The sequence below is a fragment of the Schistocerca serialis genome, chromosome 4 (assembly GCF_023864345.2).
Source record: "Schistocerca serialis cubense isolate TAMUIC-IGC-003099 chromosome 4, iqSchSeri2.2, whole genome shotgun sequence".
Taxonomy (NCBI): Eukaryota; Metazoa; Arthropoda; class Insecta; order Orthoptera; family Acrididae; genus Schistocerca; species Schistocerca serialis.
In genome coordinates, this window is record NC_064641.1 from 947,017,659 (window position 1) to 947,943,130 (window position 925,472).

Here is a 925,472-nt window from a genome sequence, read left to right on the forward strand (position 1 = left end):
CCATTCGTGCACCCAGGTTCGTCGTTGAGTACACCATCGTAGGCGCTCCTGTCTGTGATGCAGCGTCAAGGGTAACCGCAGCCATTGTCTCCGAGTTGATAGTCCATGCTGCTGCAAACGTCGTCGAACTGTTCGTGCAGATGGCTGTTGTCTTGCAAACGGCCCCAACTGTTGACTCAGGGAATGAGACGTGGCTGCACGATTCGTTACCTCCATGTGGATAAGATGCCTGTCATCTCGACTGCTAGTGATACGAGGCCGTTGGGATCCAGCACGGCATTCCGTATTACCCCCTGAACCCACCGATTCCATGTTCTGCTAACAGTCAATGGAGCTCGACCAACGCGAGCAGCAATGTCGCGATACGATAAACCGCAATCGCGATAGGCTGCAATCCGACCATTATCAAAGTCGGAAACGTGATGGTACGCATTTCTCCTCCTTACACGCGGCATCACAACAACGTTTCACCAGGCAACGCCGGTCAACTGCTGTTTGTGTATTAGAAATCGGTTGGAAGCTTTCCACATGTCAGCACATTGTAGGTGTCGCCACCGGCGCCAACCTTATGTGAATGCTCTGAAAAGCTAATCATTTGCATATCACAGTATCCTCTTCCTGTCGGTTAAATTTCGCGTCTGTAGCACGTCATCTTCGTGGCGTAGCAATTTTAATGGCCAGTAGTGTAGTCTGTTATTACTAACTTACACGAAACCCTGTCGGTGTACTATTCGTTATTTGGTAAACAAGATGATGACCACTCTCCCAACCAACCTTAAAAATATTCCTGAAAAATGTTTCTAGAAACGGCGATGATGCCTCAAACAGTTCTATTTATAGATAGCAGTCATGAGTCGAAAGACATTTCTGTATTATTTAGAGTTCTAATTCTCTGACTCATATTACTGTCGATTTTGTGCATGAAACCTATCACTGGACCCGCAACACAGTGCATACGTCCACCACCTGTCACCAATATAGTTGTATAGCCCAATTACTGAAATAATTAAAATCATTAGCCAGTTGTTGAAATTCATATTTTATTGCAATGAAATTATGGTTAACAATCCAGTGCATAGTCAACATTTTTCATATCGTAACTTAAATGCAGTCAAGACGTAAACACACTTTACCTGTATGTGTGCTGCCAGTAATCGGTATCATTTTTTGCAGATATTTGTTGTCTCTTCGTCGGTTCTTCATAGCAGCGACGTAGTGTAGAAGCATTCTCGTTTGAGACCGTTCTCAGAGGATGTAGCTTCAGGTTCTTTCCACTACACCATCGACTGTCATAACCTCTTCGACTTCATCGCGTTCGCTGTACTAATCTCCGTCTATTTCAGTACGTCCATATTCGCCTCCTCCATCACCAACACCTTCAGCTTCACACTAAAATACCCTGTTAATACTGTCATTTCATAGTTTTTCCACACCATTTTCAGAAATTATGGTTGATAAAAAGCATCTGCTACTCACCTTTTGGACTCTGATAATTTTTATTATTGGCCCTACTATTATCATTATTTCGCGATAAGACTTTTAGGACATCGATGTGGCATTCTTTTAATAACGTAAGTTTACAATTTTATACTTTCTAAAGATTTTTCTTAATTACTTAGGTGATTCTAATGTTTGTTTCATACATGAAGATAAAAAGTGCTTAGCGTTTCCCTCTATCACATAAGGGTTTTTTTTCACACAGTAATGATAAAGATCCAGAAAACTGATACGAAACACGCTCTTTCAAAAAATTGTATTAAAAATTTTTTATTAAAAACATTATTAACGAGTCACTCCTAATATTATAATGAAGTATTATGTTTTTTCCTCACTTCCGTTTGCTGTAGGGTCCTTGAACATATTTGCCGTTCGAATACAATAAACGTTCTTGAGAAGAATCAGAATGCTATCAGAAACCATCGCTCGTGCGAAACTCAGCTTGACGTTTTCTTACTTGATATACTCAGAAATATGGATGAAGGGCAACAGGCAGATTCCATATTTCTAGATTTCCGGAAATCATTTGACGCAGTGCACCATTCCAGGTTGTTGACGAAGATACGAGCATATGGAATAAGTTCACAGGTAAGTCAGCGGCTCGAAAAAGACTTCTTCAGTGTACAACCCAGTATGTCCTCCTCGACGGCGAATATTCGTCAGAGGCAAGGGTATCGTCAGGAGTACCACCGTGTGATACGACTGCTGTAGTTTTCTGTATGCATACGTGATTTGGCGGGCTCGGTGGGCAGTAATCTGCGGTTGTTTGGTGGTGGTGCTGTGGTGTACGGTAACGCGTCCAACTTGAGTGACTGTAGGAAGATACAAAACGACTAGACAGAATTTCTAGTTGTTGTGATGACTACGGAAAAATGTAACTTAATGCGAATGAGTAGGAAGATCATGCCTGTAATGTTCCGTTACAGTATTAGTAGTGTCCTAACGGTATACTAAACATCGCTGGCAAGGGTTCTGCCCAACGCTGGTGACTGCTTTGAAGGACAGTAACAGGTGCAAACATGTAACTCTTTTGTATCGGTTGTGAATAAATAGTTGCCAGTATTCAAGTTCCATCCCTTGTACTATTGCGAAGATTGAGAGAACTGGTCTTTGAAGCTGACTGCCCAACTATTCTACAGGCGCCAACATACATTTCGCGTAAGGACCACGAAGATAAGATTCAAGAAATTAGCGCTCTTACGGAGGCACAAAGACCGTTGTTTTTCCCTCGCTCTATCTGGAAGTGGAACAGGAAATGAAACGGCGAGTAGTGGTACGGGGTACCAGCCACCACGCACAGTCCTGTGGTTTGCGGAGTATCTGTGTGCATGGAGATGTATAAGTACTTATCCCCTGAAATCTCTATCGTATTCTCCTCTGTGCACCGACTGGGGACATTCGGATCGCAGAGTCCAGCAGTAGCCGATACCAAGTTGACATCCCACCACTCCTGGTGCCCTGTTCATTTGTTTGATGTCCTGATGGACACTTGAACAGCAGCTAGATTCTCTAGGTAGCAGGTGGCACGGGAGGCCAGGAAGTGCACATTCGAGCTCGCTGAAGCCTCCAGTACTTGGAAGTCACCCAGCGTGTTTCTTACTATGTTCTCGTACTCATCGTCTTTGTGCTCTCCAAGACACTTGTTGACAACGTGCCTAAAAGAAAACTAAGATAAAATTTGGGTTTCATTAATTTTGTCTTTAAATATTTCATCTTTCGATAGTATTTATGGAATATTCCGTCGGCTCTTGGGGAAATACAGACATATTAATAACTTGAATACAACGTATTAATGTTCCACAATAATATTTATTAGTTCGTTATGAACCGGTTTTTGACTTCTTAGGCCATCGTCAGATAACTCAATGTTGAACAGATAGTTCACACAATTTCAGCGAAAATTCATAGCAGTGAAAAGAATACTGTGCAAAGATATGTAACATTTTATGACTATATCGATACAGAACACAAGCATGATATAATATCTAAAGGGACTTTAAACTTATAAATCTCCCATTACAGTATATTCAAATATCAAAACTGTGTGAGTTATAAAACAGAAATTTTCTGCAATTGAGTAATGACACAGGTTACTACGTTATATGGACAAACTGGTGAATGCGACAAACAGACCGAATAAAGGGAGGGGAAGATATACGACCATGGAATGTGGGTGCGGAACAGTTTTAACAAGCTTATTAGCTAACGGTGAGAAGAATAGTAACTGGCTGCTACTTTAATAAGGGCGAGTAATGAAACTGTGTTTGGTTATTAAGTACCAGGTCAGGATTCTTTGATTGGTGTTTATTTACCACTAAACTGACAGCATGAAAGGAGTTGGAGACTGAGAAAGAAAGATCCAACCTTTGCTGAAATGCTCTGAATGAATGCCATCATATGATGTGAAATGTGATGTTGTCCATAAAGGAAATAAAGGGAGAAAACTAACATTGCTTGAAATTCTGGCCATAAATAAACACCAACCAAAGAATCATGACCTGGTCCTTAATAACCAAACACAGTTTCATTTCTCACCCTTATTAAAGTAGCAGCCAGTTGTTATTCCTCTCACCATTAACTAATAAGCTTGCTGTAACTTCTCCACATCCCTTTATTCGGTTATTCGTCACATTCACTAGTTTGCCCATATGACGTAGTAACATGTACCGTTACTCACTTGTAAAACATTTCTATTTTATACTCTCACATAGTTTTACTATTTGAACATACTGTAATGTAAGATTTATTGGTTCAGTGTCTCCTTAGGTATTACATTATGTTTGTGTTTTCTATCAATTTATGTCACATACCTCTGTGCAGAATTCTTTGAGCTGCTATGAATTCTCGCTGAAGTAGTGTGAGCTTACTGCTCAACACTAAGTTATCTGACGATGGCCTAAAAAGCCAAAAGTCTGTTCATAACGAAATAAAGAAATACTATTACGGAATAATTAATACGTTATATCAAGTTATCAGTTTCATCTCTTATTAGTTTGCGAATATCATGGCTGACGAAAACTCCTTTCTTTCACTTTAGCTTGTGGCAGCTGCGATAACTTAGTCGCCACATATTTGACAGCGTTACCATCTTTTGGTAAGACTTTATGAAATCGTTCCATAATGCCAAGTTTTTTTGTGAAGTGGAGACAGAAATTTTCTTTGAATCTCCCTTTGAAATGAATATTACATTTTTCACTCCAACCTGTGGCATTCATATTGGCCAGATTTTTGATGCCAGAGCTTGTCTTTTGCACGAGTGTCTCGTCTGAGTAAGAAGAAGGAGTCCTTCCTCAGAATTTAGACACACTAGATATGGGGTGAAATCTTTACGCCTAAGTCGCAAAATGCACTTTTTCGACAGAGTCTAACATTGTCCGCTGGTGCGTTTTCATTCTGAATTTGCCACAAGATTTATGAAGAGTAGTCATGAAATTAATATAACCTCTTAAAGCCGTGAATTTCACAAAAGGAAGCAACAGTTGATTTATCAGCCGTTGCTAAACTTTTCGTGGAAAACGTTACAATATCAACTAAATATTTAGACAGCTGCGTTATACATTGCAAAATTGGGTTAATAGGGTGCTTCTGGTCGTTCTGAGGAGTTGTTGCTTCACATCCTGTTTGGAGTCGCAGTAGGGTATACACAGACACGCGCGCACACACACACACAGCAGTAAAACTAGCAGCGTCTGAAGACGACGGCTGGCTCGCTCGTCGAACTATTGTGCAGAAAATGGAAATTACAACTCGGCAGGACACCCGTAAGCTCACTAACAGCCAACTGCACCGAGAAAACTTGATACAATATATACAATTCAACTTATTTCTGTAGCAGGGTACATTGCATACCTTCACAGAACCGTACTGGCGTTATGTCGTATAACGATTAAATAGCTATATTTCTGATACCTCACAGAAATTCTAAGTATGTGCCAAAACTGCATATGTTTGAACGTAATTACTTTACCCGAAATAAGCACGCAGAAATGCATTATTCTCAACAAGTGCAATTACCTTCCTAGCTCACTTCCGATTGTCGCAGTTTTCTCTTTCCTATTTCGTAACAGCAGGAAACGAACCGCCATTCATTAAACTTGTTTACTGTCTCTTTGGTGTGAATCCAATACTGACAAGCATAATATACTCTGTTTTCCTGGCGAATTTCCTGCAACTTGTAAACTTACGAGAAAAAACGCTGCATTTAGTTCGCCTTTACTGCACTATTATCTATACCATTGTATCAATCTAAGTTGTTGGTGACTGTAGTCCCAAGACACACTTTTAGGGCCCAAGTGGGGAACCTCTTACTTTTTTGTTCAGCGTCTACTGTGTCTTTTCCTTCCATTCAGATATATTGCGTAAATCATTTTGCAACTTGTGTAGTTCTTCCGAGTTGACTTCATTAGATGGTGAACGACAATATAATCTGAAAAAAAATCTAAGATGGCTGCTCAGCTTGTGCCCTAAATAATGCAGGCAAAGAACCGTAGAAAGCCTAACACACTTTCGTCAGGGACACAACATACAACAACGTCTTTAGTAGAAGTTGAGTTTGCATATGTTAACACGTATTGCGACGTTCCTGAAATGTTCCAAAGTAATACTAGAAATTAATTTTGATGAGATAAGTTGTGAGTTAATACGGTTATATACTGGGCGTACTTGCTGGGCTGACGAGAGCGGAGCACCACTGGCGGGTGCGAGGCCCACGAGAGAGACAGGCCGCGGCGCCCAGCTCAGCACACAAGATGCCTTTCTAAACCTGTTCACTCGCAGCTGGCCGTCTAAGTACTAACGACAATCTGCTATTATGAAGTCTTACTGATTAACAGTACTACAGCAAAATTTAATTTAATATCAATACTCGATGTTGTTGTTGTCGTGGTCTTCAGTTCTGAAACTGGTTTAATGCAGTGTAACAACTAAAACGGCTTTTGACACCAAATGTAACAGTTGCGTTACTAAATGTGACACTTCTGTCACTCAATGTAACTGTGTTTTCTCTTTTGATGCTGTCAATTGTCAGGATGAGCATTCTAAAGCATTCTGTCAGGGTGAAAATATTAAATAAATTAACTTTTCTCTCTTAACAACATGTGGGCAGGGTGGGTTCTTCCTTGGCTCGGGTATGAGTTCGAATGAAACATCATTTTTACATAAGATAACTTTTATTGAAGATTTATACAAATGTATCTTACGGGATGTTCTGGTTCGGAGAGCGGCGGCTGTGTCGTTTGTGAAGTCTTCTGCTGCGGCAGCGGCAGTGGCGACGGCGGCGGCGGCGGCGGCGTCTGATTACGCGTAGCGGTGTGTATCTCGTGTCGCCGTCTCGCCCAGCTGACCGGAGACGCGCAGCGCGAGGTGGCCTGTTTAACTATTGCGAGCGAAGTCGTGCATCGGATGATACCTTGGGTGTGGCGTCCCAGTGTTTCTCTTCTCTAAGCGGCCGCGTGTGTTGTGCGTCGACCAGCGGAGCGGCGCGGCGGGGCAAGGCCAGTGTCCCGAACTCGAACCACGGACTCCCGCTTGCCAGTCTTCGGCTGTCAGGTCTTTATCCCAGCTCACAGGTGACTGCTGAGGTGAGGCCGTCTCCTTCCCGTCCTCACGAGTCACCCGGGTACGTAAAAATCAGACTTCCAATACCTTTTAACTTCTGTCTTCTGGCGCCGCGGCTGCTGCTTGCTATTCCATTACAGCGGCAGACTTGGTGCGACTGTGCATGATGTAGTCTCTTCTTGCATGACGGTCTTCAGCACCGAAACTGACTGAAAACTACTGCTACTCTTCTTTTCTTCCTTCGTCTCTCGTCTTCGTCTCCGTCCCCGTCTCCGTCTTTGTCTTCGTCTTCGTCCCCGTCTTCATCTGTCTTCATCTGTCGGGCCCACCGCGTCTCGCGTATTTATTCACTTCAGTTCACTGGAGGTGAACGACTTCACGGCCATTGCCTCTTCTGTCACGTTGAAAAGCTTCTCGAAGAATCTTCTTGACCTGGGTCATTGGCTCTTGGAATGTAGGCGGGGGCCTCTGATCGCATGTGACGACTGAGAAACACGTGATCCGGTCATTGCCTCTTCCGTCACGTTGAAAAGCTTCTCGAAGAATCTTCTTAACGTCGGTCATTGGCTCTTGGAATGTAGGCGAGGGCCTTTGCTCACATGCGACAACTGAGAAACACGTGAGCCGGTCGGGCGATGCCCTGACGGCTGAATCGACAGCGCTCGCTTATGTGGAACTTGCTGACTTCACGGTCATTGTTTCTTCTGTTCTGCTGTTCTGCCCACTGAATGCGAGTATGTAACTCTCTAAACTAAACCAAGTTTTCCATTTATATTCTAATTTCTAGTTCACTTTGATTTCACTAATTTATTTACTTAAGTACCACTCAACAGCAGCTCTCCATGCTACTCTATCCTGTGCTAGCTTCTTCATCTCCCAGTACCTACTGTAACCTATATCCTTCTGTAACTGTTTAGTGTATTCATCTCTTGGTTTCCCTCTACGATTTTTACCCTCCACGCTGCCCTCCAATACTAAATTGGTGATCCCTTGATGCCTCAGAACATGTCCTACCAATCGATCCCTTCTTCTAGTCGTGCCACAAACTTCTCTTCTCCCCAATCCTATTCAATACCTCCTCATTAGTTATATGATCTACCCATCTAATCTTCAGCATTCTTCTGTAGCACCACGCTCGAAAGCTTCTATTCTCTTCTTGTCCAAACTAGTTATCGTCCATGTTTCACTTCCATACATGGCTACACTCCATACAAATACTTTCAGAAACGACTTCCTGACACTTAAATCTATATTCGATGTTAACAAATTTCTCTTCTTCAGAAACGCTTTCCTTGCCATTGCCAGTCTACATTTTATATCCTCTCTTCTTCGACCATCATCAGTTATTTTGATCCCTAAGTAGCAAAACTCCTTTACTACTTTAAGTGTCTCATTTCCTAATCTAACTCTCTCAGCATCACCCGACTTAATTCGATTACATTCCATTATCCTCGTTTTGCTTTTGTTGATGTTCATCTTATATCCTCCTTTCAAGACACTGTCCATTCCGTTCAAACTGCTCTTCCAAGTCCTTTGCTCTGTCTGAGAGAATTATAATGTCATCGGCGAACCACAAAGTTTTTATTTCTTCTCCATGGATTTTAATACCTATTCCGAATTTTTCTTTTGTTTCCTTCACTGCTTGCTCAATATGCAGATTGAATAACATCGGGGAGAGACTGCAAACCTGTCTCACTCCCTTCCCAAACACTGCTTCCCTTTCATGCCTCTCGACTCTTATAACTGCCATCTGGTTTCTGTACAAATTGTAAATAGCCTTTCGTTCCCTATATTTACCCCTGCCACCTTCGTAATTTGAAAGAGAGTATTCCAGTCAACTTGTCAAAAGGTTTCTCTAAGTCTACAAATGCTAGAAACGTAGGTTTGCCTTTCCTTAATCTAGCTTCTAAGATAAGTCGTCGGGACAGTATTGCCTCACGTGTTCCAATATTTCTACGGAATCCAAACTGATCTTCCCCGAGGTGGGCTTCTACTAGTTTTTCCATTCGTCTGTAGAGAATTCGCGTTAGTATTTTGCAGCTGTGACTAATTAAAATGTTTGTTCGGTAATTTTCACATCTGTCAGTACCTGCTTTCTTTGGGATGGGAATTATTATATTCTTTTTGAAGTCTCAAGGTATTTTGCTTGTCTCATACATATTGCTCACCAGATGATAGAGTTTTGTCAGGACTGGCTCTCCCAAGGCTATCAGTAGTTCTAATGGAATCTTGTCTACTCCCGGGGCCTTGTTTGGACTCAGGTCTTTCAGTGCTCTGCCAAACTCTTCACGCAGTATCGTATCTCCCATTTCATCTTCATGTACATCCTCTTCCATTTCCATAATATTGTCCTCAAGTACATCGCCCTTGTATAGACCTTGCTTAGAACTGGGTTTTCATCAGAGCTCTTGATGTTCATACAAGTGGTTCTCTTTCCTCCAAAGGTCTCTTTAATTTTCCTGTAGGCAGTGAGATGAGCCTGTACATCCTTACAGTTGTCCTCTAGCCATCCCTGCTTAGCAATTTTGCACTTCCTGTCGATCTCATTTTTGAGACGTTTGTATTCCTTTTTGCCTGCGTCATTTACTGCATTTTTATATTTCTCCTTTCATCAATTAAATTCAATATTTCTTCTGCTACCCATGGATTTCTACTAGCCCGTGTCTTGTTTATAGCATTCAGGCTCTTCTGCTTAAAAGTACTCATTACATGCTGGAAGTGGTGCCTTATGAAACTGATAATCATTTTAGCGTTACTTTATTTTATTGTATGGCAGTACCGCCGTAACAAATTATAAGTAGGCCCATGGACTTCCCATCATTATAGGACTAATAACAGTAAGATTTCATAATAGCTGACTCCAGTAGAAGATTCAGTTTTCGTTTGTACGGACACGCGTAGACACGAGTTAACAGGTGTAGAAACGTAGTTGCCTGCTGATTTGAGGGAGAGAGCGGAGCGCAGGACTGCCTTCGTGACGTACGCGCCGCGGCCTGTCTTTCTCGTGACAAGTGAGAGGAGAGCTGGCAGGAGCCTGGGATTGACCAGGTGGGTAACTGTCCAGTGACGAGTGGAGAGGGCGGGTTACTGCCTTGGTGGGTACTGGGTAGCTGTCAGTGACCAGGGAGGGTAGCGGCTGGTGACGCGCTGGAGAAGAGCTGACAGTAGGTAAGTAACTGGATTGGTAACCGGCAAGTGATAGACAAAAACAGCCGACGTGTAACTGCCCGGGTAGATAACAGACCATCGACAAGTAGAGGAGATCTGTCGACAGCAAGTAACTGACTTCGCTAATTGCCTGGTGTGGCACAGGTAGAGAAGAATGGTCATAGAAGAGCTGACCGGCTGTGCAAGTTTGTAGCTGGTGACAGGTGGGGAAGCCCTGTGGGAGAGCAAGTAGCTGCCCGCAGAAGAAGCCGTCGTGCAGCCGTGACGCAGCCGCAGCTGGCTGGCGGCGTGGCCGACCAGGGCTAGCACCGAGAGCAAGCCGAGTGTAAGCGTGAGGGATGCTCGTACAGTCGATAGGCCAGCAAGACAGCGTTGTAGAAATAAGGTAATACATAAATAGACAAGAGACCAAACAATGTTTTACCATAGCTTATTATGTTAGCTCTTAAATCACAGTCGATAATTTAATTAGCCAGCAAATGTGAAACACAGCTGATGAACTTAAGTAGTTATAGAAAGCAGTTAAATGGCTTAGATAAGTTTAAATTAATAGGTAGAGATGTGGACATTTCATTGAACATAAGAAACTGTCTTCGATTTTTAATTGTTGTTGTAATTGGTCGCTTAGTGTAATTAATTGATTATAGTCCAATATTAGTGTAGAAAGGAGATCAAAGGATAATCATAAATGGTGCAGAATTACTCCCCTTCGGTTTGTAGATATTTTCGTTAAAATTAGACTGTTCGCGAGCTGTGTCGCTGGACCGGGGGCGGTCCAGAGAGGCTCCGTGCCGTGTGGCCGAGTGCCGGTGCTCACACGCTGCGGAGCCAGTGGCGGTGCGGTGCGACAAGTCTCTCTCAGGGGCGCCCGTAGGGGGGGCAGTTGCCCCTAGTGAGAATTCATCCAGTTTACGAATATAAAAAATACCTGTAACTTCAGGGCTCACTTATGTATGACTTAAAATACCTGTAAAATTGCCACTAAAATAACCGGAAAATATCGATAAAATGACGTAAAAATGATATAAAACATATGTAAACAGAATTGCAGGATGAACTAGAGCAAAGAAAAACTTTAAAGCAGAATCGAACTAAAATTTAAAAAATGATGATAAATTTAAAAATTGTCTGTTTTTCTTTAAGAAATCTCGTTCGTTGAAGATGTGCAAAATTGTTATATATCCGTCTTACGCTATTAACTACAAAGTATCTTTATTTTTATTTCTACACCCACAAGTGGTAGAAATTAACAACAGCAAGTGAGGCAACAATGGGAATAATCAGATGAACCAGCAGTTTATTGTTAACTTTTACAAATGCATTCTTGAGCAACATTTAAGCGTTTTTCCTGAAGGCACGTCCATTGTTCGTTCTTTACATATTAAAAGAACTTGCCCCCCTTCTAACAGCCGTGTACCGCAAGTCTCTAGAGGAACGGAGGGTTCCAAATGATTGGAAAAGAGCACAGATAGTCCCAGTCTTCAAGAAGGGTCGTCGAGCAGATGCGCAAAACTATAGACCTATATCTGTTACGTCGATCTCTTGTAGAATTTTAGAACATGTTTTTTGCTCGCGTATCATGTCATTTCTCGAAACCCAGAATCTACTATGTAGGAATCAACATGGATTCCGGAAACAGCGATCTTGTGAGACCCAACTCGCCTTATTTGTTCATGAGACCCAGAAAATATTAGATACAGGCTCCCAGGTAGATGCTATTTTCCTTGACTTCCGGAAGGCGTTCGATACAGTTCCGCACTGTCGCCTGATAAACAAAGTAAGAGCCTACGGAATATCAGACCAGCTGTGTGGCTGGATTGAAGAGTTTTTAGCAAACAGAACACAGCATTTTGTTATCAATGGAGAGACGTCTACAGACGTTAAAGTAACCTCTGGCGTGCCACAGGGGAGTGTTATGGGACCATTGCTTTTCACAATATATATAAATGACTTAGTAGATAGTGTCGGAAGTTCCATGCGGCTTTTCGCGGATGATGCTGTAGTATACAGAGAAGTTGCTGCATTAGAAAATTGTAGCGAAATACAGGAAGATCTGCAGCGGATAGGCACTTGGTGCAGGGAGTGGCAACTGACCCTTAACATAGACAAATGTAATGTATTGCGAATACATAGAAAGAAGGACCCTTTATTGTATGATTATACACTCCTGGAAATTGAAATAAGAACACCGTGAATTCATTGTCCCAGGAAGGGGAAACTTTATTGACACATTCCTGGGGTCAGATACATCACATGATCACACTGACAGAACCACAGGCACATAGACACAGGCAACAGAGCATGCACAATGTCGGCACTAGTACAGTGTATATCCACCTTTCGCAGCAATGCAGGCTGCTATCCTCCCATGGAGACGATCGTAGAGATGCTGGATGTAGTCCTGTGGAACGGCTTGCCATGCCATTTCCAACTGGCGCCTCAGTTAGACCAGCGTTCGTGCTGGACGTGCAGACCGTGTGAGACGACGCTTCATCCAGTCCCAAACATGCTCAATGGGAGACAGATCCGGAGATCTTGCTGGCCAGGGTAGTTGACGTACACCTTCTAGAGCACGTTGGGTGGCACGGGATACATGCGGACGTGCATTGTCCTGTTGGAACAGCAAGTTCCCTTGCCGGTCTAGGAATGGTAGAACGATGGGTTCGATGACGGTTTGGATGTACCGTGCACTATTCAGTGTCCCCTCGACGATCACCAGTGGTGTACGGCCAGTGTAGGAGATCGCTCCCCACACCATGATGCCGGGTGTTGGCCCTGTGTGCCTCGGTCGTATGCAGTCCTGATTGTGGCGCTCACCTGCCAAACACGCATACGACCATCATTGGCACCAAGGCAGAAGCGACTCTCATCGCTGAAGACGACACGTCTCCATTCGTCCCTCCATTCACGCCTGTCGCGACACCACTGGAGGCGGGCTGCACGATGTTGGGGCGTGAGCGGAAGACGGCCTAACGGTGTGCGAGACCATAGCCCAGCTTCATGGAGACGGTTGCGAATGGTCCTCGCCGATACCCCAGGAGCAACAGTGTCCCTAATTTGCTGGGAAGTGGCGGTGCGGTCCCCTACGGCACTGCGTAGGATCCTACGGTCTTGGCGTGCATCCGTGCGTCGCTGCGGTCCGGTCCCAGGTCGACGGGCACGTGCACCTTCCGCCGACCACTGGCGACAACATCGATGTACTGTGGAGACCTCACGCCCCACGTGTTGAGCAATTCGGCGGTACGTCCACCCGGCCTCCCGCATGCCCACTATATGCCCTCGCTCAAAGTCTGTCAACTGCACATACGGTTCACGTCCACGCTGTCGCGGCATGCTACCAGTGTTAAAGACTGCGATGGAGCTCCGTATGCCACGGCAAACTGGCTGACACTGACGGCGGCGGTGAACAAATGCTGCGCAGCTAGCGCCATTCGACGGCCAACACCGCGGTTCCTGGTGTGTCTGCTGTGCCGTGCGTGTGATCATTGCTTGTACAGCCCTCTCGCAGTGTCCGGAGCAAGTATGGTGGGTCTGACACACCGGTGTCAATGTGTTCTTTTTTCCATTTCCAGGAGTGTATGATAGCGGAACAAACACTGGTAGCAGTTACTTCTGTAAAATATCTGGGAGTATGCGTACGGAACGATTTGAAGTGGAATGATCATATAAAATTAATTGTTGGTAAGGCGGGTAGCAGGTTGAGATTCATTGGGAGAGTGCTTAGAAAATGTAGTCCATCAACAAAGGAGGTGGCTTACAAAACACTCGTTCCACCTATACTTGAGTATTGCTCATCAGTGTGGGATCCGTACCAGGTCGGGTTGACGGAGGAGATAGAGAAGATCCAAAGAAGAGCGGCGCGTTTCGTCACCGGGTTATTTGGTAACCGTGATAGCGTTACGGAGATGTTTAATAAACTCAAGTGGCAGACTCTGCAAGAGAGGCGCTCTGCATCGCGGTGTAGCTTGCTCGCCAGGTTTCGAGAGGGTGCGTTTCTGGATGAGGTATCGAATATATTGCTTCCCCCTACTTATACCTCCCGAGGAGATCACGAATGTAAAATTAGAGAGATTAGAGCGCGCACGGAGGCTTTCAGACAGTCGTTCTTCCCGCGAACCATACGCGACTGGAACAGGAAAGGGAGGTAATGACAGTGGCACGTAAAGTGCCCTCCGCCACACACCGTTGGGTGGCTTGCGGAGTATCAATGTAGATGTAGATGTAGATGTAGATGTAGAAAGGGACGTTAAACACAAACGTAAAAAATGATATCATCCTTAAAAAATAATCTACGATACAGTATCTATATGACGATCTATAGCCGGAATATTCGAGATTTTAGTAACATAAACAATGCATATCTGATAAGGAAAGACCGTTTACATGTTAACAAACTCTGGTTCAAAAATGGTTCAAATGGCTCTGAGCACTATGGGACTCAACTGCTGTGGTCATAAGTCCCCTAGAACTTAGAACTACTTAAACCTAACTAACCTAAGGACATCACACACATCCATGCCCGAGGCAGGATTCGAACGTGCGACCGTAGCGGTCGTGCGGTTCCAGACTGTAGCGCCTTTAACAAACTCTGGGCATTACTAATAAGCTATAATAAATTAAAGCGAATCTGGCGATCGACAAACTACTACATGTGTACGCGGTCCCATTAAGAATGGTACCCATGGTGAGAGTTCCATCTCGAAAATGTTGACTTATAGGGTACTAAAATGTCACGCTCTCTGTTCCCACCAAATTATGTACAAACCTCTTCATAAACCTCAACTGGCAACACAATACAGTTGCACAACAAAACACACTCGGCAAAATTTTATTCTTTCAAATTTCAAATAATGGTTAACAATTGTCAGACGCTAATTTAAATTAGCGTATTGTATTATGTTCCTTTTCGTTTGCTGAAGAACTGTTCGAGGGTACTGTGTGACCATTAATATCGCTGCTTGTCTTTAGAAGTAGGCAACATTCGTCATTGGAACTACTGTGGACGAACGTGATCTAGCAGGGTGTGGCGTGAGCTACCTTCATTTCCGGAACGTTCTAGATGAGTCTTGCTATGTTCTAATAGCAACATATCGCATAAATATTTCCACATCCATCGCAACAAACCGCTCCAAACGATCGCGCGAAACTCAAAGTCGCTGGCTTGCGGTCTAATGGACACCGCGCTGTTTCATTGTTGAACCAAAACCCCTCTCTCCCTCCCACCACTGTGATACGATTTCAGCTTCTTTAGTCATCGCTCAGCTCGGTTCGGCATCGCATCGCGAGTTGTAAGTGGACAGTGGTGCATGATTGCTGTTTGCATAGACGTTTGTGCGTTGTGAATGTAAAAGCGCAGTGTATACAGTGGCAAAATGACCGATATACGTAAGTTTTTTGTACCTCATAAGCGAATGAAAACTACAAATGAAAGTGGAGGTGTCGAAGAAGATACTGTCTATGATGAGGTATCACAGGAAAACGCAACCATCACTATTACAAATTCCAGTAGTTGTGCTGATGGAGAAAATGAAGACGAAGCCAGTACCTCTGCTGGCTTCGGGGATGAGAAGGGTAGTCGTAACCTGGTCAGTATTCCCGGTGTCGGAAATTACATCGAAAAAAAGGATATTGACAATTGCCTAAAGTATACGATTTTATTGAATCCATGGCAACCTGAAAAAAGTTATAATTTTAAGAATGACATAGACAGCACAAAAAGAAAATTTCGACCAGACTGACTGTCATTATATCCGAGGCTGGTCTATTCTAAAGCAGTTAAAGGTGTCCTCTGCAAGTTTTGTACGCTTTCCCGCACACGCATAACGCATGGTAGTCATCATGGCGCATTCATAAGCCGCCCATTCACAAATTTGAAAAAGTTCCATGAATGTGCAAAAATGTATATGAATTCCGAGTGGCATAAAGATGCAATAGAAAAGTCAAATAACTTCATTAGTGTTGTGACAAACAAAACTAAAAGTGTGGAAGAACTCGCCAACGAGAATCTTGCGAAATTAGTACAAACTAATCGTGCAAAGTTAAAATCAATTGTTTCTTGTGTTTCGTTTAGTGCATTACATGACTTACCTTTAAGAGGAAAAACAAATTCAAATGCTGTATTTGATGTTTTGTTACAATTTAGAGTACAGTCAGGTGACGAAACATTGCGGAAACATTTTGAGGGTGCGCCTAAAAATGCTACCTACGTTTCTCATAGAACCCAAAATGATTTAATTGATGTATGCGCCGAAGTACTAAGAAATAATTTGATTAATAGCAGCGAATCATGTTCAGTTTTAGCAGACGAAACAATGTATATTGCAGGCACAGAACAACTTTCTCTTTCTGCACGTTATTTTGACCTTGCAACTAATGTTGTCAGATGACTTCCTTGGATTTACACCATTAGCAAGGATAGATGCAAAACATATCTCCAACACAATAATATCTACTTTATCTGCTTGGGGTTTAAATCTAGATAAAATGGTAGGACAAGGCTATGACGGGTGCAGTACGATGGCCGGAAAAATTGGCGGAGTACAGAAGATAATTGCTGAGAAATATCCCAAGGCTCGCTTCTATCATTGTGCTAGCAATAGACTTAATTTAGTTGTGAATGATTTGAACACCTTACCAGAGGTTAGAAATGCCATTGGTACTATCAAAGAGGGAATTTCTTTTTCCGGGGGAACACGCAAAAGAAAGTCCTAGTTGGGAATCTTCAAAAACTGTGTGAGACACGCTGATCTGAGAAGCATAAGTCTATAAGGAAATTTAATGGTAAGTTTTTAGAAATTGTTGAAGCATTAGTAATTTTACATAAAGAAGGAGATCATGAAACTAGGCAGAAAGCCTGGCAACTTTAGTGCACACTTACTTCTCCAACATTTATTGTTACATTAAAAGTAATAGCAAAATATTCAGCCAAACTAGAACCTGTCACCAATATCCTACAATCAGTAAACATTAACTTGTTAGAAGTTTCAGAACACATTCAAGGAATTGTAAAAATTTTATTGGATTGCAGAGGAAATGCGGAAGCCGAATTTGAAATGATAATGAAAAGTGCTGAAAGCAACCTTAGTGTACTTGGAATATATGTCACTGGAATTCGACAACCGCGAGTTGTTGCACGACAAATGCATCGTTCAAATCATCCATCAATTTCTGTCACTGAGTACTACAGAAAATCTCTCTTTATTCCATATTTGTCCGCAGATCGTGGTCGTGCGGTAGCGTTCTCGCTTTCCACGCCGGGTTCCCGGGTTCGATTCCCGGCTGGGTCAGGGATTTTCTCTGCCTCGTGATGACTGGGTGTTGTGTGCTGTCCTTAGGTTAGTTGGGTTTAAGTAGTTCTAAGTTCTAGGGGACTGTACCATTTGAACCATTTTTATTCCATATTTGGATTCCCTAGTCCAGTCCTTGCAAGAACGGTTTTCAGAAGAAAACAAGGCATCTTTTGAGATTTTCTGCTTGCACCCAAAGGTAATGAAATCCCAAAGCGACCTACATATGAAAAGGATAACTGAAAATATCAAAAGATTTTATGGTGATCCTTTAGATAACTTCACTGTAGAAGCACGGACATGGATCAGTATGTGGAAACGCAATAAAGCAACTGAAGGAGATTTTGCTGAATTAAGCCTGACTGATCTACTGGACAAAGCCAAATTCTTGCCTGCCGTAGCTTCAGCCTTGAAGATAGCCCTTAGCTTACCGGCAACCACCTGCTCTGCGGAAAGATCGTTCAGGTACTTAATTACCACAGTAACATTTTTCTGATTGTAATTACTTAATTAGAAAGACTTTGAAACAAATTATTAAGTCAGTTGAAATATTTCTTCTAATTATTTTTAAATGTTGTTTGAAATTTTATCACAATAGAGTAATTGAAGAAGGTTACACTGTATGAAATAGTATAGGCCTACGTCATGTTTGTTTGCAGCACTCCCAGGCGCGTGAAAACGTGGCTGAGAACCACCATCGACTCAGTTGTTTGTGTACGGTGTCAGTTCATCGTGATAAGATAAAATCAGAGGAGGAGTCCTTTATCGAAAAAGTGGTAGATAGTTATGGGAAGGACCCGAGACGAATTCAATTTCTGTTTAAGTAATGCAGGTATGTGAGTAGTCAAGTTTTGCACATTATTAGTAACAGAACCGATTTCCACAATCGTATGCCTTCTTTTTTTCTTAATATTAAATTTACAACAGTATTTCAAACTACATTAATATGTTTGTAACAATAAAACAATGACATTATCCTTACAACCAAATTTCACAAAATTTGTTAAAACAGGAATCTGTTATGGGTTGAGGAAATTATTGTGCACATTTAGTTTTTACTTTACAAAATAGAAAGTAAAGCCCTGTTTTTTTTTCACTTTTCAGGGGACTAACAGAGAAAAGTGTAAATAGCAAGAAAATGTATTGAGGAAGGCGAAAATGAACGATTTATTCTTACTTAAAAAGAGAAAATAATTTATTTTTATCTATTTAACAATCTGAAATTGTTATTATTTATTTTAAGCACCTATTAACATCTCTCAGCAGTGGTGCACTTACTGACATGGCATTTACGAGAGCAATTCAGAATATTCCCACAACATTAACTCTTAAAATGAGACACCTTAACAGCAAATGCGTGAGAAACAGATGTGGCTGACACTAGGGCGTCTGCCTCTAAGAATACAGCATAGCACACGAATCTAAACGTTGCAGAGCTGCCAAATTTTATTTGGAAATGCGTTTCCACTTTTATTTGTCTCTTCTCTATGACCATGTGGAGTCGCCACACTGGGACCAATTTTGAAATATTTGCCAGTTGCCATTTACTTCAGTATTGCCAGCGAGGGTACGCCATTAACCATCCAGGCATTTGATCGATATGGCATATTGTAGAGAGATGGTAACTAATAAGTGACTGATGATTAATGAGACAATGATAGCTGGTTTGTGATAGTTTGATAATGACTTAGGTCTCAATTCCTTATGAGTCACAAGGGCCACCTGTGTTTCTAGGCTTCGTTCCTATAACATATCCCGGATGTGTTAGTTTCCAAACATACAGGAAAGATAAAAGCTGATTTTTCAGCGTCTTGAAGGCCTGTGCGGCTCCGGCGCGGCGGATGACCGGGGCAAGGAACGCCGCACAGGCAAAAGCGGTTGCTGCGGCGTCAGCTGTCACTCAGTGGAAGCGGCCGGAACCTCATCAGTCATCACATAGCAGCCTGCACGTGTAGCGGGGTATCAAAGATCTGCCTCGCGCCGTTGCTGTCAAATGCGCCAGCAAATGCAAACAGCCGCTCCGGGCTGCTGCGAATCTGTCTGTGTTGAAACTCGACGTCAGCCGGTGCAGCGAGCCGGCCAGAGTCGCGCTCTGTGTGACCGACACCTACAGTACATACAACAACGATGCGGCCTGGCCTTTGCCGTTGCCGTTGCTGTTCGAGGCCGCAGGTCGGACCGCCAAGCCGCGCTCTTTCTGACCAGGTCTTTAAGACCGGTTGCACTCAAGGCGGATATTTTCCGCCAGGTCCATTGACCGTCGCCATTGTCAGAAGTCCAGTGTTAATACACACGGCGGTAAAGTCAGCAGATTAAAGGAAATATACTTTCATCATCAAACCCATTCATTTAATTTTAATGTGTTACGTAAATTATTCATTGTTTTTAAACGTACAGTTTTGTTTAAAATTAACAGACAGTAAAATCTAAGTACTGTTATTGTGGCGACTAATGAAAAGGAGAAGGAAAAACCGAATAATTTGGGATCATCATCCAATTAATTAAAGAAGAGGGGAGGATGGAACTTTCTAAACGTTGTTTGAGGGGAAGGATGACAACATATCCTTCAGTTACTTTTGAATGTCGATTTTTAATAGCAGGAAAACAGGTAGTTCAGAGAGAAAAAGCTTAGGACAGGATCAAACGAAAATGGTGGCAAAATGTACAGTCTGCTCATGTAGAAACAGGTTTTACTATAGCTATAATGTTAGTTTTTTATGTTCATAACTCTGGCATGGTACTAAAAGTGCATCAGTATTTCTAAATTGCATATAAAGGGAAAACATCTGGCTTACCATGAAATGACAAATGGTCTTCAGAGAACAATAGTAATTCAGTAAGCATATTAGAATGCGTCGGCGTATTCCAAAATAGAGCTGTATCACATGAAAGAATCGTTCTTAGTTAGTACACTACGCAGCTGCAGAGCACTATTGTTAAGTGCATAAAAGAAGCTTTCACAGTAATGTAAGTGAATTTGACCAGGTTTATACAGTTGAGTGTAGTGAACCGTTTTTTCCGGACTTTTATTTTAAAGCCAACTGCGTTGACTGCATGAGCAGTGTTTTTAAGCGCTTAAACAATTATTAGTGGTAAGAAAACAATTTATTGGCAGAATACGGTTCAGAAACATAAAATCTGGGAATATATATATATTCCCAGATTTTATGTGTTTGTGTGTGTGTGGTGAAAGTTTTTTGACCGTACTGAGACAAAAACCTGCGGGCGCCCCTGGTCTCTCTCCCTCTGCGATCCATCCCGACATCTGCTTCTGGTCGGCATTATTATGTTGGAGCCTCAAGCTAACTTTATAAACCATTCGAAACTGTGTGAAATTTAACAAAAGACTAATAAATTTCAATTAATTTGAGCAAATAATGTCGAAGTGCCGTAAGTTAGTAGCCGCTCCTTTTCTCGCTGTCTCCCATCCACATGCTCCTGAGAATCTTCGTTTCAAGCTAACAAATTCATCAAATGTCGGTGGCCGTAATTTAAACTGTGACCGTGCAGTCCCACAACAGCAGGTAGTTCGGCCAGCACGAGGACGACAGCGACTCTAGCGTCAGGAAGTCTGTCTGTCATTTTGCGGACCGCTTCCGCTTGTTTCCATTCTGTACTGGTGTGACGTCTGTACCTTTCCAGTCTTTATACACCGATATGCCACTGAGCGAGCCGTTGTATACTTTTGTTAAAATCGCAGATATTCCGTCAGTATAGTCCGAAAGGAACGTAACTTATGTACAGTCTGGACAAGAGGCTTTACGTTATTAAGTGGCGCACGTTTTTTAGTTGTGCCTAGGGTACCTACGCCGAAATGTTTCATGTTTGCACTTATCCCAGATCCATTCCGTGATATTTATTGCGTGTTCTTTGGTGCCATAGTTTCGGAAATAATTTGCTTTATTAGTGCTGTCGTTTGTAACTGTACCATTGCTATCACGTGGTGAAGGTGCTGATTTTCTGTTGCCACTCACATGTCGTCTGACGTTGTTTGCATTTCCGGCCAGTATTGTAATATAATTTTTGATTGTTTTTAATAACACAGCTGCTTCCGTTGTAAGAACCTGTCTGATTCAACATTTATGCAAAAGATGTCGTTATCGGCGTTTGTTTAAATGTTCCTGTAAACACTTATAAATAAATGATGACGATCTTGCGTTAGAGCGAGGAACAAATTGTTTTCAGAAAATAAAATCAGTGTAGCTGAAATACAAAGTCGCCCCGCCGTCTCCACATGGCAGTCATAGCTTCGGTTTTTTCATACTTTCCACAGTGCTGTTTACTCGTTCAGAAATTGTCGTATAAATCCCTTCAGGAACGATTTGGTAAGGAATGCCGTCAGAAGATGCCAGAACGTGTCCTGGGAGGCAGGCAGAAGGCGCGCTCGCAAAGACGCGAAGCGAACAGGCGGCTGGCGCTGGCGCTGGCGTTCCTCTTCCTGGAGAAGCGGTCTAACCGGACGACTATCCACGGTCGTCTGGTCAACATCTCCCACAGAGTTTTGGTTGTGGCAACGGTTTGCCCAATCTAAAGATTTAGTCTAAACTTCTACGAAAAATGCTGCTAACAGTTTCCACGACGAGACAAGGTTTCAACGAAGTAATAAAAGCGCGGTGCAAAGGAACATCATGCACAGCTGACAAGTGCAACGTGTGGATACGCATCATCGTTTGAAACGTATCTGCCCTGCTGTAGTCCAGTATCAGAAGCCACCCAGTGCTCAAATTATCCAGACGTTTGCCACGTTTTCAATTTCGTTGTTCATTGAAACTCAACAATAACAGTTTGATGACAACTGTGAGAAGAATGTATCATGGTGCATCGACATGTTTCTCGAGATGGGTAACTATGAGTGTACCGCATGTGCTAATGTAATTGTTTCGAGCCAACCTTGATATTTTGGCAAAAGTACCGCTTTTACGACCGCTGTGAGTCTGCGGCTGGTAAACGTCTGACGCACGCGATTGTTTCCTCAGCGATTGGTCTTACCACAGTGCTCACATTTAACATCGACTACACACGAATACAGAGTTCCACAGAAAAATTACTTTGATGAGTTCTAGAACAGACACAGACCCGCAATTTGTTAATACACACAGGCCAGACACTTAAAGGTGACCACCGACTTTGTTCGATGTCAGGTGCAGTAAACACTCACAGGCGGCAGGCGGGAGCAATAGCAGTGGAGGGTATACTAAGCGTATAGGCAGGTCGTGGAAAAGACTACAGTCGTCGTCGTTATGCGGAAACGAAGGGATTTATCTGGCTTCCAAAAGGGGCACAATCATTGGCTTTCGGGCCGAGGATGGAAGCATTTCCGAAAGCGTCTACAAACCTCGTGCTACCGTGGTGAACGTAGGCTCTGAAAGATAAAATGGTACTGTCCATAACCGGTGCCGAGGTAACTGTGGTATGTCGCGATGTGAACGACGGTTGAGGAGGTGTGTACTGGCGAACAGGCGTGCAAATGTCGAGGAACTGACCGACCAGGTGAACCGAGCGGCTACCAACAGTATCTCCCCAACGACTGTTCAGAGAACTTTGCTGCGTAGGGGCTGAGCAGCTGACGCCTGGTTCATACACCCACGCTAACGCTGTTCGTCGGCGACGACAGCTGCAGTTTTTACCCCAATACTACATCTGAGTGGCGGGAAGTGGCCTTTACAGATGACAGATGGCCCGTGGCGTGTACTAGATGCAACGTCTGAAAGCAAACGCCCTGCAACGATCGTCGTAAGGGTCCAGTCCGGAGGAGGGAGCGTGTAAGTAGGCTGTATAGGTGTTTAAGTTGGTAACGCCACGTAGTGCTCTGTATGGGAGTCGCTGACTGCGCTGTGTGCAGTCCGTGACAGGCTGAACTCATTGTTGGAATGTTCGCGTGTGTAGTGCAGTTGAACAGCGCGTAGCGTTGGGCAGTCGGAGGTGAGCCGCCAGCAGTGGTGGATGTGGGGAGAGAGATGCCAGAGTTTTTAGAGGTTACTATGAGCGGACGATCTGGACGTGTGTCCATCAGGAAAAAAAGAAATTTGTGATACTGGATGTCATGAACTGATGAGGTAAATATATTGTTTGTTCTCTATCAAAATATTTCATTTGCTAACTACGCCTATCAGTAGTTAGTGCCTTCAGTAGCTGGAATATTTTATTTAGCTGGCAGTATTGGCGCTCGCTGTATTGCAGTAGTTCGAGTAACGAAGATTTTTGAGAGGTAAGTGATTCATGAAAGGTATATGTTATTGTTAGTCAGGGCCATTCTTTTGTAGTAATTATTGAAAGTCAGATTGCGTTGCGCCAAAAATACTGTGTGTTACTTTAGTGATGATCAGAGAGAGAACTGTCTGAGTACGTTCAGTTTTGCTCAACTGTTTGAAAATCAAATAACGTAAGAGTTTTTCCGGCACTGTCATTCTTTACATATGCAGGGGAAGTTTCAAGCGTTATGGTCTGGGAAATGTTTTCGTGGCATTCACTGTATGATCTGGTCATTATGGAAGGCGCAGTGGGCCAACGCAAGCATGCATATACCCTTATGGACCAGGTCCACACTTATAAGCAGTTTGTTTTTCCTTGGCACGATGGCATTTACGACCAGGACAATGGAACGTGTGACAAAAATTCGTTCAAATGGCTCTGAGCACTGTGGGACTTAACATCGGAGGTCATCAGTCCCCTAGAACTTGGAACTAGTTAAACCTAACTAACCTAAGGACATCACACTCATCCATGCCCGAGGCAGGATTCGAGCCTGCGACCATAGCAGGCGAACGTGTGATACAGCTGGCGGTGTACGTGCACGGCTCGAAGAGCGCCGGACTAGGTTTGCCGGACTCACTCGGCCGCCAGACTCCCCGGATGTAATACCACTCGAGACTGTAGATCCGCTTCGCCCGTGCAGTTGACGCCACGGATCCTCGACCGAGGAACCTGGAGCAGCTGGCCACGACCCTGGAGTCGGTATGGCTCCAAATCCCTGTGGGGATCTTGCTGGACCTCATTTACTGTCCTCCTACACCTCTGGCAGCGGTCCGCGCTAGAAAAGGTGCATATTCAAACTTTAGACAGGTAGTCACGTTAGTGTGACGAGGCAGTGGATGAATAGAACTACATCCCATATATTATAGACTGAATGGCGCTGCAGCTGAAAAATTAAACAAAAAGTTGCCTGTTTGCGATAAGCGTTTCGCTTCGCTTTTTTCTGGAGTCCGCTCAATCGCTTGTAATACAATTCTAAACACATTTGTATATTGTAGGTTATAGTTAGTTTATAAACAATCTTCTGCCGTGCCAGTTACTCAACATGTTAACACTTTAGGTTCCAGTTGTCACTACGAGGGGTTCTTTCTTCAGATCTATGACGCCATCGAACTTTTACCTCGTCAATACTCTTGGACCTCTAGATTCACATTTTCACACCTCTCTCTCTCTCTCTCTCTCTCTCTCTCTGTCTATATATATATATATATATATATATATATATATATATATATATATATATATATATATATATATATATATATGTGTGTGTGTGTGTGTGTGTGTGTGTGTGTGTGTGTGTGTCACTTCCTTCTGTCGTCTTTTGTCTGTGCTCTGTTGTGCTTGCTCTGTGCAATTCATCTTTCCACTGTTTGTTGCGTGGATGCGTGTTGGGACTCACTAACAGGGGAAGGGAGGATACGGGAGGGGGAAACTGCTAATACTGTTTTTTTTTTTTTTTTTTTTTTTTTTTAAAGCTGTAAGCATCTTCTGTATCTATCATATATACATTGATGAGAAGCGAAATACGTAATACTGACTGTGAAGAAGGCTTCAAAAATAAAAGAAGCGAAACGCGTGTGCCAGTGAGCAAAAGTCCGTTAATTTAATCGCAGAGAATAGATAGATGAACAGTGTAGTAACAGTCAACTTAAAGACTAAGAAACGATAGATTATATCCAGATAACGATGAAATATATTCTTTTGAGATACAGTAACATATTTCCGCTACATCGTATTGTTGATGTCTTCTGCACGCTAGTCTGTGCTGCGCAAGCCTCTTCATCTCAGAAAAACTACTGCAACCTACAGCCTTCTGAATCTGCTCACTGTATCCATCTTTTTATGGTCCCTCTACAGTTTTTACCCCCCTGCCTCCCCCTCCCCCACTTCCCTTCAATACCAAATTCGTGATCCCTTGATGTCTCAGAATGTGTCCTTCCTGATGTTCATCTTACGGTCGATTTTGAAGACGCTATTCATTCCATTCAGCTACTCTTCCAAGATCTCTGTCGTCTCTTCGTCTCTGACGGTATTACAATGTCGTCAGCAAATGTTAACAGTTATGTGTTTTCTTTCGCTATGAAATTAAATTCCCTTTTCAAATCCCATATCGGTTTCCTTTATTGCTTGCTGAATGTACAAATTCAATAGCATAGGGGAGAGGCTACAATCTCTTCTCACCTGCTGCTTCCATTTGATACCCATCGACATTTTAGTACTGCAGTCTGGTTTCTGTGCAAGTTGAGGTTGACTTTCCTCCTTCTGTATTTTGCCGCTGCTACTTTCAGAATTTCAAACGGAGTATTACACTCAACAATGTCAAAAGCTTTTTCTGAATCGACAAATGTTGCAAACAAACGTTACCTTTCATTAGCCGATGTTCAAAGGTAAGCTCACCGGACAAAGAATTAGTCACCCCTAGAAAAATGATTACAAGCATCATTTAACATCGTGTAATTCCGCCCGTGGACTTCATAACCGCCTGGACTCGGTTAGGAAATGAGTCAACAGGTTATGCTGGTATGTCCCCAGGTTAAACCACTCGCTGAGGATTTGATGGCGGAATACTGTCAGATTCCAGGGATGCTGATATCGCCGTTTTACTCGTTGTTCCAGCAAGTCTATGGGTTTAAAGTCAGGCAGTTTGGAGGCTAATCGAAATTTAAAAGGGTCTTTCTGACAATTTCCTCCCTTTTTCTCTGCCCACTGAACCCTCCCATCTCTCTCCATCTACCTCCTTTTCCCGCCTCTCTGCTTTTTCGGTACATGCTAGCCTTTTCCCCTGGGTACATTTTTAATACATGTGTTGCACACATCTCCTCCTACCTCCTCCCTAAGCCCACCTCTTCCTCCCCCCATGTAGCGATGAAGGAGATGCAGAATGTTTATTTATTCCAGTCTGCAACTGTTAATGAAATCGTATAAACTGTCTCTGGACTGCCAATCGAAAATTCATCATTCCCACGAAGTCGAGACCTCAGTGTAGTAATTACCAACTATTTGTACAGAGAATTATGTAGCTACGACTACGTTACTGACGTCGAGGACAGCAGTACGCAAAATACAAAGTGTGCAGGGCGCCGGGTCCTCGTGTGCCTCAATTTGTGGACGTTTCTCTGGAACTGCAGTGTTGCCGATGTTCTGTTGATGCTATTTTTTTTATTTTGTCGTGGATTTCGCTTCGCATTTGAAAGCTGTCCAAAGCGTTTCTACCTGTGAGTACTTGCCAACAAGGTATATGTATTCTCGGTCCACTTAAAACGTGTACCGTACGTGTGTCCATCTCCCCAACCCCCATCTCTCTGTGTCCATCCACCGCCTCTCTTCCTGTGTCGTCCTACCCACCCCTATGGGCCCACCTCACGTGCCTCTGCCCGTCTCATCGTCTCCCATATGTGTTCATCCCCTCGTACCCCCTCTTTCTGGTCATCGCCTCCTCCCCCTCTCTCTGACCATCTAATCCTCTCCCCTCTCTCTGTCAATCTACTCCTCCCCACTCCACCTGCCAATCTGCTCCTCTCACCCCACTCTGTCCCAAACTACCTGTCCATTTCCTCTCCCCCCTTGCTCTCTGTCCATCTCCTCGTGCTTCATCTCTGCTTGTCTAGTTTACTCTCCCCCGTGCAGCCCCTGCAACACATTCTCATACTACCTTCACAACATGCCTAACCTGCAGAAAGTGTAGATGAAAATCCTTTTCACACCTACCTCCACATCTCTGTGAGCTACACCCTTGTTTGCTTTGGATGAAATCGATCCATTGGTTTTGGACCAGATTTTTTTTTTTTTTTGTCTTCATTCTACTGACTGGTTTGATGCGGCCCGCCACGAATTCCTTTCCTGTGCTAACCTCGTCATCTCAGAGTAGCACTTGCAACCTACGTCCTCAATTATTTGCTTGACGTATTCCAATCTCTGTCTTCCTCTACAGTTTTTGCCCTCTACAGCTCCCTCTAGTACCATGGAAGTCATTCCCTCATGTCTTAGCAGATGTCCTATCATCCTGTCCCTTCTCCGTATCAGTGTTTTCCACATATTCCTTTCCTCTCCGATTCTGCGTAGAATCGTAGAATCTCCACATTCCTTACCTTATCAGTCCACCTAATTTTCAACATTCGTCTATAGCACCACATCTCAAATGCTTCGATTCTCTTCTGTTCCGGTTTTCCCACAGTCCATGTTTCACTACCATACAATGCTGTACTCCAGACGTACATCCTCAGGAATTTCTTCCTCAAATTAAGGCCGGTATTTGATATTAGTAGACTTCTCTTGGCCAGAAATGCCTTTTTTGCCATAGCGAGTCTGCTTTTGATGTCCTCCTTGCTCCGTCCGTCATTGGTTATTTTACTGCCTAGGTAGCAGAATTCCTTAACTTCATTGACTTCGTGACCATCAATCCTGATGTTAAGTTTCTCACTGTTCTCATTTCTGCTACTTCTCATTACCTTTGTCTTTATCCGATTTAGTCTCAAACCATACTGTGTACTCATTAGACTGTTCATTCCGTTCAGCAGATCATTTAATTCTTCTTCACTTTCACTCAGGATAGCAATGTCTTCAGAGAATCGTATCATTGATATCCTTTCACCTTGTATTTTAATTCCACTCCTGAACCTTTCTTTTATTTCCATCATTGCTTCCTCGATGTACAGATTGAAGAGTAGGGGCGAAAGACTACAGCCTTGTCTTACACCCTTCTTAATACGAGCACTTCGTTCTTGATCGTCCACTCTTATTATTCCCTCCTGGTTGTTGTACATATTGTATATGACCCGTCTCTCCCAATAGCTTAGCCCTACTTTTTTCAGAATCTCGAACAGCTTGCACCATTTTATAGTGTCGAACGCTTTTTCCAGGTCGACAAATCCTACGAAAGTGTCTTGATTTTTCTTTAGCCTTGCTTCCATTATTAGCCGTAACGTCAGAATTGCCTCTCTCGTCCCTTTACTTTTCCTAAAGCCAAACTGATCGTCACCTAGCGCATTCTCAATTTTCTTTTCCATTCTTCTGTAGATTATTCTTGTAAGCAGCTTCGATGCATGAGCTGTTAAGCTGATTGTGCGATAATTCTCGCACTTGTCAGCTCTTGCCGTCTTCGGAATTGTGTGGATGATGCTTTTGCGAAAGTCAGATGGTATGTCGCCAGACTCATATATTCTACACACCAACGTGAATCGTCGTTTTGTTGCCACTTCCCCCAATGATTTTAGAAATTCTGATGGAATCTTATGTATCCCTTCTGCCTTATTTGACCGTAAGTCCTCCAAAGCTCTTTTAAATTCCGATTCTAATACGGGATCCCGAATCTCTTCTAAGCGACTCCTGTTTCTTCTTCTATCACATCAGACAGATCTTCACCCTCATAGAGGCTTTCAATGTATTCTTTCCACCTATCTGCACTCTCCTCTGCATTTAACAGTGGAATTCCCGTTGCACTCTTAATGTTACCACCGTTGCTTTTAATGTCACTAAAGGTTGTTTTGACTTTCCTGTATGCTGAGTCTGTCCTTCCGACAATCATATCTTTTTCGATGTCTTCACATTTTTCCTGCAGCCATTTCGTCTTAGCTTCCCTGCACTTCCTATTTATCTCATTACTCAGCGACTTGTATTTCTGTATTCCTGATTTTCCCGAAACATGTTTGTACTTTCTCCTTTCATCAATCAACTGAAGTATTTCTTCTGTTACCCATGGTTTCTTCGCAGCTACCTTCTTTGTACCTATGTTTTCGTTCCCAACTTCTGCGATGGCCCTTTTTAGAGATGTCCATCCCTCTTCAACTGTACTGCCTACTGCGCTATTCCTTATTGCTGTATCTATAGAGTTAGAGAACTTCAAACGTATCTCGTCATTCCTTAGTACTTCCGTATCCAACTTCTTTGCGTATTGATTCTTCCTGACTAATGTCTTGAACTTCAACCTACTCTTTATCACTACTATATTGTGATCTGAGTCTATATCTGCTCCTGGGTACGCCTTACAATCCAGTATCTGATTTCGAAATCTCTGTCTGGCCATGATGTAATCTAATTGAAATCTTCCCGTATCTCCCGGCCTTTTCCAAGTATACCTCTTCCTTTTGTGATTCTTGAACAGGGTATTCGCTATTACTAGCTGAAACTTGTTACAGAACTCAATTAGTCTTTCTCCTCTTTCATTCCTTGTCCCAAGCCCATATTCTCCTGTAACATTTTCTTCTACTCCTTTCCCTACAACTGCATTCCAGTCGCCCATGACTATTAGATTTTCGTCCCCTTTTACATACTGCATTACGCTTTCAATATCCTCATACACTTTCTCTATCTGTTCATCTTCAGCTTGCGACGTCGGCATGTACACCTGAACTATCGTTTTCGGTGTTGGTCTGCTGTCGATTCTGATTAGAACAACCCGGTCGTTGAACTGTTCACAGTAACACACCCTCTGCCCTACCTTCCTATTCATATCGAATCCTGAAGTGTTGGCACAAGAGCCAACACCGTGTTACTAGAGGAGGCCGAAATGCACGCTTTTAAAGCTGGCGTGACGTCTGGAACAGGTCAGAGAAATAAGACTAGCTAAACAGGAGGTAACTGGTAGAATACTTAACTTTAATCCACAATTGGAGAACATCGGTCTTGTTTAGACATTATTACAATTTCGATATAAACTGGTAATGGCGCCTTGCTAGGTCGTAGCAAATGACGTAGGTTAAGGCTATGCTAACTATCGTCTCGGCAAATGAGAGCGTATTTGTCAGTGTAACATCGCTAGCAAAGTCGTCTGTACAACTGGTGCGAGTGCTAGGAAGTCTCTCTAGACCTGCCGTGTGGTGGCGCTCGGTCTGCAATCACTGACAGTGGCGACACGCGAGTCCGACGTATACTAATGGACCGCGGCCGATTTAAAGGCTACCACCTAGCAAGTGTGGTGTCTGGCGGTGACGCCACAAATCCTACACCTGTTACACCATTTTTCTGCTGCTGCTGATATTACCCGATACTCATCTGACCAGAAATCCTTGTCTTCCTTCCACTTCACTTCACTGACCCTTACTATATCTAGATTGAGCCTTTGCATTTCCCTTTGCAGATTTTCTAGTTTCCCTACGACTTTCAAGTTTCTGACATTCCACGCCCCGACTCGTAGAATGTTATCCTTTCTTTGATTATTCAATCGTTTTCTCATGATAACCTCCCCCTTGGCAGTCCCCTCCCGGAGATCCGAATGGGAGACTATTCCGGAATCTTTTGCCAATGGAGGGATCATCATGACACTTCTTCAATTACAGGCCACATGTCCTGTGGATACACGTTACGTGTCTTTAATGCGGTGGTTTCCATTGCCTTCTGCATCCTCATGTCGTTGATCATTGCTGATTCTTCCGCCTTTAGGGCAATTTCCCATCCCTAGGACAAGAGAGTGCCGTGAACCTCTATCCGCTCCCCCGCCCTCTTTGACAGGGCAATTGGCAGAATGAGGCTGACTTCTTACGCCGGAAGTCTTCGGCCGCCAATGCTGATTATTTATCCAAATTTAGGCAGTGGCGGGGATTGAACCCGGGACCGAAGACACAATGAATATGACTGAAAGTCGCTACCCCTAGACCACGGGTACTATCGGGTTTAGGTTACTTACTAATAATAAGTTCTCAAAGCAGAAATCAAGACAAAGAAGTTGTAAGTTTTCACAAGTGTCGTTTTAATATTTTTCATTTTTATTTTAATTTCTGGTTTAACTCCTATTATGATGACCCACCAATATAACTTTCACGAAAAATGAATTATGGTGGCCAAATACGATGCAAAAACACAATGTAGTGGAACCTGTTCACCTGCGCCTCTTTTACCGTTTTGAAGACTTTCTGGTCTTTTTTATGCCAGCTTTGTGACTGATCTCTACAACGCTTGCCGTTCGACAAAACAAAGTTTTGCGAAGTTCTAAACTCCACTGGTACGTTCTGAGGAAACACGTGCGTGAAAAGTGGCGGAAAATGATCGGGGTATCTCCACGACACCTGCAGCCTCGTATATTCTGTCGCTTCTCTCACCTCCAGGTGCGCCTCACTGTAATGTTATTTATCTTTTTCTGAATGTTCCTGCTGAGCATTCTTCTACACTCGTGAGCGTGGCGATGGCGACCTGCTGTTAGTACTTACTTGTCGATATGGCTGGAAAAATTGAACATTCTTTTCAAATTCAACACCTCTTATATCACAATAGAAGACAACCATTCTCAAAAAACTTCTGCTGTTGTCGAAATACGATTCTAAACGATACGTATTGCCTAGAAATGGTACACGAGGGAACTGACGCCTTCTTGGCCAGCTACCAGTGCAGGAGCCAGTAAACTCTGGAATTTGTTATGCGCGTGGGAGGGATACTGTACGTGAAATGCAACGAAAAGTGTGCGAGAAACGTAGTGACACCACAAAAACTGTGTACAAAGTTGAAGTGAACACCAGACGGAAGCTGAGTAATTTGTCCGTCATTCGATAATAGTAAACTTTCTTTCGTAGAGAAGTTAATTTTTTAATAGAATAAAGTATTTTTTCAATGAAAATAAAGAGACAGTACTAACTGCAGAGCGGTGATGACGGACGGTGATCCAGCTGCCGTGGCAGGCTGCGACAGGCATCATCCACCTCACTTCCGCTCCTTTGCTTTGAGACATTCTAAGGTTCTCAGCACTGTGGAACATCGTACTTATTTTCCACTAAAACCGCGAATGTCAGTGAAGTGTTGGCAGAAGAGCCAACACCGTGTTGCTAGAGGAGGCCGAAATGCACGCTTTTAGTTCACGCAGACTGGCGTGAGGTCTGGAACATTACAAGGAAAAGAGAACTTAGAAAAACGGTCGCAGTTGCTGTAATACTTAACTTTAATCCATAATTGTAGAACATCGCTCTTGATTGTACATGTTTTATAATCTCAATATCAAATGCTATGGCGCCTTGCTAGGTCGTAGCAAATGACGTAGCTGAAAGCTATGCTAACTATCGTCTCGGCAAACGAGAGCGTATTTGTCAGTGTAGCGTCGCTAGCAAAGTCGGCTCTACAACTGGGGCGAGTGCTATGAAGTCTCTCTAGACCTGCCGTGTGGTGGCGCTCGGTCTGCAATCACTGACAGTGGCGACACGCGGGTCCGACGTATACTAATGGACCGCGGCCGATTTAAAGGCTACCACCTAGCAAGTGTGGTGTCTGGCGGTGACACCACATTCCTCCCCCGCAAATCGGCGTACGGTTGTGTTATAAGGCTTCCGCCCGCCGTGGGGAGGACCCCATGTTGACGTATGCGACGAGGTGGGGAGCCTAACAACAGGCGAGGCTGTGCCACCCGCACCCGGCCATTCGGTCCGAGGGGAGCTAGGAAACGCCTGAAAACCTAGTCCAGGGTGCACGCCAACATGCGGTGTATGCGCCCGTAAAGAGACAGGAGGGGCCGAAGATTCGACCTCCATCGTGGCGGGGCAGCCGACGGGCGAAGACGACATCTGGTCCGGAGCGGGCAAGAGTTCCATGTCGGAGGACAGCTCATCACGGGAAGCGATCGGCGGCGCGTGACACAGGGAGGCGCTTGGCTGCTGCAGCGAAGTGTCCACTGCGGGCGTCGCCGGCGGGAGAACAGGCGGCGGCGGCGGCGCGTCGCGATGGGGCAAAATGGAAGGTAGCGTCGGTAACACCTGGGGATGAGGCGAGCCAGTAGATGGGTCCCCATGGCGCTGACCGGACGGCACCGTCGCTGAAAGCAGACGGGGAACGGCAGAACCCGTGCGAAGACAGAGGCGCAGCTGATTGAGATGCCGATGCACCTCACCAGAGGCCCCCAAAGCCAGATACATAGCGCGGCCGAGGCAGCGAAGAATGCGCCCTGCGAACCAACGCCGTGAACCGCGATAGTTGCGATAGTATACAACGTCGCCTGGAGCAAAAGCAGGTGGCTGCCGCTGCACAGGAACCTGATGCGGCGGATGTAGCGAAGACATCAAGGTTCGATGAGGACGACCGTGGAGCAACTCAGCCGGCGAGCGACCATCTCGGGGCTGAGAGCGATACGAGGACAAAAAGAGTAATAACGCGTCCTCCCGAGAATGCGACTCTTTTAACTTCAACATCTGTGAATTGAAAGTCCGGACCCACCGTTCAGCGGCACCGTTTGACTGAGGCGAAAACGGCGCGGATGTCAGATGTTGAATACCATTGGCCTTGCAGAATGACTGAAATTCTGCGGACAAGAATTGTGGGCCATTGTCGGAAACAATAGTCTGTGGAAGACCTTCAATACAAAAGAGAGCAGATAACGCTTGGATGGTGGCAGAGGACGTCGTGGAAGACATCCTGACAACAAAAGGAAAATTACTGAAAGAATCGACCACAACCAACCATCGAGCATTCCAGAATGGACCAGCAAAATCGATGTGTAAGCTTTGCCAAGTGGTAGTGGCTTTCGGCCATGCAAAGAATTTCCGCGGTGGTGCGGATTGGCGTTTGGCACACGCCATGCAAGAAGAGCACATATTCGTAATCGCAGCATCGATTCCGAACCAAGTACAGTGCTGACGAGCAAGTTGTTTCGTGTGCACTATACCCCAATGTCCTTGGTGGAGAAGCCGTAAGACAGAGGACTGTAACGAACGTGGGACCACGACCCGGGACTGATCATTATCAGAACGCAACAGCAAAACACCACGTCGTACAAAACGTCTCTCCCTGTGAGCAAAAAATCGGCGAACCAACGGATCCTCGATCCGTGACTTTGACAAGGGCCACTGCGTAGCAACAAAACGCAGAACGGTAGCAAGGACAGGGTCAGCAGCTGTGGCTGTAGCTACACGACGAAAATCAATCGGAAACGATTCGACCACGTCATCTGTTTCCGCATCAATGAACATGCAAGCAAGTTCGGAAGAATCGAATGCTCTATCCTCAGCAACAGGCAAACGGGACAACGCATCGGCGTTTCCGTGCTTAGCAGTGGATCGATACAAGATATCGTAGCGGTACTGCGAGAGGAAAATAGACCAGCGAATGAATTTCTGCACTGTACGTGGAGGTACAGGCTTGTTCGGATGAAAAAGCGATGTCAAAGGTTTGTGGTCTGTGATGACGGTAAAGGTACGACCATACAAGAAATCATGAAACTTAGTAACACCAAATACGAGAGCCAAAGCTTCTTTCTCTATCTGTGCATAATTTCTTTGCGCAGACGAGAGCAATTTGGACGCAAAGGCAATAGGGCGATCGTGCGAACCATCTTTGTGCGCAAGCACAGCACCGATCCCGAAATCCGATGCATCTACCATCAACAAAAGGGGCTTCCGGGGATCGAATGGCGTAAGGCAAGTATTGGAAAGCAACGCCGATTTCAACTGGCGAAAGGCGCGTTCGCATTCCGCCGTCCAGACGAACGGAACACCTTTACGGCGTAAGCGATGAAGCGGAGCTGAAAGAGAAGAGGCCTGGCGCACAAATTTGTTATAGTAATTTATTTTTCCCAGCACACTCTGTAGCTGCTTCAAATTCTGCGGCGAAGGCAAGTCCTGTATGGCACGGAGGTGCTCTGGACTCGGATGTATGCCTTGGGCATTGATTACATGTCCCAGATAGGGTAAGTCCCGAGCAAAAAAACGCACATTTGTCCTTCCGCAAGCGAAGACTATTTTGGCGCAAGACCTGAAATAATGTTCTGAGATTGGCTAAATGTTCTTCTGCTGTCTTTCCGGAGATCACAATATCGTCCAGATAGTTTGCTGCAGTAGGGACCGACGCTCAAACAGTTTGCAGATACTGCTGAAACAAGGCAGGGACGGATGCACACCCAAATGGCTGTCTTTTGAATCTATACAAACCAAGATGCGTGTTAACCACCAAAACTCGCTGGGATTCTTCGTCCACCGGTATTTGCAAGTACACATGTGCTAGGTCCAAGTTCGAAAAATATTTACCCAGGCACAGTTTGTCGAAAAGATCTTCCGGGCAGGGTAAAGGAAAAGTTGCAATCACTAGTTGTGGATTCACCGTAGCCTTGAAGTCCACACAAAGTCTCAATTTTCCGGAAGGCTTTTGCAAAATTACTAAGGGTGATGACCAGAGAGAAGCCTGCACACGTTCAATCACACCTTGCGATTCCAAATCGTGTAATGTTCTTGCGACCTCATCACGAAATGCGTGGGCAACATTGCACGCTCTGAAAAATTTCGGTTGCGCCTTTACTTTCAGTTCCCAATGTGCTTTATAGTTCTTAGCGCAGCCTAGGCCCGGTGCAAAAATGTCTGCAAATTCCTCACATAGACGAGAAACACTGTCTGAAGGCACAGTCTGCTTCACTGATAGGACCTGATTGACTATAGACAAGTTAAACAACTGAAATAAATCTAAACCAAACAAGTTTACTGCAGAAGAAGAAAGAAGAACGTAAAAGGACATAAGACTTGTTTGTCCCTTGTATGTTGCAAGAAGGCTGCACTGTCCTAACACAGGGATATTCTGACTGGAATAACTATTTAACGTAACATTTGTGGCACGCAACGGAGGTGTGCCCAGTTGTTTGTACGTTTCTTTATTGATCGATGAAACTGCAGCTCCGGTATCGACTGGAATGGGACCACGTTGCCATTAATGTCCAAGTCTACAAAAAGTTTATTGTCCTGCTGACGACAAGAGCGACTGTCTCGTGCAACAAGAACAGACACTGGTACAGAAGCACTTGCGATTTGACGGGATTTCCTTCGACGGCGACGCACACTATTTGTGGGACGAACACAGTCACTGATAGAGAAAGTAGCACTGGGCGGAGTGGAATTAACTACATGAATTTCCATGGGCGACGGTTCACGAGCCTAAGTATTCTTGGTTCGATTCCGATTCCGGCGCGAAGCAAAGGGCCTGGATTGGTTGTGAGTGTCCGTTCTGAGCTTTTTCTGGCAAACACTTTGAACATGTCCTCTTTTATTACAGGAAAAGCAAATAGCTTGGCGTGACAGGCAATTCTCACGCGAATGTCTAGTAGTACACCGCGGGCATGATTTTATCACTGCATGTGCGTGCTTGCGCGGCACTCGTAGCGGAGGGCTTGGCGGCAGCTGCGCAGACGGGCGCGAGGGCTGTTTACTGTTCCGTGCAGCTCACCCGGAGGGCCGGTTAATGTGACACACGGCTGGCGGAGTTTCAAATGATTCCTGAGCAAATTCAAGTGTGTCTTGCCTATCCAATATGTCTATCATTGTTGAAGCGAGGGATTGACTAGTTTCAAAATTTGCTCCCGTATACGAACATCAGAAACGTTCTGTGCAATTGCATCACGCACCGTAGTATCTGAATAAGGGAGTCCACATTCACACTCAAAAGCACAATCCCTAGTAAGGCCTTGCAAAGTTGCAACCCACTCTCGATTAGTTTGACCGGCCGCACGTTTTTTACGAAAGAACGTATACCTCTTTGCAACGATATTGACTGATTCCTTGAAATATGCATCTAATGCCGACAAAATTTCGTTGTAGGACAGAGTTGCTACATCGCGTCGGGGAAATAATTTCACTATCACATGGTACGTTTGCACCCCGACGGATGCTAACAAAAAAGGCTGCCGCTCGTTACCTTTAATTCTGTAGACGGCGAGATGGAATCCAAATTGGAGTGACCACTCCGTCTAGCTTTCCAGTGCAGCATCAAAAGGATGAAAAGGTGGTGCAACTGAGTGTTGTGGCTGCGGTAGCGGTGGAGCGGCGGCTGCCGCATCGTTTTGCATTGCACATTGACCCTGGACAAGCTGGCCAAGGGCATCCAATAAGGTCTGCGTCTGCTGATTCTGCAAGCGATAAAATTCGGACAATACATCTGGAGATTGTGGCGAAGCCATGACACAATGAAATCCGCCTATCAATACCAACACAAAATCCTCGACGCCATATGAAGTGTCGGCAGAAGAGTCAACACCGTGTTGCTAGAGGAGGCCGAAATGCACGCTTTTAGTTCACACAGACTGGTGTGAGGTCTGGAACCATACAAGGAAATGAGAACTTAGAAAAACGGACGCAGTTGCTGTAATACTTAACTTTAATCCATAATTGTAGAACATCGCTCTTGATTGTACATGTTTTATAATCTCAATATCAAATGCTATGGCGCCTTGTTAGGTCGTAGCAAATGACGTAGCTGAAGGCTATGCTAACTATCGTCTCGGCAAATGAGAGCGTATTTGTAGCGTCGCTAGCAAAGTCGGCTCTACAACTGGGGCGAGTGCTATGAAGTCTCTTTAGACCTGCCGTGTGGTGGCGCTCGGTCTGCAATCACTGACAGTGGCGACACGCGGGTCCGACGTATACTAATGGACCGCGGCCGATTTAAAGGCTACCACCTAGCAAGTGTGGTGTCTGGCGGTGACACCACAGTCAGTGAATTAAAGCTTGATACTGGTGGTTTAGCACGTGACATAAACTTCGAAGCTACAGTGGAAATTGAGAATGTCCGGCAGGATACAAAGGTTCATTTCAGTGATTCGGAGTGTGTCATCTGTACAGTAAGCTGAAATACATAGAGGACCGCATGACAAGGGGGAACAAACCATTCGTTTAAGACGTAAGTATCTTTGGCAGAAACAGTTTATCAACTGTCGACATGTTTGGAGATGAAACGTTGAAGTTAACATATCAAGACCCAACGCAGTGTGCATATTTAATGCTACTCGCTTATAGACAAGATGAAGGGCACTTCAGAACAGGCCCACACTGTTTACTTTGTTTCTGAATGGTATGTGTTTTATGTCAAGTTTGTAAACCTGCATCAAGTTGACAGGCTTCTTTTGCGGCACGTACAACAAGTCCCTCAACGCGATAGCTCTAATAGTACTGTTATTCTCGTGATCATGGGAGTGGAATGTACGAACGTTAGTGTGTTTAACCACCCGCCCGAAGTTGCCGGCATTTTCATCGAGACCAGCCTGCTTCCGTTTGGGGATATACGGAATATTCAGCGTGGAACGCTGGTTCACTAACATCGTTTACAAGTTTATGGTATAGTTTAATCCATGGATATGATGGTTAAACGGAATATCCCCTCTCATTTACTGGTGTGTGGATACCGGGTGCGTATAATTTACAAAAATAGGACCTGTTTTAAGTGTAATGAGAGAGGACACCTCCGTACAAACTTCCCGCGTCTCGTCGCGGTCTTAATATCCACTTACGGGGGACCTAAAAGGCTAACTTCAGCGGATCTGGTTCCCCAAGTGACAGCCATTCTGCCTAACTAAGTTGCTTAGGGGAACGTGGCCCATTGCGTGACGGTCCAAGCACATTTCCGCCATTAACCTCGCGTACGTCACCGTAGTTTCCACTCCGCCACTACCTCCACTTAAAACAAGCGTAGACGAATACGAGATGCCGACGAGTCATACGATTCCACTTCGCCCTATGCCCTACTGAAAAGGTTCCCGTGGAGGAGGCCTCTCCCCCCCCCCCCCCCTGAACGTAGACCGGACGATAACGGTGATAACATGTCGGTTGCTACACGAGATTCTAAAGCGTCCAGCACTCCCTCTGACCTCTCTCCTGAGAATGACGCCGCCTTCTGGGAATCACATAAGGATAGACCTGTTCCGGACTTTCCAGGCATCCCCGAATCTGTGACGTAGTCCCACACTACTTCTGCGCCCCCGGATAGGCAAGACATCTCACAAGCCGCTGCTGATCAGAACCGGATCGGCACAAGTGTGCCAGCGGCGCATGTGGTGACTGTAAGAGACGTACGTTCAGTTTTCGTTTCCGTTTCCGTTGATTCCCAGGAGCCGCACCGCCCACCTGTGGAAGAGTGCGGTGTATCCTCTGTACCTGATACTGATTTTCCGCATAATACTCTCCTCCTTCCCCCCTCCCCCCCCCCCTCCACGTTTACCCATGCTGCATTCGCCTTCCCGCACAGCCACAGCCGCAACAAACAGCGTTTTCAACCTGGGCGCGCATCATCGCGAAAAAAGAAAGAGGATTGAAGAAGTTAGGGATCCACCTCTTTACATTCAGATTCCTCCGTTGATTCTATCGTGGACTGTTAACGGTCATTTGCAAGTAATCAACTGCGCAGTTTTGGTAATTAATAGATTCAATTCTTACCTCGAATGTGAACGGAATTAGTTCTGAGCTGAGACTTCCGGCGCAGTGAAAATTTATTTGCGCTTCAAGTGTAAGAAGTGTTATTTGACCATTTTTCTATTCCCGGCTTTAACGTATCACCTGAAATACCTACCGGTACTGCGTTATTTTACAGAGAGGGAATGATACTCTTAATCACGGCCGAGGTATAGGCTGCAATTCTTGTGAGCTTACTTTAGTTCTTGTTTATGCCCCGCCAGGATCTGCGCATTCAACAGATCGAGCACGTTTTTACAAAGAGGATGTAGTTTATTTATTTCGTACAACTCCGAAGAAAGTTCCGTTAGTCGCAGATATTAATTGTGTTTTGCATGCTGTGGATCACACCCATAATTTTAATTTCAGTAAGGAACTAAACGATTTCCTACGCTCTTCGCATATAAGACATGCGTTGACCTGCCAGTGTCCCACTCTCGTCGGTATGCGCATTTTTACAGCTACGTCCAGCAGCCGACTCGGTCGCTTTTATCTCTCTGACTCTTTATGTGGACAGTTGCCAGCGGCACACGTGATCACTGTGCCGTAGCAGTATCTCTAAATCATGTGCAGCAACCAGTAAAACTTTATCGCTTCTCCTGGATGCTCTTAAAGAATCCTTACCTCGAGACATTTGTTCGAGAGGTTTCGACCCTTAGTCTGCGTGCGCAGGGCTGTTGTCCTTCTGAAATGCAACGGTCATCAGGACATGCCAGACCTTTGCTCCGGAAAGCGTTAAGTGAGGATGTAACGGAACATTCCATATTTATTAATGTACAGCTATAAAATTTTGCGTGTGTAAAGCAGAAGAGCTGTGTTTTAACGGAAAAGTATAATAAAATGTGCGGGTTTAATATTATGCCAGAAATTGGAATTTTTAATTTTTTATTGTCTTTTTTTATAAAAAGCCATAACTCAAATTCTGGTTATACAATTAATCTGAAAATATTATTGTAGTGTCAAAAATGGCTCTGAGCACAATGGGACTTAACATCTGTGGTCATCGGTCCCCTAGAACTTAGAACTACTTAAACCTAACTAACCTAAGGACATCACACACATCCATGCCCGAGGCAGGATTCGAACCTGCGACCGTAGCGGTCGCGCGGCTCCGGACTGAGCGCCTAGAACCGCGAGACCACCGCGGCCGGCCATTATTGTAGTGTCCCGAGAAGGTTATAAGACCGCTCAACTACAGTGAACTACAGTTATTAATTTATGGTACAAATTGTATCATTAACCGAGTTTTTTATTTTGCACATCAAAAATTAACTTCTTTTTCTACATCTAAAAATCAGAATGTAACTGCAGAATCTGGTGTTCTTTAGTTCCAGGGACACAGCAACACGTTGCGAACAGACCCTGAAAATTTCGTAGCATTAGCACATATACTTTTTGAGGAAAGGCTTCTAATAATGTAAAACAGGGAAAATGAGATTCAAAGATTTTCTTCTTGTACTTCTACACATAATAACCTTACCTCAATTTTAAAATCCTCCATACTGATACTCCTTATACTCTAGGTTTCTCTTTTCTCCTCTTCGAATCTGCCTGGCCTGTATTTGCAGGTAAGGTATGTTAGCTTTCCTGACCCTGCTTTCGTCGAGGGTGTAAAATGCTTTTCTTGTACACACACCAGTATCTATACCAACTCTCTTCAGCACTTCAATTCTGCCATTATTGCCGGTATTGTAACATAAAACTGCATCCTAGACATCTATTTTGAGTACTTCAAGTCCACAGAATATCCTTTTTCAGCATCTAATCCAAATTAAAATATTGAGGCTTTCATTTGCATTTTGTGTCGTCGGTAAAGACACTTTCTCAATAAATCAGGGTTTGCAAGAAACCTGAATGTGGGCTTAATTCCATTCATAACAGGTTCTAATAATGAGTGTTTATGTAAATACGTCTCATTTCTGTTGTTGAACTTACACCAATCGTCTTTCGGACACAGATTGCGCATTGGTGTTTGGTCAGTGGATAGTTTGAGGAAAAATGTTGCCCACACAGCACGCCTCATTGCCTCTGAATTATGTGTGTTTTCCATGACAGCAATTCCATAAAATAACTGAAAGAGAATCAGTTTCTTTCAGTGTACGCCTGCCTTTTCCTGCTAGTAGTTTTCCATCCTCTAGTACTCCACCTTTCCTCTCTTTTCAGCAAGCGACGAAGCCTACGACCAAGCCTCTTTTGGATGTGGCCAACACATTCCAACTTTTCTACTGTCGATGTCTATACAGCCTGATAGAGAAGCTCTAAATCAATGTATGAATCCAGTAGAACCAACATCATTCACGCACCTGTGCGATTCTCCTGTCCCAAGTTTCGATGGTGAAGGTGAGATATTGTGTTCTTCATTTCGAGTTGCTTCCTCTTTTTTGTTGGTAAACCGATTTCCATGAAACCTCCGTTTCCTAAACATAGTTTTTCCACCACCCATTATGCTGCATAAATCTTGACTTCCACGTAAAGGTCTGCGAATTCAACCTTCCACCTACTAATATGTGTTAGTATTGTCAAAATGTAAATAAACCACATGCAAGAAAGTTTTGAGGCAAAGTTGTAGATGTCAGCCAGAGATATAGATGTCAGGCAAAGATATCGAAAGAAAGTAGCCTTCACACTGACAAAAATTCCGCTGAAGCAAGCGGTTTCCCAAATATCAGGAAAGGTGGGAGTGACCGCCAGTGCAGAGTTAATCAGTTTAACAATTTAAAGGCATTTCTAAAGCTGCTATCACAATAAAATTCACGTACAACATAGATTAAACGGTTTAGATCAAGAAAATAATATTTTGAAAAATCGATTTTTTGGACCTAAATCCATTACATCCTCCATTAATGCGTTACAGATCTGGAAGGGCGAGGGATCTCCATCGGACTCAGAATTTTGTTATTTCGTCTTGCGTCAAATTTATGACGATTCCAGCCAAGTTCCTTTACAGAGTATGGATGTCCGCAATGTTAAGGCTAAACTTCTTCATTTAAAGAAGCAACAAATGGAAGTACTCAGGGTGCGCTCAAAATCCCCCTCCATCCTCCATATCACCTCATCCAGTTGCGGGCGCGTCGCAAACGAGAATGTGTCACATCCTCTATTCATATCGATGGTCACATATTGACATCCCAATGTGACATTTCCAGAGTGATCTGTAATTACTTTACCGACGTTTATCATGTATGTGCTGCTGATACTTTTTTCCCTGATGCATTTGCCCCTCTCCTGCGTTGAGTGGTTAAATGATGACTCTCTATGTCGATTTATTGCTATGATATATATCTCCTAATTGTTGATTGGTCATCGCAAAAATCGCCTGGCCTCGATGGTGTTCCGAGTGATACATTTTTGGCCTCTTATACGTGATACCAATACGTCACTGGTAAACGAGGTGACCCGGGAGGTTTGATTCCTGACCCCTTCAAGGTTGTTCAAATCATTTTAATTCCGAAGACAACCGGACGTGTAAACATTGATAAATTCCAGCCGATCACACTACTCTTCGATTATAGAAGTGTTGCCCGGGCAGTTAATAGCCTTTTGTCGATACCGCTACAGAAAATCGTTGCTGTCCACCAAAGCTTCGGTGGGCACCCGATTCTGACCTTCGTAGCCGAATTCCGCAACGTTGTCTCCGTGGCTGCAGCGACTTGTGTCTCTGGAGCCTTGCTTTTATTGATTTCAATAAGGAATTTGACAGGGTCAGTCACAGATTCTTGATGGAAGTGCTCAAGGCGACCGGTCTCAATCATTCTGCACGTCAGGTATTATCCAATATTTTTATTGGTATTCACGCATCTGCCGTAGTGAATGAACAACTTACTCCCCAGATAACCATCCGATGGGGTTTTGTCTTGTCCTTAGAATCTCTGCTTCGCCGTATTGCTGATTAGTTAAATGGCTGGAAGATATTGTTGTTGTTGTTGTGGTCTTCAGTCCTGAGACTGGTTTGATGCAGCTCTCCATGCTACTCTATCCTGTGCAAGCTTTTTCATCTCCCAGTACCTACTGCAACCTACATCCTTCTGAATCTGCTTAGTGTATTCATCTCTTGGTCTCCCTCTACGATTTTTACCCTCCACGCTGCCCTCCAATACTAAATTGGTGATCCCTTGATGCCTCAGAACATGTCCTACCAACCGATCCCTTCTTCTGGTCAAGTTGTGCCACAAACTTCTCTTCTCCCCAATCCTATTCAATACTTCCTCATTAGTTATGTGATCTACCCATCTAATCTTCAGCATTCTTCTGTAGCACCACATTTCGAAAGCTTCTATTCTCTTCTTGTCCAAACTATTTATCGTCCATGTTTCACTTCCATACATGGCTACACTCCATACGAATACTTTCAGAAATGACTTCCTGACACTTAAATCTATACTCGATGTTAACAAATTTCTCTTCTTCAGAAACGCTTTCCTTGCCATTGCCAGCCTACATTTTATATCCTCTCTACTTCGACCATCATCAGTTATTTTGCTCCCCAAATAGCAAAACTCCTTTACTACTTTAAGTGCCTCATTTCCTAATCTAATTCCCTCAGCATCACCCGACTTAATTAGACTACATTCCATTATCCTCGTTTTGCTTTTGTTGATGTTCATCTTATATCCTCCTTTCAAGACACTGTCCATTCCATTCAACTGCTCTTCCAAGTCCTTTGCTGTCTCTGACAGAATTACAATGTCATCGGCGAACCTCAAAGTTTTTATTTCTTCTCAATGAATTTTAATACCTACCCCGAATTTTTCTTTTGTTTCCTTTACTGCTTGCTCAATATACAGATTGAACAACATCGGGGAGAGGCTACAACCCTGTCTTACTCCCTTCCCAACCACTGCTTCCCTTTCATGTCCCTCGACTCTTATAACTGCCATCTGGTTTCTGTACAAATTGTAAATAGCCTTTCGCTCCCTGTATTTTACCCCTGCCACCTTCAGAATTTGAAAGAGAGTATTCCAGTCAACATTGTCAAAAGCTTTCTCTAAGTCTACAAATGCTAGAAACGTACGTTTGCCTTTCCTTAATCTTTCTTTTTATATAGAAGAAATCTTTTCGGTACGAGCGTACGCGGATAATGCTATGGAATTGCTACGTCATATGGATGACATATGCTTGCTGAAGGACATACTGGAATCCTTTTGTTCTCTCTCTGGGGACCGCATTAATGAACGGAAATGTATCCTATTACCATTGAAGTGATTTCAACACAGTATCATTCCATGGCCAACGGTGGTTACTCATCAAAGATAGTTGGGGATTACCACGAATCGTGCCCAATGACAATGGCTGCACTCAGTTGGCGGGAGGTGACAAATCGAATTCAAGTGGCAATTTGTGAACGCGAACGCAGTTCCCTTAGTCTTCTTTCTACATTTTCAGCAAAGTGAACTATGCTACACAAAATATCATCTACTATTGCTGTTTGTTTTCCTTCTCAATCAGTCATCGCCTATAACTCAGTGGATATATCGCGGAACCTCTGATATGATGTCGAGACAGAGTGCGTTACAAATACTAAAGAATCATCTAGTTTGGGGGGGGGGGGGGTGAGGGAGTCGCAAGTACCGCATACATACCCTGTTCCTTAGCCGAATCAGTTTCAAAGTTCAGTGATTTTATCCCTAGGCTGCATCGTTGGCTGATAATACCTATTCCTACGATCACCGTCACGGTATTTGTCCAGAAAAAACCGCCTCATTCAGAGGTAACGTCGTACCTCGATTCGTAATGCGGGTATAGGTTTTAACATGGATACTTGTGTGCACCTGTAAAACCAAGACTTATTGTGACAGTAACATGCGCTAGTTGTTGGGATAGGTTTTTTCTTTAATATCTCGCCAATTTCGTGTCTCTTTCTAGGACACAGTGATGGGACTCGAAAGAGGAACTTAAGAGACATGAATGCCCATCGCTGTCTTTCGATCAGTATTATTTGGTATGGAAGGCAATTAGTTATTGACGAAGTAATATACTTAGTGGGTACATGATATGTTTACATTTGAGCATCTCGTTTATAAGGTATGTGTGTTTGTGGAAAGGAGATGAGTATGCCCTGTTGTAGGGAAGGTAAGGATTTGACTTGGAGTACTGTGATAGCAATGTGGAGAGTATGTCCAGCTGTAAGGAAGGTACAGCTGTTTCCGGAGCCACTGCCGACAAGAGGGTGTATTTACGATACTTTGCTCATTCTCGAATGCTGTTCAATTGAGAGCGCGATCGTAACATTTAATTGTAAGTATAATGATAAACATATATGCGACCGGTTTTCCGGAATGATTCCGTGTATGAAAAGTCTGAGGTGGTAATGACTCATGTTTCCTGTTAACAGCAGCATATGTGCGAACGTGGAGGCCTGCTGGAGTGTAGCAACGTATATGAGTTAACTTTGCCCTTGTCTAGATTACCAGATACCTAAATAATACTTAGCACGTGTTGGGTAGCTTTCGTGATGAATTGGAACTTTGAGAAGATGGTATGATTTCAATGGAGTGTTATTCCCTCCAATGTAAATTGTTCGGTTGACTGAGTACATTTCGGGTCTTTATTTAGTTGAAAGAAGATCGAATGTGGTGTGTGGAAGATACGTTTGCCTGTTTTCTAGACATGGGAAAGACCTTAGTTGGCTTGTAAATTATATGGATGATTTTATGTTAGATCAGCGAGATCGGTATTCGCGGAAGGAAATATGATTTTCTATGTGTTTGTTTCTAGTTACTCAGTGGTCCAGAGGACGCGCGACGTAGCTAAAGTTTCGTGTTTGTAGAGAAATGATTTCGAGTCTGTAGTCGGGAATTCTGTTGCGTTAGCGATCGGGAGGCTACTGCTGCGTACTTGACATCGAGAAGTACGGCGAAAATGGTATAATATTATGGCGAAAATACGTGTGGTCTTGTGATCCTCGAGTCTGGAGACGTGCATAGAAAAGCGAGCGGGCAAGGAAGCAGAGAAGCGGGGGAAACGATCACTAATTTGTAGAACAGTTGTGAGAGGGACTTTGGATTGCTGATGTAAAAGGGGTGATTCTATATGGTGGGGGATGTGAACTGAATGTTTACTAATCGACACGGTACTCCGTGATATATTGCTGGGGTGGTGATAGGTTTCACGTTCCAATATTCTTGCGAGTCTGGTATGTATTTGATGATCTGTAGACAATTTTGCGAGGTTTAGTTGCCGATGCGAAATGGTGATCAGTGTAAAGTAGTTTATTACTGTTGAATGTCGCGTCTGTAGAAAGAAAGAAAAGGCTGACAGTGCTTCCCTACGACTGGGGGAGGGAATCATGACATAGAGACGGTGTGAGTGTAGGCGTACGATACGTTTATCGGGTGCTGTACAGATATAAAAGATAACTGCAATGTTGGTCTAAAATGTGTATATACTGTATTTTAAAGGTACTGTAGCTTACACTGTGTAATCTGTGTATATATTGCATTGTAAATATGCTATGGTGTTTGTTATGGCATGACTAGAGAGGATGACTGTATGTCATATCGTAAGGGAAGTATGGATTGAGCAGATTGATAACGATGAGGGTATGAGATAGAGTTTGTAAGTGGAAAATTATATGCACTATAGATGCTGAAGCACAGTCGCCAAGAGAAGAGATTACCTGTACATTGATTGGTGTCAGAGAGTAGAAGCAACCAGTTACACTGGTGAATACGTTCCTAGCTTCCAATATTCTTGTGAGTCTGGTATGTATTTCATAATGTGGAGAGAATTTTACGGGTTTAACTGTCAATGCAAATTAACAATCTGTGTAAAGTAACCGCTGGAAGTCCGAGAAACAATAGGTGGATGGTGCCGCGCAGGATTAGCCGAGCAGTCTCAGGGTCTGCAGTCATGGACTGTGCGGCTGGTCCCGGCGGAGGTTCGAGTCCTCCCTCGGGCATGGCTGTGCGTGTTTGTCCTTAGGATAATTTAGGTTAAGTAGTGTGTAAGCTTAGGGACTGATGACCTTACCAGTTAAGTCCCATAAGATTTCACACTTTCGCACACAGTGGATGGTGCTTCGATAGTGGTGGCATCAGTAATTCGGCGAGTCAATTGGATTAGAGCAAATGATAATGTTGGACTCATTAACATGCTTTGTGCTGGGATAAGGGAGCCTCTATGTAGCTGTGCAAACATTTGTGTATGTTGAGAGCAAGATGGGTATCATGTGATGTGGTGGATATCACGTTAGGCCCGCGAGGAAGTCTGCATTGGACGTTATTGTGCGTTATTTTCGTAACGAGGTTCTGTTAGGGCATGAATTTCCATACATAAAAGATGAGAGAAGACGAAAACTAGTACAAAAGCACAAGTTAAGTATTTCTGGGGGGCTATGGAATTTACTAGAGTTATTTTAGATAGCAATGTGAATTGAGTATGAGATGGTATGTAGCTATGCACAATGAAGCGTCAGTCATACGTGACACATGGTCTGTTAGAATCACTAAGGGGAAAGCAGGTTCTGCTATTGTGGAATGGAATTCTGCAGCGTCTTCGCCGCACCGCAGTTAGTGTAGCGAGGAACACCCCATTCGCGCAGCCCTGCTTGGAGGGCGCGCTACGTAAATAAGTCCCCCGTCCGAGCCTACATATAACTTTCGCCTGCGTTCGGCTGCTGCTCGCAGCTGCTCTCCCGTCCGATCGCGTCATGATCTGCGTCTAGGCGACAGTAACTTCTCACACGTGAAGTATGAAAGGCATGTGGCCACTTGCGGGACCCAGGTGGGGGGCCGTGCGCGGTTTGAGATCTGACGGTTGCGTCACTTATCGCTACCTCCTGTGTAGTCTACTGGACAGGGGGTGGCGGACTGTACTTGCGTGTGTTGATTGAATTATTTTGCGAGCAGGCCTGTAGGCCGTGCTGTGCACTATTTGGACAGTTTACGACTACTGAACGTGTCTACACACGAGTGTGACGCATTATTTAGGAGGAGTCTGAATGTCTGTAATTAAAATATATACGCAAATTAGCAGTTGTTTGGGTGTCTGCTAGCTTTGTATTGTGACTCCAAGCATAGTGGGAAAAAGTGGAAGTTCTCATTTGCTCATTGAATATTGAGCTTGTAAACTAACTTACTGAATATGGTTAAAATTTAAATGGAATTAAGTACTTAGGTAATTGATAGCTTAGATGAGCGATGTTGGTGTCACTTGTGTTCAGTTAAATTGGTTAGCATATTTACAGAACACTACGTCTGGCGCCGGCCGGAGTGGCCGTGCGGTTCTGGGCGCTGCAGTCTGGAACCGAGCGACCGCTACGGTCGCAGGTTCGAATCCTGCCTCGGGCATGGATGTGTGTGATGTCCTTCGGTTAGTTAGGTTTAATTAGTTCTAAGTTCTAGGCGACTGATGACCTCACAAGTTAAGTCGCATAGTGCTCAGAGCCATTTGAACCATTTGAACTATGTCTGGCGCGAGTATAGAGGTGTGGTCTTGAGGCTGTGGTGTAAGCGGTCGCTCGTGGGCCACTGACGCGGTCCAGCTATAACGCACTCGCGCGCGAGAGAAAGACAGCAGATGATCTTGTGTCATCACCCGACTTCACAGTAGTGCCACGATATGGACTAAGTCAGTCGGGCTCTGGAGCTCGTGGTGAACACACTGAGTACGGCCATCTTGAAAGACGCCGTGGTGGCGTCCTTTGCTGGCGAAAATATGAACTAAGCCAGTTGGAGTCTAGACTCAGTGGAGAACACAACTGTTTGAAATTGGCTAAATAATAAAGACAAGTCCTTTTTTGCCCGCCATTTTCTTTCCTTTGTAGAGATCACAGGGGAGTGACCCATTATCATGCTGAAATTTGAACTTTGCGCCATTTTTCTGGAGGAGGGAGCCGTGGCACTTTCCCGCCGAACTTCAATCTTCCCTCCACAATCAGCCATCTCGATTGACGTCATCGCTGCCATCTTGGGTGACGTCATCTCCGCCATCTTGGATAATAGTACTTTGGACTGGTGCTGGATTTGTTCCAATACATGTATGAACCTACACGAATAACAAGCAGGTACTGTAAGTGTGGTAAGACCACACTCAAAGAAGGGTAAAAACATTGAAGGAAACAAAATCCGTATCAGAGCACGAAACTTCCACTGAGACTGCATATTTTTAGCTTCGGGAGTGTACCACTGGCTACAACCTGCTCTGCCGGCCGAAGTGGCCGTGCGGTTAAAAGCGCTGCAGTCTGGAGCCGCAAGACCGCTACGGTCGCAGGTTCGAATTCTGCCTCGGGCATGGATGTTTGTGATGTCCTTAGGTTAGTTAGGTTTAACTAGTTCTAAGTTCTAGGGGACTAATGACCTCAGCAGTTGAGTCCCATAGTGCTCAGAGCCATTTAAACCATTTGAACAACCTGCTCTACCACTCGAAAAGCAGTCCACATATGTGTACTGTTGCAAGCTGTTTAAGCGCTGTTTAAGCGCTCTACGAATGAAATTGATCTTACAGGCTTTCATTGGTAATCAGGCTGTGGCTTTCGCTTCAGTGCGTGACTCTAGCGAGTGGTAATCGCTGTGTAGGCGACTTCTCCAGTTGCTGGTGAATTATTCACATGGCGAGTGGCTCCAGCGGAGAGACTCTACTAAGATGGAAGGCGTGATCGCGTGCTCCTGTCTATGTCAGCTTCTCCACTGCGAACGCGTTTAAATGAGACGTCGTTGCGCATCGGCGCACCATTAGTATCGAGCACCTCTTATTCGATGGGGCTATTCTTCTCATCTAAATTATTTTGGGGCGTGATATACACTCGCTTTAAGTCAGATAGGTACGGCCACCGTTTGCACCTTCACGGGCCCTTAAGTGCCATGACGAGGCACGGTTCAACCGCGGCGTACAAGTCAACGCATAGAATTCACGCATTTGGGGTACCGAAAATCTGCTTCATCTGCACGAGCCTTCCCTCCGTCCACGTAAAGTCGGTTTCTTTGTGGTGAATGTCACGTAGAGGAATCTTCAAGTTTTCCATTCCACACTGAATAGTGAGCGTTACACAGAGACAACGGTACAGTTTACAAAGGATAAACGCGGAGATCTGCAGCTGTACATGTGGTTGTAGGAGCACAGTCCACTACGATTTACGTTGATCACTGTTTTCATAGACTCTTGACTTATCAAACCTTTTTGGGGGATTCCTTAAGAAAGCCCTTTACAAAAGTGACCGTAACGATAGTTTCAGTGAGCCGCTATTGGAATCAGTCAAATCGTACAAGTACTAGGGTCTAACGATCTGTAGGGATATGACATGCCGCGCAGGATTAGCCGTGCGGTCTGGGGGCTGCAGTCATGGACTGTGCGGCTGGTCCCGGCGGAGGTTCGAGTCCTCCCTCGGGCATGGGTGTGTGTGTTTGTCCTTAGGATAATTTGGGTTAAGTAATGTGTAAGCTTAGAGGCTGATGATCTTAGGAGTTAAGTCCCGTAAGATTTCACACGCATGTTAACGTTTTTGATATGACTTTGAATGGTGACGTGTGTTCTGTCCTAAACAGCTGGTAGACTTCCGTTAATTGATAAGATACTGAGGAAATACGGCAAATATACGAAGCATACTACGTACAGAACACTTGTACCATCAGTCTTAGAATATTTCTGCTCGTGTGGGACGCGTAGCACTGACAAATGCTCGGAGACAGACGTTAAATAGCCCACAAAAGCCCACTTACGAAGCTCGAAGAAGCAGTAATAAGTGAGAAATCCAGCAACATTCTGAAAATTCCTGCATATCGCTCTCGTAGGGAACCAAACACGAGATCGCATTAACTACAGTGCACGTTTAACAATTATTTGCAGAGTAGAGCCGTAGATACAGATCAAGCCGTAGCACAGAGTTCTGGAATTGTAGAAAGGAAACGGACAATATGAGCCTGGAGTTGTCCAATCAAAGTTACGACGTGTGCTTAAGAAAAGGCAACGTCTTCTTCAGTTACGTCAAAGGAGTGCTAAGGACCACTTTCGTATCTCGGTGTGTTTGGAAGAGCCTGCAGCAGTAGAAACCTACGGCGACCCATAAGGCCGCTCGGCTGCGCACACTTTGCGGCTGCCTGTCGGGGGCTGCGGGCGTCCGTGGGGCGCTTCGTGGACACAGCCAGCGGGGAGCCGGACAGCACTGGCCACGCAAACAACAAATCCGTTAATACTGGCCAAACGCTGCGCCCTGTACGTCGGACAGCCGTTTCTATCTCCAGTATGTTTTCTCGTCGAAACCTTCAAAATACGCAATGTTTTCTGTCCAGAATAATCCAAGACCAGCCCGGTTTTATTGATGAAATTACACCCCAAAATTAGATTAACGGGCAGTTCCTTAAACAAGTCTAAAGACATAGGTAAGGAAAAATCGCCTACCAATATATTCCCCCGGACTCAACCATACAGAGGCAACACCTGGCCATTGGCCACCCAACATCTATGCACCGGCGAAGGGACCGACCGAAGTTTCGTGAGATGCCAAAATTCCAAAAACCAATCGAACCTCAATAATGAAAAGGAACCACCAGAATCCAAAAGTGCACAAACCGGCTCGCCACCTGCCCGAGAGAAAACGTAAGGCAACGGGGGTGATGAGGGGGCGACTACCCGAGTACACCAATGTCTGAAAGCTCGAACCCGGCGTCATCTATTGGCTCTGGGTGCACGAGGCTGAACACAGGAGCGCACCAAATGAGCCCAACTGCCGCACCTGAAACAACGCTGGGGTTTGCTTTTAATAACTTTAGCGGATGTACATACTGCGGAATCAGCGCCGACGTCGCGCCCCTTAACCTCGTGACGTACATGGTTCTCAAGTGGTAATGCGGATGCTGTTACGACCACGTCACGGAGCTCTTCCCTGGTTGAAGGCTGCTTACCGAAGACAAAATGCGACCTATCCGCCACACCCATTCCCCTAAGAACGATAGAGACCAACTCTTGTTCAGGTAAATCAATTAGCAAGGCCAAAGAGGCTGTCTGAACTCCATCGACTTACTGATGTAACTGCTCCTTACCAAATGTAACGACACTGAAGCTGTTTACGAACCCCGGTGCTCAATGTTTGTCTAATTACGAGCTCCCTTAATTTCTGCAACGAAAACCCTTCCGCCATGGCTCGCCAGAGGAGGTTCTGCAACTCGCCACTAGCTAACGGGTATAACAACGACAAAATTGCTTGGTGCGGGACACGAAAGGCGGCCGCGTGTTGTTCTAGGCGAATCAATAACCGCAATAATTTTTCCATCTGATCTAGTCGGTCTACAACCAATTCAGTAATATCTTGGAAGAAATAGACCAGGGGGCCGACTTGTGTGGCCGAATGGTTCTAGGTACTTCAGTCTGGAACCACGCGACCGCTACCGTCGCAGGTTCGAATCCTGCCTCGGGCATGGGTGTGTTTGTGTTGGTCCTTAGTATAATTTAGGTCAAGTAGTGTCTAAGCTTAGGGACTGATGACCTTAGCACTTAAGTCCCATAAGATCTCACACACACAGTAGTAATGATCCCTTGGTGTGATGGATTTGTCCTTGAATGGGAAAAACATAAGCGATTTCATCTCGACTAGTGTTGATCGAAGCGACACCGCAAGAAGTCATTTGGAAGTAGGCGTTGTACGCTTTTATATTAAGAAGGAAGTGTTTTGATTCTGGAGTTCCCCCGGTCATGTAACGTTAAAATTCCTGGGGAGTTGCTTCAAGTGGTGGTAATCGAAATTTTCCATTCATGCAACAGAATCTCGGTGTTTTTCTACTTAATTTTTTGGCGTTGCAGAATTAGCAGATGTTATCCATTTTTCCGATTACGATGTGTTTGTGTTTGTTATATTCTTTTCGGGTCGTAATGGATCGCTTCATTTGTCAGGTTGTACTGTTTGCTTCTTACAGGCTGACATTTTCAGGGGTGGCTTGTGTTCGCAGTCTTTTATTATGAGATTGTGTCGTAATTCTTGATTCGTTGTTCTTCCGTTTCTTTGCTTCTCCCAGTGCTCATTCTTGTTCGTTGGGAACGTGCTTCGCGCTCTTTATTTAGTTTCTTCGCCGTTTTCCGCGGAACTGGCAAGATCTGCTCCTCTTTTACGTATGGGCATTGTTTAAAATATAAATCAAATGAACTTTTTATTAAAAATACGCGAATACACTTTACTCACTTTTCACGCTTTATTTTCCATTTATATTCAGTCGCTACACCATTTCGACTACTCACACGTCACTGTTTGTTTTTGTTCGCTCAGTGCACTATTTATTATGTTCCTCCATCGCCACTGATAAGAAACTAATGTTCGAACCAACGTCGGATCTTGCTTTATATATCCCTACCAAAGAGTAGCCCCACCAGTGCGAATCCCACAACTTACCAAAAAGGCTTCGAATGGTCCGCAGTGTTCCAGAACATTCCACAATATTCGACAGTGTTCTGGAGTCTTCCAAACTAATCTAGGATGTTCCGGGATCTTGCCGAACATTCTGTAACTTTCCCAAATGTTCCAGACTATACCCGAACATTCCAGAACATCCGGGATCGTTGTGTAACGTTACAGGACATTGTGGAATGTTGTGGAATGCTCTCTAATATCAGATAAAACTGTGACTTTCTCCATGGATGGGGGATGGATGGCTATCAAACCATATAATCCCCTTGATCGTGCCGGGGCTCGTTTCTGAGTTTTGGTGGCAGCCACATTGTACACTTGCTTTCATAAGATATATTGATTACGAAAATGTGCGGATATTTTATTTTGAAAGTGAACAGTCAAAACCCAAACTCTTAACGTTACCTGTGAAAAAATGTCACCTGTTTCCTGAATATCCCTTCTTCTTTATACTGAATCGTATGTGTTAGTATGGAGTAAGCAATCTAGGTAGGGTGAAAATAATTGGAAATTTGTGGTAAGGTCTAATGGGACCAAACTGCTGAGGTCATCGGTCCCTAAGCTTACACACTACTTAACCTATCTTAAACTAACTTGGGACAACACACACACCCATGCCCGAGGGAGGACTCGAACCTCCGACGAGGGGGAGCCGCGCGGACCGTGCGAGGCGCCTCAGTCCGCGCGGCTTGGCAGGGTGAGCTAAATGAAATAATCTGTTACTGCTGAATAAACATTTCGTGTGACCTATAAAGAAGAAGAGAATAGAAGCTTTCCAAATGTGGTGCTACAGACGAATGCTGAAGATTAGATGGGTGGATCACATAACTTGTTGTGTCGGTAGCTGGGCCGACACCGTGAAGTTGAGATGGCTGAAAAGGCAAGCTAGACTAACGCAGACGGGCGTGAAGTACTGGAACAGGATACGTAATTAATGTTAGGAAGAAAAGTACGGAGCAGGTTTAATACTTAACTTTACTCAATCATGGTGGTACATCGATCTTGACGATACACAGGAGACTTTAAGTACAATCACTGTATGGCTAATGGCGCCTTGCTAGTTCGTAGCCATTAACTTAGCTGATGGCTATTCTGTCTCTCGGCTAATGAGAGAGAAAGGCTTCGTACATCTGGTCGGTAGCTAGGTTCTCGTACAACTGGGGCGAGTGCTCTCTCGTATCACGAGACCTGCCTTGGTGGTGGCGCTAGGTCTGCGATTACTCAGTGGCGACACGCGGGTCCGACATGTACTAAATGGACCGCGGCCGATTTAAGCTACCACCTAGCAAGTGTGGTGTCTGGCGGTGACACCACATAACTAATGAGGATGTATTGAATAGAATTGGGCAGAAGAGAAGTTTGTGGCACAACTTGACCAGAAGAAGGGATCGGTTGGTGGGACATGTTCTGAGGCATCAAGGGATCACCAATTTAGTATTGGAGGGCAGCGTGGAGGGTAAAAATCGTAGAGGGAGACCAAGAGATGAATACACTAAGCAGATTCAGAAGGATGAGGTTGCAGTAGGTACTGGGAGATGAAGAAACTTGCGCAGGATGGAGTAGCATGGAGAGCTGCATCAAACCAGCCTCAGGACTGAAGACCACAACAACAACAACAACATAAAGTACATACATAAAGAGCTGTGAACAGGTGTTCATAGGCCGGCCGTTGTGGCCGAGTGGTTCTAGGCGCTTCAGTCCGGAACCGCGCTGCTGCTAGGTCGCAGGTTCGACTCCTGCCTCGGGCATGGATGTGTGTGATGTCCTTAGATTAGTTAGGTTTAAGTAGTTCTAAGTTCTAGGGGACTGATGACCTCAGATGTTAAGTCCCATAGTGCTCAGAGCCATTTGAGCTAGGTGTTCATACTTGCTACTGTGAAACACATCACTTCTGATGACCACGTGCTCTTGGCTATTAAGGTATACACTTTATAGGCCATGTTTACCACACAATATTTTCATTTCTTGGTCCGTGCAGCCTCCTCCCAAAATATGGAAAGCGAAGAGCTTGCAGCAGAGGAGTTCCACTGACAGAGCTACCAGAACGACGTTCGCTTATAACTTTCTACTCGGTCGTTTCGGGGCCACGGTCCCTCACCTCAAATTGGTGCATTTACCCTTCTCCGTTATCGCTGAAAGTTTGCAACATCACCACTGAATCATCCTGCGCGTGTACACAACCACGAGCTTGGCACTCGCTGCTTCGCTTACGTGGACTGTACGGTCTGCACAGACATCTTTTTTTTCTGTAATCGAATTTTTATGGTGTTCACAAATTGCAACATCATCAAAACTTTTCGCTCTAATTAAGGCATAGAATCATCGTATTTTAGGAACGTACCTCTGACAAAAAAGCGAATCTTTTAGCCGGAGTCGGTGGTCTTTGTTAACCCTGCTGTTTCAGTTCTTGTGTTGATAATTCCATAGAAACTTTAACACTCTAACACAAAAATTTTCATCCCTGTTTCACCCCCTTACGGGCTGAATTTACGAAAACACTAAAACATCTATATTTTAATTTCTAACAGAGATATGAAGTATTAGTGGTTATAGATGTAGCTTTAAAAATGCTTTAGTAGTATTTTAATAATTATTTACTTTCAAAACAACTTTCACCCACTATTTTTGCCCCCTTAGTCCTTGAATTTCCAAAAATGTTGAAACACATTTTTTTTAAATTTCTGACTTACAAACCAAATACGAGTTTTTCAGTTCCAGCTTCAAAAATTGCCTTAATAGCCACGAATTTTCATCCCCTATTGCAGCCCCTTAGGGTTCGAATTTCGAAAAGCCCTTCTTAAACGACTCCTGCCGTATAAGATCAAGACGCTCTCCAAATTTCAAGTTTCTATTGTTAGTGGTATGGCCTGGTCGATGACGAATACACCCCGGATTTTAGGTTAAAATCCTATTTTGTTCGTCATTAAATAAAGGCAATAAAACTTTGCACATACACGAATTACGAAAATTTATGATCGAAAACGCTAATTTTATAGCGCCTAAAAATGCCTAATTTCAGGTTAGTACCTGATTGTACCTAAATTTTAAGAATTCAATTAAATAAAATTATTTATGACTAACATTCTCCCAGCTAAGAACTACGCAAATGTTTTATCGAAAACTGTAAATTTATAGTACCTAAAATACCCAATTTCATGTTAGAACCTGATTCTACCTTATTTTTAAAAATCCTAGAAAAAGTTAATTTCGTAATCAAAATATCCACGGGTGTACTGCCGGTCTACAGTGTCCAACGGGCACAATATTTCGGCGATCATACATGTCGCCATCATCAGGTGAACTGACGGACTGAGCTCCTGAGAACGTGACGGTACGGATATCCGTACGTTATGGCTGCTCAGGGGGAACTGGCTTCGGTCGTGGCGGCGGCCGATCTAAATACCCTCCGCCCGCGGCGCACTCCCTCCGCCGGCGTGTACCAGATTCCGTGTCAATGTGGCATGTCGTATATTGGTCAGACGATGCGTACCGTCGAGGATCGATGCCGTGAACACCAGAGGCACACTCGACTGATGTATCCGAGCAAGTCGGCGGTCGCTGAACATTGTTTGTCGGAAAATCACGCTATGGAGTATGAACGCACGATGATTCTGGTACAGACGTCGAGATACTGGGACAGCGTTGTTAGAGAGGCCATCGAAATTCGCACCAATGACGACCTCATAAACCGTGACTGTGGTTATAATCTTAGCAAGGCTTGGGAACCAGCGACTGGGTTAATCGAGAGTAAATCGCGCAAACGTATAGTTGTGACGACCACGGCGGACAGAGTCATCACACCGACGTCATCTCAGACGCCGTCGCAATCTGTTCCACCGCGTGACCGTGGCGCGGGGCGCGGACAGCGGAGGGAGTGCGCCGCGGGCGGAGGGTATTTAAATCGGCCGCCGCCGCGACCGAAGTCAGTTCCCCCTGAGCAGCCATAGCGTACGGATCTCCGTACCGTCACGTTCACAAGAGCTCAGTCCGTCAGTTCACCTGATGATGGCGACATGTATGATCGCCGAAATATTGTGCCCGTTGGACACTGTAGACCGGCAGTACACCGGTGGATATTTTGATTATCAAATACGCCGAGAGAAACTCAAGAATCACAGTTAATTTCATGTTACTACCTGACTGTATCTAATTTTTAAAAATCCGGTCAAATAAAATTTGTGTGACTAAAACTACTCTTCTGGTCTTCCCGGCTACTTAGGAGACAGTAGCTGAATGGTAAGGCTAGGCGCGCACTGGCGATTTTCCGTCGCGCGATTTATTTGTCGCAAGAATGAAACACAGTGGCTCGAATAGGAGCGCGCGCACGTGCGACAAAAAAGTAGCGGCGATTTAAAAGACGCAACCGGCGCTATTTCACGCGCGACGCGATTGTCGCATGTATGGAATGATTCACAGGCACTGGCATGGGCCCGCGCGCACTAGCGACACGATTTCTCAGTCCGTCGCTCTCGCTCTGTGTTGCATACAGACAAGTTCAGTGCGCCAGCAGCATGTCTGATAACGGGAGTTGCGCTACGGATGACATAGTAAGTTGTGTTGTCGGTTAAGAAAGACTAATTGCAGAAGTAGAAAAGCGACCAGCTCTCTACAACAGGAAATTAAAAGAATACAGTGATCGAAATTTGAAAGAGAAACTATGGGGAGAAGTATGCTGAGCCTAATTCGGAACTGAACTGAACTGCCTGGACCAGAAAAGACTAACAAAGGTATTTCATAGTTCACTTATATTATTGATTCATGTAGACATCACAGTTACAACAATTTAAATTCTTTCATATTGCCAAGATACTGATCCTTGTGGAGTCACAAAGTAGTTTGCAAAATAATCCCTTATCTGCATACCACACGCATCAGCTCTTATTCCTACAGGCTCACAGCCTTGCAGAAGGCATTCTTACGACTCGTCCTCAGTTCGTACACCGTCATTTCTTCTTACGAAATTATGCAGAATACAACACGCTTTTATTATTATGTCTGAAAAACCAACATACACATCCATAGGTCGATGAAATATTCTCCATTTGTTAGCCAAAATCCCCAAAGTACATTCCACCATTCTACGAGCACGACAATGTCTATAATCAAAAACACGCTGTTTCGCCAGTTTCGACTTGCAGTAGTGATTTTCTTGATGTATCTAATCAATAATGTAAAAGGGCAATAAAAACTGTTGAATAAAATACTGTGTGCTCACCTCAAAGTCACTGATAAGCGCTCCTCAGGTGGTATACACTTCCTCCATGTCGTATCTTGTTTTGTTATATTCGGTCCTACTGTCTGAAGCAGTGTATCAAAATTATTCTTACTCATTCGATAGTATTGAAAGAATTTATTTGGGTGATTTTGTAACTCTTCGTGTAATTTGTAAAACTGCCCTTTCACTAGTCTTCGACTTACAATCGGATGCACCCAGTAACGACATTTGCGCTTTTTTCTCGCTCTTCTTCGTAGTAAAAGCGCCACCAAACAAGCTGTTTCGATGAAATCCATACTGGTACTGCGAATAGTTGCGATTTTCCTGCCGCTGTGTGCGCACCACAATGTACTTCCGCGACAGCGATTGATAAGTCGCGCCGACTGAAAAATCGCCTGTGCGCGCCTAGCCTAACTGGTTTGTCTGCGCGCGTGGACGCCAGTAGTGAGTCAGGCGACGTCAGCACACGCCAGGCTGTTCCAGCCCGCCCTGCTCCGCAGAGCGTTGTCGCTCGCTGTGGACCGTCAAATGGGCCGGCAGGGCACGGACTGCAGCAGCCTCGTGGTCTGTCCCCGGCGCCCCCCTGCCGTGTCGGAACGGCCTGTTTGAAACACCTGCGCTGTCCTCAATCAGTCGGCCAGCGAGCTGCTTGAATATAGTGAAACGTTTGACAGCGACAGTGTGTTTGTGGAAAGTCAAGCGTGCCGAAAGTAGTCAGCTCCAAATCATCTCAGATTCGTCAGTCGTTACAAGAATTTACTGATTTCTCTACAGACGGAAGGGTCATTTACTGCAATATATGCAACGAAGACGTAAGTAAAATGTTATCCTTTTGTCTGCTACGCCCACTCAGAGAACAGTGATGCCTCTGTTTTTCCCGAGTTAACTTGGGCCAGACACATAAGATTGCAAAAATATTGTTTCCAAACCTTTAATGTAGGTTAATTTTGCTAAGTAGATCTCGTACACAAATTCTCCCGCAAAGTATTCCTCATTTCTTTTTGTTTTGAGGTATGTCCTGAACAGAGGTCGCACTTAAGTCAGTATGTTGCAGGGATTAAACATCAGGCAAATTTAAAAAATAAATCAAACTTGATACAAACGTTTCTGACTAAACCAAATGCAACAAACAAAAACAAGTTTTATCTTTTTCTGTGTCGAGCTATTGTTGCAGTGAACATACCAACCAATGCAGATGGAAAATAGCCAGTTCAGAAGAATTCTAGAGAAATACTTTCACCGCAGCGTTCTATCAGCATCCACATTCAGAAAGAACTGTATAGATCCAGAATGAGATTTTCACTCTGCAGCGGAGTGTGCGCTGATATGAAACTTCCTGGCAGATTAAAACTGTGTGTCGGACCGAGACTCGAACTCGGGATCTTTGCCCGCGAAAGGCAAAGGTCCCGAAACTTCCTGGCAGATTAAAACTGTGTGTCCGATCGAGACTCGAACTCGGGACCTTTGTCTTTCACGGGCAAGTGCTGTACCCACGTTTTTTCCCAAATAACAATGTAAATTTAATAAAACTTCATCCGATTACACGTATTTTTTCCATTATATCAATTGTAAAATAAATAGTAAAGAGATGATTGTGTTGAAAAAAAAGAAAAGAAACTGACGAACGGGACTCGATCCATCGACCCAGCGATTACGGGGCTTGAACGCTAACCACTTTTTTTTTATTTTTCTTTTTTTAATTGGGAGATGGATCAGGTAGTGGGCTGGCGGAGGCAAGGTGGGCAGGGGTCCCTACCCGAGGCCTGGCCACGATGTCTCCCCCCTTCCATCCTGGGGATGTGAAGTGGTACAAAGCATGCAGTTGGTGTATTTGATGTGTTGGCAAATGTGCCAACACCGTGTAGATAGAGGACGCCGAAATGCACGCTATCTAACGCAGACGGGCGTGAATTCTGGAACAGGATAAGTAGTGAATGGTAGCAAGAAAAGTATGCAGCTCCTCGAATACTTAACTTTTATCTATCCTTGTTGGTTTACAACGTTCTTGATGAGACATTTCATACGATAACTATCAAACTATGTAAGGCTAATGGCGCCTTGCTAGGTCGTAGCCATGGACTTAGCTGAAGGCTATTCTAACTGTCTCTCGGCAAATGAGAGAAAGGCTTCGTCAGTGTAGTCGCTAGCAAAGTCGTACAACTGGGGCGAGTGCTAGTCCGTATCTTGAGACCTGCCTTGTGGTGGCGCTCGGTCTGCGATCACACAGTGGCGACACGCGGGTCCGACATGTACTAGTGGACCGCGGCCGATTTAAGCTACCACCTAGCAAGTGTGGTGTCTGGCGGTGACACCACAGTATTATTGTGATTTTTTTTATTTTATTTATTCATTTATTTGTTTTTAAATTTTTTCATTTTTTTATTTTTTTATTTTTTTTTACAGTAAGGAACTGAAAACTAGTAAGTGCACTCGTTGCGTCGAGTTGAGGACGCACATAATTAAAACCATGCTAATAGTTGTAGAAAAAGGCATAAAGAAAGAGACCAAACTGTGGGGCGAAGGAAACCATAAAACAAAACTGAAGGGTGGAATCCATACCACCATTAACCAGTGCTACATCTTGCACCGGATGGGAAAACTAAAACATCCTGACACTCGCTCTGTACCTCATCTGATCTGTAGCAAGGAGCTAAATAACACACCAGGAAACAATTGCTCACTTTGTTAATAAAGCCCCCAAATTACTGTTCCCTAACAGTCTAGATGAGGATAAAGTACTTGTAATCTACACTGATGCAGACGCATACAAGATTGCTGCTGTTGAACTGTTGAAAGTATTTTACCCAGCCTTGCTCCATATCACATGTCTTGCCCATGCCATGAATCGTGTAGCTGAGACGATACGTCTCGAATTTCCACATGTAAATAAGCTAGTTTCAACCATCAGAAAGGTTTTTATTAAAGCACCTAAGACAATCCAGTTATATCGAGAGGAACTTCCCAACGTGCCACCCCTACCAGTACCCATACTCACTCGCTGGGGAACACGGCTAGAGGCCGTGGAATATTACAGCGAGCATTAGGAAGGAATTAAGAACATTGTTCTTAAATTGCGGGAGGAGGCAGCGAGCATTACTTCAACTAAAGATCTTCTATAGGACCCAACAATTTCCAACTATATGGCATACATAAAATTTCATTATGCATTTTTGGTCCCTTTTTTTAAAAAGCTCTAGAGTGTTCAGGGAAACCAGTCAGCACGTAACTGCAATTGATAGAAGAAGTGACAGAAGAAATCAACTTGGTCCCAGCTTCTATTGGTATGAAAGTTAGTGAGAAACTAAAATACAGTGCTAAAAGAAAAAAATCCAGGACTGACCACCCTCTGCACAGTGGCTGACATCTAACCAGATAAATCAATAGAATATGAGCGTGCGGGCCCATTGCGCCTAATACCGTCATTTAAATATGGTCCGGTGACATTTGTTGACGTGGAATGCTCATTCTCGCCATATAAGACGCTATTAATAGACAAGAGATGCGGAAAATCTGGAGAAAGTGTTAGTTACTTACTGTGACTGTAACTGTAACTGACAAAAATTCCCATTATATTATTTGTAATTGGAATTTTTGTCAATCTATTTATCTTTCTAGACAATAAAATGTCAGATTTTGGTCGCATATTTTCTGATTTTTATAACATACGAGGGCAGTTCAATAAGTAATGCAACACATTTTTTTTCTCGGCCAATTTTGGTTGAAAAAACCGGAAATTCCTTGTGGAATATTTTCAAACATTCCCGCTTCGTCTCGTGTAGTTTCATTGACTTCCGACAGGTGGCAGCGCAGTACGGAGCTGTTAAAATGGCGTCTGTAACGGATGTGCGTTGCAAACAACGGGCAGTGATCGAGTTTCTTTTGGCGGAAAACCAGGGCATCTCAGATATTCATAGGCGCTTGCAGAATGTCTACGGTGGTCTGGCAGTGGACAAAAGCACGGTGAGTCGTTGGGCAAAGCGTGTGTCATCATTGCCGCAAGGTCAAGCAAGACTGTCTGATCTCCCGCGTGCGGGCCGGCCGTGCGCAGCTGTGACTCCTGCAATGGCGGAGCGTGCGAACACACTCGTTCGAGATGATCGACGGATCACCATCAAATAACTCAGTGCTCAACTTGACATCTCTGTTGGTAGTGCTGTCACAATTGTTCACCAGTTGGGATATTCAAAGGTTGTTCCCACTGGGTCCCTCGTTGTCTAACCGAACACCATAAAGAGCAAAGGAGAACCCATCTGTGCGGAATTGCTTGCTCTTCATGTGGCTGAGGGTGACAATTTCTTGTCAAAGATTGTTACAGGCGATGAAACATGGGTTCATCACTTCGAACCTGAAACAAAACGGCAATCAATGGAGTGGCGCCACACCCACTCCCCTACCAAGAAAAAGTTTAAAGCCATACCCTCAGCCGGTAAAGTCATGGTTACAGTCTTCTGGGACGCTGAAGGGGTTATTCTGTTCGATGTCGTTCCCCATGGTCAAACGATCAACTCTGAAGTGTATTGTGCAACTCTTCAGAAATTGAAGAAACGACTTCAGCGTGTTCGTAGGCACAAAAATTTGAACGAACTTCTCCTTCTTCATGACAACGCAAGACCTCACACAAGTCTTCGCACCCGAGAGCAGCTCACAAAACTTCAGTGGACTGTTCTTCCTCATGCACCCTACAGCCCCGATCTCGCACCGTCGGATTTCCATATGTTTTGCCCAATGAAGGACGCAATCTGTGGGAGGCACTACGTGGATGATGAAGTTATTGATGCAGTACGACGTTGGCTCCGACATCGACCAGTGGAATGGTACCGTGCAGGCATACAGGCCCTCATTTCAAGGTGGCGTAAGGCCGTAGCATTGAATGGAGATTACGTTGAAAAATAGTGTTGTGTAGCTAAAAGATTGGGGAATAACCTGGTGTATTTCAATGCTGGATAAAACAACCTCTGTTTCAGAAAAAAAATGTGTTGCATTACTTATTGAACTGCCCTCGTATTTTTGCAAGTGATAGAATTTGTTTTAGGTACCTCATTTAATATTTTTAGAACCTAAAAGTCCGAGGTCTAATGATGAGTCAGTAAGTGAGTCAGTCAGTCGGGAGTTGCCTTTCGTATATAGCGAAAACAGATCTATCATAGAAATTCGTGAGACAAAATTCGCCTCATGCAAGACTTCTGTATATTTGTTTCGTTTTTCTGAAACATGTTTCAGCATTGTATCAGAAAACACAAGGTTTCAGTCGCTATTATGTATTGTGCTATTGGGAGCGTTTTCTGTTCATTTGTTTGTTGTTCGTTTATTTGAACTGTAGTGCTTGAATTTCATACATTCAGGGTCTTTACTGTGTATGTGGCGGCAGTGAACACAGCGACAGAGAATGCATGAGAGTGCAATTATGTGATGGATATTTATGTGTGTGTGTGTGTGTGTGTGTGTGTGTGTGTGTGTGTGTGTGTGCGTGCGCGCGCGTGCGTGGGCGCGCGCGCGCGTGTGTGTGTGTGTGTGTGTGAGAGAGAGAGAGAGAGAGAGAGAGAGAGAGAGAGAGAGAGAGAGAGAGTGTGTGAGTGAGTGAGTGAGTGTGTTTGTTTGTGTGGTTTTCCTACATGTTTCGCCCAATACAGCAATTGCAGAACAATTGTTAGGCAACAAATGTACATAAAGAAGAGTGTCCGTTTGTTTGTAATTCATACAAATCTACAGTTCTATTCCGATCGTAATGAAATTTTGCACACTCAACCTTATAGTCAATTGGAAGCTCACTGTCGAAATAAGATTTCGTAATCCGACACGAAACCTATATGTATGTAATATATAAAGGGGGAAAGTTGGTACCAAAAATCTATAGAAGTTCTTTGGCGATTTACTTCAAATTTCTGCGCAAACCCCTAATGAACATTTGCGCGGACATAGTTTGTATGAAGAAATGTTACTACCAAACATCTCGAAAACTACTTGAAGTAAATAGCTCAACTTTCTACTTTTAGATGAAAGAATTAAGAAAATTAATAAAAAATGAAACGCGTAGCAAAGTAAACTGACTGCAATTCCTATCGCGAGAATAAATTCCAGCAGGTATACTGTTCTTTGAGATCGTGCCATCGGGCGTCATTAAGTCGCGGGACGAGTGAAAGCTCCAGAATTTTATAGAAACATAGTTGCAAACTCTTATTTACTTATTGGTTGCCGTTGTTAAGTATGACGTATACCCCCAGAAGATAGTTTTGTTAGTAAACGGCACGTACAACGCAGCTGGTTGGCTGTAGTATCAGTGTCGTACCGTCACCGGCTACCTGCAGGCCCACCATGGACGACTGTGTACAGTCCGTGCTCAGCCAAAAATGTGTTTCTCACTCTGACGAGATGCCTGCCTACTTGCGCCAGTACTTCTCCAAGATAATCGTCAGGTCAATGTTGCACTTCTTCTTGTTTCCGTACTCACTTCTTCTTGTTTCCGTACTTGCTAATAAAATTGGACAAGAATTCCGCCTTATGCAGGATTTCTGTTTTCACTCAGACATGTTCCAGCACTTTTTCTGCTCTCTTCAGTGAATTTGCTTATTTATTCTGCAAAATTGTTCTTACATGTTATGCTTTAAAGAACCATTTGTTAAAAATATTTACATTTGTAAAATGAGCGATTATTGTCAAATATTTTACACTGGTTTGCGTACAGCACGGACTTGACATCGCTTAAAATGGCGTCACAAGGTTAACAGGATAGGAACTTATTCAAAATCGTCCCAATCTAGGTAACATCAAACTGGCAATCAAAACCTGGTACTCAAAACTTCGTAATTGCTAACAACATTTTCTCTTACTTTCCACTAAATTAAAGCTTTACAGAAAATTCAACACTGACAAGCATAATAGGTACTTAAACATTTTAGTAACAGTTTCATTAAGTGAACTGTGATAACCTACTACGAAAACAAATATCCTTCAGTTATTTCATTTCTGAGCGTTTACTGTCACAAAATATCACTTTCCTGCCTCCTGATGTTTTAAAATATGGTCAGAATATAACTTTAGAATAAACATTTCAGTTTCAGATGTTATCTATTCAACATCTGTCTAAACAAAAAGGCAGTTTTAATAACTGCAGCCCTTATATGCCCTCGTATTCCCACCAAAGGTAAACTTTCATATATGCCCTCACAACAGACATGGCGCAATAGTAATTAAAGTCACGGTGAATATTGGAGCTCACGTAGCCACTCGCGAACACATCGCCTCAGCCATTGCTTCACGTCATCAATGTCCCTTCAGAAACATACTTTACTCGTGGATGGATAAGTATGCTATTGTTTTTTCCAAGCGGGGCGCAGTCGTGTTTGTGTTAAAATAATAATTAAAAAAAAACATGAAATTTGTGGCTTCTGTCTACCGCAAGATCATTAGCCATAACATCACGAAACAACGCGAAGCCAAGTTACATTCCAAGGGGCAATCGAAACAACTCTCTCTGAGGAATAAACAAGTCCAAAATCACACAAGACGAGCGAGCGCAGGTCGTTGAGTTTGGCGGCTGTGCACAGTGAGGACAGCAGCTCAGGAGTACAACAGGTTATATTTGTTACTTGTGGGTCGCCTAGCGAGGGAAAAGCTCTAGGATAGTGAAGGAGCTTGAAATCTATGTCGGAGCTGACAGTAATATATATTTATTTGTTCTTAATAACTGACGTAACTCACATAAAATTAACAGTGTGCCAAGTTGTCTAAATGGTCAAGTGACGTTAAAGAATTGGAAGGAACCAAGTTCTGTGGAAGACTGTATTGAGAAAACTCAAAAAGAATTCCTTATCTGGGCAGCTCGCCAAGTCAAAATAACTGATGCAAAAGGAGCCACAGATCATAACTAATTAAGCAACAGTCTCTTGGGGTTTGCTGCCGGATCCTAAAATCAACTCGTTTCAATATTTCGGCGACCCAACTGTTCGCCATCTTCAGGAGAACGCTGCTGCTGACTCCCGCCGACTTCTCAGCGAACAGTTGGATCGCCGAAATAAGGTTCAGGCAGCAAACCCCAACAGACTTCCAAGACGTATGACGCCGGGAAAGCCTACGAAGTCAGAACAACACATGTTGTGTCGCAAAGTAAGTTAGTAGCACGTGCAGTTTGCATGTTCTTAGTAGGCAAAGATCAGCTCACTATTTCACAGTGGTAACTAATTATGTAACGTATGGAGCACTCTCCGAATGTACTAAGGTGTCTTATAAACTTCATTTTCTGAATCCCTGTAGCTTGATTCTTCGCTCAGCGCAGAAACGGTTAACTGTACCTCCACGCGGCCACTTCGACCTCGACGCACATGCTCCCCAAAATTATATATTAATCCACAGTGCTCCATACGAATATAATAACTGGTTTTCAGGTTTCCAAAGCTTCAATGGTTTCTGCCCCTGCACCCTCATTAACCCTATTCAATAATATTTCCCTCTTTCAGTAGATGTACAAGCCACATCGTCAATGCCTCCCAAATGTCAAACATTTATGTTAATATAGACTGTTGCTTCGAAACTTATTATGTGTTTCCCTCTCGCGTCGAGTAATTGACTCGCAATTATGAATAACGTAACACATCAAAAATTATTGCTTCTCATCCATTCCCTTCATATCGAATGCAAGTTAGAAAATATGTGTGACAAAACCTCTTAATAGAGAATTTTTTTTTTTACAATTACTACAATGCTTGTTCACTTTAGCAGTAGTATGAATTTTTATTTTTATGTTTCTACAAGAATACAGTCTCTCAGTACTGCCAGAAATGTGAAAGCAAGTGCTATAAATTCCGATGACAACATCATCCTTGTATTCTGATGTAGAAGAGCCTTTGCTATCCTGCTTTTGATTAGGAATATTAACTGTGTAAATTATTTTCGATGACCGTGGTGCCAATTACTCTAAACTGAATCTGGCTATGTGTAAATGAAATTAAATACAAAGAATGGCTATCACCAGTTCACGGAACCTCTTCTTCATCAAAGAACCACAACACTGTGGCTACTCGTCGCATACTGAAACTCTGCCCCGTTGGAAAATGGAAATACTGAGTTATACGAAAATTTTGCAAATGAATACAGTCCCAAATATATCTCAGGTAGTTTGTCTAGATCGTACCATTAATTCTTACCTATAACAGATTGCTCTGTGGTAAACCGCGTGATAATGACTCGTTGAAGTGCATCTTCCTGAAATAAACCACAGCGCGGCTAACTGCCTCGTCGTTTACTTTAAGCTGCTCTACACATTGAGATTTTTTTCTATCTTTCCCGAAAATGCAACTAGCTGTCCTCACAGTACTACAAGACGTGACAGTGCAGTAATTTTACGATTTGTATTCTAATCGTGAGGGTAAACGTAACGAATGAATAGTTTGCTGTGAATTGAAATGGTATTACGATTCTTTAATAGCGCAGAAATACATCACATTAACTTGAGGGCTGTATTGTTTCTTTAGCATTATTATGAACAATGAAAACTGATTCAGACAAGTTACGAAATTTAGTTTTCTCGTGACGAATAGTAATTAAAACTCTGAACACATCACACCTAATTCGGCCTGGACACCAAAACGAAGATATTGTTTAACATAATGGAATCATTTCACTACAATAATTACACGGCTAGCACATGCAAATAGGAACTCTGTTGATGTTACTTTTCATAAAGGTGCGTTCTCTCTATGAAAACGCCCTCTATGACAAAATCTCAGAATCATTGTACAAAACATTCTCAGACTTCTTGAGCTTTCGGCGATTTCCACCATCGTTATCGTCAGTCGCTGCTGCTAAAGAGTAAACGTTCTTCGACATGTTGCTACGATGGATAGAAATAAATCGCGGCCGGCAGACTGCGCGTCGTTCGCTAAAGCAGCCGACAACTCAGACACCAAACATAAATGAGAACGTAAGTGGTTAAAAAAAAGAGCATTCCGTCAGGAAATGGTGAGCAGTCAAAGACTGAGGGTAGCGAGTGCGGAGTGGTGGGGGAGCATCAGTCAACAAATGGTAATGGCTGAAGTGTGGGAATTTTTCGACACATCGAAATTAAACACATAACCAGTTTGTAGTTTCCATACACTTCTTTATTACCAACATATTGCTCTTATCAAATTAACGGTAGCAACGATTATAGGAAGTTTCAAAATTTGCTTAACCAACTTTTATTAATTAAAACGATATTCCTAAAACCATTATTAATGACATATAACCGCCATAACTCAACCTCAAAAGCTTCATAACTTACATTGAAACTGTTTTTCATATAATTCACATCAAAACGCTAAAAACTACTTCCACAACTAAGGGGGGTGCATTAAGTCCAACAAATATAGACCTTTCAAAAATTGCCTAGCCAACTTTCATTAATTAAAACAATATTCATAAAACCACAATTAATCAAATCTCAAACACGCTTCAACTTACGTAGAAACTGGTTTTCATGTAACTCAGGACGCAGATAAGAACATTAATCCAATAAGCTCAGGTCTTTCCAAAATTGGTCATAACATTTCTGACAAATTAACAGATTATAATACATTCAATATAATAATAAAACATGAAATCGCCTTAACATGGGACCGCCTCAAGTTTACGATAAATTGGTGATGGACGCCAGCAAACCGAAAGGTTCCATCAGATACGGGAGATGCACGGACCAGAAGATGAAATAAAAATATACTCAACTTTGATCTACATGTCAGCTTGCGGAAAACCACAACGCTCCACCGGCAAGTTTGAATTGCCGCACGTTAACTTCGTAACCATAGACACCGATCCAAGTCCTTAATTTTCACTACATCTGCATCTACATACATACTCCGCAATCCACCGTACGGTGCGCAACGGAGGGTACCTCGTACCACAACTAGCATCTTCTCTCCCTGTACCACTCCCAAAGAGAACGAGGGAAAAATGACTGCCTATATGCCTCTGTACGAGCCCTAATTTCTCTTATCTTATCTTTCTGGTCTTCCCGTGAAATATAAGTTGGCCGCAGTAAAATTGTACTGCAGTCAGCCTCAAATGCTGGTTCTCTAAATTTCCTCCGTAGCGGTTCACGAAAAGAACGCCTCCTTTCCTCCAGAGACTCCCACCCGAGTTCCTGAAGCATTTCTGTAACACTCGCGTGAAGATCAAACCTACCAGTTACAAATCTAGCAGCCCGCCTCTGAATTGCTTCTATGTACTCCCACAATCCGACCTGATAGGGATCCCAAACGCTCGAGGTCGGTTTTTTTTTTTTTTTTTTTTTTTTTTTTTTTTGTCATCAGTCTACTGACTGGTTTGATGCGGCCCGCCACGAATTCCTTTCCTGTGCTAACCTCTTCATCTCAGAGTAGCACTTGCAACCTACGTCCTCAATTATTTGCTTCACGTATTCCAATCTCTGTCTTCCTCTACAGTTTTTGCCCTCTACAGCTCCCTCTAGTATCATGGAAGTCATTCCCTCATGTCTTAGCAGATGTCCTATCATCTTGTCCCTTCTCCTTATCAGTGTTTTCCACATATTCCTTTCTCTCCGATTCTGCGTAGAACCTCCTCATTCCCTACCTTATCAGTCCACCTAATTTTCAACATTCGTCTATAGCACCACATCTCAAATGCTTCGATTCTCTTCTGTTCCGGTTTTCCCACAGTCCATGTTTCACTACCATACAATGCTGTACTCCAGACGTACATCCTCAGAAATTTCTTCCTCAAAGTAAGGCCGGTATTTGATATTAGTAGACTTCTCTTCGCCAGAAATGCCTTTTTTGCCACAGCGAGTCTGCTTTTGATGTCCTCCTTGCTCCGTCCGTCATTGGTTATTTTACTGCCTAGGTAGCAGAATTCCTTAACTTCATTGACTTCGTGACCATCAATCCTGATGTTAAGTTTCTCACTGTTCTCATTTCTACTACTTCTCATTACCTTCGTCTTTCTCCGATTTACTCTCAAACCATACTGTGTACTCATTAGACTGTTCATTCCGTTCAGCAGATCATTTAATTCTTCTTCACTTTCACTCAGGATAGCAATGTCATCAGCGAATCGTATCATTGATATCCTTTCACCTTGTATTTTAATTCCACTCCTGAACCTTTCTTTTATTTCCATCATTGCTTCCTCGATGTACAGATTGAAGAGTAGGGCGAAAGGCTACAGCCTTGTCTTACACCCTTCTTAATACGAGCACTTCGTTCTTGATCTTCCACTCTTATTATTCCCTCTTGGTTGTTGTACATATTGTATATGACCCGTCTCTTCCTATAGCTTAGCCTTACTTTTTTCAGAATCTCGAACAGCTTGCACCATTTTATAGTGTCGAACGCTTTTTCCAGGTCGACAAATCCTATGAAAGTGTCCTGATTTTTCTTTAGCCTTGCTTCCATTAGTAGCCGTAACGTCTGAATTGCCTCTCTCGTCCCTTTACTTTTCCTAAAGCCAAACTGATCGTCACCTAGCGCATTCTCAATTTTCTTTTCCATTCTTCTGTATATTATTCTTCTAAGCACCTTCGATGCATGAGCTGTTAAGCTGATTGTGCGATAATTGTCGCACTTGTCAGCTCTTGTCGTCTTCGGATTTGTGTGGATGATGCTTTTCCGAAAGTCGGATGGTATGTCGCCAGACTCATATATTCTACTCACCAACGTGAATAGTCGTTTTGTTGCCACTTCCCCCAATGATTTTAGAAATTCTGATGGAATGTTATCTATTCCTTCTGCCTTATTTGACCGTAAGTCCTCTAAAGCTTTTTTAAATTCCGATTCTAATACGGGATCCCCTATCTCTTCTAAATCGACTCCTGTTTCTTCTTATATCACATCAGACAAATCTTCACCGTCATAGAGGCTTTCAATGTATTCTTTCCACCTATCTGCTCTCTCCTCTGCATTTAACAGTGGAATTCCCGTTGCACTCTTAATGTTACCACCGTTGCTTTTAATGTCACCAAAGGTTGTTTTGACTTTCCCGTATGCTGAGTCTGTCCTTCCGACAATCATATCTTTTTCGATGTCTTCACATTTTCCTGCAGCCATTTCGTCTTAGCTTCCCTGCACTTCCTATTTGTTTCATTCCTCAGCGACTTGTATTTCTGTATTCCTGATTTTCCCGGAGCATGTTTGTACATCCTCCTTTCATCAATCAACTGCAGTATTTCTTCTGTTACCCATGGTTTCCTCGCAGCTATCTTCTTTGTACCTATGTTTTCCTTCCCAACTTCTGTGATGGTCCTTTCTAGAGATGTCCATTCCTCTTGAACTGTACTGCCTACTGCGCTATTCCTTAATGCTGTATCTATAGCGTTAGAGAACTTCAAACGTATCTCGTCATTCCTTAGTACTTCTGTATCCCACTTCTTTGCGTATTGATTCTTCCTGACTAATGTCTTGAACTTCAGCCTACTCTTCATCACTACTATATTGTGATCTGAGTCTATATCTGCTCCTGGGTACGCCTTACAATCCAGTATCTGATTTCGGAATCTCTGTCTGACCATGATGTAATCTAATTGAAATCTTCCCGTATCTCCCGGCCTTTTCCAAGTATACCCCCTCCTCTTGTGATTCTTGAACAGGGTATTCGCTGTTACTAGCTGAAACTTGTTGCAGAACTCAATTAGTCTTTCTCCTCTTTCCCTCCTTGTCCCAAGCCCATATTCTCCTGTAACCTTTTCTTCTACTCCTTCCCCTACAACTGCATTCCAGTCGCCCATGACTATTAGATTTTCGTCGCCCTTTACATACTGCATTACCCTTTCAATATCCTCATACACTTTCTTTATCTGTTCATCTTCAGCTTGCGACGTCGGCATGTGTACCTGAACTATCGTTGTCGGTGTTGGTCTGCTGTCGATTCTGATTAGAACAACCCGGTCATTGAACTGTTCACAGTAACACACCCTCTGCCCTACCTTCCTATTTATAACGAATCCTACACCTGTTATACCATTTTCTGCTGCTGTTGATATTACCCGATACTCATCTGACGAGAAATCCTTGTCTTCCTTCCACTTCACTTCACTGACCCCTACTATATCCAGATTGAGCCTTTGCATTTCCCTTTTCAGATTTTCTAGTTTCCCTACCACGTTCAAGCTTCTGACATTCCACGCCCCGACTCGTAGAACGTTATCCTTTCGTTGATTATTCAATCTTTTTCTCATGGTAACCTCCCCCTTGGCAGTCCCCTCCCGGAGATCCGAATGGGGGACTATTCCGGAATCTTTTGCCAATGGAGAGATCATCATGACACTTCTTCAATTACAGGCCACATGTCCTGTGGATACACGTTACGTGTCTTTAATGCAGTGGTTTCCATTGCCTTCTGCATTCTCATGTCGTTGATTATTGCTGATTCTTCCGCCTTTAGGGGCAATTTCCCACCCCTAGGACAAGAGAGTGCCCTGAACCTCTATCTGCTCCTTCGCCCTCTTTGACAAGGCCGATGGCAGAATGAGGCTGACTTCTTATGCCGGAAGTCTTCGGCCGCCAATGCTGATTATTTATCAAAATTTAGGCAGTGGCGGGGATCGAACCCGGGACCGAAGACGTTTTTCATTATGAATCAGACACTACCCCTAGGTCGTATTAGTGTTTTATAAGCGGTCTCCTTTACAGATGAACCACATCTTCCCCAAAATTCTACTAATGAACCGAAGACAACTATCCGCCTTCCCCACAACTGGCATTACATGCTTGTCCCACTTCATATCGCTCTGCAATGTTACGCCCAAATATTTAATCGACGTGACTGTGTCAAGCGCTACACTACTAATGGAGTATTCAAACATTACGGGATTCCTTCTCCTATTCATCTGCATTAATTTACATTTATCTGTATTTAGAGTTAGCTGCCATTCTTTACACCAATCACAAATCCTGTACAAGTCATCTTGTATCCTCCTACAGTCACTCAACGACGACACCTTCCTGCACACCACAGCATCATCAGTAAACAGCCGCACATTGCTATCCAACCTATCCAAAAGATCATTTATGTAGATAGAAAACAACAGCGGACCTACCACCGGATTCCCCGATCGGAGCTTGCTCGCGTCGACCACCGCCGATTATCTGAAACATAAACACATCAACGGCAGACAACACTCGGAGGCAACAGATACACAAGGATATTAATCCAACCAGTTACCAACACACTTGTAATTCTACGCGGCACAAATGAACCTTAATCAGACTTAACATACGTGACAGGGCTTTAAGGTTTGATTAGACAACTTCTAAAACAACGAATAAAATAATAAAATAGAAAAGAAATTAGGTAAAATATTTCGGCCCGCTTCTGAAGGCCAGGCACAAACTTACGCACTACTTGGTATGTATTAAACACGGCTGCACGTCTATCGGTTGTGCCTCACTAGGACTCCCTTAAATGCCGTCAGCATATCGGGCAGCAAGGTCAAAGGTAACTGAAACAGCCAAGAAAAGGTTTCCAGTGCACAGGGGTATTCAGTTATCATAAACAGAACTTACCGATGAACATTTCGACGACTCCACTTCATTGACTTTGAATCACATGCAAAGAGACACAAAGGAAACCTGTCCTTCAAATATCCCAGAAACCCCCATCACCGTCGGCAGCGGGTCTGCATTAGCACGGCTAAACACGCCGCAGCAGCGGCCCACGCCCCTTCGTCGGCCACTCGCCACGCTGCATATAGGCACGACGCCACACGTGGCTGTCGCTGACACAGCTGATACCCGAACTCGAGAGCCAGAGAGCGCGCGCGCCGCAGTTATACAGCCGTCCGCCAAAGATACGAAGCCAAGCAGGCATCGAAAATCGACTCAGGCGATCGTGATGAGAATCGACGGTTGTGGAGACTGGCGCCAACAGCGCAGCAGCTCAACGGCTAAAAAGACGCTGCCCAATACGCAAGCTAGCTAAAACGATGTCCTGGCGGCGAGAGAGCCGGGAGGCCGTTGGCCAAGCCGCTGGGAGAGTTTAATTCCCCGGAGCTTGTTCCCTTGAAGGGCAGACGAGTGGTGGCGGCAGAGGGACACCGACTGCTGAAAGACAGCAACACAGAGACCATTTAAGGGAATGAAGGAACCGGCGGGCAGAGGTACGAGGACAGCAGCCGTGGCAGCAGCGCCAGCGGCCTCGTCCCGTCACACCGACGTGACCGGAAACCCACGTAAGCATCACAGTAGCACCGCAAAAGTGAGCAAGTGGAAGCTTCCCTGGACTAGTTGCACTAAGGGGTGGACGGTGTACAGTACACAGGGGCTCTGAAGGGCACTGAGAGCGTCACACCATGTGACACAACTGAAAGGCCTGTGTCGCTCGATGTACTGTGTGGCGTGATAAGAGGGCAGGAAATACTGAACAATGTTCCGCAAGCCGACATCGAAAATGGTCGGTGCCAATGACGAAGGCACACCCGACACCACGATCAGTCCGAGAGCTATCAGTGTACGAAGATACTACCGTCGAAAGCTCGAGATTCTACCATGAATTGACGCGGCAAGAAGTCCGAGAATGTTTCATGCAACAGTGCCGACGCGAAAGGCTTCCTTCCCATATCTGAAAATCGTCGTCTGTCCACAGTCACACCAGAGAGCGTCTGAAATTCATTCTCTGTTCATCACGTCCGCCATAAAAGTTCCTCACTCACCGGTCACTCGACACAGCCTCCTGCAGCAGATTCCCTCTCTCTGTCATCCTCCGCTACTAACGCAATCTCTGGTAGCCAAAGACCAACATATCACTCATATGTGCATGGTCCAAAGGCGCTCAGAATGGCAAATATTCCAAACAAAACTGCCACCTCTCATGATATACAAACCTTTCACACCCAACATTATTGGACCTTATTATCACACATTTTCCCCTCGTACTGTCTTTGCAAACAGTTAACAGTTCTTAAAGCCATGTTCAGCTTAGAATAGTTAATTCTCGTCATTAATCATCTTCCTTTGACTCTCTAAGTCGATTGCAATACCAATTACTTTTCTTTACTCACATCGCTCATTTAATTTTTACTTGAGTAGCTTATTGATCTACCAGTTAGCAAAGACTTTGCACTGTTACCAAGTAAAGACGTACATAAAACACTAATCTAGTAGACAGTACAGGGCTTGCAAAATTATAAAAATAGATTCCTACTTACCAGTGGGTGGTGTGGCCCGTGCCGGGTGATGTGCAGTGAAACACAGGCCAGATAAACAGTGTAGGAAAAGTATGTCAAGAAGACAAGTATCCTCCACGGAGTTTTAAGTAACGTCCCAACAAGGGAGGCAAATAGTAATCAAGTGGCTGAAGGCCAAAGTGAGTAACAGAAAGGTGCAAAACCACAGTTAACAAGTAGATGTGGTCTCGGCGTTGAGAGGTCACATGCATCACTTAGTTAGTATATGGCGAAAGTCTGAGGAAATAAAGTCTCTGCCCCAGCTCGACATGGATTAGAAGGTAATCACACCACAGTGTCCGATGACGGTTCCTTGGGGAGAGGCGTGGTTGACGGATCACTATTTCCATTGCGAATACGATTCTCACTTCAAAGTGTAAAGTGAGAAGATGGTGATACACCTTTTGGGTCAACTTATCAGGGCCTATATGTCGCCCCATAAGATACTTCCGAACGGTGGAATGGCGTCACACTGATATTGTACCTAAAAGGTGGCATCTTATACATGTGCCGCGGGAGAGGAAGAGTCTGGCCTAGAGTTCATATGGTATGTACGGAATCTTAGAGGACATAAATCTTGTGGTGTAATTTCGTCGACCGTTTACGTGCTGCTTCCATAATGGTTTCCACAAGGAGCTCTGCATGTCGGTCGTCGATGCGAATGTATTGACTGGCACCCAGTGTTCACCGGAGAACCTAGTTTTGGAGGACCTGAAGGTGGCCGATTTGAGTTGCGCTGCAGAGCCGGTGCTCGGTTCAGTACTCGTAATAAGTGAGACGTTCGGCCATGCCGTACACTTTATTCCTAAGCGCTTCAGTGTGTTTGTGGAGAAAAATGATTTTATCCAAGGTGACCCCCTGATACTTTACTGTCGGACTCCAAAGGATATTTTGCCCGTGTAATCTCAGATTAGCAGGAAGTAAAGGCCGTTTCCTAATCAAGCAGATAGCTGTCGTCTTATCAGGATTAAGATGCACCTGGTTAGTCGTACAACAAGCAGCCATGGCGTCCAGTTGCATGTGACGGCGTCTGATACTGGCTTGCACTCGCACATGCCGCACACTGTGCTATTTGGACCCTTTCTGATGTTAAATGTGATCGGGGACAACATGGAACCCTGAGGCAGCACCGCACTAGCCTTCCGTGAGTCACGCGATTGGTCCTCTGTAGTGTCAACCATTTTTCTGTCCGTGAGAGAAATAATCATGGTAACAGTCACGAACTGACATTCTCATTTAGGATTCGGATCAGTTGGTCCCTACAAACTTTGTCATAGACGTTAGCGGTATCTAAGTAGACTGCAACATGGCTTTACTCACTATTTCCGCCAAGCGTAGAAGCAAGGAGCTTACATTGGAACCCGTACTGCTCCGCTCGAATCTTTCCTTCTGTGACAAATGGGCTCCAAAAGGCGGGCGAGTACGATCCTCTCAGACGATTTGGCAAAGCCAATAAGAAGACTGATCAGATCGATAGTCGGTAGCAACCGTCAGATGCTTCCGCATTTTGTGGATTGGGATCACCGTAGCAATCTTCCAAGCCTACAGAAAATACTTTGTAAGAAGACAACGTCTACATCTACATCTTCGTTGATACTCTGCAACTCATATTTAAGTGCCTGGCAGAGATACATCGAACCAACTTTGCCATAATTCTCTGTTATTCCAACCTCGTACAGCACTCGAAAAAAACGATCACCTATCTTTCCCTGCAAGCTCTGATTTACCTGATTTTATTATGATGATCGTTTCTCACTGTGTAGGTCGGCGTCCACAAAATATTTTCGAATTCGGAGGAGAAAGTTGGCTACTGAAATTTCATGAGAAGATCCGCCGCAACGAAAAACGCCTTTGTTTTAATTATGTCCACTCCAGATCCTGTATCATGTCAGTGACACTCTCGCCTATTTCGTTATGCTGCCCTTCTTTGAACTTTTTCGACGTACTCCGTCAATCCTATGTGGTAAGAATCCCACACTGCGCAGCAGTGTTCTAAAAAAGGACGGACAAGCATAGTGTACGCAGTCTCTTTAGTAGATCTGTTACAGTTTATAAGTGTGCCAATAAAACACAATCTTTGGTTGGCCTGCCCCACAACAAATTGTATGTGTTCCTTCAAATTTAAGTTGTTCGTAATTGTAATTCCTACATCCTTGTTGAACTTACGGCCTTTAGTAATCATCTTGTGGTGTTGCAGTTCTTCGTATGTCAGTGCTTGCTAAGAAAACAGGACGAGGAATTCCGCCTCATGCAAGACACCTCGTCAGTTTCGTTTTACCCACGAAAACTGGAAAGGTGTCTTCGGTAAGGTGGTATTCCTCGTCCTACCTACGACCTTTAGATTTGACTGATTTATCGTGTAACCGAAGTTTAACGGATTTCTTCGACTACTCAAGTGGATGACCTCGTACTTTTCATTATTTAGGGTGAACTGTCAATTTCGCACCATACAGATATCTTTTCTAAATTGTTTTGAAATTTGCTTTGATCTTTTGATGACTTTACTAGATGATAAACGATAGCGTCATCTGCAAACAACCCAAGACGCAAGCTCCTGAATCATTTGTACAGATAAAAACAGCAAAGGGCCTATAACACTACGTTGGGAAACGCCAGAAATCGCTTCTATTTTACTCGATGACTTTCCGTCAGTTACTACGAACTGTGACTTCTCTGACCGGAAATCACGGATCCAGTCACATAACTGAGACGATATTCCATAAATACTCAGTTTCACTACAAGCCTCTTGTGTGGTACAGTATCAAAAGCCTTATGGAAATCCAGAAATACAGAATCAATTTGAAATCCCTTGTCAATAGCACTCAACACTTCGTGTGAGTAAAGAGCGAGTTCTACTTCTCAAGAACGGTGTTTCCTACATCCATGTTGACTGTGTGTCAATAGACTGCTTTCTTCCAGGTAATTCATAATATTTGAACAGGATATATGTTCCAGAATCCTGCTGCATATCGACGTTAATGATAATGGCCTATAATTTAGTGGATTACTCCTACTACCTTTCATGAATATTGGTGTGACATGTGCAACTTTCCAGTCTTTGGGTATGGATCTTTCGTAGAACGAACGGTTGCATATGATTGTTAAGTATGGAGCTATTGCATCAGCATACTCTGAAAGGAATCTAATTTGTATACAATATGGACCGGAAGACTTGCTTTTGTTAAGTGATTGAAGTTGCTTCACTACTCCGAGGATATTTACTTCTACGTTACTCATGTTGGCAGCTGTTCTCGATTCGAATTCTGGAATATTTACTTTGCCTTCTTTGGTGATTATTTATACCATTATGAATTCGAGTGTGAAGCAACCGAGGGCTTACAAGGTAAGTGCTTCAGGTGTATGTTGGAAACCTTGTCCACACCGCATGTCTTATTTCCAGTCAGTTTTCTGGTAACAGCCCTCACTTCGCTGTGCGTCCTTAGATGTGGTTGAAGAGGGTCGATCGCCGTGATGATCGTGTACAGGTTCGTACTGCCTCTATGTAACAGTCAGTGGTTCTCGCAAGAGCGTCGTCCGTTGTACAAAGGCTGTAACAAACGTTTCCACCATAGTGAGAGGATCGTCTGTAGGCCCTTAGAGGGGGGGGGGGAGGGGGGGGGGGCGCCTGGAGCGGTGATTCTTGACCGACTTCTTCCATTTATCCCTGGTCCGTACAAGGAATAAGCACATCTTCTCTTCTCACGTCTCCATACCCCATTCCAGAGGCCGCCTTTCCAGTCTGTGTAACTGTCGGCAATATGCCTGTTCACGGTCAAAATTTGCGCGACCGATTTTTCTGCAAGCGAAGTTCTTCGAGCAAAGGAGGCAGTGGATCGTACGACCGGCTATACTGGTGGAGGATAGCTCGCCAGCCTTGCGAATTTTGCATGTGCCACGCGCCTACACTTACATCTGGTTCGTAAAAACTTTGGCAGGACACGGCCACGATCCAATGGTAATTCACTAACCGTCACGAGGCAAGGCTCCACCCCTAGCCTAATATCCTGGAATAGGTGACTGTGATGCGGAATATGGGTCGCCCGTGTGGGACTCCAGACGTCCAGCTGACGTAGCTCGAGGACTTAGGGTTGATGGTACCGGGATGCCAGGTAGAATGTTTCACACTCCAGTCGCCACCAATATACGTCTTTCGACAGGGGCGAGGACAGCTTGTAAATAATCGTCGACGAGCAGAACGTTGGGACGAAGATACGCCGCAACAGATGTCGACTCGCCTAGTTCTGTCCAGTCAGCAACGGCGTTCGCCCCTGGGTCCTCCAGCGGTGGGAGGTTGACTTTGGGCGAGGAAGGATGCGACAGAGCTCCGTGGGCAAACATAGCGTCGCCGGGCACGGATACGGCGCGAGTTTCTAGGGGCCACGTGTGATCGTGTGGGGAAAACAGGGGCCACGATTACAGCACTGCTGTCGTGGAAGCGCAGCCGCCTCTCGTGGGACTTGGTGGACAGCAGATGAGCGCGTCGTTGTTATCCAGAAGATTTACCAACGTGCAGGAGGGGCGTGGATCGGTGTTTAGCTTGCAGGTGGTCGTGTCTCTTGCGGGAGACGATCTGTGAAGCGTGGCGACCAGCGGGTCGCGACTGGTTTGCAGGTTGCCGTGTGTTAGGAGGTACGCAGCGGTGTCAAGTTGGTCTGGCTCCCAGTTCTTCATTTTGAGGAAGGGTTTCGCTTGTTGCACGCTACATCCTGTTACCCAGGTGTCTGTCTTTTAACTTGACAACACTGGCCTATTTATCTTTATTCTACCTCGGCTATGAATTACCTTCCATATCATACGTCTGTTGTTTCTAAACGTGGCGTCTTCTCTCTTCTCGATCAAACATTTAACTGCTCTAGTAGCTTAGTAGAGCACTAGCCTTCGACCACTCCCATCCAATAATTTTTTTCTTCCGCATATACCGGCATGCCACGATAAGTTTACTTTTACAAATAGATTTGCGCACAAACTTCCTTTGACTGAGCTGACAAACTAAATATTTTCTAAACTCTCCCCATTTTATAGTGCATGGGGCAGCATCTAGTATTTCTAGAGTTAGCTTCTTTTGTTTGCCTTCCGACCAAGATGAATATTTAAACTGCTGCGAGAGGTCTGCCCAGTTTTGAACATTAACTATCGTTAAAAATTCTATTGGAAATAAAATTATATTTTGCACTTCGTATGTAAGTTTGCAGTGAAATTGACTTTCAACTCATAAGGCATTTATTTCTGTTCTAGTTCATTACCAAGTACACGTGACTTGACTAGTAGACGTCAACACTCAGACCGTCACTGCACGATTACATTTGCATCACACATGTATAGATTCTCATTTAACTACAATTGTATTGCTTTGTATTCAACGAAAACTAGAGGACAGCCACAGTCGCCGGCGGGATCTTCTCGCTACCATTGGCCGTTGGGCACTGCGCGATCTCCCTGTCGACATGCAACAAAATAAACAAACATTCGCGTAATAGCCGGCCGGAGTGGCCATGTGGTTGTAGGCGCTACAGTCAGGAACCACGCGACCACTACGGTCGCAGGTTCGAATCCTGCCTCGGGCATGGATGTGTGTGCTGTCCTTAGGTTAGTTATGTAGTTCTGAGTTCTAGGGGACTGATTACCACAGCAATTAAGCCCCATAGTGCTCAGAGCCATTTGACCCATTCGCGTAATAAACTATTCCAATAAGACAAAAAACAGGGTTTAAAATCTTAAATCCGTTTACTTCATATGCCTCAGTCACAATTACTTCAGCTCTTCACCTCTATGTGCTAGGGACGATAAGAACATCGGTGAGATAGATTCGAGTATTCTATTACACCAAAAGTGCAAGTCAGAATTTTAAGAGTTTTTTATGAGAGAGATTTAATGGGATGTATGCAGGTGCGGCTGGTACTATGTCAGGATTACGGGGTTGAGGAATTCCGGGTAACACCAGTTACGTCAGTCGTGTCCACGTGTTCGATTACCTCATGCTACAGCTCGCGCAGTGTTCTCAGAGCACATGTAGTAGTAAATGAATGCCACACAACCCGGATCGAATCATATCAGACATGCCGATTGTATTGTGTGACTCGTGTTTACGTAAGTTACGTTTACTCTCGTTACTAAACCGGTAATAGTCGGAGGACAGTGGGCTGTGACTTGTGGGAAGACTGGCCGGCTGCGACGGAAGTGAGATGTGCGCCTTTCCGCTGACAGTCAGCACGTGTTTTCATCTGGCTGAGGGAGGCGCGAAGGCCGTACAAACAGGCGACAGGCGCGCTGTTTTCGCAGCGGCGCCGCTCCGCAATAATGACAAGCAAACACTGGCTGGGTGGAACGTAGGTGGGGGTGGGGGTGGGCATTGGGGGGAGGTCCGCCGGCCGCCAGATTGGCGCCGCTCTGCCTGCCTGCGCGCCGGACGGAAAACATCGGCCCAGCTGCCGGGTGGCGGGGGCGCCTCGCAGTGGACGTCTAGGCCTACCTCTACCTGCGTACTCCGCAGGCCGTCGTAAAGCGCACGGCGGAGGGTACGTTGTACCGCTACTGATGATAGCTCTTTCCTGTTCTGCTCGCAAATAGAGCGAGAGAAAAACGACTGTCTGTACATGTCCGTGTGAGCACTAATTTCTCGTATCTTCTCCTCGTGGTCTGCATGTGGAATGTACGTTGGTGGCAGTCAGCTTCAAATTGTCGTTCTCTGAATTTTCACAATAGTTTTCTGCAGAAATAAAGTCCTCTTCTCTCCAGCGTTTCCCAATCGACTTTACAAGTGTGTGTGTGTGAAATCTTATGGGGCTGAACTGCTAAGGTCATCAGTCCCTAAGCATACACACTACTTAAACTAAATTATCCTAAGGACAAACACACACAAAGCCGTGCCCGAGGAAGGACTCGAACCTCCGCCGGACCAGCCGCACAGTCCACGACTGCAGCACCTCAGACCGCTCGGCTAATCCCGTGCGGCTCGACTTTACGAAGCATCTCAGTAATACTCGCACGCTTATCGAACCTGCCGGTAACAAATCTAGCACACGGCCTCTGCACCGTTTCGATATCCTCCTTTAATCCGACCGGATGTGGATCTCTAACACTCCAGAATGGCTCGAACCAGTGTTCTATAAGCTGTCTCCATTACTGATGATCCACACATTCCTAAGATCCTACCAACAAACCGAATCCTTCCCTCTTACCGTCCTTGCGTGAGCGTTCCATTTCCTATCGCTCTGCAACGTCCAGATACTTAATCGATGCGGCTGTGTCAGGCAGCACACTACTGACGCCGTATTGGAACGCGACAGGATTGTTTTTACTACTTATCTGCAGTAATTTACATTTTCTACATCTAGAGAAAACTGCCATTCATCACACCAACTATCAAATTTCTCACAATCATCTCGCATCCTCCAACAGTCACTCAACAACTACACATTCACTAACATCGTCAACTAACAGCCACAGACTGCTGTTCACCCTGTCGTCAGATCATTTACGTATATAGAGAAAAAAGAGCGGTCCTATCACACTTAGCTGGGAAAGCTCTCACGATACTGCATTGTCCCTTACGAACACTCATCGTCCAGGACAGCGCACTAGATCCTGTTACTTAAAAAGTCTTTGATCATCTCACATCTGCGAACCTATGGCGTACGCTCGTACCTTCGTTAACAGTCTGCAGTGAGGCACCCTGCCAAACTGCTTCCGGAAACAGAGAAATATGGTGTCTGCCTGTTGCCCTAGATCCGTAGTTCGCAGGATGTCGTGCGAGAAAAGCGCAAGCCGAGTTTCGCACGAGCGATGCTTTCCCATTCCGTTCTCATATCTGGACAGAAACTTTTCGAGTAAGTTCACTACATTTCCACTCAGAATACGTTCAGGACAGCTGCATGAGACTGATGTTAACGATACTGGTCTGTAATTTTACGAGTCCGTTATTTTATTCTTCACACGTACAGGAGTCACCTGCGCTTTTCTTCCATTCTCTTGGGTCTTTGCTCTGGGCGATGGATTCGTGACTAATGGCAGCCATGCCGCTGCCGCAGAGCACTGCTTCAAAAACCGAACTGGCACTCCGTCCGAACTGGGCGACTGGTTTGCTTTCAGCTCTTCCAGTCGCCTCTTCGCGCCAGGGGTTGTGTGTCCTCGGTACGGAAGCCCGTGCGACGGTCAAACGATGCTGTATTTGTACGATTCTCCTGCGCGAATGGTTTTTTAAACGAGAAATTTTAAGCTTCCGTTCCTCTTTTGCTTTCTTCCGTTTCACATAAGACGGCTCAACGAGTGACGTGGTAGAAGCTTTCGACACGCTTGGCGTTTTCACGTAGGATTCTCGGCTTGATCCTCTTCTAAGGTATGACGGTGGTAGTTATATGCTTCGCGCATCGATCTTTTTGCAGATACACGAATTTCTGCTAACTTTCGCCTATCGTCATCAGTGCGTTGCCTTTTGAACTGAGAGTGTAACAGCCTTTGAACTTCAGCAACCGTTGTTGCTATGATGACATCGTGATCACTAATCCATGTCTCCTTACTGACGCCATCGATACGGTGAAGCCTGTTCTTTTTTACAAGATCTACAATATTTCCATTGCCTGTGGGCTCTCGAACTAGCTGCTCAAGACGTTAATCATCTGGAGGCTGAAACGCTTCTGTCCACGTTTGCTTACAAGTAGGCTTGTTTCTGGAGGAGGTCCGCCCTGAGAAGAACACAGTTTTATCTTCTATTTCACGAACATGTTTCGCTGAAGTTTCAGCATCATCAGCGGACTTTTCTTTTCTTTCTATTACACAGGGAAAATGCTCTTTACAACTCGTAAACATAGAAATTTGAGTTTTTAAGACAGTATTTACAGATCTGAACAAGAGCGAAAGTTCTTTGCCACAAGATGTAGTTTTCCTTGTTTTTTTGTTTTTAGCCTACTTGTTTTCTTTCACCGTTTTTCATCTGCAACCATATAGAAATTAATGTAGAAATGTTATTTACGTCGAAATTTTAGGAATAAGAATGTTATGGTTAGGCCTAACATTACTTAATTCTATGTGGAAGATTGTGCGAGCGCGCGCGCACGCGAGAGCGTTTGTGTGTGTGTGTTTTCAGTATGCTTGAGTTATTTTTCTAGTTCTTGCCATTATCTTTCGAAGTTTGTGAACAGTGACAATGAAAGTTATGTAGTGCAGTTCTTCACAGGGAAGGTAATGGCGAAACCAGAAAAAGTAAGTGAAGCATATTGCAAACACATAAACACATACACACACACACACACACACACACACACACACACACACACACACACATGCCTTCCACATAGAATTAGGCAATGTTAGGCCTAACCTTAACATTCTTAGTCCTAAAATTTCGACGTAAATACATTTCTGCATTATGGTCTATATGGTTACAGATGAGAAACGGTTAAAAAGAAAACAATTGGACTAAAACACAGCCGGCCGTGGTGGCCGAGCGGTTCTAGGCGCTTCAGGCTGGAACCGCGCGACCGCTACGGTCGCAGGTTCGAAATCCTGCCTCGGGCCTGGATGTGCGTGATGTCCTTAGGTTAGTTAGGTTTAAGTAGTTCTAAGTTCTAGGGCACTGATGACCTCAGATGTTGAGCCCCATAGTGCTCAGAGCCATTTGAACCATTTTGAACTAAAACACAAAAAAATCAGTAAAACTACGCCAAGTGGTAGCTATAAAGGATGAAGCGAAATTCGAGCACTAGGGCTTCGGAGAGCGACTCCTCAGATGCCGGCAATAAAAAAGTACATTCGGCAGAAAAAGGACATTAAAGAGTGGCAATCTGGCAACGCTGCAATCACATGTATGGTATCTACCTCTTTCAGCTCATACTAGTAGTGCTGCGCAGTTGCTGCAGTGGATAGAGTTTGGGTTGTCATGCGGGAGTTCGATCCTTGATTACAGAGCAGTTTCCTTTTTTTTATTTGCTATTTTCATTCCGATATTTCATACTGTAATATACACCGTTTCTTAGGTCACATGTACCCTAAATTTGCAACATTTTGTTACGCTGAACATAACAAATTAGAAATAGACAGTTGAAACAAATGACCTGTCATAGGACACAGTAATAACAAAAACAATATCAGTTTCGAGATTCTAAAGATGATAGCACAGTATAATATCACAACATCTACCTGTTATTTATACCACATGTAATATGAGCGCTCAGATGTCGCACATTAGCAACCAGTGACAGTAATAATGTCCATATTAATGACCACATGACCTTCAGAACAGAGTACGTTGCCCTCAGAACAACAGATGCTCAAAGCTACCTCGCTGCACGTCCAAAAACTGCGCAACCCGCCGGATCTTACAGCTCTGGACCCTTCGCAGCAAAGCTGCGTCCACAGTAACAAGAGCAGCATGAACACTCGCTTCCGATACTTCCACATTCGTCGGCGGAGTAGAGTACACGTGCTCCTGCAGGTGCCCCCGCAGGGAGAAATCCAGGGGATTTAGGCCAGGTGAACGCGGTGGCCACGCATCTGAACCTCCACGTCCGAGCCATTTCCCTGGAAATGTTCTGTCCAAATACTGTCGCACATGAATTCCAGAGTGTGGAGGTGCACCATCGTGTTGGAACCGTACCCTCTGCCGAACATTTAGTGGAACATCTTCCAGCGCATCATGCAGATAGTTTGAGAGGAATGCGTGGTACCTTCGTGCAGTCAACCGGTCAGGCAACATGTATGGGCCCAAACACCTGTCGCCCAATATTTCGGCTCAGACGTCGACACCAAAGCGAACTTGATATCCACAGTAGCGGGTGACGCGCGAATTAACCACACACCAATGAGGAGCATTGTGCATGTTGAAGACACACTATGCTGCTTCATCCGGCCATATTACGGTGTTCACGAAGTCATCGTTGGCTTCCTGTTGTTGTTGGAACCATTCACAGAATTTCATCTGCTGATGGTGATCTTCAGCACGCAGGTGTTCCGTGAAAGCGTAATGATAGCGGTGCAACACGTTAGCGACTGTGCGTTGCGAGATACGCAGCTGCCTTGCTACGTTACGTGTGCTTCGCTGAGGTTCTTGGTGTATGACCTCCAGAACAATTCTGTACGTCTATACATGTACACGGGCGTGTTACTCCGCTAGCAACCAGTCGCTGTCTGGTGGACGGCGCATACAGTATAAACACGCCGTCAGTCCTGCGCGCTGTTCCACCTAACGCGCATTACCCCCCTGATAGATAGTGTTCTGCACGATTCATCCCGACACCGCTAATTGTGAAATGTTCGGTTTCGAGTTACACTGTTTCCCTAACGGTAATAGACGTGATGTTTCCACCATCCCATTGATAGAATAATATTAATAATAATACATTGAGATACGTACTAAGCAGCATGCAGTTACCAGACTCAACGTTGAAAGGCATAATTAGTCGGACCGTGGTGATAACACATTAAAACTGTAAACGAGTCTGGACATCATTCGCAAAGCACGCTGATAGTCCAACTGGTAACGTAAGGCCCTAACGAAATGTGATGGATCAGAAAGAGGCAAGAATAATATTTGGTACTAATCTATGGGACCATTGGAGGAGGGTACAAAGAAAACAGGTTTCGCATCTGGTGCGAATAAATTCACGCCCAAAACGAGGAAAGGGCTTCTTTCAAAATTCACCAATCTTCCATTTCTAAGACTGTAGTATGTAAGTACAAATGTTTAGTAGAGGACCCGCTGCAATCGCTGTTGACGATTAAGATACCAGATACCGTACCACCTGGACTACATTTACCAAACAAGAAACACATGCCTCAACCCAGGAACCAATCATCGACCTCCTGCACGGTAGCCCAAAACTCTATCCACTGCACCAATAGCACTGCAGAACTAACGTGTGCTGATAGAGGTGGTTACCATACTTGTAGTTACAATGTTGCCAGATTGCCACTCTTTGACGTCTTTTTTCTGCCGGTTGCAATCGCCGGGGGAAATTTTGTGACAGACTTTTTTAATCGCTGGCATGTGAGAAGTCGAGCTGCGAAGCCCGATTGCTCGTATTTCGCTTCACCCTATATATAAATTTTGTCTGTTCTTCAAATTTCTAAATACTGTCTTTAAAACTAAATTTTGTGTGTGCACAAGTGGAAAGAGCATTTTTTTATGTAACAGAAAGAAAATGGAAGCCCACTTATGACGCTTAAACTTCGGTGAAACATGTCTGGGAAATAGAAGTAAAGATGAAATTGTTTTTCTTAAAACAGACTCTGTCCAAAAACAAGTCTGCTCAATGCAGATTTCGTCAAACGTGTTGAAAATCACTTCACAAGTCATCCTGTCAGTGCCACCTGCAATTACTCCACTGACGTTCCGATCTATAATCGGTAGATTAAACTTGCCTCCAAGTAATGCTGAATGATCTGGGTATATCTGCGTTACTGAGCGGAGTCTTTCTTTAAATGATTCTAAAGCTGTCACAGCGGAATTGGGTGGCCAGCGAAGCCATCAGATAATTAACTCGAGTTCACATCCGTCTTTTACACTCGTCCAAATAACTACAGATCAGACTCAATTTTGATTTCCATAGACGCAACATTCTTGTCGACTCCAATGAACAATCCCTCCTACGGCGTCTAAACTGTCTTTCCGATATGTTCCGTACCACGCTAAATGTCTCAGAGCTTTCTACTTTGAATTTCAGCTAGCTCTCAGTTCCGAAAATAGTGTAATTGCAACAACGTACCTGGACGGCAATAAGTTCAGGAACATAGCTAAAACTGCACTAGGCGACAGAGCTCAGCTGTTACCGACATACCGCACTTGTTTCTCTCGCGTCGCCCTCCTTTGTTAGAGACCACTCGTGCCGGTCTCTCCCGCGTCCTGAGTCCGACATTCGCAGCTGTAACTCGTGGCTTACACACACTGCCTCCTCTCTGAGTCTGAAACGTGTTACTAGTATAGCCTGTCTGTTAGTTTTAATTGCTATTCTTCTTACTTTACACTTAATTTCTTTGAATCGAGGAAACTGTATTTGTGCTTGATGGGGTTAGTTCTTTCTTAGTGCACAGTTTTACTAGCCTGTGCTCGCAAAACTGGTTTCCACACTGTTTGCCTGTTCTTTAACACAACATATTAAATGTCTATCACTTTTAATTCCTTTGGGTACTTTGCGTTTATATTTTCTACCTGCGTTTTTCTTGATAAATATAGTCAGGATCAACATTCAGTTCTTCTCAGCCAATTCAACCCCATGATCATATCATATATCATTATGAACTTACCTGTCGAATTAGTTTTCATGGATTTCACTAATTTTGCAGTCGCCCATTACCATTCTACAAAGTGACTTACTTTCGTTTAACAATTATTGTAGCTACTGGAAAAGCTCTGGAACGTTCTCATCACGCTATGATTTTGTGACACAATCTTTTACTAGTTCCAATAAGCACATTTCATTAATATTTGAAAATATTTTATTTTTAACTTTAAGACTCAATTCCCTTGTTTGTATGTCTAATGTACCTATGATATACCAGCCTGCTTTGTTTAGTTTTGCTTCCAATACCGCTAGCCTATCATCAGTCTTAAAGGTTCTGTAGTTAATGGTCTTTGTATGAACCGTTCTAGAACGTGTGAGAGCTCTACGAGACATGATACTTGATTTTAACAAAACGCCCCTAGGCGTAATTAGGGAGGGGCAACTACAGGATGGCCGCTGGTGACCAAAATAAAGAACCGAAAAGAAAGACAGCAAGGATAGATTAAAATAGAAAAATTAGTTAAGTCTATCGGTCATATGAAATCTTTCCCTATATTAAAGTAATAAAAACTTACTTGGGAAATCATTATGACGTTAAGGTGGTCGAATCATATAGTCAACGTTAGCTGGAAGCAAAAAAGCTGGCTGTGCCGACACAGTTAGCTGTAGCACAGCTGTAGATTTAGATTAGGTTGGAATGTGACAGTCTGACTGTGAGTTGGGGAAGCCAACGAAAATGAAAGCAAAACACCTGGTTGTGGTTCAGACGGATCTGTAGCTCAGTCCGAGGTGTAGGTTAGAATGAAATGTGACAGTTAGGTTGTGAGCTAGAGAAGCAAAAAATTACCTGAAATGTCTTGGGCTCTGTAGAAAGAAATGTGAACACATTTTCTCTCCGCACCAACGTCACTCCGGACATCTATCACAAAGTCGTCAGATCAATTAATAAAGAATCGAAATCAAGGCTACACAGTAGCGTAAGATACTCACTGCTACGAATTACTGACCACCGAAATAACGTTAAAGATTGACGTCTATAAATTGAGATCTGTTCCGAACAATATCATATGATCGTCGAAGTTGGCAGTGAAAGGAATCAACATACAACCACTCTAAGTCTAGGGACCTATAACGATTTGGTACCAGGACGGTACTAGGGAGACAAGAAATCAAGTAAACGTGGGCGCAGTACGCTAGGGTTGAGGATACGAAATACACTGGCATAAAGACCATGGATGACCCCTTTTATTTACGTGTAAGCAAAAATAACAAATACTAATAATACGGTTTGTAATAATGTGTGTGTGTGTGTGTAGTAGTAGTAGTAGTAGTAGTAGTAGTGTATAAGCGTAGGGACCGATAGCTTCAGGAGTAGGGTCACACAGGAATTTACCACAAATTTCCAAATTTTGAAGGAAAATTAGTTTTCTGTTCAAAATAGAATATAATGTTTTCAATTTGTCTACAGTCAGAAATTCTTATGAAAACGTATTATTTCGTAACGCAAGTGTGTGGAAAACGAGTGTATTAAGACAGTGACACACTCGTCGAACTCTGTGTACACGAGCGAATGTAGAGACCACTTAGCACGGAAAGCAGCTTATACTATTTTACTGAATACCCAGTCCACATCTCACTGTAAGGGATTACTCCCGCGTTAAAAATAAACAGCTGCTTGAGAGGGGTTTGACACTAACATTACAGTAAATAACGACATGAATATTTCTGCACTGTAAACAACTTGCCACCGTACCACCGAGGAATGAAAATAGGAGAGTAATGCGCTTTATTTAAAAAACAGGCAAAATGAGGGAGTGCATCTGCAACGGTTCGTACGACTTCGTGCCTGCGACACTTGCAGCACGCCACCCGCGCCGTTTGCTGACGCCCAGAAGGCACATCGACACAGGACGGCGCACGGCGCGGAAAGGAGCATAGTATTCGTACAGGCTGACAGTTATTGAACTGTATGAAATAACCATGAACCATGGACCTTGCCGTTGGTGGGGAGGCTTGCCTGCCTCAGCGATACACATAGCCGTACCGTAGGCGCAACCACAACGGAGGGGTATCTGTTGAGAGGCCAGACAAACGTGTGGTTCCTGAAGAGGGGCAGTAGCCTTTTCAGTAGTTGCAGGGGCAACAGCCTGGATGATTGGCTGATCTGGCCTTGTAACACTAACCAAAAGGGCCTCGCTGTGCTGGTACTGCGAGCGGCTGAAAGCAAGGGGAAACTATAGCCGTAATTTATCCCGACGACATGCAGCTGTACTGTGTGGTTAAATGATGATGGTGTCCTCTTGAGTAAAATATTCCGCAGGTAAAATAGTCCCCCATTCGGATCTCCGGGCAGGGACTACTCAAGAGGACGTCGTTGTCAGGAGAAAGAAAACTGGCGTTCTACGGATCGGAGCGTGGGATGTCAGATCCTTTAATCCGGTAGGTAGGTTAGAAAATTTAAAAAGGGAAATGGATAGGTTAAAGTTAGATATGGTGAGAATTAGTGACGTTCGGTGGCAGGAGAAACTAGACTTCTGGTCAAGTGAATACAGGGTTATAAATACTAAATCAAATAGGAGAAATTCAGGAGTAGGTTTAATAATGAATAAAAAAACAGGAGTGCGGGTAAGCTACTACGAACAGCATAGTGAACGCATTATTATGGCCACGATAGACACGAAGCCCACGCCTACTACAGTAGTACAAGTTTATATGCCAACTAGCTCTGCAGATGACGAAGATATTGAAGAAATGTATTACGAGATAAAAGAAATTATTCAGATAGTGAAGGGAGACGAAAATTTAATAGTCGTGGGGGACTGTAATTCGATAGTAGGAAAAGGGAGAGAACGAAAAGTAGTAGGTGAATATGGAATGGGGGTAAGGAATGAAAGTGGAAGCCACCTGGTAGAATTTTGCCCAGGGCATAACTTAATCATAGCTAACACTTGGTTCAAGAATCATGAAAGTAGGTTGTATACATGTAAGAGGCCTGGAGATACTGGAAGGTTTCAGATAGATTATATAATGGTAAGACAGAGATTCAGGAACCAGGTTTTAAATTGTAAGACATTTCCAGTGGCAGATGTGGATTCTGACCACAATCTATTGGTTATAAACTGTACATTAAAACTGAAGAAAGTGCAAAAAGGTGGGAATTTAAGGAGATGAGACTTGGATAACCTTAAAGAACCAGAGGTTGTAGAGAGTTTCAGAGAAAGCGTTAGGGAAAGATTGACAGGAAAGGGACAAAAGAAACATAGTAGAAGAAGAATGGGTAGCTTTGAGGGATGGAATAGTGAAGGCAGCACAGGATCAAGTAGGTAAAAAGACGAGGGCTAGTAGAAATCCGTGGGTAACAGAAGATATACTGAATTTAATTGGTGAAAGGAGAAAATATAAAAATGCAGTAGATTAAGCAGGCAAAAAGGAATACGAACGTCTCAAAAATGAGATCGACAAGAACTGCAAATGGCTAAGCAGGGATGGCTAGAGGACAAATATAAGGATGTAGAGGCATATCTCACTAGCGATAAGATAGATACTGCCTACAGGAAAATTAAAGAGTCCTTTGGGGAAAAGAGAACCACTTGTATGAATATCAAGAGCTCTGATGCAAACCTACTTCTAAGCAAAGAAGGGAAAGTAGAAAGATGGAAGGAGTATATAGAGGGTCTATACAAGGGCGATGTACTTGAGGACAATATTATGGAAATGGAAGAGAATGTAGATGAAGGTGAAATGGGAGATATGACACTGCGTGAAGACTTTGACAAAGCCCTGAAAGACCTAAGTTGAAACAAGGCCCCGGGAGTAGACAACATCCCATGACAACTACTGACGGCCTTGGGAGAACCAGTCCTGTCAAAACTCTACCATCTAGTGAGCCAGATGTATGAGGCAGGCGAAATACCCACAGACTTCAAGAAGAATCTAATAATTTCAGTCCCAAAGAAAGCAGGTGTTGACAGATGTGAAAATTACCGAACTATCAGTTTAATAAGTCACGGATGCAATATACTAACGCGAATTCTCGACAGACGAATGGAAAAACTGGTAGAAGCCGACCTCGGGGAAGATCAGTTTGGTTTTCGTAGAAACGTTGGAGCACGTGATGCAATACTTGACCCTTCTACTTACAAGATAGATCAAGGAAAGGCAAATCTACGTTTCTAGCATTTGTAGACTTAAAGAAAGCTTTTGGCAATGTTGACTGGATTACTCTCTTTCAAATTCTAAAGGTGGCAGGGGTAAAATACAAGCAGCGGAACGCTATTTACAATTTGTACAGAAACAAGATGGCAGTTACAAGAGTCGAGGGGCATGAAAGGGATGCAGTGGCTGGGAAGGGAGTGAGACAGAATTGTAGCCTATCCCTGATGTTATTCAATCTGTATATTGAGCAAGCACTAAAGGAAACAAAAGAAAAATTCAGAGAAGGAATTAAAATCCATAGAGAAGAAATAATAACTTTGATGTTCGCCGATGACGTTGTAATTCTGTCAGAGACAGCAAAGGACCTGGAAAAGCAGTTGAACGGAATGGACAGTGTGTTGAAAGGAGGATTAAGCTGAACATCGACAAAAGCGAAACGAGGATAATGGAATGTAGTTGAATTAAGTCGTGTGATGCTGAGGGAATTAGGTTAGGTAATGAGACACTTTAAGTAGTAAATGAGTTTTGCTATCTGGGGAGCAAAATAACCGATGATGATCAAAGTTGTATATAAAATGTCGAATGGCAATGGCAAGGAAAGCGTTTCTGAAGAAGAGAATTTTGTTTACATGGAGTATAGATTTAAGTGTCAGGAAGTCTTTTCTGAAAGTATTTGTATGGAGTATAGCCATGTATGGAAGTGAAACATGGACGATAAATGGACAAGAAGAGAGTAGAAGCTTTCAAAATGTGGTGGTACAGAAGAATGCTGAAGATTAGATAGGTAGATCACATAAGTGATGAGGAGGTATTGAATAGAATTGGAGAGAAGAGAAATTTGTGGCACAACTTGACTAGAAGAGGGGATCGGTTGGTAGGACACGTTCTGAGGCATCAAGGGATGACCAATTTAGCATTGGAGGGCAGCTGGGAGGGTAAAAATTGTAGAGGGAGACCAAGAGATGAATACGCTAAGCAGATTCAGAAGGATGTAGGTTGCAGTAGCTACTGGGAGATGAAGACGCTTGCGCAGGATAGAGTAGCATGGAGAGCTGCATCAAATCAGTCGCTGGACTGACGACGACAACAACAAGAACATGAAATAATATAGTCATAACTTCTGAACGGTTTGGGGCAGGACGTTCAAACCGCACGGTTGGCCGCGGGGTATGATGTGAATTGTGTGGTTTGGTTTAGCAACGAAGCCCTCTTTCATTTGGGTGGGCTCGTCAATAAGCAAAATTGGCGTATTTGAGGGACTGAGATTCCGCATTTTGCGATCGAGAAGTGTCTTCACGCTATACGGGTGACTGTATTGTGTGCAGTGTCCAATCACGGAATAATCGGTGCGATATTCCTCGATGGCACAGTTAGCACCGAACGATTCGTGGAGGTTTTGGAAGATGATTTCATTTGAATTATCTAAAGTCACCCTGGTTTGGAAAAGATGTGGTTCGTGGAATACGGAGCTCGACCCTATCGAAGCAGCAAAATGTCTGATGTCCTGGAGGACCGCTCTGAGGACCGCATTCTCGCTCCGGGGTACCCAGAGGCCACGGCCACTGGCATGGGTCTCGGTTGGTCGCCATATTCTCTAGATCTGAACATATGCAACTCCTCTTTGTGGGTCTAGGAATAACCCAAAACCGTTGCTGAGCTGAAAGCGGCCATTCAGGAGGTGATCAATAGCATCGATGTTCCGGCACTTCAGCGGATGGTGTAGAATTTCGCTATTCGTCTGCACCACCTTATCGCCGATGATGGCACGCATATCGAACATGTCATAATCTAAATCCGAGTACCTATATTGATGCTTACATGTGCAATAAAGTGTATGCATGCCGCGGTTTGTAACTAATTTACGATTGTTTTCATATAGTTCAATAATTGTCAGCCTGCAGGTGCGTTGCAGTCCCCTAGTGTGGACGCACGCTTCTCAGTAAAAATGGAAATCGAGAACCGCCGCCCAAACAGTGCCGGCACGAGCGAACCTTTTTCTCTGGTATACCGACTCTGGATGGAACTTTTCCGTTGATGCACAAAGCGGCGTGGTTTGACGTGTAGACCCGACGCACCGCGCTCCGCCGAAGCTGTTTCCCTGGCTAAAGGACGGCAGCCGGCACCTCGGAGATGAGTGCAATAGCGAGCCGCCTGGGGGCAGCAGCTGCGAACACGCTGGCAAGAGGCGGCGGCGTAGACGGGAGGGGGGCGGCCCATTGTACGACCTGCCAATAGCTGCCGCCGCCGCAGGGACAGCGCTCGGCCGACACCCGGGGGGCAGGTAGCCGAGGTGCTGCGCCGCTGTCCGGTCTCCTAGCCGAGCCTTTGTGACATTCATCAATACATGTTATGACAATTGAATACGTAATGACGGATTCGACCACTTCCTTCCATAATTCTTTTAAAATATCATCTTTTCTCGACAAACCTAAAGCACAATACGTATTAAACAAATAGATATAACGTAGAAGCTACCACACACGATTCTGAGCAGCAGAGCCATTCCATCGCTTTATCATACCGAAGAACACTCGACGGCAACTCTCTAAAATTCGTATACATGGGTGAAAAGTATTTAAACCGACAAACTCTGGGAGGTTCTAGGGGACATAAAAACAAATATTTTTCCCTAATGTCGTTTTTCCTGTGAGGATTACTTAAACCGGTGGAGGCCGTATTACGCTCTTCAGTTGTTAGAGGCCGTATTACGATCTTCAATTGTTAGAGGGCGTATTACGATCTTCAGTTGTAGGCAACTGCTGTCCACCAGTGCAGTAGTGCATTATCTCTGTGTACTAATGTAACGATACACCTGCAGTGAGTACACTGATATGGTTGGTGCGTACTACATAGCGCACCACAGCGGACGAGCTGCACAGCGGGTTTATCAATATCCTAATCGCCGTATCCCGCATCATGCGACCTTTGCTGCTGTGTACCAACTACTGCGTGAGACCGGGTCATTTAGCAGATTACCTGGACAGGGACGCCGTCGTACGGTAAGAACGCTGGAATTTGAGCAAGCTGTCTTGCAGCATGTGGAGCGGGATCCTTCAATCAGCACTCGTGCAACTGCACGTAATATGGGGACGAATCAGAACAATGTAAGAACAGTCCTCCAAGAGCAATTGTTACGTGCATTTCACTTACAGCGAGGCCACATCCTGGAACCAGTTGATTATCCACCCAGAGCACAGTTTTCGCAATGGTACCTGGAACAATTTGAAAACCATCCTACATTTCCATCCTCTGTGTTGTTTACCGATGAAGCAACGTTCGGGCGTGATGGAGTCTTCAACATGCACAATTCGTATGTTTAGAGTGAGGATAACCCACATGCCACAGTTACTAGCGCCTATCAAGTGCGGTTCTTCGTTAATATGTGGATCGGTGTTGTTGGGGACTGTTTAATTTGGCCGTATCTCCTACCTAGGCGACTAAATAACAGGCACTATTACAGTTTTCTCCCCAGTGCATTGCTAGAATTGCTGGAAGACGTCCCGCTCCCTACAAGTCAAAGTATGTGGTTCCAACATGACGGGGCGCCGGCACATTTCAGTTGTCGTGTGCGTCGATTCCTGGACCGACGGTTCCCAGAAACGTGGATTAGCAGAGGTGGTCTTGTACCATGCCCTGCTCGATCCCCAGATATGTCCCCTCTGGACTTTTTTTGTGTGGGGAGAGATGCGCAACCTTGTTTACGCAACTCCTGTTGCATCAGAAGAAGATCTGGTTGCTCGGATAGAAGCAGCAGCAGGAATAATTCAGGATACTCCTGGGGTTTTTGCCTGTGTCAGACAGAACATGATCCGACGGTGTAAGCTTTGTTTACGTGTCAATGGAGGCATTTTTGAAAACGTACTCTAACTGAAATTGGGTTGTGTTAATGTGTTGTCTCTTGGTCGTAAAAAAATTGAATAGTGTCTGTTGGTTTAATTAATTTGCCGCCAGAGAAATCTTCCTCTACCGGTTTAAACACTCATAGGAAAAAATGACATTAGGGAAAAATATTTGTTTTGATGTCCCCTACATCCTCCCAGAGTTTGTCGGTTTAAATACTTTTCACCCTGTACTAGGTCCCAGAAGAGTAATACAGACGCAAACCATTCGAGTACCTCAACAGCACGTTGGTATACTATCCTATACCGAGTGGACCGTATGTTCTATGTGATACAATGCCTTTCAAGTATTAGAGAGGTATCTGACCTTGTTCGTTAACGAAAATCACGTCCGATTACAGTTTGACGGCTGTAGTATTCTTTCTTCATAGTGACAGACTGATCGTCGGCGAATGTATCAACCGTGAACTGACATTTCAACTACGGCAGAAATCCCTCACTTCATTTAAGTTTCACTATCATAACGACCGAAGATACCGTGTGTCGCTTCGAAGAGTCATCAGATGTGTTTCGCTCTCCTGCTATTTCTGTCTGTCTTTATTCCACTCGTGACTGACGCGCGGAAGAAATGTGTCAATGACCGCACGAAATTTCTCATGGTGGTAATTTGCAAGACACATGTGCAACGGTGTAATAGCTCGAAAAGGTGTTTTATATGCCGCTTCTTCGTGCATCACGAACACCATTTCTGTAACATTCTCCAACGAACCCCACGATTATATCTCATACACATATAACTTTCGTTATGCAATCAGTCGACACTAGCTCGATCCACGAGGTTACTCCACGATATTATATTCTTGTTACTGATTCCAATGGTTTACTACAAATATCGTATTCAGAATGAGATTTTCACTCTGCAGCGGAGTGTGCGCTGATATGAAACTTCCTGGAAGATTAAAACTGTGTGCCTGAGCGAGACTCGAACTCGGCACCTTTGCCTTTCGCGGGCAAGTTCTCTGCCAACTGAGGTACCCAAGCACGACTCACGCCCGCTCCTCACAGCTTTACTTCTGCCAGTATCTCGTGTCCTGCCTTCCAAAGTTTACAGAAGCTCTCCGCAATATCCTTTCTTTCAGGAGTGCTAGTTCTGCAAGTTTCGCAGGAGAGCTTCTGTAAAGTTTGGAAGGAAGGAGACGAGATAATGGCAGAAGTAAAGCTGTTAGGAGGAGGTGTGAGTCGTGCTTGGGTAGCTCAGTTGGTAGAGCACTTGCCCGCGAAAGGCAAAGGTCCCGAGTTCTAGTCTCGGTCCGGCACACAGTTTTAATCCGCCACGACGTTTCACAAATAGCGTAATCGGGTAGTACTGGCCCCTTTTGCCTCTTTATATGCAATTTATTGTATAGATTTTATGCCAACTGCTACACCAATCGTCGATACTGTGTGATTTGCAAAGCTTAGTAAATAATGGCTCAGTAATTAATTTCACTGTCCGTTTTTCTCGTTCCCCTTATAGCCGACGAAATTAAATTTCAATTGCGATTGTTCTGCCGGCACGATCACGTCTATCAATTATGAATTGATAAAGAAATAGACAACAGGGGCAATCCACAGATCAAGTAAAACAAACAGATAGAGCTGGTATATTGAGTCGAGGTCCCTCTTACACGTCAATAACGGTCAGTGCTCGCCAACAAAGTTAAGAAACCGGCAGGGCTCGTCTTTCTGCAGGTCAAGTAAAAAAATTACGAATATAATATTGAATGGTCCAGTCATTGCATTAAGAGAGAGTGCGCCAAGAGATCAACTAAACTGACACGAGACCAGCGCAGGCCAGGGGCGTCTGAAAACTCTTTCACGGAAACACGATGCGATTGCCGCACTATACTTTCTTCGTACACGTTATCGCGCCGCGTCGGAATTTTAACCGAGTAACACGGGGAAACTGGTTAGTGAGCACGCCGTACTGTGTCGGCGCAACCGACGTGCACGTCTGTGCGTAATGGCGGGGACTCACTCGCGGACGACAGTCACGGAGTTGCACCTGCTGAGCAGAGGCTTCGACTGGGCCGTCACTTTCGTCTCCCGAGACCCGGCCGCACTGCCTCGTTCCGCCGACAGAAAGAGGAGCTGTGTGACCGACGTGAAAGGCGCGCCTCTCGCGCATCCGCACGGGCCTTGGCGGCAGTGTCGGCGTCCTCTCAGTTGGGCCGCCCGGAATACCCGGTCTGCCGCGAAAAAGGCGGGAGGGCCGTGTGTACAGCTACCTCCGCCGCCGGCGAAGAAGAACTGAAATTCCAACTAACGGCTACTTTAGCCATCTAGTTATACGCCGTATTGTACCAGTTCTGCATCAATTATATCAGGCGTCAGAAAATTGTAATCTCTTCACGATCTGAGAGTCATGTTGATAGCAAGCCTACGGAAGTCCCTACTTGTCGGGGACAATTAATTTGATAGGATTTGATCGGCAACTAACTAATTCGACTTGTAAACTACTGCGCTGATCAGCCCCTGACGCATATCAGTCGAGTCGTAATCTACAAGCGAAGCTAAATCTGTTACCAAAAGTATTGATTAAAATTTATTAGGGCACTCTCCGTTTGTCAGAGGGCTGGACTAGCAGCAACTTTGCCCAGACGTTTTCGGTGGGTGGGTATCACAATATATCAGTGCTACAATACTATTCAGGACTCCCTGTAAATCGCTAAAGTCTATTCCACATTCACATACTTGTTACTCTTCGCGCCTCTGTACTTATTCTAGTCTCTTTTATTATCGCTATACCAGATATAGTTTTCTTAGTGGCGAGAACAAGACAGGATAGTTCTCCAGAGGATTGATCAAAGAAGCCTCGCTACTGAACCTTCAATTATACAACACTTAGTGTAATATGTCCATGGTATCCAATTACGACTATATGAGATACAGGGTGGTTGTAATTATTTGAGAGGGTACCCGTGAAAAAGAGTAATGGTAGGACAATGAAACTCTGCGAAAACATTTGTAAGGGTATGCGGAAGAGAAATAAAGAATAAACCACGAATAGAAACACATTTCAATTTCTGCAAGAGACGTTAATATTTGTTACCTGCGGACCGTTAGAAACGTTGCTCAGTGTGACTAGACGTCGCTCAGCTGCTGGTCGAAACATCTCAGTTGCCGGGTTGGCCACCAGCTTCAACCTCCACCGTGTGTCAGTGTCCCGCAGGTAACCCCACAGCCAGAAATCACAGGGCTTCAAATCTCCGAGTAGCAATCCCCAAATTGCCAGTTAATTCGAACTTCCGAATCGCGTTCTTCAACCCCGGTGCGGGAAGAGGACCTCACTACTAATGTGTCGCTGCTGGCTAAAAGCACCAGCACCACTGCTGTACGAGTAGATCTGCTCACCTTGTCCAAATCCATGATGACTGTCTGCAGCTGTAATGCACAGTGATGCACGAGTTTCAGCCCTACATCGCCCTACCAGTAACGGCGCCTGACGGCAAGTTATGCCACTAACGCCACTGGCAATGCAAATCTCGCAGTGCACAATCTCAACATCGCTCCTATAATGTTGCAGACCCATACGGTAAACATTTTTCCGTCTACATTAGCTCAAGTAACAAAAGTTTATTTATAACCACCCTGTACATCGCACCCTCTCAAGGACAATATGCAAACTCACCCCCCCCCCCCCACTTTAATTGCATGACGGTCAGCTGTGTAGTCCCCTTTTTGCGTCTAAAGGTGTCTGGACACCTACATATGTTTAGAGCAGCTTAAACAGCTTTCCATAGATCCCGGCGGAGGTTCGAGTCCTCCCTAGGGCATGGGTGTGTGTGTTTGTCCTTAGAATAATTTAAGTTAAGTAGTGTGTAAGCTTAGGGACTGATGACCTTAGCAGTTAAGTCCCATAAGATTTCACACACGTTTTTGAAACTTTCCCGACTGCAACGGTCGCAGGTTCGAATCCTGCCTCGGGCATCGATGTGTGTGATGTCCTTAGGTTAGTTAGGTTTAAGTAGTTCTAAGTTCTAGGGGACTGATGACCACAGATGTTGAGTCCCATAGTGCTCAGAGCCATTTGAACCATTTGATGCTTTCCATAGAAGAATTGCCTAAGACATTTCTAGTGGCTATACAGGGACAGTAGTAAGGAATCAGGTTCGTAACATTTGCATGTCACGTGCAGTCGAGAGTACATTAACACGCATTCTGTCGTGTCCCACTGACGTGTCCTGAGAGGGAGTGGAAGGACTGCGTTGGTGCGCGTCAGAGAACTTACTTGGCATGAGGTCTCGGTGGTGTGGGCCGCCAACTCCTCATTGCTCCGTTGTAGAGAAGGCTGCGAGGTGAGCTAGAGTACGGAACTCGGATAGGATCTTAGGGAAGCTTTCATGTATGAACACTCGATGTATATAACGATTATACTGGAAGTACCCCTGGCACTTGTGATTTAAATAAGATTCTATATACAGTCTCCAATGATTGTCTATCTGGATATGCAGTTGCCATCCCTAACTTCCCAAACCTAAGTCCTAATACAGCAGAGGCGAGCGCACCAGACTAAGTGTCAGCTGTGTCGATTCAGCCTAAGTCCCTACTTGTTGCTGTGCTCAATACTCTCCTGCAACTCTTGCAGCATCCCGAGGCCGACTAACGTGGACCGGCGTCCTAGGTACCTCACTCCATCACTGTCCTTCGATCTAGCGGCTATCTGCTTTTATAGGGGGTAGTGCACCCGGCACCACTTGTTCTAGAAGGTTCTAGCACGTCCGAACTTTGAGCCCTGAGTAGGCTAGTCACGCGGCAGCATGTGATGCCTACGTGATGAACTAGCCATTCTCCACTGTTTGCTGTGTCCCCGGGTTGCCACTAACTGTGTTTGAGCCTCGTGATACTGCATACTCCGCTCTTGTTAGTCGAGTACACATTACACATTACACATGACATAGTCTGGTCACGTCCGCCTCGCTTGATCTGTAGCAATAATTTTCCAGCCTACAGCCTACATGATTTTAATTCTATCTTCTACTATTCGCGACAATTCTGCTCCACTCGCGTGGAAAGAATGGCTGTCGGTAAAAATAAGTAGTTCCACATTATGGGCATTTTGCGAGACGTATGTGAAAGGAAGTAATATACCACCCGCAACAAAGTCTCCAGGATTCTTCCTCCACAATAAAAACCTCTGCATGATGCCCAACGCCTCACTGATAGACAGCATCTACTGCGGAAGCTCGCTTTCGTCGTTTCCGTAATATTCTGCCGCCGGCTCAAGGCGCAACCCTTTTCTTAATTCTCCCTGGTAAGAGTCCTTTGCTGACAAGCAAAGATACGTATAAAATATCGGTCTAACAGGTGTTTTATAACCTGCTTCTCTCACGAGTTATGAAGTACGTTCGCTTAAAATTTCTGCAAATAAATCCAAGCCCAGTGTATTCTTTTGCTTTAGACCGGTCGAGATGGTTATTCCTAGGTGTTTTGCGATACTTAATGTTTCGAGTGATAGTGTTATTGTACCGTAAATAAACTGTAGGCCCATTTAGTTCCAATAGTTACATTTATTTACGTTTGGCTACACTTGATTAGCAGTCACGGATCCCTCCAGGTATTCTTCCAGTTCACAACAGCATTCTTGTATACAATTGCATCATTTATGTATATCCTACATCGAAAAAAATACTCCACGATCCGCTGTACAGTGATTGGCAGATGTTACATAATACACTCCTGGAAATGGAAAAAAGAACACATTAACACCGGTGTGTCAGACCCACCATACTTGCTCCGGACACTGCGAGAGGGCTGTACAAGCAATGATCACACGCACGGCACAGCGGACACACCAGGAACCGCGGTGTTGGCCGTCGAATGGCGCTAGCTGCGCAGCATTTGTGCACCGCCGCCGTCAGTGTCAGCCAGTTTGCCGTGGCATACGGAGCTCCATCGCAGTCTTTAACACTGGTAGCATGCCGCGACAGCGTGGACGTGAACCGTATGTGCAGTTGACGGACTTTGAGCGAGGGCGTATAGTGGGCATGCGGAAGGCCGGGTGGACGAACCGCCGAATTGCTCAACACGTGGGGCGTGAGGTCTCCACAGTACATCGATGTTGTCGCCAGTGGTCGGCGGAAGGTGCACGTGCCCGTCGACCTGGGACCGGACCGCAGCGACGCACGGATGCACGCCAAGACCGTAGGATCCTACGCAGTGCCGTAGGGGACCGCACCGCCACTTCCCAGCAAATTAGGAACACTGTTGCTCCTGGGGTATCGGCGAGGACCATTCGCAACCGTCTCCATGAAGCTGGGCTACGGTCCCGCACACCGTTAGGCGGTCTTCCGCTCACGCCCCAACATCGTGCAGCCCGCCTCCAGTGGTGTCGCGACAGGCGTGAATGGAGGGACGAATGGAGACGTGTCGTCTTCAGCGATGAGAGTCGCTTCTGCCTTGGTGCCAATGATGGTCGTATGCGTGTTTGACGCCGTGCAGGTGAGCGCCACAATCAGGACTGCATACGACCGAGGCACACAGGGCCAACACCCGGCATCATGGTGTGGGGAGCGATCTCCTACACTGGCCGTACACCACTGGTGATCGTCGAGGGGACACTGAATAGTGCACGGTACATCCAAACCGTCATCGAACCCATCGTTCTACCATTCCTAGACTGGCAAGGGAACTTGCTGTTCCAACAGGACAATGCACGTCCGCATGTATCCCGCGCCACCCAACGTGCTCTAGAAGGTGTAAGTCAACTACCCTGGCCAGCAAGATCTCCGGATCTGTCCCCCATTGAGCATGTTTGGGACTGGATGAAGCGTCGTCTTACGCGGTCTGCACGTCCAGCACGAACGCTGGTCCAACTGAGGCGCCAGGTGGAAATGGCATGGCAAGCCGTTCCACAGGACTACATCCAGCATCTCTACGATCGTCTCCATGGGAGAATAGCAGCCTGCATTGCTGCGAAAGGTGGATATACACTGTACTAGTGCCGACATTGTGTATGCTCTGTTGCCTGTGTCTATGTGCCTGTGGTTCTGTCAGTGTGATCATGTGATGTATCTGACCCCAGGAATGTGTCAATAAAGTTTCCCCTTCCTGGGACAATTAATTCACGGTGTTCTTATTTCAATTTCCAGGAGTGTAGTAGTATTATGGATGCCCTAACCTCCCTTATGTTTCACGGAAAATATGCCGCCTTTTTGGTGAACATTTTTCTGTTACACATTCGTATAAAGCGGACAGGGTATACGACCGCAGCAGCCACGGGTTGCTGATGCTCAGGTCAGCCAAAACCAACCACGTTGTGCGATTTTATCAGTGTAGTCCGAAAATACATGTTTCGTGGATGATTTCTCTCAGCCCCACATGGGCTTCCACCTTACGTACCGACTCTGCTAAAGATCGGTTATGCATTACCTACTGTATCTAGCGATAGTGTAGCGGAACGGCACTGGATTTCTTCCCCTATGTATGCACAATATGTCACGCGCAGTCCTCCAAATCTGTCTGTACCAGTATCTGATCCTCTGTAATCCTCTGCAGTGTACTGCCACTACCATCTTCGTCTTCTTACAGACAACTGCGTCATATACGACCAGCCTTCTACGTAGTATGGTAAAGAATGTAATTATTGTACCTACATGGGCTTCGGAACCGTGCACTGTAGAATTACATTACAGCTAGAGCAGTAGTATTTGTATTTCATCAACCATGAATGAAATTCGTTGTGGAACACGTGTTAGACCAGTCCTTTAATGAGTATTTCTCATCGGTCCGAGACCCCTGCTATGTCGGATTAAAATGAAGCTGAGCGTTTGGTCAGCACCAGCATATTGTGGAAATTGTCCGCAACGAGCTACTTTAGTAGATGCTATGAGAGAGGCGTTGTGCATCACGAACAGGCTTCTTTTGTGGAGAAAAAATCCTGGACTGTGTGTTGCAGGTGATGTACACTGAAGCGCCAATGAAACTGATATAGGCATGCGTAAACAGATAGAATACGGCGCTGCGGTTGGCAACGCCTATGTAAGACAACAAGTGTCTGGCGCAGTTGTTACAGCTGCTACAATTGCAAGTTATCAAGATTTAAGAGAGTTTGAACGTGGTGTTGTAGGTGGGGCACGAGCGATGGGACACTGCGTCTCCTGGGTAGCGATGAAGTGGGGATTTTCCCGTACGACTATTTCACGAGTGTACCGTGAATATCACGAATCTGGTAAAACTTCAAATCTCCATCATCACTGCGGCCGGAAAAAAATCCTGCAAGGACGGGACCAACGACGACTGGGGAGAATGGTTCAGCGTGACTGAAGTGCAATCCCTCCTCTGAATGCTGCAGATTTCAATGCTAGGCCATCAACATGTGTTAGCGTGTGAACCATTCAACAAAAATCATCGATATGGGCTTTTGGAGCCGAAGGCCCACTCGTGTATCCTTGATGACTGCACGAAACAAAGCTTTACGACACGCCTGGGCCCGTCAACACTTCCATTGGCCTCTGGATGACTGGAAACATGTCGCCTGGTCGGACGAGCCTCGTTTCAAATTGTGTCGCGCTCCGACAATTCCAGCAGGACAGAATTGCTACAGAGTGGCTCCAGGAACACTCTTCTGAGTTTAAACGCTTTCGCTGGCCACCTATCTGTCCAGACATGAGCATTATTGAGCATACTGGGATACCTTGCAACGTACTGTTCAGAAGAGCTCTCCACCAACTCGTGCTCTTACGGATTTATGGACAGCCCTGCAGGGTTCATAGTGCCAATACCCTTCAACACTACTTCAGACATTAGTCTAGTCCGTGCCACGTCGTGCTGCGGCACTTCTGCGTGTTCGCGGGGGCCCTAGACGATATTAGGCAGTTGTACCAGTTTCTTTTGGCTCTTTAGTGTATTACTTCCTTGCATACAAGTCTCGCAAAATCACTCGAACGAGGAATTACAGATGTTTACTGACAGTCAGTCTTTCCACGTTAATGGAGGAGGGCGGGTACTGATATGAAAGTTTCATATCAGCACACACTCCGCTGCAGAGTGAAAATCTCATTCTGGAAACATCTCCCAGGCTGTGGCTAAGCCATGTCTCCGCAATATCCATTCTTTCAGGAGTGCTAGTTCTGCAAGGTTCGCAGGAGAGCTTCTGTAAAGTTTGGAAGGTAGGAGACGAGATACTGGCAGAAGTAAAGCTGTGAGACCGAGCGTGAGTCGTGATTCGGTAGCTCAGATGGTAGAGTACTTGTCCGCGAAAGGCAAAGGTCCCGAGTTCGAGTCTCGGTCGGGCACACAGTTTTAATCTGCCAGGAAGTTTCAAAGTCAGATACCTCTGGAAAACTTTAAAAGCTTTGTGTCACATAGAACTGATGTTGTATTTGTCGTAAAATGATATAGGAACTTGTTGTTAAGGGCTGGAGGTTAGGATACACACCGTGGACAACTGCTGTACAATGTCCAAGCCTTACGATAGAACGGTAGAATTGTCCTGCAGCTCAAAACTGCGTATCGTAGCCGGCCGCCGTGCGGTTCTAGGCGCTTCAGTTTGGAACCGCGAGACCGCTGCCGTCGCAGGTTCGAATCCTGCCTCGGGCATGGATGTGTGTGATGTCCTTAGGTTAGTTAGGTTTAAGTAGTTCTAAGTTCTAGGGGGCTGATGACCACAGATGTTGTCCCATAGTGCGTGCGTACTCAGCCAGCTGCGTAGGAGGCCGCCTGCAGCACTGCACGGCACGGTCTGCTGGCTGCCGGCGTCCACACGCACGCCGAGCAGCGCTCACTCTCTCTTTCTCACTGTGTTTTTCGGTTTGCACCGCTCACGTCACTTGTTCCCTGTACCGCTTCTGTACGATTCATATGTTTTTGGATAGGGTCCGCCTTGAGCCAAACACAATTTTGTTTTTTAACCCAAACATGTTTCACTGCAGTTGCAGCATCTTCAGTGGGCTTCTATTTTTCATCTGTTAAAAATAAAGCATGCAGCTTTACTGTATGATTACATGATGATGGCGTCCTCTTGGGTAAAATATTCCGGAGGCAAAATAGTCCCCCATTCGGATCTCCGGGCGGGGACTACTCAGGAGGACGTCGTTATCAGGAGAAAGAAAACTGGCGTTCTACGGATCGGAGCGTGGAATGTTAGATCCCTTAACCGGGCAGGTTGGTTAGAAAATTTAAAAAGGGAAATGGATACGTTAAAATTAGATGTAGTGGGAATTAGTGAAGTTTGGTGGCAGGAGGAACAACACTTTGGTCAGGTGAATACAGGGTTATAAATACAAAATCAAATAGGGGTAATACAGGAATAGGTATAATAATGAATAAAAAAAAATAGGAGTGCGGGTAAGCTACTACAAACAGCATAGTGAACGCATTATTGTGCCCAAGATAGACACGAAGCCCACGCCTACTACAGTAGTACAAATTTATATGCCAACTAGCTCTGCAGATGATGAAAAAACTGATGAAATGTATGTTGAGATAAAAGAAATTATTCAAGTAGTGCAGAGAGACGAAAATTTAATAGTCATGGGTGACTGGAATTCGAGACTAGGAAAAGGGAGAGAAGGAAACATAGTAGGTGAATATGGATTGGGGCTAAGAAATGAAAGAGGAAGCCGCCTGGCAGAATTTTGTGCATAGCATAACTTAATCATAACTAACACTTGGTTTAAGAATCATGAAAGAAGGTTGTATACATGGAAGAACCCTGGAGATACTAAAAGGTATCAGATAGATTATATAATGTTAAGAACCAGGTTTTAAATTTTAAGACATTTCCAGGTACAGATATGGACTCTGGCCACAATCTATTGGTTATGTACTGTACATTAAAACTGAAGAAACTGCAAAAAGGTGGGAATTGAAGGAGATGGGACCTCGATAAACTGAAAGAACCAGAGGTTGTACAGAGTTTCAAGGAGAGCATAAGGGAACAATTGACAGGAATGGGGGAAAGAAATACAGTAGAAGAAGAATGGGTAGCTTTGAGGGATGGAATAGTGAAGCCAGCAGAGGATCAAATAGGTAAAAAGACGAGGGTTAGTAGAAACCCTTGGGTAACAGAAGAAATATTGAATTTAATTGATGAAAGGAGAAAACATAAAAATGCAGTAAATGAAGCAGGCAAAAAGGAATACAAACGTCTCAAAAATGATATCGACAGGAAGTGCAAAACGGCTAAGCTGGGTTGGCTACTGGACAAATGTAAGTATGTAGCGGATTATCTCACTAGGGGTAAGAAAGATACTACTGCCTACAGGAAAATTAGAGAGACCTTTGGAGAGAAGAGAACCACTTGTATGAATATCAAGAGCTCAGATGGAAACCCAGTTCCAAGAAAAGAAGGAAAAGCAGAAAGTTGGAAGGAGTATATATAGGGTCTATACAAGGGCGATGTACTTGAGGACAATATTATGCAAATGGAACAGAGTGTAGATAGAGACGAAATGGGAGATACGATACTGTGTGAAGAGTTTGACAGAGCACTGAAAGATCTGAGTCGAAACAAGGCCCCGGGAGTAGACAACATTCCATTAGAACTACTGACAGCTTTGGGAGAGCCAGTCCTGACAAAACTCTACCGTCTGCTGAGCAAGATATATGAGACAGGCGAAATACCCACAGACTTCAAGAAGAGTATAATAATTCCAATCCCAAAGAAAGCAGGTGTTGACAGATGTGAAAATTACCGAACTATTAGTTTAATAAGTCACAGTTGCAAAATACTAACGCGAATTCTTTACAGACGAATGGAAAAACTGGTAGAAGCCGACCTTGGGGAAGAACAGTTTGGATTCCGTAGAAATGTTGGAACACGTGAGGCAATACTGATCCTACGACTTATCTTATAAGAAAGATTAAGGAAAGGGAAACCTACGTTTCTAGCATTTGTAGACTTAGAGAAAGCTTTTGACAATGTTGATTGGAATACTCTCTTTCAAATTCTGAAGGTGGCAGGAGTAAAATACAGGGACCGAAAGACTATTTACAATTTCTACAGAAACCAGATGGCAGTTATAAGAATCGAGGGGTATGAAAGGGAAGCAGTGGTTGGGAAGGGAGTGAGACACGGTCGTAGCCTCTCCCCGATGTTATTCAATCTGTATATTGAGCAAGCAATAAAGGAAACAAAAGAAAAGTTCGGAGTAGGTATTAAAATCCATGGAGAAGAAATAAAAACTTTCAGGTTTGCTGATGACTTTGTAATTCTGTCAGAGACAGCAAAGGACTTGGAAGAGCATTTGAACGGAATGGACAGTGTCTTGAAAGGAGGGTATAAGATGAACATCAACAAAAGCAAAACGAGGATAATGGAATGTAGTCGAATTAAGTCAGGTAGTGCTGAGAGAATTAGATTAGGAAATGAGACACTTAAAGTAGTAAATGAGTTTTGCTATTTGGGGACCAAAATAACTGATGATGGTCGAAGTAGAGAGGATATAAAATGTAGACTGGCAATGGCAAGGAAAGCGTTTCTGAAGAAGAGAAATTTGTTAACATCGAGTATAGATTTAAATGTCAGGAAGTCGTTTCTGAAAGTATTTGTATGGAGTTTAGCCATGTATGGAAGTGAAACGTGAACGATAAATAGTTTAGACAAGAAGAGAGTAGAAGCTTTTGAAATGTGGTGCTACAGAAGAATGCTGAAGATTAGATGGGTAGATCACATAACTAATGAGGAGGTATTGAATAGATTTGGGGAGAAGAGGAGTTTGTGGCACAACTTGACTAGAAGAAGGGATCGGTTGGTAGGACATGTTCTGAGACATCGAGGGATCACCAATTTAGTATTGGAGGGCAGCGTGGAGGGTAAAAATCGTAGAGGGAGACCAAGAGACGAATACACTAATCAGATTCAGAAGGATGTAGGCTGCAGTAGGTACTGGGAGATGAAGAAGTTTGCACAGGATAGAGTAGTATGGAGACCTGCATCAAACCAGTCTCAGGACTGAAGACCACAACAACAACAACAACAAAAATAAAAAATGTTCTTTACTGTGTGTATACATGTAACATTTTTTAATCGTAATTACGGATATATGGAAAACACATAAAATTATGAATTCATACCTTTTTACCACATGGTGTGGTTTTTCTGATGTATTGTGTTTCTACAGTGACTGTTTTGTTCCACAGTTTGTCATCTGCAACCACTTACACCTTAAAGTAGATAAGTTGTTTAAGCCAAAATTAGGATTTGAAAATTGTTTTCTATACCTGAAACTAATTAATTCTGTGTGTCTGTGAATTGGGGGGATGAGAACTCTATAGGTTGGTCTTGTCTAATAATTTCCCCCCTCCCCCCCCCCCCCCCACACACACACAGATACAAAAAAAGTCCTCAAACCTTCTGTCACACTCACTCTCTTTCTCTCTCTCTCTCTCTCTCTCTCTCTCTATCTCTCTCTCTCTCTCTCACACACACACACACCCACACACACACACACACACACACACATACACATGATTCAGAATAACTGCCAGGAACACCTTCAACTGTTCCTCTGTCATCCATCTTCTTTGTACACCTTCAACTGTTCCACTGCCCGCCATGTCTGTTTTTACAGTTGGTAAACAGTGACAGTGACTGACAGCTCAATATATACTGTTCGCCAGCGATGAAGATGTAAGAAATCGTAAGTCAAACATAATGTAAATAGACACACACACACACACACACACACACACACACACACACACACACACACACACACACACACACACACAACAAATTTCAGGCACAGAAATAACAATTTTCAAATCCTAATTTTGGCTTAAACAATTTATCTACTTTAAGGTGTAAGTGGATGCAGATGACAAACTGTGAAACAAAACAGTGACTGTAGAGAAACACAATACATCAGAAAAACCACACCATGCGGTAAAAAGGTATGAATTCATAATTCTATGTGTTTTTTCAAATATCTGTAATTAAGATTAAAATCTAGTAATTACATGTATTCAAACAGTAAAGAACATTCTTTATCTTTAACAGCCATAAAATAAAAGCCCACTGAAGATGCTGCAACTGCACTGAAATATGTTTGGGTTAAAAAACAAAAATATGTTTTGCTAAAGGTGGACCCTATCCAAAAACATATGTATTGTTAAATAAAACACGGAAAACATTTCAACCCCAAGATGATTATTTGTACGATACTTTTATCTTCTTACGTGTAGTGTCACGAGAGCCTTATTTCCGCCATTCTTCAGAGATGTACGAACAAGGCATATTTGTGTTACTTGGATCGGTTTCGTGTATTACTTGCTTACTACACTATTAGCGCCGAGTTTGGAACGGTTTCCGCAAGTGCAGTCTTTAAGTGGGGTTTCATCAGGTTTAGTCGTTATGGACGCCGTGCTACCGGCCGTCATTGGACAGCTTAGTTCGGCACTAACCACTTTGGTGGCTTCTTGTAACAGACAGGGTACCGTTCCAGCGGTCTGTCTACCCACTTTTCCTCCGTATGTTGGTTCTGCCGAGGATTGGGAAGCTTACGATAAAAGACTCGGACAGCACTTTCTGATCTTCGGTGTGACAGACTCGAATTTGAGCAAAGCCTTATTGACCTAGTGGATTGCACCTAAGGTGTATCAATTACTGCGTCAGCTAACCCGTTTACAAGAACTGGCAGCTCCTACTTTTCGTCACATGTACAGTTTATTGTTCAGCTACCATCGCCAACGAACGCATGTTATACCGGCGCGAGTTGAGTTCTGCAGATGCCACAAGAAACCAAACCATTCATACAGGACCTGGGCAGCCGAACTTCACGGCCTTAGCTGTAAGTGTCAGTCCGCTCCTGATGCCCATAATGACTCTTATGCACTCTACGGTGTGCTACGAAATTTCAGTCTAGCTCGAAGGAAGTGCGCCCGAATTCTTTACTATGGGGAAACTCAGCGTTGCGATAAGTTTTGCAAATAGAACAGTAGTAAGAGCTACAAAGAGTGGTGCAGGAAAGGAGACTGGATGTGCTCTATCTGCAGGAGCCATGCTCCCTTCAAATCGCCTTTATCATCTCTACACGACAAGTCATCAGCAATGGAGAGGAGCCTTAGATGTCGATGAAAGTGACCAATAAATCATTAAAAGTCACGGTCTTGTCACAACCGTCGATCAGCCACTGCAACGTCGTAAAACTTCAGTCACCTTTGGGAATGGTATAGCTAGTGAATATATACTTCCAGTACAGAGGGAATATAGTGGAGCCCTTAGACCATCTCACTAGTGTGACCACGGCGCTGCGGATGCATGTGGTCATAGTGATGTCGGACCAGTGCGAAATCCCCCTTATGGTTCAGTGGCACTCGGGATGCAAATGGAGGGGGGGAAGATATAATCGTGGCTTTTGGCTTTGTGGTTGCTAACAGGCCAAGAAGCCCTCCCACCTACACTGGCGGAGGGGGCGATGTGACGAATAAAAACGTTACTTTAACGATGTCTGGTGCAAGTAGTGTTAAGTACTAGAAGGTATTTGATAATGTCAACGCAAGTGATCACAATTGATCACATTCATGTTAAGTGACAGACATTGGAACATGGGGTGGGAGATGCATCTCAATTACAACCAGACTGATTGGAAACAGCACTGGCTGAGAGGCCAAGGAGCTCTTTCTGAAGTTTCTGAGGGCAGTCAGACTCTGCAGTTTGGTACGGTATGTGCTCAACTAACTGGCTACTGACCCTTGGGGAGTCACACACTAGCAGATTATGGAGAAAATAAGGTCACCCATGTTGCTATCCACCGTAGGGATGGGAACTGGATGATAGAGTCATGGTGGGTTACTGCTGCGGTCATTCTCCAGTTCCTATCACCAAAAACTAGTGGACACAGAGGTGCAGCGCCCAATAAGAGCGGAAGATTGGGCTGCTATGCTAATGATGCAATGGTGTATCCCTTTTGAGAAGAGTAAGTGTCTTTGCAAATGAAGTCCCTGAAGAGAGGTACAATTCCAGGGCCAGACGGCACTGTAGCAGAGCTGGAGTTCGCGGCCTTCCTGCTGGTTGGACCTCTCACAACGAGTGCCTTAGGCTGCCGAAATGTACCGCTGTTTTCAAAAAGGCCAACGTCTTAATTATGGTGAAAGGTCCAGATAAGGGCCTGGCAGGCCGGTCTGTTTATTAGACTTATGGGGGAAGCTGTTTGCAAAGTTGCTGCCTGACAGAGTGGCGGCACACCGACTGCTGTGCTGGATGAGAGAAAGGCAGTTTGGCTTTCTGCAGGGGCGATCGGCGTCTGACCTTGGTAGCTGAAGTCTGTGACTCAGCCCTCGTCCATAAAGGAGCTTCATGCCTTCCTAGAGAAGATAGCCTTCTACCATAAACTGCTGGCATGAGAGGCAACATTAGCCCACCGTTGCATGCCTTATTACACAAGAATGTACCTTTCTGCTGGAGCCCGGACTGCGAACGTGCTTTTAAAATGTTGTCTGGCAACGTTCTCTCCAGACCAGCACGTAGTTTTGGCGAGTAACAGTATGATCACGGCGCGTTCCTAGCACACCGACATGCCGACGCTCTGAACGACCTGTTCGCTTCTCGTCTAAATCTCTCACTCTGGCCCAGCTGTTTTAGTCTCAAATGGGAAAAGAGGCTCTTGCCACTGTCTGTGCTCTCCAGAAATAACTTGTCTTTCTGTATGGCTCCAGGTTTCACCTTAGCACTCACCACAAACCCTTGGTTTCCTTGATCAAACTTCACATTTCCTTGCCTGAGGAGGCAGCACACCCTCCACAACACTGGCCGCTGTTCTTGTTCCACTTTCTATATACATCTCAACGAGCCAATGCGGACGACATGTCTCTCCTTCCTGTGACTCCTGATCCCCACTTTGATCATGAAGAATTGCTTTGCTTCCATCTTGGTACTGAAATGCAGGCCGTGGTCGAGGGTTTTCCAATTACAAGCTCACACATAGTAGCTGCCATGCCGCCGACCCGGTTCTCAATCAGTTGGTTCTGTTTGTTCAATGGGGCTGGCCAGATACACCGCCGGATCGGTCTTCAGACGCCCTGTGCTATCATTTTCCCTTACGATATTACCTCTCCGTTTTTGACGGTGTTTCCCTGTTGTCCACGAAAGACGTCTCTCCCAGAGTAACCATTCCCGTCACGTTTCGGCGCGGGGTTCTACGCCTTCTCCGCCAGGGCCATTGGGAAGTTTCGCAAGCTAATCTGTTAGCTAGGAGACGTGGGTGGATCATGCAGGCATGGGCTTGAGGACTGTAAGGATTTTTGAGCTTCCCTTCGAGGTCCCAGGGGAAGTTGTCAAGGACGCCTTCCGATCATATGGCAATGTCATCAGCCACGTTGGAGAAAAGTGGCAAACTTTTTCGAAGTATAAGGTCTACTAAACTAGAGCTCAATAAACATGTGCCGTCTTATTTGAACATCGGTGGCTGTCAAGCAATCATAATGTACGACGGTCAACCGCGTACCTGTTCCGGATGTGGGCAGGAAGGCCAAGTTCGACCGGGCTGCTTACAACGTAGAACTACGCAGACACCAATGGGAGACTCCGTTTCCCCGACGGGGACGACAATCCTGCCCCTCACGTACGCTCAGACGACGATGCGCACCATAGATGAGGATGAAAAGGGCGATCGGGCACATCCATCGACTTCAGAAGGACCAAGGGAGGTAGAGGAAGGACCCTCGATGCCAACCCAGACGTCGCCCCCGCCCCCCCCCCCTACCCCCCCACAGCAACATAACATTCATGCGAACATTGTCCCGACCGCGGCTTTCCTAGCGGAAGGTGATAAGACGCTGGATTGCCTCCCACATTCGGATACAGATGTCCACGTACGAAAGCAACGTTCGCCTCGACGAAGCAAGCGACATCGCCGGACATCTTCTGACGATTGCCTCCTACACACGGTGACATCTCGTCAGACGGCATGAATGCTGCGTCTGCTGAGGATCTAAGTGGTGCAGACGGTTCGCTTGCCCATACTACGAGTTCTCAGTTACTTCTCGCACCACAGATGATGGCGCTCCGTCCACCTCTTCCAAAGACGACGTGGGTGAGAGATATTTAGGTTCCGATCAACTACACAGCATCATGTTGCACCCGCTGTGGTCGGACGATGTTGAGGAACTTCCTGGAGAGGGCACGGGTGACAGGGAAGGGGGTAGCATGGGTGATGCCACTTCTAGCCTGAAAGACTCGTAATCTGTAACGGGTTCGGTGGATCCGGCATCTCTTGCGGTTATCTTCGATTACCATGGTGTCTCCCCTAGGTGAACAGGCTAGGCAGCACACCATTCGCCTTGCCACAATCAGTATCAACGCGATAAGGGCACCACACAAACTGACAATGCTACAACGCATGCTCGATGCGGCGGACATCGACGTGGCCCTGTTACAGGAAGTATGTGTCGCTAGTTTCCCTGACTTCTACGGATATAGCGCCCACATCTCCCACGCCTCTTCTACCGATTTTGGTGTCGCTGTCCTGCTACGAGTAGGTACTGTACCTACCGAGTGCAAGAGCCATGGCCGAGACTGTCAACGATGTACGACTCATCAGTGTATATGCCCCTTCAGGATCAGGGAGACGGAGAGATATGGCCCGCTTTTTTTCGGAAGATATTACGCGTCTCTGTATGGGCCGCATAGACGATATGGTGATCGGAGGAGATTTTAACTGTACTTTATCTCCGTCTGATCAGCAGCCACATCACGTCCCGTGTGCGGAACTGGAAATGCTAGTGCGTGACCTCCACCTGCTCGACACGTGGCACCACATCCATGACCCAGCTCCTGGTTACACCCATTATACGTCATTCGTATAGTCGGTTAGACAGAATTTATGTCACAAGCACCCTTTCGAGGGCGACGAGAGGAGCAGAGCTCTGGCCCACTGCATTCACCGCCCACACATCCTATATTTGCACCATTGCCCTCCAACCTGCAGGTGTTTGGCGCAGTAGGCCTCCCTGGAAACTGAACGTCGCCCATCTGGACGAGCCGGCATGTAAAGGTGCTATCGAAGAGTCGTGGAACGCGTCGTTACAGCGTCGTGGTCGTTATCGATCGACCCCCAGTTGGTGGATTGAATGTGCGACGCCTGCTCTTAGGCTCACCTTCGTGGCTTACGGCCGGGAAACGGCGGCATGGAGGAGGAGCACGGAAAACTTTTATTACAACGTCCTACGGGAATGTCTTGCTATGGAGCCCTCACCTGACAGGCAGATCATAGTCAATCACGCGAAAGCGCAGCTCGTCTCCTTAGCACGCCATCATTTACAGGGAGCTGTTATATGGTCTCGTGCTCCAGACATGATACGATCAGAAAGGCCATCTATGCACCACGTGCTCTGGTAACCGACATGATAAATGACGACGTTCGACACGTGGTAGAACAAGCAGATATAGCAGAAGCCTTCTATGGACATAATGCTCACCTTTATTCAGGCGACAGTAGACACCGTTTCAGCACATGTCCACGGTACAGTTCCACCAGACATGGTACCGACTTTACTGGGAGAAGTGACAGAAGAGGAAGTGCTCGAAGCCATTGGTAAAGGTGCTCCCCATAAATCACCAGGAATCGACGGACTACCATTAGAGTTCTACCGAGCCTTTAAACAACTGTTGGTACCGTCTTGGGTTGAAATTTGTCAGGAATTGATGTCCCCGAGTATACCGTTGCCTGCACCGTTCTTGTACCCGTCAATAAGCCGAAGGGACGGAACCATGTCCGCGATTATCGCCCCTTAACGTTACTGAACAGCGACTTCAAGAACTTTTCGAGGCTGCGATCAGAACGTATTCGCGGCACACTATTGCACGCCCTGTCCAGCGATCAGAGGTCCTTGGGGAGACCAAACAACATCAGAACTGCGTTATATCGTTACAGAGATCTCACCTCCCATGCACGGGTGAGACGTTTGCCGGCAGCCCTGGCGTCTATCGACTTTAGCCAGGGTTTTGACCGTATGGGCCACACTTTCCTCACGGCCATTCTACGGCGCATGGAATACCCCGACCCCTTTATCACAGTGCTGACAGGCCTTCTGCATGGTGCTACTTCTCGAGTTCTTGTTAATGGAAGAATGATGGCACCCATGCCGATCCGCCGATCAGTACGACAGGGATGTCCATTATCTACATTGTTATTTGCATTGGCCTTAGAACCTTTGTTTTGTGGTCTCCGGGACAGGCTCGATGGGACACAGTTTGAAGGCTCCATCTATCGCTGCACCGCACATGCGAATGATTTGATGACCCTCATAAGTGGAGCTGACGATATGGCGGTGGCTTTGGACTGGATTGAACCTACGGTACAGCTTCTGCTAGCCAAATCAACGTTGACAAGTCCGTCGCCTTGAGCATCGGGATTGCCCTACCGCAGGAACACATTGCCCCCTTACGCTTCAGTTATACTGTCCACTGCCTGGGCTTAGATTTCATGAACGACATACGACGCGAGACTACGCTCAATTACCGACGCCTTCTTAACCAAATTCGGTCCGGAATTGCAAATCAGCGTTTGCGATCCCTCAACATCGTTCAGCCGGCGCCGGTGACGCTACAGAACATCCCAGCGCCATCTTTATATGGACGTTTCTATTTAGAACAAAGTTATTCCAGTGTAGCGCTCACGACACCACGAATGGCCACAACTCGACGCCTATATGACGACATGCTGCAACGCCGCCCCTAAATCTGGTCGAACTAAAATATCCTGATGTACGGTGGCGTGTTGTGTGGAAGACTGTACACGATGCCATGCTTGATTCCGATGTTGTTTCCCAATGGTACGTAGTCGTTAATGTGAAGCTGGTGACGCAAGAACGTCTCTACAATATCCACATGGCAGAATCTCCCAATTGTGTGGGTTGTAATACAGTAGATTCTGACGAGCACCGCCTCAGCTTTGGAGAGGCGGAGCCGGTTTGGCACCTAGTGCGGCACATGCTGGCTTATCTCTTGCGAGTTAGGCCGGAGCATATATCTGCACGCACGTTATTGTTTCCGGATGAGACATTTTACCCCAAGACTCGAACCAACTCCGTCACCTGGATACGTGGTCATGCGGTCCATTACCTCTATCATGACGGACACAAAATTTACTTGACTTCTGGCTCTATTTGCAAGAAAGACATCATGCTATATGGGGCATACCAGATATCGACAATGCTTCGCAAACTACCTGTCCTACGGAGCGCCTTTCACAGCCCGCCGTGTAGTTTGATTGTTCCAGGCAGTGATAGATGATGTCAGAACGAACTGCAAACGATCATACATTGAACTATCTATCTGTGAAGCCTAACTACGAAGTGGTAGCTTTACTTTCATGTTATTTATGTTTACTATTTTCGATGGTGTCTTCATTCTGTTTTAGTTTTCCAGGCTTGATTAACTGTGACTGTTCGCACATTGATATCTATATAAATAAAAAATATAAAAAATACCTTCCGCATCCTACTAGAAATACCCTTCCCCCCCTTCCTTTCATCGCGTTTTTGTGGGTTGGCGCGCACCCGGTAGTGCCGTATAGTATAGTTTCTTCACAGTTTAGGTGGGGAGTGGTTGCGTATAGTTAGGAAGGCAACGCCTGAAGAGGTAAGAGTTCATTTTTGTTTGGTAGGGACAAAAGTGGCGGCGCCCCGTAGGGATGGCTATGATTTTGTTTTATTTCTGTAAAAAAAATAAATAAATAAGACCCCGAGCTGTGGACGCATTAGCAAAATAACTTCCACAATATGGCACCATCTCTTTAGTAGTAGATATCTGAAGTAAAAATGAACTCAAGTGCATGTACCGTTTATTTACCAAAAACATTCAATTCTAGTTCTTAGTTTGGACTACACAGGGTCATGACTAGTCACAGAACGAACTTAGGTCGAGAAATCCACGTGCTGCATCTGCACAACGGTTATATAAATCATTCGCTGGAGTGTCACACATGTAACATGTTGAACAAAAAATATGTATGTGCATCCCACATTATAGCGGGGTATGCACAGGAAAGTTGAATTAAATGTATTTTAACCAATAAAACTGATGAAAAATATTGAAGCAAAATGTTTTCAATGTTTTATTATTTGCGTGAATAATTAGACTAATTGTAAAATACGAATACTTCGTAGAGAGGGAGAGACGGACAGAGAGAGAGAGAGAGACAGAGACAGAGAGAGAGAGAGAGAGGGAGAGAGAGAGAGAGAGAGAGAGAGAGAGAGAGAGAGTTTGTGATTGCCATTTAACACATAAATGATACGTTTTGTATAAGAAGTTCATTTTTGACTGCATCTTGTGAAGCTGCTTGTAGGCAACACTGGAAGGAAATGGGTTAGGCCAAAAACATTTAGCTATTAGCACCTGTGTGGACTACTTGGTGGCTGTCTAGAATCATAAATGATAGTAATTAAGATGACAGTTATCGATCATTAATTGGATCCTAATTAAACAAAATTAAGAGCGCAATTGAGCAGTTTGTTTACATTAGGGTCATAAGTTAATTGGTTTGTTAACGTAATGAGAGCTAAGCAAGTGGCCAGTTTGTTTATGTAGGGAGAATAATGGCGCGTATGAAGTACAGCTGGTGCAGCCCCACTATTGTCATGTACCAACTTGCAAAAGGCTTTTGTTTAATGCTACAAGACAGTAGTCATTTTTTTGTTTAAACTTTCTCTTTTTAATCAGTTTTCATGGGTTGAAAATCTCTTGGTGAAATAGTCCTTGTCCATGAAGAAATGCTCCTATGTGTACTTCAGGATCAAAGAGCTTAGTTTTTCGTGCTTTGATTTCATTCTAAATTCAGATATGTGTTTGTTCACGTCTTCTCCATCACAACTCATATGATTTAAATGTGTTCATTCTCGCCTTAGTCTTGATCCGTTGCTCCTGGCCATGCTGCACGGCACTTTTTATTCCTGATAAGAAATTTTTGTCAGTTCTTTACCATAGTAGTAACGAATTTCTCCTGGTTTTGTATTTGTAGAATTTAAGATGATTTTCACCAGTTTGGTATCTGATCAGTAACATACCTATGCTTGCCCTGCTTTCACTATAGTAGCTTCACCCCTGCATCGCAGTGCGATAACTTTCGTGACTTGGACTGAATTGTTTCCATTGCCATTGTTCCGTACCACCCTCCAGCCGTTCGGTGTGGCCGAGCGGTTCTAGGCGCTTCAGTCTGGAATCGCGCGACCGCTACGGTCGCAGGTTAGAATCCTGCCTCGTGCATGGATGTGTGTGGTGTCCTTAGGTTAGTTAGGTTTAAGTAGTTCTAAGTTCTACGGGAACTGATGACCTCAGATGTTAAGTCCGATAGTGCTCAGAACCATTTGAACCATACCACCCTCCCTATCTACCATGCTAGTGAAACACGATGTCTGTGGCAGGATCCCCTGTTGGTCAACATGTATTATTAATTATTTTAGGGCATCATTTAATGAAGCCACTGTAATTTTCCTTGTTCATTTGTCATCGGCTGAAGCCAATCCGTTTGCCTTTTCGTAAAGATTGATGGCGATCGCATGTGTTTAGAGACAACAAATGTCCGCTCTTTGTGATTATTGACACAGAAGCGCAAAGGTTCTTTCTTTATCCCTTTAGGTGAGGTAACCTCTTACCACCGCGTAACGGCTGCTAGAAAAGTAAATGAAGTGAACCACTGCCATGTATGTTAAACTGCTCCATGCACCATCTTGTACTTCTGAGCTTGTATGCCAAAGAAAGTCATCCATTGCGCGTAAAATCGATGTTAATGGTACCGGCGGGGCAGTCCAAGTGAAAGATGCAGATCCATTACTGATTAACGTGCGATAAGCAAGCTCATTGAGAAACAGATAACCTGGTGCGAATGTATGTTAATTAAATGTCCCCCATTTGCACCAAATTGCGTTCTACGCAAGTCCCTCATCGTGAAACCACTAGGTTCAAATCTGTTCTACACAATGCCTTTCCAGCTGACATCCCTGCTCGAATCATCTTACAAGTTAAATCTCTTTAAACACCTCCATTTCACTGCGGCATGAACCCTCGCGTCCTTGATGCTTAGCACAGTGAATGCACGAGAGCTGCTAGGCCCACTGTTTGTCGAGAGAGTTCCCAGCACTGTTCATGCATCACACTAATTCGATTTGACGCAGGAAATCGGCGCTGTCATATCTCACCTACCACAGTTCACTTATAAACTTCGGATCGTATGTTTCATCAGCCAAGGGTAAATGTTCAAGTTGATGCTCATAATCCGCAAAAAACTCTTGCACTTGCCAAAGAGTAAATCGAGACGTATCCACCTGGATTAACAGTTTTATCTTCAATTTACTGTTGGCCGTAATTCTCACTGGAAGTGTAACAGTCGGACGGAGCGAGTCCCATCACACAGCTGCTCGAGGCAGGAGGTAGGACGTTCTTCACCTGCAATAGGATTTCAGTTGGTTGGTTGGTTTGGGGAAAGAGACCAGACAGCGTGGTCATCGGTCTCATCGGATTAGGGAAGGATTGGGAAGGAAGTCGGCCGTGCCCTTTCAGAGGAACCATCCCGGCATTTGCCTGGAGCGATTTAGGGAAATCACGGAAAACCTAAATCAGGATGGCCGGACGCGGGATTGAACCGTCGTCCTCCCGAATGCGAGTCCAGTGTCTAACCACTAAGCCACCCCGCTCGGTAGGATTTCAGTCTCCGCGTATGCATTTGCTATTGCTATTTCCTACTATTAGGTTTTCGCAAAGTTTACTGAAATATCGACCGTATTCAGACCATTAGAACTCAGCTTTTAACGACCTAGGAGTACGACGTCCACGTACACCTAGTATTCACTCGCTATCGTGCAGTTCTTTACTCAGTGGAACTGTTGCAAGATGCCGCCGTGGACTTTGACTGTACTGGTCGATTCCGTGCCTGATCGCAATGGTAACGCCCCCAGGAATAATCTAACTGCGGAGTAAATACCAACAATTCCCGGTTTACCGAGTTTTAACATCTCTCATGAGCAGACAAGTGAAAAAAGATATCTACAGGATGAATTCTTCTCGGGTTATCAGCCGAGTGGTGGCGTCGTCTTGTCGCAACGTTTCAATGTGTTTCGTCATCTTCGCCAGAAGATGATGTGTACGAAACTCATTGAAACGTTGCGACAAGACGACGCCATCACTCGGCTGATAACCCGAGAAGAATTCATCAGCGGAATACGCCGAGAAAGACTGAAATCGAATATAGCTACAAGATATTTACATGTGAAAGAGAAACAGAAACCATTAATAAACATGTGAAAGAATTACTCGGATTATATATTTATCACTTATGGGTGGGTCGGAGGGACCGGTAAGACAAAATTAATGTGTCACGTCTAAGAATCCTGGCCAAATTTACGTTCGCCAGTGGTAGAAAAGCAGTTGCACCAGTCATTTATATGAGCGGGGACGTTAATTAGAAACGCACGAAGTTAGTTGTATGCAGTCGCACCCGCAAACGAAAGCAGCGTGCCTTAAAGAGGAAGCTGCGAGAGGAGACGCTAAGGCGACGCCTTCCCCTGGCTCGAGAGATGACTGCTCCTAGGTTTCTGTACTCAGACAACACAGGGTGTAACCTCTGTAGGGGCATCTACGTGAAACACAAGGACCACCTGCCAGCGATGGCGCATGAGTGGCGTCGCTGCACTGACGTGGAGGGCTGCGCCTGCGGAACGGCGCCCCTCGACGCAGAAGACGCCGCCCGACTGGCTTCGCCTCCAGTTGCAGGCAGCCTGGCTGAGCACACCCATCCGGTAGGGGATGGTCGGCTGGTCGGGGCTCGGGGCGGAACTTCTCCGGTCACAGCGGCAGAAACTTGTTCCTTCAGTCGTGCTCATTTACTGCCTCTAAAATGAAATTGCAAGATGGGATGTGAAAGGTGCCAGCTACCGATCTGCAAATTTTACTTTCTTTTTCTTTTATTTCGTGCTCATTCTCGTTTGATCGGAGTGGCGGAAAATTAGCATCGAACAAAACAAGTCAGCTAGACAACTGGCGGATACGTTTGGTTACCTCAGAGAGCAGAAAAAAAGTGGAAGGAGATTTTCTCGAAGAAAAAGGCAGTGGAAAACCCCCGAGCATTTTTTAATCATATACCGTCACTATTGAAGTATTTTCTTGAGAATAGAAATCGGGCCTGGAGAAAGAAATTCGAGGAGAAATAAAATCACGCCAGAAATCGCAGAGGAAAACCCTTTCAAACTTTAACATGACACATCGCAACATCAGTGATCATTCGTGCACATATTCTCGTCCCGAGCAGCCTACATAATTCGTTCAGACACACATATTGTATTAAATCTACATCGTACATCCACGCTAACAATAACACTCGCTTGAAATTAAAGAAATAGTAAATAGAAACCCTCGGTACCCTGGTTTTTTGTGTTAAGGAGAATAAGAAAACAAATGTTACCACACTGAAACAAAAAACAAAGCCTTAGAAGACAGATCTTAAATAAATGACAATGTCTGGTTTGTGGGGCGCTCGACTGCACGATCAGCAGCTCCCGTACAAAGTTCCAATTTTTACACAGACCAGTTATTTTACACAGTTCACTCCAGCCACTGTCACCAGTGATCATGATGAAATGATGACGACAACACGAACACCTAGTCTCCAGACAGAGAAAAAAGCCCAGCTGGCTGGGAATCGAACCCGGGACCCCGTGATCGAGAGGCAGGAACGCTAGCCACTTTTTTTTTTTTTAAATACAACAGAAATGCCATTCTTCCGGCGAGAGAAGACATTACACTTGTACAAGGCGAGCAAATTTTTTTTAGGAACAAGGTGTAGGAAAGAAAATAATAATATTGATGTAGCCACTAGACCACGAGCTGCGGACTAAATAAATGATAAAACTATTGGCACATTGATTATACGAATAAGTAATTTAATGGCAATTTTAAGGGTTGAAAAACATATACAAAGCGTGGGAAGTCCCAAAGAAAAAGTACGTTGTACACTTTGTTTCAAAAACATTAGGAACTTGCACAAGTATAGAAATTGTGGAATCGTCATTGCGTTTATAACGAGTATACACAACAAATATTCATTCTGTCACATGTCCTATAGAAAAAGACCTACCTGCAGTTGTATTATTGCCCACGTGAGAAAATGTACATTCCAAAGTTCTATTCGACCAAACCTACACGGTGACTCGTTCGAAGGCACAGTCACACAGGTCTGGAATGACGGAGTTCAGTACAAGAAGGACTAGGAATGGATTTGTATTGGAGTCATTGCACTAGCAACATTCTAATCGGTTATTCATCTAGGAGATAAGTATGGCTTCTACAGTATCAGTGTATTCACACGGCGCGATAGGGTGACTGTCAGAGAAAGGAAGTGGCGGTTAGCGGCCTCCGTTTGTTTCTCGCTCACTACCAGTACCTGGAACACGTGAGGCAATACTGACCTTACGAGATATCTTAGAATAAAGATTAAGGAAAGGCAAACCTACGTTTCTAGCATTCGTAGACTTACAGAAAGCTTTTGACAATGTTGACTGGAAAACTCTCTTTCAAATTCTAAAGCTGGCCGGGGTAAAACACAAGGAGCGAAAGGCTATTTACAATTTGTACAGAAACCAGATGGCAGTTATAAGAGTCGAGGGGTACGAAAGGGAAGCAGTGATTGGGAAGGGAGTGAGACAGGGTTGTAGCCTCTCCCCGATGTTATTCAATCTGTATATTGAGCAAGTAGTATGGGAAACAAAAGGAAAATTCGGAGTAGATATTAAAAACCATGGAGAAGAAATAAAATCTTTGAGGTTCGCCGATGACATTGTAATTCTGTCGGAGACAACAAACGACTTGGAAGAGCAGTTGAACGCAATGGACAGTGTCTTGAAAGGAGGATATAAGATGAACATCAACAAAAGCAAAACAAGGATAATGGAATGTAGTCGAATTAAGTCAGGTAGTGCTGAGAGAATTAGATTAGGAAATGAGACACTTAAAGTAGTAAAGCAGTTTTGCTATTGGGGAGCAAAATAACTGATGATGGTCGAAGTAGAGAGGATATAAAATGTAGACTGGCAATGGCAAGGAAAGCGTTTCTGAAGAAGAGATTTGTTAACATCGAGTATAGATTTAAGTGTCAGGAAGTCGTTTCTGAAAGTATTTATATGGAGTGTGGTCATGTATGGAAGTGAAACACGGACGATAAATAGTTTGGACAAGAAGAGAATAGAAGCTTTTGAAATGTGGTGCTACAGAAGAATGCTGAAGTTTAGATTGGTAGATCACATAACTAATGAGGAGGTACTGCATAGAATTGGGGAGAAGAGGAGTTTGTGGCACAACTTGACAAGAAGAAGGGGCCGGTTGGTAGGACATGTTCTGAGGCATCAAGGGATCACAAATTTAGCATTTGAGGGCAGCGTGGAGGTAAAAATCGTAGAGGGAGAGCAATAGATGAATACACTAAGCAGATTCTGAAGGATGTAGGTTGCAGTAGGTACTGGGAGATGAAGAAGCTTGCACAGGATAGAGTAGAATGGAGAGTTGTATGAAACCCGTCTCAGGATTGCAGACCACAGCAACAACACTAGTATGTGCTGTTCAGCTGTGACGAGGACGTCAGCCGCCGAGTCGACCGCCGCTGGAGGGCCGTGGCCGTGGGCGTGGCCGCCTCGCCGGAGGCTCTGATCCAGTGACGAGGAAATGGCCGCTCTGTTTGTCGAATCCGAGCTGCCGCGGCGTCATTCGAGGGGTGTGGTCGGGTTGTGTGTGGCAGGAAAACTGCGACTCTGCTGCACGCATTCATCAAGTGCAAGCACGGGCACGTAGCACGCAGCCTCCAGCGTCTGCCCCCGGGGAGGCCGAGGTCACGATCCTCAGCTGACGGAGCCCCGCAGGAGGTCGCCGCTCCGTGTTTGGCTGGCTTTGACAGCATGTTGCCTCTCGCACCGCTCAGAACTTATCGTCTCTACACATAATATACATAACTTACATAGTTTTACATCACACGTGTACATCTTTACAAAAATCTGGACACACAGAATAAACAAGAAGAAACTTGATTGTAAGCAACCAAATAGCGAGCAAAGGAAGATACAGAAATAATCCGCAGACTTCTTCTTCGTCGGTTCCTCGGTTTGTGGAGAAAAGGGGCCAAACTAATGCGTCATCAGTCCCGCCAATTCCTGAAGATCACTTCTAACACTATGAAACTGAAGAATATAACGTCTGGCTCTAGAGATTTAAAAACTTTTTAAATCGACTATGAAACTTAATAGCCGCAAACATATCCGAAATAGAGCGTTCCTTTCCTTGCAAACGCAAATTCAGATTATTGAAATGATTAGTAAAATCCGTGGGAAATGCTAACTCTACAATGAAATGAACACCCTTAGCTGCTTACAGGCGTTTACATACGTCAATGGGGACAGATGAAACTGTGTGCCCCGACCGGGACTCGAACCCGGGATCTCCTGCTTACATGGCGGACGCTCTATCCATCTGAGCCACCGAGGACACAGAGGATAACGCGACTGCAGGGATTTATCTCTGGCACGCCTCCCGCGAAACCCACATTCTCAACATATTGTCCCGCACTACATTCGTAGTGCCCCCGCCCATTATACTCATTACTCGCGGCGCGTTGCCGATTCCCGTAAGATTTCGGGCTCTGTTTGTGCATTCGAACAGAAGAAGAAGATGGTCAAGTGGCCGATGAGCCTTAACTGTATATATATTAAGATGGTATTCCCGTAAGATTTCGGGCTCTGTTTGTGCATTCGAACAGAAGAAGAAGATGGTCAAGTGGCCGATGAGCCTTAACTGTATATATATTAAGATGGTATCTGTTCTTTCTTTTATATATATATATATATATATATATATATATATATATATATATAATGCTAACTCCAGTTTTCAAAAACGTGAATCCCTGAGCTTCTTTTGAAATTCGGTAGAAAAATAGGCACAGTAATAACCACAGTCAAAACCAGAATAATAGCCACGGTAGTAACAAAAATGACAACCTGAACGACAGTGCAATATTAAGGTGAGCAAATCTGAACAAAACATAGAGAGCGAGCTGTGTGTCTTCGAAGTCTGACAGCCAGTGAATGTGCTACAGCTGACGGTTTGAGTTCACAGTCTGAGAGCCTGACCCATTCCACTGGACTGTTGGTAAGGAAGCGATCCGTAAGTTGCAGCGGGGCCGTGGTTGCATCGCGCGACTACAGCCGGAGGGGCGGGAGCAGTCGCCGGGTGGGATGCGGGGGGGGGGGGGGGGGGGGGGGGGGCTCCCGAGCCACGCTCTGTCTGCCGGCAGCAGCCCATGTCAAAAGCTACCCAGAAATTTTTCACACCTGAAGAATACACCGAAAGAAATGCACTGTCAAAATTTTGGCTGCTAAGGAGCATTGCAAGTATCTAAAAAAAATGTAATGTTACTCGTTTTTGTCGTACGAGGAACCACTTATAACGGGGCTTTGTACACAGCCCTTCCTGTCTTGCGCACGATCCGGCGAATAAACGGACATAGCCGTGACAAGATACGGTAGCGCCAAATCCGGAGTTCGCACACGCGAATTTTAAACTCCAGAAACGTCCCAAGTAACTCCCAGTTCGTACTGACAGCACAACAGTCGCGAATGTAACACGCAAGTGACTGGCAGTGGAAACGACGTCAAGGCAGTGTATTATGATACATACGTAGACAGACGACTTCCATTAATAGGTACTTTTATTTGTCGACATGAAATATTTCATAAAAATTCCTGTAGCACGGTTCTTATGAAAATGTTCTAAAATTGCATTTTTAACTGACAATGAAATGAGTGTTGGATGACGGAAACAAAATTTTTCCTTACACAAGGCACACCTTATAAAAGATAAGTTAATGCAATAAGGCGCTTTACAATAATTACCACTTTTAGTTAGACGGAATTGGGAAAGAGTAACAAATGCTCGTGGTCGTTGTTCTGCATGCTGTGCTGCGTAACAGGCATATTTGTTGAAAACTATAAAGTGTGATCCTGCAAATTGACAATGTAGAAATAACTCAAGTTTGACAGCAAATTCCTTAAATTACAAAGAACTGTCGAAAATTATAATGTCTGACAATTTTATAAATAATGATTTACATTTTATTGAGGGTCTGAATCACACCATTAGTTTTCGGCCCAATCTAAATTATGTTAACAGTCTTTCGTCCAATAAAAACAATTTATTATTTTCTGCAACTGGAAAGAAGACGTTTTGGAAGTAATACTGAAAATTATTCTCTCCAACATCCAGATTTTGCTACGTCGATTACAAGATTTTTACAACTCAAAAGTCTTATTTTTTTTAAATTTTTTTCCCTAATTTTCCTCGAGGTTCCTGAACACAGGTATAAAGCTGCGGAACAGTAATCCACTGATACTTATTACCACTGACATTTTTGTATATGAATATTGTATAGCGTTAATCGACTGCACAAGCGACTCTGTATCTCTTTTCGATCGAAATGATACGTGCGGTTTGCACACATTTCTTGCACCGAACCTAACTGATTGACTTAATACACAGCGCTTTGGAGGGTTACGAGAAACTAGGGATTTGTCTGTAGCGCCAACTATCGACGGAACCTCCCCTGCACGTTTACTTCAGGTCAACTTCGTAATTTTGCGACCTCTCCTACTCGTTTACTTCAGGTAAACTTAATAATTTTACCACTTCTTATTCGGTGTAATTTTCTGAATGTGTATACCCACGTCGAAGAAAGTTGGAAATCAGTAATGTTCATCTCATCTGTAATTCAGAAGGCCTGATCTTGTAGATTTCGACTGATAATGGTGCACTGGCTCTCACGAGCAGTTCCATATCTTTTCCTTTCACACATTTTCGAGTTTCATTTTGGCGCCTGCTTCGTACCGCGTGTAAATCTTTCTTCCGTTTATACATCTCATGTTCAGATTTTGCGAATCGAAATCGACTTTAGATACGGCTTAACTTTAAACATTTTCTTCCTCCTTCGTTTTACCAAAAAATTTAGAGCCTTTACATTATCACTGTAATCTATTACTCTCCATATTTTCTTTGGTATCGGAATGTACTTTATTTTTGTTCTGAACTTTATCACAACAATAATCGTTAGAACCACAGCTCAAGGAGTCGTCAGAATTACTTCCTCTTTCTTTTAATTCTTCCTCAACTTCTAAAGATCAACGTTATTCGAATGAATGTCGAAAAAAATCGACCAATAAACAACACGTGTGTTAGGTCTTCAGGAGAAGCAGGTGATATCGTTTGCATAAAAAAATTCTTGCTATTTTATCTTTGTGACGTTGATAAAATTAATTGAATGTCACATTACTGTCAAACAATGGAACCTGCACAAATACAGATGCTACGCTGAAACAACAAAGGATCTCGTATAGGCATGCGTATCCAAATACAGAGAGATGCTAAAATTTCTTAATTTGTTTTTAGTTAAATTGAAATAACCGAGAGAAGATTAAACTTTTTAATTTTATTTTCACTTAAACTGCTGAGTGAAACTGAATGCAAGTGTCACTTTGCTAGTCTTTATCATTACATTTCTGACCTACAGAATTTGCCCTGACTAACAGAACTTACACTTTTCTTATTAATTAATCTCACAACATTCAACGGTAACGCGAACTGACTTCTTTAAAATTAACTCAAAAAAATGGCCCTGAATTAGAAGAAATCCTAACAATAACCCATACATATCGTAAATCACATTGTAATTTTGTCAGAGACAGTAAACGACTAGGAAGAGCCGTTAAACGTTGAACGGTATGGACAGTGTCTTGAAAAGAGGATATAAGATGAACATCAACAAAAGAAAAACGAGGATAATAGAATGTGGTCGAATTAAGTCGGACGATGCTGAGGGAATTAGATTAGCAAATGAGACACTTAAAGTAGTAAAGGAGTTTTGCTATTTGGGGAGCAAAATAACTGATGATGGTCGAAGCAGAGACGATATAAAATGTAGACTGGCAATGGCAAGGAAAGCGTTTCTGAAGAAGAGAAATTTGTTAACATCGAGTATAGATTTAAGTATCAGGAAGTAGTTTCTGAAAGTATTTGTATGGAGTGTAGCCATGTATGGAAGTGAAACATGGACGATAAATAGTTTGGACAAGAAGAGAATAGAAGCTTTCGAAATGTGGTGTTACAGAAGAATGCTGAAGATTAGATGGGTAGATCACATAACTAATGAGGAGGTATTGAATAGAATTAGAGAGAAGAGAAGTTTGTGGCACAACTTGACTAGAAGGAGGGATCGGTTGGTAGGACATGTTCTGAGGCTTCATGGGGTCACCAATTTGGTATTGGAGGGCATCGTGGAGGGTAAAAATCGTAGAGCGAGACCAAGAGATGAATACACCAAGCAGATTCAGAAGGATGTAGGTTGCAGTAGGTACTGGGAGATGAAGAAGCTTGCACAGGATAGAGTAGCATGGAGAGCTGAATCAAACCAGTCTCAGGACTGAAGACCACAACAACAGCATCGTAAATCACTTACCTCACAGAAAATCATCATGACACGAACTATAGCGATACAAGCGCCTTTTTTTTTTTTTTTTTTTTTTTTCATCAGTCTACTGACTGGTTTGATGCGGCCCGCCACGAATTCCTTTCCTCTGCTAACCTCTTCATCTCAGAGTAGCACTTGCAACCTACGTCCTCAATAATTTGCTTGACGTATTCCAATCTCTCTTCCTCTACAGTTTTTGCCCTCTACAGCTCCCTCTAGTATCATGGAAGTCATTCCCTCATGTCTTAGCAGATGTCCTATCATCTTGTCCCTTCTCCTTATCAGTGTTTTCCACATATTCCTTTCCTCTCCGATTCTGCGTAGAACTACCTCATTCCTTACCTTATCAGTCCACCTAATTTTCAACATTCGTCTATAGCACCACATCTCAAATGCTTCGATTATTTTCTGTTCCGGTTTTCCCACAGTCCATGTTTCATGACAGAGTCCCAATAGTTTGAAGCGTGTGCAAGTAGTCTTGTTTCATCGAATAAAATCTTATGTTTATTTAACAAGCTGTGCTCAGCTACCGCTGATTTTTCTAGATACCTGTATTTCAGATGACGCTGATGTTCCACACTTCGATCGGCGACAGTTCTTATAGACTGGCCCACATAACTTTTGCCACACTCGCAAGGAATGCTGTAAATTCCCGGTACTCTCAGGCCAAGATTATCTTTCACGGGTCGCAGGATTTCCTTAATCTTCCTGGGTGGCCGGAAGACTGGTCTGATTCTTTGCCGGCTCAGGACTCTGCCGATCTTGCTGGACGTTGCACCGCAGAATGGTAGCCGCGCGATGTGTTGGTCCTCTTGATCTCTTCGAACAGCGTCCTTTCTTGGTTTCTTCGCCAGAGTAGATCTGATATCACGAACAGAATAACCATTTTTTATGAATACCGTCGTCAGATGGGTAATCTCGGAGCCGAGATGATCCTTGTATGAAATAGTCCTTGCTCTGTGTACCAAGGTGTTCAGCATAGCTCTCTTCTGAGCTGGGTGGTGAAAACTACGCGCGTTTAGATATAAATCTGTATGCGTCAGTTTTCTGTGCACGGAATGTCCGAGACGTCCATCCGATTTTCGCTCCACCAGTACATCTAAGAAGGGTAACTTTCCATCCTTCTCCACCTCCACCGTAAATCTTATGTTCTGATGTATACCATTCAAATGTTCAACAAACTGCTGCAGTGCCTCATTGCAACGCTGGATAAAGCGCGCAAACAAAATCTATGGATATAGAGGCCGCCACCTCAGTACGCATCGGTTCCACCGTGACATCATCCAACCAATGAGAAACCGTCCACTGCTTATAAAAGCGGAAGCCTCACTGGTCCACGACGGTCAGTTTTACCCCTGACGAAGATGACGGAGGTAGTCATCGAAAGCTTGGGATTTTATCCAAATTTGACGCGGCAAGTAAACCGAGAACTTTTTATGCAAGGACTCCGTCGCGAAAGACTTCGTAGTCATTTAATTCTTCTTCACTTTCACTCAGGACAGCAATGTCATCAGCGAATCGTATCATTGATATCCTTTCACCTTGTATTTTAATTCCACTTCTGAACCTTTCTTTTATTTCCATCATTGCTTCCTCGATGTACAGATTGAAGAGTAGGGGCGAAATGCTACGGCCTTGTCTTACACCCTTCTTAATACGAGCACTTCGTTCTTGATCGTCCACTCTTATTATTCCCTCTTGGTTGTTGTACATGTTGTATATGACCCGTCTCTCCCTATAGCTTACCCCTACTTTTTTCAGAATCTCGAACAGCTTCCACCATTTTATATCGTCGAACGCTTTTTCCGGGTCGACAAATCCTATGAAAGTGTCTTGATTTTTCTTTAGCCTTGCTTCCATTATTAGCCGTAACGTCAGAATTGCCGCTCTCGTCCCTTTACTTTTCCTAAAGCCAAACCGATCGTCACCTGGAGCATTCTCAATTTTCTTTTCCATTCTTCTGTATATTATTCTTGTAAGCAGCTTCGATGCATGAGCTGTTAAGCTGATTGTGCGATAATTCTCGCACTTGTCAGCTCTTGCCGTCTTCGGAATTGTGTGGATGATGCTTTTCCGAAAGTCAGATGGTATTATCGCCAGATTCATATATTCTGCACACCAACGTGAATAGTCGTTTTGTTGCCACTTCCCCCAATGATTTTAAAAATTCTGATGGAATGTTATCTATCCCTTCTGCCTTATTTGACCGTAAGTCCTCTAAACCTCTTGTAAATTCCGATTCTGATACGGGATCCCCTATCTCTTCTAAATCGACTCCTGTTTCTTCTTCTATCACATCTGACAAATCTTCACCCTCATAGAGGCTTTCAATGTATTCTTTCCAGCTATCTGCTCTCTCCTCTGCATTTAACAGTGGAATTCCCGTTGCACTCTTAATGTTACCACCGTTGCTTTTAATGTCACCAAAGGTTGTTTTGACTTTCCTGTATGCTGAGTCTGTCCTTCCGACATTAATATCTTTTTCGATGTCTTCACATTTTTCCTGCAGCCATTTCGTCTTAGCTTCCCTGCACTTCCTATTTATTTCATTCCTCAGCTACTTGTATTTCTGTATTCCTGATTTTCCCGGAACATGTTTGTACTTCTTCCTTTCATCAATCAACTGAAGTATTTCTTCTGTTACCCATGGTTTCTTCGCAGCTACCTTCTTTGTATCTATGTTTTCCTTCCCAACTTCTGTGATGGCCCTTTTTAGAGATGTCCATTCCTCTTCAACTGTACTGCCTACTGCGCTATTCCTTATTGCTGTATCTATAGCGTTAGAGAACTTCAAACGTATCTCGTCATTCCTTAGTACTTCCGTATCCCACTTCTTTGCGTATTGATTCTTCATGACTAATGTCTTGAACTTCAGCCTACTCTTCATCACTACTACATTGTGATCTGAGTCTATATCTGCTCCTGGGTACGCCCTACAATCCAGTATCTGATTTCGGAATCTCTGTCTGACCATGATGTAATCTAATTGAAATCTTTCCGCATCTCCCGGCCTTTTCCAAGTATACCTCCTCCTCTTGTGATTCTTGAACAGGGTATTCGCTGTTACTAGCTGAAACTTGTTGCAGAACTCAATTAGTCTTTCTCCTCTTTCATTTCTTGCCCCAAACCCATATTCTCATGTAACCTTTTCTTCTACTCCTTCCCCTACAACTGCATTCCAGTCGCCCCCTTTACATACTGCATTACCCTTTCAATATCCTCATACATTTTCTCTATCTATTCATCTTCAGCTTGCGTCGTCGGCATGTATACCTGAACTATCGTTGTCGGTGTTGGTCTGCTGTCGATTCTGTTCGTTAGAACAACCCGGTCACTGAACTGTTCACAGTAACACACCCTCTGCCCTACCTTCCTATTCATAACGTATCCTACAACTGTTATACCATTTTCTGCTGCTGTTGATATTACCCGATACTCATCTGACCATAAAACCTTGTCTTCCTTCCACTTCACTTCACTGACCCCTACTATATCTAGATTGAGCCTTTGCATTTCCCTTTTCAGATTTTCTAGTTTCCCTACCACGTTCAAGCTTCTGACATTCCACGCCTCGACTTGTAGAACGTTATCCTTTCGTTGATTATTCAATCTTTTTCTCATGGTAAACTCCCCCTTGGCAGTCCCCTCCCGGAGATCCGAATGGGGGACTATTCCGGAATCTTTTGCCATTGGAGAGATCATCATGACACTTCAGTTACAAGCCACATGTCCTGTGGATACACGTTACGTGTCTTTAATGCAGTGGTTTCCATTGCCTTCTGCATCCTCATGTCGTTGATCATTGCTGATTCTTCCGCCTTTAGGGGCAATTTCCCACCCCTAGGACAAGAGAGTGCCCTGAACCTCTATCCGCTCCTCCGCCCTCTTTGACAAGGCCGTTGGCAGAATGAGGCTTACTTCTTATGCGGGAAGTCTTCGGCCGCCAATGCTGATTATTTATCAAAATTTAGGCAGTGGCGGGGATCGAACCCGGGACCGAAGACGTTTAAAAAAAAAATTGGTGCAGAGCAAACAATGTACTTAGCAGATTTTACCTTTATCAAGCGACAACCAGTCCAAAAAAATATATATAACCATCAGTAATAAATCTCCATGACGGATACACATTCAGACCGTCCGCTCGCGCTAATACTGCAAACCTCCAACACTGATAATTATTAACCTCTAAACCTCGATCACTGCAGACTACTCACTCTCAACTTCCATCACTGCTGGCCGTTCACCTCCAACTGCGAGTCCGACCAGCCACAGAGTCTCTTACAGAGTTATTAATGCAGAGCGCAATATAGCGCTGCCAACATACAAACACATGGACAGCCCACTTACAGTGTAAAGAGGCACAGTACGGCGCTGCACTCGGAAACGCCTATATAAGACAACAAGTGTGTGGCGCAGTTTTTAGACAGATTACGCTGCTATAGCGGCAGGTTATCGAGATTGAAGGTAGTTCGAAAGTGCACGAACGATGGGACACAATATATACGACGTAGCAATGAAGTGGGGATTTTCCCGTAAGTGCATTTCACGAGTGTATCATGAATATCGGGAATGTGGTAAAACATTGAATCTCCGACATCTCTGTGACCTGAAAAAGATCCTACAAGAACGGGACCAACGAAGATTGAAGAGAATCATCGTCCAATGTGACAGAAGTGCAACCCTTTCGCAATTACCTGCAGATGTCAATGTTGGGGCATCAACATGTTTAAACACTTCCAATGGCCACCAGACTCCTCAGACGTGAACATTATTGAGCATATCTGGGATGCCTTGCAACGTACTGATCGGAAGAGATGTCCACCCGCTCGTGTCTCTTACGGATTTATGGACAGCTCTGCAGGATTCGTGGTGTCAGTTCCCTCCAAGACTACTTGAGACATTAGTCCAGTCCATGCCACGCCATGGTGTACTCGCGAGCGCCCTACACGATATTAGGAAGGTGTACCAGTTTATTTGGCTCTTCAGTGTGTTAGCAAGCATATATGAAGCACATGTATGCGTAACTCCTAATAGAAACTGAAATTCGCTTTACAAGCTATGATCGCATTGCGCTGTGTTACCTGGTGATCAATGGGCAATTAATCGAGGACATGTGCCTGCCATGTTGTGCATGCGCTGCTTGATACAGCTACGGTAGGGATGTAGGTGTCTCCAGCCACCTGGCGAGCTTCGAATTTGGCAATTCCCAAAACATATTTCAAAAATACTTGCAGTGTGCCTTAGCAGCAAAGCTTTGACATTGTGTTCCTTTGGTGTACTCTTCCTTTACAAAACATGTCGGACTGGAGCGTTCCCTTGTAAGGCAGTGGCGCCTAGAACGAGCCGGTGCTCGTGCCGGCCCCTTGTCTGCAGCGGCTTCATCCCCCGGGCTGGCGGTCCCATCTGCGTCGGTGGCTGCCTAGGTGTGTTTGCAACGAGGTCCACAGCCCAACTGACTTAGTTCATACTCGCGCCGCAGAGAGTCGTCTGCAGATACCCTAATGAATGTAACTGAACACATGTGACACCCACATCACGCTTCTAACGTATGAATTACCTAAGTACTTAATTCCAATTCAATTTTAATCGTATTCAATACTGAATGTACCATTTCGATATTCAGTGATTAAATGAGAAGTTCCACATTTTCCCAGTAGGAGCGCATTTCATGACGTTGCACCCCCGCACCCCTAGAATGCTGCACTCCTATTGGCTACTGCATTAGTCACGTGATTCGACGTCATAAAAACTATATAAACCAAACCACAACGCCACTGCTCCTGTGCTTGTTCCAGTGCCTTTAACATCACTAAACTTAAGCGAACAGGATCCGCCAGCAGCATCCACAGTCGCAGTGGCAGCAGCAAGCTCTGCCGAGTGGACGAAGTTCAGTTACTTGGTAAGTACATTTTCAGTGTTCAGATATCTGTTTTAGCCACAGTCCACTGACTCTTGCATCCTTTAACTCAGTGTATGCGTGTTATATCTGTTTTGGACCGCACTGTATACAGAATGCTGCGTCCTTTAACAGATTGTATGTGTGTATGTCTATGTGTTCAGTGTCTCTATGTTATATCTGTTTTGGACCGCATTCTACTCAGATTGCTGAGCCCTTTAACACATTCTATCTTTCTGTTATGTGTTATATTTGTCTTGGTACGCATTCTATACAGAATGCTGTGTCATTAAACACATTTTGTGTTACGTGTTATATCTGTTTAGAGTCGCAGATTGCAGACTCATTGCCGGCTAGTGTGGCCGTGCAGTTCTAGGCGCTTCAGTCTGGAACCGCGTGACCGCTACGGTCGCAGGTTCGAATCCTGCCTCGGGCATGGATGTGTGTCATGTCCTTAGGTTAGTTAGATTTAAGTAGTTCTAAGTTCTGGGGGACTGATGATCACAGATTTTAAGTCCCATAGTGCTCAGAGCCATTTGAACCATTTTTTTGCTGAGTCATTTAACAGATTCTATGTCTGTGAGTCCCTATTTTATATCTGTTTGGACCGCATTCTACTCAGATTTCTGAGCCCTTGAACAGATTCTGTGTCATGTGTTATATCCGTTTTGGACTGCAGATTGCTGAGTCATTTAACAAATTCTATGTCTGTGTGGCTCTGTGTTCAGTGTCTCTATGTTATATCCGCTTTTGAACTGCGGACTGCTGAGCCCTTTAAGTGACTGCCTGTAAGTAAGTGTTTGCTGCAGAGATTTCCTTCCATATCATATACACTACAGGCCATTAAAACTGCTACACCAAGAAGAAATTCAGACGATAAGCGGGTTGGACAAATATACTACAAGTTACATGTGATTACATTTTCACGCAATTTGGGTGCATAGATAATGAGAAATCAGTACCCAGAACAACCACCTCTAGCCGTAATAACGGCCTTAATACGCCTGGGCATTGAGTCCAACAGGACTTGGATGGTGTGTACAGATACAGCGGCCCATGCAGCTTCAACACGATACCACAGTTCATCAAGAGTAGTGACTGGCGTACTGTGACGAGCCAATTGCTCGGCCACCATTGACCAGACGTTTTCAATTGGCGAGAGATCTAGAGAATGTTCTGGCCAGGGCAGCAGTCGAACATTTTCTGTATCCAGAAAGGTCCGTACAGGACCTGCAACATACGGACGTGCATTATCCTGCTGAAATGTAGGGTTTCGCAGGGATCGAATGAAGGGTAGAGCCACGGTTCGTAACACATCGAAACGTAACGTCCACTGTTCAAAATGCCGTCAATGCGAACAAGAGGTGACCGAGACATGTAACCAGTGGCACCCCATACCACCACGCTGGGTGATACGCCAGTTTGGCGATGACGAGTACACGCTTCCAATGTGCGTTCACCGCGATGTCGCCAAACACGGATGCGACCATCATGATGCTGTAAACAGAACCTGGATTTATCCGAAAAAATGGCGTTTTGCCATTCGTGCACCCAGGTTCGTCGTTGAGTACACCATCGCAAGCGCTCCTGTCTGTGATGCAGCGTCAAGGGTAACCACAGCCATGGTCTCCGAGCTGATAGTCCGCGTTGCTATAAACGTCGTCGAACTGTTCGTGGAGATGGTTGTTGTCTTGGAAACGTCGCCATCTATTGACTGAGGGATCGGGACGTGGCTGCACGGTCCGTTACAGCCATACGGATAAGAATCCTGAAATCTCGACTGATAGTGATACGAGGCCGTTGGGATTCAGCACGCCGTTGCGTATTACCCTCCTGAACCCACCAATTCCATATTCTGCTAACAGTCATTGGATCTCTGCCAACGCGAGCAGCAATGTCGCGATACGATTAACCGCAATCGCGATAGGCTACACTCCGACCTTTATCAGAGTCGGAAACGTGATGGTACGCATTTCTCCTCCTTACACGAGGCATCACAACAACGTTTCACCAGGCAACGCCGGTCAACTGCTGTTTGTGTATGAGAAATCGGTTGGAAACTTTCCTCATGTCAGCGCGTTGTAGGTGTCGCCACCGGCACCAACCATGTGTGAATGCTCTGAAAAGCTAATCATTTGCATATCACAGCATTTTCTTCCTTTCGGTTAAATTTCGCGTCAGTAGCACGTCATCTTCACGGTGTAGCAGTTTTAATGGCCTGTAGTGTATTATACTCAGTCTTTTCGATGTTTCCAGATAACATCTCGCTGACTGAGCTAGACCGGCAAAAAAAATGGCTCTGAGCACTAGGTGACTCAAGTCCTGAGGTCATCAGTCCCCTAGAACTTAGAAGTACTTAAACCTAACTAACCTAAGGACATCACACACATCCATTCCCAAGGCAGGATTCGAACTTGCGACCGTAGCGGTCCCGCGGATCCAGACTGTAGCGCCTAGAACCGCTCGGCCAATCCGGCCGGCAGCTCTGCAAGCAGGTAGAGATGGAGAGGCCCCAAGCACAGCATGAATGTAAGTACATCTGTAAAAAAAAAGTAAAAAAGAGAGAGAGAGGGAGGGAGAAAGAACGTACTGCCTATATTAATTTCCTGTAATACATATATAGGTCCCCCCTGAACCATGGACCTTGCCGTTGGTGGGGAGGCTTGCGTGCCTCAACGATACAGATAGCCGTACCGTAGGTGCAACCACAACGGAGGGGTATCTGTTGAGAGGCCAGACAAACGTGTGGTTCCTGAAGAGGGGCAGCAGCCTTTTCAGTAGTTGCAGGGGCAACAGTCTGGATGATTGACTGATCTGGCCTCGTAACACTAACCAAAACGGCCTTTCAGTGCTGGTACTGTGAACGGCTGAAAGCAAGGGGAAACTACAGCCGTAATTTTTCCCGAGGGCATGCAGCTTTACTGTATGATTAAATGATGATGGCGTCCTCTTGGGTAAAATATTCCGGAGGTAAAATAGTCCCTCATTCCGATCTCCAGGCGGGGACTACTCAGGGGGACGTCGTTATCAGGAGAATGAAAACTGGCGTTCTACGGATCGGAGCGTGGAATGCCAGATCCCTTAATCGGGCAGGTAGGTTAGAAAATTTAAAAAGGGAAATGGATAGGTTAAAGTTAGATATAGTGGGAATTAGTGAAATTCGGTGGCAGGAGGAACAAGACTTTTGGTCGGGTGAATACAGGGCTATAAATACAAAATCAAATCGGGGTAATGCAGGAGTAGGTTGAATAAAAAAATAGGAGTGCGGATAAGCTAGTATAAACAGCATAGTGAACGCATCATTGTGGCCAAGATAGACACGAAGCCCACGCCTACTACAGAAGTACAAGTTTATATGCCAACTAGCTCTGCAGATGATGAAGAAACTGATGAAATGTATGATGAGATAAAAGAAATTATTCAGGTAGTAAAGGGAGACGAAAATTTAATAGTCATGGGTGACTGGAATTCGAGAGTAGGAAAAGGGAGAGAAGGAAACATAGTAGGTGAATATGGATTGGGGGTAATAAATGAAAGAGGAAGCCGTCTGGTAGAATTTAGCATAGAGCATAAATTAATCATAGCTAACACTTGGCTCAAGAATCATGAAAGAAGGTTGTATACATGGAAGAACCCTGGACATACTAAAAGGTATCAGATAGATTATATAATGGTAAGACAGAGATTTAGGAACCAGGTTTTAAATAGTAAGACATTTCCAGGGGCAAATGTGGACTCTGACCACAATCTATTGGTTATGAACTGTAGATTAAAACTGAAGAAACTGCAAAAAGGTTGGAATTAAAGGAGATGGGACCTGGATAAGCTGACAAAACCAGAGGTTGTAGAGAGTTTCAGGGAGCGCATAAGGGAACAATTGACAGGAATGGGGGAAAGAAATACAGTAGAAGAAGAAGAATGGGTAGCTTTGAGGGATGAAGTAGTGAAGGCAGGAGAGGATCAAACAGGTAACAAGACGAGGGCTAGTAGAAACCCTTGGGTAACAGAAGAAATATTGAATTTAATTGATGAAAGGAGAAAATATAAAAATGCAGTAAATCATGCAGACAAAAAAGGACTACAAACGTTTCAAAAATGAGATCGACAGCAAGTGCAAAATGGCTAAGCAGGGATGGCTAGAGGACAAATGTAAGGATGTAGAGGCTTATCTCACTAGGGGTAAGATAGATACTGCCTACAGGAAAATTAAAGAGGCCTTTGGAGAAAAGAGGACCAATTGCATGAATATCAAGAGCTCAGATGGAAAACCAGTTCTAAGCAAAGAAGGGAAAGCAGAAAGGTGGAAGGAGTATATAGAGGGTCTATACAAGGGCGATGTACTTGAGGACAATATTATCGAAATGGAAGAGGATGTAGATGAAGATGAAATGGCAGATATGATACTGCGCGAAGAGTTTGACAGAGCACTGAAAGACCTAAGCCAAAACAAGGCACCCGGAGTATACAACATTCCATTAGAACTACTGACAGCCTCGGGAGAGCCAGTCCTGAAAAACCTCTGCCATCTGGTCAGTAAGATGTATGAGACAGGCGAAATACCCTCAGACTTCAAGAAGAATATAATAATTCCAATCCCAAAGAAAGCAGATGTCGACAGATGTGAAAATTACCGAACTATCAGTTTAATAAGTCACAGCTGCAAAATACTAACGGGAATTCTTTACAAACGAATGGAAAAACTGATAGAAGCCGACATCGGGGAAGATCAGTTTTGATTGTTGGAACACGTGAGGCAATACTGATCCTACGACTTATCTTATAAGAAAGATTAAGGAAAGGGAAACCTACGTTTCTAGGATTTGTAGACTTAGAGAAAGCTTTTGACAATTTTGATTGGAATACTCTCTTTCAAATTCTAAAGGTGGCAGGGGTAAAATATAGGGAGCGAAAGGCCATTTACAAATTGTACAGAAACCAGATGACAGTTATGAGAGTCGAGGGGTATGAAAGGGAAGCAGTGGTTGGGAAGGGAGTGAGACAGGGTTATAGCCTATTCCCGATGCTATTCAATCTGTATATTGAGCAAACAATAAAGGAAACAAAAGAAAAGTTCGGAGTAGGTATTAAAATCCATGGAGAAGAAATAAAAACTTGTAGGTTGGCCGATGACATTGTAATTGTGTCAGAGACAGCAAAGGACTTGGAAGAGCAGTTGAACGGAATGGACAGTGTCTTGAAAGGAGGGTATAAGATGAACATCAACAAAAGCAAGACGAGGATAATGGAATGTAGTCGAATTAAGTCGGGTGATGCTGAGGGAATTAGATTAGGAAATGAGACACTTAAAGTAGTAAAGGAGTTTTGCTATTTGGGGAGCAAAATAACTGACGATGGTCGAAGTAGAGAGGGTATAAAATGTAGACTGGCAATGGCAAGGAAAGCGTTTCTGAAGAAGAGAAATTTGTTAACATCGAGTATAGATTTAAGTCTCAGGAAGTCGTTTCTGAAAGTATTTGTATGGAGTGTAGCCATGTATGGAAGTGAAACGTGGACGATAAATAGTTTAGACAAGAAGAGAATAGAAGCTTTCGAAATATGGTGCTGCAGAAGAATGCTGAGGATTAGGTGGGTAGATCACATAACTAATGAGGAGGTATTGAATAGAATTGGGGAGAAGAGGAGTTTGTGGCACAACTTGACCAGAAGAAGGGATCGGTTGGTAGGACATGTTCTGAGACATCGAGGGACCACCAATTTAGTATTGGAGGTTATCGTGGAGGGTAAAAATAGTAGAGGGAGACCATGAGATGACTATACTAAGCAGATTCAGAAGGATGTAGGCTGCAGAAGGTACTGGGAGATGAAGAAGCTTGCACAGGATAGAGTATCATGGAGAGCTGCATCAAACCAGTCTCAGGACTGAAGACCCCAACACACATATATAGGGTTAGTTTCTTTGTAGTTGATTCCATACATAGGGAGGGGGCACCGAGGATGTCGTGCAAGGCAGGGGTCAAATGCCTGACTCGGTCCACGAGATGGCGGCCGCTGCAGAACAACAACGGCAAGAAGCTGAAAGGCGTCATATTATGGGCCTTTTAGAGGAGCAGGTCATTATTCCCGAGTGGATGGGAGACGTAAGTGAATGTGCCGGTGAGTTGCTGAAACACATGGAGCCTGAGTGGACAAGGTGAATTTTTTGAACTTTATCATTACAGCAAATAATTACCGTTATTTGGTGTTGGTACTTATTGCTCTTTAAAATCTACATCATTAAAGTAATTTTTTTCTTATTTACGTCACAGGTATACCACACGGCGTGTGCTGGATATCGAGAGCAGTGGTTGCGGGGGCGGGAATCGGGAACGCACAACCACAGAGGCACGCTGCGCCCTGTGTAGCCCCCGACAGAGCTGCGTGTGAGGCGGCAGCCGCAGCGCCTCCCCCCTCTCAACATCCCAAGCCCTTCTGGCAACGCAGGCGGCGGGAGAAGAAGCACAGCAGCAGGTGCATCGGCCTCCCACCCCACCGGCCGGTAATGGAGGCACTACTCCGCAGAGGCCGCGCCGTCGCCGCAGCCTGCCAGCAGCGCCTCCTCAACCAGCTCATCCCCGCTGCATATACCCCTCCCTACAGATGACGCGCCATCGCCATCCCCATCTTTCACCGACTGGATACCTAGTTGTAGTACTAATAGTAATATTGATTATCCTGTGGCTAGCGGTAGTGCTCTCCCCCGTCCTACTGATAGTGAAGTGGATCAGAATAATGGCGTACTGACCAGTTGCTTGGGCTTTTGAGGGAGGGAGGGAGGGAGGGACCGCGACCCTGTCGGGTTTTTAGAGACATGCCTCCCTGTCTTGGAGGCCGAGGTCCTCAAAGTTCTAGACGATCCGAGATATAATGCCGTCAAGTGCAGTGCAATATTATGCTGCGAGATGAGTCACACCGCCCCCCCCCCCCCCCCCCGTAAACATCCAGGTGACGTAGAAAATATCTCACTAAATAAGCGTCAAACGAAAAAACTACAAACAACGGAACTTGTCTAGCTTGAAGGGGGAAACCAGATGGCGCTATGGTTGGCCCGCTAGATGGCGCTGCCATAGGTCAAACGGATATCAACTGCGTTTTCTTTAAATAGGAAGCCCCATTTTTTATTACATATTCGTGTAGTATGTAAAGAAATATGAATGGTTTAGTTGGACCACTTTTTTCGCTTTGTGATAGATGGCGCTGTAATAGTCACAAACATATGGCTAACAATTTTAGACGAACAGTTGGTAACAGGTAGGTTTTTTAAATTAAAATACAGAACGTAGGTACGTTTGAACATTTTGTTTCGGTTGTTCCAATGATATACATGTACCTTTGTGAACATATCATTCCCGAGAACTCATGGTGATACAGCGTGATTACCTGTAAATACACATTAATGCAATAAATGCTCAAAATGATGTCCGTCAACCACAATGCATTTGGCAATACGTGTAACGACATTCCTCTTAACAGCGAGTAGTTCGCCTTCCGTAATGTCGGCACATGCATTGACAATGCGCTGACGCATGTTGTCAGGCGTTGTCGGTGGATCACGATAGCAAATATCCTTCAACTTTCCCCACAGACAGAAATCCGGGGACGTCAGATCCGCTGAACGTGCGAGCCATGGTATGCTGCTTCGACGACCAATCCACCTGTCATGAAATATGCTATTCAGTACCGCTTCAACCGCACGTGAGCTATGTGCTGGACATCCATCATGTTGGAAGTACATCGCCATTCTGTCATGTAGTGAAACATCTTGTAGTAACATCGGTAGAACATTACGTAGGAAATCAGGATACATTGCACCTTTTAGATTTCCATCGATAAAATGGGGGCCAATTATCCTTCCTCCCATAAAATCGCACCATACATTAACCCGCCAAGGTCGCTGATGTTCACGTATCGCAGCCATCGTGGATTTTCCATTGCCCAATAGTGCACATTATGCCGGTTTACGTTACCGCTGTTGGTGAATGACGCTTCGTCGCTAAATAGAACGCGTGCAAAAAATCTGTCATCGTCCCGTGATTTTTCTTGTGCCCAGTGGCAGAACTGTACACGACGTTCAAAGTCGTCGCCACGCAATTTGTGGTGCATAGAAATGTGATACGGTAGCAATCGATGTTGATGTAGCATTCTCAACACCAACGTTTTTGAGATTCCCTATCCTCGCGCGATTTGTCTGCTACTGATGTGCGGATTATCAGCGACTGCAGCTAAAACACCTACTTGGGCATCATCATTTGTTGCAGGTCGTGGTTGACGTTTCACATGTGTCTGAACACTTCCTGTTTCCTTAAATAACGTAACTATCAGGCGAACGGTCCGGACACTTGGATGATGTCGTCCAGGATACCAAGCAGCATACACAGCACACGCCCGTTGAGCATTTTGATCGCAATAGCCATACATCAACACGATATCGACCTTTTCCGAAATTGGTAAACGGTCCATTTTAACACGGATAATGTATCACGAAGCAAATACCGCACTGGCGGAATGTCACGTGATACCACGTAATTATACGTTTGTGACTATTAAGCGCCATCTAACACAAAGCGAAAAAAGTGGTCCACCTAAAACATTCATATTTCTTTATGAACTACACGAATATGTAATAAAAAATGGGGCTTCCTATTTAAAAAAACGCAATTGATACCCGTTTGACCTATGGCAGCGCCATCTAGCGGGCCAACCTAGTTTCCCTCTTCAAGCTAGCTAGACAAGTTCCGTTGTTTGTAGTTTTTTCGTTTGACGCTTATTTCGCGAGATATTTGGCCCGGTCGCGATCAATGGACCACCCTGTTTATGGGATGATAATGGCGTTATTTCTCGGAGCACTTCCATTCCTGAGTGGTATCGATAATCCACCTTGAGCGCTATTATGGCCCGATTTTGCCGATATGGAAGTACGCAGGTCCGCTAAAGCGCTCAGCTGTATACCACACCTCGACATCAAAAGTGGTTCAAATGTCTCTGAGGACTATGGGCCAACATCTGAGGACATCAGTCCCCTAGAACTTAGAGCTACTTAAACCTAACTAACCTTAAGGACATCACACACATCCATGCCCGAGGCAGGATTCGAACCTGCGATTGTAGCGGTCGCGCTGTTCTAGACTGTAGGACCTAGAACCGCTCGGCCACAACGGCCGGCCACACCTTAGTCGGCCCCCTCCGTTTCTCAAAATTTCCAGGTGAGCGAGAGCTGCATTTAAATATGCTGCTCTTCTCTGAAGGTGATAATTATCACTATGTCTGGATCAAAAGATATGTCCCAGCTCCTTTCCTCCCAGTTAAGTAACAAGCAGCATAAACAACGTATTTGTTTAATGTGTCTGAATAATTTTTGATGTGAAGAGTCATTAGCGATACATCTATTAGATTGTGCTTCCAAGGACCCGGTACATGTGATTATGCTCACCGAGGAAAATAACTTTATTAAATTTCAAAATGCTCACAACCAGCAGCGATGTCCTTTTGTAGTGTACGCCGTCTTCGAATGCCTGCTGGCTCCTATAACTCGTTGTGAAGGGAACCCCTTAGCCTCACATACAAACTTCACACAAAAACGCATACCTTATGTGCCAGCATTCCAAGTTATAGGTGCATATGATTCTAAACTAAACCGCTACCAGTCTTATGTAGGGAACGATCTGGCAGTTTGTCTTCTCACTGAGCTCGTAAAACGTTCTTGGATAATTGATAAGCTCTACAGCAACAACATTCCCATGACCAAATCAAAGGAAGATGATGAATTGTATGAAAAGGCGGTTAATTGTCATATTTGTGGGCTAGTCTTAGATTTAAAAAAAGCGGAAACTCTTCGTAGAGACCACTGTCATCTTACGGGTAAGTTCTGCAGTGCAGCTCACAAAGCATGCAATTTGAAGTACCAGTTACCTAGACATATACCCGTCTTTTTTCGTAATAATTTGAGTGGGTATGACGCTTATTTTCTAGTTGAACTCTTGGCTAATTTCGGTAAGAAGAATGAGCGGGTCAGTGTCCTCCCTCAAAGTGTTGAGAAGTACATTTCTTTCTCAAAACGAATGACGCCAAAAATTGCGCTCCGCTTTCTTGCCTCTTTACGCTTTATGCAGACTTCACTCCAGAAACCTGTTGAAACTTTACCTCGGAATCATCTGCATATCACTCTATCTGCATATCCCGATGAGGAAAATTTCCAACATGCTACTAGGAAAGGAGTTTTCCCATACAAGTATGTTGATAGTACGGCAAAACTCAATGAAACCAGGCCTCCCGACTTATCCGCATTTACCAGTACTCTCACAGGCGATGCCCTAACTACAGCAGATTATGAGCATGCCGTGAATGTCTTGCGGGAATTCAACATCCCCAATTTGGGAGAATGTGCAAGGCTATACATGAACACGGCTGTGTGTTTACTTTCAGATGTTTTCGAAAAGTTCCCGAGTCTATGTGTGGCCATGTACTCTCTGGACCCCGCCTTTTATTACACGGCACCTGGGTTGTCCTGGGACGCTATGCTCAAAAAACGGGGTGGAGCATTGAACTTTTGACTGATGCTGGAATGCTTCTATTTTTTGAGTGAGTGATCCATGGGGGACTTTGTCAATGTGTTCACAGGTATGCCAAGGCAAATAACCTGCAGATGGGTGTCGAGTTTAATGCATCCCTTGATTCAAGTTACATTATATACTTAGATGTCAACAACTTACACGGGCACGCCGTGATGCAGCCACTGCCAGTTGGTGGGCTTCGATGGGTGCCCGAAAACGAACTGAAGGGATTAGGTGGACAAATAATGGGTCTTGCGGCCGATTCTGATGTAGGGTATGTGCTTGAGGCAGACATCACATATCCTGATAATTTGCATGGAGAGACAAGTGACTTGCCGTTATGTCCAGAGCAACAAATTCCGCGAGGAAGCACCATCCCTAAACTGTTGGCTACTGTTGGGGATAGGGAGAGATACATAATTCATTATCGTAACCTCCAGCAGTGCCTCAGATTAGGGATGAAGCTTGTTAGAGTCACCCGCGCAATCTCCTTAGAGCAATTCCCCTGGTTGAAGGAGTATATTGAACTAAATACTGAAAAGAGGGCGGTCGTGAATAATGGTTTTGAAAAAGATTTTTATAAATTAATGAATAATTCCATTTTCGAGAACACTATGCAGAATGTAAGAAATGAAAGAGATATTTTGATTAGAACCGCATGGGAAGGGTGTTATGGCGTGAGAAAGTGTATAGCCAGGCCAAATTTTAAGCATGCCACCATCTTCAATGAAAACTTTCTTGAAGAAGACTGCAGTAGAGTTTATGAAGCCTATATATTTGGGGATGTACATATTGGATATCTCCAAATTCTACATGTACGTCTTCCGCTACTAGTCCGCGAAACCTCATTTCGTAGAACCAAAGTTGCTTCATATGGATACAGACAGCTTTATCTACTGGATCAAGAACAGCGATCCATATGAAGTAATTAGGTGCAAGGGTAAAGAATTCGGCACATCTTCTTATGAGGCTGATGCTGTTTATGGTACTCATCCTCAGAACAAGAAGGTTCTCATGAAAGACGAGGCGAATGGTTTACCAGTTGTAGAGTTTGTGGGATTGGGGTCCAAATTGTACAATAGACAGGGGCACCCAGAGGAGGACAAAGGGTGTTAGATGCGGGACATCTCGAGTTCTTACTGTTGAAGACTATTTGTAGTGCCTGTATGGTCGCAGCATTCAAGGCGCTCACCCACACATGGTTCAGAAAACTAGCATTCGATCACGAGGTCACGAGGTGTACACTGTGCTGCAGTCTAAAGTCGGATCGTCTCCTCATGACGAGAAAAGAGTCATTTGTGAAGATGGGGTGGAAACCATCCCATACTCACACTGTTTACTTGAAGCGATAGTAGCGGTGGGGGACTCTGGTTGATAGAGAGAGAATGAGCGTGTGAATGGTGTGATGGGGGGTTTATGCATCGAATAGTATGGCTCTTTTATCATAGTGTAAATATTGGAAGAGCGTGTTGTGTGGTGGGTGTGGTGTGTATCACTCTGCGTGCTTCTGTATATGTCTGAGTGTGTGAATGAGTGTGGGAGCCTGTGTTAAGTGTATGTCTCTAAAAATATATATTCATTAGTACAAATTAATTTGCCAAAGAAAAAAAAGGAACATAAAAACGAAAATATATTAAAAACTGAAAAAATATTAAGAAAAAGTCTGTATGTAAATATTTTTCATCCTTATTACTAGTTAATATATCAACAAAAACCAATTTTTCGCACATTATATATATAATATCAATTTGTAAGTTTCACCTACCGCTTGCGATCCAGTCAGAACTAGTTTTAAGTATGTGAGTTCCACCCAATTAAATAGTTTATGTATATGTTCACTTGCTTGTGGTAGTGGAAAATGTTTAGAGCCACCCACTTCACTCACTTGTGGTAGCGGAAAATGTTTAGAGCCACCAACTTCAAAGAAATACGTTCGCCTTTACTTAAAAGTGTTTTCTGTTTCAGGTGGAACTTCACTAGTGGTGGTATTTAGCTTTTAAGATAGTCTAATTGTCTTGTATCTCAGTTATGTATATGTAAACAGCTGAATGTTGATATCTCTCTAAAAAAAAATGCAACTCTGTATAATGTTTCTGTAAACTGATGTAATGTAAATCTGAATCACGTATCTGCAAACAGCAGAATGATGATATTTTTAGTCAAAAAATCTGAATGTAATAATAAATTCACTTATTTTATTGTATAAATGTCCAATGTTATTATTTCAACCCTCAATCGTCATCCTTTTGATTAAAAAATGATAAATGTATTTCTGTACAATGGGCGGTTACATCCGCATTGCACAGCACGTGTTATAAGGCATGTTGCTTTAAAACACTGCTTCACTGAGATTTATGAATTTATCGTAAGGTATTTCAGTACAATGGGCGACTACATCCACACTGTACAGCACATGTCCATAAAGCATGTTGCTTTAAAACACTATTTCAACTAGAGTTCTCAATTTATCATTGCACTCACGGCTACATGAAATACCGCCTTGAGCACACACTTTCAGTGTCTTCCTTGGAGGCGAGATGCGCGGAATGTGAAAGGGCGTCTGTTAATATCGCAGGTAGCGCTATTCATCAGGTGAAAGCGTGCAAAGGCCACGGTAGGTGGCTCAGACAGTTCCAGTGGAATGCACTTATAGATGGATTCTGGTACAGTATCGCCAATAAACTTACTTGCTAAGGACGTGGGTGGCAAAGAAAAAAAGAATACAAACATTGTTATGGAAGAAAGACATTTCTCATCCAGGTTAAAAATAATTTTACATTCTCATTTGCAGATACAATAGCACTTTTTTGATACATGTTCTTTAGCCGATGGATAGATGGACAGCCGTAGAATTCCAGGTCTTGAATAGAAGCAAATTTAAATATTCATTGCATCCAAGAGATCTTCTCCTTTCCCTTCATGTAGACGATGGTGTCCATGTGATCGAATAATTTAAGCGTAGTCATAATATATTTATAGGGTATGCCAGGATCATCCCAGTGAATTCCATGGTAGAAATGCGTTAACCACTTTGCGCTCTTTCTTGTCTTAGAGCACCTCACTTGCTTGAAGGGTCTTCGTGATTCAATATTTGCAGCGAATATCTCTATTATTCCTTAATCCTCCATGTACAATACAAACGCGAAATCTTTAAATACGAACTGCCTACGCTCACCGTCATAGAAGCCTTGAGCGTCCGCAATGATGTTCTCTCTGTGACACGTTATGGTTGAATGCTCTAGGGCGTAGCAGGACCTATTCATTTGTACAGCTCACTACACAACACCTGTGAGCAGACAGTAGTTGCTTACAGGATCATGAAGAACTTAAGCATAGGCGGCAGTGTGTTCTGGGAAATTTGTCGATGATTCAAATTCAATTTGCACATCATAGGTCCAGACTTAATTGTCTCATTCTGTTTAGAGCAGTCTATTACAATGATCGGTGAAAGCTCTTTGAACTTACGTGAACGAGTATACACCTCCCTCCCTGTCCTTCAGCAATTTCATAGTTAGTATGGCGAAACCTTGCATACATGTCATACGCCAGGCTGTATACATTTTGATTCCACTGCAGATGTAAATTGTAATATGGGTAGAATTCTGAATTGAGGTAGACTTTAGCATTAGTTAACTTACAGTTATCGAACACGGTGGAATCATTTCCTCTATTACCTCTTCTATGTCTGAAAAGCAAGTATGATGAATCTGGGTGTCTCTAGATGGCTGTAGGTTTTAATAGCCCATGTTTGTCTGCTCGCTGTAAGTAACACTGGGTACTCGAAAATCTCCCATGAGCGAAATGTCAGTGACAGAAATGTACCCGAATTCAGGACTTTTAAAACCTTCAAATGTTCCTCGTCAGATACACTGATGTGAGGCATTTTCCATATTATCTTCGTGATTGTGATCATATTCTCCTCTTGAGCTGCTTGAATGTATGAGTTATTGTCCGTCGCACTCCGCACCAGAATGAGCCCCTGTTTAGTGTTCATAATAATCTGCCTTATGTCAAGTTCCCCATAAGCATTTTTAGAGGTATGCATGCAGTAAATCGCTTGTACTCTTCAACTGCTCGTCTATGAACCATTCTGCATTTTCTAAACTATGCAAATCTGCTGGAGATGCCGAGACGTATGTTTTAAGGGTTGATGTTGTGCCTACATTGCGTTTATGGTCGATCTCAGATCCATTGAGTTCACAGCGTATCTCTTGGAACAGGAATCCTAAAGCGTTACGTGTCAGCTTGGATCCCACTGCATCGCTGCATTCCATTTCCTTGAATGATCCCTTTAGATATATGAAACTCTTGCACGGAAGCTTGAGTGCGTCTTGGTGCTGGATGACAATCCTGATTTTATCATTCTTGTTAAACGTGGTTGAAGCGTAAGGTTTATGAGAGAAGTATTCCTGACGTATAATTCTATCATCATACTCTACTGGACTGGTTATATTGAGTGATAACGTCATTGCGAGGCTTGAGACCAACAGATTTAAGAAACTTGTAGTTCGCAGGTGTTATCACTTTGCTGTTCAGTAGTGAAGTGGCAGGCTGTGGATTGCGTGCACTTGTTTTATACCGTATGCCTATCCTGTCTTAGATGTTATTGTACAATGATTTACTCACCACGAAATTCAACAAGTTGATTATTCTGGTCAGCAATACGCAGCTCCAAATACTCCAATGTCTGAGCTGTCACTGAAAGGTATATTGCATTGGCAAGCCGGCCGGTGTGGCCACGTGGTTCTAGGCGCTACAGTCTGGAACCGCGCGGCCGCTACGGTCGCAGGTTCGAATCCTGCCGCGGGCATGGATGTGTGTGATGTCCTTAGGTTAGTTAGGTTTAAGTAGTTCTAAGTTCTAGGGGACTGATGACCTAAGATGTTGAGTCCCATGGTGCTCAGAGCCATGTTTTTTTTTTTTTTTTTTTTTGCATTGGCAAGGGTCTCAACAATCTCATACCCCGCTGCAACTGAGGGGAAGAATCCGTAAATAGTGTGAATGAGATAGGAGTTGTTTGCAATGTTACATTCGACCCGGATTGTGTTGACTGGGAGTATGTCCACTGTCTGATTCGACTTGTAAAATTTAATTGGATCCTTCTTCAAAACCTGTCCTTTTGTGAAACCCAACAGGTGCCCTATTGAATCTTTCTGGTTAAAGTCAATCGTTGCATTTACAGCCCTTATTACAGATTTAAGTGTATTGATGTTTGCACACAGTTCAATACCTTTTCCAGACTCTTTTAAGACTTCGTTTAAATCGACGATATCGTATGAACCCGGTTCTATTTCCACAATATCTTTTTCACCATTAGTATCGAGATGCAGTTTACTGTTAGTCTCAGTGATATTCGGGATGCTGTTGTACGTGTACAGTCCAATCAATGCAATACTCCAATGACCAGAGCTCGAATCAAGTGGTGGGAAGTAATTTGCTCGCAATGCAGATGATCGTCCTTTTTAACGTCAAAGTGTACGACATTGCACCTGAACCTCAACTGATGAATGAATTATTAAACCTCCTTCTTATAAAGCGTGCTTCTTCTTCTTCTTTGTGAACGTTAAGAGAAAAATGATGCATAAACGTCCACAGAGGTGAGTATTAAAGTCCTGATAGCGTCAATAATTGTAGAGCACATGTCTTCTATAAGTGAAGTATTGTTGTAATTCGTCTGGTGGCTGCAGGTCACCAAATGAGTCGAAATAGTAGACAGTATCCGCGTCTTTCATAACGTATGCCACCCGGTGGGTGCCGGGGCCTCCAGGAACATCTAAATTCACAATACCGCATTCACCAGTTTTCCACACAGTCTTCGGCAATGTATAACGCATAAAAAAACCACGGTATCTTGGTATCTCGAATTTGCCCCTAACAAACTTAAGTAGGTCTGCATTTGTGAGTGGTCGATCTGGTAGGACTGCTAATGGGCTTTTTTTTTTAAAATTTATGAATAGACCAAGCCCTTTTCTGTACGGTTTCAAGAATAGTCCTTTTCCGATCGCTGCGGCTTCCATCAAGCGGTTATGTTTTCCCGCCTCTTCTAACTGCGCTTGGGAGTTTTGCGCGTTCTTGACCGTTTGAGCGATAGCTGCGGCACCACCGGCGAGGGAACCTACCGCCGAGAGCGCAGAGAGGGCCGGGGTGAGAAAAGGGAGAAAACCGCCGGATGTCTTGTGTATTCGTTCTTTAACCGATCCTCCTCTTATTCTTCTTCTTCCCGCATCTTTCTGATTCATTGCGTTTTTAGCTGCATACATCGCTGTCAGGATACAGTTCTTCAAACAGCCCTTCATGTTTTTGTTCTTCTTGTTGTTTACTGCGCAACGAGGAGCGTTCATAACTCGATTGAAATTCGTGACTCCTACCTAAACCCAACTTGATTCTTCCACGAATGGTTTTATCCACTGCAAATGCTGCGATGCGTTGACCTGTACCAGTATCCTTTCTCCTCTGTATTGCCTTAGCAGCTAAAATCCCATCTGCAATGTGACTACTTGATAGATCTTTATTTGCAGCGTATGCAATGTCGTGTTCCATACAAGCTTCGTCGAGCAGATTGACTCTCTTATCACTTCGCGCCAAGCATTTCTGAAGTTTTGTCCCAGGTCAACAGTAGTTATACCCAGGGATGTGTAATCCCACGGGTAGTTTGTCTAGAATACCACCGCCTCCTCTAATGTGTCTTGTAGAGCGCGTGTTACGCTACTGTGGTGGTTGCGGTCAATGCACACCCATTATATATCAAATCGTCGGCATCAGTCCAACTGCTTTTTGTAGCAGGAAAACCAAGCCACTTGACTAGTGCCTCATTTCCCCGACGTCTTATGACTCTCTCCACGAGAAAAACATGCGCTTCTGAGCTTTTCTTAATCTCCTCAGTGCAGAAGGAGCCTGCAATATCTTCACCTTTACTATCCTTCAATATATAAATTCTAGGATTCGTACGTTGCACCTTTGAAACTGTAAATATCTCAGTGGACCAGTTCGGTAGGTATGATTCCTCAAATGCTGTCTTGTGTTTTGAGATACACACCAAATCACCTACATTAAATTTTTGTTTGCGAGGATCCAGCATCTTAATGCGATAGTACACGGTATCCATGAGTCCATTATCATGAACATCGATTGGTCTCATTTTTATTGTTCTATGTTTGGTTCTGTTACACTGAGCAATTATTTCTGGGAGAATATCTGTTCATTTGCATGAGCCGCAAAGGTTAAAACGCATCCACATTCGACCTTTTATTGTTCTGTTCAGGCGCCCCACGATGATCGCCTCCAGGTGAGTGAATGTCGAGTGGTGATGTATTCCATACCGCTGCGTCACTGTCTTGAAATACCTGTGGTAGAACTCCCCACCATGATCGGTTTGGAGGTTGTCTGGGCATCGATTCGTTCCTGTCTGTAGCAAACGCTCAAAAACATCAGCGATATTTCGACCGGTTTTTGTTTTGACAGGTAATTTCCAGGCAAATTTGGAGTATGTATCAATAACCATTAAAATGTATTTGAATCCATTATTCTCATGTGAATATTGCCCTATATCTACAAGATCAGCTTGCCACAGGTCATCCAACCTTTTAATCATGACATGCCTGCGAGGGTACGTTTTGCGTGCTGACTTGTGCAGTTCTCGAACTACCGTCTCCATACTTATCCGATGATACCTCTGGCTCGAAGCTCCGAGATTATCGAAACAACCTCATTCGAATGAGCTGTATTACCTGCTGCAGCTGATGCCATGAACAGCCGTAGTCGATCTATTAGTTTGTTGGGGTCGTCATAATATATATACTGAGGGATTCGATTGTTCACTGTTTTATGCTCAATGTCAATACCATTACCGCTGCTGCCGCCGTTGTTGTTTTCGCCTTCAAGTATTGGCGTTATAATGGTTTTATATTTCTTGTTGCTTAGACTTCTTGTAATCTTGTGTACACCAGTCATGTGCAGTATTTCACGGTACGTTTCCCTATCATTAACTGAATAATTTATGGGTTTTTTGGTAGGTCTTAGGAAAATAAGATTCGTTAAGCCGGGTGTTCTGTAAAATCGTCTATCAGAGATCTATTTTTTGTCTTCAGTTAGAGTTATAGGATGCGCACCCATCATGTACAGTCTTTCCCTGCTAACGCCGAATGTTCTGTTATCTGACCTGGGTTGTGACGAATAATGAATTCATCAATGGCAACTCCCTCGTTATCGTGTGTTTTTGTTTTTGCTGAGAGCTGTCGATGAGATTCACTAACCGGCTTAAAGTTGTCTCTTAGTGTTTGCTGTCAATCCATGTGCCCTAACCTCAGCAGCCTTAATTTCTCACGAACTGCTTTACGCGCCGAAACACTTTCTGCTTCGTCGACATCCCGGTGTATGCTAATCAGACATCTCCGCGGCGTGAGGCTTTATATATATCTGGTCATTTTCTTCCTCCTCTTACTATGATCCTGATCGCGCTTCTCAACAAGAAGGAAGTCTACATCTATTTTCCCCTGAATAGCATCGACCTTTTCAGTTAAGTCAGTTACTTTCTTACTGACTTGATTAACTAGCTGATTTAACGCATTCACCATTCTCAGAAGTCTGGTAATACGTCTCTAGTTCCCTGTGCATACCTGCAACTTTATGCGCCATAGCCTGAATTTTCGCATCCAAGTACAGGCGAATGTTGTGTCTGTGTACACCCATCCTCTCGGGTTGAGAGGTGGACATATGCGCGACTTTGTCCATGGTATAGTGTAGACTGATGTACTAACGTTTATTACCGTGCTATATATGCAAACTCTTGAAAATGTCGCTTGTGCCTACCATCGCTCAGTTTTCTTGTTTTATCAATAACGAGAAAGCCATACTGTGAATGATTCCAGTAATCTGCACACATACTTACAAAGTCATTGAATGACATGTCCGGTCCGGCATGTGCCTGGTAAATGTGTTCTAAATTCAGGTTGTCTTTACGTATGTTTTTGGATAGGATCTACACCTACATCTACATACATACTCCGCAGTCCACCATACGGTGCGTGGCGGAGGGTACCTCGCACCACAACTAGCGTCTTTTCTACCTGTTCCACTCCCAAACAGAACGAGGGAAAAATGCCTATATGCCTCTGTACGAACCCTAATCTCTCTTATCTTATCTTGGTGGTCTTTCAGCGTAATGTAAGTTGGTGGCAGTAAAATTGTACTGCAGTCAGCCTCAAATTCTGGTTCTCTAAATTTCCTCAGTAGCGATTCACGAAAAGAACTCTCACCCGAGTTCCTGAAGCATTTCCGTAACACTCGGGTGATTATCAAACCTACCAGTAACAAATCTAGCAGCCCGCCTCTGAATTTCTTCTATGTCCTCCCTCAATCCGACCTGATAGGGATCCCAAACGCTCGAGCAGTACTCAAGAATAGGTCGTATTAGTGTTTTATAAGCGGTCTCCTTTACAGATGTAAATTCTACCAATGAACCGAAGACGACTATCCGCCTTCCCCACAACTGCCATTACATGCTTGTCCCACTTCATATCGCTCTGCAATGTCACGCCCAAATATTTAATCGACGTGACTGTGTCAAGCGCTACACTACTAATGGAGTATTCAAACATTACGGGATTCCTTTTCCTATTCATCTGCATTAAATTATATTTATCTATATTTAGAGTTAGCTGCCATTCTTTACACCAATCACAAAGCCTGTCCAAGTCATCTTGTATCCTCCTACAGTCGATCCGCCTTTCGCAAAACGCAATTTTGTTTTTTAACCCAAACATGTTTCACTGCAGTTGCGGAATCTTCAGTGGGCTTTTATTTTTCATCTGTTAAAGATAAAGAATGTTCTTTACTGTTTTTATACATGTAACTGTTAGTTTTTAAATCGTATTTGTAGATATTTGGAAAAACACACAAATTATGAATTCATACCTTTTTTACCACATGGTGTGGTTTTTCTGATGTTTTGTGTTTCTACAGTGACATTTTTGTTTCTCAGTTAGTCATCTGCAACCAGTTACAACTTAAAGTAGATAAATTGTTTAAGCCAAAATTACGATTTGAAAATTGTTATTTCTATGCCTGAAATCAATTAATTCTGTGTGTGTTTGTGTGTGTGTCTATTTACATGATGTTTCACTTACATTTTCTTTTTCCTCATCTCCATCAGTACTGAACACTATATATTGAGTTGTCACTGCCACTGCCACTGTCACTGTTTCACTGCTTTACCAGCTGTAAAAGCAGACATGGCGGGCAGTGGAACAGTTGGAGGCGAAAAAGCAAGGTGGCTGACAGTGGAACAAATGAAGATGTTCCTGGCGGTTCTTCTGAATCTTGCAGGGGTATCTGTGCAATGTGTGTGTGTGTGTGTGTGTGTGTGTGTGTGTGTGTGTGTGTGTTTGTGTGTGGGGGGGCTGAGGTGATTGGGGGAGGGGGGCGGGGTGAGAGCTCTGTAGGTTGGCTTGTCTAATAATTCTTTGAGGGCAGAGAACAGAGTTCCATTGCAGAGAACTGTGTATTCATTTATCACTTGTTTGCCCTCCACTATGGCTTTTTGTATCTGATAATTTTCTTCAATTATTAGTTTTTGTGGGGTGGCTGTTGCTGCATTTGGGTATTTTCAAATCAGTACTCATGTTTGTTGGGTTATGTTTCTTGTCCATGAGGTGTTCAGCAAATGTGGAATTACAGCTGTTACATTTTAATGTTCTGTGTTCTGTGTATCTGGCATTAAAGTTTCTGCTTGTCTGCCATATATAAACTTCATTGCAGTCCTAACATGTTAGTTGGTAAATACCAGATGTGTTGTGTTTGTCTGTGCGTGTGTTGGTTGTCCTTAGTTTTCTCTGTGTTGTGTTGTCTGTCCTGTAGGCTATTTTTACCCCTTGTTTTTTGAGTATTCTGTGGATTACTTTGTTGTTGTAAGTGAGAGTAAACCACCTGTTTTGTCATTGTAGGTGTTTCTTGTTCATGTGTGCTCATGTGTGCATTCCGTGTGTTTGTAAGTTGATGAGGAGGCTTTTGTTTTTGTGTTGGGTGTCCTTTTTAATTTTGTTCTATTTTGTGGTTCAGTTTATCTATAGTGTTTGTGTCATATCCATTCTCTACTGCTATTTGTCTGATTGTCTGCAATTCATTCTTGTAGTTGTTTTCAGTGAGTCGGGTTTTGTTCAGTCTGTGTAGCATATATTGGAAGCCGGCTAGTTTGTGTGTAATCGAATGATTAGAATCTTTGTGAATTTCACTCATAATGCACGGACATCATAAACTGTTGTAGCAGAATGTGTCACACGAGTAAGTTGAAGTTCTGGGGGAGAATGAGTTCTATAATATTCCTTAGTCATCTGCTGGTTGATGTAGCGCTCTGCACCACATATTTCATCCCAGTCGAACTCTAAAATTGGCACTTTAACATATTTGGATACATTTTCAGTGTCCATTCTAGCATGCATCCCCCAGACATGATACATTTTTATAGCAATTTTCACACGTTTCGGGAGTTAAATTCTGTGTGGAGGTGAAAAGTGTAGGTGCACTCGACGCCTTCTTCTTATCCACAGTATCTGCACTCTGTGGGTGCGCATCACAAGGATGTTCTGCTGGGATGGGTCATATGCTGGCGACCAATACTGACCACCATCTTGTTGTTGTTTAACACCGCCAGCAACAGCATTCGATGTGTCATGTGCAGGTTGTGTGTCCTCGTCACATAAATCGATGAGTGGGACGGACAGCAGCAACTCCTTGTCCTGATCCAGCAAGTGGGCTGTGTGCGCTACCGGATCCCATGTGGCCGCTACTGGTTCAGAAGCGCTGGAGGCTGTTACTGCAGATCTCGACGAGATGGCCAGCAAGCTTGCTACAGCAGAGCTAGGCATGTAGGCGCTTGACCCTGTTGAACAAAGATGATGAAGCATTAGATATGAACCAATAAGTGATAATTTTGAATAATAATGGTAATAAGGCTAACCCGAGAGAATAATGTGATACGGGATACTTATTTTTCCGTTTAATCCTGTTCTACATGTGCAACTGTACTGGAGTACGATTGCTGTTGATGCTTCATGGTGGTTCATGTTCTTCTCCTTCTGCTGACTGACTGAACAACACTGAGGCCCCCTAGCTGCTGATCCTCACCTATATCTCCTACAATGACGTCAACAGATACTTCAATCCTACTGCCTGAAATCGAACATGTGACTGGATTAAGGGTTCCTATTGCTTCCCACCATTTCCCTCACCCCAGATGGTCATCAGCTGACGCCACGGTAGCGCCCTCTGGTGGTGGCGATATGAACTACGCCACGTGGCGAACAAAATGTATGCAGCCATCGTGAATAGCGGTACTTGCGTCATCACCTGACGTCGTGAGAGCGCCCTCTGGTGATGGCGATATGTACTAAGTCAGTTGGGCTCTGGACCTCGTGGCGAACACACATGCTTGAAATTGTTGAAATAGTAAAGACATATCTCCAACTCCTTTTTCCCACGAATCCTTAGGATGAGGTGGCGGTCGGGCGACTGACGTTAGTACAAGTGTCCTTTCTTTCGCGCCATTTTCTTACCCAAGCAGTGAAACGCCAAGTGAGCTACGTTTACCGCCAAAATTCAAACTTGGCGCCACTTCATAGGAGGAAGTGGCGGTGGAGTGACAGGTTAGCAGAGGTATCCGCGATTTTCTTTCCTTTGTAGAGATAACCGGGGTGTGGCGCATCGCCTGGCATTCTAACTACCAAGACCATTAGGTAAGCAGTGCAGCGAGCTATAACTTATTGTTGGCATTTTGATGAAGTCGTACGGAGTTTCATATGTAGCTGTATCATTCGATCCTAATAAGGTCTGGAGGCTACTTGGGAACTGATGACCAAGAGCTCGAAGAGTATTTGAAAGGACGTTAATGTAATATCTGTTCCGAGGACATTGCAGAAATATATGTTTCGGATCTTCTTCCTCTCCGCAAACACATAGAGGGATGGAGCTTAGGTTGAGCCGATAGAGGTATTTGTTGAACTTCCAGTGATGAAAGTTCAGACGTGGTATAACTTTCGTGAAATTCTTGTATGTTTTTTCCGCATTATACCATGGTACGCCTGAGGCCTTGGAACAAATTAGTGCATTTGATTTTAGATGTCCTCGACCGCTCTTCATTCCAATCCGATAACAATCGCTTTCTGAGAATGGATAACATATCTATGAGAAGGAGTTTATCATCTACATCTACATAGATACTCTGCAAATCACATTTAAGTGCTTGACAGAGGGTTCATCGAACAACCTTCACAATTCTCTATTATTCTAATCTCGGATAGCGCGCGGAAAGAATGAACACCTACTTCTTTCCTTGCGAGCTACGATTTCCCTTATTTTCTCATGGTGGTTGTTTCTCCTTATGTAGGTCGGTGTCAACAAAATATTTTCATATTCGGAGGAGAAAGTTGGTCATTGGAAATTCGTGAGAAGATTCCGTCGCATCGAAAAACGCCTTTCCTTTAATGATATCCAGCTCAAATGCTACATCATTTCTGTTACACTCTCTCCCATATTTCCCGATTATACAAAACATTATGTTCCATAATCCTGCTGCACATCGACGTTAACGATATGCGCCTACAATTAAGTGGATTACTCCTACTACCTTTCTTGAATATTGGTGTGACCTGTGCAACTTTCCAGTCTTTGGGTACGGATCTTTCGTCGAGCGAACGGTTGTATATGATTGTTAAGAATGGAGCTAATGCATCAGCATACTCCGAAAGGAACCTAATTGGTATACAGCCTGGGCCAGAAGACTTGCTTTTATTAATTAATTTGAGGCGCTTCACTACTCCCAGGATATTTACTTCTACGTTACTCATGTTGGCAGCTGTTCTCGATTCGAATTCTGGAATATTTACTTCGTCTTCTTTTGTGAAGGCATTTCGGAAGGCTATGTTTAGCAACTCCGCTTTGGCATCACTGTCTTCGATAGAATCTCTATTGCTATCGCGCACAGAAGGCATTGATTGTTTCCTACCGCTAACATACTTCACATACGACCAGAATCTCTTTGGATTTTCTGCCAGGTTTCGAAACACTTTCATTGTAGAAACTGTTATAAGCATCTCGCACTGAAGTCCGCGCTAAATTTCGAGCTTCTGTAAAGGATCGCCAATCTTGGGGATTTTGCGTCTGTTTAAATTTGGCATGTTTGTTTCGTTGTTTCTGCAACAGTGTTCTAACCCGTTTTGTGTACCAAGGAGGATCATCTCGGTCGTTTGTTAATTTATTTGGTATAAATCTCTCAATTGCTGCCGATACTATTTCTTTGAATTTAAGCCACATCTGGTCTACACTTATATTATTAATTTGGAATGAGTGGAGATTGTCTGTCAGGAAGGCGTCAAGTGAATTTTTATCAGCTTTTTTGAATAGGTATATTTTTCGCTTATTTTTCGAGGATTTGGGGATTACAGTATTCGATCTCGCTACGAGAACCCTGTGTTCACGAATCCCTGAATCGGATTTGATGCTCGTTACTAACTCAGAATTCTTTGTTGCTAAGAGGTCAAATGTGTTTTCACAACCGTTTACTATTCGCGTGGGCTGATGAACTAACTGCTTGAAATAATTTTCAGAGAATGCGTTTAGAAAAATTAAACATGTATTTTCGCCAACATATCGAGGGTACATTAAAGTCACCACCAACTATTATTGTATGAGTCGGGTAGGTGTTTGAAATCAAACTCAAGTTTTCTTTTAACCTTTCAGCAACTGTATCAACTGAATTGGGAGGTCGGTAGAAGGATCCAGTTATTATAATATTCCGGTTTCCAAGAGTGACCTCCGCCCATACTAACTCACAGGAAGTATCTACTTCAATTTCGCAACTACTTCTAACAGCAACAAACACGCCACCGCCAAGCGTGTTTAGCCTGCACCATTTGTGACCGAAGCCCTTATTGTGTCTTCCCGAGACCCTCTAACCTAAAAAACCGCCCAGTCCACGCCACAGAGCCCCTGCTACCCGTGTAGCCGCCTCCTGCGTATCGTGGACACCTCATCTATTCAGCAGAACCCGAAACCCAACCATCTTTGTTGCAAATCGAGGAATCTGCAGCATTGTACATGAGATCATTCCAATTTAAGTACGAGGATTTTTCTACTGCATTACTGTACATCTTCGAACTACATACAGGTACTGCAGTCCAAAGGTGATCTGCATCCCTCAGAGTGGGCTCATGTCTATCACCCAGACGTTCTCTCTACCCTCATTATTTTGTACCATTCAACACAGAAAAGCTACAAACTATAAAAACTCCAATAATATCATCCAGTAGAGAACGCTATAAGATTTTACCATGTCCCTCTCATCTGATACAATGAAAACAAATACCATCTGCATGCTGACATCCAGCATATTTGGCGATCCTATTAAATACACAAGTACTGATTGACAGCAGCAGGGGGCCAGTGATCAAAGTCAGTTGCACAGACCAGTATAAAATTTCACTGTCGGAGGACCATATCCCACAGACTATCAGTCACAAAACAGGGTCTCCGTTTTGTTCTTACATAAGCAGTTTGATACATTGTTTTTTCTGCTATAGCACAGACAAGCAGCATATGACTACAGTTGTGTAGACCGCCATATATTTTGTTTTTACATCACGACTTCGAGGTCTGTGTCAAGTGTTAAACTGACATTAACATGTTTCGACCCATTGGCCCTCACAGAGAGCTGGGCACTGCATGGCGTATACTGTGCTGCTCCCGTAACACACAGTATGGTTGAAATAAATGTCAGAGACGGTGTTCCGCATTGCCAAAAATGTGGACGCATCGTACGGAAGATTTTGTGGCATTGTGGAGTGTTGCCAAACAGCTACCTGAAGGTGACGACCTCAGCATTTAATCTCATCTTTCACAGTGAATAGCAATGTCTAGTTGTTCCATTTTGAAGAGACCAAGAGCATTGATTCCTTATACTACAGCCATGTACAGGATCAGTTTTCTGGTGCTGGCTATCCCTGGAAGGTATTGCTCCCACAAAGACTCTCTCCATCTCAAACAAGTGCTGTCAGCCAATCATTATGTGGCCATCAACAGCTCACCAGAGGAAAGATGTGTCACGCCATTTTTGTGTCACATGTCCTTGAATATAGGTAGCACAACTGCCTGCGTGATTCCCCTGGGTGAACTTGATCAATTCCCATTGTTTCCCTGGGCGCGAGGGTGTGGAGAAGCGAGGACACCAAGTGTGTAACCTGACACTGGATGTGTAATACAACACTGGATGTCATAAGATTGTTATCTGCGCTCGTACCAGCCCCGTATTCCTACTCCTATCAGTCTCATTTTTTAAACGTTTGTATTCCCTTTCGATGCTTCATTGACTGCATTGTTATATTTTCTCACTTCATCAATTAAATTCAGTATTTCCTGTCTTATCCAATGGTTTCCACTAGGCTTGTCTTTTTACCTATTTGGTCCTCTGCTGTCTCCACTATTTCACCTCCATCTCTTAAAACTCCCATTATCGTCTCCTATTGTATTCCTTTTCCCCCGTTACAGTCAACTGTTGCCTAATTGCTCCCTCCGGAATGCTCACCAACCTCTGCTTGTTTCACAGTATCCAGGTCTCGCAGTCCATAAACTATAAATTGTGGTCAGCATCCGCATATGTCCCAGGAAATGTCATAATGTAAAATATGTTTCCGAAGTCTCTCTCTTACCATAATGTAATCAGCCTGAAACCTTCAAGTGTCTCCAGGTCTTCTGTGTATACAACTTTCTTTCATTATTCCTAAACCGAGTGTTAGCTTATTAAATTCGGCTCCGCACAAAATTCTACCAAGCGGCTTCCTCTTTCATTCCTTTCCCCCAGCCCATATTCGCCTACAGTTTTTCCTTCTCTTCCTTCTCCTACTGTCGAATTCCAGTCTTCCATCGCAATTAAATTTCTGTCTATCTTAATTATCCGAATAATTTCTTTTACCTCGTCAAACATTTCATCAACCTCTTCATCATCTGCGGAGCTACTTGGCATATAAACCTGTACTATTGTGGTAAGTGCGGGCTTCGTGTTATCTTGGCTACAATAAGGCGTTTGCTGTGCTGTTCATGATGGCTTTCCTGCATTCCTATTTTCTCATTCATTATTAAAACCACTCATGCGTTAAGCTAAATGACTTTCTACATATAACCCCCTATTCACCTCTCCAAAACCCTTTGTTCCTGCTGCCATCGAATTTCACTAATTCCCACAATATATCTAACTTTTTTAAATTTTTAACCTACCTACCCAGTTAATGGATCCAACATTCCACACTCCGATCCGAGAAACACCAATTTTGTTTCTCCTAATGACGACATTCTTCTGAGTAGTCCCTGCCCAGAGATGCGAAGATGGAATATTGTACCCAAGAGGACGCTACTATCATTTAACCATACAGTAATGCTGCATGCCCTTGGGAAGAATTACAGCTGTAGTGTCCCCTATTCGCAGTACCGACCTAGCAGGGCCGTTTTAGTTGACGTTACAAAGCCAGACCAGTGAACAGTGCAGGCTGCTTACGCTCCAACTACTGAAATGGCTGGCGCCCCGCTTCAGAAGGCACACATTTGTCTACCAAGTTGAACTCTCAGACCAACCATTTATCAATGCCACAATTAAAATACCCTATGCACATCCAATTTATGGCGCTATGTACCGGGTGTTCAAAAAGTCTCTCCGCAGTGCCGTATGATTGTTAGCCGCGCGTGTCGTATGATTGTTCGCTTGCCTGGGTTACTTCCCTTCAAGTGGACTCTCCAAACATTCCACTGTTTCGTTTATCTCAGTCAGCGTCAGTAGTATCGTTGGTGTGTGCCGATACGTGTTGACGTGAATGTTTAGTTCCTTTGTTCGTTTGCTTCGTTTTTGTCACTGTTAAAGTGCCAACCATTGAAGAACGTGTGTTTTCAGTCGAACAAGTGTTCAAAGCTGGAGGTAAATACACAGTTTCAGTTCGTCAAACATTTAATTCAGGTTTCCCGGAGACAAAACTCCCACATCGCGACACTGTGCGAGATTTGTTTAACAAATTTCAAAGTACGGGTTCAGTGACAGATGCACCGAGAAGTGGTCGTCCTAGCGTTTTGTCTGAGGATAAACTACTCGATAATTCCAATAAAATGCCCACGAGTCCGACCAAGTCAGTAAGAAAACTCGCCCACGAAATCGATGTTAGTGTCGGAACGGCCCACACAGCTGTAAGAAAAAAATTAGAACTTTTCCAATACAAAGTGACAGTCGTGCAAGAACTGAAAAATACTGATCATGGCAAGAGACTGCATTATTGTCAATGGTTCCAAAATTTCGTTCAGCAAAATGGAAGGGATATTCTTAATGGCACGTTTTTCACTGATGAGATGTGGTTTCATTTATCCGGGTACATGAACTCGCAAAATTCTCCACGAACAGTTCGATAACGTTTGCAGCAGCATGGACTATCAGCTCAGAGACCATGGCTGCGGTTATCCTTGACGCTGCATCACAGACAGGAGCGCCTGCGATGGTGTACTCAACGACGAACCTGGGTGCACGAATGGCAAAACGTCATTTTTTCGGATGAATCCAGGTTCTGTTTACAGCATCATGATGGTCGCATCCGTGTTTGGCGACATTGCGGTGAGCGCACATTGGAAGCGTGTATTCGTCATCGCCATACTGGCGTATCACGCGGCGTGATGGTATGGGGTGCCATTGGTTACACGTCTCGGTCACGTTCGCATTGACGGCACTTTGAACATTGGACGTTACATTTCAGGTGTGTTACGACCCGTGGCTCTACCCTTCATTCGATCCCTGGGAAACCCTACATTTCAGCAGGATAATGCACGACCGCATGTTGGAGGTCCTGTACGGATCTTTCTGGATACAGAAAATTTTCGACTGCTGTCCTGGCCAGCACATTCTCCAGATCTCTCACCAATTGAAAACGTCTGGTCAATGGTGGCTGTGCAACTGGCTCGTCACAATACGCCAGTCACTACTGTTGATGAACTGTAGTATCGTGTTGAAGCTGCATGGCCAGCTGTACCTGTACACGCCACCCGAGCTCTGTTTGACTCAATGCCCAGGCGTATCAAGGCCGTTATTACGGTCGGAGGTGGTTGTTGTGGGTACTGATTTCTCGGGATCTGTGCACCCAAATTGAGTGAAAATGTAATCACATGTCTGTTCAAGTATAATATATTTGTCCAATGAATACCCGCTTATCATCTGCATTTCTTCTTGGTGTAGTAATTTTAATGGCCAGTGGTGTAATAACTAGTATTTCACTGAGTTTTATTTCGGTATATTCACTGCGGCATACGGCACGCGCGGCTAACAATCGTGCCGTACTGCGGAGAGACTTTTTGAACACCCGTATGGCTGCCTTTCTTTAAAAAATTAGATATTGTGCATTATTATTTCAAATTCACTTAGATTCTTAAAAAAAATCGTCCCCATCAGTTTATCACCAGATGTTAAGAAAAACAATATATTCAAAATAAGGCCAAGCAAAATACTCAGTACCAAAAACGTTAGATCCAAGAATCGCTAAAAATTATGACAAACGGCGCTGGAAAAGCCACAGCTACTGAGATTCGTATGGTAACGCACGTTGACGTGGAAGTGTCTAAATGACAGTAATGAATAGAAAAATTAATATTAAAGAAAACAATCGTCCTTAAACACGTCAATAGCAAAGTCTACAAGGTTTCCGTACCGAATAAGTCCATAGAGAGCCGAGAATACAATACGCTTCAACTCCACTTTATACACTCCTGGAAATTGAAATAAGAACACCGTGAATTCATTGTCCCAGGAAGGGGAAGCTTTATTGACACATTCCTGGGGTCAGATACATCACATGATCACACTGACAGAACCACAGGCACATAGACACAGGCAACAGAGCATGCACAATGTCGGCACTAGTACAGTGTATATCCACCTTTCGCAGCAATGCAGGCTGCTATTCTCCCATGGAGACGATCGTAGAGATGCTGGATGTAGTCCTGTGGAACGGCTTGCCACGCCATTTCCACCTAGCGCCTCAGTTGGACCAGCGTTCGTGCTGGACGTGCAGACCGCGTGAGACGACGCTTCATCCAGTCCCAAACATGCTCAATGGGGGACAGATCCGGAGATCTTGCTGGCCAGGGTAGTTGACTTACACCTTCTAGAGCACGTTGGGTGGCACGGGATACATGCGGACGTGCATTGTCCTGTTGGAACAGCAAGTTCCCTTGCCGGTCTAGGAATGGTAGAACGATGGGTTCGATGACGGTTTGGATGTACCGTGCACTATTCAGTGTCCCCTCGACGATCACCAGTGGTGTACGGCCAGTGTAGGAGATCGCTCCCCACACCATGATGCCGGGTGTTGGCCCTGTGTGCCTCGGTCGTATGCAGTCCTGATTGTGGCGCTCACCTGCACGGCGCCAAACACGCATACGACCATCATTGGCACAAAGGCAGAAGCGACTCTCATCGCTGAAGACGACACGTCTCCATTCGTCCCTCCATTCACGCCTGTCGCGACACCACTGGAGGCGGGCTGCACGATGTTGGGGCGTGAGCGGAAGACGGCCTAACGGTGTACGGGACCGTAGCCCAGCTTCATGGAGACGGTTGCGAATGGTCCTCGCCGATACCCCAGGAGCAACAGTGTCCCTAATTTGCTGGGAAGTGGCGGTGCGGTCCCCTACGGCACTGCGTAGGATCCTACGGTCTTGGCGTGCATCCGTGCGTCGCTGCGGTCCGGTCCCAGGTCGACGGGCACGTGCACCTTCCGCCGACCACTGGCGACAACATCGATGTACTGTGGAGACCTCACGCCCCACGTGTTGAGCAATTTGGCGGTACGTCCACCCGGCCTCCTGCATGCCCACTATACGCCCTCGCTCAAAGTCCGTCAACTGCAAATACGGTTCACGTCCACGCTGTCGCGGCATGCTACCAGTGTTAAAGACTGCGATGGAGCTCCGTATGCCACGGCAAAGTGGCTGACACTGACGGCGGCGGTGCACAAATGCTGCGCAGCTAGCGCCATTCGACGGCCAACACCGCGGTTCCTGGTGTGTCCGCTGTGCCGTGCGTGTGATCATTGCTTGTACAGCCCTCTCGCAGTGTCCGGAGCAAGTATGGTGGGTCTGACACACCGGTGTCAATGTGTTCTTTTTTCCATTTCCAGGAGTGTAGAAACCAAACTGAGTCGATGCTGGTCGCAGGCAGTAGGCCGCCGGCAGGTCTCGCTGGTTGACGCAAGTCATCGGCCGGTCGAGGCACGTGCCGCAGCCCACCCGCGGGTCGGCGGTGTGACAAAGGCGGCGCTTTCTCGCCGATCGGTCTCCAGGGGAGGGTCACGCCCGGCGAGCCCCTCCCCGCCGCCCCTCCTTCCAGCAGCACGTGCACGACGCGGCGCAGTGTACAGGTGGCTCGCCGACGTGCCGGAATTGATCCGTCGCAGATGCATAGCAATCGAGAAGAAAGCACTTCGGTGGAAAAATGCCAACACGTACTGCTGTTGTCGTAAATCGCGAGTTTTTAGTGTTCATAAAGCGCATGTTATGCAACAGTGCGTTTCATATCCTTTCTTTCTCAGCGTAGTTGTCTGGAGAACACGCTGGTCACTCTAGTCGAGCGATGGCGTTATCCTGAAGGAAGTCATTCACAAGATGTGCTCGACGGGTGTGCGAATTGTCGCCTGTGAAGACGATTGCCTCACCAGTATGCTGCACTATCGATCGGAGGGTGGCATTCACGTATCGTACAGCCGTTACCGTACGTTCCGTGACCACCAGCGGCGTACATTGGCCCTGCATAATGCCACCCCAAAACGCAGGGAACCTCCACCTTGCTGCACTCGCTGCAGAGTGTGTCTAAGGCGTTCAGCTTGACCGGGTTGCCTCCAAACACGTCTCCGACGATTGTCTGGTTGAAGGCATATGCGAGACTCATCGGTGAAGAGAACGCGATGCCAATCCTGAGCGGTCCATTCGGCATGTTGTTGGGCCCATCCGTACCACGCTGCATGGTGTCACGGGTGCAAAAATGGACCTCGCCACGGACGTCGGGAGTGAGGCTGCGCGTCATGCAGCCTATTGTGCACAGTCTGAGTCGTAACACGACGTCCTCTGGCCGCACGAAAAGCATTATTCAACACGGTGGTGTTGCTGTCAGGATTCCTCCGAGCCACAATCCGTAGGTAGCGGCCATCCACTTCAGTTGTAGCCCTTGAGCGGCCTGAGCGGGGCATGTCATCGACAGTTCCCGTCTCTCCGTATCTCCTCGATGACCGACCAACGTCGCTTTTGTTCACTCCGAGACGCCTGGACACTTCCCTCATTGAGAGACCTTCCTGGCACAAAGTAACAATGCGGACGCGATCGAACCGCGGTATTGGCCGTCTAGGCACGGCTGAACTTAAGACAACACGAGCCGTGTACCTCCTTCCTGGTGGAATGACTGGAACTGATCAGCTGTCGGTCCTCCTCCGTCTAATAGGCGCAGCTCATGCATGGTTGTTTACATCTTTGGGCGGGTTTAGTGACATCTCTGATCAGTCAAAGGGACTGTCTCTGTGACACAATACCCACAGTCAACGTCTGTCTTCAGGAGTTGCGGGAACCGGAGTGATGCAAAACTCTTTTTTTTTGTGTGTATAAGAAGCACTGTGCAAAATGTCGACGACATCCATAGCAAGTGCGCTGTCCACTCACAGTGACGTGACCGCCTGACAGGAGCCCCAGTAGCGGCGCTGATCACTGGCAGGTTCAGACTGAAGCGCCTAGAACCACTCGGCCAACCGTGGACAATAAGGAAAAACGGAACGATTAGAAGCCCCTGAAACATGGTGTAGCAGGAGACCATTGAAGAATACAGTGTTTGATCGAGCAGAGAATAAAGGCTTCCTGCAATAAATCAGTGAGAAAAAATTGTTATTAAACAATTTAAGGGGAGCCGGAACGATGAGACTGACAAAATTAACGGTTTTTTTTTCATTATAAAATTATTTGGAGTTTTCTGAATAAAACAAATCAAGTTTCACCCTTTTAAGTGATTTCTAACTGTGTTTTTTATGGCTGCAAAGTGGACGAGACGAGTAAACGCTTGTAGCGACTTGGTGCGTCACCTCTGACGGCGCCGCTAGATGGCTGCAAGCCGGGTATCTTTGCGGAATTAGACAGTGTTTTGTTTTCCAACCTTGTATGGCTTTATATCTGTGGCAAGTGACTGTTCATATCGGTAAACGTAAACGTAAACGTAATTTAACGAATTTTGTCACACCTGTTTTACGTATTTGGTATATGCCTCGTTTCAGCAATAATGTGTTTAAGAAAAGGGACAATGAATGGAAGAAGAAATCTTTTGTTGTTTCGAAGGGAGATGCTGCTCAGACTGCTTCACCGACTAGTCCAAATGAATGTGACAGAACGTCTTCCAGCAAGAAACTTTTTGACAGGAAAGAAAAATTTGAAAACTATGAAAGTGACAGTAACGATGTGAATAAAATAATTAACATTTTCTTGCTCTCTAATATTTTGAAACAACGTATTATGTCAAGTTTGCTAAAAAAGAGGACTGGAATTGAAAATAACTTCACACATTGGTTTGGCATCTAAAATGTTATTGAAGTGTAACAAATGTGCTCCAGAAGTTTCATTTTCTAATTCTAACAGTATTCCTCGTAGTGATAATAGTGGAAAGAAGGTGTGTGATGTAAATGTTAGGCTAGTATATGGCTTGCGTTGCACTGCCAAGGGCAGTGCTGCAGGGACAATGTTATGTGGAATTATAAACTTGCCAAAACCACTAACCAAATTTGGATTTTATAATGAATTGGTGGGATCATCTGCTGAAGATATTGCTCAAACAACAATGAAGAAAGCAGCTGAAGAAGCTGTGACAGATAATGGGAATTGTAGAGATTTAACTGTTGCTTTAAATGGATCATGGCAACGTAGAGGTCATAAATCTCTAAATGGAGTTGTGACAGCTACCAGTGGAGACAGTTGCAAAGTAATTGATACTGATATTCTCTCAAAACATTGTAGATGTAAAGGCAATAACAAGGATGAACATACTGAAGTTGTGAGGCAAATTTTCACGGCACGAGTGGAGCGATGGAAGTAGGTGGAGTGAAAGTAATATTTTCTAGATCCCAGAAGTGGTATAATGTACGATACGCTAACTATCTAGGAGATGGTGATTCTAAGGGATATAAAGCTGTAGAGGAACTCAAACCTTATGGCAATGAAATTCACATTTAAAAAAATTAGTGCATTTGACATATGCTGAACTGCATGGGGGCTCGCTTGTGCAAACTAAAGCAGACATAGGGTCCCAGAAGCTTAGTGATGGAAAGACCCTTGGAGGAAGAGGAAGATTGACAGACGAAGGAATTGATAGATTGCAGAGGTATTATGCGTGTGCAATTAGGCAAAATACAAGAAGCATTCAGCATCAACAAATGAGCACCCACAACATGCACTGTGCCCCACAGGTGGTGACTCATGATGTAAGTACCAATCAGGAAAGGAATATGCAAATAGAAACAGTTTGCCAAATGCTGTAATTGATAATATTCAGAGATTTATCACAGCCAAGTTTATTGGAAAAGTGTTTACATAGGAAACACAAAATCCAAATGAAAGTGTAAATAATTTAATTTGTATTAGGATTCCCAAAAAAGTGTTTGTACAGATAAAAACATTGCATTTTGGAGTGTATGATGCAGTGGCAACGTACAATGAAGTAAACATTATCAAATGTGATGTGCTGAAACGTTTAGGTTTCCAACCAGGACACAACACCATTTCCACAATGCGCCTAATTGATGAAGAAAGACTAAAAGATGCAGGAAGAAGAGACAAAAGCCTACAACATGCACCAAAAGGGAAGGAAAGACCAGTGAAAAGGAAACTAACACTGGAAAAAGAAGAGGGTGCTGATAATCCATCAAATGAGGCAGGAATGTATTAAAAAACTTTGGAAGCCATTTCCCTTAACTTTAAAATTTTCAACTTTGAGGAACATTTTCTCAAAAACTGCTAACAGTATATCAATGAAATTTATGCACATTATTGTTGACTTCTTTTCCTTCATTTTTATAACAAATTAAAAAAAATTCTATAATTCAAGGGTTATAGAAGAAAAAGTGCAAAATATTAGAGAAGAAAATAAGCATCTGTTTTAAAAAAATGTAGAACAAAAACCAATAAATATTTCTTAACATGGCATTATAACTTTGTAGAGAAATATTCACTGAACATGTAGTCCAAATTTCAGAGCAATATGTTTAATGGTTTTAGAAAAAATGTTCCTTCTATTTGCTAAAATTAACATGGAGGAGATGGATCGTTCCGGTTCCCCTTAGTGAAACTAAGTGGTAGAATGGCTGGGAATTTACTGTGATATGACTGCTCCCTCAAAACTACAGATGAACGGATGATGCCACAGAAAAGATGGCAAGATACGAGTACATCAGGAAGACACTTAAGTGTCCAAAAATGTTCAGATGTGTTTGAATTCCTAAGGGACCAAACTGCTGGGGTCATCGGTCCCTAGACTTACACACTGCTTAAACTAACTTACGTTAAGGACAACACACACGCATCCATACCCAAGGGAGGACTCGAACCTCCGGCGGGAGGGGCTGCGCAACACTAAGGTGAAAACTGGGCTATTTGAGGGACTGAGTGGTAGGCTAGAAGTTGTAAGTTGACCTCCACTGTCAATAACGCAGCCAAAATCCAATATGATCGAGGCTCTGGGCAAAGGTGCGATGCTACATTGTATTTGTCTCATTTCTTTCATCCCAGGTGGATGGCACAACAGTGGTATGTCGTTGCGACGTGCGTAACACATGCACAACAAATACCAGGAGTTTATTTGAAGACGTATAACAGATTAAACCCCCCATGAATCATCGACCTTCCCGTCGGTGGGAAGGATTGCGTGTCACAGCGATACAAATAGCCGTGTCGCAGGTGCAAACACAACAGAGGGGTGTCTGTTGAGAGGCCATACAAACGTGTGTTTCCTGAAGAGGGACAGAAGCCTTTTCAGTAGCTGCAGGGTCAACAATCTGGATGATTGACTGAACTGGCGTTGTAACATAAACCAAAATGGCCTTGCCGTGCTGGTACGGCGAATAGCAAGGGGAAAATACAGCTGTAATTTTTCCCAAGGACATGGAGCCCTACTATATGGTTAAATGATGATGGCATCCACTTGGGTAAAATAGCGACCCGTTCGGACCTCAGGACGGGGACTACTCAGGAGGACTTCGTTATCAGTAGAAACAAAACTAGCATTCGAAGGATCGGAGCGTGGAGTGTCAGATCCCTTAATCGGGCACGTAGGTTAGAAAATTTAAAAAGGGGAGATGGATAGGTTAATTAGTGAATTTCGGTGGTAGGAGAAACAGCACTTCTGGTCAAGTGAATACAGGGTTATAAATACAAAATCAAATAGGAATAATGCAGGGATATTTTTAATGATAAATAACAAAATAGGACCACGAACAGCATAGTGAATGCATTATTGTAGCAAAGATTGACACGAAGCCCACACCTTCACAGTAGTAAACGTTTATATGCCATCTAGCTCCGCAAATGACGAAGAGATTGAAGAAATGTATGACGAGATAAAAGAATTTATTCAGATAGTTATGGGAGACGAAAATTTAATAGTCTTGGGGGAGTTGAATTTGGTAGTAGGAAAAGGACGAGAAGGAAAAGTAGTAGATAATATCGACTGAGAGTCAGGGATGAAAGAAGAAGGCGCCGGGCAGACTTTTGCATAGAGCATAAGTTAATAATCGCCAATACTTGGTTTAAGAATCATGAAAGGAGGTCGTGTGAATGGAAGAGACCTGGAGACATCGGAAGGATTCATATTGATTATATAAAGGTAAACAGAGATTTAGGAAAAAGGTTTTAAATTATAAGACATTCCCAATGGCAGATGTGGACTCTGACCACAAATTATTGGTTATAAACTGTAGATTAAAACTGAAGTAACTGCAAAAAGGAGATGGAGATTTAAAGAGATAGGAACTTGATAAACTGAAGGAACCAGAGGTTATAGAGAGTTTCAGAGAGAGCATTAGGGAACAATTGACAAGAACAGGGAATAGGAACACAGTAGAAGAAGAACGGGTCGCTTTGAGAAATGAAATAGTGGAGACAGTAGTGGATCAAGTAGGTAAAAAGACGAGGGCTAATAGACATCCTTGAGTAACACAAGAGATACTGAATTAAACTGATGAAAGGATAAAATAAAAAAAATCAGTAAATAAAGCATGCGAAAAGGAATACAAACGTCTCAAAGATGAGATCGACAGGAAGTGCAAAATATCTAAGTGGGAATGACTAGAGGAAAAATGTAAGGCTGTAAAAGCACATATCACTAGGGGGAAGACAGATGCCGCCTACAGGAAAATTAAAGAGACTTTGGAGAAAAGAGAACAACTTGTATGAATATCAAGATCTCAGATGGAAAACCAGTTCTTAGTAAAGAGGGGAAAGCGGAAATGTGGAAGGAGTATATAGAGGGTCTATACAAGGGCGAATTACTGGAGGGCAATACTAAGGAAATGGAAGAGGACGACGATGAGACGGGAGATACGATATTGCATGAAGAGTTTGACAGAGCAGTGAAAGACCTAAGTAGAAAGAAGGCTCTGGGAGCAGACAACAGTCCGCTAGAACTACTGAGAGACTTGGGAGAGCCAGCCCTGACAAAACTCTTCCATCAAGTGAGGAAGATCTATGAGACAGGCGAAATACTCCCAGACATCAATAAGAATATAATAATTCCATTTCCTAAGAAAGCATTGCTGGCAGATGTGAAAATTACCGAAATATCATTTTAATAAGTCATGATTGCAACATACTAATACGAATTATTTACAGAAAAATAAAAAAACTGGTAGAAACCGACCTCAGGGAACGTCACTTTGGTTTCCAGGGAAATGTTGGCACAAGTGGAAGAATGCTGACCCTATGACTTATATTAGAAGATAGTTTAAGGAAAGGCAAAGATAAGTTTGTAGCATTTATAGACTCTGAGAAAGCTTTTGACAATGTTGACTGGAACAGTCTCTTTCAAATTTTGAAGGTAGCAGGGCTAAAATACAGGAAGCGAAATTCTATTTACTACTTGCGCTGCAGTGATGGACTGTGCGGCTGATCCCGGCGGAGGATCGAGTCCTCCATCGGGCATGGGTGTGTGTGTTTATCCTTAGGATAATTTAGGTTAAGTAGTGTGTAAGCTTAGGCAATGATGACCTTAGCAGTTAAGTGCCATAAGATTTCACACACATTTGAACATTTGAACTACTTGCGCAGAAACTAGATGGCAGTTATACGAATCGATGGGTATGAGAGGGAAGCAGTGGTTGGGAAGGGAAGGAGACAGGGTTGTAATCTATCCCTGATGTTGTGCAATCTGTATATTTAGCAAGCAGTGAAGGAAACCAAAGAAAAATTTGGAATAGGAATTAAACTCCAGTGACAAGAAATGGAAACTTTAAGGTTTGCCGATGACATTGTAATTCTATCAGAGGCAGCAAATGACTTGGAAGGGCAACTGAACGAAATGGACAACGTTTTGAAAGGAGGATGTAACATAACAATCAAGAAAAGATGATGATGAAGGAATTAGATTAGGAAGTGAGACACTTAAAGTAGTAGATGAGTTTTGCTATTTTGGCGACAAAATAACTGATGAGGGGATATAAAATGTAGACTGGCTATGGCAAAGAAAGCGTTTCTGAAGAAGACGAATTTGTTAACATGGAGTATAGATTTAAATGTCTTTTCTGAAAGTATTTGCGTGGAGGGTAGCCATGTGTTGAAGTGGAACATGGAGGATAAACAGTTTAGACAAGAAGAGAATAGAAGCTTTGAAATTCGGTGCTACAGAATAATGCTGAAGATTAGATGGGTAGATCACGTAAATAATGAGGAGGTACTAAACAGAATTTGGGGGAAGAGGAATTAGTGGCACAACTTGACTAGAAAAAGGGTTCGGTTGGTAGGACGTGTTCTGAGTCATCAAGGGAGCACCAGTTAAGTATTGGAGGGAAGCGTGGAGGATAAAAATCGTAGAGGGAGGCCAAGCGATGGATACACAAAGCACATTCAGAAGGACGTAGGTCGAAGTAGTTACTCGAAGGTAAAGAGGCTTGCACAGGATAGAGTGCCATTGAGAGCTGCATCAGACCAGTATTTGGGCTGATGACCACAACAACAACAACAGATTGAATCAACGAAGATGGAAGTAAATAGCTAATGTCAACAGCAGTTAACCTTTGATTGTAAAAATATTATTGCATTCCTTATACTTTAATTCACTCGGTATTTGGAGTGGAGACTCCGCAAAAGGTCTGGTTGCGCCGGATAGTATTTAATCAAAGTTCGTGAACAAGTATTGTGTAAGTATCGCTTAACGTTCCCTACTCGGTTCTCTGAAATATGCCAACTGCGACGCTCCCTCGATCGTCCGAGAAGCGGCGAAGTTCAATGGAAAGTTTGTGCGACACGCGCTGTTAATAAAAATTCAACAAAGTTAAAGTACGGCAGTTTCTTAAAGTAATGGAAAATTTTGTACGTGTCACAAACTCACAGCAAAATGTTACAATCGCACTGACTTTCCTAAATATCGCAATACTAGAGAAGTGGAAAAGTCGCGTCGGTCACTGCCCAAGAGTTGAGCTGTTCGAGTGGCCACCCGCAGCGACGTTGCGCCGGTCGCTGCTCCGCGTGCGCTGCTACTGCACGCGCCGTCACTTTTTGTTGGAGCTGTAGTTTACAGAAGAGTAGGTGCGGACTCTCTTGGCGGCCTTTCAGAGAGCTCAGCTGTGCGTCTTCCAGTCTGCTGGCCGAGCCCGTTGCACGACCCCGAGCTGTCGCACACGACCAACACCGACTCAAATAAAGGCCTCGGCGCTTGTTCGTGACGTCACGTCAGCTAGGCACGGCGAACGCCAGGTCTGTTGCAGGCATACTCGTAATGGTGGTGTCTCCCTCTCTGACACAGGGAAATGTGAAACTATTGGCGGTAGTTGACCAACACACATTGTTCTGAGAGTAGAATGAAGGCTTTCACGACCGGGTGACATGGCTGTTGATATACTTTCCGGGATGCGAGGTCGTGGTCCAAGAACTTTTCTGCTTCTTACGTTTCGTCCAGGACTGCACTGGACTTCCTCAGAGGCGCTGCTCCGCTGTGTCTTGCCGACTGACTGGTCGGGTGTCTGAGAGCGACTTATATATTGTGAGAAAGGGGGGCGTGGTTCAGGTGACACGTGACGAGCGGTGATAATCCATAGCAAAGATAAGGTTGACTATCGATTACCACCTTGTCAAAGATAAAAATTGTTAGCAATTTTGTAGAGCCACTGTCCATATATCGCTAAGTTTCATAGCCTCCTCTTTCCTATTAAAATTATCGTGATGTTTATAAATTTCAATAGCTTCTCTATATAGCCGTGGATAGTAATTTAACGTTGTAGATGAAACTTCGGTATCCGAAAACTTCACTTGGTGGTTGCCTGGTTGAAGAGCATGTTCCGCTACAGCTGATTTTTTCTATTTTTCCAAGTTGACATGTGGTGTGTATAAAATTCCATGTACCTGTGGCAAAGTTTATATTGGTACTACCAAAAGAAGCGAAAACACGCGACTGAAAGAGCCTAAAAGTCTTTGTCGACTTGGAAAAATAGAAAAAATCAGCTGTAGCGGATTATCAGTGCTCATCACGTGTCACCTGAACCACGCCCCCCTTTCTCACAATATATAAGTCGCTCTCAAACACCCGACCAGTCAGTCGGCAAGACACAGCGGAGCAGCGCCTCTGAGGAAGTCCAGTGCAGTCCTGGACGAAACGTAAGGAGCAGAAAAGTTCTTGGACCACGACCTCACATCCCGGAAAGTATATCAACAGCCATGTCACCCGGTCGTGAAAGCCTTCATTCTACTCTCAGAACAATGTGTGTTGGTCAACTACCGCCAATAGTTTCACATTTCCCTGTGTCAGAGAGGGAGACACCACCATTACGAGTATGCCTGCAACAGACCTAGCGTTCGCCGTGCCTAGCTGACGTGACGTCACGAACAAGCGCCGAGGCCTTCCTTTGAGTCGGTGTTGACACGACGCGGGCCGTTCCGCTGGTTGAGCTGGCCGGCTGCAGGTTTGTGCAGCCCCTGACCCTTCCGTAGTGCTCCCGTGTGGTCTGCGATCAGGCTCGCTGTGCTGGGTTAAGAGACAGAGACTCTCCCACGGTAGCGCCGGTACCGCGTGTCTTCCAGCACACGTCTGGAACAGAATTTGCTAAAGCGTTTGCAGGTAGCAGCATCCTTCAGATCGGTGTCGTCAGTGGGAGCCGCAAATGGCAGAAAGAAATGTCCGCATGTGATCATGAGCTCCACTGGCTGAAAGGCAGGCTGGGGAGCTTAAAAGAATCAACACGACCATCACGTTCGTGAGCAAAGAATTTCAATCAATCTCATGTCCATTGTTACTTAGGGCACGGCAGATAAGAGACTTCTTGTCGGATAAGGGAGCCAGTAGTTGCCTGGAAGTCGTGTTCAGTGAACGAGAGACAGTTGGCGAGATGTAGTTGAAAAACCGATGACATCTACATTTACATCTACATAGATACTCCACAAGTCACCGTACGGTGTATGGCGGAGGGTACGCTGTACCACTGCTACGCTCAGTGTATGTTGGCGGCAGTAAAATCGTTTGGAAGTCAGCTTCAGATGCCGGTTATCTAAATTTTCTCAGTAGTGTTTCTCGCAAAGAACGTCGCCTTCCCTCCACGGATCCCCATTTGGGTTCCCGAAGCATCTGCGTAACACTTTATGTGTCGTTCGGAGCCACCGGTAATAAATCTAGCAGCCCGCCTCTGACTTGCTTCGATATCTCCCATCAATCCCACCTGGTCAGGATCCCAAACACTCGTGCAGTTCCCAATAATAGGTCACACAAGCGTCCTACACGTGGTTTTCTTTACGTGGTTTCTTTCCTAAAACTCTGCCAATAAACCGAAGTCGACAGTTCGCCTTCCCTAGCACAGTTCTGACACGGTCGTTCCATTTCATATCGCTTTGCAACGTCAGCCTCAAATATTTAAACATCTTGCCTGTGTACAGGATAATACTGTAGCCGAACATTACAACTTTGTTCTTCCTACTCACCCGCATTAAGTTACATTCCTCCACATTTACAGGTAGCTGCCATTCATCATAACAACTTGTACAGGATGGGCGTATAGCAGGCGGTGGGCGTTATGGAATGATTAGGGTTATTTTTAGAGAAAGGCCATTTATTGGCTAAAGCATGTTGAAAGGGGCTACATAGGCCTAGGGAGGTGAGGGTGAGCCAGAGCATAGAGTTTGGCGAACATTGTTTGCGAAGCTACCGAAACTAAGTCCACAGTGCCGCAGCACCGAGAGAAGCGGCAGATGTTTAACGCTACAGGGCGCGCATCCGACTCGCGGGTCAGCAAGAATACAAGAGGGCGAGCCCGGCTACGGGCGGCCGGGTTGTTCGAAGCACCACGCGGCTTTCTCCGCCCTGATTGGTCAGGACCGAGCAAACCGTGCGGGCGGCCTGCTAAGCGACGCCTGGGCCGGCGGTACCTCGTCAGCACACGAGAGAGGCGCGTGAACAAGGTGCCCTTCATCGGTGCAGACTTCCTGTTGCTAAACCGTGGGACGAAAGAATTATACAGGCAGCTAACACTGCCGGTCGTGGCTTGGCCGCAATGGAAAAAGAAGTTACCGTTTGGGTGCTCATATAATAAAGTAAAATCCCTTATTGTCTGGCTCATCCTTTACACTCCTCCCCCTTCCGTGGGAGCGGAGAACGTATGTGAATTCGCTCAATCTAATTATCATTTGAATGTAAACGATTTTTGTTTGCAAAATAAAGTGAACGTTACTTCATTAAGAATCGCCCTCACGGAAGACGGCAGGGGTCTTAACCTATGGGAGGGTGTAGAGACTCTAAACACCTCCTAGGGGTCGCAATGGGACTTACGTCAACAATATTCTGTGTATACCTGAATGATCGTAAAACATCCAAACATAATAAAATATCAAAACAAAATTAGAACAAAACATAACAGTTGTTTAAATAAGTTGAAAATGTAAACATATCGCCACTGATGAGTCACTGCGGGGGCGAGTGGCGCGAGGCGGCGTGGTGTGTTGTCCTCAGCGGTCAGCGCGCAGACAGGCTGCCGGCGGGAAGGGGGCGTGGCCGTGGCCAGGTCCGTGCACTGCAACTCAGCGCCGGGGGGGGGGGGGGGGGGCGAGGGCGAGATTCACACGTTTACAAAGGGAGATATCACTAAGGGAACACTTCACTGCACTACTACACTAGTTTTTCCACATTAGGTGATATCACCATTGCACTCTTAAAACTAAGGGACGGCACGTGCCTGATAGCGTTCTTGTTTTGTCTCTTTTGCGATTCATTTAAGTGTGCCAACAGGCGAACGTAAGGAATTTGTCCTTTTATATCTTTTGAAGAGGTCATCAATTGACGCTAAGAGGTGATCATTTGATATATTAGACAAAGCTGGCAAGTTAGCTGACAAGGGAATCATGAATGGGCTTTCAGGTATAAAAAACTTAATTAAAGGGGCGCGATATCTAAGTGAGTAAGCCGTAGTGGCATGAAAGGTTGTTAATGGCGTTCCGACAGGAAGTGTTTCCTAAAGATCCGCGCGGAGGTTACGTCAGAGTGGCAACTGACTGCAAGGCCGAATCTCGCGCTAAGTCAGAAAGGCGCGCGGCAGATAACTTCCGAGGGCAGCGCCGCGTCAGAGCTGCACGCGGCAGCTGAGAGGCGAAGACGAGGCAGCCACGACTGTCAAATGCCGCACGCAGCGAGCACGTGCGCGGCGCAGGAAGCAAGCGTCAAGAGCGAGAGAGAGAGAGAGAGATGAAGCTTGCTGACGCTGTTCACTGGGCTGTTTGCACTTTTTATGTGGTCTTGCAGCTTTCTACAGCCACTCAACGTCGACTCCTTGCCGTGCACCGCGGTAGCATCAGCAAACAACCACAAAATGCTCCCCACCCGGTCCGCCAAATCATTTAAGTATACCGAGAAAAACAGCGGTCCTTCCGCTATTCCCTGGGGCACACTCCCTATTTATTTCTGTGGTGTTCCCGTGCGACTTCTTCCCTAGGGCTTTTAAACAGTATTCATGATTTGTTCTTCGTGCGGATATTTCGCTGAGTCCAAGTGGAGGGTACCTTTTCCAGTCCAACGGTGAGAAGTCGGAGCTTGCTGAACGTAGTCACTTTGCCAAAGGACTTGTACTAAAGACCGAGAAGTAGTGAAAATTTTATCTCTCTCTGGAGGGTTACAGCGAGGCAGACAAATTTTATGTGGACCGACTTGGTAGTGCAGCAGTCCAGAAGAGTGGTGGCGGTCCATCAGTGAAGGTTTCGCTGTCGGCGTTGGGAGCAGTGCGTCGCGCACTCTGTCCCGCGATCGCGCTGTCGGTGGATTGCGGTTGGCGCCGCGCCGCTACTGCGGCTCCGAGGATGCAGAAACGTCTCAACTGCTCTCTAAACTACTCATCAACATACATATATAAAAGTCAGGTTACACGAAACTCTTGAGACCGTAAAAGCATGTCGTAGGATTACGCGACGTACGAACATACTACACAGCACGAATATTTGATGTGGCGCTTTGTGCCAAACGGGATAGTGCCCTCGAAGCTTACGAGGCACGCACCACTTTTCAGTGGCATCCTTTTCTCTTGTCGTTTTATAACTTCCATTCCCTCTGCTAGTCAGTTTTACGTATTCATTGACTGTAGGCTCGGTATCGCCTCTCCTGGGAAAGTGGCACCATGTCCGCAGATTTATTTCTACGACGGGTTAGCGTGTTTTGTCCCCGCGACACGAGGCGTTGCCCCGCACGCCGCATCCCGCCACCCACATCCCGAGCCGGCCGAAGTGGCCGTGCGGTTAAAGGCGCTGCAGTCTGGAGCCGCAAGACCGCTACGGTCGTAGGTTCGAATCCTGCTTCGGGCATGGATGTGTGTGATGTCCTTAGGTTAGTTAGGTTTAACTAGTTCTAAGTTCTAGGGGACTGATGACCTCAGCACTTGAGTCCCATAGTGCTCAGAGCCATTTGAACCATTTGAACCCACATCCCGAGCTGCGGGCCACTGCGCAGTGCGTGACCGAGGCTACCTCATATCGTTTCTGTTCGTCGCCTCTCCGCTGAGCGAGCCAAAAGCTACTGTCTAGATACCTCTCTACGAGGACTGAGCTATTCTGTGCTTCTCCCACGATTCCTGTGCGAAACATACAACTGCAGCGGCACAGCAGCTGAAAGTCTTGACCCCGTACAGTTTCTCCGAGTTTACTGCGAGGCTTCCGCGCCAACTAAGTTTTCTTTGTTCGAAAGATTCCCTTTGAAGCTCCCAGACTATTTGTGTCACATTTTCGTACGAGCCGTACCAAATTGCTACGATCGTAGTACCGCGTCCCCGACTTTGCTCCGTGTCTGTCACCGTCGCTGGTTGACGAGGACTCCAGACACTGCCGCAGCGCAACTGGCTTCTCGTGTGCTATCTCCGTTACAAAAGACCCACCCGTAATGCTGTCTTCTACTTGCCTTCTCCAACACTTTCTGGAAGAAAAATGTTGTGTTCAAATGTGTGTGAAATCTTATGGGACTTGAAACTTCCTGGCAGATTAAAACTGTGTGCCGGACCGAGACTCGAACTCGGGACCTTTGCCTTTCGCAGGAAGGTGCTCTACCAACTGAGCTAACCAAGCACGACTCTAGCCCCGTCCTCACAGCTTTTAATTCCGCCAGTACCTCGTCTCCTACCTTCCAAACTTCACATAAGGTCTCCTGCGAACCTTTAGCACTCCTGGAAGAAAGGATATCGCGGAGACATGGCTTAGCCACAGCCTGGGGGTTCTTTCTAGAATGAAATTTGGAAGGTAGGAGACGAGGTACTGGTGGAATTAAAAGCTGTGAGGACGGGGCTAGAGTCGTCCTTGCGTAGCTCAGTTCCAATGGTTCCAATGGCTCTGAGCACTATGGGACTTAACATCTATGGTCATCAGTCCCCTAGAACTTAGAACTACTTAAACCTAACTAACCTAAGGACAGCACACAACACCCAGCCATCACGAGGCAGAGAAAATCCCTGACCCCGCCGGGAATCGAACCCGGGAAGCGAGAACGCTACCGCACGACCACGAGATGCGGGCGTAGCTCAGTTGGTAGAGCATCTGCCCGCGAAAGGTGAAGGTCCCGAGTTCTCGGTCTGGCGCACAGTTTTAATCTGCCAGGAAGTTTCATATTAGCGCACACTCCGCTGTAGAGTGAAAATTTCATTCTTATGGGACTTAACTGCTAAGGTCATCAGTCCCTAAGCTTACACACTACTTAACCTAAATTATCCTAAGGACAAACACACACACCCATGCCCGAGGGAGGACTCGAACCTCCGCCGGGACTAGCCGCACAGTCCATGACTGCAGCGCCTTAGACCGCACGGCTAATCCCACGCCGCACTTTCTGTAAGTAATTGTGCAATGCATACAGGTTCTTACAAGGAAACATGGCCAACCTCACTTTCTGTTTCAAGGTAAAAAAAGTACAACCCCCAGCAACAGATGCCGGCCCAAAAGTTGGGCAGTAATTCTAGTTTTACGACTTTCTGTACACACAGCAACTGCGCGCACGCACCGGCTGACACGCGCTCCGCGCCATTGCGGCCGCTTGCTGGCCCAGCGCCATGTACACGCCAGTTATAATTAAACTTTCGCTCCTTGAAAGGACACCGCGGAAAACGAGTGGCACAAGCCCGTGCGGAAGAGTATTAACGAATAAACAGTTGAAAGTAACACATTTTAATTTGCTCATCGGAGAGCAGTATTTCACGTGTACATTCGTCGTCCGCCTCCACCCACGACCCCCACGAGAGGCTGCTGCGCTCCACTGCGCCCGGCTGTCGCGGCACTGCTTGGAGGCCGCACGCCGCCTCCACCACTCTCACCCGTGCCAACAGGAGCTTCTTCAACAATTTGTGGCGCAATTTTCCCTCACCCTCTCCCAGCCAATTACTTTCAACTTTAGAATCGTGTTCTTCAACTCCAATGCGGAAAGAAGAGCTCTCCGTATTCCTTTAATTCGTCGATTCCTCGAAGAGAGCAAGCAAAAAATGGTTCAAATGGCTCTGAGCACTATGGGACTTAACTTCTGTGGTCATCAGTCCCCTAGAACTTAGAACTACGTAAACCTAACTAACCTAAGGACATCACACACATCCATGCCCGAGGCAGGATTCGAACCTGCGACCGTAGCAGTCCCGCGGTTCCGGACTGCGCGCCTAGAACCACTAGACCACCGCGGCCGGCAGGACCAGCACTATTCCTGTTCTTTCGGTAAAACAGTTTTGCGAGTAAAGCCCTGCACACCTTGACCAAACCCGTGTTGTGCGTCTGCAGCTGTAATGCACACAGGTGTCTGCGTTTCAGTCTTGCGTCGCCTTACCAGTGCAGGAGCCTAACGGCACTCACATTACTATTCATGCAGCTCACAGTCTGAACATCATTCCTGTAAAGATGGGTACCCGTACGGTAAATAGTTTGACGTCTACACTCTCCCTAGTAGCGAAAAGTTAACTGCTCGCTTAACCACACTGTAGAGTACAGTGGAGTGAGTAAGAGGTTTCTCACATTGTTAGCGTGCTTCGTTCAGCGTCGAACTTTTTTATGTTGCGCTTCACAAACGCAGTGCAAATAGATGAAAAGGATCAGTGTTTCATTAAAGGAACATCGTAGCGCTATTTCGTCACAAACTGCTGTTATGCATTATTTTGTTTTGTATTTTAAAGATGACACGGTTCAAATAAAATACATTTGCAGAAGATGCGCTATTCTTCAACGTTATTGGCAAGACCATGTTGTAAATCAAAAGTCGTTAACTATATTTAGTAATAATTTTTCGCTTTCTTTGGTTTGTTCATCTCGATATTGACGCGACGGTATAGATGTACACTCGTGCTCATAAATTAAGGATAATTGCAGAATGTGGTGCCACACAATGTGGCACTACACAAAACTGGCGCAAATAGCAGAGGCACGTAGGAAACACACACGACACAGATCTTTAAGTCCACAGTATTGCTGATAAGTAGAGAAAACCGTCCCGAAACACATGTGCTACTAAACGCCACTGTTTCCTGCGCTTGTACCCCGACATCGTTATGGGATATGATCACCATGCACATATACACAGCCGGACAACGCGTTGGCATACTGTGGATCAGGTGGTCGAGCAGCTGCTACGGTATAGCCTCCCATTCTTGCACCAGTGCCTGTCGGAGCTCCTGAAGTGTCGTAGGGGTTTGAAGACGTGCAGCGATACGTCGACCGAGGGCATCCCAGACGTGCTCGATGGGATTTAGGTCTGGAGAACAGGCAGGCCACTCCATTCGCCTGATATCTTCTGTTTCAAGGTACTCCTCCACCATGGCAGCCCAGTGGGGCCGTGCGGTATCATCCATCGGGAGGGTGGGACCCACTGCACCCCAGAAAAGACGGACATACTGGAGCAAAAAGACGTCCCGATACACCTGACCTGCTACAGTTCCTCTGTCAAAGACATGCAGGGGTGTACATACACCAATCATAATACTACCCCACACTATCAAACCACGACCTCCATATAGGTCCCTTTCAAGGACATTAAGGGATTGGTATATGGTTCCTGGTTCACACCAGATGAAAACCCGGCGAGAATCACCGTTCAGACTATATCGGACTCGTCCGTGAACATAACCTGGGACCACTGTTCCAATGACCGTGTACTGTGTTCTTGACACCAGGCTTTGCGGGCTCTCCTGTGACCAGGGGTCAGTGGAATGAACCTTGCATGTCTCCAGGCGAATAAACCATGCCTGTTCAGTCGTCTGTAGACTGTGTGTCTGGAGACAACTGTTCCAGTGGCTGTAGTAAGGTCCCGAGCGAGGCTACCTGCAGTACTCCGTGGCTGTCTGCGGGCACTTATGGTGAGATATCGGTCTTCTTGTGGTGTTGTAGACTGTGGACGTCCCGTACTGTAGCGGCTGGACACGTTTCCTGTCTGCTGGAATCGTTGCCATAATCTCGATATCACACTTTGTGGCTCACAGAGGTACCGTGCTGCGACCTGCTGTTTTCGACCAACCTCCAGTCTACCAGCCTCCAGTCTACCCCTCATAACGGCATCAATATGTGTTCTTTGAGCCATTTTCACCACATAGTGACCATTAGCACGTCTGAAACCGTCTGCACACTTACTCGCTGAACCGTACTCTGACAAGCACCAACACACCTCTGCGTATGTGGACTGCTGCCAGCGCCACCGAGCGACGACCGCAGGTCAAATGCACCGCATGGTCATATCCCGAGGTGGTTTAAACCCACAAACCGCCCACCAGAGCATTGTTTCACCATGTATCAACATTATCCTCAATTTATGAGCACGAGTGTAGAATATAAATACGATAATACTGTTGAAATAGTATCTATTTTATTACTTACTATTTTTTGTGTAGAATAAGATTTCAAAACACGTTGGACGGATGTGTCCACCTCCCTGTTGTAACCTCCCTTTCAGGTCCTGCGAATCGTTGGGCTCTCTTGTAACTCCGTTGTACCGTACTTGTGGCAGTGTGGCGGGGTGGTTGACGGACAGCCGGTGAGCATGGAAGGTAGAGAGCTGAACTTTCAAAGGTCGCAACCGAGTTCTGCAGAAATTGTGGCTCAAATTTCCACGCAGGATCGATTGCGGGGACCGACATCTCGCAAGTGTACTTTTCCTTCCCGAAATCTGATCTCAGTTTAGTGATACTTCCTTCTTAGTGTTACGTGTGGACGCTAACAGTATGTTACGTGCTCAAGCTTTCCGCCACTATTCTGGTAATCAGGCAGTGCCGGGTTGTTGCTCGTCAGCCTGCCTGCGCCGCACCTCGCGGCTCCACTCACACAGGGCCCGGTGGCCCACATCTGCGCAGCCCACAGGACCCTCCTTCACAGTTACGACCAGTGCCCCTCTGCCCGCTTCCGCCGCCGCTGCACTCGGCTAACTCTGCTCCAGCATTCGCCTTTCCAGCCCCGTAGCCTCGCAGGAAGTTGACGTCTCGGCCCGGAATCGCTTCACCCACCCCCCTACCCCCCGCCGATCGAATTTCCGCCATCCCCTGGCGGCGGAAACGGCTTCAGAACGGTCCCCTTCGGCGTAAGTTCTCGGGGCTGCTGAGTTTTACGCGGCGCTCTCTACCTCACAGCCCTCGCCGGCACCTGCGCTGGACCTGTCGTTGGTGGGGGTCTCAGTTCCGAGGGGTTCGCGCAGACGGCGACGCGCTCCCCCCCCCCCCCCGCCCACCTGAAGATCATTACTGCACAACAACCGTTACATTCTCACGTCCTGTGCCGTCAAATGGGGTTCCTTTAGCGCAGTATTCAAATTTTTTGAAACCTGCAGCACAGTTCAGTTTTAATTTCCTTGTGAAACCCTCAACCCCTATGACTAAGTTTATTGCTCCATGTGCACTACAGTGGTTACAAAGACGATAATGGATTCAATTTTGTATGTCCATCCTTTCGGCGGGAGGTCTTTGGGACGGTGGCCGTTTACTATTGTGAGAAAAAAAATAAACGTCTACAGCCGTCCTTATGATTTTGTTTGTTTTGTTGCAACCAGTTTCGCCGCTTCAGTGCGCCATCTTCAGGCTGTAGTTGATGCTGAATGGATTGACACGATGCCTACGTGAATCGCATCAGTAGCCAGCATAACTGGTTACGCAGATTATCTGAAAACTCAGATGTCAGCACTCTAACCGTCAACTGCCAACTGTCACTGTCTGATGCGTTATGTGCATCGTGTCAACCCCTTCCGCATCAACTACAGCCTGAAGATGGCGCATTGAAGCGGCGAAACTGGTTGCAACAAAATAAATAAAATTATAACGAGGACTGCAGGCGTTTTAATTTCTCACAATAATGGATTAACGTTGGGTCTGCCTTTTTGCAAGTACACAAATTGTTGTTTTGGTTTACCATCCAAACATGTTGCACCGCAGTTGTTATTTAAATTGTACGTCCAATTTATCTTTTATTTTACATTGTGTGTGCGACAGAACACCATGTCATCTGCAAACATTAAGCGTGTTAGAAAATCCTCTGTATTGAATTTTTTTGTTTTGTTTATTGTCCAAATTTTAAAATATGTGTGCTGGTAAAATTCGTGGCATATGCCCATTCGTGGCCCTACCGTTGTAGTATTTTCCTAGTCGTTAACTGAGACAAGTTTGTTTTTGTGTATCAAACGTGCTCTTGTGCAGCTGAGCTGAACCTGTGGACATCGATGTGTTTTCTGAAGCTTAGGTATAGCGAACGATTTCGTGTAGTTTGTATATTCATGCGTTGTGTTTTGCATTTTTCCAGTGTTCTGTTCGTTTGTAAATAATGCGTCCATTTGTGTTGCCGTGGCTTTGACATAAATTTCACTCCGCACCTGCGACTGTCGTTTGTACTCCCAAAAAGACGGACCCATGCCTAATTCATTACTATTTTTATGCAATCACGGGAGCTGAGCTCAAAAATCCAATATGTTGGTTACAAAAACAGTTACGGATGTTATACTGTCACCCTTTAAGTACTGTCAATTTGATGTATCGCAATGAAATAACACAGTTGACACTTTTGTACTATTCTGAGATTCTGAAGAAGAAGCTAGACCAATTCACATAAAAAATATATTTTCAACATAGTTTAAGATTTTCAGAAATATTTTGTCACTTTCCATCTTTACCATAGTTTCTATAGAAGGCCTCCAAAAGAAAATAATGGAAACAACACCAGAATGCATACCACAATATAGCAACTTTTATCAGACAATAAGGACAAAAATGCTGGGAAAACGATGAAGTGGCTATAAATTTACCCCGTCTGTTCATCTTTCCCTGAAAAACGTTAGCCTCTGACCACAGGTTACGTTAAGTACATTGCAACTAATAATAGAAAACCACACTTGGATAAAGGCTTCTAACTAAATAAGAAATAAACCTAAAAAGTTAGGTAGGTGACTGGGCATTACGTTACAATCAAAGATTATTTTCACTTCCTCATGTCAACCAAAACAATTTCCTTCCTAGAAATTTGTTTAGGTGAAGCAAGTTTGTGAATTATTTGCGACAGTTTTCGTCAACTAAAACAGTCCATTTCCAGAACTTGCCATGTTTCATCATGTGCCATAGTATTCATAAGAGGACATAAAAGAGTAACTGTAACTCGTCCTTAAATGCCATTCTCAATGTTTTTTCAAGGTCACACTACTTTTGGAAAATGAGATTGCGTATATTCTGCTACCGAAATGGAAAGGGCATTCAGATTTGAGTATGAAACTTGTAGTACATTAATGTGCTAGGGATGATAGGTGATGCGATATTGGACAAAGAAGAGAGCAAATAATTTTCACACAATTTGACTGGCATCCTTTTGTAAACAATGCGAACAGTACTTTACACTGTGTAATCATAATACATGTTCACATTACTAACAATTTCAATTTAGTAAATACTCAAAGTTATGACAATTAGATTCGAAGCATTTCCGAAAACACTCTTCACAAGATAGTTGAACTGTTGACACAAATTTTCAGTCGTGGTTGGCATTTCTTGATAAACTTTGTCCTTAATGTATTCCGTAAGAGAAAGTCGGGAGATGTGAGATCCAGAGAGCGAGCAGGCCAATGCACAGGCCCTCTACGTCCTGTCCATCGATCAGGCTAAACTCTGTTTAGTATTTCTCGAGCTATAGTTGCGTAATGAGATCGGAAACCATCCTGTTGATGTAACATAGCACCCCATTCCACAAGGGGCACATCTTCAAGCAACATTTGAAGTTCTTGGTCCAAAAACTTTCCGTATTTCCAGCTAGTCAGTTTACCTCAGTTTACCTTCAATGAGGTGCGAACAAATGATACGTAATCGCAGAGTTCCACATCAGTCATTCAGATCAGCAAACCAGGATACGCAAACAAATGAGTTTCCAACACTGAATAACAATAACAAAACAAAAATGCAGAGACAGAAGTCACAGTGGCTAGAAACCACTTGCTGTCTTAATTGTCCAATATCACATCACCTATAACCCTTAGCAGGTCACTTTTATACTCCAAATTGAATGGCATTTCCATAGAATAAAACACACCATTCCATTTTTAAAAAATAATTTGACCATGAAAAAACATAGAGAATGGCATTTTAAGGACGACTTACTGGTCACTCTCTTACGTCCCCTTATGAACACTACAAATTTTGTATAAAAACATCTTTGATTTCCCCCTTTGTTTCAGAGCAAAATGGCCACGACACTATAAGTGCCTAGGGGTTGTGTAGAGAAAGGAACGTAAATCGCGAACTTCTGAAGGAATTTTTTGATTTATGTCATTTTTTTCTTAGAATAAAATGAGCTGGAAGCTACAAAAATATCCTGCTCTCAGTGAGTCGCTGCCCTCTCTTTTCGCGCCTGTCTCTATTACTTGCGTTCTCTCACACTTTCCTTCTCTCCCTCTCCCACGTCTATTTCTGTCACATCTCATATTCTAAATGTGCCTGTATCTAATTAGTCTTTATTATTATTCTTTTCATAAACGAACTGACACTGTGTGTCGTTTCTGCTATAGCTGCTATTATTTTTACTATGTATGTCATAATTAAATTTATATGTTAGATCCCTCATTTGATTGAAGACCTCATATGACAGACGTGTCCTAAGGAATGCACTGTAAAATATGAAGAGATCCTAGTTAGATGGAAGAAAGAGCATTCTGGTTTATAGCATAATCGTCATGGCTCATTACAAAATCGTTAAGTAAATAAGTGAAACAAATAAAGAGAGACTGGAGGAGAAAATCAACGTTCTTTGTGCATAACCTAAACACAAACTCTGTCCATTATGGACCAAGTATCTTCCTTTTTTACTTTTCTCTGCACGAGAATATTAAAATACGAAGAGGAAGCATTCGGTGAATAAGTGAATTGTTGGTACTGTTCTGTGAAGGACGCACGAAGCACTACTCGTGAAAGAGTCTGATTTTTTTAAAAAATGTATACATCTGTGATAACAGTAAACTGTGAAAAACCGAATTTTAGTGTCGAATACTCAGAAGACATGGTTAGAAATTTCTACGCACCTATGTGTTAGTTAGTTCTCGTAAGAAGTAACCTGTACCTTTATTCTGCGACATTGTGACCCATGTCAGTTTTTGACAAAATAGCAATTTGCAAACCTGCCTCGATATTACTGATACATTCATTTCATTAACAGTATTTCTACTTCATAAATAGAGATCAAAAGAAGGGTAATATGCTCTGAGTGTGTGTATCAACCTCAGGCTTCTTCTTTGGAGAAAACTTTCTGGCTGCTTTCTGTTCCCACTCCTGGCTGCTTCACACACACTCTGGCAAGTCGTACAGTGTTATTCTGCAGAGCGGGCGGCGAGGTTGGTGTTTACTTTCACAGCCACCGGGGTGCGTAGCACAATCACAGGCATATATCATCTCGCTCCCTGGTACAAAAGGACCATTTTTCTCAGGTGCGTTCATCTTGCAGCTGAAACTTTGTTTTTTCGGAAGTTTAATAATTTGAAGCAGTTCTCCGTAGTCTGGCAGTATATCACCACGGAGAAATTAATGTGAGTGACACGCTGGTTCTAGAAGCAATTACGCAGTAAGTGTTTGATTTTATACGTCATTCACAGTATCGCTCTTTTCTAGATCTAAAATCTAATTTCACTTTTAGTTGTTGAGGGAAGTGACGTATAAAATATCTACTATCCATAACACAGCAGCTCGTACATCGACAGCCACAGTGATTTGCTTGCAGTGAAGAAAACAGGTTTCACGTTTAACATCAACGAAACTCTACACGGACAAACACGCTTTGTTATGCACGTAGATAGTGTCAATGTTTTTGAAGCAACCATAATCTGTTGTCTCAGGAAACGTTGTACCCCGCAGGGAAGTCTACGTAAGTCTGTGCTGCACTGTTTAAGCAAACATTTATCGTTGTCGCATTGCACCGCCGGAATAAGCTGCAATCCTCACAGCTGTCTATTTATTTACTGTATTCCATCTTCGTTCCATTACCATTCGCAAGAAATACGGCTAAAGAAACAGGGCCAAGATTTCATCAAGAGTTAAGAGATGGGGATAAACTAGTCGTTGTAACAGAAAGCAGACGCCGATAATGGAAGAGATAAGTCGAATTGAGTTACGCGCTGAGTGCCTTGGAGAGGGCATGGGACTGGGATGTTATTTTTAAAACTTGTATAGAGGCGCCTAGCGAGAGGAAAAGTGGGGGTAGAGGGGAGGGGAGCGGCTGGAAGTTAGAGAGAGAGAGAGAGAGAGAGAGAGAGAGAGAGGAATGAAGGTCCACAGGGAGAGGCGGCGGAGCACTCGCAGAGCCACTCTCCCTTTAAGGGCGGCAGTCTCTTCCGTCTAGTACTCGTAGCCCTTGCCTCCCCCCGTTTTGAGGGTAAAGTGAGGCGAGCATAAAAGCTGTGTGGTAGGGAAAGGGCCAAACAGCCGCAGGGGGATTTGCTTGTTAGTGAAGCCTGTGGGCAGTGACTCAAGGGAGCGGAGAACTATACACAGGACAGGAGCCGTGAGAAAAAGAGGTATATCTGACACCGGCTAACACGCTCGGGTGTCCCGCGTACATGGGACAGGTTTTTGCAACAACTTGATCTGATCGCCTGACTGATAATGGCGCCGATAATTTGGCAGTATGTACAGAATCTCGCAATTCTTTCCAGTGTCCCCTCGAAGAGGAGCAGGTGTATCCACTCAGTACTATCAAGTGACACTCTAAGTCCCGGTACACAAGATTAATTTCGAAATTTCAAGTGTTCTTAACATGTGAGTTGCATTGCATCTCAGTCTTTTACTGCAGTGATGAGACTCTGGAGGAAGGATGTGCGGGAAAATCCTTTTTTTTATTTTTCCTTATATAACGGAACCTATTTAACCCACTTTCGTATCCGTATATCCTTCTGTTTTAAAAGTTACGCTGTGAACAAGACAGGTAACTACCGTATGCCTAAGGATTTGCCAACTTAGCAGTATTCTGACTGAACGCAGAGGTGTACCGTGTCCTTACTTAACTGTTCTCTGCGACCCTGAGGCTGCGCACAGACGAAACTCTTGGACTCTCTGGTTCTGGGAAACATGAGCGTAAGAGGGGCTCTCCCTAGTCTCGTGCTGTGATTTGAGGTTAGACAGTGGTTCAATGCGTTTCAACATGTAGCGGATTTCATTCTGTTTCGATCGGAAACGTAATTCAGTAAATTACTCTGAATTATACAAAATGTAAGGGATATAAATGCAGATATTTCTGTTGGTTTTTTAGGGCAGTTTATTGAACAACATTACATCTTTGTCTACGTAATTTACAGACTAATACTGTATTCTTGGTTATTTGTTTTCAAATTTTATATAAAGAATTGTGATTTTTGTGGAAGACTTTGTCTGTGATGAGGTGCAATCACATCTGCCTATAGATCTACAGATTTAGTCTCACAGGAATTGCTTCATTCCTAATTTAACCTGTTTTCATTCTCGAAATAGCAGTACTTTGAGCTTGCCCTCTGTCCGTGGTCACGCCTCAGTTATTTTGCGCCACTCTTCCACTGACTGTGAGTACTTTGTCTGAGTTAAGGAATTTCCTTGCAATGCTGAACGTTGTTGTGGTGAGAAGACCGTATCATCTATTGGTCTGTTGTTTTTAACATTATGTTCCATATTGTAACATGTGAAATTACGGGCAGAACGAGTACCAACACGTGTAATGAATTCTCTCTCATTTTTTATTTATACACATGAATGCATTTTTTCCTTTTCTTTTTTGCCAGTACGGCATCCGGCCAGTAACATGCCTGTATTATCCCAGTTCATCCCCCACTGGCTTTGATTACGATTGTTTAGCATCCTGGTATGTTTAGTACTGAAAGTTTGTGCGGATTATTCCTACTACCCGTGTTCCATGCAATTCTGCTAGTCCACTTTGTACACCAAGCTAACCATTTCTGTAATAGCATCCCACGTCCGTAATCGTGTTTTATCAACTGCATTAGGGGACCATTTAATGTACATTATTGCCATTGTTTACAGTGTGTTTATGTACTGAGAACATTTACGACTTTCCGTTCGGAAGATTCATGGCAAACATGTGTTTTAAAGATAAATAAAACATCATTCTCTGCATTTACTGACCGCCATCTTTATTAATGCCACCATACTTGACTTCCCAGAAGTTTAATCTCCTCCAACATCATGACGTGTCTTTAGAGAAAGAAACAATTTATCATAAAGCCTATTGTCTCATTCCATGCGTAACCACGTGCACTAAACTTGTGTCCTGATCTTAAAGTTATCTGCTCTTCATGAGGTCAATATTAGTAGCTTTATCGGGCCGATTCGGTTTGTGGAGCTTCAGATATTTCACACAAGCGCAGTAGGACATGAGCGTAACATGAATAAAGTGATGAAACTGTGCTCATGTCAAGGTACCCTTGCTTATTCCATATTATGTTATTTCAATTTCTCTAAGTAATCCACCTGCCGGGCTTTCCAGCTTACGCACGCCGTTCGTAGTCACGATACACATCTCATGATATGAATTCATACACACCCTTTTCGCCGCGCGGTCTTAGCCGACCGGTCTATGGCGCTGCAATCATGGACTATGCGGCTGGTCCCGACGGAGGTTCGAGTCCTCCCTCGGGCGTGGGTGTGTTTGTTTGTCCTTAGGATAATTTAGGTTAAGTAGTGTGTAAGCTTAGGGACTGATGACCTTAGCAGTTAAGTTCTATAAGATTTCACACACTTTTGAGCACACACACCCTTTTCATCTTGCAACATTAGTAGAATGTTGTCCTCACGCCTTCTACAAGTACCAAAGAACAGTAATTCATACACGTACCTTTCAGTTATATTAATTTCACGTCACTGTAGTACTTTACTAATTTCTGTACGTACATGTTCACTGACTTATTACGTTTTCTTTGTTTAATGTGTTTTAGCTTTTTTAATTCGTATGGACAAAGTCAAAAGAACAAACACATTTTCTTCACAAAATTATTTCATCTATACTCGAGATAGAGCTTTTGCTCTCAAATATCTCAGAGTGTTAATTTGGTGATGCTGTAATGCACAACTGACTTACAGCAATTAGTGATGTGAGTCTTTTTAAGCCTTAAGATTGAATAGAGAGGAATTTAATACGCTGAGTAACTTAGTTTTCATGTATATGTATAAGGGGCGTTCAAAAAGAAACGAGCCAGCGGCATAATTACAGAAAACAGTACCTGTATGTCAGATATATTGACCCTGGTTGTTGAGAAACATGCCCCACTGTGACACAAGGCAGTGATTGGCTGTCTCATGAAATTCCCGCGGCTGCGATGTTAACCAGTTCCTCACGTACAGCTGGACGTCGTCGTCCGAGGTGAATCGTTTGCCCCTCAGAGACTTTTCAAGGGGACCAAAAATGGCCCCCTCCTGATTCCTGCAGCACGGGACAACAAAGAATGTATAGCGTTACTCGCACACCTTGACCACCCTTCGCCAAGCGATTAAATCAAAACGACCAGGCAATCTCACCCATGGGGTCATTCTGCTCCACGACAGTGCAAAGTCTCATACGGCCAACACAGTCGCGACACTCCTGCAGAAATTCAAATGGGAGGTTGTCGGCCACCCCGGACCTCTCTGTGATTACGCCAGTTTTGGTCCCCTTAAGAAAGCTCTGAGGGCAAACGATTCACCTCGGACGACGACGTCCAGCTGTACGTGCGGAACTGAATCACATCGCAGTCCCGGGAATTTTATGAGGCAGCTATTCACCGCCTTGTGTCACAGTGGGACAAGTGTCTCAAAGCCAAACATACGGGTACTGGTTTCTGTAGTTATGCCTCCGGCTTGTTATTTTTTGAACGCCTCTTATGCTACTTGTACTAATCCTGCAGTTTCAGATGCATGTGTACAAAGTATTCGCCGACGTTCAAGTAATAGTGGAGAGAGCTGGGAGAAGTGGCCAGGCTGAGGTATTCCTATTTTTCAAGCTGAGTAGCAATAGGCGGAAAGATATGGTCATCAGAGATTATAATCTACAACAATTAAATTATAATATAGAATAATTTAAGAACCTTAGATTCGACATAAGTTCTTTATTCGTTTTTCACAAAGTGACTGCATCACTTTAATCTCAAAAGTAAGGGACAAAAAACTCTTAACGAAGAACGAATTGTATTTCATTGTGAAATATGATTCGAATTACACATTTCACGAATCAAAGTCAAATTGTGTTCCTCAACTCCTGTGCAGACTTGGTGAGTCCAGAGGCAGCACGTTTGCAACTTCCTCCGCTGTTCTGCCGGTCTCGAAACCGGAAATCTTTCTTCACAGTATTGCACTTGTGTCTTCATCGTTGTCGCCAAAAAGACCAAATTACTTTTACCATATTTCTTCTCTTCGTCTGCTTTCTGTCCGTCCTTTTTCTTACTTTCGTTTTATTCTCTTTCTTTGTTTGACGCTTCACGTCATTCTTATAGGGACTTACTGTAAGTATCGCTGTACACAAACACCACTCTGCGTATTCGTGACATGAGTATCGAACCAATCCTCCTGCTGCCTACAGTACGCTGCGTCACACAGCCTACACATAAGGAGCACACGGCACGTCCTCAGTGGAACTGTCAGTCGACAGGGCAACTACTGCGCCAACGATGCTTTCCCCGACACACGTTCGTAGCACCTTTCTCCCTCCATTTCCTGTCAGCAACCTGTCCCTGCAGTTTGACAGTTTTATGTATGTTCACCCTGCATATGCTTCGCGACCGGGTCTGCTCGACTCGCTAGGAGGATGCTCTAGAAAACGTAATCTCCGAAGACGTCCCACTCTGTCACTTCGGTCTGGCTACTGCAGCGAGACAGTACACTATACCATATGCCGCTTTACCAGCCGCCGCCACCGCCGTCTGCCTGAAGCTGGCGAGCGGGTCCCACGTTCAAATCCTGTGCAACACTTGGTAATCTTTCCAGCAGATCGACGTGTTCTGAAATAACGTTATAAGTTGACAAATGGAAGAAAATATTATAATTTTTTTGTGGTATTACTCGATAGGGGCTAACAGACCGAAACGAGGTAAAGCACTTGTTTCTGTGAAAAATGTGCTCATAAGGAAGAAAACGTCATATAAGAAATTTAATACGTCTGTGGAACCAATGATGAAACAGGCTACGATGTGACACAATACGATGACGAGTATTTATTTAATCTGAACCACACGCAATTGACCTACTTTACTGGCAACGAAAACGTTCCTATGCTTTGCATTATCTTGAGTACTAGAAACAGAGATCGAGGCAACTTTCAATCCCAGATAATACATCATGAAAGCATGACAAGTAATTCCTCCTACTCTCAGTTGGACAGGGTGGTGAGCATAAAAGTGCACAATTTTCTACAGCCCTGTCATCTGGAGATACTAGACCACGTTTAGCAACCATAGAGGTCCAGGGAAAGTAGAAAATATGGAAAGGGAAGTGCGAATGCTCAGCATATATGTATGAGCATTCAGTGAAGTGAACAGATAGGAAGATAAGGGGTTGAATTGATTTGGGAAGGAGACGAAACTGCGAGGTCATCGATCTCATCGCATTAGGGAAGGATGGGGAAGGAAGTCGGCCGCACCCTTTCAAAAGAACCATCCCGGGATTTGCCTGAAGCGATTTTGGGAAACCACGGAAAACCTAAATAAGGCTGCCCGGACGCGGGAGTGAAACATCGTTCTCCGGAATGCGAGTCCAGTACGCTAACCACTGCGCCACCTCGCTCGGTGGGAATGATGTAACATGAACATGGTTTATTGCATTTAAGCGATACGATTGTTGTCATCAGAAGTTAAAACAAACAAACACCAACAACAATAGCTCGGGTGTACACGCCGACTTCAGGACCAGTTCATGAAGATGTAGAGGCAGTACTGTATATGAAGCCGTCGGAAGGGTAAATCAATACGTAAAGCCAGACAACATTCTATTAATCATAGGACTGGAACTCTGAAGCAGCGGGAGGAGTACGAGTAGAAGACGGAGTTACGGAGAATATGGGCTCGGAAGTAGGAATCAGAGAAGCGAAATCCCCCACGAGTTCAGTAGTTAATTCCACTTTGTAACAGAAAAGTACTGTTGAATAACCACAAAAGGAGGCGCTTGGAACAGGCCTGAAGACACGGAAAAGTACCAGATGGATTACGTCATTATGAGACGGAGATTACGGAATCCGATATCGGATTGTAGGATATACGCAGCAGCAAGTAAATATAGATTCACATCACAGTTCAGTAATGATGAAGAACAGACGAAAGATTAAAACAGTCGTCAGGAAGAATGAGCGAGGGATACCACATAAATTGGACAGACAAGTACCGGTACAAGGAACGCAGCCACGAAGAAGCGAACATTAGGTGACACGAGAAATACTCCAGCTGCGTTCGGCGCCAGGCTTTCCGCCCTGACCGCGAATCCCCACCAGTGGCTTCTCCCCAGATTTATTTCTCCGACGTCCCACGAAACTTTGTCCACAGAATTAAATACCTGCACAAACTAGAAGTAGATATTTTAATAACAAATATCCCCCCCTCACAATAAAATTTAAAAAATAAAAACACCCGTCCTCGAAATGTATAACTACAATGTTGATAGCTATAAGGCGAAAGTGATTAGTTGTTTACAAGACAGGAGCTTCCGGTGTTATCTTCGCTCAACCGAGTCAGACTGTAATCAAACGCAGGTTTAGCAGCTCGTATTAAAATCGAAAATTAAATTAAAATTATTAACTTAAGTATTTGTATTAGATTTATAAGTGATGACTGGAAGTACTGCACTGTGTGTCAGAGTTGTAAAAAACGTTGTCGATAATTGTGTCATCTCTTGTAGTGCCTTCGTGTATTAATAATGGTAACATGTCGTTGGAGGCGAAATATAGTAAAATTCCATTTTGGGGCTTGATTTTAAAATCTGTGTTCACATATCCTACAACACTCAGACGATGAATATAACCGTCGTTATTGTTATCATATATCGCGCTGTCTGCACTGTACGGCAACGTGGTTTAGATTGACAAAACCTGACCTCTGAACTGCCAGCAACCGTACCTCGAGCATTTCGAAACGTCCTCGCTCATAATGGCCCTTCACAGTGGTCGGGTTTTTGAAGCAAAGCCTTTTACATGATCCATTTGTTATAGAACCTCTTAGATTCTGACGTACATACCCGTTGAACCTTCAACCTGGAAATGCGTTAAGTACTGCCAGACCGTCCACGCTCTACATCTCATCAAAACAATCACGTTTAAAACTGTCGTTCCGACATCCCCAGATTTCAACAAACAGTGCGGCATGGAAGGAAAGACTGATAGCATCTGCGATGATGTACGGCAAAGCGACCGTAGACTTTAGAATGTGACATAAATTTCAGCTTGATAAGCCTACCGGTTTTGAGAAAATGGGCCTTAACAGACCTACAGACAGACAGACAGACAGACAGGTAAGGGTAACTACTGACAATTTTTTTGTCAGTTGTAGCAAAGTATTACAGTACAGTACAATTCCAAAAACTGTTAATTTGTGATCTATAAGGGTTTCGTATTTATCGACTGAGGTATGGAATCGTAATTACAAATTTACGATTTTTTTTTAATCTGTCTGTCTGTATGTTCGACGACTGCTAAGACACCTTTTTCTCAGGAACGGGTAGACGTATGAAGTTGACATACTGAATCCTGTCGCCCCTTTGCGGTGTAAAAAATTTAACCTTCGAAGATAATGAAATCAAAAGATATGACCGTTCTTGTCACAGAATTTTACACTCATCAGAACCTGCAGGTTACTTCCCGTTGACCTAGAATCACGAAATTTCGCAAGAAACAGGGTTTTACAGTGAAAGTAAAGGACAAAATCTCGAAACTGTTAATTTGTGATCCTGCAAGGGTTTCGTTTTTACAGACTAGTTGAAAATTAACAATTTTCGATTTTTTTTAAATCACGTCGGCACTTGAACAGCTTACAAACTTATCCATTTCGGAATGGTTCTTCCAGCCGTGGGCCGAAAGCCAACGATCATGTCCTCTGTACGTCCGATAAGTCGCCCCACTCCCGCATTACGACGACGACTGCACTGTTTCTCGCGTCCCCCGGGCACGCTCCATATACCTTCCACTGCTGGTGTTACCAGCTGCCGTCTGTTGACGTGGAACGTAGGCGGTGGTAGCACTGACGTAACCGTGGCTGTGGTTCCTCCATTCCTCGGTGTCGTTCTTTTCCCTCGTTGCACCGCTCCTAGTTTACTATCTAGCTGTCGCGGTTTTTTCGCTGCGGACGCCTGTTCGGGTTCTGTTTCAAACTGTTCTCGAAATCTCGACTTCAGCTTCATTGGTATGCTATTGAGACTCCACAACTGGTAATTTATAACCTTTTATAATAATATAACTTACATAAAAAGTAAGTTATATATCATATATATATTTCTTTCGGACAACAGACTCAAGTCTAATTACATTTTCATCGTTTTCATCACACACAAACGTATGACAAGATAATTTTTTCGTACATTTTTTTTAAATGTTTCATCTGCTTGACTTAACTGTTAATAATGTTTTAAATGTTTACATAAAATAATATTCGCATTTCTTCCAAAAATAAAACAGGTTACTTAAGGGGGCTTTTATTTTCCAAGTTTGACTGTCTCATTCAGTTACCCATACCTGGTTTTTTTGGAGGAAAAGAAAAAGACGTGTAAGTGGTTTCGGCTCAGCAGGATAAGGGGAAGTATCTCCATCTGAAAAATCGTACAATGGCATAAATTGTATTTACTTTTATCTCTAAAAATTTTTTCAGGGTTACCTTTATAAGTAGCTTTTTACTTTCAAATTCATAATTAATTCTGTGTTGATGCATTAACTTTAATAACACAGACTACAAGCCTACTGTTTACTAAGGATGTGAGGTAGATATGACGAGAAAATAAAATTTTCTTTTTAGAAACTCATGGATAAAGTCTATTCTCTTGGCCCCGAAAGTTTATAGGGATATTCAGACACAACCTGAAGTGTATGTATCTTGTGTTTCTCCGTTTTTTTAATTATTTATTAGTTCCGTGACCTTGACGTCTGTGTCACGCGCATAGTTTACAACATTTAATGTAGGAACAAGGTGCAGAGCGTTGACATCTTTATTTTCATGTCACTGTGAAGACTCTGTTTTATGAAACATGTCATTCATATCAAGTGTATTTAAAGATTCATTTTCAAAAACGAACTGTTCAGTCCCATTATTCATAATTTTTGCGATTTGATCATTCCGTTCTTCGGTCCTTACATACTTTTCTCAAGATTCAGTGTAGTTCTAATTTTTCATCAGAGGATGTAGGCGGAAGAACAGGTGACGGGAACCATAAACGATCCTTCAGTCAATTCCATCACGGAACAAACTTTTTAATACATACATGCCTTTAGCCATTAACTTTGCGTCATGGATCCCCTTAGAGCACGGAGATAAACTACATGTGATGGTTCTTCGGGGAGAGTTAGCAGTTAAATAAAAAACTGTAAATGTAATCCTCTCATTATGCTCGCAAGATAAATAGAGAGATCCTTTTCAAAATCTTTCCAATCACAACAGACGCATCTCTAAAAGTTGCCGTATTTTATGCTGTTGTGACAGACACTAATGGTTTAACTAAAAAGTCATTCAACATGAGATTCAGGGACAACTGTTTCCTGCCCTTTTCCGTAGTAAGTTAAAAGACGGAAATATGCGTAAAATTATTAGCATTGAATTAGTTCTTAACATTTTCTTTTATTTTGAGATATATTTGGGTTTACAATTTATATTTTAAGTACATTAATACGTAATGTACTGATTTGTTGAATTTCATATTCATGTCACTCTTGCATTTTTTAAATTTTTTTAAGCTCCCTGTGCTCGCTCACTATTTCTCTTTCTCAGATATTCATGACTGAATCTTGGCCTCCTTGTCAACTATTAACTGGTCAAAAACTGGTAGGCTTTTCGATTGTAAAGATCTTCGAAGTAATATCGTGTGCTGCTTCGTCAAGGTTTTGAAAATAAGTATTCTTTCTTTTCACATATTAAATTCCGATGATGATCTTGCATATTTATGTAGCTGGCGCCGTTCCTCAGACAAAGCTACAGTGTCTCAGCTCTTTTGTCGCGAACTTCAATTGTATGTCACTGTGATACGTGGCTATTTTACACATCCGCAGACTGTAAAAGGAAACTATTAATTTTGATTTGCAAGGTGACAGTTTACTTCCAGTTATCTCGTGCTAGTAATGCCCTCAAAACTTAATATTGTTATCGGTAAACGAACTCAAAAACAAAGCATTCTGCTTGCTAAGACTACAAGCATCCCTGAGTGTGAACGACGGCGGGAGTGGTCTGGGCTACGTCACAAACAGGCTCCGTTGTCCGCACTTCCTTTCAGGCGGCTGGCACCCTCGTACTTGGCCCTGCAACCACTGGCCATTCACGTCACTAGTGTGAGGTCTTGCTACCCTGTCCCCTAACCCCCCTCCGCCCCCCTCCCCCCTGTCACCCACATTTGGGGTCCATTCCACGTAGAAGCGAGCTGTGTAAAGTTCATAAAGTACGAACAGTTAGAAAAAAGGAACAGTGAGCGAGTAAAAATGAACGATGGCCAAATAGGAACGATCTCCAGTGAACCAACCCCGAAAGATAAAAGTGTCTGGCCATTTCTAGCACCGACCATACGAGCACCAAAAATCTGTCCACGTTTAAATTGAGGCCGCTGTGAGCGCGCCTAACACTTGCACCGCACCGACGACAGACAGCGAACGGGTGCGGTTCGCTGCCGAGCACCCGAACGCAACCTGCACGCTCGGCTAGCTGCTGCCTTTGTGTTGGAACGCGCATTTCTCGCTGTGATTCCATATTTTTGTCCTGCCCTTGTACCTGAGCCAGGTAACTTATGAACATGAAACACTGTTTAGTGTGCGTCTGCTAAAGGAGATCTATTGCAAACCTATTTTATTCCTGCTACATTTATCTTAAAAGTCTCCCAATAAACTATTTTATTCAGGTGTGTAATCTCGATAATGGTCTCTGTCTTCACAAACAAGGAAATAATTGTTCATTTGTCGGAATTTCAAAGGTATAATGAATGGCATTGTTTGAAATTCTCAGCGTATTATCGATAAAATACAGTGAGCGAAAACTTTCTACAACTAGTAGAGAAATCGTTCACGCAGCAGAATCGTATAAACATACCGTCATTTGACCATCGGAAAGAAGTCATCGTAATACGCATCCCTGGCGTGGAGAAACAACTGAAAGATTTGGAAGCAACTAAATCCCCAGTTCCGGATGGGATCCCAATCAGGTTTCTCAAACGGTACTGCCGCGCGGGGTAGCCGCGTGGTCAGGGGCGCCTCGTCACGGCCCGTGTCGCTTCCCCCGTCGGAGTTTCGAGTCCTCCCTCGGGCATGGGTGTGTGTGTGTTGTCCACAGCGTAACTTAGTTTAAGTTAGGTTAAGTAGTGTTTGAGCTTAGGGACCGATGACCTAAGCAGTTTGGTCCCATAAAACCTCACCACAAATTTCCAAACTTCAAACGGTTCCCCCCATCATTGGACCCTTACCTACCCGTCGTTTATCGCCAATCTCTGGCCCAACACCAAGTCCCAAGCGACTGGGAAAAAAGTGCAGATGACTCCTCTGCGTAAGGGCAAAAGAACGAACCCGCAAAATTACAGATCAGTATCCATAACTATGGTTTGCTGCTCGAACACATTCTGAGTTCGAATAAAATAAATTTTCTTGAGGCTGAGAAGCTTTTGTCCACAAATCAGCATAGTTCTAGAAAGCATCGCTCGTCCGAAACACATCTTGGCCTTTTCTCGAGTGACATACTGCGAAGGTAAACAGGTAGATTCGAAATTGATTTCCGGGAAGCATTTGACACGGTGCCCCCTTGCAGGTTGTTGGCGAAGATATGAGCATGCGGAATAAGTTTCTTCTTCAGTTACAGAACCCAGTATGTTGTCTTGGACGACTAGCGTTAATTAGACCACGGTATCGTCAGGAGTGCCCCAACAAAACGTGATACGACCGCTGTTTCTCTCAACATACATAAATGATTTGGCGGACAGGGTGGGCAGAAATCTCCGTTGTTTGCTGATGATGCTGTGGTGTACGGTAACGTGTCGAAGTTGAGTGGCTGTAGGAAGACAAAGGATGACTTAGATAAAATTTCTAATTAACGTCGTGAATAGCAGCTAGATCTACATGTGGAAAAATGTAAATTGTTGGAGATGTGTAGGAAAAACAAACCTATAATGTTCGGATACAGTATTAATAGTGTCCTGCTATACACAGTCAAGTCTTTTAAATATCTGGGGGTGACGTTGCAAAGCGATATGAGGTGGAACGATAATGTGAGAAGTGTGGTACGGAAGGCGAACTCTCGACTTTGGTTTACTGGGAGAATTTTAAGAAAGAGTGGTTCATCTGCAAAGGATACCTCAAACAGGACGCTCGTGCGACCTATTTTTGAGTATTGGTCAACTGTTTGGAATCCGTACCAGGTCGGATCGAAGGGAGACATAGAAGCAGTTCAAAGACGGGCTACCAGATTTGTTAACGGCACGTTCGGGCAACACACAAGTGTTACGGAGCTGCTTGGGGGTACTCGAATGGAGATCCCTGGAGGAAACACAACGTTCTTCTCGAGAAGCGCTGTGAGAAAATAACTGATAATAACAGAAGTCGACTGGGAGTTACAAGAAGTACAATTCTGGAAGAGACAAATTTGCTAACGAACGTAAGTGCGACCGTTAGGAATTGTTTTCTTGTCTGATGTGCGTTCTTTTACAGAAGTGGAATGTCGTCAGTAAACAGTTGAGATTGGAAGAGAACAGAATGTTTCGAAATATGGTGCTACAGAAGAATGATGAAAAAAAAACCAGGTCGTGTAACTGACGAGGAGGTAATGAATCGAAATGAGGAAAAAAGAAATTTGTGGCACTACTTGGCTAACCGGAGAACATATCCCGAGGCGGCGAGGAATCACAACTCTGACAGCGGAAAGAATGGGGAAGGTGGGGAGAGGGAGGGGATTTGCGCAGCGAGGGCTGGGCGAGGCTCGAGTGCAGTGCAGTGATCTGGCTCACTTAGTTACTCAGAGACAAAGAGGCTTGCCCGAGACACGTTGACACGGAGGATTGAGTCGCCCCATTCTTCGGAATGAAAATGACCATAACAATTAACGCCATTGTTTGCTCACCGGTGAAACGCATTTCTTCTTATTTTTGTCTCGAATGCGTTACCGCTGTCAGCTGTTCAGGTAGCTGAGATGTGGAGCCTGGTTAGGAAATGTTGTGGATCCAGAGACAATCCGGTCTTTCTTGCGCAAAAAGCGACTTCCGAACGATCCGGCCGATACCGGTGTAGCGTGTCGGAGCTGTGCGCCTGGCAGCTGCCGGCCGGTGTTAATTAACACTGCAGGGCAGAGGGTGGCAGAGGGGTTGCGGGCTGCGGGGCCCGTCACGTCACGCCACGTCACGCCGCCACTCGATGCCCGCGCCTCGCGGCCCTCCAGACGGGCCGGACAATGGCGGCCGGCACAATGCGGGCCGGCGGCGCCTCGCCGCGTAATTCACCTCCACTCGCCGCCCAGCGGCAGACAAAAGTCGGTGCCGAGCCGCCGCTCCAGTCACGGCGGTTCCTACCGAAAACTCTCTGTCGGTTTAACGAATAGCTTTGCGTACAAAAAGTTCGCTTAGGAAGTGGTCCGAGTAAAGTGAGACCACGAGTACGCGACGAAATGTCCATCCTCCGAGCCTCATCGCAGCACCACAGCGGCTAGCCTGCTCTCCAAAGCGGACTATTTGTGACAAACGTAACGACAGAATTGAGCGGTGGTGCGCGGGTAATTACACTCGTCAGCCAGAGCATCGTGGCCGCCCACCTACTAGCCGGCACCTCCACCTCTGGCACGGAGAACGGCGTGGGAGCAACGAGCCTCGGTAGCTCGCTGGAGGGAGCTGGCTGTCGATCAATGAAATCCTCCACAATCGGCTGCAAATACCTCGGTATTCTGTACGGTTTGCGGTAAACGGGTGTTTCATTCGCTGACGGTATCCTATGTTGAACCAGTGGAGTTGCTGGCAACGGCCCTTGTGGAAAAAACAAAATCTTAAATTCCCACAATAATTCTTCCATGTGCTCTCTTTCTCCTCCTTTCAAATGCTTAATTTTGTCACGCAATGCAGTTCTATCGGCATACCTCTCGAACACCACCTCTCGAACTGGCACATACAAATTTGCAACTCCCTCTCTCAAATTCGCGTCTACAGCATTAAAATTATCCACGTTCACGGGAACTACTCGTCGGTCGTTCCCCTCCTCTACGGGTACAACACTACGTTTCACAAAACAACCCAGTGAACCCAAAACTTCATTATCCTCCAATAGTTCAATAACGCATACTGTACCCACAGGTAGATTCGACTCCACACTGCCGCGCGGGATTAGCTGAGCGGTCTGAGGCGCTGCAGTCATGGACTGCGCGGCTGGTCCCGGTGGAGGTTCGAGTCCTCCCTCGGGCTTGGGTGTATGTGTTTGTCCTTAGGATAATTTAGGTTAAGTAGTGTGTAAGCTTAGGGACTGATAACCTTAGCAGTTAAGTCCCATAAGATTTCACACACATTTGAACAGTTGACTCCACATTTACCCAAAGCGACTTCCCGGTACCACTGCACACTCGTGCGAATTAAGCCTTAATGCTAATGTATGTGGTTCAATTGGTTTGTTCATTACGTTGAACGCCCCTCCCGACAGCTCTGCATTGACAACAGTTTCCCTAGCGGAAATAACAGTCCACCAAGTTCCACAGTTCGTGGTCCAATGTCAATTTTGGCATGATGTTGATCCAAGAAATATACTCCTAGGATCATGTCGTAGTAGCCCTCGTTTACCCATGGTATAATCTCCATGCATACATTAAATCGGACTTTCCGGATGAGAAAGTCAACTGTCACTGACCCCAAAGGCGTGACCTCCTTATCCCCCACTCCACGCAACCTGTAACGTGCTGGGTCTAACTTCCTTCGTCCCATTATATTCTTAGTAGCCACGGAAACTTGGGCCCCTGTGTCCAACGAAATCTTAAACTTTTTAGTTCCTACGGACCCTATCATTGAACATTCGGCCTCTGCATACGTATTCGTAGCATTCAAATTAAAGGGGAGCTCCCTTAGGTGGCTCTTGGGCCCCCTCTGCCGTTTAACGCTTGTCCACCTCTCCTAACTCCACTTCTCCATCCTCCCTGCTGATGATTTCCACCCTTTCCTCTATTCCTCGGTGACTGGGTACATTGCCTCTGCACATGTCCCGTACGACCACACTTATAACATTTTATACCCGCTGCAAATACTGTTTGCCTCTCGCGTACCCCTGTTGCCATGTCCATTTCTTCACATTGAACTGCCAGCTGAATGGCCGAATACAAATCATTCGGATTCCCTTCACGCACTTTCCTTAACATACGCGCCGGTAACCCTCTCAAAAATAAATCAAGTGCCCTTTGCTCGGCCTCCTGCAGTAGAACACAATTCGCTTCATCGCTCTGATCCAACTCGTAAGTATACTGATTAATTTCCCTTACCCTGTCCGCAGATTTATCCACTGTCTCCCCATTTGTCATTGTGCTTCACCTCTCCCTAAAGTGCCGAACGCTACTCTGTTTTTTGTACCTTTGTAAAAGCCCTTCCTTTAACTGCTTAAACTGTCCTGCCTTCCCTAAGGCCTCAGAACACCTTACATATGGTTTTGCTTCACCCGTTAATCTAATCTTGGCTATATGTAACAACTGCTCATCAGACCAACCACAAACGAACACACATCCTCAGATGCCTTGCCAGAAAACTGAATAATCAGACTCCCGCCGCGTGGATCAGTCTCCTGCGCCCTAGGCAACAACGACTGATCAGATGCAGTTTCCCGCTCACTTCTAGGTGTTAATTCATTTCTCAACTGCGTATTGTCCACTTCAGTTGTGCTATCTTTTCCATCAAAGTCCGTACAGCTTCTGGTTTCGACACATCTCGCGTCCTTGGCTCTGCCAGTGTGTTGCTTTCGTTCTCAGTTAGTCCTGAAACAAAACAATTAAGTACAAGAATAACCTGACTTCCTACAACTCCGTATCATCATACTCAGTAACATCATACTCAAAATTAAAAGTGATTAAACGCCACAAAACAATGTTACTCTCTAAACATACTAACACTTACTCTGAGAACAAAATATACAATGCCCACGCGAACATCTGAAAATGTGGCTTGCCAGGAGCCATACTCGAAAAAATAAAAAATAAAGAAAACGTTCAACACTCATAAAGAACAATTCTCTGCCCAAATGTTGTGGTATCAGACGCCAAATGTGGCGTATTAAAACTCGGCGAGAACTTTCCGAATGATTTATTGTTCTTCAGCTACAGTGCCCTCGTTCCTCTCGATCTGCGTCGCAGGGCCCCGCAATTCCGTGGAAGCACCCCTGGGGCCCAAGTAATACAGTGCTGTGTCGAGCCGGCCTCGTAAGCCAGCTGCGGAGTTCTGATTACGACTCGGCGCTGCTCCGCCGGGAGCCACAGGCCGGCCCCACTGCTGCTTCTTCCTCGCTGGCGTAGCTGAGAATGTAGTGGAAACGACCGCCCGCAATCCGGCGTCCGAATCTGCGGCCCTCACCTCGTAAGTCTCCGGCGTGTGTCGGGAGCTGAGACGTCTGCCCGCGGTAGTGAGCCGAAGAGTGGCCCGCCCTGGCAGGCTGCGGACCCCGCGTCCGCCTCAGAGGGTCGAACCGACGACCTGCCGTGGAATGGGACACTGGCGCCTCATCTGTTGCTGCGTGTAGCCCGGTGGTGGGACACGCCCCGCCGTCCAGGAGAGCTGCCACCCTTCAACGAATCTCGTTAGAAAACGGCACCAATTTATACTCGGCTGTGCGCCTTTGTTTTGTCAAACGTGCCGCTTCGTGTCACAGGCGCAACACTTGGCCAGTGGCCCTCTTCTGTGACTTGCGCCACGGAAACCGCTGTGTGCGCCCTCTCCGAGAGTTCTACGCCCCTGTGGCCTCCAATTGCCTTCGCAACTGCTGGAATGCGTAACTTACTGCGATCCGGCCCGCACCTGGCTGTAACTCGTGCTCCAAATATCGCACAAAACTAACTTTCCCCATCCTAAACGGTGGTGCAGCTACACTATCGATCGCCCGCTCCGTGCCCCCAAAGCAACGTGAAACTGCATTAGCTGTGTGGCGGACATCTGCTACGATATACGTCCGGAGAATTACCTAGGACTTGCCGATCCACGCCACTCAGAATCACTTCTATTTTGCATTCCAAAGGTGCACCAATACTCATTTAAATAGATCGCCATAGTGTTTTGGTTCATCATTGTACACAGGACAAAGACAGTACATAATGACAGTGCTTGTAGAATAATAATAATAATAATTATGATAATAAAGATAAAGGTAATGTATCTTGTAATCATTACAAGGCGAAAAGTACATGATCATTAGATAATACTAACTACTACTACCATCATTCCTGTCACTACTTCTACTGACAATACTAGTCGAGTTACGTTACCAACACAATATGAGGGGAATGCCAACTCACTTCAAGAAAGACAGTAAGAGAAGAGCTGCAGATCACTGGTCCTCTTTTTAGGAGAATACTAAATCAACCGTGTAGCAGTAAGACACGATAACCACAAAGGCACGATGTAGGTACAAGTCAGAAGAAGGGCAGCCACAGACTCCGATCATTATCTCTCAAAAATCAGACTGACACTAAATAGAATTAGTAAGACAACGCTGGCGCCGACGATCAATGTGAAAAATTAAATTCGAGGGTCAGAGAGAAATGGCGGGAAAAGATACAAACGACTCGGAAAGAATTCGAACGCAACGTAATCAGTAAAGCAAAAGAGAGAATTCCTCTAATGTAAAACAAGAGACACCATCCATGGTGGAATGATGCGTGCGGTAAAGCAAGTGAGAACAAGTAAATAGTATACCACGAGAGACATCAGGAGAGTCAAAAGAGAACATGAAAAGTATTAATCAAAAGTAATACAAAGGGATTTCTGAAACTATACCACGAGAGACTTCAACAAAAGATTTAAAACCAGAATCGTAGGATACAAAACACAACATATGTGTTTCAGAAAAAAGGATGAAGATTGCCGCGTAAAATCCTTGGAAGTTCTTCATTCGTAGGAATCTTTTACGGTGTGTGGAATTCCAGGTTTAGCTCTTCATTTTGTTTTCAGAAGTGGTTGCCAACATTGCTCACGTTTACTGAAAGTCAAACCCCTTTCCCCAGTGCGATAACTGGTTTCGAGCAGGATAGCTTCTGTGAGATAATCTCAACATCTCTGGCTCGAAATCACTCCCACTTTTTCTTATTTTTTTAAAATAGCTATCTCATTCGAAGCAGGAGGTAAGGGAATGTGATTGACTCAGTGTCGCTGTGGACCGACAGGCCGGCAAGTCGCCGTCTGCCAGGGGCTCCATTCGGGTGTCGCACAGAGGGGCGCGGGCCGCGGGCCGCGGGCCGCGGCCATAGCCGCAGCCACTGTCCGTCACTCGAGCAGCTGCTCAGCTGGCCTCGCCGTGCCGGCTGTGCTCTGTCCCAGTCCTCCCACCCAGGAGAAACGCGTAGCAGAGTAGCAAATTGAGCTCGGAATCTCCTTAAGACAGTAACACACCTAGACCTCCTAGCTACCCAAGCACGACTCACGTCCCGTCCTCACAGCTTTACTTCTGCCAGTACCTCGTCTCCCACCTTCCAAACTTTACAGAAGCTCTCGTGCAAATTCTGCAGAACTAGCACTCCTGAAAGAAAGGATGTTGCGGAGACATGGCTTAGCCACAGCCTGGAGGATGTTTACAGAATGAGATTTTTACTCTGCAGCGGAGTGTGCGCTGATATGAAACTTCCTGGAAGATTAAAACTGTGTGCCGGACGAGAGTCGAACTCGGAACCTTCGCCTTCCGCGGGCAAGTGCTCCACCAACTGAGCTACCCAAGCACGACTCACGCCCCGTCCTCACAGCTTTACTTCTGCCAGGGTTTGCAGGAGAGCTTCTCTAAAGTTTGGAAGGTGCACCGCTACCTCTACAGTTTTAATCTGCCAGGAAGTTTCATAACATCGCACACTCCGCTGCAGAGTGAAAATCTCATTCTGGAATCATTCATTAGAATTCAACATCGGGTTATCTGCGGTGAGATCTAGCGCAATGTTTCCGGGTGGATATGGTCTGGTCCTGGTGCTTTCTTGTTTTTCAGGCCAGCACTTGCTATATATATATATATATATATATATATATATATATATATATATATATGAGCTAGGTTTCTACGGCTGCCACCGCCTCTCGCATCTCAGCGTCCATCGTTCACGCTCATTCCAGTCTCCTTCATTAAGACCTCTCGCCGCCATTGCTTCGTTGTCGTTTTTCCAGCATCTCGCAGGTCTACCGCGCTTTCTTCTCTGATGTGGAGTCCATTGCCATACCCGTTTTGGCTATCTTGTGTCTGGCATACGCTGTAAGTGACCATACCAGAGTAGGCGCTTCCTTTCTATGTAGCCTAGGATTCTACTTTTGACGTTCATAACTTCTCTGATCCTATCATTTGTAATATGGTCAAGTCTGGAGTATCCACAACTCCGTCTCCAGAAATCCATATCGACAGCCAGTAGGTGGTCTTTCTGCCTCCGAGTTAGTTCCCACAACTCTGCATCATATGTTGTGATACTTTCAATAATTGTGTGGTAGATGGTATGTTTCGTTCTGCGCGTTATGTTTTTGTTCCAGAGAAAACCATTTAGTTGTTTTATGGCTCGCTTGCCCTGCTAGCGCAACGTTTTCTTGCCCTTGCGGCCAGGTGAAGGTTTCTATACTGTAATCCCAATGCATTTTCTCCCTGATGTGTGGTTGTGCTTGTGTCTGTTCATGGATCGTCATCAGGGAGGAGTTTGTCGAGCAGATATTGTGCTGTTTGTCTCCATCCCCGGTGTTACAGTTCCCTCATCCTGCCTTAACATAGCCAGAACAAGAGCAGACTTCGTTTTTTCACTTGTAAATTTTTATGGTATTCACGATGTGTTGCTTTATAGATGTGCTGTGATTTATTGTTCCCAGCGTTCTTGTGTAGTCGTGATTAGTATGGGTCTGGATGTGCTTTTTGCATCCCTGTGCTTATGCAGTCGAATCTGTCTGTCTCGAGTGGTAATCGCCTTCTGGTAGAGCCTTCTCTTGTGCCTCATATCCGGTCTTAGTCTAGACAACTCCACGAAGCATCTGTCTTACGCTGATTTATGAAAGTCGACATGTATTTTCGATGGGCAGTTTCTAATATTAGCTGAAGTCTGTATTCCCGTCGTTGTATACTAGTATCTACGTCAGTCATCAGTCCGGCCACAATGCCACGAGGTGGATCTGGCATTGACGTCGGACGCAATGATCATCTTCTTCCCTCTTGAGTAAAGTGCCACATTTTGTACCATCTCTGTGTATGGCTGAATTGTACAGGGGAACGGGGCATACGGTGACGCCAGTACACAACTGCCTGATCTCTACTGTTACAACACGTCCATTGCACGACTGTGAGATTTTTGTAGTCTGGCACCTGGTGTCCATTATCACTGTAGCAGCCATAGCCTCTCTGTCTCCTGTTATCTAAGTTCTTCGGGTGGAGGGGGACAACATCTTAATTACCCATTTCTATAGTAGGGTTCTTGAATGCACATGACATCAACGTTAAGCTGTTGGCCCAGCCTGGGGAGATCCGCACTTACAATATCACTCCTCACAGCATTGCGCTGCAGGGTCTTCACGACTGCCTTGTATGCACGTATCACTTCACACCCGTCTGCTCTGGATCAAAGTACACTTTCCCCACGACCCCTGACAAGGTCGTTGTACATTTTCTTACTGATGAGATTTGGGCGCCGTCCGCAGACCTGTCTCGTGAGACCAGCAATCTCATTCGCACCAGTGGGCAAGTTTTCTGTCTGAAAACTTATCCTACCCGTCTACTCGGTTGTAGGGAAGCAAATGGAGTAACCATTCTGACGCGTTAATCGTATAACTAATCTTTGTGCAGTTTGCAGGTATCCCTTTGCTCGAGCCTACTGAGCTTTAAGTTCAAGTCAAACGCACTGTGGCTTGGTGGTTCTTTATTATGATTATGTACTTGTTCACCCTGTGTGTTTTTCAGTTCAGACATTATATAATTAGTTACTTCCCGCTAATCATTACATACTCGATCGTCCTTCATGTTGTTCACCGCTTGTTTATGCACCTCTACCTGTGTATCTTTCTTGCATTCGTTATCACGAGAGCTACTGCCATTAAATTCATTATTATGAGAGTTATTGTTGTTACTGCTGTTAGAAGAATGCTGATGCTGCTTATTTATTCGAGCCGTTCCTCATTTGAGCTCTCGAAAGCTGAGTGGCCCCCTTGCTAGACCTCCTTACCTCAGAAAAAAACCTCTGGACGTAAAGGGTATCGAACCAGATTCTGTTGCACCGAAGGCAGCAACACTAACCATTTGGCTGTGGAGGCGGCACAAACTGATTACATTTCATTCTGTTGTGTTACTTCCGTGATATTCTGGAACTTTTTGAAAATAATGTCAGCGCCTGTATCCTCATGCTGACGAAAATTTTGTCCTTCAACTTAAATTAAGAGTATGTAAAATGTAAGGGTAGTGCCACAAGTGCGTTTCTCCCATTGAATTGGACGTGCAAGAGGCACGGCAGGAATGTTAGCCTCGCAGAGCGGTAACAACTGCCGGGTGTTGGGAGTCAGTCGATCAGGTGCACAACTGCCAGGCAGCAGCAGCGCGCGGTGTTTGGCTGTTGTGGAAGTGGCAGCAGTAAGCGCCAAAGACGTTAGCCTGTGTTATTTCTTCTAGACCAGCAGCGCTAGCAAACAAACCCGAGTGCGGAAGCTTAACCCCAACCTAAGGTAGACGGTCGCGCAAAGCGTATGGCAAGCCTGTAAACCCTCGGTTGCCATGGTAACCGTGACAGCACTATATGGGCAGAAGAGGGGATGCAGGCCACCGTGGCCGTGCAGGAGGCCCGTAGCCGTGGTGTGCCACCTCTCTAGGTTTCTCGTCTGCTGTAGTTGTCCCGTGTGCAGTCAAGTCCAATCTTGTACAAGTACTATTGAAACTCTTTCGAATGAGGACGTCATCACTGCCTTGCAGTTCAAGGGTATATTAAACTGAACGACACGAAATTTTGAAGAAAGTATGTCCAACGCTGGCGTTACACCTTCTTCAGAAAGATAAGATCAAAACATATGTATTCCGAAGTTCACGGTATGGTCATCACAAATGGTTATATGCTAGCCGTACAAAAGGCTGACCAAAGCACGAGAAAAACTGTACGGTCCGCTGAGTGTTTCAATGACTCGGACAATCGCTCTAGAGGCTTAGCGTGGAATGCTTCTTCTAATGATCTTCTAAGCAAAAGTAACTGAATTTTCCGTCGGTGCTCGACAGAATATGATAATTATATTAAAAAGAAAAACACTGCAAAATTATATTTATTTGGTCATGAACCGGCTTTCGGCTTCTCAGGCCACACGTTGTCACCTGGAGATCGCCTGAAAAACCGAAAGCCGGTTTTAGTATTTAGTATTTCAGATATACTTAATGAACATTGCAAACTGATGTAAATCAGGGACGACAATGAAGTGTAAGGTAACAGAGACAGCAAGAAAATTCTAATTGTCTTCGCAAGTCTTTTGTGTAAGCAAGAGCTAGGTTTCAGAGGTCATGATGAGACAGAAGATTCGCTGAATCCCAGAAACAAAAATCTGAAAGCTTACAGGAAGTAAATGAGCTATTTCCAGGGATTTTCAAAAACTACACAGAACGAAGTGATGGGATGTGTAAATGGGGAGATTGTAAACATGTACATTGAAGTTTGGATAGAACCTCATTTTGTGCCTCCATTGTAGATGAAGCAAGAAACGTTGCACACTAATTGTGACTACTGAACTTCAACGGCAACATTCAACAACATTTTCTTGATTTTCATGATGTTAGTGAAACTAGAACAGCGGCTGCTGCTGCTGCTGCTGCTGCTTTATTCACAGCGCTGAGTGGCGTGTTTCGGAATTATGATACGAAGAACAATGTGGTGGTCCCGACCTGTGATGGTGCTTCCGTTCTGGCCGGAGAATTAAAAGGCCTGCAAGCTGAGGTCCGTGAAACTGTGCTCCAGGTTCTGTTTACTCACTGTTTTGCACGTTGTTTAAGTTTTGCAGCAGAGCTGGTATTGTGTAAAAGCAGCAAGGATTTTTTCACGCTTCAGGGTATTTCCTGCTCACTTCCACCGGTCTGCCAAACGCACACCAGTTCTCAACAGTATTACCGATAAACGGAATCCTTTTGAAGTGAAACGAGATGGATCTCTCATTTCAGGATAATATCTGCCAATCACGAAAACTGCCCTGTGCTAATTGAGGGATTAAAAGAAATAACTGACCATCCGGACTCTAGTGCAACAACTACAAGAGAAACCTGTGCTTTTTCAAAAGTGGCGTCCTGAATTTTGACTTTCTCTGTATTCTTTCTGTTTTTCAAAGCAAATTTTCAAAGACTGAACTGTTTTTCACCTTTCTTCAGAAAAAACGCAATGGCGCACAGTTTCACAACAATGCTGTCTCAGGGTACATAGCTTACATGAAGATCGTAAGGAACCAAAGTAATTGATAGTCTTTTTAAATTCCACGAAACGCTCGTCCCACGAAACGCTCGACTAATTCGCAAGGTGAAGCTTCCATGAATAGAGTTGAAATGGCAGATGAATTCATTGGCAATCCACTGATGTCAAAATAGAAATACGTGTATTTCGTGGTATAGGATAATACTGGAAACGAGGTCTTCACGTTGTGATAAACTGCTCTTCCTCAAGCTAGGCGATACTGCTCAGGTGGTCAATTATGGTCAGACGGTGTGGAGTCATTATTACAAACATAAGGTGCATTCTTCTGTCGGCAGCAGTTGCGTATAGAATTGGAGGGTGTATTTTCTTTTCGTGCATAGCGAAACATTTCACTCTGTCAATTAGGAAATGATTGAGAATGAATTGGGCCAAATGCTTCCAGAAACTTACAGACCATTTCGTCTAATTGCTACCCTTTCTGCAAAAAGTATTTGAGTTGAGAGGAGTTTTTCCTTGTCTTAAGTTGTGAAAACTTACTTGTGACAGTATCGCCCAGGATCCCTTACGAGTTCTTGCTTCTCCCACATCTGAAAGAACGGTACAGTGAACACCTGAATGCGGCCATTTGGCGTACGTTCCCCCAGTTCATAAGAATTTTCCATTAATTTTCCTAATTTTACTGTATTTATGTCACTTCTGCTCATGTGATAAAGACATCACCTCTCGCCCCGTTTTCCAGAATTGCAGTTGTCAGCATATAGCGCTGTTTTTTCTATTACTGTGTGTGCCTGTATCGGTTTGATGTGGGGAGAGGGCACCCCTGGCACAGGGTTGGTTCAACATAGGATCAGGATAGAACTCATAGGTGCATCCACCATGTGTTACATCAGGGGGAGGGTTCAAGGGCAGCTCCGCCACGTCTTATGATCAGGATAGGATTCAAAGATGGCTCCAACAAATGTTACGGCTACAGCAGTGTAAAAAGTGGATCCTCACGTGTTACGGCTGAGAAATGGTTTGGAAGAGGATGCACCATGCTTTACGACTGGGAGAGAGTTCAGAGGTGAATCGACTCACTCCAGAACGGTGTCTGAACATGAGTTCACCGGTGGTAGGTTCAGAGTATCGTATGTGGGTCCCCATATGAAACCGGGTCTTGTACACGGGAACGAGTATGTGGCAGCAAGAGGAATACGAGGTAAAGCATTGAGGACCAGCGAAACAGTAATTTCTCGTCGACAGCGATAAGACGGCTGCAATATATTGTTTAATCTGAATGACCACAAAATGTAGAGTAATAAATATATGCATGTAGGATCGCAAAGCCTGGTTTGACCACCAAGGCCGGTCGCGGTGACCGAGCGGTTCTAGGCGCTTCAGTCCGGAACCGCGAGACTGCTACAGTCGCAGGTTCGAATCCTGCCTCGGGCATGGATGTGTGTGCTGTCCTTAGGTTAGCTAGGTTTAAGTAGTTCTAAGTTCTAGGGGACTGATGACGTCAGATATTAAGTCGCATACTGCTCAGAGCCATTTGAACCATTTTTGGCCACAAAGTTATCAGCAACCGCCTTGTTGTTGTTGTTGTGGTCTTCAGTCCAGAGACTGGTTTGATGCAACTCTCCATGCTACTCTATCCTGTGCAAGCTTCTTCATCTCCCAGTACCTACTGCAACCTACATCCTTCTGAATCTGCTTAGTGTATTCATCTCTTGGTCTCCCTCTACGATTTTTACCCTCCACGCTGCCCTCCAATACTAAATTGGTGATCCCTTGATGCCTCAGAACATGTCCTACCAACCGATCCCTTCTTCTAGTCAAGTTGTGCCACAAACTTCTCTTATCCCCAATTCTATTCAATATATCCTCATTAGTTATGTGATCTACCCATCTAATCTTCAGCATTCTTCTGTAGCACCACATTCCGAAAGTTTCTGTTGTCTTCTTGTCTACACTATTTATCGTCCACGTTTCACTTCCATACATGGCTACACTCCATACAAATACTTTCAGAAACGACGTCCTGACACTTAAATCTGTACTCGATGTTAACACTTTCCTTGCCATTGACAGTCTACATTTTATATCCTCTCTAATTCTACCGTCGGTTATTTTGTTCCCCAAATAGCAAAACTCATTTAGTTTTTATTTCTTCTCCATGGATTTTAATTCCTACTCCGAATTTTTCTTTTGTTTCCTTTACTGCTTGCTCAATATACAAATTGAATAGCATCGGGGATAGGCTACAACCCTGTCTCACTTCTTCCCAACCACTGCTTCCATTTCATGCCCCCTTGACTCTTATAACTGCGATCTGGTTTCTGTACAAATTGTAAGCAGCCTTTCGCTTCCTGTATTTTACCCTTGCCACCTTCAGAATTTGAAAGATAGTATTCTAGTCAAAATTGTCAAAAGCTAGAAACGTAGGTTTGCCTTTCCTTAATCTATCTTCTAAGATAAGTCGTAGGGTCAGTATTGCCTCACTTGTTCCAACATTTCTACGGAATCCAAACTTATCTTCCCTAAGGTCGGCTTCCACCAGTGTTTCCATTCGTCTGTAAAGAATTCGTGTTAGTATTTTGGAGCCGTGACTTATTAAACAGATAGTTCGGTTATTTTCACATCTGTCAACATCTGCTTTCTTTGGGATTGGAATTATTATACTCTTCTTGGATTCTGAGGGTATTTCGCCTGTCTCATACATCTTGCTCACCAGATGGAAGAGTTTTGTCAGGACTGGCTCTCCCAAGGCTGTCAGTAGTTCTAATGGAATGTTGTCTACTCCAGGGGCCTTGTTTCGACTCAGATCTTTCAGTGCTCTGTCAAACTCTTCACGCAGTATCATATCTCCCATTTCATCTTCATCTATATCCTCTTCCATTTCCATAATATTGTCCTCAAGTACATCGCCTTTGTATAGACCCTCTGCATACTCCTTCCACCTTGTAGATATAGATAAAACGTCGTTAGCTAAAGCGGATTTGGAACTGCAATATGCAACTGCTTGTTTCACCCAGTGAAAGACTGTTAACGTGTTTCAGACTAACAAACAGTGTTCACAGTGTGGTTCTCTGTTCTGGAATGAACGCCAGTGTGTGCAATCGGAGGGTTTATTTCGTCAGATGTGTCTAGTGGGAACGGCTGCCTGTGTTCTCAAACGTGGTGCATACAAGACCTTGGATACATTTAGTGTTACAAGCTTCTTGTGACGACAATTTAATTACTTCACTTGCATAATCTTTGCATGTGATTCTCAGACGATGAAAAGACGTTTTATTACGAAGAACTGGATATCAGTGAAGAAATAGTTGTGAAGTATCAGCATGGACTTGACACGTTTAACTCCAACGAGTGGGACAAAATGGCTCAGAAGATTCAGGAAGCAGCGAAACAAACATTTTCCTTGCTACGAAAAGGAAACATCCATGGTGGGATGATGAATGTGAAGGTACCTTACGGAAACGTTCTGAAGCTTGGAACAAGTGGAACCCTACCAAACAGAATTTCGAAGAATTTAAAACCCAAAGAAGGATGACAGCAAAAATATTTAGGAACGCAAACGAAGGTTTGAAAGAGCTCAATTAAAGGAACTAGAAGAGAATTTTCGGAAGTACAACACCAGAATCTTCTATCAGACATTTAAAACAAAACTTAGAGGTTACTCATCTCCCACCACCTGTTTCAAAAATGATTAGGGCAAACTGATTATGAACAACAAACAGAATTGTGAACACTTGACTAGGTACTTCAAAGAGTTGCTCAACTGTGACCTACCACCAGAATAATTAACCTTCCAGAAACCACGAAACAAACTTCCTGATTCCACCCCACCAGATAAAAAGGAAATACGAGAGATCATCAGGAGCTTGAAAAACAACAAAGTGTCTGGCAAAGATTCAATTGTTGCAGAACTTTTGAAGTACGCAGGAGACAGTTTCCTGGAATGACTTGAAAGGCTCTTTCAAAAATTCTGGCTCACGGGAGATATCCCAGAAGAATGGAGAGATGCTGTCATCCACCCATTACCCAAGAAAGGCGACAAATCCAATGTCAATAATTACAGAGAAATATCACTTCTACCAGTAGCATACAAGATCTTTGACATTGCTCTCAGACATAAAATAGAACAACACATAGATCAAGAACTAGGTGAATATCAAGCTGGCTTTAGGACAGGAAGATGGTGTGCAGCGCAGATCTTTACCATCAAAACTTTAATCAAAACAAAGACACTAACAGCTGATAAGAAAGTGATTGTGCCATTGGTGGACTTTAAAACGGCGTACGATTCCGTAGATAGAGACACATTAATAGTGGTGCTGAAAGACTTTGGAACAGATGATAAGAAAACGAAGCTTATTCAGCAAATACTAACAAACACCCGATCACAAATTAAATTTTTAGGCGAACTGTCAGAGGCCTTTGAAATCAAAACAGGTTTGAGACAAGGAGACAGTCTCTCTCCGATCTTGTGCAACTGTGTTTTAGAAAAAGTTATCAGGGAATGGCGAAAAGAAATGAGTCAGTTCAACTTTCCAAATGGAATCAGGCTGGGCCGCAAACAATCTGTGCTTACGTTTGAATGCCTCGCGTTTGCAGATGATATAGTTGGTACGTGGGTTCCCTTATTCGTACTACTTTTACCCACCATATCTTAGATACCATAAAAGAGGAAGCGGGATGGAATCATGGTTGGTACTCACCATTTATAATTAATACAGTTAATTGACATTACGCCTTTTAAGGAATTTGACAATTACAAACTGTGGACGAGCCAGTAGATACGGCTTTGCAAATACAGTTAGAAACCCAACGTACTCAGTACTCAAATAACCAGTCCCTTAAGAGAAAGTTATAAAAAACTTTATGTGCCAGGCATTTATATAAACCTTAAGTATAGCAATTATCAATTACTTCAGATAGACACTTCATCAAACTCCTTAAAACCAATTATTACATCAAGATAGCCACACTTAAAACATTCTTCACTAAAATACGCTTGTTGTTGGTGTTGTGGTTTTCAGTCCTGAGACTGGTTTGATCCAGCTCTCCATGCCACTCTATCCTGTGCAAGCTTCTTCATCTCACAGTACTTACTGCAACCTACATCCATCTGAATCTGCTTAGTGTATTTATCTCTTGGTCTCCCTCTACGATTTTTACACTCCACACTGCCCTCCAATATTATATTGGTGATCCCTCGATGTCTCAGAACATGTCCTACCAACCGATCCCTCTTTCTAGTCAAGTTGTGCCACAAACTCCTCTTCTCCCCAATTCTATTCAATACCTCCTCATTATTTATGTGATCCACCCATCTAATCTTCAGCATTCTTCTGTAGCACCACATTTCGAAAGCTTCTATTCTCTTCTTGTCCGAACTATATATCGTCCATGTTTCACTTCCATACATGACTACACTCCATACAAATACTCTCAGAATCGACTTCCTGACACTTAAATCTATACTCGATGTTAAAAAACTTCTCTTCTTCAGAAACGCTTTCCTTGCCATTGCCAGTCTACATTTTATATCCTCTCTACTTCGACCATCATCGGTTATTTTGCTCCCCAAACAGCAAAACTCCTTTACTACTTTAAGGGTCTCATTTCCTAATCTAATTCCCACCCGAGTTAACTCGACTACATCCCATTATCCTCGTTTTGCTTTTGTTGATGTTCATCTTATATCCTCCTTTCAAGACACAGTCCAGTCCGTTCAACTGCTCTTCCAAGTCCTTTGCTGTCTCTGACAGAATTACAATGTCATTGGCGAACATCAAAGATTTTATTCCTTCTCCATGGATTTTAATACCCACTCCGAATTTTTCTTTTGTTTCCTTTATTGCTTGCTCAATATACAGATTGAATAACATTGGGGAGAGGCTACAACCCCGTCTCACTCCCATCCCAACGACTGCTTCCCTTTCATCCCTCGACTCTTATAACTGCCATCTGGTTTCTGTAGAAATTGTAAATAGCCTTTCGCTCCCTGTATTTTACCCCTGCCACATTCAGAATTTGAAAGAGAGTATTCCAGTCAACATTATCAAAAGGTTTCTCCAAGTCCACAAATGCTAGAAACGTAGATTTGCCTTTTCTCAATCGAGCTTCTAAGATAAGTCGTAGGGTCAGTATTGCCTCACGTGTTCCAATATTTCTACGGAATCGAAACTGATCTTCCCCGAGGTCAGCTTCTACCAGTTTTTCCATTCGTCTGTAAAGAATTCGCGTTAGTATTTTGCAGCCGTGACTTATTAAACTGATAGCTCAGTAATTTTCATATCTGTCGACACCTGCTTTCTTTGGGATTGGAATTATTATATTCTTCTTGAAGTTGCGGGTATTTTACCTGTCTCATACATCTTGCTCACCACATGGCAGAGTTTTGTCAGGACTGGCTCTCCCAAGGTCATCAGTAGTTCTAATGGAATGTCGTCTACTCCCAGGGCCTTGTTTCGACTCAGATCTTTCAGTGCTCTGTCAAACTCTTCGCGCAGTATCATATCTCCCATTTCATCTTCATCTACATCCTCTTCCATTTCCTTAATATTGCCCTCAAGTACCTCGCCCTTGTATAGACCCTCTATATACTCCTTCCACCTTTCTGCTTTCCCTTCTTTGCTTAGAACTGGGTTTCCATCTGAGCTCTTGATATTCATACAAGTGGCTCTCTTTTCTCCAAAGGTCTCTTTAATTTTCCTGTAGGCAGTATCTATCTTACCCCTAGTGAGATAAGCCTCTACATCCTTACATTTGTCCTCTAGCCGTGCCTACTTAGCCATTTTGCACTTCCTGTCGATCTCATTTTTGTGACGTTTGTATTCCTTTTTGCCTGCTTCATTTACTGCACTTTTATATTTTCTCCTTTTATCAATTAAATTCAATATTTCTTCTGTCACCCAACGATTTCTACTAGCCATCGTCTTCTTACCTATTTGATCCTCTGCTGCACTTCACTACTTCATCCCTCAATACTACCCATTCTTCTTCTACAGTATTTCTTTCCCCCATTCTTGTCAATTGTTCCTTTATGCTCTCCCTGAAACTCTGTACAGCCTCTGGTTTAGTCAGTTTATCCAGGTCCCATCGAATTAAATTCCCACCTTTTTGCAGTTTCTTTAGTTTTAATCTACAGTTCATAACCAATAGATTGTGGTCTGAGTCCACATCTGCCCCTGGAAATGTCTTACAGTTTAAAACCTGGTTCCTAAATCTCTGTCTTACCATTATATAATCTATCTGAAATCTGTCAGTATCTCCAGGCTTCTTCCATGTATACAACCTTCTTCTATGATTCTTGAACCAAGTGTTAGCTATGATTAAGTCACGCTCTGTGCAAAATTCTACCAGGCAGGTTCCTCTTTCATTTCTTACCCCCAATTTATATTCACCTTCTAGGCTTCCTTCTCTTCCTTTTCCTACTATCGAATTCCAGTCACCCGTGACTTAAATTTTCGTCTCCCTTCACGATCTGAATAATTTCTTTTATCTCGTCATACATTTCTTCAGCTTCTTCGTCATCTGCAGAGCTCGTTATAAACGCTTATAATCTTACTATTTCAATCCGTTAAAGTAGCACTTGTTAAAAGGTCAATTACGAACTTAATGCTTCCGGGCGCTAATACCCCTCGCTTTATTTTTCCTTATTAAGAAAACAGAATTCCTGACAAACTCCAGAAATTGAAATTCCCACATAGGATTTCCCTCAAAATACATACAATGAAAACAGTTACCAGTAAAGGGTGACTTAATGACACTTCAACACTAGTGCCAAGCTGAGATCCAGTTACATAACATGACAGAACCACTTACATAAAAAACTACAGCAGAAACACTGATCTTTAAAAATGAATGTTCGAGTGCTCAGACGTGTTAATAAAAGAGTACTAGATAGAGCTGCGCGAGGAACTCAGCAGATGCTATGGAATTTAAAGTTTAGCCAGTTGTCAGTCGCTAATATTTAAGGGAGCAGGTTCGTATAAGAACAGTTTACATACAATATATATTTATATATCTACCAGCTTAAACCGCCTTGGCGAAAGGAAAATAAATAATAGGCTTTGGAAGGCGGTATGTGAACAACTCCCGGTAGTGGACATGTTCACATACACTGCCAGGCCTAGACCTCGGACGACATTTCACTCCCCGCCAAGGCGCTGGCACAATCAAAGGTTTTTGCGCGAATCACAGAGACATTCCAATAACTCTGAAACATAGAAACACTCGGCAGAATCTTTCACTCGATATATGGGTAAGCGTGTATAGGAACACGTTACACCACTGACAAATTCGCAACTTTAACCTGCAGAATTTTACACATGGACATCCGTATCAATAGAGTGCAGGCTTTGAAAACGCCGACATAAAATCATTTGATTACGAGAAACACAGAGCACTAATAAAAATTCTGAGAAAGCTTTCAGATAACGGCCACCATTTAACTAGGCCAACTGAACTCTTCCACACCATCGTAAAGTTCGACTATGAAAGTCTCATCATAATAATAAAATTTAAATGCCTCTTAGTCCGTCGGCCAACGAAACACAATTATGACCACTTACTCATATCACATACACAATACGAAGGAATGGGTTCCATAGCTTCACCGCTTCGCTTCAAATTTTGTTCCCAGCGAAGTCACAGAACTTGTATCCCCAAGCTGCCCATGTCGCCAAAACGCCCGACCAACTTCACACCACAACGTAAAACGGTCATCACGCTCGTTCGGCAGCCGTTGACACTCGTCTCCCAGCGAATGTCGCGAGTTCTCAAACGGGTTATCCGCCGAAGGCTAACATTCAACTCGCTTCTCCCGCCAACCCGGAAGATAAGATACGCGAAAAGCAAAGATACCTTAGCTCAACCACAATCGATCTCAACGATACATAAACAAAATAACACTGGCGCCATCTCACCACGGCTCAATAGTGTATTTTGCAGAGAATCTGTAAATTGCCACTAAACAGGTTGAAGTCCATAAGGAAACAGTAGCAAAGGGAGGACTATTGAGAAGACATAATACAGGGTGATTCAAAAAGAATACCACAACTTTAGGAATTTAAAACTCTGCAACGACAAAAGGCAGAGCTAAGCACTATCTGTCGGCGAATTAAGGGAGCTATAAAGTTTCATTTAGTTGTACATTTGTTCGCCATTTCAGCCAATAAAGTTTTTGGTCCCTTTTTCTTCGAAGGTGCTACTGTAACTGGACTACAGTATCTGGAGATGTTAGAGAATTGGCTGTTCCCTCAGCTCGAACAAGAAGCACAACAATTCATATTTCAGCAGGATGGAGCGCCACCACATTGGCACTTATCCGTCCGTAACTACCTGAACGTCAACTACCCGAGGCGATGGATCGGCCGCCAGGCAGCCCGTGACAGAGCACGTCATCACTGGCCTCCAAGAAGCCCTGATCTTACCCCCTGCGATTTTTTCTTATGGGGGTATGTTAAGGATATGGTGTTTCGGCCACCTCTCCCAGCCACCATTGATGATTTGAAACGAGAAATAACAGCAGCTATCCAAACTGTTACGCCTGATATGCTACAGAGAGTGTGGAACGAGTTGGAGTATCGGGTTGATATTGCTCGTGTGTCTGGAGGGGGCCATATTGAACATCTTTGAACTCGTTTTTGAGTGAAAAAAAACCTTTTTAAATACTCTTTGTAATGATGTGTAACAGAAGGTTATATTATGTTTCTTTCATTAAATACACATTTTTAAAGTTGTGGTATTCTTTTTTAATCACCCTGTATATGAACATAATTCCCACTGATCCAGTCTGGACAATGAGGACCGAGTATGGCGACATCAAAAGAGTTCAGAGGTTCAAGTACCTAGGAGAGATTTTGACTCCATACAACAATGAAAAGGCAGCAATTGAAGAATGGGCAAGAAAAATGGAAACAGCATTCAAATTGTGTCAGAACACATACAAATCTAAATCACTCTCATACCTGGCCATATTCCGACACTACAGCACAGTCGTCAAACCTGAATGCATCTGAGACAATAGCCAGGAAGGGACATTCAAACTTGGAAAAGAAAGAAAGGAAATTCCTAAGAAAGATTCTTGGGCCCAGAAAAATATGAAATGAATTTACTTTCCGCCTAAGATCAAATGAAGAACTTTATCAACGATTTGAAAATATCATTACCATAATGAAGAAAAGAAGACTGTCTTTCTATGGACATATTAAAAGAATAGAATCAGAGAGGCTGGCCAACAAGATTCTTCTCTTTCAGGAGAACTGGAAGACATAAGTTCCATGGGTGAAAGAAGTGCCCTGTGATCTAGGAAAATGCGGGATCATGGTAGAAGAAATTGTGAACGGGCAGATCTTTAGGAAAACGTTTGCGGAACTGAAGGAATTCTTAGAGGAGAAAACGAGCAAGAGCAGAGTACTCTCGGCAAAAGAACGTGCACGAGGGAGACAACGGATGAAGGAGTACTGGCGAAAGAGGAAGGAGGAGAACTTTAGAAAGTGGGGCAAGTTGTGTAAACGTAGCCAATAGATGGCTGTAACGAAAATAAATAAAAAATATGAAGAAGGATGTGTTTCAAGCGATCCATTTGACTCGTATAAGTCGTTAGCAAATAATTTGGTAGGATAACGCAAATGGGACCACAAGATCAATGGGGCAGACATCTAGGCCCTGGTCAGTAGTATTTAGTATCGTGATCTGTAAATTAGGGCACTGGGCGGATTTTGACCTCCATGGCGGCGCCAAGACGACAGACACACGTGCGGATGACTCAAAATGGCGGCTGCTATACCGCACTTCATTTCATTCCTCAGTACTTACAGTTATTACATCATGGCAAGTGGGGGTATGGGGTGCGGACATGAGGTATACCCGAGTGGGGAGCCCTGTCTCCCGCAAACTGAATAAATAGGGAATATGCAACGATATGTTATTGAAATTGATTTGAATTTCATGTGGTGAGATCCTTCCTCTCAAGCACAGACTGCGAGACTGAGTATTCTTCTCGCCAATATTTTCTTAGGAGGAGCGGGGAGGAATGGGGTGAGGGCTGGGGAGGTCGGGACGTGCTCTGTTGGAGGCGTTTTGCACTAGATCAGTTACACACACACACACACACACACACACACACACACACACACACACACACACAGACACACACACACACACACACACACCAAAATTTTCCAACAGGACAAAGCTGATATGCCTACTCGATTCATAAATGTCAGGAAACATATTTCAATTGAGGAGAGGCGCTGGACCAAGATTTTCAAAAATAAAATCCCTTCATGACATGTTTTTTTTTTTATTCATTGGTACTCACTCGCTACAAACACGAAGACACCTACTTTATACTGTAATTTTACAATAACTTAAATCATTTACTGGTATTCATCATACCGATAATTAAGAAACATTCACTTTGAATTAGCTTTAATCAAATACGCAAAAACAGGCATTCACTTTAACAATTAAAAAAGATTTCAATAAAATCTGGCACTGGGCCTAATTTCGAGAGAACAACTCTCCTCATAAAACGATGTTCAAAACAAGTTACTCCTGAACAAAGACAGCTCCACCAACACTGGTTGTAACATCGTTAACTAGAACTTAGCAGGAGGTTCTCAAAATTGCTAATTACAGTTCACAGGTCATGACAAAATAAAACTCATCAATTACTACAGAATTACAGCTCGACACTTTTAGGCCACAAACATAGCATTCAACCTTACCCAACACTCATATTAAAATTTTTTGGGAAAGATAAAGAAATCAACATATCCCGTTTACAAATTGAAATGGTTTTCATTTTTTTACAACCAGTACAGGCTTGTTTTGAGTGCGCCTTTTTCCCTTGGGGCAGACAAAGAATGGTCGGGCCACAATATCGAAATAACACCTCTCCTGCTGAGCTCAGATACTTCACAGTTAAGCAAAAGGTTCCTGACCCGTCAGCACACAACACAGTTACTATTTGAAATTACTGACAAAAAATTAAAACTGCTGCAATCAACACTCTGAATATGTTTAACAAAGTTAGCGTGTCACCCAAGTCCCAAGTGCAGCTGACCCAGTTATCGCTTGTCCGTACGTACAGTGACGTCCTGCTGGAAGACAAGGAAGCACACAAGGCAGAGCCCACTTCACGGCCATATCTCGCAACTTGTCCACGCCGCTGTCCAGAACAGCTGCCCTGCGAGTCCTCGCGGCATCCCTAGCGACAGCCGACTGCCCTCCCTGGGCCTGTGACGTGCCGTTTCATAGGTTTCGCGCTCCACAGAGCCTACGTCCCTCAGTATAAACTGATAGATCGGACTCAGTGCGGACACATCAATCTCCCACCCTTAAAGTAAAACTCCCCAGGAACTGCTCACCTTAAGCTGGTTTATACGGGTACTGATCTCCCTGTACGTTTGCAGATGTTTTACCAAGTAATTAACAGGAGTGAGGACGCTAATCACCACACATGGGCCGACATGTCTGGGTCCTTGTAATGGACTGGCCTGCACAGAGTCCTGACTTGATCCTGTACAACGCCTTTGGGATGATTTGGTACGCCGACTTCGTGCCAGGCCTCACCGACCGACATCGATACCTCTCCTCAGTGCAGCTCTCCGTGAAGAATGGGCTGCCATTCCCCAAGAAACCTTCCAGCATTAGAATTAGAAATTTTTGTATTAGAATTTTTAATAGGTTGGTGTATAAGTTGCGCAAATATTCTAGTAGAAAATCAAACAGCACGTAGGTATGTCATCAATATGACCATAAACATATGGAATACTGTGGAAAAAATATGGAAGATGACATAAAATCGGTAAAATTGGAGGAAAACCGTGTGTAATCACGAAAAATTGATGTGAAATACGTAAAAATAGAGGGAAATACGGTGAAATATGTAAAATCGCGAAAACCTAGTAAAATTACGAAAATTGACTAAGAAAACATAAATTTAGGGACAAGTACCATGAAAAGAGTACTGAGAAAAATAAAAAAATGGCGTGTTCCGAAGGAGGAGAGTAGACTGATGCTATATATACATACCTTAACTGTGGAGAGGAGGCATACTAGAGACGCGACGTCAAGGCGAAACGGCAGTATTATCCTACACATGAGCAACACAGCCTAGCATCGAACTTCGACTTCTGTGAGAAAGAGGAAGGTTAGCAGGAGCGGTGGTAAATTGCGGTAAGACTGTTACATATCCTCTGGCTACTGATCGTGGTGTTTATTCCGTCGTGAGAGGTCACTGTTTCTTCGTATGCATTTTTGACTGTCGACGCTCATTTTATAGGGCTGTTATCAGCGTATCATAATTTCCAAACCGTAATCGTCCTTCGTAATCACTAGGCGTCATACACCTCTGGAAACATATGTAGTGTTTGTATTGCTAAGTCTAAGGCGCTGCAGTCATGGACTGTGCGGCTGGTCCCGGCGGAGGTTCGAGTCCTCCCTCGGGCATGGGTGTGTTAGTTTGTCCTTAGGATAATTTAGGCTAAGTAGTGTGTAATGTTAGGGACTGATGACCTTAGCAGTTAAGTCCCATAAGATTTCACACACATTTTATTTTTTTGTTTGTATAGCAAAGAATCGATGTTTTCTTTGGTGTGCAAGGTAGTAGTTTTATCACTTCACAATTTGTCGCTAAAGTATGCCGTAGAAACACTTTCATGGAGAATGTATGTCATGCACTGGGAATATATTTATTACTTCGGAATATTAACAATGGTGCATTCCGCACGACTAATAGGTAGGAAGCCGCACTTCTCTGGCATTATACTCGTAGCATACAGGTCCATAAACGTGAAGCCTTAGGAATGCATGTGTTTCTCCACGATCATTTCTCTCCTACCAATACGTTCTTCGTTCTGACTTTAGACACTAGATCAATACTTCTGAATTGATAGCACGGTTGATTTACGTAAAATGCTTCAAACTACGTCCGTCTAGAGCTCCATCATAACCGTATGCTATATCATCACAAACCCCCATAAGTACTATACACCAATAAGGGGTGATAACTTCCTCGAAATCTGGATAGATGTTGTGCACTTGGGTGGCGCCGTGAGTAATATTGGTGCGAAGCAGCCTTTGTGGAGACCTGTTACGGACTCGGCTCGCTCTGTTCCTTCACGAGGCGTGGAATGTAGCGCCTCCTACTTCTAGTCTGTTGCAAATTGAATCAGTGATAGTGTTGCAGGAAGGACTGGTCAAAGACAATCTGGGCGAATTTTTCAATCTCCATCTTCATTCTAATAATGCGAGTATGCTCTGTGACTCCCATGTGTATAGGGGCAATTGGTAGTCGTAATCGTAAATTGCGTGCAATGACCGAAGTGCTAGAAATATATTGATCTGTACTGGACGCTGTCCAGTATACTCACAAAGTGGTGGTGGGGTTGCTTAGCAATTATACAGAAATTGGGAATCATGCTGCCACATCATTGGTCTGTGTTGAAATTACGGGAAAACTGGTAAAACTGCTAAAATTGATCACGCTATCAATTGTGGTGCTTATTACGTACATCGATGGTGTCTTTTCCATCCCATCCGTCCACTGGTACACTGATGATTACCACATAGTGATTGACTAACATCATTTGTTTGAGATAGAGAATCTTAGCGGGGATGGCCTGCACAGAAACAGTGATCACGTCCATGACTGCAATGTGAGGGATCCGTCGAAATGGAACACCTAGACGTCTGCTACCACGTCACTGTGAAAGATGACTCTAGATGTAGAGGTCATCAGTCACCCCCGGACAGCTGTGTGGGAATACCCTACAATGCCACAACACTCTTCCCGTTTCCATCTGTTGCAATGTCTTCCACATTTTTTTGTCAATAAGAAGCACCACCTCTGTCTTTTGTTTCAGTCACATTGTGTCTATTGTGGAAGTAGCACCAGTATAATTTACACCATTTTTTCTGTGCAAGCCAATGCACTTGCACCTAACACAGACCTCACGGTGGAGAAAACAAAATGATGCCAGTGTATGTAGCTGTAGTCATATACTGCTTGGAAGTGATACAGTAAAAAAAAAAAGAAAAAAAATGTATCTAACAACTGCACGGTGGATGATCCTCCTACAACATAGGTGACGAAACTTTACATTGGTCTGTGAAAGCGACTTCGATTATGAGCCACCTGCTACAGTGAATATTTAATATGGTCAATGCCGGCACGCAGACAGTATCTGTTTCCGATATATCAGAAGACAGGGACATGGTAATATGTTACCGAGTTCTCTACTGGATGATGTTAGTGGAGTGTTTATAGTCCATAGTTTTTTTCTGTTGGATGGTAAAAATAATGAGGAGGAAGAGAATGTTTGGATGACATATGAATGCACCCTGTGGGACGCACATCTCTTTGGACTGCAGTACCTGTAAGTAGTTTGGAGGTGTACCGCATTGCAGTAGCAAAACTCTCGTCCTTCTTCCAGTTCCTGTATAATGTGGAGTCTTCCTAATTTTCCTGATAAGGAACACCACTGTAACTACTTGCACTATCTTTTCCGCTACCTCGTGTTGCAGGAGAAAGCTTCGTTTGGCGCTGGCCTTACACATTATACATGTTTGGTGGAGCTAGAACAACATGTTCGCATTTCCACCGAGTGGTCAAAACGTGGTCCTATCACATCAGCTTAGCTCACCCTGTTTCTCCACGGAATGCAGAAAGTCTTAGTTATAGCGCTCTCTGACTTCCTTGCAGTTCCGACTTCCATTGGGACGATCACACGGACGAAGCTGCAGAGAGGGCTGGCAGAGACTCAGCAGCAATTACAAGACGCAGAGGGACTGTCTAGGAAACCACGCTGGTGTTTTTGCTGCAGCAGATAGTTTCGCAAAAGTTGACTCGAGGTATGAGAGTGGCATGAATATGATTCGCCAGTTGTAATCATTAAAAGACATCTCCACAGTATCCAACGCAAGTATGTGAGTGTGAGGTTGAAAAAAATGGTTCAAATGGCTCTGAGCACTATGGGACTTGAGAGCTGAGGTCATCAGTCCCTTAGAACTTAGAACTACTTAAACCTAACTAACCTAAGGACATCACACACATCCATGCCCGAGGCAGCATTCGAACCTGCGACCGTAGCGATCGCGCGGTTCCAAACTGAAGCGCCTAGAAACGCTCGGCCACTCTGTCCGACGTGTGTGGTTGAATGGACTTAATTCAAAATCGCAGACAGCATTTTTACAAGAAAGCGAAACCCTATCGGCGACTCTTGTGTGTGCCTGTAGGACCAAGACCGCTTTTTATGGAGTGTGGCAGTAACATACACCACTGGCCATTACAATTGCTACACCAAGAAGAAATGCAGATGATAAACTGGTATTCATTGGACAAATATATAATTCTAGAACTGACATGTGATTACATTTTAACGCAATTTGGGTGCATAGATACTGAGAAATCAGTACCCAGAACAACCACCTCTGGCCGTAATAACGGCCTTGATAGGCCTGGGCATTGAGTCAAACAGATCTTGGATGGCGTGTACAGGTACAGCTTCCCGTGCAGCTTCAACACGATACTACTGTTCACCAAGAGTAGTGACTGGCGTATTGTGACGAGCCAGTTGCTCGGCCACCATTGACCAGACGTTTCAGTTGGTGAGAGTACTGGAGAATGTGCTGACCAGGGCAGCAGTCGAACATTTTCTTTATCCAGAAAGGCCCGTACAGGACCTGCAACATACGGCCGTGCATTATCCTGCTGAAATGTAGGGTTTCGCAGGGATCGAATGAAGGGTAGATCCACAGGTCGTAACACTGTTCAAAGTGCCGTCAATGCGAACAAGAGGTAACCGAGACGTGTAACCAATGGCACCCCATACCATCACGCCGGGTGATACGCCAGTATGGCGATGACGAATACGCACTTCCATTGTGCGTTCAGCGCGATATCGCCAAACACGGATGCGACCATCATGATGCTGTAAACAGAACCTGAATTCATCCGAAAAATGACGTTTTGCCATTCGTGCACCCAGGTTCGTCGTTGAGTACACCATCGCTGTCTGTGATGCAGCGTCAAGGGTACCCGCAAGCATGGTCTCCGAGCTGATAGTCCAAGCTGCTGCAAACGTCGTCGAACTGTTCGTGCAGATGGTTGTTGATGTGTTGACAAATGTGCCAACACCTTGTAGATAGAGGAGGCCGAAATGCACGCTATCTAACACAGACGGCGTGAATTCTGGAACAGGATAAGTAGTGAATGCTAATAAGAAAAGCATGCAGCTCCTCGAATACTTAACTTTATTCGGTCCTTGTGGTACATCGCTCTTGATGAGACATTTCATACGACAACTATCAACTATGTAAGGCTAATGGCGCCTTGCTAGGTCGTAGCCATGGACTTAGCTGAAGGCTATTCTAACTGTCTCTCGGCAAATGAGAGAAAGGCTTTGTCAGTGTAGTCGCTAGCAAAGTCGTCGTACAACTGGGGCGAGTGCTATATCGTATCTCGAGAACTGCCTTGTGGTGGCGCTCGGTCTGCGATCACACAGTGGCGACACGCGGGTCCGACATGTACTAAATGGACCGCGGCCGATTTAAGCTACCACCTAGCAAGTGTGGTGTCTGGCGGTGACACCACATTCCTCCCCCGCAAATCGGCGAACGGTCGTGTTATAAGGTTTCTGCCCGCCGTGGGGAGGACCCCATGTTGACGTATGCGATGAGGTGGGGAGCCTAACAACAGGCGAGGCTGTGCCACCCGCACCCGGCCATTCGGTCCGAGGGGATCTAGGAAACGCCTGAAAACCTAGTCCAGGATGCACGTCAACATGCGGCGTATGCGCCGGTAAAGAGACAGGAGGGGCCGAAGGGTCGACCTCCATTGCGTCGGGGTACCCAACGTGCGAAGACGCCATGTAGTCCGGAGCGAGCAAGAGTTCCATGGCGGAGGACAATTGGTCACGGGAAGCGATCGGCGGCGCGTGACCCAGGGAGGCGCTTGGCGGCTGCAGCGAAACGTCGAATGCGGGCGGCGCCGGCGGGAGAACAGAACCCGTGCGACGACAGAGGCGCAGCTGATTGAGATGCCGACGCACCTTACCAGAGGCCCCCAAAACCAAATACATCGCGCGGCCGAGGCAGCGAAGAATGCGCCCTGCGAGCCAACGCCGTGAATCTCGATAGTTGCGACAGAATACAACGTCGCCTGGAGCAAAAGCAGAAGTCTGCCGTTGCACAGGAACCTAATGCGGCGGATGCAGCAAAGACATCAAGGTTCGATGAGGACAACCGTCGAGCAACTCAGCTCGGGGCTGAGAGCGATATGATGACAAAAAGAGCAACAATGCGTCCTCCTGAGAATGCGACTCTTTCAACTTCAACATCTGTGACTTGAAAGTCCGGACCAATCGTTCAGCGGCACCGTTCGACTGAGGCGAAAATGGCGCGGATGTCAGATGTTGAATACCATTGGCCTGGCAGAATGACTGAAATTCTGCGGATATGAATTGTGGGCCATTGTCGGAAACAATAGTCTGTGGAAGACCTTCAATGCAAAAGATAGCAGACAACGCTTGGATGGTGGCAGAGGATGTCGTCGAAGACATCCGGACAACAAAAGGAAAATTACTGAAGGCATCTACCAGAACCAACCATCGAGCATTCCAGAATGGACCAGCAAAATCGATGTGCAAGCGTTGCCAAGGAGAAGTGGCTTTTGGCCATGCAAAGGCTTTCCGCGGTGGTGCGGATTGTTGTTCGGCACACGCCATGCAAGAAGAACACATATTCGTAATCGCAGAATCGATTCCGAACCAAGTACAGTGCTGACGAGCAAGTTGTTTCGTGCGCACTATACCCCAATGTCCCTGGTGAAGAAGCCGTAAGACAGAGGACTTAACGAACGTGGGACCACGACTCTGGACTGATCATTATCAGAACGCAACAACAAAACACCACGTCGAACAAAAAGTCTCTCCTTATGAGCAAAAAATCGGCGAACCAACGGATCCTCGATCCGAGACTTTGACAAAGGCCATTGCGTAGCAACAAAACGCAAAATGGTAGCAAGGACAGAGTCAGCAGCTGTGGCTGTAGCTACACGACTAAAATCAATCGGATACGATTCGACCACTTCATCGGTTTCCGAATCAATGAACATGCAAGCAAGTTCGGAAGAATCGAATGCTCTGTCCTCAGCAACAGGCAAACAGGACAACGCATCGGCGTTTCCGTGCTTAGCAGTGGACCGATACAAGATATCGTAGCGGTAATGCGAGAGGAAAATAGACCAGCAAATGAATTTCTGCGCTGTACGTGGAGGTACAGGCTTGTTCGGATGAAAAAGCGATGTCAAAGGCTTGTGGTCTGTGATGATGGTAAAGTGACGATCCATACAAGACACCAAACACAAGAGCCAAAGCTTCTTTCTCTATCTGTGAATAATTTCGTTGCGCAGATGAGAGCAATTTTGACGCAAAGGCAATAGGGCGATCATGCGAGCCAACTTTGTGTGCAAGCACAGCACCGATCCCGAAATCCGATGCATCTACCATCAACAAAAGGGGTTTCTGGGGATCGAATGGCGTAAGGCAAGTATTAGAAAGCAACGCCGATTTCAACTGGCGAAAGGTGCGTTCGCATTCCGTCGTCCAGACGAACGGAACACCTGTACGGCATAAGCGATAAAGTGGAGCTGAAATGGAAGACGCATTGCGCACATTCACTCACACCTTGTGATTCTAAATCATTTAATGTTCTTGCAACCTCATCACGCAATGCGTGAGGAACATTGCGCGCTCTGAAAAATTTCGGTTGCGCGTTGACTTTCAGTTCCAAATGTGCTTCATAGTTCGTAGCGCAACCAAGGCCCGGTGCAAAAATGTCAGCAAATTCTTCACACAGATGAGAAACACTGTCTGAAGGCACAGTTTGATTCACTGATAGGACCTGATTTACAATAGACAAGTTAAACAACTGAAATAAATCTAAACCAAACAAATTCACTGCAGAAGAAGAACGAAGAACGTAAAATGACACAAGTTTTGTTTGTCCCTTGTATGTTGCAAGAAGGGTGCACTGCCGAACACAGGGATAAGCCGTCCTGAATAACTTTTTAACTGAACATTTGCGGCATGCAACGGAGGTTTGCCCAGTTGTTTGTACGTGTCGTGATTGAGCAATGAAACTGCAGCTCCGGTATCGAGCTGGAATGGTATGACCTTGCCATTAAAGTACAAATCTACAAAAAGTTTATTGTCCTGCTGTCGACAAGAGCGACTGTCTTGTGCAATTTGAACGGATACAGGTACAGCATCACTTGCTAATTAACGTGATTTCCGGCGACGTCGATGCACACTTTTTGTGGGACGAACACAGTCACTGTTAGAGGAAGTGCCACTGGACGAAGCGGAATTATCTACATGAATGTCCATGGGCGAAGGTCCACGAGCCTGAGTGTCCTTGGTTCGATTCCGGCGCGAAGCAAAAGGCCTGGAATGATTATGATTGTCTGATCTGAGCTTTTTCTGGCAAACACTTTGAACATGTCCTTTCTTATTACAGAAAAAGCAAATAGCTTGGCGTGACGGGCAATTTTCACGCGAATGTCTAGTAGCACACCGCGGGCATGATTTCACTGCATTTGTGTGCTGGCGCGGCACACCTGGTTTAGTGTGTGGCGGCAGCTGCGCGGAAGTGTGCGAGGGCAGTTTACCGGGCCGCGCAGCGCGCCAGGCGGGCCGGTTAATGTTACACACGGCTGGCGAAGTTGCTAATGAGTCCTGAGCAAAGTCAAGCGTGTCTTGTCTATCCAATATGTATATCACTTGTTGAAGGGAGGGATTAACTAGTTTCAAAATTTGCTCCCGTATACGAACATCAGAAACGTTCTGTGCAATTGCATCACGCACCATAGTATCTGAATAAGGAAGGCCACAGTCACATTCAAACGCACAATCCTTAGTAAGGCCTTGCAAAGTTGCAACCCCCTCCCAATTAGTTTGACCGGCCATACGTTTCGTACGAAAGAACGTATACCTTTTCGCAACGACATTAACTGTTTCTTTGAAATAGGCGTCCAATGCCGACAAAATTTCTTCGTAGGACGGAGTCGCTACGTCGCGTCGGGGAAATAATTTCACTATCACACGGTACGTTTGCACCCCTACACACGCCAATAAATGAGGCTGCCGCTCGTTACCTTGAATTCTGTAGGCGGCGAGATGAAATCCAAACTGGCGTGACCATTCCGTCCAGGACTCTTGCTCTGCATCAAAATTGCTTAACGGCGGTGCAACTGCATGTTGTGGCTGCGGTAGCGGCGAAGTGGCGGCTGCCGCATCGGTTTGAATGGCACGTTGACCCTGGACGAGCTGTCCAAGGGCATCCAATAACGCCTGCGACTGCTGAGTCTGCAAGCGATAAAATTCGGACAGTACATCTGGCGAAGCCATGACACAAGTAAATGTAAGCAATTAGAAAGAACACGTTTCCCTCGTCGCCAATGATGTGTTGACAAATGTGCCAACACCTTGTAGATAGAGGAGGCGGAAATGCACGCTATCTAACGCAGACGGGCGTGAATTCTGGAACAGGATAAGTAGTGAATGCTAATAAGAAAAGTATGCAGCTCCTCGAATACTTAACTTTATTCGGTCCTTGTGGTACATCGCTCTTGATGAGACATTTCATACGATAACTATCAACTATGTAAGGCTAATGGCGCCTTGCTAGGTCGTAGCCATGGACTTAGCTGAAGGCTATTCTAACTGTCTCTCGGCAAATGAGAGAAAGGCTATGTCAGTGTAGTCGCTAGCAAAGTCGTCGTACAACTGGGGCGAGTGCTATATCGTATCTCGAGACCTGCCTTGTGGTGGCGCTTGGTCTGCGATCACACAGTGGCGACACGCGGGTCCGACATGTACTAAATGGACCGCAGCTGATTTAAGCTACCACCTAGCAAGTGTGGTGTCTGACGGTGACACCACAGTTGTTGTCTTGCAAACGTCCCCATCTGTTGACTCAGGGATCGAGACGTGGCTGCACGATCCGTTACAGCCATGCGGATAAGATGCTTGTCATCTCGACTGCTAGTGATACGAGGCCGTTGGGATCCAGTACGGTGTTCCGTATTACCCTTCTGAACGAACCGATTCCATATTCTGCTAACAGTTATTGGATCTCGACCAACGCGAACAGCAATGTCGTGATATGATAAACCACAATCGCGATAGGCTACAATCCGACCTTTATCAAAGTCGGAAACGTGATGGTACGCAATTCTCCTCTTTACACGAGGCATCACAACAACGTCTCACCAGGCAACGCCGGTCAACTGCGGTTTGTGTATCAGAAATCGGTTGGAAATTTTCCTCGTGTCAGCACGTTGTAGGTGTCGCCACTGGCGCCAACCGTGTGTGAATGCTCTGAAAAGCTAATCATTTTGCATAACACAGCATCTTCTTCCTGTCGGTTAAATTTCGCGAGCCGGCCGCGGTGGCCGAGCGGTTCTAGGCTCTTCAGTCCGGAACCGCGCGACTGCTACGGTCGCAGGTTCGAATCCTGCCTCGGGCATGGATGTGTGTGATGTCCTTAGGTTAGTTAGGTTCAAGTAGATCTAAGTGTAGGGGACTGATGACCTCAGATGTTAAGTCGCATAGTGCTCAGAGCCATTTGAACCATTTTTTAAATTTCGCGTCTGCAGCATGTCATATTCGTGGTGCAGCAATTTTAATGGCCAGTAGTGTAGTCGTTGTGATCCTGTTTTTAATAGCGCAGTCTGTACGCAAAATGAATGTTGCCAATAGTGGAATCCTTGTGTGGTCAACTGCAGCTGTCGGTTCTGACTGTTGTTCCTCGAAAAGAACATCGTCTTCCCGTCAGGGATTCCCATTTGAACTACTTGGTGATTGTAGTACGACTCCTGAAAAAAAAAATTACTCGACATTCTTAATGACTCTCATGATCATTTTTTTAATTATCCTGTCAATCCGATATCAGAGACGTGCTTCCTGGTGAATGGAAGCGATAGCTAGGGCAATATGGATATGATTCTTGACTCGGGGTGATAAGCAGGATTTTTCTTTTTTTTTTTTCGTTGCGGCGCTGACTTGTAACGATATTTCCATCTCCTCCACCTTCACAGGGAGACAACCATCATAATAAAAGCAGACGTAATCCCGAATTTATAAAGTGACACGTAGTATAAACCTGATATTTACAGCTTCCCTGTGCTGTTATTTAAGAGACTCCATATGTAGCGAGGCATTTGATTACCTTAAGAGGGAGTTCGAAAGTGGTGATCTTAGCACTCCATCTTGAGCCAAATAAGTGTTAAATATTCTAGTCCTGTGATACGTGATGTAACGGACAAGAAAAAAATTTTTCCTAACTGATGAGAAAATACTTAGAGGAAATGTAGTCTATGCCATACTGCTACAGGATTTTCACAGCAAGTAACACTACTTCAGCGATGTGAAAAGCGCGTATGGCTCGATTTCTTCTGTCTTCGAAAATAACTCGCATAAAAGGGGGAAATGTACATTTCACGTCAGAAATTCTAAGTGTATGTAAACAACATTGCCGTATCGGATTGAGTAAAGTGGAATTTTTAAACTCGTGGGTGTATGTCAGGGTGGAATTGTTTAGCCCTTTCGCGCTTACAACAAGGGCGGAGCGTCCTTCCTGCCCGGCCGGCTGACGGGAGCAAACGCCTGCTTGGCTGGCGGGCCGCGGACCCGGCTGTCAGCCCTGCGGCCGGTGCAGGCTGCAGGCTGCGGCCACTGCGGGCTCCACGGCGCGCACACAGCCACTGCTCAGTGACGTTCTCCCTCTGAACAGCGTACCCTGTATGGTGACAGTGGTTACAGTTTCCCAAAACCACGAAAGATAGCTTCGAGACTAACCAACACCTTCAGCTCTATGTTTATTATGGGTTCAAAAATAGTTAGATCAGAAAAATTATGGGAACTTTTTAAATAGTGATTCCTGTAACGTGAAACTTACACCGTCGATTTACGTGTCTATAACATATTTAAATTTCATCAACATCGAATGAATGTGTTTCAAGATATATAGTTTTAATGTGAGTAGTGCATAGCGAAAACGCCCAAATCTCGGACAAGTCTTGATGCTATCTTAATTAAAACCAAATTGTGTCGTGTATCTGGACTCAGTGTTAAACAAAGAATATATCTGGATAACACATTTTGTGATAGGTCCGTGGCTTCGTTTGTAACTAAAGCCTAAAGTCGATTCCCCGCAGTAAGACATCGGACAGTAAACGTCTGCCTCCTTCGTGCTCGCTGTTTTCTTTTTTAGCTCGCCACGTTCAGTACGGCTTACTTCAGTGGTTTCCCATCCTCATTTTTGACGCAGGCTTTGCACTGCCGCTGGCAGAGTCAAAAACCTTTTATTTACTTTTTTATTTTTATTTTTTACTTTCATTTACTTGAAACGTACACAGTTACTAATATTTCTTTAGTGTCTGATATTTTTCGAAACATGGCACCATGCAGACAACCACATCACACTTTTTGCATCTTACGCGTATCATTTTTTGCTGTGGATTAGCAGTACATATTACACAGCGTCTCTGGCGAATCTCCTTTCTCTCTGTTGCTACGAGCAACCCTGGTTAATGTCCCTCTTTATTCTGCAGCCGGAAAGGGCTTTCTTCTTTGGTTGTCCTTGGGAATGCACTTCTACACATTTGACTATGAAATTTATCAAACAATTGATGGATTCAGAATGAGATTTTCACTCTGCAGCGGAGTGTGCGCTGATATGAAACTTCCTGGCAGATTAAAACTGTGTGCCGGACCGAGACTCGAACTCGGGACCTTTGCCTTTCGCGGGCAAGCGCTCTACCAACTGAGCTACCGAAGCACGACTCACGCCCGGTACTCACAGCTTCACTTCTGCCAGTACCTCGTCTCCTACCTTCCAAACTTTACAGAAGCTCTCCTGCGAACCTTGCAGAACTAGCACTCCTGAAAGAAAGGATATTGGAAGATAGGAGACGAGGTACTGGCAGAAGTAAAGCTGTGAGTACCGGCCGTGAGTCGTGCTTCGGTAGCTCAGTTGGCCAGTCTGCCTTCGGCAGTGACGCAGTGCGGACCGTGTTGCCTGCCGGCCGCGCGCCTGTTTGTTTACGCCGGAGCAGCTTCGCGTGTGCGGTGTTGTGAGTCTAGAACGAGATGGCACACTCGTACAGAAAAACGACTTTGAAGTTCAGTTTTGCGAACGACTATACACGACCAAAGGCACACGAGATTGAACGTTTCTTCAGAGAAGAGGTAAAAATCGATCCACAGGAAATCGTGGGAATCAATTTATCGCTCGTTTCAAGCGTCGTCTATGTCAAGCTTGTTGACAAGGCTGCTTGCGAAAGACTTCTACAACGATCACCGAACGGGTATCGTTTCTGTCATGCCGACGGGAATGTTGGTGCGGTTACAGTCGATCACGCGGGAATGGGGATCCGCACTATACGAGTCTTCGAACTTCCGTTTGAGGTCCTGTCTGAACTTGTTACCGACGCCTTTTGACCATACGGTACAGTTCTATCCCATGTGGCCGTAAAATGGACGAGTTTTACCACGTACCCCGTTTCAAATGGGGTGAGACAAATACGGATAGAACTGCGAAAGCATGTCCCCTCTTATTTGTACATAGGAGGTTGTCGAGCGATTGTAATCTTGATGGGCAACCTCGCACTTGCTCGGGGTGCGGGAAAGAAGGTCACGTCCGCTCGGAATGCCTCCAGCGACGTTTAGTGCAAACTCCACGGGATGACGTTCAGGTGCCACAACAGATGACTGTCGTACCGTTGACCTTTGTGGAAGCCCTGAGAGGCGAAGTGAGGGAGATTTCCGATGGGCACCAGCAGCTGCCCCCTATAGAGACCATGGACACCAACGGACTGGAACTCCGACCACCGGTTCCACCACAGCTGACACAGGGCACGACACAAGAGATGCAGCTGCCGGCCGCTCCAGGCTCATCCGTGGTGGCTGCCAGTGCTTCCACCGAGAGCGTGATAGGCCAGGACCAAGACGGAGGATACGCAACCCAAACAGCCGATGCGGAAGCAAGGCAACGGAAACAGCGTTCGCCGAAGAGAAGAAAGAATCGTCGACTGACTTCTGCTGACGATAGCCATCGTCCCGAGGGGACAGTGGACGACAACGACAGTATCGACCTGAGACCAGTGGATTCAACAGACACCGAGATGACGATGCAGGAACTACACAGCGACGACCGGACCGGAAGGCGGAAGTGCAGATGACAACTGTCCAACATCAGAGCGATGACAACGTTGCCTCCCATCCTTCGACCAGTTCCGGAAATATGCTGGGGGACTGGGCGCAAGAAATGGACCAACAGAAACAGGATGAAAATACGAACGCGACGATTGAGACTAGTCCTGGCCAGAGGCCGGGAGGGGTCGGGAAATGTTGAACAACTTAGTGTGTTGAGGAGCGCCGGGGGTGCAGATAGACGCTGAATGACACCGCCCTACAACTGATGAACACAAGCCAGGCGTACCGCATTGCTACGATAAACATTAATGGCATACGGACACCGCTTAAAATTCAAATGCTGAAAGATATGTTACGGGCTGCGGACGTGGATATTGTACTCCTACAAGAAGTGCGTTTCACATCGCCGCCAGAGTTCTACGGTTACGAGGCACATTATTCAGTGCACTATGAAAGTGGATGCGGTGTGGCGATTCTCACCAGGGAAGGAATAGGACTGGCGGACGTCATGTCTCTCCCTTCGGCACGTGGCATAGCGATCACTGTCGACGGCGTTCGTTTCATCAATTTATACGCACCATCTGGCTCCACAAAACGAAGAGAAAGGGCGACTTTTTACACCGAAGAGATAACACCTTTGTTCGCTGGACGCTATGATAACTATATAGTGGGCGGCGACTTTAATTGTGTCGTCGACAAAAAGGACTAAGTACCTCATTATGTGCCATGCATGGAACTGCGTGCGTTGATTACCGAAATGGCGCTTCTGGATACCTGGGAACTGCAGCATGGTGACAGACCGGGTTATACCTTTGTCACGGGACACTCGGCGAGTAGACTTGATAGAGTGTATGTGACACGAGCTCTACGGACGGCGATACTGGATGCCGAAATCTGGCCAGCGGCTTTTACGGATCATATGGCGTACGTCTGTACGATTTCACTAACGCGTCAGAAGATATGGCGGAGTAAGGGTCACTGGAAAATGAATTGTGCACTTTTACGTGACACTGAATGTCACCGGTCGATAGAGGCGGCCTGGGAGACCTGCGTTCGCAGCCAACGAGCATACACCTCGGTTCTCCAGTGGTGGATTAAATGCGCAAAACCAACGTTACGGAGAACGTTGATACGATACGGGCAGGACAAATCGCAGTGGAGCCGCACGACGGCTGATTTTTATTTTACAGCCCTGAGGGAGCTGATGACCCAACAACCATCGCCGGAAAGGCACACGGCCATGAGCAGGATAAAAGCCAAGTTATTACAGCTGACGAGACTAAGAATGGAAGGTATAATGGTCCGGGCGAGATTGGCGGACACAGTTGCTGCCGAAACCCCCTCCATGCACCACGTGGTACGTGAACGCCAACGACGACGCAGGACATTGATCAGGGAACTAATCTCTGAAACTGGCCAGCAAGTTGTGCACCAGCGTGATATTGCGCATGTGTTTACTGACTATTTCCGCCAGTTATATGGACCTGTACATGTGAACCACGAGACACTACATGATGTCATCTCGGAAATGCCAGATAGAGGACCACCACTGGATGCAGAGACTTTCATCACAGCGATAACAGAGGACGAGCTGACAGACGCAATTGCCAGGGGGGCTCCGAACAAGTCCCCAGGACAGGACGGCTTCCCAATTGAATTTTACCGCGCCTTTGCATACGTCATGGGACGGACCTGGATTCAGATGTACAACGAACTCCTGTTACCGCAGACTGAGATACCTGCCGAATTCACGGAGGGTATCATCATCCCAATACCCAAACCACGCGGTGGCAGAAATCCAGGAGATTATAGACCACTCACTCTCTTGAACTGCGACTATAAGATTTTCGCGCGCATCCTTGGGGCTCGCCTGCGGTCTTCACTTTCTGATTGACTCCTCATAGATCAAACTTGCCTCGGCGGTAAGAGTAACGTACATACGGCGCTCGGTGACTACCGGTGGGGCACTCGTCGCTATTGACTTCGATCATGCGTTCGACAGAGTGGATCATACCTTTTTGCATGCGGTGATGGGCAGATTGGGAATCCCACAGGCCTTCATCCTAGTGATCATGCGACTGTTACACGGCGTACGATCAAAGGTCTCGGTGAATGGGCGGGGCACTGACTACATTGTTATTTCAAGGTCAGTTCGTCAAGGTTGCCCCCTTTCGATATTTTTGTATGCAATGGCTTTAGAACCCTGTCTGTATGGTCTCCGGAGACGGTTGGAGGGAGTGCCGTTGCCACAACTGACCTTTCATTGCCGCGCTTATGCTGACGATGTGATGCTGGTGGCACGGACAGGCGAAGAAGTACGTACGGCGTTGGCATGGATACAGCGATACGGGATGGCGGCAGGAAGCGTGCTTAATCTACAAAAATCACGCTGCATGAATGTCGGTCGAGGATTACAACCGGGGAAGGAAGCCCCCTCATCTTAGTTCAGACCATAAAATGCCTAGGTATTACGTTCCACACGGATGTGCAGCGGACAGCAGCGGATAACTACCGACGCATATTGAAGCTGATGCGGACAATGGTGCTGTTACAGAAATTAAGAGCGTTGGATATGATTCAGAGGGTGACCTATGTTAACGTATACCTAGCACCGAGACTCACTCACGTAGCGCATGTCCTGCCTTTAACGCGCACAATGGTATCACGGATACAAGCAACTTTCGGAACCTACGTGAGTGTGGGACACCTGTTTAAGATCCAATACACAACGCTTACGCTACCACCTGGAGAGGGTGGACTTGGTCTAGTGAACGTATATGAAAAGGCACGGGCGTTATTCGTCAGTACGATTTTCCGACAGTGGCGCGGTCAATTTCGCAATATCTCGGGTGCGTTGGCCGATGTACTAGCGCCCACATCAATGCTGCCCCCAGTCAATGTGGGCCATATTTCACCGAAGCTGTCACATTTCAAGTCTTTTTTTTTTTTTTTTTTTTTTTGGAGCTTAGCTATGTCCGAGATTCCTTCCCAACAACACGACTACCGACGACGCGAGACGTATACCAACTCTTACTGCGCCGGTGCCCCAGGAATACCCTGGAAAGGAAGTACCCAGACAAGAACTGGCGACAGATATGGCGCGTTATACGGAACGTTTACCTCCCAACGTCGGTACGCTCAACATGGTATGCGGTGATAAATAGGAAGTTCGCAACGTATCAGCGGCGGCACGAGATTCATTTGGCAGACACTCCACTATGTTTAGGCTGCGCAACAGTGGACACTGATGAACATCGTTTAGCATGTAGTGGGACGGCTCCAGTGTGGCACTTGGCACAACAGATATTGGCGTTCCTGTTACGCTCCGCCCCTCACACAATTTCATCAGACACACTTTTTTTCCCCCAAGAATCTTATTTCCCGGTCCAAAAAACCAATGCAGTGACATGGGTGCGGGGAATGGTGGTGGGCTACGTGTATAACGAATCGGAAAAGGACAAAATTGATTTTTGGCATTTTCTCCTGGATGGACAGACGAAGCTGCAACAGCATAAGAAATATAGGCAAGACTTCACTAATTACTTGCGACTTACATTTACCGACCCGCCGGCCAGATGGGGTGTGACGGGTGAGAGATGAGATAGACGAAGAAGCCGAGATAGACATCGATCACACTTACGGACCCTTAGTTAATTTCGAGAAGACGACCCAGTCTTACACCAACGTCTGGGGAACGAGTCGATAGATGGCTCTCTTGCTCTATCGAACGTCGGGTCGTGAGTACGTGTCGCCCCCGACACGAATTTCATTTCATTGCTACAGGAGCATGTTTCTTTTGTATTTGTACTATCCGCAATGTCTTCATGTCTTTCATTTGGGCATTTTCAGTTTTATTCATTTCCTTAATTAATTAATTTTCTAATTAGCCACTATTTGTCAACATACGGACTTTGTAGACACTATTTATGCGATAGTACAACAAAATGTATGTCAGCAAAGGTGGTAAGCCTGACATTGGATACAAAAAAAAGGGTAGCGTAAAAAAACGAAAGAAAAAGAAGTAAAAAAAAGATGGATAGAGCGTCTATAAAAAAAATAAAAAAAAGATGGTAGAGCACTTGCCCGCGAAAGGGAAAGGTCCCGAGTTCGAGTCTCGGTCGGGTACACAGTTTTAACCTGCCAGGAAGTTTCATATCAGCGCACACTCCGCTCCAGGCTGTGGCTAAGCCATGTCTCCGCAACATCCTTTCTTTCAGGAATGCTAGTTCTGCAAGGTTCGCAGGAGAGCTTCTGTAAAGTTTGGAAGGTAGGAGACGAGGTACTGGCAGAAGTGAAGCTGTGAGTACCGGGCGTGAGTCGTGCTTCGGTAGCTCAGTTGGTAGAGCACTTGCCCGCGAAAGGCAAAGGTCCCGAGTTCGAGTCTCGGTCCGGCACACAGTTTTAATCTGCCAGGAAGTTTCATATCAGCGCACACTCCGCTGCAGAGTGAAAATCTCATTCTGGAAACATCCCCCAGGCTGTGGCTAAGCCATGTCTCCGCAATATCCTTTCTTTCAGGAGTGCTAGTTCTGCAAGGTTCGCAGGAGAGCTTCTGTAAAGTTTGGAAGGTAGGAGACGAGGTACTGGCAGAAGTGAAGCTGTGAGTACCTGGCGTGAGTCGTGCTTCGGTAGCTCAGTTGGTAGAGCACTTGCCCGCGAAAGGCAAAGGTCCCGAGTTCGAGTCTCGGTCCGGCACACAGTTTTAATCTGCCAGGAAGTTTCAATTGACGGATTATTTACAAGTGTTACTTCGCTAGTGGTACCTTGTGTTGCTTTTGTATTTCAAAAATAGTTTTTGCATTAAGCACACACAAGTCAGTCAAATCAAAGAATACTGTCTTGTGTCACTGCACTGTATTGCGGATGCACTGTACGAAGATAAGAGCACTTTTTTTTTATCAACTACACCCACTGACTTATTACAGCTGACAACACAGGTAGGTTTCAAATTGTTTTGGCCTGTTCAACGTTCTTTTCTCCCTATGTCCACAAATTCTAGTCTATTTACTGTGGAAAGCATCCAGATTTCTTTCTTGTGCATCCATTTTAGTGCCATTAATGTTCCACAGGACTTGAACTGTATGTCCCAATTTTTCAGCTTGTCTGGCAACGGTGGTTTCCTTTTTTTGCGTATTGTTCCTATGAGGTTGACGGACATCATTTTGAGCATTCATTGCATTAGTGTGGTATTTACAGGTAATCGAGTGTAACCTCCCCACAAGAATACTTCTGTGGCTTCCTCAATAGTAGCAACCTTTAATAAAAAACTAGTGTAACCTTCCCACAAAAATTTACATGAATGACAATATTATTTAAGAATACTAATGGACATTGCGCTAAGCGTAACCTGCCCACAATGAAATGTACTGACAATGGCAACAAAAATGTGAAATTCGCAATCTGACTCAAATATAAATTCTTCACCAAAAAATTTAAGTCCATTCAGTGATAAGAAAATTCAATTAAACCGAAATATCGGTCTTTGGCCCTGTGTAAAACAATCAGAATTAAAGCCTTACCTCAGAATAACTGGATGTCAAATTTCTGCTCTTATTTCTGCGCACGGCTTGGAGGAACTGCATTGCAAATAATAATATTCCTTTTTTCTGTGAATTTACTGAAATTTTTCTTCAAAAGAAGTGGAATGAAATGGGAAGTGCAACGAAATCTTTAGTTCAATAAAAAAATAAAATTTTTTGAAAAATGCTTTTGAAATCAAAATTATTATTGGGGGACTTGTTAGAGATTGATTACAATAAATAAGTTTTACATTGTCTAATGATTATATTAATTAACAGTATACCTCATTCAGCATCTTGACCAGTGTTGCCGACCGCCTACATCACACAACCGCACTGGGCTGCTACTACTGACCGACCGCTCTGCATGACGACTACTGACTGAGTACTGCTCTGCAACTAAACAGAGCTACAGACTCGCAACGACTACTGACAGACTCGCAACGACTGACAGACTCGCAACGACTACTGACTGACTGAGAACCGCTCGCAACACTCGCGCGGTCAAGCGCAAACTCTCTGGTCACAGATGCTACAATGCCTCGCCATCGCTGCTATGTTACATACGTGTTTCATAACCCTCCACTGGGGGGGGCAAAAATTTGGCAGCGATGGTGAGTCATTTGGACTTGCCAAGCGCGGCAAAATTTTTCTTTAATTAACAAAATTCTACAACTTACAGAATATTTAAACGTTGTGCACACGCACTAAGTACAAAATATATCAGACAAAGACAAAATGTGAGTACAAAACATAGTAGCAAATCAGAAAAATGTATATACAAATTATTTGACAGATAAAGTGCACAGGCACTGAAAAAAAAAATTCTTTAGCATTTTCAGAACAAATAAACAGACTGGCAAAAAATATTATGTTGACAAGTGACATGAGTGCACATGCACTGTAGTTCTGAAAATAAAAAAAAATGTATATACAATATAAAAGACAAGAGTGTACATATACTGTACTTCAGAACAAATCGAAAAATGTCTTTAGCATTTTCGCAATAAATAAACATAATGGCAAGAAAATCATGTCCAAAGTGCACATGCACTGAAGAATGTCTTTAGCATTTTCACAACAAATAAACATAATGGCAAACATCATGTCGACCAGTGACATAAGTGTACTCGCACTGGAGTTCAGCGAATCGAAAAATGTATAACCTATGAACATAAATGATGTTACCAAAAAAAATTTTTTTTTTTCCTTTATGTGACAAGAATCAGGATAGGAAAGGGAAGGATTGCATCATGGTTGTAGCACTTTAGATTGCACACAGCTGCTCTGAAAGTTCATATCTTTCCACAGAAGTACAACACCAAGTGACACAACTTGAAGTTCTTTTCCCATCAGAATTTATCAGTGTAGCCAAGACACTGAACTGTCGTAGTAATGTTCCATGTTTTCATTTTGGCAGTACATTAGGTACACCAAACAGTGGGACCATAATAATGTCTTCATCGCTCACGGTGGTGGACAGCATGTCGTGTCAACACCACGCTCTTACAAGGCACACCCACGTAGAATTAGTGCAAAACCAAAGATAGTGCTCCATGATCACTAGGATAGACAGGACAAATGGACATTGCAGTAATTCAGGGTAGTTAGCTCATGAGGTGAAGGACATCAAGTCACATAATATTGACAATTACACACTTAATTAGCAGTTTGTGGCATTCATAGCCCAGTTATTGAACATTTCTGTACCAAGTATGTAGTATTACAGAAAAATGTTCATTAATTGTTTTACATAGAATCAGTAGTCTTCTTTTCCTAGTTACAAAATGTAGCATGGTTAATTAATCATTTGTCATTCCAATATAGTAAGAATCATTAGCCTTCTCCTGATTACAAAGCATTATGAAACAATCACATTCTTTTCCAGTTACAGAGTATAATTAAGAATCATTAACCTTCTCCTAATTACAGTTAATTAATCATTTGTCATTCCAATAATAATCATTAACCTTTTCCTAATTACAGTTGATTAATCATTTGTCGTTAATTAATCATTTGTCTAATTACAGTTAATTAATCATTTGTGTAATTACAGTTAATTAATCATTTGTCGTTAATTAATCATTTGTCTAATTACAGTTAATTAATCATTTGTCGTTAATTAATCATTTGTCATTCCAATAGTAAGAATCATTAGTCTTTTCCTAATTATAAAGCATTATTAAACAGTCACATTCCTTTCCAATAACAAAGTATGAACATTGAAAACAAGAGCTAATTAATGGCATAATTAATAACAATTCGTGGAGTGACATTAATTATTGGCACTCAGTGGCCAGCAAGTATTGAATAGAATCATCATTCAGTATTATTCAGATTATTACGAAGTCATTATTAAAAATCAGTTAATTACAGTCATAGCATTAATAATCACAGGCATTATAAGTAGTCTCATTACCATAAACAGTGTTCCTCCTTCAGTAGTATTCAGATCATTACAAAGTCATTATTAAAATCAGTTAATTACAGTCAAATCATTAATAATCATGGGCATTATAAGTAGTCTCATTACAATAAACAGTGTTCCTCATTCAGTAATATTCCGATCATTACAAAGTCATTATTAAAAATCAGCTAGTTACAATCAAAGCATTAATAATCATGGGCATTATAAGTAGTCTCATTACAATAAACAGTGGCAGTTATTAGCTAGTGACAAAGCATTATCTTAAATATATACTTTTTTTTGTCTCATTAAGAAGTCATTACTGAAGCGACATACTATTCAGAGCTAATCAGTATTATTCAGAATTATCATAAATTAGTGACATTATGTGGGACTGGTAATACATTTTTTTTGGTAGCAATGCATTGCGTTGGGATCGATAATTAATTGCTGAAACATAACACTATTTGCTTTTGACCTATTGCAGCAAATGAGGATAGGTAACGTCATTCGTCATGAGTCAGCTGTAGCAAGATTATGTAACAAGGCAGTACATGTGATCACATTTATAAACGATAGACACAAATGGGTAAAAAATATAAAAATGCAAGTACTAGAACAGGTATAATAAGTAACAGGTTTAGTAAGTATCATGAAAAGCTTCTCCTGGAAAAAATACAAAAACGGATTATTGACCTGAAAGAAGAAACGCACACTATGCTGAAAAGTAGTGAACTTCGAATTAACAGGTAGTGAAATGTGTATAAAATATGTTCCATAGCTGTCCTTTCCAAAACTTTCCGTCATCCTACTATGCAATATAACACCTGCTGTCAAAGCAAACTGCAACAAATACTTAAATAACTACATAACATAAATACATAACTTCAACATTATCCTCATCTGTAAAGAAAACTTCATTATCCATATCATCATAACTTCACTATTATCATCATCTGTAAAGAAAAACTTCATTATTCATAACATCATATCCTTCATCATTATTCATCAGTATTCATTATCATCTGCAAAAAATCACTTCATTACTCATTACATAACTATTCCTTATCTCTAGCATATTTCATCACTAAAACTAAGATGTGTAGTTCAGTCTGACAGCCTGCATCAATCACCTCGTATTCTGAAAGAAAAAATTAGTTAAGACTGCTATTCTACGATGAGTATAGTATATTCTTGTTAATGCTTGTTAATCCTGATCCATTTACTCTTCCTCATAAAGTTATTGCATCTTCTTTCGTTTATTCCGTAGGTGAAATTCCCATTTCTGTTGAATTTATTTCTTACACGCATCATTTCTTACTGAAATTGATGAACAAAGATTAATGTCCTGCATTTAAATCATATACCCACTAAATAATGACTGGTTTATGGTAACATACTTAAGCATACAGCATAACATGACAGAAAACGTAATATGTCAAAGACATTGACAGTGTTCAGATGCAAAAATGTACACAGAATATCACAATGCAGCAGCAAAAGGAAAAATGTAAAACAGTCACGATGTTGAGATATCATAGGGCAAAAAAAAAAAAGTCAAAGTCGACTGGTGTGTGTTATATCTTAACTATTTCACAGTGCATATAAACAAAACTGGAATACAATCATACATAAAAAGACAAAATGTGACGTTCATTGTGTTCAGCTTGTATGTAGTGTAGTTAATCGAGGCGAGAATTAAAGACTTTAATGGAGAGAGAATTTGATAAAATTAATACGTCATTACATAGAATTGCATAATTATTCATAAAATACGTAAGTTCATTTGGAAAAATATGCACGGTCTGATGTTTAACGACAAGAAAAGCGACCTGCTAACCTTACCTTGCCGGGCACTTGCCAAGAAAAAATACGATAATCATCAGTAATTAGTCACGTGAAATAATTGCATTAGTAAATGGCATCATAGTGTGTTGAATCATACAGTGGTTTCACTCAATAAACGGTTTAATGTTTGAGATATGGTGATTGCCTTTCGACTTTCTAGTTCTCAAAGTTTCGACGTGTACGACATTGGGGTGAGGGATGCTGCGAATCCGATATGGACCGGCGTATAGAAGTTCAAATTTACTGCACTTACCTTTTAATTTGCTGGATAAATAGTGTGTACGTACTAATATCTTCTGTCCAACGTGAAAGTCACGGCGTGTACAAACCTGTTTTTGCTGTCTTCTCCGGCGCTCTGCGGCACGTTTGATGTTGTTCAGCGCAATGTCAATTATTTCATGGTGTCGTAGACGACGACATTTAGGGAAGTTTACTAATTCTTTAATTTTGTTCGGTGGTTCAACGTTTTTCAGTATAACAGACGGAGATAGCATAGTGGATTCATTTGGAATGGAATTAATTACATCTTGGAATGAGAGTATGTGTGTATCCCAATCAATATGTCTTTTGTGGCAGTATATTCGGCACAGCTTACCAATTTCTTTCATTAATCTTTCACAGGGGTTCGAAGAAGCATGGTACTTGGATATATAGATCGGAGAAATGTTTCTGGCTCGTAACATGCGTGTCCATACGCTACTACGAAATTGTGATCCATTGTCAGAAATTACTTTCATCACATGCCCTACATGAAATAGAAAATGTTTTACAAATGCTTTAGAAACAGTTTTAGCAGTAGCTTTGCGTAATGGAGTGAAAGTAACAAATTTTGAAGTGAGCTCAACAGCGACAAAAATGTAGCAAAAACCTCTGTTAGTTCTCGGAATCGGACCAAAAATATCTACTGCGGCCATGTGTCTTAATTTAACAGGTATAATGGGATATAAAGGAGGAATATGTAAAGTGGTGTCAGATTTAGCTTTCTGGCAAATTTTACAAGACGCTAAAACTCGTCGTATACGTTTCTCCATGTTAGTAAAATAAGAGTTCTGTCTCAGTATAAGAAAACATTTTCGTGCTCCGTAATGTGCGTAACTTAAATGAGTGTACCAGATTAATTTGTTAACTAGTTCGTCAGGAATGCATAATAACCAATTGTTGCTGTCAGGATGAGAGCGGCGAAACAGAATGTCATTGCGTACAGTGTAGTGGTTTCTAATCGTAACATTATTCCTATCTTGCCAAAGGTGTTTAATTTCTTTCCACACATTGTCTTTATTTTGCTCTTGTGCTATGTCCTGTAATGACGATGAAATAAAATTTTCAAAAGCAACTTGCTGAATGTACATGACACTGAAATTTGTTTTGCAGAAGTTGGTTGCTACGTCTTGCTGATTGTTGCCGAGAGAACGCGATAGTGCGTCTGCTATAACATTTTGTGTGCCGGGAATGTGAACAATTGTAAAATTAAATTCCTGTAAATAAAGTTTCCATCTACTTAACCTGTCGTGAGTAAATTTAGCTGAAAGCAAAAATTGTATCGCTCTGTGGTCTGTGTAAACGGTGGTATGTCTGCCATAAAGAAAGTGCCTAAATCTCATAAAAGCCCATACAACACATAATGTTTCAAGTTCTGTAACGGAGTAATTTCGCTCAGCAGGTGACAGAATGCGGCTTGCAAATGCGATGTTTTTGATTACTATTGAACCATCTTCTTCAATTTCCTGGAAAATATGTACGCCTAAGGCGGTGTTGGAACTGTCGGTGGCAATGGAAAAATTTCTAGTAAGATCTGGGTGCGATAAAAGTGGTGCATTCAACAGAGCATGTTTCAAATAACATTCTCGTGAGCAAAATTCTGCGTGTCAAAAGTAATGTTTGCGTTACTGTAATATGCAATCTGTGCTGCATCTGGTTAAAATCTATCGTACGTCCTGTTATTTACGGGAGGATGCTGTGGCATATCCACTATAAGAACTGTTCTGTTATTTCTTACTGACGTATTACGCTATCGATGACACCTATTGTCTGTTTCATTCATGATTATTTGTTGTTGCTGATGTTGTTGCTGCTCATAAGATCGACTGTTATTAAATGTACGCTGAAAATTGTGCTCATCATTCTTTTTACGTCTGTCATGATAGTAATTTCTATACGGCGCATTGCAATACGAGTTGAAATAGAGTGTTGTCTGTACGTAGTTATTTCTTTGCTGCCATGCGTTACTATTTGTTGGAGCTAGGACTATACGTGCACGCGGCGAAACATTAAAGTTTGGTTGACCTTGTAGACTGCATTGTTGGTTAGGTATGCTAAGCGGTTGACTTTCATGCTATTGTGGTGAAAAACATCTATTGTTACAAAAATGTGGTTCCGATTGCCCAAAATTTTACACATACTGATGATTACGATTTTATCTGTTATTAAAATTACGCTGATTCTGGAGTGCCTAATGAAAATTGTCACAGTCGGTAAAAGTTTGTCACATCGGGTTTTCATTAGAATGTTTCTTAATTCTACATAGAGCAATAGTTGAAGAGCAGTTTTGATAGATATAAAGGATAGTAGAAGAGAAGGCAGCAGTGCAGAAAACTAAAGATGAAACAGCACTACTACAGCTCGGGGCCCTATGCTCGCTACGGCACATATTCATTAAAGCGTAATGAATCCCCTGAGGTCTATTACGCACTGCAAATAAATTTTAGCTTTTGCGTTGCAAGCAATAGCGGAAAAATTCCAAAGGCAAATTGTTGTATCCGTGCTAATTCAAATTTCTGCATTATAGGCAATGCTGTTGTAAATACAAAAATAAATTGTCGCATCTGGTTCAAAGCTAGCTTCTGCATTACAGGCAATAGCGGCGAATGTACAAAGATAAATTGTCGTATACAGTGCAAAGCGTGTACCTGTACGCTGTCATTGTTAAATTCTTTACATTTTCTTGCGGATAAAAATTGCTCGTAATCTACGTACTCGTCATTGAATTTGAAAACACGTTCGGGTTTGTGTGTGAATCTGTTCGTCTGTGTCATTTCGTACTTCAAGTTGCGTAGCTTTTCAGATTTTAAGTCGCGTAGTCTTTGTAAATTGCTCACATTATACACGCTGCGTGACTCTGACAAATGCTCGCAACGTGGCGGTTTCTGTGACGTATTGGTGACTGAAATAGTTTTCAACTCTGTTACTGTAACACTTTCGTCAATTTGGTTGATCTGTCGAGCAAATTTCTCGTCAACTTCCGTATTCGGAGTGTGTGAAACTTCCACTGACTCTAAATTAACTTCGTCGCGAATCTGTACTGCGTTTTTAAGGCATTGTTCGGTGACTGCAATAATCTCGTTTTTATGTGATTCTGTTGTGCCTACACGTGTGCTATTTAATTCTTGTGCAACAGTGCCAACTTCTTTATCACTGCTTTTAGCACAAGCCTCAGTATCCTCACGTAATTGTTCTTTAATGTCCTGGCATTGCACGGTAATAGCTGCATTCTCTTCACTAACTTGTCTGCTCCGTTCGTTAAGGTTGTCTTGTTTTTCGTTCGTCAGTTTGAAACTTTCATTAATTGTTTCGCTAAGTTGTTTGTAATGGTTGTCGACACTTTCATTTAGTTGTTTGAAATAATTATTCATCATTTCATTCCGCTGTTTGTACTGTTCCCTAAGTTGTTTGAAATTGTTGTCCATTTTCTCACTCTGTTGTTTGTTTGATTCAAGAATTTGTAGCAACAATTCCTTAAGTGGATCCGACACAAAATTAGCATTTCTATTCTCCGTGCTATTTAATGGTGGATCTGAAATTGTCTTGTTTTGCGTGACCATTTGGTCATTCTGTAATTTACAGAAAGGTTTATCAGTCGGATGTACACTGTCAGACATTATTTCGGAATTAAATAGATCCATCGTACTTTGAGTATCCTGTTCATTTTCATTAGACAAATTTGTCTGTACATTACTTGAGTTTTCCGAATCGGGTGTATTAAGCTGGGCAGCGCTCATTACAATAGAGCGTTCTGCGTCATCAATTGTCGTCAAATTAACAGACGAGACAATTGAGTTTGTTTGTTCATTATCAGGGTAAAAGTCATCACTAGTGGTTGGAATGCATTGATTGTCAGTGAACGCAGGATTGTCATCATTACACTGCGTGTCACAATTACTATCGGTCACGTTGTTTAAGTCGGTAATTTCATTCACAATACTTCGCGATACACTATTCACAGTCTTTCGCGGCATTTTTGCAATAGTCACAATTATTCACAAAACAAATAAGCACAATGCAAAAGCAACACACAAATACAACAGAGCAACGAATTGCCGTTGACCTGTAGAAAGAAAGTCACAAGTTAATAAAAGCGTAGCGCCAAATCCTAATTATATCTAAGCAAATAAGAGCAGATATGTGACTGTTTTTCAAAAGACTCTCAACGAAATTCGATCCTGGACTGGGTGTCGCCAAGTGTAACCTCCCCACAAGAATACTTCTGTGGCTTCCTCAATAGTAGCAACCTTTAATAAAAAACTAGTGTAACCTTCCCACAAAAATTTACATGAATGACAATATTATTTAAGAATACTAATGGACATTGCGCTAAGCGTAACCTGCCCACAATGAAATGTACTGACAATGGCAACAAAAATGTGAAATTCGCAATCTGACTCAAATATAAATTCTTCACCAAAAAATTTAAGTCCATTCAGTGATAAGAAAATTCAATTAAACCGAAATATCGGTCTTTGGCCCTGTGTAAAACAATCAGAATTAAAGCCTTACCTCAGAATAACTGGATGTCAAATTTCTGCTCTTATTTCTGCGCACGGCTTGGAGGAACTGCATTGCAAATAATAATATTCCTTTTTTCTGTGAATTTACTGAAATTTTTCTTCAAAAGAAGTGGAATGAAATGGGAAGTGCAACGAAATCTTTAGTTCAATAAAAAAATAAAATTTTTTGAAAAATGCTTTTGAAATCAAAATTATTATTGGGGGACTTGTTAGAGATTGATTACAATAAATAAGTTTTACATTGTCTAATGATTATATTAATTAACAGTATACCTCATTCAGCATCTTGACCAGTGTTGCCGACCGCCTACATCACACAACCGCACTGGGCTGCTACTACTGACCGACCGCTCTGCATGACGACTACTGACTGAGTACTGCTCTGCAACTAAACAGAGCTACAGACTCGCAACGACTACTGACAGACTCGCAACGACTGACAGACTCGCAACGACTACTGACTGACTGAGAACCGCTCGCAACACTCGCGCGGTCAAGCGCAAACTCTCTGGTCACAGATGCTACAATGCCTCGCCATCGCTGCTATGTTACATACGTGTTTCACAAGCTGTAACAGCATGCGTTCTCAGAAATGATAAGTTCACAAAGATACATGTATCACATTGGAACAATCGAAATAAAATGTCCAAACGTACATACGTTCTGTATTTTAATTTAAAAAACCTACCAGTTACCAACTGTTCGTCTAAAATTGTAAGCCATATGTTTGTGACTATTACAACGCCATCTACCAGAAAGCGAAAAAAGTGGTCCAACTACAACATTCATATTTCTTTACGTACTACACGAATGTGTAACAAAAAAATGGGGCTCCTATTTAAGAAAACGCAGTTGATATCCGTTTGACATATGGCAGCGCCATCTAGAGGGCCAACCATAGTGCCATCTGGTTTCCCCCTTCAAGCTAGACAAGTTTCGTTGTGTGTAGTTTTTTCGTTTGACGCTTATTTCCTGAGATATTTGGCCCGGTAACGATCAATGGACCACCCTGTAGATATTGATCTGTATCAGTATTTCATATGTCAGAAATGAATGAAATGCCCTCATACATGACAACTGGTAATTTTAAAATGGGGAATTCTCTCAAACTACACCGATTTTGCGTGTAAAACTATAGTAATTGACTATATCTATTCTCATGGAATCATGTTTTTTTATTATTACTTTAACGATTGTGTGTTTGCAAATACGTTTTATCGCAACTCTTGTGTTATTTCATACTACACAGCTCCTAATTATAAAGTAGACACTGGTTGAATTATAGCTCGTTGTGGAACCTAGAAATGACAGACTTTTTGCTGACATGTGAGTAGATTGCATGAAACAGGCTGTTCTGTGATTACCAAATTGCTTATGAAACTACAACTCATGAATCTGCTGTAGCTGTGGATGGTGGTCTGTTGCGTGACAGGAATTTTACACACAGGCCGCTAAAGCCTATTCCCGGCGGCGTCAGGGATTTCCTCTGCCTCGTGATGGCTGGATGTTGTGTGATGTCCTTAGGTTAGTTAAGCTTAAGTAGTTCTAAGTTCTATAGGACTGATGACCATAGATGTTAAGTCCCATAGTGCTCAGAGCCATTTGAACCATTATTTTTTTTTTTTTTTTTTTTTTGCTAAAGCCTAGTTATGGCGCAAAAAATGTCAAATGTCAGCACACATACAGTATAATTTTCGTTGCATTGGTGGTATCTTAAGGTCGCTAGAGGCAAGTTATGAAGCAAAAAATGTCAGATGTCAGCATACAGACAGTATTTGTTTTCGATTAATTGGTGGCATCTGAAGGTCGCAAGAGCCAAGTTATGGAGCAAACGATGTCAGGCGTCAGCATGCATATGGTATTTGTCTTTTATGTATCGGTGGAATCTAACAGGGTTCTCCACTAGGTGATATTAGGAGATTCTGTAGCAAGGCGTGCTCTCACAGTTTTGTTTCTTTTCGTTTCGTAAACGATAAAGTAATATAGAAAGACATGGGTAAAACAACGAAGTCTTCTTGAATTCTAGCTTCTTGTCATTGCATGTAAAATGATTTTGTTTCTTCCAACATATGGGCAACTGGCATGAAAGACTGTATTCTGTGATGTTATTTCACATATCTGGAATGTTTTTAATACACATGTGCACGACAATTTATTTATAAACACTGATGTGTTTGCTTAACAAGAGTGATAGGGCACAAATCGCAGAATATCTGAGTGACCACCATCAAACGTTCATTTCTGAGGAAGAGGATGTGGAACAAAAATGGAAAAAATTCAGAAACATCGTCCAGTACGCCTTAGATAAGTTCGTACCGACTAAGGTCCAAAGCGAGGGGAAAGATCCACCGTGGTATAACAATCATGTACGAAAGGTACTACGGAAACAAAGAAAGCTTCATCATAGGTTTAAGAGTAGTCGAATCATAGCTGATAAGGAAAAGCTGAACGAAGCGAAAAAGAGCGTAAAGAGAGCAATGAGAGAAGCATTCAACGAATTCGAACATAAAACATTGGCAAACAATCTAAACAAGAACCCTAAAAAGTTTTGGTCATATGTAAAATCGGTAAGCGGATCTAAATCCCCTATTCAGTCACTCGTTGACCACGATGGCACCGAAACAGAGGACGACCGAAGAAAGGCAGAAATACTGAATTCAGTGTTCCGAAACTGTTTCACTGCGGAAAATCGTAACACGGTCCCTGACTTCAGCCGTCGCACGGACGCCAAAATGGAAAATATTGAAATAAACGATATCGGAATTGAAAAACAACTGCTATCACTTAGTAGCGGAAAAGCATCCGGACCAGACGAGATACCCTTAAGATTCTACAGTGATTATGCTAAAGAACTTGCCCCCTTTCTATCAGCAATTTATCGTAGATCGCTGGAAGAACGTAAAGTACCTAGCGACTGGAAGAAAGCGCAGGTCGTTCCCATTTTCAAGAAGGGTCATAAATCAGATGCGAATAATTATAGGCCTATTTCGCTTACGTCAATCTGTTGTAGAATAATGGAACATGTTTTGTGTTCTCGTATTATGACGTTCTTAGATAGTACAAATCTCCTACATCATAACCAACATGGATTCCGCAAACAGAGATCATGTGAAAATCAGCTCGCCCTATTTGCCCAAGAAATTCACAGTGTCGTAGACACTGGCGAGCAGATTGATGCCGTATTCCTGGACTTCAGGAAGGCATTTGATACGGTTCCGCACTTACGTTTAGTGAAAAAAATACGAGCTTACGGAATATCGGACCAGGTTTGCGATTGGATTCAGGATTTCCTAGAAGAAAGAACACAACATGTCATTCTTAACGGTTCAAAATCTGCAGATGTAGAGGTAATTTCGGGAGTACCGCAGGGAAGCGTGATAGGACCTTTATTGTTTACAATATACATAAATGACTTAGTTGACAACATCGGTAGCTCCGTGAGGCTATTTGCAGATGACACGGTTGTCTACAAGAAAGTAGCAACATCAGAAGACTCGTACGTACTCCAGGAGGACCTGCAGAGGATTAATGCATGGTGCGACAGCTGGCAGCTTTCCCTAAACGTAGATAAATGTAATATAATGCGCATACATAGGGGCAGAAATCCATTCCAGTACGATTATGCCATAGGTGGTAAATCATTGGAAGCGGTAACGACTGTAAAATACTTAGGAGTTACTATCCGGAGCGATCTGAAGTGGAATGATCACATAAAACAAATAGTGGGAAAAGCAGGCGCCAGGTTGAGATTCATAGGAAGAATTCTAAGAAAATGTGACTCATCGACGAAAGAAGTAGCTTACAAAACGCTTGTTCGTCCGATTCTTGAGTATTGCTCATCAGTATGGGACCCTTACCAGGTTGGATTAATAGAAGAGATAGACATGATCCAGCGAAAAGCAGCGCGATTCGTCATGGGGACATTTAGTCAGCGCGAGAGCGTTACGGAGATGCTGAACAAGCTTCAGTGGCGGACACTTCAAGAAAGGCGTTACGCAATACGGAGAGGTTTATTATCGAAATTACGAGAGAGCACATTCCGGGAAGAGATGGGCAACATATTACTACCGCCCACATATATCTCGCGTAATGATCACAACGAAAAGATCCGAGAAATTAGAGCAAATACGGAGACTTACAAGCAGTCGTTCTTCCCACGCACAATTCGTGAATGGAACAGGGAAGGGGGGATCAGACAGTGGTACAATAAGTACCCTCCGCCACACACCGTAAGGTGGCTCGCGGAGTATAGATGTAGATGTAGATGTGAATGCGAGGGACGTTCTCTAGTCATGTCACTTTGTCCACCAACCTGAAATAAATCGATTAACGCAGATGTTTTTTCTTTGGAATTTAAATTCTCGCGTTTTCTTTACTCTGATGACAGTTTCGAAACAACATTCTGTAGTGATCGGTATATTTCACGGCAAAATGGTGGAAGGCTTTAATTTCGGTTTTAGACAGGGTGGACATGTAAAGGAGATGTGAGAATAAGTCAATACATCGGTCTGATGTGTAGCACCGACCTCTGCTGTTTGGTCATCTGTAATCAATGTCATTGCTGCAGTATTTTCTCCACTTGGGTGGATGTCGCAAAATAATGGGAGGCAGGTTGGGCAGCAGAGAGATGTGAATTGTATCCTCTAGTCGCTGTATCAATTTTGCAGGGGCAGTATACTGAAGGCGTGGGGGTGTGTTCCATAGGCGGTCGCGTCTGGTGAACAGCTTGTGGTTGGGGCAGCCGTGATCCTATCTCGCTTTGTTCCGGGACTTGCCGGCATCGTGGCCTGTTCTGTATGTTGCCATAATTAGCACTGACCAACTCCCTGGGCCACCCAGCCACCTGCTCTGCTGGGCGAAGGTGCCGCCAGCTTGCTGGGTGGGTGCTAGCGGGGCGCAGAAGTGGTAGCAGCAGCTGTTCATCTGAAAAAGTGATCTGGTCAGTTCTCTGAAATTTCGTTGTTGTTCTGGGAAGTGGAGCGGAGGGGGGGGGGGAGGGGGGGGGGATGTAGTCTGTCTGAGAAATATGTTTAACAGCTTTCAGGAGGCGTACATCTGTGACTGAGTTCCGCAGACCGGAAACAGTAATCACTGCCACCAGACGGATCTCTTAGTGGTCCATCAGTGACGAGGTAGAACAGGCGTGTACCGGTGCCTACGATGGGGAGAGTGAGGGGTGAGGGGTGGTAGGGGTGAGGTAAGACTGTCTGCTTTGTGACCGCACATCGAGGAGAGCACACGCGCAATTGCCGCCCCTGCCCCCTGCTGCCGTATTTTGGGACGATGAATTTTCCCAAACCCTAGTACATGTCTTGCATTATGACCCATTTTTTACGAGTTCTGTTTTTTTTTTTTTTTCACGACAGTTTCGATGTGTAATTAGAAGAGTGAAGCACTTTCCATCATTTGTGGCAGCATGTATTGGCGATCCTGAATTTCCATTACCTGAGCTGCAGGGCGATTGTCTAGCAGTGCAGTGGAAGACGTCAGATGTCAAACAGCGATAGACACAGTCCTCAGCTGTACGCTTAGAGGTAATGCATTCATTAAAAGTCCTCTCTGTCCAGCACCCGCATGTCATCAGCTGAACACAGTTCCTAAAAAGAATAAAGGTAGTACCTTACAGTGCAGCGTTTTTCCATCCGGCTTGTAGGTGAAGGGTCATCCTATGTAGCGTTTGAGTATGTCTGACATAAGGTTCGAGTGGCATTGTGAAATTTTTCCCCAGCAGGATAACACCAGTAGTATGACATTGTCAATTTTTGAGCTGTATTGCGATTTCAGGTGTTCCATGTGTAGCGCTGCGAATATAGTTGCGTAATTAGGACCGATCTTTATGATTAATTACGTAATTATGACCTATCTATACTTAGTTTCCCACACAAAAAAATACACTAACCTAACCTTCCTCTCCCGCATCTGACAGTTTCCCTGTGTTGGAGGGCGCTCTTGGGCTTCCCATCCAGAAGGACTGGGCTTCGAGTCTCAGAAAGGGCACCGCTATTTTTAATTTCCAGCCAGTTTCCGGGTGAGGGATGGGGTGGAGCGTCAGCACAGCCTTGGGACAAAGAAATTCCCGCCATTTTTCAAATTCCGAACAATTTTCTTTAATTTCCCGCCAAAATACAAAATTCCCGCCAAAATTTTAAATTATTGCGAAACTCGAAATTTCCGCCTATACGGTACATGGCCCCCCCATGAACCATAGACCTTGCCGTTGGTGCCTCAGCGATACAGGTATCCGTACCGTAGGTGCAACCACAACGGAGGGGTATCTGTTCAGAGGCCAGACAAACGTGTGGTTCCTGAAGAAAGGCAGCAGCCTTTTCAGTAGTTGCAGGGGCAACAGTCTGGATAGTTGACTGATCTGGCCTTGTAACAATAACCAAAACGGCCTTGCTGTGCTAGTACTGCGAACGGCTGAAAGCATGGGGAAACTACGGCCGTAATTTTTCCCGAGGGCAGGCAGCTTTACTGTATGGATAAATGATGATGGCGTCCTCTTGGGTACAATATTCTAGAGGTAAAATAGTCCCCCATTCGGATCTCCGGGAGGGGACTAGTATGGAGGACGTCGTTATCAAGAGAAAGAAAACTGGCGTTCTACAGATCGGAGCGTGGAATGTCAGATCACTTAATCGGGCAGGTAGGTTTGAAAATCTAAAAAGGGAAATGGATAGGTTAAAGTTGGATATAGTGGGAATTAGTGAAATTCGGTGGCAGGAGGAACAAGACTTTTGGTCAGGTGAATACGGGGTTATAAATACAAAATCAAATAGGGGTAATGCAGGAGTAGGTGTAATAATGAATAGGAAAATAGGAATCCGGGTAAGCTATTGCAAACAGCACAGCGAACGCATTGTTGTGGCCAAGATAGACACGAAGCCCATGCCTACGACAGTAGTACAAGTCTATATGCCAACCAGCTCTGCAGATGATGAAGAAATTGAAGAAATGTAAAATGAGATAAAAGAAATCATTCAGGTAGTGAAGGGAGACGAAAATTTAAGTCACGGGTGACTGGAATTCGATAGTAGGAAAAGGAAGAGAGGGAAACGTAGTAGGTGAACAAGGATTGGGGGTAAGAAATGAAAGAGGAAGCCGCCTGGTCGAATTTTGCACAGAGCACACCTTAGTCATAGCTAACACTTGGTTCAAGAATCATAAAAGAAGGTTGTATACATGGAAGAAGCCTGGAGATACTGACAGATTTCAGATAGATTATATAATGGTAAGACAGAGATTATGAACCAGGTTTTAAACTGTAAGACATTTCCAGGGGCAGATGTGGACTCAGACCACAATCTATTGGTTATGAACTGTAGATTAAAACTAAAGAAACTGCAAAAAGTTGGGAATTTAATTCGATGGGACCTGGATAAACTGACTAAACCAGAGGCTGTACAGAGTTTCAGGGAGAGCATAAAGGAACAATTGACAAGAATGGGGGAAAGAAATACTGTAGAAGAAGAATGGGTAGCATTGAGGGATGAAGTAGTGAAGTGCAGCAGAGGATCAAATAGGTAAGAAGACGATGGCTAGTAGAAATCGTTGGGTGACAGAAGAAATATTGAATTTAATTGATAAAAGGAGAAAATATAAAAGTGCAGTAAATGAAGCAGGCAAAAAGGAATACAAACGTCACAAAAATGAGATCGACAGGAAGTGCAAAATGGCTAAGTAGGCACGGCTAGAGGACAAATGTAAGGATGTAGAGGCTTATCTCACTAGGGGTAAGATAGATACTGCCTACAGGAAAATTAAAGAGACCTTTGGAGAAAAGAGAAACACTTGTATGAGTATCAAGAGCTCAGATGGAAACCCAGTTCTAAGCAAAGAAGGGAATGAAGAATGGTGGATGTAATTGAGGGCAATGTTATAGAAATGGAATAGGATGTAGATGAAGATGAAATGGGAGATATGATACTGTGTGAATAATATGATAGAGCACTGAAAGACCTAAGTCGAAACAAGGCCCCAGGAGTAGACAACATTCCATTAGAACTACTGACAGCCTTGGGAGAGCCAGTCCTGACAAAACTCTACCATCTGGTGATCAAAATGTATGAGACAGGCGGAATACCTTCAAACTTCAAGAAGAACAAAATAATTCCAATCCCAAAGAAAGCAGGCGTTGACAGATGTGAGAATTACCGACTTATCAGTTTAATAAGTCACGGCTGCAAAATACTAACGCGAATTCTTTACAGACGAATGGAAAAACTAGTAGAAGCTGACCTCGGGGAAGATCAGTTTCGATTCCGTACAAATGTTGGAACACGTGAGGCAATACTGACCTTACGAGCCGGCCGCGGTGGTCTAGCGGTTCTAGGCGCTCAGTCCGGAACCGCGGGACAGCTACGGTCGCAGGTTCGAATCCTGCCTCGGGCATGGATGTGTGTGATGTCCTTAGGTTAGTTAGGTTTAATTAGTTCTAAGTTCTAGGCGACTGATGACCTCAGAAGTTAAGCCGCATAGTGCTCAGAGCCATTTGAACCACCATTTGACCTTACGACTTATCTTAGAAGAAAGATTAAAGATAGGCAAACCTACGTTTCTAGCATTGGTAGACTTAGAGAAAGCTCTTGACAGTGTTGACTGGAACACTCTCTTTCAAATTCTGAATGTGGCAGGGATAAAATGCAGGGAGAGAAAGGCTATTTACAATTTGTACAGAAACCAGATGGCAGTTATAAGGGTCGAGGGACATGAAAGGGAAGCAGTGGTTGGGAAGGGAGTGAGACAGGGTTGTAGCCTCTCGCCGATGTTGTTCAATCTGTATATTGAGCAAGCAGTAAAGGAAACAAAAGAAAAATTCGGAGTAGGTATTATAATCCATGGAGAAGAAATAAAAACTTTTAAGGTTCGCCGATGACATTGTAATTCTGCCAGAGGCAGCAAAGGACTTGGAAGAGCAGTTGAACGGAATGGACAGTGTCCTGAAAAGAGGGTATAAGAGGGACATCAACAAAAGCAAAACAAGGATAATGGAATGTAGTCGAATTAAATCAGGTGATGCTGAGGGAATTAGATTAGGAAATGAGACACTTAAAGTAGTAAAGGAGTATTGCTATTTGGGGAGCGAAATAATTGATGATGATCGAAGTAGAGAGGATATAAAATGTGGATTGGCAGTGGCAAGGAAAGCGTTTCTGAAGACGAGAAATTTGTTAACATCGAGTATAGATTTAAGTGTCAGGAAGTCTTTTCTGAAAGTATTTGTATGGAGTGTAGCCATGTGTGGAAGTGAAACATGGACGGTAAATACTTTGGACAAGGAGAGAATAGAACCTTTCGAAATGTGGTGCTACAGGAGAATGCTGAAGATTAGATGGGGAGATCACATAACTACTGAGGAGGTATTGAACAGGATTGGGGAGAAGAGGAGTTTGTGGCACAACTTGACTAGAAGAAGGGAACGGTTGGTAGGACATGTTCTGAGACATCAAGGGATCATCAATTTAGTATTGGAGGGCAGCGTGGAGAGTAAAAATCGTAGAGGGAGACCAAGAGATAAATACACTAAGTTGATTCAGAAGGATGTAGGCTGCAGTAGGTACTGGGAGATGAAGAAGCGTGCACAGGACAGACTAGCATGGAGAGCTGCATCAAACCAGTCTCAGGACTGAAGACCACAACAACAACGACAGGGTACACGGAGAGTCAGGGGTGGGGAGTGGTAGGGAGCGGGCTTGGGAAAACATATGCAATCACCTGCAGGCTGGAGTGTGGGGTGGGGGATAACTACTTGATCACTTTAATTAATTTGCTTATCAATTTGATATCAAAAATGCACCCTGAGCCCCGTCATCCCACTAATCGAGCGACCATCGTCTTTGCGTGGCCTGATGAATACTGATACGCTCTACTTTATGCTCGTGGAAGGACGCGCGTCCGCCGTCTTGCAGTCGAACAGCTCCTACGCAGCTGCTGCGGGCCTGAGACAAACTGGCGGCAGCTCCATTATGGTCTGGATAACATTCACATGGGCATCTATTGGCGCAGTGGACCTCTTGCAAGGCACCATGATGCCAAGGAATATCGTGCAGACCACAGACACCCCTTCGTGACGATCACTTTTCCCAACGTCAGGGGGTTTCTTAATAAGATAATTGCACCAAGGCCAGGCGTGTGGTTCGAGGAACACAATGGCGAGTCCCAATTGATTTGCTGGTCCCGTAACTCTCCAGGTATGAATGTGATGGAACACATCTGGGATATAAGTGAACTTGGACTCAGAGCTCAACACCCTGGGGAGTAGGTGTACCGACGTGGTGCCGGCTCCCTCCCGTGGCCTGCCGAGGCCTCACTTCTTCTCTGCCACGACCTCGCCGCTGTTACCCGTGCCACAGGGGACATTCCGGCTGTTAGGCAGGTGGTAATAATGTTCTGGCCGACCAGTGTACTGCCGACCGTGTGGCCGAGCGGTTCTAGGCACTTCAGTCCGGAACCGCGAGACCGCTACAGTCGCAGGTTCGAATCCTGCCTCGGGCATGGATGTGTGTGATGTCCTTAGGTTAGTTAGGTTTAAGTAGTTCTAAGTTCTAGGGGACTGGTGATCTCAGATGTTAAGTCCTATAGTGCTCAGAGCCATTTGACCAGTGTACTTGGGCGTGCACCACAGTTGTACTCTGTCACAGCTCGCCTGCTTTACAGAGCAGGCTAGCCCCTGACGTTCAGTGATGAGGCGTGGAGGACAATTTTTCATCGCCCTTCAGCCACTTTGGACAGTGGCACACGAATATAGTCTGTCGGTAAACTGAAGAGCGAGCGCGCGAGTCCCCACTCTGCCTACCCTGCTACGTCACAGGGCGCTTCTACAGGCTGTTCCAGAACGTAGTACAGTCCCTGCCGCGGCGCGCGCTTTAAAATCTGTAGCGACGCCGTGTGCAGATACGTCCCGTCTGCGTTTATTTGTAGAGAAAGGCGTTAAGAGTATAAGGAAAACAAAAGACGATAGCTTCTTCCAAACGAAGCATTATAGAGTAAATAATATTAACATAAGAACGGAAGTCAGGATTCTACTACAAACATAGAACCAAATGCCTATTCATATGAATGTATGTTCCTTTATTCGTAAGACGAACCAGATATAGTGCAATCAGTCTGTAGAATTTAAGGCTTGTTCTTACTTTGTGCTTCTACTAAAAGGTAGAAGTTTTCTTTGAAGGGCTGCATTGAAACTTAACAATTCTTGCAACATGAAGAGTGTTTAAAAAGTAATCAGAAATTTATAGTTTCGTGTGTTGTATTAGTTCGATTCGCACTGCTTTTTTTGTCACTGTCTTCGTAAACATGTCTGAAAAGTATTTCCAGGTAAATCCCATTTCACGCAATGTCTTGTGTAAAACATCTTTCTGCAACGAAAATGTATTTTTTGTTTCACGCCAGTAAGTAATTTCCGCAATGTGGGCACTATTTTTTGGTTTATGTAAAAAGTCCTCCATCGTTTGTCGAATGACCGATTTTGTGAAACTGTCTATAACGATGGGTTTCCTCCCTAAATTATTAGTTTTCCTTCGCGACGATTCCAGTAAACCATGAGCCTTGTTTTCGGGTTCCTTCCTTATGCGTCCTATTTTGGCGACTCTGCCGTTTGCACAAACGATTGGGACTGGTAATATTAGCCAACAGTTCTTTTTATGTTGCCTCCTTAACACACGCTGTAATAACGTCAGAGACGATCGAACGCTCGTTCTGCGCAAATATCTCCTCTTCTTCGTATTCTGCACATTTTCTTGCAATTCAGGGCGATTATGCATCACTTCCGGATACTGAAGTATATCAGTGAGTACACAAAGTTAACTGACTGAGATTGGCAACTAAGATGCCACGAACAGAAACGACGTATATCACTGCACGCCGAACTACACCGCTGGACAGGTAACGGGCAACTGATTTTGGGTGGCCCTGTAGGCCAGTGGCAGGTTTCTTCCGGGAAGGGCCACTTCCCCCACCAAAAGCGCTGCTCGCTCTTGAGTTTACAGACAGACTATAGCCTTCGCCGTCTGAGTCGAGCTACGAGGCCTGCCCTCTGCCAAAGTCGCTTGCGTCAGCGGACTTTGCCTTCTTCGGCCTGTATCGTCGCTAGAATGATTCCCCGCCCGTCCCTGCTCCACTTCCGTCCTTCTCTTAGCGCACCACACGTCAGTTCAGTCTCGCAGTGAGCACTGTTGGTAATGTTTTGGGTAATCTGCTCATACTGAAAACTTTTTGGTGTCGCCACGCTGGAGACGGAGAAATGATCATCGCACTAAAATAAATCGTAGTTCGTCCCAAAAGATTTAAGTGTTAATTTCTGCCGCTCGCTCTTGCAGAAGGGAACAGTGGAGAAATAGTCCGAAGGTGGTTCGAAGAAACCTTTTCCAGGCACTTAATTGTGGGTGCAGAGTAATGCTGTAGATGTAGATGTGGCTCTATAATGGCTAGTTAGAAACGTCGTCTCACGATGGTTTATTACTTACGTAGCAATTCCATCGCTTTTTTTTCGGTAGCTTTCGCGCACCTGCTCATTGAAAAACCAAATGCTGAATTTTTATCCAGGCATGTTATTTGTGACACTCTGACCTCACCTGTAATGAACTTCCTGATTTTTGCAAACTGACCAATCACGGCATATGAGGTTGCGGCTGTTGCAATCAATTTGCCGACTGACAGGGCAATTCTGCCCTCTAGCGGCACGGCGTGGAACTAATGAAATGACGTCAGCTCGAAAACCACGTGCTTTTCCGGTCTCTCTGGTCTCCTTGACCATACTGACGTCATTGCGGCTTAAACAGGAGCTCTGCGTTTGCCACTGTACGGTGTATGGTTTGCAAGTATGGGACATCAATGCGGCATTCGATATCCACTGCCGAGTTCTATGTCCGGTCATTCGTTACGGTCTTCAGGCATCCACGTTGCGCTCCTGCATTTTTCCTGGGCCATCTCTACACTTCCCACGTCAGTCTGTCGTTACCTCTCGGAATCCGAAAGACACCTCGCTTGACGGTTCTACCGTCCGCTCGCTTGTCTTCTGTTACGTTTTCATTGGTGTCATAATGACGTTATCCTCTACAGTCTGCTCGCTGTTGTTTGTTTTCGGGGCTCTCCTAGAGCGTCGGGACTTAAGACAATAAGCTACACACGTCGTCCCACGTTAAGACCATCGCACAAAGAGAGTGGTGGGCTGCGATGAGAGAGTACAAGTTCCGAATTTGCTTCAAGCACAGTTCTGCTGCGGCATGACTAACAGTTGCACCACAGTGTGCAATTGAAATGGTGGAGCAACTGGAAACGCACTCGACACTTCAAGTACGAAATACTAAGAATTTTGTGAGAAAGACGTGTAATTTGCGCACAGATTCACCGTGAAATTCTTGCAGTGTACGCATCAAACGTAATGTGACATTTAGTCGTAGTCAACTAATGGTAGAAACTGTGTGACGATGGCCGCACGGACGTCTGACTCTGACCGGGTGAAGGACGGCCATCAATATCGGCCACAGATGGCGCTCACCAGGCACTCGGGGAAGAACACCTCAGGAGGAGGCCGAGGTTTACTAACGAAACGTTAAATAGTATTCACATCTGTCTTTATTCAACGACCGCACCCACAGAACAGATCTGACTAACAATTATTCAAAACTGATATATACTCGTTGTTGAGAGTGCTCTCGACACTGTCAGTAATGTCGATATAAATGTACCACACTCCAACAGAGATGCACTCCAACGACGAGGAAGATCACGCAGCGATTCTCCAATGGCCCCGCGACCAGTGCGCAGATTTCTGCCGTCTGGGAATTTGACGGTTGGTACAATGTTCCGACCGGTTTTTACGCAGACTTGCTGTCTATGTCCAAAAATAGCGTCAAAAATCAGTGTCACTTTCAAGTGTTGTACACTACTCAATAAAAACTAATTGATATGCCATAATAATGTGGAACTTACTTCTTAAAGACTCTTTGTAATTTCCATTACGCACCTCTGCATTGCTCGTTGAGCTACATCCATTTTGTAAGTAGTTTTCGTATTAAAAGCCTGTGCAGCACTGCTGAAAGCTGAAAACTAGAAACATACTAAACAGTGAACATAACACAGGGATTTTAGTTTTCAAAACTCTGTGTGTGCAGTGTACTGAATGCACTCCAGTCTTTTTTTCTGTGCATTTCATTTGATATCCAGCTAGTGCTTGTCGTCAACTACTGTAAATATAAAATTTGATGAACTCGTTGTACTAATTTATTGGCCATTTTTTACACATTTTCTTATCCACATGTTGTAATCGAACGGAACGCATATTAAGGAGACAACGAAACCTAATGTCAGGTGCTGTGGATGCTCACCAAAAATGATGTTAACGCTGGTTCACAGCTCGAAATTATCGTCCAGGCGCGTAGAGATGCGAGCCAAAGATTCAAAGGCCAGAGTCGCTCATTGTGTGCGACAGAGCCGGGTGGAACGCGTGGAAGATGATCGCGGACTCGCTGGCGACGGGAAGGACCGCTGGAAGCCCGCGGGGAGGGGGGGGGGGGGGGAGGGGGGGAGGGGGACGGTCCAGTAAGTCCTGTTTTGCTGAAAAACACGTTTCGACCAAAAACCGGGTCTGCGAATCTCAGCTGTCCATTTAGTTTCTGTATGGGCTAGTCGTATAAAACAGAAAGTGTTATTTTGCTTCAAGGCAAGTACACAAGGAGAGTGTGTCTCCATCCAAATCATTTGGAATGTTACTTCATTTTTGTAGTATACAGTAGATTGTGCGTACATTGTATTGAAATCAAACAGTCACGTTGAGAGAGGTGCCGGCTGCGGATTGGCGAGCGAACTGGTCAGGAAACGGCACTACCAGCTCGAGACACTTGTTCACGACGATTCAGAGGGGCAACTTTGACCGTTCACATCATTTGGTTGGATGCTGTGTTTCGTGTGCTTTGCTCGTGTTGCGCTGGTCTTCCTAAAAAATAAACAACTGAGGGCCAAGACCTTCTACTGTGTGTGTACTCAAGGAATGGTTCTTAAGTGAAGCTAACTGAGGAGATATGCTTTAGGATGACTAAAATACATCTAATTGTGGGTTAGGGACAGGGTCTCGACCTTGGCGTTTTCCTAGTGAATACTGACGCCGTTTTACACGCTTTATGCGTGCATCGTGTGACAAGGAGTACGATTAGATGTAGATGTAAGCTCAGATGTGAAAGTGTAGCTGGGTGTTGTTTGAGTTCGTGCAGCACAAAGCAGATCGGCACACTGCGTTCCGCAGGAAGCCGAATTAACGCAGTTAATTAGGATACGACCCGCCACACATTACTATCGGAGTTTTCATTGTAGATTACTACACTCTATACTAAAGATGTTATCCAACTTCCGTGGTCTGTAGGTTCTGTGTGACGTTAATATACTTCCTATTTGCTGAATTCCTTTAAAAGCACCGGTGATGAAAAGTTTTGGAATATCCAGAATGTTTGCGATGGTTCAAGAGAACTTGCAGATTGAATTAGATCGACTAAACGGCAGAATTCCTCTACTCATAACGCACAACATAACATACAACCCGAGCACTCAGGGGAAGTCATTTCAGCATTGCGAGCTGCAGCTGTCCGCCCCCGGTAGCTGAGTCGTTAGCGCGACGGAATATCATACCTAACGGCCCGGGTTCGATTCCCGGTTGGGTCGGAGATTTTCTCCGCTCAGGGACTGGTTGTTGTGTTGTCTTAATCATCATCGTTTCATCCCCACCGACGAACAAGTCGCCGAAGTGGCGTCACATCGAAAGACCTGCGCCCGGCGAACGGTGTAGTCGACGGGAGGCCCTGTTGTTGTTGTTGTTGTGGTCTTCAGTCCTGAGACTGGTTTGATGCAGCTCTCCATGCCATACAGTAAAGCTGCATGCCCTCGGGAAAAATTACGGCCGTAGTTTCCTCTTGCTTTCAGCCGTTCGCAGTACCAGCACAGCAAGGCCGTTTTGGGTAGTGTTGCAAGGCCAGATCAGTCAATCATCCAGACTGTTGCCCTTGCAACTACTGAAAAGGCTGCTGCCCCTCTTCAGGAACCACACGTATGTCTGGCCTCTCAACAGATACCCCTCCGTTGTGGTTGCACCTACGGCACGGCTATCTGTATCGCTGAGGCACGCAAGCCTCCCCACCAACGGCAAGGTCCATAGTCACACGAAATTTACTTTACCTGCAGCTTACTTACATTTATTATTGTTGTCAAGTTATTGTAAGCATACTAGCTGTTGAAGTAATGTTTGAGTAGAGGGGTGGCTGACCGCAAGTGAGAACGCTTTAGATCAGGGCAGAGCCGGTGTCGCAGGCTGCGCCATCCTCGTCGCCGCCCGTGAAAATCGCTGTCTGGCGGTTCTTCGATGCTTCGTGCGTTTCGTGTTGGACAGCGGTAACTGCGAGCTGCCCGCCGCGGCACACTTGCCAACTCAACACATTGTAGGCAAAATAACACTACAATAAACGAAAAAAACTGGCGACGAAAGATCACTTACGCTGCTCTGTCTGTGGGCGGCGGCGCCCTCTGTTACGAGAGCCTGAAAACTATTTCTGTGGTCAGCCCGAAAGCGACGGAGGACATACTCACCGTTGTTTCCAGCCTGCAAGTCCACATTCTTGTCCACCCCACTGAAAGAAATATTTCTATTCTCTATTTAATCAGCGGTATCAGGAATTACGATTATAAATTAAATTTTAAGTTGTAATTGATTGATATATTTGATCAACTTTCGCACGCACAACATAGTAATATTCCTAATGATAATAGTGATAATAAATTTGATGTCTCTATCTTAAACAGCACTATGAGTAGTTCAGGGGCGACCTCTACGGCAAGTTCCCATTAAATGGTCTTCCTCCCTGACTTCTGATAATCAAAGTTAATTGCTTACTACAAATGTGGAAAGGCGCTGCAGTCTGGAACCGCAAGCCCGCTACGGTCGCAGGTTCGAATCCTGCCTCGGGCATGGATGTTTGTGATGTCCTTAGGTTAGTTAGGTTTAACTAGTTCTAAGTTCTAGGGGACTAATGACCTCAGCAGTTGAGTCCCATAGTGCTCAGAGCCATTCGAACCACAAATGTGGAAAATACTTATCACCACGTACCATGCGGCTTTGTTAACATTACGGGCGGCACACAAACAGTCACTTCAGCGCAATCTAAGCGATCCAGGACGGTGTACAGTCATCGCGTATTCACTTCCTGTTTGTACCGATAACACGAGTTTAGTTGCAGTCTGGCTGTAACGTCACCCGAGACAGCGCTTAAGTCGGTGTTTGACTGATGCAGACGGTACGGTAGCAGGGTGCGAAGTGAAGATTCTGCTTGCTTGCTTCGTGACACACAGCAGAGTCTGCTGTTCCTGCTTCGGTGAACCATAGTATATTCATTTTCTTTTCTTTTTGGCTCGTCTTCTGGGTTGCATTCTTCTTCTCTTGCTGCCCGGTTATCATTCCAGGAGCACGTCCGGCCATCTGGTGGCTGGGCGTCAGTGAAATTGGTTTCCCAATCCACTGACCAGCGGGTTTCTGGATGTCCTCGCCGACGCGTAGAATTTCGTCGCGAGCTCGCGGAAGCGTCGCTTCAGCGTCGGTGCATATGGTTCATATGGCTCTGAACACTATGGGACTTAACTGCTTCAGTGTCGGGATTGCCGCGATGTCGTTAAGCTGCCTCGTACCAAAGTCTCGAGGCAGATGAAGCGCCACAGCCGGAGGGCTTTATTCTGCGCTCGTTGCAGTGTCTGCAGATGAGTGTCTGCACACCACGGCCGCGTACTCCAACATCGACCTGATGAGTGCTCACAAGGGAACCTCCCCATCGCACCCCCTCACATTTAGTTATAAGTTGTCACAGTGGATAGGCCTTGAAAAACTAAACACATATCAATCGAGAAAACAGGAAGAAGTTGTGTGGAACAATGAAAAAAATAAGCAAAATATACAAACAGGGTAGTCCATGCGCAAGATAGACAACATCTAGCACAGCTCGACCTCAGGAGCGCCGTGGTCCCGTGGTTAGCGTGAGCAACTGCCGAACGAAAGGTCCTTGGTTCAAGTCTTCCCTCGATTGAAAAGTTTAATTTTTTATTTTCGCAAAGTTATGATCTGTCCGTTCGTTCATTGACGTCTCTGTTCACTGTAATATGTTTAGTGTCTGTGTTTTGCGACCGCACCGCAAAACCGTGCGATTAGTAGCCGAAAGGACGTGCCTCTCCAATGGAAACCGAAAACATTTGATTGCAAGGTCATAGGTCAACCGATTCCTCCACAGGAAAACACGTCTGATACGTCTATACGATACTGGTGACGGCATGTGCGTCACATGACAGGAATATGTTGTCGACCCACTTAACTTGGACACTTGGTGAATGGGTAAAAAGTTTCTTCTACCTTGCCCGCTTTAGGTTTTCTTGTGGATGTGATAATCACTCCCAAAAAAGTGATGAAAACATAACAGTTTGTCACATAAACTGCAACAAATGAATGCAACAGTTTCACAGTCGCACAGTTTTGCCTGTGCTCTGTCAAAACATATGTTTTTAACGTTTTCAAATTTTTCCGTGTGTAGACCGTCAAATCCTGCATATGTCCAAGCAAATCTGAACATGTTCTGGAATTTTGGAGAGCGAAGTTGATTATGTGTGAGTGCCTGAACTTTGATAATTGTCTGAAAATACAAAGTTAAACTTTTCACCCGAGGGGTGCTGTAGCTTAGCGACATCTGACTAAGCAGTTACGTTACAACAGCTCTCAATGCATGTGCAGCTGGTCTTACCCGTAGAAGCAGACCTGACAGGGGAGGATATGGGGAACTTTCAAACACATCTCTAAATTTCTATTTGTATACCTACATCTCTAACTAAAAGCGTTAGATATTCGTGTGATCTCTAAGCTTCGAGTAAATAAATCAGTATACTGACACGTGTCAAATGACTTTCTAATTGTTTCCACAGTTCGTTCTCTGGTAGCTTCCGAAGTTCCTCAGTTAACCCCTTCCATCGCTTACTGAACCCTACTTGCAAAACCACTAAGCACCCCACATACACATCACTCTGTGATGAAGTTTCATGTGCACGACTGGCTGTGTGGTCCATTACGCTGTTATTCACTTCTAAACCCGTAATTTTCTCTTTGACTAATTAAATTGTCATGACTTTTTACCATCGTTTAATAGTATGCTACAGACTTAACTCTCTCGTTCGTTGATAAAATTCTACTAAAAACAGTCTTTACCGCATAAATATTTTGTTTAAAATGGTAAATCGGTGACCGGTTTCGATCTATTGCACTTAGACCATCTTCAGTCTTTGTACTCCACGACGGTGACAGGAGGTGGGCCGGATGAGCAGGCTGAGCAGGCCGGCCCAGCTGCTGTCACCGTCGTGGAGTACAAAGTCTGAAGATGGTCTAAGTGCAATAGATCGAAACCGGTCACCGCTTTACCACTTTAAACATAATATTTGTGCGGTAAAGACTGTTCTCAGCAAAATGTTATTGACATTCCCGAGATCGCTGTTTCCCTAGGAGAATATTCCAGAAAACATTTTCTTCTTTGTTTATGTGTACGGTTGCTCTCAATGCATATTTTCTCCTTCTACATAAGTTGTCTGCTATGTCGTTGTTCTTTTGGCATCCATCAGACATTATGTACATTTTAAGTTTACTTGTCTTTCGGAAGCAACTTGCGAGAGGAGCAGGCACAAAATTATAGGGCTAAGTTTCTGTGTCTCACATCTGTAGTTGACATAAGCGCCTGGTCAACTCGTACGATAGTTACACTGACGGCCCAAAGCAATGATCACCTGCATCGGTACACCTTTGGAACGGAGAGCCGTAGCGATTCTCAATAGCGCCGATCCGACGAGCCCTCGGTAGGTTTCCCGACGGATGTGGTGCCGGATGTCTGGGCACAGGTCGCGAAGTCGCCGTGAATGGGGGGCCGGTGGCCGGCATCGTCCCAGGAGAGCGCCGTAGGGCTGAGGTCAGGCGGCTGTGGCGACCGAGGTAACAGCGTCAGGGCACTGTCACGGCCCTCAAACCACTGTAACAGGATTCTGGTCGGCTGACACCGGCAGGCAAGACATCCAGTCTGAAACGGTGCAGGTGATGTGCAGTGACGTACACGTAGTCCACAGCTCCCACGGCACCTCCAGTTACTACTACGGGCTCCAAAGATTAATGTTGCTCCGACACACACCATGTGTGGAATGGTGCAGTTTACGTAGGTAACTGCATCTCTGGACACGACCTTCGACCTGGTATAACATGAAACGTGATTCGTGTGACCTGCAGACAGTTGTACATCTATCCGAGGCAGAATGTAGGTGATCTCGTGCCCACTGCAACTGTAGTTGGCGAAGTCATTAGGTGGAAAAGCGAACGCAATAGGACGTTCCTGAGGCCATATTCAGCAATGTCGGCTCAGTGGTACGCCCTGCCACAGGTCGCCGCTCGTGCTGCTTCACAGACGAGGCCGACCTGCGACACCTGTCATGTACTCGAGGTTTCGCCATTCCTTCCTCAGATGCTCACGCCAGTGTCACGTGAAGAACCGACCAGCTTCGTTACTTCCAGCTTCCGGTTGCCACGTTCCGCGCCCTGTTCTTTGCCGAAGTGACTCGCGTCAGTGAATTTCCCCGTATGTGACCCGTATCGTCGCTAGATCATTTCACAGGACACAGTGTTGTGCACATATGGGCAAATCGCTGTGTACATCATTCAAATTATTAGAATACGTTTCAGAATCTCCCACCACAGATGATAAATTACCCATTCCGGCCATTTTTTCACTAGACAGCCGTAGAAACCAACAGGTAGTGTTTATTGTGTGGTTTGTCCTTATGTGTGGTTTACATCTAAATACATGGTGCGACTTAAATCCCTGGACTTTTTCTTATTCAACTGTTCACCCGTTTGCGGATTATTTGCACTGGTGTATCCACAGACACTTCGGGAAAGTCCCCCATAAATCCCACCTGTGAACAACAACAGCCGGTCAACATCGTTTAAGAGTGCACTGTTCACATATGTCGGTTCGAGCACGGTGTCCTATGGAAGTCCCGGTGCAGTGTAGTGGAATGCAGGATCCAGAGAGGATGTCTCCAGCCTTACACTCTGGAAACTCGTTCCAAAAGCTCACCTTGTGGCCACACTCCACACCTGGCCTTTAAGTTTGCTCGAGAACGCCGCTACGTCAGGCAATGTAGTTTACTGAATTTCTCCACCGAATCCAAATAATCATACTGGAATTCCCCTTTTTCATTACAAGCTGAAATATATGATCATCGGAATGCACAGCTCGAGTGAGATACAAATCCTGCTGACGCACGGTTTCAGAAAGTGGCGCCTCCGTGAGTCTTAGTGATTACACGCAGCGTAGCGTGATGCTCTCGGTGATTCCCTTCAAAAATGAAATATATTTCTCTGTGCTGTCAGTTAGGACACAAATCCTGTCTTACAATGAATGTAATCGGCCGAGTGCTCACTGAGGAAAGGAGGATCGTACCATCTTGAATTGTGTGTGGGTACGGATATGTGTCACGGTAGTGTGCGCAGAGCAGCAGAGATTGTCAATTAGACAGCACTGAACGCTGCACAGTGTTTCAGTGTCATTAGTAGATGGGTATCGGCGCCGTCAGTGAGCTAGTCCGTCCCGTGTGTGTGTCAGCTGACGCCAGCTGCCCTCGTCGGCGCGCGCCCCTCGCTACTTGCTGGTCGCCACGCCCACGCGGTGCAGCCACCACGTGTCCGCTGCTCGCAGCGTACTGTCTGTTCAAATAAAGGCTCACTTGTTCCTAACACATCGTTTTAAATTGAGGACAAGTCAGCTGTTCGGCTACAAACTGAGAATGGCAGGCTGCGATATCAGCAAAATGTGCAAATTATTTGTAGCTAAAACACCATTTTACACACAGTACAAGTGACACGTGACGCCAGGGGAAAGCTCAGTAGCCATCTTGGATTCTAAACCTAAAACACACACTCAGGTGACGAAAGTCTTGGGATAGCGAGGTGCACACGTACAGATGGCGGTATATCGGCAGAGCATTGGCGGATCTCTCGTTTGTACTCAGGTGATTCTTTTGAAAAGCTTTCCTACGTGGTTATGGCCGCACGACAACAATCGATAGAGTTAGAACGTGGAATGGTAGTTGTAGCTGTACGCATAGGACGTTCTATTTAGCATATCCTTAGGAAATTCAATATTCCGAGATCCACAGTGTCAAGAGTACGAAATTTCAGGCATTACGTCTCACCACGGACAACAAAGTGGTCGACGGCATTCACTCGATGACCGAGCGCAGCGGCGTTTGAGTAGAGATTTAAATGCTAACGGACAAGCAACACGTAACCGTAGAAGTCAACGTAGGACGTACGGCGGACGTATGCGTTAGGACAGCAGACGACCTTTGCTAGCAGCACGACCTCGCATGCAGCGCCTATCCTAGGCTCGTAACCACACTGGTCAGTACATAGACGGCTGGAAAACCGTCGTCTGGTCAGATGAGTCCCGATTGCAATTAGTGACAGGTGACGGTAGGTTGGATCCAGGTTGTCAACAAAGCACTGTGCAAGCTGGTAGCCGCTCCATAATTTTGTGGTCTGTGTTTTCGTGGAATGAAATGGTTGCTCTGGTCCAACTGATCCGATCACTGACTGGGTAGTGTTCGGCTACTAGGAGACCATTTGCAGCCATTCACGGACTCGATGTTCCGAAACAACGAGAGAATATTTAGGCGTGTAACCGTACCACAATTGTGTTGCGATTGATGTGAAGTACGTTCTGTCATTTCGAATGAATGGTTTGGCCACACACATCGCCGGCCGGAGTGGCCGTGCGGTTCTAGGCGCTACAGTCTGGAACCGCGTGACCGCTACGGTCGCAGGTTCGAATCCTGGCTCGGGCATGGATGTGTGTGATGTCCTTAGGTTAGTTTGGTTTAAGTAGTTCTAAGTTCCAGGGGCTATAGAGGCTGCACGGCTAAGAACTTCTGCAGGCGACTCCCAGCGACTCGATGAGTCCACGCCTCGTCGAGTTGCTGGACTACGCCAGGAAAAAGGAGGTCCTACGCGATATTAGGTGCCACGCCATTAGGTTTTGTCATCTAGTTGTAAGGATTATTGAAGTCGAGTTTGTGAACGGTATGAGGCACAAAGACGCATTGATTGTTGGCGATGAGGTATGCGGTTTTGATGGAGTGGTAAAGCTGTGGGACAACGTAAATACATGCTTAAAGCAAAGTGGACTTGCATAATTTGGAGGACGTTAGTGTAAGGGATACCTAGGCAACACGACAGGTTGAATCACGGTTTTGTGGGTGGGGAGGACAGTGGAAGATACTATCCCTATGTTCGACCGCTTGCCTGCTTCAGCAGTCTTACTCTATAGTGTGACTTAAGTGTAACATTGCGCAAAAAAAAGTCACTTTTTCGAAAGCCCGTAATTGTCTCCCACTGTGAGGCATAAGTTTGAAATTTGGCTCAAAGGTGCCTACAACCTTACTGTGTAATCGCGCAAAAGCGAGGCCCCCTGCGGCGCCACCGTGCTGTGGCCCGGCGGCGCTTGGAACAGCGAGGGGTCGCAGCTGTGGAGGAACTGTCAGCTTAGTGATGTCACGCTGGCACCAATGGTCACCAACCCCATCTTTGACATGTCACATGACTGAACGGTCGTCTCCCTAACCCACATTTCAGCCCTTTTTCGATGCCTGATGTCTGACGGAGGTCAGAACCGCCACGTCCAGAGTTGAAATCGTGCGGTTTTGTTGCGGGCAGCCGAGGAAAACAATTCAGAGACTCCGACACCCAGAATCGACACGAAAAGCCCTGAGGGGATGGAAGAGAGGCCGTCAATGAATGCACCTCTCGATTACCACACATCTGCACATTCGGCAGTGCGATGAGCAAGAGGACCACGTCTTGACCATTTTCTACAGGGCTGACATCGCCCCGGAGGATTCGACTCTACTCTAAGGATATTAGGGGGCTGCAACCCCGTCGGACGTGATCTCATCCTTTTGAAGTGTAGTGCGACCGCAGTTTTTGCTGTTACCGTACAGTGTGTTACCACTAGGAACCGCTGAATACCATTCGAGGAAATCTGAACGTCATCCGAAGCAGCAAATGCTTTTTCATCCGTCCTGTTTTGCACTCTCCTGTGGCGTGATCACGGATGGGTGCAACATTGGCACGTTCGCGAATAAAATGCCAAAGAGTCCCTCCGAGACCTCCGACTTCGGCAACACCCTCTGTGCCACCCACGCATCTTTGCTGAGCACGTTAAAAACGTACCTCTAGAGACTTCGATATCCATTCAGCTGAGTGGCTGCACTAGCACCCGAAGGCACGCAACCTCGACGGCTGTGGAAGGGCTCAAATTTGATCAAATGATTTTCAACGATCCCCGGTCTTTCCAACTTGTATACTAGAGCAAAAATAGCGATCGCTCTACACTCCAGAGAAGTCTAACCGCGTTCAGTGGGGTTGTGTCCTCGGAGTTGCTGAAATGTGGTGTCAATGTGACATCGCTGACCCACCTTATATCACACATCAACTTTTTGAGCTGGACCCTTTAATTACGCACGTGTCGACCCCGTGACTTTGGATGCGTCGCCGAGCCCGAGGTAGCAGGAAGCTTCGCTTTTGCACAATTGCAGAGGAGGTTTTAGGGCCCTACGAGCTAAATTTCAGACTTACGTGTCGCAAAGGGAGACAGTTAGGGGCTTTACCTTTTCTTTGCGAACCGTGTGCCAGTGTGGTGAGATTGCGGGCGGCCCGCAGGTGCGGCTGCGACGAGTGCGTGGTGTCACGCCAGGAGGACTCGCTGCGCCACTCGCGGTCCCGCATCAACGCGTACCGCGCGCTGGCCAGCCCCTCTCTGATCGCGCTCTCCTCCAAGGACCCCATCCTCACCGCCTTCGAGCTGTCCTGGGAGCTGCGCCGCCTCAGCTTCATGGAGCACGAGTTCAAGTGCGAGTACCAGGTAGGTCGGCGCAGCGCTGCGAGCCGCGAGCCGCCACACACCACCTGCAGGTTTCTGCTGCTGCTGCTCTGTGTGTCCGTGTTGAACTTTCTGTTTACCCGCATCAGCTGGTTCATCACTACCACAAAGTACTCTCCCTTACTAGTTTCCATTGGTTGCTCTAGTATACTGTGTACATCCACTTCCAAGTGTCCACTGCCTGTGTCTACCGTATGTTATACAACCTCCCTTTGCTCTAAATAATAATCTTATTCTTAAGTCGTCGATACGCACAAGTCGCACCTGTCCCTCTGCAGGTTTTTGCAACAAAAATCAATGAAGAAGGACTTGATCCTAGTGTGTATCGTTTCGGTATAATAACAGTCAGTCCGTACCACATTCATTCGCGTTCCTATCACCAAAGACATTTCCAGGGGCAGATGTGGAATCTGACCACGATCTATTGGTTATGAACTGTAGATTAAAACTTAAGAAACTTCAAAAAGGTGTGAATTTAACGAGATGGGACCTGCATAAGCTGACTAAACCTGAGGTTCTACAGAGTTTCAGGGAGAGCATAAGGGAACAATTGGCAAGAATGGGGGAAAGAAATACAGGAGAAGAAGAATGGGTATCTTTGAGGGATGAAGTAGTGAAGGCAGCAGAGGATAAAGCAGGTAAAAAGACGAGGGCTAGTAGAACTCCTTGGGTAACTGAAGAAATATTGAACTTAATTGACGAAAGGAGAAAATATAAAAATGCTGTAAATGAAGCAGGCAAACAGGAATACAGACCTCTCAAAAATGAGATCGACAGGAAGTGCAAAATGGCTAAGCAGGGATGGCTAGAGGACAAATGTAGGGATGTAGAGGCCTATCTCACCAGGGGTAAGATAGATACTGCCTACAGGAAAATTAAAGAGACCTTTGGAGAAAAGAGAACCTCTTGTATGAAATTCAACAGCTCAGATCGAACCCCAGTTCTAAGCAAAGAAGGGAAAGCAGAAAGGTGGGAGGAGTATATAGAGGGACAACACAAGGGCGAAGTACTTGAGAGCAATGTTATAGGAAGGGAAGAGGATGTAGATGAAGATGAAATGGGAGATGTGATACTGCGTGAAGAGTTTGACAGAGCACTGAAAGACCTGAGTCGAAACAAGGCCCCGGGAGTAGACAACATCCCACTAGAACTACTGACAGCCTTGGGAGAGCTACCCCTGACAAAACTCTGCCATGTGATGAGCAAGACGTATGAGACAGGCAAAATACCCTCAGACTTCAAGAAGAATATAATAATTCCAATCCCAAAGGCGGCAGGTGTTGACAGATGTGAAAATTACCGAACTAACAGTTTAATAAGTCACGGCTGCAAAATACTAAAACGAATTCTTTACAGACGAATGGAAAAACTGGTAGAAGCCGACCTCGGGGAAGATCAGTATGGATTCCGTAGAAATGTTGGAACACGTGAGGCAATACTGACGCCGGCAGCGGTGCCCGTGCTGTTCTGGCGCTGCAGTCCGGAACCGCGGGACTGCTACGGTCGCAGGTTCGAATCCTGCCACGGGCATGGGTGTGTGTGATGTCCTTAGGTTGGTCAGGTTTAAGTAGTTCTAAGTTCTAGGGGACTTATGACCTAAGATGTTGAGTCCCATAGTGCTCAGAGCCATTTGAACCATTTTTTTGAGCAATACTGACCCTACGACTTATCTTAGAAGCTAGATTAAGAAAAGGCAAAGCTACATTTCTGGCATTTGTAGACTTGGAGAGAGCTTTTGACAATGTTGACTGGAATACTCTCTTTCGCCGGCCGGAGTGGATGTGCGGTTCTAGGCGCTACAAAAAAAAATGGCTCTGAGCACTATGGGACTCAACTGCTGTGGTCATTAGTCCCCTAGAACTTAGAACTACTTAAACCTAACTAACCTATGGACATCACACACATCCATGCCCGAGGCAGGATTCGAACCTGCGACCGTAGCAGTCGCACGGTTCCGGAATGCGCGCCTAGAACCGCGAGACCACCGCGGCTAGGCGCTACAGTCTGCAGCCGAGCGACCGCTACGGTCGCAGGTTCGAATCCTGCCTCGGGCATGGATGTGTGTGATGTCCTTAGGTTAGTTAGGTTTAATTATTTCTAAGTTTTAGGCGACTGATGACCTCAGAAGTTAAGTCACATAGTGCTCAGAGCCATTTTTTTACTCTCTTTCAAATTATGAAGGTGGCAGGGGTAAAATACAGGGAACGAAAGGCTATTTACAATTTGTACAGAAACCAGATGGCCGTTATAAGAGTCGAGGGACATGAAACGGAAGCAGTGGTTGGGAAGGGAGTGAGACAGGGTTGTAGCCTCTCCCCGATGTTATTCAATCTGTATATTGAGCAAGCAGTGAATGAAACAAAAGAAAAATTCGGAGTAGGTATTAAAATCCATGGAGAAGAAATAAAAACTTTAAGGTTCGCCGATGATATTGCAATTCTGTCAGAGACAGCAAAGGACTTGGAAGAGCAGTTGAACGGAATGGACAGTGTCTTGAAGGGAGGATATAAGATGAACATCAACAAAAGCAAAACGAGGATAATGGAATGTAGTCGAATTAAGTCGGGTGACGCTGACGGAATTAGATTAGGAAATGAGACACTTTAAGTAGTAAAGGAGTTTTGCTATTTGGGGAGCAAAATAACTGATGATGTTCGCAGTAGAGACGATATAAAATGTAGACTGGCAGTGGCAAGGAAAGCGTTTCTGAAGAAGAGAAATTTGTTAACTTCGAGTATAGATTTAAGTGTCAGGAAGTCGTTTCTGAAAGTATTTGTATGGAGTGTAGTCATGTGAAACGTGGACTATAAATAGTTTAGACAAGAAGAGAATAAAAGCTTTCGAAATGTGGTGCTACAGAAGAATGCTGAAAATTAGATGGGTAGATCACATAACTAATGAGGAGGTATTGAACAGGGTTGGGAGAAGAGTAGTTTGTGACACAACTTGACTAGAAGAAGGGATCGTTTGGTAGGATATGTTCTGAGATATCAAGGGATCACCAATTTAGTATTGGAGGGCAGCGTGGAGGGTAAAAATCGTGGAGGGAGACCAAGAGATGAATACACTAAGCAGATTCAGAAATATGTAGGTTTGCAGTAGGTACTGGGAGATGAAGCAGCTTGTACAGGATAGAGTAGCATGGAGAGCTGCATCAAACCAGTCTCAGGACTGAAGGCCACAACAACAATAACACATCACCAAAGATATGATTTCCCATGAACTGTCCTTTAGCATTAATATCTGATACATGATAAATAAGTCTCTGGCTTTACAATGTGAAATCTTTTTAATTCTCACGGCACGATATGTTCGAGTTCTTTCAGTGTCTGTTCCGCCCAAATTTAGTCTTTTTCACGTGCACTGTATTTCACGTTTCGTTTATTAGCAGAATCGCCTTGACAACGTTCTAGCATAAGGTCCAACTATTTTCTGTCCCAATATCTCAAAATGCTCTATTATCCACCCCGCCGATGTCTAATCCAGTACTAGAATGATATTTAATTAGGCTTATAATCCCTAACTTCCGACTACCACAGAAGACTGCGAACGTGCACCATTGAAAACAAAGACTCAAGAGAGCTAACAATGCTGCGCGTGGTTTATATATTATATTCAAAACAAAACGCAGCTCTCTTATGTCTTGCTTGGCTTCCCTTTGTGCTACTTTGCGTTACTCTATTTCAAATGTCTACTCTTTGTAAAATTATGACTAACTATTACTTCGAAATACGACTACCGTTTTTTGGCTCTTGGGTCATTACGTATTACAGAATTTAATCTAATATTCGTTTCTGAATACCACTCTCTAAAGAGTTGTTACAGTGTCTACTTTTATGTACTAAGTTCTTGTGTATATAATCCCTTCCCCAAAATTTATTTCCAATCCCAGATTTTCCTTCCCTTTTTTTCATGTCTTTTATGAAAATATTAGTAACTAGAATATATTGATCATTACCTCGCTTTATTTGCGGTGTGAAGTAAAAATTGAATAAAAAAGGATTGTGAACTCGACCCACGACCCTCGGATTGCCAGTCTGTGCTCTTACCTTTATGCCCCACACTGCCTGGAAAGCACACTATGACAAATTGCTGATGCCTCCTGACGAGGGCCAAAAATACTATTCTCTAAACACTTGGCCATCCGGAATTCCCAGTTCTGTTATTTTCATTTCTGGCCAAACGTCGCATATACTACAAATTCGGACTAAATCGGAATTGATAAGTACGCACGGTCTCCTTCTGAGTGAAATCTAAGTTAGGTCACAGCAGAACTTGCAAAAGATAAATTCTGTCAATTTGTGCAAAGTGAAGTAAAGTAGTCATAAACGAAATATGTATTATTAAAATGCACTGTCGAGGACGACTGGTGTGGTAGCATGTTGCCCGGTTAAAATTACGTCACACAGGAACAGGCGTACTGGACCAAAGGGCTGGCTACAAAATGTGCAACACTGCAGTGTGGCTGTTTTTGGCGTCGCAGAATTTTTGTAAACAAACAGCCAATGGATGGTAGTTGACGTTTGCCAGTGCCCAAATTAACATCAGCGAAAGAGTGAACTAAAAGAGCACGGATCATTTAAGAAATTCGTGGCAAGTGCGGATCTGAGTTAGGAGAAGACAGTTAATGCAGCAGCATTTGATATGAACGGGCGGAAGTATAGCTGTAAGGACTGCCTCTGGGGCACACAACTGTTTGTGTTTGGAACCGTCTGTGTAGCAGAACATTCCGTGATGACTCAGCCAAGAAGGAAAGTTACCTTTCGATGGAAATAATGTTAGAACGACTTATTTTGAAGTCGAAAAGTTCCTAGAAGAAGATTTAAAACTGAGTTGGGACGATGTTATATGAATCCATATGTCAAGTGTCAAAAGTGTTTGTTTTCTCAAAATGGAGAAGGCAGAAATTTGTGACAAACGAGTAAATTCGTGTGGAAGCAGTTTACAAGTTACACGTTGTGAGGGCAGTATTGGTGATATTAGTGTTTCACATGCTAGATGTGATATCAGAACTATCAGAATTTCTGAGTAGCCGTTTGAAGTGCCTGCTGAATCGGTATGCATGCCACAGTATGCATAGCTATTATGTTCCAAAACGCCGCGCATAACAGTGGGATTTTCTGCTGCTTATATCGCGGGTTCTATTGGTGATAGAAAGGTAGGGTCAAGTGTTTTGGAGAGCCCTTGAGCTGGGAACCATTTTTATATTCAACAGAATAATCTTAATGTCGCTACCCTACAGCACAGGGTCAAAGTATGAATATTACACGCTTCCTTCTGCTTAGGAAAATGGAGCAAATCGGTGGTTGGTTCTTCTTGTATTTCATGTGGTCAGCGGTGGCCTTAATGAGACTTGCACGGGCTATATTAGTTCATGGATGGTTCCTCGGAAAAACCCACAAAATGGGTTTCTTTACTATATTTTCGCCGTCACCAGCGGACCAAAATCCAGCGCAGGATTCTGAGACGACTATGCACAGCAAATGTCTGAAATTTTTACAATGTATTCGTAAGATCTAGATCTCGAACAACCTTGAAAACTTTCTTTGTAACTTTATCTGCTCCCGAGATACAGATGTTCAAAGTTGCTCTAATTCTATACGTAAAATCCGGTATGAAGCTGAATCGAAATAATAAATAATTGCAGCAAATTGCTCAAATTTTAACGTTATGTTCTATAGGCATTTATTTAGAAGAGACGTATCCCCGTTTTCAAAAATCTTTATCCGTTATCGCGAAACACCCGTAAAACTCGTTTCTTGGGTACTAAGACGCAGCCGCGGATTCCGAGAGGGCTATGCACAGGAAATGTCTGTAATTTTTACGTCGTATTTCCAAGACCCAGTTCTAGAACAACCTTAAAAATTTTCTTTATATTATTGTCCATTTCCGAGATACACAGGTTCGAAGTTACCATATTTTTACACGTAAAATCCGGCTTAAGGCATGCCAAAATTTTTGGAAAAGTATTTAAACGTAGAATGAGGCAGCTGGTAGCCCACTTTTTGTGTCAGAGCCTTTTCTACAGACAGGAAGATATTCGCATTTTTTGGGCTGGGATGGGAGCATTTTTCCGCTAGTATATTAATTCAGTTTTCTCGAGTTACGGGAAGTCACGAGTAATATTGCATGGTCCAATGCCTACAGGTTCCCTGTATTCAATGGCGTCAGACAAGTAAAAGTTTATCAGCAACGACATTTTGCGTTCTACATTAATGTGTGCGGATACACATCCCTTGTATATGATGCGCACCCGTCCCCGTCAACTGGAGCCGGGTCACGTGCACACGGAGCTGCCTGCCCGCCGCGAGCTGACTGGGCAGAGACCGCCCACCCCGATGACGGCAACGATCCCAGGTGGCAGTGCCACTTCACAGCTCCATACCTCACGCCGTCCCCCTGACAGGGTCTCCGCTGTGTGCTTCTTGCAGCTCACTGCATACTGTGGAACAGAGATCAGTGTGTGCAAGGGTAAAAGGCGGCTGGCCGACGATTAGGCACAAGTTAGCTCGAATATCTAGAACAGACCAACTAGTATCACATCGGCAGACTTTTTACATACAGGTGGAATTGCATATCCGAACACGAAAGGATATGCCATCGAGTGCTTCAAGGGACATACGAGCCATTACATTCTGACGGCAGATAACAAATGAGAGGAAAACTTCCCCACATGCAAAGGGAATTTGAAGGCAGCAGTGCCAGCACGGGCAATCTTACGCATGATTTTAGCCGCTTTCTGAATAACAGATTTCATATGTTCTAGAAAGTTTCTTTTCTACTCTAAAACAATGCCTAAATATCTACTCGTACAAACAGTGCAACGTATTACAGGGATTCCGTCAAGCCTCAGGGAGGTATCTCTGGCAAGACAAAGTCGTCCCTTCAGAAGTATGTATGTAGTTTTATAAACTGCTACAGTCAATGTGTTGCCCTTGCACCAATGCTGCAACTGAGCAAGCACATCATTAGTCTTTTTTTTCTTTTTGTTGTGGACTGACAAGACAGCCAGTCCACAGTGACGGGTAACCGAAAGGCACGCGCTTAAACTCACGCAAGCTGGCGTGAGGTCTGAAACAGGATAAACAGGATACGTAATGAATGCTATAAAGAAAAGTACGTAGCTGCTGGAATACTTAACTTTAATCCACAATTGGTGAACATTGGTCTTGTTACTGTACATGCTTCATTAGATACATAGCAAAGGATAAATGGCGCCTTGCTAGGTCGTAGCAATTGACTTAGCTGAAGGCTATGCTAACTATCGTCTCGGCAATTGAGAGCGTAATTCTCAGTGAACCTTTCCTAGCAAAGTCCGCTGTACAACTGCGGCGAGTGCTAGTAAGTCTCTCTAGACCTGCCGTGTGGCGGCGTTCGGTCTGCAATCACTGATAGTGGCGACACGCGGGTCCGTCGTATACTAGCGGACCGCGGCCGATTTAAAAGTTACCACCTAGCAAGTGTGGTGTCTGGCGGTGACACCACACTTTTCTTCTTCTTCTTCTTCTTCTTCGTCTGCTTCTTCTTCAAGTCTCGCCCTGGAGTATGCAGACACAACTATTAGGATGTCATCTGTGTATCCACAAACAATTACAATAGCGTCTGCCCCGTCTAACAGATGTAGTAAGGGTTTAGTACTAAGATCTCAGAACAATGAACCACTTACGGAGCCTTAAGGGCAGCCCTTGGTAATCTTTTTGATTACCTCACTCTGCTCCACAAGCCCCTGGACGCTCCATCCACTACAATAACCTATAAAGCTCTTACGCAGACATTAGGGGCACCGACATCTCGGAGGCGTGCAAACATCGCAGGCCACCAAAGAATATCGAGTACCCTGCGATGTCAATCCTGAGCGCGCCTGCATACTTCACTGTCGAAAAGTTCTATTAACCGTATCATCTACATACTTCCCTTTTCTGAAACCACATTGACACTAGTTTCGATCCGGGGGCTCCCTATGCGCCTGCAACTGGTCACACAGCAAACTCTTCTGAAGTTTGACAAAGACGTTAGAAGTAAACAGGTGATTACGTCTTTATCCTGTCACTTTTTAATCACTGCTGCACTTGCTCTTTTCCATATCGCTGGGGTCCTACCTGTCCGCAACACCTCTTTTAGTAATGCTGTCAAATATGGCACCATCAGTGGACCCACCACCCGCACGATCTCAGGGTAAACGCTGTCCGAACCAGGTGCGTTTCCAGTTTTGGGCTTGCTACAGCAAGAAAAATTCGGAGTAGGTATTACAATTCATGGAGAAGAAGTAAAAACTTTGAGGTTCGCCGATGACATTGTAATTCTGTCAGAGACAGCAAAGGACTTGGAAGAGCAGTTGAACGGAATGAACAGTGTCTTGAAAGGAGGATATAAGATGAACATCAACAAAAGCAAAACGAGGATAATGGAATGTAGTCAAATTAAATTGGGTGATGCTGAGGGAATTAGATTAGGAAATGAGACACTTAAAGTAGTAAAGGAGTTTTGCTATTTAGGGAGTAAAATAACTGATGATGGTCGAAGTAGAGAGGATATAAAATGTAGACTGGCAATGGCAAGGAAATCGTTTCTGAAGAAGAGAAATTTGTTACATCGAGTATAGATTTAAGTGTGAGGAAGTTGTTTCTGAAAGTATTTGTATGGAGTGTAGCCATGTATGGAAGTGAAACATGGACGATAACTAGTTTGGACAAGGAGAGAATAGAAGCTTTCGAAATGTGGTGCTACAGAAGAATGCTGAAGAAAAGGTGGGTAGATCACGTAACTAATGAGGAGGTATTGAATAGGATTGGGGAGAAGAGAAGTTTGTGGCACAACTTGACTAGAAGAAGGGATCGGTTGGTAGGACATGTTCTGAGACATCGAGAGATCACCAGTTTAGTATTGGAGGGCAACGTGGAGAGTAAAAATCGTAGAGGGAGACCAAGAGATGAATACAGTAAGCAGATTCAGAAGGATGTAGGTTGCAGTAGGTACTGGGAGATGAAGAAGCTTGCACAGGATAGAGTAGCATGGAGAGCTGCATCAAACCAGTCTCAGGACTGAAGACGACTACAACAACAACAACAGTAACTTTGTGAGCATGAAGTACCACGAACATCTGATTGCCCTATTCGTTATCCTGTGCACTTCTAAGTTGTGCGTATATTTCAGCATTAGCGTTGTCATCAGGAAGTACGGCGGTCAGCAGGTATTCTGCTGACTCCCTCCATCCAATCGTCTTTGACCCATCCTCATTACAAATTCTAGGCATGAGAATAGATTCCTTAACCTTTTCAGTCAGTGGCTTGTAAGGTCTTCTACATAAGTCAAATTGCAGTTGCCTTCGCAGGAACCTCTTACAGCATGAGTTCCTCTGCTTGTGGCCCTCTGTTACTGGCAGTTATCCCTTTGATGACAACTGCATATTGGTCACTGGACCGCCATACAATTTGCTAAAGTGACATCTATGTTAGTGGCTACACATGCTTGTCTCTCTAATATAGTGTTACTTAAACATCGATAAACTATCAGCTATCGATAGCGTCTGAACTATCTACACGATCAATAGACTTCTTTAACAATCGATAGTCATATCGCTTACAATGCAAATTTGCTCTAATCGGATCGCGAAAAATTGGCGGATTCTGTTACCTCCATAGCGTGTGGAGTGCACAGGAAATATATTGTGTGGAGGTATTTAATCAACATCAAATATGGTGGCGTCTTTATTAACGTTTATTGTTAATAGATTGGCCTCTGTGGGGGGAGGGGGCGAGGGATAACGTGTGAGACGGAATTTTGTAATTTTGCTCCTAATGATGATAGATAACTCATCGTCGTGCGTATCTCGTAAATTGCAACGTAAATAACATGGATTCATGAATAAGCATTATAAAGATAGTCATCTTCAAATGTATGTGCATACTTACGTGTAACAAGAAATACAAATGAAAATAACGCTGTTGCACTACAAAACAGGTAGTAGAGGTAAAACGACATTTAAAATATTTGTTGAGCGTTTTTGACTGTACTGCATAACCAATTTTAAAATAAATACAATTACTATCGTTATTGATCAGACACTCCCGCTAATGTAATTTCTGGTTCTGAGTACTCTTTGTGCTTACAAGTGACTTCAACTGTACATGTTAACGAATAAGGTGATTCGAAAATACAAAACATCGATGAAATTCTAACGGCCCTATGCCACTTTTCCTTTCGCAGAATTACAAATATCGTTCATATTTTGGCTGACTGTGTTTTGTTCGATTAACTGAGCTTGTTCCTTCAAAGATGCACCAGTTACCACAAAACCGAATGTAGTAAAATCACAACCAGCCTAGTGTCAAGTTTATTTGTGTGGTTTTAAAACATACAGCTGTATTTACATGCTGTCAGTTTTAACAGTATTGCAATGCATATTTATAAGTAATTCGGACAAAATGTAAATGTTTTAATGGAGGTGAGACAAAACTAATCTCTGTGGGATGTGAGGTCCGCCAGTTATGCAAAACACCGTTTTTTTCAGTACCCAAACACGTTTCAGCACCACTGTGCCATCATCAGTGGTTTCCGTTTTATTTATTCTGTAATGTGAACATTTCTGTTAAATGATTACAAAATTATGAGGATGTTTAGTTCAAACAATAGTTCGTTTCTTTTTGTTAATACCTTTACACTTGGTGTGCATGAATTTTCCGTATCATTTGTCTATTATTTACTACAGGTAGCTTGTCAACTGCAACAAAACGATGTTGATGAGAAAATTTTGCTGGGCATTAACCTATCCTCTAGAATGTAATTTGGTTTGTCGCGATGTTTTCTCCCCTATATGCGTTTTTACTTACGTTTTCGTGTGGCAAGTCCTTTTATTCTCCACATCATGGTGAGGTGTCGTAATGCACACGTAAATATAACACCTATTTTCCACAAATAAGGTAGTAAAACACTTTTCACTTCACCAAAACACAGTCTCATTGTGGTTTGTTGTGTGTCCCAGCCCAGTAAGTGTTCATTTGTTCACCAGAGACTTCGGTGCCAAATTTGAATTTTGTTTACATTTTATCTTTGCGTGTGAGTGTGTGTGTGTGAGTGAGTGTGTGTGTGTGTGTGTGTGTGTGTGTTTTCTGTACGCTTCTTAGCTGTTTGTGTTGTCTTTTACATGGTAACTGGCGGACCTCACATCCTACAATTTTAACTGCAAACATGTCAAGACAAGGAGCTGCAAATCCAAATTATGAAAACTAATTTCTTCTTGAAAAGAGCTGATGGTGAATTCCCGGGAATGATTTTGCTAAAACTGCCAACCCTGTAGCTATTTCTTAAGCGCTAACCCAATAACGTTAAAACCCCTTGTTTGAAACATGTGAAGAGGATGAATTAGCTCACCATCATTTTTTTTTCTTTTTTTACTTTACAGGAATCTGCGAGTTGATTAATAATTTTTCGAGTGTCACGAGGAAGAATACTGCCCGTAAAGCCTGTAACTCCTCGGGGTGTCATGGGAGATGCCCCCAGTGTGTCAACCGTGGCTTCTTCGTCACTTATTTCATTATTTAAACGCCACACAACAATCGGATCTACATCTGCATGGATACTCTACGTATCACATTTCAGTGCCTGGCAGAGGGTTCGTCGAACCACCTTCACAATTCTGTATTATTCCAATAACGTATAGCGCGCGGAAAGAATGAACACCTATATCTTTCCGTACGAGCTCTGATTTTCCTTATTTTATCGTGGTGATCGTTCCGCCCTATGTAGGTCGGTGTCAACAAAATATTTTCGCATTCGGAGGAGAAAGTTGGTGATTGGAATTTCGTGAGAACATTTCGTCGCAACGAAAAACGCCTTTCTTTTAATGATTTCCACCCCAAATCCTGTATCATTTCTGTGACACTCTCTCCCATATTTCGCTATAATACAAAACGTGCTGCCTTTCTTTGAACTTTTTCGATGTACTCCGGCAGTCCTATCTAGTAAGGATCCCACACCGCGCAGCAGTACTCTAAAAGAGGACGGACAAGCTTAGTGTAGGCAGTCTCCTTAGTAGGTCTGTTACATTTTCTAAGTGTCCTGCCAATAAAACGCAGTCTTTGGTTAGCCTTCCCCACAACATTTTCTATGTGTTCTTTCCAATTTAAGTTGTTCATAATTGTAATACCTAGGTATTTAGTTGAATTTACGGGTTTTAGATTGGACTGATTTAGCGTGTAGGTGACGTTTGAGTTCCTTTTAGTACTCATGTGGATGACCTCACACTTCTCGTTATTTAGGGTCACCGGCCGAAGTGGCCGCGCGGTTCTGGCGCTGCAGTCTGGAACCGCGAGACCGCTACGGTCGCAGGTTCGAATCCTGCCTCGGGCATGGATGTTTGTGATGTCCTTAGGTTAGTTAGGTTTAACCAGTTCTAAGTTCTAGGGGACTAATGACCTCAGCAGTTGAGTCCCATAGTGCTCAGAGCCATTTGAACCATTTAGGGTCAACTGCCACTTTTCGCACCATTCAGATATTTTTTCTAAATCGTTTTGCAGTTTGTTTTGATCTTCCGATGACTTTATTAGTCGATAAACGATAAAGTCATCTGCAAACAACCGAAGACGGTTGCTCAGATTGTCTCCCAAATCGTTTATATAGATAAGGAACAGAAAAGGGCCTATAACACTACCTTGGGGAACTCCTGAAATCACTTCTGTTTTACTCGATGACTTTCCGTCAATTACTACGATCTGTGACCTATATGACAGGAAATCATGAATCCAGTCACAGAACTGAGACGATATTCCATAAGCACGCAATTTTACTACGAGCCGTTTGTGTGGTACAGTGTCAAAAGCCTTCTGGAAATCCAGGAATACGGAATCGATCTGAAATCACTTATCAATACCACTCAGCACTTCATGTGAATAAAGAGCTGGTTGTGTTTCACAGGAACGATGTTTTCTAAACCCATGTTGGCTGTGTGTCAATAGACCGTTTCCTTCGAGGTAATTCATAATGTTCCGACACAATATATGTTCTAAAATCCTGCTGCATATCGACGTTAACGATATGGGCCGGTAATTTAGTGGATTACTCCTACTACCTTTCTTGAATATTGGTGTGACCTGTGCAACTTTCCAGTCTTTTGGTACGGATCTTTCGTCAAGCGAACGGTTGTGTATGATTGTTAAGTATGGAGCTATTGCATCAGCATAATCCAAAAGGAACCTAATTGGTATACAGTCTGGACCAGAAGACTTGCTTTTATTAAGTGATTTGAGTTCCTTCACTACTCCGAGGATATTTACTTCTACGTTACTCATGTTGGCAGCTGTTCTCGATTCTAATTCTGGAATATTTACTTCGTCTTCTTTTGTGAAGGCATTTCGGAAGGCTATGTTTAGTAACTCTGCTTTGGCATCACTGTCTTCGATAGAATCTACATTGCTATCGCGCAGAGAAGGCATTGATCGTTTCTTGCCGCTAACATACTTCACATACGACCAGAATCTCTTTAGATTTTCTTCCAGGTTTCGAGACAAAGTTTCGTTGTGGAAACTGTTATAGGCGTCTCGCATTGAACTCCGTGCTAAGTTTCGAGTTTCTCCAAAGGATCGCCAACCTTGGGGATTTTGCGTCTGTTTATATTTGGCATGTTTGTTTCGTTGTTTCTGCAACAGTGTTCTAACCCGTTTTGTGCACCAAGGAGTATCAGCTCCATCGTTGGTTTATTCGGTATAAACCTCTCAATTACTACCGATACTATTTCTTTGAATTTAAGCCCCATATCGTCTACACTTGTATTATTAATTTGGAATAAGTGGAGATTGTCTCTTAGGAAGGCATGAAGTGAATTTTTATCGGTTTTTTTAATAGGTATATTATTCGCTTATTTTTTCGAGGTTTTGGGGATTACAATATTCAGTATCGCTACGACAACCCTGTATTCACTAATCCCTATATCGGTTTTGATGCTGGTTATTAACTCAGGATTAATTGTTGCTAAGAGGCCAAGTGTGTTTTCACAACCGTTTACTATTCGTGTGGGCTCATGAACTAACTGCTCGAAATAATTTTCAGAGAATGTGTTTAGCACAGTTTCGGATGATATTTTATGCGTACCTCGGGAATTAAACATGTATTTTCGCCAACATATCGAGGGTAAGTTAAAGTCACCACCAACTATTATGGTAAGAGTCGGGTACTTGTTTGAAATCAAACTCAAGTTTTCTTTGAACCTGAACTGCATCATCTGAACTGGGAGGTCGGTAAAAGGATCCAATTATTACCTTATTCCGGTTGCCAACAATGACCTCTGCCCATACTGACTCACAGAAAGTATCTACTTCAATTTCGCGACAAGTTAAACTACTTCTGACAGCATCAAACATGCCACCACCAACCGTGTTTAGCGTATCTTTCGGAACACCGGCCGCGGTGGTCTCGCGGTTCTAGGCGCGCAGTCCGGAACCGTGCGACTGCTACGGTCGCAGGTTCGAATCCTGCCTCGGGCATGGATGTGTGTGATGTCCTTAGGTTAGTTATGTTTAAGTAGTTCTAAGTTCTAGGGGACTGATAACCACAGCAGTTGAGTCCCATAGTGCTCAGAGCCATTTGAACCATTTGAATCGGAACACCGTTAGGTTCTTCGCAAAAATTTGAGTTGAGCTTATATGCGGCTTTGGCCAGCTTTCAGTGCCTGTAACGATTTGAGCATCAGTGCTTTCTATTAGCGCTTGGAGTTCTGGTACTTTCCCAACACAGCAACGACAATTTGCAGCTGTTTTACCAATGGTTCCTGTGTCTATGTTCTTCCTGTGTTCAGCCTGCACCGTTTGTGACTGAAGCCCATCTTGTGTTTTCCCGAGACCCTCTAAAAAAAAAAAAAAAAAAAGGCAGCCCAGTCCATGCCACACAGCCTCTGCTACCCCTGTAGCCGCTTCCTGCGTCTAGTGGACACCTATCCTAATCAGCGGAACGCGAAACCCAACCACCCTTTGGCGCAAGTCGAATCTGCAGCCTACACGATCGCAGAACCGTCTGAGCCTCTGATTCAGACCCTTCACGCGGTTCTGTACCAGAGGTCAGCAATCGGTCCTGTCGACTATGCTACAAATGGTCAGCTCTGCTTTCATCTTGCAAGCAAAACTGGCAGCCTTTACCACTTCTGTTAGCCGCTCGAAACCAGAGAGAATCTCTTCTGATCCAAAGTGACACACGTCATTGGTATCGACGTGAGCAACCACCTGCAGTTGGCTGCACCCTGTGCTCTTCATGGCATCCGGGAGGACCCTTTCCACATCCGGAATCACTCCACCCGGTATGCACACGGAGTGCACATTCGTTTTCTTACCCTCCTTGTCAGCCAAGTCCCTAAGGGGCCCCATAACGCGCCTAAAGTTGGAGCTCCCACCCTCTGCGATTGCCCGGATCTTGCAAGCTGAGTGGTTTCCTCTGAAACAGGACAGGCGACAGCATCCGGCTCACAGACAGTGTCAGCCACAGACACCACCTGGAAGCTGTTTGTCAGCCGAACTGGGGAGGCCTTACGTGCGGCCGCCTGGGAAGTCTTTCGCCGCCTGCTTCGCCCCAGGGCGACCTCCCACTCGACCACAGGTGAGGGGTCAGCCTCAGTGCGAGCAGTAACTGGGTTGGCCACCGGTGAGGACCGACCAGAGGACTCTGACGCGATGGAGGTCCGTTGGATCCCCACGGTCAGCCCACAACGGTGGTGTCCATCCACTGCAGCCTCAAGCTGTGTAACCGAAGCCATCACAGCCCGAAGCTGAGAGCGAAGTGTCACCAACTCGGCTCGCATCTGCACACAACAATCGCAGTCCCTGTCCATAACAAAGACCGTGGGAAACTAAACTATGCAGATAAACGGACTATCGGCACGTGATGCGCAGCTCTAATGTAGACCCTGACGAAAACGCACGACTGTTGTTATTGTGGTCTTCAGTCCCGAGACTGGTTTAATGCAGCTCTCCATGCATACAGTAAAGCTGCATGCCATCGGGAAAAATTACGGCTGTAGTTTCCCCTTGCTTTCAACCGTTCGCAGTACCAGCACAGCAAGGTCGTTTTGGTTAGTGTTACAAGGCCAGATCAGTCAATCATCCAGACTGTCGCCCCTGCAACTACTGAAAAGGCTGCTGCCCCACTTCAGGAACCACGCGTTTTTCTGGCCTCTCAACAGATACCCCTCCGCTGTGGTTGCACCTACGGTACGGCTATCTGTATCGCTGAGGCACGCAAGCCTCCCCACCAACGGCAAGGTCCATGGTTCATGGGGGGACGCACGAACTATGTCTAGTAATACGCAGATATCCAAGAACCGAACTACCGAAGCACTGAGGTGAAACTAAATAATTTGCCCCTGATAGGGAACTTGTAATATATCACAAAATCGGCTTACATTCTGACACAAACTAAAATGCGAGAACTGTGGCTATTAGATTTTAAATTTACACGCAGAAACTCAAGAAACTAAAGTATTAAAGCAGACAGATGATATAATAAAATTCGCTCCTGGTTAGGAACTCGTAAATGTCACAAAAGCGGTTGACTTATCTGTTGCTGCGACTGTCGCGCTCGGCTACTGCTGCCTGACTTTTTCACGCAAACAGTGCCACAACTGTTGAATCGCTGCCGAAGGCACCAGTGAGACAAAGAACGCTTTCGCCACGAAGAGTTCCGAATGATGCCGATATGAAACGATTAGTATTTTTCGCTTGTCACCGATTTATTTTTCTCATTAAGTAAAGAAATAATTATATTTTCATGTTCCATGCATTACTACATTACCAAAGGCCAGGAACTATCGAGAAATAAATCCAAAAACATCCGAAATTCACTCTTTCAGTGTCTTAAGCTGTTGTTTGTTCATGAAGAAACATGTTTAAATTTGAGAGTAACTGCAGCTTACTTCGCTGACAACAGGAAATACAAGCAGACATTTCATGCCCGAGAAGCATGTATTTCTTTTGCCGTCTGTTCTTACCGTCATAAGCACTTCCCTTGACACGTAAAAATGTTTGTATGGAGCCCAATGATTCGACCATTCTTAGACTATCCGACTTTCTGATGCACAAATATTTTTGTAAATGTAATTACTTTTGCTTCAAACGCGAATATGTTGTAGATTATTTCCGTTTGTAACTTACACTCCTGGAAATGGAAAAAAGAACACATTGACACCGGTGTGTCAGACCCACCATACTTGCTCCGGACACTGCGAAAGGACTGTACAAGCAATGATCACACGCACGGCACAGCGGACACACCAGGAACCGCGGTGTTGGCCATCGAATGGCGCTAGCTGCGCAGCATTTGTGCACCGCCAGCGTCAGTGTCAGCCAGTTTGCCGTGGCATACGGAGCTCCATCGCAGTCTTTAACACTGGTAGCATGCCGCGACAGCGTGGACGTGAACCGTATGTGCAGTTGACGGACTTTGAGCGAGGGCGTATAGTGGGCATGCGGGAGGCCGGGTGGACGTACCGCCGAATTGCTCAACACGTGGGGCATGAGGTCTCCACAGTACATCGATGTTGTCGCCAGTGGTCGGCGGAAGGTGCACGTGCCCGTCGACCTGGGACCGGACAGCAGCGACGTACGGATGCACGCCAAGACCGTAGGATCCTACGCAGTGCCGTAGGGGACCGCACCGCCACTTCCCAGCAAATTAGGGACACTGTTGCTCCTGGGGTATCGGCGAGGACCATTCGCAACCGTCTCCATGAAGCTGGGCTACGGTCCCGAACACCGTTAGGCCGTCTTCCGCTCACGCCCCAATATCGTGCAGCCCGCCTCCAGTGGTGTTGCGACAGGCGTGAATGGAGGGACGAATGGAGACGTGTCGTCTTCAGCGATGAGAGTCGCTTCTGCCTTGGTGCCAATGATGGTCGTATGCGTGTTTGGCGCCGTGCAGGTGAGCGCCACAATCAGGACTGCATACGACCGAGGCACACAGGGCCAACACCCGGCATCATGGTGTGGGGAGCGATCTCATACACTGGCCGTACACCACTGGTGATCGTCGAGGGGACACTGAATAGTGCACGGTACATCCAAACCGTCATCGAACCCATCGTTCTACCATTCCTAGACCGGCAAGGGAACTTGCTGTTCCAACAGGACAATGCACGTCCGCATGTATCCCGTGCCACCCAACGTGCTCTTGAAGGTGTAAGTCAACTACCCTGGCCAGCAAGATCTCCGGATCTGTCCCACATTGAGCATGTTTGGGACTGGATGAAGCGTCGTCTCACGCGGTCTGCACGTCCAGCACGAACGCTGGTCCAACTGAGGCGCCAGGTGGAAATGGCATGGCAAGCCGTTCCACAGGACTACATCCAGCATCTCTACGATCGTCTCCATGGGAGAATAGCAGCCTGCATTGCTGCGAAAGGTGGATATACACTGTACTAGTGCCGACATTGTGCATGCTCTGTTGCCTGTGTCTATATGCCTGTGCTTCTGTCAGTGTGATCATGTGATGTATCTGACCCCAGGAATGTGTCAATAAAGTTTCCGCTTCCTGGGACAATGAATTCACGTTGTTCTTATTTCAATTTCCAGGAGTGTAGATGCAGCAACAATTGTGGAATTGGTTTCTTCGCTGCTGCGAAATAGGTTTATTGGTTTTTAACGTTTCACTATAGCGTCTTTGCGGTTCTCCCTTCAGGTACATGTGCGCTGGTTTATTTGCTACGTTAAATAATGTAGGTATTGCCTTTCATACCGGTTTGCTACGCTCCACTGGTCGTGGCATTACAATTACTGTATTGCTGTCTTTCCAGTGGTAATGGATAACGCTCAGTTATAGTGTAAAGGACCTCCCCCATGAGGCTTGCGTGCCTCAGCGATACAGATGACCGTACCGTAGGTGCAACCACAACGGGGGGGGGGGGGGGGGGGGGGGGTATCTGTTGAGAGGCCAGACAAACGTGTGGTTCCTGAAGAGGGGCAACAGCCTTTTCAGTAGTTGCAGGGGCAGGAGTCGGGATGATTGACTGATCTGGCCTTGTAACACTAACCAAAACGGTCTTGCTGTGCTGGTACTGCGAACGGCTGAAAGCAAGGGGAAACTACATCCGTAATTTTTCCCGAGGGCATGCAGCTTTACTGTATGGTTAAATGATGGCGTCCTCTTGGTAAAAGCCGGCCGTGGTGGCCAAGCGGTTAAAGGCGCTACAGTCTGGAACCGCGCGGCCGCTACGGTTGCAGGTTCGAATCCTGCCTCGGGCATGGATGTGTGTGATGTCCTTAAGTTAGTTAGGTTTAAGTAGTTCTACGTTCTGGGGGACTGATGACCTTAGAAGTTAAGTCCCATAGTGCTCAGAGCCATTTGAACCTCTTGGTAAAATATTCAGGAGGGAAAATAGTCCCCCATTCGGATCTCCGGGCGGGAACTGTTCAAGAGGACGTCGTTATCAGGAGAAAAAAACTGGCGTTCTACGGATCTGAGCGTGGAATGTCAGATCCCTTGATCGGGCAGATAGCTTAGAAAGTTTAAAAAGGGAAATGGGTAGGTTAAAGTTAGATATAGTGGAAATAAATGAAGTTCGGTGGCAGGAGGAACAACACTTTCGGTCAGGCGAATACAGGGTTATAAATACAAAATCAAATAGGGGTAATGCAGGGATAGGCTTAATAATGAATAAAAAAATAGGAATGCGGGTAAGCTACTACAAACCGCATAGTGAACGCATTATTGTGGTCAAGATAGACACAAAGCCCATGCCTACTACAGTAGTACAAGTTTATATGCCAACTAGTTCTGCAAATGACGAAGAAATTGAAGAAATTTATGATGAAATAAAACAAATTATTCAGATAGTGAAGGGAGACGAAAATTTTATAGTCATGGGTGACTGGAATTGGGTAGTAGGAAAAGGTAGAGAAGGAAACGTAGTAGCTGAATATGGTCAGAAATGAAAGAGGAAGCCGTCTGGTAGAATTTTGCACAGAGCATAACTTAATCATAGTTAACACTTGGTTCACGAATCATAAAAGAAGGTTGTATACGTGGAAGAAGCCTGGAGATACTGACAGGTTCCAGACAGATTAGATAATGGTAAGACAGAGATTTAGGAATCAGGTTTTAAATTGTAAGACATTTCCAGGGGCAGATGTGGACTCAGACCACAATCTATTGGTTATGAACTGTAGATTAAAACTGAAGAAACTGCAAAAAGGTGGGAATTTAATTAGATGGGACCCGGATAAACTGACTAAACCACAGGTTGTACAGAGTTTCAGGTAGAGCATAAGGGAACAATTGACAGGAATGGGGGAAAGAAATACAGTAGAAGAAGTATGGGTAGCTTTGAGGGATGAAGTAGTGAAGGCAGCCGAGGGTCAAATAGGTAAAAAGACGAGGTCTAGTAGAAATTGTTGGGTAACAGAAGAAATATTGAATTTAATTGATGAAAGGAGAAAATATAAAAATTCAGTAAATGAAGCTGGCGAAAAGGAATACAAACGTCTCAAAAATCAGATCGACAGTAAGTGCAAAATGGCTAAGCAGGGATGGCCAGAGGACAAATGTAAGGATGTAGATGCTTATCTCACTAGGGGTAATATGGATACTGCCTACAGGAAAATTAAAGAGACCTTTGGAGAAAAGAGAACCACTTGTATGAATATCAAGAGCTCAGATGGAAGCCCAGTTCTAAGCAAAGAAGGGAAAGCAGAAAGGTGGAAGGAGTATATAGAGGGTCTATACAAGGGCGAGGTACTTGAGGGCAATATTATTGAAATGGAAGAGGATGTAGATGAAGATGAAATGGAAGATATGATACTGCGTGAAGAGTTTGACAGAGCACTGAAAGACCTGAGTCGAAACAAGGCCCCGGGAGTAGACAACATTTCCATTAGAACTACTGACAGCCTTGGGAGAGCGTCCTGACAAAACTCTACCATTTGGTGAGCAAGATGTATGAGACAGGCGAGATACCCTCACACTTCAAGAAGAATTCCAATCCCAAAGAAAGCAGGTGTTGACAGATTTGAAAATTACCGAACTATCAGTTTAATAAGTGACGGCTGCAAAATACTAACGCGAATTTTGTACAGACGAATGGAAAAACTGGTAGAAGCCGACCTCGGGGAAGATCAGTTTGGATTCCGTAGAAATGTTGGAACACGTGAGGCAATACTGATCCTACGACTTATCATATAAGAAAAGTTAAGGAAAGGGAAACCTACGTTTCTAGCATTTGTAGACTTAGAGAAAGCTTTTGACAATGTTGACTGGAATACTCTCTTTCAAATTCTGAAGGTCGCAGAGGTACAATACAGGGAGCGAAAAGCTATTTACAATTTGTACAGAAACCAGATGGTAGTTATAAGAGTCGAGGGGCATGAAAGGGAAGTAGCGGTTGGGAATGGAGTGAGACAGGATTGAAGCCTCTCCCCGATGTTATTCAACCTGTATATTGAGCAAGCAGTGAATGAAACAAAAGAAAACTTCGGAGTAGGTATTAAAATCCATGGAGAAGAAATAAAAACTTTGAGGTTTGCCGACGACATTGTAATTCTGTCAGAGACAGCAAAAGACTTGGAAGAGCAGTTGAACAGAATGGATAGTGTCTTGAAAGGAGGATATAAGATGAACATCAACAAAAGCAAAACGAGGATAATTGAATGTAGTCGAATTAAATGGGGTGATGCTGAGGGAATTAGATTAGGAAATGAGACATTTAAAGTAGTAACGAAGTTTTGCTATTTGGGAAGCAAAGTAACTGATGATGGTCGAAGTAGAGAGGATATAAAATGTAGACTGGCAATGGCAAGGAATGCGTTTCTGGAGACGAGAAATTTGTTAACATAGAGTATAGATTTAAATGTGAGGAAGTCATTTCTGAAAGCATTTGTATGGAGTGTAGCCATGTATGGAAGTGAAACATGGACGATAAATAGTTTGGACAAGAAGAGAATAGAAGTTTCCGAAATGTGGTGCTTGAGAAAAATGCTGAAGATTAGATGGGTAGATCACATAACTAATGAGGAGGTATTGAATAGAATTGGGGAGAAGTTTGTGGCACAACTTGACTAGAAGAAGGGATCGGTTGGTAGGACATGTTTTGAGGCATCAAGGGATCACCAATTTAGTATTGGAGAGCGGCGTGGAGAGTAAAAATCATAGTGGGAGACCAAGAGATGAATACACTAAGCAGATTCAGAAGGATGTAGGTTGCAGTGTGTACTGGGAGATGAAGAAGCTTGCACAGGATAGAGTAGCATGGAGAGCTGCATCAAACCAGTCTCAGGACTGAAGACAACATAGTGTAAAGGAAGCCGTTGTATCGTAACTATTGTGAAGCTGGCGAAACACTGTCTCTCAAGATCTCTCAAGCGCAAACTTTGAGCGGTCCGGGTATGTTACAGGAATACATGGTATGATGGGCGAAGGTGCCCCACACCTTCCCTTACCCTTCGTTACTGTTGTGCTCTTTATGCTGCTCCGAGCGCTTCCCTCAGTGAACAGCGAAACTCCCAAGAAATCCTGTACTTCATGCCCGCTGCGTTAAGATTACGGGTGCTGCCGACCTCAGCGATGTAGCAGCCGTAGAATGATCGCCTTATTGTTTCGTACTGAGTGTCATCTTCAATGAGAAACAACATAATGAGTGCCGAAGCCACCCGCGGTCTCTTGAATGCCCTTTCACCGAACCTTGATACTCCCGTGCGCAGTTTGTTTCATATCTGCTGCAGTTCATGAGCAAGCATGCAGACCAGTGAACACTTCCCTCCCGCACCCCTCTTCTTCGTCTTCTTCTTTTTCTACCTCTTCCTCCTCCTGCTTTCCCCGTACTTCTAAGACGCTGAAGCTCAAATTGACATCGACAAATACTATATTAGCCCCATTTTTAAAAGACTTATTTTTTATATATCAAAGTAATTTTTCAGAGAATAAGACATTGAAAGAAAGAATTTTTTTGGGAATAATATGCCAATTTTCCGACGTATTGGCATTTAACATTACATTTTTCGGGTAATCAATCAGATCTTACTAGAATATAATATTTGTGATAAGCCAGTAGTAGTGGTTACAGACAACGCTGCAGCTATGTAAACAACTGCTGGAATCTTAAAGATTCCACATTCAGCGTGTTTTGCCCACTGTACCACCTAAATAGTACGAGACCAAAATTTTATGGGAAATGAAAGCTACTGTGACTTTCTTTCATAACTCTATACTAACCAATAACAAACAGGGCAATGCTCAAAAAAGAGCAGACAAAAAGAACTGCAACTGATACAAGAGGTGCTGACTCGATGGAACTGCTCAAACTCCATGCTCAAAAGAATTCTGGAAGTACCAAGTGAGCTTGCGATTGCTACGAATGAAAGTTCAAAAGCAACACCTTCCTTCACAGTAGAAAATTACTGAGCTGTGCAACAGATAATAAATCTTTTGAACCTTTTCAAGTAGCAACAACAACAATTTCAGGGGAGTCAGACCTCACTGCTCCATAATTATATCTCTTATTCCGTTTCTTTTGCAAAGTTGTCAGACTTTGAAAGCAGTTTAACAATTAATGGGGCACTAAGTGTTCTGGTTTCCTTGATTAAATCAGTCAGTCGAAGACTGGAACCATTTAACACACGGTCTTTTAATATGCTTGGGACATAATTAGATTCTAGGTTTAAAATGCTTGGTTCCAGGGCATTTCAAGAGCAAGACAACGCTGCACAATTACTTCAGAAAGAGTATACTGTAATCATCGCATCAACACAAAGAAATAATATCTGAAACAGATGCACCCATGAGCAGTTCTAACACGTCTCCTGATACGTATACCAGTTTGAAATCGGATGATCTCTCTCTCACTCTCTCTCTCTCTCTCTCTCTCTCTTTCTTTCTTTCTTTTTTGCCGTATTAGGAACAGCGTAACGTCGATAACGTGACACTAGTCGAGGATTCCACAATTGTAGTATGTCAGTATTTAGAAAAACCTGTAATAGACTAGCAGGCCTGCGTATTAGAATAACGAGCAAAATCTAAAAGTACATTGTATGTAACGGCCACACTAAATATTTGTGCTGTCCAGAGACTTCACTTTCTGATGAGAGAGTTTTCCCCAAGACAGGAGAAATAATGAATGAGGGACGGGACTAAAGAAAGTATTTAGTACCTTACTTTTTATAAAACAAAGATTGTGTATCTTGTAATTTTGTATTTGATCAAAATACTGAAGGACAGTTGTAAAATATCTTACTTTTTATAAAACAAAATTTGTATGTCCTGTATTATTTAAAAGAAAAAATGGCTCTGAGCACTATGGGACTCAACTGCTGAGGTCATTAGTCCCCTAGAACTTAGAACTAGTTAAACCTAACTAACCTAAGGACATCACAAACATCCATGCCCGAGGCAGGATTCGAACCTGCGACCGTAGCGGTCTTGCGGTTCCAGACTGCAGCGCCTTTAACCGCACGGCCACTTCGGCCGGCTATTTAAAAGAATAAGAAATTCTTATAAAGTTACTTTTCATTTGAAATAGCTGTACGAAACTGTCGATAGTTATTCGACATACTTACAGATTTTAAAAATGCTATTGATAATGTAGTATGTGTCAACTATCGATATTTAAGAGACCATACTCTAATGTACTCGGCTGGCCATCTAGACTTAAAAAAAAAGAAAGAAAAAAGTAGGAGGTCTCTAGTTCCTGTACTGCGTCCTCTGGTATCTCACCTCGTTCGTCAGTCTGTCTACCGTGCCACAGAGAGGATTTCGCACTCGCATCTGTTGCCACAAGGAGATACACACCTAGTTCATACAGAGCTGTCTCCACGAGTTTATCGGCGTGAAGTACGATGGGATGAGAATGCTACGCGTATGTGCTTACTACATCCATTTGGTCGGCGCGTACTTCACGTCTGTTGTGTCCAGTTACATGGACAATAACGTGGCTAGTAATAATACAGTTAATTAGAACAGTCCGGATAAGTAGTGTCTTATTAAATACAATAAAACTTGTCTCTGCTCGCCTGGCTCGGCTGTAGCTATGAAATTGCAAACGTGGACTTCCGGCTCAGAACGCACTAAATGAGCCACAATTACTGAGTGGAGAACTGATAGTTCAGAACGGGTGTACCGTGGCTACCCTACAGTCACTAGAAAACACAAGTTCGTAGACACTCGTCGCAGTTCTGATACGGCTGAGGCTTGGGCGGAAGTGTCTTCACTGCCCTACGGTTGACACGGGCTGCGTCACGGCGAGTAGGCAGCACGACGTCGTTACTACTTGCTGCGAGTGGGCAGTGTCCGACCCTGGCCTCTGTAGCCGCTACCTCAGGGCAGAGGCGCGGCGGTGGCGACTCGGAACTGCGGGAGGCGCGGCTTCCTCCCAGCCTCGCGATACAGCTCTGCAGTGGTCGATACTTGCGGCGCCGCACCTGCTACTGTCATCATGTGCTTGTCACACAGCTGTGCCACCTTAGTCGCAGTGAATTTCCTATTTTAATCACAAACATCTGCAGATAATTGTGGGAGCCTATTATTTCTATAGTATAACAGATTATAAGAACACTGCGCTCGTCAATTAGTTTTCGTATCTCAGTCCCAGACAGTTTACTTCGCGGAATAGTTATCTGTTGTAACGTTCCTTTAATGTGTTTCACTTCGGAAAGGGGAGGGCTGGGTCGAAGAAAACGCGCCCGTACGCTTTTACAAAGTCCGAGTATAAATGCCCAATGTCGAATGGTTCATTTCTTCTCGTGAACACATTAAGTGTGTGCAACATCCTGAGGGAGCTTGCCACACGAAGTAAGGAACTTGTTGAAGGTGCGTACAGTGGAAACAAAAGCCAAGGAAATACCAGGGGCACTGTCCCACAAATTCAGCGTCAGAACAGGCATAAGACAACGCAAAGTGAGAGGTGGAAATGAGGATTATGATTAATGTGGATAAGATGGAAGAACCAATAATGCCCCATTTCGCTAGGCGTACGGAACGTAGTCAGAGTGGAAAATTTTAAATATTTTGCACCCTCTTGAACAGGCATAATAACTTAAAACAACAAATTAATCACTGTTTTGTCAGTCCCAAGCAGATAATGTCAGAAAAAAACTTTGAAGCGAGACCAGACATACCTGCATCTTGTTCACTATGAAACGATGTTTGCTATGTTATGAACCGTAGTGCCTATTTGTCAAAGTCAGACTAGATTATCGATGTCCGTAGCGTATCGACAAGTACCTGAAGTGAAACTGATGCCGGACTCCGTACGCGCCATTCGAGCAAGCTGCGCTAGCCATCTGTGTGGGACTGTCTCGCCTTCTCCGTGTTGTGTTCAGACGGGAGCCCCACTGAACCGTCCCTCCCACTGCCAGGCCGTACTCGTCGTGCTTCTGGTTACGCCCGTTTTCCGTCGCAGCAGCTGCCGTCGGCTTGTGTGTAGGATGACGACGCCACCTGTTGCAGTGGCCTAATCAGTTACCTAGCGGAAGATCACCGTCACAGACACTCTGACGCTGCGCATTTCGGCATTGCAGACTGAGCGATTTTGAGCCGACTGTTAAGAACAAGAGAACTGCGGCACTTGTTTATTTTTTAATTTTTAATACAATAACAACTACAATAACATGCAGCTATTTCAGTCAGATACAAATTCTTCAAGTCGAGCAGTAATTTGTGGAGAATGGAGGGCTCGTGCGTTGCTGCAGAGTCCGCAAAATGAAGCGGCCCTCGTCGCCCACTCACTCTCCTCCTCCCTCCCTCCCTCCCCCCCACTCCCTACCTCCCCCCCTCCCCCTTCCCCCCTCCCTCCCTCCCTCCCCCTCCCTCCCTCCCTCTCCCTGTCCCCGCCCCTTCCAGGCTCCACTCGTCGGCCGCCCTCGTACACCTCCCATCATTTTGTCACCCATGCCTGCAAATTTCCATTTCGCTTTCTTAACCTGCGGTATTACGTTACTAACTTCCGTCGTACTCGAGTTTCAGTAGTTCTACGTTCCATTAGAGTCAGGAGTAGCATCCTTTCTTTCTTGTCTCTCTGTACAGTTCTGATCGCCCCTTTTACGAATTCCATTAATATTCAAAATTCGTAAGCATAAGTTAAGACGCGTGAAAAAAGTTGAATATATCATTTATTACGTGAGCAATACTAAAGACTAATATCTTTATTCTTAGAAGAATTTTAAAAAATCGTTCACAGAATATGAGTGGCTTAGAAGAAGCTATTTTAAATGGGACTTAAAATTGCCTTTCTCTCTTTCAGACATTTTATGTTATTGGCCAAAAGCAGAAAGACTTTTGTGGCTTGCTACTGAAGTTATTTCTCAGCCATCGGCAGCCTTAGTGATCAGTACCAAAGGTCACTTCTTCGAGAGTGTTGTTACCCCCACACCAATAATTTCCTCAAATTGTGATGGTTTATTTATTACGAATTTCATTAGAAAGTGCGGTTTCCGGTTCCTTGTCTCCACATATGATGTTTTTTCAGTTTCCTGCCATCAGAAATGAAGCTCCCATTTTGCAACCACCACATGTGCTGTTTCCAGTTCCTCAGCACCACATAGGGAGTTTCCAGTTTCTTCCACAAAACATGAATTTCCAGTTTTCTGTCACCAGGCATGTAGCTTCCAGTTTCCAGCTACCAGCCACGGATTTTACAATGTCCTGACGCCAAAAATGCTGTTTCCTATTTATTGGCATCAGATATTGGTTTCCAGTGTCCTGCCAGCGATATGTAGTTACCAGTTCATTGCTACCAGACATGTAGATTCCAGTTTCCTGTCACCAGATACAGAGTTTCTAATTCAGTGTCTCCAGAGACGCAGTTTTCAATTTCATGTGAGCGGACGTGTAGTTTCCAGGTTCTTGCCGCCAGACATGCAGTTTCCACTTTATTGGCACGAAATATGCAGTCCTGTTTACTGCCACCAAAGACGTAGTTTCCAGTTTATTGCCACTAGACATGAAGTTCAGTGCTTCCTACCTCCATAATTTCCCGATACGGCCAGGTGGCGCTCTCCCGCCGCTAAGCCTCTATTTCGGCTGCTCCAGCCTTATGCAGCGCATTTTTGTGCTCTCGGTGTTCGGTTGGCATCGTTTTTCTACCCAAGTGCATAATACTGCTGAAGGAAATACACTACTGGCCATTAAAATTGCTACACCACGAAGATGAAGTGCTATAGACGAGAAATTTAACCGACACGAAAAAGATGCTGTGAAATGCAAATGATTAGCTTTTCAGAGCATTCACACGGTTGGCGCCGGTGACGACACCTACAACGTGCTGACATGAGGACAGTTTCCAACCGATTTCTCATACACAAACAGCAGTTGAGCGGCTTTTCTTGGTGAAACGTTGTTGTGATGCCTCGTGTAAGGAGGATAAATGCGTACCATCACGTTTCCGACTTTGATAAAGGTCGGATTGTATCCTATCGCCATTGTGGTTTATCGTATCGCGACATTGCTGCTCGCGTTGGTCGAGAACCAACGACTGTTAGCAGAATATGGAATAGGTGGGTTCAGGAGAGTAATACGGAACGCCGTGCTGGATTCCAACGGCCTCGTATCACTAGCATTCGAGATGACAGGCATCTTATCCGCATGGCTGTAACGGATCGAGCAGCCACGTCTCGATCCCTGGGTCAACAGATGGGGACGTTTTCAAGACAACAACCATCTGCACGAACAGTTCGACGACGTTTGCAGCAGGATGGACCATCAGCACGGAGACCATGGCTGCGGTTACCCTTCACGCTGCATCACAGACAGGGGCGTCTGCGATGGTGTACTCAACGACCAACCTGGGTGCACGAATGGCAAAACGTCATTTTTTCGGATGAATCCTGGTTCTGTTTAAAGCATCATGATGGTCGCATCCGTGGATGGCGACATAGCGGTGAACGCACATTGGAAGCGTGTATTCGTCATTGCCATACTGGCGTATCACCCGGCGTGATGGTATGGGGTGCCATTGGTTATACGTCTCGGTCACCTCTTGTTGGCACTGACGGCACATTGAACAGTGGACGTTACATTTCAGATGTGTTATAACCCGTGGCTCTACCGTTCATTCGATCCCTGCGAAACCCTATATTTCGGCAGGATAATGCAGGACCGCATTTTGCAGGTCCTGTACGGGCCTTTCTGGATACAGAAAATGTTCGACTGCTGGCCAGGCCAGCACATTCTCCAGATCTGTCACCAAATGAAAACGTCTGGTCAATGGTGGCCGAGCAACTGACTCGTCACAATACGCCAGACTACTCTCGATGAACTGTGGTATCGTGTTGAAGCTGCATGGTCAGCTGTAGCTGTACACGCCATCCAAGCTCTGTTTGACTGAATGCCCAGGCGTATCAAGGCTGTTATCACCGCCAGAGGTGGTTGCTCTGGGTACTGATTTCTCAGGATCTATGCACCCAAACTGCGTGAAAATGCAATGACGTGTCAGTTCTAGTATAATATATTTGTCCAATGAATACCCGTTTACCACCTGCATTTCTTGTTGGTGTAGCGATTTTAATGGCCGGTAGTGTATAAGATGAAGTGGCTAGAGGCCCCGCTGTGCCGGCAGGAGCTGCGCAAGCAGTGCCAGGACTTCGCGACGGCGCTGCTGGACCACACGCGCAGCAGCTACGAGCTGGAGGTGCTGCTCAACCACGACCCCACGGGCCCAGCCTTCGAGCACGGCGAGCGCATGCACCTCAACCGCCTCAAGCTGGCCATCAAGCTGCGACAGAAGAAGGTAAGCTGCTCGCCCGCTCTCATCTCGCATGGCTTAACATAAAAAGGACTCACTTCACTCAGTCTTTTCTCCGTTTGTTTTCTGTATTGGAAAAAAGTGAGCACTTAACCACCTCATTTTCGTAGCATCTAACTTATGCAATGTAGTAGTATACTCTTATAAACAACTCGAATTACGAACACGAATAAATTTGGCGTTTGTGCTACACAGGAACACGCAACATATATTGTCCGTGAGAGAAAAACGGCTCTTTTAAATTCACTTCACAACATTAACACTGCCCTTTCAGTTATTGGAAACTTTTGAAACTTGATGGTAAGTTAGTTGAAATGAGTGGAATTAGGGGCATGAACTGTCCTTTTCCTTTCTGGATAGTATTTCCCCTCTGTGGAATCGTCTAGAAGGTTTTTTGCGATAATGTAAGGGGAACGTGAAGCGAATTCAGTAATTCCGTTGGCAAGTGTGCGGTTTCGTCTCGGTTCATCGTCGTGTAAATGGATTTAAATATTTCTTCCTCATTGGATATGAGATCTTTCTGGTATCGTGTTCTGTATTCGCTGATTTGTTTTTTGAACTACATGATTTTTACGGTTGCGTACCTCAGTTGCCAAAAACGGAAAACCTAATAGGATCACTTAGTAGTCAGTCCGTCTGTGTGGCTGTCTGCTAGGACACCTTTTCCTCTCGAGTGGGTACGGGTGTCAAGTTGAAATTTATTTCACATACTGAGGTCTACGGTCCCCCGGCGTTGTGAAAAACTTAAACTTGTAAGTTAAAGCAGTCAAAAAATGCGGTTACCCCCGTTATATATTCCTGTAGTAGCAAACCCACTCACAGAAACCTACACGGTACTTCTCCTTTAACTTGAATCGTGAAATTCGACAGGAGGCAATGTTCCGTCGTATAAGTTAACGAAAAAAACCAAAAATTGTTTATTAATAATTCTAATTAACATTTTTTTTCGTATTCCTTGCTCGTCTGTCTGTCTCTCTGTTGAGACCTCTTTCTCCCAGGAACGGGTGGAAGTCCAAGTTCAAATTGATGTCAAATACAAACATCTGCGATCCCTTCGTGATGTAAATAATTTAAGCTTCCCTGCCAACGGCGTCAGAAGACACGACGATGTTGGTCACATATTCTGATACCAGCAAAGTCATTCGTAAGAATCTATAGATGTTCTTTCGGACATGTCTGAATAAACAGACAGAATCTTTTGATCCAGCAGCCGTCATGAATTAAGACCCGAAGGAATGGCAACCATTGGCTGTTAGCGGCCGTTTATAGTATCAGTGGGAAAAGTTGAAAATTCTTGCCGCACCCTGGTCTCCTGCTTACTGGGCAGAAGCTCTGACCATCGAACCATCCGGACATAGCGATGGTTGCAACTGCACAGTCTAACCGTGCACGCCTCCAGTCAGGCCCAAAGTCTCGACTACTGACGTAGTGCCACATGCCTATTATGCTCATTACTCGAGGCATTTCGCCAATTTCCGTAAGAATTTGAGCCTGTTATACATCCCCACTGAAGAGGTCATTGGCCATCTGGCCTTAATTTTTTTCTTCTTTCACACATGTCCGAAAGAGCAAACATCATTCTTTGATCCAGAAGGCGTTATGAATTAAGACACAAAGAAATTACAGACATATTCCCCCACTGACTGCAATCAATGCCCGCTCGCAACCAGTGTCTGTAATGCCTTTGTGTCCTTTGTCTTACAGATGAACTATCTACGTACATGACGTGCCTGGTGGTTTAGCGATGCCTGTATCTCCTAGAGGTCGCGGGATCGAATATCGATCGGACAACAGATTTTTCAGTCTTCATTGTAACCTGGACTTCACCTACCAACGATGTGAAGCTTCGGTGGAAACAACACGTGGTTCGGATTGCACGGAAAAGTGGAGGTCCCTTTCCCTCCGACATAACTGGGGCAGGTCAGGGACACGCAAGTCGCAGGAGTGCCGCCCTGTAGGACTTGCACCAGGCCACTGAACCACACGGGCTTATTATCAGTCTCTGTGTACCATCAGAGTGGGGGTCCTATTCGCACCTGTCCGGCTTTATGTTGCTATCATTGTTTGCTCAGCACACAATCAATCTTTGTTCATGTATCCCTGTAACCGGATACAGTTTTTCGAAGAGTTGCTCGCCTAACTTATCTTTACTACGTTGTACAACTCACCGTTAAGGACTATTTTGACAGAGTGCGGATCAGTGCGGTACGTACCGTTTCAAGGCTGTACTCTCGAACATTTGAGAATATTCTAGAACACTAGCAAACATATCAGTAAATATTTGCAAAAGCTCGAGAAGTTTATAGAACGATTTCGAATTTCTTTCCTTGAAAAATACACTGATGCGAAAGACACGGAAGGTGTCCTGGTAAGCACCACGACGTGATGGTGGCCGCTTCAATGACTCAATGACTCGCGTCTCCACAAGCCCGGTGTTCTTCCGTGAGTACGTGCGTGGCGAGCACGGGGCCCCGAGCTATGGCAGCCTTCCTTCTTTCCAGGGCTGCATTTCCTTGCCCTTCCCCTCCTTTCCTCTCCTTGCTCCTTCCCCTTCGCCCTCTCCTCTTCCTCTCTTGGTGTCCTTGTTTATGTTGGCCCCGCTATCCTCCTAGTTCTGTTGGTTTTCAATTTGGTTTTGTTGCGTAATCACCTCATCCTTTTGGCATTCCCTTTGACCTCCATCACTAAATTTCTGTTCCATAGTGTGAGCCATTTGGGGAAGAGCACCTTACCTAGTGTCTCCGACGTGTGCCCTCCTAGTTCATTCCACCTTTTCCTTCACGTTGTTGTCTGATGCTAGGGTGCATAGCCAGCATGGCAGCCATCCCATGTGGTGGGGTCGCTATGTACCCTTTTGGGTGAACCCCCTGAACAGACCTGAGCTGTGACCTCCTCATGTAAGACTAGGAGTGGTTGCCGGTCGTCCTGGAGCATCGGAACTCCCGGCAATGGCCACTATGCCAGAGGGCCGTTGCTGTGGCTAGGTGGCGCCCTTGGGGAGAGTCCCTGATCAGAGTGGGTGGTATCAGGGCAGACGCTATACAAATGAAACGCATACGCATTCAGAACTCTGGCCATTCTTCTGCGGCCGTCTCTCCGTGTGGAACTGATTCTTTTAGTGCTGCTTCTCTTGCCCCTTCGGCCTTCCCTTCCGTGGCTACCCCCTGGGAGGAGGGTCAGGCCCGTCGGCTAGGGGCGAAACCTTTCCCCCGCTATCTGGTTTGCACCAGGACTGATGAGGATACTTTCACCAATACCAAACCTTTATTTTTTGTGGAACACATTGAAGGCAAGTTTGGCCAAGTGGACTCTCTGAGCAAGATGCCATCAGGTTCATTGTTGATAAAAACTGCTTCAGCTGCCCAGTCTGCGGCCCTTTGTGCCTGTAACCATCTTGGCACAATTCCTGTGTCCATTAGCCCCCACCAGTCTCTAAATACGGTTCAAGGTGTGATTTTTCACAGGGACCTCATCCTTCAAACTGATGAGGAACTTTGGGACAATCTCGGACAGCGGGATGTTCACTTTGTTCGGCTTGTTCAGAACGCTCCGAACGACAATCGTATTGATACTGGTGCCTTTATCCTGGCCTTTGAAGGGGACAGCCTCCCTGAGAAGGTCAAGCTTATGGTTTATCGATGTGACGTGAAGCTGTACATCACACCACCTATGTGTTGTAAGTGCTTGCGTTTTGGACACACGTCTTCCCGCTGTCTGCAGGCCCCTCTCTGTGGTGACTGTGGACGTCCACTCCATGAGGGGAGTTGCTGTGTCACCCCTCCTGTGTGTGTTAATTGTCATGGCAATCGTTCTCCACGTTCACCAGATTTTCCAGTTTATAAGAAGGAAAAGAAGATAGAGTAGTATAAGTCCTTTGATCGTTTAACCTACAGTGAGGCTCGTAAGAAGTACGCAAGTCTTCACCCTGTGTCCATGACATCTAGTTATGCTTTAGTTACATCTCCACTCCCTCCTCCCCCTTCCTTACTCCAGTCCCGGACCCCTCTCCTCCCCCCCTTCCCCTATGGCTCCCACACCCTCTCCTCCGGGCGCCGCTCGCCCTCTCCACAGCCACAGAAGTGTCCCACTTCTTCGGCGTCTGCCGGTGAAGGGCACCCCTCCCGGGATACCCCTTCCCGGTACCTTCCAGGCCAAATCTCATTTCACTGATGATCACTCACCGACCCTCTGTGGGTTCCATGCAGGCCTCTGGTGCCGTTTGTACGTTGGTTCATATGGACATTGCTAGCACATGGATTCCTCTTCAAACTACATTGAAAGCGGTTGCTGTTAGGGTCCACCTGGACTCTGAGGTCGCGGTTTGTAATCTTTATCTCCCTCCTGACAGGACTCTTACACCTGCTGCCTTAACTGCCCTTCTTCAGCAACTTCCTCCTGCCTTCCTCCTTCTCAGAGATTTTAATGCTCATCATCCCTTGTGGGGCAGTGCATTTCCATCTAGACGAGGTCTTCTCATAGACCAGTTTTTTGCAGACGACTTGTGCCTTCTTAATGATGGCTTCCCTACTCATTTCAGTGCCAGTCATGGTACCTTTTCTGCCATTGGTCTTTCTCTTTCTTCTCCCTCCCTCCTCCCTTCATTACACTGGTCGCCACACGATGACCTTTCTGATAGTGACCATTTCCCGTTGATTCTCTCGCTCCCTTCCCGCTCTCCGATGGACAGGTTACCTCGTTGGTCTTTCCAATGCTCCGATTGGCCTCTATATACTGCACAGGTCTTGTTTTCTCCCTCTTTGTCGGGTTGTATTGATGACGTCCTACGTGACGTGTCTGACGCGATTGTTCGCGCTGCTAGCCTTGCTGTACCGCGCTCATCTGGACCATTTCGCCGCCGGCAAGTCCCGTGGTGGAGAACGGGCATTGCCAATGGCATCCGTGATCGCCGTCGAGCTTTGCAACACCTTAAGAGGCACCCATTGGTTGCCAACCTTATTACCTTTAAACGCCTTGGCGCTAAAGCCCGCTACTTAATCGAACAGAGCAAACAGATGTGTTGGGAAAGCTTTGTTCCTTCCCTCGCTTCTACTGTCACTATGTCACAGGTATGGGCTATGCTTCGCTCTCCAAGGTTGCCATCGGCAGTCTACCCCCCCGGGCCTTCACCTCCCGGATGGCCTTTGAATGGACTCGTTGATTCTCGCAGACACTCTTGCGACCCATTTTGCAACAGCATCAGCATCAGCCTCCTATCTGGTTGCTTTCCTTCACCAGAAACAGCGGGCCGAAGCTTCTGCCTCATGTTTTACCCCATGTCAGTCAGAATCTTACAATGTACCTTTTACTGAATGGGAGCTTCTTTCTGCACTTTCTTCTTCTCGTGATACGGCCCCTGGCCCAGACTCCATTCATAACCAACTGCTTCAACATCTCAGTGCTCCAGGTGTTTAACCGTATTTGGTTCAAGGGTGACTTCCCTACTCAGTGGAGGGATAAGATCGTGGTTTCTGTCCTTAAGCCTGGTAAGAACCCCATGTTTGTCGAAAGCTATCGGCCAATTAGTCTGACAAATGTTGTTTGCAAGGTACTTGAACAGATGGTAGTCCGTTGGCTCAATTGTGTCCTCGAATCTCGGGATCTATTGTCCCCTTACCAGTGTAGCTTCCAAGAGGGACGGTCTCCCATCGATCATTTGCTTCGCGTGGAATCCACAGTTCGGCAGGCTTTTTCCCAGCTCCACCATTTGGTTGCAGTATTTTTCGATCCTCGCAAGGCCTATGAGACGGCTTGGTGCCATCATATCTTACTTACACTTCATTAGTGGGGTCTTTAGGGCCCACTCCCGATTTTTATCCGCCAGTTCCTGTTCCATCGGTTGTTCAGGGTTCGGGTTGGTACTGTTTTTAGTTCTCCACGGACCCGGGAGAATGGCATCCCACAGGGTTCTGTATTGAGTGTACTTCTTTTCCTCATTGCTATAGATGGACTTGTGGCCTCTGTCGATCCTTTGGTCACCCCTGCTCTGTATGTGGATGATCTCTGCATTTTGGTTAGTTTTTCTTTGATGGCCTCTGCAGAGCGGCAGCTCCAGGGAGCTATACAGAGTGCCTCTGCATGGACCCTCTCACACGGGTTTCAATTCTCTCCATTAAAATCGCGGGTGGTCCACTTCTGTCTCCGTACTACGATCCACCTCGATCAGAAGCTCTATCTCGATGCACGACGATTACCTGTGGTTTAACGGTTTCGTTTCCTGGGTCTTCTTTTTGACAACAAGCTGACTTGGCTGCCTCATATCAGACTTTTGAAGGTAGATGTTTCCGTAAACTCGATGTCCTTCGCTTCCTTGCCCACACCTCTTTGGGTGCGGACCCCTCCTTCCTTCTTTGCCTTAATCGGGCTTTAGTGCTGTCTCGCTTGGACTATGGTTGTCAAGTTTATGGTTCGGCTGCTCCTTCCACACTGCATCTGCTGGATCCAGTCCACCATCATGGTATCCGTTTGGCCACTGGTGCCTTCCCTACTAGCCCTGTTGATAGTCTCCTGGTTGAAGCTGGGATCCCCCCCCCCCCCCTCCTTTCTGTTTGGCGGTCCCAGCTTCTGGTTTCTTATGCAATTGCTGTCCATTTCTCTCCCACTCATCCTCCTATTCTATCCTGTTCCCAGACCATGGACGTCACCCACCTGATTCCCACCCTCAGACGGGTTTACCGGTTGGGATCCACCTTGCATCTCTTCGCCGTGATTTTCAGCTTCCTTCTTTGTCCTGTCTCCCACACTCCTTCCCCAACATCCCCCCTTAGTTAGTTCCTCGGCCTCAAATTCGCATGGATCTCCACCAAGGTCCGAAAGATTCCATTCCCCTGATGGTGTTCCGTTGTTTCTTCCACCGAATTTTATGGGAGTTTCGGGATGCTGTTGCTTTTTACACCGATGGCTCTAAATCTGCTGATCATGTGGGATATGCCTTCACGTCCTCTGTTGCCACGGAAAATCATCTACTGCCACCTACATGTTGGGCGTTTACTGCGGAATTGATGGCAATTTTACAGGCCCTTGCCTTTATTAAACAGTTCCAACTCAACCACGTTTTCTTATGTATAAACTCAATGAGTGGCCTTCTGGCTATTGACTGGTGTTTTTCCCGCCATCCCTTGGTCTCGGCCATCTATGACCATCTCGCTGATCTTCACCGTGCTGCTTGTTCCGTTGACTTCCTTTGGGTCCCTGGCCATGTGGGTATCCCAGGTAATGAGCTTGCTGATCATTTGGACGGGGGAGCAGTCACTTACCCCTCCTTCTGTGTAACCCCTCCTGCGGCGGATTTACGGCTTCACATGAAATCCCACTTCGCACAATAAAGGACCAACTCTTGCGAGGCAACCTCCCTGTCTAATAAACTTCGTGCAATTAAGGTGACACTAGTCCCATGGCGTTCTTCCTTCCGCCTCTCCCGAAAGGCCTCAACCACCCTGTCTCCGCATCGGCCATACCAGGCTGACTCATGGTTTTCTTTTGCGCAATGAGTCACCCACACTTTGTTGTTGTGTAGCCTTCCAGTCAGTAGCCCCCATTTTGGTGGAATGCCCCCTTCTTTTGGCTCTGCGTACTAAGTACAGACTTCCCCACACTTTACCTTTAATGCTGGCTGACGATTCCCAGATGGTCGAATTGATTCTCAGTTTCCTCCGTGAAAGTGGGTTTTATTCTCAGTTTTAAGGTTTTTAATCCCATTCTGGTGTTGGGGCAGGGCGGTGAGCGTTGGGGTGTCTCCCACTGTAAGCTGTGTTTGGAGATTCCCGACTCCCCTCCCTGGCCAATATCCTCTTTTCTTTCCCTTTTATTCTGTTTTTATCACTTTTTGGAATTGGTTAGTCTCCTTTTCCCGTAAGCATTTCTACATTCTAGCGGTTGAACGCTTTTAAATAGCAGGTGGTCTTGCCTCTACTGCTTCAGAGGTGCCTGCCTCTAGCAAAGCTTTGGGGTTGCTCTCTTGCTGACTTCCCGCACTTTGTTTCTACCATTGATGACACGACTGCACTTTTACGTTTTTTAGCCTTTTCCCTTTTATCGTTCTGACTTTTCTGAGATGTCAAACTGTCTGAGTGGACCACATTTGAAACAAGGGACTGATGACCTTGCTGTTTGGTCCCTCCAACCCCAGTCAACCAACCAACCCTTCAGCGGCGCCACCCGCCTGAGGCACTCTCTCACAGGTATTCGTGCTCAACTACGACAGTATACATTGCAATCCATTAATCCTTCAAACTGTAATCATAAACTCATTTGCAAAAAAACTAAACTTTTAACATAGCATAATGAGATAGGAAAATGAAATGAAATGAAGCAAAATGAGATGAAAAGGATGAACACAACCAACGAAAAAAATGTTATTTTTTAATCTGTTATTTTCTTTTAATTTTTAATTCCGTACTATTCAGGTTTTCATCGTTTATTCGAAAATACTTATACTTTTTCCAACCTCTTTTCGTGCCTCCTGGCCTAAGTACATTGCATCTTACTACTCTGTGTTCAGCATCTCTTATATCTGTACCACTGTTCGAGTCTTCATTTCCCCTATTCTAATTCTACACAGTACTTGTACAACAGTGTACAAAACAACCGATTCCCTGCTGGTAACATTTTAGTAACTAAGATATATGATTTGCAAGAGGTCATGAAGAAGCACTACTTTCGATATCCTCTTTGCAGTTACGTCCACGATGAACGTGGGTCTAGGTGTCTTAGAAGAATGTACACATCTCTGGAGGGAATTTGTTCCCTAACGTCTGCTACAAGTCGACAAAGTGATATCATGTGCTCGGGACCCCTGACTCGTTGACAGTTATACTCGCTGCCCCACCTACGCTGCCATTCGTTTACTATCGAGAGCTCTAGGCTGCCTTTATCCGTCATCCTGGAGCCTGTAATTAATTTCGTAGGCCCTGTTTATTTCACGTGACCGGATCCAATACGACGTACCCGTACACTGAGGTGACAAAAGTCACGGGGTATGCACATACACATAGGACAGTAGTATCGCGTACACAAGGTATTTAAAAGGGTAGTGCAGTGGCTCAAGTCGCCCACATGAAAAGGTTTCCGACATGATTATGGCCGCACTACGGGAATTATCAAAATTTGAACTCGGAATGGTAGTTGGAGCTACACACACAGGACATTCCCTTTCGGAAATGGTTAGGGAATTCAATATTCCGGGATCCAGAGCATCAAGAGTGTGCCGAGAATACAAAATTTCAGGCACCTCGTCTCACCACGGACAATGTAGCGGCGACGGCCTTCACTTAACGACCTACAGCAGCGTCGTTTGCGTTGGGTTGTCAGTGCTAAGAGACAAGCAACAATACGTGAAATAACCATAGAAATCAATACGAGACGCACGACGAAAGTATTCGTTGGGTCAGTGCGACGAAATTTGGCGTTAATGGACTGTGGCAGCAAACTACCGACGGCAGTGCCGTTGCTAACAGCACGTTATCAACTGCAGCGCCTGTCGTGGAGTCGTGACCATACCGTTTAGAGTAGACCCTAGACCACTGGAAAATCGTGGCCTGGTCACATGAGTCCCAACTTCAGTTAGTAAGTGTCGATGGTATGATTCGATTGTAGCGTAGACCCCACGAAACAATGAACGTAAGTTGTCAATGGGGCACTGTGCGAGTTGGTGGTAGCTCCGTTATAGTATGGGCTGTGCTTACATGGAATGGACTAGGTCCACTTGTCCAACTGAACCGATCGCTGACTGGAAATGGTTGTTTGGCTACGTGGATACCATTTGCAGCCATTCATGGACTTTGTGTTCCCAAATAACGATGGAATTTTTTTGAATGACACTGCGCCGTGTCACTGGGCCACAACTGTTTGAAAAACACTCTGGACAATGCGAGGGAAGGATTTGGCCACACAGGTTGCCCAACGTGAGCCCCACCGAACATTTATGGGACATAATCTAGAGGTTAGTTCGTGCACAAAATCCTGGAGCGGAACACTTTCGCAGTTATGGATGGCAGCATGGCTCAATGTTGAGTCCATGACACATCGAGTTTGACGGGTAGAAGAGCAAGTCCGACAGGATGTTAGACGTATCCCATGACTATTTTCACCTCAATGTTTATCTCACAGTTATATCGACTCAGTTCCAGTACAGCACTCGTGGCAGGCGCATCGTGGTCGCGAAGTGGGGCCGAAGCAGTTCCAGGTAAGTTTTATAGTCTGGCGATAATTTATGGATTCGTAGTTTTAGCTTGACGGTATCCACTACGGACAAATGGTGGTTATTGTGATTCTGAAGAAGGTTGGGTTATCCCGACTAAAACCTACGTGCCGCGCGGGATTAGCCGAGCGCTGCAGTCATGGACTGTGCGGCTGGTCCCGGCGGAAGTTCGAGTCCTCTTACGGGCATGGGTGTGTGTGTTTGTCCGTAGCATAATTTAGGTTAAGTAGTGCGTAAGCTTAGGGACTGATGACCTTAGCAGTTAAGTCCCACAAGCTTTCACACACATTTGAACAGTTTGAAACCTACGTAAATTCTAGGTAAACGGTGCAATTGAGGCTGTTGATTATTAAAATTAAAATTGCCATTACAGAGGCTTACCGACAATCATTCTTCCCGCACGCTGTTCGCGAGTGGAACTGCGTTGGAGGGATCAGTTAGTGGCTCAAAATGTATCCTCTGCCACACACCATTAGGTGGCTTGCGGAGTACGATATAGATGTAGTAAGCACTCACCTATCAAACTTATAATATAGGAATTTTGAAATTTTTAATTGATTGGGTCATACAGAATACAGGGTGGTCCATTGATAGTGACCGGGCACAATATCTCACGAAATAAGCATCGAGCGAAAAAACTACAAAGAACGATACTCGTCTAGCTTGAAGGCGGAAACCAGATGGCGCTATGGTTAGCCCGCTAGATGGCGCTGCCATAGGTCAAACGGATATCAACTGCGTTTTTTTTTAAATAGGAACCCCCATTTTTTATTACATATTCATGTAGCACGTAAAGAAATATTAATGTTTTAGTTGGACCACTTTTTTCGCTTTGTGATGGTTGGCGCTGTAATAGTTACAAACGTATAAGTACGTGGTATCACGTAACATTCCGCCAGTGCGGACGGTATTTGCTTCGTGATACATTAAGCGTGTTTAAATGGACCGTTTACCAATTGCGGAAAAGGTCGATATCGTGTTGATGTGTGGCTATTGTGATCATAATGCTCAACGGGCGTGTGCTATGTATGCTGCTCGGTATCCTGGACGACATCATCCAAGTGTCCGGACCGTTCGCCAGTTAGTTACGTTATTTAAAGAAACAGGAAGTGTTCAGCCACATGTGAAACGTCAACCACCCTGCAACAAATGATGATGCCCAAGTAGGTGTTTTAGCTGATGTCGCGGCTAATCCGCACATCAGTAGCAGACAAATTGCGAGAGAATCGGGAATCTCAAAAACGTCGGTGTTGAGAATGCTACGTCAACATCGATTGCACCCGTACCATATTTTTATGCACCAGGAATTGCATGGCGACGACTTTGAACGTCATGTACAGTTCTGCCACTGGACACAAGAGAAATTACGGGACGATGACAGATTTTTTGCACGCGTTCTATTTAGCAACGAAGCGTCATTCACCAACAGCGGCAACGTAAACCGGCATAATATGCACTATTTGGCAACGGAAAATCCACGATGGCTGCGACAAGTGGAACATCAGCGACCTTGGCGGGTTAATGTATGGTGCGACATTATGGGAGGAAGTATAATTGGCTCCCATTTCATCGATGGCAATCTAAAAGGTGCAATGTATGCTGATTTCCTTCGTAATGTTCTACCTATAGTTACTACAAGATGTTTCACTGCATGGCAGAATGGCGATGTACTTCCAACATGATGGATGTCCGGCACATAGCTCGCGTGCGGTTGAAGCGGTATTGAATAGCATATTTCATGACAGTTGGATTGGTCGCACGTTCACCAGATCTGACGCCCCGGATTTCTTTCTGTGGAGAAAGCCGAAGGATTTTTGCTAGCGTGATCCACCGACAACGCATGACAACATGCGTCAGCACACTATCAATACATGTGCGAACATTACGGAAGGCGAACTACTCGCTGTTGAGAGGAATGTCGTTACACGTATTGGCAAATGCATTGAGGTTGACGGGCATCATTTTGAGCATTTATTGCATTAATGTGGTAGTTACAGGTAATCACGCTGTAACAGCATGCGTTCTCAGAAATGATAAGTTCACAAAGGTACATGTATCACATTGGAACAACCGAAATAAAATGTTTAAACGTACGTACGTTCTGTATTTTAATTTAAGAAACCTACCTGTTTCCGACTGTTCGTCTAAAATTGTGAGCCATATGTTTGTAAGTATTTCAGCGCCATCTATCACAAAGCGAAAAAAGTGGTCCAACTAAAACATTCATATGTCTTTACGTACTACACGAATATGTAACAGAAAATGGGGGCTCATATTTTAAAAAAACGCAGTTTATGTCCGTTTGACCTATGGAAGCGCCATCTAGCGGGCCAACCACAGCGCCATCTGGTTTCCCCCTTCAAGCTAGACAAGTGTTGTTCTTTGTACTTTTTTCGTTTGACGCTTATTTCGTGAGATATTGTGCCCGGTCACGATCAATGGACCCCCCCTGTATACTAACTCCGCGGTATTTTCCGCGCTTAAAGCCAAGTTCACCACTCAACAGAATCTTGCGTTTATAACATTTAGTTTTCTTGTTACTGTCAGTTCAAATCGAAATTCAGGATGCTCGTTGAAGTCACAAGTGATTTCAGAACTTGAGCTGCCTCGGTATGAATGTTTTGCCACGGCGGACGCTGGACAGTTATTTCGGGCGCCGATGACCGGCAGCTCACAGACGGACCGCGCCGCACTCACCTGTCCAGCTTGTAGTCAAGCCCCCCAACGCAACCCGTTTCGTATTATTCAGAACCTTTTGTATGTTGCCCGTTTGCTTATCTGCTCTTCCTCCCGTCACGGACCGAGCGGCCTAGACGGGTGCGAAGACACGGTCACCCAGGGCAAGGGTTCGAAAACAATACAGGATTTGTTTGTGGGCTTTTGGCAAGATCTACGGGTAGTTTATTGTCTATAATAATACATCACAATAACAGTTATTGTAATAGCGATCGTACGTTCAGGAGCCTTCAGTTTCTTCTTCTTGCGTGCTGAAAGCGTTATGCACTAATCGGCTGTCTGACTTGGCAATGTCTCGCTCTCATTGCTGGGATAGCAGAGCGCACTTTCCTCTCTGTTGAAAAGTGAAGCCACTAGATTCACTGTGAAATGCATGAAATGCAGCTCCGGGGCGTGTTCCTCAAACAGACGGTCCGTGCGGTCTTCGAGATTCTGAATCTAACGTCGGTTACCTTATACCTAATTTGTAACGAGGTAGAAACTGGCTTAATGTTGGAGTGATTTACGGCAACCGGGCGGAACGTGGAGGTTTCAAAGCCTGACCTGATGAGAATGTTTCACCATTTTGTTTAATGAAACTTCTGAATTGTTAGGAAAGATTCCCTTGCAAGTGCAGTGTACGTATTTAATTCTCTGAGTATTTAGAACACGAATGCAACTGAAAAGTAAAAGGGTGCCTCCTAGAGGACTGTACCCCGTGTAGACGTGCCCGCTGTATTGTGTCAGCCTCAGCAGAGACGACTCGTACAGCAGAAGTGGTTTGCTTGTTGCGGTCCCCTTTCATGTCGACACGCCCATTGTTCGGAATGCTCGGCGTTTAGCGGGCCGCGCGCCGCTCCTGAACACACAATACGTAGCGTTGCCACAAGGGACGCACGCCCTTTATAGCCAGCCGCGTGTGTGCGCCGCCAGACGAGATCGAAAACTCTTACTGGCTAAACGATCGGGGCCCGAGTGCCGTCGGGTATCCACATTAGTGCTCAGCGTGTTTTCTTGTCTGAAACACGTCTTCATGGTGTTTTATGTTTGTACAAAGAGAAGATCTATTTCTAACAGTATAGTACTGTCTTTTGTCACACTTCACTTCTGTCTCACGTCCAATACTACCAGTCGTAGGAGTTCTCGCTTTCAAAAATGTAATCTATCCCGTTTGTTCTCGACAACGGTGTTCTCAATTCCTTTAACATGAATCCAGTCGTTACTTCCTAAGGAGTTGTCCGCAGTCCGAGGGCTGGCTTTGAAAACACAACGCTTTACTTAGCACTTTCATATTAGAGGTGATGCGCTCCTTTACCTTCCTCCGATCTTCGTACTGACTTACACTCCTCTTACGCACTCCAACTTCGACTCACACGTACTCGTAAAATACGTCCAAGAAAGCTCTGGTATTTGGTGTCTGACAGTTCTTCGCAACAAAGATCTTCTAGCACTATTTTGAAAAATGCTAGATATTTTTCTCGGAAGGTCTTTACTTCTATTTTATTATCAGATCACTTTTAAGTCGTATACAGATGTCTGCAGATAGCTTTCAGCGGAGCTATCTTGTCCGAATTTTCAAATAATATTTTTTACTGAATCTTCCTACTTCGTCAGGAAGTTGCCCATGTTAAATATTTCAATCTATATAGTGTGTACAGGCGCGATGCTTACATCCTCATTAGTTTTCAGTTTTTCGAGTAGGTGACCATATATATATATATATATATATATATATATATATATATATATATATGTGTGTGTGTGTGTGTGTGTGTGTGTGTGTGAGAGAGAGAGAGAGAGAGAGAGAGAGAGAGAGAGAGAGAGAGAGAGAGTACATTCTTCCGGGCAACGAGTGAAATCTCGCGCGGAAGCTCACCAGCCAAAATGACTCGTCATTATTAGTTTACTGCAGATTTGTTATATGCAGAGCTTACCCAGAAATGAAAAGTTTCCCAAGTGAAAGCTCCAAAGGACCGAGTGTAAAAAGAATAAAAAATAAAAAATACAGCATTTCCGCGTGGATCGGGCGTGGCACGAGGCATTTATGTTAGCGTTGTTCCCAGGCCTCGGTTGGCGCACTCAAAATAGTACAGATCAGTAATCCGAGGGCCCTAAGTTCGGATCGACCTTTGGAAACTGGTTTTTTTTCTTTGTGTTACTTACACTGGAAATAAACCGAAATAATGCTCAATGTATTTATTAACATTTTCATAAAAGCCTTGAGAAGGAAAGGCATAAGACAACCGATCCCCTCATTTAGTCAGGTTGTGCCTTAAATTTCTTGTCTCCCTATTTCTGCTGAGTACCTCTTCATAAGTTTCGTCATCTACCTATCTAATCTTCAAAATTCTTCCATAGCTCCAAATTTCAAAAGCCTCTGTTCTCTTCTTGTCTAAACTGTTTATCATCCATGTTTCACGTACGTACAAGGCTACACTCCAAACAAGTACCTTCTGAAAAGACTTCCCGACACTTAAATCTACGTTCAATATTGACAAATTTCTCTCCCTCACGAACACCAACTATGCTGTGGTTCCCATGCCATCCTCTCTGCGTGCCACTCTTCCTCCGTGGTTGGAGACATGTCCCCCTTTCTCAGCGCCAGCCAGGTTTGGGCTCCCTGCTACAACCCCTACCCTTGACGTTTCTCAGACTGAATGCCTGCTACCACAGGCTTGTACATACACCACAATTCACACTGTGTGCCCTAAGATTGCCTGCTCTCTTTCAGTTCCAGATCTTACATAAGCCTCCTCTCCCTCCATGCCCTGCCCTTCTCGACCTATGAGAGACCAGAAGAAGAAAAACAAAAGTCTCAGGACAATCCCCCCCCCCCATTCCAGTGCCACCACAGGTGCCATCTCCATCTTCACAACCTGAGTCTGACTTCTTATTCATGGATGTAATCCCATCCTCTTTGGTGATGGATGTTGACCTGGCAGCATGATTGGCTTGAGACCGTTGGATACCCGCTCTGTGGTTGTTTAGTTGAATTGTAATGGATTCTACCGTCATTTCCCAGAGATACAATCCCTTATTGCCTTTTACTCGGCAGCTTGTGTCGTTCTCCAGGAAGCCCATTTTACTGATGCTCACTTACCAATGCTTTGTGGGTTCTGTGCTTTGTGTTGGAAACAGGTCGGCCCTTTGAGGGCTTCTAGTGGCAAGTTGGTACGTATAGATCTTATCAGCACATGGGTCACCCTTTCTACCTCATTCAAAACAGTTGCTGTCGAGGTCCAGTTAGACTCTGTGGTCATAGTTCGTAATCTCCCTCCTAACAGGCCACCTCCACGTGCTGTCCTAACTGTCGTTCTTCATAAATTCCCCCTCCCTTCTTCCTCCTTGGAGATTTTAATCCCTATCGCCGTCTGTGGGGCATGCTTTCTTGTGAAGACTGGGGATCCTCACTGACCAATTTCTTGATGACCACGATCTGCACATTCTTAATGATGGTTCCCCTACTCATTTTAGTGCTGCATATGACACTCTTTCTGTCATTGATCTTTCGCTCATTTCCCCTATCCTTCTTCCTTGCTTACACTGATCGGCATACAACGACCTCTGCGACAGTGACAACTTCCTGTTCATTCTCTCATTCCCTTCCCGCCTCCCAGTGGCCTGGTTAGCCTTCTGGTTTCCATCATGGTTGTTCGCCTCTGTGTACCTCCTTTGTCAGCCTGTATTAATGAGGTTGCACGTGAACTATCCGATCAGTATTCCAGGATGGAGGCATCGCTGTTCCCTTGCTCGATGGGCCCCATTTGCCATTCAGCCAGTTTCATGGTGGAGCGCAGCAGTTGCCGCCACCATCCGTGGTTGTCGCCTGACCTCTGCCAGTCTTATTACTTTTAAATATCTTCACACCAAAGCCCATTACTTAATCAAATAAGAGTAACAGGTGTGTGAGAATGCAGGTTCCTCAGTCCCTTTGTCACACGTGAGGGCTACACCTCATACCCTCCAAGGTTGTCAGTGGCAGTGACCCATTCTGGGCCTTGCCCTTCCAGGTGAGCACTGGCGTCAGCCTCCTATCCAGCCACTGTTCTCCTCTGGAAACCGCAGGCTGAAGTTTCTCGCTTATTTGTACACCTTGTCAGGTGGATTCCTACAATGAACATTTTACTAAATGGAAGCTTCTTGGTCCTTTCTTGTTCCCATAATTCAGACCCTCCTCATCCTGATTCCATCCATAGCTAATTATTCAACACCTAAACGAAACTATCTCCTCGAGATGTTTACTCATATTTGGCTCAAAGGCATTTTCTCCTCTCAATCGATAGACAGCGTTGTTGTTCCTGTCCTTAAGCCAAAAATAAAGAAAATAATCAACCCCAATTGTCCTTCTGTAGCCACAGCTCAGCTCAGACTGAGCTCTTTTCCAACTAATTTCCGCGTGGGGGAGGGGAGGGGAACACTCTGTAACGTAATTGACACTGATTTGAACTTTGTATCATGGGACCTTCCACACCAACATCTCAGCACAGATATAGTCTTTTTCCCACCAATTCAGAAATGGAGGCGGGGAGGTGATGTGGAGGAGAGGGAAAGTGGGGGAGGGGGGGGGGGCCTGGAGGGATTCCACAGGGGGAAGAAAAGTGGCTCAGAAGTAACTAGGGATTAGTGACAAGTAAAAGTGTCCCAGGATCAGCATCCCTTTCTCCAGAGGGCAGGGGAGGAGGAGGGGAGAGGTGGAAGGTTTCTCAGCATCAACCCCAAGGGGCCCATAAATCAATTAGCATACCAATAGCTTAAGAGGAAGAGAAAGGGATAGTTTAGCCCTGATGAATGTTTGCCCCTGAATAAATGCAACCTGCTCAAACAAAGTGGCATAGAAGTCTGTTTCCTCCACAAGTCTGATATATTGAATTAGCTCCGTAGTTAACTCCCTTGCTAAGCTCATATTGCTTAATACTCCCCGATCTAAACTGGACAATCGAGCTACATGCCATGTGGTGACACCCTTCATAGATTTCGCCATTTGCTGGATCTAGCGAAGTGTATAATCTAATTTCCAAACGTCTTCCTCACCCATTGTCTCAAACACTATTTTTAGTAATTTACCACCTGCATTGAACCAACCTCATTTCATGCAAACTATGGTCCATGGTACAATATTCACCAAATATGATAACTGCTCTCTCAATTTACCCTAGGTTAACTGTAACTCACGGTATTCCCATTGCCCTTGGCTATAAACGTCACCTCCTTGTGCCTCTTTACACCATTCTAGAAACACATCTTCAAATTTTCGAATTTCATTCCCGATTTCCCAGGTCTCTGCTGTTGATTTCGGTTGTGGTCTGGGCGCGTCCACTCTGATGAAAATCTCGCTGCCTCTGAAAAGACTAATAAAGGCGTCCTAGTAGGATGGTTCCGTGGGTTCTAGGACAGCACACACACAATGGAAGTAATACAGAACAGTGCATAATAAAATACATTACTCAGCTTTGGTGACGTTGGTTAGAGCAGCTGTAGAACGCAGCTTTAGCCTGTCTGTCCTGCGTTGACTACAGTTCCACGAACACAGATTAAATAATGTTCTCCGAACTAAAGTCAGAAGAAAAGTAATCTTGTGTCTTGGTGTACTATTCGACGAACAGCTCCAAAATAATAGTACTCAGTTTAAAACGCTAGACAGGCTGTCACTGTTCATACACGATGATTCTATTCAGTGTTCTGTTTCTATTGGCCACTGCCTCCGTCCAACTCGACGACTTGAAGATGCGACGAACGTTCTGCAGGAAATCCCTAGCAAGACTCTGACTGACTTACAACTTGCAACTCACAACTCCTGCTCGTGCACGGTTACTGAGGCGCCCGTCTCTCTGGCCGGTGGCGCTGTCGCTCCAGGGGGCGCGACTCTCGCGGGCGGCGTGGGCGGCTTGGGCGCAGCGACGTTCTTGCTGCGGACGGACGTGTGCTACCAGCTGCCGCAAACTCTTCTTGTGCGGCATCTCAGTTTCAGTGTCCACTGATGGCTCGTAAGTAAGGCACCCGATTTCCTAGAGAAAACCACAACTGATCCCAACAGCTGAACGACAGTTAAGCTTTCTGCTCCACTCCCAATGAAGTATGGCCAAAGCACGACCGTTCCCATAATCCAGGATATCCTCACGAAGTCCCTACCCCTCCCTCCTTCCAAAACGAGTGACTAACGACAATTAGCAACAAAAACTTGACAATAATTCTGCAATAATAAAAGAAAAATACACATGGCAATAACATGAAAACACTAAATCCAACAGAACACAACACACTACAAAACATAATCATAACACAAATATCAAAAATAATTCCAGCTCCAACATAACACTGCAAGGAATCTAACAATATAACTAATTTTGTGACCTCAAAGTCCTTACTGTGTTTTGTGGCTTGCATTGTCTAACCCCTAGAGGTTCCTTCTTTCTGTCTATTGTACCTCTGTGCCCACGGTTAGTCATAGCATTTGTAGTACCACATCTATCATACCTTTGAATAGTTTCACCTGACTGACATGCACGATAGACCGTTTGGTAGGTAACTGTACGTTTATGCTCTGTTGAGGTCATCTTAACGATCTGATATTTTCCGTGATACTCGGTCAGGGAGTTCTTCCTCTTTACCTTTGGTGTAGACATAAATGACCAATATTCACTGTCGTAAACGATGTTACAGTGCTTTGTCCGTGTGCCTCTTCTCCCATTCCTCGCATTCCAGAGCTTTTGTACTCGCCTTTTGTACATTTCTCCCTACACCCGTATTCGTGTCACAAACTTTTTCACTGATTCGCAGTTTGGCCCTAATTTAGGGCTTAAAACGTCAAAGGGGGCAGTAGATTTATTCCACACACTAACTCAGATCGTAAGCACTTACCTTTTCCCTGCAGGTACTCTGTTACATGGTCTACAAATGTCGAACACAAGCATTTGAAATAGCTTTGATGCCTCTGGGAAACAGTGCAAAGGGATTTTCTGATGCAGAATACTAGTGGAGCAAATTTGTGCCATCGCACTCTCCATTGTTGCCAGATGTATCCAAGATGGCGGTAATGACGTCATCCAAGATGGCGGCCTTTAGACTTCGAAACAGCGCATGACGTAATCCAAGATGGCGGCCGTGACATCAGCTGATGCTGCGAGTACCGTTATCCAAGATGGCGGATTTTGGCGGGAAAGTGGCACGCCCTCCTGCTGGGAAGTTTCAATTTTGGCGGGAAATTGAATTATGTGCTTCAATGAGTCACCTGGCAGTCTCCCACCCCCAAATCCGACTTTTTTGCATGTTGGTGCATCATCCTCTTGGAAAAATGGTTGGAATTCCAAATTTTGGAGGGAATTTTGCTCTATGAGCTTACTCCTGCAGCTAACAGGGGTTTTTGTTTAAATTTATTATCTAACTACAGCAGTAGCGGCTTAGTGTTACCACCACAAGAGTCTGAGATATCAGCGCCTGTTGAGTTGTCAGTGTGGAAGCAGCATGAGGAAATAGTGATGCCAGACAGGAAGAGTTTTAATAGCTGTATTATATGCACTTCTTCAGCTGAGGTGTGCAAGAACAATGGAAGAGAGCATTAATGCTTGACATATGAAGAGGAAGAATACAGTCGTGCAAATAAATGCTTTGTATTAAAGATGCATAACAGAATGCATGGAAACATCTGTCTCAACTGTAACAGTCTTTCATTTCCAAAACGTACATATAAACTCACGCCGCACAAGAGACAACTGCCTCCAATCCAGCAGACCAAATAACTGAGCTAGTTCGGGAGTTCACCACTAGAGGGCACCACAATAGGTCATGTGATCATGCAGGTCGGTCAATAGGAGCACAGCACCATGATGACATCACGTGTTTTTCTCAGCTGCACGTGTCTGGAAGGGACAACTGGTGAGAAAAGGAATCAGCCTGCTCTGGGTTGCTGCAGAGAGGAAGAAGTGTACTTTATTTATTTTTCGAACAATTTATTTAGTTACGGATTTTACTTAGTTTATTCGTTACACTGATACAAAACACTCTCACTGACGTGCTCGGAGTCAGTTTACAGACCAAGAAACTACTCGTAAATAATGCAGTACACTGATGTGCAGAGACGCACACAACTCGTAAACTGCCGAAATAATCCAGTACACAGCATACAGATGCACAAACTACTCGAAGATCACCGAAATAATGCATGTGTAATGCTATGCAAACACACTCACAATGCTTAAACAAACGAAAATAATCCAGTGCACAAACACTCAATGCACGTAACAAACCCTACGTATCAACCACTCGAACTCTGATTCTACTGGATGGAAAGCTCACGTACACCCCCTAACACATGGAAACTGTCCAGTTGCGAGAGAGGAAGTTTAGGTTAGTGTACTTTATTTATTTTGGTCAGGAAAATGACTCAAATAACGATCCTGATTACGTATTTAGTCACAAAGATCGGTCATAATTACACAACTATATCCATGGCGCTGCACAAGGACAGCATAAAATCGCAACACAGCTCAAAAAACTAACAATACCATACAAATGGCGCTATCCAGAGGGGAAAAATTGACCCAAATATCAACCCTGATTACGTAATTAATCACAAAGTTCGGTCCTAATTACACAAATACATACATAGCGCTCCACAAGGTTGCATAAAATCGCAGTATAGCATAAAAACTGACGATACAATACAACTGGTGTATCCTGCTCAGAAAAAAATTTCGCAATACCCCTCGAAACCAGCAACAGAAACACTCAAACTCTACCCTACACCTACAAGCCAGGAGGAAAAAGGCTGCGGTTTCAGGTACTACTTTTTCTTTTTTTTTTTGGTGGGAAATACGTTCAACTGACTAGATGCTGGTGTTGGACAGAGAGGAGTTTAAAAAGTATATTACCTACAAGCATACAGCATCTGTCGCTGTTTGGCGTCAGAGTTCACTACACACGCCTACTAAAAATCACCCTAAAGCCCAGCTAACCGAAGTCAATACACGCTATCACAACTGATGGAAAAAATGCGTCACAGTTCTAATTACACTTCGAAATTGACGTGGAAAAACAAGCACTCGTATTTAATGGGTCATAATGCAGTGAGAGAGCTACCCCTAATGGTTAGGGGGCGCAGCTGTGGCCACAGGCTGTCACAGATTAGACAGATCCCAATGCCTCCAATAGGCCTCTCGTTCTGGGATGGAAAACACTTTTGATTAACGTCACATAGGATGCTCCGGATGGGACCGGACGAGAGCCACAGTCTCGTAGAGAGCTCTCTCGCCATTCTGTGCTGGATTATTTAACATCAACTCGACCCCTGAAATAAAGCAACTATTTAAAAAAAGGGAAAAAACAATCGGCGACGATAATACATGTCCTCTTTCCACGAAAATAGACAAAGTCTATGTTCATTTAGTTTTATGAACAAAATCGGTATAGTTCTACACGTTCGACTGAGAAACGTATCCCGTCTCGGAAGACCTCTACGTGACAAAGCCAACTGAGGTGTTCCTCATGTCTAGAGAAGAAGCAAAAGCGTCCTCCACCCGTCTTTCACCTTCTAGATGCACTTAACATACACCATAATCGATCTTCTCTCAACCAAATAAAGATGAGAAATGTGAAGAAACGGTCAATCGGACAATTTACATGGGAGGAAATAATGATCCAGCTCAAACACATGTCCATATTGAATGTTCTCAAATTTTCATGCGATCACGAAAGCTGTCCAACACATACTAAGTGTTAGCCCGCTCTTCACTTAAAACGTCCGGGCTGATGGGCCGTGGTCGAAGTATAAAACTCTCTCCTGACGTTTCGTCTCCCGCAGTCGGTTGACTCTATAAATTATGTTATATCACTGACACCGATATTTTCGAGTGGAAATATCAGTTTCCTCTACCTTTTCAAGTTTTCACGTAGAGGTCTTCCGAGACTGGATGCGTTTCTCAGTCGAACGTGTAGAACTATACCGATTTTGTTCATAAAACTAGATGAACATAGACTTTGTCTATTTTCGTGAAAAGAGGACATGTATTGTCGTCGCCGATTGTTTTTTCCCTTTTTTTAAATAGTTGCTTTATTTCAGGGGTCTAGTTGATGTTAAATAATCCAGCACAGAATGGCGAGAGAGCTCTCTACGAGACTGTGGCTCTCGTCCGGTCCCATCCGGAGCATCCTATGTGACGTTAATCAAAAGTGTTTTCTATCCCAGAACGAGAGGCCTATTGGAGGCATTGGGACCTGTCTAATCTGTGACAGCCTGTGGCCACAGCTGCGCCCCCTAACCATTAGGGGTAGCTCTCTCACTGCATTATGACCCATTAAATACGAGTGCTTGTTTTTCCACGTCAATTTCGAAGTGTAATTAGAACTGTGACGCATTTTTTCCATCAGCTGTGATAGCGTGTATTGACTTCGGTTAGCTGGGCTTTAGGGTGATTTTTAGTAGACGTGTGTAGTGAACTCTGACGCCAAACAGCGACAGATGCTGTATGCTTGTAGGTAATATACTTTTTAAACTCCTCTCTCTCCAACACCAGCATCTAGTCAGTTGAACGTATTTCCCACCAAAAAAAATAAAGATACTACCTTAAACGCCAGTCTTTTTCTTCCTAGCTTGAAGGTGTAGGGTTGTGTTTGAGTGTCGTTTGCTGTTTTCGAGGGGTGTTGCGAAATTTTTTCCCGGCAGGATAACACCAGTTGTATGGTATCGTTAAGTTTTTGAGCTGCATTGCTATTTAATGCCGTCCTGGTGTAGCGCTGTGCATATAGTTGTGTAATTATGACCGATCTTTGTTACTTATTTGTAATTTGGATAGATATTTGCGTCAGTTTCCCGACCAAAATAAATAAAATACACTAACCTAGCCTTCCTCCAGTTTTCATGTGTTAGGGGTGCACTTGAGTTTTCCATCCAGTAGAATCAGAGTTGCAATTGTTGATACGTTGCGGCATTTACGTACACTGAGTGTTTGTGTACTGCATCAGGCTCTATGCTCCCATCTCGTAGTTGCTGTTCAATGAACTCCTCACTATATAACACAGTTTCCTATAAAGTGGTGTACTTTGTGCTGTTAGTATACAGTGTATTGGTACACAGTGATAAGTTACCGGAGTTTTCTTCCTCTAATACTTCCAGAGTGGCTATGACTATATATTTTGACAGACTAACTTCACCCTGGGGGAACTCAAGAATATGTGGAAGGAGTAGTTTGAAGAAATTGTGTGGAGACAGAAGATGATCCCAGAAGACTGGAAGAACGAAATAATTGTCCCGACTTTTAAGAAGGGAAATAGAAAAGAGTGCAAGAGCTATCGGGGGTAACATTGATGAGTCACTGTGCAAAGATTTTTGAGAAAATTTTGTAAGCACGCATTCGGGCAAACTTAGAAGGAAGAATGACAGAAGAGCAACATGGCTTCAGAACGGGAAATTGCACGGTGGATCTAATTTTTGCTGTAAGACAACTGCAGGAACAGCACTGTGAATATGGAGTAGATGTACTAATGACCTTCCTGGACATTGAAAAAGCGTACGATAGTGCACGTAGAAGCAAAGTGTGGAAAGCCCTGGAGAACAGAGGAGTAGCAAAACAGATTATTTGGAGGATAAGGGAAACGTACCATGGAAGTGTGAACTGTGTGAAAGTGGGAGGAGAGAGATAAGCTTGGATTGAACAGAAGAATGGCTTGAGGCAGGGAAGTGCACTTTCACCATTACTTATTATTGTAGCGATGGATGATATAATGAGTACAGTAGCACAAGTAATTGGTGAAAGGAAGAAGAAAGCTATGGTGCTTGCAGATGATCAGATGATTTGGGGGAATAAGGAGGAGGAAGCACAAGAGCAGTTCGACGTATGGGAACGAGCAGTAAAAGAATATGGGATGAAAATTAGTATAAGTAAGAGTGAGATGAAGAATGGAGGAGAGAGGAACTACGGGAATAACAATTGGTGGGGAACGATTGAGGAGAGTGGAGAGTTTCAAGTACCTAGGATGCCTGATTCAGGAAGATGGAAAAAAGTACAGAGGAATAAACTAGCGGGGGAGAAAAGCAGAAGCATATAGGAAGAGTGTCAGAAGCCTGATATGGAGCAAGGATGTACCCCAAATCAGTAGAAAGATTATATACCAGTCATACTATGTCCTGCATCAGAAACCTGGGTTACGAAAGGAAGAGAGAAAAGCAAAGTACAAGATAGTGAGATGAAATTGTTGAGAAACAGTTTTGGAATGACAAACATAGACAGGTTAAGAAATGAGAGGATCAGAGAGTTAATGAAGGTGTAACCATTACAGGAGGAGATAGAGAAATCAAGGATGAGATGGTATGGTCACGTTAAGAGAATAGAGGAGAAGGAGGATACACGAGATGAAATTGGAAGGAAAGAGACCAAGAGGAAGACCGAGAGACAGATGGCTGAAAGGGGTAGAGGAATGCGTCCAGACGAAAGGAGAAGACTGGACCAAGGCGAAGACGGAGAGATGGTGGCAAGACAGAAGCCGATGGAGAGGCCTATGTTCCATGCAGACCCGGCCAGAGGCTGGAAACTGTCCAAGATGATGATGATGATCCGTGGTTCAGGCTGTCACTGAACCTGACCAGCTTCCAAATCTATGAAAGAGGTCTTCGTGCTCCTAGTTTTGGCGAAGATTTTCCTCTGTTTACACCCCCACTTCCTCCGTTAGAGCAGCAACAGACTCCACAGTACGTGTTTCTTCCATTTTGCGTACTGTAGTTTAATTGATGCCAGAAATAAATAACCCACTAATACACTAAGAAAAAAACCTTCTAAATTACTTGTTCAACCATGTACGCTATGAAAAGTAGTGAGCCAAATGAGCAGCACATCTATTCGTAAAACATGTGGTTCGTACAGCTTTAGTGCACAGCAATTTGTATCCTGCAAGACTGCGAAACTGACACCTTATTCGTAGTAGGTCGTTGGATCTGCCGTTATCCATGAACAGTAATAAGTCAGAATGTCCTTATGACTTTGGAAACATAACGTTAAACATACTCTATGCAGTATTCCACAAATTGGGTCTAATAACTGAATACAAATACTGAACTGAACATAAACAAAGTCAGACCTACGTTACCCCCTTGTGCTGAGCCGATATTGCTGAACTGGAGAGATGCCAGGAACCACTTCTCTTGCATAACTCTCGGTCTTAGTGTTCAAAACTAAATCACAGTGTTTAGGTGTCAAGAGTTATCCAAAAATAACTTCTCTCATCAAACCGTACCGTTTGGTCGTTGGACGAACACTTCCTGACACAACCTGTGACGTAAAGCTGACACCAGCTGTAACGAACTGGCATATTCTGGGCCGCTGTGCATCAGGATTGGTAAGAGAAATGATGAGGGACAGGGCAGATTTAGGCTGGGGCGTACAGTCAGAAATTGGAAGTACTGACAGGCTTTTATACAACTAGCCTTATACAGCACCCCAGGCCTCCTCACGACCTTGCTGTATGCTTGCGACCGCAGCCGATCACAGAATGCGCCGAAGACCCAGTCCGCCTGTGACGTCCATTGTCCTGAATGCCGAGAAGCCCACCAGCAGACGACGTCGATCGTGCCGCCAGGGATGAGGAACTAGCGCAGCTCTTCCAGCTCCTCCAGCAACTACAGAGCTCTCCACTTACTCGTGCCCCATGCCGTGCGCTTGGGTGCAGTAGCCAACACCAGATGTCTGCTGCCATGTAGCAATGCCGTAGTCAAGCCCGCTCTACCCCGACTAGGCACTGACTGGGACGAAGGCTGACGACATCTAGATGGCTAAGAGACCGCAAAGACGCGCCTGTCCCAGCCAGATCGCAGACAGCTCGCAGACCGTCGGCCAAAGACCCCCAGCAGGCGGATGCCGACTGCATCCCGACTTCCCGTGTAGGTGAGTTTCCCAGTCCCGCGGCCGCCTCGCCAGAAACCGGTGAGTCAATCAGCGGGCGGATAGTCATCACAAAGAGTGAGTCGTGATTTCTCTTAGTCTCAAGAGACCGTCATTCGCTCTTGTCAAGATGCAGCTATGCTTCTAACGTAGTCTTCTGCAGGGAAACACGTAGGTTTGCTTCGTATTACTTGGCCACCCAACTTTTCTTAACTCACTCTGCACTGAGTACAGGTTGCTAGGCCATGTTGAATTTGCAACACTTAGGTTTCTCATTAGCATACAAGTATCCAAGTTACAAAATATTGCTTCACTCTTTGTCACACCATACCAGCTGTCGCACGTGCTTGACCGTTCACCAGTGTCATAAACTTTCGACTGCCCAGAGTGGTTTGTTGTAATGTCAACAATACCGTCGAGTGACTTACTTTAGCAGGTCAGGCTTAGCTGGTCTCTACTGCCTCGACATGGTAGGAAAAAAACTTTTAAAAAATGCCAATTCGCGTGTCGAACTTTTCTGTTGCGCAGCAGCACCTTTCAAAGACATTATCCATAAAAACCCTCCCCAAAGTATAAATATAACCCTTCTTAGTTATAGAACATATTGTGATCCCCAAGTCCATAGCACACTTAATAATAACGTACCATATGCAATCTTAACAGCATAATAATGTTTGTAAGGTTTTAGTTGAAAGAAAATTGGCTATCAGTTTAGGGGAGAGAGGGAGGAGGAAGTTGATGAGAAGGTGGGGAAGCGGGGTACAATGTACATTTGACGTTCCAGAGTATTTATTGAAGGACTACTTCCAAGCATAATGGATTGCATATGAAATGTTTGACAAACTAGTATTCAGATGTATAACCCATCACACAGAGAAACAAACAGCGGTATGTATAACAGTTTCTGCGACATGACAACTGTACATACGTGTGTAATAGCAGCCTTGGATTACGCAAATCTATAGCAATGATTTGTGTGTGTGTGTGTGTGTGTGTGTGTGTGTGTGTGTGTGTGTGTGTGTGTGTGTGTGTGGAAAGGGGGGGGGCAGTAATATGACAGGACATGAGAACCATCCTATCACGTAATACACAGATTGTCGTATACGTTATTGCTGTCAAGTCTTCCACGTGACAATTGTTAATCACGTCCGACATAACTGTCATATAGTGTAAATATGGGACTGGCAGATCAAAGAGTCTACATTACCTGTCTCTTGTCATTTGTCGAATCATATTTATATACATCTGTGAGATGCCTTCAGATATAATGACAGAAAAGCATCCCAACACGAAGAAATAATTAATGTAGAGTAATGAATTTTCGGGAATATATTTGTCTAGGAAACATATTTAAGTGATTAGCTTTTCAACATCACAAGAGCGATTGCAATTGTGAAATTGTGGTACATTAAAACCAGTGAAATCGGCAAAATGTTGAATTCCAGCATAGAAACGTGCATGCATTATGATGTACAGCTGCTGGATACCACTTTCTGTGAAGGAGTTCCGTGCCTGCTACATGTGGTCGCTCAGGAGTTCCATGCCCGTTGCATCTGGTCGCTCAGTACAGAGGCTGTTAATGCTGTTTGTGGATGACGCTCGAGTTGTCGTCTGCTAATCTCCTATATGCGCTCGATTCGAGACAGATCTGGTGATCGAACAGGCCGAGGCAACACGTCGACACTCTGTAGAGCATGTTCGTTTGCAACACATATTGTGGGCAAGCGTTATCGTGTTGGAAAACACCCCCTGGAATGTCCCTCATGAATGGCAGCACAGCACTTCGAATCACCAAACTGACATAGAAATTTGCTGTCCGGACGCGTATGATAACAGTGTGTCTAGCACGCAGACAGGTTGGTTGTAGGCCCTCAACTAGCCCCCTCCTTAAGAACACACAGCCATCGCTGGCACCGAGAAGAATCAGCTTTCATCAAAAAACACAACAGCACTCCACCCTGTCCTCCAGTGAGCACTTGTTTGACACTACTGAAGTCGCAAATGGCGGTGGTTTGGCGTCAGTGGACTGCACGCTACAAGGGCGTCTGGATCGGAGCTGTCCTTGAAATAACCCATTTGTGACAGTTCATTGTGTCACTGGGGTGCCAGCTGCTGCTGCAGGCGCAGCCATACGCCGCAGACGACGGTATTCCGTTTCTTCATTTTTTCTTTGTGTCGGTAGTTTCATGTGGTTTTCTTGGACCGTACCTTCCCGTGAGCACGGCTGCCAGTGGCCACAGTCCTGCCAAGTCATTCAGCAGTGTCGCCTGAGGAACATCCAGTTTCACATAGCCCTATTACACGCCCTCACTCAAACTCAGTGAGTTGTTGATAATGGTGTCTTCGTCTTCTTAAAGGCATTCCTGGACTGACTGCTACTCGCTAGGCTACTCTCAAAGGTAACTTACGGTCACGATCGCTACAGTGTGTGTTTAAAGCAAGGTTGAAACTCATCCTCCTAGTGGTGCTACTAGCCCCGCTGGTAAGTGACGGGCGTGAAATTTAAATACGTATCATCTTTCAGATGTAGAAAGACGCCTACCAACTTTCGTTCATCTTGTACTACGCCTTCTGGGTGTTGGAACTTTTTCCGTCAGTGTATGTAAAACGCGATCTTTGGAGAATTGCTATATAAAGGTAGAATAAACAAAACTGTATAAAATTGGCAACTAATCCAACATATCACGTCAGGTTAAACAATTTTACGTGCAAGGTATGCAGAGATTCCAAACCGAACCTGTTCGATTAGAACACTGTGTATTTTGTATGTCATACTTCACGTTCCGCAACTCTGTTTGCTTATTGACGATGTTGTGCAGTTGTTTTTGCGTCATATGGGTGTATATATCAATTGTTTCTACAGTATTTAATAATGTGCCTTCCTCTGCTCTATGAACAGTGGTGATGTTTTTATTAGGGTCATTAGCAGAATTCTCTTAAAAAGGCAAAGAATGCTGAGGGACAACTTCAATAACATAACATGCTCTCTCAGTCTCGTTTTGAAGTCGCTCCCTGTTTGTCAAACACAAAATATACCACATTCACTACGTGTTGTTTTATATACACTTGACATGTTATATTTTTGGTTCTTATCTGTAGTGTGCATACGACTTGATATTACATTGTGTAGTCTGTATTCGACGTGATTTTACATTATTCTCTGCCCTGAACCCGATATGAAGACTAGCTAACGAACAAACGACTTATGTTGTTGGACATCTGACCCTGTATGGCAAGATTATAGACTTATTTTTCTCTACTTGTTCGTTCTTTTTTAATGTGATCTGATTTCCATTCTCAGTACGTTCCGTTTTTTGTGTATGATTTCTTAACCACTTTTGGGTCATAGCCATTGTTAGATGCTACCTCGTCCAGTGAATATACACTCCAGGAAATGGAAAAAAGAACACATTGACACCGGTGTGTCAGACCCACCATACTTGCTCCGGACACTGCGAGAGGGCTGTACAAGCAATGATCACACGCACGGCACAGCGGACACACCAGGAACCGCGGTGTTGGCCGTCGAATGGCGCTAGCTGCGCAGCATTTGTGCACCGCCGCCGTCAGTGTCAGCCAGTTTGCCGTGGCATACGGAGCTCCATCGCAGTCTTTAACACTGGTAGCATGCCGCGACAGCGTGGACGTGAACCGTATGTGCAGTTGACGGACTTTGAGCGAGGGCGTATAGTGGGCATGCGGGAGGCCGGGTGGACGTACCGCCGAATTGCTCAACACGTGGGGCGTGAGGTCTCCACAGTACATCGATGTTGTCGCCAGTGGTCGGCGGAAGGTGCACGTGCCCGTCGACCTGGGACCGGACCGCAGCGACGCACGGATGCACGCCAAGACCGTAGGATCCTACGCAGTGCCGTAGGGGACCGCACCGCCACTTCCCAGCAAATTAGGGACACTGTTGCTCCTGGGGTATCGGCGAGGACCATTCGCAACCGTCTCCATGAAGCTGGGCTACGGTCCCGCACACCGTTAGGCCGTCTTCCGCTCACGCCCCAACATCGTGCAGCCCGCCTCCAGTGGTGTCGCGACAGGCGTGAATGGAGGGACGAATGGAGACGTGTCGTCTTCAGCGATGAGAGTCGCTTCTGCCTTGGTGCCAATGATGGTCGTATGCGTGTTTGGCGCCGTGCAGGTGAGCGCCACAATCAGGACTGCATACGACCGAGGCACACAGGGCCAACACCCGGCATCATGGTGTGGGGAGCGATCTCCTACACTGGCCGTACACCACTGGTGATCGTCGAGGGGACACTGAATAGTGCACGGTACATCCAAACCGTCATCGAACCCATCGTTCTACCATTCCTAGACCGGCAGGGGAACTTGCTGTTCCAACAGGACAATGCACGTCCGCATGTATCCCGTGCCACCCAACGTGCTCTAGAAGGTGTAAGTCAACTACCCTGGCCAGCAAGATCTCCGGATTTGTCCCCCATTGAGCATGTTTGGGACTGGATGAAGCGTCGTCTCACGCGGTCTGCACGTCCAGCACGAACGCTGGTCCAACTGAGGCGCCAGGTGGAAATGGCATGGCAAGCCGTTCCACAGGACTACATCCAGCATCTCTACGATCGTCTCCATGGGAGAATAGCAGCCTGCATTGCTGCGAAAGGTGGATATACACTGTACTAGTGCCGACATTGTGCATGCTCTGTTGCCTGTGTCTATGTCCTGTGGTTCTGTCAGTGTGATCATGTGATGTATCTGACCCCAGGAATGTGTCAATAAAGTTTTCCCTTCCTGGGACAATGAATTCACGGTGTTCTTATTTCAATTTCCTGGAGTGTAATTCAGCATTGATGTTCACCTCGTTTAAACGGTATTTGATTAACCTGTGAGTCGCTGAGCGGATATGTGCCAATTTATGGGATCTTGGATGACAAGAAGTACTACGAATTATGCAGTCTGACGCACTGGGTTTCCGGACCGTGTTGAAAAAGTGGATATCTCCTTCTCCTTTAACTGTAAGGTCGAAAAGTTAATGTCCCCATTGCGTTCATATAATGAAAGTGATGTTCTTATGTAACTCATTAAATCATTGGTAACAACTATTAGCTTCGTAAAGAGTGCCATCGTACAAGACTAACGCATTGTCTACATAAGAGAGAAAGTATATGACTCTTTTAGTCAGATCATCCCGATTTGAAAAAAAAAATTGTTCTCGGTATGATCTAAAAATATATTTTCGAGTGTTCCTGACAGGCAGTTCCCTATATCTAGACCTACTTTTTGTTCATGTTGGCTATTGAAGGTAAAACAGTTATGAAGCAGAAATAACTCAATAATTTCACCCACATCATGAATTTACATTTGGCTCATTTTATTGAATTTGGATAAGTTAGCTTTGATAATGGATATAGTTTCAGCTATTGGGATGTTCGTGTAAATATTAGTGAGATGTATGGGGAAGAATCTGCCGTTAGCTGGGATGGGAATGTCTTTGATCTGGTTTATTAGTTCTACTCAGCTTTTAACTGTGAACTTTTCTCAAATGCATAATTTGGTTAACGATAAAATTAAGCTTTCTGCTTAATAAACATGTTGGGCTATTTATAAACTCAAGTGCAGCTTATTGTGTATAGAACAGGTACTTTAACAAACATCTAAAAGTTTCGAAGCAGTGAACATTCAAGATTTTTATATGCTGGGGTATTTTGTAAAGAAATCACATATATATTCAATAGTTTAATGTTACTACACGCTTAATATAGCTCGATAATGTGGGAATCTGAAACATACAAAAAAGTTTTGTATACATTTTCGAAAATAACATACCAATATATTCATCCCCCCCCCCCCATGAACCATGGACCTTGCCGTTGGTGGGGAGGCCTGCGTGCCTCAGCGATACAGATAGCCGTACCGTAGGTGCAACCACAACGGAGGGGTATCTGTTGAGAGGCCAGACAAACGTGTGGTTCCTGAAGAGGGGCAGCAGCCTTTTCAGTAGTTGCAAGGGCAACAGTCTGGATGATTGACTGATCTGGCCTTGTAACAATAACCAAAACGGCCTTGCTGTGCTGGTACTGCGAACGGCTGAAAGCAAGGGGAAACTACAGCCGTAATTTTTCCCGAGGGCATGCAGCTTTACTGTATGATTACATGATGATGGCGTCCTCTTGGGTAAAATATTCCGGAGGTAAAATAGTCCCCCATTCGGATCTCCGGGCGGGGACTACTCAAGAGGATGTCGTTATCAGGAGAAAGAAAACTGGCGTTCTACGGATCGGAGCGTGGAATGTCAGATCCCTTAATCGGGCAGGTAGGTTAGAAAATTTAAAAAGGGAAATTGATAGGTTGAAGTTAGATATAGTGGGAATTAGTGAAGTTCGGTGGCAGGAGGAACAAGACTTCTTGTCAGGTGACTACAGGGTTATAAACACAAAATCAAATAGGGGTAATGCAGGAGTAGGTTTAATAATGAATAGGAAAATAGGAATGCGGGTAAGCTACTACAAACAGCATAGTGAACGCATTATTGTGGCCAAGATAGATACGAAGCCCACACCTACTACAGTAGTACAAGTTTATATGCCAACTAGCTCTGCAGATGACGAAGAAATTGAAGAAATGTATGATGAAATAAAAGAAATTATTCAGATTGTGAAGGGAGACGAAAATTTAATAGTCATGGGTGACTGGAATTCGAGTGTAGGAAAAGGGAGAGAAGGAAACATAGTAGGTGAATATGGATTGGGGGACAGAAATGAAAGAGGAAGCCGTCTGGTAGAATTTTGCACAGAGCACAACTTAATCATAACTAACACTTGGTTTAAGAATCATGAAAGAAGGTTGTATACATGGAAGAACCCTGGAGATACTAAAAGGTATCAGATAGATTATATAATGGTAAGACAGAGATTTAGGAACCAGGTTTTAAATTGTAAGACTTCTCCAGGGGCAGATGTGGACTCTGACCACAATCTATTGGTTATGACCTGTAGATTAAAACTGAAGAAACTGCAAAAAGGTGGGAATTTAAGGAGATGGGACCTGGATAAACTAAAAGAACCAGAGGTTGTACAGATATTGAGGGAGAGCATAAGGGAGCAATTGACAGGAATGGGGGAAATAAATACAGTAGAAGAAGAATGGGTAGCTTTGAGGGATGAAGTAGTGAAGGCAGCAGAGGATCAAGTAGGTAAAAAGACGAGGGCTAGTAGAAATCCTTGGGTAACAGAAAAAATATTGAATTTAATTGATGAAAGGAGAAAATATAAAAATGCAGTAAGTGAAACAGGCAAAAAGGAATACAAACGTCTCAAAAATGAGATCGACAGGAAGTGCAAAATGGCTAAGCAGGGATGGCTAGAGGACAAATGTAAGGATGTAGAGGCCTATCTCACTAGGGGTAAGATAGATACCGCCTACAGGAAAATTAAAGAGACCTTTGGAGATAAGAGAACGACTTGTATGAATATCAAGAGCTCAGATGGAAACCCAGTTCTAAGCAAAGAAGGGAAAGCAGAAAGGTGGAAGGAGTATATAGAGGGTCTATACAAGGGCGATGTACTTGAGGACAATATTATGGAAATGGAAGAGGATGTAGATGAAGACGAAATGGGAGATACGATACTGCGTGAAGAATTTGACAGAGCACTGAAAGACCTGAGTCGAAACAAGGCCCCCGGAGTAGACAATATTCCATTGGAACTACTGACGGCCGTGGGAGAGCCAGTCCTGACAAAACTCTACCATCTAGTGAGCAAGATGTATGAAACAGGCGAAATACCCTCAGACTTCAAGAAGGATATAATAATTCCAATCCCAAAGAAAGCAGGTGTTGACAGATGTGAAAATTACCGAACTATCAGCTTAATAAGTCACAGCTGCAAAATACTAACACGAATTCTTTACAGACGAATGGAAAAACTAGTAGAAGCCAACCTCGGGGAAGATCAGTTTGGATTCCGTAGAAAGACTGGAACACGTGAGGCAATACTGACCTTACGACTTATCTTAGAAGAAAGATTAAGGAAAGGCAAACCTACGTTTCTAGCATTTGTAGACTTAGAGAAAGCTTTTGACAATGTTGACTGGAATACTCTCTTTAAAATTCTAAAGGTGGCAGGGGTAAAATACAGGGAGCGAAAGGCTATTTACAATTTGTACAGAAACCAGATGGCAGTTATAAGAGTCGAGGGACATGAAAGGGAAGCAGTGGTTGGGAAGGGAGTAAGACAGGGTTGTAGCCTCTCCCCGATGTTGTTCAATCTGTATATTGAGCAAGCAGTAAAGGAAACAAAAGAAAAATTCGGAGTAGGTATTAAAATTCATGGAGAAGAAATAAAAACTTTGAGGTTCGCCGATGACATTGTAATTCTATCAGAGACAGCAAAGGACCTGGAAGAGCAGCTGAACGGAATGGACAGTGTTTTGAAAGGAGGATATAAGATGAACATCAACAAAAGCAAAACAAGGATAATGGAATGTAGTCGAATTAAGTCGGGTGATGCTGAGGGAATTAGATTAGGAAATGAGGCACTTAAAGTAGTAAAGGAGTTTTGCTATTTGGGGAGCAAAATAACTGATGATGGTCGAAGTAGAGAGGATATAAAATGTAGGCTGGCAATGGCAAGGAAAGCGTTTCTGAAGAAGAGAAATTTGTTAACATCCAGTATTGATTTAGGTGTCAGGAAGTCATTTCTGAAAGTATTCATATGGAGTGTAGCCATGTATGGAAGTGAAACATGGACGATAAATAGTTTGGACAAGAAGAGAATAGAAGCTTTCGAAATGTGGTGCTACAGAAGAATGCTGAAGATTAGATGGGTAGATCACATAACTAATGAGGAAGTATTGAATAGGATTGGGGAGAAGAGAAGTTTGTGGCACAACTTGACCAGAAGAAGGGATCGGTTGGTAGGACATGTTCTGAGGCATCAAGGGATCACCAATTTAGTATTGGAGGGCAGCGTGAAGGGTATAAATCGTAGAGGGAGACCAAGAGATGAATACACTAAGCAGATTCAGAAGGATGTACTTTGCAGTAGGTACTGGGAGATGAAAAAGCTTGCACAGGATAGAGTAGCATGGAGAGCTGCATCAAACCAGTCTCAGGACTGAAGACCACAACAACAACAACATATATTCATCTTAAATTAACAGAAGTAGTCCTATAAGACATAGGCTTATTTATAGTAAGGGGATGACACAGTGCTAATTTTAAAAAAATAGAGAAACTTGTTAAAAGTCCTGTATGCAAAGGATTGTAATAAAGAGATGGTAAAGCGCCAACCTGGTTCTACCGTTATATGGGTCGTTTGTCCACTTCGACGGGACAGTTTGGGTGGATTTCTCCATCAGTTCAACTCGCTCCACGCCAACACACAGTTTGTTATGGAGATGGAACAGGACGACGTCCTCCCGTTTCTTGGAGTCCTGGTGAAACGGAAGCCAGGTGGCGGGCTGGACACCGTGTGCACAGGAAGACTGCAGACACTTATCTGTCTCCACTCGCACGCCTGCAGCAGTCAGCGGAAAGGCGTCTTACTACACTTTTTCACAGGACGTGATGCATTTGAGATCAAGATAGCTTTCCAACTAAACTGAAGTACCTGAATACAACGTTCCGAAGCAATGAGTACGGCGTATAATTCCTCGTCTGGATTTACCGTCTAATTATCCTGCTTTATTAAAAGTGTGACTGTGAGCATCGGATTACAGTCTTGTAACAAACATCTAAGTACACGCCGTAATAAAATTTCACTTTTACGTGAATAACTTTAAATTAGAGAGAAAGCAAATATTAAAGATAATAGTAAGGGTGACCTAGGTCTGTTAAAGCAACCAGCGAAAAAATGCATCTGTATACTTCGGTATATTTATGTACTTTGACACATTAAACAACAAATAAGTACGCCAAATATAAGGTTAACACAAAATCGCTTGTCTTACTTTTTTTGTGGATACTTTGCTGATCGATCGCAATTCATCAAAAACGATCGCAGCTTATGATTTCTGTCTTAAAAGAACAAAAAGATATATTTTACTGAATTTGCAGTCTTTTCAGTTTTAATAATTTTTGTCAGTCATTTTACGTTTATTTTTGAGACATGTTAAGAACCTTTTTTATCATTGCAGTACCAACTTGGCAATATTTGCGCCCACTGTACGTACAGTGCGCGTCATAAAGTTTTATTCGTGAAAAAATGCCGACTTGATGGCCTCAGAACCTTTCTGATGTCTCCAGAGCCATTTCCATGCGTTCACTATGCCAGTTAAAACAACGTTTACACCTCAGACTGGATATTACGTGCATATTTTAAGTGCATTATCTACGGTAATTGTGAACCTCTAGATCTCAGTAACGGATAATTACATCGAAAAAAGTTTCGAGATCCCTCGAGATCATCGTCTTATCAACATATGGCAAAAAATTCGACGATTTTCCATGAACATAAATTATAGAAGTATCCCACTGGCACTTTTCGTACCCAAAAATCACGATTTTTCGGGGTTTTCTGAGAAAATGTCCTAGAACAAATTGTGCTTTGATAGGCTACCTAAGGTGCGCCCTAGCCTGATCTAATACAAAAGAACCAACCGATTTGCTCAGTTTGGCTGGGCTGGAGGAAGTCTTTAAGTTTTGACCCCGTCCTGTAGGGTAACTACAATATGGCAGTCCTTCCGACTGGTATACAAATAGTCTCTAGACCAAAGGTTTCCAAAACACTTGACCCTTGATCTCTGTGACCGGTGGAACCCTGATATGAGCCTCTGAAAAACTGCACAGTCGCGCGCGTTCTTGGAGCACATTGGTACCGTGCACTCGATGCTGTTTTAACGAATAAAATATCTAGCTGACCAGTGCAGTTTACCTACATGCGTGATAAAATGTTTAATTTCTTTTTATGGTACTGTTCTGGTGATGTTCACTGTTTAGAAAATTGATCACAAAAATAATAATATACACAATTACTAGTTTTCTCAAACAAAGAAAAATAGCATCGTTTATACAAACAAATTTTGCGCTACTAACAAATGGCATTACTACTTTACATTTTCAAGACACTCGGGCATACTCTGAAATACCTCAACTGGATTATCATTTGAAATCAACAAATATGCGAATAAAATGATTCTGTAGATTTATGTGTGGAAGGTGAGTGTCTTGAAATGTATGCTACCGTCTTAAGTGTGTCATTACAAGCAACAAGCACGCAGTTAGAGAGGCTGCGCCTATTCACGCATCATAAATCATTAGGATATATTCCGTTTGTCGGCAATAATTATGGAAATTTCAGCAGAATCTTGGAACAGCACAGTCTCACATTTGTATTTCCCCCCGCCCGCTAAGATCTTGAAGCTACTAGATTCACTAAAGGATGATCTAGGCCTCAACAAAGCAAGGGTCTGTCAAATCACTTGGGAAAACAGTACGCACGATAGAAGAAGAGTTGTTGTGAACATAGAAGCCACAATGAATTACGTGTGACCTTAAATTGGCTGTAGTTGTTCACAAAATTAGCTATACTATTGAAGCAACCAGAGGAGATGTTTGGAAGTCAGTGTAACTTTGTATACTCTGTCTCTGTCTCTGTCTCTGTCTCTCTCTCTCTCTCTCTCTCTCTCACACACACACACACACACACACACACATACACACACACACACACACATTGGTGTGTAAGTGGCTCAGATGGCTGTAAGCACTATGGGACTTAACATCTGAAGTCATCTGTCCCCTAGGCTTAGAACTACTTAAACCTAACTAACCTAAGGATGTCACACATATCCGTGTCCGAGGCAGGATTCGAACCTGCGACCGTAGCAGCAACGCGGTTCCAGACTGAAGCGCCTAGAACCGCTCGGTCACAACGGCCGGCGGTGTGTAAATAAGTAGAGCTCCAGTTCTCTCTGGGTACCAGAGTGTTGTTCATGTATAACCCCCATCGACGGGTATATAAATAATTGTAGTTCCAGTTCAATGACAGGCATCTAGGCTACGAGAGTGCGTTGATGTTGTCCATGTGTAATGGTGTTACCAGGCCTGCGGGGTGTAAACAGTATCAAATATTGATGCCCCACACTCGAGTGAGACCGCGTTTTGGACGCATAACAGAGTTTGAATGGATTCTCCTTGTCGAATCGTGCAGAATCCAGATTTGTAGAGCCTTCGGACGTGACAGTGGCCTACATGGGAACATGAGGACAGGCATATTTGTCTTCAAGATTCCGGTCGATCACATCTGGCCACCACAAGAGAGTATCGCTGTATTACGCGCCGAGCTCACTCTAGGTCCTCCACATCTGCAAGTAGTAAACTCCCTGCAACGTTCTATGTCATCTGGCACCACTAGTCGGAGACTAACAGTAATTGGACCAGAGAATTACTGTTCCATGTGTAGGCTACCGTTGACATCAGAGAACCAATGGCTTCGGTCGGAGTGGTGCCAACACTGGGAAGCACGGACAACTGATGAACAGAGTTGCAGTTTGTTCAGCAATATGCAATATATAGTGGTTCTGTATTACTTCGGATGACCAAAGTCGGGGACCTAGCGAGAGCTTTCACTGTACCAACGTTCAGGAGAGGCACAGCGATAGTACAGCTGTCGTCATAGTGTGGGGAGACATCAGACGTGTCTTCTGGTCACTTCTGGTCGCGGCTGGCAGTGATGAGGGAACTCTGGTGCGACAGCACCACGTGCCGCACATCCTGACCACTCGTGCATTACCCGTCATACTACAGTGTCGTGATGCCGTTTTACAGTAGGGCAGTATTCGTCAACATACGGCACGACTCTCTATGTACGATGTAGAGATGCCCCTGTGGCCAGGAAGATCTCCACATCTGTCCAAGATTGAACGTGCGCGGCACCAGTTCCGATGCCAATTCCGTCCCAGTGCCGGCGCCCAGGATATAAGGGAACATTTACAACAGCGGTGAAGCCAGTCGGAAACGAATCACAACATGCGTACTGGCCAGGGGGGCTGCTAAGTCGTACCGAAAGCTGGGCTCACACTGCCAAGTGCGTTGTAAACTTCACTCGATGCTGTAACCACTGCAACAACATCACACATCCTCTCAACCCGTAAACTCTCATTTCGTTCTCCCTCCCCTTCTGGGGACTTCATTTTTTTGTCACGCAGTTTGTGTACATGTGTGTATACATAAAGCATGTAATTATATTATTAGATGACCATTACCACACATCGTCTCTGGCGTGCGCTAAAAAGAAGTGGGCCTATTGGGAACGTGCCCGCATCAAATACACGTTGATTAATATAACAAAAATGGTTCAAATGGCTCTGAGCACTATGGGACTTAACTTCTGAGGTCATCAGCCCCCTAGAACTTAGAAGTACCTAAACCCAACTAACCTAAGGACGTCACACACATTCATGCCCGAGGCAGGATTCGAACCTGCGACCGTAGTGGTCCTGCGGTTCCAAACTGTAGCGTCTAGAACCGCTCAGCCACACCGGCCGGCTTAATATAACATATTTGTCATCTAGCCGAGATGCAGAGTACCAAATGAATAAGACTTCTGATTAGTTGCTTTGTCTACCCATTTTATTTTCAACATTTCTTGTAGCAGCACATTTGAAAAGCTTTTATTCTCTTCTTGTCGGAGCTGCTGATCATGCACGCTTCACTTCCGTACGAGACTACACTTTAGACGAATACCTTCAGAAAAGACTTCCTAGCACTTATATTTATGTTAGATGTTAATGAATTGCTCTTATTCGGAAACGCTATTTCTCTAGTTACCAATCTGGATTTGATATCCTCTCTGCCATCGTCAGTTATTTTATTGCCCAAATAGCAAAACACGTGTAGTGATTTTAGTGTTTCATTTCCTACTTTAATTCACTGAGTATCGCTTGATTTAATTCTACTACTTGCTTCCTTGCTTCTTTTGTATTGCTGTTTATGTTCTGTGTCACTTTTCGAGACACTGTCTATTCAGTTGAACTGCTGTTGCTAGTCATTTGCTGTCTGTCAGAAGTACAATGTCACCACAAAATCTCCAAGTATTTATTTATTTTCTTTGGAATTTAATTCCGGTTTCAGTAGTCTTTTGTAGGCTATATCTGTAAATTTACTGACCTCATCTTCCGCATTCACAAGTTTTCTTCATTCATTTCATCACAACAAGTACATAAACTCTTTCTGATCATTTTACAGCTCTGGTGAATGATTTCGAGAAAAACAGAGATATGTGCTGCTGTTCAACACAGTGAATATTGCTAATAATAACTATTATTAATGTCTGTAAGAGTTGCTAGAATGATCTACTTTTGTTTAGAACATTCAAGATTTGATCTTTTCTTTGACGCTTTGTTGTTGTCATAATTATATTCACCAAGTAAATCAGCTCCTAGACTGGTCCAGCGATCATTATACAGTTTTTCGAATGATACTATCTAATTATTTTTTTTAATTTCTTGCAGTATTTCAGGACTTGTGAGACGGCTTCCTCGAGTATCGTTACTGGCAATCCGACCCTCCTTCGGTATCTGACGCGAACAAAAGCCGAGTTTGTGGTTCCACTTGCGCCGAGGTCTCCGCGCTACTGAATAAAATATCCTCTAAGCATTTCGGAGCGCAGAGCACAAAGCCCGCGTTTCTCTTTCTGTTTTCCTCTGCTCCTCATTTATTCCTTTGATGTCGCTCCTCTGGAAAACTGGAGAGCCGTCATGCGTAATCAGATTCCGAATCGTTGCGAAGGCAGAGGCACACTCAATCCATTCCTCAGACACTAGCGCGTCCAAATTTTGTCGTGATGTTCCACAACGAGCCAGCTTTTGAACTGTACGCTCTAGATCTAGAAAACTAGTAGCGGAGCCACTGTTCAGAGACTGGGAGACGATACTTTTTTGCCGTTTGCCTTCTCTACAACTCTATGTGCTCGTTTCAGTACATGCTGTTCCACACCGTTACGCCTAGATATTGAACTGACGTGACTAAGTCAAGTAGCACGTCATTAGCACTGTATTGAAACACTGCACGAATGTTTGCCCTATTCATGCGCATTAACTAATATTTGTTCACATTTAAAGAAAACAGTCGTTCAGGAGACCAGGAAGAGACACTTCAGTGTTTACAAAGTGTATGAGGTGTTGCATGTAAACACGGCAGAAAAAAAGCAGCCCGTGAGACAGTTTACCTCAAAGTCGTAGACACAATTCACAAATTTCTTTTTTATTCATATAAATCTATCTAATGATGGAAGTTAAACCTCTGAAACGCGTAGCGAGAATAATGCACATTCTCAATAGAAACAGTAAACCTGTAGTTTCAGTCGCAGTGTCAATCGCATTGCATTTCTGTGAACGCGCAGTACCAGTTTCGGCAGGTTTGTGTCGTCTAGTTGCAGCCTACAACGAGAATTATTTTACATTACGACCGAGAGCGTTTGTACATGTATGATGGGTAGAATTATGAGAAAGTCTTACGAATTTGTCAGCAAGCAGTACACCGAGACGCGTTTCCAGTCCCTAGCGTTGTCCGTGGAGACTAGTGGATCGTACAGTCGCTGCTGCGGGTCACGTGACAGCAAAGAAGGCAGCCGCGGCCCGGCTGCGACGCACCCCTTACGGCCCGCAGCGGCTGTGGCCATCTGTCAGGCTGCTGCTAACGAGGTGGCGAGAGACACGCGACTCCCCCGGAGGAAGACGGCCGCAGTGGCTAGCGGGTCAGGCTACGTGGCGCGCCGTCCGTGGCTCCTACCGACCGGCGCACTATCCGCCACTTACCGCCGTAGCAAGCGGCGAGCAAACGGGTGACGTCAAAGTTATTGAATTTACGTGTTGTATAGAGAAACAGAAACGTTTAACTTTATAGGGATTAGAAAACTACTCTTCCAAAATTGTTTTGCATAATTATACTTCAAAATTAACTTTTAGTCGTGTTCATCTGGACCTGAACTGGGAGCCACGCCCTCACCTTCTAACGACATGGCGATAAGCCCCCTTCCACGTCCTTCCTGCTGCAGACCTTGTTGGACGCTATATCCCTACACAGGCGACGTATCCTCATCGTACCCCCCCCCCCCCCCCCCCCGCCCCTTCCCCTCCAAGCCACAGTCTTTCTCCGCGAACTGCGTAGTTTATGATGGGTCTTCCTAAGGATTCGGGACCAGGATGCTACTCGCGCGCCACTGTAAAATACAGACACGCGTCAGAAATCTACTCGACGCTAGAAAACATCGACACTGGCGCCAGACATGCAACAGACTCAACGCTACACTCCCCATTAAGTCTTTTATCTTTGGAATGCATTCCGTCGACTCACTGGCAACCATTCCATCCCTCACTACCCACTCATCCACAACAAACATGTCTTACCTGACAACTAGAGCAAAGCATCTTACCTCTCTGACATCGTCTCGACTCTCACTTTGATTACACCCTCTTTCCTAGCATCCACGAACGCACAAATACCACTGTCTCCCAGCTTCCAATTCTTGGACAACATACCTGAAACGACAATGGAAATTCCAGGTTGGAATATCAACAGTGTAAGGAAAAGATAGATTGCCACTTATCATAAAGATAACACATTAAGTTGTAGACAGGGACAGTTAAAATACACTTAGACATCAGCTTTAGGCCACAGCCTTCGTCAGAAAAAGAAAGAGAAGCTGAGAGTGAAACACATCATTCATTCACAGAAGCAAGTAGACGTGATGCACACGTGTCCGTTCACTCTGGCAGCTCGGACAAGAATCCGGCTGTAGCAGCAGTATGGTGGGGGGGGGGGGGGAGGGGTCGGGAAGGGAAGGTGGGAGGAGACAGCAGCACGTTTTGTCTGACCGTGTGTGCAGGGATCGCCAACAGGCGCAGCAGCAGCACCGGCAGGCTGTCTGTCGGGCAGGGAGCTTGCAAAAGTGGAGCGAAAAATGAGGGGAGTGGGGAAAGGTGCGCAGGTGCATCTGTAGAGGGAGGCACGCAAAGGGGGTAAGAGAAGAGAATGTGGAGGAGGTGGCAGGGCTGAGGGTGTGGGGGCAGTATGTTATCGTAGGCTGATGCTGGGATAATTTCGGAAACGGAGAATGTATTGTAAGGATAAAGGGAGCATTCCTTTGCGGGTGGTTCTTGGGGTGGTGCGAGATTTGGTGTGTGAGGGGAAATGGTATGGTAAATCTGTTTGCAGACTGTCTGGCGGTCATAGCCTCTCTATGATGGCATACTGCGCAACAGAGTTCTTGACACTGCAGATACGCCATCCCCGTGTGGCCAGGCTGTATAGGAGGGATTTTTTGTGTGAAAGGGGTGACACCTGTCGAAATGCTGGTACTGTTGATGGTTGGTGGGTGTAATGTGGACAGAGGTGTGGATGGTGTCATCGGAGAGGAGGAGGTCAATGTCAAGGAAGGTGCCACACTGGGTTGAGGAGGTACAGGTAAAGTGGACGGAAGAGAAAGTGTCGAGCTTGTGAAAGAAAGAAGATAGCGTGTCTCGGACCTGTGTCCAGATATCATCAATGAACATGCACCGGACTAGTTGCTTGGCGTTTTGTGAGGCTAGGAAGGCCTCCTTTAGAAGGCCCACAAACAGGTCGGCATAGGAGAGAGCCATGCAGGTGTCCGTGGCTGTACCGTGAGTTTGTTCGTATACTTTCCCTTCTAAGGAGAAGTAGTTCCAGTTTGTGGTGTCATCGCAAGACACATCATGTGTTGGCAGTCAAAAGCCTGGCAGCACAAATGTCAGCATCTGCAGACCCCGAGGGGTGGCACCAACATGATGGGCGCTACACTACCACACTAATGCCCTCTCTGGCATTGGCATAAATGACGCCGACGACAGCACTCTGGAGCCACTTTGTCAGTGTAGATGGTCTCCTCAGTATGACAGAATAACTCCATGGAACAGCGCTCGCCGACGTCATAATTACTTAGGTCTGTGAAAATAAGCACAGCTAGAATGATAGTTTACTGTTGAATTAACAAAGACTTTATAGAAGGACTGGAAATGCTTGTATGTTCTACATGACTGCTTCTCAAGAAATAAATGAATGTCTCTGATCATTCAATTATAGCATTATCTATTGATATCCTGTAGTGTGCCGAGCTACCCTGGTCTGTTCCAGCTTCCTAGTCTACGAATTACTGTTGTGACCACCTGAGATGCAACACCATTGTTTGATACCTCATCCAGAATTAAACAACCCAGTCGCAGTATGTGACATAAAACTAGTACTTCACAGAAAACGCGACACATCCCCTGGTCATGACTGTATCATCTATGGACACCTTACATATACCCCTTTCCTTTCTAGCCTCCTTTGCCTTTATACCATTATCCTTTGCGCAGGTTACTATCCTGAACTGTAGAAAATCTCCAAAATCCTACTTTTCCTCATACCTCTACCGATACCTCCTACTGCCACTCCATCTACCTCTCTTCAGCATGGTCTTCGAATCCATCCTTTCTCATGGTATCCATCAACACCTTAACCAAGACTACCTCCTTTCCAACACCCCAGCGGTTCCCATCATGGGGGTAGTTACCCCCTGAGGGGTAAAATGCAATTTTCTGAGGGGTAAAAACAAAAGTGTTCAATTATTCCTCGGTCACGAAACTAAATTACTTGTAGAAGATCATTACTATTGTCAACATTTTGTAAGACTCCGATACTGATGACTTAGTTACCAATGATCGCAGTTTTCTCAAATACAAGTCTTAGCGTTAGCCACTGTGTGGTGAAAACTACAGGCTGTAAAGAGAATGTGTGAACAACAGCTGCCTCCCGTAATGCAACCCATGTAAACACTTTTTACGATGCGTCTATGACAGTGGAATTTAAACATATAACCGAGCGAGGTGGCGCAGTGGTTAGCACACTGGACTCGCATTCGGGAGGACGACGGTTCAATCCCGTCTCCGGCCATCCTGATTTAGGTTTTCCGTGATTTCCCTAAATCGCTTCAGGCAAATGCCGGGATGGTTCCTTTGAAAGGGCACGGCCGATTTCCTTCCCCATCCTTCCCTCACCCGAGCTTGCGCTCCGTCTCTAATGACCTCGTTGTCGACGGGACGTTAAACACTAATCTCCTCCTCCTCCTTTAATCATATATGTCATGTAGGTTTAAATGTCTCATGAAATTGTAGGTAGTTCCCACAATGGCTCATAAACTGGTTCATTATTTACTCTGTCCTATATAAACGAACTAATTGACAGCATTCAATAAATAAAGCCACACATTTCTTTTTCTCGAAGCGGGTTGGTCTCATTCAGGATTCCAGTACACCACATTATTCTTTTGGCTACAGAATCTTATTTTTCAGCATAATCTGAGTTCAATGCGGCAGCCTTACTCCACCTGACCGGGAGGGCCTGTACGGCTGTGTTGGCACCTGGTATAGTCTGTCTGGGAGCAGCGCTTTTGGTGGGGGAAGTGGCCTTTCCCGGAAGAACGCTGCCACCGGTCTACAGGGGCACCCAAAAGCTGTTGCCCGTTATCTGTCTAGCGGTGTAGATCGGCGTGCAGTGATATACGTCGTTTCTGTTCGTGGGATCTTAGCTGCCTGTGTCAGTCAGTTGACTTTGTGTACTCACTGATATACTTCAGTATCCGGAAGTGATGGATAATCGCCCTGCATTGCAAGAAAATGTGCAGAACACGAAGGAGAGGAGGTATTTGCGGAGTAACGAGCGTTCGATCATCTCTAACGTTATTACAGCGTGTGTTAAAGAGGCAGCACAAAAAGGACTGTTGGCTAATTTTTCCAGTCCCAATCAAAGGGCTACAGCCTAATCAAACGTTAGCCTCGCCACAGTAGGACGCATGGTTTACTGGAATCGCCGTGAAGGAAAACTATCCTGACTCTGCTCATACGCTATAAAAGTTTCTGTTCGTAGAAATGTACTACACGGTAGTAAGAGTGTTAAACAATTTTCCAAGATAAATACGGTCAAATGTGGTCCAAAGCAATAAATACCTTTATCACTAGTTGTACAAAATCAGGAATAACTTGACAACTTCGTGGTAAAATCAATCAAATTTTCGCTAGTAGAACGTGATTCAATCACGTAAAACCTTTGATGCTTATAGAACACCAGCATTTGAATGTATTCTGTCACTAAAACTCTATTTCAGTTACTATTCACATGATTCTAAGACATATTGCTTATAAAATGCGTCTAATAGCTATTCTAAACACTGCTGAAATTCCTTTCCAAACATGTATACCGATTCTGGACTTCTATGTAAAAAGCTTGACATACGAGGTGTGCTGACAAATTAATTTTTATTTTTTGGTAAGAACTTTACTTGTTAATCTACAACAATGTTATCCTCTTCAAAATATTTCCCATTACGTGCTATACACTCATGCCAGTGCTTTTTCCAATTCCCGAAACATTTTAGAAACTGTTTCCTCGGGGTAGTTCATAGGTCTCTAACTGTGCATTTATAATCTCATCCATTATTGTAAAACCACTTTCCTTTATAAGGCCTGCTTTGAAATATTTATACCACTTGTATGCTCTTGGTTTACTCATAAGAGACGCACCAAAAGCAATATTTAAAGTTTCTAAAAATTTGATACACTTTATTCCATTCTTATAACAAAATTTAGTAAAGATTCGCTAATCTGTTTTTATACAAAACAAATAATAGTTGATGCTACCAAAACACATGTAACCTTTTTGACAGCTGACAGCAGAGCAAATACCCATTATGTGTAACATTGTACAGATACTTTTCAGACATGTTTACGAAGACAATGACAAAAAAGTAGTGCAAATCGAACTAATACAACACACGAAATTAGAAATTTCTGGTTACTTTTTAAACACTCTTCATGCTGCAAGTTTCAATGCAGCCCTTCAAACAAAACTTCTACCTTTTAGTAGAAACACAAACTAAGAACGAGCCTCAAATTCTACAGATTGATTGCACTATATCTAGTTCGTCTTATCAATAGAGGGAGATACATTAACATGAATAGGCATTTGGTTCTGCGTTTGTAGTAGAATCCTGACTTCCGTTCTTATGTTAATATTATCTATCGTCTGTTGTATTCATTATGGTCTTAATGTATTAGTCTAAGAATAAGCGCAGCAGCCGGGACGTATCTGTACACGGCATCGCCACAGATTTAAAGCGCGCGCCGTGGCAGGGCCGGTACTACGTTGTGAAACAGCCCGTAGAAGCGCCCTGTCACGTAGCAGGGTAGGCGGAGTGGGGACTCGCTAGCTCGCTCTTCAGTTTACCGACAGACTACACCACCCGACAGGTCGACGTCGGAGCCAGCGTCTTGCTGCAGCAACAACTTCCCCATCCTGCACGTCCAACTTCCCACGGAGGGCATCCTTCATTTGGGCCAAATTGAGGAAGAACAGTACAAGGAAATTTCGAGAGCTTGCGTGACACCTGGTGTGGTCACGGAGATAGAGACATTTGATTGGATTTTTGTGGCGACGAATGTGCCGAAGTCGCTTCTTCAATTTCCTGAAGGTAGCACAGTACACTTCGGAGTTGGTCGTTGCACCGTGGAAGAGCAACAGAATAACCCACTTAGAGAGGCAGGACAGCGTCGTCGTCAACTTTACCGGCTGGGGGCGCTACTTCGAACGTTTCCCCTGGTGGACGTACGGTGGGGCGCCACTCCACGGATTGACGTTTCGTTTCCAGTTCGAAGCGATGTACCCAAGTTACATCGTCTGAGCCGGTGTTCGACAAAAAATTGCTACGCTCAGCCTCGTAACGCTAAGCAGTTCCGCCCATGTGGACCTTCCTTCTTTTAGGCAGCAAGGAACCCGACGGTCACTCAACTGGTGGAAGACTGTTTCAGCGTTACCGACACGGACATGTAGCCGTGCACTGAAGTTTTTGATAGTTATCCGTCGATCAACTCGAATGAGAGTGTTCGCACGTTCCAACATCGCAGGAGTCATTGCTGTGTGGTGCTACCGGCTGGCACACAGGGGATCAGAAACGTTCTGGAAGCACCTACGAACATCTGCGGTGCTCTGGCTCCCTCCCAAAAGAAACCCAACTGCCGATCTCTGCTGGGAACGCACCTCCACTACAGACGCCATTTTTGAAGGCTACGTATAGCGCCACCACCTATCGGAACTTCGTGAAACTACAGGAGCTGAAGCAGGACTATTCCACGATGTCGCACAACTAATTCCGCGTTTTTCCAACGGAAATGAGCCGAAAAAATTGTTGCATTATATTATTGAAGGTCCTCATATTATACACACCTGGAAATTGAAATAAGAACACCGTGAATTCATTGTCCCAGGAAAGGGAAACTTTATTGACACATTCCTGGGGTCAGATACATCACATGATCACACTGACAGAACCACAGGCACATAGACACAGGCAACAGAGCATGCACAATGTCGGCACTAGTACAGTGTATATCCACCTTTCGCAGCAATGCAGGCTGCTATTCTCCCATGGAGACGATCGTAGAGATGCTGGATGTAGTCCTGTGGAACGGCTTGCCATGCCATTTCCACCTGGCGCCTCAGTTGGACCAGCGTTCGTGCTGGACGTGCAGACCGCGTGAGACGACGCTTCATCCAGTCCCAAACATGCTCAATGGGGGACAGATCCGGAGATCTTGCTGGCCAGGGTAGTTGACTTACACCTTCTAGAGCACGTTGGGTGGCACGGGATACATGCGGACGTGCATTGTCCTGTTGGAACAGCAAGTTCCCTTGCCGGTCTAGGAATGGTAGAACGATGGGTTCGATGACGGTTTGGATGTACCGTGCACTATTCAGTGTCCCCTCGACGATCACCAGTGGTGTACGGCCAGTGTAGGAGATCGCTCCCCACACCATGATGCCGGGTGTTGGTCCTGTGTGCCTCGGTCGTATGCAGTCCTGATTGTGGCGCTCACCTGCACGGCGCCAAACACGCATACGACCATCATTGGCACCAAGGCAGAAGCGACTCTCATCGCTGAAGACGACACGTCTCCATTCGTCCCTCCATTCACGCCTGTCGCGACACCACTGGAGGCGGGCTGCACGATGTTGGGGCGTGAGCGGAAGACGGCCTAACGGTGTGCGGGACCGTAGCCCAGCTTCATGGAGACGGTTGCGAATGGTCCTCGCCGATACCCCAGGACCAACAGTGTCCCTAATTTGCTGGGAAGTGGCGGTGCGGTCCCCTACGGCACTGCGTAGGATCCTACGGTCTTGGCGTGCATCCGTGCGTCGCTGCGGTCCGGTCCCAGGTCGACGGGCACGTGCACCTTCCGCCGACCACTGGCGACAACATCGATGTACTGTGGAGACCTCACGCCCCACGTGTTGAGCAATTCGGCGGTACGTCCACCCGGCCTCCCGCATGCCCACTATACGCTCTCGCTCAAAGTCCGTCAACTGCACATACGGTTCACGTCCACGCTGTCGCGGCATGCTACCAGTGTTAAAGACTACGATGGAGCTCCGTATGCCACGGCAAACTGGCTGACACTGACGGCGGCGGTGCACAAATGCTGCGCAGCTAGCGCCATTCGACGGCCAACACCGCGGTTCCTGGTGTGTCCGCTGTGCCGTGCGTGTGATCATTGCTTGTACAGCCCTCTCGCAGTGTCCGGAGCAAGTATGGTGGGTCTGACACACCGGTGTCAATGTGTTCTTTTTTCCATTTCCAGGAGTGTAATAATTATTATTGGCAGTGGTCTGGATTTATGTGATTCCAGAAGCAAGCAGTCAAGTGGATTGTGAACAATAAATACGGTGCACGTACTGCAAATGGGTGATTTTTAATATTGGTGCAGGCTATTGTTTAAGTAAGTCTGCTAGGTAGGGGAGTGGTGCAACTTCTTCCTCAATGTGGATAATTATCTTTCTTATTTAGAAGGAATGTAGATAGCCGTGGCTTATTAAACTCATAGTTCGGTAATTTTCACATCGGCCAACACCTGCTTTCTTTGGGATTGGAAATAATATATTCTTCTCGAAGTCTGCGGGTATTTCGCCTGTCACATACATCTTGCTCACTATATGGTAGAGTTTTGTTAAGGCTGGCTCTCCCAAGGCTGTCAGTAGTTCTAATGGAATGTTGTCTACTCCCAGGGCCGTGTTTCGACTCAGGTCTTTCAGTGCTCTGTCAAACTCTTCATGCAGTATCATATCTCTCATTTCATCTTCATCTACATCCTCTTCCATTTCCATAATATTGTCCTCAAATACATCGCCCTGGTATAGACCCTCTCTATACTCCTTCCACCTTTCTGCTTTCCCTTCTTTGCTTAGAACTGGGTTTCCATCTGAGATCTTGATATTCATGCAAGTGGTTCTATTTTCTCCAAAGGTCCCTTTAATTTTCCTGTAGGCAGTATCTATCTTACCCCTAGTGATAGATCCTTAAGTTTGACCTCTAGGCATCCCTGCTTAGCCATTTTGCACTTCCTGTCGATCTCTTTTTTGAGACGTTTGTATTCCTTTTTGCCTGCTTCATTTACTGCATTTTTATATTTTCTCCTTTCATCAATTAAATCCTATATCTCTTCTGTTACCCAAGGATTTCTATTAGCTCTCGTCTTTTTACCTACTTGATCCTCTGTCACCTTCACTATTTCATCTCTCAAAGCTACCTACTCTTCTTCTACGGTATTTCTTTCTCCCATTCTTGTCAGTCGTTCCCTAGTGCTCTCCCTGAAGCTCTCTACAACCTCTGGTTCTTTCAGTTTATCCAGGTCCTATCTCCTCTAATTCCCACCTTTTTGCAGTTTCTTCAGTTTTAATCTGCAGTTCATAACAAATATATTGTGGTCAGAGTCCACATCTGCCCCTGGAAATGTCTTACAATTTAAAACCTGGTTCCTGAATCTCTGTCTTACCATTATATAATCTATCTGAGACCTTCCAGTATCTCCAGGCTTCTTCCATGTATACAACCTTCTTTTATGATTCTTGAACCAAGTGTTAGCTGTGATTAAGTTATGCTCTGTAAATTCTACCAGGCGGCTTACTCTTTCATTCCTTAATCCCACTCCATATTCACTACTACGTTCCCTTCTCTTCCTTTTCCTACTATCGTGTTCCAGTTATCCATGACTATTAAATTTTCGTCTCCCTTCACTATCTGAATAATTTCTTTTAACTTATCATACATTTCATCTGTGGAGCTAGTTGGCATATAAACTTGTAGTACTGTGGTAGGTGCTTCGAATCTATCTTGGCCACAATAATGCATTCGCTATGCTGTTTGTAGTACCTTACCCGCATTCCTATTTTTTATTCATTATTAAACCTACTCCTGCATTACCCCTATTTGATTTTGTATTTATAACCCCGTATTCACTTGACCAAAAGTCTTGTTCCTCCTGCCACCGAACTTCACTAATTCCCACTATATCTAACTTTAACTTATCCATTTCCCTTTTTAAATTTTCTAATCTACCTGCCCGATTAAGTGATCTGGCATTCCACGCTCCGATCCGTAGAACGCCAGTTTTCTTTCTCCTGATAACGACGTCCTCTTGAGTAGTCCCCGCCCGGGGATCCGAATGGGGGACTATTTTACCTCCTGAATATTTTACCCAAGAGGACGCCATCATCATTTAACCATACAGTAAAGCTGCATGCCCTCGGGAAAAATTACGGCTGTAGTTTCCCCCTTGCTTTCAGCCGTTCGCAGTAGCATCACAGGAAGGCCGTTTTGGTTAGTGTTAAAAGGCCAGATCAGTCAATCATCCAGACTGTTGCCCCTGCAACTACTGAAAAGGCTGCTGCCCCTCTTCAGGAACCACACGTTTGTCTGGCCTCTCAACAGATACCCCTCCGTTGTGGTTGCACCTACGGTACGGCTATCTGCAGCGCTGAGGCACGCAAGCCTCTCCACCAACGGCAAGGTCCATGGTTCATCGGGGATATTTCATGACGTTTTTGTGTTTCTGCTACTGCTACGGAAGATTGCGCAACTGACTTGTTTATTTCTGGATTTCTGTTCATGACTATGTCGGATGATACCACCGATTCCGTTGCTTCGCTACTGTTTTCTGTACGATTCTCGATACACTGTTTCAATTCTGTGCGAAAGTCTTTATACTCTTTCCGATTTTTCGAGACTATCTTTTCAATGCGTGTGTCGAATCGCTTTAATGCGGCTCGTGTGACACGTTTTCCGACATTGAATTCTTGCACGATATGTTGCGCCTTACTAGACGTCTTACGTGCTAACTTATCCACTCTTTGATTAACGTTAGACACCGCATCCTGCACCTGGTCAACGTCAGAACGCATCTTTTTCTGGTCAGCCATTAACGATTGAATTAATTCGCGCGTGTCTCTCGCCTCTCTCCGGATTTCAGTAAATTGTTCATTGATTTCTGTTCGTAGTTTTTGCTGAATTACGCGGACTTTTTCGAACCCAGCGTAAGTTTCAAATTGGAGACTATTTAATGCAGTAGTTGTCTCTGTTTTTAAATTCGCCGTTTAAGCTTTTAACGTTGCATTTGTTTCTGCTTTTAAATTCGTTAACCCTGCATTTGTTTCTAATTTTAAATTTTCTGTTTCTGATTTCAAATCGGCCGTTTCTTTAATATTGCAGACACACTGGCTCTTCGCCATCGTCACCTGTCACCATTTGATTAAAATTCTGCCGTTCGCGTCTTTAACGTGGCGTTTCATCGACTTCTGTGCATAGTGCAGACGCGCTTGCACACGTTCTTTCTGTAGTAAACTGTGCCGTTTGGTTCAAAATTACTATATTCGGTTCAACACACCGAAGTTGTAGTCCTCTGACTCTATGTCTGACGCACTAGATTCGCCATTAGTTCGTTTTTGTGCATTCTCCGACTGTGATACCAGTCGTGAAACTGCTACCATTGTCTCTGCACTATCACTAAGTTCCGTTCCGTGGCTCGCACTTGATACATTCTGTTGTACATCAATCTCTATCCCGTCAAGATCTACAGTTTCAAGTCAAATTGTAGATCTTGACAGCACAGAGATTTTGACCTCAAACTGTAGATCTTCACATGATAGAGATTGACGTACAACGAAAAGTATCAAGTGTGAGTCACGGAACGGAACGTAGTAATAGTGCAGAGGGAATGGTAGCAGTTTCACGATTGGTATCACACTCTCCGGCTTTCCGCCATCTCTGATCGTCTCACAAACCTCTGTCTTTCTCGTACTCCGCGAGCTTGCGATCTCGTCAACTTCAAGTTATATGATCTTACCCGTTTCCAAAATACCATAGAAAGTCCAAATTATCATAGAAAGTTTCTTAGATTATACACACACCATTAGCAACGCCGTTCACTGTTTGTGGAATTTCAAGCCAACTCAACAACGCGGTGAACAGCTTGCGCGCGACAGCAAGGTCATGCACAAGCCACTTCTACACAGTGACAAATATTCTTCTGCTTGTTAATACAACTTTTCTACACTTTTGATCACACATTTACTGTATTCTGAACACTATACATTTACATTCATTGGATAACCTCGTCACAAAACAACAACACAAAAAAATGTTTTTTCAAAATTCAAGATTTTTTATTTTTTACTAATTTGACTAAATGCCATCCAGGCAGATCAATTTCCACCCTGGCAGGGTCACCATTTGTATGGTGATATATTCGGTTTTTCTTATTCTATGGCTGAGGACAACTGTGTACACGCTTTTACACAGGTTACAATGTGACAGTTCAAAATGGTTCAAATGGCTCTGAGCACTATGAGACTCAACTGCTGAGGTCATTAGTCCCCTAGAACTTAGAACTAGTTAAACCTAACTAACATAAGGACATCACAAACATCCATGCCCGAGGCAGGATTCGAACCTGCGACCGTAGCGGTCTTGCGGTTCCAGACTGCAGCGCCTTTAACCGCACGGCCACTTCGGCCGGCAATGTGACAGTGTTAAAACAGATTTCAGGATAACGCATCTCATCAACATCAAAAATCGAAATAATCCTAAACACAACAATATTAAATATTAACTCTCAGAGAGTTAAATTATCCTAAAGACGACAATATTAAAGTTTAACTAGAAGTTTAGTAGTATTTTTAGAATGAAATTCAAGTCTATGGTGGATGGTTAGTTATGTGACAAATTGAGCAAAAGATTACCCAAGTTCGCTCGAGTTTACAGTGGACGCAAGCTGGTGAACCAACAAGTTTACTTATCTGCACGCGATATTTACCTTAAGCTGTAATGAGCTGTCGTCTGCTAGGCTGGCCTCTCCCTCTCAAATTTCTATAAAAATATATTAAAATCTTTGCTGACTTTTTTCAGCATAAACTCTCCCTATGTTTCTCGTTATGCGAGAAAACATGTATTGATACTTAGTCATAGAATATGGCTACATAAATGTGCCTGGCTGGAGCAGCGTGCATATTATAATGCCCTCTCAGTTCTCGCAAGAACAATCAACTGATTGGCTGGTTCGTTTCCCCACAGTTGGAGCTAAACAGTGCTACAGCTGATTTCTAGCTGGATGTCAGCTGCTATGAACGCAGTGTTCACCCAAATTTCTTTTCTGCGTCGTACAGACTGTTATGCGCTCCGTTCTGCACCTACGCCAATTCAGAGAAGACTCCCCCTCAAAATTTCCGTCTTGTCTTTCTCATAGCTGAACTGTCTCCCCACCTGGGTTCTTCCATTCTTCATGTCACAGCTTTATTCGACCAATAGGAGCGTTCCTCTTATTTTGTGGAAACTCTCTCTACCAGTCGCAAGGGCCCTACCATTAAATTGAGTCTAAAGTTCGGCTCTTTGCTCCTTGCTAGTACGTTTTGTGGCCGCGCCAGACGTCAAAATGCATACATTGTCTCTCACGTGTGTACCACTCACTGGACACATGATCGAAAATGCGTCACTGGTCTTGTTAGTATCCATTTTGAATTCTGAAACGCAGTTTTTAACAGCTTTCTTTCCTGTCCTTCCTCAGGCGGCCCGTTAACTCTCTCCCCCCTTCTGAGTGACGTGGTCGGTCGTTGACCTGGCTTGGGACGCCCCTTCTAGTGATTTCCATTGTATCTCCCTTGGCGTGGCCTTGCCTCTGCTCTCGCCCCTCCGAATTCCAAACTAAAACGCCTCTCACTGCTTGTTGCACCTTCTGCTCATAGACATGCATTATATATAGGAACGGTGTGTTAATACCGTCGATTGAGGAGGAGGAGGAGATTACTGTTTAACGTCCCGTCGACAACGAGGTCATTAGAGACGAAGCGCAAGCTTGGGGTGGGGGAAGGATGGGGAAGGAAATCGGCCGTGCCCTTTCAAAGGAACCATCCCGGCATTGGCCTGAAGCGATTTAGGGAAATCACGGAAAACCTAAATCAGGATGGCCGGAGACGGGATTGAACCGTCGTCCTCCCGAATGCGAGCCCAGTGTGCTAACCACTGCGCCACCTCGCTCGGTACCGTCGATTGAGTGTCATCCCTTTTTGCATTACATATTGATAGGCAAATATGCTCATAACCACCGAATTAAGTTAGGTTTCATATACAGTTTCCCATTGCAATGTATAAAGCTCTCATGTAAGTTGCGAATGTGACCTTCACTTATTCTGCCACCTTACACTTTTCGATCTCATGCTTGAGAATCTGGAGCATATGAGTAAACTTTAAAATTATTTCCTAACATAAAACTTTTTGCTTGTAATTGGTCTAATTATGATTTGATATTGGCACTTCGTAAATTATATTCTGTCATGTTATTTCTGTAAACGAGGTAGATAAAAATAACTGCTGGTTCCAAAATAACGTCGCTTATTTAGCATGTGTTACAACTGCTGCAATATTAGAAAGGCCTATTTCGTTTTATCTAGCAGACGGTGACAAAATAGACGTCATCAAATGGAGAAACCACACGAGTCTTGGGTACTGTTCGTATCAACGGCGTTTTAGTATTAAACAACGTTTGACAAATTTTGAAGAGTAATAGATTATTTGGCAGAAAGGAAAGCATACCTTGTAAAACTGTAGCAAGATTATAGAGGAAAAAAAAGCTGGGATCTAAGGATTGAAGAAATGTGTACTGTCTTGCTTGTCTCCTCTCTTTACTGCTTTCATGATTCCTATATTTAATTTTATGTCACACGCAAGAGAAAGTTATTAGCTAATAGGCAACAAAGAGTGCAATAGTAGTGCAACAATTTGGGGGATACCTGTATTAACACGACAAAGCACGCTGTCATCAACCAGCATCTGTGAAACATTGGTCTGTGGAAAATAACATTCATGAAATGGAGTATTGCCGCGCGGGATTAGCCGAGCAGTCTGAGGCGCTGCAGTCATGGACTGCGCGGCTGGTCCTGGCGGACGTTCGAGTCCTCCCTCGGGCATGGGTGTGTGTGTTTGTCCTTAGGATAATGCAGGTTAAGTAGTGTGTCAGCTTAGGGACTGATGGGCTTAGCAGTTAAGTCCCACGAGATATGACACACATTTGAACAATTTTTTTTTTTTTTAAATGAGTAGCTTCTCTGAGCCCTGACCGCAACCCAGTGAAACATCTTCGGGATGAGACAAAATGTCAACTTCTCTGCAGACGCCAGCCTCCAGGTTTCTGCCAATTCTCCAGACACTGGGACAGCTCACTGAAAGTGTACCCAGCGGAGTTCACGCCAGCATAAGGCCAAAGGGCGAACATACCCCATATTAACGTCCGCTAATAGGTTGCTGACGGTTGCCGATCGGATGGTGAACGGCCAGTATCTGGCGGCGGAGGGAGGTGTATCCTTGCGGGAGGAGAGAGAAGTAACTAAACCGACTTGCTGGCCCGCCCAGCAGCAGCACAGCCCTGCCTCGCTACTATGCGTCGGTGGCACGCGGCGTGAGGGCCACGCCGGCTGCAGGGGAATCCCTGGCCTGCCCTGCTGCACCGCACTTGCCCGCCTTTCCACAGTGGGAGCAGGCTCACTGGAATCGCTTCTGCACACTCATCTCACTTCTGGGAGGCGGGCCACCCTGTGGAGAAGCCCTGGCAGTCCACTAGCAAGGTTATCCCAGCTGCCACCCGACTTCTATTGCAAGTGCCCAGCCCTTCAAACATTTCGAGCACATCGACTGGAGCTGCTGCCACTATTTGCTGCCGGTGTTTACGACTTTGTACACAACGGTAAGAAGATGTAGGCTACAAAAGTGGAGTGGCAACCGTCGTCATAGGAAAGTTGAATAGGAACAGAAATGATAAGCGAACGAGATAACACAGCAAACACAACACTTACTTAACTCGTATTTTTCCGAGTGAACAAAGATACAAATAATGCAGCAAGAAACATTGTCCAGCTATCACAATGTCAGTAAGGGTGAGGGTCGCTTTAATAGGCACGGACGACAGTATCGTAGCCGAGAGGCTGCGAGTGCGCCGGAGGTGTGGCGCAGCAGGTGCGCAGCATTGGGTCTGCCGGATCCCCCGTGACAGCTGTCACTGCCAGACGTTACCAGCTTCACGACACCCGCGGGTTGGTATCGATATTTGATACCACAGCTATTGCTTGCCATTTCGAAAAGTTAACGGTCGCCTCAAACTGAAATTTTTTAAAGGTATAGCTGTGTTGTCCTCTACCTTATTTAGCTTCCTTTTCTTTGTTAAAATCTCCTCAGGCTTCCAGCCATTTGAGGTGGTTAAAATCCCACGGGCTTTCGACTGAGCTCTCATTGGCCATTGTCAAGTGGTAAACGAGTGCTGTGCTATCGTGGGCTTACCGTCACATAGCCCCATTGCTGGCTGTGAAGTCAGTGACGTGCAGTTCCTCGCCAGATACGGTAACACCTGCCACATCCACTTCAACCTAGTGACGGCCACATCACAGGTTGTGGTGATCTGCAGATCGCCGTCCTTACTGATGTTTTCGGATTTGGTTTTTTTTACTGTTTTTTCTATAATTCCGTACGAAAGTTCTTTCATCCTCATCATGACATAATCCGGTGTCGATGTTGTAGAGAGTGCTCTGCGACGGCTGATTTTCCAGGATAGCGTAGCACTCTCGTCTTCTGTCTGGCGCTGCTCCACAGTGCCTCTGATTGCCTGAGTTAGTATAGCCACGCTGACGTGGTATCTTCTACGTAACAGGCGTTCTCACCCCTAGGTCACCCTTCACAGTACTCACGAACTGTCGTTTTTTTGCTGGGGGCCCGAACAGTGACAGAACTCCACGCTTTTGTGCCGAATGGTGATCGCTGGGAGCGTGTAGATGACGATCCGTGGGTCTGGGTTTTCTGTACACAATACGGAGGTGGTGCACATTGGTTTTTTCGGCGAACGTACCGTCTGTCTCCAGTTCGATCGTAAACCTGACGCGATCGTGAATGCCGTTCAAGTTTTGTTTTGCACAGAAGATCATTAGAATATATGATGTACGTTTTAATGGTGCTGCACACTTAATCGGGCGCTAGTAGGTGTGGCCCCCCCTGTTGCAGTTCGTGGCGCACCCGAACGTGCAGCAGCTGCTGGCGTCCATCTGGTACGAGGGGCTGCCCGGCTTCCGGCGCAAGAACATGGTGCTGCAGGCGCTCGAGATCGTCCGCATCGGCATCCTGTTCCCGCTCTTCTCCTTCATGTACGTCGTCGCGCCGCACTCGCGCTTCGGCCAGACGATGCGCAAGCCCTTCATCAAGTTCATCTGCCACTCCGCCTCCTACTTCACCTTCCTCTGTAAGTATCTCGCCACCAACATTCTCACAACAATCACAACGTGTAACTCATACAATCCACACCCTATAGCAATAGCCTAATCCGCCGTAATGAACATTCCTCGAAGGTTCGGAATTGCTGTCGGGGTGGAGGAGACGTTGCGACGATATTTCGACTCGCATTCGTTACGCTTGAGCGTGGCTGATCGGTTCTCAGCAGAAATATCGTGGTGACAGGTCTGCCTCATCAGACTCAATCCAGAAACTCTATTCAATAGTCTACTCAGACGATAAAAGACACGGAGTAGAAACTACCAAGTCTCTAAAACTACAGAACACAATCTACATGTGAAAACTCTTATCCTAGAATTTAATAGGTGCCACATTTCAGTCACAATTACAGTACTCGTTACTACTGCAGTCAATTTCAAAATGACGAGAGTAGATTATTAAGCATAATTCACTCGTTCACATACTGTTTTTTTTAATTTTGGGGCAAGATGGGGTAACTTACTGTTTTCATACCACAGAAGCAGTTATATCCTGTTCCAGGACATCCAGGACATATTTCAAAGAATTTGGTGTACTCTTATACGCTCACGGGACACAGCACTAGTCGGCCCCTTAATTGAGCACTGCCGGTGGTGGTGGCGGACTGCGACCTCACGGGCGTGTGGCCGCCAAAGCGTCCTGTAAGTGGCGGGCGGCATCGTGGGAAGGCGGGCCGGCGTCGATACCCGTCACACTGACGCAGAGGACCTGCCGTGTCTGGACGCACGGTCGGAGGCTGCGTCAAGTAGCACCACATTTGAAATCGAAATTCCTGAGTTACACGTAAAAGCATGGCAGCAGCTGCAAGTGAATCGTGCACCGTGGGAAAAACGGAAAAGAAGAGAAGCGAAACTTTCCACATGTGGTGCTGCAGAAAGTTGTTGAAAATTGCGTGAACTGATAAGGTAATGAAAGAGGAGGTTCTCCGAACAATCGTCCAGGAAGTAATAGGTGGAAAACAATGAAAGGTAGAACGGACATGATGACAGGATACGTGCTAGCACATCAGGGAATAACTCCCATCGTAGTTGAGGGAGCTGTAGAGGGTAAAAATTAACCAGACTATATATATGAAATGCTTGAGGAGTTTGAGTATGTTGCCACAGGAGAGGAAGTCGTGCAAGACCGCATCGGATCAGTCAGAAGACAGACGACAAGGACTAAGAGTTCCTTTGAAAATTAACATAACAAATTTAACTGAAACTAGAAATATGAAAATAAAACAGAATTGAACAATTATTCTGAAGTGTTCTATTATCGAATTTTTAATATTTACTTCTAAAATTAGGAAAGGAGAAAAATTTGTGACACACTCAGTGCTCTGCACTAGGATAATTCGCTGATTTGTCCGACCATTTCTTCAATTTTTTCTTAAATGATTTATATTTCAGTCAATAATTTGTGCTGCCCACTGACTGCGTCCGTGATTGAACTAGTACTCACATATAAATTTCAAACTCAGAGAGTGCGTCGCAAATTGTGTGAGAGTCTAATGTTTCATCTTCATTAAGTTGAAAATGAGGAGTGTATATAGTATTTGTATTGATAGAAATGATTGTTGGTACTGCCAAATAGGTGAAATTTATCACCCTCATCGCTACACGCAATAGCTCACTGAAGAAACAGTACAAGTCTTTCAATAAGGTTCGAGTAGTGTTCGTCACCACTTCATGTGTGTGACTGATTTACAACCATGAATCTGCACCAAGTCCTTTTATCAGGTTCCCGCCTTTCCAACTAGGATGTGTACAGCTGAATCCTGCCGTCGTTGTCTGCCACTTCCCTTTTCTGTCTTACTGCTCAGCTCGAGCCTTCGATTGTCACTGACTCAATTTAGTCTCATGAATAAGCTTCGATCTAATTATCCGCGTTCTGTTTCATTTATTAGCTACTGAATTTCCAATTAACTTCCTTCCTCATTTCATTCTAACGTTTGCCGCTTGTTTCAAATGTAGTAAAAATTGGTAAGTTTCTTACAAGGTATTTTATTGTGCGCGCTTCTTTCGAAATGTTCCTCTGCTACCCACTCGTATATCATTATAGCCTTAACTACCGAGAAGAAATATTTTCTTTTCTTCTGCCGTAATATTAAATTAAAAACAATAATTTCTTAACAATCACCTTAAATGTTTCTAATACCAGGTAATACCAATTTTTTGTGATACTTAAGCACGCTGCACTCTAGATTACAGTCGTAGCGATGGGAAATAAAGCTAGCAGGCAAAGGCAAAACTATTGACCTTCAAGTTATTTATGTTTGAGGACCATTAGAAACTCTATATCACAAAGTTTAAGCAGACATCATAAATACGCATATTGGTTTTAATTTGTTCCATCCACATTGCTGTAGCTATGTTTTAGCACACAACAGCGACGGAGCTATTGAAAAATGGATGGACGAATACTTAGCGCCCCAGCCAGTGTAAACGTTAGAGATCCAAGAACATTCTGATCTGGTAGCCTGCTGAAGGATTATTCTCGTGATTTGTGCATCATATCCAAATTTGGACGTCACGACACCACACAACGAAAAGTCATCAAGTGTTTCCCACACAACAAGAATAGGACAGTCATAATTCATCATGGGAGTGAAATTCTTCTAGAGTCACCTGCGTCCCTCAGTCTCGATAGAATTTTCAACTTGCTAACTGGGAACTGTTTCAAAGAGGACTTGATAGTACCGTTGAACGTATTCTCCCAATTTCATTCAGTTATGAAAGATCTATGGGACGATTAACCCAATGTGCTCCACGTGGTTTTCGGAAGGAGTACATCTCGGTTGGTCTCAAGAAATCAATGAGTTATATGCTAAATATTAAGAATCTGAAAATGACGGGACAGTTGATAACCTATTGACAGCTCTCAACAAGTACAGAAAATTGAAGTGGCAGACAACGACGGCAGGATACAGCTGTACACATCCTAGTTGGAAAGTCGGGAACCTTATAAAAGGACTTGGTACAGATTCACGGTTGTAAATCAGTCACACACATTAATGCCAGCGCTGTTGCATCCAGGCCAAAGACGATTTAGAAAACTAAAAAAGACGAGGCACAGATACTAAACTAGAAAAATGAATTGTACATAAAGAGTGATGTGTTGGCAAATGTGCCAACACCTTGTAGATAGAGGAGGCCGAAATGCACGCTATCTAACGCAGACGGGCGTGAATTCTGGAACAGGATAAGTAGTGAATGCTAATAAGAAAAGTATGCAGCTCCTCGAATACTTAACTTTTATTCCTTCATGTGAATACAGCATTCTTGATGAGACATTTCACACGATAACTATCAAACTATGTAAGGCTAATGGCGCCTTGCTAGGTCGTAGCCATGGACTTAGCTGAAGGCTATTCTGTCTCTCGGCAAATGAGAGAAAGGCTTCGTCAGTGTAGTCGCTAGCAAAGTCGTCGTACAACTGGGGCGAGTGCTGTTCCGTATCTCGAGACCTGCCTTGTGGTGGCGCTCGGTCTGCGATCACACAGTGGCGACACGCGGGTCCGACATGTACTAAATGGACCGCGGCCGATTTAAGCTACCACCTAGCAAGTGTGGTGTCTGGCGGTGACACCACAAAGAGGTCCCATGTAAAACCACATCCAGCCCACTCATGGCTTGTGCATTGAGGAACTTGATGTAGCCTTGGATATGCTAAAGTAAATAAAGCTGTTTGTTACGATGGCGTACATTCAGAGAGTCTTAAATCCATCGGAACTTAAAATTGTGGCTCATTGAATTTTTCAGTGAGATTCTGAGGACCGGAAAAAGCTTTTCAAGCAGGCTAAGACGGAACCGGTTCTTCTCTCTGTTGACCAGCATCGCTGCTAGAAAGGCTTTCTTTAAATCGCATTCTAGAGTCCACTGAGCAAATCGTCCCTGTCGAACAAGCTGGCTTTAGGAAACAGAGCAGCTGTTGTGATCACGTCGTGCCATTGATAAATCTAACAGAAGCTGGATTCAGCGGGTTCTGCATCCGGCTACAGTTTTTGTGGCTCTTATGGCAGCTTTGACACTTGTGGAGGGAGGAATTGATGTCGAAGTTTATTGAAATCGGTCCATATCAAAAGGTGGCATTACTAATGAACAACATGCTCTCTGAAAGGCACTTTAAGGAGTTGGTGAATGAACAAGCTAGCAGATGGAGGACTGTAAATAACGGCCTGCTTCAGGGGTCAGTTCATCTTCATCTACATAATAACTCTGGAATTCACAATTAAGTGCTCGGCAGAGGGTTCATCGAACCACAATGCAGCTACTTCTATGCCGTTCCAATCTCGAACAGTGCCCAGGGAAGCGAATACTTAAACCATTCCATGCGCGCTCTGATTTCTCTGATTTTATTATGACAGATCATTTCTCCCTATGTAACTGGGCGCCAACAAAATGGTTTCACACTCTTGAGGATAAAATTGGTGATTGAAAAACGCCTTTGTTTGACAGCCACCACGATTCGTCTATCATATCTATGGCTTTTCGCGATAATACACAGCTAGCTGCCCTTCTTCGAACTTTTTCCATGTTCTCTGTGAATCCTATATGATGCGGATCTCACACCATCACAGCAGTACTCTTGAAGAGGGCGGACAAGCGCAATGTAACACGTCTCCTTAACAGACGTGTTATATTTTCTAAGTGTACTGCCAAATCGTAGTCCCTGGTTTGCTATCCCTACAACACTAGCTATGTAATAGTTTCACTTTAAGTTATTTGTAGCTGTAATCCCTAGTATTTAGTTGAATTTTCAGTTTTTAGGTTTGTGTGATTTGTCTTGTAACCGAAATTTAGAGGATACCTTCTAGTACTCTTGTGGGTGACTTTACACTTTTCATTATTTAGAGTCAATTGTCACTTTTTGCACCATGCAGATGTTTTGTCTAAATCATTTTGCAATTCGTTTTGCTCATCTATTACTTTACAAGACGGCAAATGACAGCATCATCTGCAGACAGTCTAAGATGACTGCTCAAATTGTCCACTAAATAATAGTTCGTGTAGATCAGGAGCGGCAGAGAGTCTGTAACAATCCCAGATATTACTTCTCTTTTACTCGATAGGTTCCGTCATTTATTACGAACTGTGACCTTTCTGACAGGAAACCACGAATCCAGACATACCAGTGAGCGGCTAACGGAAGCGGTAAAGGCTGCCAGTCTTGCTTGCAAGATGAAGGCAGAGCTGACCATTTGCAGTACAGTCGACAGTACCGACTGCGGACCTCTGGTGCAGAGCGGAGTGGAGGGTCTGAATCAGAGGTCAAACGATTCTGCGACCGTGTAGGCTGCAGATTCCTCGACTTGCACCATAAAGTGGTTGAGTTTCGGGTTCCGCTGAATAGGTCAGGTGTCCACTACACGCAGGAGGCGGCTACACGGGTAGCAGGGACTGTGTGGCATGGACTGGGCGGCTTTTTGGGTTAGAGGGTCTCGGCAAACGCAAAAAGGGTTTCAGTCTCAAAGGGTGCAGGCCGATCACAGGAAGAACCATCGGTAAAACACTTGTAAATTGTCGTACCTGTGTTGGGACAGTACCAGAGCTGCAAGCGCTAATGGGAAGCACTGATTCTCAAATCGTTATAGCCACTGAAAGTTGGCTAAAGCCGGAGACAAGCCGAAATTTTTGCGAAAATCTAACAGTGTTCCGAAAGGATAGGCTAAACACAGTTGGTGGTGGCGTGTTTGTTGCTGTTAGAAGTAGTTTATCTGGTCGCGAAATTGAAGTAGATAGTTCCTGTGAGTTAGTATGGGTAGAGGTCATTCTTGCCAACCGGAATAAAATAACTGGATTCTTTTACCGACCTTCCAATTCAGATGACAGGTTCAAAGAAAACTTGAGTTTAATTTCGAGCAGGTACCCGACTCATACAATTATAGTCGGTGGTGACTTTAATTTACCATCGATATGTTGGCGAAACTACATGTTTAAATCCGGAGGTACGCATAAAACATCATCCGAAATTGTGCTAAATGCATTATCTGAAAATTACTTCGAGCGGTTAGTTCATGAGCCCAAGCGAATAGTAAATGGTTGTGAAAACACACTTGACCTTTTAACAACAAATAATCCTGAACTAATAGCAACCATCGAAACGCATACAGGGATTAGTGAACCTAGGGTTGTCGTAGCGAAACTGAATATCGTAATCCCCAAAAAAATCCCCCTAAAATAAACGAAAAATATACATATTCAAAAAAGCGGATACGATGTCACTGGAAGCCTTTGTGAGAGACAGTCTCCACTCCTTCCAGGTCCAACGTAAGCGTCAGAAGCGACCGACAGCGAGGGACGCCTCGATACGCGACGCTGCAGCGACAAGCAGCAGTACAGGGCGAAAAACTCGGATGCCCTGCGTGCGAGCGGCCGTGTCGCGCTACAAGATGGCTGCTTAGAGCCGACCAGCTGTTTCTTTAAAACGGCGCTCCTAAACGGTGGAATACTGTAGCTCGAGACCAAGGCTACATAGCTTTGCGTAGGAAAATATAGCGCAAAGGAATGCTGTGCATGAAATTTACAAAGGACGGAATCTTCATGGAGATGATCACCAGACAATTCTTCAATTATACATGAACGAGCAGAGGAGCATTCGACTATCTCATCAATAAAGTAGAGACGAATATTACATGATCGAGAACTCGTAACAGCTGATAAATGCGGAAGAATGACAGACTACCGTAAATAACAAGAACGAAGAGTGCTAATAGAAAGTGAGCTGTGGTGTAACGCTAGCGTTCCCAGTTTGTAACTACTCGTAGGAAAGGGTCGTGGGTACGATCCCAGTGATCTCATATATTTTAACTGACTGAGCTACAATTTTGTATGCTAAGTTTTGTGTATACTGTTTACACTGCGTCAGTAAGTAGATTTACTAGGTCGTGCCAAAGTACTTGCTCTTTAACTGTATACACACCTATCCCAGTATACCACACACATTAAATTCTCAATAAATTACAATGAACAGCGATAAAATTTTACAGACAATTGATGTTTCGAACGTAATTCATCAGCAGCCAGTATTAAGGCCAAGCGTTTCAGTTAATTATAAATAGTATGTAAAAGTGAACGATAAAAAATTTTTGAAAAGAAAGTTAACCGTTTTATGAAATGATTTGTCTAAAAGTATGAAATAAAAAATATTAGGGAAACATTTGATGCACCTCATTTTCCGTTCAAGATTTCGAGCATCATTCAGAGGCACGTAGAACGTTTTTCTGGTCTATTTATTTCTTTTACACAAATCATTTCACAAACTATTTGACCGATTTCTTTCGTTCTTTGTTTTCAAGCGTTATTCACAAAGCATGATCTTTCTGACTCCTCGTTTGTCTTCCTGGCGTCTTCTGTTCTCGGAAATCCTAACTGTGGTACTTGATTCGAAGAAAGCGTCTTTGACATTTGCGTACCGCACCACTGTATCTTTTTATGTGCGAAATAGCTAGGCCGTGAACAGAGAACTTTTTGACATTCCATTTACACAGCCTGGCAGCAGCTTTTCGTGAAATATTTCAATTATTCCTATAATCATTAATAAATTTTCCTTAATTACCCTGATTACTTTCAAGCAGTTAAATGTTTTCATGCAAAAATAGACCTCACGCTGCCTGTTTCTCCCACTTTGTTTGGCTATGAAAAACCAGACAAAACCGCACGGTGCAATTTATAGGGAGTCTTGTTTACGCTCTGCTCATGCGTTTGCAAAAACGTATCGAGTGTTAATCATATGATAAAATAGTCATTTCTGCGTGCTGTCTTTTCCAAAAACCGTCCTTTCGATATCTTCAACCGTTTATGAGATACGACGATTTGTATGACCACTTGATTCCAGAAGCACAGGAAGGATTCGGACGCGCCGCGAGCGACCCATCCGCGGATAGAACAAAAAGAGATATCAATCCGGTCTCAACTTTAAATACAATTTAGATATATTGGTTACATTTAACACGCAATAATGTATGGCCTTAAATGACCTATACGGATAGTCTACATAGTGTGATTTTACCTCTACAAATTCTTAGAATTTTCGTGCAGCCATATACTCAGTTTCGTGCATCACAGTAACTATTACGAATAACGAAAATAAATTCAGACCATTATCGAGCAAAGATATCAAGCTATAACATGCGGACGGACAAAACTTTTTCACCGAATAGTTTTCTTAAAACCGGATGATAGGACACACGTGGCTGTAGCTCTCCCTGTCGCGCCGGCTGCAGCGACGAGACGAGATTCAGACACGTTTGAATTCTAACGTCGCCAGTTGTAGCAGAGGACAGGCAGCGCCAGGGATGTCGCCCATGTGGGACACTCCCGTAACTATATCAGCGGTTGTGTTTTGTCGCCTGAAGCCGTCGCTCGCTGTCGGTCGCTTCTGTCGCTCCAGTAGACCAGATGCGGCTTGAATTAAAAGAAATAGTATCGGCAGCAGTTGAGAGATTTATACCAAATAAATTAACAAACGACAGATCTGATCCTCCTTGCTACACAAAACACGTCAGAACACTGTTGCACAAACAACGAAAAAAACACGCCAAATTTAAACGGGCGCAAAATCTACAAGATTAGCGATCTTTTACAGAAGCTCGAAATTTACGCGCACTTCGATTCGAGACGCTTATAGTAGTTTCCACACTTTGTCTCGAAACCTGCCACGAAATCCAGAGAATTCTGGTCATATGTGCAGTATGCCAGCGGGAAGACAACGCCTTCTCTGCGCGACAGGAATGGAAATACTGAAGACGAAAGTTCTGCCAAAGCAGAGTTACATAGCATTTCGAAATTCCTTCACCAAAGAAAACGAAGTAAATATTCCAGTAGGGGGACAAGGGGCGTGTCACCCCACTCTCCATTGTTGCCAAATTTAAACAAGATGGCGGCGATGACGTCATCCAAGATGGCGGCATGTAGACTTGGCAACAGCGCATGACGTCATCCAAGATGGCGACTTTTGGCTGGAGAATAGTCCAATTGTGCTACGTCCACTAACCTAAACTGAAGAAAAAATGGCGGGAAGTTTGAATTCCAACAGGATAAGGCATGCAAAGACCGTACTTGTCTTTATTATTGATTATCATTCATTAACATTCATTATCATTTATTAACATCCATTATCATTCATTGTCATTCATTGCCATTCATTATCATTCATTATTATAGGCCTACCTCCACTAGAAAATTGCGCCAAATTCAAATTCCAACACGATATTCTCTCGAAAACTGTACTTCTATGTATTATTATCATTTATTATTAATTCAGGATGTCCGATTTTCTCGGTGAGAAAGCCATTCTCCTTACATCCATAACAAAAATCTATCACAAGTTGAAATCCCCAACACCATAATTGATCATATGTACGAGCTTTCTCCGTCACTTATCTTTTTTTTTTCACTGGTAACCTATCATAATCGTGTCAAATAATATACTGCACTTATAGTAACGTAATTCACGTCCCTTGATTTTTCAGGGGAGGGGGGGGAAGGGACTGAAGACTTTATTTCAAGCAGTACGGTCATCACTTGTTCTCCAGCACAGTCAGCACACACATCTTTGATATCGCAGTGCAGTCACCACGACGTCCGCACTCCAACTGAATTAGTTCAAATCCTCGCCACCCCCTGGCCAGCTCGCGGAGACACTACCTACGCCTGTCACGTGAGGCGGCCAGCCACTAGCGCGGGGGGCGAGCCCTGTGATCGCTCCCACGTCGTAAACATATTTCGCTGGACACGTTGGAACTTGTCGAGTTTAACGTCACAGCGGCCCCCTGTCCGCTCACCACGTGCATTCGTCGCCTCCACATGTTTCCCGCCAAAATTAACTCCCTCGGAGCTGAATCACACAACGGTCGGCCGTTTCCTTGCAACACTTCCGGCACCACGTTCAAACCTGCAGATACCGACCTCACACAGCCGTTCGCCACGTGTCCCTGTGCGAGCGAGATCGCAGTGCTACACTTTTGGCGGCAAAGTTTGCTCGACAGTGGAATCCGCCATGACTATATAACAGCACCTTTGGACTGCACTAGAACGCCCGCTAATTGACTCGCTCTCGCACGCGCGTAATAACTGTACAACCGCTACGCCACCGCCCCGCTTACGTCACACACCTCCATACACGTGACGGACATCGCCTTCTGTAAATTCCTGGAAAATGACTCTTTATTTCAGACATTACGGTCGTGCAGGTGTATTCCAACTGACTTCTCCATGCCCACACAGCGAAACTCCAGAGCGCGGCCGGCTGAGCCCGCTCCCTGGCCGGCTGACGTCAAGCGGTTTACGGTGCCTGCCCAGCCCCCACGGCCCGCGCCACATGCAGGCCGCGGCGCCACAAACGGTCGCTCGCACCCGCGAGCACTTAATCCCGAGTACGCTGTTTCCTGTCGACCGCGTTCCGTGCGCGTTTATTCGTCGCGAGAACGCTCGCTAATTCACTCTCACCGCCCCGCTATATTAAATAATTCCATTTACAATGTCATATACATATTGAAACGTGTTCAACTCCCTAATATCAACTACTTTTCGAGGACCAGAACGCCACCTCCGCCTCCTCCTAGGAACCAGCGCCAAGTTTGAAATCTGCCAGTAAACAAAGCTCACTTGCGCTTCCGCCACCAACCTAAGAAAATTGCTTCAAACTAAGCCACCAGCACTCAACCTCTTCGTACACGTCTCTGGTAAACGGAATGTTTTTTCTACCGAGTTGGAAACTTCCTTGACGTTACAACGCGCGATCGACCACGTGGCTCTGTCAGACAAAGAACGCTCTCACTAAGTTAACTGATCACCTGATTCTCATTATTCAGCCCACATGCTTAGATTATCTAATCCAGGGTCTTGGCGAAAACACACGTCCGTACACATGAGCCATCGCGCGCACCTGGCTTAGTACCTACGTAAGTGAATGTAACATAGTCCACATGACTATTAATTAATCTGATCAATTAATTAACCTCTCTGACGCGGAAAACTTCCACGTCCACCTACACTTGGAATCAATTTTCGCCACCGCCACACCCACCTGGACTTGAAATGAAATAGTTAAAGTCCCTACCGACCACCACGTCCTTTTACCGACCCATGTTCGTTGGCTAACATGTACTAATGCTTGCCTTCGTTTACTAACGTGCACTAACGTGTACTAACCCACATTAACTTAAATACAAATAAGCCAAGCTTCAATTCTGATGGTCAGTTCGTGTTTCGCTACCAAACACAAGAAAACTGTGGCAAACGAAGCCACTAACCTAAGTCACCTGTGATGACTCAAAATCGTCTGCGTTGCCTCTCTCACACACCACGAGCGCGAGACCGCCCACATCACAGTCTGGACCTTTATACTAGCGTCGGACATACTCCTGTATAAATATTCTAGCTAAACTATGACCCTAATAGTGTTGTTCAATCCACACGGTCCAGTACCTAAGCTGAGAACATTGCTCGCCCCATCTTTAGTTAACCGCTGAGAGACGGAGATATGCTGCAATCACATCCCTCGCGCTCTCGTAGCTACTCACCTCAGCAATTCGATCTAACACACCCTCCAAGTAGAAAAAATAACAACCAACTCGAACTCTCTCATATTCTATATCGTCCCTGAAATACTTAACGTACATTTTATTTACGCATCGAGTATACCTATCACTCTCATACAAAAAACACTCGTCCTGATATACCTGGTGTCATGTTGCACAGCTCCTAATTTCAGAGCACAATATCAAACTGCTCCTAAATAATGCAGTACACATAACTGTAAACACCATCAGTACTCGCAATCTGTCCAAATAACGCACAGCAAAGTAACTCAACAGACGCACGCAATCAACCTATCCCACATTAAGTCACACGTCCCACAGCTCTCAATTCGCCTCTGTTCGCCCCCTCAAACATGACTTGATGACAGCCGCATTCACACCTAACACCTGAGAAATTCATATCACCGACACGCCGAACATGACTATCCAAGCCAGGCCACGCGAGTCGTCTGTCGCCGTCCTAACTCAGTGCGGTCCAGCACACATGTTAAGGCCGCATTCCATTGCTCGCCGGCCTATATGCGACACATCTCCACCTTCACGTCTGTTGTCAGAATAGCCGAGAGCGAGTTTACACACACACCGTCGGCACACATCCCAGCGCTTCTCTCCCCTCTCAATCTAAAACGATCATTTGAAAATAAAAATAAAAAATAAGAGCCCAGTGAACCTCTCCGAAATTGTATAGTGTCCCCCCCCCCCCCCCCCCAAAAAAAAATAGTTAACGCTCGCTTTCGTGTTTTCTAAGCTTATTTGTAAATTCAAATTCTTACCCTAACAGAACTTGTTTACCAAAATAATACTGAATGCGCTCCCCACCTCCTACCTTTCCAGCTCTCAGCATACGCAAATGTTCTCAACCCTCCTATATCCCAGCACAACCGATTAATCATTCGTATTCCTTCTTCTCGAATTTACTGGTCTAATTTCCTAAGGACCCGTTATCGAAGTACCATCCTGCTTTTCTTTGTGATGCTTCCTGTGCTTACTTTTACAGAGATCGCTAAATTACCTCCACAGCCCCCCACCCTCTCAATCTACACACACACACACACACACACACACACACACACACACACATACGGTCATCCTCTCTACTCATCCCATAACATAAGCATTAGTAACTTTACAATCCATTATATACACACCCTGCACAATGTAAACCACATTAACTTTACAATACCCACTACATGCCCCAATTCTCTTAATTCCTAAGGAAGCATTGTGAACCTGCTCTTTCTTTCTACACACGCCACACTCAGCGGTAATCAGCCCTTCTGCGTCAACGGATGGAAGTCCCTCTCAGAACTGTTCCACAAATTCTGCGATCGCTCCCCCTCAACACAAATGCGTTACTCTCTCTTCTTCTTCCTTGCCTGCTCGCTTTTTTCTACAAACTTAAGCAGACTCATAGACTACAAGAACACACCAATTTTTTTTCTAAGTATAGCATCCTTTAAACCACTCAATAACTAGAAACAAACAGACCAAAAAATTATATTCGCACTCTCGAATACCGAAGTCGTTGATCTCATTATACTTATACAGTTAAATCTTACGATCGGGGTCTCATTTGATTGGCATTCCACAATGAGCTAAGTATCGGAAATACACTCTCTTGACCGCTGCTACTCTGGAAATATCGCTACTCTCCTTACGACTTCCTCTCTACTCGTCACATAACATAATCAATATTAACTTTACAGTGCAGTATATACAAACGCTACACAATGTAAACCACATTAACTTCACAATACAGTATATACACATTTGACACAAAACAGTGCACTTATCCAGTATATCTCTACAGCATGCGAAAAATTATCCTATCCCTACAGCGTCTATATACAGCAATGCTCCCCCATCCTAAGAAAGCACCGTCAACCTGTTCTCTCTACAGACTCGACACTCAGAGCTAATCTTCCCTCTTACCTCAGCGGACCTAAGTCACCCTCGAACTCTTTTTTACAAATTCGGTATCGCCCCCTCCTCAGCACAAACGCCTTACTGTCTCTCCTTCCTTATCTGTTCGCTTTTCTTCAAACATCCTCAGACTCATAGACTGCAGGAACACATGTACTTTCTCCATAATATTACACCATTTTAGCTGTACTTCTCACTATCATGCACGAGGCTACACCCTACCGATCACTAGTTCATCATAATTCCCAAGATACAGACTTCAAATTAATTCTCTACAAACGCTGAACTTTATGTATGTGCAGCATGCTGTAAACCACTGACTAACTAGAAACAAACATACGCAAAATGATATTTCCACTCTCGAATACCGGTCTCAGTCATGTAACATTTTCGAGATCTTTGCTATAATTTACACGTCAACTAAGGTCTGTCCCAGGTCTAGAGAATAGACAAGCATGTTTCCAACACACCACAATCGATCTTCACTCAGATAAATAAAGGAAGAAAATGTGCAGAAGTAGTCAACGGAACAATCTACATCCCATCTAATAACACTCCACCCCAAATCAATCATCTTCTCAAATTCTGACTTGATCACCAAAGTCGCTCAACACATAATATTACTTCGCTATTCATTCGTCTAGAGGACATCAAAGTTCGCTGTTACAGATCCGTACACTCCAACAGACCTCTGCATTCGGACAGCTGCTTCAGTTATTTATTACCATTTATGATCATTTATTATTATTTATTATTATTTATTATTTATTATTATTTATATCATGTTACCTAACAAAAATGGCTCCAAGTTCAACTGTGTTTATCTCCTATGACAACCACCAGAGCGCTCTGTCATCACGTCAGTTGATTACGCAATTACCGTTATTCAAGACAGCTGCACCCAGTGCGAAACGTGCCACCTTTCCCGAACCTGCATGCTACATTAAAATTCCAACTTGGCCCTAGTCACACCCTACACGTCGTTCAACTGATCCCATTTCCAGATCTTTGCGCATCTGATATATGTAATTTAAGTCGTAGAAAGACATATCAGTTACCTTCTGCAGCCTGTCTACAAGCAGAATGCCCTCAGTTACTGCAACAGGACCTTGTCTTGACCATTCGCCTGAAATTCAAGCGCCGCCGGCGGCATGTCAAAGCCACCTATCTGTCCATCTAAACAGCCATCCACTAAGCCCCAGGACCAGCATGCCGTAGTGGGCTCTCTCTCTATACCTGCTCTCCAGCTATTGTCTAACGACCACTACACTGACGGATTCCTGAATAGCGCAGATCTCTATCCTCCCCTGCATCTCCAACTCGACATGTAAACAGTGTCCCCCCCCCAGCCAGCGAACCCGTCGTCATTCACGTTGCGCCGACAATTCTGTCAAAACTCACTTTCTACGCAAAGATGAGTATTCATTTAGGACAAATAGACAAACATAACTCCAAGCAGAAGTCATACATATGATTTTAAAAAAATGACCTCAATTTAGATTATCCGACATTTATTTACATGTCCTAATGATACAGTCGTAGATGAGTCGTGTCATCCACTCGCTCACTCCTTCTACACACGCTTTCACAGAACTTGTTCTATTTATATGCCACCCACCCTGTTATAATAATTTTGAACAAGCATTTACGCTCCCACATACAACCCAGCTCAGTAGAACATAATAATTCCTTTTTCCACAGACAGCCATATTCGGTGAACACTTAAATGTACTAAATTACGCATACATGTAATCAAATAAGCGAATACTTTTACCGACATACACACACCTCTCACTGAGGATAGGGCATTTAATATTATATACTTAAACACAAACCAATGATAACCATATTCCGATGCGCACCTTGTCCTCGTAATAAAGCACACTGGCCAATCATGTGACAGCATGTTTTCCTAATTTCAATGTCATAGCTAAACCATACCTCCTCTACTTTGCAAGTATCATTGCGAGCATTGATAGATGACTGCTCAGTACGTCCATTCACACTTAATTCTCGAACACATAAAAACGACCAAAGTATACCAGACAACGATATACATATTTCTAAGACCTCGCGCATAGTACTCAATCAATCTCTCTGCCAATGGCGGTCACAGAGCAATCTCGCCCTCTTACGTTAGAAGACCATCCTCACTTCAGCATTGACCACTCTACCCCGCAACGTCGCTACCCAATTAATCCTCAACCGAGCAGAGGAAAATAGCTACACTTCACCTCTCCAAGTGCACCTCGCCAAGTGCACCTCATTTCTCTTGATGTACCCAAGTGATGGAGCTTAGCACACCATATCCATCTATAGTGACAGATCTCGAAGTGCCTTAATTTAACAGCATACAGTTAAGAAGAACAAGAACGGAATGATATTTATACACAACGTAGTTCGACACATTTTTACGTAAATCATCCAGTCTATCATGTGTAAAGCACTGTAGCTGCATATGGCTAGAATGCAGGCTATATCACGTGACTAAAGCATCCAGATAGAACACTGGAAAAAAATCGACCTTCAGCAATTTGTCTTTCTCCAGAATAAATGAGTCAACGTTTAAAACCTACCTAGTGACAGCTCTGTCTCAATCGATCTGTAAGAGCGAACTTTGATGTCCTCTAGACGAACGAATAGCGAAGTAATATTATGTGTTGGGCGGCTTTGGTGATCAAGTCAGAATTTGAGAAGATGATTGATTTGGGTTGGAGTGTTATTAGATGGGATGTAGATTGTTCCGTTGACTACTTCTGCACATTTGCTACCTTCATTTAGCTGAGTGAAGATCGACTGTGGTGTGTTGGATACATGCTTGCCTGTTCTCTAGACCTGGGACAGACCTTAGTTGACGTGTAAATTATAGCAAAGATCTCGAAAATGTTACATGACTGAGACCGGTATTCGAGAGTGGAAATATCATTTTGCGTATGTTTGTTTCTAGTTAGTCAGTGGTTTACAGCATGCTGCACGTACATAAAGTTCAGCGTTTGTAGAGAATTAATTTGAAGTTTGTATCTTGGGAATTATGATGAACTAGTGATCGGTAGGGTGTAGCCTCGTGCATGATATTGCGAAGTACAGCTAAAATAGTGTAATATTATGGAGAAAGTAAATGTGTTCTTGCAGTCTATGAGTCTGAGGATGTTTGAAGAAAAGCGAACAGATAAGGAAGGAGAGACAGTAAGGCGTTTGTGCTGAGGAGGGGAAGATACCGAATTTGTAAAAATTGGGAATTATGATGAACTAGTGATCGGTAGGGTGTAGCCTCGTGCATGATATTGCGAAGTACAGCTAAAATAGTGTAATATTATGGAGAAAGTACATGTGTTCTTGCAGTCTATGAGTCTGAGGATGTTTGAAGAAAAGCGAACAGATAAGGAAGGAGAGACAGTAAGGCGTTTGTGCTGAGGAGGGGAAGATACCGAATTTGTAAAAATTGGGAATTATGATGAACTAGTGATCGGTAGGGTGTAGCCTCGTGCATGATATTGCGAAGTACAGCTAAAATAGTGTAATATTATGGAGAAAGTACATGTGTTCTTGCAGTCTATGAGTCTGAGGATGTTTGAAGAAAAGCGAACAGATAAGGAAGGAGAAACAGTAAGGCGTTTGTGCTGAGGAGGGGGCGATACCGAATTTGTAAAAAAGAGTTCGAGGGTGACTTAGGTCCGCTGAGGTAAGAGGGAAGATTAGCTCTGAGTGTCGGGTGTGTAGAGAGAACAGGTTGACGGTGCTTTCTTAGGATTGGGGAGCATTGCTGTATAAAGACGCTGTAGGGATAGGATAACTTTTCGCATGCTGTAGAGATATACTGGATAAGTGCACTGTTTTGTGTCAAATGTGTATATACTGTATTGTGAAGTTAATGTGGTTTACATTGTGTAGCGTTTCTATTTACTGCACTGTAAAATTAATATTGATTATGTTATGTGACGAGTAGAGAGGAAGTCGTAAGGAGAGTAGCGATATTTCCAGAGTAACAGCGGTGAAGAGAGTGTATTTCCGATACTTAGCTCGTTGTGGAATGCCAATCAAATGAGACCCCGATCGTAAGATTTAACTGTATAAGTATAATGAGATCAACGACTTCGGTATTCGAGAGTGCGAATATAATTTTTTGGTCTGTTTGTTTCTAGTTATTGAGTGGTTTAAAGGATGCTATACTTAGAAAAAAAAATTGGTGTGTTCTTGTAGTCTATGAGTCTGCTTAAGTTTGTAGAAAAAAGCGAGCAGGCAAGGAAGAAGAAGAGAGAGTAACGCATTTGTGTTGAGGGGGAGCGATCGCCGAATTTGTGGAACAGTTCTGAGAGGGACTTCCATCCGTTGACGCAGAAGGGCTGATTACCGCTGAGTGTGGCGTGTGTAGAAAGAAAGAGCAGGTTCAAAATGCTTCCTTAGGAATTAAGAGAATTGGGGCATGTAGTGGGTATTGTAAAGTTAATGTGGTTTACATTGTGCAGGGTGTGTATATAATGGATTGTAAAGTTACTAATGCTTATGTTATGGGATGAGTAGAGAGGATGACCGTATGTGTGTGTGTGTGTGTGTGTGTGTGTGTGTGTGTGTGTGTGTAGATTGAGAGGGTGGGGGGCTGTGGAGGTAATTTAGCGATCTCTGTAAAAGTAAGCACAGGAAGCATCACAAAGAAAAGCAGGATGGTACTTCGATAACGGGTCCTTAGGAAATTAGACCAGTAAATTCGAGAAGAAGGAATACGAATGATTAATCGGTTGTGCTGGGATATAGGAGGGTTGAGAACATTTGCGTATGCTGAGAGCTGGAAAGGTAGGAGGTGGGGAGCGCATTCAGTATTATTTTGGTAAACAAGTTCTGTTAGGGTAAGAATTTGAATTTACAAATAAGCTTAGAAAACACGAAAGCGAGCGTTAACTATTTTTTTTTGGGGGGGGGGGGGGGACACTATACAATTTCGGAGAGGTTCACTGGGCTCTTATTTTTTATTTTTATTTTCAAATGATCGTTTTAGATTGAGAGGGGAGAGAAGCGCTGGGATGTGTGCCGACGGTGTGTGTGTAAACTCGCTCTCGGCTATTCTGACAACAGACGTGAAGGTGGAGATGTGTCGCATATAGGCCGGCGAGCAATGGAATGCGGCCTTAACATGTGTGCTGGACCGCACTGAGTTAGGACGGCGACAGACGACTCGCGTGGCCTGGCTTGGATAGTCATGTTCGGCGTGTCGGTGATATGAATTTCTCAGGTGTTAGGTGTGAATGCGGCTGTCATCAAGTCATGTTTGAGGGGGCGAACAGAGGCGAATTGAGAGCTGTGGGACGTGTGACTTAATGTGGGATAGGTTGATTGCGTGCGTCTGTTGAGTTACTTTGCTGTGCGTTATTTGGACAGATTGCGAGTACTGATGGTGTTTACAGTTATGTGTACTGCATTATTTAGGAGCAGTTTGATATTGTGCTCTGAAATTAGGAGCTGTGCAACATGACACCAGGTATATCAGGACGAGTGTTTTTTGTATGAGAGTGATAGGTATACTCGATGCGTAAATAAAATGTACGTTAAGTATTTCAGGGACGATATAGAATATGAGAGAGTTCGAGTTGGTTGTTATTTTTTCTACTTGGAGGGTGTGTTAGATCGAATTGCTGAGGTGAGTAGCTACGAGAGCGCGAGGGATGTGATTGCAGCATATCTCCGTCTCTCAGCGGTTAACTAAAGATGGGGCGAGCAATGTTCTCAGCTTAGGTACTGGACCGTGTGGATTGAACAACACTATTAGGGTCATAGTTTAGCTAGAATATTTATACAGGAGTATGTCCGACGCTAGTATAAAGGTCCAGACTGTGATGTGGGCGGTCTCGCGCTCGTGGTGTGTGAGAGAGGCAACGCAGACGATTTTGAGTCATCACAGGTGACTTAGGTTAGTGGCTTCGTTTGCCACAGTTTTCTTGTGTTTGGTAGCGAAACACGAACTGACCATCAGAATTGAAGCTTGGCTTATTTGTATTTAAGTTAATGTGGGTTAGTACACGTTAGTGCACGTTAGTAAACGAAGGCAAGCATTAGTACATGTTAGCCAACGAACATGGGTCGGTAAAAGGACGTGGTGGTCGGTAGGGACTTTAACTATTTCATTTCAAGTCCAGGTGGGTGTGGCGGTGGCGAAAATTGATTCCAAGTGTAGGTGGACGTGGAAGTTTTCCGCGTCAGAGAGGTTAATTAATTGATCAGATTAATTAATAGTCATGTGGACTATGTTACATTCACTTACGTAGGTACTAAGCCAGGTGCGCGCGATGGCTCATGTGTACGGACGTGTGTTTTCGCCAAGACCCTGGATTAGATAATCTAAGCATGTGGGCTGAATAATGAGAATCAGGTGATCAGTTAACTTAGTGAGAGCGTTCTTTGTCTGACAGAGCCACGTGGTCGATCGCGCGTTGTAACGTCAAGGAAGTTTCCAACTCGGTAGAAAAAACATTCCGTTTACCAGAGACGTGTACGAAGAGGTTGAGTGCTGGTGGCTTAGTTTGAAGCAATTTTCTTAGGTTGGTGGCGGAAGCGCAAGTGAGCTTTGTTTACTGGCAGATTTCAAACTTGGCGCTGGTTCCTAGGAGGAGGCGGAGGTGGCGTTCTGGTCCTCGAAAAGTAGTTGATATTAGGGAGTTGAACACGTTTCAATATGTATATGACATTGTAAATGGAATTATTTAATATAGCGGGGCGGTGAGAGTGAATTAGCGAGCGTTCTCGCGACGAATAAACGCGCACGGAACGCGGTCGACAGGAAACAGCGTACTCGGGATTAAGTGCTCGCGGGTGCGAGCGACCGTTTGTGGCGCCGCGGCCTGCATGTGGCGCGGGCCGTGGGGGCTGGGCAGGCACCGTAAACCGCTTGACGTCAGCCGGCCAGGGAGCGGGCTCAGCCGGCCGCGCTCTGGAGTTTCGCTGTGTGGGCATGGAGAAGTCAGTTGGAATACACCTGCACGACCGTAATGTCTGAAATAAAGAGTCATTTTCCAGGAATTTACAGAAGGCGATGTCCGTCACGTGTATGGAGGTGTGTGACGTAAGCGGGGCGGTGGCGTAGCGGTTGTACAGTTATTACGCGCGTGCGAGAGCGAGTCAATTAGCGGGCGTTCTAGTGCAGTCCAAAGGTGCTGTTATATAGTCATGGCGGATTCCACTGTCGAGCAAACTTTGCCGCCAAAAGTGTAGCACTGCGATCTCGCTCGCACAGGGACACGTGGCGAACGGCTGTGTGAGGTCGGTATCTGCAGGTTTGAACGTGGTGCCGGAAGTGTTGCAAGGAAACGGCCGACCGTTGTGTGATTCAGCTCCGAGGGAGTTAATTTTGGCGGGAAACATGTGGAGGCGACGAATGCACGTGGTGAGCGGACAGGGGGCCGCTGTGACGTTAAACTCGACAAGTTCCAACGTGTCCAGCGAAATGTGTTTGCGACGTGGGAGCGATCACAGGGCTCGCCCCCCGCGCTAGTGGCTGGCCACCTCACGTGACAGGCGTAGGTAGTGTCTCCGCGAGCTGGCCAGGGGGTGGCGAGGATTTGAACTAATTCAGTTGGAGTGCGGACGTCGTGGTGACTGCACTGCGATATCAAAGATGTGTGTGCTGACTGTGCTGGAGAACAAGTGATGACCGTACTGCTTGAAATAAAGTCTTCAGTCCCTTCCCCCCCCTCCCCTGAAAAATCAAGGGACGTGAATTACGTTACTATAAGTGCAGTATATTATTTGACACTATTATGATAGGTTACCAGTGAAAAAAAAAAAAGATAAGTGACGGAGAAAGCTCGTACATGTGATCAATTATAGTGTTGGGGATTTCAACTTGTGATAGGTTTTTGTTATGGATGTAAGGAGAATGGCTTTCTCACCGAGAAAATCGGACATCCTGAATTAATAATAAATGATAATAATACATAGAAGTACAGTTTTCGAGAGAATATCGTGTTGGAATTTGAATTTGGCGCAATTTTCTAGTGGAGGTAGGCCTATAATAACGAATGATAATGAATGGCAATGAATGATAATGAATGATAATGAATGACAATGAATGATAATGGATGTTAATAAATGATAATGAATGTTAATGAATGATAATCAATAATAAAGACAAGTACGGTCTTTGCATGCATTATCCTGTTGGAATTCAAACTTCCCGTCATTTTTTCTTGAGTTTAGGTTTGTGGACGTAGCACAATTGGACTATTCTCCAGCCAAACGCCGCCATCTTGGATGATGTCATGCGCTGTTGCCGAGTCTACATGCCGCCATCTTGGATGACGTCATCGCCGCCATCTTGAATAAATTTGGCAACAATGGAGAGTGGGGTGACACGCCCCCTACTTATTCCAGAATTAGCATCAAGGCAGCTGCCAACATGATTAATGTAAAAGTAGATATCCTTGCAGTAGTGAAGCAACTTAAATCACTTAACAAAATCAAGTCTTCGTTCCAGACTGTATACTGGTTAGCTGATACAGTAGCTTCATACTTAACAGTCATATACAACCGTTCGCTCGACGAAAGATCCGTATCCAAAGACTGGAAAGTTTCATTGGTCATACCAATATTCAAGATAGATAGTAGGAGTAATCCACTAAATTACAGGCCTATATCATTCAGGTCAATATGCAGCAGGATTTTGGAACGTATATTGTATTCGTAAATCATGAGTTACCTCGAACAAAACGGTCTATTGACACATAGTCAACACGTATTTAGAAAACATCGTTGTTGTGAAACACAACTAGTTGTTTACTCGCATAAATATTGAGTGCTATTGACAAGGCATTTCAAATTGATTCCATATATCTAGGTTTCCGGAAGGCTTTTGACACTGTACCACACAAGCGACTTGTAGTGAAATTGCGTGTCTATGGAATATCGTCTGAATTATGTGACTGCATTCGTGATTTCCTGTCAGAGAGGTCACAGTTCGTAGTAATTAACGGAAAGTCATCGAGTAAAACAGAAGTGATTTCTGGAGTCCCCCAAGGTAGTGTTATAGACCATTGTTGTTCTTTATCTATATAAACGATTTAGGACACAATCTGAGCAGCCGTCTTAGGTTGTTTGCAGATGACGCTGTCGTTTATCGACTAGTAAAGTCATCAGAAGATCAAAACGAACTGCAAAACGATTTAGAAAAAATATCTGAATGGTGCGAAAATTGGCAATTGACGCTAAATAACGAAAAGTGTGAGGTCATCCACATGAGGTTAGACGATAAATCAGTCAAATCTGAAGGCCGTAAATTCAACTAAATACCTCGGGATTACAATTAGACAAACGTAAATTGGGAGGAACACGTAGAAAATGTTGTGGAGAAACCTAAGCAAAGACTGTGTGTTATTGGCAGGACACTTGGAAAATGTAACAGATCAACTAAAGAGACTGCGTACACTACGCTTGTCCGTCCTCTTTCAGAATACTGCTGCGCGGTGTGGGATCCTTACCAGATAGGTCTGGGATGCTAGATGTGGTACGAGGTACCCTCCGGCACGCACCGTGTGGTGGATTGCGGAGTATGTACGTAGATGTAGATGTAGAAATTCAAAGTAGGGCAGCACGTTTCGTAGTATCGGGAAATAGAGGTGAGTGTCACAGAAATGATACTGGATTTGGGGTGGACATAATTAAAATAAAGGCATTTCGGACAGAATCTTCTCACGAAATTTCATTCACCTCCGAATGTGAAAATATTTTGCTGACGCTGACTTACATAGGGAGAAACGATCATGATAATAAAATAATGAAAATCAGAGCTCGCACGGAAAGATAGGTGTTTGTTTCTTCCTTGCGCTGTACGCGATTGGAATAAGAGAGAATTATTGTGAAGGTGGTTCGATGAACCCTCTGCCAGACACTTGAATGTGATTTGCAGAGTATCCATGTAGATGCATGTAGATGTAAATACCCTTGTAGAAATATAAGAAAATGGAATGATTTGATGTCCCCTGTCTGTAGCAGACATTACCCCGTGTAATAAAGAGCTAGTGGCATTTTACAAGAACGACATTTTCTGAATCCGTTTTGGTTATTTGTCATAAAGTCGTTTTGTTGGATATAATTATATTGTTCGAGCATAGTATATTTTCCAAAATTCTGCTGCAAATCGATGTTTCTGATATGGGTCTGTAATTAATCGGATTACTCCTATTTCCTTTCTCGGGGATTGGTGTGACTTGTGCAACTTTCCACACTTTGCGTACGGATCTTTCCATGAGCGAGCGGTTGTATATGACTGCGTAGTACTAATCAGCATACTCTGAAAGAAACCCGACTTGTTTTCATTCTGGATCGGAGGCCTTGCATTTTTTTAAAGTGTTTTAAGCTGATTTACTGCACCGAAGATACCCACTTCTAAGTTACTCACGTTGGAAGTTGTTCTTGATTCGAATTCTGGAATATTTACTTCGTCTTATTTTATGAATGAATTTCGGAAAACTGTTTTGTAATTGTGCTGTATGAACACTGTCATCCATAACATCACCATTGCCATTGCGTCGTGAAGGTGATTGCTTCTTGCCAGTGGCTTAGTTTACGTACAAGCAGAATCCCGTTGGGTTTTATGCGAGACAGAGTTTCGTTATGGAAACTATTAAAAGCATCTTGCATTGAAGTTCGTGCCAAATTCGGAGCTTCTGTAAAACATGGCCGATAATCGGTATTGTGCGTTTTTCTTTTTCCTTTAATTTGGCCTGGTTTTTTGTTGCTTCTGGAACAGTGTTCTGACCTGTTTTGTATACCGTGGGCGATCAGCACCATCTCCTATTAATTTATTTGGTATATATCTCTCAATTGCCGTCCATACTATTTCTTTGAATTTAAACCACGTCTCGTGTACGCTTACATAGTTAGATTACAGGGAGTGGAGCCTGTTTCTTACGAAGGTGTCAAGCGAACTTTTATATGCTTTTTAAAACAGATGTATTTTGCGTTTACCTTTGGTGGGTTTGGCTGTTATGGTACTCAGTCTAGCTACAACAACCTTGTGGTCACTAGTCTCCGAATCCGTCACGATGCTCCATATCTGGTCAGTATTATTTGTTGGTAAGAGGTCAAGTATGTTTTAGCAACCATTTACACTCAGAGTGGAGTCCTGAGCCGAGTGTTCAAAATAATTTTCTGAAAAAGCATTCAGTACGATTTCGGATGACATTGTATGCCTACCACCGGATTTAGACGTGTATTTTCGCCAGCATGTCGAGGCTAGACTGACGTCACCACCAACTATAGTTGTACGAGTGAGGTGCCTATTCGAAATGAGACTCAGTTTTTCTTCGAACTGTTCAGAAACAATAAAAACCCAACAAGGGCCTCCTGCACGGGATTTTCGACGGAATCGAAGTACGGCACAGCTACAGGAATCACTGTGGCTCGGTTCCCGACATTCAAAGAGCAACGCACTGAGTTATGTAAGAGACTCGGGTCGACAGCGGTTGTGCTTAGCAGGGCGCGCTACGCTGTGCTGCTCTCGCTCGTGTGCCTTCTGCTGGTGGAATGTTGGGGGCGTGCGTGTGTAGACGGCGCCCACACGAGGGGACCGATGTGCAGCTTGATGAAGCCACCAGACTTTAGACCTGCTTCCACTCAGTCACAGCTAATATTGCAGTGTAAGCTCTAAGGAACAAGGCACTGCTACGAGTGAAAGTCTGACAAAGACAATGCCAGCCACTCGTGCTGGCAAAACGTCAGATAAATAATCGCACAAACTTCGGCCGAAGAACCTGAGACAGAAGCCGGCAGGCAGTTCGATGAAATACCCAAGAAGTTTGCACTTTATACGACGGTGGCAAGACGTCGCCCTCATTTTCCATCAGACTGATAAATGTGAAGCAGAGAGCAATTTTGTTGTTGTGACTAGTCCGTCGCTTCCCCCACAGAGGGAGAAGTTGCGTTATTGTTCGATTAACGTACACAATGTCGAACTCTGAAACATATAGACAAATCTTGGGCCCGTTCGATCACTTTGACCGTTTGAGCAGCAGTAGCACAGAAGTAGAGCACGTCTCCTGTTGCTAACAACTCTGTGTGTGTGTGTGGGGGGGGGGGGGGGGGGTCAGAGAAGTCTGAAGGACGTCTTATCTCCAGAATATTTCTTGCACTAATGTGAGAACATTTTGAGTTCCTTTCGAAGCAGCTTTTTTTTTCGTGGAATTGAATGATTTCTCAGTGTAGGATTTTTGTCTGCAAGCAGCCCCATTCTCCGCCCTATCACATTTATAGACAGAGATTAGTAATACGATAAGGTTTGTTAAAATTGTTTTAAGGGTGGTCCACATTGCTGGAATGAGCTTGCAAGACTTCCTATTGGGGTAGTGGCCGATATTAAACATGAATAAAATATATTAATGTGACAGTGACGGCTAACTACCACTGATTACTGAATCAAAAGCCATATTGTAAATAACTTGTATTTATTGTAAATTATCTCACGATAGAAATTAGATCATATTGAACAAATCATGAATGAAAACAAATTAAACAAATTGTACACTGTTCTTAGATATACTACACTGGTAACATTGGCTCCCAGCTCTTAATGTTAATGCCGCCAAACTCTAATCAGCCAATCCAGACGCTGCAAAGGCCTCCCACATCTCCCTCGCGGAGTGATACAATTTCTCCACCTATCCAAAAAATTTCTCTGTCCAAACAGCGGGCGTTGACCGCAGCGTTTCCTGCACTTTCTTATCAACTGCCCAATCAGAGCTCAGCCCATTTGCTGCTGAAACAGCGCGCGACCGGGCGGCGCCAGCGCGTACGTTGGACGCTGTCTGTCTGCTCGACATTTCCCCTCTCTCTCTCACCTGGCCCCCGGCGGCGTTCCTTTTGATGCTTGCAGGTCAGCGGCCGCATCCCCTAGGACCCCCGGCCCTTGCACAACGCTCTTCCGGCGCTCGCCGGCCTTCGCCTCCCCGCCTCCACTGGCAAACCCACTTTGCTTACACCTACAGCATGCAACTGAATATTATCATTACCAAAGCCCGTATTATTTCAGACATGTGTATAATCATCACGTATCTCTTTCTAATCCACCTAATAAGACTAATTAACCATTATATGGGTTTATTTACTCCAAATACGCAGAATAATCTGCGAAATGAATGTCACAAATGAAAGCCACCTTTGAAGCTTTGCACCTTACTAGCTGAGTACCTGACGTCGCCCGGATATGGATGTACAGATACTGTAGACGATATCAGAAAAAACTGTAGGGAATAGACGTGTGTGGGAGTGCTGTGGAGTGACGCAATGCCCGCAGTCCTGCTGATCCTGGCGTCACAGCGCATCGAGTCTGTGATCGGCGACTGGTTCGGCAACGACACGGACCGCCGGCCGCAGCCGCGCCAGGTGGACGTGACGGCGATGCGCGGCGGGCCGCCCTCCGTCGTCGAGTGCATGATCCTCGCCTGGGTCTGCGGTGAGTACACTCTCTCTCTCTCTCTCTCTCTCTCTCTCTCTCTCCCTGCAACCGAACGAGTCAAGCGGAGCGAAACTGCAGAGGCGACGCTGACAGAGTCCTCACTGACTGGCTCATCGTCACCGCTAAGGATAGAAACCTGTCATTTGACGACGGGGTTGCTCTTATAGTGCAGGCATCGTTTAAGAAGTGATAGTTCAAAATTCCACACCAAAAGAGATGAAACAGGCGATGAAATGTCTTAAGAAAATATTTCATTATTTAAAAAAATTTAAACTTAAATCTATGTAAATAGTTATTTCACTTCTCGGTTACATATGAAGAAATATGTGTCAGGAGGTGAAATTTTCTATGAAAATACTACCAGAAGCACGTTCAGAAAAACAGTGCTTCTTTGGCCTTGCGAAGCAGTGGGCACTAAGCTCGTGATTGATAAAAAAAGGACCTGTCACGGCTGCACTTACGTAGAACCTAACTAGACGAAGCGGCAGAAATGCATTCACACACACCGATCCCCACCAACTTATTGTTCTGGGTGCACAAAAGAAGCGTTTCTAATTTTTAAATCAGCGTAATACAGAAAATATCGTGAAGATATTACGATAGGGTCAAATTACCGTGGTGACTCTTACACGAAATGTTATCAGAACTACGTGATGAAGTGGAAAGCTATTTTAGTGACGTATAACATTTATCTCAGTACCCCATCGGAACGAGCCTCGGAACGCCTCAAAGTTTCGGCCGACCGCCGCGTCATCCTCAGCTGAAGACTTAAGTAGATGCAGATAGGGAGGAGCTAGTGGTCTGCACACTGCTGCCAGTGAGCCGCTACTTGCCGGTCAGCTAGTTCTCGAACCGGCCTCGCGAGAGCTCGGTGTACCCGGCGCACCCCGCCTGCCGACAGCACTCGGTCACTCCTGCGAGAGCTACCTGAGCCCGACAGCGCTGAACTGCGGTGGCCTGGCGGGAACCGGTGTTACCGCTGCGGCGAGGCCGTTGGCGACAAATAATGTTAGTACACTCAAATGACACTGCTCAAAATTATCATTTCGTTTCGACCTACCGCTTAAACTCTTTGAGTCACAGTACTAACATGAAGACCTCACCTGGAAACAGGGAGAAGGAACTAGCTAGTTGTTTTGAGAAATTATGCAGTAAAGTCTCAGTAACAACTCCTAAATAACATTTTTAATTCAGATACGTCTTCCTTTTCAAATACTTCTTGAGTAACTACATATTTTGGCCAAAGTTTCATTCTTACAAATGCATTACTGGGGACTTAACATTGTTTACATGCAAACTGAGTACATTTAACATCTGTTAGCATTTACATTCCACTGTTTATTTCTTAGGCGAGTTAATGAGACAGCATTGTGAAACCTCTCATAATACCTAGTTATCAGTTCCGAACTGTTTCAGTTCATGATACTACGACTTGATTAACCAATTTGTGCAATAATACATTGTAATGGTCTCAAAAATTAATCTGTGATTCAGCGGAGTATAAAATTAATTGTTTTGTCACCTCACTCCCCACGGCCCCATCCCCTCCCCACCTACCCTTTTGGTCGGAATTTCAAATGTTGTGGGGAATTTAAATTTTGACGGGAATTTCTGTGTCCCACCCCGCACCACACCTGAGAGTTAGCAGGAAATTAAAAATGGCGGTGCCATTTATAGGGCTCAAATACTGATCCTCCCAGACAGAAAGTCGAAGTGCACAGCCCACCACATGGAAAGTGCCCAAATTCCGAGGAGGAAGGTTAGGTTAGTGTACTTTGCTTACTTTTGTTGCGAACCAGGATTAAAGACCAGTCATAATTACGTAACAAATCATAAAGTTCAGCCCTAATTACACAACTATACGCATAGCGCTGCACAATGAGCACCTAAAATCGCAACACAGCTCAAAAATGGACAGTGCCACACTACTGGGAAAAAATTTTACAGTGACACTCGAAACTGGTGACAGACGTACTCACCTATAAAGTGGCGGGAATGGGGCTGGGGTGGAAGGTGGTGTCTTTATTTCTTTTCATGGGAATAGTGATGAACTGACGAGATGCTGGTGTTGGACAGACGGGAGTTTAATACGTATACAGCTGACGACTGGGTCTATCGCTGTTTGGCGTCAGAGTTCGCTACAGACGTCTTCCCCTACACTACTTGAAAATTACCCAGCAGCCCAGGTAAACACGCTGACACAACTGATGGAAAATGCTTCACTGCTCTAATTACACATCGAATTGTCATGAAAAGAAAAGAAATGGGTCGTAATGCAACACGTGTACGGGGAGAAATTGTCAGCCCAAAAGATTGCATAGGAGAGAGAGGTGACGTTTGCATTTGTGTCCTCCTCAGTGGGCACTCAACAAACTAACCATCTTAGCAGCAGTCTTAGTCTCCCCCCCCCCCCCCCCCACACAACCTCTCATCCCTCACTCTCCTTACCATAGGTCACTGATGGTCCAAAAAAAGATCCTTCTGGTGGCATTGATATATTGTCTCCAGTCTGCATAAATCAGCCACAGATAGACAAAAGACAACAACAGGATGCTTCATGCACCCTATTAAACGTATTTCTGGAAAAGACTGGACCTCCATGGAATAACAACGAAATTCTAACTGCCCAGCTTTGTCTGTGAGCACACTGAGTAGCCACGCCTCCAACAGCTGCAGTATGCCAGCCACTCTGTGAGAAGACATTTCATTATAACAGTTGTCTCTTATAACTGAGCACCCGTTAAAAAACAAAACACAATCGCGACAACAATAAATGTACTCTTTCCACGAAGATAGGAGCAGTTGATGTTCTTTTAGTTTTATGAGCAAAATCGTCATAGTTTTTATGTTCGGTGGCAGGATACGATTCATATTTCATTATTTGGCGACATTCAGGAGTAAAATACAGGGAGCGAAAGGCTATTTACAATTTGTACAGAAACCAGATGGCAGTTATAAGAGTCGAGGGACATCAAAGGGAAGCAGTGGTTGGGAAGGGAGTGAGACAGGGTTGTAGCCTCTCCCCGATGCTATTCAATCTGTATATTGAGCAAGCAGTAAAGGAAACAAAAGAAAAATTCGGAGTAGGTATTAAAATCCATGGAGAAGAAAGAAAAACTTTAAGGTTCGCCGATGACATTGTAATTCTGTCAGAGACAGCAAAGGACTTGGAAGAGCCGTTGAACGGAATGGACAGCGTCTTAAAAGGAGGATATAAGATGAACATCAACAAAAGCAAAACGAGGATAATGGAATGTAGTCGAATTAAGTCGGGTGATGCTGAGGGAATTAGATTAGGAAATGACACACTTAAAGTAGTAAAGGAGTTTTGCTATTTGGGGAGCAAACTAACTGATGATGGTCGAAGTAGAGAGGATATAAAATGTAGACTGGCAATGGCAAGGAAAGCGTTTCTGAAGAAGAGAAATTTGTTAAGATCGGGTATAGATTTAAGTGTCAGGAAGTCGTTTCTGAAAGTATATGTATGGAGTGTAGCCATGTATGGAAGTGAAACATGGACGATAAATAGTTTGGACAAGAAGAGGATAGAAGCTTTCGAAATGTAGTGCTACAGAAGAATATTGAATATTAGGTGGGTAGATAACGTAACTAATGAGGAGGTATTGAATAGGATTGGGGAGAAGAGAAGTTTGTGGCACAACTTGACTAGAAGAAGGGATCGGTTGGTAGGACATGTGTAGAGGCATCAAGGGATCACCAATTTAGTATTGGAGGGCAGCGTGGAGGGTAAAAATCTTAGAGGGACACCAAGAGATGAATACACTAAGCAGATACAGAAGGATGTAGGTGCAGTAGGTACTGGGAGATGAAGAAGCTTGCACAGGATAGAGTAGCATGGAGAGCTGCATCAAACCAGTCTCAGGACTGAAGACCACAACAACAAAAACAAGTCGTAGAGTCAGTTCGGTAATTTTCACATCTGTCAACGCCTCCTTTCTTTGGGATTGGAATTATTATATTCTTCTTGAAGTCTGAGGGTATTTCGCATGTCTCGTACATCTTGCTCACCAGATGGTAAAGTTTTGTCAGGATTGGCTCTCCCAAGGCCCTCAGTAGTTCTAATGGAATGTTGTCTACTCCTGGGGCCTTGTTTCGACTCAAGTCTTTCAGTGCTCTGTCAAACTCTTCACGCAGTATCATATCTCCCATTTCATCTTCATCTACATTCTCTTTCATTTCCGTAATATTGTCCTCAAGTCCATCGCCCTTGTATAGGTCCTCTATATACTCCTTCCACCTTTATGCTTTCCCTTCTTTGCTTAGAATTGGGTTTCGATCTGAGCTCTTGATATTCATACATGTTTTTCTCTTTTCTCGAAAGTTAACTTTATTTTCCAGTGGGCAGTATCTATCTTACCCCTAGTGAGATAAGCATCTACATCCCTACATTTGTCCTCTAGCCATCTCTGTTTAGCCATTTTGCACTTCCTGTCGATCTCATTTTTGAGACGTTTGTATTCTTTTTTGACTCCTTCATTTACTGCATTAAAGGAGACTAGCAATGGAAAAAAGGACATTCCTGGCCAAGAGAATTCTACTAGTATCAAATATCTGCCTTCATTTGAGGAAGAAACTTCTGAGAACGTACCTCAGAAGCACAGCACTGTATGGTAGTGAAACTTGGACTTTGGGAAAACCGGAACAGAAGAGAATCGAATTATTTGAGATGTGGTGGTACAGAGGAATGTTGATAATTAGGTGGACTGGTTAGGTAAGGAAGTAGTTCTTCGCAGTATTGGAGAGGAAAGGAACATATGGAAAACACTGATAAGGAGAAGGGACAGGATGATAGGACATCTGTTATGACATGGGGGAATGACTTCCATGGTACTAGAGGTAGCTGTCGAGGGCATAAACTGTGGAGGAAGACAGATATTAGTATACATCCAGCAAATAACTGAGGACGTAGGTTGCAAGTGTTACTCTAAGATGACGTTAGCACAAGAGAGGAATTCGTGGCGGGCCGCATCAAACCAGCCAGAAGACTGATGACGAAAAAAAAAATCTCTCATGCTAGTAACTTCCTGGTACTGACTCCAGGCATTGGAATAATGCTTCAGAATTGATAGCACAGTTGATTAATATGAAATATTTCAACCCACATCCACCTGGAGCTCCATCATGTATAAATCGTTCGTTACATCATAGCAACACTCTCATGTCTGATACGCACCCTCTTCGACATGCACACATCTGGAGAGATCTTGTGCATTTGTGTGGGTGTTGTGGGTAAGACTGATGTGGTACAGCTTTCGCTGAATAGCAGTTACGAACAAAGCTCGCTCTGTTCCTTCACGAGACGTGGAATGTGATGGGTGTGGACTCTCACACTTCTGGTCAGTTGCAGATAAAATTGGCGACCGTGTTGCAGGGAGGACTGGTCAAGAACAATGTGGGAGGGATGTGACAATCTCTGACCTTATCCTACGAATGCGAGAATACCCTGTGACGCCCATCCACTACTTCTTCTACACCATTCTGGTGTCCTAGGAAGGAATTGTCAGTCTATATCCAACGCTCGAGCTGCTTATAAACCAACTACAACAAAGTCAGGAAACTGCTGTTCTCCCTTTAGGAAAATTAATGGTTTTTATAAGTCTTTTTGTCCGCCGCTCTTGGTCTCACGGTAGCGTTCTCGCTTCCCGGGTTCGATTCCCGATGGGGTCAGGGATTTTCACCTGCCGCGAGACGACTGGGTGTTGTTATGTCGTCTTCATCATCATCATCATTCACCCCCATTACGGTCGGAGGAAAGCGACCTTGCCTAGCACGGCGGTACGGGTCTCTCGCATCGTTCTCCTACGCTCTGTCAAGAATCATGGAACTTCATTTCCATAAGTCTTTTGAAACCAGAAACGTATATACCTTCAGTCACATTAGCTGTGTCACTCGTATTTATTATTGGTGGTAGCAGGAGCTTTAACAAATGCCGTTATGTATCACTAGGAAGCAGAACGAGGAAAAAAACAACATGAATATTGTCGATAGTAGATACATTGAGCTATCACCCATGTTCCGCTGCACACGAAGAAGCAGCAACTGCATACGAGGGAGTAAGCACAACGGTCAGTAGGCAGAGGAGGTGCAACAGTCTTACTGCTGTTTGCAGTAGAATCACAATGGTTCTGGTAGTATTCCTCTTGCCTGGCGTGATGTTGTGTAGTTTTGCCCATGTATAGGATAATGCAGAAATTTCGTCCTAACACCACGTTTCTAGAGTATACCCTCCTCACATTATTAAGACAGATATATGTGGCATCTGTCAACTCTCCTAAAGAACACGCTAGGGAATGACTAAAGTCTGATAAACGCATTGACCCTTCTCGTCGTCCTTGACATTGTTTGTGAGAATCAACAGTAATTCGATAAATCTATATTCGACTGCACGTGTCAGAACACAGTTAAGGATTGGGATACACGTGTGACGCCTGCTTTAATGCACTGCCTCTGTGTACTACTTATATCACTTCTGTTAATGTATATGTTAGGAAAACCACGTAGTTTGCACGGGGAAGGGTTAAAACTAAATGCGGCCCGAGCATAATTCTTGAGCATTTCTCGATCTTGAGTGTCTGCTTACCACCAACCCAGTCTGCTTACCACCAACTCAGTTCCCACATTTTATGGGATTTTTTCCCAAATTTTATGTGTTCTCAGTCAATTTACGTAATTTTTCAACAGTTTTTCGCGATTTTACATATTTCGCTGCATTTCCCTCAATTTCACGTAGTTTCCATAAAGTTGTTGCAATTATACCACGTTTTCGTCGATTTTTGCCGATTTTATGTCATTTTTTCATATGTTTTCGATAGTTTTCCGTATGTAAGTCGTCATATTGCATACCCATGCGTTATTTGATTTTATACAAGGATATTTGCGTGTCCTATACATCAGCCTAACAAAAACTCCTAAGAATTTACCTCTTCTCGTAGACCCACATGCATGCATTTTCAACAGGAAATTCGAGAAATTTATAGTAAGACCTTCTTCGTACCTATATGAGGCTCAGCGAGTGGTGCAGATCGGAAACTCGTATTCTGGAAACAAATCCGTGTCCTGCTGCGACACATCAGAAGGCTTGTCTATAGACTCATGTAGCGATGCACTCGATGGTATAAACTCGAAGTCTGGCGCAGTTCTAGACGTTCATCTGTCTTTCACTCTATCGTGTAGGGATCTGCAACAGGGAGTTGACATATGTACAGAGTTGATTTCTGCAGCTGCGCTGATATTTTTTCCCCATAAGTATAAGCTCTTATTGATTACTAGATGAGCTTCCCTACTTCTGTTTATACCTTCCAACTTTGATACGTCTTCAAAAAACCTCTCAGGACATCTGAAAACTGAAGATTTTGGGTATTTTTTTATCCTAGTAGTAAGTTATTGGTTAGCTGACAGTGTTCAACTGCACTTAGCGTGCTGTAACGTGAGAGATTCCCTTCTCCGTACCAAAGTGCACGTCTCCGGCAGCGTAATTTATACACGAGCAGTTAGCAAATTTTGCTTTCGAACCGTAACCGTCTCCGCTGAGGGCTGTACACACGAACATGTAGACACTATGCGTGCATATTACCGATCATGAAGTCTCGATTTAAGCCACTTGTGCGTTATTTTCGACAGTGCTGCAGCGCCGCAGATAGCGAAGAACTCTTCGCAAAACGATTCTGTATGGGATGCAAGCACATTTAAATTCATCGTGTTAAAGAGAATAACATCTTCGACGCAAGTTATACTACTGATATTTCATGAAAATATTATCCATATTCTCCAGTAATAATAACAAACCAAGGCAAACTGTCGCTCCTAATAGAAATCGGCTGTATCCATTCTCATGGAAACATATTCATATTATTATCATCGTGAATGCATGTTTAAAAGTAGATGTGCTACCGCAAGTCCTGTGTTATTTCATACTTTATAACCTTTAATTAGAAAGCATGTACCACTTGAATTATAGCTTTGTGTGCACATAAAAATGATAATGTTTTTCCAAAATGTGAGTAGATTGCATGAAACAGGTTGTGATAAACTGCTTACAAAACTGGAACATAGGAATATGCTGCAATTGTGAATGATTGTATGCTGTATGATAGAGAGTTTACAGGCAAGTCGCTTGACAGGGGTTATGGAGCAAAAATGTCAAATGTAAGCATGCACATGGTATTTGTTTCAATGACGTGGTGAAATCTTATAGGAGGTTGTATTACAAGATAGGCTCTCATGATGCGTTTGTAAATACGATTGTGATATAGCATCGCACTGGTAAAACAGGACGTGCCGTAGTGTACAACACGGCAATGTCCTCTTCAATTACAGCTTCTTGTTGTCGAACGTAAATTGATTGTTTCCTTTCCGACATCTTAGCAAATGCCGTGAAAGGCTATATCCTGCAATATTATTTCAAGTGTCTGAAATGTTTGTAATACACACGTGCATGACAGTTGATTTACAAAAAATGGTTCAAATGGGTCTGAGCACTATGGGACTTAACTGCTGAGGTCATCAGTCCCCTAGAACTTAGAACGACTTAAACCTAACCAACCTAAGGACATCACACACATCCATGCCGCAGCGGTCGCGCGGTTCCAGACTGTAGCGCTTAAAATCGGTCGGCTACTCCGGCCGGCGTTGATTTACAAACACCAATTTGAACATGAGATAGACGTTCTTTCTTCGGACTTTAAACTCTCGCCTTTTCTTTACTATGATGACGGTTTCGAAGTAACGAAGCTATTCCGCAATGATTGATAGTGTTCACAGCGAAAGTGGAAGTTTTCTCCTCTTGTTTTATGCAGGGTGGTCACACACGACCTCTGCAGTTTGGTCTTCTCTGATTGGCTGCGTGGCTGTAGTTTTTCTCACTTCATTGAATGTCGCCAAATAATGAGATGTGAATTGTATCCTGCCGTCGAACATACGAACTGTAACGATTTTGCTCATAAAACTAAAAGAACATGGACTGCTCCTATCTTCGTGGAAAGAGTACATTTATTATCGTCGCGATTGTGTTTTGCTTTTTAACAGGTGCTCAATTATAAGGTATGTGTTGAGGTTAAATAGAACCGTTACAATGAAATGTCTTCTCGCAGAATGGCTGGCCTACAGGAGGCGTCGGAGGCGTGGCCACTCTGTGTGCTCAGACACAGCTGAGCACCGACCAGGGGACAGCGAGGGCTTTGTGTGGTGTGGCGTGGTGCACTTGTGGGGAGGGGGCCTCACTTACCTCACATTGTTTAGCTGACATTACATCCTTTTGTGGTGGTGAGGGGCCAATGCCTGCACCTCCACCTCAAGCCGGGCTGGGTGCCACACGCGGCACGCCCACTCGTCTGCCGGCGGAACGGCGGTATGCTGCGGAGAAACTGTGAGGGGTGCGCCGGCAGCTGGTTGTACTCCAAGCATCGATCTGGAGAGTTCTCTGGAATTTCGTTGATGTTCCAGCGAGGTCTAGTCTTTCCCAGAAATACGTTTAACAGATTACATGAAGCGTCCTGTTCTTGTCATTTGTCTATCTGTGACCGTTTTATGCAGACTGGAGACAGTACATCAATACCACCATAAGTATCAGTAACAGAACATGCCTCTATCCATGCCTGTTGTGAGGAGAGTAAGGGAAGGGGTGGTGGTAGGAGTGGTGGTGGTGGGGAGTAAGACTGCCGCTAAGATGGTTAGTTCGTGAGCACCCATTGAGGAGGACGAAAATGCAACTCCCACCCCTCTTTCGGGCTGACAATTTTCCCGAGTTCATGTGTTGCATTATGACCCACTGATTATAAGCGCTAGTTTTTTCTTTTCACGACAATTCGATGTGTAATGATAACAGTGAAATATTTTCCATCAGTTGTGGTGGTGTGTATTGGCTTCGATTACCTGGTCTGCAAGGTGGTTGTCGAGAAAAGTAGGGGAGAGTGTGTGTAGCGAACTCTTAACGACAAACAGCGATAGATACAGTCCTCAGCTGTATGCTTTCAGGTAATATACTTATTAAACTTCTCTCTGTCCAACACCAGCTTCTCGTCAATTGAACACTATTCCCACTTAAAATAAAGGCAGTACCTTCCACTCCACCCTTTCTCCAGCCACCTTGTAGGTGAAGGATAGAGAGTGAGTACACCTTCCACTACTTTCGGGTGGTAGTGTAAGTTTTTTTCCTAGCTGGATGGCACCAGTTATATTGCATTGTCAATTTTTGACCTGTCTTGCGATTTTAGGTGCTTCTTGTGTAGCGTTATGCATGTAGTTGTGTAATTAGGACGGATCTTATTGGTTAATTATGTTATCAGGGCAGATCTTTACATCAATTTCCCAACCAAAATAAACAAAGCACTCTAACCTGACCTTCCTCTCCTTCATCTGCACCGTTTCCATGTATTTGGGGAAAGGGTTGGGGGAGGGGGGGGGCGTGGGGAGTGCACATCTGCTTTGTGTACAGAAAGACCAGCCAAGATTCAAGTCCGAGAAAGGTCTCTGCCACTTTAATTTCCCGCCAATTCCTGGGTGGGAATGGGGTGGGACGTCAGCACTGCCCTGGGACACAGAAACTCCAACCAAAATTCGAAATTCTCGCCAAAGTTAGAAATTCGAGCCAATGGGATAGGTGGTGGAGTGGGATGGGGAATGGTGGGTCAGCGGAGGGGCGGGGACCCTCGTGCATGCTGAGGAAAACACGTGACGTCATTCAGGGGTAGGGGGCGAGGGTGGGGCGTGGGAATTGAGGGTAATTAATTGATCAATATCATTAATTTGCATATCACTTTGATATCAAAAGTGTGCTTGCACTGCCCTTACCCTACTACTCATATTACTGGCTTCTGGGTTGACGTCTAGTATTGCTAGCACTGTGCAATGTGGTGTTATCGGAAGACAGTTTCTGCATCAGTATGTGGTAGGTCGTGAGCAATGTGAAGTTCATCCGGTGAAGGCCATCATCTTGAGTACGCCTTTGACTGGGTCATAGACTGTGCTGAAGCATCTAGGACATAGATTCACCACAGTATCGTAACCATGGAATGGAATACTATTAGTGTGAATGCTACCGATCCCAGTGATCAACTCGTGACAAGAGCTGGAGAGCTGGTGTATTTAAAGGGAGTTAGCGTGACGCAGTATGGCAAAGCTCGGTTTGTATGGACCGAATGTGTCCTCCTTATCCTGCTGCATTCTCTTAAAAGGCTGCGTCGGTCCCTCGCTATGTGCTCTTGTGAAACGGGTACGGTTGTTTGCTACATATCTTACGAGCTAATGAGTATGCTTGTCTCGCTTCCTGTAGCTTTCCGTTGACAGATTGAGCTCCCTCCTGGCCTCGTTTCAGGTTATTGAAACCCGCGCTGTGTCTCGTTAGTCGACGCTGTACGCTGCTCAGGGCCCTCCAGCGAGGCTGACCTGCGCCGTGACGTCATGACGCGGTCGCTCCCTCGCGCTTATTCTCTCACTGTCCGTACGCCCTCCCAGTACCTGCTCAGAGATAATTATTTCCAGCGTTCTAGCTTTCTGTTTGCGTTTACTCGGACTCAGAATCAATTAACAATTTGTCATGAAACTTTCAGGCAGATTAAAACTGTGCGCCCGACCGAGACTCGAACTCGGGACCTTTGCCTTTCGCGAGGTTCGCAGGAGAGCTTCTGTAAAGTTTGGAAGGTAGGAGACGAGATACTGGCAGAAGTGAAGCTGTGAGGACCGGGCGTGAGTCGTGCTTCAGTAGCTCAGATGGTAGAGCACTTGCCCGCGAAAGGCAGAGGTCCCGAGTTCGAGTCTCGGTCGGGCACACAGTTTTAATCTGCCAGGAAGTTTCATATCAGCGCACGCTCCGCTGCAGAGTGAAAACCTCATTCTGGGAACAATTTGTCATGTTGCACTGCACTCTCGTTGTTCTCCCGAGACTCGTTATGTTATTATGCCTTATACGGAAATGACCTTGAGCAGCTAAACAGATAACCGACTCGTAAAGGCAACATGTTAGATCTTCTGGTCACCGACAAGCTCGATATTTTCGAGTCCGTAGATCAGCTGATCGGTGATGAGGCTCTTAAGGCAATACTGAATACGACTGTAAAAAGGAATAGCAAGGATATTAGTAAGATATACCTGTTTAGCAAGAGCCATAGGAAATAGATATCAGATAGTTAGCAACAGAGACAAGATAAAGTTTTCAGATTGCCGGATCTGCCAGCTCCGGCATTGACAATACTGTGCACCAATGGACAAAGTCAGAGCGTAAACTTTAGACAGATCTGTGGCAAGAAACGTTGTGAGGTATGGGAAAGTTCCGCCGTTGTTCGACAACCGTGTCAGAAAGCAGCTACGAAAGCAAAGACAGGTTCGCAGCAAATTCAAACCTGTTTTTTTACAGCCTAGTTCAAATGGTTCAAATGGCTCTAAGCACTATGGGACTTAACATCTGAGGTCATCAGTCCCCTAAAACTTAGAACTACTTAAACCTAACTTAAGGACACCACACAAATCCATGCCCGAGGCAGGACTCGAACCTGCAGCAGCAGCGCGGTTCCGGACTCAAACGCCTAGAACCGCTCGGCCATAGCGGCGGGCTACAGCGTAGTGTAGACATCGGATTTACAATTATTATTCAATTATCCGGTCTCTCTTGTATTCTATACAATGGACGTTTTTATGTTCTTTTTTGTAACTGACCCGTTATATTATTTCTCTTTGCATTCCATGGATTATTGTCCATGAAAAAGAATAAAGATTGATAATAATATGACTAGACAGTTTGTTTTTTACATTTCAAGTACATGAAATTTGTTTTGTTCTGTCGTGGTATAGCCAGTGTAAATCATCCGAATATGAATGGAAAATAATTTAGAATTTAGACTGAAATGCTGATGTTGCATTCTTCAGAAGCCTGATTGTTCGGAAGCCGGGACGTGTCACTGTGACCGCCGCAACAAAAGAACAAGGCGTGGACAGCACAATTAAAAGTAACAGCGCCGGTGCGTCGCGTACGCGGCGGGCCGCCACACTCAGAGTAGTTGACGCCAGGCATGGCAGCCTGGTCGCTGTGGACTGTGTTTGTGTGAAATATAATGGGACAAAATGATCTTCATCAAATTTAGTCGAAAATCTGTCGTCGTTGAACAAATGTAGATTGCAAGGTGCAACTTTTTCTGTGTCGTGCAAATCAGCATGTAATGGCGCGCCAGATGACGCGCGAATCCACACGTCACCGAACTGATCTCCTTCCTATACTGAAATATAACAAACTGTATATAGCATAATGAAAAGATAGTACCTTATATTGATGAATCAAACATCAAGTAAATCAGTGTCTCCAGTTATTATTTCTAAAGTTCTTATGAACAAATGCAAGAGATATCTACACTCTGAAATGCAGGAACAGACAGAAGATAGGAGACAATTCGTGCCTCTTTAATTCTACAGAGTGAAATAATTAATTCCAGGATTGGAGGCCTAGCTATGCGCTGCATAGCGTGGACGGAGCTCAGGTAACTGGTCAGCCGGTCCAGTACAGGAGACTCACAGAAGAAACACGTCTCATTTACTCCAGTCTCCTCAAGATGTGTGCAGGTCTGCTGTCCTCAAGAAGTATAGAATAACCGCGAGTTCCCCTGCTACCTTTCGTGTCCTCCCCCCTCCCCCAGGAGCCGGCCGGGGTGGCCGAGCGGTTCTAGGCGCTACAGTCTGGAACCGCGCGACCGCTACGGTCGCAGGTTCGAATCCTGCCTCGGGCAGGGATGTGTGTGATGTCCTTAGATTGGTTAGGTTTAAGTAGTTCTAAGTTCTAGGGGACCGATGACCTCAGAAGTTAAGTCTCATAGTGCTTAGAGCCATTTGAACCATTTTTCTCACCCCACGCCACGACTTGGGCCAGTCTGTGAAACCTACTACATAGAGGTACTCCTGATTTACAACTTCATCTAAATAACGTTAAATTAAAGCAGTATCTACTGCAACTCAGTAAACCTAAAATGCTTCCGGATGCCTTCAGTGATCAGCATTGACGTCAGCTCGAAATCTTAGTTATGGTTGTTAAATTGCCCAACAGTGGGTGCCTCCAGATAGTGCTGTGTGTGGACCACAGAATGCCGGATTCCTCTGCGAATCGTACTGACGTTCTTTTGGAATATCGGCCGCGCTGTACTTTCGGAACACGGAGGACGACAGCCGACCCTTGGCGCCCCTACGTCACGCCGGACCACCGACCGCCAGGACTGCCGGGACCCTATACAAGGCTGTCCACCGGCTTGCTTGCTTAGTTACAGACGCACTCATCTGTCTATCTTCTAAAGGCGGTATAATGTGCAATGTATTTTAACGCTGAATAAAGGATCTAATATTTCCTTTCTGACGACGTGTTCTAACATTCTGCGTGGTTTCTGTTTCTTCTAAGCCGTGTCTCCCTACCACTTTCGCGCAACGACGCTCTGAGCGCATTTTTTAGGGAATTGACTAGTTTGAACCTGGGACCTGTTGCTGGTAAGGAGACGCCAGACCACACATGACATGTAGAGTTCAGAAGAGTTCAGTGATACTAGCGATGATATAACCAAATACTTAATGATTTCAGCGTCAGCTCCACTGCAGTCCCTGTAAAAGAAAATACTAACTAAATTTAGTGGAAGGGGTTCAAGGCTTTCCTATTTTTAGTTAGCTGGTAAAATAACGTCGAAAAAGCAGTCAAGTTTACCATTGGAAATTTTATTCTACTCACAAAACATTGTTTATAAATTGCACTATTGATAAAAGGAAATATTTTAATACAGGATGATAAAAACCAACTGCGTTCAACAAAAATGTGAACGAATATTCCCTGAGTGGGTTTCCAAGTTCTACAATGGATCGAAGGATGACCTATGCCATATCACATCTATAATCTAGGTTTAAATTAAGTTTCGCAAAAGAGAAAACTATCAAAACGGTCTACAGTGACCCTCAATTATCTTTAATTACTTATCTAACTTGTCGTAAATTACAGTGGCTGATGTGGCTTCTCAATAATTATATAACAGAAAAATCATCGTGTTTCAGATTTTCACTTACGTAGCAAATGTGAATACCATGAGCTTTAATCGACGATCGACAGTAGTATTACGCAAAAGGGGGGTGTAACAGATGAGACTTCTGCAGTTCTGAGAGAAGCTTTATGCGCTGTTATGCGGCATCGCGTGCGTTCATTAACTTGTCGTTGGTTAGGCAGTGTCAAGGGGCGTCGGTCGGCACAGCTCCACGCACCTCGCCGACTCGGAAGCAACTCTCTCCTAACTTCTCCTTACTACAATTTACCGAAGTTGGTTTAAAAAAAACTATCTCGCTTTGTTTTCATCTGACCAATCAGAGTCTCAATGTTAACCTTAAGCTCCGCCTACAAAAATTCTGTCTATCCAATGAGAAACGTTATACTTTTCGTGGTGGGACAATGTTTTTTAAAGTTTGCAATGTAACAGAGACGCGAAAAAGTCTCACGCTAAAACTTGCAGCTGGTGTGGCCCTTTTAGTGTTATCGTAAGATCTATTCTGTTCTTCTGGAGGGCTCTATCTTTTAACATGGGCTGGGGGGTGGTCCTGGTGGTTAGCTGGAGACGTGGGTGTCCGTCCCTTATCGTAGGGCCTTCTAGCTTATCACGGTTCTGCTCTCGGCTTCTGTTCTCGTTTCTCCCCTCGGAACTGCGTCTGTCTCACGGTGGGAAGGTATGACATGCATTTAGGCATTCTTGTGTTAGTCTGTGGTATTCCATTTGCTCACTCGTTACTCGTGTTACTTTGGTTAATTTAATGTCACGTTTTATTCGGAGCTATGTGACACACTACTGGATTTGCTTATCATGTCAGGGTTTTCATGGAAGGTGTTGGATTTGCCTGACACCTTACAGTGTAACAATGAAGCATGTTGCTGTAGTTGTAACCGCAAAGAACGATTTTTTGAAATAAACCACGAAGTTGCAAGTTCGAAAATGCGCCAAAAGAAAACGAGCATTAGGAATTTAATTACCTTGCCGCGTCACATACATCTACAAATACGTCACATATCACAATATTGCTGCTATATATTCTTATCAATGAAAATAACTTTATTGATTTCATCTGATTTGATTTGAAATGAGAAGAGAATGCTTTTTGAAACTATTTACAACAATTGAAGCTAATTTATGATAAGATACGATGATTAGCCAGCTCATTACGACCACCTACCTTATAGCCGGTATGTGCACCTTTGGCACGGGTAACAGCGGCGACGCGTAGTGGCATGGGTGCCACGAGGCCTCTTTTTTATTTTATTTTATTTTATTTTTTGTAAAAAAAAATACAGTTGGACGCGAACAGGCGACTATAAGTTTAGAACGCACGTCGCTTGACACTTTCTTTTTTTTAAGGAGGTGGGGGAGGGCGGGGAAGGCAGAGCGATCAGGGGTCGTAACCCGAGGCCTGGTCACACTGTCCCCCTCGTCCGTCAAGAAATCAAGGAATCAGGGATGGGAAGGGGAAATCTTTTGTGGGAATTATTATTTATTTTTAAAATTTTTATTTACTGTATTTTGAATGTGGTTTTACTTTATACCACAACAAAAATAAATGTATCTAGCACCGCATCGTGCTCTGAGAAAAGGAAAACAATATCTCGGCACGTTCCTACACCGAGGTAAAGTATATGGGGAAAACGAAAAAAAAGTGCTTCATAAGGGTGCAGAAGGGTGTGTCGCTACTCTCCTTACGCTTCATCATCCAGGTACGTCTTCACGTATATCATGTTATTCCACGGAAAATCGAACTTAGTCTTGTCAGCTCACTCAATGGGTATCTTCTCCTACCTGTTGATGATCCAGCTGCGTGGAGGGTCGCGTAAGGCACTCCCTAAGTAATTAGAAAAATACTGTCTGTATTTTGGGTTCCGTACGATCTTGCAATGACGTTCTTGTAGGTAGTTCCAAAAGTCGAATACATCTTTAGGTCCATCGTGAAATAAGTAGTGTACCGCATGCGCACGGATCCACGTGACAGCGTTGGTCTCCGGAAATACTGTTGATCCGGAAATAGTAGAAACCGAGGTGTGATGTGTTCCGGAGTCACTCGTAGAAAATACGACAAAATTTGTCGCACCAAGCGCCAAACGTCTTCTGCCGCGTCACACGTGAGACGGTATTCGTCCGTGTCTGGTATCCCGCAGTCTACGCAGAGAGGCGATTCCGCCATGTTTATCTTGTGGAGGCGTGATCGGGTGATCTGTTTACCATTGACTGTGATGTACCATGTGGATCGGATGGCTGTGTCGAGTGTAACCGCGTGAATCGTCTTCCACACCACCTTCCAATTAACCTGAGGGCTTTTGGTCTCCACGATGTTCGATGGGCGCCTCTGCTGTAGGACATGATACATATCCCGCGCCGACGCCTGTTTCGTCGGTGGTACTGCGATACGGACATAGCTGTGTTCAATGTAAAAGTTCCCGAAGTAGTAGAAGGGTGGGGGTATGTCTTGCGTCGTCAGTGGGGGCATAAGGGAGGGCGGAGCTAAGGACTCCAACAGCAAACTTGTCAAACTTTCCGGGTGGTGGCGCCACAGCTTGAAGTGTGAGCTGACATACAGGTCCACAGCTCTGTCGTGGACATGGACTAGACCAAGACCTCCCCTTTCTGGGAGAAGGGTCAGTGACTCATAACTGACTTTGAAGAGCATGCCTGTACTGACGTAGGCTCCGAATGCCGCTAATAGTCGTCGAGCCATCAGTAACAGTATTGGAAGAACACGTGCTATGTGTGGAAGGCGCGATGCGAGGTAAACATTGACGAAGTGTGTCCTTTGAAGAATGTCGAGGGTCCGCAGACGAAGGTTGAAGATCTGGTCCCGAATTTGTTGTAATAAGCGGCGGTAGTTAAGAGCCGCAGTGCGCCGTATGTCGTCGTGAAACTCTATTCCGAGACATTTAATAATGCCACGAAGCTGTAGGGGTTCGACACACGCCGGGGTCAACCAGTCTCCTATGGCCATGGCGACCGATTTGGCGACGTTGAGACAGCTGCCGGAAGCCACACCGTATGTGGTAATCCATTCTAGTGCTCTGTTGACATCGTCGCGATTGCGGAACACGAGAACCAGGTCGTCTGCATATGCTGTACAGCGAAATGTGACGTCACGTAGGGTAAGACCGGTGAGGCGTTGACGGAGGCCACAGAGGAGCGGTTCCAGTGCCAGAGCATATAGTAACGTCGACAAGGGGCAGCCTTGACGCACGGAGCGGAAAATCGGGAGGTACTGCGAGAGACGCCCGTTAACGAGCACTTTGGAAGTCGCTCCTCGGAGTAGGCGCATCACGACGGCTGTGAATTGCTGTGGGTACTGCATGTGCTGGAGAACGGACGTTAGGTACGCGTGATCCACTCGATCAAAAGCTTGGCTAAAATCTAGTGATGCCAGCGCTCCCGGGATACGGCGTGCCCTGGCTAGGGCTATTAAGTCACGGTATCGACACAGTGCTGTGTGGATGTTGTTTATACCCCCTAGGGAAGTCTGATCTGGCAAGATGACGTAAGGTAGGGTCGGTCGTAGACGGTTTGCTAATAGTCTGGTGAATATCTTCATGTCGCAGTTGACGAGTGTTAGCGGGCGGTAATCTTGTATTCGAGCCCCACCTTTAGGTTTGTGAACCGGTATAATTATTCCTTCTACGAAGTTCGCAGGGAGCGGCACCGCGGGGGACATAAGCTTCCGACAGATGTCTGTTAACTTGGGAACCAGTTAATACTGGAAAGTTCTATAAAACTCCACAGGGAGCCCGTCGGGGCCAGGAGACTTATTCGCCGCTCCTTTACGGATGGCGTCGATAACTTCGTCTTCCGTAATGTCGTTCAATAATTCAGTTTGTAAATCCTGTGGGACAATGCCGTAAACCAGTTGTGAGATTGCTGTCACCGTCGTCGGGTCGGAACATTGAGCAGAATAAAGTCGTACGTAATGGTCGAAGAAGGCTGCAGCAATATCGCTTTGTGTGGTGTTCAAATGGCTCTGAGCACTACGGGACTCAACTTCTGAGGTCATCAGTCCCCTAGAACTTAGAACTACTTAAACCTAACCAACCTAAGGACATCACACACATCCACGCCCGAGGCAGGATTCGAACCCGCGACCGCAGCGGTCACGCGGTTCCAAACTGAAGCGCTTAGAACCGCACGGCCACACCGGCCGGCCGTTGTGTGGTGTGATGACGGCCGTCCTCAGTGGTGATGGCATGTATCAGCGCCCGTCTTCGCAGTGTACGTTCTTGGATGACGTGGTACATGGTGGCGAGTCTGTCTTGTGTTCGCGCTCGGACGATCGTCCCGTCGATGTGTCGGCGCATATGGGCTACGATCTGTGCTTTCGCACGCTGAACTGCCAACTGTCGTTCCGGTGTGGGTGGCAAGGAGGCGCATTCGCGAAGAACGGTGAAATAAAAATCAAGGGTGTGCCGCCTCCAAGCAGCAGTCTCACGACCATACGTAATAAAGGTTCGCCGTAGGGCCGGCTTGGCGCAGGTTAACCACCAACTTATCGACGTAGGATACGTTGGGAGGCGGCGGACGCACAAACTCCACGTGTCTTCGATGGCGCGTCGACAATCCGGAGAAGCGAGATGAGCAAGGTTTAATTTCCAGGGATGTCGGCTGCGCCACACCCGTTGGCGACGAAGGGTGACGGCACATATATAGGACTCGTGATCAGAAAAGGCTACTGGCCACACCTCCGCGTCACTCACCGTTGCCGCGAGAGAACGGGGACGTAAATCCTATCGATACGACTAGACGAGTGACTCGTGAAATGGGTATATCCCGGTCTATTTCCTCGGACATGTTCCCATGTATCTACCAGCTGGAGATCGCCGATGAGTGTCCCAAGTTCGGGGCACGGTGAATGGCGTGGCAGCTGATCTTTAGGTGCTTGGGTGCAATTGAAATCGCCCCCTAATATCAAGTCATCGTGCCTGCCCTGAAAAAGCGGTGCTATGCCTTCTGCGAAGAAGAGCGATCGGTCACGACGGCGATTCGTTCCGGAAGGGGCGTACACATTGATAAACCGGACGCCTTGCACCGTTACGGCCATTCCTCTAGTGTCGGGGAAATAACGGACCTCGTCCGCCTCGAGGCCCTCTCTGAGGAGAATTGCGACTCCACTGGTAGTTGGCGTGTCATGGGACACATGAGCCGTATAACCATACATACCCGGGAAATCGGCGACGAAGACTTCTTGGAGAAAGACAATGTCAACGTCTGCTGCATTGAGCATGTCTTGGAGCAGCGACAACTTCGTACGTGACCGAATGGTGTTAATGTTGATGGTCGTTAAGCGATAGGTCTGTAGATCGTCTCCTGCGGTGGGGGCCGCCGTCAGTGTCGCCGTAAAAGGTGGGGCCTGTGATCTGCTGGCCGCGTCCGCGCCGTCATCTGTTGCTACTCGGGAGGGGCCGAGGTGTGGGAGGAGAGACCTCTCTCCTCATACACCACAGCGGCAGTAGAATCGTCTTCAATGTCATCCTCCCAAGGTCCGTAAGTTAACGGTGGCTGCGGTAGAACACTTGTGGGCTGAGTGACAAAGGGTGAATCCGCAGTTGTCTCCGGTTGAGTACCAACGGCGGGCGCTGTGCTGGCCATCCGTTTGGCCGAGAGAGCAGAATCGGGTTTGTCAAAATCAGACAAAGTGACAGGTGAGGGCGATCTCGTGGCATCCATTTTCCTCGTTGTTTCGTCGGCCGTCCGGTCGTCAACTGGAGAAGACGTTCGCTGGAGGCAATCGTCTGAGGCTGGGCGACGTCGCTTTTTATGTTTTCTCGGTGACCTTTGTTTGCGGACGTGGGTTTCTGTGTCCGAAAAAGTTTGTGGTTCCCATATAGCATCCCCCTCAGGTAGAAAGGCAGAGGTCGGTACAACCCTAGCGTCGAGTTCCATTCTCTCGTCCGAATCTTCATGTGGAGTCGATGGGCGGCGTTCTTCAACCTCTGCAGACACCGTAATGGTGTTGGTCAATCCAGGACCGGCGACAGGTGCGGATTCTAACGCTTCCTGTCTTCCGGGGGGGTTGTCGTCTGTCATGACGGTCGATCGTGTCACCTCTGCGTAATTGAGGGGGAGGACCGTGAGCGTAGGAGGTGGTGTCGTGTCATGCAATGGAAGTTGTGTAACCCGACGTTGAATACACGCCGAGCGCACATGACCCTCCTGGCCACAACCAGAACAAGTACGAGGTTGTCCGTCGTACATTACTATTGCTCGACAGCCACCTATAACTAAGTAGGACGGCACATGTTTCTTTAATTCAATTTTCACTTGTCGGACGCCGTTGAGGACCTGGTACGTCTCGAAGGTGTTACATTTTTCGGCCACGTGGCTAATTACCGTCCCATAAGGGCGGAAAGCTGAGGTAACGACGTCCGGTGGTACTTCGAAAGGGAGTTCGAAGACTCTTAATGTGCGTAATCCTAGTCCAGCATGGTCAACAGTAACCTCTCCGATGTGACCATCGGAGTGTTTGAACTTGAGAGTGTTCGTGCATCTGTTCACAACTGCGTGACATAACTCGTCATCGACCATCTTGACGTAAACGACGCTACTTGTGATGGATAGGTGGATACCGATGATGTGCTGCGTTGGTATTTGAACTTCGTCACGGATGAATCGTTCGACTTCAAAGGCTCGTGGTCGTGCGTAGTCGGGCTGGAAGCTGATCTTGATGTTAGCTTTTCTGTACGAAGGAGCCATGGCGACTCAGTGTTAACGGACGCAAGTATTAGCTGCGGCGAGGAAGTAAACAAACTACGCGCACTCGCGACTCTGCGGACGGGACGTAAACAAGACGTCCTCGCCGCTCACCGGCCAAAAGCAGACGCGGCCTCGGTAGGCCACAGGAGGAAGTCGGTAACACGTCTGCACACACAGGTCACCTGATTCACGTCAATTCCCGAGAGTGGGGCGATGAGCTCTGACGCCACGTTCTAACACATTCCAGATGTGACGGTCGGATTCAGATCTGGCGAGCTGAGGGGGCAGCACAGCTCTGTGCTCCTCGAACAACTCCATCACACCCCTGGCCTTGTGACATGTCGCATTATATTGTTGAAAATCCAACTACCATCGGGAAACATAATCTTCACGAAGGGATGTACGTGATCTGTAACCAGCGTGAGATACTCCTAAGCCGTCACGGTGCCTTGCACGAGCTCCACTGTACCCACGGATGCACACTTGAGTTTTCCCCCGAGCGTAATGGAGCCGCCGCCAGCTGGCCTCCGTCCCGCAGCACACACGTCGAGGAGCTGCTCCGCTGGAAGACGGCGGATTCGCGCCCTCCCGACGACACCGTGGAGGAGGTATCGGGATTCATCAGACCGTGCAACGACCTGCCGCATCGCCAACGCCCAGTGCCGATGGCCACGCACGTGCCTAATTCAGTCGTAGTTGTCGATGTCGTGGTGTTAACATTGGCACTCTGTGTTCACACGCACTTCTACCCGGCCCAGCATGGAAGTCTGATGTTGCTTCTGCCACAGTTCGCCGCCTGCCCAGTTTTACCAGACTGCCTAGCCTACGAAGTCCGACATCTGTAACGAGGAGTGTCCGCTCAACCCCACGATGTCGAGTCGTGTTGAAGACACCCACCACAGCACTCTTCGAACACACCCGACAAGTCGTGCAGTTTCCTAAACGCTCGTGCCGCGCCTCTGGGCCGTCGCAGTCTGCCCTCGGTCAGACTCGGATAGATGGCGCGTATTCCCCATTCTGCACACGGACAGCACACTGACTGATAGTATATCGACCTTGCGTGTGTCTGACTAACAGTCATTCCTCGCCAGACGACGCTGCTCTCGCAGGGATGGTTTTATACTGACAGTAGGTCGGTGGTCACAATGTTCTAGCCGACCAGTGAATCTGCCTCAAGTTATAAGTCTCCCGACATACTGCAGCACAACGGGGATGATTAAAAGACCACGTAATATTATATATTGCTTCTCGTAATGCAGCGAGCAAAAGAGAAGGTCGACAAAGATTTTCTAAATTAAACGTAATAGCGTCTCTGGTTTCGTATACTAATAAGAACAGAGTCCCCAGGGACCCACTAGTGAGTACGTGGCTGCCGACCACGGCGCCCCGAGCTGAGTCCTGGCATTGCTTCCACTTACTTATGCCAGGCTCCTCACTTTTATCTTCCCTATCTGGCCACCCTCGGCCAGCTCTTGTTCTTTTCCGACCCTGATGCTATTAGGTTTCGAGGGCTAGGGGTCTCTCATTTTCCAGCCTATACTTCTCATCTCGAATAGTCAGCGGCGTGGAGGACGGAAGACGGTGATTAGTGACACCTCAACGGCTGAAAGGGCGGATCAACCACCATCACTAAACACATGATGTGTGGGGTTTACTAATCCCACATCAGGCGCCTCCCTGGGTAGTGGATACGGGAACGTCTCTCAGATACGGGTGATACTGGTGAAATGGAACAGCCAGGGCGGACCAAAACTAGTAAACTGTGGCGCCTGTCCCAGAATGAGCGGCTGCAAACAGCATCTGACCCAGAATGGGCGGCTGAGTTTCACACACTGTGGAGCTCACAGTCTACGACATCATGTCATAAGAATCATAAGACTGCCTTGGTAACCACAAATGTAAAACTCTCTTCTTCAAGTTCGAAAATAGAAACAAACGCTAGACATACTAAGAGAAAAAAATTTAATGATATCACCTCTACAGGAGACCAGATTCACAGATGAATGTTGTTTTGAATCAGAAGGCTTTAGAATATTCAAAGGAAAACCTGGCAAAAGAGTCACAAAAAATATACCACATCTAGCCACTTGCTTTATTGTCATCAATAAAATTATCGATTCAGTCTTGGATTTCTCTTCAAGTTGTGGAAGAATGTCAACACCGTTTTCAAATCTATGAATAAAACTTATACGATAGTAAATTTCCATGCTCCCACAAATGAATCAAACAAAAATGAATCAGAATCAGTCGACAAAATTTCGGAAAAACTTGAAGAAACAATTCACAAAGTTCCAAAACATCATTCCATAATTTTGATGGACAATTTTAATGCACAAATTGGTAGAGAAAAAAGTATAAACAAATTGTTGGTGATTACCCTGCACATAAAGGAACAAATAAAAATGGTGAGCGACTAATTCGTCATCTGGAAAGAATGAACCCGCAAAGACTAACTCATCAGTAGTATATGCTCGATCTGGAACACTTGGACGACGTATATACGCAACGAGGACGCTTACTACACCGCACCGTACCCATCTGAGTCATCGCGCTCTGGCCGTTGTCCAAGGTCGGGCAGCCGTCCAGATGAGTCACTTACGTACACACACACACACACACACACACACACACAATATGTTTACAATTACAGTTTTCTCTCTGTGTGTATACAAGAGGTTAAAAGTTGCATAATTTAATATGGGAATGTTGTTAACTTGCCTTTCTTACGAATTATCAGTTAAAGTATTAAAAGGGTCGGTTTAGGCCGGTTGAGGTGAAAAAAAAACACCTTGCGTGTGTCGTTTTTCTAGTGTGTTGTGCAAGTGTAGGTTAGTTCGATTTGTGTCCCACGGAAATAGGTCGATCGGACAACCACTAACAAAGTTCGGTTTAAGTACCACGGAGATAGTTCGTTCTGAGTACAATTTCCTGTGTACCACGATTGGTCAAGTCTGTGGCTATCCTTCGACTTTACCAGAAGAGTGGTGATGGCAAGGAGTACTGGAGCGAAATGTAGCAGCCAAGATTCCTCACCCCTTGCACTAATGGGAACCAAACCAGAAAGGTAGCAGGTAAGAGCTCACCTGCGAGCTCCAAATTGCGGAAATGGAAGACGTACCACCAATATCTGCATCTGAGAAACTGCACTTCACGTATTCTGAAAATTTCCGTTGACCAGTTTGCAGTGTATCCTTTGTCAAAGACTGTCTTCTGTTTGCTAATGCTGACATAATCGCCCATTTTAAGTTTCGGAGGGCATAGATCGATCATTTTGATTTTATTATACACCTCCACAGGCTGCATTTTAATTGTCCTGTGTTTCGTGTGATTATATTGCTTTACGAATCCTTGTACAGTATTAATCAATGTGTAGGAGCTCTGAGCAATAAATTTTCTGAACATAAGACTCTTTAGAGTTCTGCTGAAACGTTCAACTACGGAAGCTTCCATATTTGAAAAAGTGGACTAATGATTAATTCTGAGATGTTGCATTAACTTTTTGAAACTAGTATTGTAGAATTATTTCCAAAGATCAGTTTGTAAGTGTACGGGAACCCGCCTGCTTTCTGTGTAAATTTTTTTAAGCCTTTAGTGCACCTCTTCTTTTTTGTAACTACGCAGTTTGCACCCAGTTGAACATGCTTAATGTAGGCAAGTCTCAGTTTCCCTCTTCAATTTTTTTTCCTGAAACTTGCCATAATTACCAAATTGACATATCTGTGATGCCTCAGGATGGGCTGACCAGCTGATTTCTTCTTCCAGCGAAATTATGTCGTAATTTTCTTTTCTCAGCAATACAAGCTAAAACCTCTTCGTTGGTTATCGAATGTACCTGTATAATCTATAGCGTTCTTGTATAAAACTGTCATTGTGTTGTTGTGGTCTTCAGTCCAAAGACTGGTTTGATGCAGCTATCCATGGTACTCTATTTTGTGCAAGCCTCTTCATCTCCGAGTAACTACTGCTGTCTACATCCCTCTAAATCTGTTTACTGTATTCATCCCTTGGTCTACCTCTACGATTTTCACTCCCCACGCTTCTCTCCAGTACTAAATTGGTGATCTCTTGATGCGTTGGAATGCGTCCCACCAACCGATCCCTTCTTTTGGTCAGGTTGTAACACAAATATCTCTTCCCCACAAACAAAACCAAACAAATATCTCTTCTCCCCAGTTCTGTTCAGTACCCGAACGAATATAGACATACTACTCTCATCGCATACATTCATCAATTTCAACAATAAAATCGTATTCAAAATGGGCAAGCCAAGTTAAAAAGGATTTACAGGAAGCTGAAATTTCATTTGATGACATTCAGGAACGATAAGTTTTCAGAGAGAAAGTCAAAATTACTAAAAACCTTATTTCGCTTACTACGCCAGTTCCACGTCCTGCCTGCAAAGTGTCAAAACAGAGAAAAGAAGCTCAGTCAGCCAAAATGAAAATCTGCTGGCGCAAGAGGAAAACACAATCAGGGAAGACATAAAAATCTTCGTGGTCCATAGCAAGCCGAAACGATTTTTTAAAAAAATGAGGTTCCAAATCGCGAATTCTAGACACCATATACACTGAAGCGCCAAAGAAACTGGTATAGGCATGTGTATTCAAATACAGAGATATGTCAACAGGTATAATATGGCGCTGTGATCGGCAACGCCTATATAACAAAAGGTGTATGGCGTAGTTGTTAGATCGCTTACTGCTGCTACAATCGCAGGTTATCAAGATTTAAGTGAGTTTGAACGTGATGTTATAGTAGGCGCACGAGCGATGGGACACAGCACCTCCGACGTACCGATGAAGTCGGGATTTACCCTTACGACCATTTCCATGAATATTAGGAATCCGGTAAAACAGCAAATCTCCGACCGCAGAAAGATCCTGCAAGAACGGGACCAACGACTACTGAAGAGAATCGTTTTACGTGACAGAAGTGCAATCCTTCCGCACATTGCTAGAGGTCTCAATGCTGTGCCGTCAGCAAGTGTGAGCGTGCGAACCATTCAACGAAAGATCATCGGTATGGGCTTTCGGAGCCGAACCACCACTCGTGTACTCTTGATGACTGCACAAAACTTAACGTCTCGAGTGAACCCGTCAACACCGACATTGTACAGTAAACTGGAAAGACGTTGCCTGACCGGACGAGTCTCGTTTCAGATTGTGACGAGCGGATGGATGTGTAGGGGTATGCAGACCTCCTCATGAATCAATGGACCCCGCATGTGAGCAGGGGACTGTTCGAGCTGGTGGAGGCACTGTAATCGTGTGGGGTACGAGCAGTTGGAATGATACGTCTAGATACGACTCTGACGCGTGACACGTGCGTACCCATCCTGTCTGATCACCCGCATCCATTCATGTCCATTGTGCATTCAGACGGACTTGGACAATTACAGCAGGACAATGCGACACCCCACTCATCTAGCAATGCTACAGAGTGGCTCCAGGAACACTCTTCTGTGTTTAAACACTTCTGCTGGCCCCTAAACTCCCCATATATGAACATTCTTGAGCATATCAAGGATGCCTTGCAACGTGCTGTTGAGAAGAGATCTCCACCCCCTAGTAATCTTGCGGATTTATGGTGGGCCCTGCAGGATTCGTGGTGTCAGTTTCCTCCAGCACTACTTCAGACGTTAGTCGAGTCCATTCCACGTCGTGCTGTGGCACGTCACCGTGCTCGTTAGGCCCTACACTATATTAGGCAGATGGTCCAGATTCTTTGGCTCTTCGGTGTATCATAGCTGCAGCCATTCTCCCCTGCGTTCTGTTTTCCTATTTATTTCCTGATTAATTTGCTGCTTTTTACTTTCCATGAAATCTTGCTTGGTCTCCTCTTGGTCGTGTTTTCCAGCAATTTTCCTTCCATTCCGTCTTTCGGAAACTTAAAGGTAATCATTCTTCCGTGTACTAAACCGCTTCAACGTTTATGACGTCTTATCTCCTGTACTGTGTATCGTACAATGATGAAACTTTGCCGGTGCATAGAGTCTGCAGAATGTGTTGCGAATAGAGTTGGTAGTGAAGAAGTAATAAAACGTCATGTCTGAAGCTGAAGTTGTACTGCATGAAGTAGTATGTGATAAACGTTCTTCCTTTCACTGTTTTGTAGTGGGTGTCAGCGAGAAAAAGTTTCGAAAACCTGTGCTATTATGTGACAAGTTGTTGAAAACCGCTAAATGTTCTCATTCTGAAACACAGTCGTGTAATTAGAGCGCCCTTGGTCACAGTGCACCGAGACATATTCACAGTTCCTTACTTTAATACATGTCCTACTGTGGTCCACCTCTAACGTGCGATATATCTCTTAATGAGTAGATTATGACAATACTTTACTTTTTTAATTTGATCAATAATTGTAGGAAATACTGAAAATAAACATTTTGGTGCCCCTGGAAACCGTACGACAGGCAACCCGCAACGCACAGAAGGTGTGCATAGTCGTTTCGTGCTTTAGATAACGTCTCAGTAAAAGCCCAAAAAATTCTCCGTCGCTTCTTTCGATAGTTACTACTAAGTTTCTCTGCTCATCAGTATCCTTCAGAATATCGCCATTGGTTTCTCTTTCTGTCTAGCCGGTCCACGTTAGCCTTCTCTGGAGTAACATTTCCATCGCTTCTGTCTGCCTTCAACAGTGGAGGGGCTTTCACAGCCATACGTGAACACACTCCAGACGAACGTCTCGGAAAACAGTTGTTTGCTTTTCTATACTAAAAGATTTACTCACTATAACGCAATTCGAGCGCGTCTATCGCAAATTATGGCAATATAACAAACGTTGCAATAAACATGGAACCAACAATAATTGTTATAGATTATCTACAGGGTGTTCATAATTGTAGTTCCAGTTACAAAACACTACAGAAAGAGAACCACTGCTCAGAATATCGTCAAATTTGAGAGGCATGTTATTGACGTAGTGGAAAACGTCAAGGAAAAAATATTACCAGTATGTGCCGCTGTAAGCGTCTTAACATAAATGTGGTTGGCTACAACTAATGAATCGCTGTGCGACGGCTTTGGCTACATTTGCACATTCCACCATCCGCACGGGTAACGACAGACGTGGCATCACAGCAAGGTCGTCCCACATCTGATGAGAAAAATAGGTTTTTAACTGTCCTGAGGACATGCGAAATGACATCCGGCTTTAAGTATCCAAGGTACCAAAAACCGCATAAAAATCAAAATGACATCACTTTTCCAGTTGTCGGGGGACTGGCGCAGGACATGTACAGTATGCTGTCCATTTTCTGCCGCAAGTTGCAATCGAGAAACAGCATGTGTCGGAGGTCACGTTCAGAGTGCGTTGCGTATTGCTTGTCTTCGATTCAACTACGTTCGTAATAGGAATAGTGAACACAGCCAGAAGGCACACGGATTAACATCAGACTGTAGGGAAATGACGGCTGATAATTCCAGTATTTCCTAAATGCCTCTGCAGTTGCCGCTTCACTGGCTGTGGAATGTACAGATGATTACCCCCAGATCCACGCCACTGGAGGGTAGGAGTGCCATTGGTGTGCAAAAGACTCTCATAGCGTTTACGAGTGACGGCACGGGTAACAAGACCCGGAGGACTTACCTCCTCGAAAACATACGGCCCTACCGTGAGTGACGCCATCAGCCCACAGCACACAGACACCTTTGCCAAATGAAATGCTGCCACTTGATGTGCGTGTGGATTTTCCGTTGCCCATATTCTGCAATTCTGCATACTGACGTGTCCTTGGAGATGTGAATGGACTTCGTGTGTCCACAAATTGTTCCGTGGCTACTGATTGTCCACTTGTATGAGAGCAAGAAATTTCAGATCAAACGTTTCTGTTGCTGCCAGGTTAGCAGGAAGCAACCCCTGAGCATGAATAATTTTGCATAGACAGCAATGCAGGATATTTCCTAGGATTTAATGCTCGGTGCTCGCAGACATGTCCAGTTTCCCCATGCTCTCCACGTCTGCACACCACCGCTCGACCCCTCCTGCAATGCTCTGGCCACATCTTCCACAGACGTCGTCAATTGCTTCCCTGCCTCTGTCACATTGCAGTTCAAAAAAACCTGTCTACTCGTACACTGGTGCCCAAAACTAAAGCAACAAACCGCTATTTCTCCGTCCTGTGTGTAATTTGCGATATAATCTTACAAACTGCCAAAAGATGTCTGTACGGTCGTATTTTGCACGAAGATGGTATCCCGATCATAGGACAACCACGCCAACGATGACTTCAGCGCACCCATTAAAGGGGTTTTCACAGTCACAGACGGTGCAGGATGGCAGAGAAAAGACGTCTACTAGATTTTCTGCGGTGAGGGAGAATGGAGGCAGGATAGTCGCAAACTGATGTGGCCCGGTGGCTTAATGTGAATCGTTCTGTTGTTTCTCGGACGTGGCGACTGTTTATAGAGACCGAAACTGTATCGTGAAGACCAGGGCAGGGCCGACCACGCGTGACATCAGAAAGAGAGAACTGTTATTTGGCTGGAAGGGCACGACCGTATCTCCTTGGTGCTGCGCGGCAACTTGCATCTGACCTCGCAGCACCCACTGGACGTGTTGTATCGAGGCAAACCGTGTACGGAAGGCGTCAGCAGAGTGGCCTTCATTGTTGGAGTCCCGCTGTATGTCTACCTCTGAAGCGTTTCCACAGAACGGAACGTCTAGGGTGGAATCGTCAACATGCCACCTGGATGGTCGAACACTGGGCCAATGTTCTTTTCTCAGATGAGTCCCGATTTGACAGAGAGAGAGATTATCAACGAATTCGCATCTGGAGGGGGCGTGGAACACTGTTCTGGTACCCAAACATTCTGGAAAGAGACCAGTATCGAGGAGGAACCGTAACGACTGGGCAGGGATTATGTTGACCACTCGAAAACGTCTGCATCCAATTGTATGAACCGGCAAGGTTTAACTGCCGTCAGGTGCCGTGACGAGATCACGAGACCTCGTGTGCGGTTGTTTCGAGGTTCTGTGGGCCCAGAGTTGGTACTGATGGACGACAATGCTCGACTTCATAGAGCGCAGGTGGCTGATGTTTTCTTGGAAACAGAAGAAACTGCATACATGGCGTGGCCTGTTCTGTCTCCCGATTTGAACCCCCAGAGCATGTTTGGGATGCACTAGGGAGGTAGCTTGCATCACGTCAGCATCCACCAACCACTCTCCGTGACTTGTGGGCAGCTCTGCAGGAAGGATGGGCGTCATTGCCTAAACGTGAAACTGATGACATCATTGACAGCGTGCCCCATCGTTGACGGGTAACTATTGATGCCAGAGATGGTCACACACGATACTGAACACAGTGACAGTTGTCGGAATGTGTCTGCAAATCAGTTGAGTTAGAAAACACGAAGAACACTTTTGTCTACTGTTATGCGTGTTGCAGTTGTTTACGTTCTTCATTCTGTACATTATTTCTACTGTAATGTCATATGTTTGTACTGTTTTGCGGCAAAATAAACGCTCCCTTTCAAAATGTCCGTTTGTTGCTTTAATTGTGGACACCAGTGTATTTTGTAATCATTTTCTCCAGATCCTTAGCAGACATCGGACCAATATCTTCTTTCATATCCACGAGTGTCAGGAAGTTCTGCAGGGCTCCTGGCGCGCAGCCAAAGTTCTTGTAAAAGAGCTTTTACCAGTTGGGCGCGCTCCTTCATGGGGACAGTCATTTTGGGGAGTCTCGGGCGCATACTGAGGAACAGTCGTGTGCCAGGCGTGCGCTGGTGTGCCTATTCTGACGCCTACTGCGCCGTCTATTGATCTTTTCTTTTTCTTCATGACGTTTCCCCATGCGTCATTAATATGTCGTTCAAAGTCGATTTCATTCTAAATAGAGGTTCTCTTTCTACAGAATTGAGGAACTGGAACTTTAATCATGGACGCCTTGTAGATCCTCTAGAACAGATCAGTCTAGAATATCAAGTAGTGTTCATGCAATGCAGGAAAAAGTGTCAGTGGTCCGCATACCAAGACCTATTTACCGACCTGAAGCGGAAAACTGCTAACAGGATAGAAAACGGACGTCTCACTCTCGGCTTTGTAATAACCAAGATATATCATTATAACACTAGTACTGAAATGGAAGGCGAACTGAAAGCACAGGGATACAATATGGAAAACTCAGTGCGCATCATCTCGTACGTGTCTGAAAGATGTACTAAAATATCAGGAATCATCTCGGACCACAAAGGAACAATTGACAAATTACTTGCTCACCACTTTAAGAATGCGCTGTACACTACACAAAGGATAGCCGTCCAAACTCCTACCCCCTCAACTGATGTTCTAAAAAGTCTCTGCGACATTGGAATCACGCACGTCTGAAACAACATCCACAGGTATAGTAGAAAGCCGACACATAAGGAGACCTAACTGAATAGGGAACAACAGAAATCAGCGACTGATCTGTACATTCGTGTCTTAGCAAGGCAGTTCGACTATCTGTCTTGTAAACTCTTAAGGTTTCTGCGAGAGAATGTAATTCCTTGAAGTTCTAATAATAGAAAAAGAAATTGCCATTACTGGCAACAGAGAAACGAGATGCAATTGTAGGGGAGGCAGTGTTAGTAGCTAACTCTGTCACCGACTCTACCAACGCAAAACAGGCCATGGGAGATGGTGAAGTGTAGACGCTGCCAGTTTTCATATGAAACATGTAGCTGCAATGAGACGCAGCCTGCCGGAAAACGCAAATATCCATCAGGCATTTGTACTAAACATCACAGCACAACACGAGAGACCTCTCTCCTTTGCAACAATACACGGGTCCTCCTACCGAGGAGCTGCCATTGATCGTGATTAATTACACGTGCTCACTTGGGCGAGCTATAATCGCTGGAGACTTGGATGATATATCCCTAATATCTGGTGATAAATGAAACAAAAAAACTGGAAAACATCTTGTAGCCACTTTGAACGATAATCTCATCGAACTGTGAAATGTGTAGCAGACATTTATCAGTCATTGCGGCGCCTTCATCCCGGATCACATGATATGGACATCACAGGTAGTTACAACTCCAGCGACATCGAAATTGAGGACAGCACATTTAGTGACCACCTGCCACTTGGTACATGTAACAGCTAGGTAAGAACCGAAAAAAGGGAAATTAAAACTGTCACTGAGTCAAGAAACATGAACGTGGGAAACATCAGATTCGAATATTTAAGCACTAAAACCACGCAACAGCTATTGAATCCACAGATGAACTATAGTGCGCGTCATTTATGACGGCGGCCGAGTTTAGGTTCGTTCTGCGCATCTGACGTCATAAAACGCAGTCAGCCAATGAACAGAGAACGACGTTGCCAGAGATCGACTGCAGTGCAGAGCAGGGACGAGTGTCTTCAGTTTTACAAACGTTCGGTCATAAATAAAGTAATTGAACAAGAGAAATGTCTTGATAGCAGACTTTCTTTTATAGAATGTTTGGAAAAAGCATTCTGTATACCAATTCCTTCATAATTAATTAAACCAAACAAGCAATAAGCCACCTAATTCAGGCAATAGCAAGGAAAGGTGTTTGTATCATTCTCACAAACCGCTTTTGCACAATAAAGAACAGCGGTAATAGTTTATTTCCTGTTGTACTTCGATGAAACGTGAGTTAATCATATTCATACCAACAGTGTTTGTCGGTATTTATTAGAATCCTCCAGGAATCCACTTGAACATTGAGCTGTGTTAGCGTAATGGTTAAGGTATTGGACTGCTAAGCAAAAAGGTCTGAGTTCAAACCTTGTTCGGTGGTTAATATTTTCTTTATTTTAAAACAATATTGAAATGTCTTATTTCATTAATTTTATTCGTTTGAATGTAATTTTTTGAAATTTCTAGTGCTTCGTCTCTTCATTATAATCATAATAAGTTTTCGGTTTTTCTAATTTTGGGGCCAAATAGTTTTTGTGAAATCGAATGATAAGTGTGTCAAAGCAGTCGGAACACCAGGTGTCTGCACAGGCGAGCTGTGCAGTGATGACAAAATCGCGCACAGCGCGGAATGCGGGGAGCACGTCTCTCTAGCAGCGGAAGGGTTAATGCGGCCGTGGTGGCTTTACTTCAGCGCGCTCCCCCCTAAACGGAAGTTTTCGAGCTATACTATACTATGGCGCTGCTTCTCTTGGCGCGTGCGTCGTTTGCAATTGGCAACGCAGCAATCTCCCGCGTCTGGGCGGGCATGCGCGAAGCGCCAAGATAAAAGAATTGCACAATAGAAGATTATAACCAGCAGCTAGTGCAACCAATATAATCTGCTGTCGTAAAAAGCTCAAGCTCGGTCAGAGTAAAATGGCCGAACACTGCTGACACCTATACTAAACAAAAATAAACAAAGAATAAGTCTCAATAGTCGCCGCCTAGTGTCGACATCAGTGTGCAATAACCACTCACAGACGGCCGGTGGCAGCACTAGCAGTGGAGGGCATAGAAAGCGTGTCGGGATGACGCGAGATGCACTGCAGGTGTTATTGAATGTGGAAACGGAGAGGCCGGCCGCGGTGGTCTCGCGGTTCTAGGCGCGCAGTCCGGAACCGTGCGACTGCTACGGTCGCAGGTTCGAACCCTGCCTCGGGCATGGATGTGTGTGATGTCCTTAGGTTAGTTAGGTTTGAGTAGTTCTAAGTTCTAGGGGACCACAGCAGTTGAGTCCCATAGTGCTCAGAGCCATTTGAACCATTTTTTTTTGGAAACGGAGAGATTTATCTCACGTCGAAAAGTACGTGATAATTGGCTTTCGGGACGAGCGGTGAAGCATTTCTGAAATGGTTGTTGTTGTTGTTGTTGTTGTGGTCTTCAGTCCTGAGACTGGTTTGATGCAGCTCTCCATGCTACTCCATCCTGTCCAAGTTTCTTCATCTCCCAGTACCTACTGCAGCATACATCCTTCTGAATCTGCTTAGTGCATTCATCTCTCGGTCTCCCTCTACGATTTTTACCCTCCACGCTGCCATCCAGTACTAAATTGGTGATCCCTTGATGCCTCAGAACATGTCCTACCAACCGATCCCTTCTTCTAGTCAAGTTGTGCCACAAACTCCTCTTCTTCCCAATTCTATTCAATACCTCCTCATTAGATGTGATCTACCCATCTAATCTTCAGCATTCTTCTGTTGCACCACATTTCGAAAGCTTCTATTCTTTTCTTGTCTAAACTATTTATCGTCCGTATTTCGCCTCCATACATGGCTACACTCCATACAAATACTTTCAGAAACGACTTCCTGACACTTAAATCAACACCCGATGTTAACAAATTTCTCTTCTTCAGAAACGCTTTCCTTACCATTGCCAGTCTACATTTTATATCCTCTCTACTTCGACCATCATCAGTTATGTTGCTCTCGAAATAGCAAAACTCCTTTACTACTGTATGTGTCTCATTCCCCAATCTAATTCCCTCAGCATCACCCGAGTTAACTCGACTGCATTCCATTATCCTCGCTGTGCTTTTGTTGATGTTCATCTTATACACTCCTTTCAAGAGACTGTCCATTCCGTTCAACTGCTCTTCCAAGTCCTTTGCTGTCTCTGCTAAAATTACAATGTCATCGACGAACCTCAAAGTTTTTATTTCTTCTCCATGGATGTTAATACCTACTCCGGGTGACTGGAATTCGAGTGTAGGAAAAGGGAGAGAAGGAAACATAGTAGGTGAATATGGATTGGGGCTAAGAAATGAAAGAGGAAGCCGCCTGGTAGAATTTTGCACAGAGCACAACATAATCATAGCTAACACTTGGTTTAAGAATAATGAAAGAAGGGTTGTATACATGGAAGAACCCTGGAGATACTAAAAGGTATCAGATAGATTATATAATGGTAAGAGAGAGATTTAGGAACCAGGTTTTAAATTGTAAGACATTTCCAGGGGCAGATGTGGACTCTGACCACAATCTATTGGTTATGACCTGTAGATTAAAACTGAAGAAACTGCAAAAAGGTGGGAATTTAAGGAGATGGGACCTGGATAAACTGAAAGAACCAGACGTTGTACAGAGTTTCAGGGAGAGCATAAGGGAACAATTGACAGGAATGGGGGAAAGAAATACAGTAGAAGAAGAATGAGTACCTTTGAGGGATGAAGTAGTGAAGGCAGCAGAGGATCAAGTAGGTAAAAGGACGAGGGCTAGTAGAAATCCTTGGGTAACAGAAGAAATAATGAATTTAATTGATGAAAGAAGAAAATATAAAAATGCAGTACATGAAGCAGGCAAAAAGGAATACAAAAGTCTCAAAAATGATATCGAAGTGCAAAATGGCTAAGCAGGGATGGCTAGAGGACAAATGTATGGATGTAGAGGCTTGTCTCACTAGGGGTAAGATAGATACTGCCTACAGGAAAATTAAAGAGACCTTTGGAGATAAGAGAACGACTTGTATGAATATCAAGAGCTCAGATGGAAACCCAGTTCTAAGCAAAGAAGGGAAAGCAGAAAGGTGGAAGGAGTATATAGAGGGTCTATACAAGGGCGATGTACTTGAGGACAATATTATGGAAATGGAAGAGGATGTAGATGAAGATGAAATGGGAGATACGATACTGCGTGAAGAGTTTGACAGAGCACTGAAAGACCTGAGTCGAAACAAGGCCCCGGGAGTAAACAACACTCCATTGGAACTACTGACGGCCTCGCGAGAGCCAGTCCTGACAAAACTCTACCATCTGGTGAGCAAGATGTATGAAACAGGCGAAACACCCTCAGACTTCAAGAAGAATATAATAATTCCAATCCCAAAGAAAGCAGGTGTTGACAGATGTGAGAATTACCGAACAATCAGTTTAATAAGCCACAGCTGCAAAATACTAACACGAATTCTTTACAGACGAATGGAAAAACTAGTAGAAGCCGACCTCGGGGAAGATCAGTTTGGATTCCGTAGAAACACTGGAACACGTGAGGCAATACTGACCTTACGACTTATCTTAGAAGAAAGATTAAGGAAAGGCAAACCTACGTTTCTAGCATTTGTAGACTTAGAGAAAGCTTTTGACAATGTTGATTAGAATACTCTCTTTCAAATTCTAAAGGTGGCAGGGGTAAAATACAGGGAGCGAAAGGCTATTTACAATTTGTACAGAAACCAGATGGCAGTTATAAGAGTCGAGGGACATGAAAGGGAAGCAGTGGTTGGGAAGGGAGTAAGACAGGGCTGTAGCCTCTCCCCGATGTTATTCAATCTGTATATTGAGCAAGCAGTGAAGGAAACAAAAGAAAAATTTGGAGTAGGTATTAAAATCCATGGAGAAGAAATAAAAACTTTGAGGTTCGCCGATGACATTGTTATTCTGTCAGAGACAGCAAAGGACTTGGAAGAGCAGTTGAATGGAATGGACAGTGTCTTGAAAGGAGGATATAAGATGAACATCAACAAAAGCAAAACGAGGATAATGGAATGTAGTCGAATTAAGTCGGGTGATGCTGAGGGAATTAGATTAGGAAATGAGACACTTAAAGTAGTAAAGGAGTTTTGCTATTTGGGGAGCAAAATAACTGATGAAGGTCGAAGTAGAGAGGATATAAAATGTAGACTGGCAATTGCAAGGAAAGCGTTTCTGAAGAAGAGAAATTTGTTAACATCGAGTATAGATTTAAGTGTCAGGAAGTCATTTCTGAAAGTATTTGTATGGAGTGTAGCCATGTATGGAAGTGAAACATGGACGATAAATAGTTTGGACAAGAAGAGAATAGAAGCTTTCGAAATGTGGTGCTACAGAAGAATGCTGAAGATTAGATTGGTAGATCACATAACTAATGAGGAAGTATTGAATAGGATTGGGGAGAAGAGAAGTTTGTGGCACAACTTGACAAGAAGAAGGGATCGGTTGGTAGGACATGTTCTGAGGCATCAAAGGATCACCAATTTAGTATTGGAGGGCAGCGTGGAAGGTAAAAATCGTAGAGGGAGACCAAGAGATGAATACACTAAGCAGATTCAGAAGGATGTAGGTTGCAGTAGGTACTGGGAGATGAAGAGGCTTGCACAGGATAGAGTAGCATGGAGAGCTGCATCAAACCAGTCTCAGGACTGAAGACCACAACAGCAACAACTCCGAACTTTTCTTTTGTTTCCTTTACTGCTTGCTCAATATACAGATTGAATAACATCGGGGAGAGGCTACTACCCTGTCTCACTCCATTCCCAACCACTGCTAATCTCTGCACTGCTAATATTGTATAAATTTGAAATAAATAAAATGCGTGCGTAAATAATAGAAAAATAAAACGCACAAGTAAATATATGTAAAACCGTACGGCTAAATAGAGCACAAAAAAATTGTCAAGCTGCCCTCGCCCCCCCCCCCCCCCCCCAATCACCACCATCCATCAGGCCCGCTGGCCGCCGTGAAGCGGCAGTACGACACACGTGGACTGCTTCGTCAAATCTGTCACCAGTCACGCCACCCTCCCCCATGTCCGTCCAGTATCCGCTGTTAGTTTGTCACGGCTCACACTCACTGGAGCATTACTCTCCTGCCGCCAGTCTGGCATGCAACGTCACACAGTAACGCCTTTTGAAAATGCGGCTAACGGCAACTGCACGTCGTAGTCTACATTTACCTTGTACTGGTGTTTAATGTCCCGTCGACAACGAGGTCATTAGAGACGGAGCACAAGCACGCATTAGGGAGGAACAGGGAAGGAAATCGGCCGTTCCCTTCAAAGGAACCATCCCAACATTTGCCTGAAACGATTAAGAAAAATCACGCAAAACCTAAATCAGGATGGCCAGACTCGGGTTTGAACCTACTTCCTCCCGAAGGCGAGTTCAGTCTGCTAAACACCCCGCCAGCCCTCTCGGTTTTTCTTTTGCTCGTCACGTGTATGAGCTTTCGTAAGCATATTGTAAGTACTTATACTCTGTGTGTACTTTCGTTCCTGATGTTACACTGGTCTTATAGTATTCATATATAAGCTTTTCTAATTTTATCTTTAGTGTTAATTTTGGCCACAGTCATCTGATGATGATTGCTCGAAACACGTCATAAGTAAAGTATTTAGTGATCAAAACATTTCCAAGGAATGACCACATGCCGAGCATGAATGGTCGCGTACCAAAAAATGGATTACTTCATAGAAGTTAAACAAGAATATAAACGGTCGTGGGTATATGTTACTCAAGGAATTAAATTAGAGAATAAGACACTGTAACCAATAAATGAGTTTTTATACTTGGGCTGTAAAATACATGGTGGAAGCACAATTAAAAAGACTATAAATGTGCACTCGAAATGGCAAGGAAAGCTTTCCTGAAGAACAATCATAAGGTAACGCCGAAAACAGATTTAAGTACAAGGTCTTTCTGAATGTATTTGCTTGATGTGGCATCCGATAATTAACTGAAACTTATGTGATAGACACTACGGACACGAAAACGATAGAAGCGTTTGAAATGCTGAAAATTTTATGGGTGCATTGACGAACTAACGAAGAGGTATAGAATAAAATTGGGGAGAAAAGAAATTAATGGCACAATTTGACTAAAAGAAGAGAAACGTTGATAGGATAAGTCTCGAGGCATGAAGGCATCGACAATTTGATTAATGGAAGAAAGTGTGTGGCGTGTCGAGGGAGTAGGGAGCAGGCTGCAGTGGTCATGCGGAGGTGCAGAGGCTCGTACTGGACTGAACATTACGAAAACTATCACGACATCTCCAGGACCTCGTAAATATGATCCTCGGATAAATAAAACTACTACGTCTGCAGAGATGAAACACTTGCACGGAACAGAGTAGCACGGAGAGCATTATCGATACAGTGTTTCTACTGGAGAACACAGCAATGTGTCGTGAAGAAACTATAACGTCTGTAGTGTGACCGTCACTGTATTAAAAATAACGAGAGCTAAATACCTATTGAGTTACATTCACTGTATTAAAAATAACAAGAGCCAAATACCTCTTCAGTTAAAGCATTCATTCCGGGCTATTATTCTGTAGTAAAAGTCGAAGCTAGTGGTGAGAAATGACTATTGCTGCTGGTAGACCTTTCGGTATATGAGGTTTACCAGCAGCTTTGACATCCGGTCGCGAATGCCTTCGTTCTGTGATCGGAAAGGACTATTCTCCGGCGTATTATTTGGACTGTGCCCGCATTTAAGCACTGTGGCGCCGTTACACGCGTTGTGTGCGAAATCCGCAGCGGGCCGGCCAGAGGTTATCGGAAGCAGCGCTCGAGCTGACAACGAGCAGATTCTCCGAAATTGCATTACTGTGGGCGGTGGCGGCAGAGTGCGGGCCGCCGCATATGAATATGCATGCAGGCTGGCAGCGGCAGGGCACGCGGTGGCGCCGGAAGCTGCAGCCGGCGCGCCGGTGGCGGACGCAGCACGCAGGCAGCACTCCACCACACCCCCTCCTTTACATCTCGGCAACGCTTACCAGCTGCTGCACATTTTCCACAGGACTTCTGCCTCTGGTCAGCCATCCGGCATTCTCCAGCCGAGCACCGAACGTCACTGGAACCGCTTGGAGATCGAGAAGGAAGGCCAAAGGCCGCTCGGTGCTCGATACTTGAGCTCGCCTCCATCCTTCCCAAAGGATCGTAGGATAAGGAGAGTTGTGGGGAAAGCTGGGTTTGGAGGCCACCCTCAGTTCATGAAAACGGCTGACAATTGTTGAAGACACGTAGCCCGTCATACGAGATAGCAATGCTGCTCACGATTTTCAGGATTGTACCCAGAACCTATCGCAGTTCTCCAGTTCGCCGGCCGGAGTGGCCGAGCGGCTCTAGGCGCTACAGTCTTGTATCGCGCGACCGCTACGGTCGCAGGTTCGAATCCTGCCTCGGGCATGGATGTGTGTGATGTCCTTAGGTTAGTTTAGGTTTAAGTAGTTGTAAGTTCTAGGGGACTGGAGACCTCAGAAGTTAAGTCCCATAGTGCTCAGTTCCGAGTTGTATGGCTTAAATCGGTAACTCAGATGATGCTGCGATGTCTCGGATTCAGATTCCCTGATCTTCCCTGTCGAACAGAAAACTCCAGCTCCTCCTCAATAATTCAGGCAAACATTTCACAAAGAAGCCATCTACTTGATTACCTATGCATGCACATGGGAGTGTTTTTAGGTTCGAGGCTCCTCCGTACACTCCGTGATGATTTACGTACCGTGACTGGGGAAAACTGATCCACGTTGGCACCAATACTGTGTGGCTCCTGGTCCGCGGCTGGTAAGCTTAGTGACGCATGTAGGGGCACGTGGTGGTCCGTAAGCTGCGGCCAAACACGACTGCTGTTCATCTGTATACCCACTGGGTGCGTCACGAAGTTAAATACTCTGCATTATTTGTTAAAATACGTGACGATAGAGGCAACACTTACGCATTTTACGAATTCTGTCAGTATCACCTGATTTAATTCGACCATACTGCATTACCTTTGTTTTACTGTTCTTGATGTCCATCTTATAACATCTTTTTCAATGCACTATGCACTATGTTCAACTGTTCTTGCTTGTGCTTTGCAGTCTCTGAGTGAATTACAATGTCATTAGCAACCCTTAAGATTTTTATTTCGTCAACTTCAACATTATTTCCCTTTCCAAACTTTCCTCGGCTACGTTTACAGCTTGCTCAGTGTATGTGTTGAATAACGTAGAACATACGCTACAATTCTGTCTCGCTCTCCTCACAACTACAGCTTCCATTTCATGTCCGCCGACGCTTTAAGTGCACTCCCGTCTCCGCACAGGTAGTAAATAACCATTCAGTCCCTGTATTTTCTCCATATTGCCTTCAAAATTTCCAACCCTGTACTTTTGAAAAGCCTCTGAATCTACAAATATTATGAAAATAGGTTTGCCTGTCTTCAGCTTATCTTTTAGGATACGACGTAGGGTCAGTATTGCCTCTCATCATTTCACCGGAACGCAAACCATCCTCCCTGAGATGGCTTCACCAGTTTTTCCATTCTTCCGTACATCGTCCGCATCCATCACATGTCGTTGTAGCGCCTACTACTGGAGCTACATTAACGCGTTTACTAAATGAATGACGAAAGGTGTTCTTTGGATCTTTTGTGTTTTCTCTATCAAAACTATATGGTACGAATGCTAGGCTGACAAGCAGTATTCAGGCGTAGGTCAAAGGAGGATTCCGTGGATGGAGTACATTTCCCGGGACTTCCTTCAGTCAATGTCTGCCTGGCACTCCCTTACCTGATATTAATTTTGTAAGATAACTCCACGTTAAATCGCTGTGTGCGCACACTCCCAAGTGTTTAATGAATGTGACTGCTTACAGTGATGCTTGTGCAATGCTGTAATCATGCAATAATAAGTATTTCCACTTATTTATGGATAACATATTTCATTATGTACAGAGTCAACTGCGTACAACAGCATTATCCACGAAAAGCCTCATGAATCTTCGGACATTATCCACTAGTTAATTTATACAAATATTGTCAAATGTAATGGCTCTGTAACACTTCCTTTCGATGCTGCGCATGTGACCTTTAGGTCTACAGATTCCCCTCCGTTAGGACAGACAAGTTGTATACTCTTTGCTAGGAACTCTTCAATCGAATCTCATGTAAGTTTCATAATTAAATATCTCGAAAACTAAGATGGGCAGACGAGTGCAACAAACGGTATGTTTATTGTGGAAGCTGTAAGAATTTTGCACAGAGGTTATACAGAATTTTCGAAATACTTAGTTTGAAAAGCTTCTAACAGATGACTCTGTAGTCGCAATGCATAGAACATATAAATAGTGCACTGCAGCACAGAGCGATCAGTTCTACATTCGAAACGTGAAAGGAGGTTAGCGGACCGAAGGAAGATGTATTCCACTGAACAGCGTCTTTTTCTGTTCTACAGTAACGAGGCACCGTTTTCAAACGCAATTTAATATTCCAAAAGTATCCGATTCAGAAACCATTCAGAAGCTCTTCACCAAATTGCAAAGGGCTGGCAGCGTGGCTGACAATCTAGCGGGGGATGCTGGGCCCCGGAAAACTACACTTACTCCCGAAAATGTCGTCACGGTTTCTGGAATTATTCAGTAAAATCGAAAAAGTGCAGCAGGGACTGGTTTAAAGCGATCCAGCATGCAGAAAATATTGACATAGAGCACACACACGTTTCCGTCTACAATACAAAGCTGTCAGATAGAGGGCTGAATTTTGCGATCCAGATTCTCACAATGAATGGTAACTGTCGATTCAGGGGTTCCGAATACCCCCATTGTGTTAAGGGAAATCACTGAATTCTCCCAAAGTTACTGTTTGGGCTGCAATACGCAGCAGATGCATTGTTGGCCCATTTTTCGTGCGAGAAACTATCACCAGTGATCCTTACGTTGCAATTTTGTAACAATCTGTTGCCACAAAGCTGGCGTTGGAGTATCGAGCAGGCACAGAGTGGTCCGTGCGAGATGGGGCTAGACCACTTCGCATCAAACAGGTGTTTCGCTTTGTTGATGAATACTTCGGGAACAGAGTAGCTGCGTTGGACTGTCGTCCATATTCGCCCAGCCCGTCTCCCTGTGACTGCCTGTTGTGGAGGACACTGAAAGACGCTGTCTACCCGAACCACACCAGCACGCTGGACGAGCTTGAATTGACTATTGTGAGGCATACGAATCCATCTTCGTTGAGATACCGTGTTAGTTTGCGGCCCCTGTACTGCAAGCTGAGGACATTCGAAAAGATTGTGATGTTACTGCAAAGACTGATTGCAGAGGACGGCTTTAGTTACGCTCACTGATATGGTACTAGCTGCACAGCGTACTGTGCCAAGTGTTAGCAGCTTTTCCGAACTATTCGGAAACTTCTGTGTAATCACACTTTTTGTCGCACTCGTCTATCGATCTTAGTATTCAAGATAATTACTTTTCAAATCAGGAACTCGTAAGGTACCCCTTCTTTCTTCTTCTTTCGTTTCACCCTCTTTGGGGTACGCTGGATCAATCATTTCTTTGTGCGTTGTTCTTTTCTTAGGGCCCAGTATTTCATAATTCCTTCTTCTTCTCCTCTCTTCTTGGACTTTTCTGTAGATTTGTCTTGGAACCTTATGTTTTCATCTTTAGTAATTAATTTAGCTGTTCGATCAATAAGTGAATTTTATGAAATCTTTAATTCTACTAGGTATTTCTCAGTTTCTTTAAACCAGTTGGGTTTCGTTTTGCGGTTACGGAAGAAGTCAAAGATTTGTTTAGTTAATATGTTGGAATTGATTCTGAGAAGATGACCATAAAAACGTATTCTCCTTTTTCGCATAGAATCTGAAAATTGTTCAATTTTCTTGTAGGAAGTTTCATTTTTGATGTATATAATCGTATTGTTTTGAAATTTTGGCCCAATGATTTTTCTTAAAATTTTTCTTTTCTTTAGCTCTAGTTTCTCCATTTTGCCTTTGAAATTCATGTTAACTGTTTCTGCTGCATACAGTGCTTCTGGCTTAATCATTGTCCTGTAATGTGTAGTTTTGGACCACCAGAAAGGGATTTTTTGTTGTATGTATTTTTTGTTAGTTGGAGGGCCAATTCAGGTTTATTTTTTCTGGATTCCACTGCTTTGCTTTCCGCAGCATTCCAACTAATCCATTCTACGAGACATTTGAATTCTTTTACTATTTCAACCTTCTGTTCTTGAACTTTGAGGTATTTACATGAGTGCTTGATGTTTGTCAAAATCTTAGTTTTTTCAAAGGAGATGTGAAGACCTATTTTAACTGCTTGTGTCTTTAGTTCAAGGATTTGCTCCCGTGCTTCTTTCATTACTTCAGCAAACAGGGCCATATCATCTGCAAAAGCAATGCAATTTACTTTAAGGTTTTTCTTTTTGCAACCCAGTCTCATACCACTCTTAATATTTGTGTTCCATTCTCTGACTACTTTCTCAACCACACAATTGAACAGCAACGGTGAGAGCCCATCCCCCTGTCACACTCCCGTTTTTATTTCAAAGGGTTCCGATAATTCTCCTATAACTTTAACTTTCGAAAATGCATTTGTAACGGTCGCTTTATAATATTAGTTGTTTTCTTATCGAAACCCATTTCTTTCAGGACTGATAATAGAGATTCTCTATCAGTCGAATCATATGCTTTTTCTAAATCAATGAAGGAGATTACATATGTCTTTGCCCTTGATTTTTGGTATGCCATAATATTTTTGAGGTTTAGTATTTGTTCCGAACATGATCTACCCTTTCTAAAACCTCCCTGGTATTCCCCGATTTGCGGATCCAATTGCGGCTCTGCCCTGTTCAAAAGGACTTTAGAAAGAATCTTGTACGTTATATCCAGCAGTGATATTCCTCTGTAATTGTTGGGATCTGTCTTCAAACCTTTCTTGTGGATAGGGTGGATGAGAGCTGTTCTCCATTCAGCGGGGATCTCTTCTTCTTTCCAGATGTGATCGAAAACACACTTAAGGGATGTAAGTGCATTTTTGTCAGCCTTTTTCCATAGTTCGGCCACTATTTGGTTTTCTCCGGACGCCTTGTTGTTTTTAAGTTGTGAAATGATCTTCTGTAGTTCTTCAGTCGTCGGTGGTTCTGAATCCGGCTTCCCGCGGTTATTTGGGATGGATTCAAATTTTTCAAGGATGGGTTCACAATTCAAGAGTTTATCAAAGTAGCCTGCTAGTAGTTCGCAATTTTCCGTTTTATTGTAAGCGATGGTCCCATTTACAGCTCGAAATTGGAGGTTGGGTGCTTTGTATCTTGATAACCTTTGTCTGAAAGTTCTGTAAAAGCTTCTTGTGTTATTTTTAGCAAATTCTTCATCAATTTGGAGGAGAGTTTTGTTTTCATGTGACATCTTAATCCTTTTTATATTTTTATCTACCAGTTTTCTAACTGTAATGAAGGTACCCCTTCTGTTCAAGTCACATTTTATTTCCTTGTTTCCTGACTTTACAATGCTGTACTGCGTCTGCAGATGTCACGTAGCATTGAGAGTAAAGCGGTACTGCGGAGCGCCACGCAGTCGGGAGTAAGACTCCAGTTCGTACGCTGGCTGGCTGGAGGTGGAGCGACGCGCTGTGTCTGGACAAGAGAACGGCCATTACGTCAGCAGCGGGCTACGTAGGGAGAGCACGGGCTGCGCGCCTTAGTCGGCAGTCGCCGATAGGATGGATGCCTTCCGATCTGGGTCTGCTCTCGGGAAATTTTTACTTTTCAGTTAATCGTCAAGTATTGTGTCGATATTAGCAGTTTATGGTGTTCAGTAAATAAATATATCATAACGGAATTTCTTTTGAACATTATTCCGAATAATATAGCTTCCCGCTTCATCAGTTACAATCACGGGAAGTAGAATTGCACTTCACAGAGAATCCGACGGCGCTGATGCTGCCTCTGTATACAGTACATCGAGAGGTTCTCGGCAAGACAGAAGGAAAGAGTTCTATACGACGATTCACTCAGAGAGTCCGAGGACGGATTGTCTTAACCTCCGCAAAACTTGGATGGAAAAGCACGGCCGTCCGCAGCTCGTGGTCGTGCGGTAGCTCTCGCTTCCCACGCTCGGGTTCGATTCCCAGCGGGGTCAGGGATTTTCTCTGCCTCGTGATGACTGGGAGTTGTGTGATGTCCTTAGGTTAGTTAGGTTTAAGTAGTTCTAAGTTCTAGGGGACTGATGACCATAGATGTTAAGTCACGTAGTGCTCAGAGCCATTTGAACCATTTTTTGAAAAGCACGGCCACTGATACTGTACGCCTCTTACACCATACTGTACGGACTTACTGGCTCAACTGAGGTATTTCCAGAGGTTTAGAACAAGTGGGGGCAATTCTTGCAATCTTCAGCGCTGGTCTCCACGTAAAACATGCTCCACACTTGTACAACAGCCTGAAATCAGCGATCCACATCTTCAGTTCTGTGCTTCTGTTGGACGGTTAGTCTCGAAAGCGGCAGTGAGTGAGCGGCGCCGGTGCGTTGTTCCGACCACTCTGGCGGGCAGGGCCGTGCAGATCTGCCGGGTTATCCCGCTGCGCTCTGAACACCCACCCCGCTCCCACCGCCGAATCCGGCAGAGTGAGCCGCGAGTGTAACGAGGCAATTTGCATGCGGGCTGTCAGCGGGGGCGGAATCCGCGAGGCCGTTAAAACAAAACAGCCGCTGGCGGAGGGGCGCGCCGGCTCGCAGGGCGCGGAGCATCGTCCTGCCGCTGTCGTTCGTGAACAGTATTTTGCAAGGAGCGGTGAACGAAACAGCCGTCTTGTGAACACTTCGGAAACCGAAGCTCTACTCTAGCACAGTACTGAAATCAAACACTCGCATATAACATTTGTCAGCAAACTTTTCAGCGGTACACGCCTCCGAGCGTAGTAGGGAACGGTATATATAGCCCGAACAAAGAGTAAAGTGTTTTTAATTTCAACACGTTTGTATTAGGTCGCTTTCTTGTCTGTCTGTTCGGTGCAAATTTTGCAGTTGATTTTAAAGCAGCTTATCGGTGTGCTAGCCATCTGAAACTTTCAACATACCACAGTACGTGACGACAATGCAACATTAACTCCCTTTTTTATCAGGTGGTTGGCGGAGGGTACTTTGTTTACCACTATCATTTCCGAGTGGGCTTGACCCCTGAAAATTTCTACACAGATCAGTTTCGATGAGAGTGTAGTATCAACACAGTTTCGTGTCTGTTCCAGTTCCGAATGTTTCTTTATAAGAATGATCCCCTAATTTTTACCTTCCGTGTCTATCAACGTTGGCAGACCGTTGTAAATAGTCAAGGAATATACAGCGTGTTCAAAAAACAATCATTCGATTTAACACGTCTATACTTCCGGCACTGAAAACATATACCGGGTGATCAAAAAGTCAGTATAAATTTGAAAACTTAATAAACCACGGAATATTGTAGATAGAGAGGTAAAAAGTGACACACTTGGAATGACATGAGGTTTTATTAGAACCAAAAAAACCAAGTTCAAAAAATGTCTGACGGATGGCGCTGGACAGCAAAACGTCAGTGACTGCGCATGACAATCGCGGATAAGAGGAGCTGTAATGAGAGAGAGAATCAAATGCGCCAGCAGTCGCAGCATGTCGACGTTACCTGAAAATGCGCTTTTAGTGAAGCTGTATTATCAGAATGGGGAATGTGCTAGTACAGCGTTACGATCCTACCGCCATAGGAAGGGTATTCGAACCGGTAAAGGTCCGTTGACAAATGCAGCTGTGGCGAGAATGATTTCGAAGTTCAAAGCCACGGTTTGTTTAGACGATAGGCCTCGTAGTGGCCGACCGAGCACAAGGCGTAATGCTGCTGAGACAGTTCAGGAAGAAATGGAGACTGTAGCGGGTTCGTCTATGCACGGGGAAGTCAGCGCTCGTGCAGTCGCACGTCGCACCGGCATTCCATACACTACTGTTTGCTTGGCACTTAGGCGTACCCTTCGATGCTATCCGTACAAAATCCATCGCCATCATGAACTGTTACCTGGCGATTTAGTGAAGCGGAGGGCGTTTGCGGTGTGGGCGTTTCAAAAGATGGCGGAAGATCACGATTGGTTGAGTAACGTGTTGTGGACCGACGAAGCTCCTTTCACGCTCCGAGGGTCTGTCAACGCCCACAACTGCAGAATTTCGGCTACCGAAAACCCTAGAACTGTCGTGGAAACTCCATTGCACGACGAGAAAGTCACTGTATGGGTTGGCTTTACCACATCTACCGTTATCGGGCCTTTTTTCTTCGAGGAAATGCGTGATTGTGGTTTTGTAACTGCTACCGTGACGGGTGAGAGGTACGCCGATATGTTACAGAATCGCATCATCCCGAGCCTGGCTGATAAACACCTGCTGGAACGTACGATGTTTATGCAGGATGGCGCTCCACCCCATACTCCTAGACGCGTGAAAGATCTCTTGCGCGCGTCGTTTGGTGATGATCGTGTGCTCAGCCGCCACTTTCGTCATGCTTGGCCTCCTAGGTCCCCAGACCTCAGTCCGTGCGATTATTGACTTTTGGGTTATATGAAGTCGCAAGTGTATCGTGATCGACCGACATCTCTAGGGATGCTGAAAGACAACATCCGACACCAATGCCTCACCATAACTCCGGACATGCTTTACAGTGCTGTTCACAACATTGTTCCTCGACTACATCTATTGTTGAGGAATGATGGTGGACATATTGAGCATTTCCTGTAAAGAACATCATCTTTGCTTTGTCTTACTTTGTTATGCTAATTATTGCTATTCTGATCAGATGAAGCGCCATCTGTCGGGTAGTTTTTGAACTTCTGTAATTTTTTTTTGTTCTAATAAAACCCCATGTCATTCAAAGCATGTGTGTCAATTTGTACCTCTCTATCTACATTATTCCGTGATTTATTCAGTTTTCGAATTTATACTGACTTTTTGATCACCCGGTACAATGAATTTTGTTTTTTGATGAACGGGAAACTCAAAAAGTTATTTTTCATAGGTGTTCAATATGCCGCCCTTGAAATGCACGGCATATGTCAACGCGGTATTCAAATTGTTTCCACACTGCAGCGAGCGTGTCTTCAGTTACAGCTTCCACAGCTGCTGTTATGCGATGTCTTAGTTCATTCATTGTTGTTGGTAGCGGAGGCACATAAACAGAGTCTTTTATAAAAACCCACAAGAAATAATCACATATAGTCAGGTACGGTGACCTTGGAGGCCAGAAATGTAAGGCAGAATCATTTGGCCCAGTGCGACGGATCCATCGTTCAGTAGTCCTTTGATTTAAAAATTTCCGTACTTCCCGATACCAGTGCGGCGGTGTCCCGTCCTGTTGATTAATGAAGTCGTTCGAATCAGTCTCCACCTGTGGGAAAAGAAAGTTCTCAACCATATCGAGATGTCTGGTTCCTGTGACTGTGTTTCTAGCACAGAAAAATGGACCATGCACCTCTTCCCGTGAAACTGCACAAAGCAGATTAAATTTTGAAGAGTCCCTCTCATGTTGTGCAACTTCATGTAGTTGTTCCGTAGCCTGAATTCTCGCATTATCACGCTCATCTTTCCATTTAAAGGAAATGTTGCCTCGTCACTAAATACTTAAGCGTACAAGAAAACTGTCATCGGCCGGCCGCGGTGGCTGTGCGGTTCTAGGCGCTCCAGTCCGGAGCCGCGCTGCTGCTACGGTCGCAGGTTCGAATCCTGCCTCGGGCATGGGTGTGTGTGATGTTCTTAGGTTAGTTAGGTTTAATTAGTTCTAAGTTCTAGGGGACTAATGACCACAGCAGTTGAGTCCCATAGTACTCAGAACCATTTGAACCATTTGAAAACTGTCATCCTCCATCTTGCCAAGAACGAAATTACAGAATTCCACACGTTGTTTGTCACCTTAACGAAGATCTTGCAGTAGCTGAATTTTGTGTGGTTTCATGTGTGAACGTCGAAGCAGCACACGCCAGCCGGACATCGGGGGGGGGGGGGGGGGGGGGGGCATGTTTGAACTGTCGAGATGCATTCGACATCTGTGTCAGATACTCGGGGATGGTCCGGCGATTTGCCTTTACACAAATAACCTCTCTCTCGGAACTGTTCACGCCATCGTCTAATGCTCTGTGCTGTAGGAGGATCCACACACCATACCTAGTACGAATGTCACGCTGAACAGTTGTTACCGACGCACACTTCGCAAAAGAGAGAACACAAAATGTTTTCTGTTGTCCCGGGCGCGCACTGTTGCTACCTAGCGGGAACCATGTAAAACTCTAGAGTTTGCTCTTTCTTTTGTGTCGGTAGCTGGGCCGACACCGTGAAGTTGAGATGGCTGAAAATGCACGCTAGACTAATGCAGACGGGCGTGAAGTACTGGAACAGGATGCGTAATTAATGTTAGGAAGAAAAGTACGGAGCAGGTTTAAGTATTAACTTTACTCAGTCATGGTGGTACATCGATCTTGACGATACACAGGAGATTTTAAGTACAATCACTGTATCGCTAATGGCGTCTTGCTAGTTCGTAGCCATTAACTTAGCTGATGGCTATTCTGTCTCTCGGCTAATGAGAGAGAAAGGCTTCGTACATCTGGTCGGTAGCTAGGTTCTCGTACAACTGGGGCGAGTGCTCTCTCGTATCACGAGACCTGCCTTGGTGGTGGCGCTAGGTCTGCGATTACACAGTGGCGACACGCGGGTCCGACATGTACTAAATGGACCGCGGCCGATTTAAGCTACCACCTAGCAAGTGTGGTGTCTGACGGTGACACCACATTCCTCCCCCGCAAATCGGCGAACGGTCGTGTGATAAGGCTTCCGCCCGCCGTGGGGAGGACCACATGTTGACGTATGCGATGAGGTGGGGAGCCTAACAACAGGCGAGGCTGTGCCACCCGCACCCGGCCATTCGGTCCGAGGGGAGCTAGGAAACGCCTGAAAAACTAGTGCAGGGTGCACGTCAACATGCGGTGGATGCGCCCGTAAAGAGACAGGAGGGACCGAAGGATCAACCTCCATTGCGTCGGGGTAGCCGACGCGCGATGACGTCATGTGGTCCGGAGCGGGCGGGAGGTCCATGGCGGAGGACAGCTGGTCACGGGAAGCGATCGGCGGCGCGTGACCCTGGGAGGCGCTTGGCGGCTGCAACGAAGCGTCGAATGCGGGCGGCGCCGGCGGGAGAACAAGCGGCGGCGGCGGCGGCTGCTGCTGCTGCGGCGGCGGCGGCGGCGCATCGCCATGGGGCAAAATGGAAGGCATCGTCGGTAACACCTGGGGATGAGGCGAGCCAGTAGATGGGTCCCCAGGGCGCTGACCGGACGGCACCGTCGCTGAAAGCAGACGGGGAGCGGCAGAACCCGAGCGACGACAGAGGCGCAGCTGATTGAGATGCCGACGCACCTCACCAGAGGCCCCCAAAACCAAATACATCGCGCGGCCGAGGCAGCGAAGAATGCGCCCTGCGAGCCAACGCCGTGAACCTCGATAGTTGCGATAAAATACAACGTCGCCTGGAGCAAAAGCAGGAGTCTGCCGCTGCACAGGAACCTGATGCGGCGGATGCAGCAAAGACATCAAGGTGCGATGAGGACGACCGTGGAGCAACTCAGCCGGCGAGCGACCATCGCGGGGCTGAGAGCGATACGAAGACAAAAAGAGCAACAATGCGTCCTCCCGAGAATGCGACTCTTTCAATTTCAACATCTGTGACTTGAAAGTCCGGACCAATCGTTCAGCGGCACCGTTGGACTGAGGCGAAAACGGCGCGGATGTCAGATGTTGAATACCATTGGCCTGGCAGAATGACTGAAATTCTGCGGACATGAATTGTGGGCCATTGTCGGAAACAATAGTCTGCGGAAGACCTTCAATGCAAAAGATAGCAGACAACGCTTGGATGGTGGCGGAGGACGTCGTGGAAGACATCCAGACAACAAAAGGAAAATTACTGAAGGCGTCGACCAGAACCAACCATCGAGCATTCCAGAATGGACCAGCAAAATCAATGTGCAAGAGTTGCCAAGGGGAAGTGGCTTTTGGCCACGCAAAGACTTTCCGCGGCGGTGCGGATTGTTGTTCGGCACACGCCATGCAAGAAGAACACATTTTCGTAATCGCAGCATCGATTCCGAACCAAGTACAGTGCTGACGAGCAAGTTGTTTCGTTCGCACTATACCCCAATGTCCTTGGTGAAGAAGCCGTAAAACAGAGGACTGTAACGAACGTGGGACCACGACTCTGGACTGATCATTATCAGAACGCAACAACAAAACACCACGTCGAACAAAAAGTCTCTCCTTGTGAGCAAAAAATCGGCGAACCAACGGATCCTCGATCCGAGACTGTGACAAAGGCCATTGCGTAGCAACAAAACGTAAAACAGTAGCAAGGACAGGGTCAGCAGCTGTGGCTGTAGCGACACGACGAAAATCAATCGGAAACGATTCGACCACTTCATCGGTTTCCGAATCAATGAACATGCAAGCAAGTTCGGAAGAATCGAATGCTTCATCCTCAGCAACAGGCAAACGGGACAACGCATCGGCGTTTCCGTGCTTAGCAGTGGACCGATACAAGATATCGTAGCGGTACTGCGAGAGGAAAATAGACCAGCGAATGAATTTCTGCGCTGTACGTGGAGGGACAGGCTTGATCGGATGAAAAAGCGATGTCAAAGGTTTGTGGTCTGTGATGATGGTAAAGTGACGACCATACAAGAAATCATGGAACTTAGTAACACCAAACACGAGAGCCAAAGCTTCTTTCTCTATCTGTGAATAATTTCTTTGCGCAGACGAGAGCAATTTGGACGCAAAGGCAATAGGGCGATCATGGGAGCCAACTTTGTGCGCAAGCACAGCACCGATCCCGAAATCCGATGCATCTACCATCAACAAAAGGGGTTTCTGGGGATCGAATGGCGTAAGGCAAGTATTAGAAAGCAACGCCGATTTCAACTGGCGAAAGGCGCGTTCACATTCCGTCGTCCAGACGAACGGAACACCTTTACGGCGTAAGCGATGAAGCGGAGCTGAAAGGGAAGAGGCATTGCGCACAAATTTATTGTAATAATTAATTTTACCCAACACACTCTGTAGCTGTTTCACATTTTGAGGGGAAGGCAATTCTTGTATGGCACGGAGGTGCTCCGGACTCGGATGTATGCCTTGGGCATTAATGACATGTCCCAGGTATGGTAAGTCACGAGCAAAAAACACACATTTGTCCTTCCTCAAGCGAAGACCATTTTGCCGCAAGACCTGAAATAATGTTCGTAAGTTCGCAAGATGATCTTCTTCTGTCTGTCCGGAGATCACTATATCGTCCAGATAGTTTCCTGCAGTAGGGACCGACGCACAAATAGTTTGTAAATATTGCTGAAACAAGGCAGGGGCGGATGCACACCCGAATGGCAGTCTTTTGAAGCGGTACAATCCAAGATGCGTGTTAACCACCAATACGCGCTGGGATTCGTCGTCCACCGGTATTTGCAAGTACGTATCGGCTAGGTCCAACTTTGAAAAATATTTTCCCGGGCACAGTTTAGCAAAAAGATCTTCCGGGCGGGGCAAAGGAAAAGTAGCAGTCACTAGCTGTGGATTCACTGTGGCCTTGAAGTCCACGCAAAGTCTCAATTTTCCGGAAGGTTTTGGCAAAATTACTAAGGGTGAGGCCCAGAGAGAAGCTTGCACACGTTCAATTACACCCTGTGATTCGAGATCGTGTAACATTCTTGCGACCTCATCACGCAATGCGTGGGGAACATTGCGCGCCCTGAAAAATTTCGGTTGCGCGTTTACCTTCAGTTCTAAATGTGCTTCATAGTTTTTAGCGCAACCTAAGCCCGGTGCAAAAATGTCTGCAAATTCGTCACACAGCCGAGAAACACTGTCTGTAGGCACAGTCTGATTCACTGATAGGACCTGATTTACAATAGACATGTTAAACAACTTAAATAAATCTAGACCAAACAAGTTCACTGCAGAAGAAGAACGAAGAACGTAAAATGACACAAGTTTTGTTTGTCCCTTGTATGTTGCAAGAAGGCTGCACTGTCCTAACACAGGAATTTTCTGTCCGGAATATGTAGTTAGCTTAACATTTGTGGAACGCAACGGAGGTTTGCCCAGTTGTTTGTACGTGTCGTGATTGAGCAATGAAACTGCAGCTCCGGTATCGAGCTGGAATGGTATCACTTTGCCTTCAAAGTCTAAGTCCACAAAAAGTTTATTGTTCTGCTGACGACAAGAGCGACTGTTTTGTGCAATTGGAACAGACACTGGTACAGAATCACTTGCTAATTGACGTGATTTCCAGCGACGTCGACGCACAGTTTTTGTGGGACGATCACAGTCACTGTTAGAGAAAGTGTCACTGGACGAAGTGGAATTAACGACATGAATGTCCATAGGCGAAGGTCCACGAGCCTGAGTGTCCTTGGTTCGATTCCGGCGCGAAGCAAAGGGCCTGGAATGATTGTGATTGTCTGATCTGAGCTTTTTCTGGCAAACACTTTGAACATGTCCTTTCTTATTGCAGAAAAAGCAAATAGCTTGGCGTGACGGGCAATGTTTACGCGAATGTCTAGTAGCACACCGCGGGCACGATTGCACGACATTTGTGGGCTGGCGCGGCACACGTGGCTTAGCGCGCGGCGGCAGCTGTGCGGACGTGCGCGAGGCCCGGTTACCGGGCCGCGCAGCGCGTCCAGCGGGCCGGTTAACGTTACACACGGCTGGCGAAGTTTCAAAAGATTCCTGAGCACAGTCAAGTGTGTCCTGTCTATCCAATATGTCTATCACTTGTTGAAGGGAGGGATTAACGAGTTTCAAAATTTGCTCCCGTATGCGAACATCAGAAACGTTCTGTGCAATTGCATCACGCACCATTGTATCTGAATAAGAAAGACCACAGTCACATTCAAAGGCACAGTCCCTAGTAAGTCCTTGCAATGTTGCTACCCACTCCCTATTAGTTTGACCGGCCGTACGTTTTGTACGAAAAAACGTATACCGTTTTGCAACCACATTAACTGTTTCTTTGAAATAGGCATCTAATGCAGACAAAATTTCCTCGTAGGACAGAGTTGCTACGTCGCGTCGGGGAAACAATTTCACTATCACACGGTATGTGGACACACCGACACAAGAAAGCAAAAACGGCTGCCGCTCTTTACCTTGAATTCTGTAGGCTGCTAGATGAAAGTTGAACTGGCGAGACCACTCGTGCCAGGTCTCATCGGCTGCCACGTATGGTCGAAAGGGAGGTGCAACAGCGTTTAGTGGCAGCGGTAGCGAAGAAGCGGCGGCGGCCGCATCGGCTTGAATGGCACGTTGACCCTGGACGAGCTGTCCAAGGGCATCCAGTAACGCCTGCGTCTGCTGATTCTGCAAGCGATAAAATTCGGACAGTACATCTGGAGAATGTGGCGAAGCCATGACACAATTAAATGTAAGCAATCAGAAAGAACTCTTTTCGCTCGTCGCCAATGTTGTTTCGGTAATTGGGCCGACACCGTGAAGTTGAGATGGCTGAAAATGCACGCTACACTAACGCAGACGGGCGTGAAGTACTGGAACAGGATACGTAATTAATGTTAGGAAGAAAAGTACGGAGCAGGTTTAATACTTAACTTTACTCAGTCATGGTGGTACATCGATCTTGACGATACACAGGAGATTTTAAGTACAATCACTGTATGGCTAATGGCGTCTTGCTAGTTCGTAGCCATTAACTTAGCTGATGGCTATTCTGTCTCTCGGCTAATGAGAGAGAAAGGCTTCGTACATCTGGTCGGTAGCTAGGTTCTCGTACAACTGGGGCGAGTGCTCTCTCGTATCACGAGACCTGCCTTGGTGGTGGCGCTAGGTCTGCGATTACACAGTGGCGACACGCGGGTCCGACATGTACTAAATGGACCGCGGCCGATTTAAGCTACCACCTAGCAAGTGTGGTGTCTGGCGGTGACACCACACTTTCCAACAGTAAGTTGTTCACGTACGTAACTCAAACAACGTAATAGTTATGATTCTTTTTAATCGGACAATTCTTTTTGATACACCCTGTATGTTATTGATGACTGAATTTCTGTTAGGTGTATCTATTGTGTTTGTTAAACTTATGGACTATGCTACGAACTTACGCGCCAACCCAATGCATACTCCGCAAAGCAGCCGACGGTGCGTGGCAGAGGGTACCCTGTACCCCTACTAGTCATTTTCCTCCACTCGCAAATAGAGCGACGGAAAAAACGAAAGCCGGCCGAAGTGGCCGAGCGGTTCTAGGCGCTCCAGTCTGGAACCGCACAACCGCTACGGTCGCAGGTTCGAATCCTGCCTCGGGCACGGATGTGTGTGATGTCCTTAGATTAGTTAGGTTTAAGTAGTTCTAAGTTCTAGGGGACTGATGACCTCAGATGTTAAGTCCCATAGTGCTCAGAGCCATTTGAAAAACGACCGTCTACATGCCTCCGCACGGGCCATAATCTCTCTAACCTTATCTTCGTGGTGCTTACGCGAAATGTACGTTGGAGGCCAGTAGAATCGTTCTGCAGTCAGCTTCAAACTCCGGTTCTCTAAATTTTTTTCAGTTATTTTCCTCTCGCAGAACGCCGCCTATCTTCGAATGATTCCCATCTCCGAAATACTTGTGTGTTGTTCGAACCCACAGGTAAAAAATGTAGCAGAATGCCAATGAATTGCTTCGATGTCTTCCTTTAATCCGACCTGGTTGGGAGCAAAATTACACGAGCGGTACTCAATAGGGTCTCACTAGCGTCTTCTACGCTGTCTCCTTTACAGGTGAACCACACTTTCCCACAATTCTTCCAATAAACCGAAGCCGAACATTCGCCGTATCTACCACATTCTCGTTCCACTTCATACAGCTCTGCGACGTTTCGCCCAGACATTTAAACGACGTGACTGTGTCAAGCTCTATCCGAACACTACGGGTTTGTTTTTCCAACTCATATGCATTAACTTAGGTTTTTTTACATTCAGAACCAGCTGCCATTCATCACACCAACTAGAAATTTTATCTGAGTCACACCATGCTACAGTCACTCATCTTCGAGACCTTCGTGTACACTACAGCGTCATCAGAAAAGAACCGCAGAATACTGCCCACCCTGTGCGCCAGGTCATTTATGTGTAAAGAAAATAAGAGCGATCCTGCCACGCTTCCCTGTGGTACTCCTGACGATTGCCTCGTCTCTGACGAACACTCTCCTTCGAGTAATGGATTCCGTTACTTAAGAAGTCTTCGAACCACTCAAATGTCTGAGAAGCTATTCCGTACGTTCGTATCTATTTAACAGTCTGCAGTGGGACACAGTTTAAAATGATTTTCGGAATATGTCTGTTGCCCTTCAGGCGTAGTCCGCATTGTATCAAGTGAGAAAAGGGCATGCTGAGTTTCGCAGGAGTGATGCTGTCTAAATCCATGGTGATTCACGAAAAGAAGCTTTTCTGTCTCGAGGAAATTTATTGCATTCGGACTGACAATATGTTCAAGAATTCTGCAGCAAATTGGACTGTAATTTCGTAGGTCCCTTCCTTTATCCTTCTTGTTGTTGTTGTTGTGGTCTTCAGTCCTGAGACTGGTTTGATGCAGCTCTCCATGCTACTCTATCCTGTGCAACTTTCTTCATCTCCCAGTACCTACTGCAACCTACATCCTTCTGAATCTGCTTAGTGTATTCATCTCTTGGTCTCCCTCTACGATTTTTACCCTCCACGCTGCCCTCCAATGCTAAATTTGTGATCCCTTGATGCCTCAGAACATGTCCTACCAACCGGTCCCTTCTTCTCGTCAAGTTGTGCCACAAACTCCTCTTCTCCCCAATTCTATTCAATACCTCCTCATTAGTTATGTGATCTACCCATCTAATCCTCAGCATTCTTCTGTAGCACCACATTTCGAAAGCTTCTATTCTCTTCATGTCCAAACTATTTATCGTCCATGTTTCACTTCCATATATGCCTACACTCCATACAAATACTTTCAGAAACGACTTCCTGACAAACTCGATGTTAACAAATTTCTCTTCTTCAGAAACGCTTTCCTTGCCATTGCCAGTCTACATTTTATATCCTCTCTACTTCGACTATCATCAGTTATTTTGCTCCCCAAATAGCAAAACTCCTTTACTACTTTAAGTGTCTCATTTCCTAATCTAATTCCCTCAGCATCACCCGACTTAATTCGACTACATTCCATTATCCTCGTTTTGCTTTTGTTGATGTTCATCTTATATCCTCCTTTCAAGACACTGTCCACTCCGTTCAACTGCTCTTCCAAGTCCTTTGCTGTCTCTGACAGAATTACAATGTCTTCGGCGAACCTCAAAGTTTTTATTTCTTCTCCATGGATCCTAATACCTATTCCGAACTTTTCTTTTGTTTCCTCTACTGCTTGCTCAATATACAGATTGAATAACATCGGGGAGAGGCTACAACCCTGTCTCACTGCCTTCTCAACCACTGCTTCCCTTTCATGTCCCTCGACTCTTATAACTGCCATCTGATTTCTGTACAAATTGTAAATAGCCTTTCGCTCCCTATATTTTACCCTGCCACCTTCAGAATTTGAAAGAGAGTATTCCAGTCAACATTGTCAAAGGCTTTCTCTGAGTCTACAAATGCCAGAAACGTAGGTTTGCCTTTCCTTAATCTTTCTTCTAAGATAAGTCGTAGGGTCAGTATTGCCTCGCGTGTTCCAACATTTCTACGGAATCCAAACTGATCTTCCCCGAGGTCGGCTTCTACTAGTTTTTTCGTCTGTAAGGAATTCGCGTTAGTATTTTGCAGCTGTGACTTATTAAACTGATAGTTTTGTACAGGATTCAGCTGCGCTTTGTTTTGGTCGCTCTGCGCTGGGCGTGAGCTTCGGGACAAATGCAGGACAAGTATGGGCCAAAATCTGACTGCGCCTCCATCCGGAACTGGCAACTCATTTCTTTTCAACTCTTTCAGTTCTTTCTCCACCTGAGGGAAGCCTGTTACTGTGTGCTCCGTACGGAAGTCTGTGGGACGGTGAAATGACGGTATGTTTGTAAGATTCTCCTGCGTGAACGGTTTCTTAAAGGAGGAATTTAAAACTTCTGCTTTCCTTTTGCCGTCTTCAACTGCGACACCACACTGGTCAGCGAGTGATCGGACAGAAGTCTTAGTGTAGCTGCAGCAATGTCGCGCAACTTGCGAGAGCGCGCTGCCTGCTCATACAGCGGGAACCCGCCAGACCGCTCCCCGCCGCAGCGCCGCGGGCTCCGCCTGCGGGGCAGACTGTCCCGCACGTCGCAGCGGTGTGCGTCGTGGTCGACGGAGGGAGGGAAGTCGGACGGAGGAGGAAGCAAGTACGAGGCGACAGCTGCACCACTTGTTTCGCGTGCACGGGAGCGAGCTAATGCTTCCGATTTAACAGTTGATACATTCCCCCTTACGTCCAATGTAATACATTTGCAAATATATTTGTACTTATTTTTTAATCACAGTTATAATGAGTTATTATTGTTATTTCCAGAGCTCTTTTCATAATCATTTCCTTTTCAAATACCGATTGGTCGGGGTTCAAAACAAATTCCGCACTGAACGGTGAGATAAGTTCGTTTCTCATCAACAAACTTTCGGGCCGATTCCGCAGTGTGCTGTGCATTGTCAAGTTGACGCTTTATTTGAAATTTTGTTATCCTACCTCTTCCACTGTTTGAAATTAGGCAACCATCCACTGCTTCCCTTGAAATCGCTGTAATTTAGGTCGCGCGCAATTTGATGTGCACAACGTGGTAGATCATTATCGTGCACATCCTGTATATTTTATCGAGCATCCTCGAAATGCACTAACACCAGTTTTTGTAACAACTGTAGCTTGTCCTCCCTTCAATATCAGCAGTTTTTATTATGCACTACACGGTCATACTGCTGCGGATCGATTTGAAAGCCGTTCGTAATACTTTGTTTACCGTGCTGCTGGCGTTCCACGTATGTAATTGTGTGTAGTGCCAGCTCCTTGGACAACGACCATCTTTTAACACGTTTCACTGGAGACGGGATTTGTGCCTCCTGCGCGACAGGGGTGAGTTGGGAGTTACTCGTCGGCTAAGCAGTTCAGCTCCGCTCCATAAGCGTGGTTTGACACCTCCTAAGTATCACTTTCACTTGTTAAGCACGTATCTTCATCACTGTATTCCTCACGTACATTGTCCGCACAGTCGAGCGTTTGCGACACCAAACATTTCCCTCATTCGTATTGCAGAAACGCTAATATTTCATTTGCCACTTCTTTCTCGCTCAGCGTAATCCCTTGGGTTCTTTTGTGACGAAATGTCAACTCCTGCAACTGCTGTTGTAGATATAATTCAGTCCTTTCTTTGTTTATCGTTGCCATTGCTCTGCTTTGTATCAACACCACTGGTACTGTTGCACTGTTGTGAGGTGCTCGTCGACTGAACAGTTCAACTAGGCTCCGCAACCTCATGCTGCGCTCACCATCGAATACCTCCAGTTCCGCCCTCTGTTGCCATTAGCAGCCAATATAAAAATATAAGTGGCGTCGAATGCCGTAAACACTATTGGCCTTTTGCGACTCGTACTTGAGGGGTTCCTTGTCACACGTGACATTTTAATTCATTAATTCACAGTTTTTTGAGTCATCTGATTTAATGCAACTCGCCACGAATTTCTCTCCTGTTTCAGCTTCATCTCAGAGTAGCACTTGAAACCTATGTCCTCAGTTATTTGCCGGATGTATTCGAACCTCTGTTTTTCCTCTACAGATTTTATCCTCTACAGCTACCTCTAGTAACATGGAAGGTATTCCCTGAGATCTTAAAAATGTCCTACCGTTATATCTCATCTTCTTGTCAGTGTTTCCCATATAGTCCTTTCCTCTCTGATTCTGCACAGAACCTCGCCACTCCTTACCTTATCAGTCCACCTAATTTTCAACATTCGTCTGTAGCAACATCTATCAAATACTTCGATTCTCTTCTGTTCAGGTTTTCACACAGTCCATGTTTCACTAACACACAATGCCCTTCTCCAAAGGTACGTTCTAAGAATTTTCTTCCTCAAATTAAGGCCATTGATTGATACTGGTAGACTTGTCTTGGCCAATAACGCTCTTTTTGCGAGTGCTTTTGATGCCCTCCTTACGCTGTCCGACATGGATTATTTTGCTGCCTAGGTAGCAGAATTCCTTAACTTCATCTATTTAGTGACCATCAATCCTAGTAAGTTTCTCGCTGTTCTTATTTTTGTTACTTCTCGATACTTTCGTCCTTCTTCAATTTACTCTGAACCCACATTCTGTACTCAGTATTCATTCAATTCGGCAGATCTTCTAATACTTCATCGCTTTCACTGAGGATTGCAATATCACCTGCGAATCTTAGTTGATATCCTTTCACCTTTAATTTTAATTCTATTCTTGAACCATTATTATATTTCCATCATTGCCTCTTCGATATATAGATTGAACAGTTGGGGTGAAAGACTACATCCATATCTCATACCCTTTTTAATCCGACCACTTCGTTCTTGATCTTCCGCTCCTATTATTCCCTCTTGGCTCTCGTACATGTTGTGTATTACCTGTCTCTCCCTATAGCTTATCCTTATTTTCCTCAGAACTTCGAGCATCTTACATCATTTGACAATGTCGAACTCTTTTTTTCAGATCGTCAAATCCTATGAACGTGTCTTGATTTAGGATTGCTCCCATTATCAACCATGACGTCAAAGAACTACCTCTCTGGTGCCTTTACCTTTCCTAAAGCCAAACTGATCGTCGTCTAACAGGTCCTCAATTTTCTTTTCCATTCTTTTGTATATTATTCTGGTGAGCAACTTGGATGCATGAACTGTTAAGTTGATTGTGCGATAATTCTTGCATTTGTCAGTTCTTGCAATCTTCGGAATTGTGTGGATGATTTTTTTTTTTCTGAAAGTCGGATGGTATATGGCCAGACATACATTCTACACACCAACGTGAATAATCGTTTTGTTGCCACTTCCCTCAAAGATTTCAGATATTCCTATAGAATGTTATCAGTCCCTTCTGCCTTATTTGATTTTAAATATTCCGGAACGCTTCTAAATTATGATTCTAATACCGGGTCCTCTTACTCTTCCCTGTCGACTCCTGTTCTTCTTCTATCACTTCATCAGACAAATCTTCACCCCTTACCCCCCTCCCCCTCCCCCCTCCCCCTTCCCCCCTCCCAAAGGCCTCTTTCCAACTATCCGCTCTCTCCTCTGCATTTAGGAGATGGATTCCCATTGAAACCTTAATCTTACCGCCCTTGCTTTAATTTCACCGAAGGTTGTTTTGACTTTCCTATTTGTTGAATCAGTCCTTCCATCGTTTACTTTTCGATTTCTTCAGATTTTTCATGCAGCCGTTTTGCCTTAACTTCCCTGCACTTCCTATCTATTTCATTCCTAAGCGATATGTATTTCTGTAATCCTGAATTTCCCTAAAATTTTTGCATTTCCTTCTTTCGATGATCAGCTAAAGTGTTTCTTCTGTTACCTATGGTTGCTTCGCAGTCATCTTCTTTTTACCTAAGTTTTTCCTTTCCAACTTCTGTGATTGCCATTTTTAGAGATATCCGTTCCTCTTCAACTGTACTGCCTACTGAGCTATTCCTTATTGCTGTATCTAAAACCTTAGAGAACTTCAGACGTATCTCATCACTCCTTAGTGCTTCCGTATCCCACTTCTTTGCATACTGATTCTTCCTGACTAATCTCTGACACTTTAGCCTACTCTTCATCGCTACTGAATAGTGATCTGAGTCTGTATCTGTTCTTGGGTATGTCGTACAATCCAGTAACCGATTTCGGAATCTCTTTCTGACCATGATAAAATGTAACTGAAATCTTCTCGTATCACCCGGCCTCTACCAAGTATACCCCCTCGTTTTGTGATACTTCAACAGAATGTTTGCTGTTACTAGCTGAAATTTATGACAGAACTCAATTAGTCTTTCTCCTCTTTCATTCCTTGTCCCAAAGCCATATTCTCCTGTAACCTTTTCTTCTACTCCTTCCCCTATAGACGCATTTCAGTCTCCAATGACTATTAGATTTTCATCTCCCTTGACGTATTGAATTACACGTTGAATATGCTCAGTTTCCCACACCAAGGGCAAGCGAATGCCCTAAACCACTGTTGGCGAAAGTCTTCAGCCAACAAAACTGATGATTTTTATTCACAATGTAAGCGGTGGTGCGGTTCGAACCCGCAACGGAGGCCGCTTTGCTTACGAGTCAAAGACGCTACCCTTTTCTCGTGTACCTATCTTCTCATCTAAGTTTAATCTCCAAAAAAAAAAGAAACAAAAATCAAATGTATCCCTACTTGGCACAGCCACTTTCATTCTACCATAAAAAAGAAATGAACTGTCCTTCTCCAGCCATTGCTCCTAATTATTCCCAAACATTCTCCAAGGAATAGATTCCACGGGACTATAATTTGTTTGTTTATTTATTTTTGTAATTACATGATTATAACTAGTAGATGTGTACAAATGAAAATGCTGTAAAACAAAATATTACAGTAAAAATGTGATACAAAATATTGTATAAAACAAAATAGCTTTGTACATTGCTTCTTCTACTTCAGCGGAAAGAATCTTTCTTCAGGAATTGGAGGTACTGGAGTTTTCTTCTCCCCTGCCACTAGCGTTTTCTATGTCCATCAGCACTGTCTAAAACATGTACAGCAAACTCGTGCTGCGTTGCTAATGCCTCAATGAATACAGCGTTCCTGGCATCAGCTAATCCTTTTCCTTTGGCACGGTTTGCAATGCAGGGCATTCTGTCTTCGATGAGGTACTGCGCCGTACGTTACACTGGGTCTGGCACTCCCCACCTAGCTGTGTGTGAGGGGGGGGGGAAGGGGGGGGGGGAGAGTTACGAAAACGCCGCGTAAATAATTTGTAGAGAGCGTACGGTACCTTGGTGTGCGTGCAAGAGCGGCTTTGCAGGTACCACCAGTAATCGAGTCCCACTTTTTCCCCTTCGCCGAAGATGTAATCGATTGTCATTCCCTTAAATGATGTAAAGAGAATGATATTTTAGCGAGGGGAAGCCAGTTGGAAGACGTACGTGTCAGTCGCCAAACGGCGGACGACGACATGTGCGTGAAGCGATGTTCATCAGTGTCCAGGAGGCGGCACGTGCGGTAAAGTGGGGAGTCCGTTAATCCGATAGCGTGGAGCTGGCGTGTCGTCTCATATTTTTTGTCGCTGACTCGATGGCACGTGGAGCGCACGGTGGTTGGCAGAAAATGGCGTTGTATTGTTTTCCACACTCGTGGCCAACTGAGAGCTGGCTACTTGGTTTCTACCACGTTACGGGGAACTGCCCGCAGAAGGATAGTGTTAAAATCTTTCGCCTTCGGCGGGCGCTTTGTGGGGGGATCCGAGGCCACGTAGCTGTATTCCAGAATGAATGCGATACACGGAAGAGCTGTGACGCGACGTGCGCCACCAACATCGACGGGACGCGAGAGACCGGCATCAGGACGCCCGAGAAGGAGGCGTGCTGACCGGTCCCTGTTTCCCACGTACTGCTCATATACAGGGCAATTGCTCGTGCTCGGACATTAGCCAGTCTCAGCTCTCCCCTGCGTAATGGGAGAATAATAGTGTGATAATGTACTGTGGATAGGCCGCCTGAAATCTGCTACTAGGGGGAGGACCTGTGGCACGTGAGTGAGTTTTGATGACACGTAGAGTTGACGTATTCCAGACGGAGCAGCTGGTTCGTGTCCCAGAGCAGGTTCCGGCGCACCATCACGCATACAATCTGCAGTAGTTTGTGCGGCTGTTGTGCTTATATCCTTCGTAGACGTGACTCCCAAATATTTCACTTCAGTAACTGACGGGAGACCGCGCCCGATATCCAGCGCCGCCAACTTGTAGATGTTCAGAAGACTGCCTGCAGCCTGTCCGTATCGCTCGATCCAATTTAGTACGCTGCGGACTCATCGGCGGAACGAACCGGCAGTAACAGGTCGTCGACGTATGCCCTAAGCACAAGGTAATGTTTCGCAGTTGATGTCAGACAGCCTGTGGTCGAGACCGTCGAGGAGTGGCTCGAGCGCGATTGCATCGAGGTGTGTAGAAAGAGGGCAACCCTGTCGCAGAGACCTCTCGATGGTTTTCGGATCCACCGTCCGCCTATTAACCTCGAGCTGAGAGCTGCCCGCTGTCAGAAGGCGTTGCAGGGTGTCGGTGAGCTGGGACGAAATACCGTGCGGTCCATCGCCTGTAGTAGGAAGATGTGGTGCACTCTGTCGAACGCCCGATTAAAGTTGACGGAGACGATCACCGCTCGTAATTCGGAATCCCACGCGATCGTTATCAACTCCCTGCATTCGGCAGTGGCAATTTGTATGTTGGCGTCTCCCGCCAGCGACGTCTGTTTTGGGGCGGGAATTACTGGCAAAGTCTTCTTTATTGGGCCTGCTAAAGATCTTGTAGATATGAGAAGACCTTCGAAGGCTCGTGATATATTGTCGGCGGTGTCAGCGCACGTTCGCCACAACTTGCTGTTCGGCCGTGCCGTAGCGAACGGACTACGGAGCCTTCTAAGCGGTGCTTCCTCAACGACTGTATGTGAACGATTCGGTGTCGTTCTCGTTGTCTGTCTGGTGATAGAGACCGAGCGTAGGGGTCGCTGAGCGCCGCTTAGTGAAAGTCCAGGATCTGCCATTTCCTCACCGAACCGCACGAGTGTCTCGCGGACTGCCGGTGTGGAGCAGTGTTGTTGTTGTTGTGGTCTTCAGTCCTGAGACTGGTTTGATGCAGCTCCCCATGCTACTCTATCCTGTGAAAGCTTCTTCATCTCCCAATACTTACTGCACCTACATCCTTCTGAATCTGCTTAGTGTATTCATCTCTTGGTCTCCCTCTACGATTTTTACCCTCCACGCTGCCCTCCAATGCTAAATTTGTGATCCCTTGATGCCTCAGAACATGTCCTACCAACCGGTCCCTTCTTCTCGTCAACTTGTGCCACAAACTCCTGTTCTCCCCAATTCTATTCAATACCTCCTCATTAGTTATGTGATCTACCCATCTAATCCTCAGCATTCTTCTGTAGCACCACATTTCAAAAGCTTCTATTCTCTTCTTGTCCAAACTAGTTATCGTCCGTGTTTCACTTCCATACATGCCTACACTCCATACAAATACTTTCAGAAACGACTTCCTGACAAACTGGATGTTAACAAATTTCTCTTCTTCAGAAACGCTTTCCTTGCCATTGCCAGTCTACATTTTATATCCTCTCTACTTCGACCATCATCAGTTATTTTGCTCCCCAAATAGCAAAACTCCTTTACTACTTTAAGTGTCTCATTTCCTAATCTAATTCCCTCAGCATCACCCGACTTAATTCGACTACATTCCATTATCCTCGTTTTGCTTTTGTTGATGTTCATCTTTTGTCCTCCTTTCAAGACACTGTCAACTCCGTTCAACTGTTCTTGCAAGTGCCTTGCTGTCTCTGATAGAATTACAATGTCATCGGCGAACCTCAAAGTTTTTATTTCTTCTCCATGGATTTTAATACCTACTCCAAATTTTTCTTCTGTTTCCTTTAGTAGTTGCTCAATATACAGATTGAATAGAGCAGAGGAGCCACCACCAAAAGTCGAGTGGTATCTGGAGTGTCAGGATTCACAGTTGGCTCACGGATCGGCGACTTGCTGACGGAAGTATGGATCCTGGAGGCGTGTTACATTCATCTTCGAAAGTACGCCAGAATTGTCGAGTGTGGAGCTGCACCGTCGAGATGTACCCACTACGGTCATAAAAGACCAGAGGCCACCGTTCGGGGGCCACCACTCCCTATGTAAGAGCTCGTGACACATGTATGTCATCCAATCGGCTCGCCGAATGACAAGTAAGATGCGTGTGTCCAGAACTGTCACAGTGTATCTTTTCCCACACGTCGTACAAATGAAATCGCGAATCACCGAACCCAGTTCCGGACCAGGTGTGTAGTGCGGCATTTGGTGCTCGGGATGAAGGACGTGATTAAAGTCGCCAGCGAAGACACCGTGTCGGTATCATTAGAAAAACGGGGGACAATATCGGCGGAGTCACGACGTTTGGTGGAGGCTGACGGTGCGTATACATTAATGAATGAGGTGTCAAATGCCGTGCTCCGGCCACAATGTGGGCCTGGACGCTTGCTCGTGTATCATAAGATCGTGGTGGTTGACGGGGACGGACCGAGCGGCTTCGCAACCTGCAGTGGAACCTTCCCGTTGATGACCGTTCGCTGCAGAGGACTGGCAGACGCCCCATCGTCCGTTCTGCAGATTAACATGTCGATCACCGAGCTGAGCGCTACGCAGCGACCCAGTAAACATCTAACTGAGAGTGTAACTGCGAGTGCATGGGTGTGTGTGTGTTGTCCTTGGCGTAAGTTATTTTAGGTTAGGTTAATTGGTGTGTAAGCTTAGGGACCGATGACCTCAGCAGTTTGGTCCCATAAGACCTTACCACAAATTTCCCAAATTTTTACTTGCAACTGATATTGATTGAGCTAGTATTTACTGCTGACCGCAGACTTTCATCGAATGACTGTAAAACTGTCACAACGGAATCGGATGGCTGGTAAAAACATCCACCAATCAACATGATTTCACCTAGACCTGTTATGTATTAAATCAGGGACCTAGAAATGACGTTGCCCTCAGTGGTCCACCCACCCCACCGCCGCCCCACACCGAACCCAGGGTTATTGTGCGGTTCGGCCCCAGTAGACCCCCCCTTTCCCCCCTTCCCCCCCTCCCCCCCCACCACCCCGGGAACGTCTCATACCCTACGAGTGTAACCCCAGATGTTTGCGTGTTAGAGTAATCATGGTGTAACTGAGGCGGAATAAGGGGAAGCAGCCCACATTCTCCGAGATAGATGGAGAATCGCCTTAACCCTTTCGGTCACGAATCATTTTATTCCTGAAAAAAAATCATGGCTTTTGCTGTCCAGTTGTTCGAATTAAATGATGATTTTTCAGATGTATAAAATATTCCGAGGTGCCCCCCCCCCCTCCCTTGCAATGTGGGATAATACGCGTCCCCCGATGAGGACATTATGTTAAAGTGGGTGCAGTATAAATCAAAAAGTCAAAGTATTTTATTTTATTTTATTTCACCAAAATACATAAATTTTGCAAAGCTTACTTAATGATTATATACATAAACTAGGGTTTTACACTTGCGAAGAATGATAATCAAAGAAACAATTTTTCGTATCCAGACGTAAGTGAATGTTACATTGTACACAATAAAATTTGGTTTTGCCTTTGCAACACGGTTTCGTGCAGCCGTCAGATGGTTTATTGCCGCTGACCACTGGAAGATGCCCAACGTTGTCCAAACGAACATCGGCTTCTGGACGACCTTTGGCACTGGCTCGTTTTGAAGTACTTGGAGATGGCATTGGACTCTCAAAATAGTGCGACGGCTCCTTACCATGACGACCGGCTCATCTATTTTTGTTAGTACTTTCGCCATACTTACCCTAGAATGAAGCAAATCAAGGATCTTATTATTAGAATACATAATTCTGATGGTAAGGGGATCTCCAGAACCGATAATAAAAAAAATGATGTTACAAAAAGAAAAGTCATAAAAAACGTACATCTGAATAGCCCAGATGAAAATGCCGCTACATTAATTCTATGTCTATTTTGAGGTAGGCACACGGCCGTATAGATTTTTTCAGCGCCTACATGGTGTAATATGTTTCAGGTTGCAAAACCAGCTATAAGCCGTCGAAAATGGCTGTCTAAAATCGTGGCCGGTTTCAAAAGCAGCTTACTGCATGTTGTTTTCAGGTGCAAAGCCCGCTAAATGCCCAATAGGCGTGGCTGTTGCCCTGCCGTGTCCGGATGCAAAGCACGTCAGCAGACATCAGATTTACCAATCTGGACATTCAAAGCTACATTTCAGTCTGTTACAATTAGAATGGATGTTGTTCTTATTCAGGTTTAGGTTGGCTGCGCTGTAACAAATTCGTACGCGACAATAACATGCTTGCTGCCAATGCATTTTCGTTTGGATGGGACGAGTGTTTCGTGATTATCTCAGTGTCACTTATCAAGCAGTTAGCGGGCTTTGCGCCTAGGCTACTCAACTTACAATACACCGTATGATATGAAACGTCTAACATTACCTCCATCATTGTCCTCTTGTTCAAAATCATCGCAAGGATCATCGGATAGATAGTCAATTTCAGATGAAGTAAGGAGCTCTATTACTTCTTCTGTAAGTGTCCGTCTATCTTGGACTCGTGGCATTGTGAAATCCCCGTAAGATGACTAAAAAAACAGCGAAATAATGTCCTCAGTTTCTATGCTATTAAAACCTTTCAATTACAATGTCCTCATTTAGAGACATGTATAAAGTTATAAATATGTCACATTTCGTTCCGAAAGACACCTTTAGTTTTCACCCTTAAGAATGCACATTTCTAAGCACAAATAAATTTTTTTACCTAAACTCAGAAGATATTACCAGACTTATGGGAGGTACAAATATTACTGGGAAGCGTGCATGTGACTGTGCACATTCAATTTTGTTTTGTGGTACCACAGATTGACAGGAGATGTCGACACTCTTCTCAAATAAACTCTTTGGTTGTAACAATATGACGACAACAGTCACAAGTGGTAAAAAGTAGTGAATTTTAATATACAAAGCATTCATTTAATATGTCCTTATATGAGGACGCCATGACCGAAAGGGTTAAAAACGATCCACAGGCTGGCGGGAACACCGGACCTCGACACTACTCCGCCGGGCGGATTCGTGCCGGGGACCGGCACGCCTTCACACTCGGGAAGCAGCGCGTTAGAGCGCGCGGCTAGCCGGCCGGGCTTCTGAATCTGTTATGCGCGACCACATAACTTCATTATCACACTCAAATTTGACCTCAGTAGAGACAATATTTTTGTCAATTGCAATGAAAATTCCGCTTCCCATTGCGTCTAATCTGCCTTTCCGATACACATTCCATGACTCACTAAATATGTCGGAGCTTTCTACTTCGGGTTTCAGCCAGCTGTCGGTCCCGAGAGTAATTTGAGGGCAAACGTCGCTGGCGTTCACTGTTCGCAGAACATAACTGCGCGACTGGAGTAACTATTGTACGTTTCTTGGTCCAGCAAACGACAATCCTTCTCCTTCTCTATACGTTCGGTCCGCCGACAGTGCTACAGAAAACTTGCACGTTTTTCCGTAGCAAAAGGCGCATTTAGACCGGTCAAAATTTCAATATTTCGAACACGGCTGTACTACAGTAACTGTTACAGAACAGCATGTATAAAAGATAGCCAACCATTTGCAATAAATCGTCGTTTTCAAATAACCTTTGCCATGGTTTCGACGGATTTAATCAGTCTTCTTCAGAAGACCAGACAAACTTCACATTACCGAGCGAGGTGACACAGTAGTTAGCACACAGCACTCACATTCGGGAGGACGACGGTTCAGTCCCGCGTCCGGCCATCCTGATTTAGGTTTTTCGTTATTTCCCTAAATCGTTCCAGGCAAATGCCTGGATGGTTCCTTTGAAAGGGCATGGTCGACTTCTTTGCCCGACCTTCCCTTAGCCGATCAGATAATGTTAGTAGCTACACGGTTTTACTGACGTGAGAAGCCCTTGACTCTAGGGGTCTTAATTTTTTTCATATGGATGTACAGATCGTTGCCTATACATGTCATGTAGAGACAGCTTTTACTGAATGAATTTCTAATGTGAAACTTACCAAATGTCAGCTACGTTGAGTTTTCTTAAACAATGAATTTACGCGAGATTCTATTATGGCTAGCTCATTTCCGGATGGATTAATTAGTAACGACCCTGCAACACCCTCTTGGAGTAGTCATAAATAAATTACTTTTAGTATCGGTAAGAAACCCGTTATCTGCTAAGAGCCCTGGAAACAGTTGCAGATCTCTTTCGATACACTGTAAGCTCATGAGCTCATGGACAAAAAGAGAAGATTGTGAAGGCTGGTTTCATCTCCTCTTATGAACTACGATGCTTACGTTCTGAAAAACAGCCGTAAATCCTTTAGCAATGCAAGCGTAAATTCGCTGCGTTCCTTGCCTCGAACTGTCGCAGCAGCAGCTGCTGGACTGACTGACACCTCCTGATGAACAACGAAGGCCCAGTGTGCAATTTCGTCTACCAGGTAACGCGCGCAGTGTTTTATTGCTTAAGGTGATGCTTCTTACAGCCTGAGTTTTCTGAATAACAATCTATATGACATTCAGACACGATAAAAAATGGCCTAGGGATTCTGATGAAGTGTGGGAGTAAGAGAGTAGTGCTGATAAACTACGAGTCCGGCACCAGAAGGGGCTCACAGTGTATCGGGACCCTTGTCTCAACTCTGGAGCCAGTGAAAGAACGCTGCGCTCACAAGAAGAGGTGTTACTTGGCACTCGGTGCCCACCTGGTGAATCTTCCACTGCTCAGTCGTCTGAGACCTCCGCATGCGTCTCTAGTTGTTGAGACCTTAACTGCAATAAGCAGAGTGCCTTTTCTCTTAACGACGTAGGCAGACTGTTATACAATATGAATGAGACAAATATCTGGTAGATTTTTACTGTTCACGGCGACATTTATACTAGTATTTGACAACAGTGATGTGTCATCGATACTGTATTATTTGACGCATTTGGTTGTATATCGCCTTCTAAGCTGTTGCGAATATTTTGTTACTCGATTATGGTCTGTGGACCAAACCTGGTTGTGTAATAAAGAAACTTTTATCAGCAGCTCCTGGCAGTGAACCATGATATTTCCAAACATTTAGTATCTGTGGGTACAGCCTTCTTAAAGTATATTATTCTTATTTTCGATTATTCCCTTAGAGAGCGATTGAATTTGAGTAGTCATGATTTCTTCTTCTTTCTTCGTTCTTCCCAAATTCTCTTCATACGTTCACTGTGTTCTCTCTTGCGTCTTCCGACCATCTTTTACCCGTTCTGTTCTCCGTGTGTTCTTCTTTAAGTGTGTGTTTCTTTATGATGTTTCTGAACTGTTCTCTGTTGTTTATGTTGTCTTGTGTGGTCCCCAATTCTTTAATGTCTTGTTCTCTTTCAGTGATCCACTTTGTCTTGTTGTTTCTCTTATTTACTATCTCCAATATTTGCCTTGTGAGTCTGCTTTTATTCATCCTGCTGATATGTCCATAAAATTTCATCCTACTCCTTCTAATGGTGTCTGTTATTGTTTCTATGTCTTTGTAAATCTCTCTAGTTGACCTCTTCATCCAAATTCCTTCCCCAAACACTGGTTCATATATTTTACTCAGAATTTTTCTTTCCTGCTTTTCAATCTGTCTGATCTTCGTATGACTGTAGTTTTTTGCATCAGAAAGTGCTTCTGGTAGGAATACTGAGTTGTAGTGCCTTAGTTTCGCATTGACAGAAATAGATTTCTTATTATAGTGATTCCAAGTGAGCTTATACGCTTTTTGTAACCTGGAGATTCTATCTTTATTGGCTATTGATTTCAGTCCTTACGGTTGGATTATCTCTCCCAGATATATGAAGTGGGCAACTTGTGCCGCCTTCCCGTATTGGGTAGTAATGGGGAGATTATCTACAGGTTTGTTTCCTATACACTGTGTTTTCTCGTAGGAGATTTGTAGCCCAGTTTTCTGTGAGATTTCGTATAGTTTTTCCAATGCAAGTTTGGCTTCCTCTCTCTTGTTCGTTAAAATGGCAAGATCGTCCGCGAAAGCCAGACACTTCACCCTGATTCTCTGCTCCTTTGTAATCCTAAGCTGAATTCCTTTTATTTCCTTTTCCCATGTCCTCACAATTTTTTCCAGAATCATATTCAATAGGAGGGGGGACATTCCATCTCCTTGGCGAACAATGGAGATGGCGAACAGTGGATATGAAATGCTTCTGAAGTTTGTCCCATGAACTTAACTTTGGAGGTTGTATCTGTTAATGCCTGTTGAATAATTGACCTTGTTTTCCTGTCAATCCTGGACTGCTCTAAAGTGAGGAACAATGTTTGTCTTTCTATTCAATTGTAAGCCTTTTTAAAATCGGCAAAACTTACCACAGTATTTCTACATCCTCTCATTTGCAAAATTGTTTTTAAGTTCCGCATCTGTTCGATGCAAGATCGCCCTTTGCGAAACCCTGCCTGATACTCCCCTATTAACTGGTTCGCTTGTTCTTCTAGTCTGTATAACAGGGCCCTTGAAAGAATTTTGTGTATTACAGGGAGCAGTGAAATTCTCCTGTAATTATTTGGATCGGTTTTTGCACCTTTTTTGTGGAGAGGGTGAATTAATGCATATTTCCACTCTCCAGGTATTTGTTCAGTTTCCCAAATATTTGGTGGGTTGCTTGCGTGAGATTATTGTCATTTAATTTCCATACTTCTGCTACGATTCCATCTTTCCCTGGAGACTTGTTATTCCTAAAAGAATTGATTAAGTCCTTTACATCTTTAAGTGATGGTAGATTTGAATCGGGATTGGATGTTGGTTTTTCTAAATTTAGTTGTTCCGTCGGAGGCTCGCAGTTGAGAAGTGAGTGAAAATATTAAGCTAAAATTTGACAGTTCTTTTTAGGGTTGGTTTCCAGTGATCCATCGCGCCGGCGAGAACACCGATTAGGTGGTTGATACCATGTTACGTTTTCTTGATAAATTCTTGTTGAATTTCTTTAAGCCTGCTTATATCATATCTGCGTTTCTCTCTTCGTATTGCCTTGGATGAACTCTTCCGTATTCCAAAAAATTCCTGCGATTTTTCTGTAGTTTTGTTGCTACTGAAAGTTTTCCAAGCTTGTATTCTTTCTTCTACTGCTTGATCACATGTACTGTTCCACCATCTGTGTTTTCTCTTTCTACGGGGTTCTCCAAATTTCATAGCGTTTTTCAGTACTTCTACAAGTTCCTTCGGTTTGTTGCATTTGATTGCCCAATTTTGTGGAGAATTTCCCTCTTGTTAAGTTTAAGGTATTCTGGATCAATTCTAACCGTTTTGTTCATTGGTTGTTTCTTTCTGTTAAGTTGAAATCTTATCTTTATGTGCAGCAGATGGTGGACTGACTCAAAAAATCCTTTTCTTGTTCATATGTTGAGTATTTCTTATTATATATGGCAACATGGTCTATCGAAAATTCACCCAAAGTTGAATTTGGTGATTTCCATGTTGTAAGATTGTTTACAGGGTTAAGGAATTGTGTAGACATGATTTTAAGTTCAAAAACAGATTTTGAGAAGTTCCGACTCTTTTGCACATGACGTTCCTGGTCCGCCATGTGGGCTTACTAATAATGAAATGAAATGATGTGATGAGGTGTTGCCCTCAACTAGGTACCCTCACTCACAGTTGAAATATTAAAAGTTATGGCTGGTTTCCTTGTCTAGGAGCTGGGATACGTAGTTGCCGCGTTACAAGCCAAATACTGCTGAGTCTACAATTGAATACACACGTGAATCGAATGGTCGAAGGTTCCCATCACTCGGCAATTGCGAACGTAACGTAGAAACTTATGAATGAAAGAATGCAATTAAATAAAATCTTCAGGTACTATCTTAACAATTTTAAATGATGAGTACGATAGTAGACGTACTTTTGAGAATGCGGTATATTTCTGCAAACATTTATTGGTGTCGATGGTCCAGCAATTAAATAAAACAAAAGTTGAATAACAGGGAAACAATCGATTCCTACTTCACGTAATCAATTATGAGCAACAACATAGCTCGCGAGATATTCACTTCTAAACGCATACTACGTCTTCGCTGTAGAAACCACCGAAATCTGACAAGTTGACGACAAGTCGGTACTCCGAAGTGTTTCTGTCACCCGCGACCACGCGCAAACCGCTCCACATTCTCCAAGTCTCTCTTGCGACCGTGCGTCCGCCGCGCCGTACTGTTCCAGACTCTCCCGTGTCCTCTCGCGCACTCTCCCACACTCTCTCGTGTCCTCTCCCATCCTCCCGAACTCTCCTCTCACTTCCATCCAGTCTCCCCTTTCACGAGCGCTGTCATTGGCTAGAGCGCTACGCCATGTCTTCAAGCCAACGCACCCACACAAACATAATGAAACACATTCGAAATACTGGATTTACATTTAAATAACTTGAAATTAAATAAATATTCCTACGGCTGAACCATAAACACGCTCTAACACACGTTATTAAGTACATAAACAAATTAAATAAACATATTTCAAAGGAATAGAACAAAAGGTAGGCCAGTAGCCTAATGTCTCGGTGCTTTCTAAAACACAGTAAACATTTAACCAATTTGTTCATGAATAGTATATATCGGATATAAAACAAGACATACACGAATAAATATATTTATAAGCATGCTTCTGCCGTTTTTTCGTGTCACTGTGGAGTTCTTATGGCCTGACGCGATCGGCAGTAATCGGCCACTGTTTGTGGCTCCCCTTTAGCCGCTTTTCCTTCATCGAATCTGTTCCTACCTTCTTTAAGTAGAACGCTGATGGCTTACCTTCGGTAGTCTGGCGCAAGCAATCATTAAAAACGGTCGATAGGCCAGGAGGGTCACTACATAAATTTCCTTTGTCGTGAGGCTGCGTATCATGAATTAAGTAGCGACTGAAATGAGTACCACACATCCACAGACACGCATTTATCACTTCTCATTTGTGCCTTATCTTATAGACATCTTACCCAAGAGGTCATCCCCATTTTCAATATCCTTGCATCGTTTTGTATAGCTGAAAGGCTGTGAACGTGATCGGATCAACTGGAGCACGCACAGACGCGTGTAGCGGCCTCCCTTCCCGCTCTCCCCTGGAACGGCTGTGGAGCCCCCTCGACTGACTGGAATTGACAGTAGTTCTCAACTGTTGCGCAGATACGACCCACTGATCGCTAACAAAATAATGTGGCTGGTGCTGTACATGGTACACAAATGCTCGGCTATTCATCTTTATTTATTTATTGGATTATGGTTTGATGACCATACAAGCAACCATAACTTATACATATCACTAACAACTGTTAGTTTTGACTGTTTCCATGTACAAATTTAAATCCATTTACAGCAACAGAAATATAATTTTTATAAAGTTGGTGTTTATACACTACGGTTATCTACGTACGTAATTAAATGAAAGTCTGCTATAACAGAAAGTGTATTATTTTTCACTAAATAAGTGTTTACACCCCCCATGAACCATGGACCTTGCCGTTGGTGGGGAAGCTTGCGTGCCTGAACGATACAGATAGCCGAACCGTAGGTGCAACCACAACGGAGGGGTATCTGTTGAGAGGCCAGACAAACGTGTGGTTCCTGAAGAGGGGCAGCAGCCTTTTCAGTAGTTGCAAGGGCAACAGTCTGGATGATTGACTGATGTGGCCTTGTAACACTAACCAAAATGGCCTTGCTGTTCTGGTACTGCGAACGGCTGAAAGCAAGCGGAAACTACAGCCGTAATTTTTCCCGAGGGCATGCAGCTTTATGTATGGTTAAATGATGATGGCGTCCTCTTGGGTAAAATATTCCGGAGGTAAAATAGTCCCCCATTCGGATCTCCGGGCGGGGACTACTCAACAAACGTCGTTATCAGGAGAAAGAAAACTGGCATTCTACGGATCGGAGCATGGAATGTCAGATCCCTTAATCGGGCAGGTAGGTTAGAAAATTTAAAAAGGGAAATGGATAGGTTAAAGTTAGGTATAGTGGGTTATTAGCAAAGTTCGGTGGCAGGAGGAACAAGACTTTTGGTCAGGTGAATACAGGGTTATAAATACAAAATCAAATAGGGGTAATGCAGGAGTAGGTTTAATAATGAATAAAAAAAATAGGAGTGCGGGTAAGCTACTACAAACAGAATAGTGAACGTATTATAGTGGCCAAGATAGACACGAAGCCCATGCCTACTGCAGTAGATCAAGTTTATATGCCAACTAGCTCTGCAGATGACGAAGAAATTGATGAAATGTATGATGAGATAAAAGAAATTATTCAGATAGTGAAGGGAGACGAAAATTTAATAGTCATGGGTGACTGGAATTCGACAGTAGGAAAAGGGAGAGAAGGAAACATAGTAGGTGAATATGGATTGGGGCTAAGAAATGAAAGAGGAAGCCGTCTGTTAGAATTTTGCACAGAGCATAACTTAATCATATCTAACACTTGGTTCAAGAATCATAAAAGAAGGTTGTATACATGGAAGAATCCTGGAGATACTAAAAGGTATCAGATAGATTATATACTGGTAAGGCAGAGATTTAGGAACCAGGTTTTAAATTGTAGGACATGTGCAGGGGCAGATGTGGACTCTGACCACAATCTATTGGTCATGAACTGTAGATTAAAATTGAAGAAATTGCAAAAAAGTGGGAATTTAAGGGGTTGGGACCTGGATAAAGTGAAAGAACCAGAGGTTGTACAGAGTTTCAGGGAGAGCATAAGGGAACAATTGACAGGAGTGGAGGAAAGAAATACAGTAGAAGACGAATAGGTAGCTCTGAGGGATGAAGTGGTGAAGGCAGCAGAGGATCAAGTAGGTAAAAAGACGAGGGCTAGTAGATATCCTTGGGTAACAAAAGAAATATTAAATTTAATTGATGAAAGGAGAAAATATAAAAATTCAGTAAATGAAGCAGGCAAAAAGGAATACAAACGTCTCAAAAATGAGATCGACAGGAAGTGCAAAATGGCTAAGCAGGCATGGCTAGAGGACAAATGTAAGGATGTGGAGGCTTATCTCAATAGGGGTAAGATAGATACAGCCTACAGGAAAATTAAAGAGACCTTTGGAGAAAAGAGAGCCACCTGCATGAATATCAAGAGCTCAGATGGAAACCCAGTTCTAAGCAAAGAAGGGAAAGCAGAAAGGTGGAAGGAGTATATAGAGGGTCTATACAAGAGCGATGTACCTGAGGACAATATTATGGAAATAGAAAAGGATGTAGATGAAGATGAAATGGGAGATAGGATACTGCGTGAAGAGTTTGACAGAGCATTGAAAGACCTGAGTCGAAACAAGGCTCCGGGAGTAGACAACATTCCATTAGAACTACTGACGGCCTCGGGAGAGCCAGTCCTGACAAAACTCTACCATCTGGTGAGCAAGATGTATGAGACAGGCGAAATACCCTCAGACTTCAGGAAGAATATAGTAATTCCAATCCCAAAGAAAGCAGGTGTTGACAGATGTGAAAATTACCGAACTATCAGTTTAATAAGTCACAGCTGCAAAATAATAACACGAATTATTTACAGACGAATGGAAAAACTGGTAGAAGCCGACCTCGGGGAGGATCAGTTTGGATTCCGTAGAAATGTTGGAACACGTGAGGCAATACTGACCTTATGACTTATCTTAGAAGAAAGATTAAGGACAAGCAAACCTACGCTTATAGCATTTGTAGACTTAGAGAAAGCTTTTGACAATGTTGACTGGAATACTCTCTTTCAAATTCTAAGGGTGGCAGGGGTAAAATACAGGGAGCGAAAGGCTATTTACAATTTGTACAGAAACCAGATGGCAGTTATAAGAGTCGAGGGGTATGAAAGGGAAGCAGTGGTTGGGAAGGGAGTGAGACAGGGTTGTAGCCTCTCCCCGATGTTATTCAATCTGTATATTGAGCAAGCAGTAAAGGAAACAAAAGAAAAATTTGGAGTAGGTATTAAAATCCATGCAGAAGAAATAAAAACTTTAAGGTTCGCCGATGACATTGTAATTCTGTCAGAGACAGCAAAGGACTTGGAAGAGCAGTTGAATGGAATGGACAGTGTCTTGAAAGGAGGATATAAGATAAACATCAACAAAAGCAAAGCAAGGGTAATGGAATGTAATCGAATTAAGTCGGATGATGCTGAGGGAATTAGATTAGGAAATGAGACACTTAAAGTAGTAAAGGAGTTTTGCTATTTGGGTCGAAGTAGAGAGGATATAAAATGTAGACTGGCAATGGCAAAGAAAGCGTCTCTGAAGAAGAGAAATTTGTTAACATCGACTGTAGATTTAAGTGTCAGGAAGTCGTTTCTGAAAGTATTTGTATGGAGTGTAGCCATGTATGGAAGTGAAAAATGGACAATAAATAGTTTGGACAAGAAGAGAATAGAAGCTTTCGAAATGTGGTGCTACAGAAGAATGCTGAAGGTTAGATGGGTAGATCACATAACTAATGAGGAGGTATTGGGGAGAAGAGAAATTTGTGGCACAACTTGACTAGAAGAAGGGATCGGCTGGTAGGGCATATTCTGAGGTATCAAGGGATCACAAATTTAGCGTTGTACGGCAGCGTGGAGGGTAAAAATCGTAGAGAGAGACCAAGAGATGAATACACTAAGCAGATTCAGAAGGATGTAGGCTGGAGTAAGTACTGGGAGATGAAGAAGCTTTCACAGGATAGAGTAGCATGGAGAGCTGCATCAAACCAGTGTCAGGACTGAAGACCACAACAACAACAACAACAAGTGTTTACAAAAACATTTGATTTTTTGTGTTCCGATGTCTTCGGTCCGTGCGGTTCTCGGCGTCCGGTCCGGCCCCTCTGGCTGGCCCCGCCCTCCTCCTCCTCCTCCTCCTCCTCCTCCTCTCCTCCCTGCCGTAAATCCAGATTCTGGCGTAGCATTTCATACGGGCACTGCTTATTCCTGGAGACTTGTGTATAGGAGTTGATACAGCGTAACGTCTTTTGTTCTTAAGAGGAGGCTCCTGTGCCACATGGCACTCACTTATTGTCTCATCTATCCTCTCTGACGTAATATTACGTGCTTCATGTCTTCTTCATCTACACAACTGCAAAGACGATTCTCGATCAGTCTCAGGTGATGTAAATATTCTTTAAAACGACCGTTATCGAATTTCATTCGCGCAGTGGAAGGGTAAGACACTCCTAACAGGGTGTGCTTCGTATACCAATGCGTTAACAGGATCGCAGGATGTACTGCTCTGTATGTTTCCCTTTGTGGTCGATTCGTCGGCTCCGTTCCTCGCCCCACCTCATTCTCGTCGTCCTTTTAAGTCGTTGTACGGAGTCCGTGTGCGGCACCGTTGGACAACGTTCTGCTCCTGACGCTGAGTCTTGTTCAGCGTTGGTCTGACTCCTCTTTGCTGATTTTGCAGCATACTGTCTTGTTGTATAATTCCATAAACAACCAGATTGTTGTGTCACTAGGTAAACCCATTTTTCAAGATTAACGCTCGCGAATGGGTTAAGTTAGTAACTTTGTCCCGGATGCAATTTTCTGTGTACGTAATTGCCTGTAAAACGACTACTAGCTCCGCCGTCATAAGAGATATTTCTACAAGTAATTTATAGGGTCCCGAAGCATCTGTTGTCTAGTCTATGAATGCACACTCAGTGCCATTTGCAATTTTGGCAGCATCTGTATATATTACTCTGGGATCTGTTATGTGTCCTAAGACATATGCTGCGAATGGTTACCATAGGTATGTTTCACAATGTTCGCTTTGATTTGAGGAAGGATATGTGATAACAGTTGTAACATGGTAGATCCGTAGAGCGTATCACTTCGTGCTGAGCTCTTCAATTTCAAAATAATCTAGAACATATGTCGGCGCCTTTTTGTTGATCCAACAGCATCCGGTAAAACAGTCGATCGCCACCGCACGGATATTCGATATAACCAACGCTCTCGTAAGCTGGCTGTATGCTAGTATGAATTTCGACGAGAGATAATGCAGTAGGAGGTGTAATGGGGCTTTTAATGTTTCCCATAACAGTTTATTTGTTCGCGTCGATTTCATTGCACGGACACAGATGCGGAGCGCTTTATTCTGTATTTTGTCTGTACAGAAAACGGATGGCGGTAATAAGAGTCTAGGGGCACTAAAGGGAAACAGTGGTTGAGAAGGGTGTGTGACACGGTTCTAACCTATGCCCGATATTATTCAATCTGTACACTGAACAAGCAGTTAAGGAAATCAAACAAATACTTCCAGTAGTAGTTACAGTTCAGGGAAAAGCAATAAATACTTAAAGGTTTGCCGATGACATTGAAGTTCTGTCAGAGACAGCAGAGGATGGTTCAAATGGCTCTAAGCACTATGTGACATAACATCTGAGGTCATCAGTCCCGTAGAACATAGAAGTACTTAAACCTAGCTAACCTAAGGACATCACCCACATCCATGCCCCAGGCAGGATTCGAACCTGCGACCGTAGCAGCAGCGCTGTTCCGGACTGAAGTGTCTAGAACCGCTCGGCGACAACGGCTGGCGCAGAGGTAGAGAGGATATAAAATGCAGACTGGCAACGGCAAGGGAAACATTTCTGAAGGAGAGAAATTTGTTGACTTCGAATATACATTAAAGTGTTAGAAAATCTTTTCTGAATGTATTTGTATGGAGCGTAGCCATGTATGGAAGTAAAACATGGACAATAGACAGTTTAGACAAAAACGGAATAGAAAGTTTCGAAATGTGGTGCTGCGGAAGAATGCTGAAGATTAGATGGGTAGATCGCGTAACTAATGAGGAGTTACTTAAAAGAATTGGGGAGACAAAACAGTTGATACGGCGCCTTCTGATACACCAAGGGAGCACCAGTTTAGTATTGGAGGGAAGCATAGGGAGTAAAAATCATAGAGAGACACAAAGAGATGAATACAGTAAGCAGATTTAGAAGGATGCAGTAGCTAATCGGAGATGAAGAGGCTTGCACAGGATAGAGTAGCGTGGAGAGCTGCATCAAACCAGTCTCAGGACTGAAGACCACAACAACGACAACAACAATTAGGGTGGAAGTGCTTGCAGATGCATTGCAAACGCATGCACAGTCCAGGTAGGGACGATTAAGTGCTCTGTAAATACGTAGAGCCCATTGGAGGCACCCGCTCCCCCCCCCCCCCCCCCGCAACCTCCCCCCCTCCCCCCCTCCCCTCCCCCAGGGCAACTGCCGTTTCGCATTTCTGTTTTACTCTTCCTACATGTAGACTTCATATCAGCTTGTGACCTACTTCCGAGTCAAATATTTGATAGTTTTGTCGACTGGTAATGTATATGGGCCTAGTTTCATTTAATTGAGTCCAGTACATCTTTGTCTACTGAATACACAGAGTGAGGTCTTCCTGGGAGATATAGACAGTGAATTAATAGGAGCCAAGACTGGAAATTCTCCATTAGTTGTGCTAATGCCTCGGTGCATAAATGTAGAGTCTGTCAGCAAATTGCACGATCTTAGTGTGATCGCCCACTAAATAATTTGAAATATTGAATAGCATTGACGACGAAATAGAGTATTGCGGCAAGCCAGTAGTCGCCATCCGCGGTCCCTTTGTTTGTGGGCCATTTTTAATCATGATCTGTCGATGTGATAATAATAGTTGTAGATTTGAGCAAATCTTCTTAGCACATCGTTGGTAATCAGGAAATGTGTTGATATCGGTAGTGATACATTGTCGTAGCCATTTATTAAATCTGTGAAAATCTGCAGTAAGTATTTATTTTCGGGTAGGGATTTGCGAATGTCGGTTGTTAAAAGCATTAGAAGTTCGTTTGAGGCCTTTCCTCTTCCAGTCCGAAATTGGTACGCCGACAGAGGGCTTGCCTTTTTCCGCTCACCACCCCAGCCTCTAATGTTTTGTGGGTGCATGTTAGCAACATTATCGGTCCACGTGATTCAACCTTGTCTTCTTTCTCAGTTGTCACTGTTCTCGCTAGTTTCATGGACGGAATAACGATACATGGATCCTATACACTGTTCAGCAAGTTAATTAGGTGTTGTTTTCCTACTCGCGGGAGGTGGCAAAGCATTCCGTAGTCAATGTTGTCAGGGGACGGGACTGTACATTTGGAACGTAGTGGTTCTTTCTGCACCTCTGTCAGTGTGTGCGGCTGCACACGCTACTGCCTTGAACCCTCACACCTCTGTCAGTGTGTGCGGCTGCACACGCTACTGCCTTGAACCCCCATGCCTCTGTTGAGGTCTGGCGGCCGCCACTTTCTGCAGCGCTCCCTCTGGCACGCCGTCCCTCTATTGGCGGGGCGTTTAATTTTCCGCCAAATTTATGTAATTGGTATTTCTTTAAAAAAAAGTCCAACATAATTCTCCCCAGTTTCTTCTTAACTTTTGATTCAAAGTACGTTTGGCATTTGCTATAGCACAGTTAACTTCGAAATGATTTACTAATGTGGTGTATTGCTTGTATCGCCTTAGTGCTTCTTTTTACTTATTGGCTTTGCGTCCTGGCTTTCTGCCTTCCACCGTGGCCTCGGAGGTTCCCTAAGAACATAAGACGTTCGCTTTTGCGCCGTGGACTTTCTCGATGATGGCATCTGTAAAAGCAGTATACGTTCCTATAGCGCCACGTGTATCCGCAATTACATATATGTTGTCTTCCACGTATTTCTCGTACGCCTTCTAGTCGGCTTTCCGTATATCCCACATATACATGTTATAACGAATTTCGGTAGACCGTTCCGGCCGTGGAAGCTTATTTTGCAGCGTTAGGTGGTCCGATTCTAGTGGGACATACACTATGCACCCTGCCATTACAGGAGCCAGATAGACAGGCCAACAGCTGACTTTTCCCAACTAGACGTACTGATGCAGTTCGCCGACTAATCGATCAGCGTGAGCAATTTCTCTGCATCGATTTTTTCCAGAATCATGTTCCTCTCACTATCAGCCCGTCTACAGCGCCATGCTCGGTGGTGTGTGCTGAGATCTCTCGAAATCACTTTAGAACCGCCCACTTGCTGTAATACTGTTTATTGTCCTCCAGTAATCAGTCCTGTCGCCAGAGGAAGGCGCGCTGACGGACCATCCACCACCTGTGGCCTCTCCGCCTACCTGCTGTGTTCCCGCCGCGGTCCGCTCCCAGGGGCGGTGGTGCCTCCATCCATCCCAGCATTCAGATCTCTACGACAGAACAAAGTCTCGTCCTTTGTCCTTGCAGAACCAAGTGCTGACTCCCGTACTTCGCTGAAGTTATAGGCAGCATTGCGGTTGATCAGGTGGTCCCTGGTTCGACTCAGTGCTGCAGTCCCAGGACTCCAGTGTAACTGTATTCAATATAGCCGGCCACTGAGCCACACCTGACCTCGGTGAGATGATCGATCACAAGCTGAAAGCACATCAGTGAGTTATTTTGCCATTTAATGCGCTGGGTGAAGCAGAAGGACCAGGTAAAGGATCGTAAAAGGCAAATGCTAATGGCAAGTGGACAGGCCGTGGCACGTGCACGTGTCTGACCCTTGTTCTCTTGTGTTGTGTTGTGCAGGACTCATCTGGAGTGAGGTGAAGCAGCTGTGGGACGTCGGCCTGGAGGAGTACGCCAACGACATGTGGAACGTCATCGACTTCGTGACCAACTCGCTATACGTGGCCACGGTGGCGCTGCGCGTCGTCGCCTACTACCAGGTACGGTGCACACGTCCACTACCCTGTCAGCTGGCCCGCCACCCCGCACGTACGGCGCACCCGCCCCACATACTGTGCATCTGTCCCGCATACTACTATGTACGCTGGCCCACACACTATTATGTACGGTCTACCTGCGCGACGTCCGACTATGTACAGTACATAGATACAGTGCGCCTTCTCTGCATACGACCACGTACAACGTGGACTCGGACATTTCTCTCCGCCTTTCTTATAACGTGTACTGGATTGTAAGTACAGGGTGTCCGAAAAGTCTTTCCCTGATTACATAAATTAATAATTCAGGCTATAAGTAAGATACAAATATGAAAAGGGTGTGTAATTGTTTACAAACTATGAAAGTTTTTTTCACACATCAGTAAACTTCCACATGAGCACCCTTGGTAGCACGTTGCACATCTACGCGATATTCAATTTCCGTCCACACATTAGCCAACATCACTGGAGGGATCGATTCAACGACTGTGGTTATCCGTTGCTGCAGGGTTTCAAGATCTGGTACACGTATTCGGTAGACCTCGTCCTTGACATAACCCCATAAATAGAAGTCTGATGGGGTTATGTCAGGAGAGCGTGGAGGCCAAACCGTTGGCCCATCACGACCAATCCATCCCCCAGGAAAGGTCATATCGAGATAGGCACGGACGTTCAAATCCCAATGCGGCGGTGCACCGTCTTGCTGAAACAAGACATCGTGGTGATACTGAAGCAGCTGTGGAACAGCATAAAGTTGCATCATGTCCAGATACACTGCAGATGTGATGGTAGCTTCAGCGAAGAAGAATGGCCCGATAATTCGATCGTGCAATAGCGCGCACCAAACATTCACCTTTGGACTGGCTCTGGTGCACTCCATGACCTCGTCAGGGGGTTGTGAGCCACAAATGCGCACATTATCGCGATTCACTACTCCACTGACAAAAAAGGTCGCTTTGTAGGAAAAGACAATTCGTCTGAGATAACCATCATCGTCCTCAATACGTGATAGCATTTCGACCGCGAAGTCATATCGACGTGTAATGTCATTGGGCAACAATGGAAGTGGAAGTTTAGTGATGTGTGAAAAAAACTTTGATAGTTTGTAAACAATTAGACACCAGTTTCATATTTGTATCTTACTTCTAGCCTGAGTTATCAATTTATGTAATCAGGGAAGGACTTTTAGGACACCATGAACTTTGATTATACTGTTATCTGAATTTCCTTTTATTTCATTTTCCACCACCGAACATTTAGATGAAGGTATTGGATTCAGTTTTGCCCGAAATAAAGTATGACTTTGTTACTCAAAGTTATCGCATCAGACTTTTATGCTGCCTAGTTTTTTCGAGGAGATCATCCGATTGCATCGTGAAACTTCACTGGCTCCTTGATTCCACACCTCCACTAATTGCACTGGTTTATTAATTTTATTCTGATTTGCTGTCGTGTTTTCTTTTTATGCGTATCAACATGATCACAAAATGAAAAGTGCAAGTGATGTAAGTTATGTGTTGTAAAAAATTTGGGTAAATAACGCCGTAATTCGCCCAGCTGGAGCACGGGGACTGATGAACAGATCTCCAGGACCACACATGTGGGCTACCGACGCTGGAAATCGCCACTGAAGATACTTCACAAATAAAAGAAGCGAAACGCGTATGGCAATAAACAAACTGCCTTTCATTTAGGTACGTAAACGGAACATAAACGAATTTTGAAGCAACTAAGGAAAGACGGAAAAGAGAAAAAATGACGATACAATCCATCTCTTCAAAAACTGAGTAATAGTTACTATAAACTCAAGAAAGCAGGAGATACCTGTCTTCCTCTGCTAGTATCTTTTTCAATATCTATATGTTATTGGCAATGTTTATAAAGACGAAATTAAATCAATCGATTCGATTAAAGCATCGTCGTAAGACGCCCTTGGTCGTCCACTAGTCGTAACGTGAGGTGGGTGGGCGGCAGTGAGTGTGCAACGTGCGCGTGGGGCACACGATACTCATTACAGCCTGTACTACAGTAAGTGAGTGGGCTTCACCTTACGAGACAGGATTTTTGTATACATATTGACTGCATGTACCTGAATGGTGGTAAATCAGACTTACACCCACTCTGTAATAACAATGATACGTCAAATAAGTCCGAAATGCAACTACACGTCAGGACGGACAAAAAGCTACACAGAAGATACTACTAATTTGTTAATAATACGGTCGCCAGCGTAATTAGGCATTAACTGAGTTTCTTCCCTGTACAAGTTGGCAGATATTCATGCAAAGCAACAAGTAGTAACACTGCATAATATAGTAAAATTTTAGAACTAGAAAATCTATTGAACTGATAATTTCACGTTCTGTACTGATATGGATAAACTATAAATACATAACACTACACTATAATGTATACTACTAAATTTCGTACTGTCTATTGATCTGATTAAAATCGGGCATAGGTTACCCTAGAAATAGCACTTTGGGGCCACACACAAAATGTCAATTTTGATAAAGATAACACTGATAAATTTTGGCTTTTACATTGACTTTAACTTTTGCTGGTCAAATCAATTTAGAGCACTTCAGAATTCAAATGAATAAAAAAAGGGGGGGGGGAACCTGAAACTGTTGTGATCACTGTATTAAGAAATTTGATTACTGAAATTATTATGCGCTCAAGATTTCCAGCATATGAGTTACTACTCTTTTTATCGCATTTACTGCTCATTTAAATACCTTTATATCTGTCTCAAAAGAATTAAACTTCATTACTATATCAATATTAAAGTTATCTCCCAACTTTGTCAGACCTTCGTTATTCATTTACTGGTTCATTAACAAAACAGTTCTTTAAACACCATTCTTATATAGTTAGGTCTGTAGGTAATTATTATTAACACACATTTTAATATTTTATCTCGGGACACTCAGATTGCACCACATTTGGAAAGGACCCTATCTAGGTTAGTTGTGAGGATAATTAAATGATAGGAAAGTTCTGGTAAAATTTAAGTTGTTATTGAACAGTATGGAACAAAAGTAACACTGGTCCATACGAATACAGTACTAAAAGTTTCAACCTGTTTGTATCGATGCGGCGGCTGGCAGGCGGCGAGATGGCGAGGCACAAAGCACACATACAACCACAGCTATGGCTCTTGACGTATCGGCACTTTATTTCTTCATAGCGTCGCAATACTTTTCCATTTAGTGCCTATGGAATTTTGCCATGCTGTATGGGCGTTGGAACGGCATACCCGAGGCTCAATGAAACTACGTCTTCCAGGAGAGCCTCCTCGCTCCAGAAGGTGTTGCTCAGACCAGTGCCAAACTCCAACTACTACTGCTGAGCCCGTTGTGCCGTGCAGTGCCCGTACGCATTTTCCCGCGCTCGCCTGCCATCCACCTTTTACCGCTCCCTTACAGACAGGATATTCGCCCGAGGTTTTGCATTTTACATATCCTAACACATTGCCTACGTATGGACCAGACGCACAGTTACAATTTTAAACATCTTACAACAGTCTCAACATTTGTTACATTTCAATTCTATTACAATATTGCTTGACATTTGACATAAACATTAATATTCACATTGAAAATTGTTTACAGTTTTCTTAACACAATGGCATGAAACAAGAAAACAAATGAAATCAGAACATCAATTACTTAAGTTTAACGAAAAATCAGATGGAAAAAAATATTATTTATATGTACAATAGTACAACGTCGTTGTTGTTACAAGTGACGTCCACCTACTCTGCTCTGCATGTGGGGCGTGGCACCTCTCTTTACTCACAACCTTTCTGCTGACTCTTCGTTACATTATCTGAGCAGTTCCGTTTTCCTCTGTGTCAAAAACTGAGTCAGTGCCACTCTGACAGGAAACAGGCGTTGATCCAAGGAGAAGTGAAAATTGTTTAGCATTTACCATCACAGGTCTTGGGCATACAATTTTCCAGTAACATAATCTCTGGAAGTACATTGTTAATCACAGAGTGCTTTGATTTCTTTAAAATATTATTTACGGAATACGTTTTAATTCATATTTTAGTGATATGTTTGGTTGTATATATTGACTGTCTGGTAAAAAATACTTCTTGTTCTCTAATGTCTTCGATATGTGACGTACACGTAACAAGTAAGTTCCATTTGCATTTCTTTCTGTGCTGTTGCTGCAGGCACACTTTGGAGCATGTGCAGTAGTTGCTTTGAATGGAGAAGGAGATTAGACAATTTTATTTCTGTGTATAATGTTGATGCTGTAGAGTGCTTATTTAGAATGGCGAAGCTGATTTAAAATCCCGCAGGTTGTGAGATTAAATTTGGATGTAGCCAGTCTGACCACCTTTCGTACAGCCTCTAGCGACTTCCATCTCCTTTTCCACCCAAAAGTGCTCCTTGAACGTCAAAATTTCAGCAACGACAACAGAGAACATGTAACCACACAATCGACTACATAGGCGACAATGTTCTATACGAAGACCTGCGGAATGCTATGACCCTGTAAAACAATAGTTTAAGATTGATAGTTTACATCCAATAAATGGATGTAATGGAAAAACTGGTAGAAGGCGACCTCGGGTAAGATCAGTTTGGATTCGGTAGAAATATTGGAACACGTGAGGCAATACTGACCTTACGACTTATCTTAGAAGCTAGATTAAGGAAAGGCAAACCTACGTTTCTAGCATTTGTAGACCTAGAGAAAGCTTTTGACAATGTTGACTGGAATACTCTCTTCCAAATTCTGAAGGTGGCAGGGGTAAAATACAGGGAGCGAAAGGCTATTTACAATTTGTACAGAAACCAGATGGCAGTTATAAGAGTCGAGGGACACGAAAGGGAAGCAGTGGTTGGGAAGGGAGTGAGACAGGGTTGTAGCCTATCCCCGATGTTATTCAATCTGTATATTGAGCAAGCAGTGAAGAAAACAAAAGAAAAATTCGGAGTAGGTATTAAAATCCATGCAGAAGAAATAAAAACTTTGAGGTTCGCCGATGACATTGTAATTCTGTCAGAGACAGCAAAGGACTTGGAAGAGCAGTTGAACGGAATGGACAGTGTCATGAAAGGAGGGTATAAGATGAACATCAACAAAAGCAAAACGAGGATAATGGAATGTAGTCAAATTTAGCCAGGTGATGCTCAGGGAATTAGATTAGGAAATGAGACACTTAAAATAGTAAAGGGGTTTTGCTATTTGGGGAGCAAAATAACTGATGATGGTCGAAGTAGAGAGGATATAAAATGTAGACTGGCAACTGCAAGGAAAGCGTTTCTGAAGAAGAGAAATTTGTTAACATCGAGTTTGTCAGGAAGTCGTTTCTGAAAGTATTTGTATGGAGTGTAGCCATGTATGGAAGTAAAACATGCACGATAAATAGTTTGGACAAGAAGAGAATAGAAGCTTTCGAAATGTGGTGCTACAGAAGAATGCTGAAGATTAGATGGGTAGATCATGTAACTAATGAGAAGGTACTGAATAGGATTAGGGAGAAGAGAAGTTTGTGGCACAACTTGACTAGAAGAAGGGATCGGTTGGTAGGACATGTTCTGAGGCCTCAAGGGATCACCAATTTAGTATTGGAGGGCAGCGTTGAGGGTAAAAGTCGAAGCGGGAGACCAAGAGATGAATACACTAAACAGATTCAGAAGGATGTAGGTTGCAGTAGGTACTTTGAGATGAAGAAGCTTGCACAGTATAGAGTAGCATGGAGAGCTGCATCCAACCAGTCTCAGTACTGAAGACCACAACAACAACAATCCAATAAATATTTTTGTTATATCTATACTTCTTTTGTTTGTATTAATAACAGAAATGATTTCTGGGTACACCTCACAATATCATTTGACTCTGTTCCTAGTTCACTATCACAAATGCAGCTGTTGCTGTATTAAGTACTTTGTTTTTAATAATGTGTACAATTGGTTGCCAGGCGTCCTCAAAAGGTGCAGCAAAGATGCCCAATTCCTTACACAGATATTGACAATGTAATGGAATACATTTGTTGTTAGCATTCTTACGAGACTAATGTGGAGGTAATGCGTGTGCGTGTGTGTGGTGGCAGGTGCAGAAGGAGCTGGCGCTCCGCAGGGAGACAGAGGGTCCAGCGCCGCGGGACCTGCCGCGCGAGGAGTGGGACACGTGGGACCCCATGCTCATCGCCGAGGGCCTCTTCTCCGCCGCCAACATCTTCAGGTGAGCCGCAGCCGGCGCTGCCCCCGCCTCCCTGAGGTCAGCCCTGCGCTAGTCAGGTGGATGGTGCAGGGCTGCGCCTAGTCAGCGCCAAAGGCCTCCTACACAGCCCGCAACGTGTCTGCGAACAGTTAAAAATTAGTCCCAGTCCATCTCCATATATCCACCTTGCATTTCCAGAATTACTACTCAGTATCGGTAGATAACTGTCAGCGCCATTTCTTGGTATGTGGAAGTTCAATTACCATACCTAATCCCAGAAACAATGCGCAGTTCCCCAAAATGGTATTATTTAGGGATGTGGGTATTCCAGTGAATAAAAAGAAACTGCCGAGTGAGCGGCGTAGCCCTGCACACTCCACATTAATATTGTCGTAATGAAATTAACGTCAAAAAAAGTTTTCAATCACCCCGGTTCCCAGAACTCCTGAAGATAGACGTGGACTGTGTATATTGTATCAGTCTCTTTCACTGTTCAAAGATGTCACTAAACCCGCCCAAAGATGTAAACAACCGTGCATGAGCAGCGCCTGTTAGACGGATTGGGTCAGCCAATCAGTTCCAGTCATCTCACCAGGAAGGAGGACACGGCTCGTGTTGTCCGCAGTTTAACCGTGCCTAGACGGTCAATACGGCGGTTCGATCGCGTCCGCATTGTTACTTGTGCCAGGAAGGGCCTTCAACGAGGCAAGTGACTAGGCGTCTCGGAGTGAACCAAAGTGATTTTGTTCGGACATAGAGGAGATACAGAGAGACAGGAACTGTCGATGACATGCCTCGCTCAGGCCGCCCAAGGGCTATTACTGCAGTGGATGACCGCTACCTACTGATTACGGTTTGGAGGAACACTGACAGCAACGCTTTTCGTCCAGCCACAGGACGTCGTGTTACGACTCAAACTGTGCGCAGCTTCACTCCCCACGTCCATGGCGACGCCCATCTTCGCAACCACGACACTGTGCAGCGCGATACAGATGGACTCAACAACATGCCGAATGGACCGTTCTGGATTGGCATCAGGTTCTCTTCACCGATGATTGTCGCATATGTCTTCAACCAGACAATCGTCGGAGACCTGTTTGGAGGGAACTCAGTCAGGCTGAACGTCTTAGACACACTGTCCAGTGAGTGCAGGCCAAGGTGGAGGTTCCCTACTGTTTTAGGGTGGCATTATGTGGGGCTCACGTATGCCGCTGGTGGTCATGCAAGGCACCGTAACGGCTGTACGATATGTGAATGCAATCCTCCGACCGATAGTGCAACCCTATCCGCAACATATTGGCGGGGCATTCGTCTTCATGCGCGCCCCTATCGTGCACATCTTGTGAATGACTTCCTTCAAGATAACGACATCGTTCGACTAGAGAGGCCAGCATGTTCACCAGACATGAACCCTATCGACAACGCCTGGGATATATTGAAAAGGGCTATTTACGGACGTCGTGACCCACCAACGACTCTGAGGGATCTACGCCGAATCGCCGTTGAGGAGTGGGACAATCTGGATCAACAATGCCTTGATGAACTTGTGGATAGTATGCCACGACGAATACAGACATGCATCAATGCAAGAGGACGTGCTACTATGTAATAGAGGTACCGGCGTGTACAGCAATCTGGACCACCTCCTCTGAAGGTCTCGTTGTATGGTGGTACAACATGCCGTGTCTGGTTTTCATGAGCAACGAAATGGGCGGAAATGACGTTTCTGCTGATCTCTCTTCCAATTTTCTGTACAGGTTCCGGAACTCTTGGAATCGAGGTGATGCAAAACCCTTTTTGATGTGTATATTACCAATTGAATTTGTCTCAACCACAGCACTACGTCGAGTTCTAGCACAAATGAAACATTACAGCTCGTGTTTAGAAATGCCCTCAGTTCTCAAGATTCCACATTACATCTCTCGATGTATGTTTCCCACAGAACTCAGCCCCATCGCATTTTCGGATGCTCTGGGGAAATTTTATGCGTTCCTCCAGCAGACACTATGGAGCTGGCGTCGGAGTGCCCGTTGCTGTCAGTGTTTGTGGATTCAGGAAGCTGACACAGATTCTGCAATACAGTAGTGAATGTCACAGCAGGCAGCGCCCAACTGACGACGCAGACTGGTGCAGGCTACGTGTTACGTTGCTATGCCGCTATGGTGGTGTGGGCTGAGCTGCACTCTAGAGCACTGAACTTCTCTCGGTAGGGTCCCCCACTAGCCTTCACATAGGCAAGCATTCTCCAGTAGGAGAACAGTGGGAGCTCTTCTCTACTTTGTACCCCCTCAATGTCGTCGTCTTCAGGCCCTATTTTACGTGTCAACATCATCCCCCTACCTTCGAGCTATAAGTATCAAGGTAAGCTGCAACCCTCCCTGGGACGAAGGGATCCATTGTTCTCTTATGTGCCGCAAGGGGTTAGTCGAGCGGTCTAAGGCGCTGCAGTCGTGGACTGTGCAGCTGGTCCCGGCGGAGGTTCGAGTCCTCCCTCGGGCATGAGTGTGTGTGTTTGTCCTTAGGATAATTTAGGTTATGTAGTGTGTAAGCTTCGGGACTGATGACCTTAGCAGTTAAGTCCCATAAGATTTCACACACATTTGAACATTTTTTGTTCTCTTATGTAAACAGGTCATCCACTTAGCCTAGCCTCCTTAAGTAAACATACCATTCACTTGTGCTTTACGAGTTATTTGTTTAAGTCTTTGATATTTATTTAGCACTTCTTTGAAGCTGCCACCTCCCCTGTCGTCACTCACCCAGGAGTCCACTTCTGCTCTTATGTTAATGTAAACAAACCATCCACCTATACTCCTATCAGGTATTTATTTAACACCTACATGTTTATTTAAGACTTCTTTTAAATTACTGTCTTGTTCCTCTTCCTTCCCCAAGACGCCCAGTTGTGCTCTTAAGTTATATTTTCATACGTCTAATATATTACCCACCATAACGACATGACTGTCAGAGGCTTATAGCAGTACCTTAATAACCATAATTTTTGTTTCCTCCACTCCTCTAGGCCAATTGTATGACGTATAAATAGCGTAAAGTTACCCTCAACACTGCTCCCATATCCCTCTCAACAGGTGTGGCACCTGTCTTGAGATGGCCTTAGCATTTGTGCTCTGTATCAGACACCATCCCAAACACAATAAAAGATTATCACGTGCAGTTCATTGGTAAGCTACCGATAACATACCTTATGCTCTCTGAGAGACTAAATGTGGCGTCAAGAAACTGATCTTTATTTATCACCTCTTCCAAAAATTTTACTGGGTTATGGGAACTAGAGTGTCCCAGAGTCTCCCAGATTCCTGCACTCTATTATTTCTATCTGATTCTTTCCTACTTTTGCCTGCGTCAATAACTATCCAAAACCAAGCTCCTAAATTCTTCATATGCTTTTAGTCGAATTTTCGTCACTGCTTCGTAATCGAGGTAGTTGCACATAAAGCCCGTGCAATGTGTCAGTGTCATGAAGGCGACAGACTGTCGATAAAACTGTTAAATTGTTCATCCCAAACTTTCAGACACTAAAGACGGAATTTTCTCTCGGATATGTATTACTCATGACTAAAAGATTCGTCTGTTGATGGTAAGAGAGAACTTCCTGTTCACCATGCAACCGTGGATCAGTCTGCTCTTTTTCACGAATCTTCCTAAGTTTCGACGTTCCACTTCACTAACATGTTGCTGTAAGATGGGAATTTGTTCTAGTTGTGTTCTCATTTCAATTGAATGTGACTCCTGCCTAAGCAACAAGTCTTTAGTCGCAGAACTCCACACTTCCTCACCGTTACTCTGTTTGTAAATTTTCTCAATACTCTGGTTTGTATATGGGATCATTCTCAATAGCCTTGAGCAATATACATAATTTATACTCCATTCCTACTGGTCTCGCTGATGACACACTAGGCTGGCTCCAACGATTAGATGCAGACGAAACGGACCACGTATTTCCTTCCATTTCTGTCGCTTCAGAAGACACTGCCTCACTTATGTTGTGGATTTCCGTTGCATTTTCTTACATCTTCATTGTGCCTGCCATCCGTTGCTTCTTTCCTAATCAGTATCCTGCTTCAGTAAATGTTTTTGAGGATAAGACTTGATCAGTGTAGCTTCATCCTGATCAGAATCCAGTTTGCTCAGTTGGAAGGTTCTGGGAGATCAGTGGAATAATCTGATTGTACATAATTCCTTCAAGCAACTTATAAATAGTGCTCGACAGCACAACACGTCGATAGTTCTTAGGCTGGTCTGATGCCTTGCTGGGCTTTAGTATTGCTATGATTTTTGAGTGCGTCGTTTTCTGTGGGACTGAACCAGATATCATAGTTTCAGAGAAGAAATCCGCCAGTCTTCTTTTTGTAGAGTTCTCACTATGCAGAAAAAATTCTGGGTGAATTCCGTCATTTCCTGGTGCCTTTCCAGGTTTTAGAGTTTTAAGTACAGCAGGAATTTCAGATACAGAGAAAGTTCTTGAGAAGTTAGATTGTTCATTAGTGTTCTTTTTGAGCAATGTGAGTTTGCGTTTGATGTATCTTGCAAAAGTTTTACCCTTTGGTGCTCTTGATGTGGACAGTAAATGTGACACAGTTCTATGAGCTGATGAATGAGTGTTGTCCCTTACTTTAATTTTGCTTTCATCCAACTTCCTTAGTAATGACCATGCTTCACTACTTTATGTTTCAAAACTGAGTGACTCAATAGTTACTACCCACCTAGAACGTATGGCTGTATCGAGATTATGAAGCAGTTTATCTGCTGTTTCCAGAAAATTCATAATATTGTTTCTCATTAGATTCATTGCAATCTGGAATATATTGGGTACGGTTGTGGTGCGGCGGGTTAAATAATCTTCTTTGCCGTTTCGAGAGCCTGAAAACTATTTTTGCGGTCAGCCACAAAGCGATGAAGTACATAGTGATCATAATTTCCAGTCTGCAAGTCTGCATTATTCTTGTACCTCTTTAAGAGTTCTTGTATTGAGCGCTATTTACACTAAAGCCTTGAAACTTGGTAAGGATGTGTTATTTCCTTAATTATTTCCTTAATGGAATCCAGTGCTGTAATTAGAACTTTCTGTAACAATTACAAATGACACTTAATATAATGTAAAGAGGGACGTTTCTATTCCAAATTTTGTTTTTAGTAAATAATTTGAAAACTAATAGAGGTAGCTTAATGGAGACACGTAATTAATGTTTTTATATGAAACTGACGCTACGTACGAATTTTTATCTTTCTGAGTCTTAACTTTTAGTACCATCAAATTTTCGTAGATACACCGATTTTCACGAAAAAATTGTATGGAGTGTAGCCATGTATGGAAGTGAAACGTGGACGATGCAGCTCTCCATGCTACTCTATCCTGTGCAAGCTTCTTCATCTCCCAGTACTTACTGCAGCCTACATCCTTCTGCATCTGTTTAGTGTATCCATCTCTTGGTCTCCCTCTACTATTTTTGCCCTCCACGCTGCCCTCCAATGCTAAACTTGTGATCCCTTTGATGCCTCAGAACATGTCCTACCAACCGGTCCCTTCTTCTTGTCAAGTTGTGCCACAAACTCCTCTTCTCCCCAATTCTATTCAATACCTCCTCATTAGTTATATGATCTACCCATCTAATCTTCACCGTTCTTCTGTAGCACCACACTTCGAAAGCTTCTATTCTCTTCTTGTCTAAACTATTTATCGTCCATGTTTCACTTCCATAGATGGCTACACTCCATACAAATACTTTCAGAAAAGACTTCCTAACACTTAAATCTATACTCGATGTTAACAAATTTCTCTTCTTCAGAAACGCTTTCCTTGCTGTACTCGATGTTAACAAATTTCTCTTCTTCTGAAACGCTTTCGTTGCCATTGCCAGTCTACATTTTATATCCTCTCTACTTCGACCATCATCAGTTATTTTGCTCCCCAAATAGCAAAACTCATTTACTACTTTAAGTGTTTCATTTCCTAATCTAATTCCCTCAGCATCACCCGTCTTAATTCCACTACATTCCATTATCCTCGTTTTGCTTTTGTTTCCACAAAAATAATAGTGACTTATTGTGAGACTCAGGCACATGGTTGAAACTCCATTGTTTACATCCTATAATTAAGTTGCACACTTATAAAAAAATTATCATTGGAAATTTCGCACCAATGCCCCTCAGGTGATGTACCCCTCTTTTCTCTTGATGTATCTTACTTCATTCAGCAGATTTTCCTGTATACTGATGTGTATTTATGAGATAATTGGTGTCACAAACTACAGCACTATACATGTTTATCCTGTACTGTCCAAGTTTTGCAGGAATGTACACCCTGAAGAGTACGTAGGTGCTCATCAGCTGTAATTTGATGTCCAGGGACATAAAGCGAAATGAATGCGTCAGTGAACATTTCAGACACAGCCCACATATTGTGATCCACAAAATGTTTTTTTTTTTCTTTTATTCTTCTCTTCCTCAGTTTGTCGTCGAACCGGAGGCACAACAGAATATGACGAAATCCTGAAAAGCTCGTACTCATCAGATCGAAATACGCTCAAAGGTTTTCCACGTGCCTTGTGTAAACCAGCTATTATTAGTAGACCAAATAATACCCGTTCTTCTGTGGAGTCAAATTCAATCCAGCATTCAAGATGTGAGTGTAGAATTTTACTGTAATCTGCGTGGTTACTGGTTTGTATTACTGCTACACTGTGCATGTGATTGGTGATAAAGGCTGAGACACTTTGTTCTTGTCTGTATTTGTGATCTAAAACGATGTGAAATATGTGTATTATGGTCCTGGAACCCTGATTACAGACATCAGCTGATACCTGTCCACTTCCAGATACGTGAACAGGCGCACTAATTACCTAAATACCATTATCACCTTGTTCACATTCGTTAACGTTCACGTCATCTCCGACCTATATATACATATATCCCTGTGACACCTACCTCAGGATCACTCATCCCCGTTTTCAAAAGTTGATTCATTGTCACTATCACTCTTACGTATATCTGCTAAAACTTGCTCTAGTCTGTAGCCGCTTTCGAAGCGTAAAGCGTTCTTTTCACTTGTCGCTCCTTTTCATGCCTTTTATGAAAATATTAGTAAATACAATATACTGAGCGTTAGTTTGGTTTCTTTTCATTAAAAGTAACGAATAACTGAAAATAAAAAAGTTGCTGCACAAAGATTCGATTTCATGATCCTCTGAACACATTCCCGTCATCTTTACGCTGCCCCAACCACGTTTCATTTCTCAAGCGTCCCGCTCCAAACATGTCACTTTTTCTAAGAGCTTGTCCATCTAGATCTCCCACTTCAGTCACTTTCTTGCCCCACTTATGCCAAAAATTTGGCGATGACGAGCACGAGCGGTCATCTTATAAGTGATGCAGTTGAACTCTCTCTGCAAGAAGAAAGTGCGATAATGTCTATGAAAGAGAAAAATCCAATTCCTATGGGAACATACTGGCACGGTAATAATGAACCGAAGTGGGATATGGAATGTTACAATATTCTGGGAAACACTGCGATAAGAACTGAAAGAACGTCAAAATACAGCGAGATGATAAAAGTCGTGGAATATCGATATGCACATGTACAGATGGCGGCAGTGTCGCCCACACAAGGTATAAAAGCGGAGTGCATTGGCGGAGCTGTCATTTGTACTCAGGTGATTCGTGTGAAAAGGTTTCCGACGTGATTATGGCTGCAGAATGGAAGTAACAGACTTTGAACGCGGAACGGTACTTGGAGCTGGACACGAAACGTTAGGATATTCCGAGATCCACAGTGACGAGAGTGTGCCGAGGGCACCAGTTTCCAGGCTTTACCTGTCACCACAAACAATGCAGTGGTCGACGGTCTTCACTTAACGACCGAGAGCAGCGCCGTTTGTGTAGAATTGTCAGTGCTAACAGACAGGCTACAATGCGTGAAACACCCGCAGAAATCAATGTGGGACCTACGACAAACATATCCGTTACGACAGTGCCCCGAAATTTAATGTTAACGGGCTGCGGCAGCAGGCGACCGACGCGAGTGCCCCTGCTAACAGCACGGTGTCGCCTGCAGCGCCCCTACTGGGCTCGTGGCCGTGTCGGTTGGACGCTGGAGCGTCACCTGGGCACACTAATTCCGATTCCAGTTGGTAAGAGCTGATGCTAGGGTCTGCGTGTGGCGCAGACTGAACAAAGCCGGAGAGCCAACTGGTCAGCCAGCAAGGCCCTGTGCAAGCTGCAAGTGACTCCATAACGGTGTGCGCTGTGTTTACATGCAATTGACTGGGTCCTCTGGTCCAACTGAACCGATCAGTGACTGGAAATGGTTGTTTTGGGATACTTGGAGACCATTTGCAGCCATTCGTGGACGTCATGTTCCCAAACAGCGATGGGATTTTTATGGATGACAATTCGCCCTGCCACCAGACCACAACTGTTTACGAATGGTTTGAAGGATATTATGGACAATTCGAACAAATGGTTTCGCCACCCAGATCGCGCAATATCAATCCCATCGAATATTTATGGGACATAATCCAGAGATCCGTTGGTGCACAAATTCTTGCACCGGCAAAACTTTCGCAGTTATGGACAGCTATAGATGCGGCATGACTCAAAATTTGTGCAGGGGACTTCCAACAACTTGCTAAATTCATGACACGTCGAGTTGCTGCACTACGTTGGGCAAAACGAAGGTTTTTCGAGAGACGTCAACAGCCGCTCACAAGGCACACCTGGCTAGCTTTCCCATTCGTGTCACGTGCATTATTCTCGGCTACTGACAATGCACTGACCATTGTGTTGTGCAACGGATCACTTGTTTATTTTTCTCCATAACAACTGTTTTATTCGTGAATCACACATTGTCAGTTTGGCAAGCCGTAGGTGAGTAACCAGTACGTGGGATGTGCCTGGCATTCGGCCTGCACGGAATGCTCGTCGTTATTTTAATACTTCTCAGATGAAGATAAGCAATAAAATCCCTTGGTAAGTTTCCATTCCAGTCGTTCAGTGTGAAAAATACGATGGGTTACGGAGATTCAATCAAATTTCCAACAGAATCGGCGATTTAATTTTGTGTGAATTGTTAACCTTTCCTCAATCGAAGCAGCATCACCATTTATCAGTAAAGGCCACATTTCTCTTGTTGACAGGTGTAATTGTACTTCCTTCGCCAAAACACCGTATAATTTGCACAAACTCATCTTACAGCAGTTATTGCGACAAAATTCTGAAATAGAGTGTCTCATTGAACAAGTAATTGGCAACCAGAGAGCTCAATAGCTTACAATAAATCTCACTGTGTCGGTTTTCAGTAACATAAGAGAACTAATTTTATGTTTATTTTCATGGTAGGAAACTCTTGTTTCATTAGCTGTCGATAACATTCAATAAATTACAGTCATTCGATTGAAAAAAATCAAATAGGAAGTATGGCTTCTGATGTATCGACGTAGATAAGGAAGTTCCATGTGTTCACGAACTGGCAAAATATTTTCCTCGTTGTGTGCTATTATATTCCAAAATCTCTTTTCGATGTCTCGTGCGGTTTAGGGGATATGAGGAACAGTGTGAATATGTCATTCTCGCAGGAGTGAGATCCGGAGTCAATGCGGTACATAGGGTTCATTTCCTCCAGATCGGAGACAGATAGAGACCTGTTCGCAAGTCTAAAGAAAAAATTCAATATGTGAGCTACATTTCATACGCAGCAACATATGGTGTAATACGCACCAAACGCAAAATCATAGCGACCCGTCCTTTCATTGCAAACTTTTCGAATTTTGTGTAGTGTCTTATTAAAATGTGTATATCAAAATATGTATGACCATTAGCGACACGATGCTTACTTGGCTATCAAGCTGACGTATAACGCTACAACCAAGGCAAAATCAATCATTTTTACTGGATAGTCTCTTTAAAATCGTTTGAGAGAGATTACCGTGTTGGTGCGCTTCGATCCTGTGAGCGCAAAGCGTAGCCTACCGGCGCGTGCAAAGTCTGTGTGTGCGACTCAATATGCGCAGGACCAGCGCGGCACGTGCAGGACGCCACACGCCACGTGGGCTACACGCCTCTCAATTTACGCTTAGCCAAGGCAAAATGCCTTCGACACAGACGAATATGCAGCACCCTGCGGCATCAATGGCCCAACACCATACACGGCCGAGCTGCTCGCACAACCCCTCACTCTCATGGTTGTTGTTGTTGTGGTCTTCAGTCCTGAGACTGGTTTGATGCAGCTCTCCATGCTACTCCATCCTGTGCAAGCTTCTTCGTCTCCCAGTACGTACTGCAGCCTACATCCTTCTGAATCTGCTTAGTTTATTCATCTCTTGGGCTCCATCTACGATTTTTACCCTCCACGCTGCCCTCCAGAACTAAGTTGGTGATCCCTTGATGCCTCAGAACATGTCTTGCCAACCGCTCCCTTCGTCTAGTCAAGTTGTGCCACAAATCCTCTTCTCCCCAATCCTATTTACCTCCTCATTAGTTATGTGATCTACCCATCTAATCTTCACCATTCTTCTGTAGGACCACATTTCGAAAGCTTCTATTCTCTTTTTGTCCAAGCTATTTATCGTCCATGTTTCACTTCCATACATGGCTACGCACCATACAAATACTTTCAAAAACGACTTCCTGACACTTAAATCCATACTCGATGTTAACAAACTCACTCTCATAACGTGTCAAAATGTAAGTTACCGCATCCGGTTGCAAAAGCAGACGTTATTTCTAGACCGTAAGGTGTGTCAGTTTCAGATTCTGACTCTAGTTGTGCAAGATGTGAGGGGTTGGGACATTGTAGTGGGGAGGAATCTGTCGAATACGTTGGACGATTTGTTTGGTAGGTCAGAATACATTGGGCGCCACTGTCTCAAGGGCTAACATAGTCGAATTAAGTATTAGGTATGGACAGTTGAAGAGGGAGTATTTGCCAGGCTGGGGGACGATAGCAAATAGTGTGTCTGTTCTGGAATCCGCACTTTGCTCCCCCGTACCAGAACCTCACGTGTTTCCTCCCACGCTCCCATTGGTCAAGAAATGCAGGCTACGGCCGCCAAGCGTCCATCCATCGGCCATCTTTACTGTGGAAACTGTGCTCTGCCCAGCAACATTCTCTGGCTCCGGTCTGTGGGAATAGTCTCCCAGCCACGTAACAATTCTTAACCTCAAGCAAAAAAAGCCTACTACTTTGAAATTTTTGAATAATATATCTCAAATTCCTTTCAAACAGTGAGCGCCTGCTCAACATACTGTGTGCTGGTAAGCGCCAAACCAGGTCATTCTTCACACCAGAAAAAAATAGTTACATAACCTTAAAGTTACAGGACCATATATAACTTGGAAAGTTGATAGGTATTTTTCAAATATTCGTTTTTTAAATATTATGTTACGCAATAAATTGATATAAAAATGAGCCATGTGAGCCATATATGCAGAGTGAATAATAATGAAACGACAAATTGCAGTGACAGGGAAACATGTCCTATGTCTGGAAATGGATGGTGAGTGTGCAACGACAACAGATCGTCCCAGCACACAGTGCAGAACTGCATCGCATGCATACATGTCACAATACGTGACGATTATGCAGACTGATGGTGCCATTTCTGGTAAAGTTGGCTTCGTCGGACTGATGACATAAATCTGATAATTGTGATGATCGGGTGCAAAAACCATCGACATTCTTACCGTAGATGGAAATCCGCTGCTGCTAATCGTTGCACTCGTTGGTGATAGCAACAGCAGCATTTGTCACGCAGCATACACATAATGCTGCTTTTGCTTAGATCATTTTGAGGTGTTACTTTCCCGCAGCTTGTGCTACGGTTCGTCTCAGTATTCTGTAGAACCCGGTCCTCCAGATCTGGTGTACGCACAGTCCGCCGCCTCCCTGCACGCTTGTCTGTCTGGAAGGGCCCACGATCACACAAACGCCAAAAAGGGCTTATCTTGTCGTGTGGTGTAGTTTTTGTCCGTGAGGGGAGTTGTTTTGGTATAGCCGTGCTGCCTCTCGACTACTTTCATCTCCTTGGCCATACACAAACACCATCTGGGCTTGCTCTCGATGCGAACACCGGACCACTCTGCTGCTTACAGTACGCTGCGTCAACCACACAGTCTGCAACACACGAGCAACACACGGCACGTGGTCAGTGGAACTGCCATTCGTCAGCGCCGTCTACCGCGACAACGATGCGTTTCCGCACGCATGTTCGTAGGACCTTTCTTGCTCCGTTTCCAAGCAGGAAGCCGTCCCTGCAGTTTGTCGATTTTATTAAAGTTGACCCTGTATATATACCTCGCACTGTCATCAGTTAGGTACAATGCCAAAACATTATTCGTGGAGAAACAGATTCTTCTAAACTCACTTTCTTCCTCATTCAGCACAATTTTTTTTCTTTAAGCTATGACGTGCTAGGAGCCACAGGCATGTTTCAGTTGCTTGTCATTTTCTGTTTTCTTTTCTATCATCTTTTCTCTTCTTTTCCCTAGTTTCGCACCTGTCCCGGAATCACTTCTACCATAGAATCCTTCCAATTTTAAAGAATTCATGCTGAAGACATTTGTCTCTGTTCCGTCATTTCTTTTCTGTTCGTAGTTCTAAACCCTTTTTCACTTTTCGGGTCCATATTGTTCTTAATTTCTTGTCCTTAAGGCATCTGAAGATCTATCTTGATAACCTGTTCTCCTTCATTCGACATAAATGTTCTAGAAATCTGACTGTTTTGTAGCTAATTTTTTGTGTGATGCTTCTGTAGTTTACTATATTTCTTCATTACTTATTAATTTCACGACTTCTGTTCTTATTGGACCTACAATTTTCTTTATAAACTCAAATATAGCTGAAGTAACAGACAAAAGGTTTCATATAATTTTGCAAAACTATATTGTTAAAACAAACGAATGAACAATTATGAACTCCCTGAAGACATTTAGTTTTTGGTCAATGTTTACTTCATTATACACTACTGGCCATTAAAACTGCTACACCAAGAAGAAATACAGATGATAAACGGGTATACATTGGACAAATATATTATACTAGAACCTGTCATGCGATTACATTTTCACGCAATTTGGGTGCATAGTTCCCAGAACAACCACCTATGGCCGTGATAACAGCCTTGATACACCTGGGCATTGAGTCAAATACAACTTGGATGGCGTGTACAGATACAGATGCCCATGCAGCTTCAACACGATACCACAGTTCATCAAGAGTAGTGACTGGGGTATTGTGACGAGCCAGTTGCTCGGCCACTATTGACCAGACGTTTTCAATTGGTGAGAGATCTGGAGAATGTGCTGGCCAGGGCAGCAGTCGAACATTTTCTGTATCCAGAAAGGCCCGTACAGGGCCCGAAACATGCGGTCGTGCATTATCCTGCTGAAATGTTGGGTTTCGCAGGAATCGAATGAAGGATAGAGCTACGGGTCGTAACACACCTGAAATGTAACGCCTACTGTTCAAAGTGCCGTCAGTGCGAACAAGAGGTGACAGAGACGTGTAACCAATGGCACTCCATACCATCACGTCGGGTGATACGCCAGTATGGCGATGACGAATACACGCTTCCAATGTGCGTTCACCGCGATGTCGCCAAACACGGATGCGACTATCATGATCGCCGGCGCTCCTGTCTGTGATGCAGCGTCAAGGGTAACCGTCGCCACGGTCTCCGAACTGATAGTCCATGCTGCTGCAAACGTCGTCGAACTGTTCGTGCAGATGGGTGTTGTTTTGCAAACGTCCCCAGGGATCGAGACGTGGCTGTACGATCCGTTACAGCCATGCGGATAAGATGCCTGTCATCTCGACTGATAATGATACGAGGCCGTTGGGATCCAGCACGGCGTTCCGTATTACCCTCCTGAACCCACCGATTGCATATTCTTCTAACAGTCGTCGGGTCTCGACCAACGCGAGCAGCAATGTCGCGATACGATAAACCGAAATCACGATTGGCTACAATCCGACCTTTAGCAAAGTCGGAAACGTGATGGTACGCATTTATTCATCTTACTCGAGGCATTACAACAAGGTTTCACCAGGCAACGCCGGTAAACTGCAGTTTGTGTATGAGAAATCGGTTGGAAACTTTCCTCATGTCTGCACGTTGTAGGTGTCGCCACCGGCGTCAACCTTGTGTGAATGCTTCGAAAAGCTAATCATTTGCATATCACAGCATCCTCTTCATTCGCATCTGTAGCACGTCATCTTCGTGGTGTAGCAATTTTAATGGCCAGTAGTGCATGTCCCCTCAAACTACCTTGTGGTGATGCCTTAATTTTGCGTTTCTAAATGCAGAAATTTCATAGTAAAAATTTTCTTAACTGCTCCCTATGCTCGTCCCCATTTTGTGTATTTTTGGTCTATGATATGTTTTACCACGCATTTTTCTGAATTACCCGTCCTATATAATTTAACATTTTAGCCGTTTCATTTTACCCACGCCCGTATTTTGGTGCTTTTTGCTTTATTGACATAAAATATATCTTTGACAGTTCCCAATATAAAACTGTCGCCAGATTCTACAGAATTAATATTATTTCAACAGCAGTATTTCAAGAACGCGACATTTTTATGAAACAGTCAAGTATTACAAAGTAAACGGTCACTCTGACTATTACAGTGTAACTTATTTCACGATTTTTGAGGCTATAGTGTGCTTAGAAAATTTAATTTATGGCAGCATACAGGCATCGAAGCTGCTGCGATGTTATTGAACTTTAAAACAATAACACCCGAAAATCATTGAACGCACTGGATGCCTAAGATCGAAGACATTAATACACACAGCTCTCAGCTGAAAGGAGAGACGCGTCCGAAGAGCCAGTTTGGAGTAGCGTGAGGCGTGTACGTTGGAAGAATCCGGGAACGGCTCGTGACCAAAAAAGATGGCGGTGCACTTCGTTACCAAGAAATACATTGACAAACGAGAGAAAAATTAACGCACCGCTCACGTTTTTGTACGCACGCATGATATAAACAGATCGCTCGCTCATTTCATTGCATCATACTTCATATTAGCAAATTTTTCAGTCTCTCTTTGACAGATCAGGAGCTCCTAAAACGAGATGTCGTTCAATACAGAGCATTGCGACTGCTTATAGTCTTTCTTGGCAGTAGTATTTCGAAGAATATTTTGATGCGTTTTAGTGATGAAAAACAATGTTCTGTTTTTGATGTGATCATTTCAATTGTAATTATCGCTTTGAAGAGCTTCACAAAGTCGTTTGATGCAAAGCTCCACACGTACTTTTCAACCCCTCTCTTCCATAGATAAAACAAAGTTCTGTTCAAAGTGTCTTTGTTTCCAAAAAAGAATAGCTTTCAGTGGCAGCTCTGAAAGGAGTTCTTCGAAAAATGGACGAGTAAGTGGTGCATTTCGCTGACAAAAAAAGAGAGGCTGCAGCTAGGTGTTCAGAGAAGTTGGATCTTTCTTCGTAAATTATAACATCACGTACTTCTTTTTGCCTTCTACAGTATATTACACACCACTCCTCTATCTTCAGTTCTACCTGTTTTATTATACTCGTGCAAATCTGTTGAATTTTCACTCAGTCCTTCCCTAATTTTTGTAATTTCACGGTGAAAAGCTGTCAGCTGATTTTGTGCAAAAGTTGGGACAATATCTGTTTTCTGTAACTGATTGTACAAAATATCCACATGGTTCATAATTTTATGAAAAAACGAGACCTAAAAATTAACCTTTCATCCTTCAAAATCGTTACTAAGCCATAGTTTTGTAGGGTGGTGTTTTCATTACACTGTTTTTTCCTCATTGCTCATTCTATTCATGTTCTTGGTAATATCTTCCCTATATTCGAAAAAAGTATTGACTCTCCTCTGACACTGAACTTGGCAGTCCTTTTCATACCATTTTTTTGAGAATTGCTAATTTTTCTGGGAATACTAGAAAGAAGCTGCAATGTCCCCCAAGTTTAGTGAAAAATATTCGCATATTTTAAATAACTGCAGCGGCTGTCAGCTTGAGATTCAACTGGTGAACACAACAATGAGCGTATGAAGCACTGGAGAACGTTTTCTTAGCCGGAGCTTGCACTCCACGTGGCGACCCACTCATGAATGCTGCACCATCACATGTTTGTGTGGGTAATTCCCCAAGTGGTTGTTTATCTGCTCTATAAGGCACATTGCCAAACACTGTGCATCACAGTTTTTTGGTGCTACGAAGTTCCAAAATCTTTAAACTAGTCTTTCATTAATGCTCTACCTATGTACTGTAACAACCTGTAAAACGCAGGCTACATCACAGCCAGAAACTCTGCGTCCTTAATTTCCTTTCTAATTTCGTCCTGGCAGACTTGAAACATGCAGTGGAGGAGGTCATTCTCTATGGTTTTAGAACTGCCTTTGAATACTGTTGCTTTTTTCAAATGCGATTTTAATACAGGGTCTAATTGTGCGCAAAAAATTAATCAAGGAGCGAAAAACACTAGGACTGGAAGACGATTCTATCTCATCATGTCTGACGGCAAGTTCCAACGCTCCACAGAAAAGTATACAGATAATAATTATATTTACTACGTTTCTACACTCATGTTCAGAAAAAACAGAACACAGGTAGGAAGTTCATATTCACAGGACATGTACATTAGTATCTTCTGCAGAACTGATCAGCCTTTTAGTCACCTCGCTGAAGTATGTGCTCTGTTGCTCAGTAGGGACAGGGTGCGCCATGTACCTCGTCAACTTGTTGTTCCATATATGATGCTATCGACGCGAATAAAGCTCAAATTGTATCCTTTGGTATAGCCAGCCATCCACGATGCATTCACATGGCTCCAAGGTCATCTGTGGTGGTTGACACTGGGTCACAACGGTGCACCCATTGTTTCACCATATCCGACACATTTTCGATTGGCGACAAGTCTGGTGATGTGGCGGGCCATGGGAAAAGCCTGACGTCCTGTGGTACCAACAAGGCACGTGTTCGTGCAGCAAAATATGGTGGTGCATTGTCTTGCTGAAACGTGGCGTCCGTGCAGACAGGGTACGGCTACGGCTCGCAGGACGTCACTCGGGTAGGCCACACTGGTCACACACCAACTGCGGTTTCTGGTTGCACCCAGTAGCACCCCACACCATAAGGCTTTACGAATGTAATCACTGTGATGTCGCTCCCTGTCTGCCAACCAAAATGCGGTCATCGTTTCCAAACTAACAGAAGGGCGGACATGTTTCTTGCAGAACATACCGAGTACTTGTCGTGCGAATACGAACGTCCTGTCTCTAGTCGTTCGAGGTGTTCTGTTTTTTCTGAACATGAGTGTATTTCCGGTAACTTTTTGGTTGTGTAATGCTGCGGAACTGCTTACCCAATGCCTAATTGGGTAGCTACATTTACAATGTCTAGACTTGCCACATTCAAAACGTTATTGCATAGACCGAAGAAAGTTTGTGTTTTCTAGTTTTGTCATGGAGATGTTGAATGTCACAGACTTGGTGTTTAGTCGACAAAATATCTCCTACAAATAGTAACAAGAGAAACAGAATAAGCCGCTTTTCGTATCACCACTACACAGCCTTTCATCCTTTCTGTACAGTTCGGAGTTAAATTTTATATTGAATTGACGGGGTTTCGCTTAAACTGTCAGCGAAATTGTTAAAATCGGTCTACGTAGCCTCTGTTTCAAAACTTGCGTAAATTGAAAGGTTCTGGGGACAAGTAAATTACTTGATTTACTATTTTATCTATTCACTTCCTACTTGAGCCCCAAAATTCACTATAGAACAAGCTAAAATAACAGATACAACGCACAGTGAGTAGTTGTTTCACTCGCAGCTGCGAATGAACTGTTAAGGAAATACGAGAATTCCGTATTGTTCGGAGATTTAATACCCCCGGCTCTCTCCAGGAGGGTGTGGTCCAGTCTCTGCGTCCGGCAGGGTGGCTCGGGTCAGGTGTTTGTACGATCGGGCGCCGTATACGAGTACAACGGTGCCAGGCTTTGCCTCCGCACGCCCCGCTACACTCCGACACCTGCCCCCTGAGGCACCATAGTCCGCGTTTTGAAGCGGGTTGCCAACCGAGGTAGCCGTCGGAACAGTTCCGTCCCACTCGCCTGTGTTCGGCGACTAGAGCCAGAGCCCGGGTATTTCAAAATAGATAAATGGCGCTCTACTTCTCCACCTGTACAGAAAGCTCAAAAAGTAAACACAACTGAAAAAAATCATTTCCGAGGGTAGCGCAAACCAGGAAACCTATACAGAATCGTGTAAAGATGGTGAGGAAAATTGCTAAATAATGTTGTGGAGTTGCAGCATTTGGTAGACGTACACCTGCAACATTCTACTTCGTCCACTTGAGATCGAGGTTTCGAATCTCCTGTCCTGGTCGTATAGGAAAATATGGCTGACACAGATAAATGTTATATGTCGCTTAGCACCGAGTGTTAATCTAAAGCACTTTGATAACCAGGGCTTGGCTGCAGCACATTAAGACACCGTCCTGTTTTCTTGTTTGTAGCTCTCTGAAGCTGGTGTACATATTCTCCGTCAACCCGTACCTGGGACCTCTGCAGGTGTCCCTGAGCCGCATGGTGCTGGACATCATGAAGTTCTTCTTCCTCTACGTTTTAGTACTCTTCGCCTTCTCTTGCGGTAAGTGATTATCTCTTTTTATGAAGCTGAAATGTGCTTACATTACTAAGAGACATTTCTACGAAAACTACCCGTAATTGTTGCGCCTAGATTAGAGATATTTTAAATTGCAATATTAATTTTAGATAAGGCAAAAGAGAGACAGCAACGAAGGTAGACAGCGTTGGAACCCACGGACTAGTAGCACGCATGCGCAAAGCTGAAGACCAAGTACACCTCCAGTACCTGTTGCCGCCGATGATATAAAATATGCATGAAGACTAAGATGAATATTCTGTTCCTATCGGAATAACGAGCTGCAATTATTTTATTTTCTTACAAGACACTGACCACCAATCTGACTCTGTCATAAATATTAATAGAGGGACAACGGTGCCTCAAGTCAAGACGTTCATTGCAATTTGCACTAATTTTAATTTTACTGGTGGTTACCGGTTTCCGTTGTACAACAGCCACCACGAGCCGAGTCTCGAGTCCACGCGGAGCGCCGGCACGAGCAGCAGCTGTGTCCACACCACCGCCGACTGCCGCCACCCACACGGCGCCTCTGCACACCGACGCTCCCTCACGTGGAATACAAACTGGTCTCATGGAGGTAGCCACCAGCAAAATGTAAATTAATGCAGATTGGACTGATACTCTTCATCTGTAACAACTACAGCCGTTGATGTTCCAGCACCATGTCAAACATTCTCAGACACTCACTTTTGACAAAAAGAACTACAACACAAGATCATTGAACATGCATCTTCTTGCAGCATATGACGTTGATAAGAGGAGCGTCATTCCAGCTCCATTTCCAAAACGAACATAGTTGTGGTAAGCAGGGCACAGGAGAAGCGCTCGTCCACACCCGCAGCCAGGCTGGAACTGCAGTAGGGTGGCACTGCGGGTCCTGGAGCAGATGACGATCTGACCTGGTCGGTTCTAGTGATATGAGCAGGCTTCCCGGAGCTCTACCCGCGCACCTGAAGCAACTTTAACGTCACGCTGAAGATGATGATGATGATGATGATGATGTTTCGTTTGTGGGGCGCTCAACTGCGCGGTTATCAGCGCCCGTACAAAGTCCCAACCTCTGCTCAGTCCAATCTCGCCACTTCCGTGAATGATGATGAAATGATGAGAACAGCACAAACACCCAGTCATCTCGAGGCAGGTGAAAATCCCTGACCCCGCCGGGAATCGAACCTGGAACCCCGTGCTCGGGAAGGGAGAACGCGACCGCGAGGCCACGAGCTGCGGACCCAACGCTGAAAAGGCGCGCAACCTGCCCCCACGGAATCCCCACACATCGGGCAGCTGCATTACGTAGGTACAGGATGCATCCTGATACTGGCCAAACTCCTCCTGCGATCCTTCCCGCCTTTCTCTCTAGACCAACAGGACCTCTCCCCCTTTTCTCACATTCGAGGTCGGTGCACCATACCGAGAGGAGCAATCATCAGCAGCAAAGTTATCCTGCTGAAGAAACGGCGGAAAATACTGTCGTACTTCACAAAGAAAGGCACTTTCACATTACGCTGTGTGGCTGAATTACTATAATTAAATGATGTCATGACATTTTCTGTAAGCAGTCACACTTCCTATTCTAATTCACAATAATTTTACCGATTTCCTCCAACTACCCACATTTCCAGTATAAGATATTTCGAAATACGAGATTTTAAATGTTTAACAGTTACCAAAACACTTTATTTAAAACAAAATATGCCAGTATCCTGCATTAAACAATTTTCACAATGCGTTATTTAACAACGAATACATTCCTGCTTTTACCTTCTGCGAGCCGCAAGGATCTACATCTACATCTACATACATACTCCTGTTCCACTCCCAAACAGAACGAGGGAAAAATGACTGCCTATATGCCTCTGTACGAGCCCTGATCTCTCTTATCTTTGTGGTCTTTCCGCGAAATATAAGTTGGCGGCAGAAAAATTGTACTGCAGTCAGCCTCAAATGCTGATTCTCTAAATTTCCTCAGTAGCGATTCACGAAAAGAACGCCTCCTTTCTTCCAGAGACTCCCACCCGAGTTCCTGAAGCGTTTCCGTAACACTCGCGTGATGATCAAACCTACCAGTAACAAATCTAGCAGCCCGCCTCTGAATTGCTTCTATGTCCTCCCTCAATCCGACCTGATAGGGATCCCGAACGCTCGAGCAGTACTCAAGAATAGGTCGTATTAGTGTTTTACAGATGAACCACATCTTCCCAAAATTCTACCAATGAACCGAAGACGACTATACGCCTTCCCCACAACTGCTTGTCCCACTTCATATCGCTCTGCAATGTTACGCCCAAATATTTAATCGACGTGACTGTGTCAACCGCTACACTACTAATGGAGTATTCAAACATTACAGGATTCTTTTTCCTATTCATCTGCATTTATTTACATTCATCTATATTTTGATTTAGCTGCCATTCTTTACACCAATCACAAATCCTGACCAAGTCATCTTGTATCCTCCTACAGTCACTCAAGACGACACTTTCCCGTATACCACAGCATCATCATCAAACAGCCGCACATTGCTATCCACCCTATCCAAAAGATCATTTATGTAGATAGAAAACAACAGCGGATCCGCCATACTTCCCTGGGGCACTCCAGATGATACCCTCACCTCCGATGAACACTCACCATCGAGGACAACTTACTGGGTTCTATTACTTTAGAAGTCTTCGAGCCACTCACGTATTTGGAAACTAATCCCCTATACTCGTACCTTAGGAGTCTGTAGTGGAGCACCGAGTCAAACGCTTTCCGAAAGTCAAGGAATATGGCATCCGTCTGATACCCTTCATCCATGGTTCGAAAGATATCATGTGAAAAAAGGGCGAGTTGAGTTTCGCAGGAGCGATACTTTCTAAAGCCGTGCTGATGCATGGACAGCAACTTCTCTGTCTCAAGGAAATTCATTATATTCGAACTGAGAATATCCTGCAACAAACCTATGTTAAGGATATTAGTCTGTAATTTTGAGGATCCGTCCTTCTACTCTTCTTATATACAGGCGTCACCTGCGCTTTTTTCCAGTTGCTCAGGACCTTAGGTTGGGTAAGAGATTCGCGATAAATGCAAGCTAAGTAAGGAGCCAATGCAGTAGAGTGCTCTCTGTAAAACCGAATTGGAATCCCATCAGGACCTGGCGATTTATTTATTTTCAACCCATTCAGCTGCTTCACAACCCCAGGGATGTCTATCACTATGTCCTCCATACGGGAATCTGTACGAGACTCAAACGTCGGCATGTTTGTACGATCCTCCTGCGTGAAAGATTTCTGAAATGCTAAATTTAAAATTTCAGCTTTCGTTTTGCTGTCTTCCGTTGCCAGGCCAGACTGATCAGTGAGTGACTGGATGGAAACCTTCGACCCGCTTACCGATTTTACGTAAGACCAGAATTTCCTTGGGTTTTGAGCAAGATATTTTGCTAAGGTATGACGGTGGTAGTAGTTGTATGGTTCACGCATCGCTCTTTTTACAGCAGCACAAATCTCTACTAACTTTTGCCTGGCCTCATTCTCCCGGTCTTTCTTGTACCGCGAGTACAACTGTCTTTGCTTCCTGAGCATTCTTCGAATTGCGCTGTTAAACCACGGTGGGTCTTTTCCGTCCGTAACCCACTTTTTCGGCACATACTTCTCCAATGCGTGATTTACAATGTGTTTAAAGTTTGCCCATAATTCTTCCACGTCCATCGTACCGGAAGTAAATGAAGTCGATTCATTTACTAAGTGGGATGCTAACAACTGTTTATTTGCTCTTTCTAGTAAGAATGCTCTCCTAACCTTCTTGACCGACTTTTTAACTTTCGTAACCATAGTCGTAATGACAACATCATGATCACTAATCCCTGTCTCAACACTGACACCGTCGATGAGGTGTGGTCTGTTCGTGGCTACCAGATCTAAAATATTTCCATCACGCCTTGGCTGTCGATTTAGCTGCTCAAGACAGTTTTCGGATAATGTGTTCAAAAGTAATTCACACAACGGCTTGTCTGTACCACCTGTAATGAATCCATAGACATCCCAGTCTATACCAGTCAGGTTGAAGTGGCCTCCGACTAATATAGCATGATCCGGGTACTTCTGCTATACAGAGTGTAGACTCCCTTTGAATGATTCTAGAAGCGTCACGGTGGAACCTGGTGGCCGGTAACCCAACAATTAACTTTATTTTTCCCAGCCCTGTTAAACGTGTCCAGATAACTTCACAATCACACTTTACTTCGACCTCAGTAGACACAATATTTTTGTCAACTGCAATGAAGACACCACCTCCTACGGTGTCCAATCTGTCTTTCCGATACACGTTCCAACCCTCACTAAATATTTCTGAACTTCCTATCTTAGGGTTCAGCCATCCGCTTCCTGGAGGGCAGTAAATTCAGGAACTTTATTCCGAACACTCTGAAAATTTACTGCTAATATCTTGATAGTTGAAGTGTCTTTACACTGAGCGCGTCCTGATTTCCCTGCCTGCACGTCGACTGGTGAGTGTTCATCAGGACACCTCGCACTACGGTCTAGCCTAAAAAAAAAAACATGTGCACGCCACAAGTACTCTGCTACCCGAGTAGCCGCTTCCTTTGTGTAGTGCACCCCTGACCTATTTAGGGGCGTCCTACAATACCCCACCCAATAGCGCAAGTCTAGAAATCTGCAGCCAAGACCGTCACAGATTCGACGAAGCCTCTGGTTGAGACCTTCCACTCGGCTCCAAACCAAAGGACCCCGATCCACTCTGGGAACGATGCTGCAAATAGAGAGCTCTGCTTGCACCCCGCGTGCGAGGCCAGCGGTCTTCACCAAATCCGCCAGCTGCCTGTACGAACTGAGGATCGCCTCAGAACCCAAGCGACGGGCATCATTGGTGCCGACGTGAGCAACTACTTGCAGACGACTGCACCCCGTACGCTCGATAGCCGCAGGCAAGGCCGCCTCCACATCTCGGATGAGGCCCCCTGGCAAGCAAACCGAGTGCACGTTGAAATTATTTACAGTCCTGTACGCTATTTCCGTAAGGGGCTCCAACACCCGCCTAACGTTGGAGTTGGCAATAACCAGCAAGCCTTTGCCCCCGCGTGCCTGCTCGAGCCCTGCTGAAGGAGCGGCCACCTGCCCACTGACAGGACGAACGGGCGAGACCAGCCGGACACCCTGCACATCGACCCTCCCCCTCGAGCGACGCGAACGCGTTGCAATCCGCCACTCACCCGGAGGTGAGGGCGGCCCCAACGCGCCGGGTACACTAGAAGGTCCCTCGGCGGCTGAGTCAGCGGACGCAGCAAGCGACACCTGGGGTGTGTCAAGCGACGCGCCAGACCCTCCGCCGCCGCTGCACCTCGAGGCAGCAGCCTGAAGGCGGGCTGACCGTGGCCAACAGCACGCTCAGCTGCTCGCGATCCGCGGCCAGTTCCTCCTGCACCCGCACGCAGCACTCACAGATCCTATCCATCCTACTGCTAATATCTGGACGTATAGAGTTGCGACAAATAAAACAGCAATATGCGACTGCACAGTTGCGTCACCAGCGCCAGATTGAGCTGCGATACATGAAGAATTACTTACGAACTAAGCAATCAAATGGCCACGACTACGCCACTATACAGATATTATAATGCGATCCTACCCCTGTCTTAGTACAAATGACAACCGCCAACGCAATGTTACACTCTACCGTTATTAAAATTTGATACTACCCCTTTCTAATTCGAAAATACGCAAATATCCGAAAAATTACACCACGCAAGCACACAAACACACAAAGTAATTTGAATTAAACCTGCAGAACTAATACAAAAACTAAATATACGACTAGTTTCTGCTACTGCTGCTCGCACACTTCACTCTGCAAGCACAGATGAAACTGCACTGGCCTCTGTCTGCTGCTAACTGACTCTACGAAATAAACATAAAGCACTGGCTGTCCAAAACAAACAACTGACTAACGACTCCGCGAATTTATACTTTACACCTATCAATAAGCAATACGAGAATACGCAAGGATTTTATGTAATTAAATATGCAAGCGCACAAACACTCGGAAAGAAATTAAGAATCAAACTACAAAACAAGTATGACAGCTAAATATGCGACTCGCAGCTGCACTGCTGCTGCACTGATACTTCACCAGCGGCTGCTCAAGGCGCACTGCATACTGACATATAACCACATCCCTTTATTGCTATTTACAATTCGTTACTATTTTGTTGATTCTCCCTCGATATTACAAAGACACACACCTAAATACGTGACTGAACAGTTAAGAGTTATTGCGTCGATATCCCGTGTTAAACAACAAGCACAGCCTGATATTTTAAAAAATGCGCCTACATCTCGAGTTAAATAAATAACACACTGCAACAAATACGTGCAAAGTCCACATTATCACTACATTATTAGTGTGTGACGTCAGTATGAGGATCCCTTAGAAGAGTCTAACGCTATAGGATAGTATATTTGTAAACAGCAATGATGGAATAATCGTAGTATGTACACTCACAGCACACACTGTAAACAATAACCACCACAGGCATAGGTAGGAAATAGGACCGAAAAGAACTTTAATACAAAATTACAAAAAAATTGCAAAATGGAGTCCCTCATGTAACCGTCCACGCGAGATCTACCTGGCAGCTGGCTGGGGCACACTTCCGTGGTCTGAACCACTCCGCCGGGGGCCTCCCCCCTGCTCAGGAGAATCTCGTCTGTGCTGCAACGACCAGAGCACTGCTGTCTCTGTGACCAGTAAAACGAGGAACCCCTGCAACGCCACGTCTCAGTAACTAACCGTCATACGCACAGGACTCAGCCAGCAGCAGAGCAGAACTGAAGCTGTTTTGTTTGTTGTTAAGTGTCTGTTTCGCTTCACTGATCCCCACTATATCTATATGGAGCCATCCCTTTTCTCATTTTCCAGCTTTCCTACCACGTCCAAACTTCTGGAATTCCACCCCCCGACCCATAGAACGATATCCTTTCGTTGGCTATTCAGTCATTTTCTCCTCATGTTCACCTCCCACTTAGCACTCCCGGAGATCCGAAGGGGGAAATTTTCCGGAGTCTTTTGCCAATGGAGAGATCATCATGACACTTTTTCAGTTTCAGGCCACATGTCCTGTGGGTACACATTACGTGTCTATAATGCAGTGGTTTCCAGTGCCCTCTGCATCCTCATGCCGTTGCTCATTGCTGATTCTTCGCCTTTAGGGGCAGTTGCCCAACCCAAGGACAAGAAAGCGCCCTGAACCTCTGTCCGCTCCTCCGCCCTCTTTGACAAGGCCGTTGGCTGAATGAGGCTGACTTCTTTGGCTGCCATTGCTGATGACTTTTATTTAAAATCTAAGCGTTGACCGGGTTAGAAACGGGGAATGAGGGAGTTTTGGTAACTAATCAAAGGCACTATCCATAAACCAAGGCGTAATCTATACATAGTGAGGGTCAGTGAAGTGAAATAGAAGGAAGACAAGGATTTTTGGTGAAACGAGTACAGCGTTGTATCAACAGCAGCAGAAAATAGTATAACGGGAGAAGGATACATGGTGAACACGGAGGTAGGACACAGAGTGAGCTACTGTGTGCAGTCCAGTCGTAGGGTCGTCCTCATCAGGATCACAACCGACAAGGGACTAACACCGACAACAATAGTTCATGTATACACGCCGACATCGCAAGCAGGCGACGAACAGATAAAGAATACTGGACGAATAATTCAGTGTGTAAAGGGAAATGAAAATGTAATAGTCCTGGAGGATTGGAATGTGGTTATGGGGGAGGAAGTAGGAGAAAGGCTTACGGATAGTGCGGGCTTGGTAGTAGAAACGAGAGAGAGGAGAAAGACTAATGGAGTTCTGCAACAAATATCAGTTAGTAATAGCTAATACTCTGCTCAAGAATCACAAAAGAGGAAGGTATACTTGGAAATGGCCGGGAGACATGGGATCATGGGCAGGCAGAGATCCGAAATCAGATATTAGATTTAGGTTTGTTTATGAATAACTTTCTGCTATCAGTCACGATTTTCTTTTATTTATGTTCCGGAAAATGATTTCCATTTTCAAGTGTGTATTTCTTTGTATTACCGGTATGCCATTATTTCGTAATATTTTCGATGTGTGAGATTCTGCTGGGTTTGTTGACTTTACTGTAATATACAAAAAACGCGCAACTTTTTAGTTTGTTATCGATTTTTATATGTAATTAGTGGCGAAATTTGGTAGAACGTGTACTTACGGTTTTCTTATGATCCATTTGTGCAGAGCTTGACACATGTTAAACATCACTCACAACTTCCAGTGCACAGTATACATCGAGAATAACGTTCATAAACAAACAGTCACAAATATGATTTTCGATGTAGTTGACAGAGATAATGTTACAGGTCCTCCACAGAGATGCTTTTGTACAGAAGGTATTTATCTTAACAATATGGATTTGCTTACATCTTTTTTACAGTGGTGTTTCTTTCTGTGTGTTACTACTTTTTTAAGTTATTGTAAAAGTATCTAAAGAAATTCGCCGATTCACTTTCTAGTTATTCGTTTATCACTTTGTCTTCGTGTTTTCTCTAATTTGTGTATATCTCCAATTCTTCTAACAAGTCCATTTCATGCCTTTTATTTAGCCGATGGAGTAATTTGAAATTTTCCTCTGCTTTTCCAAACGGGCATCCAGTATTGTGGATGTGTGTCTGTTGTGTGCGTAGGCCTTAATGACCTTTGTGTGCGTTATGTTAAAATTTCGGTCTGTTTGCCCTAGACAGAACACAGGGCATCCAGAGTCTGGGTAGGGATCGTCATTACACTCTATATTATGTATTAGTTTTTGTTGTAGCTTATTTGATGTATTAAACCCAACTCTGTGATTTTTGAGAATATTTGCTACCTTCTGTGATATATTCCCAATGTATGGGATGCTAGATAACCCATTTACAATGGACAAGATCAGATGTTGGTCTGTAAGGCGTACCCACGAGCAGATATAGAATGAGATAACAATTTATTAATGATGAAGAGTAGGCTGAAGTTTCAGAGATTAGTCAGGAAGAATCAGTGCGCAAAGAACTGCGATACGGAAGTACTAAGGAATGAGGACATGCGCCTGAAGATTTCTTAGGTTATAGATACTGCAATAATGAGTAGTTCCGTAGGCAATATAGTTGACGATAAATGGACATCTCTAGAGAGGACAGTCGCAGAAATTGAAAAGAAAACCGCACGTACAAGGAAGGCAACTGCGAAGAAACCACGGATAACAGATGAAATACTTCAGCTGATCGTCGAATGAAGGATGATGTTCAGGGAAATTCAGAAATACAAGTCAACTAGGAATGTATTAAATAGGAAGTGCAGGGAAGCTAAGACAAAACGGCTGCATGAAAAATGTGAAGAAATCGGAAAAGAAATGATTGTCTGAAGGACGGATTCAGATAGGAAAGTCAAAACAACCTTCGGTGAAATTAACAGCAAGCGCGATAATATTGAGAGTTCAGAGGTAATTACACTTTTAAATGCAGAGGGGGTGTGAGACTGTATATGGTCTGTAGCCCCTACTGTTCAATCTATACTTCGAAGAAATAATGAGGAGAATAAAAGAAAGGTTCAAGAATGGGATTAAAATTCAGGCTGAAAGAAAATCAGTGATAAGATTCACTGATGACATTGCTATCCTCAGTGAAGGTAAGAAGAATTGCAGCATGTGTTGAATGGAATCAACGGTCTAACGAGTACAGAATATGGACTGATAGTAAATCGAAGAAAGACCAAGGTAATGAGAAGAAGCAGAAACGAGAACAGCGAGGAACTTAACATTACAATTGGTGATCACGAAGTAGACGAAGTTAAGGAATTCTACTACATAGACAGCAAAATACCTACTACCGAAGGAGCAAGGAGGACACGAAAGGTAGACTAGCACTGGCGAAAAAGGCATTCCTGGGAAAGAGAAGTCTGCTAGTGTCAAACATAGGTCTTAACTTCAGGGAGAAATATCTGGGAATGTGCGTTTGGAGCACATCATTGTATGGTAGTGAGGCATGGACTGTGGGAAAACCAGAACAGGATAAAATCGCGATCTTTGAGATGTGGTGCTGCAGAAGAATGTTGAAAATTGTGTGGATGGATAAGGTTCTCCGCAGATTCAGCGAGGAAAGAAACATAGGAAGCCACTGCAAAGAAGAAGGGTCAGAGCGATAGGCCATCTGTTAAGGCGTCAGCAGATAATTTCCATCGTACCAGAGGGTGCTGTAGAGGGTAAACAGGTTAGAGGAAGACACAGACTGGAACACATCCAGCAAATAATTGAGGACGTATGGTGCAGTTGCTTCTTTGAGACCAACTTTACTTTGTCCTCCACAAGCTACAATCGAAAATAAAACAATTTCTAATACATGAAACACTCAAATGTGTCGTTAAAGTAGAGAAAGTCGAGCCTAGGAAAAGGTACCTCTTGTCGCTTATGGAGAAAAAACACGGGCCGACAAGAGGTCCCTTGACTACTGCGCATCATTTTGAAAAATAGCCTATCCTGAATCCTAGCATCTATCTCTCAATAGAAGAAAGGTACCTGGTACGATAGTGTCTGCTCCAACTACACGTTCCTTTTCCTTCGTAAGTTTACAAGTCACTAATATTGCTGATATTCAAACTCTAGCTCTGCTCATTTCTTTTTAAGAGTTAGCTACTATGAGTGGTTATTTATTTTAAACGTTTACCATAGTGTATCTAGCTTTTGTAAAAGAACATTGGTAACAATTCAGAAAACTGCATATCCATCAGCGCAGCAATACAGTTAAAATTAAAAGTGACTGCAAAATTTTACATGTCTACCTGTGATTGACTGATGTGTGAGAGAAATGAGTAAAGATAAAGTTTTAGTTATATTAAATGAGATAGTAGCGATAATTACAGTATTAACAGTGATAAAGTTTACAATGTGTGTGCAGATTATTTTTCGGAAAGATGTCTAAGCAGTGACGAATCAAGCGAATATGGAGACCTACCTGAACAAGAAGAATCAGTTAACCTTTCAGAAACTTGTTTGCTAAAATACATTCCAAATGTGGATGAACTTTCGGTAAATAACTTCTACAATCTAGTTAACATTGGCACTGCTGTAGCTGAAATGGAAGTAAGTCATGATGTTCAGGAGGAAATTGCTGAGAATGATGGTGGGAGTAACGTGTCACAGTTAATAACTGTACTGATTTAATTGAATGATTTCATGCTGAAAACGATCACAGCCTTGTAGTGAGTTTTCTAGAAACTGGACGTGGATGTAAGGAAAATTGTTGTCAGTTATTTCCTACCAATGACTTTTTGCAAATACGTTATTAATGCGCTGAAATCAATCATTACCATGGCAATGTTAATACAGTAGCTCAATTCATTTTAGGTCAGCTTCGCTGCCTGACCTCAGATTTACATTAACATATAGTTCGAAGAAAAAAAAGGCAAAAACCGAAAGTACACGAACCCAATACATGTCAAAAGGTAGGATGGTCTCGAAAACCACCTATATGTTTGGTCATCAGATCAGAATTAAAAGGGGTGAAACGTCATACTAAAGTGTAACACTCAGGTTTCATGGCAGAAGTGTATGGAAATACGGAGAAACAGAAAAACACTGTATCACGTTTTTCAAACAATGAATTTATGGTAAAGTTTCTGAACAGTTACCCAGATCAGCACGCTATTATATTGCCTGACGAAAGCAGAACAGTATTCCAGACATGTCAAACCTCCTAGTGACCCAAACGAAAACCTCTGAAACTTAAAAACTGTCTTTTACAAATGAGGTGTTGCAAAAAACTGTACATTCGAAGATATTTTCTGACATTTGGAGTGAATTTTGCTCTAATATCGTAGTAGTCAACCCAGAAAAGTTTTATGTGCTTTGTGCCGAAAGCAATTAACATTTGGTGCAGAAATGACTTTCGTTCCTGAAGAGACAAAACTGTAAATGATTGATGAAAAGAGATATCACCTACAGATTGTTTCTAAGGAGTCGATGTATTACAACGATACCATAAATAAAACTAGAGAAAACTTTGCAAATGGCGAGAAAACTTCTTTGCATTACCGGTTCGACATGGCACAACAAGAGTACATACCAAGCTGTCCTATCTTTTTTCTTCTTTTTTTTAATTGCTGTTTGAAGTTGGTATTTTGGATGTTACGTGCAATACCACAAATAAACAAATAAAATATCTTATTCCTGAGAGTTCCAAAACAACAACAGGTTCTAATGTTATAGGTAGCCGTTTTCGTCATCATTTAGAAAATAACAGTTTAGGAGAAGAAACGATGCCGACAATTGGGTTGGACAAAACAAAATCATAATCTTGATGGTTTACTTGGCATGGAGAATTTGCCCAAAGAAAAACAAGAAAATCACTGTGTCATTCATGCCAGTAAGCTATAAAAAAATTGCTTTTGATTGAACTTTCGAGCATTTTAAAAAAAGTTTAAAATAACTTATGTCTCCTCTTCGTTAGACTTGCTTGACTGCATTGGAATGTTAATTCCGCTTTGATTGTTGGAACTGAAAAAGGTGAAGTTATTGTTTTCACAATAACTGGTTAAGTTTTTTGCACAACAGTGGTGTCAAGAAAGTGTCCCTTGTAACTCAGTACATCAAATTTGAGTTGAATGTAGAGAACCAAGGTAAAGTGTATTGCAGATTAGACGTTACAGGGAATGTGTTCATGCACCAGATGTTGTCATTAGAAGATGGACCTCACTAATTCTCCGATGAAGTGCCTCCAGAAGGAATGACAACGCAACCTCAATAATACCTTCAAAGATGTTTTATGTCGTCAAGTTGGACTTACTGCTGAAACCAAGAGAATTTAATGTTTAATTTGAAAATTTTAATAACTCAAAACCGAAAATTTCCCGTGTGCTTCACAATTAAACCTTATTAACATTCAACCACCGCTAGCCAAGAAATGTTTTGATATCCGCATACGATTTTAGCCTATGTCGATCTCCACGCAACTGTAATTTTTGTGGCAACTTGCTGTTCGCTGTCTGCCACATCTCTGTGTTGGCGATATGGATGACTTCTCTGAATTAAATGATTTATTATTGCTATGTGTGCCACTGAGCATTTCTGTGACCTTATAGATTCGACCGTACTGTCCAGTTTCATTCATTGTGTTTAATCTGAATGTTTCTGGCTATTGTCTTTATCATCTTTCATTAGCAGTCTTCTCGAAAACACACACTGTAATTTACAAGGCTCGAGATAAAGTTGCTGCCACCCGTCTACAGCCTGTGTTTGCCCTGATACCTCACGCAGTCCTTCGTAAATCCTACCGACTTGCACTCATTTCAGAGTATTTGTTAGAATTTTCACGACGATGGCTGAACATTTTGTCCCATAACCTGGTAAACGTAGACTGCCTTCTGTGGTCCCTGGCTACACGAAAAAACATACAGTTTCAAATGAACCTACCAATGTATTTTTTTTTAATTTTTGGTACCTATTTTCTGTGAATTATATGTGCAACGTACCGCATTTCGAACAGGACCAGTACGTTGACCACTCCTTCGGATGATATTCAGTTTCCTTGTATTATTCGCTGTCAGAGCCCCTCTTACCCTTCATGCGTTTTCTTTTGGATTTGTTGTCAATTGGGTCATGTACGTTTTCCCTCAGTTTCACATGAAACTCTTCCATTTCGACACATTTGGCAAAGGGATGTGTGCATCTATTGAACCGCAAGAGCTGTGTTATATCAGCTGAGCCAGAAGAACTGCGTTCATTGTTAATATTTGGTTCATATTTGGTTCCACCACTACCCGATGCTTCCCCTCAAACCTCTTTTATATTGGAGTTTTTCACTGTCTCTTGGGATTCTGGAAGTATTATGGTAACAGGCACGGACGATGAAATGTCTTGCACCAGCGTATAGTCCTGCCGACTATAAGGATTAATGGTTTTATACAAATAAAGAACACTGTGACATGGCAACACTGTTTAATGAAACTCCGGGTTGGGAATGGTTCTTGTAAGATGTCCAGTTATTTGCACTTTGGAAACCATTTGGTAGCAGTTGTGACGTCATGCTTTATAATGGAAGCAAGACTGAAAAAATTAAGATACGCTCATAGGATACGCCATAGAAAAAATAAGTGAAATACAATACAGACAATAATAAAGAGAGAACAACAAGACACAAAGCCCAAGAACAACGTGCTTGGATTAAAGAGGGTGTAAGACAGGGATGCAGTCTTTCCCCCTACTGTACGTACATTGAGGAAGCAATGTTGTTGTTGTGGTCTTCAGTCCTGAGACTGGTTTGATGCAGCTCTCCATGCTACTCTATCCTGTGCAAGCTTCTTCATCTCCCAGTACCTACTGCAACCTACATCCTTCTGAATCTGCTTAGTGTATTCATCTCTTGGTCTCCCTCTACGATTTTTACCCTCCACGCAGCCCTCCAATACGAAATTGGTGATCCCTTGATGCCTCAGAACATGTCCTACCAACCGATCCCTTCCTCTGGTCAAGTTGTGCCACAAACTTCTCTTCTCCCCAATCCTATTCAATACTTCCTCATTAGTTATGTGATCTACCCATCTAGTCTTCAGCATTCTTCTGTAGCACCACATTTCGAAAGCTTCTATTCTCTTCTTGTCCAAACTATTTATCGTCCATGTTTCACTTCCATACATGGCTACACTCCATACGAATACTTTCAGAAATGACTTCCTGACACTTAAATCTATACTGGATGTTAACAAATTTCTCTTCTTCAGAAACGCTTTCCTTGCCATTGCCAGCCTACATTTTATATCCTCTCTACTTCGACCATCATCAATTATTTTCCTCCCCAAATAGCAAAACTCCTTTACTACTTTAAGTGCCTCATTTCCTAATCTAATTCCCTCAGCATCACCCGACTTAATTAGACTACATTCCATTATCTTTGTTTTGCTTTTGTTGATGTTCATCTTATATCCTCCTTTCAAGACACTGTCCATTCCATTCAACTGCTCTTCCAAGTCCTTTGCTGTCTCTGACAGAATTACAATGTCATCGGCGAACCTCAAAGTTTTTATTTCTTCTCCATGAATTTTAATACCTACTCCGAATTTTTCTTTTGTTTCCTTTACTGCTTGCTCAATATACAGATTGAACAACATCGGGGAGAGGCTACAACCCTGTCTTACTCCCTTCCCAACCACTGCTTCCCTTTCATGTCCCTCGACTCTTATAACTGCCATCTGGTTTGTGTACAAATTGTAAATAGCCTTTCGCTCCCTGTATTTTACCCCTGCCACCTTTAGAATTTGAAAGAGAGTATTCCAGTCAACATTGTCAAAAGCTTTCTCTAAGTCTACAAATGCTAGAAACGTAGGTTTGCCTTTCCTTAATCTTTCTTCTAAGGTAAGTCGTAAGGTCAGTATTGCCTCACGTGTTCCAGTGTTTCTACGGAATCCAAACTGATCTTCCCCGAGGTTGGCTTCTACTAGTTTTTCCATTCGTCTGTAAAGAATTCGTGTTAGTATTTTGCAGCTGTGACTTATTAAGCTGATAGTTCGGTAATTTTCACATCTGTCAACACCTGCTTTCTTTGGGATTGGAATTATTATATTCTTCTTGAAGTCTGAGGGTATTGAGGAAGCAATAACAGAAGTAAAAGAAATACTGTTATTGCTTCCTCAGAAGTAAAAGAAATACTCAAGACAGGGAATGAAACTCAAGGTGAAAGGATACCAGTGATGACATTGCTTTCACTGGGAAAAACAATGTCATCACTGGTATCCTTTCACCTTGAGTTTCATTCCCTGTCTTGAGTATTTCTTTTACTTCTGAGGAAGCAATAACAGAAGTAAAAGAAATACTCAAGACAGGGAATGAAACTCAAGGTGAAAGGATACCAGTGATGACATTGTTTTTCCCAGTGAAAGCAAAGAAGGATAGCAGGATCTCTTGAACAGAATGAACAGCCTAATGAGTAAAGAATATGCATGGAGAGTAAATCGCAGAAAGACGAAAGTTATCAGAAGTAGCAAAAATAAGAACAACGAGAGACTTAACATCAGCATTGGTGATGGTGAAGTAGATGAAGGTAAGGAATTCTGCTACCATGGAGAAAAATAATCAATGACCGATGAAGCTAGGCGAACATAACAAACAGACAGGCATAGGCAAAGAGGGCATTCCTGGCAAGAGCAGTCCACTGGTATCAAACCTAGGCCTAAATTTGAGTAAGATATTACACAGAAAGTGTTTTTCGAGCACAGCATTGTATGGTAGTGAATCGTGTGTAGCGGGGAAATTGTAAGGGAGCAGCATTTGAGAAGTGGTACCACTGAAGAACGTTGAAAATTAGATTGACCGATGAGATAAGGAATGAGGAGGTTCTCCACGATTATGGAACACTGACAAAAAGGAGAGGCAGGGTTGGAGGACATGTTTTAAGACATCAGGAAATAACCTACGCGGTATTTGAAGGAGCTGCAGAGGATAAACGTCAGAGATTGGACTATATCCAATAAATATCTGAGAACGCAGGGAGATAGTGCTACTCTGAGAAGAAAACGTTAGTGGTCGGCATCAAACCAGTCAGAAGACTACTAGAGGCGTTCAGTACGTAATGCAACACAATTTTTTTCTGAAACCAGGACCGTTTTATCCGGGATTCCAACACACCACATTATTCCCCACTTTCATTCGTTACAGAACTCTATTTTTCAGCATAATTTCCGTTCAGTCTGAAGACCCTCCGCAAGCGTTCTGGGAGGGCCTGTACGCCTGCGTAATGTTTCTCCACTGGCCGACGTCGGGGCCAGCGTCCTGCTGCATCAGCAACCTCCCCACTGCCCACGTACTGCTTCCACGGAGTGCCTGCTTCCGCGGGCCAAACTCATCGCTCTTTATTTTACGGTCTTCTGTTTAGGCAGCCAGGTACCCGGCGGGCACGCGACTTTGAATACCCCAGCTGGTAGACGACTGTATCAGCATTACCGACAGATACGCCAAGTTGTGCAGCGAGGTTTTTGACTGTGATCCGGCGATCGCCTCGAATGAGAGTGTGCGCACGTTCTAGCACTGCAGGAGTGACAGCTGTGTGCGGCCAGCCGGCTCGGACTTTGTTGCAAAGATGACAGACACCTCCCCTACGACTTACTACGCTTCTGATCGCTGCCAGGTCTTCACAGACATTCTGCAGGCTCCTGTGAATATCTGCGATGCTCTGCTTTTCTGCCAAAAGAAACTCAGTGACAGCTTTCTGCTATGGAGGCTCAAACATGAATATTCCTCGGTGTCCCACAACGTTTCTTCAACAGAAACTGGCCGGGGAAAAAATAAGTTGCATTACTTACTGAACATCTTTCTTATACATATTGTTGTTTGTGAAAATAAGAAATTCTGAATGATGTGTTGGCAAATGTGCCAACACCTTGTAGATAGAGGAGGCCGAAATGCACGCTATCTAACGCACACGGGCGTGAATTCTGGAACAGGATAAGTAGTGAATGCTAATAAGAAAAGTATGCAGCTCCTCGAATACTTAACTTTTAATCCTTGTTGTATACATCGTTCTTGATGAGACATTTCATACGATAACTATCAAACTATGTAAGGCTAATGGCGCCTTGCTAGGTCGTAGCCATGGACTTAGCTGAAGGCTATTCTAACTGTCTCTCGGCAAATGAGAGAAAGGCTTCGTCAGTATAGTCGCTAGCAATGTCGTCGTACAACTGGGGCGAGTGCTAGTCTGTATCTCGAGACCTGCCTTGTGGTGGCGCTCGGTCTGCGATCACACAGTGGCGACACGCGGGTCCAACATGTACTAAATGGACCGCGGCCGATTTAAGCTACCACCTAGCATGTGTGGTGTCTGGCGGTGACACCACATTCCTCCCCCGCAAATCGGCGAACGGTCGTGTGATAAGGCTTCCGCCCGCCGTGGGGAGGACCACATGTTGACGTATGCGGTGAGGTGGGGAGCCTAACAACAGGCGAGGCTGTGCCACCCGCACCCGGCCATTCGGTCCGAGGGGAATTAGGAAACGCCTGAAAACCTAGTCCAGGGTGCACGTCAACATGCGGTGTATGCGCCCGTAAAGAGACAGGAGGGGCCGAAGGGTGGACCTCCATTGCGTCGGGGTATCCGACGCGCGAAGACGCCATGTGGTCCGGAGCGGGCAAGAGTTCCATGGCGGAGGACATCTGGTCACGGGAAGCGATCGGCGGCACGTGACCCAGGGAGGCGCTTGGCGGCTGCAGCGAAGCGTCGAATGCGGGCGGCGCCGGCGGGAGAACAGGCGGCGGCGGCTGTGGCGGCTGCGACGGCGCGTCGCCATGGGGCAAAATGGAAGGCATCATCGGTAACACCTGGGGATGAGGCGAGCCAGCAGATGGGTCCCCAGGGCGCTGACCGGACGGCACCGTCGCTGAAAGCAGACGGGGAGCGGCAGAACCCGTGCGACGACAGAGGCGCAGCTGATTGAGATGCCGATGCACCTCACCAGAGGCCCCCGAAACCAAATACATCGCGCGGCCGAGGCAGCGAAGAATGCGCCCTGCGAGCCAACGCCGTGAACCGCGAAAGTTGCGATAGAATACAACGTCGCCTGGAGCAAAAGCAGGTGTCTGCCGTTGAACAGGAACCTGATGCGGCGGATGCAGCAAAGACATCAAGGTTCGATGAGGACGACCGTGGAGCAACTCAGCCGGCGATCGACCATCTCGGGGCTGAGAGCGATACGATGACAAAAAGAGCAACAACGCGTCCTCCCGAGAATGCGACTCTTTCAACTTCAACATCTGTGACTTGAAAGTCCGGACCAATCGTTCAGCGGCACCGTTTGACTGAGGCGAAAACGGCGCGGATGTCAGATGTTGAATACCATTGGCCTGGCAGAATGACTGAAATTCTGCGGACATGAATTGTGGGCCATTGTCGGAAACAATAGTCTGCGGAAGACCTTCAATGCAAAAGATAGCAGACAACGCTTGGATGGTGGCAGAGGACGTCGTGGAAGACATCTGGACAACAAAAGGAAAATTACTGAAGGCATCTACCAGAACCAACCATCTAGCATTCCAGAATGGACCAGCAAAATCGATGTGCAAGCGTTGCCAAGGGGAAGTGGCTGGTGGCCATGCAAAGACTTTCCGCGGCGGTGCGGATTGTTGCTCGGCACACGCCATGCAAGAAGAACACATATTCGTAATCGCAGCATCGATTCCGAACCAAGTACAATGCTGACGAGCAAGTTGTTTCGTTCGCACTATACCCCAATGTCCTTGGTGAAGAAGCCGTAAAACAGAGGACTGTAACGAACGTGGGACCACGACTCTGGACTGATCATTATCAGAACGCAACAACAAAACACCACGTCGAACAAAAAGTCTCTCCTTGTGAGCAAAAAATCGGCGAACCAACAGATCCTCGCCCCGAGACTTTGACAAAGGCCATTGCGTAGCAACAAAACGCAAAACGGTAGCAAGGACAGGGTCAGCAGCTGTGGCTGTAGCTACACGACGAAAATCAATCGGAAACGATTCGACCACTTCATCGGTTTCCGAATCAATGAACATGCAAGCAAGTTCGGAAGAATCGAATGCTTTATCCTCAGCAACAGGCAAACGGGACAACGCATCAGCGTTGCCGTGCTTAGCAGTGGACCGATACAAGATATCGTAGCGGTACTGCGAGAGGAAAATAGACCAGCGAATGAATTTCTGCGCTGTACGCGGAGGTACAGGCTTGGTCGGATGAAAAAGCGATGTCAAAGGTTTGTGGTCTGTGATGATGGTAAAGTGACGACCATACAAGAAATCATGGAACTTAGTAACACCAAACACGAGAGCCAAAGCTTCTTTCTCTATCTGTGAATAATTTCTTTGCACAGACGAGAGCAATTTGGACGCAAAAGCAATAGGGCGATCATGCGAGCCAACTTTGTGCGCAAGCACAGCACCGATCCCGAAATCCGATGCATCTACCATCAACAAAAGGGGTTTCTGGGGATCGAATGGCGTAAGGCAAGTATTTGAAAGCAACGCCGATTTCAACTGGCGAAAAGCGTGTTCGCATTCCGTCTTCCAGACGAACGGAACACCTGTACGGCGTAAGGTATGAAGCGGAGCTGAAAGAGAATAGGCATTGCGCACATACACTCACATCTTGTGATTCTAAATCGTTTAATGTTCTTGCGACCTCAACACGCAATGCGTGAGGAACATTGCACGCTCTGAAAAATTTCGGTTGCGCGTTTACTTTCAGTTCCAAATGTGCTTTATAGTTCGTAGCGCAACCAAGGCCTGGTGCAAAAATGTCTGCAAATTCCTCACACAGACGAGAAACACTGTCTGAAGGCACAGTCTGGTTCACTGATAGGACCTGATTTACAATAGACAAGTTAAACAACTGAAATAAATCTAAACCAAACAAGTTCACTGCAGTAGAAGAACGAAGAACATAAAATGACACAAGTTTTGTTTGTCCGTTGTATGTTGCAAGAAGAGGGCACTGTCCTAACACAGGGATCTGCTGTCCTGAATAACTTTTTAACTGAACATTTGCGGCACGCAACGGAGGTTTGCCCAGTTGTTTGTACGTGTCGTGATTGAGCAGTGAAACTGCAGCTCCGGTATCGAGCTGGAATGGTATGACCTTGCCATTAAAGTCCAAATCTACAAAAAGTTTATTGTCCTGCCGACGACAAGAGCGATTGTCTTGTGCAATATGAACTGATACAGGTACAGCATCACTTGCTAATTGACGCGAATTCCGGCGACGTCGACGCACACTTTTTTGGGACGAACACAGTCACAGGTAGAGACAGTGGCACTGGACGATGCGGAATTAACTACATGAATGTCCATGGGCGAAGGTTCACGAGCCGGAGTATTCTTGGTTCGATTCCGGCGCGAAGCAAAGGGCCTGGAATGATTAAGAGTGTCTGATCTGAGCCTTTTCTGGCAAACACTTTGAACATGTCCTTTCTTACAACAGAAAAAGCAAATAGCTTGGCATGACGGGCAATGTTCACGCAAATGTCTAGTAGCACACCGCGGGCATGATTTCACTGCATTTGGATGCTGGCGCGGCACACCTGGTTTAGAGCGTGGCAGCAGCTGCATAGACGTGCGCGAGGGCAGTTTACCGGGCCGCGCAGCGTGCCCGGCGGGCCGGTTAATGTTACACACCGCTGGCGAAGTTTCAAATGAGTCCTGAGCACAGTCAAGCGTGTCTTGTCTATCTAATATGTCTATCACTTGCTGAAGGGAGGGATTAACTAGTTTCAAAATTTGCTCCCGTATACGAACATCAGAAACGTTCTGTGCAATTGCATCACGTACCATTGTATCTGAATAAGGAAGGCCACCATCACACTCAAAAGCACAATCCCTTGTAAGGCCTTGCAAAGTTGCTACCCACTCCCTATTAGTTTGACCGGCCGTACGTTTTGTACGAAAGAAAGTATACCTCTTTGCAACTACATTAACTGTTTCTTTGAAATAGGCGTCCAATGCCGACAAAATTTCTTCGTAGGACAGAGTTGCTATGTCGCGTCGGGGAAACAATTTCACTATCACACGGTACGTTTGCACGCCGACACAAGACAATAAGTGAGGCTGCCGCTCGTTACCTTGAATTCTGTAGGCGGCGAGATGAAATCCAAACTGTCGTGACCACTCAGTCCAGGTCTCTTGCTCCGCATCAAAATTGCGAAACGGCGGTGCAACTGCATGTTGTGGCTGTGGTAGCGGTGAAGCGGCGGCTGCCGCATCGGTTTGAATGGCACGTTGACCCTGGACGAGCTGTCCAAGGGCATCCAATAACGCCTGCGTCTGCTGAGTCTGCAAGTGATAAAAGTCGGACAGTACATCCGGAGATTGTGGCGAAGCCATGACACAAATAAATGTAAGCAATTAGAAAGAACACGTTAGCCTCGTCGCCAATGATGTGTTGGCAAATGTGCCAACACCTTGTAGATAGAGGAGGCCGAAATGCACGCTATCTAACGCAGAAGGGCGTGAATTCTGGAACAGGATAAGTAGTGAATGCTAATAAGAAAAGTATGCAGCTCCTCGAATACTTAACTTTTAATCCTTGTTGTATACATCGTTCTTGATGAGACATTTCATACGATAACTATCAAACTATGTAAGGCTAATGGCGCCTTGTTAGGTCGTAGCCATGGACTTAGCTGAAGGCTATTCTAACTGTCTCTCGGCAAATGAGAGAAAGGCTTCGTCTGTATAGTCGCTAGCAATGTCGTCGTACAGCTGGGGCGAGTGCTAGTCCGTATCTCGAGACCTGCCTTGTGGTGGCGCTCGGTCTGCGATCACACAGTGGCGACACGCGGGTCCGACATGTACTAAATGGACCGCGGCCGATTTAAACTACCACCTAGCAAGTGTGGTGTCTGGCGGTGACACCACACTGAAGAACTCTGCTTACAAGGAGACGGCACGAGCATGGGGTTGGGGTGTGGTGAAAGAGGACCCCTAATGCCTCACGTGGTTAAAATACAGGGTTATTACAAGTGATTGAAGCGATTTCACAGGTCTACACTAACTTTATTATTTGAGATATTTTCACAATGCTTTGCACACACATAAAAAACTCAAAAAGTTTTTTTAGGCATTCACAAATGTTCGATATGTGCCCCTTTAGTGATTCGGCAGACATCAAGCTGATAATCAAGTTCCTCCCACACTCGGCGTAGCATGTCCCCATCAATGAGTTTGAAAGCATCGTTGATGCGAGCTCGCAGTTCTGGCACGTTTCTTGGTAGAGGAGGTTTAAACATTGAATCTTTCACATAACCCCACAGAAAGAAATCGCATGGGGTTAAGTCGGGAGAGCGTGGAGGCCATGACATGAATTGCTGATCATGATCTCCACCACGACCAATCCATCGGTTTTCCAATCTCCTGTTTAAGAAATGCCGAACATCATGATTGAAGTGCGGTGGAGCACCATCCTGTTGAAAGATGAAGTCGGCGCTGTCGGTCTCCAGTTGTGGCATGAGCCAATTTCCGCGGGCTACGCGTGAAACTTGCCCGCACGCGTTCAACCGTTTCTTCACTCACTGCAGGCCGACCCGTTGATTTCCCCTAACAGAGGCATCCAGAAGCTTTAAACTGCGCATACCATCGCCGAATGGAGTTAGCAGTTGGTGGATCTTTGTTGAACTTCGTCCTGAAGTGTCGTTCCACTGTTATCACTGACTGATGTGAGTGCATTTCAAGCACAACATACGCTGTCTCGGCTCCTGTCGCCATTTTGTCTCACTGCGCTCTCGAGCGCTCTGGCGGCAGAAACCTGAAGTGCGGCTTCAGCCGAACAAAACTTTATGAGTTTTTCTACGTATCTGTAGTGTGTCGTGACCATATGTCAATGAATGGAGCTACAGTGAATTTATGAAATCACTTCAATCATTTGTAATAGCCCTATATTAGGACGTACTACCCGGAAAATCCTGGGAAAAAATCGATACAAAGTTTCTTAGGAGCCTTATGAGTATAAAATGTTAGTCCATTGCCGAGCCGCCGTCTGGCCTAGATGTTTAGGGCTCGGACTCTTACTCCAGAGGTCTCGGGTTCTATTCCTCCTCTGGCAATTTTTTTTCTTCTGTTTCATTTTCTTTTGTTATTCCACTAATTATCCAGAAAGTTTCCCAAACCTACATTATCTTTAACAAATTAGTTACATTATTGAACAAAAATTATTTTCTTTTTGTCCAACAACACAATTCGTGGCGGTGCTTTTTCCTTTTTTCATTGTAAAGTATATAAGGAGAATCATTGTGTTTATAATTAGAATAACAAATTCGATTGGGAAACATTCACTTTTTATACATATAATAATTATAAACAAGAACCGCAGTGGTAATTACCGTAAAAACAAACAAAGCAATAATTTTTGCGACAACTTGCGCAACATATAAAAGCGGATTTTTTACAATCACAGGGCGTTTGCAATAAATCTGTACAAAAATATGCCACATTAACATTTACGAAAATGTTTTGAGTTTCTGATAATTTTGAGGCAAACCAGGCATATTGAATCATGTCTCGGAATATTGGTGACCGTAACTGATGGTGAATTATAGAGTGAATTTTTATACAGTCTTCCCGGGAATTAATTTCACGATTCTCCTGTAACAATGCGCTGCAATTTTGCTGCAACAGAAGGAAAAAAAAAAAGTGACGGAGGAGGAATCGAACCCGAGACCTCTGGCGTAATGGTCCGAGCGCTAACCATGTAGGCCAGATGGCAGCACGGCAACGGACTAACATTTTATACTCATAAGCCACCTAAGAAACTTTGGATGGATTTTTCCCGGGATTTTCCGAGTAGTGCGTCCTAATATTTTAACCGCGTGAGGTGTTAGGGGTCCTCTTTCACCACACAAAATTTCGGACAAATCCCGGACCCCACGGTCGTGCCGTCTCCTTGTTAGATACTAATGACTGACTTAATCGAAGGCTTTCTCGAAATCGATATTCAGTACCACCAATGTCTGTGCGTGTTGCAGCCATCAGAAGAAGACCGTGTCTTTTTAGGAACAGATTCCATCTATGGTGATTTTGATGAGTATATTAGACATCTATTTTGAAATGAAGATGTGTGAGGGGTATGTCTGAATCTTGCTTCTATGACACGCTATACGATTTTTGAGTCTATGCATAACAACGTTATTAGCCTATAACCCGTTATTCTCTTTCTTGCCTTGGGAACGAGTATTACACATCTTTTTCAGAGTATAAGTGTCCCTAGCTCTGTTTCTCGCTCACTCTTTCCGTCTCGTTCTTGACGACTAATCAGAAAGTTTAATAAAATTCGTGGGGAATCTACGCTTCTATGTTCTGTCATGATCTTTATTGTATTCTATTTCTTTTTCGAACAGCCGGTGTGGCCGTGCGGTTAAAGGCGCTTCAGTCCGGAACCGCGTGACCGCTACGGTCGCAGGTTCGAATCCTGTCTCGTGCATGGATGTGTGTGATGTCCTTAGTTTTAATTAGTTCTAAGTTCTAGGCGACTGATGACCTCAGAAGTTAAGTCGTACAGTACTCAGAGCCATTTGAACCATTTTTTCGAACACACGTTCTGACAAAGTGGAAATACTTCCCAATGTCTGATATACGCGCAATCTTGTAGCAGCTGTGCCGTTTTTTTGTAACATCAGATGGTCGTTCTTCAACAGCCATTGCAAATGATCTATTTATTGTCCCTGTCCCCTCCTGGCTAACACATTTGTTCCCAGCTACAGACAGCTGTGTATCTGTGTCGTTATTAAAAATCGTCATAATTGGGTAATTTTCCGTCAGTGTACTATTTCTTCTTCATTTCCTTAAAAATAATTCCAAAAGTACGAATCTGGTAGGTTACTATGATCCGACATGACTTGAAGAATCCTAACAGCTACACTCCTGGAAATTGAAATAAGAACACCGTGAATTCATTGTCCCAGGAAGGGGAAACTTTATTGACACATTCCTGGGGTCAGATACATCACATGATCACACTGACAGAACCACAGGCACATAGACACAGGCAACAGAGCATGCACAATGTCGGCACTAGTACAGTGTATATCCACCTTTCGCAGCAATGCAGGCTGCTATTCTCCCATGGAGACGATCGTAGAGATGCTGGATGTAGTCCTGTGGAACGGCTTGCCATGCCATTTCCACCTGGCGCCTCAGTTGGACCAGCGTTCGTGCTGGACGTGCAGACCGCGTGAGACGACGCTTCATCCAGTCCCAAACATGCTCAATGGGGGACAGATCCGGAGATCTTGCTGGCCAGGGTAGTTGACTTACACCTTCTAGAGCACGTTGGGTGGCACGGGATACATGCGGACGTGCATTGTCCTGTTGGAACAGCAAGTTCCCTTGCCGGTCTAGGAATGGTAGAACGATGGGTTCGATGACGGTTTGGATGTACCGTGCACTATTCAGTATCCCCTCGACGATCACCAGTGGTGTACGGCCAGTGTAGGAGATCGCTCCCCACACCATTATGCCGGGTGTTGGCCCTGTGTGCCTCGGTCGTATGCAGTCCTGATTGTGGCGCTCACCTGCACGGCGCCAAACACGCATACGACCATCATTGGCACCAAGGCAGAAGCGACTCTCATCGCTGAAGACGACACGTCTCCATTCGTCCCTCCATTCACGCCTGTCGCGACACCACTGGAGGCGGGCTGCACGATGTTGGGGCGTGAGCGGAAGACGGCCTAACGGTGTGCGGGACCGTAGCCCAGCTTCATGGAGACGGTTGCGAATGGTCCTCGCCGATACCCCAGGAGCAACAGGGTCCCTAATTTGCTGGGAAGTGGCGGTGCGGTCCGCTACGGCACTGCGTAGGATCCTACGGTCTTGGCGTGCATCCGTGCGTCGCTGCGGTCCGGTCCCAGGTCGATGGGCACGTGCACCTTCCGCCGACCACTGGCGACAACATCGATGTACTGTGGAGACCTCACGCCCCACGTGTTGAGCAATTCGGCGGTACGTTCACCCGGCCTCCCGCATGCCCACTATACGCCCTCGCTCAAAGTCCGTCAACTGCACATACGGTTCACGTCCACGCTGTCGCGGCATGCTACCAGTGTTAAAGACTGCGATGGAGCTCCGTATGCCACGGCAAACTGGCTGACACTGACGGCGGCGGTGCACAAATGCTGCGCAGCTAGCGCCATTCGACGGCCAACACCGCGGTTCCTGGTGTGTCCGCTGTACCGTGCGTGTGATCATTGCTTGTACAGCCCTCTCGCAGTGTCCGGAGCAAGTATGGTGGGTCTGACACACCGGTGTCAATGTGTTCTTTTTTCCATTTCCAGGAGTGTATATAAAAATCTGAGGCATACGTATCTTTGTCGCTGGTGATAGGCTTACAATTCCAGTTGTCCGAACTATTAAAGCACCCTCCATGAGTGCAATTACCGCCTTGTAACCTGTTTTGCATGACACACCACGAAAGATACAAAGAAGAATTCTTAGAAATCGGAGTCATATCATGAAGTAGCTCATGCACGTGATAAATAATTTGAGTTTTAGATCCTCTCGGATGAGTAATTTTATGTATAATTTCGGTGGATTTTTGTCAGTAGCATAGCACAGTGGGATTGCACACATATTGTTTTGTCTTTCTAGTATTAGACTAACAGGATCTCCGACATATGGTTGGAGGTGACGTCACCAGCCAACCAGTCACGTCATTCGATTTTATCAGTGGTGTAGGTATGTGTTCTAATTTCAGGAGTCATAACATGAAGCGACGTCATGACCACGTGACCAACTTATAAGTATAAATACAGTTTTACAGTTGCCAGCGATTCCTCATATAAAACGTAATAAAACTCTAGCTACAGTAGCAACTGAAAAATTATTCTTACATTTGCAATGCAATGCATTGTAAAGTTATGAGCATGTGTGTTTTACCGGAAACGAACACTATCTCTGTTCTACACGTTCAGTTGCAGCCTCTAATCGTTACTAGAGCAGAAGATGCCTCCAACATGCTCCTCCCTCATGACAAACACATGCTAACGGATGATGTGGAAACGCACACAATATTTACACTGCAGTGTGGGGTACGTCTGCAGTTGTCTTGCTGTGTTGCTGTACAGAACAGACCGATACTTGACTATTAATTGATCCCAGCCACAGCAGCGCAGATAGCTGTCCTCGACTATTTATCGGAAGGTGCTTGTTTCGATGCCACGTCAGGGAGCCATAATTCTATCTATCTGTATGTGTCACGTCTATCAATTCTTAGCAATAGAGGGGTATGGTTATACGTTAGTGTCTTTGCGGAAGGTACAAACAGGATTGTATTTATCGTTAAATAATGCGTTTCATACGTTGTTTAAAGCTGGATATCAGAGTATTTTGTTAAAATCATATGCTGTGGTAATTTTTAAACATGTAAAGTCATATATTTACGTATATCTGACAATGGAAACGTGAGTTGTAGGAGGAAATCGGTTAAATTATAGCAAATTACAATGAGAGGTGGGATGGGTTACAGAAAATGTCATGACGACATTAATTTATAGCAATATAACCACATACCGTAAAGTCTTATATCGTAAATTATGTTAATATTTATCGCTATTTTTTGCAGAATATGCCATGGCCTACTGTAATTCATTTGTAGGAATTCAGTCACACCCTGTAATGAGAATGTGTCTCACATCGCAAATAACGTTTATATTTGCCACCGTTTTTTAAGTAGGAAACTAATGATCCTTCTGCTACAGTATACAGACTTTGAACGACGAAACTCACGCAACTGCTCTAGTGAGTGCGATGGAATTGGAGGGCGAGGGGGGAGGGGGGGGGGCGAAAACTCGCCAATTTAAATGTTTTACTATTGATGTAGAGACATAATAAAAAGGGAGAGAGGGGAGTTTTTCCGGCTACTTATTGGCCAAGATCAGAGCAGGGAGTGTGATCTGTGTCTGGTCCCAGAACTAACTGCAATTTACTGAGAGACGTGACAGAGTATTAGGTTGCATCCTGAATCTCACACAATTGCCCAAGACCTCACACAATTGCCCAAGAGGTGGGTTTCCGTGGGGGATGGGGGCAGAGGGTTCCTTGTGTTGACCTGAAGATACAAAGTTCAGTTGCATTAGGTGTGTGGGTAGAGTTCCCTGAAATCTTAACTTGACACTGAGGTATGATCTTCGTCTGTGCCCGAACCTGCAGTGGTACCCTACTAATTAGCAACTACCAAACACAAACGGATTCTATGTATCTACTCCTTTCCTTTGGATAAAATTTCAGTAGCTCAGGAATTCAATTTCCTCAAGTACGTTGGGCAAAAACCGCTTTTCGAGATTATTAACAACATCAGAGTTGTATGTGACAATTTCTGAGATTGACTGGCGACTGCAGAAGACATTCGAGACTGGGAATCACTAGAGAAGAAGTCTAGCTCGACGCTGTTGAGGCTAAACCTAAGATTTTACTTCCTGGTTTCCACGATGACTCTGAAGGTCTCTTGGAAAGATCTCCACGAGGCACTGATAATGTGGACGTTGGCACGGGCATACAGTGCTGCCTTGTGCCTTGATATGCTAATTGAGGTCGTAGGTCTGTCTGCTGCAGGGCTCAACCAGCTGGTCAACATCGAGAAGCCGTGCTGTCCCACGCCTTCATATTTTTGTGGATTGTAGGTAGTGGCAGATTTGTCTGCCACGAGACTGAAGCAGCTGCTGTGATACTCCACAGGCACGGATAAACAGCGCTTGATATGTTTGTGGATTGTAGCTGGTAATGGATGTGTCTGCTGCAGGACTGAACCAGTTGCTGTGGTACTACGCGGACATGGAGAAGCAGCGCTGCCCCAATGGAACAGCCACATCCCCTCCCCCAGGCTCCATGGACCCCAAGGACCCCGACGCCTGCGTGGTTTGGCGCCGGTTCGCCAAGTGAGTAACTCATATCTCCCCTGTGTGTGTGTGTGTGTGTGTGTGTGTGTGTGTGTGTGTGTGTGTTCTTCCGACCTGTTCTGTTCAACATAACGCCATAGATAACACCAGCGCTTCTGGCCTAAACAATGGCAAGTTTATCACCTGTAACTGGTGGTAAGTTCCTGACTATTGAGGTCATCGGTCCCCACCTGTAATCGGGTCCGTTGTAATTACAGGTGATGGCAATCAGGAGCCGTGCTGCATCGAGATTCTTTGCTCCCAAAGGCGCAACGCCATTAGTGAGCACTTCCTGCCTTACAGACGTGGCGCAGCTCTTGCGGGTGCTTCACCAGAGGCAATGCAGCTACCTCCGTCGTAGTGCCAACAGCTGCCTACGCGTAGGATGGCACCTGTTGCTAGATTTCGACAGATCGTGCAATGTGGCGCAGGTTGTTGCAGTGAGCATTACACACTTGTCCGTACGCCAAGAGCAGAAGCGAAGGCGTTCTTGGCATGCAATTTGCCAATCCTCCTTTCTTGTAGGTTCCCAGACAGTTCATCAGACCACTGACGACATATGTGGTTTTCTGCACACTCCTATGCACTCCAACGTGGTCGCCTGTTGCATCACCCGGACATTGAACTGTCCCACCAGCTAGCGACATGTAGACTGACAACAACGCCCGTTTCAGTGTGTTCGGGCCACTGTTACTATTGGCTCAGGCGCGCACACCGTGATATTTGTGGTGCTACACAGTGCTCACTGGCCACCAGGCGTTGGCCACACCCATTATCTATACCACTAAACGTCCAAAGCGGTCACCTGGTCCCTATTGCAGGTTGCCAACCTAACGGCTTCCAGGAGCAACAACTATTTTGATTTTCAGTATTTCACATAATTATTGACCAAATTTATAATTTAAAATGCTGTCTTAATCTACTTATTAAGAGGTATAATCTTATGTTAAAGATTTAACACAATAAGTCTAGAATTAAAGTTAGGAGCTGTGTATGTATCTTGGGCGGCATAGCACACAGCGCGCAATTTACGCAGATTGTATTCATCCAGTGTATGAGAATGAGAGTATTCAGAGCCTTCGAAAAAACTTAACACGTAATCCGAAACTTTTTCAAAACTTTTTCTCGCTGATCCCTCCTTCAAATAAATGAAAGGAAAAAAATCTATCGCTTACCATATTTTCGTTGTTTGTAAGTAAAACTCTAGCATCAGGCGTGATGTCTTAATTTGTTATTTCTATACTACTGGGACAATTCGTAACACATTTTGCAGGTGGTATCCACGCAAACCACTGAATGGGCTGCGAAATTATATAATCGCACAGCTTATAGTTCAGGAGATATGAAAACATCAAAACGACTAAAAAGTTTTATACGTGGGAGTTGGATTCTTTAAACAATGGGATTGTTACTGGTATACCCTGACAGGACTGGTAACACGGTCATGTGGTGACAACGCTACGTAGTGTGTCCCAGTCGCGTTAGGACGGCTTGTGTGAAATTCCAAACTGCAATGCTATCACGTGACGAGCTGTGGCGTTACGATCATTAGAGTTTCAAAAGGAAGGCGTTGACATTGCTGCAGCAGGCATCCTGGCCGCGAAGGCAACAGTATGTGTCACACTCGTTGGAAAATGGCAGTGGTGCAGTGAGGCCACATGAAGTTCTTTGAAGCCTCCAGCGTTTGTGGGCAAGACTTCGTCTAATTCGACTCTTCCATGACGGCACCCAGCACGCAAAGCGAAGATTGTGCACTAGTTTTGGCCAGCTAATGGATCACATCCCTGGATCACCCACAGTATTCGCCGAATTTGGCACCAGCTGACTGGTTGTTCCCCAAATTGAAGTTGGCAATGGAAGGACACTATTAAGACACAATTAATGACATCCAAGAAAACTGCACTGAAATACTAAATGCAATTCCAAAAAAGGACTATAGTTATTGTTTCAAAACTTCTAAAACGATTTCACGTGTGTATTAATTCAGGGGGAGACTGTTTTGAATACAGTGGTTTTGTGAATAGAACCTCTGACTTTTATTTTTCATGGCCACGGGAATGGGACACAATCCCTGTTGTACTTTGGTGTCAATTCTACACGTCACTCACCACTGTGACTTTAACCATTTACAGAAGATGAAGTACCTACGTGTACAAAATCGGCTGCACAACGTGCTCAATTGTAGTCGTAAGCTTGGCTGTGGTGTGCCCGCAGCCTGTTCGAGACGACGCAAACCCTTTTCTGGGCCGTGTTTGGCCTGGTTGACCTCGACAACTTCGAGCTGGCCGGCATCAAGAGCTTCACGCGCTTCTGGGGGATGCTCATGTTCGGCACCTACTCCGTCATCAACATCGTGGTGCTGCTCAACCTGCTCATCGCCATGATGAACCACTCCTACCAGCTCATTTCCGTAAGTTCTGTAAGTCCCGCACTATGTTTGAGCCTCACCTCTCTCTCTCTCTCTCTCTCTCTCTCTCTCTCTCCCTCTCTTCTCCAGTCTGCAGCTGCTTCTCACTGCTAGCCAGTGGAACGTGGCACGCACACGCCTGAACACAAAGCGCACGGCACAGCACAGCACTCGCCAGGTGTCTGCAGTGGACCTGGTCCGACACCGTAGACGCGTGGTGCGGTGCTCGGCACACAGGTCCCTCGAGGAAGCGGTGGAGTGTGGGCGTGATGGCAGCTCTCACAGCGCTAGCAGTTCACAGGGACAGTGGGTCGTCAGCGTTGTACTAAGTGCACTTTAGTGATTTTCAGTCTGGGGAATACATACTGAACGTCGCCTTTCCTTTATCAGTGTCTCTGATATTGACAATTGGTTACATGATGAAACTGTATTGAGGGAGAGCGATGTGTCAGATCTGCAATACAGTTTGCTGACAGTTCCGCTCGTATAACATGTTTGCCTACTGTGTCAGCAACGGAAGGTCCTCCTCATTTCATGCACTCGATCAGAGGAATCGGACAAGTTCATGTTAGTGTCACCAGGCTGTGATGAAGAACTGTACAGAAATACCGTGGACCTTCGAAATAAGGCAAAAACAACAAGTGCTCCGTCTCTCATTTGGTTATCTGCAAGAATGATTTTGTTTCTTAAGCAGATCATAGTGTCTCAATACCCACTAAATTGGGAAAATTTTTTGTTCAGGTGTGGTGCTGTTTACTTTTTTCCTTCTTTTGTCATTGTATACTACTATTTAGTTGTGTTTTATTCTTGCTTTCTGTACATTAAATGCATTGTGCATAATTTGCCAATTATGGTACTTTAATTAGTAGCTATCACAATTAAAAACTGTCATATGGAGCTATGTAATACTACTGAAGTAAATATAACCAGAGAAGTTGGCAGTAACAATTAGTAGTTAAGAGATAAACGAAAGACGTTATTAGCATTATATAATGATAATAATGAAAATAACATCAGTTTAGATACATGTGGCTGACATGAACTTGTAGCACAGGTTAGGAATATGACTATGCACTAATAATGATAACATGAGAGTGCATGTTTCCTCATGTGGTGCACTCAGGAGCTAAATATTGTTGCAAAAATACAATCAGAATCTGGATACCATCATTGGGAGTCTCCATCCATGCAGTTACTGTATGAGTCCTGATAGCTGTCTGTAATGAAGAAGTTACAGAACAGCCACATCCTGAACACGTTACATGTAGGCCAGGGGAGCACTTGTATCCGTTATTTTCCATAGCAAGTTTATACATTTTTAGGCTCGTATGGTTCGTGACAACAAATTAATAGGAGCACACATTCTTTCGTTAAAGAGTTAGTTAAATAACTTAAATAAGTAGCTAATGGGTTTAATTAATGACTTATTTCGCTTGATAAATCTGTTTTGAGGGTGGATATCCGTCCGCTTACATAATGTCTTGAGATAGGTGAGCTTGCCCCTGAGATGCTGTGCGTGCAAATCTGCATGCATCTTGTGAAATATGCTGTAAGTTGTCTTCTGTGAGAGATTTTGCTTTGTGAACCCCTTTAATAACAAGACAGGTATGTAGGTAAATTAGTAGCATGGGAAAAAGCACTGCAGTTGTTGCAGGCAAAAAGCCAACGAATGCAGTGGCACATAGTCTCTGGAATGCTTCACTGTAGCACATAGGCTACATGGTGGAGTAAGGTAATTCTATAGTAAGGCCGGAGCAGAGTAGTTAGTAGACGCCGAATGGAGAAACAATTGCCATATAACCTGAGGGAGGGAGCGCGTCATCGTGGATATGCGGACCTGGTGCTCCCCAATGCTGGACCGTTGGAGGATGACGCTGAGAGCACTCTTTGATTGGACGAAGTCGCTTCCGAGGTGCCAAGTCAAGTGTCAGCCAACAGTCAGAGGTAGCACAGAATAACTCGGTCCTCGTGCGTTCCCACTCTAACTGCTGAGTGAGCCACACCTTCACTATAGTGAGCGGCCACCTCAGTTTGTTGTCACATGCTGAGCTGCGTGCTTCATCCATTAGAAGCGCCCGTCTCAGTTGTTCGTGTGCCGATTTGCTTATTCAGTATCCTACCCGTCGACAATTGACTTGGCAGATTATTGGTCTTAGTGGCATAACAATTAATGCAATCGTTTGCTGACTCACTAGCTGCAGCTTAGAAGTACTGCATGTGCATAGGGTTCAGCTGTCGAACTGCAACTACCCCTCAGAACGGAATTGCACCCATTATGTTTGTCCCTCCCCTAATACATCACAAAGCAGGTAAGGGCCGAGTCATTTAGCACACACTCTAATTTTAATTAGACTTTAATTTCCATTTCACGTCTGTAGTTCCACAATGGCGCTTTTCTGCCCTGCTTGAAGTTCGATGTTAATGTACCTAATGTGAATAGTTAAGTGCAAGGACAGCAAACATTCCTTTATGAATAGCACCCAAGTCAGGCACATATCACCCTTACCCATGCCCCCTGCCCCTGCTCCCTCAGCCCTTCCCTATCCCACTGCCCTAGCCCCATTTCCCCAGCTGCACCCTGTCACCCACCCCCTGCCCTGTGCCCCACCACCCTTCCCCCTGCCTCCCTTCCCTCTGCCTCTCCCCCACTACATACTCCTGCCCCACTGCCCCTACCTCAGGCCCCTGCCTCTGCCCTGTGCCCTTACCTCCTGCCCCCTGCTTCTTTCCCCTGCCTCTGCCACCCTGCCTCTCCAACTGCCCCCTTTTCCCTACCACTGCCCCTCTGTTTCTCCCCCTGCACCCTGCCCACTTCCCCCTGCATTGGCCCCTGTGCCCCTGCACCCTGCTCCCTCCCCGCTACCTCTGTCCCACTGCCTGCACCCCAGCCCCTTGTCCTGTCCCCCTGTGTCTGCCCCCTGCCCCCTGACTTCTTTCCCCTCCCTCTGCCGCCCTGCTGATACACCTGCCTCCTTTCTACTACCCCTGCCCCTCTGCCAGCCCCTGCTCACTTCCCCCTGCATCGGCTACGGTGTCCCTGCACCCTGCTACCATCCTCCTGCGTCTATCCCCCTAACCCCCTCCCCACTACCCCTGCCCTCCTGCCTCTGTCCCTGCCCCCTACTCTTGCCCGAGGCCCTGTGCCCAGATACCCCTACCCCTTCCCCTTCCCCCTGCTTCTACTCCTTACCACCCTCTTCTGCTGCCCCACTGCCACTGCCACTGCCACTGGCCCTGCCTCTGCCCTGCATCACTGCCACTACCTGCTGTCCCTGCCCTGCCCTCTCACCCTGTCCCCTCCACCTTGCCCCTGCTCACTGTCCCCTAACCCTTGTCTCCCTGCCCTACCTGCTCATGTCAACCTGCCCACTGCTGTTTGATGTTGCCGCAACTTCATCCTGGTGCTAGCTTGGACATCTGCTGCACACTGCATGCCATTTTGTGTCGGGCAGTACCGTACTGCTAATGACATCGCGCCCTTCTGAGCTGCCCAGCGTTGCACTGTATTCAACTTTTGCCGATTCAGCTCCTTAACTGCTAATCTTACGAACTCGTCATAATATTGACATTTATCATGTTCCATCTAAATGACACCAGCCAGCCAGTTTTGTAGGTCAGTGCTTCACTAATGAGAATACATAATGTGTGGGGGTTTGACCTAGTCATTACAACCATACAATGAGGCTAGTAATGTGCCATGATGGCCACCTGCCAATCATTCTACATCAACATCTACATACATACTCCGCAATCCACCATACGATGCATGGCGGAGGGTACTTCATACCATAACTCCCAAACAGAACGAGGGAAAAATGGCTGTCTATATGCCTCTATACGAGCCCTAATCTCTCTTATCTAATCTTTGTGGTCTTTCCGCGAAATGTAAGTTGGCGGCAGTAAAACTGTACTGCAGTCAGCCTCAAATGCTGGTTCTCTAAATTTCCTCAGTAACGATTCACGAAAAGAACGCCTCCTTTCCTCTAGAGACTCCCACCCAAGTTCCTGAAGCATTTTCGTAACACTCTCGTGATGATCAAACCTACCAGTAACAAATCTAGCAGCCTGCCTCTGAACTGCTTCTACGTCCTCCCTCAATCCGACCTGATAGGGATCCCAAACGCTCGAGCAGCACTCAAGAATAGGTCGTATTAGTGTTTTATAAGGGTCTCCTTTACAGATGAATCACGTCTTCCCAAAATTCTATCAATGAACCGAAGGCGACTATCCGCCTTCCCCACAACTGCCATTACATGCTTGTCCCACTTCATATCGCTCTGCAATGTTACGCCCAAATATTTAATCGACGTCACCATGTCAAGCGCTACACTACTAATGGAGTATCCAAACATTACAGGATTCTTTTTCCTATTCATCTGCATTAATTTACATTTTTCTATATTTAGAGTTAGCTGCCATTCTTTACACCAATCACAAATCCTATCCAAGTCATCTTGTATCCTCCTACAGTCAATCAACGAGGACACCTTCCCGTACACCACAGCATCATCAGCATACAGCCGCACATTGCTATCCACCCTATCCAAAAGATCATTTATGTAGATAGAAAACAGCAGCGGACCTACCACACTTCCCTGTGGCACTCCAGATGATACCCTCACATCTGATGAACACTCACCATCGAGGACAACGTACTGGGTTCTATTACTTAAGAAGTCTTCGAGACACGTATTTGGGAACCAATCCCATTTTCTCGTACCTTAGTTAGGAGTCTGCAGTGGGGCACCGAGTCAAACGCTTTCCGGAAGTCAAGGAATATGGCATCCGTGTGATTGAAGCACAGCATGATGCAGTGACTCACCACCAGTGTTCTGCTGGCCTCCCAAGTAATGAGTTGTGCAATGGCATGGTGTAGTAGGGCTCCAGCGACACCAACTGTGACGGTGGTCTCCCGATAAGGAGGTGTGCCACAGCATTCCGTGGCGCCAGATAACTGGTAGCGGTGGCACAGTGTGGTGGCAGTATATCACAATTGCCGACGGCAGCCCCTTAACGACGAGCTGCGCACATTGGTGTGCCAGTAGCCCACCACTGGTGGCGGCCATCACCCTATTACTGAGGCAACATTACATGGCGGCAGTGACTCGCCACTAGTGTGACCGCGGAGTCGCTGGGAATGAGGCATAGTGCTGGTCCCCACTCCTCAGCTGGAGCACAGCTATGTTAAACAAGCGAAATTCGGCAGTGCCCTGTAATAGAACTCTAGTCAAGTGTTAAATTATAGTCGTACATCATTCCAGTTTCACTATGTGATTCATTATTATCAAGATATGAGATTGCAACACAGCACACTGCATAGTAGCAAATAAAATTATGCAGTACAATCATAAAATTTGTTTAGCACAATGTTAGAAAGACACTTTGAGCTAGATTTTATGTTCCCACAGTGGGAGTAAACATTTTCAGTTGTCAGTTACATACTCTTATCAGCATCTTTGTGTCTTTAAGCTTCTGTATGAGCTTATCAAATGGGTTCACTCCCATATTGAAATAATCGAAAATTTAGAGTTACAACATTCATACGTAAGCACGGCTGTGACATTGATTTGAAAACGATGGATACTACACAAGACATGCCTCTTGAGCTCCCAAATTGTTTTTGTTTTCTATATAGGCACGTGTGACATACATCCTTTAATTCAATATTACATATTACTGACCAAACAGTACTGAAATGTGGAATAGGAATATTTCCATCTCTCAGTTGCCTCGTGGCGTAAACAGAAGTGGAAGTACGTACCTGTGAAGAACGTTCGTGTAAACCTGACCTTTTGTATGATGAGTGGTTTATGAAGACACTGCGTCTGACAGGAATGTTGCAGTACAGGCATATGACAGGTGTCTGAACACATCAGTACACTGATGGGAGCCACTGTGACTGGCTCTGCACAGGGCTCAGCTATCAGCGCCATGCCCTTCCTGCCAGCTGTGTTCGCTGTCCCTCCTGCCATTAACTCGCACACCTCCCTGCCCCCCCACTGCGACCCGCATCCTCGTGCTAACCCCTGTAGTGTGCCCTGTTTTTCGTGCAGCATGTCCTGCTGGAGTTTCACGCTACATTTGGCTGCCCTCCCTGCCACATGAAATACCACTGACACTGTGTCCTCTAAGACAGTTGTCCCTTGCACGTCTCCCTGTCCTATCTCCTTGTCTCTCACCACCTGCCACCTGACTCCTCACTGTCAGCGTGTCCTCCTTGTACCACTTGTCCTCCTGACCTACACACTACCATTACTACCATGACTGCTCTGCCTTCTGAGTCTTCCTTCTACTGGTTGTCCCTCTGTACTCTGAGCAGCCCCCTGCCATTGTCTCTGTTAGCGCCTGTGCCGGGACCACCTCCTCGCCTCCCCCCTCCTCTCTCTGTACCCCGTCCTTTCCCCTACCTGTGGCTCTATTACTCCCCGTCTAAGCCTGGAGCCCCATTGACACTTGCGGTGCGCCCTGCGCGCCCTCGTTTGCCAGGAGCGGGCCGACGTGGAGTGGAAGTTCGCGCGGAGTAAGCTGTGGATCTCGTACTTCGAAGAGGGCGGCACCGTGCCGCCGCCCTTCAACATCGTGCCCACCCCCAAGAGCGTCTGGTACTTCATCCAGTGGGTGCAGCGCCGCCTCTGCGGGCACTCCCGCGCCGCCAAGAAGGAGCACATGCGCACCATCCGGGTGAGTAGTGCGCAGTGGCTGCATCAACTGCAGGTTCTTATGTAGTCGTCTCAGTGAATTCCCAAAATGATATCATTTTGTAATCATTTGTGAAAGACGTGATCTGGTGTAGTCCAGCTACTGATATCCACTACGCCTTGCTATCCAGTGAAGTGAATTTTCGTCGCAACCTACATCAGTGTAGACATAGTTTGCTCGTCAGTTGTTGCTGCCACTTTAGATCACCGTCCCCTCATTGCACTTGTACATATTGGGGACATGTCGGTGGCTGAGTGTTGATACCACTGATCGAGTAATTCTTACGAGATTGTTAGGAACCGTATCTGATTGTCATGGAACGAATATGTTAAATTTTTTACATGTTACCTTAATTAACAAAATATGAATCATCAAATTATAAAACTAGTTTAACAGTTAGTTACAATCTTTACCACATTCCCTCACAGTCGTCCAAAATAATGGACGATGGCTGTCAAACAGTTAAGGAGAGTATAGAACGTACAAGCATGTTTCTGGGCAAATCTGTGCCGTGACAACACATACATACGCACGCTTCTCCACAATTTCGTGATACAAAATGAACACCTTGACCGAACACTTCAGACCTGATACTCCAGTACTTCCCAGGCTGTGGGATATGTTTTTTAAGACATCTTCCTTATACAATAATATTGTGGATGCAGAAGAAAGCCACTCCCACAGACGATGTATGGTGTGAGAGCACGTTGGCTACTGGGTATATCCAAAATCACTGGAATTTTTCAGGTATGCACTGTAAACAGCCAACGGCCTTGCTGCAGTGGTTACGTCGATTCCCGTCAGATCACTGAAGTAAAGTGCTCTGAGCCTGGTTAGCGCTTGGATGGGCCACTGTCTGGGTCTGCTGAGTATTGTTGGCAGGTGGGGTGCTGTCAGCCCTGGTGAGGCCAATAGAGGAGCTGGCTGGGAGAGCAGTGTGCTGACCACGTGTCCCTCCGTATCTGCCTGTGGGCTGATGATGACACGGCCATTGGTCGGTATCCTTGGGCCTTCGAGGCCTGTTCAGAAGGTGTTTGTTTGTTCGGACATTGCAAAACAGCATGGCTAGACAACGTGAATTTACAGTTTGTTACCATTTGTCAAAGTCTGAAAAATATGAAATCATTGGCGTAAGGGACATGGGAACAGCACACCGACAGATCGCAGAGACAGTTCGCTGTTGTGCAGTGACGACAGAACCAGTTCTGATGAGATGGACTCAGAACAACAGTATGTTAAGAAAGGTAGGCTCAGATACTTCCAGAAATAGTACACCACGAGAAAACCAGAGATTGTTAGACTGCCTCTAACAACAAGAGAGATGTGAACAGCTGAAATGCGGACGGAGTCACCACGAACACTCGGGAATAAATTAATGGAAGCTGCGTTGAGATATCAAATTACCAAACGTCGTATACCGCTGACACCGTACCACAGAAACTTGTAGTCTCGACTTAACTGAGACATTGAGTGGCATTGTGTGATGTTCAGCATTGAGTCTCGCTTCTGGTTGTGGTGGTCAGGTCTTCGCCAACATGTCCACAGATGACTTGCTGAAAGGTCACAGGAAGCAGCGACTGTCGAGACCCGTACCTCTACAACTCATGGGATCACGGTGTGGGGAGTTATTCGATACGGCACCAGGAATTTGCTAACTGCTGAAGCGAGGCAGAATGCTCACCGATATGTGGCAAGAATGGCAAACCCAGTTAGCATACCTTTCATGACAACGGTACCAGATGGCATTTCCCAGTAGGATAATGGAACATCTGACGCCACGAACACCTCGAGGAATGCGCGGCTCTTCACTGGCCTGGCCAGTTGCCCGATTTGTCATCCGCAGAGCAGGTCTGGGATGCGATGAGGAGACGAACACTTTCCCGTCAGCCTCCAGCCAGCAGTCTACATTAGCCGTGTTTCAGGAATGGCAATAAATTCCTCAAAATGACACTTGCAGGCATTTTGCTTCCGTGTCACAGAGAATAAAAGAGTGTGCTCATGCTCGTGAGGATCGTGCACATAATTTGATAAATGTCAGACTGGAGCTTCACGGTGTAACACTCTTCGTTCCGTCGGTGTGACTCTGGCTACCTCAGCTCCGTCAACTAACGCAGTCGCCGTTCCTCACTCGGTGCCTCATGAGGCGTACACAATGATGCTGACTGATTACGGGAATTGTTTTTCTTACATGAATAAATAATCGACCTCGAAAATTTCAAGCGACATGATTTTCACACACGCTGTGACCTTCATCGGGTTCTTAGTCCATGGACTTCTCAGCACCTGTAACCATTCCGTAGATGCAATTCAAATTCTGATACTTACGGCATCTTGGCTGTGCCTGTGTGTAAGGCTCAGGCAAATGACAACGACCCACATCGAGAAACAGTAGGTGAACTGTTCATTATTTCAAAAGTAATCGCCAAAACTGTTAATTAATTCATCCGTGAGACAAGATGATTAATGCCTTATGCACAAATGTATGTGGTTGCCTACGGTTGCACGATTGTACCCAAGCGCACATCTCTTCGTCCGAAACAAATCAACGGCCACGAATGTCTTCTCAAGGGCTCCAAAAATATGGAAATCGCATGGAGAGGGATCGAAGGTGTGTAAGGGCTTCCCAGCGAAACTTGTGCAGCGTAGTCGAAACGACCTCGCGACAAAACGCCCGCACACATCTTGTCATAGTTGTTACGCTAACACTGCCCCTCAAAATCTCCGACGACAGCAAGCAGTAACACGTGACCGGATGACATTCAGACGATCCAGACGCGTAGCTGTTCGTAACATAATGAAAATCTTACCAAGCATTCGATTAAAATCTAGAGAACTAATCTAGTAAACATTAGCTAATTCGCCCCAGAAAGCTACAGTCTAAGAACGGAATGGAGAAATCATTGGACGTCCTTCCATAGTCGTAAGAAGTTGGGTGGAACGGGTCTGACCATCCAACAGGTCCAGGAAAACTACGGCGCTCCCTCAGCCGTATCAGAACTGGCTACGCCGTCACCACACAAATGGGGAGTCATTGACGATGAGCAACGCGAGTGCGGAACACAGGAACAAAGTCTGGAGGACATTTTGCACGACTGTCCAAGAAAGAAGTTCACGGGTACCTTGAAAGACTTCGTAGAACCTCTGCACAAATTAATTATCTGGTTGGAGTCTTTAGACATCCAGCCTCTTTTATCTACTGCCTGTTTTCAATGTTTCTTTGTTATATATACGCTTGTACTGATTCACATCATTTTAATTGTATTTGCACTTAAAATATAATTCTGTAAGCCGTACGATAAATAAATAAAATTCGAGTACGCTGCTGAAGTTTCACTGGCAAGCGCTTACACTCCATACAGTCCCGATTTCCCCCTATGCGAGTTCCATACACAGTTCGGTTCAGCTGCCCCTACTACTGTCGTTTTATGCAATCCTCAATGTTACAGCAGGCCTTCATAAACCACGATCGTGATTTTCATATTCCCTCGCTCGCTGCGCGCAGAAAAAAATTAATAGGACATTTTTGTAGGAAATGTAGTGTAGTTAAGATTTTTTACTGGTGTAAGTTTGGGCTGCAGGCCACGTACAAAAGTTACCTTCAAACGCAACTCCACCCCACACTTACCCCTCATCAGTCGGAATTTTCAGAATGTTGTTCGTGGCACTTCCTCCTATCACTGTATAAAAATTTCGAACTGCGAGAACTACCCCCCGATATTCGACTGTTTTTGGTCTCCATTGATTGGGCTATTACGCAACTAGCGTAATCGGGTACTTCGTTAAAATTATTAATTTTAACGTGTCCGCGATGGTAATGAACGAAAAACTACTTTTGTAAACCATACGTTAAAACTGACTACGTTGACAGTTCGATCCAAGCTTAACCTTTACCAGCACAGCAGTCTCGTAGTCAGAAGGCCTGAAGAATACAACGTTGTAACTGTACATTGTACGCCGTTTAAATTCGGAAAACTGTTAAGTAAAATTTACGCAAACGTCAATTTTACAATTGTAAGTGTTTGACTAAGTCAGTGACATAATAAGTGTGGTGTCACCGCCAGACACCACACTTGCTAGGTGGTAGCCTTTAAATCGGCCGCGGTCCGTTAGTATACGTTGGACCCGCGTGTCGCCACTGTCAGTGATTGCAGACCGAGCGCCGCCACACGGCAGGTCTAGAGAGACTTCCTAGCACTCGCCCAGTTGTACAGCAGAGTTTGCCAGAGATGGATCACTGACAATTACGCTCTCATTTGCCGAGACGATAGTTAGCATAGCCTTCAGCTACGTCATTTGCTACGACCTAGCAAGGCGCCATTACCAGTTAATATTGAAATTATAAAACATGTACCATCAAGAGCGATGTTCTCCAATTATGGATTAAAGTTAAGTATTACATCAACTACGTACTTTATTTGCTACTATTAATTCCTTTACCTTGTTCCAGACCTCACGCCAATCTGCGTGAGCTTAAAAGCGTGCATTTAGGCCTCCTTTAGCAACACGGTGTTGGCACTTCTGCCAACACTTCAATAAGACCACTCAATGAAAACCGAAAAAGATCGAATGTGGGATATAATTTCTGCAGTCGCAAATATTTGTACAGTGCTAGGAGGGTGTGCCACGAACGACATACTATATATCCTCACCAGTGGGGGCTTAGTATGGGAGCGGGAGTGCGTTTGAGGGTAACTTTTGTTCATTTTTATTGAATACTCGAAACTTACTCCCTCTACTGGAAACGTGTCTCATTACAGACTTTAGCTACGTTAAATTTCCTACAAACAGGTCTTACTCAGTTTTTCTGTAGGACTAGTAGTTTGCGCTTAGTGAGCGAGAGAATATAAAAATCTCGCGCGTGGTTTATGAAGGTCAGCTACAACACGGCGTGTTGAGTGAAGCGACAGCGGTACAGCGGTAGCAGGAGCAGCTGAGTCTCCCTGTGATCAAAGACATTCGTGGCCGTCGTTTTGCTTCGAACGAAGAGGTGCAATCAAGATTCCGTAGATAACATCGAACATTTTTCCATGAAGACATCGACCATCTTCTCTCACATAGCGACAAATATATTGACATTTCTGCCAATTACTTTTGAAATAATAAACAGCTTGCTTACATTTTTTCCCTTTACCCTTTATATTTTTCTCTATCTTTCTCCAATTCTGCCATATGCTTGTAGAGCAGACTACCCTGCAACTTTATACTGATATTTATATCACGCTGTATTCGAGAGCGTATTAAAACTTCTTCCTCCCGGTATATTCTCGCTTGTACAACAGCTGTCAACACTTTCTCAGCGTTCATCATTTTTATTTCCATCTATCCATCTTCTGTCCATTTTCCGTCGTCATCTCTTCTTATCCAGTTTTCTTCAGATCAGTTAACTTGTTTTCATTCTACTCCTAGTGGTGCATGGCCACTACTCTCCTATTCCTTACTCCTATGTTCCGAGAGTGGTGTATTGTTACATAGCCTTTTAGCACGCGCTTACGTCCCAAAGGCTTATAACCAAACTTCCAAATATTGAAACAAAGCAGTCACAACAACAGAATAGAGCAGCTGCATCCATAAAGTAATTACACACAGCGAAAAACTGAGCGATGACAAAACAGATTACGCTATTCGACACATCGCATCATTAAACAGTACGCAGTAGACGCTTAAACGCACGCTAGCACACTACAAACATGCAGCCCCTCTTTCTCTGTCTCTTTTCCACTGACAAACGTACACACAGAATTATTTGCACGAGCACTTTCAGCGGAATACAGTCGACAGCTCGGCGACTTTCGCAGTCAAACGACTAACAACGGCTGAGTAATATCAGAAAAAGCCGCTGCGAAGCGGCCTGGAAAGGGAGTCGACAGGCAAAAGTCAGCGAACGCCGCTACAACTGCACAACGCAATCATCATCTAACACAACCGTTGTAATAACCTAAATAATACAGAACTGCATGACACCGCAGCCTGCCAAGAAAAATAAATACGGCTAACAGAGAAGCCTAAAATATTCATCTCACATGGCTTAGAAAAGGGCTACTACAACAGCAGTGTGAGAGAAGACATACGCTATCATTTCTGACAATACATGTTTTCACGGTGTCACAAACGGAGGCCTTAATTTCCGACAGAGGTATCATCCGAGTCCACCAGCGTCAACAGTAGAGTTATACACAAAGTGCTTAGACAGAGGAAACGAAATGTAATTTGGAAGTAACACACAGTTAAACAAAAGCATTATGTCACACGTGGTTGTTAGCATCACACTTAGATAGTGAACTGACATTGTTTAGTTCCAGTGTGATGGACGTAGAGGAAATATAGGCAGAGTTTAAACATATGGGGTTTCGTTCTCTGAAAAATAATGTGCCTAATGAGGGGATTAAGGACGGAAAAGACCCACCTAGTTTAACAACGAAAATCGGATAATGCTAAAGAAGTAAAGACTCGTGCACTGTCGGTTCAAAAGAGAACGCACAAATGAAGCCAGGTAAAGGTTAGTAGAGATTCTTGCTTCTGTGAAAAGATGTATGTACGAAGCATGCAACAAATACCGCCGTCATATTTCAGCAAAAGTTCTTGCCGAGAACCCGAGAAAATTCTGGTCCTATGCATAATTGCTAAGCAGGCCTAAGTCTTCCATCCAATCACTCGGTGGCCAGTCTCGGGTGTAAGCTTGAAATTTCGCGTTCAATAAATCGATCGCGCTGGAGTATCGGACAAACACACCGTCGCTTGATCGTCGCGCAGTGTCTCTGGTATAGAGAAAAAACTGAAGCAACTGAAGACAAGAAAGTGGCTAGGGCGGTTTTACTGAGGGTGCTCTGTGGCACCGGCCCCTCACACGACACGCGTTTGTCGCGTATCTCTCGTCCAGAGCACAGTCCCAAGTGACTTGAAAAGGCGCACGTGACTCCTGTATACAAGGGTAAGAGAACTGACCCACAAAATTACAGACCACTATCCCCAATAACGGTGTGGTGCAGAATGATTGAAGATATTCAGAGTTCGAATATAATACGTATACTAGAGACCCAAAACCGTACGTCCAGCAATAAGCACTGTTTTAGAAAGCGTCTGTTGTGCGAAACTCAGCTTACCATTTTCTCACATACTGTAAGACGAGCTACTGACGAGCAACAGTCCATATTTCTAGACCTGCGAAAAATTTTTGACACGTTGTCCCACTGCAGGCCGTTAACGGAGGTACGAGCGTATGGAGTAAGTTCTCAGATATATGAGTGGCTCGAAGACTTCTTAAGTAATGTAACTAACTATGTTGTCTTCGACGACGAATGTTCATCAGAGACGAGGATATCGCCCAGCGTGCCCCAGGGAAGGGCGATAGGACCGCTGCTATTTTCTGTACACGTAAATGATCCGGCACACAGGATGGGCAGCAGTCTGCGGTTGTTTGCTGATGACCCTGTGGTGTACGGCAAGCTGTCCAAGTTGAGTGACTGTAGGAATACAAGATGAATTAGACAAAATTTCTAGTCGGTGTGACGAATGGAAACTATCTGTAACTTGAGAAAAATATACTTTAATGTGGATGAGTAGGGAGAACAAACCAGTCCTATTCAGATACAGCATTAGCAGTGTCCCGGTTGACACAGTCACGTCGTTTAAATATCGAGGCGTAACGCTGCAAAGTGAACGAGCATATGAGGATTGTGCTGGACAAGCTGAATGTTCGATTTCCATTTTTTGTTGAATTCTGGTAACGTGTCATTCATTTGTAATGTGGACGCTAGTGCGACGTGTTCTGGAGTACTCATCGAGTGTTTCAGATACGCACCAGATCGGATTAAAGGAAGATATCGAAGCAATTCAGAGGCGGCCTGCTATATTTCTTCCCGGTAGGTTCGAACAACACGCAGTGTTGTGGAGCTGATACGGTAACTCAAATGGGAATTCGTGGAGGGAACGCGACGCTCTTTTCGAGGAACACTATTGAGAAAAATTCGAGAACCGGCATTTGAAGCCGACTGCAGAGCGATTCTACTGCTGCCAACATATATTTCGCCTAAGGATCACTAAGGTAACATACGAGAAAGCAGTGGTCATACGGAGGCAAGTAGATAGTTGTTTATCCCTCCCGAGTTGAACATCAAAAGAAATGACTAGCAGAGGGTCAGCGCATCCTCCGCTACGTCCTGTACGGTGGCTTACGGAGTACGTTTGAACAGAGACCAACTGTTTCAGAAGTTCTCATAAGAGCCGACTAGATAACACTGGATCTAGCTAGATCTGGCCGATAGTATTCTGTATGACGGCATGGCCGATTGTCGCGTTCTGGTCGTGTTGCTATATCCTGTTCACTATGATGAGCGTTTTGTCGAAACTTGGCTATCGTCGGGTGTGTTTTCAGTTTCGTTGAATCTGCCATCGTCTGTCTGCGGCTCCAGAGTGTAGTGGGGATTCATATGGAGGACACGGACGACGACGCTGCATTTTTGTCTTCCTTATGAAGGGTCATAATCCTCGACGTCAAATTTGACGTCCGATAAGCAACAAAGGATACGATAGTAGCGCTTTAGTATCTTTTCCGATCCTCGCACTTCCAGCACAGGCGTTTCTGAGTATTGTCATGTTGAAACGAGAACGGTGTATCCATTGTCTCGTAATCGTGCAGCAGAAAGAATAGAATAAGAGTGTAATATCTTTTTTCTCTGTGTTTTAAGCGAATGTCACGATACGCAGTGTTGTGCGCAAACCTCTCTGTGCGACTTCAGAGTACATAGAGAGCATATCTGCAACGCCTTATTGAAACGTTCTGTGCCGCCATTCGTCTCTGAATGGTAGGCAGTTGCCATACTGCGGGTGATGCCGCAACATGAAATCTCTGATACTAGTCTCGACGAGAAAAGTTTTATACGATGAGCCATGTCTACTACAAAGAACTTAACAATTTTCGGAGCTTCAGCAGTCGGTATAGCTTTGGCGACAGCATAGCAGGTGAGATAGGTGTGCCTTTGTCGATTTTGGGAACATTCCCACGGGGTGTGATTCCAGTTGGATGGAATGGTGCTGCTGCAGGTGCGATTGCTAACGGCTGCTCTGCAGGTAACTGTGGCGCGTGCGTTCCTTACAGTGGCTCACGCTGTGTACTCGTGTAACGCGCCGGCGGGGACTCTACCTGCATCTGACTCTGTCTCAAGTCTTCACGAATCCCAGATGACCGGATGTTGAACCATCACGGAAACTCTCCACGATATCTGGCTGTAGATGAGCTGGGACGACGAGCAGCCATTTACCGCCACACTGGGTCATGGTCCCTCTTATACAATAACCCATTTATTAATCGGAAATCTCCTTTCATCGTTTCCTCCTTTCCCAATGCGTCAGTGACCTCCCCTCTGTTCGGCAGGAATTTCGTTTAATGCGGCAGCGATGACTGAAATTTCACCCACACTGCTTTTCTGCCAAAGGACTCCTTGAAAGGGCAGTTGGCACCCTTGTGTTTGTAACGGTTTTTGTATGTCACTGTGACGTCATACCCGTGAAGCCTCAGTGTCCACCCTCGCCAGTCGACCGACGGATCCTTCGGGTTAGTCAGGCAGCACAGATCTAACATTCTGCGTGGTGTCTGTTGTTCTATATCGTGTCTCCCTACCACTTTCGCGCAACGACGCTCTGAGCGTGTTTTTTAGGGAATTGACTAGTTTGAACCTGGGACTTGTAGCTGGTAAGGAGACGCCAGACCACACATGACATGTAGAGTTCAGAGGAGTTCAGTGATACTAGCGATGATATAACCAAATACTTAATGATTTCAGCGTCAGCTCCACTGCACTCCCTGTAAAAGAATCTTAATACTAACTAAATTTAGTGGAAGGGGTTCAAGGCTTTCCTATTTTTAGTTAGCTGGTAAAATAACGTCGAAAAAGCAGTTAAGTTTACCATTGGAAATTTTATTCTACTCACAAAACGTTGTTTATAAATTGCACTATTGATAAAAGGAAATGTTTTAATACAGGATGGTAAAACCCAACTGCATTCAACAAAAATGTGAACGAATATTCCTTGAGTGGGTTTCCAAGTTCTACAATGCATCGAAGGATGACCTATGCCATATCACATCTATAATCTAGGTGTAAATTAAGTTTCACAAGAGAGAAAACTATCAGAATGGTGTACAGTGACCCTCAATTATCTTTAATTACTTATCTAACTTGTCGTAAATTACAGTGGCTGATGTGGCTTCTCAATAACTATATAACAGAAAAATCATTGCGTTTCAGATTTTTACTTCAAGTGGCAAATGTGAACACCATGAGCTTTAATTGACGATCGACACTAGTATTACGCAAAAGGGGGGTGTAACAGATGAGACTTCTGCAGTTCTGAGTAAAAACATTATGCGCTGTTATGCGGCATCGCGTGCGTTCATTACCTTGTTGGTGTTCGTCAGGGGGAAGCGGGCAGCACAGCTCCGCTCACCTCGCCGTCTCGGAAGCAACTCTCTCCTATCTTCTCCTTACTACAATTTACCGAAGTTGGTTTAAAAAAACTATCTGGCTGTGTTTTCATCTGCCCAATCAGGGTCTCAATGTTAACGTTAAGCTCCACCTACAAAAATTCTGTCTATCCAATGAGAAACTTTTTTTTTTCTGGTGGGGCAATGTTTTTAAAGTTTGCAACGTAACAGAGACGCGGAAAAGTCTCACGCTAAAACTTGTGGCTGGGGTGGACCTTTTAGTGTTATCGTAAGATCTATACTGTTCTTCTGGAGGACTCTAGCTTTTAACATGGGCTGGGGGGTGGTCCTAGCGGTTAGCTGGCGACGTGGGTGTCCGCCCCTTATCGTAGGGCCTTCTAGCTTAACACGGTTCTGCTCTCGGCTTCTGTTCTCGTTTCTCCCCTCGGAACTGCGTCTGTCTCACGGTGGGAAGGTATGGCATTCTTGTGTTAGTTTGTGGTATTCCATTTGCTCACTCGTTACTCGTATTACTTTGGTTAATTTAACGTCACGATTTATTCGGAGCTATGTGACATACTACTGGATTTGCTTATCATGTCAGGGTTTTCATGGAAGGTGTTGGATTTGCCTGACACCTTACATATCACCACCCTCCGAACTTAATTTTTGTACTGAAGTTAGGCAATGATTGAATCGTTGTCTAAGCCAGTCAAAAATTATTCCGTTATCTAAATTTTGTTGCCTACTGTTCAGCCACGTTATTCTGTTCTATGCTAGTTTGTATTACTAATTTATATTTTTATATTCTTTCACATTATTATCCAAAATATCTTTGTACTGACAAATGAAGAATATTTTTATTCTATTATAATTATTATTTTTTAATTATTTTCTTTCTTTATTTAATTGTGAAGTTTGTTTTTTAAGAAGTTTGTTATCGAAAGTGAGGAGTCTTTCACATCGATTTTCTTTGAAATATTGTTTTTATAAATGTAGTAATTAAGTAAAATCTATTCCTAACACATTTTCTAAATATCATGTACAAGTAAAATGATTTTGTTTCTAGACACTCATTTCAACATTGTTACACTAACAAATAAGAATTATTTCCAAGAATTGCTTTGACAAAGAAATATCCTAACAAATGGTACAAATGTTAACAAGAACGGAAAACATCCAACAAGATAATTTTTTATTCTTTGTTTTTATAAGGAGAAAATAAGTGGCATATAGTTTTGGTGTTTATTATGCCTTACTTTTGTTCTTTATATACTGTCCATTTCAGAACTAATGACTTATTTTTATCGATAGTCTATTTTTTACTTAAGTCCCTAGTCAATGACTGTTATTTTGTAGTTTATTAGCTGTCTGGTGTGCTTAACTTATTTAGTTTTTCACACATTTCTTTTGCACAATTCCTACATCACATAATTTGATTTCACACATTCACACAATCCTATGAATGTTTAAGCATGGGGTTGGCGAATGTTTTTTGCAGGAAGGTGATGGACTTGAGCGAGATGGATGTGGGCAAGTATTTGATGTATAGCTTTGTTCGTCGTTCCTTGTTGGCTTTGCAAGTGTGTGTTGCTGTTGTGGAGGTCCCATAATGGAATGGAGCTGTGAGTGCAGAATCTCGTGGTTTACTGGCTTTGTATACGTGAAAGTCATCGTTATGTGTCGCTGAAAGCGGTTGTTTTTCGTTGTAATACTTAGCAGACGACTAGTTTACAATAGGATAGGTATTTGGGAAGGTATGTCGTCTATTCTTCACCCATCTTCTCTCTTGGTCTCAATCTTGCGAATCTTCAACTTCTGTTCTTCCTGCTTTTTCTCTGCTTCTTACTTGCTTCTTGGTTCTTCTCTGGGCAGCATATGGAAATATTTATTGATAACTAGTCGCTTTGAAGTTCTCCTCTTAGTAACAGTTTGTTAAATTGTTTGGGCGTGTCCTTTTAGCTTTGTGGAAGTTTTCTTCAGTTTCGTGCATCAGCGTGCTGTTTAATAGCAGTAGCGTGACTTTTACACATATTTTTTTGCCAGTGGTGGCTTGCCCCAGCGGTCTTCTCGTAAGGCCGTTTTTTGCTCGCTCCGCTGAGTCGGGGCGTTCGGAGACCCTTCTGGCGTTCGTTGTCCTGTCGTGTCTCTGCAGGGTTCCGCCACTGTGTGCTTCCGTGTTCTGTCCCAGCAGGGTTCCACCACCCTGTGGTTCAGCATGGCAGCAGATTTATTTGCTGCCCACTTTGGCTACAAGGGCCTTCTGTTGGTCTCGCTGTCCTTTCCCTTCTCTCGACGCTTCTACCTTGTAGGAATCGTGTCTTGCTAATTATGTCCTTTCCTTTCTTGATACTTCTCGCGTTGCAACTTGTGGGTCGTTGCATCTCGTCCTTGCTGGAGTTTTGATAATGGTTCTTACAAAAAGTTTTACTTATAATCATCTAACATATGTCTAGTACCTACATTGTTTTACGCCTTCTTAAAAGCTTTACAAATTTCGGCGCCCTTTCCATGTTACAATTCTAAGATATTTTGAGTCTTAACATCTACCAGAATCCTCAAATTCGTTTTTATTTTTGTGTAGTGTCGTGGTGTATAGCATTTTAGTATTTCATGCTGTTAGACTATCTACGCTTTATCCCTTCACCTTAATCTATGGTACTATTGATGTTATTATTGTTTTTGTTTTTATTGAAACTACTTTCTTTTCCCCTCCTTCCTCTCTCTTCATTCTTCTTTCTCCTGACGATCATATGTGAAATATTGTGCTGATTATTTACCAGTAATAAAATTAATCTTCAAACTTTTTGATGTGGCTCACATGGTGAAGTCCTAAGGTTTTGTCTGTTTTTGGGTTCATTAGTTCCACAGCATTACCATGAGCAATTCGGCTAATTATGACAGGTCCTTTGTATGCAGTGTAAAACTTATGTATTTTGTGTTTCTGTTTGCTGGAGAGATGGTGTGTTTTTACAAATACTTTCTGGCCTACTGAGAATGTTCTTTTAATTGCTGTTCTATCTCCTCTTTCTTTTTCTTTTAATGGCTGCCTTTCTGATGTCGGAGAGTGCTGTTGCTATGACTTGTTTGTGCTGTCTACGTGGTACAATAGGAAATCTAACATTTTCTCTGGTTGTGTTTGGGGGTTCAGTATTTTTAAGTACAGTAACTGGAGGTAGTAGTGTAGTGCTATGTGGCATTCCATTTATTACTTCTTGAAAATCTTTAAGGTATATATGCAAAGTGTTGTGTCTTTTTCCTGCATATAATCGGCATAAAGTGCCTATGTCCTTCGTAGATCGTTCTGCTGGATTTACACTAGGTTTGTACTTAGATATGTAGATGGGTTTTATTTTGTGTTGTTTTAACATGTTCTGCCATTGCACTGATTTGTATTGCGGGCCATTATCCGAAATTATTCGTTCCACTCGACCTACTTGTCTGAGAAAATCCTTTCTAAATGCTTTACTTATAGTAAGACCTGTTGCCCGTTTCAATGGTGTCAATGTAACATATTTAGAAGTAAGTTCCAAAAAGACAAATATGAAAATATATCCATTTTTTGTGCGTGGGAGGGTCCCATGAAATCTGTTGCAGCTATTTGTTTTAATCTTTTAGGGATTATTGGAAACATAGGTGGCTTGGTTTGGAAAGTGACGTGTTTAGCCCTCATACATTTTTTGCATTTGACTAATACTGTTCTAATTCGTCTTTCCATATTAGGAAAATGGCTTGGTTGTTTTATTTTTAAAAAGCATTTCTTTGGTCCAAAGTGGCCATTACTTAAATGTGTATACCATATGTACTTATTAATTAGTTCATCTGGGATATAAATTAACCATTCATTCGTTGCAACATTTCGTCTAAAAAATAAAACATTGTTTTTTACGAGATAGTGCTGTCGAATGTCTGGAAAATCCTTACTTCTCCACTTGTGTTTGATTCCTAGTATTTCGGGATCCTTGTCCTGTTGTTTGCTTATGTTTTTCAATGCTGTCGTAATGTAGTTTTCGAAAGGTACTTGTTTCATATAGTACATTGTAAACTGGTCTTCTGCTGCTTCCAAACCTATGTTATTGGATGCACCCTGTGGACATCGTGATAAAGCATCTGCTAATACATTCGCTGGTTCTGCTATGTGTGTAATAGTGTAGTCAAATTCTTGTAGTATTAACGTCCATCTGGCTAACCTCCCATGAGTTAGTTTGGCGGATAACAGAAATTCTAATGCTTTGTGGTCAGTGTATACTTTTGTTTTTCTTCTGAATAGGAAGTATCGAAAACGTTGGAAGCCCCCATACAATGGTCAATGCTTCCAGCTCCGTGACTGAATAGTTTTTCTCGCTTTTTGTGAGTACCCGACTGGCAAATGCAATTGTTCTATATGATCTTAGCCCTGCCTGTTCGTATTCTTGGAATAAAACAACTCCTAAACCTGTTTTCGCGCTAACAGTGGCCATACAAAAATTTTGTGTTAGATCAGGATGTGCTAAAATCGGTGCTGTTGTTAGTGCGTTTTTCACTTTTAAAAATTCTTCATTGGCTTGTTGATCCCATACCCATGGCGTGTTTTTTCCAGTCAATGTACATAGGCGTGGTGTTGCGAGAGAGTCGATCCAAATAAATTTTTTTATAGAATCCGGTGAGACCTAGAAATCCTCTGAGGATTTTCTATTATATGGAGTACAGAATTCTTTGATTGCCGTTAGTTTTTCTGGGTCGGGCATCACCCCTTTCTCTGAAATTATGTGTCCCAGAAATTTGACCTCTCGCCTTCCAAATTTGGATTTTGTTATATTTACTGTGACCCCATGCTCTTTCATGATCTGTAAAAACAGATTTAATGTGTCGTTGTGATGTTCCCAAGAGGGTTCTGCTATAATCACATCATCAACATAACAAGTAATTTTTTGTAAAATTTCAAGACTGAGTATAGTATTAAATCCCCTAATAAACGCTGCTGATGATATGTTTAAACCAAATGGCAATCGTTTAAACTGGTAACATCTACCGAATACGATAAATGCTGTAAATTTTCTACATTCTGGGGCCAATTCTATTTGCCAGAAACTACTCCGTAAATCAATTGATGAAAATATCTTAGCACCGTGGAAGTTTTGTATCAATTCCTCTAATTTTTCTGGGTGATCTGTCTCAGTGATTATGATTGTGTTGATCTGTCTGGAATCAAGCACTAACCTGATGCTCCCATCTCGTTCTTGTACAATATGGAGCGGGCTGTTATATGTGGAGGTAGCTGGTTCAATAATATCATCATCTAACATTTTAGATATCTCCTGGAATGCTTTATTCCTGTAGCTTAATGGGATTGTATAGGGTGGCACTCTAAATGGTTTGTGCTGTTTTACTTCAAACTTGTACTGAAAGTGTTTAATACTGCCAGTCTTAGGTAAAAATACCTCTGCTTTATCTCGTAAAATACCCTCTAATTCTCTTTTACTGTGTTCCGAAATACCTTGAACTTCTTGCAATTTTTCGTCGATTTCTTTATGGACTTCTAACATGAGTTGAGGCGATTCCCTCTTTTGTGCATACCATTCTAATTCTTCATCCTCTTTATCTCGCGTCATTCTTAATTGTTTGTTTATAACTGGTTTTCTTCTAATTTTAGCTTTTGCTCAAAGAGAAGTGTGACATTACCGAATGTTACGCTACCTTTCCCCATATCTATTATCGCTCGTCTCTCATTTAAAAAATCTGCACCTATAATCAAATCTACAGTTAGTTTAGGTATAATCACGAAGTTGGCGTCGATCTTTTGACCTTGACACGAAAGAGTTAACCTTGTTTGTCTCGTAACTTCCGCAGCATTGTTTCTAATAGGACCTCTTACTTTAATCTTACGTGTTTTCAGAACTGGCAATTCCTCATTGGCATTACACTGCATGAATAAATTTTCTGAGATCGCAGTCAGTTCACTTCCGCTATCAATTACAATATTGACTGGGATATGCTTTACCATGGCCTTCACAATTGGTTGAATTTGAATGGGTTGGTTCTGTTCGTCTTCTTCTTGCATCAACGAATCCTCCACTGAATCATACATGAGTCTTTTTAGGAATTTCCCTTGTGAATTCGAACTTTCTGTAGGATAAGCTTCGACTGCTACTTCTCTCTCTTTTATTTCCTCTTCTCTATTTCTTCCTTCATTTACGCTTTCTTCAACATCCTCTACTTTTTCCTCATCCTCGTCTATCTTCTCCTTCTTCGTCGCTACTTCCACATAATCGCATCTAAATGCTCAAATTATCGCTTCATAACTTCCTTCATTATATACGTTGGGTTGTGTGCCCACTCGTAACTTATTTTCAACTTCTGTCGACTGCGCATTATCCTCACTGAATTCGCTTTCCCTGGTTTCCAAGTCAAATAGCTCTGCAATACTCATTACTTCGTCCTTTCCTCCCACAAACGTTGTGCATGCCTCTGGTAATTCATCTTCCTCGTCAGTATTCTCCCAATTAATTTCGTCCCAACACGATATTGTTATTTTCTTGTCTTCGTTTTCATCTGGTCCCTGCGAATTTGTTTCTTCGTTCTTCTCTTCTCGTGATAAGATTTTTACTTCTCTGCTCAAGGTGCGGCAATTGTCCTGGGTCGGTGCGTCATTCTCTTTGGCATGGGCGCTTAGCTGTCAATTCGAACGTTTATCGGGATTTGGTGGTCTTACCTCCACCTCTTCTATCTGTATTCTCTTTTCTTGTACAGCTTGTTCTTAGTGGTTTCTTTGTCGATGATTTGTCGGTCTCCAGTACCCGTTCCGATTGTCGTTATTCCCTCTGTAATAGTTGTTGCCGTTCCTGGGTGAATTATAGTTATTGCCATATTCTCTTCTAAATCCATAACCGTTTCTTTGTTGAAATCTATTGTCGTTTCTTGGTGCGAAGTTATCACATGGTTCGTAATTATTGTTTCTTCGTACTGTGTCTTGTGGATTCCACTGCTTTTTGCTTTCGTTTTCACGTGCGCTTCGTCTTTTTCTTGCGTCATCTTCCGAAAATATGAACTCTAGTTCCCTTAGAATACCTTTAAATGCTTCGACGTCATTGCCTCCGCGACCTACTAATGATTGCTGGTATTTCAATGGTAGCTTCATCGCGCATAATTTAATCAACTCTCCGTCACTGTATGGTACATCTAAGGATTGATTTTTCTTTGCCATTAATTCGAAAAATTTCACGGTACTCTTCTCTCCTGAATTTTCAAAATATGGATTCTGTAATAATTCATACTTCACTCTGTTCTGTGCTTCGCTGGACCAATATGGTGAGAGAAACTTCTCTCTGAAATCTTCGTACGATCGGCATGTCGCTGCAACATTCTGCATGGTTTCTGCGACTGTTCCTGACATGTGTGCACATATAAAGTCTAATTTGTGTGCTTGCGTCCAGTGTTCTGGTAATCCTACTCGGAACTGATCAATAAAAGTTCGTGGATGTAATGAGTTTCCTTCTCGAAAGTGGTGAAATTTTCTGACTGTGAGGAAATGATCGTTGTCGTACTTCGTCATAGTTCCATATGAAATTCGCGATTCTTCGCCACTTTTGTTTCTGATCATTTCTCCCGTCGTTCCTTCCGGTTGTGGTAGATCCATTGGATATTGTCCACTATAACTTTCGCGTACCATTGCGTAGTATCGTTGGAGTGGTACGCAATAATTTTCTTCCATCGGTTGTGAACGTGTAGCTGAATGCATTGCACTGTACCCTTCGCGACCTGGCTTTCCATTGTCAGGTATTGGTTCGGTATCTTGTCTGGCTAACCTTGCTGCTTCATTGCACGATCCAAACTGTCTTGAAACATACATTTGTGGTTCCGCATGTGTTTGTGATGACGTTTGTTCATCAAGAAATTCGAAACGTGTTTGTTGCTGTGCAGGCTGTCTGATTTCACGTATGTTACTTTCTGCCTGTGATTGGAATCGCAAATGCGTAATATCTTCGTTAATTGCGTGTTTTTCCGGTGCTGTTACAGATGTGGTTGTAGACTCTGTGCTTGTTCGATCCTGTTCACTATGCTCTTCAATAGTTTGCAACAACTCTGTTCGCAATTTCTGAAATTGTCGCTTCGTTTGCGCTTCTACTTTGACTATGCGGTTATCATATCTTTTCAGCGCTGCTTTTGTGATATGTTTGTGTAACACACTGTTTTCAACAACTACACGCGCTGTACCTGCTGCTTGTCTAGTAATTTCGTTTATCTGTTTCTCTAGTTTCTTGACTTCTCCCTGGGTGTTGTTACGTAATGTTTTGATCTCGTCCTGAATGTCATTACGCAATGTTTGTACGTCCGCTTGTACCTTGTCAATGTCTGTTCTCAATTGATTGTGACCTGTTATTAAGTTTCCTATCACTTATCGAGATTCTTTTGCCTCGTCTTCAATATGACTTAGGTGTAACTGATTTTTTTTGTTTTGTTCTTTAATCGCACGCATTTGTCTCGTGGTTTCTGCTTTCTGAATTTCAATTTGGTTCCCTAGGTCTTTATTTTGCCTTGTCATGGTTTCCGTAATTTGTTGTAAAAATTCTGCCAGATTGGTGGGTCCTATTGCGTTTTCTTCCGAAGTCCTACGCTCTGTGTTTTCGCCCAAGTGTTGGTTCGCAACCGATTGCATTGAACTGTGCTGTGACACGTTTCTGCTCGCATTCCTTGTACTCTGTGGTGAGGAAGCTCTGATTACTTGTACTATGGGTTCTACGTATTCAAGACGCAAGTTAGAATCCTTATCGACTGTCTCTCTACTTTCCTGCTCCTCTGTCGTATGCTGACTTACGTTTTCTATGCCTTGACGTACATTATCCTCGTTGTGGTGCGTTATATGTCCTATTTCTCGCGATACTGCATCGCCTGTTGTACTGTCCTCTATTCTCTGTCCATTTTCATGCTGGGTCTCTACCTCAATTCGGTCAAGGTCTCGATTTGCCTTTGCTAATCTTTCCGAATCCCTTATTTTCTGTTTTAAAAGCAATTCAAGCGCCCTACTTCGAGTCAACATGCGCTCATACAATCTCACGAGTTTCATAAACTTTTTGTTCACACGACTTTACACTTATTATACCCAAAACTGACAATCCATTCACTTACTTGTTGGGTCAGAACCAACTTGTCAAAGATGTATCCGCCACCTGTGCGCTTGGACTGAGGACAAAACTTAATTCTAACAATATTTAAAATTCATAACTTAAATATGCTATTGTCTCTGCTACAGTGTCTCACTTTTTATTGAATATTTTCTTACTATCTATCGCTGCAGCTACTGTTTTCGACTATGTATGCCTTTCAAAAAAATTTTTATTTATTACGAAAATTTTTTAACAGGATATTTTTCTGACCTAGTTAGGCATGTGGTCGACCTTCAATCACGGTATTTTACGATCCTGGCAGTGTCGCCATTCTCTAACATTCAGCATGGTGTCTGTTGTTCTATATCGTGTCTCCCTACCACTTTCGCGCAACGACGCTCTGAGCGTGTTTTTTAGGGAATTGACTAGTTTGAACCTGGGACCTGTAGCTGGTAAGGAGACGTCAGACCTACATGACATGTAGAGTTCAGAAGAGTTCAGTGAGACTAGCGATGATATAACCAAATACTTAATGATTTCAGCGTCAGCTCCACTGCACTCCCTGTAAAAGAATCTTAATACTAACTAAATTTAGTGGAAGGGGTTCAAGGCTTTCCTATTTTTAGTTAGCTGGTAAAATAACGTCGAAAAAGCAGTTAAGTTTACCATTGAAAATTTTATTCTACTCACAAAACATTGTTTATAAATTGCACTATTGATAAAAGGGAATGTTTTAATACAAGATGATAAAAACCAACTGCGTTCAACAAAAATGTGAACGAATATTCCCTGAGTGGGTTTCCAAGTTCTACAAAGGATCGAAGGATGACCTATGCCATATCATATCTATAATCTAGGTGTAAATTAAGTTTCACAAGAGAGAAAACTATCAGAATGGTGTACAGTGACCCTCAATTATTTTTAATTACTTATCTAACTTCTCATAAATTACTGTGGCTGATGTGGCTTCTCAATAACAATATAACAGAAAAATCATCGCATTTCAGATTTTTACTTCAAGTGGCAAATGTGAACACCATGAGCTTTAATTGACGATCGACACTAGTATTACGCAAAAAGGGCGTGTAACAGATGAGACTTCTGCAGTTCTGAGTAAAAGCTTTATGCGCTGTTATGCGGCATCGCGTGCGTTCATTACCTTATCAGTGTTCGTCAGGGGGCGGCGGACAGCACAGCTCTGCTCACCTCGCCGTCTCGGAAGCAACTCTCTCCTAACTTCTCCTTACTACGATTTACCGAAGTTGGTTTAAAAAAACTATCTGGCTGTGTTTTCATCTGACCAATCAGGGTCTCAATGTTAACCTTAAGCTCCACCTACAAAAATTCTGTCTATCCAATGAGAAACGTTATATTTTTTGTGGTTGGCGCATGTTTTTAAAGTTTGCAACGTAACAGAGACACGAAAAAGTCTCACGCTAAAACTTGCGGCTGGGGTGGCCCTTTTAGTGTTATCGTAAGATCTATACTGTTCTTCTGGAGGACTCTAGCTTTTAACATGGGCTGGGGGGTGGTCCTAGCGGTTAGCTGGCGACGTGGGTGATGTAATGGATCTGGGAAATGTTATTTTTTTTACCGTATTTGTCGATACTGAATTGAAAATGTTTTCTTATATTTTTCTCAGAATTTATTATAATTTGTCTTATTATATGTTAATTTACTTCTGTTTTTGAGAGTAAAAGCATATTGATTACTATTAGAAAATGTATTGAAGAATAGCGAAGAAACTGATTGTGTAAAATATCTTTGACGTTGGAGTAGTCTTTGACTATAGTCAGTCCGAGTCGGAAGCAAACTCTTGGTGTGTGTTGACGTAAGAACAATGTGAAGGTCGCAGTCATAAATAATTTTGAATTATGTTAACTATTATTTTTGTATTATCTGAAAAGAAGAAACTACATTGGAAGAAACTGTATTTGAAACACCAAAATGAGAGAAACACGCTGAACCACGTCATTTTCTGCAGCCGACAACGATGCATTGTGGAATCATACTTAGACAACTGAAGCCAAGACTTATATTTGCTTGCAAACATCTAATGGAAAAGGTACTGTCACGAAATATGGCAAATTTAAGTTTATAAAAAAAATAGTGACCATATTTTCAACTTGTGTAATAGCCGGGATGCCATATTTCAACTGTGGACTGTAGCCGGGATATTGTGTTCACGAGATCTTCAACAGTGCTACGAGGAAGAAAATTTTTGTGTGTTAATACTAGTTTCTTCAGAATGTGTGTTACAGTGTTTGTGTTCATCGGGAAGTAAAAGTTTTGGAAAAGAAATGTTTCAGCAGGAAATATAATTTTCGACAGAAGAAAATACTTCAAGAATTTTGGTCAACAATCACATGGATGGAAAACGTGGTTTTGCAACAGTAGAAGAGTGTTCCAGATAAGTCACGAAACCCTCGTATTTTGTTAAAACAATATTTTTATCTTGTTTTGTATTGTTGTGTATAAATTTTTGTTCTTCACAATGACTTATGAGATTTTCGAGAGTATTGTGCCTAAAGTAGAAAGTAGTAATTTAATAGACTTTGAACATCAGGACAGGTCAAATGAAAGAGAAAGAACCGATCAATTTGATTTAAAAAGTTTTCTTGTAAATTTCACGAAAGAAATTAAACAATCAGTTGACGACAATAAGACTTACTGGGATGACAAAATTGATAATATTTTGTTGCAAGTCCAAGCAGTCAATACCCAAGTGGGTGAGCTTTCGAACAGAGTTGGCAGTGTTGAGGAAAAAATTGAATCTGTGGAAGCAAAAGTAAATGAAATTGATTCTAAATTGAGTGGTGAAATTAATACTGTAAAAAATGAGTTACTGGTAGATAGGGAAAGAAATTTAATTGATTTTAATGAGATAAAAGGGGAAATTAAAAATTTGGATGAGAATACAAAAGTTTTAATTAAAAATATACAACAAGAAACTGACAATCGTTTGGTTACTCTAGAAGAAAAAGTAGAATGCAATGATTTGGAAAACAAAAAATCTGTCAAAGAACTTAGCGAAAAAATTGAAAGTTTTGACATTGAATTTCAAAGCAAAAATTACAATGTCAACACGTGTAATCTTATATCTAATATTCCAGTGGAGCACTTTTCGGTAGATGGACCCTTACATCCCATTGATATTATGCAGTATTGTAAGGATTGTTTTTTACCTCACTCACCAGATGAAATAAAAATTAAATTTGTAAAAAAATTCTTGGAAGGGGAAGCTTTGACTTGGGCAAACCAGATTGTAACTTTGGGGAAGACCTTTTCAGAATTTGAATCAAAATTTTTGAAAAGTTTTGGGATGATCTTAAACAAACTAGTATAAAAAGTGAATTTTTGAATGGGCGAAACTATAGGGAATCAGATGGGAACATGAAACAATTTTGCAAAAATGAACTTCAAAAACTTATTCATTTAACAAAACCTTTGGATGACTTGATCAAAATTGATACCTTAAAGAGAAGATTGCCATCAGCATTGCAGTTGAGTTTAGTTCATTGTCCTGATAGTAATGTAGAGCAGTTTCTCAATTATATTGAAAAGTTGGATAGGGTAACAACAAGAACACACAGTGGGTTTACTCAGAAAGGTAATGGTCAAAATTGGGGAAATGACAACTTTCAAAAAAGGGAACAAAACAATTATCATGGCGTCAGTCAAAATTCAGGGGGATACAACAATTTTGTTAAGAAGGACCATAATTTTTATCCAAAACAAGAACAACATTTTCGCGTTAATAATCAACAAAATAGAGAACACTTTAGGGATCAAAATCACAGAAATTTTGATAGAGGTCAGTACAATAGAAACTACCAACAATCAGGTAATGTTTGGCATAGGAATGGGATCAGAAATGTTGATCAGAGACATTGGCAGAACCATAATCAGCAGTTCAAACAGGAACCGGAAATAAAAAACGAGTAGACGCCCCCTTGAAGGTCCGCAAGGTTGAGGCAGAAGGTGAGCATGATGAAAGGACCAATGGATGTGACTATCATAAACCCAAACAGGTCAGTTCCAAACCTAAGCTATCACATGAGGTCATTAGTTGTTACTTATTGAAGAAATTTCAAGAGGAAAATAATGATGATCAGGATAACATTTTCAGTACACAAGAACATACAGTAGATAAAAGCAATTGTCATTCATTTAATGTAACAGAGTTTTACACTTGGGCAGAAAAGAACAACACTTTGTCAGATGATGTAATTTGTAGTAGTTCAGAGATGTGTGTGAATGAAAGAGAGAATGCATGCTGTGAGAATGAAAATGTTGGTGAAAGGGATCTGGTAACTTTAGAAAGGGGAAATAATATTTTGGGGGATAATTTGAACGTGTATGACCTGAATATGTGTAATGATAATGATGTTGTTGATAAAGTTGATAATGATGGTAATGGTATTGATGAAGATGTTGAGGAAAGGTATTTCATTAGTTTAAATAGGGAGTTGGGTATACACATGGTTGAAAATGGATTAAATAGTGAGAATATTATAGAAATTCCCAGGGATGTTACCAGGATGAATAATACTCGCAATCTGGGTGTATGTAAAAGTGTGAATTTAGATGTTGCTGGTAAAGAATCTGACTACACCAATAACGATGACACATGTATAACTTCTTACCTAAGTGAATCTTTTATAGATACTAATTTCTTATGAATATATGGCTGAACAGTGAAACTATTTCTTTTGACAAGAACTTTAGAAAGATGCTTATTAATGTATGTGAAACTGTATGTCCTGAGTGGTGGAAAAAGATGAGATATTTTATTTTTGAAAAGCTGAAGGATAAGTACTTCAATAGTATACAATGTGATTTGGATGAAAATTCTTGGCTATTTGAGATAATAGAGAGTACTAATGACAATTTTGTATCTTGTGCAAATTTTATAACTGTGACAAATAATACATGTAATGGTATACCATATGATTCTGATAAGTATAGGTTTAGGGAAATTGAAAGTGATTTATTACATGAGGATATAGGTTCTGAGAAAAGTGATCAATTTTGCAGTCGTTATATAAAAGTTCAAATTGGGTCATGGATTGGTAAATGTTTAATTGATACAGGAAGTGAGATCTCGGGAATATCTGAAAGGTTAAGCAAGAAATTGAAAGTGGGGAAAGATTATGTTGAACTGCCAGTTGTTGGGGTAAAGATAAAAGGTGCTACTGGGAAGAGCAGTAAATTGGTCAAAAGCCAGGCTTTAGTGACATTTTCAATTGAAGGCAAGTTGTTCACACATGGATGTTTTGTAATTCAGGAATTTAATGAGGATTTTCTTTTGGGTATGAATTGGATAGTAAAAGTAAATACAGCATTTGATTGGGTTGGAAGAAAACCTTTGATAGAAACTAGTGAAAGGGAATACATTCAGACAAATTTTGTGAACACACTTGGTGATCAGAGTAATGGAAATTTTGACAGTATTAATTTACTAAAAGAAAATAGATTGTAGAATATTGAAATTCATAGATTTGATACTGATGAAGTTGAATTTGGGAATTTAGTAAATTTGAAAATTTCAGAAACACAAAATTTATCTGGGGAGCAAAAACAACAGTTAGAAAATCTGCTGTGGGGATACAGTGATGTTTTTAGTGACATACCTGGTAGGGTAAAGGGTTACCAGTGTGAGCTTCAGTAAAACCTCATGAACCATTTTTCATAAAACCATACAGTATTGCAATATCAAAAAGACCTGCTGTTGAGAAAGAGCTGAAAAAGATGGAAGGATGTAATATAATAGAAAGGAGTATCAGTGCATATAATAATCCTCTAGTAGTAGTTTCGAAAAAAGATGGTGGAGTAAGATTGGTTTTGGACTCTAGACACTTAAACAAAATTTTGTTCAGACAGACAGACCATCCTGAAAATATTGATGAGTTACTCTATAAATTTACAGATATAAAATATATGTCAAGTTTGGATCTAACTTCGGGTTTTCATCAAGTACCACTTTCGGTTAATTCTAGAAAATATACTGCTTTCTTGTACAATGGTAAGAGTTACCAATATTGTGTTGTGCCATTTGGGTTAAATTCTTCTGTTTCCGAATTTATAAGAGCTTTGGATCATGTACTGGGGCAAGAACTTGCATCTAAACTGATAATTTATGTAGATGACATTTTGGTTACAGGGAAAAATTGGGAGGAAAATTTTTTGATTTTGAAGTCAGTTTGTGAAAAACTTAGAAAAGGGGGGATGACATTGAAATTAGAGAAATGTAAATTTGCAGTTTCTGAATTAAAATTTTTGGGTCATGTTGTCACAGACAAGGGAATTTTGGCAGATCCAGAAAAAATTAAAGCAATTTCAGAAATTCCTATTCCTAAGACTAAAAAACAATTAAAGTCGTTCTTTGGGTTATGCGGTTATTACCGAAAACATATAAGTGATCAGAGTCTGAATGCAGCATGTTTAAGTCAATTACTTAAGAAAAACACTGTTTGGGATGAAAGTTGTCAGGAAGAGTTTGATAAAATTAAGCAAGAGTTGAGGAAGCAACACTTATTACACAGACCTGATTTTAATTTACCATTTTGTCTGAACACTGATAGTAGTAATTATGGGCTTGGAGCAGAGTTATTTCAAGAAAGAGTAGAGAATGGAGTTAAGATACATTGTACCATAGCATTTGCAAGCAGAATGTTGCTCAAGCATGAGAAAAGTCATAGAAAATCCACACCCTAATGTTTATCGTTTGGTGTATCCTAAGTCAAAGAAATTATTTGGTCTTAGGAATGTTGTCTCTTTAAAACTGTATAAACAGAAATCATAATTTCAAAATTTAAATAATCTATTATCATCTAAAACAAAAGTCCTCCACTGGAATATGCTTGTTAGAACAAAACTACCTGTACAACCAAGTATGTATATTTGCATGTATAAATTAATAATTTGAAGTCACATGTTAATTGAAACTGATGAAAAACCACTGATGTAACAAAGAATGAGAGAAAGATTTATTTTTACTTTTTTTACAAAAAAACGTCTCCCTAGTGAGCATTTCTGATTTTTTTTAATTTTGGAAGCTGTCTTCCCTGTGGGTGAAGGCATGCATGTGAGGACATGCATGCAAAGGTATAAGTTTCAAAACCAATTTTAGATAAAGCCTCATGATATATGAGCAGTTTATTGTTGTTTATACTGATGTTGTGGGGAGCAAAAGTACTCTTCACAAGAATGTGACTTGTAGTAATATTGTAATAGAGAGGAAAGTGTATATAAATAATTGCAAAAAATTTAGATAATACTGATGTATCTTTAGCTGTACTAAAAGAAGAAAATCATAAGAAAAAAACCCCATGAGTAAAAAAAAATTAAAAAGAAAACCATAAGCAAAAAAAATATACAAAAACAAAAAAACCATGACTAATAAAAAAATATAAAAAATTAAAAAAAATCAGAAGTTAAAAAAAATATATATATATATATAAAAGGCAAATATAGAGAAAAACACATTACACTATATATGTCCAGTATCATTTTTACTGTTACAATATGTAAGCATAATGGAATTAACATTAATATAAAAAAAATTAATTAAATCCTATTCTAGGAAATGAGTTTTACCTTTCTAGTATTTTCAGTCTGTTTGCTGTATGTTAGAATATTTCTCATGTATGTTTTATACCATGTATATTTGTCATGTCAAATAATTTCTTTACTTGAATTTTTTTGTGTATGGGATTGATGGGGAAGTATCATTGCAACAACAGCCAGTAACAAGTCCACAGATTCAAAGAGTCCAAATTTGGAAGAGATTATCAGACTGCATCATTAATGTACTAATTGTGTAATACAGATCCATCACTGAGTGTTGTCGGGATTTTGTTGTATATGTCCATAACAACAAAAGCCCTGGGGAGCAGTTGTAATGGATCTGGGAGATGTTATTTTTTTTACCGTATTTGTCGATACTGAATTGAAAATGTTTTCTTATATTTTTCTCAGAATTTATTATAATTTGTCTTATTATATGTTAATTTACTTGTTTTTGAGAGTAAAAGCATATTGATTACTATTAGAAAATGTATTGAAGAATAGCAAAGAAACTGATTGTGTAAAATATCTTTGACGTTGGAGTAGTCTTTGACTATAGTCAGTCCGAGTCGGAAGCAAACTCTTGGTGTGTGTTGACGTAAGAAAAAATGTGAAGGTCGCAGTCATAAATAATTTTGAATTATGTTAACTATTATTTTTGTATTATCTGAAAAGAAGAAACTACATTGGAAGAAACTGTATTTGAAACACCAAAATGAGAGAAACACGCTGAACCACGTCATTTTCTGCAGCCGACAACGATGCATTGTGGAATCATACTTAGACAACTGAATCCAAGACTTATATTTGCTTGCAAACGTCTAATGGAAAAGGTACTGTCACGAAATATGGCAAATTTAAGTTTATAAAAAAAATAGTGACCATATTTTCAACTTGTGTAATAGCCGGGATGCCATATTTCAGTGTCCGTCCCTTATCGTAGGGCCTTCTAGCTTAACACAGTTCTACTCTCGGCTTCTGTTCTCGTTTCTCCCCTCGGAACTGCGTCTGTCTCACGGTGGGAAGGTATGACGTGCATTTAGGCATTCTTGTGTTAGTCTGTGGTATTCCATTTGCTCACTCGTTACTCGTATTACTTTGGTTAATTTAATGTCACGATTTTTTCGGAGCTATGTGACATACTACTGGATTTGCTTATCAATGCAGGGTTTTCATGGAAGGTGTTGGATTTGCCTGACACCTTTCACGGAGAATGGTGGCCTGTCACGGTGGTGAACGGTATGCCAACTAAATATGGTCGGAACTTGATGATGGCCCAAACAACTGAAAGGTACTCTTTCTCAGTTCTATAGTAATTCGTTTCGGACTTGGAGAGTAGTTTGGAAGCATAAGCTGTCACCTTCTCAGCATCTTCCTGAATTTGTACTATAAGACACCCTATCCATAAACGCTAGCATCATTATGAAGTTCTCTCTCTTGGCATTCTAGTCATACAATATTAGGATTGGAGAAGATGTTACCCTCACCTTAAGAACAAGGAAAGATCTTGCTTGCGCTTTGTTACAGGAAAATGTAACGACTACCAGTTATAATTCTTTCAAGGGACATGCAGTGTTACATAAGTCCTTTATGAATCACCAGTAGTATGAGAGTGTTATCAAGAAAACTTTTTTTTGGCCATGCTTCAAAAATGGCTCTGAGCACTATGGGACTTAACACCTGAGGTCATCAGTCGCCTAGAACTTAGAACTACTTAAACTTAACTAACCTATGGGCATCACACACATCCATGCCCGATGCAGGATTCGAACCATAGTGGTCGCGCGGTTCCAGACTGAAGCGCCTAGAACTGCTCGGCCACTCTGGCCAGCTTTCGGGCATGGGTGTGTGTGTTTGTCCTTAGGATAATTTCGGTTAAGTAGTGTGTAAGCTTAGGGACTGATGACCTTAGCAGTTAAGTCCTATAAAAAAAAACTTTTCACGTCGTGAATGTGCCATCAATTAGGTACGGCAAGGTAATTGTTTCTTGTGCGAGGAGGAGGCGCTATTTCGGACGCCGACGGAGATCTGCAGTCAAAAAACACTACAATAGGGTTGTCAGGCAGCTTAAACGTCCTTCAAATGTCTCGCAGAGAACAACAATGTCATCCAAATAGCAAAGACACGTTGTTAATTTAAGGAAGCCGGCACGGTAGCTCATCGTGTTCGGTCAGAGGGTTAGCTACCCTCTGTAACAAATAAACTGAGTGAACAGATCAACGAAGATCCTAATTGGGTGTCATCGGACGTCCGCCCCGAACAAGTTCAACGAACAGTATAGAACAAAATGAGATTAAAAAAAGGGCACAAAGCAGATTGTCCAACGGACGTTCGGAAGTGACTGGAGTGTTACACAATCCGAAGAGTATACCTTTAAACTCGTAGAGGTCATCAGAAATGATCTTTTTCCTGTCAGCCTCATTGTCCTCGATTTCCCAATAGCCTCCCTGTATGTTCATAGTTGCAACATACTCTGATCCTTTCAAGCCGTCTAGGATGCCACCAGTGTGCGGCAATGGATGGACATCTTAGTGATTTTGTTCAATCGTCGGTAGTCGACGCAGAAATTCCATGGCCCATTCCTCTTCTTCGCGAGGACCACAGCAGAATAGGACAAGAACTCTCTGGAGGTTCAATGGTATCATCTAGCAGCATGCTCTGCAATTCCTCCCGCATTATCCGTCCTTCAGCTGGCGACGTTATGTATGAGCGTTGGTTCAATGGTAGATGGTTCCCGGTGTTGACATATTTTTTACCATGGATCACATCCTCTGTCTTGGAAAGTACCGGGAAACTGAAGCAGAGTGGCTGTCACCCAGTGACGTTGTTCCTCCGTGTGGCCAGGTGCTATTCGCAGTTCGACGGTAATTCCTCCCCTGCGTTGTCTGTAGTGGCAGCGGAGGACGATCCTTCGTCGACGATGCCAAGCTGCTGTAACTGCTGTTCCTGAGCGCACGCCTTGAGGAATGACTTGTGGCTGCTCATGACGGTAAGTAATCGAAAGTACTCCCTGAGCACATACAACGCTTATGATCGTTGCTGGCCCATAGAATTATTTGGTGACCTGAGTAATTTTTTGCAATCGACAGAAATTTGACTCTTTAACAAAGCTGCCAACTGATGACTGGAAGTCGACAACTGATAATGGCGAGACAACTACGTTTTGCACGGCAAACAACCACCCACCGCCTCATCAATCTGGGGCTCTGATCGTCCACAGTCTATGACTGCTTGTGATGCACGGCCGGGGTGGCCGAGCGGTTCTAGGCGCTACAGTCTGGAACCGCGCGACCGCTACGGTCGCAGGTTCGAATCCTGCCTCGGGCATGGTTGTGCGTGATGTCCTTAGGTTAGTTAGGTTTAAGTAGTTCTAAGTTCTAGGGGACTGATGACCTCAGAAGTTGAGTCCCATAGTGCTCAGAGCCATTTGAACCATTTTTTTGCTTGTGATGCCTGCAAGAAGTTCCACCGAGAATGTTGTTGTTGTTGTTGTGGTCTTCAGTCCTGAGACTGGTTTGATGCAGCTCTCCATGCTACTCTATCCTGTGCAAGTTTTTTCATCTCCCAGTACCTACTGCAACCTACATCCTTCTGAATCTGCTTAGTGTATTCATCTCTTGGTCTCCCTCTACGATTTTTACCCTCCACGCTGCCCTCCAATACTAAATTGGTGATCCCTTGATGCCTCAGAACATGTCCTACCAACCGATCCCTTCTTCTGGTCAAGTTGTGCCACAAACTTCTCTTCTCCCCAATCCTATTCAATACTTCCTCATTAGTTATGTGATCTACCCATCTAATCTTCAGCATTCTTCTGTAGCACCACATTTCGAAAGCTTCTATTCTCTTCTTGTCCAAACTATTTATCGTCCATGTTTCACTTCCATACATCGCTACACTCCATACGAATACTTTCAGAAATGACTTCCTGACACTTAAATCAATACTGGATGTTAACAAATTTCTCTTCTTCAGAAACGCTTTCCTTGCCATTGCCAGCCTACATTTTATATCCTCTCTACTTCGACCATCATCAGTTATTTTGCTCCCCAAATAGCAAAACTCCTTTACTACTTTAAGTGCCTCATTTCCTAATCTAATTCCCTCAGCATCACCCGACTTAATTAGACTACATTCCATTATCCTTGTTTTGCTTTTGTTGATGTTCATCTTATATCCTCCTTTCAAGACACTGTCCATTCCATTCAACTGCTCTTCCAACTCCTTTGCTGTCTCTGACAGAATTACAATGTCATCGGCGAACTTCAAAGTTTTTATTTCTTCTCCATGAATTTTAATACCTACTCCGAATTTTTCTTTTGTTTCCTTTACTGCTTGCTCAATATACAGATTGAACAACATCGGGGAGAGGCTACAACCCTGTCTTACTCCCTTCCCAACCACTGCTTCCCTTTCATGTCCCTCGACTCTTATAACTGCCATCTGGTTTCTGTACAAATTGTAAATAGCCTTTCGCTCCCTGTATTTTACCCCTGCCACCTTTAGAATTTGAAAGAGAGTATTCCAGTCAACATTGTCAAAAGCTTTCTCTAAGTCTACAAATGCTAGAAACGTAGGTTTGCCTCTCCTTAATCTTTCTTCTAAGATAAGTCGTAAGGTCAGTATTGCCTCACGTGTTCCAGTGTTTCTACGGAATCCAAACTGATCTTCCCCGAGGTTGGCTTCTACTAGTTTTTCCATGTGTCTGTAAAGAATTCGTGTTAGTATTTTGCAGCTGTGACTTATTAAGCTGATAGTTCGGTAATATTCACATCTGTCAACACCTGCTTTCTTTGGGATTGGAATTATTATATTCTTCTTGAAGTCTGAGGGTATTTCGCCTGTTTCATACATCTTGCTCACCAGATGGTAGAGTTTTGTCAGGACTGGCTCTCCCACGGCCGTCAGTAGTTCCAATGGAATATTGTCTACTCCGGGGGCCTTGTTTCGACTCAGGTCTTTCAGTGCTCTGTCAAACTCTTCACGCAGTATTGTATCTCCCATTTCATCTTCATCTACATCCTCTTCCATTTCCATAATATTGTCCTCATATACATCGCCCTTGTATAGACCCTCTATATACTCCTTCCACCTTTCTGCTTTCCCTTCTTTGCTTAGAACTGGGTTTCCATCTGAGCTCTTGATATTCATACAAGTCGTTCTCTTATCTCCAAAGGTCTCTTTAATTTTCCTGTAGGCGGTATCTATCTTACCCCTAGTGAGATAGGCCTCTACATCCTTACATTTGTCCTCTAGCCATCCCTGCTTAGCCATTTTGCACTTCCTGTCGATCTCATTTTTGAGACGTTTGTATTCCTTTTTGCCTGTTTCACTTACTGCATTTTAATATTTTCTCCTTTCATCAATTAAATTCAATATTTCTTCTGTTACCCAAGGATTTCTACTAGCCCTCGTCTTTTTACCTACATGATCCTCTGCTGCCTTCACTACTTCATCCCTCAAAGCTACCCATTCTTCTTCTATTGTATTTATTTCCCCCATTCCTGTCAATTGCTCCCTTATGCTCTCCCTGAATCTCTGTACAACCTCTGGTTCTTTTAGTTTATCCAGGTCCCATCTCCTTAAATTCCCACCTTTTTGCAGTTTCTTCAGTTTTAATCTGCAGGTCATAACCAATAGATTGTGGTCAGAGTCCACATCTGCCCCTGGAAATGTCTTACAATTTAAAACCTGGTTCCTAAATCTCTGTCTTACCATTATATAATCTATCTGAAACCTTTTAGTATCTCCAGGGTTCTTCCATGTATATAACCTTCTTTCATGATTCTTAAACCAAGTGTTAGTTATGATTATGTTGTGCTCTGTGCAAAATTCGACCAGGCGGCTTCCTCTTTCATTTCTGTCCCCCAATCCATATTCACCTACTATGTTTCCTTCTCTCCCTTTTCCTACACTCGAATTCCAGTCACCCATGACTATTAAATTTTCGTCTCCCTTCACAATCTGAATAATTTCTTTTATTTCATCATACATTTCTTCAATTTCTTCGTCATCTGCAGAGCTAGTTGGCATATAAACTTGTACTACTGTAGTAGGCGTGGGCTTCGTATCTATCTTGGCCACAATAATGCGTTCACTATGCTGTTTGTAGTAGCTTACCCGCATTCCTATTTTCCTATTCATTATTAAACCTACTCCTGCATTACCCCTATTTGAGAATATTGAGAATAACACATCGAATACATAGTGTTAAAGCGGCAACTTCGAAGGGCTATGTTATTTCATTGATAGCTTTTCTTAAAACACATGTTCAAATCGGCTGTTCCCATTTGCGACTTCCAGCACAATCGGTTTTTGCATCACGGAACGTATTCGTCTGCAGCTGACCATGATAAGCTTTCGACACTACGGAAAAGAAAACTCCTGAGTTGACTAGCTCCCGGGCAGTTGGCCGTTGACGATGGCGTCAACAGAACTGTTGTTATGATTGACGTCTAGAGACATAACAGTCGTCGGAAGCTCTCCTCCTTTCTCTGCAGTAGCACACAGCGCATCCAGGACGTCCGCAGTGGAAACACGCCCGCGTTTTATCCTCAAAATGTCTGTCCCCCTACTGGGCTCCAGCGTCGGTTTGTCGAGGTCCGAGATGGCCGGGTCTGTTCTCCTGGCTCATTACTCTGGGGGCTGATGCTGGTGGAAAAGATCGACACACCTCTTCAGAAATATTCTCTATTGCCTCCTCCTGACGTAGTGGCTCATATTCGTTGCTGCTATCTCTCGCTTACTGGATTCGACAGCTCCGGTTCTCCTATAGTGTTGTATCTCTTGTCTCATTACCTGGTGTATGAGAAAGGTGAGGCAGTGGTGGTCTCTCACTACTAACATAGGTTTACCAACTTCTCGGTTGTTGTGACATCCTTTACCAGAAGAACTTCGGGTATGTCATCTGCAGCTCTTTTCATAAAGTGTGAAATTTTATCAGCTTCTGTCGTATTTGGATTCACAAAGCCGCATACAGCCAGAAACGATCGGTATGCGGGACAGTGCAGTTAAGCCGTGACACTGTGCCCTGTTCATTAATTTTTTTTTTTCTGCTAAGCGGACTTGGAACTACTGACGGCCGTGGGAGAGCCGGTCCTGACAAAACTCTACCATCTGGTGAGCAAGATGTATGAAACAGGCGAAATACCCTCAGACTTCAAGAAGAATATAATAATTCCAATCCCGAAGAAAGCAGGTGTTGACAGATGTGAAAATTACCGAACTATCAGCTTAATAAGTCACAGCTGCAAAATACTAACACGAATTCTTTACAGACGAATGGAAAAACTAGTAGAAGCCAACCTCGGGGAAGATCAGTTTGGATTCCGTAGAAACACTGGAACACGTGAGGCAATACTGACCTTACGACTTATCTTAGAAGAAAGATTAAGGAAAGGCAAACCTACGTTTCTAGCATTTGTAGACTTAGAGAAAGCTTTTGACAATGTTGACTGGAATACTCTCTTTCAAATTCTAAAGGTGGCAGGGGTAAAATACAGGGAGCGAAAGGCTATTTACAATTTGTACAGAAACCAGATGGCAGTTATAAGAGTCGAGGGACATGAAAGGGAAGCAGTGGTTGGGAAGGGAGTAAGACAGGGTTGTAGCCTCTCCCCGATGTTGTTCAATCTGTATATTGAGCAAGCAGTAAAGGAAACAAAAGAAAAATTCGGGGTAGGTATTAAAATTCATGGAGAAGAAATAAAAACTTTGAGGTTCGCCGATGACATTGTAATTCTGTCAGAGACAGCAAAGGAGTTGGAAGAGCAGTTGAATGGAATGGACAGTGTCTTGAAAGGAGGATATAAGATGAACATCAACAAAAGCAAAACAAGGATAATGGAATGTAGTCTAATTAAGTCGGGTGATGCTGAGGGAATTAGATTAGGAAATGAGGCACTTAAAGTAGTAAAGGAGTTTTGCTATTTGGGGAGCAAAATAACTGATGATGGTCGAAGTAGAGAGGATATAAAATGTAGGCTGGCAATGGCAAGGAAAGCGTTTCTGAAGAAGAGAAATTTGTTAACATCCAGTATTGATTTAAGTGTCAGGAAGTCATTTCTGAAAGTATTCGTATGGAGTGTAGCGATGTATGGAAGTGAAACATGGACGATAAATAGTTTGGACAAGAAGAGAATAGAAGCTTTCGAAATGTGGTGCTACAGAAGAATGCTGAAGATTAGATGGGTAGATCACATAACTAATGAGGAAGTATTGAATAGGATTGGGGAGAAGAGAAGTTTGTGGCACAACTTGACCAGAAGAAGGGATCGGTTGGTAGGACATGTTCTGAGGCATCAAGGGATCACCAATTTAGTATTGGAGGGCAGCGTGGAGGGTAAAAATCGTAGAGGGAGACCAAGAGATGAATACACTAAGCAGATTCAGAAGGATGTAGGTTGCAGTAGGTACTGGGAGATGAAAAAGCTTGCACAGGATAGAGTAGCATGGAGAGCTGCATCAAACCAGTCTCAGGACTGAAGACCACAACAACAACAACAACAAGCGGACTTGCTGCTGATCGTCGCCAAATGTTTTCTTCAGTTTGCCATGGAATTTATCTGGCTATTGAGCTTCCTTTCGTTGTTCTCGAATCACTGTTTTTCTGTACAGTTCAAGTGAAAGTACTTGTTACCAGAACACATCGCATCATCCCATCCTTTGTATCCGGTGATTCGGTCGAATCCTTTCAGCCATTTCGTCGTGTCCTGATCATCATCTTCGGAGAATGTGGATGCGTGAGGTGCAGCTGACCAACTGCTGGCTTGGCATCCATTCGTCTCTGTGGCATCCGTAGACAAAAAATATGTCAAAACTTTTGGAGACACAAATTTCGATCACTTTGTGATGTAGCCTCTTTGAGACGGCATGCAACAAAGGATCCCTGCGGGTGCTTCCTTTTCTATCCGAGCTCGCTGTTACCAGTTCTCTCCAGCTGTCTTTCGTAAGTCTCTGTCCGTATGTACAGTGGTCTTCCTCTTGGTATTTTTCTGTAAACTGGGCTCCAATCTGGCACTTGTTTTGACCACCTGCCAGATTCTCTTCGGGCGACATGAGCAGCCAGCCCACTGTCGCTTCAGAGTGTCCACCCTCTCCATTATGTAACTGACCTTTATTGTCTGTCTGATATCAGCTGTTCTTTGTGTAAACTGACATGATCTTTCCATTCATCTTACTAATAGCTTTCTAACAATGAACTCATTTCACGTCCATGTCTCACAGCCATAAGTTATTACGGGCAGTATACACTGCTCAAAAACTGTTTTCTTCTGCTCAGCCGACATCTTAGATTTCAAAACTGAAGAGTATATTCCGTAAGCTTGCCAGCCTAAATTAATTCGTCAAAATATTTATGGGTTTTGATCTCCTTTTATATTTAGGGACAAGTTGACCCAGAAGACATATTCTGAGACCCTTTGCAGATGCGTACGTGCAACAAATTCGTTATAGTTCCCTGTGGTAGCCATTCATTCATCGTGATCTTGGTTTTATCATAGTTCATTCTTAGACTAACTTCAGAGCAAACTAATCTTACTTCACTGATCAATATTTTAAGTTCTTCTATACTATTTGCAGACATAGCAATAACATCCGCGCCGGCCGGAGTGGCCGTGCGGTTCTAGGCGCTACAGTCTGGAGCCGAGCGACCGCTACGGTCGCAGGTTCGAGTCCTGCCTCGGGCATGGATGTATGTGATGTCCTTAGGTTAGTTAGGTTTAATTAGTTCTAAGTCGTAGGCGACTGATGACCTCAGAAGTTAAGTCACATAGTGCTCAGAGCCAATAACATCCGCAAATGTCAGGTTATTTAATCTCTCTCGCAGAATTTACATTCCCTTTGTTCGAACAGTCCACTGGTATACCGCCGGTTCAGGTATCTCCGCTCGTACGTATTGCTGGCACTTTGAACAGCAACTGGTACCTAACAGGGGTTGTGGAGCCGGAGGTACTCCCCCTGCTTCAGGCCACATTTCAATACGACAGTGCCCTGCCACATACTGCGAGGAATGCACAGGCCTTCGACACACATATCGCCCATCGAACACGTCTGGGATATGGTTGGTCGGCACCTGGCGCGTCACGGTGCTCCAGTAACGGGTGTCACGGGTTTGTGGGCTCGGATTCAAACCGCGTGCAAGGAAATCCCTCAGGAACGTATTCACAACCTCACTGATTCAATGCCACCGCGTATAGCAGCTCTAACTGCAGCGCGTGGCGGCCACACGACATACTGAATAGCGGGGCTCAAAGGACATATGTACAGATTTGAAAAGGTACTCATTTGTTACTTGTCGTGTACCTAGCCTGTGGTATTAAATTAATTGAATTCTTGCGTTTCCTTCTTGGTGCTGCAATTTCCAAAAACAGTAGTGTAGTTGCGGACATTCTGTCGCATAAAATAAACACGCCGCAAAGAGAAAAAACAATACAGTCAACGTAATCACAGTTGGTATGTTAGCGACCGCAAGCGTCTGTTGCAAGGGACAACTGAGCATTGAGCATTTGAGAACCATGAACAGGAAACAGTACGTGACCGGGCTCTTTCCTTGCGATGTAAGCTGTCCCAGAACCAACCAGCTATCGATAAGTTTTTTGTTCTAATCCAGGTATAACGTTTACAATTTTTTCTTTCTCCTTCGTTAGGGGCCCTTGAATTTTACTTGCTGACATTTCGCCTGAAAGTCGTGTACAAGCCTCGAATGTTGTTCTTCTTCAACATTTCCTCAATCTGCAATAGTTGTTTCTCGTCGTGAGCACATTTTACCCCGCACACAGTTTTCATAGCGTCTTTCCTCCCATCCGACATATTTCGTTCAATTCTGCCATGCAAGCTACATTTGTCACGAAACCAAATCACATTCGCGTATTTACCGTGGATCTTTATTCGGTGTTGTTGGTGGGACTGCTTTGTTAGCTGCCTTCATCAATCCTTCTTGCAGCTGGTCCCATTTACGTAGCTCTTGGAACTCCAGCTTCTGAGAGAACTGTTTGCTAGATCTGAGCTTCACGGTGTCCACCCCGCTGATTTTTATCGGTTGGGCCTTCTTAGCGTTCCTTGTCAGAAACTTAATCATATTTGGGACATAGCAATGTGGGCCGAGAATTGCTCTTCTCATAATTTCGCCAGTCTAGATCTGCCGTTGTACTTTCATTACGGTAGCGACGTGATTCATTTGGAACTGACCTATTGTGGGATTTGAGGATGTGCAAGTTTTCTGTTTCCTGGGTAAGTGTTTGAACGCCGTTGATTTCAGGATCAGATTGAATGCCTAGCAAAACACTATGATTCCCTTCCATTTTATGGCAAGCAACATTTTTTCCAACAATGTTTTGTAATTTTCTCTCTGCGTCGATTTGTGCCTTGAAATCCTTGAGCACAGTGACTGTATGCTTCCCAGGAATCTTATAGGCAGAGTCTCGCAATTTCTACTACAATACATCTCTTACAACTGGTTCCTTATTGTTAGCCTGATGACTGAAGCATGCAAATTTACGGTTGTGTAAATTTTGTTCATACTTCGAAAGGTTGCAGAAGCACACAGTGCGAAATTTCCTAACCCTCCTAAACTAAATTTGTTGAGGCCAGCTCTTTAAGAACTAACCTTTAAATTTTTCTGTGCAAATTTGAATGGATAACGCTAAAATTAGGGCCCTGGGAATAGCTCTTATAGTGGAGAATTTGTATAAAATTTCACTCTGACTAACGCTATCTGACTGGAGTAGAGTGTTGATTACGATTGTGAACTCATTGCTAATATCTTCCAGGACACAGATTAAAAGCCTACAACTTAAAGTAGATGAAGGAATCGAACAGAAACAATGATTAAATTCAATACTCACATTTATTCATGAATAGACCTATGGGATCAATACAGAAAATGAATAATGGAAAAGATGTCTAACTCTGCATGAAGATTAAATGGAAAGCAGCGTCACTCCCATATCAGTTAAATTACGTCTTTCCCTGTGAAGAATTTAATCTCTCCCGAAGCTCAGCGATAAAGACAGTGTTTTACTCCTGTAATTTCCGATCAGAACAGTGGCTTGGAGTTGGTGACTAGATCCCAGAAGTCCACACATTCATTACCAGTGCAAAAGGAGATGACACGGGCGATTCCACAAGTGTGAAATCAAGTCGAAGCTCTCTGCCGGTGCTGCGATTCGTGTTCGCTGTAGGTAGGAGCGTGCTGCGCCGACCCGTGCCCGAGTCGTCAGCACGTTTGCTGGACTCCGGGATGCAGCGGCCTCCATTCAGCAGCTGTGCCGAGTCGAGCAGCACACCACGGCGTCCCGATCCGAATCCGACTCTGACACTCTCGTGTCTTGCTACCATCTGATTCACTCGCGGTGCTCACTTCCACCCTACCCATTCCTTGTCGCTGACATGTGCCAGTCGCCAATCGCAAACACTCCCTCCAACAGAGAATCCCGCCAGAAGTGGTGTGTCTTTTCCACCCTCCAACGACAAAATGAAACCCTCCCCTACTACCGAAGAGCATACAGTTGAGCGCCGCAGTCTGGCGTCACACATTTTTACACCAACTGACGTTCTCCAACCAATGTCCGAGAAATTCAGAGGCCCGCTGTGAGGCAAGAGTTTGTTTCTTATGTCCCTCACCTTGTACAACCGGCAGACGGTTATCTCCGAAAGAAGTCGAAACAAAAGCTGCAACAAGTCGTGTGGGAGAATAATGCAAGGCGCAGCCTCCCCTGAATCAAAAAGCAATCTCGATCACGCAAAGCGATGGCGGGGTGTTTACCACTTAGGTAGTATCATTCACTGAACTTTCTCCGCGCTTTCATCACTTTACCGCTTATATCAGTGCCGTTCCACACTGACCACGTTACTGCCGAGGCTCTCAGCCCTGGACCACCAACACTGATTGGTCCGTTGATCTGGAATGCCTTATTCGACGACCCACTCGATTGCTCGTCTTAACAGGGAACCTAACGTAGATTACGTGCTGGAACTGAAGTGAGAGAGGCTGCTTTGGTTTTTCTGTTGAACTGCGGCAGATGGTGAGCAGTGATGCACTACAGTCCCATCAGCCCAGAGCCACTAGGTCTCCTGAAAGGGTGATTACTAGGACACAGCGTTTTTGGCCTTATTTTCTGTTTTGGTATACCCTTCATTACACGAGTCAGTTACGGTATACCCTTCATTACACGGGTCAGTGACGTTTCACACTGACTACGTTAGTGCCAAGGCTCTGAGCACCGGATCCTAACCTCAGATTGGTTCGCTGATCTGTGTTTGTTGACCCAACCACGTACTGGATTGCTCAGCGTAACAGGGAACCTCTCGTAGATAACATGCTGGAAATGGAATGAGTGAAGCTGTTCGGATTTTCTTATTGAATCCAATAGAATAATGCAGCAGATGGTTAGCGATGACGTACTACAATCCCTTTAGCACAGAGCCACGAAGTCTCCTCTCAGGGTGATCCCCGAAACGCAGTGTTCTTTCCCTTGTTTGTGTTATTTTCCTATGTTTTGGTGCATTCCTTCATTACTTGGGTCGGTGACGTCACTGCCAAGGCCCCGTCCCTCGGTGCCCTAGCTGTGATTGATTTGCTGATTGCTTACCCATCCACCCACTGGACTTGGCAGCTTAACAGGGAACTGTAGTAGATTGCGTGCTGTAACTGGAATGAGAGCCAACGGTAACACCGGCTGCCGTGAAATCACCGGATTTAAGCGCTGCCGGGCTCGGCTGTGCGTCACCATCCGGTCTGCCAAGTGCCAGTGGTCGCACTCAGCCCTTGTGATGACAACTGAGGAGCTGCTTGACTGAGGAGTGGCGGCACCGGCCAGGAGAGTGGGGTGCTCACCAACGTGCTCCAGCGCCTGAGGATGTCGCTACCATCGAGCCTTCGAGGCCTGTTCAGAAGGTGTTGCCCAGAACCACGACGTCTCCTCACTGGCTGATTCCTGGCACCTATTGTCCTTTTTCTTTTTGTTTGTGTTGTTTTTCTATGTTTCGAATATTCCTCGATTACTTCTGAATTTCTGGCTTGTGTGCTTTTTATTTCTGTATGCAGGGTTAAAAGTATTTAAACCGACAAACTCTGGTAGGTTGTAGGGGACATTAAAACAAATATTTTTCCCTAATGTCATTTTTTCCTATGAGGAGTATATAAACCGGTAGAGGAAGATTTCTCTGGCGGCAAATTAATTAAACAAACACATTTCCATTTTTTATGACCAAGAGACAACAACTAGATAGCAGATACGGCCCAGTTAAACAGTCCCCAACAACACCGACCCACACATTAACGAAGAACCGCACTTGATGAGCACTAGTAACTGTGGCATATGGGTTATCCTCATTCCAAACATGCGAATTGTGCATGTTGAAGACTCCATCACGCCCTAACGTTGCTTCATCGGTAAACAACACAGAGGATGGAAATGTAGGATGCATTTCACACTGTTCCAGGTACCACTGCGAAAACTGTGCTCTGGGTGGATAATCAACTGGTTGCAGGTTGTGGCCACGCTGTAAGTGAAATGGACGTAACAATTGCTCTCGAAGGACTGTTCTTACATTCGTCTGATTCGTCCCCATGTTACGTGCAATTGCACGAGTGCTGATTGAAGGATTCCGCTCCACATGCTGCAAGACAGCTTCCTCAAATTGCAGCGTTCTTACCGTGCGACGGCATCCCTGTCCAGGTAATCTGCTAAATGACTTGGTCTCACGCAGACGTTGATACACAGGTCGTATGATGCGGGATACGGCGATTAGGATATTGTTGTTGATAAACCCGCTGTCAAGCTCGTCCGTTGTGGTGCGCTATGTAGTACGCACCAATCATATCAGTGTACTCACTCCAGGTGTATCGCTCCATTAGTAAACAGAGACGAAGCTCTACTACACTGGTGGACAGCAGTTGCCTACAACTGAAGAGCGTGATACGCCCTCTAGCTACTGAAGAGCGTAATACGGCCTCCAACGGTTTAAATAATCCTCGTAGGAAAAAATGACATTAAGGAAAAAATTTGTTTTGATGTCCCTTACGACCTCCCAGAGTCTGTCGGTTTAAATACTTTTCACCCTGTATAAAAAGTAGTGTTCCAGCTGGCTGGCTAACTGGCTCATTGTCGTTCAGCCCAAACCACTGAGTATAGACACTTGAAATTTGCGGAGGCTGTTGCTCTTATACTGTAAGAGTTGCTTAAGAAGGGATTTTTGCATGTTCGACCTCTTACGGGAGTGAAATATGGGCTGAAAGGCTTTGTGACATTTTTCGCTATATAGGCAGTTTTGAAGCTAGAATTGGTATTTCAGTTCTCGGTTAGATATAAAGGAATATGTGTTTGGGGATGGGAGTTTCTATAGGAATACACTACAAGAACGCAAAAGGCTCATTAACAAAAACCTTGAGCTCCAGCTACCAGAACCGTTTTTTGATTAGCGGTACATTTGCAAACACCGTGCTTCTATGACCTTACTTAGCGTGAAAAGTTTAGAAGGCGTTGCAATTTGTGAACAACTTAAAAATTCGATTATAGAAAAAAAGAAACAAAAAAGGTCGGTGCAGACCATACAGTCTACGTGAGAAAAGCAGCGGTCGCTAAACTAGTCGGACATAAAATGTTCTCAATATATCTTCTCCCTAACACTTTCAGTTTGTCTCGTTTATACTGTAGTTCACTTCCAGACTATCTCTTCCATACAGAGTTTCTGATTTTACTATTATGATGTATCACTTTTTAATAACCGCACAAGCACTTTTATTGTAAATATTCTTAGTTTTTCGCACAGTAAACTTATCATGTACAGCGACCAGCAGATCCAAAAGTGGTAGTTCCTCAATATCTTTCCATGCCCATTTTCTGATTACTCCAGGCAGTAAAATGCGTTACCCGAACCCTCAGAATGAATTAAGAGCCACCCCGTGTTTTAAACTCAAGAAATTCATAACAAGAAACTGCGATCACCTCAGACGCCTAGCTGTGGCACGCTTGCTCCCTTTGCTCTTTTATTCCCGTTCCTCAAAGGTACAAGGCTTATGAATAACACATATAATGTGCTCTACACTTGACAGCAAAGAAAGTGAAGGCGAAGAACTGCAGCTATAGTTCGATATATCACTAACGTGAACCAAATGCTACGTGCAGTTCTTCCGGTTTGCGTAAAGAACTCGAGAAAGGAAATCATTACCTAAAATATCACACAAAATAGACCATGTCTTAATTATAGTTCTATCCGTCGAAAGCACAAAAGCTTTTCTACAAGTAAAATACACTGTTATCAGCTGCAGGTACACTACAAAGACTCTTAGCAGGGAAATTTTTGCTAATCGACACTGTATCTAAATGATCAACCTGTGGGCCTACTGCATAAGAGGGCAACGGTTGGATTCCATGTTAATTTGCAGCAGTAAGAGACATGTATGACGCGAAACTCGTCCCTCTGCTCTGATGATGTACAGCTCAGTTAATTTTTCATAGTTGATGTGACTGTTTTTAGGGCTGCATTTCAACTATAAATGTGGCAGCAACATTTCATGTGAGACCAGTCGCATAGGATGGCTCTGTCTTCTACAGAAGATGATAGCAATAATAATAATAATAATAATAATAATTTAGTAATGAATTAAAGTAAAGTAAAGTAATGAGAAGTAGCAGAAATGAGGATAGCGGGAAAGTTAACATCAAAATAGGTGATCACGAAGTGGACGAAGTTAAAGAATTCTGCTACCTTGTAAGCAAAATAACCCATGACGGACGAAACAAGGACATAAAAAATAGCTTTACTCAGGAAAAAAAGTGGCATTCCGAGCCAAAAAAAGTCTACCGGTGTCAAACATATGCCTTTAACTTGAAGGTTAAATATCTGAGAATGTACATTTGGAGCACAGTATTGTATGCTAGTGAGTGACTCATCGACAGCGGGAGAACCGGAGCAGAAGAGAATCGCAGTGTTTGAGATGTGGTGCCGCAGAAGAATGTTGAAAATTAGGTGGACTGATAAGGTATGGAATAAGGAGGTTCTGCGCAGAATCGGCGAAGAAAAGAAAACACGGAAAACACAGTCAAGAAGGAGGGACAGGATGATAGGTAGTGTGTTAGGGCATCAGGGAGTAAACTCCGTGGTATTAGGTGAAGCAGAAGAGCTTAAAAGCTGTAGGGAGGGGGGCGGGGGGGGGGGGGGGGGGGGAGAGAATGGAATACGTCCAACAAATAACTGAGTATGTAGGGCGCAGGTGTTGCTCTGAGACAATGGTTCGCTCCTGAGAGGAATTCGTAGTGAGTCGCATCACACAAGTCAAGAGACGGATGACTTAAAATTAATTAATTAATTAAACCCATCACAGAGTATAAGACTGAATATTATCAAAAGTTGGTAATTCAGTCCACACAAGTGGAGCGGCATAACATTGAGGTTTTCTTGTGATTATACATAGGTTGGAACTTAAATAGTGGCAACTATTTATTCACAGCCGATACAAAAGAGTTACATGTTTGCACCTGTTACTGTCCTTCAAAGCGTTGTGTAGAAGCCGTTGCCAGCGATGTGGAAGGCGTTGTATACCTTTAGCAGAGCCTGTTCTGTTGATGGTGCGAATGGAGCGCTCCACTGCCTGTCGAATCTCTGGAACAGTTCTGATGCGAATGCCACGAAGTGCTTCCTTCATCACAGGAACCAAATCAAAGTCACAAGGACTTAAGTCCATCGACTGAACAGAGCAGCCACAGCTTGCGCTGTATGCACCCGCGCATTGTCGTGCAAAATGATGGGTGGGTTGCGCAGAAAATGTCGCCACTTCTTTCGCAAAGCTGGTCGCAAGAGATGCTCCAAAAACGAACAGTAACACTGTGCATTGACGGTCTGCCGTGGAGGCACGTAATGCGTTAGGATAACACCATCACAGTCGTACACGAGAATCACTCTAACTTTAGACTACTCCATTCGCACCAGCCGGCCGGTGTGGCCATGGGGTTCTAGGCGCTTCAGTCTGGAGCCGCGTGACCGCTACGGTCGAAGGTTCGAATCCTGCCTCGGGCATGGGTGTTTGTGATTCCCTTAGGTTAGTTAGGATTAAGTAGTTCTGAGTTCTATGGGATTGATGACCACAGATGTTAAGTCCCATAGTGCTCAGAGCCATTTGAACCATTTCCATTCGCACCATCAACAGAACAGGTATACTACGCCTTCCACATCGCTGGCAACGGGTTCTACACAACGCTGGTGACTACTCTGAAGGACAGTAACAGGTTCAAACATTTAATTCTTTTGTATCGGTTGTGAATAAATAGTTGCCTCTATTTAAGTTCCGACCCTTGTATTTCGACAAATCCACCAATATCAATCTGCACGAACACACTGACTTGGATGATACAAAAATAACTCTTATAAAAGGAGTCACATCATTATTCATTAGTTTCCGACAGAGGACATGTGTCTGACATCCTTAAAGTTGATAGCTACAGGTGTCGGGGAGGGGGGGGGGGCTGACTGCGATCCGGATCATTGTATGTTAAGAGTGAAATACAGACAAAGAATAGCAGTCTATAGATCCAGAGGGAAGAGAAACGCTCCGCGAACATACAATGTTTCCAAATTGAAAGAGAAGGAAGTATCCGAAAAGTTTGAAACAGAACTGCAGAAAAAGTGTTAGGCTAAACGAAACCAAGCTCTGGAAAGCATTGAAGGGGAGTGTGATTAAAGAAGCTCTACAAGAAACTGCAGAAGAAGTCTTAGTTTTAGAAGAAATGGTGAGAAGCGTAGGATGGTACGATGAAGATTGTAAAAAGGCAGTGGAAGAGAGAAATGAGGCAAGGAAGAAAATGATAAACAGGTTCAAATGGTTCTGAGCACTATGGGACTTAACATCTATGAGCATCAGCCCCTAGAACTTAGAACTACTTAAACCTAACTAACCTAAGGACATCACACAAGACTCAGTCATCACGAGGCAGAGAAAATCCCCGACTCCCCCCCCCCCCCCGGGAATCGAACCCGGGAACCCGGGCGTGGGAAGCGAGAACGCTACCGCACGACCACGAGCTGCGGACGATAAACAGGACAACAAAATATAATACAGAAGAATTCATGAAGAAAAGGACAGAGGCAGATAGGATTTGGATTTGCAGAAGAAAGAAACGAGGACTAGAGAGGAGATGGATTACGGAGCTGGAAGAAGAATATAATGATCAAGAAGTAAGAAAATTCTACAAGAGAGTTCAGGAACGGAAAAAGGCTTCCAACCACGTACAGTATTCTGCAGAGATAAAGAAGGAAATTTTATAGGAGGAGAAGAACAGGTTCTAGACCGATGGGCCGAATATTTTCGTGAGCAGCGGAATGTCACTACAGAAAGAGAAGTTCTGGAAGAAAACGAAACAGAGGGTCACCAACCGTGGCAGAATGTTAGTCAAGATGAAAGACCTGTACCTGTACCAACAATAAAGGAGGTTAGGAAAGAAATTAAGAGCCTAGATAATAATAAGGCTCCAGGTAATGATAACATTTCAGCAGATATGGTCAAGGGTGGAGATGAACATCTAACAAGATTGGTACATCAGCTCATAGTGGAAATATGGGAAAAGAAGGAGATGCTAGACCAGTGGAACAGGGCCATTATATGCCCGATTCATAAGAAGATGGACAAAGCAAACTGTGAAAATTATCGCGGTATTGCTTTAGTCAGCGTGGTGTACAAAGTATTAGCCAAAGTCATTGCTATGAGACTTACACCAATTACAGAAGAAATACTCGGAGACTACCAATGCGGTCTTCACTATAAGGCAGTGTTATGAATATAATGTTTATGTACACCAACTTTTTGTAGACTTTAAACAGACCTATGATAGTGTTAAAAGGAAAAAAGCTATATGTCACCTTAATGGAGATGGAGTTCCCAAGTAAACTTATCAGACTGGTACAAATGGCCCTCACCAGCACAAAATGCCAGGTAAAAGTAGAAGGAAAACTTTCTAAAGAATTTGAGGTCAACCGAGGGTTAAGGCAGGATGATGTATTATCCACGCTACCCTTCAACACAGTGTCGGAGAGAGTGATGCAAAGGCTAGAGACTGATAACCGAGGTGGCACTCTGTTTAACCGTATGCACCAAAATCTGATGATGTGTGTACTTTTGAAACGTCCCCTTAGAAAAATTTATACAAGACTGTGCTTAACCTGACACACAATATTTTGTTAGCGCAACGCAATCTGACTTTCAAAATTCCCTACAAAAGAATGGCCCTGACTAACATTAAACTATACCTTTCACGAATCACTTACCTCACAAAAATCTTCGCTGCTCAAGCTACTGCAATACAGCGAGCGCCACTACTGCCAGCTAAATAAAAGATTCAAACTATGGAAGGCACTAACTACTGATAGGGATAGTTAGCAAATCAAAGATATTAATAGAGAACAAACAATGTATTTACCTTGATATCATCATATATAAATATAGCAGTTCATGACAAATTTCAAAACTCCGTCATCTCTCTCCCCACATCCACCACTGCTGGCGACTCACCTCCAACTGCGCAACGCTATGCGCTGTTCACATCCAGCTGCCGCTGCCCAACACTACAATGGCAGACAACAATGCAAACTAGACACAGACTGCACACAGCACAGCCAGTGTTTTTCACACAGAGGTGGCGTTACCAATAAAAAACCTAAACAGCCTACTTACATAAAGAAAACATAAACAGCCTACTTACATAAAGAAAACATAAACAGCCTACTTACATAGCCCCCATGCTCCCCACAAAAAATTTTACAAAATATTTTTGGGCAGTGGCCAATAATGATTTGATAAAATTTTTCATAATTACAATAACAAAGATATCAAATGCACACACTTACTGATACAATGTTGGTCAAAAGCTAAAATTTTCTCACAGTCCATAAAGACAGTCCTGATCATTCATCACAGTAAAACTGCCGTTTCTTTTATCAAAGTCTGAGCAGTAAAATAAAATGCACACAGAAGTAGTGGATTTCCATGCAGTCTTGAAGAAGTAGTGTTGTTCTTCCAACGGAAAGAGAGTGCTGACTCTCGACGTGCAGACAGGTAATGGGCCACAACAGTGGAAACCCACAGCAGAGTCATTCGACGTTTTGAAGAATACTGGTAGGTAGGTCATCACAGAGTAGACCCACTGTAGTCCTGGTAGAGATTACGGTATTGGTGGGTCATCAAAGGTGCAGACCCACTGCAGTCGTTGTAGAAAGTGTGGACAGGCCCACTGTAGTCCTGGTAGAGATGACCAGCAGCCATCTGTTGTGATTATGCAGGTGCACAATCACCAGTGAAGAGTCTTGCAGTTAATATAGCAAGTCCATAACCACCACTTGTGCACTCACAAAGTTTTTTGGAATTGTCCTTAGAACGAGCAATGCTGTTATCCAGTCCCTTGCTGAATTATCAACACACGTGCAAACACTAACAGTCCCTACTTCTCACATATTGTCCCTATACTATGACCAACAGAAACGTGTGCAGTGAAATGGAACTTACAAGTTATTTAATTTGATTAACTGGTGTCAATTACAATATTATAACACGAAAATATAATTACAAAGGTACAAAATACATCATTAAAACATAACAATACAGATAACATTTGTAGTACAGGCTTTACAAAAGAATAGAAATAAACATATACATCAGTGTTACAGGAATTATGACATGAGTACAAAAAGAAAAGATCAGAATCACTTTCGAAACATCAACTTCACACATGAGCATTAAAACAAAACAGAATAAATAATGTGTAAGCATATTTATAAGGTAAATAACATATTATTAATGCCAATTATATTTGAGGATAACAGTATTCCTCATCATAGTGAATGTAGCTTAATATTAAAAGAAGAAAAAATTCTATGAAACTACACAGAGACAGGAAGAAAACAAATACACAAGGGTACACAAACACATAGTGGGATAACACAAAAGGAAAGGACAGGGTTTGTTTTACTGCAGTATTTTGCATGGAGATCTCCGGTCGTTCATCATTATTCCCAAAAGTCCTATCTAAGCCTGCTTTCTGTATTCTGTTCACATCCTCTGTCAAAAATAATTTTTCTCCACTGTACAGTATCCTTTTTTTTTTCCCCCAAACCATTTTCATATAACTTCTCAATACATTTCTTCCAAGTCATCATAGTTAGTTTCTTATATAGTCTACCCCTCTTAAGCTAACTTAAATCTACTGAGCTCAGATATATATACCAAGGGACGAGGCAATGCAGCAGCACATAAAACAATTAATATAAACAGCAATGAAAAAAAATGGAAAATCGCAAAGCAAGCTACAGTAAATCTAAATTACCAAGCAATTCAACATTACAACTAATATGAGGCAATGCACAGCAAACAAAAAATAAATCTGGCTTAGCAGAGTAACACAAATTAAAGTTCAGTAGCACTATGCCTGGCAAACAGCAGCTTATATCGAAACATGACATAGCTCAAGCAGAAAAAATAGTACACTAAAAACAACAATGCAGATAAGGGAAATGTATATTCACATCTTAATGTCTATGTAATTAAAGTGGTGCACCACAACAACTATTGTAAAAGAAATATTACCATGTACTTGAAAAGAAAATTATGTGTCCAGTTACTGTTACTAGTCCCTTCTTATTGTTCTTTCCTTTCCAAGTGCTCCTTTTTTTAAAGAATGTGGATTACAAAATTATCATTTAATAGATCTGTTGACAGAAAGTGTTCACATTAGCAAATGCATCTAAGTTTATTTTATGAAACCAATGCTGAAACACAGCTGGAAAACAGATGTCAAATGAAATAAGCAATTACACAAACCAAAGCATAAAAACATCATTTAATAGCTATGTGGCATTTCGTAAGTCAGTAGCTCTCAACTCTCGTAGAAAGACACTTGTCATTATCAGGTTTGCAGATGTAAGAATAGATAATGGCCTCCCCCTTTTTTTTTCTACCTGTGCCCCTGAAAGGCTAATGGCTTTTTTTTCGGGCAGCTGTCGCCCAGGTGGGTGCCTGCGCCGCATTACGTGCAGGTGGTCACTTAACTTTCTTACGGAAATATTTACGACAGCAGTTTCCGCTACAGTGACAGTCTCACATAAAAATATTTCACAGGTCAAGAATTAGCGTTGCAAATCTGTAGAAAGAAAATCCTATAAATATAAGTGTCCAAATAAAATATTCGTCAGCATTGTGATACAGTCACGCATTTACGCACATTTCATAACTCTTAAAGCACGATTCTTGGTTTCCAACATACTTCTTATTCCTCATATACGGTAGCATCATCTTATTGATCATAAACATATCTCAACAGCATAGTACACATCGTCGTCGTAATAATAACATCATAACACCTCAGTCAAATCTCAAAAACGTCGTAGCTTTCTGCAATAATTTCAAAACCTAAAAAAAATTCTCTGCTCATTTCAATAGTGTCATCTACCTCAAACGTACTTTAAAATCATGCAACCTTACCAAATACATCATTCAAAGCTCTCATAGTATCACAATGATTCCGAAAAAATATGAACAGTTTACAAAGTACAGACAAAATACAGTTTCATAAGTGTGAAGTTACCCAACTGTGTATTGCGTAAACATGTGTCACTGATGTAGTAAAAAAATGTTTATCTCTCAGTTAAATGATCAGATAGCTGTGTAATTTGTGTGTTAGAGAAATATGGTACCGATGTGTAAAGTTGTATAAGCAAATACCATATTAGCTAGGGTTCCTTGTGGTTGCCACACACATGGTACACAAAGTAAGCGTGTACACCCCTGAGGATTAATGTAATTATACCCTCAGGTGTTACAGATTACAGCAATGGAATGAAATGTATCACGGAAAACTTTCTTTGTAATTCAAAAATCTTTAAAAATAAATGTTTTAAGTACAAAATTAATCACTGAAATGCGTGTCCTGTAGCGCTAAATGTGCATCTTGTTGTAAGATAATCTCTGTGGAAGTGTCGTAGTTATTTTCCTCCGAAAGCTAAGTTCTGCAGAAGCCAATGTACTTACCTCATGATAAACAAAAGTGAAATGCTTTGCGTAGAGATATCTTAGTTATTACGCTTATTGTTGTGATGATGAAAGTACTGTGCTGTAACGTATTGTTGTGCTATGGAAAAGGCTGTCTCCTTGTAGCTATACCACAAAAGTTACTAATAAAACATGTTTTGCTTTCCAGAAGAATTCAGAAAAACTGTGCAGATATAAAACAGATACACCGCAATAGCAACATTGTAAATTGTCACTCATTAGTAGCGTCGTGATAAAAATCGTGTAGCTGTCACATAAACTAACCACTGTGTCATCTGGTATCTCGCAGAAAGTACTTTAAATCCAGAATGTATTTTCAAGTAAACCAAAATGTTGCATTAAAATCTCATTAGCAGTGTCAGTAGATGTTCTAAGTATGTGAGCCTTATAGTCGTTACGTAATCGTGCAACTAACAAGCAAGAATGTACAAATACAACACTGTGTCGTCTGTTCACTATAACAATGCAATCGTAATTTCTGTTTAAAAATGTTCCCTAGGTTCTAGACTGATATTTAACTTCAAACATTGTTGCATATTAACAGTTTCTTAAGTCTGACAAAGCATACTAGAAATGTGAAGTGAAAAGTTATATGGCAAAGACAAAGTTAAAAAGCAGATTATCTTTCAATAAACGGTTTTACATGTGAAATCTGGTGTAAACCTTTACTCTTTATAGTACTCAGAGTTTGAACTTGAATGCAATTGTCATGCGGTATACGTCGGTAAAGAATACTGGAATTTTTCTCAAGGTTAGCGTCTATGTTATTTTTCTCTGAGCCAGCCGGCGCACGTGGGTGCCTGCGGCGCGAGTCTCTTTGTTGGCGCGCGTTGTTATTGGGATTAGGAGACCTAACTTCTACAAATTCACGTTGTCGAAAGTGCCCTGCTCTGTTTGAATCCCGCCAGTTCTGATGCAATTCAGGTCTGTCGTTACGAATATATCGTCTGTCGTCATGTCGGTAGATTCCATAGTTTCTTCCTTGTCCGTCACGTGGTGGAGAGTTTCTCCCTGAATCGTAACTGTGCGCCGAACTGTTGCGTCTGAAGTTATTCTGCCTCCCTTGGTAATAATTGTTTTGGTTCCCATATTGTCTGTTTCTCTGATTGTCTCTGTGATAGTCATTACTACGTAAATGCGATCTTTCTCTGTAACTATTATTACTCTGCCAGTGGTTGTCATATGGGTGGTGTCTGTTTTGGTCACGATTTGCGTTGTAAGAATAGCCTTTTCGTGTCCAATTATTGTTTCTGTCATCACGGAATTGTGACGTATGTGACCTGTAGTGATTGTTTTCCTGTTTTCGCATCCGGCGACTGTCTGTGTCAATTTCTAATTCTTGTAGGAGTCCCTGAAAAGCTTCAATGTCGTCTTCGCAACGTCCTGCCAAAATAATATGTCGTAAATGTTCAGGCAATTTGATTAAGCAAATGCGGATGAGTTCTGAGGGGCTGTATGGGTTTGTCAGGTACTGATTCTTGTGCAACATGTCTTCAAAATATTTGACAAGATTGGAAAATTCAGATTGTTCAAAGTGTTTCATCATCATGATGCTATGTTTTACTCGGTCTTGTGTAGCTTGTGACCAATATGCTGAGAGGAAGGCATGATAAAATTCTCCTTCACTGTGGCAATCGTGAATTACCGATCGCATTCTTACAGCTGGTTCATTCTCCAAGTAGCCACACATAAATTCTAATCTGTGTTCTAACGACCAGTTGGAAGGAAAACAATGCGAGAATTGATGGAGCCATGCTTGTGGATGAATGTCGTTGCCAGAATTCTTAAATGTTTTGAATTTACGTGTAGTAATGAACAGCTTATAGTCAAAATCATCATGTCGGCGAGTCGCATATCGGTCATTGTTAGGTCGTGTCGGCCGTTCCATCTCAAAATTCGGTGCACATTGCCAATTTCTTTCATAACTTCCGAAATGCCCTGTGTTATTATTTTGTGGCTGTTCCGTATTTCTGTGTCCCTCTTCCCGTATTGGGGCGCGAGTATCCTCTGAAATACGTAATTCTTGTATTAACTGTGTCAGCTGATCTTGTACTTCCCGGATTTCTCTTTGGTGTTGTGTATTAATCTGATTCTGATTTTGTTTGAATTTCCTAATTTGTTTGCACTCTTCTGTGTCATTCAGATTATCATCTACCTTCGTAGATAGATTAGTGACCTGATCCGAAAGTTCGGCTACTTTCTCCGATAGTGAACACATTTCCTCAGTGTGTTTTTCTGAACCAAGTTTCAGAGTGTCCATTTGTGTTGAAATCGAATCTACTGTGTCCTTTTAGTTTTCCTGAGTTTTTGGGAGTTGCGTAACCGAATCGGTAGATGCAACTGAGTCAATTTTAGCCCACAAGGTCTCATGATTTTCATGAACAATGGTTTGCAGTTCTTTTATGGCTGCTTCGTGATTCTGTAATGCATTTTCATGCCACGAAAAAATAGGTTGAAAATGCTCACAAATTTGTGTTTTTACGTCATTACAGACTTTTTGACATTTCGATTCAATGTTATGTAACTCAGTAGTTAAATCTTCACGTGTTTGTTCAAGAGTGGTGTGAAGATTTTGTTCCATTGTGTCTAACTGTTGCTGTGTTTGTCTCTGGTGTTGTTCCATTGTGTCTAACTTTTGAAGCTTTTGCTGTGTTTGTCTCTGATTTTGTTCCATTGTGTCTAACTGTTGAAGATTCTGTTCTATTGTGTCTAACTTTTGTAGCCTTTGTCCCATTTGTTGCATTAACTGTAATAACAGTGCACTGGTGTCTGAAACATGTTCCTCAGTGCTATTCGGCAACACATTTGAACCGGCAATATTCGCAGTTTGAATAGCAGAAAATGTGTCTTGACTTATTTGAGAAAAGGATGAGGACGCAAAACCTGAATCTACAGTATTTGCAAGATTGTGTCCTGTCATTTCGGATTCCTGAGGCGAGCTGTTGCCGACCGATCGATCGATAATGCTTCCCTGTTCACTAATTGTTTCACTGTCTACACCATTGTTTGCAGCCCGCTCCATTTCCCTATGTACAATTACCAAATTACTACTTTGAACATTAGTTAATTCATTACTCGGTGGCGCTAACACACTGCTTTCTTCACTGTCATTTCTCAGTTTACTTTGGAGCCTAGTATTGCGTTTTTCACACGCCATTATTGTCGCAATATTTCACACGACAACACAGAAAAACACAATTTGAAGAGCAACAATAAGAGAACACATTAACATAGCACTGAAAATAATATCTCGTTAATTGCAAGCGCAGCAGCGAAATACTTGATGCACATTAACATGCATGCCACAACAACAATGAAAGACTGCAACTACAAAGGAGATCCTCTCTACAATTACGCGCTAGCAATAAACAAAAGCTACACTAATTACACAAACTACAAGAAAAAATCAGAAAATTCCAGTGAGGTATCCTCGGCTAAGGGTCGCCATATGAAACTTCCCCTTTGAACAATTATACAGGACTGTGCTTAACCTGACACACAATATTTTGTTAGCGCAACGCAATCTGACTTTCAAAATTCCCTACAAAAGAATGGCCCTGACTAACATTAAACTATACCTTTCACAAATCACTTACCTCACAAAAATCTTCGCTGCTCAAGCTACTGCAATACAGCGAGCGCCACTACTGCCAGCTAAATAAAAGATTCAAACTATGGAAGGCACTAACTACTGATAGGGATAGTTAGCAAATCAAAGATATTAATAGAGAACAAACAATGTATTTACCTTGATATCATCATATATAAATATAGCAGTTCATGACAAATTTCAAAACTCCGCCATCTCTCTCCCCACATCCACCACTGCTGGCGGCTCACCTCCAACTGCGCAACGCTACGCGCTGTTCACATCCAGCTGCCGCTGCCCAACACTACAATGGCAGACAACAATGCAAACTAGACACAGACTGCACACAGCACAGCCAGTGTTTTTCACACAGAGGTGGCGTTACCAATAAAAAACCTAAACAGCCTACTTACATAAAGAAAACATAAACAGCCTACTTACATAAAGAAAACATAAACAGCCTACTTACACTTTGTCTAGAAGTTTGAAGTAAATGGAAGAAGGATTTGACAGACTGGAAAAGGAGGCAGAACAGTTGGGTCTTGCTTCCAGGAAAAATGATAAAAATTATGTTGTTAAAGAGAAATATATGAAGTTGAACAGAGGTAATTATAACAGATGAGAGAAGTTCCAATACCTGGGAGTACTGGTTATCGAGGATAGCAGAATAAGAGAAGAAATAAAATCTAGGATTAGCGCAGGAAATAGAGCTTACTGGACCCTGATCGAGATCCTTTAGTCACGTAGTATGAGCAGAAGAAGGAAGGTGACTGTCTATCGAACAGTCATAAGACCGGTGGTAATGTATGGCTCAGAAACGTGGACAATGACTGTAACAGAAGAGCTCTCGAGAAGATGGGAAAGGAAAATATTAAGAAAGATTTTTCGAGCCGTATATGAGGCGGGGCAATGGAGGATAAGGAGAAGCAAGGAATTGGAAGAACTGTAGAGAAATCCTGACTCGGTGACTGAAATTAAATGTAACAGATTGAGATGGCTGGGCCATGTAGAGCGAACGTCAGAGGATCGAGCTGTCAAAAAGATTTACACAGAAAACACAGGTGGCAAAAGGAGCAAAGAGGGAGCCCGGAAACGATGGCTGGAGGATGTGGAGATTTGAGAGTTACTGTAGTCAGGAGATGGAGGAAACGAGCAGAAAATGGTCAGTATTGGGCTGTGACCATCAGAGAGGCCAAGGCGTGGGCTGTAGCGCCAAGGAGTAAGTAAGTATATTAGTTTCGGGGGCCGCACAACAAGAGGCGCCCGCGCCCTCCGCCTCCGCCGCCGCCAGAGGACGCTCTGTGCCGCCCCACGCCGCCCCCACGGCCGCCCCTCGCCTCCAGCAGCCTCTCTCCCTCTCTCTGCCTGTCGTTGTTGGTGCGGTGACCGGCCTGTCCTGCCACCCTGGCAGCCCACTTCTACTGCGTGTGGCCATTGTCAGACACTGTGCATGTCTCACTGTATGTATTCCTCGGGACAGGAGAGGAGCTTCATTTTCAAGCAAGTTCAATAATATCCTCACGAAACAACACAGAAATAAGAAAAAAATGTTTTATATCCAGTGTAAAAATTTAGTAACTTCAGTAAGCACGCATTTTCGACCTTATTTCCTAAACCATCTTGCAACGTACCGTCCCTGTACAGTCTGTTAACTTTCGGTTTAATGACTCTCTCCATTTTTCTTAATAAATAATAGTTCATACGGTTCAATGTTGTTGGGGAAGGACCGGCAACCTACCACTGGTAAACCTTCGTTTAAATTTCTGACACAATTGCAAGTAATTTATAGTAGTGACTAGTTTCGACCGCACGCGTTCGTTTCCACTAGCGCAGTGGTCAGCACACTGAACTCGCATTCGAGAGGACGACGGTTCAAACCCGCGTCCGGCCATCCTGCTTTAGGTTTCCCGCGATTTCCCTAAATCGCCTCAGGCAAATGCCGGGAGGGTTCCTTTGAAAGGGCACGGCCGCTTTCCATCTCCATCCCTTCCTAAACCGAGCTTATGCTCCGGCCCTAATGACCTCGTTGTCGACGGGACGTTCAACACTCATCTCCTTCTCCTCCTTCCAAACCAGACAGCGCTATAAGTGTCTATCAAAGCAAAATTCAACTGACATACTTGGGCGACGTCCACACAATACATCGTCATACATTGCATATAGAGTAATCTCATCACAGCGTGCAACATTCAGCAGATGAAACTGGCATCGTTGACTTGTGCTTTCAGTGCCATTTTCATCTCCTGAATGTATCACACATGTAATGAATATGTTTTGTATGACTGTGTATTGTGTGAATCTTAACCACGTACAATGTCAGTGGAATTTTGCTTTGATGAATACTTTTAATGCACGTCTGGTTTTAAAATGAACGGCTACGCTCTAAACCAGTCACCAGCATAAATTACACGGAACTATGACAGAAACATTAACAAAGAATTATCAGTTGTAGGTTTCACAGATTTCAGTTAGTTATGAATAACAGTTTGATCTTTTTCAGTGACATTTAAAATAAATATTGTGAAGATACTAGGTTTACAATTACAACAAATAAGAGGAAAATAGATGCAATTGTAGTTGCTGTTACATGAAACATAACAATTCGTATACAGTTGGACAAATTTCCTTTAGTTTCTCCGAACTATTAATCACAAGAAAATGCTTGTTAAAATTTCCCCGTCTAGAAAGCTATAAAATAAAACACGACAAATCAACTTGTAGAAACCTTTCCAGTAGAGAAACTTTACGTTTCACGATCGTTTGCAATATAGTTGCTAACACAATCCGCTTCCAATCACGACTCACTTTCTGTTGATGTGATCTTGTCTTAAATAGAAACTGCTTTGCTAGGATTCACAGATGTTCATTAAATATTCAAATGACTCTAAATGAAGTTAATTATTAATAAAAGTAATTTTTTTTAAAACATGATATTAGGCCATACATTCTGAAGGAATAATTTTATTTGTGTAGTGATAATCTTTATGAAATAAACTCCAATACCAGTGTGTATTTTTATACGATGTTTTAGTAAACATATTTAGCTTTATGCTCTGAACGTATTTTTTTGTTATTTTATATCTCCTGTATATCAACATTTTCATTATAACTAAGAAAAAACGGTGCTATAAAATTACTGACATATATTTTTGCAATATTCAGTTTCGTGTGAAAAAAAAACAGAAATTTGTATACCTCAATACAGTTTACTTCAGGAGTCTCACAAAAATGTTTGTAGGCACAGCCTGCAACATTTATTATATTAACCTCAGAAAAAGTAATAGAATCGAAATGAAGTTGATACATCTATTAATTATTAATGTGGATTAGTTTTCTTTTTATGCCATGCACGTCTAGCCATTCCTGAGAGTAGAAGGCTACTATCCTTCGTTTATTAGTCCGATAAGCTGCATGTCTGATGGTCTGATGGTTGTTTCTTTGCAGCGGAAGGTGAAGCAAGCGAGCGAGAGGGACTTCCGGTACCAGGTAAGTGTCTCCCACGCAACTCTGCTCTGCTCCACCACTGCCTCGTAGCTCTTACAGCACTTCTGCCCTAGCATTCTGCTTCGGGTCTCTACAACAAGGCATCTTATTCAACTGCGAAAGCAAGTCAAACGTTGTCCGTGCTTTCACAAAAACACAGCTTTCTTTGCTGTCAGTGTAAGAGTAAGCGCACGGCTCATGACGTGCCTGTCACGTGGTAATCCGCATTAGTTTCCTTACTGCTATGATACGGTCCACACGTCCGTTCCTACACTGGTGTGAGCAGCCGAGGATCGCAGAAAAGTGACCCTATTTCTGTGTACGCCTGCTGGGCAGCTGAGGAAGCGGCGCGAGTAACGAAACACAACGTAGACTGCTGGCACGATGCGCGTCTCCGCTGCTCGCTCATATTGCAGGAGTGCTGATCCCCGCTCTCACTCCGTGCACACGGTGCCCGGCTAGCTTGCGCTCTCCGTCCCAGCACCGCTCATTGGTAAATATACTTCAGAAAGGCAGTAGCTAAGGCCATAGACAGGGAGACGGGCAGCGCATCACGTCATAATATGGACCAGTACCTTTGTCAGCTGACGGGAGTGCATCGCTTGCAGGCGGTTTATGTAGTAAATGTTTCTTCTTCTTAATGCTAGAGTTCCAAGACACTGTATCAAACGTGGAAATTAAACGAGTGTCAGCAAGCTTGCTTTGAAGTTATTTATTTACAGTTCTGTAAAACCTTGTACAATCCATAATGCAACCCCTCTGTGAATGCTGCTCTTTGTACAGGATGAGTTAGTTGACGTTCATAAACAGCTGGAAATCGACTTCACTGCTGTCTCACGACGGGGACCTGCCGCAAATGTGTGAGGTTGGATGGGTACCGAGAGCCACGTACCAGGGATACTAAACGTAGCTCAAGTACTGCGCTCCCTCGTGGATTCTGTCTTCTCCGACGAAAGTACAGGTTCTGTCGCTACTCGTCCACTAGGCGCCCCGTACAGATGAGACAATAACCAGGGAGAAAGTGTCTTTACGCATCCCCCTAACCAATAAATTCGAAGTGCTGCCTCCACTCTAACTGAAAGAGAGCCCATGTCGGGAAGTGTGCTGTGTCCCGAGTCAAGGGAGACCGGCATAAAAGAATAAGGCCCTGTTCATCATCTTGCGTTCAAATGTACGACGGATAATGATGCCTCTCAGGGAAATGGCACCGAGGGATAGGAAGGAACAGCAGGTGGGCTCAGTGTGTATTCAAAACGCTGAACAGCTTTAATTCCGGCAGCCATTGAGGGAGAAAGGTTGAAATGCTCACGTTGAAACACACGATGTCTGTCGTCTGGGATCTGATCATTTCAGTGACTGCCAAAAAGGGTTGAGAATGAGTTTCAACCAAGTTCATAGTTTGCAGCATTCTCACAAGAACTGATCGTAGTTCTCTGGTTCTACGTCGAGTGGAAGACTTAAACAAAGACTTCGAAGCTAGGCAGCGCTTTCGTAGATGTGAGCCACATGGTTGAGAACTGTAGAGTCCCCCTAAAGAGGTGAGGTGTGCACTACACGTCAGGCGCTGCCTCCACACTCTTCACCGTCCAAATAACGACATCTGCACGAAATCGTGAAATACTAGCTGGAGACGACTTTAACCTACCGAGTATAGCCTTGGATGTCATTGTGGGGGGGGGGGGGGGGGAGGGGGGAGGGGAGCGCACAAACAGCCAGTCGTGCTAAATACTTATGAAGTTGTCTGAAACTTGTCTTGAGCAGCTAGCTCAGCAGCCCACAAGCAGTGAGAATATCTCAGACCTTGTCGCTACGAATACACCGAACCTCATCGACAGTGTCAGGATGGAAACGGGGATTAGCGATCATGATCTCATTACAACAACTGTGATTCCTTACGTTAGTAAATTAGTTAAGGAGAGTGTTTGTGTTAGACAGAGTAGATAAGCAGTTGTTAGCATCTCACTTAGATAGTGAACTGACATCACTTAGCTCCAGTAAGATGGACGTAAGGGAATTATGGGCAAAGTGTAAGCAGATTGTAAACCGTGGTCTTGAGAGTTATGTGCCTACGAAGTGGATAAGGGATGGAAAAGACCCGCCATGGTTTAATATAGAAATTCGTAAGATGTTGAGGAATCAGAGGCTGTTGCACTCACGGTTCAAAGAAGAACGCACAAATACCGACAAGCAAAGGTCATTAGGGTTCCATGTATCTGTCAGAACATTTATGCGGCAAGCACAAAACAACTACCGCGGTCATACCTTAGCACAAGATCTGGCAGAGCATCCGAGAAAATTCTGGTCGTATGTAAAATCGCTAAGCGATTGTAAGGCTTCCATTCAGTTCCTTGCCGACCAGTCTGCTGTGCCAGTTGAAGATAGCAAAACGAAAGTCGAAGTATTAAATTTCAAGTTGAAGAAATCGTTCACACGGGAGAAGCGTACAAACATACCGTCATTTGACCCTCGAACAGACTCCCGCATGCACGACATACTAATAAACATCCCCGGCGTAGAGAAACAGCTGAAATATTTTAAAGCAAATAAATAACCGGGCCCGGATGAAATCCCATTTCGGTTTTCCAGATTACTCTACGGCACTGCCCCTTAGCTAGCGCCGACCGGGGTGGCCGAGCGGTCCTAGGCCTTACAGTTTGGAACCGCGCGACCGCTACGGTCGCAGGTTCGAATCCTACCTCGGGCATGGATGTGTGTGACGTCCGTAGGTTAGTTAGGTTTAAGTAGTTCTAAGTTCTAGGGTACTGATGACCTCAGAAGTTAAGTCCCATAGTGCTCAGAGCCATTTGAACCATTTGAACGTTAGCTAGATTGCGTTTATCATAAATCTCTCTCCCAACACAAAGTTCCAAGCGAATGAAAAAAAGCGAAAGTGACTCCTGTACATAAGAAGGGTAAAAGAACAGACTCACAAAATTACAGACTAATATCCCTAACTTCGGTTTGCTGCAGAATCCGTGAACGTATTTTGAGTTCGAAGATAATAAACTTTCTTGAGACTTAGAAGCTTATATGCACGAGTCACCACGGTTTCAGAAAGCATCGCTCGAGCGAAACTCAGATTGCCCTTTTCTCACGTGATATACTGCGAACTATGAATGAAGGGCAACAGGCTGAATCCCCGAGCATATAGAACAAGTTTACAGATATGTGAGTGGCTCGAAGACTTCTTAAATAGTAGAACCCAGTATGTTGTCCTCGGCGGCGAGTGTCCATCACAGACGAGGGTGTCGTCAGGTGTGCCCCAGGAAAGCGCATTAGCACCGCTGTTGTTCTCTGCACACACAAATGATCTGGTGGACAGGGCAGCAGCAATCTGCGCTTGGTTGCTGATGATCCCGTGCTATACGGCAAGGTGTACAAGCTGAGTGACTGTAGGAAAATACAAGACGACTTACACAAAATTTCCAGTTGGTGTGGTGAATGGCAGTTAGCCCTTAATGTGCAAAAATGTAATTTAATGAGGAAGAGTCGGAAGATCAAACCTACGCAAATCAAAAATGTTTTGCATCACCTCGGTTCAGAGAGTTCCGGAACCTGTACAGAAAATTGGAACAGAGAGCAACATAAACATAATTTCAGCCATTTTTACTGCTCATGAAAACTACACATTGCATGTTGTACCACCATACAGCGATACCTTCAGACTGCTGTACACACCGGTACCTCTAATACCCAGTAGCATGTCCTCTTGCATTGATGCATGCCTGTATTCGTCGTGGCATGCTGTCCACAAGTTCATCAAGGCACTGTTGGTCGAGATTGTCCCACTCCACAACGCCGATACGGCGTAGATTCCTCAGAGTGGTTGGTGGGTCACGCCGTCCACAAACAGCCCTTTTCAGTCCATCCCAGGCACGTTCGATAGTGGTTCATGTCTGGTGAACATGCTGGCCACTCTAGTCGAGCGATGTCGTTATCCTGAAGGAAGTCATTCACAAGATGTGCACGATGGAGGCGCGAATTGTCGTCCATGAAGACGAATGCGTCGCCAATATGCTGCCGATCTGGTTTCACTATCAGTCGGAGGATGGCATTCACGTATCGTACAGCCGTTACGGTGCCTTCTATGACCACCAGCTGCATACGTCCGCCCCACATAAAGCCACCCCAAAACACCATGGAACCTCCACCTTGATGCACTCGCTGGACAGTGTGTCTAAGGCGTTCAGCCTGACCGGGCTGCCTCTAAACACGTCTCTGACGATTGTCTGATTGAAGACACATGCGACACTCATCGGTGAAGAGAACGTGATGCCAATCCTGAGCGGTCCATTCGTCATGCACCGCACTGCATGATGTCGTGGTTGCAAAGATGGACCTCGCCATGGATGTGAGGGGTGAAGTTGCGCATCATGCAGGCTATTGCGCACAGTTTGGGTCTTAACACGACGTCCTGTGGCTGCACGAAAACATGGTGGCGTTACTGTCAAGGCTCCTCTGACACATAATCCGCAGGTAGTGGTCATCCACTGCAGTAGTAGCCCTTGGGCGGCCTGAACGAGGCATGTCATCGACAGTTCCTGTCTCTCTGTATGTCCTCCATGTCGGAACAGCGTCGTTTTGGTTCACTCCGAGACGCCTAGAGCTCTTCCTGGTACAAAGTAACAATGCGGACGCGATCGAAGTGCGGTATGGACTATCTAGGCATGGTTGAAATACAGACAATACGAGCCGTGTACCTCCTTCCTGGTGGAATGACTGGAGCTGATTGGCTGTCGGACCCCCTCCGTATACACTCCTGGAAATGGAAAAAAGAACACATTGACACCGGTGTGTCAGACCCACCATACTTGCTCCGGACACTGCGAGAGGGCTGTACAAGCAATGATCACACGCACGGCACAGCGGACACACCAGGAACCGCGGTGTTGGCCGTCGAATGGCGCTAGCTGCGCAGCATTTGTGCACCGCCGCCGTCAGTGTCAGCCAGTTTGCCGTGGCATACGGAGCTCCATCGCACTCTTTAACACTGGTAGCATGCCGCGACAGCGTGGACGTGAACCGTATGTGCAGTTGACGGACTTTGAGCGAGGGCGTATAGTGGGCATGCGGGAGGCCGGGTGGACGTACCGCCGAATTGCTCAACACGTGGGACGTGAGGTCTCCACAGTACATCGATGTTGTCGCCAGTGGTCGGCGGAAGGTGCACGTGCCCGTCGACCTGGGACCGGACCGCAGCGACGCACGGATGCACGCCAAGACCGTAGGATCCTACGCAGTGCCGTAGGGGACCGCACCGCCACTTCCCAGCAAATTAGGGACACTGTTGCTCCTGGGGTATCGGCGAGGACCATTCGCAACCGTCTCCATGAAGCTGGGCTACGGTCCCGCACACCGTTAGGCCGTCTTCCGCTCACGCCCCAACATCGTGCAGCCCGCCTCCAGTGGTGTCGCGACAGGCGTGAATGGAGGGACGAATGGAGACGTGTCGTCTTCAGCGATGAGAGTCACTTCTGCCTTGGTGCCAATGATGGTCGTATGCGTGTTTGGCGCCGTGCAGGTGAGCGCCACAATCAGAACTGCATACGACCGAGGCACACAGGGCCAACACCCGGCATCATGGTGTGGGGAGCGATCTCCTACACTGGCCGTACACCACTGGTGATCGTCGAGGGGACACTGAATAGTGCACGGTACATCCAAACCGTCATCGAACCCATCGTTCTACCATTCCTAGACCGGCAAGGGAACTTGCTGTTCCAACAGGACAATGCACGTCCGCATGTATCCTGTGCCACCCAACGTGCTCTAGAAGGTGTAAGTCAACTACCCTGGCCAGCAAGATCTCCGGATCTGTCGCCCATTGAGCATGTTTGGGACTGGATGAAGCGTCGTCTCACGCGGTCTGCACGTCCAGCACGAACGCTGGTCCAACTGAGGCGCCAGGTGGAAATGGCATGGCAAGCCGTTCCACAGGACTACATCCAGCATCTCTACGATCGTCTCCATGGGAGAATAGCAGCCTGCATTGCTGCGAAAGGTGGATATACACTGTACTAGTGCCGACATTGTGCATGCTCTGTTGCCTGTGTCTATGTGCCTGTGGTTCTGTCAGTGTGATCATGTGATGTATCTGACCCCAGGAATGTGTCAATAAAGTTTCCCCTTCCTGGGACAATGAATTCACGGTGTTCTTATTTCAATTTCCAGGAGTGTAATATGTGTTACTCATGCATGGTTGTTTACATCTTTGGGCGGATGGCATCTTTGAATAGTCAAAAGGACTGAGTCTGTGAGACAATATCCACAGCCAACGTCTATCTTCAGGAGTTGTTGGATCCGGGGTGATGCAAAACTTTTTTGATGTGTGTATAATGTTCCGTTTTAGTATTATTAGTGTCCTGCTTGACACAGTCGAGTCGTTTAAATGTCTGGGCGTGACGTTGCAATGCGATATGAGGTGGAACAAGCGTGTGAGAACTGTGGTACGGAAGGCGAGTGGTCGACTTCGGTTTATTGGGAGAATTTTATGGGACAGAGTGGTTCACCTGTGAAGGAGAGCGCATACAGGACGCTGGTGCGACCTAGTTTTGAGTAATGGTCGAGTGTTTGGGATCCGTATCAGGTCGGATTGAAGGAAGATATTGAAGCAAGTCAGAGGCAGGCTTATAGATTCGTTACTTATAGGTTGGAATAACACGTAAATGTTACGGAGATGCTTCGGCGAAGTTCTTTTCGAGGAAGACTGTTGAGAAAATTTGGAGAAACGGCATTTGAAGCTGACTGCTAAACGATTCTACTGACGCCGACATACATTCCACTTACGGACCGCGACGATAAGATACAAGAAATTGGTGCTCACTCAGAAGCATATAGACAGTCGTTTTTCCCTCCCTCTATTTGCGATTGGAACAGGAAAGAAAATGACTTGTATAGGTACAGGGTGCCAGCCGCCACGCATCGTACAGTGGCTTGCAGAGTATCCACGTGAATGTAGATGCGGGTGGACTGAGGCATCTGTGTGAGATCCAAAGAAATGCCTCCCACAGATGGAATCATTATAGTCCTAGTGGTTAACTGCCAGAGCATTCGTAATAAAAGGACATAGTTTCGAAATACCTCTAAAAGATCAGTGTAGTTCACACTATATAATATTGGGTATAGAAAGCTGGTCAAAAAATAGGGATAGTTACAGTTCTTAAGTGGTGTGTGTGAAACATTACTAAGAAACTACTTAAAACACGAAGGAAGCGAGATTAGAATTTACGTCCTGTCGACAGCACGGTCATCAGAGACGGAGCACAAGCTGGTATTAGCAAGGAAATGGAGAAGGAAGTCGGTTGTTCTCTTTTCAAATGAACCATCCTGACATTTGCCTGGAGCATTAATTCTACAACCCGCTGTACCACACTTCGCTTTTGATTCACAAGTTCTTTTGCAGGGAAAAGAGTTCGTGTCTGTCTGTCCACACATCCGTCTTACTCGCCAGATTCAGCACAACGCGACTTCTGGCTCTTCCCAGAAATTAAAAGCGTCCTTTAAGGGAAAAGTGTGGACACCACTGTTGACATTCAGAGCAGATGAACGCCCTTCGAAAAGAAGCCTTCCGTAAATGTTCCGAGTCATAGATTCAACGTTGGGATAAGTGCACTGCTAGCCAACGCAGTACTTTGAAAGAGATTAAATCAAGTTTCATGTAAGCGTACTACTTTCCTTCTAATAAGACTGTTCACCTCGTACATTTGTGTGTGTGTGTGTGTGTGTGTGCGGGCCAGCTGACTGGCCCAGTTTTGGTGTGCGCAGAGCATAATGCGCAACCTGGTGCGGCGCTACGTGACGGTGGAGCAGCGCAAAGCGGAGAACGAGGGCGTCACCGAGGACGACGTCAACGAGATCAAGCAGGACATCTCGGCCTTCCGCTGCGAGCTCATCGAGATCCTCAAGAACTCCGGCATGAACACGTCCACGGCCGCCGGCATGGGCACCGGTGAGTCAGCCTCGCTTCCTGTGATTTAGCCAATCGAAATGTAAAGATTTTTAAAAAAAGAAACGAGCCGGAGGTTGTGAAATGAATACTGCTGAAGGAATCGTAATGTCATTACTTACGGAACAAGGTGTAGCCCTATAAGAGCACCGATGGCCCAAACTCTCCTCCAGCGCTCAGTAGAGCTGAGAACCCTGAGAGGAGCAAAGGGCTGTAGTGCGTTTCCGGCAGCGGGTGGAGTGTGGGGAATGGAAATTCATCGAACAGTGGCACAAGTCTGCGAAGAGCACTGCATGCCCGTTGCAAGGGTCAAGGCGTGTCACAGGCGATTCATTGAAGGATGGCGTTGGCGGGTGTAGACCACCTGGAACGTCAGACACTGCACTGGCCAGCAGGTGGGGCCCTCATTGTTGGAGGCCGGCGGCTTATGGAGGCAGCCACTGCCCCGAAGGTCGCAATTCCAAAACACATGCAGTGCCATCCGTACAGTTGTACCATTCTTCGATGAATTTCAGTTTCGTGTGGTAAGGAAACTCAGTACAGCCATTTGCTCTTCTTCGAAGCCCCGCGACTGAGTGTGGTGGACAGAGGACGCGTGCAGCTCCTCGGTGTGCCGTCATGTGAGTGCGCGCTCGCGTGCCCCTAGAGCCAAGTCTGAGCGACGCCTCTGCGCTCTTACAGGGGCCACAACATCTTCCGTAGGCAGTGAGTGACATCTTCTATGGTTTCTATTTTAGAGCTCCTTTTTGAATGCCCCTTATACAGAGTGATACCGTGATGATGTTACAAACTTTCACAGTCGATGGAGTAGGGTAAATGCATCGAGTGAGATAAAGGAACGTCGCACGGAAATGACAGAGTGCAAAGTTAGAAGCCAAAATCTTTCTATTACCTCTGATGGTGCAATACACGTAGCGGTACCGCTTTGCTGAGATTGTAGGGTAGGCAGTTCCGACGACCACTTAAGTGTAGAGGTTGGGCTAATAACTCAGTTAATCCGATGCAGATGGCGTACTGTGTACTGACGAGAGCAATCCTGGTGTACAGTGTCTGTAGTGTTATAGACTGCTGTCTGTGTTTACAGGTTGAAATACTAATGTCGATCAGGGCTAACCTAATGGAGTTGTGCCCGGCGACTGAACTTGCACACATGGTTTTTGTGTATAGGCAAGCGAATGGAAACAACAGACAAGCAAAACTGTTGTACAGGGCCACAATTCGCCTACAAGGCATTCGGCTCACACCGTATTGTGAGTCTGTTCCAACGACTAAGTAAAACAGAGCAGTCGGTACCACAGTACAACGGCCGAGAAGGGCGACCGAGTACACGGAACTGCGGGAGTGGATGAGGTGCCTGCAATCGGCACTCGATCACGTGCACGTGAAACGAATGTCTCTCTGAGTCCCTTGTGGCGACGGTTATGGGAATTGCAACTACACGCCCTCCGTGCACAGTAAATGTACGCTTTGAGTCCCGATGACTTCCAATCTCACGTCTTGTCCAGCCAATGGTTCTTACAGGACCTTACAGTCAATGTTCATTTCTCTGCATACTCGCTTTTCACGGATGAAGCCCGTTTCACCAGAGACGGAATGCTAAGTAGTCGGAATAGTCTTGTTTGGGTCGACGAGAATCTCCTCAGTTCAGTTGTGAAGAGCCATCAGTACAGATTATCACTGAATGTGTTGACAGGCATAGTCAGTGATCGTGTACTAGCCGCTTGGGTTCTTCCTCCTCACTTAAATGCACAAGCGTACCCAGTGTTTATCAGAGATATACTACCCGGGTTCCTGGATATATCCCACTCGTTACTCGTCAACGGATGTGGGTCCACCACGATGGCGCCCCACCTCGTTTCGTGTATGCCTGGATCGGACATTCCGTGAAAAGTGGATAAGCAAAGGAGGTCCTGTTTCGAGCCAAAACGTTCACCTGATCTCATCCTAGTCGATTTCTTCTTGTGGACCCACGCGCAAAGTCTTGCGAACGAGACCCTCGTCGAAACTGTCGAGACTGTAAAGCGAGAAGTACCGCTGCCAGCGAGACTTCAGACGACAGTGGGGGTGTCGGAACGGTTACGACAGAACCTCGCACGACTTTGGATTTCCAGTCTCTGTGACATCGAGTTACGCGCGCCGTTGCTAGTCCGCTAACAGGTGAAGTAGCCCGAGGGTACTGGCGCGCGTTCATCGGGAACTCTGAAGGCGATGTCGAGGTTTCGGAAGTCGGGTCCCTCAGTCTGCCCTCTGTGAGAGGTTAAGGCGGAAATTTTCGCCCGTGCCCTCCGACTCGCTCGTTACCGGAATCGAATCAGCTGCATCGTATTAATGCATTTCTCCTTCTCCGTCATCCCTGAAGTTTGTGACATCGCGGAATCTCTCTCTCGAAATGCACAAATAAGTAGAGTGAGTGTAGAAATGTTGTCGTGGAGGCGGCGACCTACTCTAGTGCGCGCGGTCGCTTCGCAGGCTCGGGCGGCAAGAAGAACCGGCAGAAGGAGCGCCGCCTGATGAAGGGCTTCAACATCGCGCCGGCGCCGCAGACGTCGGGCGCGCCGCTCGGCTCGGTGGCGGAGCTGATGGCCAGCCTGGCGCACCACCAGTCGGTGGCGGCGGCGGCCGCGGCGGCGGGGGCGTCGCCGGGGGCGGGCGCGGGGGCGGCGCACGGTCACGGCCACGAGCACGCGCTGCCCGCGCACCTGCACGACCTCTTCGGCTCGACCACGTCCGCCATCTTCGCCGGCTCGACGCCCAAGAAGTCGCCGCACCACAGCGCCGCCGGGCTGCTGTCGCCCGGCCTGTCCGCCGCATCCGCGGACGCCCACAACGGCGACCACCACCGCGTGCTGGCACGCTTCGCGCCCAGGTAGCCTAGCCGCCCAGGTAGCCTAGCCGCCCAGGTAGCCTGGCCGCCCAGGTAGCCTGGCCGCCCAGGTAGCTTAGCCGCCCACGTAGCCTAGCCGCCCAGGTAGCCTAGCCGCCCAGGTAGCCTAGCTGCTCAGGTAGCCTAGCCGCCCAGGTAGCCTAGCCGCCCAGGTAGCCTAGCCGCCCAGGTAGCCTAGCCGCCCAGGTAGCCTAGCCGCCCAGGTAGCCTAGCCGCCCAGGTAGCCTAGCCACCCAGGTAGCCTAGCCGCCCAGGTAGCCTAGCCGCCCAGGTAGCCTAGCCGCCCAGGTAGCCTAGCCGCCCAGGTGGCCTAGCCGCCCAGGTAGCCTAGCCGCCCAGGTAGCCTAGCCGCCCAGGTAGCCTAGCCGCCCAGGTAGCCTACCCGCCCAGGTAGCCTAGCCGCACAGGTAGCCTAGCCGCCCAGGTAGCCTAGCCGCCCACGTAGCCTAGCCGCCCAGGTAGCCTAGCTGCCCAGGTAGCCTAGCTGCCCAGGTAGCCTAGCCGCCCAGGTAGCCTAGCCGCCCAGGTAGCCTAGCCGCCCAGGTAGCCTAGCTGCTCAGGTAGCCTAGCTGCCCAGGTAGCCTAGCCGCCCAGGTAGCCTAGCCGCCCAGGTAGCCTAGCCGCCCAGGAAGCCTAGCCGCCCAGGTAGCCTAGCCGCCCAGGTAGCCTAGCCGCCCAGGTAGCCTAGCCGCCCAGGTAGCCTAGCCGCCCAGGTGGCCTAGCCACCCAGGTGGCCTAGCCGCCCAGGTAGCCTAGCCGCCCAGGAAGCCTAGCCGCCCAGGTAGCCTACCCGCCCAGGTAGCCTAGCCGCCCAGGTAGCCTAGCCGCCCAGGTAGCCTAGCCGCCCACGTAGCCTAGCCGCCCAGGTAGCCTAGCCGCCCAGGTAGCCTAGCTGCCCAGGTAGCCTAGCCGCCCAGGTAGCCTAGCCGCCCAGGTAGCCTAGCCGCCCAGGTAGCCTAGCCGCCCAGGTAGCCTAGCCGCCCACGTAGCCTAGCCGCCCAGGTAGCCTAGCCGCCCAGGTAGCCTAGCCGCCCAGGTAGCCTAGCCGCCCAGGGCCGCCCAGGTAGCCTAGCCGCCCAGGTAGCCTAGCCGCACAGGTAGCCTAGCCGCCCAGGTAGCCTAGCCGCCCAGGTAGCCTAGCCGCCCAGGTAGCCTAGCCGCCCAGGTAACCTAGCCGCCCAGGTAGCCTAGCCGCCCAGGGCCGCCCAGGTAGCCTAGCCGCCCAGGTAGCCTAGCCGCCCAGGTAGCCTAGCCGCCCAGGTAGCCTAGCCGCCCAGGTAGCCTAGCCGCCCAGGAAGCCTAGCCGCCCAGGTAGCCTAGCCGCCCAGGTAGCCTAGCCGCCCAGGTAGCCTAGCTGCCCAGGTAGCCTAGCCGCCCAGGAAGCCTAGCCGACCAGGTAGCCTAGCCGCCCAGGTAGCCTAGCCGCCCAGGTAGCCTAACCGCCCAGGTAGCCTAGCCGCCCAGGTAGCCTAGCCGCCCAGGTAGCCTAGCCGCCCAGGTAGCCTAGCCGCCCAGGAAGCCTAGCCGCCCAGGTAGCCTAGCCGCCCAGGAAGCCTAGCCGCCCAGGTAGCCTAGCCGCCCAGGTAGCCTAGCCGCCCAGGTAGCCGAGCTGCCCAGGTAGCTGAGCCGCCCAGGTAGCCTAGCCGACCAGGTAGCCTAGCCGCCCAGGTAGCCTAGCCGCCCAGGTAGCCTAGCCGCCGAGGTAGCCTAGCCACCCAGGTGGCCTAGCCGCCCAGGTGGCCTAGCCGCCCAGGTAGCCTAGCCGCCTAGGTAGCCTAGCCGCCCAGGTAGCCTAGCCGCCCAGGTAGCCTAGCCGCTGAGGTAGCCTAGCCGCCCAGGTAGCCTAGCCGCCCAGGTAGCCTAGCCGCCCAGGTAGCCTAGCCGCCCAGGTAGCCTAGCCGCCCACATAGCCTAGCCGCCCACGTAGCCTAGCCGCCCAGATAGCCTAGCCACCCAGGTAGCCAGCCCCTGCTCGCGCTCTGCCTCGGCTTCGCACTTGCAATTGATAAGAAATAGAAGCGCCAGCTGCACGAATGTAAATATAGTACGCTACAATGATTTTATTCCCACAAAAAACCTATATTTGGGGTGAATGCTAGACTGATTGCATTCGCGAGATTTATTCTGCCATTTTGTAGCATGGGATAGAGGGGAAAAAAGAGGGTATCAGGTGAGTCTGCAATTACAGACCTGATAAGACCAAATACAGGAAGACAAATTTCCAGTGATGGCTCAGGTCAACGCCAAACACTGTCGCTGGACGCCTACGAAAGGTGCGGATTTTTGGACTCGACGAGGAAATTCGTAGCGGGGCGCGCGGCAGACTCTCGGGTCTGATTAACACCCTTTTGCTGCATTCAAACTACATACTTCGTACAACGAGGCCATTCCTACGCATCGGAAAAAGCGAAGGACTCGACGGTTGGCACAACAGAACTCGGTGTCAAAGTGTGTGAGATGAGAGCTGAGAGAAGCAGCAGTCACTAACAGCATCCTAAAGTACAAACACGTGAGCAGCACTCCGAGTGGGAGAACGAGACTCGTCGCAGCTCACCCCAGAATGGTGACGAGCGACACGGACCTGGCTGCGCAGCGGTTTCCACACGGGAAACGCGAGATTTTAAAGGGTGTGGCGGCGCAGTGTTTACACTCGTCCGCCAACCTACCGCCATTTTACAGACACTGGACTCTGCTCCTCCGGGCTGCCCCTGGCCAATCACCTTCTCCTTTCCCACTCTCTGGATAGGGATGTTCCCAACTTTTAAACTAAAAAACTCCAAATTTGGTAGCAATAGCGTTCACCAGAAAGCTTAATTGCGCTACCGTTTCCAACATGCCTAGAGAAAACAGTGTTTTTCGTTACTTGCGTTCACATTAAAGCAAGAGACTTCTCTCTCGTTTTTCTCGTCTCCAGTCTCACTGTAGCCTCTACGACTCCACTGACGTCGCTGCCTACGCTAAAAAGCGTCTGTATGCGACCACCATCTACCGTGTCACCATACAGTTGCGTTTAGGTCGATTATGAAGTTACGAGTTAACTCTCTGAAGTAAAACTTCTCCCTGTGACAAACGCCCGGAACGTTTGCAGTTCGCAGCCCTGCACCGTTACTGCTTACCTCTTGTAACCTCAGCGCTGCCACTTCTGCTTGCTCTCTCCGTGGTGTCTGTTTTCCTAGCCTGGAGTCCGCTCATTGGTTTCCAGCTCCTCAAACATACCAATGCGTAAGTCAAGAAATCGTCTGTACATGAAAATTCCACCACTTATATTTTCATCATATACTACATTTCCCTTTCGTGCACCGGATCCAACGCTCTCTTCAGCAGCTGGCGGACGACGGTTCTCCGGTTAGCTTTATGTGGGTTCCTGGCCATGTCGGTATCCCTGGGAACGAAGCTGCAGTTGCCGCGGCCAAGGCTGCGGTCCTCCAGCCTCGGATAGATTCTTGTCGTGTCCCTTCATCCGATTTTAGCAGGGTCATTTGTCAGCGCAATTTATCGCTGTGGCATGCCGATTGGTCTACACTTACTGACAACAAGCTTCGGGCCTTGAAACCTCTCCCCACGGCTCGGACGACCTCTTCACGCCCTTCTCGTTGGGAGGAGGTCGTTTTGGCCCGGTTACGCATTGGACACTGCCGGTTCAGCCATCGCCATCTGCTGACGGCTGCGCCGGCGCCGTTCTGCCCGTGTGGGCAATTGCTGACGGTTCGCCACATTTTAACGTCCTGTCCGAATTTTAATACACTGCGCATTGGTCTTGGCCTGCCATGTACTCTGGATGACATTTTAGCGGGTGACCCAGGAGCAGCTGCTCGCGTTCTTCGTTTTATCCACTTGACAAACCTGTCTAAGGACATTTGATTATGCTCTTTTCTTTTAATCCCTTGCCTGGTAATGTGCCTTTTATAGTGTTGTCCTTTTTAGTTGCTGTTTTAACCTAGTGCCTCGCAGTGCATTCATAACTTAGTCTGGGCGCTAATGACCACTGTAGTTGTGCGCGCTAAAACCACAAAAAAAAAAATTCTAGCAGCAGATGTAGACTCTGACCACAATTTATTGTTTATGAACTGTACATTAAAACTGAAGACATTGGAAAAAGGTAGGAAATCAAGGAAATGGGACCTGAATAAGTTGAAAGAACCAGTGGTTGCTGAAAGTTTGAGAGCCTTAGGCAAGAGTTAACAAGACTGGGGGAAAGGAATACAGTACAAAACGAATTGGTAGCCTTAAGATATGAAATAATGAAGGCAGTAGAGGATCAAATACGTAAAAAAGATAAGGCCTAGTATATATCCTTGGATAACACAAGAGAGATTGAATTTAATTTATAATCGGAGAAAAAATAAAAATGCAGCAAATGAACGAGGCCAAAGGGAGTATAAACGTTTAATAATGATTTCACTAGGGAGACTACGGATACCGCCTAAAGGAAAATTTAAGAAAGGGGAAAGGAAAAGCAGCTCTGCGAATATAAAAAGTTCAGGTGGAAAACCAATCTTAAGGGAAGAAGGGAAAGCAGAAAGTTGCAAGGAGTGTGTGGAGGGTCCATACAAGGGAGATAAACTTGAAGGCAATGTTGTAGAAACAAAAGTGGACGTACATGAAGATGACGTGGGAGATATAATACTACGAGAAGAATATGACAGAGCTCTGAAAGATCTAAGTCGAAACAAGGCCCCGGGACTAAACGATATTTCGTCAAAGCTACTGATAGCCTTGGGAGAACCAGTCATGACGAAACTCTTCCATGTGGTGCAAAATGTACGAGACAGGCGAAATACTCTCAGACTTTAAGAAGAATGTAATAATTCCAACTCCAAAGAAAGCTGTTGCTGGCTTGTGTGAAAATTACCGAACTATCAGTTTAATAAGTCATGATTGTAAAGTACTAACACGAATTCTTTGCAGAAGAATGGAAAACTGATAAAAGCCGATCTCAGAGATCAGGTTGGATTCCGGAGAAATGTAGGAACACGCGAGGCAATAATTACCCTACGACTCACCTTAGAAGATTCTTTAGATTAAGGAAAAGCACACCTACGTTTATAGCGTTCGTAGATTTAGAGAAAACTTTTGACAATGTTACTGGAATGGTCGCTTTAAAACTCTGAAGGTAGCAAGGGTAAAATACAGGGGGGAGGGGGGGGGAGACGAAAGGCTACTTACAGCTTGTACAAAAAACCAGACGGCAGTTATAGGAGTCGAGGGATACGAAAGTTAGGCAGTGGTTGAGAAGGGAGTGATACAGGATTGTCGCCTATCCACGATGTTATTCAGTCTGTACATTGAACAGGCAGTAGAGAAAACAAAAGAAAAATTTGGAGTAGGAACTGAAGTTCAGGGAAAAGAAAATCTTTTAGGATTGCCAATGACATTGTACTTCTGTCAGAGACAGCAAAAGGACTTGAAAGAGCAGTTGAACGGAATGGCCATTGCCTTGAAAGAAGGATATAAGACGAACATCGCAAAAAGCAAAACAAGGATAATGGAATGTAGTCGAATTAAATCAGGTGACGCTATGGGAATTAGATTTGCAAAAAATTGTAGATGAGTTTTTCTATTTGGGCATCAAAATAACTGTCGATGACCTGAGTAGAGAGGACACAAAATGTAGACTGGCAATGGCGCGAAAGGGATTTCTGAAGAAGAGTAATTTGTTAACATCGAATATAGATTTAAAAGTCAGAAAGTCTTTTGTGAAAATATTTATCTGGAGTGTATGTAAGTGAAACATGGACGGTAAACGGTTTAAACAAAAAGAGAATACGAGTGAGTACCCAAAAAAGAAATAAAGCATAATAACACTGTTGTGGGTGTAGCTTGTGTAGTACGCATTTCTGCCGCTAGGCGTGTATAACGCAACTTATTGCAGGTTCAGTGCCGCTCGTTCTGTTCGTCTGCAGTGATTGTTTTTGCTAGCGCAGTTTTATTCTTGTTTCCTTTTTTGTGATGGCAAGTTTAAGTGAACAAGGTGCAGCTGTGAAATTCTGTTTTCTACTCAGTAAAGATGCTGCTGAAACTGTTTTAATGTTGAAAACCAAGAGGACGCTATGGGAAAAATTCAAGTGTACGAGTGGTTTGCTCGATTTGATAATGGCGACATGTCGACTGATGACAAACTTCGTTCTGCACGTCTATCAGCTGCTCAAATAGACGAAAATATTGAAAAAATTGGAGCGCTTCTGCTCACAGACCGTCGACAGACAATTGATCAACTGTCAGAGATTAGCGCGTTATTTTGGAGCTCGGTTCAGCCTCAGAAAAGACCCGATGTGTGGCAGACGGGAGACTGGTTCTTCCACCACTACAATGCACCTGCATACACAGCCATCTCTGTTAGACATTTTATGGCTAAAATGGTATGGTTCCACTGCCCCATGCACCTTACTCTCCTCACCTGGCATTGTGTCACTTCTGTTTATTTCTACACTTGAAAAGGGACATGAAAGGACACCGGTTCGACAACGTTGAAGAAGTCATGAAAAATCCGAGGGTGGAGCTGTCCACTATTTCTAAAGATGACTACAAAATATGTTGCGAACAGCGGAAGCACCTGTGGGACAAATGTATTTGTTGTTTTGAAAACAGTTTGAAAATATATAGCTTTTAAAAAATAATTACGGTTTTTTTGATACCCTCTCGTAGAAACTTTCAAAATGTGGTGCTACAGAAGAATGTTGATGATTAGTTACGTAGATCAAATGACTAACGAGGAGGTACTGAAGAGAATTGGGGAGCTAAGAAATTTGTGGCACAGCCTGACCAAAAGAAGGGATCGTTTGATAGGACACATTCTGAGACGTCAAGGGGTCTCCAATTTAGTATTGGAGGTAAGTGTGGGGAGTAAAAATCGTAGAGGGAGGGAGACTAAAAGATGAATACAGCAAACAAACTCAGAAGGGTGTAGGCTGCAGTAGTTGCTCGAAGACGAAGAGGATAGCACAGGGTAGAGTACTATGGAAATCTGCATCATACCAGTCTTCGGACTGAAGACAGCAACAACAACGCTGCAATTCAAACAAAACAGCACTTGTGCTAGTAAAAAATTCAGTTACACATGCAAGATTTTCTTTATCACCAGGTAAAAAACTACTGAATTTTCGCTTACAAATTTTTGGCTTATACAAATTTTATTATTAATTAAAGACTTTGCCTGTATCCCCATATAAAGAAAAATGGACTATTCACTGCCTATCTTTGCTTAAAAGTGCTTTAATTACTGCAAAAATGTCCGCCTTTGTAGTGCCGCGACAGCGTTACCTCCTACCATGCAAGGGGGCCCGGGTTCGATTCCCGGCAGGGGACTAGGTGTCGTGTGTCCTTCATCATCATTTTCATCATCACTGGCACGCAAGTCGCCGAAGCGGGGTCAAATAAAAAGACTTGCAATACGGCGACCGAACCCTGAAGGGGGATATCCCGGCCAATAAATGCCATACGATCATTTCATTTCATTGCAAAGATTATTTCTCTTGTCATGCCAGTTTAAGTAACATTAATTCCACAGAGACATTCACTAATAGTCTTCCGAATCTTTTTCTGATAATTTCTCATATAATTTTCCAAGACATCTTTCACGCATCGTATATTGTTAAATAGTTGCAATGTATACAATAAAACTTCCTACCTTAATCAAATGTAGCCTATGAACAAGAAAGAGCCCCCACATTAATGACAGAGACAAACTGACCGAAAATGTAAAATTTTTAAGGAAAAGTTTTAAGGAAACGCTTCAGTTTTTTATTACACGCCACAGGACTTGTATTACGCGCAGAGTGCAGGGTAGCTTGTTCGAGGGGCTGACATCAGCGTTGGACGAGGCGTTTGCGAGTGTTTTTGTTTTTTTGGATGCACACGGCTGGAACAGTAGAAAAGTGTGACCGTGTGTGCCGATTATGATGAAACTGAGAGGTGATGCGAGGTAGTGGGGCGCGTGCGCGCTGAGGAGCAGATGATGTGCAAACAGCGCATGACAAGCCACCCGGTTCGCCTGATACATCCCACCTTGCCGCGCTTGTCACTTGTTGCAGATCTGATGCACACATGTGTCTGTGGTTTTCGGTAGACAGTGCCATTCCAACAAATTTCAAAAGTTTATCTACGTGGAAATGATGTCTTTGTAAGCACTATTCGTGTACAACTGCAAGCTTCTTCCATATATGATAAGTCGATAATGCAGAGTCAAGTTTTCAGCACAGAACTAAGAGCTTTGGTGGCTGTTACTAGTTATAATTTCGGGAAAATAGAAATAGCGTTTTAGCTTTTCACTAATGAGCAATGTTCATGTCTGGCTCACGGTTTTAATCTGCCAGGATATTACTACATAGCATATACTCTGCCCAAAGAAAGTTATTTCTGGTAGAGAGTAAATACTTATGGATTAAAGAAGACCACTCACCAAAAAGGAAAAGCGTTGAGTCGTCGATAGAAGTAGGGGGACAAGTTACATTGTGGCACATTTTTTTAGTGTGGGTTGCCTACATTAGGGGCAGGTAAGCACTCATGGGCAAACCTGTTGTTCTCCTTTGATTGACAGGTACTTAACCTATTGTTCTCCTTTCATTGACAGGTACTTAACCTATTGTTCTCCTTTCATTGACAGATACTTAACCTGTTGTTCTATTAAGTGGTTTTCCATGTCAGCTCCATTTCCTTTTGATTTCAAGGCACTTATCCTACTGTCCCCCACCCCCTCCCCCTCCCCCAACACCCCCGCCCCCCTTCGCTACTAAAGGTACACTTTCAGATCTGAGTTATTGGAATAGCTTCTCTCACTCTTATCAATTTGATTTACTACTTTTTAAATTTATCAATTAATTAACCTTTCACACACTGGTAAATCCCCCCCCCCCCCAGAAAATCTGGACAATGCAACACACCACGGCTACCTCCACTAACCTAAGTCACCCGACGGCCACCTTTTCCTAGGAACAGGCAGGAAAAGGCCTCTGCCTGTGCTGGACGTAAGTCTTTCTTTGCAGTCCTTATTTAAGCAATTACAGGCAGTACCACCACCAAGTGTGTTCACCCCAAGGTCCAGAGTCCAACTGATCTAGTACACAGTACTGCCACCAGAGGCCTCTGTCATCCCTTTCATGACATAATCCAAGATGGCCATCTGGTGGTGGTGGAGAGGAAGAATCTCATAACAGGACATTCAAGGGTATATTGTTTATTTATAAAAAAATCAGTTTGTGGTGTTGGATTTCTCTTGCTCATCTTTCTCTGCTGTTTGGAAACATGTAGGTCTTGTAAGAAGCAATTACATGGGGCAAACCTATTGCATAACCTAATGTTCAGCATGGTATTTTGGTGTCTTAACCTAATGTTTGCGCCTTTGTCAGCACCTAACCTATCGTTCTGTTAAGTGGTTTTCCATGTCACCCCAATTTCCTTAAACTATTGTACCCCCCTTTGATACCAAATTAAGTAATTAGTTACATCCTCCCACCATTTTCTGATACACTTTTCGAATTTCACATGCTTTTGCACACCATTTCTGGCGCATTCTTCTTTGTCACCCACCCCTTAAACTATTGTACTGCATTTTACATAAAAGTTACGCAAATTAACCTCTTATTCTGCATGTAACCTGCTGTTCTGCTCCATGTCACCCACTCACACACATCCTCCCCTTAACTGTTGTACCGCTAACACCACATTGATATAAAAAAATTATTCAATTTAATAAAATCAGTATTCTTCACATGTGTGTGGAAGTTTTTCTCAATTCGCAGCATCCTATTGGTCGGCAAAATCAATGGAATATAGTTGAAAAAAAAGATCACTAGTAAAAAACATGTCCAGCCACCCAATGGCCAGTGCCGATGCCAGAGTCTGGGGGCATTGGCAGGCCCTGCCAAGGGATGATGTGGCAGTCAGCTGCACAGCTGTTCAGGACCCACAAGCACAAAGTGGCAGCATCCCTTTCATGCTTGACACCCAAGAAATTCGTTAGCTAGGCACCGTTGCTGGCACGATGATGCATAGCTGAGGTGTGGGTCCAGTGCCAAGAGATGTTGAAATGCTTCCCAGAATAGCAAAGGGTGCATTGTTCCTGGCAATCCTAATGGAACAGCCTGTCCGTCACTGAATTTACCAAACTGCTACTGCAGCCGGTGCGGGAGCATTATCTGCCCTTCCTCTTTTTGCAGATGAGACATTCAGAGGCAAAATACTATTTTATACACATTGCCATATTGCACTGGCAGTTAAACCCCGCAAAAGTTGTCTACAGGTCATCAAATACATACAAGATTCACAATAATATTGGGAGCCAGGAACATATTTACCGGTGTAACTGCCAGTCGCTGTGGTTGAGCGGTTCTAGGCACATCAGTCTCTAACTGCACAACTGGGACGGTCGCAGGTTCAAATCCTACCTTGGGCATGGATGTGTGTCATGTCCTTAGAATAGTTAGGTTTAAGTAGTTCTAAGTTCTAGAGGCCTGATGACCTCAGATATTAAGTCCCATTGTGCTCAGAGCCAAAAATGTTCAAATGTGTGTGAAATCGTATGGGACATAAGTGCTAAGGTAATCAGTCCCTAAGCTTACACACTACTTAACTGAAATTATCCTAAGGACAAATACACACACCCATGCCCGAGGGAGGACTCGAACCTCCGCCGGTATCAGTCGCACAGTCCATGACTGCAGCTCAGAGCCATTTGAACCATTTGAACTACAATTAAATATTACGATTGCTGCTAAAGTCTGACACCGATCGACGTGCAGGTAATATCTCATCTTGACAGCTGTGGTTCTGCAACGAATCTCAGTATCTATAGCGCACATAATTTACCACGTAAAAATATCTCTCATATGCTCGCACTTATCAATATGCTGAATCTATACATCTGTCACAATAGGACATACATTCATTTTCCCTGATCATGCCACGACATAAGCCGCAGTAACTTTGAAACGCAATATACAGGGTGTCCAGAAAAGCACTCCCTGATTTCAAAATTAAATATTTCGAAAACAAAGATCGATAGAGGAATGCAGTAAATGGTATGTTTATTGTGAAAGCTGTAAGAAGTTTATACAGCAGTTTCAAATAATAGTTACAAAAGCTGCTAACAGATGGCGCTGTAATCGCCATATGTAATGTCTAGTATAAATAGTGATCAGAAGCCCAGAGTGATCAGTTCCACTCTTGAAACGTGAAAGGAGGTTAGCGTACCGAAGGAAGAGATTAAAACCGTGTACTCACTGAACAACGCGTTTTTCTGGTGCTAGAGTACCACAGGTTAGAAGAGAGCCCTACGGCAACAAGGCGAAGTTTTCAAGCACGATTTAATGTTCCAAAAGGACCCGATGCTAAAACCATTTTTACGCTCTTCGTAAAATTTCAACGAACAGGCAGCGTAACTGATGATCTAGTTGGCATGTTGGCCGCAAGCAAACCGCAGTTACGCCTGAAAATATCGCCACAGTTTCTGGAATTATTCAGCGAAATCCAATGTCATCTGTCCGTAGAAGTGCATCTGAGACTGGTTTGAAGCGTTCCAGCACGCAGAAAATACTGAGAAAGAGCCTACACATGTTTCCATTCAAAATTCAAATGCACCAGGCCATACCCGTACGATCTGTGCAACAAAGGGTTGCCTTTGCTAATCAGATGCTCACAATGATTGATAGTGAAGGATTTGATGTCAGCTGCATCTGGTTTACAGATGAAGCACACTTCCACCTGAATGGATACGTGAATAAGCAGAACTGGCGATTTTGGGGTTCCGAAAAGCCATATTGGTGTGAAGCGAAACCCCTGTATCCTCTTAAAGTTACTGTGTGGGCTGCAGTATGCAGCAGAGGCATTTTGGCCCTTTTTTATTCGAGAAACGGTCACTGGTGCACGTTACGTTGCAATTTTGGAACAATTTGTCGCCACACAGCAAGAGGATCGACCAGGTACTTAATGATTTATGCAAGATGGAGCCCGACCTAACAAGTGTTGAGGAATACTTTGGGAATCGAGTCATTGCTTTGGAATATCCCAAATTTACTGGTTCAGGCATGGATTGGCCTCCATATTCGCCGGATTTGACTCCCTGTGACTTTTTTTTGTGGGGCACAGTGAAAGACATGGTATACCCAAAGCATCCCGCCACGCTGGACGAGCTTGAATCGGCGATCTCTGTGGCATGTGAATCCATTTTGGTTGAGACACTACGCAATGTGATGGCGAATTTCATTCTTCGTTTGCGCCACCTCTGTAGTGCCAATGGTGAACATTTTGAAAACATTGTGATGTGATTCTTTGCAAAGATTGTTTTCATACGATTATTTCACTTATGTATGCTGATATGAGCTGTACAGCGTACAGCGCCATCTGTTAGCAGCTTTTGTAACTATTATTTGAAACTGCTGTATAAACTTCTTACAGCTTTCACAATAAACATACCCTTTAATGCATTCCTCTATCGATCTTTGTTTTCGAGATATTTAATTTTGAAATCAAGGAGCCCTTTTCTGGACACCGTGTATATGCATTTCAAACAAACAGTGCAGTTATCTTTTATACCTGTACAGTGCCCGAAAAATTATGGTATGCCTACACTCACTCTGGCTATATATCTCGGTTCTCCTCAGGCCAAGGAAATTATGTGACAAAGTTTTCTAATCAGCGCTTCTGGAAGGTGCTGCCTCCTGTCAGTGTTCTCTCTAACAAGTCTTATGAAGGACTGGCGTCCGGCACTTTGTGTGATTATGAATACCACACCCGAGGACATAATGCTTGGAAAGATATCACCGACATGGGTTGGTGTACTGTAATCAACATCACTATCGATAGAAAAACAAGGAAAATGAAAGGGTATGCTTAGGGGTGCCGATAATGTTCTCACCGCTATGTAGAGACTCCTACATCCCAACACAAAAGATGTCTTGTGAATAAATGATTATGATTGGTTCTTATCGAAATTACCCACCGTATTACTGATGCCACCAGTGTGGAAGCACCATATTTTTTCTGCAGATGAGACTTTCAGCAGCAAAAGCTATTTTACACAGATCGCCATATTGCACCGCCAATTAAACCTTAAAAGTCCTGTACATATCGTCAAACACAGAAAGACTTTTACTTACAATTACACTGCTCTCCGTCTGATGACAGGAGCTTGAATATTAGAGCATGAAACCGATCTCCAACCCAGCAATATATCGCTGCATACTTTGTCGATCTAGTAAACATACAATTCGTGTCCTGGGCCATACAAAATCACCCGTTTTACATTATTCGTACTTATATCGTGAAGACACACAGGATAAGCACATGCCCCATAGGTATACTCGTGGGACAAGGTATTTCCAACGAGTTCTGGTGGTCAACTACTCCCAATGCGTGACCAGAATGCCCTCAGTGGATCGAAGTCAGTCTCAGAACTGTTGTGCAAAGACAAGCTCGTTCCCCCTCGGCACAAACGTGTTAGTTTTTCTGATCCGTACCTGCTTGCTTGCTTGCTTTTCTACACACATCTTCAGACACTGGGATTACAAGAACATATGTAATTTCGAATAGTTTGCTAGAATATTATACCTTTCTTGCAGTACTTATCGATATCAAGAACATAGCAATATCGCTTGCATAGCAGCATCGCTTGCACGGCATAATTCCGAAGATATAGACTGGAAATTATTTCTCTAGAAACCCTAAACTTTATCTAGGTGAAGCGTGATGTAAACCATAGAGTAACTAGAAACTTATGCCGTCTGTGAATTCCTATATGGGAGAAATCGAAAAAGTAGAGGAAACTGATAATTCCACTCTGCGATTACTGATGTCAGTGATGTAACAGATTCCAAAACATCCCTATAATTTACAAAGTCAACTAAGGTGTTTCTCATGTCTAGAGAACCAGCAAACATATCTTCCCCCCTTTCACCTGCTAGATGCACACACAACAATCTATGTCCTCTCAACTAATCAAAGATGCAAAATTAGAAGAAGCAGTCAACCAAACAATTTACATGGGAGGGCATAATGGTCCAGTGCAAACACATGTCCATGTTGAATCTTCTCAGATTTCCATGCGATCACGAAAGCTACCCAACACATACTAAGTATTAGTTCGCTAATCGGCCGTCTAGAGGACGATACAGTTAAGTCAGCTACATTCCTTCATTCCCAACAGACCTTTCCATTCGGACAGCTCCTATCGTTAATGGGAAACGTGAATCATCCCCGTATTGGTCACTAGTGCTACAAGCCAAGCACCCCTAGACAGAATTCTCCTAGGAAATCAGTCACAAAAAAATGTTCAAATGTATGTGAAATCTTATGGGACTTAACTGCTAAGGTCATCAGTCCCTACGCTTACACACTACTTAAGCTAAATTATCCTAAGGACAAACACACACACCCATGCCCGAGGGAGGACTCGAACCTCCGCCAGGACCAGCCGCACAGAAATCGGTCACATATACACTCCTGGAAATGGAAAAAAGAACACATTGACACCGGTGTGTCAGACCCACCATACTTGCTCCGGACACTGCGAGAGGGCTGTACAAGCAATGATCACACGCACGGCACAGCGGACACACCAGGAACCGCGGTGTTGGCCGTCGAATGGCGCTAGCTGCGCAGCATTTGTGCACCGCCGCCGTCAGTGTCAGCAAGTTTGCCGTGGCATACGGAGCTCCATCGCAGTCTTTAACACTGGTAGCATGCCGCGGCAGCGTGGACGTGAACCGTATGTGCAGTTGACGGACTTTGAGCGACGGCGTATAGTGGGCATGCGGGAGGCCGGGTGGACGTACCGCCGAATTGCTCAACACGTGGGGCGTGAGGTCTCCACAGTACATCGATGTTGTCGCCAGTGGTCGGCGGAAGGTGCACGTGCCCGTCGACCTGGGACCGGACCGCAGCGACGCACGGATGCACGCCAAGACCGTAGGATCCTACGCAGTGCTGTAGGGGACCGCACCGCCACTTCCCAGCAAATTAGGGACACTGTTGCTCCTGGGGTATCGGCGAGGACCATTCGCAACCATCTCCATGAAGCTGGGCTACGGTCCCGCACACCGTTAGGCCGTCTTCTGCTCACGCCCCAACATCGTGCAGCCCGCCTCCAGTGGTGTCGCGACAGGCGTGAATGGAGGGACGAATGGAGACTTGTCGTCTTCAGCGATGAGAGTCGCTTCTGCCTTGGTGCCAATGATGGTCGTATGCGTGTTTGGCGCCGTGCAGGTGAGCGCCACAATCAGGACTGCATACGACCGAGGCACAAAGGGCCAACACCCGGCATCATGGTGTGGGGAGCAATCTCCTACACTGGCTGTACACCACTGGTGATCGTCGAGGGGACACTGAATAGTGCACGGTACATCCAAACCGTCATCGAACCCATCGTTCTACCATTCCTAGACCGGCAAGGGAACTTGCTGTTCCAACAGGACAATGCACATCCGCATGTATCCCGAGCCACCCAACGTGCTCTAGAAGATGTAAGTCAACTACCCTGGCCAGCAAGATCTCCGGATCTGTCCCCCATTGAGCATGTTTGGGACTGGATGAAGCGTCGTCTCACGTGGTCTGCACGTCCAGCACGAACTCTGGTCCAACTGAGGCGCCAGGTGGAAATGGCATGGCAAGCCGTTCCACAGGACTACATCCAGCATCTCTACGATCGTCTCCATGGGAGAATAGCAGCCTGCATTGCTGCGAAAGGTGGATATACACTGTACTAGTGCCGACATTGTGCATGCTCTGTTGCCTGTGTCTATGTGCCTGTGGTTCTGTCAGTGTGATCATGTGATGTATCTGACCCCAGGAATGTGTCAATAAAGTTTCTCCTTCCTGGGACAATGAATTCACGATATTCTTATTTCAATTTCCAGGAGTGTATATTTGATCGCTATACTTACAATTGAATGTTACGATTGCAGTCTCAATTGAACGAAATTCGACAATGAGCGAAGTATCAGAAATACTCACTGCTGATGGCTGTGGCTCTGGAAATAGAAATATCTGTATTATTGTTCCGACTTTAAATACTGTCCCCTTTGCTATCACAGTCTTCCATGTCAGATCCATACCTTCCCTACGACTAGACATAGTCATTTCTTTTGCATATGTTGGAACACAGACACCTACTTTATAAGCCTGGTGCTCAAGGTGAAGTTATCGCTCATCCCCATTTGCCAATAAATGATTGCCGGTGATATGAAATAATACTGACCAAGAGTCATGATGGGTGGACATGTTAATAAGTTTTCTTGTGAGTGGTACCACTGTGTCTTAGAAAGAGAGGCGTAATCGTCTTACAAACCGCCAGATGTTAAAAAACACAACCATATTACAATCACAAGTGGTCTTGGTTCTACAAGAACATACAAGTATCCATATTGAAAGCTATACTGGCTTTATAAATCTACGTATGGGATTACCTCTGAATGAAGTGGTTTCTTGCAGACAAATACCATGACACTGAATATACACTCCTGGAAATTGAAATAAGAACACCGTGAATTCATTGTCCCAGGAAGGAGAAACTTTATTGACACATTCCTGGGGTCAGATACATCACATGATCACACTGACAGAACCACAGGCACATAGACACAGGCAACAGAGCATGCACAATGTCGGCACTAGTACAGTGTATATCCACCTTTCGCAGCAATGCAGGCTGCTATTCTCCCATGGAGACGATCGTAGAGATGCTGGATGTAGTCCTGTGGAACGGCTTGCCATGCCATTTCCACCTGGCGCCTCAGTTGGACCAGCGTTCGTGCTGGACGTGCAGACCGCGTGAGACGACGCTTCATCCAGTCCCAAACATGCTCAATGGGCGACAGATCCGGAGATCTTGCTGGCCAGGGTAGTTGACTTACACCTTCTAGAGCACGTTGGGTGGCACGGGATACATGCGGATGTGAATTGTCCTGTTAGAACAGCAAGTTCCCTTGCCGGTCTAGGAATCGTAGAACGATGGGTTCGATGACGGTTTGGATGTACCGTGCACTATTCAGTGTCCCCTCGACGATCACCAGTGGTGTACGGCCAGTGTAGGAGATCGCTCCCCACACCATGATGCCGGGTGTTGGCCCTGTGTGCCTCGGTCGTATGCAGTCCTGATTGTGGCGCTCACCTGCACGGCGCCAAACACGCATGCGACCATCATTGGCACCAAGGCAGAAGCGACTCTCATCGCTGAAGACGACACGTCTCCATTCGTCCCTCCATTCACGCCTGTCGCGACACCACTGGAGGCGGGCTGCACGATGTTGGGCGTGAGCGGAAGACGGCCTAACGGTGTGCGGGACCGTAGCCCAGCTTCATGGAGACGGTTGCGAATGGTCCTCGCCGATACCCCAGGAGCAACAGTGTCCCTAATTTGCTGGGAAGTGGCGGTGCGGTCCCCTACGGCACTGCGTAGGATCCTACGGTCTTGGCGTGCATCCGTGCGTCGCTGCGGTCCGCTCCCAGGTCGACGGGCACGTGCACCTTCCGCCGACCACTGGCGACAACATCGATGTACTGTGGAGACCTCACGCCCCACGTGTTGAGCAATTCGGCGGTACGTCCACCCGGCCTCCCGCATGCCCACTATATGCCCTCGCTCAAAGTCCGTCAACTGCACATACGGTTCACGTCCACGCTGTCGCGGCATGCTACCAGTGTTAAAGAGTGCGATGGAGCTCCGTATGCCACGGCAAACTGGCTGACACTGACGGCGGCGGTGCACAAATGCTGCGCAGCTAGCGCCATTCGACGGCCAACACCGCGGTTCCTGGTGTGTCCGCTGTGCCGTGCGTGTGATCATTGCTTGTATAGCCCTCTCGCAGTGTCCGGAGCAAGTATGGTGGGTCTGACACACCGGTGTCAATGTGTTCTTTTTTCCATTTCCAGGAGTGTAGACGGTGATCGCCGGAGTATATAGTATCAGACCAACATGTCGCCAATGGTGCAACCTTGTAATAACATTACCACATTTTGAAAGTGATTCGGCTAAGGAGTGTGGTATGAAACCGGTAACTCCCTCTCGCCGCCGCTGCTATATATTTCTCCAATATTTGTAACACATTCTATCTCGATGCCATGTCAGAGGTTCTGTGATATATCCACTGAGTTATAGGCGATTATTGATTGAGAAAGATCAGAAACAGTAGTAGATGGTATGATGACTGAGGTCATAAGAAATGTACACTAGCTTTTCAGATCTCTAGTGTTACGCTTTCGGTAGAAATGATGTCTATGATTTGGAATCAAGTCTTTCCATTTAACCACATACGAGTACCTGTGTTGGACCCTATGGAGAAGTCCATTAATGATTACAGCCACCAGTGAATCATATTTCTGGCACGCTCTTACCTCGTAACGAGCCACCTTCGTCGAACCTATCTGCTGCAGTGCGGAGTGGCCACGCGGTTTGAGGCGCCATGTCATGGACTGTGCAGCCCCTCCCACCAAGGTTCGAGTCCTCCCTCAGGCATGGGTGTATGTGCTGTTCTTAGCATAAGTTAGTTTTAGTTTAAGTAGTGTTGCGACTAGGCACTGATGACCTCAGCAGTTTGGTCCCTTAGGAATTCACACACATTTGATTTCTACCCCTCACTCTCTGCGCTACACATCTGCAGCTTTGCGCATGTGATTGCTCCAATGTTAAGTCGGAACTGAGTAGTAGTCAGAGATAGCTGTATCTGCCAGCTACTGCAAACCATGTAGAAACAGGCAAAGCTGAGTTACTGTGACAGAACTGTGTTTTGACCATTTGACGGAAACGATGCCTGCACCTGCAACATGAAGTAGTATAAAAGACAGTACAGGAACTGGGGGAGGGACGTCGATTTTGCTACTGCATTGTGGTGCTTCTCCAAACTACAAGTAGAAGGGCCCACATCCCTCAGCGTCCATTCACATCTATCACCCAAACATCCTATCGTCGTTATTCTGTACCATCCACCAGAGAAAAATTACGAACTATAAAAGCTCCACTAACTTCGTCCGATAGAGAACTTGATAAGATTTTTACCACATCTCTCTCATCCCATACATCGTAAAAAATACCGCATGCATGTGACAATCCTATTAAATATACAGGTATTGATTGCACAGACCAGTTTAAAGTTTCATCACCGATACTGTAGGAGGCTGACCATATCCCACAGACTATTCTGTAAGTCGCAAGAGAAGCTCCCTGTGACCCTGTGTCATTGTTCGAAACATTGTTTTTTTTCTGCTGTAACACACTTTGTACACTGCTATACATTTTCTTTTTCTGCCACGACTTCGAGGTCTGTGTCAGGTTCTAAACTGACATTAACACGTTCTGATCCATTGCCTCTCACAGAAATCTAGATGTCACACAGTGTAAATCATGTTGTTACTGCACCTACCATAACATTCCACACACACTGGATGATTTTAAATAAAAGAATTTGGCTGCGTTGTGGAGAGTTTCCAAACTGCTGTCCAAAAGTGATTGACGACTCTGTATTTAAAATCATCTGTCACAGTGATGGAATAGCTAATGGCTTCACATTCCATTTCGACTGATTCCTAATATTACAGTCATGTACGTGATCACTGTTTTGGTGGTATCCGTCCCCAGAAGGTATTGTCCCTCCACCAAAACTCTTTCTCCAACTCAAACAAGTGTGTAGTACGTCCCTGCTTTGTTAATTCTCGAACACGTCCACCATCAAAGTATATCAGACAGTGCTCTACATATTTCTAACACTTTGAGCATAGTACTTAATTTACGATCAATCTCTATGCTGATGAGAGTCACAGAGCATTCTCGGAGTCTTAGGGTAAAATTAGATACTGAAAGACCCCCCCTCGCACTGTCATTGACCAACCCGCCCTGCAGCACCATTACCCATTTAATCTGCAATCGACCAGAAGCAGACCAGTACATTCCACATCTCATGAATGAATGGAGCTTGCCGAGCACTCGCCCATCCAGGTGCAAATGATTTCTTGAGATGCGCCCATGTCGAGAAGGTTGGCTCTCCTTATCAATGTACAGTAACATATTTGAAATTGTTTGATGTAATAGCAGACAGTGAAGATGAACAAGAAACAGGTGATTTTTATGCACAGTGGAGCTCCAGACGGATGGAGTTCGAAGAATTTTTATGTAAATCAACCAAGCTACATATTTTAAAGTATTGTTCCACAGTCAAGGATCAGTATCTGGAAGGTACTGGTAAGAGAGAACATAAACACATGCACTCCTAAGGTTACAATGTTCCGCACTTAAAACAGGCTAGAATGTTAGATCGCTTGCGTTTCTGTCCTATCTGTCGTATGGAATGTAGCGCTGTTTAATTCCAATATAAGAAATATATTTCAAGCGCTTGAGATACATCCTTCTTCCCGGTTTCTCTACAATAAACTATGTTATCGAACCGTAAAACGAAAAAACTACTTCCTTAAAACATTGGCTTTGTGTGATAGGAGCACATTATACCTTATGAGAGATGTATAGCGTCCACTGTTCATACCCGGTCACGCTTTAGAAATTATACTATGCGTGCATCAGACCTATATAAAATTATGGTTACTAGTGGGGAATACATCTTACAAGGAAACAGCATAGCAGCAGCGTCCGACATGTGAAAATTACAAGTTATTTCGCCATTAACTCTGTAAACAGCACATCTGTCATGCAAATTTACACACGAGGATTGAAGTGCCTGACAAGCACCTATCGCTAACTTAGTTATGAAGCTGAAGTCTTGATTTTACACACAAGATGCGACAGGGGGATAGAGTACAACCATAAATCATAGTTCGTTTAGAGGAATGTCTCACGTTTCATCACCCATGAGATGGAGGTCCTCCGATGCTCGTCAGGTTTACCGTTAACGATCGCAAGTAGACAGTGCTTTAAATCACATACAGAACACATGGCTGTATACAAGTCGAACTCAGGCTATGTCATGTGACTGATGCATCCGGGCAGAACAGTGGAAAAATTGACCTAAGGCAACGTCTCCCTCTCTAGAATGCATCACCAGTCTACCATTAAATCGTACCTCATTACAGCTCCATCTCACTCTACCACCCCACCCACTCTCTGTCACCCTTTAACGCAGATGCATGTAAGTTTAGAGGCGGATAGTCCTCTGTCTTCCTGGAAAGCGTCAAACACAGTAGTCAACCCGCGTGTCTCACTGGTAGCTCAATAGACATACAGTATAACGCTGCCTCGATGAAAAGAAAAACACAATTGACTGCTTCCCTAATTCTGTCTACTGTCTATGGGTGCTTGGCGTGCAGCGCTGGTAACCTGTGCGGGGATGATTCTCGTTCCCTGTTAACGGTAGGAGCTGTCTGAATGGAAAGGTCTGTTGGGAGTGTAAGAGTGTAGCTGACAACCGTATCATCATCCTGTAGACAGCCGAATAACGAAGTAATACTTAGTATGTGTTGGGTACCTTTCGTGATCGCATGGAAATCTGAGAAGTTTCAACATGGACATGTGTTTGCGCTGGACCATTATTCTCTCCATTGTAAATTGTTTGGTTGACTGTTCATTCACATTTCATGTCTTTATTTAGTTGAGAGGACATCGATTGTGGTGTGTGCATCTAGCAGGTTGAAGACAGGTAGAAGACACGTTTGCTGGTTCTCTAGACATGAGAAACACCTTAGTTGACTTTGTAAATTATAGGGATGATTCGGAATCTGTTAAATCACTGACATCGGTAATCGCGAGTGTAAATATCAGTTTCCTTAATTTTTTTCGAATTCTCACATAAAGGTCTTCGCAGACAGCATAAGTTTCTAGTAACTCTATGGTTTACAGCACGCTGCTCCTAGATAAAGTTTAGGGTTTCTAGAGAAATAATTTACGGTCTATATCTTCGCAATTATGTTGTGCAAGCGATGCTGCTATGCAAGCGATATTGCTATGTGCTTGATATCGACAAGTACTGCGAAAATGGTATAATATTCTAGCAAACTATGCGAAATTACATATGTTCTTGTAATCCCAGAGTCTGGAGATATGTGTAGAAAAGCAAGCACATCCGGACCAGAAACAGTAACAAATGGTTCAAATGGCTCTGAGCACTATGGGACTTAACTTCTATGGTCATCAGTCCCCTAGAACTTAGAACTACTTAAACCTAACTAACCTAAGAACATCACACAACATCCAGCCATCACGAGGCAGAGAAAATCCCTGACCCCGCCGGGAATCGAACCCGGGAACCCGGGCATGGGAAGCGAGAATGCTACTGCACGACCACGAGATGCGGGCAGAAACAGTATCAGTTTTGTGCCAAGGGGGAAACGAGCCCGTCTTTGCACAACAGTTCTGAGAGTGACTTCGATCCACTGAGGGTGTGCTGGTCACGCGTCGGGAGTGGACAACTATCCGACCTCGCGGGAAATATCTAAGTGATATATTTCTGGGTTGTAGATCGGTTTCACCCTTTAATATTCAAGCTCCTGTCCTCAGGGGGAGAGCAGTGTAATTGAGTAAGAGTCTTTCTGTGTTTGACGATATGTAGGTCACTTTGCAAGGTTTAATTGTCAGTGAAATATGGCGATCTGTGTAAAATAGTTTTTTGCCGCTGAAAGTGTCGTCTGAAGAAGAAAAGAAACGGTGGATGGTGACATCAGTAATCTGTGGGTAAATTCGATAAGAACAATCATAATCATTCATTCACAAGACATCCTTTGTGTTGGGATGTAGGAGACTCTACATAGTGGTGAGAATGTTATCGACACCTCTTAGCGTACCCTTGCATTTTCCTTGTTGTTCTATCGACAGTGTTGTTGATTACAGTACACCAACCCACATCGGAGATGTCTTTCCAAGCATTACATCCACAGGAGCGGTATTCACTATCACACATAGTGCCGGACGCCTGTCCTTTATGTTTGAGAGAATACTGATAGGATGCCACACCTTCCAGAAGCGCAGATTGTAAGGCTTTGTCAGATAATTTCCTTGGCCTGAGGATAATTGAGATATATAGCTGGTGTGAGTGTAGGCATAACAAAATTTTTTCAGGTGCTGTACAGATATAAAAGGTAACTGCACTGTTTGTCTGAAATGCATATATGTTTATATGTTGCAGTGCAAAGTGACTGTGCCTTATGTCGTGGTATGATCAGAAAAAATGAGAGTCTGTCCTATCGTGAGGAATGTATAGATTCAGCATATTGATAAGCACGTTCATATGAGAGATATTTTTGCGTGCTAAATTATGTGCACTATAGATACTGAGATTCGTTTCAGAACCACAGCTGTCAAGATGAGATATTACCTGTACATTGATTGGGGTCAGACTGTAGCAGCAATCATATTATTTAATTTTAGTTACACTTGTAAATATGTTTCTGGCTCCCAATATTATTGTGAGTCTTGTACGTATTTGATGATATGTAGACAACTTTTACGGGGTTTAATTGCCAGTGCAATATGGCGATGTGTAGAAAACAGTTTCTTGCCACAGAAAGTCTCGTCTGCAGAAAGAAAAGGGCAGACAGTGCTCCCACACCGGTAGCAGCAGCAGTTTGATGGGTAAATTCAGTGATGAACGGGCTGTTCCATTAGGATTGCTAGGAACTATGCACCCTGTGCTATTCTGGGAAGCATTGCAACATCTCTTGGAGCTGGACCTGCACCTCAACTATGCTTCATCATACCAGGAACAGTGCCTAGATAAACACGTATTTCGACAGGAATTTCTTGGGTGTCAGGTATGAAAGGGATGCCGCCACCTCATGCTTGCGGGTCCTGAATGGACGCCTGTGCTTCTCTGTGCAGCTGACAGCCACGTCGCCACTTCACAGGGCCTGCCGATGCACCCGGACCCTGGCGCTGGGCATCGGATGGTGGTGGTGGTTAGTGTTTAACGTCCTGTCGACAACGAGGTCATTAGAGACGGAGCGCAAGCTCGGGTTAGGGAAGGATTGCGAAGGAAATCGGCCATGCCCTTTCCATGGAACCATCCCAGCATTTGCCTGAAACGATTTAGGGAAATCACTGAAAACCTAAATCAGGATGGCCAGAGACGGGATTGAACCTGTCGTCCTCCCGAATGCGAGTCCAGTGTGGTAACCACTGCGCCACCTCACTCGGTGGGGCATCAGATGGCCGGATGTGTTTTTTTATTAGTGATCTTTTGTTTAAACTATGTTCTATCGCTTTTGCTTAACAGTATGATGCTGCAAATTAAGAAAAACTACCCCATAAATGTGAAGAATACCGATTTTATTAATTTAAATAAATTTTTAATGTCAACATGGTGTTAGCAGCACAATAGTTAAGGGTGAATGGGTGACATGGTGCAGAACAGCAGGTTGCATGCAGAACAATAGGTTAATTTGCATAATTTTTATGTAAAATGCAGTACAATAGTTTAAGGGTGTGGGTGACAGAAAAGAATGCACCTGAAATGGCGTTCAAAAGCATGTGAAATTCGAAAGGTGAATCATAAAATGGTGGGAGGACATAACTAATTACTTAATTTGGTATCTCCACCACCACCAGATGGCCATCTTCGATTACGTCACGGAAGGGACGACAGCGCCCTCTGGTGGCAGTACTGTGTACTGGGCCAGTTGGACTCTGGACCTTGGGGAGAACACACTTGATGGCAGTACTGCCTCTAATTTTTTGAATAAAGACTGAAAATAAAGGCTTATGTCCAGCACAGGCAGAGTTCTTTTCCCACCAATTCCTAGGAGCAGGTGGCGGTCGGATGACTTAGGTTATGGAGGTAGCGGAAGTGCCTTTTTTTCCCACTATTTTCTTAGGTTACTGGAGGTAGCTGTGGTGTGTTGCATTGACCTGATGGAGTTTGAAGTTACCACCATTTTGGGGGGGGCTGCCAGTGGGTGGGAGGTTAATTAATTGATCAATTTAATAAAGGAGTCAATCAAATTGATAAGAGTGAGAGGAACTATTCCAATAACTCAGACCTGAAAGTGTTACTGCAGTAGTGAGAGGAGGGAGGGGGGTTGGGGGAGGGGGGGGCAATAGGACATGTGCCTGTCAATGAAAAGGAAATGAGGGTGACATGGAAAGCCACTTAACGGAACAATAGGTCAAGTTCCTGTCAATCAAAGGAGAACAATAGGCTCGTCCCTGAGTGCTTACTTGCCCCTGATGTAGGCAACCCGCACGAATAAAATGTGCCAGAACATAGCTTCTCCCCATACTGATGGACACACACAAAAGGAAGAAAACTTGTCAACATTGAGATTCAATTGCCATTCCCTGCACCATGCGTCAATTCGCTGTAGATCCTCCTGCATTTCAGTACAATCCTCCATCGTTACAACCTCTCGACACACCACAGAATCATCCGCAAAAAAGCCTCAGTGAACTTCCGATGTAATCCACCAGGTCATTTATGTATATTGTGAATAGAAACGGTCCTAGGACACTCCCCTGCGGCACACCTGAAATCACTCTTACTTCGGAAGACTTCTCTCCATTGAGAATGACATGCTGCGTTCTGTTATCTAGGAACTCCTCAATCCAATCACACAATTGGTCTGATAGGCCATATGCTCTTACTTTGTTCATTAAACGACTGTGGGGAACTGTATCGAACGCCTTGCGGAAGTCAAGAAACACGGCATCTACCTGGGAACCCGTGTCTATGGCCCTCTGAGTCTCGTGGACGAATAGCGCGAGCTGGGTTTCACACAACCGTCTTTTTCGAAACCCATGCTGATTCCTACAGAGTAGATTTCTAGTCTCCAGAAAAGTCATTATACTCGAACATAATACGTGTTCCAAAAATCGACGTTAGAGATATAGGTCTATAGTTCTGCACATCTGTTCGACGTCCCTTCTTGAAAACGGGGATGACCTGTGCCCTTTTCCAATCTTTTGGAACGCTACGCTCTTCTAGAGACTTACGGTACACCGCTGCGAGAAGGGGGGCAAGTTCCTTCGCGTACTCTGTGTAAAATCGAACTGGTATCCCATCAGGTCCAGCGGCCTTTCCTCTTTTGAGCGATTTTGTTTCTCTATCCCTCTGTCGTCTATTTCGATATCTACCATAGCTGGCCACTGTTCGCGAACAGCTGAACGTGTTGATGGCCGCGGTCAGCCGTCTTCAGGCTGCTGCCTCAGAGTGTAGAGGCAGTGGGGTGTCGCAAAGTCCTGCTGCAATTGCCCCATTCCGTCGGAATGCACTATGGACGTGAATAGATGCAGGTGATCAGACAGGATGCTTACGTACGTGTCACCTGTCCAAGTCGTATGTAGACGTATCAGGGGTCCGACATCATTCCAACTCCATGCTCCCCACACCAGTAGAGAGCCTCCACCAGCCTGAACAGTCTCCTGTTGACATGTAGGTCCATGGATTCCTGAGGTTGTCTCCACAACCGTACACGTCCATCCGCTCGATACAATCTGAAACGAGACTCGTGGACCAGGCAACACGTTGGCAGTCATCAACAGTCCAATGTCGGTGTTGATGGGACCAGGCGAGACATAAAGCTTTGTATCAAGCAGTCATCAAAGGTACACGAGTGGGCTTTCGGCTCCGAAAGCCCATATTGATGATGTTTCGTTGAATGTTCCGCACGCTGACACTTGGTGACGGCCCAGCACTGAAATCTGCAGCAATTTGCGGAAGGGTTGCACTTCTGTCACGCTGAACGATTCGTGTCATTGCTCCCGTTCTTGCAGGATCTTCTTCCGTCCTTACACTCGTGAAATAGTCGTAGGGGAAGATCCCCACTTCATCGCTATGTCGGAGACTCTGTGCCCCATCGCTCGTGCACCGACTGTACACGGTCAAACTTAAATCTCGACTGCAGCAGCAGTATCCGATCTAACAACTGCGCCACACACTTGTTGTCTTATATAGGCGTTGCCGACCTCAGCGCCGTATTCTGCCTACTTAGATATCTCTGTATTTGAATACGCATGCCCAGTTTCTTTGGCGCTTCAGTGTGGGATGAGTCTGCTGTCGATCAGTCCGTCTGTCTGTTCGACTTCTGAAACCCCTTTTTCTCAGGAAGGGGTAGGGAGAGGTATCCAGTTGCGGTTTGTCCAGTACTAAGGTCTTTGGTTCCTTGGCGGCGCGAACACTTTAAGCTTCTAAGTCAATGCAATCAAAAGAGACTGTTATTTATGTTACATATTTTGACAATCGCTAAATCACTCGAGATCGCGGGATCAGATCTCGGTCGGATCACCGATTTTTCGATCTTCGTTTTAACCTTGCGTTCACTTCTCAACGATATGAGGAGTCGTCAGAAATAACACGTGGTTCGCGTTCCACGTTAAACTGTAGGTCCCCGTCATCCATTTGGATAACTGGAGTATGTCAGCAACGAACTGGCGTCCAATAGAAAGAATTGCACCACTCATCGAGATAAACGAAATGTTCAGTATCTGTACAAGTATATAAGTTTGTACGAAGCCTTAACAGTGCGGGTCCTAGGCGCACTGCTCCGGTTTTATAATTTTTTAGATTATAACATTCGTGCTATGAATATCAGCTGTTCCAAATTACCGGCACATTGTCTGACGAAAAAACATCGCCTTTGCTACGATTTGGTGTAATAAAATGACAGAGGCTACATATCGGTACTTAAAGGCTTTTCGCATTTGATAATTTTCATACAGTAACTTGAGTGCTGCAGAAATGTACCACTTCAGTGCTACGGTACGCTGACGACTCACAAAGAGCGCGTTGATTTTGGTACAGTTTGCTACAGTTAAATACAAAGTAGTTCAAAAATGGTTCAGATGGCTCTGAGCACTATGGGACTTAACATCTGAGGTCATCAGTCCCCTAGGACTTAGAACTACTTAAACCTAACTAACCTAAGGACATCACACACATCCGTGCCCGAGGCAGGATTCGAACCTGCGACCGTAGCGGTCGCGCGGTTCCAGACTGTAGCGCCTAGAACCGCTCTGCCACACCGGCCGGCCTTTAACAAGGAAAAAATGTATATATTCTAAATAAACGGTCTCACATGTAACATTACTATAGTCAAATTTATTAGTGCACGTAGTAATGGAATTAGCAAAATGGAACGGAAATCGGAAGATGTAATGTGCATGTACACACAAACGAGTGATTACAATTTCAGAAATATTGGGTAATTTATTGAAGAAAAAGAGCTTGAGAAATTGAGCAAGTCAATAATCCGTTAGCCCACCTCACGTGTTCTAATAGAGGATGGAGGGAAAACAGGGGTCAGAAGTCAGTAGGCAATTTACAAGCAGTTAGGAGCAAACACAGGAAGACAAACGTTCAGGAAAGTCCGGTTCATTGCGTGGGTCACCACCAAACAGTGTCACGAGGCACCTACGAGAGGCGCGGATTTTCAGACTCGATTGGACGTTCGCAGCAGAAGACTCGAGGATATCAGGGTCCGGTTAACACGGTTTATTTACCATCAGGCCAGATTCTGCCCTGAAAGCTGTTCTAAAGATTTGGAAAAAGCTAAAGAGGCAACCGGTTGCGCAACAGAATTCAGTGTCTGAGCGCTAACGCAAGCAGTACAAACTTTGAGAGTAGCACACCAAGTGAGAGAAACAGACTTGTCAGAGCTTACCCGAGGCCAGCGGTGAGGTGCACGGAGTTGGCGTCCCAGAGGTCCGACTGAGAACTCCGTCTGAATATAAAAACATGGGTTTTTGAAGGCTAGCTGTGGCGTACTATTTCTTCCTTCCCTGAGTCGGCCCACCAATCCCCGCGCAGTTTACAGGCTTTGGCTCTACACCGCCATGATGCCTCTGGTCAGTCACATTCAGATTCCTCCCCTTCTCCTACTTGGTAGGTAGCCATGTTTCTGGACTTTACATTAACATCCTCCAAGTTTGGTGGCACCAGCGTTCAGCTGAAAGCTAAACGTCTCTGCCCTTCCTCTTACAGCTAGCAATAACAGTGTTTTATGTTGTACGTCACTTTGCCACGCCAAGAGGCCTTTTTTGTGTCTTAGGGTGTATAGACCCTCACGAAGTTGAATAAATATTTGTTTTTTAAAATGAAATATAAATGATATATTGAAACTTAATTAACCTTCACATAATGACTGAGACCTCCCTTAGGTATTCCTCTGTTTCAGGACTAAGCACAGAAATGCTTTGTTTTAAAATGACAATTATTTCACGCTGCTATACAGCGTGATTCAGCTGCCCTACCGATTTTGTTTTATGGATGTGGTAGTCTTATATCTGACCTTCATAAACCACATGAGATTTTCAATTCTCTTGCTTACTTCGCAGAAACTATTAGTCCTGGAGAAAAAATTAACAGGATCGTTTTGTAGGAATAGGTAAAATCTGTACTGGGATCCATTTTCGATAGAGGCCGTAGTTTTTGAGGTAGTCAAGAAAAATTTACAAAAGTGGCCTTCAAGCACACCCCCAACCCCATACTCAGCCGCCACTGGTCAGGATTTCTAGTATGTTGCTGAAGGCACCTCCTTCCTACATCACTCTAAAAAAATTGCGACTGCTGGAATTATTTCCCACATTGGACCGTTTTTTGTTCTTCATTGACTGGCCTTATTACGCCACCGGCGTAGTCCAGCACCTACAAATTGTAAAATTGACGTTTCTGTAAAGTTTACCTAACAGTTTTGTCAGTTTTCGCACCATAAAATAAACTGTTACAACATATTCGTCAAGCCTTCTGACTACAGAACTACTGTGCTTGTAAGGATTAAGTTTAAATCAAATTGTTAATGCAATTAGTTTTTTTGCATAACGTTCACAAAGATCGTTTTCGTAAACTAATAATGTTAACAAAGTATCCGACTATGCTTGTGGCTCAATCACAATGTGTACAACCTTACGATACTAATGTTTCCCTGCTTCTTATTATTCAAAGAATACCCTGCATTCTCAATGCTCCCTGTGGCCATGTGCCCTCGCCTACGACACATGAAACACAACTGGCTTTACCTTCTTACAAGAACCTCTATATCCCAATCGGTAGTCGATTGTCCCTTTGAGTGCCTACTGGAAAACATTTTACAAACATAGAAGTCTATAGTACACTTACATACATAATTTTCCAACAAGATGTTTCTTACTTTCATGTGGAAGGTAAGTCAGCCATGAGCAGTTTACAGTTCACTACATGGAGGACTCTGAATGTGGGTTTTTATTAACTTTAACAGTATTTGATAGTCTGCTTCACACAGTAGTTCGAAAGCTATATCCTTAATTTTGATAAATTCATTTAACGCAGATTTCGCGCCACAGAATATGAGAATAGTTCGTGCGTAGGAAATTTTTGTACAGTGGTACGAGGGAGTGCCAAGAACAACATTCTGTAAATCCTGACTGGTAAGCGATGAGTGTGAGGTGGAAGTGAATTTGAAGGTCAGTTTTATACATTTTTCTTGAATAACTCCAAAAGCGTGGCCTCCACTGTGAACGTATTCCAGTAGAAAATTTAAGTAAATCGTATTTCCTACAAAAAGATGGTGCCTCGCTTTTTCTGTAGAACTAATAATTCACACATAGCAAGCATGAGAATATGAAAATCATGCCTGCGGTGCACGAAAGCCAGCAATAATATTGCAAGCTGCACACAGCGACAGCGGTGGGGACAGCTGGATCAACCAGTATGAGTCGCCAGTAACCAGCTAAGGAATGCCAGCCTTATCGCTGCAGTTTCCCAAGCAGGAAATCTAAAATCTCATGTTACCTCCTTCTGAAATTTGCAAACGTAACGCTGTCGTCAGTTTGTGTCACTCGTACCTCTGTTTTTTAGATATATCTTTAGCTACAGTCGCTGTTGTGTTTTCTTTTCCTGTCTCCTTTTCATTACAATAAATGCAGCACAAACTCTGAAGGAAAGAAGGGGATCCATAGCAAATTTGTGGACAAGAGAACACCCATGCATACATGCGTTCTTTTCACAAATTTTTATGCATGCTCTTTTATTTCCATGCATCTGCGATTGCACATTACGAAAGAGGTGTAGTGTCGACATACCTTTATGTGCAGATCATTCCATGTTCTGCCTGTTGATACATGGACTTAGAAATTCGAAGACAAACTGACTGAACGATGTGATTGGCCGCTGAAAGTTCGTACTCACATAACATAAAAACACGACTGTGAAAATCGGGCATGGGCAGTCTTTGGTGACCCACGGATCTGATCCCCATACTTTTTAAGCTTGTCGGAAACCTCATCTCGTGACGTAACAGCAGAGCTCCGTGTGTGTGACATCAAAACTATAGCGTCCATGACGTTATTCGGGTAATGCACCAATATGAATGATACCTCTTTTCCGACGTGCCACACCAACAAATTATGCTTCAAAAGACAAAATTATACTTCAAAAGACACGTTTTTGAGAGTCCATTCATTTTATAGCCATCTCATCTTCAGATATTTATATTTATTCATACGTTGTGAATACTGTTTCTTTACATGCAACATTTTAGAATAGGTGCCTTAAAAACTTGTGTACAAAACTCTGTGAAGCTGTCAGCAAGAAAACAATTTTGTTAATATATAACTAAATGTAAACATCTGAAGATGGGATGCTAGGCAGTTTCAAATCCATCATGCCACCTCCTGCGTATTATGAGCCTCCGCCACTATATCATTTAACAACAAGGAAGAAAAACCAGTAGGACTGAGCTTACAGAGAAGGCACAACATTTTGGGCATTCATAGTTGTATTGCTGTAAGTGCAGATGAAAACTTGTCTTAATTATTATCTAAGCAAAAGACCATAACTGGCAGTTGTCCATGACAAGAAATTTTGATGCACACAGTTCAATAGAAAATTAAATAATAAATGTTTAATGTGATTGTGACATTTCCTTACATAATAGCTTTATAAGTTGTTGTTTCTTGATGGTTTTTGTCAGTTGTCCTTGGGAATCTGTAGATGTGTGTGTGTGCTTAAACTTTCACTGGTCTCCAACTTGAGCCGCAAACCAGAGACGAGCCGAGAGTCAGAGGAAATATCAAAAAATACGTCTCGGTCCAAGTACAGTGTACACACCTCGCATTCTCCACCACGAATTTCTTCCGCAGGCCACATTTAAACCAATCGCGAGCCAGATCCTGCCCGCGGAATTCCGGTTGCCCACCGGTGGTGTAAATGGTCTACTGTGCCGGTCATTAGAACTGCAGTATCATAAAGAGGGCATACACCAAACGTCAGATCTATTGTACACTACAAGGTTGCTTATGCAAACCAGTAGCGTAACGGCGCAGGTGAACAAAGTAGGCGGAGTGATCCATCTATATTTTGTACACAAAGAAAGGTTAAGCGTGTTTCTCACTCACAAACTGCACTTTAGTGTCGGTCATTTTGGAAAAGTTGGTGTTATGTCTCGTGCAAGACGGATCAGCACGTGTCGAAGTTCTACGGCAGTGTTTATTGACACTGCGATTAACTACTGTGTGGTACTGCCGCTCGCATTGGTCCGGATCCCACGACTGTCGCACGAACACGGAATCGACGGACTCGGGAGGCTACGTCACGCAATGCACAGCCCGGCGCGACTAGCTCTCGAGAGGATACAAGTATTGTTGCGCTGGCCGTGTAGGATCGCATCATGCACCTCGAGTAGAGAAATGGGCTCGTCTGCAGCGAAGCAAACGTCCACCGTCGCACCTGGAGACAACTCTGCGCGCAGCGGCTGTACGACGCCTTCTTTTCAGACGACTCCCAGCTCCACGTACTGCATCGCGACGGGCGCAACCGTGACTAAAGGGTCCAAGAATGTTCACAGATTGCAATCGTCATTGTTGTCGTCGTCATTCGGCTACCTAATAATATCACTTCTGGTTCGTGTAGGCAGCAATAGCAACAGCAAATATTATCTTCATGAAGTGTTAAGGGCGGTGGCTGGCCCTTTCTCCGACATCTCATTAGTGTTATCTTTTAACAAGATCTAAATAAGATAATGCAAGACCGAAAGTTGCCCAAGCCATCCTCACCTACCTTGACAGACAGTTGCCCTGTGCAAATCTGCTGCGGACTGAAAACGTCTGGTCAAGGTTTGCCACCATTTGCGGCTTCTGGCACAGAGTCGAAGCAGCATGTCAGATGACGTTCCCGTGTCTGTCATGTGAGCTCATTTCGACCCAATGCCCAGCTGGGTTAGGGGTGTTATTCCTCCCTGTACTGAATTTCGCATCTTAAATGGCTCTGAGCACTATGGGACTTAACATCTGTGGTCATCAGTCCCCTAGAACTTAGAACTACTTAAACCTAACCAACCTAAGGACATCACACACATCCATGCCCGAGGCAGGATTCGAACCTGTGACCGTAGCAGTCGCGCGGTTCCGGACTGAGCGCCTAGAACCGCTAGACCACCGCGGCCGGCTTTCGCATCTTCTACATCCACAAATTTAATAATGTATTCTTCGCACTATGGGACATACGTAAAATTGGTAATTTCGAAATTTATTCACTGCGAATTCTTTGATATCAGTTGTACATGATATACACATACTACCTATTAGTGACATGTGAAAATATGTTCCGGAGCGGGACTCGGATCCAGATTTGCTGCTTAATGCGGGAATTCTGGGTTAGAGTCTTGGTCTGGCATGACTTGCCATATGTCACTAACAGGTACTGTAGTACACCTATACCTAATACTTCAGATGTCAAAGAATTCGCAGCCAGCGAATAAATCTGGAATTATTCGACAGCTCTCAGCAACGTCTGTTCTTTCAGAAAAGCAAGTAAGTGTTTTGGTATTTGCTGCCGTTACCTGCTGTTGCAGTTTCAACGGCCGGCAGTGTGTCGGATAGCTAATACACCTGTAGTTATCCTCGTGTACTCAAAGGATTTCGATATTGATATTTTTAACTATGGAAATAAATTGGTGAAATATTTGGTGACGTGCTTCTCGTGGTATATCGCTGCTGTTTCGTCTGTACTCTCGATCAGTTTCTCTGCGCGCGCCACGCCCAGTTATCGGATCGACCCGAGCTGCAGCAGGAAGTAGCCGGCCGGCGCTCGCAGCATCCGCCGGGCACGCACGTAGAAAAGCAGCAAACTCTGAAGTACTGTAAACGTTTTCTAACAGCGTGACTGTTTCGCGTCACAGTTCTCATATGAAAGTCCAGGAAAACTATTTGGTTTTGCCAACTGAGATGTTAATTACCAATAAATACACCCTGTTTGTCTCTAAATAAGAAGTGGAAGACATAGTAATATGTTGCATGCGCGACAAATACACTTCTACAGGCTAAATCACAACTCCTCCGACAATGTTTCAAAGGTTGCTCAGCGATACATTCAGACTATTTTGGTATAATGGATCCACAGGTTAAGTGGCTCGTTATAGAGTAATAACGTTATCAAGATTTATGCGGCTCCTTACATCACATTCACTATTGATTTTGTGAACGTACCTTCACAACAGTAAAGAAGTCCGTAGTAAGCAGTAACCAGAAAGTAAAAAACACAACAAACAACACAGAGTAATACAATAAACCTCAGAAGAAACGCTATAATGCGATGCGGTTGCGTAGTCAGAGATCGTTCATTACGTCAATTAGCTTCTGGATGTCGTTATTTGAAAGTTCGACGAATTTTATGTTTTCTACTGGTGTTAGCTGTTGTTATGTGAATACGAGCAGGGGCTAGGAATTTATCAATTGCTTGCTTTAATCATAAATATATGTCCGAGTGATGCTAAATCTTATCTTTACATAAAGAAAAGTATCAGCGTCTGAATAACATTGAAATTCTGAGCTGCACCTTGAACTTTTTTACACGAAGTTAGTGAATTTGCTCATGGCACTTTTGTTACCTGTGTCTGCTGTCACGTACAGAACTCAAATTAATAATCAACTTAATAAGATTGAACCTCGAATTGCTGATGTACTCATATATCACCACAAAAAAAAAAAAAACAAAAAAAATGAAACACTGAATAGTTGAGGGATTATGATTGAGAATTACAAAAATAATGACAAGTTTTTATTAATCCCTTTATAACTACAACGAGCTGATAAATCTTCCAAAAAGATGGCAAACACAAATCAGGGGAAGGATAGTACACGATTGGCAAAGGAATCATTGGGGTGCAAGGTACACAAATTCTCCCCCGAATTAATCCCTTTCACAACACAATCTCATCTTGTTTACGTGAATCTACTGTGTGGCCCAGTTGCATTCAAATGGAATCAGCTACGACCGAGTGTACCACAAACTATGAACAGGGAGCTGTGAATATCAGTTATCGACGCTACTCCGGTGCAGCAATGCTTCAGCCTATCGCTTTGATTCGGGCGGCAGCAGAAAGCGGCGCGCTGTGGGCAGCGAGTGGCGCACTGCGCCAGCTGTTGTCTTCTGGCGCGTCCACCAAAGTCTGCAGACTGCACCGGCAGGCGGGAACTTCCCTGCCAGAGCCCTGAAGTCCCAGCGGATTTCACTGTGAGATGCACTCGTTCGCCGGTCTCGCCAAACCATTTGACTCGTAGGCACGATGCTTCGTACTGGAATTGTCAAACATCAGACGGCCGACTCGGGACGAATAAGTTCTCTCTCGCGACACACGATATGTCCGAGACGATATGCAGTTCCACTTTCGGCACAGCTGGAAACTGCCACTGGCTCTCAGTCGACTGCAAGTTACAGACGACAAGTCTCATTCACCGGGGAAAGGCCTCAAGTTCTCCACCACGGGAGCACCGGAAGACGAAGAAGACAAAGAATCACAACTACTTTCCACCAAGCCTCCGAAGAGCTATCGACCCATAACCCTTCTCTGCCACCTGTTTAAGCTCTATGAAAGATTGATCCTCAACAGAATAGAGAAGATCGTTGACTCGAAGCTAATTCCACACCAAGCAGGTCTTAGACCTGGAAAGTCCTGTACCAGTCAAATTCTGGCATTGACGGAACATATCGAGGATGGGTTTGAGAATAAACTAATCACCGGGCTGGCACTAGTCGACCTAGGTTCCGCCTATGGTACAGTAGATCACCGGACACTACTGCATAAAACCTACGAGACCCTGAAAGACTACCACCTAGTCAAGATAATCGAATCCCTGCTCCAAAATAGACAGTTCTTCGTAATGCTTGAGGGGAAAAAGAGTCGATGGCGGCATCAGAAAAATGGGCTCGCCCAAGGGAGCGTGTTGGCGCCAATCCTATTCAACATATATACAAATGACCAACCAACTCCAGACAAAACCAAAACGTTTGTATATGCAGACGACCTGGCAATAACAGTTCAAGGCAACAGGTTTGAAGCCATCGAGGAGAAACTAGGAACCGCCCTTTCTATAATGTCAACCTACTACAAAAAGAATTCTCTAAAACCCAATCCCTCCAAAACTCAAGTGAGTGCATTCCATCTGAACTCGAGGCAGGCAAAGTACAGGCTCAATGTTACCTGGGATGGGACATTACTAGAACACAGATACTCCCACCAACATTGGCGTCGTGCTGGACAGAACATTGACATGCAAATATCATTGCAAAAAAGCAGAAGCACGAAATTCTCTAATAAGAAAGCTGTCCAATAGCAAATGGGGTGCCAAACCTACCGTGGTCAGAACTTCAGCCCGAGCTTTGTGCTTCTCAACTGCCGAATATGCCTGCCATGTATGGTGCAGATCCGCCCACGCAAAAAAGGTAGGTATTAGCTTGAATGAAACATGCAGGATAGTGACAGGCTGCATGAAACCAACCCCCATAGAAAATCTTCACAGGGCCGCAGGTTTCACAAACCCTGACTCATGTAGGAAAGCCCACGAACATACCGAGAAGCTAAAACAAACCTTTGATGGCCGTCACTTAATATTTGGCCTAGAGTGTGGCCCCAGCAGACTCAAATCCAGACGCCGTTTCCTAAGTTGCGCCTTAGATGAGCCCCCCATCTACTATCCACTAAGAGAGGACCCACCAAGCGGCGTTTCTGGTGATTGGAAAACCTGGAGAATGCTTAACCGCATCAGAACTGGGGTGGCTCCTGTGAAATCTAATCTGATCAAATGGGGTTTTTTGGACGAAAATGACGACAAATGCGACTGCGGCACTCGGCAGGACATGGAACATCTCCTACAATGCCCTGCCTGCCCCCACAGATGCACCCTCGACGATCTACGGCTGGCTAAAGAAGAAGCATTGGACACTGCCCAATATTGGGCAAACAAATTGTAGTTTCCCGACACGAAAAAGTAAAGTACAACTGGTACAACTGCCGAATCAGCAAAAACGAAACCGCCTCCACATTGTACAGACCAATCAAACTATCCTCTACTCATCGAATGTCCCCTCTTGACTATTCTGTTGGTCTGGTAGCCAATCCACACACTGCACGAGGGAGTAAGCCTTTGCTTTGCATATCTTGAGACAGCCAATCAGCGACTCAAAATCTCTCTTGTCTGAAAAAAGATTTTAAACTAGGGAGGCGTCGTTCTTACGGTAAGCATGGCCATACTTGGACAAAAAAATGTCTACCTAGACGGGACCACAATCCCTCGTTTACAGAGAGATCTAACCTTTCCAGGCCGACCATTTCCATTTTCTGAAAGAAGGCTGTTAAACTTGCCAGACAGTCAGGTCCATGAAATATATGTTTCTGGCGCTCGCTAAAAGAACCTGGCGACTTCCTAGCGTCAGGGGAGTTACAGTCTTCTCTCGACTAAACATGCGCAGCAGCCGCTCCGTCCGCATCGTCCCAGCTTCTAACGTGAGAATGCTGCTTCTCAGAATCACTCGCACTACCAGGTCGCTGGACTCAAATTTATGGTCCGCTGTCCATCTCTCTCCCACTTCTCCATAGCCTCCATTATGGCCTCTCGGGTACAAGCTCTCTACAGGTCACACATGCAGGTATATGAACAGTCTGCCACAATTTCCTCGTGTAAAAGAATTATAAACCACACATACCAAAAGTAGCACTGGGGAACACCGAGATTATGACGAATATTAATCTTACTGATAGTGTTGTCGAAATGAGTGGCACGTCACTTCTCACAGTCCTGGTGATACGTTGCTGTGCTGACGAGCTTTCCGCTGAGAGGAATTCGTTCGGCGTGTGCTAAGTAGTGGTTAGCGTTACTCCACTTGTTCTTTAATTATTCATGTTGTTTTAAGTGCTGCGCCGATTAGCTTGGCATCTACTAAATGTTGCGTTGTGATGACACGTCGTTGTCATTGTACCATGTAAAATCCCATCGGTGTTAGTAATATTCATGAGGAGTGGGTACGACTCCCATATAAGCATATCCGTTGAAGGGTGTGCCTTTCGTTGCAACTATTTCCCTAAATTGTTAGTAAATAGCATAAGGTTGACACTGTTTGTGGTTATATTGCAGCGCATACGGAATTGAGTGGGCTTAGTTCATCAATTTTTTCTAATATGTCTCTAGGCATGGTGCTCATATTTGTTGTTTTATCACCAAGTTAGACTAATTGTTTGTTCTTCAGGTGGTTTCCAGATTACGTTCATCCGGGGATCACTGGTTTTGGAAGTTGTTAAGTAGGTCAGTCACTTAGGTATCCGACTGGAGATGAAGTCTGTTGTAATGTTAGTGTAGTTGTGATAGTTTATCTCTTATTAATATGTGAGTGGTTGTTATTTGCATTTCATGTTTGGGACGGTAGGACAATTCTGAACTGTAGTGAAGCTAATGCCCGATATATCTTACGTCGGTTCAAGTGGCTTACTTTCTGTATTTAGTCGTTAGTCTCCATACGAGGTTATACTTCAGCATATATCAAGTTGGCCATGATCACATATCGAATTACGTCTTAAGACTCGCAGAGTGTGTGGCTTAACTACCATAGTTGGTTGTCAGTTCTGGTATGTGACTTGGATGTTGTAATTAGAGTTGTTTAAGTATCGCGATAGGGATAAACCACAGCCTTCCACTTACACTTGCAAAAACTTCTATTCGAATTTACTGGTACTGATTGTATCAAATAACTATACACTGTTACTACATAAAGTCAATTATCTCAACACTTTCCAATAATTAATTTTTGGCAATGTGCAAAACACTTTAGTCACTTTCACACTGTCACAACTACAAAAAAGGACTGAGGCATATTAGTCGTTCTTGCTTATAAAGAGCATCACTGAGTAACAAGAGGCGCTCCTTGCAGAAATGATTCCACGAAAAACTAGACTTTGAGTAATTTCCTTTTCAGCCCACACTTACTTAATTCAGAGAGCACTGAGTGAGGTGGAAATGCGACGGTAGCTCCAATGATTATAAAGAAGAACTGAATCATTAGTGGGAAGTCATACCAGCACAAAGGTGAATTCACTTTGTCAGACGCAGCATCAGTTCTTACACATCTCATTTAACATTTAACAAAACTTTTAACGAAATATTTATTAGATGGAGAGATTTTGATCGTGATACAGGTTTCGACACACTGTCGTAAGTACAAAACCCAAAGTCCCTTCTGTTAATCATATCTACAATGAAGAGTTCCTGCTACGTTGGCGCCGATAATAAATCAATTTTAGCGGAAATTTCTTACACATAATTTAAAATGTTTAATCCAAGATATTTTCTATATTTTCTCTCGAAAAATATTCCATTGTTGTCATTTCACATATATACGTAAGGAATGTTGAAAATGCAGATAGTATGACTGTTCCCATTGTGCCACTGTCTGATCAAATGTCAGTGTTTGTAATCAGCTTGAGACAGCAAAGTTGCTCTGGCCACAGATAAACAGCGTGAGAACGCACAGTATGATTTCCAGCCGAAAGAACAGGTTTGGAAGGTACGACGCTACTGTGACAAGTTTCAGGTGCTACACTCTCATTAGAATTAGCTGGAGTGTGATGTTCAATGTGTCAACTACAGTCTGCCGCAGTGCCACGCTCTTCACGGTGATAGAAAAACTCATTTCTAAACATCTGAACTTACATACAGTATACATGAATCTATATATCTTCGACATTTCGCAGCCCTGTCAGCAACTGTATAATTTTAATTTTAATAATGAACAGCCTCAGTTGCACCGTTTACCTAGAATTTACCTAGGTGTCAGTCCACTATGGACAAACGGTAGATACTGTTATTCTGAAGAAGGTTGGGTTATCCCGACTGAAACCTAGGTAAGTTCTAGGTAAACGGTGCAACTGAGGCTGTTGATTATTAAAATTAAAATTAATACATGAATTTGGTTTGTGTAAGAATCTTGACAATCTGTTCCTCATTTTAATTAGGGCCGTTGTTTCTTCAAAATAGGCGAAGCTTTTGCTCGGAAAATGTTTCCTACTTCAGAATGGAGAGGCAGAATGTTATGTGCTACGAAAGTGGTGACATAGTGGGTGCCGACATTGTTTTTGCAGACTGCTCCTATTGGTATGTTGCTGGCAGAAACAATCCACTCCTGTCCTGTCCCTTGCAGTACAGTCCAGTCCCTTGCAGTACAGCACAGTCTCTTCCAGACCAGTCCTGTCCAGTTCTGTCCTGTCAATTCCAGTCCAGTCCAGTTCCTTGTGATCAAGTCCAATACAGTCCTCTGGAGTCCCTTCCAGTCCAGTCCAGTCCAGTTCCTTCCAATCCATTCACATACAGTACCTTTCAGTCCAGTTCATCATTCCAGCCCAGTCGAGTCCAATCCAATCCAGTCACTTCCAGTCTAGTCACACACATCTCCTTCTAGTCAAGTCCAATCCAGTACCTTCCAATCCATTCTTGTCCTGTCCATTCCAGTCCAGTCCTGTCCTGTCCAGTCCCTGGACTAGTCCAATCCACTCTCGTCCAGTCCCTTCCAGTCCAGTCCACTCTCGTGTCCAATCCGGTCCCGTCCTGTGCACTCCAGCCCGGTTCATTGACTGCCGAGTGCCTGTATGGGGTGTCTCGACGTGCCGGCAGGTTCCACATGAAGCGGTCGTCGTCGCACAAGCGGCGCTGGGGCACGCTGATCGAGGCGGCGCGCTCGGGCCGTGTGAGCCGGCTGATCGGCCGCAGTCGCTCCGAGGACTCGGTGTGCGGCTGCCACAGCCAGGGCTGCCCGCAGCACGGCCACGGCCAGGGACACGGCGCGTGCGCGGTGGCGGCCGCTGGGGTGGCCAACAGCGCCAGCCCTGTCTCCACAGAGTCGCCGTCCGACTCGAACCCCAGCCTCAGCGAGGGCCTGCACCACGCGCTGCCCTTCCAGCACCACCACCACCACCACCACCACCTACAGCACCAGCAGCCGCACCACAACAGCTCCAGCACCAACGGAGGAGGCAGCGGGGGCGGGCCCCTCGCCGCGCTCAAGCGCAAGAGGAAGAAGTTCTCCGCGTCGCGCGCCATCGATGCTGTCGAGGTGAGGCCCGCTTTCTGGAACTTTCCATCCACTGTCTGAACTCGTACACTCAAAGTCACGTGTAAGTAGTCGCTACTGTGGGCACAGAATAACTCGGTCCGCAGCCGCACAGGCGGCGCTGGAGGGGAGGGGCAACGGCTTCGGTGCAGGCTCAGTTACGAAAGGCCGCTGCAGCAGTTGGTCAGCTGAAGCAGTCACAGAGGTGCTTGTCCCGCACAGTTTGAAAGCTACAGCTCGTGAATCTGCAAACGGTGTCCACTAATATGACCAGGACAGTCGCTCCGAGTCTATTGTTTCTCGTCTGACAAAAAATATAAGATACAGTGTAAAGAATAACATTGCTCATTATGATACTGACATTGTAAAAACAATTGAAAAAAACTCAGCCAAATGTTTTGTGAATGATTTGTTTAAAAGTAAGAAACAAAACTGGTTAGAGGAGCGTTTGATGTACTTCATGTACTGTACATTATATTGAGCATCATTCAAAAGCGTGTAAAATATTTCTCAATCTATTTTATTCCTTACTTTTAGGCAAATAATTTCACAAAACATTTGATCAGTTTTTATAATTTTTTTTTTTTTGTATTTTCAACATTCGTTCAGAGAGCATGGCCTTATTGACAGATCTGCTTTCCTAAGGTTTCCTTTTCTCGAAATGTCGTGAACTTACTACTTGAGTCGAAGGAAACAATTTTGACAGTTTAAGTATCACACCAATCTAATCTTTTGTGCTCAAAATAGTTGGGCTTGGAAGAGATGAACTTTTTCACTCTTCATTGAAACAGCTAGCAGCACCTCTTCGCGAAATATTTCAATTTTCCCTCAAATGACTAAGTCAGTTTATCTTAACCAACTTGATTACCCTAAAGCGCTCAAATATTTTTTTGCAAGACTAGACGTCACGCTGATTGTTCCGATAACCCATTTGTGCATTCTTCGTTTGCCTATGAGAATTCAGACAAAAACCCATTGTGTCGTTTATAAGGAGTTTTGTTTTCACTCCTCTCGAACATTTAACCAATAAAGAACATCTCATGTGGAACTATATTTCAGTCCCACGGAAACCTTCCCGCCAATATCAAAATACAGAGTTCTCTTCTCCTGCTTCCATATCTTTCTGAAGTAGTAGAATCTGTGAGAACACTGCTAGCTGTGTTTCCCCTCTCTTTCTGTATTCTCTTCATTGCGCACTTGGAATAAGTAGCGGTTCCTGTTACCTTCTAAAACACACTATTTACTGAGACTTCTGCTTCCGTATTTCCCTCTTCTAACAAATCTAACGGCACTAAATTCAGGGTGTATCACAATTAATGGCGTAAACGACATATTTTAACGTATACAAAACTAGAAATAAAAGTCTCAGTTAAAATAGCTCCACAAACAAACTTTTTGCAAGGTAATTGCGATTTACTGGCTACCAGGAACCACTGACTTGATTCTGTTGCAACGTCGTCCCAGTTAGGAAAAGGTAAAATTACTGTAAAACAGTAAGAAAAGTTGTTAAAGATACTGTAGTGAAAGTGGACGCATTTTGAATGAGCACGACAACACTTACATGACTGTACTCGTGGTTAATGCAGCTGTTCAGTGTCGTTCTTGTAACCAGATGCAGTCCTGCATCCGTTGCCGCAATGAGTTGAAGTATTAAAGAGGATATAATATTCACACCTTTTTTAATTATTTAAAACAAGTTATGTTTAAGGTTTTGTAAAAAAGTGATGAAGTACTTCACTTTCCTCAAACTGTAAGGACCTACAATGGGAAGCGGTAATTTGGTTCAAAGTTTGAGAGATACTGATGGCATAAGGTGGGAGTTGGAAATGGAGCAGGGCAGTTGTTATTTGTGATGGTAGGTGGTAGTGAAGAAGGCAGATAGATCAGGAAAGATGGGAAGGGGAGGTCACGGATTGGGTTAGCCATGGCACTCACAGCATCTGTTGTCTGCAGTAAATAGACCGCAGAGTGTTATATTTGCAACCTGAGGTCCGATAAGGGAAACAAAGTTGGATGCTTAAAGATTCGAGCATCAGATTACAAGGAAGACCATTCGACACAGAATGGAAAATCAGAATTTCGAAAGCTGACACCACATATCAGAACGAGTGCAGTGGTGAGGCTACTAGTATGAAACTCAGTAAAAAATCGGCTGACGTGGCTCCAGAAATGAAAGTCAGAATACTTTATGCGAAAATGGTTGTAAATCACCTAACACGATGTACGAAAATCTCTCGAGCGACGCTCGATTCACCTGAGAATGAAATCCCACCCCTCTACGAATCAGAGTCCCACTGCGTGAACTCCGAGTGAGACAGTCGTGTGTGAGTTGACAGTCCCGCCAGAATGATCCTACCGGTCTCGAGGCTGCCCGTGCACTGCACTTTATTTTCATTCTCCGCCAAAGTGTCCTGCTCATTTTCGTGCTGTATCGTCTCTGTCTTTGGTGGAGTCAGTTAGAAATGTCAGCCAGCAGACGATCGAGCCTGTCGGTTTCCGTACACGGTGCCAAACGTTCCAGTGTCGCCACCCGGCGGCGCCAGTGTACACCGTGGCAACTCCCGCATCGTTCTCACGCTGCCTCGAAGCACGTTGCGGGATGATGCACCATCGCCTCCCGCATCCTGAGTGCCTTACAAGCGGTTGGCGGTGGTCCCCTGCTGTCAGCCAGTCAGAGTGGGGCGAACACTTCCTTTAATCCGCAGCTGTCCGTCTTCCGGGAAAGCCTCACAATATCAGCTCTGTGTGGCATGTGGGACCCTTTTCTCATCAACGTCAGGCTGTGAAGTATTACACGTAGGAGGGGATTTCACACTCTGAAAGAGAATTTGGTGGGTATATGCATAATGTGAGTTGGAATGATGATATAAGGTGTTTGTATAACTGTGGCAGTATTCCAGGTTTGGAGATAAGGCAGGAAGCAATGGCATAGAGGTGTTCACTGAATGTGATAAGGGTAGAAAAAGTGATTAGCTAGTAATGGATTCGTGTACAGGACGGTAAACGGGTATTGAAAATGAGTAGAAGTATGTGGCATTCAAGAGTTTGGAGAGAAAGGGAGAGAGAGAGAGAGAGAGAGAGAGAGAGAGAGAACTTGGATATTGAGCCTACACTGGCGTAGCACGGATCAAGACTTGCAGAGTGCAGGTTGTTAGATGAATGCTATCGTAATGTTTGGTTTGTTAGTCATTTTAGTCGTTCTGGTCTATTGTGGGCTTTCTGTTGGGTGGTTAGTACGTGGAGTGTTTGTATCACTTCACAGTCTGCGGTATTTTGGTGTGTTAATTGGATAGGTCGATCATCAGTGATTAGGAGAAAGTCATAGAGACTGAATGTAGCGAGCGGGGAGCTCCGAGCGGAAGTTGCTGGCTCAAAAAAACTTCGTTCCCCAAAAGAAACCAATATTTTATTTACTCAGACCAGCGCTGCATTGTTCAGATAAGAAACACTAGTAGTTGCTAAAAGGTTTAGAATTAATAAAAAACGCACCGTAAGAAAGACACCGAATGCGTGTAGAAGACTTGGGACGACGCACACAACAAGGCGCCGGCCCCAGCCAGCTGTAGTGGGCGTGCACGCTACTGAGACCCTGGCAAAATTCTGACAGCATCACAACAGTTTAAAAAGGGCCAACACCTGCGTGCACTACTAAGCCCCAGAACTATTACGTGAAAGGGTGATTAACCCACTGGAAACACTCGGCAAAATAAATATAATTACGATATCGATTTACAGAGAAAACGTAAGATAAAATGAATCAGTTCACCGAGGTCTCAGAACACGCCTCTGTTAATCCACTGTCAGAGGGCTCTGAGAAGTAAAGACAGGGCCAGCCACCTAGAGACATCCGTGGCAGCGAGTAACCGAGCTCGAACCCAAAATGAAAGTGGCCAGGATGAGTGTCAACAGGCCCGGTTTGCAGAACATGAAAATATCGGAAGCTGATGTTGAGAAATGCGCTCGCCGATGGTCGTCCCGCTGGTGACGGCAGCGGGCATACGAGATGTACTCCGCAGCAGCAGTTTTCTCAGTCCACGCAGGCTGTGCCTGCCAGTGGCTGGTGGCTGGAGCTCTCGACGTGTCTCCACAGAACGCAGTCCTGACAGCAGCTCCGTTCCTCCCCGGCTCCTAAACGCCAGTAGGCGCTGCCTCGCCTACCCACTCCAGTCCTGATGCCGAAACAGGACGAATGGCAAAATGCGTCGAGAGCCCCCTAAAACGTCCCAGGCAGACAGGCTGCACCCCCTCGCCGGACGCATCACAACTCGTTGCTGGGTAACTACCACTGACAATAGTGGACAGACACTATCGATACAAACCGCCACGGCCCAGAGACGGAAACTGCGAGCAGTTTGTCTCGAATGTGTTTCCTCACCGAAGGTGGAATCAAAAGGATGGAGTGAAGGAGCAGCTAGGATACTGTGGGGCGGGGATCTGGAGGGACGGGGGAGGGGGTTGTATAGCGCTACATACGTGGCAGCGCGTAATTGGGGAACTGCAGGAGGTGGTGGCTGCAGCGTGTCAGTGGTAAAGGATATGTCGTAGCGAGAAACGAGACGGCGGTGTCGGCGCTCGTGTATAGACAGGCCGTGGTGGGTTTGCAGGTGCCTGCAGGTGCGAGCGCGCTGTCGCCGTGTTGCGGCCGCCGCCAGCTGCAGCTGCAGAGAGCGTCCAGCGTGCCGACGCGCTCCTGCGAGGCCGTGCTGGCCGCGCCGCCGCCCGCGCACCACCCCCATCCCCACCGCCACCACCTGCAGCAGCCGCCGCAGCCGCCGCAGTCCGTACAAGTGTCGACGACGACGAGCGGCGACGTGCGACTCGTGCGTCACGTGAGTACGACAGCCGCGTCTCTTCTCCTTTACTGCTTCACCGTGTCCCTCGTTGTTGCTGCACTGTGGCGGCACGCTGTTTCTTTTGACACTGCAACTCGACTCAGTTCAAATCGTCCTGACGATATCAGTTTGTATTCTGCACAGTGCGGGTAGGCAGTCCGTGTCTTCTTCGAGCTGTGCCGACACGGCCGGCCGCTGTGGCCGAGTGGTTCTAGGCGCTTCAGTCCGGAACCGCCCTGTTGCTACGGTCGCAGGTTCGAATCCTGCCTCGGGCACGAGTGTGTGTGTGTGACGTCCTTACGTTACTTAGGTTTAAGCAGTTGTGAGTCTATGGGACTGATGACCTCAGATGTCAAGTCCCATACTGCTTAGTAGGGCCATTTGAACCATTTTTGTGCTGACGCGGACTTCGACTATCGAGAATTCTTACTTCGACCTTCTCTGATGTTGCAATAGTCATTTTTGTCTGCCTTTGAAGTCGCTGACGTTCTTTATTCGTAAACTTTCGCAGGGACTTATTTCTGGCCAGATAGAGACGATAAGCTTTTAAAAAATAAATTGCGAGGAAAAAATTTGGAAAAGAAAATGGAGCGGAGGACAGGGAAAGTATGAGAATATCTACCTAAGGTAATTGAATGTAAAATTATCGAGAAATAACAACCACAGAACAAAATATAAGAGTGTGGTTGCAGTGACGAGGCAGATCCTTCAGAAGTTGACGATAAATTGTGTTCTGTAAATAATAAAGCTAATTTATATCGTAACAAAATATGTAAAAAGATAACTGTAAAGAAAATGACTAGCTGCAGTGTATGCTTTCTGACATTATCGAGGATTAGTTGACCTTCTGCATTGTTATTCGACCCAGTTTTTATTTTGGGGACTGGTTCCACATTCTTTAAGAACCCTCCCTCACTTACACAGTGTCAGTGGAAGCAGTTGTGAAACAACCCCTCTTTTGCAGTAAAACACAATACGAGCAAACTCGTGCACTGACACCGCCGCTGAAACCTCAGCTCCCTCGGACGAGCCCACTGCAGGTGTAGCAGTCCTGCTGGCAGTGTTAGCACAGCACGGAGGAGGCAAGTCCAGAGCCTTACGCCACAGCCCTGCTGCGCCTCGTGGCGCACCACGTCACTCCAGCTAAACTCACTCAGCAGGCCGGTGGACCAGAGTGTCAGGGGGCTCTCCTTGACGCCGGTCTACGTCTGCAACTACGTCTACGGTGTGTGGCGGAGGGTACTTTGTGTACCTCCGCCGCTCGCCCTTTTCCTTTCCTGGTTTCGCGTTCGCGGTCTTTTCTGGAGATGTACATGGGAGGCTGTGATGTATTGGCTGACTCTAGTAAGGAAAAAAATTAAATGGTCGTATGGCATTGCTGGCCTGGAGGCCCCATTCGGGGGAGTTCGGCCGCCGTATTGCAAGTCCTTTTTAGGTGACGCCACATCGGCGACTTGCGAGTCAGTGATGATGAAGGCCACACAACACCCAGTCCTCTGCCAGGCATCGAACCCGGGCCCCCTGCGTGGTGGGCGCTAACGCTACCGCTACGCTACGGATGAGGACATTCTGGTAGGAAGTCTCACAGCAGACCACACCGTGATGCAGAACCCCTTCCTTGTATCGTCTCTCAACACAGTTAGCTGAGCATCTACGTGACATTTTCGTGCTCCGCTTTTCTTCGAATCCTTTCTCTTTTCTCTGCCAATCACATCTCATATGCATCCCAAATTAACGAACAGTAGTAAAGTATTGGCCGAAACGGATTTGTAATATTGCTCCTTCGTCGGAGTATTCCACTTCCTGACGATTCTTCCAGTGAATCTCAGTCTGCCCTCTGCCCTTCCTGTGATTCGTTTTGTGTGGTCTCCCTAGTTCAAATCGCTCCACGCGCACGCCTCCACAGCTTTAATATAGGTACATGTGACTTCCTACAGTGAATACCGTGCAGTCGTGTAATCGTACAATAACGGTTCTTTCTGCCTATTTACGTGCAGTACGCTGTACTTCTTTATGGTGAGCCTCACTTGCCACTCCCTGCACAGCCGGCCGAGGTGGCCGAGCGGTTCTAGGCGCTACAGTCTGGAACCGCGCGACCGCTACGGTCGCAGGTTCGAATCCTGCCTCGGGCATGGATGTGTGTGATGTCCTTAGGTTAGTTAGGTTCAAGTAGTTCTATGGGACTGATGATCTAAGAAGTTAAGTCCCATAGTGCTCAGAGCCATTTGAACCATCACTCCCTGCACCGAGCGTCACCCTCTGCAGGTCTTCCGGTATCTCACTACAGTTGTCTAGTCTTGCGACTACTCTGTATACAAGAGCGTCACCCGCGAAAAGCTTCACGGAACTACCGATGTTGTTCACTACGTAGGTCCTTTAGTCGGAGGGATTCAGTTCCGCTAATGATGTTCTATGCAGCCCGCAGTGCTATATCTCGCCTTCAAAAACCGCTCTCGAGGTTTCATATTCTCTCGCTCGCCATGCGCAAACTGTTAGTCCCACAGGGGAAAAAAATGAATAGGACCTTTTTTTAGGCAATTTGATGTAGTTAAATTTTGTACGAGGAAACTTTTTCTCCGGATCCCACGGTTTTCGAGAAAAACGTACAAAATGACCTCTAAGCGCACCTTCAGCCCCGCACTCGTCGCTCACCAGTCAGGATCGTGTCATTCACCTCTACCATTGCACAAACATTTCCGACTACATGAACTGTCCCTGATATTCGACCTTTTGGATAATTACACCAGCGTAGTCTGCTGTTTCGTTAAAATTATTTATTTAAACGTGCCAGTGAGGACAATGAAACAAAAGCGACTTTCGTAAACGTTATGCAAAAAATAATTACGCTGACCATTGGATGCAAATTTAACTTTTACAAGCAAAGTAATTTCGTAGTCAGAAAGCCTGACAAATAGAACGATGTAAATGTTCACTTTGCGCTGTTAAAATTCACAAAATTGTTAAGTAAAATTTACACATAAGGCAATTTTACAATTTTTGTGTGCTCGAATAAGCCAGTGCCGTAGTAAGGCCAGTCAATGACCAAAAAGGATCGACTGTGCGAAATAATTCATGCAGTTGCAAATGTTTATACAGTGGTAGGAGGGAGTTGCCATGAACAACGTATTATAAATCCTGACCGGTGTGACTGGGTGGGGCAGTTGTCCTGCGTTTGAAGGTGAATTTTGAATGTTTTTCTCGAATAACTCGAAAACTACGAACTCTAGTATTTAGCAACATTAAAATTGCTGCAAAAAGCGTCTTGTCCATTTTTTCTGCAGAAGTAGTAGTTTCCGCGTAGTTAGCGAGAGGATCCGAATACGTACACTATCTGATCAAAAGTATCCGGTAATGCTGGAATACAATATAGTGTTGGCTCACCCTTAGACTTAATGACAGCTTCCACTCTTGCAGGCATACGTTCAGTCAGGTGCTGTAAGGTTTCTAGGGGAATGGCAGCCCATTCTACACGGAGTGCTGCACTGAGGAGAGGTATCGATGTCGGTTGGTGAGGCCTGGCACGAAGTCGGAGTTCCAAAACATCCCAAAGATGTTCTATAGGATTCAGGTCAGGGCTCTGCGCAAGCCAGTCCATTACAGGGATGTTACTGTCGTGTAACCACTCCGCCAACGGCCATGCATTATGAACAGGTGCTCGAACGTGTTGACAGGTGCAATCGCCATCCCCGAATTGCTCTTCAACAGTGGGAAGCAAGAAAGTGCTTAAAACATCAACGTAGGTCTGTGCTGTGATTGTGCCACGCAAAACAACAAGGGTTGCAAGTCCCCTCCATGAATTACACGACCACACAATAACACCACTGCCTCCCAATTTCACTGTTGACACTACACACGCTGACAAATGACGTCCACCGGGCATTCGCCATACCCACACCCTGCCATCGGATCGCCACATTGCGTACCGTGATTCATCACTCCACACAACGTTTTTCCACTTGAGCAGCCGCTTGACCTTGAAATCCAAGTTTTCTCACCTCCCGCCTAACTGTCATACTACTTGCAGTGGATCCTGATGTAGTTCGGAATTTCTGTCTGATGGTCTGGATAGATGTCTGCCTATTACACATTAAGACCCTCTTCAACTGTCGGCGGTGTCTGTCAGTCAACAGACGAGGTCGGCCTGTACGCTTTTGTGCTGTACGTGTCCCATCACGTTTCCACGCCACTATCACATCGGAAACAGTGGAGCTAGGGATGTTTAGGAGTGCGGAAATCTCGTATACAGACGTATGACTCAAGTAACACCCAATCAGCTGACCACGTTCGAAGCCCGTGAGTACCGCGGAGGGCCCCATTGTGCTCTCTCACGATGTCTAATGACTACTGAGATCGCTGATACGGAGTACCTGGCAGCACAATGCACCTAATATGAAAGACGTATGTTTAAAGGGGTGTCGTGATACTTGTGATCACATAGTGTACTCGAGCGTGGTTTTTGAAGGCGAGGTATAACATTGTAGGTTGTATAATACATCGGTAGCGGCAGCAAAGTCACCCCGTTAGGGAGTTCCGCGCCATTTTCGTCATTCGGTTTCTGGCTGGCTAAGGGAATGGACGGACTCTGTGACCGTGTAGTCAGGTTGAACGGTGAAGTATCAGGGTAAGGTGTATTGTATTCAAATGAAACAACATGTGTACTGTAACCAGTCATTGTTTATTTATCTCCACGACGCGTTTCAAAGGTTTCGAACTCCATCGTCAGGTGGATTTACATTTGTTAGTCTGACATTTGTGTGTGTTGTGTTACGATTTTTTGGCGGAACTTGTGGCACTGTCTCCAGTGGTCACAAGTTACATTCACTGTCGTAACACATCACATGTACACTGTCATATTCTGTACACAAAACTCCATATTTGTTTACAGAATACGACAGTGTACATGTGATGTGTTACGACAGTGAAAGTAACCTGTGACCACTGGAGACAGTGCCACAAGTTCCGCCAAAAAATCGTAACACAACACACACAAATGTCAGACTAACAAATGTAAATCCACCTGAAGATGGAAGTTTAAACCTCTGAAATGCGTCGTGGAGATAAATAAACAGTGACTGGTTACAGTACGCTTGTTGTTTCATTTATTGTTGTGTTAGATTCTTTCATGTGTTTGTCTATTTTTTTATTTGTCTGTTGTCGATGTATTATGCTCGCAGTAAAAAGTCGTAACACCGTAATAAAATTGTCTCTGATAATGCTGTTAAAGAATTACTGTTTGTTGCGCGTATGAAGAGTCTTGGGAGAGACGGCTGGATATTTTTAGCAACTATTCATACATGAGATTGCAGGTTCGACTGCTGTTGTCCACGTCTCATCCCGTACACGTTGCATTCAATCTGAAACAATTCTGCTATTTCAATACTTCCAAAAATACTAATAAAGGTCGTGACGCTCACCTTTGTTCTCATGAAATAATACCGGTTTATTGTGTCTCTTGTGCAATTCTCCACATAACATCGAAAGAAGCGAACAGAAAACTCTAGTTACCCTTAGTTACGAGTAAACAACAGAGAGAGTAATATTCCGAGTCAACGATATAATTATCATAGAGTCTCTCAGATAACGTCTTTGCCAGTTAGCTTTCTCACAGTCGATTCAGTACATTACATATTTATTACACTACAGTGTCAGTAGCAGTTACGGCAAAGCCTAACGTAAAATGGTTGGCTCCGAGCACTATGGGACTCAACTGCTGAGGTCATTAGTCCCCTAGAACCTGGAACTAAAACTCAACTAACCTAAGGACATCACAAACATCCATGCCCGAGGCAGGATTCGAACCTGCGACCGTAGCGGTCCTGCGGCTCCAGACTGCAGCGCCCTTAACCGCACGGCCACTTCGGCTGGCTAACGTAAAATGCTCGCCTTTAAAGTTACATGTGTATTGTAGTTAATTTTACTAATACGCCCCTTTTCTGGTCCGCTTCAGTTAGGGCATTGCTGGGACGCGGCTTTTTTTCCAGTGGTTCGGAGTTAGTTTTCAATGTACGGAAACTTCATACGAAGTACCTCGAAGAAAACGATTTACTGACACACAGTCAGCACGGATTCAGAAAATATCGTTCTTGCGAAACACAACTAGCTCTTTATACTCATGAAGTAATGGGTGCTGTCGACTGGGGATGTCAAATTGACTCTATATTTCTAGATTTTCAGAAGGCTTTCGACACCGTTCCTCACAAGCGTCTTCTAACCAAACTGTGTGCCTATGAAATATCGCCTCAGTTGTGCGACTGGATTCGTGATTTCCTGTCAGAAAGGTCACAGTTCATAGTAACAGACGGAAAGTCATCGAGTAAAACAGAAGTAGTATCCGGCGTTCACTAAGGAAGTGCTATAGGCCCTCTTATTGTTCCTGATCTATATAACGACATAGGACACAATCTAAGTAGCCCTCTTAGATTATTTGCAGATGATTCTGTCATTTATCGTTTTGTAAAGTCATCAGATGACCAAAACAAATTGCAAAATGATTTAGATAATATATCTGTGTGGCGCGAAAAGTGGTAATTGATCCTGAATAAAGATAAGTGTGAAGTTATTCACATGAGTATTAAAAGAAATCCGCTAAATTTCCTTTATGCGATAAGTCACACAAATCTGAAGGCTGTAAATTCAACTAAATACTTTGGCATTATAATTACAAATAACCTAATTTGGGACGATCACATACATAATGTTGTGGGTAGAGCAAACCAAAGACTGGGTTTCATTGGCAGAACACTTAGAAGGTGCAACAGATCTACCAAAGAGACTCCTTACACTACACTTGTCCGCCCTATTCTGGAGTATTGCTGTGCGGTGTGGGTTCCGTATCAGGTGGGACTGACGGATGATATTGAAAAAGTTCAAAGAAGGCGGCTCGTTTTGTATCATCGTGAAATAGGGGAGATAGTGCCGCAGACATGATACGTGAATTGGAGTGGCAATCACTAAAACAAAGGCGTTTTTCGTTGCGACGGGATCTTCTCATAAAATTTCGATCACCAGTTTTCTCCTCCGATTGCGAAAACATTCTGTTGGCACCCACCTACATCATCACGATAAAATAAGAGAAATGAGGGCTCGCACAGAAAAATTTAAGTGCTCATTTTTCCGCGCACCGTTCGGGAGGGGAACAGCAGAGAGACAGCTTCAAGGTGGTTCATTGAACCCTCTGCCAGGCACTTAATTGTGTATACTAGAGTAATGACGCAGATGCAGATGTAGACGGGGTGATAACGGCGTGCTTTTGCCTATTAATTTCCTTTAGATTTCGATAACATCTTTTAACTTTTTTTACTTTTACTACGTAGCCGTGTGGCTCCAACCACTCTAACAAAGAGCAGGTACTTCAATATAAATTTTTCAGCTAAGATTTCTACGCATGTGAACAGTGGGTAATATACAGGGTAAGTCACTAACTATTGCCACCAAGAATAACTCCAAAAGTATGATAGGAGCTGAAAAGTTTGTGGGACAGAAGTTGCATGGGACAACGGGGTGATAATATGACGTTGGTTTTTTGTTGCTAGGTGGGGTCCCTCCCGTCAGAGATACCAAGGTTAACTGTTTTTTGAAATGGGGTGCTATAGGTTGGTACTTATTTTCTGATAGCGGCTATCGAGACGAATCCAATGATGTGTAACAGTAAGGTCTTTGAAGGTCACAAAGGTGGCATGAACGTCCATTTACAGAGGGTGTTCGAAGTGATGACCATTGTTTTCAATGCAGTGCTGCAATCTCCTTATCATGGACTGAGTGGCATTCCTTATCACATCGGCTCTTATCGAAGCACATGGTCTGACAACTCTCTCGCATACCTTCAGGTGTAGTTGGAATGTCTTTATAAACAATGTCCTTTACGAATTCCCACAAGAAAAAAACGAGAGGCATCAAGTCTGGCGAACGAGCTAGCCATGGCACATCTCTTTCGCATCCAATACAACAATTTGGGAATTGTCTCTGCAACTGAATTCTAGCCATCGGCGAAAAATGTGCCGGAAACCCATCCTGTTGTTACCACATTCTGTTCCTTGTTCCTAAAGGTATTTCTTCCAATAACAGACCTAATGTTTCTTGCAGGAATGTGGTGTACTTCCTAACATTGAGATTTCCTTCGATGAAATAGGGGCCTATAATTCTGTCGTCAAGAATCCCACACCATACATTCACCGACCATGGTTTTTGGTGTGCAACTTGCCGCCGCCGACATGGATTTTCAGTTGCCGAATAATGCATGTTATGCAAATTAACATATCCATGGTTCGTTAATGCAGCCTCATCAGTAAAGAAAATTAAATTCATAAATGTGTCGTCCCTCTGAATCTGAAGTTGAACCCATCGGCAGAATTCAATGCAACGCATACAATCCGTACCAGTTAATTCTTGGTGGACACTGATATGGTAAGGATGATATTTATGGCGATGCAAAACACGAACAACACTACTCTGGCTCATGCCAGATTCCCTTGAGATATGACGTGAACTAACACAAGAATGTCGAACCACAGTTGCAAGAGTACCAATTTCCGTTTCCTCATTAGTAACTTTCCTTTGCTCGATAAGTTTCCGATGCGTGAAAGAGCCCATGCCGGGTGAGTACATTTGAGGATATCTCTCTGCGTATAAGTCTCTAGCTCTCACTGAATTTCGTTGGCATTCTCCGTAAATGAGAAGCGTGTCGACTTGTTCTTCGAAGGAATACATCATTCACATTTGCTTGATTCGACTATACTATAGCTAGCGTCACGTAAGACGACGCTTCCGCGCATAGAGGCGGAGCTGTGAAGGGATGAGAACTGCGTATGCGCGGCAGCATAGAACGGGCAAACAAAATCCACGTTGCCGAACTGCGTTGCTGCGAACAACAGTCTGACGCATTTGCCTATGGTACATCGTATTATACGTTCACACCTATGAGGGGAAAACCAATTTGGATCAGTCGTCATCAGAGAAATATTAATTCACGTCTTGACGACATTGCGACCACTGCTCCAAAGATTTACTCTGCATGACGTCGGGAGGCGAAAACAGCTGACACAGCTATGTGAAGACGTGAAGTACAATTTTTTTTTTTCAAAATAACAATCGTCTAACGACAAGATCATTGAAACTGCTTGCAATAATGATTATTTATTGCGATTTGAACTGTATTATAAGTAAAAATTTAATACACAACAAAATCAACTTCAACCACAAAATGAAATCATTATATTTGCTTCTACTCAATAGCATTTTGAAAAATGTGCATAAGGTGTGTGTGTTGATGCGTTTGACTGTAATTATGTGTAATACTAAAATGTAGACTTTCACGGCCGGAAATGTCATGTCTATTATGACATCAGCAAATTGAATGGCATAGTGGTCCAGCCGGAGGACATATTGGTCAGCTTCGATGTGGTATCGCTGTTTACCATGGTTCCACTTAATGATGTATTGGAACAGCTGGATCGAATTTTTCCTGCCGATATTTCAGAACTGTTTAAGTGTTGTTTGACGACCACATACTTCAAGTGGAATGAACAGTTTTATGAGCAAACGGATGGCGTGGCTATGGGAAGCCCCCTAAGTCCCGTAATTGCAAACTTCTTTATGGAGAAATTCGAAGAACAGGCCTTAGGTACTGCCAGCAAAAAACCAAATGTATGGCTCCGATACGTGGATGACACGTTTGTGCTGTGGAGACATGGCAGGGAGGAACTAAGCCGGTTCCACGAACATCTGAATAGTATAAACTCGAGAATTCAGTTTACAATGGAGGAGGAGGTAGACGGCAAATTACATTTCCTCGATGTGCTTTTTTTTAGAAACGAAAGTAGTAGTTTGGGCCACTCAGTATACCGCAAACCCACGCACACGGACCGTTATTTGCACCGGGATTCGAACCACCACCCACAACAGAAGCGGAGTGTTATCAAGACGTTAGCGGACAGAGCTAGAAATATTTGTGAACCTGAGTTGCTCGAAGCTGAGATGGAACATCTCCACAATGTAGTAATGAAGAACGGATATTCGTCCACCGAAATAAAACGCGCGTTGAGAACCTCAAACAGTTGGAAATCATCCAAAACAAAGCCTTCCGTATAGTTGCAGACGCTCCGTGGTTCTCGAGCAGTGAGGAGATCAGAGCAATGTTAGGACAGCCATCATTCTATCATCTCATAAAACAAAAATCATTAAAATTCTACGAATCATCGAACGCATCACCACACCAACTCATCAACTCTCTGGGAAGGGATGAAAACCCTGGCCAGAGAGCACCAATCACTAGCATCCATCGCCAATTCAGGCGTTAGTCATATAAATTCATGCGCAAACATACACTTACATCATCATCGCCGCCGCCTCCACTAACATCATCTACCCAGGGGAAAACCGACCCCTATAACCCTGAATCCGCACCATCAAGGAACACCTCGTAAGACAGAGCGTTTTCAAGGACGCTGGTTCTTCAAATACACCATGGGTATAGACCCAGCCATTTCATGTCGCGCGTTGAGACAGCCTCGCAGAAATCATAGTGACGTACAAGCTACGACAAATCTAAGGTTTTCCTGCCGTTTGTTAAAAATGTAACGGAAAGAGTAGGGAGGATCTTGACGAAGCGGAATATTACTGTAATTTACAAGCCCACCAGGAAGATAAAGGAATACCTTAAGCCTGCCAAGGACGCTCGCAAACCATTGGAAAAATCTGGAGTGTATAGGATCCCATGTAGCTGTGGAGATGTTTATGTGGGTACCACTAAACGAACGGTTTCAAAACGTTTGGAAGAGCACAAGGGCAATTGTAGAAGAGGAGAAACGGAACGATCAGCTGTTGCGGAGCATGCTTTCCAGCCAGGGAACCACCATATTCGTTTCGAGGAGATGCAAGTACTAGCGGCCACAGGCGGATATTACGAAAGGCTCTACAGGGAGGCAATCGAAATCGCTAAACACCCTAATAATTTCAATCGTAAGGAGGAGGGCGTGAAATTAAACGGTATATGGATGCCGGTGTTAAAGAAGTTGTGTACCACCTGTCCACTACTGGGTGATGGCAACGGCGGCCGACGGCAGCGGACAACGGCCAATTGCACTGACGTTTTCAAAACACGTGACGTCACGCCGCGGCGCGGGAGCGCGCGGACACGGAATTTAGCGGCAGTCAGTAGCGAGCCAGTGGGTGTGTTGGACCTTCCATCGACCTACGGACCCCCTTGAAGATGTCTCCCGTAGACGGGGACGAAAAGTTGGGATTTGAGAAAGAATTCACCAACCAACCACGGCATAACAGCCCGGTTAATTATAAGGGACATGAATTAAGTGTAATCACTGCAATAAAAAAATTAGTGGTAAAAAAGACTGATGAGAACACTGTGGTAAAAATGGTCAGTAAGTTGTCATATTTTTCACTGTTAACGGACATTACGAGTGTAAACTAACTCGTTCGACATTACAGTGAGAGACCGCATTTATAATCCATTGAACAAGCAAATAATTAACCACCATCTGCAAATAACTCCAGGGAATGATGATCGATAACATCGAAAACCATCGATACTTCGACAATTAACAGTTACTCTCATTTTAGGGCATTATCCAGTTCGTGCCTTGAAAATGACAGGGGTTACATGTGGAAATATCGGACTTTGAGGAATTTATCCAGCTGCATTCTCGCGTGTTATTAGAGCATACAACATGTTGGGAGAAGCTTAACTTCTTCTTGGGCAGTATGTTGAACATCATAGTCTGCATAATTAAAAGGATACAAAGTCTTAATCAAAGAGGCTAGAACGTTCTCATTGTTATGTACGCATGATATGTTGACAAATACATTTTTAAAACCACGAGTCTTTAAAAGTAACAAATGTTATTACTTTGTTCCAAAGTCCACATCGCAATACCACCGTCCCTTATACTTGAATCTGTTTCCGAACAATATGAGCGTAAATTTACGACGATAGGTTCAAGCCTTCATATCCATCATCACTTCCCTGTCAGATTATTCTCTCTGAAGCTTTTCAGCATATCACACAGGCGGTGCCCACGCTAGAGGTGGCACATTGTCTATTGCCTCATACAGAAGTGATTCAGTGAATGTTATCTTCAATTTCTTTTTCTTCCACATAGCCTTATCCATTGCCCAAATTAATTCCATAGGGCTATAATGACAGTGACACGTGGGTAAACGCAAAACCGTATGACCCCATTCACATGCAAGGCAGTCAAATTTGTACGTTCTGTGACGTGACTTGTATAAACTAACAGCTGCAGGAGATCGGCACGAGTCTGGTTTATGCTGTGCTTAATATTTTTATTTAAAAGCCAGAGAAAAATATCCGCTTTTCTAGTGTTTATACTTGGTGTGACGGAGTTATAACTAGTAACGACCGACTTCGAAGCAAGGTATGACAAGAATTATGAATCACATTACGAAACTGACAACGTTCATTTCCGAATGGTAGTGACTGCTGTTTTTCTTACACGTAAATACAAGTTTACTATCAGAAACAAACCCGAAAGAAGAGTCAGCACGCAGAATAATTATCCGTGAATCTATTCCTACGAAAACTTTAAAATCGCCAGAACTATCGGAAGAAGAGTCAGCATGCAGAATAATTATCCGAGAATCTATTCCTATGAAAACTTTAAAACCACCAGTACTATCACTTATTTTCCATCAGATCTTCCTGGAATGATTATAACTGACCCATGTTTCATCAAGGTTGAACTACAGCCTCCTGTTGCATCGCAAATCTTTAAATGGGTTGTAGTTTGTGCTGCAACGATGTCACTTTTCTGAACTAAAATTTCTCTACTTAACATATCAGGAACCAACGTCTTTTAAAATTCTTTACGTTGATGAAGCACTTATCATTGAAGCTAATTTTCTCCTGCATTACTGTAACAAGTCTCTGTCATGTCGGGCACTCATCATTTACATGAAGAAAACCATCCATTTGTGTTACAAGATCCTTGCGATTTCGATGTTCACCAGGTGACACGAAACCAACTTTTTCTACGGTTCCTACAGCTCTGACACTTTCGTTTACAATTCTCGTTACAGTTCTCTTGTCGACACCACACAGTTCTGGAGTCCGTTCTTGTGTCTTCAAATGTTGACAGTAGCAGATCTGCTTTCAAATTCATGTTTGAAAAAGTTATAAATGCGGTAAATAATCCCTCTCGCTTGCTTGTGAAGCACTTCACATTTGTTGTCATCACCTGGGCTTTTTTAATTTTTTTTAATCTCACACCTATACTGCTACAATAAAAAGAAGAATACAAAAAAACCTGACAGCTGAATGAATAGTTCGGTTGTTGCAAAGTACGGCAACAGTGCAGCATGTAAGAGCGAGATTCTCGCTGTCTAGCAGCTCGGACAGAGAATGAATGTGATTGGTTGCCAGTGGCTAGTGGAGGGGGATGCACGGAACGGCTGACAACTCAGGCGCCACCCAACATGACACGGACTTTAGTCTTACCGTTCCTATTAGTGTTGTATTGCGAGACCGTCGAATGGTGTTTACATGGCAATGGCACGTTAGATGGATACGCCGAATTCGGCGAATATTTACTATTTGCACGATATACGAGAGAGAATTGTCAGATCGTGTGCTTCAGTAAGTGCCGATGTGATAAGGAATGCCACTCAATCGATGATAAGAAGATTGCAGCACTGCACTGATACCAATGGTCATCACTTCGAACGCCTTCTGTAGATGTACATTCATGCCACCTTTTTGACCTTCGTTGATCTTCAAAGACCTTACTGTTACACATCACTGGATTCGTCTCGATAGCCGCTATCAGAAAATAATTACCAAACTACAGCATCCCATTAAAAAAAAACAAAGTTGACCTTCATATCTCTGACGCAACCCCACCTAGCAACAAAAAACCAACGTCATATTATGGCCCCGTTGTCCCATGCAACATTTGTCACACAAACGTTTCAGCTACTATCATACTTTCGGAGTTATTCTTGGTGGCAATAGTTAGTGACTCACCCTGTATAAGTATATTTGCGTCTGAAGTTGAATGATTTTTGTTGCCACATTTTGTAGGGTCTTCGTTTACAGGTATCCACACGAGCAAGACTAGTCAGACAATGAGCCATACCGACCCTAAATAAGTTAAGGCTAGAGCTCCGTGTGAGTAGGTGAATAATTTTGATTAAGATCCTAGAACGATCTTTATTCTCACGAAGTAATGATTGTTATCAACAGCGGATATCAAATTGATTCCATCGTTTTAGAATTTCAGAAGGCTTTTGACACCGTTCCTCACAAGAGTCTACTAATCAGATTGAGCGTTTATAGAGTATCGTCTCAGTTGTGCGTCTTGATTTGTTAATTCCAGCCAGAAAGGTCACATTTCGCGGTAATTGACGGAAAGTCACCGAGTAAAACAGAAGCAATATCTGAAGTTCCCAAAGGAAGGCCCTCTGCTGTTCCTGATCTAGATAAACCCCAGAGGAGACAATCTGAGCAGGCCTCTTAAAGTGTTTGCAGATGATGCTGTCATCTACCATCTTGTAAAGTCATCAAGTGATGAAGACCAATTGCAAAATGAGTTAGACAAATACCTACATGTTAAAAATAATGGCAGTTTAAATGATGAAAAGTGAAAGTCATTCACACGAGTACTAAAAGAAATCTGCTAAATTTCCGTTACGCGATAAAACACATAGAAATAAGGGCCGTAAATTCGTCTGAGTACTTAGGGATTACAATTATGAGTAACTGTAATTAGAAGGATAACATAGATAATGTTTCGGGGAAAGCAAACCAAAGATTACGATTTACTGTCAGAACACTTAGAAAGTGCAACAGACATACTAAATAGACTGCTTACACCTAGCCTGTCTGCCCTCTTCTGTAATACTGCTATGCTTTATGGAATCCCCATACGTGAATTGGGTTCAAAAATGGTACAAATGACTCTAGGCAGTATGGGACTTAACATCTGAGGTCATCAGTCCCCTAGACTTAGAACTACTTAAACCTAACTAACCTAAGGACATCACACACATCCATGCCCGAGGCAGGATTCGAACCTGCGACCGTAGCAGCAGCGCAGTTTCGGACTAAAGCGCCTAGAACCGCTCGGTCACAACGGCCAGCGTGAATTGGGGTGGCAACCATTAAAACAAATGTATTTTTCGCTGCGGCAAGATCTCCTCTTGAAACTTCAATCACCAGCTTTCTTCTTCTATTGCGAAAATATCCTGTTGGTACCCTCTGCGTAGGGAGGAATGATGATGATAAAATATGAGAAATAAGAGCTCGCACGGAAAGATTTAAGCCCTTGTTTTTCGCGCTCGCCTTTCGAGAGTGGTGCAGTAGAGAAATATCTTGAAGGTGGTTCGACGAATCCTCTGCACGCACTTAACTGGGAATTGCAGATTAATCATGCAGATGTAGATTCTGTCTCTGTGAATCCTTTATCATGAGTGTGAATGTAACGTAGACGTATTTTACCCTCACTGTCAGCGTAGCTTCCTTTCACACATACCCACCCCGTGCACTTCAATTTTGAAGTGAGTTACGAGACCATTTACATACAGTTATTGAGAGCCTTCAGTGCCTGATTACACTTTGTACTTCACCAAAAATTCTGCCGTGTCCTTTAATAAATTGTATATTTGAACAACCGTTGTTCACACTCGTATTACACTCATCTTACGTCACCTGATAGTTCAGTCCTATGTGGATCTATATCTGTCAGCTGATCGTAGTTGAATTAATAATTACATTACAATACTAAGTCGATAATAATCAGCCGGCCGGTGTGGCCGTGCGGATCTAGGCGCTTCAGTCTGGAACTGCGCGACCGCTACGGTTTCAGGTTCGAATCCTGCCTCGGGCATGGATGTGTGTGATGTCCTTAGGTTAGTTAGGTGTAAGTAGTTTTAAGTTCTAGGGGACTGATGACCACAGATGTTAAGTCCCATAGTGCTCAGAGCCATTTGACCCATTTTTTGATAATAATCATGTCAGACAAAGATGCAGTCACTTGCGATATGTTATTTTCATTTTCATTGGCTATTTGTCCCCCCCCCCCCCCCCCAATTGCGTTATTTCTTGTGCCAGTTAATGTAATTTATGGTCAGTGTACTCAATATCCTTCAAAGTTTGAAGAAACATTCGATATGTTAGCTACATTTTACACACAGCAACGTATGTAACACGCACCAAACGCTAATTGATTTTTTCACAGAACAGTTTCTTTCCAGTCGTTCGAGAAAGATTGCAGTTTGTCCGGCTCGGGTGCTCTGCCGATTCACAGAGTCGAGCCAGCCAGCTACGTAGTTTCCCATGTCAGAGGTAGTTCAGCACGGCTGAGTCGCACTACATGCTGGTAGTCACTCGCGCTGTGTCGAAGACGACAGGGAGCGCTTATCGACTTTTGCGATCGTTTGAGACGCTAAACTGCAGCAGCCATTTTTGCAGACGAATTAGAGGAGCAGATCGTTATATCCTCAATTTTGAAAATTGTTGATGTCTTTATTTTCTTTGGAACTGTGGACCCGCAAACTTTTGGAAAAAAAGGAGCTCGCAATCGTTTTGTACGTGGTAATTTTGGGAATAAATGTATCACTGTGACAGTGGCACAGATGATGGTTCAGATGGCTCTGAGCACTATGGGACTTAACATGTGAGATCATCAGTCCCCTAGAACTTAGAACTACTTAAACCTAACTAACCTAAGGACATCACACACATCCATGCCCGAGGCAGGATTCGAACCTGCGACCGTAGCGGTCGCGCGGTTCCAGACTGTAGCGCCTAGAACCGTTCGGCCACCTCGGCCGGCCGACCAGTTACACATCATACGAGCAAAATCCAGAGTTTTATTAAAATTACCCATCACAATCCTAAAAGCTTAAGGCATGGCTAATGACAAAGTGTTTAAGAAAAGTAGTCTGCCTTGACACACGCAGAAGGGCATTAACATGCCATAGGTTATTTTTCCAGGTAGTTCAGTATCTGCATCCCAGTTCCCTCGAAAACAGATTCGTTCACTCCAGTATTCATCATGATTTGGTAACTCCTGCAAATGTTACAGTATGTTGACTGTCAAATGATTGCATTTTACTGATATGAAGAACCATTTGCATATATTGTCAGCTGAGTACAGTCACTTGGGACTGGCATTTGAGAAAAAACCTCTTTGGTCGCCCATTTTCAGCAAAAATGCTATACCGATCGTGTAGACAGAAACGAAATGAGAAGTTAAACTTAGCATTAGAAGCGACTGATGACTTGCTTGATGTCTCACGGCAACTAAGTCACACTGTCACCAGTCTCTCTCCCTGGTGAGATTGAAAATCTCGAAAGTGTGTTTGGAGGTCAGATTCATTAATTCTTACTAATAAACTGACGGTACTGGGACAACGTCAGACACACTGATCCAGTTCCTCAATGATATTTGTAATTGGTTGACATTATGGAGTTAGACATTTCAGTCTTTAATTTTGACAGCTGCATCATTGCTGAAGGTAATTCCCTACTTGCGTCGAGGTTAACGTGGACTCCGAACCAGCTGCTACTTGGAGGCAACTTACGTATTTAAAAAAGAAAATTGACCCTTGGTATTTTCGAACACAGAACTGCTCTCACTGTAGAACAGTATTAATGTGACTGAACCACTATGACGGGGAGGCAGAATCTCCCAAATTTATTATTTGCAGTCCGCAGCTCGTGGTCGTGCGGTAGCGTTCTCGCTTCCCGCGCCCGGGTTCCCGGGTTCGATTCCCGGCGGGGTCCGGGATTTTCTCTGCCTCGTGATGACTGGGTGTTGTGTGATGTCCTTAGGTTCGTTAGGTTTGAGTAGTTCTAAGTTCTAGTGGACTGATGACCATAGATGTTAAGTCCCATAGTGCTCAAGAAATAAATAAATAAAATAAATAAAATTTTATTATTCGCAAAACATATTGTGAGCTGTTTCTTCCAGAAGTTGGCAGGTTCATATTTTCAAAGAAAATAAGCACGTCAATAGCTTCCAGAATTACAGTGAATATACCAGCTGAGGATATAATGAGCTGCTCTTTTAATACGTGTGCAAAAATGGCTACCGCAGTTTAGAGTCTCGAACAATCTCAAAAGTCGATATGCGGTCTCTGTCGGATTCGATTCAGCTCTTAACGTCATAATGTCGTCACACGTGACTCTGGACTCACCCGGGGTCACACTCGTTTCACAGCAGTTCCCGCAAACGTGATGTCATTTTGACATCACACGCAATATCGACGACCGCACGATCGGCTCTCGACGTGCGTTAGCGTTCGATGCGAACCTCTCACAAGACTTATGCAGGCGTACCGGCGATTTCGAAAACACGTCATTCTTGGAGTGATTTATCAAAATTATTGCTATAATAAATTGTTGCACAAGGTTTACCGACGGTTAATGCCTTCTACTCTCTCAGGAATGAGTTATTATCGCCAATAATTTACAAATTCAGCACGAAACACACTTGTTTTATATTTCGCAGTATGCCGTTTCACAGTAACGGAGCATGAAAATGTATCACAAATATGTCACCATTATCATTAAATGTCACTTAGTAATGCATTAACGATATAAGCCTTCAATGAGAGAATATCATAACCAAGACAGGAGACAGACATCGCATGAGTAAAGGATAACGTTATGGTTTCTCAAGTCGGAGATTGTGTGTCCGCATCCCGCTACACTCCGGGTAGTTGGGGTGTTACGGGTGCGAGAAGTGAAACGAGAAACGTTCTGGAAATGCGTGATCTGCTCAGGGGACGATACATTGTTTTTAAGTTACCGAGAAGCCGACCTTGATACACACCAAGTGAACCGTTGCAGGGTCCCGTTTTTCTTTGTTAGCGAGCTCTTTAAGTAAAGACGCGGCTGGAAGACGTTTTACGTTTGGTTGTGTTGAATGGCACCTTTAGTTTCTGTATGTTGTGTTTTGCACCTACAAAACACCAAAAAACCAATAACCAAAAAAACATAAAATAAAAATAAAAAACACCATTTCATCCCTTGGACCACATCCACAGGAAAGGGAGGGAGGAGAGATCTGTCCAGGCCTGGGGTCGCGACCCCTGCCCTCACTGCCTCTGCCAAGACATGACCTCATCCGTTAATGCTCTTCTAAAAAGTAAATAAATAAATAAAAATAGAGAAAATTAAAAAATCACATGCAAGTATTTTTTCATGTTAGCGTTGGTAACACATTCTGGAACTTTCTTATGAGTGTAATACAAGTATGTTCTGCAATACTCGATGTTATTTACGTTCAGTCTGGTTTGAGAACGTAGGATGGAATAAATATTTAGCGATTTCCGAGTGAGTGGTTGGGCAGGAACCTAAGAGTACCATTTTAATTACTGGAACGAACAGCAATAAAATTCATATTCTGCCTTTTCACAAATATTTGGCTCTTTACTTCCGAGTACGTGGCGATTTCCGAGTGTAGGGTTAGGCAGGAACCTAAGAGGACAGCTTAAATTACTGCGAGTGAAACCAGCAGCATTAACGTTCATATTATTCCTTGTCACTAGTAATTCCTTGTTTCTTTCCTAGTGTGTGGTTAGGCGGGAATCTTAAGAGGACAGTTTAAATTGCTGCAAGTGCACTGAGGAGCAACGACAAAGCGGGCGGCTGATTCCGCGCTGTGACTGCCGCGGCTCGGCGCTTACCAGGCCGCAGGCGTCCACTGGATGGCCAAATCCATACCGCTCTGGTCAACAAATTACAAGCAACTTTTTAATCGTACTCGCGCAGCGTACAGCTATCATCGAAGAAACACTATCCGAGTATAGATTGGTACGATAATGAAGAAAGCACGCAAGTTCTCGGTTCTTTAAATTTTGTGAATTGTGTAAAGAATGGCAATGGACGAAAGATTACTCTTTGGCATGACGAAGAATCGAGTAGCATTTTCTCTTCTTCAATTTGCAACCCTTCAGGAAATAAGAGAGACCGCAACCGTGAAGAGAGAAGATGAATTGGCAGCTTCTGTTGCGCAAGAATATTTGGAAACCGAGAAGAATCTGAGAGATTAAACAAAGTAAATTCTCCCATTTCGAGACGAAATTGAAACCAAAATAAAGGTGTTCGGCGTGATAGCTGGAGTACAAATGAGGCTGCAAAATGCGTTTCGAAGTATACGGCACGTGGCGACATACCTGCAAGGCGTATGATAAGAAATTACTTCATGTAGCACCCACATAAGTCGAAATCTGCCGCCACTCGTTTCAGAAAAATGTAACTGTAATAGATGACTTGTATTTAGAGTCAACTGAATCAAATGAGTTGTTCTTTGCTGAAATAAAATATACGAGGACAGCTGCTAAAGTCAAGGCGACGGTCGTCGGGGACTCTGAAGGGATCATTCTGTTTGATGTGGTCCATCACGGTGCAACAATCAACTCGGAAGTATATTGTGCTAACCCCAGGAAACTGGAGAAACGACTTCGGCGTATTCGTCGATACTAATTTCTCCTTCTCCGTGACAATGCAAGGCCTCTCACAAGTGTGCATACGCGCGAGGAGCTCACAACACTTCACTGGACTTATCTTCCTCGTCCACCCTGCAGCCCTGGTCTCGCACCTTGCATCTGTCTGGCCCAGTGTAGGATGCGCTCCACGGAAAGCAGTATGTGGACTAGGACGGCGGCTTCGACGTCGACTCGTAAAGTGGTACCGTGCGGACATACAGGCCTTCTCGGTAAGGTGGCGTAAGGCCGTCGTACTGAACGGAGTTTATATTAAAAAAATATGTTTTTATAGTCACAAGAGTAGGAAATAGTATGATGTACTGGAATCCTAAATAAAAGCAACCTGCTTTCAGAAAAAAAAATGTGTTGCATTACTTATTGAGTACCCCTTTTTCCTTATACACTTTCTGGATGATGGCTTTTGTGTGGTTACATCTCTGCGTAAGTTAGTCAAGGAGGCCGTAATATTCTCACGAATCTTTCGATAATATGGTTCCCAGAACCGATCGCGGTCCTCTAGTTTGGAGCCAAGTGGAAGGCTTAAACCAGAGGCTCAGACGATTGTGCGGAGATCTGGGGTGCAAATTTCTCGACCTCCGCTATCGGGTGGAGAAATGTAGGGTCCCCCTGAATAGGTCAGGCGTGCACTACACGCCGGAAGCGGCTACAAGGGTAGCGGAGTTCGTGTGGAGTGCACATGTGGGTTTTTTAGGATAAAGAATTCCCTCCCTAGGCCCGACAAGACGCCTCCTGAGACGCGGCAAAGTAGGAGTAGGCAAAATGCAACAGGGAATAACAATATTAATGTGCTAATACTAAACTGCAGGAGCGTCTATAGAAAGGTCCCAGAACTGCTCTCATTAATAAACGGTCATAACGCCCATATAGTACTAGGGACAGAAAGTTGGCTGAAACCAGACGTAAACAGTAATAAAATCCTAAACTCAGATTGGAATGTATACCGCAGAGACAGGCTGGACAGTGAAGGGGGAGGCGTTTTTATAGCGATAAGAAGTGCAATAGTATGGAAGGAAATTGACGGAGATCCAAAATGTGAAATAATTTGGATGAAGGTCACGGTTAAAGCGGCTCAGACATGGTAATTGGATATCTCTATAGGCCCCCTGGCTCAGCAGCTGTTGTGGCTGAGCACCTGAAGGATAATATGGAAAATATTTCGAGTAGATTTCCCCACCATGTTATAGTTTTGGGTGGAGATTTTAATTTGCCGGATATACACTGGGAGACTCAAACGTTCATAACGGGTGGCAGGGACAAAGAATCCAGTGAATTTTTTTTAAGTGCTTTATCTGAAAACTACCTTGAGCAGTTAAACAGAGAACCGACTCGTGGCGATAACATATTAGATCTTCTGGTGACAAACAGACCCGAACTATTTGAAACAGTTAACGCAGAACAGGGAATCAGCTATCATAAAGCGGTTACTGCATCGATGATTTCAGCCGTAAATAGAAATATTAAAAAAGGTAGAAAAATTTTTCTGTTTAGCTAAAGTGACAAAAAGCAGATTACAGAGTACCTGACGGCTCAACACGAAAGTTTTGTCTCAAGTACAGATAGTGTTGAGGATCAGTGGACAAAGTTCAAAACTATCGTACAATATGCGTTAGATGAGTATGTGCCAAGCAAGATCGTAAGAGACGGAAAAGAGCCACCGTGGTACAACAACCGAGTTAGAAAACTGCTGCGGAAGCAAAGGGAACTTCACAGCAAACATAAACACAGCCAAAGCCTTGCAGACAAACAAAAATTACGCGAAGCGAAATGTAGTGTGAGCAGGGCTATGCGAGAGGCTTTCAATGATTTCGAAAGTAAAGTTCTATGTAATGACTTGGCAGAAAATCCTAAGAAATTTTGGTCTTATGTCAAAGTGGTAAGAGGATCAAAACAAAATGTCCAGACACTCTGTGACCAAAATGGTACTGAAACAGAGGATGACAGACTATAGGCCGAAATACTAAATGTCTTTTTCCAAAGCTGTTTCACAGGGGAAGACTGCACTGACGTTCCGTCTCTAGATTGTCGCACAGATGACAAAATGTTAGATATCGAAATAGACGACAGAGAGATAGAGAAACAATTAAAATCGCTCAAAAGAGGAAAGGCCGCTGGACCTGATGGGATACCAGTTCGATTTTACACAGAGTACGCGAAGGAACTTGCCCCCCTTCTTGCAGCGGTGTACCGTAGGACTCTAGAAGAGCGTAGCGTTTCAAAGGATTGGAAAAGGGCTAGAAATCTACTCTGTAGGAATCAGCATGGGTTTCGAAAGAGACGGTCGTGTGAAACCCAGCTCGCGCTATTCGTCCACGAGATTCAGAGGGCTATAGACACGGGTTCCCAGGTAGATGCCGTGTTTCTTGACTTCCGCAAGGCGTTCGATACAGTTCCCCACAGTCGTTTAATGAACAAAGTAAGAGCATATGGACTATCAGACCAATTGTGTGATTGGATTGAAGAGTTTCTAGATAACAGAACACAGCATGTCATTCTCAATGGAGAGAAGTCTTCCGAAGTGAGAGTGATTTCGGGTGTGCCGCAGGGGAGTGTCCTAGGACCGTTGCTATTCACAATATACATAAATGACCTTGTGGATGACATCGGAAGTTCACTGAGGCTTTTTGCAGATGATGCTGTGGTGTATCGAGAGGTTGTAACAATGGAAAATAGTGCTGAAATGCAGGAGGATCTGCAGCGAATTGACGCATGGTGCAGGGAATGGCAATTAAATCTCAATGTAGACAAGTGTAATGTGCTGCGAATACATAGAAAGATAGATTCCTTATTATTTAGCTACAAAATAGCAGGTCATCAACTGGAAGCAGTTAATTCCATAAATTATCTGGAAGTACGCATTAGGAGTGATTTAAAATGGAATGATCATATAAAGTTGATCGTCGGTAAAGCAGATGCCAGACTGAGATTCATTGGAAGAATCCTAAGGAAATGCAATCCGAAAACAAAGGAAGTAGGTTACAGTACGCTTGTTCGCCCACTGCTTGAATACTGCTCAGCAGTGTGGGATCCGTACCAGATATTTTTGATAGAAGAGATAGAGAAGATCCAACGGAGAGCAGCGCGCTTCGTTACAGGATCATTTAGTAATCGCGAAAGCGTTACGGAGTGGAAGACTCTGCAGGAGAGACGCTCAGTCGCTCGGTACGGTCTTTTGTTGAAGTTTCGAGAACATACCTTCACCGAGGAGTCAAGCAGTATATTGCTGCCTCCTACGTATATCTCGCGAAGAGACCATGAGGATAAAATCAGAGAGATTAGAGCCCACACAGAAGCATACCGACAGTCCTTCTTTCCACGAACAATACGAGACTGGAATAGAAGGGAGAACCGATAGAGGTACTCAGGGTACCCTCCGCCACACACCGTCAGGTGGCTTGCGGAGTATGGATGTAGATGTAGTTGTAGAAAAAGTGTATAAATTTCCAACAAATGCGGAAACATAGTATGAAATTCTCCACGTTAATGTCTTTTTGTCGTACACATCTTTTATATTGTGTTCCCTTCTTTCCCTCCTGTGCACTGAGCAGCACGCCGGCAGTATGTTTGTTCCCTGTGACACGGTAGCCAAGCGCTGAGCCTGGAACCGCCCAGTGAGTTGGGAACAGACGGCTGGCTGCGGTGAACGCCCAGCCCCTCAGACAACGCGAACCGCCTCCTTTCCTTCCAGCTTTCATCGCCGGTTCTCATTTACAAAGGCTAGCCTATAATTTGGCCTCGATCCACGGCAATGCTGTGTTAGGTGTCAGACCGAGTAGGACGGTTTTGGTAAAAGAATATGGCTTACTGAGGTATTTTACATTGGAAGCAAACGGTATTACTCCCATGGTAACTAGAGTTTAGTTTTGTGTCACTGATTAATTCTTACCCTTTTGAATCCTGACCCTTCACTACTTGGAGAGTGTGAAACTGTTCCCATACGGGAGATAAAGTGTTAAGCTGCTTTCACAACGTACTGCTTCCGTCAAAGAGGAACGTCATGTCTCGGTCTACATGTAGTGAGAGAGCTTCTGGCGTTAGGAACTTTCTTATTAATATTAGTGATGCTGTAACTGTTGGTTGGTAATATTTACTGACAAAATGCAACCTAAAGCTAGATGGCGTACTTACGGCTATCCTGTGTGGCCGTTTTTTAGTACGACTTTAAAAGGGAGAGAGATTATTAATTGATCACCGACACGTCGGTTCTCGATTGTGTTCAGGACACGTACGTATTGATTACGCGAATAATTGACCTTTTGACCCAGATTGCCTTCACGGAATCAAAAGGGAGCTATTTGAATATAATAACGGAAATGAAAGCAAATTAGTGGAATTTCTTAAAAGAAAGATTAACAGATCGGAAGTTGAACACATTAGTGGTCTCCCAAATACAATCGAGACATCGCGATAAAGAGCGAACCTATAACAAAGCTTGTTTACAATTTGATCATCATTTTCGGTTAGTGAAAGAAAAGAATAAGAAGAAAATTACTGCATCGTAAAATATTAATATATTTTGAACAAATTACCTTTAAACTTCTGCACATTGACAAACACACAGTAAATGCATGACTTTCATCTGACTTTCCTTTTGTAAATGGCGCAGTCCCATAATCGCTGCTTTGTCAGTCCATTCCTTCTTAAAAGTAAGTGTCCTTGCGTGTGCGTAAGTACATTGTATCCACACCCGAGTTACCGAAATGTTTGTTCGTCGTTTCGCATAGTTTTTACACAAAATAAATACACAACTTGTAGAAATGCTATGTAGTACGTCTTAACATGTCGGCGACCAAAAGTACAAGGGATAATGAAGTCTCTAGAATGTTTCTTAACAAAAGATATATTGTTCTTTCTTCTCCAGAATGAAATTTTCACTCAACAGCGGAGTGTGCGCTGATATGAAATTTCCTGGCAGATTAAAACTGTGTGCCGGACCGAGACTCGAACTCGGGACCTTTGCCTTACGCGGGCAAGTGCTCTACCGACTGAGGTTCGCATGAGAGCCTCTGTAAAGTTTGGAAGGTAGGAGACGAGGTACGGCCGGAATTAAAGCTGTGAGGACGGGCCGTGAGGCGTGCTTGGGTAGCTGAGTCTGTAACCGGCACGGTAGCTCAGCGTGTTCGGTCAGAGAGCCGGTTGGCCTCTATAATAAAAAAACTGAGTGGAAGGATCAACCACCGAACTTGAACAGGATGTCTTGCTACGTCCGGAACGATCAAACACAACGATCAATAACGAACAAATTGAAAAAAAAAGTCGGTAGAGCACTTGCCCGCGAAAGGCAAGGGTCCCGAGTTCGAGTCTCGGTCCGGCACACAGTTTTAATCTGCCAGAAAGTTTCATATCAGCGCACACTCCGCTGTAGAGCGAAAATTTCATTCTAGAAACAACCCCCAGGCTGTGGCTAAGCCATGTCTCCGCAATATCCTTTCTTTCAGGAGTGCTAGTTCTGCAAGGTTCGCAGGAGAGCTTCTGTTAAGTTTGGAAGATAGGAGACGAGGTACTGGTGTTCTTTCTTCTGTTTCGCAGCTTCTTGCTATCAAGCGCTGCGGCAACGATTTTAAATATCTGCGCCCAGCCGGTCAAAGTGTTTATTTATTTAGAGTATTTAAACGCTGGACGCGCGTCTTGATATAGGCGCACATTAAAAAAAAAAAAAATATTTCGTCTCTTTACTCTCGCGCTGTGATGCTTAGCATCTTGACGAACTATCGCTCGTTGGCTGTCCTATTCTTTTATGACAAATATCTCATATTCAAAGTATCTGACATCCAATAATATTACATTGCTTCCCGCGTGAGGGGCGATGACTCCGTCAGATATATGGCATTAGACAAAATGGTTGACGTAAAGAATAACAGGTAAATATATTCGTACGACTGAAACTGACGGTAACTTGTAATTGAGCCGTATTCTTACTAACGCATTATATAAAGATAACAAATGTTCATTTCTCGTTAAGAGACAATGAAATTAGGATAAAGATTCATATACATAGATACATTATACATGGCATTTTAAATATTAAAAAATAAGAAAGAAATGAATTATTTGACTTCGCAGGAAGTCTGGGTGCAGTGTCCACTCTTGGAAAAATACAGGGTGATTCAAAAAGAATACCACAACTTTAAAAATGTGTATTTAATGAAAGAAACATAATATAACCTTCTGTTATACATCATTACAAAGAGTATTTAAAAAGTTTTTTTTTCACTCAAAAACAAGTTCTGAGATGTTCAGTATGACCCCCTCCAGACACTCGAGCAATATCAACCCGATACTCCAACTCGTTCCACACTCTCTGTAGCATATCAGGCGTAACAGTTTGGATAGCTGCTGTTATTTCTCGTTTCAAATCATCAATGGTGGCTGGGAGAGGTGGCCGAAACACCATATCCTTAACATACCCTCATAAGAAAAAATCGCAGGGGGTAAGATCAGGGCTTCTTGGAGGCCAGTGATGAAGTGCTCTTCACGGGCTGCCTGGCGGCCGATCCATCGCCTCGGGTAGTTGACGTTCAGGTAGTTACGGACAGGTAAGTGCCAATGTGGACTCTCCATACAGTTGATTGTGGAATTTGCAGCTCTCTGCTAGCTCTGCGAGTCGATTTTCCTGGGCTGCGAATAAATGCTTGCTGGATGCGTGCTACATTTTCATCACTCGTTCTCGGCCGTCCACAACTTTTCCCTTTGCACAAACACCCATTCTCTGTAAACTGTTTATACCAACGTTTAATACACCACCTATCAGGAGGTTTAATGGTGATTTTATAAGGTACAGAAGTGCTTAACTCATGGCTTTATCAGATTTGATATTGAAAGTATTTCAAACATATTTGGCGCCCGCGCTCGACGTGGAAAGGGATTTGGATTGTTGAGCGTGCAGCGTACTCCGTGTTACGTCCGTTTGTCATAGTCACGTGATAGGAACTTGACGGCTTCACCAAGTTAGCAGCAATATTCTGCGAGAGGCAGAACGTTTGGTGTCTGCTAGCCGTTTGCGAGTTTTTACAGTTTTTCATCGACTCGGAATTACGGAAGCAGCCAGACGTGGCGACTCCCCCAGCCGTGGTGAAGAATGTGTCCGTGGGAAGGCGTACAGTACCGGTTGCGGTAAGTGCAACACTTACTACTTGCACCGTTCGGCTTTCTACATCGTGGTTTCGTGGTACAAGTACTTATAACATTACTTCACACGCGGAATTTCACACGTGTCCATAAAGTTATCACCCTTTAAGTTCACACGTTATGATTATTTCGTGTCCACATGTATTTGGTCGTCATGTTAAAGTTCACACGCACCACTTTTATACGTGTCCGTTTATCGCTTGTCTATAGTCGGATCACACGCCGCAGCACATACGTGTCCTTTAATTGCTTGTCAATGGCCGATTCTCACTTGTCCATAAATTGATGACTGCATTATTACTACAAAGTACATTAACATTCGGTATACATATTGTGTCTAAAAATTATTTACAAAGAAAAATTTGTCTCTGTGACTACAAGGCCTGACTAAAACACGTGTCTCTTATTTATAGTTTGTGCTTCCAAGGCACTTTAGGTTTACACCTTGATCGAAATCTTGTTATTCTTTTCTTTTTACAGTAATTACTCTTTTCTTAAGTTCAGCTCTTTTATTTTCTCTCTGTTAATTTCGTTGTTAATTTGAAGACATATTCAACGTGGCTTCGTTCACGTGGTGAACAGTTCATGTTCAAGTTTCCATTAGGGAAATTGGGGAGCTTGGTGTTCCCTATCGTGCAACTGCAAACAACAAATCTTAATTGAATTCGCAGTTCGCGGAAAATAAGCATAGCCTGTCTACAACCAAAGTGTCGCGACCATCCACACGTACAATCTGTATGTATCAGCATGCAATCAGTCCGTGAAATTCACTTCTCTACTGGGTAAGGTAGGAAGGTAAGGATACTGATCAGAGGAAAACACAATAGACTTTTATGGAGTGAAGCGATTTGAAGACACAATGTTAATGACATCTGAAATGATGAGCCTAACATAAATTGTGCATTATTATCCTAGTTGATGCTTCTGGTACTAAATTAGTTTACTTATAAATGATCTTTTATTTCACCCGCACTATGCCGTAAAATTCTTATGAACACATACGGTTTTCTCATTACTGTAATAAATATAATTGAGCTGCGCACTTCTTCCTGTAACCTGGATCGTTATTGATTTACTTGAGTCTTATATGCTAAGCTGCTACCTTTGTCTGCTGCTTCTCACGGGTCTCATAAAAATTGATGTCAAACACTCCTTATACATAACATAACATTTTCCTCATAAGAGTAAGCGACCTTAATCAACTTTTATTTACGAGCAATCTTTCTGGTCCGAATGATCATTTTAATTTATTTCATTCAAGAGGAGAGAGCTTTGCTATACTTAAAACTAATGGTAGCAGGTGGCAATTAGCATGTCCCTACTTCTTCTTCTTCTTCTTCTTCTTCTTCTTCTTCTTCTTTATCGTCGCCTTGTCCCACGTCACGTAGGGTCGGCGTTGCCCTTCTGGATCCTTCTCCTCCATAGTACTCTATCCATTGCCTCTTCCTTCTTCCATCCTTTCTCCCTTAGGTCCCCGGATATCTTATCCTTCCACCTCATCTTCGGTCTTCCTCTCCTTCTCGCTCCTTCAAGACTGAAGGAGCAAGAAGGAGAGGAAGACTGAAGATGAGGTGGAAGGATCTGCTTCCGATATACTCTTCCCCTTTTCTCTGTAAGTGTCCGTACCACCTTAGCCTGCTCTCTTGTATCTTTTTCCCCATGGGTCCCACTTTCACAGCTCCTCTAACAAATTCATTTCTAATCCTGTCCTTCCTTGTTACTCCACACATCCACCTCAGCATCCTCATTTCCGCCACTTCCATCTTCTTTTCCTGAGCTACTGTGATTAGCCATGTCTCTGCCCCGTACATCATAGCAGGCCTTACCACCGATTTCAGCTCGTCATCCTGGATCTTGCAAGACCTCATCTGCACATCCTTCAGTGCTAAATATTCTGACTTTGTCCTGCTAATTTTCATCCCTCTTTCTTCTAGTGCCGTCCTCCAATCCTCCAGCTTTTTCTCAACTCTGCCGATGCTCTGCTCACAAAGAATCGACAGACTTGAGGAAAAGCTGTCCCTACTATATTATTTATTTGTTAGCTCTTTGGCTGTGGCCGTTCATGGCTCAATTAACTTAAAACTAACTTACATCTAAGGCAAATCTTACTCTCCTACAATAAATGGAAATTTTTTTTCTGGTGCTCACATAAATTACTTCTCTTGCGGAGGCAGGTCTACAGGGTGTTAGTCCTGTGCATTATTCTTATGTAATGTACACTTGTACTTCACACATAGTATGACAACTTATATCTTATTTAGCATCTTAACTTAGCTGATCTCTTCAATGGTTGACTCGGTATTTCTGTAAGTCTGCATGGTGATACAACCGTTTTATTCGTCCAGATACAGGATCAGCTAACAGATAGCAACCAATGTGCGGTTTTCTTAGTATAATAAATGGTCCTTCATACAAGTGCTGCCACTTGCGATTCTTATGATGAATCAAAGACGGCTTGAGGTGGGTCTTTAATAGCACTCGTCCATTTATACGATACGATAAGACTTTGCTAATGTGTTTGTCATGCGCCTTTTTTCTTACGTTGGCATGAGTGGTTAAAGATACGAGAGCTTGTCTTAACTTGTCGTCTAAGGTTACTTCAGGCTGTTGTAATTTCGGAATGGGTCTACCCATTCATTTCTTTCTAGTCGTTTAGAAACTAGTTCTGATGGTGTGAAACCAGTTGATGTGTGAGGTAAATTATTAACAAATTTCTTCAAAGGGTGTGACGAAATAAATCCACCGTGTCTGCTGGTTTGGAATATAAATTCGTATAAAACGATTGAACTCTTTGAATATTCTACCTGTGGGATTACTCTGTGGTCGGTACCGGGATATCAAAATTTGTCTGATGATGGTTGCAAGAAAATTTCGTCATCGTTTCCCTACAAAAGTTGATGCGTTATCAGATAACATGGCTTCAGGTTTGCCAAAGCGAGGAAAATAGTCCTTCTCAATTCGCCTGATGAGTGGAAGTATATTAGATGACTTCATTGCACAGAGTGGTAAAAAGATCTAACAATACAACCAGATACTTAACACCCCCTCTTCCCTGAGGAAGTGGACCTGCATAATCCAAACTGACGATTTGGTTTGGTCTTTCTGTACGTATCGGGTTCAAAGGCAAGGCATTTGGTAGGTTGAAAGGTTTTGCCTTTTGACAAATGGAACAATTTCTTAATAGTTAGTGAACCTTCTTGTGAACATTAGGTACATAGCAGTATGCTGAATTTTGCGCTTACATTTCTCTGGGCCGTAGTGACTCCAGGACAGGTGAGTGTTCCAGATGAGATGTTCAACATAATCTCCCGGGATACAGACACACCACCTCCCTGTCAAAAGAGAAGTTCGATGGAACAAAACTCCATTGTGTACTTTATAAAATTTTGACAACGAGTGATTACGGTTGTTTTGAAGAAGCTGTTTGATTCCTAGCCAATTGCGATCTGTGTCATGAAGAGTGTTCATTTGACGGCAAAGACGAAGAAAGTAACTTCGATGCAGGGGACCTTTCATAAGAAGTATTTTGTAATTAGAAATCTGTTCTGTTTGTTCAATAGGTTCCGGTAATCCTTCCGGCATACGTGACAATGCATCAGCAACAATGTTATTCTTGCCCTTTACGTAAATAATTTCAAAATCGTATTCTTGTAAAAATAGACACTATCGGGTAAGCCGAGTATGATACAGTTTGCAACAGAGTAAAAAGCTCAGCGCTTGATGATCTGAGTATACTCAGATTTTGTGTCCATAAATATAGTAATTAAAGCGGCGAAAAGCCCACAGAACGGCTAACCCTTCTAATTCGGTAACCGAATATGATCTCTCACATTCGGTTAAGACTCGACTGGCAAAACTGATTATTTTGATTTCCTCCCGGCCACCAGTTATGTCTATTTGAAATAAACACGCACCTAATCCTTGAAACGATTCATCGCAAGAAATGCAGAAATCTAGATCCATGTTTGGGACTTAAAATGTTACTCTTTAAAAGAGCCTCTTTGATTTTGTCAAAGGCTTTTTGACATTCAGAAGTCCGCGTCCAGTGGACGTTTTTCTTGAGCAAATTTAACAACGCTGGATTGTTCATTAATTGATTCGGAATGAAGCGACGGAAGAATGAAGCCAATCCAATGAAACCTTTTAGTTACCTTAAGTGCAAGGTACAGGTAAGTTTTCTATTGCTTTTAACTTGCTGGGATCAGGAGAGACCTTCCGAAGAAATTATATGTCCTAAAAACTTGACTTCTTTCTCGGCGAATTTGGATTTTTGTAAATTTGCGGTAACGCCGAAATCAGAGAATCTTTGGAAGATCTTTTGTAGTAGAGTTAAATGTTCTTCCCAGGAAGTCGTTGCTATTAGTAAATCATCAACATAGACGGTGATTTGGTCAAATAACTCTGGACCTAGCACATGATCAAGTGCTGCAATGAAAACACCATAACTAATGTTGGGACCGAAAGGTACTTCACGAAAATGATAGGATCTGCCGGAAAAGATGAAGGCTTTGTACTTCCTAGATGTTGAAGATAGTTTCACCTGCCAATAGCTACCGCGGAGGTCAATTGAGGATAAGAATTTCACACCATGGAATTTTTGTATTTGTTCCTCCAGAGCTTCAGGTCTTGTGCATACGGATATGGTGATTTTATTAGTATTCCTTGCGTCCAAGGCAAGTCTGAAGCTTCCATCGTGTTTGAAAATAGATAACAACGGGCTACTGTAAGGAGAGTCGGACGGTTCTATTATTTTCCACTTAAGCATTTTACGAATTTCTTGTCTGACGGCTTCTTTACGGGACTGCGGAACTGAATAGGTTGTTTTACAAAAAGTATCATGGGGTTTCACTTTGATGTTAAATTCATAGTCTGCTATGATACCTGGTTTTCTGGAAAAAATGTTCACAAATTTTGATGATAAGTCATGTAGTTCATATTTCTGTCTGTCATTGAGTCCTTCTGTTTCCATAATTTTTACGCGTAACTCGTCGGCAGTTGGTATCAAGTCAGTGTCATTGTTGACGTCCCTGAACTCGTCAATCGCACGGTAGTGATGTTGCCTGTCGGAGAGTCTGCGTACTCTCACTTTACGTTCTAGGTTGGTTATCCTGACTTTGGTTCTCATCAGATGTATGACGAGTGTTCCATCGTCTAGTCTTAACGTGCGCGTACCTTCACCTAAATCAATGATGGCACGATTTTTTCTTAGAAAGTCCATTCCTAACAAACATGGCACAGACAGGTTCTTTACTTCTAAAAATGTGCACTGTATACAGTGGGATTCTAATTGTATCGCTGCTTGTACCTGCAAGCTAACCTTCTGTACTAAGGATCCTATTGCTCCGGATACAGTACATCCTTGTACAGGGAGTGAAGGAATTTTTGTTACAGAGCACACCTTTTTGTATACACACATAGACATAGCACTAATATTCGCACCCGTGTCGATAATGACAATGATTGGTATATCAGAGATGTGAATCAGAGTTGACGCCTCTACTTGGTTCTCCCATAAGTCGTCGTTGTCGTACGTGTTCTTTTCGTCTAACAGGTCGTCCCGTAAGTCTCTGTCTTCTTCGTATCTAATTACGTTGATATGTCTTTTAATGAAGTTGCCCCCCATTTGTTCCGCAGCTTCCCTGTGGAGTCACAAAGAAGCTGCTAATGGTTTTCCGACTTGAGTGGAGTTTAAATGTCAGTTATTTTTACTTGATTAGTATTTTGTATCATGGCAGGCTGAAAACTTGCGTTCGTATCCCATACGAACTGTGCATCACTTAATTGCGTGTCATTCGACATCGCGTTTGATGCTTGGTTCGCCTGTGTGTAAAAAATGGTCGGGTTTCCTTGGCTATTACGACTGACGGTATTAATAAAAGCATGCGACGGATTGTCCTGATTATTGTTCCTGAACTGTTGGTTGGGTTGGTGAGAAAATGCATTTTGAGGCTGTAATGAATTCCTTTGATATGAGGGAGTGAAGTGACTTGGCTGACTGTACTGTTGTAGCCCGTTATAATTGTTGCATTTCTTTCCCTTGTGACGATTTCCATTTTATTTCCTGTTGTTCGGATGCTGGTAATTACCGTTGTGATTTATTGTTGAGTTACCATATTGTCGCTGTGTGTTTTGATAAATCGGGTTGTATCTATCCTGGCTTGGATATTTACTATGTGGTTTTCCATTGCGGCAGTTGAAATTATTATGATTGCTGTAAGGCTGAGCGTTTGGTTGTCTCGTGTTATGTTGGTACGACATTCCGTTGACACAGTTTGCTACGTGCTGTTGCGAAGCGGGCGGTCCATCATTGTAATTATTCCGCGCACTCGCACGCACATCCTCATTGATCATATCCAAATTGTCAAGAACGGAAAGAAAAGCTTCCTGGTCCTCTTCACTCATATTAACTAATTTTTCCCTTATTGACACAGGAAGTTTTGACTTTAAGATCATGATGACATCTTTGGTTGAAAGGGCGTGTCCCAATACTGAATTTTACGTATTTTTCGAAATAACGCCTCAAATCTCCTCCCTTGGTGTTGAAAGGTTCGGCGTTGTAGACCTCCATTCAGAGTCTTTGTTGTATACCAGAACTCCAGAATTTATTCAAAAAATGCCTTTCGAAATCTGCGTAGGTGTGACATTTGTCTATTACTTCAGTACCCCAAATTGATCCTTCTCTGTGTACATATCCTAATATAAACTGTATTCGCTGTCTGTCGTTCCATGATTCTGGAAAAGCACCGGTGAATGATTTTAGAAATACCATGGGATGTATATTTCCTTTTTTCAGGTATAAAAGGCTGGAAACCTGTGTTTCAGCACACTCTCATCTCACATTAGTTCAACGAATGTCAGTTGATCGATATGACTATGCGACGTTGAAGCTTTATCACGCGTACTATTTACTGTTGGTGAGAATTGTACCTGATACTCGGGATGTTGACGAGTATCTTGTTCTGGCGGTAGTGAATAGTTGATTTGATTGTCACCTTGCAATTCTATAACTTGCCTTTTCAGTAGATCTGTGTCATTGGTCAGCCGTTGCTTCCATTCCGGAAGATCGTGGCTGATGGCTCGTCTGATTTTGCCTAATTCACTGGTTAAAGTGTCAACAGAAGCACCGGAGGGTTAGGATTTCTACTGTGGCGGATTTAACTGCATCTTTTAGATCAGAGTGTACCTTACTTTCAAGGAACTGTTCCTTGGATTGTATCCACTTTTCAAATTCCCTATGTCGATAGTGACATCGGATATTCGCTGAGCAAGGTTTTCTACTCGCTCTCCAATGTGGCTGACACCTTCAGTCAGTTGCGCTATCTTTTTGAAACATCGTTGTAATGTTTCAAAGTGTCACTCGCTGATGATTTACACACATCGACTTGGGTCTGTAAATCTGTAAACTTTCTACCAATGTTCGTTCAAATGGTTCAAATGGCTCTGAGGACTATGGGACTTAACATCTGAGGTCATCAGTCCTCTAGAACTTAGAACTACTTCAACCTAACTAACCTAAGGGCATCACACACATCCATGCCCGAGGCAGGATTCGAACCTGCGACAGTAGTGGTCGCGCGGTTCCAGACTGAAGCGCCTAGGTTCCAGACTGAAGCGCCTAGAACCGCTCAGCCACTTCGGCCGGCACCAATGTTGATATCGGCGGAATCCACCATGGAAAGAACACTGTCTATTTTTGCATGTACGCTTGCGTTTAGCTCGCTTGCGTAAGCAGTGGTAATGTCTTCAATTTTTTCCTCCATGGTGTCATTCGAAGTTTTGATTTGTGTTTGGATGTCGGTAATAACAGAATTAATATTGGTCATTCGCATTTCAGTCTGGCATCAACTTCCGCTATTTGGCTTCTAAGATTACCCATGTGAACTTCAATATTGTCACTTTTGTTTGTTAACTGACTGATCTGCATTTCAGTATTGTCACTTTTATTTGTTAACTGTCCCATGTGTGCTTCATAACTGATTTTCACATCAGCAAACAATTTTAGTACATCTGACAACTAGCATTCACGCGGGCTGTGGCGCCGACACCTCGCGTGTCGCTTCGTCGTCTGTTGTTCCTTCACTACGAGATTCAAGTTTGTTTACACCTGCGCTCGGTCTAAGTTGTCTGGGTTGCTCATCTGCCATCTTAAATTTAGTTTAGTTACACCACACGAGCCAGAAAATATAATTTACAAATATGATTTTCACTAGTCAGGCGCGCCAATGATTTCGCGTCCTGATTTTTCAGATGTTGCTTGCGCTTCATGAACAATTGAAACACTAGCACACGAAGATGCCAATATGGCAACTGGAGAGATAAAATAAATGAAGAACACTTATACACCACTGAAACTGGTATAGATAGCGGCCGTTTTGAGAAACTAAAATATACAACAATGGAAATTTTGGCTAACTATTTCTAACTATTTCAAGCGAAATGATGTGAAGGGGACTGTTCTAACTGGAAAAAGGAAACGGAAATTTGGGATTTAGAGAGCGAAAGGAAAAGGAATAAAGCGTAGAGAAGGAATTCTCATTAGCCGATTGAATACGTGCTACGCATATCTTCAAACGTAATGAAAAGTCGTACTCACTTTTCGTTGTCTTTAGCGCTGCAATTTACGGCTGTTGTGGTTTCGCACTGCGATTTTTTTTCTTTTACTGATTTTTCTGCCACTCGCTTCCAAACCTCCCCCAGTTGGTTGCGTGAAAATTTAAAAGAACAGATTAGTTTTTAGTGAAGTCCCTGCTTGGGCGTCACATCTGGCGTTAGGAACTTGCTTATTAATATTAGTGATGCTGTAACTGATGGTTGGTAATATTTACTGACAAAATACAACATAACGCTAGATTGCGTACTTACGGCTATACTGTGTGGCCGATTTTTAGTACGAATTTAAAAGAGAGAGAGCTAATTAATTGATCACCGACTCGTCGGTTCTCGATTGTGTTCAGGAGACGTACGGATTGATTACGGGAATAATTGACCTCTTGAACCGGATTGCATTCACGCAGTCAGAATCCTCGATGAAAATACCAAGGGACCTATTTGAATATAAAAATGGAAATGAAAGCAAATTAGTGGAATTTCGTAAGAGGAAGATTAACAGACCGGAAGTGAACACATTAGTGGTCTCCCAAACACAATCGAGGCACCGCGATAAAGAGCGAACCTGTAACAAAGCTCATTTACAATTTGAACTTCATTTTTGGTTAGTAAAAGAAAAAGAATAAGAAGAAAATGACTGCATCGTAAAATATTAATATATGTTGAACCATTTTTTTTAAACTTCTACACATTGACAAACACACAATAAATGCATGACTTACATCTGATATTTCTTTTGTAAATGGCGCAGTCCCATAATCACTTCTTTGCCAGTCCGTTCCTTCTTAAAATTAAATGTCCTTGCGTGTGCGTAAGTACATTGTACCCACACCCGAGGTACCGAAATGTTTATTCGTCGTTTCACATAGTTTTTACACAAAATAAAAATACAACTTGTAGCAATGCTATGTAGTACGTCTTAACGTGTCGGCGACCAAAAGTACAGGGGATAATGAAGTCTCTAGAATGTTTCTTAACAAAAGATAGATTGTTCTTTCCTCTGTTTCGCAGCTTCTTGCTATCAAGCAACGCCACCTAGGTGGCGTTGTATCAAGCGCCTGCGGCAATGATTTTAAATATCTGCGCCCAGCGGGTCAAAGTGTTTATTTATTCAGAGTATTGAAACGCTGGACAGGCGTCTGGGTATAGGCGCACATTAAGAAAAAAATATTTCGTCTCTTTACTCTCGCGCTGTGATGCTTAGCATGTTTACGAACTACCGCTCGTTGGCTGTCCTTTTCTTTTATGACAAATATCTCATATTCAAAGTATCTGACATCCAATAATATTACATTGCTTCCCGCGTAAGGAGCGATGACGCGTAGTCGTAATATGATTGCTTTCGTGAATCAAGTTAGTATTGCTTGCTAAAATTCTTTACAATAGATTTCATATATGAGATTAGACAAAGGGGTTGACTGACCTGCCCCATCCCCGGCTTAAATGCATCGAGCCCATCCAGAATACATTGGGGAGATGTACTGCAGCACGTCCACATGCACGAAGAACCGTCCGGCAGCTGTCGGAGGAATGGAATGCCCTACCACGAGGATATGTACATAGCATGTTCTGAAGAAATGATTAGTATTTGAACGGTATCATCAAATGGGTTCGAGGTCGACATCGATATCGCAGCTCGACACCGCCTACCGGTAAGATGTGCCTGCAGCTCTTTTTGATAGTATAAACTGAAGGTAATGGATCAGTGTGACTTGAGTAGAAGTGCAGGTTGCATCGCAGATGCCTGTGGAACCGTACTGTCAAATCAGTGAGTTTGAAATAAGGCACATCATTGGCACCACAGATCGTGATGCATCAGTCCGGGAAATTGCTGCTCGTGTGTGATGAAGTGTTTCAGCAGTCCGACAGGTGTGGGCAAATACTTCGTGGAAATCTGTAGGACACGAGTGATCGGTCAGGTCGTTCCACCCAGCCGACCCCCGAGCAGGTCGACACCTCATCCGGATGGCATTGCAGGACAGATCTGCATCCTCCTCAGCTACGGCGCAACAGTGGAACACTGTAACACATTGTACACTATCGGGGGTAACAATCTGTATCTTACGTGCACATCGTCCACTTCTCAGTCTACCTTTGACCGATGGTGGATGGAACGACGTCATTGGGTACAGGAATGGCATCAGATAGTGTTTTCAGACGAATCCAGGTTCTGTTCCTTCGAAAATAATGGCCACATTTTGGTTTGGCACAGAAATGGGAGCAGCATCACAGTGATTGCATTCGCACGAGATGTACGGCGCCAACTCGAGCCTTACGGTGTGGGGAATATTGTATACAACTGCATATCACAGATGGTGTGTATCCAGGGCAATGTGACCATTTTGATCTACGTTAATGATATAATGCAACCCGTAGCCACACCCTTTCTGCACGACACCCCTGACGCCATTTTTCAGCAACACAATGCACGAATCCGTGTTGCTGCATGAACACGTGTCTTCTCGGTGTCATAGGGTGCCAGGCTTTTGCCCTCGGTTCCCAGATCACCAACCGAAAATGTGTGGGATACGGTGAAACGCCGGGTGCAGAGCTGTGGTCCAGTGCCGACCACCACAGTAAAGTTTGGAACCGGGTGAATGCAGCACAGATGGCTGTACCACAGAATGCCATTTGCAGTTTATACTAGTCAATGCCGTCACACGTGGATAAAGTTATCAGTGCCCGTGGTAGATCCTGTGGCTACCAAGCAGCAGGACACATGCCAACTGTTGTGACTGAAATGTTAATCATTCCTGCAGAATATACTAATGTACATGTGCTGTGAATATGAACGTCCTATCTCTAGTTTTTCAAGGTATTCTGTTTTTTTTTTTTTTTGAACACGAGTGTATGTATGGCTCAGATTTAATTGACCTATGTTATTTGCAAGCGATAAGTAAAAGTTACATTTGTCCTTACATTTTGCACACCAGTGGTATAACACTTACGTGAGAAAAGTCACGGAGGACCTCCTAAGATCGTGTCAGACCTCTTTTGGCACGACACAGTGCAGCAACTCGACATAGCGTAGACTCGACATGCCTTTGGAAGTACCCTGCAGAAATATTGAGCCGTGCTGCCTCTGTAGCTGTCCATGATTGTGAATGTGTTGCCTATGTAGGATTTTCTAGACAAAAATAAAAAAGAAATAAAAAATATTTTCAATCCTTGAAGGATAAAGTTCTAATTTCTAAGAATTTTAAAAATAAAATATTCTTTCAACCTTAAAGCGAAGATCTAAAACTTTTTAATAAAATATATTTTTTAATTTTTTTAAACAAAATGCAATATTATTTCTGACCCATAAACAAAGATCTAAAACTTTTAAAAATAAATAAAATATTTTTTACATCCATAAAGGTTTAAGCAAAGATTTGGGAGTTTTGAAAATAAAATATTCTTTCCAACCCTTGAAGCAAAGATCTAAAAATTTTCAAATTAAAATATTTTTAAAATCTTTTAAGCAAAGATCTGAGAGCCTCTTATTATTATTAACGTGATTGGCCACATTGAACCACTTGAGTCATTCCATGCTCACTTTCTCTTTGAAGATTGGACTACTTTCTTCTTGTGCTCAACCCAGTACTTTTTCACTCATTCCGAACACAGTTTTCTTAACTTCTCTGACATCTCTACCGGTTTTGTGTGTGTCATTTCTGCTTAAAATTTATGATTCATAAGGAGAGTGTTAATTTTGTTTGTGTTCTCTGCATCAGTAATTCTAAGTCCGACTGCTTTAAGGTCTTGCTGAATTTCTTTGACCCTCTCTCCTCCTGTCTTCTTTCCAAGACCTCTCATCACTAGTTGTTTAAAAATCCTGTTGCCAGACATGAAAGAAATATGACAGTCTTTTCTTCTTCATTGTGCTCACAATAGATTGTTTTATTAGGATGGATTCTCCAGACTCCATCAACCTCGTATTTTTTATTGATGCATGTTCTGATAATTCTGCGTTCAGTCTTTAGAGTTGATTGGCTCTCCTTTCATTTTTAATTGGAAACAGAGTTTCACAAGCATAAGTTGCTTCCAGGACAGTTACAGTTTTGTAATGTTGGATCTTAGTGTCTACTGACAGGCTTTTCTTATTATACATTGACCAGGTTAGAAATTGTGCTTTTTTGATTTTGTTGATTCTATTTATCCATGTTGCTTTCTCACCAAAGTTGTGCAAGATAATTTCTCCAATGTATTTAAATTGTAGAACTATGTTAATTGCTTGATCATTTTTGAAGATTTTATCTATGCAAAGAGGTTTCATGGGCATGATTTCAGTTTTCTCGAAGGATATTTGTAATCCTATTTTTGAAACAATTCGCTGGAGGCTTGTGATCTGAGCACGAACTTCTTCCATGTCAGGGGCTAAGAGGGTTAAATCATCAGCAAACCCAAGGCAGTTTGCTCTTATTGCTGGTTTTCCTCCAATTTTGATTTTATATGGATTTTCTTTTTGCCAGATTGTCGTGGTGTAATTGAGGACCACCTTGAAAAGCAAAGGGGACAATCGATCACCTTGTCTGAGTCCTGTTTTTATTGTGAAAGCTTTTGACATTTCTCCTCTAAACTTGACCTTTGAATCTGTGTCAGTTAAAGTTAGCTGAATGAGTCTTACCAGTATGGGATGGAGGTCATATGATCTAAGGATTTTTAGAAGTGTGGGTCTACGAACACTATCATATGCTTTTTTTAAATCAATGAATGAGATGAATAACTGTTTGTTTTTATACTTGTAATACTCCATTATTATCTTCAGGCTAAGAATTTGGTCTGAGCAGCTTCTGTATGGTTGAAATCCTCCTTGATATTCTCCAAGTTGTGGTTCCAGAATGTTTTTGATCCTATTGCAAATTATGTGGGAGGAAATTTTGCATGTGCAGCCCAGAAGGGTTGTTGTTGTTGTGGTCGTCAGTCCTGAGACTGGTTTGATGCAGCTCTCCATGCTACCCTGTCCTGTGCAAGCTTCCTCATCTCCCAGTACCTACTGCAACCTACATCCTTTTGAATCGGCTTAGTGTATTCATCTCTTGGTCTCCCTCTACAATTTTTACCCTCCACGCTGCCCTCCAATACTAATTTGGTGATCCCTTGATGCCTCAGGACATGTTCTACCAACCGATCCCTTCTTCTAGTCAAGTTGTGCCACAAACTTCTCTTCTCCCCAATCCTATTCAATACCTCCTCATTAGTTATGTGATCTACCCATCTAATCTTCAGCATTCTTCTGTAGCACCACATTTTGAAAGCTTCTATTCTCTTCTTGTCCAAACTAGTTATCGTCCATGTTTCACTTCCATACATGGCCACACTCCATACAAATACTTTCAGAAATGACTTCCTGACACTTAAATCTATACCCGATGTTAACAAATTTCTCTTCTTCAGAAATGTTTTCCTTACCACTGCCAGTCTACATTTTATATCCTCTCTACTTCGACCATCATCAGTTAGTTTGCTCCCCAAATAGCAAAACTTCTTTACTGCTTTAAGTGTCTCATTTCATAATCTAATTCCCTCTGCATCACCCGACTTAATTCGACTACATTCAATTATCCTCGTTTTGCTTCTGTTGATGTTCATCTTATATCCTTCTTTCAAGACACTATCCATTCCATTCAACTGCTCTTCCAAGTCCTTTGCTGTCTCTGACAGAATTACAATCTTTCCCTCGGGGAAGATCAGTTTGGATTCCGAAGAAATCTTGGAACACGTGAGGCAATACTGACCCTACGACTTATCTTATAAGCTAGATTAAGGAAAGGCAAACCTACATTTCTAGCATTTGTAGACTTAGAGAAAGCGTCTGACAATGTTGAGTGGAATACTCTCTTTCAAATTCTGAAGGTGGCAGGGGTAAAATACAGGGAGCGAAAGGCTATTTACGATTTGTACAGAAACCAGATGGCAGTTATAAGAGTCGAGGGGCATGAAAGGGAAGCAGTGGTTGGGGAGGGAGTGAGACAGGGTTGTAGCCTATCCCCAATGTTATTCAATCTTTATATTGAGCAAGCAGTGAAAGAAACAAAAGAAAAATTCAGTGTAGGTATTAAAATCCATGGAGAAGTAATAAAAACATTGAGGTTTGCCAGAAGGGTTATTCCTCTGAAATTATCTGGGTTGGTTCTATCTCCTTTTTTTAAATAATGGATGGATTATTCCTGAAGTCCAGTGCTCTGGAATTTTCTCTGTGATCCACATTTCTATTAGATTTTGGTGGAGATTTATGACTGCAGGTTTTCCAGCATTCTTCCATATTTCTGCAAATACGTGGTCTTCACTACATGCCTTGTAGCTTTTTAGTTTCTGAATTGTGACCTCTGGCTCATTTATAGTTGGAGAACCTATTAAGTCTGGGGTGGCTATAATAGGTACTTCAGTGTCTACTTGAAATGTTTCCAGTGGGTCATCACAGTTTATAAGCTTGTTGAAAGTCTCGGCAAGGATCTCTGCATTTTCTTGATTACTATGCGCCAACTTTCCTGACTTATCTCTCTGCATCTATGTTGGGGGCTCGTACTTTTTAAGATATCTCCCAAAGGTATTGTAATAGTCTCTTGACCATTTCTCCTGGAAGTTCTCTTCTATCTTTTCTAGGGTATTTTTAAGATGTTTGCATTTTGTCTGTCTGATGATTTTATGGCTTGACTTTCTTTGCTTAGTTAGTTCTAGATGAGACTCTTCAGACTTTTGGGCTTGATGCTTTATCCAAGCTTGGTGTCTTCTTTCTAATGCCTGGTCACATTCTTCATTCCACCACTCATGTTTCTTCCTGGGATTTATTGGAGCCAACTCTTCTACTATGGATTTTAATTTGGTGGTTAATTCTTCTAGCATATTATAGTTGATAGATCCTTCACCTGTTGTCCTAGTGTATCCCTATTTTTTTTTTTTTTTTTGTTAAGATGTTTATGTCAAATTTTCTTTTAGTTTTTTTCTGAGACCTTTTCTTTACCATTGGTGTTAATTTTACTTTGATCTACACAACATAGTGGTCTGACTGTGGGTCTTCACCCCTTAAGACTTTGACATAGATTTCACGATGGTGAAATTTATCCACACATACATGGTCCAGTTGCCATTCGCCTTTTTGGAAATCAGGGTGTTTTGAGGTTTTTTATTTGTGAGGTTCCCTTTTAGAACATGTTGATTTTGAGACCAGGTTATGGTTTCTACAAGTTTCAATTAACCTTTGACCATTTTTAATAGTCAATTTATGTACTGGCCATTTTCCAATGATATCCCTGTATCTTCTTTCTTGCCTCTGTTGAGCGTTGAACTCACCAAGGAGAATTTTTATGTTTGATGGAGGAATGTTGGTTAAGTTGTGATCCAAGAGGTTCCAAAATTTCTGTGTTTCTTCTTAGTCCTTCAGAGTATTATTTTTCCTTGCATTGATAATTATATATGTCTTATTTGCAGATTTTCAAAGTTAGTTGCTAGTCTGGGTGGCTGAGATTTGAATTCTATGTCAAGTCGATAATTTTGAGATCTATAAGAAATCCATTGCCAAATTGTGGACAGTTTTTCATGACTTTATAAAGTCGGTATCCCTGTGATTCCATAGGGTCTTGATCATTGTTTCAGATTTATTGAAGAGCCATGATTACAATTTTGTATTTCTTCATGATATCAATTACGATTTTTAATTTTCCAGCTTGGCACTCGGAGTTAACATTGTGTGTCGAGAAGAATGGGATTTGTTTAGGTTTAATTCTTTGATGTTTTTTGGTTTGTACCGACTGTTGAGTTTCTAGATGCACTGATCCATCATTATCTTCTGAATGACAGCACACCGAATCCGAATGCTGTCTTTCCTGCAATTTATGGTTGCAGTCAGTGGTATTATTCGTCACAAGACTGTTCATGGTCGACCGAGCATTCTGAGCCTTTTCAAAAGGGTCAAAAGATTTTTTTCAGTCACTGAAGCAAAGATCTTTTTTAAAAAAAGAAGAATTCTTGCCAAACTTGTGACCTAATGTAAGAAATGTAAATAAGAAATCTTATTTTAAAAAATCAAGTTTACCCCAATTACTTTCATGTTTTTGTAAACATAATAAAAATTATTTCGTATGAATCGAGACGAAACAGAGACAGTTCACAAGTTAACTTCATGATTATCGTAAGGGAAGTAGTTTAAATGGATATTATAAATTAAGAAAAGTTGATTTAATTGCTCTTGCTTTAATTTAAAGCAAAGACAAAATTTTTGAAACTGAAGAATCTAAAAAATTCAAAGAAATATCTGCATTTTCTACTAATGTATTTGGGGAAAAAAGGAAAAAGAAGTAATAAAGCGTTTGTGAACAGATTACAAATTCTAAATTCCAAAAACAGTCTAAACTTGCGTAATCCAAATTTCTTTCTGAGTGTCTCGAAGCCAAAATTATGAAAATATTCTAAGGTAGACTAAAAATTCATCATGGACTGAAACTAAATTTTCTGTTATGTTGTGAGTAGCAAGCAGATAAAAGAATTATGGGGTTTACGTTTCTGGCACAAACTATGCAATTATAAATGAAAGACAATTAATTAAAAAATTAAAAAGAGGAAAAAAGATAAATTACATCATGAATGTCTCAATTTCAAGCATGAGGATCAGGGTGGACATTAAACAGACTTACAGGTTTTCAATTAGAAATTAATAGATATGTTCATTAAGAGGCTCTTCTTGTACTGAATATGATATTTGACTGTTTTCTGGAAATTGTCTTGAATGCTCAATCATATCAATTTATGCTCATAAAATCCTTTTTTCGTTCTTGAATTTCAGTATTCTTTTATAAAAATGGGGATGAAATTCAAATAATTTGAGAGCCTGCTAAAACACTCCATTCGAGTCATGTGATGCCTATGACATCACTGGGTAGCTCACTGCTCCTACTGTCATAAAGCTAATTCACAGTGATGTCTTGTTATGGAATTTGGAAAATGGATTCCAAAATGCTGTGTAGTACCACACTGTATAAATACTTCCAAAAAGCTCTTGAGAAATTGTTTTTGAGTATTTCAGAGAATGAGAAGGTGCAGAAAAATTGGTTGCACTGTACCAACAAAATGCCACCACCTCGTACCCAATTTCCCTTACTTAATCAAAAATGTCTTACACTCTGAAGTTAATATTAATTTACCTCCCAGATACATTTTCCCACAGCTACAAAGAAGGATATTATCAGTTGACGAAATTAAACCTTCAGTAATAATTATCGTTATACCCGTTTACTTGGTTGGTAGGGCAATGGACTGTCGAATATTAAAAGATGATATCCATAGGTTGTTGGTTCAAATTTAGCCTGCAACAATATTTTAACTTATTTATAAAACAAATTGCTAGTCCGTTCATATGAAAACCAAGCCACACTTACAAAACTTCACCACACCAATTACAAACAGAGTATTATTGGGTTTTCTTGTTTTTTACATGTAGTTACATGTGCAATAGCTGTTCACACGTCACGTTCAAAAAAATATTTTCTTGTTAATGTGGCCAAACACTTCTTACTTTATTAATTTTTCTTTTCCTTCACACTGCCCACATTGGATCCTTATTGTCCAAGCTTTTGAGCCTTTATCATCTTACATAAAATGAAGTTAAGTCTGCTTCAGACATGACATTAGTTTACACTTACGAACAGTACAGGCCTTACATTTGTGTTACCTGCATGTTGTAAATGCTTTATATTTCTCCGCATACAAATTCTCATCGTCCTACACCTCGTACTGTGGGAGTATGATGATATCTTCACTACTAGCAACACTTTCCAAAAAGGTAAGTGTTTGTAAGCAAAATAGATGCATTTATAGAACCCTAATTTCTTTTCTTCATATCTGTAGTCACATATGCTATCCATTGCACCACAGAGTGCATGCTGCTTGTGGTACTTCTGCTGCATTCCTTGTATACCAGCAATCAGCACTAAAATTTACCAAGAATAATTTTATTATGCTTTGAGTCATATTTCATGACTGATAGTCAACAATCTAGATATGAGATAAAGACCCAAAGTTCTACATTTCCGTGGTTTTGAGTGGGTTTAATAATGCTGCATGGAGGAGGCAAAAGAATGTTCATCCTTGCACATATCACTGCTCTAAATGAGTGGAGCATAAATGCATCAATTTTCATAAGGTTGCCTCTATCAGCATCCACAAAATTCCTTTCTATTGTTACTTAAAAGTTGTAAATACATTTTCCATAGCTAAACAGCTAAACTATTTGCAGAAAAAGTACATAAAAACACAGTAACTTTGGCTAACACTGTAGTAACACACATATAGCTTCGTCTTACTCCTTTTCTGTGACATCACCAGAACTTCAGCCAAGAACAGAACATTTTCGATCATGCGACCAACTCTTGATATTTAATGATTTTTATGCTCCAATAACAAAAACATAAGAGATATTGACTGTACATGTGATTTGAGTGTTATAATCACTGCAAATAACAACAATCCAAATCACATTTTTAATGAAGGAAAATAGTCTGTTATCAGAAAGTTTATATTAACATTAGAAACAAGGAATAATGGGCTATAAATGCTGCATTATTTCCTGCAAACAAACAACCACAAGGAGTTAGTAAATATAAGAATGTAGGTCTTGATATTGATCAAAAACTTGAAAATCCTGAATTTCCAATTATGGTTTATAATACTCCAAAAACTGAGACTAAAATTAATATATCAATTAATGATTATTCTTTTGATTAAAAAAAACTACAAAATGTAAGAAAAAATCATGTAAATTTATTAAATTTTAAAGGAGGAGGAACTTTCACTGTTATTGGACAAAAGGTTTATCTAGACTTGTTTCAACCCAAATTACAAAACATAAAGAATCAAAATTTATTTACAGTTGTGTTTATTACATTTCAATAATTAGTAAAAATTAGATAACCACACCAAATATTGTATAGTTTATAAACCCCTAAAAGTAGAGTTACCAATAAAGGCAAATATATAGTTTTTAAAATTATCAACCTGCAAAGACAGTTCCTTTTGTTATTTACACAAATTTGGAAAGTTTGCTTCATTGCAAACCAAATCCAAAATTGATAAAAATATTTAAATTATTTCAAACACATCCCATCCTAGCAGAGTATGATTTTCATAGTGGCTTTTGTGAGGAACTATTAGAAGAAACATATAAATTTAGCAACGAAAAGATAATTCTAATAGCTTTAACATTAAATGATGAATCTCCTACTACAAACTATCAAAAACATGCACCAAATGTTCTTTTTATTATATTAAATATATTAATAGAGATCATAAAGATCCTGTCATATATAGAGAATGTATTAAAAAAGATGTTGAAGAAATAGGAAGAATTTATTCTGAAACAGAATAAATGAAACCTCTAACGCCTGAAGAAGAATCAAGACATAATAAATCTAAAATATGTTCTTTATGTAGATGCTATTACTCATGAAAAAATAAAAAATGTTTATCACCACAGTCATTTAATGAGAAATAAACCTTTTATTTATATACATTTATATACATACCTGAAGTTTTCATTATTAAATTACCATTTTAGTTTCTCTACAAGTGAGAAACAGTTTCCAATGAAGAGATAATTGCAGTAAATCAAAAGTTAATTGAGACGTATAACAATGATTCCAACATTAACTAGAAAATGAACTGGTTCGAGGCTTTCTTCCATGAGTTGCAATAACATTATGAGGAAGATGAAAAGGAATTAGTTAGGACAACATTATACAGAGGAGTAATTGAATCACAGGCAAGCACAATGAAAAAGACTAGTAAATATTTAAGCTTTCAGACAAAAAAGTCCTTCTACTAAACTAGAAACACATACACACACACACACACACACACACACACACACACACACACACACACACACACACACACAAGTGTTGCCTCCAGGCACTGAGACCTGACTATAAACTGCGATTGCATCTGACATGAGTAGCAATCTGTTGAGGTGGGTGGTGGGAGGAGGAGGCACTGGGGAGGGGAGGGGGAGGGATAGCAGGGTTGTTATTATTCCATTCTAGACTTTCCATTGTTTAATTATTCAGGACAACTCCTTCATTTTTTACTAGAAAAATAGTCAAATACTATATTCACTATATCAAGGTTGCTCTAAGAATGTACTTGTCATTTGCGGTCGCATATAGCTCCGAACAAAAGTAATTTTTAAACTGAAGTTGATCAAAGACTAATTTTGAATCTCCATGTTAGAAGACATGCTCATAATTTGCCTTCGTTCAGTACTGAATGTGATATTTTCAGACAAATTATGAAGATGATATGAGTAGTGTAATTAGTATAAAGTGCAATTACAAGCCAGTTAACCAATAAGGTTATGTGAAACTTCCATTTTAAGATTCACTGTTTAGAAAAGTATTGTATTTGAATAAAATGTATGTAAAATTTTCTTGGCTGTTAGGACTTTCGTTATCTAGTAATTACCTCACAGACATGTTCTGTTATACATGTAACATTAATTTTAAAATAGAAATATTGGTTTTGGATGACCAAGAATGTCAACTTTTTAATGTAGGATTTTGTTGCTCATAGTGACTTTAATTGAATATTGTAGAATATCTTAATGATTTCAATTCTTTTCATTTTTTTTATTCTCAGTAATTCATTAAATCATAAACTGTTAGTACTGAAAATTCTAGAAAAATTAAATAATAAACTTTAAATCTTCCATTTTAGACATTTAAATAGAAATTGCTTGAAAATGATATTTTTGCAGATTAATTGCTATAAATGTTTCCCTGACAGAGCCCACACAGCAAGTTCAGCTTGGTGGTCTGTAGATCCCAAGATGTGTAAATGAAAATAGCCTTTTAACCAAATAAGAATATTACAGTGTAACAGGAAATGCCACATAATTTTTCAAATTCTGTCTCTTTAGTAGGAAACAAAGGTTGGCAAGGAAAGAGTTCTGTATTAACTTGTCAGTCATCATCCAATTGGGAAAAAATTTGGTGTACTAACACACAAGAGTCCATGTTAGGGACCTTACTTTTTCTTGTATATATTAATGAGATGTCATCAATAACTTTAGCAGATGGTGACTTTGTTTTAGTTGCAACAATCATTGCAATAAATAGGACATTAAGAGTACTTTTAGATATTTCAGTTAGTGAAATTTTCATGAACAGTAGTAAATCGTTCCAAGCCAGATCATTGTCAATAATCTTTTAAAAGATACACTACACACAGTTTTGAACTTGTAAGAGGTTTCAACCTAATATACACTGTCAGGAAAAAAATTAGTACACCTGGAAAGATGACATCGACTTCAATTCGAATGACAGCATGCTGGCACAGTCTCTGGCATCCAGTCAATGATACAGCTGGCGAATACTGTACTGGGATATGTTATGTAATCCCTGCTTGACCTCTTCGTGTAATTCTGTAAGGGTTGTTGGTTGACGAGTCGCACAAATCATTTCTTGTCCATTGTATCCCACACGTGCTCAATTGGAGACAAGTCTGGAGATCATGCTGGTCATGGAACGTGTTGCCCATGTTGCAGAGCACATTGTGTTTCATCGGCAGTGTATGGGTGAGAATTATCCTGTTGGAAATAAAACATCACCTCCCTGTTGCAAGAATGGCAAAAGAATGGGTCTAAAAACATTCTGCACGTGGTGAAAGAGACCCGTAGCCCCCTTTTTGTGGGGGTGGGGTGGGGGGTCATCAGTCTTCTGGCTGGTTTGATGCGGCCCACCATAAATTTCTCTCCTGTGCTAACCTCTTCATCTCAGAGTAGCACTTGCAATCTGTGTCCTCTATTAGTTGCAGGATGTATTCCAATCTCTGTCTTCCTCTACAGGTTTTGCCTTCTAAGCTCCCTCTAGTACCCATGTCTTAACAGATGTCCTATCACCTGTCCATTCTCCTTATCAATGTTTTCTACATATTCCTTTCCTTGCCGATTTTGAACAGAACCTCCTCATTCCTTGCCTTATCAGTCCACCTAATTTTCAACATTTGTCTGTAGCACCAGATCTCAAATGCTTCGATTCTTTTCTGTTCTGATTTTCCCACAGTCCATGTTTCACTACCATACAATGCTGTACTTTAGACATACATTCTCAGACATTTCTTCCTCAAATTAAGACTGATATTTGATATTAGTAGACTTCTCTTGGGCAGGAATGCCCTTTTCGCCATTGCCAATCTGCTTTTGATGTCCTCCTTGTTCCATCCATCACTCGTTATTTTACTGCCTAAGTAGCAGAATTCCTTAACTTCCTCTTCTTTGTGACCATCAATCTTGATATTAAGTTTCTCACTGTTCCCATTTCTACTACATCTCATTACCTTCGTCTTTCTTCAATTTACTCTCAATCCATACTCTGTACTGTTTAGAGTGTTCATTCCATTCAGCAGATCATCTAATCCTCCTCCACTTTCACTCAGGACAGCAATGTCATCAATGAGTCACATCATTGATATCCTTACATCTTGAATTTTAATTCCACTACTGAACCTTTCTTTTATTTCCATCATTGCTTCCTCGGTGTACAGATTGAACAGTAGGGGTGAAAGACTACATCCTTGTCTTACACCCTTTTTAATACGAGCACTTTATTCTTGGTCATCCACTTTTATGATTCCCTCCGGGCTGTTGTACATATTGACATATTGCATATGTCCTGTCTCTCCCTAAAAGTTGTAGCTTATCCCACCCCAGACTGTGAGACATTGGGTGGGGCAGGTGTGTCTCAGACAAATGCAGTCTATAAGACAGCGCTCAACAGGTCATCATTGTACAGGCAAATGGCCATCACTTGCATGCAGGCAGAATCTGCTTTCATTGCTGAAGACCATGGTGGACCATTCCTGTGATCATCTGACAGCACCAGTAGAGCCATGCACAATGATTGCTGTATCTGTGGTAGCAGGTACAAAACACGAAAGATATTCCTCAATCTGTTTTTATTGTGACAAACCAATAAACAAGAACATTGCCAATGTCAATAAAGTAGATGCAACATAATACAATTCAAGCAAGAAACAATTAGGGATCCCACTTTGGATCTTATAACAGAAGAACAAAAAAATAAAATGTTTTCCCTGCGAGTCTCTCACTCGAGAATGCACCCGAGAAAGGACAGAAACAAAATTACTAGAAAGTAGTTACCACAGCATTACCACAAAGCTGTCCAGGGAGGCCGGATCACTGTTACATGACACTCTTGAGTCACAATCTGAAGCTACCATTCCAAATGATCTGGGAGTAGCAGCAGATGAGGCACGAGGATGTTGTGGCTGGGATGGCAGATCCCTACAAGTCTGGGTGGCATGTCAAATTGCCTTCTGCCAAGTGGTGCACTGTCTTATAAGGCCAGTTTGCGGATGGATCTTCTTGCAGTTTTTTTGATCACTTGTTGATTGCAACCTCTGGGGCTGCTGTCGATCCATGCTGCTTGGGTAGTGGGCCCTTGTGACCTAAATATGAGACACAAGGCTGTGTTTTCATCTCCAGCATTGGCCTCATTCATACCATAAACATCTGCTTTGGTTTCACTCCAGTGATGAAGGCATCCTGTATCTATGTTTCGTCATGTGGGCTGCCAGTGTCACAGGTGGACAGAACGGACAGGACAGATGCTGCACCAATGTTGAGGTGAGAGTAGATGATATGTGTGTGCCCACGGCCTCAATGCTAATAACCAGTTCACAACCATTCGTGTTGACACGTCTGGGATCTGCGCTTACGAGTCCTCTTAACTGTACGGTGGTAGCTGTACGACCTGCCACTGCTGCTCTTACAATATGATATTCCTGGAGGGTGTCTGTGGTGCATGGATCTCCAGAAGCTCATCTACAGGTGTGAGAATGTTCACGTGACCACAGATACCACCTTTGTTGTACAACTGATGCAGTACCTCCAGCTTGTGTGGCAAACTCATTCAGTTGGCTGTAGGAAGCACAAGCATGTCTCTGTGTCATTGTTGCCAACTTGCTTGACTCATTTGCATCATAATGATTGTGATAATTACCTATTAAAGCATGGACACAGATGGCAGTCTGGTAGCTAGGCCACTATGCTGTCTGTTGATGGACATTGTTGAAACCATTATCGGTGCATCTACTATCCCCTACACATTGCTGTGCTCCACACATTGAGGAGTGGTTGCCTTCCCCTTATTTTACATACTGATATGTAATAAGGTGATATAAAAATAAAGAAGGCAATATTACTTCATTCCCGTAATGATATATGGGCTCAGTTTTTTGAGGTACAAGCCAAAAAAAAGTTTTCACAGTCCAAAAGCATGTAATGTGAATTATTTGTGGTGTTAACTCAAGAATGCCCTGCAGAATCCCATTCAACACACTGGGTATACTGACTACTAATTGCTTAAGTTTTTAATTTTTAGTGAAATTTGTCAGTTTTTCCATCTAACTGCATAGTTCATGGCATAAGCACTAGAAATGAGAATAATCTTCATAAAGATTTAAAGTCCATGTACTTTGGCCCATGAAGGTGTACTTTATTCAGAGACAAACATTTTCAATGCCTTGCCACCGTGGCAGCCACAAAGAGTTTAACTGCTAATTAAGTTCATTTGAAGAGGAGCCTAAAGGATTTATTGGTGGACAACTCCTACTCCATATACAAATTTCTTAGTAGGACTTCCTGAAGTATAAATTGTTACTTATATAAAGTAACATATTCTGTTCTATTTGATTTCATATGCACCTCACTGTACAGAAGTATGCTAAAACTTCCTAACTGAAAATATGTATGATCTTTTAACTTATTTCACATCTATTAGCATCTCTCTTTTTTTTTGTAAACAAGTGTTGTGTGTTCTTGTTTTATCAGACCTTCCACATCCTATGTAACAAAAAATATATCTAATCTAATCTAATCTCACCATGTATTATTAATAAGGAAATTACTGTTAGAGAAGGTACATAATTGGCTTTAAAGGAACTGGTAGATGATGAAGGAGAGAGTCTTGAAGTCTTCAGGGTGAGAGAGTGCTTCCTTAGAGAATACAAATTGAAACTAAAGCTTGAAAAACATCTATACATCTTTCAGTAGATGGCAAGAGGGGTTGTCTCTTGTATTGTATTTGAGTGAATTCACAATATGTGCAGCATAAATATAGAAATGTTGGTAGTTTTGCTTGCAATTTATGATGGAAATAATTTTTGCATTTGCTTTTTTTCTCTCCATAATTGGTATTTGTATTGACAGATGAAACTATTACTACCATTTTCTCATCACTGAACATTTCCTGGACAACTAAGATATAGAAAGTTGAATGCTTGACACTTTCACCCAAAAATCTGCCAAATCTCATGCTCAAATTATGATATGTTTATATGGATCATAAAGCCTAACACATAAAGGCATCAATTTGAATCCTCTTGATTGGAAGAATTGACCATTAATCAAGTAAACTTGTAAATGACACAATTGCAATTTAGTTCAGTTTAGTGCATCTTTTTGCATTATTTATGGTGTGAAGAGAAGTGTCTCAGTAGGTTTGTAAACCTACATTTTCTCTACAAAAACATGGCTGTTGCATGCTGATCATTAACACATTTGCTACTTTTTTTGCAAATCTTGATCTATAACAAAATTTGATAAATGTGACCCAACTACATATATACTCTCTATTCCAAAATTCATCTATGAGGTAAAAGGAGTTGTCATGAAAAAATTATTTTGGTTTGTTTCTAAAACTTTTGTTATTTGCCGACATCTTTAATTCACATGGAAGATGGTCAAATATTTTTATGGCTGCATGCATTATTTCTTTCCATGTGAGAGTAAGTTTTAGATAGAGCAGACTCTTCTATTACCATGTGTTGCATTTCTGAATTGTGCTCTTAATTTCGGTTTGTGCCTGATTCTTGACAACAGATTTCATACAACAACAAAATTATTGTGAGGTTGTTGTTAGAATGACTAATTTTTCAAACAATGGAAAATACGAGATGGAATGTAACAATATTATGAAAACGGCAGTTGCTACTCACCATATAGTGCACACACACACACACACACACACACACACACACACACACACACACCTGCAGCTCACACACACATCTCATGCAGCTGAAGCCAGACTATGGGCAGCAGCAGCAGCGCATCATGGGAGAGACAACTGGGTAGGCACCAAGGAGAAGTCTGGGGTGGGGAGCGGGAAAGATAGCAGGGTAGTGGTGGGGTACAGTAAAGTGCTGCTGGGGAGCATGCAGCGACAAGGTGGAGAGAGGGTAGAGCAACTACGTGCCATGGGTAGGTGAGACGGTAGGTGGGAGAAAGAGGGGGGGGGGGGGGGCGGGGCGTAGTGAAAAAGGAGAGAAGTAAAGAGACTGGGTGCATTGGCAGAATAGAGGGCTGTTTAGTGCTGGCTTGGGAACGTTGAAGGGGCTAGATATGTGAAGACAATGACAAATGGAAGTTGAGACCAGGAGGGTTATGGAAATGTAGGATATATTGCAAGGAGAGCTCCCACCTGTATAATTCAGAAAAGCTGTTCCTGGTGGGAATTATCCTTATGGCACAGGCTGTGAAGCAGTCATTGAAATGAAGAATGTCATGTTGAGTGGCGTGCTCAGTATCGAGGTGGTCCAGTTGTTTGTCAGTGTCCATTCATGTGGACACATAGCTTGTTGGTTGTCATAACCATGTAGAATGCAGTACAGTGGTTGCAGTTTAGCTTGTAGATCACATTACTGGTTTCACAGGCAGCCCTGGTGTTGATGGGTTAGGTGATGTTTGTGAGCAGATAGGAGTAGGTGGTGGTGGGAGAATATACGGGCCGGTCTTGTATCTAGGTCAATTGCAGGGATATGAGCCATGAGGCAAGGGGTTCGAGCAGGGATTGTGTAGGGATTAATGAGGATATTGTGTAGGTATGGTGGACTGTGTATTACCACTTTGGGGGGTGAGGAGGGTAGTGGACAGGACATTTCTCATTTCAAGACACAATGAGAGCTAGTCAAAACCATGGTGGAGAATGTAATTCAGTTGCTCCAGTCCTGGGTGATACTGAGTTATGAGGGGAATGCTCCTCTGTGACCAGATGGTGGGACTTTGGGAGGTGTTGGCTGACTGTAAAGATAAAGCACAGAAGATTTGTTTTTGTACAAGGTTGGGAGGATAATTACAATCTGTAAAGGCTTCAGGAGACCCTCGGTGTATTTTGAGAGTGATCACTCATCACAGCAGATGTGACAGCCAAGGGTGGCAAGACTGTATGGAAAGGACTTCTTGGTATGGAACCGATGGCAGCTGTCAAAGTGGGTGTATCGCTGGTGGTTGGTAGGTTTGATGTGGACAGAGGTACTGATGTAGCCATCTTTGAAGTCCAGGTCAACATCTAGAAAGATGCCTTGTTGGGTTGAGTAGGACCAGGTGAAGTAAATGGGGAAGATGGTGTTGAGGATCTGGAGGAATGTGGACAGGGTGTCCTCACCCCTGATCCAGATTGCAGGTGAGGGGTTTAGGATTCTGGGTGACTGGGAAGGATTCCTCTAAATGGCCTGTGAATAGGTTGGCATAGGATAGTGCCACACTGGTTCTCATAGCCATACCCCAGATTTGTTTGCAGGTAATGTAAGTAATGCATTCGGAGGAGAAGTAATTGTGGATGAGGATATAAACTCAAAACCATTGCTGATCTGAAAACAGCCATTCAGGAGGTCATCAACAGCATCAATGTTCTGACACTTCAGCTAGTCACCCAGAATCCTAAACCCATCACCTGGTTCAGATACACTAATGGCATCTTTGTGATCTGGATAGAGGGTGAGGACAACCCATCCACATTCCTACAGAACCTTAACCCGTCTTCGCGATTTGCTTTACTTAGTGCTACTCGACCCAACAAGCTACCTTACTAGATGTTGATCTCCACTTGAAAGATGGCTACATCAGCACCTCCATTCCTATCAAACCTACCAACCACCAGCAGTACCTCCACTTCAACAGCTGCCACCCCTTCCATACCAAGAAGTACCTCCCATGCAGCCTAGCCGTCAGTGGCCATCAAATCTGCAGTGACGAGCAGTCCCTCTTGAAATATACTGAGGGTCTCACTGAGGCCTTTACAGATTGTAATTATCCTCCCAACTTGCACAAAAATTAATCTCTTGCGCTTATCTGTCCAGCCACCCACCACCTCCGAAAGTCCCACTATTGCACCACAGAGGAGCATTAAAGGACTGGAGCAACTGAATTACATTCTTGGCTAGGGCTTTGACTACCTCTCATCATGCCCCCATGCCCTGAAATGAGAAATGTCCTTGTTCATTCCTACACAACACCTGCTCCCAACCCCTCCCTCATGGCTCATATCACTGTAACAGACCTAGATGTAAGACCTGTCCTGTACATCCTCCCATCACCATCTACTCTGATCTGGTCATAAACATCACCTAACCCATCGACACCAGGGATACCTGAAACCAGTAATGTGATCTACAAGCTAAACTGCAATCACTGTTATGCATTCTATGTGGGCATGACAACCAACAAGCTGTCTGTCCACATGAATGGCCACTGACATACTGTGGCCAAGAAACAACTGGACCACAATGATGCTGAGCACGTCACCCAACACAATGTTTTTCATTTCAAAGACTGCTTCACAGTGTGTGCCACATGGATACTTCCCACCAACATCACTTTTCTGACCTGCAGAGGTGGGAACTCTCCCTGCAGTACATCTCCTGCCATCAACCTTTGTTAGTCATTATCCTCACCAATCTAGCTCCTTCCCTGTTGCTGTTCCAGCACTAAACAGCCCTCTATTCCGCCAATGCACCCAGTCTTTTTACTTCTCTCATTTTCTGTTATCCCTCTCTTCCTCCCCTGCCCACCATCTAACATTGCCGACTGGACATTGCTGCCCTTTCCCCTCCCCACCTCATCACTGCAAGCTCCCCAGCAGCACTTTACAAGCCCCACCCCTACCCTCCAATCCCTCCTTGTCCCCACCCTAGCGTCCTCTTTACCCCCACCCAGTTGCCTCTCTAGTCACGTACTGCTGCTGCTCGTAGTCTGGCTTCAGCTGCCAGAGAGTGTGCTCATGTGTGTATGAGTTACATTTTGTGTGTGTGTGTGTGTGTGTGTGTGTGTGTGTGTGTGTGTGTGTGTGTGCATTGTCTGTGTTTGTCTATTTTTGACAATGGCCTTGTTGGCCAAAAGCTTATTTTGTAACAGTCTTTTTGTTGTGCCTATCTCCAAATCAGCATCTCCGCTATATGGTGAGTAGCAACTATCCTTTTTATAATATTGTTAATCTTTTAAACAGTTGAGGATCAACACCAGATATTGTTTCTATGTAATGGGTACTTGGTGTCTATGCATGGAAATACCCCAAACAATTATTTCATAAGACATCAGTGAATGGATGTATACAAAGTACACAAATTTTCTAACAGTTTCATCACCAAAATCAGCAGTCCACACATATATACATATTATAAAAATGTATGTATTTATATACTGGGTGACAATTAATTATTAGATAACTAGTTAGAAACTACAGCATGCACACACTTTACTTAACATGTAAACATCACTAAAGACATTCCGATTTAGGTTATGACGTGTTTCACATGCCTGCCATCACTGGTGATGATATGATGCAGACGAATAGTGAAATTCTGCATGACTCACTGAAGTGTCAGTACACTGATGCTGTTGATGACCTCCTTAATAGCTGTTTTCTGCTCAGCAGCAGTTTTGGGGTTATTGCTGTATGCCTTCTCTTTAATGCAGCTCCGCAAAAAGGAGGCGCATGTGTTCAGATTTAGAGAATGTGCCAGCCAATCATGGCCCATGCTGTGGCCTCTGGGTACCCCAGTGCCAGAATGCAGTCCCTAAAGTGCTCCTCCAGATCAAACACTCTCCTCCTTCGATGGGGTCGAACTCCATCTTGCACAAACCACATCTTGTTGAAATGAGGATCACATAGCATAATAGGGTTGAAATTGGCTTCCAAACTCTTCACGTACCATTTGACAGTCACCATACCATCAAGGAACATCAGAATATCACACCAATTTTTCTGTGATTGGACATTGCACACCCCACAGTCATCCGTTGAGGATGAAGAGACTTCTCAATCATGAAATGCGGATTCTCAGTCCCCAAATGTGCCAATTTTGCTTACTGATGAACCCATCCAAATGACAGTGGGCTTCACCACTAAAGGAAACCATGTGTGGTGTGTGTACTGTAAGACCTTCAGTACACACACCATCAGATTATTTGACTTGTCGCTCTAACGAAGTAGGCGAGTCAGCAATATGTCTCGTGGTCTTATCGTGGCATGTTTATCTTCTGCCATTAGGTCGGACGATAGAAATGCCCCTTGCACGCTAAGAGTAGCAGATTGACGGTGACCAACTTTAAACAGAACTTGATTAATTTTCACACACATTTATTAAAATAATAAAAAGGATAGACATTATATAACTTGATTCTGGATGCTGTTTACAACTGACAATCTGAAGTTCCTTTGGTCTTGGTACATTAATCTTTTTTTCACATATCTCTGATACTTTACAAAGTGTCTATACATTTATCTTCATGGTTATGTACAGGAATATGATAATCTTCTTAGGTGCAGACTGAAACTTGACTATAGACCGGTACAGACTAATGCAGACTGGTACAGACAAATACAGACTGACTAATTGGAGGTCTGTACACTTGTTATAATACCTCGCGCATTCAGGTATCACTGCACGAGTGTGATCCGCGTGGAGAAAAGGTTCTACGTTAGCAGCAATCTCATTGGCTGTGTTACATATTAATACGCAGATCAGCGGAAGCAGAATTCGGTCCATCTCTAAGGCAGCGCCATCTCATAGTGCAGAGACGGACGAGCGCTGCACCTGCGCTGTTGTGCTTAGTGGGGCGCGCTCTAGTGGGAAAGTTGTGTACGCGCTGACTATGCGGCACTATGTCCACAACACCATGCATGTGCATTCTAATTCCCATCATGCCCTATGGCCAACCATACAGGTTTCAATAATTGTAGTGCTGTATGTATGTATGTTCCACATCTGTTCCTAAGCCACTGGACAGATTTCAGCCAAAGTTGGTACACATATTACTTGCTTTCTGGAAAGAACTGCTGGGGTAAGAACCACCAAACAATCAAGGGCTGGAGGTGTGGGTGAAAAGGAACTACAACCAATGACATGGTAATACCAATTTCTCATTCACCCAGTATTTGAGAATGAGACCACTTAATGGCTTACAACAAACTTTACACATAATTTCCAATCTTCATGATACTTTTTCTCACTTTATAAATGGCGCCGAATGAAACTTTGTTCTGTAACGATGTCTCAGTTTCCTTAAAAAGTGATAGTGACGTGTGTAAAATCTGCGTAAAAAAGGTAAAGAGAGGTATACTATGCATCCAGTGCAGGTCGTGGTATCACGACAAATGTGTTAAAGTGAATCTAAAATATATAAAAGACGAACATGACTGGACATGCCGTCAGTGCGTTGTGAGTGTCACGAAAAACGAGGCAATGGACACGATAAAACCAAAAGAAAAAATAATAAGTGTGCTTACAGAGGATTTAATGACTATAAATACGAAATATGAAGAACTTCGGCAGAAATATCAAGAACTGGAAACGAAATACAAAGAGATAGAGCGAGATCATCGTCTAGCACAAGACAGTGTTGTTAACCGTCGTTCTGCGCAAAAAACGTGGCGTTTGCCGAAAAAAACAAACAAACAGACAGTGAGTACAGTTCTGGCGATACCGCTAGCAAATAAATTCGCAACACTAGACGAAGACTGTGATAAGACAAAGAACAATGACGAACAAAAATCAGTGACGAAACTTCCAATCGAGTGCGCAGCCAAGAAAACATCTAATATGAAAAATAAACCAGTAAACCTCAAACGACGAGTTGTTGTACTTGGTGATAGCCACGCCAAGAAAATTGCCGAAAAAATAAATGAGTACAGTACGTTATTCACGGCAACAGGTATGACGAAACCCAGTGCACCTTTGACTGAGATAATTAAGAGCAGCAACTCACTTAATGAGCTATCTAAGAATGATGCCGTCATAATCATGGGTGGAAGTAATGATGTATACAGAAATGAGAGTAAACATGCGACCCAGTGTTTAAAAACTACATTACTTGATCTGAAAGTTCCGAACATCATAGTTACTAGTTTGCCTCACAGATACGACCTGCAAGACAATTCCATCGTAAATCTGGAGCTTGCAAAAGTAAACAGACAATTCTACAAAATATGCAAGTCCCAACAAAATGTAACATTTCTTGATCTTCCAGATGCAAGAGATTTGTTCACGAAACATGGACTACATTATAATAACGCTGGCAAGTCATACGTTGGCAAAATGCTAGCGAAATTAATACAAAAAGACGACGACGTTGCAAGAAAACCAATTGCTGTGCAACCAGTTTCGACCAAGGAAATGGATAAACGAGAAAACAATTTCAAAATCGCAGCCACAGCGCCAGCTCAAACAGGAACATCACGTCCAGAAGATGAGACGGTGCCAGAACCAGCCTCAGAACATACAGCAAAGACTGAAATTATCGTCAAGAAAACTGTACCTACTCATCATCCAGATGCTCACACACAGGGAAACTGATGAAGGGGGCCAGTTCTATCCGAATTTGGCCCAATACAACGAATCCAGAACAAGTAGTCAACACTCAGGTGGACGTTCCGTTACTTTATAGTCAAATTAGTTTTAAAGACCCTCTACCTAATAATATATGCAGTAGTAATATCGTTATGCACTTGAACATAAGAGGTCTGTCTGAAGGAATGATCAGGAAGCTTTATGATATAGAAATTTTGCTAGAAAGTGTGAAACAATCTGTGAAAGTAATATGCCTTAATGAACATTGGCTAAAATCTGAAAATATCAGTCTCCTAAATAAACTTACAGGTTATAAACTGGCTACCAGCTTTTGTAGGACCAATGGGTATGGAGGCTCTTGCATATTAGTTCATTCCACGGTACACTATGATATCAGACAGAATTTTAGCCATCTGAATGAAGAAGGCACATTTGAAAGTTGTTGTATAGAACTTAAAGAGTATAACACACTAATTATCAGCATATATCGCACCCCTGGGTACCATATAAGCTCTGTATTTTTAGATAAGTTTGATACATTGCTACATAAATTAAAATGTGAGAAACTGTACAAGAAAGTGGTTATATGTGCTGACTTCAACATAGATGTAAGGACTGATGACAAATTTTCTTCACACTTAAAGAACCTGGTAGCCACAAATGGGCTAAATCTCAATTTCGATCAGTATACAAGAATTACAGCAAGCTCTGCAACATGTATTGACAATATTGTAAGTAGTTATAATTATTATGTAAAAGAAAAATTTCTTCTAGATTTAGGAGTATCAGACCATAAAGCACTATTTGTATCACTACCGAAGCAAAATTCAGTCTGCACAACAAAAAGATGTAGGAATTTCAGTCAAGAAAATGTGGAAGTATTTTGCAAAAAACTAAGCCAAACCAAGTGGACAGTCAGCAAACACACTTCCACAAGTGACAATTACAATAACTTTTTAACTGAATTCTTGGGTGTATTCAACGAATGCTTCCCTTTTGTAACAGTGAGGACCAGGTCCCAAAAAAGTAGATCCTGGGTAACAAAAGGAATTAGAGTGTCTAGTGCTACTAAGAGGAAAGTGCATATGGAGGCAAAAGTAAATCGAAGCCCTCAATTTCTTAAGTATGTAAGCACATACAAAAAAACATTTGACAAAATAGTTAAACTAGCAAAACGTACTGCAAATAACGACTTCATTTCAAATGCAAAAAACAAATCAAAAGCTGTTTGGTCTGTTATAAGAAGTGAAGTTGGCAGTGAGGCAGAGAGAAAATGCCCTTCTAAAATAGTGATAAATGGTAGAGCTGTTACAGAACCCAGTGCCATTTGTGAATCATTCAATGACTTTTTCATAAATTGTAACAAATTTGGTGACTGTTCACCACCAAATACAAAGCCCAATATGACGGATAGCAATTGCACATGTTTTAAGTTTTCTCATGTTTCCATCTCAGATGTCATCAAAATCATAATGTCCCAAAAAAATTCAAAATCTGCGGGGTGGGACGAGGTCCCCACTGAAATAATAAAAATAGTCCGTCACAGTATTGCATATCCACTCTCTTTCATAATCAACCAATCATTTGATGAGGGATGTTTCCCAGATCGATTAAAATATGCAGAAGTTCGGCCCATACACAAAAAAGGCAAACAAGATGAATTGGGCAACTATAGGCCAATCTCACTGTTACCAATTTTCTCAAAAATATTTGAAAGAGCTGCATGTGATCAGATTGAAAATCACAATTCATCTAACAGCATTATCTTAGGCAATCAATATGGTTTCAGAAATGGCCGCAGCACAATCCATGCAATAAATGAATTAGTCACAAAAGTCAGCAGATGTCTTGATGATAGAATGTGTGTGTCAGGCATCTTTTGTGACCTGTCCAAAGCCTTCGACACAGTAAATCATGACCTGCTTCTCCAAAAATTGGCACGCTATGGTTTTCAAGGCAAATCTCTTAGCTGGATGTCATCATACTTGGCAAACAGAAAACAAAGAGTACTTATTAACATCAACGGCAAGAAATTTCTCTCTGGCTGGAAAAACACTCAATTAGGTGTTCCACAAGGCTCAATATTAGGGCCACTGCTTTTTCTATATTATATTAATGATATGCCATGTCAGGTCCAGTCTGATACTATCCTCTATGCAGATGACTCAACAGCTGTAGTCTGTTTTAAAAATGAGGTAGACCTAATTCGTCATATTGAACAAACACTTGGGGAAGTGGAGGCATGGGTCAAAAACAATAACTTGACATTAAATTTTACAAAAACAGAAATTGTTCATTTTACCACAAAACAATCTGCACAGTCTATAAGTGAAATAAGGTATATGGACAAAAAATTAGAGACTGCAGACTGTGTCAAATTCCTTGGCGTGTTAGTCAATAAAAACCTGTGGATAACATACTGGGTCGACTGAATAGCCTTGTATATATTATGAATATCTTGTATAGTATTACTGATTTAGCTGTAATAAAAACTGTATATAATGCATATTTTGTTTCAGTCATTAGGTATAGTATAATTTTCTGGGGGTCTGAAAAAACAAATTTACTTAGAGCTTTTAGACTACAAAAAAGAATCATCCGAGCAATGGTGGGAGCAAAACCAAAGCAACACTGCAAACCTTTATTTGTAAAACTGGATCTAATGAGCATTCCAAGCATATACATCTATGAAACTCTCACTTTCACGAAAAGAAACCCACAACTTTTTGAGGGCAACTTCTTCTTGCATCAATATGATACAAGACATAGAACGAGCTACATGTTACCTACCCACCGTTTAAAATCATATGAAAAAACCCCATACTATATGGGCATGAAATTTGTAAATAAAATATGGAAAGATATGGATGACCCAAATATAAAAGGCACCAAAAGAGACCTGGAAAAATATCTGAAAGATAAATGTTACTATAGTGTAGAAGATTTCATGAATGGTAACAATGCATTATAATTGTAATTAAAATACCTCTTTGAAGATGTTACACCATGTATATTATTAGTTTATTGTCTATTTTTAGTATTGTTATATATAGTGTAAAAACTGACAAGTCACCTATGTCACAATCTTTGATTGTATAAGGCATGTTATGTGATAATAAAAATTGAATTGAATTGAATTGAAAAATCCACACAAAATGATGAAAGGAAAAGAGTTTTTCACTTACTACACTAAATCTTTTCATGCAGTAAAACTGCCGCATCAGACATGTTGTTTTAATATATTACTTCTTTACTACCAACTGTATTCACAGCACACTTTACAGATAGTATTCACATAAACCACTGAATTTACTTACAAAGTTATATCATTGTACAACACTTAGTTCACGACATATCACATCATAAACACTGGTATGCATGAAAAAGAACATGTAGGTTGGAATTTTCTAGAGATACGGATGAAATTTGTGTGCAAATATGTGTGAAATATGTTAAATATATGTGACATGTGCATACATTGGCAAAGCCATGGGTAAAAAAATCCTCCTAAACCCAGGGATCAGTTTCAGCCAAACTTGGTACTTTGGGGGTAAGACCAGAAACCTCCAATTGGGTGAACCAGATAACATGGAGAGAGAATGGGGGAGGGGGAGATGGACAAACACAGAGAAGGGAGGGGAGATGTACAGAAAAGTGAGGGAGGGAAGTGGACAGAGAAAGGAAAGACAAGGAGTTCACAGACAGACAGGGAGGATGAGATAGGAGATGGACAGGGGGAGGGAGGAGGAGAAATGGTCAGAAGCAGGAAAGAGGAGATGGACTGAGAGAGGGGGACGAATAGATGGGCAGAGAGAGAAGACGATGGACGGAGGGAAGGTGGAGCAGGAGACAGGGGGTCATGAGGAGATAGAGGGCAGGAGAAGATTGACTTAGAGGGGGAGGAGGAGATGGACCAAGGGGGAAGGAGCAGATGGACAGAGGGGGAGGAGTGGATGACAAGAGAGAAAGGGAAATGGGGAGGAGCAGGTGGACAGAGAGAGGGAAGAGTACCAGCCAACATTGTCAAAAGCTTTCTATAAGTCTACAAATGCTATAAATGTAAGTTTGCCTTTTCTTAAGCTATCTTCTAAGAGAAGTCATATGATCAGCATTGCCTTGAGTATGCCTAAACTTCTCCAGAATCCAAGCTCATCTTTCCCAATATTGGCTTCTATCAGTTTTTCCATTCTGTAAGGGATTAATGTTGATATTTTACAACCATGACTTATTACTCTGATATTTCAGTAATATTCACACCTGTCGGCATATGTTTTCTTTGCAACTGGAATTACTATATTCTTCTTGATGTCTGAGAATATATTACCTGCCCCATACATCTTGCACACCAGATGGAAGAGTTTCATCATGGATGGCTCTCCAAAGGCTCTGACGGAATTTTGTTAAAACCAGGGCATTTTATTGACTTAGGTATTTCAGTACTCTGTCAATTTCTTTTTGCAGTATTATATCTCCAATCTCATTTTCATCTACATCCTCTTCCCTTCCTGTAATATTCTCTTCAATAATGTCTACCTTGTACAGACCTGTTCATAACAACCACCATATTTCATAAGCGGGTCATCTCTCATCTTTCCCTTCTTTGTTTAGACCTGGTTTTCCAGCAGACCTCTTAATATTAATACAGCTGCTTATATTTTCTCTAGAGGCCTTTTTAATTTTCCTGTAGGCAGTATCTATCTTTCCCTGAATGAAACATGCTTCTAAATCCTTACATTTGTCCTCTAGCCATTCCTGCTTAGCTACTTTGCACTCCTTGTCAATCTTATTTTTTATTCCCTTCCACCTACTTCTTTCATGGCATTTTTAAATTTTCTCTGTTCATCAATTACATTCAGTATTTACTACATTATCTAAGGATTTCTACTAGGCCTTATCTTTGTACTCAAGTGATCCTCTGCTGTCTTCACCATTTCATCTCTCAAAGCTACCCATTTCATTTCGACTGTATTCCTTTCCCCTGTTCTCATCAATCATTGCCTAATGCTCTCATTGAAACTATCAACAACTTCTGGTTCTTTCGGTTTGTCCAGGTCCTATCCCTTTAATTTTCTGCCTTTTTGCAATTTCTTCAGTTTACAGTTCATAATCAATAAATTTTTATCACAGTCCACATCTGTCCCTGAAAATGTCTTACAGTTTAAAATCTGGTTCCAAAATCTCTATCTTACCATTATGTAATCAGTTTGATATCTTGGTTCAAATGGCTCTGAGCACTATGGGACTTAACATTTGAGGTCATCAGTCCCCTAGAACTTAGAACTACTTAAACCTAACTAACCTAAGGACATCACACACATCCATGCCCGAGGCAGGATTCGAACTTGAGAACATAGCGGTCATGCATTCCAGACTGAAGTGCCTAGAACCACTCAGCCACACTGGCTGGCTTTGAAAGCTTTCAGTGTCTCCAGGTCTCTTCCATGTATACAGTCTTTCATTAGTCTGAAACCAAGTGTTAGTGATGATTAAATTATGCTCTGTCGAGAATTCTACCAGGTGGCTTCTTCTTTCATTCCTTCCCAGTCCCTATTCACCTACTGTTTTTCCTTCTCTTCCTTTTCCTGCTGTCAAATTCCAGAACCCTCTGATCTATTAAATTTTTGTCTTCCTTAATGATCAGAAGTACAAGTTTGGGTGCCATTTAGCTCTGCAGATGAAGAAGAGATTGGAGAAATATATGATGAGATGAAAGAAAACATTGTAGTTAATGTCAGGGAAACTGTCTATTATTATGAAAGAAAACATCCTGTTAGATCAGGAGATCATTTAAAGGTGAAAAAGGCACAATACAATACTGAAAATCTGAGACATTTCACTGTGCCCAAATAGTCGTCAGGGACACTATGACAGTTGTTAATAAAAAAATTAATGTCCTGTAAAAATTAGGACAGATGAAACCCTAACTATTTACACACAAGTGTAGATTGTAATGGGTTCTTCAGTACTGCCTGTTCAGTTATATGTCTTCAAATGATGTTGACCATTACTTTGTTGTTAGTTTGCACTAAGGCCCATATCACATATATAGTTCAAAATTAGTGCTTATTTTGTTTGTTCATTGTTGGTCTCTTGTCTTCCATGGAGTATGTTGATGGTTCCAAGTCATTGGCCTTGTACCAAACAACATTAAATGGTCAAAAGATTGTTATTCAGGTAACTTCAGATGGTTATTCCAAAAAATGTTATTACTGAACTTTGAAATTAATACAGTTTTCAGTATTTCCACACTCACTTCTAGCTATATATAATACTTCTGCCTTGAGCAGTACTATATTTTTTATTTATTTATTTATCCATCCACAGACAATAAATATTGTATGTATGTTGTCCAAAAGTACTTGAAATTTATGGGAAACAATTTGTGCAAAAGGAACATACAAAATTTTACATTAAGTAGTACAAAGAATAATACATACAAAACTGTACAAAAATGTACAAAGAATAATACTTAGTCATACAAGACACAGTAATACAACTTTTTATACATGTATACTAACAGTATTGTTACTGCATAGTCTGTTTGCCCTAAGGCTTTACTTTTGTCTTCCTTGAACAGGAAGCTCGCATATTCGCTTCAATTATTCAGTAAAGATTTTACCACACTCAGTAGCTGTCCATCAGATATACGAAATTAACAGAAACTTTTGGGGATGTAAGACAGTGTTTTCAGTTTTACCTCAATATAAACATTATCAGAATTATTTATTGGCGTAAATAGTCATTTACTGAGTGAAAACATTGTTCAAGTAGAAATTCTTTAAACTCTACTTTAAATCTGTTTTCATCTTCTAACTTCCTGATGTTGGCTGGAAGTATGTTGTAGAGTTTTCTACCAGTATGGCTCACATGCCTTTATCTGTGTGTTCTTTTTGTTAGCTGAGTATGGAGTGTATGCTATTTCGAGTATTGTAGTTTGGCAAGTCGGCATTTGTCTGAAAATCTGCAAGATGGGCCCTAACACATATTTGTATATATGTACGGAAGGTATTGTTATAACTTTAAGCTTGTTGAATAAGTGTTTGCATCGTATCTGTGGATGACTGTATGTTTTTATTTGGATAGCCCTCTTCTGTAACAGAAACATTTGTTTTAGTTGGCAAGTGGTGGAACCCCAAAATATTATTCCATATGTTGCAAGAGACTGAAAACAGCCAAAATGTGCCATCCTGGTACCCTCTTCATTAAAGACATTTCCAATAATTCTAAGACCAAAACAGGCTGAGTTAAGTTTCTGCACAAGTTTCATTACATGGTCATTAAAATTAAGATTTTCATCTACATGAATCTCCAGCAGTTTTGTTGATACCACTCTGTCTGTAGCCTTGTCACCCAACAACAGATCAAGATTTACATTTTGACATTTTTCCCAAACTGCCTATAAATTGTTTTATTTGCATTTAATGTCAAATGGTTTGCATCAAACCAAGTGTGGACATTTTTTATTACTTGATCAGTAGATGTTTGCAGTATTTGCTTTGGTGCACCTATTATCACGCTAGTGTCATCTGCAAATTGTATGGCCTTTGCTGCTCCATCTGAGGTGTGGAAGTCATTTACGTAGACAAGGAACATTAAGGGACCTAAAATACTGCCTTGCTGCACTCCTATTTCCACTTTTTCTGCATCTGATACTAAATTTATTTTGTGATTTGAGTAATCTGACATCAGTCCTACAATCTGTGTTCTGGTCTGTTTTGTAGGTATGATTCAAACCACTTTTTTCCCTGTTCCATGAATACCTAATGCTTCCAGTTTTCCTAAAAGAATGCCATGATTGACAGTGTCAAATGCTTTGGAGAGATGTAAATTTATTCCTACTGCGTTGTTGTCATTTTCAAGATTTTTGATTATTTATTCAGTGTAGCACATTAATGCTGTTTCTGTTTTTGCCTGCCTGGAAGCTATGCTGATTTCTATTTAGTAACTTACGGTCATTTGGATACTTGTTGATTCTGTGCTTCATTAATTTTTCTACTATTTTGGAAAATGCTGGAAGGAGGGATATTGGCCAATAGTTTTCTACCTTATGCTTGTCACTGTTTTTGAACAATGGTTTCACTTTTGACATTTTCATTCTTTCCAGAAACACTACTTCACTAAATGATAAGTTGGCTATGTATGCCAAGTGCCTTGCAATTTGTGCAGCTGTCATTGTTATGATATAAACAGGCATCTCATCTACTCCTGCTGACATTTTAGGTTTCAAGCTCTTTATTCCTTTGAATACTTCATCTTCATCTGTTGGATCTATCCTCATGCTACAAGCAGCTTTTGGAAATTCAGGTTTTTCTTGGTTTGTAAATTTCAAGCTTAATAACGTTGTTGCACTTATGAAATAATTGTTGATGTAATTTGGCAAATCTTGTTTTTTAATATTGACATTTTCTGTGTTTTTGAGAATGATATCCTAGTCCTCGCATCTCTTTCCTGTTTCAGTCTTCACAATACGCCGTATGGCTTTTGATTTGTTATCAGACTGTCTTATTCAGTTGTCATTACTCATAAATTTTGCCTTGTTAGTTACTTTTCAATATACCCTTTTGTAATTATTAACATATTCTATTAACTGTGGATCTTTAGATGTCTTCAATTTTGAATTTAGTCTCTTTAGAGTTCCACAAGAAGTTTTGATGCCAGCTGTGATCCAAGAACTGGACTTTGTATTGTGATGTGATGTGATTCTTGACAGCTTCTTTGGAAAGTGAATTTCAAAATATCCCATGAAAATTGAAGAAAAAGTCTTATATGCTTAATTTGAAAAGGAAAAACACACACACACACACACACACACACACACACACACACACACACACACACACAGTTATCTGAGACTGCAGACATGTGTGCAAGTTGCGTTTGTGTTTGCGTGAATGTGTGTGTATGTGTGTCTATTGCTGACAAAGGCTTTAACACTAGAACCACTGATATTTAGACATACCTAGAACCGCAGCCGGGTCACTAATGACCCGCGATCTTTTCCTTTATTTCCTCTATGTCAATGGGTTATTGTTACTGCCAATGAATCTATTGTTAGAAGCACTAAGAATTTAGAATGAAATTAACAAAAATCAACAAGGTTTACACAAATTATAATTTTATATTTTAAAACTTACATGTATTTGCTGAGTGTTTTTACTGGCTTCCATTACATAATGAACACAAATAATAGTCTTTTGATGTACATTTGTTGCACACAGTTTTCTTGCAGATGTGACACTTTACAAATGATTTATTTCCTTCACAGTTAGACTTTTTACAACGCAACGTGTTCACTTTTTTTGTCTGTCAGGAATATCTTCAGGTCTGACAGGGACGCTAGTCTTTCTAGTCACTGTGTGCTTCTCAGCAAGTTCCTCCCCCAGCTGCAGGATGAAATCCCTGTGTTTCAATTTTTTATCGTTTAGAGAATTGAACAATACCCACCCATTTATCCCAGCCAAATCCAGCAAGTTGTAAAATGTGTGAACAGGCCAATGTCTCAATGGTGTTTTGACAGAGTATTTGCGAGCCATTTGGTCGACCACGTCTACTCCATATTTAGAGCAGTTATAAAACGTAACTGTATCTGGCTTCTTTTTTATACCATCTGCAATTGTCACATAAGGATGCATAGTGCTCAGAATCAGAACATTCTTGTTGCTCTTACCCTGATAAACAGTCAGTGTGGTATCATCTTTTTACAACAATACTGTGCTGTATAACTGTTCTCTTGCCTTCTTGATACAGACTGGTATTTCCCTGCGAGATCGGTTTATTGTGCCCACAAGACTCATAGAATTAGCTTTCAGTGTCTCAGAGAGCTCTAAGGAGGTGAAAAAATTGTCACATGTGACATTTATTCCTTTGTTGAGGTAAGGTTGCATCAATTTTTTTACAACAAAGTCACCAAGACGCTCTTCATTCCGCCTAGTGTCATCCTTTCCTAGATAAGGGATAGCATTCACAATATATTTTGAGTCTTTATCTACCTCCATCCAATACTTTTGCCCGTATTTGTTCAGTTTTGAGGCCATAAACTGCGTGAATCTGCAACGGCACTTTGAAGGAAAAAGCTGTTTGTTGATTGTTATATGTGGATCTGGTACGTAGCTAGACTGTGCATTCACAATGTACTCATTCCAGATTTCTGATACCAAAGCAAACTTGTCTTCTCTTAGTCATTCTGATCTTGTGGATCTAAGGTCAAATCTGAGATAATGCATTATCTCTCTGAATCTGTCACGAGCCATTGTTGATTTCACACAATTATTTCCCCACTTCACTGACCACAGTGTGTCTAGTTCTAAGCTCTTAGCTCCAATAGCACCATGGATCATACAATATAGCTATAAAAGCTTCCAGTTCTTCAATATTTATAGCCTACTCATCTGAGCTCAGTACACGACGTGCTTCAGTTTCTGTACATTTTACAATATGTTTCAAAATTTTGTCCTTTATCATTAGATGCCCTGCTCTGTAACAGGTCTCATTCATGTTTCGTTTTGCATGCGGAGATGGTCCTCTCCTATCTTTGAAAACATTTTGTTGTCCATATCTTCCAGATGAACAGTCACCTATTACACCAACTTTCCAGGTTGTTCCATTGGGTGCCGCTACCTGGAGGAAACTGAAGTAGTCCAGAACCCTGGGCATTTTGTTGTCCACGCCGACCTTGAGGATGTCCACATACTCGAGTTGACTTAGTCTTTGTGGCAGCTGTTCCTGTAATAGTAGTTATACATATTAGAACGCGATTTAATGTTGAATATATTGTGTAATATTAGAACAAAAACACACCTTCATAAATGTAATATATAACTTGTAAAAATTCAACACGAAACAAAGTATAAACATAATTGTGGCAATTGAAATTAGTGTCTACTCAACATATACATAAACAAAAATTATTATAAAACAAACACATAAACAAGCGTACCTTTCGCATCAGCATTCAGTAGAACCCTCTCAGGAGTAACATTGTCTTCTGATGAAGAATCCGGAACTATTGGCGATGGAAATTCTTCCTGAGATAAAGACTCCAGCGGTTCGCCCTCAGATTCATTATCTAAAATCTCATTTAGAGCATTTATAATGTCCCCTTCTGTGCGTAGGAATTTGGCCATAATATATTCGTAAGTTACAAGCACTATCTACACAGACAGAATGCACTACTAAACCCATTTTCGTGGTACAAAACTCTGGGTGCGCAATATCTGCATACAAGGTCAGACTTGCTTGAACCTCTCTCCCTCTCGTCCCCTGCTGAAAACTGGAGCATCAGCTGGAAGTGAAGTAAAAACGAGTTTTGCGATAGTTGACCAAACACACACTACCAATAGGCATGAAGCTACATGAAAAATGCGATTGTTATAGCGACTGCACTGGGTGGGTCAGACCTGACCCTTCCGCAGTTCTAGGTGAATCTTCATATTTCTCGTTTATGTTTTCGCCATAAAATGTGAAATGAAGTATAATCACTAATTACCTTATTTCATAAAAAGTCACAGAAATGTAACACTCTAGGCAATAATACAAAAGAGTGACAAACAAAAGAATTATCAAGTGGGTCATGAGTGACCCAGCCGCGGTTCTAATGTTAATGGCCGAAAGCTATAACTGTGTGAATCTTTTTGTTGTGCCTATCGTGACTCAGCATCTCTGCTTTATGGTGAGTAGCAACTTTCCTTCTCTAATATTGTTACATTCCATCCTGGATTTTCCATTGTTTGATATACACATCATTTGTATTTATTAGGGACAGCACAACTGTCCACGGCTCACTAGTTAGGATATTCTTTAAGTCTACACAGTTTTCAGTGGAATATTTTCTTTTATATCTGAAGTACACTTTTTTTTCTTCCAGTGGCATTGAAGGAATTTTGAGGACAAGAGCATTATGGTCTGATAATCCTAAATCAGTATTTGTTACTTCCACTTCTGTGGATCGTACATTTGAAAATATATTATCTATAAGACTATTTGTATTATATGTTATTCTTGTGGGTTCGTGTATGTGTGGAAACAGATTGAAACTACATAATAGATTTAGGAATTGTTTTTTTAGCCTACTTTCATTCATAAGATTTATGTTGAAATCCCCACAGACAACTACATTGGCTCTTTCAGTAAAAAGAATGTCAAGCAGTGTTTCTAATTGATTAATGAATATTTCTGTATCCCCAGTAGGTGGTCTGTATATTGCTGTGACTATGGCTTTTCCCTGTATTTCATAGAACTGTATAGCTGCTATAAAACAAGATCAGGTGCCTTTGCAATGACGCTTCTGTAAAGAGTGTCCATTCCACAACACATTCCCACCAAGTCTCTTTATCTCCCTATAACGAACAAGAACAGTGGTCTCATGTAGAAGTAAAAGTTTTTATAACAGTATCAATAATGATTGCTGGAAAACTTTAAACCTGTTAATAAAATAGGTTTACATGAATGCAAGTGACATGCTTTAACTTTATTTTCTATGTGCAGGATACAAATACTTAAGTATGGAATAATTCATTTTTATTGCTGTGTAAATATCAAAATTATTCTTATCAAACTCAAAATATTGATATCCAATGATATTGTATGTTTCTTATGATATTACTGGCTAGTTTGCATTACAAGATGTAACTGAAGACTTCACAAGAAATTCTTTTTGTATTAAAGTGTCAATAGAAAACGTTGTTTTAGCTTCAGTTTTGGAATCAGTTACTTGGTATTTGCCCTTATACAAATCTTACTTTTTTATCACATGACTTCCACCCCCAATAATATAATATATATTGTGTTTCAGGATCAGAGTGCAAATTTCCACCAGGATGCACAGCAACAATGTCAAGAACCACAGGTGTCATCAAGCTCAACTACAACGGCGACATCAACAACAGAGACAGACACGACTGTCATTTCTGGTGAGCAGCAGCAGCAACAGGGAGTGACTAAGCTGCCACGCAATGGCTCTGTGGTGGTGGCAGCACTGCCACACCTGCCGGGAATCCAGCCACTCAGTGGACACGACGGCTCAGCTGGTTGGCTGTGAGCTGCATTACGGCTGGTCCGTAATGGTGGTAGCACTGCACTAACATTCAACGTCTGTGCACTGCTACCCAGCTCTGAACTGATTGTTCTTCCCCTCTGAGTGGCTGAACAGTCAGCAGTCACACATCTGTGGTCTGAGGATGGTGATATCTTGAATTAGAAGTGTCATGTGCTGCTGTCTGTCTTCCTGCTGGCCTAAAGTAACTGTAGCATGCAGAAAGGGCTGTACAAGAATTGTGGTACACTTTCCTCTGCTTGATGCTCAAGAGCGTAATCTTAATATACAGATCATATAAAAAGTGCAGGAACTCCACACTTCCTCAGTTATGTGGAAACAAAAATGCTATGATGCTCTGTATTATCACTCACTCTGCACTGTCACCCAAAAGTGAACATGCTCAAAGACATAATCTGTAAACTATAATAGTGTTTTGCCTAAAAATGTCAATTTAGGCATTGAGTCTGGTTTATCTCCATTTGATAATCTCTTGACACTGTGTGAGACCAAAGCATAAAGAATCAGGAGCCCATTAGCATCTGTCATCTCTCTCAGGTGGCAGATAGTCTTTTGCATTATTTTCCTAGTAATGTACACAGTTCTCAGATAGCAACTGGACCTAAAACAGCAACCTATATTGTAGTCTTATAAATAGAAACTCAGTGAAGGGTAAGTGTGACAAAGTATCCAAGGTTTAGTGATGAACTATTCATAATCATACTGCATAAATTTCATGTGCCATCTGTGGATTATTTTTATTGTGAGGAAGCAGTTTATTCTCCTCTGAACACACATTAACATAAAGTCATAACAGAAAACTTTATTTACCTACATTTTGCTGACTCTCTCACATTTCCCTGAGAAATTCTCGAAGCATCTCCAACAAATTATTAAACGTATTGAATAAAATTTTAAATGATATTTTTGATACTCTCAGTGTTTATTGACTAAGATATCATTTGACATTACTTGCAGAAGGATGTGAGTGTGAGCAGGATGAGAATGTGTTTCTGGAAGCAACACTTTTGTACTAACACTAGTTAAAAGAACACGCAAGAGTGGAAGTATTAGGAGAAGCTACATCATGCATTTACATTGGAAAATCTATTGTCTGAAAGACACTGGTAGGAATCAATAAATAGCAGAAGTCAGAACACATCTCATGTCAGCCTCACTATATTTTAAATATGTACTTTGGCCAAGTATTTCCCTCATGATACCTCGTATTACAGTCGATCTCATTTCGAAAACACACATGTGATAAATTTCAGTTATGACATTATAAGTTTACAGATGATATCAGGTAGCTTAATTGTTTTATGCAATGGTTTTTAGTAGCCAATTAATTCTCAATAATAAGCAGATTTTACTACTTCCATATCTTTTCAGAAAATCCTTAAATTCTTGGAAGAAAATCACAAATTCTCTTAATGTTTGTCATTTCTTATAAATGTTGGTCACGTTTTTGGCTGCCCTGTATTTTTATTGTTAGTTTTAAATTCTGTTCAATATGACTAGATTGTGAAAATAGGTATTCTTCTTAAGCTTGCAACAATATTAATATTTGACGACACAGGAAAGTAAAAGACAGAAAGACCATGATCAGTCCAGGAAACAAATCACAAAAAACTTCTTCAGAATTCTTCAGTGTCATCTCTAACTGTAACTGCAATAAATATCCCATAATGTTAGCTTTCACAAGCAAGATTAATACTCATAACATTCACTAATATGGTTGTAAAGTTTAAAATACAGCTCCACGATAAGTAAATTTTATAGACGTGAATGCAGAACCAGACTCTTGAAGAACATACTGCCTCTCATGTAGGAGCAGAAACTGAAGAAACCCTCATTCCAGTTGTCAGAAATGAATTATGTGCCACCAAATCTAATATACTCTATAAGTTGAGTTCAGAGTCCGCCCCTGGCAGCTGAGTGGTCAGCACGCCGGAATGTCATACCTAACGGCTCGAGTTCGATTCCCAGCTGGGTCAGAGATTTTCTCCACTCAGGAACTGGGTGTTGTGCTGTCCTTATCATCGTCATTTCATCCCCATCGAGATGCAAGTCGCTGAGGTGGCGTCAACTTGAAAGACTTGCACCAGGAGAACAGTCTACCTGACGGGAGGCCCTAGCAACACAGAATTTCCATTGTTAGTTGAGTTCAGAGATATTTCAGTATAAGTTATTATTGAGATTTTTTCCAGTGGCAATTTTTTCCTATTATATTTTTCAAAATAGAGACTGGGGAGTGTAGTAAGTCTCAAAGAAGAGAATGAAAAGTGATTTTTCTTCGTTGTAAATTATGTGCATACTTTTGTGTAAATAATAATTATTCCCCATCATCTTGAATAAATCAGTACACGCCTTTGGAAATATAAAATCAGAACTGTTTCAAACCACTATTCCTTCAGTTTATAGCAGTTATCACTTTTTATTTTTAAAAAACACGTACCTTATCAACAATTACTTTAGCCAGAAAAGGGCAAAAATTTACTCTGATGTTCATTTATTGTCAGCTTTAAGTTGTACATGGGTTAATGTACATGGGGAATCAGATGTAATAAGCTGCTAGTAAAATAACTGTATAACATCAGACTTTTCATGGTATGATCTGTAAATACACAGATTCTGCACATTAACACCAAGAAACTGGAACGGGTTAGCAATTAAAAATAAATATGCAGTGAAGTACCATGCTTAATGTACATATGCTTCATGCTATAAACCACCTATCAGAATTTTGATAAAAAAACTGTTGGTCCACTGCAGAAATTATTGAACTTTAGACTACAGTGATGGAGAACACATTTTCAGCAGGGCAGTATTTTTATTATTAGCTGTAAATTCTGTTCAGTATTCTTCTTAAGAGAAAAAATTAGCTAATCCTTTGATAGTTCCATCTTGTGGTAAAATATTTGTAGTGAAAGTAACACACAGCTAATGTAATTTAATTATCTACATACTGCTGAGCACTAGTGGTTCTTCAGACATTGATGCCACCAGTTATCCAACAGATCTGCTCCTGGCTAGTTGCAACATGAGGTGTGTCTTTTTTTGGAGACAGAAAACTAGTAGTTTAATTTTAATCATTAAACTCTAGTTCCATAACTTTCTTATTTTTACCTGTTTCCATCTGAATCAAAAGAAAGACATTATCAGTATTTCACAAATTCTGTGTATCAGGTCTTCCAATTCAACAACAATATGGAAAGGATATATTGCTACTTACCATATAGAGAAGGCACAGAACCACAGATGACACAGTGGAAAAGAGTGCTACAATATGAAAGTTTTTGGACCAAGTCCTTCTTCTGCAGTCGAAAATACACACACATTCACACAAGCAAATGTGAGTTGCATCTGTGTGACTGTGTGTATGTTTTCTATTGCAGCAGGAGGACATTGTCCAAAGTCTTTAATATTTTAGCAGTCTTTTCCACCATGCCTGTCTGTGACTCATCTCCTCTATGTGGTAAGCAGCACTTTATCATTTCCACATAATTGTTATTTGAACCTGCACTTTCCATTGTTAGGCCTCCCAATTCACAAGATATTAGCAATATACAGACTACACAGATTTTTCCAGCTACACTTTCTTCCATTACTAACTTCAGTGAATGTAATAAATGGTTCAACATCACTCTTCATCATTGCAAATGATTTTAATTATATAAAAGATTGTACTACTGGATTGTGAAATAACTTGAATTCTCTAATCACTATTTGCATACATATGTCATATAATTGAAGAACATAATGTTTCAAGTGCAGATTTTGTTCATGTAAAGAAAAATATCATTTTCTGAAAACTGTAACACAAAAAATAGAACACAACAAAACATCATTCATGTTTAAAAAATTAAAAATATACTTAATGAGTTTTGAATAATTATTTCACATCTGAGATAGTTCAATATGAGACAGTTGAGATCATCCTTCTCATACATCGGTGCAATTTTATCAGACATACTGATGATCTGTAGAGGACAAATCTACAATTTTAATTGAAGAGAAGAAGAAACATTATGTATGTTAGTTTATTTGTTTTCTTCTTACAGTTACCCTCTTACAGCTTTCAAAATGCTCACTTTCAGTTTTGGAATGTGTTACAGCAAGAAATTATTGTCATATCAAGAACACTGTTACCAATGAAAGCACAGTTTCAAACAACATGTTTCCACTTTGTACTGTAATAATTATAACAAGCATCATGAACAGTCATGATAAGATGATTTTCAAAAAATACAGGAAACCTTATTAGTGTACAAGTAAATGTACTGAAAGGAAAAATCAGTAGAGAAAACTATGAAATTACAAGGAAACAGAAAGTCAGTATTTATCTTTATGAGGTGAGATTCAACATATGTGTGAACAGAAAAACTCAGAAGCAGAATCAAAAAACTTCCCAACTTTTGGAACCTGTTTCTTCCTTCTTCAGGGATGAAACAGGCACAGGTTGAAGAGGAGGGCTGGTCAGTCAGGCTTTGGGTTGTGAACTGAATGGCCTGCCTTGCCCTACTGCCAAACCTTCCCCCACCTATGCCTCTTCCATCCTTGATGAAGGAATGTACAAGCTCTGTATGAATAAATTAACATCTTTTTAAGTATTTTCACAGTAATGAAAATTTTAATATATTAATGCTATTTTATCCATGCTGGACCGTTCTGAACTTCAAGGCTGTTATTCAACTAAGAATTGTTGATGGAGAATGCAACCAGCAACAAATACTTTTAAAAAGACTGTATTTTATCCTGATTATCGTGCACTTCATGAAATGGCTGAATTTGTATGTATGCGTAGGTGGTACAGGAGTGGACAATGTGCTGCTGACAAATATAATACTGTTGTAAAATAGATGAAGTCATTTGAAGATGGACATGATGGCCTAAAACTGGTTACAGCAAAAAATTAAAAATTTTTAAAAAGTGGTTGCTTTCTGAATTAACAGTCCTTAGTTGAACATATTTCTTTAAGCATTGTATATCTAGGAGCTTTAATCAGCATTTATGTTACTCTTTGCCATAGCTTCCAAAATTATTACTGTACCGAATATCTTTCCAAGTTCTTATAATAATGGCTTATAAATGAATGAGTGCTGCACAATCTACTTTCAATTTCGAAAAGAACATTGTGAAACTGCAATGATATTTTTCTTATGTTCCTTTGAAATGCCACATGATAATTTCTCAAAGTACTGTGTTTGTGTTCATTTTATGTTACAAAATCTTACAAAGCTACATTACCATATAAAAACATATAATCATATTCAGACACCTTGTTAATTCTTCACATAATTATTTACAGGAAATGCAGCTCCCACTACAGTTAGTAAAAAAACATGTAAATAAACAGAAACCACACTGTTTCCTTCTCACAGCAAAAATGAAACTTGCAGTTGTGGAAAACCAAGGTAAAAGTTACAGTATTGTTCAATGGGATTCTTGCTGCAGCCCATTGGTGCACACAGACAGTGTCTCTTAGTGTTTCAGTTTTCTGACCTTTTGATGTTTCAAGAATTTACAACTTATTCTTCAGTATTCCATGTACTTTAAACATTTTGATCATGTGTTTCTCTATAATGAAGTGAGAACTCTCTGTGATATATAGTTTTTCTCTACTTTTCTTCCATTTTTTTCTTTTTTTACATGAACCAAGGATAAAATATAAATATGTCTTAAGAATAGTGTTGAGAGCTAGACAGAATACATACATTACTTAAAGACAAGTGATAACAATAATTTTAAAAATTCCTCAATTTGTTGTATTCTAAAGGAAAAACACAAAGTTGCTTAAAAAAACGTCAAAGCAAATCTCATGACTACTTTGCATACTTATAATCTGTTTAAGATGAACTTATTTTGTGGTTTAATCACTCACTCTCTCTCTCTCTCTCTCTCTCTCTCTCTCTCTCTCTCTCTCTCTCTCTCTCTCTCTCTCCCCTCCCCCTTTTTTTTGTTTTTTGTTTTTTTTTTTTTTTTTAAATCCAAAATTAATTTTCTGATTTACTATACAAGTTCTCCTCTGCAGCTCTAGCCCTATATCTCATTCTTTTTGACATTGCAGGTGTTGAAGTTCTGTAATCCAACACTTGTATGTTTTCTGCTTTCATTACATATCACTTGAAAACATCAACTTAAAATTATCCATTTCATCTCAGAGATGTTATAATTACTCTGAACATTACAATTCACACTTGCATTGGAAGTTAAACATCAGGAACTCTTAACAATTATCATGGTATCTCCAGGTTTGCTTTGTCAAATAAGCATTTGATTTTTTTAAAGAAACTTTGCAACCGATACATGTTTTCTTATAATTGCAACATCTGGTATTCAAATATCTTCTTGTCAGATCAGAAAAACAGGATGTTGGCATACCTTGTTTTCTTGATTTGGGTTTATACTGAGCTTATGTTTGTTCTTGAACAAAAATGAGTTTGTTTTGTTTTATGTTGAACCTTTATACTGAATGTGTATCTTCAGTTCTGTTAATGAAGTGTACTTCTCAATGGGAAGTTCTATTTCATCAACTCTTAATGTAGAAATTCCCAAGTTGGTTCAGTTGCATACAAAGTTTCTACTCATATTATTCAGTTTCATGTTATCACTGTGCCAGGATTTCATTATTTTGTGCATAACAAGTGATTGTGATTGTGCAGAGAGGGGCTTATGGAGCCTTGCTGATCATTGTATCAACTCCAGTGGAATCAAATAGTAATAGATTTATTTTCCGCTAGTATCTCTGTATCTCTCACTAAAAAGAAGCTAGATGTGAAATACGCCTATGTTCAGGACTCTGTGTTTTATGTGTAAAATATTGCTTTAGGTGTTTAATTACAGTTTGAACTGATATCAGCAACTCTCACACAAATGTGAGTCTGAAATGTCCAAAGAAGAAATACTTTTATCACTATATGTTACATACATATAAAGGTAGGGGACCATTGTCACGTCTTATGAATACCTTTATAACCACAGATAAAAGTTAACAGTATGCATGATTAGAACTAACTTTTGTATATAGTTTGTTTTAGTGATATACTCATTAAATGACAGAAGAGGCCTTATTATATCATGCCACACAATATAGACACATGTATTATATTGTGGCATAACACATTGTTATTACAAATAACTCCAAAATTGAATCTGGAGTAGCAACCAAACTTGGGAAATTTAGTCCTACTATACTATTTAAAATATTTTATCATAACAACAGACGATTAGTAATAGAGTGCTAATTCTGAAGTCTGTAGACAGATAACTTGTTGTAGTTATCACAGAGAACATTGTAATATAGCTCAAAGGATATTAAATACTATAATGTTTGTGCAAATAAAGATTCATATTTATTCATTTCATCTGACTTTAGCTTTTATACACAGTTAATGAAAAATTTCGGCAAATGAAAGCACAACTTTGATCATTGTGTGTGCCAACATTTTAAGGCTTCTACAAGTAATGTGTTTGCTATGGAAAATAAAAGAAATCACATCTATTCCTGTGTTTTCATTCAATGACACACGCTTTTGGAAAATGGGTGTTGTGCAGCACAGAATCCCTTTCTTTTATGAGAAACACCACCAGCTTGCATACTGATTTTTATCATGCTATTGCTAAGAATAATCTCATTAAAGACTAGGTGACTATAGGGTATTCACAAGATTTAAAAAATTTGTATGGAGTGATTCATCTATCAAATTTAATCACCACTTATTTGTGTAAATATGAAGCCTTTTCTGAATCTATGACTGTCATAAAAGTATACATGTACAGTATACTAATGATGGAAGTAAATTGATTCTATAAATGTATGTAAAATTCAAAAACAACATAATAATTATTGAAACACATTGCAATGTGATATTTTTTTCACAAACATGACTGATGTTTAAGGAACTGTCTGCTCCATTTCCTTACTTCTTTAGTTTTAGACAGAAACTAAATTGTTGTCTGATATTATATACACTCACAGCCATCAAAATTACAACACTGTGAAGGCAGCAAAAACAAATGTCAAATTGGCATGAAGTGTACTACATGGAAATGATGAGCATTTCTTCACAAATGCACAAAGTAATTAGGAGTAATGCCACCTATGTTCTGTATATAAGGAAAGAATGCAGTGAGTTAGCATTCTAATTTTCATGTTGTGGAAAGACATTGATATGTCTCATTTCACTAGCAGAAATGTTCACCAGTACACTAGAATTCCTCTGCAGTAGGATTCTGGCCTATTAAAACAGTGGCTTATTGTTTCACGATATTGTTTGTCATGTCAGTTTGGATCCCATGACTCATGTAAATATAGAATCTATGGCTTCAGAAGGGCCATACTTCATGCCACACAGGATCTTAACAGCCCATTGTGACTAGTGCCCAATAGGACAGATGTATCATTTGTTCAGCCATTCAGGATCGTATGACCGTGTCACATACCAGTTGATTATAATTGTAAGTGAAGCTACTCACAGAGGGCCAGAGTGACCTGAAATTATGGTATGGCAACAAAACTTGGTAGGTATTCAAATGAATTAATTTGGAACCAGTTTATACTGAAAATAATTAGTTACAATTCTAACTGTGGGGTGCAAGTTTGGTGCTGTGAATGCAAGAAAATCATACATAAATATTTCCATATGTAATAAATTAAGAAAGCAAAGTGGGCAGAAAACATCAAACAAGTGAGACAGGTATAATGTTGACTTTATTACTAACTGCCACTTACATAATTTGTTCAGCAGTTTCTCACAGCAGTTCCAGTGGAATCTGAGCAATGTTTTCCTGTATATTGGCCTTCAGATCAGGTAGAGGCCAAATGTGTCTCTTTTAGACTTCACCAGAGCCAAAAACCACCTGGATTGAGATCGTACATCTGGGAAACCCCTGGAGATAACATGTTCTTGGAAGGTTGCATTCAACAGATCCTTCTTTGGTTGAGTAACATGAGGTGTTGCCTCATCTTGACAAAAACAGTGGTTTTGACACAGTTGCACTCTTTCAACACATGCTGTATAAGTGGGTCTCAAAAATGTGCAGACATCACAATGCACCTGACAGGCCATCTGAGTGCATTCTCTTCAAAGGAGAATGGACCAAGAACACAGATGCTTGTGGACCCACACAGCACAGTCACATACAGTGACTGCAATGGCTCATTGTGCACAATGTACCCCAAATTTGGCAGTTCTTTTTATTCACTGCACCCTTTAGAATAGAATGTGCCTCGTCCCTTATAGAATATTGCCCAGCCACATGTTATCAACTTCAGTCTATGCCAGAAATCGGAAATCAATTTCAGAATGTTGCTAATGATTGTGAGGTTCCAATTGCTGCATCATCTAGGTCTTGTACAGGTACTAGAGTAAAATAGGTCACAAAACTTTCTGTACTGTTGACCACAGGATGGACAATTCATGTGAGACTGCACAAATACTAGTGCTACCCAGGACACACGCTACACGGTCAGCTACATCAACAGCAACCTCGTCAAAACAGGATGCCTTCCTCTTCCAGGTCTCACACTAAGCTCATCTGTTTTCAAATTTCTTTATCGTGTTCTTTAAAGCATTTAATGACATTGGGCCTCTCCTCAGACATTACAGTCGGCAATACTCTACAATGCACTACTGTAATTACTTCTGTTCACATAAAGCAGTTTCGCTAACAGTGCACGATCTCTCTTCTCGATAGCCATACTGTTTACTCATTTTATGACTTGTCAAATGACAGTTTAGGTGTATACCTTCATGCAAACAGTGTACGGTGCCAGGTTTGCACCTGACAGCTGAAAGTGTAATTAATTTTTTTCCAGCATAAATTGGTTCCACATTGACGCTCTAGTTTTGCTGCCATACAATAATTACAGCCAACACTGGATGTCTGTGAGTAGCTGCACTTTAATTACAACCATCTGGTACCACAAGTTAGGGAATGGGCTCGTTTGCAACAGGGCAAGTATCCACACGGACAATGGGAGGACTTCTGGAGCAGCACAGACTGTCTGGACAGCGACCAGTTTTGTGGCTTCTCTCAGTGTCAGCAGAGAGAGGCACTGCACCTGACAACGATAACAGTGGACGTGGAAGAGGTGCAGAGTCATCTTTTCAGGTGAGTCTAAATTCTGCATCAAACATCACAATGAATACATCTGTGTGTGGAGGTTCTGAGGAGAACAAACACTGTCAGATTGCATTTGTCATTTTGTGCAGTTCCAACACTCGGCACAATGTATGAGATGCCACGGGTTACAAAGTGTGATCAGATCCAGTTAACACAGCTGATAATCTAAGTAGTGCTCGGACGTGTTAAGGGTGGTGGCCGTCCATATCATCGAGGACTCTACGACATTACCTTTTGAAGAAATATCTCGAGACTCCGTGTCACTTGTGCTGTACTGAGGGACCCCAGTGCTGAGGGTATTTGACTGTTGCACTGGCCAGCACGTTGCCACTTCTCTCATCCGGCAAAACTGTCTGGTTGCCGATTACCTACACATGTCAGCTATTATGACTGATGAACTCTGCCACAGAGTTGAAGCAGGGTGGGATGACACGCCTCCTTCTCTCAGTTTGATGTGATGCCCAGCCAGTTTAGAGCCACTGTTGCTGGAAGAGGTGGCTGCTCTGTGTAATAAATTTTGCACCTAGTATGCCCCCAAATAATTTACAAATTTAGTGACATATTCTTCCAGCACAATAACTAAACTGCCGTTACTTTTAAGCTTAAAAGATTAGATACATTTAAATTATGCAACATGTTGTCACTAAATAATTATCATTTTAAACATTTTATCACAAAATGCCTTAGATGTTACCTTTCTTTTAATGAATATCGAAATTCATGTATGGAAAAATATGTAAAATAATGGAAAGGTAACCACTTACCCATAGTGAATTGGGCACAGAAACACTTAATAGAAACAGTTAACACTAATTTTCAAGCTTTTCTTCTTCTTTCTAGTAAACACACATACTTGTAGGTTCACCCATATAACCACACAGACACCCAAGTGTAAAGAGTATACGCCCATTGCAGTGGTGACACTGATTATTGAATATCGATTACTGAAGTGGCAGGATGTGGAGGAGGAGCAGGAATTGGAGGAGGGGGGGGGGGGGGGGGGGAGGGTAGGAAATGATGCACAAGGCGAGGAAGGTGTAGTGTGTGACATATGTGACTCAGCACCTGCACAAAAGATGCTTTGTTGCCTGAATAGAGCTGCCATCTAATGGATGAAGCTCAAGTACTATGACAGTTATTCCCACTAGCTACTAGCCAGAGGGTGGATATATCAGACAAACACACTGTGAATCTGTGAATTAGCAGAACATGAACAGATATATACATCACAACTACTTTCAGTAAGGTATGTAGTTTGGACTGTAGCCTCAGTTCTATAATTGATGGCATAAGCCACATTGCTCAGTTATGTCACCTGTGTTTTAGACTTAGTGAAACATAATGGACAAGAAGATAATCTACGTACAGTAAGGGGTGCAGGTAACAGTTTGGACTGTAACCTCAGTTCTATAACTGATGACGTAAGGCACATTGCTGAGTGTGCTTCTCATATTAGTGTGAACATTGTGTCACTCTTTGAGCTGGACAATAAGCCACAGACAGAGAATTCCATGGAACTTATTAACCCTCACAATAGTTGGTGGATGGGAAGGGGGTGCTTATGCCTTTCTTTTGGAAATATTGGTATCTAATCATGTAGTTTGTATTTTAAAGTTTTGAAAAATTATTAATTATTTTCAGAAGGTTTATGTTTTATGGATATATGACCCAAATGAGCTGTGAAAGATTCACCAGTTGCATGCTCACCTACTTTCAGGAGAAGAAAACAAAATGGGCCTGGTTCACAGAGGTGGAGAAAGATCTTAAAGAAGTGGGGATCACCTGTGATGACATCTTGGAGTGTGTCTCGCTTGAGGAGAAACTTATGGCATCACAGGGTTTCCAAGAAAAGCCAAAACTAAAAACAGAAAGGGCTTGGAGCCAGGAGACAAAGGAGCAACACTGAGAATGAATGCAGGAACACTCGGCAAACATCAGAACTCATAAAGCAAGGCAGTTGAACTAACATGGTCCAAAGATGGCTTATTTGAAATGAATGAATGAATGAATTGTTTTTTATAATGTAGGAAAAGATAAGAGGCTACTTACCATGAAGATAACACATTAAGTTGCAGACAGGCACAACTGAAAGACACTTACACATAAGCTTTCAGCCACAGACATCATCAGAATGCTGTCATTCTGGCCCAGGTTGCCAGAGTTGGTGGTTGTATGCATGAGATGTGCTTGCTTTTGTGAATGAATGGTGTGTGTTTCTTTCTTTTTATGATTAAGGCTGTGGCCAAAGGTTTGCGTGAGTGTAACTTTTAATTGTGCCTGTGTGCAGCTTAATGTGTTATTTTTATGGTAAGTAGCGATCTGTCTTTTCCTACATTGTTGATATTCCAACCTGGAGTTACCAGTGTTTAATTGTTTCTAATGATTTCTTATACCACATTCTGTAATACTTTATTTTTCAGAAATAGTTTATTTTTCAGTAAGACATTACCTAAAAATTTAAGTCATAGGAGTTGTGGTGACTGTTGATAATCAAACAGACTACTCCTATGTTAAGCTATGATCTTTAACTGTACTCTCTGCTCTCATGTGTTAACTTTTGCATGTGCTTCTGTTTACATGTTGTGTTTCTGTGACAATAAAATGAATTCTGTATCAAATGTGGTGCCCCAGATTGTGGCTTATGCCTGTTGAAACAGAAATTCATCCCACAACCTTTCATCTCGATACATCTACCACATCCATCAGCATGTTACCCACAACAGATGCTGATCAGTTATTCCAGATTCGTAATGCAAGGTACTGTCTGGCCTTCTGACATGCAACCTCATCCATCAATGACCACAGTCACTCTGTCCATGCCAGTAGCTTTGTCATCCATGCTTGTTGCATTGTGCAACACATGTGAGAAACACCTCGCTACCCCCATCACTCCCTCCCCCCCCCCCCTCCCCCCCTCCATGGTGACCTCAAACAATGCGTCACATCCTTATTCCAAGTCATGTGGTGCCAGCAGTCAAAATTCTGTACCATCTATAAAAAAAAAAAAAAAAAAAAAAAAAAAAATCTGAGACTTGGTTCACCCTGATTGACATCCTGCCAGATTTGTATGGGGTCCTGATGATGATGCTCAGTTTATTTGCTTAGTTGGTCATTTACATTTTCATGCAGATCTTATCAATCTTATCAGCCGCATCCTGCTGAGACCACCAGCACAGCTCAAGTATGCTACGACAAAGGCAAGTCTCATCAAATGTCTACTGCATCCTCTGACAGAAGCTACACACCGCACATTCCGTGAAGAACACTTCAGCACAAGATCACCTTCTCAGCTGTGGAGGCACCAGTGTGTACAAGTGGGACCTGAAGTCATATCTGACATTGCACTCTGGACATAACAGCTCATCAAGCTTCCGCATTAACTTCAACTGCAGCTCCCCTCTCACTGCACTGACCCTTTGGAGGGCAATTTTCAGATAGCAGACTATGCCTACACAGGCAACTACTTCAAACTACAAACACTTCTGTGAATGAAAAAGTTGGCAGCACTGCATCCACTCCCCATGCTCCGCTGTTGCGCTTGGCGGGTAGAGGCTGTGCGAGAGCTGACTTGCCGTGTGTCAATGAGTCCTGCCAACTCGCTGCCCAGGTGACAAGTGAATCACAACAGAGCACAACAGATGGTGCAGGTGATGACCGCTGTACCCCATACCCAGAATACCCACTCTGAGGGTTCCACGTCACCTTCGGTGACACAAAGAGAAATTCCCACCCTCCCTGCACCTACACAAACTCTATGCGCAGGCTGGTCTAGGTGCCACAGCTCACAATGCTCCTGCAGGGTGCTGCTTCGGACAACAGTCATCAAATAGGGTAACCACAACATGCATCTTAGACCACTACAATAACATGAACTTTCTTGTCTGCTCCAGACACCAGGGTCATCCCATCCTCTTATTCTCCACTCAGTTAATTTCTGTGAAACTTCCTCTTGGCACAGCTAACAGCTCGCACATCTGTGTTCGTGGTGCAGTGGAACTCTGGCTCCAGCTTTTGCTACAGATACAGTTCATTTGAAAATTTCATGTCACAGACGTCAGTGACCAAGTCCTTAGTACTGACTTTCTAAAAAACCTGCAAGTAGCATCCCTGATTCACCATGCAACGTGCACTCACATACCAGACTTCTTTCGTCCTTCTGCTGCTATATCTTCCTTGAGATCTGATCAGCTTCTCCCAGCTCTATCCAAGTGTGCAACACTAATGGCTCACCTCACCAACACATAGATTGAGCTCACTACTCAAAGTGCCAAGATCGACCCCATGCTGAGCTCACATCCCTGTCGATGACATGTCACAGAAATTGGCACGTGCTAAACACAGACTCAATAGCCTCACCAGTTCACAGCTGACACATACCACCATCATGCCCTCTGTTGTGGCCTGCACCTCCACAAGCTAAGGTCAGTGGCATCCTTCCTCAAAGCATTTTTCTTCCTCACGCCAACCCCTTTGTGAGATGATAATTGTGTTCCTATCTCACATACTTGAGCTGCACAACTACGTGCTATTAATAATAGTACTTGCCATAAGGTAATGATGGCAGAAGGAACTCTCACATGTTACAAAACAAAACACCTCACTGAAACAAATTGTCATGCTAAAGTGGTTATTAATGAGTTTTTGGGTGTGAGCATTGCATGCCCTTCAGACAGTAACAGTTCTTCTCCCATCTACATTGTGCTTAAGGATGGTTTGTTTTGGTTGTCTATTGACTATCAGGAACTTAATGCCCACCCTATTATGAACAATTATCCCATACAGGACTTCGCCAACTGCTTAATGGGTGTCCTTGACAATCAAAAAGCATACCATCACATTCCTATGTTCAAAGACAACATTCCCAAAACAGCCATCATTATACCATCCAGCCTATTTTGAATACTGCTTTACACTTATGGCCTGAAAACAAGGCTCAGACTAGGCAAAGGTTCATCAGCTACCTTATTGTTATGCCTATCTTTATGACATTCTCATCTATTTTACTTCTTCCAATTTATGATAGGCTACAATCCTGTCTCACTCCCTTCTGAACTACTACTTCCATTCAAGTTCCTCTACTCTGCAGTCTGGTTTCTGTAAGATTTAGATAATCTTTTGCTCCAGGTATTTTACCCCAGCTGCTTTCAGAATTTCAAAGGGTAAAGTGCAGTCAGCACTGCCATAAGCTTTCTCTAAACTACATATGCTGTAAACATAGGTTTGCGTTTCTTTGGTGGCTTTTCTGAGATAAGTTGTAGGGTAATTTTATCTCAAAAGTTCCTATATTTCTCCAGAACCCAAACTGATCTTTCCCGAGATCAGACTCTAGAAGTTTTTTCCATGTTTCTGTAAAAAAATCATATCAGTATTTTGTGGTATAAAATTTTTATCAAGTGAGGTAAGCAGCCGTCCCCACTTTGCAACTGCAGAGTACTACGGGCTGCCAGACCCATTAAAAAAGAATACTCTGTAACATCATTATGATGGTACATCAGAAGGCTTCTTGCTGGCAACCCTAGTTGATGCATTACATAAATACACTAGATGTTCATTTGTAAACTTTTGTATTATATTTATGTTATACTCCACATACTTTTATTATCTTTATATACCATTACATATTTTTAGTATTTCAAGAAGTTAGATGATAAATAAACTGACAGTTTGCTAATACACCTGTCAGCACTACCTTTTTTGGAATTGGAATTATTTTTGTGTGTGTGTGTGTGTGTGTGTGTGTGTGTGTGTGTGTGTGTGTGTGTGTGTGTGCGTGCGTGCATGTGTGTGCGCGCATGTGTGAGTGAGTGATTGTGTGTGTGTGTGTGTGTGTGTGTGTGTGTGTGTGTGTGTGTGTGTCTGTTTGTTTGTTTGTTTCTATCTCTGATGAAGAACTTTATCTGATAGCTTAATAATACCCGGTGTCAATTTTCAGTTATTGATGACTGTCACTCAATATCATCTCTGTATGGTGAGTAGCAGTCTACCCTACTTCATACTGATGTTGCGCATCAGTTGAAACAGTTTTATCATGGCTGTCTCGCCCATAAATTTCAATAATTCTGAGCAAATTAGTCTTCTCCAGGGGGTTTACTTTGATTTAGGTTTTTCAGTGTTCTGCCAAACTTTTCTTACAGCATCATATCTCATCTTCATTTAATATTACACAGTTTCTGTAACACTGCCTACAAGTTAATTTCTCTTGCATAGTCCTGCTACATATTCCTGCCACATTTCAGCTTTCCCTTCTTTGTTTAGTATTGGCTTGCCATCTGAGCTCTTGCAATTCACATAGCTGCTCCTCTTTCCTCCAAAGATCTGTAGCAGCATCTATCAACCATCTAGTCATTCATACTTGTACAGTCTTGCAGTTGTCCTCCAACTACAGCGGCTTAGCTATTTTGTGGTTCCTTTTTCTTGATTCACTTACTGCATTTTTATGTTTTCTACTTTCATCAATAAAATTAAACATCTTTATATGATGTTCAAGTCATAGTCCACAGTAGGGCACCAACACCCAGACACAGTGGCCATGTGCGTGTTAGATGTGCTTGTGTGTATCTGTGCATGTTTTCTATTTTTGTCCAAAATCTGCAATGTTTAGCAGTCATTTTCATTGTGATGTCAGTGACTGACATTCCCTCTACATAATGAGCAACCATCTAGCCTTTTCATATTGTTGCTGTTCCATCAGAGACTTTTTGTTGTTTAACCTTTTAATGACAGGAGGTACAGCCAACCGGCTGCCCCCCCTGAATGGATGGTTCTTGGACACATAATGTTCAATTATTGTTGTGCCAAAGAATTTGGTCATGGTAGTGAATCACTGCCAGATTCATTTTCACTGCTGACCTAAAAATTTCTGTCTTATAGCAGCTTCAAGGCTTGTCTGGGTGAGTAAAACACTTTGCTCATTTTCAAAATAAAGTCTTATGCAAAAATAATACATCTACAACTGAGAAAGAAACCAATACAGATTAGGCATTTTAACAACAAAGATGCTTCTGTTCACACTGCACTGCTAACTGAATGCTCAAAATCATTTGCATGTACCATAATGCTGAATGAATGTCCACGATAATTAGTGACAATACACTACCATACCCAAAAAAAAAAAAGCACCAATGTCTTTGCTTCCACGACAATTTAATTTATCAAAATGGTACGAACTCCGCGGGAGGGATTGTCTCTTTCCCAGCTGCCTTCTACAGCAGTCCGGCATCTGCAGGGCCCAATTACAGTGGACTTCTAGAGGGGTCAACTGCAGTGAAAAGGTTAATATAATATGGTTACACAAAAGGGCAAATCACGAAGTGGCAGCAGAAGAACATACATATAACAGATATTGAAATGCACAAGATTTTGGAGCCAGTGACTCTTCTTCTGGGAGAAACGCTGAAGAGAAAGGATTCAGGATGAAGGAAAAGGGCCAATGAGGTTAAGGAAACCCTTTCTTCCAGGAGTGCTAATCTTCCAAGATTTGCAGGAGAGCTTCTGTGAAGTTTGGAAGGTAGGAGATGAGCTACCGGCAGCAGTAAAGCTGTGGTGATGGGTCATGAGATGTGCTTGGTAGCTCAGTCGGTACAGCACTTGCCCTAGAGAGTCAAAGGTCCTTACTTTGAGTCTCAGTCCAGCACACAGTTTTAATCCACAAGGAAGCTCATTTTCATTGTGCTGAAGACCTTCCATAGATTTTATTTCGTTTCCATGAATACAGCAATATCATCTTCATAACACAGCATGTTTATCTTCTGTCCATTAATTCTGATCACCTCAGAAGTTGTTTCACAAACTTGGTCAATAGTTTTCTAGATGTAACCACTGAATATAACTGAGGAGAGGGCACGTACTTGTCTCAAGCATTTTCTGAATTTTGCTGCTTTTCCCTTACAAAAATTCCTACTCACTGTAGTTTTTCTATTATATCATTTGAGTATTGTACACGCTGGAGTTTCTCATGGTGGAAACTGAGCAGAAAGTGAGTGTCCGGTGGTGTTGGGAGAAGACCTCATTCCAGTCACCAATGGAGGTTTTATTTATCGAAAAGCCTTTGCCTGAGGGGTACATTAAACTCAAACTTGCTATGATAACAGGAGGCTGTTGCACTTAAACCGAGAGGCATTGTGCCCCAAAAGAGAGAACTAGTGGACATATCCAGTTGCAGACCGAGCTGTCAGGCAAGACAACGTTCTCAATACTGACGCATCCTCACCAACTTGTCCGGTGCACCCCACGTGACCACTCCCCACCCTGCAGTCATCCTGCTGGTGGGCAGATGGTGCTTCAGTGGGCATCCCTCTGTCAGTGGTATTGAAACATAATGTCCCTTGTCAGCAGTGCTATTGTGGATCAATACTCACATGGACTGACCATGGGTGTCATGCAAAACATCTGGTACTATATCGACTCAGGCTAAGCCACAGTCTTACCAAAAAGGTTGTACTCTATGTAGTATTTTCATATGACATATAGTTAAAATGAAAAATTCAAGAAAAATTTGAAAAACCACTTTTCTCTCAATAAAACTGCACACCACACACATTTCATCCCCCCTTCCATGGGAGCTGTTTTACAGATCCTAAAAATGAGTTAAAAATTATAAAATTAAATTCAAATCTAAATGACTCCCATGGAAGTTCTGCCAACATTTATGGTAATGTAGGACCTTAGAATTATTGGGGGTGGGGAGATTGAATTAAAGAAAATCATTTAAAAGAGGCATGGTTTACAAATCATTTGTAATAATTGTTTAAACTGATTAATTTGGTTTTGTTATTTGTGTAGATCAATGGCCACATGGAACTTGTTACAAAATTAAATGAAATTGAGCAAAATTGCAGAGAATTGGCCTCGTAAGTTAGATCTCGATGTGGGTTTCCTGATTACAGTTACAGGTGACTCTAACAATCAACAATGGGGCTCCTATCAGTGGATGATGATTTTAGGTGAGAGGCACACAATACCATGATCATCAGTGCCCTGATGACAAGTCAGCTTGCCAGTCTCGTGGTTGGGGATGAAGACTGTCCCACTTGCAGAGCAGTTTATAATGCACTTAAGTCTCCCTCCGTTCCCCACCAATTTAGGGATGAGGTCCAACATTTCACAAAATGTCACCACTCTTGTAACACTGGAATCAGTATCATTGAGAATGGAGCGAAGATCTCCATCGAGTCTGAGGACAGCCCTGATAGCAGTGTATAAGACACATGTTGTCAAAATATACTGAACTGAAAGTGGCATACCACAAACCTCGAGTGGTGGATCCTTCTGCTAGAGAGGGAAGCCATGCGTTAATGGGCAACCTGGTAAACAGAACCTCCTTCCAGCAGTGAGGCTGACATGAAGTCCACCTTGTCTGTGTGGTCAATTTGAGTGACCACAGTTTGTTTCCTGTCACTTGCAACCATTCAGTCTCCCACTGATGCATGATGCGCCTGTCCAAAAATGAGATGATGACGTGCAACGGGGTGGCACATTGACAGACAACATGCTTCCTTGGCTGCTTTGTTGGCCGTATTGTTTCCCTGTATCCTGCTGTGTCCAGGTACCCAGCAAACTACCACTTCCTTGCCACAGTGTTGGAGCCACTGTAAGGAGTCATGGATAAGCTGGTTCAATCTGATCTACCGGATACATTTGGTGAAGTGTTTGTAGTGCACTAAGCGAGTGGGAACAGACGAGACCTAGCACTGTGATATCTCTGAATCCTCCCCAGTGCCATCATAATCCCATATAACCCACATAATAATTTGTAATGTGTTCAAGAAGACGCACTTTGAAAACCCTATCAGTGAAAACAGCAGAATAACCAAGGACATTCTCTTGATTTCATTTGATTTTAACAGGAGAGCTAAAACAGCTTAGGTCTAACCCGCCACTGCCCACACCGAAACTAGGTTAATTGTGCAGTATTGCTCCCTGTATATCTAGTAAAGCCAACCAGTGCCCTTAAATAGTGCAAGGAGTCCCTCTACCAGTTTTTTGTTACACACAATTTCTTTAGGTCTGTTGTTGTTGTTGTTGTTGTTGTTGTGGTCTTCAGTCCTGAGACTGGTTTGATGCAGCTCTCCATGCTACTCTATCCTGTGCAAGCTTCTTCACTCCCAGTACCTACTGCAATCTACATCCTTCTGAATCTGCTTAGTGTATTCATCTCTTGGTCTCCCTCTACAATTTTTACCCTCCACGCTGTCCTCCAATACTAAATTGGTGATCCCTTGATGCCTCAGAACATGTCCTACCAACCGATCCCGTCTTCTGGTCAAGTTGTGCCACAAACTTCTCTTCTCCCCAATCCTATTCAATACTTCCTCATTAGTTATGTGATCTACCCATCTAATCTTCAGCATTCTTCTGTAGCACCACATTTCGAATGCTTCTATTCTCTTCTTGTCCAAACTATTTATCGTCCATGTTTCACTTCCATACATGGCTACACTCCATACAAATACTTTCAGAAATGACTTCCTGACACTTAAATCTATACTCGATGTTAACAAATTTCTCTTCTTCAGAAAAGCTTTCCTTGCCATTACCAGTCTACATTTTATATCCTCTCTACTTCGACCATCATCAGTTATTTTGCTCCCCAAATAGCAAAACTCCTTTACTACTTTAAGTGTCTCATTTCCTAATCTAATTCCCTCAGCATCACCCGACTTAATTCGACTACATTCAATTATCCTCGTTTTGCTTCTGTTGATGTTCATCTTATATCCTCCTTTCAAGACACTGTCCATTCCATTCAACTGCTCTTCCAAGTCCTTTGCCGTCTCTGACAGAATTACAATGTCATCGGCGAACCTCAAAGTTTTTATTTCTTCTCCATGGATTTTAATACCTATTCCGAAATTTTCTTTTGTTTCCTTAACTGCTTGCTCAATATACAGATTGAACAACATCGGGGAGAGGCTACAACCCTGTCTTACTCCTTTCCCAACCACTGCTTCCCTTTCATGTCCCTCGACTCTTATAACTGCCATCTGGTTTCTGTACAAATTCTAAATAGCCTTTCGCTCCCTGTATTTTACCCCTGCCACCTTTAGAATTTGAAAGAGAGTATTCCAATCAACATTGTCAAAAGCTTTCTCTAAGTCTACAAATGCTAGAAACGTAGGTTTTGCCTTTCCTTAATCTTTCTTCTAAGATAAGTCATAAGGTCAGTATTGCCTCACATGTTCCAGTATTTCTATGGAATCCAAATTGATCTTCCCTGAGGTTGGCTTCTACTAGTTTTTCCATTCGTCTGTAAAGAATTCGTGTTAGTATTTTGCAGCTGTGACTTATTAAACTGATAGTTCGGTAATTTTCACATCTGTCAACACCTGCTTTCTTTAGGTCTAGTTGTCCCAAAGATTCTGTATCTTTTACTCTCCAATGCCATGCATTTAAAGATTAGGTTTGATGCAGTTTCTTCACCCTCATCACAGATCCTACATTTAGGGTCCTATTCCATTATACCCATTGTGTGTAGGTGTTTTTCAAAGTTCCCATGGCCAGTCATCAGTCCAGTCATGAGTTTGATCTCTTTCCTGTTCAATCCCAGGATTACAGAGCTTCTTTTAAAACATGGCTTGGGCATCATTACCTTACCATGTTTTTGTTTATCGACTTTGGTCCAATATTCTACGTGCTGTTTCCTAAGCCATTTCCATAGTTCTAATTTGATCATAGCCTTGGTGATTGTCAAGACAGGTTCTGGTCCAATAAATGGAGTTGTTGCCCCCATCCTAGCCAATCTATCGGCTTGTTCATTGCCACAGATCCCTGAGTGGCCAGGGACCCACACTAGGTACACCCTGTTGCTTCCCCCTAGCTCCACCAGAGCCCTGTGGCAATCTGCAACAATCTTAGATCTTGTTGCAGGAGCTACCAATGGTTTCAGGGCTACCTGGCTTTCTGAAAAGATGTAGATGCTACGGTCATTGTAGCACCTACTCATATTCTCCTCCACACATGCCCTGATTGCAGTAATTTCAGCTTGGAATACAGAGGCCAGTTTCCCTAGAGAGATGCTGCTCTCCAGTCTCGGCTGAACCCCGTGCAACCCTGCCGCAACGCCTCGATCTGTTTTCGACCCACCGGTGAACCAAATGATGTCCTCCGTACGGAGTCCATCTGTTTTCTCCCACTGCTCCCTACTTCCAATTATTATGTTGTAAGATTTGTCGAAGCAGTTCGGAGTTATTATATAGTCAGTGGGCATTTCCCCAGCCATACCTATATTTACCTCACTCACTATGTTAGTGTGTGATTCTGGGTATCCAAATGAGACCCAGTTTTGGCCAGTTTTAAGTCTGTATGCCCCAGCTACTGCCTCCATCTTAGCCCAAAGGTGAAGTGGAGGCATATCCAGCATGGCTTCCATCCCAGCGGTTGGTGTGCTGCTAATTCCACCCATTATGGCTAAGCAGGCCAATCTCTGCACCTTAGCAAGCTTTAGCAGCAAACCACTGTTCTATGTTCTTCCACCACACTACAGCCCCATAGGAAATCCTAGGTCTAACCACTGTGGTGTATATCCAGTGCATACCCCCGGGGCTAAGGCCCCAGTTTTTGCCACAAGCCCTCCTAGTACTCACTAAAGTGCTTTTTGCCTTGGAGCAGATACTCTTAATATGAGGGGTCCAAGTTAGCTTCTCATCCAAGGTTACCCTTAGATATTTCACTGTCCCCTTCACAGGTAGAGTTTCGTCGAAGAGCTTTAGATTCCAACTTGCATGCTGAATATGTCTCTTTGTAAATGGCACCACAACAGTCTTCCTGTTTAATGCATCATTTTTGCACAATGTCCAACCCTCCTTGTGCCATATTCCTAACTGTGTCATTGAATTTGCAAGTATTACTATGACAAGGTCATCTGCGTATCCTCGGCAGAAGCATTGTCTGGAATTTAGTTCCTCAATGAGTTTGTTCACCACTAGATTTCACAATAGAGGAGACAAAACTCGTCCTTGTGGGCAGCCTCTAGTGATCTTAATTACCATCTTTTCATTCATCATGGTAGCCTCTACCTTCCTTCCACTAAGCATGGCTCTGGTCTGCCTACATTTAGTGGTCCCCAGGTCATGAACCTCTGCTGCGCTTACCATAGAATTGAAGGTCGTGTTACTAAAGGCCCCCTCGATATCCAGGAAGATGGAGAGGGCTATTTCTTGGAAGTGAAGTGCTTTTTCCACCTTCCCGATGAGTTGGTGGAGAGCTGTCTCACATGATTTACCTGGTTGGTATGCATGTTGGTTCAGGTGTAGAGGGACCCTACATACCCAATGTTTTGAGAATGAAGAAGGACAGACTGATTGGTCTCATATCCTTGGCCTTGGTATGATCAACTCTCCCTGGCTTTGGAATGAAGACAACCTTCACTGCCCTCCAAACATTGGGAATGATTCCTACTGCTAAGATAACCCTAAATAGCCTGCATAGGATTCTTATAAGCTTTCCTCCTGCCTGTTGCAGGAGAGCTGGAAAAAATCCATCTGGGCTAGCTGACTTGAACAGCTGGAATGTTCCCACCGCCCACTGGATTTTGTTGAAGTTCACATACTCCTTGGCCGATTCCCAGTCCTCTCTCCGAGTGTCTGAGAACTGTTGTCTCTCTGGAGTCACATACTGGTCTGTGTTATCCAGCAGAGCATATTGAGGAAAGTGAGTTTTGAGGAGCAATTCCAGTGTCTCATGTGCTGTCTTTGTATATTCCCCATCCTCCTTCCTCAACATACCTCCTGGATTAGTTGGTACTCTAGTGAGAATCTCGTGAAGTCTGGCTTCTGCAGCCGTGTCTTCCAATTCCTTACAGAATGCCTTCCAGGATGCCTCCTCTGCTTGTCTTATTGCAAGATTGTAACTGACAAGGGCCTCACGATATTTAGCCCATTGTCCTTTACGTCTCACAATATTAAACAGTCTCCGTACCTGTTTTCTTTGTGTTTCCAAGGACATTCTCTTGCTGTGATCCACCTGTGCAAACAACAATAAAATTGTGGTACATACTTAAAATGTAAGAAAACAAATTCATGAAAACATAACCTGAAGTATAAGTTTTCTTGTGTCGCATCAAGCTTAAAATCACTTTGGGCATCTGAAGACAATAAAGTGACAACATGTTCCATCCCTGGCTGTGTATTCATAGATCTGACAGATGCAGATCCTTGAGATGGTCAGTAGCATGTATCCAGAATAGCTTGGTCGCAGGGGCCAATTCCTGAACAGCCATTCAAAGTTGGATTGGAACACTGCACAAACTGTCAATGACTGAGGTGACACAGATTTTCAATGCCTGCTGAGCCAAAAGGATACAGCACTGATCCAGAGTGGTGGTTCACCAGCCTCTGTACACAGTCTCTGAACTGGGCTGGTCCCAAAGGTTCCAGTCCATATCCGAGTGCATCTAAGATCTTAAGGTAGGAAATATGGGATGATCCATAGACCACACTGCCATAATCTAAACATGATTGAAAAAATGCCAAATAAAACTGCAGGAGGCAAGACCTGTCAGCTCTCCATGCTTTTCCTCTCAGGCAATTCAAAATATTCAATGACTGGAAGCCGTTTGTTCATAGGTCTTTCAGATGTGGGAGCCACATTAATTTTGAGTCGAATAATAAACCCAAACAGTGCACATATTCCTGAAAACGTAAAATATTGTCCCCCCCATGTGAGCACTGGTTGATTAAAACTTGAACAAGCACAGTTAATATTGACACATTTAGTCTTCTCTGGTGAGAACTGAAAACCAGTCTTGGCCCAGGTTTCCAGCCTCCTGATGTTCAGCTGTAGCTGCCTCATTGTCATTGTAAGATCAGAGGAAGAGCAGAAGAATGTGAAATCATCTACAAAAAATAGCATTTGACAGGGCTCCTGGCTGCAGAGGCAATGCCATTGACAGTAATGGCAAGCCACGCGACACTAAGTGCACTGCTTGGGGGGACCCCATTCTCTTGAACATAGCACTCATACGAGGCATCACTAACGTGATATCAAAAGCACTGGTCCTCGAGAAAGGATTGGATAAGGAGTGGCAGATGTCCATGTAGTCCCCACTCAAGAAGTTAGTGAAGGATTTTGTGCCTCCAAGTAGCGTCATATGCTTTTTCGACATCAAGAAGCACACAAACCAAATTTTTTTGGTGTAAGTGTAAGCCACACTGGGAGTGGCTCAGGTGACCTCAGGATTCAAGCAGCCAAATGAGGCAGCAGTTGACTATGCATTCAAGAGTCTAACCCATACAACTGGTTAGGGCTACACTCCTGTAACTGTTAGGAGCACAGTGGTCCTTGCCTGGTTTCTATAATGGAGTTAATATTGACTCCTTCCAAGTCGTGGAGTACTGTCCATCATTCCAGATCTAATTGAAACAAGAGAGGAGCTGTCCTTTTACTTAAGGGCACAAATGATGGAGCATGGCATAATGAATCTCATCAGGTCCTGGAGCAGTGTCTCTAGCTACAGACAGAGCTGATTCCTGTTCCCACATGGAGAATAGAAGGTTGTAGACTTCCTCACTACGCAAGAAGAAATGGAGCTTTCTCATCTCTGCAGTGCTACAGAACACCTGAAGTGCGGGAACTTATCTAGATGATGCAGTGACTGTAAAACAGCATTCAGCTAAAACCTGAGCCATAACTTGGGCATGTCCACCAAGACCCCATTTCTTGAAAAGGCTGTAAGGGGACGTGTGCTGTTCTTCCCTGAAATACACCTTATTAATTCCCCAATTTGTGCATTGGAAGTGGACAGTCAATGGATGTTGTTAATTCTTTCCAGGAATCCCTCTTTCATTCTTTTATCACTTGCTTCACGTGTGTTCTTGCAGATTTGAAGGCATGAAGGTTTTCTGTAGGTCGATTGTGTTTGAAGTTCAACAGAGCTCTTCATCTGACTTTGATTGCCAACTGACAGTCATCATTCCACCAAGGTACAGGCCATCATTGAAGTGGTTGTTAGACCGAGGGATGGACTCTGGAGCAGCCAGTTGGATCTCACAAGTGATATGGACCAAAAATGGTCTGATAACTGTGCTGCAACCAATTTGCCCTTTGAATCATCCATCTTAGTGGTCTTTTGTCGACCACTGTCTGAGTTGGAAGACACATCAGCACTGGGAAGTGGTCACTAGAATGTAAATCTGAAACCACTTCCCTCTGAACTAAGTCTGCAATAGCTGGGGAGCTAAAACAAAGGTCAGTGCCTGAAAAGACCCTGTAGCCATGGAAAACTGTGTCATCTGACCCAAGTTCAAAAGGCAGATATTCTTAGAATAGATGAGTTGGTCAGTAATTCAATCCCTGGAGCAAGTGGTTACTGAGCCCCACAACACATTTTGTGCATTGAAATCCCCAACAAGGGGGACGGCCATGGGAATGCCTGGAAGAGTTCCGTCAGAGTGTCCACATCCAAAGAATCATCAGGTGGAAGATATAAAGGGCACACTGTGATGTTAATGGTGCTAGAACTTTCACAGCAACTGCTTGCATGGCTGTGGTAAGAGGGACAGGAAAGGAGTGGCATTTGTCACTAATAGAAACAGCCACTCCCTCTTTAGCCCCATCTCCAGTAATATTGTCCTTCCAGTAGGAGTGGTAATTCCTCAATCCAGGTGTGTTGGTGACTTTAAAATTAGTTTCTTGCAAGAAGATGCAGAACAGGTTCTCATGGACCACGAGCTATAATTCTTCCAAATGTGATTGGTATTCATTTAAATTCCACTGCAACACAGATCTCTCTGTGAGAGCCATTGATTAGTGATGGTTGGTCTCATTTTTCTCCCTCAGAGGTGATGTTGATTTACCTGGGAGGTCAGTGCCCGATTCTCCAGTTTCTCCAAGCAGAAATCCATATCCTCAACAATAAAGTCCACATCTGAGAGGGAGAGAGCTCACCAATCTGAAGGTTTAAATGTCACTTTCTTTGACTTTGAACTACTTTTTGAGGGACATTTCTCTGTACTTATGGGACAAGCTGGTTTCTTGAGCTGAGGGGATAGCTTAGTAGGCTTCTGATGGTGGGCAGCAATATGTGGCTTAGGTCGTAAGCCCACTGTTAATGGCTTCTAAATGATTTCTGGTTCAAGTGTAACTCTCCCCCCCCCCCTCCCCCCCACCACCACCACCACACAGGTACACTGACAGGTGCATGTGCTCATACTTGAATCTGTGGTCTGAGTTTGTGTGAAGGCATCACACATGGCATTTGGCTTCCTAAGGGCCAATGCAAACGAAATAGCAAAAACCAAAGATTGCATAGCTTTGAAAGCATTTTTAGCTTCACCACGAGGTATGCATCTTGTGACTTTCAAATCCTGAATTTTCCTTTCCTCATTGTATACTTCACACTTTCTGCTCTGTACTGGGTGATCCCAGAGCAGTGTATACATTTCGGAGGAAGTGTACAAGAATTGCCTGATTTGTGAGCTGAGCTTTCACAATTTCTTCACATAGCTTTCCCATTACAGCCCATAGTGGTATGGCCAAATATTGCAATGGGTTAATAACAAACTGGTGAAACTTAAGATGGATATAGCATGCGAGTACATACTCAGGTACTTCTGGAGTGCTAAAAGTTAGAATAAATGTTGCAGATTTTTCCAGTGTGCCATTGACTCTCCTCATATAGTTCTAGACTTCAATGACACCCATATTTTTCCATTCCTCACATAACTCTGCAGCATCCATCTCCATTTTATTAGAGCAGGTTACAGAAGTTAAAGGTGTTGTGCAACTCAGTTTTGAGTGGGTAGTCACCTAAGGTCTTACATCCCAGAAGCTTCAATACTTGGTCTGAATTAGTAGTTTCATCTAGTAGTGTTCCACTATGGAGTCGTTTGACACTTTTTAAGGGCCCAGCAATACCCTACAATGTTTTGTGAATACACAAAGGGGAACCAGCTCAATGTTTCATCCTGTTCTCTTGATTACAATGAAAGTGTTATGGCACAAAAGTGCTCTTCACTATGATTCTGAGACCACTACTTGGGAGGACTGACCAAATGAGCTCTCTTTGATGAGTGGGTGTAGGTACAACCTGACAGTACACCTGTCCTGTCAGGGGCAGTTGTTTGATGAGACCATTCCCTAGGGATTCAGCATGTAGCTCACTTTGAAGTTAAGTGGTTTTTTTATAGAGGTGTGTAGCTTCCTCACAGTCCAGGTGGTGAAGCCAAGGCCCCAGGTCTCCGAAACACACAACATTCTACCACTGAGCTGCATGGTGATCACTGAAGCATGCCCAAAGCTTATGGTGATGGGCTAGCAGTACTTACCAGTCCTCAGCTAAGGAACCCAGGGTCACCAAGCCCGTACCCAGCAAATGAATGTTGAGCCCCCTGGGGTGGGGGGGTGGGGGGGTCACATCAGTGGAGAGCCCAGGGAGAATTCAATGTGCACATACATGCCACATAATTGGCTTTGTTCAACAAATGAAGACAATTAGGCAATCTTTGTGAATGTGGTTTATAAAAATGTATATTCATTTATGTTTCTTAATAAAAATGGCAAATAATCATTCTGCCTGATATGCATGACTTTTAACATTCAAATACAAATAATCTTCAATACACAATTATCCACTGCAGTGACCCAGCATGACCTCATGCCAAAACAGGAGATTTGACCATTTAAGGGGAGCATCACTGTAACAACACAGACCACTAATTTCTACATCTTAACAAAATGGAGGGCCACGCCTGATGTATGGCTAGGTATTAACCATGATATTCACCCAATGGCTGTTGCTCAGGTAATGGCTAAGGTGATGCCTTAAAATATTTACAATAGCCATGGGCATACAAGATCCTACAATAAAGCAAACAAGGATTCGAGTTAGAGGGACAGTTGTAGCACTGGGAATAACACTCAGTGCATGTAATATTTATCATTCCACTCAATGAGATGCACAATTGTGTGATCAAGAGTGTTCTGTCCATGTTCTTTAGCAAATAATTTGTTAATGGACTCTAAAAGTCGAGTCTGTGAATTGTTGGGTAACATTGGAAAGCTGTCTGTGTGTGGTAACACATCATCTACTTTAGGCAGATATTACATAAAAGACCTAAGACTAGCATTGTGGGAGTAGGTTAAATGGACAGAAAGATTAACAGTGGACAGAACTATGTCACAAGAAGAAATGTTAAATAATAGTCTGCTGTCAGCTACAACAGCCCGGTAGGTCTAAGGCATGAGCATAGAATGATAGCAGATCGAAACTACTGAGACTGGTTGTGCCACAGAGTATCACAGGCTGTTCCTGTCAGGGATGAACCAAAGTTTGTGTGTCATAAGCATGGTATGAGGATAAGGAGAGATTTTAGTCTTGTGGTAGTGAAGAACACAGGCTAATAACTGGTATGGGTACAAGACTGAAAGGCATTAAGAGATTACTGCATAAGTCTGACGATCTTTGCTGATGACCAGGATACCCTGGGTTTTGCTGGAGGATGTGTTTCTGGGTGGGTGTTCAGGCACCTGGAAAAGAGCATAAACAGCAACACTTGAATTCATGACTGGCACAAGTAATAGGTAGGGATATTATTCTAAAGTAGCCATCAGGTGGTTTACATCTGCGTGCCAATTTTAAAGGAACAATAATGCCACCAATTGTTGTGGATTCTTATCCTCTTCCATGACTGGAGGAATTGATGGATGAACTGGGACGGGGTAGATACTTTTCAAAGACTGAATTGCATGAGGCATATTTACAATTACCACTAGATGAATAGTGCAAGCAGTACATTGTGATGAATGCTAACTTAGGTTTTTTCCCAGTTCAGAATACTACAGTCTGGAACTGCTTCAGTTTCTGCAGTTTTTCAGTGGTTCCTGGAACAGTTAACAACAGAAGTCCCTTCTCGTATAAACTATTTGGATGATATTTCAGCCATAGGATTGAACACCTGATGAACATATAGCAAATTTAGACTGTTTGTTTTGCATTCTTTCTGTAGCTGGCCTGAAGTGTAATAGAGAAAAGTGCTCCATCATGCAGGAAGAACTGAACTACTTAGATCAAGAACTGAACTACTTAGATCATATAATTCATGGACAGGGAATTCCTCTTACTACATTGTACTTGGCTGTGATTAGAGATACGCCAGTGCCCTGTAACATTAGGGGAGTTAGAATGGAAAAAAATTCACATTTTCAGATTTTTATCTCATTGTTGTTGTTGTTGTGGTCTTCAGTCCTGAGAATGGTTTGATGCAGCCCTCCATGCTACTCTATCCTGTGCAAGCTTCTTCATCTCCCAGTAACTACTGCAACCTACATCCTTCTGAATCTGCTTAGTGTATTTATCTCTTGGTCTCCCTCTACGATGTTTACCCTCCACACTGCCCTCCAATACTAAATTTGTGATCCCTTGATGCCTCAGAACATGTCTTACCAACCAATCCCTTCTTCTTGTCAAGTTGTGCCACAAACTCCTCTTCTCCCCAATCCTATTCAATACCTCCTCATTAGTTATGTGATCTACCCATATAATCTTCAGCATTTTTCTGTAGCACCACATTTTAAAGCTTATATTCTCTTCTTGTCCAAACTATTTATTGTCCATGTTTCACTTCCATACATGGCAACACTCCATGCAAATACTTTCAGAAACGACTTCCTGTCACTTAAATCTATACTCGATGTTAACAAATTTCTCTTCTTCAGAAACGCTTTCCTTGCCATAGCCAGTCTACATTTTATATCCTCTCTACTTCGACCATCAACAGTTATTTTGCTCCCCAAATAGCAAAACTCCTTTACTACTTTAAGTGTCTCATTTCCTAATCTAATTCCCTCAGCACCACCCGACTTAATTCGACTACATTCCATTATCCTTGTTTTGCTTTTGTTGATTTTCATCTTATACCCTCCTTTCAAGACATTATCCATTCTGTTCAACTGCTCTTCCAAGTCCTTTGCTGTCTCTGACAGAATTACAATATCATTGGTGAACCTCAAAGTTTTTATTTCTTCTTGATGGATTTTAATACCTACTCCGAATTTTTCTTTTGTTTCCTTCACTGCTTGCTCAATATACAGATTCAATAACATCAGGGAGAGGCTACAACCCTGTCTCACTCCCTTCCCAACACTGCTTCCCTTTCGTGTCCCTCGAGTATTATAACTGCATCTGGTGTCTGTACAAATTGTAAATAGCCTTTCGCTCCCTGTATTTTACCCCTGCCACCTTCAGAATTTGAAAGAGAGTATTCCAGTCAACATTGTCAAAAGCTTTCTCTAAGTCTACAAATGCTAGAAATGTGGGTTTGCGTTTCCTTAATCTAGCTTCTAAGATAAGTCGTAGGGTCAGTATTGCCTCACGTGTTCCAGTATTTCTACGGAATCCAAACTGACCTTCCCCAAGGTCGGCTTCTACTAGTTTTTCCATTCGTCTGTAAAGAATTTGCATTAGTATTTTGCAGCCGTGACTTATTAAATTGATAGTTCGGTAAGTTTCACATCTGTCAACACCTGCTTTCTTTGGGATTGGAATTATTATATTCTTCTTGAAGTCTGAGGGTATTTCGCCTGTCTCATATATCTTGCTCACCAGATGTTAGAGTTTTGTCAGGACTGGCTCTCCCAAGGCTGTCAGTAGTTCTAATGGAATGTTGTCTACTCCCGGGCCTTGTTTCGACTCAGGTCTTTCAGTGCTCTGTCAAACTCTTCACGCAGTATCATATCTCCTATTTCATCTTCATCTACATTCTCTTCCATTTCCATAATATTGTCCTCAAGTATGTCGCTCTTGTATAGACCCTCTATATACTCCTTCCACCTTTCTGCTTTCCCTTCTTTGCTTAGGACAGGGTTTCCATCTGAGCTCTTGATATTCATACAAGTGGTTCTTTTTTCTCCAAAGGTCTCTTTAATTTTCCTGTCGACAGTATCTATCTTATCCCTGGTGAGACAAGCCTCTACATTCTTACATTTATCCTCTAGCCATCCCTGCTTAGCACTTCCTGTCGATCACCATTTTTGAGATGTTTGTATTCCTTTTTTCCTGCTTCATTTACTGCATTTTTATATTTTCTCCTTTCATCAATTAAGTTCAATATTTCTTCTGTTACCCAAGGATTTCTAGCAGCCCTCTTCTTTTTACCTACTTGATCCTCTGCTGCCTTCACTACTTCATCTCTCAAAGCTACCCATTCTTCTTCTACTGTATTTCTTTCTCCCATTCCTGTCAATTGTTCCCTTATGCTCTCTTGGAAACTCTGTACAACCTCTGGTTCTTTCAGTTTATCCAGGTCCCATCTCCTTAAATTCCCACCTTTTTGCAGTTTCTTCAGTTTTAATCTACAGTTCATGACTGATAGATTGTAGTCAGAGTCCACATCTGCCCCCGGAAATCTCTTACAATTTAATACCTGGTTCCTAAATCTCTGTCTTACCATTATATAATCTATCTGAAACCTGTCAGTATCTCCAGCCTTCTTCCATGTATACAACCTTCTTTTATGATTCTTAAACCAAGTGTTAGGTACGATTTAATTGTGCTCTGTGCAAAATTCTACCAGGCGGCTTCCTCTTTCATTTCTTCCCCCCAATCCATATTCACCTACTACGTTTCCTTCTCTCCTCTCCCTTTTCCTACTACCGAATTCCAGTCAACCATGATTATTAAATTTTCGTCTCCCTTCACTATCTGAATAATTTCTTTTATTTCATCATGCATTTCTTCAATTTCTTCGTCATCTGCAGAGCTAGTTGGCATATAAACTTGTACTACTGTGGTAGGTGTGGGGTTCGTGTCTATCTTGGCCACAATAATGTGTTCACTATGCTGTTTGTAGGAGCTTACCCACACTCCTATTTTGTTATTCATTATTAAACCTACTCCTGCATTACCCCTATTTGATTTTGTATTTATAATATAATCTACATTGGTTGAAAATGTTAAAATTTTATGAGCACTTCTATAAGATCTAATAAAATCAGTATTTTTTTATATATATAATGCTGTGTTATAAAGGTTAAACTGCATGTTTGTATTGGTAGCACTGTCAAAAATGGTATCATATCGTTTCATAGAATAAACACACATTGTATGTTGAAGTGCTAATGTTTTTCCAAGGAAAAGTGACGAATAGATTGATAAATCTCTCAAAAAGTAAAGTATGATGCCAAAATGAAGTGTTTTTAAGAAACATGGGTTTCATGGTAATAGATTTTCAAATAAAGGGAAAAATTGTGTTCAACATGTGGTGTGCAAAGTTACAGAGAATAAAATACAGGCAAACTTGTCAGTATCTAGAGAAACACCCATTAGTGCTTCGAAGCTAAAATAGAACGTTGTGATACACAGTTTTCTCAAAACAAAAGTTATGTAAATGGTAGGTTATGTTATATTCTGATAGATTTATACATCCTAACGAGGTTGTTAGGCAAATGTGTGTATTGTAAAATATGTGGAGAGCCAGTTAGTTTACATGAAGATAGTGAGGTATCAAATGGACTAGCCAGGAAACGTATTGTTAATTGTGCCAGTTGTAAATATACTGATTCATTCTGGAATTCTGATAAGTGTAAAGATAATTATTTGGAAATAAATGTTAGGTGGTTTTATTTATTGAGAGCTATTGGTAAAGGACACACAGCAGCAGAAAGAATGTGTGCCATGATGAATATGCCACGCCCACCATGTAAAATTGACAAGTGTGCAGGATTTACTGGAGCTGCTATGGAATCTGTTGCTTGTGAGTCAATGAAGGGTGCTGCAAACAAAGCTGTTGAAATAAATGATTAGATTAGATTAGATTAATACTAGTTCCATGGATCATGAATGCGATATTTTGTAATGATGTGGAGCGAGTCAAATTTTCCAATACATGACATAATTAAGTTAATTTAACAGTATAATTAAGTTAATATAACAACTTTTTTATTTTTTGTTTTTTTAATTTTTTTCTTTTTTTTATTATAATTTTTTTGTTTGGTATTTTTCTTAATTTATATCTAAAAATTCCTCTACGGAGTAGAAGGAGTTGTCATTCAGAAATTCTTTTAATTTCTTCTTAAATACTTGTTGGTTATCTGTCAGACTTTTGATAGTTTGGTAAGTGACCAAAGACTTTAGTGGCAATATAATTCACCCCTTTCTGTGCCAAAGTTAGATTTAATCTTGAATAGTGAAGATCATCCTTTCTCCTAGTATTGTAGTTATGAACACTGCTATTACTTTTGAATTGAATTTGGTTGTTAATAACAAATTTCATAAGAGAGTATATATACTGAGAAGCTACTGTGAATATCCCTAGATCCTTAAATAAATGTCTGCAGGATGATTTTGGGTGGACTCCAGCTATTATTCTGATTACACACTTTTGTGCAATAAATACTTCATTCCCCAGTGATGAATTACCCCAAAATATGATGCCATATGCAAGCAATGAGTGAAAATAGGCATAGTAAGCTAATTTACTAAGATGTTTATCACCAAAATTTGCAATGATCCTTATTGCATAAGTAGCTGAACTCAAACGTTTCAGCAGATCATCAATGTGTTTCTTCCAAATTAATTTCTCATCAATGGACACACCTAAAAATTTTGAATATTGTACCTTAGCTATATGCTTCTGATTAAGGTCTATATTTATTAATGGTGTCATACCATTTACTGTACGGAACTGTATGTACTGTGTCTTATCAAAATTCAGTGAGAGTCCATTTACAAGGAACCACTTATTAATTTTCTGAAAGACATTATTGACAATTTCATCAGTTAATTCTTGTTTGTCAGGTGTGATTACTATACTTGTATCATGAGCAAAGAGAACTAACTTTGCCTCTTCATGAATATAGAATGGCAAGTCATTAATATATATTAAGAACAACAAAGGACCCAAGACTGACCCTTGTGGAACCCCATTCTTGATAGTTCCCCAGTTTGAGGAATGTGCTGATCTTTGCGTATTATGAGAACTGCTTATTTCAACTTTCTGCACTCTTCCAGTTAGGTACGAATTAAACCATTTGTGCACTGTCCCACTCATGCCACAATACTTGAGCTTGTCTAGCAGAATTTCATGATTTACACCATCAAAAGCCTTTGAGAGACCACAAAAAATCCCAATGGGTAGTGTTCGGTTATTCAGATCATTCAAAATTTGATTGGTGAAAGCATACATGGCATTTTCTGTTGAAAAACCTTTCTGGAAACCAAACTGACATTTTGTTAGTACTTCATTTTTACAGATATGTGAAGCTACTCTTGAATACATTACTTTCTCATAAATTTTGGATAAAGCTGTTAGAAGGAAGATTGGACGGTAATTGTTGACATCAGATCTATCCCCTTTTTTATGCAAAGGTATAACAATAGCATATTTCAGGCTATTAGGGAAAATGCCCTGTTCCAGAGAGCTATTACACAGGTGGCTGAGAATCTTACTTATCTGTTGAGAACAAGCTTTTAGTATTTTGCTGGAAATGCCATCAATTCCATGTGAGTTTTTGCTTTTAAGGAAGTTTATTATTTTCCTAATTTCAGAGGGAGAAGTGGGTGAGATTTCAATTGTATCAAATTGCATAGGTATGGCCCCTTCAATTAACTGCCTAGCATCTTCTAATGAACACCTGGATCCTACTGTATCCACAACATTTAGAAAATGATTATTAAAAATATTTTCAACTTCTGACTTTTTGTTCGTAAAGTTTTCATTCAATTTGATGGTAATACTGTCTTCCTGTGCTCTTGGTTGACCTGTTTCTCTTTTGATAATATTCCAAATTGTTTTAATTTTATTATCAGAGTTGCTGATTTCAGACATGATACACATACTTCAGGATTTTTTAATAACTTTTCTTAATATAGCACAGTAGTTTTTATAATGGTATGACCAACATATCAGTAGCTTTTGATGGCACTTGGCAGAAGTGCGTCTACATTTCTAAGAATTCTGTTGCTGTGGTGACCATTGTGAATACTGGAAAAGTAATAGAATTCCAGATTTTAACCAAACATTGTTATAATTGTAAATCAGGGAATGAAGAAGGGCATATATGTGACAGAAATTATGAGGGAACAAGTGGTGGTATGGAGGCCTCTGCAGCTATTGAAATTTTTAGTCAATCTGTGAATGAAAGGGTGATGGAGACTCAAAAGCATATAACAGTGTAGTAGCCACTCAGCCTTATGGTGAGAAGATTATCACAAAGCTGGAATGTGCTGGTCATGTCCAGAAGAGGATGGGCACCAAGTTGAGGAAGCTGAAATAAACTTTGAGAGACAAGAAACTTTCTGATGGTAAAACCGTAAGAGGCAGGCTGACACACAAAATGATTGATGAACTACAGCAGTATTATGGGATGACCATTAGAAATAATACTGAGGATTTGTTGAAAATGAAGCAGGCAGTGGGGGGCTACCTTCTTCCACAGACTGTCAACTGATGAAAACCCAGTACACCACATTTGCCATCCTGGACCCAATTCATGATGCAATTACTGCAATGCCCAGTACTCAAACAGTTCATACAGCCATAAACATTCCATCCCAGCAACAGTCATGGATGTCATAAAATCTATTTACACAGACCTGGCAAATACTGAATTACTGAAGAAGTGTCTGCACGGTCAGACTCAATGAGTCGTTCAATAATCATAATGGACTCACTCCAATAAAAATGTTTTTGTTGGAATGAAGACACTAAAGTGTGTGTGTGTGGGGGGGGGGGGGGCAGTGATGCTGTTATTGCCTTTAATGATGACAACATTGGTAGGGTGAAAGTGCTATGGCATATGGGAATTAATCCTGGAGCAAACTGCATAAGAGAACTTGAATGGATGGACAAGATTCACATTGATAAAGCAGAGTATACAGCACACTTGGCCACTAAGGAGTCCAGAAAAAAGAAAAGAAGAAAAAAATTTGAAAACAATCAAGACAATGATATACAGTATGGTGCAGGATGCTTCTGAGTGACTAAAAAGTGAGTTACAGTCTTTTGAAACTTTAGAAGCCGTTCCTGAAAATTTACATTTTTCTGTTGCATTTTTCCCTAAATATCAGAAACCATTTTGAGTAGAGTATCCAGATTTTCAAGGAGTAATAACATACATATCCCGAGCCTACTGAACTAAAAGAAGAACATAATGTTATGAATAACTAAAATTATTTAGGATAACATACAAAAAAATACAAAAAATTTTAATTGTGTAATTAAAAATTTGTATTTCCGAAAGAAATAGCTTAAATGCAATTATTGTAGTTCAGCAGACTCAGAACATACAGTTTAATGTCCTGTTCCTGAAATACAGTGAAATACAGTGAAGCCAAGTCACTAAATTTAACATCGTCGGGATAGGGCATTCCAAGTCCCCTTAAGGAGCTCCATTCAGTCATGGGGAAGCTTGCCGACTACAAAATATATTTTTAATGCACATGTTGTTGCACCATACAACTGGCTGCACTGGAAAAATGTTTCTTTTGTGTGTCCAATGAATGTCAGAAGATATTTCAGTAATAAGAGGACATGTTACGACTTTAATGTTTGAGTTATTTTGACCCAGCTAAGCCTGTCACATTAGCTGTTGATCCACCATCTTACAGAATCAAGACAGTGCTCCTCAATAAAATTGGTTCTTTTGATAGACCTGTTGCTTTTGACTTGAAAACTCTTAACAAAGCGCAGTATAACTGCAGTTAGCTTGAAAATGAAACACTCACCATGATCTCTGGTGTTACAAAGTTCCACCAATATTTGTTGGTCAGCAGTTCTATTTGCTGACAGATTGTCAGCCTTGATGGCCTTGTTTAATCGTGCCCCATCTCATATAGTGCAAAAATTCCAATGATGGGCTCTGATATTATCTAATTATCAGTACGAGTTGTTGTACAGGCCCAAAACTCAGGTGCTGACTTGTTGTCTTGGTTACCAGTCAGTGCCAACACAGCATTTGATTCATCACAAGAATCATGTTTTAAAATCAATTCTCAGGATTTTTAATGTCTTCAAAACTTTCCACTCAATTTTCAGTGTGCCACCTTGGAAACTGCTTCTGACTTAGCTCTACTGGCTGTTTTGCAATATATGCACCATGGGTGTCTGCACAGTTTGAGATAAATTTCTCGCCCAGTGTCTCATCACTATTTTTCGCACTGTCACACGCTATCTGCAAGATCAAGTGTTCTGCTGTTGCATACAGAGAATGCCGATGTGCACATTGCGATTCCTCACTCCCTTCAGGAGGAAGTTTTGTCTTTATTGCAACAAGGTTATTGCGGAATAGTCCCCAAGAAGCAACTCACCTAACATCATTGCATTTGGCAGGGCACAGACACTCAGACTGAGCAAATGACTGCTCATTGCAAAGTTTGTGTGGAAAATCAGTCAGCTCTGGCACAACACTTTTCTGAGTGGCCACATCTCTCCAGTCTATGGTAGCACAGTTATACTGATTTTGGAGGTCCATTCCAGAACACACAACAGTTGTTGTTGGTAGACACTTACAGTAAGTTGCCTTTTGTTGTCCCACAACATCCAGAACTACTGCAACTACAGTATTGGCTTTGTCTTCTATTTTTTACCTCAAAGGTCCTCCAGAGATCATTGTCTCACACAGTCAACCACAATTCACATCAACCGACCAATTTCCAACAGTTTTGTGCCACTAATGGCATACATCATGTGATATTTGCAACTCTACACCCTCAGTCTAATAGTGAAGCTGAACATTTAATTTGAATGCACAAAAGTCACGTGGGGAAACTCCATTCCTCCCACACATGGGAGCAAGCTATGAAGATTTTTCTGTCCTACTACTTCTTGCCACAAGACTGGATACCCCTGACAGAACTGTCACACAGTTGTGGGCATCATACTCTGTTACATCTCCCGCAGCCACGATGGAAACACTTCATTCCACCAGGTCCTAAATAGTTTCAGCCACAGGATGAAGTCTTTTACAAAGTCGTCACTGAGCAACAGTGTCAGAGAGCACAAAGTCATTACTAAAGCTGTTGGACATTCTTCTTATGTCACCTGAGGTTCTGTTGGACTGCAGTGTCACCTTCTGTGATTCTGCTACAGAACGTTTGTCAACAGACCCAGCACACTGCTGGGATCCACGCCAACTGTCACTCCCGTATCACCACCAGTCACAGCTGGCACGTGACGCTCGTGACCACTGCCACCAGCGCCCTCCCTGCAGCCTGAACTGATGTTTGAGGATGCACAGCCCTCAGAAGGTCATCATGCTCCCCCAGAAGGTCACCAAGCTTCCCCACAAGGTCACTCTGTTGTTCAAATGACCTGGAGGCAGGTGTGTACCCTGTGAGTGGTCTTTCAGCCGGTGTTCCCAGTCACTCACAAGGTGGATACTGGGCTGCAGGCAGGTATCTGCCGGCGACTGTAGTGACACTCGCTGTCTCCTTATCTGTGTCCGTATTCATCCTCCCCCACCGTTATCACCTGCAGCCACCCTAGATGACAATGGTGCAGTGGTTTGTGGAGAGGACTGTGGTATCATCCAAAGAGTGGGGTGCCAAAGCAAGATAGGCACCTTGCACTAAAATCACAGAGGAGTAAGTAGTCACTAGTCACTACATACCACACCGACAAATGAGAAACTCCAGTGTAGCCACGCCTCCCAGAGCTTCTCCACCCCACCATAACCACTTGTCTACTTACGGCCAAGCAGACAAATGCTCTACGCAGTTCACAGTCGGTGACTGAGATGACAGCATCATCTTAGGTAGGTCACCAAAAGATTAATGTGAACATTGTCAGTTATTCTCCAAGTGAAGAATCTTGTAAATTTGTCTGTATCAATCAATACTTCAATATATAGAGACAATTGTAAATACTAAGAACATTCCTGTGGAAAAGGATTGTACAAAGTTAAGTAAATCTTCATACTCATGTTATAATAAGTTGAACTAATATTTTAGGCATTATAGTCCTGCTCAATCTCCTCCAGGAGTGAACCAGAGAACCCACCACTGTGCTGTTCAGAGTGATTTCATATGGCAAACCAAAAATCATTTGTGTTTGTGCACAGTTATGACCACTGATGTAAATAGAACAGAACAGAACAGAACAGAATACAATATTTGCCTTTAAGTATTTTTTCATATGATTGACTTCACCAAAGTTTACAGTGGAGTCAAGTTTTGTATAATAATCAGTTACATATACAGACAACAACACATAAATTAACTAGCTTATTTAAAAAATAAAGCAATGATCACTTACCCAGAACATATATTATAATGATTAGTTTCTAGATATTCTTCTACGGAACAGAATTAACTGCATTTTAACCGAGTTTCTAACACATTCTTATTTTTATTTAATGGTATGGTACAAACTGAGTATGTTAACAAATTGAAAAAAAATTATGTTCAAACTACAGCTATATGCACCACAACAAGTTTTGAGGAACACAAATCCAACGAGTGAATATTTCCAGCATTTTTCTGATCAGCCAGAACATTATGACCACCAACCTGCTGTCAATATAAATCCATCGAGGTGCTCGCTGTGTCACCTGGCTAGGAATGTCTGCAAGTCACACACACACGCTCCGTGTAGTATCAGCAAGCATGTAGAATGGGGACGGTGCATGATCTATCTGAGTTTGACCGAGGATAGCTTAGCACAAGCATTTTGGAAACTACATAACTTGTTGGGTGTTTGAGGATTACTGTGGTGAGTGTCTTCAACATCTGAGAAAATCGTGGTGAAACTGTGTCCAGATGTCATGAGGCTAAGCAACCACCCTTCAATACAGATGTCAGATATCGTTAACTGGGCACACTGGTAAAAGAGGACAGGAGGCAAAATGTTGTGGAACTAACACCAGACTTTAATGCTGGGCAGAGTATAAATGTGTCTGAACACAGAGCAGACCAAACACTCCTAACAGTGCACCTTCGCAACTGACAACCCACGCACATCCCAAAGTTAACACTATGACATCGGTAACTACGACTAGAATGGGCACTCGATCATCAGCACTGGATGTTGGTGCAATGAGAGAATGTTACATAGTCTGACGAATTCCAATACATTCTTAATTGTGCCGACGGGAGGGCACGAATCTGTCTTCCAGGCGATCAGCTCCTTGACACCCGTACTGCAGAATGGAGACAAGCTGGCAGTGGCTCCATTATTCCCTGGAATACATTCATGTTGGTACCCATTGGTCCAGTGGAGCTCGTGCAAGGCATCATGATGGCCAAGGAGTATTGTACACTGGTTGCACACTGTGTATGACAGTCATGTTTCCTGATGGCAGTGGTATTTTTCAGCAAGATAATACTCCATGTCACAAGGCCAAGAGTGTGGTTCAAAGAACACAGTGACGAGTTCCAGTTGATGTGCTGGCCCCCTAACTCACCAGACCTGAATCCAATCAAACACTGTGGTGCCAACACCCTCCAGTGACCTGCTGAAGCCTCACTGCTTCCGTGCCACAGTGCGTCAGTGCTGCCATCCCTGCCAAAGATGGACAAACCAGCTACTAGGTAGGTGGTCATAATGTTGTGGCAGATCAGTGTGATTCCTCCAGGATGTGTGGTAATCCTACTAAACATTTGACTGTCTTCTTCTGCCATTTGAAAATACATTTCGCTCTCAGTGAAGGGCCCCAGACCAGTATTCAGTACTACAGATGGGAATGGAAGAAAGCAAAATATGAGTGGAGTAACAAGTAATTGCTCATACTGTTCCTTAATTTATACAATTAAGGAAGTACCTGAGCTAGTTTGCTGCACTGATAATTAGTATGACTTCCAAAAGAGTTTCGGTCTATGAATGGACCGAGTAGTTTTACTGCTTTATTTTCATTTTGGGTTACCTACAGATTAAAAACATATTTTCCTTTTTTTGTCAGTGTTTTGTACAGGTGACTAGCCTGGCACCAGTGACTAGTCACTTGCATCACTACTCTGTTGTTAGCTAGTATACTTTCTAAATTATAACTTGTAGTTATTGTAAGTTATCACTTGTAGTTATTAGGCCCCCCCATGAACCGTGGACCTTGCCGTGCTTCAGCGATACAGATGGCTGTACCGTAGGTGCAACCACAACGGAGGGGTATCTGTTGAGAGGCCAGACAAACATGTGGTTCCTGAAGAGGGGCAGCAGCCTTTCAACTAGTTGCAGGGGCAACAGTCTGGATGATTGACTGACCTGGCCTTGCAACATTAACCAAAACGGCCTTGCTGTGCTGGTACTGCGAACGGCTGAAAGCAAGGGGAAACTACGGCCGTAATTTTTCCCGAGGGCATGCAGCTTTACTGTATGATTAAATGATGATGGCATCCCCTTGGGTAAAATATTCCAGAGGTAAAATAGTCCCCCATTCAGATCTCCGGGCGGGGACTACTCAAGAGGACGGCATTATCAGGAGAAAGAAAACTGGCGTTCTGCGGATTGGAGCGTGGAATGTCAGATCCCTTAATCAGGCAGGTAGGTTAGAAAACTTAAAAATTGAAATGGATAGGTTAAAGTTAGGTATAGTGGGAATTAGTGAAGTTTGATGGCAGGAGGAACAAGACTTTTGGTCAGGTGTATACAGGGTTATAAATACAAAATCAAATAGGGGTATTGCAAGAGTAGGTTTAATAATGAATAAAAAAAATAGGAGTGCAGGTAAGCTACTACAAACAGCATAGTGAACGCATTATTGTGGCCAAGATAGACATGAAGCCCACACCTACTACAGTAGTACAAGTTTATATGCCAACTAACTCTGCAGATGATGAAGAAATTGATGAAATGTATGATGAGATAAAAGAAATTATTCAGGTAGTGAAGGGAGACAAAAATTTAATAGTCATGGGTGACTAGAATTCGAGAGTAGGAAAAGGGAGAGAAAGAAACATAGTAGGTTAATATGGATTGGAGGAAAGAAATGAAAGAGGAACTCGTTTGGTAGAATTTTGCACAGAGCATAACTTAATCATTGGTTCAAGAATCATAAAAGAAGGTTGTACACATGGAAGAATCCTGGAAATACTAGAAGGTGTCAGATAGATTATATAATGGTAAGACAGAGATTTAGGAACCAGGTATTAAATTGTAAGACATTTCCAGGGCCAGATGTTGACTCTGACCACAATCTATCGGTTATGAGCTGTAGATTAAAACTGAAGAAACTGCAAAAAGGTGGGAATTTAAGGAGATGGGACCTGGACAAACTGATAAAACCTGAGGTTGTACAGAGTTTCAGGGAGAGCATAAGGGAACAATTGACAGAAATGAGGGGGAAAAATACAGTAGAAGAAGAATGGGTAGCTCTGAGGGATGAAGTAGTGAAGGCAGCAGAGGATCAAGTAGGAAAAAAGACGAGGGCTAATAGAAATCCTTGGGTAACAGAAGAAATATTAAATTTAATTGATGAAGAGAAAATATAAAAATGCAGTAAATGAAGCAGGCAAAAAGGAATACAAACATCTCAAAAATGAGATTAACAGGAAGTGCCAAATGGCTAAGCAGGGATGGCTAGAGGACAAATGTAAGGATGTAGAGGCTTATCTCACTAGGGGTAAGATAGATACTGCCTACAGGAAATTTAAAGAGACCTTTGGAGAAAAAAGAACCACTTGTATGAATATCAAGAGCTCAGATGGAAACCCTGTCGTAAGCAAAGAAGGGAAAGCAGAAAGGTGGAAGGAGTATATAGAGGGTCTATACAAGAGCGACATACTTGAGGACAATATTATGGAAATGGAAGAGAATGTAGATGAAGACGAAATGGGAGATACAATACTGCGTGGAGATTTTGACAGAGCACTGAAAGACCTGAATCGAAACAAGGCCCCGGGAGTAGACAACATTCCTTTAGAACTACTGACGGCCTTGGGAGAACCAGTCCTGACAAAACTCTACCATCTGGTGAGCAAGATATATGAGACAGGCGAAACACCCTCAGACTTCAAGAAGAATATAATAATTTCAATCCCAAAGAAAGCAGGTGTTGACAGATGTGAAAATTACCGAACAATCAGTTTAATAAACCACAGCTGCAAAATACAAACTGACGAATGGAAAAACTAGTAGAAGCCAACCTTGGGGAAGATCAGTTTGGATTCCATAGAAATATTGGAACACGTGAGGCAATACTGACCCTACGACTTACCTTAGAAGAAAGATTAAGGAAAGGCAATCCAACATTTCTAGCATTTGTAGACTTAGAGAAAGCTTTTGACAATGTTGATTGGAATACTCTCTTTCAAATTCTAAAGGTGGCAGGGGTAAAATACAGGGAGCAAAAGGCTATTTACAATTTGTACAGAAACCAGATGGCAGTTATAAGAGTCGAGGGACATGAAAGGGAAGCAGTGGTTGGGAAGGGAGTGAGACAGGGTTGTAGCCTCTCCTTGATGTTATTCAATCTGTATATTGAGCAAGCAGTAAAGTAAAAAAAATAAAAATTCAGAGTAGGAATTAAAATCCATGGAGAAGAAATAAAAACTTTGAGGTTCACCGATGACATTTTAATTCTGTCAGAGACAGCAAAGGACTTGGAAGAGCAGTTGAACGGAATGGATAGTGTGTTGAAAGGAGGATATAAGATGAGCATCAACAAAAGCAAAACGAGGATAATGGAATGTAGTCTAATTAAGTCGAGTGATGCCGAGGGAATTAGATTAGGAAATGAGGCAGTTAAAGTAGTAAAGGTGTTTTGCTATTTGGGGAGCAAAATAACTCATCATGGCCGAAGTAGAGAGGATATAAAATGTCAACTGGCAATGGCAAGGAAAGCGTTTCTGAAGAAGAGAAATTTGTTAACATTGAGTATAGATTTAAGTGTCAGGAAGTCGTTTCTGAAAGTATTTGTATGGAGTGTAGCCATGTATGGAAGTGAAACATGGACGATAAATAGTTTGGACAAGAAGAGAATAGAAGCTTTTGAAATGTGGTGCTACAGAAGAATGCTGAAGATTAGATGGGTAGATGACATAACCAATGAGGAGGTATTGATTAGGATTGGGGAGAAGAGGAGTTTGTGGCACAACTTGACAAGAAGATGGGACCGGTTTGTAGGACATGTTCTGAGGCATCAAGGGATCACAAATTTAGCATTGGAGGGCAGCATGGAGGGTAAAAATCGTAGAGGGAGACCAAGAGATGAATACATTTAGCAGATTCAGAAGGATGTAGGTTGCAGTAAGTACTGGGAGATGAAGAAGCTTGCACAGGATAGAGTAGCATGGAGAGCTGCATGAAACCAGTCTCAGGACTTAAGACCACAACAACAACAACAACAAGTTATTAGGGTCACGTCATAAACATACAGTATATTCTTAAACGATATATAATTTGAAAAATTAATGTAGAGAATAAATGTGAAAGGCACAAGAGTAGAGACTTGGTGTATTTCTGTTTTGAGTGGGGAGCATTGTTGATCTCTCCTTAATTGCATGCACAAGCATAACTTATTGCTTAAATAAGATTTGAATAATCTGGGTGGTTTACCTTGACATTCTAACTTTTTGATAGGTATGTCATAAGACACCAAGTCGGATGCTTTGTTTAAACTAATAAGTGTTTCACATATGGATAACCTTTTTTCATTCCCTTCATAAACATTGTTCACCAAAAATTCAATTACCTTTATAGTTGATGGATGATACCAGAACTCAAACTATTGCACATTTAAAATTTTGCTGGGCTCAAAATAGCTGGATATCTGTTCATGCATACATTTTTCTATTAACTTGGATATGACTAATACTACAGAAACGGATCTGTAGTTATTTGGGAGGTTTTTATGACCTTTTTCATACATAGGTAATCTAACTGTGAGCTTAAGACATTTTGGGAAAATTTCTTTCATCTAGCACTCCGACAGTGAGAGTGGTGAAATTTTTATTTCCTTAGCTGTACACTTTGTGATGAAATTACTGAGTGCAAAATAGCCTTCTGTTTTGGAATTGCTTAGTTTGTATATCAGTTTATGAACCTCATTTAAATGGTTTGGATGCAGGTAAATTTCTCAATTGTTTGTTTTGCATAAATGTGCAGGGCCTCTATATCTAAAGTAGAACTATTGAGTAGAATAGTGGTACTTGCACTATTTACAAGCTTTTCAATTATTTTTGGAATTTAAAATACACTCGCCATTTTCACTGCACATAACATTTTTTGTTTTGGATCTGTAGTGTTTCTCATGTAATATAATTTTCCTTGTCCTTGTGAATTTTATGAGATATTCTTTTCAATATTAGTAGTACTATCTGGAGTTTCTTGTGTTTGTTAAGTTGTGGAGTGTACCATTTATTAGTATGACGCTGCTTAAGTGTAGTATTAGCACAATATCTTTTGGTTACAGAAAGACATATCTTATCTACTATGAGCTTTATCTCCATCAGGAAAATGAAAAAGCATTTATCAGTTATTTATTATTATCTGTTACATGAGACCAATCCATTTCCTTTGACTGGTCTGTAATATTGTTTATAATGAATTCTTCTGTAAGTTTATATGTCATTTACCTTTCTCCAGTATTGAGAGCTGAATTTTCCATTTGAAGTCACAGCCCTTCATGGTTTGGTTTTCCCAAATCTATAACATCACATTCAAGAAAGCCTTTGTTTAAATTACTAATTATGTTATTAATAATTTAACTGGATGGATAAATAAAAATTCTACTCTCCAAGCGGTGGCAGAAGACACGCACAAAAGAAGATTATAATAGGCAAGCTTTTGGAGCCATTGGCTCCTTCTTCAGGCAGGAGGGTTGAAGGGGAAGGAATAGGGGTGAAGTAAAAGGATGGAGAGATGTAGGAAAAGTGGTAGATTTTGGGAAAGTCACCCAGAACCGTGGTTCAAGAGAGACATACCGCAGTTCTGGGTGACTTTCCCAAAATCTACCCCTTTTCCTACATCTCTCCACTCTTTTCCTTCACCCCTCTTCCTTCCCCTTCAACCCTTCTTCCTGAAGAAGGAGCCACTGGCTCCGAAAGATTGCCCAATTATAACCTTTTTTTATGTGTGTGTTCTATCGCCGCTTGGCGAGTAGATTTTTTTATTTATCTATCCAATTACATTATTTTCTCAAAAATTGATTTTTTGTTATAATTAAGTTATTAAGACACAAGTTCCATTTGTTAGGCTCAAGACAGTGATAGAATTAACCACATGAATCACATTTTTTTCTTTTTTCCTTTTATATCTATGCTAATATCACCCACAATTATAATTTTATGTTTTTTGTTTTTGGATAACTCCAATTATAAAGTATTAATTATGACTATGAATACTATCTCGGTGAAGCCTGCATTTTGATAAAGTGAGACTATATATAAATACATACTGTGTGCCATTTTACATCCAACCCAGTAGTTCAAGCTGGAGTCTGGTCAATGCCATATTTGACTTCCCATTGGCTAAAATAGAGGGCTGCCCTCTTGTGAGAATGTAAAGCACACCCAGTTAAAATCTGATTCATTGAAATGCACATGCCACAAATTTCACAACCCCTGTTGGTGTAGAAAACCATGAATCTGATGACAGTGGGCAACAGAGAGACTAATGAATGTCATCTCATCTTGTCTCAATGGCCAGAGACAAGATCAGCACAGCCACACAGCTGGTTTCACTGCTTTTGCTTTATTTCTGCTATCTCCAGACTCTCTTCCCCCCCCCCCCCCCCCCCAAAGGTTTATAAATGTCAGGTGCAACAAATCAGCTGACAGGAAAAGACATTTTTTGCATTGTCTTTATGGCAGGCTTCCTCAGTTGCTACATCAGCTTCCTCATTTCCCTCTATTTCAGAATGTCTCAGTATACAGCAGAAGACCACTTTTTTATCACAAATGTGTAGTTGAATAAGGTTCCATTTCTTTGTAGGATATATCTACAAAATGCACTTGCAGGCCACCGAGGAAACTAGAGCAGATGAGGCAGATCTTAATTCTGTCATGGCTCATCTAACCCTATGGTCTCAGGACTGCACCATAAACTGTTAACTCAGGTGGAAGGCAAACACTATTAACATGATAATTTTGTTTGCTTGAAGGCCCGAAGCTTCAATATAGTTTATTAATGGTCTGCTAAGAGTGGTACAATTTTCAATTTGGTCAGGAGAAACTAATGAACAGACAAATTTTATTAACTGTATGTTATGGCAGGTATAATTTTCAAATTGGTTGGGAAGAACTACTGACCAGCCAGTAGAGCTCCTCCCCAGCTTAGACTGATCCATGAATACTGACATAAAATTTTGGTGTTTGTGTAAAATATTGTGAAAGATTGTTTGAGAACAAAACTAGGAGAGTTATCTCTTAGCAAGTTGTTATATCTAAAATAAATCTGACTGTCATAAAAAACCAAAGTCATTTGGTCTGGCATGAGGCCCCCCTTTTCCACTCCTTTCCCTTTCCAACACATACTACCAGCACTATTAACATGCATCCACGCAATGCCTTTTTCCTGTTCAACTTTGCAAGTGTGCTTCACATTTCCAACAGCCCAAGCAGGCATGCAAATTTTGTTCAAAATGAAGAGCATGTTTCATGGGAATCTGTAGAACTGTTTAGATGGTTGTTTGGTTGATTGGGGGTGGGACTAAACAGTGATGTCTGTGGTACCATGATCTAAGGTGTGTAATCTTAACCTCCCACACATCACTATTTAATTCACTGTCTTAATATCTTCACTATTTACAAAAGCTTTGGGAGGAGTAAGATTACAAAATAATATTTTATTTTACTTATCTTCATTATCTCATTGTTATTGTCAATGGCTCAAAGAAGGGTACAGGGTACATTCTTGTTGCTAAAAATTTTGATTTAACATTACTGGTTCTTATTGCACTAAATAACTGTTGAAGATTTGCCTGTTGCTGTAAATATCTTTTTATTTTATCCCTAGTGATAGTGAAGGCTGCCACCCTATCCCAGTTCCTGGCACTAGATGCTCACATCGGCCACCGCACCACCTCTTCACGCCTGCTGCCACCTTATCCCAGGGCCAGGCAATAGACGCTCACATTGGCCACCGCTGCACCTCCCCACACCTGCAGCCACCCTGGCCCAAACCCTAGCAATGGTCCCTCACTTCTGCCATCACGCAACCACCCCACAACTACTCTCACCCTGACCCAATTGCTGGGAAAAAACTCTCACATCGGCCAACGATCCACTGCATCGCCCCTCCTACCTCACTGGCCAAGGCACTGACAATAGACGCTCGCATCGGCCTCCACTATACCTCCTCTCTCCTGCTGCCACCCTGGTCCAGATCCTGGCAGTAGACTTTCACATCAGCCACCGCTCCACCTCGTCGCACCTATTGCCAACATGGCCCCGAGTCCTAGCAATAGACGCTCACATCGGCACACGTGCCACCTCCACACAACTGATCCCACCATGCCGAGGTCCTCACAATAGATGCTGACATTGGCCGCTGCTTCACCTGCTAGTGGAGGCTGCCACCCTGGCCCAGGTCATGGCAATAGAAACTCGAATCGGCCTCTGTGCCACCTCCTTGCTCCTGCTGCCACCCTGCCCCATGTCCTGGCAATAGACGCTCAACTTGGCCTCCACTCCATTTCTTCGTGCCTGATTCCATCGTGGCCCAGATCCTGACAAAAGATTCTCGCATCAGCCACCACTCCACCTCTTTGTGCCTGCTGCCAACCTGGCCCAGTTCCTGGCAATAGGCAATGAATCCAACCACTGTGCCACCTTCTAGCTCCTGCTTCCACCCTGGCCCAGGTCCCGGCAATAGACAAACATATCAGCTACGCTACACCTCCTCGTTCCTGCTGCCTTCCTGGACTAGGTCCGGGCATTAGATGCTGACGTCGGCAACAGGGCCACATACTCCCACCTGTTGCCAACCAGGCCCAGGTCATGGCAATAGACGCTCACTTTGGCCAGTGCTCCATTTCACCACACCTTGTGCTAAACAGGCCCAGGCCCTGATAATTGATGCTCACACTTTCAACCATGCCACATCCCCACACCTGCTTCCTCCCAGGCCCAGGGACTGGCAACTAATGCTCACATCGGCAACCGGGCCACATCCTCCTGCCTGCCACCACCCTGGCCCAGGTCATGGCGATAGATGCTCACATCGGGAACAGTGCCACCTCCTAGCACCTGATTTTATCCTGGCCTATGTCCTTTCAATAGACAGTCACATCAGCCACCGCTCCATCTCCTCACTACTGCTGCCACCCTGGCCCAAGACCTGGCAATAGACGCTCACATCAGCCACAACTCCACCTAATCATGACTGCTGCCACCCTGTCCCAGGTAATGGCAAGAGACGTTCACATCAGACACAGCACCACATCCTCACAAGTGCTGTTGCCCTAGCCCAGGTGTTGGCAGTATACACTTAAATCAACCACCATTCCACGTCCTCTCACCTGCTGCTGCCCTGGCCCATGTCCTGGCAATAGACGCTCAAATTGGCCTCCAACTCTTCGTGCCTCCTTCCACCCTGGCCCAGGTCCTCACATTAGATAGATGCACACGAGCCACCGCTCCACCTCCTCAACCCTGCTGCCACCACTGCTCGTGTCCTGGCAATAGACGCTGACATTGGCCACCACTGCACCTCAACACACCTGCTGCCACCCTGGCCCAGGTCCTGGCAATAGACGCTCACATCAGCCACTGCTCCACCTCCTTTTGCCTCCTGCTACCCTGACACAGGTTCTGGCAATAGATGCTGACATTGACCACCAGTCCAACTCACCACACCTGCTGCCACCCTGGCCGAGGCTGTGGAAATTAATAATTAAATATGTCTGCTTGTGTCTGTATGTGTGGATGGATATGTGCGTGTGTACGAGTGTATACCTGTCCTTTTTTCCCCCTAAGGTAAGTCTTTCCGCTCCCGGGATTGGAATGACTCCTTACCCTTTCCCTTAAAACCCACTTCCTTTCGTCTTCCCCTCTCCTTCCCTCTTTCCTGATGAGGCAACAGTTTGTTGCGAAAGCTTGAATTTTGTGTGTATGTTTGTGTTTGTTTGTGTGTCTATCGACCTGCCAGCGCTTTTGTTCGGTAAGTCACCTCATCTTTGTTTTTAGACGCTGACATTGGCCCCACTCCACCTCCCCATACCTTCTGCAACCGTGGCCCAGTTTCTGGAAATAGACATTGTCCAGGGTACAAACTATTTACAAACTTTTTGTGATATATATATATATATATATATATATATATATATATATATATATATATATATATATATATATATATATATATATATATATATATATATACCAGTGAACAAGTGTTTTTTAATGTTTAATAAAATTAAATTGTGTCTGAAACTGTAACATCATTTGGGTCTACGCTTTCACTCCCTGCAGCCTTTGAGCTCTGCTTACTTTACGTTTTGGTTAAGTTTTCCCACACCACGACGTATCAAAAATCTCACTCTTTTGAATAGCAGATTAGACCCGGATTTTCTCGCCTCTTTGGACTGGATGCTACCAGCTCAGGATGGACATATAACTATGGAACATCTTTTTCAATGAGTGCATGAGTACCGTAATGAGCATAAGCAACGCTTACTAGTTATTGGATCATCAACCACTGCCACCTGTATTTTTATCTATGTCATACGATTAGTGTACTATCGGCTCAAGAGGAAGGTAGCCTAAATCCCGCCCCTTCCAACCTTTAACCTAAGGGTCCACACAAAATGACTGAACAGTTGTGAGGCACTGCAGCAAAACACAGTAGTGTTTATGGACAAAGATTTGACTGAGGATAGAAGTGAATGAACACAGTGTAAATAGTGAATTAAGCGCATTTTGTGGTGTTTGTGAAGTGAACTATAGTTGTTTCGACTTTTTGGTCGAATTCGGGGACAAATTCTTTTCGTACGAGGGAGGAATTGTGGAGGACAAGGGGTTATTTTTAGGAAATACGGTGCGAAATTGTGATTTAGTGTATTTCAATGCGTGATGCACCAGCCTCATGGAAAACGGCGGACGAAGGCTGGCCAGCACGATATGCAGGTGACAGTTTTGCAAAGAGCGTCGGTATGTGTGTACATGCGTGGCAGCCATCAACAGTCAGAACGCAGCATTAGCAGAATTACGCACTATTTAATGGCATCAGAGGTGGGCATCGGCATTCGGTTCAACCGATTGGGCGTCTGGTCGCTGTCACGTCGTCGTCATCAGTGACACTGTCTCCGAGGACTGGCTGGCGTTGGGCGTTGCCCGCTGCTGCACTGGCGACTCACAGCGTCATCACGACCGCAGTGATTGCAGGAGGTGAGCTGAGCCGGGCCTCATGCTGCTAACCACCTACCGCCTGTGCAGCCGCTGACCCAGCAAGGCGTCATGTACCCCGGACTTAGTGCATCAGCACGTCTCCACCAAGACAGGAGCGGTGGGGCCGAGTCACCAGAAAATGTATTGGGAGAACCAACAATAAAGAGGAAGATTGCTAAAAACAGCCACCTTCTTCTACCCAGCCACGCCTTACAATACTGACCACGTCACCCAATCCAGTTATCCTATAACACAAGTCCTGGCAATAGACACACATCAGCCACCACTCCACCTCATTGCACCTTCTGCAACTCTCGCCCAGGTCCTGGCAATAGACGCTGACATTGGCCACCCCTACACATCCCCACACCTGCTACCACCCTGGCCCAGGACCTGGTGATAGACGCTCACATCGACAGCCACGCAACCTCCTCGCGCCTTCTGCCACCCTAGCCAACGCCTCACAATCCTGTACAGGTCCTCACAATACAGGCTCAAATTGGCCACTGCGCCACATCCTCGAACCTGCTGCCACCCTGGCATAGTTTCTGGCAATAGACGCTGACATTGGCCACCACTCCACATCCCCACACCTGCTCCTACCACAGCCCAGTCCCTGACACTAGATGCTGACACTGGCCACCACTCCATCTCCGCACACCTGCCGCTACCCTGGGCCAGTTCCTGGCAATAGACGCTGACATTGGCCACCACACCACCAACCCCTCACCTGCTACCACCTTGGCCCAGACCCTGGCAATAAATGCTGACATTGGCCACCACTCCACCTCCCCACACCTGCTGCTACCCTGGCTTAGTCCCTGTCAATAGACGCTGATAGTGGCCACCACTCCACCTCCCCACACCTGCTACCACACTGGCCCAGTTCCTGGCCATAGACACTAACATTGGCCACCACTCCACCACCCCACACCTGCTGCTGCCCTGGCCCAGTTCCTGGCAATAGACGCTGACATTGGCCACCACTCCATCTCCCCACACCTGCTACCACCCTGGCCCAGACCCTGGCAATAGACGCAGACATTGGCCACCACTTCAGCTCCCAACACCTGCTGCTACGCTGGCCCAGTTCCTGGCAATAGACGCAGACATTGGCCAACCATTCTACCGCCCCACAGCTGATCCTAACCTGGCCCAGTTCCTGGCAATAGACGTTGACATTGTCCACCACACCACCTCCCCACACCTGCTGCTACCCTGGGCCAGTTCCTGGCAATGGACGCTGACATTGGCCACCACTCCGCCTCCTCACACCTGCTGCTACACTGGCCCAATTCCTGGCAATAGACGCTAACATTGGCCCCACTCCACCTCCCCATACCTTCTGCAACCGTGGCCCAGTTTCTGGAAATAGACGCTGATATTGGCCACCACTCCGCCTCCCCACACCTGCTGCTACCCTATCCCAGTTCTTGGCAATAGACGCTGACATTGGCCACCACTCCACCTCCCCACACCTGCTGCTACACTGGCCCAGTTCCTGGCAGTAGACGCTGATATTGGCCACCAATCCGCCTCCCCACACCTGCTGCTACCCTGGCCCAGTTCCTAGCAATAGACGCTGACATTGGTCACCACTCCACCTCCCCACACTTCCTGCTACCCTGGCCCAGTTCCTGGCAATAGACGCTGACATTGGCCACCACACCACCAACCCCTCACCTACTACCACCTTGGCCCAGTTCCTGGCCATAGACACTGACATTGGCCACCACTCCACCTCCCCACACCTGCTGCTGCCCTGGCCCAGTTCCTGGCAATAGACGCTGACATTGGCTACCACTCCATCTCCCCACACCTGCTACCACCCTGGCCCAGACCCTGGCAATAGACGCTGACATTGGCTACCACTTCAGCTCCCAACACCTGCTGCTACGCAGGCCCAGTTCCTGGCAATAGACGCAGACATTGGCCACCATTCTACCGCCCCACAGCTGCTTCTAACCTGGCCCAGTTCCTGGCAATAGACGTTGACATTGTCCACCACACCACCTCCCCACATCTGCTGCTACACTGGCCCAGTTTCTGGCAATAGACGCTGAAATTGGCCACCTCTCCACCTCTCCACACCTCCTGCTACCCTAGCCCAGTTCCTGCCAATAGACGCTGACATTGGCCACCACTCCACCTCCCCACACCTGCTACCACCCTGGCCCAGACCCTGGCAATAGACACAGACATTGGCCGTCACTCCACCTCCCCACATCTGCTGCTATCCTGGCCCAGTTCCAGGCAATAGTCGCTGACATTGGCCACCACTCCACCTCCCCACACCTGCTACCACCCTGGTCCAGACCCTGGCAATACACGCAGACATTGGCCACCATTCTACCGCCCCACAGCTGCTCCTAACCTGGCCCAGTTCCTGGCAATAGACGTTGACATTGTCCAACACACCACCTCCCCACACCTGCTGCTACCCTGGCCCAGTTCCTGGTAACGGACGCTGACATTGGCCACCACTCCACCTCCTCACACCTGCTGCTACACTGGGCCAGTTCCTGGCAATAGACGCTGACATTGGCCCCACTCCACCTCCCCATGCCTTCTGCAACTGTGGCCCAGTTTCTGGCAATAGACGCTGACATTGGCCACCACTCCACCTCCCCACACCTCCTGCAACCGTGGCCCAGTTTCTGGCAATAGACGCTGATATTGGCCACCACTCCGCATCCCCACACCTGCTGTTACCCTATCCTAGGTCTTGGCAATAGACGCTGACATTGGCCACCACTCCGGCTTCCCACATCTGCTGCTACACTGGCCCATTCCTGGCAATAGACACTGACATTGGCCACCACTCCACCTCCCCACACCTCCTGCTACCCTGGCCCAGTTCCTGCCAATAGATGCGGACTTTGGCACAACTCCACCTCCCCACACCTGCTTCTAACCTAGCCCAGTTCCTGGCAATAGACACTGACATTGGCCACCACTCCTCCTCCCCACACCTCCTGCTACCCTCGCCCAGTTCCAGGCTATAGACGCGGACATTGGCCACCACTCCACCTCCCCACACATGCTGGAAACCTCGCCCAGTATCTGGCAATAGACGCTGACATTGGCCACCACTCCACGTCCCCACACCTGCTGCTACCCTAGCCCAGTTCCTGGCAATAGACGCTGACATAGGCCACCACTCCACCTCCCCACAGCTGCTACCACCCTGGCCTAGACCCTGGCAATAGACGCTCACATTGGCCACCACTCCACCTCCTCACACCTGCTGCTACGTTGGCCTAGTTCCTGTCAATAGACGCTAACAGTTGCCTCCACTCCACCTCCCCACACCTGCTACCACCCTGGCCCAGTTCCTGGCAATAGACGCAGACATTGGCCACCACTCCACCTCCCCACACCTGCTACCACCCTGGCCCAGAGCCTGGCAATACACGCTGACTTTGGCCACCACTCCATCTCCCCACACCTGCTGCTACCCTGGCCCAGATCCTGGTAATGGACGCTGACATTGGCCACCACTCCACCTTCTCACACCTGCTGCTACCCTGGCCCTGTTCTTGGCAATAGATGCTGACGTTGGCCACCACTCCACCTCCCCACACCTGCTGCTACCCTGGTCCATTTCCTGGCAATAGACGCTGACATTGTCCACCACTCCACCTTCCCACACCTCCTACCACCTTGGCCCAGACCCGGCAATAGACGCTGACATTGGCCACCACTCCACCTCACCACACCTGCTGCTACCCTAGCTCAGTTCCTGCCAATAGACGCTGACATTGGCCACCACTGCAACTCCTCTCACCTGCTGCCACCCTACGCCATGTCGTGGCAATAGACACACAAATTGTCCTCCAACTCTTCGTTTCTGCTTTTACCGTGGTCCAGGCCCTGACAATAGATGCCCACCTCAGCAGCCATTCCACCCGTTGAGCCTGCTCTCTCCCTGGCCCAGATTCTGGCAATAGGGGATCAAATCAACCACTGTGCCACTTCCTTACACATGGTGCCACCCTGGCCCAGGTCCTGGCAATTAATGCTCACATCAGCTACCGTGGCACCTCTTCATGCCTACTGCTACCCTAGACAAGTTCCTGACAATGCACTCTCACATTGGCCGCTGCTCCACCTCCTAGCACCTGATGTCGTCTTGACCCTGGTCCTGGCAATAGACAGTCACATCAGAGACCACTCCACCTCTTCGTGCCTATTGCCAACCTGACCCTGAGTCCTAGCAATAAATGCTCACATCAGCCACCATGCCTCTTCACACAACTGGTGCCACGCTGCACAGATCCTAACAATAGATGCTCATATTGGCCACTGCTCCACCTGCTCATGCTGGCTGCCATCCTAACCCAGGTCCAAGAAATAGATGCTCACTTCGGCCACTGCGCCACCTCCTCACACCTGCTGCTTTCCTGGTCCAGGACCTCGATATAGACACACACATAATCAACAACGCAATCTCCTCACTCGTGCTGCCACCCTGGCCCAGGTCCTGGCAATAGACACTCACATCAGCACCCGCTACACTGAATCTTGCCTACTGCTACCCTGGACAAGGTCCCTAAAATGGACACTCAAATCGGTCTCCAATCTACCTCCTCAAAAATTCTGCCAACCTTGCCCAGATAGTGGCTGTAGATGCACACATCAGTCAATGCGCCACCTCTTCGTGCCTCAAGCCACCCTGGCGCCGAGTCCTGGCAATAGAGGCTCACATTGGCAACCACACCACCAGTTCACGCCTGCTGCCACCCTGGCCAAGGCCCTGGCAATCGACACTCACATCTGCCACCACGCCACCTCCTATCGCCGGTTGCCACCCTGGATCAGTTCACAGCAATTGAAACTCACATCACCCACAGTGCCATCTCCTTGCTCCTGCTGCCACGCTGGCCCAGGTCCTGGCAATAGACGCTCATATCTGCCACCGTGCCACCTCCCCTCACCTGCTTCCACACCGTCCCAGGCCCTGGCAATAGACATGCAAATCAGGCACCGCTACACCTCCCCACACTTATTGCTACAAGGGCCCCGGGTCCTGGTAGTAGACATTCACATCTGCCATTGTGCCACCTCCACACAACTGCTTCAACCATGCCCATGTCCTCGCAGTACAAACCCACATTGGCCACTGCTCCACCTGTTCGTGCTGGCTGCCACGCTAACCCACGTCCTGACAATAGATGGTCACATCGGCCACCACACCTCCTCCTCATGTCTCCTGCCACCTTGGCCCAGGACAGGGCGACAGTCGCTAACATCGGCAAAAAAACAACCTCCGTCCACCTGCTGCAACACTAGCAGAGATCATGGCAAAAAACACTCACTTCAACCATTGCTCCACCTCCCCCCGCCTTCTGCTACACTGCCCCAGTTCCTGGCAATAGACGCTGACACTGGCCACCACTCCATGTCCCCACATCTGCCGCTACCCTGGCCCAGTTCCTGCCATAAGAGGCTGACATTGGGCACCACTCCACCTCCCCACACCTGCTGTTGCCCTGGATCAGTTCCTGGCAATAGACGCTGACATTGGCCACCAGTCCACCTCCCCACACCTGCTGCTACCCTGGACCAGTTCGTGGCAATAGATGCGGACATTGGCCACCACTCCTAATCCGCACAGCTCCTGCTATCCTGGCCCTGTTCCTGGCAATAGACGCTGACATTGGCCACCACTCCACCTCCCCACACCTGCTACCACCCTGGCCCAGACGCTGGCAATAGACGCTGAAATTAGCCACCACACCACCTCCCCACACCTGCTGCTACCCTGGCCAGGTCCTGACAATAGACGGTGACATTGGCCACCACTCCTCATCCCCACACCTCCTGCTATCCTGGCCCTGTTCCTGGCAATAGACGCTGACATTGGCCACCAGTCCACCTCCCCACACCTGCTGCTACCCTGGACCAGTTCGTGGCAATACATGCGGACATTGGCCACCACTCCTAATACGCACAGCTCCTGCTATCCTGGCCCTGTTCCTGGCAATAGACGCTGACATTGGCCACCACTCCACCTCCCCACACCTGCTACCACCCTCGCCCAGACCCTGATAATAGACGCTGACATTGGCCACCACTCCACCTCTCCACACCTGCTGCTACCATGGCCCAGTTCTTGGCAATAGACGCTGACATGAGCCACCATTCCACCTAGCCACACCTACTACCACACTGGCGAGAACCTTTCAATAGACGCTGACTTCGGCCACCACTCCACCTCCCCACACCTACTGCTGCCCCGGCCCAGTTCCTGGCAATAGACGCACACATTGGGCACCACTCCACCTACCCACACCTGCTAACACCCTGGCCCAGACCGTGGCAATAGAAACAGACATTGGCCGCCACTCCACCACTCTACACCCGCTTCTACCCTGGCCCAGTTCCTGGCAATAGACGCTGACATTGGCCACCACTCGACCTCCACACACCTGCTGTTGCCGTGGCCCAGTTCCTGGCAATAGACGCTGACATTGGCCACCACTCCACCTCCCCACACATGCTGGAAACCTCGCCCAGTCTCTGGCAATATACGCTGACATTGGCCACCACTCCACGTCCCCACACCTGCTGCTACCCTAGCCCAGTTCCTGGCAATAGACGCTGACATAGGCCACCACTCCACCTCCCCACAGCTGCTACCACCCTGGCCTAGACCCTGGCAATAGACGCTCACATTGGCCACCACTCGACCTCCACACACCTGCTGTTGCCGTGGCCCAGTTCCTGGCAATAGACGCTGACATTGGCCACCACTGCACCTACCCACACCTGCAACCACTCTCGCCCAGACCCTGGCAATAGATGCTGACAGTGGCCACCATTCCACTTCCCCACACCTGCTGCTGCCTTGGCCCTGTCCCTGGAAATAGATGCCAACATTGCCTACCACTCCACCTACTCACACCTGCTGCTACACTGGACCAATTCCTACCGATAGACTCTGACATTGGCCACCACTCCACCTCCCCACACTTCCTACCACCCTGGCCCAGACCCTGGCAATAGACGGTGACATTGGCCACCACTCAACCCCCTCACACCTGCTGCTACACTAGCCCAGTTCCTGGCAATAGACACTGACATTGGCCACCACTCCATCTCCCCACACCTGCTGCTACCCCGGGCCAGTTCCTGGCAATAGACGCTGACATTGGCCTCCACTCCACCTTCCCACACCTGCTGCTACCCTGGGCCAGTTCCTGGCAATAGACGCTGACATTGGCCAACACTCCACCTACCCACACCTGCTGCTACCCTGGCCTAATTCCTGCAATAGACGCTGCCAGTGGCCATCACTCCACCTCCCCACACCTGCTGGTAACCTGGCTCAGTTCCTGGCAATAGACGCTGACATTGGCCACCACTCCACCTCCCCACACCTGCTGTAGCCCTGGCTCAGTTTTTGGCAGTAGACGCTGACTTTGGCAACCACTCCACCTCCCCACACCTGCTGCTGCCCTGGCCCAGTTTCTGAAATGGACGCTGACACTGGCCACCACTCCACCTACCCACACCTGCCACCACAGTCGCCCACACCGTGGCAATAGAAGCTGATATTGACCACCATTCCACCTCCCCACACATGCTGCTGCCCTGTCCCTGTCCTAGCTAATAGACGCCGACAATGCCCACCACTCCACCAACTCACACCTGCTGATACACTGGCCCAGTTCCTACCAATAGACGCTGACATTGGTCACCACTCCCCCTCCCCACACCTGCTGCTACCCTGGCATATTTCCTGGCAATAGACGCTGATGGTGGCCACCACTCCACCTCCCCACACCTTTGACCACCCTGGCCCAGTTCATGGCAAAAGACGTAGACATTGGCCAACATTCTACCTCCCCTCACCTGCTATTACCCTGGCCAAGACCCTGGCACTAGACGCTGACATTGGCCACCTTCCCACACCTACTGCTACCCTGGCCCAGTTCCTGGCATAAGAAGCTGATATTGGCCACCACCCCACCTCCCCACACCAGCTGCTGCCCTGGCACAGTTCTGGCAATAGACTCTGACATTGACCACCACTTCACCTCCCCATTCCTGCTGTTACCCTGGCCCAGTTCCTGGCAATAGGCGCAGGCATTGGCCACCACTCCACCTCCCCACACCTGCTGCTACCCTTGCCCAGTTCCCGGCAATAGACGATGACATTGGCGACCACTCCACCTCCTCACACCTGCTACCACATTGGCCCAGACCCTGGCAATAGACGCTGACCTTTGTCTGCCACTCCACCTCCCCACACCTGCTCTTACCCGGGCCGAGTTCCTGTCAATAGACGCTGACAGTGGCCACCACTCCACCTCCCAACACCTGCTACCACCCTGGCCCAGTTCCTGCCAATAGACGCTGACATTGGCCACCACTCCACCTCCCCACTCCTGCTACCACATTGGCCCAGACACTGGCAATAGACGCTGACATTCGCCACCACTCCACCTCCCCACACCTGCAGCTAACCTTGCCTATTTGCTGGCAATAGCCACTGACAGTGGCCACCACTTCACCTCCCCACACCTTGACCACACTGGCCCTGTTCATGGCAAAAGACGCTGAAATTGGTCACAATTCTACCTCCCCACACCTGCTATCACCCTGGCCCAGACTCTGGCAAAAGACGCTGACATTGGCCACCTCCCCACACCTACTGCTACTCTGGTCCAGTTCCTGGCATAAGACGCTGACATTGGCCAACACTCCTCCTCCCCACACCTGCTGCTGTCTTGGCCCAGTTCTGGCAATAGACTCTGACCTTGACCACCACTCCACCTACCCAAACATGCTACCACCCTAACCCAGACCCTGACAATTGACGCTAACATTGGCCACTACTCCACCTCCCCACATCTGCTGCTAACCTAGCCCAAATCCTGGCAATAGACGCTGACATTTGACACCACTCCACCTACCCACACCTGCTACCACTCTCGCCCAGACCCTGGAAATCGACGCTGACATTGGCCACAATTCCACCTCCACACACCTGCTGCTACCCTGGCCCAGTTCCTGGCAAATAAACGATTCCTACTACGTCACTATTTGATGCGCTGAACTGCTTTTCTTACTGCAAGTGGGTCTTGGACTGTAACTTATGAAGCATGTAGACGCAAATTTTCGTCAGATAAAGTGATTTGAGACTTTCTAAATCTCTCTCTCTCTCTCTCTCTCTCTCTCTCTCTCTCTCTGTGTGTGTGTGTGTGTGTGTGTGTATGTATGTATGTGTGTGTGTGTGTGTGTGTGTGTGTGTGTGTGTGTGTGTATGTCTACGTTTCTGGATATACCAGAATTCGTCTGTGTTTATATCTTTCTCTCTCAGCCGTTAGGATGCTCACACAATATTGGCGGCCCATACGTAATAACGTATCATATTAATACTTTTGTTTTATATATATTTTTGTTCCCAAGATTGGCACTTTCGTGGCTTTCTAGTACTGTCACAAGCTTTTCATTTCTTTCCTTTACATTTAAGCAAATTGGAGCATGAATTGTTCCAATGTTTTCCAGATTATCATTGCCAACAATTTAAAATTTTAGTTAACCTAAATAAGCCACATCTGCAAAATACTAACACGAATTCTTTACAGACGAATGGAAAAACTAGTAGAAGCCGACCTCGGGGAAGATCAGTTTGGATTCCATAGAAATACTGGAATACGTGAGGCAATACTGACCTTACTACTTATCTTAGAAGAAAGATTAAGGAAAGGCAAACCTACGTTTCTAGCATTTGTAGATTTAGAGAAAGCTTTTGACAATGTTGACTGGAATACTCTCTTTCAAATTCTTAAGGTGGCAGGGGTAAAATACAGGGAGCGAAAGGCTATTTACAATTTGTACAGAAACCAGATGGCAGTTATAAGAGTCGAGGGACATGAAAGGGAAGCAGTGGTTGGGAAGGGAATAAGACAGGGTTGTAGCCTCTCCCCGATGTTATTCACTCTGTATATTGAGCAAGCAGTAAAGGAAACAAAAGAAAAATTCGGAGTAGGTATTAAAATCCATGGAGAAGAAATAAAAACTTTGAGGTTCGCCGATGACATTGTAATTCTGTCAGAGACAGCAAAGGACTTGGAAGAGCAGTTGAATGGAATGGACAGTGTCTTGAAATAGTTTGGACAAGAAGAGAATAGAAGCTTTCGAAATGTGGTGCTACAGAAGAATGCTGAATATTAGATGGGTAGATCACATAACTAATGAGGAAGTACTGAGTAGGATTGGGGAGAAGAGAAGTTTGTGGCACAACTTGACCAGAAGAAGGGATCGGTTGGTAGGACATGTTCTGAGGCATCAAGGGATCACCAATTTAGTATTGGAGGGCAACGTGGAGGGTAAAAAATCGTAGGGGGAGACCAAGAGATGAATACACTAAGCAGATTCAGAAGGATGTAGGCTGCAGTAGGTACTGGGAGATGAAGAAGCTTGCACAGGATAGAGAAGCATGGAGAGCTGCATCAAACCAGTCTCAGGACTGAAGACAACAACAGTGTGCCTGCGTCTCATGATCATTTGCTCACAATGATAAAATGTTTAAGTTTCTTTTTGCGGTGCACTGTCCTGTTCATTCTCGTATGCAGCGGGATGAGCGCGTTGCTTCAAGTTTTTGGCGTTTTTTGTGGCAGTTCTTGTTTTCTATATGAATTTCTGTATCACAAATTAGAATTTGAAGCGAGACTCAAAAAAATGGCTCTGAGCACTATGGGACTTTACATCTTAGGTCATCAGTCCCCTAGAACTTAGAACTACTTAAACCTAACTAAGCTAAGGACATCACACACATCCATGCCCGAGACAAGATTCGAACCTGCGACCGTAGTAGTCCCGCGGTTCCGGACTGCAGTGCCTAGAACCGCACGGCTACCACGGCCGGCGAAGCGAGACTAACTTATTGAATAATGTTTGATTTTAGGTTTGTAGCAGTGATAGTATTTTCTCCTTTCTAACTAGTCAAGTTATCACATTCTTGCCTCATGCTTGTGCTCCACTCATTTATAATTTCTGTCGCTGCAGTACTTTACAGCGGTTTGGAGACACCACAAGTGGCGATATTTTATGTTGCTTGTTCCTTCCTGATGAGGTTTTATCTCTCTTTCATTCTGCCACCACGCCACCTCCCCACAACTGCTTCCAAACAGACGCAGGTCATTGCAATAAACACGCCAACTACTCGTGCCTGTTTCCACCCTGGCCAAGAACCTGGCGATTCACACACACATCGGCAACCACGCAACCTCCTCGCACCTGCTGCCACCCTGGCCGATTCCTGGCACTAGACACCCTCATCAGCCACCGCTACATCTCCTCACGCCTACTGCTATCCTGGCCCAGGTCCTGGCAATAGACGATCACATTAGCCACTGCTAAACCTCCCCACATCTGCTGCCACACAGGTCCAGGCCCTGACAATTGATGCACACATCTGCCAACACGCCACCTCCCCACACCTGCTTCCATGCGGGCAAAGGGACTGGCAGTTAACGCTCACATTGGCCACCGCCCAACTCGTCACGCCTCCTGCCACCCAATCCCAGGACCTGGCGGTAGACACAAACATCAGCCAGCACTCCACCTAATCATGACTGCTGCCACCCTGGCCCAGGTAATAGCAAGAGACGTTTACAACGGTTACAACGCCACCTCCTCAGACATGCCGCAGCCCTAGCCAAGGTCTTGGCAATAGATGATCATATCAACCATTGTGCCAACTCCTCCCGCATTCTGCCACCTTGGCCCAGGTCCTGGCAATAACTGCTCACATCAGCCACTGCGCCACTTCCCCACACCTGCTGGCGCCCTGGCCCAGGTCCTCAGAATAGACACTAACATCGGCTACCATGCCAGCTCCCCATACCAGCTGCCACTTTGGTCGAGGCTCTGGCAATAGACACACACATCAGCCACCGCTCCACCTCCTTGCACCTTCTGCTACCCTGGCCCAGGTCCTGTCAATAGAAGCTGACACTGGCCACCGCTGCACCTCCTCTCCCCACACCTGCTGCCAACCCGGCCCAGATCCTCGGCAGTAGATGCTCACATCAGCCACCCCTGCACCTCGCTGTGCCTGCTGCTACCCTGGCTCACGTCCTGGCAATAAATGCTCACATCTACCACCACGCCACCTCCCCACACCTGCTTCCATCTAGGCCTAGGTCCTGGCAATAAACACTAACATCAGCCACCACGACACCTCCTCCCGCCTGCTGCGACCTTGGCCAAGGAACTGGCGATAGACACACAAATTGGCAACCATGCAACCTCTTCGCAGATGCTGCCACCCTGGCCCAGGTCATGGCTATAGACACTCACATCAGCCACCGCTACACCTCCTCACTCCTGCTGCCGCCCCTGGCCCAGATCCTGGCAGTAGAAGCTCACATCAGCGAACACTCGACCTCGTTGTATTTGCTGCTATCCTCGCCCTGAGTCCTGGCAATAGAGACACAGATTGTCCACTGTGCCACTTCAACAAACCTTCTGCTATCCTGGCCTAGGTCTTGGCAATAGACACTCGCATTGGCCACCATGAAATGTTCTTGCTCCTGCTGCCACCTTGGACACGTCCTCGCAATAGACACTCAAATCTGCCACCATGCCATCACCCCACACCTGCATCCACGCCGGCACAGGTCCTGGCAATAGACACTCACATCAGCCACCACTACACCTCCTCACGCCTGCTGCTACCCGGGTCCCGAGTCCTGGCTGTAGACGCTCACATCGGCCACTATGCCACCGCCACACAACTGCTACCATCCTGCCAGGGTCCTCGCAATAGACGCTCACATCTGCCACTGATCCACCTGCTCATGCCTGGTGCCACCCTAACCCAGGACCTGACAATAGATACTCACTTCGGCCACCGTGCCACCTCCTCACGCCATCTCCCACCCTGGCCGAGGACCTCATGATAGAGCACACAAACTCATCGCGCCTGCTGCCACCCTGGCCCAGGTTCCGGCAATATTTACTCACATAAGCCACCTCTCGACCTTATCTTGCCTGCTACCACTCTGACCCAGGTTCTCGGAATACGCACTCACATCAGCTACTGCGCCACCTCCCAACTTCGGCTGCCACCCTGGCCCAGGTCAGGGCAGTAGAACCTCCCAATGCCCATCGTGCCAGCTCCTTGCTCCTGCAAACATCCTGGCCCAGATCCTGGCAATAAACGCTCACATCTGCCACCACGCCACCTCCCCACACCTTCTTCCACACAGACCAAGGTCCAGGCCAAAGACACTCACATCAGAAACCGCTACACCTCTTCACACCTACTTCTGCCCTGGCCCATGTCATGGCAATAGACGCTGACATTGGCCACCGCTACACCTCCCTACAACTGCTGCCACACTGGCCCAGGACCTAGCAATTGACGCTCACATCTGCCACCACGCCACCTCTCGATACCTGCTTCAACCCAGGCCCAGGTCCTGGCAATACAGGGTGTTACAAAATGGTATGGCCAAACTTTCAGGAAACATTCCTCACACACAAAGAAAGAAAATATGTTATGTGGACATGTGTCCAGAAATTCTTACTTTCCATGTTAGAACTCATTTTATTACTTCTCTTTAAATCACATTAATCATGGAATGGAAACACACAGCAACAGAACGTACCAGCGTGACTTAAAACACTTTGTTACAGGAAATGTTCAAAATGTCCTCCGTTAGCGAGGATACATGCATCCACCCTCCATCGCATGGAATCCCTGATGCGCTGATGCAGCCCTGGAGAATGGCGTATTGTATCACAGCCATACACAATTCGAGCACGAAGAGTTTCTACATGTGGTAGACAAGAGCTTTCAAATGCCCCCATAAATGAAAGTCAAGAGGGTTGAGGTGAGGAAGCGTGGAGGTCATGGAATTGGTCCGCCTCTACCAATCCATCGGTCACCGAATCTGTTGTTGAGAAGTGTATGAACACTTCGACTGAAATGTGCAGGAGCTCCATCGTGCATGAACCACATGTTGTGTTGTACTTGTGAAGGCACATGTTCTAGCAGCACGGGTAGCGTATCCCGTATGAAATCATGATAACATGCTCCATTGAGCGTAGGTGGAAGAACATGGGGCTCAATCGAGACATCACCAACAATGCCTGCCGAAACGTTCACAGAAAATCTGTGCTGATGACGTGATTGCACAATTGCGTGCGGATTCTCGTCAGCCCACACATGTTGATTGTGCAAATTTACAATTTGATCACGTTGTAATGAAGCCTCATCCGTAAAGAGAACATTTGCACTGAAATGAGGATTGACACAATGTTGGATGAACCATTCACAGAAGTGTACCCATGGAAGCCAATCAGCTGCTGATAGTGCCTGCACATGCTGTACACGGTACGGAAACAACTGGTTCTCCCGTAGCACTCTCCATACAGTGATGTGGTCAACGTTACCTTGTACAGCAGCAACTTCTCTGACGCTGACATTAGGGTTATCGTCAGCTGCACGAAGAATTGCCTCGTCCACTTCAGGTGTCCTCATCGTTCTAGGTCTTCCCCAGTCACGAGTCATAGGCTGGAATGTTCCGTGCTCCCTAAGATGCCGATCAATTGCTTAGAACGTCTCCCTGTCGGGACACCTCCGTTCTGGAAATCTGTCTCGATACAAACGTACCGCGCCACGGCTATTGCCCCGTGCTAATCCGTACATCAAATGGGCATCTGTCAACTCCGCGTTTGTAAAGATTGCACTGACTGCAAAACCACGTTCGTGATGAACAGTAACCTGTTGATGCTACGTGCTGATGTGCTTGCTGCTAGTACTGTAGAGCAATGAGTCGCATGTCAACACAAGCACCGAAGTCAACATTACCTTACTTCAATTGGGCCAACTGGTGGTGAATCGAGGAAGTACCTTACATACTAGCGAAACTAAAATGATCTCTAACATGGAAATTAAGCATTTCCGGAAACATGTCCACAAAACATCTTTTCTTTATTTATGTGTGAAGAATGTTTCCTGAAAGTTTGGCCGTACCTTTTTGTAACACTCTGTATAGACTAACATTGGCCACGGCGCCACCTCCTCCCTCCTGCTGCCCCCCGGGCTAAAGACCTGGCGATACACACACACGTCGGTATCCACTCGACCCTTATCGTGCCTGCTGTCACCCTGGCCCAGATCCTAGCAGTAGACACTCTCATCAGCCACAACTCCACCACCTCACGCCTGTTGCTACCCTGTATCAGGCCCTAGCATTAAATGCTCACATCTGCCACCTCCCCACCTCCCCACACCTGCTGATTCCCTCACCCAAGTCTGGGAAATAGATGCTGATATCGGTCAACATATGACCTTCCTACACCTGCTGCCTCCCTGGCACAGGTCCTGGCACTAGACGCTCTAATTTGCCTCCACACCAACTCTTTGTGCCTGCTTCCACCCTGGCCCAGGTCCTGGCAATAGAGGCTCACATCAGCTTCTACATCACCTCCTCCTACCTGCTGCACCACTGGCCCAGATAATGTCAATAGACACTAACACTTGCCACCGCACCACCTCCACCATCCTGCTCCCACCCTGGGCCAGGTCCTGGCAATATTCACTTACATCAGCCACCATTCAACCTCATTTTGCCTCCTGCCGCCCTGGCCTAGGTCGTCGGAATAGCTGCTCACGACGGGTACCACGCCACGTCCCCACACCGCCTACCAGTTTAGTGGCAATAGAAACTCACATCGGATGCTGTTCCACCTCCTTGCTCCCAAGTGATATCTGCCACCATGCCACCTCCAGACACCTGCTTGCACACAGACCCAGGTCCTGTCAATAGACACTCACATCAGCCACGCTGCACCTCCTCACTCCTGCTGCCACCCTTGACCAGGTACGAACAATAGAGGATCAAATTGGCCACCAGGTCACCTAGTCCCGAGTGCTGCCACACCGGATCAGGTCCTTGCAAGAGACACTCACATCGGCAAAAGGGCCACCTTCTAGAGCCTGATGCCATCCTGACCCAGGTCTTGGCAACAGAAAGTCACATCAGTCTCAGCTCCTTCTCCTAGCTACTGCTGCCACCCTGGCCCTGGCCTTGGCGAATAGACCCTCACATCGGCAACCACAGTACCTCCTCGCGACTGGTGCCACCCTGGCCCTGGTCCTGGCAATAATTGCTCACATCTTCAACCACGCAGCCTCCTCACACCCGCTTCCATGCAGGCCCTGGTCCGGGCAATAGACACTCACAACAGACACCGCTACACTTCCTCTTGCTGCTGCCACCTCAGCCAAGGATCTGGCAATAGACACATACATAGGCGACCACGCAACCTCCTCGCACATCCTGCCACCCTGTTCCAGGTCCTGGCAATAAACACTCTCATCAGCCACCGTGACACCTCTTCCCGCTTGCTGCCACCCTGGCCCAGGACCGGGCGATAGACACACACTTTGGCACCGGGGACACCTCCTCGCGCCTGCTGCCACCCTGGCCGAGATTCTGGCAATAAACACTCACATCGGCCACCACTCCACCTCGTCACCCCTGCTTCTATAGTGGCCCAGGTCCAGCCAATAGATGCTCACATCGGCCTCCACACTACATCCTCAAGACTGCTACACCCTCGCCCAGATCCTGGCAGTAGACGCTCACATCAGCCACCGCTCCACCTCCTTGTGCCTTCTGCTAAGCTGGCCGAGGTAATGGCAATAGATGATGACAGTTGCCAACACTCCACCTCCCCACACCTGCTGCCACCCTGGCCCATGTCCTGGCAATAAACACTACCATTGGGCACCGATACACCCCGTCGCAACTGCCAGGTTGGCAGCAGTCACGACAAAGTGGAGCATGGGCTGTTGTGAGCGTCTACAGCCGTGATCTGGGCCAGGGAGGCAGCAGGTGGGAGGAGGTGGCGCGGGGGCCCGTGACAGTCTTTATCTACTGGACCTGGTATAGATTGGCAGGATGCCCAGGACCTGGCGATAGATGCTCACATCAGCCACCACCCCATGTAGTCCTGTCTGATGCCACCATGGTCCAGGTAATGGCAAGAGACCTTTACATCGGCCACCACGCCACCTCTTTGCGCCTGCAAACACAGTGGCTCAGGCCCTGGGAATAGGGGCTAACATCTGCCTGCACTTCACCTCCTCATGCCTGCTGCTTCCCTGGCCCAGGTCCTGGCGATAACACTCATATCAGCCACTGCTCCACCCCTTCGCACCTTCTAGTACCCTGGTCCAGGTACTGGCAATAGACACGGATATTCGCCATTGCTCCAACTCCCCATACCTGCTGCCACCCTGGCCCATCCCCTGGCAATGGTCGCTCACATCTGCCTTCACGCAACCCCCCCCCCAACCCCACACCTGCTGTCACCCTGACCCAGCTCCTCGCAATAGGCACTCACATAGGCTACTACTCCACCTCCTCGTGTCGGCTGCCATCCTCACCCACGTCCTGCCAATAGACGATCACAATGGCCACTGCTACCCATCCCCACACCTGCTGCCTCCGTGGCTGAGGCCTAGCTATAGTCACTAACATCAGGCATCACATCACCTCCCCACCCCTGCTCCCATCCTGACCCTGAGTCCTGACAATAGACGCTCACATCAGCAGCTGTGCTACCTCCACACAACTTGAAACATACCTTTGAAAAATTAATGAGTTACTGTGCTGATAAACCTCTACATTATTTTATTTTCAAACAGCTGAGAAAAACGAAACAAACTCAGTCATTAGTCTCTTTACTTATTCTGATCAACACTAAACTGACACACAATATCTTTAACGCAACACAATCTGACTTTCAAAAATCCCTACAAAAGAATGGCCCTGAATGACAATATCCTATACCTTTCACGAATCACTTACCTCCTTGCTCCTGCTCCATCCAGGAGCAGGTCCTGGCATTAGATGCTCACATCGGCCACCGGGCCACATCCTTCTGCCTGCTGCTACCCTTGCCAAGGTCATGGCAATAGACACTCACATTGGCCACAGCTCCAACCTCCTCACACCTGCTGCTTCCCTAGCCCAGGTCCTCGGAATAGGTGCTCACATTGGCTAACGTGCCACCTCCACATACCGGATTCCACCCTGGCCCAGGTCATGGCAATAGAAATTCACATCGGCCTACGTACCACCCCCTTGCTCCTGCTGCCAACCTGGCCCAGGCCCAGGCAATAGACACTCGCATCAGCCACCGCTCCACCTCCTTGCTCCTTCTGCTACCCTTGCACAGGTTCTGACAATAGACTCTAACATAGGCTACCGCTGCACCTCCACACGCCTACTGCTACCCTGGCCCAGGTCTTGGCAGAAGACACTCACATCAGCCTCTGCTCCATCTCATCGTACCTGCTGCCAACCTGTCCCCGAGACCTGGCAATAGATGCTCACATCGGCACCCGTGCCACCTCCACGCAACTGCTGCCACCCTGCCGAGGTCCTCACAATAGATGCTCACATTGACCATCACTGCACCTTCCCACACCTGCTGCCACCCTGGCCCATGCCCTGGCAATTGACGCTCACATCCGCCTCCACGCCACCTCCCCACATCTGCTTCCGCCCAGACCCAGGTCCTGGATATAAACTCTATCATCGGGCACTGCGCAACTGACTCCTGCCTGCTTCCACCTGGCCAAAGACTTGGCAATTCACACACACATCGGCAACAACGCAACCTCATCACGCTGGCTGACACCCTGTACCACGACCTGGCTAAAGACACTCACATCAGCCACCGCTACACGTCCTCACGCCTGTTGCTACCCTGGCCAAGAACCTGGCACTAGACGCTCACATCGGCCACCATGCCACCTCCACACAACTTGAAACATACCTTTTGAAAAATTAATGAATACTATGCTGATAAACCTCTACGTTATTTGATTTTCAAACAGTGAGAAAAACTGAATGTAGTCAGTCATTACGCTCTTTACTTATTCTGATCAACACGAAACTGACACACAATATTTTTAGTGCAACTCAATCTGACTTTCAAAAATCCCTACAAACGAATGACCCTGACTAACAATAACCTATACCTTTCATGAATCACTTACCTCACAAAAATCTTCGATACTCCAACTACTGCAATACATTGAGCACCACTACTGCCGGCTAAATAAAAGGTCCTAGCTACTAAAGGCACTAACTACTGAAAGGCATAATCAGCAAATGAAATATTTTGATAGAGAACAATCAATGTATTTACCTTAATAATGTTCAAAAGTCATAATATATATATTACTTCATGATATCCAATATTACAAATTTACTCTTTCTGGCGGACACACATCCAGATTGTGCGCTCTTAAAATTCTGCCATCTCTCTTCCCACATCCACCACTGCTGGTGGCTCACCTCCAACTGCACAATGCTACGCATTGTTCACATTCTGCTGCCCAACACTACAATAGCAAATTTTTCGACAATACAAACCAGCCACAGGCTGCACAAAGCACAGTCAGTGATTTTCATACAGAGCACTATGTGGTGTTACCAACATAAAAACCTAAAGAGCCTACTTACATAGCCCCCATGCTCCCCACAAGAAATTTTACATATTGTTTTTGGCAGTGACCAATAATGATTTCACAAAATTTTTCATAATTACAAAAACAAAGATATCAAATGCACACATTTATTGATGCAATGTTGGTCAAAAGCAAAAAGACAGTCCAGATCATCCATCACAATAGTAATTGCAGTTTTCTTTTTTTTTCTCAAAGTCTGAGTAGTAAAAGAAAATGCACATGGAAGTATGGATTTCCATACAGTCTTGAAGAAGTAGTGTTGTCCTTCCACTGGAAAGACAGTTCTGACTCTTGACATGCAGACAGGTAATGGGCCACAACAGAGAAAACCCACACAGTCATTCATATTTTTGAAGAATATTGGTAGGTAGGTCATCACAGAGCATACCCACTGTAGTCCTGGTAGAGAGTATGGTATTGGTGGGCCATCAAAGGTGCAGACCCACTGCAGTCCTTGTGTAGATGGCCACCAGCCATCTGTTGCGGTTGTGCAGGTGCACAGTCACCATCGAAGAGTCCTGTGGACAATATGGCAAGTCCATAAACCACTACTTATGCACTCACAAAATTTTTGGAATTGTCCTTAGAACCAGAAAGGCTGTTAACCAGTCCCTTGCTGAACTATTAACACATGTGCAAACACTAACAGTCCCAACTTCTCACATATTGTGCATATACTATGACCAACGTAAATGTGTGCACTGAAATGAATGCTTACAAGTTGCTTAATTGGAGAAATGTTGTCAATTAGAATTTTATAACATGAGAATACAATTACAACGGTACAGAAAATATCATTAAAAACATAATAATACAGATAACATTTGTAGTAATGCAGGCTTTACAAGAGAACAGAAATAAACATACACATCAGTTTTACAGGAATTATGACATAAGTAAATACATAAAAGATCAGAATAGCTTTCGAAAACAGTGTCTAACCATCTTTACAAAATAAATAACATATTATTAATGTAAATTATATTTGAGGATAACAGTATTCCTCATCGTTGTGAATGTAGCTTAGTATTAGAAAAATTCCACAACATAAATCTTGCTAGCTAAACACATAAAGACAGAAAAAACCAAAATACACAAGGGTACACAAACACATAGCGGAATAACACAAAAGGTAAGGCCGTGTAACATTTGGTACTGCAGACCAAACAAAAACTTCATTCCACACATCTTTCCTCTTATTTCAACATTTGTTCACTCACAAACAAACCCTATTAAACCATTCTTTCTGTATTTATATGTTCACATATTTCTTACCTCATAATTTATTTTCCATTATCTTACCTCATCACTAATTTCCAAGAAAATCCTACCTAAGCCTGACAATAGACGCTCACATCGGCTACCGCGCCACCTCTTCGATCTCTCTTTCAACCTGGCCCACATCCTGGTAATAGACAGTCACACCAGCCACCACTCCAGCACCTCACACCTGTTGTTACCCTTGACCAGATTCTGGCAATAGACGCTCAGATTGACCACTGCTCCACCTCCTAGTGCCTGATGCCATTCTGGCCCAGGTCCTGTCAATAGACAGTAACATCAGAGACCAGTCCACCTCTCTGTGCCTGCTGCCAACCCGGCCCCGAGTCCTGGCAATAGATGTTCACATCAGCCACCATGCCATCTCCACACAACTGCTGCCATCCTGTGCATGTTCTCATAATAGATGCTCACATTCAACACTGCTCCACCCGCTCATGCCAGCTGCCACCCTAACCCAGGTCCAGGCAATAGATGCTCACATTGCCCACTGTGCCACCTCCTCATACCTGCAGCCATCCAGGTCCAGGACATCGATATAGACACACACATTGGTAACCATGCAACCTCCTCGCTCCTGCTGCCACCCCAAGCCATGTCCTGGCAATAGACACTCACATCAGCAACCACTATATCTCCTCTCACCTACTGCTACCATGGCCTAGGTCCTAGCAATAGACGTTCATGTCGGCCTCCACTCTACCTCCTCGAGCCTGCTGGCAATAGACACTCACATCAGCCACCGTTCCATCTCGTTGTGCCTGCTGCCATCTTGGCCCCGAGTCCTGGCAATAGACGCTCACATCGACCACAGTGCCACCTGCACACAACTTGAAACATACCCTTTGAAAAAGTAATTAATTACTGTGCTGATAAACCTCTACGTTATTTGATTTTCAAACAGCTGAGCAAAACTGAGCGTATCCAGTCATTACTCTCTTTACTTATTCTGATCAACACTAAATTGACACACAATTGATGTGATAATCACTCCCAAAAAAGTGATGAAAACATAAGAGTTTGTCACATAAACTGCAACAAATGAATGCAACAGTTTCACAATCGCACAGTTTTCCCTGTGCTCTGTCAAAAGATATGTTTCTAACGTTTTCAAATTTTTCCATGTGTAGACCATCAAATCCTGCATATGTCCATGCAAATCTGTACATGTCCTGGAATTTTGGAGAGCAAAGTTGATTATGTGCGAGTGCCTGACACACGATCATGTAAACAATACTGCTCTGTGTACCTGTGCAGCTTCACAAAATCATAGAATCTTTTCACAAAGTATTTCACTTGCCGAAAACCAAACACTTCTAACGGTTGCACAAGAGGTGTACAACCTGGAGGATTGGTAATCACGTCTATTCCCACACTAAAACTGTACAATGCCTGATCCTTCTGTCCTGTATAGCTGTCAAGGAGTAAGGCAAAATCTTTGTCTGCATGAGGAGCAAGCACACATTCATTAAAGTCTTTCACTAGTCTTTTCTCCATTTTTCCTGATGCACTGCAATTCACAATGACATTCGGCATTTGTGCAAGTACCCTATTCACCTGTTGCTGAACTTGCAGTCCAAATACACCATTTTTTTCCTGCAAACATAAATAAAATGTAGGTAAACGAAATCCTGCTTTGTTCAGAGCATATTGTATGGTATAACTATATGAAGTGGCATGCAGCTGGTCTACAGCACATTCCTTCTCCAACTAACAATAATGTGTGGGTCAATTTCATTTCATAGTTAAAATTGGACTGATCTGTGCTGATGATATATGCGTCTTCATACTGTTGGAATCTGACTTTAGTTTCTGTAACAAACGTCTTGGAACACTCTAAAAGTTCTTCCAGTTTATTCACATAGTTCTTGCTTACATATTTCAGAATCTTCCTGCTCATAATTTTGTATTTTCTTTTGAACGTGACAAGCCAATGAGATGAAGCCTTGAAGTCTGGGCCGATTTGTTTAGTGTAATGCAATCCCCAAATCTGTAGGTCTGTATCATGCACTGCACTTAATTCATTTCTGGCTTTAATAAATTGTCGGTATACATGGTTTTCTAGTTCACTGAACTTCTGTCTTCGGGTTCCACCTCGTTCCACGACTTCTTTGGAATATTTAAGCTTTTTACCTCCATCCCTTTAAATTTCTTAAATTTATTTGTTACTTCACTCCATAATCTATATTTGCGTCTTTTAATTGGTTTGGACAGGAACCTGTATTGGAACATTTCCTTCATGTAACTCAAAGAAATACCATCAGATTGAAGTTGCAGTATTTCCTCTTCATGTTCTTTGTACAGATCATCAGAAATCTCATCATCTGGTACATACAGCCCCACAGCAATCAGCAAGGTATCGTCATTACCACACGTACTGTTTATCAACAAATGTAGGAAATAATCATACAAATGTTTGACAATTGTTCGATCCCTTAAGGAACTCTCTGATTCCTTACAGATCAGAAAATATTCATTGACTTTGTTATTGACATCACAAGCAATATTTTCTGGATTCATATTGCCCACGGAATACAACTCACTTATTTAATGCACTTTCGTCCAAAGTAGCGAACAGTCAACTGCCAGCCAGGGAGCCTCATTAGCAGGAAATGCCTCTCTTCCGAGCGCTGTAGTCGACTGATGTCATGTGTTTCGATGCAGTTACCTCGCATCGGACGGACGGACGGACAGATAATAATTGTCTGAAAATAAAAAATTAAATTTTTCACTCGACGGAAGACTTGAACCAAGGACCTCTTATTTTGCAGCTGCTCACACTACCCATAGGACCACAGCACTCCTGAGCTCACAGTCTCCTAGATGTTGATTATCTTGCACATGGACTACTAAGTTTGTATATTTTGCTTATTTTTTTCATAGTTCCACACAACTTCTTCCTGTTTCCTCAATTGATCTGTGTTCAGTTTTTCAAGGAATATCCACTGTACCAACTTATAACCAAATCTGAGGAGGGTGCAATGGGGAGATTCCCTTGTTAGTATTAGAAAAATTCCACAACATAAATCTTGTTAGCTAAACACATAAAGAAAGGAAAAACACAAATTCACAAGGGGACACAAACACATAGCAGGAATAACACAAAAGGAAAGGCTGGGGTTTGTTTTCAGTGTAACATTTGGTACTGCAGTCCAAACCAAAACTTCATTCCATAGATCTTTCCTCTTATTTCAACATTTGTTCACACACAAAAAAATACTATTAAAGAATGCTTTCTGTATTTATATGTCCACATATTTCTTACCTCATAATTTATTTTCGATTATCTAACCTCATCATTTATTTCCAAGAAAATCCAACCTAAGCCTGGCAATAGAAACTCACATCAGCCATTGCTCCACCTCCTCGTGCATTCTGCTACCCTGGCCCAGATCCTGGCAATAGATGCTCACATTGGCCACAGCTCCACCTCCCCACTCCTGCTGCCACCCTGGCCCCGGTCCTCGGAATAGGCGCTCACATCATCTACAATGCCACCTCCTCCCACCTGCTGCTGCACTGGCCAAGGACCTGGTGATATACACACACACACATTCGCAACCACGCAACCTCCAAGCGCCTGCTGCCACCCTGGCCCAGGTCCTGGTAATAAACGCTCACATCGGGCACCGCACCACCTCTTCATGCGTGCTGCCACCCTGGCCTAGAACTTGGCGATAGACGCTAACATCGGCAAACAGGCAACCTCCTCGAGCCCTCTGCCACCCTGGCCCAGCAGACACTACTCCACCTCATTGCCCCTGCTGCCACACTGGCTCAGGTCCTGGCAATAGATGCTCCATCGGCCTCCAATCTACCTCCTCGAGAATGCTGCCACACTCGCCCAGATATTGGCTGTAGACGCTCACATCAGCCACCATTCCACCTCGTCATGATTGCTGCCAACCTGGCCCCATGTCCTGGCAATAGACACTCTCATAACCCACCACTACACCTCCTCATGCCTACTGCTACCTTGGCCCAGGTCCTAGCGATAGACGATCACATTGGCCACTGCTACACCTCCCAACACCTGTTGCCCCGCAAGGCGAAGGCCCTGGCAATGGTCGCTCACATCTGCCATCATGCCACCTCCACACAACTGCTGCAAACCTGCCCAGGTACTCACAACAGTCACTCACATCAGCCACCGCTCCACCTCCTCACAACTGCTGCCACCCTGGCCCAGGTCCTGGCAATAGACGCTCACATCAGCCACCGCTCACCTTCCTCACAACTGCTGCCACCCTGGGCCAGGTCCTCGCAATAGTCGCTCACATCAGCTACCCCACCACCTCCTCACAACTGCTGCCACCTTGGCCCAGGTCCTGACAATAGACAGTCACATCAACTATGCTACACATGCTCACTACTGCTGCCTCCCTGTCCAGATCTTGGCACTAGATGCTCACATCAGCCACCACTCCATCTCGTTGTGCCTGCTGCCATCCTGGCCCCAAGTCCTGGCAATAGACACTCACATCGACCACCATGGCACCTCCACACAACCTGAAATATACTATTTGAAAAATTTATGTATTACTGTGCTGATAAACCTCTATGTTATTTGATTTTCAAACAGCTGAGCAAAACTGAACGTACTCAGTCATTACTCTCTTTACTTATTCTGATCAACACTAAACTGACAGACAATACTTTTAGCACAACACAATCTGACTTTCAAAAATCTCTACAAAATAATGGCCCTGACTAACAATAACCTATACCTTTCATGAATCACTTACCTCACAAAAATCTTCGTTACTCGAACTACTGGAATACAGCGAGTGCCTAGTGGCACACTGCCAGCTAAATAAAAGCTTCTAGCTACTGAAGGAGCTAACTAACGATAGGCATAGTCAGCAAATGAAAGATTTTCATAGAGAACAATCAATGTATTTACCTTAATAATCTTCAAAAGTCATAAGATATATATATATATATATATATCACTTTATAATATCCAGTATTACAAATTTACTCTTTCTGGCGGACACACGTCCAGAATGTCCACTCTTAAATTCTGCCATCTCTCTCCCCACATCCACCACTGCTGGTGGCTCACCTCCAACTGCGCAATGCTATGCACTGTTCACATTCCGCTGTCCAACACTACAATAGAAAGTATTCCAACAATACAAACCAGCCACAGGCTGCATTCAGCACAGTCAGTGATTTTCATGCAGAGCCTATACACATAGCCCCAATGCCCCCCACAAAAAATTTTACAAATTGTTTTTGTCAGTGGCCTACAAGTATTTGATAACATTTTTCATAATTACAAAAACAAAGATACCAAATGCAAACAGTTATTGATGGAATGCTGGTCGAAAACAAAAATTGTTCTCATAAAGGCAGTCCAGATCATTCATCACAATGGTAATTACAGTTTTCTTTATTTTTTTTTTCTCAAAGTCTGAGCAGTGAAAGAAAATGAACATGGAAGTAGTGGATTTCAATGCAGTCTTAAAGAAGTAGTGTTGTACTTCCAACGGAATGACACTACTGACTCTTGACATGCAGACAGGTAATGGGTGACAACAGAGCAAACCCACAACAGAGTCATTCGAATTTTTGAAGAATGTTGGTAGGTAGGTCATCACAGAGCAGACCCACTGTAGTCCTGGTAGAGAGTATGGTACTGATGGGCCATCAAAGGTGCAGACCCACTGCAGTCCTTGTAGAGATGCCCAGCAGGCATCTGTTGCGGCTGTGCAGGTCCACAATCGCCATCAAAGAGTCTTGCGGACAATATAGCAAGTCCATAAATCACTACTTATGCACTCACAAAGCTTTTGGAACTGTCCTTAGAACCAGAAAGGCTGTTAACCAGTCCCTTGCTGAACTATTAACACATGTGCAAACACTAACAGTCCCAACTTCTCACATATTGTGCATATCCTATGACCAGCAAAAATGTGTGCACTGAAATGAATGCTTACAAATTACTTATTCTGATGAACTGTTGTCAATTAGAATTTCATAACATGAGAATACAATTACAAAGGTACAGAAAACATCAATAAAAATATAAAGATACAGATAACATTTGTAGTAATACAGGTTTACAGAAGAATAGAAATAAACATACACATCAGTATTACAGGAATTATGACATAAGTAAATACATACAAAATCAGAATAGCTTTCGAAAATAATGTTTAACTATCGTTACAAAGTAAATAACATATTATTAATGCAAATTATAATTGAGGATAACAGTATTCCTCATCATTGTGAATATAGCTTAGTATTAGAAAACTTCTACGACATAAATCTTGTTAGCTGAACACACAAAGACAGGGAAAACACAAATACACAAGGGTACACAAACACATAGCGGAATAACACAAAAGGAAAGGAGAGGGTTCGTTTCCAGTGTAACATTTGGCACAGTAGTCCAAACCAAAACTTCTTCCATAGATCTTTCCTCTTATTTCAACATTTGTTCACACACAAAAAATCCTATTAAAGCATGCTTTCTGCATTTATATATTCACATATTTCTTACCTCATAATTTATTTTCCAATACCTTACCTCATCCTTTATTTTCAAGAAAATCCTACCTTAGCCTGGCAATAGACACTCACATCGGCCTCCGTGGCACCTCCTTGCTCCTGCTGCCACCCTGTTCCAGTTCCTGGAATTAGACAATCACATCAGCTACATTACACTTCCTCGCACCTGCTGCCACCCTGGACCAGGTCCTGGCATTAGATGCTGACATCGGCTACTGGGCCACTTCCTCCCGCCTGCTGCAGCCCTGGCACAGGTCATGGTGATAGACGATCACATCAACAGCAGCACCACCGCCTATCACCTGATGCCATCCTAGCCCAGCCACCGCTCCACCTCCTCACAACTGCTGCCACCCTCGCCCAGGTCCAAACAATAGACACACATATCAGCCACCACTCCACCTCCTCACAACTGCTGCCACCCTGGCCCAAGTCCTGGCAATAGATCCGCACATCAGCCACCGGTCCATTTCCTCACAACTGCTGCCACCCTGGCCCAGGTCCTGGCAATAGACACAAACATCAGCCACCGCTCCACTTCCTCACAACTGCAACCACCCTAGCCCAGCTCCTGGGAATAGAAACACACATCAGCCACCGCTCCACCTCCTCACAACTGCTGCCACCCTGGCTCAAGTCCTGGCAATAGATGCTCACATTAGCCACCGCTCCACCTCCTCACAACTGGTGCCACCCTGGCCCAGGTCCTGTCAATAGACGCTCACATCAGCCACCGCTCCACCTCCTCACAACTGCTGCCACCTTGGCCCAGGTCCTGGCAATAGACGCTCACATCAGCCACCGCTCCACCTCCTCACAACTGCTGCCACCCTGTCCCAGGTCCTGGCAAGAGACACACACATCACCCACCGCTCCACCTCTTCACCACTGCTGCCACCCTGGTCCAACTCCTAGCAATAGATCATCACATCAGCCACCGCTCCACTTCCTCTCAACTGCTGCCAACCTCGCCCAGGTCCTGCCAATAGACACAAACATCGCCCACCGCTCCACCTCCTCACAACTGCTCTTACCCTGGCCCAGGTCCTGGCAATAGACACTCACATCAGCCACCGCTCACCTTCCTCACAACTGCTGCCACCCTGGGCCAGGTCCTCGCAATAGTCGCTCACATCAGCTACCCCTCCACCTCTTCACAACTGCTGCCCCCCTGGCCCAACTCCTCGCAATAGATGCTCACATCAGCCACCGCTCAACTTCATCACAACTGCTACCACCCTAGCTAAGATCCTGGCAATAGAAAAACACATCAGCCACCGGTCCACCTCCTCACAACTGCTTGCACCCTGGCCCAAGTCCTGGCAATAGATGCTCACATCAGCCTCCACTTCACTTCCTCACAACTGCTCCCACCCTGGCCCAGGTCCTGGCAATAGACACGCACATCAGCCACCGCTCCACCTCCTCACAACTGCTGCCACCTTGGCCAAGGTCCTGGCAATTGACGCTCACAGCAGCCACCGCTCCACCTCCTCACAACTGCTGCCACCATGGCCACGTCCTGGCAATAGACACACACATCAGCCACCGCTCCACCTCCTCAAAACTGCTCATACCATGTCCCAGGTCCTGGCAATAGACGCTCACATCAGTCACCGCTCCATCTCCTAACAACTGCTGAGACCCTGGCCACATCCTGGCAATAGACACACACATCAGCCACTGCTCCAACTCCACACAACTGCTGCCACCCTGGCCACGTCCTGACAATAGACACACACATCAGCCACCGCTCCACCTCCTCACAACTGCTCATACCCTGGCCCAGGTCCTGGCAATAGACACTCACATCAGCCACCGCTCACCTTCCTCACAACTGCTGCCACCCTGGGCCAGGTCCTCGCAATAGTCGCTCACATCAGCTACCCCTCCACCTCTTCACAACTGCTGCCGCCTGGCCCAACTCCTCGCAATAGATGCTCACATCAGCCACCGCTCAACTTCATCACAACTGCTACCACCCTAGCTCAGATCCTGGCAATAGAAACACACATCAGCCACCGGTCCACCTCCTCACAACTGCTGCCACCCTGGCCCAAGTCCTGCCAATAGATGCTCACATCAGCCACCGCTCCACCGCCTCACATCTGCTGCCACCCTATCCCAGGTCCTGGCAATAGTCGCTCACATCAGCTACCCCTCCACCTCCTCACAACTGCTGCCACCCTGGCCCAAGTCCTGGCAATAGATGCTCACATCAGCCACCGCTCAACCTCATCACAACTGCTACCACCCTAGCCCAGCTCCTAGCAATGCAAACACACATCAGCCACCAGTCCACCTCCTCACAACTGCTGCCACCCTGGCACAAGTCGTGGCAACAGATGCTCACGTCAGCCACCGCTCCACCTCCACACAATTGCTGCCACCCTATCCCAGGTCCTGGCAATAGACGTTCACATCAGCCACCGCTCCACCTCCTCACAACTGCTGCCACCCTGGCCCAGGTCCTGGCAATAGAAGCTCACATCAGCCACCGCTCCACCTCCTCACCAATGCTGCCACCCTGGTGCAAGTGCTAGCAATAGATCATCACATCAGCCACCGCACCACTTCCTCACAACTGCTGTCACCCTGGCCCAGGTCCTGGCAATGGACACACACATCGGCCACCGCTTCACCTCCTCACAACTGTTCCCACCCTGGCCCAAGTCCTGGCAATAGATGCTCACGTCATCCACCGCTCCACTTCCTCACAACTGCTGCCACCCTGGCCCAGGTCCTGGCAATAGTCGCTCACATCAGCCACCGCTCCACCTCCTCACAACTGCTACCACCCTAGCCCAGGTCCTGGCAATAGAAACACACATCAGCCACCGCTCCACCTCCTCACAACTGCTGCCACCCTGGCTCAAGTCCTGGCAATGGATGCTCACATCAGCCACCGCTTCACCTCCTCACAACTGGAGCCACCCTGGCCCAGGTCCTGTCAATAGACGCTCACATCAGCCACTGCTACACCTCCTCACAACTGCTGCCACCTTGGCCCAGGTCCTGGCAATAGTCGCTCACATCAGCCACCGCTCCACCTCCTCACAACTGCTACCACCCTAGCCCAGGTCCTGGCAATAGAAACACACATCACCCACCGCTCCACCTCCTCACAACTGCTGCCACCCTGGCCCAAGTCCTGCCAAAAGATGCTCACATCAGCCACCGCTCCACCGCCTCACATCTGCTGCCACCCTATCCCAGGTCCTGGCAATAGTCGCTCACATCAGCCAGCCCTCCACCTCCTCACAACTGCTGCCACCCTGGCCCAAGTCCTGGCAATAGATGCTCACATCATCCACCGCTCCACTTCCTCACAACTGCTGCCATCCTGGCCCAGGTCCTGGCAATAGTCGCTCACATCAGCCACCGCTCCACCTCCTCACAACTGCTACCACCCTAGCCAAGGTCCTGGCAATAGAAACACACATCACCCACCGCTCCACCTCCTTACCACTGCTGCCACCCTGGTCCATGTCCTAGCAATAGATCATCACATCAGCCACCGCTCCACTTCCTCACAACTGCTGTCACCCTCGCCCAGGTCCTACCAATAGACACACACATCGGCCACCGCTCCACCTCCTCACAACTGCTCAACCCTGGCCCAAGTCCTCGCAATAGATGCTCACATCATCCACCGCTCCACCTCCTCACAACTGCTGCCACCCTGGCCCAGGTCCTGGCAATGGACGCTCACATCAGCCACCACTCCACCTCCTCACAACTACTCCCACACTGGCCCAGGTCCTGGCAATAGACGCTCACATCAGCCGCCGCTCAACCACCTCACAACTGCTACCATCCTAGCCCACGTCCTGGCAATAGAAACACACATCAGCCACCGTTCCACCTCCTCACAACTGCAGCCACCCTGGCCAAAATCCTGGCAATAGATGCTCACATCAGCCTCCACTTCACTTCCTCACAACTGCTCCCACCCTGGCCCAGGTCCTGGCAATAGACACACACATCAGCCACCGCTCCACCTCCTCACAACTGCAGCCACCTTGGCCAAGGTCCTGGCAATTGACGCTCACAGAAGCCACCGCTCCACCTCCTCACAACTGCTGCCACCCTGGCCACGTCCTGGCAATAGACACACACATCAGCCACCGCTCCACCTCCTCACAACTGCTCATACCCTGGCCCAGGTCCCGGCAATAGACACTCACATCAGCCACCGCTCACCTTCCTCACAACTGCTGCCACCCTGGGCCAGGTCCTCGCAATATTCGCTCACATCAGCTACCCCTCCACCTCTTCACAACTGCAGCCACCCTGGCCCAAAGCCTCGCAATGGATGCTCACCTCAGCCACCACTCAACTTCATCACAACTGCTACCACCTTAGTTCAGATCCTGGCAATAGAGACACACATCAGCCACTGGTGCACCTCCTCACAACTCCTGCCACCCTGGCCCAAGTCCTGGCAATAGATGCTCACATCAGCAACCGCTCCACCTCCTCACAACTGCTGCCACCCTGGCCCAGGTCCTGGCAATGGACGCTCACATCAACCAACACTCCAACTCCTCACCACTGCTGCCAGCCTGGCCAAAGTCCTGGCAATAGATGCACACATCAGCCACCACTCCACCTCCTCTCAACTGCTGCCACCCTGGCCCATGTACTGGTAATAGATGCTCACATCAGCCACCGCTCCACTTCCTCACAACTGCTGCCACCCTATCCCAGGTCCTGGCAATAGTCGCTCACATCAGCCAGCCCTCCACCTCCTCACAACTGCTGCCACCCTGGCCCAGGAACTGGCAATAGACGCTCAAATCAGCCACTGCTCCACCTCCTCACAACTGCTGCCACCCTGGCCCAAGTCCGGGCAATAGACGCTCACATCAGCCACCGCTCCACCTCCTCACAACTGCTGCCACCATGGCCCAGGAACTGGCAATAGACGCTCACATCAGCCACCGCTCCACCTCCTCACAACTGCTGCCACCATGTCCCAAGGCCTGGCAATAGACGCTCACATCAGCCACCGCTCCACCTCCTCAAAACTGCTGCCACCCTGGCGCAAGTCCTCGCAATAGATGCTCACATCAGCCACCGCTCCACCTCCTCACAACTGCTGCCACCCTGGCCCATGTCCTAGCAATAGACGCTCACATCAGCCAACACTCCACCTCCTCACCACTGCTGCCAGCCTGGCCCAAGCCCTGGCAATATATCCTCACATCAGTAACCGCTCCACTTCCTCACAACTGCTGTCAGCCTTGCTCAGGTCCTGGCAATAGACACACACATCAGCCACCACTCTAACTCCTCATAACTGCTCCCACCCTGGCCCAAGACCTGGCAATAAACGCTCACATCAGCCACCGCTCCACTTCCTCACAACTGCTGCCACCCTGGCCTAATTCCTGGCAATAGTCGCTCACATCAGCCACCCCTCCACCTCTTCACAACTTCTGCCACCCTGGCCCAAGTCCTCGCAATAGATGCTCACATCTGCCACCGCTCAACCTCATCACAACTGTTACCACCCTAGCTCAGATCCTGGCAATAGAAACACACATCAGCCACTGATCCACCTCCTCACAACTGCTGCCACCCTGGATCAAGTCCTGGCAATAGATGCTCACATCAGCCACCGTTCCACCTCCTCACAACTGCTGCCACCCTGGCCCAGGTCCTGGCAATAGACCCTCACATCAGCCACTGCTCCACCTCCTAAGAACTGCTGCAACCCTGGCCCAAGACCTCGCAATAGATGCTCACATCAGCCACCGTTCCACCTCCTTACAACTGCTGCCACCCTGGCCGGCGTCCTGCCATTAGATGCTCACATCAGCCTCCGCTCCACCTCCTCACAACTGCTGCCACCCTGGACCATGTCCTGGCATTAGATGCTCACAACAGCCACCGCTCCACTTCCTCACAACTGCTGCCACCCTATCCCAGGTCCTGGCAACAGTCGCTCACATCAGCTATCCCACCACCTCCTCACAACTGCTATCACCCTGGCCCAAGTCCTGGCAAAAGATGCTCACATCAGCCACCGCTCCACCTCCTCGCCACTGCTGCAACCCTGGCCCAGATCCTGACAATAGACGCTCATATCAGCCACCGCTCCATCTCCTCACAACTGCTGCCACCCTGGCCCAGGTCCTGGCAACAGACACACATATCAGCCACCGCTCTACCTCCTCACAACTGCTGCCACCCTGGCCCAAGGCCCTACAATACATGCTCACATCAGCCATCGCTCCACCTCCTTGCAACTGCTGCCACCCTGGCCCAGGTCCTGGCATAAACGCTCACATCAGCCACCGCTCCACCTCCTCACCACTGCTGCCACCCTGGCCAAAGTCCTGGCAATAGATCCTCACATCAGCCACCGCTCCACTTCCTCACAACTGCTGTCACCCTGGCTCAGGTCCTGGCAATAGACACCCACATCAACCACTGTTTCTCCACCTCACAACTGCTCCCACCCTGGCCGAAGTCCTGGCAATAGATGCTCACATCGGCCACCGCTCCACTTCCTCACAACTGCTGCCACCTTGGCCCAGGTTCTGGCAATAGTCGCTCACATCAGCCACCGCTCCACCTCCTCACAACTGCTCATACCCTGGCCCAGGTCCTGGCAATACACACTCACATCAGCCACCGCTCACCTTCCTCACAACTGCTGCCACCCTGGGCCAGGTCCTCGCAATAGTCGCTCACATCAGCCACCCCTCCACCTCTTCACAACTGCTGCCTCCCTGGCCCAAATCCTCGCAATAGATGCTCACATCAGCCACCGCTCAACTTCATCACAACTCCTACCACCTTAGTTCAGATCCTGGCAATAGAGACACACATCAGCCACCGGTCCACCTCCTCACAACTCCTGCCACCCTGGCCCAAGTCCTGGCACTAGATGCTCACATCAGCCACCGCTCCACCTCCTCACAACTGCTGCCACCCTGGCTCAGGACCTGGCAATAGACGCTCACATCAACCAACACTCCAACTCCTCACCACTGCTGCCAGCCTGGCCAAAGTCCTGGCAATAGATGCTCACATCAGCCACCACTCCACCTCCTCACAACTGCTGCCACCCTGGCCCAGGTACTGGTAATAGATGCTCACATCAGCCACCGCTCCACTTCCTCACAACTGCTGCCACCCTATCCCAGGTCCTGGCAATAGTCGCTCACATCAGCCAGCCCTCCACCTCCTCACAACTGCTGCCACCCTGGCCCAGGAACTGGCAATAGACGCTCAAATCAGCCACCGCTCCACCTCCTCACAACTGCTGCCACCCTGGCCCAAGTCCGGGCGATAGACGCTCACATCAGCCACCGCTCCACCTCCTCACAACTGCTGCCACCATGGCCCAGGAACTGGCAATAGACGCTCACATCAGCCACCGCTCCACCTCCTCACAACTGCTGCCACCATGGCCCAAGGCCTGGCAATAGACGCTCACATCAGCCACTGCTCCACCTTCTCGCAACTGCTGCCACCCTGGCCCAAGTCCTGGAAATATATGCTCACATCAGCCACCCCTCCACCTCCTCACCACTGCTGCCAGCCTGGCCCAAGCCCTGGCAATATATCCACACATCAGACACCGCTCCACTTCCTCACAACTGCTGTCACCCTTGCCCAGGTCCTGGCAATAGACACACACATCAGCCACCGCTCCAACTCCTCATAACTGCTCCCACTCTGGCCCAAGACCTGGCAATAGACGCTCACATCAGCCACCGCTCCACTTCCTCACAACTGCTGCCACCCTCGCCTAATTCCTGGCAATAGTCGCTCACATCAGCCACCCCTCCACCTCTTCACAACTGCTGCCACCCTGGCCCAAGTCCTCGCAATAGATGCTCACATCTGCCACCGCTCAACCTCATCACAACTGCTACCACCCTAGCTCAGATCTTGGCAATAGAAACACACATCAGCCACTGATCCACCTCCTCACAACTGCTGCCACCCTGGATCAAGTCCTGGCAATAGATGCTCACATCAGCCACCATTCCACCTCCTCACAACTGCTGCCACACTGGCCCAGGTCCTGGCAACAGACACACACATCAGCCACCGCTCTACCTCCTCACAACTGCTGCCACCCTGGCCCAAGGCCCGGCAATACATGCTCACATCAGCCATCGCTCCACCTCCTTACAACTGCTGCCACCCTGGCCCAGGTCCCGGCAATAGACGCTCACATCAGCCACCGCTGCACCTCCTCACCACTGCTGCCACCCTGGCCCAAGTCCTGGCAATAGATCCTCACATCAGCCACCGCTCCACTTCCTCACAACTGCTGCCACCTTGGCCCAGGTTCTGGCAATAGTCGCTCACATCAGCCACCGTTGCACCACCTCACATCTGCTGCCACCCTGGCCCAAGTCCTGGCAATAGATGCTCACATCAGCCACCGCTCAACCACCTCACAATTCCTCCACCCTAGCCCAAGTCCTGGCAATAGAAACATACATTAGCCGCCGCCCCACCTCCTCACAGCTGCTCCCAACCTGGCCCAAGTCCTAGTAATAGATGCTCACATTAGCCTCCGCTTCACTTCCTCACAACTGCTGCCACCCTGGCCCAGGTCCTGGCAAGAGACAGACACATCAGCCACTGCTCCACAACCTCACAACTGCTGCCACCCTGGCCCAAGTCCTGGCAATAGATGCTCACATCAGCCATCGCTCCACCTCCTCACAACTGCTGCCACCCTGGCCCATGTCCTGGCAATAGACGCTCACATTAGCCTCCGCTCCACCTCCTCACCACTGCTGCCACCCTGGCCCAAGTCCTGGCAATAGATGCTCACATCAGCCACCACTCCACCTCCTCACAACTGATGACACCCTGGTCCAAGTCCTGGCAATAGATGCTCACATCAGCCACCGCTGCACTCCCTCACAACTGCTCCCACCCTGGCCCAGGCCTGCCAAAAGACACACACATCAGCCACCGCTTTACCTCCTAACAACTGCTCCCACCCTGGCCCAATTCGTGGCAATAATGCTCACATCAGCCACCGCTCCACCTCCTCACAACTGATGCCCCCCTGGCCCAGGTCCTGGCACTAGACGCTCACATGAGCCACCACTCCACCTCCTCACCACTGCTGCCAGCCTGGCCAAAGCCATTGCAATAGATGCTCACATCAGCCACTGCTCCACCTCTTCACAACTGTTGCCACCCTGGCCCAGGTCCTGGCAATAGACACTCACATCAGCCACCGGTCCACCTCCTCATAACTCCTGCCACCCTGGCCCAAGTCCTGGCAATTGATGGTCACATCACCCACTGCTCCACCTCCTCACAACTGCTGCCACCCTGGCCCAGGTCCTGGCAATAGACGCTCACATCAGCCACCGCTCCACCTCCTCACAACTGCTGCCACCCTGGCCCAGGTCCTGGCAAGAGACACACACATCAGCCACCGCTCCACCTCCTCACAACTGCTGCCACCCTGGCCAAGTCCTGGCAATAGATGCTCACATCAGCCATCGCTCCACCTCCTCACAACTGCTGCCACCCAGGCCCAGGTCCGGGCAATAGACGCTCACATCAGCCACCGCACCAATTCCTCACCACCGCTGCCACCCTGGCCTAATCCTGGCAATAGATCCTCACATCAGCCACCGCTCCACTTCCTCACAACTGCTGTCTCGCTGGCCCTGGCCTGCCAATAGACACACACATCAGCCACCGCTTCACCTCCTCACAACTGCTCCCACCCTGGCCCAAATCGTGGCAATAGATGCTCACATCAGCCACCGCTCAACCACCTCACAACTGCTACCACCCTAGCCCAGGTCCTGGCAATAGAAACACACATCAGCCACCGATCCACCTCCTCACAACTGCTGCCACCCTGGCCCAAGTCCTAGCAATAGATGCTCACATCGGCCACCGCTCCACTTCCTCACAACTGCTGCCACCCTATCCCAGGTCCTGGCAATAGTCGCTCACATCAGCTATCCCACCACCTCCTCACATCTGCTGCCACCCTGGCCCAAGTCCTGGCAATAGGTGCTCACATCAGCCACTGCTCCATCTCCTCACAACTGCTGCCACCCTGGCCCAGGTCCTGGCAATAGTGGCTCACTTCTGCCACCGCTCCACCTCCTCACAACTGCTGCCACCCTGGCCCAAGTCCTGGCAATAGATGCTCACATCAGCCACCGCTCCACCTCCTCACAACTGCTACCACCATGGCCCAAGGCCTGGCAATAGATGCTCACATCAGGCACCGCTCCACCTCCTCACAACTGCTGCCACCCTGGCCCAGGTCGTGGCAATAGACGCTCACATCAGCCACCACTCCACCTCCTCACCACTGCTGCCAGCCTGGCCAAAGTCATGAAATAGATGCTCACATCAGCCACCACTCCACCTCCTCACAACTGCTGCCACCCTGGCCTAATTCCTGTCAATAGATGCTCACATCAGCCACTGCTCAACCATCTCACAACTGCTACCACCCTAGCCCAGGTCCTGGCAATAGAAACACACATCAGCCACCGCTCCATCTCCTCACAACTGCTGCCACCCTGGCCCAAGTCCTGGCAATAGATGCTCACATCAGCCACCGCTCCACCTCCTCACAACTGCTGCCACCCTGGCCCAGGTCCTGGCAATAGACGCTCACTTCAGCCACCACTCCACCTCCTCACCACTGCTGCCAGGCTGGCCAAAGTCCTGCAATAGATGCTCACATCAGCCACCACTCCACCTCCTCACAACTGCTGCCACCCTGGCCCAGGTACTGGCAATAGATGCTCACATCAGCCACCGCTCCACTTCCTCACAATTGCTGCCACCCTATCCCAGGTCCTGGCAATAGTCGCTCACATCAGCCAGCCCTCCACCTCCTCACAACTGCTGCCACCCTGGCCCAAGTCCTCGCAATAGATGGTCACATCAGCCACTGCTCAACCTCATCACAACTGCTACCACCCTAGCCCAGCTCCTGGTAATAGAAACACACATCAGCCACCAGTCCAACTCCTCACAACTGCTGCTACCCTGGCCCAAGTCCTGGCAATAGATGCTCACATCAGCCACCGCTCAACCACCTTACAACTGCTACCTCCCTAGCCCAGGTCCTTGCAATAGAAACACACATCAGCCACCGTTCCAACTCCTCACAACTGCTGCCACCCTGTCACAAGTGCTGGCAATAGATGCCCACATCAGCCTCCGCTTCACTTCCTCACAACTTCTCCCACCCTGGCCCAGGTCCTGGCAATAGACACACACATCAGCCACCGCTCCACCTCCTCACAAATGCTGCCTCCTTGGCCTAGGTCCTGGCAATAGACGCTCACAGCCGCCACCGCTCCACCTCCTCACAACTGCTGCCACCCTTGCCCAGTTCCTGGCAATAGACACACACATCAGCCACCGAACCACCTCCTCACAACTGCTACCACACTGGCCCAGGTCCTGGCAATAGACGCTCACATCAGCCACCGCTCCTTCTCCTCACAACTGCTGCCACCCTGGCCCAGGTCCTGGCAATAGACACACACATCAGCCACCGCTCCACTTCCTCACAACTGCTCCCACCCTGGCCCAGGCCTGCCAAAAGACACACACATCAGCCACCGCTTCACCTCCTCACAACTGCTCCCACCCTGGCCCAATTCGTGGCAATAATGCTCACATCAGCCACCGCTCCACCTCCTCACAACTTCTGCCACCCTGGCCCAGGTCCTGGCACTAAACGCTCACATCAGCCACCACTCCACCTCCTCACCACTGCTGCCAGCCTGGCCAAAGGCCTGGCAATAGATGCTCACATCAGCCACCGCTCACCCTCTTCACAACTGCTGCCACCCTGGCCCAGGTCCTGGCAATAGACACACACATCAGCCACCGGTCCACCTCCTCATAACTCCTGCCACACTGGCCCAAGTCCTGGCAATTGATGGTCACATCACCCACTGCTCCACCTCCTCACAACTGCTGCCACCCTGGCCCAGGTCCTGGCAATAGACCCACACATCAGCCACCGCACCACCTCCTCACAACTGCTGCCACACTGGCCCAGGTCCTGGCAATAGACGCTCACATCAGCCACCGCTCCACCTCCTCACAACTGCTGCCAGCCTGGCCCAAGTCCTGGCAATATATCCTCACATCAGGCACCGCTCCACTTCCTCACAACTGCTGTCACCCTTGCCCAGGTCCTGGCAATAGACACACACATCAGCCAACGCTCCAGCTCCCCATAACTGCTCCCATCCTGGCCCAAGACCTGGCAATAGACACTCACATCAGCCACCGCTCCATTTCCTCAGAACTGCTGCCACCCTGGCCTAGGTCCTGGCAATAGTCGCTCACATCAGCTACCCCTCCACCTCTTCACAACTGCTGCCGCCCTGGCCCAAGTCCTCGCAATAGATGCTCACATCTGCCACCCCTCAACCTCATCACAACTGCTACCACCCTAGCTCAGATCCAGGCAATGGAAACACACATCAGCCACCAATCCACCTCCTCTCAACTGCTGCCACCCTGGCCCAAGTCCTGGCAATAGATGCTCACATCAGCCACCGCTCCACCTCCTCACAACTGATGCCACCCTGGCCCAGGTCCTGGCAATAGACGCTCACATCAGCCACCGCTCCACCTCCTCACAACTGCTGCCACCCTGGCCCAAGTCCTGGCAATAGATGGTCACATCAGCCACTGCTCAACCTCATCACAACTGCTACCACCCTAGCCCACCTCCTGGTAATAGAAACACACATCAGCCACCAGTCCACGTCCTCACAACTGCTGCTACCCTGGCCCAAATCCTGGCAATAGATGCTCACATCAGCCACCGCTCCACCTCCCACAACTGCTGCCACCCTGGCCCAGGTCCTGGCAATAGACGCTCACATCAGCCACCGCTCCACCTCCTCACCACTGCTGCCACCCTGGTCCATGTCCTGGCAATAGATCATCACATCAGCCACCGCTCCACTTCCTTACAACTGCTGCCACCCTGGCCCAGGACCTGGCAATAGTAATTCACATCAGCTACCGCTTGACCTCCTCACAACTGCTCCCACACTGGCCCAGGTCCTGGCAATAGACGCTCACATCAGCCACCGCACAACCACCTTACAATTGCTACCTCCCTAGCCCAGGTCCTGGCAATAGAAACACACATCAGCCACCGTTCCACCTCCTCACAACTGCTGCCACCCTGTCACAAGTGCTGGCAATAGATGCTCACATCAGCCTCCGTTTCACTTCCTCACTACTGCTCCCACCCCGGCCCAGGTCCTGGCAATAGACACACACATCAGCCACCGCTCCACCTACTCACAACTGCTGCCTCCTTGGCCTAGGTCCTGGCAATAGACGCTCACAGCCGCCACCGCTCCACCTCCTCACAACTGCTGCCACCCTGGCCTGGGTCCTGGCAATAGACACACACATCAGCCACCGCACCACCTCCTCACAACTGCTGCCACACTGGCCCAGCTCCTGGCAATAGACGCTCACATCAGCCACCGATCCACCTCCACACAACTGCTGCCAGCCTGGCCCAAGTCCTGGCAATATATCCTCACATCAGGCACCGCTCCACTTCCTCACAACTGCTGTCAACCTTGCCCAGGTCCTGGCAATAGACACACACATCAGCCAACGCTCCAGCTCCTCATAACTGCTCCCATCCTGGCCCAAGACCTGGCAATAGACACTCACATCAGCCACCGCTCCATTTCCTCAGAACTGCTGCCACCCTGGCCTAGGTCCTGCCAATAGTCGGTCACATCAGCTACCCCTCCACCTCTTCACAACTGCTGCCACCCTGGCCCAAGTCCTCGCAATAGATGCTCACATCAGCCACCGCTCCACCTCCTCACAACTGATGCCACCCTGGCCCAGGTCCTGGCAATAGACGCTCACATCAGCCACCGCTCCACCTCCTCACCACTGCTGCCACCTTGGTCCAAGTCCTGGCAATAGATCATCACATCAGCCACCGCTCCACTTCCTCACAACTGCTGTCACCCTGGCCCAGATCCTGGCAATAGACACACACATCAGCCACCGCTTCACCTCCTCACAACTCTTCCCACCCTGGCCCAAGTCCTGGCAATAGATGATCACATCTTCCACCGCTCCACTTCCTTACAACTGCTGCCACCCTGGCGCAGGACCTGGCAATAGTCAATCACATCAGCCACCGCTCCACCTCCTCACAACTGCTCCCACACTGGCCCAGGTCCTGGCAATAGACGCTCACATCAGCCACCGCTCAACCACCTTACAACTGCTACCTCCCTAGCCCAGGTTCTGGCAATAGAAACACACATCAGCCACCGTTCCACCTCCTCACAACTGCTGCCACCCTGTCACAAGTGCTGGCAATAGATGCTCACATCAGCCTCCGCTTCACTTCCTCACAACTGCTCCCACACTGGCCCAGGTCCTGGCAATAGACACACACATCAGCCACCGCTCCACCTCCTCACAACTGCTGCCTCTTTGGCCTAGGTCCTGGCAATAGACGCAAACAGCCGCCACCGCTCCACCTCCTCACAACTGCTGCCACCCTGGCCCAGGTCCTGGCAATAGACACACACATCAGCCACCACACCACCTCCTCACAACTGCTGCCACACTGGCCCAGGTCCTGGCAATAGACGCTCACATCAGCCACCGCTCCACCTCCTCACAACTGCTGTCAGCCTGGCCCAAGTCCTGGCAATATATCCTCACATCAGGCACTGCTCCACTTCCTCACAACTGCTGTCACCCTTGCCCAGGTCCTGGCAATAGACACACACATCAGCCAACACTCCAGCTCCTCATAACTGCTCCCATCCTGGCCCAAGACCTGGCCATAGACACTCACATCAGCCACCGCTCCATTTCCTCAGAACTGCTGCCACCCTGGCCTAGGTCCTGGCAACAGTCGCTCACATCAGCTACCCCTCCACCTCTTCACAACTGCTGCCACCCTGGCCCAAGTCCTCGCAATAGATGCTCACATCAGCCACCGTTCCACCTCCTCACAACTGCTGCCACCCTGTCACAAGTGCTGGCAATAGATGCTCACATCAGCCTCCGCTTCACTTCCTCACAACTGCTCCCACCCTGGCCCAGGTCCTGGCAATAGACACACACATCAGCCACCGCTCCACCTCCTCACAACTGCTGCCTCCTTGGCCTAGGTCCAGGCAATAGACGCACACAGCCGCCACCGCTCCACCTCCTCACAACTGCTGCCACCCTGGCCCAGGTCCTGGCAATAGACACACACATCAGCCACCACACCACCTCCTCACAACTGCTGCCACACTGGCCCAGGTCCTGGCAATAGACGCTCACATCAGCCACCGCTCCACCTCCTCACAACTGCTGTCAGCCTGGCCCAAGTCCTGGCAATATATCCTCACATCAGGCACTGCTCCACTTCCTCACAACTGCTGTCACCGTTGCCCAGGTCCTGGCAATAGACACACACATCAGCCAACACTCCAGCTCCTCATAACTGCTCCCATCCTGGCCCAAGACCTGGCAATAGACACTCACATCAGCCACCGCTCCATTTCCTCAGAACTGCTGCCACCCTGGCCTAGGTCCTGGCAACAGTCGCTCACATCAGCTACCCCTCCACCTCTTCACAACTGCTGCCACCCTGGCCCAAGTCCTCGCAATAGATGCTCACATCTGCTACCGCTCAACCTCATCACAACTGCTACCACCCTAGCTCAGATCCTGGCAATGGAAACATACATCAGCCACCGATCCACCTCCTCTCAACTGCTGCCACCCTTGCCCAAGTCCTGGCAATAGATGCTCACATCAGCCACCGCTCCACCTCCTCACAACTGATGCCACCCTGGCCCAGGTCCTGGCAATAGACGCTCACATCAGCCACCGCTCCACCTCCTCACAACTGCTGCCACCCTGGCCCAAGACCTGGCAATAGATGCTCATATCAGCCACCGCTCCACCTCCTTACAACTGCTGCCACCCTGGCCCAAGTCCTGGCAATAGATGCTCACATCAGCCACTGCTCCACCTCCTCACAACTGCTGCCACCCTGGCCCAAGTCCTGGCAATAGATGCTCACATCAGCCACCGCTCCACCTCCTCACAACTGCTGCCACCCTGGCCCAGATCCTGGCAATAGACGCTCACATTAGCCACCACTCCACCTCCTCACCACTGCTGCCAGCCTGGCCAAAGTCCTGGCAATAGATGCTCACATCAGCCACCGCTCCACCGGCTCACAACTGCTGCCACCCTGGCCCATGTCCTGGCATTAGATGCTCACATCAGCCACAGCTCCACTTCCTCACAACTGCTGCCACCCTATCCCAGGTCCTGGCAATAGTCGCTCACATCAGCTACCCCACCACCTCCTCACAACTGCTGCCACCCTTGCCCAAGTCCTGGCAATAGATGCTCACATCAGCCACCGCTCCACCTCCTCACAACTGCTGCTACCCTGGCCCAGGTCCTGGCAATAGACGCTCACATCAGCCACCGCTCCACCTCCTCACAACTGCTGCCATCCTGGCCCAGGTCCTGGCAAGAGACACACACATCAGCCACTGCTCTACCTCCTCGTAACTGCTGCCACCCTGGCCCAAGACCTGGCATTACATGCTCACATTAGCCATCGCTCCACCTCCTCACAACTGCTGCCACCCTGGCCCAAGTACTGGCAATAGATACTCACATCAGCCACCGCCCCAAATCCTCACAACTACTACCACTCTGGCCCAGGTCCTGGCAATAGACGCTCACATCAGCCACCGCTTCAACTCCTCACAACTGTTGCCACCCTGGCCCAAGACCTGGCAATAGATGCTCTCATCAGCCACCGCTCCACCTCCTCACAACTGCTGCCATCCTGGCCCAGGTCTTGGCAATAGACACACACATCAGCCAACGCTCCACATCCTCACAACTGCTGCAACCCTGGCCCAAGTCCTGGCAATAGATGCTCACATCAGCCACAACTCCACTTCCTCACAACTGCTGCCACCCTGGCCCAGGTCCTGGCAATAGACGCTCACATCAGCCACCGCTCCACTTCCTCACAACTGCTGCCACCCTGGCCCAGGTCCTGGCAATAGACACACACATCAGCCACCGCTCCACCTCCTCACAACTGCTGCCACCCTGGCCCAAGTCCTGGCAATAGACACACACATCAGCCACCGCTCCACCTCCTCACAACTGCTGCCACCCTGGCCCAAGTCCTGGCAATAGATGCTCACATCAGCCAGCGCTCCACCTCCTCACAACTGCTGCCACCCTGGCCCAGATCCTGGCAATAGACGCTCACATCAGCCACCGCTCCACCTCCTCACTACTGCTGACACGTTGGCCCAAGTCCTGCAATAGACGCTCACATCAGCCACCGCTCCACTTCCTCACAACTGCTGCCATCCTGACCCAGGTCCTGGCAATAGACGCTCACATCAGCCACCGCTCCACCTCCTCACAACTGCTGCCATCCTGGCCCAGGTCCTGGCAATAGACGCTCACATCAGCTACCACTCCATCTCATTGTGCCTGCTGTCGTCCTGGCCCCGAGTCCTGGCAATAGACGCCCACATCAGCCACTGAGCCTCCTCCAGACAACTTGAAACATATCCTTTAAAAAATTAATTAATCACTGTGCTGATAAACCTCTATGTTATATGATTTTCAAACAGCTCAACAAAACTGAACAAACACAGTCATTACTCTATTTACTTATTCTGGTTAACAATAAACTGACACATAATGTTTTTAGCACAATGCAATCTGACTTTCAAAAATATTAAAAAAAGAATGGCCCTGACTAACAATAACCTATGCCTTTCATGAATCACTTACCTTACAAAAATCTTCGTTACTCAAACTACTGGAATACAGCAAGTGCCACTACTGCCAGCTAATTAAAATCTTCAAGCTACTGAAGGCACTAACTACTGATAGGCATAGTGAGCAAATGAAAGATTTTCATAGAGAACAATCAATATATTTACTGTAATAATCTTCCAAAGTCATAAGATATATATATATAACTTTATAATATCCAGTATTACAAATTTACTCTTTCTGGCGGACACACGTCCAGATCATCCGCTCTTAAAATTCTGCCATCTCTCTCCCCACATCCACCACTGCTGGTGGCTCACCTTCAACTGTGCAACGCTACGCACTGTTCACATTCCATTGACCAACACTACAATAGCAAATATTCCAAGAATACAAAACAGCCACAGGCTGCACTCAGCACAATCAGTAATTATCATACAGAGTGCTATGTGGTGTTCCAACATAAAAACCTAAACAGCCCACATACATAGTCCCCATGCCCCCCCAAAAAATTTTACAAATTGTTTTGGGCAGTGGCCAATGATGATTTGATAAAATTTTTCATAATTACAATAACAAAGATACCAAATGCATACACTTATTGATGCAATGTTGGTCGAAAACAAAAATTGTTCTCATAAAGACAGTCCAGATCATTCATCACAATAGTAATTACAGTTTTCTCTATTTTTTTTTTTTCTCGAAGTCTGAGCAGTGAAAGAAAATGCACACGGAAGTAGTGGATTTCATTGCAGTCTTAAAGAAGTAGTGTCGTACTTCCAACGGAATGACACTGCTTACTCTTGACATGCAGACAGGTAATGGGTGACAACAGAGCAAACCCACAACAGAGGCATTCGAATTTTTGAAGAATGTTGGTAGGTAGGTCATCACAGAGCAGACCCACTGTAGTCCTGGTAGAGATGGCCAGCAGGCATCTGTTGCAGCTGTGCAGGTGCACAATCACCATCGAAGAGTCTTGCGGACAATATAGCAAGTTCATAAACCACTACTTATGCACTCACAAAGTTTTTGGAATTGTCCTTAGAACCAGCAATGCTATTCACCAGTCCCTTGCTGAAATATTAACACATGTGCAAACACTAACAGTCCCAACTTCTCACATATTGTGCATATACTATGACCAACAGAAATGTGTGCACTGAAATGAATATTTATAAGTTACTTAATTTGATGAACGGGTGTCAATTACAATTTTATAACATGAGATTATAATTACAAAGGTACAGAAAATATCATTAAAGACATAATAACACAGATAACATTAGTAGTAATACAGGCTTTACAAAAGAATAGAAATAAACATACACATCAGTGTTACAGTAATTATGAGATAAGTAAATACATAAAAGATCAGAATAGCTTCTGAAAACAAAGTCTAACCATATTTCCAAAGTAAATAACATATTATTAATGCAAATTATATTTGAAGATAACAGTATTCCTCATCATTGTGAATGTAAGTTAGTATTAGAAACATTCTAGCGAAATAACACAAAAGGAAAGGACAGGGTTTGTTTTCAGTGTAACATTTGGTACTGCAGTCCAAAGCAAAACTTCATTCCATAGATCTTTCCTCTTATATCAATATTTGTTCACACACAAGAAAATTCCTATTAAAGCATGATTTCTGTATTTGTACCTTTAGATATTTCTTACCTCATAATTTATTTTCCATTATCTTACCTCATCATTTATTTCCAAGAAAATCCTACCTAAGCCTGGCAATAGACACTTACATCACCCATTGCTCCACCTTCTCACGCATTCTGCTACTCTGGCCCAGCTCCTGTCAATAGACTTTCACATTGGCCACCGCTCCACCTCCCAACACCTGCTGCCATCCTGGGCCAGGTCCTGGCAATAGACGCTCCCATTGGCCACCGCCCCACCTCCTTACAGCTGCTACCGCCCTGTCCCAGGTCCTTGGAATAGGTGCTCACATCGGCTACTGTGCCACCTCCCCACACCGGCTGCCACCCTGGCCCAGGTCATGCCAATAGAATCTCACATCGGCTTCCGTGCCACTGAATTGCTCCTGCTGCCACGGTGGCTCAGGTCCTGGCAATAGACACTCACATCAGTTACGGTACACCTCCACGATACTGCTACCATCCTGGACCAGGTCCTGGTATTAGACCCTAACATCGGCCACCTCCTCCCACCTGCTGCCACCTGGCGATAGACATGAAAATCAGCATCCACGCACCCTCCTTGCCCCTGCTTTCAACCTGGCCCATATCCTAGCAGTAGATGCTCACATGAAATCATGCCAACTTTATTATTTCCATATTCGAAAAAACCAGTAATTACATCATTGTTGTCAAGTTTAGTAAAATACACTCCTGGAAATGGAAAAAAGAACACATTGACACCGGTGTGTCAGACCCACCATACTTGCTCCGGACACTGCGAGAGGGCTGTACAAGCAATGATCACACGCACGGCACAGCGGACACACCAGGAACCGCGGTGTTGGCCGTCGAATGGTGCTAGCTGCGCAGCATTTGTGCACTGCCGCCGTCAGTGTCAGCCAGTTTGCCGTGGCATACGGAGCTCCATCGCAGTCTTTAACACTGGTAGCATGCCGCGACAGCGTGGACGTGAACCGTATGTGCAGTTGACGGACTTTGAGCGAGGGTGTATAGTGGGCATGCGGGAGGCCGGGTGGACGTACCGCCGAATTGCTCAACACATGGGGCGTGAGGTCTCCACAGTACATCGATGTTGTCGCCAGTGGTCGGCGGAAGGTGCACGTGCCCGTCGACCTGGGACCGGACCGCAGCGACGCACGGATGCACGCCAAGACCGTAGGATCCTACGCAGTGCCGTAGGGGACCGCGCCGCCACTTCCCAGCAAATTAGGGACACTGTTGCTCCTGGGGTATCAGCGAGGACCATTCGCAACCGTCTCCATGAAGCTGGGCTACGGTCCCGCACACCGTTATGCCGTCTTCCACTCATGCCCCAACATCGTGCAGCCCGCCTCCAGTGGTGTCGCGACAGGCGTGAATGGAGGGACGAATGGAGACGTGTCGTCTTCAGCGATGAGAGTCGCTTCTGCCTTGGTGCCAATGATGGTCGAATGCGTGTTTGGTGCCGTGCAGGTGAGCGCCACAATCAGGACTGCATACGACCGAGGCACACAGGGCCAACACCCGGCATCATGGTGTGGGGAGCGATCTCCTACACTGGCCGTACACCACTGGTGATCGTCGAGGGGACACTGAATAGTGCACGGTACATCCAAACCGTCATCGAACCCATCGTTCTACCATTCCTAGACCGGCAAGGGAACTTGCTGTTCCAACAGGACAATGCACGTCCGCATGTATCCCGTGCCACCCAACGTGCTCTAGAAGGTGTAAGTCAACTACCCTGGCCAGCAAGATCTCCGGATCTGTCCCCCATTGAGCATGTTTGGGACTGAATGAAGCGTCGTCTCACACGGTCTGCACGTCCAGCACGAACGCTGGTCCAACTGAGGCGCCAGGTGGAAATGGCATGGCAAGCCGTTCCACAGGACTACATCCAGCATCTCTACGATCGTCTCCATGGGAGAATAGCAGCCTGCATTGCTGCGAAAGGTGGATATACACTGTACTAGTGCTGACATTGTGCATGCTCTGTTGCCTGTGTCTATGTGCCTGTGGTTCTGTCAGTGTGATCATGTGATGTATCTGACCCCAGGAATGTGTCAATAAAGTTTCCCCTTCCTGGGACAATGAATTCACGGTGTTCTTATTTCAATTTCCAGGAGTGTAGGTGCATCTCCATCTGAGGCATGCCCACCACTACTTACATTTTGCAGTACTCACCCAATTCCAAAGACTTTACAAAGCAAAAGAATTTACAAAACAAAAGATGAATCATCATTAAAATACATCATTAATTCATAAATAAATCCAGAAACAAATTTAATAATTTGCATTAGATTGCACAATTAATAATATGAATTTTAAGAATCCCACAAATTTAGTAATTTCAATTATTTTTAAAAGTACATATCAACCGGAAGACTATCAACAGGGCTAGTGTGAAAGGCACCATTGGCTAAACAGATACCACAATGATTTATTGGGTTCAAGATAAGCAGTGTGGAAGGGACAGCTGACCCACAAAATTGACAACCATAGTCCAGATGAGACACAACTAATATCTGATAAAGGCAGAGAAGAGTCGAATGATCTGCATCCCATGAGGTGTGAGCAAGGGAGGGAAGGACATTCAGTTTACAAAAACAGCCAACCATCAGAAGGTGAATCTAGAGCAACCATGTAAGCTTATTGTCAAAAAGAAGACCCAAGAAACAGAACTGAGGGACCATGGTTAGGAGTTGGGCATTGAGATAGAGTTCCATATGATTATGTATGTGGATGATTTCTGTATTTGGGCTAGCTCCCATTCGGTGACCTCTGTGGAACAACAGTCCCTGGGTGTCGTCTGGCATGCTTCCACATGCACACACTGGCATGGTTTTCAATTCTCTCCACTTAAGTTGAGGGTGGCACATTTCTGTGAATAAAAATTGGGAGGGGACCCCTATGACCTCAATCATGGAGCATAAGTATGATGTGATGATGCCAAGATGAATAATATGCCTTACCACAATCAAAGAAAACTGTGACAAGATGGCAGCACTGAGGAAAGGTCTGCAGAACTACAGTTTCCAACTGAAGCAGATGATCAATTTGAGACTGTCCCTGCTGAAAGCTGCATCGTTAAGGAGATAAAAGGTCCTGAGATTTGAGGACCCAACTGAGTAACTCGTTGAGTAACACATAACTCACAGGGTACACTGGTCAGACTAATGGCCCAGTAACTATCAGGGACAACAGATCCTCGTTGGGCTTAAGGACAGAAACCACAATACTTTCTATCCATTGAGAGGGGAAAATATCTTGGAGCCAAATACAATTAAACACCTGGAGGAGATATTGTCACTGTGGAAGACTGAGGTGGTGAATCAATTGGTTATGGATGGAATCAGGATCAGGAGCTGAATCATGGGAGGAAAAGACAGTCAAAAGAAGTTCCATTCAGTAAAAGGTTCACCATAGGATTCCACATTATAGGGGTGAAGTGTAAGTGGGAAGCTTGAGCCCACTGTCTCCAGAGGAGGAAGGCAGCTGGATAGGAGGCTGATGCTGATGCTGACACAAAATGGATTGCGAGGTGTTCTATGAGAACTGATGGATCTGACAAAGGCCACCTGGAAAAGCAAAGCCCGTAACAGAAGACTGCTGCTGACGACCTCAGAGGTGCAGAGTGTAGCCCACACCAGTGATGAAGGAACAGAAAAACCTAGGGAAGAGAGAAAGTAATGTAGGACAGATGCCACAAGGTACAACAGTGATTGCAGGTGGCACTGGCAAAGGTTGTACTCCACCATGGAACTGGCCAATGGCAAACAGGGTCTGTTGAGTTGGGAACAGTAATGCCGGCAGCACATAGATCACAACTGACTTCCTCAATACAACCTGGGAGGTATGCAAAGGCCAATCAGCATGATGGAAAGCCCAGCATCTGGAGGTGGGAAGGGAATGAGAGAATCAACGGTAGCCACCGTCATAGGGGTCATCATGTGGCAACCAGTATAAGGGTGGAAAAAAGGGATGGGAAGTGAGCAAAAGATCAATGGCAGAAAAAGTGCCATATACAGCACTAAAATAAGTAGAAAACCATCATTAAGAAAGTACATGTCATGGTCCACAAGAAATTGGTCAATGAGGAGCATCTGGCTAGAGGAAAAAGCACTGCCTGACAAAGGGTGATGGGCATTAAAATCCCCAAGGAGGAAGAAGGGATGGGGAGTTGCTGAATGAGAGCAGTTACAGCAGCAGCTGTAGATGACCTGTCAGAAGGGAGACAGAGATTCCAAACTGCAACGGAAGATTCCAACTGGACCCAAACAGCAACTGCTTCAAATACAGGATGAAGGGAGATCCATGTGATAACAACATCCATAAGGACCACTGTGCAAACACCATCGGAAGTCGTAAAAGGGCCGATTCGGTTCAGACAGAAAGCACGGAACCTGTGAAGAGTTGATGAGTGAGTCTCAAAACAATGAGATTCCTAGAGAATGACACAAGCTACTGACAAAAGGAAACATGAGATTGCAACACTGCGAGGTGATGGTAGTGTCCACTCTGGTCCCCTTGAATAAGCACGGAACAGGGATAAAAATGGGAGGCAAACAGGCTGGAGCCAATCATGCCACCAAGTCACAATCCATCACCACCAAGGATGGGACGACATCCGTGAATAAGGGGTAAGACTCACTCTGTGAGGTGTGGAGGTGGCACCTCTGGAGGAACTGGGTGGCCTTTTCTGGGGCTTATGTTTCTTCTTTTTCTCTTTCATCGGTCGACGCAGACAGGGCAAGGAGGGAGAGAAGACTTCTACAAGATCTTGAGCTGTAAAAGCAGGTGGCCTTGGGGTGTGTAGACTGTGGTTTCCCTGGCCAATTTGTGGTAGCAGGTCTCTGGCCTGGGAGATGGTGGAGGGAGAGGTCCCAGGACAGAGCCCCATCATTGATGGGAGCTGAAGAAGTGGGACATTTCTCCAGCCCGGGATGGGGAGTGGCACGGAAGGAATGGGAACCGCGGGGGAGGGGAGATGAGAGAGGTTGGGCATGTGGTAAGGAGGAGGGAGGAGGGGGAAAGGATGTAACAGAGGCAAAATTAGGTGGTCATATTTCTGACAAGATTCAGTGTAGGATAAATGATCAAGGGACTTACACTCCTGTATCTTCTTTTCCTTCTTATAAAACAGGTAATCGGGTGAGTGTCAAGAGTGAGCTCATGAAAACTAACACATACAGGTGGAGGGAAAAAAGGGCTCCCCTCATGGAGTAAGTGTCCACATTCATCACACAGGTGGTCTGCTGTACACCAGGAAGACAGGTGCCTAAAATGCAAACACCAAAATACCTCATGAATAGCAGGATGATAACACACAACCTTGGCCTCGTCCAGGAGGGTACAACCATCAAATGCCAGAATAAAGTGGCCAACATTCCAGTTTCTACATTTATGTCAACATCTACATAGATACTCCGCAAATCACATTCAAGTGTCTGGCAGAGGATTCATTGAATCAAATTCGCAATTCTCTATTATTCCAATCTCATATAGTGAGCGGAATGAATGAACACCTATACCTTTCCATACGAGCTCTGATTTCCCTCATATTGTCATGGTGATTGCTTCTCCCTATGTAGGCCGGTGTCAACAAAATATTTTTGCATTTGGAGGAGAAACTTGGTGACTGGAATTTCATGAGAAGAATCTGCTGCAGCAAAAACACCTATGTTTCAATTATGTCCACCCCAAATCCTCTATCATTTCAGTGACACTCTCTCCCCTATTTTGTGATAAAACAAAACATGCTGCCCTTCTTTGAACTTTTGCGATGTGCTCCATCAATCCTGCCTGGTACAGATCCCCCACCATGCAGCAGTATTCTAAAAGAAAATGGATAAGCATAGTGTAGGCAGTCTCCTCAGTAGATCTGTTACATTTCCTAAGTGTCCTGCCAATAAAATGCAGTCTTTGGTTAGCCTTCCCCACAAAATTTTTTTATGTCTTCCTTCCAATTTAAGTTATTCATAACTGTAATTCCTAGGTATTTAGTTGAATTTATGGCCTTTACATTTGACTGATTTATTGTGTAAGCAAAGTTTAACAGATTCTTTTTAGCACACATATGGATGACCTAACACTTTTCATTATTTAACATCAATTGCCAATTTTTGCACCCCACAGATGTCTTTTCTAAATCGTTTTGCAATTTGTTTTGATCTTCTGATGACTTTATTAGTCAATAACTGTCAGTGTCATCTGCAAACAACCTAAGACGGGTGCTCAGATTGTCTCCCAAATCGTTTATATAGACAAGGAACAGCAAAGGGCTTATAACTCTACCTTGGGGAATGCCAGAAATCACTTCTATTTTACTTGATGACTTGCCATCAGTACTACAAACTGTGACCTCTCTGACAAGGAATCACGAATCCAGTCACATAATTGAGAAGATATTCCATAACCACACAATTTCACTACAAGCCACTTGTGTGGTACAGTGTCAAAAGCCTTCCAGAAATCCAGAAATGCGGAATCAATCTGAAATCCCTTGTGAATAGCACACAACACTTCATGTGAGTAAAGAGCTAGTTGTGTTTCCCAAGAATGGTGTTTTCTAAATCCATGTTGACTGTGTGTCAATAGCCCATTTTCTTTGAGGTAATTCATTATGTTCAAACACAGTATATGTTCCAAAATCTTGCTGCATATCAACATTAATGATATGGGCCTGTAATATAGTGGATTACTCAAACTACCATTCTTGAATATTGGTGTGACCTGTGCCACTTCCCAGTCTTTGGGAACAGATCTTTTGTTGAGTTTGGTCTGAAGCTCGTCACTTGTTTGAAGGATGAGGTTCTTATGAAAAATACCTCCGTGAACCATATTCAAAGACTGGTGAGGAGTAATGGATATTAGGATGTTGCCAAGATGATAAGAAGCATGAAGGCCTGCAGATTGGGTGGTGGAAGAAATTCTGAGCAAGAGCGCACCTAACCAGATCTTACTGAAAGACTTCACTTCACCAAACCTGTCTTTGATATTTTCCACAAAAAATAATGGATTGGTGATGGTGGTGAACATGTCTCCACCAGTCCTAGTGCAGACCAGACCAGGTAGTGGGGAACGTGTTTCACCCCAAGCTGGCAAGCCTGCCCCTTATTCTAGGGTGTAGCCAGAGAAGGGAAGGCTGCAGGCTCATAAGAAGCAGCATTAAATGATTCATCAACCAAAGACATGAGTGTAGAATAACAGCCAGTTTTGTGGAGCTTAATATGTTTCATATGCGAATTATTTACCCTGATACCACCCACTCTGATCAGGTCCTCTTCTCAAGGACGCCACCTAGCCACAGCAAGGGCCGTCTGGCACAGCAGCCATTGCTAGACAATCTGATGCTCCAGAATGACAGGCAAGCATTTCTTGGCACACATGGGAAGGTAACAGCTCAGGTATCAGAAATATGACCTGTGTGTTGTCAGGGGGTTCAGTGAGATGGGTGCACAAAAGCCCCACCACATGGACTGGCGACACATGCTGGTGACCTAGTGGGTTGGAGGGAAGCTACAGTGGGGAAGGAAGAGGAGAAGGGAGTGGGAGAGGAGAGGAATCAAATGTTCAAATGTATGTGAATTCCTAAGGGACCAAACTGCTGAGGTCATCAGTCCCTAAACTTATGCACTACTTATACTAACTTATGCAAAGAACAACACACACACCCATGCCTGAGTGAGGACTCGAACCTCCGGCCGGAGGGACCGTGCAGACCATGACGTAGCACCTAACCACACGGCGAGAGGAATCCACACTAAAAAAGCTAATGAGGGTGTTCTTTGCCACATGAGAGAAAATTTGGTAGTGGGGGCCAAACCCCAAAAAGGAACCAAACATGCCACAAGGGAAGAATGAAAAAGAAAAGCCAAGTGCAACAAAATCAGAAGATATACAAGAAACTAGGTGGATAGCCAGGTCAACATAAGGAAGACCACTGACAGAAAGGAAGGAGGTCAGCAGAGGGGAGGATCGAGGGCAGAGAAGGAGTAGCACGGGGAAGGAAATGCAATCGGGAAAGGAAGACTGGGCCGCAATTGCTTGGGGCTCCGTGTGCACTGCACACAAACTCATGAAAGAACCATGAGCCCCTTGGGGGATGCATTGTTTGCAAGAAGACACTTCCTTGTGATTCTATTTTGTACACTGTTGTTGTTACGCTACAAGTCTGACTTCAGCTGCCACAGACTGTGGCCATATGTCTATGGGTTGCATTTATGTGAGCGTGTTTGTTTGTGTGTGTGTGTGTGTTGTGTGTGTGTGTGTGTGTGTGTGTGTGTGTGTGTGTGTGTGTGTGTGTGTCTGTATGAATGTATGTATGTTGTCTACTTTCAATGAAGGTCTTGTTAGCTGAAAGCTAATTTCTGACAGTCTTTTTCTTGTGCCTATCCGCAACTCAGCATCTCCACTAATTGGTAAACAGGAATTACCCTTTTCATAATATTACAGTCCATCCCGTATTTTCCATTGTTTGTTTTACTATAAGGTGATTTATATACAATGATGTTTGCTGACCCTGAAGAACTCACACTGAAATTTACAGATGTACAGAGACAATGCCTAACCATATGGAACTCCACTTTTAACGATTATTCAAATGTAAATTTGAGATGTGATATCCCCAGTACAAAGAATGGGCTGGACTAGACATAAGGTAAATAGTCTCTGCTGATATTACTGTTATAATTTTCACTGTTCAATTTCACAGTATCATTTGTACCAGGCTTGTTTTTATGGAATTATTAACAGTTGCTGAAGGAACAAAAGAAGTCTAACTCCTTGCATTATTCACAAAGCAAATAAAAACCCTTAGCAGTTAACACTATACATAGAGCATTTTTTAATTCTAAGAATATGAATAAAACTACCAATGTCACAAATTAACCAAAAATTTCATTGGTCTACAACAATCTACTCACAGCACAATTGAAGGAGACAGCCATTACTGTAAAAATGTCAACACGGTGTGGATTATTTAAGTATGGATAAACAGATGAACTGTGTATCTTGTGACATCACGTGGTTAAAAAAAAAAGTGCAACCGCTTATAGACAAATGCCTTGAACTTGTGATGTCACTTGATTAGAAAGCAGTTCTGTCCCTATCCTTTAAGCTGATATGTGCAGAACAAAAACTTTTTGTCAACTTGTCAACACTCAGAATAATTGACTTTAATAAGCATGGTGAACAAATCATTTGTAGACAGGTTTACTACATACTCAGGAAGAAAATCATTAAAATCTACAAAACATTATAGCAGCATATGATTAGCAAAAAGTAAACAGTACTTTTTCTCATTTTTTAAAACATCAGATTATAAAATGTCTACTTCTGTAATTTTAGTAACTTCCCAGGACTCTATAATTAAGATGACAAACCTGTAACAGTTGTGGACAATTCTGCTAACAACATCTCTCAACTATTTCGAATTCATAGAACTAATCACTGCAATGCTTTGTTTCAAAATGCAAAGTAAATAGCTTAAACAGTTGTGGAGTTGCTCAATAGTGTTTTTGCCAGCCTTAAAACTAAGACATTTCACTATACATAACAGTATCTTGTGTGGAAGTATTATCAGTAAGTTCCCAAAGCAGAAAATTAAAATCTTGCCAAGATATTCTTCTTAAATTTGCAAACAGAATATTACTGTCAGTTTATATTTCATGCCGTATGGCATCTATCTTACTTAGATACTATTTTCCACTTGGTCACCTTCCTGTTCTCATTTTCTGCCCCCTTTTATCCAACAAATTCAGCACAAACTGCCACACAAAGAGAGATTGCAAGGCAGACTGTTCTACCAATGAGGCAACATGTGGACACAAGAGCATATATACATACAGTATAGGAATTCTGTTGATTTTTTAACGTGCACTTTTATTACCAAGTGTGTGTGTGTGTGTGTGTGTGTGTGTGTGTGTGTGTGTGTGTGTGTGTGTGTGTTTGCATGAGGAAATAGGCACTGTGTGGACATACTTTTACAGAAATAATTTTTTTTTGTATGCAAAGAATCCACAGTTTTATTTCACCCTAGTGTCTTATAACTGAAAGTACTCAACACTTCATTTTGTCAGTGGTTTTGTAGAGTATCCCAACATGCTAAGCCCATTTCTTATTTGAATAAATCTTTGCATTTTGCCTAATTTGTATCTCTGACATATTAAGTATTTCAGTGCTTTCCTTATCAAAGATCTATATTTTCCTGTATATAATTAAAGTCTCAGACTGGATTAGTAATGGGCCCCATTAGAGGCTTTGTATGAAGGGCAGAATACTGTGTGATTGTCTTCATGTCTCTTGTCTTGGTCTCACATTTTCTAAATGGGAAAGAATTGTTTGAATAAAGTTATCAAGTAACTTTAAATTAATTGATTACAATGTGGTTACAGTCAGAGCAAATGCAAATTCTGAACCAATTAGTAACAATAAAATTTGAGTATGAACTAAGATTAGACTTACTGAGAAAGTAACTCCCATAAAATTAAGTGATGTACTCTCTCCCATCATCAACCCCCTCCCTCCCCAAATTTCAAATCAAGGAAATAATAAACTCATTCAAAAATAGAAGCTCCAGCATAGTTCAAAAAGCACCCAAGTCGAACTAAGTCCCCTGTAGTTTATTATATTCTTGGGAGTGTCATCCATGACAAAACTACTCCATCTAGTGTCTAAGAAAAAATGTAATGTGACTAGGGCCTCCCGTCGGGCAGACTGTTCGCCAGGTGCAAGTTGTTCGATTTAACCCCACTTTGGCGACTTGCACATCAATTGGGGATGAAATGATGATGATTATGACAACACAACACCAAGTCCCTTAGCAGAGAAAATTTCTGACCCAGCCGGCAATCGAACCCGGGCCCTTAGGATTGACATTCTGTTGCGCTGACCACTTAGCTACCGGGGGGGACGTGTCTAAGATATATGAGACAGGTTAAATACCCTCAGACTTCAAGCAGAATATAATAAACCCAAATCCAAAGAGGCCAGGTGCTGGCATGTGTCATTATTACCCAACCATCAGTCAAATAAGTCATGCTTTCAAAATACTGAACAGATTATTTACAAAAGAATGTAAAAACTGGAAGAGGCTGACCTCAGGGAAGATCAGTTTTGGTTTCACAGAGATGTTGGAACACAAGAGACAATACTGACCCTAGAAATTATCTTAGAATCTAGGCTGAAGAGGATTCTTGCTACTCACCATAATAACAGAGACGTTGAGTTGCAGATAGGCACAACGAAAAGACTGTCAGAAAATTTTTCACGATATTGTTACCTTGTCACATTCGATCCTGGATTTTCCATTGTTGAATTAAACCATAAAAGCATTTGTAGATTTAGAGAAATCTTTTGACAATGTTGATCTGAATATGGTCATTGAACCTCACACAGAACCAGTGATAAAATATGAGGAGCAACAGGTTATTTAAAAACTGCACAGAAACCACAGTGCAGTTACAAGTTTGAGGACAAGAAAAGGAAGTTGTGGATGAGAGGGGAATGAGAGACAGGATTGTAGCTTATCTCCAATGCCATTCATTCTGTATATATTCAATCAGTAAAATAAATGAAAGGTAGATTTGGAGAGTGACAAAGTGCAAGGAGGGGAAATAAAAACATTCCCAATGATTTGTAATTCTGTCATAGATGGCAAAGGACTTTGCAGAGCAGTTGAACAGAGTGGATAGTATCTTGAAGAGACATTATGTTATGGAACGTAGTTTAACCAAATCAGTTGGTGCTGAGGGAATTAGACACCAAAAATAAGTCTTTATTGTAATACATGCTGTTCACCCTGGATTATCTTGCAGTCAACTGATTAAGGTGCTAGGTATTTTACATAAAGCATTACAGCACATATTTTCTCTCATAAAATTTGTTCTAAGCAACTGATGAGATTTCATTGGAAATAATGCCTTTCTGTCAGTCTTTTGATTGATTCAATGTGGCCCAACATCAATTCCTCTCTTGTCGAAACCTCTTCAACCTCAGTGTACCGCTTGCAGCCAACACATTGAATTGTTAGTTGGACATAGTCCAGTCTCCGTCTTCACCCAAAGTTTTTACCCCCTATAGCTCCCTTTGGAATGGTGGAAGTTATTCCTTGCTCTTAACACTTGTCCTATCATTCTGTCCCTTTTTGTCAATGTTTCTGGGGTGAAACTTCATTTCTTATCACACTAGTCCACCTAATTTTCAATATTCTTCTATAGCACTCTATCTCAAACATTTCAATTCTCTTCTTTTCTGGTTTTCCCACAGTACATAAGTCACTCCCATACAAAATGGAAATGGAAATGATCATATGGCATTGTTGGCCAGGAGGCCACAATTTGGGGGAGTTCAGCCACCATATTGCAAGTCCTGTTTAGTTGTCACCATTTCAGTAACTTGTGAGTCAATGACGATGAAGATTATGATGAACGATACACAACACCCAGTCCCCTGCCGGAAATCGAACCCGGGCCACCTCCGTGATAGGCGGTAACACTGCTGCTATGCTACGGAGGCAGACACTTCCATATAAATCTGTGGTGTCACCACTGGACACCACACTTGCTAGGTGGTACCCTTTAAATCGGCCGCAGTCCATTAGTATACGTCGGACCCGCGTGTTGCCACTATCAGTGATTGCAGACAAAGCGCCGCCACATGGCAGGCCTAGAGAGACTCCCTAGCACTTGCCCCAGTTGTACAGCCGATTTTGCTAGCGATGGTTCACTGCCTACATATGCTCTCATTTGCAGAGACGATAGTTTAGCATAGCCCTCAGCTACGTCATTTGCTATGACCTAGCAAGGTGCAATATTCAGTAATCAGAATGAATTCTGAGCAGACAATATTGTGAATCATATACATCAAGAGCGACATTCATCATTAATGGATTAAAGTTAAGTATCAAACTAATTATGTCTACTTTCTGACTTCTAGTTCCTTGTCATGTTCCAGACCTCACGTCAGTATAGTCCTTCGCTCTTCACACCAGCCTGCGTGAGCTAAAACGCATGCATTTCGGCCTCCTCTCATAACACGGTGTTGGCTCTTCTGCCAACACAACAAAATCTGCACTCCATATTTCTTCTGTAAGGAGGACTTATCAGAAGTGCATGAGTACCTATAAGGTAATTTAATTTTTAACTGTTTGAGAGAAAATTACGCCAAATTTTGTACTTGTTGTTGCCATGTTATTGGCTACAGTGTGGAAAATCCAGTATGGAATATAACAATGAGAAGGAAGGTTGCTGCTCACCATATAGCAGACATGCTGAATTGCAGATAGGCACAACAAAAAGACTTTCACACTTAAAGCTTTCGGCCAGTGGCAACAGAAACTGAAACCACACTACTCACAGTGTGGTTTGTGTGTGTGTGTGGGTGGATGGGTGGGTGGGTGGGTGGATGGGTGTGTGTGTGTGTGTGTGTGTGTGTGTGTGTGTGTGTGTGTGTGTGTGTGTGTGTGTGTGTGTGTGTGTGTGTATGCATGTGTGCGTGTGTGCTTTTGTGTGTGCGTGCGTGTCTATTTTGACGAAGGCCATTGGCCGAAAGCTTTAAGTGTGAAAGTCTCTTTGCTGTGCCTATCTGTGACTCAGCATCTTTGCTATATGGTGAGTAGCAACTTTCCTTCCCATAATATTGTGGCTATGATATGGATTTCTTTCAACTTTTTTGTCAAATAATTTGATCAGGTTGTTGTTGGATAGTTTCAGAACACATACTATTGCATCAGGAACATATCCTCTAAGATTACTTTACTTATCACTGTCAATATGTGGTAGGTTATTCCTAGTAATTAGCTAAACAAATCTGTGATCCATTTTTTTTAAATTTAAGTCTTAGAATTTCCGCATTTTATTAAATTTATGTGTATGATACACAACAATTTTTATTTCAGAAAAATGTAAATGAATTTGACAGTACTACACTTTAAAATTTTTTATACAACAGGAAGTTTTGTTATAATATATGAAAAGGCTGTAGCAAATATCACCTTTTTATTTGCAAGACTCGGCAAAAAAGTTCCTTATGCATTGAAAATTGTAAGTTCTGGGAAATGCAGAATCAAGTATCTTAATGTTGGCCACAAACTGTACATTTGATTTATTTGGTCTTTGCTTAGCTCTTTTCTTTTAGCCTGATCCTTTTCATGTGCCCTTTTGGCAATATCTTTCACTGAAATATCAAAATTAGCAATACACACATCATTGATCTTCTTGAATAGGCTTTCAGTGAAGCAAACTACATCAAATTCTGATCTTATAAGGATCCTGATTCTTTCAGTGGTACCATCACTGAACACGAGATGAGCATCATATGAGGAAATTTTAACAATAGTACATAGGTAAAGTTTGTCTTTGGGCATCTCTTTGACATGAGGTTATTAAAGCTTTTGTTCAGATTTTTTGTGTTCCATCATATGAGCATTTCTTATTAAATTTCAATTAATTTATTCACAAATGAGCTCACAGTCTTCTGTACTCTACAGATATATTCTCTGATGACAGGAAATAAAATATCACCAACAAGGACTGGGTCATGTAGTGAGGGGATATGGCACTACACTTGGGTTTGTGGCATCTCTGGCAGAGAGTGCCCTATCTTTGTGACTTTTGCTCTTTGGACTGCTTTGTTCTAGTATTGCCTTTTGGTGCGTAACTTGTAGTGCTGCCATGTCTGTTATGTATCAGTGATTAATAAATGCCTATTCGATACTTAGTGTGGGTTATTTCCAACCGATCCTACGTGATAACAACAGTGGTGACCCCGACACTGTCATTGTCTCATTACGAGTTATTTTGTGCTTGTTTACATCATTTATGAACTTCATGTGCCAGTCCACACTGTTTACACCACAATGGATATACTGGTGTCTTTTGGTGCAAGGATAACGGGCCCCATTAACTATGCTTGCAACCATGAGTGGACAAGTGTACCTACTTTGAATTTGGTTAAAACTGAACAATTATTTATGCACAGCCACACCGGCAGCCACCTAACCTTAACCAGCTAGGTGGTTAGCGTGGCAGCACAACAACAGCAACAACATGGACAGTGCACGCCGCCTAACGACAACATGGATGACCTTCCAGTTAAAGACATTGTGGTTTATCCTTCGTCTACGTCATTACCTTCAGGATGGTTTGACATACCGACGAAGTTCCAGAACTGTGAATCTAACATTTCTATGCATGGGGTAGCACATTCTAATATGCATAGTGTTGCAGCACGCCATCTCGGCGATGTCTGTCGCCTCGACCGCGCTGGCTCCCACGACCGTCACACCGTGATTGAACCATGACCACCTTTTGTTCCCTTTCGTAATGGCACTGGTCGTTCTGCCTATACCAGTTACCAGGTCAGCCACCCCGTGACTTCACTGCTACCACTGTTGCAATGGCACCGGCTATTACACCTCTGCAGTGTTCTTCATTGGGCTTGCAGATTGGACACACCATGCCAACTTTTACACCCGCTCTCTCTGCACTGTGTGCTGCATGCGGCCACCGCCCCATACAGACCTCGGGCAACGCACCGTTCCCTGCTACCACACTTCTGGTGTCGGAGGCATCCTGCTCTGCTAGCACCAATCTCCATCTGCCAGTGCTCTCTCAACATGTGTTACCCGGCAGATTTCCTAAGCTACCTGCTTTGCAAAAAGATAACCCACAGGCTTGGTTCATCTTTGTGGATAACCTACTGAAAATTCACAGCCTTTCGAATGACAACACCCATTTTGTCTGGCTGGTGAGCAACCTCCACGCTCATGTGGACCTCATCAGTGACTTGATTCTCTCACCGCCTGCCTCGCACAAATATTCGACGGTGTAAGCACAACTTATTAAGCGCATTCCCCACCCTCCGGTGGAGGCTATCCACCACATTATTCACAACAACCACCTCGATGACCACACCCCTTCGCAGCTTTGGCGGTGCCTACGTGGATTAATCGACAATCGAGCATTATCTGACATCACGCTTTGGATGTCGCAGATGGTCAACATGCATTCGGATCTGCCACTTCATCTACTGTCTCATCACCGACCCACTAGAGGTTTGTTTACGCATGGCAAATCAGTCTCATGCTATCATTCATCACCGACACTGCCTGTCACAAATGACATCTCCATCACCCTCAGTTGGCATGCCTGCACCTCGGGTTCTGCGTCCTCCCAGCAGAGGCAAGCGCGCTTGCCAAGGTGCCTCAGTTGCCAGTCAGGAGCTGCCACCCAGTGACCTACAGGAGGTACTGCCAGCGGGCTCCCGACAGCCGCCGACTTCACCCGACCGGCAACTCGATCAGCTACCGACACCGACGCAGTCAGCTGTGGACCTCTCCCACACCACACTGCCCCACCAGCCGGCCTACCCACTGTGCTGGTTCCACACTACTTATGGAGAAGCCACCCACAACTGCGGTGTGCCTTGCCCCTATCCAAATGAGACCAGTGGGCATGTTTATGCGCCACATCACACCACGTTCCTTCACGGCGCCTATCATCCGACATTGCACCACTTGTTTCAGCAATGTGACGCCTCTCTGCCACGGACATACCAACGGGCATCTGCTTTCTCGTCGGCACTGGCGACAACATTAGAATAATCCTGGCCAAGCACACTGCCGACGCACTATCACCTTCTACCCTTGCCTCGATCGCTGCCGATTGTTCTCCTATTGCGATCCGTGGCTCTATCAAGATGTCACTTCATCTCTCACTGGTTCACACCTAGTCTTGGACCTTCCACGTTGCCGATGTGGATGAACCTGTGATCGGGTTGGATTTTCTACACCATTAAGAACTTTCACCAGACCTGCACGCCGCTGCGCTCCTTCATGCGTCTGGCTCTAAAGTTCCAAGTTCAGCACGACTTAGCTCTCCACCTTCTTGGCTACACTTACCACAGATGCATTCCTGATCGAGCACATTACTACATGGCTCTCTGACCTGCCGGACGTGTGCTCACAAATCGACGAACTCCGCTTCCAGAACAATGCCTTATGCACCCGCATTGCCTCTTTCTCAGTTGAGTTGTTCCATGCACAACACACTGTACATCGCCTATCTGCAGACCCGCAACGAGGTGGTCCATCACTTGCCTCTACAGCGCCTTCTCCACAGTCTACTCCTGTATCGTGCATTTCACAACCTGCTATTGTTTTCTCACCGCTGTGGACGAATCTACAAGACACATCTGTATGCTCCACTCCTGCATTACGTCTTTCATCACCGACTTCAGCCGACGCCCCGCCTACGCCGCACCAGTTCACCGAGGTCAGTGAACCGACATCGTCTGTGAATAGCTTCTCGACCCCTAATGTTCACCCTCCTACACGATTATCAGCCAACAGTAATGGCACTTGTAATAGGATTCGCACCACCAATGGCCCACCTGTTTATTATAAGGCCAGGCGCCTTAACACTTCCAAACTTCTGTGCGTGAAGGAGGTTTTTTCAGGATCTGTTGGCTTCGGATGTCCTCCATCCCTCCGACAGCAACTGGTGTTCACCTATTCACCTTGTTCCCAAAAAGGACAGCACCTTATGCATGTGCGGGGACTACAGGCCCTTAATGCTCGCACCATTATCGATAATTACCCGATCCCACATATCCAGGGTTTCACACAATGACTGCATGGTTCTAATTTTTTCTCTGTTTTAGATTGTTCCAAGGCACATCATCAGATCCCTATGCATCCACCATATGTTCCGAAGACGGCCATCATCACATACTTCGGCCTACTTGAACACTGTTACATTCCTTATGGATTGAAAAATGCTGCGCAGACGTGGCAGCGGTTCATTGATTCCATTTTGCTCCCTCTGCTTACTTAGATGATATACTGATCTTTTCCTCCTTCGCTGAAGAGCATCAAGTTCACCTCGATGCAGTCCGTTCGACACTTGCTGCCAACAGCGTGGTGATCAACCATGATAAATCTCAACTGTGTTCCACATCAGTTACCTTCCTAGGCCATGCTGTCTCTGCCGACAGCCTCCGATAGATGAGTTCTCGTGTCGAAACCTTACTTGATCTTCCTCTCCCTGAGGATTATGCTCAGCTCCCTCATTTTCTGGGTATGGCAAACTTTTACCGTGGTCTTATTCCTCAAGCTGCCTCCGTCCAAACACCATTGAGAAACGGAAGTTGGAGTGGACCAAACCCATGCTCGACGCTTTTGGTAACCTTAAAACTGCCCTCGCCAAAGCCGTCACACTCACCCACCCTGAGCCTGAGGCCCGTGTCTCGATCACGACTGATGCCAGTGACTCAGTTGTGGGTGCCGTTTTACAACCGCACACAGCCGACTCCACCCAATCCATCTGCTTTTTTTCCAAGAAACTGACTAAGATCCAGTGCAAGTGGTCGGCTTTTGACTGTGAGCTCCTCGATGTGAAAGAGCTGATTAAACATTTCCATAGTGCCCTCGAGGTGTGACCTTTCACGATCTATATAGATTACAAGCCACTCGTGGACGCTATTCGTAATCTGGCTAAGGACCTTCCGCTGAGGCATTTTAGCCATATGGAATACATCTGTCATCACTCTTCCAACGCGTGCTATATCTGCAGCATGGAGAACGTTGAGGCAGACTACCATCCTCGCATCTGCGTGCTAACCACGCCACTGAATATAGAAGAACTCGCCTGACTACAAGCCAACAACAATGATATACAGTGAATAATATCACACAACCAATCATCGCTCTCTGTCCAGTCCCCTATGCTATCTGGGTCAACGATCCCTGTCCTTTGCGACACCTCTACGGGCACACTCCGCCCCCTGGCCCCTGCTGCTCTTCATCATAGGGTCTTTACTGCCTTGCACGGCTTAGCCCACCCTGGGACGTGAGACACGACGTGGTTGGTTACAGAGCGCTTCTGGCCTGGCGTGAAGCACAACTGTCGCACTTGGAGCTGTGTGTGCATCCCGTGTCAGTGCAGCAAGGTCGGCAGGCACACTCAACCCCCATTGAGCAAGTTTGACATTCCAAAGGGCGTTTTCAGCACATCTATATCAATGTCGTTGGTCCCCACCCCCCTTCCCAGGATTACAGATACAGCTAATCGATCATCGACCGTGTGACCTGCTGGGTCGAGGTGGTCCCACTTATTGACATCAGCCGAGACTGTCGCCAGTTCTTTCATTTCGGCATGAGTTGCTCACTTCGGCTGTCCCCTGTCTTTCATGACCAACCTGGACGCCAGTTTGAGTCCGCCCTCTTTGCACGACTCTGCGAACTTTGAGACGTAACCAAATTTCACACCACAGGTTACCACCTGCAAGCGAATGGCCTGGTCGAGCAGTGGCACACCACACTCAAGGCCACACTAATGTGCCACGGCAGCCTATAGTCAGAGGCCCTCCCGCAGGTCATGCTGGGTATTCGCTTGGCCCATAAAGAAGATTTGAATGCCTCGCTCACTGAGATTCTATATGGTGAACCCCACCTTCTTCCAACTGAGTTCGCCAAGGATTCATCATCAGCTGCAACCGAGGATCTTTCCGCCCTGGTCGAGCAGGTTTGCACACACATCGCATACCTCCGTACCCCCCCTTCCCTGCCGCCACACCATCCCGCCTGTGTTCGTCCACAAGGAACTTGCTTCATGCGACTTTGTTATGCTCCAAGATGACACTGTGCAAGCAGACCTGATAGTGTGATACTTCTTGTACTCAAATAGCCCTTACTACCTTCAGAATGTGTGCATTTGAATGTATGTATCTGCACTCATATTCTATGGTGCAGCTGTAACAGCTGTCTGGTTGTCAACCCGACCCCATGAGTTTGAGACTTACAGTGGAATGTTATTTATTTCTCTAGCCTTATTTGATTGCAGGTCTCCTGAAGTTTTCATAAACTCTTACTTGAACACTGGATCACGTATGTCTTCTAACTCTTCTTTCATCAAGTCATGAGACACATCCTACCCCATCTAGAGGCCTTGTAATCTTTACACCTATCAGCTCATGACTCTGAGTTCAACAGTGGGATTTATTTTGCACTCTTCATGTTGATGCCTTTGCTTTTAGTTTCATCAAAGGTTGCTTTGGATTTTTTAATATGCAGAATCAGTCCTTGAGATAACCATTTCACATTTTCTCTGTAGTTGTTTTGCCTTGGCTTCCCTGATTTCCTACTGTAGTGTCGCAGAATAGTAAAGAGTTGGAAACATGGAATATTGTCAAAGTTTCGTTGCCTATGCCGAGGCCAGAGGCAGTTGGCTAGCCAAGAGGTAAGAGGATTGCACATGTATTGGAATGTGTCGTCATGCAAGGGCAATTGCCTGGTTACACACAACAGGCGAGAGAGAATTGCTTAGCACGCGGGTTTGTGTTAGACAGAGACTTTCGTAGAGTGCAAGACAGAGGTATAGCTTCAGCTGTACTGCATTTCACAACTTCGCGTAAGTCTGCCGTAACAACACGTAACTCTGTCGCAAGAACACCTAAGGAGCGAATACGACAGATGAATCAGCAGTATAAGTGGAACGAATCCGTTCATTACAAACGAGCATGACGTCAGGACGTCGCTCGTGCTTCCTTTAAATACGTCAGCTTTGATAGGCACTCGCAGTTAGACTTGCAGTTAGATGTGTACTGGGTCGCTGTGTAGCGCTCAGCTCGGTGATCGACATGTTAATCTTTATTAAGGAGATGTTGCAGTAAGGGCGGCCCATCCAGCAGCGGACGTGAGGGGACAGTACCAGCCCTGGTCCTCTCAGCTGCCACTGTCAATCATCAACCCAGGATTAGCAGATATCGCGGCAGACTCGCTCGCAGCCAATGCTGACCACACCAGTGAGCCGTCGTCGAGATTGTGCGGGGCCTAGGCCCTGTGCATCCGCCGTCACAACCGGGTGAGCCGACGACGCTGGGGTATTGCAGCACGCTCTGCCCGTCCACCGCGGACGAGCCACCAGGAGGAGCAGGGAAGAAGACGGGGTGGGACAGAGTACACTCCGCACTACGAGAACGCCTCTCGTGCCGACAGCCCGCTGTCCGCTGCCAAGCCGGCTGGCCAGCCGGTGCCGCCAGCCACGCGCGGCTGAAGTAAGGACGTTCCTCCGCTATGTCACAGCATGCAGTGCTGCGCTAGCAAGGCTGGTGCAGCCCGGAGCTGGTGTCATCGCTACGAGTCAGCGAGGACTCGGGGAAGGTCGTTGATATCACCAATCTCAGTCAGCCTGTGTTACATGGGCCACATTGTACTCGGCAGGAATAAAAGTGTTATGAATTAATAATGTTTCTTTGGCGTTTCTCACGTGTCTACAGTCATTTCCTAGCATCCTGACAACTGGAGAGAGGTCACCGCTCGGCGACCGGGGCCACCGGAGCGCCTATAGATTTGGTGTCAGAAGTCCTCGCGCCCACCGCCTACAGATTTGGTATTTCGAACCGCCCACTACAGCACTGGCCTGCAGACCTGGTATCTGGAGGCGTCGACACCGCCACTGCAGGACTGACACCACAGAGTTGCAGTCAGAACTGTCGACTCTACGCAGCCTTGTGGTAAGTGCACAAGGCGATTTTTGTTAATAACTATGGGTGCACGTTCTTTGTTGGGAGTGCACTTTGTGAGACCTGCGGAAACAGCAGATTTATCTGAGTTTAAGGGGAACAGTTGGGAAACGTACTTGGTACCAGTCAGATGTACTGTGTGTAATTTAACGGGGCATGGGGAGCCATGCACGAAGTTTGTACCAGTAGAATGTTCAATTTGTAGACGGTTTGGTCACGCAGCGCACAATTGTAGAGTGTGTTGCTGGGCAATAACAAGGCGGAGGGATTAGTTCTGTTTAGTTGTGCATTGTGAGTCTTGTTTGTCCTCTTGTGTGTAGTGCTCAACTATGACAAGGAGTTGAGTAGCTAGTGCAGTTATTGTTCTGAGGAGTAAATTCAGTATAGAGTAAGTTATTGGTAATTTGCACAAATCATGCCGGAAACAAGATCCGTTAGTACTGAAGTGAGTATAGCTGCTCTAACGGGGCAAGTCTCAAAATTGTTAGAAGAGAATGCGCAGCATAAGTTACGTCATGTAGAATTAATGACGCAAATGGAGACCTTGTGTTCGGCGCAAGAGTCGCAAACGGGTTTAAGTGAGTGCAAGTCAGTAGCAATGTCCAACCCTGCAATATATCCTTCAGTAGCTAACCTGATCACGCCTTTCTCGGGTAAAACAACAGAGGATGTCACAGCGTTCATTAACGATGTTGTGGCAGCAGCTGCAATGAGCAATTGGTCGGACGTAACTACGTTATACATGGCAAATTCGCGACTTGCAGGGGAAGCCAAGACTTTCGTGATGTACCATGAGACGCTTAGTAAGGCGAGCACGTTTGAAGAATTGGCAGATGGGTTACGACAAAGATATCGTAAGCAGAATAGTGCAAGATTTTTTAGGGATAAGTTAGCTAATTTGACACAGAAGGTCAATGAGACAGTGGAGTTTTTTTCATATAGGATACGGAAAATTAATTCACAGACCTATGAATTATCGGGTAATCCTGATGCAGAAAATAGAGCCCTCGATGTATTCCTCAGGGGAATTCCTGCAGAATTTTCTCGTAGGGTTAGGATGGAGAATCCTGGGGATTTAGCTGCAGCACTGCGTCTTGCAACGCATATGCAGGAGATAGACATTGCAACAAGCGTTCGCAATGATAAACGCATCTTTGCGTCGGAGAGGAATTGTTACCGTTGTGGGAGGAAAGGTCACGTGAGGGCTCAATGCAGACAGCCGCAGTGGTATGCTTGTGAACGCTACGGTCACAAGGCGAATGAGTGTCGTAGTGAGCAGAATGGTAACGGGAATAAACAGCAAAAAGCGTTAAACGGGAACGGGAGTGTTTCGTCCGTCGGAAGACATTCCCGGTAAGCAGAAGTACATCTACATCTACATCCACATATACATCCATACTCCGCAAGCCGCCTGACGGTGTGTGGCGGAGGGTACCTTGAGTACCTCTATCGGTTCTCCCTTCTATTTCAGTCTCGTATTGTTCGTGGAAAGAAGGATTGTCGGTATGCCTCTGTGTGGGCTCTAATCTCTCTGATTTTATCCTCATGGTCTCTTCGCGAGATATACGTAGGAGGGAGCAATATACTGCTTGACTCTTCGGTGAAGGTATGTTCTCGAAACTTTGACAAAAGCCCGTACCGAGCTACTGAGCGTCTCTCCTGCAGAGTCTTCCACTGGAGTTTATCTATCATCTCCGTAACGCTTTCGCGATTACCAAATGATCCTGTAACGAAGCGCGCTGCTCTCCGTTGGATCTTCTCTATATCTTCTATCAACCCTATCTGGTACGGATCCCACACTGCTGAGCAGTATTCAAGCAGTGGGCGAACAAGCGTACTGTAACCTACTTCCTTTGTTTTCGGATTGCATTTCCTTAGGATTCTTCCAATGAATCTCAGTCTGGCATCTGCTTTACCGACGATCAACATTATATGATCATTCCATTTTAAATCACTCCTAATGCGTACTCCCAGATAATTTATGGTATTAACTGCTTCCAGTTGCTGACCTGCTATTTTGTAGCTAAATGATAAAGGATCTATCTTTCTGTGTATTCGCAGCACATTACACTTGTCTACATTGAGATTCAATTGCCATTCCCTGCACCATGCGTCAATTCGCTGCAGATCCTCCTGCATTTCAGTACAATTTTCCATTGGTACAACCTCTCGATACACCACAGCATCATCCGCAAAAAGCCTCAGTGAACTTCCGATGTCATCCACAAGGGCATTTATGTATATTGTGAGACGGTGAGTACGGTGAAAACTAGTACAGAGACGGATTGTTGCTTGATGGGTGTTGTAAGGAATAACAGATGTAAGTTTTTGATTGATACAGGAGCACATGTATCTGTTGCTAGTCTAGACCTCGTGGGTAGGAGAAGACTAGGTACTCCTAGGTATAGATTACGTGGAGTAGGGAATAATGAGTTGCAATAATTGGGTACAACACAGCTCGTTTTTAAGATTGGAACTGTAGATTTCGTAGAGCAAATGGAAGTGTTGCCAACTGTGGGACAAGGGTATTCTGTGATTCTCGGACTGGACTTCCTCGATAAACACCACGCCAAAATTAGTGTTTCACAGCGTACCAATTGAACCGCGTACAAGGGCATTAAAAATGATTACGCATGTCAAAGTGCCTTCGGGTACGAGGAAGTTAGTTTGGTTGTCAGTAGGTATCGATGTACCACAGCAGAGACTTCGTGTGGTGGAGCCACTGCAGAGCAATGAAGCATTGGATGAAATGCATTGTTTTATTAGGGGGAGCGTTGCGCGCGTAACGGGTATAAATGGGGAACTGATGATTCCGGTCAGTGTAGATAATTTTGGTGCAGATGAAGTGGATATGGTTTAGTGGTAGCAAGTTTGGAAATACTCGACGATGAGGATATAAGTGAATCCCAAGGTGATTATAACGTCAAGCAAACAGTCAAGGCATCTGTACTACGTGATTAGATTCGTCATTTGGAGAATGGTGATCGGAAAGCTACGGAAGCTTTGTCATTAGAGTATTTAGATTTGTTTCATTCAGAAGGTCCATTACCAGTAACTCCTATTACACAGCACCGTATACCGACTGGCAATAGTCCGCCGGTCTATAGAAAACCATACAGGATAGCGAAACACCCACAACCACTAGTGGAAGAATGTATTAATCAACAGCTAAGGGACGGTATTATAGAGAACAGTGAAAGCCCATGGTCTGCCAACATATTGGTAGTTCCTAAGAAGTCATTGGACGGTACTAAAAAGTATAGGTTTTGTTGTGACTATCGTTTTTTGAACGCACGAACTGTAACAGATGCGTATCCAATACCGAACATCATGGAAACATTGGATAACCTAGGTCGGTGTAAATATTTTTCGACACTAGATCTAAAGAGTAGATACCATCAGATAGAAGTAAGTCCCGAGGATAGACCGAAGACGGCCTTTACAACAAGCCTTGGTCACTTTCAGTATCGCAGAATGCCATTTGGGTTGAAGAACACTCCTGCTACTTTCCAGCGTCTGTTAGATGGTGTGCTTCGGGGACTGAAACCGAAGATTGCTATGGTACACCTCGATGATATTGTTAGTTTTTCGTGTAATATAGAAGAGCATGTGAAACGACTGAACGAAGTATTTAGTAGGCTAAGAGCGGCAAATCTTACGCTTAATGTCGAGAAATGTCAGTTTGCTCAGACGCAAGTGACTTATCTTGGGCATATTATCAGTCAGGACGGGGTAAGAACGGACCCTCGTCTAACGTCGGCTGTGCGTGGTTTTCCAGTATCACAGACCACTAAACAAGTTCAGTAATATGTCGGTTTATGTAATAACAACAGACGATATGTAAAGGGGTCGCGGAAATTGCACATCCATTAACGAGATTGTTAAAGAAAGGTGTTAAGTTTGAGGGGACTGATGACCATAGATGTTAAGTCCCATAGTGCTCAGAGCCATTTGTTAAGTTTGAATGGACAGCACAGTGTCAGGAGGCATTCGAGAAGCTGAAACAGATACGAACATCAGACCCAGTGTTGATACTTCCTGATTTCGAACAAGAGTTCATACTACCTTGTGATGCTAGTAATATTGCTGTAGGTTGTATTCTTTCTCAGAGGGTTAATGGACAGGAACATCCAGTGGCTTATGCTTCCAGGCAACTGAAAAAGGCAGAGAAGAATTATTCAACTACAGAGAAAGAAATGTTGGCAGTGATTTACGGTATCTCGTATTTTCGCTGTCATTTGTATGGGCGTAAGTTCAAGGTGATTGCAGATCACGCAGCATTGAAGTGGTTGTTGGGGTTGAAAGGTTCTTCGAGTCGTTTAACGAGATGGGCACTGAAACTAAGTGAATTTGACTACGAGGTAATTCACAAACCACGGGTAAAACATACTAATGCAGATGCGCTTAGTAGAAAAATAGCAGCTGTACAAGTTGTGGGCATAAGTGAGAAGGAGTGGATAAAGGCGCAAGCCACTGACAGAGAGTGTCAATTGTTCCGAACGCAACCGCAGTTTGAAATGTAGGGTGGGTTGCTTTGCAGGAAGACGAAGTGTGGACTACGCGTCGTAGTACCGGAGTCGCTGAGGGAAGAAGTGTTGAAACAAGCGCACGACCATGTATTGTCGGGTCATGGTGGTAAAAGAACAACTGATAGACGGATAGCTGAAAGGTTTTGGTGGAAGACACGTCGCAATTATGTAGAGCAGTATATGCAAAATTGTATACCGTGTGCGCAGAGAGCAGATTTAAGTCATCAGAAAATTCAGTTACAGAGACTGAAGCGGATTGTCCGTTCGCATTCATCGGATTAGACGTAATCGGAGCATTTAACAAGACCCAAGCGGGTAATCGATACGTATTAACAATATTAGATCATTTTTTCCCGATACCTGGTAATGGTAGCTATTCCAGATCAGAAGGCAAGCACTGTTGCGCAAGCCTTAGTAAATAACTGGTTGCTGAAGTATGGTGTGCCTGATACTATAATTACAGATCAGGGTAGGAACTTTACGTCGGAGCTGATGAAGCAGTTATGTCTTTTATTGAAAGTTAAGAAATTGCGGACAAGCCCATTTCATCCTCAGTCGAATGGACGAACAAAACGGGTTCATAGGACGTTAGTTAAGATGATTAGTCATTATGTAAATTCAGAACACGGATTGGAACGTGTATTTAAATCTGTTGACAAGCGCATATAACGCGAAAGTTCATACAGGAACGGGGCTCTCTCCGCATGAGGTAATTTATGGTCGGAAAATGCCATCACCATTTGATGCCCTCAAACCTCAGGTAGGTTCACAGGATGAGTCAGTGAAGAATTTCGCCAAGAAATTGAGAGAGATTTGGCAGAGGGTACGGCGTGCTAATACTAAAAACTTTGGAGAAACATGAGAGTATTGGGTAAAGAACAGGTAAACTGCCGCAATACAGAATTGCTCAATGGGTATTGTTGGCTAATCCTTATGTTCAGAAGGGTAAAACGAAGAAGTTTTTCACGAAATATTCAGGACTGTATCAGGTATAATGAAATGGTGTCTCCAGTGAACGTAAAATTGCAGTTACCAACCAAGTCGTCAGTAGTTCATGTTAGTAGGATTAAGCCGTTTAAGGGCGCAGTGGATGCGTTACCGCAGATCCCTCCAGCAGTAACAAAGGGTGTGAGGGTACCGAAGCTAAAAGAACAGCAGAGGAACGCCCCTTACGCACTTAGGTCTAGGGATAAGTAGATTAAGTGTCCTCGGGGAGGAACATGTCGTATTTATTGTTATTAGGTAGTAGAGTATGTGTAGTTTTTACTTGTCATTTGTGTGTTTTAGACGTGGTAAGGAAGGGAGCGATTGACATGGCTTCCTTTTTCTTCAGGTGCCGTGTCAGGATGTGGCCCGGGAAACTTTTCGTCAGTCTGGTACTGCTACACTGTTGCAGAGGAGAGGTGGTGCAGGTGCAACCACTAGACAAGGGAATTTTGTTTGCAAGACAATTAGATGTGGTATTGTCAAGCCGTAGGTGGACAATTGTGTTCATGTATAATATATGGGGAGTGAGGAATGTTGTGCGGACACTACAGGACAGGTTTACGGCGCTACAGGCGGGCACGGAGAAGGGGGGGTTGTTTCAAGACATACGGAGCGAGTATCAGGAATTGAAGCTCTCATATGAAAAGCTGAGAAGGCAGCTGCAACAATTAACGGAAGTCGTCCCACAAACGCTCGTTCGCAGGAAACGAGGGTGGTTGGATGCAGGGGGAAAATAGCTGAAAACAGTGTTTGGAACCGCGGACGAGGAAGATATAGGGAGCTTGAATTGTTCGGTGGGGGAGGTGCAGGAGTTGGCGGAGGAGACAAAGTCGAAAGTGGATTGGCACACGACACGTATAGGGAACATGGAGCAGGGGATATTGAATGTCACTAGAACAGTGCAGGAGTTGACGTCAGACCTGGAACGGTATGCAGCAAATACCAGGAAAGTGTTGAGTGGGGATATAGAGGCTATACAGGCGAGATTGAGCCGAATAGACGGGAAAATACAAGTAGCAGCTTTATTGAGGGCATTAGCAGACAGGGTGGATGATGCGCGTGTCGAATTGGAGGCGTTATATGAAGCTATGCATCACGCAGTGCATGGGCAATTGAGTGCCACTTAGGTCCAGATCAGATGCTGAAGGCGTTGCTGAGAGCGCAGAAAGAATTCTCGGAAGGAGTTCGTTATGTCGTGCCTCCGGCGAAGCGGAATTTACCGTTATTCTATCGCATGTCTAAAGTGAGAAAAATTACGGATCAGCCGAGTACACACGTAGAAGTGCAAATACCAGTGATGGGAGTCAATTCGCGGTACCAGTGTTACACAGTACACCCGTATCCAATTAGGTGGGGTGCACTTGGGAAGTGGGTGCAAGTGCAAACTCGGGAAGTGTTGCTAGCGTCAAGACGGAGGAGTGCTCATGTGGTAATGTCTACGGGACAGACAGACTGTTTCAGGGCAAGTGTTTTTATTTGTCCAGCAAAGGAGGTGGCAACCCACAATAATTCGTGTGAGATGCAGTTGTTTTTGGGGAATATGGGAACCTTAGAATGCGATAAGAAAGTGTTACTTCCGGGACCGAAATTTCAGAAAGTTGTGGAACATTGTATTTACTCTGTGTTCGAACTAGAGACTGTAGTTGCCACTTGTTACAGAAACGGTAGATTGACAGATCAAAGCTTGAATTGCAGGGCAGGGGGTTATTGATTAATGGCGCTGGATGTGAAATAGTGGGGAAGCATTTTCACCTACCAGCTACTTTCACAGTTACAACAATGATTAACGTGACACAGCCTATCTTGTATTATCCAGAGGACCCACCCCACGTATTGCCTCGCCAGAACCTAACGTTTGTTAACGAGTTCTTGGATCCCACATTGCTACAATCTTTAGATAGCCTGATTATCTTAGAAAAAGAGCAGATCTCAGTTAATCAACTACTGCAGCACGTGCAGCAATATCGGGAGAAACGTAAGCAAAACACAATTATATTTGGTGTGTCAACGACTAGCATAATCTTAGTTCTAGTGTTTATTTGTGCTACTTACTTTTGTATACGGAAAAAGATGTCTCATTCTGAAGTAACAACCGTACATCAAATACCTATGGGATGGATCGGGAATAGTGGAACGTAATATAAATAGATAACCAATGATACGATTGGAATCAGTATTAAGTGTAAATAGATTATTAGCGGATAAGGAAAGTTTGACAGTGTTGAAGGAGTAGTTGCAAGATACCTGTAGAGTATAAGGAAGTATGGCATGCACAACCAGTAAGTCCAGAATTGTAAAATTCGGGACGAATTTACTTAAAGGAGGGGGATGTGTAGTGTCGCGGAATAGTAAAGAGTTGGAAACATGGAATATTGTCAAAGTTTCGTTGCCTATGCCGAGAGCCAGAGGCAGTTGGCTAGCCAAGAGGTAAGAGAATTGCACATGTATTGGAATGTGTTGTCACGCAAGAGCAATGGCCTCGTTACACACAACAGGCGAGAGAGAATTGCTTGGCACGTGGGTTTGTGTTAGACAGAGACTTTCGTGGAGTGCAAGACAGAGGTATAGCGTCAGCTGTACTGCATTTCACAACTTCGCGTAAGTCTGCCGTAACAACACGTAACTCTGTCGCAAGAACACCTAAGGGGCGAGTACGACAGATAAATCAGCAGTATAAGTGGAACGAATCCGTTCATTACAAACGAGCATGACGTCAGGACGTCGCTCGTGCTTCCTTTAAATACGCCAGCTTTGATAGGCACTCGCAGTTAGACTTGCAGTTAGATGTGTACTGGGACGCTGCGTAGCGCTCAGCTCGGTGATCGACATGCTAATCTTTATTAAGGAGATGTTGCAGTAAGGGCGGCCCATCCAGCAGCGGACGTGAGGGGACTATACCAGCTCTGGTCCTCTCTGCTGCCGCTGTCAATCATCAACCCAGGATTAGCAGACATCGCGGCAGACTCGCTCGCAGCCAATGCTGACCACATCAGTGAGCCGTCGACGAGATTGTGCAGAGCCTAGGCCCTGTGCATCCGCCGTCACAACCGGGTGAGCCGACGACGCTGGGGTATTGCAGCACGTTCTGCCCGTCCACCGCGGACGAGCCACCAGGAGGAGCAGGGAAGAAGACGGGGTGGGATAGAGTACACTCCGCACTACGAGAACGCCTCTGGTGCCGACAGCGCCGGCACTCCAGCCCGGAGCCTCCTACGCGCAGCGGTCTGCTGTCCGCTGCCGAGACGGCCGGCCAGACGGGCGCCACCAGCCATGCGCGGCCAAAGTAAGGGCATTCCTCCGCTACGTCACAGCACGCGGTGCTGCGCTAGCAAGACTGGTGCAGCCCGGAGCTGGTGTCTTCGCTACGAGTCAGCGAGGACTCGGGGAAGGTCGTTGATATCACCAAGCTCAGCCAGCCTGTGTTACGTGGGCCACATTGTACTGGGCAGGAATAAAAGTGTTACGAACCAATAATGTTTCTTTGGCGTTTCTGACGCGTCCACAGTCATTTCCTAGCATCCTGACAACTGGAGAGAGGTCACCGCTCGGCCTCCAGTCCACCATAGGCGACTGGGACCACCGGGGCGCCTACACTATTTATTTTACATATAAGGGACTGATATTGACATATGTACATCTTTTCCTACACATTTTGTACTTCCTTCTGATCAATTGATGTATTTCTTCTGCCCGCATCTCGTGGTCGTGCGGTAGCGTTCTCGCTTCCCACGCCCGGGTTCCCGGGTTCGATTCCCGGCGGGGTCAGGGATTTTCTCTGCCTCGTGATGGCTGGGTGTTGTGTGCTGTCCTTAGGTTAGTTAGGTTTAAGTAGTTCTAAGTTCTAGGGGACTTATGACCACAGCAGTTGAGTCCCGTAGTGCTCAGAGCCATTTGAACCATTTTTTGTATTTCTTCTATTGCTGAAGGTTTCTTCACAACTACCTCCCTTGTACCTAAATTTGTTTGTCCAACTTCGGTGACTGTTCTTTTCATAAATGTCCAGCTCTCTTAAAGTGACATGCCTGTTGTGGTATTCATTATCACACTATTTATTGCCTCAAAGAACTTGAAATACACATTCTTCTTCTTAGTATCCCTGTGGCCTTTCACAGTGATTCCCCCAGGCAATTCTCTTAAACTTCAGTCTACACTTCATCATTACTTAAATGTGATTAATTAATCGTGATTTGAGTCTATATCTGCCCCTAAATACACTCTGCAATCCCATGTTTGATTCTGGAATCTGTCCCCCCACAAAGAAACGAGCTAGAATCTTCCCATGTTCCCGTGCCTTTTCAAGTTGTCTTGTGATTTTTGCGCAGTTAATAGCTAAACTTTACGGACTAACTGAATTTGTCAGTTTACTCTGTCATTTCTATCGCTAAGCTCATATTCTCCTGTAACTCTGCCTTCTATTACTTCCCTAGCTACAGCATTCCCATCATTCATGATTAATAGACTTTTTATGTCCCATACATATGCACATCCACATATACTTTAGCTCTTCCTCTTCTGGTTGTGACATCGACAGATATAACTGAGTTATTTTTGTTGGCTTTAAATATTTGTGTCTGCTGTCCTTACAGTAGCTACTTCTCTGCTCTACTTTTTTTCTCATGACAAGCATTTCTGGTCACGTGAATTTACCTTCTTCCAGTTTCACTTCACTGACCGCAATTATATCTAGACTGAGCCTTCAAATTTCTTTTTCCAGATTTTCTGGCTCCCCTACCACTTCCAGACTCCTGACATTCCATGCTTCAACTAGCACTGGTTATTCATGTCTTGTGATATTCACTTTAGCCAGGAGATCTTTGGCTTTATTTGCCTGCCTCTGCTTCTTGGCTTTAGATATTTGTGTCAAAGTATTACAACTTATTTCATGCAGATGAACAACAAAACTAATCAACAACATGTTAGCTTTGAAAGGCATTTGCTTTAACTACAAGAAAAGACATTTAATGTCCAAAAGTATTGAATAATGGCTTTACACATGACTCTGCCCTCACTCCTCCCTTGTTTAATTTATAGGTATCTAATATTTCTCCAATACAGTGCTTAAAATTTGGCTATGTAGATGACTGGGTAATAGCCACCCAACACAATAATTGTAAACAACTGAAGAAATCCCACTTCTGATCTTGACATCTTAAGCCAATACATCCATAAATGGCAGTTACAACCTAACGTCCTAACCCAAATAAAACAGAAGTTTCAAGTTTTCATCTGTCCATTGACTGGCACACAGAACTCTTTATGTCTATTTGATGGATACAGACTTCATCATAACATTGATTGAAAATGCCTTGCGATTGTGTCACACAGGGCATTTGCCCTTGACACGAACATCTGCTAAGATCAAAAGCAGAAACAACATTCTCCATAAGCTCTGTGTCCTAGTTGAGGATTGTCAGCAGAAACTCTGAGTAACTGCACTCAGACTGGTACACTCAACAGCAGATTAGGTCTACTGTTCATGTGTCTGACTTAGTAGTCCATATATGAAAAACATGGATGCACAACTTAACCAATCTATGCACACTGTCAGTAGGTCATTTTGAACTATTCCCACACACTGGTTACCTATCTTGTGTCACATTCCACCTGCTGACATCAGACAGAAAAGTGTGTTACTATGTGAGTACCAGAAGACTAAAAGGTTCCCGCGGTTTTCCCAGTTTTCTCCCGGATGAAAAAATTCCCGTGTTTTTCCTGGTTTACCTGGAATGCATACACCCTGTAAATAGCCTGAATATATTTTCTCCAACATTTAGTCACTATTTTAAACAGGTAAAATTTGTTAATCCTAAAAACCATGTAACATTAGTAATCAGTAATCATGTGCAAATTATTCATTTCATCCTAAGATTTACCTTGCAGAGAGTCCTAAAAAAGGTCGTGCTAGTTGTGATAGAATGACACACACACACACACACACACACACACACATATATATATATATATATATATATATATATATATATATATATATATATATATATATATATCATTGTATCAAAACTAGCACGACCTTTTTCAGGACTCTCTGCAAGGCAGAAAGAAGAAGCAGCCAACGTGTTTTTCTGTTACTTAACATGGGTATTTAACACCAGAACTCACAGAATTCGTTTAAGGCAAGGGTCCTAAAAATCTATGTATCAATATATCTGTAAATTTTGAATAAACTCACCTTAACATCAGTTGGCACACATCTGCAAAACATGAGCACCACAGCCAACACCAAAAAGTGTTTTGTCTAATTTTGCTTGAAGTTTCTTCCAGACATTCTGTGTTCCATTACAGTTGGCTCCTTTAAAATTGGTATTTGCATTGTCTGCAGAGAATGCAATCAATTTATCCATTAAACTACATTTGGTCAAAATTTTCTCAATACACTGAATTTGCGTATCATCTGTTTCACTTGGAACATCGCTAATATTCAAAATTTTTCTTTTATGCCAAAACCAGGAATGTATTATCAACCCACTATGGCACCATTTTCATTGCTTTGTGATCTGATGCATCAGCCATTATGGAAACAAATTTTGCTTTTTGTAATTTGTTTGCTATTACTGGAAGAGCATGAGTGGCAAACAGTTAACAACAACTGCTTCACTTTTAGTTCTAACACAATATTTAGGCCTGTTGAAAAGCTTGCGAATCAGAGAAGTCATTTCATCGAAAGCTACGATTTTGGTAGATGGCACGATACGCAAACGTTCGATCTTCAGCAGCCATTTTTAATTCGGGCATTCCTGGACTGTTTCTTTTATAAAATTCATGTTCTTGCTACTTCTAGATGCCGACAACGCTTCCCTGTACTTCATTTTTGGAGGTGATCGTTTGTGTCACTTCTGCTGCTACCTATTGAAGACACTGATCTGCGTACTATACGCTCAGTTTTATCATTTATGGCACTTACTTTTAAAAACGGAAACTCATTCTTTAATGTTTGATTAAATGAACACTTCTGCTTGTGCATTGTCACCAGACACCACACTTTCTGAATTTAATATTCATATTCACTATGGCCTGCTTCACGTAAGACGGCGCTCCCGCGCATAGAGGCGGAGCGAGAGGGAGGCGTGAAGGAGCTGAGGTTCGCGCATACTTGGCAGCAGAGAGCGGGCAAACCAAGTCCGTGTAGTCCAACTGTGTTCCTGTGGACAACGATCTGGTTCGTTTGCCTTTGGTACATCGTCTTACACGTTCAGATATGAGGGAATAACACATTTTCAAACCGATTTCGATCATTTGTCTACATGAGAAATCTGACTTTTGAGTGTTGAGCTTGTGTCCGCTGCTCCACAACAATTATCTGTGTGACGTCGGAAGGCGTGGACAGCTGATACAGCTTTGTGAAGGCGTCAAGAACAATTTTTCTCAAAACGACGATTGTCTAAAGACAAGATTATCGAAAATAGTTGCAATAATTGCCATTTATTGCGATTTGGAATGTATTATGAGTAAAAATGTAGTACGTAACAAAATAAACTTCAAACTTAAACCGAAATGATTATATTTGTTTGAAAACTGCTTTTACTCCATGTGACTTTTTACATGTTTATAATCCTCGTATGTGGGTGTGTTTCACTGCTGTTCAGTGTAAATCACTAAGTGTAAAAAAGAATTACTGGTAACAAACACTAGTGGAAAAGACTGTCGTAAAAACTGTCAGTATGTTATCATATTTTTCGGTGTCAACAGGCATTATGAGTTGCGACATTACAGTGGGAGTACGCATTTATGATCCATTGAACAAGCTGACAATTAACTGTCTTCTGTCAATAACTCGCCGGAATGCTGACCGTTAACGTCGAAAACCACCGATATCTCGAAAGGTAACCCTCCCTTTCATTTTAAGGTATTTTCCAATTCGTGCCATGAAAATGACAGGCGCTTACATGTCCAAATACTGGAGTTCTCGACGAGTTTAACCAGACGCATTCTCGCAAGTAACACAACAGGCTGGGAAAAGCTTAACTTCTCCTTGGTCAATGTGTTGAACATTATAGTCTGAACTTCACAGGCTACATATTCCCAACCAATAAAAGCTAGGAAGTTCTCATGTACAGTGTATGCAATTGATATGTTGACAAAAACGTTTTTAAATCACGAGACTTTAAAACTAAGAAAGATCAAATGGTTCTAACGGCTCTGAGCACTACGGGACTTAACATCTGTGGGTCATCAGTCCCCTAGAACTTAGAACTACTTAAACCTAATTAACTTAAGGCCATCACACACATCCATGCCCGAGGCAGGATTCGAACCCGCGATCGTAACGGTCGCGCGGTTCCAGACTGTAGCGCCTAGAACCGCTCGGTCACAAAGGCCGGCCAAGAAAGATTATTCCTGTGTTTCAAAGTCTACATTGTAATACCATCTACTATCTATGTCCATGTCCGAACCACCTGATTGTAAATTTAGGATGATACGTTCATGGTTTTTATCCATCTTCACCTCCCTGTGAAAGTCTTATTTTTGAAACTTTTTCGCGTGATACACACAGTGTGCCCACGATGAAGTCGGATGCTGTCTATTGCTTCAAGCACAAGCCTTTCACTGTCTGTTATCTTGAATGTTTTGTTTTTTCCCCACATAGCTTGTAACCTGTGCACAAATTAATTCTGACAGATTATACTGACAGTAATATGTGCGTAAACGCAAAACTGTATGACCACATTCACATGCAAGAAAGTCAAATTTGTACATTCTGTCGCGTGACGTTTAAAATTAACGAGGTGCAAGAGTTCAGCACGAGTCTGCCTTATATTGTCCGGAATATTTTTATTTTTTAGTCAGAGCACAATATCCCCTTTTCTGGTGCTCGTACTTGATCATTTCTCTGCTGAATGCTAATTGGCACGTTAATTACAAAGACCGACCTCGAAGCTAGGTATGGCAAGAATTGTTCAGTGAATCGCTTCTTGAAAGTGACAGCACTGATTTCCGAATAGTAGTTACTACTGTTTTACTTACATCTAAATACAAGTTTACTCTCAGGAACCAAATCAGAAGAAGAGCCAGTATGCAGAGTAAGTATCCTAGAACCTTTTCCTAAGGGAATCTTAAAATTGCCAGTCCCATCACTCATTTTCCAGCAGGTATTCGTGGAATGACTCTGATTCACCGATGTTTCATCAAGGTAATACACGGTAGATCTACCTCCTCCTCTTGCATTGTGCATCTTATAACTGACGTGCTTCATGCTGCTTTTGTGTCAGCCGGCCGGGGTGGTCGAGCGGTTCTAGGCGCTACAGTCTGGAACTGCGCGACCGCTACGATCGCAGGTTCGAATCCTGCCTCGGGCATGGATGTGTGTGATGTCCTTAGGTTAGTTAGGTTTAAGTAGTTCTAAGTTCTAGGGGACTGATGACCTCGGATGTTAAGTCCCATACTCCTCAGAGCCATTTGAACCATTTGCTTCTGTGCCACTTCTTTCAATTAAAAACTCTCTTCTTAACATGATAAAAACCAATGTATTTTAAAATTATTTACATCGAAGAAGCGCTACGTCTGAAACCAATTTGCTCAGGCAAAACTGTAACAAGTTTTTGTGATGTGGGGTATTCCCTTCTTATATGCCGGCCGAAGTGGCCGTGCGGTTAAAGGCGCTGCAGTCTGGAACCGCAAGACCGCTACGGTCGCAGGTTCGAATCCTGCCTCGGGCATGGATGTTTGTGATGTCCTTAGGTTAGTTAGGTTTAACTAGTTCTAAGTTCTAGGGGACTAATGACCTCAGCAGTTGAGTCCCATAGTGCTCAGAGCCATTTGAGCCTTCTTATATACATTTAAAAAATAGTTGTCAAAACTATCTACTCGTGTTACAGGTTTCTTGCGATTGATTTTCAGGAGACACGAAAACAGAATTTCCTGAGTTTTCGACAGTTCTGTTTACTATTTTCCATATAGCTCTGACACTTTTGTTTACTATTGTCTGTACGGTTCTCTTGCCAACACGTGCTTCTGCAGTTCGCTCTTGAGTCTTGAAAATGTCAAAAATAGAAGTATCGGTTTCAGATTCAAAATATAGTGTAAGTCGTCTCTCTAGAGGACCTGTTGCGTTTTCTAAGTGTTCTTCCAATAAATTGCAGTCTTTGGTTTGCTTTCCATACAACGTTATCCATGTGATAGTTGCATTTTAAGTTATTCTTAATTGAAATTGCTAGTGTTTAGTTGAATTTACAGCCTTTAGAATCGTGTGTTTTATCCTGTAAATCGAATTTAAGGAATTGCTTTTAGTAAGCATGTGGATGACTACAAACTTTTCATTATTTAGAGTCAATTGCCACTTTTCTCACCAAAGAGATCTTCTCTAAGTCATTTTCTAATTTGTTTTGATCTCGAATGACTTTATAAGATGGTAAATCACAGTATCATCTGCAAACAGTCTAAGAGGGCTGCTCAGCTTGTCTCCTAAATCGTTGATTAGGTCAGGAACAGAGGAGCGCCTATAACACTTCCTCGTAAACGCCAGATATATCACTTCTATCACTTCTGTTTTGCTCGACGATTTTCCGTCGATTGCCTCGCGGAATTAGCCGAGCAGTCTGGGCGCTGCAGTCACGGACTGTGCGGCTGGTCCCGGCGGAGGTTCGAGTCCTCCCTCGGGCATGGGTGTGTGTGTTTGTCCTTAGGATAATTTAGGTTAAGTTGTGTGTAAGCTTAGGGACTGATGACCTTAGCAGTTAAGTCCCATAAGATTTCACACACATTTTTTCCGTCGATTACTACATGCTACATTACTACATCTTTCTGACAGGAAATCACGAAACCGGTAGCATGACCAAGACGACATATAATACTCCACAGGCACGCAATTTAATTAAAGTTGCTTGTGAGGAACTTCACGTTTATTGCTGTCACATGACATTTTCATTTGGAAATGCGTCTAGCCGCTCGGAAAGAGAATGAATCTTATTGGCTACTAGCAGTTAATGGTGGGGGATGCGCAGAACGGCTCAAAATAGGGTCGCTTTCCAATATGACGCGAGCTATTGCTACTAACAATAGAACGTACCGGGGAACGGCTTCTGTGGTAGTGCCGTGGCACCACGTCTATGAAACAGGAAAAAAGAGAAATCTATGCGAATTGCGCATAAAACATTGTTTTGAAGTTATACAGTTTCTGGTTTGAAGAGGTGCGTTTCGCCGTGCGCCCTCTCGTGGTAGATTTCTGAAGCCTGGAGCCAACTGCAGATTGGCACCGCCTGGCCTCGTGTGTGAAAGGCTCGGCTGCCGGTTTCCACATGCTTCCTGTGGCAGGGAAGGAGCCGCAGCTGGTCTGGCTCAGAGCTTTACTCCCTTCCGTCAGAGAGCAGTAAAGTGAAGAACCTATAGAAGCATGATCTCCCATCTAGCGATCATGTTAGAATACACGGGGGCGCAAACTTCTTGTAATCCAGTTTTACAATCTTTCTGCATTCCTAAACGCAAATTAATGCCTAATTAAATCGAATACAGAAATAACACACTTAAATATTGTTATAAATAGATGAATGTAATTTGAATATAATTATGCCCTTAGATTTTGAAACTAACACAACAACAGGGCTATTGGTACAGAACAAAAAAACTAACATATTCAACACCTCTTGAACATGTGCTTTCCAAACAACATTATAGTATTTCTGTTTATATTCGTTGTGTTCGTGTAATACAGTTCTGTACAAACATGTTGTAGTTATTGTAAGATCAGGTAACTGACCGTATATAGCTGCGTGCACAGTATTATTTGTAAGGGAACATTCAGTTGACTGTGAAAGCAGCAAACATGAACAAAATAAATGAGTTATTTCACAGTGATTCACAGCGAAAAAATGCAGAGAAAAAACACTAGGTGGCCCCTCCCAAATCTGAATTTGCAACAGCAAACAAAAAACGATGCTGTAAGTTCAATACAGAAATTTACCAAAAGAACAAATGGATTTGTGGCTGTGAAGAAAGCAACGCTGTTTTTTCTTTTCCTTGTGTGTTATTTGGGGAAGATGTTCATCGCTTAGGACCAGAATAACTCATATTGGGCATATATTGTCTAAAATGAAAGTACATGAAATGTCAAAGTGACACATGAATAATTTACTTGGTCTTTCATTTCTAGGAAAACCGACATTCAGCAGAAATTAGATTCGCAATATAAACAATTGACATCTACAAGAAACATGTAGAAAAGAATATACACACACGTCAAAAAAAGTTTTGCATCAGCTCGGTTCCGGGAATTCCGTAACCTGTACAGAAAATTTGAATAGAGATCAACACAAACATCATTTCCGTCCTTTTTATTACTCATGAAAACTACACATTGTATGTGGTACCACCATACAGCGAGACCTTCAGAGGTGGTGGTCCAGATTGCTATACACCCTGATACCTCTAATACCCAGTACCACGTCCATTTGCATTGATGCATGCCTGTATTTGTCATGGCATACCATCCAAAAGTTCATCAAGGCACTGTTGGTCCAGATAGTCCCACTCCTCACCGAGCGAGGTGGCGCAGTGGCTAGCACATTGGACTCGCATTCGGGAGGACGACGGATCAATCCTGCGTCCGGCCATCCTGCTTTAAGTTTTCCGTGATTTCCCTAAATCGCTCCAGGCAAATGCCGGGATGGTTCCTTTGAAAGGGCACGGCCGACTTCCTTCCCCGTCCCTCCCTAATCCAATGAGACCGATGACCTCGCTGTCTGGTCTCCTCCCCCAAACAACCCAACCCACTCCTCAACGACGATTCGGCTTAGATCCCTCAGAGTGGTTGGTGGGTCACGTTCTCCATTAACAGTCCTTTTCAATCTATCCCAGGCATGTTCAATAGGGTTCATGTCTGGAGAACATGCTGGCCACTCTAGTCGAGCGATGTCGTTATCCTGGAGGAAGTCATTCACAAGATTTGCACGATGGGGGCGCTAACTGTTGTCCATGAAGACGAATGTCTCGCCAATATGCTGCCGATATGGTTGCACTATCGGTCTGAGGGTGGCATTCACGTATCGTACAGCCGTTATGGTGCCTTCCATGACCACCAGCGGCGTACGTCGGCCCCACATAATGCCACCCCAAAACAGCAGGGAACATCCACTTTGCTGCACTCGCTGGACAGTATGTCTAAGGCGTCCAGCCTGAGTGGGTTGCCTCCAATCACATCTCCGACGATTGTCTGGTTGAAGGCATATGCGACACTCATTGGTGAAGAGAACGTGATGCCAATCCTGAGCGGTCCATTCGGCATGTTGGTGGGCCAATCTCTACCGCACTGCACGGTGTCGTGATTGCAAAGATGGACGTCGCCATGGACCTCAGGAGTGAAGTTGCGCTTCATGCAGCCTGTTGCGCACAGTTTGAGTCGTAACACGACGTCCTGGGGTTGCACGAAAAGCATTATTCAACATGGTGGCGTTGCTGTCAGGGTTCCTCCGAGCCATAATCCGTAGATAGCGGTCATTCCCTGCAGTAGTAGCCCTTGGGCGGCCTGAGCGAGGCATATCATCGACAGTTCCTGTCTATCTCCCCCATGTCCGAACAACATCGCTCTGGTTCACCGAGGCGCCTGGACACTTCCCTTGTTGAAAGCCCTTCCTGGCACAAAGTAACAATGCGGACATGATTGAACTGCGGTATTGACAGTCTAGGTATGGTTGAACTACAGATAACACGAGCCGTGTACCTCCTTCCTGGTGGAATGACTGGAACTGATCGGCTGTCGGACTCCCTCCGTCTAATAGGCGCTGCTCATGCATGGTTGTTTACATCTTTGGGCGGGTTTAGTGACATCCCTGGACAGTCAAAGGGACTGTGTCCATGATACAATATCCACAGTCAACGTCTATCTTCAGGCGTTATGTGAACTGGGGAGGTGCAAAACTTTTTTTGATGTGCGTATATACTGAATTTAATTGTAAACTACATTCGGTTTTGTGGTGCTTCGGAACTGGCTCTCAAAGTAAGGGGGTTTTTCGTGAGCTAATTAATTTCAACCAAGCATCAGTGTTCAAAGGCATCTCTAAGACTGTTCAGAACAAACTATTGCAATGCATGTTGGAAGTGAACCATGATGAAGTTCGTAGAGAAATAAAACATGCCGATTATGTTGAAATAATCGCAGACGAAACCACTATGTGTCTTGCGAATTTCAATTGGTTATTGTTTTGCGTTATGTTGCTGAGGGAAAAGCTGTTGAAAGATTGTGGAACGTTGTTAATCCAGAAAGTCAGAATGCTCATACTACAGCTGAGAGTATTCTGAAAGAAATTGAGCCATTAATCGGCAGTGGTCGAGCAAAACTAATAGCTCAGAGTTACGACGATGCAAACGTCATGAGTGGCAAGTCGAACGGGGTTCAGAAATTAATTAAAGACAAGTACCCAGATGGAAACTACATTCAGTGTTATGTGCAGCAGTTCAACCTTGTTACGTCTACGGCAGCCTCTGTTAAGCGCAAAGCTCGCGTCTTTTTTGCCCATCTATCAGGTATGTCATGTTTCTTTTCTAACTCGGCACAATTGTTGCAAAGCATTATTCAAAAAAGCTTGCCCTGTGTGTGCGTCACGATATGGAATTACCATTCGCGAGCAGTAAAAGGCGTTTTTGGAAACAGGGAATATCTTATTACACTGAAACACTATTATTAAAAAGGCTGGTTCATACAAACAAAAACTGCAACATAACGAATTCATTTTTTGGCTACCATTTTTCTATAAGACAGTGCCTCATAAAGACGTACTTTTTAATCAGCTTCAGAAGGAGATAACCGAACCGACCAAAACAAACCAAGACATCCAGAACTTTGAAGCGGTAATTCTAAATATCAGAGATGACATCGACTCCATCCATAACGAGATTAGTTTCGAAAACGACGAAAAAATGCCCGCTAAGATGCCACGGAATCTTGATGGACATAAAAAAAAAGCAGATGCTCTGGAAGTGTGCGATTTCTGAAATAAAATTGTTTTCACTTCACTGGACACCTCATTGCAGCCAACTTGTTTGACGTAAATCAGTTTCACAAATACATCACAAATTTTCCAGACAAATACCTTGAAATTACAGACACAGATACGTTTCTAGAAAAAAGGAAGTTGAAGAGTAAGCTGCAAGTCTTCTATGCTAGGTATGTGTTGAGAGCAGTTTCTGGCACAGTTCCGTTTCTTTCACTGATTCTAGAGGATGAACTTCACGACACATTCGACGAGACTGTTAAAGTTCTGAATCTGCTAATCACGAGTCCTATCTCGACATCAGAAGCTGAGTAGTGCTTTTCAGCACTCAAGAGAATTAAAACGTTACTACGAAACACCGTGAAAGACGAACGACTGAGCACCTTAGGCACGCTATCCTGTGAAAAGTCATTTGTGTGTAACATTGAAGATTTCAATTTGAGAGTGACAGATTTATCTGTCAACAAGAAGAAGCGACGAATGGATTTCCAGTACCGTTCCTATTAATTATTTTGAAGCTGTCTTCCCAAAGTCATGGAGTTGCTACTTTTGGTGACTTTTTAGTTTTAAATATTGGTAATTTAATTAAATTTTCTTCGCAAAATCCAGATTACAAGTTCGAATATTTTATACACGCTCTATTATTTCTCGTACTGGCACTCATTTTGTAGTAAACACTTCTCTGGCAGTCGGCCGCGAACGTAAAACAAACGAGAGAAGAGGGGAGTGGGGGGACAAGTGACAGGGTTGGCAGCCTATGTCCTGGGAACGTAGAACACATGGATTCCATCTGGTGTTGCGAGAGTCGCATTCGAACCCCGTGACAGAGCAAGATTGCTCTCAGCACTCTTTACAAAATAAGAAAAGGAAACAATCAGCAAGCACAACTCAAAGCAAAGCGGGGCACATAAATCATTCCGTAACGGCTAGAGCGCAATTGTCAGCCGAGGTTGGCAATGTCGTTATCGTGGTAGTTCAGGCTCGATCTCCTCCGGTATCTCTTGCAAACGTACTGCTTCGTAAAACTGATCGCACATACCCTGTGAGGATTGAAGAATTGTGCCGTTGATAGGTGTGAGCGCGCGTGCATTTGTGTGTGCGGGAAAGAATTTCGGAGTTAGTATTACCTTTTATATCTCACGCAGACATGCGAAAAAGATAGTTCAAGCAACCACTCTCTCTCTCTCTCTCTCTTTCTTATACAAACGCTTGCTATCATATTCTCCAGGAACATATCAAACTCTTACTGTGCATAAGAAGGGCGCTGTTGTAATAAGTGTTTATTTCTGACTGCCTATACGTTTTGTTTGATATAATATCTTATGAAATACATGAATTCCGTAATACGCTCGATTCTACCAAACTAAGTTTTTGTGGCACCGCCAATGGAATGCCTCAGCGGTCGCCACTGTAACATAATATGTGATTCCGTACATTTTCCCGGCGTCTTATAGCCGTCGCCGAACATTGTCTCAATGAAGAGCATAACATGTCGTTTAATGAGACGCAGATTATTGCTCCTGCTTCTCGTTACTGGGATTGTGTGCTCAAGGAATCCATCGAAATACATCTGATGACATTTATAGAGATAAAGGTTTTCCTTTGAGCAAGATATGGAACCCTATTTTATCTGATATAAAGCAACAACGGTCTGGTTTTCGACCCGCTACATCTTAATTTGCGATTTATCACTTTCGCTGGTTTCTACCGCCGGCGGCGCTGCAGTTTGGTTCAGATGGCTCTTAGCACTAAGGGACTTAACTGCTGTGGTCATCAGTCCCCTAGAACTTAGAACCACTTAAACCTAACTAAGGCAAGGACACCACACAACAGCCAGTCATGACGAGGCAGAGAAAACCCCTGACGCCGCCGGGAATGGCTTCGCAGGGGGCAGCTCTGCCGCTTCTCGCGCAGGAGCAGTGGCCTGGATCCGGGGTACAAAGGAGCCGCCGTCTCTGATGTTAATTTCCTTCCCCCTCATCAGCATTCGTGTCCTGCAGTGTTTATGTGAGAGTTCAGTGTTGTGCGTCCCCTTTACAAGTGTTGCGAACAGACACCATACTCTCGCTCGGTGGGTTTTTTTTAAGTCTTGCGGACAGAAACCACACTGTCTGTGATTTTTAATTGTGCCTGTCTAATTACTATGTGTTTTAATCACCATACTTTTCGCCATGTTACAGTTGTATCAGTCACCGATTTAATGCCTGTTTTTATTGTTTTGGTATCTCTTCATTATGTTTCCAACTCTTCTGTAAGCTGCAGAGCACATATTACGCTGCTGCCAGGGGAGGAATCGAAATTCAATAAAGAAAAAAAAATTATGTTCATTCAGACTGTGTACTCAGCGATCGCACCTGAAGATGGTGGCCAGATAGATCGCCGAAATATCGTGTAGTAAAGACGATCATATCCGGCAGCGTACCCGTGAAGAGCAAACCAATACAGCGTGTACATGAAGTCCTGAGACACTTTCAGTCACATGGAGTGAGATCTGGTGATTGGGGAGGCCATTTCATGGAACAGCTGTCCCCTTCTGTAGCACGGCCTATCCACTGATGCGGCAGCTCCGTGTTCAGGTAACGACGAACTTCACGATGAAAATGGGGTGGAGACCCATCCTGCTTAAAGGTGAACAGGACGATTACATTTGAAGCCTCAGCCATTGCTGCAACATGTCTAAGTAGGAATGTCCAGTGACAGTGCTCTCGGCGAAGAAGAACGGCCAGTACAGTTTTCGACGTAACAAGGCATCTTTGGGGAACCACGCTCAAATTCAGTGCATTCGTGTGGATGCTTTGTACCTCAGATTTGACAATTATGCCTGTTCACTTTCCCATTAGTGTGAAAAATGGCTTCGTCGATAAAAATTAAGCGATCAACGATGCCATCCTCATTCAGTTGTTGCAACTGCGAACAAAACTCAACACGCTTGTCTTTGTTGTCGTCATTGAGCTTCTGCATAGCTCCAATTTGAATAGTTTCACAGACAGCTTCTGTCGCAAGACTTTCCACACTGTCATTGGAACCATTTCGAGTTCACAGGATGCACGACGCATCGATTGCTTTGGAGTCATGAATGTCTCTTGTACGCGCTCCACATTTACTCACACTGGGACGTCCACTCCTCTTTGACGGGCACAAACAACCCGTCGTAACGAATTTGTTGTGCCACTGGTAAATGGCCTTCCTTGTTGGTGGCTTCTTACCGTACTTGGTTCTAAGCATCCGTTGAACAACCGTACCACACTAGTTTTTGTCGAACTCCAACACACAGAAAGCTCACTCCGCACCTGAACTCGCCATGTTTGCGACTAGCGCTGACTATCGGCAAATTACCAAACTACGCTGTGGCGGTATACATGAAAAAAAAAAAAAGACACATGTATGATGTCTGTACAATGTTTGGTTCTTGTGAAATAAATAATTGAAAGTGTTCCCGGACTTTATGTACACCCTGTAGAACGTACTAACTTTAACAATAGAATGTACTAACTTTGTCCACACAGTTGATCATGTGCCGCCTTTCACTTTTGAGCCAGAACTGTTGTCAGTTGTTCCAAGAAACAGTAGGGTTGGAATACTGTCCTTGAGTGAGTGAAGTTTTGCCAACAATGCGCCTCCCTTTCTTTTGATTGCAGGTTGTTAGGATAAGCATGCATACACGCCAAACAATTTATTCAATAAGTACTGCTAACACACGCCGTCTCCCCACATTCTTCACAAAATTAACTTTACATGCGGATGCAGTCCCATTAGGAGCAATGCTTTAAGTAATGCTCCTTTACACCTACTCTGGTTCTGGTTTTACTTATCTGAGTGACATTAGGTGGAAGATGGGAGATAGGTAACAGCTGCTTTCTTTAGGCATAAGATGAGTTAAACCAAATGCAGTATATGTTGTGAAAATATATATTTCTATAATATTCTTCTTCTAGGAAATTTGTTTAGACAAATATTTCATTAAGTTATGAGTTCCGAATGATTTTCTCGATCCACTGGGACATTTATGTGAAAAACGAGACTGCCCCAGCAATACTAGGATGTCTGGTCAGCCTAAAGGAGACACCATTTTGAGTGCAAAACTTAATTACAAACATCCGATGTGATTAATTATATGAGAAAAGTTTCTAAACCAGACAATGGCACCAACCAGAATACCTCCAATTTTCCAAGGCCCGGTTACGTCATCGGTGGGCACTGCCAGGAGCAGACAGCTACTGGTATAGAATTCTGATTTCACATCCAACACACGGCCTTAACCTGTCTCACACGGTCAACAAAGAATACGCTGTACAAAAGAGTAGAACAACTCCAATTGGTGTAACAATCACTGAACCAGTATTTTTTTTTATAAAAATAACCAATGAGCAGTTAGGTACATTGCGGTAGTTTTCAAACATTCTGTCGAATGTGAAAATTTGTTCCAATAATGTATCTTTGTTATTTATTCATGCAACACTTATCAAATTACTACACTCTGATGTACTTTGATGTAATGGAATATCAGTATCACTACAGGATAAAATCTTTTTTCCTTTATAAGGTGCCACATCCTTTTTTCTACTCGTTGCCTAGAACATGTCTCGTCGACAACAATGTCATTAGGACAGAACACAAGCTCAGATTCAGGAAGGATGGTGATGGAACTGGCAGTGCCCTTTCGAAGGAACCACTCCGGCATATGCCTTAATCGACTTTGGGACATCACGGAAAACCTCTGTAAGGACTGCTGGACGGGACTCTGCCGTCCTCCCAAATCAGAGTCCAGTGTGTATTCAAAGAGGTCACAAAATGTCAGTAACTTGCACCTTGAATAGCAGTTTGTTTTAAGAAGCGTTTATATCAATAGTGGAGAAAGAAAACTGTATTACCAAGTAGTTGTGTGTTATGGTGTACGGACTTGCAATTGTTTTCCCACCTAAACCTGCAGATTGTTTCTTTAAAATCAATCCACTCAGCGTTAGGTATGGCCAGTTTTCTTACAGACATGTTGCTGGGTTGAGTGAGAATATTTGATACTTTTAGTATATAGGTATTTCATCTCATTTCCATTGATTCTAAAAGTTAGTCTTAAGATAACATTTTAGAACACACACACTTTAAGATTTTTTTGCTGTGTTTTGTGCCCGCTAGCCCACTTTTCATAGTTGTCAACACAAGGCTCGTACGTACTTTACACTTTAATGGCTTGCAAGGAAGGTAATAACCAATCACTTTTACGAAGACATTTCTATTTCTGCACAGCTACGTCACTATTCTTTCACATACGGAACTCATTTCATACAGTAGTATGCAGTCATATCTACAAAGGTGAAAAGGATCGAATAATGTAATCTATCTTTTGCAAAAGCTGCATTCTCTCCTTTATTTTGAATGAATATAATGACAATGATTAATTGTACTGCAACACATGTTTGAAGGTGTTATGAATATGCAGGTCTGGAAGGCCACTTACCATCAGACCTAGGAATTAGAATAACGGAAATTCCTGTATGTAAACAAAGGTAAAGGCAATCAGTCACCTATAACAGACATGTGTGAAGCGTAGAAATACCTAACACGAAACACTACTTACACTTGCTTTTGAGCTCTTGCTCTTTTACTATTAAAAAATTCAAACGTTCACTTGTACAACACGGACGTGTACGACTGACATTAGATCATTAATTTTTCGACCGTTGTACGAAGTGTAGCCGAAGGTAGGATTGTCACCTTGGCAAAATAAATTTACACTTTTTTTGTAGGCTCATTTGCAGCGCCGGCCGCTGTGGCCGAGCGGTTCTAGGCGCGCTGCTGCTACGGTCGTAGGTTCGAATCCTGCCTCGGGCACGGCTGTGTGTGATGTCCTTAGGTTAGTTAGGTTTAAGTAGTTCTAAGTCTAGGGGACTGATGACCTCGTATGTTAAGTCCCATAGTGCTCAGAGCCATTTGAACCACATTTGCAGCCCTGGTTCACAGTGAAATCCTCAAGCCACTGTACCACTGCATGCCATTACAAGAGCCTAAACAAAACTGTGCAGCCTTTTTATGAAGTGGAGCATTGTGTCCTAATTCATTTTCTGCGTCTGAAGGGAACAATGACACCATAATCTATGCTGAGTTGGTGGAAGTGTATGGCAACAGTGCACTAGCATGTGATACAGCGGACAGGAGTGGGCACACACTTCCACTGTGCTGTGTCTGAACGACCAATAATAAAGAGGCCGACCATCTTTCTGAAGAGCCGGAAGTCTTAGGAAGAGAACATTGTGCCACACCTGTTGCGTCCCGGCACAGCCTCACTGTATCAGAAGTGCGAACTGCGTAGCGCAGTCGGGACGTTAACGGCAGTGGGTTAGTTATAAATCGCTGTCAACCTTCATATCGGAGACGAGAGGGAGAGGACCTCCTTGGTTTGAAGCAAATAAGTTTCCTGAAAATAGGTTACAGAATTGCAATAGGCAGGAAAGATTGGTTAGTTTCTATCAAGTTTATTCTCGCATATACTTATGTGAGGTGTTGGACCATAAACCCCTTTCTAAGATTCAGTCTATTTATTCGGACTTGCTACTTCAAAGCTAGTTGCCGGTACACATAAGAAACAAGTACAAAGCAATCACTTGTTCTTGGTTAGCACTGAAATCTCTCTAAGTAACTGAGACAAAGACTGACAGTCTTGAAGTCTTTATCAGCTGTATCGGCTGCTGGAGTCTCGCTGCGGGATCTCCAAACTGCCGGCACTGGCTCTGAATCTGCACCTGTATCTCTGCCTCTAGCTATTCCGCTGCCTGGCCTTTTATTTTGTTTCTCATGTACTTGAGTGCACACGAGTTAACTTGTTTCACACGACCCTTTCGTTTCTAAGTGAACGGATTACACAAGAATGCCTTCGGTCCCATAGGACACTTTCGTTTCCAGCTGCACACAACTTAATTTGGTTCCAGACGAATCTTTTCCGCACGTGACTGACACTCTCTCTTGCTGTATTACCGCCCTGGTGTTTGCGTCTTCCATTGCGCGAGTTTGATTCGTGCTGCTTCCTCTGGCAGGAAGTCAGACACTAAGTTATTTGATCAGGGCAAGCCATACTTGGCAGCCTCCACCGCTTATCTTGTCCCTACGTCCTGGTGTACTATTTCTTAATGTCGGCTGGCTGTTTGCCTACAGAGCCTGGACTCTTATTATGGTCACAAAAGCAAGAACAAAAATTAAAATTTTCTACGGTCACAACACACCATACCTCGTCACCCATTGTGTCCCACAACTGCTCACAGCCATTCGAAAAGCCTGCCAAACCAGGCACCAGTTGTGTAGTTTCTTTAAATGTCCTGCACATACAGTATAAATATTCGAGCCATCCTCATGTGGCAAAGATATTGTACGGAGTTATGATTAGGTAAGATAGTTGAAGCGTAAAACTTAGTAGTTTTTCTATGTACCTCATTTGTCTTTTTTCACTAATCTATATGTCTGTTGGTCATCTGAGCTGGTGCGAGAAAGATGTATTTGATCGAGTTGTCTCAGTGTTAAGAACAAGTTCTAATATAAGGAAGTCACAAATTTTTCATTTTACTACCGAGCTACGTCCTAATTCCCCTCTCCCGATGCGACGAGGACTTGCATTTTAAAATTCAGCTCTTCGGAAACATTGTCAACTTAAAGAAAGAAAAGCCGCCACAGCCACGCGTACATCGTTGGGGAGAAAAGCCGTACAACAAAAACTAAAGGAACTAACATTTAAGTAGTGTTTCAGAATTGCCACAACGTTTTTAGCACGCACCCGTGTGCGTTTCTGGGCAAACAATTCCTGGTGTGGTTAGGCGTTCATTAGCATAATTAATGCACATCTGGACAATCCAAACTATCTCTCCCCCTAACCAATATATCTAGCGACCCACAGTAGGACGTCGCCACAGGGAGAGAGTTAGTACGTTTGTAACAACGTAAAGTAATTATATAAATTTGTACATTTTCTATTATACTAACTGTTGTCTTTTTCTGTTTTCTCGTAAAATATGTACACATTTGAACAGAAAATTAATTTTAGCGATAGAAATGTATGTGTACAATTGTGTTACGCCAACAATGTATTTGATACGTGATAGCGTGGCACCACTGAATAGGTTTCGGTATCATCACTGTTACAAACAGAATATTTCATTTTCAAAAATATTCATTTATTTTGTCATTTCGTATAAATATCAACAAATGAGTGCACACAATGGGCACATTGTCGCCGAAATGGACGTGGCAACAAATTAAATCAAAACTGAAAATGTCGGTCGCAGTGACGACCAATTACATTTTTTCAATTAAAATGGACACATGATAATGTTACTATCATTCGAAATGATACAATCATGACAATAGATGAGAGAGGGTGATAATTTTGTCCAGGGAGTATTTTTTCCCCTGGTGAAAATGTAACACCCAAGAGCACGGACTTACTAAAATCATTCTTTGCCTGCCACACTTACGCCTAATGCAAACGTGACTGGACAGAGTGCGCTGCTCACACCGAAATCCCAGACCACGGTGCAAATGTTACAACTGTTATTTAAACAAAGCTTCAATGATTTTTCAAAACAACAAAACGAAAAATTTTATGAGCAAAATTGAACACTTAAGCAAAGTATTGATGAAAAATTTAATGATTTTTCAAAACAACTAAATGAAAATTTAATGAGTTTTCAAAACAATAGACGGATACACGAAAGGAATTATTTGAACAGCATAAACAAACTCTTGATGCTTTCAAAACCGACGTAACACAACAGTTCAATGACTTGGCAAAAGATTTGCTAGCTGATCTTTTAAATGGATTATTGGGTAAACTTTTAAGTATGGGGGAGAGACCTAAAAACACAATTGCTTAGTGATTTGTCAGAAGATACAGATAACTGAAGCCAAAAAATGTCACCAGTGGTCAAGACACGGGAACAGTTTGTGGGAAAGGTGAAAGAGATATCTGAAGTTCACACAAAACCGCAGCAGGAGCAGTCACTACTGTGCCTGAATATAAATACACTCGGAGGTACCCTTGATGTAGTGCAAACGGCTTACAAAAACAAAGTTACCTGAACAGGTGCCAAACCTGTATTGTAACTAAGTAGCACCAGTTTAAACACACATTTCATGAGAAAGGAGCAAGGACTGACAGATAAACATATTAAGGAAATAAGGGATAGAGCCGAGACTGGTATCCTAGACCATGGCAGTACCCTGGTGCAGAAGGTAGTCTTGGAACACAAGGGTTATGTAGATGTGTTAGAGGAAGCAACGAAGGTACGAAAGGCAGAACTACGATCTGAAATAGATCAGAGGTTGAAAGCAGTAGAGGAAAAATCGCGGACTAACATCGTCAGTAACATTGAAAAGGAAAGGCATCAGCTGTCGGGTATCAGCATACAGGATAGATAATCCCAACGTCCATCCACACATGTGAGGTGAAATAGAATACAACTATAACATGCAGCCAACTTAGTACAGTGTCGCTGTTGCGCAGAGGTATTCGGAATACGATCCGATACATTAAAACAATGCCACGCCGGCAACGGGCATTGCTGCATACCTTTCGACTTTGCTCTTGGTTGAAGGCTTATTACGACACAGGCAGTTTCCGAGTTTCTCTTCCTAAGGTAAGCAAACAAACGCAGTCGTGTTCACAAGAGCCTTCTGGAACGTTTTCCCAAGGAATAAGACCGAAGAGCAGAAGATACGCTTTGTGACAGGTTATACACAGGTGGGCCACTGACATGGGGCTAATGTATCACACGTACGAACAGTTCGAAACGGTATTCTTAAACGAGTTCTGGTCCATTGCGGTACAAGAGAGACGTGCGAAATGTTTAACCTGGCGCCATTCAGCTGTAAAGACAGAGGGCTCGCACAAGGGAGTCATCACCTTCAAACCTTGTTCCACGAAGAGAGTCTTTCAGTTTCCCAAAGAGATGATAGTCACATAGAGCTAGGTCAGGACTGTAAGGCGGGTGTTTCAGTGTTGTCCATCCGAGTTTTGTGATCGCTTCCATGGTTTTATGACTGACATGTCGCCATGCATTGTCGTGCAACAGCAAAACATCCTGCTTTTGCCGATGTGGTCGAACACAACTCAGTCGAGCTTGAAATTTCTTCAGTGTCGTCACATATGCATCAGAATTTATGGTGGTTCCACTTGTCATGATGTCCACAAGCAAGAGTCCTTCGGAATCGAAAAACACTGTAGCCATAACTTTTCCAGTAGAAGGTATGATTTTGAATTTCATTTTCTTGGGTGGATTTGCGTGATGCCACTCCATTGATAGCCTCTTCGTCTCTGGTGAAAAATGATGCAGCCATGTTTCATCACCTGTCACAATTCTTCCAAGAAATTCATCTCCACCATTCTCGTACTGTTCCAAAAGTTCGCTGCATATCGTTTTTCTTGTTTCTTTGTGAGCCACTGTCAACATCCTGGGAACCCACCTGACACAAACCTTTTTTAACGCCAACACTTTCAGTATTCTGCAAACACTTCCTTCCGCTATCCCAATGTAGCGTGACAATGCGTCTGTCAGCAGTCACCAATCCGTTAACTCTCTGCACATTGTCTGGAGTGTGTGCAGTACGAGGCCTGCCGCTGCAAGGACAATCCTCAATATTACCGTGCCCGCTTTCATCACGTAACCTGCTAGCCCTCCGAGTAACTGTACTGCAATCGACAGTAGCATCTCCATACACCTTTTGCAACCTCTTGTGGATGTTTCCCACTGTCTCGTTTTCACAGCACAGGAATTCTATGACAGCACGTTGCTTCTGACCAACGTCGAGTGTAGCAGCCATCTTGAAGACATGCTGTGACGGCGCCACTCACTGGAATAGGTTGAACTAAGTTTGAAAACAAGCGGGAAGGATGTACCTTCACACTGTAAAACTTTCACACATGCAGAATGAAAACTGTATTTTTACAAAAATAGTGTGCATTTCTTTTGCAGTGACCCTCATAAAGAAAACCCGTTACTCTAAAAACCAGATATCACGTGGAGATGACCTAAAAATAACGAAAGCCGGCTACAGGCTAATATACGTGAGAAATTAATGACCACTCCTGAACACAATATAGAGAATTCTCTCCCAATTCTCGATTCCATTGTTCTTATTTCGAAAAGATACCTGCACAACTCCAAAGCGCAGGCAGACCTCGTACGTACTAAGGAACAACACACCGGGAATGGCACCAACAACTATCACGGTTGGCAGCAACAGAAACAACATCAACCAATATGGTAACGGGAAAGGAGCAAAAATTCAAGCGACGATGTAAAAATAACAAAGGACAGATTTCAGTCGGTCAGCATTTAATGGCCAGAGAGATTACAGTCAGCAAATGCACAATGCGTTGCCGACAGGCGGCAGGACCCGAACGGGCACCGGCAAGGGCAGAACGCAACCGGGCAACATAATAATCCGCCGCGCCGCCTGACCATAATCAATACAGTCAAAATTACGTTTGGAATAGCGGCCAGGGACAGCGAAATTTCGAATCGAGAGCCGCGCAAGAAACCAGAACACTCACTTGAGATTACCCCTAACAAGGTGGTCCGTGGTCATGGTAATTTGGAAAACTCAAACTTGTCGCGATTGGCCTCCATTGGATGACCAGTGATAGGTGTGGGGGCATGGAACTTGTTAAAAGCTGTTTTTTCTTTTTTTCTCTTTTTTTTTTTTTTTAGATACGACAATTGTGGTGATATCAAAAATGACCTGTGTCAGGAAGATATTACCAACTGTGTAGATGAAAATAAGACACAGTACCAATGCACAAACGCCTGGTTTAAGGGTATTCATAGTACAGGACACTAGAGTTACAATTTCAAAGCGTCTCTTCGACCAATTACAAAAACGAGGACACATATCGTGCTTCCAGTACAAAATTGTGAAATACAAACAGCTGTAGGAGGTCTAGAGGCATAAAATTGCAGGCATGGATTCCTCTTCAAATTGATAGCTTCTCTTTACTGTGGATTTTCTTGTGGTTGAAAGGCTAATAGTAAACTGCCTTACTGGCATGGACACCTTTAAGAAGTATCAAGCAGAAACTGACATTGGTAAAGGGAAGTGTCATTTTGTTGTGAACGAAAACAAACCAAAACACACTGCTGACGTTCGAATGCAATTCTTCTATCCTATCGTCATGTTTATAAATGCACAACGAACTGAGCAATCACAGGAAGAGGAAATAGGCCCTCAGGTCGTGCCCACCAAGTTGAGTGAGTCTGCGTGTCTAACAGAAGAACCGAGGAAGAACTGCAGGAACTTATAATACGCTATGCTCATCTTTTTCAACGATGCCCAGGTGTAATCAATGGATACAAATACAAAATGGAGGCAGACACAAGCAAAACCTTCTCCTTTTCTTTTTAGCCTATACCATAGGCCGAGCAGGATGCTGTAAGGAAAGAGATTAATAGAATGCTAAACTGGGTAATAATTCAATCATCCTTATCTCCATACTGTAGCTCCATTCTGACCGTTAGGAAATCAGACGGTAGGGTCTGCCTCGTGCTCGACGCTCGAGGAATAAATAAAATTATTGCACCTGTCAGGATACGGCCTGACAACCTGAAAGATCACCTTCTAGTTCATACTTCACCATAATAGATCTCAGAGCCTCATAAGGGCAAATCGCAGTACATGAAGATAACGGTTAAGTATGCTTTTCCATGTGAGGGCAGATGCTCCGAGTTCTGTGTTCTCCCTTTTGGTTTAAACGTCAGTGCTGGCGTATTTATTTCTGCTTTAGATCGAATCTTAGGACCTGGACTGTATTGTGTATGTTGATGTTTTACTGATTGCTACACTCACGTGGTCAGAACACTTAAGGCTTGGCTCAAGCCTTTTATAGGATTTTATCGCTGCAGCCTGGAACCGCAAGACCGCTACGGTCGCAGGTTCGAATCCTGCCTCGGGCATGGATGTTTGTGATGTCCTTAGGTTAGTTAGGTTTAACTAGTTCTAAGTTCTAGGGGACTAATGACCTCAGCAGTTGAGTCCCATAGTGCTCAGAGCCATTTGAACCATTTTATAGGATTTTAGAATATGGGGTCACAGCCTAATGAAGTCACATTGCAGTAAGGAACACGTAATATCACCTCAGGGCATACTTCCAGACCCTAAGAAGCTCGATGCTATAAGACACTTGTCTTGGTGCTTGTTTTTTTCAAATCACTAACATGAGTGTGGACCTCACCTCCAAGGTAGTTAGCTTTGCTGGTAGGAACCTATCTGAAGCTCAACGAGCATATCTCATGACTAAATTGGAAGCTCTCGTTGAAATATGGGCTTTCAAAAAGTTCGAATATCACCTGTGGGGAAAGCTAACCTAGGTGTATTGCGACCATCAGTCTTTGTCCTTCCTTCTGACTTGTAGACTCTTACACAGGAGGATCGCTTGGTGGTTGAGGTATTTACAGGAATCTGATTTTGAAATTGTGTGTATCAAAGGTCACAAAAATGTAATTGCGGATGCCTTATAGAGGCTTCCACAAGGTCTAGACGAATTCTTGGAATTCAGAAATCAGGGTTCTGTTGATGAAAGATAAAACACAACAGCCATACCACGTTAGGTTGTGTAAAAGCGTAGAGTAACTACAACAGAAGGATCCCAGCTGGTGAAAGGTAAGACAAAAACTGCTGCTGAACAATGATGACAGATTGAAAAAATTTTTTGTGATTTACCAAGGTGTGTTGTTTCACCGACACCACTTGGAGCAGAGTCAGTGATGTTTGTGTGTGTTTACCCGAGAATGGTTCAAATGGCTCTGAGCACTATGGAACTTAACATCTGAGGTCATCAGTCCCCCCTAGAACTTAGAACTACGTAAACCTAACTAACTTAAGGACATCACACACGTCCATGCCCGAGGCAGGATTCGAATCTGCGACCGTAGCAGTCGCGCGACTCCAGACTGAAGCGCCTAGAACCGCTCGGCCACATCGGCCGGCTACCAGAGAATCATGTTAACAGTTTTGTTATATATACTCACAATGTCTGGGGACACTATAGTGTAACTAATACCTTAGTAAGATAAGCATTTATTGATACTATCCAAATTTAAGACGAAAAGTTTGGCAGACAATTCGGAAATGTGCTGTGTGTCAGAAGGCTAAGCCAAGTCAAAACTAATTGCACTACACCCGATATTGCTTGAAAGAAACTTTGCAGATATCTTCGTTGGACACAGCTGGACCGCATCTGCAAGGGAAACAAGATGTACGATATGTTTTTGCACTATGTGAAGTTTTCTGTACGTTAATCAAATTGTGTGCTGAGCGATCAGTGACTACGAGCTCCATCATAAGAAGAATTACGACGGATTTTCTACCCAGAGTAGGCAAGTTGGAATTACTGTTGATGGACAACACGTCTTACTTTACAGGTAACCATTGGAAAGAGTCTATGAACACTCCCAACATTAAGAATGTAGCTGTATCCAAGTTTCATTCAGAGGCTAGTGCCATAAAAAAGCTATTTAAGGAATTTAATAGGTTTATCCGGAATTGCACCCCTTGCAAACACACACATGGTGGATCGAAGACGTTATTCCGTTCTCCCACATAGCTCAACCAGTTTTGCACCTACGAAATTGCTGTTTGACGAAAGACAATAGGCGATTGGGAAAGGGACCGATGACCACAGCGGTTTGGTCCCATAGGAACTTACCACCACCACCACCACCACGATTGGTGAAAACCACTACCCATGGTTCGTAGGACGGAAATATCGGATGAGGAGAAAATACGTCGGACACTGGTGAGCACTGAAGAAAAGGAAGAGTGCAGAAAACAAGTGTATGATAAGAAAGTAGGACACACAGTAGAGTACCGTGTGGGATAACAAATACTCCTTAGGACCCATCCAAAATCGTGTATGTGTGGTAAGTTGAACAGCAAGTAGCAACTTATTTCAAAAATCCCTCACCCACGAGCCTATAAGTTAATATACTTAAACCGCCGTATCGAAAAAGGGCTCTACCAAAACAAAGATTTTCGTGAATTTGGACACTAAACATAATCTGACTCTGATCAAGCACGGTTCGGAGGAATGTGTATAAGTGTATATAAGACATGACCTACTGTCTACTTGAATATACGTATTACGGTTGATGTTTAGTATTAAGGGCGGAGTTCGTTTTTGGCTATTTCATGTGTGTTGCCTTATTAGGATGTAAGTTTTAGTTACATAAGATTTTATTGTATATTTTTGTTATGGTTTTAGGGCGCAAAACTGCTACGGTCATTGCGCCTGTTCTGTGGCTTAGGGAAGGGTAAAACAAAAAAATTGTAAATCAGCAGCAATGGGCGCGAAACTCAAAAAGTGGGGAAACTAAAAAACAGACGGAAAGCTTAGAAAACCACTATAGAATGGGGGGGGGGTGGTTGTTTTCCCCAAAAAAGAGCTCCAAATTACCGACGTCATCTCGCTGACACTGATAAACTAGAGGTCGCGATCGGCTGAGCGCGTGTCATCTGCTAAAATGGAAGCTATATCAGGCGACAGTTGTAAACGGGCGCGTAGCGGAGTAAAATAGGGGCACTCAAGTAAGAGGTGTCTCACCGACCACAGTTGAGAGCAGTGGGTACAATGCGGGGGAGGATCGCCACTTAAAAGATGTCGATGGCTAAAAAGACAATGCCCTATCCTGAGTATAGTGAAAATTGCCTCCTCCTGACGACGAGTTCGGGAGGAAGAGGTCCAAGCACATGGAAGAGCTTTCACGTTCCGCAATTTATAATTGGGTAGTGTCGACCAATGTGCGTGCCATAAAAGAGCAACACGACGACATAAAACACTCCGTAGATCGGCGAAGGGAATCGTGCGAATAGCTGGCTGAAGAAGAGAGACTGCAGCCTTGGCCGCTATATAGGCCGCCTCATTTCCACGGATACCAACATATCCTGGGATCCAGAGGAACGCCACAGAGACGCCCCCCAAGTGGAGCAAGTGGAAGTAGTCCTGAATCCGGTGGACCAGAGGGTGGACAGGGTAAAGAGCTTGGAGACCGAGGAGAGAGCTGAGCGAATCTGAGCATATAATATACTGTATTCGCTGATAGCAACGCATGTATTGGACAGCATGGAAAACAGCGTAAGGCTCCGCAGTAAAACCCAAACACTGGTCGGGAAGCCGAAATCTATTAGGGGTGTCGCCAACAATATAGGCACACCCAACACTACATGATGTTTTTGAGACGTCTGTGTAAATAAATGTGGCATCCTTCATTTGTGCGCATAGAGCAGCAAATGCCCGATGATAAACGAGAGAAGGGATACCATCCTTGGGAAGCTAACAAAGGTGACGGAGCGGGCAGCTCCGGGGGCGGAGCCAAGGTGGTGCTATGCCCCAAGTTGTCAAGAAGGTTTTAGGAAAGTGGAAGGAAAGAGAATGTAGGAGTTGACAGTAGCGGACTCCCTGTGGTAGTAGAGAGGAAGGGCGGCCTGCATACCCTAAATCCAAGGAGGCGTCGAAAAAAAGGTCATGGGCCGGATTAGCAGGCATGGGAGACAGATGTCTAGCATAACGATTCAGTAGGACTGCTCGCCGATTGGACAGCGGAGGTTCAGTAGTCTCAGCATAAAGGCTTTCCACAGGGCTGGTGTAAAAAGCTCCAGACGCTAAACGTAATCCACGATGGTGGCCAGAGTCGAGACCCCAAAGAATAGACGGCCGAGCAGAGGAGTAAACTATGATTCCATAGTCCAATTTCGACCGCACTAAGGCGCGACATAGGCGGTGAAGGACCACTCGGCCCGCTCCCCAGGAAGTACCATTCAGAACACGGAGGGTGTTGACGGATCGCAGACAGCGAGCCGAAAGATAGGAAATGGGGGAGGACCACACAGTTTTCTGTCAAACATAAGTCCCAAAAATTTAGCGACGTCCGCGAACGGAAGATCGACAGGGCCTAGACGTAGCGAAGGAGGAAGAAACTCCGTACCACACCAAAAATTGACACAAACGGTCTTACTGGGAGAAAAGCAGAAGCCGGTTTCGATGCTCCAAGAGTGGAGGCGATGGAGACATCCTTGAAGACGTCGTTCAAGAAGGCTGGTCCGTTGAGAGCTGTAGTAGATCGCAAAATTGTCCACAAAGAGGGAGCCCGAGACATCAGGAAGGAGACAATCCATAATTGGATTTATGGCGATGGCAAACAGTACAACACTTAGAACGGAGCCCTGGGGTACCCCGTTTTCTTGAGAGAAAGTACGGGAGAGAGTGGTGTTCACCTGCACTTTAAATGTGCGCTCGGTCATAAATTCACGAATAGAAGGGGGTAGCCGACCTCGAAAGCCCCAAGAGAACAGTGTGCGGAGGATACCTGTCCTCCAACAGGTATCGTATGCTCTCTCCAGATCAAAAAATATTGCTACCTTTTGGCGTTTCCTGAGAAAATTGTTCATGATATAAGTGGAGAGAGCAAAAAGATGGTCAACTGCAGAACGATGCTTTCGGAAACCGCATTGGGCAGGTGTTAAAAAGCTTCGGAACTCCAGCCACCAGGCTAAACGGCAATTCACCATACGCTCCAAAACCTTACATACACTACTCGTGAGAGAAATGGGGCGATAGCTAGAGGGGAGATGTTTGTCCTGTCCAGGTTTCGGAACAGGAACGATGATAGCTTCCCGCCATCTTCTGGGAAAAGTACTGTCGGTCCAAATTCGATTATAAAGGCGAAGGAGATAACGCAGACTATGGTATGATAAATGCAGCAACATTCTGACGTGAACACCATCCGGTCCTGGGGCGGAAGAGCGAGAAGAAGAGAGTGCGTGTTGTAGTTCCTGCATAGAGAAAAGAGTATTATAGCTTTCGCTATTTTGAGAGGAGAAAACAAGAGGTTGCACTTCCGCTGCACGTTTCTTCAGTAAAAAGGCTGGCGGGTAATTTGAAGAGCTCGAAATCTCAGCAAAGTGTTGACCCAATGAGTTAGAAATTGCGACTGGGTTCACCAAGGTATCATGCGCAACAGTGAGCCCAGAGATCAGGGAGGAACTAGGCGCGCCAGATAACCGCCGAATTCGAGGAGGTGTTAAAAGAGCTAGTAAAGAAGTCCCAGCTTGCCTTCTTGCTATCGCGGATGACGCGACGGCATCGCGCACGTAACTGCTTATAGCGGATACAGTTGGCCAAAGTAGGACGGTGGCGGAAAACGCGAAGAGCACGTCGCCGCTCACGTATGCGTCACGGCACGCCTCGTCCCACCAAGGAAGTGGGGGGCGCCGGGGCAAATCGGCGGTGCGATGTATTGAACGTTCCGCGGCTGTAAGAATAACTTTTGCAACATGAGTGACCTGATAGTCGAGGCTAGGAAAGTGACGGTCATCGAATGTCGATAGAAACGAAGAAAGTGCCCGGCTTGGTCAAACTTCCAGCGCCTCGGGCGCATAGATGGCAGTTGTGGCTGTAATCGAAGGACACATGGAAAATGGTCATTCGAGTATGTATCAGCAAGAGCGAAACATTCAAAGCGCCTAGCTAGCTCAACAGTACCGACCGAAAGGTCCAAATGAGAGAAATTTGTCGTGGAGGCAGACAAAAATGTAGGTTCCCCAGTGTTGAGGCAAAGATCCGCTTGGTGGAAGACGTCAATCAACAGAGAGCCACGCGGACAAGGTCGTAGAGATCCCCAAAGCGGGTGGTGGGCATTGAAGTCCCCAACCACCAAATAGGGGGGCGGGAGCTGACCAACTTGATGAAGGAGATCAGCTCTTGCCATCCGTGTGGACGATGGAATGTATACAGTACAAAGAGAGAAGGTGTATCCAGAAGGGGAACGACGGACAGCAACAGCTCAGAAGGAACTGTTTAAGGGGATTTGGTGATAATGGACAGTATCATGGAGAAGAATCGTAAGTCGCCCGTGTGCTGGAGTTCCATCAACAGAGGGGAGATCAAACTGGACTGACCGGAAATGAGAAAAAACAAAGTGATCGTGGGGATGCAGCTTTGTTTTCTGAAGACAGAAGATGACTGGCGAGTAGGCTCGTAAGAGGATCGACAGTTCATCCCGATTGGCTCTAATGCCGCGGATATTCCAATGGATAATGGACATAGGGTGGACAGAAAAGGGAATAATCACAACGATTGCTCTCAACTCAATGACTGCTGAGAGCTGGCAGCCGACAGCGTGGAACGGCATGCAGCCAAAGGCAGAAGATCCTGATCCATAGGTTGTTCAGGGGCAGCTCATGGCACCAGCAATCGGCCGGTAGACCAGCTACCATCAGTGGGCCTCGGCGGCACGGAAGACGGCCGAGGGTGGTTACCGCCACGTGGCGCTGTAGATGAGACACGCCATGGCGGAGAAGGAGAGGAACTTGGTTTCTTGTGAGCCTTCTTGGAAACAGGAAGTTGAGATGAGGGAGGAATCAATGGTTGGGAAGTCGGGGTACGTAAAAAATCTTCGCGAGTAGGCTCTTTTTTGGATGTCCTCGTGTCTGATTTTGGGGCTCATGATTTAGCAGGAGCCGATGAAGGGTGAGCCGTAGTTTGAGCAGGTGGTAGTGGGGAGGTTTAATGGGCGATCTTTGCGCTGGCCGATCTGACGACCGTGGCACTAAAGGTGCAATCACAAGTCTGCATGACTGCCGCATTAGTAGACCTTGGAGATGCGAGGAGTGTGCTATATTTACCTGCTGGAGGCACAGTGAGCTTTCAACTGGCGAATAACTTACGAGCAGCAAATGTAGACACCTTTTCTTTCACTCTGATATCCTGCATAAGCCGTTCATCTTTGAAAATGGGGTAATCTCTAGAGGAAGCAGCGTGGTCTCCCATCCAGTTGATGCAATGAGGGGATGGAGGTGAGGTGGACAAGCACCCTCATGGGCATCCGTGCCACACGTAGTGCATTTGGCCAGATTGGAACACGACTGGCAGGTATGATTAAACCACTGACACCAATAGCAATGCGTAGGGTTGGGGATGTAAGGGTGAACTGAAATTATCTCATAGCTCGCTTTAATGTTCGTTGGAAGTTGAACTCTGTTAAATGTCAAGAAGATAGAACATGTTGGTACCAAGTCCTTGCCCACCCTTTTCATGACTCGATGTACAGCCATTATACCCTGGTCAGACAGGTAGTTTTGAATTTCGTCGTCAGACAATCCGTCGAGTGAGCGTGTATAAACCACCCCGCATGACGAATTTAAAGTGCGGTTCACTTCCACCCGGACAGAGAAGGTGTGTAGCAGTGGAGTTTGCAGCAGTTTTTGTGCCTGGAGGGCACTGACTGTTTCTAACAACAAGGTGCCATTTCGTAATCGGGAACAAGACTTTACAGGACCTGCAATTGCGTCGACACTTTTCTGAATAATGAAAGGGTTGACTGTGGAGAAGTGTCGACCTTCGTACGACTGAGAAACGACAAGGAACTGTGGCACTGACGGAAGAATTGTCCGTGGTTGAGACTCGTCTAACTTTCGCTTGTGAGCAGAAATGGTAGACGTAAAGGAATCCATTGCGGAAGTATCCCTCACGATTACCGGCATCTCTGATGGAGCGCTCCTCCCTTGTGGGGGCCCTCTCTGAGGGCACTCCCGCCTTAGGTTATTCTTCACACCTCAGGTCACACCTCCCAAGAATCGGACGGAAGGACCAGTCGGCACGCTTGGAAGCTACCAGCTCGGGTAATCACCCCTCCCTGGGCCTGGCAGTTACCAAGGGGTACGTACGTGTCCTACCTATCCACCCGGGGCAGGGAAATATGCGTTACCCCGTCACCGGCTACGCGTGGAAACGCATTGGTCGGCCTTCAGACACACACAGGGAGGAAAGAAAGACAAAGGGAGGAAAGAAATACAAAGGGAGGAAAGAAAGACAAAGGGAGGAAAGAAAGACAAAGGGAGGAACAAAGAAAAGGAAAGAACAGAGGTCTCAAACGCCGCAGCGGAGAAGAGGGTAAAGAGAAGAGGCAAGGAAAAGAGAAGGACAAAGGGAGAACAGACTTTCCAGCATAGAAAGCACAGAAGAGAGAGTGTCTTACAGTTACAAGCGTCCATCTCCGGACATAGGCACGAAACATACTCCCGTAGGGGGAGGGGGGAAGGGAAGAGGTGGCGGTGAGGGGGAGGGGAGGATGGGGGATTGGGAAGGATGTGGAAAAGGAAGATATGCTGCCCGGAAAGGAAAGAGAGCTGCTCTAACTCGGGGTCTCGTGCTCGCAAAAGAGGGGGAGGGGGGGGATTTTATTGTATGTTTACGGACCTGAGAAGCTCAGCGCCGAGCGCGAGAATGTCTTTAATTTGGCACTGTACTGTTTAAACACACAGTACGCGAATGAGACGCAACACGTTTAGTAGCGAAGAGATGTGGGGGGAACAACTGCGCACGTTGAGCAGCCACCTTGCAAGGCCGGTTTCCACTGGGGCTGCCGCGCATCGAAGCTCGGAGCAGCGTCGTGGTTGCCACGGAAGTGCCCTCAGCGGCGCGGTTTGCCCAGGTCGAACCGATGCCGCCAATCACAGAATGCTTTAAGACTGACTTCGGGTACACAACCCCCGGCCATACGAACTTTCGACGAAGCGCTGGCGTGGACGCAGCGGCAGCTATAAAGTACATATCATCCCATTTCAAGGGAACTATTCGGTGATTCTTTCAGAACTTACAGTCTGATATCTTCGCCCGATTAAGGACTGAATTTCTTTTCGTTTTTCGTCGTGCTTACTTGCTGTATCAGTTTCAAGTGAACCACTACACGAAATTTTGATCAGTGTGCGGAGGTAAAAACGCTCTGTGTAGACTTTGCGTATAATACATTTTAGGCAATACATTATTGCGTATGAAATTTAACCAACATATCGAAATTGTTTTTAAAGTTGAGAGCAGAACGCCGTTCTCGAGATACTGGATGGTAGGTAAGTCGGCGGACGGCTCGCGCGGTAGCCGCTCGAGGGTCGTCTTCCTCGTCGTAATGCGTGTTGTAACAGCATCAAATTTCGTAAACTGTTCCGGGTATCGAAACATGGTTTTCTTCATATGATAGCTCGCAAAGAGTCACGTATTTTCGGTACCTATTGAAATGAACTAACTATAGTTTTCTTACGCTTGATCGATGTACTTTTTAAAACCATTGAACAGCATGTGAAATGAGTAGCACAGCGACATGAAACGCGTCAATATTTACAATATTCTATGTAGACCTATAGCGATTAAACAGAACCTAATTTGCTGGTATGTCATAAGACGTAATTGCTACGTATCAATAAGTATTAATTATGTCATTTCGCCGTAAGAAACTTTGTTTGTTTGCAACATTTAGAATAATTTAGAACGACATGTTATAATACCAACTTGCCAATTATTCCTTATAGCATCGCTAAAATATTCTTTACAGGCACGATATAATATCCTGTGGCAAGTCAGTTTCTTTTACCAAACTTGATCGCATCCTTGCGAAACACCTTGGCATAAAGTGCCAAATATAATATTCTGTGCACTGTCTTTAGTGTCTGGAGACTCTGGAACTTTTTTCGTAATATAAAACTGTGTGCAGTAAGAGGAAAGTATACACAAATACTTCACAAGTGATACCTACTAGCTGCTACTTAAATAATAATCTGCAAATAAATGCACAACTGACATGGTGCTCCTGGCGGCAGCAGCAGGGTTTAGTTAAGAATAAATCAATTCGTCAGTTTATTTGTCGCGGTCTTCAGTTCGAAGACTGTGTTGATACAGCGTTCCACTGTAGTCTGTTTTGTGTAAAGCCTCTTCATCTCTACTTAACTACTGCATCCTGCATCCATTCGAATCCGCTAACATTTTTGTTCCCGTCACCAAACTTGATGCTTCATAATATGTCCTGTCAACCAGCCTCTTCTTTTAGACAAGTTGTGCCATAATTTCCTTTTTCTCCTCAGTTTGATTCAGCATGTCTTCATTAGTTATACGATATACATACCCCATTTTTCTTCAGCACCACATTTCGAAAGCATCCACTGTCTTCTAGACAGAAGTGTTTAGTGTCCACATTTCACTTACATACAACTCTACACTCCACACTTTACCTTCACAAAATACTTCCCAACAATTACATTTATAATGGGTTTCAACAAATTTCCTTCTTCAGGAATACTTTTCTTGCTCTTACCAGTCTACATTTTACATCTGCTTTACCTCAATCTTCTCAACTACTGCTTCCCTTTCAAATCCTTGAAGTTTTACAATTACAGTCTGGTTTCTGTACAAGCTGTAAATAATAATGCGTCCCTGTGTTTATCGCTGATACCTCCAGAGCTTCCAAGAGTGTATTTCAGACAACATTCTCAGAAGCTTTCTCTAAATCTACAAATGCCATAAACGTAGGGTTGCCTTTCTTCAGTTATCTACTAAGATAATTTGTAGGATCAGTATTGCGTCACGTATTCACACATTTCATAGGATCCTAACATTGTACTCAGTTTAGTTTGTATAGACAACAGACCAATAGACACCCCCGCCCCATGCACACATTCCTTCAGCCTTCTCTTACCTGCTTAGTTCTAGCTTGCCATCTGAGCTGCTAATATTCGTATAGTTGCTTTTCTCTGCTTCAATGCTTCGATTTTTTTTTTAATTTAATTGTCCTACATGCACCATCTCTCTTTTCCAAATCCAGCTGAATAGCCTTTGCTGATTTACGACTTTGCATTTTCTGTCAGTGTAATTTTTTAGACATCTGCATTTCTTATTGCCTACTTGATTTACTCCTTTTTTATATTTTCTCCTGTTATCAATTGTAGTCAACATATCGTCTTGTGAGCGTACAAGCTGTGCGGGGGAGATTACAGCGGCAGTTTCCCGCCGCAGAGCACGTGGCTGGCGGTTGTTACGGAACCGTGGCGAGTGGCTGGCGTTTATTTATTTATTTATTTATTTAACCTGATCAGATTAGAGCCATCAGGCCCTCTCTTACATCGGACCAGTGTTTCACACATCAGAGTTACATCATGACAATAGTTTAAATAAGAAAATTAGATTACTCTAGTTACAATATGAATAAAGAGCAATGACTAAAACCTAATAAAGTAAATGCTCGCAGTATTTTTGCATCAGGTGCTATACATACAAATTATGATAAAATCAATAATAATAATGATAAACATGAGAAAAATTGGCAATAGTAATGAAGATTTGTGCGGATGTACATCAATATCTTGGTGTGTAAAGTAGATGTTTACTAGTATAGCGAGTTTTGGGGAAGGGAGATTTAAGGAGGGGGAAAGAGGGAAGTAATGAGGTGAAGTGCATTCATGTACAGAGGAAGGCATTACTGTTGCTTAAGTAGATACGTCATTGACTGTTTTTTGAAGCCGAACATGTTTTTAGGTTCTCTAACATAACGAGGGAGGTTATTCCAGAGTCGGGTTCCCGCTACAGTAAAGGACTTGGAGAAGGTGACTGAGCGATGCAGTGGAACAGAGAGGGTTTTATTATTATCGGACCTTGATAAAACCCGAGCATAAGCCTGGCAGGGGCGTGTATGGCAGTGTTTTCGCGATTGGAGAAATTTATATGCCAGAGAACAACTGATAAAAACAAAACTAAGAGTGACAAGGAGATGCGAGTTGGTACTCACGGAGAGAAAAATATGTAAAGCTAAATCATCTAGACGCCCCACAAAAATATATAATAGTCTAAAAGTTATTGTTGTTTTAAAAATTGTAAATTTATGAAAGTTCAAAAGCTAATATCTCGGCAATGCTTTTGCCGATTAATATGAACAAGGTGTTTACGGATGCGGCTAGTAGAGCTGCATCGAGCAATCATAGCCGATTTAGCAGAATATTTTTGAATGAGAGGTCGGAATATGGGATTCGATAGAGAGAAACTGTGTTTTTGGTAATAAATATAATTTAAAGAGACTAAACTAGCGGCAGCATTCTAAAATTTAAAGAGATAGGTGAGTAATTAAGTATGTATTTTTGTTTGTTCGTTTATGTCTGGTATCAAAAATCCGGGAAAAGCAAAATCACGCCACAAGAAAATTATTTGTGAAAAAACGGTCGCAGATACAAAACTAGAAATTTCCATATTTTTCAATGTAGGATGTGTGTTTTTGTGTTTCGTTTTAGAATATTCGTAATTTTTTTGTCAAACATTGTTTTGAGTTAGGCATTCGTTTCGAGGGTGCATAGGGGAGCCATCTTTGAGGACAGCGGGAGTGGAGTTTGATCAACGCTGAGAGCCCGACGTGCCTCCCATCTGGCGATAGTAGTGGTTAGGAATCCACATTCGGGGACAAGTATGTATATAGTGACGTTCGAAAACTATCAAGTTCAGCGCAATATAATGGATCAGGACAGCAGACAACAGTGTACTTTGTGAACTGTGAACAGACTGTCGAGTACCGTGATTGCGACATATGAATTTTATAGTTAAGTGTTGAAGCATCAGTTACTAACGGCTACCCTTACGTAAAAGCCCCTCAGACAGCATTTTAAGTGTTTAGTGATTATATTGAAGACTTTCATGGAAAATAGAAACAAGCTACTTGTTCAAATTGTAAATCAACGTGACTTAATATTTTTAAATTTCACCGCAATACCTGGCTGCATTGTTTTTTATTTTTATTTTGAAAATTCAGTACCGTCGTAGTGTGTTATGCCAGGGTTTCTACTGTACCTTTTCCCCCATTGTTTTCTTCTGCAGCTCTCACTACCTGTTCTCTCATAGGTTCCCATTCGTCTTGTAGTGTATTCCTCCCTCTATTTCAATCAATCGTTGCCTAATGATCCCTTTAAGGTTGTCGACAAATTATGTGTCTTAACTTATTCAGGTTTCATTTCTTAATTCGCTACATGTAGCTGTCTCTTTCGTTGCAGTCTGCAATAAATTATCGTCAGACTGCATCTGTACCTCGAAATGTCTTGGGATTTAAAGTCTGATTTCGAAAAGTCTATTGTATTTCACGTACACATCCTCCTTTCGTGATTCTTGAACAAACTGTTAGCGATTATTAAATTACAATCCATGCAAAATTTTACCAGGCGGCTCCTCCTTTCACTCCTTCCCCCTTGCCCATGTTCTACTGTTTCATCTTCCTATCCCTGCTACCAAATTCCAGTCTTCCATTACATGTCAAATTTTTGCTCCTTTAGCATTCTGAATAATTTTCTTTATATCATCGTACACCCTTCCAAACTGTTCATCTGTGGGGTTTGTAGACATGTGAAATTGTACCACTATGGTGGGTGGCTGTGGTTTTATGTCTATTTTTGCTGTGATAATGTTAATGGCAGTTTAGATATGGAGATGAGTATTGTGATAGTATTTCAGTGATTGTGCAAAGTGGTTGAAATATGTGTACTGCAACCGTTACGAGCCATATTGACGAATGAACCTGTCTCGAATGTGCACGTTGAAACGCCTTTCAGCGGCTCCACGCACATACGTCAGCAGCTGTCTGTCATGGCTACCACTAACATCTGCCGCTTCCAGATGGGAACTCCAATTCCGCGTGCCGTCAGGGCACCGTGGAAAATGTTTGCCGCTGCCGCTGCCGTTGCCGCACTGGTGGTGGGAATCTGGCTTCAAAGCCCAGTTTACACGATACTTGATTGCACGCAACTGAAGCAACGGACTACTGCGCGTGCGCAACCCTTTGGTGAAACTAGACATTTTCGGCTTGTTTCAATTTGGCGGCGCTACTGTACTTGCATGAATATTGAGGTTAGGTGTGTCGGTAGAGAGTAAACAAACTGAAATATTAAGTGGGGAACGGAGGAAATGGTTCGCTTTTTGGGTATCAATGTTATGCATGGGTATTTGTAGGGCTTTAATGACGTTGACTACAGAAACAAGCACCGACTTGCTGCTGCGCTTGAGACTCTCATACGCGATCTGAACACGAATTCATTGACAGTACCTGAGCTGCGGAGCAAAATCAATTCAATTAAAATTATAGGAGTACATGCACAAATGAATTAAGAGAAATGCAGACAAGTGAAACATCTAGCTGCGGAACAGCCCACATCTAAAAGGCTAAAATTCCATGGTTCGAGTTGGCTGATTATTTTTTGAGGATGAGGGTGAATGTAGCTTGGCTCAAGTGGAGACAGGTCACTGGAGTCCTCTGCGATAAAAAGATACCTCAGCATCTAAAGGCAAAAGTATACAAGACCATGGTACACCCAGCAGCAATGTATGGGACTGAGTGTCGCTCTATGACGAAACAACAGGACCAAATGTTACACACCATAGAGATGAAGAGGCTTCGATTGTCCATGGGACTGACACGGTGTGACCACGTAAAAAATACAGACGTCCGGCAAAGGTTTGGTGTCGCACCGATCACAGACAAAGTGATCCGCCTGTCTCCGCTGGTACGGCCACGTCATGAGAAACCAAGACAATTCAATTGCAAAAACAGCGCTCCACATCAACCCAGGAGGAACAAGACCACCAGGAAGACCGGCAGAGAGACATGCACGTTGTTGGCTTAAGACCAGAAGATGTTAACGACAGGGAGAAATGGAGGGGATGTAGCAAAACAGCAGACTCAGCAAGTCGGGATTAATGCTTGGAAAGAACGAGAGAGAGAGAGAGAGAGAGAGAGAGAGAGAGAGAGAGAGAGAGAGAGAGAGAGTTGACAAGGGAAAAGGCTATCGAAATCTGGAAATTTATTCAACATTAATTATTCAGTATTCATTTATTTAAAACGTCACTGCAGTACCTCTCCTTTACAAACTGTAGTACAGATGATTAAGAAAACTTAGTGTCTTAGACTACAACTTGTTTCAGCAAGATCGGTGAGCGTCCAAGCTGACTTCTTTTCTTTACGCAGTCTCGGATCCAAACACGATTCTTTCTTTTTTTTTGTCTTTTGTCTTTTACAGCGATTTCATGCAAACAAGATCAACTCTCGCCGCAACCCGTACAGGTGCCAAGACTTTTTCATTTCACACGTGACTACGGCACACACAGAACAACGAAGCTTAAACTGTACACTACCTGCGTGCAACTCTTACACCCAACGAGTGGTGCAAGCCGGTGTCGTCATGTAAATAAGGCTTAAGTTTGACAACCTCTGCGCATGCGCACATTACAGCGTAAAGGTGCGTTTCCACTTGGGCGCTTTGCGGCTCGTCGCCATGCGGCTGTGCTTGCCAAACACGCAAGGAGAGGCATGCGTGCGGCAGCGTACCTCTTACGCATCACGTGCCCGCGAGTGATTCCACTCGTACGCACGTTCGCACTGGGCGCTTCTACATGCGTTGGGGCAGGTACAGCCGCACGGCGACTAGCAGCAAGGCGCACAGGTGTAGAAGCGCCATAGGCCGACCGATCGCCGCCAGAAAAGAAACGCCAAGCATTTTGCATTTAGAGAAACGAAAAGTCTACAAAACATAACTAAACCAAGATTAAGAAATTAGGAAGAACTAAGCTACGGAATATATATACAAAGGACGAAGAACACACTGTCTACAGACAACTAGCAACACACTATGATACTATGTGCAAGTTATTTACATTTATGTGAATGGCTATTTACACGCTACACGAAGGGGATATCTACATGAGGAGTGAAGGAATATAAACAAGTCTTGAATATACTACCTCGCCTACGACAACACTTTTCTTTCTAGGTGCAGAAAGGCAAGCCAAAACGACAATCGCAGTACAAGCACGTGCATTCTTACAACTTAAAAAAATCGATAAGAATGAACTTACAGAACATATGAATATTGGAATTGTAATGCATTAGTAGCTGGTGAGCAACAATGCACTCAGTATTTAAGTGTCCATCTAGCGAACGACGCAGAGTCACGTCCTGTCTCAATAGTTAGGTGTTTGGAACAAACAGTATGGACCGCAGCGAAAATAAGTAATTATATGTATGAAAATATGTGTGAGAATGTGTCCATGAAAAAAAACTACAGTACGTCAGATGTACAAAGAGGTTGAACTTGCGTCTTGTGCTACCAAATGAAAAGTGATTAGACCAAGCATTACAGGTCTATGTGATTGAGAAGAGCGCCAAGCAGGAGTTATTAAAGTACACTTGCACACGAACACAAGTTTTTTCAGCATTGTTTTACACTTGTTCACTGGCACAATTCTCACAAAGACGTCGTGAAACAACACAATACACAAGAGTAATATATAAAAAGAAAATGCAAGTCACTGATACGGGAGTGCAGTCGATGACGACATTTGTATAACACAATACTGTAATGTCAGATTGGTTGGTTTAAAAGAGGAGGAAGGGGATCAAACTACGAGGTCTCGGTCCCTTGTTCCTAATAAAACAATGCCACAAGTGTGAGAATAAAACAGACGAGACATATAACACAAAATGGAAAGAAAGGAAAGACCACAAGAACGAAGGAAAGGCAACGAACAAGGATAATAAAACAACAGAGAGATGCAAGAAACAGAAGAGAGTAAAACATGGAAGCATATTAACAGTCGCTGGCCGACCACGAAAATACACTACTGGCCATTAAAATTGCTACACCAAGAAGAAATGCATACGATAAACGGGTATTCATTGGACAAATATATTATACTACAACTGACATGTGATTACATTTTCACGCAATTTGGGTCCATAGATCCTGAGAAATCAGTACCCAGAACAATCACCTCTGGCCGTAATAACGGCCTTGATACTGCTGGGCATTGAGTCAAACAGAGCTTGGATGGCGTGTACAGGTACAGCTGCCCATGCAGCTTCAACAAGATACCACAGTTCATCAAGAGTAGTGACTGGCGTATTGTGACGAGCCAGTTGCTCGGCCACCATTGACCAGACGTTTTCAATTGGTGCGAGATCTGGAGAATGTGCTCGCCAGACCAGCGGTCGAACATTTTCTGTGTCCAGAAAGGCCCGTACAGGACCTGCAACATGCGGTCGTGCATCATCCTGCTGAAATGTAGGGTTTCGCAGGGATCGAATGAAGGGTAGAGCCACGGGTCGTAACACATCTGAAACGTAACGTTCACTCTTCAAAGTGCCGTCAATGCGAACAAGAGGTGACTGAGACGTGTAACCAATGGCTCCCAGTACCATCACGCCGGATGATACGCCAGTATGGCGAAAACGAATATACGCTTACAATGTGCGTTCACCGCGATGTCGCCAAACATGGATGCGACCATCATGATGCTGTAAACAGAACCTGGATTCATCCGAAAAATGACGTTTTGCCATTCGTGCACCCAGGTTGGTCGTTGAGTACACCATCACAGGCGCTCCTGTCTGTGATGCAGCATCAAAAGTAACCGCAGCCATGGTCTCCGAGCTGATAGTCCACGCTGCTGCAAAAGTCGAACTGTTCGTGAAGATGGATGTTGTCTTGCAAACGTCCCCATCTGTTGACTCAGGGATCGAGACGGGTCTGTACGATCCGTTACAGCCATGCGGATAAGATGCCTGTCATCTCGACTGCTAGTGATACGAGGCCGTTGGGATCCAGCACGGCGTTCCATATTACCCTCCTGAACCCACCGATTCCATATTCTGCTAACAGTCATTGGATCTCGACCAACGCGAGCAGCAATGTGGCGGTACGATAAACCGCAATCGCGACAGGCTACAATCCTACCTTGATCAAAGTCAAAAACGTGACGATTGTGCGGCTGGTCCCGGCCTAGGTTCGAGTCCTCTCCTGGGCATGGGTGTGTGTGTTTGTCCTTAGGATACTTTAGGTTAAGTAGTGTGTAAGCTTAGGGACTGATGACTTTAGCAGTTAAGTCCCATAAGATTTCACACACATTTGAACATTTGAAACGTGATGGTACGCATTTCTCCCACTTACTCGAGGCATCACAACAACGTTTCACCAGGCAACGCCGGTCAGCTGCTGTTTGTGTATGAGAAATCAGTTGGAAACTTTCCTCATGTCAGCACGTTGTAGGTGTTGCCACCGGCGCCAACCTTCTGTGAATGCTCTGAAAAGCTAATCATTTGTATATCACAGCATCTTCTTCCTGTCGGTTAAATTTCGCGTCTGTAACACGTCATGTTCGTGGTGTAGCAGTTTTAATGGCCAATAGTGTAAAAAGGAAATGCCAGCCACCCTGCAACACGTTAAAACCTCCATCCTAAAAGCACTAGGGTGGCGGACACAGAGGGACGCAGGACATGCGCTAAAACTCAGATCGAATGACAAAACCCATCCTCACGGATGAAACGTAAAACCAAATCAGCCGATGAGAAGTTGTCTGCTGAAATCAATGATAACAAGTTCGACAACCGGAGATGAAGTCGCAGGGCAGAAAAAGAAGGACACAGCAAAAGAATATGGGCCACTGTCAACCGAGCGCCGCACCGATACTGAGGTGGGTCTTCACGGCGCGGCAGGTAGCCGTGGGTCTCCCAGGAATGGCCAATGCGGAACCGGCAGAGAACCACGGAGTCCCTGCAAGAGGCCCTCATCGAGGACTTCCACACATTCGTGGTCCCCTTAATGAGTCGCAGTTTTTGTGCGTACTGAGATTTTGCCATTCCATCTCCCACAGCTAAAAAACCTTGCCTAATAACAAATGCACGTCAGTTGCGGGGATGCCCATCTCCAGAAGTGGTTTCAGTGTAGCCTCTTTGGCCAGCCTGTCAGCAAGTTCATTTCTTGGGATTCTGATGTGACCAGGGGTCCAGACGAACACTACTGAAGGACTGGACCGTTCCAGGGCATAGATGTACTCCTGGATGGACGCTACCAAATGATGACGAGGGTAGCACTCGTAGATAGTTTTCAGGCTGTTCAGGGAGTCAGTACATAAAATAAAATACTCCCCAGGGTATAAACGGAAGTGCACGAGAAATGGCCACCAGCTCTGCAGTGAATACACTGCAGCCATCGGGAAAGAATGCTGTTCAATATGGCCGCCGTGAGCGTAGGCAAAGCCAACGCGACCATCAGCCATCGAGCCGTCGGTGTAAACCACTTCAGAGCCCTGGAACACGTCGAGAATCGAGAGGAAGTGACAGCAGAAAGCCGCAGGGTTAACGGAGTCCTTAGGCCATTTGAAAGGTCCAGACGAAGTTGCGGCCAACGCGTACCACACGGAGGCGTTCGTGAACGGACCTCAAGTAGAGGTGGTAAAGGGAAGGATTCCAGTTCGGAGAGAAGGGATCTCACGCAAACTGCAATCGTTAGCCCTGACCTGGGCCACCGATACGGGAGATGGACTACCGCGGACGGGAAAAGGAGACGGTAATTCGGATGCTCAGGAGAACTATGAACGTAACTGGCGAGCAGCTGTGCACGTCTGATCTGCAATGGAGGGACCCCAGCCTCCACCAGTACACTGGTCACCGGACTCGTAGTAAAAGATCCTGTCACTAGTCGAACTCCACAGTGATGCATAGGGTCGAGTAACTGCGACGCTGAGGGCGCTGCCGAACCATAAACCACACTCTCATAGTAAATTCGATATTGGACAAGAGCTCTGTAGAGCCACAGCAGCGTAGAATGATCTTCTCCCAACTGCTGTTGCTCAGGCAATGTACAGCATTGAGGTGCTGCAAGCACTTCTGCTTAAGCTGACGAAGATGAGGAACCCAATCCGACTGAGTTGAAAACCAGTCCTAAGAATCGATATGACTCCACTACAATGAGTGAATTGTCATGAAGGTAAAGTTCTGGGTCCTGATGAACGGTACGACGCCGACAGAAGTGCATGACAAACGACTTTGCGGCTGAAAACTCGAAGCTGTGGGCTAGAGTCCATGACTGCACATTGTGGATGGCTCCCTGTAGGCGACTCTCAGCAACACCAGCGCTGGAGCAGCAGTACAAAATGCAGAAGTTGTCTACATACAGAGAAGGTGAGATGGAGGGCCCGCAACTGCTGCTAGACCGTTAATAGCCACTAAAAAAATGAGAGACACTTAATACAGAGACCTGCGGGACCCCATTCTCCTGGATATGGATGGGACTATAGGAGTAACCAACCTGGACACGGAAAGTATGGAGCGACAGGAAGTTTCGGATAAAAATCGGGAGTGGGCCATGGAGGCATCACTCATACAATGTGGCGAGGATATGATGTCGCCAGGTCGTGTCATATGCATTACGTAAGTCCGACACAAGATTATCAGTGGTAGGGCGACCCTGGCAGAAACCGCCCCGACATGGAGCCAGTCGGCCACATGACCCCAGGACCCAACCCAACCACCGACATATCATACATTCCAGCAGCTTACAAAGAACGTTGATGAGGCTGATGGGCCGATAGCTATCCACATCAAGCGGGTTTTTATCGGGTTTGAGCACCGGAATGATCGTGCTGTCCCGCCATTGCGATGGAAAGACGCCATTGCACCAGATCCACTTGAAGACGACGAGGCGATGTCGCTTGTAGTCAGATGACAGATGTATAATCAATCATCTGGCTGTGGATCTGATCAGGCCCAGGAGCTGTGTTGGGGCAATGTGCAAGGGTACTGAGGAACTCCCACTCTGTAAATGGGGCGTTATAGGATTGACTGTGGTGTGTAGTGAATGAGAGGACATTCACTTCCAGCCGCTGTTTGAGAGTACGAAAGGCTGGGGAGGAGGGGAGGGGGGGAGGAGGGTAATTCTCCAATGCAGAGGCACGAGCAAAGTGCTCCTCAGCAAAGTGTTTCGCAATCGCGTTTGCGTCGGTAGTTTACACACGTTTTATCTTTGCCCAGACTTGGGAAGGTGATTTATGGCACCCAATGGTCGAGACGTCTCTCTCTCTCCCAACACTCCTGATTCCGTCGTTTGATAAGTTGGCAAACACGGGCACAGAGCCGTTTAAAGGCTATAAGGTGCTCCAGGGAAGGGTGCTGCTTATGCCGCTATAGAGCTCGCCGACGCTCCTTAATTGCTTCAGCGACTACGAGCGACCACCAAGGAACTCCCTTATGCCTGGGGCACCCTAAGAGCGAGGGATCGCGTTTTATGCCACAGGAACCTGCTCAACCATGACATCGATGTTACCGTGTGGAGGAGATTCAACGGTGACAGCAGAGGTGAAAGTTTCCCAATCCACCTTGTTTAAAGCCCATCTGGGTAGGCGTCCGTGGGTCTGACACCGGGGCAGTGACAGGAAGATGGGGAAGTGGTCACTACCACACACATCGTCATGTGCTCTGCAGTGGATAGATTGGAGAAGTAATGGGCTGCAAACTAATCAATCAATGGCTGAGTAACTACCATGATCCACAACGAAATGTGTCGCTGTCCCAGAATTTAAGAGGCAAAGGTTATACTGAGACAGTAAAGTTTCGACATCTCTGCCTTGGCCAATAAGCACGCTGCCACCCCACAAGGGGTTATGGGCATTGAAATCTCCCAAAAGTAGGAAAGGTCTAGGGAGTTGATCAATCAGCAGCTAATATATTCGGGTGTTCTGCACCATCTGGAGGAAGATATACACTGCAGACAGTTATTTCCTGCGTTGTCCTTATTCTGACAGCCACAGCTTCAAGAGGGGTTTGAAGGGGCACATGTTCAATACAAACCGAGTTTAGGACTTAAACGCAAACTCCACCTGACACTCGACTATAGTCACTATGGTTCCTGTAATATCCCTTACAGCCGAGGAGAGTAGGGGTCCGCATCACTGAGAACCAGATTTCCTGGAGAGCAATGCAGATAGCAGGTGTAAAGCTTAACCTTTGCTGTAGCTCAGCCAGGCAGTGAAAAAAACTGATGCAATTCCACTGGAGGACGACGTCATTGTGAGACTGGAAAGGCATGGAACATTCAATGAGGTACGCTTAAGAGTCACCTGCTGCCATCAACTTGTTGCCTGAATAGTTTATATCCATTGTGTCTGAGTGTCCGATGAGATCTAGGTCCTCAGCGGACGCCAAAATCTCCACCCCATCCTCAGACGCAATTTCCTTGGTCTTAGGGTGTTTTTCTTTTTTTCTTTTTTTTTTGTTTCTCTCGCTGCTCCTTGGGTTTCCTTGGCTGGAAGAACTTCACTAGCTCAGTCTCTGGGACTGAGGATGAGAGTGAAGCCCTACGACCAGCTGCTTTTGGGCTCTTCAGCCACTGGTGGCTGTCATCTTTGCCACTAGCAGGAAAGTGGGAAGGGAGTGACCCAAGGGACCCCTTCCTAGCGAGAGAAGCCGAGGAAGACTTATGCTTCTATGGCTTAGAAGTGGGGATGGATGTCCCCGATGGTTGAGGGGTGTTGCTCCTGAAGTATGTGGTGCAAGAGCAACAGGTAGGAAAATGCCCCCGACCATCAAGGGGGCAAGTGTGTTCTTCCGGCTCTGAGAGGTGACTGGTGTTGCTGGAGCTCATGGTGCCAGAACTGTTGTGACACTGGAAGTACAGTGGGAAGACATATGGCCGAACTTCCAGCACTTAAAGAACCACATCAGGGGAGGGATATAGGGCTTTACATCACAGCAGTAGACCATCACCTAGACCCAGGCAATGTATCACCCACAGAAGCCAAGATCTAGGCACCGATGGCAACCTGATTATCCCTCGGACCCCAATGGACACGCCAGACGAAATGTACACCTCGCCGCTCTAAATTGGCGTGCAGCTGATCGTCAGATTACTGAAGAAGGTCCCTGTGAAATATGATACCCTGGACCATATTCAAGTTCTTATGGGGCGTGATGGTTACAGAAGCATCCCCCTACTTTTCATAAGCGAGTAACATACATGACTGGGAAGAGGATGCTGTTTTGATCAAGACTGACCAAGATCCCATTTTGAACAAGCCTTCCACCTCACCAACCTTTCCTCTATATACTCAACTGAGGTTTCATTGTCATGAAAGTGTCCCCATCAGCTTTCGAACATACAAGCTACTGGGGCGAACAAGATCTGCTGTCGTCCTTTGCCTGATGTTCCACCCAAGGTGTGGCCATGGAGGGGAACGATTTTGGGTCATACTTCTGTGCATTGAATTGAGCTCGTGAACGCTTAGAGTCTGGTGGTGTTTCACCACCAGCAGGAAATGATGGACTATGCTTCATCACATGTCATTCGCCCTGATGCCACCCACTCCGACCTGGGGCCCTCCCCAAGGGCAACACCCAGCCACAGCAAAGGCCACCTGGTAGGATGGCCATTGCCAGGAGTCCCAGATGAGCATCTACCCCTTGGCATACATGGGGAGTTAACAGCGCAGGCATCAGCAGAGCAATCCCTGTGTGGTCAGGAGGCTACAACCAACAGGGTTAGTCCCACCACAGAGGACTGGTTACCTTGCTGGATATCAGGTGCAAAGAAGTTAATGGTCATCGTCGACAAAGAAAGCGATAGTGCATGGTGGAAGAGCGGGACTGAAATGCGAGGGCTAGAAAGTTGGCTAAAGATCTCAGTGTGCGATAGACAAGACCAAGGTTAACATGGGCCGCTTCATGAAGCCTGGTGGGGAAGGGTTCACATCCACTGGGAAAGGTGCACATAGTGTGAAGTTAAGTCGCTGTAGTAAGTGCCAGAAGCGTACTCCAGGAGGTAACAGAAGAAGGACGAGCCCCAAACTGACAATCAAAGGAATCATCAAGGAAGGAGGCATAGGATTCGTACCTGCTGAGGAGAAAGGCACCATGGTAGGACAGCGGTAGTTCAGCTGCTTCAGCAGACAGAATTTCAACTGGGCTGATGTAAAAGGTGCCTGTGGCCAAACGGATGCCATGATGGTGGATAGTGTTGAGACAACATAAAAGGGATGGGCGTGCAGACACGTAAACAAAGCACCCATAGTCGAGTTTCCAACGGACAAGGGACTGGAACAAAAGGAGGAGGGTGGTTCGATTGATACCCCAAGAAGTACCATTGAGGATATGTAGGACATTGAGGGACTGTATACAGTGGGCTGCCACGTATGAAACATGAGAGGACATGCTATCAAGCATGAGCCCCAGGAATTTCGTAGTATCAACGAACGGAAGGGCAACAGGCGCAGGATGTAGAGATGGTGGGAGAAACCATTTGCGCCACCAGAATTCATACATATGGGTTTGTCAGTGGAAAAGCGAAAGACATTGGCGATGCTCCAGGGGCGAAGACGATCAAGGCAGCTCTGAAGACGCCGCTCAGTGAGACAGATCTGTGGAGAACTGCCATAGATGGCAAAATCATCGACAAAAATGGAGCGGGAGACGCCTGGTGGGAGACAGGGCCATGATACGGGTAATGGTGATAGCAAAGAGGACGACGCTCACGACGGAACGCTGAGGCACTCCATTTTCCTGAATAACGGTGTCTGACTAGACAGAACCCACACGCACCTTGTAAAAATGCCCGAAAAAAAAAAAAAAAAAAAAAAAAAAAAAAAAAAAAAAAAAAAAAAAAAAAAAAAAACAGGGCAGGCGCCCACAGAAGCCCTGCCTGTAAACAGTACAGAGGGTACCAGTTCTCCAGCAGGTGTTGTAGGCCTTCACCAAATCGAAACAAAGTCTGGGATTTCGACAGAGTACCATTCATGGCAAGAGTGGACAAAGTAACGAGATGGTCAACTGCAGAACACCGCGCTCGAAATCCACACTGTGCCTTCGTGAGTAAATGGCGAGACTCGAGCCACCACACCAGCTGGGCATGAATCACCTTGCAAACGCAGCTGTAAGAGACATGGGGCGGTAGCTAGAAGGGAGGTTTTTGTCCTTACCACGCTTGGGTATGGATATGACGGTGGCTTCACGCCAGCATCCAGGAAGTGAGCCCTCAGCCCAGATGCAGTTGTATGAGTTACGCAGAAAGTGATCGCCTGCAAGAGAGGTGCTGCAACATCTGAATGTGGATAGCGACTGGCCCTGGGCCAGAGGACCGGGATCAACTGAGAGCATGATCTAGTTAACTCATAGTGTAGGCAGCACTGATGCATTCATGATCGGAGAAGAGAGAGTATCGCCCGAGCCTACTCCACTCATTTCCTATGGATGAAGGTTGAGTGATAGTGGGAAGAGCTCGAAACTTCCGAAAAATGGCGGCCCAAGGTGCTGGAGATAGCAACAGGATCCACGATGACATCGGCACCTACTGTCAGGCCAGAAATGGGGGAATGCAGCTTGATTCCAGAGAGCTGTCAGAGGTTGGCCCACATGACAGAGGAAGGTATGGAACTGTTAAAAGAACTAGTGAATCAAACCCAAATAGCTCTTTCTCGACGAGACTTTCCATGCATCTGTTTATAATGAATGCAGTTTTCCAGCGTAAGGTGGTGGTTAAAAACGCGGAGAGCATGTCTCCCTGCGTGAATTGCATCGTGGCATGCCTTAGTCCACCAAGGGACTGGGACACAATGTGGTAAAGAGGAAGTGCAGGGAATGCTATGTTCTGCGTTGGTGAGGTAGTCCACCTGGTTATCATAACTGAGGAAATCTTTTTCTGTGAAGGTCATCAGGGAGGAGTAAAGTTGCCTGTCAGCCTTAGTAAGCTACCATTTGATCATGCATGTGGATGGGGTAGGAGTCAGCAGATAGAGAGCACACAGGAAATGATCGCTCGAGTAGGCATCAGAAAGAACTGCCCACTAAAGACGATGGGGAAGCTGAGCAGTGCAAAAGGATAGGTCCAAATTGGAATAGGTCTGCGAGGAGTCAGAAACGAAAGTGGGTGCTCCAGTGTTAAGGCAGAAGAGGTTAAGGTCAGCCAAGAGGGCACCTCTCTGGCAGGACCTGGGAGAACCCAAAAGGGGATGATGCGCATTAAAGTCACCGAGTAGCGGAAACGGGAGAGGTAGCTGCCCAATAAGCTGAAGGAAGTCTGCCCTGGTGACATAGAAGGATGGAGGTACATGAATGGTACAGAGTGAGAAAGTCAGGTGTGGAATGAAAAGGCGAACGGCAACAGATTGAAGATGGGTAGTCAGGGAGATGGGTTGATTATGAAGGTCATCCTTTGTTGTTGTTGTTGTTGTTGTCGTCTTCAGTTCTGAGACTGGTTTGATGCAGCTCTCCATGCTACTCAATCCAGTGCAAGCTGCTTCATCTCCCAGTACCTACTGCAGCCTACATCCTTCTGAATCTGCTTAGTGTTCTCATCTCTTGGTGTCCCTCTACGATTTTTACCCTCCACGCTGCCCTCCAGTACCAAATTGGTGATCCCTTGATGCCTCAGAACATGTCCTACCAACCGATCCCTTCTTCTAGTCAAGTTGTGCCACAAACTCCTCCCCAATTCAATACCTCCTCATTAGTTATGTGATCTACCCATCTAATCTTCAGCATTCTTCTGTGGCACCACATTTCGAAAGCTTCTATTCTCTTCTTGTCTAAACTATTTATCTTCCACGTTTCACTTCCATACATGGCTACACTCCATACAAATACTTTCAGAAACGACTTCTAACACTTAAATCAATACTCGATGTTAACAAACTTCTCTTCTTCAGAAACGCTTTCTGTGCCATTGCCAGTCTACATTTTATATCATCTCTACTTCGACCATCATCAGTTATTTTGCTCCCCAAATAGCAAAACTCCGTTACTACTTTAAGTGTCTCATTTCCTAATCTAATTCCCTCAGCATCACCCAATTTAATTCGACTACATTCCATTATCCTTGTTTTGCTTTTGTTGAGGTTCATCTTATACCCTCCTTTCAAGACATTGTACATTCCATTCAACTGTTCTTCCAACTCTTTTGCAGTTTCTGGCAGAATTACAATGTCATCGGCGAACCTCAAAGTTTTTATTTCTTCTCCATGGATTTTAATACCTACTCCGAACTTCTCTTTTGTTTCCTTTACTGCTTGCTCAATATACAGATTGAATAGCATCGGGGAGAGGCTACAACCCTGTCTCACTCCCTTCCCAACCACTGCATCCCTTTCATGTCCCTCGACTCTTATAACTGCCATCTGGTTTCTGTCCAAATTGTAAATAGCCTATCGCTCCCTGTATTTTACTCCTGCCACCTTCAGAATTTGAAAGAGTATTCCACTCAACATTGTCAAAAGCTTTCTCTAAGTCTACAAATGCTAGAAACGTAGGTTTGCCTTTCCTTAATCTTTCTTCTAAGATAAGTCGTAGGGTCAGTACTGCCTCACGTGTCCCAACATTTCTACAGAATCCAAACTGATCTTCCCCGAGGTCGGCTTCTACTAGTTTTTCCATTCGTCTGTAAAGAATTCGTATTAGTATTTTGCAGCTGTGGCTTATTAAACTGATTGTTCGGTAATTTTCACATCTGTCAACGCCCATTTCCATAATATTGCCCTCAATTACATCGCCCTCTATATACTCCTTCCACCTTTCTGACTTCCCTTCTTTGCTTAGAACTGGTTTTCCTTCTGTGCTCTTGATATTCTTACAAGTCGTCCTCTTTTTTTCCAAAGGTCTCTTTAATTTTCCTATAGGCAGTATCTACCTCACTCCTTGTGAGATATGCCTCTACGTCCTTACATTTGTCCTCTAGCCATCCCTGTTTAGCCATTTTGCACTTCCTGTCGATCTCATTTATGAGACGTTTGTATTCCTTTTCGCCTGCCTCATTTACTATGTTTTTACATTTTCTCCTTTCATCAATTAAATTCAATATATCTTCTGTTACCGAAAGACTTATACTAGCCCTCGTCTTTCTAACTACTTGATCCTCTGTTGCCTGCACTATTTCATCTCTCAAAGCTAACCATTGTTCTTCTTCTGTATTTCTTTCCCTCGTTGTTATCAATCGTCCCCTAATGCTCTCTGAAACTCTCTACAACCTCTGGTTGTTTCAGTTTATCCAGGTCCCATCTCATATTCCCACCTTTTTGCAGTTTCTTCAGTTTTAATTTACAGTTCATAACCAATATATTGTGGCCAGAGTCAACATCTGCCTCTGGAAATGTCTTACAATGTAAAACCTGGGTCCTAAATCTGTGTTTTACCAATTATATAATCTATCAGAACCCCTTCAGAATCTCCAGACCTCTTCCACATATACATTCTTCTTTCATGATTCTTAAACTGTATTAGCCAGTGTTAAGTTATGCTTTATGCAAAATTCAAACAGGCACTTTCATTGCTTACCCCCATTCCATATTCACCTACTATTTTTCCTTATCTTCCTTTTCCTACTATCGAATTCCTGTCCCCGATGACTTAAGTTTTCGTCTCCCTTCACAACCTGAATAATTTCTTTTATCTCATCATACATTTCTTCAATCTCTTCGTCATCTGCGGAACTAGTTGACATATAAACTTTAACTACTGTGGTAGGCGTGGGCTTCCTCTGTATCTTTGCTACAATAATGCATCACTATGCTGTCCATAGTAGCTCCCTGCACTCCTTTTTTTCCTTATTAAAGCTACTCTTGCATTACCCCTATTTGATTTTGTATTTATACTCCTGTATTCACCTGACCAGAGATCTTTTTCCTCATGTCACCGAAATTCGCTAGTTCCCACTATATCTAGCTTTATCCTATCCATTTCCCCTTTTTAAATTTTCTAACCTGCCTGCCCTATTAATAGATATGATATTCCACGCTCTGATCCGTAGAACGCCAGTTTTCTTTCTCCACATAACGACGTCCTCCTGAGTAGTCCCTACCCGGAGATCCGAATGTGGGACTATTTTACCCAAGAGGACGCCATCATCATTTAACCATACAATAAAGCTGCATACCCTCGGGAAAAATTACGGCTGTAGTTTACCCTTGCTTTCAGCCGTTCCCAGTACCAGCACAGCAAGGTCATTTTGGTTAATGTTACAAGGCCAGATCAGTCAATCATCCAGACTTTTGCCCCCTGCAACTACTGAAAAGGCTGCTGCCCCTCTCCAGGAACGACACGTTTGTCTGGCCTTTCAACAGACACACCTCCGTTGTGGTTGCACCTACGGTGTGGCTATCTGTATCGCTGAGGCACGAAGGCCTTCCCACCAACGGCAAGGTCCATGGCAAGGACCACGGAACATGGGAGGCGCAGCATTACAGATGCATTTAACTTAAGACAGCACTGGGCAGCCAGCTGGTCCAACCAACCTGCAATGATAGGCGCAGTTGCAGTTCAGGTGTAGTAAGAGACGAGCAAGAGAAAGAATATAGCTTGGAATGTCATTTACTTTTTAAAAAGAACGAAATAATATTCCAGCACTACCTCACGCTTCTTAGGTGACCAGGCGGAATGCAGAAGATGCTCTCGTTCTCACCTAACATAGTATTATCCCTTAACTCACAAGGTGTGGTTTCTCAGAAACCGCGCAAATTTTCTAACTCGCTCTCGAAGTCCAGTTGTGGTGGAATGCTTCTATGCTCCCCCACCCTCCTTGAATTGCAAAGCCTACGATGTTTGGTTGTCGGTTGCGTTATCGGCTTCTGTGTTTATTGTTGACACGTGTTATTGATAGGCGTTGGAGTCTCCTCGACCACGCTATCGATGGCAATAGAAATTACTTTCATACGCAGGAACATATTGCATAATACTGCTCCAGACGCAAATCATGACGACCACTATTTTACATTGCATAGTTTTTTTAATTTTCGTGCAGTGTTTATTTTGAAACATTCCTCACACACAAAGAAAGAAAATATGTTATGTGGACATGTGTCCGGAAACACTTACTTTCCATGTTAGAGCTCATTTTATTACTTCTCTTCAAATCACATTAATCATGGAATGGAAACACACAGCAACAGAACGTACCAGCGTGACTTCAAACACTTTGTTACAGGAAATGTTCAAAACGTCCTCCGTTAGCGAGGATACATGCATCCACCCTCCATCGCATGGAATCCCTGATGCGCTGATGCAACCCTGGAGAATGGCGTATTGTATCACAGCCATCCACAATACGATCATGAAGAGTCTCTACATTTGGTACCGGGGTTGCGTAGACAAGAGCTTTCAAATGCCCCCATAAATGAAAGTCAAGAGGGTTGAGGTCAGGAGAGCGTGGAGGCCATGGAATTGGTCTGCCTCTACCTATCCATCGGTCACCAAATCTGTTGTTGAGAAGCGTATGAACACTTTGACTGAAATGTGCAGGAGCTCCATCGTGCATGAACCACATGTTGTGTCGTACTTGTAAAGGCACATGTTCTAGCAGCACAGGTAGATATCCCGCATGAAATCATGATAACGTGCTCCATTGAGCGTAGGTGGAAGAACATGGGGCCCAATCGAGACACACCAACAATGCCTGCCCAAACGTTCACAGAAAATCTGTGTTGATGACGTGATTGCACAATTGCGTGCGGATTCTCGTCAGCCCACACATGTTGATTGTGAAAATTTACAATTTGATCACGTTGGAATGAAGCCTCATCCGTAAAGAGAACATTTGCACTGAAATGAGAATTGGCACATTGTTGGATGAACCATTCACAGAAGTGTACCCGTGGAGGCCAATCAGCTGCTGATAGTGCCTGCACACGCTGTACACGGTACGGAAACAACTGGTTCTCCCGTAGCATTCTCCATACAGTGACGTGGTCAACGTTACCTTCTCTGACGCTGACATTAGGGTTATCGTCAACTGCACGAAAAATTGCCTCGTCCATTGCACGTGTCCCGTCGTTCTAGGTCTTCCCCAGTCGCGAGTCATAGGTTCGAATGTTCCGGGCTCCCTAAGACGCCGATCAATTGCTTCAAACGTCTCCCTGTCGGGACACCTCCGTCCTGGAAATGTGTCTCGATACAAACGTACCGCGCCACGGCTATTGCCCCGTGCTAATCCATGGGGCCCATGGGCATCTGCCAACCCCGCATTTGTAAACATTGCACTGACTGCAAAACCACGTTCGTGATGAACACTAACCTGTTGATGCTACGTACTGATGTGCTTGATGCTAGTGCTGTAGAGCAATGAGTCGCATGTCAACCCAAGCATCGAAGTCAACATTACCTTCCTTCAATTGGTCCAACTGGCGGTGAATCGAGGAAGTACAGTACATACTGACGAAACTAAAATGAGCTCTAACATGGAAATTAAGCGTTTCCGGACACATGTCCACATAACATCTTTTCTTTATTTGTGTGTGAGGAATGTTTCCTGAAAGTTTGGCCGTACCTTTTGTGTATATATATATATATTACTCGTCGGCCTTTGGTCACTGCACATCGGCCTCCGTATCCTGCGGGAGAAAAGGTAACTACTAAACCGCATACGAAACACTAAAGGAACTAACATTTCAGAATTGCCACAACATTCTTAACATGCACGCATCTATACCTGCATGAGTTCCTGACATACAAGTCCTGGTGCGTCTAGACGTGCATTAGCATAATTACTGCACATCTGGACGATCCAAATTATAGTTTTTCCCAACTAATACACAGCGGAAATATTGCAGCTATGTAAGGGCGATCTGGATGACATCTTCAGCCACTTGATCACGGCTGACAAATGCTAGCTGTATCTGTGTGATCGGGAGACACAGAAACATAGCAGGAATATGAATATGTGGGTTCACCACAGCTGAAAAAGGCGAAGACCCATCCATCATTGGGCAAGGTGAAGTTGTCTTTTTTGGGACTGCTGTGTACAACGGTAACAGATTATGGTCATTAAGGAGCAAACCATCACAAGGGCATATTACAAAAATCTAAGGTTACGGAAACTGTCCAGACGAAGTGTTGCAGAAAAACTGTGTGACACAGTCACACACATTAGTACTTTATATTTATACAATTTTGCCTCACCTCCAGTATTCTCTTAGCATGGCACCCATTGACTTCTTCCTCTACCCTAAAATGAAGAAGAAGAAGAAAAATATCATTGTGTGGTATGAACTCCCAGAACAATTAGATGATTCTCAAGATGGAACAATTCCTGAAAAGTCAAAATGTAGACTTCTATGACCAAGCTCTCCACTGAATCAGCACTGGGGAAAAAGGCTGCAGATTTCTAGAAAACTTTTCTGTAGATGATTTGCTTCGTTGCATTTGACAGACTGTTATAAATCAATGCCAAGACAATATGAACAAGGCTGCTATTAGGCAAGTATGTTTTAAGTCAGTTATTTGCCTAGTTGTGCTCAGAATTCATAGTAAAGATGTGTATAGCTAAGGGCAGAAAAAACCTTCCACATCAAAGGAAACAAAACTGTCAGCTCATAAAAGTGTCAGATATTGGAACTACTGTAATCATTTAGGGGTGTATTTTATGGAGGAGAGCATATTAAAGCACAAGGAAATTACTGCAGCTGGCATAGTTGACAGTACAAAAAGGTCAAATAATCAGAATGCACACTCAATGCAAGAGATACCTCTTGCTCTTAACTTATTTGTGTATGGTGTGAATCAGAGCACAAATCCACAAGTAACTGAGGTGGTGGGGAAGATAGGTCCTGCAATTACGGAAAAACTGCGAGAGAATGCTCAGATAATGTACAGGGTATCAAATACTGCAAATGGTAAGTGGAATGATACTTTGCAAGATGACTTTACATTTAGCACAATAGATGGATATGCCAATGGTGTCGAGCTTGCTTACAGTCTGTCTCTATGCTGGGTGATGATGGTATTGTATCAAGGTTGCCCCAAGTTTCCCCAAGTGAAATTTCCTGATTTCCACACAAGTTTTAGTGTTTTCCCTTGACAAATTTTGAGACTGATTGATTGATTGACTGATTAACTGAGAGGGTTTATGGTATTAAATGGCAAGATCATCAGTCCCACAATTCCAAAGTTACTCACAGAGGAAAGAGGGTCCGCTAAACATATATGGATCCAGCCAGGGTATCAAATATAAAACAAAACACAGACAGTAAAATGCATAAAAGATAAGACCAAATCTAAAAACTGAAAAAAAGAGTGGTCTTTCCATGGGGGAGTGGACCGAGAAAACGTGAAGAGAGGTCCCAAACACAATCACACTGCCTCTGCTCCAAGAGTAGAGCTAAACCTTACAAGTATATCTGGAAATAACCATTTTCACAGAGGAAACTGAGGACCACTTCAACCATCCATGAATTGTCTGCTAACATTAAAATTAAGAATTAGCACAAAGGGCTAAAAGAAGGGAACATTCCACCAATATGTGGGATACTGTGTGTCTAGGTTGACAACCATATTGTGGGGGTGGTTCATTACACAGGAGGAAACAATGCACGAGCCTGGTATGACCAATGTGTAGATGGTATAAAGCAGTGGACTACTCCTGAGAGGAACAGAAGGAAGAGCACCAAAGTGTAGTAGTCTCCCTGACTGTGTGGAGTTTATTACTCAACCAGTAGCACACCAGATGTCATTCCACTTTTGGGAAAAGAGAGATCTGACGTAGATCTACATATCCACAGGTAGAGTCAAATGGTAAGCCAGTTCATTCGTTGATATCCACATGACTTGGGACCAAGAGAAAGCTGAGCAGGTGGCATGGACTAGGGAGGAGTGGTCATGGATAGCAGAGACCAAAGGATGACGAGAGTAGCAAGTTGCTCAATGAGTCGGTACATATTAAAACACTGTGGAGGGAGGCCTGAGTAACAAAATGGAGGGCCCTGGTAACAGCTAGCAGCTCTGCTGTGAACACATTACATGATTCTGGGAATAAATGGTATTCTAAGTCAGTAGGATACGTGAAGGTATATTCTGCTTTATCTATCATCTCAGAACCATCAGTGTAGGTGATGGTAGCACCCTGAAACTCTGCAAGGATGGAACGTACGCCGGAAGACCATGTGGGCGACAAAGACCTCAGGACCCTGGAATAGGTCGGTCCTAATTCGTGATCTAGGTACCATCCAAGGAGGGTGTGAGAGGAAATACTCGGGGCGCATTTCAGTGAACAGAGATGGAGATCCTGAGAGAGGGAAGTGAGACACATTCCAACCGGCAATCCTCCCATGGGTGGTGATCAGGAAGGAGACGTCCCTCGCTTGCAAAGACAACAGAGGATACAGGATGGACAGCGAATCTGTGAATGGCGATTGCATAAGAAACCAGGAGTTGGCTTCATCGTATTGTAGACAGGGAATCCCTGCTTCTGCGCGGGGACTGTCAACGGAACTAGTGAGAAAGACACCAGTGGCCATACACATCCCACAATTGTGAACAGGGCCAATTATTTTCAGAGTGGAAGGAGCCCCAGAGCCATAATCTAGTCTAAACAAGACCAGAACATGGTAAATATGGAGAAGAGTAGCACGGTCTGCACCCCAAGATGTGAGGGCCAGGAGGCGGAGAGCACTACGCTTCCGCATGCATGTAGTCCTCAGGCAGCGAACATGGGGCAGCCACATCAGCTTTTCGTATTAAAAAAAAGTCCCAAGAAACAGAACTGTGCTGCAACATCTAGGAGCTGGTCGCCTAAATAAAGTTCTGGATCAGGGTGTATTATGAATTCACAACAAAAATGCAAAACCCACGTTCTGGAGGGAGAAAATTGGAAGCCATGGGAGACAGCCCACACCGAGGTCCATGGGATGGCAACTTGGAGCCGGCACTCAGCAGACACAACCAAGTGGGAGCTGCACCAGATGCAAAAATCGTCAACACACTATACCTGAGGGCCAACAGAATTTACAAGCCCATTGATGGCTATCAGGAAGAGTGTGACACTTAACACAGAACCCTGTGAGATACCTTTCTCCTGAATCCGAGGGGCGCTAAGTGATGTGCCAACTGAACCCGGAAGAGCTGGTGGGATAAAAATTCAGATAAAAATCGGAAAGCCCCAGTCACGGAAAATAACTAAAATGCAATGGTGCTAAGCCACGTCATACGCCTTATAAAGATCAAAGAAGACCACGACAAGGTGCTGACAGTAAAAGCCTGTTGGACTTCAGCTTCCAGTCTGAGTACATGCCGAGTTGGAGATCGTTCTTCCCGGAAACCACACTGATACGGAGACAAAACGCCCCAAGATTCGAGTACCCAACATAATTGGAAGCTAACCATCCTCTAAATCAGTTTACAATCTACATTCATCAGGCTAATTTGGCAATAGCTGTCAAGAGACGTTCGGTTCTTCCCAAGCTTAAAGACGGGGATAACTATCCTGTCTCGCTCCTGTGAGGGGAAGATACCTAGGAGTCAAATGTGGTTGAAGACCCTGAGTAGATATTGCCTGTGTGTAATGTCCAAATGTCGGATATCTGGTTGTTGATGGAATCTGGACCCAGGGTCATGTCATGTGAAAAGGTAAGAGCCTGTGAGAATTCCTGTTCAGTGAAGGGTTCCTGTTCATTATAGGGTTAAGCTAAGGGGTCTGTTGAACTCTTGTGAGGACCAATGGATCAGTAGACAGAGCACCTTGGAGGATAAGCCCCTGGACAGTTAACTGTTGCTGGTGGCCCAGAAGGCTGCAGAGCGTGGGCCAAACCTGCAATGAAGAGCCGTATGTCCCCAGGGAGGAAACATAGCACTCCAACATTCCTTTTTACTCCTCTTGATAAGGTAACGAGCCTTAACACAGAGACGCTTAAAAGTGAGGATGCTGATCTGTGAAGGGTGCTGATTAAATCACCGCAGCACCCGTTGGCAGTCCTGGACAGCAACTGCTATGTCCTTGGTCCACCATAGTACGGTCAATGATGAGGCAGGCCTATGGATAGGCGAACAGCAGCACCAGCAGCATGAAGAATAGTGGCATCAATGCAATTATAATCACAGGGTGACCAATGTAGGCAAGCCACGAGAGCAGAGGAAGAGATAGAGAGCAATAGCAGTAAAGGTGCCACGAGTGGTACTGAAGTGGGTAGGGGAACAGTCATTGAGGAGGCTCAAATCAAATTCTGTAGTAAGTTGGTCAAGTAGAAGACCCCTACCTGACCAAGTGACACTCCCCACAGGGGGTGGTGTGCATTAGAGTTCTTGAGGAGGAGATATGGGGGTGGGAGTTGCTGTATTAAGGCCGACATTTCATCATAACAAAGTGGCCTACCTGGAGGGAGGTAGACATTATAAACAGTGATTGCCAGAGTCATCTGCACTCTAACTGTTGTCACTTCCAGTTTGGTATGAAGGGGGATCCAGTCACTAATGAAATCGGTGTGAAACAAAGTGCAGACACCTCGAGATGCTATCCCAGGTCCGGCATGGTTTCAACAGAACACCCAATAACACTAAACATCATGAAAGTGAGTTTCTTGAACAGCAAGAGAGAATGAAGAGTAAGATGAAACAAAGCGTTTTATTTCTGGCAGGTGGCGATAATATCCACTGCAGTTCCACTGGATTATTGTGTGGTCAGAGTCCAGGTGAGACAAAGAAGCTGAGGAGGAAGGGAAGAGGAACCCACACCAAAGATGCTAGGGAGGTAGTTCTTCCCCAACTGGCTCACACTAAAGATTTCCAATTTGGAGATGGAGGTCAAACCCCTGAGGGGGACCAAAAAAGAAAAGCGAAAAAGGAGGAGGAAAGGCAATCAACCAAAATCACAAGACAGAGCAAAGTCATGAGAATAGCCATGCTGACATAAAGAACACCACCAAGAAAGAAAAGGAAGGTCCAAAGGGAAAGGAAAAAGGGGAAGGAAGGGGAAGGGAAAGCAGCCCAGAAAAGAATAAAAGCTGAAACAGCTCAGGGACCCGTTCATCCACACACGTACTCACAAAAGAGCTG

At 44.3% G+C, this 925,472-nt stretch overlaps 1 protein-coding gene across 1 annotated transcript; it reads left to right on the top strand.

Annotated features, from left to right (window-relative positions):
• The first annotated feature begins 206,433 nt into the window (after window positions 1-206,433).
• On the top strand, window positions 206,434-735,019 carry LOC126474851 (transient receptor potential-gamma protein-like). The gene is made up of 20 exons (XM_050102331.1): window positions 206,434-206,511; window positions 240,199-240,347; window positions 282,114-282,315; window positions 311,843-312,013; window positions 371,128-371,362; window positions 398,112-398,270; window positions 482,622-482,761; window positions 488,832-488,962; window positions 507,445-507,578; window positions 536,880-537,015; window positions 539,230-539,434; window positions 545,909-546,103; window positions 604,258-604,299; window positions 612,061-612,244; window positions 614,711-614,868; window positions 614,923-615,107; window positions 655,885-656,160; window positions 656,248-656,323; window positions 660,973-661,149; window positions 734,774-735,019. Exons 1-20 carry the CDS (start codon window positions 206,434-206,436, stop codon window positions 735,017-735,019), a joined length of 3,279 nt encoding a protein of 1,092 aa, XP_049958288.1.
• The last annotated feature ends 190,453 nt before the right edge of the window (window positions 735,020-925,472 follow it).

Bases quoted from the DNA above. Each gene is read 5' to 3' on its own strand.
- LOC126474851 (XM_050102331.1), top strand. From the start codon at position 206,434: ATGGCGGCCGGCACAATGCGGGCCGGCGGCGCCTCGCCGCGTAATTCA. The intron at 546,104-604,257 runs GTGAGTAGTGCG...GTTTCTTTGCAG, and splicing joins AGCACATGCGCACCATCCGG to CGGAAGGTGAAGCAAGCGAG. The intron at 614,869-614,922 runs GCGGGGGCGTCG...CACGGCCACGAG, and splicing joins TGGCGGCGGCGGCCGCGGCG to CACGCGCTGCCCGCGCACCT.